We start from the raw sequence: 1,131,861 nt of genomic DNA on the forward strand, positions 1-1,131,861 counted from the left end.
GTGTAAAATAATGGAATACAACAAATAGAATATATGTAGCTGTCATGAAATGGACACATACGTACATAAGTACACATATAGACCAATATGTACATATTAATATTTAAGGCATTTTTCTGGGAAGACAAGGATTAAAAAAAGATCTTTCACGGAATTTGCATTGTTAAGACAAAAAGCAAGCTGCAGAAAAGTTATGTATAGCACAATTCTACTTCAGTTTTTAAAAAAGTTGTACGTATGTTTGTGCATGCATGTGAATGTGTGTGTATTTATCCTCCTTGGCATTCATTTAGCCTTTGGGTAAAAATACGTGTCTTTGATCTTCTGGAAAATTCTCATACCTTGTGTTTTCTTTTTCTAATTTTTCTTTTGAAATAATTATAGATTCACAGGACATTGCAAAGATAGTACAAAGAGGTCCCATGTACCCTTCACTCTATTTTTTGAGACAGGGTCTTCCAGGCTGGTCTCGAATTCCTGGGCTAAAGCTATCCTTCCCTCCTCCCACCTCAGCCTTTCATGTAGCTAGGTATGCGTGCTCACCACCACCTGGCTATAATGGTTACTTTTTACATAACTTTAGTGCAGTATCAAAACCCGGAAATTGACATTGGCTGTGTGTGTGTGTGTGTGTGTGTGTGTGTGTGTGTGTGTGTGTGTTTCTTTGCCATTTCACCAGATATGTAGGTCCCTGTAGCTACCATCACAATCAAAAGGCAGAATTGTTCCATCACCATAGACCTCTCCCTCACGCTACCCCTGTATAGCCACACAGCCACACGTGCTACCCTCCCATCTCTGTCCTTAATCCCTGGCAACTCCTAACCTGCTATAAGATGTTTTACAATGTTTGCAAATGTATAATTGAACCCATACAGCCTGTGTCCTTTTGAGATTGGCTTTTTTCCCTCAGCATGTTGACCTCGAGGTCCATTAAAGTTGCCGCGTTTATTAATAGTTGCCTCCTTTTTATTGCTGAGTATATTGTATGGCTAGATATACACCATAGTTTGTTTAGCAATTCACCTACTGGGAGACATTTTGGTTGTTTCCATTTTTTGACTATTGGAAATAATACTACATGGACATTTCTGTATAGGTTTTTGTGTGGATGTAAATGTTAATTTCTGTATCATAAGGCAGAGGACTGCTGATGTGTGAATGCTTAGTTTTTTGAGGAAATGCAAAGCTAACTTCCTGAGAGACTATACTATTTTATACCCCCACCAGCAATGTATGAAATATCCAGTTTCTTCACATACTCACCTGTATTTGGTATTGCCAGTATATTTTACTTATTCCAGTAGATGTGTATTGATATTTCATCTTGGTCTTAATTTGCATTTTCCTAATAACTAGTGATGTTGAACATCTTTTTATGTACTTATTTGCCATCTGCATCCCTTTTTGGTGAAGTATCTGTTTAAATTTTTGCTCATTTTTGAATTGGGTTTTTATTTTCTTATTTCTAAGATTTGAGAGTTCTTTATATATTTTGGATACTGTCTTTGCTCTGTCATCTTTTATTTTTTACTCTATCTTCCACATCTTTTAACCTTTCTTTCAATTTTCCATTTCTTTGTCTCTCTGAGCTACACTTATTTATTTATTTAATTTTTGGAGACAGGGTCTTGCTCTGTTGCCCAGGCTGGAGCACAGTGGTACAATTACTGTAGCCTCCACCTCCCAAGCTCAAGAGATCCTCCCACCCCAGCTTCGTGAGTAGCTAGGACTACAGGTGCACACCACTACACTCAACTAACTTTTGTACTTTTTATAGGAACAGGGCTTCACCGTGTTGCCCAGGCTGGTCTTGAACTCCTGGCCTCAAGCAATCCTCTCACCTCTGCCTCCCAAAGTGCTGGGATTACAGGCATGAGCCACCACACCTGGCAAAGTTTTAATTCTGCTACCTTGTTTTTCATTTTCAGAAGTACTACTTCATTCTTTTTGAAGTTTGCGTGTGTGTTTTATATAGTTCTTGGTTTCCTGCATATATTTTCAAACTTGTTCAAACTTGTGTATTTCTTTAAACATATTAAATATGACCATCTTATAGTCTGTGTCTGATAACTTAATTACATGACGTCTGAAGTCTTTGTGGGTCTTTACCTACTACACATAGTTTCTTTTACAATTGTTTGCAGATCAATGATTTTTTTAAAAAATACATTTTATTGGAAATAAAACCTAGATAAAGAAAAGCTATACACAAAACAAATGTATAGCTAATGAATAATTATAAAGAAAACACTATTGTTATTCACACCTAAGTCTAGAAATTGAATTTCAAGCGCCATTGTATAGGCCCTTCCATGTGCTCTGTCTCAATCCCAATCAGTAACTTTCAAATGTACTCATCACATGGTACATACAACTATAGACAAATTCGTTTCCTCTATATCGCAAGGGTTTCAAACTCTCTAAATTTGGAGGATCTCAGATGATCACAACACAATGAACTGAGGACTCTGAAACATGTACAAAACCAGCTGCAGCAGGGAATTAAATGATTGCTTTATTAGAAAAACAGAATGAGATTGGGTGAAAAGCATGAAAGAGGATATACAATCTCTGTTTTTCCTCCTTTGGCTCTGGTGCAATTTCTTCTCTTTATAGAGAAGGAACAGAAGCTGTGGACCATGCTTCCCATCTGAGCCTGTCCTCACTTTATGATGCTTAAAGATCTCAACCTGTAACCCCAGAAGGATCAAGCAGCACATACATCAGATGGACAGATTACCATCAAGCTCTCTGCAGGACCAGAGAATGCATCTCACAATGCTCATTAGATAACTATAGCTATCACTAGATATTTCACTATCATAATACAAAATTTTCATGGAATAGTACTGTGTTTCATCATCCTTATTAATATATTAAGTTTACAAAATTACCTAGCCTCCCTCTCCAAAATGTTTTCTTTAATACTGCATTTTTGATTCCTGTATCAGACAGCTGGGATGCCACGTGTTGGGTCCCTGCCGAGTCGGGAAATTATACATTTGAGGATTATGAAATTGGGCTTGATTGATTTAATCACTGTAATCATTGGCATTGTGCAGATATGCAACCAGGAGGTTTTCATTCCAACAATTATGCATGATGAAGTCATGTTATGTGGGAGGCTCATCCCTGTGTTTATTTCTGTCTAAATGGGAAGGACAATGGAGAGTGAGGCATGATCCAAAGCACAGCACTGCCATGTGAACCCACATTAGCAGCCAGGGGGAGAATAAGGACAGGTGATGAGCTTAATGAAGTCTCTCTGCTGTACTTGACCACTCAAAGAATTTGTATCTAATTAAATATATACTTATGCCATTATCCTTCGAAGAGGATTAAAAGGCAGAGTATCTGCTACATGATAAGAACGCCATAGATATTAGTTTCTTTCTTTATGACAAGTCCTTCAAGGTGGTCTCAGGAGCTGTACAGAGGTGAAGCTACTTCAAATCCACCACTTTCCTTCAATATCCTGGAGGCAATGCGGACAGGAACAGAATGTCTTCCCCCTACTTGGTTCTACAGATTTGAGTTGCTGACCAAAGGAGTGTCTCCCCACTGGGAACTGGTACATAATTAGAAGGGCTAGTGAGTCAATCTTTGAAGAAGGCTTTGAAGAAAGCTAACAGAGCCTAAACCATTCTTATCATTATGGAACCTCAGAACTCTGTCTAGGGAAGGAGCATGTGACAGCTTGAGAAATCATGTGAGGCCATTTTCACAGGGCTCTGGGCATGTGAATTTGAAGGAGACAGTGTGTGGATGTGTGGAAGTGAGGAGTAAGAAGCAGCATGTTGGGGAAGTTTGGTCCAAGATATTGTCCAAGTACAGTATAATGGATAAACATGTGTTATCTACTGCCAATATGCACCGAATCACAGTATGGTAGAAGGAAGCAGGGCCTTGGTACCATCTGTTCCAACCTCTTCATTTCACTGATGAGGAAATTGAGAGCTGGCAAGAGTGATCAAGATCACACAGCTGGTAAGCAGCCAAGTGGTCCCTGCAACTCAGGCATTCTGACATGCCCTGGATGCATTTTCCATATGATTGTACCTGAGAAATCCAAGGATCTGTTTATAACATATAATTGGTCCCTCTCCTAACCAGCATAAAGCTTCCATTAGGGCCGAAGTTACAGAATGAATTAAAGAATTTATTAGTTGTTTTCCTGTGTAATAATACATGATCTAATTTAATCCTCAAAATAGCCTTGAAAGGTAGGCATTCTCATTATTTTCCTTTGTGGATGAGGAAACTGAGGTGTAAGAAGTTATGTGACTTACAGACTAAGTACCTGGGACTTGAGTTGTGATCAAGAGCCCAGGTGTTCAAACCTGAGACCACGGACCACATGTCTTGGTTGCAAGATCTCAATCTTTTTTTTTTTTTTTTAGACGGAGTCTCGCTCTGTCGCCCGGGCTGGAGTGCAGTAGCACGATCTCGGCTCACTGCAACTTCCGCCTCCCAGGTTGGAGCGATTCTCCTGCCTCAGCCTCCTGAGTAGCTGGGATTACAGGCACATGTCACCACACCCGGCTTAGTTTTGTATTTTTAATAGAAATGGTGTTTCCCCACGTTGGCCAGTCTGGTCTCGAACTCCTGATCTCAGGTGATCCGCCCACCTCAGCCTCCGAAAGTGCTGAGATTTCAGGAATGAGCCACTGCCCCTGGCCAAGACACCAATCCTATATGCAGTTAACTTCTGTATGTTGCACTTCAACCTCTCGATACCTTTCAAATGAGAGCCTTGACTGCCTTTCCTCTATCTGACAATGATTTGAGATACTGCTGCCACTAGGAGGGCAGAGACGACCCCTCCACTTCAGGAAGCACCTATGGGGTCTTTTGTACCTCCACTTCTGCAGGTGTCACTCCCTGCTGAGTGGATGCACCACATATACCCAGTCTCCAATTGGAGGACCTGTGGATGAGAACTTGAGTCTGCACCTAATACTGTGCTTTCCACTAGCCAGTGGTTCTGAGCTGGGACAACTTTGCTCCCCAGGGAACATTTGGCAACGTCTGGAGGAAACTGTCAAAAATTGTGGAGAGGGAATGAGAGGTTGCCACTGGCATCTAGTAGGTAGAGGCCAAGGATGCTGCTAAACAGTGTCTAGACTAGGGTGAGAAATTTTAGGAGGGCACGTTCAGAATCACACAAAAGCTAAGCCTACACTTTCAGAACCCTGAGAATGAGTCGTTCCTTAAATCATGTGCCCTAGTATCTTCCTGGCCTCACTTCAGTCCCTGGCTGGTGCTGCTAAATGTCCTACCATGTCTGGAATTGCCGTGTTCTATGGTCTCACTGACTTCAAGAATGAAGCCACAGACCCTTGTGGTGTTAGTTAAGGATGGCGTGTCCCGAGTCTGTTCCTTCAGATGTTCAGAGTTTTTTCCTTCTGGTGGATTCATGGTCCCACTGACTTCAAAGAGTGAAGCTACAGACCTTCACGGAGAGTGTTACAACTCTTAACATAGCATGTCTAGAGTTTTTCAATTCTCCCAATAGGTTCATGACCTCATTGGTTTACACGAGGGAAGCCGCAGACCTTTGCAATGAATGTTACAGCCCATAAACACATCACGGACCCAAAAACAAAGCAACAGTAAAATTTATTGCAAAGAGCCAAAGAACAAAACTTACACACTAGGAAAATAGACCAGAGCGGATTGCCACTGCTGGTTGGGAGGGCTGCTTTTATTCCCTCATCTGATCCCACCCACATCTACTGATTGGTCCGTTTTACAGAGAGCTGATTGGTCCATTTTGACAGGGTGCTGATTGATACGTTTACAATCCTTTAGCTACACACAGTGCTAGAGAGAAAAGTTCTCCAAGTCCCCACTAGGTTAGCAAGATACAGAGTACTGATTGGTGTATTTACAAACCTTGAGCTAGACACAGAGTACCGATTGGTGTATTTACAAACCTTGAGCTAGACACAGAGTACCGATTGGTGCATTTACAATCCATTAGCTAGACACAGAGTGCTGGACAGAGAAGTTCTCCAAGTCCACTACGTTAGCTAGATACAGAGTACTGATTGGTGTATTTACAAACCTTGAGCTAGACACAGAGTACCGATTGGTGCATTCACAATCCCTTACCCAGACACAAAGGTTCTCCAAGTCCCCACTAGAGGCGGGAACCCAACTGGCTTCACCTAGTGGATTCTGCACTAGGGCCACAGATCAAACTGCCTGCTGGTGGAACTGCCCGCCAGTCCCGCTCCTCTGGCTGGCACTCCCCAGCCCTTGGGTGGTGGATGAGACCTGGCGCTGCGGTGCAGGGGGTGGCGCTCGTCTGGGAGGCTGGGGCCGGGCAGGAGCCCACGGCGGGCGTGGTGGGGAGGGCTCTGGCATGGCTGGCTGTGGGTCCCAAGCCCTGCCCCGCGGCGAAGCAGGTGAGGCCTGGCGAGAATTCGAGCGCAGCCCGGCGCACCCTCGGGAGTGGTCAGGGTGCTAAACTCCTCACTGCCCAGGGTCGCGGCACCGGCCGGCCGGCCGCTCCGAGTGAGGAGCCCGCAGAGCCCACGCCCACCTGGAACTCGCACTGGCCCGCGAGCGCCGCGCACAGCCCCGGTTCCCGCTCGCGTCTATCCCTCTACACCTCCCGGCAAGCAGAGAGAGCCGGCTCCAGCCTGGGCCAGCCCAGAGAAGAGCTCCCACAATGCCGTGGCGGGCTGAAGGGCTCCTCAAGCGCCACCAGAGTGGACGCGGAGGCCGAGGAGGTGTCCAGAGCAAGGGCTGCTAGCATGTTGTCACCTCTCACTACAATGCACAGTACAGTCTTCACCACCAAAGAATTATGCAGCCCAAACTGTCAATAGAAACCCTGCAGGACATTATGTTGCTGGTTGCCTACCTATACTGAACTAGCTACACCTTTCAGAGGAAGTGCCTTTGACTCCTGGCTGCCTCTGTAGGTGGCCCGTTTAATCATCTCATTTGCTTTTCTCTTTTTTCATGACTTTCAACCACCTTCCCATCATTAGACAAGTAATATAAAGTGCTTGTGAGAAAGCCCTTAGGTAATCTAGGGCAGTGGTTTAGCTTGCATCAGAATCACCTCCAGGGCTTGTTAAACCACAGATCTTTGCACCCCACCCAGTAGCCCTGGCAGGAGGCGAGGGAATTTGCATGTGCTCCAGGGTGATGCTGTTACTGTTATTCCAGGTGAGAACCACGATTTGGGCCTCGCTATTCAGAGTAGTCCAAGGACCAGCAATATCTGATCACCCAGGAAACTTAGAAATGCAGACTCTCAGGCCCACTCCTGTCGAGCCACTGTGGGTGTGAATGAGAATTTGCCATTTAACAAGATCCGGGGGTGAATCATGTGCAGGTTAAATTTTAGGGAGCTGGGATCTAAAACAGTAGTTTTCCATTCTGGTTGCATATTTTAATGAATAACCCGAGGAAGCTCTTTGACATACTGAGTTGAAGAACTTTTTACTCACTTATTTTCACAGTATGGGTCACTTGTTGGAGTGGGGTGTGAGACCCCAATGTGCAAACTTGAATTGCTGAGGGGCCCTCTAAGCCACTAGGGCTGCCATTTAACGTCGATGAGCCCTAGTAACCAGTAGCAGGATGGGTTTTGCTGATAAGGCTCTTTGGCCCTGCTCCCTCTCCAACTTCACTTCCCTCCACTCTCCCCTTCACTTGTGGGGCCAGCCATATAGCCACTGCCCTGCCCCTTACTGTGCCCCCACCTGCTGAGCTCATAAGCCTCAGGTCCTTTACGCTTCATGCTCACCTTTCCTGAACCACACCTGGCTGGCGCCTTGTTGACATTTCACTCTCTACCAGATGCCACCTCCTGAAGAACTTCCCAGAGCCAACAGAGACCTTGTCTGTTCACTGCTCTCTCCCCAGTGCCTAGAGCTGTGCTGCACATGGTAGCTGTTCAATAAATATTTGTTGAATAAACAAAATAAATGAGTCTGGGGATAGCTAAGAGGGAGTGGGGTTCAAATGTTCTTTATAGAAGAGGCAAGAGGACTCTGAAGTTCCTGGATGGGAAGCCTGGGAAAGGGAAGGAAAGAGACCTTCAGGGCTGAGTGCCTCATCGAAGTTGGAGGGGAGAGGGAAAAACAACAACAACAACAAAAAATCATGTTGTCAGAGCATGTAGGACCCTGACAAACACAAACATCTGGTTCAGATGTTCACCATGTATGGCATGTGGTGTTATGAATCCCTTACTCCTTCTCCCCTACGAAGTCTTCAGAAAGCCTCTATACCACCCAATGATAATTTTTGCGAGATGAGCGGAGGCAGTAGAGGATTATTTAGGGAAACTCAAAGAGGTCTTGAATTCTGCATACAGGTTGGCACAGGGCTGAAAAGAGAAGAGACAGGCTTTACGAAGCAAGAGCAACAGGGGAGGGTGGATAGCTAGGGGACTTTTCAAATTCAAATTCCTGCACCTTCTCCCACTGCAGGCCTACTGAGCTGGACCCTCCTTGGGAGGAACCCAAGAATACGGTGAACTAAAAGCTGTCTTGGTAATCTGTGTGGAACCCTGGGTCAATCAGTTTATAGCCTCTGGGTTCACATGAATGACATCCTAATGTATTAAGAGTAGGGAGAAGAGAGACTGTTGAGCCCTCGTGAGTGTGTTTAAAGAACTGTGAGGTGGGGAAAGGGACAGAGATTCTGAAACCAGGGAAATATCATGCTGATTTTCAATAAATGGCAAAACAAAAAAATGAGATTTCCATGGAGTTTATGTTGCCATTGTGTAGTGGTAGGAGTCTGCACTCTGTAGTCAGATGGCCTGGCTTTGAATTCTGGAGTCACTAGCAAGTGGCTATGAGATACTGTGCAAATTTTATAACATCTCTAAGCTCCAGTTTCCCCATCTGAAAGTGGGAATGACAACAGTACTCACCTCTTTGTGCTAGTGCCAGAAATAAATGAGATAATCGTCATGTAAAGCACCCGAATCGTGCCTGGAACATGGTCAAGCCTAGTTATGAGAGTATTTTTCTTATTGTGGTGGTTGAACAAGATATTAAAAGTGGACTACAAAAGGGATGCTTCATAGGGACTTAGAAGAGGAAGCAAAAAACTACCAGCAAGAGTGAAGGCAGTCACCATAATTAATAGCCACTGCAGCTGACTCCTTCCATTTAGAATGGACACTGGCCATAGCACAGCATGGGTTTATGGGCAACAAGCCAGCCTGCCATCACTTCCTTACTGCCAAGAAGCCTTTGATCAGGGAGATCAGGGTGACATGTTGTCTCTGGATTTAGCAAGTCATTGACAAACACTTTTAGGATATCCCATAGACATGGAGACACACGTGCTGGATATAGGGATACAGGAATGACTTGAGCAGGTTATGACTAACTAGATGAATGCCGACCTGGCAGGAGCCCTCTGGCAGCCTGTTATGGCTCTTTTCTATCACTGCTCCTTTCAAAATGTTGATGATAGTTCAGGATGGGTGCTTTGCAAATTTATTTTTGGCACCAACATTTTTCTTTCTTCCTATGCGTGGTTAATAGAAAGCCCAGGATACAAAACAGATGAAAGCAGATCTGTTTTGACTAAAGGATTTGATGGCATTGAGGAGGGTTCCCCTCATTTCCTGAAGCAGGTATGAACATTTAGGGCTCTGTGGCTTGAAAACTTGGGAGCTAGATGGAACCATGAAGGCAGATCCCAATGCCAGTAGGCAGGGACTTGTTGAGCCTTGAGCACTGAACTCCAAAGCCCAGGAGGAAATGAGATCGATCACTTGAGAACTTGGCTTTGAAAATCAGCAAATATAGTTATGACTTCGAGCAAGTTAATGAGTCTTGCCAAGTCTCAAGTTCTTCAACTATAAAATGAGGAGATTAACTGTACCTACTTCATAGAGCATTTGTGCAAATCAAAATGGAATAATGAACATATTATCATCATCAATAAGGGGCAAAAAAAAGTGACATTTCCATAGAGTTTATGTTGCCACTGTGCAGCGGTAGGACAACTACACAATGATCTTTACTTGATAGAACCAAAAACGTTCTATCCTTTAATTGTCTTTACTTGATCGAACCAAATTCAGCAAGATGGCATGTAACAGGGTAAACAAAAAAATTTATATTTGAATCTTACAAAGATATGCAATTAGATGTGGAATTTGTTAGCAGTCTATGTAGAAAAAAAAGTAGGCATTTTAGGTAACAGTGAAACTCAATGTAAAAATCAACCATATGTAGTCAGCAACAACAAAACAGGGCTAAATGCAATCTTAACCTGCATAACTTAGAACATTTCTAGTTTTCCTGCTCCTGGTCGGTTCACACCCCTCATCTCAGGAGTCACACTCACAGAGAACTCAAGAGACTGGACCATTCAGAGGAGGTTGGTGAAGGCCCAGACACAAACCATCATGTTAGAAGAACAGTTGGAGGCATTACGACATTTACCCTGAAAAAGAGAGGTCTCAGAGGAGGGTAATACAACAGAGGTTTTCAAATATGTGGGTAGGCTTCAGGGGTTTTATAATGTTTCAGAGGGATATTATAATGCCTCATGGAGTGAAGCTAGGAGGAGGAAGCTTCAGAGAGAGAGATTTAAGCTCTATATAACAAAGAACTCTCCAGGAATAAACTTCTTTGTTCAGCCTTACAATGACTGCCTTGGGAGGTAATACATTCCCTGTCACTGGATGTGTGTATAATTTGGCAGCGTATGTTACGGAAGGAACTCATGGGTGGTTAAGTCTGGACAAATTTTAAAAGCTCTTTCACCCTTGAAAAATCTGTTTTACTAATAAATTATGAAATGCTGAGTAATGACTTTATTTTATGGGTGGAGACAGGGATAGCATTTCTTTATCGAAAACATCTGTTAATGTGAATCCTGGATCTGTAGCCATGCTGGAGATGGGCTTGCTCTACTGATGAGGGACATACACACATCCCAGTTCTTTTAATTATCTATGGCACAAATTTGAGAATAAAGTAATGAAAGGAGAGGAAGGAAGGAAAGAAGGGAGGGAAGGAGGGAGGGAAAATAAAGGCATCTATTAACATATATTCATTTGATCTGAATAAACATTTCTCCAAAGAAGATATTTAAATAGCCAATTAGCTGCAGAGAATAGGGAACGCTTATACACTGTTGGTGGGAATATAAATTAGTTTTGCCACTATAGAAAGCAGTCTGAAGATTCTCAAAGAACACAGAACTACCATTCAACCCAGAAATCTCATTACTTGGGTATATATCCAAAAGAATATCATCCTTCTAGACCAGGCATGGTGGCTCATGTCGGTAATCCCAGCACTTTCGGAGGCCGAGGCAGGCAGATCACGAGGTCAGGAGATCGAGACTAGCCCGGCCAACATGGTGAAACCCCCGTTTCTTCTAAAAATACAAAAAAATTAGCTGGGTGTGGTGGTGTGCATCTGTAATCCCAGCTCCTCAGGAGGCTGAGGCAGGAGAATGGCTTGAACCTGGGAGGTAGAGACTGAAGTGAACTGAGGTCGCACCACTGCACTCCAGCCTAGTGACAGCGCAAGACTCCATTTCAAAAAACAAACAAAAATAGAAACAAAAAAAAATCATCCTTCTACCAAAAAGACATAGGCACTCGCATGTTCATCACAGCACCATTCACAATAGCAAAGACATGGAATCAATCTAGGTGCCCATCAATGGTGGATTGAATAAAGAAAATATGGTATGTATATACCATGGAATACAATGCAGCCACAAAAAAAGAATTAAATTATGTCCTTCGCAGCAACATGGATGCAGCCGGAGATCATTATTTAGGATAATATAATAATAATATAATTATTTAGGATAATTCATTATTTAGTGAATTAATGTAGGAACAGAAAACCAAACACCACATATTCTTACTTATAAGTGGGAGCTAAACCCTTGGGTACACATGGACATAAAGATGGGAACAACAGACACTTGGGATGACTAGAGGAGGGAGAGAAGGAGAGGGATAAGGGTTGAAAAATTAACTGCTGGGTACTATGTTCACTACCTGGGTGACCTGGGTCAATTGTACCCCAAAACTCAGCATTACACAATATACTCATGTAACAATCCTGCACATGTGCTCATTGAGTCTAAAATAGAAGTTGTGCCGGGTGGTGGCTCATGCCTGTAATCCCAGCACTTTGGGAGGCAGAGGTGGGAGGATTGTTGGAGCCCAGGAGTTAGAGACCAGCCTGGGTGACATAGTGAGACCTCCTCTCTGCAAGGAAAAAAAAAAGAAAATCAGCTGGATGCGGTGGTGAGCACCTGTGGTCCTAGTTATTGAGGATCACTTGAGCCCAGGAGTTCCAAGGTTGCAGTGAGTCGTGATTGTGCTTCTGCTACACTCCAGCCCTGGGTGACAGAGCAACATCCTGTCTCAAAAAAAAAAAAAAAAAAAAAAAAAAAAAAAAAAAAAATCCCAGTTGAAATTATGATAAATAAATAGCCAATTAGCACATGAAAATATGTTCAACATCATTAGTTATCAGGGAAAATGGAAATCAAAACCACAAGAGAGTATTTCACACCCAGCAGGATGGCTACAACACACGGATAATCACAAGCATTGAGGAAGATGTGGAGAAACTGGAGCCCCTATACATTGCTGGTGGGAATGTAAAATGGTGCAGTAGCTTTGGAAAGCAGCTTTTCAGTTCCTCAAAAGGTACCACAGCACTCCGCAATTCCATTCTCAATTGTATACCCAAGAGAAATGACGATATCTAACCACACAAAAACATGCGTGCAAATGTTCGTGGCAGCATTATTCATCATAGCCAAAAATGCAAACAACTCAAATGTCCATCAACTGATGAATACAGTGTGGTATAGTCATACAGTGCAAGATTATTTGGCCACAAGAAGTAGGAGGTATTGATACACGCTACAGCATAGATGAGCCATTAAAACATTATGCTAAGTGAAAGAAGCCAGTCACAAAAAAATACATATTGTGTGAGTTTACTGAAATAAAATGTAAAGAATAAGCAAATCTACAGAGACAGAAAGTAGATTGGTGGCTGCCAGGAGCTGGGGTGAAAGAAATGGGAAGTGACTGCTAAGAGGTATGGGGTTTCTTTTCCGGGTAATAAAAATACTCTAAAATTGATCATGGTGACAGTAGTATAACTCGATGAATATACTAAAAACCATTGAGTTATACACTTTAAATTGGTGAATTTGTATGGTATGTGAATTAAACCTCAATACAGCTAAAATAAATAATGAATCTCTAGTTATCTTCATTTGTAAATTTCACCAAACTACTAACTTTTAATTGTAGAAGTTAAAAAAACAGAGAATTTACAGATATTTACAGCATGTGTAACAGAGAATGGGAAATATACTTTAATAAAGAACTCTTCCAAATAAACAAATATAAATAAATAAGAAAAAGATGAACAGCACAGTAAAAAACTAGGCAAAGGACACAATATACAAGAGAAGTACAGATGAACAGAAAATTCAGAAAAGCATGGGATGGTGGAAAGGGGAGACATTGACTAAAGGGTAAATATTCAGTTATCAGACCTGATGTTCAGCATTGTGAATACAGTTAATAATAACGTATTGTTAGCCAGGCCCAGTGGTGCACACCTGTAGTCCCAGCTACTCGGGAGTCTGAGGCAGGAGGATCACTTCAGCCCAGGAGTTCAAGTCCAGCCTGGGCAACATAGTGAGACTCCATCTGTAAAATAATGATAATAACAATGCATAGTATACTTGAAATTTGATTAAGAGAGTAAATCTCAATTGTTCTCAGCATACAAAAAAAAAAGTAACTATGTGAGGTAATAGATATGTAAATTAACTTGATTATAGGAATCGTTTCACAATGTGTACGTATATTGAAACATCACGTTGTACACCCTAAATATATAAGTACATATAATTTTTGTCAATCATACCTCAGTAAAGCTGGGAAAAAACAAACTTCTAGAGATTGGTTGTACAACAACGTGAATATATTTTAGCACTACTGAACTATATACACTTAACGATGATCAACATGCTAAGTTTTACGTGTATTTTGAAACAGTTAAAAATTTTTGAAAAGAGAAAAGTGTCAAATTTATTAACAGCTAAAGAAGTGCTAGTGCAAAGGTTGACTGGTTCAGCCTTTTTGGATGTCATAATAGTAATATTTTAAAATAATTTTAAAAAGTCATCTTTTTGGTGGAATAATTTTATATCTAGAAAATAAGGAAAGAGAATATGTGCAAACATACTACTATGGCATTATTTATAATGACAAAAAATTGCCGACAGTCAAATGTATGATAATAATAGTTACATGTATTAGAACATATATATGCCTTAAAATACTGTGCAACCACTTAAATTATGTTTTTAAAAATGACTAAATTATTCTAGAAAATATGATGTTAAGAAACAAGAAAAAACTCACTGCATATATATACAATGACACCAATTTTGTGGCAAATAAGCCATATATATATAAAAAAAAAAATCGTGGTAGGATTACCAATGTTTTCAATTTTTTTGCTTGAAACATCTCTGAACTTTTTTTTTTTTTATAACTTCTTTTTTTTGAGATGGAGTCTCGCTCTTCGCCCAGGACTGGAGTGCAGTAGCACGATCTCCACTCACTGCAAGCTCCGCCTCCTGAGTTCACGCCATTCTCCTGCCTCAGCCTCCCGAGTAGCTAGGACTACAGACGCCCACCACCACACCCGGCTAATTTTTTGTATTTTTAGTAGAGACGGGGTTTCACCATGTTAGCCAGGATGGTCTTTATCTTCTCACCTTGTGATCCGCCTGCCTCGGCCTCCCAAAGTGCTGGGATTGCAGGCGTGAGCCACCGCACCCAGCCAAAACTTCTCTGACTATTCTAAAAGGCCTACAGTGACTATGTGTCCCCCCCTTACCTTTTTTTTTTTTTTTGGTATGCCTTTTAAATCATAATAAAGGTACATGTTTAATTTAAAACAGAAATTCAGAACACAAGCTACTTTCAACTTCATCTAAGAGCCTATTCTATCAGATACATAACAGGAAATGGAGACCAAATATTTATCTCCAATATTGAAATAAAGCATAGTGTTCCATATTTTATTGTTCAAATATAAGAAAACTCAGGAGAATCATGTAATAAACGTTTTCTAGTTTTGCTAATAATCTCGATGGAAGGAAAAGAGCCAGGTCCCGTCGCTGGCACATCAGTGATTGGGAGGGTAGCTATGGTCCTGTAGAAAAGCTGCCCTGATGTTTTGTTGTTTCTGTAAACATCTTGTTCTTGAAATCCTAATTATTCGGGATGTAAAAGTTTTGAGAATTATAGTCATCAGAATTTCCAAAACAGTTGTGCTTATTGAAGGGCAGAGGACGCTTCCCTCCCTACCTCCGTGTATTCATCTAAAGCTGTGATATCAGCAGAGGATTTTGGGTGGCCAGTCTGAATGGCAATCAAAACTCCATGGACATAGGGATAACACAAGAACAGTCAGGGCCAGGTGTTTATTTTGAAGTGAGCCCAGGAAGGAAAAGCAGCATTCAGTCTGTTAAGTTGTGTGAATTGGAGCTTTCCTGCTACTGCCGGAGTAGGATTTTGATCTCTCATTAGAATAAGTAAGAGTAAGTAAGAAAATCTTTTAAAGTGAGAACTGCTTTAAAAACTACTGTATTGCTCAAATATGAATCTAGTGTGACTGAGTCCTTTTCATTCTACGGGCTCTGTTTTTCAGGCCAGCTTATTGGAGTTGCAGAAATATTTTTGTTAAGTTGAAGGTCGCCAGCGGTATGGTTTTAGGCATAACCCTTCACTTCACTGAGCCTGAATGTCCTCATTTCCAATGTAAGAGTGCTTTCAAGTTTTAAAATGATAGAATTCACTGAAACAAGCATGTTTATTCACTCTTCTCTGTGCCGCCACACCCCTCGCATGAGTATATAAATATATATCACTTTAAGTAACTACTTTAGAATCAGGGTCTTATTTATACCAAAGGTCTTTGCATGTAAAAGCCAACTGGCTCAACCAAATGGCCAAGAAAAAGTGTCCCCTTCTCTCCCCAACCTCCATGTATCTTCTCATATCAGATGGTACAGTCTCTGAAATTCTATCTTCAGAGGGCTATTACTTAGGGTTAAGTTTGATCTTTTTTTGTCACTAATGCTTCATGGTGAATGGAGGTTGGGAATATTGTTCTGGGATAAGACTGCCTAGGTTTGAATCCTAAATTCTACTTAGTTGTGAGGCCTTCGGCAGGAAATTTAATCAATCTATCCTTTAGTGTCCTCATTCATAAAATGGGAGTAATTTTAGTTCCGCTCTCATAGGGTTGTTACAAGAATTAAATAGATGAAACATGTAAATTCTCAGTAAACGTTCATTCCCATTTCTTCTGGTGGGAGAATTTCAGAGCCATGTGAGCACCTCAGGCCAAGATGTGAAAAGTTCCCAGAATGGAAATCGTGACAGAATGCAACTGATACATACCTCACCTACTGCATATATTAGCTTAGGCCTGAGGTGCATGCTACTGAGACTTATATATCTTTGGAGAAAGGTTTAACATTATTTTCTCTATTTCATGAACTAGTTCCTTCCTATCCCCAACTTCCTTTTATAATTGGCCTCTCAACATTTCCTATCACTCCCTTTGAGATAACGAGAAACAATGGGCTTAATTTTCCTCTCTCAGCTGTCGTGCATCTATCTATAGGTTGCAAAGATCCCCTCTCTGCTCCACTCCCACTGGTCTATTCCTGGGAAAACCAAAAACCACAGAAGGAACGTGCAATAGTTGCTTGAAATGATACGGAATTTTTTTTTTTTTTTTTTTTTTTTTTTGCTGATTTCTTAGCCCTGACATGACATTCCTTTTCTGATTTTAAAAGACACACTGCACATTAACTGTCCTATGGGAGAGACCACACCCTCTTCCAAGTCATCCCAGTCCACATTAATGAGCCCACACTACCAGGCAAAAACGTGTCTTCTGCAAACCTGACACAAAGAGCTTCCCATTTCAAAAAGGTCCTGATAGAATTAATATGAATTGGATCTCATTATTTTCACTGTAACCAACTATCTAGTGTTAAAAAATACGCAGAATTCTGGGCAAGAATTATTAATGCATGTTAATGGGAAGCCTCCAGTTCTGCTTTGCTGGGGAAGGAAAGGCCAGCTCTCATAACTTCCTCCACACCATGCTGGGACCCAGAGCCAAACAAATGATCCATCTGTCATCCATATGAGTTTTAATTTGGAAAATTCAAGGCTAGTTTGAGTTATTGGAAGCAAGTTGGTGGTATAGCATGATAATTAAAAGCACAGGTTTTAAAACTGACAAATCTGGGTTCAAATCTCCATTTAACTACTTACTGGCTTTGTAAGTAATCAGTTTCTTAGCTCTGCATGACACAGAGATACATCCTTCATATAAATTAAATGAAGTTATGTAAGGAAAGCATCAAGCATATAGTTGGAACTTAATAAATTATACTGCTGTAGGCTGGCTAGTGACCATGTTTTTGACCATGAAATATACCACTGTAGGACAGGGAGCAAGTGGAAGAGGGACAGCCCATACTTACAGAAGCCCAGTTTAAAGCCCTCTGCTAGGCTGCATTAGAGCATTAGAGAATCTCATCTTAGGCTCCTCAGCCTTGAATATTTAATGCAATCCAAGTTTTCTCTGCCATTCCATAAACTCAGCACTGTTGCTTCTAGAGCCCTTGAGAAGCTGCTAAGAATCTCAGTAAACACCATGAATGACTTTAAATTACTTTCCTTTCAGCTTTGTCCAGATTCAGAAATTTACAAAGCAATAATGTGCTTCCCGATTTATCTACTGAAGTGATATGAGTTGTGCCTGTTATAGTGGGAAAGCTTCCTTGGACATCTATGTTTTCCCATATCACCAACAGGGAGTGAAATCAGGCCACCTGGTCATCTAAAATGTGACCCAACATACTCTTTTACAAATACATGCATTTTTATATAAATGGATTTTTAAAATAATACTGTGTACTCCCTGATGTGAAGATAAGTTCATAAGTAAGCCCGTGGTTTCCCTCTCTCTCCGTGCTCTTGTCAGAGCCATAGGTGCAACCATGGTTTGTGAATTAGGAAGGCAGTTGGCCCCTCACACCTATATGGTAAAGTGTGAATGAGGAGTCGAGTGTACACACGGCTCTAACTCTCCAGGTGCACAGAAGCACCTGCCACATCCCCAGGTGCAAGTGAGTATAAAGGCAAGTGTGTTGTGGAGTCACAGGGGGCTTTTGGGCACTGGCGCTTTGCTCCCATCTCCCTGCCGCCAAATCATCAGAGGCTTCCTCCGGCCTGATGCAGCTGGGCTCTGGGAAGGTGAGTGAGCTTATCCAGGATGGGAGCAGAGAAGGTGAGTGAAGCTGGACAGAAACAGGGGAATGGCGATTGGGGTACACATGCTTTCTCTGGTTCTCTGAATGAACACATTCATTCATTGTCCCAGTCTTCTATCTCAAATTCCTCTGCTTTACTTCTCTGTGGGATAACTTTCTCCACCTCTGTAGGAGATACAAAAACAAGGGTGGGTCTCAAATAGTTGAAATTCTTTTCTATGTTGCCACTGCCTTTGCTCTCCTTCATTTGAACAAAAGGGTGTAGAGTTTGGATTAAAACCAACAGGGTTATAAAGAATTTTATCTTTGGATAAGGCTTTCAATGGCTTTCTATGTCCTGTGAGCCTAGAGTTGCCTCGTGGGTAAGTGGAAAGCACTTATCAACCCAAACAAATATTTTCCCAGGTTCCCTTCCCCATAGAGCCATAGTGGATACTAAAATGAAAACAGTCAGCATTAATTCTTGCATACCCTGCACACTTTTTCTTCTGTAAAGCAGAAGGAATTCTGAATGTAGGGGAGGAAACAGATAAGTTTGAATGACAAAGACTGAAACCTAATGGAGGCAAAGGCTTTCTCTCTCCACTTCTAGGGAACATTTCTTTGCCTTTGGCATCTGCTGCCCACCTCCTGACGCCCGCATCCCCTACTGCCCGGCACCCGATTAGGCTAGCCAGCTAGGCCTTTACTGAGCTTGCTCTGGTTCCAGAACTGGGAGTATAAATCTGTACTCAGTGGGCCCAGGGTCTCCTGGCCAGCCCTTCAACCGATTAAGCCTTGAGTCACCTGCACTCTGGTATGTTTCGCTTTAGTGGGTAACACTATAGACTCTGGAGCCTATTATCTAGGGTCGAATTCCTACCTCTGCCACTTGCTAATTGTGCAAGCCTCAGCAAGTCACATAACCTCTCTGTTCCACAGTGTTGTCATCTATGAAATAGAGATTACAGTAACAGCTACCTCACAGCCTTGCTGAAGGGATTCAATGAGGTACTACTTGAAAGAGATTTAGAAGGGTTTCTGACAAAAAATTCAATAAATGCTAATTATTTTTATTTACACGTAACAGAGCATAGAGAGGAAGGGGGCTCACCTTGTCCCTTGGCACTGCAAAAGCAGAGTTTGGCAGACCTTTCACAGACCCTGAGCTGGGCCTCCCTTCAACTTTTTGCCTTATGAGGAATGGACTGATGAAAAATGACCCTAATCCAGGGTACCTGTCTAAATAGCAACTTTTTTAAAGATTAACAATGTTTTAACAATCTCTAACTTCCAAGAGATCTCTTTTTTAAGTAATAAAAGAAAACATATTTGTGGTAAAAATCCATATATTTTGTCTATAAAGTATAGAAAATGAAAACCAAAAGCATTTCTCAACAAATTCCATTTTCCAAAGGCTGTTAACAATCATCGGCTTTGTACAAAGGAAAATAAAGGAATAATAATTTTCTTTGGTTGTTGCTGCTTCCAGGATCCACATTCTTTTAGTTCTGCTGTCTATTCAAACAAAATGAATTATTCAGTAGTTTGTGTGTGACTGAATGTGAATGAAATTAATTTAGCGCAGATTTCTTTTTTAGTTTCTAGGTGACTCAGCTTGCCTTGTAACTATCGCCCTAGTAAGATTCATTCTCTGCTGATGTTGCATTTTGCTAATTACATATTTCTGAGGACAAGTGAGCTTATCACTTATTCAGACACCAAGTATTTATTAAGCCAAATAACATTTTTTTCCCTTACATTTGAGCCCAATGACTTGCTTACTTTGTGGCTTCCTAAGAATCAAATAAAAGTAGTTGGCTCATGTGCCTGTGCTTCTGTACATATAAAATGGGTACAATATATCGCTTGTCAAGATAGTCATAATAAGGTACTAATAAATGTGAAATACCTCCACTAAAAACGAGCTAATATTAAGAAAAGAAAAAGAGCTCAGGGTAGGCTGCATTATGTAAGGTATGCGAAATTTACCAGGCTCAGAGAGATGAGAGTATGGGATTTCAGTTACATTGGGCCCCCCTATGCCTGGGGAGCAATTGTTTAAAGACATTTTGTTCTCTCTTTTCTTCCCTGCCTCACCCATTGTCTTCCTGTTTCTGGAATTTGTGATACGAAGAACAATGTACAGCCAATCAGTAGCTTAGGTTATTTTAATGTGAATTCTTGGTAAACAATTTAGGAACTACCTCTTCTTTTTTCCTTTAAAAACCTGCTTGTAACTGTTACTAATTGGAGGATCTACTCAGGGGACTAGAATCTATGCTCCTGGGTTGTCGCAGTCCTCAAACTTGGCCCAAACTCTCTACCTATATTAATTTCGCCTCAGGTTTTTTCCTTTAGGTTGAACATGTATATATACACACACACACACCCCCCCACACAGGCACACACATATATATACACATATATACAAATATATGTATATATGGCCTCACTACTGAGGCTGTATTTCCAGAATGTGATTTTTTTAAACAAAATGACTAATTGTAATATATATGTATACATAAGGCAAGTACCATACAAGTTTTGGAACCTGATCTGGGTTCTAATTATGACAAAGACAGCTAGTTGTCCCCCAGTACCCATTCTCCACTTATCCCTTAATATTAAAGTCCTGAGGCCAGGCGCGGTGGCTCACACCTGTAATCCCAGCACTTTGGGAGGCCGGGGGCAGGGGAGTGGATCACCTGAGGTCAGGAGTTCGAGACCAGCCTGACTAACAATGGGAAACCCCATCTCTACTAAAACTACAGAAATTAGTCGGGCATGGTGGCAGGTGCCTGTAGTCCCAGCTACTCAGGAGGCTTGAACCTGGGAGGCGGAGGTTGCAGTGAATCAAGACCGTGCCACTACACTCCAGCCTGGGCGACAGAGCGAGACTCTGTCTCAAAAATAAATAAATAAAAGCCCTGAGTATCAGTGGAGTAGCTGAGCACCTGGCTGCCTGCAATAGAGACCAGCCTTTTCCGAGTCTCTGTGGCTAGGTGTGGCCATGGTTAAGTTCTATTCAATGGTACAGAAAGAGAAATATTATGTGGGACTTCAGAGAAGCATCCCTAAAAGGTGGAGCACCTCTTTTTTTGGTTTGCTTCCTATCTGGCTGGTAGAATAAGGACATGCTAGCTCCAACCTGAGTGGTCCTCATGGACCACAAGGAAGAAGCTACATGTGGACAATAGTGGGTGACCACACAGAAGGAGCTATAGACCTTGACACCTTGGAGCACCAGGTCAGCCCCGCACTATTTACTTCCAGCCTTTTTATACATGAGAGACAAAAATAAATAAACTTCTACATTTTGTTTGTCTCCCTTTTTTCTAACACACATATCTAGGGCTAATCCTACTGGATACATTAGACAAATTACTCACAATTTTCTAACCTGTAAAATTGGAATAATAATTACTATCTTAAAGAGCTGTGAGGACTAAAGGAGATAATACATTTAAAACACTTGGAGCTGGGCCCGGTGGTGCATGCCAGTAGTCATAGCTACTTGGGAGACTTGAGCCCAGGAGTTGGAGACCAGTCTGGACAACACAGTGAGACCCCATCTCTAAAAAAAAACCTAAAAAATAAAGCACTTGGCATTGTATCTGGTCCCACAGTAAATGCTCAATGTAAGCTTCAATTATCATTATTATTTACATGAATTCACCCATGATTTAGGAAATATAATCAGTCCAAGAACCGACAGGACATGTTGTAGTGATAGAGGAAAAGAGGGCCTCATGGTCCTCCCCTTTTCCCTTGTACCCTGGCATCACAACAAGGCAGCCTGGTTGAGGTTCCTCTTGGTGCTCTGTGTATCCCATCATTACTGCTGAGGCTGGCACTGGGGCCCTGAGAGGCCCTGTGAGCCCCTCTGCCACCTGCCAGGTCAACTTAACGGCTGCAACTCCAAATGAAATAAAAGAGCACTGGACTTGGGTCCCCAACTCAGGAAATGTTCCCTGTGCACAACTTTTGTGACTGGCAATAGATTTTTTTGTTGTAAACAATTCCAAACTGGAGAGATCTTAATTCTTTCCAGTTGGTTAACAGAGAACTGACCAACAACCACGAGGAAACAGCACTCCTTAAACCGTTATCAAATAGGATAGAAAGGCGGGGTTTTGGTGGGAGAAAAGGGACTAGTTACTGCATGGAATTCAAAAGCTTCTTATCTTCTAACACTGCCAGGAAATGACCAGGGATAGCAGTTGAGATAAATGGATTCTGAAAGGCAAGAGGTGGGACCAGGGGCTCCATAGACCAAATGATGTGTTTTTGTTTTTTTTTTTTTTTACCACTAAAATAAAAGAGAAGGCTGCAAGTGATCAAAATCTCTCAACAAGAAGTTGCTGACTGGCCCTGAACGTCTCAGCAGGAGCACATTGTTTCTGGAAACCCTAACCCAAGTGGATTATAAACCTGAGAATGGAAGGCAGTCAGTTACTCAGGACATCCAAGCTGGCTTGCCCTGACATGTTCTTCATGAGGTGATGACAGGGACATTGACAGGATGAATTTGTATTCCCCGCTCCCTTCACACTTCCCATTACAGCAACTTGAGAATGAGCAGTAGGGAATGCTGGGACCCCCAGACCCCTAGCTGATGTAAATCCAGTAACTATCCATGGGTCCTAGGTGAAGAAACACTTGGGCTGATGTACAGGGTACTTCCATGTAGCCAACTGCAAACTAGATTTACTGATAGCAGTAAGTCACTCAGGGAAACTTAGCTTATTTTATATGATTTGAGGTGGTAGTTAATAGAATGAATGACTGAATCAGCATTCCAGGGGTATATAAAGGCTGGAATAAGGTACTGAAAATAGGGTGAAATATATTAATACATATGACAACATCCTGTATTTGGGTTCCAGGTATCAGTTGCATGAACAGAGAATGGGCAAAGTCTTGATAATGGTTCAGTGTGATAAAGACCTAGGGAAACACTATTCAAACCCTCTTCCACAGAATTCTCTTTCAGGAGATTCGTAGTGTGTGTTGTATGATATTAATTGGTATTTTCCTGAATGTTTACTACATACTGGGCCCTATTTTAAGGCTTTCATGTATGTGCACTCATTTAATCTTTGTAACAACCTTCCCTGATAGGTACTATTATTGTAATTCCAGTCTACCTACAAAGTAGTAGAAGCACAGGGTGGTTAAGTAACTTGCCCAAGTTCACACAGTTTGCAGAACTGGGATTTAGATCACTGTCCATGCTCTTAACCACTGTGTATTGATGCCTTTTGAAGGACTCCTAAGTAAACAAACTTGTTGAACTTTGAATTAGGATTTGATACATTGTTGTTTTAGCACTGAAAACTTTTTAAAAAGGCAATTACATCTGGTAGACCAGTGTTTCTTCAAACAACAATTTAGGAACTAGTGCAAAACAGGTTATTTGACTCTAATCAAGACCAATCAAATAATGTAGTTGCCAGAACAAAAAGAAACTGAAATATTGCTGCTTCACAACAGGAGCAGCATTCTGTTCAGGACATGCAGTTGTACTGCTGTGTGCTCTATCCTTGCCTGACCTCACCTGAAACGCTCTGCTCAAGGCTGGAAAGCGTGTCACAAACCAAAGACAATGAAACATCTAAACACAACTACCATGTGAAGAACAGCTGATGTTGCTGGAAATGTGTAGTCTGGAGAGGAGTCGAGAAGATTAAATTGTTCAAATATTTGAAGGACTGCCTTGTGTTCCTTTAGAGTAGGGTTGTCCAATCTTTTGGCTTCCCTTGGGCCACACATAAAATACACTAACACTAACGGTAGCTTATGAGCTTAAAAAAAAATTGCAAAAAAATCTCACAATGTTTTTAGAAACTTTACAAATTTGTGTTGTGCCCCATTCAGAACCATCCTGGGCTGTATTGGCCCAAAGGCTATGGGCTGCGCAGACTAGCTTTAGAGAATACAAGTAGAATCAACAGATCAAAGTTACAAAGAAGCAAATTTCAGCTCACGAGAAAGGAGAATTTTCTAGAATATAACTGGCTAATAGTGAAGTCTTGAATGCCCAACTCTCAGCTGACTGATCAAGAATCATGGCTGCCTGGCACAGCCAGAAGGACAGGTGTGGCTTGGTGGAAAGAGTATGGTCCAAAGACCACAGTCAAGTCCCGGGCCTGTCCCTTACTAGCTATGCGACTTACATGCCAGCAAAGTCTGCTTTCTCAGCAGATAGAGATAATGACACACATTGCGTAGGGTTCTATAAATTTAGAGTAGAGAAACGTTTAATGACCTATGACTAACAGGTGGCGCCACGTGGAAAATTACCTTGATGCAACAGACAGCCTCCAAGTATAATGCTGCAAGACAAACTATCCCAGAGGTCATGAAACAGAAGCTCACAGGCCAAATTAAAAGGCTCAATCACATATTAAATTGTTTTAAAACACATAAGGAGATGAGAAGGAACAAGGATAAGAGTCCATTAAGATACTTACAATGGGGTTGTGACGTGGAAGGCCCAGTACATAAAACTTGGGGTATGCAATGTTCACAAAGACTGACACTAAACTGCTAAAGGCCTGATCATGTCCCTATGTATATAAATGTTCTTACCATTTAGCTATTTACATATTGTATCCAGAATTGGGGGGTTTTTGGTCTTCCTGACTTCAAAAATGAAACCGCCGACCCTCGTGGCAAATATTACAATTCTTACATATGGTGTGTCTGGAATTGTTTATTACTACTGGTGGGTTCGTGGTCTACGCTGGCTTTGACATGAAACTGCAAACTTTCGCGATGAGTGTCACAGCACATAAACGCAGCACACACCTAAAACATCTCCATGAACACTTAACACCCAAAAACAAAACAATAGCCACTCCACAACATCAAAGGCAACCCACACAGATTGCCTCAGTTAGTTGGGGGTGGCCTGCTTTTATTCCCTTATCTGGCCCCACCTGCGTCCTACTGATTGGTCCACTTTACAGAGAGCTGATTGGTCCACTTTCAGAGATCTGATTGGTCTGTTTTACAGAGAGCTGAATGGTCCGTTTTGACAGACCGCTGATTGGTGCGTTTACAAACCTTTAGCTAGACACAGAGCTCTGATTGGTGCATTTACAATCCTTTAGCTAGACGTAAAACTTCTCCAAGTCCCCACCCGTCCCAGAAGCCCAGTCGGCTTCACCTCTCAATGGCGGTCCTCGAGGATCTCTCCGGCACCTGGGCCGGGCACTCTGGCAGTCCAGAGGGAGCTCGTACCCTGATCAAGGCCAGCAGGCGTTGGCTGACTGCGCCGAGTGCGGGCCCCGCCGAGCTCGCGCCCACTCGGAACCCGCGCCGGCCCGCAAGCGCTGCTCGCAGCCCGGGCTTCCTCCCGCGCCTCCCCCTCTACACCTGCCCATGAGGAGAAAGAGTCTGCTCCAGCCTCGGCCAGCCCCAGAGAGGGGCCCCCAGAGCGCAGCGGCGGGCTGGAGGGCTCCTCGAGCGCGGTCAGAGCGGACGCCGAGGCCGAGGACGAGCCGAGAGCGAGTGAGGGCTGCTAGCACGTTGTTACCTTTCAATATGACATATACCACATGGGATAAATCAGAAGGCCTCAGAGATTTGTCAGTGTCTTCAGTGTTCATAATATTGTCTCTAAATAGATTCTAAACTCCAAACTGATAATGCCGATAATAATAAACCAAGCCTATACTGCCTTGTCATCAACAGATGGTTCCTGTTTTTCCCTCATACTTATTTAAGGGGCCTTGCTACAAACTGCAGCTCTAAAATTGTTTTAGAAGAAACAACAAAGAATCTCAGTAACAGATGATACCTAACGTCAGACTGTACTCAAGGACTGAATTGGGATTTTCAAGACTCAGTTCAGAAGTAGACTTCATGAAAGTAGAGCTTAACTCAAGATCAACAAAATAAGAACTAATTAACCTAGGACTGAAATAACTGACCACACTACAGTTAACGTTCTACTGTGAATAGATTTTTTTTTTTTTTTTTTGAAACAGTGTCTTGCTCTGTCACCCTGGCTGGAGTGCAGTGGCACAATCTCGTCTGCAACCTTTGCCTTCTGGGTTCAAGGAAATTCTCTTGCCTCAGTCTCCCAAGTAGCTGGGATTACAGGTGCCCAGCTAATTTTTATACTTTTAGTAGAGAGGATTTTGCCATGTTGGCCAGGCTGGTCTCAAACTCCTGACCCCAGGTAATCTGCCCTCCTCAGCCTACCGAAGTGCTGAGATTACAGGCATGAGCTACCACGCCTGGCTACTGTGAATAGCTTCTTAATCTTTATCTTTCAGTTGAACACACTTCCAATTGATACCTCGTTTCAGCTGACCCATTGGATTTAAAATAAATATCTTATAAAAGATCTGATAAACTGTCAAGAAAACTCAAATAATAATGATTGTGTAGAAAAGACATCATATATTGGCTTGACTTTTTTCCCGACATCGGGGGTGTGTGTGTTTATCATGCTTTTAGAACTTCCCTCCTATCTCTCCATCATGCCTTGACCTTGCCATGTTTATGTTACAATCATCCAGAACAGGGGTTGGTTAGCCTACTTCTTCCTTTAGTAAACAAAATTTTATTGCCCATTCATTTACATATTATCTATGACTGCTTTCACACTACGGCAGCAGAACTAAGTAGTTGCAACAGAGACTATATGGATCAAACACTGAAAATATTTACTATCTTCCCTTTTACAGAAAACGTTTGCCAATGTCTAATCTAGATTTTAATGTTGTGTTATTAATTTTAAATATACATCTCATTTAGACAAGTCAAGTAGTTTCTTTCCTCTACACTGATTCTTGAACCCTACATTTTCATCTTTCTTGGATTCATTATTTATTTTGTTGAAGTTTATGCTATCGTCATTCTTTCAAAAAGATTCTATTGGTGATACATATCTGATTTTTTAATATCAAAACTCATATTTAATTTCTAGGATCATTGCTTCACTTTCATGGATGTAATATCTTAAACCTCTTTGAGGAAAATTGTTATATCTGTAATACTTATAAGTATATATTTTACTTATACTAATTGTACTTTTCTCTTTTTTTTCTGAGATGGAATCTTGCTCTGTTGCCCAGGCTGGAGTTCAATGGTGTGATTTCGGCTCACTGCAACCTCCGCCTCCTGGGTTTGAGCAATTTTCCTGTCTCAGCCTCCGGAGTAGCTGGGATTACAGGCATGTGCCACCATGCCCAGCAATTTTTTTGTATTTTTAGTAGAGATGGGGTTTCACCATGTTATCCAGGCTGGTCTTGAACTCCTGACTGGTGATCTGCCTACTTCGGCCTCCCAAAGTGCTGGGATTACAGGTGTGAGCCACCACACCCTGCCTTGTACTTTTCTTAAAATTATAAGATTTATAAAATAAAAAAGATACCACATATTGATTGATTTTACTCCTTAGAATAGCAGTTAAACACTATGTAAAGTGCATTCACTAAGTTTCTTTACTTTTCGTTGTGTGTGTAGTTATTTGCACAGGTTTAATATTCAATACCCTGGCCGGGCGCAGTGATTCCAGCACTTTGGGAGGCCGAGGCAGGTGAATCACAAGGTCAGGAGTTCAAGACCAGCCTAGCCAAGATGGTGAAACCCTGTCTACTAAAAATACAAAAATTACCTGGGCGTGGTGGCAGGTGCCTGTAATCCCAGCTACTCAGAAGGCTGAGGCAAGAGAATCGCTTGAACCCGGGAGGCAGAGGTTGCAGTGAGCCGAGATCATGCCATCGCACTCAAGCATGGGCTACAGCGTGAGACTCTGTCTCAAAATAAAATAAAAAAAGAAAAAAATTCAATACCTTTTGTTGTGTCAATATAAACAAAACAGGGCAAATGCAACAAAACATACTATATCAAAAATAAAATCCTCACTCTCAGTTCCTGGACATTTTCTCAAATGAAAGAGTTGGCTTATCCAAAATGACGTTTGTAGTCATGTTGTAACATGTGCTTTTTTTTAAGGCAATAATGTCTTAATGTGCTGAAAAGATAAAGGTCTTAGTTTCTGGACGTGTCAAAGGACAAGACCAAATCAGCTTTAATAGGTGGATATTTGCAAAAACATCACTGATAATGCTTCTAATGATGTGCAAAAGATAAATCAGCAAATAAGAAGTCAATACCAAAAGAGGAACTCTGACATTACAGACAATAAGAGCTGATGACAAAGATGTGATACCTGGATGCTCAGAGCTTCATATGGCCTCATGGTCTCAAAAAGCCACAACCGTCATACCCTGGGGCTTCTGAAAAAAGTGGACTGATTGGACTTACGTTGATATGAGTGAACAGTTTAAAAGCCGCTGTTTTAATATTGTTTACGATGACAGTGATGGTTTAGAGTTTAAACTTATCTGTATGATGTATTAGAATGAGAGATCTGAATACTCTAAGGGTGACTCATAGTGTGCATTTGTTGCATTGTTTGAGAACATTCAGCTATGCTATAGAAGGAGAAAAAGAAATAGGATATGTCATAAGCTCATAAGATGTGTTAAGTAAAGCAGTTAGTAGAGCACGTGTATGTTAAATATAAATAGAAAAGAATGGATGGGCCAGGAGAATCCTAGTATTTTATGAGATCATAAATATACACGAGGCACTTGGGCACTAAATGTACATCAGACATATGAAGCGCTAAATACACAATAAAATCCAAATGCTCAGGATACATAAAATATGCATGCACACTCAATGTTCATAACACTTTAATCTGGCCAGCCAACAGTGGTACCTATCATGACCCACATGTTCTCTGTCCAAGGCACAAATAAAACCCATGACTGTTCAAAAGTCTAATCAACAAGCTACAACTGCAGCCAGGCATACATGGCGCCGTTCCTGTGTCTTTCTAACAAGCATGTGTCATTAGCCCTGGGAACCTTCTGCTTGTAGAGCCCTTGCTAAAACCTCAGGTAGTTCTGGTCTTTATAATCATAGCTTCAGTGTTGAAGGCTGATGCAGCTGAGAGAGAGGACATAAAAACTTTGTACACCTTAGGATTCAGATAATACTATCCTTTCACCCTGCTTGCTCTCTATTTTATGTTACCTTACCAGCTTTCTTCTTGTTATGTATTTTAAATTGTTTTAATAAACTCTATAATTTGAGAATTTTAATTTAGTCTGTGAGCCATTCTGTTGTGTGACTTCTTGGGTAGCTTGTTTGGTGGTATACTAGGAGGTACACTACAACAAGGTAATTTCCCACAAGACAGATAGGATCCAGAATTCTGGAAACCTCAACCAGCTAACTACTATGATTATGTCCCCCTGCTAGGTAACCAAGGGACATCTAGCACAGTGGCCGAACGCCATCCATGAAATCCTACCTATGGGTTTAGGTTTATGGAATTCACAACCAAACCTCACTGTGGGCCCCCAGTGTGTTGGGCCTCTTGGACCCCTGAGAAGTCCTCTGCTTAGACTAGGTGGCCACCAAAACTGGTTAAGTGGCCTCCATATCTCCCAAACCTATATCCAAACCTCAGCTTAAAGGGTTTTAATGAAACCCCAAAAGGAAAAAAAGAATAGCATCCTAGAGACAGCTAGTCAAGGGAAGAGTTAGGTGAGTTGGTCTAACCTGCTTACTCCAGACCTTCCGAGGGAAGCTAACCCCATCCAGGCAGGAAGCAGCCCTACAGCCCTCTTCTTGTACCTGATTTCTGAGATAAGAGAGCTCCACAGAGAGAATTCACCACGTGGACTCAGAGTTTCAATTCATTTTGCATCCACTATGATATTTTAAAAGCTTTGGCTCTTGACATCAAAGCCCTAGGGGGCAAGACAGGGAGCCTGACACTCCACCTGGTGGTCAGAGTGTTGTATTAACAGGCTTTTGCTAAGAATCAGTGCACTGAGTTAGGAAAGCATTTGATGATGGTTTTTTCTCAAGAGCTCTGCAAATGGCCACAAAACAAGGTACTATAGGAGGAGATCTTTCCTTTGGAGTCCACTTGGCCTGAGTGACCTTTATGGTCCATTCTAAATCTTAGCTGTCATGAAATTTTCATAATTTGTCTTATCACACAGAAGACATTACAGGTACTCCTCACTTTGCATGGTTCCAATATGCACGAATTTGTTCCTCTACCTGATAAACAACTTCAGCAAAGTTGCAGGATACAAAATCAATGTCCAAAAATCACTAGGATTCCTATACACCACCAACAGCCAAACCAAGAACCAAATCAGAAAGGCAATCCCAGTCACAATTGTCACAAAAAGAATAAAATACCTCGGAAAATGGCTGACCAGGCAGGTAAAAGATCTCTACGATGAGAATTACAAAACACTGCTCAAAGAAATCAGAGAAGACACAAATAGAAAAACATCTCATGGTCATGAATAGGAAGAATCAGTATCATTAAAATGGTCAAAGCAATTTACATATTCAATGGTATTCCTATCAAACTGCCAATGACATTCTTTACAGAACTAGAAACAACTATTTTAAAATTTATACAGAACTAAAAAAGAGCCCCAATAGCCAAGGCAATCCTAAGCAAAAAGAATAAAGCTGGAGGCATCACATTACTAGACTTCAAAATATACTACAAGGCTACAGTAACCAAAACAACATGGTACTGGTACAAATCTTGATTTACACGTAAAACCTCACAATTTTAAAACAATGACAGCAATTCAAACTTAAATATCCTATAAGCCAAACAAACAAACGAGGGAATGGCCTTTATTGTAAAACACCTGCAATAAGGACATCTTTGAATGGAAGACAAATTTGTTTGTTGTTTGTATTTCTGTCAGGTCAATAGTAACATTTTGTTGTTTGTATTTCTGTCAGGTCAACCGTAACATTTTGTTCAGCATCTCTAATTGTTTATTTGATCTTCTCTCTTTTATTAGCCCAGCTAGTGGCCTGTTTTATTAATTTTTTCAAAAAACCACCTCCTAGATTCATTGATCTTTTGAATGGTTTCTCTTTGTAGGTCTCTAAAAACTTGCTTTATGAATCTGGGTGCTCCTGTGTTGGGTGCAGATATATTTAAGATAGTTAGACCTTCTGGTTGAATTGAAACCTTTATTATGATGTAATGCCCTTCTTTGTCTTTTTTTTTTCTATCTTTCTTGGTTTGAAATATGTTTTGTCTGAAAATAGGGGTGCAATCCCTGCTTTTTTTTTCTGTTTTCTATTTGCTTGGTAGATTTTCCTCCATCCTTTTATTTTTAGCCTATGAGTGTTATTATGTGTGAGATGGCTCTCTTAAAGACAGCATACCATTGGGTCTTGCTTTTTTATCCAGCTTGCCACTCTGCCTTTTAGTGAGGCATTTAGCCCAATAACTTGATTTTCATGGAAGAGGTTAATGGTGTGTGTGTGGGGGTGTGTGCGCACATGTGCCTGTGCACATGCTCACTTTCAGTAATTCAAAGAAGTATCCTTAATCGGAGGTCTTCAAACTGTGACCTGAGGGCAAGGCCAAATTCGGTCTGCCAATTGTTTGCTTGTTGTAAATAAAGTTATACTGGAAAACAGGCATGTCTATTTGTTGTATTGTCTATGGCTGCATTCACATTACAATGACAGAGCTGAACAGTCTCACAAATTGCCTATCCCCCAAGGATGACAATATTTACCATCTGACTCTTTGAGAGCAATTCTGCTAATGCCTGCTTTAAATTTTGATTTGGTATCATTTTTAAAATCTCATTAAATTTTTAACAGACTGTTTGATCAATTAACTTGTAGTTGAGCCCAAGATAAGAGTTGATTCTTGAGTCAACTGGTACCTAACATTTCACTCAGAGTGCCCTTCCTTTGGCTAAATGTATTGTTCTTTGTTAAAATGTAAGCTCCCAAAGGTATGCCACACAGTAATTTCTGAGTTATAGTAATTGGGAAACAGATAATTTCCAAAGAGTAGGTTTTTTTAAGGTGATGGGAATAAGAGGATATAAGGAACTGGACTCTCTGAGACTGAGGAGGATATACCACGCAGAGAGGTTAAGGGAATTTAAAGGGGATGTTAAGGAGAGAGAAGACTAAGTTTCTATTTCGTAAATTACTGAAGGTCTGGCCCAACACAAATCAAAGAAAGTACAGGTCAGGTAATACCATTTGAAGATCTGATCACGTTTCTTTGAAGCATCTTAGAGTGCATCACAATATAACACCTTATTTCCCTCAAAAACACCATGTGATAAGCCATGAGGAAACTGGGATGTTGAAAGCCATTTGCAGGTAAAGTGGTGCTGAAACCATTTCTGATCTGTTGTAATGACTCTGATCACCACTACCTTTATTCTCACCTGTAGAAGAGGAAAGAACAAGGGACTTGAAGAATGTGGGAGAAGACATTGGGGTACTCATGAGAGCGATGGGACATGGTTTGGGGTGTCTGTGGCCACCATAAGGCAAAGTTTTGGGTTCTGAAACCTGGGGTAGAACAATGTTCCCTGGCTCCCTGGGCCAGTGCTAATGACAAATAGCACCATGACACACCTTGCATACCAGAAACATACTCTTAACCTGGTCTACACTTGCCCCATCTCTACTTAAGCTTAAATATTTATCTTAAAATGAGGATTATCTCTGTCTCTCTCTTCCCACTTCTTGGATGTATTGATTCACAGTGAACTCTGACAGCCAATGGAGCTCACATTTTGTTTAGACGTTGTACTGTGATAACCGCTGGTGCTGCCCCCAGTGTCTGTGGCCAACCATCCTCTCTGCCATGCAGAATTTGGTTGCTGAGGTCATTAGGGGATACTCTAAATCCAGGGAGCCATCTGGTTCTGAGGAAGAAGGGCTGAGAACCAGGCCTGAGCTACCAGTGTGGGGGCTTTTCCTTTCCTCTCTGCATCATCTTCTCTTCTTATTATGAGGGTTTTGTGCTGGAGAGCAGGACCCCAGCCTTAATAGGCTCTCCGGCTCTGCCATTTGCTTTCCCTCTAATGGGGTCCTCAGCCTGGGATTGCACAGAGACCTTCCCTGGGGTGGATGTGCCTGCAGAGGAGGGTGAGGCTCCAGCAGTAGGAGCTGCTGAAGCGGCAATGAATTGTCTCAAAGGGTCCATCAGGATAGAAGAGAAATGGTCCCAGAGGGAAGCCATTTGGTTGGATCAAGTGTGCTATTCCTGGGCGGCATCACTGAGGGAGGGGAGTAGGGGCAAGTGGCCACAGGGAGGGAGGACTCTGGACAGCCAGGCCTTGCCTGGGAAACTGCCAATCCCTGCAACTCAATCCACCCCTTGTACACATTTTGTCATTCTCTCGATTCTGTGCCGTAGGAGCATCAGGGAAGTGAACTTGGGATGAAGGTGGCAGGGCTGCAGTCTCACACAACTCCACAAAGCTCTGCTTACAGAGAAGACAACATATAAGGCACCTCTTATATGTTCTCAAGTAATTCTTTATATTGTGAGCCATTTTAATAAAGTTCATAGCATTTCCCCAAGGGATATTTTTGGTGACTATATACAGATATTTCTATGAAGATCTAACATCCCAAATCTACTCTCAAATCTGCAACTAGAGTGATATTTTTAACCTAGAAAATCGAATTCCTTTATTTCCATGCTTAAAGCCTTTCAATGTTTCTTCATTGTCCCTAGACAAAGTGCAGGCTGCTTATCATTTTTCATGTGGTCTTTCACCACCTGGATTCTATGTATTTCTCAGGTCTCATCTATGGACTATGGGCAAAAAATCTACAATAAACAAAATATCAAAAAAAATTAGATAAATACAGGCTGCTATTATTTGATTTACAACCCTGGGTTACTGCACAACAGGAATTGATGAATGCATCTTTCAATTACAGCCCTCAAGTGTGCAAAGGAGGTGGGGATCACAGTGAGCTTACCTCCTCATATCACTTCTCTGTTTAACCATCACTGGCTGCCTCTCGTCTATACAGTCCTGACCCCTTGAACATGCAGCTCTTCATGAATGGCCTTATGCCCTCAAGCCCTGTGTGGCCCCTTTCCCTTCTCTCCCACCACTGTTTCTGCTTCCTTTAACACCAGCCAGTCCAACTGTGTCCAACCATGCTGATGTACTTGACATTTCCAATCAACACTGTTTACTTTCAACACCCAGGTGAGAGGCTTCTCTAAGAACCCCTTCTCCAATTCTCCTGAGCCCCTGAGAAAAGTAAGCCACTTCCTTTAGTGTGATACTTCCTCTGCATGACTCAGGCACTTTGTACAGGCTTCTATTACAGCACTTACTGTATTGTTCATAGTTAACTTCTCCATTGCACTAGGAGGTCCCTAGAAGGCAGAGCCCTTATACTTTTCAATTTTGTATTCCTAGCACATAGTATAATGGACAACTCACAGGCGGTACACGGCAACTACTTGGAAATTAATGATACTTTATGGGTCTAACTTGTTTTGGAATGGGTTTTCCTTAGCGGCAATCATATATGTGCTCAAGCAGCTACAAGTGTTCCTTCTCATTCTCACAGTTTCGAGTGTGAATTACTCATTAGCGAGGATGGAGTTCAATGATTTTCAACCTTGTCTGCTCATTGGGCTCACCTGCAGAGCTTTTAAAACTCCCAATATGCAGTCCATAGCATACAACAATGAAATCAGAATCTATTGGTGGGACGCAGGCATTTGTGTTTTAAAAACTCCCCAGGTGATTCTAATATATAGTCAAGCCTGAGAACCACTAGTTTAAGTGTTCCTAGGTAGTTAATTTAAAAAACCTTTTCCTGTATGCTCACTATGTAGTAAACACTGTGTTAGGCATTTGGAGAGGAGGTGGGATGGGAAGGTAGTGTTTGGCCCAGAGAGAGAAAGAGCCTCAGAATTTCTATATTAGACATAGTGCTTACTTTTAGGAAACTGCAATGCTTACAACCTCCATGAGCAATAGCAAATGGTGATGGTATCTAAATTGTATCATTTAAATCAAAGTTTCCCAACGTGGCATTTTGGGTTAGATAATTCTTGATTGTGGGAGGCTGTCCTTTGCATTGTAGGATGTTTTGAAGCATCTCTGGCCTCTACCCACGAGATGCCAGTAACAAGCAAAAGCACTCCTCACTTCCCACTGCCACAGTATATAACAAACAAAAATGTCCAACATGTCCAAATGTTCCCTGGGAGTAAAGTCATCCTTTATTGAGAACCATTGATATAGATCTCAGTGTAGCAGCCTTTGCAAGACCCCCAGGTGATCTGTATGCACATTAAAGTCTGAGAAACACGCACTGGTTTAAAGCAGTGCTTCCCAAAGTGTGGTCCGTGACCAGCATCAGCACTATCTGGGAACTTGTTGGAAAAACATTCTCAGTCCTCACCCCAGACCTACCGAAACCAAAACTTTGCTTTAGTAAGTCCTCTGGGTGATTCTCACACTTAGGTTTCAGGGCCACTAACTAAAGGGGAAAAGGAGATTGGATGCACTGGAGCAATCAAAAAATTCTTAGGAATAGAGCTTGATTTGGGCCTTGAAATTGAATAGGCGGTGGGGAGGGTACTCCAGGTGCAGAGAACAGCATGAGAGAGGATTTTCAGATGTAAATTAGCCCACACTCTTAAACTGCCAAGCCCCTTTTTCTCCTTTTTTCCCCCTTAACTTCCTCAATCTGTTTGTTTTCTTGTGTTTTGGCTAGAAAACGTTCTCCTCTGCAATTTATACTCCATGATGTGTTCATCAGCTTGCTCAAGTAATTCTTTGAGAATCTCAACAAAATGATCACTTGCAAAAACACAGGAGTATGTTTTTGAAAAGTTGTGCATAATCAAATTTACCATCAGACATATGTACAAATCAGCACATATTTACAAATGTATTTCTCATTTACAAGGATTTTATATAGCGAACCATTTTTATAAAGTTAATAGCAATTCCCCAAGGGATATTTTTGGTGACTATAAATACAGATGTTTCTATGAGAAAATCTAACATCCCAAATCTACCCTCAAATCTGCAACTACAGTGATATTTCTAACCCAGAAAAATCTGATTCCTTTATTTCCATGTTCAAAGCCTTTCAACATTTCTCCATTACCCCTATACAAAATGCAAACTGTTTACCATTTTTCACCACCTGGATCCTAAATATTTCTCATCTATAGACTATGGGCAAAAAAAACTACAATAAACAAAATATCAAAAAATTAGGTGAAGACAGGCTGCTGTTATTTGTTTTATGACCCTGGGTTATTGTGCAACAGGAATTCCAATCAGCCCAAGGTTGGCCAGGCCAGACAGTGTCATGAGAGTTGACAATGGCACGGGAACAGACTGGACAATGTGGAACTTTATATGCAGTCATTTTTTTTTTTTTTTTTTTTTTTTTTTTGGTAGAGCTTGTATTGACTTCTTCCACAAACTATAGAAGCATTTTTGGGTAAGTGTACACCATACGGATGTATATTTCTTTTGCCTCAGGATCCAGTGTGACTCCACATAGCACTGAATCAGAGTGTTCGTTCCTCCTAATTGATCTGGGAGATCAAATGAAGGCTGATAGGAAACCTTGGGGATGTTGATTTGGATGTGAGACAGGAGTCATATAGGGTGGTTACAGGAGATACAAATTCCACGCAGCAGTTTCACATGAATAGAGGCTACGGGCTGGTAAGACCCTGAAAAACCAGATGTGGACCAAGCTGACTGAGACTGACTGGACCCAACATGGAGCTGGATCCTACTTAGGTTTCACCTAGGACCTTATTATATGCTCATTAACATACAAATCACACACCTGCCAGTGCCATGACAGTTCCAGGAACATCTATATCTGCTGGAAAAATGGGTGGCACGACAATTCTGAAAAATCTCCACCTTTTCCCAGGAATTTTCATGAATATTCTACCCCTTGCTTTGGTTAAAGAAACCCATGAAGGTAGCAACTCCAAACCCCCTTGTGCATGACTCTTGACTACAACAAAATTCCCTTTTCTTGAGTGTGTACTCTTCCCTCTGCAACAAATCTCTGTACTTTCACTATTTTCTGACTCATCATTGAATTCCTTCTTGCAACAGTGTCAAGAGCCTGGACACCAGCTGGAGTCGAGGTCTCACCTGTGTTTGGGGACCTCTCTGAGCCCATCAGCATCAGGTGGTGGTGAGAGAAGGTCAGTCAGCTGACTGAGATTTTTAGCTTCAAGTATGCCTTCCTCAATTCCTTGCCACCCTTCATCCTTTGTCTTCTTGGCCCCAGCCACCCAGAGCCATTTGCATATCCCCAATACCATGGTCTCTCTCAAGTCTAGTCCTATGCACACATTGGCTCTCTTGCCTAGAAAGTTCTTACTGGTGTCTTTTCACCTAGACAACTCTTGCTTTCACTTCACTCTCCATTAGAGGATGCTTCCTCCAGGAACCCTTTCCTGACCACTGAAGGTGTCAGGAAGGTTGGGCGTCCTTCGTGTTAGCTCTGTAGCGCTCTATGCTGACCACTCATGAAAACTCACACAACTCACTCCAGTGTAAGAGTTCACCCATCTTCCTCCCCGACTGTACTGTCAGGTCTGTAAGGGCAGGGATTGTATCCTGTGCACTGTTGTATCTCCTGAGCCCAACCCTGTCCCTGACACATAGTAAATGCTCAATTAGTCATTTATTAAATGAATAAGTGAACTCATGAATATCTGGCTTGAAGGGTTTTATATCTGTATTTTAAATCTACAATTAATGCAGCGCTTCCTTTTCCCAAACTAAAATTAGTTAACAATGTTGGGCTACATTGTTCATGTTTTTACATACAGCCAGCCTCTCTATTTTCTTTCTGTACTGTTTTTTCCTTTTTTTTTCTTCCCGTGCTGGCTTTTCTTTCTGCTCTTGGTGGGGCCTTGAGTAACTCTGTGGAAAAGTACGAGGTCCTCACCAAGGAATCCAGCACTGAGCCTGCTGCCCTGAAGTTCCCCAGCAGTGCTGCTTTTGTTGTTCCTCAGCATGCTGGACCAGCAGCAAGGAAATAGTGACTCAAGTTCTTGGCTATAAACATCCTTCGAGAAATGCTTTCTCCAGAGACAGACCTATAAGTGAAGGAGGCAAAGAACATAATTCCTGTATATTGACCAGGCATCATTTACCACTTAAATGGAGGAGAGCCAGTCAGTATGTTCAGGAAAGGGGCTGTAGACCTTGATTGTTTTTCAGGTGTAATTAAAGATACCATTCCCTAGCGATGTCCTGCTTAGAATTCAATTAATCTTGTGCATGTGCACATGCATAGGCACATGTACATATACATGCACATATATACATGTAAACACACATATACTCATGTGTATCTATATGCTTATACACATATTTATATATTTACATATGTGTAGGTAGACCATACATACATATATATGCATATGTAGCTACATATAGGTATATACATATGCATTTATGTAATCATACAAATACAGAGACAATATACATATTTTTAGTCCTAAAATGTTAATAACTTAGGACAGGGGTCAGCAAACTTTCTCTGCAAAAGATCAGAGAGTAGTTGGGTGCAGCGGCCCATGCCTGTAATCCCAGCACTTTGGGAGAGTGAGGCGAGCAGATCATGAGGTCAGGAGTTCGAGACCAACCTGGCCAACATGGTGAACTCCGTCTCAACTAAAAATACAAAAAAATTAGCCGGGCGTGGTGGCGGGCACCTGTAATCCCAGCTACTAGGGAGGCTGAGGCAGGAGAGTCGCTTGAACCCAGGAGGTGGAGGTTACAGTGAGCCGAGATTGTGCCACTGCATTCCAGCCTGGGCAACAGAGCAAGACTTTGTCTCAAAAAAAAAAAAAAAAAAAAAAAAAAATCACAGAGTAAGTATTTTAGGCTTTGTGGGCCTTACTTTCTTTTTCTTTTTCTTTCTTTCTTTCTTTTTTTTTTTTTTTGGTTTTGAAACAGAGTATTGCTCTGTCACCCAGGCAGGAGTGCAGTGGCGTGATCTTGGCTCACTGCAACCTCCACCTCCTGGGTTTAAGCAATTCTCCTGCCTCAGCTTCCCAGGTAGCTGGGACTACAGGCACTAGCCACCATGCCTAGCTTTTTTTTTTTTTTTTTTTTTTTTTTTTTTTTCGTATTTTTAGTAGAGATGGGGGTTTCACCATGTTAGTCAGGATAGTCTCAATCTCCTGACATTGTGATCTGCCCACCTCAGCCTCCCAAAGTGCTGGGATTACAGGTGTGAGCCACCACGCCTGGCCTGTGGGCCTTACTTTCTCTGATGCAACTATTCAGTTCTACCATTGTAGTGTGAAAACAGGTATATACAATAAATCAGCAAATGAGGTTGGCTATGTTCCAATAAAACTTTATTTACAAAACAGCAGTGAGCTGCACTAGGTATACCAATCACAGTGTGCCAACCTTTCCCTTAGACTGTAGGTATGACTAGAGCATTCAGTAAATGGTATTTAAAACAAAATTACCTAAACTTTAGGACAACCATATAAGTTATGGGGTGTTCTCTTACCAAATACTGGTAAAGTACAAATTCTGTGGACAAGAATATAATGTATGTCCTCCAACTTGTAGACTCTACATTTATAAAAATTAAGAGAACCACCACCTGTTACGGAAGGACTTATCCAAATGGTATGTATTTCTTCACTGTTCATCTTTTTGTTGTTTAAATATGTTTGAAATGCTTTAGGAAATAAGGTCCACTGTAAATCACTCATATTTCCTTATCTATTCAGAGAACACTCAAGAAATGGATGCTTTTTTACTTCCTGCACATTCCCATAGAAAGCAAAACCTGTATTTCATGTTTTCCCCTTACAAATACTGACGGTACCTGCAGAAGCAACAGTGACCTTTAAAGACACCCAAGTGTTTTAGGTATACAACATGTTATTGCTTTCTGGATCACATTCAGCTTTTTGTCACAAAACCCCTGGGCAAGAAAGAAAGCAGGGACTCAGCTCCACCTGGCACGGTATGAATCAAAAATGCCACATGTAGAAGTGATGGTAGCCACAGGAAAGTGGCAGCCTGAGACGAATGAACGTCATGGTGAGAATTGCCTGAGCATTGTCAAGTCTGAGAAAGATTAAACAGCCATCTTGAAATGGAATGCGTGGTTTATCCAAAGTTGCAGCCAGCAATGTGCCTTCTGCAATTTGCAAAAGATTCAAGTACAAAAGTGATTTAAGACAAGTTCATATGGGTTGCAGCTCCTGTGAATTTTTCTACAGTTAAAACATGGAAAATTTTTATGTTTTATATTCCGTGGAACATTTTATGGTTAAAGCATGGAACAGGTCTTATAAAACATGTTTACAATTTACTTTTATTTTTACCAGGCAGATTAGATTGTAGAAAGAAAAGATTGGTGAGTCACTTCTCAACCATTTACATAGGTTGAATCTTTAAAACTTTCTCAATAACCTTTCTAGGAACATGCATTCTTAAAACACAAAACCATTCAGCAATCATGGAAGAAAATGCGGAAAACATATTTTGACTTCAGCCTTTGAGTGTATCATTGGGTAACAGGTATCTCAAGATTTATTTTTATTTAACTCTTTTCTCTTTGAAAGAAGTCTACATAAATTATCAGTTTTTCAGAATTAACACATTATTATTATCATCTCCTTTTTTTCCTTTTCGAGACAGGATCTCATTCTGTTGCCCAGACTGGAGTGCAGTGGCACAGTAGTGGCTCAGTGTAGCCTCAGCCTCCCTGGGCTCTAGTGATCCTTGAACCTCAGCCTCCCGAGTAGCTGAGGCTACATGCGTGCACCACCACACCTGGCTAATTTTTCTATTTTTGTGGAGATGGGGTCTTACTGTGTTGCCCAGGCTGGTCTCCACCTTCTGGGCTCAAGCAATCTGCCCACCTTGGCCTCCCAAAGTGCTGGGATTACAGGCATGAGCTACCATGCCTGGCCTATAATCTCCTTTAAAGGTAGCGTTACCCCTTATTCCAAACCTAACACTTTTACACTTTCAGTAGAATGTGCTCCAGTCTTAGCTTTTCCAACAGGTAAGTGCAAATTTTAGATACTTGTTTGTTCAAATACTATTTTTGAATTCATATGTTAAAAATAGTCTAATAAATCTGACCCCAGTTCAGTTATGACCATTTCATGTGTCATGTCACTGTGTGAATAAAGTACAAATAGAAGCAGCTCCAGTGGTATTTTATATGTCCTAAAGACACAATAGTGCATCTGGATGGGGATTTGAGCAGCACAAAGTGAAAAGGAATAACTGAGTAGAACCAAGCCAAGGGAAATTATGGTTGTGATGTGTTCATTGTCTCAGCTTCCTGAGACTTATAGACAGTTTCTGAATATCACAGAAAAGCACTAAATCTGGCTAAAATACCTACAAACCACAGTGATACTGAAACTCAGTGAAAGATGGAAATTAAAATGGAATAACTGATAGGATCCGGTTGTTGAAGGATGGATACGGAAAAAAAGAACAAAGCACAGACAGGCTTTAGACCACCAAAGTCATGTAACTAAATATCACACAAGTTAAAAAAAATGTCTCTGTATACCTCGTAATCCCTGCTGCTTGGTCACAGCGTAGCATTTCTACAGCAGTTCTCTTTGGCCTGGAGAGGGTAACAGCTTCTCCTTTATGTTCACCATTCACCCCCTGTACTGGATTTTTCTCCACCCTGTCGCCTCCTCTTCAGGTTTTCTCCTGCCAAGAAGGGAAATGAGCGCCCACAAACAGCACTGATTTGACGGTACCCCGCATCAGGACTCTAGGAGCCAGGTATCCCTGCTCAGCAGGCCAATCAGAGAGATCCCCTTATGCAAGGGGCTGCTGAGGGACTATTTGTCCTGGAGTGGAGGCAGAAAATTGAAGGATGCCCTTTTAGAGTTTGTATGGGTTGTTTTTGGAGAGAAGTCATGCTTTTTTTTTCTTTTTTTTACTGGCACCTAGTTTGTGTGTGTGTGTGTGTGTGTGTGCGCGCGCGCGCGTGTGCGCACATGTGTGCATGTAAATCTGCTGTCTTTGAAGGGAGACATTTTTCCAGTTCCTTCCTTAAGGTGCTTTAGTATTCTCACATTTTAATTCCCTGTTGTTTTATTTCCAACCATCCAAATATGTTACAATCTGAATCAAAAGCTAGTACCCCAAATGTATTCAAATAGCCTACACACACAGACACACACAGACCACACACACTCTGCTGTGTCATCCATTCTATTATCCCCAACATCATGGTAGTAATTAACCCTTGAGCTACAGCTGATAGCTTTGCACCAGGAGAATTTCCCTGCCTATCTCCCTATTTGGTAGAGCTAATAGGATTGGAGTGGTTACTGCTGCAGTAACACTTCACACTGTTCTGGTCACCAGAGGTTGAAGGAGGCCCTGGGGTTTTTATCTAGGAGGCTGACTCTGACCAGGTTGTCTGTAGACTGGTTTGTCTGTAGTCTAAACTAGGTTCCACCTTAATCAAACCAAATACAGCTCAAAGTGTTTCTCCATCAGATTACAAATCAATTTATTAGACAAAACTCCCCATTAATCTGTAAGTGTCATAGAGCCACCTGCACAGGTCTGCATAGCATCTATACAACAATGATATTTTGTGTTCTGATTTTCCTATCTGTGCAATTGTAAAATATCCCCAAATAGCTGGTATTTATAAGTTTTCATTTGAAAGAAGCATAAGAAATCTATGTCTCATCTCAGTCAATGAAAAAAAAAATATCCTTAACTGTGAACAAAGTCAGAGACATAGCCTCTCAGAAGGGGGAATGAAGAAATTATGCAGGACCAATTTAGCTCCTGGTGAATGTGACAGGTGTTTTCAAGGGGCATTTCAAAAATAAAATTCCTATGGATATATATATATATATCAAAAGATAGGCCGTTATATACATCACCTTCTTCTCTTTAACTTGACATTTTCTTCTTGATCACTGAGTTCTGGGATCCCAGCCCTCCTACAATAGTGCTCTCCTGCCATGGTGACTAACTAACTTGTTCATTCCAAAAGTGTTCTTAGATGATGAAAGCAATAGAACATTCAGAAAATAAAATAAAACTCTACAATTCTATGCCCAGCACAAAAGCTGCTCTAAAGTTATATATTTCCTTCCAGGCTTTTAAAATTTTGAATCCTTATTTTAAAATATTTCTATTAAACAAGCATGAGAAATAATTATAGGAAAATGAGACTATAACAGAAAATCATAAAAGGAAAACAATTAGAATACTCTCTAATCCCTCCACTCAGAAATAAACACTATTAACATATATACAGTTTTTCTTTCTCTTTCCGTATACCAACATAAGTTTTTAAAGGATTACTTTTCAATGCTTATGCCTCTTTCTGCCTTCATTCATTCATTTATTCATTTGTTCAATAGACATTAATTGAGCACCGACTGTAACACCAGCTAGCACTATACTAGAGTTAAAACAATGCACAAAAAATGGCATGGCCTCTCATGGTTCTCATGATTCTTACAGCCTACAGGGGAAGATAGATCTTAAACAAATAATTAACTACTTTTTCTTTTAGGAATGAATTGTATTTGTCTTTGGGCCTTAAAGTCTCATCTGCCTTTTCAAACCTCTCTCGCCACCTCATCCCCACAAATTCTAATCTCCCTCTGCTTTTTGTTCATTAATAAACCTTCATCACAATTCAAGTGAGAGGTGTCCTGGAACTCTCCGTTCCTTCTTGAAGAGTTCACCCCCTGTGTCCTCCAGGCACAGGTGAGTCACTGAGCTAGGAGGTGGCTCTGTGGAGCACAGACTGTACCACCAAGTGGCCTTGCACAAGTTTTTGATAACACCTACCAGAGCCACGAGAGTTCTGAGAATTCTACCCACAGGAAGAGGAAGCATTTGGAACAGGAAGTAAGATTGAGCTGCCAAATATAGCACAGCTATATAAGAAGCCGGATTGAGAAGGAGGAAACATGCACTCTTTTCAGCTGCCAGGCAGCACTTTGCTTTGGGGAAAAACAAACAAAGGGTGCCATGGCTGAAAGCCTAGAGGAGCTGGAGCTCAAATGCTGTGTGGTGCTGCTGCTGGGACCCTGTGGCCCTGGAACGGAACGCTGTGTGAATCCCAGTGCCAGGCTCTGAGAGGCTCTCTTGCTCAACTAAAAGCAGGGAGAGTTCTCCATAGCCAAGGGCCTGCAGCAATTATTTGATTAACTTCACCAAGTTTCTGCTCTGTTTTCTGTTTTGGCTATGGTGACATGGACTTTTATTATTATTATTAGTCTTCTTAATACTGGAGAGAAGAGCCAGTATCTTAACATCTTCAATAGATAAAGAAAAGGCTATTAAAGGCAAATACCATGAACAGAGGATATTCTGTGTCTACACGGTAAGCTGGATCTTCTTGTCCACCAGAGTAGTGGTCTGCTTCTCAGAGGAGGTTACTTCTCTGATACTGTTGGTCTTATCCTGTGGGTTGAATAAGTGAGCACAAAGGCCCTGCTGATTCATTTTCATATCCTCATCACTGACACTGCCTGGTCCACCATGGGCGCTCAATACTACAACAAATCCTCACTTGGTCAGTTTTGTAAATGTGACATACTGAAAAATGTAACCATAAATAAAATGAGTGGGTTTCCCCTATGTACGTAATAAGCAAGATACGATCAAATGAAGTTTCACTTTACCAATATACAGGATATTATTATTTTTATAATTATTCTTCGTTTTCCTTTGGCCTCTCTAAAAGTCCTATGCTTTCTGACCTTATTCTTCTTCCCCAGACACCTTGCACTCCTGGCGCTTCCTCCCTGCCCTCCCCATCTTCCTTCTCGGTGATCTTAGGCACCCCCACGGCTTCAACTGTATTGTCTGTCAATGACTCCACATTTCCATCCATGCCCAGGCTTTTCTCCCAGGCTGCAGACCTGTTCTTCCAACTGCTGTAGACATTTCCACATTGATCTCCTGGAGGGACCTCAAATACAACATACCAACAAATAAGCACGCTGTAGTCACACCGGCCCCCACCCCTAGTTTGCCCCTGACCTCAATTTCCTATCATGTTTAGTGGCATCATCCCAGGCAACCAATGCTGGAAACACTGGAAATACCTCCAATGGAAATGTCAAATGGAACTCTTTCTGCCTCGTTATTATTATTTTTCTTAAACTCAGTACTAAGAATCTGCCTCATTTTTTACTGTGATGCCAAGACACACATGGTAGCTGAATGATGGTCCCCCAAACACATCCACGTGCTAGTCTCTAGAACTGCATGGTAAAAGGGACTTTGCAGATGGAATTGAGTTAAGGGTTTTTTTTTCGACCATGTTGGTCAGGCTGGTCTCGAACTCCTGACCTCGTGATCCGCCCACCTCGGCCTCCCAAAGTGCTGGGATTACAGGTGTGAGCCACCGTGCCCAACCAAGTTAAGGGTCTTGAGATGGGGAGATGGCCCTGGATCATGCAGGAGGGCCTAATGTACTCAAAAGGGTCCCCATAAGAGGGGTCAGTCAGAGAAAGAGATGTGAGGACAGAGACAAAGGCTGAAATGCTGTGGCCACAAGCAAAGGTGGCTCTAGAAGCTGGAAAAGGCAAGGAAACAGGCTCCCCTAGAGCCTTCAGGGGAATGTAGCCTTTGAGTTAAGCCTGGTAAGATCCATTTTGGACTTCTGGCCTATAAGACTTGGACTTCTGGCCTATAAAACATAACAAAATTATGCTGTTTTAAGCCACTACATTTTGGGTAATTTGTTACAGTAGCGATAAGACACCAATACAATAAGAGATTTTAGATATGAAAGGGGGCAGGAGACGATTTCCAAAGAAAGTGGCCTCTCTGACATCTGCTCCAAGAATAAAAGTGGTGGCCGGGCATGGTGGCTCACACCTGCAATCCCAGTACTTTGGGAGGCCAAGGCAGGTGGATCACCTGAGGTCAGGAGTTCAAGACCAGCCTGGCCAACATGGTGAAACCCTGTCTCTACTAAAAATGCAAACATTAGCTGGGCGTGGGGGCGGGTGCCCGTAATCCCAGCTACTTGGCAGGCTGAGACAGGAGAATCACTTGAACCTGGGAGGTGAAGTTTGCAGTGAGCCGAGATCGCACCATTGCACTCCAGTCTGGGAGACAGAGCAAGACTCTGTCTCAAATAAAAAAAAAAAAGAGAGAGAGAGAGTAAAAGTGGTAGAAATTGGTCAGAGTGCTGAGGAAATTTGGTGAGGAGATAGGCAAGATGATGACTCTGGGGGAGCTGTTGGCATTTGTGGGTCTCCTGCCGTTCCCTCTAGGGAAGTGCCTGGGTTGAGAAGCACTGTTCTTGGCAATTCAGCAGGTGCTACTTTCTGCTTGGTTTGTTGGGAAACTAAGCAGGGAGAGGTCAATAGCTTGCTTGAGCTCATGCAGCTTGTTAGGGATGGAGCCAGGACACTGATGCAGGATGACTCTGGTCCATGCTTTACTGCTGCCTCACCTCAGAGAAGGCAACAAAAGCAGGGACTGGAGCTCTGATTGATGCAGGGTCTTGCTGGTGGTATCTCGCTGCTCTTGGCTTCAAAAGCATGGGCGAGTGATGTTGGTCTCATGGGGAAAGGTACTTCCCTAGCAGTAGGGAGCACAAAAGGAAGAGGAGCTTACTAAGACCAGTGTCAAAAACAAGAGAAGACCTGCTTCCGTAAGCAGGTCAGACAGAATGCAGTGTTCTTTATCCCTTGCTTCTCCGCCTTTCAACATTTATCTTGATTAACAATTTCTCTGAATTCACTTTTCTCTTTTTCTAGTAACTCAATCCTAAATACTCCAGCCTGAGATGTTAATTTGGTCGATTAAATAAGAGAAATCCCTTAGAAATCATCTTACGATCCTGAAGTCCATATTTCTCCAGAATTATTTACTTCTGCCAGATTCCAAGGTTCACAAAAATACCAATGAATTAGTAGGAAATGTTTCCTCCATTTTAACTTTGACCAAACCTCATTCAAAACCATGAAACCAAAAGAAGAGTAAGAAACCACGAAGCTAGTTACCACCCAGATGGCTCCCAGCTTATGAATAAGTTGTATTCCAAAAGTTGGCTTGTAAATCAGCTGTTCAGTATGTATGGTAGGCTTTCCCACAGAAACCATGTTTTAAATGGTGGCCAAGTTTCAAGGTCTCTCATAAAGTCTACCTAACTCATGAGATAACAAGTAATATTAACAAAGAATAGAATTCCAGAAATTATTTATGATTTTTTTTTTTGGGAGAAAAGCAGGATAAGGAAAAAACTATACTTCCTGTGGATGGAGGTGGGGACCCAACTGTCTCCAAGCAAAGAGGCCACACAGCCTTCTACTGTCCTGGGCCAGGCGGGTTTTGTGGCCAGCAGGAAAGGCCCTGTGGTGAGGCATGAGGCAGGAGAGCATGGGATAATGGAGTGCCCAGAAGAACTTCCAGGAGAGAGTTAGGAGGAAGCAGTTCAGAGAGAGAGAGGATCAAGAAGAGCTTCAAGATAAGAGAAAACTGGAGAGGAAGCAAATGGAACATGTTTACAGATGTCATAGTAGGTTATGAGTTTAATTCTTTTTAATGTTTGCTATAGTTTGAATGTTTGTCCCCCATTAACCTCAGGTTAAAATTTAATCCCAATGTTGGAGGTGGGGCCTAATGGGGGTGTTTGGCCATGGGGACAGATCCCTCATGAACAGTCTTGTGCCCTCCCTGGGGATGATCGAATCATCACTGTATTAGTCCCTTCTTCCCACCAGAGCTGGTTGTTAGAAAGAGCCTGGCCCTCCTCCCTCCCGCTTTCCTCCTCTCTCACCCTGTAAGCTCTACAGAGCTGGCTTCCCTTCACCTCCTGCCTTGAGCGGAAGCAGTCTGACCAGCAAGACTTCATCAGATGCAGATGCTGGTGCGAGGCTTCATGTACAGCCTGCAGAAGCACGAGCCAAGTAAGCTTCTTTACTTGACAGATTACACAGACTCAGTTTTTCCTTTAGAACAAAACAAAATGAACTAAGACAGTGTCTTTCAAGAGATTCAAGTGAAAATTAGAATTTTTTTAAACTACTTTTTCTTGCTAGATGGCATTTTTTGACTAGAACTCTATACTGGGATTGGGCTATGGGAGCACCAGGATTTATATGGGCTTTATAAGTAGGAGCCTGTGCTATATAGATCCTATATTATTCGGGCAAACAGGAAAGAAAAGATTTCCTTCCACTTCCACTCCGTAAACGTTTATTAAGCCAGCATTTTTTTTAGTGCTTGCTAGGTCTCTGGTGCTACAAGGGACACTAGACAGGATGAGATACAAAAATAAATAAGATGGACTTCTTGCCTTTGAGGAGCATATAGGTTATAGGGGAAGACACCACTGCCAACAAATGATCCCAGTGCATGCTACACTAGAAGTGTGTGCAAGTAGCATAGGGACACAGATAAAGAAGGGCCTCTCTGCCTGGGTGGTTGGGAAAGCTTGTTCTCTCCAGTTGGGACCCTGCTTGAGTCTGTCCCTTATATCTTCTGCCTTCAGATATCTTCGCATGTTACTTCATCCTGTTCTTCACTTTTTCATCTACAGAATCTATGAAAAATTTTTTTTTTACAATGACTCATTGGAAAAGAAAAATTTGGCAATGGGGCAGTGGAGGGAGTCTAGGGATGCCAACACAAATGGTGGTTACATGTTTTAACATTTTATAAATTTCAAAAATTAGGAATTGGGTTTATATATACATACACATATGTATATGTACATATAGGTATATGTGTGTGTGCATGTATATAATGTGTACATATACGTGTGTGCATTGTAATTAAAAGGAAGTCTCCAGGAGGAGCAGTTTCCCAGGATCCAGTCTTCTGGTGAGACACTGGGGATGAGACGGGGATGGCCAGGGCTCCAGGCATCACTGCCACATTACTTTGGATCTTGTATCTGAACTCTAGAATATGTCACATAGTCATCAAACCACAGTTTAGTCTGCTCTTCCACAAAGGAAAACTTTATCTAGTTGGCCTGTGTTACACTATAATGTGTGAAGGGAATTGGATGGTATTACATCGAGAATCCAAGCAAAGCTTATTGTTTCTTGGGATTACTTTCTCATATTTTTATGTTCTTTAATAAAGCACAGGCTGGAACATAAGTGAAAGGAAGCAAGTTCTTAACTATTAAAAATGGACTGCATGGCCCTGTCTCACACCGTAGACAAATACTAGCTAAAAATGGACCATAGACCCAAATGTCAAAGCTGAAACTATAAAACTCTTAGAAGAAAATGCAGGAGTAAGGCTGGGTGCAGTGGCTCATGCCTGTAACCCCAGCACTTTGGGGGGCCGAGGCGGGTGGATCACTTGAGGTCAGGAGTTCGAGATCAGCCTGGGCAACATGGTGAAACCCCGTCTCTACTAAAAATACAAAATTAGCCAGGCGTGGTGACACATACCTGTAATCCCAGCTACTCTAGAGGCTGAGGCAGGAGAATCGCTTGAACCTGGGAGGAGGAGAATGGGATGTGAGCCAAGATCACACCATTGCACTCCAGCCTGGGCAACAAGAGAAAATCTCCGTCTCACCAAAAAAAAAAAAAAAAAAAAAAGAAAGGAAGGAAGGAAAATGCAGGAGTAATTCTGTGTGATCTGGCATTATGTAATGATTTCCTGGACATGACAGTAAAAGCATAAGTGACAAAATACAAAATAGATGTTGGACGTCATGAAAATCAAAACTTTTGAAGACACTATTAAGAAATGAGGAGAAAATTCACAGAATGGAAGAAAATATCTGCAAATCATATATCTGATAAGGGGCTTGTGTCCAGAATATATAGAGAACTCTTAAAACGAACAATAAAAAGACAAATAACCAAATTTTTTTAATGGGCAAAGAGTTTGAGGCCGGGCGCGGTGGGCTCACGCCTGTAATCCCAGCACTTTGGGAGGCCGAGGCGGGCGGATCACGAGGTCAGGAGATCCAGACCATCCTGGCGAACATGGTGAAACCTCGTCTCTACTAAAAATACAACAAAATTAGCCGGGCGTGGTGGCGGGCGCCTGTAGCCCCAGCTACTGGGGAGGCTGAGGCAGGAGAATGGTGTGAACCCGGGAGGCGGAGTTTGCAGTGATCCGAGATCGCGCCACTGCACTCCACCCTGGGCGACAGAGCGAGACTCCGTCTCAAAAAAAAAAAAAAAAAAAAAAAAAAAAAAGAGTTTGAATAGACATTTCTTCAAAGGAGATATGCAAATGGCTAATAATCACATGAAAAGATACTCAGAGTCATATGTCATCAAGGAAAGAGAAATTAAAACCATAATGAGATCCTGGTAGGATGATTAAACTAAAAAAGATAGATAATATAATAACATATGTTCTTGAGAATGTGGAGAAATTGAAGCTCTCATATATTGCTGAAGAGAATATAAATTTTCAGTCACTGAGGAAAATAATTTGGCAGTTCCTCCAGAAGTTAAATATGGAATTACCATATGATCCAGCAATTTCACTTCTAGGTATAAATCCAAGAAAAATGGAAACATATATACACATCATGACCTGTCCACAAATGTTCACAGTGCCATTTTTTATCATAGCCAAAAAGAAACAACCTAAATGTCCATCAGATGAGAAAATGGATAAACATAATGTGGTTTATCTGTACAATGGAATATGATTTGGCTATAAAAAGGATGAAAGTACTATTGCCTGCTACAAAATAAATGAACTTGGAAAACATTATGCTGATTGAAACAAATCAGACACAAAATGCTACTTATGATCATATGATTCCGATTATATAAAATATTCAAAATATACAAATCCTTAGAGATAGAGAGTAGATTAGTGCTTGCCTATGGTTGAGGGAACGGGAGATTGGAACGAGGAGTGCCTGCTAATGGGGACAGGGTTTCCTTTTGCCGTGGTGAAAACATTCCGCAATTAGATAGTGATGATGGCTGCTCAACTTGGCAAATATGCTAAAAACCACTGAATTGTATGTTTTGAAAGGTCAGATTTTATGGTATATGAATCACATCTCAACAAAGTTGTTTAAAAAAAAAAAAAAAAAGGATTGCCCAATCCCTGCATCCATACGGGGGTAATGAGAGACCAGGACCACTAGTCATTCTTTTATCAGAGAGTAGTCTGATTAAGTAGTACTCCACCTCTGGGGTTTTTTTTCCCTCTCTTTTTCTTCCAGAGAGGTGAGCATCTGCAGAATGCTCATTAGATGTTCATTAGAACACAGAGTGTTCATTAGAATAAACAAAAATAGCATCTCACCTACCGAATAGCTGTCATTGATGTTCAGATTGCTGTTTTGCTTTTTTCTTTTCTTTGTTTTTAAAACATCATTAAATAAGCACAGACTTCCCCAAAGAAGCTCTAACTTTTGACTGGATAATTCTCAGGATGTATTTTCTGAAAGGTCAGTGAATTTTTTTTTTTTTTTTTTTTTTTCCCAGAACAGTGATTCTTCAGTGGTGGTCTGAAGACCGTGGGTGTTCCTTGAGGAGCCAGTAAGTCAAGCATCTGCAACTCCCCTGTGCACAGGGCAGGGCAGGGGGAATGAATGAGGCTATAGCGGGGTGTGGACTATGGTATACTAGGAGGGCTGCACCTACTCAGCCTGAAGGGGGAGCACGTGCTTTGCCTGAAGGGGCAGCCCCTGGAGCACCAGGGAACTGTGGGGAGTTGAGCCCACCTTCATCAGCTCTGCCAGTTTTACAAATAGACACTGAACACCTGAATTTTTTTATGCAAAATCTTTATGTTTTAAATGCTGACAACCAAACTCAAAGGAAATGTAAATCACTTGTGTGGCAAACAAAAGATACTGTGGGCTGATAAACTACAAGTTTGTGACCTGGGTCTATAGGGCTTCTCTGCACTGGCTCTTTTGTATAATTAATATCACATTTTCAAATCAGAAAGTGAGTGTTGAAATGGTACTTGGAGTTCCTGTAGTTCAGTCTCCCACTCCATGTTAAACTCCTTTCTACAATAGGCACGTTGAATTTAAGGAAGCTAATAATTCAAGCCAGACACTTGCAGTTTCTTCGTTGCCTTTTTATTTTAAAAGAATGTGGAGTGAGGAGTTAGGTAAAGAGATGGAGGTAGAGGGAAGTTTTGGGAAGCAGGCCAAAAATTTAGGCCTGGAAGGGGCATCAATGTTGATTTTTTTTTTTTTTTTTTTTTTTTTTGATGATTCTCTCTTATGGCTACCCCTAGTATTTTTTAATCCTAATTTATCAAAATGCATCAGCAAGGTTGGGGCTTAGGTTTTCCAGAATTCCCGGAGGGAAACAGAATTTTAGGCCTGGAGCAGACCTTAGAATTAATGTTGTCCGATTCTCTTATTTTACAGATGAGGGAACTGAAATCTGTGAGCTTTAAACTACTTGCTTGAAGACATGGCTGACATTTGTGGCTGAATCCTAATGTAGTTAATTTTCCTTTCAGCGGGTCAACTTGCAACTGGTAAGTAGGATCCAAAGAAAACTACAATCACCTTGAAATATCCTGTAGTCTTTTCTACCTCACATTTCAATAGCTCTCATTTTTTGAGACGTACAAAGATTTCTTTTTAAAGAAGCAGCTGGTATTTATTTGATTTCATGAGTTACCTTATTGGATTAATGAGATAACTAATAGAAGTTATTTCAAAACAGAGCCAACTACAGAGTGCACATGATTCTGGAAACAGGGTTGGCATGAACCACAGATAATCCCCACAAGTCATTTCACTAGTTCCCATTGTCCTAATAAAACCCTTTGGAGGGGTGCTAATAAGTGTCAAATTAACCAATGTGTGTTTCATTTCCTCTATATGGCCTCTGAAAGAGATGCTGGCAAAATGGCAGATACAGCAGTAGTGGGAAGGACAAGGAGGAGAAATGAAGGTACCAAAGAGCTCCAACATTTAGACAGTCCACAGTCCATCCCTAAATGATCAAAAGTTGTGTGTAACATGGCACAAATTATTATGAGTTGAAATCTTCTGGTCACTAGGGACAAGGACAAAACAGAGCCCACAAGTGTGTGAGAAGGGCCCGAGGGATCATTCAGTTTGTTTGCATTGTTGTGTTTTGTTTTTCTCTTGGTATGGCACCTACACACAAATCTGACAAGCCAAAATAAGAATAAGAACACACGCACTCACAGTGACCTTTTATTAAATGCAGAGATGGTTATGTGTCACCTAAAACATCAACAAAAGCCCAGTTCCAGTAATCAGCAAGATTTTTTTGCTGCATTTATACTTGGTCCTCTTTAATTATACAGAGTTGCCACCAGTGTACTGAAATGATAGACTAGAACACGATGACTTCAGCAGGGGATCAGAGCTTTAGAGCTTCATCATTCACGGGAGCCAAGTGCGAGATTTCAGCCTGTCTCTCCTCTAAATGCAGTTAGGAGTCTTCGAAACCTTTTGTGTGAATCCAGGAGGGAAAATTGTCTGGCAAAGTCTGATAAGCATCATGTCAAGAGCACATTTGTACTCTGGTAAGAAGCCCAGGCCAATTGCTGCTGGGTTGTCATGACAACAGACATACACACCATTTACACATCAGCTTCTGAAATGAGTAGAAAATAACAAAACCTTTTCGACAGGCTGGGAGGTGAAGGGAAGAGCGGCATCATCTGTGCAGCCTGGTGAAACGGTGTTTACGACCGTCTACACGGCTCTAGTGGGCATGCTGTCTCTTTGGATGGTGTCATGTTTTTAACCCAGTGGGAAATTCATAGGATCCTCCTGATTCTGTATAAACTGTGGGACAGTTCAGTCACTTTTACCAAATCCTTATTTCCTTTTCAAACCTTGTTTACTAATTGATGCCAAATAGTATTATAGTAATTGGGAAATAAAGGAGGTCCCTCTCCTGCTTATTCCTCCCAAAGTACATTTCTTTAGCTTTTACATTTCTTAAAGCATTTCTTTAGCTTTAGTTTTGTAGCATACTTATATATTGTAGAGGGAGGTGGAGAAGGGGGAGGAGGTCTTTCATGGGCCTAGAGAAAATGAAGTTAATCACGGTTGGAAAGCCTTCCCTTAAAAATGCTGGGTTTTTGTTTTGTTTTTTAACGGAGTCTCTCTCTGTCACCCAGGCTGGAGTGCAATGGCGTAATCTCGGCTCACTGCAACCTCCCTCCTCCCGGGTTCAAGCCATTCTCCAGCCTCAGCCTCCCGAGTAGCTGGGACTACAGGCATGTGCCACCACACCCAGCTAATTTTTTTTGTATTTTTAGTAGACATGGGGGTTTTACCATGTTGGTCAGGCTGGTCTCGAACTCCTGACCTCAGGTGATCTACCTGCCTCAGGCTCCCAAAGTGCTGGGATTACAGGTGTGAGCCACTGCACCCAGCCCTAAAAATGCAATTCTAAAAATGAATAAAAAAATAACAATTCATTCCAGTAGTTCCTGAGGCATACGGCATCAACAATAGATCAGAACTATATGGAATAAGCCCACAAAGTTGAAAAATTTAGGCCGAGTGGAAGCTGGATCCCTGAAGCTAATCTCAGCGATTTAAAGTAGAGAATAAGGATGGAATGCATCCCCTCCATTAGTCTTGAAGTGGAACCACAGGAGCCCTATTCATGAGAAGTAAAATTAGCTGTATGTTCACTTTTCATGACATTTGTTACTGCACTTAAGCATTCCACAGCATGACTTAATTGCTGCTGAAATACCTAAGAGGAAAGAGAAGGCAGGAAAATAAAGTGTTTGATCTTTGAATGACAAAATAGTCACGAATCTGGGAACATTAAGTAACTAGAGATGGAGTTAGCATCACAAGCAACACACGACAAAAGTCTTGTGTCTGATGATAATAAAGTTCCCTCAACTGATTCATCACTTTTTCCCTTGCTATAATTATGAACATTCATCAAAAAAGCTCTGACATTAAAATTTCAAACTCTTGTTACTTCTGCTTTTCTATCTCATAATTAGAAAAATTTATTAATTCCAATTTTAGTTCTGGGTTTCTAAAAAATTCCAGGAATAAAACCTAGGGAGAAAGACCCTCTCATTGTATGCATCTTCTTGGGGATTCACGCTCTGGGTGCTTCACTTAGACATGGTAAGTTGAAAACATAGGGAAACAAAAGATCTGAAGAAAGTAGCCAGCCTCTCCCAGAGATTGCAAACCAGCATGCAGCCAGCTGGGAGACACTTTGTGGGGAGGTAGGGACTGGAACAGTGTTAAAAGAAATGGCACTGGGCACGGTGGCTCACGCCTGTAATCCCAGCACTTTGGATCATCTGAGGTCAGGAGTTCAAGACCAGCCTGGCCAACATGGTGAAACACCATCTCTACTAAAAATACAAAAATTAACCAGGTAATACCAGTTATGTGGGAGGCTGAGGCATGAAAATCACTTGAACCCAGGAGGCGGAGGTTGCACTGAGCTGAGATTGCGCCACTGCACTCCAGCCTGGGTGACAGACTCTGTCTCAAAAGAAAAAAAGAAAAATGGCATAAATGCCTTTTAGGTCGAGCAAAAGCTCAGTTGTTTGCCACAGTCCTCCCTGTTCTTTACTGTCTTACATCTAGATTGCCTGCTTATTTCTGTTACCTGCTTACGGGCTTTGAGTTAGCAGTTTATGCACACATTTGCTGATGCTCCCCAGATTTTCTTCCTTTTGGTATGTATTCAAATCAACCCATCCATTTAAGACTTAATTCAGGTGTTCCCTCTTCCACAAAGCCCTTCTGGCCCTCTGGTCTCACCTGACCACCCCTATGACCCTTATTCAGTGCCCTTCAGTTTTAGTTCTTACTTGTTCTCTAATTTGTTCAGGAGTAACCAAGTGGCAAATGCCCAGAGGGCCAGGTTGTGATTCACTGTTCTTGTGTTTTAACCCAGGAGAGTGGTAGTTGTGGTGTGGGAGCTCAGTTAGCTCACAACAGTTTTTTGACAGATGGGAATGCAGGAACCAGCAAAGTGACGGAGTGGACCCCGGCACAGCCCAGTGGCCTTGCACTGGTTTCAAAAGGAAAATGAAAAGTTCTGTAAAGTCTTTAAGACTCCTATGATGGAAATATTCTCTTGGAAGCTCAAAATTGGTATTTTGGTTCTTAGTAGAATAGTTAAAACACATTTCTGCTTAAAATCTCTAAGTACTGAGGGATGACAACAGGTAGGACGAACATAGAAATACAAGTAATTTCATAATATCACCTAGGGAAGCCATAGCATTGAGCTTAAGTATTTGGTGACTGTATCAGTTTCCTGTGACTACTCTTACCTCCTTGCTTATTTCAAAGTCTGAAGTGTTTCATGTTGGGTTGAGAAAAGCTGTAAAGCGGCACCACCTGATGGTTACTACCCAGAGTGCCTGAATTGACCTTGCAATTTCAAATGTAATAAATGATCTTGGTTAGCTCAGAAGACTTTTTCCTAATGCTTTACGTGAAAAGAGCAAATTGAAATATGTTCCTCTTGGAAAATCAGAAACAAAGAAAATGTTTTAAATTTTGACAGAAGCAAACCCTCTCGTACACAGAATAATCTACCACCAAAACAGTTTGCATATGATATTCATTGAATACTATTAGCTTTCAAATAGGTAATAAATAAGATTTTATTGTCCAGTTTTTCTTTCTCCTTTAAAAGCAGGTATTTTTTCTACGTAGAACTCTCCTTAACCAATTGTTTGATTATACCTCTCACCCCTTCCAACAAACACAATGTATTTATTTTAAAAATCTATCATTTGCCCTGTAGAATTTTCCACATTTTGGTTTGCACTAATTGCTTCCTCCAGTTCTGCCTAACTTGTTTCTATTCCTAGGATTTCCTGTAAACTAGTAGTAAGATCTAGATTAGATTAGAGTTGATTAAATCCCAGTTCTATTTTTGGCAAGATAATAGGTGACACTGTATGGTGCTATATTAATCAAATCTTGAAGCCCGTGCCTAGTTGTCCTCCTTAACGTGATATTAAGATTGATTTGCGGGTACAGGTAATGTCAGTTGGAATTCTCTATTATAAAGTTCCCCAATAACCTTTCATTGAGAGTGTGGATATCTATTGATGATCATTGTCTCCATCCATCATTTCATGAGGATTGCAAAATAGTGATGGTATAAGTTTTATTATTACTTATATACCTATTAGCTGGGATTTTCTCATCATCTATTTAGTTAGCTTGAAATACAGTTCAAACAGGAAAGAAAGAACAAATATGTGATCAATCTCTTTAAAATATATATTTAGAATAACAAATTAGTGTCCTGGCAACCTTCAAAGGTGAGCAGTGATGTTTTGTGTTTCATTAGGAATTCATAGATTTTTATATTGGATGTATTTTAACCCATTGCAAGCATTATTCTTGTTGATGCACAAGTGGTTCCACATTTGACAAATGCATATATTTTTAACATAAATACTCTTAATATGTGGCATGGTTGTTAGGAAAGCAGGCATACTGTAATGTTCTCAGAATAAATTATTACCACTTTCAAGGAAGGCAATTTAGCAATATGTATTAGGAGCCTTAAAAAATGTATGCCCTTTGATTTATACTCTAGGATCAAACATAAAGCAGTCTTTTCTATGAAAATAATCAGGAACATAGCTAATAATTGTATAAAGATATTAATTCTAGTGAAAAGTTAGAAAGAGATGTCAGCCGGGCACAGTGGCTCATGCCTGTAATCCCAGTACTCTGGGAGGCTCTGAGGCGGGCATATCACGAGGTCAGGAGATCAAGACTATCCTGGCTAACACGGTGAAAAACCCCATCTCTACTAAAAATACAAAAAATTAGCCGGGCGTGGTGGCACGCGCCTGTAGTCCCGGCTACTTGGGAGGCTGAGGCAGGAGAATCACTTGGACTCGGGAGGCAGAGGTTGTAGTGAGCCAAGATTGTGCCACTGCATTCCAGCCTGGGCAACAGAGTGAGACTCTGTCTCAAAAAAATAAAAAAAAAGAGAGAAAGAAAAAAAAGAAAAAGAAAAAGATGTGAATAAGTATGATGATATACTATAGCTACCATATTAAAAATCCAGTTTTTTGAAGAATTCTTGTTATCATGGGGATATTTTTATATTACATTAATTGAAAGAAGACTACCAAAATATGTATATATACCAAATTATATACATAATATGTATATAAACAAAAGACTAGGAAGTCATACTTCAAAATATTAATAGTTATATCTGGATAGTGGGATTACAGGATATTTTTATGTCTCATTTATATTGTTCTTTACTTTAAAAATTATTTCCAAGATTATGTATTACAATATGTCTTATTAAAAATCAGCTAGTATTAAAGGTTTTTCTGGACAATGTTAATTTGCTATTGTTGGAATAAACAACCAAGTAAATAGTTTATAATAAACAAGCAGAATGTCTCCTTATGTGTTAGTGAAAATTCTGCAAGAAAAAAAAGAACACTTTTCCCTCAGCTAAAAGATCCTTCTGAGTTAGTTAAAGAATGAAAACACAACTAAGCAGGATTTGAAATAAAACATGCAGGAGCCTTCCTGAGATAGGTTATATTTTTCCTCCTAGAATCTGCTCATTGCAATTAATTAGCCTTCTTCAAGAGTAAATTTTCCCTGTGCTATCCAATAAGTCAATGTGATATTCATCCTGATTCTTACTGTGAATGAGAGCATCAACATAGATTAAGATGGATGTATCTGCCATTTGTAATGAGATTCCACAAGGTATCTCTACCCACCAGGTCCTTTCTGATACTGGCAATCTCTGATTTTTGATATCCTAATGTCTAGTTGTCACTTCCAAAAGTCTAACAACCTCTAGTCCAAACCATTTATTAATCCTTAATCTCTGCCTCACCCTCGTACTACCAAACAGGTATTCAATGTCCAAAATTAGATAGTCCCAATGAGATAAAAGAAAATAAAATTCACAAATAATATTGTCAAAACAACTTTTAACATGCTGTTATAAGTCCTATTTCCTGGAAGCTCTTTGGGGACAAAGTTCATGTCTAGTTTAATTTTTTTCTTTTTTTTTTTTTTTTTAGACGGAGTCTCTCTCTGTTGCCCAGGCTGGAGTGCAGTGTCGTGATCTTGGCTCACGGCAACCTCTGCCTCCTGGGTTCAAGCGATTCTCCTGCCTCAGCCTCCCAAGTAGTTGGGATTACAGGTGCCCACTACCATGCCTGGCTACTTTTTTTGTATTTTTAGTAGAGATGGGGTTTTATTATGTTGGCCGGGCTGGTCTCGAACTCCTAACCTCAGGTGATCCACCCGCCTTGGCCTCCCAAAGTGCTGGGATTACAGGTGTGAGCCACTGTGTCCAGCTAGTTTAATCTTTGTTTCCTTTGCATATAGGACAGTGCTCATTTCGTGAGTATTTATTGATGATAGAAGTGAGATGAGGAGGAGGAAGAAGAAAGGAGAGGAATGCATTTCTGGACAGGGTGACTATATGAAAAAAGGTATGAGCTTTGAGTGCTAGAGGGAGTGAGGAGACCAGCTCTGTTTAAGAAGAAGGATCATGCAAGGGGATTATAGAAATTAAGGTTGTGGCACCCAAATGCCCATCGATCAATGAGTGGATAAAGAAATTGTGGTATACATACACGATGAATACCACTCAGCTATAAAAAGGAATGACTTAATGGCATTCACAGCGACCTGGGGGAGATTGGAGACTATTATTCTAAGTGAAGTAACTCAGGAATGGAAAACCAAACATTGTATATTCTCACTCATAAGTGGGAGCTAAGCTATGAGGATGCAAAGGCATAAGAAAGACACAAAGAATTTTGGGGACTCAGAGGGAAAGGGTGGGAAGGGGTTGAGGGATAAAAGACTACAAATTGGGTTCAGTGTATACTCCTCGATTGATGAGTCAAAATCTCACAGATCACCACTAAAGAACTTACTTATGTAACCAAATCCCGCCTGTTCCCAAGAAAACCTATAGAATTAAAAAAAAAAAAAATTTTAAGATTTAAAAAAAAAGGAAATTAAAGTTGTGGCAAATGTGGCAAGACTGTGGAGGGTCCCAACATTTAGCTGAGGAGTTTGTCTATAGTCTGAGTCAGTGAGAGACCAGATTGAAATCCACCCTATTACATGAAACAATCCTAAATGCCTTAATGCTTCAGATCAGGTAATTGGTTTATAAGAGAAAGTTGGTGCCAGGGGAAAGATAAATATTAAACTTAAAAAAAAAAAAGGTCTGTAACTATGTAGAAATGAACCCATCAATTTGATGGAATTAGATACACTTGTTTTTAGGTATAATTTACATGGAGTAAAATTAGCCCTTTTTAGTGCATAGTTCTACAAGTTGTAACAAATGTATACAGTAGTGTAACCGCCACCACAATCAAGATACAGAAGAGTTACATCATATGAAAAAAGTTTCCTCATGCCTCCGTAGTCAACCTCTCTACCTAGCCCTTGGCAACCAATGATTTGCTTTCTGTCCTAATAGTTTTGTCTTTTCCAGACTGTCTTATGAGTGGTATCATACAGTATGTAACCTTTTGAGTCTGGCTTCTTTCACTTAGGATAATGCATTGAGAATAAGCCATGTGATTGCATGCATCAGTTCATTTGTTTTTATTGCTTAGTCATATCTCATTGTATGGATATACAGTTTGCTTAATCATTAATTCATAAGGACAAATATTTCTTTTTAACATAACACATATAACTAATGTGGTACCCAGGCTGGAGTGGGGTGTGTTCACAGCTCACTGCAGCCTCAAACTCCTAGGCTTAAACCATCCTCCCACCTCAGCCTCCTGAGTAGCTAGACTACAGGTGTGTGCCACCACACCCAGCTAAGTTTTTGATTTTTTTGTAGAGATAAGAGTCCCACTGTGTTGTCCAGGCTGGACTTGAACTCATGGGCTCAAGCAGTCCTCTCCCTACTACCTCCCAAAGTTTTGGGATTATAGGCATGATGGTGCAACCATGGCTAGCCCAAAATAATATTTACAAGCTTTAGGGATTTATTTACTAATTGACAAAGATGATGACAGGAAAAAGAGAAAATGCAAATAGAGTATACATTAATTTCAGAAAGGTGAATGTCACTGCCCAGTAGACTCGTTTTCAGAGCAATTTTTTTACTAGTGTATCTTTTAATTGCCATTTTATAGTTACCCACCGCAGCTGCCCCCCACCCTTCCCTTCAATGACGATGTTTGCAGGCTTCAGGGGACCAGGGACAAAGCTGGGGCCTGGTAGCCCCACTACGCTACCAGCTGGGAAGAACAAGTCACAATTACAAATTATCACAACAGTTAGCACCTGTACTTGGGGTAGCTGCAAAGTGAGGAGGCCCCAGCTCCTCATTGTACAGTGGTCTATTTGGCAGTGACCTTGCTCAGGAGGCAATGATACTCCTTCAGCCTGAGGGAATTGATGTCGATGAACCCGGTGGCATCAATTGGTTCATAATCACCCTGCGCGTTCATGCTCATGAGCTTCTCGTTGTGGGGAGACAGTGGGGACTCCCGGCTAAGGATGTACACCTGGCCCTTGAGGACGGACACCTGCGCTTTCCCTTCTACTCAGTCCTAGGACTTGGCGATGCAGTGGCGGACAAATTCACACTCAGGGCTGTGCTGGAAACCGGCAAATTTCAAGCTCAGCAAATTTCAAGCCCAGGCCTTGTTTGATTTTGCGCACCTCCTGCCTGGTCCATGGTGAAGGCCGCGATGTCTAAATGAGTGTGGTAAAGGATGGTGCCTGCTGGGGTCTCATAGATACCTCGGGCCTTCATTCCAGTGAAGTGGTTCTCCATGATGTCAGTACATCCCACACCTGCTTGCCCGCGACTTCGTTCAGGTACATGAAGAACTCCAAAGAGGTCTGGTGGGTGGAGCCATCCTTGACGTTGGTCACCTTCACGGGGACCCTTTACGCTGGTCCCTTCACAGGGACCGTTTTTTAAACTCGATCTCGAGGATGTCAGGGGTGTTGAGGGCTTTGGCCGGTTCCTGGGTCTTCGTGTAGAGACCTGGAGGCACTTGGTTCTTGGGGTTCTCCAGGGTTCCAGCCTCCCGGCTGATATGCATGAGGTTCTCGTCCATGCTCCATGGGTTCTTGGGAGTGACGGGAATGGGAATCCCGTGTTGCTTTGTGTATTCCATCAGCTCATTACTGCCCTTGAACTGGTTATAGAACTCGGGCATCCTCCAGAGTTCAATGACCTTTATCTGTGAGGGAGTGCCAGCGAGTACCAGATGAACTCAAACTGGACCTGATCGTTCTCCTTACCCGTGGTGCCGTGGGCACCCTCTCCTGCTGGACGATTTCCACTTGTTTGCTGGCAATGCAGGACCTGGCGAGAGGGGTGCCCAGGAGGTAGCAGTCCTCACACAGTGTGCTGGACTGGATGGCCGGCCAGATGAACTCCTCCACAAACTCCCTGATGACATCCTCAGTGAACACCTGTTTGGCCACAAGTTTCAGTGCCGCCTTCCTGGCTTCCTCGAAGTCTTCCTTCTGGCCAGTATTGGCCAGGTAGGCAATGACGTCATAGCCTTGTTCCTTCATCCACACGAGGATGCAGGAGGTGTCCAGGCCACCACTATAGGCCAGAACCATGGAGCCTTTGCCGGACCTAGCATCTGGGATTGGAGGCACTAGTTCTAAGCATCTGGAGCCTGTCTTCATAGTGCAGTGAACCACTCTTGTCAGGCAGCGGTGGCAGGCAACAGAGCAGAAGCATGCAGATTTTTAAACCATTGTTAAAGGTTTACAGTTCTGTGTCGTTTTGGAAGCAGTGTGCCCCCAGACTGCCAACTGACCCTCAAAGAGGAAGGAAAGCCCTCACCTTGCCTCCCGACAATACTGCAGCGCTGTTTCTCATAACTTGTAACTGCTGCTTCCCTACTCTGTCCATGGAGCAGGTGAGTATCAGACTTAGCTGAGGCTGATAATCGTTTCTAGATTTTGTCAATGCTTTGCCTTCAGTTTCCTCTTTATGCCTCTTCTAATCCATTGATATCCTTCTCACCATGGGTTTTCTTTGATGACTTGGAAAACTATTTTCTCTGTTTCTAGTTATTTATTGAAAATTGAAGTTGCCATCCTTTCGGCTCCACAACATTCTCTGAAGCCAAATTTGTGACTTCAGGTTGTATGTCAATGGGTGAGCAATCAGACATGTGGGGCCATGCTCAGTTTAACCTTCAAATATTCACACTAAATGGACGGGAGAAGAGTCCAGAAAAAGAGGCCATAGTTGATATGTAGAGGTCTCTTTTACCATTTAATGGTAACAGGAAGCCCTCTCTGCCTCACGCCCGCTCCCACCCACAGCTCCTGGTGTACAGGTGGGTGGCAGGAGTTCTAAGAATTTGATCTACTCAAGGGGGGAAAAAGGTAATTTAGAAGCTTCTATTTATTTAGCTTTAGGATTCTTCCAGACAAATTCCAATAAGAGCCTGTGGTGGTAAGGTTTCTGCTATTTGGAGATAGTACTTTGGATTTACATAGAAACTCTCTGTTGAATAACAGTGCTCTGGAAGCCCAGAGCTAGGGGAAGACTGGGTGCATGACAAGGCTTTTTTAGGGTTAGAAGTATAAAAGCAACAGGACCTTTAAAAAAAAAAAAAGACAGGGACAGATAAAGAAGTTTACCCTCGCCCCCTCCCAGCACTATTTGTGCCTTAAAAGAAGGGAAAAACAAAAGTTCTTTTTAATTGAAATTGAATTTCTAAGGAGAAAAACATTTCATTGTTTTTAGAATATAACTGATTAAAACGAAAACTGAATGTTGAACTTGAGAAAACCATACAAATTAAAGAAAATGCACATTAGGTTTAAAAGAAAAACTTCCTGTGATATGATGAATATGCGTATTCAACACGGCTTTGGAAAACATTGTTTTTTCACTTTAAGGAGCAATCTTTCCCTTCCCTTAGTCCTCTAGTGAGCAACTGTTCAGGAAGAGTGAGAGGGTGGGTTTTCTTAGAGGTCAAGAATCAGAGCTGTGGGAGACACTGAAATATGGGCTTGACCAGAAGACTGTGATACATGGATGAGCTTCTTCACGACTCCAAGGGATGATTTGGTTGTGCTTTGATATATGGTATTTCAAAACCAAGTTGTACGTGTATTCACCAACAAAAGAAACTGAAGAAATTGCATGAGATTAAAAGTTACAAAGATTGTTGGGTTTTTTGTTTTTGAGTCACAAGCAAGTCATTTTTAAAAGCATCGTGCTCAGCAAGACAGGTTTATAAATGAATGCTACTCACAGATGGAAACTAAAGAATGAACCAAACCACTAAAAGCTACCTAAAAGGTTTCTTATTTTTCTGTACTGTATGATTAATTAGAGCCATCGTGTGAAAAAGAGAGGAAAATTGCTTCTCTTCATGGTATTTTGCTATTAGGGAGCTTTTATTAGATATTTATTTAGGTATACATTTTGTCACATGTATAAATGAGAGCCAAGTTCATTATTTGAGATCTCACTAATTGGGATTTATGAGAAGTCACATAGAGATGGTTTCAAGTTTACCTCTGCTTAGCAAATGAAAAATAAAGGACTGCGAAGGGCGGATTGAAAAGATGAACCTTCTAAAGCATTTTGGAAGCTCAATATGCAAACAACGGAGACACTAATTATAAATGCTTCCTGTTTATCCTTAAAGACAAGAAGCCTGAGAATTTCTAGAAGGCAATACTTTGTTACCCTGAGCAGCTGTACATTTTTCTTTTTCTGTATATTAGAGAAAGGAGTTTTATGTGTACTCACAAATCATTTACATGAATTTCAGAATATGAATCCTGCAATTGCTTTGAATTTGTGAATGTTCACTGTCAGATGGAGATTACGGTGGTCTAAAATTCAAGACCATGCCAACTTTAAAGAAGGTAAACAGAGGAAAATCTTGGGGCATACAGCACGAATGCCTCTGAAAGGAATTTGGCAGGAGGTAAGAGGCTGAGGTCTGGAGGAAACAAATAATAACTCAAGTGCTCTCCAGTGGAGAGGAGGCTGAGAAGAGGCCATTCTGGCTTGCTCCACAGGCCCTAGACCACTCCCGGGCTGCTCAGGTGTGAGTCTGTTTGCTGATTTGCTGACATCACCGGCCTCACAAGTCCTGACACAGCAAGTGCAAAAGAAACCACTCAGGTAAACGGCACATTCTGGGATCCGCAAGTCTTCTATAAGTAGCTGCTCCAATTTCCAAATGTTAAAACAAAAAAGTAAGCTCATAAAGAACTTGCTGATGCATTCTATTTTTAAAATAATAATAAAAAATAATTTGGGTGATACTGCATAGCTCACAAAAGATTTCCACGTGCATTATCTTAATGCAAACGATAATCGCGTAAGGGTGGATTCAATTCACCTACTTTTGCTTACAAGACGGCCCAAGCACCGAGAAGCGAAGAAAAGCACTTAGCACACAGGACTGCAGAGCCACCCAGCCCTCTGCGGGTTCCCAGGGGGAGGCGCTCGAGGGTGAAGTACAAACCCATCCCCAGGCTCCGAAAGAAAAGTCTACAAGCTGACCTCTGTGGGAGGGTCAGGGCCCAGGGTCTAAATATAGACATGCTGTGCAGCGGTTTCTGTTTCTTTCACGCACAGCACAGAAGGAAAAGCGTTTGGGGTTCAGTTCTGGCAGGAAATAAATACGTAACCGGCCTCGTGGTGGCCATGCTGTAGCTGGCTCACTCTGAGCAGGCACCTTGGGGGATGACAGGGGCATCCTCCGCTAAGGGTGGGAACAGCCTTGGGCGCCCCAAATGCTGGGGAGAAAGAGGGCCCCCCTCCCTGGGAATGAGTCACCAAATCCTTGAGCGACTTAGGTGCTCCTGCCCCACCCTCTTCTCCACCTCAGCCCAGCCTCTCAAATACCGTGATCCGCAGACGCTCCCAGGTTGGGAAACCGACTGAACAAGAGGGAAGAGGCAACTTCCGTGGACAGGAATCCCTGGAGACACACCCAGCAGCCAAGGAAGGCAGAGGTGCTCCAGTCGGGCCGCTGAGCCATCCTTCTTGGCTCGGTTCTGAGAAGAAAGGGTAGTGGGCACCGTCCGTTGGAAGTGGGCTGGCTGCCTACGACCCCCACCAGCTCTAAGTCCAAGGGTTCTGCGTGTTCAGATTTCTTTCTGAGTGGCCCCTACCACCCTCGTCCTACATAAAAAAGAATTCAGGGACTCAAGGTAGGCATTCTGTAGAGATTTGAATATTCGGTTAATTTTCCTTCACTGTATTCTCAGATACCTGGACATTCAGCACAGCGCAGGAAGATGCAGTTTCCAATAGATTTCCAAATATCTCCTTAGCTGCCCTCAGACATCGCCAGCCCTTGTCCTGCCTCTAGGAGACTCCCAGAGCTGTGTGCATTTCAACCGGGCCCATGTTTTGAGATTTGGGGAGAGATTGTAGGGTGTATTTTCTGACTAGACAGCGTGGCCACTGGAAGAACCATAAAATTAGGAGTTGATTGATTTGAGCTTGAGTCCTAGAGTTCTAGCAGTGAAAACCCGCTCTGGACTTAAGAGTGTCTGAATGTTGGCTCTGTTCTGCCACACTGTGGCCTGTGATTTTTAGTAAGTCCTTTAACTTCTCTGAGCCTCAGCCTCTCACTTGCAAAATGGATACAATTACCAACCTTATAGGGTTGAACTGAGGATTAAGTGAGATAATGCCCAATAGGGGAGCTGGCACAATGCCTGATACTGAGAGGTGACAATGTGCTAGCAGCCCTCACTCTCAGTGCCTCCTTGGCCTCCAGCCTTGGCGTCCACTCTGGCAGCACTTCAGCCCTTCAGCCCGCCAGGGTACCATGGGAGCCCCTCTCTGGGATGGCTGAGACCGGAGCTTCCTTCCTCTGCTTGCAGGGAGGTGTGGAAGGAGAGGCGCGGGTGGGAACCGGGGCTGCGCTCACCGGACGGTATGAGTTCCGGTGGGCGCTGGCACAAGCTCAGCAGGCCCCACAAACGGAGCGGCCAGCCGGCACCGCAGGCCCAGGGCAGTGAGGGGCTTAGCACCCGGGTCAGCAGCTGCAGAGGTTGCGCCGGGTCCCCCCGCAGTGCCAGCTCGCCGGCTTCGCACTCAAATTCTGGCTGGGCCTTAGCTGCCTCCAGGTGGGGCAGGGTTCGGGACCTGCAGCCCACCATGTCTGAGCTCCTCCCCCTGCGGTGGACTCCCGGGCGGCCTAAGCCTCCCTTATGGGGGCCGTCCCCTGCTCCGTGGTGCAGGGTCCTATTGACAGCCCAAGGGCTGAGGAGTGCAGGCAGGGCTCCAGACTGGCAGGTAGCTCCACCTGCAGCCCTGGTGCAGGATCCACTGGGTGAAGCCAGCTGGGCTCCTGAACTGGCTGGGGACTTAACTTTTATATCTAGCCTAGGATCATATGTGCACCAATCAACACTCTGTGTCTAGCTCAGGGTTTGTAAATACACCAATCAGTACTCTGTATCTAGCTAACCTAGTGGGGACTTGGAGGACTAGCACTCTGTGACTCCGTGTCTGGCTCAAGGATTGTAAACGCACCAATCAGCACTCTGTGGCTAGCTCAGGGTTTGTAAATACACCAATCAGTACTCTGTGTCTAGCTCAAGATTTGTAAATAGGCCAATTGGTACTCTGTATCTAGCTAACTAGCACTCTGTGACTCTGTGTCTAGCTCAAGGATTGTAAACGGACCAATCAGCTCTCCGTAAAATGGACCAATCAGCAGGATGTGGGTGGGGCCAGATAAGGGAATAAAAGCAGGCTGCCGGGACCAGCCAGGGGCAACCCACTCCAGTCCCATTCCACACTGTGGAATTTTTATTTTTTGGGTTTTTGCAATAAATCTTGCTGCTGTTTGTTTTTTGGGTCCATGCTGCTTTTATCAGCTGTAACACTCACCAGGAAGGTCTGCAGCTTCACCCCTGAAACCAGGGAGACCACAAACCCACCAGGAAGAACAAACAAGTCCAGATGCACTGCCTTTAAGAGCTGTGATACTCACCACGAAAGTCTGCAGCTTCACTCTTGACTGGCGAGACCATGAACCCACCAGAACGAAAAAGCTCCAGACACATCTGAATGTCTGAAGGAACAAACTCCAGGCACACCATCTATAAGAACTGTAACACTCACTGTGAGGGTCCATGGCTTCATTCTTGAAGTCAGTGAGACCAAGAACCCCCCAATTCTGGACACAATACTAATATTGCCCCTAATAAATGACAGATGTACTGTCTTACTCCTTTCTCTCTGAGCTTCAGTTTCCATACAAGAAAAAAATTGGGGGGCAGGGATAGTACGGATCCTTCTAGCTCTGCAGGGTAGTTGTGGGTCTCCAATGAGATAATGCATGTGAAATCACTTCCACCCTTAGGAATGTGAAGTCACTTCCACCTTTAAGAATGTGAAGTTTTAATCAATTTTATCAGGTTGACATTGGGCCCTTCATCTAGTCCACACTAGGGTGGAAAAGTATGGGGAAGAGTGGATCTGATTTGATGGAGGAGGAGGTAAGGAAAGGCCCTGAGAATTGTGTTCTAAGACTGAGAGAAGACACCATTGATTAGTACAACTGGAGGCAGCAGAGTGCAAGGAGAGGTTGCCCTCAGAGAAATGAGGGCCGGGTGCAGTGACTCACGCCTGTAATCCTAGAACTTTGGGAGGCTGAGGCAGGCAGATCATGAAGTCAAGAGATCAAGAACATCCTGGTCAACATGGTGAAACCCCGTCTCTACTAAAAATACAAAAAATTAGCTGGGCGTGGTGGCACGCCCCTGTGGTCCCAAGTACTTGGGAGGCTGAGGCAAGAGAACGGCTTCAACTCGGGAGGTGGAGGTTGCAGTGAGTGGAGATCATGCCACTGCACTCCAACCTGGCGACAGAGCAAGACTCTGTCTAAAAAAAAAGTAAGAGAAAAGGAGTGGATAGGAAACCAGGAACGAACTCTGGCCCGGACACAAAGGTATGTTCACGTACTGACTGTACTGAGACAGTGAGTGGTCTGACTGATGCCTCACAGATGAGCAGGGGCAAGACCAGGAAACAAGTCCCATACCCTGAGCTGGGACTCTCCGTGCCCCACATCACCTTCTCAGATGACAGAAATAGAGACAGCATTGGGAGTTGAGGGTGAAGGAAAAAAAAATACGTAACCTTACCCTGAAGATTATGCTTCTCATCTTAAAAAAACAAACAAACAAACAAAAAAAACCCGGTATCTTCATTTTTTAACTGTTGTGGGGAAATAGAAGAAAATCAAAATTTTTTTTTTTTTGGTCCTTTGAGGGAATTATAACGATGTCTGGGATACTCAGTTAAAAGCTGGGTTAAAAACATGAAGTCAAACTATATGCTTTTCTTAAGAGATCAAGATATTCTTTAATTCTTTTCCTTCTGTGTGCAGGATATTATTGTTTTAGATTGAAAACACAGACTTTTAACTCAAGGTAGGGAAAGAAAATGGAGTGGGAGAACCAGACAGCCAGAAAGCTCTTCAAACCTAGTGGGACTCCTGGTTTCTCCACAACTGGGTCTTAGCTTGACAGAACCATTACAGCCTCCACTATAGTGTCTTTCCCCTTTTTCCCATCCTTGTTCTTCTGTATCCTCCTGCCTCTGCTTGTCTGTGTCATCCTGGCTCAGGTCTTAAATGGGGGGAAAGATCTCTGTTTTTGTGTACAGGTTGTATAATCATATACAATGTCAAAGAAAAAGTAGGGTTGATGACTGGCCTAATACATTGTGAATCATAATCATTTACTGCTTATTAAATAAACTATCCCTGCGTAGTTGCCACTGATGATATTGCCAGGGTACAGATGAGGTGAAGTGGGACTTAGAGGGTTCAGAGTCCCTCGTTTGCTCAGAGCTTCCCCTGAGAGAGGACCAGAGCTATGGATAGAATGGGGGTGCCCCAGAACTCGGGGGTTGTCCCCTCTGATGACCATGTTTACTCATGCTTTTTGGTGATTAGAGATCTTACCACTTGCAAATAACTATACTGTATAAGAATACATCCAATAATGGGATACTACTCAGCAATGAAGAGGAACAAATATACATGCAATATCGTCGATGTATCTCAAATGTATCATGTTAAGTGAAAGACGCAAGACTCAAAAGGCTACATACTGTATGATTCCGTTTATGAGATTTTTTTTTTTTTAAGATGGGGTCTTGTTGTTTTTTTTTTTTTCTTTCTTTCTTTCTTTTTTTGAGATAGAGTTTCACTCTTGTTGCCCAGGCTGGAGTGCATTGGTGTGATCTAAGCTCACTGCAACCTCTGCCTCTTGGGTTCAAGCGATTCTCATGCCTCAGCCTCCTAAGTAGCTGGGATTACAGGCATATAACACAATGCCCAGCTAATTCTGTATTTTAGTAGAGGCGGGGTTTCTCCATGTTGGTCACGCTGGTCGTTAACCCCTGACCTCAGGCGATCCACCCACCTTGGCCTCCCAAAGTGTTGGGATTACAGACGTGAGCCACTGCGTCTGGCGCTGGGGTCTTGCTATTGCACTTGCCTAGGCTGGAGTGCAGTGGCTATTCACAAGCAGGATCCCACTACTGATCAACATAGGAGTTTTTACCTGCTCTGTTTTCAACCTGGGCCGGTTCACCCCTCTTTAGGCAACCTGGTGGTCCCTCACTCCCAAACGGTCACCATATTGATATTAAACTTAGTGCAGACACCCCGTCAGCAGAGCACACTATACCCCAGAACTCCTGGGCTCAAGCCATCCTCCCGAGTAGCTGGGACTTTAGGCATGTGCTACTGTACCCAGCTTATGAGACATTCTGGAAAAGCCAAAACGATAAGGACAGAAAACAGATCACTGGTTGACAAGGGCTGGGGAAAGGGATTAACTCCAAATGGGCATGAAGGAATGTCTGGGGTGATGGAACTCTTCTATATCTTCATTGTTGTGGTGGTTACACGACTGTAAGTATTTGTCAAGACCCATAGGACTGCACACTTAAAAAGTATGCTGTACTCTATGTAATTATACCTCAATAAACATGACTAAATTTTTTTTAAACTATTAACAAAGATTGACTGATATATATGTTGGAGTGTTTAGAATAAAGTATACAGATGTCTGTAATTTATTTAGACAGCATTAAAAATAAGATTTATTAAAGGATTTATAGAGAGATACATAGTTAGGTATGTGATGTAGGTGGTAGTTACATGGATATTCACTGTATAATTATTTCAACTTTTCTATATGTGAAATGTATTAATAACAAAATGTTGGAAAACATTTAAAAATACATCTAATGCATTTTCTTCACCATCTATGCCATTTAGAGGGTTGCTTGTAGACCCATACACTTGCTTTCATACTCTCTCATGAGTTCAACAGTACTCTCCCTCTCCCCTTCAAACCATCCTAATAGGAGTAAAGTTTCCCCTTGGTACAGAGGGGAAGAGCTCTTGGGGTTCTTTGCCGACTCACATGAATTTACTGTCCTCCCTTTGATGCAGTATCAGCAAGCGAATCCTTTATGGTGTTTTTTTTTTTTTTTTTTTTTTTTTTTTTACTTGCTTGAAAATGGAAGGAATGGATTAATTTCACTCAATTTGTAACAAACCTCAGGGAACAAGCTTTGGGCAGGAGCAATTCAAAGTGTTAGCAAGTATCTCAGTCTCCGTTTTTCTTGATACTGCCTGGTTCTTGCTGCTGGCTCAGGCTTTGCCTGCCTCTTTCCATCCCACCCTGCAATGGAGGTAAGAACTAAGCCACCTGCTCCCAAACACAAGAACCTCTCTGATGCCTCAGAAACCAGGCACCCCTAGAGCCAACCCTTGATGGGATTGGAAATGGTCTTGTTTCCAAATCACTCTCTGTTTGGTGGAGGATGAAAAGATCTCCCCTTCAAAGAGTGTGTGAGGCATAGGTTTTTGAAAATAGATATGCATACCTTCTCCCGATTACCGTGACCTTTAAAATAGCCCAGTTTCCAGCTGGAAACAGAAAGAGCAGCACAGCGTGACTGGAGAGTCACAGATGTCCAGCCTCCATAAGTAAGTACATGGATAGTTCAATTCCCAACCAATACAATCCACTTTACAATTATAATCATTTTTTAATATTTAAGTGAATCAGATTAGATACATTTAAAGTGTCTCAAACTCTACAAGCTTTCATTTGGATTTGGGTATATGGATCCTGTCTGAAGAAATTTATTTCTATTGACATAAAAAGGTACCCAAGTTATGTTGTGAAATGAAACAGTAAGTTGTAGAACATGGTATTATTCTGATCCCATTAAAAAATATATTTAGCTCAGCACTTTGGGAGGCCAAGATGGGAAAATTGCTTGAGCCCACAAGTTCAAGACCTGCCTGGGCAACAGAGCAAGACTCTGTCTCTACAAAAAATTAGCTGGGCATGGTGGCACATTCCTGTGGTCCCAGCTACTTGGGAGGCTGAGGTGGGAAGACGGCTTGAGCCCAGAGGTTCGAGGCTGCAGTGAGGCTGCAGTGAGGCTCCAGTGAGCTGCGATGGCGCCACATGCCTGGGTGACACAATGAGACCCCATCTCAAAAAAAAAGTTTTATGTTTTAGCTCTTATTTTTAATGTTTAAAAATGGATATTTAACTTAATGGGCTATAATCTATTAACATCATTGTTTATTTTGATGCTCACGTTGTCCCAGTTTTGCCAGTAGAAGCCCCTCCAAGGCAGCTCCCCAATCATTTTGACAGATTTCCTTTTTTTTTTTTTTTTTTTTTTTTTTTTTTTTAGCACTTCTTTATTTTCTGGCACAAGGTGTTTCAGCTTAATCTTGTAATTTAACTGCTGCAGCCCTGGGATCAGAATTTTTCCAATGAGCCCTCATTCCTTTTGGTGTGACTGATATTCAAAAACCAAGATCTGGGTACTAGGTCGCTCATTGCTATTGGGTGTTACTGCTTCTAGATCCTTTTAGTGGACAGAGCTAGGAAATATCTGTGTCTGTCTGTCTATTTAGATTATTCTAATTCCAGGGCAACAAATCGGATTCTTTTTTGTCTTCACTCATTTTATATTTGTATCTGCCTTCTCCCACAGTGAGAACTCTGGCTCCCAACACATCATGTAGGTACTTGTTTGCTTAGTTCTGCAATACACAAAATAGTTTTAGAATTGTTATAACTGTGGTCTACAAAAAACAAATCTGCTAAACAGAGTTTAAGGTTATTTTTATTATTTTTTTTTTTTTTGCTTTTTGACTGAGGATATTTAGCCAAAGTATTGTGTTCAAATGTTACTTGGATTAATTCTTTTCATTTTCTTCCATGTAGTTGTGCTATTCATTTGAAATATAGTTCATTGGTTTCTGTTTGCATTCAATTTGCATTTTTTCTCATACTTGTTTATTTAATTTTATTTTTGAATGTATAGAGAATTGATAACATTTTAAAACAAAAACTATACAAAAAGGTTATATGTATATATATTTAGCATATTTTACAAAAGAAATGGGAGTGCTATGCTGCATGGGGTGAGGGCTGGGAATTCTAGATGACTTTCTCTCTGTTGTATGTTTCTATATTGTTTGATTTTTATACAACATGGGTATATTAGGTTTGTATCAGATGAAAACAAAATCAAGACATATTTTTCAGTGCTATTGCCCAAGTTTACAGTTTTGACAACTGTGTAGGGAGGGTAGGAGGGGGTAAGGTGTGTGTATATAATTAACATGTTCTTACACAATGAAACCATTTCTTGGATCTTGCTATTTCAGAGGAAAAACTGGTACTCACATAGTGGGTTGGATCTAGGCTAACATATTTCAAGATGCTTTCCATTCCCTAAGATCCTCCTTACCCCCAACTTGATACACTAGCTTAATGCTTCTGAGAAAATTTGCTATTCTGGTAATTTTCTGCTACCAACCAGAGACCAAGTTATCATTCTAGCGATTAACTTTTGGGGCTCTTTAGATCCCTCATCAAACAAACAACCTGAGAATTACAGACTTCAGAATCCTTCGAGGTTCCGAGTTCTCTAATCCCTCTGTTGGTTTCATTTTCTTTTTTATGTTTATTAGCTGTCTTTGTATTTGCTGCTGCTTCCTCTCCTTTCCTTTTCCCTCCACACCCTCTCTTTTGTCCATCCTTGGCTGGAGACAGCTAAAATATCTGTCCAGATCATGTACATACAAAGAAAACACTTTCTCAACCAACGGACCTCCTTGAATTATTCAAAGTACCTTCCATTCTCCAGTTTCCCATCATTTTTCTTCCTTGACAGTATAAACTGGAATTGGACATTTGGCAATTGTACCCATGGATTTAATCATTCAGGCAGGAAGGAGGAGGGTAAGCCTTCTACAGAAGCAAGTATTCTTCTGAATGATGAGAAAATAGGTAACAACATGTTTGAAGGTATATAAATAATTTTATGCCAGTATAAACACTAGGGTCCCTAAAACAAAATGCAGTAGCATTCTCTGTAATTGGCAGAGCTGTTGGTAAACAAGATTCGGAACTGGGGAGAAACCCAGGCCTTGTGGGGCCCAGCCGCCTGTTGTCTGGGATGAGGCTGTTAATGGATAAATTTAGCAGTTGTCTAGACTGAAACCCAGGAAAATATGTGACCTATGAATTATACAGAACGTTCTAAAAGGTTTCTTTCTTTTTTGTACTTGGGGTAAGCCCCTCACTGACCTCCTCTCAAATCTTTAAGCTTGTAGCTTAAAGGAAATAGAAACCAAGAGAGGAATTTGCCTGGTATATTCTTCTCCACTTCAGAGCAGAGAAGCCCAGCCTGAAGCCTAAAATCGCAGCACAAGGGATTTGTCAGTCAGTAGCGATTCTGATGGTCAGAACAGCAGCAAGAGACCAAATCAGCAGGTTGGGAAAGGCAGCAACACGGTTTCTGCTGTGGTCTGGGACACTTGGGTGTTTGTATCCACGTTGAAAAGCTCAATCTGCAACCACAGTGCCTCCCCATGCTGGTACAAAATCCCAGAGGGGAGGAGACCAGGGGAGAAACATGAGTGTTGTCAAGGCCTGACCCTTGCCAGATAACAGGTAAGCCAGGACAGAAAGCCGATAGGAAGCTGGGATACTCTGTAAATTGACGCTGGATCTCTCTGCAAGCAGGGGCCATCTGCAGAGTGGGTAGCCTTGTGCAGATGGAGGACTCTGGGAAAGGTGCCCACATATTCTTCCTATCCCAAGCCCCTCTGTCTCCCTTAGATCTTGGCTTCAGGTTCTCATCTGAAGACAGTGGTATTTAGAAGAAAATCTAAGACTCTTTCTATGAATCAGAGTGCCTTCCAGAGCTGCACATGCAGTGAGAAATAGCCAGCTGGGTTCTTACCTCCCTGTGTAGAATTGTCAACCCAGGTTGGTGGCAGACAGGAAAGCCCTCCTTCGAAGTCCCACAGCCCCAACCACAGTCCAGGGCATGGTCTGTGGGATTCAGACTGCTGCCTGACCAGGTCCCCTTGCCCAGTCACAATTAAGAATGCCATCACACTGAGGAGAACGGCTCACGAAGCAGAACAAGACAATTAAGTCACATTGACACTGGGAGGAAGTCGCCAGTGGTATCTCTGAGACAGCAGATTCCCTACTCTCAAGTGCATATCAGCTTTGTCACTGTTGTCTTTTCAGTGGGACAGAGAAAACTCATTTCCATTCCTTTCATTGGAGTCCACAAAAAGTGCTACCCAGCGGTCGCCTCCATCAAAGCTCTACTTAACAGAGTTCAACTGTTGTTTTGTTTGTTTGTTTGTTTTGGTTTTTTTTGAGACACCATTTGCTGTGTCACCTAGGCTGGAGTGCAGAGGCAAAGTAATAGCTCAGTGTAACCTCCAACTCCTGAGTTCAATCAATCCTCCTGCCTCAGCCTCCTGAGTAGCTGGGATTATAAGCACACACCACCATGCCTACTAACTTAAAAAGAAAAAATTGTTTATAGAGACAGGATCTTGCTATGTTGCCAGGCTGGTCTCTAATTCCTGGCCTTGAGTGATCCTCCCACCTCAGCCTCCCAAAGCATTGGGATTACAGGTGTAAGCCACCACACCAGGCCAGAGTTCAACTTTTTAAAGAGGTGAAACAGTAAGTTCCAAATGGGCTCTGTCATCTGGTTGCATTTACTTGTACTGAAAACAGTCTGGAGATCCTCTGTAGGGGCAAACACTCCATTTTCCCAGAAGAACAGGAGTCACACCCCTAGGGGCCAAGATTGGTTTTTCCCTAGTGTATCTGTGTTGCCTCCTGTGTGGTGTGGTGCAAGCCAGCTGAATGTGAGGGTGGGGTGCATCGCTGAGGAAGATGGGGATACCTTCTCCAGTATGACATTTCTCCAATTATTTTGTGAAAAAATGTGCAGGTGGCAATGGTAAGCCCTTCATACTGCCTCAAATGCCACTATTACCAATTTTAGGCCCTCAGCTCCCAATAGCTACATTGCCAGGAACTGTGCTAGGCATTTGACATTTTATGTCTTTTAATCCCCCTCAATGACACTGGGAGGTTTCGTATTGTTGTAATAACCATTTTAAGGTTGAGGAAGTGGGCACTCAGGGAGGTGGAATAAATTGCCCACAGGCCAACAGCTAAGAAGTTATAGAAACAGGATTTGAAGCCAAATCTCCCGGTTGTCAAAGCTTATATACTATTTAGGGTTTCTTTCCTTTAATCCCCCACCCCAACTGTGGCAGACTAAAGGAAAGAAAGGCTCTCAGGGCACTCAGTTATCTGTACCGCCCCTCATTCCCATGCCCTGCCCTGACCCTGCTGTCATCATGTGGAAGGCCCAGGTACCCACGGAGCTGTTGCTCTGTCTGTACTCCTCTTTACCTGGGCAGGTCACAGGTAAGCAGTTTGACAGGGTTTACAGGACACCAGATAGGTCCTTCTCCCGAATGTCTGCTCAGTGTCACACATGTGTGTCTTTGCAGTGACCTTTGGCCTCTTTTAAAATTCAAATATCCCTAAGACAGGTAACATATTACTGTTCTCATACCTTGATTTGATTATTATATTTTTTTCACTATATTGCTATGGACTAAAAAAGAAAATAATCTAAATATTTAATTACAGATTCTGGGGGTGAAAGGAAGAAGTGAGGAAGGTTTAGGGAAGATGGACTTTGGGATCCATCGCTTTAATATGAGTTTAATTTTGATGGAACCCAGACGGTTATTGAGTAGATGAGGTGCCAGGTATTTTGCTAAGGGTTATAGGCATGCAGAGCATATTAAGGATTGGTTCTTACCTGGGGATATTTGAATATAGTCTGGGTATTAAATAATATGTGGGGATCATTGTTAATTTTATTACACAGTTATATAGAAAAATGTCCTTATATTTTAGAGATGCTCTTACTAAAATATTTAGTGTGGAGATGTCATAATGTCTGATTTATTTTTAAATGTTTCAATAGGAAATTGGATGAAGCAAATATGGCAAAATGTTAATAATTGTTAAATTTAGGTGATAGATACATAAGATTCATTATACTATTTTCTCAACTTTACTGAATGTTTTAAAATTTTCATAATAAAAAGTAAAACAAAAACAAATGAGCAAACAAAAAAACTTAAAGCTTTCCAGTAGCTCAAAATCGAAGTTCTATTGCAAAGATGACAATTAGGTTTTGTAGTAAGCAGAATTCGAAGATGGCCCCATGATTCTTGCCCACTGGCATATAAGCCGTGTATAATTCTTGCACCTTGGGTATAAATATGATGAGATTTTACTTCTGTGATTAGATTATGTTATATGGCCAAAATGAGGGATTTTGCAAATGTAATTAAAGTCCTTGATCAGTCCATTTTTAACTAATCAAAAGAGATTATCCTGGGTGGGCCTGACCTAATTAGGTGAGCCCTTTAAAGAAGAGTCTATAAGCAGCAAAAGACCCTTGTTGGCCTTGAGGAAGCAAACTACCATGTTCTGGAGAGGGTCATGTGGCAGGGAACAATGGGTGGCCTTTAGTTGCTGAAGGCCTCAGGCCTACAACTGCAAGAAACTAAATTCTGTCCATTCAGCTTGGAAGAAGACCCTGAGCCTCAGATGAGATTGCAGCCCCAGAGGACACCTTGATTGCAGCCTTGGGAGACCCTGAGCAAAGAATCCAGCTAATTCATGCCCATGGAAACTATGAGATAAAAAATGTATGTTGTTTTAAGGCGATAAACTTGTGGTAATTTGTTACAAAGCACTAGAAAACAAATATAAATTTCAAGCAGTGAGACAATTCTAATTGATTAGACATGGCACCTTAAGACACTATATTAGAAAAGATTCCAAGGCAGGGCCTGGTCTCCTTGGGGGATAAAGAGAAAGCTGTGGTTGATTAGCAATGTCTGCATAAGCATGAAAATGGAGAGTGGTAGCACATGTCCCTCCTATCGCAATTCAAGGTCCCTCTGTGTATTTAAATGAAAGGGGTTTACTAACTTATTTTTCTTAAGGACAGAATAACCCCAAAGGATTATATAACTTGAGTCTCCAAGTTGGAGGAAAGGCTGACCTATGAGAAAAGCTTCAGAGAAAGAAGAAAGGAAACGTTAGCAAAGCAGATTTTAGCAGTTGCAAAATATTGCTGAGGGCCACCCTTGCAGGCTGACATTTGCAGTGATAGGCTGCCTTCCCTCACAGGTGTCTTCACTCTTTCTCCCTTTCCACTTTCTTTAATTTGCTGCCTGCAAACATGTACAGGTCTTTTGTGAGTTAAAAACGCAACCCTCCAAAAATGTCACTTGATCCTGTTCCTATTTCTAACTCACACTGACTCTCATGCAGCAGGGTTCTTGACCATCCTGGAAGAATATCAGAATTCCCTCCTTAGACACTATGCCAAAGAGGTTCAGGACCAGCCTGCTTAATGTTGAGCTTACATTCAACATCTATTAATATATCATTTCATATTAAAACCATGCAGAAATCAGCACAATAGTCAGATGTTAGTCTCAAAATTTAAGTGAAATGTCTGTAGTAAAGCAGGCTTTTCTCATAATTCTTAAGAGTATAGACCAACTTCCCATCCATACTAGTGAAACCATGTAGATCAATAATCCAGCTTTTCTCAGTGACGGATTCCATAATGGAGATATTGTATTAAAACTGTAAGATCACAACTATTTTCCTATAGATATAGAATGAAGTTTCACAAAAACTGGAGTTTAAGGTACGCGCAAGTAAAAGAAACATGATCAAGAAAGTAAAGGCCCAGAGAAAACTGATGGCTTCTTTAATTATATCAAAGAAAAGGAAGTATTTTGCTTGATGTAAATTATTTCCTTGTCTTTGAATTGTCATTTGGAAACCAACCAGCCCAGCTTGCCTCCAAAACTAGTAGACTGTGACTATGTTGGATACATGTTCCTAAGCCACTCATTCATCTTAATTTAACTGTCTATACCAGGGGTTTGTAACACATAAGGAAGAGTTGCCAACGTGTAACTAGGCTTAAAGAACACTGTGTGACGAACTTCTATTTTATTTTATTTTATTTTTCAGATGGAGTTTTGCTCTTGTCGCCCAGGCTGGAGTACAATGGCACGATCTCTGCTTACTGCAATCTCTGCCTCTTGGGTTCAAGCGATTCTCCAGCCTCAGCCTCTCGAGTAGTTGGGATTACACGTGTCCACCACCACGCCCGGCTAATTTTTGTATTTTTAGTAGAGATGGGGTTTTACCACGTTGGCCAGGCTGCTCTTGAACTCCTGACCTCAGGTCATCTGCCCCCCTCAGCCTCCCAAAGTGCTGGAATTACAGGCGTGAGTGACTGCGCCCGGCCTATGTGATGGACTTCTAATGAGAACAACACCTAGCACATAAACCAGGGCTTGGCTACTGGTGATCCACAGTTGTCACACGTTGCCTCAGAACATTGATGTTATATATTTAAAATTCAAAGAATAAACTGCCAACATTTAAACTTGAGAGCTTTCACATAGAAATTAGTATTTCTTGCTTTTTTTTTTTTTTTTTTTTTTTTTTTTTTTGAGACAGAGTTTCACTCTTGTTACCCAGGCTGGAATGCAATGGCGTGATCTCGGCTCACCGCAACCTCCGCCTCCCGGGTTCAAGCGATTCTCCTGCCTCAGCCTCCCCAGTAGCTGGGATTACAGGTGTCCACCACCACGCCTGGCTAATTTTTGTATTTTTAGTAGAGACAGGGTTCCACCATATTGGCTAGGATGGTCTTGATCTCTTGACCTTGTGATCCGCCTGCCTTGGCCTCCCTAAGTACTGGGATTACAGGCGTGAGCTACCGCATCCACCCACTTTTTTTGAAAAATTGGAAAATCTACCAACCTGTACCCCATTCCCCATGGAAACAATCTGATGGCATTGAATGGTGGGTGTCCCACTATGATGGGACACATATTTTCCCACTTGCTGTACTCTCTACCACTCCCTATTGCTACCTCATACTGAGGCCAAATGTCAGTTGTTATTTATCATCGTGGTTTCACTATCATTTTTCTCACAACAGAGACAGGAAGAAAGTGAACTATTCGTTACCCCTGAAAACAGATACCTTTCACTCAGTCTTCTCAGCAGCCCAGCCCCTCCACCCATTTGAATTTGCTGACATCTGAGATAAATAAACATCTCTAAGAACAGACACACACGAATTTGTTACTTGTTTATGAGAAATGGTTTTGGCATACATTTGAAAGGCTTTTTCATTCTCAGATTACTCCAATGCTAAAAACTCCCTTTTGGTTAGAGTTCCTGTCTACACAGTTGTGAGTTTGATAATTTAAGAAGCATACAATTGGGTCGTTTGAAGGAAATATGACTCACTGATCCTTGAATTTCACCTTATCTAGCTACACTGCTGATAACCTGTTTGATTCAGATGTTCCATTTTTTTCCCTACTGTAATAAACAAAAATTCCAATTCACATGACTCCTCGATCAATGTAAATATTTATTTGTATTTTCCATGTAGTTGGAGAAATAAAGAAAAGAGGCCCTGTGGCCCTGTCTTGCTCACCACTTGAAACAAAATGTATCTAGTTACCTCTAATTAGGATAGTGCTGGGAAGGAAATAGGAAGAGAGAGAGTAGGTAAAAAATACCAAAGTCCATTGGAAAAGGGAGCACAGGAAGGTGGAAGAGAGGAGGAAAGGGGTGAGATTGGAGAAGATTTGCAGAGGGCAAGAAATGAGTGTGTTGCGGGAAAGTGTGGAAAACAAAGGCAGAGAGTAGGTAACAACCCATCGGGACACTCACGGTTGAGCTGACGCCTCCGGATCCTGTCCCTCCATGGCCTGTTTCTGATCCAGTGTAATCGCGAAGGTAACACCATGGTCCCAAGAGAGCGGCCTAAAACCTGCTCATGGCAAGGGAACAAAAGGGTCTTGCAGCGATCACGGAAGTTAAGTCCAGACGTAAAAAATTGAAAAAGAAAACATAACACCCCCTCTTTTTTTCTTTTCTTAAAAAAAAAAAAAAAAGTATTTGAGGCTTCCGTTCACTTCTTTTATCTTGTAACTTGTCTTGCCTTTCCTTCCCTTAACTCCCGACTGGCCCGAAGGCAGCTGCTGTGCTGGGCTGCCCTAGCCTCCTGTGCCATGTTTTATGCATGAAGATGATGGGGCGGTAATTTATTCAAGCAGAGACGATCACCGGTCTCCTGTGTCTGCCCTCGCGTCAGAGGAGCTGTGCAATGGCAGGGGGAGGGCAGGTGTGTCTGACTGCACGCAGGAATGGCCTGAAATGGGAATCCCTCTCTGTAGGCAGAAATGAAGAGCCGAGCTTTGCTGCCGGAGCTGAATCAGAGCAACACTCCTTACCTTTTAGGGCGCATGATTTATTTACTGCTGGGTCCCTAGTATCTAATATAGTGCCTGGCACTTGGTAGGTGAGCAATAAATATTTGTTGACTGAAAGAATGATCCAGTGATAACCAACATAAGTGATATCATACTTTCCTTTTCACCAGTTAATCTGCCCAGTGAACTGTCTTCAAATATGTCTATTTGAATTTTCTCACCCATTCTTTTTCTCCACCTACGATCACACTTGCCCCTCACCTACTCATTCATACTTCAAAGCCTCATTTTTCCCATGAGACTTTCCTGAAGCCATAGACATGGGCTGTCCTCCAGGCACCTATTGCTCTCACCTGCAGGTGGCCCATGTCTGCACTGCCCAAATTTGTTAGGCCTTTTGTTTGTTCTCTGGATTCTTTTAAACCACACATCCAGGCTGGATGAGGTAGCTCACACCTGTAATCCCAGCGCTTTGGGAGGCTGAGGTGGGAGGATCGCTTGAAGCCAGGGCAATACAGCAGGCCCCTATCTCTACAAAAAATTTTAAGATTAGTTGGTATTGGTGGTGTGTGCCTGTAGTCCCAGTTACTCAAGAGGCTGAGATTGCCTGAGAGAAGAGTTCAAGGTTGCAGTGAGCTATGATTGCACTATAGCTTTCCAGCCTGGGCAACAGAGTAAGACCCTGTCTAAAGAAAAAAGAGAAAAGAAAAAAAAAATTGACCACATTCAAATAGTGAGTAAGCTTCTTGGTGGCAAGAACTGTATATTCCTCTTTCTGAGCTGCAACATACAGGGGTTTACATGGGGAAGTGGTACTTCAAGGGGTGGTTTGGGGCAGTTTTAGTCAACCCCCCAAATCTCCATCAGCTCCTCCTCAAAATTCCCCAAGTAAAAATACACTCTAACTAAATACATTATGTTGGCTATAATACCACCCTTAGGTGCTACAGCCTCTTCCAAATATGTGGCTGAAGCTTCTCTTACACAGATGTTCTAAAGCTGCCCCTGGCGGAGGAAGCTCAGTACGCTGATTGCTTACTTTGTTCCAAGCTTCTCCTCTGTGCAATGTCAGATTGCTCCAGAGAATAAACAGTTATTGATCAAGGCCTCAGGAGTAGTCTTGCCCTGAGGATGGAACTGAAAAAAGTGACACCCAAATTTAGCCCAAGATAACCCATAAACTTGCTGATGGCGGAAACTCTGTCATTTATCTTTTGTGTCTCTCATGATGCCACAAGCAGAGGGACTGGGGGAAACTACCAAGAGATGGGAGTCAAGAGGCTTGTAATTGCAGCTGACCAGATGAGTGCTTTAGGCACATCTCTTAGTCTTGGTGACTTGTTTTCTTCACTTAAAATGGGAATGACCTACAGATTTCAGAGTCGTCAAGAGAAAATGAGATCAAGTAACTCTTTAGAAGTTAGTAGGATACTGGACTGGCACCCAAGACCTCAGGCTCCTCTTCTGTCACTATGTCTGGTAAAGTGGCATTCCAGAGCAGAAAAGAGAGTGTTTTACCCTAAGGCTTTAAAACAACGCAGATAAAATCGTCTTTCAGTTCTGGGGTCAAAGTCTGAAATGGGTCTCATAGGGTGAAAATCAAGGTGTAGGTAGAGCTGCATTCCTTCTGGAGGCTCTGGGGGAGGATCTGTTCCTTGCCTTTTCTAGCTTGTAAAGGCCCTTTGTATTATATAAAACTATTTGCAGAATATGTTTGTTCACCTGAGAGACCACCACTCAGCCATTACATTAACTGGCAATTGCAGGTCATGTGGGACATTCCTGGTCTAGATAATTGCTCATGGTTCCTGATCTCTCATGATGTGCCAGCTCCCCAAGACTCATTTTCTGAATTAGGGGGGAAAGGTGGAGACCAAAATTAAGACAAAATCTATGTAAGGTAGCCAGTGAGGTTTTCTTGACTATTGACACTGAACACCATTCCCTAGAATGGCAAATGCAGCATAAGAAAACTACATTTGGTAGACTGGACCAAGCAGAAGAAAGAATTTCAGAGCTTAAAGACTGGTCTTTTGAACTAACACAGTCAGACAAAAATTAAGAAAAAAGAAGTTTAAAAAAGGAAGAAAGTCTTCAAAAAATATGTGATTATGTAAAGCAACCAAATTTATGAATTATTGGCATTCCTGGGAGAGAAGGAGAAAAAATAAACAACCTGGAAAATATATTTGGTGGAATAATTCAAGAAAATTTCCCTAATCTTGCTAGAGAGATAGACATCCAGATTCAAAAAAAAATCCAGAGAACACCTGTGAGATACTATACAAAATGAACATCACCTAGGAATACAGTCACCAGGCTGTCCAAGGTCAATGATAAAGAAAAAATCTTGAAGAAAATTAGAGAAAAAAATACTAAAGGAACCCCATCAGGCTAACAATAGATTTCTTAGAAGAAACATTATAAACCAAGAGAGATTGGGGGCCTGTATTCAGTATTCTGACAGAAAAGAAATTCCAACCAAGAATTTCATATCTCATCAAACTAAGCTTCATAAGAAAAGGGAAATACAATCTTTTCCAGACAAACAAGTGCTAAGGGATTTTATTTTTTATTTTTATTTTTTAACCACTAGAACAGCTTACAAGAAATCGTTAAGGGAGTTCTAAATATGGAAACAAAAGAGCAATACCTGCTACCACAAAAACAGAGTTAAGTACATAGCCAACAGACTCAATAAAGCAATCACACAACAGAAGCTACAAAGCAACCAGGTATCAACTTCACCGTAGGGTCAAAACCTCACATGTCAATATTAACTTTGAATGTAAATGGCCTAAGCACCCCACTTAAAAGGCATAGAGTGGCAAATTGGATTAAAAAAAAAAAACCCATCTGTCTGCTGTCTTCAAGAGACCCATTTCACACATCGTAACACCCATAGGTGCAAAGTAAAGGGTTGGAGAAAGATCTACTACACAAATGGAAAACTAGGAAAAAAAGCAATCACTCTTCTTATATCAGATAAAACAAACTTTAAACCAACAACAATAAAAAAGACAAAGAAGGGCACTACACAATGATAAAGAATTCAATACAACAAGAAGACTTTACTAAATATATACACACCCAACATCGGAGCATCTAGATTTATAAAAATGTACAATGTACTTCTAGACCAATGAAAAGACTCATACAACCACACAATAATAGTTGGGGACTTCAACAACACACTGACAGCATTAGACAGATCACTGAGGCAGAAAACTAATAAAGAAATTCTGGATTTAAACTTGATACTTGACCAATTGGCCCTAATAGACATCTACAGAATCCTCCACTGATCAATGACAGAATACACATTCTTCTCATCTGCACACAGAACATATTTCAAAATCAACCATACGCTTGGCCATAAAGCAAGTCTCAATAAATTTTTTTAAAAAATCAAAATTATACCCACCATACTCTCAGACCACAGTGGAATAAAAATAGAAATCAATACCAAAAAGATCTCTTAAAACCACATTTGGAAATTACACAACTTGCTCCTGAATGACTTTTGGGCAAACAACAAAATCAAGGAAGAACTTAAAAAAGTATTTGAAATAAATGAAAACAGAGACACAACATACCAAAATATATGGGGTGCAGCAAGAGCAGTGTTAAAAGGAAAGCTTATAGCACTAGATGCCTAACTCAAAAAGTTAGAAAGATCTCAAATTAACAATCTAATATTACACCTAAAGGAACTAGAGAAACAAGATCAAACTAATTCCAAAGCTAGTAGAAGAAAAGAAAGAACTAAAATGAGAGCAGTACTGAATGAAATTGAGACCCAAAAATCCATTCAAAGAATCAGTGAAAGCAAATGTTGGATTTTTGAAAGGATAAACAAGATTGATAGACCACTAGCTAGATTGACAAAGAAAAAAAAAGAGAGAAGATACAAATAAGCACAATCAGAAACAACAAAGGTGACACTACAACTAATCCCAGAGAAATACAAAAGATCATCAGAAACTATTATGACTACATCTATGCACACAAACTAGAAAATCCAGAAGAAATGGAAAAATTCCTAGAGACACACAGTCTCTTAAGATTGAATCAGGAAGAAATTGAAACACTAAACAGACCAATATCAACTTCTGAAATTGATATGCTGTATTAAAATAAAACTATCAACCAAGAAAACTCCAGGCTAGATGGATTCACAGCTGAATTCTACCAGGAGTACAAAGAAGAGCTGGTACCTATTCTACTGAAACTATTCCAAAAAATAGAGGAGAAGGGACTCCTCCCTAGCTGTATTTGTCAGTTCTTATGCTGCTAATAAAGTCATGCCCGAGACTGGGTAATGTGTAAAGAAAAAGAGATGTAATGGTCTCACAGTTCCACATGGCTGGGGATGCCTCACAATCATGGCGGAAAGCAAAGGAGAAGCAAAGGCACATGTTACATGAGGGGAGGCAAGAGGGTTTGTGCAGGGGAACTCCCATTTATAAAACCATCAGATCTCATGAGACTTACTCACTACCATGAGAACAGTATGGGGGAAACTGTCCCCATGATTCAATTATCTCCACCTGGCCCCACCCTTGACACATGAGGACACAGCCAAACCATATCACCAGCTCATTCTGTGAAGTCAGCATCAGCTTGGTACAAAAACCTGGCCAAGACACAACGAAGAAAGAACACTATTGGCCAATACCCTGAATGAACATAGATGCAAAAATCCTTGATAAAATACTACTAGCAAACTGGCTGGGCACAGCGGCTAATACCTATAATCCCAGAACTCTGGGAGGCCGACGCAGGTGCATTGCATGAGCTCACGAGTTCAAGACTAGCCTGGGCAACATGGCGAAACCCCATCTCTACAAAAAAACACAAAAACAAAAATTAGCCAGGCATAGTGGCATATGCCTGTAGTCCCAGCTACTCAGGAGGCTAAGGTGGGAGGATCACTTGAGCCCAGGAGTTCAAGGCTGCAGTGAGCCATGATTGCATTAGTGCACTCCAGCGGGGGTAACAGAGTGAAACCCTGTCTCAAACAAAAAAACAAAAAAAAAAAAAAAAAAAAAACAAACAAACCTAGCAAACCAGATTCAACAGCACATCAGAAAGAGTTAATTCACCATGATCAAGCAGGCTTCATTCCTGGGATGCAAGGTCAACATATGCAAATCTATATATAACATCACAAAAACAATTAAAAACAAAAACCATTTGATCATCTCAATAGACATGGAAAAAGCTTTTGATAAAATACAACATCTCTTCATGATTTTAAAAAACCCTCAAGAAACTAGGCACTGAAGGAACATGGCTTAAAATAATAAGAGCCATCTATGACAAACTCACAGACAACATCATTCTGAACAGGCAAAACCTTTACTCAGTCCCCTTGAGAACTAGAATAAGACAAAGATGCCCACTCTCATCACTGCTATTCAGCATAGTACTGGAAGGGCTAGCCAGACCAATCAGGCAAGAGGAAAAAAAGGCATCTAAATAGGAAAAGAGGTCAAGCCATGTCTCTTTGCTGGTGATGTGATTCTATACTTAGAAAACCCTAAGGACTCTGCAAAAGGCTATTAGAACAGATAAATGATTTTAGCAAGGTTTAAGGATACCAAATCAATGTATAAAAATTGGTAGAATTTCTATACACCGACAACGTTCAAGCTGAGAGCCAAATCAAGAATGCAATCCCATTTACAATAGTTACGCACACAAAAATAAAATGCCTAGGAATACATGTAACCAAGAAGGTGAAAGATCTCTACAGGGAGAACTATAAAACCCTGCCAAAAGGAATCGCAGATGACACAAACAAATGGAAAACATTCCATGCCCATGAATTAGAAGAATCAGTATCATTAAAATGGCCATATTGCCCAAAGCAATCTACAGATACAACACAATTCCTATCAAACTACCAACGTCATTGTTTACAGAATTGGAGAAAAACTATGCTAAAATTCATATGGAACCAAAAAAGAGCCTAGATAGCCAAAGCAATCCTAAGCAAAAAGAAAAAATCCAGAGGCATCGCATTATCTGACTTCAAACTATATTATAAGGCTACAGTACCAAAATAGCTTGGTACTGGTACAAAAACAGACACATAGACCAATGGAACAGAATAGAGAACTCAGAAATAAAGCTGCGTAACTACAGCCATCTAATTTTCAACAAAGTCAACAATAATAAGCAATGGAGAAAATTCAGTAAATGGTGTGGGGATAGCTGGCTAGCCATATGCACAATGATGAACTTGGACCCCTCCATTTCACCGTATACAAAAATTAAGATGGATTAAAGATTTAAATGAAAAACCTCAAACTATAAGAATCCTAGAAGAAAGCCTAGGAGGCGCATTCTGGATACCGACTTTGGAAAAGAATTTATGGCTAAGTCCTCAAAAGCAAGCACAACAAAAACAAAAAATGACAAGGGGGACCTAATTAAACTTAAGAGCTTCTGCATGGCAGAAGAAACTATCAACAGAGTAAACAGACAACCTACAAAATAGGAGAAAATATTTGCAACTATATATCCAACAAAGGTCTAATATCCAGAATCTATGAGGAACTTAAACAATTGAACACGCAAATGATAATAATAACAATAACCCCATTAAAAAATAACAACCCTGTTAAAAATGGGCAAAAGACATGAACAGACACAAGTGGCCAACAAACATGAAAAAATGCTCCACATCACTAATTATTAGAGAAATGCAAATCCAAACCACAATGAGAAACCATCTCACACCAGTCAGTGTGGCTGTTACTAAAAAGTCAAAAAACAACAGTTGTGGATGAGGCTGTGGAGAAAAGGGAACACTTATACACCATTGGTGCAAATGTAAACTAGTTCAGCTACTGTAGAAAGCAGTTTGGAGATTTCTCAAAAACTTAAAACAGAGCTGCCATTCCACTTGGCAATCCCATTACTCTGTACTGAAAAGAAAACAACTTGTTCCGCCAGAAAGACACATACACTTACATGTTCATCACAGCACTATTCACAATGGCAAAGATATATGGAGCCACCTAGACGCCTATCAGTGGTGGATAGAATAAAGAAAATGTGGTACATATACACCATGAAATGCTACATAGACATAAAAAAGAGTGAAATCATATCCTTTGCAGCAACATGGATGCCACTGGAGGCCATTATCCTAAACAATTTAATGCAGGAACAGAAATCCAAAGACTGCGTGTTCTCATAAGCAGAAGCTAAACATTGGGTACTCATGGATATAATGATGGGAACAATAGACACAGGGGACTACTAGAGCAGGGAGGGAGGGATCAGGGCAAGGTTTGAAAAACTGTTGGTACTACACTCAGTACCTGGGTGGCAGGATCATCATACTCCAAACATCAGCATCACGCGATATACCTAGGTAACAATCCTGCACACGTACCCCCTGAATCTAAAATAAAAGTTGGAAAAGAAAAGAAAACTATATTTGGGAGACCTAGAAATGGATATTGTTCTAACAGTCTCCTCTCTTCTTGGTTTCTACAATTGTTAATTGCAACACTTTTCTTTTCTATAAGGCACTTAACATAAATCAAATCAGATAGCTGCCAAGTAGGCAAATTCGAGATGAGAGAAATCTTAGAGAAGCTGTCACGGTACTGTGACTGTGTTCCCTCCATCACCTTCTTTTATTATATGGCTCGTGAAATTCTGTGCAAGCAATGAACTTGAATGTGGAGGATGTGATATAAAAAAATCAAGTGCTTTTTTTTTTTTTGCAATCAGCATCAGACCTTCTTTCCTCCTCATTAAGCCACACATTTCCTAAAGCCTCTGCTGCATGAGTCACCAACGTTTCTGATGTACATGATTTACAATAGCAGATGAGAGAGAACAGCAGGCCAGAGGGGGCGGAAAGTACAGTTAGGTCTAAAATGAGAGGCAGTTGAAAAGTTTGCATTTTCTCTGCTCTTGTGAATTTAAATACAGATCTTGCCAGTTTCCTCGTTATAATCATAGAAAGACTGCGGGGTGGGCGTATGGAACAAGAAGCGGAGGACTTGCCACCATCTTTTGTTGTTCTTTCCGGTCAGGTTGACAACGCTGAAGATCCATGGCTCCTATGTAGGGCTCCGTTTTCTGACTCTTCATGCTTTATATTTTCTTTTGTCAAGTACACACTCATAAATGCCTGGAATAAATAGCCTTGTGGGGTGTTATTCTCCCAGAGAACATTTTTGTTTGTGTTAAGTGTACGTTATCAATTTTTACTCTTTCTTGGGCTTGCGTTGCTATTAAATTTTCATAAATCGCAGAATTTCATGGGGGAAGCATGTATAGTCTGCAAGGAGCAATGTGTGTAAGAGAATATGGGGAAAAAGGCATAATTATGTGATCCTTTCTTCATTTTTCCTTCAACTCATTTTCAATAAATGGAAGCTAGATGTTAGACTCAAGAGAAAAAGCATCAGCATGTCTGTTTCTACTTTAAAACCATCCTGGGGAGAAACAGACCTTCAATTACTCAGTGGAGAATGGCAACTGCTGAGCCAAAGTACGTTGTGTGACTTTTATGGAAAGTCAACAAGGAAAACTTGGCATCATTTTAAAATAAAAGCTTATCAAGCACCAGGAGGAAAACGATAGCACAGCACCTGATTTATTTCTCTTCTGTGGCAAATACATATGAAAAGAACATGAGGTCTCAGTTTGCTCTTTGGAAATTGAAATGGAAGTGGGGGTCAGGTTCTAGCTGTGGCCATCTGGCTGTCTCTTTACACACATTTATTGAGCACTTATGGAGAGATAAGCTATGTGTTGCATGCTCTTAATAGACAAGTGGTTTTATTTTATTTCCCCTACATTCTTATTCATGAGTTATTAGCAATCCTATTTTACATATAAAAAAGTGAAGGTTAAAGAATACTCTAAATAATAATCAAATACATAGAGTACTTCATTTGTGTTAATTCATATGATTGTCGTATAATAATCCCATGATCATTTTGCAGATAGGGAAACTGAGGCACAGAGAAGTTTAGTAACTTGCCATGGTCACACACCCAGCAAGTGGCTGAGATGATATTTGAATTGAGGTAATCTGGCTCTAGAGCTCAAATATTTAACCACAACCTATATTAACTCTTCAAATTAGGTAAATAAACATTGCAGTGTAACCATTCATTCATAACATTCTATTTTTAAAACATGTACCATGCAGCTTTGACAAAGGCGATTATTGAATAGTAAGGAATTAGAAAATTGGACAACTATTAGAGAATTACCCTAGACAACCTCGTATCCAAATGTCCCATTTCACAGAAAATGAAACTGACACTCAGGTTAGGAGACAGCTCCAAGTTGGCACAGCAGGTTGGTAGACCAGGACCAAGTTGTACCCCACTTTCTCCCCAAACTCAATACAATGTGCTTTCCGGTGCTGCTCCAATAAGATTTCAAGGGATTTTAAAGGCTTAGAACACTTTTGGGAGACAGTTTTTGTGGAATCAAAGCAGACAGTTTTGGAGTATGAAAGAAGAAGCTATGAGGCTAGAGAGAGGACAGTGTCTGCATCTTATCTCTTCTCCTCTAGTCAGACACAGCCCATTACTGCCCTCTCTCTTCCTTCTCTTTCTTCCTCCCAGACTGGCTTCACCAGCATTTCCTGTCTTGGTGACCTTCTACCCAGTTGATCAAGACAGTGCTCTAGGTGCTACTCCTTGCTTCCTAGCCCTCATGTCCCGCATTCAAACCAACAACTGACCCACCTGATTCTGCCTCCTACTTGTTGATGAAAAGCATCAAACTCTGTAAAATATTTGAAGAGATTTGTTCTGAGCCAAATATGAGTGACCATGTCCTGTGATACAGCCCTCAGGAGATCCTGAGAACATGTGCCCCAGGTGGTCAAGGCACAGCTTGGTTTTATACATTTTATGGTGACATGAGACATCAATCTAATACATTGAAGCTCTACATTGGTTCAGTCCAGAAAGGCAGGACAACTCAAAGTTGGGGTGGTGGGGAGGAGAGGTGGAGCTTCCAAGTTATAGGTAGATTTAAAATTTTTCTGGTTGACAATTGAGTTTATCAAAAGACCTGGGATCAATAGAAAAGAAATGTCTGGGTTGTGATAAAAGGTTGTGGAGACCATAGTTTTATCATACAGATGAAGCCTTCTGGGTAGCAGAGAATAGATTGTAAATGTTTCTTATCAGCTTTAAGGTCTATGTTGACGTTAATGCTGGTCGGCTTTTCCTGAATTCCAAAAGGGAGGAGGGTTTAATGAGGCAGGTCTGATACCCGCCTTCCCATCATGGCCTGAACTAGTTTTTCAGGTTAACTTTGGAATGCCCTTGGCTAAGAGGAGGGGTCTGTTCAGATGGTTGGGAGGCTTAGAATTTTATTTTTGGTTTACAACACCCAGGAGTCTAGTTTCATCACTTAGGCACAAAAGAAAGTTCCTATGCATTGAGTTTAAGCTTCAGAAGATAGAAATCTAGACATTGCCCAGAGAAACAGACACAGAAATAACTATGATATTTCCCTGACCCCTTAATAAGTGGGAACTGGAGTGCAGGGGCACTCGAACTAGCCAGCCACTTCAGCCCTGGCAGGGGTGAATTCCACTCACTCATGGGAGGGGGAGCACACAGATTAGCAGGTGCAGGAGTTGGGGCAAGTGCTTTTGGGCACCAGCAAGAGCAAAACTCCGTGCAGGTCCCAAGGCAGCATCTGGTGCCTATGACCTCTCAATCCCCAGTAGGAGTGTTACAGTGTCCTTTTAGCTTTGCCATCTGCAGACAGCTTAAGTGTTAATAGTTCAGTGGAGCATCAGCGTGATAGCCTTTTGCGCCCACACTCATGGCACCGAAGTTCTTGTCCGGCATCCAGGAGGAATGAGGTTGCACGAACAAGTTGAAGATGGTAAATGCAGGGGACTTTGTTGCCAATGAAAGTGGCTCTCAGCAGGAAGGGGAGCCAAAAAGGGGATGGAGCGTGAAGGTAATCTTCCCCTGAAGTCTGGCTATCCCCAGTCAGACTCCTCTCTGAAGCTATGCGGTCAAGCTGTCCCTCTGAAGTCAAGCTGCTTCTCCCCAACTTCCAATCGTAGTCCCTGATGTCCAGCTGCTTCTCCTCTCTCTGCTGGCCAAGCCTAGGGTTTTTATGGGCACAGGATGAGGAGCAGGGTGGGCTATGGGTGGTTTTGGAAAAGGCAACATTTGAGCAGGGCAACAGGGATGTAAGGTCTCACTTTGGGCTGCAGTATCAAGAGTTTCAGCTTGAGAGTGGGGACCTCCCCAGAGACCTGCTGTCTTCTGCCCAGAATTTCCCTGCTTCCTGTTCCTATCAATAGTAACGAGGTGTGAACTTACTAATTTAGCCACCCAGTGGCTGTCCCAAGAGCCCTCTAAATCTACAATCACTGGAAGGCCTCACTGAAAAGTCTTCCTTTCTTCTGTGATTAAGGGCCTGATATTTTAACTTTTAGAATAACTTATTATGCAAATAGTGAACGATTGACATCAGTGGAGCAGAGTTGCCTTTATGAGTCAGAGTAGAGACAAGAGAGAGGTCTGTTCTCTCTCTGGATTAAATCAGCCCTAGTGGAACAGCCCCGATTTAAACAGAAAACCATTTTTAAAGTAGTGATCTGTTTAACTTTTGTGGTGAGCTCCCTCTGGAGAAATATCTAGATGTAGAGGAGAAATATTTCCTTATTATACTTAGTTTTAAAAAAGTCACCTTTTCTTTGACCTTAGTGCCATGAGATTTGGATGCTTTTCAGCCTTGGCAGAAGGGAAGGGGGTGAAAGACTCTACCATCCGAAGTCAGCTTCTCTTCTTTTTACCTATAAGTAAACCATTAAATCAGAATCTCCCAGAACTTCAGAGCCAATGAGACCTCAGACATCACTGCCCCATACCTTCATTTCATGATAAAGGGAACAGAGTCTCAGGAGGAGAAATGTCTTGTCAACAGCCACAAAGCTAGTTAGTTCCTAAGGCATTATTAATAGTTGTTCTGACTCATAGCCCAAGGCTCTTTCCGTATTCACAAACCATTGCAAACCAGACTTTCCAGTTATAAAATATACGTGTTTTTCAGCAATGTTTTAAACATTATATTTCATGTGTGAGCAACCAGCATGACATAGACCATCTTTTAAAACTTATGCTATGAAACCAGAGATTCTGAAAAGTTTCATGCAGCTTGTTCCCAAAAGGCCATCTGATTAGAGTAACATGTATTCTTATACATTTTTAGGATGGAGGAGGAAGCAATTGAAGGGAGGTATAGAAAGGAACAATAAGGGGTCTTTTCTCCTTGACATCTCTGCCAAGGCTCCTTGACTCATGAGAGTGTCCAGCCTACTTGAGGAAAATTGTCCAAGAAGTCTAAAAGTTTCTTCCTTTTGAAGTTAATTCAATTCACTTAAAAAAAAATGTAGTAGGCACTGGGCATACAAAGATGAATGATACCCTTTATCCTGGGAGCTTAAAATTCAGTGGAGAATGTAGAAGATATACAATACATGCGGCCCTCCATATCTGCGACTTCTGCATACTGGGAGTCAACCAACCTCAGTCAAAAATATTTGAAAAAAAAAAAAAGACCACAGTAAAAATAATACAAATTTTAAAAAATACAGTATAAGGACATTTACACAGCATTTATGTGTATTAGGTATTATTAGCAATCAAGAGATATTTAAAGTATATGGTAGGATGTGCGCAGGTTATACGCAAGTACTACACTAGTTTATATCAGGGACTTCAGCATCTGAGGATTTGGGTGTATTCAGGGGTCTAGAACTGATTCCTCACAGATACGGAGAGACGACTTGTCACTATATTACCAGATTCAATGTGATTGGTGTCAGAGCAGCAGCAGTAAGTCATTTAGGCACCCAGAAGACGGAGAACCAATTTTGACAGGAGGAGGAAACTCAAGGCAGGTTTGGGGTGGAGGTGGCGTTTGAGCAATACTTCGAAAGATGGGGAATGAATCCAAGAGTGAGAGGAAGGAAGAGAAAGGCATTCTTGGCCAAAGACTCAAGAGCAAAGGCTGTGAGGGAAGATGACATACCATTATGAATGGGATGAAAGAAGGAGGGAAGGTTGGGAACAGAGGGGGCAGCCTGTTCCCAACCCAAAGGCAGGCCTGATGGGAGGCCACTGCTGGAGGAAGCACAGCCTTTCTAGTTGCAGTAAAGAAAGAGAAGCTAGCCCTGGCATCGTGGGTCTCCTTCACCACTGGGGTGCCCTTCCTCTTCAGGAGACCACGGTTCTCAGGCTTCCTCTCTTCACCACAGCCGGCTTGAGCAGGGGGTTTGGCAGATACTCATTCATACCACAGGGTGTTGCCATGGAAATGGATCAAAGTAAGGTGATATCCGGAGAGAACAGTAGCTGCCACTTAGAGCCTCAGAGAGGGGAGAAAGCCTTAATGGAGCCTTCACGCTCTAAGGTGTGGTCCAGAGTGTGCCTACGACACAAGGCACCAAGACAAGACCTGTCACCGGGAACTACCTCACGAACTAAGCAAAATCTCAACAGAACAATGTACACCCACATCCAAAAGAAAATATGCTGGCGTGTAAAAAAGGAAGAAAAACTAGCAAGAAAAATGAAACATTTTAGTTAACTGGCCAACATATTTTAAAATGAAACAAACTTTTAAAAATACAGAAATGTGGCCGGGCGCGGTGGCTCAAGCCTGTAATCCCAGCACTTTGGGAGGCCGAGACGGGCGGATCACGAGGTCAGGAGATCGAGACCATCCTGGCTAACACGGTGAAACCCCGTCTCTACTAAGAAATACAAAAAAAAAAACTAGCTGGGCGAGGTGGCGGGTGCCTGTAGTCCCAGCTACTCGGGAGGCTGAGGCCAGAGAATGGCGTAAACCCGGGAGGCGGAGCTTGCAGTGAGCTGAGATCCGGCCACTGCACTCCAGCCTGGGCTACAGAGCAAGACTCCATCTCAAAAAAAAAAAAAAAAAAATACAGAAATGTAAGCATTTATTGAGCGCTTACTATACACCAGACTTTGTGCTGAAGGTTTTTGAGGCACACACCTGGAAGGCCAAATCACAATCCAAAATTTGCTTGGTGAGAGTGGAATCGGAACCAAGTGAGCTAGTTGTTGGATGCTGACGGTTCTTGTCATTGAGTTAGGGTAACCAGTTTGTCCTGGTCTGCCCAAGGCTTTCCTAATCATTCCAGGAAACCCCTCAGTCCTAGGCAAACTGGGACAATTGATCACTCTACATCAAGTTATAATGGCCCAAAGTTTCCTTCTCTTTTTAGGGCTTACTTGTGGAGAGGACTGATGGTGAAGCAGAACTACAGATTGGCTTGCCCAGTTCCATTCCCTTTTCTCGTGCGTCTTCCTGCCCTGTAGTAGGGGAAAGCTCATTCTCCAGACTCACTTGCAGCTCGAGCTCCTCATGTGGCTTAGCCTCTGCTAAGCCGATGCAGTGATGTGAGTGAGCAAAGAGCTGTCAGCCTTTGGAAGGAGCGAGTGAGCAAAGAGCTGTCAGCCTTGTGTAGGGAGAGGGGACCTTCTGGCAAGCATAGGGGCAACAGCCAGCAGGGGCAGGGTAGCTATGGACCCAGCAACTTCCTGATCATGGCAGAGGCCTGGTGCTTCTGGGGGCCCTGCTGGCAACAGCTCCCTTAGCATACCAGTTCTTTTGAGAGGTTCAGTCTAGATTGTGTACCTTCAGCCTTCCCAATGATTTTATGGAGCTATTAGTAGCCATTTATAACTCTCCTTTTGTATAAAGTAGCCAGAGGATTCTAATTTACAACAAAAAAGCACAGCCTGATACAGATGGTATATAGGATGCCATCATCAACAGCCTAATAATGGCTTCCTGGAATGCTGCATTGAAAAGTTTTCTGAGACCTCATCCAGGCTTAGTGAGAAAAACTGCTCTGATGCGTTAGAACCTCTTTTATGGTCCCAGAGACAGAAGAATTGCATTCGCATCAGACTTTTGCCATCTGTGGTTGAGACTATTGACAAAATCATGTATTTTTTCTTTTGTTTTACAACCATACTGTCCTTTTAAGATGTTGTCTGCTAAGGTGTTGATAATTCTGGAAATCAGAAATTTTAGACATATTTCTTTAACCTTAATTTTAGAAATATAAGTTACAACTGTCTTTCATATGAAGAACTGAATAATTGTTGATGTAAATTTTTGAAGAATGTAAATGCTCTGTTGAAAATTTCTTGCTTAGTAAAAATAAAGATTAAAAGATATTTTACATTCTAGTGAGTGTTACATATTCACTATTACATATCTACACATTATAGTATGTGTATATTGTATTCAAAGAGTATTATAAACAAAGTGACTAGGCAACAGGGATGAAGATCTTACTCAAGTTTAAATCTATACATCCTATTTCTTATAATCATGATTACAACTTCCCTTTAATATTCAATAGTTTGAGAATGAAATTTTGCTTAGTCCTGTATAAAAATTGTAATATGTGTTTTTTGTTCAATTGGCTGTAGAAAATGAGTATTATAAGAAACTAAATCTTCTCACTTAAACTCAGATGAGTCTGTGATCAGCCTTTTGGTATTTTCTACTCTACATACTGTTCACGTTCTCTTGTTAGAGAACACTATGGTTGGACTTTCTTAAAGTTGTAGAAAGAAAATAAAGCCACCATGACATAATTTAAATACAACACAAAGCATGATTTCTTGAACAATTCTTAGAATGTGCGGTTCCTCATTGTACTACCCACACTAAAAAGGCTTGTCTCTCTTGAGGGAATTTTCTCTCTTGGAGGGATTTTGACTTTCACTTTCACAGGGCAAAAGGGTGAGGCTGTAGCAGAGATGTGATGGGCTGCTGATATCACAGGGCCCAGGCATTGCTTGTTCTGACCCTAGAGCCTAACCTGGGTGAAATCCCTGTGCATCAAACCTGGGACATGGGAGTGGAAAAGGAAACTTATGAAGTTGGAAAGAACTGAAAAAAAATTTGCATTTCTTTCTCATTTCATCAAGAGTGGTATCCTCACTAAGGGTCTTTTAGTTGCAAGCAAGACAAATCCACTACAACTATAAACTGATTTATTTTTAGGTGGGGGGATGAAAAGGAAACAAAAGGTAAACAGATTAGGAAGAAAGAAATAATATTGCCTTTATTTTCACATCATGTGATTGTCTATGTAGAAAATCCAAAAGAATTAACCAAGAAAACTCCTGGAACTAATAAGCAGTTACAGCAGGGACACAGGATACGAGGTTATTACACAAAAGTCAATCACTTCCTTATGGTTTTTTTTGGACATTTCTTTCTTTTGTTTATTATTATACTTTATGTTCTAGGGTACGTGTGCACAATGTGCAGGTTTGTTACATATGTATACATGTGCCATGTTGGTGTGCTGCACCCATTAACTCATCATTTACATTAGGTATATCTCCTAATGCTATCCCTCCCTCTCCCCCAAACCCACAACAGGCCACGGTGTGTGATGTTCCCCTTCCTGTGTCCAGGTGATCTCATTGTTCAATTCCCACCTATGAGTGAGAACATGCGCTGTTTGGTTTTCTGTTCTTGTGATAGTTTGCTGAGAATGATGGTTTCCAGCTGCATCCCTGTCTCTATAAAGGACATGAACTCATCCTTTTTTATGGCTGCATAATATTCCATGGTGTATATGTGCCACATTTGCTTAATCCAGTCTGTCATTGATGGACATTTGGGTTGATTCCAAGTCTTTGCTATTGTGAATAGTGCCACAATAAACATACGTGTGCATGTGTCTTTATAGCATGATTTATAATCCTTTGGGTATATACCCAGTAATGGGATGGCTGGGTCAAATGGTATTTCTAGTTCTAGATCCTTGAGGAATTGCCACACTGTCTTCCACAATGGTTGAAATAGTTTACAGTCCCACCAACAGTGTAAAAGTGTTCCTATTTCTCCGCATCCTCTCCAGCACCTGTTGTTTCCTGACTTTTTAATGATCACCCTACTAACTGGTGTGAGATGGTATCTCATTGTGGTTTTGATTTGCATTTCTCTGATGGCCAGTGATGACGAGCATTTTTTCATGTGTCTGTTGGCTGCATAAATGTCTTCTTTTGAGAAGTGTCTGTTCATATCCTTTGCCCACTTTTTGATGGGGTTGTTTGTTTTTTTCTTGTAAATTTGTTTGAGTTCTTTATAGGTTCTGGATATTAGCCCTTTGTCAGAGGAGTAGATTATAAAAATTTTCTTCCGTTCTGTAGGTTGCCTGTTCACTCTGATGGTAGTTTCTTTTGCTATGCAGAAGCTCTTTAGTTTAATTAGATCTCATTTGTCAATTTTGGCCTTTGTTGTCATTGCTTTTGGTGTTTTAGACATGAAGTTCTTGCCCATGCCTGTGTCCTGAATGGTATGCCTAGGTTTTCTTCTAGGGTTTTTATGGTTTTAGGTCTAACATTTAAGTCTCTAATCCATCTTGAATTAATTTTTGTATAAGGTGTAAGGAAGGGATCCAGTTTCAGCTTTCTACTTATGGCTAGCCAATTTTCCCAGCACCATTTATTAAATAGGGAATCCTTTCCCCATTTCTTGTTTTTGTCAGGTTTGTCAAAGATCAGATGGTTGTAGATGTGTGGTATTATTTCTGAGGGCTCTGTTCTGTTCCATTGGTCTATATCTCTGTTTTGGTACCAGTACCATGCTGTTTTGGTTACTGTAGCCTTGTAGCATAGTTTGAAGTCAGGTAGCATGATGCCTCCAGCTTTGTTCTTTTGGCTTAGGACTGTCTTGGTTCCATATGAACTTTAAAGTAGTCTTTTCCACTTCTGTGAAGAAAGTCATTGGTAGCTTAATGGGGATGGCATTGAATCTATAAATTACCTTGGGCAGTATGGCCATCTTCACGATATTGATTCTTCCCATCCATGAGCATGGAATGTTCTTCCATTTGTTTGTGTCCTCTTTTATTTCACTGAGCAGTGGTTTGTAGTTCTCCTTGAAGAGGTCCTTCACACCTCTTGTAAGTTGGATTCCTAGGTATTTTATTCTCTTTGAAGCAATTGTGAATGGGAATTCACTCATGATTTGGCTCTCTGTCTGTTATTGCTGTATAAGAATGCTAGTGATTTTTGCACTTTGATTTTGTATCCTGAGAGTTTGCTGAAGTTGCTTATCACCTTAAGGAGATTTTGGGCTGAGACGATGGGGTTTTCTAAATATACAATCATGTCATCTGCAAACAGGGACAATTTGACTTCCTCTTTTCCTAATTGAATACCCTTTGTTTCTTTCTCTTGCCTGATTGCCCTGGCCAGAACTTCCAACACTATGTTGAATAGGAGTGGTGAGAGAGGGCATCCCTGTCTTGTGCCAGTTTTTAAGGGGAATGCTTTCAATTTTTGCCCATTCAGTATGATATTGGCAATCACTTCCTTATATTACCAGAAATGAACAAGTAGAAACTGACATTAAAAAACAAACATTAGCAGGACACAGTGGCTCATGCCTATAGTCCCAACACTTTGAGAGGCCAAAGCAGGAGGATCACTTGAGGCCAGGAGTTCAAGGCCAGCCTAGGCAACATAGTGAGACCCTGTCTCTACAAAAAATTATAGAAATAATAACCAGGGCCAGGCACAGTGGCTCACGCCTGTAATCCTAGCACTTTGGGAGGCCAAGGCAGGCAGATCATGAGGTCATGAGATCGAGACCATCCTGGCTAACATGGTGAAACCCCATCTCTACTAAAAATACAAAAAAATTAGCCAGGCATGGTGGCGGGTGCCTGTAGTCCCAGCTACTCGGGAGGCTGAGGCAGGAGAATGGCGTGAACCCAGAAGGCAGGGTTGCAGTGAGCCGAGATCGTGCCACTGCACTCCAGCCTGGGCAATAGAGTGAGACTCCATCTCAAAAAAAAAAAAAAAAAAAGCCAAGCATGGTGGCATATGCCTGTAGTCTCAGATACTTGGGAAGCTGAGGTGGAAGGATTGCTTGAGCCCAAGAGTTCAAGGCTGCAGTGAGCTCTGATCATGCTACTGCACTCCAGCCTGGGCAACAGAGTCAGACTCTGTCTCTAAAATCAAACAAACAGAAAAACAAAAAAACCCCACATTATCATTTAGCAGGAAAAAAAAAAAAAAGGTAGGCATATTACAACAAGACAAACGTTTAGACGGCTGAGGATGAGGATGGCCACTGGGAACCCAGACAGCAATCTATCAAATTTTGCCCGGCCTTCTCCTGCTCTCAGGAGCCATGAAGTCTAATGTGGGCTTCTCAGCACTCAGCTGTCTTCCTGGCCTTGTGGGTAGCACACAGCTGTGGAGTTAAACCAGAGGACTTACTCCGGAGCATACTCTAAAACTGTGTGACCTTAGTTAATTTGCTAAACCACTTTAGGCCTGAGTATCCTGGACCTTGGATAAGAGTAACTATAGTTCCTATCTCATAGGATTGTGGTGAGAATCAAATGAGCTCTTCTGTGTGAAAACAGGGCCTCCTGCATAGCCAGCACTGAATAATCATTAGCTGTTGATCTGGTTTGTGTTCTTTTTGCTCTCTGGGGCTTGGTTTGCTCTGTTTCCCTGGATGTCCAAGCCTGGCAACCTCAGCATGGTGACCTCAGTTTCTATGTCCACACCATGCCAGTCCAAGCCAATAGCCAGATGGAATGTGATTTTCTTGGTCTCCAAACCAGATTCTTAGCAGGAAGAATCTCCTTGGCTCAACTGTGGTCATGGAGGCAAATGAACTCAGCTGTGGAGGGTTGAATTGTGTGTGTGGAATGGGGAGGGGGTGGTGGCGAGGGGTAGCAGGTGGAGGTGATAGTTGTAGTCCTCTAAGAAAGAAAGGATATCTTTATTGGCTGGTTAATTATCCCAAAATAGGTGAGCCCAGCAACCCTGCATTTTGTAGTCTTCTGTGATATGTCTTTGATAAGCACTTGTGATGGTAAATTTTAAGCCTAACTTGACTGGGCTCAGGGATGCCCAGATAGCTGGGAAAACATCATTTCTGGGTGTGTCTGTGAGGATGTTTTCAGAAGAGATTAGCATTTAAGTCAATAGACTGAGTAAAGAGGATCACCCTCATCAATGTTGCTGGACATCATCTAATCCATTAAGGGCCTGAATGAAACGAACAGGTAGAGGAAGGGTGATTTTACTTCCTCTGCTTGACTGGGGACATCAAACTTCAGCTCTGAGACATTCAGCTCAAACTGGACTACGTCACTGGCTTTCCTGTGCCTCTACTTGCAGATGGCCAATGATGGGACTCTCTAATAGCATGAGCCAGTTCTTCATAATATATAACTATCTGTCATCTATCTATCTATCTATCTATCTATCTATCTATCTATCTATCTATCTATCTACCTATCTATCTATCTATCTATCTATCACCTATCTATCTATCTATCTATCTATCTATCTATCTATCACCTATCTATCTGTCACCTATCTATTGATCATCTATCTATCCACCCATCCTATTGCTTCTTTTTCTCTAGAGAACCTTGATGGATACGGCTCTCTTGGTGTTCATCCCAGGCACCTTCCATCCTTCCAATGCCGTTATCTGTGTGTTGCTCCCCCCTCACCCGCTCTGTGCACTTTTACTCTGCCCTCAATCTCTCGAATCATTTTGCTCACAAGTGTGGAGTGCCAGAAAGGCCTGGGAGTTTATGTGTTCCCTTCCTCCAGGGCAGCCCTTCACCAGAGACTGCTAACTGCCAGTGTAGGCATCTGAAAGCCCAGCTCCCCTGCCTTGAGTGGGGACAACTCAGAGGCATAATGTGCCCTCCAGAGCTCCCCTGTGGGATCAGGTTGAGGCTGGCACTTTGCCTGGGGTGGCACTCCACTTGCGTTCTTCCCCTTCTCTATCTGGCTTCCCCTGGAAGTATTTTCTAAGTAAATCACTTACACTGGAATCCTGATCTCAGGGTCTGTTTCTAGAGCTCAACTGAAAACAATCCTACGGATCAAAAAAACATGGGCCTGAACTCATGTGTGAGCCATTAACGAATATAACTAATGTCCATGTGAAAAGGATTCTTTCATTCCTCCGAAATTTGGTTTTGTTTCTCCTCCTTGCATTCTTTGGCAGGTCTCACCTATGGAGAGAGGCTGTTAGAGAGCCTGGATCTCTCGGTCTTCAGAAAATGATCTTCTTTCAAAGAAAACAAGGAGGACAGCCGCTCTCACTTGACAAACAGACAAAAAAAGAGAGGTTAGTCTGGTATGTGACTTGATTTTCTTTGCTGCTCCCCAGCTACCACCAAGCCCCCAATCCCACCTCCCCTTGTCAGCCGCGAGAGCCTTTTCTTTTTTGTATTGATATGTTTATTCCTGGACTTTATTCATGTACAAATAGAAATATAGATTTATATGTTTAAACAGATGTAATAATTCTGCATATATTACTCTGCAAGCTGCTTTTTATTTTAACCACACATAAAAAACAATGTTCTTATTTCTTTTTTGCCTTCAGCTTTATTGAGGTGTAGTTGACAACACTGTATAAATATAAGGTATGCAGTGTGACATTTAACGTACCTATATGTTATGAAATGATCACAATCAAGTTAGCTAACCCATTCACCACCTCACATGGTTCCCATTTGTGTGTGTCTGTGTGTATGTGTGTGTCTGTGTGGTGAGAACATTTAGAATCTACTCTTTTCGCAAAATTGAAGTATACAAGGCAATATTATTAACTAGAGTCACCTTGCTGTACATTAGATCCTCTAGGCTTATTTAACTTACAGCTGAAGAGCCATTTTAGCTTTCAGAAAAAGAGACTCTTCCTGCTGAGTCCAGCTGCCTGCCTGAAACCTGAACGTGGATAGACCAGCACACGGAGGCAGGATGAGATGTGACATTTCTAGGACGAGCTGCCACTGTAGCTGATACTCGCTTAGTGACACTCTTCACTCCTATTGCAGAGCTTACTCCTGCTGGTGATAAGGAGAAGTGCTTTGAATGGATCTCAGTGAGAAACGTTTTCTAATGGAGGGAACACACAGCTGGCTGCCTTTTCAGGTCTGAAGCCAACAAGAAGCTCCTTTGGGCCAACAGGGTCTGTCCTTTGAGCTGGGCCAGCCTTGGTGCCAGGCAGATGAGCCAGTCACTGGTAGATAGGGCAGGGTATGAGTGTCCCTAGTTCTTAACCTCACTTCAAAATATTCTGACCACCTCAGCTTAACATGAGTGACTAACATTCTACCACACAAATTCATCTCTTTGGATTGAATACCTGTCGAATGCTAAAATGTAAACCTTCTGAGAGGGATCACACATTTTCTTGTTGCATTAACCAGACTCTTTTGGATGTAAGTGACAGAAACTTAAAATGGTACAAGCATAAACAGAATTTAATTGGCTCAATCATTATGGTAGACGGCTTGAGGCTCAGGTAGATCAGGTGTCAAAACAACGTCATCAGAAATCGTTTTTTCATTTGCCAACTCTGTTTTTCTCGGTTGGCTTCATTCTCCGCGGACAATGATGGCCTCTGGTAACTTCTTACTCACTTAGCAACCCAAAGGAAGGAGTGGCTCTTTCCCTGTCATTCCAGCCCAAATCTCAAAACTGTCCCTTTGACTCAAATGGAGCCATGTGGTCTTCTATAAACCAATCACTGTGACACTAATGGATGAGGTCATGGTCCTGTGCCAATGGCTGGGGTGGGAAAGAAGGGTCAGCCCCAACCAAGCCACATATAATGAGAGTGGGAGGGGGCTGTTGAGCAAGGAAAATTTCAGGTGCTCTTACCGTTAGAGGAGAAACTGGATATTAGGAAGGCAATACCAACACCTGTCTACCACACTAAGCAGTTTTCATACCACCAAGGTAATAGTAGCAGAGAGCATCTCCCTACAAGATGAGACATAGTAGAGATGGTAACAAGTCCAGAGCTTGGGGCGTCTTACTAGGAAAGCAGGCAGGTTGGAGGATACTGCATTAGGGCTCCTTGAAGAGCTAAGGGGAACCCAGGGGCTCTGAGATTTAACAGTACATTCTTAACAGTACATCTCTCAGATCGGGCTGGGTGTGGTGGCTCATGCCTGTAATCCCAGTACTTTGGAAGGCTGAGGCAGGCAGATCCTGAGGTCAGGAGTTCGAGACCAGCCTGATCAATATGGAGAAACCCCATCTCTACTAAAAATACAAAATTAGCTGGGCATGGTGGCACATGCCTGTAGTCCCAGCTACTCAGGAGGCTGAGGCAGGAGAATCGCTTCAACCCAGGAGGCAGAGGTTGTGGAAAGTAGCAGGAGAATCCTAGGTAGCTTGACAAGTGTCAGGCAGGGGGCCAGCAATGTCACTCACAATTCATACCCACAAGCTTCCCCCAATTTACGGTAGGCTCAGCCTTCATCCTTCTTTAACAGGAGTGAAATAGTGTATTCATGCTTTTCTGTATCATCCCCCAAGGATCCTTAGTCATGTTCGTGTGAATTGGTGCCCAGCAGGCACAATTGTGCTGGACTATTCCATGATGTCTTTTTTGTTGTTTTCACAAACAGATAATAGTATGACTGATGGGCAGCTGACATTTTTCCAAGCACGATATTATTAGAACATCCTGAGAGCCAGCCTATTCTTCTGCTCTACAGATACGGACACTTGGGCTTGGGGAAAGATGAAGTGATTTGCCAGTCTGTCAGTGGTGGGGCCAGGCTACCGACTCCAGTCATGGGGGTTCTAGCCAACATCTTTAAACCCCATACAATAGCTGAAGCCAGGAAGAATTGAGAAAGTATGGAGGGGAGAATTTCAAGGAGAAAAGGTCGAGGTTTAAAGCAATCAGCCAACAGGGGTAGGGGAAAGTCCCAGTGTACAAGACATAGCTGTTGACAGTCTGTGAACAGGACCAAGGAGGCAGCAGATGATGAGAACATGCTGCTCTTTGTTTGCTAACGATGATACCAATATGGGGGGAGTGGCCACATAATTGTTGGCCGAAACCAAGACCTTTTGAGACTGAGAGGGCACTGTTAATTGTACTGGGAAGACAGCAATAAGCCAAGACTGGTTTGGGCATACCAGAACAGAGGGTCACTCTAACTGGGGCTACTAACAGTAGGGCTGGGATTGTTTTCTGATAGCAGTAATAGATATACATGGATTTGTCCACAGCCCCTCCATCCATCATCCTTTTGGGGTTGCAGGATGGCTGGTGAGGAATGTATTAACTAGCTTTGGTCTTTGTAGCTCTGTGCTGTAACCAACAGAGTTTATCTCCAGACACAGTAGAGTCAGGGGACAAAAGACACAATTTCAATAATTAATTAACTTATTTAATTAAACCAACCATTAGCTAAGCAAGGCAGTATAGCAGAGTGGTTAGTGAATTTTACTTTGAAGTTTAGATCTCAGTGATGTGACTGGGCACAATACTTAATTTCTGTGAGTCTCAGGCTTCTGATCTGTAAAACAGGGACAAGAGCAAACACTATCTGAGCTTTTACTTTGTTTTAGGTGCTGGGCTAAGCACTTTATGTGGATTATTTACTTTAATATCATCGTAACCTTAGGAAGCAGGTACTATCATTACCTCCATTTTGCAGACCAGGGAACTGGAGCTCAGTGGGACAGAGTAACTTGCTTGAGGTCAGAATACCAATTCTACAGGGGCTGTTTTTGGTAATTAAATGAGACAATGCTTATTAAAAGCTTAGCATATTCCACCTGATTAAATTGGTTAATTGTGGCCCGTTGTATGTGAAGTTCAATGTTAGACCCTTTCTTTCTTCCTTTTTTTTGAGATGGAGTCTCACTCTGTTGCCTAGGTTGGAGTGCAGGGGCGCAATCTCGGCTCACTGCAACCTCCACCTCCCTGGTTCAAGCGATTCTCCTGCCTCAGCCTCTGGAGTAGCTAGGATTACAGACATGCACCACTACGCTCGGCTAATTCTTGTATTTTTAGTAGAGACGGGGTTTCACCATGTTAGTCAGGCTGGTCTCGAACTCCTGACCTCAGGTATTCCACTTGCCTCGGCCTCTCAAAATACTGGGATTATAGGCGTGGGCCACTGTGCCCAGCCATCTTTATTCTTATTAAACATCCTTCCTTAGAAAAAGGGGATATATTATTGTGACTTATGCATATTGTCCAAAAATAAAATGAGTCACACATCTGAAGTCTGATTGCACTGGGCAGCCTGCAACATTCAAGGGTTTTTCTGATCCCTGTAGTCTTGTGTCTTCTGCGAGCAGAGATGTATATATTCATGTTAGCATGAGAAAATAGGTTTAAGCCACTTTTAGTAATTTAGATGAATGTTTTGTATAAAGGATGGCTAGCAGCCACAATGCTGGGTGGGGAGAAAATGGCCAAATACTTAATATTTTAAATGAAATTACTTCAGATCTGAATTCTGGGCCTGCCACTGTTGTGACTCTGGACATGTTACTGAGCCTCCTTGAGCCTTCGTCTGTAAAATGGGTTGAATAATGCATATCTTTTAGAGTTGTTATGAGGATTAGAGATAATATATGCAAAACAGTCACATAATGGACACTCAATAAACACTAGTCATTATGACTATTAAAAAACTTAGCATGGCTGGGTGTGGAGGCTCACACCTGTAATCTCAGCACTTTAGGAGGCTGAGGCGGGCAAATCACCAGAGGTCAGGAGTTCAAGACCAGCCTGGCTAACATGGTGAAACCCCGTCTCTACTAAAAAATACAAAAATTTGCCGGGCGTGGTGGCAGGCGTCTGTAAGCCCAACTACTCAGGAGGCCGAGGCAGGAGAATTGCTTGAACCCGGGAGGTGGAGGTTGCAGGGAGTTGAGATTATGCCATTGCACTCCAGCCTGGGTGACAAGAGTGAGACTCTCTCTCAAAAAAAAAAAAAAAAAAAAGCATAGCATATTGACTGAAAAGCCAGTAGAAAGCCCAAATATAAGTCCCTAATAGTAATTTAACATTCAGTATTACTGTTTTCTTACATTTGTAATTTGGATACTTTGGATCGTATTTCTAACCCACCATATGTCAGGAGAACCCTGTGAATGAAATCCTTTAATACTCTTTAATATCCTAAGAGAGGACAGCATTGTTGACATGACCCATCTCTGACAGCCTCAAGAATCTGAAACATCCAGGCTGTTCTTGCTGCAGCTGGGAAAATAAAATATCCACACGTATACTTAAACCCAGACAGTTATTTATTTATTTATTTTTAAAGTGTCCTAAGTGGAGAAGAAGCAGCAGATACAGGATGGGGAGGGAGAGAATCGTTGTTCAATCATCTGTCCTAATTCCTCCTAAACCAATGCTTGTGTTTTGGGAACTCATTTCCAGGCCTCCTGAGCCCTTCCCCTCCCAACTAGCCACTCTCATGTCTCCGGAAGTACCTTTAGCATTGCAAAGCACAGGTTTTATGGGCACACTGGGAGTATGCTACGAACTTGCAAAGTCCTGGGACCAGATGAAATCACCGGAACCACCTTCCCCTACACCCAGGCAGAGGGCATAGGAGAAACCTGACTCATGTAGAGAAAGACACAAGTGGATTCATATGGATAGTGTGACACTGGGCAGGCTAATTAGCTCTTTGAGCCTTAGTTTTTTCATTGACAACATAGAGATAACAAAATCTTTGTATCTTAAAAGAAACAATGTTGTATGCTTAACAGAGTACCTGATACATCATGAAAGTTGATAAATGCTAACTGTTATTGCTAAGGATTAACTGAAAATGTCATTGCCTTAGGCAGTATGACCGCAGAATATAAGATGTAGTCCCTGACTTCCAGGGCTTGCAGAGGAGTCAACACTAACTCACCTTAAATGGCCAGCCATCAACTAGAGGCTCAGTTGTGTGGTGTGATGGGGGTTTGGAGAAAGAGAGGTGCAGGCTGGGGATGCCATGGAGGTAAGCACTGAGGATGGTGGAGGTCTTGACAGATGCAAAGAAAGAAGAAACTTAATGGGAGCTATAACTGGCTCAGAGGAAAGGAGTGCTGTGGAAATGGAGTGTGTGACACTCTAGAAGGAACAGGAGCTCACCTCACCTGATCTACTCTATCTGAGACCCAGGATCTTGTCTTAGTGGCGAGGCAGAGCCCCCTAAAGGAGTCATCTCATCGACCACCACCCAAGGGTTCTTCAAATCCTGAGCCTATAAACACTAGCGCAGGAGTAGAAATCCAATCTACACTGTGGAATGAGAATCAGTTGTAGGTTTCCTTACAGTTACTTTGAACGTTATACATGATAAACTGTAAATGATACTATGAGTTTTTAGTATGAATTGTTCATTCATTTCCCATATAAATTGATGAAAACCCTTAGCTGAGTATGGTGATAAGAATGAACTCTGCTCTGTTCTGATTTGTGTTTCTATTTATCTCTGGCTATCCAGTTCATACCTCCTCTGTGTCCACAGTTATTCTACAGGGGGCCAAACTCGGATAAATGCTAAAACTCATCATGCATCAAAGAAAATTCTTCATTTTGGTGTAGCACTATAAGTTCAGAGTGTTTTTGCAATTATATCCCTAAGGAGTTTTTACTTTCTGTAATACGCTTTACAAAATATAAGCCCAGGATGAATTATTATCCTCAGAAGGATTTCTCCCTTTGTCCAATTTTGTAGTACTGCTCTTTTTCCTTAATCTGGACACTTTTTCTCCAGTTGCCTCTTTTCTGCCCCAAGTCACTAGTGAGAAATAAGAGTGAAGTTTGGTATTTTGTCCTCTTAACGGGAAAAGTCAATTCCAGATGGGACCCCAAGCTCAAAATAGTTCTCTTCTGGGCAGGGGCACAAATGCTACATTTCCTAGGTAATATTATTGAAGCAAGTCTGGCTTCATACACACTTTGTAAAAAAGAAAAGAAAGTATACAATGATAACGTAATAATAATAATTATTAGGCATGTACCATTTTCGGAATTCACTGTAAGTTCTACAGAGATGCACCAGAGCTGTGGATACTTTAGCTGGTGGGGTTCGGGCCGCTGGGACTCACTGTTGCAATGGTCACAAATGCCCTAATCATTGAGTCCCAAATGTCTAGTTGAACTTAATGCTTAATAACATCTGTCTACCCAGAGGGCAACAAAATGTTTGTTCCTGGCTTGTGAGGCCACGATATTTTAATTTTTTTTTTTCCACAGAACTATTGGCCTGAGGCCCCTGGAAACATTGCTTCATTGCTTGGCCTTATAAGAATTTACTTGACCTATTTTGTGGAAGCACATTTACCCCAGTCTTAGAGGTTTTTCATGCAAAAGGGATAAATGAAAATTTTTACTGCTAAGTCTCATTCACCCAAGCCAATCACAGCTACTAAAATGACCAGGTTGGTAAATGCTGTTTTAATGGAAACAGGCTCTCCACAGGTCCAGATTGGGTAGGTCCATGCCTCAAAAATGAAAAATTCTCTTCTTAGCTCCGTTAGCTGGATTACTGGGCAGGGCTACCATTTTGTGAGTAGCAGATAATTATTAACACATGAGGCTCTCTCATTCAGAACGCACCCTTCAATGGCGTGATATCCGTGGTTACACAGAGCAGTCCAATCCTCTCATTTTGGTTTTTTAATTATGTAAATGAAAGAAAAAAACTATCCAACTCCCATCTGCCCAAAGGCTGAGGCTGAGGAGGACTCTAAGAACCTACCCCTTACAAGATGGCATTTCAAAGTTAAGGGAGTCTAGCTTTTGTGTACTGAAGGGAATGTTCATTAAGAAATAAATGTCTTAGACACAGGCCCCTTTCCTATTCCTGGTTGGCCTAAAGATGTATAATTTGAAAAAAAAAAAAAAAAAAAAAAAAGCAGGGCTTGGGGGTTGGTTGGGGAGAAGTGACTTCAAAACACAAGAAGTAACATTGCTTTGTCTAATAAAGTGAAGTTTGAACTCCTCTGCCTGGCAAGTTAGGAAAATATCCCTTCCTTCCTAAAAATGGAGACAACTTTCTGGGAAAATAAACATTTATTGCTCAAAGGTCTGTGGGTTTGAGTTCACCTTCACCTGCATGTTTAGCCATGGGAAGATCTCTAAGACAGCCATGCTAAGAGTGTACCTGCCTGCCCTGGATGCCAGGAGGCCTTGAAGTCCAAAGCCAGCAGGGCTCCCTCCCTCTCAGCCATGGACCCTGGGGTCTTGCAGTGATAAAGGTGGTGGCTGATTGCACCTATGAAGCCATTGAGGAATTATTAGTGTAAATCTTTCATTTGGAAATGCACTGCCTGGGAACAGGCATGGTCCTAGGATGAGTTCCTATGAGTGGAAGGGGTCTCCTAAATCTTGGGTGAAGAATGCCTGGGTGAGATAGGAAGGAGAGACAATTTTTTTCCCTCTGCCTATAAAGAGGGCTGGATTTAAGAGCAGGAAAGAATGATTAGGAGTTGTGTGCATCCCAAGGAGTCCTCCTGTGAAGGGAGCCTTAGAGATAGGTGTGGTGGGGCATGCTTGTAGTCCCAGCTACTAGGGAGGGTGAGGTGGGAACACTGATAGAGCCCAGGAGTTTGAGGCCAGCTTGGGAGACATAGTGAGATCTTCCATCTCATTCAGGAAGGAGGGGAAGGAAGGGAAGGGAGGGAGGGAGGGAAGAAGGGAGGAAGGAAGAAAGGGAGGGAGGGAAGGTTTTTCACCAAAATAAGAGGAAGTCATACTTAGCAAAAAACTTTAATTTTTAACCTTCTGCTCCGTAGTGTCCTTAATTACCCGAAAGCTTCAGTGAAGCGTGCCACACATCAGCCTGCAAGGCGGTGGGGTGAACAGGAGGCTACAGGGTGGAGGGGGTGTCTGTGTGAAGACCCAAAGGAGAGCTTCCAAGGGACCACTGGAACCCCAAAGGAATCCCCTCTCTTCCTAGATACATCAGATGAAACAGATTCTTAAAAAGGTGAAAGGCAGCCGCTTTGGTTACTTTGAAGTCCTCATAGAGTCCACAGCTACAGCTTTCAAAGGGGCAAAAAGGAACTAGTGCGCCGGCCGCAGGGGTTCGATGTGGTCCTCTTCCGCCACCTGTCGAGAACATAGGCTCATTGCAGTTTCCAAATGTACCTACTTGCAACTGTTCAAGGTCGCATTTTCTCCATTCAAATTAAAACTGAGTCCACAGGGAAGATACTTATTCTTACAGATCTAGCTTAGCTATGTTTTTGGTTCAACTAACCTTGATTTTTCGCTGTTAAAATAATAACATGGCCATAACAAGGAGGCAAAGTTCTGATATCTTTTTTCTTACATTTGGTTAATGCTTTAGAATATATAGAGGCACTGAATAAGGTTTTTGTGGTTTCTCAGAAAACATTATCACTCTAAAGGTGTTGAAGGCATTTTTGGAAAAGTAGGAGCGTACGAGTAACATTTGCAAACAGCAGAGCGGCAGTTTCTGCAGAATTCACATTGTGGAGCACCATGGGAAATACATGTTTAGGTAGGGCACAGAAGATTGTCCATGTTACATGAGCCTGCACATTCACTGGAAGACGGAGATGCTTCAGAACAATTGTTCAGACCCTTTGATCCCATAATCCAATTTCAAGAATTTTCTTGCAAGAAAAGAATTTAAAAGCATGAAAAATGTAATATGGATGATATTTTTCATAAGATTGTTTAATAGTCAACAATTGAAGAAAAGTTGAGGCTACAGCTCATTCAGAATATGGAATATTAGAATTATTTTAACATGTAGTAATATGGAAAAATGCCTAAGAAGATATAAAATATCTAAGTAAAAATAGAAATATTTAATTTCTATTAAATATTTCTGGAAAAGAATACTAAAAATATTATAACTGAGTTAGAGTGGTGGAATTAAGGGTTTACAATGTTATATATACTAATGTTTTTGTTTTTCTAATTCCACAAATATAAAAATGCTTTATAATAATACATTTAAATGATACAGAAGCATATAGAGTAAGAGGTAGAAGATCCTATTACCTTCCTGTCTTTCTTCTCCCTGTTAATAGATTGGTGTAAGTGCTTCACATCTTTGTCCTTGGAGTTACACACACACACCCCCCCACACACACCCACACCCCCATGTAATGTATATGTTGCACATATACATCATATATTATTTACAGGCATACCTCAGAGTTATTATGGGTTTGATTCCAGACCCCCACAAGAAAACAAATATCTCAATAAAATTAGTCACACAAATTTTTTGGTTTCCCAGTGCATATAAAAGTTATGTTTATACTCTACTATAGTCCATTATAAGTACAAGAGCATTATGTCTAAAAACCAATTATATATATTAATTTAAAAAATGGTTAATTGCTAAAAAACATCCTAATGATCATCTGAGCCTTCAGCGAGTTGTAATCTTCTTGCTCGTTGAGGGCCTTGCCTCGATAGTGGTAGTTGCTAAAGGTTAGGGTGGCTGGTGCAATTTCTTAAAATAAGACAGCAGTGAAGTTTACCACATCAATTGACTCTTCCTTTGACAGAGGATTTCTCTGTAGCATGTGATACTCTTTGATAGCCTTTTAATCACAGTGGAATTTCTTTCAAAATTGGAGTCAATCCTCTCAAATCCTGCCACTGTTTTATTAACTAAGTTTATGTCATATTCTAAATCCTTTGTTGTCATTTGGACAATGTTTACAGCCTCTTCACCAGGAGTAGATTCCATCTCAAGAAACCATTTTCCTTGCTCATCCATAAGAAGTAAATCCTCATCTATTAAAGTTTTATCATGAGATTGCAGCAAGTCAGTCACATCTTCAGGATTTACTACTAATTCTAGTTCTTTTGCTATTTCAACCACACCTGCAGTTACTTCATACACTGAAGTCTTGAACCCCTCAAAGTCATCCAAGAGAGTTGGAATCAACTTCTTCCAAACTCCTGTTAATGTTGATATTTTTACCTCCTCCCTATGAATCACAGATATTCTTGGTAGCATCTAGAAAGGTGAATCCTTTCAGAAGGTTTTAAATTTACTTTGCCCAGGTTCATGAGAGGAATCACTATCAATGGCAGTTATGGCCTTATGAAATGTATTTGTTAAATAATCAGGCTTAAAAGTTAAAATTACTTCTTGATCCATGGGCTACAGAATGGATGTTGTGTTTGCAGGCATGAAACTTTAATCTCCTTGTATATTTCCATCACAGCACCAGAGTGACTTGGCACATTGTCAATGAACAATAATATTTAGAAATAAATATTTTTTTTGAGTAGCAGGTCTCAACAGTGGGCTTAAAATATTTAGTAAAGTATGCTGAAAACAAATATGTTACCTGAAAACAGACTTTGTTGTTCCATTGATAGAGGACAGGCACAATAATGTGACATAATTCTTAAGGGCTCTAGGTTCTTAGAATAGTAAATGAGCATTGGTTCCAACTTAAAATCACCAGCTGCATTAGCCCTGAACAAAAGATTCACATTGTACTTTGAAGCCAGGCATTGACTTCTCCTCTCTAGCTATGAAAGTCCTAGTTGGCATCTTCTTCCAATAGAAGGCTGTATCATCTATATCAAAAATCTGTTGTTTAGCGTAGCCACTTTCATGAGTGATCCTAACTAGATCTTCAGGGTAACTTGCTACAGTTTCTACATCAGCACTTACCACTTTGCCTTGGACTGTTTTTTTCCAGCACAATTTTGTTTATTATTATTATTTTTATTTCAATAGGTTTTTGGGGAATAGGTGGTGTTTGATTACATGAATAAGTTCTTTAGTGGTGATTTCTGAGATTTTGGTGCACCCATTCACTCGAGCAGTGTACCCTGTACCCAGTGTGTAGTGTTTTGTCCCTCACCCTCCTCCCACCCTTTCCCAGAGTCTCCAAGGTCCATTTTATCATTCTTATGCCTTCGCATTCTCATAGCTTAGCTCCCACTTATAAGCCAGAGCATACTATGTTTGGTTTTCCATTCTTGAGTTACTTCACTTAGAATAATGGTCTCCAGTTTCATCCAGGTTGCGTGAATGCCACTATTTCATTTATTTTTATTTTATTTTATTTTTCTTAATATATTTTAAGTTCTGCAGTACATGTGCAGAAAGTGCAGGTCATGCCATGGTGGTTTGCTGTGCCCATCAACCCATTATCTACATTAGGTATTTCTCCTAATGCTATCCCTCCCCTAGCCACCCATCCCACAACAGGCCCCAGTGTGTGATGTTCCCCTCCCTGTGTTCATATGTTCTCATTGTTCTACTCCCACTTATGAGTTTGGTTTCTGTTCTTGTGTTAGTTTGCTGAAAATGATGGTTTCCAGCTTCATCCATGTCACTGCAAAGGACATGAACTCATCATTTTTTATGGCTGCATAGTACTCCATGGTGTATATGTGCCACATTTTCTTTATCCAGTCTATCATTGATGGGGATTTGGGTTGGTTCCAAGTCTTTGCTGTTGTGAACAGTGCTGCAATAAACACACGTGTGAATGTGTCTTTACAGTAGCATGATTTATAATCCTTTGGATAGATACCCAGTAATGGGATTGCTGGGTCAAATGGTATTTCTGGTTCCAGATCCCTGAGGACTCGTCACACTGTCTCCCACAATGGTTGAACTAATTTACACTCCCACCAACAGTGTAAAAGTGTTCCTATTTCTCTACATCCTCTCCAGCATCTGTTGTTTCCTGACGTTTTAATGATTGCTGTTCTAACTGGCATGAGATAGTATCTCACTGTGGTTTTGATTTGCATTTCTCTAATGACCAGTGATAATGAGCTTTTTTTCATACGTTTGTGGGCCATGTTAATGTCTTCTTCTGAGAAGTGTCTGTTCATATCCTTCACCTACTTTTTGATGGGGTTGTTTTTTTCTTGTAAATTTGTTTAAGTTCTTTGTAGATTCTGGATATTAGCCCTTTGTCAGACGGGTAGATTGCAAACATTTCCTCCCATTCCGTAGGTTGCCTGTTCACTCTGATGATAGTTTCTTTTGCTGTGCAGAAGCTCTTTAGTTTAATTAGATCCCATTTGTCAAATTTGCTTTTGTTGCCATTGCTTTTGGTGTTTTAGTCATGAAGTCTTTGCCCATGCCTATGTCCTGAATGGTATTGCCTAGGTTTTCTTCTAGGGTTTTTATGGTTTTAGGTCCTACCTTTTAAGTCTTTAATCCAGCTTGAGTTAATTTTTATATAAGGTGTAAGGAAGAGTCCACCTTGCACTTTTATATTATGGAGACTGCTTCTTTCCTTAAACCTCGTGAACCAACTCCAGCTAGCTTCAAACTTTTCTTCTGCAACTTTCTCACCTCTCTCAACCTTTGTAGATTTAATAAAGTTAGGACTTTGCTCTGGATTAGGCTTTGGCTTGAGGGAATGTTGTGGCTGGGTTGATCTTCTATCCAGACCACTAAAACTTTCTCCATATCAGCAGTAAAGCTGTTCTGCTTTCTTATTTGTGTGTTCACAGGAGTAGCACTTTTAATTTCCTTCAAGAACTTTTCTTTTGCATTCATAACTTGCCTAACTCTTTGGTGCAAGAGGCCTAACTTTTGGCCTGTCTTGGCTTTCAACATGCCTTCCTCAGTAAACTTAATCATTTCTAGCTGTGGATTTAAAGTGAGAGACGTGTGACTCTTCTCTTCCTTTCAGTTGAATACTTACAGGCCATTGTAGGGATCTTAATTGGCCTAATTTCACGAGTGTCACATCTCAGGGTATAAAAAGGCCAGAGGGAAGAGAGGAAGATGGAGGAACAGCGTGTGGATGGGGAAGTCAGAACACAAACAATATTTATTAAGTTTTCTGTCTTATATGGGTTTGTGGTGCCCCAAAACAATTAGAATAGTAACGTGAAAGATCACTGATCACAGATCATAATAGCAGATATAATAATAATGAAAATATTTGAAATATGAGAATTACCAAAATGTAACACAGAGACATGAAGTGAGCCCCTGGTGCTGGGAAAATGGCTTGATAAACTTGCTGAATGCATAGTTGCTACAAACCTTCAATTCATGCAAACACACAAAATGTAGTATCTGTGAAGTATAATAAAGCATAATAAAACAAGTTGTGCCTGTAAAGTGCTATTTAAACATAAAAGTGATATTATTATACCTTGGTTCTTTAAAAATGTGCATTGTATGTCTTTCTGGATCAATAAACATAGAGCTACCTCATTGCTTTTAACCGCTATATATTAACATAATGTGATTTACTCTAATATATTTATTTCTTGATAGATGCTTATTTCTTCTAAGCTCTAAAATGATATATAATTTTGCCAGTGCCCTCTCTTGTATATTTATCTCAGTGTACCATATTAGTAAATTAAGCTTCTTTTCATTCATTGGCCATTTATATTTCCTTAGATAATTTTCTGTTAACTCCTGGGTTCAACTGATCCTCTCATCTCAGCCTCCCAAGTAGCTAGGATTACAGGCCTGCACCACCATGCTTGGTTAGGTTTTTTTGGTCAGTTTTACTTTCAAAGAAAAATTGTGTTCCACGAAAAACGATGGCCAGTGTAGTTCGTGGCTCAATAATGTAGACTCCTTCCCTCGGGACAACTGTCACAATTGATTACACGGCAGAAGTGCTGTGCTCATTCTTCCTGTAAGACGTACTCAAGATCTTTGCTAAATTTATACATTTAATAAAATCAGTGCTTTTTCTTGCATCATCATGGATGTTAAATAAAACAATTTTTTTTTTTTTTTTTTTTTTACTGTAAGCACCTAATACAATGACTGTTAGCACGGTTTAATGTCTCTGCCTCTGTCCGGGATAAGGTGTCAGCACTTATACACACTGTGATGTAAGGATCAACAAGCAGAGGAAATGGCAAAAAAATTTTAGTATTATTTTGAAAATAGTTCTGACCTCAAGGACTTTGTAAAAGGGTCTTGGGGACCTCCATGGATCTGTGATCATCACTTTAAAGAATTGCTTCAGGCCAGGTGCGGTGACTCGCGCCTGTAATTCCAGCACTTTGGGAGGCCAAGGTGGGCGGATCACGAGGTCAGGAGTTTGAGACCAGCCTGACCAACATGGTGAAACCCTGTCTCTACTAAAAATACAAAAGCCAGGTGTGGTGGCAGGTGCCTGTAATCCCAACTACTCAGGAGGCTGAGGCAGGAGAATCACTTGAACCTGGTAGGCGGAGGTTGCAGTGAGCTGAGATTAGGCCACTGCACTCCAACCTAGGCAACAGAGTGAGACTCCATCTCAAAAAAAAAAAAATTGCTTCAGCGGAGAATTTTGTGGTATGAATATACCACAATTTAATCTTCTAATGGGCATTTGGGGGTGCTTCCAGGTTTCTATTAGAAAAAGGGATGCTATGAACATTCTTATAGATAACGTGTTTTTGTGAATACATGTGTGCATTTTTGTTGGGTATATACTGATGAGGGGGATTGTGGAGTCGTAGATTACATGTATGCTCACTTTAGGGGTGCCTCATGATTAACCAAAGGGATTGTACTAATTTATACTCCCCCAGCAGAGTATGAGACTTCCTATGGCTCCACATCCTCAGCGACACTTGAAGCCGTCTTTTTCATGTTAGCCATTCTGGTAGATGGGTAGTGGTAGCTCAGTGGAGTTTTAATTTGCCTTTCCGCAACGAGTAATTAATTTGAGCATCTTTTCAAAGCTTCTTTTGTGAGTAGTTAGAAATTTTCTATTACTCTATTATTGGTCTTTTAAATTTGTAAGAGCCACCCTGTGGCTTACCTTTTTATTCTCTTAATACCATTCTCAGTGAATAGGTTATTAATAGGTTAATAGTAGCTTATGAATAGATTATCAATAGCTTAATAGGTTATTTTGAAATTTACATATAATAAAATTTACCCTTTTAGATGCACAGTGCTGAGTTTTGTCAAATGCATAGAGTTGTGTAACTTCCACCACCATCAAGATACAGAACGGTTCCATCCCCCCCAAAATTTTACTCATGCTGCTCCTTCATAGTAACTGCCTCTTCTTCCCACTAAACTCTGGCAACCACTGATTTGTTCTCAAACTATATATTTGTATTTTGAGTCTGACTTCTTTCATGTGGTGTAACGCATTCAAGATGTATTCGCATTGCATGTGTCAACAGTTTATTCCTTTTAATTATGAAATAGTATGCCATTGTATAGATGCACTAGCTTTTGTTTAGCCATGTGCCAGTTGAAAGGTATTTGAATTGTTTCAAGTTTAGGAGTAATTCTGAATAAAGCTGCTGCAAACATTATTAAGTTTTTTGTGAACATATTTCCATTTCTCTTGGGTAAACAGCTGAGAGTGAGATTGCTGGGCCATGAATAGAGTTTATATTTACTGTAGTCTAATTGTTCGATTTTTTTCTCTTGATGGTTAGTGCTGCTTTGTGTTCTGTTTAAGAAATCTTGTCAGCAAGGTCACAAAGATATTTCCATATATCATCATCTAGAAGTTTTATTGTTTTGCTTTTCACATTTAGATCTATAATTCACCTCACATTGATTCCTTGTTTCTGTTATAACATAGGGGTCAAGGCTCCCAGCACATGACATCCAATTCAACTAGCACATTTGTTTAAATCACCTTCTCCACTGATCTGCAGTACCATCTTTGTCTTAAAGGAAGTCTCCATGTTTGCCTGAGTTTTTGTGCTTTCCATTCTGTTATACTGATCTGTCTCCCTTGAGCCACTTACCCTACTGTCAAATTACTATAAGTTTTGTTATCCGGTAGAACATATACTGTCTTCTTCTACTCCTCCCTCTCCACCTCCTTCTCCCCTTCTTCCTACCCTCCTTATTCCTCATCTTCTTTAAAGAGTGCCTTGGTTACTCTTGAAATTTTCTATTGCTATGCACATTTTAGAAACTGCCTCTCAATTTCCATAAAATAAATACCTGTTGAAAGGCTTAAAACTTGTTGGGTAAATTTGACATTTAAAAAATATTGAGTCTTGGCAGGGCACGGTGGCTCACACCTGTAATCCCAGCATTTTGGAAGACCGAGGTGGGCGGATCACCTAAGGTCAGGAGTTCGAGACCTGCTTTGCCAACATGGTGAAACCCCGTCTCTATGAAATCTACAAAAATTAGCTGGGTGTGGTGGTGGGCACCTGTAATCCCAGCTCCTCAGGCAGCTGAGGCAGGAGAATTGCTTGAACGCTGGAAGTGGAGGTTGCAGAGAGCTGAGATCGGGCTACTGTACTCCAGCCTGGGTGTCAGAGCAAGACTGTCTCAAAAAAAAAAAAAAAAAAAAAAAAGATTGAGTCTTCCAGTTCATTAGCATGACATGTCCCTCTATTACATCTTTGATATTTAGGTTTAGCTCAATACTGTTTTGTAGCTTTTGTTTAGAGATAGTGCACATACTTTATTAGATTTATTCCTAGGTATTTGATATTTTGATGTTATTATAAAAGGCATCTTTTAAAATTTTTATTTTCTGTTGATCACTGATAAATATTAGTTTTTTTCTGTATATTGACCTTATATCAGAAACCTTGCTAAACATTATTTCTGCTTATCTGTAGAATGTTTTGAATTTTCTGTGTTCACAAGAATATTGTCTGCAACTAATCTATTTCTTCTAATAATTATACTTCGTATTTCTTGCCTTATTGCACTGACTAGAATTTTCATTATATTGCAATACTTCCAATCTGGGAAGGTTTAAACATCTCACTGCTAAAATATTTGCTGTAGTGTTTCTTTCAGAGAAAGATCTTTTCTATTCCCAGTTACTATGAGTTTCTTTATTCACTTAAGTTCACGAATGGCTATTAAAGCATTTATCAAATGTTTTTTGTACATATATTGACATAATCCTATACAATTTCTTCTATTTATAGTCAGGGTCTTACTCTGTTGCCCAGGTTGAGTGCAGTGGCATGACCCTGGCTCACTGAAGCCTCCACCTCCTGGGCTCAAGTGATCTTCCTGCCTCAGTCTTCTGAGTAGCTGAGATTACAGGTGCATGCCATGATGCACAGCTAATTAAAAAAAATTTTTTTGTAGAATCTTACTATGTTGCCCAGGCTGGTCTGAAATTGCTGGTCTCAAACTCCTGCGCTTAAGTGATCCTCCCACTTTGTCCTCCCAAAGTGCTGGGATTACCAGCGTGAGCCACCATGTCCAGACTAAAATTTCTCCTTTATTCAGTTAATGTGGTTGATTTTCACATGTGAAACTAACTTTGCATTGAGACTAAAGCCAACTGAGTTGTAATAAATTATCCTTTTTATAAATTGCTAGGTTCGATTTGTTGATACTTTGTTTGGGATTTTGCATCTGTGTTCATTTCTGAAATTGTCCTGAAATTTTTGTTTTCCCACATGTTCTTGTCATGTGTTGGTGTCAATATTTTTGCTTCAAAAAACAAGTTAGGGGGCCAGGTGTGGTGGCAGCGCCCAAGAGCTAGCAGCTTCCCTGGCACTCTTTAGGGTGACTTCACACTAGGAGCGTGTCAATCATGAGACATCTCCCAGTAAATGGCTTTGAGCAGATTTTGAGGCATTCAGTTTCTTGACCTTTTCTGGAATTGGCAGATGTCTGCGGAGGAAAATCAGTCCCTGATGCCAAGATTATCGTACTTTTATGAGTTTCCTTCCTCTTCTGATCTTGATAGCAGTGGAAGTGGTAGAAATTGGTCAGACCCTGGATATATTCTGAAGGTGGAGGTGACAATTTGTTGACAGAGTGGATGTGAGAGCCAAGTAGAAAGATGATTTCATGGTTTTTTATTTAAGTAATGGAAGTGAGACATGAGATACTAGAGATGGGGAGAGAGCAGGAGATGTGGGGGTATATGCAAGAAGAGTGCAAAGGGAAGCGAGGACATAGGAGCTGATATCAGGTCAGTGAATTGGTGGTCTGGTTGTCAAGGAACTGGTGATATCAGGATATCAGAAGGAGAGAACTGGAAAGATAGCATGAGAATATAGACTTAGTATGAGAAAAATTCATATTTTAAAATAATCTTTTGTTCACCATAGACACTCTGACCTACATTATATTGATATACATTATATTTATTTTCAGTGAAAATTGAATAATTTATCACATAGTATAAATCACAAAATATAATTCCTGAATTTCTAGCATATTGTTATGCATAATGTGTGTGGTTAACCAGAATAATCAAACATCATTGATGTTAATCTAAATGAGAAGTTGGTAATAAACACTTCTATTACTAAGTATGAATCTAGAAATTTCAGGAAACAAATTCCACCATTGAATTTTTGTATCTTCAGAATCAGACGTAGCATATATAATCAGAAAATAAATTTTGAAATTCAAATCAGTGGTGTGTGTGTTGGAAATGTCAACATGTAAAACAGAATCCTAGTTAACAATCACATTTTCCTAGGAAAAAATTTGTGTCTTAATCATACGAATATCACAAAAACAGACCATTTCCTATCCTCATTGTAGTTTTGGATGTTTTCCTCTTCCTGTTTCCTTGGTGATTGGATTCGTATCTACTACAGTTATGCTTTGTTTTCCACAGATAATTTGTTCTTTTTGGGTTCATTGGTTCTTTTTGTAGAGAACTGTGGATGGAATAAAATATTTTTTCATCTGGCTATGTAGTGATCTATAAATGTAAGCTATATACACAAATCACAAAGGCAACATAGAATTATCCATTGCTGATGTCATAAAGCATAGTCTCTTTGCTGTAAGCTTCCTGTATTCAAGATGTAATGATAAATTTTTATTTTGTTTTTCATTCATCAGTGAATTCTTGAAATTTTCATGTGGTTTTGCATTCCTGTGAAATGAAGATATTAATGAACAACAGTATGAGTCTTATTTCAATGCTTTTTCATTTTCTTACTGCATTGGGGCAAATTTTTATTCTTATTTAGTTCAAGGTCTATAATGCTTTAAGATAAGCGAGAATCTAAAACAGGAATGTGAACTGGAATATGACCTTCCTCCTAAGTTCTTAAGGATTTACCAACTAACTGTGGGCCACATGGTGCTCCTGTTTATTTCGTGGGGCTGACATGGTCAACAGCTATTGTTCACTTTCCATGGCATGTCACTTTTCTAGACATGCCTCATACTGTGACACAACCCTGTGAAGTAAATGCTATTATTACATTCATTTTACAGGTGGAAATCTGGAACACAAAGAGATCCAATAATTTTCCCAAGGTCATATGGTATGTGACATTGCTGGAATTTTAACTCAAGTCAGACTCCAAGTCTCCTTGATACAGCAATGTCCAAATGCACACAGTGACCTCTCGATTCCTATTGCCTTCATCTCTGCTCTGCTCTGCTTCATTCACCCACTTATACAGAAACACTTTTAACTTGTCTTCTTTTAAAACTGCTCCATCTCTAAGAGCTTGGACTTGTTGCTCTATCTGCTGCCTCCTTATCCTTTATTCCTCTTGCTTTTTCACAACATCTAAACCCTGCTCAGCATCTGCATTGAGCCCTCTTAACTCTCCTTATTTTCCCAGTTTCCACTCATGCCCCTTTCCTGGTTCCCCTTACTTCGGTGCCATATGAGGAAGACTTGCCATCGCTTGAATTCACCTTGTATTTTTCCACCTTTTAACCTCACCCACTCTTTCTGTCTGGAATATTCTCCCTACCATCTCTCTCCTCTATTTTAGCTTGTTTAAAACTTTTCCCAATCTTTAAGCCAATCCCCTACCCCTTACTCCCCAAATGCTATCTCTCCACAACGTTCTTCCTGGTCATCTCAAAACCTCAGATGCAATCTTTCTTTCCTCAGTATTCCTGATACTCTGTTTGTACAACAAATACGGTGCTCATGAGAGTCGGCCTTGTAATAAAGTTGCATGTGAATTTCCTTAGCATCCCTTCTAACTTATAATTATAACTTAGAAGTTCTAGCCCAGTGCCTTATGGTCGATTAGAGTATGGAACAAATAACTTTACAACTGGAAAGGATGTAAAAGATATTCTAATTCAAACCTCAATTTTACTGGTGAAGACATTGAAGCCTATTTTAAGAGGCAAGTCATGCTGACAATGGGAAAGAGAAATTCACTTGTACCTTCCTTCCTTGAATTCATATTAGGAATAAAACTGTATGTGTGCTCAGCACTGTGCTAGGCACTAGGGCTACCCAGGTGACAATTCCTACTTTTAAGAATCTCAGTATCTATTGGGAAAGACAATTAATAAATAGATTATAACACAATGGGATGGGATCGCTGTTCGTGGAACAAATAAATGCATGAGTCAAAGAGTTTACTGTCTACTGTCTTTGCAGTCATATTATACGGTCCCTTCAATCAGAAGCATGAGGAGACAGGTATTTTTTTTTTGAGACAAGTGTTTCCATCTGTGGCCCAGGCTGGAGTGCAATGGTGCAATCTTGGCTCACTGCAACCTCCGCCTTCCCAGCTCGAGTGATTCTCATGCCTCAGTCTCCCAAGTACCTTGGACTACAGGCACCCACCACCATACCTGGCTGATTTTTGTATTTTTAGTAGAGAGGGGGTTTCACCATGTTGGCCAGGCTGGTCTTGAACTCCTGACCTCAAGTGATCTGCCCACCTCAGCCTCCCAAGTGCTGGGATTACAGGCGTGAGTCACTGCGCCTGGCTGAGACAGGTTTTATAATTCACTTAATAAAATCATATCTCAGGCTATAGGAAAGGAATGTCAAATCTGATTTGTGCCAGGCAAGTTCATCATCATTAGTCCAAAAGAGGAGAGAGGTCTATTAGAAATGAGGAGGTGCTGCTTTCCATCTCACTCTCGGTTTTTAGTTTGTCTCTCTTCAGTTTTTGTTGCTGCTTTCCCTTGTATGCTCAGGATTACATTTCAAATACTCAAAACCTGGACGAGTTTTGGTTTTGTTTACTTATTGGCTGTATGTTTACTTCAACCAGGCCAAAGGTTCTACGGACTCTGGATGCACTATTGATTTACCTTTTTTTTTTTTTTTTTTTTTTTTGGTGTTGGGGGTGGGGGGATGAACTTTTGCTTTTGTCTCCCAGGCTGGAGTGCAATGGCACAATCTCTGCTCACTGCAACCTCCGCCTCCCTTGTTCAAGCAATTCTCCTGCCTCAGCCTCTTGAGTAGCTGTGATTATAGGCAAGTACCACCACACCTAATTTTTGTATTTTTAGTAGAGATGTGGTTTCACCATGTTGGCTAGGCAGGTTTCAAACTCCTGACTTCAGGTAATCCACCCGCCTTGGCCTCCCGAAGTGCTGGGATTACAGGCGTGAGCCACCGCGCCCAGCCTGTTAATTTACTTTTTAAAACACTTGAATGTTCTTGTAATGTTAGCTGTTCTCAGTCCCCCAAAAGTCGGGTTTCTGTCAGGCAGGGTGTCTGCTTAATTTAGGTGTCAAAGAGAGTGTCACGGGATGCATGGTAGGATGGCTCCCAAACCTACAGGACATTCCTTACCTGCGAAATCCCAGGCCCGTTCTGCTCACAGCACGTCAGGAATGACCTCCAGTTGGGTGGTGTGAGGGGAAGTTTTATTTGAAAATGATTCCAAAACCTGTAAGAGAGATAAAGCATGGGAATGTGCTCTGGAAAATTCCATGCCTGTTCATTTGCCAGGATCTATTTGGTACCTGGTACTCTGTCCTCCCTAAGAGATAGTGTTTCTGTACAGTTCCAGCTGTTGATGTAGCTCAGAACTTTCGGGGTGTTGAACACAGATAGTACCTCAGAACATGATGATTTTGTCTTATTTTTATTGTACTATGATGTTCCTTGCTTTAAGGAATCCTCATATGTGAAAATCTAGATCTATATCCTGTACACAAAAGCAATAGAATCTAGTATTAGTGAAGGTACAGGTAAATGTATTCTCTTATACATTATTTTTGGAAAGGTGAACTGGCTTCCCAAAGAACGATTTGGTAGAGGTCACTAAAAGCCTAGACACTGTATTCATAGAATGCAGCAGCCCTGCTCCTAGGAATTTAACTTACAGAAGTCACTATGAATGTGTGCAAGACACATCCACATGAGTATCTGCCATTGTTCCAAATAGTGAAAAGTTAGAAACGACTTCAAGGTCACAGAGGTTAAATAAAGTACTAATATAGGTATGTGGTATCAGGTAAGCGGGCATTAAAAATGATGTAGGAAAATACAATACTGTGGAAAATCACTTTGATAAACACACAGGTAGAAAAGTATGTATGGGGCCGGGCGCGGTGGCTCACGCCTGTAATCCCAACACTTTGGGAGGCCGAGGCGGGCGGATCACGAGGTCAGGAGATCGAGACCATCCTGGCGAACACGGTGAAACCCCGTCTCTACTAAAAATGCAAAAAATTAGCCGGGCGAGGCGGCGGGCGCCTATAGTCCCAGCTACTCGGGAGGCTGAGGCAGGAGAATGGCGTGAACCCGGGAGGCGGAGCTTGCAGTGAGCCGAGATCGCGCCATTGCACTCCAGCCTGGGCGACTAAGCGAGACTCTGTCTCAAAAAAAAAAAAAAAAAAAGTATGTACGGTATATGTGCTTTTAAGGAAAAAAAGAAAGATTAGCTAGACACCAAAATATAAATTATTCTTTTTGGGTAGTGGGATTATTTGTAGTTTTAATTTTTCATTTTAAAATATTTTTTTCAGGCCGGGCGCAGTGGCTCACGCCTGTAATCCCAGCACTTTGGGAGGCCAAGGCGGGTGGATCACGAGATCAGGAGATTGAGACCATCCTGGCTAACACGGTGAAACCCCGTCTCTACTAAAAAAAAAAATACAAAAAAATTAGCCGGGCATGGTGGCGGGCACCTGTACTCCCAGCTACTCGGGAGGCTGAGGCAGGAGAATGGCGTGAACCCGGGAGGCGGAGCTTGCAGTGAGCCGAGATCGCACCACTGCACTTCCAGCCCCGACAGCAGAGCAAGACTCCGTCTCAAAAAAAAAAAAAAATATATATATATATATATATACACACACACACACACACATATGCACACATACACACACATTTATATATATATTTCAGATTTTTGACAGTGGATATGTATTTTTTTATAACCAGAAGAACGTTTAGTAAATTCACAAATCCCATTTTCAAAGCAACAAGAGAAAGTGGGCTGTGACTGCTTCCCAGTATTCACGATGACATCTTCTTACATTTGTGACCCTTGTTACCAAAACACAATAGAACAAGATAGAGTTTAGTGGTTTCCAAGACGGAATTATGAAGAAAAAAATCCCCAAGATCCCCTCAAAAGTTGCCAGATTCCTTTCTTTCTAGAACAAGAGTTAGGTATATGATCTGTTGAAAATGATAAAAAAAAAAAAAACTTGGAATGTTTTACAGCTATTTAAAGATTTGAGGTTGACCTGGATGTCCCAATGTGGAAGGCTCTCTAAGATATATTGATGAGTAAAAAATGCAAGTTGCAGAACATACGTACTAGGGTTTCATTTAAAAACAATAGCAACATCCCAAAGGTAGCGCATGCTTTGCCAAAATTAAAAAAATAAAAAATAAAAACAGCAACAATAACACTCCCTCACCACCAACTATGTGGAACATTTTATTGAAAACAAATATATTTAGAGAAACGTCGCTTGGCCTGTGAGGGTGCACACTGAGCTATTATCAAAGGTTACCATAAGAGTGGGTGGAAGGAAGGGCAGGAAACAGGGTTTCCTGAGAGGGACTTTGTGGGGTTACTTCCTTTTTATTTTATATAGCTTCACATTCTTAAACTTTTTCATATCATTTAAAAACATTCAAAAGGAAATAAGTAAAAAAGAAATTTTAATAAATGCCTCTGCTTGCAAGCTCAGAGTACAAACTTTTGCTTATACATTTTAAATAATTAGAATTTTTAAATTAAATTTCTGCATTTTTTCAGAGGATCTCTGGTAATGAGACTCTGATTATTTTGCAAATATAAAAATGGCAAATTGCCCTTTCTGAGATTTCAGTGCAAATATTCTAAATATGATCCTAATGACTTAAACAGTTTTGAAGTGCAGGCAGACAGAAACTCATGGGCCATTCCCTTAAACCAACTAGCCTACCAAATTCATGCTCAGAATTGAGCACAGACAAAAATGTGATGCAGGAATTCACTAATTCGATGACCATGTCTTTGCCACACAAATACTCATTCTTGTCTTGGCAAACATACCCTTTCCCTCTTATAATGTATTTCTCTTTCTTACACCAAAACCCACTTCCAGAAGGGTGCAGGAACACATTCATATGAATGTATAAATGACTCTTTAATGTTATACCTTCCTAACCAGATTTGCTTTTTAACAAACAAAAGAATGAAGCTCTAATGGTGGAATCTCACATATTAGTCAGAATCTGGGGGCTTAGGCAGTCACTGACTGCTTATGTATATCCACAGCGGCCTCAGCAATGGCCTGGGGGCGCCAGATGCTTCCAGACTTACAGGTGATGGTATATGTCAGGATCCCGCTGGAGCCGTGTTTGGAATCCTATATACAACTCGTCCCAGAGTAGACCATTCTTCACCACGTGTCTGATGACATCCACCCGGCTACGGATCTGAAAATAGACATGGAACAACTCGCAGGGGCAACCCAGGCAGCAGAGTATGGATCCCTCCTGTCCCTGGGAGAAGCAGCTGCCCATGATGGCAGAGGCACGGAGAGCCAAGGAGAAAAGTCTCTGGGAGCAGATATCACAGGCTGAGGAGAAAAGGAAAGAAGCTAAGTGCAGCAGGACTTGAAAGAAGGAAAACAGGAAATGGATTAAGAGCAGGGGGAGTATCTGGCTGAGAGCACAGACTGCAGATTGCTGGATTCAAATCCAGGTTCTAGCTGTGTGATCTGGGTCACCATTCTGTGCCTTGGCTTTCTTATCTATAAAATGAAGAGAATAATAGAATATGCCTTATAGGATTGTTGTGAGGATGTATATAAAACACTTAAAGCCTGGCACATAGTAAGCACTCAAGAAATCTTTGCTATCATCGTCATTCTAAAAGCTGAGTGTTCAAGTCTCCACCTGAACATTTAGAGGCAAAGCAGAGCCTGCAAGCTCACAACAGTCTGCAGTTTCTGGCCTGTCACAGAACAGGATTACTTTAAATCATGTGGTCAAGATCTTTATCCTTAAAGAATCCCAACTTTTAAGCTGTTGAAGAGCCAAAGCAGCACAGGATTAAGAGACAAGCAGAGATGGTCTTGAGTCTCAGCCCTGCACTTACTAACTATGTGACCTTAAGCTTGCTAAGCCTCCGTTTCTCTATTATGAGACGGTTGTGAGAAAAAAATGAGATAATTTATATAAAGAAAATAAAGAGAAGTTATCCTTGGTTGGACATAGTTTTAACAATCCATCAGCACCAGTGTTAGGAGCTCTTTCAGTGTCTGCATCACATTTTCCCCTGGTAAATATCATGCCAATACCAGTAGAGGCAAACTTTTCATAAGTGAGAGGCTATTAAATGACACAGCCTGATTGGAAGTTTGGCATTTTTAGATCTATTTCTCTTTTTTGCACCATTTGTATAAAACAATTATATCTATTATGAACTGAGGTTACAAACATAGGTCACAGTTTTGCTAACAGAGGTTTAGAAACATGATTCCACAGTTTGGTCAGGTTAAGGTCGGCCTGGCTAAGATGCATTACCAGGGCCTGGTTCCTCCCAGTGCAGGGTAAATGGCCTTTCTTGGCCTTTCAGCTGGGAGAGGAGCACACAGGAGAATTGGAAGTAGATTTAAGAAATATTTGGGGTGTAAAATGGAAAAGTCTAGATTATTGATTAGGTTTGGGGATGTAGGAAAAGGGAAGAACCAAAGATTACTCCTTTGTTTCTAGCTTGACTGACTTGGGGAATGATATTACCCACGATCAGACAGAAAAAGGAAAAAGAACATTTTAAAGAAGGAGGATGAGGAGTTGAACTTTGAACAAGTTGAAAATTAGGTGCTAAGGATTCAGAAATCCAGACAATTATATCTAGCAGACAGTTGACTATGGAAGAACCCAAAGCTTGACAGCACTGGAAGCAGCCAGAGAGAGCTCTGGGCTGGACATATGGATTATTTTTGGAGTCATTAGCAGAGAAGTGACGTTAGCAGGTGAGTTTACCCAGGAAGCAACTTGGGAAGAACAGTGGAATGAACACAGAGTCCTGGAAGGAAACAAGAGACTTAAGCAGTGCCTGGGGAAAGAGGAACTCCAAAAGAATGCAAAAGAATCTTCAGGAAAACAAGGAGGTACTGTCACTGGGCTAAGGAGAAGACTATTGCTTCACAATGATGGACAAATTGTGTGCATAACCTATTTCCTCTGCATTTCCAGATCCAACTAAAATGTTGCCAAGCAATTATGCAGGAATAAACTGCCACAGTGAAAAGAAATGGAAGTGATTCATTGACAGGAGAATTCAACTAATTACATGAATCTACAAAGCATGCAGACAAATGGAAACCAAAGATGCAGGGCAGAGACTGTAGAATCCCAGACAGTACATGGAGGGGCGTTCAGATGTGGAGGGAAGAGAAGTAGGTACTGTGGATGACAGCAGGGCGAGCACAAAAGTATGTCCATGAGATAGCTGGCCCCGTCCCTACACTACATATGGCTCCCAGGTCAAATTAGACAGTTATCTCAATACATAGAATCAATTTTGGAGTGAGGGGAGAACAAGGTAGTGCATTTGTGATGCTGAAAGCAAGAGCCTCCACATTTTGGCACTCAGGGGTCCCCTAGCCTACTAGCTGGCCCCTCTCTTTAACCTTCACAGCTTAAAGCATACTGATGATCCTTTGGCCAAATACAGCCTAGCTCTCATTTCATGTAGTCTACAGCTCTTTAAGAACATTGACTCTGCTTTCTACATTTATAAATTTGGGTATTTCACATGAAAATCCAGATTTTCAAGTTCTCTGGAAATTTCAGATCAGCTGGAGCTTAGCAGGCCTGCCCCCTTCTCCTCCTGCATTCTACTTGATGCAATCTGCACCCAGCTTCACCAGTTTACGAGATGTGCCTTGCACCAGTGTGCAAGCCCTCTGTAAGTAGAGCCTATGGAATGACAGATCCTACACATGTACATAAGAGCCCCAAATCAGCTGGAAAAAGTCTTTTTATCAGTGAATATGGACTAATCCTGTAATTCTTAAAAGTCACCCACAAAGAAAGGAGGATCAACCTAGTATGAGTTTTCTTTAGAGCAACCTTGTCTGTAACTGGAAGCCAAAGGAGCAGTACCTTCGGGTAACTATGGAAAATGATTAGTCACCCAGAATTACCCGCTGAAACTTACACACCATGAGGCAGGAGACAGTTAAGCAGAAAGTCCCACATAGAAGTGAAGCAAGGAAGGAAAAGGCATGGGTGGGGTCTGGAGGCAGTGAAAGGTGGATTTGCAGCAGAGTTAGAGAGGAGCCCTTCCAGATTGGTGCGGGAGGGTGGTGAGCTACGGGAGCCATGCATTTAAGAATGGAGAGTCAGTGTGATAGAAATGATGAGTTTGAAAGGCAATTGATACCTCCAAAAAGGTGGCAGGAGGGAGGCAATATAAGAAGGCTCCAGGTAGCAAGAAAAGGAGCTCTTCCATATGTAGGCATAACCCCTTTAACCAAACCTCAGCATATAGAACTCTCCCTAAAATCCTGGGAGATAAAAGCCCTCAAGCGACATTATAACAGCACCATGTGCAGAGATGGCATCGTGATTTGCCCCATGGTGTATTTAAATCTGCAACAGAGCTGCTACTTGCTCTCTCCGGCAGATGCATTATGGAAAGCTGTGAAAAAGTGATGTTTTTTTCCAAATTAAATATTTTAAATGAAGTTATTTAAAAATTTTCAAAGGTGAATCTCTTGAGGCTAACAGACATCTCAATTTATAGGTTTTGTAAATTCAGCTTTGAAAGGCTACACCGTGGCTAAGAGCATAGACTTTGAGCTAGACTGCTTGAGTTAAAGCCCCACACCACCATTCATTAGCTGTACAACCATGGGCAAGTTATTCTAACTCTTATAACCGCAGTTTCTTCATCTATGAAATGGGGGCAGACAGTAATATCTGTTCATAGGGTTGTTGTTGGATTAAATGTCTTAATATTTGCAAAGTGTTTAACACTGTGCTTGGCATAAAGCAAGCTAGGTAAGTGATACATAAAGCAATAAATGCAAAGAGTCATTTTGTCTAAAAAGGTGTAAGCCTATTTATCATCTATACGGTGTCTCACACAGGATTTTCTTACATGTAAAAATCTGGCCGGGCGCGGTGGCTCAAGCCTGTAATCCCAGCACTTTGGGAGGCCGAGACGGGCGGATCACGAGGTCAGGAGATTGAGACCATCCTGGCGAACACGGTGAAACCCCGTCTCTACTAAAAAATACCAAAAACTAGCCAGGCGAGGTGGCGGGCGCCTGTGGTCCCAGCTACTCGGGAGGCTGAGGCAGGAGAATGGCGTAAACCCGGGAGGCGGAGCTTGCAGCGAGCCGAGATCGCGCCACTGCACTCCAGCCCGGGCGACAGAGCGAGACACCGTCTCAAAAAAAAAAAATCCAGTTTTGTTTTGGTTTTTTTTGTTTGTTTTTGAGACCGAGTTTTGCTCTGTCACCCAGGTTGGAGTACAATGGCATGATCTTGGCTCACTGAAACTGCCGTCTCCTGGGTTCAAGTGATTCTCCTGCCTCAGCCTCCCAAGTAGCTGGGACTACAGGTGCCCACAACCACGCCCAGCTAATTTTTGTATTTCTAGTAGAGATGGGGTTTCACCATGTTGGCCAGGCTGGTCTCAAACTCCTGACCTCAGGCAATCCACCTGCCTTGGCCTCCCAAAGTGCTGGGATTACAGGTGTGAGCCACTGTGCCCGGTGCCAGTTTTTTTTGTTTTGTTTTTTTAAATACCTATAAATCAGGTAGTAGATTATTAGTTTTACTGAAGTTTCAATATAGGATTTCTTCAATAGCAAGTCTTTTAGTAAACACAAAAATACTAGTCAATTTATTAAAATGTAGTTTAAGAGCACATTTATTACATCTATTAGGTGAAGGTATATTTAAAACTCTACATTTAGGGCATCACACGTTTAAATGGCACATACAATAAGTTTAAGGGCAGACTGTATATCCTTGTAACTAATGATTCTGACATTCATAGACAATTTTAAATTACAATGCATGCTCACATATATTATGTCATTTGACTATCACGACAAACTGGTAAGGTGGGAGCAAGCCCTGTGGAAGCAAACAAAAACCCCTAAAGCTCAGACAGCTTAAATAACGGCTCAAAGCCTCCTAATCAGGAATCATGATGTGCAGAAAGGGGCATCAATCCCCATCTTGACACTGTCTCCACTGCCACGGCTTTTTACATAATGCTGCCACTGGCGAGAGCTTTGTTCAGAATTTGAATGCAATCAATACGTGATGCTTCATGCTGATCTAACTCCCTTTCCAGAGACACCCATTGAGAGGGGCAGAGGAAAAGGAAGGCAGAGATCAATGCTCACAGGTCTAATAACAGCTTAGGTTGAGCAGGTGTCTGGAAGTAAGCAGATGGAGAATCCAATCTTTGGGAATGGCTCATAAAGAAATAAGTGTGAACTTTGATCAATAACAATATTTTTAATATTGGTTTGTTAGTTGTGACAAATGTACCATAGTAAAGTAAGTTGTTAATAATACTTTGTACTATCCTTGTAACTTTTCTGTAAACCTAAAGTTATTCTAAAATTAAAAGTTTATTTAGGAGGAAAGGAAGGAAGAGAGGAAGGAAGGAAGAAAGGAAGGATGGAAAGAAGGAAGAAAAGCAGACTTCCACCAGTGTTGCTGCTTACTTCCTCATAGGGATGTTCTCGTTGTGGTCTTTCTTTTGGGAAGGATAAATCTAGAAAGTCAACCAAATAGTCATATCCTCCAGGAAAAGGATTGAAGTCCTCATCTGTCTCAATCATCTGTGCAAATGACAACATGGTAAAGAGAAGAATATCAATCAAGTGGTCAAGGTCTTTAAAAAATTCTAAGAATGTGTAAGACTCAAACGCTCTCAAATGATAGATGATAGCAATGAACTGGAAATTAATATTAAGAGTCTCTTCTCTCACCTGAACTGTAACATTCAAATCCTAGTCTATATTAGCAAAACAGCTTCATGTCACTAACACCAAATGTATAGAGCTGGTTATTCTATCTGAAGTACTAGTACTAATGAGATATCAAATCCCACCATGAATTTGCAGGTGAGGAAATAAATGTGGAATGTTTCTCACTGTCATATAGCAGCTATATAGAAATGGTTTCACTGAAAATGTTTTATTAAAAAACTGTCAAAAGTTTTTCTCTTTTTCATACTAATTGTCCTAATGAAAATATCATTTACCAATGCTTCCTAGGTCATTAGATTTCAAAGACAATTTTCTAGAAATTATCTGGGAACTAATATAGATATTAGCCATTTGTTTGGCTAAGTGAGGACTGAAAAAAATCTTGCCTCTGCTACCCTTTTATTTCATTGAAGAAAGAATGTTTTAATACCCAAATAGAAAGGACTTAGTCTATTATTCTATGGGAATAATAGCAATTCATCCCAAGAAAAGAGAGTTGACATACATACCTGCTCTCTTATTTATTTCACTATTTGCCAGCAAAAACTTTGCCACAGACTGGCCATGGGCCCCAGCTAGGTTTTTGGGGATCATTGCTTTTGAGAATAGTAAGTATTATCTGGCATTAGTGTTCAGAAATTGAAAGATAAACTTAGGAGTAGTTCTTACCCTGAGAGTAATGAATACTCGTGTCTTAAGAGTGTGAGTGTTGTCCATTTCCTGATGACATCCCTAAATTTGCTCCCCTGTGCATCCTCAGGCATCTCATATAAGCCACAGGTGGCTGTTTACTCACTGACTTTGCAGTTACTCCTGTCCCATTTCAGACCTCCTCTTTGTCTTGCACCCTCTGTCTGCTAGTATTTAGTTTGCTTCCGGAGATATGTCCAGTTTTGGTGACTAGGTTATAACATGAACTCTTTCTTAGCTTGTGGCTCTGTATGAATGTGTTAGGGCTAGTTTAAGCTGTAGACCTAGGCCTAGTTCTTAATTTGTGCAATTCAGCCTCAGTATAGCTGCAAATAAGGGTTACCTGCTTCTACCTCACCTTGCTCCAGGCCATCACCTCTTTGGGTGGATCCTACCTTCTAGCCTCACAGTTTAAATAGCTGTTCCTGCCATGCCAAAACAAAGCCTAAATACTCACAAACACAAACAACAAAAAACACGTGGTGATAGGAGATAAAAGATGTTCCAAAAGAAAAACTTAGGGACTTCAGAACATTCTCTAAATATTCAACAAGAGATTGCTGATCACACTGTCAAATCTGTTCTCTGTTAGGCAGTTGATAGGACTTAATAAATGCTTATTGGAAAACAAAGGGGTGTTCACGTATTTCCATTATGCAAGAAAGCAAAGAAAAACAATAGCATACCCTGACCACAAGGTTGTAATCTTTAAATCCAGCCCAAGTGAAGTATTCTTTTATCCAGGATGAGTGAAGAAATATTTCATCTCCTACAGCAGCATTCAAGATTTCCAAATAAGGTTCAAAATCCCAAGAATCCTTGTAAATTTTGGTCCCTTCTGGAGGCTCTATGATGCCCTTGCTTAAAGACACAAAGGTGTGAGAACAGTGAAAGAAAGCAACAAGTAATGAAGGCAAAAGTTAGTACTTAAGTAGTAAAAGTCAACCAGACTAGCAGCTTTGAGACTGCTCAGATAATTCACAAGGGGTCCCACAAAAGTGCCTCAGTGGTCCCACCATTGCCTAAATCAGAGCAGCTCCTATTGTCTAGTGTGATAGGTTTCTAAGTCAGATTTCATTTGAAGAAAGAAGTCTATGTCTAGAAAAAAACGTGTGAAAACCACTAATTTGGGCCTCTTTGTTCCAAACAAGTAAATTATGGAAATGTTGCTTATAATCTGGCCATATGATCTTGTGGATGCCTGCACACTTATGCCTTCCCACCCCAATTAGAATATAAGTTTGGTGAAAGTAGCAACCATGGCTGAACCCATAGCAGGTGTTCAATAAGTATTTGTTGGATATATGGATGACTTTAGCGTATCTTTAAGAAATTCCCAGAACTTTGTGTCTCTAATATATGGTGCTCTTGCTGTCCTAATCAAAGCACAGCCAATAGACAGATGCAAGTTTTTATCCTTAAACCCAGCCAGTAATGTGGATAATAGAGTTTTCTGACAATCCTAGAGTTCTGTCCATCTCATATGAAGATGTATCCTTGCATAAAATGCGGAATTTTAAATCCCGAGAATGGAATAGGATGTGATCTGGATAAAGAAAATATAAGGAGGGAAATAGGTGCCCATCTCATAAAGACGTGGCAGGTGGCGGTAGCTGACCCTCTTCTCAAAACTATACTTTTATATGCCCTAAGCTACAGATGTACTGGTTTCTGTAAAAAAAAAAAAGAAAAAAAAAATTATTTAACAAATCCTAAAGCTTCTCACTTCTAAATATATCTCAAATCTTCTTCTGCAACTCCTTGCCTTGCCTCAGTCTAGAGCTTCACTAATCTCTTTCTATAGAAAGCCACACCCTCCCAACCACCATCCCTTACTCCAGTGGTTCTACCTGTTCCCCAATCCATTCTCTGCAAAGCTGAAATGGTTTTTCTAAAACACAACTCAGTAATGTCCCTTCTTTGCTTTATAATATTCTGCAGCTCCCCTTAATCACAGCCCAAATTCCCTACACTGGCTTCTGGGACCTTTCTCCAAGCCTGGCTGCCTATCCATCTCACCCTTTTCCTCCGCTTTCACTCACAAGCCCTCTACTCAGGAAGACAGATGGCTTTATGAGGACAAAAGCCTCTTCACATCTGTATCCCCTATACCTGGGATGATGACTTGTATACAGAAGGAGTTCAACAAGTCATTTCTCAATGAATGACATATATTTATGCCCTCATTCGAAGTATCCGCATTCACCAAACCCATTGTACACTTGCCGTCTCCAGCACATCCCATTGCTTCTGACTAGAATCTCTTTCTTCTCTCTACTTGTGACATCCTCCTCATCTCTAAATGCCAAAGATCCAGATTAAGCTTTCCTTGGTCACATTTTTTTCCTCCTCCCCTTGCAAGGCAGTTAAAGTACTTGGTCTCGGTGTGTCCCCTATACTTTGTCTTAGCTCTGAGACCCAACAGTGTTGACTTTCTAGTCACGCAGAATGCTTTGGTGAGGCACAAGGATACACATGCAGATTCCTGGGCTCTGCCTCAGATCTACTGAATCTGGATCTGGGGGGGAAGGGAGTCCAGGGATCTGGATTTACGTGAGTCTCTTCAGTTATTCTGATGTTCATTAAAGCTTGAAAATTACTGCTGGGGCAATAGAAAGAGATGATTTTTGCAGTTAGGCAAATGTAAAATGACAAAGGCTCTTGAATATGTTGCTAAGAACTGAAATAATTAAAAACCTTTAGACCTGGAAAATAAAATTAGAAACACTTTTATCCTGGAGACACTAAGGATATCCTGCAGAATTTTAAACAGGAATGTTTGCACTTTAGAAAGGTTACTTTGTCAGCAATGAAGAGCAGGGGCTTTCAAACATTTTGCCTATCATCCCAGTAAAGACTATATTTTACATTAGGACCCTGGAGTCCACCTACCAAGGGTACCTATGAAACAAAAGTTTCATGAAATGATACGCTTGTTACATGAAATGTACTCAGGAATTTTCTATTCTATTCATTTTATTCTATTATATTTCATTTTTAAAACATTGACTGTGAGCAATGGCATTAATTTTATGACTCGCCAATGGATTGTGACCAGCAGATTGAAGACACTGGCAGGGAAGATGGGTCAAGGGAAGTTGTGCGGGAGTCAGGGGGCACTGCAGGAGTCTAGGTGATAAATTTTGAGAGGCAGAATTAAGGCCAGGGCAGAAGAGGCTAGAGATAAGTGATGGATTTGTGAGTGCTTTATGAAGGAGAATTGACCAGATTTGATAACTTGTTTGATATGGGAAGTTAGCAAAAGACAGAATCAGCTGATTTACCATTCATACTGACTTTGCAGAGGCAAGGCTGGGAGACGGTGAGCTTTTGGTAATTGCATGTACCACTCTCCAAAATGTTAGTCCATTTCCAAATAGCCCATGATGGTTTCATTTGGCTTCAGAGTAGTATTCAAAAAAATATAGCTTTGTGACATCATGTTAATTTTCTCGGATTGCATTTCCAGTGTGTTATTGTTACTTGTTCAAATGTACTATCTGTGGAATGGGAAATTGGGTAATATTTGCACTGACATGAAAACTAATTTTCTTACTGCTTTTTACTTTCATAAAATAATTTATTTTTGAGCTGTATCAATGGCCCTTAATAGAAGAAAAGATTCTTCACTGTTTACCCTCTAGAAAGGTTCTGAGATGATGAAAACATTTGAGTCATTGTTATACAGGATGAAAAGATTAGGAAAAAATTCAGTCTTCCCCGAGATTTGTGAGATACTTATTGGATAGTTCATTTTATTTAAGTGGTAAGACTTCCATTTTTAAAAAGTGACCTAGGCCGGGCGCGGTGGCTCACGCCTGTAATCCGAGCAATTTGGGAGGTGGAGGCGAGCAGATCATGAGGTCAGGAGTTCAAGATCAGCCTGACCAACATGGTGAAACCTTGTCTCTACTAAAAATACAAAAATTAGCCGGGCACGGTGGCATACGCCTGTAATCCCAGTTATTCAGGAGGCTGAGGCAGGAGAATTGCTTGAACCTGGGAGGCAGAGGTTGCAGGGAGCCGAGATCGTGCCACTGCACTCCAGCCTGGGAGGCAGAGCAAGACTCCATCTAAAAAAAAAATAAAATAAAATAGAAAGTGATGTGTGGATTTTACTGCATAACAAACAAAATAGGAACCTGTCAAGAGGCCAGAGGTGAGCCATTTATTTTCTCATAGTATTGAAAAAATATTATAAAACATTTTTATCCTCTAAAAATATTTAAGCCAAACCTGTCTGTTGGATCCTTCAGCATTCTTCCCAGATCAAGGGTGGCTCCAGGTCGAGGGGTCCATGTTATCACATCAGAGTTTTTCTTGATAAGATTGTTGAGTTCATTTGGGTCATTTTTGGTGTTTGTTTCTTTGATGTACCTGAGAAATAAGAGCACTCCCATGTAAGAAAGTTTATTCTCAAGTGCACAGTCTGATGAGTACAATGACAGATTTCTGTTTTATTTTCTCCACGTTTTCACTTTCCAATCCTCCTCCACTTATTCCATGGAAAAATACTATATTTGGGCTAATGTCCCTAATTCAAGAAGAAGTGTCAGTCAAAGAAGATTGTATTTATACTTTGTTTTTAAGTATAATCGCATGGTGATTGGAATTGAAGTTAGATGTGGCAAGACTGACTACTGAAAATAGGTGGGAATTGCACACCCTGTGTTTAATGTTAATATATGGATTAACTCTTATTTGGCAGGCATTATACTAAGTGTTTAATATGAACTAACTGATTACCTTCACAATGCCCCACGAGGTACTATTATGATGCTCATTTGATAGAGAGATAAACTAAGGCTTAGAGAGGACATATGACTTGCTCGAGGCCATACCGTTAGCAGTCAGCCCAGCTCCAGCTCTCCACCCAGCTGTCCAACACAGGCTGTGCAGCCAGTGAAGGCTCAGCCCTCACAGGATGCCACAAAACTTTGGGAGTCAAATCTGAAAAGCTTTTACATTCAAAACCATTAAAAATCTACTTGTTACATACATACATCCTCAGTTGCAACCCATCTTGAGATCCAATTTCTTTTTTTCTTTCTTTTTGAAACAGGGTCTCACTCTTTCATCCAGGTGGAGTACAGTAGCATGAACATGGCTTACTGAAGGTTCAACCCCCCGGGCTCAAGCAATTCTCCTGCCTCAGCCTCCCAAGTAGCTGGGACTACAGGCATGCACCACTATGCCAGACTAATTTTTTGATGTTTTGTAGAGATGGGGTCTCACTTTGTTGCTGAGGCTGGTCTCAACTTCTGGGCTCTGAGATCTAATTTTTTTGTTTTCTTTTTTGTTTTGTTTTGTTTTGTTTTGTTTTTGAGACGGAGTCTTGCTCTGTCGCCCAGGCTGGAGTGCAATGGCACGACTCGGCTCACTGCTACCCCCCCACCCCAGGTTCAAGCAATTCTCCCTGCCTCAGCCTCCCAAGTAGCTAGGATTACAGGCACCCACCGCCATGCCCGGCTACTTTTTGTATTTTTAGTAGATATGGGGTTTCGCCATGTTGGCCAGGCTGGTCTCGAACACCTGACCTCAGGCAATCCACCTGCCTTGGCCTCCCAAAGTGCTGGGATTACAGGTGTGAGCCACCGCATCTGGCTGAGATCTAATTTCTAACTGTGGCATTGATAAAAGCGTGGTGTCTCCCAAATCTAATTCCATATCACAATCTTTCTTGAAAAGCCTTAACTCTTCAATTTCAATGTCATACAAGAATGTGATTGTGGTTGTGTTGGAGCAGAAAGAGAAAGATCCAGAGAAAGAGGATTTGCCACTGTGATTCACCTAACATGGGTTTTATAGACAGACATTTCTGCTAAGGGAATTTTACTTTCTTGAGCTACAAATTGGTTACCCAGACTTGATAGATATGTTTAGTCAGGTAAGCAAAAAGTACATAATCATTTGCATTTCTATAGCACTCAGGTGACACATTTATGATCTTGGAATCAATTTTATAGACACAATGAGGATGCTGTCACTGCACCAAAGATGTCAGTAGCTTTTCCCTTTTTACACACATTAATATCCTCCTACTGTTACAGTCACCACCATGTCTCATCTTCTTCTGGCCTTTAGTCTCTACGTGGTTCACTAACAGGTCCCCCTGCCTCCAACTTTCCCCTCTCCAATCACGTTACTATTCATTACTCTTCCTAAAACATAAGGTGTGGTGGTCACAAAGTTCTGTAACTTCTTGATGTGTCTTTGTCTCTCTATAAAATAAAAATAAAATCAGTATCTAGATGGGGTATTGTGGAAAGTGAAAGTATTTGCCAACTACTTACATGCAACAGTGCAGCTTTTAATTGCTTTAAATTACAGCATCACATTAAGTGGTCAAGTACCCACCACCTCCAATTCTTCTCCACATCCTTGCAACTCAACCTACTTAATATTTCTTGAATCTGCATTCCCTTCTCACTCCCCACTGCCATTCATTATTCCTTCCTGGGTTATTGCAACAGTTTCCAAACTGGCCTCCCTTTCCCTTTGCCATCACACAGGCATACAAACCCCTCCAGTGCACATCTGATTACATTCCTGTTCCTCACCCGACTATCAGGCTCCCTATCCTTCCAGGAAAAAATCCAAATCACGTAGCATGTCCTAAAGTGCTCATACAACCCCTATCTCCTGTTCTGACCTGCAATCTCTCATCGTAGCACCTTGTTAGCTTTGCTGGTCAGTTCCTACTCCTTCTCTAAAATGCAGCATTCATAGACTCATCCAATGTTCGTCTCCTCTCCATCTGTATCCCCTTGCCTGCATTGATCATTCTGCATTACAATTGTTCTTCTCTTCTAATAGACCATCACTCTGAGAACAGACAATCATTTTATCTCTAGTTCTCCAGTACTTAGCACAGTGCCACTCAGTGAATGAAAAATGAATTTACGAGTAACGAAGAGCATTGATCAAAAGAAATTATGTTTTAACCTTAGACCAATCTTTTCTGAAAAAATTTGGAAGATACAAGACAGCTAAATAAAGTCAACAAGAAGTTTCAAAAGAAACACATCAGCAAGAGACCACATTAAGCAATTACACACATTGTAGCTACATTGCAAGAGACCATAGAATGTCAAAGTGATGTCAGGTTTTAACAATGAGACAAATGAAGTGCAGAGAAGTCAGATAGATGGTGGTAGAACAAAAACCACAATCCCATGTACTCCTCCTGTCCTGCTGCTTCCAGTTGATGAGAAGTCATGGGCAGTCCTAACACGATTACTGTCACGAAAACTCTCCTCGAGAACTGACTTATTATCCAATAAATTCAGACAAATACCGGTAAGTGTACTTTCACGGTAAAATGACACACGCATTTCCTGCCTATACATAAACAGTCCCTGCCCTTTGTTCACAAAATATCAGTAACTGTATGATAAAATAAATTTTTTGTGGAGCAGATGATTGCTCATGAAAATGTTATAGCTAGGGGATGAGTCACTGCATAAGCTCAGGATCAAATAAGTTCCATATACAATCAAGGGAATCTCATAAAAGCAGTTTAAACATCTATAAAGTTTGCTTTAGCATTTAAAACAAAAACTGTGCTCCAAATAACACAAAATGGGTAGATTTATTATATGTATTGCTTTTGCAAGAGATTATGAAGTCCATAAAATGTGCATGTAATATAACTTGATTGTATCACAAATATGACTTAACTATGCTTGCTGGGTGCAGTGGCTCACACCTATAATCCCAACACTTTGGGAGGTCAAGGTGGGAGGATCATTTGAATTCAGGAGTTGGAAACCAGTCTGGCCAACATGAGGAAACCCCCATCTCCACTAAAAATACAAACAAAAAAAAATTAGCTGGGCATGGTGGTGCATGCCTGTAGTCCCAGCTATTCAGGAGGCTGACGCAGGAGAATCCCCTAAACCTGGGAGGCGGAGGTTGCAGTGAGCTGAGATTGCGCCATTGCACTCCAGCCTGAGTGACAGAGCTAGACTCTGTTTCTACCAAAAAACAAAAACAAAACCCACAAACAAACAAAAAAACCAATATGCTTGCCTTAACTACCAAGATGCTCTTTAAGAATCACCATGTTTGCCTTTTTTGATCTTTAATTTTTCAAATTTACTGAGTTTTTTTTTTAACTTTTTGAGGGAGCACAGATCTATAGATCTTAACGCAAATATAGATTCGTGTAACTGCCACCACAATTGGGATACAGGACAGTTCATCACCCCCAAAACTTCCTTGCATTGGCAACTTTGTAGTAAAATTCTTCTTTAACCCCTACCTCCTCACAATCACGAATCTACTCTCTATTCCTATAATTTTGCCTTTTCCAGAAAATCATATACATAGAATCTTTTAGTATGTAACCTTTTGAGACTGGCTTCTGTCACTCAACACAGTGCCTTTGAGATTCATCCACACTGTTGTATGCAGCAGTTCTTATTGTTGAGTAGTAGTCTGTTGTATGACTATACCATAGCTTGTTTATCCATTCACCTGTTGAAGGCTATTTGGGTTGATTTGGTGATTATGAATGGAGCTATTAATATTTGCATATAGATTTTTTGTGTGAATACAAGTTTTAATTTAATTAGGGCAAAAACTCAGGAGTGGAACTGTTGGATCATACAGTAAGGTTAGCTTCAGAGAAACTGCAAAAGTGTTCTCTAGAGGGACTGCACCATTTTGCATCCTTAAGAGCAAAGCATGAGGGCCGTTGGTTTTTGACATAAGGTGGTATTGTCAATTTTCCAAAGTGCCATTAATTCTAATAGTTATGCCATTGTGGTGTTTTCATTTTCCTAATGGCTAATGCTATTCAGCATATTTTCATATGCTTATTTGACATCCATATATCTTCTTTGGTGAAGTGTCTGCTCAAATATTTTGTCAATTTTTAAATTTTCTTACTATTGATTTTTAAAATTATTTTAAATCATAGTCTTATTGCTGATTTTTGAGAATTCATTATATGTTCTGGATACAAGTTATTTGTCAGGTATGCTACTTGCAAAATGTTCTCAGAGTCTAGAGTTTGCCTTTTCATCCTCTTAATGTTTCCTATTTATAGAGCAATCATTTTAAAATTTAATAAATAATATATTAATTTTAAAAATAGATCATGCTTTTGATGCAACATCTAAGAAGTCTTTGCCTATCCCATAGACAGGAATATTTCCCATATATTTTCTTTTAAAAATTTTATAGTTTTGTATTAACATTTATATCTATAATCCATTTTTACTTACTTTTTGCATATGACATAAGGTTCAGATCGAGGTAGGTTTTTTTTGTTTTTTGTTTTTGCGTATGGGTGTGCAATTGCTCCAGTAACATTTGTTGAAATGACTACCCTTTCTCCATTAAATTGCCTTTTTTCGGGCTGGGCGCGGTGGCTCGTAGCTCATGGCTGTAATCCCAGCACTTTGGGAGGCCAAGGCAGGTGAATTGTGAGGTCAGGAGATTGAGACCATCCTGGCTAGCATGGTGAAACCCTGTCTCTACTAAAAATACAAAAAATTAGCTGGGCAAGGTGGCGTGCGCCTGTAGTCCCAGCTACTCTGGAGGCTGATGCAGGAGAGTCACTTGAACCCAGGAGGTGGAGGCTGCAGTGAGCCGAGATCATGCCACTACACTCCAGGCTGGGCGATAGAGTGAGACTCCCTCTCAAATAAAAAATAAAGCCTTTTTTCATTCACTTTTCCCCAAATTGCATCGTTGCCAAAAATCAATTGGCCATATATGTGTGGTTGTATTTCTGGACTCTCTATTCTGTTCCATTGATGTCTGTGTCTATTCCTTCACCAGTACCACACTATCTTGATTACTGCAGCTTTACAAGTAATCTTAAAAGTAGAGAATATGTTCCTCTAATTTTACTCTTCTATTACAGAATTATTTTGATTAGTCTAATTCCTTTGCCTTTCCTATAAATTTTAGACACTATCTAGATCCATAAAATATCCTGCTAGGATTTTGAAGGGCATTGTACTGAATCTACAAATTTGTTTGGGGATAATTAAAATAGGAACTATATTAAACATCCGATTCATGAATATAGTACACTGTTCCATTTATCTAATTAGAGTCTTTGATTTCTTTCATCTGTTTTATAGTTTTAAGCATATGTACTCTGTTTGATATCCTGTTTAGGGTCAGATCCATATGCACAGTGCAGCTTTGGAGTTAACCCAGGAGTTTATCCATAATTTTACGGGCTCACTTTCTTAAGCCTCCTCCTATCTGAAATCTCTCCAGTATTTTTCTGCCTCCCAGGTGTCCCCTTCTTCATCTTCTGGCTGAAAAGCCAGGGCTTCAATTTCCCTGTTCTGCTGTGCATGTTCTGAAAACTGCATATGCTTCTGGGGCAAAGTGGTGAGAGGTTAGTGAGAGAAAAAACTGCAACAAGGATTCTCTTCGCATTATTGAAACCAAAATTGCTTTGATTTGAGAAAACGATTCTTTTTCCTTGGAGTGTATTCTATGAACGAGGCTTCTAGCAGTCCTTCACCAGGAGAGTTGCTCAGGGCCTCTCTCATAAGCATATATGCAAAAAGTGAAAGCAAGTTAATTTTTGACTTTTAATTACTTAGGTGGCTAGAAGCAGCAAATCAAAAGAAGGATTGAGACTTCTGGTAAAGATTTGTTACAGCAGTGAAGAATGATCACTAACAGCCTCTTAGCTAAACTGTAACAAGCAGATATAATGCTTTACTGCCTGGGGCCATTTAGTGCAGGGGCAAACATATCCTGTTATAACATCCTCCAGTGAACTGTAGGAACATCAAGCTGTTATTATTACATTCTAAAACTTTGAAATGATGAATCCACGATATCAACAAAAGATCAATTATGTTCTAATACTCTGAGAAGACAATTATACCTAAATCATAAAATTTTCACATCTAGAGAGATAAACTATAGCTATCCAGAAAACTGTGCTACCTAGCATGATTTCATTATTTAGAATGCCCAAGTTCCCAGAAGTTCTATACAGCTGAGATTTTACTCTATTAAAAGATCTGTGATGCCAAAAATTATTAAACTCTGTTCAATAGAAACACAATGCAAGCATGTGTGTAATTTTAAATTTTCTAGTAGCAACATTAAAAAAGTACAAAGTAACAGGTAAAATTAATAATTTTACTTAATCCAAATGTTATGTTAATATGAAATCAAGTTTTAAAAATTGAGATATTGTGCATTCTTTTCTGCATATCAAGTCTTTGAAATCCAATGTATATTTTAAACAGAGTACATCTCAATTTAGATCGTACATTTTCATCCGAAAGACTTGATCTATATTTAGATTTTATAAAATGTATAGTTCAAAAAGTAGATTCTCATGCTCAAGTTGTTCCACACATACCCAAAAAGTTTCCCAATAAAAAGAAGCAAGTACTAAAAATGTACTTTCATGTAACATTCAAATCCACATTGACACAACTGGTTCATATTTTTTTTTAGAAGAACTGATTTGGCTTTGAAGCAAAAGCATAACAGTTTCAAAACTATGCCTGTCCAAGTTTAGTAAATTTACTAACTTTTGTGTCAACTCATTAATATTAACATTGAATTCAAAGGGGTATTACATAAATCAAAACTCAACTATAAATTATCAATACTAATGAAATATTCTTCAAATTTTGCTCAACTTTGCAGGGAATTTTAATGCTGTCAATTTAAAATAAAATCTGCCTATTGGTTTATTTTTTTAAAATGTATAAAATTATGAATTGGTGCCATGACAAGTTTCCATTTTAACATAAATACGTGTGATGGGTTGTTTTCCCCTCAAAAATGAAATGTTAAAGTCCTAAGTCCTAGTACCTCAGAATGTGACCTTATTTGGAGATAGGGTCCTTATGGAGGTAATCAAGTGAAAATGAGGTCATGTAGGTGGGCTCTAAAACAATCTGACTGATGTCTTTATAAAAAAAAGGAAAATTTGCACACAGATAGGCACACAGGGTAAATGCCATGTGAAGAGACAGTAAAGATGGTCATCTACAAGCCAAGGAGTGTCTGAGGCAACCAGAGGCTGGGAGAGGGCCGGGGATCAATCCTTCCCCAGTGGCTTTAAACAGACCATGGCTCAGCCCACAGCTTATTTCAAACTTCTGGCCCCTAGAACTTAACAAACGTTTGTTAATAAAAATTGTAATAGGTTCCTAGGGCTGTTGTAACAAATTTTTGTTACATGACCCAGTTTATGTTCCTTTGTTACAACAGCTCTAGGAACCTAATAAAATATTTCTCCTCGTATAACTAAGTCACAATTAAGCTTTTCCTTTCATTGTGTTCAAACACAAGATGTGTTCAACATAATCTGACAGTACATAGTGATTAAGAGCATGATGTTGGAGTCAAACTTAGGATGAAATTCAAAATGAGTTTTTCCATAGGCATTATGATATCAGATCAAAAAACAAACCACACTGCCAGATTTTATCTTTGATTCCTGCATATTTGGCAAGCAATTCTTTTGTTTCAAGAGAATCTTGAAATTAATCATGTAGGTTTTCTTGACTTAGCCGAGCATTGGCAAAGGGGACAAGATCAAATTCATGGTCTTTTATTTCTTTCAACAATCCCATAAATTGGTGATGATTCATAGCATTTGCACAAGTTATACTGCTGCAAGAAAAATCACATGAGGTACCTAAAACATGAGAAGACAGCTTCAATCTGTTAATGACACAATTCTATTCTGGAATGCAGTATGGTGTAGAGAAAAGAGCTTTGGAACTAAGCATACCAGGGTTCCATTCTCAACTCATGTTTCCAACAGGGTGACTTTGGGCACGTCCCTTGGCCTTTCTGAGTTTCAGATTCCCTATCTGCGAAAAAGGAACAATACCCCCTTCCTATGCATAGTGCTATTGGGAGATTAACTTAGATGGCTTAGCTAAAAGTTCCCAGTTCACTTCCTGGCAAATAGGAAATGGCAGTTGCCATCCTCTTTCCTGGGATCCTTTTGGAGAATATCTGTTATTTTATCTCCTGAAAGAGTTCCTGGCTGCCAAGTGTGGCTTTTATTCATGTTCTGTGTTCTCCAGCAGCTTGCTAAAAGTTCTAGACACCTACTAATCACTTTCCTTCTCATGTCACATTGCTTTCACAGCAAAGTCGCTCATTCCACCATACATTAAGTTGTATATAAAGATGTACAAAGTGTCTAGCCATACTTGTCTGATGGGTGAGATTCCACAAAATACCCAGCAAAGGGACAATAAATTCGGGGTTGCAGGTTCTTCACCAGCTGAGCCTTGTAGTTCAGGAGCTTCTTCCTTTCTGTTTTAATAAATTGGGCTTTCCATTCCTCTGAAATGACAGGATTTAAATTAGACTCTCCTCTCTGGAAAATCACAGAAAAACACATGTTCTAGCAGATTGGAACTCCTTCAGGAGATAAAATTGATAGATAACTAAGGCAGAAATAGAACAAGGCTCCATGTCATTAGTGGAGGATTTCCCCGGAGTTTTTATCTTGCAAATTTCAATTGGTTACTAGGAAAATGTTACCAAGCCAGCCAAAGACACTGAGCTTTCTCCTTGTATATGGCAAGTCATTCGGACCCTAGCTGAATACACAGGGTAGCATGCATAATCGTAGTTGGTGTGCATGTGCATTTTAAGGGTATTGTAATTCTTGAAATTGTTAACTCTTTACTAACATGGAAATAGCTTCATTATTTTTGTAGATTATAACAGGTGTGTTCAACATAATCTGACAATACACAGTGATTAAGAGCATGATGTTGGAATCACCTAGGATGAAAATCCTGACCCACCACTTACTGGTTGGGCAGCCTTGGGCAAACTACCTAACTTCTCCATGTCTGTATCTTCTCTGTAAATGGCGTCATGATGCCTCTCTCACAGCGCTGTTCATTTGCTTATGCATTCACGCAACCAATATTTATTATGCACCTACTCTGTCAGACGTGGTTCTAGCCACTGGGAATAAAGTGGTGAACAAGGCAAAGCAGGTCCCTGCTCTCATGGAGTGTTCGTTCTAGTGAGAGAAGCAAATAATGAACAAGTAAAGTCATTGCAAAGAGTGATGCACCATGAAGAAAATAAAACGGCAACAGAACAGAGAGTGGCTGGGGTGAGTGGGATGAGATGGAGGGAATCATTAGACAGGATGGTTAGTGAAGAGATGACATTTGAGTTGAGACATAGATGAAAAGTTGCTAGTCACATGCAAATCAGGGCCAGCTGCACTCCAGGCAATGGAAACAGTAAACGGAAAGACCTAGGGCAGGTGTGCACTTGACATTTTGGGTCTAAGAAACGAAAGGCAGGATGGGTTGATATATAGCAAGCATCAGAGTGACAGGCAGTGAAGGAACTTGAGGAATTAGACAGGACTCAGAGCATATCGGGTACAAGATCAGGGAGCTGTTACTGTTAATGTTTCTATGAAATTTGACAAACACAGATAAGGATATAAAAAAATATACAAGCTACCCATCACCTAGACATAACATTATGGTATATTTAAGACCTTTTTAAATGTATATGCGTGTACTCACGCATACGTGCGCGCACACACACAAACTCACTGTCACACACAATGGGATAATGCCAGTTAACCTTTAATAAGTATGTTTTACCTTCCCAGTCACACTTTTAACTTCTTAAGGACAGAACCTTCCCTCTATTTCTCATGTGGTTACACACTCTGGGAGGCAATGAATATAGACTTAGAGAAGAAAGCAAAGAACGGGACAAAGGTTATCTTCATATTGTAAAACAGGGCATTTTCTGCCACATTGTTAGACAGGGATCACTTATCAGATATATTAATTTATTAAGTGGACATTTATTGAGCACTTACAATGCTAGTGTTGAGGATACACACTTCCCCCAAGCCAACCCCAACCCCACTCTTGGACCCAGAGCAGAAGGGCTCCTGCCTAAGACCCCCAACCAGAGGACCCTCCTCTGGGTGCACTAGAGGTCCCCGACTAGAGGACCCTCTGTGGGTGCACTGCTCCCTGATATGAACATCCACAGGTTGAAGTACACACCCCATTAGGAACCATATTCCAAGAACACCTAAGCCTGGATGACCCATTTCAGGCCTTTCCTGTTCTGCTCTATGGTCTACATGGTGAATCCAAGTGATTCTTTTTCTTGGCTCCTCCTGAGGTGCTCTCAGATCTCAACATTTCCTTCATGCTGCATCACATTTTGAGCTAGAAACCTTAGTTTGTAATCTGCAACTTACAAGTCTCGTTTCCCAATAAGATTGCATGCTTCTTGTGGGGAGGGACCATGTCTCAATTACATTTGTATTTACTCTCACAGCATTTAGCAATGTGCCATGCCTGATACTTGGTATCACTTTCATATAAAATATTACCAGTAAATTTTCCACCACTGAAAGTCATTGGAAAGCCTGATGCTCCTCCAGCAAAATCACTCATCATTAGAGCAACCTTCGTAGGGAGCCTTCCCCCATTGGGTCTGGTGCAGTCCACTGTATTCAGTATTTTATGACCTGTGGAGAAACAAAGAGGTATAGGTATTCAAGGTGAAATCTTGAACACCCATGAATGGTTTAAATTCCAAGACAAAGTCTTCCGTGTACAGTCTGTATAATTGAACTTATTTGATTATAGAAGAATTGATTATATTAAAGGGAAAACAGTAAGCTTTTAAAACTTAACGTTTTCAATAGTATATTCTGAATTTTCAAGTGACTAAATTCATCCTATTTGACTTGGTGGATTCTAAGTGTCTCATGAAGACATTTACCTTAATTCCACTCTAGCTCATTCATAGACTGCTTTCTTCAGTCAACTTTTTCCAGGTGTTGAGCCCAAAGGATCAGAGAAGAGTGGCTTAACATACTTCCCTGTAACTTTTGCAAATTACATGCGAAGTTCATAATCAAATGATTGTTGGGGCAGTAAGGCCATCTTTTCATATGAAAAGCAGTGCATGATTATATTACATGATATTTCTAGGTGAAAGTAATAAAAGACATTTATTTAATAAAGGTAGTTTTGAAGAAATCACTCTAGGTGGAATGTAAAATATTTATTGCCTTATGAAAGAAAGCTTTGCTCCTGTCACAATCTAGATGACATTATTTATAATTTGTTTTCTGGAAAAATTATTTGAAAGGTAGCTCCATATTTCTAGGACAAGGATATAATATGCTATATTCTTTCAAAATGGAGCTAGAAGATGAACATGTGATGAAATTTCATATAGATATTACTATCCTTCCTATTAAGAATGTTTTCCATTTTTCATTGTCAATGGGGGTAAAAACATACCTTTGTACTCCACAATAATGCAAGTGTCCATCTCAGGATGAACACCATCCATCAAGATCATGAATCGAAGATTTTTGTCCACCTGGAATTTAACAATCAAACCAACAACTGTGAATTTCAGTTTGGTTTTTAATTCAATATTTGAGAAGGTAATCACCTGTTCTGGAAAGAATGGTCAATTGAACCTCATATTTGAGGAAATTTCCTTATTCAGAACTAGATTTATTACCTGTTCTGTAGTGTTATACTATAATAGTATGGGCTAATGGAAAGAAAATAATCTTTGCCCAGGACAGTCTGCCTAATGTTTGAAGCTCAAATAGAGGTTGTGTTTATGCAGTATCAGGGACAGACCACATTGGCCCATTTTTTTACTTAATCTTATGGTGACTATCTCACATAACATTCATCCCAGAAAGCATAACTGGAAAGCACGGAAAGAAAACAGATTTCTGACCTGCTGCCATATTCCAAATGGCACGACATTGATATTAGTCAACTGGACACCGCTCTGATTCAGATTCCAAAATACAGGTCTTTCTGTGTTTCCAACATAAATGGGAATATCTGGTCTTCTCCCAGCAAGCTTTTTCAGTGTGGGGTAACTAGGATAAGACAGATGGAAAGGTTGAAAGGAGAAAAAAATAGTGTCATCTAGTATGAGAGACAGTTTGTTCCTTTTACCAACATATATGACAGAGAAGTGAGGAATTGAAAAACTGAACTCTCCCCAAAGACCAGAGAAAAGTTTTTCTGTTCAAGGCTGACTGTGAAAGTGATGGGAGATTCTGAGGGGATTCATCTTTGTTGTTAGAACATATCATATGCTCATGGTGTGGACATCAACCAGGTATGCAAGTTCCATTTTCCACACTGATGCTGCTTGAAGGAGGGGTAGTTCTAGCTGTAGACACAGACGAGAAAAAGTCATGCTGTAGAGAAAAGAAATGAAGATCATGGAGATCCTCATTTCTTTGCATTCCTCAAGCAGTAGCTCGCAGTAAGAGAGAGGACTGGGACATAGTACAGGACAAAAGCCCCCCAGGACCATTTTGGGGGTCGGTTTTTCAACCTTCAAAGATTCTGTCCCTTTTTAAGGATAAATAATATATGTTGTATATCAAAGCCACACTTTAACAGACTATATTATTTACCGTTAAGGGAGGGACAGAATTACCAGCTAGGCAAGACAGTGAAATTTAGTGTTGAGGAACTACATTCAACGATTGTAGTAATCCCAACTCAGTACACAATCAATCATCCAAGTCTTTTTGACTATCTAGACATATTAAGTCAGATTTTATTTATTGAGCATTCATTATATAACAGAGTTATTATACTGTAGGGGGTGGTAGAAAGTTGAATAAACAAATAAATGATTACACATCTATTATTATTTCAAACTTGGTGCTGGGGCAGTTTTACATACTATGTTATTCAATTCCTACAAAAAAGCTACGAATTTTTTTGTTTTTGTAGATGAGGAAACATTCAGAAATACACAACACACAGTAAATCGGTATTCAAATTTGGGTTTTCTGATTCTAAACCTAGTGCTTCTATAAGAAGAAAGTTTCTAACTTTAACGAATATACTATCTGGTTTAAGAATCAGACTTGTACACAGAGTATAAGATCAGGCAAAATAATATATATAATCATAGGAAAAGTACTTTAAAAATCTGTATATCAGCACTTAGCTGTACTAATATTCAAGTTCCAGCATTGCGTTAAAAGCTATCCAAATAAGTAGAATCTGGAAGGAAGTGACAGAAGTAATAAACTTTCTCCCCCCCCCAAAAAAAAGATTCAAAAAATCAGTGATTCTTTGAATGTACCTTCAGTCTCTGGGTTCAGCAATGAAATCCTGCATTTTAAAGGACTTTGGGAGTTAGGATAAGTTATTCTAAAATGGATGTTTATTGCTTTGGATTTTTCAATTGCTAATAATTCTTACTGGCAATCCACCAGAGTACATTGGCCTTTTCCCTTGTTTTTGTAAATCAGGGAGGCTTTATTCAGTAAATAAAGGTTAGACAGAAGGGTCGGAGGCAAACAATCTTGATGTTTATTAGTTGACTAGGGAAGAGTCAAAAAGTAAGGGTCTATCAAGGAAATAGACCCAAAGGAGTAAAAAAATCACAAGCTTTGGCCCCTTTTCAAGAATAAACTATCTGCAACACACTGCACAACCAATGTATTGTGATACTATAGTTGAAAACTGTTGTTTTAACGCAAGACAACTGTCGACACAAGCCTGTGAAATGAAAGCTAAACTGGTTTTCAGGACAGTAGTTAAAGAATAACTCAACAAATGAGTTTTTACCCTCCCTAAATTTAGTGTATTCCCATAGAATGTCTCTCATTAAGACTTTAGGTCATTGCATCTTAGACACTGTAAAGCAATCACATCATTTATGTGCTATTGTCCCTACACAAGCTATACCAAATTATTACCACACATTACTGTTATTGTACAACAAATGAACTCAGGGCTCTTGTAATCCTGAAATTATGCAAGTGTAGTTCCAGGAGGTAGTGTGGCACAAAGGTATCGTATAAAGTGGAATTTTAGTTGTAGTACCACAGTATCCTAGGGGGTTGTGATCAGTTAAGAAGTGTGTTGCAGGCAATTTGTTACTAAATCAGTTAATTAAAAAAAAAAAAAAAAACACTTCCCTGAAAAATAAATCAGAGCATATCCACAATTTAGAGTTCCCATATGCTTTAGAATAAAAAATTAAGGGGCCAGTCAACCAGCAACCAACATGTTATCTCTAACCATTTTGTCATGTAGGGGCACAGAAAAACAAAGTTCAATTGCTTGAGTAGCACATTATGGGCATTGTTATGTGTTTATATTGGCAATCCAGCAGAAGTGATACAAATTTCAAAATAATGATGAAGAAATATGACCCTATAGTTAAGCAAAGGAAACGGCAATATGTGCTTCCCTCTTCTAATAGCTCAGTACATTCACAAATACGTGTGGTTTCTTAACTTAAAGTCCTCCTTTCTCCCTCTTTTTTAATTGCCTGGGTCAGGGAAAATTTCAGTTGCTATCATTAGCATCATATTACTCTGGTTCCAATGAAATACTGAGTGAGGTTGAGTCAGGATTACTATGTTGGGTGTTTAGTGTTAGGATACTATAAATCAGAGCTTGGCAAACCATGTTTGGGCTGAATCCAACCTGCTGCTGCTTGTTTATGTACAACCTTGCAAGCTAAGGGTGGCTTCTTTTTTCTTTTGAAGCTTGCCCACAGCTGAGGGGATGGTTTTTACCTCTTAAATGGTTGTAAAGAAAATCAAAAGGACAATGATATTTTGTAATACATGAAAATTATATGATATTCACATGTCATTATCCATAAATAAAATTTGATTGGAACACAGTCTCATTCAGGACCATCTATGGCTGCTTTTGGGTTACAACAGCAGGGTTGAGTGGTGGCAACTCTCACTGTATGGCTTGTAAAGCCTAAAATATTTAGGCTCTGGCCCTTTAGAGAAAATGTGTGTTCCCTTAGGGTGGGAAGTGAGACGGTTATTCATCCTCTCCTGCTTCCTTACAATAGCTCCTTCCTCACTCCCAATGGTGTAAAGTGTAGAAAAGTGTAAATCATTTGTATAATTTTATGGGGTACAAGTGCAATTTTGTTACAACCAAAGATTGCACAGTGGTGAAATCAGAGCATTATTAATCCTAATCATGTACATTGTACCCATTAAATAATTTCTCATCATTCACCTACTTCCCACCCCCTCACCTTTCTAAACCTCCAGTGTCTGTCATTCTACTCTCTACGCCTATTTGTGCACATTATTTAGCTCCCACTTATAAGTGAGAACATGCCATATTTGTCTTTCTGGAAACAGTTTTAAAAGTATAAACTTTCTATGCAAATATAAATATTTATCTTAATTAGTCCTCTTTTCATCATCCCAGCTGAACCTACTTCAAAGTCAGCAGTGATTGCAAAAGAATTGGAGAACATTTGATGCCTTCCCTGCAGCATGAGCTTAGGAGTTGTGTGCTCAGGACTTCATTACCTCAGGTGGTCCGAGTGCAGATGACTGATGTAAATGAGGTCTGCCTGGCACAGCCTCTCCAGCCAATCAGATGGAGGCTCATGGAGCAACCACCATCCTCGGGCAAAAGCAGGACCGATTAACCAAGGGTCAAACACCATTCTCTTGTCTCCTAACTTGAGGTCCATGCAGGCGTGAGTGAGGTATGTTATCTGTTAAAAGAGAGTGAGATTCCTATTATTGAATTGTTCATTACTGGTCAGCAACAATGAACGGAAATGTTTGGTTTGGGTGGCTGACAAAGTACACAGGTTGGAGTACTTTGCTCCCAAGCATGATCAGGCAAAATCTCGGACTCAAATACAATCCAACAAGAGCCTTTCACAGAACACAGTTCCCAGCACAGGTCATGACTTTATTCAAATATAAATTCTCATGGTTAGTTTTAGATGACAAACCAATTGGTTTACCTAGTTTTAGTTTATTTAAATTAGTTCCTAAACAGTTATTTACGGTCCACACTGAAGAACATATTTTGTGACCAGTCCTTTAAAGCAAACTTTACAAGGAAAGGCAGTTAGAGATGTTATCACAAACATTTGGGGATTTAAATGCCAGAGTGGCTGTGAATAGCAATATGAATGGATGATTCTCGTGAGTTTGGTGGGTTGGCATAGCCATGCAGACTCAACTGACAACTGGCTAAACAGGCTTGTAAGACTTTCTCTTCTAAATTACCTGTTAAATAATTACTCGTGGATGCCAGGGCCTCTAAGAATGGATACAAAGAATGACTTAGAGACTGGCACCATGGGGATTCCAAATCCGTTCCTCATTCTCTTGCCACAGCTTGGCACCTCTAGAGAAAAGGAATGTATTCAGAAGCAGAGATAAGATAGCAGGAACGTCATGTGAAAAGCCAACAAAGTGGGTGAGGAAAGGTCAAGGCACAGATTAGTTTTTATTATGTCTATTCCAGGCAGGTTCTCATTTGTTTCCTTAAAGTACCTGCCCAAATAATACACAATCTTTCTAAATACACAGAAAAATTAACTTTTGATTGTGTACCTCTCCCAAACTATTGAAGTGTTTCCTCTGAAGGAAATTCTCTTATGAAGCTGGAAAATACAACTACCCATTCTATCCAGTAGTGATCTGGCATCAAGGGTAATCTCAAATAGTTTTGCATGAGTCTCCTTAGGGATTTTCCCAAAGTTTTGTGTTGTTTTTTTCCTTGTAATCCCTGCCAGGTTCTGGGGGTTCCTTAAAGAATTTGTTTGATTGACTTTTTATCATATGTCATAAATACCCACCTCAAAGAGTATTCAAGGTAATATAGGATGTTTACAGATATAGATGTTAAATGGACATCTTAGTTACATTTTTGTGTTTAATAATATTATCCTTTTAATATTTCCTTACCTGGACTTCTCCAAAATCCAACTCTTCAGGAGATCTGGGCTCTGAGTCCCAAGGGTTAGGAGGATTCAGTTCTAAAAGTAAAAGTCCGTTGTTTTCATCCATTTCAACAACTAGAATCAAATGGGAACAAATCTGGATTAATGACAAAAATGGCTTTTTAAAAGCATCACTGAAATAGAAATGCATGGTTTTCCAAAAATCAAAGGAAAATCAAAACAAAGGGTGTTCAGCACCCTTTGTTGATGGAACAAAATCAAACAAAGACCACTCCCTTAGATGAAACAATATCTGCAGAGACTACAACTTAAGATGAACACCAATTCATTTCTTTATTCATGTTGAGCTTACAGAATTTATGAAGTCTCAGTCATGTCAGGGATACACACATACAAATAAGACTTCTTTACAACGAAATGAATGATTGATAGAGATGACTTCGAGGTGCTATAGGAATGCACAGGGAGGGGCATCTGATCTGCAAAAATGACACACATTCAGTATAAACCATATTCTGAATTTTGATCTTTTCTGGGCTGGTGACACACAGTAAGATGCTGGGCAGCGGCAGCAGGTGCAACTCTCAGTCAGCCATGTGCAATCACAAGGCTAAACACCAGATACTCTACAGTGGTCCATGTTGCCAGGTGATTGTGCCCAACTCCAGGCTAATGTACATGTTCTGAGCCTGCATACGGTAGGTTAGCCTAAGCTACGATGCTTGGTAGGCTAGGTGTATTAACTACATTTTGACTTACACTACTTTCAACCTATGATGAGTTATGTAAGTTGAGGAGTATTTGTATACAATTCTGTTAATTATACCTCAGTAAAGCTGAGGGAATAGAGAATAGCTGTCCTGAAGCCCCAAATTCAAAAAAGTGATTACCTCCAGGGCATGGGTGGGGGGATACATGATATAATCAAGGAAAGATATATATTGTGTTGTTAATGTTTTATGTTTAAACTGAGTGCTAGGTACATGGGTGTTCACTTAATTTTTAATACCTTTTTAACATTGCTTAAGAAATTTAATAAAAATATTTTTCTTAGTCATAACTATCAGCTTATTTAATGGTGAAACACAAATGACTTTCTTAATAAAATCAGGAATACATAAAGAATGCCATTATTATTGAACTATGTTCCTGAAATTGCGAGTGGTATAATAAAGGTACATATTATTATTTTGAGGTTATATGATTGCTGGAAATTAGTGTCATGAACTAGAAAAAATGCTGGTTTTGGGAACATCTGGATGGGAATCCTATTTCTGCTGCTTATTAGCAGTATCCTGAGCCTCAGTTTTCTGATCTATAAAATTATAGTACATACTTCATAGAGTTGTTGTGGAGATTAGATGAAATAATAGATCCTAAAGTGTCTAGCACCATGCTTGGAACAGAGCAGGCATTTAATAAACAATATTATTTTGGTAATTATTTTATACATAAAGGAATATATAGAATTTTAAAAGTTCATTGTAGGACAAACAAACCTATATACTAGCCAACTCATTAGAAAAATACAATTGTATTGTGGGAGACCCTCAGGAAACTCTTGCACTGATACCTGCCCCGTCTTCATAATTTTTCTTTTTCAAGAGATGCAGAAAAAAATAAGTCTGTAATTCTTTACTTGATCTTAGCCAGGAAGCAATTGTAACTCTTAATCATTGTTCTGAAGCAATTACCATAAAGGTCTCTCTATGCCCCTTGCACAAAGATAAATTGCATAGATGCAACAAAGAAGAATGTGACATCTGCCAACTATTATAAATAAATTCATGAGAATATAGTATTATTAATTTAACCTTACAAGCTGATAAACTCTAGATCATTTGGGTTATAATTTTATCCAGAAAAAACAAATGGTAGTCCCTACAATCTTTTTAAAGGAAGAATAATGAAGGAGAAATGGAACAAAAGCATACCATAAAACTATAATAATCAAATCACTGATTATTGACATTAGGTCAGCCACAAAGTGGATCCTAATTATGTTAACTGTTTATTCTAAAGAAGGTATCATAAATCTGTGGACCATCTAACATGGTGCTGTGGCAATTAGTTCTCTAAGCATTCTAGTTGGTTAAAGACACAAAGTGACCAAGTCATAAAAATGTATAAAATAGAATATTAAATATGAGAGGACTTTTACATTTAACAGCAACAGAAATAATTCCAATGGAAAATCTGAATAGATACAAATGTAAAATGAAGTTCTAACACCAAAAAAATTTGGCAAACACATTTTGCCAAACCATATTTAGTGAAATATTAGCATCATATTTGATAGAACAATGCAAGTAAAAACAATGAGATGCAATTTTTGCCTCAAATGAGAACAGTCTGAAAGACTAAGAATGTTCTGAGCTGGTAAGGTATGGGGAGAAAAGGCATGCTTATATACCAGTCAGTGGGAGCAAAAGTTTGTCAGTGCCAAAGAATGGATGTTAATGCAATACATATTAAAGAAGGAACATATGATGAACTCATTCATTCATTCATTCATTCATTCATTCATTTAGGACATTAAGTGGAAACGGTTGTGTTAGTCATAACTTCCAGTTCATGACATGTATTTGATCCATGCAAAGCTCTTCTCTTTTTAATATTATTTATTTATTCCCTTTATCTCTAGTTCCCATTCTCATTTTCCTCCCCTCCAAGGTACCATTCTGAATGTTCGTGCAAAATATGCATTATATTGTGTGTGTGTGCATTTTTAATTTATATAAATGGTATTAGGCCTCCAGTCTGTTTCCTACTCTTTTTCACTCAACACTATGATTTTGACACCCATGATGTTGCCATGTGTACATCTAGCCCACATCTAATTGCAGTTGAGTATTCCATGGTTCATGTCTACCACATTTTACAAATTCACTCTCCCAGAGGTAGACTCCTAGATTCTGCCACAACAGAATTTCTTTGAGGTATAAACAAGAGCAGGATTTATGGATGCTAGTATGTTCATAAACCTCATCAGGAGCCAGGCACAGTGGCACGTGCCTGTATTCCCAGCTTCTAGAGAGGCTGAGATGGGAGGATCACTTGAGCCCAGGAGTTCAAGTCCAACCTAGGCAACATAGCAAGTCTCTGGCCCTAAAAACAACAAAACAAAACAAAAAGAAACAAAAACAACAAACCAAAAACTCATTTGGCTAGTTACTGCCAGATTATGCTTCAGAATGCTGCAACAGCCACGCTCCCGTCACACGGATGAGGACTTCTACGTCACTGACAACGTTTGGCATCATCTTAGCTTCTAGTTTTTTTCCGCTCTAAATGATGTAAAGTGAAACCTGCTTGTTTCATTTGCAGTTTTCTGATTACTACTTAGTTTAGTAAGTATCTTCATATGTTTAATAGCCTTTGGGTTTATTCTGTAAAATTCTAGTTCATACTCTTTCTTCCCTTTTTATTTGAATTGTCTGTCTTGTCAATCTGCATTATTTCCTACTCTATGCTTGATATTAATCCCTTGTTGATTATAAACATTGCAAAAAACTCTCAAACTGTCATTATGTCTTTTAATTTTGTCCATGGTGTCCTTCATTAAGCAGAAATATTGTGTTAATACAATCATATTCATCCATATTTGACATTTTTGTTTGCCCTATGAGCTGTACTTTTGAAGTCTTATCTGAAGAGTGAAGAAGTACCACACTATCTCTAGATTGCAAAAATATACTCCTGTATTTCTTCTATTACTTTCACATTGAGGTTATTGGGCCAAGTGAAGCCCGCCTTTAGGCTGAAGTATACAAAGTGTTATTGGTGAATGCTTTAATTGCCATACCCTTTTACCAGTAATTCAACTACTGTATGAAACAACTCCAAATACAGAGAAGCTCTTAAACACAAAAATACCAGTTTTAAGTAAAACTATGAAGATCTTAAATTCTAACAGAAAAATGGCTAAATATATTAGTTAATATTTAATGTGAACATAAAATTATATGTGTATAGAATCTGACCTTATGTCTAATATCATACTGACAAGATGCAAAAATGGTTTACATTAAAGAACTGTGAAAAATTAAGACTAACAAGAAGACTAGAGAATGGAACAGCTAGATGGAAGATTAACAGGGAATAGAAGACTTCAACACCATAAACTGACTGTACCTAATGGACATACACAGAACACTTCACCTTGGGCCATAAAACAAGTTTCAATAAATTAAAAGGATCAAAATTAAATAAAATATCTTCTCTGAACACATTGAAATGAAATTACATATTAATAAGAGAAGAAAGTTGCAAAATTCACAAATATGTGTAAATCAAACAACACACTTCTAAATAACAAATTGGTTAAGAAATAAAAAGAAATTAGAGAACATTTTGAAACAAATGAAAAATAAACACAATATGCCAAAACTTATGTAATACAGCTAAAACAGTGTATGCATAAAATTTATACCTGTGCACACCTATTTTAAAAAAGAAGAAATATCACAAAAACCCCAATATTCCACCTTAACTAGAAAAATAATAGCAAACTCAAAGTAAACAAAAGGAAATAAAAATTAGACTAGAAATGAAATCAAAAATAGAAAAATGAGAGAAAAATCAAGAAAGACAAAAGTTAGTTTTTCAAAAATATCAACACATTGACAAATCTTTAGCTAGACTGACCAAGAAAAAAGAGATTACTAAATTATCAAAATTAAGAATGAAAGAGTAGACATTACTACTGATGTTACAGAAATTAAAAGGTTTATAAGATAATACTATCAACAATTGTACTCCAATAAATTAGATAACCTAGATAAGAAAATTCCTATGAAGATACAAATTAACAAAAATGACCTGAGAAGAAATAGAAAAATCTCAGCAGACCTATAATAAGTAAAGAGATTAAACTAGTAATCAAAAAGCTTCCCACAAAGATAACTCTAGGCCCAGATGGTTTCACTAGTGAATTTGACCAAAGGTTTAAAGTAGGATTAGCACTAGTCCTTCACAAATTCTTTCAATAAACAGAAGCATATCGGCCCTTTGCCAACTCATTTTATATGGTCAATATTACCCTGATATCAAAATTAAAGACATCACAAGAAAACAAAACTACAGACTAATATTCCTTATCAATATAGATGTACAATATCTTAATAAAATATCAGCAACTATAATTTAATGACATTAATAAAAAGGGCTATATACCATGACCAAGTGGAATTTATGCTACACTGCTGCAATATTTGAAAGATGCAAGGCTGATTCAACATTTGAAAATCATTCAATGTAACACACTGCATTAACAGAACAAAGAGGGAAACCACATGATCATCTCAGTTAACACAGAAAGGGCATCACCAAAAATCCAACATCTGTTATCATAAAACACACTCAGAAAACTAAGAATAGGCTGGGCATAGTGGCTCATGCCTGTAATCCCAGCACTTTGGGAGGCCAAGGTGGGTGGATCACTTGAGGTCAGGAGTTTGAAACCAGCCTGGCCAACATGGTGAAAACCCGTCTCTACTAAAAATACAAATATTAGCTGGGTGTGGTGGCACATGCCTGTAATCCCAGCTACTTCAGAGGCTGAGGCAGAAGAATCTCTTGAACCTGGGAGGCGGAGGTTGCAGTGAGCCCATATTGCGCCACTGCACTCCTGCCTGGGCAACAGGGCCAGACTCTGTCTCAAAAAAATAAAAAATAAAAAAAATAAAAAGGCATCTAAGAAAATCTGACAGCTGTTTTCCCACTAAGAGTGGGAACCAGACAAGCAGTTTCTTTGGCTAAAACCTCCATTTCTACCTAGAGGTTTTAGCCAAGGCAACTGAACAGGAAATGACATAAAAGGCATCCAGTCTGTAAAGGAAAAAGTAAAACTGTCTCTATTCATAGACGACACGATCTTGTATATAGGACATCCTAAGGTATCTACAAATGAAACTATTAAAGCCTTCAACGGATACAAGGTATTTTGAAAATCAGTGATATTCTGTATGCTAGCCATTAATTTTTAAATAAAATTTATGAAAAATTCCATTTATAATAGCATCAAAAAGAATAAAATACTTAGGAATAAATTTAATCAAAGTAGTATAAAACTTATACTCTGAGAAATACAAAATATGGTTGAAAGAAATTAAAGAAGACTTAATTAATAGACATTCCATGTTCACAGATCAAGACTGAGTATTGATAAGATGGTAATACTCCCTAAATTAATCCACAAATTCAACACAATTTTAATCACAATTCTAGCTGCTTTTCACCCCCATCCCTCACCCGCCAGGAATTGACAAGCTGACCCTAAAGAGTCAAGACAAGATGGCCTAGAATAACTAAGCAATCTTTAAAAAGAAAACAAAATTGGAGGACTCACAATTCCCAATTTGAAAAACTTACTTCAAAGCTAAAGTAATCAAAACAGTGTGGAACTGGCAGAAGGACAGACATATAAATCAATGGAATAGAGTCCAAAAATAAACCTTTATATTTATGATCAATTGATTTTTCAACAAAGATGCCAAAACAATTCAATGGGGGAAAGAATAGTCTGTCAGAAAACGGTACTGCAATTGATCCACATGCAAAAGAAATGAATTTGGGCCCCTACATCACACAATGTACAAACATTAACACAAAATGGATCAAAGACCTAAATATTAGAGCTAGAACTATAAAACTCTTAAAACAATAGGAATAAATTTTCATGATCTTGGATTAGGCAATTTAAATAATATTTATTAGACTGGCCATGTGTGGTAGCTCACATTTATAATCCCAGAATTTTAGAAGGCTGAGGTGGGGAGATCTCTTGAGCCCAGGAGTTTGAGACCAGCCTGGTCAACACAGTCTGACCCACTCTCTACAAACAAATACAAAAATTAGCCAGACATAGTGGTGTGTGCCTGTAGTCCCAGCTACTTGGGAGGCCAAGATGTGAAGATTGCTTGAACCCAGGAGGCAGAGGTTGGAGTGAGCCATAATCATGCCACTGCACTCCAACCTGGGTGACAGAGTGAGACTCTGTCTCAAAAAATGTATATATTTCTTAGACTCTCTCTTTCTTAGACTATTATCTATGTGTGTGTATGTTAGTCTAATAAATATATTAGAATAAAAGACTTACTCTAACCATATACTTTTTTAGACACCAGAAGCACATGATCCAAAGGGAAAAATAAATAAATTAGACATCATCAAAATTTAAAACTTTTGTTCTTCAAAAGATGTCAGCAAGAAAGATGGACAATAACAAGTCTTGGTGAGGATGAGGATAAGCAGGGTCATACATTGGTAATGAGAACATAAAATGATGCAGTGCTTTTGAAAACAGTTTTATAGTTCCTCAAAGTTAAACATAGAGTTACCATATAGCCCAGCAATTCCATTCCTAGGTTTATAACCAAGAGAACAAAAATCATATGCCTACATAAAAATTAGTAGATAAACAGTCATAGGAAAAGTATTCATCATAGCCAAAATGTTGTATATCCATACAAGGAAAGTTATTCAGCCATAAAAATGAAGTAAATGAAGTACTAATATATGCTACGACATGGATGAATCTTGAAAACAAGATGCTAAGTGAAAGAAGCCACACACAAAAGGTCACATATTGTATTATTCCAGTATATGAAATGTTCAGAATAGGAAAATCCATAGAGACAGAAAGAAGACTGGTGGTTACCAGGGGCTTGGAGAAAAGGGGAATGAGGACTGACAATCATTACAGGGTTTTTTTTGGAGTGGCGGAAAATGTTTCAGAATGAGATAGTGGTGGTGGTTGCACAACATGTGAATATTTTTAAAAAAGGATTAATGTGCTCAGTTTAAAAGGGTAAGTTTTGTGGTACATGGGTTATTTCTCATCAAGACGAAGGAGAGGAGAAAGAGAAAAGGAAGGAGGAGGGAGATGGGGAGAGGGAGGACAGCAACCACCAGAACAAAATATTCTAAAACATTTTAGGTGATGTAAGTGTAAATGAGATTCTTCCTTCTACTTTTCTGAATTCCAACTTTTTAATTGTTACCCTATAGTATTTTTTATAATAATAATAAAACCAGATGCTCAACGTTGATAACATGTCCCCAGGTGGATCAAGCCCTTATCTTTCTCAGAATGTGGTATGAAATCCCTACAGCGTTGGTAGCACTGGACTAAAAAGTGAGCTCTGTTAACAAATGTTCCCTTCGTGGCAGTGTCTTCACTCCAGCTAAGGCTAAAATTCCCGGAGTTTGTTATTTCCTGCCCTCCTACTGACCCTGCTGCCAGCTCTGGCTCCTGCCTTTTGCCTGCATGGTGGTTAACAGTAGCCTTAATCTAATTTTCCAATGCATCCCACTTCCTGCTGGGAGGGAAATCCCTCATCTCTGCTCCTGTGGTCCCAGGCTCAAGGATATATGCAGATTATTTAAGACACATGTATGCAAATAAATTATGTTCTGTGTACTATCTACCATGAATTTAACAGGCATTCAATTAATTTTTTTTTTTTTACAACAACCCGTTTTTTGTAAGATGGCTACTAAAAATTTTATTTCTATTTCACATTTGAAGAAATTAAAGCACAAAGGGGTTGACCAAATTGCCCATTGTCCCCAGACTGTGTATTGCAGCCTGAATCTGCACCCAGGCGAGAAGGCCGCATTGCCTTCACTCTTAACGCTTTGCTACACTGTCTCTGTAAAGGTCTTGATCAAAAGATTTAGAGATTTTCATAAAAGCCCCTAAAAGCAGTTGTAGATTACTTGGTTATATATTCATAAAATTGATAGTCTCTCGTCCTTTCACTTACACAGTGTTTATGTACAAACCCATGTTTATTATCAGTTTTATGTCAAATAAATTTAGCAGTATTTATACAGCACACATAACCACCTCCCAGTAATAAGGCAGCTGGCAGGCTTTCTGGGCTAAGTCAACAGATTCAGGGTGGAGTTCACTGGAGAAAATAGCTAGTGGTCCAGGTGTCCTATTTGAGACGTGGAGGGAGGGTGAATTTGTAGTCAAAACACTTAGCAACTCTCCCCAAAATAGCATTCTATTTCCTTGTAGTGAATGGCAAAGGACACATACCTCAATAAGTAACACCTCTGTTTGTAGGGGAACTGGGAGAAATGCTGGCAACACACTCTTGTTTAAAAAGGCATTTGGAGTTGGTCTCACAGAGACACATGGGTGAGAGTGGTCACACCTATATAGTATGCCCATAATAATTTGAGCCTAAAAAAATTTTTAAAGGTATTATATTCAAAGCCCACAGTCTGGAGGCATGGCCCAGGAAGCTTCCAGCTCAGCTCCCTTCACAGGTAATCGAAGACTGCCTTTATGTCACCCACATGTGCTTATGCATGTTTTTAAAAAAATAATTGAGTCATTCTATTTATAATGTTTCTAACATGCTTTTTTTGCTTTGTGTATCAAAAACAGGCTGGAGTGCAATGGTGTGATCTCAGCTTGCTGCAACCTCTGCGACTACTGGATTCAAGCGATTCTGTCTCAGCCTCCCAAGTAGCTGGGATTACAGATGCCCACCACCATGCTCAGCTACTTTTTGTACTTTTAGTAGAGACAGGGTTTCACCATGTTATCCAGCTGGTCTCACACTCCTGACCTCAGGTGATCCACCCACCTCGGTCTCCCAAAGTGTTGGGATTACAGGTGTGAGCCACCGTGCCTGGCCTCACCCAGTGCTTCTATTCCTCCTCTCCCCTCACTCCTTCATCCAAGGTTCCTGACCCTTCCAGACATGGAGCTGGAGGAAAAAGGAGAGTTTAAGAAAGAGAGCAAGGGTCCTTTGGTCACAGAGCAGCAGCACCATCTGGGCTTGGCTTTTGCTTAAGGCTGATTGTAAGGGACACCTCAGTGGGTTATTGTGAGAATCCACCCAATTGCTTGGAAACACCCACCTGAAGTTCTCTGCACCTGGGTATCTCTATGCTACCTAGTTACATACGCTTTCCTTAGCCCCAGCAAGGTAGCAATACATCCAACTGTTCTCTGCAGGCCTTTTGGACCTAGGATGACTCTAGGTTTATGCCCCTCCCAATCATGGCCCACATCACATCCATAGGAAACACTCATCTGTTCCAGCCCCACTGAATTCTGGGAGTGCCAGGGTGCCTAACACAACCTCTTCTCCTTCAGCTTGTCTGTCACAGCTACACGGCCAATCTTTCACCCTTGAGATTTCTCAGGGGAGAATCAGACATCAGTCCACTGTGTCCCTCAACCTTGGAGAACACATATCAGACTCTCTAGGTGGTCCAGTTAACGTCTGGCCTAAGGAGAGGGGCAGGCATCCCTCAGAAGTTGCCCCTGCAAGGGGCATGGACTCTCAGTACAGCTTTCCAAATAACTCTTCCTAAGAAGTTACATTTCAAACTCCTCCTCTATGCTTTAGTATTCCTTATAAGGGTGAGGGATTTAAGAATGATCTACTGGTTCTCAGCCTCTTATTTTGTAAATCCTTTCTCGGAACTTCATTTTGGAATAGGCATCTGTTGTTTTGCAACCCCAACTTCCATTTCACCATCCTGTTACAAGGTATTGCATATGTTGTATATTTAGCATTTTCCATTTTTACAAATAACCCAGTTTTCCCAGGCCTCACCAGATTGAGAATATAAAATAAAGTTGCAGTCTATCTTTATGCACAAATGATGATGGCAAGAGCCCCAACTGTTTTGCTGACTAGAAATTAGCACATTTTCAAGTGTCCCGAACGTATTTTGGGGACTTCCCCAAAAGTATGCTACACACATGCCCACAACCTCATCTGTAACTGCGTGGTGTCTGCTTTTCCCTCTTTTCCTACTCTGGCTTATAATCTTCCACATTGTCTGCCTAGAAGTTTGAGGAGTGTCAGATCATTGCTAGGTTCCAAGGCTAGGTGGAAGACATAGCCTCCTCTCCAATTGTGTGCCACATGTGGTCACCAGGACGTGAAATGGCTCTTCTTTGTCAGATAATAAGTTCTGGCCATCTCCTACTTCCCATGAATCCTCCAACTGTCTCCGGAAAATAGTGCCATTATTTTTCTGATTGCCACTTTCCTGGGCTTGGGCAGTCCGACCCGGTCTACAGGCCAGAACAATTCTCATTTTTAGCTCCCCACAAACCACAGACTCCACCACCCAATTTCCCTTCCTTTTTCTCCCTCATGCCCAGGTACAAAATAGAAACCTCTGTTTACATTAATGGATGGGAGGGAAAGAGAAGTTGAAGTCTCACTAGCAGCTTCTGGGTCAACACTTTGCTTCTTAGAGATATTCAATATTATCTTTCTTTTACTTTCTAAGTTCAAGAGCCATTCAAAAAAAAGCAAAGTGGAGGACAATGTATATAGTCTGCTACTAAGGAAGGGGATATTATAAATATGTACTAATTTATAAACACAAAAGATACCTCTAGAAGGACCCACAAGAAAATAATAATAATGGTAGTTGCTTCTAGAGTGGGAACTTGGTGACTAGGGATCAGAGGAGAGAAAATTTGGTTTTTACTCTATTTAATTTTGTACTTTTTGAAAATTTTACATGTGCATGTATACCCCAAAGAAATTAGCAGTTTGCAAATAGATAACTCATTTTAAGAAGAGAGAAGACAACGTTCAAGTTGAAGCCTGCAGTGGCAGACCATCCGTATCCATTTGCAAAGCAAAAATTAATCTTGTTTATGCCCCAAATGAAGAGGACTAACAACTAACAGCACAAACAATAGCCAACACCATAGGCATCTTAATTGGTTCAGTTTACACAATTCTGACTGAAAAATTAAAGTTGAGCAAACTTTGCACTTGATAGCTGCCAAAACCATCCAGATCAGCTGTAGACAAGAGCAGAGCTCTCAGTGAAAATTTGGGATCAAGTGGGATCAAGTGGGATCAAGATCCTGAAGCATTTCTTCAAAGCATTGTAACAGAAGGTTAAACATGGTTTTACCAGTATGATCCTGAAAACAAAGCACAGTCAAAGCAATGGCTACCAAGAGGTGGAAGTGGTCCAGTCACAGCAAAGCCAGACTGCTCAAGAGCAAAGGTCGTGGCAACAGTTTGTTGAGATGCTCAAGGCATTTTGTTTGTTGAATTTTTACAAGGACAAAGAGTGGTAACATCTACTTATTATGAGTGTTTTGAGAAAGTTAGCCAAAGGTTTAGCAGAAAATTGCCCAGGAAAGCTTCACCAGAATCACACCACACAAGTGTCTCTTGCTCATTTCTCTCATCAAACAAGGGCAATTTGGTGAGAGTTTCTGTGGGAAATCATTAGGCATCCACCTGGTTACGGTCCCAATTTGGCTGCTTCTGCCTTTTTTCTTTCCTAATCTTAAAAAAAAACAATCTTTAGGCTGGGTGCAGTGGTTCATGACTGTAATCCCAGTACTTCGGGAGGCTAAGGCAGGTGGGTCACCTGAGGTCAGGAGTTCGAGACCAGCCTGGCCAACATGGTGAAACCCTGTCTGTACTAAAAATACAAAGCTGGGCATGGTGGTGGGCACCTGTAATCCCAGCTACTTGGGAGGCTAAGGCAGGAGACTTGCTTGAACCTAGCAGGTGGAGGTTGCAGTGAGCCAAGATCACACCATGGCACTGCAGCCTGGGTGACAAGAGCAAGACTCTGTCTAAAAAAAAAAAAAAAAACTTTAAAGGGCACCCATTTTTCTTTGGTTAATAGTTTTAAAAAGACTGCATTTACATGGTTAAATTCCCAGGACTCTCAGAGTTCTTTAGGGACAGACAAAATGGCTGATATTATCGCTTACAAATGCATCTTGGCCTTGATGGAGCCTATGTTGAGAAATACAGCTTATATTTTTTATCTCTTAATTCCATTTTCCACAAAATTTTTTAAGTCTCCTTGTACTTAAGAGATCTAACAGTTTAAAATCAGAATGTATCCTAAGCTTCAAGATTAGAACTAAGTTGACAAGAACCACAATAACAATAATAGCAGAATACATTTATTGATATTGATGGTATTTACCCAGCTCATCTTGACAGAAGCTTTCTGGAGGGTTGATATACTTCATGGTGCTCACATCTAATTTCCAGTTATGCTTTGTGCATCTAACAGACCTGGGTGAAAAATTGTACTTAAGTTTATGAAATGGTAAAAATAAAAATCTTGATTAGGCTTAAATGTATTCTTTCATAATGATCATAATGATATTAAATTATAATGGAATTAGTTGAACACAAAATACATAAAGCAAAAACTATCAATAGCTAATACTTATTCAAAAAAAAGACTAATCATCAATAGGTAATTTTATAAATAAAATAAATTAAACTCCATATCACAAAATGACACATTTTAGAGAACAGAGACAACAGAATAAACAAGTCTTCAGAAACACCTCTTTTATAAGCCAAGCTGGATAAGATCCAACTGGGGCCAATACAAGGAAAAACTGTAGTAGTAAATATATATCTATAATTTATATCACTCTAAAATCCTTGACCCCTAGAATAGTCAACCAAAGGTTACATATTTCAAAGAGAAAAGATCTTATAGTTGAAGATTTTAGAGCATATATGTGAGATAAAATATAAAATGCTCAGTTAAATATGGATTTCAGATAATGAATACTTTTTAAATATGCTTTCTATAATATTTAAGACATATTTATTCTGAAAATTTGTTGATAAATCTGTAATTTAAATTTAACCAAGGGTCTTATATTTTTATTTAACACTAGCAACCCTGTTTTAGCATGAGAACCAGATTGTAACCAAACAGGTTGCTCAGTATCTTTTCCCCATCTTACCACAACTTTGAGGGGGGCAGAGTGGCTAGAGGTGTGATATAAATAGTTCAGTTTTTTCTATTTTGGTGGTGTTTCTTTCTGGTGATGTTTTGTTGGTTTTAAGACTTAAAGAATTTTTTAAAATAAAGAAATCTGTCTCAAACCTGAAACACTAAATTTTTTTAAAACGAAAAACATCTACTTTAACGTAAATGAACATGCTGACATTTCTGAATTTCATTATATCCAGAATTATCTCATGTTCTCCAAGTTATGACGCAAAAAGCATTATTCAATGCTTCAGTTTATGAAGGATTATTTTATGACTCCTTTCTCATTGATGAGTAGCCAACAACCTTTCAATTAATTCTGATGGAACATTCCAACTGTAGCTATTCAGCATGCCAGGCCATGAAAGGGAAAACTGGCAGAACCATGTGCTCACAGGTGATAGGGAGACAACAGCTTTCCAATTAGAAGAGGTTGTGAAAAACTGATAGGCTTTAAAAATGAGAATCATGGCTTATAAAATTTGATGATCTTGGTTGTGTTGAGAAGAAAAATGGCTGAATAACGATGGGTAGAACAGAACCGGTAGGTCTCTGTTCTTGGCTGGAACCTAGAAGCTAGAAAAGACGGTTTCTTCAGATAAATAGCTACAAAGAGAATCCAACTATAATTTACCGAACTCAGAGAAGTGAATGGGAGAATACAGAGCGTAAGTTACCATAGAAATGCAGTTTCAACATACAAATGCTTGGTGAGCTGCATCTGGGAATAAAGCTGGCAGAACCTGCTTCCTCATGGTCAGGAGAGCTAAGAGGGGAGGACTAATGTGTCAACAGAATAGGTCAATCACCCGCAAGGCTTTGAATGAAGAAGAGAAAGGCTAGCCTGTGGCAAAGCAATCACTATACTTAGATGAGCATATAAGATACAAAAACAATCTGAGTTCCTGTAAATAAGTCCCTCTATATAAGCTACACAAGAAGTTCACTGCAGAGAAATAAAATAGTAACTGTAATTCACTTTTTTGGGGTGCTCGCCATATACCACCATATGGCAATTCTTTTAAGTGTTTTTTATGTGTTTGACATCACTTAATCCTCTCAGCAACCTGACAGACCAGGTAATATTTTCATCTTCATGTTAGAAATGAGAAGACCGAGGTACAGAAAGGCTAAGAAACCTGTCCAGGGTTATGACATAGCTAGTAAGTGCTGGATTCAGGCTTCTAAACCAGGTAGTCTATGAGGAGAGATGATGCTCTTAATGAGTAAACTTTAAGGACTCCTTAAATGGCTAGCTAAGTGGCACTCTGCGAAATGGTCCACTAAGTTAAAAAACGAGGAGAGGAAACCCAGAGTCTCAAAGCTGCAATCGTTGGAAGAGAAAACCCCAGCACCTTGAAGTGCTGACAGAAGTTTACCAGTGACAGAACTATGCCTGAGGCTTCACTGACTTGAATCCACCCAGAAGATGGAAGAACATCAAAATGGGCATCATTTACCTAGATCACTTTTAATCATTTACCTAGATCACTTGTAGAAACTGCGATTGTCATTGTTTGAAGTTATGGAACTGCCATTGCAAAATTACAACTGAAACAGTGAAAAAGATTTGACCTAACTGACTCCATCCTGCTCTTGCTTCTAACCTCCAAGCTGTTCTTGTTCATTCTTGGTTGTAGGTAGGTAAAACTAATTTTGGGAGGAACTTAGTTCAGGGAATTACCTAGAGGTTCTCCTAGAGCACAGTTGCCAGCTAAAAAGGTGTCCCATTAACTACTTTGGATGTATTTATACTAAAAATACATTAGTTTTTAAAACCTGAAATGCACATTTAACTGGGCATCCTGTATTTTTATTGGTCAAGCTGGCAGCCCTATCTGAGGAGCCAAGCAAGCTACAGGTGCAACACTGTTATGAAAGGAAAATATCTTGGGCCCCCAAATCACTAAGCTGAAAGGAAAAGTCAAGCTGGGAACTGCTTAGGGTAAACCTGCCTCCCATTCTATTCAAAACCACCCCTCTGCTCACTGAGATAAATGCATATCTGATTGCCTCCCTTGAAAAGGCTAATTAGAAACTCCAAAGAATGCAACCATTTATCTCTTATCTACTTATGACCTGGAAACCCCCTCCCTGCTTCAAGTTGTCCAGCCTTTCCAAACCGAACCAATGTTTATCTTACATATGTTAATTGACGTCTCACGTCTCCCTAAGATGTATAAAACCAAACTGTGCTCTGACCACCTTGGGTATATGTCATCAGGGCCTCCTGAGGTTGTGTCATGGCCAAATGTCCTCAACCTTGGCAAAATAAACTTTCTAAATTAACTGAGACCTGTCTCAGATTTTCAGCATTCACATTTTGGCAACCATGAAGGGATTCTGAGTGGAATGCCCCTGACCTTTGACAAATCTCCTATCAGTGCTTGGTACCAGCATGAGCTGACTTTATGGCTCAAACCAATAGGACAATTTGCTGAGGCCTGAGAGCACCCCTCCAGAGAATCCCTAATCTCCCCAAATGTGGTAGAGATCTAAAGTTTATTTTGCTGTTAAAAAAAAAAAAAAAAAAAAAAGCAAGTAAAACTCCAGAAAAATTATACTTGCTTCCAAAAAGGAAGGCAAGATTTACTGTTTCCATGACTATGAAAGACAGGTAACTCCTTTATGGAGTTTGAGATCACTTCCAACAGGAAAGATGAGTTTTTTTTCCTGCTTCTAGGATGGTAGAGAGCAGTCTACAGCCTGAGACCCATCCCTAGGTAAGTAACTGAATTGGGGTTTGTCTTGGCTAAAGTTAAGATTAACAACCAGCTGGTCTTAATTTCTCCTTACTATTAGAGTGCTCAGTAATGATATAAGTTGTGTGATTGTTTTGCTTAACTGTTTTTGTTGTTGTTGCTGTTCGTTCCTGTTTTCATTGTTGTTTCGGACTTTTTCCCATTGGGTTTGATCAACTCTATCTGACTTGATCAAATCCAAAGGAAATTCTAAATTTTGGGGAACAAGGCCTCTGAAGTGGCTAAATTCTCACACACACACACACACACACACACACGCACATGTGGTATGGGGTGGAGGAAAAAAAAAAGAGGAAAAATTTTTGATTCTGACTAAGGGGCTTTATTTACATAACAAGGCCACCTTTCTGTTAGCCGGGCCAAACTGAAAGAGCAATGGCTGTACTTCTGAAATAGCAGCAATTTGTCCTAGCTGAAATATGGTAATGAGATTTTAAAAGTTTCTTTTAAAGGAGTTCAATGGTTAAAAATCAGCTTAATTAAAACCTAACATCCAAGGTGTATGTGTGTGTGTGCACACATATAAGTGTGTTTGTATTTAAAAGGCCTTCATATTTTTGTTTTTCTCCTGGGACCTTTTTTTTTTTTTTGAGCCAACGTTCAAAAGTTTTTTTTATTCTCAGTTGACAGAATTCTGTTTTTTTCACTTATTTCTACTATCTCTCCTTTCTCTTGCACCCTCTGCTGCATGGAGGACCTAAAATAGTTTATAATACCCTGGGGTTCCTTAAAGAAAATGGAGAAGGCACTGGACTCCCTTTCCAGGGAAAACAAGTTTTTTCAAGAATGTAAGCAGACAAGTTTGTCTCAGTTCTTGAACAGCTTACTTTTATATTGTGTTACTTTTTTTTTTTTTTTGACTAAAATAGTTATTGCAACAGAGGTTACTCTTGGGTTTTTAAGGAAGAGTGTGGTTTAGACACTTAGAAATGTCTTTGTTTACTTTTCTTTTTTCTGAGTGCACTGTGTAAGCACCACGTGGTCTAATCTCATATTAATTCTTCCTTTTTGGAGACCCAGGATTCAGTGTGGGCTCTGCCCAGAGCTCAGAGATCCAGTTAAAAGATAGGTAGTCAGTCCCTACCTAAATAAAATTAGTCTCCTTATAGAATCCTATGATAGACTTCTATAATTTTATGTTTAATTTGGCATCCATTTTTAATCTCCCTCTAACATCACCAGACTTTTTCCTCTTTGTACCTTATGATGTAAATTTTGCTATATGATTTTCACCTGAGTTGTTTCCTTTAGTATGCAAATTTAAGGCTATTTAGCTGACAACTGCCTGGGGTTGTGAAACAGTTTATCAGGAATCTGAAAGTCTAAAGGGAAAAAAAGGTTTTTATAAATCTATAAGATGTACTTCTATCAGCATGCCCAATATATCTATGTATTTACGTGTTGTGTACACAGTGTTTCACTACTGAAAATATATAAAAGAGCTCTAATTAATTGACTTAAGAAACTAAAAGTGTTGGCTGGGCACAGTGGCTCACACCTGTAATCCCAGCACTTTGGGAGGCCGAGGTGGGTAGATCACCTGAGGTCAGGAGCTTGAGACCAGCCTGGCCAACATGGTGAAACCCCTTCTCTACTAAAAATAAAAAAAAAATTAGCTAGGCATGGTGGCGGGCGACTGTAATCCCATCTACGTGGGAGGCTGAGACAGGAGAATCGCTTGAACCCAAGGAGGCAGAGGTTGCAGTGAACTGAGACTGCACCATTGCACTCCAGCCTGGGCAACAAGAGTGAAACTCTATCTAAAAAATAAATAAAATAAAATAAAATAAAAGCATTTGCATCAAATACTTTATCAGGAGAGAAGAAAAGATTCATAAAATGCTTTTTCAACTTTACATAACTTAAGTAAAATTTTTAATAAAGAAGCTAGCTTTAAAAATTATAATATTAGAAATGTCTTAAGAATTGCCAGCACAAATTTTTTTTACATTAATCAAGCAGTTTCATAGTTTTGCCTGCCAAATACTATACAGTGTCAAACTTTGGCATAGGCATTATAAAACTATAAATCCTGCCCAAGACAGAATGATCTTTGCTTGTGTAATCTTTCATAAAGAAGACATTGATATTAGCTTAATAAAAATAGCTACATCTTGAATTGAGTAAGATACCATAACTTCTAATCTTGTTGCTTTAGGCAGTCTAGTTCACGAGTAGTAAGGTTTGTTTTGGGAAAGGACTGTTACCATCTTTGTTTCAAAGCTAAACTATAAACTAAGTTCCTCCCAAACTTAGTTTGGCTTACCTACAACCAGGAAGGAACAAGAACAGCTTGGAGGTTAGAAGCAAGAGCAGGATGGAGTCAGTTAGGTCAAATCTTTTTCACTGTCTCAGTTGTAATTTTGCAATGGCAATTCCATAACTTCAAATAATGACAATCGCAGTTTCTACAAGTGATCTAGGTAAATGATTAAAATAATTAGGTAAATGTAATAGGATAAATACTTGTAGACAAACTCATTATAATTTAGAATCAAAAGTTATATTAATAATAGATATTTCATTATTTGGGCATTTTCCAATAAAAATATATTTGTAGAAAAACATTCTTTCTAAAAAAAAAGTATGTCCTTTTAAAAAAGGTGAACAATTTTTGTCTAATTCAAAGCTTATTTAAAGGGCATGTATAAAACAAGGTAAAAGGAACCAAGAAATAAAAGATATGTAAAGAAAGTTATCAAAATAAAGAGTTTCTTTTAGGTAAAAAAGCTTAAAGAGAAATAATTTCATATGAGAAAGAATCTTGTATGGTAAATTTAGTCCTAGAGTAAAATGACTGTTTAAGAAAGAAGGATGTTCAGCCAGGTGCAGTGGCTCAAGCCTGTAATCCCAGCACTTTGGGAGGCTGAGGTGGGTGGAACACCTGAGGTCAGGAGTTCGAGACTAGTCTGGCCAACACGGCGAAACCCTGCCTCTACTAAAAGTACAAAAACTAACCGGGCATGGTGGTATGCACCTGTAATCCCAGCTACTCAGGAGGCTAAGGTAGGAGAATCACATGAACCTGGGAGGCAGAGGTTATAGTGAGCTGAGATTGTGCCATTGCCCTCCAGCCTGGATAACAAAGTGAGACTCCATCTCAAAAAAAAAAAAAAAAAAAGGAAAGAAAGAAAAAGAAAGAGAGAAAGAGAGAAAGGAAGGAAGGTAGTTAGTTCAAGACAAACCAGAAAGCCTAAGCATGTCATGAACAGTCTGTATAAGTCACAATAAGAGGATTTCTAAATAACAAAACAAAAACTTTTATATGATCAAGTTGCCCATGATTAAAGGGAAATAATAGTGGTCTTTCTAGAGGTTGGGTCTGATGTTTAAAAAATGCCACTTATACACTTACATTGCATCTCACTGGTTTTGGTTTTCTCTCCTCTTTTAAAAGGTATGAAATAGTAACACTCTCCTTCAACTCATTTTCGGCTCATATAAGTTTTTTCCCTGCTCAGGTTCTCTTTTTGGTGGCCTGATGCTACCAACATTTTCTTAAAGGTCTAAAGGAATTATTTTCTTCCAACATAATATTCTGTGCACTGCAGAAGGTATTTTCTTGGCCTTTTGGTAGCTGGCCTAACAGATTTTACATTTATCACAATAACTCCTATGACATTATTATTAAGTTTGCTTTGCTTAGGAAAAACTGAGATTTAAATTTTTTTTAATTAAGGTTATTACATTCTTGTATCTTCCTGTATGTACTTTTAAAGTCCTTGTGACATTGAGTTACAGGGTTTTGACTCCTGGGTCTAAAAAGAACACCAAGTCCTGCTAAATCTTAAACACTGACAGCAATTAAAACCTCATCTCCAGGCCCCCTAGAAGATGCCAATCAAAATAAACTGCATTCCTGAGACATAGGGCCAGAAATTAAAGGCATTCAACTCCTCAAGGCCCAGGGGCTATCGCAGAAGAGGTGGGCTTGTGAGATTGCAAGGGTTAATTTTAAGAGATAAAATAAGTTCAGTTTCTCTATAAATTAACCATTAATGTCAAAGGCACACTGATGCAAGACCAGTATATCAACCCCTGTGTCAAATTAACAAGGTTTTCTTGAAACATTAACCAACTGCTTAATAGAGGTTACAAAGATATAAAAGGTTCATGGAAGGTATATCTTATGATCAAGATTAAACCTTTATGGACTATTTATACAATTTTGAAAAACAAATTTAATTGGCTTCATGCTGTTTTTTATTAGGGCTTAATGTTTGGAAAATTAAGTCTCCTCTCTCAAAGAATGAATGTTTTTGCCCTTTTTTTTTCCTTATCATTTTGGCTAAATGAATGACTTATTTTGCAATGACCTGTAATCCTATTTTGTGATATCAAGTGTTTAAAATCTTTGATATTTGACAAACTTTCCAAAATCGAATTATAAATTATGTCTTTTTCTGACCTAATTAGTCCTTTAAGATATTATTAATGGGTTCTCTAAAGTCCAAAAATGATGTATTTGGCTTTTCGGTATGAAAATTATACAGGAAACATTGTCCAATATGAAATGGTTTTGGTTTTCTTTGGGCTGTATTTGTATAAATGTTATTGGTATGTATTCCAAAATTATGGGAAACTCCTATTATTCTGATATGACACAGTGTATGTTATCAGTAATAATTATAATTTTATGTTAAATTATTGTGTGCCACAGAGGTAACAAAATGTCTTTGACTATGGCTGCCCTAAAACTTTTCATAATTCACAGACAATTGTCTTTTTGTGGTCCTTTTCAGAAGATGATTTTATAATCAGCTATGAAACCCTTAACAGGTGCTCTTAAATGCATGTTTCTGATGACTTTGGAGACTGTGACATCAAAATAGAGAAAAAACTTTGAGGACTCATGGAGAGCTGAAATGTTCATGAATATCAAGCAGAACAAGAATTAACTGCATGGACTAAACTAATAAAAGTGTGAAGTAATCTTTTTTTTAACTTTTTGCTTAAAACATTGCTGATACTTTGTTTTTCAGAATCAAGAAACTTTTAAGCTATTTACAGCTTTTTAACAATTGAGTATACTCCTATGAACAAAATTTGGAGCATATTTGTTTTTCTCTACATGATTTCTACAGAATTTGAAATCTGTTTGAGAGTATGACAAAGTTATTTGCGTAAGTGCGATAAGAATCTGTTTTCATTTGTAACAGGACACAATTGAAGAAACTGGTTATTTTATCAAGGCTTTGACTGGAATAGTGTGCTTTCCTTTAAAGAATTAAAGTTGACTTATGGAGCCAATAAAAAGCCCCTTGGAAAAACTAGCCTCATACCTTTGTCTCCACAGTCCCTGTACAGGGTTCCTGACCTGTGGTAAGTAAAGAATGTCACTTTCTGACAGGCCCAGGAGCTCCAAGTTTTTCTTAGGAGCTCAAAATGAGAGGAATTCACTCAACTCATAGGTATTTCGTGGTACAAATTCATGGATGGGCTGGGCTTTAAAAAAGTCTTCTCTGAGATTCCTTCTGTGGAACAAAGTTCCATCAAAGCCAATTTAAAAGCTTATGTTAAAAACAATTATTCTTATGGCACTGTATACAAAGAATTAGGCCAAGTACAATAAAGAAAACCAGTCCTGCCGGATTTGTCTTTAATAAAAATGGGAAAGTGGAGAGAGAAAAATTATGTTCCAAAAACTATAGTACACCTATTGTTAGATTCTAGTCTTGTGTAATATTTTTCAATTTTTATTATTTTCTACAGTTTGGACTGAATTCTAATTTTTCTTGACTACATATCTTCAAAACAATGTTTTCAATTTTTTTCCTTCTTTTTTTTCCTCCATTTTTCCTAATTTGGAGTCACTGGAAACTAAAATGTGCTTTCATAAAGCACTGTGAAATGAAGCTAGACAACTTAAACTTCAGAAGGAAATAACAGGGACCTATTTACGTACATAAGCCACTTTCATACCTGCCTACTGATGTATGGACTTCAGAGTAATGTGGCCTATATCTATTTTCCAGAACTGTTCTTTTGTTTGTTGTTTTCTTCCCCCTATTTTCTCTTCATAGGACATGAGACTTCACAACCTTCTAAAAATGAGCTTTCCTAATAACTCGGGACTTACCTGTCTAGGTATAAACCATCCTAGCCACGAGAGATCAGATGAAACCTGAGGCCAGAGACTCATTTTCTTCTAAAATGCTTTCTCCAACAGATTTTTAAAAAGAAAAGGGGGAAATGTGAAAGGAAAGTATTTTGGGCCCCTCAAATCAATAAACTAAAGGAAAATGTCAAGCTGGGAACTGCTTAGGGCAAACCTGCCTCCCATTCTATTCAGTTACCAAGGTAACTTTGAACTCTGCTCACCAAGATAAATACGTATATCACTGCCTTCTTTGGAGAGGCTAAATAGAAACAAAAAAAAAAAAAAAAAAAGCAACCATTTGTCTCTTATCTACCTATGACCTGGAAGCCCCCTCCCTGCTTCAAGTTGTCCCACCTTTCCAGACCGAACTAATGTTCATCTTACATATGATGTCTCATGTCTCCCTAAAATGTATAAAACCAAACTGTGCTCTGACCATCTTGGGCACATGTTGTCAGGACCTCCTGAGGCTGTGTCATGGGTGCACGTCTTCAACCTTGGCAAAATAAACTTTCTAAATTAACTGAGACCTGTGTCAGGTCTTCAGGGTTCACAGTGGTTAGTTAGCATTTAAGAGTCAAATAACCTGAAGGGCTGGGCCATGATGGTAGGTATAGAGTGAAGTAAATCTGTGTGAACATTAGAGAACATTCTAGAGTTACCTGTTAGATTTGGGTAACAGGTAACTCATGGACAACTACTCAGCTCTCACTGTGAATACACCAGCACTGAACTACCCCAAAATGACCTGAGAAGTAAGACTGACAACACAGTGGAAGAAAAAAGCCTAACACCAAGTGACTAAAGCCACATAGGGCAAATTAGGCTAAAGCAAAGCTTGAAAGGTGGGGGTAAATACTCACAGCATTACTGGTGTTGAGAATTAGACTGACAAAGCACATGCCCAAGAGCCCTATCTGGCTCTGCCGGGCACTATTGCTATTTCTTTGGCAGTCATTGAGAAAAAACTAACAAAACAATCCTGTCCTGGTATTGCTGCTGCACTGGGGAGAGGTGATCTATACAGAGGGGAGAGGAGGGGGAAGGGACAGTAGAGGACAAGAGGGGAAGGGACAGTAGAGGAGGGGAGGGGATGGCAGGGAAGTTGGCAACAGCATCAGTTCTTCTAAGAAATGACCAGAAGGGTCACACTGTTCAGGTCAGGAACAGCTGGTGATCTGCTATTTTTGTTTAGTAATCACAACTAGCCTCCCAGGAAAATTCTGTCTGCTCTCCAGCAGGCTTTGAAAAAGAGCCCCCCATACACACATACACACTCACAGGAGCATGCACACGCACACACACACACACACACTCTTCTGGGAGAGAGGGGAAAGATACCCATAGGAGGCTTGGGTCTTTGAATACAAAACCAGTTAAATGTGTGTTTTCCCTATGCACACCCAAACACAGACACACACACACGCGCACACACACACACACACACAGAGAGAGAGAGAGAGAGGTTTTACTATTTATCAAGCCAGGAATAAATTTTAAATTAGAGTTCTTAGAGAGGAAAATTAAATAGAACATACAACTTTTAGATCAGAGAGATGGCTTAAACACGCAAGAGTAAAATTTTCTAGGGGAAGTAATTTGCTGATTGGTTCATTTAAAATTTCCAGATGAATACATTTCCTGCCAAATCTAAATGCAAGAAAGATAACCAGTGAGAAAGCAAAGGACTCTTGGTACCTTCCAGCTAAATCCTCGATATCTTTTATGAACAGGCCTCCTTGGTGCTTGCACACATTCTTGCATGCCCTCAGTCGGCTCTTACTCTTGTACAAGATGTAGTCTTTGCCAGTGCTCTTATTACGAAAGAAATTGATTCCTTCCTTAAGATTGGCAACTTCCACAGGTGATAGGCACAACAGGATCTCAGTTGTTTGTTCAGTGCTATGAAAAGCCAAACATTTTGAGAGGAAATGTTAATAATGTTAGGTTTTAAGAGATAATCATTTCAAACTGACAGCTCAAAACCCCTTTCCCCTAAAATACTCCCCTAAAATACTTCGTAAGCCCCTTGCGTTCCAAGTACCCAGGTTTGGTGGCTACCTGAGGATGCATTTCTCCCCACCTTGTTATGAATGTAAATATACATCTTACTTGTTAAATATACCTCTCCACTTTTCTAGAGAACTAAGATCCCTCTTACTTGCCTGCCCATCGTCTGCCAGTTCCTCTGCCTGGGTATTTTGAAAGAACAGCAGTTGCTCGTATCGTTTCTGTGGCTCATTTGCTCCCATAAGCCATTAGTCAGCCTGGAAGGAGGGCGTTTGTGGTATTTCCTTCAACAGTTACTGATTTCCTTTGACAGTTTTCTCCCTCTACCACAGCTCTTTTAGAAGCCTAACACTATATTCACTTCTGAGAAGCCACTGTGCTGTCCCTCCCATCTCTGCTCTTTTGCATCTGGACTGCCTCTGCCTAGAACGCAGTTCCTCTCCACCACGCAGCATCAGTCTTGACTCAAATAGAACTGAATCGTCCTCTTCCTGGTTAAGCCTTCCAAGACACACCCCAGGTCCAGGCTAGCATTCTTGGTGTGCATCTCTCTTCTGTAGAACATTATAACGTTGTAATTGGCACACTGCTCTGTTTACTTACACATAGGCACTTTTGAAAGCACTCTATCTTCCTTCTGCCCCTACCACTTAGCCGACTGCCTTTCACAGGCTATGTCTTCACTAGCTCTCCACTTAATGAGTCACCCCTCCCACTGCACTCAATTTGACTAATTTACAAAAAGCTCCAGCAGCAAATGAAGCATTTGAATTTTTTTTTTTTAAGGAAACAAGCCGTTATACTTCTCAAACCCCAATTTCTAAACACTGTTTACAGTGCAACACTGAATCATAACGGAATATTATTTTTGCCAAGAAAGGTTTCAAGATATCTTTTGCAAAATCATGGTAGGAAATCTGGGCACATGTTGTTTAGTTTTATATTTGACTCCAAACAAAAAAGTAGCCAAAATTCTCTTTGCGTGTTAACTTAAAACTGATTTGCAGCACAAGCATGTTTGTGGCACTTTCACTTTCCTTTTTAGAAGCACTGAAAATTTCTTAAACGGGATAAAAATAATTTTAAGAACACTCCAGGGTAGAAAATAACAGAGAAACCACTTCCAATTTTAAACTGATGAAGGCATAGCTCTGTAATATTATGATCTACTTTCTCAAAGCAGATTCTCCTTGTCACCTCTGTCCCAAATTCCTAGTAATTGAGTTCCCAATGGACTTGAAATTATTCCAAAAATATGTTCTAAATGTATTTGATAGGAAGAATCTATTCTAAATATCATGACTTCTTTTTTGACTTTGTTCTTACAAGTACAAATATCTGACACCAAGCTAACACAAGCACTGAGGCAATTCCTGGAATAATTAGTCTGAGAGTATAAAAGGCAAACCTCTCTAGATTTTTGTTGTTCCATTGAATGAATTCATATAGCCAAAGTTCTGTGTTAGATTTCAACTTATATCACAACCATGTAGAACAGGTTTACTTAACCACACTTTTGTACTCAGTTCCATGTGAAAGTCACATTGGAACAGAAGGCAAAAGAAAAAAATGTGTGCACCTATATACATGCTTTTCTATATATGTTTTTAAATGATTAGCTTTACCCCAAAGTATTTTTAAAGATATCAATGAATTTGCTTCTATCAAAATCAGAAAAATAAAATTGTAGCAAATTCTTATTTTGCTATGAGTAAAACATTAACACTAAAATGAATTTTAATACACCTACTTTTTAACGTTTCAGTATTTTTTTCAAATACTTTAATATTCTTGAAAAATGACAATTAAAATACATTATACAGGGCACACTTTTTCCCTTTTGCCTCAGAAGTAGTGGCTCAGTGTGGCAGTATAACATCCTGTCTTTAAGTTTTGTATATTTTGTTTGTCATGGAATTTGTGCATTCATTTTGGCCTTAAAAAATATTGTGTTGGCCAGGTGTGGTGGCTCACACCTGTAATCCCAGCACTTTGGGAGGCCAAGGCAGGAGGATCACCTGAGGTCAGGAGTTCGAGACCACCTGGCCTATATGGTGAAACCCTGTCTCTACTAGAAATACAAAAATTAGCCAGGTGTGGTGGCGGGTACCTATAGTCCCAGCTACATGGGAGGCTGAAGCAGGAGAGTTGCTTGAACCCAGGAGGCGGAGGTTGCAGTGAGCTGAGATCGCCCCACTGCACTCCAGCCTGGGTGACAGAGTGAGACTCCATCTCAAAAGAAAAAAATTAAAATGAAAAAATATTGTGTTAAAATAATTTCCATTTTAATCAAGATTATTTTTTACATTCCTTAAATTTTCTACAACTTAAAAGTTGTCTCACTTGTCTCACACTAATCCTGGGCTCTTTTATTTTCTGATGCTTAATGATGATCTAAACTAGGAACTAGTTAGAAGTCAGCTTCATAGGCAATGTATGTATCTCGCCTGAATTATCTCCATCCTGTTCTTTTTCTGAAGATTAGTAGGAACCAGATATAAGTGTGTAACAAAAGAATTTTTAAAATTTACCTCACTAGAGATCACAGAAAATAACTATATTGATGAAAATGTCATTGGTTTACTATTTCAAGGGCCTATGGAACAAACAGTGATGCTTTTGAAACTTACTTTGAAAATTCAAAATCTAGACCTCAAAAAAAAAATACACAGGGGAATAGAGTTTTATGAGGTAAAACTGTCATTCATTCATGCTCTGATGCCACCACATACCCTGAGGATCTCTTCAAAGGCTACTGACTGGGGCTTCTAAGCTCAGAGCTGAGGGAGAGGCAAGGATAGGAATGATATAAATGTCAACTATACTTTCAGTCCAAGCAGGGCAAGGAGCCCAAATAAAGACTACTTCTCATGAAACTAGAAACCCTCCAGGGGGTTAAAATCTGAGAAAAAGGGTGGAGGAAGAAAAGGCAACGCATGCAGAATTTTCAGTCTGTATGTACATTTTGCTCCCCATAATTTCTTAGGTATTTTGTTTTCAGTGGGAAGATGTTCATTATTCTGTTCAAGAAAAGGTAAACTCTATGAAGGCCAAGACTACAGTGCCTGTCCCATGGTAGGTGCTCAGTAAATATCTAGTGAATTAAAGAATATCCTCACAAGAACAAAATGTGTACTCCATGGTTAAAAGAAGAAAAATTCACCTACTGTACCCTGTGATACTCAATATCTAAAATCAATCACATAAGCTTCCACTTTAGGAAACTAGAAAAAGGAAAGTAAATTCAAAGCAAGAAGAAAAAAAGAAAGAAAAATTAGAGCAGAAATCAATGGAATTGAAAACAGAAAACTAATAGAGGAAATCAACAAAACCAAATGCCAGTTCTTCGAAAAGATCAAAAAAGTGATAAGCCATAGCTAGGCTAACTAATATTTTAAAAGAGAGAGATGGGGAGGGAGGATGCAAAAATATTAATATCAGACTGGGCACGGTGACTTACGCCTATAATCCCAGCACTTTGGGAGGCCAAGGCAGGAGCATCACTTGAGCGCAGGAGGTCAAGACCAGTCTGGGCAACATAGTGAGACCCTGTGTCTAAGGCAGATGTGGTGGCTCACACCTGTAATCTCAGCACTTTGGGAGGCTGAGGTGGGCAGATCGCTTTTAGCTCAGGAGTTCAAGACCAGCCTGGGCAACACAATGAAACCCCATCTCTACAAAAAATGCAAAACAATTAGCCAGGCATTTGGTGGCTTGTACTTGTAGTCCCAGCTACTTGGGAGGCTGAGACTGGAGAATCACTTGAGCCCAGAAAGCAGAGGTTGCAGTAAGCTGAGATTGTGCCACTGCACTCTAGCCTTGGTGAAGGAGTGAGTCCCTCTCTCAAAGAAAAAAAAAGAAAAAAGACAGACCCTGTGTCTACAAAAACAAAAAAATACTAATATCAGAAATGAAAGAAGGGACAATACTACAGATCTTATGGACATTAAAAAGATAATAAAGGAATGCTATGAAAAACTCTACACTCACAAATTTGATAACCTAGGTGAAACAGACCAATGAAGGACACAATCTGCCAAAACTTGTACAAAAAGAAATAGACTATCTGAGTAGAACTATATACATTAAATAAATTGAATCATTAAGAACCTTCTAAAACAGAAAGCATCAGGCCCAGATGGGTGTACTGGTGAATTCTACTATAATTTTAAAGAAGAATTTATACCAATTTTCAAAAATCTCTTCCAGAAGACAGAAACAGAGGGAATATTACCTGACTCATTCTATGAGCCCATCACCCTAATACCAAAATCAGACAAAGTTATAACAAGAAAAAAAACTACAGGCTAATTTCTTTCATGGACATAGATGTAAAAATATTCAACAAAATATTATGAGATATAGCAATGTATAAAAAGAATTATATGCTATGACCAAATGGGATTTATTCCAGGCATGTAAGGCTGGTTTGACATTCAAAAGTCACTTAATATAATGTATCACATCAATGGGCTAAAGATGAAAAGTCACATGATCACATGCATTTGATAAAATCCAACATTCATGATAAAAACTCTCAGCACTCTAGAAATAGAGGGAAAGTTCTTCAGCTTGATAGGGAAACTTTAAGCTAGGCACAGTGGTCCATACCTATTAATCTAAGTGTTTTGGGGGGTCAACACAGAAGGATTACTTGAGGCCAGGAGTTTAAGACCAGCCTGCTATGTTTAAGACCAACATAGCAAAACCCCATTGCTTAAAACAAAACAAAACAAAACAAAAGCCAGGTGTGGTGGCTCATGCCTGTAATCCCAGCACTTTGGGAGGCTGAGGCAGGTGGATCGCCTGAGGTCAGGAGTTCGAGACCAGCCTGGCCAACATGGTGAAACCCTGTCTCTACTAAAAATACAAAAATTAGCCAGGTGTGGTGGTGTATGCCTGTAATCCCAGCTACTCAGGAGGCTGAAGTAGGAGAATCACTTGAACCCAGGAGGTGGAGGTTGCAGTGAGCTGAGCTCATGCCACTACACTCCAACCTGGGTGACAGAGTGAGACTCCGTCACATACACACAAAAAAATTAGGCAGGCATGGCAGTATGCATCTATAGCCCTAGCTACTTGGTAGGCCAATATGTAAGTATCACTTGAGCCCAGGATTCAAGGCTGGGTTGACCTCTGATCACACCACAGCACTCCAGCCTGGGAGACAGAGCAAGACCCTGTCTCTTAAAAAAAAAAAAAAGAAAGAAAAAAATTTTTAATAAAAACATCTACAAAAAACATACAGCTAACATATACTTAATGGTGAGAAAGTAGAAGCTTTCTTACTAAGGACAAGGTAAGGATGTTGTCTCTCACCATTGCTTTTCTATACTGCATTGGAAGTTCTAGATGATAAAATAGGGCAAATAAATAAATAAGTGGTATACAAATTGGGAAGAAAGAAAGAAAACTGTTTTTGTTCACAGATAATATGATTGCCTATGTAGAAAATCTGAAATAGTCAATTCTTAAATGTGGGCTGCACATAGAGACTTCCTTTCAAAGAGTACAGTATGGAAATGATGAAAAAAGAGTAACTTTAACAGTAAGGAAATGTGACAATCCATCAATATCAACGGTGACAAATTATGTTAAAACGTAACTTTAATATGATGTAGTCTTCCTCCTGCAAACCCATAATCCCAGTCTAATCATGAGAAAAAAAAATCAGATAAATTCCAATAGAGAGGTAACCTATAAAATACATGGTCAGAACTCCTTGAAACTCAAGGTCATCCAAAACAAGAAAAGTCTGAGTAAATATCTCAGCCAAGAGAAGCCTAAGGAGACATGATGGCTAAATGTGATGTGGTGTCTTAGATGTAACCCTGAAACAGAAAAAGACATTAGGTGAAAGTAAAGAGACCTGAATAAGCTACTCAGGGCGTTAAGACAAGAAAAAAAAAGTCAAACACACAAGGGATGGAAAGAAAGAAATCATTTTTGAAGATAGTTAGACTGTATATATAAACATTCAGAAGAACCCACATATAAATTATAAGACTCAAATTATAAGACTCTGAGAGTTTAGTACAGCTGTTAGATATATAATCAATAGTTTAAGAAATCAATTTATTCTCACACCAGCAATAAAAAATACAAAAATTGAATTTAAAAATATATAATTTAAGATACCAGAAAAGGCCGAGATGGGTGGATTACCTGAGGTCAGGAGTTCGAGATCAGCCTGGCCAACATGGTGAAACCCCCATCTCTACAAAAACTACAAGATTAGCTACGTGTGGTGGCACATGCCTGTAATCTCAGCTACTCGGGAGGCCGAGGCAGGAGAATTGCTTGAACCTGGGAGGCGGAGGTTGCAGTGAGCCAAGATCGTGCCACTGCACTCCAGCCTAGGCAACAAGAGCAAAACTCCATCTCAAAACAAAATAAATAAATAAAAATTAAAAGAGAGCATAAAAAAATGAAATATCAAGAAATAAATTGAACAAACGATCTCTATGGAGAAACTTATGAAACTCTATTGAGAGATATTAAGTGTATCTATAAATGAAGAATTATATTATGTTCATAGATTGGAAGCTCAATATTATGAAGATAATCAATTTACTCCAAATGTATCTGTAGACTTACTATAGTCTCAATAAAGCCCCCAGAATTTTTTTTTTTTTTACAGCTTAAAAACTTACTCTAAAATTTATTAAGCTATGCAAAGGGCCAAAAAGAGATAAAACATTCTTCAAGAAGAACAAGGTGGGAGATGAAAGAGGATTTGTTCTAGCAAATATCAAGACTTATTGTAAGCTATAATAATTAAGATTGTATAGTGTTGGCTTAGTGGTAGATAAAATAATCAAGGGAACAGGATAGAGGCCTGGAAACAAATCCACATATACACCAACACTTGATAAGTGACACTGTAGAGATCACTAGGGAAAGGATAAATGTTTCCACTAAACTTGGTGGGGTAATTGGGAACCCATATTAGAAAAATAGATTGGACTCCTTCCTTATTCCACAGACAAAAATCAATTTCAGACAAGTTAAATACTTACATTTAAAAGATAAATAATCAAGCTTTTGGAAGTTATTTAGGAGAACATTTTTATAATCTTGGGACAAGTGGATTTTTTTCAACAAAACACAAAAAGCTCTACCCAAAAAGGAAAATTATTGCAATTTTAGATTACACTAAAAGAACATATATACCCCAAAACAGCATAAAAGAGTAAAAAGGTAAGACACATAATGAATATTTGCAACATAAATATGACAAAGGATTTCTAGGCAGAATATAGAAGAATGTCTACAATAATAAAAAGACAATCTACAAGAAAAATGGGCAAAAAGGTTTGAACAGGTACTTCACAAAATAGAATATCCAAATTGTGAATAAAGAGAGCTCAGCCTTACTAGCAATGGGGAAGTGAAAATAAAAACCACAATGAGGTACCACTATACTCATCAGAATAACTAAAATTAAAACAACTGCAAGCACCGAATGTTTATAAATAGGAGTATGGAAACTCTCTTATGTTACTAATGACAATGTAGTGAGGTTCAATCTCATTGCAAAATAGTGTGGCATTCTACACTAAAACAGAAAATACACATATACTGTGACCTAACAATCCTACTCTTAGCTAAGTTTCAACACTGGAAAAATGTGTGCATATGTTCTTCAAGATACATGTACAAGAATATACATCACAGAATCACTCATATTAGCCCCAAATTGGAAACAACGCAAATGTTTATCAACAATGAAATGATAAATTATGTATTTATATGTTATACAAATTATACACTATAACAGTGAGGTAGCATTCTGTGGAATACAAAAATATAAATGAACCAAATAAGACTCCTTGTAACAACATGCAGCAGTGCCCAAACATAATATTGGATAAAAAGAACAAAACACACACACACACACAGGCAATGTGACTCCATTTAAATAAAGTTCCCTAATAAGAAAACTAAAGTGTATTGTTTCGGAAAATGAGGAAAATATTACAAGAGTCAGGGTAGTATATATCTTTAATGAGAGAGTTTTAATCAGAAAGGAGCACATTATGTAGGATGCAATTAAAGCAAGGCATAGGGCAAAGTTGTAGCTTTAAACAGCTATAATAGAAAAGAAGAATGATCTTAATAATCTTAAGACTTCAACTTCAGATCTGGAAAAAGAAAAGCAAACAAAACTCAAAACAAGTAGAAAGAAGAAAATAATAACAGGGTAGAAATAAAAGAAGTAGAAAAAACAATAGAGAATCAGTAAAATTTAAAAAAAAATGGTTCTTTGAAAAGATCAGCAAAATTGGCAAACCTTCAGGTAGATTGACCAAGATAAAGAGAAAAAGCACAGATTACAAAAAATCAGGAATGAAAGAGGAGATATTACCATTAATTCTACAAATATTAAAAGGACTATAAGTAAATGGTATGAACAAATATATGCTAACAAAGTAGATACTTTAGGTAATGTGGACAAATTCCTAGAGGAACACAAATTGCCAAAACGGACTCATAAAGGAATAGAAAACATGAACAAACCTATGACAGGAAAAGATATTGAATCAGTAATTTAAAGTATTTTCAAAGAAAAACATAGGCCCAGAGGTTTCACTGGTGAATTCTGTCAAACATTTAGAGAAAAATTAGTATTGATAGTCCATAAACTCGTCCAGATCAAGTGGGATTTATCCTAGGAATGCAGGATTGATTTAATACATGAAAATCAATTAATGTAATATACCACATTAAGAGAATAAAAGGTAAAAACCACATAATAGTCTCAAAAGAAATTATAATGCAGAAAAAAATTTTGAAAAAAATTTAATACCCTTTCATGACTAACCCCCAAACCCTCACAAAGACACACTTTACAAACTAATAGAAAGTAATTTTCTCAATCTAATTAAGGGAACCTATGAAAAACCCAAAACTAGCATTATACTCAATAGCAAAAGACTGGATACTTTTTCCCTAAAATCAAGAAGATAAGGATATCTGCTCTCACCACTTCTATTCAACATTTTACTGAAGGTTCTAAACAGGAAAATTAGGCAAAATAAAGTCATCAATTTGGAAAGGAAGAGTAAAGCTATTTGCAGACAACATGATCTTGTATATATAAAATCCTAAAGCATTTACTAAAAAGTTTCCAGAGCTAATAGACAAGTTAGGCAAAGTGTCAGATATAAGATGAATATACAAAAATCAATTGTATTTCTACATGTTAGCAATGGACAGTTCAAAAAAGAGATTAAGAAAACAATTCATTCAGAACGTCACTAAGAACAACAAACACTTGGGAGTAAGTATAACAAAAGAAGTACAAAACTTGTACACTGAAAACTACAGAATATTTTTTAAATTAAACATCTAAATAAAGAAGAAGATACTCCATGTTCATAGATCAGAAGGTTAGATGGCAATACTCCTTAAATTTTTCTACAGATTTAATGCAATTCCTTTTTAAATCCCAGAAACTCACAAGCTGATCTGAAAATTCATAAGAACACACAAAGGACTCAGATTAAAGTAATCTTGAACAAAGTTGGAGAACTCATACTTCTCCATTTCAAAACTTTCAACAAATGCTGCTGGGATAACTGAATAGCCACATGCAAAAGCATAAATTGTACCCCTATCCCACACCACATACAAAAATTAAGTCAAAATGAATCATAGACCTAAATATAATAGCTAAAACTATAAAAGTTTTAGAGGAAAACTGTAGGGAGTGAGTTCAAGGATTTCTGGATTGATCGAAGAAAAAGATATCATGAGCTGGCAGCAGCATGCACAAGCTTTAGTAGGGTGCTGCTTTAGCAAGTAAGCAGGAGGAATGAGTCCTTCACATCTTGAAACTATCCAGTCTTGGAAGGACCACCATTCAGAAGGGAAGGAGAGCAAGGAAACTTCTAGGAAAGGGGGTAAGTCAGAGGCACAGCAGGGACTCTCAGGGTCAGTGAACTCAAAGGACAGCAGCAGCCTGGCATCTTTATAACACTGGGGCTTATCTTATCTATGGATAGTAAATATTGCCAATTTCATAGATTATGCAGATCAGGCGCTAAATGGCTAAAAATCTGCTTATTTGGGCTATGTTTAAAACAATTGTATGTGTACAATTTTAAGTCTGGTGCTGGCAGCCTTTGAGCTAATGGATCTCAGTCTGCTGTGAAGAAATAAACAACCGAAGAGCTAACACATAGAGAACATCTCTGAGTCATTTGTTAGGTTGGTGCAAAAGTAATCACAGTTTTTGCCATTACTTTTAAAGATAAAAACCATGATTACTTTTGCACCAACCTATACTTTAGAAAAATAGGAATATATCTGTGCGACTTTGGGTGAGGCAATGATTTCGTAGACACAACACCAAAAGCACAAGCAAAAGAAGAAGAGAAATTTGACTTTATTGAAATTAAAAACATTTGCATTTCAAATGACACCATCAAGAAAATGAAAATCACCCACAAGCTGAGAGAAAATATTTGCAAATTATATATCTGTAAGAACCTTGTATCAAAAATATACAAAAAATCTTTAAAACTCAATAATAAGAAAACAACCCAACTAAAAATAATCAAAGGAGAACCAGGCATGGTTGTGCACATCTGTAGCCCTAGCTACTCAGGAGGCTGAGGGAGGAAGATCACTTGAGCCCAGGAGTTTGAGAGCAGCCTGAGCAACATAGCAAGACTCCCATCTTTAAATAAATAAAATAAAATAATGAAAGGATTTGAACAGACATTTCTCCGAAGAAGATATATAAATGGTCAGTAATGCACGTGAATTACCTAGGTTAATCATCCTTAGTTAACCTAGGTTAACCATCCTTAGTCATGATAGAAACTCAAACCAAACTACAATGAGATGGCACTTCACATCCATTAGGATGGTTATAAGAAAAAATGTAGGTAATATCAAGTGTTGCTGAGGATGCAGAGAAACAGAAACCAACAAACACTGTTGTTGATAAACTTTTGATAGGTTTGGCAGATTCTCAACATGTTAGAGTTTCTGTTGATACAGCAATTCAATTCCTCGGTCTCCACCTAAAGAACTGAAAGCATATGTCCACACACACACACAAAAAGCCTGTATATGAATGTTCACTTCGCTATTACTGATAGCAGTCCCAAAGTGCAAACAACCTAAATGTGTCTCAATTAGTGGATAAATAAAATGTATACATCCAAGTAATGAAATACTATTTGGCAATAAAAAGGAATAAATTACTGATACATACTACAGTAGATGAATCTCAAAAAAATTCTGCTAAATGAAAGTCAGACACAAAGACCACATATTATATAATTCAATTTATATGATATGTCCAGAATAGGCAAATTCACAGAGACAGATTAGTGGTTATCAGAGACAATGGTGGGGGTGTAGACAGAAAATGGAGACTGACTGATCAAGGGCACATGGTTTCTTCATGGGGTGATGGAAAAATTCTAAAATTAGATTGTGAAGATGGTTGCACAACTCCATAAGTATACTAAAGACCATTGAATGGTACACTTAAATCAGGTGAATTTTATGGTATGTAAATCATATATCTATAAAGCTATTTTTAAAAAGAAAGCAGCACATGAGAGATTTCTGGGGTGCTTACAGATAATATGACTTTTTTTTTTTAACCAAGGTTAAACTGGTGTTCATTTTCTAAGTGTTCTTCATTTATGTTTTCTGAACTGCTCTGTATGTTATATTCCACAATAAAAATAACGGGGAAACTGGTGTTTTAAATATGCCTTTTCAAAGTATATTCACTCCTCACGTATTCTGATGTACAACTGTAAGTAAAGTTTGACCTCTCAAGAGACAGCAGCACATTCCTGCAACCAGCTATAATCAACTATAATCAAGCAATAATCTGCTATAATTAAGGAAGGTCCTACTGCAAACAGGTTTGACTTTCAAGTCAGCCAAACTTCCTCTATGAGGGCCTTCCAGTGACAAGTTCTGGAAGTTCTGAGTTATATTTTAATAAGAGAAGTGCTTCCTGTACACAATGCATGAGTAATAATGATGATTGTAATAATTAGATTACACTTAAAGAGCAAAATACTAAAGAAAAAGTCATTGTAAATTTCATATTTTTCATTCTCTCATTGACTTTTTAAAACATCTTGTTTGGAAGTAATCACAGACTCACAGAAATTTGCAAAAATACTCCAGAGTCCCCTGTACCCTTCAGTTAGCTTCCCCAGTGGTGATCTCTTATGTAACCGTATTACCGTATTACAATATCAAAACCAGGAAATTGACATTGGTACAATACTGTTAACTAGAGCACAGACTTTATTCTCACATCACCAGTTTTCACAGGCATCTATTTGCCTGTGTGTGTGTATACAGTTCTATGAAATTTTATTCTGTGTTTAATTTGTGTAGCCATCACTACTCTCACATAACTCAGTCCAGGTAAGCTTGCTAAGGGTGGAAGTCGGCCTCCCTGCTCCACTGGGCCCTGCCTGCCCCAGACCCAGCTGGTCCCACCTGCCCTTCAGTCTAATGCCTGTCCAGCCCTCTGACCACCTGGAATGGAATGAGTCTGTGCGCTCCCTCCAGATAAGTGTGCGGGGCCTTCCTGTGCTGGCGCCTGTGACCAAGGCCATGGACAATGACACTTACCCCCTGGCTGCCTTCTAGAGGACGCCAGGTAGGATTCGATACCCAGTAGCAGTCATTGCTGACCTGGACACAGGTCAAGAGGAAAACACCTGGTTCAGTTACCTGAAAAGGGGCTACCCAACCCTATCAGACAGCAGGGACAGGGTGGTGGTGAAATGAGACAAAGAACACTGCATCCTCGAGTCCCACCTGGCGGAAAGTGGAGAGCGGCATGGAGCTCTCGGATCTGAATGTCTCTGGTGGGGAACTACTCTGTGGACGATGGGAGAGGGGTGACCTATCAGATGGAAGGCAGCAAGGCCGTGTCCTGGGTAATTCTCTCCGAAGGCGATGGGGCAGTGGAGAAGGGGTTCATGGCAGTAGAGGGCCACCGTCTGTAGGAGGGTGGCCTGGGCAAGGAGGGGGCATAGTAACTGAAAACGTGGAATGGGTGAGAGTGGCAGGCCACAAGGGCAGCGTGGACCACAAGAACAGGTTGTGTAGCTGCAACATTCCCAGGGCCGCCACGGAAATTCAACTATCAGGCTGCCTCACCCCTAGTCCGCCTGCTGGAGACCGCTACTGCGCTGGTCCTGTCCTCAGCACTGCAGCGAGGACTCCTGAGTGCCACCCAGGACTTTGGTGTTACATTTCCGTCAGCCACATAGGGGAGGTGGGCTGCGCGCACATTCAAGTTCATTCTTCAAGTTCATCCCCAACACCAATGACCAGATCACTGTAGACCTCAAGTCCAAAGAGGACAGCAGCCAAATCGCCACCTGTATCATGGTCTTTCTCCCTCGACAGACTAGTCCTTCTGCCGGGCACCAAAATCCGAAGTGTAAAGTACGAAGGAACAAAATGTATTTAAATTTTTAAAATTAAAACATTAAGCAAGGCTGAGGGGTGGGCAGTTTTTAGCTACACTGGAACTCACATTTTAAAAATGCCAAAGGACTGCACTTTTGTTTTGTTTTGTTTTGTTTTTGGAACGATCAGGTGTATGCCTGGTTTAGAGATCTCCAAAACAGGGAGTTCAGTCCCAGGCTGAGAAAAGGGGCAGAGGTTCAGGAACCTCGAGGTTGCCCTGGCCAGAATGTTTCTCTGTGCTGCCGGCTGGTGGTAAAACTGATCACTGCAGGCATCTTCATAGGGGGTCTACTTTTTGAATTGGTCATGTGCTTTCGTCCATCTGAACTCCCTTTCTTCTCTTTACCTTTGTTCTTTTGTTCAAGAAGTATTCCTGGAGCTCCTACTATGTGTGAAGCACTGTGCCCCACCCTGGAAATACAAGGAGTATGAGGAGGACCTGACTGCTAGGAACTCCCAGGCCACCGCCTTTTCTTCCTATGTTATGAGCCTTGGACTTTGTGTCCACCTCGCCAGATCCTTGGAAAAGAAAATGTTTATATTGCAGGACACTGTAGGGCTGTGGGCAAGGGCAGGCCCCTGCGGGGGACACATTTACCCATACCTGCCATAGGAAAGAGCTCAAGCCTATCTGTTTTTTCCCACACTTCAGATGAAACCATCTCCACCTCATATGGCCAGTGACTGTTTTCTTTCTTCAGGAAACTTCTATGGCTGGGTAGCACTTTGAAGTTTTAATTATTAACCTATTTTAATAAAAGTAAATTCCTTTCTTAGAATTACTAAATCTTGGCTGGGTGCAGTGGCTCACGCCTGTAATCTCAGCACTTTGGGAGGCCAAGGCGGGCGGATCACGAGGCAGGGGATCAAGACCATCCTGGCTAACATGGTGAAACCCGGTCTCTACTAAAAAAAAATACAAAAAAATTAGCCAGGCGTGGTGGCGGGCACCTGTAGTCCCAGCTACTTGGGAGGCTTCAGCCTATATTGACTAGATCATTCTTTCATGCATCCCCACTCACCACAAAACCCACAGTACTACCTCACTCAGGCCATAATACTTGAACCATGCCTTTTACTTAAATCCGGAAACTGGCCTTAGGAGATAACCAAGGTTTTTGAGTATCCCACATAGGTAAGGAATGTTGAGCCACTGATTTACACTGTTGTTACAGCCAGCCAGATCACCAGGTTGCCTATTATTGAAGATAACCACTGTAACCAGATATGCTGACTGGTTACCCTTCACACTTGCCCAACCCATCCTGCCTACCCTACCCCTGAAGTCAATTCCCACGCTTTGCCCAATTAAAAAAAAAAAAAAAAAAAAAAAAAGCCCTACGGGCTTCAGTCAGGGAATTCTCTTTCTCTCTTGTGCTGCCTCTCATGTCCAGGTATAAGATAAGTTCCAATAAAGACTTCTCTGGGGAAACTTTCAGCCTCATGCCAATTTCTGTGCATTAACAGCCCAAGAACCCAGAGTTGGTACCATTTCTAGCAACTGTTAGAAACTGTCATGCCTTTCAAGACTTTTGTGAATGACTTGAATTTTTTATTTCCTGACTCCAAGGGGACCCTAGTTTCAACAGGCCTACTGTTTTTTTATGTTGTTGTTGTTGTTGTTTTGTTTTCCTGACTCCAGTGGGACCCTAGTTTCCAACAGGCCTATTGTTGATCCTTGACCCTGGGGCTCCTTTATTCTGGACATAGTCTGTGAATGAGGCCTGTCATTTCCCTGGAGTTTCTTTCCATGGCCTTTATTTCTCCTCTTTTCAATGGGAATTTTGCAACCCCTACTCCATGGAAATGTCACACTAACTTTGGCTTGTCATTTGGCTCCTGCTGTCTTTTCTGGACACTCCAAGGGAAAGGCAGAGTTGGGTTTGAGACAGAGGTTAGGCATGACCACAGCTGAGAAAAGACATTTCCTTCAGTCACAGTGCTCCTCCCCACGGCAGCTACCTCACCCCAACCCCCACAAGATAGTGTAGGGCATGCAGTAGGCAGGAGGACCACAGACTGACTGTCCCCATGCTGGTCCCAGTGGACTCTGTGGGCTCTGGCTATGCCTGTGCTTGACCTTCACAGACCTCTTCCCCTTTGAAACACAGCTGTGAGGAGGGAAGCCAGGAAGGACGCCTCTCACACAGTGGTGGTCTGTTTCTTCCATTACAAAATAAGCAGCAGAAAAAGTGAAGGCAGGCTCCTGAATGTGACACATTTCTCAAGAACTCAGATCTCACCAGGCATAGCCTGCAAGACCCAAGTCTGTTCTAACTTTGTCTGGCTGGGCTCTCTGATCCTCCTCCTCAATCATTGTCCAAGATGTTCAGACTCTGTCATTTCAAAAATACAGAGAGATAACATCAGGAAGGCTGGAGCATGTGGGACAGTCACTAAATTGAGACCTTTCTGTTGTGTTAATATCAGCATCTGAGTCACAGCCCAGGTGCCTGGAAGTAGCATTTTCATACAGTCAGTGGGTTTCAAATACTTTAAGGCAAACCTTTTTTCTTTCCCTCTGTATTCACTACAGTCAGCATAATGATTGTGTTTGTTCCCTACTGGATCCATTTGTTTTATAAAGTATCTGACAGGAATGTGAAGAACAAAATGATACATAATTCTTGTAGGATGTGGTGGCGCACACCTGTAGTACCAGCTACAGCTTGGGTGGCTTAGGGAGGAGGATCATTTAAGGCCCAGATTTCAAAGTTGCAGTGAACTGTGATTGCACCACTGCACTGCAGCCTGGCTGACAAAGTGAGACTCCATCTCAAAAAACAAACAAAATGACATATAACTCTTCTATCACCACCAAGAAACTTCCTCAGTGAAGCTCCCAAGGACTACCCTTTATAGTCACATCCCCACTGTTCATACCCTTTGGCAACCACTGATTTGCCAGCTATCTTATAATATTGTCATTTCATGAATGGTATGTAGAAGGAATCTACATTATATTGCTTTTTTAAACCGTCCAAACCTTTTTTTTTTCTTTTTTCTTTTCTTTTTTTTTTTTTTTTTTTTAAGCATTTCAGCCCCAAAGACCCTCCAGCTAGTTCTCTTTCTCCCTTCGTTTATAGCCAGGTATACTTTTTGTGGTGGTTGTTTCGACACACCTAATAGCTTACTAGTTTTCTTCCTACATTTTCAGTCCTTTTTTGTTTGCTTTGTAGATGGATCCTTCCTCTATCTGGCCATTAAATATTGTAGCTCCTCAAGGCTCAGTTCTACAACCTCTTCATTTGACAGTTTTTCCCTAGAGAGTCTCCTCCATACTCTTGGCTTCAATTATCTCCTGAGCACAAATGACTCTCAAACACATATATGAGTAGACCTTGAGCCACAAAGTTGTATCTGTATAGCTAACTACCTTTTGTACATATGTATTTGGATGTCTTAAAGACACCTGAAACTTAGCATATCCAAAATTCAGCTCAGTGCATCTCACTCATTCTCATCCTTCAAATGTACTTCATGACAACCTGTTATCTTCAACAACTCCCTTTTGTCTCCCTACCCTATAGCCAAGTCAAATCCATTAATCTTACCTCTTAAATCTCTCTCACGACCATCCTCCCTGTCACCCTAATCTAAGCCATTCCCATAGCCCTCTGGGCCACTGCCATAGACCCCTAACTGGTCACCCTAAATTCACTCTTTCTCTAAGTTGTTCTTTCCACGATGACCAAGAATAACATAGTTACTTAATTTTAAATTTTTGTGAGTACATAGATGTGTGTAACTGTGGGGTATATGAGATGTTTTAACACAGGCATGCAATGCTTAATAATCACATCATGGAGAATGAGGCAGAATAACATAGATTAAATGGAAATTTAAAATAATTCCACCCTATCAACCTTTTTTTTCACTTGTCTCCTGTCACTGTTCCTAGGAGAAAGAGCAAAATTCCTAACATGCCTAGGAGGTGATACATATATAATGACCCCTATGTACTTCTTCCAGCTTATTTTGTACTATGTTCTTCCTCCTAATGACATCTGGCCTTCTTTCATTTCCTCAGTGTACAACCCTATACTCAGACTATTCTCTTTTGATCCCTTCCTCACAGACTTAACTCTCCTTATTGTTATGGGAAGTCAGGGACCCTAGACGGAGGGACCGGCTGGAGCTGTGGCACAGGAACATAAAATTGTGAAGATTTATGAACATTTATCAGTTCCCAAATAATACTTTTATAATTTCTTATGCCTATCTTTACTTTAATCTCTTAATCCTGTTATCTTCGTAAGCTGAGGATGTACGTCACCTCAGGACCTCTGTAATGATTGTGTTAACTGTACAAATTGACGTGTGTTTGAACAATATGAAATCAACGTACCTTTAAAAAGAACAGAATAATAAATAATAGTGATTTTTATGAAACAAGGGAAGACAACCATAAGGTCTGACTGCCTGCGGGGTCAGGCAAAAAGAGCCATATTTTTCTTCTTGCAGAGAGCCTATAAACAAACGTGCAAGTTGGAAAGATATTGCTAAATTCTTTTCCTAGCAAGGAATATTAATATTAATACCCTGGGAAAATAATGTGTTCCTGGCGGGAAGTCTATAAACAGCTGCTCTGGGAATGTCTGTCTTGTGCAGTTGAGATAAAGACTGAAATACGTCCTGGTCTCCTGCAGAACCCTCAGGCTTACTAGGGTTGGGAAAATTCCTCCCTGGTAAATTTGTGATCAGACCAGTTCTCTGCTCTCAAACCCTGTTTTCTGTTGTTTAAGATGTTTATCAAGACGATACTACTGAACATAGACCCTTATCAGTGGTCCTGCTCTTGTCCTTTGCCCTGTGATCTTTATTGGACCCTTATCAGTGGCTCTGTTTTTGCCCTTTGCCCTGTTCCCCTCAGAAGCACTTGATCTTTGTTGGACCCTTATCAGTGGTTCTGCTTTTTGCTCTTTGAAGCCTGTGATCTGTGTACCTACTCTCTGTTCTTACACTCCCTCCCCTTTTGAAACCCTCCATAAAAACTTGCTGGTCTGAGACTCAGGCGGGCATCACAGTCCTACCAATATGTGATGTCACCCCTGGCGGCCCAGCTGTAAAATTCCTCTGTTTGTACTGTCTCTTTATTTCTCAGCCAGCTGATGCTTATGGAAAATAGAAAGAAACTATGTTGAAATATTGGGGGCAGGTTCCCCCAGTACCTTATACTTTAGGTCTCAGTTCAATCAGTAGCCCCACTGGGAATTCCCTGACTCCCCATATAAGGTCAAATCCCACTGTGATACAGCCTCACAGCACTACGTCTTTTTCTTTCACATCACTTATCAAACTGATCATTTCATTTTTGTCTTTTTTTTTTTTTTTTTTGAGATGGAGTCTCATTCTGTCCCCCAGGCTGGAGTGCAGTGGCGCAGTGTCAGCTCACTGCCACCTCCGCCTCCCAGGTTCACGCCATTCTCCTGCCTCAGCCTGCCGAGTAGCTGGGACTACAGGTGCCCACCACCATGCCTGGCTATATATATATATATATATATATTTTTTTTTTTTTTTAATTTTTAGTAGAGACGGGGTTTCACCATGTTAGCCAGGATGGTCTCAATCTCCTGACCTCATGATCCACCCGCCTTGGCCTCCCAAAGTGCTGGGATTACAGGCGTGAGCCACCACGCCTGGCCAATAATTTCATTTTTAATTATGAGGTTGGTTGATTAATATCTGTGTCCCCCAGAAAACTGTAAGCCATGCAGGGGAAGGAACCATGTTTGTGTTAGGGTTCTGTTGCAACCCCATAGCCTAGCACGCATGAGGATTTCAACAAATATTTGTTGAGAGAATAAATCAGCATTGAAACTAATGGCCCACAACAGCCATTCTTACAACCCTTTTTATAAACCTGAGATTTAAACATGTCACCATTCCTAAAATATCTTTAGAATGGCTTTATATTTACTTGAGAACTAGAATTTAGCAAAGTGTTATAACAGTATGTGTTTAATTAAATATACTACAGAAAGCACCCCCCCTTTATGACTAGGTAGTGGTCTAAATGTTTATTTTATACTGCACTTGATATTTTCCCATAAAAACAAGTTGCAAATGGCAAGTAAGTTCTAACCAGCCCACAAAAATCTTACTTACCCCATGAAGTAGTCAACACTGTATTGATTGGAGCTTTAAGACTGACTGAACTTTTGATCCATGAATTCAGTGTACCATTTAGTCCATAGCACCCCTCAAGTTCAAACCCTGAGTCTCCCATGCCTTTTCAGCCCCAATCCTTTAGTATCTCTCTGGATCCCAAAGCTTTCTGAGACCTGAGCAAAGCAGTAAGTAATGTCTTGACAGAAGGAAAGCTCCAAAAACAAGATCTGCTAGCGGCCAGAGAAAAAAATAAGGGAAGTATACAGAAAAGGCAGTGTTGCTGATAAGGGTGTTGGGTAAAGTGGACAGGGTTGCAAAGAGGGCTCAAGTAGATAGAATATAAAGGGCAAGCAGGGTGCGATACAAGCAAGTTCTATACCCAAGTAACTGGGTGAATTGTAAATCAGGTGTTCCGAAGATGGCAAATACTATATATTCGAAAATTGTTTTAACATCATAAATCCTTCCCCATCCCCCAGCAAGAACTCTCAATTCTTATACCTAGTCACAGAAGATGAAAAGACAAACCATCAAAAATAAATATCCTAAATTCAGTAGAAAAACAATGCACACCATACCTTTGTTCCATTCCGAGTAGGCAGGGGCCAAACAGCACAAGAGCAGCTCCTCAGAGATAGCTGAAATGGAGTGAGGTTGAAATATTCTTTTAAATAATGTTTAAAACTTCTAGAAAGGCTGCAGCCTGAACAATTCAATTTGCTTGGTAACAAATTTAATCAGATTTTATTGTAGCCAGAAAACCTTTCCAAAAGCAATTACGAGAGCACAGCAGGCAAGAGCACAGCAGGCGAGTCAGACTTCTGGTGACATGAACCCTCGGCCTGCTGATATGAATTTCAGTTGTCTTCATATATCTGCCAACCTTTCTATTACCCTTCCAGCTCCACCCATAGAGCCTAGCAAGTGGATGGTGCACTTTAGATAAACTCCGAATTCCCCACCAGCACAGGAGTATGAAGTGTGTGTGCGTATGTGTGTTCATACATGTGTGCCTGAATGCACATGTATGTTTTGCAGACACATGAATGTGGTGCATGAGGAGAAAATATTAAGGATAACTTAATATATCACTCACTAATTTTATGTATCCTTCTGTGAGTCATCCTGTCACAAAAACGGATTTTGGTTTTCTTTGTAATATAATAAGAATTGCTTTACTATAAAAGAAAAGACCTCTGTATAGTATTTCCCACTGGGGCGTACAGTTTAGGTCTGGCCTCTGTTCCTTTCTGATCCCTACCCTCCCCTGACTGTCCTTCTGTCTTCTCAACCCTGAGGGCTCAGACTAGTGGCCCAAGTCTAAATCTCTTGAGACATCTGTATGCCTCTTGGTTTATTTTCCCCAGTTTGATAAACATCCTGTCTTGTCCGGTCACTGTTTCAGCTCTAGCAAGCAGGTGTTCTGTGGTTCTTTCAACAAACACAATACAGTGAAGAACTAGCTGGCATTGTGCCTGCCCATGTATTTTCAAAAACTCACCTTAAGTTCTCCCCACTTCATTAAAATCAATTCTTCCTTTTCCCACTGAGTGCACTCTCTCCTGAATCCCTGGAGAATTCTGTGCCTCAAAATCTGTGCTTAAAAAAAAAAAAAAGAAAAAAAAAAAAAAGACAGCAACACTAAATTCTCTTTCATGTTAGTCTCGTCTCTCCAACTAGACTGTAAGTTTCCGAAGCACTGGCAACGTGACTTTGAACTTGTATTTGCCACAACGTTTAAAATGGTGTGTAGGAAACAACTGAACAAATTCTCAGGAAAGAGCAAGAGGACAGTTGTAACCACATCTATTCTAGTTGGAGAAATGTCTGGTAGTAGGATAAAGGAAGAAAAGACTGCTATGTGAAGCAATTCTTCTAAGTAACACCTGCCCTCAAAAGTATTCTTTTCCTCTCCAAATCAAGAAGGTCTCTCAAATTCTTCCTTCCCTAGTTCTAGACGACATCATATGACATTTTTTAAAGCAAGGTATAACTTACATACAGTAACATGCACTAATCTTGAATGTATAGCTCTATGACTTTTTTACACAGGTATACATTCATGTAACTACCTCCCACATCAAGATATAGAACATTTCTAGGACTCCAGCTAACTCCTTCCCAATCAACATCCACTCAATTGATAGCCACTCCTCTAATCTGTATCACCATAGACTGGTTATACCTACTCTTAAATTTTGTATAGATGAAATCATATGCTCTTTTGTATCTGGCCTTTCTCCTACCATTATGATTGTGGGATTTTCCATATTGTAAACATATTTCATGTTATGTGCATATTTTATTGCTGGAGGGTGCATATTTATTGCATGTTAAATAAATTCTACATAAGTCTCACATAGGAAAAGAAAGCAGGAAACCACCAGAAAGAACTGAACCCTGACATGCACAATTGCTTAGGGAACCCACAGGAGTTGCCAATGTTGAGCAAAATAGACCTCTGATTAGAAATAAAAGCCATCCATTTTCTCTTATACAAGAAACATTAGACACATGGGGAAAATTAGCTGCCAGAAATAATCACAAACTGAACAATTAGGGCAAAGATACCTTTCCGCAAGATAGATTTAGTAAAGAAAACAAGGAATAATTTTCAGAGAAAGAAATTTAATGCATCAAGGCATAAAAAGGGATTATAAGAGCAGGAACCTGAATTCTCTGAAGGGGAGAACAGGTGTGGTAACATCTTTTTGACTTAAATATCAGATAGAAACAAAGAGAACTTTAGAATTCAGGTAAAGGGAGTTCTGTCTGAAAACAGGAAGATTAAAAAAAGGCAGAGAACAGAGGCCCCTTTCTCTTTTTTGATTTCCAACTTTTAAGTTCAGGGGTACATGTGCAGGATGTGCAGGTTTGTTACATAGGTAAACATGTGCCATGGCAGGTTGCTGCACAGACCTTCCCATCACCTAGGTATTAAACCCTGCTAGCATCCATTAGTGACTCTTCCTTTCAACAGAGCAGGAGAGGAGCCCTGTTAGTAAGGTGGTAGGTGACAAATCCCTGGTAATGGGGCAGATGGAGGACTTTTCAAAACACATGAAAGCTCTCTGGAGAGCGGTGACGCCACCATTTTCACTACCTCAGACTTTTAGCAAAGTGTGCTGAAGAATGCCATCTGGGGAACACAAAGGAAAAAGGTGTGTTCTATGTCTGCACCAGGACAAACTATAAGAACAGACTATAAGAAGAGGTACAATTAGGAAATCGAGGACAAAGAAAATTGGACCTAGGTGGGGACCAAATACAAAACATCCTGGAATTGAAAAGAAAAAAAAAAAATCAAAAACACAAGTTAGGGGAGGCATTAAATTTCCCATCAAGAATGGGATGAAGACCCAGACATTTTATTTAAATCTCAAAGGGAGGGGTAATTTTCAGGAAGGTGTCACATAAATGAAAAGGGGTAATGAGAGAACAAAAGGATTTTTCCAATAAAATCATGGGCGCCAAAACGAAAAAACAGTGGAGGCCTTAAGTAGCAGAATCATATGCCAAAAACCAAACCTGGCATCTGTGAAACAGATAACCAATTTAAGGAATCTCCTAAAAGAGAAGTTATGAAAGAAAATTAAGAAACAGGAAGAATAATATATAACTTCTACGTAACAGAAATTCCAGAAAACAAATGAAGGAATGATCAAGAATAAGTTAACATTTTTCTCAATAGAAGAAAATCTAGATTTCATATTTAAAGAATCTAAGGATTGTTGGGCAGGAATACTGAAAAAAGTCATATTACAGATAATCTGATGAAACTTATAAATGACAGAAAAGAATCCTACAAGAAATCCTACAAACTTCCAGACCACTCCCCAACCCTCCTCACACTCACTTCTCCCAACAAAAGACACCCCAACCCCTTCACCAAAATCAGGTGTCCACCAAGGGCAAATAAACCAGTGGACATTGCCATCTCATTTGGAAATGAAGTGCCAGGAGACCCAATGGGGTGATGTTTACAGAATTCTGAGGGAGAATTCTACGGCCAAATGGTGATTCAAGTGTGGCTGTAAAATAAAGGCCTTTTCAGACTTGTAAGGACTCTGAACACACAATTTCCAACTGTGGTCTCAGAAATCAGTTCCACAGTATACTGGTCCTCTCAGCCTCAGAGTCTTTGTTGAATCTCCAGCTAACAGAGAGCTTCATCTCCCAAAGAGGCCCTCCAGCCTTCTCTGGTAAAGGTTTTAGATACTCTCGCCCACACAGCACACCTTTTTTCCAGACCTTGAAACAGCGTCCTAATAGAAATCTACCTGAGATAATTGCTCTTCTAGCAATTATCCTTTTTATTCATCTGCCAAGTTTCTTTGTTTCCCTTATTCCTCCTCTCCACTTCTTAACTTTATTCCTCTATGACAATCCAGGAGGTCACAAAGGCCACCAGTGACCTCCACACAGTGAATCCCAAAAAGCCGTGTCAGCCCTTACCTTATTGGTGCTCCTTATCACACTCAGGACTGTGGCTACCTCGTTCTTGAAGCTTTCAGCTCTCCAGATTCTCCTGTGCCTCCTGAGCCCTTTTTGCTTTGTCTTTTTTTTTTTTTTTTTTTCCCTTTTCTTCTGCCTGACCTTAGCTATTGCTGTTTTCCAGGCATCCTTGACTCACCATTCTTCTCTTATTACAGAGACTATGTCTGTCTTACTCATTTGTTTCCAAAACCTCCTCGAGTCAAAAGAGGAATTTGCCGGAAGGGTCTGGAGAGATCTCGAAAAACCCAGCATAGAAACCTCAGCCCATCGGGCCTCGTGCAAGGCTGGAGCCTCAAGTTCTAATGTCAGCACTAGAGAAAGACACAAAAACCACTTATCCTCCTTCTTTTCCTGTATCTCCATGGTGTGGGAGAGGAAGGAAGACGAACTAACCTGAACGGCCACAGGCATTCACAGGGTCAAGTGCATCGTGGGCAGGGTCACTGAGCTGAATAGCATCTTCTACTTCTGTGTTCCACCCAGGAGTGGGGGCAGTGAGGGGAGCAGGCCTGGAGTTTTTTAGGCTACTGGTGGGCCTCAGAATCTCCTCTGCAAGCACTTTAGAACATCCAAGTCTCAAAACAGAAATCCATAATGGGCAGTAGAGGACCCCTCTTAAGCCTTTCAAGTCATGTACTGTCTTTTATCAAAGAAGGCTACCCTGGGATTTTTAAGATATTGTGCTGATGAATAAAAATCATTCTTCCCACCCATTCACCACTGAGTCTTTATGTGGGTGCCTGCATTAATTGCTAGAACATAGAGAACTTCCTCCCTAAGTAGCCTTAGTGAAACCTGAATTCATTCTAGGACTGCACTAGATTTTGGAAGTCAAGCACTATACTACCTTCTTTTCGTTGCTCATATCCGGCCAAGAGCCTAGATCAGTGGCACACAGTAAATGTTTAATAAATGCTGATTAGCAAACAAAATCTTAGCATATTCATTTCTTGGAAGTATTAACTAGTTTGCTTTTGTAACACCTTTTAATCTAGCTCTCCTTTGCCATTTTGCCTTCCTGAAAACATCCACAGACCATTTCTGTCTCATTTTCTCATTCCTGGAAGAATGTCACCAAAGTATCAGGCAGTTTTAAGTCTTTTCAAATTTCCTGGAAATAAGTATGGAATAATTTTTACCAACCAATATTAATGGCAGTGCAGGAGAAAAATACGAATGCAACATAATTGTTTCATTGAATTTCTTAATTTTTATGTCTGTGCTAAATTTAACAGCAACTGAATGGGGAAAGATTACAGGTCATCTTTTCATCGTTCCATTCATGGCCTGTGCAGATAAGTTGCATCAGATCTGAAGAGAAGTGGACTCAAATGAGTGAGCACTGTTTCTCTTCTTGTGGAGTGCTGCTGTGGGGTTCATCTTTCTTTCTAGACCAAGGAGATAGCCAAGAAGGAGGGAATTCATTGTGGTAGTTCTTGACTTGCATGTTGTACGTTGCTTTTTACCTCTACCATGACTAATTTTAGCCTAGGCCTTTGGATCAGGCATAAACAGCCGAAGTTACTAACCTAACAGGCCAGACAACTTTGCCATTCCATAGTTCTCATTTAAAAAAATCTATCCAAGAAGCCCTACCTCAAGTCAATCCCCAGCTTCCTAAGCTTTCAAGGCCTTCGGTCTATATCCTTAAGGGAACACATTTGTGGAGACCTTCCTACCACAAGTGACACATCAGCCCAGCCAAACACTCAGAGGGCATGTTATTGTGCTAAGTCCTACGGTAAGTGCTAGGGTATAAAATCAAATACGATTTCAGCCTTCACCTTCAGGAGGTTACAGCCCGGTGAGGAGACAGACATCCAGCCAGAAAATGTCAGTAAAATGTCAGCAAATGTGACAAGTGACCAATTCCTCCATCTTAGTTCTAAGCATTCTCCTCTACCCCATAGTCTTGGGAACCTTAAGCTATTGTCTCTTTGTCTCCTGATTCTTAAATCTTTCCTATCTGTTCCTTCCTTTAGCATCTAAATATGTGCAAGCTTCTCCCATTTTAAAAACTGTAAAACTGGCTGGGTGTGGTGGCTCACTCCTGTAATCCCAGCACTTTGGGAGGCCGAGGTGGGTGGATCACAAGGTTAGGAGATCAAGACCATCTTGGCCAACATGGTGAAATCCCATCTCTACTAAAAATACAAAAAAATTAGCCAGGCGTGGTGGCGTGCACCTGTAGTCCCAGCTACTAGGGAGGCTGAGGCAGGAGAATTGCTTGAACCCAGGAGGCGGAGGCTGCAGTGAGCCAAGATCATGCCACTGTACTCCAGCCTGGTGATGGAGTGAGACTCTGCCTCAAAACAAAAAAACAAACATAGAAAAACACCTATAAAACTACAATTCTTTCAATATTACCCTCTAGTATTAACCCCTTCTCTTTACTTTCAGAGCCAAACTTCTGGAAAGAGGTGTATTCTCTCTCCCTCTCTCTCCTCCTCTTCCTTCCATTCACTCCTTAAGCCACACAGTATGGCTTTCACCCGCATCATTCCACCAAAAGTATTCTTCCTGAAGTCAAAAATATCTTCCTGGGTGGGTGTGGTAGCTCACACCTGTAATCCCAGCACTTTGGGAGACCAAGGTGGGCGATCACTTGAGGCCAGGAGTTCGAGACCAGGCTGGCCAACATGGTGAAACCCCATCTCTACTAAAAATACAAGAAATTAGCCAGGCATGGTGGTGCACGCCTGTAGTCCCAGCTACTCGGGAGGCTGAGGCAGGAGAACCACTTGAACCCGGGAGGTAGAGGTTGCAGTGAGCCAAGATCACGCCACTGTACTCCAGTATGGGCAACAGAGCAAGAGTCCGTTTCAAAAAAAAAATCTTTCCCATCATGATATTCAAATAACGCATTCTAGTGTAGTCAGCCCCTTCCTAGACATCTCAGCTCCATCTGGCACAGTTGATGAAGTCCTCATTTTAAAAACACTCTCCCCTTGGGCTTCATGAAACCATTCTTGACCCTTCTTCCTCCCTCATTCCCCAAATTCCACAAAACACCAAACCCTTTCCCCTTGAAGCAGACGCACTGCCCTAGTCCAAGCCCACATAGCTCTCATCTGAACCACAGCAGGAATGTCCCAACTGAACGTCCTGTGTCTCTTCTTACCACCCTGCCTCCAGCCCACTTGCCACATCACAGCCAAATGAGCTTTATTTAAAATATCAGATTTGATCATATTTCTCTTTAAACTCTTAATGATTTCCAACTTCCATGAGGATAAAGTTCAAAATCCTTAGTATGGCGTGCCATAAGCATCCTGGTCTGATTTGTGCTTACCTCTATGGACTCAGGTCAAATCACCCTCCCCAGCCCTCTCTCTATTCTGGCCAGTGTGATCTTCTCATAGTAAAAAAAAAATATTCCATGGACTTTCTCATTTCAGCTGTTCTCTCAGCTTGGAGTGGTTCCCCCCTCCTCATCTTTGCCTGGCTAACTCCTACTCACTACTCAGATTTCAACTGAAATGCCACTTCATCTAGAAATCTAATTCCCAAGGAATTGGTTAAAGCCCAATATGATCCCACAACTTGTATAGCACTGTAGTTCTTCTTAACAGTCAGCACCCCAATTATTACTTATCCAATGTTTATCTTTACCCCTAGACATGACTGAATGAGAGCAGGGACCATGCCTGTCTTGTTCATTGCAATGTCCCCAACACCTGGCATGGGGCATATTTTTAATGAATGAAGAAACGAATTAATACACTGAATGCATTAAGAATAATCAAGAGGGACATCTAAGCCAGTCTATAACAAGAAAATGAAGGCTTAGCATTTTCCAAATCTATAATACTATGATTTCTGGAGGAAGAATGATAGAAAGAGCCAGATGCTTGTAAAGGACAGGTGTATTTACAGGAACAGCAAAGGTGGGTCGAAGGGTTTTTAATGAATGATTGTTATTCTGAAGTGCTATAAAATACAGCAGGATCTAGGGTGTGAACAAAATCTAATAACTCTGGCCAGTAGCATGTTATGAGAGAACATACGTTATATTAGATGAATTTATGTTGCATATGTTTAGCTAAGTAAAGGATACTTAAACAATTGCTTCTAGAATAAGTCATACGGAATTAGCTCATGGCCATACAACCCGGACCTGAAAGAATCAAGGCCTTATATACACAAGAATTTGACATTAAAAAAAAAAAAAAGCAGCAGCAATCCATAAAAAACGTTAACTCATAAATGTCTACAGCAGAAAGGAACCTTATATTATCCAGCTCAACCCCGCCACACCTCCTGTCATCCCCACCCAGGGGTGTGTAACATGGGAAGCTGAGGCCCTAGGAGGTTAAGTCACTTTCCTCGGGTTACATGTCTACTTTGTGGCTAAACTAGTCGTAGAAATGGGGTCAGCTGGGCACAGTACAGTGGCTCACGCCTGTAATCCTAGCACTTGGGAGGGCTGAGGCAGGCAGATTATGAGGTCAGGAGTTTGAGACCAGCCTGGCCAATGTGGTGAAACCCGTCTCTACTAAAAATACAAAAATTAGCCAGGTGTGGTGGGGTGCACCTGTAGTCCCAGCTACTTGAGAGGCTGAGGCAGAAAAATCACTTGAACCTGGGAGGCAGAGGTTGAGCGGAGATCTCACCACTGCACTCTTGGGTGCACGGCTTGGGTGACAGAGTGAGATTCCATCTCAAAAAAAAGAAAAAAAGAAACCAGGTCTCTATTTTAATGCCTCCTAATTATCTGTGACTTTTTTTTCTTTTTTTAATACTTTAAGTTCTAGAGTACATGTGCACAGTATCTGTGACTTGTGAATCTGTAAACTTCAATGAGACGACTCCAAACCACGGCCTGAGGTGGTGTTCTGGAAACCCTTGCCTTCCTCCAGTCTTGACACCGATTCACTACATAGCATATCCTGTGTGAAGAGAAGCCTGTGGGTGCTGCTAACCTCAACACCTCCCCGCAACCACCCACACTGCTGAGGGGCTTAGGAGTTCATAATGGCAGAAGTGAAGCACTTTGAGTAACTCCTTGAAATGATATCCTGTTCTGTGGCATTAAGCAACATTGCTCTCATCTGTCCTTTGTGATTTCTCAATCTCCTTGCTGTCGTATTTGGGAAATATAAATATTTGGGAATAAACAAACAATATAAATAAATGTTTGAGAAACTTCTCGTGTTATAGAACATTATAGAAAATATACATATTTGTTTTCATCTAGCTAGCTAGCTAGCTATCTTCTGCATCATGATATTCAAATAATGCATTTTAGTCAGCCCCTGCCCGGAAATCTGAGCTCCATCTGGCACAGTCGATGATGTTCTCCTTCACAGTTCCTGGTTCATAACTCCCATATCCCTTGTTACAGTCTTTTGTTATAATGCTGGGTGTGTTAGGTCTCAGAGGCAGGCCTCAGGAAATAACCTCTCTCCTGCATTCCTTTTACCTGACCCAAGGCAGGATTCTAATGTTCCCTGTCTTTCTGATTGTGGGTCTTAAGAGTCTCCCCCATGAGGGTTTCGCCTTGTACCCTGGGGGAAGGAATGCTGATGTCATGAAGTTTCCATAAAAATCCAAGAGGACTGGGTTCAGCGAGCTTCCAGATAGCTGAACACATGGAGGCTCCTGGAGGGTGGAGCCCAGGGAGGGCATGGAACTCTGCATTCCTTCTCCTATGCCTCTCCCTACATGTTTCTTCATCTGTATTCTTAGTAATATTCCTTATAATAAACAAGTAAATGTAAGTGTTTCCCTGAATTCTGTGAGCTGCTCTAGAAAATTAATCAAACCCAAAGAGGGAATTCCTGGGAACCTTAACTTCAAGCTAGTTGGTCAGAAGTTTCAGAGGCCCAGACTTGCAACTGGTATAGAGCAGACAGTCTTGGGGACTGAGACCCAACTCATGGGGTCTGACGCCATCTCTAGGTAGATAGTGTAAGAATTGAATTGGACGACCTTTGGCTGGTGTCCACTGCTTAAAGCGTGGCAACCAACCCCCAACATATTTGGTCATAGAAGTCTTCTGTGTTGATTGTTGTGGTGTGAGAGTGAAGACACAGTTTGAGAGGGTTTCTCCCTACACAGCCACTGATCGCACACTTTAGAATGCCTAAGGTGATGAAGTTTGTGTTATGTACATTTTATGACAATAAAAAATAATTACTCAACAACTTCCAGCTCCAGCCATGATGGAAAGCCCCATTCCTCCTAGATCCTCCCTCTTACAATTTAAAAACATAAAACAAATAAATTAAGATTGAATCCTGAAACATGTTTAAGTAACCCACAGGAAGGTACAAAACAGAGAGGCAGAGGAACAGGAAATAGAGGAAACAAAAAGAAAAAGTAGGGGGGCAGATATAAGTCCTAACATATCAACAATTCCCTTAAATGTAAGTGGTCTAAATATACGAATTAAAAAACAGAAATTTGCAGAGGGGATAAAAATAAAAACATGTTCCAACAATATGCTATCTATAAGAAATTCACTTCAACTTCAATTACACAGGTGGCTTGAAAGCAAAAGAAAGGGGAAAAGATACACCATGTATTCATTAAACAAAAAAGAGCAAGTCTTGGCTATATTAATATCAATGCAATTAGTAATCCTTGTTTTTAAACCACAATTTTAAAATTTCACTAGAAACAGCCTTGAAGAGCCTCTGTGTTTCAAGAATGCTGACATCTGCCAAAGGCTTTGCAGCCCTGTCTCAGACTGGCTCAGTCCACCTAAGGCCAGGTCATGCAGATTTGTCTCCCATTAGATGTGAAGAAACAAAGTGAAAGTCTCCCTTAACCTGCTCTTCTGCCCTCCCCACAAACCAATTAAAATAACATTGAGTCATTTTTCTACCTTTGTAGTGACAGAATTTTAATGATGAATAATATTGTGTGAGGACTTTGAAAAAAGTATATGCTCATAATACTGATAGGAACAAAAATCGATAGAGTGTTTTTAGCAATTTGACAGTATCTATACACAGATGCTCCTTGACTTACAATAGGTTGTGTTCTGATAAAACTATTGTAAGTTGAAAATAATCTTCAGTCAAAAATGCATTTAATACACCTAACCTACTGAACATCATAGCTTAGCCTAGCTTTAACATGCTCAGAACAACTACACTAGCCTACAGTTAGGCAAAATCATCTAATTTAAAATCTATTTTATAATAAATGTTGAATATATGAGGTAAGAGTATCATACTACTTACCACCAGAGCTCTGGAAAAAGACCAAAATTCAAATTCAAAGCACAGGTTCTATTAAATATGCATCACTTTCACATCATTGTATAAAGTTGAAAAATAATAAGTTGGACCATTGTAAGTCAGGACCATCTGTAATCTATATAATAACTTTTAAATGTGAATATCCTTTGACTCACCAATTCTACTTCTAAAGTATTTCTTTTTCTAAAGAAATACTTTGGCATTTATACAAAAAGATGTCCATTGCAACAAAATATTGGTAACATCAACAGAGGAATGAGCAAATACATTATGGTACATTCTTCTGTGGAATACTATGCAGCAGTTAAAAAGAAAGAAGTAAATTTATAGGTACTAAAATGTTAAAGTAAGCAAAATGAAAACCAGGCCTGAAGAATCCTTGAGCAGACAAAACTGGTTATGCCTCATCCTAACCTTGCTTGATTTACAAGCATAAGAGAAACTTGAGCTATATTTTATAAATGCTCAGCCAATCTGAAGTAGCCAATAAACCTATGTAACTAGGGGCTTTCCAAAGGGATAGACCAAATAAGGCTCTCTGTAGGTTTAACTGTAACCAATCAAATATTTTATTTGCTTTACTTCTGTGTTCACCCTATAAAAGCTGCCCTCTTGTGTTCCCTCCATGGAGCTCCTAAGCCACTTCTGGTTTGGAGCTGTCCCATTCATGAATCATTGTTTCCTCAGATAAACTCTAAAATTTTATTGTGCCTCAGTTTACTTTATAACAACCATAAGTAGGGCTTTAGAACACATTTTTATTGATTTATACTGTTTCACTTGTGGTGTATAAAAAATTCCTACTTATAATAATGGTTTAAAATTTCAAATTTATTAGTGCTATAAAATTGCTACACTATTGCTAGTAGTGATATATTATTTCGCTTATCAGCACATGACACCTGGAATAGACTGATTATATTTGAATACCCAGAGCATCTTAGAGTCTAGTACATTATATTTACTCAAAAATTGTTTAATTAATTAATTGATGAAACAGGCTAGCAATTCCAAACTTCCCTCCAACTCCAGTTCTTCGATTCTAACTGGAGAAAAACTATCCTTATATATAAAATGTTCATGACAATACCTATCTCAGAGAGCTGCTATGATGACAAAGTATCCAAAATTGTTGGGGCGAGGGGCATTGTAATTTGGTAGACACATTCCAGGGGCTATTTGTTCTGTTGCTACTCTTCATTGGAAAAAAACTACTTCTCTACAAAATTCAGACTTGCTCTGAGAAGTTTCAGAGAGCTAATTTCAGTGTGTATGAAGGAGGAGGGGCAGGGGGTAAAGGAAAGACAGGTGGAAGCGTCAAACATTAAAACCACTGCTGTAGTTGAGAACAAAGCGGGAGCTGATGGTCGGCACTGAGCATGAGTGCTGGACTTCTTAAAAAAGCAATGGTCATCTTACGGAAGCTCTCACATTTGTTAAATGCTTTAAGCACACACAGTGTATTTGATCCTCACAACCAGGAAACTCTTGAAATGCAGCCTCCAGAGATGTTCTAATCCAGTTCTCTCATCTGACTGTCATTCTTTGATCATGCTTGATGGAAAACTAGATTGCAAACTTTTAAAAATTACTAGGGCAGAGGGAATTTATAAATTTGTAGATTAGTTTCCTGAAGGTGCCATAGCAGATGACCGCATATGGAATGCCTTAAAAAAGCAATAGAAATTTATTCTCTCACAATTCAAGAGGCCAGAACATGATATCAAGGTGGCAGCAGGGTGGACTCCTTCCAGAGGCTCTGGGAGAGAACCTGGTTTGGCTTTTCTCCTAGCTTCTGGTGGGTGCTAGAAATCCTCAGCATTCTTTTGCTTATAGATGCATTGCCTTATTCACCTCCATCTTCACATCATCTTTTCTGGTTTTTTTTTTTCTTCCCTGTGTCTTCTCCTCTTATATAAGGACACACACTTTGTCATTGGATTTAGGTCCCACCCAGATAATCCAGGGTGATTTCATCCTGAGATTCCTAGCCTAATTATATCTGCAAAGTTCCTTTTCCCAAATAAGGTCAGATTCAGAGGTTCCAGGTGAACATAGCTTTGGGGACGGGGGCACTCAACTCACTACAGCTTGTTTGTATGATTTTGATTTTGGAAGAAAGCTACTAAAGCAGAAATATAAACAACAGAAGTAAATGCAAAAGATAAACTGAATGGAAATAAAAGCTAAACATAGAAAATGGGCAGTTTCATGTGCAGTTTCAAGCTGACAGATTTAAGGAGTCTGTGGTATCTGTTTCAGAACTTTGTGATATCCTTTTAAAGAAACTGACTCAAGCTTGGAACTAAAATGTTTACCACTTACCAACCAGAGCATACCACCCTCCCAGTTGTCTTTTCCTGGAATTTAGGAATTTATAAAAAACAAATTTATATCCTGGAATTTCTAAAAAACAAATATTCATGACTATAATATACTGAGATATAATTACTTAAGAGGAAAAAGCATAAAGAAGCAATTCAACAGAGTTTGAAGTGTGATCTACTAAATTTAGACTGTCTCCAGTAAGGTGGTGAGCTAAATACATCAACAGATTCTCTTATTTAAAACAACTGGAAAGAAAAAAAAAAAAAAAAACAACCTGATGAAAATCTTAAAAGAGCCCATGAAAGTAAGAAAGTAAGGAATTCTCAAATCAGGGACTAAGTGAAGACAAGTCACTATAGGGAAGCTGTGAGAGGCCTGGAGCCAGCCATTTGTCAAATGAGAGAAGCGAGGAAGAAGAGATTGAGCTTTGTATTTTATGACCTCAAAGGCACCGAAGACACAGCCCAGGGTCTGCCCACGTTGTGGAGTCTGTTAAAAGAAAGCGAAATTCCCCTCATTGAATCATTACTGGTCAGCAAAATTAAACTGTGTTTAAAAGGAGATCTTCCGCAAAAAAAGTTGGGATCATAATGGGTTAAACCATCTATTTTTAGAAAGAACTAGAAATAAACCCATAATAGTCTCCAACACCTCACCTCTCCCTTCTTACCTCCAGCTCCAAAGAAAAGAAAATCTATGAGCTCAAATTTTAGTGCTAAGCAGAAACGAGAAAAGAAACAGCCTTCTAAATACTAAAAACCAGAGAAATCTAGTCTTTATGCGTGTTTGTAGCTTGAATTTATACTACCTGAGAGAACTGGAGAAAAGTCTTGCTGAACATTTAATTTAGAGGCCCCTGGACTAACAGTTCCTGTAAACCTAGAAGAAGGGGAAAATTCTCTTTGAAGGACCCCATCTTTAAGCTAGCTAACGAGAATTTCTGTAAGTAAAATTCCAAACCATGAAGCAGCTCATGGTACAAAATAACTAAACAGCCAAGGCACAATGAACAAGAGCTAGCAAAAACAACAGATTATATACACGTAAAACAGACCCACAATAGTATGGTTAATATTATGATCAATTCTATACACCTGAGCCTGAAATATGCCTGTTTATATGCTTGTATCTACTATATGAGAAAGATATAGAAAAAGATTCTAACCAAGAGAAAGCTGATATAGCCATATTAACTATTAACATATTAACTAAGAGAAAGATAAATCCATCCTCTTTTAAGCAACAAATATTACCAGAGAAAAGGAAGTTAGTTAAGCTGCTGCAGTGCGCAAAGGGGCCGCCCAGAGTAACATGGTGGCCACTCAGCAGGCATCCCCAGCCCTCATCCTGTCTCCCCGGACCCCCTCACCCCAACTCCCCATTTTCTCCAGCTGGGAGGTGGCCTCAGGCTCCCTCGCCTGCCCCTTCCCTGTCCTCATCCTGGTCCCAGGGGTTGGAGGGAACACCACTTGCCTCCCACCAAAGCTCCAAAGAGAACCCACAAGGAATTGAATGACCTGGCACTGGACCCCCCATTCCAGCAGAGTGTTCAGCCAGTCCTGTTGGAGATGGCATGTCCCACTGGCAAGCTGCAATAAGAGGTGAAGTGACAGTCCCTATCACCGTGGAATTTTTTTCTTGCAATTCATTTCCCAACAGACTACCCCTTTAAACCCCCTAAGGTTGCATTTACAGGAATGTATTATCCAAATGTGTTTTGATATTCTATGGTCACAGTGGTCTCCAGCACTATTTCAAAAGTACCCTTGAACATTTGTTCCCTATTGTGTGATTCCAATCCACATGATCCTCTAGTGACTGAGGTTGCTGAGATCTACAGAAAGGATAGAGAAAAGTATAGCAGAATAGCTCAGGGATGGACTCAAAGTATGCCAGGTAATTAAAGAAATTGAATATCCTCTACAAATAAAGACAGGGGCACTCTGAAAGAGAAAGTCCTTTTAGGCTGGGCATAATGGCTGACACCTATAATATCAATACTTTGGGAGGCTAAAGCAGGAGGATTGCTTGGGCCCAGGAGTTCAAAAGCAGCCTGGACAATGTAGTGAGACACTGTCTCTACAAAAAAATTTAAAAATTAGCCAGGCATAATGGCATGTGCCTTTGGTCTCAGCTACTCAGAAGGCTGAAGTGGGAGGCACCCTTGAGTCCAGGAATTCAAGGCTGCAGTGAGTCATGATAGTACCACTGCACTCTTGCCTGGGTGACAGAGCAAGGCCCGGTCTCAAAAAAAAAAAAAAAAAAAGTTCTTTTGATTTCCATTTTACTGCCTTCCATGAGTACATACCTCACCCTGCCCTGTATATACAACCTGATACAGCAATGCTGCATGTTGCACATACTTGGAACAACATACTAGAAATGCTGTACATCTGTACCAACATTGCCTCCTAGCAGAGAAGTGTGTGTGTGACAAGCCAGTTCTACAGGCATAGCCTAGGTGTGAGACTAAAAGCTTTCCTCATTGACTTAAATTTGGATAACAGTGAGGGGTGGTGGGTATGATGTGTGCTTGGATGGAGGAGAAAAGCTCTACTCACCTGTAGGAGACTGTTTATCAGTAGAATCCATCTATAGTCAAGACAGTTGTGAAAAGTAAAGTGAACTGAAGCTGTTTCTGTATTCATTTTATTGCAAAGGAGCTACATCTTAGGTAAAAATTATGACCAACCAGATTAAACTCTACCCACATCCTGTATTTTAAGGTCTAAGTTTAACTGGACAACATTTATATGGATTGGAGCTATTAGTACATCAAATGTGATAGGTTTTTCTGTTGTTTGGAATAGTTTCAGAAGGAATGGTACACCTGCTCCTCTTTGTACCTCTGGTAGAATTTGGCTGTGAATCCATCTGGCCTTGTTTTATACGGTTGGTAGGCTATTAATTACTGCCTCAATTTCAGAACTTGTTATTGGTCTATTCAGGGATATGGCTTCTTCCTGGTTTAGTACTGGGAGGGTGTATGTGTCCAGCAATTTATCCATTTCTTCTAGATTTCTAGTTTATTTGTGTAGAGGTGTTTATAAGTACTCTGATAGTAGTTTGTATTTTTGTGGGATCACTGGTGATATCCTCTTTATCATTTCTTATTGTGTCTATTTGATTCTTCTCTCTTTTCTCCTTTATTAATCTAGCTAGTGGTCTATTTTATCTTTTCAAAACACCAGCTCCTGGATTCATTGATTTTTTTGAAGTGTTTTTTGAAGTGTTTTAAACAAATTTAAAAGCTAGCAGGAGACAAGAAATAACTAAGATCAGAACAGAATTCTGTTCTCTATCTCCCTCAATTCTGTTCTGATCTTAGTTATTTCTTGTCTCCTGCTAGCTTTTAAATTTGTTTGCTCTTGCTTCTCTAGTTCTTTTAATTGTGATGTTAGGGTGTCGATTTTAGATCTTTCCTGCTTTCTCTTCTGGGCATTTAGTGCTATAAATTTCCTTCTTAAGACTGCTTTAGCTGTATCCCGGAGATTCTGGTATGTTGTGTCTTTGTTCTCATTGGTTTCAAAGAACATCTTTATTTCTGCCTTCATTTCGTTATTTACCCAGTAGTCATTCAACAGCAAGTTGTTCAGTTTCCATGTAGTTGTACGGTTTTGAGTGAGTTTCTTAATCCTACGTTCTGATTTGATTGAGTCTGAGAGACTGTTAAGATTTCCATTCTTTTGCATTTGCTGAGGAGTGTTTTACTTCCAATTATGTGGTCAATTTTAGAATAAGTGCTCTGTGGTGCTGAGAAGAATGTATATTCTGTTGATTCGGGGTAGAGAGTTCTGTAGATGTCTATTAGTTTCACTTGGTCCAGAGCTGAGTTCAAGTCCTGAATATAATCCTTGTTAATTTTCTGTCTCATTGATCTAATATTGACAGTGGGGTGTTAAAGTCTCCCACTGTGTGTGGGAGTCTACATCTCTTTGTAGGTCTCTAAGAACTTGTTTGATAAATCTAGGTGCTCCTGTATTGGGTGCATATATATTTAGGACAGTTAGCTCTTCTTGTTGCATTGATCCCCTTACCATTATGTAATGCTCTTCATTGTCCTTTTTGATCTTTGTTGGTTTAAAGTCTGTTTTATCAGAGACTAGGATTGCAACCCTTGTGGGTTTTTTGCTTTCCATTTGCTTGGTAAATATTCCTCCATCCCTTGATTTTGAGCCTATGTGTGTCTTTGCATGTGAGATGGGTCTCCTGAATACAGCACACCAACAGGTCTTGACTCCTTATCCAATTGCCAGTCTGTGTCTTTTAATTGGGGCATTTAGTCCATTTACATTTAAAGTTAATATTGTTATGTGTGAATTTGATCCTGTCATCATGATGCTAGCTGGTTATTCTGCACATTAGTTGATGCGGTTTCTTCATAGTGTCATTGGTCTTTCTATTTTGATGTGTTTTTGCAGTGGCTGGTACTGGTTTTTCCTTTCCATATTTAGTGCTTCCTTCAGGAACTCTTTGTAAGGCAGGCCTGGTGGTGGCAAAATTCCTCAGCATTTGCTTGTCTGGAAAGCATTTTATTTCTCATTCACTTGTGAAGCTTAGTTTGACTGGATATGAAATTCTGGATTGAAAATTCTTTCAGAATGTTGAATATTGGCCCCTACCCTCTTCTGGTTTGTAGGGTTTCTGCAGAGAGATTTGCTGTTAGTCTATGGGCTTCCATTTGTAGGTTACTTGACCTTTCTCTCTGGCTGCTCTTAACATTTTTTCCTTCATTTCAACCTTGGAGAAATCCACAATTATGTGTCTTGAGGTTGCACTTCTCAAGTAGTAGCTTAGTGATGTTCTCCGTATTTCCTGAATTTGATTGTTGGCCTGTCTTTCTAGGTTGGGGAAATTCTCCTGGATAATACACTGAAGAGTGTTTTCCAACTTGGTTCCATTTTCCCTGTCACTTTCAGGGACCCCAATCAATCGTAGGTTTGGTCTTTTCACATAGTCCCATATTTTTTGGAAGCTTTGTTTGTTCCTTTTTGTTTTTTCTCTAATCTTGTCTTCACGCCTCATTTCACTAAGTTGATCTTCAATCTCTGATATCCTTTCTTCCCCTTGATGGATTTGGCTGTTGATACTTGTGTATGGTTCATGAAGTTCTCATGCTGTGCTTTTCAGCTCCATCAGGTCATTTATGTTCCTCTCTAAACTGGTTATTCTAGTTAGCAGTTACTGTAACCTTTTGTCAAGGTTCTTAGCTTCCTTGCATTGAATGAGAAATGCTTCTTTAGCTCAGAGGAGTTTGTTATTACCCACCTTCTGAAGCCTACTTCTGTCAGTTCATCAAACTCATTCTCTATCCAGTTTTGTGCCCTTGCTGGAGGAGTTGCGATCATTTGGAGAAGAAGAGGCATTCTGGTTTTTGGAATTTTCAGTGTTTTTGTGCTGGTTTTTCCTCATCTTTGTGGATTTATCTGCCTTTGATCTTTGAGGCTGATGACCTTTGGATTGGGTTTCTGTGTGGGGGTCCTTTTTGTTGATGCTGATGTTGTTGCTTTCTGTTTGTTAGTTTTTCTTCTAATGGTCAGGCCCCTCTGCTGCAGGTCTGCTGCCATTTGCTGGAGGTCCGCTCCAGACCCTACTTGCCTGGGTATCACCAGTGGAGGCTGCAAAACAGCAAAGATTGCTGCCTGCTCCTTCCTCTGGAAGCTTCGTCCCAGAGGTGCCCCATCCTGATGCCAGCCAGAGCTCTCCTGCATGAGTTGCCTGTCAACTCCTGTTGGGAGGTCTCTCCCAGTCAGGAAGCATGGGAGTCAAGACGCACTTGAGGAGGCAGGCTGTCTCTTAGCAGAGCTCAAGAGCTGTGCTGTGAGATTCACTGCTCTGTTCAGAGTCAGCAGGCAGGAACGTTTAAGTCTGCTGAAGCTGCGCCCACAGCCACCCCTTCTTCCAGGTGCTCTGTCCCATGGGAGATAGGAGTTTTATCTATAAGTCCCTGACTGGGGCTTCTGCCTGTCTTTTAGAGATGCCCTGTTCAGTGAAGAAGAATCTAGAGAAACAGTGTGGCCACAGCTGTTTTGCTGTGCTGTGTTGAGTTCTGTGCAGTCTAAACTTCCAGGCCTCCTTAGCACTGTCAGGGGAAAACTGCCTACTTAAGCCTCAGTAATGGCTGATGCCCCTCCTCCCACCAAGCTTGATCTTCCCAGGTCAACTTCAGACTGTTGTGCTGGCAGTGAGAATTTCAAGCCAGTGGTTCTTAGCTTGCTGGGCTCCATGGGAATGGGACCCACTGAGCCAGACCACTTGGCTCCCTAGCTTCAGCCCCCTTTCCAGGGGAGTGAACAGTTCTGTTTTGCTGTGATTCCAGGCACCATTGGGGTATGAAAAAAAAAAATTCCTGCAGCTAGCTTGGTGTCTGCCCAAACTAGCTCTTATTTTTCTTATGCTCTTAATCGCTTAGGTCTAAGTGTACATAAGGGTGAAAATCCATTTGATAGAAATACTTGTGTAGATTTAAAGATCCAATTGCTCCTCTGGAGCTAATCTGTGTAATAAATTGATTACTAAACTGATTACATATTTTAAAAGGTGGCAGATATACAAAGAATTTCTACAACTCAAGAATAAAAATATAAGCAACACAAGTTTTTAAAAAACAGGCAAAAGATTTGAATAGACATTTCGTCATAAATGTCTATTTTAAAAAACAGGCAAAAGATTTGAATAGACACATGGCCAGTGGGCACATAAAAAAGTATCCAACATCGTTAGTCATTGGAGTTAGTTTTAGTCAATTAAAACCAAAAGTGAGTAGAAAACAAAAGCATTAAGAATGAGTCATATATTTCCATTTTTGGCCAAAATGCAGTAAGAGAGAACAGATTTATCCTCCTCTCTGAAACAACAACAACAAAAAGACAAATACATGAAACAGCGATTCTTAGAACAAATTAGACAATGAAGAATGGTGATCTCCAAGAAATAGGAAATAAATGAGGTGAGCTAATGATTGCCCCAGTATACTATTTGGAGGAAGTTTTTTCAGGTCACAGGGCAGGGAAGAGGCACCTTTATGGAGGTGTCCTGGAGCTGAGGAGATAGCCGTGAGTCTGGAGAGTGAGATGGCTAGATGCCTAGGGCAGAGTACCAAAGACATGAGAGCCTCCCTGGGAGAACTTGAAGACCTGCAGAAGGTCCCCCTCAAACAGTCAGCTAAGTGCTGATCAGTGCATGTGTGTGGGAAAACACCCAAGGTCAGGGGAAGAATCACTAAATTCACATGAGGAAACAATCATCAGAGCTCACATAGTGCTAGAAAGGGTGAAAACCTGTGACTCTGTCTCCTTGGAACGCCATGCTCCATGACAGTCACACACAGATCACTCTCTGCATACCCAAGATTTAAAAACGTCTGTGAAATTGAACCGCTAACTCAGCAAGTGTTTCAGCAGGTAAGTCAACTGTGTACCAAGCACTTGGAGCCATTAATAACACCCTACCAACCTAACTCAAAGTGTTGCTCAGGAATGTCTCTCTTAAGCGGGAACACCTCTCCGTACTCGTCAAATGCTCACTACCACTAACCCACCATCCCCCAAAAGCTCCCTCCACACCAGCCATCTTTCTGGGTACTCCTCCTAGTCTGCCACCCCTAAGCCCTGGGACTTTTCCTTCCTGCTGTTTCCCATCAATACTGCCCTGTCTCATTCCTTCAGGACCTGGCCCCTCTGCTACTCAAAGTGGCAGCAAGCCTTCTCGTGGCCTAATCTGCGCAAATGAGTGAGAAGCTAGGAAGAGTTAAAGTGATTTCACCCAGTCACTGTCCTTCTCAGTGCAATGCATTATGTAGTAGCAATAGAGGCTATCAGGAAACACATGATCTCAACACAGAATAGCTGCCATGTGGATGTTGCTGGTATGCTAGCAAACACAGCGAGGAAGAGTTTGGAGCAAGCAGGCTTGACCATGCCCCCTTAAATCCCATCAAAGACAAAGTGACTTCTTTTTTCTCTACACAGAATCCACCCCTGGGAAGATGCAGGGCAGTCACAGAGCATTTCACAGGTGTTGGGGGAATGTCCTATGTGTTTGGGGAAAAGAAAAGGAAGATAGGAAGGAGGAAAATATAAAGGGGGTTCAGTCAACAAACACTAGTTGAATATTCTACATATGCCAGGCACTGCTCTAGGTTCTGGGGTTATACCAGTGAACAAATGGGTTTGTTCCTTTTATACCAGTGGTCCCCCAAATTTCCCCACCATGGAAATTTCCACCTTGGAAGACACAGAACTTTGAATGTGTCTTTGTAAGAAATTTCCCAGGTAAGTTGGATTGTCAGGCAATTTGAGGAACCACTATTGAAGCAACAGTTGAGATTCTTCTCATTGATCAAAAAAGCAACCTACAATACTCATGGCTGTTGACCTTTGGAAAACAATTGTATTGAATAGCGAGGTGCTATCTTTCTTCACACTGTCTACCAAAGGTTTGCTTTGGTGTCCTCCTAATCCTTCTCCAAACACTGAGGCCTCTCCCAATCTACTCCATATACTTATGCTTTGGGTATCAGGCCCCACCTGTACCTCTTAGAAAGTTCGCCGACTCCCAATTATTTATCAGTTTCTTCACCACATGCCCATCAATTATATTTAGCAATATAATATGTACTGAGGACTTTTGATAAGAGGTATGTTCCTTCTGATTTATACATATTTTCTCAAGTCATCCTAAAAACTATGTAGCAGGTATCCTGCAGAAGAGGAAATTGAGACAGATTATATAACATGACCATTGTTATTGAGAATGAGGTCATTCTTCATGTATTAACATGACCTTCCATCTTCTACTGTGCCTCCATCATACTGATTAATACGTTAAGTTTTGAAATTGAGAGAGAGGGAGAACAAGAGGGAGAGAAAAGGAGAGAGATCCAGAGGAAATTTGGAAAAGAGAGAGGGAAAGGCTCTTAAATACAATACCTCTTCCATTTACTTGATATATGAACTTCACCTCTTAAAATCTCTTTTCCACATCTGCAACAGAGAAATAATGACTCCTACTCTATGTAGCTTATGGGGTTTACATGAGGTTATGAATATAAAGCTTCCCATACTACACTTGCCACATAAGCTTAAGTATGTAATAATAAGAGCCCTATATCTATATACTCGGCTTTTTCTTCAGCTTTTTAAAATCAATATCTGACATTAAATTGTGTGTGGCGGGGGGTGGTGTGAGTTATCTCTTTGTCCCACTGTATTTTTTTTTTTTTTTTTGAGACAAAGTGTCACTCTTGTTGCCCAGACTGGAGTGCAACAGCCCTATATCTACATACTCCGCTTTTTCTTCAGCTTTTTTTAGTCAGTATCTGACATTATATTGTGGGGGGGGGGGAGGGGGCACGGGAAGGTATATTATCTTTCTGTCCCACTGCATATTTTTTTTTTTTTTTTTTTTTTTGAGACAAAGTCTCGCTCTTGTTGCCCAGGCTGGAATGCAATGGCATGACCTCGGCTCACTGCAACCTCTGCCTCCCGGGTTTAAGTGATTCTCTTGCCTCAGTCACACAAGTAACCAGGATTACAGATGTATGCCACCACACCCAGCTAATTTTTGCATTTTTAGTAGACACGGGGTTTCACTATGTTGGCCAGGCTGGTCTCAAACTCCTGACCTCAGGTGATCCGCCCGCCTCAGCCTCCCGAAGTGCTGGGTTTACAGGTGTGGACCACCGTGCCCATCCCGTCTCACTGTATCATAAGCTCCACATGAGAAGGAACTTTGCCACACTCACCCCTGTATCCACAGTGCTTACAATGATGGCTGGCTCCTAGCAGGCACACTTTCAGTATTTGTTGAATGGTTGTTATGACCATAATCTTCCCTACGGCACTAGTTGTCATGACCATAATCTTCCCTACAGCACCTCACTACAAACATAGTAGTTGCCCTACAAATGCTTTCTATGTGGTTTGCAGTAAATAGAATCCAAAACCCTTATTATCATACTATATTGCCACCCACTTCAGCTAAACTGAATGAATAACCTACTGGCTGGGGTAACCTATTTGAAGATACAGATCACAAAAACAAAGAGAGCATCTAACAAATACTGATTATTCATTACACTGCCTGCTTTCTATCCTGGCTTCTAGGAACAAACAAGTTCAGTGAATGTCATCCCTTCTAAGATGTATATTTAAACCTTTAAGCTGTCCTATATTTTTACAAATTTCCTAAAATAATATTGTATTATTTTTACAAACAAAATTTTAATTGAGAAAAAAATAACAAATATAATAACCTAGCATGGAGAAAAGCACTGCACTCTAACCTGGGCAATAGCGCGAGACCCTGTCTCAAAAAAAAGAAAAAAAAAGGGTATTTAAGGTCAAGTCAAATCTCTCTTGCTCTATCTCTGACATCTGTCCCTAGAGGCAGCCAAATGATAGTTTGGCATTTATCAGGATGCCCATGATGTCAAATTCTTTCTTTTTGTGTTTGATGTTGCCAACCATTAATGTTCAATTCTATGATCTATTATTTCATTAGGGGCTTGTAAAAGGGCAAAACCCTATCACTTCTATTTCATACATTAACTATCATCCTGAGATAAATTTCCCTTTACCTACAACTTGCTTACCCAGTTGTACAGTTTGCAAAGAATACATATTTTTTCTTTAATCATTTTTCAAAATAAGGAGTTGGTTTCCTCTGACCCTCTAATTTGTTTTACATTATGAACATATTGTGTTAAACATATTTGATGAGTTTGAATCCACTCATTACTTGTATTAGTGCTCATATCATCCCATTTTGGTCAGTGAGAAGCCTATTTTTTAACTGGCAAATAAAGTGTGTATATTTAGAGTATACATGACGTTTTGATATGTGCATACATTGTGGAATGGCTGAATAGAGCTAATTAACATATGGATTACCTCACATACTTATTTTCTGTGGTGAGAACACTTAAAATTTAATCTCAGCAATTTTCAAGTATATTTTAACTATAGTGAACACGATGTACAATAGATTTCTTGAATTTATTTCTCCTGTCCAACTGAAATTTTGTATCCTTTGACTAACATCTTCCCAATTCGCCTATCTCCTAGCCTTTGGTAACCATTACTCTACTCTCTGCCTTGATGACTTGTTTTTTTTTTTTTTTTTTTTTTTTTTTGAGATGGAGTCTCTTTCTGTTACCCAGGCTGGAGTGCCGTGGCGTGATCTCCACTCATTGCAAGCTCCGCCTCCCAGGTTCATGCCATTCTCCTGCCTCAGCCTTCCCAGTAACTGGGACTACAGGAGCCCGCCACCAAACCCGGCTAATTTTTTGTATGTTTCAGTAGAGACGGGCTTCACCGTGTTAGCCAGGATGGTCCCCATATGACCTCATGATCCACCCGCCTCGGCCTCCCAAAGGGCTGGGATTACAGGCATGAGCCACCGTGCCCCACTGAGTTTGAATTTTTAAAATCCTACATTGCTATGTTGAATGACGGTGCTCCCTCCAAAATTCACGTTGAAACTTAATCCCCATGCAACAGTATTAAGAGCTGTGGCCTCTGGAAGGTGATTCAGTCATGAGGGCTCTGCTCTCACAAATGGAATTCGCACACTTACAAAAGAGCTCAGGGTTGAAGAGAGAGTCCTCTTGCTCCTATGCTCTTCTGCCATGTGAGGAAACAGTGTTCCTCCCCTCCAAAGGATGCAGCAACTAGTTGCCATTTTGGAAGCAGTGACTGGGTTCTCACCATATATCAAACCTGCCAGTGTCTATCTTGAACTTCCCAGCCTCCAGAACCATGAGAAATAAATTCCTGTTGATAAATTACCAGTCTATGATATTTTATTATACCAATATGAAACAGACTAAGACATACATATAAATGCGATCATGCTGTATTTGTCTTTTTGTGCTGGCTTATTTCATTTAATATAATGTCCCTAGTTTAATCTATGTTGTCACAAATGACAGCATTTCCTTCTTTTTTAAAGCTGAATAGTATTCCATTTTTCTGATCCTTTTATTCACTGATAGACTCTGAGGTTGATTCCATATCTTGGCTATTGTGACTAATACTGCAATAAACATGGGAGTGCAGATATTCTCTTTTCAAATATCTCTGACACACTCCAATTCCTTTGAATATATACCCATTAATGGGATTACTGGGTCATATGATAGCTCTATTTTTAATTTTTCAGGAAACTTTGTAGTGTTTTCCATAACAGCTATGCTATTTTATACTTTCACCAGCAGTTTAAGGGTTCCCTTTCTTCTATATCCTCACCAACATTGTTACCTTTCATCTTGTTGATAATAGCTATTCTAACAGGTGCGAGGTGGTAAGTAGGAAGCTTTTCAAGCTGGCCCTTGTGAGTCATTTTGAGATGACCCCAATAGTATTTGATATTTCCTTGCCTCTCCTATAACAAGATACTTCATGTTCTTTTATATTTTCTGTCTGACACCTTGAATCAGCTATTTCTCCTAAAAGTTTTGGTTCCTCTTGTTAGAAAAGGTGTCTGGAAACCACAATCTAGGTGCTAGAGGATAGATGTCAATTTGAGGCCGGCTCATGTCTGTAATCCCAGCACTGTGGGAGGCCAAGGCGAGTGGATTGCTTGACATCAGGAGTTCAAGACCAGCCTGGCCAACATGGTGAAGCCCTCTTTCTACTAAAAACACACAAAAAAATTAGCCAGGTGTGGTGGCACACACCTGTAGTCCCAATGAGCTGGGATCATGCCACTGCACTTCAGCCTGGAGCCTGGGCAACAGAGTGAGACTCTATCTCAAAAAAAAAAAAAAAAAAAAAAAAGAATGTCCATTTGCTCAATTTTGGATGCAGTAAAGAATTTCCTTCAAACTGTAAACAGTCGTAAAAGCACTTAGCACTTGATTATTTAGAAATTCATTATCTGGATCTCTTGCTTTTTATAAGTGCTTTTGTATCTGTGTCCTTTCTGAGACTAGGAGTTTAAAAACCATAACCTCTTCTTCACCAGTCCCTGGCCCAAAGTTTGTAACATGATAGACACTCAGAACATATTCATTGAATGAGAAAAATCAGGCTTTAGATGCTAAATGACCAGAAATGAGTTTCAAAAATATGAGAAGAAACAGCAGCATAGTTAGAATAACCTGGTAGCCTCTGAGGACATTATTTTAATAGGGTCTACATTTGCTTGGCTGTTTAAATTCATGTTTACTTAAAAAGCAATTACTTTACAGACTTATGCTATATTTTTAAAAGGGCATTTTTGAGTTGGTTCAAAGGTTGTGGTTTATTGTTGACATTGTCTCCTCCAAAACCCACCCTTGACTAGCTCTAAAACAAAAGAGTTTCTATGAAAAGATACAAGTTTTAATTTTCTATTTAGGTCATCCTCAGAGAATTTCAACCTATGATGATTAATCAAACAGAGACAAAAAAGGGCAAAGCAGGCCTAAGATAACAGCAGATAGAGTGCAGCCCCTCCCTCCTGGGCAGGGAGTTGGCAGGGGTGGGGTACATGGCAAGTAAGCCGAGATGAGGTTCCTGGTTGGCTGGGTGGGGAAGTACAGGGATGGAATGTGCCTGTGAAGCTACTGATTGACCCTGGACAGTTTGCAGCCTTGAGTGGGAGGGGTAGGATCTGAAGAACAACAACAGAGGGCTTTGGAAGGAATTGGGGTAAGGTGGTAGAGGGGAATCTGGTTTCTTGTTAAGAGGCAGAGAAAGGATGGGCAAAAAAAATGGTCTTCCTGTCTTTCTCCAGTGCCTCATCTATTATAGCTTTCTGCTGAATTTTGCTCCTACAAAGCCCGTCTTTGCTCTTTCTCCAGCTGCTCCCTTAATCTTTCTATTCCTCTTTCTGGCTGACAGCCTCTTTCTCTGATGGCATTTAATTGACCTTAACTCACAACAGAGGAATAAACTTTTTGCTCACTAATGGCAAAAATCCAACTCTGGCTACTTACGGCAAAAGACAGGTTAGTGTAAGAAACTTGGTAGCAATGGGAATCTGTAGGCAAACTAAGAGAATGGGCCTTGGAGATTGGCAGGATCCGCGGTAGCTCTAAGGACTAGTAAGTGGGAGCCAAAGGATTGGTTTCCCAGCAGGAACAGTCTGGTCAAGGATGTGACTGCTGGGGTAAACCGTTTGTGAAAATCTCAGTGACCTCCCTCGGCCAGGTCATGAGAAGAAGGAGCTTATAATGTAAGAGGCAGACCACTGGATTTCCTCTCCCACGAAGGCTGTACATGATAGGATGGACATGTTTGGAAATTGGCAGTGCTATTAAAAAGAGGTAGCGAATGCCCAGCAGCCACAAAAAATAAAAATAAAAAAAGAAAGAAAGAAAAAGCTTTTTTTTACTCAAAGACATCAACTTATTATCACAATTACTTAGTGGTTCAAATCCTGCGATTTCTTTCTTAATTTCTTAAATTTGCAAAGTTAGTGCTCTCAGTGTCTTAAAAACAATTTTTTTTTAATTTTTAAAATTAAAAACATATGTCCTCATTTTGTTTCTTTTCTTCCGATGAGTCAGTGACCTTAAGAATCCAAAGCTCTGCACCCCTGGACTAAGGCCAGGAGTGAAAATCCATTGCTAAGGTTAGTCAGCCCTGACAAAAAACACCCTTTTCCCTCTGGCCTTTTCATGACTTCTCTCCACCCCAGTAGAAACAATTAGCCATTGAAACTAAGTTGCTTTTTTTCTTTTTTTCAACTTATTATGAAAATTTTCACAATATATGTAAAAATGTAGAGAGTATTATATAATGAAACTCCTTGAGCCAGCTTCAACAATTCATCTCTGCCCACACACCCTCACATCCGTGCACACAACCTCACACAATTTTGTTCTCCTTAGTTGGATGATTCTAAAGCCAACCCCAGACATATGATTTTATCCTGCAATATTTTATTGTTTCTCTAAAATATAAGGACTCTGAAGATCGATAACCATAATATCACTATCAAACCTAACACATTTATTAAAAATTATTTCCTATCCTCAAATAGCAAGTCAATGGTCAAGTTTCACCAGTTGTCTCATCTATTTCTGGATCAAATCAGGATCCAAACGTGGTCTGTACATTCTGGCCAAATTTTTAAGGAGATTACAGTAACTGCCCAAACTTTTATAGTCTCAGTTTGAAGTTTGAACACAGCTTTTTCTTTGTGATTATTTATTATTTTTTTTGAGACAGAATCTCGCTCTATTGCCCAGGCTGGAGTGCAGTGGTGCTAGAGTGCACAGCCTCTGAGTTCAAGTAATTCTTGTGTCCCAATGACCCAAGCAGCTGGGATTACAGGCATGCACCACCACGCCCAGCTAATACTTGTAGTTTTAGTAGAGACAGGGTTTCAACACGTTGGTCAGGCTGGTCTCAAACTCCTGACCTCAAGTGACCCAACCACGTCAGCTTCCCAAAGTGCTAAGATTACAGACTTGAGCCACTCACGCCCACCCTATTTATTTCAATAGCTCTTTGGGTAACAGGTGGTGTTTGGTTACTTGAATACGTTCTTTAGTGGTGATTTCTGAGATTCTGGTGCACCCATCACCTGAGCAGTGTACACTGAACACAGTTTTTTCATTTTAGTTTTCTTTGGTAGTCTAAGCTCATCTATGTTCTGAAGCTGCCATAGTTTCAAGTGTTGAAGTGATTCAGTGTCCCTCAGCCCATATCTTCAGGTTAAAGAAGCATATCTTGCAATTTCATTAAGAAAAACTATCCAGGCCTTTTTAAAAATGCTATTATTATTTCTTCTCAAAGAGTAGAGAAAGTAGCAACTGTTTTCTAAAATGTAGAGTTTATTTACTGTAACATTGTTTATGGTAACTTCAGATTGGAACTAAAAAGGTCCACCAAGGAGCCTGGCTAAAGAGACTACCCTATGCCCAACCTATAGGAAACTATGCCACATTTAAAAATAATGAGGTCACTCTATCTGTAACAATGTGAAAATGCTAAATGCCCAGGTATATTGGTGAATACAAAAATAGTATGAATAATGTGTTCTATTTTTGCCTAGAAACAATGTGTTTCTAGATACACTTAAATCTCAAAGAATAAGCACCAAATCATGGGGGCAGGATGTAAAATTCTGGAGGAATTACACTTTCTACTTTTTTTGTATCATTTAAATGCTTTATATACTAAGTGTATATTAGCTTTATAATGTGAAAAAATATACTACTATGATGAAATATTATGTAACTTTATTATATAAATGATTTTCTTTCTTTCTGCAATCTTTCTGTAATATCAAAAATAATTTGGAGTTGACTCTACCACAGATACAATGTTATCAATTGGAAGAATATTTGAAGATACACCTTAATGATCTTCCTCAATTCACAACAGCAATATTGAACTATGACTCTATGACAGACACAGACATAAGCTTTATCCCATTTAATCTCCAGAATAAATACCACTGTCTACATTTTACATGTAAGGAAACTGAAGCTTAGAGTGACAAAGTCACTTGCTTAAGTCACAGCTAGGATTCAAACCTTGGTTTCTTTCATGCTGTGGCCCACAACTTCACCCTTTATGCAGAGGTGTCCAACCTCTTGGATTTCCTGGGCCACAATGGAAGAAGAATTGCCTTGGACCACACATAAAACACACTAATACTAACAGTAGCTGATGAGCTAAAACAAACAAACAAAATATTGCAAGAAAATCTCATAATGTCATGTTTTAAGAAAGTTTATGAATTTTTGTTGAACCACATTGAAAGCTGTCCTGAGCTGCATGCAGCCTGTGGGCCACAGATTAGACAAGTTTGCTCTATAGCATACTGCCTCTACCTTACTAAATATAACAAATGTACCAAAAAAAAAAAAAGCAATATTCCAAAATTCAAGGCCATCATCCTCTCATGTTTCTCTTCAGAGCCACTGTGTAGGGAGTTCCCAAGACCATGCAGCATCCCATGATTTGTTTGAGGGACTCGGCCCATAGTCATACTCATAGCCATGACTTATTGCAGTGAAATGATACAAAGCAGAATCAGCAAAGGAAAAAGGCACATGGGGCAAAGCATGGGGGAAACTAGGCACAAGTTTCCAGAGTCCTCTCTCAACAGAGTTACATGGGATGTATGTAATTCCCCTGGCAATAAGTTGAAAGCACACCTGTGAAATATTACCAAGCAGGAGAGACTCAGCACTCAGGGATTTTATTGGGGGCTAGTCATGTAGGCATCCTCTGCTTGGCACATACTCAAACCTTAAATTCCCACAAGAAAATCACGTGTTCACCATAACCACATTGTTTGTTCAAATAGCTTAGGTACAGTGAGCCACTCTACCAGTTAATCACGGGAAGCCTCCCACAACCTAAGTTCACAGATGCCAGCCTTATAATCAGACCTGTCAAAGAATAGCACTTGGGCCTTTATGCCAACTCTTTTCTGTATAGCCTCCAAACAATTATAAAGAGTCAAGTGCACAATGAAAATATAATTACATCAGCAGCCTCCAGCTTGTGTTCATAGTGAACATGGTAAAGCCACTCAGTATTATTTCTTTTCAGTAAATAACAATTTTCCTCCAGAGTCCTAGTGTCGTCCATTTATAGGCCAGACAGCCCTTTCAAATCTACTTTTCTTAGCCAAAGGCACTGCAGTTCTTATCCCTTTCTTCACTTTTCACAGCATCTTCCAAGGAGGTTTAAACACAAAATATCTCAAGGAAACAGTTTCCCCATGATGATAGCAGCGCCTACCTGATTGCCCATGCAGAGGAAGACCTTTGATATTTTGTTTCATTTTCAGTAACCGGTTGAAGGTTTTTTAAAAAGATTTGAGTGTAAGCTTCTTCATCACTATTATGACCTTCTCTTTGATATCCATTTCCAAGTCAATGACTTGTACTTAGAATGGCAGGTTTCAAAAGAAACGAGCCATGTGCCTCATCACTCAGAAAACACTGTTCCTCTCATGTTAATTTGCCATACTTGAGAAATTCTAGCCTGATTTTTAGGGTGATAACTTTTTACCCCGTGCTTTTTACATGAAATAAAGAACTTCATACCACCCAGCACCCACACCCAAGGTGTCTTGCACAGTGTCAATTTAAGATATGCTATCTGATGAATGTAATATGCTCAGAGTTAAGCAATTTGAGGTTTAGCTTATTGCCCAAAGCACTAGACCAACTTGTCTAGTCCACAGAGTTCTTTCCTTGTTTGCAATTCGATTTCTACTGAAAATGATAAAAACAGAGGAGTGGAAGACTGACTATACTTATGAAATTAATAAAAATTTTAAAACTCAGTTAAGTTCTGGTAGTATTTATCCATGTTTTACTTATAAATGTAAAGGGTTGTATTTCTTCTTCATGTACATACTTGTTATAGCCATTACGAGTTAGATGTGTGCCTCTTTGGGTTTGGAAATTACTTAAGTTGCACAGGTACAGCTGTAGAGACTGACATAATTCCAGATACCACTTCATATTTGAATAAAAATTGGCAATATGTTTGAGGAGATGAACGCGCTTTGATGTAATGCCCTGACAGGAAAGTTTAACAAATATGTTGGGCAAATTTTTCTCTGTTCTACAATTTGTTTCAAATTTCTGTGATTGAATAATCCACAAGATACTCAATTATCTTGAGTACCCATGTAATTTCTACCTGCAGAGTAACTGATATGACTTGGATATTTGTTCCTTCCAAATCTCATGTTGAAATGTGATCCCCAGTGTTGGAGGTGGGGCCCAGCGGAAGGTGTTTGGGTCATGGGGACAGATCCCTCATGAATGGTGTGGTGCCCTGACTGCAGTACTGAATGAGTTTTCATTCTGTTTGTTCACATAAGAGCTGGTTGTTTAAAAGAGCATGGCATTCCTCCCTCTCTCTCTTGCTGTCTCTCTCACCATGGGACCTGCTCCGTCATCATCTTCTGCCATGAGTAAAAGCTTCCTGAAGCCTCACCAGAAGCTGAGAAGATAGATGCAGGTGCCATGCTTGAACAGCATGCAGAATGGTGAGCTAATTAAACCTTTTTTCTTCATAAATTAGCCAGCCTCAGGTACTCCTTTATAGCCATGCAAAATGAACCCTGTAACTATGAGCATATCAAAAACCTGCTATAAAAACGTGGATAATTTTGCCTACTATTTCTTAATTCATTTTGTGATCACTCACCTACTGCCTTATCATGTCTGTCTATTGCTTGCTAATGGTTTATATTCAGCTTTGTTGTTTAATGCTTCAGGCCTTTATCTGCTTTTTATCAAAATTTCCTAAGAACAGTGACTGTATTTTGATTGATCTGTGTTGAGCCCAGTGTTGAAAAGGTAGCTGGTACTTACTTACCTGTTTTCCTGCTTCATGGATGAATGCATGGATAAATGAATAAATGGGTTGTGAGCTCTTAAAGAATGTGAACTAACTATATCTTCCACACAGTGGGGACTGGATCAACACTTCTGCCCTGAAGAAAAATATGAATCCTTATCTAAATTCAGAAATGTGGTTATGCCACGTTACTTCTCCACAATCAAAAATTCATAAGCAATCTTCATGTTTTAGAGATGCATGTTAACATTTATGAATGAAAATATTTAATGTTTGAGATTTTCTTCAAAATAGTGGGGGTAGGGGAAATGAAGGAATGAGTACTGGTAGAGCTAAAACAAGGTAGACCATCAGCTGACAAAAGTTGAAGCTTCGTATGTATTTGAAAGTTTTCATAATAAAACTTCATAGTGAACTTCACTCACTTAACCTGTTAATGGATGTTTATGTACCCATTCTAGTATGTTCTTCTCCCTGGAGAAGGGAGGTACTATTTATTGACTACCTACTATTGGAATATTTGTCATGTTTTCTGGCAACTTTTTAACAACTTTCATATATTTTGAGAATTCCCTACCGTTGGAGTCCCGGCCTCTCCAGTACAGAAGTCAAAAACTCACCTATTTAACCTCGTTTGTGGGTGGGATACAGGTATGGGACTTGGACTCTTGATCAGAACTACCTAGCTACATCATCAAATTAAGAGTGACATGAATAAGGAGGTGCTGGTAAGAATTATTTCTCACCAGGATGGAAAGGAAGCATTCAGCCTTCAGAGGCAGCACTTGCTGAGAGCCCAGCAGTTGCATTCCATGTTCAGGCCTGTGTCCAGGCCCTGAAGCCTTCCTTAATATAAACTGGGACTTTGTTCCTGCTCCTCCGCCTGGCATGGTTGTCCTGCCCTCAAGATTCTACTATTCTTTAACAAATTTCTTTACTGCTTACACTAACTGAAGTAGGTTTGTTTTTTGCTTTTATAACTAAGTACCTTGACTAATATATCTACCTTATACCAAGTTTTTGATATTTAGTATCTCGTTTAAGTTTTGATATTTAGTATCTCGTTTGATATTTAGTATCTCGTTTAAGCTGGAAAAAGTAACTCATTGAGACTTGAAAAGAAAGCAAGGGCTATATTATGAAAAACCTTACTGGCCAAGCTCAGTGATTTGAAACTTATTTTCCAAACCCAAAACGTCTAGAATGCCTCAGCACAAAGTAAAATCCTTACCCTGGCCACCAGGGCCACCCTTTGCTCATGCGCCTGCTCCTTTCCCTACCGAGCAGTTTGTGTGTGAGCATGCCCAACCCATTGGCTCACCAACCCACAGTTTAACAGCTCTCTTCTTGCTGTTATGGAAACAGATCTACAGACCACTGAAGAAAGTCACTGCAACTACCTATGCTAATCACTTTTGTCCCTCATTGTAAACATAAATGAGCCCCTGTGGCAGGCAGAATAATAGTCCCACAAAGATGTGCATGTCCTAATCCTAATCCCTGAAACCTGTTTTATTATGTTATAACATAATAATTTATTATGTTACATAGCAACAGGGAATTATGGTTGTTAATCAGCTGACCTTAAGATAGGGAAATTATTCTGGATTGTCTGGGTGGGTCCAATGTAATCACAAGGGTCCATGAAAGTGGAAGAGGAAGAAAAACAGGAGATCGGAATGATGCCCTGTGAGATGAATTTGACCCTTCTTTGCTAGCTATGATAATAGAGGAAGGGCCATGATCCAAGGAGTATGGGCAGTCTCTAGATGCTAGAAAGGCAAGGAAATGAATTATTCCCTTAGGATCTCTAGAAAGGAATATAGCCTTGCCAACACCTTGATTTTAGTCCGGTGAGAGACGTGTTGGATTTCTTACCTAAAAAATTGTGGACCAGTAAACGTACATTATTTTAAATCGTAAAGTTTGTGGTAATTTGTCACAGCAACCACAAAAAACTAATACAGCCCCAAGGACAAAAACCATTAGCATGAGAGAATTAACATAATACATACATTATATCTTGGAGAATGACTGAAATGGGACTTCTGATCTGTGAGATAATTCTATTTTTAAGTATTACGATTGACTGTCATTTCTATTTCCTAAAAAAAAATAAAAATAAAGCTACTGCAGGTCAACAAAGTTACAGTAACGAACATAAAAAAGGAAGATCCGGCATTGGCACTCAGCTAGTTGTGGGATCTAAGACTATCAACTTCTCTGAAGCATTGTTTTACCACGTGCAAAGTGAGGTTAATATCTGCCCTTGTTAATGCAGTGTTGATTGAATTAAATGTCTATACAGTAAATTCTATACAAAAACAAGGTATTTTAAATTATTATTATTGCTAGCTTGTGGCTAAACCAATAGTGGAGAAACCACCTAAGCAATCATAGATTGCTGTTATTTGGTGACTATTCAGGTAACCTCATTATCACATTTCATACTGTACATTCAATAAATATTCTTGACAGGCATTCAATATAATGTATAAAAGCTTAGGCTATGGATTCAGACAGACCTGAATTCTGTCTCTGAATGACGTTAGGTAAATTGCTTTAATTCCTAATCTCTAAAATGTGAATAATAGAGTTGTTTTAAAAGTGAGATAATGTCAATAAAGCACCTAGCACAGGGCCTAGTACATACCAAAGACTAAACTGAATGGCAGCTATCATTATTTATATATATTATTAATAATGAACACGACATCAACGACCTTTGACCATTGAAGCAAGTTTTACACACATTCCATTTGATTAGCACAGCCTCCTTCAGAAAGCAGCATGGTAAATTTATACCCATGTTTCAGATAAGAAAAATTATGCACAGAGCTGGGTGCGATGGCTCACACTGTAATCCCAGCACTTTGGGAGGCTGAGGCAGATGGATCACTTGAAGCCAGGAGTTTGAGACCAGCCCAGCCAACATGGCAAAACCCCCTCTCTACTAACAATATGAAAATAAGCCAGGCACGGTGGCCTGTGCTACCAGTAATCCCAGCTACTTGGGAGGCTGAGGTGGAAGGATAGCTTGAGCCTGGGAGGCAGAGGCTGCCATGGGCCGAGATGGCGCCACTGCACTCCATCTCACTTTTGAGATGGCAAGACTCTGTCTCAAAAAGAAAAGAAAAATGGTGCACAGAAAGAATATATACCTTGTTGTAGTAAACTAGAGCAAGAACTAGGTCCACCTGAAAAGACTATGGGGAACTACAATAGCTAGAACAGTCTAGGAAGTAATTTCCTTTTGCGCAAATCAATGATGCTAGAAGACTAGCAGGAAATAATGAGGATCTCCAATATATTTTACTCTTAAATGGTATTCAGTAGGAAGACAGTGGGATACTAGAGAAGGAGAATTCAGGTATATTTAAAAGAGCCAAACTTCGTGCCTGTTATCCCAGCACTTTGAGAGGCTAAGGTGGATGAATCCCTTGAATCCAGGAGTTTGAGACTAGCCTGGGCAACATGGCAAATGGCTGTCTCTACAAAAAATACAAAGATTTGCCGGATGTGGTAGCTCATGCCTGTAATCCCAGCACTTTGGGAGGCCGAGGCTGGCGGATCACGAGGTCAGGAGTTCGAGACCAGCCTGACCAACATAATGAAATCCTGTCTCTACTAAAAATACAAACATTAGCTGGGCGTGGTGACGCGTGCCTGTAATCCCAGCTACTTAGGAGGCTGAGGCAGAAGAATCACTTGAACCAGGGAGGCAGAGGTTGCAGTGAGCTGAGATAGTGCTACTGCACTTCAGCCTGGGTGACAGAGTGAGACTCCATCTCAGAAAATAAATAAATAAAACAAAAAATACAAAAATTAACCGGGCATGGTGGTGTGCTCCTGCATTCCCAGCTACTCGGGAGGCTGAGATGGGAGGATCACTTGAGCCCAGGCGGTCAAGGCTGAAATGAGTCATGAGCACACCACAGCACTCCAGCCTGGGTGATGGAGTATGACCCTGTCTCATAAAAAAAAAATAAAAATAAAAAAAGGGCCAGGTGTGGTGGTTCATACCTGCAATCCCAGCACTTTGGGAGGCTGAGGCAGGTGGATCACTTGAGGTCAGGAGACCAGCCTGGCCAACATGGTGTAACCCCATCTCTATTACCAAAAAAAAAAAAAAAAAAATTAGCCAGGCATGGTGGCCTGCACCTGTAATCCCAGTTATTCAGGAGGCTGAGGCAGGAGAATCACTTGAACCCAGGAAGCAGAGGTTGCAGTGAGCCAAGATTGCGCCACTGCACTGCACTGCAGTCTGGGCAACAGAGTAACACCCTGTTGAAAGAAAAGAAAAGGAGAGGAGAGGAGAAGAGGGGAGAGGAGGGGAGGGGAGAGGAGAGGGGAGGGGAGAGGGGGGAGGGGAGAGGGGAGGGGAGAGGGGAGGGGAGAGGGGAGGGGAGAGGGGAGGGGAGAGGGGAGGGGAGAGGGGAGGGGAGAGGGGAGGGGAGAGGGGGAGGGGAGAGGGGAGGGGAGGGGAGAGGGGAGGGGGAGGGGAGGGGAGGGGAGGGGAGGGGAGGGGAGAGGGGAGAGGGGAGGGGAGAGGGGAGGGGGGGAGAGGGGAGGGGAAAGGGGAGGGGAGGGGAGGGGAAAGGGGAGGGGAGGGGAGGGGAAAGGGGAGGGGAGGGGAGGGGAAAGGGGAGGGGAGGGGAAAAGGGGAGGGGGGGGGGGAGGGGAAGGGGGGGAAGGGAGGGGAAAGGGGAGGGGAGGGGAAGGGGAGGGGAGGGGAGGGGAAGGGGAGGGGAGGGGAAGGGGAGGGGAGGGGAGGGGAGAAAAGAAAGAAAAAAGAAGTAAAAGAGCCAAACTTAGGAAGTGGAAATATTCTGTCGTTGGCCATTCAAAGGAGGGAGGTCAAAAGAGGAAAAATCACCTGCCAAGTATGGTTAGATTTTAGAGGATATACCATGATAGGATCTACAAGAGGAGCTGGAGCCATTACAAAATAAACATCTGTATATATTCTTCATTATCCAATGGAAGAGCATAGGAGAAAAACAAATCTTACGTGTAATCACTTGAAATAAGACATTTGGAATGTTGTTCAGTGGTTCCTCCTACTACCTCATAGGAAAGTTTTCCATGAGTTGTTTGGCTTTTCATCAGCTAAAAATAGTAAAATTCAAACAACAAAAAACATTTTGAAGGAAAGAGTGAACTACATTGGAAAGATCTTTCTTTTAAAGATGGGATGGAGAAATGGGCTGGTGGTTCAGAACACTGTATATGTTGAGCAGCTGCTAAGCATGATACTAATGATTTTTTCTTCATCTTTTTTCTCTTCTCCTTCCCCCACTTCTTTATTTCTGTCTTCCTTCTGTTTTTCCTACTTTGTCTTCTTCCCTCCCTCTCTCTTCCATTCTTAATGAAACGACTCAGCACTCTATCAACTATCAGAAGTCAGCTCGAGCACAGCCATCTACTTTGAGAAGTCTTTTCAGCACCTGGTATTTAACTCCATTGTACTCTTAGCATATGTTGTCTTTAACATTTTGTTTCATTCCATAATAAAGTAATATGGCCAGGCACTGTGACTCACACCTGTAATCCCAACACTTCGGGAGGCCAAGGCGGGAGGATCTCTTGAGCCCAGGAGTTTGAAACCAACCTGGGCAACAGAGTGACACCCCCATCTCTACCAAAAAAGTCAAAAAATTAGCTAGATGTGGTGGCATGTGCCTGTGGTCCCAGCTGCTGGGGAGCCTAAGGTGGGAGGATTACTTGACCCCAGGAGGTCAAGGCTGCAGTGAACCATGATCGCATCATTGCACTCCAGCCTGTGACACAGTGAGACCCTGTCTCGATGAATAAATAAATAGATGCAACCTATATGTCCAACAATAGGAAAATAAATATATTAAAAATACATATTTTGGAGAATATTTAATGTTATGAGGAAGTGTTAAGTGAAAAAGCAGAATTTAAACTGCATATATTTGCCCCACTTCCATTGGCACATGACTTTTTTCCACTCGTGTTTTCAACTTGTTGAGACTGCTTCCTAGTAAAGTAGGTAGATTCTAATGTTCTGATGCAGGGGGGAATTATAGGACCAAGAGGACAAATTAAAAAATGACATAATCGGAATACAAAAAAAAGTCATGAAACATTCATGATGTTGAAAACATGAGAACCATGAAAGGGAATAATGGAGTTGTGACTACATCTAATAAAGCACCCACTGAACCACTGAATACTGTTTTTCTTGCCCAAAGCATTCACTTTTTCATGAGGAAGACATAGTAAAGATGGATTTAAATTATTATCTGAGGTTACTGGACAGAAAAATCACATTAACATGACTTTTTATTATTTACTTCACTGCCAAGTCATTGCCAAGCTTTGAAAAAGCTAAGTCTACGATTTGTCATTATTAATACTGCATAATAGCCCATATTTTTGTTCCCTTTTAGTTAAGTATTTTGGTTGAATCCAGGTTTTTAGAAACTATTATTGATACAAATAATCCTGCTCTAAACAAAAAATTCTAAATATATTTTAGCCATACATATAGCATGGTCTCAAATTCATATGTTTAAAAAAAATAAAACTATACCTACATACATAGTCATTGTCTCCTAATACTCTTAAAATTTTTGAGACAGGGTCTCACTCTATCACCCAGGTTGGAGCGCACTGGTGCGATCTCAGTTCACTGTAACCTCTGCCTCCCAGGCTCAAGCGATCCCCCCACGTCAGCCTCCCGAGTAGCTGGGACTACTGGTGTGCGCCACCACACCCGGCTAACTTTTGTATTTTTTAATAGAGGTGGGGTTTCACCATGTTGCCCAAGCTGGTCTTGAACTCCTGGGCTCAAACTGTCCACCCTCTTGGCCTCCCAAAGAGTTGGGATTTCAGGCGTGAGCCACCACACCTGACCCTCCCAATACTCTTTCCGTCTGTTACCACCGTGTAGTAGCTATGTGGTTTTAATGGGATGGACAACCTCAGCCAATGAGGGTAGTCCCATCCCCCTTGCCATATTGATTAATTTACAGAGTCCTGCCCAAGCTAGTCAGGGCATGGAATTCCCCCAGCCAACAGGATTGATGTAGAAGTGCGCACCTGACCCAAGATACTCTGAGAAGCTCAGAAAATTTTCACAATAGCTCCGAGAGGTCTCTCTCTGTATGTGAACAAGGATGCATGAAGCCCCAGATGTTACTGGCAGCCATCTTGTGACCACAGAAGTGGACTAGAGAATAAAGATGGCACACAAGGGAGAACAAAGCTCAAATTCTCACAGAGAAATAAAGTCAGAATTCAGATTAAACCAATCGGCCTTAACTGGACTTAAGTGTTTTTGTACATAAAGATGAATGTAGAAAATAATGTAATGAACATCCCTGAACCTCCATTATGTCTTATCATAATTTAGTATTTTGCCTATTTGCCTCAGGAATAGGAGTTTGGGGAGTTTTAAGGTTTTGTGTTTTGTTTGGTTTTTCTTGCTTTGTTTTGGAGACAGAGTCTCCTTCTGTTGCCCAGACTGGAGTGTAGTGGTGCAATCACAGGTCACTGCAACCTTCCCCTCAGGCTCATTCTCGTGCCTCAGACTCCCGAGTAGCTGGGATTACCGGCCTGCAAGGCCTGCAAGGCCTGCAAGGCCTGCACCCTGCCCGGATCACTTTTTGCCTTTTTAGTAGAGATGGGGTTTCATCATGTTGACCAGGAAGGTCTTGAACTCCTGGCCTCAAGTGATCGCCCACCTCGCCCTCCCAAAGTGCTGGGATTACAGGTGTGAGTGACTGCACCTAGCCTTTGATTGCCTTTTCTAATCAATATACAAAACCACTATGGATTTTTGTACATTGGTCAATCTAGAAATGCTGTTGAGGCCTCTTATTAATTCTGTTTATAATATTCTTTGGATTTTCTAATAATCATGTTTATGTAAATTAGTTTATTCTCTTCCTAATTATTATACACTTAATATTGGATATGTCTTGCTCACCACTTCTGACTTCTTTGCCACCCAGGTGCAACCTGATGGTACCCTTACTATGTCCTGGAAATTCTTCCTGCCCTGGAAATTTGCTCAGCAGCGCTCACACAGAGAACCCAGAAGTGGGGTAGGGGAGGGAGAGTTAATGCTTGAGGAGGAAATCCTTGACAGATGGGGAATAGGGGCAAGTGGAAAAGTACTTTCCCCTTTATTCCCCTATGCAGACAGTTCTGAGATGCACTTCATAAGGCTTCTGAGCAAGTCCTATGAGCTCAAGCAACCAGTGTCTATAGTAGACACTTCCTATTTTTCTGGTCTCACTACATTAACCAAATTCTCTCTACAATGTTGACTGACGTGGGGATAGCTGGCATGCTTGTCTTATTTTTGGCTTTAATAGGAATGTCTCCAGTCAAAGAGGTATATGGATGATGTGGATATCTGCGTCCTCTGTGCATACTCTCCAAAGGGCAACCTCGACAGGTAGACAAAATCACATTCCTGGCCGGGTGCAGTGGCTCACGCCTGTAATCCCAGCACTTTGGGAGGCTGAGGCGGGCAGATCACCTGAGGTCAGTTCAAGACCAGTCTGGCCAACATGGCGAAACCCTGTCTCTACTCAAAATACAAAAATTAGTCAGGTGTGGTGGCACGCTCCTGTAATCCCAGCTACTCAGAGGGCTGAGGCAGGAGAATTGCTTGAACCCAGTAGGCGGAGGTTGCAGTGAGCCGAGATAGTGTCATTGTACTCCAGCTTGGGCAGCAAGAGTGAAACTCCGTCTCAAAGAAAAAAAAAAAATCACATTCCTTCAGTCAGCCTCTTTACGCAAAGTGGCCATATTGGCAGGGATCAGTAATGTGAGTTCCCCTCTCTGAGGCCTACTACCAACATTACCAGATGTGGGATCTTCCAACAGCAGAGACCAAAGCCGAGTCTCCAATATAGCACCCTTTCCACAGGGAAAAATCAGCCAACCACCTGGTGACAGATTGATTACATCAGGCTGCTTACATCACAGAAAGAGAACTGATTTGTCCTCCTTGGAATATACACTATTTTGAATATGGATTAGCTCTCCCTGCCAAAATATGTACTAGCCAGCACCATCTGCACTCACAAAACAGCACAGTGATGAACTGATGCCCTTGAAATTCACGGGCCTTACCAGGTAACCCATGACTACGAAACATGGGTCATGGTAACAAGCTGATAAGAGAGTACCAAAAACTCAGCTACAGATGGTACCAATTAGGGGACAACACCCTAAAAGGATAGATTCTATCTTACAGAATGCCAGAGGGAGAGAGGGAGAGAGGGACTGATGCATGGTACTGTTTCTTCCACCAGCCCAGGATCAAGGAATGGCCGTGAGGGGATTCCCCTTATTCTTTCATAGCTAACAACAACTCAGTTGCAGGACTTTTGCTTCCTGTCCCCACAACTCTGAGCCCTGCCGGTTGTTGGTCTGAGCCCAACAACAATGGGGCTCTTGAACTGGCAGCTGAAGCAAGCACCTGGCCTTTTGGGGCTTCTCCTGCCACTGAAACAAAGAAGAGCATTTCTCAATTGCTGCAGCCATAGATCCTCATTACAGAAGGGAAATTAGATTGCTACTAAACAACAGGGCTAGGGAAGTCTGTGTCTAAAGCCAGGAGCTTCTCTGAGACGCCGTTTAGTATCTCCATGTCCCATACTAAAAGTTAATGGAAGGTGCAGGGGGCCACCTGAGAATCCAGAACATGTCCTGCTCCCCACCACCCCCAGCCCCACCCCACTCCCTCCCGGGGAGGTAGCGGACGCTGGAGCTTCTCAGGCCAGAAGCCCAGGGGCAGGGACATGGTGGGGGCACCTTTCTCACCCCGAGAGAACGCAGCGGTGGTCACGGGGAGGGGCGCCACCATGCAGCACCCAGGTCTGGATTCCAGCTAGAAAGAGCAGCCTTCTCTCACTTTCGGGCAGCGACACCACGGGTATAGACCGTCTCAGGTGCGTCTTCGTTCAGATATACTGTCCTCTGCCCCAGTTTGGGCTCGCCCTCAGCCTGCTGGAGCTGTTGGATGTGACCAGGCCTCGAGGCGCCCTGGCCTCCCCCGCGAAGACGGAGGGAAAGCAGACGCGTCTCCGCGGCAACCCGGAGCCTGCAGCCCGCAGGGACCCCGCAGCCCCAGGTGCAGGCGGGTACACGCCAGTGGCAGAAAACATCAAACCAAACCAGTTTGAGGGAATCAAAGCAAACTATAATATTTCAGGCGTCAGAGACTCTCCTATTACAGAGTTTACCCATTTGGATAGCATGACACCTTTTTCACAAGATTTTATTACTAAGCTGAGCAGACAGTTTATAGGCTCAGTATCACACACCTGAGAAAAGAGTTTCCTTGACGCTACATTAAAATCCTTCCCAGCTAACAGAAATAGAGGCCAGAATACCAGAGAGCAGAACTCAAAGCCTGAACAGGGAAGGAAACTTCATGTATCAGGCTCCGAATGGCTTGGTATTAGTTATCACTATAAATCTTTTGTGTTTCTACTATACAATATTCTCCAGGGTTTCCGCTTCTGATGTCAACATCAGAGATGTATGAACTGAACTGCACCAAAGCCAGAGCTCAGCTTCAGCGTCAGCCACACTAGGCACGGAGCACATAATCTCAGCTACTCAGGAGGCTGAGGCAGGAGAATCGCTTGAACCAAGGAGGTGGAGGTTGCAGTGAGCCGAGATTGTGCCACTGCACTGTAGCCTGGGCAACAAGAGCAAAACTCTGTCTCAAACAAACAAAAAACAAAAAAAACACTTTTCAAGTGCACTGTCTCCCAGTAGAACTAATGGAACTGCTAGCTTCCTCCAGAAACTCTTTTATGGAAATGTGCTTCCTCTGCCAATTAGGAAGTCTGCTGAATAGACTTCCTGGCCATAAATTCCCAAGAGTGGTTTAAGTATCTTAATGGACAGACAAGAAAGAGAAACATGAATCTTCCACTTCCCTTGGCTTTTATACAGTAGTTGATCCAGCCATACTTCAACCTCCATTCATATTGAAACCTAAACCAAAAAAAAAAAAAAACCTAAAACTAAACACAAACTAGATTTTACACCTACAGTTTGGGATGCCAAAAAGAAAAATTGTTCTGGGATATGCTGAAACATAGAAAAATTGTTCTATGCTGAAGCAAAATTGTGTTCATGGAGGATCAGGCTGCTAATACGCTTTGTTGAGTCAAAAACCATATTTAGATGAGTAAGCCTGAAGAAAGAGGCCTGAGCATATACAGGCTTTCTACAAAAAAAAAAAAAAAAAAAAAAAAAAAAAAGCAATGGACATGGGGGACATGGGTTCAGTTAAACACAATCTTTGTTTTTAAAATGGCAGGCTAGATTGTATCAGTGCAACTCAAGACATCTCCCAAATGAAGAAGGAACAGACCATTTACAAAAATAAAATAGAAGTTATCTTTTATCATGTTTACTGCGGGAGAAGCCGTGATGGATGAGATCAGCCGCCCTTTCCCTGTCATGATGGAACTCTTACTAATGAGGACTAACAGTAGCACTATTGGAAAATACTCTGCTACCAAATTAGCTCAAAATAAGGATTCCATTAATCCTACTTCCCTTCTGAGGGCTATGATGCAACAAAATGAGTCTGGGTGTTTTATCCTGTTTCAAATACTGCACCCTTTGAAAGAGCTTTTTAAATGCATCTATGAGTGAAGGCAGTAATTAGCAAGATAATATTGTGCCAAATGCAGAAAGGCAATGTCTTAAAACATGAATCTATTGATCCATCTCAGCAAATGAACTTGACATTTTGTGGAGATCATGGACGTTTCCTTCTATATAATAATAATAATAATAATGACTTAATACAAGACTAGGAAAAACTTAAACGTTGATTTTGAAGATATCAAATACAATCAGCAGAATAAGGAACTTCAGATCTGACTTTCTGGTGAGGATTTTATCTACTGGCATAACAGATGGAATCCTAACTTATATCCAAGATTATTTTACAAGTCTACCTTTGTGTATTCAGGGCATGAGCAGCAACATTCGCTGGTTCTCAACTCAAGCTACAGGGTAGTTACAACCAGCCCAACAGCTTTAGCACCAACAAATTCATGAGATGAAGCAGCGGCAACTGGGTCAGAAAATGAGGCATAGAAAGTAAGTGGCAGCTTATGGATTGGAGTTCTAATCAGGCCATGCCTTGCGGATGTCCTCAGCAAGACCTACAACAGATCAGGTCTTTTCCAACTTCTGTGCCACGAATCACACTTTCCCTACAAATCTGAGTTTAATACTAGGCCTCATATGTAGAACTTTAGTGCCTGTATTCAGGCTGTGTCACAACAACATTCCAAGCATACTCAGTTGGACTTCCCTGTAGGAAGTTTTGAATCATTGCTAGTATCCAGTTACTTTTTTTTTTTTTTTTTTTTTTTTTTTTTGAGGGAGTCATGCACTGTTGCCCAGGCTGGAGTGCAGTGGCGCAATCTCGGCTCACTGCAAGCTCCGCCTCCCGGGTTCACGCCATTCTCCTGCCTCAGCCTCCCAAGTAGCTGGGACTACAGGCGCCCACCAACACACCCAGCTAATTTTTTGTATTTTTAGTAGAGACGGGGTTTCACCGTGTTAGCCAGGATGGTCTCGATCTCCTGACCTCATGATCTGCCTGCCTCAGCCTCCCAAAGTGCTGGGATTACAGGCATGAGCCACCGTACCTGGCCATATTCAGCTACTTCTAATTTAGAAGATTTGGTCAATTATTTATAAGTTTCTGAAAACCAAGAACGTGAAGAAAAAAGCAGCCTGTTGTGGTAACTTTTCAAGTGTGTTATGCCAAGGACATGTCAACAGATCAGTGCCAGCCAGAAACTGCATACCTTTGTGGATCTGATGCAATATAAATACAATTCCAAGCTCACAGACATTTTAAAACAAGTTGCTTTCAATGAAACATATTCAGCTGAATAGCATTAATAACCCTCGGACTATTATATGTCCTCAGCCTCTGTTATCCATCAGAAACCAGATTGACATCCAGTGAGTTCTTCTAACTCCAGGCCTGATTTTCGCCTTAGCTTTGGATGATGTAGAAATTAGCTTGCAGGGCCGGGCGCGGTGGCTCAAGCCTGTAATCCCAGCACTTTGGGAGGCCGAGGCGGGCGGATCACGAGGTCAGGAGATCGAGATCATCCTGGCTAACACGGTGAAACCCCGTCTCTACTAAAAATACAAAAAACTAGCCGGGCGCGGTGGCGGGCGCCTGTAGTCCCAGCTACTCGGGAGGCTGAGGCAGGAGAATGGCGTAAACCCGGGAGGCGGAGCTTGCAGTGAGCTGAGATCCGGCCACTGCACTCCAGCCTGGGTGACAGAGCAAGACTCCGTCTCAAAAAAAAAAAAAAAAAAAAAAAAAAAAAAAAAAAAAAAAAAAAGAAATTAGCTTGCAGAAGGTTGCAGAATAAAACTCAACATTCAGTGGCAGCAAGTTCATATGGAGGCACTGATGCACATTCCTTGTACTGTCATTTCAAAGCAAATTGTTGTTTTCAATCTTAGAAGATGATTTTAAAATAAAATAAAAATATAAAATAAAATTATCTTATTTTAATGTAGATATATATATAAATTTTAAAATAAAAATTTAAATCATCAGCCATTAAATAGAAACTGTGCTGCTACAAACAGCGACATATTGCATTTCACCTTATTCTGATCACCATGTTATATGAGATATTTATTTGAGGGGAAAAATGAGCTTTTAAGATACTTTAAATCAGAATTTTCTCTATTTAAATTATTATATCAGAATAAAAATGAAACACATGGAGTTTGAACTTCTGGGCTGCTAGTTTAGTATATCAAATACAAAGTTAAAAGTCAAAAACTCCCTATTATTAGCTTGTTTCTATCTCAGAGGCTAAAAAGTAGTGTGTTTTTATGAAAAGAAAATATCAATGTTTCCCTTCTTCACTATTAATGTAAACGCCTCACAGTTTTTTTTTTTTAACCTATAACAGTATAGGATTTAGATTCTTTTTAAGTCTCATATTTCTTATATGATTATTATAATATAGCCAGATAATATAGTTCATATAACTTAGATTCTTAAACATTTTGACTTTAAAGACTTTCTTTGTGACCTAGTACCCGGGGCAGGAGTGAGGTAAGGTAATATTTGAAATTTGAATAGGATATGATTGGAGTTTTAAACAAAATGGTGTTTAACAACCAAACTGTTTCTGACGTTATTAAATCTCTCTAAGATTTCATTAAGTGGCAGGAAAGGGATATTTTGCAGAGCCCAGGTAAAAGCAACGACAGGAAAAAATAAAATTCATTGTCCAGTGAAGCAAGACTGCTCAATAAACCAATTATATATAGTAGGTCCTCAATTCATGCTTGTTGAAAATAATCTCTAGTTTAAATCTTTTCTTTTCCATTGGATACAAGCAGGGCTGGACTTAGACAAAATTAGAAAGTGGAAAAATTTGTTTTTAGAATCTTCTAATCTTAGACAAAATTAGAAAGTGGAAAAGTTTGTTCTTAGTATCTTATCTCTGTCTCCAATTTCTAGCATTCTCTCCTGCCCACTTTTCTGTCCAGTCCTTGTTCAGGAGCCATCACTCCATATGCTTGTGACTGACCCACTGAGAATCCTTAACAGAGCCTGGCACTCCACCCATACTGCCCTAGGTATGCCTCCAGAGCCATGCACAGATATTCACCTACTTTCCCTCCCTTGGTATCAACAATACCTTGCTACTATTACAGAGCACATCTCTAGTAGTGTTCAGGGAAATATTCTGGCTTAATGAAGTCCCAGGCTGTAAATAACTTTCATAGGAACAGTCGCAACTTTGAAGAACCAGTATAAGGGCTAAGGAAGGATACTCTACATTGCACTCAAGGGTCTCTGTGGCTCCCCTTAGTGGGCAAGGAAGCTGCCATTTTTCCTCCTCTAGAGCAAGTCTTATCTTCTTCTCCTTCTAGTGAGGCCACTGGGCCTTTTATTCTAGATTCTTTTCTCTTTTTCTTCTCTGTCATCCCAATTAGCTTTCAGAGTGTCATGATAAAAAAGAAAATGATAATCTACAATTCAAAAAATTAAAAATTATACCAGAGCTTATGCCTATAAGTTATCTTTTGATAATTGAATATGTAAGACTTTAAAACTTTGACACTCAATTTTTACAAAAATGAAATTGAAATGTACATCACTGTTTCATAGAGGATAATCTTATAAGAGAATTAGAATGGCTGAACCTGAACTTGGCTTCCATAGCTTCTCACATCCAGAAATTCCAAATAAATAAAGTAACTCAAACAACTGCAATCTGACAACTCCTTATACACAGGGACCCATCTTGCGTGTGTTAAAGGGTGAGGAAGAAAGTAAAATAGGAAAGCAAAAAAGGTATGCTTTATCCAAGGGCCTACATCTTCCCCCAAATGACTACATTCAAAATCTCTTTGCCTAACTCTCCCCAGTTTGAAAGGTCTTTTTCTTCAAATTCCTGATCCTGCTTTCATTCCATTCCCTGTTTAGTATAAATTCCTGGCTAAACACACTAGCTCTCAGAGAACCATGCCAAAGGTTACTAAGGTCAAAAAAGCTTTGCTTATTTTCTGACAGTCCCTGAGGTCCTGAGAGAATGCATTCTTCTTTTGTTTGGCTGGTAAATAGGAAGTTCTGCATTTTACTTTCCCCAACAAGGAAGCAAATATTTTCTCACTGTCTTATTCTGCGGCTGTATTGAAGAAAAATCAGAATTTCCAGAGCTCTATGTTAACAGGCCACTGGGTGGCAGTCCTGAGCTGTAATGTAGAGGAGAAGAGTCAGGAAAAACCTGTAAACCAGAGCGGGAGGGATAATAATGTTCAGGAGATAATGTCATCAAAGATCAACCACTTTCCACCAATAGAGCCTAAGTAAATGAAAGGAATCATAGCAGGAAAAAACTGAGGTGGTATCATACGTTTAAATTAAAATTGCCCAAGATGCTTAGATAAAATTGGTAGAAAAGCGTCCCTCCTTCCACTTTCATTATCACCAAGGTAACATGGTCCAGAGTGGAGCTGAATGTCAACCCAGTGCTAATGGGCAGGCTTCTTCCTACTCAATCTTCCCTTTTTCACCAGGACTTCAGAATAAAGCACTAGAACTCACACTATCCTGCTCTGCAAGCTCCAACCCTAGATTAATCCTGAAATCCCCCTTCTCTGCTTCTATATCTTTGTGAATTAGGGATTCTAGAGAGAAGTACAACTATGGGAACAGGTATCTTCACAAAGGTATACTTTCCAACTTCAGAATACTCAATTCACCTTGTTAATACTTCTCCTTATCTAAAAACAGCATCTCTCTCCTCATCCCTTCTCCTTCCCTACTCCTCCCTTACAGTGAGAATCTCACACCTTCAGTTCTGTCCATCCCCTGTCAGCAGGTGATCTTGCCCCCACAGAGACTATTGAGCCCACAAACCACAAACCCTCAAATCTTCACTCTCCCATCCCACCCCCATACACATCCTTCCCCCATACAGGTTTATCTTCATTTTCATTCATTCTTGCTTCCTGTCCCACCAATCACAAGAAATAAAACAGCTGCCCTCCTCTCCTCTCCAGGTGTCTCCCAGCATTTACCACATGCATCAATTTCTGTATCTACATCAACTTGTTGCCCCACCGCCACCCCCAGAATGCTAATATGACTACAGGACAATCGATTCTCTTAGCAAATGGCATGAAAATTCGTTTTGGCAATTTCTTAGAAAAGTTCATGGATAAGCCCATTGAGGTTGAAAATGAGACCTTGACTGTGGGTTGATCACTCAGTTCTAGACAAGAAAAGCAATTCCTTGCTCTAAAGGACGAGGAAGTTGGGAAAAGTGGAGGAAGAGTGGGCAGGATGGCAGAGGGCAGTGTGGTTGGGCATATAACCCCTCTCCAGGAGCACCTCCAAACTACCTTCAGGTTCCTTGTGAAATTGTTAATTCAATAGACTACTATTAACATGAATGTGTTTATTTCTGAAGAAACTGGTGAGAAGGCTGAGATTTGCACTGTGGTGCCACAAGATGGATCTGAGACCACAGGTACAGATGTGGTAGTGGACACAAAGAGAAGCATGAGGGAGCAAGCCTTGGAAATTTAGGGAAATCGTGACAGGAATCTTGGACTGTGGCTTTGGACCAAGTTTACAAAGATGGACCAACATGTCACAGAGCCAGGGAGGCCCCAACCTCGCTCCGGCTTCTCCCATCCTAAACAAAAGCCTCTCTACCCAAAGCCCTTTTTCACTTTCTCCTTCTCTCGTCATCCAACTCTCTCAGAAGCATGGTTTGTACTTGTGGTGGCAGCTTCAGCACCTCCCAGTAATTTCTCAACCTTCTGCTGACTGTTCTCACTAAGGTCATCGATTATGTCCTCATGAGGAGCATTCTCAGTCCTTGTCTCACAGGACAGCTCTTCTTCATTAGGCACCACTGATAACTTTCATCGTATCTCCACTCAGGTCTCTGACCTTTCCAGTCGCCTTCACCATGGGCTGCTCCTCTTCTTTCGACTACTTAAATGTTGGTGTTAGGCATTGAGGAGCTGCATTTCCAGCCAGCATCCAAAAGAATTCTTATATTCACCAGACTAGGGTTAACAAGCCTGTGAGTTGAATTTGACTACAATTGAGTCAAACTGAATGGTGCTATCAGAGTATGAATGAAGGAAAATAAAGAAACCAAGGGAGGAAACATTATAAATGGCAGGGAAGGGAGGCCAAGAATATTCCTGAGAATATTAAGAATATTCTGAGAATAAAAGAAATAAGCTGGGTATAGTGGCTCCCACCAGCAATCCCAACACTTTAGGGGGCTGAGGCAGAAGAATTGATTGAGCCCAGGAGTTCGAGACCAGCCTGGGCAACATAGCAAAATCCTGTCTCTACTAAAATACAAGAAATTAGCTGGGCATGGTGGTGTGCATCTGTGGTCCCAGCAACCTGAAGGCTGAGGTGGGAGGATCACTTGAGCTTGGGAGGTCGAGGCTGCAGTAAGCCAAGATTGCACCACTACACTCCAGCCTGGGCCACAGAGCAAGACCTTGTCTCAAAAAAAAAAAAAAAAAAAAAAGGAACAGTAGTTACAGAAGCCAAATTGCAATACAAAGAGAGGATGACATTGTGAGAGAAGATGCAGGTGTTCAGAGATAGAAGGAAGTAATGTTATAAAAATAAAACTATATTTGTGTAATTTAATAGAACATAAAATAGTTCCTCGATAAGAAAAAATAATGGGAAGCACTGTGCTACATAAATTCAACTTAAATGTGTTCATCCAATCATTCATCATAATCTGTCTGGGCCAACGAAATACAAATGATGTTGTTCTTGTTAGCTACAATAGGCTTCAGAGTCAAAGGCATTCAGATTATGTTCCCACTACATTCTAACAGGAAAATCAATCCATTCACTAAATGGGTGTTAGCAATAAAATATACTAGAGTGTTCCAAAACACACAATTTACCTGGTTTGTTGGGCCAGATTATCTTTCTTTGTTGACATATGATCCTTCTTTGAAATGCTTTGTCTTCATTCAGCTTTTATCCATGTGACTAAATGCTAGAGTTTCACTGTTATCCTACCTATTCCAACCCGGAATTCACAGTAAAATATTCCATTTTGGACTCTGTTCAAGAAAACGAATCCGAAGAACTGGCAGAAGAACTGAAATACAACATTGTTACACCCATTCTATAGTCCCCACGTTGTCCGATATTCTGTTGTTATAACTACATGTGGCTGTTTAAATATAAATAAAATTAAAAATTTGATTTTCCCTTTATACTAGTCGCCACTCAAGTGCTCAATTGCCACATTGCTAGTGGCTACTTCATTGGACAATCAAAAAGTATTTCCATCATTGCAGAAAACTCTGTTGGATAGCACTGACAGACACACACACACAAACACACACACACACACACACCCCCACGGTTATTAGGCAAGGACCATCAGAATAGTAGGAAAGTAAAATGTCTGTCAGTGCAGGAGCCATATGTCAAACTTTAACCTCCATACCCTAGTTTTAACTTTATCAGGTTGTCTTATTGTCTTATTAAACTAATCTGTATTAAGATGATTTTTCCTCCCAGGGGTACATTAGTCATCAGTCACTAGATCGAGTTCCTAAGGAAGACTGTAGCATCTCCTTCTATAGAAAATAATTTGGAAACTGCCCCTTTTGGAAATCGCTAAGTAGAGTTATGAATTCTGAAAACTTCTTACATTTATATTGCTCAAACAGAAAGATTTATAGATTTAGCAAAACTCAGTCTATGCGGACAGTGCTAGCTTACTTGTACTTACTAGATCCTTATATGTCAGGTCTCAAATGGGTTATTAACTAGGTAAGTCACTTACCTTCCCTGAGACTCAGGTTCTTTGACTATAAAAAGGGAATTATAACATCTGTGTCACAGATTTATTATAAAGAAAGATTAAATATGATATTGTATAGGAAAGTGTAGCCTTCATGGAAGTGGGCAAGAAAAGATTAAACAGTAACCACAGTTGCAAGTCAGGTGGAGTGTTAAAGATTCTAATGACTTCTGTACCTCAATCTAGGAATGGCTTTTGCCACCAAAGAGCCAGGGGCTTGCAGAAAATTCCTCCTCTTACCACAAAGAGTGCAGAGCAGAAACCCAATTCACAAATAGTCGTTGGTGGAATGGATTTTGTGAGATATGATTCTGTGATCTTCAAAAGCTGCCAGTGAAGAGATATTTGTCCACCTGTGTTCCTAGTAGCACTATTCACAATAGCCAAAAGGTGTAAACCACCCGAATGTCCATTGATGGAGGAATGAACAAAATATGGTATATACAATGGATTATTCAACCTTAAAAAGGAAAGAAATTCTGATACTTGCTACAACATGGGTGAACCTTGAAGCCATTATGCTAAGTTAAATAAGCCAGTCACAAAAGGGTGAACACTGTATGACTCCACTTATGTGAACCACCTAAAGTAGTCAAATTCATGGAGATAGAAAGTAGAATGGTATTGCCAGTGGTTGTGGGGATGAGAGAATGGGGAGTTGTTTGATGGGCAATTTCAGTTTTATAACATGAAAAGCATTCTGGAGATTCACATTATGCAACCAATGTACTTAACAGTACACATTACACTTAGAAATGATTAAGATGGTAAATAGTATGTGTTTTTCACCACATTTTTTAAAAAGCAGCATGTAATTTATATTACTATAAAGGTGGCAGACTCCATTTTGGGGGAAGACTTCTCTTTTTCAGGTGGAGGGGCCACTAATAGATTTTAATTGTGCATAGCAGGGCCCAGAATCCTGCTCTGAAGGTAATATAAAATTCTCCTCTCATTGTGGATAGAACACTGGTGAGCAAAGTCACATTGGAGCCTGAGGCAAAAGGATAAATATGTACCCTTATATATACATACAAAGTACCCCCCCCATATTTTGAACCAAATAAAGTTCTACAATTCAAAAATATAACTAAATATAAAGCACCGTATTGTCCAATCTGTTCACACACCATCATCACCCCTTATAAACCCACCTAGCTTTGTGGGCCCAGGAACCTGGAGCTAATCAACAACTATGCTTTATTGCACAAAAATGCAGAGTTGCAAAACAAACAGCCTGCTTTTAAACTATTGCTATTTTATTATCGATTTTGGCATTAATTTTAATTTTTAAAATATTGCATTAACATATTATTGCTCTTAATTGTTAAATTTTTTGGTGCTCTGTTAAAACTTGTGGCCTCATGCAGCAGAGCTTGCAGTGAGCCAAGATTGTGCCACTGCACTCTAGCCTGGGTGAAAGAGTGAAACTCCATCTCAAAACAAAACAAAAAACTTGTGGCCTCATGCATCATTGCCTTACTTTCATTCTGGCCCTGTGCCTACAGATTATCATGAGCTTAACTCCAATTCTCCTATGGCTATACTAAGAAATGATGGAGCTGTGGACTTTATGATGGAGAGAGTCAAGGGAATTGTTTATTCAAGTGGGAGGCTGACCCAATGCTATGGTCTGAATGTCCCCTCAAAATTCTTATGTTGAAACGTAACTACCAAGGTGATGGTATTAGGAGGTGGGGCTTTTGGGAGATGGTTAGGTCATTAGGGCAGAACTATCATAAGTGGAATTAGTATTCTTCTTACATGGGACCTCAGAGAGTTGCCTTGTCCCTTCTCTCATGGGAGGACACAGCAAGATGATGGCTGTCAACAAACCAGGAAGCAGGACCTCACTAGACACTGAATTCATCAGTGCCCTGATCTTGGACTTCCCAGCCTCCAGCACTATTAGAAGTAAAGGTTGTTTATAAGCCACCTAGCTTATGGTATTTTTGTTATAGCAGCTGAAACAAACTAAGACAGCCAGTAACTTGGAGACACTGGTGGGAGTGGGAGAAGGTGGGTAGAAAGATGCCCATGGATCATCCTGTGAAAAGGCCATGACTGAAAGGTTTCAGGAGCAACAGGATCTGAGGACAACTCAGGCACAGACTTTCCTTTCTGCATTGCAGGTCTTTGACCTTATTTTCAAGTCTTCAGTAAATTTTCTTAAATTCTACAGTGATTCTTGGGAGGATGAAGAGCAAAACCAGAAACCACAGGAGTGACAGATTGGCCTGGAGAAGGCTGTAATAGCAAGAAAGACAGTTACTTCATTGAATAGATATTATGTGAGAAAAAGGAGAGCAAAATCTTATTATTCAAGTCACATGCATGAACTGCATACTCCCTTGCCACCAATTAAAATTGCAAGTCCTACAGGCCCCCAAACTCATGCACAGATACAAGAGCTGGACGTGATGGTAAAACCACACCCTATGGTCATTAGATAACTAAGCCAACTAAGGTCTGGGATGAAGGAAGAGACAGGCCAAATAGACAGCAAAAGAAATTACTGGGATTTATGAAATCAGATAAAATAATTGGTATCTGGAATTATATTCTAAATGAAAAAAAAAAAAACCACATGGGATTTGAAAAGTAGAAACAGGGCAACTTCAGAAATACCAAATGTCAGATTGATGTGAATTGGAGCATATTTACAGTTCTTCAGTTTCCACAGGCCAGCACGCTGAGTAACTGAAAGACTGGATGCCTTTACTAGAAATTGAGGCTTTATATTAAATAAGAAACACAAGAAAAGTCAAATATTAAGTTTTTAATGACATTTAAATTATATTTCTAAACTGAAGAAAAATCTCTATTAATCTAGATTAGACAATACACTGGACACATTGTACCTATTGTACCTAAAATGTGGTCGTGAGCAGACTTCGGAAGGTGGAGCAGACGTGGCATGACCGAAAATTCACTTATGGGAATTTCATAAGTTCAAAATACTAAGTGGAAATTAAAGATTGCTATAAATATTGCTTAGGCTCTTAGAATATGAAGAATACATCACTTCTATATGTCCAGAAGAGGCACAGCAGAGACACTGGGAGCAGTAGAGAAGCTGGGCAGAACAATGAAAAGCAGTATCTTCAAGAATGCATGTGTCCAAGCACTTGCTGTCACTCAGAACAGGGTCCCAGATTTGAGTCTCTGAATATTAAAGTAAAAAGTGGCAATTGATATTAGAAAACTCAAAAGAAGAATGATCGTTTTAGGACAGACTTACCTACAGTATATAAAAGGATAAATAGACAACATAGATCCTGGAAAACCAGCAAAAAGCCAGGAGCCAGGTCCCTGAATGGAACAAGACCCAGAACAGATGATTTGCCTACATTAAGATTTGGCTTGAAATGATTTCCCTCTCTACTTATATTCCTTGCACAGGTACCAACTATGAGAATCAGACACTACAACTTGGCTGCACGTAATAGAGAAAAATGGGGATTTATCACTAGAATGACACTGTCTACAAGTTGTGATATATACATTCATGCTTAAGTGTTAAGCGAATTTTACTTGGTTCTCACATTGTATGTTTTCACTTACTGTCAATGAATGACAACAAAACAAGATGCATAACATTCTGAATTAAAGAGCCCCTCTGGAGAATGCTAAAAAGATACCCCCAGCTGACAGCAATCCAAATTCTAGTAGTTAATCTAGAATGAGCAGACTAACAGTGTATCTGACTTAAGTGCCATCTATTTGAATCAGAATCATCTGGGATGCTTGTTAGAAACAGATCTCCAGGACTTAACCCAGGCCCACCAAATCTAGGTTTAGGCATCTGCCTGTCAGCAACTTCCCTGGGTGGTTCTTAGACACAAAAGTGTGGGTGGAGCTCATTTTTATAGCAAATATTAATAAAAGAGGGAATTCTCACTAAAATAAGTCATTGAGATCTGAGATTTTTGCCTTTCTACAAGGGGTGGGGTAGCCTCCAACCTGGATCCTACCCCAGGGGCTCCATCAGCTGCACAACTGGCCTGAGGACCAGATGACACCTGCCTCCTTGAGCCAAGCCCAGGATTTTTCTGAAGAGGGAAGAAAGTGGGCTGCCACCAGCCCCTCTGGCATGGCCAGATGGAGATCCTGAGACCCTCCATTCTTCAGATTTTAACCTGGCACGCCAAGGAAAACCACAGGCAAAGTCCTAGGGAAATTCCCCTTCCCACCCTGCTATCTTACAAGCAGCAAACTCCCTTTGAGATGCCACATAGCCCTACAGGTGTTATAACCGGAATTTTGGAAGACACAAAGAACTACTCCAAATGTTGGGAAACAGGCCTTCCTGTGGGGTTTGTTTTTTAGCATGGAAGCAACAGGAGCATCTAATAAACTGCCCTCAGGAAGAATTTTTCTATGCTCTTAAGAACCACTAGCTTACACCTCAAACATATGAAACTTTGAACAAACGTGTTGAATGTTTTTCTATTAAAGGAAATCGTTTAACTCTTTAAAAATAAATAATATGCCGTCCAGGCACGGTGATTCACCCCTGTAATCCCAGCACTTTGGGAGGCTGAGGTGGGAGGACTGCTTGAGCCCTGGAGTTCAAGAGCAGCCTGGCCAACATGTCGAAACCCCGTCTCTACTGAAAATACAAAAATTAACCGGGCATGGTGGTATGTGCCTGTAGTCGTAGCTACTCAGGAGGCTGAGGTAGGAAAATCGCTTGAACCCGGGAGGCGGAGGTTGCATTGAAATCGTGCCACTGCACTCCAGCCTGGGCGACAGAGCAAAACCATGTCTCATAAATTAATATAATGCCAATGTCAATGTTTTAGCTTTGGCAAATATTCCATGGTAATGTAAGATGTTAACAATGAGGGAAACTGGATAAGAGGTATATGGGAACTCGCTGAACTTGATTTGCAGTTTTAAATCATTTCAGATTATTCCAAACTAAAACGCTTATTAAACATAAATAAACAAATGAGAATGACCTGCTGTTGCCTGCAGGTCTCCCAGGTGGGTTTATTTCTGATCCCACCTCTTCTTCAGGCTCCGGCCTCTCACGCAGAAGCTCAGTCACCATGAGTTGGAGATTCCCTCGCTGCAGCAGCCTTCAGGATCGGGTTTTGGCACTGGCTTCCTTCCCTCGGGGACTTTTTATACGTAGCCTGTGCGTAATCGTTGGTGCCGGCACGTCCAGGCTGCTGCTTCTAGCCCCTGCCCCGCAACTCTGTCTCCTGGGAAACGATTTCCATCTGGTGAAGACTTCAAGATTGAAATCATGTGGACTTGATTTGCCTACATCTAAGATTTGGCTTGAAATGTATTTCCTCTCTATTTATATTCTTTGCGTGTATGTCTACCATAAGAACCACACAATATAAAGCACTGTGGGGAGGAGGTGTTAAAGAAAGATCTTTGGTCTCATGGACTTTAGTGGAAATACTTCATAAGAGCACAGCTTAATTTTTTTTGGAAAGTAGGTTTTTAAAAATTGTTTTCCACCGTGCTTATTTTCAGAGGTAACAATTAAGAGGGGTACATTTTTTAAGAAAAAATTTGAGTATTGGACCTTTTAAAAACTCCCTGTTAAAAGAATATGAAGGAAGTAGGGGGAAATGTTCTCTTTGTGAACAAACTCTAAATGGAGTGCATTGTGTGAGACTAAAGGAAAACTTCATTTGTGTAAGATTCTAATTGTATTCTTCCGTGTCGTGCAGGAGAAGCTGACAACCTATATTTTACTACTCAAAAAAGAAAATACAAGGCTCAACTTGTTTCTGATGCAGAACTCAGGAGCTCCTAAAAGAGCAAGTGGAATGAAATGTTTCCTTTTTTATTTTCTTCTCTTTTGAAACCATTAACCTATTGTTTATTTGGAAAGAGCTTATGTGGCATGCAGAATCCATGAACACAAAACCTGAACATTTATTTATCCAGTATATTAAACATACTGTGATTGCTTCAAGCTGTGTGAGGTACAGCCTGTGCCAATGCAAGATTCAATTAGAATTCTGAGATATGTTAAAATACCTTTGGTATAAGGCAGTGGATCTTAACCAGGAGTGATTTTGTTCCCCCTTCTCCCCCATTTGGCAGCGTCTACATGCAATTATCGTTGTCACAACTGTGGGTACAGTGATGGAAATGATGCTATTGGCATCTAGTGGGTAGAGACCAGGGATGCTGCTAAACATCCTTACAATGCACAGAACAGCCCCCCAACAACTGAGAATTATCCTACCTGAAATGTCAACAGCACCAAGAGTGGGAAACTCTGAGTGTAATTAGTGTGGTGCTTTCTGTGTGATACAAATCAGGTGCTCTGGCAGAGCAAAGAAAGAAAGACCACATCCAGTTGGGATGATCAAAGTTTTCAAGAATTCTTTAAGTGGGTTTTTCTGTGGTCCAGAATGCCTAATTTTTCTGAGTCTTGGAGGTCCTCTAGTGTCCCTAAATATTGTATTTCTGTATGTCAGTCAATATGTTGTCAGTGAAAAGTCTTGCTTAGCCCAGTAACTCAACATCTCTGTATTTCATTTTTTCCACTGAAAAGTGAGATTTTATTCAGAGGCCCAAGATCTCTCCTGGCTTTGAACAAGTGACAGTTCTCACTGTTTAAAAAACAATTTATTTTTAAATAGAGACAGGGGTTTCACCACGTTGTACAGGCTGGTCTTGAACTCCTAGGCTCAAGTGATCCTCCCACCTACAGCCTCCCAAAGTGCTGGGATTATAAGCATAAGCCACCACACCTGGCTGACAATTCTCATTTTTAACTTTCTACCTGGTGGCCCTATGTATGGTAGGGGCACCTGACGGCAATAATTTAACTTAAGCATACTCTGTATGGCAGATGCACCTGACAGCATAACTTCACTTAAGATATGAGGGTTGCCATGTGGAGGTTATGTGGAAGGAGGTGGGGTTGGGGGAAGGAGTGTTAAGGAAAAATGCTATATAAACAGCATGCTTTTTTTTTTTTAAGTGGTGGTGGTTCTGATCAACCCACAGCCACTGGACTGCCCTGTAAGTTCCCAAATAAACCCTATGTTTCACCTGCTGGCTCCATGTCTCTTCTTCAGTCTTGTGAACCTGGTGTCATCCCTACTGAAGTTAATAGGGGTCCTATAATCCATAAGACAGGATTCTCAGTCACTTGTGGGTAATGCTCTCCTTTGAGAATCTATCACCCCCTAACATACATGTAACACAACATTTTGCTTATCGTTTCAGGAGATCTATAGGTGACTGAAGCCCATTTCTGGCCTTTCTAAGAGAACGTGAACTCCAGATTAAACATTTCTGTTCCAAATGTTCCTGAGCAACAAAATTTTGCTGGGTCTACCTCATCCCTTGGAACCTGATCTAACTGTGTTCCCAAAACTACCAGACTCTCTCTTCCATGCCACATTCATCTGTTTCTTGTTTTTCTATCATGACATTATGTATTTTGCTACTGCTTTTTTTTTTTAACCAAAATTCCTTTAGCCAATCTCATGGCTTTGCCGAAATCCAATTCACATAACAAATGCTCTGTCTAACCCAGGAGGATGGACTATAACTACATCCTCCCAATCCTAGGCAATGTTTCTGATGTGTTTCTTTAAGCTCTGGGAGCTGCCAGTGAATGTGTACCTGAGGCCCTAGGGAAAGAATCCCTGCTTTAAAGAGCTTAAGAAAGACCATGAGGGAAGTCTACTCTTAACCCTCAGTTACATCAGAAAATGCTGACAGTACTCAGAAAAGAGTTTCCAAGAACCCCTTTGCTACTGTGAACAGACTCTGAAGACCTTAGAGCTATACAGTTCAATAAGGTAGCCACTAGCCACACATGGCTCCCCAGCACTTAAAATGTGGCTAATTAGAAGTGAGATGTGCTCTAAATATAAAAAATCACCAGATTTTGAATACATTGTTTAACAAAGGAATATATATATTTCACTAATAATTTTCACATTGATTATGTGTTGGAATGATGATACTTTAGATACAACTGGATTAAATAAAATACACTATTAAATTTAACCATTTCTTTTGCTTTCTTTGGCTACTAGGAAATTTCATATTATAAATGTAGCTTGCATTTATGGACCGGATTATATATCTACTGGACAGTGCTCCCTTAGAATGTTACTGAGGATTGCTGGAGGGGCACACCCCTCTGCGGAGACTTATGTGTCTACTGAATCTTTATGACCTGCTGAGGGGTTGTCACCCCATCCTGAAGGACCAGCCAAGATATCTGGAACCCCTCAGTTTAGGCAAAGGTTCTAGGATCTGGAATATATATATATACATTTAATTGTTCAATACATGGTCTCTTAGTGGAAATTACCAGTGCTTGTGCTGTGGACCATAAATCCTGAGTCAGAGGCCACTGAGATGTTGGTGACCAACCAGTAACACTGCAGGCACACATAAATATGCTTTCGTTGTTAGCCACAGTGGGCTCCAGGAGTTCATTCTCAATGGTGGAATACATGTGCTGAGGTTATGTAGATATCAAAATTTTACCTACCAGTTTTATCATCCATTGATATTTCTTGGCTCAATTATTAACTTTGGTGGTTGCCAAATGGTGATTTCCTAATTCCAACATTCCTTCTATTTATTAGTTGGAATCCTACTGCAAGGAAAAGAAATCTTTTCTCCTCCCCATGTATTTATTTATATTAGTATGGACTTGTGGGTTACGAGTTTATTCAATGGGATATAATTTGTTACTGTCATTATTTATTTTGAAGCTAAATTGTGCCAGATTTCACCAATGAAAACCTCATTAAAGCTAACTCACTCCGATGTCCTTTTGACTTGACCCCATCATTCTTTGCTCACTTTCTCACTTTCTGGCACAAGAGGTTCCAGGATCACTTTCTCTGTGACTGTCTTGGGATCAGCCATTTCTCTAGGAAGCCCTGGTTCGTTTTAATGGACTGTGATATTTAAATACCTAGATCTGGGCACCGGGTGTGCTCATGGCTATTAGAGTGTTGCCATGTTGCTGCTGCTCCTAGACCCTCTCAGTGAACAGAGCTGAGGAGTATATGTATGTATCTACATATAGAGTCATCCCTCAGCATCTGTGGGGCCTTGGTTCCAGGACCCCTCCCCAGATACCAAAATCTATGGATGCTCAAGATTCTTATATAAAATGGTATAGTATTTTACATATAACCTACACACATCCTCCTGTATACCCTAGATTACTTATAATACCTAATATGGTGTGATATTGTTTGGTTCTGTGTCCCCATCAAATCTCATGTCTAATTGTAATCCCCAGTGTTGGAGGTGGGGCCTCGTGAAAGGTGAACTTGATCATAGGCGTGGTCCTTCATGAATGGCTTAGCACAATCCCCTCAGTGCTGTTCTCATGATAGGGACTAAGTGAGTTATCATGAGATCTGTTTGTTTAAAGAATATAGTGTGCACCTCCCCACTGTCTCTTCCTCCCACTCTGGCCATGTGAAGTATTTGCTCTCCCTTCACCTTCATGATTGTAAGTTTCCTGAGGCCTCCCCAAAAGCTGATGTCACCATGCCTGTATGGAACAATGGGCCTATGGAACCGTGAGCCAGTTAAGCCTCTTTTCTTTATAAATTACTCAGTCTCAGGTATTTCCTTATAGCAGTGTAAGAACAAACTAGTACACAGTGTAAATGTTTTATAAATAGTTGTTAGTTATACTGTACTGTTTTGGGAATAATGACAAAGAAAAGAGTCTGTATGTATTCAGTACAGATGCAACTATCCATTTTTTAAAAATATCTTTGATCCACAGATGCAGAACCCATGGGCGTAGAGGGCTAGACTGTATACTTGAATACATATTGACATATTTATTTCTATATCTATATATCCAAATATATTTTGAAAATCATGAGTTTACACTGATACCTCTAGTTTGAATACGACAACACAGGTTCATTCTAGTTTTCTCCCTTTTCATATTTATAACTTTCTTCTCTGACAGTGAGAAATCAGGCTCCCTTTATCCTCTGTATATCCACTTACTGGCTAATTTCCCCTCCCCATTGCCTATAAACTACTCTTCTCTCATTGGTGCTGCCACCCCAATCGCTCAATCTCATGTGGGTGTGGGTGACCTCCTCACCCCACTTGGTCTCTGACATCCTGTGTGAGCCCCCTGTCACTGACCCCCATGTGGGTGCTCTTCTCACCCTTCTTTGGCTCAAAAACCCAATACTGGGTTGCTACCGATACCCCCAAGCCCAGACACAGATGCCCTCCTCACTCCACTGGGACTCCAATACCTCATACTGGGCTGCTGCCACTCCTGCCCAAGACCCACCCGACTCTGCCCTTCTTAATGACTTTGAACTGAATTAATCAAGAAGGAAGGAAGGAAGGCACGAATCAACTAAAATATCTTTGAGACAATTTGGAACATAAGTAAGCCTATTTTATAGCTCTTTAGGACAGCTAAAATGTTCGTCATGATCTCACCTGGTCTACTTATGGTGGAGTCAGGTGAGTGCGCTGGAATAGTGTGCTCTTAATGTACAAGTATATGCTTTCAATTTACAAGAGGAAGCCTTCACTGAAAATTCCACTGTCAAGCAGCACTGATACACAGCCTTGTAAAAAGAAAGCTGTGTTTATTGGAGTCAACACAATATATCGTATCCAGGGTAAAGACTTTTTTAAAAATGAAATCTTCTGAAATGATCTTTGAGTTCGAGTCATAGTGAGGAATTGATGAGTCTTGCCAAGGAGGCCTATAATGTTATAGAAGAGAAGCTGGGTAGAAAGTATTTCTCTCTCAGAATGAATTGATGCCTGTAGCAATACCACATCTAATAGAAAAAAAAATGTTAAAGAGCCTCAAAGCACTACTGAAAAAATGAAAAACATTACTATAGTGAAAAAATATTTGAAAGAATAATTAGAAATACAAGCACCAGCACATATAACTACTTCAAAACAACGTATATAACAATTTATGGTAATGGTGGCCAGTCTACTTATGTGTAGACTGAGGAAGAAATATAAATACATGTATCTATGTACATCCTTCGAAATATATAGAAACTGTGAGTATTTTAACTATTTGCGTCCTAAAGCTAAAAGGTACAGCATTAAAAATATAGATTTTTTTCTATCAAAGTGACATATAATCACTATAATAAATATGATACAAGAGAAAGAGGAAAATGCAATCATGTATTGCATTTTTTAATTAAATTAAACCTCTGCCACCCAGGTTTAACTCTATCTAATATTTTGGTATATTTCCTTTCAATCATATTGTTTGTTTTCAGAAATGGGATCATGCTATACATACTTCTTATGTTTTGAATTTTTTCACAATGACACATCATAAACATTTTCCCATCACCTTAGATATTTGATAACATAATTTTAATGGCTATGTAGTATTTTGTTGTATAGACACGCACCATAATTAATTTAACCAATTTTCTATTGTTGGGTATTTAAGTGGTTTCTAATTTTTAATATTACAAATGATGTGGGGGGGTTTGGGTTATTTTATTTTATTTTATTTTATTTTGAGACAGGGTCTTGCCCCATCGCTCAGGCCTGAGTGCAGTGGTGTGATCTAGGCTTACTGCAACCTCCACCTCCCAGGCTCAAGCAATCCTCCAAGTAGCTGGGACTATAGGCACATGCCACCATCTCCAGATACATTTTAAAAAATATTTTTAGTAGAGATAGGATTTCACCATGTGCCTAGGCTGGTCTGAAACTCCTGGGCTCAAGCAATCCACCTACCTCAGCCTCCCAAAGTGCTGGGATTACAGGCATGGGTCACCACTCCTGGTCAGAAATGTTTTAATAAACAACTGTATACAAATCTTTGCTTGCATCTATGATTATTTCTTCAGAATAAATTTTTAGTAGTAGAAATTGAGTTGCTAGAGCAAATAGTGCTGTGCAAAATTATGTTAACAAATCAATAGGATATGCAGAAGAGTAATATACTTTCCTAAAGTATGTGACAGTTGTTGATAAATATAATTAATTTGAATTGTTAGTGTTTTGGTTGAATTGTGTGCTTAACAATCTGTAGGAAACCTAAAGAACAAACTGTCTGCCAAAAGTCTCAGAGAAACAGGATTATTACTTTGATGCTGGTTCCAAGGGCCTCCCTTAGCTTTCCTGATAATAAAGAAATTATTGTCTCATATCACACTGGCAGAGAAAACAGTAAAATATTTATTTTGGAATATCTGCTTTCTATCTGGCAGGGATTTGACATTTTAAAACCTTTTCAAAATATTTTAGAACCATAAAATACAGTAAGCTTTGAATTAAGAATTAATTAGGCTTTTCTTTATCCCTACTGTTTGATCAATTTTTCAAAAGCCAAAAAAAAAGTGCTACACAGAATACAATTAACTGTTAGTTTTCAATAATTTTAAAGTGTGCTGTTGCTTAGAAGGCAGACTGGACCAGATGATCTCTTGAGATCCTTTCGAGCTCAGTAATTCTAACTTTTATATTCAATGAGTTTTAACCTGGACTTATCACCCATTCCTCAACCAGGCCCTTTCCTCTTTACCACATATTTTATGCCTTTACCACATTCTTTATGCCTTAATTTTCCTTTTATAGTCACAGAGGATATCTAACACTTTAGTGGTATAATTATGGAAATGTTTTTATGTGAACATTAATCTAACAATGAAGGAGACAAGAGCAGAATGCCATGTTCAGTAATGCTTATGCAGTCATGAGCGTGGAACACTCTTAGAACATTTTATTTTACTTATTTATTTTTTTAACACAGGGTCTCACTCTTTTGCCCAGGCTGGAGTGCAGTAGCGCAATCTCGGCTCACTGCAAAACTGCCTCCCTGGCTCAAGGGATCCTCCCAAGTCAGCCTCCCGAAGAGCTGGGATTAGCATGCGTCACCATGCCAGGCTAATTTGATATTTTTAGTAGAGTTGGGGTTTCACCATATTGGTCAGGCTGGTCTCGACTCCTGACCTCAAGTGATCCATCCATCTCGGACTCTCAAAATGCTGGGATTACAGGCATAAGCCACCATGCCTCTTAGAACATCTTTAAAAATTAAGTCTTGGCTTGAAATCTGCTGTAATGTGACTATACTTGGAAATAAAAGTAAATTTCCCAAATGCTAAAGACTTTAAGTACAAGAGAAAGTCAGTGTTCTTTTTTCACACATAACTTTCTACAGGAAAGATAAAAGAAAAACTCTCACAATATTATGTATTATTTATCCTCTCTAGTTTATCAAACAACAGTTTTGTAATTTAACAAAATTCTTGTTTTCTATACGAGTATGTTGCTCTAACATACTCTGTAAATGATTAATATTTCAGTTGTTTGGTTAATTACTGCTCGTTGCTGTGTGTATGTGTGTGTGAGTGTGCGAGAGAAAGAGAGAGACCATGTTAAACACAGTATTATTCACCTGTTGTTCACCTGTTGGTTAACGCTCTGGTATCCATGTCCCACTTAACCTTTCCCAACAGTCTATACTCTTATTGGAAATTTATTGTTACTCTACCCCCAACTATCCCATTATTTCAAGGAAAAAAGGAATGACATGTACTGTGCCCAAGAAAGTCTTATTGCCTTATTGCAGTGATTAGATCAGTCATGGGTCTGTGGTTTAAGTCAGGTGTGAATTTCAGGATTTTTGCTGACAATTCTAGAACACGTTTCTTTCTTTCTGTTTAGTGTGGGATGTGAATGTGAAGGTAGAACTGCTATCCTCACTTTGCCACCATATAGTATGTTCACCTCAGAATGAATCCAACACATTTTCTCTGATCTTACAATACAAAAAATATTTTTGAAGAATTGTCTTTGTCTCTAGTAATACTTCTTTATTGAAGTCTATTTTGTTTAATATTAATAAAATCACTCCAGTTTTCTCCAGTTTTCCATGCTACATATTTTTCTATCCTTTTAATCTATTTGTATCTTTGCATTTAAAATGCATCTCTCGTAGACACCTTATAATTGGTTCTTGATTTTTTTTTTTAATTCAGTCTTACAATAATCTCTGCCTTTTGGTTGTTTAGTCCATTTATATTTAATGCAGCAAAGGCCAGGCATGGTGGCTCACACCTGTAAACCCAACACTTTGGGAGGCTGAGGCAGGCAGATCACTTGAGCCCAGGAATTTCAGACCAGCATGGGCAACATGGTGAAACCCCATCTCTACTACAAATACAAAAATTAGCTGTGCACGGTAGGATGCGCCTGTAGTCCTAGCTACCCAGAAGGCTGAGATGGGAGAATCACCTGAGCTTGGGCAGCAGAGGTTGCAGTGAGCCAAGATCATGTCACTACACTCCAGCCTGGGCCACAGAGTGAGACCCTGTCTCACAAAAAAAAAAAAAAAAAAAATTAATGCTACCAAGAAAGTTAACACAGCAGATTATTTTTATTTACTCCTTGCTTATTTCTGTAGCTATTACTGACTCTTGGTCTAATGCTAAGAACTAAAGTACTGTAATGTTTACCTAGTACTAGGTAATGATGTCATTCTATACACCCAATCCAGTAGGTCAAGATGAACCAGGTTGTCAGCAGATTTAAAGTAAACGTGTGGATTCATGATGCGCACCTGGTACCTGGTTTGGGGTCTGCACCATGGCTACTGATGTGGCAGTTATGTATTAATGTGACAAGCTCTCTTCAAGAATGTTGGACTCCAAGCCCCAAATGGGCTTTCCTGAATGTGGAAATCTTGTATATGTCTTTACAATTTGAAGCTGGAGAGAGGATTACACCAGTGTGATAATCTTAGAAAGGGAGGACTCAGGAACCTGCATATGATCTCTCTAGCCTTTGCCTATGTATGTATTTTTCCTGCTGTTCCTGTACTGTATCTTTTGCTATGATAAACTTCAGCTGTCCGGTTTAACTTCATGCTAAGTTGTGCTGAGTCCTCCAGTGAATCACCCGACTAGTGGGTGATTATGGGACCCCTGAGACAGATATAATTATTGAGATGGTGGTATTTATTTTTTTGTTTTTACTTTTATTTTTGAGACAGTCTTGCTCTGTTGCCCAGGCTGGAGCGCAGTGGTGTGATCTTGGCTCACTGCAACCTCCACCTCTCCGGCTCAAGCAATTCTCTTGTCTCAGCCTCCCGAGTAGCTGGGACTTCAGGCGCATGCCACTACGCCTGGCTAATTGTTGTTAAGTAGAGATGGGGGTTTCACCATATTGGTCAGGCTGGCCTCGAACTCCTGACCTCAGGTGATCCACCCTCCTCAACCTCCCAAAGTGAAAATTCTGGGATTACAGGTGTGAGCCACCGTGCCCGGCCGAGATGGCTGTATTTAGATCTGCCATTCTGCTATTTATTGATTACTTGTTCAGTTATTTTTTGTTTCTCTTTTCATGCTTTGGTTTGTGTTAATCTATTATTATATTTTAGTGTTTAATTTGTTCTTTTCTAATAGTTTCCATTATTCTTTTGAGATTTCCTATCTGTTTACTACCCCTCATATTTTCCTACAATTCTTAGAATATTTTTGCTGACAATTTTGCTCTTTTAATCTTTTGACAATTTTAATAATAGCTGCTTTGAAGTCTTTTTATGTTAAATTCAACGTCTGGGTCCACTTACAGTCAATTTCTATTGATTGTCTTGCTTATATGTGGGCCACACTTTCTTGTTTTTTCAGATGTCTAATAAATTTTGGTTGAAAAGTGGACATTATAGAAGTCATTTGTTGTATTAGGCAGTTGGAAGTTAACTCACCTGGAATCAAATTGCAAACTTTGTCTTCCCTATATTCAACTGCTAATATCTTTACCTGTTTTTATAGTCTCCAGTTGCTGCTTTTAAAAAGCCCTGGCCATTTGAGAGGTTTCCTCTTTTCCTGAATAATTTATTAGTGAACCAAATATTTGGACAGAGAATATACTCAGACTTTATGGCTTCTCTGTAACCTACTTGCTTCTAAGGATGCCTCCTCAATTCTAACTTCTTTGCCAACTTTGGACTCTGTTCTCTTACACATCAAGCCTGCAAGGTTTTAGCTTTCTGCTACCTGAGCTGCACATTCTTGGGGAATAAATACACTCAGCTGAAAAGCAGAAAACTCCTTGATCTTACTCTGTGTCATTCTATTTTTTGAAAGTAAATTTCTCTCTGGTCTCTGCCTGCTTTTTTACTATGTTCTTTAGGTCTCCCACATGCATGTGCAGTATAGCTGGTGAATTGATCCAATGAGTTTTTAATTTCAGATATTGTATTTTTCTCTTCTAGAATATCTAATTGGTTCTTTTGTTATGGATTCCAATTTTGTTTTAACATGCATCTTATTCTTTTTTTAATCAATTTTCATACATTTTTGACATATCAATTATGGTTATTTTCAAATCATTGTCTTCTAACTCCAACATAATGTGTCTACTTCTATTTTCTGTTTTTCTCTTGATTTTTAAATCACCTTTTCCTGTGTTTTTGCATGTCTAGCAATTTTGACTGTATTCTGTAGGGTATATACAAATGAATCATAGAAGCTCCAGATGGCATCTTACTGCAGCGTGAGTTTCTCTTTTCTTCTGTAGATAGGGTGAGAGATTGATTACCTTAACCCAACCAGGGGTTTAGCTGGATTGGGACCACACTGTAATTTCAGTAAGCTAGGTCTGCTCTGGTTCACCCCTATTCCTTAGACATAGTCCTCCAAGGCTTTCAATTGAGACCCTAGAAGTCTTTGTCTCCTTAGTCCTGAAAGAGTACAGCACATTCTATTCTGCTCTTTGAAGATTCTGAGCTTCAAATATGGCAGATTATCTTGAGGTAGAATCCAATTAGGTGCTTGAAGCAGGCCCCTTCTCTCTAGCAGGATTTTGTCTCCTAAAGAATGCAGAATTATTGAATACATTCTACTTTTTCAAATACAGCCTCTCAGCTTCTTTCTAATAACCCCAGAATTCAACTAATGTTTCACAGGGACGCTAACCACATTTGCCGCTCTCCAAATTTCCAATCTGTCATATCAACCTTGCACAAAGCTTTATTGGTTTCTCTTTCTTCCTGCAGAGTCCCACTCTATAGCTGAGCCTGATGCTTCCTCAGTGCTTAGATTCAGCAAATGGATAACTGAAGAAAACTGAAGAAAACAGCACTTTGGGAGGCCAAGGAAGGTGGATTGCCTGCCTGGGCAATATGGCAAAACCCAGTCTCTACAAAAAATCAGCTTACTCCAGAAGGACTTCCTGTTCTCTCTGGAATTTCAATTCGTCTAGTCTGTGTTGCGCTCACATCGCTTTGATGTTTAAAAAATGTGATTTTAAAATGTATCCAGTTTTGTGATTGTTGTACAGGAGCACTATGAGGCCATGAACTATTTCCACAAGTGGAAATCCACTTATGGGCAATGTAATCAAATTGGTGTTTATTGGCGGGCACAGTGGCTCATGCCTGTAATCTCAGCACTTTGGGAGGCCAAAGCGGGTGGATCACTTGAGGACAGGAGTTGAAGACAAGCCTGGCCAACATGGTGAATCCCTATCTCTATTAAAAATGCAAAAATTAGCCGGGTGTGGTGGCGCACGTCTGTAATCCCAGCTACTTGGGAGGCTGAGGCACAAGAATCACTTGAGCTTAGGAGGCACAGGTTGCGCCACTGCACTCCAGCTTGGGCGACAGAGTGAGACTTTGTCTCAGAAGAATAAAAAAAAAAAAGCCCAAATTGGTGTTATTGCAGCCAGGCACAGTGGCTCATGCCTCATCCCAGCACTTTGGGAGGCCAAGGAATGCGTTGCCTGCCTGGGCAATATGGCAAAACCCAATCTCTACAAAAAATACAAAAATTAGCCCAGCATGGTGGTATCTGCCTATAGTCTCAGCTACTCAGGAGGTTTAGGTGGGAGGATTGCTTGAGCCCAGAAGTTGGAGGTTGCAGTGAGTCGAGATAGTGCCACTGCTCTCCAGCCTGGGGTGACAGAGCCAGATTCTGTCTTAAAAAAAAATTTTTTTTAAAGGAAAAAAATTGTTTACTGCAGTGACAGAAAAATTGATCTTGATATTAGATCATACTAGCTATTTGACTTTAGATAATTCACTTAATATCTCTTAGGGATAATAGTGGCTACTTCTTTGGGTTCTTACATAGGTCAGGTGAAATAATATTTATATAAAGCACTTTCAAGATGCAAAGTGCTTTACATAAAAAGCAGTCCTTTTATTCATTCAAAGTCACTTAATGAATACTTAATATATGCTAGACACTTTGCTAGGAGGTGAGTGGGAGAAATGAATAAGATTGGAAAATATGGTCTCACAGAAGCTCATAATTTTAACTGGAAAGAAGAATACATAATTAAATAACAGCATTATATTTTTACTATTGTAGATGTAGGTATAAGGTAAAATGGCAGCATAGAAAAAGGAGTAACTCAGTATACTCTGATAGCGAAGAGAAATTATAGGACACTTCCCAGAGAAAGTGAGGATTTAGCCAAATCTTAGGGACTTACAAGTGAAAATTAATCCATTGTTGTAGAGACTACCTGTTGTCTACCTGAATCCATTCTCTATCTGTTCCATAGAAGACAGTCATAGTTGGTTAAATAGCTATGCAGCTAGAGAATATAATCTCATCCTCCCTTGTACGTAGATATGATATGGCTATATCAAAGTTCTCACTTAGATGAAAATAAGTGAAATTTGCCATGTATGGGTACTGGCCTTAATAGTTTTAAGTTTTGAACTATATAAACACACACACACACACACACATTCTCCATGCTTCTTCTCTCTCTAAGAGCTGGAGTACAGGCAGTCTTATTCTTAACTTAGCCATGCAGACAAGGATAGCTAGGAGATAGCTGAGCAAACAGATGAAAGAAACTCCAGTCCCTAAAAGGTCATGTGCATCAGAGACATCCTACTAACTCTGAATGCTCACCTTTAAACTGTTTCATGAGAGAAAAGTAACTCCTGTTTTTCTTTTTTTAAGCCAATCTATTTTGGTAAATTTTGTTACAGTATCTCATCTGTACCTAATTGCCCAAAATAAATACTTATAAAAACAATAAGAAAAAGATGAGCAACTCAAATGGAAAATGGGTGAAGGCCATGAACAGACAATTTATATAGATGGCCAATAAGCACACGGAAACAAATGTTCAAACTTACAATTAAAGAAGTACAAATGAAAATAAGATGTATCTTTATGTATCAAATGATTATATGTACATAATACAACCTACCAATTCACTTCAAAGAGAATTTATTTTAGAATATGGGAATATGTTTAGAGTTATTATAATTTATATAAGTCAGAATTCAGAAATAACTTATATTCCCAATACCAGGTTATTGAGTTAAATAAATTATGGTATAGTGGAATGATATTCTATCATTAAAAAATAATTTGGTATAGGCCCAAATGAGAGTAATCCCAGCTGACTGGACAGTCATGTTTGCATGACTGTATTTGTAGACCCAGATTCTAGACACAGAAATATACTTTAAGAGATTGGGCCTAACACAAGGATCAAAAAAAAAAAAAAAAATTGTCATTCTTTTCCAAAATCTTGTTAGAAGGAAAAAAAGTCCCTAGAAGTTATGACTGTAACCTGGTAACTAAAAAAATTACATGATTTGTGGAGGCTCCTGTCTGAGAAATTATTTCATAAACTGAAGTTTAACTGAAGTGGTTATGATTCATCACAGAGGGCCCATAATAAAAATATAGTGAGTATTTTTCTGAGGCTTTTCATAACCGTGAATCAATGACACAAGTTCTGGAATTTAACTTTGAATGTGGCTTTAACTTCTAGAGGAAGAGACGTGTAAGTGAACTTTGTAGTGCTCTTGGTGTTGTGTTGGTTTGTTTTCTCATGCTCATCAATAATCAGAAAGAAAAATGACAAATCTCACTTTGCTGTTGTGTTGAGTTGTTGCCTCTTATAAAGTCATTACCCAGAAGTAAATGGAGAATATAAAATAATTGGTCTAAACTTACTTTAAACTGTTATTTTTAAAAGGACCAAACCAAACGTGATGAAAATGGTAAGATTTTAAAACAATTAAATGAAATATGGAAATGGGAAGACCATCTTACTTTGGTTTCAGAATGTTCTAGTAATATGGCTAAGTATGTAGAGGCATGTTTATTGTGGTTTCATTGAAAGGCTTTGCCTACTAAAGAGTGTTTGATTATTCAAAATATCTCAAAATATATAGGTTACGGAAATATATCTATTCGGAGAACTATGAACTGTGGAGGGAATCAAAACTTTTTTTTAAAGCCACATAATGAAACTACCGACGAAACAACAATCTACTTCACAGCAAAGTGGAAAAACATCTGAAAGAACATTTTCAACCTCAATGAGGTGAAAGTGCACTGTGAAAAATTCCTCCAATGAAATTTCTAGCATTGTTTAAGAATGCTTTGTGTTGGCCGAGCATGGTGGTTTATGCCTGTAATCCCAGTAGTTTGGGAGACCAAGGTGGGAGGAGATTTGAGACCAGGAGTTCAAGACTAGCCTAGGCAACATAGTGAAACCCTGTCTGTAATATTAGCTGGGCGTAGTGGCATGCACCTATAGTCTCAGCTACTTGGGAGGCTGAGGTGGAAGGATCACTTGACCCCAGGAGGTAGAGGCTGCAGTGAGCCCCATGATTGTGCCACTACACACCAAGTTGGGTGGCAGAGTGAGACCCTGTCTCAAAAAAAAAAAAAAAAAAACCCACCAAAAACAGAATACTATGCCCTCATATTGCACAAGAACATAATTTATACTTCCATAAAGGCAGCATTTATTACTAGAAACAGCAAATGGCAATCACCATTAGTTTTACTATTATTTTATAAGAAAACATTTAAATGTGTATAGCTACTTTCTTATGTTGAAAAATATTTAAAATATTTTTAATAGAAATAATCAACATTCATATTTGTTCTCAATTTATACTGAGATATTATGTAAGAAAAATATTAATGGCATTGATTACAATATTATTAATAAGCTAATATATGCTATTAGCTAAATAACCATTAAAAATTAAAACTATTATGCTTCTGACAAGATAAAATACACTTATGAAATATTGGGGTTTTATATTCATATAGAATGTTGCTGTTGAAACTAGCTTCACAGAGTTTATGAAACTCAAGAATATTTTTGATTTCTGATTTTTGCCAGAATCAACATGACATGAACGTGTATATTGTATCTCTGTGAAAGAAAAGATGTGCATAGTACTTTGCAGATACTTAAGTTGAAATGTTTATGGAATTAGCTAATTTATATTCACCTTTTTACTGCATGCAGATTTCTAATATCTCTAGTTCTATGTCTTTTAAGTTTCTTTTATTTGAATAAATTTGCTTTTAAAAATTATTTTATGGAAGTTCATTTATCTACATTAGAGGATCTTCACAATATATTAAGGGGAAATGGCAGGCTATGAGCTTATTTTGTGCAAATATGATATGAGAATAGAAAAAAGTCTATAGCAGATACTGGTTGCACAGTAAGGACCACTTGAGGAACCCTTTTTTTTTTTTTTTTTTTTTTTTCCTGAGATGGAGTCTCGCTCTGTCATTGGCTGGAGTGCAGTGGCACGCTCTTAGCTCACTGCAACCTCCGCCCCCTGGGTTCAAGAGATTCTCCTGCCTCAGCCTCCCGAGTAGCTGGGACTACAGGCATGTGCCACCACGCCCAGCTAATTTTTTGTATTTTTAGTAAAGACGGGGTTTCGCCATGTTAGCCAGGATGGTCTGGATCTCCTGACCTTGTGATCCACCCGCCTTGGCTAAACATCCAATGACCAAACCGCATCTCAGCCTGATTAAGTCAGAATCTCTGAGTGGGTGTCCTAGACATCTACTTCAATAGCTCCCCAGGTAAGCTAAGGCTGAGAACTACTGATTTAGAAGCACGCACACAGCCTCTCTTAACACACACACAGAGTACATCTACTTGTAATGTGGATCACGGGAAGTTTTATATTCTTCTTTTGGCTTATCTGCTTTGTCTACAATAAACATGTACATTTTCCTAAAATACACATGTACTTGAATGCATGTAGATGGAAGGGAGGGAGAGAGGGTGAAAGGAAAGATTTTTAAATTAATTTTTTAAATTTTTTTGTAGAGACAGGGGTCTCACTGTGTTGCCCAGGATGGTCTGAAACTCCCGGCCATGGACAATGCTTCCACCTCGGCATCCCAAAGTGCTGGGATTACAGGCTTTAGCCACTGAGCCCAGCCGGCTTATCATTTTAAGTAAGAAACCACACAAATAGGCCAGGTGCCGTGGCTCACACCTGTAATCTCAGCACTTTTGGAGGTCGAGATGGAAAGATCACTTGAAGCCAAGAGCTCAAGACCAGCCTGGGCAATATAGTGAGCTCTCATCGCTATAAAAAATAAGCAAAATTAGCTGGGTGTAGGGGCACACACCTGTGGTCCCAGCTACTCAGCAGGCTGAGGTGGGAGGATCACTTCAGCCCTGGAGGTCAAGGCTGCAGTGAGCTGAGATTGCACCACTGCACTCTAGCCTGGGCATCAGAGTGAGATCCTATTTCTAAGAAAAAAAAATTAGAAAGAAAAAGAAAAAAGAAGAAATCATGACCGGGCATGGTGGCTAACGCCTATAATCCCAGCACTTTGGGAGGCCGAGGCAGGCAGATCACCTGAGGTCAGGAGTTTGAGACCAGCCTGGCCAACATGGCAAAACCCTCTCTCTACTGAAAATACAAAAATTAGCCAGGCATGGTGGTGTGTGCCTGTAGTCCCAGCTACTCAGGAGGCTGAGGCAGGAGAATCACTTGAACCAGGAAGTGGAGGTTGCAGTGAGGCGAGATCACACCACTGCACTCCAGCCTGGGCAACAGAGCAAAACTCTGTCAAAATAAAAATCACACGGATATATCATTTAAGATTAAGCCAGGGATGTGGGCTTTCTTGTACATGAGAGCTTTTCTCACCCTCAAGCTAAGTAAATTGGTATTATTCAGCTTTCCTCATGTGATTAAAAAAAAAAAACAAACTTTATGGTTGTACACTGAAACTTCTCCAGGTTCTCTCTTTTCTTTTGAGTTGAAACTTGAATTGTATTTATGCAAAAATAAAATATCCGAGATCCTATTCTTCTGGGACCAATTCTGATGGTGGTATTGGCTATTGTTGTCTTTGGATCTCTCTTTAGTTCTGCAGAAAACTTACCTACTAATGATAGTTAATAATGTGTGCCTCAGCAGCAACTAATGCGATAAGACCATAGTTAAGAACCTGGGTTCAAGTACTAGCTTTTTCATTTACTAGATGTGTTCCTTTTGTTGAACAAATAAATAAAACAAGAAACTTACATTTCCTATTACATGTTAGTAAAAGTGAATCAGAATGGCTAACGAGAATAAATATTTTTAAAAGATGATGAAGGAGCTTTAAAAAAATAAATTTTGCTGCACTCTAAGATGTAAAATATATGTAATTACATGTGCATATTAGTGGGTGGATATTCACGACATTGATACTTAGGTGATGGTTATGCAATTGATTGATGCTGAAATGTTTGTTCAGTGTCACTAAGGAGCTGGCCTCAGATCTTAAACATCTCAACAATTACTATGAGTCCATGGGGGCCATACAAGTTGTAGGCTCCCTTATGACACTTCTGTCTTAAATAGTATTTTTTAAATTACAAGAACCCTTAGCCCAGATAATCTGTGCTGTCATACAGTGAATAGATATCAGATGTGTTGACATATTGATTCTCTCAGCCCACAGGGCAGCCAGGCAGGGCCTGGGGACGTGCTGGATCTCTTGGGAAGACCTCCTTCAGTTGAGAGCTACCTTATCTATTTATGCTGATGTGCTGAACAAATATAATCATTTTCTATGTGCGCATGTGATAGACTCTGGTCTCACTGCAGATCACTTCTACATTCCAATAATATACTTTGATTTTTCTTGACTTTTCACACTAGTTCTCATTCTAGCTCTTCCTATTTTGTTTAAATTATTTATGCTTTTCTCACAGACAGTGCTGCCTTTTCAAATGTGGGGTGTCCAAGGACTGGAGCATCTGTTAGTGAGCAGCCAGGTTCCTGGCAATGTCTGTATGTGCTTGGAGGCATCATTAAAATGTCCCCAGAACTGTGACTTAGAGCTGGATAAGACAAGAGGGATATGTGGAATCTAACCAGGTCTCAATTAGGAGACATGAAAAGAATTTTAGAAAAAAAAATTAATCTTAAATTATTTTAATATAATCAAATTATAAAACAATCTAGAATGAGTTGCCAAATTAACCCAGCCTTGACACTATGTAACATGTTCCTTGGTCTCAGTGGCCCTGGGCTGTGAGTCTGCTCCACATGGAGGGCGTGGCCATGGAAGCTTCCACCTGCCCATCATGGTTGAGAGGGAAATTGTCTTGGATGCCTCAGCTTAAGCTCCTTACCGAAATCTCTGGTATGATAGTGGGTAGACTGAGTTGTTTTTTTGTTGGAAGTGAATTAGTCCTAAAAAGAGCTAGAATTTAGTAGAGGAATGCTTTTTGAAAAGCAAAAAATTAGTTCTAATATTTCAGATTTATGTTTGTGGATAAACTGTGACTGTGGTAGTTTTAAGTAATGTAATGTTTAAGAAATTCTGAATATATTAATTATTCAATAGATTAGCCAAATGGCCCTAAATTTAAAATGTGAAACATCACCATTGATCCAGACTTCTCTTAGGTTGAAAGGCTTAAGATAATTTTATGTAATTTATAAGGATTTAGCATAAATACAAGATTACTTATTAGGTTTATTATGCGTATTTAAATACCTAGGAAGATTTCCTTGTAAGTCAGAAAACTAAAGAACTTTAAAAATTTGAAAACAATAAATGCATAGGTTGCTTAAAATATTTAAGGAAGTTTGCAAATCGGACTAAGCAATAATCAAAGGCCACCTTAAAAGTGAATTTTATAATATTACCTTATTTATAAATCGAATTTTAAAATGTGTAAAATGAACTTAAATGTAAGGGGGAAACTGGGCTTTTGCATTTATTACTTAAATGAATCAAATGTTAATTTTAAAAACCAAAGTGAGCCCTGAATAATTTGTGAGAGTGTTTAGAGATCCCAAAACTCCTGTTGATCAAAAGATATCACATACAAAGGGTGATTAAAACATCTATTCCAAAAGGAAAACTTGTGGTGTCCATTTTGTTAAAAATGATAAATTATGATGTTTTATACAAAATAAAAGAATCTTATCATTGCCTCCTTATGATGAAATTAGGGTTTTCATCCTTAAAAATGAATTTGTTAGATTTGCAGTCTCATTGATCTCTCAGGATTTGGAAATAATTATTTTTTGCTGAATTAAAGATAGCTCTATTTTTTAATTGTTATTAGCTTCAAAAAGAGTAGCAAATTCACAGGACTGGAAGTTTAAACTCATCTCGGATGAAAATCTTATATTTAAGTAAGAAGGGCATCCACTCTCCCTTGCTTATTTCAGTCTTTCTCTCAGACACATTTAGAAGCAGAAGAGTTATGTATAGTTAAGTTCAGCCTCCCCTGTTTTCAGTGAGAAAACCAAGGCTAAGAAATGTTAGGTAATTTAAGTAAAAATATATGGTGAGAGGTACAATACGGTGTGGTTGATGGTTGGCAGGATGTGGAGTCATAAACCCTGTTGGGTTTTTTGTTTGTTTAAGTTTTTTTTTGTTGTTTTTTTTTTTTTTGCCGGGCATGGTGGCTCATGCCTGTGATCCCAGAACTTTGGGAGGCCAAGGTGGGTGGATCACCTGATGTCAGGAGTTCGAGACCAGCCTGGCCAACATGGTGAAACCCTGCCTCTAGAAAAAATACACAAATTAGCTGAGCGTGGTGGCATGCGACTGTAGTCCCAGCTACTCAGGAGGCTGAGCCACGAGAATCGCTTGAACCCAGGAGATGTCCTTGAACCCAGAAGGCGGAAGTTGTGATGCGCCGAGATTGTGCCACTGCACTCCAGCCTGGGCAACAGAACAAGACTCTGGCTCAAAAATTACCATATGTTTGTTTCCTAATAATAAACATTTATTGAATTCTTTAAGTATTTCAGTATGATTTATATTTATTTATTTCACTTAAACAACAGAGCAACCTAGTGAACTAGGTGACATCCCCATTTTATAGATGGGAAAACTGAGACTCAAAGCGATTAAGATAGTGAAAGGATCGCGTGAGCCCAGGAGTTTGAGGCTGCAGGGAGCTATGACAGCGCCACTGCACTCCAGCCTAGGTGAGAGTGAGACCCTTCTAAAATATATATATATATATATATTTTACATTCAGAAGATCTGATTTTAAAACTTGCCTTTATCATGTGTTTGTTGCCTTGTGACTGGGATGTCTTCCTACCAAGACCTTACCCTAGGTTAGCTCAGCAGGTTTTCGTGAGGAGCAAACGTAAACAAGTATAGGAAAACACTGCCTAAAAGTAATATATTGTTCATTCACAATGGGGTGAAGCCTAGAACCCATTTATTCTGATTCAGTGTTATTTTGCTGACTAATTCTTAATCAAGTGTTCTTTACCTTCAAATAATTTTATTTTCCATCTGTGCCCACTTTTGCCTAGAGTGATGAATATTTATTGAGTATGCATCTTGTTCTTGGCACCATGTAAGTATCATACACATCAAGGGATATGAAAACTTGGCTTATGTTATCCAGAGACTTCATGGGATGATGAGAAATGCAGAAAAAAACTGAAATCCTGATCCTCTCTTTTTTCCATCCCTTCTCTGCACCTCATATTTTCCATCTATAAAATAAGTGATAATACCACCACATGAAAAATCATAGAAAGAATTTAGCACAGTAACTAGTAAAAGTGAATAAATACAAACCATATGTGATAGCATGGATGAATCCTACTAAGAACAGTTACCAGGTAACTGAAGCTAAACAACTCTCGGAGGACTGAGAGATGTTACATTTCTGACCAAGTAGAGTAGAAACACCTTGCTAAATACTTCATGTATTCACTAAAGGCCCCAGAAAAGCTGCACCTTTGGAGCAAAACTAAAATAGCTAGTAGTATAGGGCACTCCAGACCAACCCTAACAAAGATTAACAACAACCTTTAAGCCGGCCATGGTGATGCGTGTCTGTAGTCCCAGCTACTCAGGAGACTGAAGCAGGAGGACTACTTGAGCCCAAGAGTTGAGCCTAGCCTTGGTAATATAGCAGATCCAGTTTTTTATAAAACAAACAAACAAATCCTTTGAAAGAATCAGTAAGCCTCCTGGAAAAAAAAACTCAAAATAATATTGTTATGTTTAAAGGAAGATTACAAAGTCTAGACAGTAAATGATATAACCTCACGATGTCCATCATCTAATCCAAGATTCTCATGCAGACAAGCAAGAAAATGTGACCCAAAAACAAAACCAGCCTTTTGGCCAGAACCCTCATCTTCCAGTAATTTGTCAAAATGACGAATACAAAGGCAAAGAGGAAAGGCACCGGATATATGTTCTCTAGGCCTTTGAGAAAACATGGAGTTTTTCCTTTGGCCACATATATGCAAATCTATAAGAAAGGTGATAATGTAGACATCAAGGGAATGGGTACTGTTCAAAAATGAATGCCCCACAGGTGTTACCATGGCAAAACTGGAAGAGTCTACAATTTTACCCAGCATGCTTTTGGCATTGTTTTAAACAAACAAGTTAAGGGCAAGATTCTTGCCAAGAGAATTAATGTGCGTATTGAGTACACTAAACACTCTAAGAGCCGATGTAGCTTCCTGAAACGTGTGAAGGAAAATGATCAGAAAAAGAAGGAAGCCAAAGAGAAAAGTACCTAGGTTCAACTGAAGCACCAGCCTGCTCCACCCAGAGAAGCACACTGTGTGAGAACCAATGGGAAAGCGCCTGAGCTGCTGGAATGCTGGAATCTCTTCCCTATGAATTCATGCATAATAGGTGTTGAAGAAATAAAATAAAAGACCTCTGGACTGTAAAAAAACAAAACGAAACAAAACAAAACAAAAAACCAGGAAACCATATAACCAATAGAGGTTGTGTGTGTGTGTGTGTGTGTGGTGGTGTGTGTGGTTAGGCAAGTAAAAACAACAAAAAGCAAACAAACGATAAATCTAACATTTAGGATCAAAATGTTATTTGAGGGAGATCCAATGGGATGAGACAAGAAAGGCACATGTAGATAGATAAATATAGGTTACTTATTCTGATTATTGAATTGGATGTTTATTATATTATTGAACGGTGTTGTGAATGGATCAAGGATGATGGCAAATTAACACCCAAAGGTTATAGTTAACACAATTCTATGCATCTGAAGTGCAGGAGAACAGGGTGGGAAGTAAAAAGGAAGAGTAGAAAAGAACACAGCATTATAAAGTCTGTGGCAGAAAACAATATAACTTTCTAGAGCATTAAAAAAAGGCCAATGTGAGCACGGCTGGAACTGGAGGACGTTATGTTAAGTGAAATAAGCCAGGAACAGAAAGTTAAACACCACATGTTCTCACACATATGTGGAAGCTAAAAAAAAAAAAAAAAATGTTAAGCTTATAGAAGCAAAAAGTAGGACAGAGGATACCAGAGGCTGGGGAGGGTCAATGGAAGGGGGGGTTGGGGGCAGGACAGGGAGAGATTTGTTAAAGGACAAAATTACAGGTAGATAGAAGGAATAACTTCTATTGTTCTATACCACTGTAGGTAATATTTAGTTTCAAATAGCTAGAGGAGGAGGAGGATACAGAATGTTCCCAACTCAAGAAATGATCATTGTTTCAGATTATGGATATGCTAATTACACTGATCTGATCACCATACATTATGTTTCAAAACATCACTATATACCCCTATGAATATGTACAATTATTATTTGTCAGTTTAAAGGTTTTTAAAAGATTAAAATGTTTTAAAAAAGAAAAAAAGGCTGCCAGGCGCGGTGGCTCATGCCTTTAATCCCAGCACTTTGGGAAGCCGAGCCGGGCAGATCACGAGGTCAGGAGTTCTAGGCCAGCCTGATTAACACAGTGAAACCCCATCTCTACTGAAAATACAAAAAAAAAAACTAGCCAGGTGTGGTGGCAGGTGCTTGTAGTCCCAGCTACTTGGGAGGCTAAGGCAGGAGAATTGCTTGAACCCAGGAGGCGGAGGTTGCAGTGAACCAAGATAACACCACTCCACTCCAGCCTGGGCGACACAGCGACACAGCGAGACTCTGTCTCAGAAAAAGGAAAAAGAAAAAAGATGTACCTCTCAGGGCGGACTCTCAGTGACTCATCCCATAGAGACTATCATTTAAGCATTTATTAAATCATGATGTGAAATGCAACAGTCATAAAATCTGGAATGTTTAACCCATTTAGCATGGGGGAGGGTAGAAAAGTCACATAGTAGCACTCAATAAATGTTAGTTCATATCCCCTTTATAACTGTAAAGTTCTGCAAAGGCAGTACTAGTGTTTATTTTCATATGGAAAAATAAAATAGAACAAGCATGATATCATGAAAACAAGACTTAAAGTGAGAGTTCTAGCTCTGCCAATAACTAGCTGTATGATATTAGGAAAATTATTCTCACTGGGCTCCATCTGTAGTAACCGGAGTTTGGTATATTGGAAATTTCCAAGTGAGTTCCACAAAACACTAATGTCCCTTAGGATGTTAATAGGAGCTAAACGAGAAAGAATCTGTGATCAAGTACTATTTGGGAAGTGGACTGAATGTTTGTGTCCCCCCAAATTCATATTTTGAAGCCCTCACCTCTTCTGTGGCTGTATTTGGAGATGGGGCCTCTAAGGAAGTATTTAAGGTTGAATTAGGTCATAAGGGTGCAGAACTGATCCAACTGGATCGGTGTCATTAATAGAAAAGACATAAGAAGAGCACCTCTCACTCTCTCCAAGACCATCCTCCAAGGAAGGACCCTGTGAAGACAAAACAAGAGGGCAGGTATGTGCAAGCCAGGAAGAGAGCCTTCACTGGAAACCTAACTGGTCAGCACCTTGATCTTGAACTTCCAACCTTCAGACTGTAAGAAAATGAATTTTTCTTGTTTAAGCCCCTAGCCCATGGTATTTTTTTATGGCAGCCCAAGCTGCCAAATACAGTTTTATGTATAACCCTTCTCAAAGACTTCTAATGCACAGTAGCATGTTAAATACTCTGAGAAGTTCTACAGTGAAAAAAAAAGGGAAATGTATCTACTGTACTGTTTCTGAAACTTATTTGTCTATTAAACTTTTAAAAATCACTGTCTTTTGAAACAGGGGTTGGGAAACACTAGCCAGGATTTTTCAGGTCTTTTTCAGTTCTGAAACTAGGATTCCTTCTAAAACCTATACAATGTAGCTGATAAAGTTAGATTTAAATATGAGTGAGACTCCACTTGTAAACTAGGTTATAGCAAGGAAATGCAAAGGATATTGTAAATGCAGAGACAGCACAGTGAACGAAGTAAATACTTGAAAAACAGCATCATAGGCTGTGTGTGGTGGCTCCTGCCTATAATCCCAATACTTTGGGATCCCAGCATTTTGGGAGGCTGAGGTGGGTGGATCACCTGAGGTCAGGAGTTCAAGACCAGCCTGCCCAGCATGGTGAAATCCCGTCTCTATTAAAAATATAAAAATTAGCCAGGTGTGGTGGCACGCACCTGTAATTCCAGCTACCCAGTAGGCTGAGACAGAAGAATCACTTGAACCCAGGAGGTGGAGGTTGCAATGAACCAAGATCATGCCACTTCACTCCAGCCTGGACAACAGAGCAAGACTCCATCTCAAGAAAAAAGGGAAGAAAAACACCACCATTGCTTTGTGTGGAGACAGCGTCTATGTTCTTTCAGGACAACTTGAGAAGTTTTACCAACAAAAACTCTCCTGGGATCTCCATTTGTTCATTCCGTAAATACTGAGTGCCTACTGTGTGTCAGGGACTGTTCTAAACACGAGCATGATAGATGGCATCATGAGACACCAACGTGTATCAGAAGAGAGCTCTCATTGCAAACACTAATTTGTACAGATTTTTAGTTGCAGCATGAGCAAAAGTAGCTAGCAACTCTGCTAGTTACCAGCAGATGGCAGTAGCAGTCACTTCTTTACTGGCATTTTAGATTAGGAATCTGTAGAAGCACCACAACCTGTAATCAGAACTACTCTGTGGTGTCCATGTGTGACTTACGGACAGTTATCTAACCCGTGTGGGGTGAAGCTTCCCTATTTAAATACTAGAGATAATAAAAGCACCTACCTCTTAAGTTGTCTTGAGAGTTACACGAGATAAAACACTTAAAGTGCTTTGTCTTCAACATGAAAGAAGGGTTCATAAATGCTAGTTATTACTTAGTATGGTTGATACTGTTTTTTTGCCATTTGACAAAATGTCAATTGTCCAAAAGAGGAAGAGAAGCAGATGGCTAATAGTTGTATTGCTTCATAGAGTAATAACAATATCAGCAATAAAGGAAAAGAAAATCTAAGTACCTGAAAAGATAACAAAGGGTGCAATACGATATTAAGGTAATCACCAGAAAGAAAGGTAAAAACTGAGCAGGTTTTTAAATTACTACTTTTCCAACAGGTGACTTTTAAAGTAACTTGGCTGTCTGATAACTCCCTACCTGCACTAACTCAACATAATTGTGAATTATTTGTAAATTTCCTATTCATCAAAGACATAGCAGATTTGCAAACAGAGTTTCTAGCTAGATAGCCAAGGGAATCATGGGGCTATTAGACAGTTAACCTTTTTTCTTAAGCTTATTGTTTATTGGAACAAAAGAGAAGTTGTTTCAAGGCTAGGACCTCCAGAATGACTCAGTGAAAATGAGCCAGAATTCAGAATTTAGAAGCCTCAGAGCCAGCTTACCTCACTTCTTAAAAATATTTGGAGGAAAACACTAGGGAACTGAGTTGTAATGGGGAGGTGGGTAGGAGGAGTAAAATCCTCTTATACACCCTTGAGAGCTGTTTGAACTCAAAGATTCCCGAAACAGGGACAAAGTATTTCTAAGGATAATCTATATATGCAAATATAACTGTTTCTTGAATGAATTCGTCCATATGGGAACGATTATGATGCTTCAGGGCATGGATGATTTCACTACAATCTCAAGAGTTCAGTTAAAGAGGAAAACTTTCCATTTGCAATCCAAAACATCCCACACTTTTCTCTAGTAACAAATAGTGAGGTCTCACAAGATAAGTTATCCTTTTTAGGAGATCTCCACAGCCTGAACTAATGAGCAATTGAACGATAATCATCTTATTTTTATGACAATTCATGTGATGACACTGAACAAGGGGAAAGCAGAAGGTAAGCAATGCTGATGAAATGCGTCAGTGGCTTACATCATTGATGGCTATTATTATCATTTTCACTTCTTATGTGGCCAGATTTTTTAAACAGAAAATTTGGAAAGATTTCTCAAACTGCTATTTTCTTTTTTTTAGCTTGACTTATTTATTGCCCCCACTTCAGAAATAACTTCCTAAAATTGCCCCAGATATCAGGTTCCAGAGGAGAGAAGCAAGCAACAAAGGTTAATCCTGAGTATATAGATATTAATAAAGTAGAAAAGGAATGTGAAAAATAATTACATTTGCAATAAAAGTAGTTTAATATTCTTTTTGTGATTGATCAATATGCTGAAAATACAACACACACACACACACACACACCAAAGTTCAGTAAAACTGAACAAAAACATGTATAGCCCATCATTCAGTATCCACAATACAATGATTTGCTGAAATTTCTCTTAATTTTTTCTCTCTCTGTTTTATGCCAACTTTATTGTGGTAGCAGATTGTGGTATATTTCCTCCCCTAGAGCACGGAAGGGACCTGTAAATATGATGGGATCTTTCATTATTAGGTTGTGTTATATACAGTACTTTAAGAAAGAGGGACTAGGGTGAGGGGGAAAGGGAAGGAGAGCATTAGGACAAATACTTAATGTATGCGGGGCTTAAAGCCTAGATGACAGGTTGATGAGTGCAGCAAATAACCATGGCACTTGTATACCTGTGTAACAAACCTGCACATTCTGCACATGTATCCCAGAACTTAAAGTATAATAAATAAATAAATAAATAAATAAATAGAGAGAGAGAGAGACTAGCTGGGTGCAGTGGCTCACGCCTGCAATCTCGCACTCTGGGAAGCCAAGGCAGGCAGATTTCTTGAGTCTAAGAGTGTGAGACCAGCCCGAGCAATGTAGTGAAACCCTGTCTCTACTAAAAATACAAAAATGTTAGCTGGCATGGTGGTGTGCGCCTGTAATCCCAGCTACTCAGGAGGCTGAGATGGGAGAATCACTTGAGCCTGGGAGGTTGAGGCTGCCGTGAGCCAAGATTGCACCACTGCACTCCAGCCTGGGCAACCAGAGTGAGACCCTGTCTCAAAAAATAAATAAATAAAAAAAAATAAAAATAAAAAGAGAAAGACTATATTTGGTGGTCCTGACCTGTCTAGGTGAATCCTTAAAAAGGACAAGTCTCTTTCTGGTGAAAGAGGTTACAAGCATGAGAGGAATTTGATGCAAGAGAGATTCTAGCTTTGCTCACTTTGAAAATGGAAAGGGGCCACATGCCCAGGAAAGTAAGCTGGCCCTAGGAGCTGAGAATGGGCCCTGAGTGACAGCAGCAAGGAAACAGATTTCAGTTCCATAATCACAAGGAACTAAATTCTGCTGACATCCTGAATGAGGTAGAAAGCAGATTCTTCCCAATAACTTCCAGAAATAAACATTTCTGGTAATACATATAAAATTCTGAGAGTTATTTTATCTTTTCTGATTTGCAAAAATAGAATCCCCATGGAATCTGAGGTTAGACAAATGTATGCCTCCTGTTACCACAAGTACATACTCCTTTGTGTCTAGATTTCTTTTTCTCAGCATAATGTTTTTGAGATTCATCCATATTGCCATATATATTATCAGTTCTTTTCGTTTTATTTCTGAGTATTTCTCTCTCTTTATTTAATTTATTTTTTTGAGACAAGATCTCACTCTGTGACCCAGGCAGGAGTGCAGTGGTGGGATCATGGCTCACTGTAGCCTCGACCTTCTGGACTCAGGTGATTCTTCGACCTTAGCTTCCCAGGTAGCTAGCTAGGACTACAGGCACACATCACCATGCCCAGCTAACTTTTAATTTTAATTTTAATTTTTTTTTAGACAGAGTCTCGCTCTGTCGCCCAGGCTGGAGTGTGGTTGCACTATCTCGGCTCACTGAAAGCTCCACCTCCCAGGTTCACGCCATTCTCCTGCCTCAGCCTCCCGAATTGCTGGGACTACAAGCGCCCGCCACCACACCCGGCTAATTTTTGTATTTTTAGTAGAGACAGGGTTTCATTGTGTTAGCCAGGATGGTCTCAATCTCCTGATCTTGTGATCCGCCCGCCTCAGCCTCCCAAAGTGCTGGGATTACAGGCGTGAGCCACTGCGCGGCCTAATTTTTATTTTTTGTAGAGACAGGGTTTTGCCATGTTCCCCAGGTTGGTCTTGAACTCCTGGGCTAAAGAGATCTGCTCATCTCAGTCTCCCGAAGTGCTGGGATTACATGTGTGAGCCACCATGCCCCACCAAGTATTTATTTTAATGTATGACTATGCTAAATGTGTTTATCCATTTATCTGCTGTGTGCATTTTACTTCAGTCTAGTTTTCGGCTACTACAAATAAAAGTGCTGTAAACATTCATACATAAGTCTTGGTGGGAACATATGTTTTTTTATTTCACTTAGGTAAATATATAGAGGCAAATAGCAAAGTTGTATGTTAATTATCCGCTTAACTTTGTAAAAAACTGACAACATATTTCCAAAGTAATTGTATTATTTTACATTCCTACCATCCGTTGCATGGGAGTTCCACTTACTCTACATCTTCACCAACGTTTAATATTGTTAGCCTTTTAAATTTTAGCCATTCTGGTGGATGTGGTGGTACCTCAATATGGTTTAGTATTTTTGTTGTTGTTTGATTGGTTTATTTTGGGACACGCTCTCCTCTGTCACCCAAACTGGAGTGCAGTGGCCCAATCGTAGCTCACTGCAGCCTCAAACTCTTGGGCTCAACCCATCCTTCTACCTCAGTCTCCCAAGTAACTAGGACCCCAAGCACACACCACACCCAGTGTTTTTTTTTTTTGGAGACGTGGTGTCCCTCTGTCGTCCAGGCTGGAGTGCAGTGGAGCAATCTTGGCTCACTGCAACCTCTGCCACCCAGGCGCAAGCAGTCCTCCCACCTCAGCCTCCCAAATAGCTGAAACTACAGGTAAGCAACACCACACCTGGCTAAGTTTTTAATTTTTTGTAGAGATGGGGTTTGGCCATGTTGCCCAGGCTGGTCTGGAACTCCTGATTATGCTCAAGTGATCTGCTCACCTTAGCTTTTCAAACTCAATATGATTTTAATTAGCATTTCTATGATGATTAATGGTATTGAGCCCCTTCTCATATTCTCATTGGTCATCCGTATATTTTCTTGGTGAAATGCCTGTTTAAATGTTTTGCTCATTGTTATCATTGAGTCATAAGAATTCCTTGTATATTCCACACCCATCCTTTGTCAAATATATGTTATTGAGAAAATGTGTTCCTTTTCCCTTTTCTTAACAGTGTAATTCAAGGGGCAGCAGTTTTTAATTTTCATGGAGTTCAGTTTATCAGTTTTTTTTCTTTTATGACTTGTGCTTTATGAATGCAATCCAATAAAATTTTGTGTACCCCAAACCATGAAGACTTTCTACTATGTTGTTATCTAGAAGATCTATAGCTTTAAACTTTATGTATAGCTTTTGATTCATTTAGAGTTAATATTTGTTATGGCATGAGGCAAAGGTCAAAGATCATTGTTTTCCATATGGATAATCAGTTACTTCAGCACCATTTGTTGAAGAGACTACTCCTTCTCATTGAATTACCTTGGTACCTTTGTAAAAAATCAATAGATCAAGTATGTGTGGGACTATTTCTGTACTTTCTATTCTGTTCTGCTGATCTATAAATCTATTCTCTTGCTGGGTGCAGTGGCTCACACCTATAAATCCCTACACTTTGGGAGGCTTAGGTAGGAGGATCACTTGAGGAATTTGAGGAATTTGAGACCAGCCTAGGCAACACAGTGAGATCTTGTCTCTACAAAAAATAAAAATAAAAATCATTAGCCAGGCATGGTAGCACACACCTGTGATTTTTGCCACTTGGCAGCCTGAAGCAGCAGGAGGATCACTTGAACCCAGGAGGATCACTTGAACCCAGGAGGCTGCAGTGAGCTATGAAGGCATCCTTGTACTGTAGCCTGGGTGATAGAGTAAGACCCTGTCTCGATACATACATACATACATACAATAAAATGCCAATGTCACTATCTTTCTTTTTTTATTTTATAGAGATGAGGTCTCACTATGTTGCCCTAGCTGGTCTCAAACTCCTGGACTCAAGCGATCCTCCTACCTCAGAATTACAGGTGTTAGCCACTGTGCCCCACCCCAATATCATGTAGATACATGTAATTGTAATTGTAACAGCTTTATAGTAAGTCTCAAATTTAGGTAGTATAAGTTCTGTAACTTTGTTCTTCTTCAAAATTGCTTTGACTATTTTAACTCCTTTGGATTTTCTATTCTTCTGTTTGTTTTTCTTTTCTTTTTTTTTTTTTTAAACAATATGACACCTCTCACAAATACAATGTTTATTTGTTTTTGAGACAGGGTCTTACTTTGTCACCCAGGCTGAAGTGCAACAACATGATCCTGGCTCAATGCAGTCTCAACCTCCTGGGCTCAAGCAATCCACCCACGTTAGTCTCCTGAGTAGCTGGGACTACAGGTGCACACCACCATGCCTGGGTATTTTTTTAAAACATTTTTTTAGAGAAGGGGTCCAACTACAGTACCCAGGCTGGATCCTTTGGATTTTCATATGAATTTTAGAATTATCCTGTTAATTTCCACAGAAAATCCTCCTTATATTTTTACTGGGATTTCATTAATGTCTGTAGTTCAATTTAAGAATTGGTAACTTAACCATATTGACTGAGTCTTCCAACCCATGGAAATTGATATGTTGTAGAATTATTTAGCTCTTCATTACATTGTCTTGGCAATGTTTTGTAGCTTTCACTGTACATGTCTTGTGTCTGTTTTATTAAATTCATCCCTGCTTATTAAATACTTTGATGTCACTATAAATGATTTTTTAAAAATTTCAGTTACCAATTTTACTTTTTTTTTTCTTTTTTTTTTTTTGAGATGGAGTCTCGCTCTGTTGCCCAGGCTGGAGTGCAGTGGCGCAATCTCGGCTCACTGTAAGCTCTGCCTCCCGGGTTCACGCCATTCTCCTGCCTCAGCGTCCCGAGTAGCTGGGACTACAGGTGCCCGCCACCACACCCGGCTAATTTTTTGTATTTTTAGTAGAGATGGGGTTTCATCGTGTTAGCCAGGATGGTCTCGATCTCCTGACCTCGTGATCTGCCCGCCTCGGCCCCCCAAAGTGCTGGGATTACAGGCGTGAGCCACCGCGCCCGGCCAGTTACCAATTTTTCATTGCTGGTATGTGAAAATCCAATTCATTGTGTATTGACCTGTGTCCTGCAACTTTGCTAGACTCATTTATTATTTCTAGCAGCTTTTTTGGTAGTTTGCTTAGGATTTTCTTTTCTTTCTTTTTTTGAGATGGAGTCTTGTTCTGTTGCCCGGCCTGGAGTGCAGTGGCATGATCTCGGCTCACTGCAAGCTCCATCTCCCGGGTTCACGCCATTCTCCTGCCTCAGTCTCCCGAGTAGCTGGGACTACAGGTGCCCGCCAATACGCCCGGCTAACTTTTTGTATTTTTGGTAAAGACGGGGTCTCACTGTGTTAGCCAGGATGGTCTCAATCTCCTAACCTCGTGATCCACCTGCCTTGGCCTCCCAAAGTGCTGGGATCACAGGAGTGAGCAACCGCGCCTGGACTGCTTAGGATTTTCTATGTATACAGTCATGCCATCTTCAAATAAGACAGGCTTTTCTTCCTTTCTGCCCATTATGTCTTTCGTTTCTTATTCTTGCCTTATTAGAATGGCTAAGACTTCTAGCATAATATTGAGTTTAAGTAGGAAAAGTAGATACTCTTGTCTTGGTTCTGATTTAAGCGGGGAAGCATAAGGGGGACTAAGTGCTTTCACCATTTAATATAACATTAGCTATAGGTTTTTCATAGATTCAATTTATTAATTTGAGGAAATTATCCTCTATTCCTAGTTAATGAGAGTTGTTATTTTGAATGGGTGTTGAATTTTGTCTTATGGTTGTTTGTGTGTGTGTGTCTATAGAGATAATTGATGTGACTGTTTTTCCTTTTCTTGATGGAGAGGTTTTTATTTTGAAATTCAAATTTCTTTAGTATATATAGGGTTTTTCAGATTTTTTCTATTTCTTCTTGAGACACTTTTGACATTTCTATCTTTCAAGGGATGTGTAGGTTTCATTTAACCTGTCAAATTTATTGACATAATGTTCTTCATAATAGCTCCAATATTATCCCTTTTAATATTTGTAATCATGTCCCCCTCCTTCTGATTCCTAATATTGGTCATTTGTGTCTTCTTTTTGTCTTGATCAGTCCACCAAGTGTTGCATAAAATTTAATATTTTTTTTTGCAAAGACCCAGATTAAGTTTTACTAATTTTAAAAAATTATGGGTCCAATTTCAATTTCATTGATTTCTGCTATGACCTGTATTATTTTCTTTCTTCTATTTACTTTGGATTTTATTTTCTCTTCTGTTCCCAGCTTCTCAAAGTCTCCACTAGATGCCCAGAATGAGAACAGAGAACTTCCCACTTGGACTGGTCAGAACTCAAATATCTGTCTGCCCCATGTAAGCTCTAGAAGTAGTTCACCTTACAACTCTCCAGTGGTTTTTGCCTGCCCTTGTAGAGTTTCACCCTATGCCTGGCTGGCCACATACACAGCAAAGACTCAAAGAGACCTCTCTGCAGATTTCTGGAGCTCTTTTCAGCACAGCTCCCTCCTCCCTAGAACTCTATCTCGAAACATTCAGCGCTCTTGGCCTCTCCGATCCCTACATCTCCTTGACTCAGTAGACTCTGTTTAGGATCCCCCTCTTTGCATCCACAATCTGGTTATTTCCAGAAAGAAATCAGGGGCAATCAGAGTGATCACCTTGTTTGTTTCAACTTCTTTTAGTGATTAAAGTCTTGTCTTACCTGATGTCCAATGTTTGAAAAAATAAGAGCTTTTTATGTTCTGCATATTTTTCTGGGTTTTGGTGGGAGAGAATGTCCAATCCTTGTTATTCCATTGCAGCCAGAGGCAGAATGTCTTTCACTACAGATTTTTGAAGTTTTCTTTCACTTCCATGCTCTTCTACGTCCCTTGTTGGGGTTTGTTTGTTTTGGTTTCTGGCTTTCATGGTAGAGGCTGTCCTCAAACGTCAGTGTGCCTTTGATGTCTATATTTACAGTGAGGCATAACAAAGCTGATCTGAAGCTTTACATGAATGGGCAGGGTTTGTCAAATGGTGGGTCTCAATTGAGGGGGACAGGTGGGGACTTGACCTATTCACTAGCCAGTCCCCGTAGGTCAGTATCTCATTGGTTTTTCATTTAAAGATGATTAATAACATAGGAGAGGAATTCTCCAATTCTCTGAATGGGATTATAAGCCTTGCTGCTAGACTTCTGATAACTAAACACAGAAGGAATTTTTGAGGGGTTTATATTTAGGAATGTTTCCCTTTCCATATGGTATGGCTTCTCATTTTTACCCTCTGCTGTTCCAAGACTAGGTCTTTTTTGGTTTAACCTCTCCAAAGAGTTAACTTCCCATCTGAGGCAGCTGTGCAGGGGGTGCAGTAGACTGGCTTTGTAAGGTAGAGGAGGGAATCTATGGAGTGTCTAGAGCTTTTAAATTCTTTACCAATCCTCCTTCATTCTGTACTTCCACGTTTAGAGATAACTTGTGTATCTAGTTCCTGAGATTTTTCTTGGATTCTGCTATAGAAATTAACTTGCTTTTTATTCACTCTCTCCCTGGAGAGTTTATCTTTCACCTGTCTGCTAAGTCACCTACCATTCCTCTATTAGCTTTCTCAGTTCCAAAATGTTGAATTTTCTTGTTCGCTACTATCTCCTGTTTTCTTTGTCCTTGTGGCTTTATGCATTGTTTTTTGTTTTGTTTTGTTTTGTTTTGTTTTTGAGACAGAGTCTCCCTCTGTCACCCAGGCTGGAGTGCAGTGGCGCAATCTCGGCTCACTGCAACCTCTGCCTCCTAGGTTCAAGCAGTTCTCTGCCTCAGCCTCCAGAGTAGCTGGGATTACAGGCGCCCACCACCACGCCTGGCTAATTTTTTTTTTTTTTTTTTTTTTTGTGTTTTTAGTAGAGATGGGGTTTCACCATCTTGGTCAGGCAGGTCTCGCACTCCTGACCTCGTGATCCACCCACCTCTGCCTCCCAAAGTGCTGGGATTACAGGTGTGAGCCACCGCACCTGGCCGCTTTATGCATTTTCGTATAAATTATTAGGCTTCTTTTTTTTGAAAAGTTAAAAGCTCTTTAATTCTTTATTCCTGGTACCACTACCACAATTTACAGGGCCATCCACCTGATGTAATGAAAAGAAAAATAAAAAGTTACAACAGATAAAAGACCTCAGGAATGTACATCTAATTGACACTATATTGCATTAATCAAGAGCTATACTTTTTGCAAACTGTGGCTATGACAGTCCTGAACAAGAAGGGTTTCCTATTTAAGCTGCAGTAACTTTTCTAACTATGGATAATTGTTCCTTTTATGGCAGATTTTTCTAGTTCCTCTAATGCATTTGAGACGACTGTCTCAAAGTAACCTGCTGCTTTCCTGGTAACTCCTCACTTTATCTCCTGCTAGGAACTGAAGCCCTTTTTTGCTGTTTTTTAGAACCTTCTGCTATCATATCCACCACTTCTACCACCAGATCCATAACCGTCACCATAGGGACTGCCCGAGCTTCTTCCACCCAGAAAGCCTCCTTTCATGGGTCCATAATTTGATTGCTGTTGTCCACTATAATTTCTAAAATCATTATACTTCCCGCCACCACCATAGTTACCACTGTCAAAATTTCACCCTTCATTGCAACCATCACATCCTCCACCAATGCCACCAAATCCACCACCTTGGTGTTCATGTCCTGGTCCACTACCACCATAGCCCCCTATTCTACTATAACCAGGACCACCACCATAGTTGCCACCATCACTTCCAAATCCATTATATTCGCCATCACCTCCTCCACAACTACCTCTGCTGCCAGTGCCTCCACCACCATCGCCTCCTTTTCCACCAAAATTACCTCCACCGCCTCCAAAGTTTCCTCTGTGACAATTACAACTTTATCAACTGTATTATGATCCTAAAAAGTTATGGCAAGGCCAGGTGCAGTGGCTTACTCCTCCCAAGCACTTTAGGGGCCAAGGTGGGAGGATCGTTTGATCCCAGGAGTTTGAGACCAGCCTGAGCCACATAAGGAGACTCCATCTCTATAAAAAATTTAAAAATCAGCTGGGTGTAATGGCACATGTCTTTGCTCCCAGCTACTTGGGAGGCTGAGGTGGGAGGATTGCTTGAGCCCAAGGGATTGAGTGAGCTATGATCAGGCCACTGCACTCCAGTCTTGGTGACAAAGGGAGATCCTGTCTCAAAATAAAAAATAAATAAAAGTAAATTTTAAAAAAGCAAATCCCCTCTTTTTTCCACTGCCTGCCTTCCATAACGTCTATGGTTTAAATAGTGCCATACTTTTCTTTCCTCTCTCTATCTCTCTCTTTCTCACTTTCCTTCTTTTCTTTTTTTGAGACAGGGTCTCACTTTGTCACCCAGGCTGGAGTATAGTGGTGCAATCTTGGCTCTGCACCCTCTACCTCCCAGGCTCAAGTAATCCTCCCACCTCAGCCCCCCAAATAGCCGGGACCACAGGCACGTGCCACTATGCGCGGCTAATTTTTGCAATTTTTGTAGAGACGGAGTTTCATTATGTTGCCCAGTCTGGTCCGTCCCAAACTTCTGGGCTCAAGCAATTCACCCACTTTGGCCTCCCAAAACATTTGGAATTACAAACGTGAGCCACTGCACCTGGCCTTGCCATGCTTTTCAAAGTACTCTCTCAAATTATATTCTTCTCTATCTTCCTTGATATCACAAACAAAGATTTTCTTCACAGTTAGATGGGCATCAGGCCTTATAGAATCCTCTCTAGAAACAGCTTTCTTTGGTTCCAGTACACACCTGTCAGCCTTGTGTGGTTGAGGACATGTCTCTGTATCCACCTCTTCAACGCATGAGTAAGTCACAAAATCAAAGCCTTTGGAATGTGTTGTTTGGGAGTCTCTCATTATCACACAGTCTGTGAGTATGCGCCATTTCTCAAAATGTTCTCTTAAACTATCGTCTGTATTTTCAAAGCTCAGAACACCAGTAAACAGTTTTCTGAAGTGCTCTGGTTCCTTTGGATCATATGCCTCCATTTTGAGCCCGGACTTGTCTTTTCCAAATTGAGTTCAATATGGAACTGAGAGGAAGAGCAGTCTTCTTTTTTTAAGAATAGTTTTAGGTCTACAGAAAAATCGAGCAGAAAGCACAGAGAGTTTCCATATGCTTCCTACCTCGGCGGAGTCCCTTATTATTGTTTTGCATCAGTGTGGTACATTTGTTACAAGTAATGAGCAAGTAATAATATTGACACAATCTACATTAGAGACTCGATGCATGTTTTATTCTTCTCCTCTCATTGGAAAGTGGCAGAAATAAATGTAAGTATTAAATCTTCCAGGGTTAACAGAAAGTCTTCTATGGAGGCCTTTGGCTACTTCTCTCCTTCTTGTCCCCCTCAAAATTCTAGAGTCATGTGTATTCCCTTTTTCCCTTCATCTTTTCCATCTCCCGATCGTGCTTCAACCCATGGCACTTTATCTTCTCTGTCATTTTACTAAACTGTATCTTTCCACAGAAAACAATACCTCCTTTATTACCAAGTTCAAGTAATGCATTATTATTCCTTATCAAATTTGACTTTGAAGCAGCACAGGACACTGTTAACCCTTTCTCCCTTCTTGAAATATTTTTTTCTTAACTTCCCAACTGGACATCTTACCTTCCTGATTCCCAGCTACTCTAATCACTGATCCTTTACTTTCTCTACATTAGCCATTAGCCATTTTTTTTCTCTCTCTCTCCTTTAGCCATTCTCTAAGATGGTCCTCAATGATCCCCAACTCTTGGTATTCACATTCTTGTGTGTCACCTTCCTCCATTGACCTGGGTTGATCCATGTGACCAGTAAAATAGAACAGAAGTGATGGTATGTCATTTCTAAGATTAAGTTATAAAAGATGTTGCTTTGTGTGTGTGTGTGTGTGTGTGTGTGTGTGTGTGTGTGTTAGTCTTGCTCTCTTTCTCCTCTAGACTGCTCCATGAGGGTTGCATGAAGCAGCCACATAATTTACCATTATAACCTCTGGCAAATAGTAAGTGCTCAACTCATATTTGCCGAGTCAATTTATATAAGAACCTTTCCACATTGTAGTGCTTCCTCTCTCCCCCTCCTACAAGTTTCTATAGCACTTACTGAACACATTTTGACAGCTAGCATATTTTGCATTTATTATTTTATAAAAGGACTTGGCTTAATTGACCCTTCTAAAGGAGTTTTCCTTCACCTACTATGTGGCTGGCACTGGGCTAGTTGCAGGGCGATCGAAGCTCATCTTGATCATCCTCCTAGAGAAGGAGCTCCTTGTAGGTGAGTGGGGCCGAGCCCTGGTCACCTGTATGCGTCCCAGGGAACTTAGTCTAGGAGCCTGTAGAGTAGCATAAAAATTATAGTAAAATGGGTCGGGCGTTGTGGCTTACACCTGTAATTCCAGCACTTGGGAGGTTGAGGCTGGAGGATCATTTGAGGTTGGGAGTTTGAGACCGGCCTGGCCAACATGAGGAAACACTGTCTCTACTAAAAATATAAAAATTAGCCCAACATGGTGGCACACACCTATAGTGTGGCTGAGGCTGAGGCAAGAAAATCACTTGAACCCAAGAGGCGGAGGTTGGAGTGAGCCAAGATCGCGTGCCACTGCACTCCAGCCTGGGCAACTGAGCAAGACCCTGTCTCAAAACAACAACAACTATAGTAAAATGAACATTTACCTGGAAATCTCAAATTCTGAGTTCAATCTTTGACTCTTAAGGCTGTGACTTTGGGCAAGTCACTCCACAAATGTGAACTTACTTCCTCATTGTAATAAAGATATAGTAATTATACTTTTTACCCAAGGAGTCACTGGGTAGCTCCGATATGTCAAACCCTTAATTCCTCACTTGTCACAGGTCACTTATTGCCAGATGAATCATGGATTTCATAATGTATTTTGCATTTGTGTTGGGGATGGGGTGTAAGAAGCATGATTTTAACTGTCTATACCAATTATAAAATGCATTCAGATTTCATTAACTTTAACATGAGAAAATGTTTCTTTGAATCAAGACAACATGTTATCTATTGAAGTGTTCAAGTGTTCTGAAGTTGGAAAACCATTGTAAAACTGGGAGCTCTAATTATGGCACATTCAAACAGATGTGTTCTGAATTAATGACTGAGTTGGTTTTCCTCCTTCAATCATATGTGTTAAGGATGTGTTCTGTTTTATTATTGTTATGAAACATTGCAAACACATACAAAAGTGAAAGCAATGAATTCCCATGGATCTCATATCCAGCTGCAGCAAAAATCAACAAGAGGGTCACTCTGATTTCGTCTATATCACTACTCAATCCTCTCCACCCCCCAACATCTCCATGGGCTATTTTCAAGCAAATCTCAGGTCTCATATAATTTCATTTGCAAATACTTTAAAGGAGTACTGTTTAATAGCCATTTACCTTCCACTGTCTTCTAGTCAGAGATAAACTAAGTTTTCTTAGAGGTGTTTGCAAGCTTAGTTCACATTGCATACTCTCCTGAAAGATCTTTATTAACCAAGTTGAAAAACACACTTTCTTAAGAAGGCCTCTTCCCCAGTGGTTACTGGGGGTGGGAGGTAACCTTAAAATCATTACTTGGGGAGTAAAATGCCGGTGGGTCCCACATTTCTGAATACCTTTCCATTTTAAAACCAGTTCTGAATGCAGCAGACAAGATCAGAAATGGACCTACGTAAGTTTGTGATTTTTTTTTTTGTTAGAATGCTGATTTCTTCTTATCTTTTTTGTTTGCTTTGTCTCCATGGGTTTAATCATTACATGATATGGGTCTAATGATAGTATGTTGGGTCATTTTAGAGACACTATTTTCTGCAAACTTTTTTATTCAGAGTGTTTTCTGACCATAATGTGTTACAAAATGTACTATATAGATGTGAATATATGCTCAGAATTAAAAATAAAAATCCAGGGATAACTTTTCAAAATAGTGTTGCCACTCACTATATGTTAAATGTTTAACATTGCACAGATTCAAATGCAGTAGGGATTCTCTGAAAAAGTTTTATCCTACTAACAGCTTTCAGATTATCGGTACTAGTTGTATGGCTTAAATACAGCCACATGTAAATACTTACTTAGATGAAGCTATGGCTAATCACATATGTAATGCAATCAGTTTCATGTAGTGGTTTGATCACTCTTTTCTTCAAGACTATATAAACAGGGATGAATTTGAGGAAGTTGGAGGGATGGAGTGAGAAAAGTTTGTTTTTGCAGCAGTAGCAGTGGGAGGGGTAGGTAGATTCAGTAAACAAGCACCCATCTCAAAATGCAAACTGTATTGTCTAAGCTGGCACCATGGTTTTATGGTGCTGGAGGTGTTTACTGCTTGTTGGGTTTACAGCTTTACAAACAGTGCTCCTTGGAGTTCTCTGCTTGCTATTCTTAAACACATTTGAGTTTTGCAACCGAGAAGTAATGACTTTGATTTCCAAAATCAGTCATTTTACAGTGTTGCGATAGGAGATTCATTTGAATTCACTTCTTCAGAGATGCAGGAGCCAATCAGGATCCTGTTGCAGTGAAAATGATTCTTTTATTGAAACCCCAGCTTCCTTTAAAAGAAGCCAAAGAGTACTGAATTACAGAACTGCCATACAGCCTTCCCTTTATTCTTTCCATCACCCAGGCCACAGGAAAAAAAAAAAAAAGACAAACTTTTGTTCTTATTTTCACAAGTTATCACATGGTTTGGAAACTTCAGGGCATTTCTGAAACTTCATTGGTATGTGCCAGAAAAGTCCTCCTTAATACACCCGGTTGAATGAAAGACAGTTTGAGATGTTAATTTCCATTTATTGCAGAAAAAAATACATTTAATGCATTAAGGAAATGTCTAGCTTAAATAAATTGCCCACTTTTGAAATGAATGGTTGGAGGCCTGAGGTCCAAACCTCTAAAATCAGTTAACAAATGTTTATTGAACACCTGCTTTGAACTAGGCTGTTGAAGAAGTTCAAAAGTCTAAGATAAATTCCCACTTTCAACTCACCTACAGTCTAGGTGGGCAGAAAAAATCCAAACTCAGGGGACAATGCAAGAGTTAGATAGTAAAACCAGACAAATAGACAAGCAATGAAACAAGACACTGTATGGTTGGGCTTAGAAAAGTGTGTTTCAGGCAATATATATTCTAGAGGCATAAGGATATTCTAGGCATATTCTAGAGGCACAGTAATCTGACAATCCCTGGAAAATATTCACAAAGAAGGTAGACCGTTGGGATGGCCTTGAAAACATAGATAAGAATCAGATAACCTTACGAGGAAGGAGGAAGCAAACAGTGAATCTGGCTGTAATAGAGTGGGGAGTGGGAGAGGTTAAGGAGGGTGGGAACGGGCCAGATTGGCAAATCCTTAGTGGTAAGGCCTGGCTGTAGGGCTGAAGATTATTCTAAGGGATCCAAGGTCAACAGCAGTGTTTAAAATTAGATGGCCAAGTGCATGGATTCCCTTTCCTTTCCTCCTTTTCTGTCCTTTAAAAGCACAACCTGATTAGACAGTCTGGGACATTCCTAGCCCTAGGCTAAAAAGCAGCGATTGAGGCAAAGTATTCTTGGCCCTGAAGTTGAACGGTTCACTCTGGGGATGGAGCTCAGGGAAGTCATAGGGAGTCTGGGCCCAGGTAGGATCAGACCTATCCGCAGGCTTACTTAGGCTCCAATGATTAAAGCTCAGCTTCCCGAATGTGCCCTGAGGATAAAAGAAGACTTTTGAGTGAAAGGCATTTTCCAAGGCGCTCTCAACGGGAGTGGCTGAGATTGCGAAGTGCGGCCGCAGAGCACCCGCTGAACGCACACAAAAAAGTGTCTTCTCACCGCATGATTAGTGTTCACAGGTTTCGTCTAGCTCACCAGAAATGAAGAATAGCGCTGATGAAATGACACGTCACCGGGAGGGCTGAAAAACAAAAAGTGCGTAAGAGGGTCCCAAAAAGAACCAGCTTCCGTATAGACGGGTCTGCAAAATCTGCAGTCTCCTGTCCTCCGGGTCCCTTGGCCCGCCCCGAGGTGGGGACAAGGAATCGGAAAGCCCGGCTCAGCAGGCTCTCCTCCCTCGCAGCCAGCAGATGGCTCCCGGGCTCTCTTGCGCGCTCGCTCGCCCCCTCTCCAGACGCAGGGCTTTTGCGGTTTGGGAGGGAAGCTGCAAGGAGGGGCGCGGTGCCCGCCGCCGCCACCGCAGCACAGCGCAGCGTCTCTCCTGGGGGTGAGCCACACGCTGGGGACCCAGCGCCCGGGCACCGGAGGCCGGCCTGGCACGGGTGCGGAGGCCGGCTCTCGCGAGGTGAGGAGGAAAAGCAGGAGGAAGAGAAGAAGGAGAAGGAGGAGGTCCGGAGCTGCCCCCGCCCAGCCGGAGCCCGTCAGGAGCGCTAGGAAAACCTACTCCCCCCGCCCGGCGCCGCTCTCCCCGCCCTCTCCCACGCCTTCCGCTTTCACCTAGGGCTGTAGGTGCGGCGCGGAGACTGGGCGGGATCTACGCCCGCCCGAGCCCAGCCGGGGACTAGCGAGCCGGGAGGAGGAGCAGGCGCCACAGTCGCCCGGCGACGCGCGCCGGCTCGTAATCCTGTTCGCTCCTTATTCCGCCCCCGGGAACTGCGAGGAGGCGTCATGTAGCAGCAGCAGCAAATCTGCCTCGCATTGCAACTCTTTTTTTTTTTTTTTTGGTGGGGCGGGGGGCGCGCGGCAAAATTGTATCTCCGCCCCCCTTTTCTTGCCCACTCCCATTTGCAAGCTGCATCTGCCTCTCTAAAAAAATTAAAGGTGTTCGGGGAAGGGCAGGGGGCCATAAATCAGAGTTGGACCTGCAATAACCCCCGCACCTACAGGGCAACCATGACCGAGGAGAGCTCTGATGTTCCCAGGGAGTTGATAGGTAAGATTCGCGCGGTTGTTGGTTTTCCATCTTCCTCTGCGTACTCCTCACCTCCACCTCCCTTCCCACCTCTGCCTTCCCGTAGGTCCCAAGAAGTCTCGGCGCCCCTTAGGGCAGAGTGGTGTTGGGCAGGGTCACTGGGGGCGCTGGGAAGTTTGTTCCCATTCGACCGCCTTTAGAGCCAAGTGCGGAGAGGGAAGGCGTCGGGGAGGAATCGGGAGTCCTCGGGAGGTTGGTGGGAGGGGGGTCTCGACTGTGAGCCATGGGAACCTCCTCCTGCCCAGACGCGGGGGTCCAGGTTGGTGGAAGAAGGGGGCTTGGGAGTTCTTAGACTTGGGAGTTCTGCAAGCGAGGGGAGCCCTTTACGGCGCCCAGCCCACTGCCCCAAACTCGGGAAAGTACGGGAAAGCCTATCGGAAGGACAGGTGGAGAGCGCACAGTAGGTCGTCTCCGGCACGTGTCAGGCGCCTTCCTGAAAATGCCCCGCGGGAGGTGATCTTCTGACACGCAGACTTCGGGGAGTGGGAGCTAGTCTGGTAAAATGACTGGGCCTGGCAAGGCGTGGCTTGGTGTAGTCATCTGATAGCGAAAGGGTTACAGGGCTGACGCAGACTCGGGACAGGAAATAGAGGGTTAATGATAAAAGCCTTATTTTAATAATGATTAACCTACCGATTCTCCCTACCGGGGATCTCTTAGGGAACCTGTGTGTGTTACCCTGTGCAAGATGACCCATTGTTTGAGTACCTTGAGGTTTTTTTTTGGTGGTGGTGGGGGCGGGCCTGGTTAAGTCTTGGGGTTTAACCCTCTTATCTGGAGGGTTAAAATGGCAGAGCTGAAATAGGATGGGAGAGTGTTCTGAAAACCTAGCGTTTAAGCATGTATATGTGGGTAGCATGTTGTATTGTAACAAGGTATGTGCGTCTGTGTGCAGATGTGTTTTGAGCCCTAGTGACCTATATTCCCTACTGTACCATTCTTGGCACACTACACAGCCTACAGCTCACAAAGATGATGTTTAATCGGTGCTGTCAACAAGCGGAAGTTCTGAGCACCCATTCATCTCCATGTGTGGAATTTGCCTCTCTGTTGTTCCTTTTAGCTAATAATACTTTGGAGGAATTTGTGTATGCCCTTCCATTGGTGACTGTTAACTCAGCAGGTAAAACTTGATGTAGAGAGGCTGTTGCTAGGTTTGTGTGGAAGCCTCTACTTCTGCTGAATTACAGACAAATCTGAACTTTTACCAGAATTTACAGTATGAAGTTATTCACAGACACGCGCGCGCGCACACACGCACACACACACACACCTCTTACATGATTCCAGCAGGCCCTCTTCTCTCTCCCTAACCCTGTGGAGTCTGCATCTTTTGCTGGATTGAGTGACCCATCCGCTTCTGGGAGTCTGCGACCTTTCCAACACCCCAAGCAAACGCCAGAGGCTCTGAAGATGCTTCCAGAGATCCTGAGAATGAGTTTAGGGCAGGACTTGCCTGGGTGGTCAGGGGATAAGGATGGCTAAAGTGGGCGGCAGATTTTTAATTTATATAAGGAGTTGTCCTTGAGTCTGGAAATGGAAAGTATAGGTAATTACTTAGACTCAAGAGAAAGAGTGAAGGATAGAGTGGAAATAAGGTGTCTGGGTTTCTATTCATGGTTCTCAAAAGGAATAGTTTGTATATTTTAAAAGTTGAATTTGACCTTTATCTTGAAATGGAATTTTTGTTTTTATTAAGTATTGCCTGTCATATATCTTTCAACAGAGTGACATATTATGCCTGATATTATTTTTCTGTACCTTTCAGTGGTCAAGTTAGGCTGGGATAGAATAAATTCCTGCACCTGCTTTCCTCTAAATTCAAGTGCTCACAAGAGTTCTGCTCTGATCAATTCAAAATGGCGACCGTCCACATTAAAACCTCTGTGTTTTCCCTTAAGATTCCCTCAAGGTATTTAAAAGGTGTTGGACTTGGCTGGGTGCAGTGGCTCACGCCTGTAATCCCAGCACTTTGGGAGGCCGAGGTGGGTGGATCACCTGAGGTCAGGAGTTCAAGACCAGCCTGACCAACAGGAAGAAACCTCGTCTCTCCTAAAAATACAAAAATCAGCTGGGCGTGGTGGCGTATGCCTGTAATCCCAGCTACTCGGGAGGCTGAGGCAGGAGAATCTCTTGAACCCGGGAGGCGGAGGTTGCGGTGAGCCGAGATCGCGCCATTGCACTCCAGGCTGGGCAATAAGAGCGAAACTCCGTCTCAAAAAAAAAAAAAAAAAAAAAAAGTGTTACAAACTTTTTGTAGAAAAAATTTAAATGCAGAGAAGAATAAGAAGAACATATATCACTCCTATTACCACGTAGAGGTAGTTATTTTAAATCTTTGGGTGTATGATTTTCCAGTCTCTTTCCAGGTGTATATGTTCTTAAGTCAATTTCAGATGCCCATTTCCCACAATTCTTCTAGGGGAGGGAGGAGTGGCCTGTGCTTGTTTGGAGTTCTGATAAGATAGAAGCTGTGTGAAGAACTCAAAGCGCACTGAGCTCTTCCACATGTTCCTCGCCCCAAACATTCCACCTCCTTGCTGTTCCTTGAACAGGCTGTGTTTTCTCAGGTTTCCATGCTGTTGTTTATGCGTACACTGTCTTTTTCTCCCCGTTTTCACTCTTCTTTATCTCAGCAGCTCTAAACTTTCATGGTGGTGTTTCCAAGAAGAAAATTTTGATTACCCTTTAATAAACATATATTTGTTAAACTACATATTCCATTTAGTGTGTATAATCTAAAACACAAACTGAAATACACATTGTAAGTAGAAGTGAAAATTCTATTTTCTTCTTTCATCTCAATGGATTGTATTGTACATTCTACTTTGGAAACCAGGGGTCTTATTTCCTATGCTTTCAAGATTCAGCTCAGGGATGCCCTCCTCCCTGAAACCTTCGCGTGCTTCCGAATCCATAATCCTATGCATTGTATGTGAATTTGATTTATGACATCTGTCCGTGACCTCCACTAGATTGCAAACTCCTGTGAAATGCAAGGACCATCTCTATCTAGCACCTAGTAGCACACAAGAGGTACTCCTATATATATTTATTTGTTGAACATGTGAATAGACCAAAATGATTGTAATACAGAATACAGAGGTATGGGAGCATCGAGAGGGTACTGTATTTTGGAGGATAAGTCGAATATAACCAGGAGGACAATAGGGAAAGGGCATTCCAGGAAAAAGAATAATAGATACACAATCCTAGGGGTGTAAAAGATGAAGATATTAGGGATAATTGGATCTTTAGGTATGTGCTGAGAAGTCACACTGAAAAAAAATGTGAAAGACCTTGAATGGCATGCTATGCGTTTTGGGTTTATTCAAAAATGACTGCAACTCATAGACTGGGAGAGACATGATGAGTCTCGCAGTTTTGGAAGAGTCAATGTGATTATGGAGGTGATGGTGGGCTGATGGGTTAGAGGTCATGGACTTAGTCTTGGTGAGAGATTCTGAGGCCCTTACTGCACTCATGCCTAGGTGGTCAGGAGCTGTGGAGGAGGTAGATTTTAGGAGACTGACTTGCTGTCTGAAAGGAGTTGGAGATAAGCAGTTTCCAGCATCATTAGTGTCCAGAGTAGGAGATAATGAGTTTGATTTCAGACATGTTCATTTTGAGGTGCTCATGGGAGCCCTAGGAAGACTTTTCCACCACCATCTGAAATGTCAAGTCTCCAGATTTCTTCTTCTATTGCCTTTGACTACTTCTTGGGGGTATTGTGCTGTGATGATTTTGGAAGGACAGATGGCTGGGAGTGCCTTTCTTTGGCTAAATCATTTGGTATAGTTCTGGTTTATTTTTATTTTTTTGAGACAGAGTCTCACCCTGTCACTCAGGCTGGAATGCAGTGGCATCATCTCAGCTCACTGCAACCTCTACCTCCCGGGTTCAAACAATTCTCATGCTTCAGCCTCTGGAGTAGCTGGGATTACAGGCACGCACCACCACACCTGACTAATTATTTTTTTGTTTTTTAGTAGAGGCGGGGTTTCTCTATGTTGGCCAGGCTGGTCTCGAACTCCTGGCCTCAAGTGATCCACCTTCCTCAGCCTCCCAAAGTGCTGGGATTACAAATGTGAGCCAACGTGCCCGGCCCAGTTCTGTTTCGTTTTGCAGTATTCCCCAACCATCATGTCAAGACTTACTCATAGAGAGTGCTAATATTTGTTTGACACTATGGTGAACCCAGAGGCTGCTGGGCCCCAGAGGTAACCAGCCAAGGGCAGAGGGAGTTTATGAATTCCTGTTGTGTTCTGCATGCAATGTAGTGTTTCATCATACTGTCCGACTTCACTGTTTGCTGTTTTTTGTTTTTTCTTGTATCTTATTTTCCAAACAAGATTATGTCATGCCTTGCATGGGCTGGTATTATGTCATGCTTTTATGTTTGCCTCAGCATATCAATATACAGTATGAGGTACAAAGTAGGTGTTTATTAAATACTTGATGGGTGATAACCATCCAACTTGTCAAAACAGGTAAAAAAAGACAAACAGGCACGGTAACTCATGCCTGTAATCACAGCACTTTGGGAGGCCAAGGCAGGCGGATCACTTGAGGTCAGGAGTTCAAGACCAGCCTGACCAACATGGTAAAACCCCGTCTGTACTAAATACAAAAATTAGCTGGACATGGTAGTGCGTGCCTGTAGTCCCAGCTATTTGGGAAGCTGAGACAGGAGAATCACTTGAACCCAGGAGGCGGAGGTTGCAGTGAGCCAAGATCTCGCCATTGCACTCCAACCTGGGTGACAGAGTGAGATTCTGTCTCAAAACAAAAACAAAAACAAAAAAAACCAGGCAAACAACAACAGTAAAAACAACCAAATATACTCCTCCAAATGTTTACTCCTCCCCAATGCTTTTTTTCTTACTAATAACATAATGAAACTGTTCCTTTTTTTCAGAAAGCATAAAGGATGTTATTGGCAGAAAGATAAAAATTTCAGTGAAGAAGAAAGTAAAGTTGGAAGTTAAGGGAGACAAAGTTGAAAACAAAGTGCTGGTAAGTATTACTGTTTATTTTTATTAAAATGTCTAGAAATGAAAGTGTCTTTTCATTGTTTAGATTACTTATTTTTCATGCAGCATTACTTCTGTGTTTTATATATTGTTCAAAAGTTCTGATGACCATTTTGTCTTAGGTTAATTGGAATATTTCTTTGTCAAAAGTTAAAAATAGGGTAATTTGAATTTTAAAGATCAAAGGCTTTTAGATTGTATTTTTGAAAATTGTAATTCCCCCCTATATTTAGATAATCTCTTAGAGTCTGTTTTCATAATATTCAGAGTTTGATGTTAAATGGAACTTTTAAATTTTGTGTGTAGTGGCTGATCCTATGACTTTATTCATAAAGTCTTATGGAGGAGTTTAAAAAGTTCATCTCATGTTAGTTTAATTAGATTTTCTCAGATGTTATATGTGAGTCCATCTAAGGGGTGATGAGCTAACAAAGCATTGTCGTTTTACATAGGATGTTGGTGCTTTGGAGGGAAACTCCTGCTGAAGGCAGCACCTGCTAGTGTTGCGGTTAGACTTGGGGTTCCCTCCAGTTTGTGAGAGGAGACGCTGAGGGGCTGAGGGATTGGGCCCTGCTGCAGAAAACTTCTTAGAGAGGTGTCAGTGACAGAGTTGTACCTTTAGAGAGGTGAAAACATTTTGTGGTATTTTAATGGTTTCTAGGTTGAGATTGTGGCAAATCTAAATTTAAGCTTAGGTAGAAAGAATATTTTGATGGAGAGAGTATTGTTTAACTTTTTAACATGGATATTTTCAAACATATGCAAAAAACAGAGAATAATATATCGAACCCTGTGTACCTGTCCTTCCCAGCTTCAACCATTTTCAGCATTTTACTAATACTAAATATCTTCCCCATGGTGGTGGTGGTGGTGGTGGTGGTGGTGGTTGGTGGTGTTTTCTTTTCTTTTCTTTTTTTTTTTTTTTTTGCCTCTGGAGAATTTTAAAACAAATCTCAGGTATATGTTATTGAAAGAGAATAATTTTTTAATTTTTTGAAGTTTTTTGAGACAGGATTTCAGTCTGTTGCCCGGGCTGGAGTACAGTGGCCTGATCTCGGCTCATTGCAGCCTCTACCTCTACCTCAAGTGATCCTCCCACCTCAGCCTTCTGAGTAGCTGGGACTACAGGTGTGAGCCACCATGCCTGGCTAATTATATTTTTTGTAGAGACAGGGTCTCCCTATATTCCTGAGGCTGGTCTCAAATTCCTGGACTCAAGCGATGTGCCTGCCTCAGCCTCCCAAAGTGCTGGGATTACAGGCATGAGCCACTGTGCCTGGCTGAAAAAGAATATTTTTAATATTCCATTTCTTCAAAGTTGCCAAAGAATTTGAAGCGTCTTTCTGATCACATCTGTCTTGAGAATCTTCTAAAATATCTAACCCCGGGATATGTGACTGTCTTTTCTTGTTAGTAAGGATTATGCTCGTGATGGATGACTTCTATTTCTATGTTGTCTGTATACACAAGTCGGGATGGTAAAGGCATTGAAGTGGGAAAACTTGAGTGGCTTTTGCCCAGCAACAAAATGTGCTTATGTAAACTGCGTGATTAAGTTATCAATAGAAGAAATGAGTGGTGCCATTGTTCTGTTTTATTTAGCTTCAGTAAACATGAAATTTCCTTATGTTTTTCTTGATGTTGTTCAACAATGATTGTGTTATTGTTTTGGAAGTGGTAGTGTAGAGAAGAAATATTGTTTCTGTCATTTGCTTTTTTATAAATTTAAAGTAAGTTTCTAATAATGTAGTAATTTTATAAGATGAATCAACTTCTCTACAACTTAAATATCAGGTAGTGGTTGCTATGACAGTCTAAAAAATTGGGACTTGGTATTATTTGATATGGAAATGATTATTATGCTAAGAACAAACCCATGTCATGAGTGCAATTTACCATGTTAAAATTTCAAAGACAAATTTAAATGTCCAATATAAAATTAGCACTATTTAAAAATAGTTATGATTAGTACTTAATTGTAAGTTTTTTGGCCTCATCTAACAGCTGGAATTGATTGAAGTTGTAACCAAATTAAAAATGTATTTGAGTTTTTTTTTTTTTTTTTTTTTTTGAGACGGAGTCTCGCTCTGTCGCCCGGGCTGGAGTGCAGTGGCCGGATCTCAGCTCACTGCAAGCTCCGCCTCCCGGGTTCGCGCCATATGTATTTGAGTTTAAGCATTTATCTCCTATTAGCACTATTTAAAAATAGTTATGATTAGTACTTAATTGTAAGTTTTTTGGCCTCATCTAACAGCTGGAATTGATTGAAGTTGTAACCAAATTAAAAATGTATTTGAGTTTAAGCATTTATCTCCTCAAATATGGAATATAAGCAGTTTCTAGGAGCATGATCGGAACTCATTGTGGCTGTTACTTACTTGCATGGGCAGGAATTATTAACAGAAATACTCAAGGTCTGGCTTTCTTTGACAGGCTTCAAGTTAGAACAAGAAGATGTATGAAGTAATCTCAAAGTTGTGGATTTCTGAGTCTGAGTTTAGAGAAATTTAATTGCTTAATCCATTGTTAGCATACTAAAATGGTTCGTAAATGAGTTGGCTGAATATCTACAATATGCTTTTTTGAGTTGTGCTTTTGTTACCTTTCCCCATTGCCCACTATTCATTCCTTTTCTTCTTATAAAAGTAGGAGTGTGCTGTATGTTACGTGGTTCTTTCTTCTTATACTTGAGACTGTATACTATTTCTAGCTTGTCTTTTGTAGAGGGCTTATCTTCATCTTTCTATAATCATAATAGCTAATATTTCTAAAAATCTGTTTTTGAAGGCTAGTCAAGTGAAGCAGTGGGAGTGGAGGAAGAGCAAAGAAATCTATAATGAGTTGTGATCAATTAGTTGTAAACACCCCTACACTCAGACCAGCCATGATCATAATAGCTAATATTTATTAAACCCTGGCCAAGTGCTACAGACTATGCTGAGTACTTAATGATGCATTGCCTTGTTATATCCCCACTACAACGCTATGAGGTAGGCACTTTTTACATCTGCATTTTACAGATGAGGAAATTGAGATTTGGAGAGGCCAAAGTAAATTGCTTCACATCATTTGGCTAGTTAATAACAGCTGGGATTCCAACCCAGCTCTGCCTCATTCAGAGCCTATCTGCTTTGCCTCTGTGGTCAAAAAGAAAGCAGCCATTACTTTGTTCCATGGTTGCTGACTTCAAACAATGATAGGGGAGATTTGGACTTTAGGGTCTCTCTGTCTTTGATTGACTGATTTATACGCTAGTTTAATATTTATTGAGTACCTGCTGTGTCCCAGGCACATGGTATATACAAAATAGTCCTAGTCTTTGACTTCATAGGACTCCAAGCTTACAATCTAGTTGGGGAGATAAACATGTAGCCAGGCAGTGGTTTGAGATGTGCTATGGGTGGATGAATCGGGCCTTCAGGAGCATGGAGAGGAACTCCCAACTCAGGCCTGAGAATCAGGGAAGACTTCAGAAGGAAGATAAGCTTACGCTGGCATTCACTGGATGAGTAGGAGTTAGCCAGGGGAAGAGAGTGGAGACATATTCTGGACAAAGGGAACAGAATATGCCTGGAAGCCTGAGAGAGCTTATGTTAGAGAAACATACTAAGGTACAGCTGGGGTAAGGCATATGCAGGGTAGAGAATGGGTAGGTGTAAAGCCTGAGTCCTGTCTTTGCAGTTGGGATATCAGGTGAAAGTTGGGACTGGTTAAACAGGTCTCTTCTTGCCACCTGTATGTAATGAAATATTAAGGCTCAGTGGTTAAGGGCTGTTAACCCGGGGTTCACACTGTTGCTCAGCAACTTTATGACAATGTTAAGAATCAGTTTTCTTTTTTTTCTCTAATGAAACCTATGTTATAACAGTATCTATTGGTATGTGGTTGCTTTGCATATTAAGTGGAATTTATTTAAATACTGCATAGCACAGTGGCTGCATGCAGCACACACCCAAAAAATGATAAGGCAAGAGGAACAAAGGGGTGCTTCATTCTGTTTTCTCCATGGTGCAGAAAATGCCGATCCTTCTGAAGCCCAAGTGTCCGCTGCCTCCATTGACAGGTTGAGGTCAGTTCACCATAAGGCCAAGAGGGTTTATTCATAATTTGTGGCACCTTATTAACAGGATAGAGGGCAACAGGCTGGATCTAAAATTCCTAAGGTATGCTCTCCTCAAAAGAAATCAGAAATGCTAGATGTTCTGGGCAAGAGTGTTCTATACTCAAATAAATTTGGCAATCAGAGTGTTAAAGATAAATCAGTTTCTTTACTGCATGAGTTTTCAGAGCCATTAATATACCCCTGTGCATTGTAAATTTCTAAGAATTGGATAAAGTATGCTGTTTTTTCCAAACTTATTTGGCCAGAGACCCTAATGACCATGGGCTAAGAAGGAACAGGCCAGAGATGATGCCTCTTGGGACAGTTAAGAAACGATAGAACAGGCTTGAATAGGCTATCCATCATTCTCCTGAGGAATGGTCCTTTAGCCCATGTTTTTTAAAATCTATGTTGTGAATAGTTCCACTCTGGGCTACATTGACTTGACATGTCATATGTTGTTGAAATACCTTTCTCTGTTGTCTTTAGGGGATGTCATTAGAAAGTGATTCCGTGTTTCTTTGACTCTTATTCCCTTCTCCCATTTGATAAATCTTTACCCAATTTTTTATAGTTCTTGGAGTGTAAAAAATGTATTTTAACTCATGTATTTTTTAAAATTAAACTTTTTCATTTTTAAATAATTGTAGATTTGTCTGCAGTTATATCAGATAATACAGAGAGGTTATCTTATGCCCTTCATTTAGTTTTCCCTTTTTGCAAAATAGTATAATGTCAAAACCAGGATACTGACATTGATTGATACTGTAAACTGCAGATTTCCCCCACCACAAGGACCCCTAACATTGCCTTTTTATAGCCATACCTAGCATTCACCACTTCTCTGATCCCTGGTAGCCACTAATCTGTTCTCCATTTCTGTAAATTTGTCATTTTAAGAACATTATATAAATGTACTCATATAGTATATGCCTTTTTGGGATTGGTTGTTCTTGCTCAGCATAATTCCCTGTACCTTCATCCAAGTTGTATCAGTTTAGCTAAGGAGTACTTCATGGTATGGATGTACCACGTTTGGTTTACCCATTGGCTAGTTGATGGACATCAGAGTTGTTTCCAGTTTTGGGCTATTAGGAATAAAACTGATGTAAACATTTGTGTATGGATTTTTGAGTGAACATACTTTCCTTGCTCTGTGATAAATGCCAAGGAGTGCAATTGCTGGTTTGCATGGGAATTGCATGTTTACTTTTATAAGAAACTGGCAAACTGTTTCTCAGAGTGGCTGTACCATTATATGGTTCTACCAGCAATGTATGAGTGATCTAGTTTCTCCAAATCCTTGGCAGCATTTGGCATTGTCTGGACTTTTTTTTTCTGAGATAGGGTCTTACTTTATCACCTAAGCTGGAGTACGAACACAGCTCACTGCAGCCTCAGTATCCCAGGCTTCAGTGATCCTCCTGCCTCAGCCTCCCAAGTAGCTGGGACTACAGGCGTGTGCCACCACACCTGGCTAATTTTTGTATTTTTTGTAGAGATGGGTTTCACCACGTTGCCCAGGCTGCTCTTGAACTCCTGGGTTCAAGCAAGCTTTCTGCCCTGGCCTCCCAAAGTGCTGGGATTTTTTTTTTTTTTTTTTTTTTTTTTTTTTTTTTTTTTGAGAACTACTAGTTGAAGGAAAAACAATGTCCGGAGGGAGCAAGAACCCTGATGACCTCTTGTTACCCACAGTTCTGCTGTTGCCTGTTTGGGGGAGAGGAATGTAGCGCTCCTCTCTCCAGGATGGTGGACTTAAAGGGTATGGAAAGTCATTCCTAGTCTCCACTTTGGTTTTTTCTGTTTGATTTGGAATTTGGGTTACATCATCTTTGCCAACCCCTTGTTCTTCCACACCCTTCATAAAATGGGTCAGAAGCAGGACTTCCTTTCTTCTTAAACTGAGCGGGTAGGGGAAGTGGCATATAAATCGAACTGTTTTGTTTTGTTTACCTATTCTCTTTAAAACTACCCATCTGTTGTCCATTTGTTTTCTTTTGAAAAGTTAATCTGAAATCCATCCCCCCCACCTTTTTTTGAGACAGGGTCTCACTGTGTTGCTTAAGCTGGAGTGCAGTGGTACAATCACAGTCACGAGCCTTGCTCAAGTGATTGCCTCTTGCAATCACTTGAATTGAGCCTTGCCCAGTTCACCCTTTCGAGTAGCTGGGACTACAGGCGCATGCCACCATGCCTGCCTAATTAAATTTTTTTTATTATTATTTGTTTATTTATTTATTTAGAGACAATCTCATTGTTTTGCCCAGGCTGGTCTTGAACTTCTGGGCTCAAGCGATTCTCCCACCTCGGCCTCCCAAAGTGCTGGGATTATAGGTGTGAACCAATGCGCCAGGCCTGAAATCCCTTTAACATATATATATATATTTTTTTTCCCTTGGCTATTTATGGCTTTTGAACATCTTAATTAGGCTGGATTGGAATAACTGTAAGTTAACTTAAAAAAATGTTGAAAGGTATAGGGGTATTATTTTGGGCAACATGTATCCCTAAAATATTTTGGTGGCAGTGCTGTCTTTCATTAACGTAAAGTATAAACTCTATTCTACCTGCTTTTTTTTAAGAGGACATGAAAAAAAAGTACCTCTCATATAGAAGTTTTGGAGGTATTTGGCCTACTTAATCAGTCACAAATCATTTTCAATCTCAGATATTCTGCAATATGGAAACTATTGTTCTTTTTCAGTAGGCCATACTCATTTTGCATGGCCAGTCTGCTTAATGCTTTTCTAGTTTGCCAGTCTCTAGTACCTAACTTGATTCAGCAGCATGACCTGTGCCATAGTCACTTTTCAGACAAATATTCATGCTGAAATTTGTGTTCAGCTTCTTTAAGGCAACATCAGCCTTGGCCAATGGTTTTCAGACTTAGTGCCTGTTTAAAACTTTTTTTTTTTTTCATGGAACCCATAATGTAGTAATGTTTTGGGATTATATTTTGTGAGTTCATAGTTAAACTTATAATAGTGTAAACCTAATCACTGATTTCCGTGAGGCTGTTTTAATGAACACAAATTAGAAATAGAAGGGGAGATTTGGTTTTTGCTCTGGTTGCAGTGGAATAGAGAGACTCCCGATTCACCAGTTAAGCAGTACAGATATCACAGTTTCTAAAATAGCTAGTCTTGCAATCTCAGGATGCTTTCCAAGTAAATAGAGATGGCAGGGGAAGCTTCATTCTGAGATCTGCACAAAAGTGGGTTATCCTGGCAGCACAATATACCTCGTAGTTGTTCTCTGATATGTAAAATTTGGTGTAACACATCTGAGTGTGTGCGTGTTGGTGTTTTATTCCAGTAGTTAAAATAGACATAAGCCAAATTCATATAAAATGTTTGTAGACTGCAATGTCTTCTGAAGAATGCTGTCAGAAAATCATTTTTCTAGGCCCCCAGGTTTATATCCCTCTGTGAGAGGCTCTTGTACCAGTTGTTGAGTAATTTGAACAGTTCCCTTTGTGGTACCATTAGGAGTCTCAACTTTTAAGGATCACTTACAATTCTGTGCATAGGTGATTTTCAAAGCACCTGGGTGAAGTTACATGGCTCTAGAAAATTGAGCTTTAGAAAACAGCAACAACATTGAAACGGTCTTTGGGAGTGAGTTATCAGAGAACATGCATTGTTGCCAAGGATCCTGGCAAAAATTCTGGGAACTTCAAAATAAAAGAATCCATATTTGAGCACTTCACAATTTACCTGAACTGAACACTGGAGTCAGTTCCTACCTGTTTCCACTAATCTCTGGGCAGGGGCTGGGGGCAGACTTTGGCCCTGGGCATGCATTTTCAGGAGGCAGTTCTGGCTGACTTGAACTTGTTACCTGAGCTGTATTTACGTTCTACTCTCTCCTCATCTGCAACTGCCCCAGTTTCTACTGTAGTTAGGATAGACGAGTCAAATGACCTTGGGCAAGGAAGCCAGTTGAACATATACCAGGCTCGGTGTAACTTTTCATTGTTCTAAAAAGATACTCTTTTTCCAGTCTCTGGGATTTAGCCACCCTTGGACCAGAGCAGTTAGGTATACCCTGAGAGGGGAGGAAGGTAAGTGAGGAGGGGAAGTAGGAGAGTAGCATGAAAGGGACATTGTGGACATTAAGGAGCCAGGAAATCTAATCAAAATATGTAATGAATAAGGAGATCTTTTCTTTTTTCATAGTTATAAAATAGTTACAGAGAAAATAAAGACTTTAGTAAAAGGTTACTGTAACAATTTTAGGTTTCATTTCATTGGAAACACTCTTAATATCTTTGTTAACATAGATTAAAAATGAAGCTACAATCTGAACGATAAAAGATTTTTGTTCCCTCTTTTATCCCCTCTGCTTTGTAAAATGCTTTTATTTTTTGTTTTAAATAGAGTATAAGAATTTGGACTGGTATATACGGGATATATCATTGTCGAAATCTGTACGTTACTGTGTTTTCTTTATTTTTTTCTCTCTCAGTAGACCACTTTCCCCAGCTCTTTGAGGAAAGAGGGGCAAAGAGGGGAAAGAAGGATGCTTGGCGTGTGTGTGTGTGTGTGTGTGTGTGTGTGTGTGTGTGTGTGTTTTATAGCAGTAGTAGTAGTAGCAGTAGGTAAAAGAGTGTTCACTTTCATTCACTGGGTTATTTTCCTCATCTTGTTTCTTAGGAGAAGGTTTTTCTTATTTATTTATTTTTGAGACAGTGTCTCGCTCTTTCATCCAAGCTGGAGTGCAGTGGTTCAAACACAGCTCACTGCAGCCTCGATATCCTGGGCTCAAGAGATCCTCCTGTGTCAGCCTCTTGGGAGCTGGGACTACAATCACATGCCACCCTGCTTATTATTTTTTTTTTTTGTAGAGATGGGGTCTCATTTTGTTGCCCAGGCCGGTCTTAAACTCCTGGGCTCAAATGGTTCTTCCACCTTAGCCTTCCCAAGTGGTGAGGTTACATACGTGAGCTGGTCTTCCCTTCCCTTCCCTTTCCCCTTCCCCTTCCCCTTCCCCTTCGACAGGGCCTCACTTTGTCACCCAGGCTGGTGTGCGGTGGCATGATCTCAACTCATTGCATCCTATGCCACCCAGGCTCAAGTGATCCTATCACCTCAGCCTCCCAAGTGGCTAAGACTACAGGCATGGGCTGCCCCACCTGGCTTATTTTTATATTTTTTGTAGAGATGGGGTTTCACCATGTTGCCCAGACTGGTCTTGAACTCCTGAGCTCAAGTCATCCACCTGCCTCGGCCTGCCAAAGTGCTGGAATTATGGGTGTGAACCACTGTACCCAACCCAAGGTGTTTCTTTTTTTGAAGCATTATCACTTGATGAACATTGGCCAGCAAGTATCTTGGTTTCTTTAGATATGTGTAGATGCACATGACGTCCTCTTAGAGGTAGAAGCAGGCAACTACACATGTCCTGAGCTGTACTTACAGCGTCTCCAGCCTTTGGCAAGGGTTTGAGCCAAATGTGTTTAGTTCCTGCTAAGGAGGCAAATGTGTCTATTTCTGCTGATCCCTGGGCCCTGGAGTCTCAGGAGACATTTATGGATATTGACTGGGTTTAGTAGGTATATCCACCAGATGGCATCTGGTGTAGACAGATTGATTTAAACAGACTCTGGGGAAATTTATTCAGACCTTGCCCTCATTGATTGTTGGTTTGAGGATCTTGGGGCTGGAGGACTCTTGGTAGCCATCTAACCATGTGTCCTAACCTAGGAGAAGTTTCTTCTATAGCACTTCTGACAGCTAGGTATCTACTTTTTGCTTCAGTATTTCCAGTGATGAGAAAAGCAAAAGCTCCCAAAAGCCCTGTCTTCTTTTGGTCTGGGATCTGCTTCTCACTCTCCATTTCTTCTTGCATAGTCTACCGGAATATCACAGAACAATTTTTCTCTCTCCTACCCATGAGTGCAGTTCAGGTATTTGAAGAAGGTTATCATACTTTTCTTTGATCTCATAGTCCTCAGGCTAAATAGGCTCACATCCTGGAGTCTCAGTCCTTGGAAGACGTTGTTTTCAGACTTATCACTATTCTGATCATCTTGCTTTGGAATCACCCAGCTTTGTCTGTGAACCTTTTAAACAACTGTTGGTGTTTGGGGATCACACATGCTTGGCAAACACCCTTGAACTGAATTAAACAAACTTTCTCAGAGTCTTTAATGGGCACCTGTGGATTGTGCCTTTTGAAGAGGGTATGGAGCCTATGGTATCATAGCATCTGTGTTCCTCCAGACAGGGTGGAGAACATCAATCTAAGTGCAACCTGCCTGGTGAAGAATACTACCTACACATTGCTTGGACAAAGGTTTTGTTGTTTTTTAAATTTTGGAGGTATCCCTGATATTTGCATTACTAAAACAATAATAAAACATAGGAAAGAAAAAGCGAACATCACCTAATCCTATCAATTTAGATATAATCATTGGAAAAAAATCAGTATTTTTCATATTTTTTGTGCCAACTTTCATAAAAATATATGATATATTTTAAAAAATGGAATCATGACTTCTACTATTTTGTGATATACTTTTAAAATTTAATTTTTGGGGTCAAAGCTTTCTAGGACAATAGAAAGCATTGTACTCCATTTATCCACTGTAGAGGAGTACGGTAGTTTATCTAACCATGTCCTTTATTGTCAGATAATTTAGGTTATTTCCAATATTTTGCCTTATAAATGTCCATATCCTCATATTTATTTCTCTTGGATAAATTTCTGGAAGTGGAATCATTGCCATCATTGCCTAATAGGCATTATGAAGGATGCATTTTTTCACCTGATTGTTGTTCAGGAAGTCTCAATAGAGAATAAATCCTCCACCTCATCAATTTCATTGTCTTAAACAAGAGTGTACTTGGCAAAATGGCTTGTTCTCTTTGCTCATATCCTTGTATTTCTTAGACCAGTGCTCCTTGGACCCTAGCTTCTGAGGCAAACCTTTTTCATGCAATTTAGGTTTCTTTCAGATCTGCCTGTGTGGATGTGTTTTCTTCTACTACAGTATGTTTCCTGGAATGGGAAAGTCTCATGACTTCACTTGTGCTTTCAGAGTCACAGCTCCTAAGTATCATTGTCTTGGCAGATCAGCCATAGCTTTTTCCTTGGCTGAACCCTAGGTAGATGTGAACCTGTATTATATGATTCAGATCTTTGCCCTTGTTGTGAGACTTTCTTACCTTGGGTCTTTGAATGCTCTTATAAATGGTGCTTGAGTAGATTTGCAAATGATAAGGCGCATAGCACTTTCATTAGATGAAATGTAATTAACAAGAACCGTAAGCTAATATGCATGTAGAACTAGTCCAATGTCTTAGAAGATAATTTAGTATCATAATGAAAGGAGACATTGTTTTTCTTCCCGGACAGTTCTGAAGGCGGTTAATTTCATCTGTATAGCTAACAACAATTTCTTTTTTTTTTTTTTTTTTTTTTGAGACGGAGTCTCGCTGTGTTGCCCAGGCTGGAGTGCAGTGGCCGGATCTCAGCTCACTGCAAGCTCCGCCTCCTGGGTTTACGCCATTCTCCTGCCTCAGCCTCCCGAGTAGCTGGGACTACAGGTGCCCGCCACCTCGCCCGGCTAGTTTTTTGTATTTTTTAGTAGAGACGGGGTTTCACCATGTTAGCCAGGATGGTCTCGATCTCCTAACCTCGTGATCCACCCGTCTCGGCCTCCCAAAGTGCTAACAATTTCTTAAGTCTCATGGTCCTTCCCCACTCCACTAGAAGCTGCAGAGTAGTCCTTCCCATTCTTATTTACTATCCCCGTTTCCTGACCCTTTCACTGTCTCCCTGTCCTGGGAGAGGGGTGTCCAGGTGATGAGGACTTATGGTCTCTTTTCTGCTATGAGGAGCTCCTTGTGGAGCCCTGTCCTCCTTGCTGAGGCCCTCCAGAGTTCAGCCTGCCTTTCTCTGTCCTTTCAAAGCTACCATTGTGTACCATGCTGCTTGTGGCTGTCTTTTCTTCCAAGACTGGCAGATAGGATGATATTCCCCAGGGACCTCCTTACTGGCTGTCTCAGAAAACAAGCACAGAAGACTTTCTTAGTTACCCTGTAGAACAGAAAAGGAAAATAAAGAGGCCCAGATGTGGGGAAGTGACTGAGAACCTTGCAATGTTCTTGTAAGGCAGTCTCTCTGCTCTTTGATGCCTTGACTCCCCTACCTTATGGGTCACAGCCACACTCACTTGCAGAATCTGAGCTAAGGTGTGGCCAGGAGAAGTCCAGGCCAGTGGATTTTTTTTTTTTTTTTTTTTTTTTTTTTTTTGAGACGGAGTCTGGCTCTGTCGCCCGGGCTAGAGTGCAGTGGCCGGATCTCAGCTCACCGCAAGCTCCGCCCCCCGGGTTTACGCCATTCTCCTGCCTCAGCCTCCCGAGTAGCTGGGACTACAGGCGCCCGCCTCGCCCGGCTAGTTTTTTGTATTTTTTTAGTAGAGACGGGGTGTCACCGTGTTCGCCAGGATGGTCTCGATCTCCTGACCTCGTGATCCGCCCGTCTCGGCCTCCCAAAGTGCTGGGATTACAGGCTTGAGTCACCGCGCCCGGCCGCCAGTGGATATTATAGTGGCCATTTTTTGGTTTCCTGAATCCATCTGTCTTAATTCAGCTGTCACTAGCAACTAAAAAGAGATCTTATCTGTCATAGGCATGACCTGAAGAGAAGCAGCTGTGCTTTGTTTTTTGCTAAGTCTTGGGCAGTTCAGTTTGGCACTTAGAGTATTCCAGCTCCTTTTCTTATAAGAATATCTACCTCTGAGCCGGGCGTGGTCGCTCATGCCTGTAATCCCAGCACTTTGGGAGGCCGAGGTGGGCAGATCACCTGAGGCTGGGAGTTTGAGACCAGCCTGACCAACATGGAGAAACCCCGTCTCTACTAAAAATAAAAAAAGTAGCCAGGCGTGGTGGTGCATGCCTGCAATCCCAGCTACTAGGGAGGCTGAGGCAGGAGAATCGCTTGAACCCAGGAGGTGGAGGTTGTGGTGAGCCGAGATTGTGCCATTGCACTCCAATCTGGGCAACAAGATCGAAACTGCACCTCAAAAAAAAAAAAAAAAAAAAAAAGAAGAAGAAAAAGAATATCTACCCCTATCTATCTATCTATCTATCCATCCATCTATCTATCTTATCTTATCTATCTATCTACTATCTATCTATCTATCTATAGCATTTTAAAAAGTGGTATCTCTCTGTGTTGCTCAGGCTGGTCTCCAACTCTTGGACTCAAGCACTCCTCCCATCTCTGCCTCCTGAGTATCTGAGATACTACAGGCGCAGGCCACCATGCCCAGCCCCAGCTCCTTTTCCTTTAAATCTCTTGGTCCAATTTATATTATTTGCTGTCATCCTTGGGACAGCACAAATGTTGAAGTTTGGGGAAACATTTTGTACAACTTTGTTCACTGAATCACAGTCACTGCTTTGCTGTTGATAATCAAAACTAGGCTGCACAGAGTGACGTAGTCAAATATTTGGCTCGGGTGTACAGATGTTTCTCTTCAAGCATCTGGGATATCTTGCTCCTTATCAGAATTTTATCTCCCCCAAATGCATTGTTTGTGAATTAACTGTAAAGTTCTGGGAGCGATTTCCTTTTCAACAGTTTGCCATTCTAGAAAAAAACTTTCGGAGTTTAAATAGCACTTAACCGTCTATCATTTTACTCTCTCTGAAGTGGTCTCTGTGGGGAATATGTTGGGTCTTCTCTGTTCAATATTTCTCTCTCTCTTTCTTGGCAAAGCCTGGGTGCAAGAAGTTGGTCCAATCTTTCCTGTCCAGGGTTGCTTGTTAATAAAGCGTCTGGAGCAAAGGAAAGGCTGTTAGCACCTTGTCACTTAGAGTTTCTTAAGCATTGTTCCATTTATGTGTTCTTGCTGCAGAGATTTAATGAAAGTGGCATCTGTCTTTACACCTGACATATGCAGGTTGTCCGCAGAACTGAACAAGTGGTGTCAGCAACACTGTATATGCAGGAAGGCTTTATGCTCACTTCCTTTTTTCTGTGTTCTCTGGGAATGGCCAACTTCTTTATTCATCAGGGTAGGGCTTTACATTTTAATATTCTAGAGAGATGCTTGTGGTGATATAGTTAGCCTTAAATTCAGGAATGGCTTCTTTTTTCAATGCCTTCACATTTTACGCCTCCCATTTTCTGTGTTAATAGGTAAGTGTGTCTACATTTAAATTTTGAAATGGCATTTGCTAACATTTAACCTTGGCCAAGTTATTTAACTTCTCTGTGCCTTACTTTCTTCATCTGTAAAATGAGTATAATAACAAAAAACTACATTGTAGCTTTGTTTTGAAAATTAAGTGGGATATTACATACAAAATATTTCATAATAGTGTCTGGCAGATAGTAAGTCATGAGTAAGTCTTAGCTGTTATTGTCAGGGGTAGTGTAGTGATAATGCTAAATGCTTTGATTAAAAGAATGTAACTATATATTTGAGTCACAGATTATTCAGATATATTTTATATAAATATTTAAAAAGAAATACCTCCAGTTTGCATGTCTTCCTGGCCCTGTACAAGGTAAGGTACATGTTGTTATGTTTTCTCTGCTCAGGGCTATTTTAAGCCAGTACAGACTGTCTACAGAAATGGGTTTAGAATTTTTTTTTTCACTCTGCTGTTCTTAAAGAAGGTACACTGCTTTTGAGAAATCTTTTTTAAAGAAAGGGTTCAAGTTCAGTGTTGAGAAATTTGTCTCTGAAGACAACACTGTGCACTTCCAATGGGTATGTGTTTTTCATCTTGCTTTCATTGTAAATCTGAATATGTTTAGATATATGTTCAAGTCCCTCTTTTACTTCCCAGTTATTTAGATTAAAAAAAAAAGAAAACATCAGTAGTTGGTGCCTGTTCCTTCACTTATGGCTTTCTTGCTCCTGTTGGGGCACTGCTGTCTGTTCCTGTTGCCTCACTCAGATTGCTTCCTCTTGGATTTCAGTTATGATTGCTTTTTTTTTTTTTTTTTTTTTTTGAGATGGAGTTTTGCCCTTGTTGCCCTGGGTGAAGTGCAATGGCACGATCTCGGCTCACCGCAACCTCCGCCTCCTGGATTCAAGCGATTCTCCTGCCTCAAACTCCCAAGCAGCTAGGGTTACAGGCGTGTGCCACCATGCCTGGCTTATTTTGTATTTTTAGTGGAGACAGGTTTCTCCATGTTGGTTAGGCAGGTCTTGAACTCCCGACCTCAGGTGATCTGCCCACCTCGGCCTCCCAAAGTGCTGGGATTACAGGCATGAGCCACTGCACCTGGCCGATTGCTTTTGTTTTATAGCCGGTCCTCGATCGGGGGTTCGGGGTCCATTATCTGAGTTGATTGGTGTGTGTGGCTCTGTGTCTCCATAGTCAGGAGGATTCCTGGGCATGCTGGATTCTTCTTTTTTTTTTTTTTTTTTTTTTTTGAGAAAGAGTCTCACTCTGTTGCCCAGGCTGGAGTGCAGTGGTGCAATCTTAGCTCATGGCAGCCTCTGCCTCCCGGGTTCAAGGAATTCTCCTGCCTCAGCCTCCTGAATAGCTGGGATTACAGGTGCCCGCCACCACGCCCAGCTAAATTTGTGTATTTTTTGTAGTGACAGGGTTTTACCATATTGGCCAGACTGGTCTCAAACTCCTGACCTCAGGTGATCTGCCCACCTCAGCCTCCCAAAGTGCTGGGATTACAGGTGCCCTCCACCACGCCCAGCTAATCTTTTGTATTTTTTGTAGTGACAGGGTTTTACCATATTGGCCAGACTGGTCTCAAACTCCTGACCTCAGGTGATCTGCCCGCCTCAGCCTCCCAAAGTGCTGGGATTAGAGGCCTAAGTCACTGCGCCCGGTCCATGCTGGATTCTTAATCTCCAGGCTGTGCTGGACTCTCACCTTCTAACCAGCCTTGAGGTATCTCAGTCTCAGTACTATTGATATTTTGGTGAAAACAATTGTTGTGGGGGCTGTCCTGTGCATGACAGGATGTTTATTACCATCTGTTGCCCCCACCCACTAGATCTGGCACCATCACCCACTCTTCCTGCAGTTGGGACAATTAAAAATGTCTCCAGAGACCGGGCACAGTGGCTCACGCCTGTAATTCCAGAACTTTGGGAGGCCAAGGCGAGCGGATCACCTGAGGTCAGGAGCTTTGAGACCAGCCTGGCCAACATGGCAAAAACCCATCTCTACTAAAAATATAAAAATTAGCTAGGTGTGGTGGCAGGTGCCTGTAATCTCAGCTACTCAGGAGGCTGAGGCATGAGAATTGCTTGAACTTGGGAGGCAGAAGTTGCATTGAGCCGAGATTGTGCCACTGCACTCCAGCCTGGGTGAGAGAGTGAGACTCCATCTCAAAAAAAAAAAGTTTCCAAACATTGTCAAATGTCCTTTGGATTGTAGAATTGCCCCTCACTGAGAATCATTGGTTTAGATCAGTGGGTTTCAAATGTCAGAGAGCAGGTGTGTATCTTATATTTAGCTTCTAGAGTTATGTCTAAGTCTCAAAATTTACAGTTTTATGACATAGCTATTGTTGATTTACCTACAAATCTATATGCATTTAAAATGCTTAGTTTTGAAGTATTTAGGTAACTAAATCTCTATGTAACAAAAGTAACAAATCCTACCACATAGCAATTTGTCTTGTTTTAAGATACCCAAAAGATCAGAGCAGTGGTTCTTAATATTTGGTCCTGAGAAACAGCAACATTAACATCACCTGATAACTTATCAAAAATGCAAAAGCAGGCCAAGCGTGGCCTCATGCCTGTTATCCCAGCACTTTGGGAGGCCAAGGAGGGCGGATCACTTGAGACCAGGAATTGCAGATCAGCCTGGCCAACATGGCAAACTCCTGTCTCTGCTAAAATGCAGAAATTAACAGGGCCTGGAGGCGCACACCTATAATCCCAGCTACTTGGGAGACTAAGGCATGAGAATCTCTTGAACCCAGGAAGTAGAGGTTGCAGTGAGCTGAGATCGCGCCACTGCACTCCAGCCTGGGTGACAGAGTGAGACTCTTTCTCAAAAAAACAAAACAAAACAAAACAAGAAAGCAAAATCAAAGCATAGGAACCTGTCTAGACCTACTAAATCAGAAACTCTGGCAGTGGAGCCCTGCGATCTGTTTTAACAAGACCTTCAGGTCATTTTGATGCACACTGAAGTTTGAGAAACACTTGGTTAGTTACTTAGGTAACTAGGTAACTAAGTATATTACTAAGTTACTTAGATAATTAAGTTAGCTGCAATTAGAGACCCATAGAATAAACCTTATTGAGAAATAAGTATAACCTGCTATATACAGAACTTTGAAATCTGCTTAGGAAAATGACTTTTACCACACAGATCATGCTAAGGGTCTGCTGGTCATATTGGCTTCCCTGCAAGAACCTGCTATGTCCACAGCTTTCTTTATAGGATTTCCTTTTGTCAGTATCCCCAAGTTTGGTGCATGCAGCTCCACAGTTTGGTGGCTATGGCTGCTGGAACTAGGTATGCTTATGCCTGACTCCCAGGGTAAGCATCTGTAGGCTAACCGGTAGCCTATATTGGGCAGAGATTGTTCCTCTTAGGAGTTTGAGACAGAGGGAGTGACAAAGAAATGGGAAGACAGCAAAAGGCATGAGGCAATAAAAGCCCTTAGTTAAGCAGAAACCATGAGGAGACAGAGGCTCTTAATGAGCCAGTGGTAACAAGAACAATAGGAGGTGGAACTGGGTGACAGAGCACAGGGTGGTTGCTTTGGAAAGGGTGACTTTTAGAATCGAAGTTGAGTCAAGCTACTTAAACTAATACGTGCACAGTATGTTTTAGTTTTCTAGAAGGCCCAGCTGGGCAGCTGCTCATAGGAGTTCCTATTTTGTACTTCCCTATTTTGCTTGCTTCTGTAGGGAGCCTCATGTTAAATCATTAACTGAGGCAGTTTCATATTATGTCTATTCCTTGTTGCCTGAATGAGCCCATTGAATATATACCTATGTTAGAAGACCAAGTGGTTTCAGATGGGTTGCAGGTGGGTTTCATGGCACGCTGCTTCATTAAAGCAGTGACTCTCAGCCTGGCTTTGCTTCAGAAACACCTGGGTAGCCTCTGCCTGTTTATTTAAAAATGCTCTGTATGTGAGATTCTCACGGGCAGTTGAAGTCTATATTACAGGAGAGAATGGGAGACAGAACCTGTTCCTTTCAGCTTGTCGATGGGTTGACTTTTCCAAAAGAAAGCTGCACAGGGCATACTTCAGAAAACCTCAGGCCCTGCTTCATTCATTTCCTTAGATCAGACCAAATAAGCCAGCTCACCATATTTATTCCAGAGATGTGTTGCTTTGCCTCCAGTAACATTTTCTCTTAACATTTCCTGTTAGGGCCTCTGGGTACCATTTCTTTTGAGGGAGATGCTAAGAGTTTGAAAAGCCTTAAAAAATCATTAAAAATATGTGCAGTAGAGTGTTGAAATCAGCCTTGTAAATCATTTTCTGAAAATGCAGTAAGTCCAAAGAAGTTTTTCTATTTTGAATTACCGGCATTGACCCTATCTAGTTGATCAGCGCCTCCCTTATCCTGCTTGTCACCTCTTCCATCTTTCCTATTAGAACCAAGGAAAGTATGCAAGTACCTTCATGAAGCAAATCCACTGGATTCTCTGACACAAATCAGTCCAGAGGGGAATGAATGAAGATACAGAATACTTTACGTTGTTGCTCAGATGGTTGGCAGAGTTCCATAAGAGTAATATATTCTGGGAATGTGGTCCAGTGCCTGTTTTCAAGGCCAGCTTAAAAGATTTGGGGCCTGACTGAGAGCATAATCAGGATTCTCTTATTCTCCAACCTAGTATCCTTGAGGAGATTGTAAACTACTTGAGAGTCCAGGACTGTTTACCTATTGTACTTTTATGTTAAGTACCTCTACCCCTAAAAGCAATCTGTTTGTGATATACACAGAATATTTGCCCAGTAAGTCACTCAGCCTAGAGTACAAATTTTAAGCCCAAGCTGGTTTCCTCAGGGGCCAGGCAAGTCTGTTTACTCAGCAGCGTTATCTGACGTAGCCCATCTTTAATTTAGCTTTGTTCACGATGCAGGGATCAATAACAGCCATGCTGGGAGGGAGGGAAGGAGAATGGCCAGCTGCAAACAGCCGCCCATCTCAGCACTTGAACTGAACTCCACTTTGGTCAGAATGATTAGTGCAGTCTGGAGAGCCATTAAGTGCTCTCTGACTAGTTCCTCTGAGCTCTGCTTCCCACTACACTCAACGACTAACCCAGGAGATTACAGATGCTTGAGGAGAAAGGGTGTCTTGTCTCCCTGTTGTGGTGCTGAGTAGTGTTTGTACCACTGCCTCAGGAATGTGAATCACAGTGCAAATGAGCTGCCTCTCTCGTTTCCTTTTCTGCACGTCATTTTAGAGAGAGTGATTTATTTCCTGTTTGCGAAGGCTTGCTGTCATCATTTAGATCAGAGAGAAATTGCATGCACTTTCAACTTTTGGCTGGTTATAGGCTTCTCCTTTTTTTTTCCATTGTGAGAGTTGTTTATGCTGATTGAATGAAAAGATTTGTTTTCTTAGGCTTTCAGTGATGACACTTCATTTTTTCCATGTGATAAAATTATAATGTGTGATTTTATTTTATTATTTTTAAAAAGTAAAACTGTCACCTAACATTTCCTCCACAGTTGGGTAAGAAAACTAAGAAAGCATCTCGTTTCCTATTGGTTCCATGAGCAACCCTTTTTAGTGTACAAATCAGAAGCCTTGTGCAGCTCTAAGCCTATTTCCTCAATTGGGGAAGTGACACACCCTGTTCCCAAGATATGAATAGGTGTGCTGGGTGAGAAGTGCTCTGTGCTCAAGGACTTTGACCCTTCATTTTCCAAACTTAAACAAGTTTCTCCATTTCTCTATTCTTAGAACCTTTGGTGTTCTTATATTTAATATATGTTGTACATTTCTTGAAGCACCAATTATCATCTCCCAGGACACTGGTGTTCCAGGGAACTTGGAGAAAAGCTGACAAGTTATTTGAATGTTTTATCTTTTACACAAAGGAACCGTGTTTAGAATTTGCCATATCTGCTTTAACGCTTTACAAATTAGCCAACTGGAAAAATATATGTCAAATAATGGGGGAACAAGACACCATCACCTAACCTACTTTTAGGAAGATTACTGAAACATTCAATTTAACAATCATTCAGCACTATCTGTGTGTAAAGGACACGTGTTTTAAAGGAAGAAGCTGGTGACTTGGGAATGCACTGGAATAAAGTCAGAGAAGTCCTTTGTCCAGGGAACTTCATCAATGAGTTTGACTTGAGAAGAACAAGTCAGATAAGATTAGTCTCCTCATTGTACATGTTTAAGGTAATTTCAGATCACTCTGCTTTAAAAGTCTTGAGAAATGGGATTGGGGAAGGTTCCTTAAATCATTTACTCTTGTTGATTATGTGCAGTTTATATTATGAACCTGCCACCTCCACAGGTGCTGAGCTGTGCTCACACATGGGAGGGGCCATCACAGAGAAGAGGACGTAGATTTATTATCTTTGGTCCTGAACTGGGACAATTGATAAAAACTACAGGGGATGGAGGATTGGCTTGAAACGCAGAATAATCTTCCTAACAGAGCTGTCCACTCATAGAATGTGCTTATTGTGGGGGTGGGGGTAGAGGATGGGGGATTGAATTCCTTGCAGCTGGGCAAGTTCAAGTATGGATTGCTTGCCCTCTTAAGTGGGATGTCCTATAGAACAGCTGTCCCCAACCTTTTTGGTACCAGGGAGTGGTTTTGTGGAAGACACTTTTTCCACAGACCGAGTGGGTGGGGGGATGGTTTTGGGATGAAACTGTACCATCTCAGATCATCAGGCATTAGATTCTCATAAGGAGTGTGCAGCCTGCATCCCTCGCATGTGCAGTTCACAATAGGGTTCACACTCTTATGAGAATTGAATGCCTCGGCTGATCTGACAGGAGGCAGAGCTCAGGTGGTAATGTTTGGTCACCCGCCCTTCACCTCCTGCTGTGTGGCCTGGTTCCTAACAGGCCACAGACTGGTACTGGTCCACAGCCCAGGGTTTGGGGACACCCGTTATAGAGCATTCAAGTAGGAAAATACTTCCTTTGGTCCAAGATTCTGAAATTTACAATGTTCCCTGCTCATATATCAAATGATGTATTTTAGCTAGAGCTTATTGAATGTCACAATTTTACTGTCAAGAACTTAAAACTTCTATTATGAGGCCAAGGCAGAGCAGTTGCTAAGGACAGTTGAGTCCCACAGTGACTGTTTGGATTGGTTCTATGTCCTAGGATTGAGTACATGATATCATTCTGATGAGGTTAAAATCCAATTAGGAGGTCTGTCCCTTTGACTGCTGGCTGGGTTTGTTACTTTTTAGTTTCAGCAAAGATATGTGAAGCTTTTTTGGACATGTTTAGCAAGGTTTGATTTTGGCATTTCTGAATATAACTCTGAGGAGAATTCTCTCCCTGCTGTCCTGGTGGCAGAAGACATTGAACTTTGTCTGCTTGTCTCTTTGGGGACAGATACACGGGCATTTAAAGAGCCATTCTAGTTTCAGGAACTTGAGAATCAGCAGTCCTGAGGGTTACTGCTAATGCTTTAAAACGTTCTCTGCAATTTTAGTTAGTAGTGTGGGGCCGAAAAAGCCTTTTTCCAGGAAAATAGAGTAAGTGGGAAGTAGAGCTTTTAGAATTTTAGAAGAAAAGGGCATGGCTATTTCAATTAATAATACATGAGAAGTTTTCTCCTTTCAGAGTCCTCCTTTCTTTGGGTTTCAAAAGTTAAGACAATCCATGGGTTTTTAGTTTGTCTTTCAGGTGAATTGTAGAGTTTTCCTGTAAATACTATCATTGCACTAACTGACGTGGATGTTGCTGAGCAGAAAAAACAAACAGCAAGTTGATGAGTAAGTTAATTCGTACTCTTCCTTCTCTGATATGGTCTGCGGCTCTAAGAATTGTTGTCTCATCCGCGGCTTTTGGACCCTTAAATTTTAGTGAGTTTCATCCCATGGAAACTATTGATAATTTCTTCTTCTTAAGTTTTTTGTAAGTTGTCCCTGCTAGCTAATGGTGCACCAAATAAAGCAATACAACACTTTTCTTATGGGGACTGGGAGAGAACTGACATCCTTTATAAATATGTAGGTGATATATAGGTTACTGGCCTAAGGGCTGCCTGGTGGGGAAAGTGAGGCCTGTTCCTGTCTCTACCACTGAAGACATGGTCATCAAGCCAATATATGCCTCAGCCATTAAAAATACCTTTTTTTCATTTTAAAATAATTGCCATTAAGTATACATAACATAAAATTTACCATTTTAACCACTGTTAATACATATATATTCAGTGGCATTAAGTATATTCTCAATGTTATGCAACCTATCCATTTCCAGAACTTTTTCATCCCAAACAGAAACTGTATCAAACACTGACTCCTCATTCCACCTCCCTATCGCCCCTGACAATCACTAATCTACTGTTTCTGTGGAAACAGAAAATATCCCTATTTGGCATGTTTTATATAATGAATTATATAATACATGGCCTTTTGTGTCTGGCTTGTGTCATTTAGCAAAGGGGTCCCCAACCCCGGGTCCGCGGATAGGTACTGGTCCATGGCCTTTTAGGAACCCGGGTTACACAGCAGGAGGTGAGCCGCAGGTAAGTGAGCATTACCGCCTGAGTTCCACCTCCTGTCAGATCAGTGGTGGCATTAGATTCTCATTGGTACGAGAACCCTGTTGTGAACTGTGCATGCAGGAGATGTAGGCTGCATCTCCTTATGAGAATCTAATTGATGCTTGATGATCTAAGGTGGAACATTTTCATCCTGAAACCATCCCTCCTACCCCAACTTTTATTGAAAAGTTGTCTTCCAGGAAACCAGTCCGTGGTGCCAACAAGGTTGGGGACTGCTGATTTAGCATAGTTTTCAAGGTTCCTCTATGTTGTAGCATGTGTCAGAAGTTCATTCCTTTTTAATGCTGAATAATATTCTGTTGTATGCATATACCAATTTTTAAAAAAGTCATTTGTACTTCAATGGACACTTGAATTGTTTTTACTTTTTGGCTACTGTGAATAACGTTGTGAACATTGCTGTATGGCTGAACATTGCTGTATCTAAGCTCCTTCTTTCAGTTCTTTTGAGTGCCTAGGAGTGGAATTGCTGGATCATATGGCAGTTCTGTGTTTAACCACCTGTTTCCTGCAGTGCCTTGGCTTTTATTTTATTTATTTATTTATTTTAGAAAGAGTCTCATTCTTGTCACTTCAGGCTGGAACGCAATGGCATGATCTTGGCTCACTGCAACCTCTGCCTCCCCAGTTCAAGTGATTCTCCTGCCTCAGCCTCTGGAGTAGCTGGGATTACAGGCACCTGCCACCACGCCTGACTAATTTTTTTGTACTTTTAGTAGAGACAGGATTTCACCATGTTGGCCAGGCTGGTCTCGAACTCTTGACCTCAGGTGATCCACCCGCCTTGGTCTCCCAAAGTTCTGGGATTACAGGTGTGAGCTGCTGTGCCCGGCCGCCCTGGTCATTTTGAAACTGGGCGGTAATACCTGTGCTTGTAAGAGTGTTTACAAATATTTATCAACCTTTTGCAACTTTAGAAAAGTGAACAGACTCTATTTGTTAGCACTTTATGTACTTACGTTATGTCATGGAACTCATTATTTGTGTTTCCTGAATGTCTGTTGTTCAGATACCTGTGTGTGTTTCCTACTCTACTAGAAGTTCCTTGACCTGATCTGCGTTTCTCCATCTTTGTCCACCTTTTTTCTACCTTGTACAGCAATAAATGTTTGTTGATAAATTGATTAGATGTGCAACATATTCTAAAGTATTATTTTAAAAAAAGATCTGTTTATAAGAAGCACATTGGAATTATTTCCAGGTTTTGTTTTGCTAAAGTTAAGATCTGGTATTATTTGTTAATTTATCTTGGTTTTGGAATGAAAAGTATTCCTGCTGTTAAAAATAAATGTTAGATGTAGGAAGTAAACAGAGATGTATTTAGACATTGGGGAAAGGCTTCCACTGGGAGCTGAAATATTGTGGGAAGAGAATTGCTATTGTTAGAGTAGTTCTGTGCTGTGTTAGTCTTTATTTTGTTTAGACACTGCTTTTTTGGGGGACCACTCTGCAGGCATCTACATCTGAAGTGTAAGTCTCTTTTTTGATAAATGAGGGATAGTGAAAGATGGGTTATTTTGGGTTGTTGGTTTTGTTTTTTGATAAATGGGTTATTTGATAAATGAGGGTGAAAGATGGGTTATTTTGGTTGTTGGTTTTGTTTTTAATAGACAACCATAATTTTTTCCTCTTGGGAGAGAATGTTATCCACTTATTTATAGCAAGCAAGTGTTGTTATGGCAGGTGGCTGTGGATGTTGGCATTCAAACAGGCACTGATAAGACTTTAAACAAGGTAGCCATCCAGTTATAGGCTAAAAATGACTGTGTGTAGATTCAGCTACATATTTCACATGGATATAAAGTTCTACTTTTATTAACAAACATAACAGTGCATTGCTTTTGTGTTTTTAGTTTCTCTTAGCCCTTATTTCTTGTCTCTTTTGGTGGCTAGCTGTTGTCTATAGCTGAGCTGAAACTTTCTGTGCAGGAATTAAGCTTAAAATATCAGTTTGAGGTTGTAATCAGCTGTGGAGTATGATAAAACTTTGAGCAACACAGTTTCCAACAGCATTCCTTTGTCACTGTGCCTGAGAAAGCTCTTATTAACAGAATTTCTGTGAGATTCCATGAGAAAGACTATTGTACAATCCTTTTTTTTTTTTTTTTTTTTTTTTTTTTTTGAGATGGAGTCTCCCTTTGTCACCCAGGCTGGAGTACAATGGCATGATCTCGGCTTACTGCAACCTCTGACTCCCAGATTCAAGTAACTCTCCTGCCTCAGCCTCCTGAGTACAGGGAACTACAGATGCGTGCCACCACACCTGGCTGATTGTTTTGTAGTTTTCATAGAGATGGGGTTTCACCTTGTTGACCAGGCTGGTCTCGAACCCCTGACCTCATGATCCACCTGCCTCGGCCTCCCAAAGTGCTGGGATTATAGGCGTGAACCACTGCACTGGCCGTTTTTTTAACAGTGAAACAGGGAAACATAATATTTTTCTAACTTTAAAAAATCCTTCAGTTTATAATCATCAGGAGTATTGGATATCTTGTAAGTGAAGGTGGAAGTTCACTTAATAAAAAAGGAAGCTCATTTTTCCTTCTTTGAATGGTTGACATGGGAGTACCCCAAGGTGGAAGCTTAACGTGACTGAGAAAGCCCATCCACTCATTGTTACAGAATCAATTATTAATTCAACAAATACTTATGGAGCCTTTGCCGTGCCTGTGAGCCTTGTGCTAGAAGCCAGTGATAAGTAAGATAAATGCTGCACCTGCCTCCTGCAACTTAGTCCAATTTCCAGGTCTCCCCTAGATTTTTCTCTTTTTTTATTTTCATTTTTAAAATGGAGACAGGGTCTCACTATGTTGCCCAGGCTGGTCATGAACTCCTGGGCTCAAGTGGTCCTCCCACCTAGGCCTCTTAAAGTGCTGAGATGACAAGCATGAGCCATCGCACCTAGCCTCTCTCTTAACTTTATTAAAGATGTAATTCAGACCGGGCATGGTGGCTCACATCTGTAATCCCAACACTTGAGAATTACTTGAATCCGGGAGGCAGAGGTTGCAGTGAGCTGAGATCATACCACTGTACTCCAGCTTGGGTGACATAGTGAGACTCCGTCTCAAAAAAAAAAAAAAAAGAAAAAAGTAATTCACACACCATAAATTTCACCTGTTTAAAGTGTACAACTCAGTGGCTATTAGTATATTCACAGAGTTGTACATCTATTACCAGAATCAATTTTAGAGCCTTTTTTTTTTTTTAAATCCCAAAAAGAAACGTCTTCCCTTTAACACTTATCCTCAGTCCACCTATCCTTCTCAGCCCTTGGCAACAGCTAGTCTACTTTCTGTCTCTATGGACCGGCCTAGTCTAGATATTTTATATAAATGGAATTATATTATATATGGCCTTCATGTCTGACATGTCATTTAGCATAATATTTTCCAGGTACATCCATGTTGTTGCATGGGTTAGAACTTCATTCTTTTTTATGGCTGAATGATATTCCACTGTATGAATATACCACATCTTTTTTTTTGGAGACAGAATCTTGCTGTGTCACCCAGGCTAGAATGCAGTGGCGCGATCTCGGCTCACCACAACCTCCACCTCCTGGGTTCAAGCACTTCTGTCTCAGCTTCCCGAGTAGCTGGGATTACAGGCGCGTGCCACCACACATGGCTAATTTTTGTATTTTTAGTAGAGATGGGGGTTTCACCATCTTGGCCAGGCTGGTCTCGAACTCTTGACCTCGTGATCCACCCACATTTGCCTCCCAAAGTGCTGGGATTACAGGCACGAGCCACCACGCTCGGCCACGCCTTTTTAAAATCTATTCCTTCACTGATAGACTGTGGGTTGTTTCCGCCTTCTGGCTATGTGAGTAATGCTTTTATGAGCGTGCATACAAGTTTCTGTGTGGGTATATGTGCTCAAGTCTCTGATCCCCTAGATGTCTTGCCTATCCCACAGATCCAGGCCTACCACAGAAAAATGCAGAAGAATCATATACCATGGGAACATAATGGAGGGACATGTAGACTTAATTAGGGAGTCAGGGAAGGCTGCCCCTGAGGCCACCATATCCAAGCTGTGGCTTGAAAGATAGGTTGAATAGAAAAGTTTTTCAAGCTGCAGCTGTATCACCCATTAGTAGGTTGTGAATTCAATTTAGTGAGTCATGGCCAGCATTTTTAAGGAGGCATTTTTAAGATAGAATAGTAGATATTAGAGGACATTCCATGTGGTGAGGAAATTGTTGCATGAAATTTATTTTCACTGGCTATATGAGAGCATATAGCAAATTGTGATGTAAGATGTATTCTATATTCTGGGTTGCAATCAGAAAAATCTGAAAGCCACTGCTCTAGGGATTTTTTAAAAGGAGATTATTTATTAATCTGGAGCTTTAAATATGGTTCCACTAGAAGACTGGAGAGATACAGGAGAGAGAACCTAGAAAGCTGAAGATTCTTTGAAAGCTTAAAGTTCTGTGATTTTTACACTTTTCAAATGATTCATTCAACAAATATTAAAATATCTACCATAGGCCTAGATTGCACTAAGTTCTGGGAGCGTACATAAGATTTGTGTGATTTTGGTTCTTTTGGGATCTGGCAGGGAAGATGTACAAGCAATTAAAATGACTTCTATAAAACACGGTGAGTTGAGGCTGGGCGCGGTGATTCACGCCTGTAATCCCAGCACTCTGAGAGGCCAAGGTGGGTGGATCACCTGAGGTCAGGAGGTTGAGACCAACCTGGCCAACATGGTGAAATTCCGTTTCTACTGAAAATACAAAAATTAGCCGGGTGTGGTGGTGGGTGCCTGTAATACCAGCTATTCCAGAGGCTGAGGCCAGAGAATTGCTTGAATCCAGGAGGCGGAGGTTGCAGTGAGCCAAGATAGTGCCACTGCACTCCAGCCTGGGTGACAGAGCAAGACTCAAAACAAAACAAACAACAACAAAAAAAACCATGATGGGTTGAACGCATAAATATCTTTAGTTTTTCCAAAATGTCTCTAAAATGAGAAAGCAATGAAATAAAAAAGACACAGGCACCTCAAAGGTAGGAGAATAGGAGAGGAGATCACAGCAGTTAATTGCCGTTAACATGTCTGGAAGGAGTCACAGAAGCTGGACTCTAAGATCTCAAAGAGGATGTCAGTAAGTGAGCCAGTTCGCGCCATAAAACTCCAGAAAAGTTCAGGATTTGGAAGCCCTAGGTCTTGAATAAGGATCTAGGATATAGAGCTGAAAAAAAGAGCATTAGATGGAGATCTATAAAAGCTGTTAAGCCCCAGTTTCCACCCCCACCCATCAGATCTAGGTGCCTGCCCCTCCTCTCACCCTGAAGGTTCTATTGTGAAAAGCTGTAAATCATTAGCCATCCATCCCCCCAACCTGCAAAGGCACACACCTAATAGATATGATACACACCCATCAGAAACAATGGCACACTGAGTTTAGAAGGGAAAAGTGGGCAAACCCCTGTGGATGTGTCATGATCTTAGAGGGGCAGGGGATAAATAGTTTGAAAGTTATCTCCAAGGTGATTTTGAAGACGCAGTTCTCCCATCCCGTTCTCGATTACTAGCCGCTGAGTTTGTCCCAGGAGGCATTAGCCGCCTATCAAACTGTTGGGACATTATTTTTCTCTTAGTCTATAAAAGTAGTTTGACATCCATCACATGTATCATGTGCTAGGTCTTGTGGGAGGCAACAATGACAACAAAACGGTAAAATATTGTCCTGTGCTCATGGAACTTCAAATCTAGTTATTGGTGATTATATACATTCTAAGTTAAACACTTTCCAATTACGACATCTCGTCAAGGTGAAGGATTAAAAACCTTTCTGTCCCATCCTCTCACCCCCTTCCATCTGAGTGTGTTCAAATAAACTTTAGAGCACCCAAGGTTTATAGAACTCCTGACAGCGGCCTCACCAAAGGCTGGGCTTCCTATTTGTCATAAACTTGTTGAAATTTTGTTTGACTGCTTTAGTACAGGAGTATATTCCCCAAAACAAGAGCCTTGAGAGCTTTTCCCTGGTTAAGATACCAAGGATGATTTCCAAGTTTTAGGCATCCTTCCCCTTGTTCCACCATTTTTTTTTTTTTTTCTTCTGGGAAAATAGCCAGGATGATTGCAAAACATAAGCTTGTAAAAAGCCAAACTCCATGGATGTAAGAAAGTAAATTTTCTTGAGGGCCACACCCATAGTAACTCTGGATTTTTCATTTAATTCCTAACTAATTTTTTGTTGTTTTTGTTTTTTTAAACTCAAATATGTAAGTCTCTTTAATTGAGGTCATTTACTTGGTTGGGAGATTAATATTCTGATGGGGAAACTTTCTTTTTAGAGTTTATGTTGTTTTATTCCTTCAGTCATTCAGTATTACTATTGGGGTAGCTTTTAGAATTTTCCATCTCTCCCACTTTCAAATTACTTTTGTCTTTTTTTTTCTTTCCCTGAGAAATTAGTGAAAACAGTTTGAAATGTTGACATGTTGTAAGGAGATCTGCATTATTTAAGGAAACAGCTGGCAGATCTCTGTAATGCCCCACCTCTGTTCTGCCAGTGCCTGAAATTTCCTTTGCATGACTCAGTTAAAAAAAAAAAAAAAAAAAAAAAAGCCAGAGGAGGGGAATGAGTGGAGAGGAGAAGAAACCCTTGTTTCCCTTTCTGAGTTGCAGAAAGCTTTTATCAAGGTTTACATTTAGTCATGCTTCTGTCCTCTAGTGGATAGCAGCATCTGATGAACTCAGAGAAACTCTCCTCCCAAATTGGCCAGTAAGAACTCCGCAAAAACTGTGGATAAGCTGAGCTTACCTCCCACAATTTTATTTTGAAAATAAAAAATTTTCCCCACGTAGTAAACACAGTTATCTTCACGAGTGTGGGAATGATTAAGGAAAAAAACCAAACTTAGATTTGCAAGTTGGGTGACCTGAAGTTTTGCCTAGAGGGAGAGGAGGCTGTCTTCCTCCTTTCGCTTTGTTCTTGCCAGCGCCTGCAGCCTGCCCTGGAAGAATGGGTTTCTTCTTCGGGTAGACAGGAATTATTGGCTTCTCTGCCAGACTTGCCCATAGGCCTGGCTGTTTCCCTGGTGCACCTTCTGTGCTCAAGTTGCTGTCCTTATCATTTTATATTTTTGTGCCAGTGTAGATTTGGTCCTATAAGGCTGCAGATATATAGTGGGCAGAAAGATGTGGGGATGAGGACACTGAGCCTACAACCTATTTGGAGGGACTCTGGGCAGCATGAGGATGAGGGGCAGGGCCAGGGCCACAGCTTACTAGTTAGCAGTCAGGCAAATAGTTGAGGACAGAGACTTTCTTGTGTACATTAATAGCGCCAGCATTTTAAAGATCTTTACCCAGGGAAGGCGCTCTCTCTCTCTCTCTCTGTCTCTCTCTCTCTCTCTCTCTCTCTCTCTATATATATATATATAGTTATTTGGGAGAAACTAGAAACAGTGTATTTAAAAAAATTGGATGCCTTAAGCTTCCAAATACATGTGTTTTAGAGCTCACTTATCTGGAGGTTGGCCTATTCCGTTCCCTCTCTGACATCTTGCCTTTCAACTATTTTTTTTTTTCACTTCTCAGAGTGGGCACGAGAAACCAAAGGATGTAGAAACATAGAGTCAGTTTTGCTAAAGCATGCCCTCGTGAGACTAGGAGGGGAAGAGGTGATGAAAACTAGTGAGTCCAGTGAGAGTTTACAATTAGATATTCAATTATTGATTTTGTTTTCTTTGTAGTCAGTCTTTTTCTGATTAAAGTGGGTAAGATACTTGAATACAGGGAGATAAATGTGCTACCTGAAAGGATATAAGAAATCCTAGAGGAAGTCTGAATTCTAAACTCTTTGGCAAGTCTTTCTGCCTGAATTTTGAAGCCAACTTAAAGATTATATATATGGCTGGGCGCAGTGGCTAATCCCAGTACTTTGGGAGGCCGAGGCAGGTGGGTCACGAGGTCAGGAGTTCAAGACCAGCCTGGCCAACATGGTGAAACCCTGTCTCTACTAAAAATACAAAAATTAGCTGGGTGTGGTGGTGTGCGCCTGTAGTCCCAGCTACTTGGGAGGCTGAGGCAGGAAAATTGCTTGAACCTGGGAGGCAGAGGTGAGCTGAGATTACACCACTGCACTCCAGCCTGGGAGACAGAGCAAGATTCTGTCTCCAAAAAAAAAAATTATATATGTACACACACACATACAATACATACATATGCATATATACATATTCATACACTATATATGTATACATTCACACATGCACATATGTATTCAAAATGATCGTTAAGCTAGTTTTTGCCCTCCTTATCAGTTTGTCACATGTCCATGTTGTTTCCTGGTATATCCAGCTGTTTCCTGAATGAGACCATCTCCATCTTTCAGATATTTACCAATAGTCGAGTATATACTCGGCTTTATTGCAGGACCTGGCTATGTTACAGATGGATGTACTGTGTATAGATGCCCCCAAATAATTTTTATTTTTATGATGGTTAGATTTTGCCTGCATATTTAAGGTTTTGCTGCATAAACTAATTTGCTTCGGAGTCAGAAAAATAGCAGCAAACTCTGAGAGGGCACTGAAAAAGTATCACTGACTTAGGGGGTGTTATAGTAGGAATGGAACTACAGAGATAGCCTTTGCCCCTGCTTTGTGAGAAAGCAGTGGAGAAAAATACAATAGCTCCCATTTATTAAAAGCTTCCTATATGTCAGTACTATATGTATTATCTGTTTTAATCCTTACAGTAACTGTGTGAGGCGGGTCCTAATTATCTTCCTTTTACTGATGAAGAAAGTGAAGGCAGAGTCTTTAGGTGTCCTCCCAAAGTTACAGAATATGAGAGACAGAGTGTGGACGAGGCTATATGTCTCAGATTATAAGGACAGTGCTCATTTCCATTGCATTAAGGAAAATATCCTAGTCTATCCTGTTTAATCCTAGGAACCCTGTGGTGTGGAGGGGTTTTCTCTTACATACCAATTCTAAGCCTCCGCTTTGATCCTTTGTTTTGGTAGGCATCTTCTCTCCTCATTTACTGCTCACTGTGTGAGGATGATAGGCACTCCTCAGTTATAAACATCCCTTTGGAAACATAGCAGCTTGGTTGCTCCCTCTGCGGTCTACCCTAAGCGCTCCCCAAATTCCCACCCATGGCGGCAGGTGCCAGACTGGGGCCTGAGCAGGGCACTGACTCTCCACAGCCTCCTCCATACCACTGCCTGCTTTTTTTCCTCTTTCTCTTCCCTCACCTGCCATTGTTTTTTGTGTTTCCCTTCAGGCAGATTAGCTAATTCCACCTCAGGTCATCTCTTATTCTTTCTATGACAAAATGCATTCTTAGTTTCACACTGTTGTCATATAAATGAAGGAACCCTTTCCCACAAATTGAGAACTGGCAGGATTTGATTCATCAATATTCTCGGCTGTTAGTTTTCCTTTCACTGTGCTCACAGATAACCAGATACAGCAGAATTAAAAAGTAATAGGCACCCTCTAGTCCCTTGCTACTCAAATTGTGGCCCATGACCAGCATCATTGCTATTACCTGGGGCTTGTTAGAATTGCAAAATCTCAGCCCCTCCCAGGCCTACAGAACCAGGTCTTGTGGTCGAACAAGATCTGCAGGTGCATAATTATTTGCACATTACACTTAAGAAACACTGTAAACCTACCTTATTTCTGTCCTTTTCTTCCTAAGCTAAATGTTATGACTTGGTCACAGCTGAAAACCTTCAATGCCATTATTAGTAATGACGTTGGTGCTGATGGGGTTTGTAGATGACATTAAACTGAGAAATATTTCTTGACGTTAAACTGAGAAATGCTGCTAATGACCAGGAAGATAGAATTGAAAGTAGCGTTAATAAATTGAAGTGATTACTGTAAAACAGGTTAAAATTATATAGGGAACACTGCCTGCCTGGCGAAGCATTGCATGGTGTGAGGAGTGGGCACAGACGCAGCACTCAGGTGTTTTGTGTTTGTCAAGAATCACGGTCCTTTTCAGTCCTCAAGCCTCATGGACAACTGTTTCCCGGGGACTGTCAGGGTCCCAGTTTTGAATTGTCTTAGTGATTTTAGATGAGATTGTTTATATTCCAGAGGCCCCTTTTTTTTTTTTTTTTGGTGACGGAGTCTCACTCTGTCACCCAAGCTGGGGTGCAGCGGCGCAATCTCCACTCACCGCAACGTCCACCTCCCGGGTTCAAGCAATTCTCTTGCCTCAGCCTACCGAGTAGCTGGAATTATAGGCGCGTGCCACTGCACCTGGCTAATTTTTGTATTTTTAGTAGAGACGGGGTTTCATCATGTTGGCCAGGCTGGTCTTGAACTCCTGACTTTAGGTGATCTGCCCGCCTCAGCCTCCCAAAGTGCTGGAATTAGATGTGAACCACCATGCCTGGCCATTATTATTATTATTATTATTTTTATAAGACTAGTCTAGTGTACTAGTGAGAAGAGGGAAAGAGAAGAACAAGAAGTTCTGCCTGTAACTTACTATGAACATTCAATGGAGATAATTCACAGCCTGCAGACTAGCCAGAGGGCCAGTTGTTAAATCCTCATTATCCTGCTACTCTTGAGTCCTGTTAGGTGACTAGAAAGCAGTGCACCTGGAGACGGGGTACTCCTGTCCGAGAGCTGTCTTTCTAAAGTAAGATTTAGCATTAGGCCCTTAGTTTTTAATTAGGAAGTTGAGCAGAGAGGGAATGTTTGAGGACTGTTACTATAATTTTAAAACTAAAAGCTGTCACTGAGGGTACTGAGCATGTTGTTTATTCTCCAATGCTCAGTTCCATGGAAGAAATTTCTCTCAAAGTTGAGTTAGGAAGATTTTTTCCTAAATGCTTGCTTTCTTTTTCTGGGACAGGGTCTCAGTCTGTTGCCCAGGCTGAAGTGCTGTGGCTTACTGCAGCCTTCACCTTCTGCGCTCAAACAGTCCTCCCATCTCAACCTCCTGAGTAGCCGGCACTACACGTGTGCATTACCATGCTTAGCTAATGCCTTTTTATTTATTTTTTTAGAGATGAGGTCTCCCTATGTTGCCCAGTCTTGAACTCCTGGGCTCAAGCAATCCTTCTGCCTTGACCTCCCAAAGTCCCAAAGTGTTGGGATTACAGGCATGAGCCACTGCACCCTACCCTGAATGCTTTTATTTAGTGAGAGCCATAACATATTATTATTTCCATATTCTTTTCATCTTTCAGGAAATTCCTAAGCTTTTTTTTAAAAAACTGTATATTGGAAGCTTTCCTTTACTTAGGGCTTTTTTTTTTTTTTTTTTTTTTTAAATAGAGATAGGGGATCTCATCGTCACCTAGGCTAGAATGCAGTGGTACCATCACAGCTCGCTGCAGCCTCCAACTCCTGGGATCAACCCCTACCTCATTCTCCTGACTAGCTAGGACTACAGGCACTCACCACCACACTGGGCTAATTAAAAAAAATTCTTTTTTGTAGAGAAGTGGTCTTGCTGTGTCACCCAGGTTGATCTGGAACTCCTGACCTCAAGTCACCCTTACGCATTAGCCTATCAAAGTGCTGGGATTACAGACATGAACCACTGCACTTGGCCTATTTAGGGCTTCTAATTCACTTTCCTTTTCCTTCTTGTCTAATGCTTGTGTTTTTTAGAATCTGCATTTTATTTTAAGTCATCTCAAATTCCTTTTGGAAGTAGTGAGAGAGTAAATACTAGCCTTGTGTAGAAACCATAAAGCGTATTCGATTTATTTCTGTTTTGTGAACTCAACCTTGTGTGAGCATCAACCATATGCAGAACTGTTGGGCTTGCAATGTGCCAGACCAAGCAGTCTCTAATTTTGTTCTCAGTTCAGAGCTGAGGGGCTGAGGAAGTTTTGGGCAAGAGTGAGGTCTGCTTGGGAGGATTGCCTTGACAGCTGTGCGCACAGTGGGTTGGAAGGGGAGCAGGAGGGCATCCGTTTGGCATCTGCCTTGGTGGTCTCAGACTACAGCATCCATGCTGAAATTGGAAAGGAGAGGGTCGGGGAGGGAAAGACTGGGGACAAAGTGGACTGATCTGGGCAACGGGTAAGGTGCAGAGAGTAAGGAACAGGGATGAATATATGTGACCCTGATTATCAGGCCTTGATGTTGCTTTGAGAACAATCCTCTCCAGTTTTTGATATTTTTTTTCTTGTATCTGGGGAGCTTGATAAACTAAGCCTTGGACTTTTGTTGTTTTGATCTTTCTGAGCTCTTTGTCATCAGTCCTACTCTGGGAAATGAGAAGTGGCTGCAGAAGGCCCCTAACCTGTGCTTGTTCCCTTTTCTCTGCCTCATACCTCAAGTTCTCTACCACTAGAGGAGAGGTGGGCTGAACTTCCTTAGCAAGATCTCTTTCATTTTTTGGGAATCCCATTTTCTAATACAACTCCAGACCCATCAGCCACCCAGGAGACCCCACGTGGGAGCTGCGTTCCGTTTGCCAGGGAGATGCTCCTGGGAGTTGCGTTAGGAAGGCAAGTCAAGAACAGATGGCTGTCCTGGGGGGTCTGGATGTCGGCCCAGCCCCATCTCCTCAAAGCCATTGTTTGCCCTGGTTTGTGAGGTTCTCAACAGCGGGGACAGGTGCAATCAGAGAAGGATGAAATGCTCTTTTTCTTTGGACCTGAAATGGGACCCTGTACTTAGTGCAGCCTTACTCAGTGACAACCAAAATTTGAAAATTGTGCTTTTCTGAGGCTGGGCTCATTGACTTCCATGAGCTCTTATTAGCTGTTTACTCATGCATTAGGAGGCAATTTAATGTGGGTAGAGGAGGGCAAATCAAATGAGAAGGAGCTGCTGTGTTTAAAATTACTATGAGGATAGACTGTTCTTAAAGGGCCCTACTTGAGCCTACAGAAGCCTTCCTTAGCTTACATGTTGAATAAATTAATTAGATGAATTGTGAATTAATCTGATTTATTCAGAGAAATCCTTTGCTCTGCAGGCTGTACTGGGCATCATGTGGCTGACTTCTTGTTCTGACTTTCTATGAATGTTTGCAAGTAATACAATATCTTTATGATTGAGACAGTGTAATAATATTTAATATTAATATTTAATAATTTTAGGAAAATAATTTAGGTAAGGTTTTGATGTGTATTGTAGCGTGCATTCTTCTAAGCCATGCCCTTTGATATTAAAAGTTGTGCTAGTTTCAAAGGGCTTGATTTCCTTAACAGAAAGGCGCCTATAAATCTGGCAGTAGCTAATGAAGGGAGAATGGTAGTCTTTTCAGTAGGGGAGGGCAGTGCACACAGAGAGTTAGCCTATGTTTTTTAGTCTAACTGTACTAATCTAATCTCATGAAAGGTACATACACATTTAATATACATTTTTTTCTGGGGCCCATAGCTTTTATTACATTTTCAAAGGAGTAGATGACTCCTAGAAGCTAGGAACCTCTGCAGAATAACTTCTTGAGTGAGATAACATTATTGTGATTTGAGAAATACTGAATCTCTACATATTTTCACTTTTTTTTTTTTTTTTTTTTTTTTTTAGAAGAGAGTCTCGCTCTGTCACCCAGGCTGGAGTGCAGTGGCGAGATCTCAGCTTACTGTAACCTCTGCCTCCGGGGTTCAAGCGATTCTCGTGTGTCAGCCTATTTTCACCTCTTTAAAGAAATATATTATTATCACTCCCTGAAGGTGGATTAGTTAAGTACTGTTTACCCTGCCTATCAAGAAAACTTACTTGCACATGTTGTGTTCGGACATTAGTCAATGAAGATTAGGCAATGAGAACTAGTCGATGAACATGGTCAGTCTTGCTTAAAGACTCAAAATGTTCTGGAGCATAGTGTTAATTGTGGTAGTTTATGACATTTTTCTGAAGAGAAAAAACACTCCAGCAAGGTAGGTAATTCTCTGTCTTCTTCCTCCTGCCCACCCCTCTGTCTAAATTAGAGACAGGTTTTGGAGGAGTAGTGGGAACATTGGGTGATTTCTAGTGGGGTTAGAGAAAGCAGCACCTGGTTCTTTGACCGCATCCATCAAAGCAAAGACCTAGACTTGCATAGGAGGGTATTGTTTGTTTGCTTGTTTGAGGATTGTGATTTCCCAGGTTTGTTCATTTGCATGAGTGGCTGAATATTGTAACGGAGACTTCAGAAATAAGGAAAATGGTCGTCACCAAAATGTCTTGTTTTACCTTTATTTGGACTAAATGGAAAACACATGTTTAATAGCTAAGGCTATTGAGTGCTTATCATTTGCCAGGAGCTGTTTCTGAGCCTTTCACATATAACAACTCATTTTATCCCCCCTACCCCTAACAAATGGGGTGGTTTGAGTTGGCCTTGGTGAGGTATGAAAAGGAAACAAAGCAGTGACCTCTTCCTGCAGGCTGGTCAGATGCTTGAGATAACATTCCTTAGCATTCTTGGTGGAAGTGGTGATGTTGTTGAAAGCTGCTTCCCCGTTGCTCTGGAGTGCAGGTGGGAGGGGTGGACTTTGGCTTTTTCAAAGGATCCCAGGAATGGGAAGGACCTTAAAGATCTAGACCAGGGGTGTCCAATCTTTTGGCTTCTGGGGGCCACATTGTAAGAAGAATTATCTTGGGCTGCACATAAAATACACTAACACTAATGATAGCTAATGACCTTAAAAAATTGCCAAAAAATCTCATAATGTTTTAAGAAAGTTCATGAATTTGTGTTGGGCTGCATTTAAAGCCATCCTGGACTGCATGTGGCCCATGGGCCATGAATTGGACAAGCTTTATCTAGACCGTTCTGAACTACTCATCTGCCTCCCCCAGCCCCAACCCCACACATTCAGAATTCTCCACACATTGGTTGTCTGGCCTCTGCCTGAATAGCTGAGTACCTGTCTTTCCAAAACTACCCCTTGAGGGGAGATTTACAGCACCTTGTAGCATAGTATATGGTATTTGGCTAGTAAAATGTGATCCTTTAATATTTTTCAGTCTTTATTGAGCACCCACCCATGGGGTTGGAGGAACTTAGGAGGTTCTGTGGCAAAACAAGAATAGAGTCTTTGCATTTAACTTGTTCTCAGACTTGTAGGCACAGACAGGTAAGCTGGGTGTTCTGGTGAGCGCTGCTAGAGGCCACACAGGATGCTTCCAAAGCCTAGAGGAGAGTCTGATTCAGCCTTGAGGAGACAAGGAAGGTTTTGGGGGAAGGTGGCATCTGAATTAATGCATTAATGGTGAATGCACACTGTTATTATAAAGCTCAGGGATGTTACGGCCTCTCATACTTTACACAAATAGAAAGGTTAAGGTAATTTTCCAGCAGAGCGCGGTGGCTCAAGCCTGTAATCCCAGCACTTTGGGAGGCCGAGACGGGCGGATCACGAGGTCAGGAGATCGAGACCATCCTGGCTAACATGGTGAAATCCTGTCTCTACTAAAAAATACAAAAATCTAGCCGGGCGAGGTGGCGGGCACCTGTAGTCCCAGCTTCTCGGGAGGCTGAGACAGGAGAATGGTGTAAACCTGGGAGGCGGAGTTTGCAGTGAGCTGAGATCCGGCCACTGCACTCCAGCCTGGGCGACTGAGCAAGACTCCGTCTCAAAAAAAAAAAAAAAAAAAGAAAGGTTAAGGTAATTTTCCAAATAAAATAACAAAAATACCATCTAAAAATGATAACTGAATCAACAAAATGCAGGAAATTTGAATATTCAGTCCTGTTTTAAACCTTTCTTTCTTTTAATTATATTTATTTATGTATTTCACTTATTTATTAATTTAATTTAATTATTATTATTATTATTTTTTAGCTGAAGTCTTGCTCTGTCACCTTGCAGTGGCTCAATCTCGGCTCACTGCAATTGCCGCCTCCCAGGTTCACGCCATTCTCCTGCCTCAGCCTCCCAAGTAGCTGGGACTCCAGGTGCTCGCCACCACGCCTGGCTAATTTTTTGCATTTTTTTTTTTTTTTTTTTTGAGACAGAGTTTCGCTCTTTTTGCCCAGGCTGGAGTGCAATGGCGCGATCTCGGCTCACCGCAACCTCCGCCTCCCGGGTTCAAGCGATTCTCCTGCCTCAGCCTCCCGAGTAGCTGGGATTACAGGCATACGCCACCACCCCGGCTAATTTTGTATTTTTAGTAGAGACGGGGTTTCTCCATGTTGGTCAGGCTGGTCTTGAACTCCCGACCTCAGGTGATCCACCTGCCTCGGCCTCCCAAAGTGCTGGGATTACAAGCATGAGCCACCGCGCCCGGCAATTTTTTGCATTTTTAGTAGACACGGGGTTTCACCGGGTTAGCCAGGATGGTCTTGATCTCCTGATCTCATGATCCACCCGCCTAGGCCTCCCAAAGTGCTGGGATTATAGGCATGAGCCACCACGCCTGGCCCTATTTGTTTGTTTGTTTGTTTATTTATTTATTTTTAGTAGAGATGGGATTTCACCATGTTAGCCAGGATGGTCTTGATCTCCTGACCTCGTGATCCTCCTGTCTTGGCCTCACTGGGTCACGCTGTGTTGCCTAGGCTACATTAGAACTCCTGGACTCAAGTGATCCTCCTGCCTCAGCCTCCCAAGTAGCTGTGATATAGCTCATACCACCATGCCACCATGCCTGGCTCTCTTTCAATTAACTTTAAAGAAATCTAGTGCTTTTTTTTTTTTTTTTGGAGACAGAGTCTCGTTCTGTCACCCAGGCAGGAGTGCAGTGGCATGATCTCGGTTCACTGCAACCTCTGCCTCCTGGGTTCAAATGATTCTTGTGTCTCAGCCTTCTAATTAGCTGGGATTACAGGTGCTCTCCACCGTACCCAGCTAATTTTTGTATTTTTAGTAGAGACGGTTTCACCACGTTGGCCAGGCTAGTCTCAAACTCCTGACCTCAAGTGATCCGTCTACCTCAGCCTCCCAAAGTGCTGGGATTACAGGCCTGAGCCACTACGCCTGGCTTCCGGTGCTTTTATACGAAGGAATAAATAGAGCGATTATTAAAGTGCTCTGGATCACACACATACAAACACACACATGCACATACATACACACACACAAATACACACACTGTTTAGGTAACATAAATGTGCATGGCTGTCAGTGAATGCTGCATTTTCCTGAGCTTGTAACCTTCCCTTTACTAACTGTCTCCACATTATGACCACCTGAAAAATGCTACACTGCAGTGGTACATTCTTCAGCCCAACTAGAATTGATCAAAGGAGTTACTGGGTTAATAGCCTTGGACTGAAGCTCTCTAAAGAGTAGAGTTTCTGTGATGTGCAGGTAGCTTACTGTTACCCTGTAAGCTCCATTTTTATATTTCTTTGCTCTTTCTTCTCAATATTCACACAGTTTTCATAGGACTGATTCAAGTGTGAAGCCAGGATCTCATCTTTTAACAGAGTGGCATTCCACACAGTCCAAGGCATGATCTCTTTGTGTTTGGGTTGCTCCATTTAGCTTCAAAGGCAGCATGATGATTTATGGTCCATGTGTATCAGGGGAAGACTCAGAGGAGGGCTGGAATTGTGATGGCTGGATTAATTCATTTTTTCCAGGTGTACCCTTTCCTCCCCACTCGGTTATTTTGCAGATATCCCAAGTAATTCCAGATTCGTTTGGAAGGCTTCATTCTCAGTAGCCTGCTGTCTAGGTAGTTCTCGAATTCTAACAGACGCACAGACACAAAAATCTGCTTGGTAGGTGGGGTTTTTACTTTTTAGTGACTTTTATCTTGTGTGCCTGACCTGGTTCAGTGTCTGGAAAAGTACTGGTAGAAAAGAATATTCTCAGTGAGAAGGAGAAGGAACAAGTAAAACAATGTGAACTAAAGGCCTGGTACAGTGGCTCATACCTGTAATCTGAGCACTTCGGGAGGCCAAGGTAGGAGGATGGCTTGAAACCAGGAATTCAAGACCAGCCTGGGCAACAGAGCAAGACCCTGTCTCTACAAAAACAAAACAAAACAAAAAAACAAGCAAAAAACCCCCCAGAATTAGCAAGGTGTGGTGGCACATGCCTATAGTCCCAGCTACTTGGGAGGCTGAGGTGGGAGGATTGCTTGAGCCCAGGAGGTTGAGGCTGCCATGAGCTATGATCACACTACTGCACTCCAGCATAAAAAGCTTGGTTATTTGTCTTAGTTGAAACTGTCCTTAAAGAATTTATAAATGGTTGCGAACATTTCTGAATATCATAAATGTATGGTTTCTATGGTTCCTGGTTACTTTATCCAGTAAAGTAACATGATAGCTGATTTTATGGGTAGTCCCTGAAGTGTAAACCTTTGGAAGTTGGGACTGTTCCATTCATCATCTTCACACTCCCCACTGTGCAAAGCACAGTTTGCTCATTTGTTTCATTTTTTTTCCCTTTCAACTATAGTTTTCACATGTAAATGATCAAATTATAAGAGATTAAAGAGAATTTAGGATTTAGCGTATTTTCTTTTTTCTTTTTCTTTTTCTTTTTCTTTTTTGAGACAGAGTCTCGCTCTGCCACCCAGGCTGGAGTACAGTGGCGTGATCTCGGCTCACTGCAACCTCCGCCTCCTGAGTTCACGCCATTCTCCTGCCTCAGCCTCCTGAGTAGCTGGGACTACAGGTGCCCGCCACCAGCACCCGGCTATTTTTTTTTTTTTTTTTTGTATTTTTAGTAGAGACGGGTTTCATTGTAGTCTCGATCTCCTGACCTCATGATCTGCCTGCCTTGGCCTCCGAAAGTGCTGAGATTACAGGCATGAGCCACCGTGCCCAGCAGGGTATTTTGATTTTCTAGCTCATAAAATAAGGATGGAAGAGCAGTGATCAGTTGTGGTAATTGACTATTATGGCAGAAGGCAAAAAGGCACAGAGAAAAGAGATCGAGGACAAGCCTATTCTGGCTGGCATCCCAAGTCTAGATCCTCCATCTGGGAGCCCATGGCTCAGATAATACTCCAGGTAATCATGAATTGTGGGAGTTAACCCTGTTTAATGCCCCACAAAGGAACAGATCTGTAGGAACACCTCCTCCTGTCTGCAGCTGCCACAGAGGGTAGCAAATCCCATGCTAGTCATGGAGAGGAGACTTGGGCATGTCCCTGGAGGGACACTTTGCTGCAGTCACTTCACTTACAGAGCTGGGGAGGCCCCAAATGGTGTCAGAGTTCCCAGTGCAAAGCAGTAATTATGTTGAAGAATGTGACATCTCAAGATTCAACAAGTTTTTTTTTTTTTTGCCTTAAACATGAATGCCCATTCATAGAGGGATTATAGGAGCAAAGCTCTCTTAGATATTGAACACCCTCATCAGAAGAAAAAGAGAAGCAAATTCCTGATGTCAGGAAATAGCAGCAAATTTTTGCAGAATGCTTAAGCCTGGCACAGCAATCCTAAGAATGTTGTTCAGTTTCATGGTTTTTCCTCTCATACTGGGCTGAATGTAGCTTGTCCTTCATTTATTTAACAAATATTTGAGTGCTTACTGTGAGCTAAGCACTTTCTCGGAGTTGGGAGTAAAGCAACAAGCAAAGCAAATCCCTAAGCTTTGGGGAGATGGAAAAGAAATACCTGATAAATTATCTGGTAGTCATAAGAGCAGGGAGGATAGGAGATGGAGTAGGATGGTGGGTGCTGTTGTAGATAATGTGTCAGGGAAGGGCGGGTGTTTAGTAGAGGCTGAAGTGATGGAGAAGACATTCCAGGTGAGGGCACAGGTGTGAATGTAGCCCCTAATGTGGAAGTGTGCTTGGATGGGTCAAGGAAGTGAGCTGTAAGAGGACCACTGGGCAGAAGTGGAAGAGCTAGGGTGGGGATGTGGGGCTGAGGGTGACCAGGGGCCAGGCCATGCAGGTCCTGAGCTTTCTCAGTGGTCTCCCCTTCATTTGCTTTGCAGCTTGCTTTCCTATGCAGCATTAGTTCTAGTGTGATGAATATTAGTGGGAAAATAGAAAGTTCTATATAAAACTTACTTTTGGAAACTAAAAGATTCTTGCTTAGACCTTAGCTGTTGATGGGTAGTAGATAAAAGGCCCTTTCCTCATTTGTTGAGCTGTGCCCTGAGATGAGCTTTCTATATTCATGTGATAGAGAATTCATTGAAACTTGAATACTTGCCATTATGTGAGGCAGGAGTATATATTCTATGAAAGGGTGTTGACATATTGTCACATACCATGAGCTGCTTAATCTGGGAATATTTGTAAAAGTGTCATCTGGTGTGAAGGCTGATATTTAACTATCTTTAAAAAATACTGGAAAAGACAATTTGCTTACAGATTTTAGGGTTTTGCTGTGAGTCTGTTTTCGTGGAAATGATTTGTGTTCAGTAGCATTTTTTTCCTCCATAGCTCTCATATGGTATTGTTTTGACTCGTTTGGAACATAATTTGCTTGGCTTAAAGGGAATTATTCAAAGAATCTTAGAGGTTTAAAAAATCATGTTAGCTAGAATTTAGAAGTTTTTGCCTTTACTGAAAGGTTCATTATTTATTCATTAATTTATCCATTTATACAACCAAAAGTGATTCAGCATGTAGTGTGTAGACAGTGTGCTGAGGATACAGCGAATATAACAGATATGGCTTGATTAGTCTTGCTAGGCAGCAAGAGACAAACATATGCATACACATCCATACTAATTATGGTAAGGGCTAAAACTTATTGAAAAGAGTGTAGTGATAGGGAATTTGGAGTGGGGTGGGGAGCTGTGTAGGATAGTCAGATGATACTATTTTTTTTTGTTTGTTTGTTTTTGAGATGGAGTCTCGCTTTGTTGCCAGGCTGGAGTGCAGTGGCATGATCTTGGCTCACTGCAGTCCCCGCCTCCCGGGTTCAAGCAATTCCCCTGCTTTGGCTTCCCGAGCAGTTGGGACTACAGGTGCGCACCAGCATGCCTGGCTAATTTTTTGTATTTTAGTAGAGATGGAGTTTCACTGTGTTGGCCAGGATGGTGTCGATTTCCTGACCTCGTGATCCGCCCATCTCGGCCTCCCAAAGTGCTGGGATTACAGGCGTGAGCCACTATGCCCGGCCTAGATGAGACATTTTTGAGAAAATAACATTTAAGATGAGGCCTGAAGGAAAAGAGTGCCAGCCATTTGAAAAGTGTGGGAAAGGGGTTTCCAGGCAGATTCAATGGATTGTGCAAAGGCCCTGAGGAAGTGTGTGGTTTTAGTGGAGATCTAAAGAACAGTGAGGCAAGAGCATCAGGGGATATCCAAGAAGTCACGCTGGATTACATATACTGGTCAGTAAGGAGCTCGGCTTTGATTTTAATGGGGAAATAACGTCATCTGGTATGTTTAAAATGATTACTGAGGCTTCTAAGTAGAGAATTACACTGTTAACAGTAGTGGGGGTGAGAGGTCAGGCTTGGTCTAGGGCAGTGCTTCTCAATGTGTGGTCTCAGGATCAGCCCTATCAGAATGACCTGGAAACCTGTGAGAAATGCAAACTTCAAGTCTTATTATGGACTTCCTGATTCAGAAACTGGAGGTGGGACTCAGCAATCTGCTTCAACAAGTCCTTTGGATGATCTGGTAAACAGAAAAGTTTGAGAACCACTGGTCTAGGGATTGCTGGAGGAGATGGTAAGCGGTAGATGGATTCTGGATATGTTTTGAAGGTTGGAATGATAGGACTTGTATATGGGAGCTGAGGGAAAAGGAGAAATCAGTGATTAGTTTGAGCACCTGGGTAGATAAGGACCTTATTATTATTATTATTATTATTATTAATTTTTTGAGACGGAGTCCCACTCTGTCACCCAGACTGGAGTGCAGTGGCACGATCTTGGCTCACTGCAACCTGATAAAGACTTTGTTTATTGTGATGAGGGAGACTGGGGTGGGGGCAGGGGTAGCAAAAGGACATAACTTTTGAACGCATTGCGTTTGGAGTGTTCATGAAATTTCCAAGTGAAGATGTTGGCCTGTTGATGGCAAAATGAGCATACAGCCCAGAGGGAAGATGTAGTTTCAAATACAGCTCAGAGGAAAGATATAGTTTCCAGAAAGGAATTCGGGACTTGCCAGTGTACAGGGAATATTTAAAGCATTTGAAATAGGTGTGATATCACCAAAGGAGAGAGATAGCGAGGAGAGGGAGTGCAAGAGCGGGCAAAAGACCAAGCTGGAAGGAACTCTTGACATTCACAGGAGCAAGAGCCAGCAAAAGAACAGAAAGAACGGCCAGGGAGAGAAGAGAAGAAAACCAGGAAAATGTGGTTTCGTGGGGAAATATTTCAGGAACAGAGTGATCAACTGTGCTTAATTCATACGATGAAGCGCAGATTTGCAGCATAGAGATCACTAGGCATTCTATTTGGAATGTCAGTGAAATTGAAATAAAACGTCAAGAATCAACTTGATTTACATCACAGGTTTTAGATGAGAAGAAACCAGAGAAACACAGCCCCAATTTTCTATTTACTAGTTTTCCAAACAGCGAGTCTTCATTGATTTCACTGGCTCCCCTCCGGCTACTACTTGCTGTGCACAAACAAACTCTGAATGAGCATTCTGTAGTCCTGAAAAGGAGCAGCATATGGGCTTCAACAGCCGGTCATGTTTTCTCTTATTACTATATTTAAAGCAACATTCAAGATTAAAAAAAAATTCCTGGCAACTAGCATAACAATCTGCAATAAAATCATTCCTGGCTATTGATATGGGCTACTTTGTGCCTCATGTCATGTTATTGAATCCAGCTTCTTGGAATTGACTGTCTTTTAATCTGTCACTTAGCAAATTTATATTGGTGAGGAAGAACAAAAAGATTTATCGCTTGCATATCTGTTCAAGCTTCTGTTAATATGCTCAACATTTTAGAATGTTCTACTTTTAACGTTTTGGGTCATAAGCTATAGAACATTGGGACTTGGTGGTAGGATACGGGTATAGAGAGAGGAATGAATATTTGGCATTATTTAAAGACCCCATTGAGCTGGGGTCTTTAGGTTTATTATTTCATTTAATTCCCACTCTGACATAGGTGGTATTTCCCTCATTAGTAGATAAGGAAATGAACTAGTAAAGAAAACTGTTTAAATCCAGATCTAAAATGAATCTTTATTCTGTGCCAAGCTCTTGGGAGAAGAGTATGTGTGGAGGAGGAGTTGTGGGGGCTCACAGAGCAGTGGCAAGACAAGCCAGAGATACAGCAAAGGGATATCAAGGACTAATGAGGTACTTCAAAAGAGACTGAATCATGGCAAGGTATTTAAATTTAGTTTTGTTAGCAAGTACTGCATGGAACAGAAAGAGTCTGTACATGCTCAACGTAGGGCTTGGTCCTTCAAGACTGGGTAGGAGTTTTCTAGATAGTGCCTTGAATCTTGCATTAAAGTCACTACAGCCCATGAGCTCTGTGGACATTTCATTGAAAGCTTCCTTTCTACTTGGATATAGTTTTTTACTTCTTGTGTGCATGCTTGATTTATTTACTGTTCCTTATAGAGCTGCACGGCCTTGTTTCTTTTCTATAGAAGTTATCTTTCTCTGGTTCAGATGTTACATCTTCGTTACCTTCTCTCAAGTTTCGCTATACAAACTTGGGAACGTCATCTCTTTCTCTTCCAGAGTTATCTTCCATCGTGTAGGCTTTGGGGCCACTTTCCTAAGAGCCTCCATTTGCCTCACCTCTTCTTGCCTGGGACCTTGTAAAAACAGTGATTGTGGTAATTAAATTGAGATATGAGGAATATATATAACTATTATGTACTCATAATAATTAAAAATTAAAGAAATAAAATGAGAGGGGAAAAATCTCCTGGATTGATGAGCTAGACAAAACTTCATGTTAGTTAACATGGATGCTTTAATCCAGCTGTTCCTGGGTCCGGGACATCAAATCTTGGGTTCTACAATGGGTGCCAGTCTTAGGAGGGTCATATGTATTTCTAGTCACAAAAGATCTTTCTGTCATGTTGGAGAAGACAAAAGTTTATAAGAATCAGTGGGCCATTTAAAATGATAATGAGCAACTTAGGCCTAAAGCCAGATGTCACAAGCTGGTGGCTTGCAGCCTGCTATACTGTGCTTTAAATATACAGTATTTAAAAAATTGATGTTGGTTCCCAATATTTATAAATTGGGAGATATCAGCCGTAAATCTAGATTCCATCCTCCCCCTCTTAAAAAAAAAAAAAAAAAAAAAAAAAAAAAAGACCTGGGAACACTAGGTCTATGTTTGTGCTTAGCAGGAATCGAAAGAGCTGGGTTGTGACCAGGCTCTTTCTTTTAGCAGTGGCAAGCTCTTTTCAGTTTTCTGCTACCCCAAAAGCACCCTAGTGTTTCTCATTGGCCGTGATGCCCATGTTGACTGTAATTTGTCATTGTTCTGAAGGCTGTCGTTTTTTCCACAGAGCCGGCTTTGCTCTTTGACAAAGCTACTTTGGCCTCCTTATACATTTGAGTTCATTGATCCTTAGCCTAAATGATCAGGACACGGCACATTCAGAAGTTTGTATTATCTTGTAAAATCACATGAGCAAAGTCTGTCTAGTAAGTGACATTGCTGGTATTCAGACCAAGATATGGCTGAGAGGAAGCACATACTTAAATTGAATGCATCAGGGATCTTTTGGAGAAGTCAAACAAGAATTCTCATTACCTCTTCAGTCATACCTAAATGCGGATTTCTTCTTGCTTCAGACAGAATTTTTCAAAGATACTCAAAGTATCTCAGCTCTTGTTGTATGTATGTTTTGAAAGATAGGGTTGAAGAAAACAGTGAAATGGTAACAGGGATATCTGTCCCCCAGAGTTGTTCAGGGGATTCAGCATGTGAGAAGATATTTGCAAAGTTTCAGTTCCCAGTCTGGGCGTCAGCTCATTATCGTTAGTCTCTGATATGAGTTGTTTAATGATGAACTTGTGCAAAGCACGTGATCCTATTCAGCATCAGGGATTCATTGTTAAAAGAACACATTGAGGACATTGTTGCAGGTCAGGAAATTGAAGGTAGGGAGTTGAGGGCAAGTCGAAGAGAGTTTCATTCTGGAGTTAGTTCAGTAAACATCAAATGCTCCTGATGTGTCAGACTTTAGGCTGCTACTAGAGGCAGGAAGACAAGACAAAGAGAACATGCAGACTCGAACAGTACGGTGTGGTAAGAGGTGTGCCCATGGTACTGTGCGATTATAGACTGGTGTTGGCCCAATGCAGGGCTAGAGGGATGCTCCATGGTGATGACTGCGTTGAGCCTTAAGGCCCGAATGAACTGGCCAGGCAGTGACGACAAGAGGGAGAGGGATTTAAAGTATGAAGTTCAGTTTAAGGAACAGAGATGATGCAGGAAGGGCTAACATATGGAAGGCTTTGATGAAGATTTTGGGGAGCCAGGGAAGAAGGGGAGAGATGATCAGATTTCCATTTTGATTGCAATTTGGTAACTGGATTACAGTGTGGCAGAACTGGAGGCTGGAGACCAGGAAGATTTCAACCAAGTTAGAAAATCCTTTTTGGTTATAGAAGACAATGAGGGGCTGGGTATTGTGGCTCATGCCTGTAATCCTAGCACTTTAGGAGGCTGAGGCAGGAGGATCTCTTGAGCTCAGGAGTTCAAGACCAGCCTGGGCAACATAGTAAGACCCCCTGTCTCTATTTAAAAAAAAAAAAAAAAAAAGGATGGGATCTGGAGTGGCACAAGCCATGATTTACCCCCTCATTAGGTGAGACACTTTTTGGAAGTACTGACGTTTTGCCATTTTGAAGAACCAGCTTTTAGATGCTCCATTATGGACTTAGATTGAGGAAGGTTGATCAATTTTATTATTTTGCTGCTTTACATTTATATTTCAAGAGGTTTTTTTTTTTTTTTTTTTTTTTTTTTTTTTTTTTTCTTTTTGAGGAGGAAGGAGGAGAAGGGAACTTATTGTAACATAATTTTGCTACAAGTTTCCCAGAAGTGAATCATGCTTATCAAGATAAATTGTAGAAAGAACAAGTTTGTTTGCTTGTAATATTGTTTCTATAGGAAATCATTTTTCAACAGCAAGCAGCAAACTTCCTGGGAGGAGGCACTCAGTATATTCTTCTGCCCCTGAGGAAGTTGAGGATTGAAGTATCTCCCTTGCTTGTACCCTGGGACTAGTTGATTCTAAGCCTCCTTCCAGCCTCCTGCTGTCAAAACAACTTTTCTTCTGTTTATTTTCATATAGGAGCTGCACAACTCAAATGTTCTGTGTTATGTGAGGACCTCGGTAGCAGGTGGGGGGGTGAAGCCCTGCACAGTATTTACTGGGAAAGGATTGCACGTTCCTGAGGCACTGCCTCTGTGGTAGACGCTCCACTGATGCTGCAGCCCATGATAGGCTAAAGAGATTTTGTGGGTACTAAGTTCTATTAAAATTTAGTTCAGGCCGTCATCGTTGTTCTCCAGGAATCCTCCTTTTCTTTTTAATTAGCCTCACCCTGATCCATTGTCTATACAGCTGCCAGAGTGATTTTCTGAACTGCACATCCAAGTGTATCATTCTCCTACTTAAAATCCTTCAGCAGTTCCCCAGAGCTAATCCCTGGGAGTGGGAAGGCAAGAATGTGAGTCTCCCTGGTCCTGCAGCCTGTGTCTTTCTACTCTGCCTCACCGCTTCCTACAGGACCCGTGAGGCATCCATTCCCCAAGGAAGTCAAAGTTCAGCCCTTACTATTAGGTCTCTAGAAAGCTACGCAGCTGGACCTCATTATTCTACAATCCCTGAAGCCCACTTACTTTAATTTTTGATGCTTGCCTTTGGCTTTTACAAAGTTGATATGAGAAGCCAACTGTGAAGTACAGGTCCATGTTGTTTGTTAAAGGAATCATATGTCTGTTTTGCAATTCAGTGCTTTCTTTAAGGACCTATGAGTAATTATTAAATGAATAGTTCATATTCTAAATTGCTTTTAGCATTTAGTGCCAGGAAAAAAGAACTTTTCTCATTTAAAAATCTTGTATGCTTCCTTTAAAAAAATCAATTAAAATAATAGGGTATTTGCTTTTTAAAAAAAATTTTTTTTTTTAAGAGATGGGGGGGGGGTGGTCTCACTATGTTGCCCAGGCTGGCCTTGAACTCCTGGACTCCAAGTGATCCTCTCGCTTCAGCTTCCCGAATCACTGGGACTATTGTGTATTTGCTTTTTTACTTTTGTTGCCAGGAGCCTCAAATCTAAAGATTTGTCATAATAGTCATAAAAGTAGTGATCAACTGGAAATCTGCTGTTTTTGTCTTTCCAGCCTAGGAGCCTTTTCCCCATTTACTCATTTGTTTACAAATATTTTTTGAGGGGTTGTCAGGTGCTGGGCACTGAGAATGGTGTAGTGAATACGATGGGTAGGCAAAAATGGAAGTGGTTGGATTGTGCTCATCCAGATATGAGATAATAGTGGCTTGGATGAGTGTTTGCAGTGAAGGTGTAGAGGAGTGGGTGGGTTCCAAATATGTTTTTAAGATGCAAGTGAATTTGCTGATGATCAAAAGTAGGGAGTGAGGGAAAAACAGGAACCCAGGACGATTCCCAGGTTTTAATTAGGTATGTAATACTGACTTTTGCTGAAACTGAGGGAGGAAAAAGTTGAGGAAGAAGGGATGGAGAGCTGAAAACATTTGGGAAATGTTAATTTGTAATACTTGTTAATATCCAAATGGAGATGTCATTTAGGTTTTCTAGAGCTCAGGGTAGAGATTCTCTCTCCATTCCATAGCACCACCCACCATGCACACATGCATACACATACACACACACACACACGCATAAAAGGGAACTTCTCATGTCCGCAGCAACCATGTGATTCTACTATGGTTTCAGCTTCTTCAGCCACAGAAGACCTGATACTTCTGTGCCTGCTGGCCTTTGTGCTGTAGTCTCCTGGCCACAGTGATTAATCTGGGGGCTGGACATATGACCCAAGAGTCCTTCACTGGGGTCTAGAGAAATACTGCCTTGAAGAGAGAGGCCCTCTTTTTCTGCTGGAGAGACTAAATGGTTTACACTCAGATGCCTGTGCTATGATTCCTGCTACGTGGAGGAAGCCCATCTGAATAGTACACAGACTGATGACCTTGCCCAGAAAAGCAGAGATTCTCCAGAAATGTGGAAAGGCCTCTCCCTGCCGTTTGCTACACTATATCGCTTGGAATGCCAGCTTTAAAGGTGTTAAGTGAATAAAATTTCTTTGGTTAAATAAATTTAAAGAAAGAAATTTCTTGACTGCAAAACTTTTCAGATGAGCCTTTATAATGAATATGCGGCTGAGCATGGTGGCTCATGCCTGTAATCCCTTCCTCCTCAATTTAGGGAGGCTGAGGTGGGTGGATTGCTTGACTCCAGGAGTTCGAGACCAGCCTGGGCAACATCACAAGACCCCGTCTCTACAAAAAAATTCAAAAAATACAAAAAAATCAGTGATGAGTGCACCTGTAGTCCCAGCTACTTGGGAGGCTGAGGCAGGGTCATCGCTTGAGCCTGGAAGGTCAAGGCTGCTGTGAGCCAAGATAGTGCCAGTGCACTCCAGCCTGAGTGACACAGCAAGCCACTGTATAAATAAATAAATAAATAAATAAAATATGTTTTGTGCTTCTGTAAGAGGAGGATTAATAAACAGTGTTCCCCAAATCCATTTGACAGTGGAGGTTTTTTTTTTGGTTTTAAATGAGACATCTATAAATACCTCTCAGTCGGAACCCAGCTTGAAATATTGCTTGAAATGCTACAACAGGTTGTCATGTTTTTGGTAGTCATAGTGGGGATGAGTGAGTTGTTCTTTATTTCTGGGAAAACTGGAAGGCTCCATATAACCATCATTACTTCCTGATCATTTATGGCTTGTTAAGGAGACAAAAGCCTTTTTTCTTCTCCTAGTGTTTTAACATGTTAGTACCAGACATTATCTATGCTTAGGTATGAATTTTGGCTCAGATTTTCTCAGCAAAACACCAATAAGTTTCAGAAGTGATCCTAGAATGTACTCTCCCTGTATTCTTTCTCCTCTGCTGGTATTTTGTGAGTGCACGTGTATGTGTGTGCAGGATAACACTTAAAGTGGTTATTCTTTCTTCAAAGACTCAGCTGAACCCTGGTGGCTCAGAGTTAAGTAGTGATCCTGTATTAAAGATGAGAAATTTGTCAGAAAATTTTGCAGCTCATAGCAGCTACCTGAGGCAGAGGTATCTGGAACAGAGTCAGGGAGGCCACAGGGCCAGAGGCCTTCCTGATTCTGGACACACAGAGTACCTTGGTTTCCCCACCCTCATAACATTCACTTATGCCGATCAGTTACTTAGAGAGAGTGAATGTATTATATTTATGTGAACTTGTACTTCCTGGCTGTCTCTCTTCTCATGCCTTGGTGATTTGTATTGAGGATAAATTGCTTTTTGGCTTTTATAAATTCTCTTTTCTTCTACCTAACCATTAACATCTCAATCAAATGGGGAATTTGCAGTTATCAGCTTAAATAATCTCCATGCCAACACTTCTTGCTTCTCTCCCTGTTACTGACCCAGATCCTTGATGATAACTCATTGTAGATTTTGTTGTCATTTAAAACTTTTTCAACTAGGTACTTGATATAATAGTTCTTGTTAATAATTGTTTAAATTAAATAATTTATATTATTTAGTCATTTGCTGAGTTGCTAGACATTTATCTTGTCATTTCTTTTAAAAAAAGTCTTAGTTCTGACATGAACCTTTAACAGCCCCCTTCTGTGGCAGTCTACTAAGCACAGTGTTAATCTGAGGTCTTTGGAAAGGCCAGCTTCTCACAGATCTAAGGGATGCAATTTGCTGGCAAGTCTTTAGATTGCCAGTCTTGACTACATCTGATCAAAGTTGGGAAGTGAGCTGTTGGAGGTGGTGACATTTTCTGAAGCATGAACAGTAACCATCTGAAACCATAGGACCTTCACACCTCTTCTGTCATTTCATCTTTGCCACAGTCCTTGGAAATAGCCTGTCTTTACAAAGGTTTCTATATAGGTTAAGATACTTGCCTGAGGTCATGCAAATAAGAGCTGATCTAGAGGAAAAACTCAGTTTCCTGTCTCTTATGTTCATTTCACTGTCCTGCATGGGGTTATGCTTTTTTCTTTCAATGAAGCATAGGAAGTCTCCCTGGGAATCATATGCGCTGATCTCTGTGTGTGTGTTTTAAATTGTAATTTGTGTTGCAACTTGTAATTCCAGTTCTTGTATATTATGAAGGCTTTCTCTGTAGATGGGTAGTTAATCCATGAAAATCCCGAAAAGCACGCAGCTCTGTTGAGTTAATTTTGTTATAAGATAAGGAATGCATAATCACTCTGGGTTCCTGGCTTTAAATTATAAGGATGTGTTAAATTATGAAAATGAAATGAGGTTTCTAAAAATTCTATATTCTGGAAAATGCTATTAAGCAATTTCGATTTTGATGCAATGTGTATTTAAAAAGATATGTTTTCTGAGTATAGTTGTACTGTTATTTCTATTCGCCTTGTGATTTTCCTGAAGCTGTGCTTAAATGTGAACAATTGTTTAAAATAAACCAATAAAGGAGAGAAATAGGATGAGATATTTTACATGTTTTACTAATTCTGACATGTCCCCAAGTGAGAAATGGTATTCAGAGGCTGTCTGTACGAGAAGCGTTCTTACAGTCCATTTCTAGACTGATTTCAGAGAACGCAGCACCTGAGTGGCCAGGTGAGCTGTGCTCACTGTGGGGTGGCAGGGTGGGTGCTAAAGCCTTCAGTCCATGCTCAGTGTGCTTTCCCCTGCCCCGTGCTGGCATCCAGATTTTTGTTTATTGTCTCTAGTTTCTACATCCTTTGTAGGCAATGAAACTCACTTTATATGGAATTGTACACGTCTTTTATAGGAAGAGTATGTGTGTCTAAGTTAATCACTCCTGGTGGGATCTCTATCTGCTCTATTACTGTGCTGGCCATTGTTACAGCTCTGTTACTGTGCTGGCCCAGTGAAATAGTCTCTCGGCCATTCGACTGCTTCAGTTTAGGTCCTAGATTGTTCGCAACTTGCTTCCTAGTTCATCCCCCTTCCACCCATCTTCCATATTCCCAGGAGAAAAAAATAAAAATAAACTTTTAATGTCTCCCCCAACCCCCAGATTTTAGGTATTGTTTTCTGCCCCCTGCCCCACTTTCTAGCTGTTTCTCCTGACCTGTTTGCACGCGCCCTTCTCATCTGGCTTTAGGAACCACTTGCTGTCTTGACAGTGACAGGTTTCATCCCTCCATGCTTGTAGGTTGTTGCACCATCCTATGACCAGAATACCTTCCTCTCCCCATTTCAGCCATTAGGACTCAGCTTCTGTATGTACTTCCCTAGGAAGTCCTTCCAGTGACAGACTACTCTACTCACCTCCCCCGTGAGCAGCCTAGGCAGTATGGTACCGAAGAGTGTGGGCTGTGGTCTCAGGTTGCCTGGGTTTGAACCCAGCTCCCAGCTGCGTGACGTTGGACAAGTCATTTAACTTCTTTGGGCTTCAGCTCTCATCTCTAATTAATAGTATTTAAGGTTGTTTTAGGATTAAATGAGTTAATGGATGTAAATCATTCATGAAAGTACACATACAAACATCCTGTTGCTCACAATCTACTATTACTAGCTTTTAAGCCTGGAAAACCAGTCTGATTCCATTTTTGTACCCTCAGGCCCCTTTTATAAAGGTACATAGGACATGGTAGGCACTCAATAAATGTGACTTACATGAAAAAGTGAAACAAAAAGTCAGTAAACACAGAACACTTATTTTAGTGTTTGTTAAATTATGCCCTGCTTTGTTCCAGAAAATGATTTATTTCAATTAGGTTTTTAGATGTACCCCTTAAGGAGCAATGTATATATCTGTAAACTTTAAAATCTATATTTTCCTCAGATTCAGAAGCTGTTTGGAGTTTCATTTTGAAATTCTCTTTCCACTAACATTTGTAGTTTTGGCACAGTTGCCCTTTAAAAGAAAGCGTATCGATTGAACATAAATATATTGTGTTTAAACTGTATGCCTGCTTGAATAAGTGTAGTACTTATTTGTCAGGACAGATGTTATGTTGGAGTATGATATCATGAGTCTTGAGGAAACTAATGCTTATCATTTGTTTGTGCTTAAAACAAAGTAGAGACAGCCAAATGCATTTCTCTACTTCCTTATTGCCATACAGCTCTCCTTCTAAGTTAATAAGTATCTTATTGCACATCAGCCCTGTATCTGTTTAAAATTCACATGTTGTTGGTTGAGCTTCCAGTATTTTCTCCTATGTATATATATTTGCACTCAGTATCATTTCCTGAAGATTGCATAAGACCCATTTAACATTTGTGAACTATGAGACTTCCTTGTACATTACTGTTTCTTTAGTTGTATTATGGTAATCGGGCACATGTCTTCTGAGCTCGGTGATCTCACCTCTATATAACATAAGGATGTTGGAAGATACATGAAATCTAGACCAACTCTAAGAAATTGAATGTCAAGTTAATTGTCTTATCACACAATGGTGTAACCAGCCAACATCCTCTAAAAGGTCCGTGTCCATAATGGCATCATTGACATCTGCACTGTATGGTGGTGTTCCCTGAAAGGTGCTATAGAGAAAACACAAGTGTGAAGGGCGATTGTGATGGTTGCGGGTCTGAGGCTCCTCAAGTGGAGTGAATGAGGCCAGCCAGGAATGAAGACAATGCAGTGAATGATTCTTTTGTTGCATAGTGAAATGAAGTACTAGACAATGTTCTCTTGACAAAGAATCGTGTGTGGTCAGAATGGACGTGATATATAGTGAAGAGTTTTTTGCAAACTCTTCATTTAGCGACTAATATTTTGGCTCAGTTAAAAATATGAAAAACATTTTTTAACAAAAAGGTGTTAGTGGCTGGGCATGGTGGCTCACTCCTGTAATCTGGCTTTAGGAACTAACTAGCTGGTTCTGACTAGCATATGAGGGTGGGGTTAGGTTTTCCCTATCTTCCCTCTTCTTCCATAGCACTTTGGGAGGCTGAGGCGGGCAGACCACCTGTGGTCAGGGGTTCAAGATCAGCCTGGCCAACGTGGCGAAACCCCGTCTCTACTGAAAATACAAAAATTAGCCAGGCGTGGTGGCGCATGCCTATAATCCCAGCTACTTGGGAGGCTGAGTCAGAAGAATCGCTTGAACCCAGGAGGCAGAGGTTTTAGTGAACTGAGATTGCACCACTACACTCCAGACTGGGCAACAGAGCAAGACTCTGTCTCAAAAAATAAAATAAAGGTGTTAGCATAAAAAAGGGGTAGTATATTTTATAGTTACAAATACTCAGTCATTAATGTGACCGGAGTACAATGCTCCATTTGCTATGACAGTGAGCTGCTAAGCTCTGTCTCCAGAACTTTTGTCCCTTGGTAGACTCTGTCTTGCACAGGTTTCTTGTCAGATTGTAGTCCTCATTTTCTGTGTATAAGATGGGAATAGCATGCAGATTATACCACAGATTGTCCTAGTAGCTCTTTTATATGTTTTACTGAAAAAAGCTGGTCCTACTTTTTTTTTATTTCTTGACTAGTTTTGTTAGGAGAATTTACACTTTTGGCAGTAGTTTTGCCATTATGTCATTACTTACGAACAAATGTAAATTATTGCACTTACTTTATAGAGCCAGCTCAGAAAATTTCATTTCAATGAAATTCTTTGTGTTGAGCAATTTTCCAATGAGTGGGCCATTGATTCGGTTATAACAAACTATTTTGATGAATGAGTTTTTCTGTTTATGGATTTTACACTTAAATATTGCTTCTTGGGTTGTGCTATTTTTTGTACTTTGAAAGTTACATAAAATGAAAAGAACTAGCACATAAGTTTTATATGTTGAAAGTTAAAGGGTGATCCCATTGTTTCTGAATTTGAGTCTCTGCTAGCATTAATCCTCCCATAGAGGGCCCCTAAAGGCTATATTATAGTTTTGATGAAATTTATACATTCTATGAATGAAAAAAATGTAGAATTTCCTTTTCATGATTTTTTTTCTTAGTTTGTTCCCATTTTTGTCCCCATCAATATAAAATAAAATGACCACAGCAAACTCAAGGAGGTGAAAATCAAGAAATTGTTACTTGTGTTATGGACAGGTGAGTAGCGTCACCTCTCTTGTGCACACCCACTATCTCCAATAAGCCTAGCCTGGGAAGGAAAATATTTTCCTGTCCTAAGCTATTTGAGTCCTCTTGCGGAGTCATTTGAATATGTGAGTTCTGGACATTGCGGATAACTAGCTGGTTCCGACTAGCGTATGAGAGTGGGGTTAGGTTTTCCCTATTTTCTCTCTTCTTCCATAGTGAGATTTGTGGAGGGCCAATTAGAGTCTTCCTTGACACAAGGTTATTCCCTTAATGTAGACCGGGGAAGGACGTCTTTTTCCTTTTTATGAATTCTGCCCAATCCTTTTCTAGACTGACTTTGATTCCTATCATGGAGTCTGTCCAGTTTTCAATATTCTTCCTTGTTTGATGGGTATTCAGATAGTAGATATCTCAGATATTCTTCCTTGAGTAGCAAAGTATCTCCCAGCAGTGTGGCCTTAGGCAGATTTGTGGTCTTTTTGGCTGTGCTGTCCAGTACTGGCAAGGACACCACATAGAAGCTTCAGTTCTCAGCAGGGTCAGGTTGCCTCTGGCTGGGCAGTGGGTGTCCAGATGCAGGGAAGCTGGTGTAGATGCAGGGCAGTGATTAAAGGCTTTGGAGTTTGAATCTCAGCCCTGCTCAGTGTGACCTTGGGCAAGTTACTTACCTGTGTTAAGCCTCAATAACCTGTGCCATTGGGGCCTTGATAAAGATTAATGAGGTGTAATATAAACACTTCACATAGTCATTTTCTGGCACGTACTCAGTATGTGGTGGAGATTATGATGATTTTATTAAAATAGAATTGGCTGTAGATGCCCCTCCTCATTTTCCAAGATCCCAACATCATGTCCAGTCTGCCTGCTTTCTTGTCGAGCATAAAGAAATCATCGATTTCGTAATTTATTCGGCTCCTTATTACTTTTCCATTCTTGCAAACCCATTGCCCATATCCTTAAGATATTTTCTTTAGCCTTACCCTAGTCAGAGACTATTTTCTAAATAGAACTAAAAGAGAAATTTGATTGAACATCTGAATCTGACCTTCTCCCCAATTAACCCAGTTGGGCAGACCTTCATTTAGAGTGTCATTTATTTTTCAAGCCACATGGTGAAGCAGAGGGTTCTGCTTATTTCTGAAGTCAATTTCCATTAAAACCTTCAATGTTCAGTGTGTGGCTTAATGTCTTCTAAAATGATTGCTATTTTTGAACCAGTGTTTTTGTCACAACGTTTTGAGTATAGAATATTCCTTATTTGACAACCCTCAGCTTGTAGGAGTTTATAAATGGCTAAGAACAATCTGATTAGAATGTATTGCTTTTGGTTGGAGGCCAAGAATATTGGATCATTGGTTTAGGGCACGACACTTAAAGAGACCAAAGAGCACACTACGTAATGCCCAGATAGGCCAATTCATGTAGCTTTGTTCTGTAACAGTAAGATTGAACCCAAAACCCTGGCCACCTATCTTTGAGATGTATGCTGTTGGCCACAGGAGCATTAATTTCTCTGGGCAGCTCAGCAGACCATGAACTACATGCTACGAGGAGAAATCCAAATGCCTCAGTGTGCAGGATGGTGGGTCAGTAGAAGAAACCTCACAAAGGAATGCTGGAGAAGGCTGTCAATGAAGGTTATTATTTTTTTTTATTATTTTTTTTTAAGTTGTATAAGAATTGCTAGGTGACAGATCAGAGTCCAGAAGTCAGGAGAGGAGTTAGGAAATTCTCAGATATTTAAATTCTGACCATGTAATAAATGATTCCCTTGTGGAAGATAAGAGGTAAGTACCAAAAGGAAGGAGTGTCACAATGTGGCAGTTTTCTAATGAACTTAGGTCTTAAAGGAAGCACACGCAAGATAGAAGGCTCACAATCAGGAGGGACTGGCAGTGATCTTAGCTCATGTTAACACACTGTGTGTCAGGCAGTGTTCTAAGCACTCACGTCCTTGTTTGATCTCATGATAACTTTATGAAGTAGGTGGTATTATTATTGCCCTTTTACAGAGGAGTAAACAGGAGGCTCTGGGCTTTTAGGTTTTTGCTGTCATTTACACAGCTAGTTAAGTAACTGCGCTGGGATTTAAGTTGAGGTAGTCAGATTCCAGAGAGATCTCAGACTTGTAGAAGGTGCCAGGGACAATAAAAAAAGTTGTTGAAAGAAGTGTTCAGAGTCATAAGGAAAGAATATATTTGCATCTTAGTGGAACTGATGGTGGCTGTGGGTAGTCATAGAGCATCGCCTTTTAACTCCTGTTGTCTATCTTTTATATATAGAAAACTCAGAATGTCGGCCAGGCGTGGTGGCTCATGCCTGTAATCCCAGTACTTTGGGAGACTGAGGCAGGTGGATCACCTGAGGTCAGGAGTTCAAGACCAGCCTGGCTGACATGGTGAAACCCAGCCTCTACTAAAAATACAAAAATTAGCGTGGTTGCACACGCCTGTAGTCCCAGCTACTCGGGAGGCTGAGGCAGGAGAATCACTTGAACCAGGGAGGCAGAGGTTGCAGTGAGCCGAGATCGCGCCACTGCTCCAGCCTGGTCAACAGAGCAAGACTCTGTCTCAAAACAACAACAACAATAACAACAACAACAACAAACTCAGAATGTCAAAAATATGTTGGAGAAGTAGTAGGGCAGACGTAGTTTTTCTAAACGAATTTAAGCCTCTTAGCCTGACAGAGTTTCTCCACAGGGTTCTGAGAACATTTTGGATCCAGATTGTTCAACCAAGTGCATGATGATCTGTGAGGAAGCACGGAGAGCAGAAATAACACTGGAAAGGCGGAGGAGCGGGCACATCTGCACTTGGGTGCGGGAAAGGTTGGGAAGCATTGTTTGAAAGAAGTTGATATCTTTAAATATTTAGGGCTAGTTGCTAGCAACTTACCGTGGCTAGTTGTTGAAAGCTGCAGTGAGTCTGTTCATTAGCTAGTGGGCAGCCCACATTTAGTTAGGCCTGAAATCCTTCTTTATTTTATGTACTTATTATAGTAAGTTTTCTAACACCTCCCAACTGATGACCAAAAAGTTTCATTTTCACCTTGTTTTTCTCTTTGGATGATTTTTATAAGGGTATTTCTTATAGTTTCTCTATATTTAAATAGTTTCTACTATCTAGAGTATTTAGGCAAAGGATTCAACCACAGGGCTTTTAGAAATCCTTTCCAGCTCTAAAATTATAGGATTTAATTGTTTTTGAAAAAGATGACTTCTACCTTCCTCCTCCTCTAGCTGCACATGTAGTTTACTGGTTACTGTGGTAACCACACTCTAATAATCCTGTCAGGAAATCTGATGCAACTATTTGTCTGATCTGATTTTCCAGACACAAAACAAGCACACAGCTTCCTTCTAAGAATCCTTCTAAAGCGCTCCAGGCTAAGCACTGTTTCTTCTTGTTCTGATGTTTTTTAAGATTGCACTTAAAGAATGCACCTCATTGGGTGTTTCCTCAATGTGGCATGTTTTATAGTATCCAGTGACTAGTGCATCACTCTAAAGTGGTGTGTGCTTTCATGCACTCTCCTGGAGTTGATGAAATTTTGGGTAGTTTGAATTGTAATTTAAAAAAATGCAGAATAGGGATTAGAGAGGATTTAAATTTATTTTGCACATACAGGATTGAAGGTAATTGCTCGGAAAAAAATAAGTGTTTTTGCTTTATTTTTTGGACAAGCCAAATTTTACAAAACGTCCCTTCTTCAGCCACTCACCTTCCTTAGTAGGGGTCAAGTGGGATCCCTGTGATGCTACTCCTGGCAAGGACCCTCTGTATTCTCAGCCTCTTCGCCAATCTCTGCTTGACCCTCAGAAGCAATCTCATCACACTTTTTATTCCCATTTATGTCAGTCACCATAGGAAGCCTGGACTCCTGTGTCATCTCTCACTCCCGTGCCCTGATCCTCATTTGCCTCTTTACTTCAGGTTTTCCAATCCTGCCTCCCTTCCCTAGGGAACTCATGAAGCCCCTTCACTGTGCAGTTTGTGTGCTCACCGTCAGTCATCAGCAAAACCCCCCACTTCCTCACCTTGTCTGGGAACATGCCCTTCACCTTCTTGCTTTATTGGACACTTGGGTCTCTCCTAGTAGTACTGCCTCTCCTTCAGCCCTCTCAAGTGGCCGCCCTTTTTCACCTTTCCCATGCGCCATGTGTAGAGCTGGGGTAGCATCCTCTATGCTATTTTCATACTGCTGCTCCTCCTCCTCCTGAAATGCCACCTCCTCTGACTTTCAGGTCTCTGCATAGCCCACTTTGCCTCCTTGTCACAAGTCCTCTGCTCTTCCACGTGGTCATTCCCCTCTTTCTTTGAAAAATTTTGTTTCTGGTTCACTGTCCCTCTCTCCAACACTACTCCTTGGGTTCTCCAGGATTTCAGTCCTCATGTTCACTCCATCCCCCAGTCATATCTTGATCCTCTCATCACCAGTGACGTCAGTGCCTCTATCACTCACTTTGAAACATTCCACTCTTATTGCTACTTCCTCTTCTCTCTCAAGCCTCGTGTGGTACCTCCAACCTCAATAGTCCATTGACCCACCAGGATTTTCAGTCCACTGGATCCATCACATCTTCACGGCCCACCACTCACCTTATGTCCTCACTTCTCCCCTTCCCCAGCTTGAAGTCCATGATCAACCACTGTAATCTCGACCATGGCATAGATCCTTATCACCCTTGACCCCTCATGCTTGGTCATTCTTGCTTGACTAAATCACAGTTCTGGTTAAATCCTTCTCTCTCTTCACCTGTTCTGTGCTTACACCCATAAGGCCAAATGGGCCTGGAGAAAACCACACCACCATGTTGGTTGTCTCACTCTAAGCTGATCACAGATCTTAAGTGGGCCCTTGATGCCCCCTGGCAGTCTCATTGTGTTTCCACTGTTTCTTCATTCCCACCACTCTTCAGACAACTGTTGCATACCTTCTACTTGCTGTTCAAACATCCATGGTCTCCTTACTCTTGGTTGTTTCCTTTTTCACCAAAAATCCCAGAAATAATCAGTAGAGAATGCCACCAGCACACCCACCACCTGCCTGCGTCTGTGCCCATGCTCCCACCTCCTTGGGCATGACATTCTATCTCCATCCACACGTACCTTCTCAAGGACATTGCTGCATGAAATTTTCCGTCTCTTTCATATGTCATCAATTTTCTTCTTTCTACCAAATTCCCAGTGGCATATGAGTTATTATTTTTCTTGTTACATAAAAACATCCTCTCTTGACTCTGATTTTTCCTCCAGCTACTAGCCAGTTTCTTTTCTTGCTTTTACTGCAGAACGTTTGAATGAGTCCTCCCGTTCTATCCCGAGTCCATCACAGTCGAGTTTGTACCTTAACTCATCATACTCCACTGGCATTGTGCTTTTGGGGGCCACTGGTGGCATTTCCTTGCTGAAGCCCATGGTCAGGACCCACTCCCTTCTTACTTTATTTGCCAGCAGCATTTAACACAGTCAATAATTCCCCTCCATGAAATACGTTCTTTACAGGACTGCTTGGACACACATGCATGTCATTTTTTTGGTTTTCCTGGTCTTTCTCAGTCTCCTTTGCTAATTCCTTATCTCTCCAAACTCTAAACAAAGTGCATCGGGGTACTTGTTCCTCATCGTATCTACACTCAATGCTTTAAATATCACCTGTGTGATGACTTCTGCATTTGTATTTGTAGCCTGGATCTCTCTCTTGAACTCCATACCCCTTCATCTGATTGGCTGATGGACATCTCTCCTGGGATGCGTCTAACAGGCATTTCAAAACATAACATGCCCTATCTCCAATCTGCTTCCATCACGGTCATTCCCATCTCAGTTAATAGCATCCTGCTCTTCCACTTACTTGAGAGAAGACACTTGGTGCCGTTCTTTTATTTCTTTTTTGAGACAGAGTCTACCTCTGTTGCCCAGGCTTGAGTGCAGTGGTGCGATTTCCGCTCACTGCAACCTCCACCTCCCAGGTTCATGCAGTTATTGTGCCTCAGCCTCCTGAGTAGCTGGGATTACAGGCGCCCACCACCACTCCCAACTAATTTTTTTATTTTTAGTAGAGATGGGGTTTCGCCATGTTGGTTAGGCTGGTCTTGACCTCCTGACCACAAGTGATCTGCCCACCTCTGTCTCCCAAAGTGCTGGGATTACAGGCGTGAGCCACTGCACCCAGTCTAGTGTCATTCTTGATTTCTCTTTCTCACAAACCCCATCAGCAAATCCTATAGGCTCTATCTTCAAAACATATCCAGAGTTGATTTGTTATCACCTGTATTGCTATCACCCTGGTCTAAGCTGCCATAATTTTTCATCTGGATTAGGAGAGTATCTTTCTAACTGGTCTTTCAGCTTCCAGCCTTATCCCCTTCAGTCTGTTATCAACTGTGTGCAGATTATGTCACTCTTCTTGCCATCTCATTCAGAGTAAAAGCTGAAGTGATTACTGTGACCGACACACTGTGGTGTGCCCTACCCCTCCATTACCCTTGGCTTCATCTCCCACTTCCCGCCCACTTGCTTCCTTGTTTCCCCCTCTCTGGTCTTGCTGTTTTTTGAAACAGTCCAGGCCTGAGTCTACTTCAGAGCTTTTTGCATTTGTTATTCCCTCTGCCTGGAATTCCCTTTAACTTCCTGCCCTTTATCCATGTCCTCATGATCCCTTATCCCGCTCCCTCACTTCCTTCAGGTCTTTCTTCAAATGTCACTTTTTCAGTGAGGACTTCCCTGGCCACCAATCTTAACTTTCCACACAACCTCCCGACACTTTCTCTCTCCCTTGCCTAATTTATTATTCCTTAGTATTTAGCATAATGTAATAGAGTATATGTTTTGTTCGTTTATCTTATTCCTTGTCTCTTTTCTCTCCTACTGGAGTGTAAGTTCCACAAGGCTAGGGACCTTTGTTTTGCTCATTGCTCATTCCCAGGAACTAGGGAGTAGTTTGTGTCATGGTAGGGCGTCATAAGTATTTGTTTAAGAGAAAAATAACTATTTCTTGCTCTAGGCACATTTTGGCTTAAAGTCACTGTAAATCTGCTTGTCACAATGCACTAATAAAGCTAATTATTTTATTTGATGTTCCCTCTTAAAGTATATTTATTATAGATGTCAAATTAATTTAAAAGCATAATATTAGGCATGACAGAATACAAATAGAGAAGAGTTCCTACAGCTTTTCATGCTGCTTTGTTTAAGTGAGTCCCATTCATGGTACAGTTCTCTCTACATGCATTTGGAAATATGTCAGCTTATTTATTTAAATGTATCTTGACTTATTAGGAAAAAAAAAAGATTTAAGGGAGCTGTTTGGAAATGTGATGATGTACGGATGTTGCAACTTAATGTGCTGTTTCAAATGTTTAGACCGTACATTATTTATGTCAATAATCTCCTCTCTAAGAGGCACTGATATCTGTCTATTGTGCAGTTTGCAGCATTCCATGCCAAAGCTTTTGTATTTATTACTTCAGTTCTGCCTCTCTTGTTTGGGAAATAATGTCTCCAGTCCTCTAAATATAAGCTAATTTATATTCTAAGGCAAAAAGCAATTGAGTGGCAATTTCTCAAGGTCAAGTTAATCACAACTACCTAAATTTAGCCATGTGATATTTCACTAACAGCGTATTGATGCCATGCCTCACTGGCTCTTGCACGTAACTATAAAGCAAAGGACAGAACCCAGGCTGGTGCACTCTGGTTTTTCTCCTAGTCTTTTCTGGTTTCCCTTGGTCTCCTAGTTAACCAGATTGAAGAAGATTCAGAGCAATTGATATTTCTGCTTCTAGTAAGTTTTCAAAAACATTTCATTAAAAAAAACACTATGAAATTAACATTTTTGAGTGGGGTATAGTTCTTTGAGTTTTTGAAAAATCATTTTACTTGGAAATTATTTTAGATATATGAAAGAATGGCAAAGGTAGTTTAGAAAGTTCCGCGTACCCTTTACTCAGCTTTCCCTAATGTTAACATCTTATTTAACTGTAGTAAATGAATTAAAACCTAGAAATCAACAGTGGTACAATACTATTAACTAAGCTGCAGACTTTCTGTAGATTTTTACCAGTTTTTTCCACTAATGTTCTTTTTCCATTTCAGGTTCTCATCCAGGATATCATGTTTTACTTATTCATTTGTCTTTTAGTCTTACAATCAGTAATAGCACCACTTTCAAACTTACATGGATAGAGAAAGGAGGTTAAATTAATGCTGTGGTGAAGTCATGACAGTGTACAGTAAGTTCTCACTTAACGTCGTCGATAGGGCCTTGGAAGCTGTGACTTTAAGCGAAACATCATGTAAGGAAACCAATTTGACCACAGGCTCATTGACATAAAAAACAATTAAGTTCCTACTGCAGATTTCTAGTTACAAAAGATCATCAAAGTTCTATATAAACACTTAAAGCACTTCTTTTTCTTTTTTTTGAGATGGAGTCTCGCTCTAGGGGGGAGTGCAATGGTGCAATCTTGGCCCACTGCAACCTCCGCCTCCCAGGTTCAATTGATTCTCCTGCCTCAGTCTCCCGAGTAGCTGAGATTACAGGCATGCGCCACCACACCCGGCTAATTTTGTATTTTTAGTAGAGATGGGGTTTCACCATGTTGGGCGGGCTGGTCTCGAACTCCTGGCCTCTGATAATCTGCCCGCCTTGTCCTCCCAAAATGTTGGGATTACAGGCATGAGCCACCGTGCCTGGCCATTAAAAGCACTTCTAATCTTAAACATGGAAATAAATGTGAGGTATACAATACCTTTAAGAAAGAGCAGTAGGCCAGGTGTGATGGCTCATGCCTGTAATCCCAGCACTTTGGGAGGCCGAGCTGGGTGGATCACGAGATCAGGAGATCCAGACCATCCTGGCCAACACGGTGAAACCATCCTGGCCAACATGGTGAAACATCTCTACTAAAAATACAACAATTAGCTGGGCATGGCTGTGTGTGTGCCTGTAATCCCAGCTACTCGGGAGGCTGAGGCAGGAGAATCACTTGAACCCGGGAGGCAGAGGTTGCAGTGAGCCAAGATCGTGCCACTGTACTCCAGCCTGGTGACAGAGCTAGACTCTGTCTTAAAAATAAATAAATAAATAAATAAATAAATAAATAAATAAATAAAAATAAAAAAATAGAAACAAGATAATTATCCAATTTTTGGTGAATCAGTGAGTGATAGCAGTCATCTTGGTGATGGGTTAAATCAAGGAGTAAATGTTTGCAGAATGAAAATTGTAAAGAGTCCTCCCTACCATCACGCATTTTAAAAACAAATATATTGAGCTTGCTGAGTGCTTTCATACCTCATCTTTATTGTTGAGTATTTGTATGATTATTGTCTACTTGGTGAATTTAAATTTGACAGTAATTTGTATTCATTCCTTCCTTCATTCATTTTTCAACTTGCTTGTTTTAGTTCGGGGTTGAAGGTGGCTGGAACGTATTCTGGCATGCAGGGCGCAAGGTGGAACCAACTCTGGACAGGGCTCCATTCCGCTGCAGGGTGCACACACACACGCACACACACTCTCTCAATCAGACTGGGACAGTTAGGCATGCCAGTGAACTTAATGTGCATGGCTTTGCAATGTAGGAGGATACTAGAAACCTGGAAAAACTCTGTCAGACATGGGGAAAACATGCAAACTCTACACCAGACAGTGGTCCCAGTCAGGAATTGATTTCTTTTTTTTCTCATCAATGTTATTAACCAAATGAAATGACATTATTCAAGAACCTGCTGTATAGGTTTAAGGCAGATAGACTATTGGGGCTGGGAGACATTCTGATCCAGGGGCTACAGACAGGTGGGCCTGTGGGGCTCATATAGTGTTGGAAATATGATTCGAATTTGCCAAAATTTAATGACTAAAAAGTTTTCCAGAAAAATTTATGTTTTTGGCTTCTCTTTAAAAGATTGGTAGTTCCTGCTGCCTGAGGTCTTGTGTTTACCACCAGGGATGATCATGTGGCCCTGAGGGGGCCCTTCACCATGGGCAAGGATCCCACCCTCCCAGTACTGCCCTGATCTAAACCAGTTCCCTCATTTTTTTTTTTTTTTTTTTGAGATGGAATCTTGCTCTGTTGCCAGGCTGGAATGCAGTGGCGCAATCTCGGCTCACGGCAACCTCCAACTCCCTGGTTCAAGCTATTCTCCTGCCTCAGCCTCCTGAGTAGCTGGGATTACAGGCACGTGCCACCACGCCCAGCTAAGTTTTGTATTTTTAGTAGAGACGGGGTTTCACCATGTTGGCCAGGATGGTCTCGATCTCCTGACCTCGTAATCCACCCACCTCAGCCTCCTAAAGTGCTGGGATTACAGGTGTGAGCCACCACGTCCAGCCTCCACCAGCCCCCTCATTTTATAAATGGAAATGCCTCAGGGGACCAGCACAGTGGCAGAAAGCCACCTCGCCTTGTCTGGCCTTTCGCTGCTCCTCTCGGTCTAAGAGCGAGCTGGGCGAGCATGCTTTTGGCTTCTTTGGGCAGCAAAGATGATAGCTAAAAGAGGATGCAGTATTAACTCCCTTCCAGGTCTAGGCCCATTCTTAGTATTTTTGCTTGTGTCCCTCATAGAGTTTGCAGACTGGTGTCTGGGGCTGCATTGGCTTTGTAGTCACTTCCTGTTCACTTGTATGTGGTTATCTAAAGTATTATGAGTTACTAATGGTAAAAATCAAGTGATGAGCCTGAAAATCCAGGTTTGTGACGTATTTTGATAAATCAGATGCCCTGCAGCACTGGGGCCACCGTCTCACCAGGCATGGGCTCCTGGGCTGGGGTCAAGGCTGCCTCCTCAGATGGGCCCAGGCTCATCTGGCCCTTATTCTCATTTTTGGGGCCCGCCCAGGTTCCTGTGGGCATTTGAGTTTGCAGTGTTTGCCTCAAGTTATTAGGTTGAAAATCAGAGAAGCCCCAGTAGTTTCCTGTTTGTGTTTCTTGATAATAGTTATTCTTGACAAGGAGTTATTGAAGTAATTCCTTTAAGGTTCTTGAGGAGAGAGGGAATTTGGAACAGGGACTCATAATAGAATCTGAGATGAGGTTTGCCAAAAGTCAGCCATCTAATTTTTGTCTTCTCTGACTCTACTGGCTCTTCCTGGATGTGCTGTCAGTTCCCTTCATGTAACCTAAGGTTTAATGATAGACAGATATTAGCTTAGAGTATCCCCGCTTTTGGGGCACTTTTGTTTAAACACAACTTGAAGCAGAGTATATTTAAAGAATTGAGTGGAAGCTACCATGGTGGAATTTCAGGCATTCATTGGATGGTATTCCTGTAATTTCATCCCAGAAGTATGTCAGCATAGAAACGAGAGCAGAACACTCCCTCTTTGGATCATTAAAGAAACATGGAAGAGATTATTAAAGGGGTGTTGTATGTATGTGTAACTCTTAAGGGTCTAGATCTGTGTGGCCCTGTATGGTAGCTGCTAGTCACATATGGCCACTGAGCACTTGAAAGACGCTAGTCTATGTTGAGATGTGCTGTGAGTATAAAATACACTCTGGATTTCAAAGACCTGCTGTGAAAGAAAGGATGTAAAATTTCTCATTAATAATTTTATATATTGACTACTTGCTTAAAGGATAATGTTTTGGATATATGAGGTTAAATAAAATATTATTAAAGGTACTTTCATCTTTTTAAAAAATGTGGCTACAAGAAAATTTAAACTTCCAGACACAGCACACATTCTGTTTCTGTTGGACAGAGCTGCTCTAGATTCTGCTGTATTTGATGGTGAGAAAGGGTGAGCAGCCTGTTGTCTAGACCTTGGTAAAGCAAAGTACAAAGAACAAATGTGGAGACTGCAAATCGTAAATTGTTTTCACACCTTTTGCCTTTAATAAAGTTTATACTTAACTGTTCACTTTAGGGTTTTTGGTGCATTTAGATGGATGTGAGTCTGCCTTTTCACTTCCTTTGTTGTATTCATGGCGTAGTGGTGTTATGCAATGGTTCAGAACAAGGGACTTGAAGTTAAACACTTGCTACTTGGAATTCTAGCCCAGCTACTTGACCTTGGGTCAATTATTTTAACCTCCCTGAGCCTTGTTGTCCTCCTCTATAAATAATGGACAGTGATGATGCACCCCAGTGAATGACAATTATGGAAAATAACATATGTAAAGTGCCCTGTGTTATGATTATTATTCCTGACAGTATGAAAAAAAAATCTTATTCAGCACTTCTGTGTGCTAGGAGTAAGTCTGCCCCCAAATTCAGGAAATGGCTCCTTTTTGCTTCCGTGGTGTGATACTGGGTCAATCAGAAACCATTTATAATAAATGGATTTTTTTTCTATTCACTAGTTTCATGGCATAGGTTTTTATTGTATCAGTCTCTCTTTGTTGTTGATGTTCAATATTAAAACCCAGCAAGGACTAAATGTTTAAGAAAATATTTGGCATCTTGAATTTTCACAGAAGTTGAAAACATGTATTGGATACAGTAAAAAAAAAAAAAAAAGTATTCATCTATAGGTGGCTACATAAAGGACCCCAGATAACAGGAACTGGACAATGGAGGATGGGAGCAGTCACGAAAACCATGCTATGGGGACCATCAACCTGGTCATCTTGCGCTTTCTCTTTGTGGTTTTCAGGTACTTATGGGGTACCTTGTTTGTTTTTTGAGGTAAGGCTAAACTTTTATTATGTGTCTTCAAGCTTTTATTATTTGCTTGTGGAACTTATTAAACTTAGTGTACTACTAATGTATATAACTTAGGAGAGCGCCTGTGTAAGTTAACTACTAGAGAAACCTTGACAGGAAAAATAGGATACCAGGAAGATAGTTTCGAGTGGACTTTATCTTTCTCCTTTGATCATAAAAGAATTGGGACCTGGAAGCTTGGAACTTGGGACTCAGAAGGCCCACTGGTGGCCTGCTGACATGTAAGAGTGCACAGATTGGTAAATGTTTTTTAAAGCTTATTTATTTTCTGTGTGTCTATGAAAGACACTGTGAGTCATTCTCTGCTTCACACTGACGTCTCTTGTACTAATAGAAGGCAAGTCTTATATTTCCCACTTCTTGCCACTTTGCTTGGCAGTGATTTTTCAAGTAATTAAAAAAACTGTCTTGCTGGAGTAGCTCTCTCTTACCTGTAGACAGTCTTGTTATATCCAAATCAATCAGATAGTATATGTAAGAATGCTTTGAGAGCTAACGTCACTTAATAACTACAGTGTTATTACTAACCTGACCATGGCTGCTGGCTATGAAGCTCACTTGATTTCATCCACAGGTTCCAGTCAACCCCTCCTGCCACTACCTGTTGCAGGTATGGATGATGCTTCTGTGTGGCTTCTCCTGCTGCCCTGCCTAATCTCAGGAGCTATCTTTTGGCCATCACCAGCCTGGCTTTACCCATCAACTATAGGTTCTGGCTGTCCTGCTTAGGATATGACAGCTGCTCTCTAGCAAGAATTCTCTGATTCCTGATATATAACCCCTCTTTGTAAATTACGATTATGTTAAATAATATGATATCTATGATTGTAATAATAGAAGCTAACAACTGATTGCTTACTGTGTGCTAGATGCTCTTGTAATTGATTTGTTCTGGGTCTCTCAACAATCCTAGGAGAGACGTGTTATTATCCCTGTTATTCAGATGATAAAACTGAGGTGCAGACAGGGTAAATGCTGTCCCAAAGTCTCAGATTAGAACCCAGGTCTATCAGAGTAGATCTTGAGGTTTTAACAGTGCTTGTTTTCTGATCTTTGTTTATGTTGTTTTCCTGATCTCTTGCCATGTGTCTAAATATTTCTAGTCTTCAAACTCAAGTTCTACCTCTGAAGTGACATTTTCATTAAGGACTGTAGGCTACATGTTACGTGCTCTTATCCCCATTGCTCTGAGCCAGCTGAAGGATGTCTTGCTTGTCTCTATGGCTTAGCTAGCCTTTTATAATGTGTTTTTTTTCTGATTGTTTCTTGTGCATCAATCTTGATTTTCCAAATTTTATTGTTAGTACTTCTAAGATGAGGGCACTTTGTATGTTTCTCTTACATTCTTCAACATACTTAGCATGGTAGTGAGTAAGCTCGTTAAGAAAAATTTAAGAACTAGACATTTAAGAAACAGACATAGAGAATTTGCTACTGACACTGTCAATTGGCTGACCCTGCACCATTCACTGCCCTTTTCATTGTAGCTTCTGGAGTGATTAGTCTAAGAGTGCTTCTCCGTTAGAAGAAGTTTTGCCCTGCAGGGGACATTTGGCAGTGTCTAGAGACAGACATTTTGAATTTTCACAAGTAGGAATGGGGTGCTACTGGAATCTAGGGGGTAGAGGCCAGAATGCTGATAATGCACAGATAAAAATAGATAATCCACAGATAAAAATATTGTCTGGTTCCAAATGTCGATAGTGCCAAGGCTGAGAAACTCTGGACTAGAGGTAGCAATATGACATGTTCTGGTCAATTAAATATAAGTGGAAGGGTCTGCTGTGGCTTTCTTTTCTGTTTTGGGACAGTATTTTGCTCTGTCACCTAGGCTAGGGTGCAGTGATGTGATCATAGCTCACTGCAGCCTGCAGTTCCTGGACTCAAGTGATCCTCCTGCCTCAGCTTCTGAGTAGCTGGGACTACAGTTGCATACCACCACATTTGACTAATTAATTTTTTTTTGTTTTTTTGTAGAGACAGGGTCTTGCTATATTGCCCAACAGGGTCTTGAACTCCTGGCCTCAAGTGATCCTCCCTCCTTGGCTTCTGAAAGAGCTGGGATTACAGGAGTGAGCCACCATGCTTGCCCTGCTGTGGCTTTCTAGGAAAATTATGCTTTCATGAGAGAGGATTGCCCCTTCATGTTTTCAGCTTCTTCTGCTTTCAACATGAGCTTCAACCTGGAGGTAGAATATCCATGCATCTTGTGACCAAGAGGGAACAAACATGAAGATAAAAGTCAGCATGCTAAGGGTGGTGAAGTGAAAAGATAAAAAATGTTTGAGTTTTCTCTCGCTTGTAACCAAACACATTCCTGAGCTAATAGACCACAGAAACTTGAGTTGGGAAGGAATTAAGCCCAGCCTGACCTCATCAAAGACTTCTCCAATGTTTCTGGTGACATAATCCACAGCTTTGGGAGGGAGTCTAATTTTGTTACAGATCTGTATCCATTCAACAGTTCTCCCTTACAGTGAGTGAAATTTGACCCCTGAAGCTTCTGCTCATGGACCCAGTGTGATGCTGACCCGGGAGTCACCTGGACAGTCACTCTTATACTTTCATAGATGTCAGTGAAAAGTCATCCTGATCAAGCTGGCGAGTCTACTGACAGACATCCTCTTCCAAATACTCTGGAGGGATGTACATCTAGAACATAATACCCTCTCCTTGGGCAGCTCTTCAGAGCCACAGTCCAAAGGCGAGGCCATTAGTAAAATGAAAAGATGGGACCTCTGGGACCCCCAAGTCTTTTGGTTTCCTACGTAGGATTTAGAGTCAACATAAATATACTAGATGCTTCTGATATAACCACATGAATGAGCCAAGAAGGAACTCTCAGTGGCTTGACTGCCCTTAATCTTTCCTCTGTGTCTTGCGCAAGACACCATGAATACTACTTTTCCTCCTTATTACCTTTATTTTCAATCCAGTTTACAAATAAATAAGTGCCTCAAAACCCCTCAGAGTAAGGACAGGCAAAGGTGACTCATGTCTGTAATCCCAGCACTTTGGCAGGCTGAGGCTGGAGGATCGCTTTAGGCCAGGAGTTTAAGACTAGCCTGGGAAACATAGGGAGACTCTGTCTTTACGAAAAAGTAAAAAGTTAATTGAGTGTGGTGGTGTGCACCTGCTACTGTGTAGCAGTCCAGAGTAGTTGCGTAGTCCCAGCTACTCTGGAGGTTGAGGTGGGAGGATCACTTGAACCCAGCAGTTTAAGGCTGCAGTGAGCTATGATCGCACCACTGCAACCCAGCCTGGGTGACAGAGCAAGACCCTGTCTGGAAAGAGAAACAAAAACAAAAACAAAAAAACCCAAACCAAAGAAACCTCTCAGAATAAATGCCTGAGAGCTGTTTCTGCTAAATAACTTTCTTTTAATTAAACAATTTTTTAATTCTGGTAAAAAGAAAAACTCACATGAAATTTGTCATCTTAACTGTTTTTAATTGTGCAGCTCAGTAAAATATCTTCACATTGCTGTGCCACAGATCTCTGGAACTTTTCCATCTCGTCTGCTGACTGTCTTTTATGGCAGTGTAGGGTGAGCCATGCCTTTATACGCTTGTTCATTCACTGCTTGCCCTGCTACCTATACTCCTCCCACAAAATGCCCCTAGTTTATAGTGCAAGAAAGTACAAGAAAGAGGTTCCTTTGGCTGGACTTTCCTCCTTCTAAGACTTCTGTGTCAGCCATTCAGTGAGTTTGCTCAAGTCCTCTTACAGTCCTTACCATTTCATTAGTTGAATGCTTAAGTAGAGGTGGGTTTGGAAAACCAGAGATTTGGTTTAAACAGAGGGAATGTCTGGGAGCAGCAAGGATTCTATGTGGTTAGGGTGTAAACCTCACCAAGTAACTCAGCTGAAAATATTTTCTCAATTTAGTACAAGGTCCCAGCACGGAAAGATGTACAAGGTTGTTTTTTCCTGGCACTTCTCTCTTCCAAATAGCCCATATGGTAGTGCCCTTAGTTCTTAATGTCCTATGGCAGCCAAGTTCTTATCTTGGGGAGCTACATCACAGGTGCTGGGTGCTGTTAAATTTTTAGCTAATTGAACTTTTTCCTGCTAGAGTCTTGAATGGTGTTTTCTTGAATTCATGAATTAGTCATTAATTCGTGTTTAGCAGGCAGGCACCCTGGCAATCTGTGGTCTGTCCAGCAGACCTTCTTTTGGACTGGACGGATACTCTTTGTGCAGTCTTTAGTGAATGACGGTGGGAAAAACAGAATCCTCTTCCAGCACCCTTAAACGACTGCCTTTTCTTTACTTCCAGCTCTTACCTTGCAGGTGGGTGTGGGTCTTAACCTCAGAATGGCTACTTTTAGTGGGGTTAACTATTGCAGTGGGATGGAGACTGTGTTCTGAGGCTCAGCAGAAGTGATTGTGGTGGTTTTTTTGTTTGTTTGTTTTTGTTTTGTTTTGTTTTGTTTTTGTGGCACTCTGTAAGGGTTGAGGAAATTCTGTGATTTGAATGAAATTTTTTCTCAGGAGGACTCACCTCTAAAATAAACTTAATTAATTAGATTACTGGAATGTCCTACATAGATGGTTGTTGTCAGGTTCCGTTTCCTTGCTACAATTTGAAAGCACTTGAAATTTCAGATTCATGAATTCTCGACTCAAAACAGTCGAGAAGTACATAGATGCTCAAGCCTGTAATCCCAGCACTTTGGGAGACCGAGATGGGCAGATCACTTGAGGCCAGGAGTTTGAGACCAGCCTGACCAACATGGCAAAACCTCATCTCTACTAAAAAGGCAAAAAAAATTAGCCGAGTATGTTGGTGCATGCTTGTAATCTCAGCTACTTGGAAGGCTGAGGCATGAGAATTGCTTGAACCCAGGAGACAGAGGTAGCAGTGAACCAAGATGGTGCTACTGCACTCTAGCGTAAGGGACAGAGTGAAATTTTGTGTCAAAAAAAAAAAAAAAAGATATTTATGGAGTTATTATTCCAATTCTTTAATTTTAATAAGCCTTCAGAAGCTGCAGTTTGCTCCATCATGAGTAGGGATAAACTTTTCCCTACAGTGTAAAACAACCTATAGTTCTGTGGTTAATGAAATACGAAGCTTGAACTACTTTCTTAAGTTAAAAGTGCGTTTTCAACAAGTAGATGGTCAATGAAGTTAGCACACCTATTTTGACTTTAATCAGTAAGGTGGAAATAATGCAATATGGCAGGTACATGACTTTCGGTTGCATTTTCTAGGTGTGATTATCTCAGAGTTTGAAATCTTACATTTTATGATTTGGTGTCAGTGCAGGATGAACCTTTTCAGTTATAACTGAGCTGACTGTAAGCATTTAGCCTGACAGCTTGGGCTGACTTATCTTTCTTACTGGTTTTGTCCATATACGGTGTACCACAGAAGTAACTCACATGCATTTTAAAATAACTTTTTGGTAATAAAAATTAATATTGGTTAAGAATAAACTTAGCGTACCTAATGCGTGGGCCAACCATTTCTGAGCAAAATTGTGAGCACAGTTTGTCTTGTGTGTTGGCTGTGGTCTTAAAAAACACTAGCAGACAGTGTTATGTTGACTGTAGTATTTCTTCCACAGAGTAAAAGATAGATTTCATGTCTGGGAGAAGCATTGTAATTGGCTTATACTTTTGTTTCTGGTCATATTATATAGACAGTAGAAAAGCAGTGGGAATATAAAGGTAGGAGAAGCACTACTTTAATGTGATGCATAAAAAACATATGAGTGGGCAATAGAAAAGAAGTGGGAATATACAGGTAGGAGAAGTATTACTTTAATGTGATGCATAAAAAGTATATAAAGTTTTCTATTATTTTGGGGGGTGGGGTTAGAGAACATGCTACAGATAAAGAAGATTCAAAATTAGAAAATTAAGTAAGATGTTTCCTATTGTACTTAAACATTGCAATACTTACAAAGCATATCATAAGGTATATATAAAGCGGTCATTATGAACTTTCTTCACCCAGGTCAAACAACGTTTCTAAGGGGGAAAATAATTTGGTGAATCCCCATATAGAGCTATTTTATTATAAAGAAGTGATGTATTGCTGAAGTGAGTATTAAGTAGCAAACAGTGGAAATGTGTACCATGCATTTCTGAGAAATAATGCCTGGGAATGCACTGCAAAAGAGGTGTACTTGGTATATATGCAATTAAGTAACGTAACAGCTTAAGAAGGATTCAAAGATGGGAATAGCTATCATGTGAACGAAGGCATTGCACTGTAGAAATATCTTACTATGACAGTTTTATTGTATGGTCATTGTGGCCAAGAATACTGATCATTTAGCTCAGTTTTGGAAGCTAAATATGAAGTATCATCATTCTGTGTACAATGTATTCTGTGGTGGTTGTGCATTTATTATTGGGATCACAGCGTGTCTTTTTTCTGCCAAGATGGACACTGGGCACCATGGTCACAGGCTTCTTGGGTGCTGCTAATAGAAAGCTCTCTCTTGGCTTGCTCTGCTGGGCAGAAGTCTGTGAATGCCATTATAGCTAAGTCTCTCCCATTCTGGCCAGGAAAGGAAGCCGGAAGGACTTGGACTCACTGATTTGTGCTGACATCCATTCAGCCTTGCTGTTGGAACCCTTTAATGTGCTTTTCAGTGAGCTGGTGTTTCAGAACCTCATGACAGGGCAGGCTGATTTCTCAGATGCATACTTCTCTGATCTCTGGCTTCCCCTAGCTCACTGAAGCTCGTTCTGCTTGTTGATGAGGTTCTCCTGGCAGATTTGACACTGGACCCAAGAGGGCAGAAGGATCAGCTGTTAAGCTGGTACAGGGCTCAAAGATAAATACGAAGATGCTCAGCAGAGCGTAACTTTGAGGCAAAGGCACACAGCCACTTTCAGTGTAGCGTTTCGGGCATGTGGGTTTGTGTTTGGAATTTGAGAGGAAGCACTCTGATGATCCAGCAGCCTTTGCGCTCCAGTGGCATGCTAATTTTTTTTCCTGATATTGGGATTGCATTCCCTTCACTATTGCAACAGAGAAACTGAAATGGGAATCATTTCCTGCAGGCGCACTGATGTGCACAGTGGGCGGAACCGGGAAGGCAAGTCGGAGGCATTTTTCTCATTTCTGAATCCATGAGTCTGGCTTTTCCCTTAGGGGTATTTGGGCCAATTGTTATCATGTGTCCCACTGTGTAAATTGAAGGTTTGGCCAAGTCTGGCTGAATGGTTTAGTCTTTTGCAAAAACTGAAGCACTTTGTTTTTAAAAAAAGGAAAAAAAGTTTAACTTTTTTTTTTTTTTTTTGAACATGGTATTATTGGACTAAATGATGTTAGGTGTGTTAACAGAGTGAAAGGGAGAATTTTTTCTGCAGTTTGGCAGGGCCTGTCACGTCATAGGTGTATCAGTGTCCAAATGGGGGATGCCAGGTAAGACATCATTCAGCCTCCCCGAGGGGTGGGGGAGCAGGTGTGGCACAATACAGTCATTGTTCATTGTCTTCCCCTTACAGTATTGTAAAACCTGCACTGCATTAAAAATCCTATTAATAGAACATTGGATTAGGAGGAATACTTAGGCTTCTCCCTCTTTCCATCAGTTTTAAAAGGAATTTAGAAAAATCACTATTTCTTGTAGTAGGAGTGGGGGAGGGAAAGAAGGAAGAAAAGAGAGCCTGACTTTGTCTTTGAAATACAGAGGAGAACATCTTGCAGTGAGGAGTGAGAATTTAAAAAGATAACCGGGCTCCTGGTAAGAAAACTTTCATAGACAGTTATTCAGCAGGCAGATTTTTAATTTTCTTGTCTCCAACTTGTTTAGTCTGTGGGGACTTTGATTTCTGGAAGCCCACTGGGATTGCTGCTAAACCTTACATACTTTTTTGTTGTGTCAAATTCAGTTCAACTACCAGAAAATATTTTTTTGGCAATTTTTTTTTTTCTCTGTCATGTTTTCTGGCCAGTGAGAGGAGAAGGCTGGGATAGCCAAGGCAAATGCTGCGCAAATTATTGCATCCAAGAGGAGAGATTTGGCCCTGTGATACTGCAGGGGGACTGTTGAGAAAGAGTAACGTACATAGTGGGAAGTGTGCAGCCTGGGCTTCCCAACTGATGTCTTAGCTAATTTGAAATGTTGTGATTAGACCTTCCCTTATTCATATTGAGGAATGGATATGCTGACAGCCATATGCATGTGATTTTAGGATTATTAAGTGTAATGGAATGTCCAAACCATCACTCACTTTTATATAGCAACCTTCAAGAACTAGAATGCTTGGGAAGCATGGCTGTCCCAGTTAAGTTAAGGTTTTATCTGAAACCCATTTTGTTTTCAAACATGTTGGAAATGTTCCTAAAAAATTCCTGAGTGTGCTTTGGGCGGGGTGTGCTTGGTGAGTATGCTTTCCTACCCTTGAGTGTTTGAGACTTGTTTTCATTATGTTAGGGGCTTATGATAAAGTCTTCGTTTCCAGATCTTTATGTAGAAGATAGATTTTGAGGTTTCCCTCAAATCTTGTTTGCATTTAAGAACGTTCTTTTCTTATTTATTATTCTGGTTAGTTTTTCTTTTAAAACTGGCAACATTTTGCAGGTAGTTTATGGTTTTGCAAGTTAGAATATGGGTCATTCCTCTAAACAGAAACAGTGTTTTTGGTCTTAAAGGGCCTGTGAATTAGGTGAAACTAGTTTTATCTTCTACTTCTAGGGAAAAGTTTTTACCTTTCTCCCCCTGTACACTCCTTCCACCCCACCCCTCCAAGCTTGATCTCAGCAAATTCATTGACTTCCAAAATTCATTTAAATGACTTTAATCTTAAGTCATCTTTATGAAAATGACTTATCTTTAACTTACTACCTGTTTTAGGAATGGTTGCAGGCAGAACTTTTTTCTTATTTTTCTTGGTATGAAAGGCTTTGTATCCTGCTAAAGGAATTTCAGGATTTATAGTTATAAGTAGGGATATTTTTAGTCATGAGCTTTGCTATGGTTTGAAATTGTCCGCCAAATTTCTTGTGTTGGAAACTTAATCCCTAAATCCATATGTTGGTTGCATTTGGAGGTGGGACCTGTGGGACATAATAAGGGTTAAATAAGGTCATCATGGGGGTTCCCATTGATGGTACAGGTGGCTTTATAAGAAGAGAGACCTGAGCTAGCATGCTCTTGCTCTCTCACCATATGATGCTCTCTGCTGTGTTATGACATAGCAGGAAGGCCCTCGCCAGATGCAGCCCCTTGAGTTTGGACTTTTCAACCTCCAAAACTGTAAGAAATACATTTATTTTTCAGGACCCATAAGACAGAACAAAAAAGAAAAATAAAAAAATAGAAAAAAGAAAGATAAAAAATTTTTAAAAATTCTTTTAAAAAATACATTACACAATCTGTGATATTGTGTTATAGTAACAGAAAGTGAACTAAGGCTGGTTCCCAGAACCCTTATAATCACATCAGCTTGTTGACTGCTGTTCCACTTGTGAGCAGCTTCCCCTCAGGCCAGATACTACTGGCATAAGTGGAAAACCTAGGCACCTGGAAGTTTCTGACAGCCTTCAGAAAGTTCCAGAAAGGAGTGCCTTTGTTTTCTTCACTAAGTGAGAGATTAAAAAAGAAAATCAGTAAAAGTCACTTCCCCTAATGCCTACAGTTGTCATCCTGGATCGTACTTTTATTGAATCCAATTCAGCAAATATTTATTGAAGACCAGCTGTGTATAGTTAAAACCACTACACGGGCCGGGCGCGGTGGCTCATGCTTGTAATCCCAGCACTTTGGGAGGCTGAGGTGGGTGGATCACCCGAGGTCGGGAGTTCAAGACCAGCCTGGACAACATGGTGAAACCCCGTCTCTACTAAAAATACAAAATTAGCCAGGCATGGTGGCACATGCTTGTAATCCCAGCTAATTGGGAGGCTGAGGCAGGGGAATCACTTGAACCCAGGAGGTGGAGGTTGAGGTGAGCTGAGATTGTGCTATTGCACTCCAGACTGGGCAACAGAGAGGGACTCTGTCTCAAAAACAAAACAAAACAAAACCAAAAAAACCACTACACAAGCTGTAGAAAAGCCCATTTGTTTCTCTTCTAAAGTACAAAATGGGGCTGGGCACGATGGCTTACACCTGTAATTTCCACACTTTGGGAGGCCAAGACAGGCACTTCACCTGAGGTCAGGAGTTTGAAACCAGCCTGACCAACATGGTGAAACCTTGTCTCTACTAAAAATACAAAAATTAACTGGGCAGGATGGCGCATGCCTGTAATCCCAGCTACTCTGAAGGCTGAGGCATGAGAATTGCCTCAACCTGGGAGGCGGAGGTTGCAGTGAGCCGAGACTGCGCCACTGCACCCCAGCCTGGGTGACAAAGTGAGAGTTTGTTTCTAAAACAAAGAAAGCAAGCACATAATGGGTGAAGAAATGAGGTAGTGAGTACCTGACCGGTGTAGAATGACTTAAAATTCCAGACTTGGGAGCATTTCTCAGGATGCCAGTAGGTATTAAAAATTGTTTTTGACCAAGTAAATTTGGAGAAAAATGGGTTAAGTGAAGTTGGATAGGGATTTTCTTTTTTATTGGTGCTTCCAAAGGGGGATGATATATGCTGCATTTCCCAAATTTATTTGACCAGGGACCATGTATTTATTTATTTAGGAGCAGCTCAGAGGATTAGTGTTCTATGGAGAACACTGTGAAAAACGCTGTTCTACACCACGAAAGATTTTTTTGTTCCCTCTCTTTTAGAGGGCTCTTTTATTTTGGTGCGTACATGTTTATTATTCAGAGCCAGCAAACTCTGTAAGTTTCTCCACTGGTTATGTAAAAAAGTGTTTGCATTTTCCTTGGATATTTGTGAGGTTTTGAAGGGCCAGGATAATGACCATTGAGTGAGCTCTTTCTTGGTGCCAGCTACATTGCTGAGCATTTCCTCTAGAATCTCATTAGTGGGAAGTACGAATTAGCAGTTCTGCTTTTTAGGTGAGAGGATAACTTGACCAATATGCCATTTATGGATCATTTCCAAACATGCCAGACATTTTAAGGTGAAGAGATTTTAAAGATCATGTATAGTTTTATACATAGATTGATATATAGTTGTAAGAAATTATACAGAATGATTCTGTGTCCCTTTCACCCAGTTTCTCCCAATGGTAACGTGTTGCGTAACAGTATTACAGTATCACAATCAGGCAATTAACACTGATACAGTCATCAACACTTTAACACTTTTTAGATTTCTTTTCTTTCCTTCTTTCTCCCTCCTCTCTCTCTCCCCCTCCCCCTCCCCTCCCCTCCCCTCCCTCCCCCCTCCCCTCCCCTCCCCTCCCCTCCCCCCCCTCCCCTCCCCCCTCCCCCCTCCCCCTCCTCTCCTCTCCTCTCCTCTCCTCTCGGGAGGTCTTTCTTCTTTTGAGACAGGGTCTCACACTGTTGCCCAGGCTGGACCGTAGTAGCAATATCATGGTTCAGCAGAGCCTTGACCACCTGGGCTCAAGCGATCCTCCCCCCTCAGCCTCCAATGTAGCTAGCTATGACCACAGGCATGCACTACCATGCCTGTAATTAACAAAAAAAAATTTGTAGAGATGGGGTCTTACTATGTTGCCTAGGCTGGGCTTGAACTCCTGGGCTCAAGTGACCCTCCTGCCTGGCCTCCCAAAATGTTGGCATTACAGGCATGAGCCACCATGCCCTGCCGCTTTTTAGATTTCATAGGTTTTACACACATTCTTCTTGTTTGTGTGTGTACATTTAGTTCTGTACAATTTTTCACATGTGAAAATTTATGTGACCACCACTGCAGTTAAGATACAGAACAGTTCCATCACAAGGATCCCAAATGGTATGCCTTTATAACCATAGCCAACTCTCTCCTTCTCTATAATTTTGTCGTTTTAAGTAGTCTCTATAAATGCAACTAGACAACATGTAACCTTTTGAGATTGGCTTTTTAACATCCTAGCTGCTTTTAATCCACTGTTGCCAATTTTTAAAGCAATCCTATATGAATTTTTTTTTTTTTTTTTTTTTTTTTTTTTTTTTGAGACAGAGTTTCTGTCTTGTCGCCCAGGCTGGAGTGCAGTGGCATGATCTTGGCTCACTGCAACCTCCGCCTCCTGGGTTCAAACGATTCTCCTGCCTCAGCTTCCCAGTACTGGGGTTACAAGTGCCTGCCACCACGCCTGGCTAATTTTTGTATTTTTAGTAGAGGTGGGATTTCGCCATGTTGGCCAGGCTGGTCTTGAACTCCTGACCTCAGGTGATCCACCCGCCTCGGCCTCCCAAAGGGCTGGGATGAATTCTTTTTAGTAGATGAGGAAGGGAAACCCCAGAAGAGTACAGTGTCATGCCCAAGGCTATACCACTAGTGGACCCGGAAGTGAGGAGGGGGCCCAAGCACCTCTGATTCTCAGCCTTGACTCCTTTTCACTCAGCCTTGGCCTTTCTCTATCCTGATTCCCAGTATTCACATTCTGTTTCTACCGACACAGTTCTCCTTTTCTCTTCCTCTGTACTCAAAATAAAGTCTCTTTTGTTTTTTATAAATCTTAAATTTTAAAAAAGAAGCTTGGATCACATTATTATTTTGGAAGTGCAGAGATTGGATATTTTTTCCGTCCAGCTCTATTTTGGTCTTGTTACCATTTTCAGTGTTTTCTGTGCTGAGTTCCTTCACCACCTTGATGCTGCCACAAATGATGAGGATGGTTGTAGGGTAGAGAATAAAGGTAGAGATTCTTGCACATCATTTCTTGAATCCGTGTATAGGCATCTTTGGCTTGCAGCCCATCTGAGTGCTGTATTCAGCCTACTAGCTTTGGTTGCTCTGGTGCTAAACATATTCCCAGCGCCTCTGGGACTTAACTCACTACAGACAAGAAGCTGTCAGTGCACTGAGGGATAGTGGGAAAGCAAAATGCATACATTTCTATTTATCACAGTAGTGCCAGATGCTGTATATTTAAGAAAAAACTTCCAATATTGGAGAAGAATTACCCCCTATCGACCTCACTTTTTTAAAGACAGGGTCTGGCTCTGTCACCCAGACTGGAGTGTTTTGATGCAGTCTCAACTCACTGCAACCTTCACTTCCCAGGCTCAAGTGATTCTCCTGCCTCAACCTCCTGAGTAGCTGGGACTATAGGCATGTGCCACTGCACCTGCCTCATTTTCTTTTTTAGTAGAGATGGGGTTTTGCCTTGTTGCCTAGGATGGCGTCGATCTCTTGAGTTCAAGCGATCCGCCTGCCTTGGCCTCCCAGGGTACTAGGATTACAGGTGTACAGGTGTGAGTCACCATGCCTGGCCATAAGCCTTTTGAAATTTGTACTTTTGAAATGTATGTGGGATGTAGTATTTAAGATTAGGAAACAGCAAAATGTGTAGATTTTTGTTGATCATTGAACTGCCTAGACATTCTCTTCTTTCAGTGTCCATTTATGTATGTATGTATTATGTATTTAGAGACAGTGTCTTGCTCTGTTGCTCCAGCAACAGTGGCATTATCACAGCTCACTGAAACCTCAAACTCCTGGGTTCAAGCAATCCTCCCAGTTCAGCCTCCCAAATAGCTGGGATTACAAATCTGTACTACCATGCCTGGCTAATTTACCAAAAAAAAAAAAAAAAAAAAAAAAAATTGTAGAGATGTGGTCTCACTGTGTTGCCCAGGCTGATCTTAAACTCCTAGCCTCAAGCAGTCCTTCCATCTTGGCTTCTCAAAGTGCTGGGATTACAGGCATGAGCCACCATACCTGGCCTTTCAGTGTCTTTGAACTAGCTGTTCCCTCTGCCTGGAAAACTTTCCTAAGATTTCCATGCAGTTTGGGGCACTTCCTCACCTTCTTCAGATCTCTGTACAATGTTACCTTTTTTCTGTGTCTGTACCTGACATTTAAAATTGTAATACCTCACCCTCACACCATTTTGCTTTATTTTTCTCCGTCACACTTTGATCAGCTTTGAACATGCCCCATGGCTTTGTTATGTGTCTATGCATTGTTTTCTCTTTCCTAGAATGTAAACCTCCTGAAGGCAGGGATCTTTGCCTATTTTGCTCCCTGCTGTATATCCAGCCTTTTAGAATAGTGCCTAGTAAATACTAGATCTCATAATGCATTATACAAATAAATGAAAGTTTTCAAGATTAAAGATTTGTTTGAATTAAGTTAACCAACAGCACCCTCTTACAGGACACAAGAGAATAATCATGTCTGCCCCTGGTAAGATGCTCACTTAAAAATGGTTGTGTTGGTTTAATATAAGTGTGTTCTTTTCTTGCCTACTTAAATGTATTTCTCACTATGACTTTTCCTTTGGAAAATGATTGACTTTGGGGGAGCTCTTTCAGAGGTAAAGGAAGTTAGCTAGCAGATCTAGGTAACTGAACCTTGCATACTATTCTAGAAATGTTTATACTTCTGCCAAATTGACGCATCAGTTCAGTGTTTGCATAACCACCTGTGTAATTACTCATAGTAGCATTCCAGTATGCATTTGCTGAACTGTACTCTTCAATTTTGCAATAAAAGTATTTTCACATGTTGGCTGCTACTGTGAAAATTGGTTTCTCTCAAATGTTCAGAAAAGCTTGTGCTGCAGTTTTGATGTGGGGGTGTGGTCTAGTGCTGCATAACATTTGCTTTTTTGGTGGAAGGGGGATCCTTGATGTAAACTTTTGGTTTCAGTTTCTCTCTTTGGAGCTGTTTTTGTTAGTGCTAAGAATACTGAGGGTATCCCTATATATGCTGGTTAAAAAACAAACAAAGCAATGTTGTCATTGACAACTTTGGTCGAGTGGGATGTAAGCTGTTGAGTGGGGTGAAGACCTGGTCTCCTTGGGGCTGATTTGGGGTTTGGGAGTGGTTTGGAGGGAGGCTGCCATTGAGGAGCAGGAAGTGGGGGTTGCTGCTGTGTCTGGAAGGACCTCCTAGCAGAGAGCTAGCAAACCAACACCACCAGTGCCCCCAGAACACTCAGCTGTGTGTGGTGTGGCTGTGTGTGCCCTTACTGGTACTCAGTCCTGTTAAGGCTTGAAGAGGAAGGTAAGGAGGGTAAGACTTGGAGAGGGAAAAGTTAAGGAGGGAGAATGTTAATACAGTAAGGAAGTAATTCATATGTTGGGACAGGTTCCTGTGTGTGAACACTTGACTTCCAAACAGCCCACACTTGGCTTCATTATTTACAGACCATCTCTCCCGTGCTGCCTTCAGACTCTTCCCCCAAACCCTGACGGAGCCTTGGTCTGTCACCTAGGCTGGAGTGCAGTGGTGCGATCTTGGCTCACTGCAACTTCTGCCTCCCAGGTTCAAGTGATTCTCCTGCCTCAGTCTCCCGAGTAGCTGGGATTACAGGCACACACCACCACGCCTGCCTGATTTTTGTATTTTTAGTAGAGATGAGGTTTCACCATGTTGGCCAGGCTGGTCACAAACTCCTGACCTCAAGTGATCCGCCTGCCTTGACCTCCCAAAGTGTTGGGATTACGGGTGTGAGCCACCGCACCCGGCCACATTCAGACCTTTCCATGTCAGCTGAACTGTCAGTAAAATTCTGAGCACAACTCTGGGAGAAATTCAGAGTTCAAGTCAGTTGATATGCCAGAAGCAGAGAACCCTGATCCTTACTGGAGTTGACTAGGACACTTTCTCTTTATTAGTTAAAGGTGTGGCTAAATTTAAATAACTAATAGACATCAGACACGACTTGTTTAGTTTCCGAGAGTAATTGTTAGCTGTCCTTTTCCCAAGGGAAGTAAACTAAGCTGAATTACTTAAATCACACTTTTTCCATTTCTTAAAATGATTTCCATTTCCCTGCCCTAGGAAAAGTAGGCGGCTGCAGAGAGGTTGTGACAGAATTATAAAGCTATTTGGGTTAAATTAGCCCAGTACATCACTCTTACAGCACATTGAACAGACAGCTAACACCTCCTAATAAGCACCAGCTGCATACAGATCAATGTTTCCAAGTGAAATCAAAGACATGCTTTCAATTTAGAGAGACAAAACAGACATTACTCCAGAATCTCATAGAACCCCAGATTATTATGATATAACCAATAACGCAAGACCCACCTGATTGGCAGTTCTGTGAATCTCCCTAAAATCTCTACTAGAATGGTTAAGTCCTGTAGTCTTTACTCTGGAGTCCTCTGTCTACCTTTCAGAAACGGTTGAAATATCTAGATGTGGAATTAATGAGCTTTTACATGTCTACACTCTTGCTTTATGTATTTTAATGTGATAAATGGCTTCATGTATGTATATTCTTCCTTGTTCCAGACTCGTGTTTTTTGACTAAAATGTTTAATTGGTCAAAATGTGTTGTCTTGATCAATATGTTACACAGAATGATGTATTTATTGATTTACTGTAAAGCATTTCAATGGAGCAACTCTGTTAGGAGAGTTCATTTTTACCATTTTAGCAAGGAAAATTTGCCAGTTATTTTGGCTGAATTTAAAACCCCTTACATGATTAGGTCACATGTCTATTTCTACTATAATAGAGGAGTGTAAGTAACTAAGTTTATCCAAACTTTTAGGAGTCTCCTTTCAGGCTCAAATTAGTTAGTCTGGTGTCTATACAGGGCCTTTGTTAAAGGCTGGATTTAAATATTGGGTGGATCTGTCTTGGATCCTGTTCTAGGGAATGCTTCTTGGAAGTCCCAGACGGGGAACTCATCATAACCTGGTTTTACCCCTTAGCATGGCCCTGTGCCATCGACACCATTAGAGCAAGGCTCAGTGTCTCGAGCTTTAGTTTTATTCTCAACCCATTGATCGCTCTTGCAGTCAGCTTAACAGTTGAATGCAATGCTGTATTTTGATTTTTTTTTTTTTAAGCTAGTCCAGAAATTACCACAGCTGCTTCTCAGTTAATCAGATGCTTAAGACTCCCCGTTTCCACATTGCTTGGCTGCTACATTTTTATAACACCACAGCTGTCTGGGTCTAGCTTGTGCCCCTCGCCCCCCTTACCCCTTTCCATCTGCCACCTCTCACCGCTTCCTCACTTGCTGTGTATTGAGGTGGCAAATTCCCAAGTAAACTGCTGACTTTTTTCCTCTGCAGGAAGGCTGGGCCTTTGGTTCACAGTAGCCTCTTTCACCAGAACTCTTGTAGGCTAGGAACCAACCCTGGAGTACTGCTGCTCTCAGAAGTCCCCACATTTGCCTCTGGAGCTTGCTTTGTATGTTTGGGTATTGAATTTTCCCCTTGACTTGGAAACTTTTGCAAAGAAACTGAAAGGTGCTTTCAGATTAAGCAGCTGTGACTCCCCCTCCCAGCCACTCTCCTTGTTTTCTAAAGCTCAAAGTCTTACTTGAAGTGAGGAGAGAAGGTAGGTAGGTCGCAGTCCAGATTTTCCTGTTTGTGAATGATGTTGCTTACCTTGGTTGATTCCTTTTCCTTATGACGGTGCTTCTAGTCTTGGCCTTTTGCCCTGTGTGTACCATCCACTGGGAGCTGTTTTCCCTTGTCCTTTAAAGCGTATCCGACTCTATCTTCAGTGCTCTTCTAGCAAGCTGTTACAGTAAGCATAAAAACAAGCGCATTAAACTAGGAATAAAATGCCAAGTTTCTATCTCCTTGCCAACCTCATTAGAAAACAGTGATAAAGTATGTATGCATATAATTACAGTAATTAAACATTTGAAACCAGCTCAATAGGGAACCTTCTTAATGCTTTTATGAGTATGATATTTTCATTTCAGAACTGGACTCTGGGTGGCTTCTGTTTTATTCAAGACCTTCATCTTTATGGGGGTAGGAGGGGGAAGGTGTTCCTTTTGACCACAGCACCAAGCTTCTGCAAGAGTAGCTTTATTACACATGTATTAGCAGGGAACAGAGCAACCTTTCCATCACTGTGTTTATTTTTGAGGGTGTGTAGCCAGTTGTCAAATATAAAGACATGAATGGCCTGGCTAGTAAAGAAGACATGTGGAAAATAATCGTAAACTGCCTGCCATGATGTGCTTGCTCTTAGGAGCAAAGGATGGGAATATTTTGTCTTTTGTACTGCCCCGATGGAGTCATATAGCCCCTGCATTTGTGTGGGATGATAGAATAGCACTATGGGGTTTGTCTGCCTCGTAACTCTTCCACCCTGAGAGCTGTTCTCTCTTAGAAGTGGAAAGTCGAAAGGACTAACTGTAGGTTGAACCAGGAGTTTTGTTCACTAGATTGTTTTTTCAGTTGAGAGATATATATATATATATATACACACATACATATATATACATATATATATATATCTGTGTGTGTAAAATTTCAATAGCTTTTGAGGTACAAATGGTTTTTGGTTACATGGACAAATTGTATAGTGGTGAAGTCTGAGATTTTAGTGCACCCATCATCTGTGTATAGTGGACCCAATATGTAGTTTTTTTCTCCCTCATATCTCCTCCCCTCCCCTCTTCTGAGTCACCAAAGTTTGTTAAATGACTCTATATGCTTTTGTGTACCCATAGTTTAGCTCCCACTTATAAGTGAGAACGTATGGTATTTGGTTTTCCATTCCTGAGTTACTTCATGTAGAATAATGGCCTCCAGCTCCATCCAAATTGCTGTGAAAGATATTTCATTCTGTTTTATGTCTGAGTAGTATTCTATAGTGTATATAGACCACGTTTTCTTTATCCACCATCAGTTGATGGGCACTCAGGTTGGTTCTGTGTCTTTGCAAGTACAAATGGTGCTATGATGTGTGCACATGTCTTGATAGAATGACCTCTTTTCCTTTTAGTAGATGCCCAGTAGTGGGATTGCTGGGTGGAATGGTATATTTACTTTCAGTTCTTTAAGGAATCTTCATGCTGTTTTCCATACAGGTTGTACTAATTTACACTCCCACCAGCAGTGTATAAGTAAGTGTTCCCTTTTTACCACATCCTTGCCAACATCTATTGTATTTTAACTTTTTAGTAATGGCTATTCTGGCTGGGTGGTATCTTGTTGTGGTTTTAATTTGCATTTCCCTGATGATCAGTGATGTTGAACATTGTTTTGTATATTTGTTGGCTATTTGTATATCTTCTTTTGAGAAATGTCTATTCATGCCATTTGCCCACTTTTTGATGGGATTGTTTTTTTTTCTTGCTAATTTATTTGAGTTACTTGTAGATTGTGGATATTAGTTCTTTGTCAGATGCATAGTTTGCAAATATTTTCTCCTACTCTGCGGGTCGTCTGTTTACTCTGATGATGATTTGCTGTGCAGAAGCTTTTTCGTTTAATTAATTTCTATTTATTTATTTTTGTTTTTGTTGCATTTGCTTTTGGGGTCTTAGTCATAAATTCTTTACCTAGACCAATGTCCAAAAGTTCTTCCTAGGTTGTCTACTCTAATTTTTATGGTTTCAGCTCTTAGATGTAAGTCTTTGATCCATCTTGAGTTGATTTTTGTATATGGTGAGAGATAGGGATCCAGTTTCATTCTTATACGTGTGGCTATCCCGTTTTTTCAGCACCATTTATTGAATAGGGAGTCCTTTCTCCAATTTATGTTTTTGTATACTTTGTTGAAGATCAATTGTGGTTGTAAGTATTTGGTTTTATTATTGTGTTCTCTATTCTGTTACATTGGCCTCTGTATTTACTTTTATACCAATGCCATGCTGTTTTGGTAACTATAACCTTGTAGTATAATTTGAAGTTAGGTAATATGATGCCTTCATGTTTGTTCTTTTTGCTTAGGATTGCTTTGGCTATTTGGGTTCTTTTTGGTTTCATATGAATTTTTTTTTCTAATTCTGTGAAAAATGATGTTGGTATTTTGATAGAAGTTGCATTGAATCTCTAGATTGCTTTGGGCAGTATGGCCATTTTTGTGAAATTGATTCCTCCAATTCATGAGCATGCGATATTTTTTCCATTTGTTTGTATTATCTTTGATTTCCTTCAGCAGTGTTTTGTCGTTCTCCTTGAAGAGATTTTTCACCTCCTTGGTTAAGTATATTTCTAGGTAACTTATTTTATTTTATTTTTGCTGCTATTATAAAAGGGATTGAGTTCTTGATTTGATTCTCAGTTTGATTGTTGTTGGTGTATGGCAGTGCTACTGATTTGTGTACATTGATTTTGTAACCTGAGACTTCAGTGAGTTCATTTATCAAATCTAGGAGTCTTTTGGAGGAGTCTTTAGGGTTTTCTAGGTATACAGTCATACTACTGGCAAACAGAGATAGTGTAACTTACTCTTTTCCAATTTGGATGCCCTTTATTTTTTTCTCTTGCCTGATTGCTCTGACTAGGGCTTCTGGTGCTATGTTGAATAGAAGTGGTGAAAGTGGGCTTCCTTGTCTTGTTCCAGTTCTGAAGGGCAATGATTTCAACTTTTCCCCTTCAGTATGATGTTGGTTGTGGATTTGTCATATATGGCTTTTATTATTTTGAGGTATATTCCTTCTATCCCTAGTTTGTTGAGAATTTTTATCATAAAGGGATGCTGGATTTTACCAAATGCTTTTTCTGCATCTATTGAGATGATTGACAGGTTTTTGTTTTTTTAAAATTCTGTTTATGATGTTTCACATTTATTGACTTGCATTTGTTAAACCATCCCTATATCCTGGATGAAACCCACTTGATCATGGTGAATTATCTTTTTGATGTGCTGTTGGATTCAGTTTGCTAGTATTTTGTTGAGGATTTTACATCTATGTTGATTCAAGGATATTGTTCTGTAGTTTTCTTTGTCTTTTTTTTTTTTCTGTTATGTCCTTTCCTGGTTTTGGTATCAGGGTGATATTGGTGTCATAGAATGAGTTATAGAGGATACCCTCTTTCTCAATCTTTTGGAATAGTTTCAGCAGATTGGTACCAATTCTTTGAATGTCTGGTACAATTCAGCTGTGAATCTATGTGGCCCTGTGCTTTCTTTTTCTTTTTCTTTTTTTTTTTTTTTTTTTTGGCAATTTTAAAATTACTGATTCAGTCTTGCTACTTTTTGTTGGTCTGTTCAGGATTTCTATTTCTTCCTGATTCAAGTTAGGAGGATTGTATGTTTCCAGGAATTTGTCCATTTCCTCTAGATTTTCTAGTTTGTTTGCATGGAGGTGTTCGTAGTAGTCTTGAACGATCTTTTACATTTCTGTTGGTTATAATGTCTCCATTTTCATTTATTTATTTTATTTTTTTGACAGAGTCTCGCTTTATCGCCAGGCTGAAGTGTAGTGGTGCGATCTTGGTTCAATGCAACCTCTGCCTCCCTGGTTCAAACGATTCTCCTGCCTTAGCCTCCCTAGTAGCTGGGATTATAGGCATGTGCCACCACACCTGGCTAATGTTTTTGTATTTGTAGTAGAGACTGGGTTTCACCATGTTGGCCAGAATGGTCTCAATCTTCTGACCTCGTGATCTGTCTGCCTCAGCCTCCCGAAATTCTGGGATTACAGGCCTGAGCCACCACGCCCAGCCTCCATTTTCATTTCTAATTGAACTTACTTGAATCTTTTCCTGGTTAATCTAGCTAATCATCTATTGATTTTTTTTATCTTTTCAAAAAACCAAGTTTTTGTTTCCTTGATCTTTTTTATTTTTTGTTTGTTTGTTTCAGTTTCATTTAGTTCTGCTCTAATGAGAAACTCTTTGTTATTTCGTTCATTCTGCTAGCTTTGGGTTTGGTTTCTTCATGTTTCTCTAGCTCCTTGAGGTATGAGGTTAGGTTGTCAGTTTGTGATCTTTCATACTTTTTGATGTAGGCATTTAGTGCTATAAACTTAACTCACAGCATTGCTCTTGCTGTATTCCAGAGGTTTTGATGATGTGTGTCACTGTTATTCATTTTGAAATATTTCTTAATATCCATCTTGATGTCATTGTTCACCTAAAAGTCATTCAGGAGTAGGTTGTTTAATTTCTGTGTATTTGTATAGTTTTGGGAATTCCTTTTGGAGATGATTTCTGGTTTTTCCATTGTGGTCTGAGAAGGTACTTGGTATGATTTTGATTTTTTAAAATGTATTGAGACTTGTTTTGTGGCCTGTCATATGGTGTGTCTTGGAGAATGGTCCATGTTCTGATGAGAAGAACGTATATTTTGCAGTTCTTGGGTGGGATATTCTGTGAATATATTAGGTCCCTTTGTTCTAGAGTATAGTTTAAGCTTGGTATTTCTTAGTTGACTTTCTTCCTTGATGATCTATGTAGTGCTGTCAGTGGAGTATGGAAGCCACTATTATTATGTTGCTGTCTATTTCTTTTCTTAGGTCCAGTAGTAATTGTTTTATGAATCTGGAGTTCCAGACTTAGGTGCATATATATCTAGAATTGTAATACCATCTTGTTCGATTGATCCTTTTATTATTATGTAATGGCATATTTTGTCTTTTTTTACTGTCGTTGTTTTAAAGTCTGTTTTATCTGATGGAAGAATTGCTTTTCCTGTTCACTTGTGATTCTCATTTACATGGAATATCTTTTTCTACCTCTTTACCTGGAGTCTATAAGAGTCTTTTCATGTTAGTTGATTCTCTTGAAGACAGCAGATACTTGATTTGTGACTTTTTATCCATTCTACCAAAGTATATCCTTTAATGGAGTATTTAGTCTCAAGATGCAAGATATTGTTCAGTTATCGTGTTGTTACATAGATACTTGGTTTTCTTCATTGTATTATGGTTTGATATATCCTATACGTTTTATGCTTTCTAGAGGTTCTATTTTGGTGCATATCAACCTTTTGATTCAAGATTAATAACTCCTTTTAGCATTTCTTGTAGGGCTGGTCTGGTAGTGACACATTCCCTCAGCATTTGCTTCTCTGAAAAAGACTCCATTTGTAAAACTTAGTCTTGCTGGATAAAAAATTCGTGACTGACAGTTATTCTGTTTGAGGAGGCTAAAGATAGGACTCCAGTCCCTTCTGGCTTGTATGGTTTCTGCGGAGAAGTCTGCTGTTAGTCTGGTATGTTTTCCCCTGTAGGTTGCCTGATACTTTTGTCTCACTACTCTTAGAATTCTTTCCTTCATGTTTACTTTAGATAGCCTGATGACTGTATGCCTTGATGATGTCCTTTTTGCAGTGAATCTCCCAGGAATTATTTATGCTTCTTGCATTTGGTTACCTAAATCTCCCGCAAGGCCAGGGAAATTTTTCTCACCTATTTTCTCCAATAAGTTTCCCAAACTTTTTGCTTTCTCTTCTCCCTCAGTAACACCATTGATTTTAAGGCTTGACTGTTTTACGTAATCTCATTTCTTGGAGACTTTGTTCATTTCTTTTAATTCTTTTTTCTTTATTTTTGTCTGGGTTAATTTGAAAGGCTTATCTTCAAGCTCTGAAATTCTTTTTTCTACTTGTTCTAGTCTAGCGTTAAAACTTTCCAGTATATTTTGCAATTTTGTAAGTGTATCTTTAATTTCCAGAAGTTCCGATTGATTTTTCTTCAGAATATCTAGCTCTGTAGAAAATTTTTTGTTCATACCGTGAATTGTTTTTTCAATTTCTTTATGCTCTTTCTTGTATTTCCTTGAATAGCTTTAATAATCCACCTTTTGAATTCTTTATCTGGTATTTCAAAGATTTCATCTTGGTTTGGATCCATTGCAGAAGATCTAGTGTGATCTTTTGGGGTTGCTATAGAACCCTGTTTTGTCATATTGCCAGAATTATTATTATTATTTTTTGAGATGGAGTTTTGTTCTTGTTGCCCAGGCTGGAGTGCAATGGCACGATCTTGGCTCACTGCAACCTCTGCTTCCTGGGTTCAAGGGATTCTCCTGCCTCAGCCTTGCGAGTAGCTGGGCTTACGGTGCCCACCACCATGCCCAGCTAATTTTTGTATTTTTAATAGAGACGGGATTTCACCATGTTGGCCAGACTGATCTTGAACTTCCTACCTCAGGTGATCTGTCTGCCTCAACCTCCCAAAGTGCTGGGATTACAGGCATGAGCCACCGCACCTGGCTGCCAGAATTATTTTTCTAGTTCCTTCTAATTTGAGTAGGCTATTCTAATTATTCTTGAATTTATTTTTGATTTGACTTAAAAAAAATTTTTCCCCCTTGAGGATGTGACTTTAATGTTTATAGTTTATTATAGCCTAATTCAGCTCTTGGTGGTTTCAAGGGTGAAGACTTTGTATGAGTTCCTTGGTTACAGAGAGTCTTTGCATGATAGCTTTCTCAGATGCAGGTTGTAGTAGCATAGGGCTTGGTTGTGAGCAGGTTCATTGTCTCCTGTGGGGTTGGAATTGCAGAGGTCTCTTAAAGCTGATCTCATTCCCCAGTGGTGTACACGTTTTAATTAATTTATTTTTTTCAGCAGTATTTTATTTACTGAGTTGAACAGCTTAGGCTTCAGGCCAGTAGGAGAGATGTCCATGGGTAAAAATCAGCTGTGGCTAAAGCAGGTTGGTAAATGCAATACTCAGTGGTATGCAGAGGTCTCAGCCTTGATAGAAGCAGCTGGGGCAGCTCTCATTGAAATGCACTGAGGTTTTTTCAAGGGAAAGGGAAGAACCCACCTCAGCTTCCCTACTAGACTAGCAGGAAAGTGATCCACCTTCCAATTACACTCCTGACTCAGCGTTCCAGCTATTCAGATCAGGCACCTCTTTTCGTCTGTAGGAATGTTGATGTTCATCATAGAAAGGATTGTACCCCTTGTGCAAGCTTGAACCTAGGGGACATTCTTTCTATGTGGATGCAGCCACCCTGAAGTATCCCAGAAAGAATGTCTACAGGTACATCCATGCTGAGCTCCCATGGGGGAAGCCTCAGCTATGTCGATGGTGGATGAAAGGGAGAAGAAATCACCTTCTTTAAGACCCTTCGTGAGCACCAGAGCTAACTGGCTGTTGGGGTAGAGCCACAGACATTTTCTGCTGAGCCAAGCACTGCAACTGTGTCTCTGCTAAAAGAAACTTCCCAGAAATGGAAAGTTCTGGGACTCAAGGCCTGCCATCTTGATTCTTTTGTTTCATGGAGTGCTCCCTTGATGTCATGCATTTCTTCTTCCCTTAGGAGTAGAAGTCCCTGAAGTCCAGACTACTGTGAATGAAACTTTTATCTAGGTCTAGTTGCCTAGTGGGGCTGCTACACTCCAGGGTGGTGCTGGGGGATGTCTTCAAGGGATCCAGTGATGTGGATCCTCAAGTATCCCAGCAGTGGGTACCAGCACCAGTTCTGATGGGGATGGCAGGGGAGTGCTGTGAGATTCCTTGGTTATGAAAAGCCTTAGTGTGTTGGTTTTTTTCAAATACTGGTTGTAGTAGTAGATGAACTGGTCACATGGACAGACTCAGGATCTCTTGGTTAGCCAGGGTGTTGCAGGCAATGGTGATTGCTGAGGTCACACATGAGTTTTCTCCTTCCTGCATGCTGTGTTCTTCTGCCTGAAGATGCTATAATGGCCTGTGTCAGTTGACCTCCAATCAGAAGGTGGTGCTTGCAAAAGAGCACCAGCTGTGGTAGTGGTAGGATTTGTGCTTGCCTTATGTACCCAGGGGAGGTACTCTGGTGTCTCAGGCAATTGGTGGGGCCATAGAGCTCCCAAAAGTTTCTGTTCTACAAAGAACAAGCTAACAGGGTAGGATTGAGGGGCAAAGCCAAGTTGGGGCTGGGTCAGGCAAGTCTGTGCTCTAGCTCTCCATATGCGGGCAAAAGCAGCGGTCCCAGTGAGGATCAGAGGGCAGTTCTCTGGCTGCTGGGGTATATTCAAAGGAAAAGCACAGCTGCTTCTGCTGCACTGAAGAGTCTGCATGGAGAGTGGGGAGTAGCAGGTAGCAGCAAGCCCTACTCAGCTTTCATGCACTTGGCAAGGCAGGTCTCACAGCCACAGGGTACCACTAGCAGCAGCTAGCTGGGTTCCAGATAGTTGGCACTCAGAACTCAAAACTGCCCCAGGCCATTAGCCTTTGCATGGCCTTCAGGCCACATTTCTCTTGGTCTCCCCAAATAGCAGGGGCGGCCAACCCTTGTGCTGTCTTATGGCTGCAGCACACTTCCCATTTGCCCCTCAGTTCTGCCCAAGGGAACTTGTTCCCACTCATATCGTGAATCTCAGTTGAGCTTCTCTCAACGGTGATTGCTGGCTGAGTTAGCTGGCTGACTTCCACAAGGTCCCCTATGAGGTAGGATCAGCAGTGGCTTCCCTCTGTCCTTGCTGGAGACTGGGAGTGCACTGAAAGCTTGTCCAGTGCTACTTCTTCTCATATACTCCCCACGGCTCACTGAATCAGCTTTAGTGCTGGGTAGGGTTGAGGGCTTCCCTTGTGGCCTGGATAGCCAGATTCCCCAGTAGGAGTGTATATCCTAGAGGCAGTTTATCCTCCTCTCACACTCTGGGGACTTAGAGTTTTCCATCTACCTCATAGTAAGTTCCTATGTTTCTTCCTGAAAAAAAAAATCACAGTGTGCATCTTTCCATACTATTTTGTCGTTCCAAGTGGTAGAGGCATTCTCACAGTGCCTCCAATCTACTATCTTAGGGGTTAAAAAAAAAAAAAAAAAAAAAGCAGGTTTTATTGGGTACCTTTGGGGTGAGAGTTAGTGTACAATTTAGGAACATTATTCTTGGAACCAGACAGACCTTGGTCAGACTCCTAGCTCAGCCATTTTCTGGTTGTATGGACTACAGCAAATTTAAAACTTTAAGTCTCAGTTTCCTCATCTGTAAAACTAAAATAACACATACGCATAAGATTATTTTGAGACTTAAATAAGATAATGCATACAAAGCATTTAGCACAAAGTTTGACTCAGTAGGTGCTGTTTGGTGTTCCTGCCATTATTAGCTTTGTATTAAAGAGCTATATATTGTCCTGTCTTCTAGGAGCTTACAGTCCAGTAGGGCCGTAAGATACATATTGAGGAAAGAAAGGGAATGTCAGCCTGCTGTGATGTGTTGGGAGAGGCTTTCTTGAGGAGTTGGGATTGGGGCCACTGTGTTGTACAATGCCAGGGAACACCATTTACATCAGCTTTGAGAATGGGTCCCTCTGGAGTAGCACAGTTGCACTGCTTGGAATTTTGAGTGTGACCATGAAGGATGTGTAAAATTTGGGTAGATGGAAGAAGGAGGGGTTTGGGTTTGGGTTTGGGTTTGGTAGGAATAAACAAGATTCTTTCAGAGGACTATGAGATCTCTCAGCTGGCCAGAGAACTTTCTACATTAAGCAGAGGTAGTCAGGCTGTGTATCTTGAGGTGGCTCCAGGGCTTTGCTTCTTTCTGATCACTGAAAGGTGGATGGAATGAACCTTCTGCTGAAATGGGTACAGGTCAGGGTGAAATGCCTTTGATCTCTTCACGTTGTCTTCCTTGAGTCTCCTCAAGGGCTGGGATTGCCATATTTCCAAAAGGGCACTTTTCTGTGAATAGCCTTTTAGCCTGGTTAAGTAAACCAAAAGGCTCCCTTGCTTTTTCTGCTGTTTCTTTTTCTTTAACATTACTCGGAACTCATCTTGTTAAATATCACATTTACTCAATATGTGGAGTGATCAAGATATTGTATGTGTGACCCTGTACCCTGCTTCTACTTTGTATAGCTTTACATTTCTTTCGAACTTCTTTATGCACTTTTTTCTTTCCTTTTCTTACCTCTATGGAATTTATTCTGCCCTTTAAGGACTCTCAAAGGCATAGTAGATCATGGCATAAATTAGGTGGCAAGAAAGGATTTTCTGTATCATTAGGCTTTTCTTCTTTTAAAGCTGTGTCTTTGGTATATTTTAATTGTGAGGATGTAAATAAAGCCATATGGACCAAAAGTGAATAGCATATCCAATTATCTTGTAAATAACTTTAGCTTAGTAAATCTCCCAAGTTATTTTAAAAACACAGTATTTTATGGGGTATTTGGTATTATATGATACTCTAAAAAAGAAGTCACCAAACGTTTACTCTAAAGGGCCAGATAGCAAACATTTTAGGCTTGCGGGCAGATTCTCTGTTGTAGATACTTGGTTCTGCCATGGTAGTGTGAAAGCAGCCATAGAAAGTATACAAACTGATGGATGTGGTTATTTTGCATTAAAACTTTATTTATAACAATAAATAGTGGGTCAGATTTGGCTCTCTGGAGCAGTTTGCTAGTATACAAACTGATGGATGTGGTTATTTTGCATTAAAACTTTATTTATAACAATAAATAGTGGGTCAGATTTGGCTCTCTGGAGCAGTTTGCTGACCCTTGCCCTCAAGGAAAGAGAAAGAGATTTTGTTGGATTGGGAAGGTAAATGGAAAATTAAAATTACATGAATTACAAAATTTCCAGATAATGAACTCTATGAAAAACTAAAAAAAAATACTTATACCTCCTGCTGTTTGAATTAGATTTCATGTTTGATATGAATTTGTAAATAAATTCCAAATACCTTTATCGCTAGTTCTTCCTTTTTAAAATCTAAGGCCTGTGGTTCACAACAAGCCTCTCTTTATTAATCAACCATTTGTTGTTTTCTTTGCACCAGGCACTGTGTAGGTCATTGGAAATTTACAAATAACTTAGACACACATTTTTCCTTTAAGGAGCCACAGTCTAGACTATGTACTCTTTCCTGCCAGATGTGGACTCATGCGCCTTGGATCACACGAAATATTTGGTCTAAAGTAGCAAGAAACCTGCATTGGAAAAGGGACTTTTTGATGGTACACTCATCTTTTTTTCTCTTTCTGCTGTAAGTGTGTTTGGACTGCTATATTTTTGTTTCTCTTTATTTTCATATTGTTAGAGAAAGTCTGCTAGAATTTATAAATGGTGAGAATATTTTGATAACTTAGTTGCCAAAATTCCTAGTCTTGATTCCAGAGGTTGTGTTTTCCTGCCCTTTAAAAATTTCACTGAGTCGCCTTAATTCTGTTTTTGAGTTTCTTTAAGTTCTGCCTATCAGATTATAAACAAGCACCACCAAATTGCAGAAGGTTATATCTTAATAGTATTGAAATAGGCAGTTATAAAAAATTGTGTCACCTAAGTCTAACGGCTCCTCTAGAATGTTTTCCTTTAGACCTAAGCCATTCTGGCCCTTGCGCATTGGGTGGGTCTGTGATCTGTTTCTACTCACAACACTTCTGACACAAATGGCTGGATTTTTTCCACACCAACAACCAATTCTTCGATTCTGACACTACCCAGAGTTAGCAGAGACCCCACAGGTTATGGGCTTAGACCCACAAGACTCTTCTCCACTTTAGATACCAGTTGTAAGTCCAGGTCTCCTATACTTCGACCAAGAGATGATATATCTTGAGTTTCTGTGAGCCCCACTCTTTGGGTTCAGTAATTCTCTGTAAAAAGTCTCACAGAACTCACGAAGTCACTTTACTTCCTATTACTGGTTTGTTACAGAAGTTACAACCCAGGAGCAGCCAAATGGAAGACATGCACAGGACAAGGTATAGAGGAAGGGCATGCCCTCTCTAGATGCCTACCCTCTTAGCACCTTCATGTGTTCACCAATCCAGAAGCTCTCTGAACTCTGTAACTTAGGGGTTTTGTGGAGCTTCCATTACATAGTCATGGTTGACTGCATCACTGGTCACTGGTGATTAGTTCAATCTCCATCCCTTCTTCCCTCCCCAGAAATGGGGCAGGGGCTGAAAGTTCATTCCTCAAATTTCATGGTTGGTTCCCCTGGCAACCACCAGCCCTCATCCTGAAACTCTCTAGAGACCCACCAGGAGTCATCACATTTGCCTAAACTCAGGTATGATTGAAAATGGGTTTATTATGAACAAGAGACACTCTTCTCATTCCTATTGCCCAGGAACTTCCAAAGGTTTTAGAAATTCTGTGCTAGGAACTGGGGATGAAGACCTTATTTTTATTTTTTTAAAGACAGAGTCTCATTCTGTTGCCCAGGCTGGAGTACAGTGGCTCAATCTCAGCTCATTGCAACCTCCACCTTTCTGGTTAAAGTGATTCTCATGCCTCAGCCTCCCGAGTAGCTGGGATTACAGGTGTGCATCACCACGTCTGGCTAATTTTTGTATTTTTAGTAGAGACAGGGTTTCACCATGTTGGCCAGACTGGTCTTAAACTCCTGACTCCAAGTGTGTCTGGAGTTGGTTCCCTCCGGTGAGTTTTTGGTCTCACTGACTTCAAGAATGAAGCCACGGACCTTCGTGGTGAATGTTACAGCTCTTAATGGTGACACGGACCCAAACAGTGAGCAGCAGCAAGATTTATTGTGAAGAGTGAAAGAACAAAGCTTCCACAGCGTGGAAGGGGACCTGAGTGGGTTGCCGCTGTTGGCTGGTGGTGGTCAGCTTTTATTCCCTTATTTGTCCCCGCCTATGTCCTGCTGATTGGTCCGTTTTACAGAGTGCTGATTGGTGCGTTTACAATCCTTTAGCTAGACGCAGAGTGCTGATTGGTGCGTTTTTACAGAGTGCTGATTGGTGCATTTACAGTCCTTTAGCAAGACGCAGAGCACTCATTGGTGCATTTTTACAGAGTGCTGATTGGTGTATTTACAATCCTTTAGCTAGACACAGAGCGCTGATTGATGTGTTTATAATTCTCTACCTAGACAGAAAAGTTCTCCAAGTCCCCACTCGACCCAGGAAGCCCAGCTGACTTCATCTCTCACAAGCGATCTACCTGCCCGGGCCTCCCAAAGTGCTGGGATTACAGGCATGAGCCACCATGCCTGGCCTTATATTTCTTATTATATCATAAAATCACAGGGGAGTTAGATGGGGGTGAGGGAGGAAAGTATATGAACGAGAGAAACTCTAAAGTCCAAATAAGGGCAGAATGTGGACTTCTTTGGCCCTGAGGAGTGGGTTGGGTTGAGTAAAATGGGGTGGTTTGATCGGACAGGTTCTGATGAATCTGGTAGTGGGTACCTCAGGAGCCAAGAGGACATTTAAATGTAACAGTGTCACAGAAAAGATAGAAGATTGTTTGCTAACTTGGGTAGCGGCATGAGAAAGTGGGTCTGCTGTTGGGAATAAGGTAGGCTCGGATTGTGGTTTTGGAGGGTGCCAAGAAATGTCTTTATAAGGTTTCAAATGTACATAGATGTAGAAGGAAGAATGATGCCATTCTAAAGTTGTTTTGAAGTGAAAAACAAAAATAATGTATTTTAAAGATACAAATAATTTCCGTAAACATATAACAATCCATAGAGAAGAGTGTAGTCTCCTTCTGGTGACATTAATTGAAATACTTTATGCCAGGGTGGATGAAATCTATGTTTAAATTACTGGTATTAGTATTTTGGTATTTTCCCTTCAGTAAGATAACCTTGATTTCTTGCTTTTTGTGTCCTGATTACCTTGAAGTTAATATCTTGAAATAGAAAAACTGTGGTTCTTGCTTTGGTAGCACATATACTAAAACTGGAACAATAAAGACACGAATATGGCCCCTGTGCAAGGATGACATGCAAATTTGTGAAATGTTTCATATTTTTTAAAACAAAATTGTGGCTATTGTGTTTTTCAAACTTTGTATTATGCAAAACTTCTTGAGAACAAATAATTATGGGAACTTTTAAATACACGCAAAAATAGAATAGGATAATAAACTTTCCATCTACATTTTATTTATTTATTTATTTATTTGTTTAATTTTTGAGATGGAGTCTCGCTCTGTTGCCCAGGCTGGAGTGCAATGGTGTGATCTTGGCTCACTGCAACCTCCGCCTCCTGGGTTCAAGCGATTCTTCCTGCCTCAGCCTCCTGAGTAGCTGGGATTACAGGCATGTGCCACCACGCCCGGCTGGTTTTTAAGACGTGAAATTTCAGAATGCTTGTTTTTAAGAAAGCCCAATTGCCCCAATGCTTTGTTTGAGGACAGAGCCTGAGACACAGGAGAACAGCATGGTGGGACATTACTGGTACCACTGCCAACACAGCCCACACGTAGCAACAGCACATTTTGTTGGTTTTGCCAGCGTTGAAGCTCAGATCCCTCTGTGGCCACCAATACCCAGCACCTGTGTCAAAGTTGGCTGCCTCAATTAAGACACAAACCAAAAATTCTAATTTTATTGTAGTTTCTGTAGTACCAGCCACGTGTACAACAGGTGTCATTTGCTTTTCTTCTGCCACAAGAGTGGCCTTGGACTCATGTGTCTGTTGGGTGATGGTTGAGGTTGCTCTGAGCCAGTCCCCTCTGCTGATTCACTCAATGGAAGCTGTGTATGCCCACATGGCGCTGTATGGACACCAGCTTGTTTTCCTTAAAAACATTGCTGTTTTTAGATTTGCTTTCGGAATGTGACCTATGGGGCAGAGAATCCAAGAATGTATAGCTTCTACCTCATTGCCTTGTTCTCAGGGATATCCAAGCCTCACTGCCTTGAGAAATAAGCGAAAGTTCCAGCAGGTGCTGTCTTACTTGATGACTATAAATTCTATAATCTTTGCTAATAATAGAGTGTTTTGTTCAAGCCACTTACGTTTGTTTATTTTTTTCCTCTCGGCAAGCCTAACATCATCATCCTCAAAAGCATGGTTGACTGTGAATTTCCTTTTGAATAGATGTAATACTATTTAATTTCTCCCACCCATTCATCTATCCAAGCATCCAGTAAACATTTATCGAGTACCTACTATGTGCTGAGTACTCTTCTAGATGCTGGAGGGACAATGATTAATAAGATAATCTTTTCATATTCGGTGAGAGAGGAAAGTTGGACATTAAAGCAGATAGTAATGTGGTGGACTAAGTGCAGCTATAAAGATATGTACAACTTATCAGGAGAACAGTTCTCTAAGACATCCAGTTCATAGAAGGGAGGAGAGAACACCATGTAGGCGAGGGGAATTTCACTATTATTGCCATATATTCAAGACCAGGAGTGGTGAGAGAATGGGCTGGAGATGTAACAAAGGTGCTCTGTGACAGAGTTTGAACTTCAGTTTGCTGGTGACGTGTGGGGAAGTCTGAATGGGATTCAAACAGTAGTAGAGTGGCATGATTATATTTGTGTTCTAGAAGAATCCCTCTGGTGGCTCTGTGCAATGTGGTTTTCAGGGAGCGAGGACTGGAGACAGAGTAGATAAGTGAGAATGCTGAGGGTCCTAATGATTCATGCATGCATTTCATTTAGTAAACATTTATTGAGCACTTACTATGGACCATGCCCTGTTCTAGTCATTTGGAATTTATTTTCACATAGATAAACAAAAGAGATAAATAGTAGTAGCTTTTTTTGGATAGATACCAAATAAATCACAGGGTTTGCTTTGATCATGACAAACTTTTGAATACATGTTTTCTAGAGGAATATAATGATTTGGTGGTATTTTTACTTTGGATTTGGATCAGTCAGCACTAACATAAAAAATGGCCTCTTTCATGGTGCAAATTAGTAAGGCCTTAGTTTCAGCTCTTGAGTTTTTCTAAGACTGATTATTCCAGTCCGTAGATTATTCTGAGCCTTAGACTCTCATTTTCTGCTCATTAGCACCCCAAAGAATGGAGAGGAAGGGAGAGAAACTTCAGTCTGACTTGCCATTTGTTAGAAGATTTGGTAAAGAAGGTGATGAAATTAATATTTAGTTTTCAAAATCAGGTTACAGATTGTTTTTGGGCTTGTTCTTGCCTGCAGTTCTTGCTTTCTCTCAACCGTAGCTAACTTGCTGTCTGGGTATATCTGAGTGTGTGTGCCTCATGCACAATGAAGGGTAGGATTAACCTTGGAAATTTGGTGTGGGCAAATAGCCCAAGAATTAATACATTTAATAATACACTTAATTATTTTACCAATCACACTGGTTATTTGCAGTGTCAAAGCAGTTACCTTGGTAGGATATAAGGACATGGAATTAATTTTGTTGTTTATAATCTTTTTGTGTGTATGTGTGTGTGTTGGGGGTGAGGATAGAATCTTTTTCTGTCTCCCAGGCTGGAATGCAGTGGCTCAATCTTGGCTCACTGCAACCTCCGCCTCACAGATTCAAGTGATCCTCCTGCCTCAGCCTCCCAGGTAGATGGGATTACAGGTGTCTGCCACCACACCTGGCTAACTTTTTGTATTTTTGGTAGAGATGGGGTTTCACCATGTTGGTGAAACTCCTGGCCTCAAGTGATCCACCTACCTCAGCCTCCCAAAGTGCTGGGGTTACAGGCCTGAGCCACCATGCCTGGACTGTTGTTTATAATCTGATATCTTGCTACTTGTACTTTGTTAGTATAGTTTAGGAGTAGGAATTTTCAAATGAAAACAAACGCCCCCCAGGACATTGAGGAAATAACTGTACCCACTTCATAGGGTTGTCAGGAGGGTTAAATGAGTTAATATAAGTGAAGACCAAGGTCCAGCACATAGTAAATGTCATATAAACACTGGTCATTTTTATTGAGTTTACTTTTGAAAGTCAATTTGAATTTGCATGAAAGTAACAAGCAATAGGTGAAAATCACGATACTACTAGATAATAGAAGACATCACAAGGCCGGCTGTGGTGGTTCATGCCCGTAATCCGAGCACTTTGGGAGGCCGAGGTGAGCGTATCACCTCAGGTCAGGAGTTCAAGACCAGCCTGGCCAACAACATGGTGAAACCCCATCTCTACAAAAATATAAAAATTAGCTGGGCATGATGGTGGGTGCCTGTAATCTCAGCTACTTGGGAGCCTGAGGCAGGAGAATCGTTTGAACCCAGGAGGCCAAGATCACACCATTGCACTCCAGCCTGGGTGACAAAGGGAGACTCTGTCTCAATAAAAAAAAAAAAAAAAAAAAGAAAAGAAAATCACGACAGACTAGATTACACTCTATGATGTCACCTTTTACTTCACTAACAACGCATTTAATGTACAGACTATATACATTTTTAAAAGCTCTGGTTCAAGGAAAGTTAAAAGTGTTTCTAGTTATAGGTCTACATTTGAAAAATACTTGTTTTGAACTGAGGAATAGGCAAATCCAGCATTTGGGCCACAACCTTTCTTTGATAGTTCCCCAGATAATAGCCTGGAGAGCATATGCAGAGATTTAAAAGTCAATGAGTAAGTGGATAGCTGAATCTGTTGAACACTATGCTCACAGTTTCTAGTTCAAGACAAATGAAACATTAACATAAGTTGTTCTGAGTTTTCTAAGTGAAGAATTCTACCCTTCCTTAAGTTAAAAGATTTATAACCTTTTAAATAGTAATATATATTCTGCAATTCAGCAGCTTTTCTTTCTGTGATTTTGAAGACCATCTTTTGAAGATGCAGAATTTAGAATTCCTACTTGGGGGCATTTCTTCAATTCAGTGAGCCATTCATGAGATTCAGCCAATGGAGATATTAAACACAATGAGGGTGAGGAACTGAAAGTGCTTTGTTTTTTAGTTGCAGTGACTTCTAATTGAAGCAAACCAGCTATACATGTGGATGGTCATGACTTTATAATTACAATTAAAATATTTTCAGTAGAAGACTGAGGCCCCAGGGAAAAGCATCGTATGAAATGGAGAATAATCACCAGATGCGATTATGGGCCCCTTTTCCTAGTGGGTAATGATTTCTTTGCCTCTAGCTGTGAGTTGGCAAATGGGCTCTGTCATTATGGATGTCTGTTGGAAGAAAGAAAAGGATGGAACAGAACTATGAGAGAAACAGTTCATAGGAAAAAAAGAGAAAAAGATCTTGAGCAGATAGGCAAGTGGAAGTCAAAGTCCTCACTGCTTGGGTCCTCCAGACCTTGTTGAACCATGTTACGATTGTAGCATTACACCTGCAATGTGTCTGCAGGTGTTCTGGGTGTGTTGAAACCCATTTGATGGAGAAGCATTTTTTGATGTCCTCAAGTTGATAAATGTTGGAATTGGCATCATTATTCTCTCCACAACAGGAGGGTAAAGGCTGGAGAGTACTGAAAAGCTAATGTTTCTTTTGGTGATGTCTGCCTTAGTTAAAACAGTTACTATTATGTAATAGAAATGAAAGTATTTAGCACAGACAACAGTTTTATTATGTTTTCTCTTTTAGATATGGATTTCTCTACTCTTTTTTTTTTTTTTTGGAGACGGAAGTCTCGCTCTGTTGTCCAGGCTGGAGTGCAAGGGAGCGATCTCAGCTCACTGCAACCTCCGCTTCCTGGGTTCAAGCAGTTCTCCTGCCTCAGCCTCCAGAGTCGCTGGGTTTACAGGCAGGTGTCACCAAGCCTGGCTAATTTTTTTGTATTTTTAGTAGAGATGGGGTTTCACCATATTGGCCCGGCTGGTCTCAAACTCCTGACCTTGTGATCCAGCTGCCCTGGCCTCCCCAAGTGCTGAGATTACAGGCATGAGCCACTGCACTCAGTCTTTTTTTTTTAAGAGACAGGGTCTTGCTCCATCACCTAGGCTGGAGTGCAATGGCATGATCATAGCTCACTGCAGCCTGCAACTCCTGGGCTCAAACAGTCCTTTCACCCCAGCCTCTCAAAGTAGCAGCTGGGACCACCACACCCAGCAAATTTTTACAAATTTTTGGTAAAGATGTGGAGACTTCTCTTTGTTGCCCAGGCTGGTCTTGAATTCATGGCCTCAAGCGATCTTTCTGTGTTGGTCTCCAAAAGTACTGAGATTACAGACATGAGCCACCACACCTGGCTCTACTTAACAGGCACAACCAGGAAAGTAGGAATGACTGCCCTAAGGGGAATTAGCTTTCACTCCTTATTGATGGGGATTTCCTGCCTCTACTACTAGAGAAACCCATATTTCCATGTTTTACATTCAGTGCTGACCAAGCATTTCCGAGTGCCCGGCACTGTACTTGTCTTATCCATAGATCCTCTGCCATTAGAAAATGGAATGGTTTTAATTGAGAAGATCTGAGGAGGACTTCTATTTCTTAATCGGAGACTATAAGCAAACTTGAAAAGAATCTGTCTTTCAGCTTCTCATTGGTTTAAAAATTATGATACTATCTATTATTATATGTTTTGTATAACTTTAAATCTTCTTTTAGTCATATTGCATTGTTTTCTTTTTTGAGATGGGGGGTCTTGCTGTGTTGCCCAGGCTGGCCTTGAACTCCTGGGCTCAAGCTATCCTCCTGCCTCAGCCTTCCAAGAAGCTGGGGATACAGGCATGTGGCATAGTCAAATTATTTTGCAAAAGTGTTAGCTGCTTGAGATTTTAGGCAGATTGGAAGTTGTCGATCACTTCTTTTCTCCAAAGTGTAAAATGGAATAATTGCTGGAATTGGATGTCAGTGTGTTTTTATTCTAGATACTATGAAACATGACTAATGATGTTAGGAGTACTTGAGTCAGCATGTGAAAAGGAAAAAGCAATGAGTTATTTCTGCCCAGTGATCAGAGCCAATTAAGCAGGCGAAGGCAAGCTAATGTTGGTGTGGGCCGCAGCAATGAAGATTTTGTCTGCGTTGTTGTGTGTGTGTAGGACTCATGATAATTACAAGAGGGCATGCAATATCAGCAGAATACAGTTTAGGAATGAAGAATCAGGAGACACTGAGTTTCCTGCCTAGGAAAATTTTCTGTGTGAGACTAGCCACTGGTGTTGAACTATGTGCTAGGAAGCATTTTACTCTGTTGTTATACATTACGAACTAATCATCTGTTTAAGATTATTCTGGTGGCAACTGCCTAGTTAAAAACAAAAACAAAAACAAATAGACTTTAAAACATTGCAAAAGTAAAGTATTGCAAAAATAATAATACTTTCCTAGATGCACTACGAGCTTCCTGAAATTAGTTGTGATTAGGCAGCTTACTGCCCTTTCACATGTGCTATTTTGAGATCTCATTCTTCGGTGCTATAATGATCGATATTACTAATATATGTTAGTAAATCTGTTGCCAAGCTTCTTTTAAGCCTCTGGAATATGGCTATTATTGACATTGCCTTGTAATTTTTTTAAAATAAATTTTTCTAGACATATATATGTACACACAGATATATATATATATATATATATATATTTTTTTTTTTTTTTTTGAGACAGGATCTCAGTCTGTCACCCAGGCTGGAGTACAGTGGCACAGTCTTGGCTCATTGCAACCTCCACCTCTTGGGCTCAAGTGATCCTCCCACCTCAGCCTCCCAAGTAGCTACAACTACAGGCACATGCCAAGAAGCCAGGCTATTTTTATATATTTTTGTAGAGATGGGGATTTGCCATGTTGCTCAGGCTGGTGTCCAACTTTTGGGCTCAAGCAATCTGCCTACCTCAGCCTCCCAAAGTGGTGGAATTACAAGCGTGAGACACTGCACCCCGCCTAGATTTTTTATATATGTTTTAAAAACAACCTAGGCAACTCTTTAAAAAGTCACACTTTTTGGCTTTTTAAAATTTTTTATTTATTTTTTTAACAGTCTCGGTATGTCAGCCCAGGCTGGAGTGCAGAGGTGTGATCTCGGCTCATTGCCACCTCTGCCTCCTGGGTTCAAGCGATTCTCCTGCCTCAGCCTTTCCAGTAGCTGGGATTATAGGCGTGCACACCACTACCTGTAATCAGCCTGGCTAAGTTTTGTATTTTTAGTAGAGATGGGGTTTCACCATGTTGGCCAGGCTGGTCTCAAACTCCTGACCTCAAGTGATCCACCTGCCTTAGCCTCCCAAAATGCTGGGATTACAGGTGTGAGCTACTGTGCCCAGCCACTTTCTGCCTTTTTTTTTTTTTTTTTTTTTTTTTTGCTTTTATTTATTTATTTTTATAAGTCCAAGGGGTACATGTACAGGTTTGTTACTTGGACGTGTTGCATAATGGTGAGGTTTGGGCATCTAGTATGAACTTTCTGGCTTTTAATATTTGTGTGTTTTCAAGCTTGTGAAATAACTTTTAAAATTGGTCACGTGATTTGATTTGAAAGCTAAAATAAATCGAATGGTTTCCTTCATAAGAGATAGTTAACTAATTTAAAGGTAGCTATTTGTACTCTACAAGAAATAGTATTTTTCAATAATGTTCACTAATTATTCACAGATATTTCACTAATATTCCACTAATGTCATTATAATAGGGTAGCTGGCTGCATGGGGATAATTTCCATAGGACATTGTTTTATACGTGTCATCTTTTCAGGGAACGTTGATAAGTACACTGCTATACTTGGCTGTGTATCCCAACCTGGACAGTCAAAGGATAAAAGGGCACTGGGCTGTCTATCCTAGGTTATGGGAGTGATAATGAATGGGCTAGACAATAGCTGACAGGAGCCCTAAGGACCTTCTGAGGTTGAGCCTCAGATTTTTTATCTTTTTCTTTTGTCGCAGTTGTCTAGATGGTATTGAGATCTTGCAGAAGATGATGGGTTGAGGTTGGTCTGGAATTTGACTTTCTTCTTCAGTGGCCTTGTCAGCAGTAGTTACTGTTCAATGTGATAGCCATAGCCACATGAGGCTGTTTGAATTTAATAAATTAATGACAGTGAGATATAATTAAAACAATATTTAAATTACAAATTCCTTTGTCGCACTAGCCATATTGCCAGGACTCAAAAAACCACATATGGCTAGTGGTAAGCATAGCAGTACAAGTTCTGTTGGACACTGACATCTATAGAGGCGTGGTGGATTGTCCAAAGTCATGTGGCTAGTCAGTGCAAACCAAGTGTTTGGACTAGTTTAGCACTTATTCTTTTATGTCATGCAGGCTTTCAGTTTTGGGTATTACAACTTGAACTAAAAAATTTGTCCCTGGCATGCCACATTCTTCTTCCAAACTGTGAGAAACTCAATGACAGAGTTAGAAATTAATTATTACCACATAATTTTAGTTTTACAAGTATCTGTGATTCATCTTAGGCTGTTTTTTTGTCTGTGTGCATGTGCATGTGTATGCGTGTGTGTGTGTATGTGCATGTGTATCACATGTGGTATGGTGGGAGTTTGCTACCTGTGCCATACATTGCTACCCTGGTATATATGATACCCAAACCATAGACATATATATGGGATCTAGAATTTCAGGGTATTGCAGTTGGACAGGACTTTTGAAGGTACCTAGCTTAACCTTGTACGTATGTGTAATACTCCTGACAAGGTTTTTCATGGTGAGAGCCCTGCCTTATAAAAGAGTTCACTTCTTTCCACAACTTCAAATTGATCTTGGAATGTTCTTTATATCAAGCAAAAATCTTTCTTCCTATAATTTCTATACATTGTTCCCAGTTGGCTCACAGGAAAATATTTATTCCCTCTGACATATGCAGCCCTGCCAATATTTGAAGTCTGTTTTCCTGTCATTCTTACGTCTTTTCTCCTATAGGATAAGCAGACCTAGTTCCTTCAGCTTTTCCTTATGTGACATGTTTTGCAAACTGCTCACCACCCTGCTTGCTTCTTCCTGGACCGACTCCAGGGGATGGCTCAGATCTGTGTAACTGAACATTTCGCCTTTCATGTGAATGGATGTCATACTAGATACATTTGGAAAATCTGAATAAGTCTTTCTTGAGGCAAAAAATGGCTACCACTATCCACGTGTAGGAAATATATTGATTTAGTTTTCTTTGGTAAGAGGAAATGTTATTGTCTATTATAAATGTGTTATTTTTATAATCAGAAACTATTATACCATTTTGATAAAAGTAATACCCCTCTTTATAATTACAGGATTGGATAGAGTTTAGGTCTAGTGGATGGGAAAAAACAACAACAGTGTTCCTGATCTTCCTCCCTCCATTTTTCCCTCCCTTCATTCCATCCATTGAGTAATCTTTGTGTGCCTGTTATATGTCACTAACTATGGCACTAGGGTCACAATGATGAAGAACAGAGTGGTTTCTTTCATGGTGAGAGGCATGATATGAGTGATTTAATTATTCTGGCAATGGGAAGGATGCAGTAGAACTCTGTTCAGATCTCCACAATAACTTATGAATGGCATGATCCTCAGTAGGTCTTTCATTTTATTCTTGTTTCTGAATTTCTGAAATGGCAATGATACTTGGAGTAGCTTCCTTATGGGATTGTTGTAAGACTTAGAAACAAAATGATAGGTGAGATTTCTGTAAAGGTCATGGTTAGACCAGGCGTGGTGGCTCACACCTGTAATCCCAGCATGTTGGGAGGCCGAGGCGGGCAGATCACCTGAGGTCGGGAGTTCGAGACCAGCCTGACCAACATGGAGAAACCCCGTCTCTACCAAAAATACAAAATTAGCCAGGCATGGTGATGCACACCTGTAATCCCAGCTACTCAGGAGGCTGAGGTAGGAGAATTGCTTGAATCTGGGAGGCAGAGTTTGCAGTGAGCCGAGATCACAACATTGCACTCCAGCCTGGTCAACAAGAGTGCAACTCCATCTCAAAAAAAAAAAGAAAAGAAAAAAAATCATAGTTAGGTTGTTACGTTGGGCATGGTGGCTCATGCCTGTAATCCCAGCATTTTGGGAGGCTGAGGTGGGATGATCACTTGAAGCCAGGAGTTTGAGACCAATTTTGGCAACAAAACAAGGCCTGCTCTACATTTTAATTTAAAAAATTTTTTTAATTAGCTGTAGTTCTAGCTACTTGAGAGGCTGAGGCAGGAGATCGCTTGAACCCAGGAGTTGGAGGCTGCAGTGAGCTGTGATTGTGCCACGCACTCCAGCCTGGGCAACACAGTGAAACCCCATCTCTTAAAGAAAAAAGAAAAAAAAGATCATGATTATTGTTGCTATTGTTACTGATGAATAATACTTTCTTGGGGAGGTAGGGTGGCTGATCTTCCATGCTAAGTTCCCTTTTCTTTTTCACCTATTTCTCCCTTATGCAATTCTTTCGCCATTTTCTTATGAAATTTTTCTAACATATGGAAAACCTGAAAGAGTGTTACAGTGAGCACCCACATACCACCACTTACTTTCTACCATTTACATTTTACTTGCTTTATCACATATCTCTCCATCCCTCTGTCATTAGCCAGTGTTTACACACTTGTATTTACAGAGAAAGATGCATGGTAGTTATTTTCCCTGGGAAATGGAGGCCTTCCCACTATGATTTTGTTCATCTTCTTGGCCGTGATAATGATGGTTATGACGATGACACAGTAGCCAGCACAAAGCAGCACGCTATTAACTCATTCAGTCTTCTAACAACACTAGAAGACAAGTGCTAAAGTGCTAAAATTAATTCCTGTTTTACAGAAGAGGAAACTGATGCACAGAGAGCTTAAATCATCTACCCAATATTACACAGTTTGTGAGGGGCTAAGTCAGAAATCTGGTAATCACCTGAGTAAGCCTTGTTTGTTTGTTTGCTTTTAATCTGTAAAATTAGTGAAAAAAGAAGTAAGACACCATTTAGGAATAGGAAGAATAACCACTGCAGCTCTTTGTGATTCAGGTTGGCTTAATGACTACCCTGTGGCAGTTGTACCAAGTGCTGGGTTTGTGCGGGTGGTTAAGTCAGGGTCTCTCCTCTCAAGCCAGTCTAATGGACAGAGCCACTATGAGTTGTTGGATTGATGTTTTAATATAAATAACCTTACAGAAAGTGTTAGAAATGAAGGGTTTCAGTAAAGGAGAGTTACCTATCTAATTTTACTTAAATGTTTATACATTAACAGTTACTATTTTGGGGTTTCTGTGAGAAGATTAATTATTCCAGCACATGAGTACTACCTATTTGGAAATGTCTCACTGTTCATAAGTAAATACGTTACTTATTTCCTTTTGCCTTAGCAGAGAAAAATAATTTGGAAGAAATACACCCAGGAAACCTTAAAATATATTCCAATTAATGGTAACTCTTAGACTATTTATGGTAAGGTGTATCTAATTACATTTCACAAGGCACTTTAAAAAATATTGTCCCTTCAAGTTTTTTCCCTTTATTTCTCTCCGTGATTTTGTCTAAATTTAGCAGCACATCACGAAAAAAATGAAAATTAAAACCCTACTGGGGACTAGAAGCTCGCTGAATTGGCTTACATCATTCTAAGCCATGTAAGCATGGGTGTATTTCTGTGCATTGCTGTCCCCAAGCCCATGTGCTGTAAGAATATGCATTGTTGGGACGGTGGTGCAAGGAGAAACATCCTGGAGAGGATGTACAACATATAGAAATAAGTCACTGCTGTGACATCATTAGTCAACATTGGTTGAGTGACAGAGTAAATAAGGCATCTTCTGTTATAAATGGTTGACACCGCTGAAAATTTAGAAACATCTTGCTCCAGTAGCAGCATTATTTTCTTTGGACTATGCAAATCTTTTTAAATTAAAAATTCAAGTTAAAAGAAACTATTTTTAATTGACTCTCTTTGTGGCCATTCCTTGATCAATATCTCTGTGAATAAGATTGTTAACTGAACAATTTCTATTTCTGCATCTTCTGGCAGAAATAGAGATAATGACAGTTTTGTTTTCACTAACTTTTCTTGTTACAAAATTTAAAAAATAACATTAATTTTTAAAAGTCTTTTTGTTATACATAAGTTACATTTTGGGACCTTCTTTAATGATTGCTCATATAGTATTGTTCGCTTTTTGAATCAGTGACCTGCCTATGCATTTGCAAGTCACTCTTAGCATTCCTCGAAAGTTGCTGTTATAAATGATAGTTTTACATAGAGGATGGAGGAAATGAGAATATTGCATTTGTCTTCCTATTGAGGTAAGACATAAGCAAGTGGAAAGGTGGTTTCCTGCTGGGGAATGAAGTCTGTTGTTCATGCTGTTGTGTGTTGACTTGTCCACTTGGATGGCTCCTAGGATCATGGGGGTCCTTGTGACTTCCATATGTCATAGATCCTGCATATAGTTTCTATGCCTTGCCCTCCTCCCAGTCTTTTCTGCCCTGTGGTTATTTCTCTACTGCCACTGCAGGGTGGCACTCAACCTTTTCCTTATATGAGATTCATCCCCTTCAGGGCATGCGGACTCCCTGTGAAAAAGCTGAGCAGGTTTATTTTGATAGCACTGCCTGGAGGGCTTGCCCCATTTCTTTCCAGGAAAATTTAAAATTATTCTGCATTTTTTAAAAGACTGTCTACTTCATTTTATAAGCCACAACGTTATAAATACATCTAAATTTAATAGTAGAATTATAACATTGCTTTCAAAATTTCTCACTGGCTCACAGAATTACAGAGCTGAAAGAGATCTTCACCAGAAGCAAAACCATCCTGGGAAAATAAATAATCATGTTTTAATCTTTTTTTTTTTTCCGTTTGTATTTTTTTTTTTTTTTTTTTTTTTTTTTGAGATGGAGTTTTGCTCTTGTCACCCAGGCTGGAGTGCAATGGCATGATCTTGGCTCACTGCAACCTCTGCCTCCCAGGTTCAAGCGATTCTCCTGTCTCAGCCTCCCAAGTAGCTGGGATTACAGGCACCCACCACCATGCCCAGCTAATTTTTGTATTTTTAGTAAAGACGGGGTTTCACCATGTTGGCTAGGCTGGTCTCAAACTCCTGATCTCAAGTGATCTGCCCACCTCGACCTCCCAAAGTGCTGGGATTACAGGGGTGAGCCACCATGCCCGGCCATGTTTTAATCTTAAGGTAGTTTCACTAACTCGTGGTAACTTCGTTTATTTTTTTGTATTAACCTTTTCTGTCAGTAGAAAAGTACACTTTTCTGCTTCTAAAACTGCCACAGAATAATAATGGAGCCACAGCGTCCTCAGAGAGGGCATTTTTCACTCTGTGCAGAGATGTGGAAATGGGCTCAGAAAGGACAAGGGGCTCAGCCAACACTAAATGGCTATTTAATGGCAGAGTGGGGATGAGAACTTGTCTTCTGATTGCCAGTCCAGTGTCTTCTGTAACACACGGGGCCACTTATTTTAAGCCATTGTGTCCCCAGCTGATTAACAATTTTCATGTACAACCTAGCTCATGAGAGCAGCATCATGGAGGAGGTTGCCATTCAGCAAACACTTGTTGAAGGGTGATACCAAGATGAAGATGAGTAAGACATTGTCCTGCCCTCAGGCTAACACTCCAGAAAAGGGTTTGCAGGCATATTTACAGCTAAGTGCCACAAAGAATTAAACCTTCTTAAAGTTCTTTCTAGCTCAGTCATTTGAACTTCTTTTCCCAAAAAACCCTATATTTCCCCAACTCCACAAAAGCAAGTCCCTCTTAAACCCTAATACATGGTGACATGCTGGTGTCTACCAAGGGGGCCTCGCAGGCTGTTGGGCTGATTGTGGTCCAAATCCCATTTCAAGAGGGCATCTTCAAACAGGTGGTCAGAATAAAAATCTTGATGATTTTGGTAAATGGCAGCAAGTAGACCATGGAGGACAAGCAGTCAATAGGAATGGGGACATCTGGTGCATGGGCTGGGGCAGATAGGGAGTCTGAAGAGGTAGAGGGTAAGCAATGAAAGTTGTGGCCATAGCTGCCAAACAAAGGGTATTTTTACATGCAGTTTTGCCACTGGTTGTCTAAGGAATCTGCCATCACAGTGCCTGTGAAGAGGCCATTATTTGACACATTAGGATTTTCAGTCGAGTGAGTAGCATGGTATTCACAGGGCTGCTTAGAGAAGTGCTGTTATCTGGATAGAGGATGGTGGTGTCTGGATTAACTCTAGTATAGTTTCTTCCTTGGGACATCATCTCTTTTCCACTAATGGACTCCTAGGCATTCCATCACTCAGCTTAGTTTTCTCAGAGAATCCATGAAATGTGAAATCTTAATTTTAGACATCTAAAATTGGGCAAATAAACTTTTTAACATATACATAGATTTAAAATACAGTTAGGTTTATTTTTATTCAAATAGCACATGCTTTCTGTGTTTGTGTGTGCATGTGCATGCAGTGAGGAGATACTGACATCTTTTCTGGATTATCACTTAATATTGATGTTATTTAATGCAAATTTGGAGGATTTAAGAATATTAGAGGGGAAAAGATTACAATTTCTAAAGAATTAGAAAAGTGGGCCGGGTGCGGTGGCTGAAGCCTGTAGTCCCAGCACTTTGGGAGGCCGAAATGGGCAGATCACGAGGTCAGGAGATCGAGACCATCCTGGCTAACACGGTGAAACCCCGTCTCTTCTAAAAAATACAAAAAACTAGCCGGGCGAGGTGGTGGGTTCCTGTAGTCCCAGCTACTCCGGAGGCTGAGGCAGGAGAATGGTGTAAACCCGGGAGGCTGAGCTTGCAGTGAGCTGAGATCCGGCCACTGCACTCCAGCCTGGGCGACAGAGCGAGACTCCGTCTCAAAAAAAAAAAAAAAAAAAAAAAAAGAGAATTAGAAAAGGGGCCGTATCTCTGAATGTTGGGTTACTGCAAAAGAGAAATAACTGGGTGAAGAACTATTTAAAAATTAATGAACAAGGTAAGTTTATATTTTTCTGATACGGGTGGAATTTTGTACATCCTGTAGTAAGACCCAGTGATGTCATGACTAGGACCTCTTCCACCAAGAGCTCTCAACTAGGGATAATTCATTTGTTTGTATTCAGAATTCACTACTATGATAAGCCTTTTTGATGACCAGTGGCAAAGGAACATCATCAGTGATGAAAACTCACAAATAGAGAAATCAGCAAGTATATTAAAGTAATGGATATTTCTCTTCTCCCCCAAAGGTCTCACATACAGGTGTGTCATGAGTGTTCTTGATTCTAGTTAATCAGTTTCTTGTGTAAAGTGCTTATGGTGACAAATCAATGTGGGTTTTAATTACCAACTAGCCTGTCAGTGGGTGGGAAGAAGCTTGTTTTCCAAAGCTTGGTGTTAGCAAGTCCTGTTTATGTGATAATCATATGCAGAGGACAGAGGCTGGCTATATTCTGGCTATGGGAATAGAAGATTTAGATCAGACAACTGTCTTCTTTATACCAGACACTGTGCTGCGTCAAGTGTGACATGAACAAGCCCTTCCAGAATCATGCAAATTATTGCTCCCCATGAGAAGACTTTTATGAGTAAATAATGTAACTGAGGATATGAGCCCTAAGAACTGGTCTGTGGTATTGATGAGAAGCATTAGCAGGGAGAGGCTTACCCCACGGGGTGCTGCAGGGAATGTGGCTTTTGAAGCTGATAATTGAGGGTTCAAATTCTAACTCTTATCAATGTTGTTGGGACAAGTTAAATTATTATAAACCTCTCTGAGTCTTGGTTTCCTCATCTATAACAAGAGAATCATGGTACCTTCCTCACGGGGTTAAATGTGATAAGGTAAGTGCCTTGCCACTTCTGGTTTACAACAGATTTCAAAAACTTCCCCCTTTTCTTCCCCACTCACAGATGGTTCAGAAAAGGAAGAGCTATTAGGAACTTGTGTGTGGAAAGAAGGCGAAGCGATTCAGGATGCACAGCCTTTTGTGGCTAGAAAAAGGCCTTAGGCCCGTGGTTTTGCAGGTGTAATACAGATGGTAGGGGCTGCACAGCTACTATGACAGTCATTCCAAGTGTTTCTGCTCAGGATTCTGGACTTCCCATTGTCTGGCTCTGCCAGAATGTGGTTGTCTACCTGCCCAGGTGAGGATGCAACCCTTGCATTAGAGAAGACTCTCAACAGCCATGGTCTCTTTGACTGGGGAAGCTAATAGGAGACCCGAATGTTCTAAGTCTGTTGTGGATGGTTGTATGTTTGGTGACTGGATATGAGGCAGATTTCAGGGAATGGTTGCAAATTGGTCAAGTTTGGCAAAAATATCAGAGGCATTGAAACCAGATATCAAACTAAGCCTTAAGGCATTCTCAGAAGTGAAAAATATAAGTTTTGTTTAACTTATTGAATTCAAAAATGACGCTAATGAATGTGGAAGGATGATTTGGATAGAACCTGTTCTGTGTGGGGCCTTCATGTAATCGCTAGAGAACGTGTAAATCCAATTATGCCTGGAGGAAATTTTATTTCCAATTTCAGTTGCTTTACTGATATGTTAAGGGAATTAAAAAATATTTAGCTCAGCCTTTCAGAGAGCTGTTATTACTGTTTGAACTGTGACTGTTATTTTAATTCTCATTAGATAACTAGTATCTTTTAAGCTGTTGTTAGCTAGGCTGTGTGCTGAAAAGTTTTTATATACATCCTCTTGTTTAATCTTCATGACACTTATAGGAGGTAGATACTACATTATGTGTTTTTACAGCCAAGGGTGAGGTGTAGGGGATCTGTTAATTCGCTCCAAATCACACAGCTGGTAAATGGTGGAGCTGGCCCAGGCGTGTCTGTCTTGAGAAGCGCTGTACCATCCACCTTACAATTACATCTGTAGGTATTGTCTGACTTGCAGAATCCATGCAGTACATCTGTGCAGCTTCCATTTCTGTCCTTAGCCTCAATTCCTCTCTGTCTTTAGTTCTCTATCTTTACCTTAAAATCTCCATGTAAATCATGCTAACCTAGCACAATCTGTGGTGCACCCACTTGGCATTTTCAGGGAAAAGGGATAAGGCCTATAAAGAAAAGTCCACACCCAGCTCCTGGTTCTCCCTGTGCCCATTCTGACTGCTTTATCTTCTGTGCTTTAGATGAATGTGCATCTTCCTGGATGCTTTTCCTTCCTGCATGATTTGGAAGAATTAGAATCAGTCTTCCTTCCATGAGTTTCCCAGGGAATCAGAGGGACTTTTTAAGCATAATGATGGAATTTTTACTAATCACCTTTTATTGTAAAATGCTCTATAGATGAGAAATAAACAGATTATATCCATCCCCCCACCAGCTGTGCTTAATGGTATTGGCCAAAAAAAGTTCAGAATTAAGACTGGGAATTTTTTGCATTCATATCCCAAAGCTCCTTTAAAAACTTCTAACTTGGGGAACTAAAACAAAGTCATTTTAGAAGGAAATGGGTTTTTCTCTAATAGTGGCCATCAGAATGATTACCCAAATGATGTCACACAGCTGGCAACCTTCTTAAGGAAGGTAACCGATAGCGGAGGAAAGTCTGCCTTTCTCTACGTTAGCACTTCAAAAACCAATCATCCCTAGAATCTTCAGTGTCATCATGAAACATATATAAAGCCTCTGTCTATTGTTTGAATGTCTCCTCTCACTGAGAGGTACCATCAGCTCAGACTTGCCTGGACTCATTGAGAGGACCAGGCTAACCAAGCCATCCCTAAGAAATCTTTCTAAATTCCAAGAAGCAAAAGAATTTTTTTTATTATTAAATAGCTAACATACTTAGTTTAGATTTATGATATAGTTCTAGTTTTAGGGTTTTCCTAAATATTGTATGGTACTTTTATCTCCATATGCAACATATTTAGTACATTTATGCTTATTTCACAGGCTCTAATAACATTTATACAGTTTTGAATTATTTTGACGGTTTACATTTGTTTCACCTTTGCTTTTGTAACATTGTTATGTCTCAGCTCTTAATTAATAATGTTGTTCAGGGATGAAATTGCTAATTTTAATATCCCCCTCCGGAAGAAAGGTTTTTTATATATATACACACACACACACACACACACACACACACACACACACAATGTGTATGTATATATACATACACACACAAAATGTATGTGCATATAGATATACATATATAAAATGTGTATATGACATTATGTGTGTATATATATTGGAGTAAAAAGCAAGGATAGTCAGCTCCTATGTTTGCTTATACAAGACAGGAACTCAAGCTCGCTTGCTTGTAAAGTGAAGAAAATTTTGTTCTTAAGCAAGTGTCACAGTCTTCCTGGGACTCAGTTTCTTCATTCTCAAAGAAGGAGTTTGATGAATTCAAGGATCAACTCTAAACTCATTGAATTGCCTTATTAATCTTTTGAGTCATGCAATTCAGTGATATAACTAGGGTTAGCCTGAGTGTTTCAAAGCAAGATTAATGGAAGCTCATTCTCCAGCTGTCGGGTTAGGAGATTATTCACAAATGTTGCCCTGTCATTTGAATCTGGTAGGGTTTGCTGATGAATAAATGAACCCCATTATACTGACAACCATCTCGCTAATCGATCCCAACTAAACCGCCTTATCCTCTTCACCTTCCAATTGTGTAGCCAGCAACTTGCCAGACCTCAGGGACATTGTTGGGACATGTGGAAGGTCTGAGACGGACAGCCGGAAGGACAGACAATGCCACCAACTCTATTCATCAATCCGCATTTCTCAGACCTAGCTCTCAGCCTAATGAATTTGACAACCAAGGATTTGCGTGTAGTTTTTTTTTTTTTTCATTTTCAATTAATTTCCCTTTTTATGCCTTCCTAATTTCTCTTCTTCTTTTCTAAGCTATAGATTTACACTGTGAAATCGACTGTCATTAATCTTTTTCTGCCTTGATTTCCTCAACTGAAAAATGGTTAAACTAATACCAGCCCTTTCATTCATGGTGATCTTGGGAGAAAAAAAAAGAGATACCTGATGTCAGAGAGCGCTTTGAACTTAAGCGGGAGGGCAGTTCAGTTATAATAAGACTCTTCTATCTTTATTTTTATGTGACATTTAAAATGTTAGCATTGAACATGCATCAAGGAAGAAAATCCCATTTTGAATGACAGTGTTAGAATGATGGCCTATAAGATATTGGAATTGCATTCAAAAACCAAGAAAATGTGTTTAAAAACTGTTAAGACCAAGCCAGCTACTATTTCTTTTCAAAGAATATATGTAGGAATAGGAGAATTAGGTGATAACTCTAGGGCATAATAAAAAACAAGAACATGTGCTTTCTGATTTGCCAATCTATTTTGTACTTACTTTATAATTCAATTTTAAGAGGAAAGTATAGTGTATGATTCATGAATTTTTACTGTATAGTAATTTTTTCTTCTTCTAGAGCTGTGTGGTCCATATGATAGCCACTAGCCATAATTGCTATATTAATTTAAATTAAATAAAAAATTTAGTTACTCACACTAGTCACACTTCAAGTGCTTAGTAACGACATCGTGGCTGGTGGCTCCTGTATCCAAATGTGCAGCTACAGAACATTTCCAGAAAGTTCTGTGAGAGAACACTATTCTAGGAGAATGGAGAAAAGGAGAAAGGATATTCCCATTCCCATTGTCCCTTTTCCTCCTTTCCCCAAAGTTGCTTTTTAGAATTTAAATAGAATCTCAGGTTATATATTATAGGTATTATATTTACAATATACATTTGAAATTAAAGCATGAAGGTGGTGGTTGAGCAGGAAAGCACAACTCCAGAAGATCATTTTTTCCCCTAGTGAGGACAAACATAATTTGATAATTTTCAGAATAACACTTGGAAAATTCTGGAACCAGCTCTTTCCTCTCAAGTTGCATTGCTTCCATAAAAAGTTTTTTTTTTTTTTTTTTTTTTTTTTTAACTTTACCTAGGTAACCCAGTACCTAGACCAATCCAGGAGTCACTTAAATTGAATTGCTATGTAATTATTTCATGGGTGTAAACCAAACTGTTACCTTTAGCAAAATAACTAGTTTTCTCTTATATTCCAATTTCACTACATCAGCAAAACCAGTGAGCTCCATCATCAGTGTATATCCAGTCTGACCACCTCTCAGCACTCCTCCTAACCCCTGTGGCTTAACCATCACCATCTCTCTCAAGCTATTGCCGTTGGCCTCTGCCTGGGCTCCCTGCTTCCACTCTCCTTCTGTCACCTACTTTTCAGTCTGCTTGCAACATGGCAGTCAGAGATTGGCCTTCAGGGCAATTATCAGTCAGAACAAAGTGTAGTCAACAGCCTATAAAGCCTCATAGACCTCCCGGCTCCCCTCATCCCCACCTTACCACCCCTCTGACCTCCCCTGCGCTTACTCCCTTCAAGCCAAGGCTTCTTTTTTTTTTCAGTTGCTACAGGCATATTCTTGCCTCAGGGCCTTTGCATTTGCTATTCCCTCTGGCTGGACCATGCTTATCCCAGATAGCCATATGGTTCATTCCCTTACAGCCTTTAGATCTTTTTTTTTTTTTTTTTTTTTTTGAGACGGAGTCTCGCTCTGTCACCCAGGCTGGAGTGCAGTGGCCGGATCTCAGCTCACTGCAAGCTCCGCCTCCTGGGTTTATGCCATTCTCCTGCCTCAGCCTCCTGAGTAGCTGGGACTACAGGCGCCCGCCACCTCGCCCTCGCTCAGCTAGTTTTTTGTATTTTTTAGTAGAGACGGGGTTTCACCGTGTTAGCCAGGATGGTCTCGATCTTCTGACCTCGTGATCCGCCCGTCTCGGCCTCCCAAAGTGCTGGGATTACAGGCTTGAGCCACCGCGCCCGGCCTTAGATCTTTTTCAACCTCACTTCATAATTACATCTCACCAAGCTATTTCAAAATGCCACCCACCTAACCCACGACGCCTCTCCATAACCCCCAGGCATTAAGCGCTCTCTATTCTCTTTTTGTACTACATTTTTCTCCATAGCACTTATCAGCATAGCTATACCATATGTTTTACTAATTTTTCCTGTATAATCTCCTTTGAGTGAAATATAAGCTGCTTGAAGGCAGAGCTTTATGTCTTTTTATCCTTGGTGCCTACCACAAGGTAGGCACTCAGTAATTATTGGTTGAAAGAATTACTCAAATATTTAATGACAGTGTTTGAAAACAAAGAGTGCTAATCTAATTGAAATTCATTTTAGCAAGAGACAGCGAGTCAGGAAGACATCCTCTGGTGTAACCCTGCCTCCCCCACCACTTCTAAGATTACTCTGGTTTCAGGCTCTGCATTCTGCCTGACTCAGCAAGGGGCCTCCATTTCTCTCCTGTTTGCACTTGAGGAGCTACGTAGAAGGGAGTTTGAACCAGGGCTTTAGGGAGTTGTCTGTGGACAGCTTCTGAGAGAGGGAAGTTGGGGCTTCTCGTGTTGGCTGGTCCCTTTGCTGGCAGGCCAGTCCTTTGCCACCATGCCAGCATTCTCAAAGGAGGCAAGAAGGGATCTTATGGGTTTTGGAGCAGGGCCGCTTTGGGTATATGTTTGTTTGGGCGAAGTAGGGACCGTGGGTGAAGGACCCACCTGGAGTTTGCTGTCTTGGGAGGGGAGGTGATGAGCTTTAAAAATAATAGAGGCTGGGCGTGGTGGCTCAGGCCTATAATCCCAGCACTTTGGGAGGCCGAGGTGAGTGGATCACTTGAGGTCGGGGGTTTGAGACTAGCCTGGCCAACATGGTAAAACCCCATCTCTACTAAAAATACAAAAATCAGCCAGGCATGGTGGCGCACACCTGTAGTCCCAGCTACTGAGGAGGCTGATTCACAAGAATCGCTTGAACCCGGGAGGCGGAGGTTGCAGCGAGCTGAGATCGTACCACTGCACTCCAGCCTGGGTGACAGAGTGAGACTTGGTCTCAAAAAAAAAAAAAAAAAAAAAAAAAAAAAAAAAAAAAAAAAAAAAAAATAGAAGTGCAGTGTTCTCTGCTTCATGCTAGGAAGTGGTTAATGCCAAACTGGGGCACCCAGCCTGTTTCTGGCAAAGTGCAGGGGAAGGGAAAGCTTGGAAAGGGATCTGTAGCAGTAAAGACAGAGGAGTCACTTACAGTTTGTTGGTTCCCACCGAGGCATGGCGGAGGAGGCACAGCTGTGCAGAGAGCCCGGGTTGCTAATTTATATATTGAAAGGTGGAGCAGCAGCAGTGTTTATGACTAAACCCGTCAACGTTTCACTTCCTCCCGTTGTTTGAAGACCGGCTTTGGCTTAAAAAACTGCCTGAACTTTCAGTTTCTCTTGAAACTTGGAGATGTTTGTCAAAGTACTGGATGGAGTTATTTTAGTAAATCAATGATGTTTCTATGTTCCCTGAGCGAAACACTAGCTGATCTCATTTACCTGAAGCTTTGAGAAAGAAAATATTCTCTATTTTTAAAAATAGCTTTGCTCTCTTGAGCATGCCCTTTCTGTATGCCCTGGCTTTAGAAGATGGGCTGCCTCATGTTTGAGTTGTTTTATTCATTGCCACTGAAATAATACATGGTGATTTGTATACCTCATATAAGGTCTGCCTCATCAGTACCCTGGCCCACCCTTTACTAATTATTTAGTTTTGTGGATTTAACCCTGTAGTCCTATTGGCACAATCGAGGGCAAAATGAAGATCCAGAAAGTCATCGGATACCTGAAATCCTTTATTAAATTGGATTTTACTTACCCTACATCCATTGTTAGAAATGACATTCCCAGATTGTTAGAGCTGCAGAATTCTGGAACGGGAACCCTATCTTTCTGTAATGAATTTGTGAATGAAGAAGTTCTTTGAACACAGTAGGCAAAAGGCTGGGATGTCAGCACTTGACACTTCTATGCCTTTCCTCTACTAGGCTATCTTTTTATTGTTCTATTTCTTTTCCTTTTGGCAGGTGAGTTGGGAATTAGCTAGCAGATCTGTTTTAAGTGGGTAAACTGCAAACAACAGATTTTTAGGTATTTCCCTTATAGGATATGGCTGTTAAACAGGAAGGATGTGTCAATTATGTGGTAGGCAGCAGAATAAAACAGGCAGAACAGAATTATTATCAGATTCACAGACTGTAGCAACTTTTTGCTTCTAAACTCCTGAATTTTCAGAGATGGAAATAGAGTGAGAAAGATCAGTAAAACTTGTTGCATTCATTCACTTAACAGGTATGTGAGCACCTGCTTTGTGCCAGTAGTGGGCACTGAGAAATAGAGCTTTGAATAGGACAGATGTGGTCCCTGCTCCGAGGCACCTTGTGGTCTAATGGAGCTGGTAGATACTAAATATGTAATCCCACTGTTAATTAAAACTGTGATAAGTATTCCTAAGAAAATGTGCACATATGGTGGAAGTATGTAAAAGGGAGACCTGGTATAGTCTGGACTTTCTTAGGGAAGTCCTTTACCTGAAGGATGAATAGGCATGATCCAGGTGAAGGTAAAGCAAGAGGGGGAAGGGAGAGCACCTAAAGCAGAGGTAGGGCAGGAGCCTTCCTCTTGGGAGAGCAACAGAAGGCCAGTGTGGCTGGGTTGAAGTGAGGCTGGAGGTGGAGGCAGAGGCCAGTGTAGTGGTGCAGAGCCACTGAAGAGCTTAAGCAGAGAAGGGACATAATAATGGTTGGGTTTTTAAAAGATCGTGTTCAGATCCTACACGAGCAGGTGATTTGAGGGGGCAAGAGTGGATCTGTTAGAAGGCTATTACAAGTGGTCCAGGAACAAGATGGTGGTGGCTTAGAATAGTATCATAGTAGTAGAGATGGAGAGAAGTGAATGGATGTAAGAGGTATTTAGGGAGGTAGACTGCATTGAACTTGGAGAATGAGATAGGAAGAGAAGGGGACAATGCTTGGATTTCTGGCTTCAGAAACCATATGGATGACCATCCTTGTTCCTGAGCCAGACCTATTGTGGGAAGAGCAGATTTTGAAAGAAAGATCATGGTTTAGTTGTTGACATGCTGAATTTAAGGGTTGGAGTAACATACAGGTGAAGTTAAATCAATAGATCTGATGATCGAAGGGAGATCTGGGCCATGCATAAAGTTGGGAGTCATCTGGGATGGACTGAAGTCATGAGAGAGAATGAATGGTAGCAGGGAGTGGGGAATGGACATTCGACTAGGAGTAACGAGAGAGACCAGTTGAAAATGTATGGAAATGATAACATCAAGCATGAAGGGTCATGCCCAGTGCTAAGGAGAAATCTGGTTGGAAAATGCATGGATTTAGCAGCCATGAGGTTGGATTTAGCAACCAAGATTGGCACCTCAAGCAGGAGCAATTTCAGTGGAGTTGTGGGGACAGAAGCCAATTTTGAACACTAGATGAATGCATTGGAGGCAGGAATATGAAGACACTGAGTATGGATACCTTTTTTGAGAAGCTGGGCTCAAAGAGTAGAGACAGAGAAGACCTGCAAGAGGTGTGTAGGATCCAGGCATATAGCTCTAGATCTAAACGTCTCTACGTTTCCATATTTAGAGATGGAAGGGAAAGCATATTTAGTTGCTTAAGGTTACTGCGAAGACAGGTGGGATGTAACCCAGAGCCCATGTGAAGGGACGGGCATTTATCTCCAGCATTCAGAAGGAGAGGAAGAGGAGGGGGTGGATACAGCTGCAGGTGCAGGCAGATGTGGATGTTTGGAGTGGGATGGTAAGTGATACGCTTCTGAAAATTTCTGTTTTCTCTGTGAAGTAGGAGGGAAAGTCATCTTCCCAGATGAAGGGAGTGGAATCAGCTTGCTGGGTAAGATCAGTTCTCCAGCTGTGCTTGGCAGCTACCACTGCAAGCATGGAATAGGCCACTAGGTAAGTTCAGCCAAGCTTGAGGTTTTACTCTGTAGGAATAATAAAAGGACAAGCAACACGAAGGCTAAGGACATTAACACATGGAGGAATGGTTTCAGTGGCGTTTCAGTGGAATGAAGATAGGTTAATGCTGATGGAGAATGACCTGGCAGTGTCAGGGGGCAATAAACAGGGTAGTGGGAGTACCTGAATAGGGAACTAGCTATGAGTGCTTCTCCAACTGTAATGCTAATGGGAATCACCTGGGGATTTTAGTAAAATGCAGATTCTGATTCAGCAGGTCTGGGCTGAGGCCTCAGATTCTGCATTTCTGACAAGTTCCTGTCATGCCAGCCTCTCCCGCCCGTGGATCACACTTTGAGGAGTAATTAAAGGGTTGTGAAGGCCAGGTGTAGTTGTGCATGCCTGTAATCCAAACACTTTGTGAGGCTTAGGTGAGAGGATCACTTGAACTGAGGAGTTTGAGACCAGCCTGGGCAACGTAGACGTCATCTCTACAAAAATTTTAAAAATTACCTGGGTGTGGTGGCTCGTGCCTGTAGTAGCTACTTGAAAAGCTGAGGCAGGAGGATCACCTGAGCCTGGGAGGTCGAGGCTGCAGTGAGCCGCGATTGCACCACAGTGCAGCCTGGGTGAAAGGGTAAGATCCCACTGTCTCTTTAAAAAAAAAAAAAAAAAAGATTTCGGGCAGAGACTGGGATGCCTGAATTATAAATCCTTTGAAATGGCATAATCTCAAGCGATAACTCACATGGCCCAGGGTATGACAGAGTGAACAAGAAGGCCTAAGAATTAAAAGGCTTCCTGATCATCATCTTTAGGGATTAATGATGACTTGCACTGATTATCGCCAACACTTTTCTAAGCACCTTGCGTGTATTACCTTCTTTAATCCTTATGACAGCCTCCAATGAGGTATATTGTGATCCCATATTCTACACATGAGGAAAGTAAGGCACACAGAGGTCTTTCTCAAAATCATGCCTGCTTGTACGTAGTGGGGCCAGAATTCAAACTGGGGTGGTACAGTTTCAAAGCCTAGTGCTCTGTGTGATTGGATGCCGTATTGTCCTCAGATGAGAGAAGTTGGGGCTGTATAGAAAGTGTGAGGTGGGAGGATCATTTGATCCTAGGAGTTGAGACCAGTCTGGGCAATATAGTGAGACCCTGTCTCTACATAAAATAGAAAAAGAAAAAAAAAAAAAGGATTGTGAGCCAGATATTAGCATCACCTGTGAATGAAGTTCAGCATGTCTAGGAGAGTGCTAGGCCCAGTACTACTAGGCTTTTTACATGTTATCCCATTTAATCCCCACAACTGTCCAACAGAGTCTATTTCATACCCATTCTACAGGTAAGAAAAATAAAATTTAGCAGGTTAGGTAGTTGATAAATGGAGGAGTTGATAATTTGATCTAAATTGGTCTGGATTAAAAGCCCATTCTTCCTTTATACCGAAGTTTATCCCATCACCATATAGAAATGGAAAGTCTCTTCTAATTCTTAAATAGGTTATAGTTACCATGGGAGTAATCTCCCCCTTGCACTGACTCAAGCCACATACTGAAGATGATGTGTTATGAACAAGATGGAGACCAGGCTTCTGGGCTCGGCTCTGTTTCTAACTAGTAAATTTGCACACTATCTCTGTAGGTCTCATACCTTTGTCCCTGTAGATCATTATCAGAGCTATATTTTATAAGTTTAAGGACAATTATTACGGCTCTTTTTATATTAGTATCTACTGTATGCTCAGCGCTTGATAGGTTATCTCTAGTACTTACACTAGGATACAGATTGTCACCAATTTAGAAGTGAAAAAGCTGAGGCCTGGAGATTGCAAGCAACATGCCTAATACCTCTCAGTCCACAAAATGGCAAAGCTGAGATTTCTCCCGAAGTGTGTCTGACTCTAAAGCTCATGTTCTTTCCATCTTACCAGCTGCCTCATCCTTTTCTATAGCTTCATGGTGGATCCTGCTTACAGGTGCATATGGTACCATATGCTGGTATTTATCAAACTTTCAAAACCTGAATCCAGAGTGAGGCATGCATTTTATATTGATTTCGAGAAGTGTGCACACACACATTTGCATGTGAGTACCATGTACATACTGACATCACTCAAACAAGTTTTATGAAATAATGCTTTTGTTTTCTGCTTGCTGTGCCTTGGCTTTCTTTTCCTTTTCACTTCAGTTTAGTCAGTTTGCATTAATATGCTCGTTAAACTCTAATGAGTTGATTTAACCATCCACCGATGGGTTGTAGCCCTCAGTTTGAAAAGCACTGCTGCAAATTATATGCCTACCTTAATTTCTTGATATGATTACCCCAAATCTTCCATTCTCCTTCTCTCCTTATTTTTTAATCTCTGAATTTAATGAAGACTATCTCTCTGATTATATATGTAATGGTGTTAAATCTAAATCAACCCTCCCGCCGCCATATGGCAACGACCTTTCTACCAAGTGGGAAACTATTTTATTACTTTGTTCTGAGAGAAGGAAAGAAAATATGTATTTTTTTCATTTGATGAAAATGCTAATATAACAAAGGAGGGAGAAAGAAGTGACATTTGTGTTTCCTTGGCTTGAGAAGATGAGAATGTAAGGCCAGGAAACACAGACAAGTTGAAACGTAGGCTGGGGAGGGACTGCGGCAATAGACTTACAGTAAAGGAAAAGTGAAACTGATTTCTTATTCCAACTCTGCCATTTAGCATTTATTGGACTCCTTCGTGTGCCAGGTACTTGTATTTTGCATATATTCTCTCAGGTGAGGAGACAGAGGTATGGAAGGCCAAGTTACCTGCCCAAGATTGCATGGCTGGTAGTGAGTGGTCTAGCAGGAATTCAGACCCAGACTTCTGGAGCCAGTGCTCACTGTCACTAGGCCATAGCTGCCACTTGTCTCCACTTTCGAATAATTCCATGTGGTCTTTATTGGGTGCCAGGCCCAGGACAGGGGACTTTTGCCCCCTAGGTTTTGAATCTTGGGAGGGATCATGCTAGAGAGTGAAAGATTGGAGTCAATTCGTTCCACAAGGGCAGCCAGAGGAACTCCTTATTAGTCCCTGCTTCTCCCATCTTTAGAGTTCATTTGCTTTCTGTCTCTATTGAGTTCTGGTTGTTCTTTTGATTACAAGAACTACTCCATTTCCTTTAAGTAAATTTATTTATTCTTAAAATTCTGTTGCTTGAAACTAAGAATGAGCCCTAATAGGCACAGAGGAATAATTTAACTCTTCCTGTTTCCTCATCTGTAAAATAAAGGAAAAGGGCACACATATTCCCTGACCCCTCTTAACTCTCTCATCTTTAGCTAGAATTGGGTTCTAGTGATTCTCAAATGGACGTGTTCTAAAAGAGGCTGGCTGGCCCTGTGTTGGAGAAGCAGAAGTTTTAGCAATTAATTAGGTTAATATGAACTTTATAGTTATATTTTTTCTGCATTCCCTGAATAACTGTGACTCTATTATTTGTGAATTTATTTAAAACATAAAAATGACAGTGATGACTAGATGAGGTCTCTTAGCGCACATGCCCTATGCAGACCTGTGAGTCCCCTGCTCTCTGCTCACTCAATAGTTGAAGGCCTGGGTAGGAATTCTGCCACATGTGAGTTCTTAGCATAAAATCCTTATGGACCCTGTGGGCCTGGAGCTGGGTATTTCATTCATCTTCACACTTGTTCTCATGCTAAGAATTATCATCCTGCCACCACTTAAAGATGCCCATTCATGTTTGTGTGTCACTGCTAAAGTGCTGTCATTAAAGAAGATGTGTCATTACTCTGACTTTAAAACACATTGTTCTAACAGAATCACTATGGGAGATTCCAGACTTCTGTATCAGCTGGTGCTTTGAAAAGAGGATCTGATCTGTACTGGCCCCTGTGTTCACCTGTGGGGGAACATTAGACATGTTTGTTTCTTTTATGCTTTGATAACACCTTACAACTTGCAATAGTGGGACTTTGGAAAGACTGAAGTGATTGTGTCTGGCATGCTGTATGTAAACATTCCATTTCTACATAATGTGAAAAGGAATGAATTAGGTGAAAAGAAATGGATTTGCACAGGTGTTAGAGTACATAGATTTCCTCCGGAACTAGACATCAGAATAGAAAACCGAACTCAGTGACTTCTTGCCCTGCTATTGAAGGAGCACCTGTTGGTCCAGGGAGCAGAGACCTAAGGGGGAATTAATTTCTCTCAGCAAATATTTACTGGGGGCTTGTCATTCCTAGAAGTCCACCCAAAAAGAGTGGGGCTAGAGGAGAATCCCAGAGAGGGTGTAAGTCATGGGCTCAAGTGTAGGGAGGTGACTTCGAGACCTGTTTCAACCAAACCTCTTATTTTAAATTTGGGTGAAGTAAGGTCTACAGAGATTGTAACTTGTTCATGGTTAGGCCACTTGGCTAACTTGAGGCCAGACTCAGGCTAAATCTCAATAACTCTCTTCTTGGTTTAATACCATTATGGACATAAAATTTTATTATGATATTAAAATATAAATAACAATAACAGACACCATGTAGCACTTCTTATGTGCCAGCACTCTTCTGAGCACTTTAGGTATATTAACTCATTTAACCCTCATCATTCCATGAAGTGGAAATATTTCTCTCATTTTTAGAGAAGAGGGCCTGTTGCAGTGGCTTGATGGCCGATGCCTATAGTCCCAGTCCTTTGGGAGGCCGAGCTGGGAGGATTGCTTGAGGCTATGAGTTTGGGACCAGCCTGGGAAACATAGCAATACCCCATCTCTGTAAAAAATTAAAAATTAGCTGGGCATGATGCCACATGCTTGTAGTCCCAGCTACTCAGGAGCCTGAGGCCAGAGGATTATTTAAGCCCAGGAAGTTGAGGCTGCAGTGAGCTATGATCATTCCATTGCACTGTAGGTGACAGAGTGAGACCCTGTATCTTAAAGAAAAAAGGAGGAAATTGAGGCACAGAAAAGGTTTAGTAATTTGCTCTGAGCCATGTATATATTAAATATACATGGCTTGGTTTCAAATGCAGGCAGTCAAATTCTACAGTTTGTTCTCTAAACCACTAGACCAAGGGTCGGCAACCATATCTTGGGCTTTATGAGCCATAAAACTCTGCGGGGGGTAGTGGGAAGAGGCTGGGTTTGGCTTATAAGCTGTAGTTTGCAAACCCTACACTAGACTGTATAGCCTCACTGGGGCACAACCATTAATATCAGTGTATCCCACAGCTGCCCATGAAGAGTGAAACTCTAATTTTAAAAAGGATTGGAGGTCAGGAATTACATTAAAATGTTGTACTTTTTTGGTGTTCCTTTTGGGTGAAGCGTCCTCCTGCCAGAAAGGATGGCGTTCATCATAGCTGAGTATTGTGTTGGGAGGCTCAGAGCCAGGGGAGTGGTTTTATTCTCCTTCAGTTTTCTGGGTGACCTTGCATAAGTCCGTTATCATCTGCCACTTATAACTCTCTGCAGTGGTGATAATGAGCCTCACCACCTGCCCTTCTCCCTCACCTAGGTATATGTCTTGGATTAATGAGGTTTTATCTGTAATGTACTTAGAGCTGGGAGTTTGGAAGGGGAAAGTATTAAGAAGGGGAATGACGGCATTCATCATTTAGTTTGCTTGCAAATTAGAGAGTGCTTCAGGGGTGTAAGACCGTTTGTTGAATGTTTGGCACGTAGAGTCCAATTTTAAAGGAAAGACACTCCTGGTAATCTGCATGAGAGAATATGGATTTAGAGAGCATGAATGTGTGGATTGCCTGTGCTGCAGCAGGCTTTAGGCAATGGAGTTATTTAAGATGGTATTTATTTATTTCAGTTTCTAATAAGTGTGCAATAAGCAGATTCCATAGTTGACCTCTATGTCATCTCCATAAGAAAACGTAGACTTCTCTGCTAAACTGTGAGTCTTAACAGTAAGGAGGACTTTTATAAATGTTTCTAAGTGAAATTACAAAGTTAACAGTTGAACCAAGAAGTCTCAGAGGAAACTGGCTGCTGCTTGCATTTCAATGAAAGGCAGAGGAAATTCATTACAGAGGTTGAAAATGTGGTTTGCATGTTAAGGCTGTAGTGGAAAAATGGGCCTTCCCAGGGGAGGTGGGAGGGAAATTGTAGCTTACCCTTTGTGGTGAAGGTTCCTTGGCTAAGCACACATACTCCATCTGATGCACCCTAATTTTTTTTTTTTAACTTTGCAAGAAAATTCTTCTCCTTCAAGGCCAAAGACGTGCATTGAACAGAAAATTTCAGCCTAGGAGAAGTTTCAGTATCTTTGTATTTTTTGTTTGTTTTGTTCTCTTGACAAAAACAATTATTTAAAAATTCAGTAGGGTGAAACAACTTAATCGTACTTTGCAAAACTAAATCTAAGATGCTATTAGTTAAGTTATAAGAAGAGCTGTTATTTAGCAAAGACATGTTAGAGTCTGGGGTAGGGTAAAGCCCTACCCAGATAAAGTCTGCATTTGTATCTTATTTAATCCACACAACAGTAACAGTCTGCAGAGGAATATTCTTGTTTGAGCACCTCTTGTATGAGGCACCTCAGTTTGCTCATCTGTAATTCTGTAATCTCTGACTCTCTAGAGATCAACAAAAATCTATTAGGTTTAAGTGGTAGAGCCAGAATCTGAATATAAGTCTTTCTGATTCCAAAATTCAAGCTAGTAGATTGACCAACAGTCCCAGTTTCCTGGGATGCGGGATTCTCAGCCCTGAAACTGGAAACGTCTTGTACAAACAGAGAATTGGTTACCCTATAAGCAGGATGCCTCCCATCCCAAGCGCTGAAGAAGTACTCATTTTCAGGAAACACTTTTTGGTAAGTCACAGATGATGTGTCCTATGCGACTTCCCCGACCCTGCTAGAAACCATGTGTGTGCACTATAAATCCTCTGAAGCTTTAAATCCTAGGGCAATTTTGGAGCCAAACAGAGAGCCTGGGAGACTGAGTTCACTGGGATTTCTAGTATGAATGCAGCCCCATTAATTGGCTCAGTTTGTGTTGATAAAACAAGAGTCACAATCTGGCTTGTAACAGTAGTATTTGTAATTTTCACTCTTGCTTTAAAATATTGCTGCCCTGTTGTACCCACAAGTGGGTACAGTCTTAGGAAAACTTGGAAGATTTCATCTATTCCAACCCCTATCCCCTTCCACATTTTCTGTGAACTCTTTGTGCCTCTGGAGGCTTTCACTGACCACCAGAAACGGGGACCATGCTGCACAAAGCTTTTGTGGCTTATCAGTCTTCCTTCAAAGCTTGGGCTCCCTTATGGATGTGTTTCTTTTCAGACAAATTATTTTGATCTGTATCCAACTTCTGAAGGACACTGTGTACTTCCACTGCCTGTAAAATACTTTTAAAGAAAGGGAGTTGACACAGAGGGTCACAGATCATGAACCCTATTATTACAAAATTAATCTTTACTCAAAAGATGAATCCATATGAACATTCTGATTTCTTTTTTCTCCTTTTTCTTATTTTCTTTTTTATTTGTAGAGATGTAGAGATCGGGTCTTGCTCTGTCACCCAGGCTGGGGTGCAGTGGTGCCACCATAGCTCACTGTAACCTCGAACTCTTGGGCTTAAGAGATCCTCCCACCCCAGCCTCCTGAGTAGTTGGGACTACAGGTGTGAGTCACCACGCCCAGCTCTCCTCTTGTTTTAAATATTATGACCCTAGTTCATACCCTGTCAGTGGCCTCTAGAAACTTCCTATGGTGACTGTTCTGGAAAGGGCAGGTCAAGAGAAGACAAGCAGGTCACCTGACTCCATCCCTTCCCCACTCCCCATCCCCCATCCCCACTGCCCCACTGGTGGTGGGAGAGTTATTTCCTAAAGTACAACAATTGTCAAAGAGTGGAATGGCCGGCTGGTTCCTTGTGCTAGTGATTGCTGTTGTATTTCAGTTGTTTGGGTGCATATTTGAGATTAGTTTTTAAGACTTATTAATTAGATTCACACAGGGGACCTTGTAATCACTTAATTACCAATGTGCTTATTGTGTAATGATGTCAAAAGGTATCTGTTTTTGGTTCATACTTTGTTCACATTTTTCTGTAACTGTGTTACAAATGGAAATACTTTTCCAGAATGCGATCTTTCTTCTGTGATTGGTGTCTATTGTCTTGCAGAAGGCATAAATAAAATAGCAAGTTCTCAAGTGATTCTCATGGAGAAAGGGCTGGGGAATGGAGGGCAGAATGAAGGCAGGGGAGGAGGGCTCCGAAAGAGAGAAAGGAGATGGAGCAAGATAGGGTGGGGTGTGGGGGACACTGGCAGCAGTAGCAAAGAGAGGGGTCAAAGGAGGAGTGGGGAGCCAGTGAGGAGAGGCACAGATAGACTGAGAGATACATATGTAGAATCATATAGACAGATACAGAACAGAGATTAGAGAGAAATTCAGAGAGATAGACACTAACAGATGATAGGAGTGCATAGAAAGAGACAGAGGGAGACACCAGACCAGTAGGGATTGATCCTTTTCCTTATGATATCCAAACATCTCTCATTGTACTGCTAGTCATTTTACATGTTTGCTTCTTTCTGGCTTTAAAGCTGCATGACTCATCTGTGTTTCCATGTGTGTGGACTATTGAGGAATCTGTTTTTTGGAAAGGTGAGATTTGACAGCCAGTATAAGTCATTAGGAACACCGTCTCTGGAGCCAGACCATCCAGGCTCGAATCCCAACTGCCACCTACTTGCTGGGTGACCTGCACAAATTACATAATCCCTATGTGCCTCTGTTTCTTCAGTAGGGATTATAATAGTGTTTTCCTTATAGGGTGCTGTGAGGATTAAATGTGGTAACATATGCAAACCTATTAGAACAGTGTACTCAACAGGTACTGGCAATTATTACTATGTTTGTGAAAGGATCCTGGATTCCTTTGAAGGAAAGTTCACAGAGTTAAATATATTTTTATGAATACTGAAGAGGCTACAAGTTCCTATCTGTGGCTTTTGGCCTTGAACCTTATTGCTCATGTTAGGTGAGAGTGGAGAGTTAATAGACTGAGAGTGAGGAGTTGCAGCTTCTAGTTCCAGCTCTGCCACTGACTAGCTGTGAGATGATGAGTTTCTCTGGACCTGCTGTCAGATTATACACAAACTCAGGGAATTTTAGGTCTTTAACCACGTGATATTGGGACCTTTCTGGCATGCGAGTTTTAGGATTTGTCTGTTATTTCACCTCTAAGCAGAAGTTTTGTGGACCTAAGCTTTTTGGAAAGATTGGGGATTGATCATACCAGTACTCCTGGGAGAGAGAAATGTGTGTGCTGCTTTGTAAATAATAAAAAGGGAGAAATGGTGAGAATAGGGGACTGGCTTCCTATAGCCATGCTTATGATCGTGGCTGTCAGCATTATTATCTTATTTCTTTTCTTTTCCACTATGGGGGAGGAGCAGTATTTGAAAGAGGGGTCATATCCTGGTACTAAAGTGGAGTAGAAGGTGCTAGATGCACTGTGGAGCTTAGTTCAGGGAAGGTGAAGATTTCATCCTTTGAGATGAGTTCTAATCTCGTATTCCGCTCCCTAGACCTAGGCAAATGGCAGTGCAAGCTAAGCCTCTCTCTAGTGCCTTTTATCTCCCTTTCCAAATTCCTCTTTATTACTGCCATGCTTCTTTTGATTATCTGATGCCTGTTATCCAACCCTGTGTGTCTCATGCAACAAAATGCTCTCTTGCCCTTTTGCAAAAGGCCTGCAAACTCTTAATTCCCTGAGTACTGCTGTATTAGCTAAAGATTAACTAGTGCTGATGACAGAACAGTTCAGTTCTCCAGGGCATACTTGGATTTAAAAAGAGCATTTTAAAAACTGTTGGAATGTTGAAAAAGGTACTCCTTCAAGCTGAGAGCTTTGTGGATCTCTCCCAGTCATGGCTGCCCTGGGCTATCCCTTCCTGCCTTCACTGTAACTGATCTTCCAGGGGCTAGAGCATGAGGAAGCAGGATTGAGTAGTAACATGTAAATATAGCCTGGTGGTTAAGAACATCGGTTCTGGTGTTAACAAAGCTGTAAGATTTAAATTATACTCTTCTTAAGAACCTTTTGAACTCTGATGCTTTTATAAACGATTTCTGCTCTAATTGAATGACCTTGAAGTGAGTTCATCACTGAGTCTCAGTTTACTCATTTGTAAAATGGGAATAATGACATCAAATGTATTTGTTGTGAGGATTAAAGTGTGCCACTCTCCTCAATGATATTCACCTATTCATGGCACATAGGAAATGCTTGATAAAGAGTAGCAACGACTCAGGGACAGCTTTATGGCTTGCAATCTGTGCAGTTGCACAGGACACGTCTGCCAGCGTCTAGAGCACAAGGAGGCACGATTGAGTAGTAATATATAGATATAGTGTGGTGGTTAAGGACACAGGCTTTGGTGTTAACAGGTAAATGCAGCCAGAAAGTGGCAGAGCCAGAATCTGAATGTAAGTCTTTCTGATTCCAAAATTCAAGCTAGTAGCTTGACCAACAGTCCCAGTTTCCCAGGATGCAAGATTCTCAGCCCTGAAACTGGAAACATCTTGTGCAAACAGAAAGAGCTGGACACCCTACAAACAGGATGCGTTCCATCCCAAGCATGTGAATTCTGTTTCTCCCCTAATTATATGACCTTGAAGTGAGTTCATCATTTCCCTGCATTGGGTTAATGCCTTATTGTTATCGTCTTGAAATTCTTAATCATATTTGAACAATGTCCCTACAGATGATGTAGCCAGTCTTGCTACTACCGGGCTACACTTGACCTCCACACACTCATCCTGGCCATACTTCTTCCCTGTCCCTCTCCTTTCTACTGCCTGGTGCTTTGTCCCATTTCCTTGCCCCCAGGGCCTTAGGAGGGTATAAAAAAAAAAAAAGGATAACTTCCTCAGGGAAAAGCTATGATTTGGCTCACAGCATATGGAATATTCAAAGATAGACATCATCTGTTACCCACACTTTTATGAGACTGACACACTGCTTGTAGCACTGAGAAGGCACTTGTTGCCTGCACTTTTAGAAGTCATTTATTAATGGCTTCCTAGAGCATGCCAACTCTAAAATCAAGCTGCAAAAATGATACCAGGTAAAAATTGATCCTGTGAATGACTGTGACGGTGGCATTTGGGTGAAAGGTCTTGAAATGGGCTCTGTCTTTTCCCTCAACTTCCCCCACCTGCTCTTATCACACTCTGCCAGCTAGTGTCAGATTACTTCTCATCTGTCTCGTAAATAGTTCTGACTTGAATTATCCCCTACTGTGATGACATACGATTATTCAAAGAAAGATTTTATAGAAAATGCACTGTTTCTGTTCAGAGTTGGGAGACTAGGGAAAGGCATAAAGCATGCCACAGGGGCACAGCCTTGATTCATTTTCTGTGCTCAGCTTAGCCGTTCCAGCCCGGGGTTGTGTCTGGGTAAAGCTGTTTGACTTTGGATAAGTCCTTTAACAACCTGAGGTCCCAGTGTTCTTGACTTTCTACAGTTTTGTTCTAATCTAGCATTCTTAAAGTAGCACATAAGCATAACTTGCTAAATAAGCACCACTTGCTAAATACAGGCTTAGTGACAAGGAAGTTATTTGGAAAATGAAAAAAGGGCAATTCTCCCATCAGGGCTTGAGAAGCCTTGGAGTTTTCTTTCTTTATTGAAAAGACTCATGAGGCCTGCCCAAATCTCCAAGTTGCAGAATGGAAAGTTTTGCAGTAAGCTTCATGGATGTGGGATCCTGGCTCAAAATCTGAACTCCTAGCTCAGCCCCTTTGTATTCATGAGGGCCTCTGCTAAGTAAAGGAACCTATAGGCATATGGGACCCCACAGGCTGTATGTATGTTCTTAGCTGAGCATCAAAAAGGAAACTTCCATAAATGTTCTAAGACTGAGAGAGACACAGCTGAGAAGCAAAGTTAGGGATGATTTTTTGGAAGCTTAGCCTGATTTCGCTCTGTGCATATATATATATGTATGTATATATATATATATATATATATATATATATATATATATATATATATATATAAAAGCCTGATTTTGCTCTGTTAGCTGGAGTACAAAGAATGGAAAGCAAGAGGGCAAATGTGGGTGGTGGTTGTAATTTGAGAAGTGCAAATGAGTACTTAGTTGTTGTTTTTTTTCCATTAAGTTTACTGTTGATATAGTGAGACTTGTGACTATATATCTGCATTTTAGTATCACAGAGACCTGTTTTACTTAATCTGAATAATCTGTTGGGTTTTTGGGCTCCTGACAGGCTTCTCATCTTGAGATTTCACCTGTGATTTGTTCTAAAAGAACTTTGATACAGGAACTCTTTAAGTTAAAACTAACTCTATGAGACCAAGAAGCTGTCCCAGGTCTTAATTCTTCTTACATGACAGGAGCCAAGCCACATGGCCTTCTGAGGCTTCAGTATCATTAAAGTCCTGTGGAAACACCAAAGCCCACTGGGCCCACTTTTTGGCACATACTGATGCTGCTGCTTCTGTCTTACAGGTGCTTACATCATGCCGAGCCTTCCTTGTAACAGCGCGAATCCCCACCAAGGTAGGTGTTCATGAAGTCCTTCCTTCGACACTCACACTCACTCAGTGCAGACTCACACATGCACACTCATGCATAGTCACTCATGCATTCTTAAACCTGTGTGCACACATACACACTCACATACTGCAACACAACACACACACACCTCACTTACATAGACTTTTGATTTAAGCTGTGTTCAGATTTCTCTTAGCACATTCTAATTTTCCTTCCTTCTTCCCAGAAGCACCTAAAGGCTGTAATGACAAACATCTTTTTTACTCCTTTGTTCCCTCTCTTTGTGTAAAGGCATCCCAAGAAAATCAGTGAAGGATTTTGTGCTGTATGTCCCTAAGGCTCCATGTCCCAGTTATTTTTCTCTCTCAACTGGGGCTTGATTTCCACTTTATTCAAGTCTACTTCTTATTTCCTTTGGATCAGTACTGGCAGGTTTTTCTAAGACTGTAGACATGTGGGAAATAACCTTCATAACTCCAAAGAGTATATTACCAGAAATGTAACCATCTCAGCTGTTCTCCATCTACTCTGATGTTGCCTGTAAGAAATAACAAGGCGCCACTCTGTTCTTTAAAAGAGATGTATAACATTTTTCATGAGATGTCCTTCATTACTTGGTGCAGAATTTGAACTGATAGTTTGTGAATTAATCATAATAATGACCTACTTTGTTTATGTTAACTAAAAGGAGTTTATCATTTTTATAGGATATGGACTGAATGGTCATTAGGAAATTGGGATTTTTTTCCTAAAAAGGTGATAACATTTACTGGAGTGTTGTTTTAGTAAATAACTTGCTCCTTAACAGAATCTCATGAGAGCCATAAGTCTTATTATTATCCCTTTTATTGATGAGAGAACTGAGGCCCAAGGAGGTTCAGTAACTTGACCAAGGTTAAACTTCCACTAATACGTGGCACATGAGTGATTCTAATCAAGGGAGGCTGGCTGCAAAGCCTCTGCTTCTGTTATTGCTAGAATCTAATAAGTTATTTAGTAAGTATGTAAGTATACAGTCTCATTTAATTCTCACAGTAACCTTGTAGGTGAGTGATTAGAAAATAGCTAAAAGATGCAAAGTTGGCTAGTCTAAAGATTCACAAGTAATGAATGGGAGAAAGAGAAATTAGACTCACCATGTCCTACTTATTTCGACTTTTTACTGAGCTGAACTGCTTCCCCTGCCAGCATATCCAGGAAAATGGGTAAGGTCTGGTAGATGCTTTCAGCCTTATCCTGCTATGATGTTTGGGCCGCAGTGTTATTTGCTCATTAGGCTTTTCTTGTTTCTTGAAATTTAACGTTTAGCCACTGTTTTGTAAATTCTGACTTAGGTGACAAGTTAGGGCGCTATAATGTTATTGGTAGAAATTAAATGGATCTTTTAGGACTTGCAGTCTTATGATTTGCATGATTTGCACAGACTTTTGGGAAGATGCCAATGCAGTGTTTGGTAGTTATAGGCTTAGGATATCTGTGGCCTTTTTTTTTCTTTTTTTCTGATCATACAAATGTTAACTTTTATAAAGTTTCTCCAAGAAATGAGGCTTTTGGCCCAAGCCCCTTTAGATAATATAAAGTGAGCCTATATGTTTATTATGTTTTTTAAATAAATTATTATGTCAATGAAGTTAGACTAAACTATACATTAAAATACCTGAAGGCATGATATGAGGACTTTAATGAGACATTATCCCACTGGTAAGAAATTAATTACAGAAGGAAATTTTATGGGCTTAGGAAAATATTCAAGCACCCTATTGAATAGAAGACCCCTAAATAATATGCATACCCTAACACGCTGTGACACAGTGGAAGTGTGTTACCTCTTCTGAAGTCACCTGCCTGCCTTCTGCTGGATGACTTTATTCTGCTGCCTCCTTGCTCTGCCCCTGAGGAAAGGCTTGGCTCCATCCTGTGATATATATAATGTTTCAGAGCCAGCCCCTGGCCAGGGTAGTTTGAACATTGGTTCTGATTTCTGATATTGTTAACATCACAAATAAAGAAAGGCAGATTTTCTTCCAAAGTGATCTGCCTGCAGCTTTGCAGCTTTCCCCCTTAGAGAAGGCTGGTTTTAACGTGCCACCTTACGTCTTGACTGAGAAGTAAAACCAATGTCAACAATAATAATTTTCTGGAGAAATAATTATATTTAGAACATTAGTGTAAAGCATTGACTATGACATATATGTCTTCTCTTTGGGAGCTGATTAATTAAACATGCTTTCTCTTGTCATTTTATTGTGAAATATACAACATGTATAGTCAAATGCACAAAACAGAGATGTACATCTCAGTAATTAACTACAAAGCAAATACTTCTGCAGTCACACCCAGATAAGGAAATAGAACTGTCCTGTCATCCCAGAAGGCCCTAACTTTTCTTTCAGGGGGTGGGTAATTATGAGATCAAAGAAGGGTTTGCGGAGAGGGCGGGTTGAAAAATCACCCATCAGCCAGGCAAATAAGGGGTTTTATACTGATCAAAAGGCTTAGCAGTTTGGAAGACCACAGTGCATTTGGGGAGTTGGAGTGCGGGCTGAGGGTTGTGGAGGAGGCAGTGGTGGGAGGGAAACAGCTCAGCAAGGCAGTCAGGGCTGAGGCCTGGCTGAGGGGCTGAAGCGTGGAGTGCTGCCTGGGGAAGAGCGGGAGTTACTGAAGACAGCCTCTTTATCATATTTAGATCTGCTCTGTTGCTTGTGGGATGGGCACTGTCTTGCCAGGGTGTGGGTGTGAGGTGAGCAAGAGATTGGTGGAAAGGCTATTGACAATCTGGGTTAAGTTTTTCCTCTTATCTAATAATTCATTAATTTCTGTGGTGATATTTAATGAGTATAATTTCTAACTGAAAAATGTCCTCAAGTCTTCATGCAGCCTACGTCTGCCTCAGCTTCTTCTTAACTAGTCTTCCTGCTTCTTCCTGCCCATAAATCTAATCCAGTGACATTGTTTAAATTGTCTTTGGGTGGGTTGAAGTGGAGTGGATGATGGGTTGTGGGGACTAGGAGCAAAGGCCTAATAAAAATAGCCATAGGTGAGATAAGAGAATGATTTGAACCTTTCTGTGACGTCTTTCAGTATGTTTTAGAGACTTCCCTCCCCACTATGAATAATAACCCGGGACTTCGACTCATCACAGACTCAGCCAGTCATCCTTATTGATTACTAATACTGCAGGATCTGCTCCTTTTAGTTTCTTCCTTGTCCTAGTTCTTTTAACACCTCAATGCCTTTGCAAATTCGTTTTCTTCTGCCTGAATTTCCCTCTGCACTCCTTGTTTGCTTGAGGAACTTGAAGTCATTCTTCAGGGTTTAGATGAAATGTCACCACTCTTTCCTGCCTCCCAGCACTTTGTTATTCTACTCCAGGGAAAGCACTCAGGTACAGTAGAAGCATCTTAGTTGACCTCCAACTAATCTTGCTGAGCCAGATTGACCAAAGGTGGCCATTCCTATCCCTGATGATGCTGACTGATGCTGGCTGCATTTTCATAGCTGTTAGCATGTAAGAGAGGGTACGTGCTCACACCTATTCACACCTGCTCCCTTCCACTGAATGAGATGCTCATTGAGGGTCATGGGTTTATTCCTAAAGCAGTTATAATAGCAGATGTTTTTAATGAAACATTTTAGTGAAAGATATTTTATGTAGCAATGAAATATGAGTGCAAAAGAAGAATATCTATGACATTGAATATTGATAAAAATGAATTACTTAAATTGCTGTTTTAAAGACTAGACAACTTTATAGTTGGGGGAGGAGTGGTGAGGAGCATAATAATCGAGAAGATGTCTGCCGTCATACTGCTTTGCAAGTATTTTGCAGTTCTGCATTTTTAAAGAGACTTAAATTGGAAGCTGGAAGCCATATTTGTGAGTATGGCTTATGCAGAAAGGCCACTGGAGGGCCAGCCAGTGGGCTTAACTCAAAGAAAAACTTTGGCGCAATATTAAAGGATAGTGAATGAATATTTATTCATAAACTTTAAATTAAAATAAGGAAGGTATGTATACTTTTTAGAAAATAATTCCCTGCTTTAAATGACTTCAAAACCAAATTATGTATAAATCTTGATAATCATAGGTAAGAAAACTTCTACTCTAATTTAATGCTTTTAAATATGAGCCTTAAATGCTGCATTTAACTCTTGGAGGACAAACCAAATGTCTCAATCCTCTTTGTATTTCCAATACTGGCACACAGTAGGCTTTTCCTAAGTGTTTGTCAGTTGACGAAGTGAATAATGAATGAGCGAGTTCTCTTTCAACTTCCAGAGCTCATCAGTATACTTCGTGATGTTTAACTGGAGATTCAGGGGTTTTCTGCCCAGTATTTACTTCCCTCCCCACTATTAATAATAACTTCATCAGTATACTTTGAGATGTTTAACTGGAGATTTAGGGTTTTTCTGCTCTAAAATATATTCTACCAATGTATCATGGTACAACATGCCACCAGGGAGCAGAACTAAATATCTTGTGGGTTTGGTTCTGGATGTGTTTTTTTATCATTATATTTTTAGGTTTAATGTGGGAGGGTAAAATAAATTGATTCAACTTGGTCCCCCGCTGTCTCTAGCTCCATGCTCTGTGATTATTTGCTGAAATGGGAAAAACTGGGAAGAAAGATTAGTGGCTCTTTATCAGGAAAAACAGGTAAAGAGTGAAAGACTGGGGATATTTTAAAGAAAAAAAAATGCTGCTGATTACAGGAGAAGAGAGGGGCACTTGTTAAAATAGAAAGGAAACAAATAATCATTTGTTTACATGCAGAGAGAGGACTTTTGTTTAACTCTGTGCATTTCATTGAAGCACAACTTAAAATTCCTAAATATTGTATTTGTGTAAATATGGATTTAATTTGGGTAAACATAGATTTATTTCTCTAAATCCATTCAAACTGTGAATTTTTATGGAAGACAGTAGAAGGATGGCTGACTCTGATAAGTGGTCAGAGTGTAACAAATAGCTAAAGGTTTAGAAAGAAGGGAAAACCAACATTGACTTTATCCTGATAGGACTTTCTGAAGCAAAATTTTGAAGTGAAAAAGGGAAAAAAGTGTTTAGATGTATCCTTCCATACATTCATTTTTCAATGAATAAATAGCGTATAAGTGCAAAAACTTACTAGGTTTGTGCAGAAGTAATTGCGTTTTTTGCTATTACTTTTAATGGCAAAAACTGTGATTGCTTTTACACCAACTTCTACTATTGTGTTTGTCTCTGGATAAAGTTTTAAAAGTTGGGCATGCAGCTTCCTTTCTTTTCTTTTCTTTTTTAGTAAAGCAAGTAATACTTTTTCTGAAATTTGATAAATCATGTTTCTGTCTTGTTGAATGAATGGAGATATTAAACCAGCCTGCCTTCAGAAGATGCCCAATGTCTTATTTGCTCTTGGACTGTTTCTAGTTGTAGGATTTGTTTTTTACCTTGAATTTTATGTTTTAAAACCCTCATTACAGGTCTTTTCTTTCCTCCTTTCCCCTCAATTGCAGCTTGAGTTAACCTTCAGCTACTTGGAGATTCATGGCGTCATCTGCAGCAAGTCAGCTCAGGTGAGTGTGAAAAACAGATCACTGCAAGGTCATCTTTCTTGAATTCCTGAAACCCTAAAATGTTCCTTGAGACAATGTGGATAAACAAGGTTAGGGAAGATTAAATTTTCAAAATGAGAGACTCAACACTGGCTGTGTGGACAGGAGTTGGAAATTCATTCTGATACGGGAAACACATTCTCCATAACTCAGTTTGTGAAGAACTAATTAGCTCTTATAACTGGCAATGTAAATGTGAGAGTACTGTTCCTTATAGAGTTTGTACAACATGCTTTGACACTAAAATTTCATAGCAATTACATAGTACTATATAAGGTTTTAGTGGGAATATAGTGATAATTTTTTGGAGTTAATAAAATGCAGATTTTAAAAAATAGCTTTATTGGGCTATAACTAACTGCAGTAAACTAAAGTGTACAATTTGATAAGTGTTGACATATGTATGACTCTCTCGGCCCTCTTCCCCATCTGCAGTCAATCTGCAGGTATCTACTTTTGATTCCTGTAGTTTGCATTTTAAAAATTTTATATGAATGATGTCATACAATGTATACTCCTTCCTGTCTACCTTCTTTCAGTTTAATTATTATTATTTTAATTTTTTATTTTATTTTTAGTTCTGGGGTACATGTGCAGGGTATGCCAGTTTGTTACACAGGTAAATGTGTGCCAAGGTTTGCTGCACCTATCCACCCATCACCTAAGTATTAAGCCCAGCACGCATTAGCTATCTTTCCTAATATTCTCCCTCCCCCAACCTCAGTTTAATTATTTTGAGATTGATTTATTTTGTCGCATGTCTCAATAGTTTATTCTTCTTGTTGCTGAGTAGTGTTTAATTGTGTGGCTGTATTACGGTTCGTTTATCCATTCACCCGATGAGAGGGACATTTGGATTGTTTCCCGTTTTGGCTATGTTGAATAAAGCTGCTATGAATATTTAAGTACAAGTTTTTGATTGGACATGTACTTTCATTTCCCACGTGTAATTACCTAGGGGTAGAATGGCTGAATCATATGATAGCTATATGTTTAACCTTTTAAGAAACTGTCACACTTTTCCACAGTGGTGGTACCATTTTACATTGTCACCAACAGCATATGAGAGTTCTAGTTCCTCCACATCCTCCCGACACTGGTATAGTCAGTCTTTTTTTTTTTTTTTTTTAATTTATTTATTATTATTATACTTTAAGTTGTAGGGTACATGTGCATAACGTGCAGGTTTGTTACATATGTATACTTGTGCCTTATTGGTGTGCTGCACCCATCAACTCGTCATAGTCAGTCTTTTTAATGTTAACCATTCAACAGGTATGTAGTGCTTTTTCATTGTGGTTTTAATTTGCATTTCCCTAGTGACAGAACATGTTGAGTATCTTTTTATCTGTTTAATTGCCATCATGTATTTCCTTCTGCCATTACAAAAATTGGGCTGTTTGTTTTCTTATTGAGTTTTGAGAGTTTTAAAAAAAACACATTCTGGATACAAAGCCTTTATCAGATATCTTCTCTCAGTCTGTGGCTTGTCTTTTCATTCTCTTAACAGTGTCTTTCAAAGAGGAGAATTTTTTTTTTTTTTTTTTTTTTTTTTTTTTTTTGAGATGGAGTCACTTGTTCTGTCGCCCAGGCTGGAGTGCAGTGGTGCAGTGGCAGGATCTCAGCTCAGGGCAAGCTCCGCCTCCCGGGTTCACACCATTCTCCTGCCTCAGCCTCCTGAATAGCTGGGACTACAGACGCCCGCCAACATGCCTAGCTAATTTTTTGTATTTTTAGTACAGACGGGGTTTCACTGTGTTAGCCAGGATGGTCTCGATCTCCTGACCTCGTGATCCACCCGTCTCGGCCTCCCAAAGTGCTGGGATTACAGGTGTGAGCCACTACGCCTGGCCAAAGAATAGAAGATTCAAATGTTGATGAAGTTCAATTTATCAATATTTTCTTTTGCGGATTGTGCTTTTAGTATCATATTGAATAAATCTTTTCTTAACTCAGGGTCACAGCATGTTCTATATCTTCCAGAAGTTTTACAGCTTTAGGTTACACATGTAGGCCTATGATCCCTTTTGAAGTAATTTTTGAATATAAAGCTATGTATAGATCAAAATTTTTTTTAGTTTGTCTTTTTTTTCTCGTATTTATATTATATTCACTTGTTCCAGTAACATTTGTTTGAAAGACTATTGTTTCCTCACTGAGCTTGTTTTCACCTTTGTTGAAATTCTGTAGTCCGTTTAAGTGTGAATCTGTTTCTGCACTCTTTGAATCCCGTCTCCTTGCTACTATCTTCATGCCACTCTTGTACTCTATTATTGTGGCTTATTTACAACAAAGTTTGAAATCAGAGAGTGTTATTCCTCCAACGTTTTTCTTCTTTTTCAAAATTGTTTCAGTGATTCTAGGTCCTTTGCAATTCCATGTGAATTTTAGAAACATCTCAGTTTCTATAAAAAGCTGGCTGGAATTTTGGCTGATGTTACAATGAATTTTTAAATCACTTTGGGGGAAGAACTAATGTAATGTACAGTCTTCTGACCTAAGAAAACTATATATTTCTCCATTTGTTTAGGTCTTTTTCAGTTTTTCCTGAGTGTATTTTGTTGTAGCTTTCAGTGTACAGGTCTTACACATCTCTAAATTCATTCCTAAGTGTTTAATATTTTTTGATGCTGCTATAAATTGTGTTATTTTTAAAATTTCAGTTGTCTCTTGCTGGTATTAGAAATATAGTTGATTTTTGCATGTTGACCTTATATCCTGCTATCTTGCTTTACTCGTGTATTAGTTCTAGTAGCTTTTAAAAATAGATTTCATCAGTATTTACAAAAATGTCATTTGTGAATATGGATGGGTACCTTTTATTTTTAACATGGGTGTCTTTTATTTCTTTGTCTGGTCTTACTGCTGTTGGGAGATATTCCTCTATTGGTGTCATACTCCTACATATTTTGCTGGGTATGCCAGGAATTTAGTGCCATGACTACTCTTTGCCCAGGCTATTTCTCAGGGTTGATTGCAGTGAGCATCCTTGTGGGATGGTGGAATAGTTGCCTGTTGAACAAAGAACAGACTTGCTTACTTCTTACTATGAAAACAGTAGATTTCCAATGTCCAAGGGTTCCTTTCTTGTAAGCAGCCTACTGTGTGTGCAGGCATCCATCTGAATCCCTTCATGTCACCATGTGGGACTTTGAGGGCAGGGGAATCTATCCAAATGTGGTGCACATGCCTTTTGTTGTGCCATTAATCGTAAAATCCTATGTCTCTGACCCAGGTGTCTCCTGTCTTCCGCAGCATCAATGAAACAGTAATAGGCTAACTTACTGGCTTACAAGTAGGGTAAAATCTCAGACCTTGACAATTGTTCTGGTACCTACAAGACAGTGCTGAATGGCAGTGGCAAGATCAGACCTTCTTGGCCTTTTTCCTCATCTTTGAGGGAAAGTATTTATTCTTTCACCATTAAGTGTGATGTTAGCTGTAGGTTTTTAAAATAGATGCCCTTTATCTGTTTTAAGAAGTTTCTTTCTATTTTTAGTTTGCTGAGAGTTTTAATCAGGAATTAGTGTTGGATTTTGGCAAATGTTTTTTCTTTGTCTATTGAGATAATTGTGTGGTTTTCTTTCTTTTTTTAAGCTTCCTAAAATGGTGAATTATATTGATTTTTTTTTAATATCAAATATTTTATTCCTAGGGTAAGTCTCATTTGGCCATGATGTATTATTATTATTATTAGTATTATTATTATTATTATTATTATTATAATATATTTTTGAGATGGAGTCTCGCTCTGTCACCAGGCTGGAGTGCAGTGGCACAAGCTTGGTTCACTGCAACCTCTGCCTCCTGGGTTCAAATGATTCTCCTGCCTCAGCCTCCTGAGTAGCTGGGACTGCAGGTGCGTGTCACCAAGCCCAGCTGATTTTTGTATTTTTAGTAGATACAGGGTTTCACCACGTTGGCCAGGATGGTCTCAATCTCCTGACCTTGTGATTCGCCCACCTCGGCCTCCCAAAGTGCTGGGATTACAGGCGTGAGTCACGATATATTATTCCTTTTATATATTGTTGAATTCCAAGTGTTAAAATTTTGTGAATAGTGTTTTGCATCGATGTTTGTGGGAGTGATTGGTTTGTCTTTTTTTTTTTTTTTTAAACATTTTTGGCTGGCTTCTCTATTAGAGAATCATGGATTTATAGAATGATTCTACATATTTCTTCTCTATAGAGGAGGAAGTAATTCCTCCTCTTAAATTTTTTCTGTTGAGGTGGTAGGTGGTATTAATTTTTGTCTTAAATGTTTGGTTGAATTTACTGGTGAAGTTATTTGGGCCTTGAGTTTTCTCTTTGAGAAGGTTTTTTTTTTTTTTTTTTTTGGTGAGACAGGGTCTCACTCTGTTGCTCAGGCAGGAGCCGCAGGGGTGCAAACTTGGCTCATGGCAACCTTGGCTTCTTGTGTCCAAGCCATCTTCCCACCTCGTCCTCCCAAGTAGGGACTACAGGCATGCACCACCATGCCCGACTCATTTGTGTATTTTTTTCTAGAGACAGGGTTTCTCTGCATTGCCCAGGCTCGACTCAAACTTCCGAGCTCAAGCGATCAACCCCCCTTAGCCTCCCAGAGTACTGGAATTACAGGCATGAGCCGCTGTGCCTGACCAGGGAAGGTTTTAAACTGCAAATTCTATTAATATTCCTTAATGATATAGATCCATTTGTATTTCTCTTGTTGAATGAGCTTTGGTAGTTTGTGTCTTTTAAGAAATTTGTTTATTTTATGTAAGTTGTTGAATTTATTGAAATAAAGTTGTTAACAATACCCACTTGTTATACTTCTAATACCTGTATAACAAGTATAACAGTATTGGGAATATCATTCCCAATACTGGTAATTTGGTTATCTCTATCTCTTTCCATTTCAGTCAGGTTAGAGGTCTACCAATTTTTTTGATCTTTTCAAACAACTTTCTTTTTGGTTCCATTGGTTTTCTTTATTGATTTCATTGATTTTTTATTTCCTATTTCATTGACTTTTGCTTTGATCTTCTACTGTTTGTTTTAGCTTTTAAAACTACAAAGTGTGTGTGTGGTGTGTATGTGTGTGTGTGTGTGGAGTTTGTTGGTAATGTTCTTTAAAATTGTCAAAATCGTCACTGTGGTTTTTGAGATTTCATACAAACTCTTGGGACTTTTCCACAGTTCATCTTAGAGCAATGTTTTATCTTACGTGTTTATCATTTTCCAGAAACTGGAGTTTGAAAGAAAAATCACAGCAACATATGTTTGCCCAAATGGTCAAACATATGCAGGAGTGAATGATCACTCGTGAATGATGACATAATGACATAACCAGGGTCTTCTTGCTAGTCTTAATTCAGGAATGTTTATGTTTATGATTTGAGAGCTGGGATGGGAGCAGAAGGGCATTAGCGAAATGTTAATGCCAAGGTTATGTTCAAAATATGATTTCACTGTGCTATTTAATTATGAGAAAGGGTGTTGATGCAGCAAGACTAATTTTCCCATGTGGCTGCCAAAATTGGTCTTACCACACTTGTAGTCTTGCCCCTTTCATTATGCCTACCACTCCGAGGAACTGTGTATAAAGCCGTCTGTCTCAGCCCCTGTCAGTGTCAATACCAAAAGAACAGATTTACAACAGTGCTTCAATTTAACTTTGTCCCACACTATGGACCTTTGAGATGAAATTATAGTGGACATTGGCACTGCTTCTGTAAATGGCCTAGCAGTTCAGAGACTGGCAATACCAGTAACCTAATGGTATTCAAAATTTGCTGTGTTTTGGAATTGCCTGAGATTATTTTTAAAAATATACTTTCAGCAGTACCCTTCTCTCTGTCACATCACACTTCCTCATCCTCCTCATACACACACAGCATATACATAGGACAGTTAACAATAACATACGTCTGCGGTGGACTTTTTTTTTTTTTTTTTTTGAACAAGTGCACCATTTGATTCTGTTGCATTCCAAAGGTTAAGAACCAGTGACCTGTGTAACCACTGGTTCCTTGAAGTCTCTAGTTTTAATTTTCTTTTACATAAAATCATAAGGATGGGAATGTCTACCAGTGGCACTCAGAATCTAGCCTTGATTAGGAATTCTTTTATAATGTTCTCTGGGATTTATTTTTTTCTCCTTGCTATTTTTTATTATCATTTAATTATAGTTCGTCAACTCGGATAAAATTCCCGAGACTTACCCACTGCATTGTGTGTAAGAGTGAGTGATTGCTCTATAGAGTTAGTGAAATGTGACTTTTACCGTTGGTATTTTCCCTTTTCTTCAGAAATGTGGGAAACCTTTATCTTATTTTACAAGTCTCTATGCCACATTATTTTCTGGTGCTCGAGTTCTATTGCCTTCATGGTATTTAAGTTGAGGCCAGCAGTTATATAGTTTTGTAGTTATACAATTTTTGGACTCTTTTTTTGTACAACTGAATACCTGCTATGATTTTTTTTTGAAATTATAGGGTTAATTGTTTGCTATGTCACAGAATGATATTCATAAGCCACCCACCACCCATGGGTATTTCTTTTTTCTTTTTTTTTCTCTCTCTCTCTCTCTTTTTTTTTTTTAGACGGAGTCTCGCTCTGTTGCCCAGGCAGGAGTTCAGTGACATGATCTCAGCTCACTGCAAACTCCGCCTCCTGGGTTCACCCCATTCTTCTCCTCAGCCTCCGAGTCGCTGGGACGATGGGCACCAGCTGCCACGCCCGGCTAATTTTTTGTATTTTTGGTAGGGACGGGGTTTCACCGTGTTAGCTAGGATGGTATCGATCTCCTGACCTCATGATCCACCCGCCTCGGCCTCCCAAAGTGCTGGGATTACAGGCGTGAGCCACTGCGCCAGGCCCACCCATGGGTATTTCTGATAGAGGAGAGAAAAACAACTCACAGGTCTGTTAGCTGGGGATTAGTAAAACATGCTGCCCTTAAAGTTTAATCAGGTTGTTCGACCTTAAAAAAGGCGGTAGAGTGGGGTGGGAAATTTGAATCATACATAAGTTACTATGGCTTATGTCTCTGATTATTATTTTAAATGTGTATTAGATATCATGGGTTATATCCTGCTAGGTGTCTAAGGAAAATGTGTTTCAAACATTCTGTTCCTCTCCAGCTGAAGTGGGAGGGAAAAGAGTATTTGATAGGAAACTCTTTTTTTCTTTTTTTGATGAGGTGATTTATTGTGTTGGTTTCACCTCCATCACTTTGTTGCAGTCTTTACATTATGCAAAGGTGGTGACATCTTACACAGGGTTCTGTGAGTGCTTGCTTGTAAGGTTGAATTGAAGGCCTCATTTCTTCCTCCACCTGTCACCTTTTTTTCTTCTCTGTCATTCTATTCAAGCCTGTGCAATTAAAGATGATTAGGTGTTAAGATTAAGTGGAATTAGAATAAGCTAATTACTAATTACTCGCACCCAAACTGTGAACTGAATAGATGCGCTAGATGTGAAGAATGTAAAAGTACCCCTGTAGTGAAAAATATAATTACCCATGGTGGGAAGATTGGGGGTGGGGTGCAGAGCATAGACACAATGGCAAATCAAAAGTGTCTGGCTTTTAAAAACATGCGTATGCACAGATAATGTGCATATGAAAATTATGAGCCTAATTGCACTAAGTAGATTTAGTCTTACTTAAAACATCTTATAGACTACTGGGTTGTTTAGTCTCCAGGTACAATAATGCTTGGTGCCTTTTGCAAGAGGAATATCTCTTGAACCAGCTTTTAGAAGACAAATGGAGCCTTTGCCTAGAGAATTTTAAAGGCTTTGCCTTTCATTTCTTGAGGAAGGTGCTGAAAAATAGGAATTTTAATTTTTTTTACGTTCAACTAACTAGCACAGAAGTGGTGTTTATTGAATACTTATTGACAGATTCTTCTGGAGGTATTTATGAAAAAGTGACATCTTAAACATTTACATTATTTATGTCCTTTGATCTCATCATTTTGACATACCTTGCATTACTTTTTCTTTTAACATGCATATGTTGAAATACTTACATTATTATTATTTTCAGTTTGGGCTAATTTTAGGAAAATCTAAGGCAAAATCTAAAAACTGCATTGCACATTATAAACAGTGTTTTCCATCATATTTTTGTATAGATAAAGTAAGAATAGGAAGTAAATGTGTGAGGATATTTTGATAAGTGATAATCTAAGAGGATTGAATTTTATGGGAATTTTTTGTGGGGTGGGAAGATGGGGTTTTACTATGTTGCCTGGACTGGTCTTGAACTCCTAGGGTCAAGCGATCCTCCTGCCTCAGCCCCCTGAGTTTCTGGGATTACAGGCATGCACCACCACACCCAGCTTACATGAGTGTTTTTGAGATGAAATAAAATGGCATCTTTTTTTAAGTGGCTGAAGTTCTTCTTATTTGTAATGTGTACATCTTCAACCTCTTGCCCCTCTTGTGACCTGCCCTCCTTCTCACAAGTTAATTTATACTTATTTAGAGGACTAGCTGTCTCAGTCTCAACATTTTTTGACATGTATTTTGGACATCTCCAGCAGTTAATTATAGGAATGAGTCTTAGCCTGACACTAAACCTAACACCAAACATTTTATTAACATGTTACCTTAATATTCCAAGTATCCCCTCTTCTTAGAAAGATCGAAACCTTTTTGTTTTTGTTTTTGTTTTTTTAAGGCAGGGTCTTGCTCTGTCATCAGGCTGGAGGACAGTGGCACGATCTCGGCTCACTGCAACCTCCACCTCCTGAGTTCAAGTGATTCTTGTGCCTCAGCCTCCTGAGTAGCTGGGACTACAGGCACGCATCACCACACCCAGCTAATTTTATTTTATTTTATTTTATTTTATTTTAAGTAGAGACAGGGTTTCACCATGTTGGCTAGGATGGTCTCGATCTCTTGACCTTGTGATCCGCCTGCCTCGGCCTCCCAAAGTGCTAGGATTATAGGTGTGAGCTCACCACCGCACCCTGCCGATCGAAACTTTTAAAAGCATTTCTCTTTTGCTCCCAAGAGCAAAAGGTTTTAACATTTTATTTAAGCATATTATAAGGTTTCTTGTTTTTAAAATGTGTGTGTGTGTGTTTTAAAGGTAGCTTTTAGATTGCCCATGGGTACTCACAGAAAGATATAGCCATACTTATACTGCATAGCAGGGATATAAAAAGTTTGTAATACTGCAGCTCAGGACAAAATCTTGGTAAAAGGAGAGTCATGTTTGAATGTGGGAATTCAGTCTCTTATCATATGGGAGTCTATTTGAATCTGCCAGCTTGGCCCTTGGAAACACTTGCTTCAGTTTCTAGATGTTTCTGACAACACCTACACCCGCTACCCAAACACTTCTTTGAGTCTTAAATTAAGTGTGTCATTTTAAGGAAGTGCTTCTTGAAAAGCTAATGCTGTGATTCTTTTGTAGTTCATGAGCGTGATGGTTGGGTATTCACGCATGTATGTGAGATGTGCTACCCTCGAACCTTGTTAAAAGAAAAAACAGCTAATATTGTATTAGTATATATCTGTGTGACTATGTAGTTTACAGTACTGAAAATAATTTAAAACGGAAGGAACTGGACTCATTCTTAAGAAGTGTCCCACCCGGTTCTTGCAGATGGTTGTGGAAACTGAGAAGTGCAACATCTCCATGAAGATGGCATCGCCCGAGGACGTGAGTGAGGTGCTGGCTCACATAGGCACCTGCCTGAGGAAGATATTTCCTGGCCTCTCTCCAGTGTGAGTTTCCCTGGGCAGGGTGAGGAGAGCAAATAACCTGTTCTTCCTCAAAACGGCAAATACAACAATGCTTTCTTTTTACCCCTTCACTTAGTTCCTCTCTCAGACTTTCTCTTCCTCTTAAACATTAAATATCAAAACCCTTGTGTTTTGGTCTTAGGATTTCTACAAGACTGTGTCTTATTCTTCAAAGAGCTTGAGTGATGAAGGGAATTGGCAGTCCTTTAACTTCACATAAGACTAAAACAGTAACCTTTTAATATAACTCCAGATTTACATGAGTGTGAATTTTACTCACAGCTTATTACCAGAGTGCCAGGGGCTGCATACTTTGTATAGTTGCACCAAGTATAATGTGGATGAAGAGAGAGAGGGTTTTATTTTCTTTGCTTTTTTATTTTCAGTAACAAGAAACCTAAAAAAATTGAATGTAAAAATCCCTTTTTTTCATTGTCCTCTTAGTGTTCTGAAATACCCATCAGGCGTATTAGTAAATTTTGTTCATCCATGCCCTTGTATTTTTTTTTAAGCTTTTAAAGTCAGGATTATGGGCTTGGATACCTGAGTTTGTAGTTGTGGGGTGTGTGGGTTGCTGGGATACGGGAATTAGATTGACTGAGGTGAAAGGCAGAGAGATGCTTATGTCTGAAAGCTCCCTAAAATAATAGTTATAGTCAAAATACCCTCCTGAAAGAAGAACAGGATTCACAGATGGCAGAGAATTTCCCTCCCATTCCTCTCCCAGAAGGCAGAAGTATATACAGGGAAGGGCTGGAGGCCCCTTGTATATATGTGTAGCATGGTAGCTGTGTTCCTTGCATGGTGGAGGTGGGAGGGGAATTTTGGGAACAGTTGCCCTTCATAGAACATGCTCCTCCTGCCATGCCTTGCCTGCAAGTTGAGGGACAAAGCAGCAGGAAAACCTAGACTTTTAGTCATTTAAACCTTATGGATGACTAAAAGTGGCTCAGTGGGGACAGACACTCCCTTTCAAGCTCTTTGGCCCTACTCAGTTCCCTTCACAGCCCTTCGCAGGGCTCTCTCTCTTCCCCACGTGGTGGGAGGTGAACGCACCAGAATGGAAGGCTGGCCCTGTGCTTGCTGGTTGTTCACCTTGGGCTCCTTCCTTCTTGAAGCTTAAGTCTTGTGGTTCTCTGATTATCAGGGTAGCTGGTTGCTGGGGGAGCTAAGTGTCCCTAGCCTCCATTTCAGTGGAGTGGAGAGGGTGAGCTGGGACTGCCCTCTGACTCCTGCTTGGCTAGAATTTCAGGTATGAGGTGTCTTCAAGGCAAGCTCTCCTGGTCTCTAATCACACACACGGGCAGTTCTGGAGAAGAAGTGTGGGCAGCAGTGGGTGGCAGGATGAAGTAAGAAGTGAATCCATGGTGGCAATGGGAATTGCCAAGAAGCAAAACTTTCTTAGGAATGGTTTCGACATCATCCTTAGAGCCAACAGAGAACTAGCTGGGGTAATCATGAGTTAACAATAGCTACAACCCATTTTCCTTAAACTACATTTCAGTAATGTGACTTTGTACATGTGTTTCTTTATAATGTGCTCGCTTTCCTTCTAAATTAACACTGATGAAATAAAAAAAAAATTATTAAGCACCACCTTACTTGGCAAGAGCTTATAATACCCTGGACTTTAAAGACACTTCAGAACAATATTTAGAATCTCTATTTTCTTTAAAAGGCAGCCTTATTTGTTTAGTATTGTAGGATTTTCAGAGAAATTAACCATTTTTATTTTTAGTTTGGATTCTTCCATTTTTTTTTTCTTCCCAGAGAACATTGAGTAAGAATAGTATTTTCACTTATAGCTTCCATTTAACTTCTTGTTAAAATCTTCAGGCAAATATTAAACAAGTATTAATCACCTCTGTTTCTAGGAAGAAAGTTCCCATGTGTATGTTGATTTCTAAATCTAAGACCTCTACTGTACCCAGGTCTTCATCCCCACTTACCAGCCGCCTGTTGGGCATCTCCACAAGGATAGCCCCAGGCACCTCACACTCACTATGTCCCATGCTGGACTCCTCACTTTTCCCCCTAAAAATTGCTTATATTCTGTATTTCTATCTCAATTAATGGCATTGTCATTCACATAGTCTCACAAGTTAAAAGCTGAGCCATGTTCATCTCATGGTCCTTACTGTCATATTCCATTGGTTGCTAAGCTTTTAAACATATTATCTTAATATCTCATAGTCTGGTTCTTTCTCCTTGTTTTCATTTCCACTGCCATAGTCACTTTCTTCCTTGCATCTTTCTAGTTAGTCTCCCTGCTTCTAGTTCTTCTCATGCAAGTCATCCTTCATACTGTCATCAGAGTTATCTTTTTATAATTCAAACAGTATCTGTTCTTTGCCTAAGCTCTCAAATGGCTGGCTTTCCTGATAAAATGTAAATTGTATAGCCTGACACAGAACACCATGGTTTTCCTCTTCCTGAACTCAGTCAGGCTCTTTCATATTTTCAGCACCATTATCATAGCTCTAATCCTGACAAATTCCAAAAGATTTAACTCGGGTATCTTCTCATCTGTAAAGAGAGTCTTTATTCATGTTTCCAAAGAACTTTGGATCATTTCCTGCACTAGTACACATCATACTGTGTTGTAAATGCTTGTTCATACACTTAAATATTCCATGAGTATTATTGAGTTCCTACTATATGCTAGGCACAGTGCTAAGTGTTGAGGTCCAGCAGTGAACATGGTCCCTGCCCACATGGAACTTACATTTTAACTTGGGGGAGGGAAATACATAAATCAAGTAACAGTACCTTTGAGTAAGTGCTATGAGAGTAATAGATGGGACTAATATAAAGAATAAACTTCTGTCTCCAAAGGCCTCCATATGGCCATGATAACTTCAAAAGACCTAGTGGAAGAGAAAGTGCCTGCCCTATAAAAGGAGGGCAAAGAATATTATCTTCCCAGGGCTTTTGTTCATGCTATTTCTCCTGCCTAGAAAGGGGTTGGTATCTCTGAGGAACTGAAAGATATCCACTTTGGCTGGGGCATAATGAAGAACAAAGTTGGGAAGGAGTGAGGAATGATGCAAGAGGGGGCTAGCACTAGCGCTGGTGATATAGGCGGAGTTGATGTAGAGCCTTGTGGGAAAGAGGTTGGGATTTAGGAGTATTTTCCTTGGAAGCCACTGTAACATTTTAGGGGTAGGAGATGAATCTTTAGATAGTTTATGAAGATCTTTTGTTTGTTTGTTTTCTGCTAAAGAGAATAGACTGGTGGTGGGGCAAGAGTAGAAGTAGAAAGCTAATTTGGACACTTGTAGTAATCTAGGCAAGAGATGACTGTGGCCAGGAGAAAGGTAGCAGCATTAGGGATTAAGATAGAGAGAGTAGATGTAAGCTTTATTTTAGATGCAGGAGTTGCTGATGGATTAGGTAAGTGTGGGTAAGGGCAGTGAGGAAAGAAAGAGAAGAAAAACAAGGATGGCTTCTCAGATTCTGGTTTAATAACTGAGTGACCAATATGACAGCGAGACAGAGAAGGCCTGGGGTAGGTGGGGGACAAGTTTTTTCTGGGGGGTGGGATCCGTAGCCATTCTGTTTTAGGCATGTGGAATTTGTGATCTATTTGTGTAGGACCTACAAGACCTCCATAGACCTCTCCTTTAAGCTCCACCTAGGTGAGGCTATAAGGTAGGCAAATATGTGAGGTTGGGACTTGGAGGAGAGGTCTGGAGATGGAGCAAAGGTGAGTGCCATGAGTACAAGATGGTCTTTACTGCATGGCTGTTGATTACATCACGTGGAGAAAGATGTGCAGATGAGGCATACTTGGAATGAGCTCAACATTTAGAGGTCAGGTAAACTAGGAAGAGCCACAAATGGAGTTGGGTAAGGACTGGCTGTCAAGGTAGGAAGAAGACCAGTGAAAAACCAGGGCCTAGGAAGGAGTGGTGGCTCTGCAGAATGATGCTGGGGCTGAACAAACTGCAGGCAGAGAGTTGTTCAGTGGGTTGGTGACATGGATAACACAGGCACCTTGATGAGAGCAGGTCTAGGGGTCTGGTTGGGAGGGGCAGACTGCTGTGGTTGAAGGATGAACTCAGAAGTGAGAAAGTGGATGTGTCATGTATGGACAACTTCATAGAGAAGATCAGCTATCAAGGGGAACTGACAAATTGGATGTAGCTAGTGCACTCTGAGGGATTACAGGGGATTTCTGTTTGTGTTTAAAATGGGAGATAAAAGCATATGCTTAAACCATATGGCTGTAATGACGGGAATGATCAGTAGAAAGAGAGATTTGTTGCTGGAGACTGCCCTAATAAATAAATCAGCAATATCCTTGAGAAAGTGAGAGGCACGGTACAAAACACACCTGTTTTTCCTTCTAGGCTGGGAGCTGCTTAAACAAAGACCATGTTTTTATTAATCTTAAATCCCTAGTTCTTGGTACATAGTAGGTACTGACTGAGGTTTTGGATGAGCACATACACTTCACACTTACTCCGTGCCCAGTACCTTGTTGGATGATGTACCACGGGGCATAGAGAAGTCAGAAGACAGTGGCCCTGCCTTCAAACCATGAACTCATTAGCTGAGGTAACCTGAAGCAGATGAGACAGGAGATGATTGGGTGTAAGTGGGAGATGAATGAGCACAGGCTGACTTTGCAAAGGAGATTTACTGCAAATGGATGGAGAGAAATCAGAGGAGAGAGTAGGGAAAGGAAGGCAATTCACATGAAGAGACCAGTCGGAGAGAAGGTACAGATTATAATTTGGAAAATACCTTGGCAGAGAATTAAATTACCTAAATGTATTTGATTGGCATTTCTGTTTCCTACCCAACACACACAATTAGCTTGTCATCATAAGCCTAATATTTTGTGGTTTCTATGTTATACCTTTACTCTTGAAGTTCCCTAGATTGCATTACATGATTTTGGCAGGAGAAACATATAATTTTATTGGTTTTGGTTGTTGTGACTAGAGAGGGTGGAGAAATGGGTAACCGTATCTTTTCTCCTACATTCCCAGTATGCCTTAAGTCCAAGCTATCAGTCAGGGGAATATTTGCTTTATATAAATAATGCACAATAGAACATGCAAAACAAAATATATTTCCAGTAATGTCATATATTCCACTCATGATAAACTGGAGAATATGAAACTATATTTAGAATCCTTAGACCTTGTATGACTCGTTTGTCCCATCAAATTTGTTTTCTGAGCCTGTCGTGGGGACCCTCATCTCCTTCCTTGCTTAGGGCACTTCTGGTGGTGATTGATGAACAGAAAAGGGCCTCATGAGGAGGTATTAGGAACCAGGTGAATCAGGGGGAGTTAGAGCCCAGAAGATTCTCAGTCTATGAATGACTCTGTATAAATGAACCTGTAACTCTAAAGATCTGAATTTCTGATTTTACCCATATATAATTCTGAAAATAACATCCATCATCCAAATCAAATGTATGAAAATATACAGCCTGGGCAACATAGTGAGATCTCATTTCTACTAAGAAATTTTAAAAACTAGCTGGGTGTGGTGGTGCATTCCTATAGTCCCAACTAATGGGAGGATCACTTGAGCCCAGGAGTTTGAACTTGCAGTGAGCTGTGCTCACACCACTACACTCCAGCCTGGGTGACAGAATAAGACCCCATCTCAAAACACACAAACATATATATGTGTGTCTGTGTGTGTGTGTGTGTGTGTGTGTGTATGTATGTATATGTTATCAGCTCTTATAGTCAAGAGAATGCAGGTTGGAAAAAAATGAAGGATTTAAATTAAAATTTGTAGTATTTACATGTCATATTTTCTCCCCATCTCCTGTCTCCAAATATATATTAGGATGTTTCTCTCTCCCTCTCTCCTTCCCTTCTAAGATGACATTTTCTCCTCATTAAATATGGAAAGTTTAATTCAAAATATAGAGAACATGTAAAGTATAAAGAAGAAAATGTAAGTTAAATTTAAAAATCACCCCAACTCAAATCACTGTTACCGTATGTTTTGTTAACATTCCTATCTTTGCTATAGATTGTCCTTGGAGGCCTCACCTCTCAGACAGTGACAGCCCTACGGGTTGAACTAGGGAAGGGTTTAGAGCCTCAGTGTTGTCATCTGTTTTCTCAGGGTTGTCTGTGATGGCAGTTCTCTTCAGGAAGTTGTTCTGTGTTACAGCCTTCAGCTTTTCGACTATCAAGAACCTTGACTGTTCTCCAAAACAAAGCTAGATTTTTTTTTTTTAGTATTAAATGATATTGTTAAGACAGGTATGAGGTATGAAAATGTGAGGTTATTATGGAGAAAGCTGATGAAATAGGAGTTTATATATAAACAAGAGAAAGGTAGTTGCTGTGTTTTGGTAGTCTCTTCACTTTGCAAAGCAGTAGGTAGCCTTTTGTTGTGGTGTGGCTTGCAGCATTAAAGCATGTGCCATTCTGGAGACAGTTGCCATGTTGTGTAGGCTGAGCATTGGAATTGAATTTTAAATCAATTAGTGTAAGTACATTAAAATATAATTTTTTGTGTCAATAGTTTATCATGAGATTTGCATGGAGAGTTGGTGTGTTTGTTATCTAGTTTGCTATTTCTTGCTGCCACATATAACTATTTTCTGAGTCTTGTGCAAATCAAATGCATATAGTGCAAATGCTGAATCAGCACTAGTGCTGCCTGCTTGTGAGAGACATGTCTTGCTTATGTTTTGTTTTGGGATTTTGGTTTACCTTTTGTGGTACTTATTTGGACAACAAATCCTCTGTCTTTCTGTCTGTGTAACACTGTGTGTGTGTGTGTGTGTGTGTGTGTGTATGCGTGTGTGTGTGTGTATGCGTATGTGTGTGTGAGCTGGTGCCCGGTAACGAATACAGTGATGTGGCTCTTTGCTGTCATTTAACTACAGGCAGAAAACAACTTCTGTAGAGTGGATTCTCCTCTCACACATTATTTGTATGCAGTGTCAGCATAGATAAGAAACAGTTCCCACCTTCTGGAAATTTAGTTCTTACAACTTTATATTTTACGGAAATGAATAAACTTGTTTCATGAGACTCCTTTAGCTCCTGAAATCTCAGTTAAAAAAGAAAAATGAGAACTGTAAAGAAGCGGAGCTACTTGAAAAGGCCCCGCCGGACACGTTGGCAGGTTGGTTCGCACAGATGTCTGCCCTAGCTGCTGCCTCCCTTACTCTCTGATTGATTTCCCGTTAACCCTGAGTGTGAATGTCCACTGTTGTTTTTCAAGTAAAACGGAGGCTCTGGTTTCCAAATCTACCATCAAGATTAATTTATTTCTTTTGGTAATTGTAGACCGCCAGCTTCCTGTTTTTAATCCCACCAGCTTCCGGTCAAAGATTTTTGCCATATTTTCTTCCTGTGTTTGAGTAGCTAAACCCCCTATGTATCATCAAAAGAGCATAGTCTGCAGTTTTATGGAGACAAAGCAAGAATTTAAAAGAGAAATGTGATCCTAGATGAAGTCAGACAGAAGTCCAGCTTTCTGTGTCCAAGGTTTACCTAATTGAGTCGAATAATGGCTGAATCTACTTCTGACAGCCTTGCTGGTTTTTTGCATAACATCTGCTTCATTGTCTTGATGTAGACAGAATATAATGCCATTAAAATGCCAGATGATGGTTTTGAACCAAGATGAACCATTCCAAATTTCAGATTCTGTAATATCACTTTAATTATAATGTCTTCTCAAACATGGTTACCCCAAGTTATTAAAATAATGGTTCTTAATCACAGGTTCCTTTGGGTAAAATAGACAAAAATCATGCTACACTTGTAGATCTTGTGCATTTACGTGGAATTTGAAGAAACTGATGACATCTGACATGAATTAGGTAAACAGGCATACCTTAGAGATACCACGGGTTTGGTTCCAGACCATTGCAGTAAAGGGAGTCAAGAACTTTTTGGTTTCTCAGTGCATATAAAAGTTATGTTTACTAAAGTATGCAGTAGCATTATGTCTAGAAGAATATATATACCTTAAAAATACTTTGTTGCTAAAAAATGCTAGCAGTCATCGAAGCCTTCAGTGAATTGTAATGTTTTTGCTGGAGAAGGTTTTGCTTGTGTCCATGCTGATAGCTGCTGTGACTATCAGGGTGGTGGTTGCTAAGGGTTGGGGTGGCTGTGGCAATTTGTTGTTGTTGTTGTTGTTGTTTGAGACGGAGTTTTGCTCTCATTGCTCAAGCTAGAGTGCAATGGCATGATCTCAGCTCAGTGCAACCTCTGCCTCGTGGGTTCAAGCTGTTCTCCGGCCTCAGCGTCCCAAATAGCTGGGATTACAGCCTGTCCTTTGAAGCTTTGAAGCCTGAGATTGACTTCTCCCTAGCTAAGAAAGTCCTAGATGACATCTCCTTCCAATAGGAGGCTCTTTCATCTACATTGAAAATCAGTTGTTTAGTGTAGCCATCTTTATCAATGATCTTAGCTATATCTTCTGGATAATTTACTTCAGCTTCTTCATCAGCACTTGCTGCTTCATCTTGTACTTTTATGTTGTCGAGACAACTTATTTCTTTAAACCTCATGAACCAGCCTTTGGTAGCTTCCAACTTCAGCTTCCTCCCCTCTCTCAGCCTTCATAGGCTTTGGCATAGGGAATGTTTCATTCCAGACCACTAAAACTTTCTGCATCTCGGGAATAAAACTGTTTCACTTTCTCATCATTCACATGTTCATGGAAGTAGTGCTTTTAACTTCCTTAAATAACTTTTCCTTTGCATTTGCAATTTTGCTAATTTTTTGTCACAAAAGGCCTAACTTTCAGCCTGTCTCGGCTTCCCATGTACCTTTCTCACTAAGCTTAATTGTTTCTAGCTTTTGATTTAAAGTGAAGAGATGTGTGACTCTTCCTTTCACTTGAACACTTAGAGGCCATTGCAGGGTTATTAACTGGCCTAAATTTCAATATTGTTGTGTCTCAAGTAATAGGGGGGCTTGGTGAAAGGGAGAGAGAGAGGAATGGTTGTCAGTGGAGCAGTGAGATCACACACACTTTTAAGTAGCTAAGTTTGCTGTCTTATATGGGTGTGATTCATGGTCCCCCAAAACAGTTACAATAGTAACATCAAGGATCACTGATCACATCACCAAAACGGATATAATAATAATGAAAAAGTTCGAGATATTGTGAGAATTACCAGAATGTGGCACAGAGACAGGAAGTGAGCACATGCTGTTGGAAAAATGGCGCTGACAGATTCGCTTAATGCAAGGTTGCCACAAAACTTCAATTGGCAAAAAATGCAATACCCATGAGGCACTCACAATACCTGTGAGTATAATACAATAAAATGAGGTATGTCGGAACCTAATTATGCCATAGTCATAAAACTTACAAAGAAGTAGGAGGAATATTTTCCATGCTGACAGAATGTTTGTACTTAAATGATTTGATACGTATTTGAGGTTTTCTCCAGGAGTAGAACCCAACCAGGCAAGCTCTCAGGCCCTAGCATATTTTATCTGGAATCCATCCATTCAATGAGAAAATGTAAATAACTGGGAACATTTTCTTCCAGTCTCTACAAGGTGATTGAAATTCGTAAGAATGACTGAGAGCATTGTATGTAGCAGAGTGCCTTGAAATCATTAAAGATGAAACTATATTCAGTATGAGTTAATATATTTATTTCACCACCTCTCACCCACGTCCTGTCATGGTTTTGGGTGACTGACACGCTGACACCCTTCCTCACAGCTCATGGCCCCTTTACCTCTACCCCACTTCCACTTGCTTTTGTGGCCACATGACCTCGTCATCTCCTGGAACAGCTTATTCCATGGTGAAAAAGCAGTTTAGCCCTCCGCGTCTGACTACAGCCTTTCACTTCCTCTCCCTTGGAAGTACCAGTATTTGGACTTTTTCAAGGCCTCCAGACTGGGGATGGCTTGGCTTTCTCTTCTTCTGCCACCCCCGTCCTGCCTTCCTGTCTGTTCTTAACTGCTCAGCCCACAACATCCATGACTTCATCTAGGCCTTATCAATATCCTCTGCTCCTTCTTTCCCCACTGTTTTTCTGACACACGCACCTGGAAATCCTGTATCCTGCAGCAAGCCAGCTGCGCACCTCTCCATATACATTTGGGCTGCTGAGGGCTGCAGGAGAAAATCCCACAGCTATTTAGCCCTGAACCACCAAGAATCCATGACCTTCACTCTCAGCTGGACTCTTAACAGTCCTGGAAAGTTCTGTTTTATTTCTCAAGCTATGTTTTCTATTTCTCAATTTTGTAGAAAATTGAGAGCAACTACCTACACAGGCAGATATTTGTTCACAGTGCCCATCTAATCATCATGTACTCCTCTGTTTATAATCTGCCATGGCTCCTCATTGCCCTGAGAATAAAATCTAAATCCTTTTATTTGATCTGCGAGGCTCACCATAGCCTGGGATTTTGCTTAGCTCCCCAGATTGTTCTGTTTACTCCTCTCCTTATTACACATCATTTGCCAACTATTTTGAACTAGATTGAGTTTCTGGTAAGCATGGGCTTTCTCATCTTTGGGGGTGTGCTGTTCCTTTATCTGAAACACTTTCCTGGCCCGTAGCTCACACCTCCTCTTGCCATGCTTCACCTGATTGTCTCTTTTTGCCCTCTTATGGGTCTTAGCAGAGAGATATCTTATACCAAAGAGCATTTCCAACTCCCTACGTCCCACCCCTTCTCCTCGCCAGGGAATAAGCTAAGTGCCCCTTCTTTGCCCGCGCTTCCACCCTGAACTTTCCTTGTGTTAGTTCTCTTCCACTAGTGCCTGGTTATTCGTCTGTTTCTCACAGTAGACTGCTAGCTTTGCGAGGGCAGGGGTAGCATCTGTGTTTAATCATGGTTGTATGCCTAGTACTTGGTTTTGGGTCTTGGCACTCTGTAGATCTTTCATAAAAAATTTTTGAGTGAATTAATGAATTTATAAACTATTCATTAAGCGATTACTCTGTGATAACTAACGATGGTATCAGTTAACATACATTGACATTACCACACACCAGGGATTCTTTTTTTTTTTTTTTTTTGAGAGAGAGTCTCCCTCTGTCACCTAGGCTGGAGTGCAGTGGTGCAATCTAACTGCAGCCTCTACCTCCCATGCTCAAGCAGTCCTCCCACCTCAGCCTCCTGAGCGGCTGGGACACAGGCACATGCTACCACACCTGGCTAATTGTTGTAGTTTTTGTATAGATGGTGTTTCGCCATGTTGCCCAGGCTGGCCTTGAATTCCTGGGCTCAAGTAATCACCTGCCTTGGCCCCCCAAAGTGCGGGGATTACAGGCTCAGCCCTGGGGGTGTTATTCTAATAACTTTATAGGTACTATTATTATTTTTTTCTCACAATAACTCTATGGGATAGCATCTCAGAAACTGACAAATTCAGAAATGTGTCAGTTCCTGAATAAGGAAACTTTGGCATGGTTGGCTGTACTTTTAACCACTACTCTGACTTGTCTCTGCATGTGTGGGCAAGAACTTTGTTAGGTTCTGAAGAGGAAGATGGGGGGTTGGGAGGAGCTGCACATGTTCTCTGCCCCAGAAGAATCATGGCCCAGGGGAAGAGAGCAAAAGGAACAACTATTCCAGTATGACTTGATCAGTTTCTTGATGGACATCTGTGCAAGGCACTATAGAAAGACAGAAGAGATTTTTACTTTAACTAGTTGAAAATTAGTAATTTCTGTTTGGTATACATGTAATCTAGTAATTCATTAAGTGGAACACACTTTTCAAACTATTCTAACAAAATCTAACATTATAAAACTATAACATGGAGACTATATTGCTAAATACCTTTCATCTACAAAGGAAAGTTATAGGGATTTATTGTTATGTTTTCTAGATTTCCAGCTCTCTAGTGCTCAAAAAATAAAATTATATTTACTGAAATTGAAGTGACACTCATCTTTGTTTAAAGAAAAGGAATGTGACAAAATTTATTTCTATGTGCAGTTGAAAAATGTGGTTTGTGAAATGTGTTGTTGTTGATCTTACAGGAGAATCATGAAAAAAGTCTCCATGGAGCCGCCTGAGCGCCTGGCTAGTCTCCAGGCTCTGTGGGACAGCCAGACCGTGGCTGAGCAGGGCCCCTGTGGTGAGCATGCATTTTCAAACTGAAACGTGAATAGCTGGATGGATATCCCCCTGCCAGGAAGTTAAGTCTATTCCTAGTGTGCTACTGTAAAGGTGCAATTAGTTTCAAGGTGTAATTAGCAGCGCACAGACTTTAGATTGGTGGACAAAAGTCCTATATTTAAGCTGTATTGCATCCTGCTATGTACTTACTATAGAACAGGGAGGAGAATCTTTGCTGTTTTCCCCCCTAAAAAGGAAAAGGATAATCAGTATTGTCAACATTGGCCATATTTAAGCTTTAAAATTTTAATTTAAAAATCATTTTGCCAAAGACCTGTCAGTGTTTTTGTTGTATGTTTCAGGTGGATTTTCTCAGATGTATGCCTGTGTTTGTGACTGGCTTGGATTTTCTTACAGGGAAGAAGTACAATGGGTAAGAATGTCTGTGTACGTGTGCGTGAGCACACACACTCCTGGAAAATATGGTAATATTTGACTGGCTTATTTTTCTTTTTTTCCCTTCATTTATTTTTCACTTAAAATCTTCATTTCTCAGATTACATAAAAACCTGACATTGTCATTGTCTAATTCTCACTGTCTCTCTTGCTTCCCTGGTCATCTGCATGGACTGATTACATGGCTGAATTATATTTCAAATAGGATGTGGATACAATTTATCTTACCCAAGACACCAGGGAATTGAATTTACAAGATTTTAGTCATCTTGACCACAGGTAAGCTCGCTCCCTCTCTCCCTCCCTCCCTTCCTTCCCTCCCTCCCTCCCTCCCTCCCTCCCTCCCTCCCTTCTTTCCTCCCTCCCTCCCTCCCTTCCTTCCTCCCTTCCTTCCTTCCTTCCCTTTTCCTTTCCTTTCCTTTTTTCTTTCTCCTTTCCTTTCCTTTCCTTTCCTTTCCTTTCCTTTCCTTTCCTTTCCTTTCCTTTCCTTTCCTTTCCTTTCCTTTCCTTTCCTTTCCTTTCTCCTTTCCTTTCTCCTTTCCTTTCTCCTTTCCTTTCTCCTTCCCTTTCTCCTTCCCTTTCTCCTTCCCTTTCTCCTTTCCTTTCTCCTTTCCTTTCTCCTTTCCTTTCTCCTTTCCTGCAGTTCTCTGTTGGCACTTAGGGCTGTACATTATCTCCAAAGAATTGTTTTATAAGAGGAATCAGGACAATCTAAGAATCTCTAGATTTTTGCCTTTCAAGTTATAGTTTCAAATATGTTTATCACTGTGGATTACTTGTGGAGGTGCATGTGTGTATCCAAAATCCAGAGTTCATAGTTAGAAAATGTGCTGAATTTTACCATAAAAACAGTATAATTCTTAGGTTCATATATCGGCCTACAAAAGTCTGTCTATTCTACCCTGTCTATAAAATGTAGTATTATTTTACCTAATTGCCATTTAGAACATCTTTTCAAGGAGGAACTTCCATACTGAAATTCTAAGATATGACTTTTAGTTCAGAGTTTCTTTATGAATTGGGCATTGGTAGGGTGTATGTGTGTATATTGGTGAAAATCAGTTTGCCAGTATCTGCCATGTGATAGTGATAATAAAGTCATGAAACCTGTTACAAGTTATTTGAGAAACTTTGAGGTTTAAGATCTTGACTTGAATATATTTAGGAGTATGGCTTATGAGATTCAGGCCTCAGAGAAAAGCTTCATTTGCTCCCCATGTCTCTTAAGAGCAGACCTGGCAAATTTATTTTGCTCTCTGACAGTCGAGCCTGGCCCTGTTCCAGAATGTCTGGGAGTTTATCTTGCCTATCCCAATCTCTTCAGCCCTGGATATGCTGCTACCTATTGTAGGTAGGCAGAGGTCAGCCCCCTGCTTAATAAACTCCAACCCAATACATCTTTTCCCTCCGATTGGAATTGAGAGAGAAATCTGGGATTCTAGCTATATCACTTGTGCCACCTGGACAACTGGAGTGTCACAGAGGATTGTTGTTGCCCATATGTCGTCTCAGCACCAGCATCTTGCCCCCCAAAATACCGTTTTGAATTATTTTTCCACCTACCTGGCAGGAAATCCAGAATTGCAGTGTGGTCCCTGAAGAGCTCTAGCCAGCTGAATCGGGCAGGGAGAAAGTATACTAGCTGGAAATACCTTGTCTTCACACAGCCTGGGTCTACGGAAGATGGTGAAGCAGGCTCAGCTGTGTCTGTAGTTGTGGCTGATGTGCCTCAAGCCTCCATTTCTCAGGCAATGTTTTGTTTTTTGTTTTTTTTCCTGCTTAGAGCAGTTCTCCTTCTTCCTATAAGTGAGGCAACTTTATACTTTCAAATTTAGGCAAGATGTTTCCTGTGTAGCTCATAAAAAAGTGAACTGAGAAAGAAAAAGGGAAAATATTTTTCTTCGTAAGTATTTTCCAATAAAACAAGAAAATTGCATGTAGAATAAGATAGAACTTCACAGTCATCCAGTGTTTGGTCTCAGCATTTTTGGTCCCTTTACAAATCTTAAAAATGATTGATCTTTGCTTTTTGTGGGTCAAAACATTGGTATTTGCAATATTATAAATTAAAACTAAAATTTGAAATATTTATTAATTTAAAAAAATGACACTAATAAACCAAACCATTACGTACTAACATAGTACCATAGCACCATGGTACCATTTTTATGAAAAAGTAAATATATTTTCCAAAACAAAAATAAATCAGCAAGAAGAGTGACATTGGTTTATCTTTTTGTAGATCGTTTTAATGTTTGACTTAATAGAAGACAACTGGATGCTCATATCTACTTCAGCATTCACAAAATTGTGGCACGTTGTTTTGACTGAAGTATAAAAAGAAAATCCAGCCTTAAAGATGTGTAGTTAGAAAAGGAAGTATTTTCAATAGCCTTGTCACATAGTTGTGGCTATTCTTCCTTGGTACTTCACCACAACTCAGTAAGTGGTGGTTTCTTAAAGATAAGTTGCAATGTAGAATCAGAACCGTATCAATGAACTTTTTAAAATTTTTTTACATTAAAGTCTGTTTGGTCTATCTTATCCTTCCACTGGGTCTTATCCATACATAATTTTGTAGCATTGTACATTGGTAACTTAGAAAATATTGGTTCATCGAGTTATACATAGTTTTCAAGTATCTTCCTCTTGTACAATAGCAAAAGAAAAAAGAAAGACATTTGATAACTATCATCACTGATCTTATAAAACTTTTAAAAAATACTTCAGAGCTGTCGAGCTCATAGTAGCAGATAAAAGTTTTCCAAAATTTAAATTTTTGCTTGAAAGATACAATTTTACTATTGGGGAAAAACAAAACAAAACAAAACAAAAAAACCATAGTATCAGGTGAAGTGATATCTTTAAGTGACCAGATTACTTCTTACATTTTAGAGGGAATGTCTACCAAATCCCAAATCTAAATGACTGTATGTTGTCATTTTTTTGGGATGGCCCACTGAAAAAAAGGAGCTAGTTCTGCTTAAAATGCAACTATCACACAAACACTTTACATTGAGACAGTGATCACTTTGATATATAGAGGAACATCTCATTTTGAACGTACTTCTCATTTTGTTACACAGGATATTAAAACGTTTGTACTTAAGAGCTAAAATTTAATAAAATGAGTAATGTTTACTGCTTCACTGAGGACATTCTAAAATGAAATCGACGTTTGTTTAAAAAACTAGGAGCTTGTGCCAGTGAAGACGCCCGCCTGGGCTTGTGCTCAGGTGCTAGCAGTTTTCCTCACCATTGCTTTTGTACCTTCCACGCAAAGGTCAACACAGTGAAAGGATAGGTTTGTTTTAGTGTTGTTATGAAAACAGTTTTGAACCTGTGAACCTCCTGAATGAATCTCAGGGTCCCCAAGGGTCCATCCTTGGAGAACATCTGGCCCATGGGAGTGAAGACACTATAGGGCAGCTGGAGTGTTTTTTTTTTTTTTTTTTTTTTTTTTGACTTACTTTATTATGCCATAATGGTTTTTATACCATTGGTAGGTATGTATAGGGTCAGTGCTAAACTTTTCAACTAATCCATGTTTAATTCGGTCTCATCCAGCAACTAACCCACCGTGTTTAATTAATCTGTAGGCAAAGGGAAACTATATTTAAATAAGCCACTAAATACAGTTACCTGAAATATGTAGCATGAGAAATTTGTCAAACCTTTTAGAAAAATTATTTACTAATTCTTTAGTTGGAGAATTTTCATTTCATCAGTAAAGACTGCATTAGTGGGGTAGACCCAAATAATCTACTTTTCTTGCCTAATTAAGGGGCTAGAAGGACATTTGTCGTTATTGAGACTCTAGTGGAGGATTTGGAAAACTTTTTTTTTTTTTTGTCAAGGACCAGATAGTAAATATTTTAGACTTTATGAGCCAGACAGTTGCTGTTGCAATTCTACAGTTCCACTGTGGTAGCTTAAAAACAGACCTAGACAATATATGAATGAGTATTTCTATGTTCCAATAAAACTGTATTTGCACAAATAGGTGTCATGGGCTGTAGTTTGCTGATACCTGCTCTAGATCAGCCGCCTCTAATGTGAAATGTATGTATCTAGAGAAAAATCCAAGATGGGCTACAAAAAAGTAGTGGAACTTTGTATTTATTATTGACTCATTTTAACATTTCTCCTTGTTTTATAATATGTGTGTAAATATTACTATTGTAGTCTTTGGAATGCAATAACTAAATATTAAAAAACAAGATGGTACTCAAATTTTTTTTTTACTGTTTTTTTACTAGTTTTACTATTAAAATTAGAGCCAGGTTATATATAAAGAGACTGCTCTCAGTCCTTTTAGATGGGCTTTGATAGTATTTCGCTAATTGAATTACATTTTATTAGCTGAATATTTCGATGTAGTAGAAACTTGAACATGCTAATTCATGAAGACATCAGTCTGCACTTAAATGGCACAGTTGTAGGATTCATTGTGGCATAAGTTGATGTGATGTGTGTGGGTTATTCTCTTAACCTCTACTGGTATTTTTCTCATTGAGGTGTGAGATACAGAGAAGAGGAATTAGAAAATGTGGAGGTGTCAGAGAAGACATTAAATGGGCTATGTGTTGAGCTGGAGTTTGTTAGCAAAAATGGGGAGACATTCTCATATGTATACATTAATTTTCCCTCTATGACAATTAGTTCCTATGTTCCCTTTTTGAGCATATTTGAACATATGTCCCCTATTTGAACATAATTCAGATACAAGCACGCAACCGTGTTTGCCACTTGTATTTATTAAAATTAGATTCTGCATGCATTTGTATGTCAAGATCTGTGAACTTCATATTACAGCTAGAGTTCCTTGTAGAAAGCTATACTTGTTTCATAGAGTCAATAAAAAAACTCTTCTAACTGGCCATCATCCAAAGCTTTATTTTTTATTTTTTATTTTTTATTTTTTTTTATTTTTTGAGGCAGAGTCTCACTCTGTCACCCAGGCTGGAGTGCAATGGCCGGATCTCAGCTCACTGCAAGCTCCGCCTGCCGGGTTTACGCCATTCTCCTGCCTCAGCCTCCCGAGTAGCTGGGACTACAGGCGCCTGCCACCTCGCCCGGCTAGGTTTTTTTTGTATTTTTTAGTAAAGACGGGGTTTCACCGTGTTAACCAGGATGGTCTCGATCTCCTGACCTCGTGATCCGCCCGTCTCGGCCTCCCAAAGTGCTGGGATTACAGGCTTGAGCCACCGCGCCCGGCTAGCTTTATTTTTTCATTCCACTTTTTCTTGCCATTATATTTAGTCTTCCTACTTAGAAACATCCATTTGTAACAGTCCTTAAAACTATCAGTGCTTCTGGAATGGAAATTCACTGAGGGCTAGGCTGTGTCTGTCTTGCTTATGCTCTGTGATGTGATACTCTACAGTCAAGCCATTATCCCAGAATAAAGGATTTTTAAGGGACAGTGAGTGATCTGCTCTGGTGGAGCACATCAGAATCCTGCGAGGTAGGATTATTTCTAGAAAGCCTGTCAGATTACTCAAATATTGTTTACTATCCTGCTCAGGTCGGCAGTTATAGCTTTAATGACATTCTTAACCCCATTTTGCTTGAAGCCATGGCTAAATTCTATCTGGATTCTTATACAGTTCCATTTGTTTCTTTTAGTTTACTCATCCAGGTCATTATTTTCTTCTGCCTAGAGGTTTGTAACTACCATTTTCCCAGGACCAGTTCAGATTCAAAGCCGGGGATTTGAGTCATGGGAGAGGCACTGATGTTAATGTCACAGGTCTGAGAGGATGAAACATGGTTTTGGCACCTTGCTCATCTGAAGCACAGAGATGGAGGAAGCAACATTCTGTCTGTGTGGGACCCCATCACCACACGTGAGACATGGTTTTAGAAGGTCCAGGTGTGGTGACAGGGCAGTGCCTTGGTCATTGTTCTGTCACCAAGAGCCCCTACTACTGTCCTCACCCCTCTGATTTGCCTAGAATCTGCTCTTCTTCAGACATAGGCCCAGTGTTAGGACACTGTGCCACTTATATCATGTGATCTATAACCACAGGAACCGAAGGATGGAGAGGCAGGTGCATCGTCCTGTCCTGGGGCTGCTTTATCAGTCATCCAGCTTGCTGTTCTCTTTTCAATGTGGACTTGGCTTCCTGTTTCTATATATCTTGCTACTTCACTAAAACCAATTAGATCTATCTAGGTGCTTCATGGTAATTTGTAAGCAATTTGAATGTTGTGATAATGTTTTCTTATTTATTTACTATGGTTCTATCAGAACTGAATCTAGGACCAGTCCCTCTGTTGTTGCTGAATAAGCATTCAGCAATAAGGATGACAGTGATCATGCTAGATCTAGCCAGTTAATCTCTGGAGAACCATAATTAGGAAGTACTTGGAAAAATGCCCACTCCAGTTGTTATTTATAAAATGTCCAGTTGGCATCTTATTTAAGTATATTCTTTGCGTTTGTTCTGTTTTAGGTTATCAGTAGGCCAAAAAAAGCATAGATTGAAAATTTGTTGTAAATTTCTCATGGGATTTCTCAAAGGTCTGTGAGCTGACATGTTAAAAAATTTAATTACCCTGTAATTTGGAGTAGTAGGGAATTATGAAGGTAGAGGTACTGGTGCCAAGAAGAAGAAAATATATAGCTATAACTACATTGATTTCTCGTGTTCCTGAAAGATGTTAAAGAGGAGCTAATCTCATGAATTCTTTGAAGACTCCATGACATGCATCATTGAGCTTCAACTTGGCTCACAAGAGTCCAGGCAGCAGATTCATGCTTTTTTGTGTTGTCATATTTCTTACTGATCAAGGTGACATTCTTGAGTGTGATACTATCAGGAAAGAGTTCTGAGTGTGGATTATGTTTGGCAAGGTTGTCCTGAGGACACTGCTGTCATTCTTTTCCTAATCAAAGATCCATTTTTTTTTTTTTTTAATTCCTTGTCTCATTTATAAAAGCATTGCTGTTTGGAGAGTGGAATCAGGTGTGAACACCATTGGCTTCTGTTTCCAGTCCTGAATTTCTTGAAATAGTTCTGTAGGCCAATAGTCCTCAACCTGGGTGAGATGAACTCTAAGGAGCGAATAAGATGATGATATGTTGGGGATGTGACGCTAATAGTAGAACTTGATTTTTGTCTAATTTTTCTTATTCATTTTATTTATGCATGTGTGTATGTTTTATACTGAGCTTAATATATTAGTGCTGCAGTACATGTGTATGATTTATAGATTAACACATTTTTTAGAGGGGGGAATATTCAAAATTCTTTGCTGTTGGGGATGAATGATAAAAAAATGTAGAGACCACTCATTTAGACCTCTAGGAATGTCCTCATCTGGGAACTGTTTTAGGTATTTACATCCTTCCCAGAGTTGATGAGTGGTTCCACTAATGATTTAATAATATACAGGACATATAAGTTAGGATAGCAGGAAGGAATAGCTCATTTGTGACATTCTTAACTTTTTAAAACTCTCCAACTCCCATTTCCAAAATAGATGGAATGGAGGAAAGTCTAAATTATTCCCAGAAAGGCTATCAAATGAATATGTCAAATGAATATGCTCTGAGTTTTACCAGCCTTTCCACGAGAGTGCATAATCTATTGTGTGCATGCATGGAGCATGAAGAGTGGCAAGGCTGTGCATTCTTGCATTAAAACACCTCCTTTGAGCCTTTAAATGTTTATAAGATTTATTAGAGGGAAATCTTCACTCCTGTGGTAGGTGGATATACTAAGAATAATCATGATGTTGTTCATTGAATTACTGCTCTATTTGTGCTTTTCTCACGTTGCAGGTTGTGGGACTTGCTAGATGTCCTTAACATCCGTCAGTTATTTTTGTTCTTTAACACTTTCCTGGTATATTTAACACTGTGTTTACACAGTGTTTTTAAAATTTCAGAGAGATGGCAGGCAGGGGAAAGGGAGTAAGGAGGGAAATTTGTACTGATAATAATAACTAGGAAAATTAAATTCTTATAAAGTCATACAGATCAAAAAGATGGGATCAAACTAGGTAATCTAGGTTTAATGGGTTATCTAGAATGTAGAGTAGCAAAGAATTTGGCAAGAGATCTAGACTCTCAATCCCTTGCCAACTTCTTTGTTTTTGCATTAACTTTTTATTATAAATTAGCCCCCACATATTAGCAGTTTATTTTTGATGTTCAGAAAAAAAGGGGATGGTACAATTGAAACTTCAGAATACATCTTAATACTCTGCTAAAAATACAAAAAATTAGTCAGGCGTGGTGGCACACGCCTGTAATCCCAGCTACTTGGGAGGCTGAGGCAGGAGAATTGCTTGAATTGGGAGGCAGAGGTTGCGGTGAGCCGAGATCCACCACTACGCTCCAGCCTGGGTGACAGAGCGAGACTCCGTCTCAAAAACAAAACAAAACAAAACTTTAAAATCAGAAACCAAATGATTGGTTAATTGTGATGGAAGGGGTTTTCGATCCTTTGATCTGAAAACCTGTGGATATACCATCCTGGTTTCCTCTGTAGAGTATGAAGACTTTTTTGATGGTATGGAAGGCAAGTTAGTCATGAGTGAGATGACAGCACAGTGGTTAAGACACGGGATCATGAGTCACACTGGCTGCTTTTGAATCCTGGCTCTGCCTCAGCTAGCCTTGTAACTGTGCATACATCAAACTTCCCTGTGCCTTTGGAGTGTTCATCTGAAAATGGGGTTAATAAATAATTATACCTCTCTTCTGGGGTAATTATGAAGACTATATGGATAAATATATTTAAAGCACTTTGTATTAGTACATATTCAAATAAATGCTTGCTATTTTCATATCTTTTAAAGGTCTTCCTTTTAAAAAAATGAACAGTTATCTAAAGTGACAAGTTTTCTTAATTGAAAAAAAGTGAAGTTAGTGAATCCCTATGTTACAGAAAATTTTGGATTTCCTGAGACTAGTTCATGGTTTTTTTTCTGTGATACTCTTTATCAGTTTTATGATGGCTTTTTCTTCTGGAAAGGTATAAGAGAAAAACTTGATTCTTTTGAGTTTTAAGGGGAGGTTTCTATTATTCTGAAGTGTCAACTGACACGAGAAATAGGGATCCCAACTTTTTCTTTTTTTTTTTTTTTTTTTTTTTTAAAGACAGGGTCTTGTATCACCCAGCCTTGACCTCCTGGGCTCAGTTGATCCTCCCACTTCATCCTTAGTAGCTTGAGACTACAGGCATGCACCACTATGCTTGGCTAATTTTTATATTTTTAATTTTTTACATTTGATTTATGATTTATTTGTAAAGACAGGGTTTCACGATGTTGCCCAGGCTGGTCTTGAACTCCTGGGCAAAAGCTATCCACTTGCCTCAGCTTCCCAAGGTGCTGGGATTACAGGTGTGAGTCACCACACCTGACCTGGATCCCAACATTTTTTACACTCCCCAACAAGTCATTAGACTAATAACAAAACCAAAAAAACTCTATGTATAATAAATTTACAACAGGAAAAAGTTAGTGAATATTAACTGTCTCATCTCTCTTCAGTGTCATGTAAGAAATGACTGTGCGACGTGGCTCTAAAAGATGTTAATACTGGATCCTTCTCCTCAGGGTTTGTAGTCTTAAGATGTTTTTGCTACCATTTTAAGGAAATGATAGAAGTAATGTTTGGAAATGTACAGGAGAATGCTGTGTTGCCATGTTGACAGGACTCATGAGAGGGTTCCCTCAACTGTTATCACTTCTTTTAAGGCTGACTTTACTTTTCAGATCAAAGGTTCCATCATAATTAGGAGTTTCTTAGGATGTCAAAGCAAAACACAGTGGGGAATGTAAAATAAATATGATGGACTGGTGATGGTAAAAAGTTGTTACCACTTCCAACTAAGAGAAATCAGTTAATATGACAATGGCTGATGTTTGGAAACCTTTCCTCTTAAGTCAATTAATTGCATCAGCACTTACTGAAAACACGAGGAAGGATCGGTCCTGCCATAAACTCCACCAGGGAAAATCAGGTAGTCCTTTGCAGTGAGTTGGTATCAGCACAGCAGTAGGGAGGCCCATGCAAATGTCAGATTAAATATTTATTTATGATCTGTTTATGTGCTCACTTATTACTGTGTCCTAAGAAACCCATCCAGGAAGATGAACTCTCAGAAATGAGATTAGTTACCTACTGTCTTGTGTATTTTGTATTTTCTATTAAAATGAGACCTCATCAGAGTCTTGATTATTACTGGCTCCGTAATTTTTTTATTGTATGCAAACTTGTTTGTCCCATGCAGGCCTGAGTCTCCCTGATCCTTGGTCTTCATGTTTGTTCTGGCTGTCATGGTGACTTGATGCCCAGAGAGTAGTGAATTCTAGGGGTCCTGAATGTCTCTCTAGACTAGACCTTGCCTCTTACATAAAGCGTTTGCTGAAGTACTTCCTGGGCACTTGGTCTTACACTGTAAGCTCCTCATTCTCAGCATGTTGCGGCCAGGCTGAGAGGTATTAAGTATCTAAGAAATTGAGGTTTTACATGTTGGTATGTGTAGCTATAATGTATTAACTTTTGTTTCTATTTTGTATTCTAATGTATGAACATTCCATAATTTATCCATTCTGCTGAATGTTTGTCAGACATTTTGGTTAGTGTATTGTCTGTTATCTGTAATGCTGCTAAGGCCATCCTTGTACTTGTCTCCTTAGAGAAAAGTATGCAGATATATACCAAGATGGAAATCTTTGTAAATTTAACTACTATGTCCACCATTTAACGCAAGAAATAGGCTACTAACTCTCCTTAAAAGACTTACATATATCAATTTTCAATCACGGTTCCCTCCTTCTCCACCTGCCCTGCCCAGTTATAATAATGATTCCGGTAATCTTTGTGTTCCTTTATAGTTTTATCACAAAAGTATACCTATTTTGATTGGCATTACATTACTTGCATCTATAAATCAATTTGGAAAAAATTACTATTTTGCCTTGGTCCTTGTTCTAGCCTCTGAACCCACACCCACCTTCTGCCTTAGACTCCTGCTATATCTCTGATACATCATGTCTGCATTGTGGAGACTGTTACCTTGCCTCTGATAACTCCCACTGATGTTGCAGAAATTAACTTTCTGAAACATTTCTGTTCAAAAGTTTTCTATGACTGCCTTGCATGCATGCAGTCAAGCCTCCTAACTGTAGCTTTCAAGCCTCATTTCTAGGTGCTAAGTGTTCTGGTTATCTATTGCTATGTAACAAAGCCCCTCAAACTTAATGGCCACAGCAAGAACAGTCAGGAGTCACAATGAAGCGTTCCTTATTCACGTGTTTGGTGCTCGATGCTGGCTGTCTGCTGCAAGGCAGCGCTGTGTTCCATGGGTGAGCTTGCCATGAGAGGGAGCTGGATAGAGCTGTATTATTACCTCTTCTAATCTAGCCTTGACAATCCTGTAGTTTGAAGGACATCCGTATTGTTCTTAGTTTCTGGTAATTATGAACATAGCGCTTAAAAATAAATAATTGTCTACATTTTTATGTGAACATAAATTTTGATTTTCCTTGGGTAATTTCCTAGAAATGGGATTGCTGCATCAGATGTCAAATATCTGTTAAACCTAAATAAGACGCTGTCAAACTGTTTTCTCCATTGAGTGTATCATTTTGCATCCTCATCGGCCACATTTGAGAGTTCCAGTTGCTCTGGGTCCTTATTAGCAACTGGTATTGTCAGGTTTTTTAAAAACTTTTTTTTCTCTTTTTTAAACCGTGCATCACTTTTTGGTTTTTCCTTAATGCATTTTTCTAATGGCTAAAAACTGTGAGCATCCATTCATGTGCTTATTTGCTGTATATATATCTTATTTAGTGAAGTGTCTGTTTAGATCTTCTGCCCGTTTAAAAAAACTGAGGTGATTGTTTTTTATTTTTGATAGTTCTTTATGCATTTTGGATGCAATTCTTTTTTCAGAAATGGGATTTGTAAATAGTTTCTGTCAGCATGTGGCTTATCTTTTTCTTCTTTTAACATCCTTTATAGAGCAGAAGTTTTTAATGTTGAATAAAGTCCAGTTTATCAATTTTTTTTATTTTCATATTGTGCTTTTCGGAGCTCTAAAAACTCTTAGACTAAGCCATACCTGACTTTGTTGCCCATTTCTTCTGCTTAGAATATGTGTCTCATCCCACTCTGAGGGCTCAGTAACATCCTCTTTCTCAACTTGGTTGTCTTGATTAGCACCCCTTTTATTTGCACACATAGTATTTTGTATTCCCCCTACCTCACTAGGGCTTGTTTCACTGTATTATGGCTGCTTTTTCCTTCCTGAGTCTCCTGCTAGGCTCTGCCAGGCCATCAGTCTTACAGGGCAGGGACCATTTTCTGTGTTCATTTCTGCATCAGGCCCAGTGATTCATGCACGATGGCTGGCATTTGTTGAACATAAGAATGGATGGAATTGCTGGATATGCTCAGGTTCCCATGCCATTGTATATGCTATTCCTAATTTCTTAAAATACTCTGTCTCCCTGGCTGGTTGGTTTCCTTCTGATCTTTGAAGCCGGTGAACCATTCCCCATTTACTTCAGGCTGAATTACTTGCTGTCCTATTGTGCTCTTAGGGCTTTTTGTTTGTTTGTTTTTTAACATTTTCCCTATTCAGCACATCTCCTATTGTATTACAGATAGTTGAGTAGGAGTTTTTCTTTACCACTGGAGTGTGATAGAGGAATAAGAGCTATGCTTCTTTTTCATCTCTTAGCTCTCAGAGCCTAATAACCCTGCCTAGTACTAAGGACTAAATAAATATCTACTGAATATAATATGTGATTGTCTCCTTCTAGTTGTTTTTTAGCATAAAAAGCCTAGGCATTAACACAATTTAGAGAAACATGGTAGGCAAACCATGCCAATATACTTAGTCTCCATCCTCCTCATGAATAATTTTTTCTAGAGCAAAATTTTGTTTATATCATCCATAGATGATTTAATTTTGTAAAATAGATTATGCATATGAATCATAGAGCAATTTTAAAACATAATAATTTTGTTAGAAGAAATTAATATCACCTTTAATGCTAACACGGTATCCTTATGACGTTTGGTTGTATTTCTTTCTTAAGAAAAGTCTATATTTGTTAGCATTTGTATCTTTTTTATATGTAGATTTTATTAATCCCAATTCTTGATTATATCACACAAATGTACACTTTAGAATGCTGTATACCTTAAAAATTTAATATTGAACAATAAGCATTTTTAGTGTTAAGTACTGTCGTATGTAGAGATGATGCTGTTTTACCCACTGCCTTCATGATTCTGTGAAATGATGTGCCCTTCAATTCCTGAAAATGACTTCATCTATGACAAAAGCCAGTTATACTTCAAATCAGATCATGTGACAGAACAGACTACACAAAAAAGTGGTTCCCAAGTGTGGTCACTCCTGGACATTAAATCCACAAAAAAGATGCGATGAGACTGCTTTGCCGTAGTTCTGAATGTTGAAATATACATGAGAACTCTCAGCGTGGGCTTTGGGGACTCTGTAATAAGGTGGAATCACCGTTAGAGAAGCTACAACCTGTAATTAGGCAACAGGGAGAGATACAGGGCCTTGTTCTGAGCCCAGAGAGCATGGCAGTGGAGGGGCACGAGGCGAGTGAAGACCGTAAAATAACTATTGAAAGTGTTGTTCTCCTTTTTAATCTAAAACTTAAAAAAAAAAATTTAAACTTAGGCAAAGTTAGTAAAGAGGCTTGTCAGTAGAAAACCTGGCATGTGGAAACACATGAATGAGCCTACCTATTTCTCTGGATTTTTTTTTTTTTTTTCTACTACCTGTGGGCACTCATCTCATCTTTTTAAAGTATGTCGATTGAAACTGCAGACGTGGTGCTTCAGAGCCAGGGTTCTGACTGCAATTCTGTCCCTTTGGCCTAGTTTCACTTTATTTTCTGAGCATCTGTTCCTTCATCTGTAAGATGTAAACAACAGTAACTCCTGGGGTTGTTTTCAGATTTAAACGAACTGGCCTATGTAGAGTGCCAAGCACAGTGCCGACACCCAGAGCAATGAGATAATATTGATTCTCAGACCTCTTTCCACCTTCTGCCTTTCTTTTCTATTTCAGTAAAAATTTGAGTATCTGCTACTTGTCCTGCACTGAGTATAAAACTGCTATTACCTCACTAAAGCTAAAAAACTGAAGTAGACAAAGGCTTGGTTTTCAAAGAACTTAATAATTGGGGGTGGTAAGGATGCTTAAAGCAACAAAATATAATATAAGATAGAATAAATAAATGCTAAAAAGGGAGGTGGGGTTTGACCAGGGGAGGACTTAAGGAGGTGAGGATGTGTGATAGTAGTGGCATTTAAGGACACACAAATTTTCATAACAGAGCAGTAAAAGATTATTCTGAATGTGAAATTGCACATCATATTAGATGAGTAATGAGTTGTCAGCTTTTTGTCTTGAGCATGGGATGAGTTGTGGGAGCTTAGGCTGCAAAATTGGAATGGAGACAGAACTGACATGCAGATAGCTTCACTCTGTGGTCGAAGAGCTCATATGAAGCCTAAGACAAAAATGCACCTGGGCTATCTTATGGATGTAATCACTAGTAGGAACTAAAAAAAAGACCAAATGGTTGCAAAATGCTTGCTAAGCATTGGGCATCCATCCAGTGCCACTTACTGTCAGGGTAGGCAGTATCTCGCTTGCAATATGAACTCCTCTGACTAGAGAATACTATATGAGATAATTGATGGTTAAAGAATTTATGAAGGAGGCCAGGCACTGTGGCTTACACCTGTAATCCCAGCACTTTGGGTGAGGGCCAAAGTGGGTGGATTGCTTTGAGCCCAAGAGTTTGAGACTAGCCTGAGGAACATGGGGAAACCCCATCTGTACAAAAATTAGCCAGGCGTGGGGGCACGTGCCTGTAGTCCCAGCTACTTGAGAGGCTGAGGTGGGAGAATCACCTGAGTTTGGGAAGTCAAGGCTGCAGTGAGCCATGATCCATGTCACTGCACTCCACCTTGGGTGACAAAGTGAGACCCTGTCTAAAAAAAAAAAAAAGATTTTATGAAGGAGAGGTCTAAAGAAGTAAGACTTGTTACTGGTATGGACTTAGAGGTATGATATCTCTCAGAGCAAGGAGGTTCTTCCAGCAAATTCTGATACCAGCCTCTTTTCCTTTGGAAGTAGGAAAGAGTCCCTGGAGACAATTTACTTTAACTTTTGGGAACTTTGAAGATCAGTCTTTGAGAACTTAGTTGTTGTCTTATGGCCTACTAGATGTATCTGTAAATAATAGAAATTAACAGGTGAACTTGGATGTCATGGATTAAAAATTAAGTGTCAGTGTAGCTACTGTAGGAGCACTTTCATGTACTTTGTTTCTGTTTCCAGGGACTTAATACCTATCATTGCTGCTCTGGAATATAATCAGTGGTTCACAAAGCTGTCCTCTAAGGATCTAAAACTGGTAAGTAATCAAACATGCAGCAAATGTTGCTTGGCTTTGCTGAATTTCAAAAACCCAATATTTGTTAAAAAAAAAAAAAATTTACTGTACTAGTAAACTATATACATTTTATTTCTTGAGGAGATATTTTCCTTTAAATGATTTGCATAACGTTTAGTAAAATTTGTGATGTGAGATGCTTCCAAGTATTTCCTCATGTATTCAGCTGTTTCAGGCAATTTAAGAAGATGAACAAAAAGATACATTTAGTGTAGCCTTTAGTACAAACCATTCAGTTGACAAAAACTGTTAAAGTTACGTTTGCACAGCTGCAAATAGCAGATTTTATATTCCTATCTTACACTCTGTGTCTACAAAGTTTCCCTTCCTAAGAATTTAGGAAAACATTAGCAGGTAGAGTTCCCCTGGTCGAGTAATGATAGTTAATGTTGATTTTCTAGATGGGTTTTGGGTAGATTTATATGAAAGCAAAATTAAATTAAAGTGAAATCTGTTTTCATAAGGTACGAATGAGAAAAATATTTGGTGTATTTTATTAGTGGAAATAAGATGCTGTCTTGGGATTGTTGCCAGTTCATATCAGTCATATGGACGGATGCTTATCCATAAATTAACTCTCTGGTGTTTGTTATGGGATAAGAAAGAATTTGTATGTTTTCCTGGAGACTCATGTTTAAGTCTCTAACTTTCAGAGGTCATAGGATCTGGGGGTTTAAGATTTTCATAGTGAATACATCAGACTTGTAGTAAGACATGGATCTGTAGGACATGGAGGGTTGAGACTGGCTAGTGGGCAGGCGACTTGGTTCTCTGAATTTGCTTGGGGTAGGGGTGGCCTAAAACATTGTATGTATGAAAATGGACTAAACTCATTTGGGGTCCCTTAAGAGCCAATATGGTAGAGGAAAATGCTTGGACTTGGAATGAGAAACCTGGATTTCAGATTCTGATTTTTATTATAAGGCTGTGTTACCTTAGATAACTTACCTGACCTTCCAGGGCCTCAACTTCCTGCATACCTGAGTTAGTTGGAACCATTTCTTACTCATCTCTATCCAGTACTTATGAGAGTGTGTGACTCATAGTAACTATTTAATAAAAATTGGTTTAATAAGTATATGTCTAATAAGTTATCAAAGAGATTGAGAAATGAACATATATGAGAGTATGAATTATGTGAACTATATAATTCAAACAAGAGTTGTGTTTGAGCAGTGATGATGGAGTGAGGGTTGGCATGAGTTGGAGCCAGGTGAGCCCTCAGGGAGCAGACAGGTAGCCATGATGGGAGACCTAAGAATAGATGTCCCTTGTTTGCTGCTTGCTGGGATGGGACCATTTCCAGGCCTGAGCCAGCAAAGAGTGCAGGTGGGAAAGGGGAGCCATTGGAGGAATGAGAAGGGGATTAGTCCAGGGGTTGTGGGATCAGAGAGAACAATGGTTTGCTACCATGTCAGTTTTTCTGGCTCATTCAATCATTTACATAAGCTTGTGAATTTCAAAATGGGGCCTCAAGAGGGTTTCAGGAAGGTTGTGGATATCTCGCTTTTGGAGATTTTCCCAACCTGCAATTACAGGAAGGTGTCCAGGCAATTGCTGCTGCCATTCTGTCATTATTCCTCCCAGGTATCATCTCCTTTCAGCTGCCTTAGATGTTTAGGACATAAAATATGCACCTAATCATTTCAGTCCTGGCAAAACAAAGCAGGTAAATGCTATTATGCTTTCTTGGGTGTCCTGGGATGGAAGGAAGTGGAGTGACAGGATGTGAGGACTGCTCATGCTGCTTTTCTATTAACTGAGATTTAAACACAAAAATGCAGGTTGCATATATTTTTAATATTTGGTATTTTAAAATGAAGTGATCTTTGTGGATATTACTCTACAGGTCTTCAAAAAGAATACTAAATTCTTCATGTTTTTTACCCAAAGTTGAAATGATACTTTCTCTTTTGATGGGTACTGAAGTGGGCAGTCTCGGAGCACTGTGTAACATTGGGTTTATTCAAAGAAAAGGACAATATGAAGAAGCACGTCTTTGGATTTTTGTAAACATGAAGTGCAAGGGCAGAAATAAGTGGCTGCTTCTCAAGTTATATGAGCTCTCTGGGTTAAGATTGTTACTAGTCCCATAAAAGCCTCCTGTGCTAAGGTGCCACAAGAAAAATATGACTTTATGTTGATCTTATGAAGCAAATTAGCAATCAGTATTTCTAATTTGAGTCAAGGATTTTTTTAAAAAATGGTACTGAATATGCAATTAGGACCATGTTTTTGGCCAACATTCTTGACTCATTAAAAAAATAGTAGAATTGGGGTCTTGCTCAGCTTCTTCTGTTTTGCAGCTCAGGCAAATTGGTGAGCATCATCGCATCTTTTTTTAGTCTTTAAGGAATGACATGGTGGGACGAGATAATGTATATGGTTTCTTTCAGTTCTAAAGTTCCAGTTTTAAAAAATTAATTTATTTTGCAATAGTTCATTTATTACTCTATAGTGATTCTAGTTTTTGTTGTTTACATTCATTTTTTAACTGAATGCAAGCTCCTGGAGAGTCACTGTATCCAGTTTTTAAAAAATTTCCTAAATTGATGCACATAGTGCTGCACATGCTGTAGACATTTAGAAAATACTACTGGAATTATCACATTATACTTAGTAGCTAGGTTTGAGTGTGTCTCCCTTTAAAAGTTTCATTTCCTTATATTCATCCCTGTAGAAAATGATGCTTTTAATGTACCTGGCACTGAATAAAAATTAGTAGAATTAATTTAGTCATGAATGATTTGTTATACATCTCCCTTACTGGCATTTTAAAGAAAAGTTGGAGACACTTTCATACATTTTCCTTAATAAATTTGTGTTATGGTATTTATACCCCAATGGGCTGTAAATCTTCAAAGCATTATGGTAAATTACTTTTCTGGGTGCACTGCAAGGTAGCCCAGAAATGGTAATGATCCCAAGAATTATTTCTGGTAATTAGGATAATATCCGCAAAAACATTATCTAAGTAGTCACTTTTTATCATGACAGCACAGAATAAGACCCTTGTATGTACATTGTGAGATAAAGAATTGTACTGATAAGGGGGTCACCATTTTGAATATCATCACTGTCAGCATAATGTAAATTGCAGGCATCAGGTCAATTGGAATTAATTTTTCTCTTTCTTCCTTAATCAGTGGGACACATTGGAAACCCAGGAATAGTGTGAAAGTGGCATTATTGACAGAATGGAATCAAACAGCAAATAAGAATTATGAGAGCCTTACATGCTGTGGGACTTGGGGTGTTTCTAAGTTAGGTTTTCTTAAAAATACTTGACTAGAGAACTTGTGCCACATTCAGACTGTGTTCCAATTATGATTAATCCAGTTGGGTATTTGTTATATGATAAGTCAAAGTACTGTAATATTTTTATGTGATATTTTATGAAAAGAAAGTGCTTTGATATTGTATGCTATGGCACACAGAACATGCCTTCTTTCTCTCACTCTTTCTTTTTTAATATCATGAAGTATTTAGTACACGCTAGGTTGCAAGGAGAATTTTAAAATCACTTTGTGTGTGTGTGTATGTGTGTGTGTGCACGTGTGAAACAGGGTCTCACTCTGTGGCCCAGGCTGGGATGCAGTGGTGCGATGATGGCTCACTGCAGCCTCAACATCCTGGGCTCAAGCGATCCTCCCACCTTAGTCTCCTGAGTAGCTGGGACTGCAGGCGTGTGCAGTCTGGGACGCACCCCGCTACTTTTTGTATATTTTGTAGACATGAAATTTCACCATTTCCCAAAGCTAGTCTTGAACTCTTGAGCTCAAGTAATCTGCCTTCTTCAGTTTCCCAAAGTTCTGGGATTACAGACATGAGCCAAAATGACTTTTTAATGTATAAGTAATATTAAGGTCAAGAACCACTTTAAATTAGTTTTGGAATGAGGCAGGTTATAAATATAAAAACATTAATAAATATTTTTTAAAAATATGCACAATTCTACCACCAGGGCACAACTCTTCATTTTTCATAGTCCCCTCAAAATGTTGTTATATATTACTCATTTTAATTGTTGTAATCTTGTTTAACATATAGGCATAATAGTTATACAACTATATAATGGTTGTTTTGAAAACATGTTTATTAACATGAGACTATTATTTATTAAACTTTTTCATATTATTAGGTTGTTTCCCATTTTATCCTATTTACATTCCAGTAGGAACATCCTAATACCAGCTAGCATTCATCAAGTACTTATTTAGCCTTCCTGTTTAAGTTTATGACATCTTTAAACCTTAATTTTCTTATCTATGAAAATGGAATAATAATCTTTAATGGTTTTATAATGAAATACACATAGAGGACTTAACTCAGTGCCTGACACATGGTGAGAACTCAGCAAAGATATTTTCAACATCATTATCATCATCACTAACATTTAGTCTTCAGTTCTCCATTTTGAACGTCACCTTCTTTGGGGAGTCCTCTTGGTTTTGTGAACCTGGATTAGGTGCACTTATATGTATGCATAGCACTACCAAAATGGTCTTTTTATTATTTTATCATAATAGTATATTTTTATCTTATTTCATTCAGGTTGCTATAACAAAATACCATACATTAGGTAGCTTATAAACAACAGGTTTATTTCCCAGTTCTGGAGGCAGAGAAGTCCAAGATCAAGGCTCCAGTAGACTTGGTGTCTAGTGAGAGCACACTTTGTTGTTCACAGGTGGTGCCTTTTAGCTGTGTCTTTACTAGGTGGAAGGGGCAAGATAGGTCTCTGGGGCCTCTTCTGTGAAAGCACTAATTCCTTCATGAAGGCCCCACCACCATGACCTAGTCAGTTCCCAAAGGCACCTAATTGCTAACGCTATCACAGTGGGGATTAGGTTTTTAACTATGAATTTTGGGAGGGGGGACACAAACTCTGACCATAGTGTTCTTCTTGTCTGTTTACCCTGCTGGATGGCACACTCTTAAAGGCAGGGACTTTCTCCTTTATAACATTGTGTTTCCAGGATCTTCATCACGATGGTGCATAGTAGAAGATGCTCATTCAAGGTTTGTTGAATGAGTGATGTTTTACTTAATTAAAACTTTGCATTGCATAGATATATAACAATAAAGTTTTTCTTCTTTAGAGTTATGGAGTAGTCAAAGAATGTTTTCTGTTACAGTCCACTGATGTCTGTGAACAGATCTTGAGGGTGGTGAGTAGGTCCAATCGACTGGAAGAATTGGTGTTGGAAAATGCTGGACTTAGAATGTGAGTATTTTCCTGAATCTATAAATATGTTGTTTTAAAACTCTGTGCCATTCTAATTAATTCATGGTTTTTTTTTTTGTTTTTTGTTTCTTTTTTTTTAATTGGGCTGATCACATATACAGCAATGTTTTTCCTTCTGGAAAAAAAAATCCGTATAATTCCCATCATCATGAAGCCTAATAATTTGGTAACATCTCTTGATATTGTGTCACTTGATATTTTTGCGAGTACATAGTATCGTTTTTAAGAGCATGGATCCTTGAGCCAGATTTCTCATGGCCTTGCAGAAGTTGCTTAAGCTTTCTGTGCCTCATTCTCTTCACTCTTAAAATGGGGATAATAATAATGCCTATTTTATACAATTAAAATTGCAAGGGTAAATGAATTAATATATTTAAAGTATTTGGCAAAGTGCCTTTTACTCTGTAGATGGTATATGTAGGTTTTATTATCATTACTGGTGGTCATAGTGATAACGTATTTCATATGACTTTACTGCTTTGCTTTGATCAGTTTTAGTCATTTTTTTCTTTCTCAGGTTAATGCTTGCATAGTCTTTATCTAGTGGTTTAGTAGTCACTACCTAAGCCTACTGTTAAGAGCATAAGAGTTAGAATCTAGTAGAATAACGATTTCACTGCTGCTAAGTGAGGACGGTTGACAGTTTCATAATCATAGCACTTAGTACATTATTTCAAGTTAAACCTAACTAAAACAATGGTTTTAATTTTTGCCAAAATGTAGCGCTAGCAATTGTAACCTTTAAACTTAATAATTAGTGTAATCAGTTTTGCATTCACAGTTGCATGAAATGAGAAATAAGATATGGTAAATACTATAATTTTCATGAAAAGCAGGTTTGATCCAGGATTTTTTTTTTTTTTTTAATTATGGAGGGGCCAGAAAGTACTATTAATAGCATACAACAGAGTGCCTTTAAAGGGGCAATTATGTATTTTCTTTTCGCTTTTGGCCAATCAGAATGAACCATTTTCTGGCTGTGGCTTTACAAATTCTCTAATGAGGTATTAATGGGTATTAAGAAATATATGCTATATAGACTAATATTGTAAGGGAAGTTTCTCTATTTAGATTTCACTCTGTTCTAAGCTTTAAATGTTCCATTCGAATGGTTTTACATTTGGTTTTACATTTTACATTTTGTTGCTTAATCTTATTGTTTTGTTTACATGCAGAGATTTTGCACAAAAACTGGCCAGTGCTCTAGCGCATAATCCCAACTCAGGACTCCACACAATTAACCTTGCTGGCAACCCACTGGAGGATAGAGGTACTGCGGGGTTCTCATTATCATTGATGCCAGAATTGTAAGAGGATTAGAGAATTTTAATTTAGCCATGCCTGAAGAGCTGTATCAAGCTAAGTTGTAATTATAAGTGCTGTTGATTGTCCTGTTGGCTTCCAGTTCTTTCCACCCTTTCATATAAATACTTATGTTAAAATTGTATGATCTGCTTAGCTTTTTTTGAAGTGAAACAAAAGGAAAGGAAGATATTATTTTTAATGTATTTTATTAGTTATATAGTCCTGCATAACAAATTACCACATGCTTGGCAGCTTAAAATGATACCAATTTATTATCTCATAGTGTCTTGGCTCAGGAGTCTGGGTACGGGTTAGCTGGGTTCTGTGCTCTGGGTCTCTCAAGACAAAGCAAGTTGTCAGCAGGGGTTGTGCTCTCATCTGTGACCTGGAGTCCTCCTTAAGTTCACTGGTTGTTGGTGGAATTAATTTCCTTGGAGCTATAGGCTCGAGGTCCCCAGTTTCTTGCTAGCTGCCAGTGGGCACCACTCGCAGCTCCTAGAGGCCGTGCTCCTAGAAGGGTTCTTGTCATGTGACCCCCTTATCTCACAACATAGCAGTTTGCTTTGTGTGTGAGGCTAGCTGGAGCACATCTCTCTGATGCTTTAGTTTCTTTTAAACAGTTCACCTAACTGGATCAGACCCACCTATGACAATTTCCGTTTTTCATGAACTCAAAGTCAAGTGATTAGTAACCTAATCGTGGTAGGGATGTCTCATTACTGTTGACCCTTGAACAACTCAAGAGTGAGAATCACTGACCATAAGCCATCAAAAATCCACATGTAACTTTTGACTCCCTCAAAACTTAACTGCTAATAGCACTGTTGACTGGAAGCCTTGCCAATAAAAAGTTGACTAACGTGTAATTTGTGTGTTATATGTATTGTATAGTATTCTTTAAGCTAAATAAAATAAAATTTTATTAATAAAATCATAAGAAAGAGAAAATATATTTCCTGTTTGTTAAGCGGAAGTAGATAATCATAAAGGTCTTTATCTTGGTCATCTTCACATTGACTAGGCTGAGGAGGAGGAGGAAGAAAAGGAGGCCTTAATCTTGCTGTGTCCGCAGTGGCAGAGGTGGAGAAAAATCCACACAGAAGTGGACCAGTGCAGTTCAAACCCATGTTGTTCAAGAGTCAACAGTATATTTACTGCTCCCCACCCCCATATTCAAGGAAATTTGCACAGGGCGTATACACCAGGGGGTGAGAATCTTGGGGACTATCTTAGATTTCTCTTTACCACTATTATATTTTAATATTTAACAAGATTTGAGTGTGAGAATAGGGAAAGGATGAAGGACTAGAGTTCACGAAGAGTCAGAATGTTTTATTAAAAGTGGATGTGTAGAGAGAGGAGTCAGTAGGTTTAGAAAGGGAAACTCGAGAATTTGAATTCTTAGTGGAACACTGATGGACAAGGTTTAAGAAGGAATTGGTTTATCTCTAGTGGGACTATTTTGTTTTCATTTTCTGTTGCAGATGTTTTCCAGGTTGTTGAATACGGCCTTTCACCTTTCAATGTTATATTTGAAGAGTATTAATTATTAAACTGAGCTGAAGATACTGATATAGATGTTCAGTTTTTCTTTTTGTCCTTAATATGGTCATTGTTTGGTGCTGACAAAGATACCTAGGTTGTATTCAAGCAAACGTCTCCAGGGTAACTTGTCATCATCTAAAGTAGTGAATCTACAGGAAGGTCGAAACTGAATTAGAAAGCTAGATCACGCAAAAAGTACCCTCATAGAATAAGCCAAAGCTGAAATTAATGGATGCGTAGTACTGGAATAGGAGTTTCTCTAGGGTATACTCAATTCTTAGGAAAAACAAATGTTTCTCTATTAGATACTACAGAGAGGTGAATGTGACAAAGTAGAAATCATGGTGATCACCGTTTTATAGACAGAAGGGCTATTTTTGGTTTTGTTTTTAAGATGGGAGGGACTCAGTCATATTTATCAACATACAGGAAAAAATCTGTAGAGGGAGGTAGTTGTTTGAGGAAGGTTCTTAAGCAAATGAAATCCAGAGTTCAGATGGATCAGGATGGGGACACTTCTCAGTGTTTAGAGAAATGCAAATTAAAACCACAGTGAGGTACCATTTCAAAAGCAGTAGTGTGGCAATAATCAAAATAAGTCTTCGAAAGGATTTGAAGAGATGGAAACTCCTACATTGCTGGTGGGAGTGTAAAATGGTGCAGCCACATGCAAAACACGCTAGACAGTTTCTTAAAAAGTTAAACTCAAACCTGCCATATAACCCAGCAATTCTACTCCTAGGTGTATCACCCAAGTCAAAGGAGACTTATGTCCACACAGAGACTTGTGAATGAATGTTTATAGCAGTATTAGTTATAATAGCCAAAAAGTAGAAACATCCCAGATGTTCATCACTGGAGAGTGGTTACATAAGATATGGTGTATATAATATGTGCATTGGAATACTACTCAAAAGAGAATGGAATTCTGACACATGCCACATCATGGATGAACCTCAAAAACACTGTTAAGTGAAAGAAGCCAGACCTAAAATACCACACATTGTTTGGGGAGATGGAAGAGGAAGAATGAATTTGAGGCCCTTTGTTTTCTCTCCCGTTGTCCACTTCATGTTCTCTGAGGTGCAGCCACATTGGACAACTTGTCACCGCAGGTGCAGTTTCCTTTGTCTTGCCCTCACTTTGGAGCTCCCATGTAAAATTCCGTAATAGCACTTACTTCACTCTGCTCACATGAGAACTAGAGGTGGACATTTCTTTCCCCATGCTTCAGCACCTTGCTTCCTCTCATCCCCACTTTCTGGGTTTTCTGTCTCCCCTTCCTTGTTTCCTAAGATGCAAAGCATCTAGTGTTAAGACTTGGTCCACAATCAACAGATATTTTCTTTAAATTGAATTTGATTTATTTGATTGTATTCAATCTTAATTCTCTTGTATAGGTTTTTTTATTTGCACTTGAAAATTATGGTGAAGTTTGAGAGATTTCTTTTGTATAGAGTCAGACCATGTGTTCAAAGATGATGTTTGCCTACTTTTTCCCTCTGCTTTCCTATTTCTGAGACCTGTGTCTTTTTATCTAGCTGCAGCCCATTCACCAGTGCTGTCATCATGAATCATTCCAAGGATAGCCTTGAATATTCCTGCCAAGTCTGTAGTGTGGTTTCTGCTCATATACCTTCAAATTTTAACATCCTGAAAATATTTTCGCAGACCAAGACTTTTCTCATTTCTGCCCCTTCTAAATTCATTCATTGCTGTATTTGCCAGTGCTCACAGACAACTGCCAACATTCGTATCTCCCATCTTTCTTTACTCTTCAGGATGAGCCTCCTGAACACAAATTCTTTATTCTTTTCATTCAGGCTAACTACCTGAAGGATTGGTAACTTTTCTGCTCATGGATGGAAATTCCACAAGAAATCTAAATGAGTGTAAAATATTTACTGAAATTTCAATCTAGAGAAAACTTTTAGTAATTTTTGTTCCCAAGGTTTTCAGTGATGGTATTTTGTGTTTGAAAGTAATAAAAAGGGTGAAGGAGGAGTCTGTAATTAAGTTATACAGAATATAAAAAAGACTAAGCCAGGACTATTATTTGTAAGGAAGCTCAAAGAAATACAAGGGGCTGGGTACGGTGGCTCATGCTTGTAATCCCAGCACTTTGGGAGGCTGAGGCGAGGGGATCATGAGGTCAGGAGATTGAGTCCATCCTGGTCAACGTGGTGAAACCCCATCTCTACTAAAAATACAAAAATTGGCTGGGTGTGGTGGTATGTGCCTGTAATCCCAGCTACCCGAGAGACTGAGGCAGGAGAATCGCTTGAATCAGGGAGTCGGAGGTTGCAGTAAGCTGAGATTGTGCCACTGCACTCCAGCCTGGTGACAGAGAGAGATTCTGTCTCAAAAAAAAAAAAAAAAAGAGATAAGGTCTTAACAGTTAAGTGGCCAAGAATTCTGAGGAATTTACACAGCAAATGGAATGTGGTTTTGTACCTAAACCTTCCACTCAGGAACTTATTTGGAAACTCTTCAAGTGTTGTATGATATGAATGTTGATGCAGCAAAACTGTTATTTTCACATCTATGTATAGAGGACCAGGCCTGTAGTCTTCTGATTGCTGAGGGGGTTGTGGTAAAGGAGGTTCGAGTATGACTTAGTAAGCAGAGGTATAATGTGTATGAGTAATCCTTCAAATGCTAGTTGCCCTACTGTTCTCTTTCTGCAAGAGCCACACAAGATGGTGAACAGACCACACACATACACAGGCTATTCTTATCCTTGTTGCCAGGCCATGCCTGTTCACCAGCTTGCTCTTGGTCTTCATCTAACACAGTGTTTTTTCAGACTGTGGGTCAAGACCCATTAGCTGGCCGTGAAATCAATTTAATAGTTCATGACAAGCATTTTTTTTTAAAAAAAGCAGTAGAATAGAACAGAAATGTCAAAGTGCGTTGTTTAGGGGAAACTTTGGTTTTAGTTTTCTAATACTAATATATGTACATTTATGCTTTACTTCTCTAAGCATTACAAATTCTGTGTTCTGTTTTTCCTAGTTATCTGTCCCAATTACCTTAGTTCTTATGATTTTAGCCTTTTCAGAAATGTCTGTCCTCACTACTTCTCCTCACTTTTTTTTTTTTTTTTTTTTTTTTTGGTGAGACAAGGTCTCACTCTGTTGCCCAGACTGGAGTATAATGGTGCCATAATGGCTCACTGCAACCTCGATTTCCTGGGCTCAGGCCATCCTCCCCACTCAGCCTCCCAAGTAGCTGGGATTGCAGGTGTGCACTGCCACACCTGGCTAATTTTTAAATGTTTTTTGTAGTGATGTGGTCTCACTATGTTGCCCAGGCTCCTCCACTCACTTTATTCCAAATTCGATTATTTCATTTAGACACCATTTAGAATCCTAGCTCCAGTGTTTTTTGTTGACCTGAAGTATGCTCATATTTTTTCCCAGCTATTTGGTGGTGACTCTGATTTGATCTTCTAAATAAGACAAGAGACTTATAGATTCTAGGGTTCCTGCTTATTTTTCTTGGTGTTTTAGATCTTTCATGTCTCAGTGTATATCAGTGAGTCCCAGAGTCGAAACACATGGGTTTAATTCCGAGCTTCACAGCTTTCTAGCTAAGTGTTCTTGGACAAGTTACCTACCTTCTCTATACCTCAGCTTCCTTATATTAAAAATATAAATAATAGTACCTACCAAATAAGAATGTTCAAAGGATTAAATGAGATAATTGATATTTTCAAGGTTAAACAGGTAAAGCAATATTTTTAAAATGGCATAGATTGGCTGGGCACGGTGGCTCACGCCTGTAATCCTAGCACTCTGGGAGGCCGATGTTGGTGGATCACGAGGTCAGGAGATCGAGACCATCCTGGCTAATATGGTGAAACCCCGTCTCTACTAAATATACAAAAAATTAGCTGGGCGTGGTGGCACGCACCTGTAGTCTCAGCTACTCAGGAGGCTGAGGCAGGAGAATCCCTTGAACCCTGGAGGAGGAGGTTGCAGTGAGCCGAGATCACACCTCTGCACTCCAGCCTGGGCGACAGAGTGAGCCTCCATCTTGGGGGAAAAAAAAGAAAAAGGCATAGATTTAGATTTTAGGGCATTTAAAAGTTAGAAGTGTTGACTCAATTTTTTCCAGTATCCCTATATTCTTATATTCTTGGTTCCAAGTCTTTTCCTCTCAGCCTTATGTTTGAAATGGAAATACTTCATTGTATCTTGCTTTTTCACTTACTTTTCTTAGCGTTTCTGAACTCTCCAGGAAAGCTATAGAAATGGGTGGAACTGTAAAAATTTTTACTCACCTATGCTCTGACATCTACAACGTTCTAATCTGTATGCTTTCTAACAGAGAAGAGGCCTTTTGTTTCTCCCAGAAGCCACTACCAAGATCAAGAGACAGAATGTTCCCAGTATTCTCCAGACTTACCTTGTGGTTTGCCCCAGTGATTACCAGCCCTGTCCTCTACCACTTGGAAAAGCTAACTACTATTCTGACTTCTCTCATGATGGATGAGCTTTGCCTGTTCTTTGCCTATGTACTCCTTTGTGTTTGGCTTCTTTTGCTTCTCTTTATGGAGAGATTTTTTAATAATAGATTTGTTTCCTTGAATAGATAGTGAACTATTGAGATTATTTACTTCTTCTTACATTAGTTTTGGTCTATCATGTTTTTCATAAGGGATTTGTTCCTTTCTATTAAAATGATAGTTTTTTGACTTACAGATTTGTTTATACCCTCAAGTTATAATTCAGTGCCTGTAAGATCTTTACATTCTTTTTTGATTTGATTTTGATAATTTGATCTCTTTCTCATTTATTTATTTTACCAGTCTTGCTGGAGTTTATTAATTTTGTTAGTATTTTTAAAGAACCAACTTTGTTAAATTTACTTATTTTTATGGATGCTATCTATTTAATTGGATTCTTCCCTTTTTCTTATTTTTTTCCTTCCTTCTGTTTACAGAGGTGGGTGAGGATTAATTTGCTATTTTTTGAGATGGATAATTAGATAATTACTTTCCAGTTTTTCATCTTTCTTAAAATATGTATTTAGGTCTATTGATTTATCTTTAGGCATGGCTCTAGTTAGATCCCAAAAATTTTAATACCATAGTTTTTAGATTTAATTCAAAAGATCTTTAAAATTCCCATTGTGATTTTTGGCTCTTTTGTTATTTAGAAATATATTGCTTATGTTATAATTATTTGGGGATTTTCTAATTATCTTATTGTTATAATTCGTATTTTAACTGCAGTAGTGGTAACAGAGAGTGTACAAATATTCTGTGTATGAATTCACAGTACTAAGGAACATTCTATTATTTGTTGAGACTTGCTAAATTTATGGCTCGGTATCTGATTCCTTTTGGAAAATATTCAGTGTGGACTTTGAAGACATGTATTCTGTAGTTACTGGGTACAGCATTTTAAGTATATCAATTATATCTTTTTTCATTATGCTTTTGATGTTCTCTATATCTTTACTGACTTTTTCTGTTCATTTATTAGCTACTAATAGAAGTGTGTTGGAAAACTTCTATTATTATATATATGTGTGTGTTTATGTAATAATGTATGTATTTTCCTTTTGTTACTGTCAGATTTACTTTATATATTTTCAGATGATGTTAATGAGAGCATAGATTTAGAGTAATTGTATCTTCTTAATTAATGAAATATTCCATTTATCTTTAGTAATGCTTCTTAAAATTTAAATTGTCTCATTGCAGCTACATCAGATTTCTTTTGGTTAGTGTTTGTAGCATATCTTTTTTCATGCTTTTACGTTCACTTCTGAATACATATATCTCTAGGTGTATCTCTTGAAAACGTTTGATATTTTTATTCAAGTAAATCATCTTTGATTTGTAATTTGAATCTTTATATTTACATAATATTTTTAAATAATACAAATGTAAATTAAATATATTTAATAAATTTATGTTTAATGTAATCATTCAGATATTTGGGTGAAAAGTTGTATTTCTATTTGTTTCCTTTCCTTTTTTTTTTTTTTTGAGACAGAGTCTTGCTCTGTCACCCAGGCTGGAGTGCAGTGGCACGATCTTGGCTCACTGCAAACCTCCACCGCCTGGGTTCACGCCATTCTCCTGCCTCAGCCTCCCGAGTAGCTGGGTCTACCTGCGCCCACCACCACGCCCAACTAATTTTTTGTATTTTTAGTAGAGACAAGGTTTCACCGTGTTAGCCAGGATGGTCTCGATCTTCTGACCTTGTGAGCTGCATGCCTCGGCCTCCCAAAGTGCTGGTCCATTTTTTTGTTTGTCCCCTTTTTTCCTCACTTTTTTGCCTTTTAGATTAATCAAGTTTTAACAGTTATTCTGTCTTTCCCCTTTCCTCCATCAACTTGTTAGTCACTTATTATTATTATTTTTTACAAGAGTGTATCAGCTAAATATCAAGGCTGCCCTCTTCTTGTAATTTACAAAATGGATTAGCATATTCAAGTCTCTAGAAATAATCAGATAAAAACCTGTTTAACGTGATTTAATCCAGTGATTTTCAAACTTCTTTGACTGTGGAAACACAGTGGGGAAATAGAGGCTCCCAGAACACCCACTATTCTAGGGGAAACACCCATGTAGAGGCTTACTCTAGCTGCATGACCTCCATGTTGTTTCTTAGAAGTTGTGATAAGATTTATAGATAATTTGGGGTTCTATAGTAGGACAGCAACCAGCACAGTAATTTCTTCTTGCTGCCTGAAGCTTGAGAATTAGCCTAAGGGAGCAGGAATTAACATTGTTTTAGGAGCCTTCTGAAGAACATGCCCCTGGGGAAATGATGGCTCATCTGCAGCAGGAGGTCAGTTGAAGGACCTGTATAAAGGGCATACATTTGTGTATTACTTATTTCCTCCCAGAAAACAGTTTATGCTCATTGCAGTCCTTGGATGGGTGAGCTGGTGTTCTCAATCTCCCACTCTGGTTATTAAATTTAGAAGATATCCGATTTTAAATACTGTAAATTCCTGGTGAGTTATCCAAAGTTACAAAATCTACTTTTAAGAAGTTAAAACATGCTCCGAAGCTCTGTATGAGGTTGTTAGCTGTAAGCCAATTAAGTATAGGAATCCATCTGCCATTATCAGAATAGTTAATGTTACTCCATTCTTCTTGACAATAAGTAAATAGCATACATCTGCTCATCTAGAAGAGCAATCAACCCGTTAAGACAGAGGTTAAAAAGAAAAGGAGTTAACATCCTTTCCAAGAGGATTTGCATTTTAACTAGAACTATGAGAAAAAGAGTGACACTTGGCCCCAAGAAAAGTATCTCCAATGGAAAAGTTTCAGATGTTGTATGCCGAATAAGATATCTTCCCCTTCTCTTACCCTGTAGGTAGGACAGAAAGAAAAGGGGGCTTGATGGTAAATGGTTAGAAAACAAAGTCTGATATTAGAAAGAAAAATATGATCACTTCATTCAGAATCAAAATTAATTTTCATTCATTGTAGAAAATGCAATTCCGAGAACTTGAAAATTCTAATCGCTTTTTTCCTTTCTCAGGTGTGTCCTCTTTAAGTATTCAATTTGCCAAACTCCCGAAGGGATTAAAGCATTTAAATTTATCTAAAACCTCATTATCACCTAAAGGTACAGTATTTCTTATTTACCTAACAATGTGTCTGAAATAGTTCTGCTGCGCCTGCTACCTTAGTTAGAATTATTTGTAAATGTACTTACATTTAAAAATATATCTATTATATTACTCTGGCAGTTTGAAGATAAAGACATTATGTAATTCAGTGTTTGATGCTCTGAAGTGAAATGCTGTCAGTGTAGAGAATAATTTTGATATGTACATGCAGTCTTTAACTTTTAAAACTTTGAGTCAGGGAGCACTCTCCTGTCTGCCTCTATCCTCCTGCCTCACATTCCTAGATGCACCTGGTTGTGTTTATTTTGGTTCAACAAGTTGGCCTTTCTAACTGTCAGACTGTCTGCTTTACCGAAAACTGTTGGGCCTAACTGCTGGATCACCACTGTAGCTCCCCTCTTTGTAGTTTTGTCTTTAGAGATTTCCTTATCTTCTCTCCAGGTGAGTTCATAAGTTCACTCACCTTCATTTTTTCCATCAAATCCTGTCAATTCTGTTATTATTTTGCCACAGCAGCACCACAATAATAATATTAGAAATTATCCTGCATTCATTGTGCCTTTGTGTATCTTCACATTTTGCCCTGGATGCCTGAAAAAAATTTTTTTAATCTCCAAATATTCTCAGAGAGGTTCAGTTTGTTTTATAAAACTGTTTATCTGTGATAAACTCTGCTGAGATGTGTTCCCTGTTCCCAAGGCCACACAGAATCAATGACTGTTCCCTTTGTATTCAAGATCACATATGTAACATTATTGTATAAATATTGTGTCTTTCCTGCTACACTGGGGCTCTCCTTGTGGCCTGTGCTTCTCTCATCTTTTTATCTGCAGCACCTGGCACTGTGCCTGGACTACTGTTTAACAAAAGTTTCTTGAACATCCTGCCATTTCTTAAGAAAGTCACTGTCTTTTGGAAACAGTATGTATAGTGGTTGAAAGTGTCAGTTCTGTAGTCAGATTGCCCAAGGTTGAATTCTGACTTTTATACTCACATGTCATGCATTTATATATAATGTCTTTGTTCCCAGGTGCCTCATTTGTAGGACAGAAATAACAGTATCTTATTTCTACACAGGTAGTTAGAATTGAATGATTTAATATACGTACAGTATGGTTTCTGTCACAAAGTGCTTAGTAAACTGCTACCGTCACCCCCACCAGTACCAGCACCAGCACCACCACCACCACCATCATCATAATTATCATCATCCTGAGCTGTCTTATGTTTTTATATGCCTCAGTTTCTACCTGGAGCAACCTTAGTGTCCTTACCTGGAATGTCTCATGAAGTACCGTGCATCCTATGCAGATTCGGCTTCTATCTCTGTCTCCAAAAAAAAAAAAAAACAACATTATTGGAGGTGGATTTTTATTTTAATTTTATTTTTTTAGAAGACAGGTTCTTGCTGTGTCACCCAGGCTGGAGTGCAGTGGTACGATCTTGGCTTATTGCAGCCTCCACCTCCTGCGCTCAAGTGATCCTGCCACCTCAGCCCCCCAAGTAGCTGGGACCACAAACACACACTGCCACACCCAGCTAATTTTTTTGTAGAGACAGGGTTTCCATGTTCCCAGGCTGGTCTCGAACTCCTGAGCTCAAGTGATCTGCCTGCCTCAGCCTCCCAAAGTGCTGGGATTACATGCATGAGCTCCTGCGCCTGGCTGCTTCTATCTCACTTTCTCTTTGAAACGTTCTCAGACAACCCCCTCTCACCACACCTTGTATGACTAGATGCCCCTTTCTCTGTGTTCCATAGCTCTTTGTAAATTCCTCTATCTTAGCATGTGTCCATCGCATTTGATTGTGCCTTAGCCTGTGCATTTCTGAATAATAAGGGCTTTGCCTCATTCGTTGCTGTGTCCTAGCACTTCTTAGTCTCTCACTGAATGTGCCTTGGATAAATGAGTAAAGCAAAGTCATCCCGTGATGATTTTATATCCATACCATCATACATTATTCTGAACATGCAGTTAAATTAAGAATGGTTTGAAATTGAGATTAGTTCCATAAGTACCATGATTTTATGTGCACACATTTATACACACATATTTAAGATTAAGGCATGAAAATACATTACCAAAGGGATTTCCCCGGGAGTCAGTGTTTTCGGACCTAGTGCCTGAAGCCATCTACAGATCTTACAGCTAAGTTTAACTCCTTTACATTATCACTGTTCTACTTCAGCAAATCCATTTTATATAAACCTTTTTCTGATCATTATCAATGTAGTACACATTTACGGTAAAGATTTAGAAGATACTAAAAAGTATACATAACAAGGCAGACCCCCTCTGAAGTCCCTTGTTCCTTAGTCATTTGTATTTCTTTTAGGGAAATCACTAAGTTTATATTCTTTGTTAGTTTTCTGTTTATAGTGTTAATCTTTTTAAAAAAAGTTTATATGACTTCTGTACATATTAAAAGCATTCACTATTTATTGTGTGCTCCATAGGTCTAGTTTAAGTCTTTTATAAGATAGAGTGGTTTTAAAAAACCTGATTATATGAATTGCATCTGTAATTCTAGCCACCCCGGAGGCTGAGGTGGGAAGATGCTTGAGCCCAGGAGTTTCGGGTTGCAGTGAGCTATGACAGTGCCACCGCACTGCAGCATGGGTGACAGAGTGAGAACCTGTCTCTTTAGAAAACAAAAACAGAAAACTGGTTATATTAATAATCCTTGATTATATTTATTTTAATTCATTTGTTCATTACTATATAACAAATAAAAGGATGTAGTGATCATTTATCCTTCCGAGGGCAAGTTTGGTTCTGAGGACCTTCAGTGCCACCTCTCCCTGATGTCCCTGTCCCTTTTAGAGTGGTAACAGTGGGGAGCTCCTATGGGCAAAGCTGGGCTTCTTCACCTCCTTATGATGAGGACAGCTCCACATTGCCTATACCCTTTACAAATAAGGGTCCTCCCATTTATCTCTTACTTGCAATAAAATATGTATATATTACAATATGAGTTTTAAGAATTAGCATTGTTTTATAACATGACTTGAAGAATTTTTATCTTATTTTATTTTAGTTTATTTAGACGGAGTCTCGCTCTGTCGCTCAGGCTGGAGTGCAGTTGCACGATCTTGGCTCACTGCAACCACTGCCTCCAGGGTTCAAGCGATTCTCTTGTCTCGGCCTCCCAAGTAGCTGGGATTATTGGCATGTGCCACCATGCCCAGCTAATTTTTGTATTTTTAGTAGAGACAAGTTTTCGCCGTGTTGGCTAGGCTGATCTCAAATTCCTGACCTCAGGTGATCCATCTGCCTCAGCTTCCCAAAGTGCTGAGATTACAGGCAGGAGCCACCATGCCCAGCCTGAGTAATTTCAAATTGCCCTAGAACAAAAATATCTTGAAATGTTTACTTTTTTTAAAAAATTGACTTCTTGAAGTATTTTACATAGGATCTGAAAGATTCGCAGATTTAAAATGACTGGAGTTACATTGCAGTGTTAAGCTTCTGGTGAATCAGACTAGCATTTATATTCATGGCTCGATAACGCAAGACAGATTTAAAAAAAAAAAAAAAACTCCCCATGACATCGCCACTGCCTCCAAATACCCTTTCTTTATCTCAGATGTTAACTAACTGATAGTTTTCTGGATTTCTAGCAAATGTCCTGCTGGTTGCCAGATTATGTCAAGGCAGAGCCATCTGGTACCACCTTTTTCCAGCTGTAAACACTACAATAATAAATAACAGAGAATGGTCAAAATCGCTAGACAGCCAGAATCGAGAAAGGCATGTAAATGTGTTTAGTCAGGGCTGTAAGAGCCTTGATTTTTTTTCAGGTCTATACTTTTATAATTCTCCACTCTTCGTGGGCTTATTAACACAGGCCTCTTGTGAACATGGGCTCAGGGGGCAGGAGAGGAAATCCTTCGTGCTGTTTCAGTAGCATGAAGCTGAGCTGATAACATGATGCTCTCTCGAGTCTATTCAGATGTTGGACAACTGCCAAGTGCCCGCACTTGTCAAGGAGCATTTTGCTGTCAGGACTAATTTAGCCTTCTATTTTTGGAATTTATTTATTGAGTTTTGTTATACCTCAGTAAGGAAATGATTTTACAAATGATTTTCTTGATGAGAATCTGATATTGGCCCTATGTTTTGGACTCAATTACTCCATTAAAAAATACATTAATACTAATATCAGGACAAACTAAAGGAAGTTAGTCATTTAAACAGTTATAGAAGATAACCTCCAGAAAATAACCTTTTGTTATAAGCCACTGTACATTCCACTTATCTAACACAATTAATCACATTTCCTGCTTCTCTACTGCCAAGCTCTTGTTCTTGCCCCATTGATAGTTACTGCCTCTCTGGATAGTGATTATTCAGCTGTCTGTGTCTCCCGCTCCACTGGCCTTCAGCAAGTAAGATGGTATCTCAGAAGACCCTGCCTGGTACACAGTAGGATTTCAGTAAAGGTTTATTGGAATGAATATTCCTTGTGTAGCACTGACTTTTCATTGCAGAGTCTAAGTTTTTCCCTAATGGTCTTTGCAATTTTTGAGGGTAAAAAGAAAAAGATCTTATTTATATTTATCTCCTAATTCCCAGCATTTTATTAGCATTTAGTAAATGATGAGTTGACAGCCAAGAAGTTCTTTGCACTTAAATATTTTTTATTCGAAGTCTCGGTCTCCTGTATACCCACCCAAATGTGCGCCCACTTTGAGAAATGGCTCAGTAACCTTTATCAGACACACACTAGAATCAGTTTATTATAACTCTCTGAAGTTGGGCAAGACAATGGCCTCTTTATCAGCCCCACACTGAACGTTCTAAGCTCACATCAGGGAGGTGCTCCAGTGGGAGGCTTTACCTGCAACCCATAGCTCTTGTAGTACCCTCATCAGATCCTGCTGCTATGACCAGAACTGTCTCTTACTGGCAGCCCTGACCTTGGCTCCTCTTCTCCATGAAGGGTCTGCCCAAATGTGGAGGGGAAAGAAAACCTTTTCCTGGTTCTCTTTAGAGTGGTTGACTTACTTGAGTCTCAGTTTGATAGGTTGAGATTTTAAAAAAATTTTGCTGAAAACTAAGAAAAACAAAATAATTTATAAAAGTGTACCCAATTAAGAAATAGCCATATTTCTAAAGTATATAATTTGGAACCATGGACTTTTGGGTAGAAACACGAAGAGCTTTGCTATCTCTTACATTCCCATTATGCTAAGTAAAATCATCAGTGCTGTGGTGAGTGATTGAGTCTCAGTGAGTGATTAGACCCTTCTGGGCTCCCATTTGATAATGACACACCTCAAAGAGCTCCTATTCCCTTCTGAAAAGAAGTGGCCCACTAGACAACCATGACTAGCGGGCCCATCAATAATTGTTACCCACCTATAAGAGAACTTCGTTCTATCCATACAGAATAAGCAGCCTCCTCACATATTCATTATTTGTTTTCTGAGGTGGATTTGTCAGTTTAGTTCAGTTTATGTTAACTTGAGCCATTTATGTTTGTGTGTAAAGAGTGTATAGAATGTTAATTATACATTTTTCCTTATGATTGCATCTTACATGGTATACAGATCATCTCCTGATTCTTTGTGAAATCCATTTTAATCCAAATGTTTCCTTGAATGTAATACATTTAAGAAGAGCTGTATACTTCTCTTTTTAACTTCCCAATACTTTAAATAGCCTAAATTATCTGAATTTGGACAGGCATCGTTTAAATACCAGGCACTAACTCAAGAATCACCTGGCAGGATTAAGAGAAGGATAAACATTGTCAACTAGATTGCTTTCATCATTCTAAGGCTTCGGATTAAAATCCTTTCTGTCCTTGGACACATCAGAAGACATGGAGCAAAGGGAAACCAATTCATTACTCCTTCCGATTCAGTGAGGGGGTTGTATCTTTGACCAACCTGTTCTTCCTGAGGGTGTGTCAAAAGGAGACACAATCATAGCGCCACCTTTCGGGGACAGTGCTCATGGTTAACCTCAGTCCTGCAATTTGATGGAACTGTTGGGCCATTTATAGAAACACAAACCTCATTTTATTTCCTGGAGTGCAAACTGAGCCTGGATTTTCTTGATGTTGCAGGGGTGAACAGCCTTTCTCAGTCACTCAGTGCCAATCCATTGACCGCCTCTACCCTTGTCCATCTCGACCTCTCAGGGAACGTCCTTCGTGGAGATGACCTCTCAGTAAGTTTTTCTTTCTTTATTCCATCTTCGAAGAAGCTGTGTTTAGTAAGCCTGGAATAATTCTAAACGTGACTTTGTAGCGCGTTTCCCTGCCTCTCTCTTTAGCATGATACCTTTGAATTATTTAGTTACGAGCTTATGAAGTGTTTTACTGAAAATTCCAGAGCCTTCATTAATTAAATGTCATATATCACCACAATTATTTTTTTTCTCATTTAATGATGCTGAAGTTCACATTTTTTTTGGAAGTAATGCTGTTGAAGAATTTTTTTTCTTCATTTAAAAACATTAGCTTACAGGGGCCGGGCGTAGTGGCTCACACCTGTAATCCGAGCACTTTGGGAGGCTGAGGCAGGCAGATCACGAGGTCAGGAGATCGAGACCAGCCTGGCCAACATGGTGAAACCCCATCTCTACTAAAAATACATAAATTAGCCAGGCATGGTGGCATGTGCCTGTAGTCCCAGGTACTCAGGAGGCTGAGGCAGGAGAAGCTCTTGAACCCTGGAGGTGGAGGTTGCAGTGAGCCGAGATTACGCCACTGCACTCCAGCCAGGGCGACAGCATGAGTCTCCGTATCAAACAATAACAACAACAACAAAAACCCATTAGCTTACAGGTTAAAATTGCCTGGTAGGGAAGATTGGGGACATAAACTGAACTTTCTCATTATTTTTATTGTTACTGGGAAGATTGATGTTTTTTTATAGGTTACAATTGAAAGGGAGTATTGGGAGAAACCTGAGCACTCGTCTATTCTGTGAATAAAATAGGGAGAAGAGTGGTCTACACATAACCTGGGGCCATTTCTTCAGAGTTTGAGTGTGAAGACAAAAACTACTCCCTCAATTATAATAAAATTGTTGATGTAACTGAATCAATAATGTAATATTTGGCAGATCTTTGACACAGCGGATTAGGTATGATCTGATTTCCATATGAGGCGAATGATCCCCTCTGGTCACCAAGATAGAATTTAGAAGAATTGTTTCTTTAACAACATGGCCCACACCCAGTGGCCATCTTTGGAGGGCCTTAATTTGCAATCCACTGCTTTGCCACAGGGCTGAAAAACACTGTGAAATTTATTCTTACTTCTCTTGTTTTGGTTTACCTGTAAGGCAGGAAGTACAAATGAAGGCCTTTTTGTATTTTTTTTCCTTTTCCTCTCCCTTGCACTTAAAATTATTTAAATAATACTTGATTCCTGGTGTGCCATGATTTTTCAATTCATTTTCCAGTTTCTGTTGTTACCTTCACTGACGGTTCATAAATCTGCTCCCTCCCAAAATAAAACAAGGAGGCCAATATGAAACCACCAAAATAATACTGTGGCAAAGTAGAAGAATAGAGGGAAGGGTGAAAGGAGAGGCTAAAGATTATTAAGATTCAGCTAAAATAGGAACATTAATAGTCACCTAAAACAACAAAATAGCTCAAGATTTCTTTTTCTGGCCAGGGTGGGTCCTATTGTAGCTTGCTTCTGGGGAGTGGAACGATGAGGCCTGAGTGAGAGTGGGCTGGAAGGGAGAGTGGGTGAGAAAGACGAAAGTTCCAGGAGCCTGGTAGCAGGTGCAGGAGTTTACCTGACCCTGTGCCCTCAGGGAAAGCAGCCTAACAGGGCCTGGCCTCTTTGGAGAAGTGTGGCCAAATAGTCTTGTCACCATTTCATGGTGATAAGAGCTCCCCCAGCTGGTGGCTGGGAGCAAAGCCACAGTAAACTTAAAAGTCTCTTGAGACAATTTTTGCCAGGCAAACAGAGAGAGAGGCAGAGGATCTTCATGTGAGAGCAAAATAACTTTTCTGAATCAAAACTTTTCATAATGAAATCCATTCTATGGCTGGGTACAGTGGCTCACACCTAGAATTCCAGCACTTTTGGAGGCTAAGGCAGGTGATCTCTGGGGTCCAGGAGTTTGTGACCAGCCTGGACAACATGGTAAAACCCTATCTCTACAAAAAATACAAAAATTAGCCAGGTATGGTGTCACATGCCTGTAGTCCCAGCTACTCAGGAGGTTCAGGTGGGAGGATGGCTTGAGCCCGGGAGGGGAGGTTGCGGTGAGCCAAGATCATACCACTGCACTCCAGTGTGGGCAACAGAGCCAGACCCTGTCTTAAAATAAATAAGTAAATAAATGAATAAGAAGAAAGAAAGAAAGAAAGGAAGGAAGGGAGGGAGGGAGGACGGGAAGGGAGGGGAGAAAGAAAAGTCATTCTATGTGTATGGTTATTTTAAAGTGTTAAGTGTTTATAGGCTATTTTTTTTGCTCTTCTGAATTCCTTGATAGGATTCTTCTGAAGCACCATATAGCCAAACTGCTACACATAGTAAATGTTTGCAAGCACATACTCAGTATAAGCTTGCTTGTTTTTGCAAGTATCCAGTGGTATCCAGTGAAGCAGAGGAGAATTAAGCTATTTGCCTGGTGGCAGGGAGCTTGGACTCAGTTTCTTATGGGTGGGCTCTGGCAGTTGCTACACATACAGGGTAATTCCAGAACAACATTTCTGTTGATGTTCAACATCTCAGTTGAACTGATCTGTTGATCAGTTTCATTATTTTGATGGCCTTGAATGGGAGGACTGGGGAAATTTAGGCATTGTGACCCCCTGAAACTGGAAGTGTCTTAGCTATTAGTGAAAACTTTTACAATGCACTCATATTACTGCCAAGTCATTCTTGTTAGCTTTGAGAAGTAACTAAGGGTAGGAAAATCATTATGTTGAACAGAAGAGAGGATAGCCTGAGACCATCTTATGGTTCAAATTCAGATTCGTAGTTCTGCAAACACTTTCAAAAGTGATTAGCATTTTGATAGAGTGACTGCAGTCCAGGTGGTATTTTAATCTCAGGAGTTAAAATGAATTAGCACTGTTCCAAAATTGTATAATAAAAATTAAACTAATCAGGAAAACTAAGTCATGTGTAACAAAATGGGGGTTTGGTTTTCAAGATTCCATTTGGCCTTTTTTACTCAAACATAATTTTAACTATTCTTGGGATTTTCACATCAGGGAATGTAAAGGAATGACAGAAAATTCTGGTAATCCCCTTGGGAAGAGCAGAGAATGGTCTAAGAAATTCTGGCAACTTCCTTTTAAAACATTAACTTGCATTGTGTGTATATGTGTTTCTAGAATCCTAACATGTATCTTTTATTTTTTTTCCAGCACATGTACAATTTTTTGGCCCAGCCAAATGCCATTGCTCATCTGGATTTATCCAATACCGAATGTTCCCTGGACATGGTAAATTTAATACACACACACACACACACACACACACACACACACACACACATATATATTGCTCTGAGGGGTCTCAGAAGAGCTATTTAGATGGGATGTAGGGGACCTCTAATAAAAGATTCTCCTGGACCTAGAAATATTTGAAAAGAAGAGTACCTTATTTCTTTTTCAGGTCTGTGGAGCTCTTCTCCGTGGATGCCTTCAATATTTAGCTGTGCTCAACCTCTCCAGAACTGTCTTCTCTCACCGGTATAGATTTATTTCTGCTCTCATTGTCATCTGGAAGTGTCTTTTTCTGAGAAAAACTTGTAGTGATAAGGAAAACGGAGTGATAAAGGGTGAATATTGTGTATGAAAGAAGGTGGCTTTAAGCATTATTTATGAATGTTAGGCCTTGAACATTTTTGTTAATGTAGGTTAATGTTCTTATCAATAATTCCAACCTGCCTACATGAACTATGTGATAGCGCAGTATTTCTCATATGTGGTCAGGCAATCTGTCTTAATATGGGAAAAACCCTTTTAGAAACTTTTATAGTTATTTTGCATGAATGAGGTTGGATGTAGGTATAAACTACTTTTGGAGAGTAAAGAGAATAGTTATCTCAAAGTCATGCAATTTTACTTGTAGAAGTAATTGAGGGCCAGTCTGACTACTTCACTTATATACTCCTGACTATAATTGTTTGCAGAATAAGGCAGTAGATTAGAAGCAACAAGGATTCACAAAGAGTAGCAACTTAGAATGCAAAGAGACTGTAGAGGAATTATCAGAGGAATTATGAAGAGTACATGGGTTGTATAGGTATGGAATCTGGGAATATCTAAATAATTAATACAGTTCAACACTTAGCATTTATAATTATGACCATAAATTATAAATATATTTAGTTATTATATGCTTTTAAATAATATGGGTATTGGTTAATATTAGAAATATTTTTATTTTTGCTAATTTGTAAAGGCCTTATATATTTAAAAGGATAACCCTCACTTATTTGGAAAATTCAGTTTTGTAGCATGCTTTATTCCATAATTGTGCCTTGCAAATCAATTACTTTGTATATTAAAGTACTATTTTTTATTACTTCAATATTGATTAAATCTTTACAGTAGCAAAAATATGCCACAAATACCTCCATAGATTAAAGTTAGGGAGTGTTACGTCTGAAAATATAATGGTGGGAAAAGTAGAATTTTCCACAGTAACTATATTTTGGGGAACATTTGAGAGTTTTAATTGAAACCTAGTCAACTCATATTATTTGAAGCCAGCTTATAAAGCCATGCTTTGGTGGAGCAGTAATTGACTGGGGAACTGGGTTACAAGATGAAAGCACAGACTCTAAAGGTTTTTGTATAATCAGCACTTTTGAGTTCACAATACTGTGAATTCTGTGATGACTGGTCTTCAGTAGAGCTGTTAAGCTTATAGAACAGAATTGCGCTAACAAATTGTCTTGTCTTCCACATGAAAGGTTGTGATTAAACTGTTTAATACCTAATACCTTACCTAGATATAGTTGTAGAAAGCCCTTAGTAATTTTGTTGAAATTACTGCATTTACGTTGAGGTGTGGATTGTCAGCCAGGCTTTTCATTCTTTTATTCACAGATAATTTCATAAGTGTATCCGTCAGGATAAGTTAGATTGTTCCACAGTAACAGTGACCCCTTTCCCCCAGTGTCCATCGCTTTCAGTAACAGTGATTTTGTGACGTGTCCATTGTGGGCTGGCATATAACCTTCACTCCAGGAGGCAGAGTGGCCTCCTATCTAGAACATTCACAGTCATATAGCAGAGAAAAAGAGATCATGGCAGTGCACATACTGGCTCCCAAGGCTTCTCTCTGAAAGTCACACACATCATTTCTGCTCACGTCTCACTGGCCAAAGAGAGTCACGTGGCCAAGCCTGCTGTCAGTGGAGGGATGAAGCATCATCCTCCTTCAAAAAGGGGCAGTGAATATTTGGAAACACTGGAATACTCAACACTAAGACAGAGTAGTAGGAGGAGAAATGTATTTAGAGTAAGTTAACAGTATTTTCTCAGCAGAAAGTGAACAAAAATATACAAGCTTACATTGTTCCACCATATGGAAACAGAGTTGTTTGAGATTTCTTATATCACACAGTCTACCAGAATTGTCTTTCCTCTTAGTTTTATTTTTCATCTTCTCAGATAGAGATTTTTGTTGTTTCGATTTTTCTTCTCAAATAGCCTTCAATTGTCCTGTTTTAAAACTTAAAAAAAAAAAAAAAACTGTCAAATATTGACAGATTTTCCCAGATCTCTGTACATTAAATATTATTGAATATTATGTGATTGAGCTAAACCACTAGGATGCTCTCTGCCCTGAGATTCCATGAGTCCCTCCACAGAATATGAATAACTGTCATTAAATGAGTGCTTACTCTGCATCAGCTAAGTGCTTTATATATACTGACTTATTCAATCCTTCCATCATTTCTATCAGATAGAACAGAACAAGCAAAATGTTCATTCAGATTCCATCTTGGACTCTTAAATCCTGTTTTTCTTAAACCCTTATTATATAGTGTGGATGCTACCTCATTATTGGGCTGTATGATTTGATCCACATACTTTTCTCCATAATAGCAAGGGGATGTATTCGGAGGTTATAGCCATTTTATTTTGTAGTTTTGTCTTTAACTGTTCTAATGGTTGGCCTGAAATGATTAGGTTTGTGGTATGGACATAGTAGCTGAATAGGCTCTTTGTAATGCAGGCTTCATGCCATTTGGACTTTCTGTGCTGTTTTAGCTCAACATCAGATCACAATCTTGTTGCATGTGAAACCTGCTACATCTAAAAATATTGCCAAATGCAGGTATTGATCTCTAACGTTTTGTGCCACCCAGTGGGAAAGCTTTTAAATTGGTGAGAAATATACATCTTCTCTGACCTCCTATTTTTAAAAATTCCAAACATGGAGTTTCCTGATCAAGAGGTAAAACACAATGAATTCATTGGATATGAAGAATAGCAATGAATTATTTTATGAACTAAGTATTTCTTTACCTCACTTAAGTGGTTCCTTTAATAATATTGGCTTTATGGCTTTAGGTTTTGGACATTTATTTGTTTCTATTTACTTTTAAATTTCTACAGAGAATATGACTGATTTGTAGATTTCATAGTGTCTGAATAATCAATGAATATGTTTGATGAAGGTATAACCACTTGTATAACTCTTGTGTTTTTTTCAGGAAAGGAAAAGAAGTACCTCCATCTTTCAAGCAATTTTTTAGTAGTTCTCTGGCTTTGATGCACATCAACCTTTCAGGCACAAAACTGTCTCCTGAGCCCTTAAAGTGAGTGGTTAATTCACTTTCTCCAGAGCTTTTAAAGTTCAACTTGTTTTTATGAATGTGCTTGAGGGAAGGGAGAAAGATATATAATCCAAAGACAAAAACCACAGATGAGAATACCTTTTTACTGTGGGGCAGAAAAATAAATTAAAATTTTAAAAAATACATCATGCACTATTGATATTATTGCATCTTCTAAGAAAAAACATCTTTTGGTTTATGACCTTGGCAGGAGTCACTGATCTACAAAAGTTGTATTCCCAGGTACTTACTATTGCTTTTATATTAACCTCTGTTCATTCCATTTCAGGCATATTCATGCGTGCGTGTGTGTGTGTGTGTGTGTGTGTGTGTGTGTGTGTGTGTGTGTGTGTATGTGCGTGTTTTCATTAACATTTACTCTAAATCTTTCTACTAATAGTAATAAACTCTAAACACATTGTATGTATGCAACAGAATGAATTTTTAGCTACTTTGGTTTCTGAATTACTGAGGTTAGTATGGGCTATTTGGCACTTTTATTTGGCAGCCAACTTATGGGTTAATATTCCTAGTGTAGGTATAGTGGTGAAGTTAAAATTGTTACCTAATTGAGGTTTGAGAATAATTTATTATCCTTGAGATTTCCGTTCACTATTGCCAGAAATAGTCAAAAGTTTACTGTACAAGTTCAGTGAATTTGACTCTAGGGTCAAATTCTCTTTGAGTCTAAAGAAGGTATTTTGAAGTAACGATTATGAAAGTTGTCAGATATGCTCAGTTATATGCATGGATTTCTCCCTTCCCAGCTGACTGTAAATCAGCATTTAATTTTTCACTTATAATGTGTATGAAATGTTAAAATTAATGTCTGCTATTCATCTTACTAGAAAATTAAGCTTCATTTAATTTATAAATTATCTTTTCTTTTCCTTTTTTATTTCTGTTTTAAGAGGTATGAGGTTATTGTTTTCATATAGTACCAGATGATCAAAACAATTGATGCCTTTAAAAAAGTAGATCCAGGCCGGGTGTGGTGGCTCATGCCTGTAAACCCAGCACTCTGGGAGGCCGAGGTGGGCAGATCACTTGAGGTCAGGAGTTCGAGACCAGCTTGGCCAACATGGTGAAACCCTGTCTCTACTAAAAATACAAAAATTAGCCAGGCATGGTGGTGTATGCCTGTATTCCCAGCTACTCAGGAGGCTGGAGGCAGGAGAATCGCTTGAACCCAGGAGGCAGAGGTGGCAGTGAGCCAAGATCACGCCATTGCATGCCAGCCTGGCGACAGAGTGAGACTCCATCTCCAAAAAAAAAAAGTAAAAAAAGTAGATCTAGTCAAGTGCTGAAAAAAAAAGTCTGATGTTATGTTATAGCAGGCTTAAAAAATGTTGAGTTAATATATTTGGGATCCCTAAATATAATAGCCACAAATAATAAACACCTCATGATTTGGCTATTTGTATGGATATTAAGAAAGCTATGAGAATCATATTCTAAAGTTCCATTATAATCATACTCATTTACATATTCATTCAAGTAATACTGAGCATCTACAATGTGCTGGACACTGGATGGCAGAGTAGGAAGCAAAACCAGAGAGGGTCCTTGTCCTGGTAATGTATCAGCAGGAAATTAGCATATTCAAATAGTTTTCTATTTTTAATTCTTTCAATCTTGTTGACTTTTGTATAATATAGAGTAACATTTTATTGGTTAGTGTAACTGATTTTGTGGAATGTTTCACTTTGCAACAAGGCCGGACTTAATGTACTTTGTTGCACAAGTATACCTGTAAATGTTGTACTTCAGAGATATTTTGTAATTGTTAAATCTTGGACCTGATGTTATTGGTGTGAATGTTTGATAATGTTAAGTCAGTAGTCTCTTCAGCTCTGTGTTTTAATCAGTAAAAATTTTAATATGGGGAGAAAGGCTTCATGGCTGAAGATTATGTAAATAAAATTCCACATACACATTTAATGTGATATAATTATTTGAAAAGAACACAAAACTGAAGTTCTCAGGTTTATGTGTGAGAGGGTGAGGATGAAAAGGAATTTGCACAGTATTACCCTAAACTAGACACTGCGCTGGGTGCTTACATATGGCCTGTCACCTTTAATGTTGATAACAGTGATGAGAAGTTGGTATCATTATCCCCATCTTACAGCTGAGGATATTGAGGCTCAGAGAAGCTAAGTAATTTGCCCCAAATCACTATTGGAGATTGGGTTTCCTGAGGAGCCAACTTTGAGATGGAGATTAGCAAATAGGATATTTATAAGGACATTCTCTTGGGATTGCCATCGGTGAAGAGGGATCGGGGAGAAAGCAGGATCAGACAGAAGGGAGAAGTTGCACTGGGAGGCTCTTCCAGTAAAGAGGAAGAACCCAGAGTGGGTTCTGGGAAGTGCCTAGCAGTGTCCGCTGCTCTCAACCAGCTGTCATGGGCTCAGCAGTGTTCCCTACCTCATTCCGCCTTCAACTGCACCAAGAGGGGCAGAAACCCTTGTTTCTCTAAGGGTTTGGGATTAGTAGCAGTGAGAGAATAAACTAAAACAACACAATTACTTTTGAGAGAACGCTTTAAGTTTGGGCATAACAATATTTTTCCCCACAAGTTTCCCACTTAATTTGAGATTCTTTTACAAGCAAATTGGGGAAGTAGAGTGTCTTGCGGGAGGTGGAGGTGGGAAGCAAGACAAAGAATATGACTGCTTACTTTATTGTTGCGATTTTCCTTTGAGGCCTTTTTTGGTCCATGTTAATGTATTTCAAGGGGGGTTAGAGAACATGGTGACGCTGTTCCTTGATGTTTTCTAAAATTGCTAGAATAGTCTGGTCCATGTGTGTCACAAGGATGTTCGTTGCTCCAGCATCACTCAGAGTGCAGTGTGAGTTCCTGCTTACTGCTCATTCTTGGTCTTTCGTTTTCCCTCCCTCAAGTCTTTCTTGCTGGACATCCCCTTTCTCCCTGCCATGTGGCACCCCTTCTCTTTGACCCCATCTCTCTGGCTGAGTATTTTTCATAAACTTGTTGAATGTGCTACCCTGAAATTATAACTAGTGCCACTGATCCAGAGCTGGAAGAATTAAATTCAAATTATTCTCTTAAGCAATTTTGCAATAGTGATTGGGGATCTAGAAGATGATTGTTAAGGCAATTTTGCCATCATTAGGTTAAAATAAACATCATATTTTTCTATAGAATTTTTCCCCAGTGCCCAGTATGCTTTATTGTATTTATTCTTTTATGTTACTAGGGACAGTTTCTATGGGTTATTTATTTTTACTAGTCTCATGAGTTGTTGCCTCCTAATCATTGGCCTTCTGTAGTTAAATGCCTTAAAGCATATCATTTGTTTTCTTGGCCTTAATTCACATGTGAGAAAAGTAGGAAGTATTTTCCTTCCGTCTAAGCATCATAAAAATACAATGTTGAAATATGTGTCTAAGTCCTAGAAACTCAGCATATATTGGAAATAAAAGGGGCCTCTTTGGTAATATCCTAACTCTCTCATTTTACTGATGAGAACTTAAGACACACACAAAAAGTGATGTGCTTTAGGTCATTCAACCAGTAGCCACTGAGCTGGGACATGAGGACTGGCCTTTTGGTTTTCAGCCTCCAGCGCTTTCAGTGACTCAATACTGCCCCCATGAAAGAAAGGGCACATAAGTAATTTTTAGGAAAGGGAAGCAATTTAATACGTATTTGAACAAGTACATAGATGAGATATACCCAGCGTTTCTCATAGGACAGTGTTTTAGAATAAGGGACTAGTGAACTGAATTTAAAAAGTGAAAAGGAAGGCACTTACTTCCAGCCTCCCAACAGGGTCAGGGAGCGGGAGGAGGTGGGTTTTCATAGCTGGAGGCAGCCAAGCCCCTGTGTGTTCCATGCCACTGCTGGGTTCTCTCTTAGTAGATAAAGCCAGAGAATCACTAGAAAAGAAAATCTCAGAGACTTGGGCATAAAATAATTCCCTACCTTCCCACCTCACCCTTACCCTAGGGTATTTTTGGGGTATGCTGAGTAGAGGTCCTTTTCCTGGCAACATGGAAAACAGGTAGTCACCCCCAGTTAATAAATACCTGGGTTCCACTCTTCTAGTACTTACCACTGGCAGCCTTGTGTTAGAGTTATTGGCATACCTATCTGTTTTCCTTGCTTGAGAGCAGGAACCATCTTTCTGTGTTTTTCACAAAGTCTGATTTAGGGTCTTCTGTCCACTTAGTATAATTTAGTGATTGTGTGTGCATGTGTGAATTTTCTGTTTCAAGCTTGCTTGATGGTGTTGGATTTTATAGGACTGACTTGTCAGAGTGGATCCAAGTGATTAGTCTAATCTCCTCAATTTGCAGATGAGAAAATTCCTTTTCAGAGCAGTGATATATGATTTGTCCCGGCTCAGCAGGTAGTTGGACAGGCAGGATCCTGGACTGCAATTCAAGACATGTGCTTTGTTTTATACCCTTGCCCACCCGCTACTGTAGGTCATTTAATAAAGTCATCTAGATGTAATTTCACATCCTGGTATAGTATGGAGCCTGACTTCCTCACTTACATGTTCCTTAGGGAAAACTAGCTTTACTTTGCAACTCTAATAACAATTGCTTAATAATATTCTAAACATTATTAAAGCTCTTCTCAAGCAGATGCAGATGGGAATTTATCTGTGATGAGCACAATTTAATTTCAATATGCAATTAGGTGTGCTGTTGGTTTATTTGCATAGGAATAGCAATCCTGCCAGGTTTTACATTTATGATGGGCTCACTGCCTGTCAGGCAAAAGAATGCTGCAGAGTCAGTCTTTCACTGTTGTTGTAAGGCAGAAATGCAGTTGGCATTTTAAAAAGTAAGAGGGTGCTTGGTGCTTGACCTGTGATTCAGAAAAGGCAGTCTTCTTTCTCTAGGCTTTATTCAGTGTGCTTACATTTTTTCTTTTGGGCAACGTGTGGAATGTGTATCTAATATATGTGTTTCCTCCCCTCAGAGCACTGTTATTGGGCCTGGCTTGTAATCATAACTTGAAGGGGGTTTCTCTGGATCTCAGCAACTGTGAGGTAAGAACACCCTTAGATTGTATACTGGAAGAGATAATAGCCTCAACCGCTTTGTCTTTTTCCTGGATAAAATGTGATAGATAGTGTGATTCCACAGGGTGTAAATGAAGCAGAAAAATACATTATACAAGTTTATAACGTTCTGTACTTTGCAAGTTTCTTCTACAGACAGCCACAGAACACCATTTAGAAAACTTTCAAGTATGGTTTTAATGACTTGGGTTTTGTTGTTGTTGTTGTTGTTGTTCCATTCTTGGTGCCGGATGGCTGAGTATTTTATGATGAAGCCTTGAGATATAAAACCATAGACTTGCTTTGCCATCATGAAAATGAAACATGCAGCATTTGTTGCAGGGGATAAATGTGTATAACTTAACTTGGATTTTGTAGAGCGTGAAAGAGAATGGCTGTCTTATTAATTTTACTTTGTAATATCTTGATTTAAAACAAGAAAATTAACATACCTCTAAAAAGTATAGCAGTTTCTAACACTTCCTATCAAAGAGCTCATAGAGAAGAATTGAGACTAAAGTGTCTGTATTTTACAGGACACCTAAACTTTTACTATCTTTGAAACTTTTACTTTGTGTGGCTAGTAAGAAGATACCCAGATACAAACTATATGGCCTGTTCAGAGCCTGACTTAACATGTCAAACTTTACCACTTCTTCCCAGGAAAGGAGATAGAAGTCTCCTTATTCCTATTCCCGGGCCTTTACACTCACTGTTCTCTCTTCCCCAGCACTCCTACCATGTCCCTCTTCCTCCACCTCCCCAAGACCTCCCTCTCTTTGAGGAATTAACTCACGTGCAGTCTCCTGCATACGTGCATCAGCCTCCTAGGCTATGCAATCCTGGATGAATTGGTTAATATCACTAAGTCTCAATTTCTGTGCCTGCAAAATGGAGATAATAGTACCTCTCCCAAGGGGTTGTTATGAAGTTTAAAGGAGCTCTTTTTGAAAAGTGCTTCTTAGGGTATCTGGTACGCAGAAAAGTTGTTTGCTCTTGCTGGTTTCCTATCTGTCTGCCAAATTTCTTTCCTGCCTGCTTCAGCCGTTTGTGATCTTGATCTTTTCTAATTATCTAACCCTTAATGATAATAGCATATACTTGGACGCTAAAGCGCCAGTCATACCTTGCATAGGTATTAAATTAACTCCTGTATGCTTGGATGTAACTTTCTGGAGGGCAGTATATATGTCATACTATATTTTGTATTTCCCCTATCTCCTAGCAAAATGCCAGGCACCAAGCCAATACTAAATATTGAGTAAAATTAATGCTTTGCCTCTATGAAAATTCTAGAAATGGACAAGTCTGAATTTGTACCATATAAATTGTTAGTGTAGTATTTTTCATTAGTTTCAAGCTGGAGTGAACACCAATTATGTGATTGAACAGTCTCATTGTTTTGAAAAAAGAAAAGCAAAAAACAATACAGAAAGACATATTGTTAAAAAAAAAAAAAAAAACCCAGACAATAGAACCCTAAAAAAACTAACCTTACATTGTGGAATTTTCATATGCACATTAATTATCTTTCGTTTGTAAAAATAGACTATAGTAGAGAAACCAAATCTGGTAATATTAATTATTTGTTTGCCAGCAGTTTACTGAGGGGCATGCCAATAGTAATTTTATTTTTTATTTTATTTTATTTTAGAGACGGAGTCTCCCTCTGTCACCCAGGCTGGAGTGCTGTGGCACAATCTCGGCTCACTGCAAGCTCCACTTTCCAGGTTCATGCCATTCTCCTGCCTCAGCCTCCCGAGTAGCTGGGACTACAGGTTCCCGCCACCGCGCCCAGCTAATATTTTGTATTTTTAGTAGAGACAGGGTTTCACCATGGTCTCGATCTCCTGACCTCGTGATCCTCCTGCCTCGGCCTCTCAAAGTACTGGGATTACAGGCGTGAGCCACCGCGCCCGGCCAGTAATTTTATTTTTAATTGGGGGAGGAGTAAGAGACGAAGCCAGTGGGATAGGTTATTCCGTATTTAAAAAAAAAAAAAAAAAAGAAAGAAAAAAAAAAACAGGCCAGGCACAGTGACTCATGTCTGTAGTTCCAGCACTTTAGGAGGCCAAGGCAGGTGGACCACGAGGTCAGGAGTTCAAGACCAGCCTGGCTGAGATGGTGACACCCTGTCTCTACTAAACATATAAAAATTAGCTGGCAGTGGTGGCAGGCTCCTGTAATCCCAGTACTCAGGAGGTTGAGGCAGAGAATTGCTTGAACCTGGGAGGCGGAGGTTGCAGTGAGCTGAGATTGTACCACTGCACTCCAGCCTGGGCGACAGAGTGAGACTCTGTCTCAAAAAAACAAAAAAGCAAGTTGGTGTAAACCTTACTGCTCTATTAGATCAAACTACTAAATTAGCAATAACTTCTAATGTGGTTTTACAGTCCTGATTAAATATCGTGACTGCCAGCAGTCTAACATCTTTTATTCAGTTCTGTGATAAAACTGAGATGGTTCCTTAATTATAGGTAAACTGAGGTCAAAAGAGGTGTAAATAATATAACTACCAATGGCAGACCCATGATGAAAATACTGTCCTGATTCTCTGTTGCTAATAGTTATATTGACAGTGATAATTATTAGACTACTAAGTATGGTTAGGCATTTTCTTCTCAAATAAATTGATAGGGGCCGTGTTCCCAAAGATTGCAATATACCTTGTCCCTTAAACTCCTTTGTGATCTATTGAGAATAACTTTCAGATAGTTATAGTAGAAGAACTGTATAAAACTGATATTTTGCATGTCAAAAATTGCAGACTATTGGCAGTTTCGTAAAGTTCAACCTAATTGCTAGTAGACTTTATCTTTTATAATTTTTTTTTAATGAAGGCAGGAATTCAGGTCAAATGGTTAATCTCTGATGATGGGATTGAACAGTATTGTTATGAAAATTCCAACTTCATTTTGGCCTTTCACTTATGCATTATATGATAAATTGATACTGCTGATATGGGGAAGTCTTAAAAGTATTGTAGTACCATGTTCCCCCACTTACAACTTGAATCACAGTACTGGCGACCACATTTATAAAGTCACATGTTACGTTGATGCTCATGAAAGTTGGTAAAACACAAAATTATTTTTCTAAACTATGTCATAGTATTTTATCACATTTTGTTTCTTAGGCCTAGATGTCCACATTTAAGTAGATTTCAGTTTACTTCTCTTCATGATATAATATATCTCCCCCCAAAAGTGTTTGGATTTCCAATATAATTCATACTGGAATGCTTGACACTTTGAGTGTTAACTGTTTGAGTCTTTAATCATCTGTATTTGATATTGCAGAGTTTATGTAATCCTCTTAGAAGCTCTTTCTATCACAGAAGTTTAAAATCATGAATATGTATATTTTCTTTCTGCCTGTTCTCTATTTAACTACAAACCCTCTCCACTCTTAGCATACCAGTCAAAATCATAGCAGCTTCAGCCCTTGACTTTTCCCGATGATCATATAAATCTAGTCTTAAAATCCAAAAGGTGGTGAGAAATGAAATTTCTCCTTGATACCATTGTCATCTTGGGAAGTTACTTTTCTGAGGATGACTTACTCAGGCTGAGGGGCTGGCAGACCTGGGACAAGTCAAGGTCCAGAGCGTTCAGCTGGCAGGTGTTGATCATCCTGCTGGGGTTGGGGGAGGAGGTGGGGAGGGCCGGGGGTTGGGGGGATGGAGACGGATAGGGAGGGTTTGTCCTGCAGTACTGCAGTCCTGCAGTTTCATTTTTTTTTTTTTTGTGATGGAGTTTCGCTCTGTCGCCCAAGCTGGAGTGCAGTGGCGTGATCTCAGCTCACTGCAACCTCCGCCTTCCGGGTTCACACCATTCTCCTGCCTCAGCCTCCTGAGTAGCTGGGACTACAGGCATCTGCTACCACACCCAGCTAATTTTTTGTATATTTAGTAGAGATGGGGTTTCACTGTGTTAGCCAGGATGGCCTCGATCTCCTGACCTCGTGATCCACCCGCCTCGGGCTCCCAAAGTGCTGGGATTACAGGCGTGAGCCACCACGCCTGGCTACTGTAAAGAATTTTTGACCCAGATTTATTTCTTCTCCTGGTAGGGGGAATAAATCCAGTGATGGATTTTAAAATCAGATTAGTATGAGTGTTATAGAGGGTAAATGATGGTAAAATATGGTAGTTGAGATTATTGGGAGAAAAGGGAAAACAGTCTTAAAGTAGGAAGTAAAAGTGTTTGGACAGGGAGCTTAGAATAACTTAAGCAAGTTATTTTTGATTTTGCCATATGCTGGTTCCTTTACTGTTCGTTCTCACCTTTCCTAATAAGTTGGCTTGTAGTTCTCAGGGTATTCTTTATTCCCCTGAAATAGGCATTTTTTTAATGAGAGACAAAAATCTCATTAATTTGAATGAGAGAGGAGACTTACACTTCATGCTATTAAAAAAAAAGTGCCCTGTGGGTATTTAGAACGTATGGAGTTGCTTTCTTACAATACAAACATTGTTATTTGGAAAATTAAATCTAAAATGTTGGTCTATAGTCTTTTGGATCTGTGATAACTAAGGTAATAAGCACTGAAATTAACCTTACATTTTCAGGTAACTTCTATACTTATAGGAAAAAACTTCTATGTTCCTTAAGGCATTTTGCATTAATGATATCATCACCTCTGTTTCTTTCCCTTGGTCTTTTAGTATGGAAAAGGAGTCTGTCTTGTATGTGAAAATGACTCAAAGCAGTTATGGGAGGCAAAAGAGTGAGCCAAGGGTGAGCACTTTGGAATCAAAAGGCCCCCTTTGAAACATGGCTCACTTACTTGGCTTATTAGGTGACTCACCTTCTTTCAGCCTTTGTTGCTCATCTATTGAATGGAAATAATGGTTTTCAAGGCTAGCATCTGGCACAACGTCACTACGCCAGCCCAGCATATGTGAGCCATCATCTAGGGTGTAAAAGGTTTGCAATGGACGAGCTTTATTTGGAATGTCAGAATTGGTATCATAGGTCAGTATTGCCCTTCTAAAAATTTTTATTTAGCAGCTTTATGAATATTCAATCTTTACCAAAAAATTTTTGGGAATTGCCTTCAAAGCTGTTTTACATCTTTCAATAAGGATTACTCTCATCAGCTTATTGGTGAGACAGGTTCTTCTTGAAACCTGATTTTTTTTGACACAAGACAGTATTATACTTCATGGCCAGATTAGCTTCAGGATGGCCTGTGGCTGATCCTTATTCATTCTCAAAGGGTTAGGATTTAGTGTCAGTACAGATGTTCAGAGAAATGTGTGTATTCCATTGCCCTCTAGGTTAGTTCTGAAGAGCTTCAAAACCATTTTATATGGCAGTAGTGATATTGCCATTCATGAGTATTCTTCCCATGTACCCAAGTATCTGAAGAGAGGCAATGGATCTATGCGTTTTGTTTTTTTAATTGAGACGAAGTCTTGCTCTGTCACCCAGGCTGGAGTGCAGTGGTACAATCTTGGCTCACTGCAACCTGCACCTCTAGGGTTCAAGCTATTCTCCTGCCTCAGCCTCCTGAGTAGCTGGGATTACAGGCATATGCCACTGTGTCCGGCTAATTTTTGTATTATTAGTAGAGATAGGGTTTCACCATGTTGGCCAGGCTGGTCTCAAACTCCTGACCTCTAGTAATCTACCTACCTTGGCCCCCCAAAGTGCTGGGATTACAGGTGTGAGCCACTGTGCCTGGCCATATGCATTCTTGTATGTTTAAAAATCTTATAACTTCATAGTTATACATTAAGAGAAGAATTGGTAAATGATGGGACTAAATTCTTCAAACTTAATCTCCTTCCAAATGAGAGACAAAAATCTCTAATACTTCAGAGAAGATGCAAAGGGCAATTAATTGTAGTTGTGGCTTAGTTGCAGGCCTGGGTGTGGGAGTTAGTTTCTTGAAGTGGAAACTTTTCTAAAGATGATCCTACAGTTTATTGCAATTCATGATGAGTAGAAAAAATAACATCAAATACTGACATTTGTAATGAGTTTTGCAGCAATTGAATAGAAACTTTTACAGTTTCATTCCGTTTGATAATCATTCGACCAACCTTGAGGCAAGCATCATTGTAGTTCCCCTCACCTATCACTTCCCTGTTAGGCCAGGTATGGAGTGCAGAATTGCAAATGTTTCACGTGACAGGATGCATATATGAAAGCAATGAATATCTGCACCTATTTGCACCTTGAAAATGACTGTATTTGCCTGAGCATGGTGGCTCATGCCTGTCATGCCAGCAGTTTGGGAGGCCAAGGCAGGCAGATCACTTGAGGTCAGGAGTTCAGGACCAGCCTGGCTAACATGGTGAAACCCGTCTCTACTAAAGATACAAAAATTAACTAGGCATGGTGGTGCACGCCTGTAATCCTAGCTACTTGGGAGGCTGAGGCAGGAGAATTGCTTGAACCTAGGAGGTAGAGGTTGCAGTGAGTCGAGATTGTGCCATTGCGCAGTGAGTCGAGATTGTGCCATTGCACTCCAGCCTGGGAGACAGTGAGACTCTGTCTCGAACAAACAAACAAACAAAAAAGGAAACAACTGTATTTATATACATCCTTCTTAGGTACTAGATTGTTATTTGGCATCAAATCCTGCTAGAAAGTGGGCATTATGAACTGGATGTTGTCTAATCATTTTTTCTGTCCTTGGAGAAACCTATACCATTCAGTTTTATGTATGAAAATTTCCCAGGATAAAAATTAATTTAAAAAAATTACTATTGGAACCCCTATGAAAGAATAGTAGGTAATTTGGGGGTCATTTTATATTTTTGCCATATCTTTTTAAATGATAAATGATATTAAGGAAGGAAAGTAAATTATTGAAAGTTCCTTCTAGATTTTAATTTTCCTTGCTGTCCTTATCCCCATTATGGATATTTGAGTGTTTGATATTACTTTTTCCTTAGTAATGAGTAAGATCAGAAATGTTCCACTTTCCTTGAGTGAGAGGATACTACTCTCTTGAAAGAAATGTGATTTTATTTTTAAGAGTTCAAAAAGTGTTCGTCATTTTAGTCACATTTACTTCTCTTTGATCTTGCTTTCTTTTAAATAATGCTAGTGTGTGGGATCCAAATAAGGGTAATTTAAAAACCAGTTTTACATGCACACATGCAGACAGCCTCTAATTATGCAAATTCATTTAAAAGGATTTTCATTTACAGTAATGAAAAAGCTTTTACTGTTTTGGGAAAGCTTTAGCTTTTGGAGAATTTTAGACATTTAATAACCTGTGACTTAAATTGAATGTTCTTGGTAACTGAAGCGCAGTTATTTTTGTATCTAAATTTTTGTTTTGGGAGCAAATTTTAGTTAGAAGTATTTTTCCTGACTCTCTGCTTTTTTACGTTTTGTATTGATAGAGACTTTAGCTTCTTCTTTATTCTTGTTCTGCATACTGCTGATAACGTTTTCTGTTTTTTCTCCTTGGGCTTTCATTAGCTTGGCCATTGTGTAAGTACTTTATGAATCAATTAGAATATATTGATACATTTGATTATTTTTTAAGTATCGGAACATATGTTTTATGTGTATATGCTGCAAATATTATCAGTAAGGAGTATGTATAAGCAAAGTTAAACCTTTAAATGTTACCTGTATTTTCTATTTCTATAAATGGAATATTTTTACTATACTTTACAATGATAGAACATAGACATTTTCTAACAAATTTTATTTCTCAACAAGTAAATAACTCTCAGCAAATATGAAATTGGAAAGACTTACGCATTTACACTTACCTTCTCAAAAGCATACTTTTTTTCTTGCTCTAAAAATCAAATTGTTTTTGGAGAAGTGTTTATTTAAATTAGTTCTTGTTTTAGCTTTGACCTAATGTATGTACACACTTAATTCTTCAAGTTTAAACAAGCTGTGACCAAGAGCCATGCTTTTCAGAACTATCTGTAGTAAATAAATTTTTATGTTTTTTAAACTTCCAATCTATCATAAACCAATACATTTATAAAATATAATAAGAATAAAATACAAGAAAATTTAGAAAGATGTGAGATATGCAAGCCCCCAATTTTTATGATTAGATACAACAGACCTAAAATGTTTACTACTAAGGTTTCTAAAAATTTTTACACTCAATTTCTGTACTTATTCATCTCAGATTTTGAGTAGCAAGGTGCTGGGAAGATGTACAGGTGTCATGATGAGACAGGCCTGATGGGGCATTTGGGTAAGCTGGAGAGCTCCTGAGAAAATAAGCAGGTGTAGTGAAATGGGCCCGCCACTCATTCCTGACAATAGCTTCACACACAGGTTAGAAGCCCTTCAGCTGTGAAGTTGGTTTTGGTTTCCCTGAAGTATGTAAACCAGTCTCTTGGAGAGGTCTGCCTCTCTGCAATACTCTACTTCAGAGCTCACCTTAGAGCAATCTGTCACCTTAAAAAGTAGAAATGGCGAGATGCGGTGGCACATGCCTATAATTCCAGCTACTTGGGAGACTGAGGTGGGAGGATTGTTTGAACCCAGGAGTTCAAGACCAACCTGAGCAACACAGTGAGATACTGTCTCAGAAAAGTAGGAATGGCTGAATGTAAACATCTCCACTGAAATTCTTCTGAATAGAGAGCATTCTCAAAGATCTGTGCAGAACTCTCTGCTTACCATACAAAAAGCTAGAGAGGTTGGCAAGTTCTGATCCAAGGAACCAGCAAAATATTGCATCCAAAATAGGGAAATGAGGATTCTTCTAATTCTTACATCAAAACCTAGACATGTGGAAAATAGCACCTTGTATTGTAAATTTGTTGTCAAAATTTTTATAAATTTTAATTTTCCTACATGAGTAAAGGACTTGCCATGTTCCTTGGTTCACAGGTTTCCAATAAATGATAGTTTGTTTTTCCTCATTAGATAATAAGTTTACTGAGCAAAAGGGCCACAGCTTAGGGAACTTTGCATCCTTCACAGTGTCTTACACAGAGTAGGAACTCAACAAATATTGCTGAATGGAAAATACAAAGATATTATGACTCCTGTAAAATATGCTTTGGTTTCATAGGAAAAGATGAAAAGTGCTGTATTGGGTTTTTCAGGTTGTTTTTCTCTTTTAAATAAAATTGCAAATGAGGTGAGAATAATCATTTGCACTTAGTTTTGCTCTAAAATAATCATCATAATGATATTTTATATTAATTCAACATTTTTCCCTCCATGACTCGAAGCATTTCTACAAATCATTTTGCAGTCATCTTTAGTTAGCTAATTATTAGTGAGAACTCACACTCGTTTCTTAGAACAGGTAGGGATGGGTCCTTCCTGAAATGTTTGACGATCAAAGTAAGTCTTTATGTCTCCTTTGGTTGGGTGGAGAGTTTATACCTTGGAATCGGTAACAGTCAAATAAAACAGTAACTTTCTCATGTATAAAATGAATTTATTAGATTTCCAAAAGTCAGAAATGAAGAAGTTCTTCCGGATTGACACTGCTTTGCTATTATAGTGGCCTGGGTGGTGGTCATCTTGTTTCTCTTTTGTTTTTTTCTAATGGTTTTAGGTTTTAATGTGGGATCACGTGGCACAGGAAACAGCAGCAGTGGCTAGTGGTAGGCTCTTTACAGCAGCAATGGCTAGTGATAGGCTTTTTTGGAGTTGATAAGCTTTTACTTTTTCTTTGGTACTAAGTTTATTTTAAGACTGACTATCTCTCCTATTTTTAATATTTTGATTACACTTCCAGTAGAGTGAAGACTTTACTCTGTGTTTGGTTTGTGTTTCTCCAGCTGAGATCAGGAGGTGCTCAAGTATTAGAAGGTTGCATTGCTGAAATACACAACATCACCAGCTTAGACATCTCCGACAATGGTAAGTCAGGTATCAGAAAAGAAACGAAACTGAAATATTTTTTGAAGCAAGTTATTAAGGGGAAAATAATCTTCTACCCAAATCCAGACATACCTTAATAAAAATGTTATTTTATTTCTTAACTAATAGGGCTTTTAAATTTAACAATAGGATTTATTTGTAGAATAAAACTGTGCCAGAGTCTTACTAAGTTGATTCTGTGGCCAACTATGCAAAGTCTATGCAGTAAAACAACTCAGTTACAAAAATATCACCAGTACATTGAAAAAGATCTGAGCCCAACTTTTTGCATTCTTGCTGATAATAAAAGTGTACTCTTGTTTATTTATTCAGAAGCTTATTTCATTAGCTTCATTTCTGCTGATTGTAGTATCATGTTAGTATGAACCTGTGAAATTTGCATAGACAACTTTAACTCCACTTACCCCCTAGTGAACAGTTTGTTGGAATCTTCTCTAACAGAGTGGTGGGGAGAGATGAAACTTTCTGCCATTATTCATCCCATTTCCTGCTGACTTGGTTTAGCCACTGATTGTATAACAGATTTAGATAAGTCTTTGTAGAGAATGAGTTTATCCCTGTGAAATAATAGGACATGAAAAGAGAGCAAAGAATGCCTTTGAAAATGAAAGATTAGAATCCCAGGCCCCTCAGGAAGGTAAAGGAAGTCATCGAACTACATGTCACCTTTGCTTAATTGTGTTCCAGCTCAGAATTAATTTATACACATGTGTTTTGATGCTTTATTTACTCTGATTCTTTCCAGGTTTAGAATCTGACCTATCTACCTTAATAGTGTGGCTCAGTAAAAACAGATCAATACAACACCTGGCGTTAGGCAAAAATTTTAATAATATGAAATCCAAGTAAGAGTTTTGAATTTTTTTATATGACAATGATGAAAATAACCAGCCTCCTGAAAGCTTTTGATTTGATTCCACTGTCCACATCTCTAAAATCTCTTTAGAAATCTGACACCTGTATTGGACAACTTAGTACAGATGATTCAAGATGAAGAATCAGTGAGTATTATGTTAAACATTTTTTACTAAAATCTTCTGTTTGTTGCCATTCTTACTGATTATTTCTACTGGATTAATTCTGAAATCCTTTCAGATAGTGTTATCAATGTATACATTTTCCATTACTTTTTAAAAATGGAATAAATATGCTTTAGTAGAGTTGTAGAATGTATTTAAAAACTCACTTTTTTACTTCATTCAACTCACTGTCAATTAAAGGAAGATTGTCACTAATAGATAGAAGGAAGTATAAATTAACTCCTGGGCCTATCTTTTAATTAGCCTTACTACTTCCTAACTTTAGCTAATAATCTAATCTGCAGGCATGAATTTTTACAATCTAATTGACTTTATGACCTTATATAATGCTGAGAAATATCATATTGCTAATTTGAATTTCATCTAATAATTATGTGGCATTATAGGAGACCAAGGAAGTTTTCTTCCATCTTTAATTGCTGCTTGAAGTCTAGTAGCACTCTGTATTTTTAATTCCCTTTAGTTGCTCCTGACCAAAATTTAGTTCAGGGTAAAGAAGTTTAATTTCAAATAGTACCTTATTTTGCTGCCCTTTAAAATGGATTAGGAGAAAGAAAAGTTATTTTATGGACAAAGTAAGAAGCACTCTACCATGAATCCATTTAATTTAGAGCTGGTGTGTTACACCTTATACTTTACTGATGCTTTTTACAGTTTTTTCCCTTTCCTCTCAAAGTCCTATTTGGTCACCAGACTCAGCTTTTCCAGTTTCTAAAACTCAGATCAGTTTGTATTCCTACTATGAAGAGTTATATTATTCATGTTTTGTAATAGCTGCCTTTGTAGGTCATGAGGGTGATTTTTATATTAATCATGTGGAGTATGTCACATTTTGAAAAAGTGTAATTTTCCCTTCTGAATTCATACCAGGGAATAGCAAATTCTATTACAGCTGTAAGCTGACTTTTCTGTGAAAGCTAAGAGACCAGGAGGGATGGACACTGGACACTTCCTCACTTGCTGTTGCCCCCACTTCTTTGGCGGGGCTCTGAGCTGGTGGGCAGGAGAAAATTCTGTTCTGTTTCCTCTTCATTGTGCATGTAATTTTCAACCTGTGGGCTAGAAAATGAATCTCATTATTATTTAATGAATTCAGCACTTCTCCTTACCCTCATTTGCTAATAAACCCCACATTTTGTTGCTCTTATGCTGGGTTATTGAAATTAGGGATATAATTAGAATGTAATTTAGACTTCTCAGAGTTTATGCTGTTTGCTTTACGTATTTAATTTGACTTTGCATCACTCTGCTTTGTCTGAGTTTCTGATTTTCCAGTATTGGCCCAGTTTTAACCGATTACGGAAGCTAATATTATGTAATTATACTTAATATTCACCCCAAAATGTTTTTTTTTCTTAACACATACTTTAAGAAAATTTATATTTTTATTAAAAGTATATAAATTTTATGTTTTGGTCATTACGTGAGGTTCTTCAAACCATCTATAATTCTGGAAGTCTGTTACTTAAAGATAATAGTTAAAATATACCTAAAACCATATTTGCAGATGATGAAGTTTGCTATATGAATGTGAATTTTGTCAAGTTCGAAGTTTGACTAGAGTGTTGCTCGTAATGCTGTACAATGAAAAGCTTTTTATGTTCCTGCCATTGAAAAGTAGATGGCTTTTTCAGAAAGCAGTTACCTTCTATTTTCTTCTACTTTTAAATCGGTAATATGCAAAACAATTTGAAATGATTAGGAGATGAGTCTTGTGATGATAAAAATTTTATCGATACTTGGTACAATTGGGATCATTTTTTGTTTTATTTATTTATGAGTTTTACCTATTAAAAAAGTAATCTCTTTGCTTTTTACATTCTGACCTGGTGTTTGTAGAGCTTGTTCTTTGACAAGCCTATGGAATACCTTATTCACCCAGTATTGTACATTATGTTCAGTTGAAAAACCTAGATGCTGGTGGATTCCAGTGTCACCTTCATCTATAGACAGTGGTTTTGAGGCTGCTGCACCCAGAGTCATGGGACAGTAACATAGAGGGGCCAAGATGACAGGGAGTTTGTTCTGAAGTATTATACATATGAACCCGTATTGTAACCAGCAGAACAGAATGTGTTTCTCCTGGGAGTGCCTGTAGCCAGGAGACAGATTCTCAGATTAAGCATGTTCAGCTATGAAAAAGAAATAGTAAGATTTCAAATAGTAATGTTACACAGAAGTACAATAAATCAAGAAGGGATGACCTTATAAATATGCATACAATTCAGGCTGTTCTGTTCACATTAATGACTACCTATTATTTTTAAGTATTAACTGGGGTGTATTAGAATTTGAATATAGTCCTGGAATTGATGCTTGATAGCTCAGAGAGTTGGCAGTTTTCCAATATTAAAGATTATTGAAATGATGAAAGATGTGATTACATCTTTTTTAAAGCATATTGTGTGTGTTTTTCTTTAAAACAGTAAGTTTCCTGAGCCTGAAGCATTTTTAGTTGTCATTTCTGCTTACCTGTATGTAGGATGTTAAGAAAATTGAAGAAACCAAGCTAAACCCACTTGAGTCAAAATGCATGCAGACTTTTTGGCCCAGGTTTTAATTGCCTTAGCACTTACCAGGCCATTTAACTTTTTATATATTTGATTCTGATTAATATAGCATTACCTTTTGATTTTACCATAAATGTATTAACTTTGAAAGCCATGGTAAATTTGGATGATAAGGACAATAATATTGTTTCTTGGTACCAACCACATGCATAAAATAATGCTTTGTTGATATCTGCGTCTTGAAACCATCAACACCCTCATTCTGTCTCCTGTAGCCCTTTGGTAGATGAACCTCTCACAGATGTTGCTTTGGAAGTCAATGTTAAGTGGTTGAGTAGACATAGATAAACCCCAGGCTGTGTGTGGGGGCTGTCATGTAGACCACCCAGGCACACCTTGAGAGCTCCAATCCCCAGGCCATTGTGGAACTTGGTCATAGATTACCGCAGAAGCTGCTTCTATCACTACTTCCTGTAATGTTGGGACTGCTTATGCAATAACCATACAATTTGTTTAGTGTGGCTAGGACAATATAGAGCACTCCACGCAACCCAGGAGACATCCAGATCTCCCAGGGAAGTCTGAGTTCTGACATTTAGAGCCACATTGGTTCAACCTGGTTAACCTGGAATTCTTACCCCACTTCAGTAAGTTATGGCTTAAATCAAGGAATGCAAACTCAAATGCCCACAGGGCTAGGAAGGCAACATAAACTAGTAAAGTGAGCTGGGTGTAAGTAGGAAGCTCTATTAATTTATTATTATTATTATTTTGGTCAGATACCATGCAGGACAAACAAAACCTGCCTTTAGGCTGAGTGGCTTTCAATATCTGGTTTAAATGGACAATGAGTGGGCTGGTTTGGATTCACCATACAGCTTATGGTCAAATAAAAAGGTCACACAAGACCTGGTGTGGTGGTTCACGTCTTTAATCCTAGCACTTTGGGAGACTGAGGCTGGTGGATCACTTGAGGTCAGGAGTTTGAGACCAGCCTAGCCAACATGGTGAAACCCTGTCTCTACTAAAAATACAAAAACTAGCCAGGCATGGTGGTAGGTGCCTATAATCCCAGCTACTTGGGAGGCTGAGGCAGGAGAATCGCTTGAACCCGGGAGGTGGAGGTTGCATTTAGCCGAGATTATGCCATTGCAGCACTCCAGCTTGGGGGACAGAGCAAGACCTTGTCTCAAAAAAAAAAAAAAAAGCCACACACAAGTTTGACTTAAAAAAAGAATTGTAGATGTATCTTCTGATTGAAACTTAACAGATAAAGTTAAGGCTGGGTGCGGTGGCTCATGCCTGTAATTCCAGCACTTTAGGAAGCCAAGGTGAGAGGATCATTTGAGCCTAGGAGTTCGAGACCAGCCTTGGCAACATAGTGATACCCTGTCTCTACAAAAAAAAATATTTTAAAATGAGCCAAACGTGGTGGCGCGCACCTGTAGTTCCAGCTACTTGGGAGGCTGAGTGGGGAGGATGGCTTGAGCCCAAGAGGTCAAGGCTGCAGTGAGTGGTGATTGTGCCACTGCACTCCAGCCTGTGCATTCCTCACAAAGCGAGACTCTGTCTCAAAAAAAAGATAAAATTAAAGGGTGATGATCAAAAAGATCTGCAATAAGCTAATAGGGAGATGTGGTATAAGGTTAGGAGCATGAAATCTGAAACCGGTACATCTGGGTTTGAATCCTAGTTCAGGTCCTTTTTAACAATGTAACCTTGGTTGAGTCACCTAACTTTTCTGTTTGTTGGTTTGGGAAATGGGATAACAGTAGCATCTAAGTAATGGGTTAGTGGGAAGATTAAGTGAATTAATACACATGAAAAGCTTAAATGGTGGTTAAGCATAGTAATTGTTCAATAATTGTCAGCTATTATTAATCCTGGCTGGCTTTTATCTTGCATTTGCCCTCTATTAGTATTTTAAGGTATCATTTCACCTTGTATAAAAATAAAATGGGTATAAAAGGGTGATCATATTAAAGCTGAGAAATTTTTATGTTATGGTTTTTTTTTTTTTTAAATTTCATCCTATCCTCTGCTTAAAGCTGGCATTTGTCAGCCTACTTGTCTTTCCCTGGCTTCCCTTAAGAGAGAAGTGGTAGGTATTCAGCATTAAAACACAAGTTCTCCATCTTTGACTCCAGTGGTCCATTTTGTGCCAGAACCTTCAGTTTCTATCCATGAGTGTCTTTTAGGTAGCAGTTCTAAAATCAGACACGTGCAGTGGGTCCATCCCCTGTCATTCTCCACGAGATGTATCGTGGAGAGTGGATGCTGCTTTGATGAGACTACTGAGTGCTGCATGTTGTTTGCTCCACAGCCTCTGCAGTCCTTGTCCCTGGCTGACTCAAAACTCAAGACTGAAGTCACCATCATCATCAATGCCCTGGGAAGCAACACCTCCCTGACCAAAGTGGACATTAGCGGGAACGGAATGGGGGACATGGGAGCGAAGATGCTGGCCAAAGCACTGCAGATCAACACTAAGCTCAGGTAGGGAGATCCTGCCCTCCCTGCTCATGAGGAAGGCTTGGAGCAGATTCTGAACAGCAAGCATTGCAGAGCCGCTGGGCCCAAGGGGACCTGAGCTTCCCATGAGGCCAGCTGAGAAGAGGTGACAATGTCAAGACTTCTGTCAGAATAATGAGGAGGGTGTTCCTAAATTTAGACATCGTGATTCTTTCGGTCTGTTGTCTTATAGTTCTGTTGTAAAGGTGGAACCTGACTGAGAACTGCCACGATTTCCTATTTCATATCAGTGTTGATAGCTGACCAGTGTGTGGGTAAAGGCAGTGAAAAGCTACGAGGGTTTTGTAGGCAGCACTAAGTGAGCAGAGCCCATGCTTTGTTGTGAGCACAAGGTCTTAACCCCCTTGCTCATCCCTGCCAATATAAAGACTTAGAAACAAGGGGCACGAAAGGTCTGCTGGTTCAAAACCAGGCTCACACTGGGTGCTAGCTGTTCTCTTTAGCAGTTTTATTCCATGTTTCCTAAGTGTGGCTTTTCTCAAGGACTAGATCCACTGTTAACTCGTTGCCATCCATCATTCAGAGAGATTGGAGTTGCTACCTAGGTCAACAGTCTGGTGAATGAAGAGTTAATTCACATTGCTCCTCAAGGGCTCTTTTATGAAGTTTTTCTATTCTCTGGCATAAAAGTCTGAGTTTTCTGTCTAAACTGAAGCCAAAATCCAAAATCTGCAGCAGTTTCTTTGAAGGTCAGTATGTGTGTAAAGAAGGTCATCGAGATTAGGAAGGGAAGGCAGTGAAAGTTGTGAGGCTGGGATCATCCAGACAAATAAAAGCTATTTTATGTGTCAGGGTGAACTGACAAATCCTAAATATCTCTGAAGTATACACATTCTGAAGGTAAAGTAGTATTTTTCTCTCTAAATACATTTTGTGTTTAAAAAGCAAACAAAACTATAAGCAAACTATAAACAGGTAACATCAGTAACATTACCCGTTTATAGTAACTGATGTTTTGCCAGCAGAGTGAGGAAATTCCTAGGATTACTAATTAAGCCATGTCAGGGAAGTAATGAAAACACAAGGAACTATGACAGATTCTCTCTAGTGTTTTAGAAACACTAGTGTTTTACTGTTTGCGGGGGAAAATCTCCGTAGCTGAAATTCTTTATATTGGGCATGGAACTGGTTAGCATCTTTTGTAAATAGCTTCCACCTCGGACATAAATATGAGAATATTATTGGGAGAATATCAGAGAAATATTGGAAGTTAGAGTTTTCTGTCTAGTGAAAGTTAGATAACATAATAGTAAGTTAATATATGTGCTATTGCTTTTAAGTACAGTTTGTCCACACTACTTGCATGGTAAATGTGTTACGAATATAATATTGGGGGAAATGCTTATCCTTGTTTTGTTAGAAATGAAGATGAACATTATTCCTTGCTCATATAATGTGGCTGTACTGAAATATCTAGACAGTGCTGTCTATAAGAGGTTTATATTCAATGTGAGAATCATTTTCTCTAAGTGTCTGATCATTTATGTGATTTGGTTTTCAAACAGGACTGTAATATGGGACAAGAACAACATCACTGCACAAGGCTTTCAGGATATAGCTGTTGCTATGGAAAAGTAAGTTTGAATTAGGATTTCTTTCTAGGAAAATAAAAAAACAAAACCAATGGTGTATGTATTATCTGTGGGGTAATAGAAGCAACTGTTTATTGGGGATCAGAAGATCTGGGTCTGAATTTAGTCTACAGCTAACCAGCTATGGGATCTTGGAAGACATTGAATTTTCTCTGGTGGAAGTTTCCTTATGTATGAAATGAGGGCACAGATGCCTGTTCTGCTAAAAACACCACACTGTCGTGAAAATTAAATGAGATCACGGGAAAGCGGCTGTGTGACACTTGCCTTGTTTCCTTTCCCCTTTGTGGTTTCACAATCTATACTGGGTCTTGTTCTTTTGCCTATTGTGACACCTTTGAATTCACTGGTGAGAAGAAAGCTGAGGTCCAGAAAATAAAGGTGAAGTTGATAAATGGTAAGCCCAGGGCTAAGTTGTGTCATTACTGTGAAAGACTTTCTTCATTACTTCAGTAACTAAAGCCTGCAGTTATTATTTATTGTTGAATTTACATTCCCAGTAAACTAAATGAGAAAATAATACTAGACCTAGTTGAAAGTAAAACTAGGAATGTGGTTCTTTCTGGGCTTTTCAGTCCTCATATTGTACCTTATAAGGCAGAAGTGAACAAAGCAGATTTATACCATTAAAAATGAGAGGCTATAAAAGTATGGGTGAAAAATAAGGGGCCAATAGCATAGAAGCCGTTTCCCTGGGAAAGGGGAGGAAATGCTCATTATTTTGTGTTTTTTCAGATTCCTTGTATATACGAGGCCTCCCAGGAGGGCCTCTCATGCCTGACATGGTATTGTGGTACAACCCTAGACTAGGAATCAGGAGTCCTTCATTCAGTCTTCAGTTCTGTCACCCACAAGCCTATGATCTTGATCAAGTCATTTAATCTCTCTGATTAATTCTTTTTTCATGAAGTGAGAGGATTAGGATAAATGATCTCCAAGTCCCTTCCATTTCTAAATCCTGTGGCTCTACTTTAGCCAGGAGTTCAAAGTTACTGCCACTACAAAATCAGAGACTCATCTCTCAGCGCCTTCTCTGTAGTGACCCCAGGCCATCACTAAATAGGGGTTAAGCAGCTTAGACCATCAGTTTAGCATTGCCACTGCATGATTGTAGACCCCCCTATGGTTACTCCTGTTGCACCACAAAACCCCAAATGGAAACATTTATTTACACTGCATCTGGATGCTGACAGCACAGTTGCCACCCTGATGTTGTAGACTGCCAGCTCAGGCTGGTGTTTGGAAGAAGCCAGGAGCATGGACAACCAATACTCAACATTTCCAGATAGACTGTCAGACTCCCTTGATCACAGTCGATTACGTATGCTCTGCTCCAAGATGCCAATGCTTCAAAATCACATTTGGTTTAAATAAACTATGCTGGTCTGTAACATGATAAAAATTGGATGATGGAAAGAAGAATTGTGAAGGCCATAAAAAAGATATATTGTCTCTTAGTTTCATTTGGCTGGATTTTCTGAAGGCAAACAAAAACAATTTTGCTAAAACAAAGCTAAGTTAAAAATCAGAGCTATAGAAATTGCAACTTTCTGTTTGTCTGATTATTTTACATGAAGCTACCTTATAAGTTGGACTGGGTGAATTTTTTTTTTTTCAGTAGTCCATCTAGACTGCTACTATTAAGTTGATGGTTTTATTATTTATTCTTTATTAGTACCTTATTTTAGGAGTTAGTTGCTAATTTATTCTTCCAATAGATGTCATCTAAATATGCCCCAGAAGCACACTATGAGTGCTGCTGATAGTTTAGAGTCCTAAAACAAGGCAGCTGACTGTGCAATTTTAATGTCCCAGTTGCTACCAAGTAGCCCAAGGTGAAGTTGATCTCTTCCTGAACACTGTGTTGTAGAAATGGACAGATGCATTTTGGGGTGGAGGACAGAAGTCATCTCTAATACTGGAGTTTATGGTAGGTGAGCAGGTGTTAATGGTCATTTCAGCACATAGCAGTTTGCAGCAGAGTCGGGATCAAAGGCCAGGGACCAGATTCAGAGTTCTGTGTTTTCCTCACACAAAAATGGCTCACTCTTGCATGTTTGTGTTTAATAGGCCTGCCAGTAGCAATGGGATAATATACAGCAATCAACAGTTGCTTCATTTGGTTTCTAGAGCCTGGTGGACAGCAGCTCTTGAACTCCAGCTGAAAGGACCTGCAGAGGTCAGAGTGTTTAGCCAGGCAGCAGACCCTTTCCTAGCAGCTTTAAAAGAGACAATCCTATGTCTACTGGACCTCATCATTTAATGGAGCCCAGAAACTTAATAGACTGTTTTGTGGGCGCTAATGGCTTGCTTTGCAAGCAAATGTTTTGTTTCTATTTCTGTTTTTCCTTCTACCAGTTTGGGGCTGGTTGTCACACATAATCACTGTGGGGACCCAGGTACAGTCAGGTCTATCGGTTACTAAAACCCACGTAGCGAGTTGATGTTGGACTTTCCCTAGGCTTGCCCTCTGTTCATCTTTTCAATCCTAGTGTGAAAATTCTCTCCTTGATGGAATCCAAAACTAAAAGCAAAACAACAAAACTGCATTCCTCAAAGTTGTGTCAGTTTTGTAGGTAGTGTGAATTAATGTGGTTGCTTGTGGTATTGGACCTGTGGTTATTACAAAGGATAATCTGCAATCTAGTGGTCTAAATGGTCTGGTGGTTTGGAATTTTCTAAGCTACTCTTACAGCTATCCTTTTGGATTTTTTTTTTAAAAAAGAGTACTAATTAAGGTAATAGGAAGTTATTTTTAAATAAGTATATTACTTTCTCCTTTTTCTAGGAACTACACGTTAAGATTTATGCCAATTCCTATGTATGATGCTTCTCAAGCCCTAAAAACAAACCCTGAAAAAACAGAAGAGGCTCTGCAAAAGGTATTAAAGAATCAGTAGCTTAATTATAAGCAATTCACATTTAAATTGTGGTTATGTTCCTGAAGGTATTAACAATACTTTGTTATTTTACAAAGTTTTTTTATTTTATTTTATTTTTTTCACATTGTCTTGCATTCTTGTGACCACAGCTGGGGTAATGCACGACGGGGGGAGGAGTAAACTAAGGAACACTAAAGCTTGTCATGCAATTTAAGTGGAATAAATTAACATTCTTACAACATCAACATGCCAGAGCTGAAGTATAGTTAAAGTATAGTTAACTTCCTGATTGGCTGTCGGAGAAGTGTGTGGAACTGAATATCAGTTTGCACAGCTTCCCTCCTCTTCATCCTCAACAGATGGATCCTTCTCTTCTGTCTTCATCAAGAAATTTAGTGTATTCCTGAGCTCTCACTTTACCATCCTCATCTATAAATGTATATAAATCCACACCCATTCCTGCCTCTACTGGCAAACTCAGAGGTACCTTCCACTTCAAAGCCCAGCCATTCCGTGGTGCATTTGACTCCCTTATTCTGCCCTGTGCTAGAAACCTCTGAATCATTCCCTTGCTCTCCCATATCTTCATCCTTCTCTTTCTATGGCCACCTTTCTCTGCATTTTAGATGTGCTCAAATATTTCCCATCTGAAGAAGCCTGCTCCACTCACACTGTGGTATTATTTGAGGAATCTTTGAACTTTTCCTCCTGCTTTGTTCTTTCTCCTTGGTGATGTCATCCAAAAGACCACCAAGATGGCTAAATTTTAGAAAAGATAGCTTCATTAATGATGATTTGCAAACTGAGAAGAGACAGCCTCTAGTGTGTGCTGAATGTGCTCCTCTCTTCAAAGAAGGGAAGGGCAGTTTGGGTTTTATGCCTCACAAGGCCTGCATCATACAGTCGACTTGTACATATTCAGCAGGCTTGGGTAGAAGCTATACGTATTTATGAGGGGAGCAGAGTGCATGTGCAATGGGTAAACATATGTAACATACATCTCGTATTCACTTTGGGGTGAGGTTTTAGCATTAAAATGAGGGTGAATTTGGTTCTTTATGTTAGAACTATAGTACACGAAGACAGTTTGTGTGCAGCCTCTGTACACTGGCTGAAACTAGTTTCAGGTCTGCAGTTACTTATCAAAAAAGAATGTAAGGCTAGCCCTCTGTCCAGTCAGAGTCGTAGTTGTCTGGGTTGTAAATCAGAATAGAAGGGATCTGATAGTTCCTGTTGTTAGGGTGTTTAGAGCTGTAGAAATTTAGAAATTTGCCTTGCCAGCTGGCCCTGAACCCTTACCCCATAGGTAACTTTGTTTCCTTAACCTTAGGGTCCATCTTAGTTGATGAAGGAGTTGCTCAGATCACAGTGTTACCACCTTCCATCTAGTCTTCCAGAGTTGACTTTCCTCTCTCATTTCTTCCTTAGCTTATCAATCAGCAAGTCTACCATCACGTAGCATAAATCCCTTCATTAGCTTTTCTTCCCTCTGTTCCCATTATGGATACCTTCCTTCAAGTCTCATCATTTCTTACCAGGATTATTGCCACATTTGCCTCCTCTTGTCAGCTTTACATGTTGCAATAAAAAAAAGTAGCCATCCTATTTCATGGTAAATCTGAGCAGACTAAAATCTTCACGCTATCCCTTCCTAGTAGCTTTCAGGATAAATAAAGCTGGGTCTCCGTAACACAGCACTGTTCAGAATCTACCTCCTATACACTTCCTACTTCATCTTTGGCCAACTCTTTTGTTTTGACCTGTGTCGAGGAACTCATTAAAAATGCAAATTATTATTATTATTATTATTATTTTATTATTCTTTAAGTTCTAGGGTACATGTGCACAACGTGCAGGTTTGTTACATTTGTATACATGTGCCATGTTGGTGTGTTGCACCCATTAACTTGTCATTTACATTAGGTATATCTTCTAATGCCATCCCTCCGCCTTTCCCCCTCCCCATAATAGGCCCTGGAATGTGATGTTCCCCTTCCTGTGTCCAAGTGATCTCATTGTTCAGTTCCCACCTATGAGTGAGAACATGCAGTGTTTGGTTTTCTGTTCTTGCGATAGTTTGCTGAGAATGATGGTTTCCAGCTGCATCCATGTCCCTACAAAGGACACGAACTCATCCTTTTTTATGGCTGCATAGTATTCCATGGTGTATATGTGCCACATTTTCTTTATCCAGTCTATCATTGATGGACATTTGGGTTGATTCCAAGTCCTTGCTATTGTGAATAGTGCTGCAGTAAACATATGTGTGCGTGTGGCTTTATAGCAGCACAATTTATAATCCTTTGGGTATATCCCCAGTGATGGGATGGCTGGGTCAAATGGTATTTCTGGCTGTAGATCCTTGAGAAATCGCCACACTGTTTTCCACAATGGTTGAACTAGTTTACAGTCCCACCAACAGTGTAAAAGTGTTCTTATTTCTCCAGATCCTCTCCAGCACCTGTTGTTTCCTGACTTTTTAATGATTGCCATTCTAACTGGTGTGAGATGGTATCTCATTGTGGTTTTGATTTGCATTTCTCTGATGGCGAGTGATGACGAGCATTTTTTCATGTGTCTGTTGGCTATATGAATGTCTTCTTTTGAGAAGTGTCTGTTCATATCCTTTGCCCACTTTTTGATGGGGTTGTTTGTTTTTTTCTTGTAAATTTGTTTGAGTTCTTTGTAGGTTCTGGATATTAGCCCTTTGTCAGGTGAGTAGATTGCAAAAATTTTCTCCCATTCTGTAGGTTGCCTGTTCACTCTGATGGTAGTTTCTTTTGCTGTGCAGAAGCTCTTTAGTTTAATTAGATCCCATTTGTCAATTTTGGCTTTTGTTGCCATTGCTTTTGGTGTTTTAGACATGAAGTCCTTGCCCATGCCTATGTCCTGAATGATATTACCTAGGTTTTCTTCTAGGGTTTTTATGGTTTTAGGTCTAGCATTTAAGTCTCTAATCCATCTTGAATTAATTTTCATATAAGGAGTAAGGAAAGGATCCAGTTTCAGCTTTCTACTTATGGCTAGCCAATTTTCCCAGCACCATTTATTAAATAGGGAATCCTTTCCCCATTTCTTGTTTCTCTCAGGTTTGTCAAAGATCAGATGGCTGTAGATGTGTGGTATTATTTCTGAGGGCTCTGTTCTGTTCCATTGGTCTATATCTCTGTTTTGGTACCAGTACCATGCTGTTTTGGTTACTGTAGACTTGTAGTATAGTTTGAAGTCAGGTAGCATGATGCCTCCAGCTTTGTTCTTTTGACTTAGGATTGTCTTGGCAATATGGGGTGTTTTTTGGTTCCATATGAACTTTAAAGCAGTTTTTTCCAATTCTGTGAAGAAAGTCATTGGTAGCTTAATGGGGATGACATTGAATCTATAAATAACCTTGGGCAGTATGGCCATTTTCACGATATTGATTTTTCCTATCCATGAGCATGGTGTGTTCTCCATTTGTTTGTGTCCTCTTTTATTTCACTGAGCAGTGGTTTGTAGTTCTCCTTGAAGAGGTCCTTTACGTCCCTTGTAAGGTGGATTCCTAGGTATTTTATTCTCTTTGAAGCTATTGTGAATGGGAGTTCATTCATGATTTGGCTCTCTGGTTGTCTGTTACTGGTGTGTAAGAATGCTTGTGATTTTTGCACATTGATTTTGTATCCTGAGACTTTGCTGAAGTTGCTTATCAGCTTAAGGAGATTTTGGGCTGAGACGATGGGGTTTCTAAGTATACAATCATGTCATCTGCAAACAGGGACAGTTTGACTTCTTTTCCTAACTGAATACCCTTTATTTCTTTCTCTTGCCTGATTGCCCTAGCCAGAACTTCCAACACTATGTTGAATAGGAGTGGTGAGAGAGGGCAGCCCTGTCTTGTGCCAGTTTTCAAAGGGAATGCTTCCAGTTTTTGCCCATTCAGTATAATTGGCTGTGGGTTTGCCATAAATAGCTCTTATTATTTTGAGATACGTTTCATCAATACCAAATTTATTGAGAGTGTTTAACATGAAGGCTATTGAATTTTGTCAAAGAAAAAAGCAAATTATTAACCCTCAGAAACTGGGGTAGGACTTAGCATTTGTGTTTTCACAAGCTTTCCTGGTGTTTGTAAAGTTTGAGAGTCCCTGCTATGTTCCACACATGCTTTTTCTTTCCTGACTACCATGCAGGTCTGTTGAGATTGAAATAAGTGTCAGCTCATCTAGGAAGACTTCTCAGAGGCCCTTTCCTTCCCTAGGTGTATGGTCTTCGGATTTCCTGTGCTCCTCTCTGTCATTGGCCTTGCAACATTGATTTAAGTTACCTGGCTCCATGTTTTTTTCTCCTAATGGTCTATGAGTTATTTGAAGGCAGAGCTTATGTATTTTTTCATCTTGTTTATTCTCACAGCTAGCACAATGCCTGGTGTGTATGATTGGATACTTCATTGATTGATTGATTGGTTGACAGGGTCTCACTGTGTTGCCTAAGCTGGAGTGCAGTGGTGCAGTCATGGCTCACTGCAGCCTCAACCACCTGTGCTCATGTGATCCTCCCATCTCAACCAGGACTACAAGCATATGCTACTATGCCCAGCTAATTTTTCAAATTTTTTATAGAGATGAGGTTTCGCTATGTTGCCCAAGCTGGTTTCAAACTCCTGCACTCAAGCAATCCTCCCGCATTGGCCTCCCAAAGTGTTGGGATTATAGGCGTAAGCCACCATGCCTGGTCACTTGAATACTTTTTAGGCATATGTTGAATAGAAGACAATATGATTGGAGATGGGAGAGGGAAAAGCTGTAGTATGGCAAAATAAATCAAGATTTGAATTTAGAATATCTGACTTAAAATTAAACTCTTCCCATAACCTTCAATAAGTTACTCAATTTTTCTGAACTTTATTTTTTTTCAACTATATAGATAGGAAAAATAAAACTTTGTAATAACGGTTTAGCTGACAATATATAATTCTTACTGGGTGTCTGGCACTGTTTTAAATGTTTTACATAAATTAATACATGTATTCCTTAAAAAACAATGCAGTAGGTTCTATTATTACAGATATGGAAAACAAAGAGCAGGAAGATTAATTTGCCTAAGGTGACCATGAGGATCCAGTGACACAGTATATGTGAAAAGGAGTTTGTGAAAAGCTACATAAAAATATTAGATATCTTTATGATTTCCAATAGGATACTAATCAGCTTTGAAAGAATGACATATTCTAGAGAAACCAGATTTCTGGTTTCAGATTTGAACTCTCAAGAGCTTGGAAGTTATCACTCCCATCCTCACAACAGCAAAAAAGCCTGAACAAACAGAAAATCAATGACTTTCCATAGATCTGTCAAAGAACTTAAGCCACAAGGACAACTATCACCCTGAAAACTGGGGACTGGAAAGAGAGGTGCAGAGAATCACAGTGAATCATAGCCAAGATCAGCCAGGAGCAGAAGCTAGTAGAATAATAACTTATAGGAGCACTTAAACAGTAAGTGATGAATTACCAGAGTCTTAGCATAGACTAGCTTGAGACCTGAAAACTCCTAGGGGTCCAGTTTTAGGGAACCCCCACCCTTTCATGGATTTTACTTCCGTGAGTCCCATCAGGCTATCCCAGTTAAGATTGGAGAGAAATTTCCTTTTTTTTTCTGGCAGGGGGAAGAGGAAAATAACTATTTTGAAATATACTCAGAGCATTCTGTTCTAAATAACAAAGGTCTACCAGCCAAAGAAACCACTTTAGTAGGATCTTACCTGAACAGGGGAAAGATAATTAAACAACCCTCCCTCTCTAGCCTTTCTGTCTCACATAAGGGATAGGGTTAAAAAGGATAAGAAATATTTCTGAAGGCCATAGCCCAGGGACCAGGATTGCTTAAAAACAAACAAACAAACAAACAAACAAAAGCTGATCATAAGATTATAGAATACTTCCCCTTCCTAACACCTTATCACCACATCAAATAAAATAACGGTGGATTACAACTGAGCAAACTGCAAGACACAGATTGTAATTAAGAAAGAATTTCTAGGGAAACCCCAAAATAACGGGATACAAAAGCAAAAACACTAGAGGAAATCAAAGCCTCTGGCACATACAGCTACAACAAATACTAAACAGAGCCCAGCTCTTAGCCAGTTAATATATAAAACCTCACACTAAAAGGCTGATTACCTCAGTTTGTATTACCAGATATATCATTTTCAGCTTTGAGCCAAAAATTACAAAGCATGTTAAAAAGCAACAAGCACAGTGTGAAAGAGACAAAACAAGCATCAGAACGAGACTTATATGTGATACCAGTTTTGGAATTATCAGAGCCTTTAAATAACCATGATTAACTTGTTAAGGGCTTTAGTGGAAAAGCAGACAGCATACAAAAACAGATGGGTAATGTAAGCAGGAGATAAAAGTTCTTAAGAAAAAAAAATTAAAAGGAAATACTAAGATAAAAAACCTATAACAAAAATGAAGAATGCCTTTGATGAGGTTATTGGTAGACTGGACATGGCTGAGGGAAGAGTCATTGAGCTCTAAGATTCTTCAATAGTAACTTCCCAAACTGAATTGCAAAAAAAAAAAAAAAAAAAAAAAGAGAAAAGAAAAGAACAGACTATCCCAGCACTGTGGGATAATTATAGAAGATGAAACTTGCAGCTAATGGAAATACCAGAAGGAAAGTAATGAGAGAAAGGAACAGAAGAAATATCTGAAGTAATAATGGCTGATAATTTTCTGAAATTCACAACAGACACTAAACCACAAATCCAGAAAGCTCAGAGACCGCCAAGCAGGATAAATACCAAGAAAGCACACATAGGTATAGCAAATTCAAAATGTGGATAACCAACGACAAAGAGATAATCTTTAGAGAATGTAGACTAAAAAAATACCTGTGTATTGAGAAACCAGGATAAGAATTACTCTTTTTGTCAGAAACCATGTAAGTAAGAAGAGAGTGGAGTGAAATATTTAAAGTGTTGACGCAAAAAAACCCCTAGCAGCCTAGAATTCTGTATCTAGGAAAATTATCCTTCAAAAGTAATGGAGAAATAAAGACTTTCTAGGATAAACAAAAACTGAGGGAATATAGCACTAGTAGATCTGTCTTGCAAGAAATATTAAAAGTTCTTCATGGAGAAGGAAAATGATACAGATTAGAAATTGGATCTGCATAAAGAAAGGAAGAGCATCAGAGGGAATAAAATAAGGTAATATATTTTTCTTATTATGAATTGATATAATAGATGACTGTTTTTTCAGAGTAGTAATAACCACAATGGACTGGGTGAATATGGTATAAAGGATGGAAAAGGAACTGACAATCTTATGTTATAAGGTACCTACACTACTCATGAATCAATATAGCATTATTTAAAAGTAGACTTGGATTATTTATAAATGCATATTGCAAACACTAAGACAAACACTAAAAACTTTTTTAAAAGGAGTATAATTGATAAACTAGGAGAGAAGAGAAATGTAACCATACAAAATGCTTAAAGAAACAAAACAAATGTAATAAATAGAAAACAGTTACAAACATGGTAGATATGAATCCTACTATATTAACACATAATTGACAGGCCAGAAAATTGAAAATAGGTACAGAAAATGGACATTCAGGACAAAGTATGCAGATATGTTAACTGTAACATTTGTACTTTGTTAATAAAAAAATAGGTGACTTTAAAGCTTGTATTTATTGGTTTCTCTTCTCTCCCCTCCCCTCTTCTTCCCTCTAGTTCTCCTGTTGTTCTCCCCTCCTTCACCTCTCATTTCCTTTTCCTCTCCTCTCCTCTTCTGTTCTTTTTTTTTCTGAGACAAGCTCTCACTCTGTTGCCCAGGCCAGAGTACAGTGGCGCAGTCATAGCTCACTGTAGCCTCAAATTCCTGAGCTCAAGTGATCCTGCCACTTCAGCCTCCTGAATAGCTAGAACTACAGGAGTAAGCCATAATGCCTGGCTAGTTTTTTAATTTTTTGTAGAGATGAGATCTTGCTACGTTGCCCATGCTGGTCTCCAACTCCTGGGCTCAAGTGATCCTCCTGCCTCATCCTCCCAAAGTGTTGGGATTCAAGCGTGAGCCACCACGCCCAGCCTATTGGTTTTTCTTGTAAAACTTGCTGTGTTCTTATATATTCGTTTTTATTTTAACAGGTAGATTTTTGTCTTCTGGAAAAAAAATGACTTATTTAGTTTTACTCTACTGAAGAAAAAAATACTGTGATTCAATACTCAATCTTAAACACACACACACACACACACACACACACGATTCCTTTACTAAATCACAGATTTTTTTGTTTCGTTTTTGCTTCTTGCTCTGTTTTCAGCAGTGGGACCAGCGATGTCTAACTAGCTCTAGGTTATCTCCCAGCTTGCTCTCAACTGTCCAGGGGAGCCCAGTAAACATGATAATGACCCCTTTGGTCCTTCAGGAGGTGGATTTTCTGTCCTTAGTCTGAAATGATACATGCAAGCAAAGTTTACCCTATTAATCTAAGATGCAAATAATTTTGGTGGTGGTGTATACAGACCTGATATTAAAGTCACTTGAAAATTGTTACTGTTTCTTCCTTTTGAACTGGTTTTTAGAAGCAAGTTTTAGAGTATTACTCTTAAAAGAAATTCCTTCCTGGCTTAAGTTTATAAAGCACCACTGGTGCATCTGGGGAAATGTCTGGAAGGCATGAGCCAGCCTTGGATGCACTGCCTGTGTGTGAGATGAGCCTTCTGAAAAAGCAAACTTCTCTCAGACCCAGCCACAGCCAGTGCTGCAGTGAGGCCAAATGTATAAGAATTAATAAAGCAAAAGGACCGGAAGCTGGATGGTGGTGTGTGCCTGTCATACATTTCAGGCAAGAATCTTTTCAGCAAAATATTTTGTATTGACAGTCATGTCACCTTGGAAAGAGATGACTTCTTGGGAAGCAGCAAGAGAAAGTAATGTAATGTACTGTCAAGGCATTAATGTGTCACTTTAATGATGTTTCATTTCAGGTATCTTTTCGTTTTTATAATTTCTTCGTTTATGTTTAATGGAAAGTTACATTTTGTTCTGCTTTATATTTTCAAGGGATGATCATAATTATAGTCTGTATTTTAATAGTTTCTAATTGACATTAAGTAGTAGTCATTTTAGCATATGGAAAATAAAAATTAAAATGTAAAAATACTTAGAGCTTCGCAGTTATTAGAAGTTCTTAACCAGGGAACTGCTGTGACAAATTAAAAGCCAAATGGTTAAGTGATGTTACTAAAAACAAACAAAAAGAACAAATTTAAAAAAATAGATGACAAAATTTACCAACCTCAGATTATTCCTTTAAAAACATCTTTATAATACCTATCATTCTTAATAGTTAACCTTGCATTTTTGTTAAATATGTATTTATTACGTATTATTCTTCTTGAATGCTTATTTTAATCTAGTTATTTGTACCTTTGAATTTTTCATAGTAGATAATCTATGTATAAAAATACAGAAATCCATTTTTTATTTGCTATAATTTTAATAATTCAGTCCTGTTTTTGAGAAAATATGAAAATTTGATGGGTTAATGAAATTAGTATATGTCTTTGAGTTGTACCAGCCTGTATCCTTCAAATGTATTAGCGATTCTCTCTGTCTCTTTTTACGTTAAAATAAAGAATTTTCTAAGTGCTGATACATTCTACAGCTGGAATAAGGCTATAAGAGATTCAGAGAGCACTACCCTTATTCCTTGGGGATATTTATTTAACTTCTGAACTGTTGGGTAGTTAAAAATTCATGTGAGAGAAGGATTGAGGTTGTGTGCTGAAAGTGATGAAAAGTCGCGAAGTGGGGTCTCTGACCCTGCAGGCAATTAAAAACCTGCTTATCTTTTTCAACTACTGAGTTACACAAAAATTACTCCAATTACCTGCAAGTTGAATCTCTAACTAAAACCACCAGTACTCACAATGAAAGCCAGTTTCTCCATCCCGTGTGTTTTGTGGGGTCAAGGCACTGGCAGGATGTATGTATTAGCGCTTTGGTTTTTAAGTTCAGCAACTGACTGTTTCACTTGTACTTTATTCTCTGCTGGGTTGAAATGTATTCTTGAGGGATACCTGTGCTTTATTTCCAGATAGAAAACTACCTGCTACGAAATCACGAGACTAGAAAATACCTTCAAGAGCAGGCCTACCGCCTGCAGCAGGGTATTGTCACCAGCACCACCCAGCAGGTAAGCGAGCCAGTGCTTGTGACTTCGCCTTCTGTTCTTAACTGACCCTCTGAGAGCAAAAGACTTCTAGCGTTTGAATCATTTCCAACGGGTCAATAAGAACTAGTTTTTGAAAATGACAACAAATCTAAGTAGAGTTTTAGGGAAGATACTGAAGGAGGAAAAGGTAGGCTAATTCTAATGCTAAATATACACTTTTAATTATCAATCAACAATTGCCAGTAAGATAGGTTTCTATACAAATATTAGGAACTTTTGGTTATAATAGATAACAAAATCTGAAAGTGATCAAATTTGCTACTTTGGAGACATTCTGTTCCTTTCTCTTTATTCCTTCACACTTCCATGGGTAGAATACAGATTCTCAGATTTTATGTTGACAATGTCAGGTTCATTAAAAAAAGAAAAAAAAAATTCCGAGATTCTTTTGAAGAAAAGTTTGATGAATGTTAATTAACACATGCTGAAGAGAAACTGAGGTGTTTTTCTCTTATACTGCATTCCTCCTCGCTCTACCCAGCTTTACCGAGGAAACGGAATTATAATAATTTTAAAAAATGTGAAATATTTCTTTTCAAAAAATTAACCAAAACCAAAAATCACAAGCTATTTGAGGAAAGCAATTTATGTGTCAAAGAGCAAGATGAACAAAGGAATTGAGCTCAGATAATGCAGAGTACAGAAGAGAGCTTTAAAAAAAATTGTCATTTTAAGTTCATTGGGACTACAGAGAATGATATGTCCATAAAATAAGCATAGGCTGCTATGAACAGGAGTAGTCAGAGAATAAGAACAGTGCTTAACAATTAAAATTATGATACTCTGGTACAGAATTAAATAAACTGATAGGACCAAACTAAGCTGGTCCTCTGGAAGAAAAAGTAGAGCAAATCTTTATAGCTTATAATAAAAAAAAGACAAAGATTAAAAATAGGAAAGCAAAGTAAGTGTAGTGGTTAATTGACTTAGAATAATCAACAGCCTTCTAATGGAGCTTCAAAATTATTATAAAAATGAGAGATATTAGAGAACAGAAAATAATAGAAAACCATTTCATATGAGTCTTGGAATTGATATAGCCCACTAGAATTGATCAGAATGAGTGGGCAAAGGGATCCACACCTAAATATATCTTGGTGGAATCTCAGAACACTTAGAATAAAGAAAAAAAAATCTTAAAGAGTTCCGGGCCAGATGCCGTGACTCACGCCTGTAATCTCAACATTTGGGAGGTCGAGACAGGTGGATCACTTGAGGTCAGGAGTTTCAGACCAGCCTGGCCAACATGGTGAAACCCTGTCTCTATTGAACGTACAAAAGAAAAAGCAGCCAGGCGTAGTGGCACAGACCTGTACTCCCAGCTACTTGGGAGGCTGAAGCAGGAGAATCACTTGAACCTGGGAGGTAGAGGTTGCAGTGGGCCAAGTGCGTGTGAGACTCTGACTCAAAAAAAAAAAAAAAAGTTCCAGAAAGAGTAAATGGGCTATCTTACAAGGGAACTAGAATCATTTCTTAGCATCAATCCCAATTAGTATATGTAAACGAGGTAATGTCTTCTTAGTTTGGAAATGGATTTATTCTGGACCAAGAATCGTATACCTAGCTGTTTTCAGACATGAACTCAGAAACTCTATTCCCTTTGTATTCCATATATGAAAAAAAGTTACTTGAATAAATTCTCAAACAGGAAAGTATGCAATATGAGGTATAAACAGGATATGATAGCAGATATGAAATTGTAGAAGTTTTATAAGCTGAAAGAAAGATTTTAAAAATCGCTGCTTTGGGAAAATCTACTTTGAGCTACGGGGTTAAGGGACATGGGATTGGCATGTCTTTCTCTGGGGCAGCCATAATCACAACTTTATAACTACATTTTAGAGGGTTTAAAATTTTAATATTAGACAAGCATTTCTCTGATGGCCAGTGATGACGAGCATTTTTTCATGTGTCTGTTGGCTGTATGAATGTCCTCTTTTGAGAAATGTCTATTCATGTCCTTTGCCCACTTTTTGATGGGGTTGTTTGTTTTTTTCTTGTAAATTTGTTTGAGTTCTTTGTAGGTTCTGGATATTAGCCCTTTGTCTGATGAGTAGATTGCAAAAATTTTCTCCCATTCTGTAGGTTGCCTGTTCACTCTGATGGTATTTTCTTTTGCTGTGCAGAAGCTCTTTAGTTTAATTAGATCCCATTTGTCAATTTTGGCTTTTGTTGCCGTTGCTTTTGGTGTTTTAGACATGAAGTCCTTGCCCATGCCTATGTCCTGAATGGTATTACCTAGGTTTTCTTCTGGGTTTTTATGGTATTAGGTCTAACATTTAAGTCTCTAATCATCTGAATGGCAATCTTAATTATTGCTACATAACAGATTGTAAATGTTGAAAATCACAATAATGTACAGGTAATGAAAGATACTAAAATTAGAAGTTTAAGAGGGAGAAAGTTGAATGGTATTGTAAGTATGCTAAATGTTTAGTTTTTATTTCATGGAATTAACTGCTATTTTCTATAATTCATAAATCAAAAACATAAAAATAAGTATCCTATTTAAATTTAAAATGGAAGCCACCAGAGGAATTAAAAGAGCAGAGGCTTTAGAGAAATTAGAAGCTTAGAAGAAATTAGAGAAATTAGAAATTTAGAGGCTTTAGAAAAAAAAAGAATTTTTCTCTGCAAATTGAAAAGAATTGACTAGTAGGGAAATTTTTGTCATTTTAGACCATGTTGAATGACTCACATTATTTTCTTACCTTGTTAAAAATGTTATTTAATTTTCTGTTGCTTCTTCTTAACAGAGAATGAAAGAAAGATGTCCATAATAAAAATGTCATGTATAATATTCCAATTAGGTAAAATATGGATGACTATATAGATAGGCATAGAGACATGTGAAAGGGTGTTCGTCACAATATTAATGATGGTTATTTTAGGTGATATGAAAGGTGTATTTTATTCTCTTATACTTCTCAGTATGGTTTGAATGTTTTATAAATATGCATTGTTTAAGCAAGAAAAAGTAAACTAATATGTGTCGAGAAGAAAAGTTGTACTGGTGAAGTAGCAGGACTTTTGATAAAGCCATTATTTTGACCTTACCAGTCCCTTAAAAATCTAATTTATTTTCCTGCAAAGAACTAATACTAGCCTAGTATTTTATGGTTTACTGTTATTAACAGGTTTTTGTGTTTAATATGAAAAGCAATGATAGTTACATTGACACTTTGTCTTGTGTTCCTTTATGAGCTACAATAATGAAGACTTCTCACTCTGTCACCCAGGCTGGAGTGCAGTGGCGCAATCTCAGCTCACTACCAACCCCTGCCTCCCGGGTTCAAGCAATTCTTCTCCCTCAGCTTCCTGAGTAGCTGGGATTACAGGCACCTACCACCATGCCCGGCTAATTTTTGTATTTTTAGTAGAGACAGGGTTTCACCATGTTGCCCAGGCTGGTCTCGAACTCCTCACCTCAAGTGATCCACCCACCATGGCCTCCCAAAGTGCTGGAATTACAGGTGTGAGCTACCATGCCCGGCCCAAGACTTCTTTTCTTTTCTTTCTTTTTTTTTCCTTTTTTTTTTGAGACGGAGTTTCGCTCTTGTCGCTCAGGCTGGAGTGCGATGGCGGGATCCTGGCTCACTGCAACCTACGCCTCCAGGTTCAAGCGATTCTCCTGCCTCAGCCTTTCTTTTCTTAATATAATATCTTTCCAACTTTTTCCCCCTAATTCAGAGCAGATTTTGCCCATCCAAAAGAAATTACAGCAGCACCCTTTAATGCTTATTCTTAAAAGTACGTTTCATCAATTGAGAGAAAATTGTACACAAGAGCAGTTGGTGGATGCTTAATTCTGCATAGATGGCATTATTCTGAATTATCTAAGTCATTATGTAGTAGGTATATTGCCACCTTTACACTTTGGGAATTTCTTAGGACATTATGATTAGCAGTTTTTAGACTTTAATCATTTTAGTCACTTCAGGAGAGATTTACCTTGAAGATTCCAAAAACCTGAATATAGAAAGGATAGACCCTCTGTGACTAATGCCCCTGCCAACTTAATAGCCATCATTCTCAGTCATCATTCTCAGGTGACATCAAAGGCATTAAAGAATGTTTTAATGAAATATTGAAGTCTCATAACTGCTTGTATTTGTTTTTGTCTGGTGACTTTGATTAGGAAATATTTTTGTAAGACTCAACATTCTACCTTTGTTTTTGATACCTCCTTTTCCAGATGATAAAGCCTCTTAATTAGGACTCAGCAAACTTCTTCTGTAAAAAGCCATATAGTAAATATTTTACTAGTTTTGGAGCCCATAGGATCTCTGTTGCAGCTAGTCAACTCTGCTGTGGTACGGTGAAAGCCACCCCAGACAATATGTAAATGAATGAGTGTTAACAATAAAACCGTAGTTATAAAAACAGGCCCAGAATTGCCTGCCACTCGCCATGCTCTTCTATTTAGCCTTCTCACCAAGAAAGAAAGAGAGAGAGAGAGAGAAAGAAAGAGGGAAAGAAGGAGAGAAAGAAAGAGGAGGCGGGGGAGGGGGCTTTACTGCTTACAGCTATTTGCTTGGTATATTCCCTTTCCTCTTTCATGTGCACATCTTTACATTTGCAGTCCTAACTTTGTTAAACACTCACTTTGCAACCTTTTGAAAAATGGCCTCTGTCCCTCTTTATCTACTGAAATGGCTCTTTCATTGGTTTCTTTGTCACAAAGTGCCGGGGCCTTTTCTCCTTCTTTGTCTCTTGATAAAAGGAGGCAGAATATTATGGTTAAGAATCTGGGCTCTCAAGTCAGATGACCCCAGATATAAATCCAGGCTCTGCTATTCCCTATGTGTACGAACTTAAGTTAGTCACTTACTAACCTCTTTAAGCCTCAGTTTTTTCATCTGTTTATTGGGGATGATGATAGTACCCATCTATGAAGGTGCTGTAAAGAGTAACTGAGATAATGCTTGAAAAGTATTTGGCTTCGTACCAGTAAACATTAATGGTTTTTTTTGGCTGTTATTTTTATTATTACGGTTACCATCATTATTATGGACCATCTCATCTTTCTTAAAACTCAATTCTTAGTTCATTGGACAATGTGCCATTCTGAATGTTCTGCCACTCTTGTGTCTTACCTTCTACTTTCTACACAACTCTTTCTCTTTTCATATCCCCAATACAGGATTTTTTTTCAAAGCTTTGTATTTAGTGTTCTTTTCCTTTGGCTGTTTACTTCTGTTTTAACTCTCTCATCTGTAGATGACTCCTGGATCTAACCATTCAGGCCCTGTTTCTTTCCAGAGAGCCCTATCTTGCCACTTATTTTTTTCAGCATCTCCACTCCTTTGGCATTCTGAGATACCAGTCATTAAGACCAAACTCATCCTTTTGAACTCTTGATTTTCCCGTTTCACTCAGGAACATCATCATTCACTGAGAGTTGAACCTTTGGAGTCATCTTGAACTCTTCATTTGCTTTCCCCATCCATTACCCATTATATACTGTCCAGTGGCTGCAAAAGATACTTCTTTTGTTTTTATTTATACTACCAGCCCTCTTGCTAAGGTCTTTTTACTAACTACCTTCTACGTCTTTTTTTTTTTTTTTAAACAAGAACTGCAAGAACTAGTTTTTTCATTTTCCGTGTCTCTTCCTGCTTTCCACAGCCCATGCCCTTTGTATCAGGGACGTGAGCCACCATGAATGTTTTTATGGTAAGGGATTTCTAGAGCTCACAATTGTGGGGGAGAGCTGGGGAAGTGGTACTCTGTGCCTTGGACACCATGTTCAACCTCTTAGCCTGCACTGGAGTGCTATAATATCCTACCTTAACCCATCATTCCAATCTGATCTCCCACTATAAGGTGCCTCTATTCCTAACCAGGAGATAGGAGTCATAGTGTCTGGATGTACCACTGCTTGGGTTCATTCTTTTGCTTAACAATCCCTTCTGTTTTCTCAATCTGTACAAATATTTCAGGACTCAGCTAAAAAAAAAATAAAAGTAATTTTTAACCTCACCTAGGTGTGATTCCTCCTTTGGCTAAAATTTTTTAAAAGCTTATATCATTCATTTATCATTGAATAAACAGTTGTAAAGGTCTATGATATGGCAGGCACTATCTTAAGAAATAGGAATTCAGCGGTGAAGAAAATAAAATGTTCATGTCCTTGTGGATATTATGTAGCACTTTGTGTCTTACCTTACTATTAATTGTCAATATTTCTTCCTACTTCTAGGTTTTTAAGTTGCTGATGGCAAGGGGTAACGTTTTTCAACACTGTATCTCCTCTATGCCAGGTGTTCAGTTTATTTCTATTGAATGGAATAAAGAAACAGATGTGGAGAGTGATAAAATTTTCTATGAATAAGCTGTTTGCTGGAAGTAAGATCAGTTGTATCAACTTGTGAGCAACAACAGATGACATTTATTGCTAATAGTTGTAATTCTTACACGTGGGTTCAATAGCCCAGTATATTTGAAAAAGCCTAGGTAGTCACCAGCAAGTATGATATGAGTTAATGGTGTGACATAGTTGCCAAAGAAACCAATTTGACTTGTACTGTATTAATGAAGGTATACTTTCTACAGTAAGGAAGCTCAGCTCTGTGCTTACCAGTCCACTCTTATGTTACAATCCATTTCACTGAGGAGGGCATACTTCATGAGGTTCTAGGTGGAAGACAGAATGCAGAGGTGACTTACAGGAAAGGAGGTCAAGGACTGCAGAACTGTGTCAGTGTAGGCATGGGAAAAGGAGCTGGGAATGTTAAACCTGAAGAAAAGAATGCTAAGGAAGAAAAGATGGGTATATTTAAATATGTGCAAGACTGTCACTGGAAGAGATCATATGATTGTGCAGGGTGTTCACAAGGGGAAGATATGGGAACTGCAGGATGGATGTAAGAAGACAGATTGAGACTCAAAACCATGTCTGGGAATGACAGGGTACATTTTCTTGGAAGGAATTGGACTTCGTAAACTATGGCAGTCAACAAGTTTTCTGTGTAGCTTTAGAGAAACTGAACACTATAGGGTTAGGGTGAAGTAGAGAGGTTAAACTAAACAGCCCTAACACAACCGTCTTCTATGAGGTCTTCTAACGGAGTAACACAAGAGATTATAGCCTTTCAGATTGCATCTTGTTTATTTTTCATATTTATGTACTTGAGAGATGAATTATGAACTGATAAACCCCTTGATTTACTTTTTTCAAAATTTTCAATTTGTACTCTGTGTAATCATTGTATGTCATCTTAAATAGTTTACCTTTTCTGAGCTTTGAGCTCTTTCATGGTAAAGGATCTACATGTGGTCTGTTGAGCTATGCTCAGAAGAATCTTGGAGACGTGAGATTTTTATGTCTCCTTTGAATTGAAGAACTTAATTTTGATTTTTCTTTTGGATGACATTTTAAAATGTTCTACTTAAAAACCGTTTTTGTTAAGTTCCTGTAAACCCTCTCTCTTTGGTGAATGCATACATTTCAAGCATCTCTTTGGTCTCTCTTGGTGATTAAAGATACCAGCTTTATAGTGCCTCATCCACATGCCTCTCAAATTAGCCTATTGCGGCCCCAAATGTATATCAATTTCTTTCTTAGTGTGTGGCTTATTTGTCTCTTGAAATTGGGCATTCATTCTTTGTAAAATATGAATTATTGATGACCCTTTTTGCTTCAGGAAGCACAGATGAATACAATAGTTAGAAGAGTTATGATTTCTATCAATTAAGATTTTTAAAAACTTATAGTTAGCTCTATTCAGGGCATTGTGTAAATGCAGAAAGATATGATTTCTGCCTGCAATCATAGGCAGGAATCATAACTTTCTTATCTTAAATTTTAGGGATTTTAGGCAGAGAATTTGATGTGAGAAGCAATATTCATATAACTTCTTTTTCCTATGGGGATCTCAAGATACTAACTTATGTAACCTCAATATATTTTACAGCAATAGGAGCTGTTTTTATTATACATGAACTTTGGCATTACTGGCCCTTTATCAGTAATAGGTGCTTTGAGTGGTGTTATATTACTGAATTGTCTTTATAACACACTAGTAAAGAAGGTGCGGTAGATATTATGAACGTGACTTTACAAAGAAAAAGGCAAGAGAGATGGCAGTGCTGCAGCAAGTAAACATGTGCTTTGTAATCAGACTTGAAGTCTTCGGAATAGTGTGTAAAAGTCTCTTATCATTTTGAAATGTATGGGGGAAGAAGGGCAGACTTTAGCTTCCTATAGTTATGATATCAAATAATTCAAAATAGAGAAGTGCGAATTTAACTAAAAAAAGAATATTGTTTGTCTCCTCTGCCAAATGAATTATCAGATGGAAGGGGACTCTTGACATGTAAGGTCTTTGAAGCATGAATAATTTTTTTAAGAACATGAAATAAATAGACAACCGGCAGCTCTGACGAAAATATTGGAGACACTTTTAAAACCACACTGTGGTTATCTTTTTCTTCAGACTTCTTGGCTTCCTTCATGCTTTTTTGTATAAGTATAGAAGAGCATAATCTTACCTTTTGTATTATTTTTTGTCTACCATAGGGATCCACCATCTCCTATTGGGTTTTGTATTTATATCCGTAAAACAGTTGAGAATGATTTAGGTGCAATTAACCTGGCAGGGGAGGCATCTTACTGTAAATTAGACGATATTGACTTTATTATTACCTATGTCAGTTTAATAAAACCTCAATTTGTTTTTGTTTTTTGGTAGCTCTTAGTTTACAAAGAAAAATGGTTGATGTAATTGAATCAATTTTTAAAATACCGATTTTTAAGAGATACTCTGGTTTCTATAGTATTGAGACCAACTGACTGTCGGGCATCATTTTGTAGTCATCGCAACAGTCTCAGTGTTGCACATTTTATTTCTCTGTTTCCTCAGTACCTAACTCTATGTCTAACACAGAGGGTGCTCACTGAAAGTTAATGAAGGAGTTAGTATCTAGCAGAATGTCACCAAGTGAGCTTCTGAATCATCAAGAAGCGTTCACTTTTGTTCTAGGTGCTGCATTCCCTAAGGCAGGAAAGGGAACTGAAATGCCTTCAATTTTTTTCTGGTGTTAAAGTTGCCAAAGGTTACTTGCATGAATAAAGTTAATTAATAATTGCTTATAAGCAGCATTCTCAACGATTCCAGTTAGAAGGGTTTGAGGTTTTCATCCTCATGCATTCTGTGGTTTGCTGAAGTTGTTTTCATACTCCTTCATTCTGTGTTTCCTTCTATCTGAATATCGGCGGGGCTAACTTGGATGCTTGCCTTTTTCTGGTTTGGAGCAGATGATTGACAGAATATGTGTGAAAGTACAAGATCATCTCAACTCCTTACGAAATTGTGGGGGAGATGCTATCCAGGAAGATTTAAAATCAGCAGAGCGGCTCATGCGTGATGCTAAGAACTCTAAAACGGTGAGTTTCACTTCAGGCTGTGTGAGAGTCTGGTGTAATAAAAGCGTTTAATAAAATTTAGTTTTAGAAACCAGTTTCAACTTTCTTTCTCTCTCTACCCAATTCCAAGTTTACTAACAAGTGGCAAAGTGAACTGAATTAGCCTTGACCTCCTTTCTGTACCTGTGCTGATTACCGATAATCAAGATATAGAATAAAAAGCAGAGGGCCAGGGTGATTTCCAGAGGGTGTGATTGGGCCCTCAACAACTGAAAGGGAGCTGTAGTTTAAATGAGTAACAGCTCATTTAAAATGATTCTGCTTCTAAGCTGATAACATGAAACTCCCCTCTGTTGCCTCTAAAAGGAAGTTGCTTTCACATTAGACTTTGGTTCCCAGTGTGTGACTTAGTAGAGCAAGGACTTAACTGTGAGTCAGAAAAACTGAGATCTGGTTTTGGTTCTGCTGTTAGAATCACACAATCACTGAATGTCATGAGTATGAGGAAACTGTAGATCAATCAGATACTCTGGTGATACAATAAGAAATGTATATTTGGTCTTTGTTCCCAGTTCCTGATATGAAGCTTCTAAAACCCTTGTAATTTCCTGAGTGATAGGGATGATAGGAGCATCTTTTGTTATAATATTTGGTCTTTGTCCCTGGTTCCTGGCACAGAGCTTCTAAAACCCCTGTAATTTCCTGAGTGACAGAGATGATAATAGCATCTTTATTATTAATGAAAAGCCCCTCTCATCACACCAGAGTTTATCCTAATGAGGTGACTCTTCCTGTGCCCCTAGAAAGTTGCAGGATAGGGAAGGTTGCCAGAGGAACCAGCCATGTTATTAGTGAACTGAATCTGTCAGCTCCACCCCCTGGAATCCATGGAAATGGAGAGGGGCTGGAGATTGAATGGACACCAATGGCCAATGATTTAATCAGTCATGTCTATGTAATGGGTCCTCCATAAAATGTCTAAACAGTAGTCTTCAGAGAACTTTTGGGTTGATGTACTCATCAACATGCTGGGAGGGCTGTATACCTGGAGAGTGCCCCCGAAGCTCCCCCAGCTCCGTACTTCACCCTATACATCTTCTGTTTGGCTACTCCTGAGCTGTATCTTGCATAATAAACCAGTAATCATAAGTAAAATGCTTGGCTGAGTTCTGTAAGTCATTTTAGCAAATTACGGAAACTGAGAAAGGATTTATGGGAGCCCCTTGAATTTAAGGCTTGTTAGAAGTACCAGTAACAACCTGGGACCTGTGACTGCCATCTCAATTGGGGATAGTCTGGTGAGACTGAGTCCTTCGCTTTTGGGATCCGAGGCAAACTCTGGGTAGACAGTGTCAGAATTGAATTGAATAGATTTGTAGGACACCCATTTAGTGTATGCAGAGAACTGGAGACTTGTCCGGTGTGGCAAACACCTACACTTTTGGTGATAGAAGTGTTGTAAGTAAAAGCAGCTCAGCTTTCATACCCCAGATAAAGAAATTAAGACACGAAGCGGGGCTGGGCGCAGCGGTATGTGCCTGTAATCCCAGCTACTCGGGAGGCTGAGACAGGAGAATCGCTTGAAGGCGGGAGGCAGAGGTTGCAGTGAGCCGAGATTGTGCCATTGCACTCCAGCCTGGGAAACAAAAGCAAAACTCCATCTCAAAAAGAAAAAAAAAAGACATGAGGGGGTAATGTATTATTCCTGTGGTTTCAAAGCTGCTTAATGACAGAAGTGGTCAATGTGAAAGTCTCCTAATACCCAGTCTAGTGTTTCTTAGGGTTGCCATGATTCATTGAATAAAAATGAATGCCCATAGTCTGGATATCAGTTTATTAATCCGTGCAAAGAGCCTTTGACTGAGAAGAGATTACGCCTAACAGTATGTCTTCACCCTTCTCATTCACTCTGCGATGGCTTTGATTGAAATATTTACTCAGTTATAAAGAGGTTTTTTTTTATTTCTCTTACAGTTGTTACCAAATTTATACCATGTTGGTGGTGCATCTTGGGCGGGAGCCAGTGGCTTGTTATCCAGTCCAATTCAGGAGACCCTGGAATCAATGGCTGGAGAAGTTACAAGAGTAGTAGATGAACAACTAAAGGTTTGTGGGATTTGTTATTTGGGAAATGAAATTGTTAAGATTTAACTATGTGTGATAGCATTTTATTCCATAGCTATCTGTGTTTTATAGATTTGTATGTGTGCATGCTGCAAAGATGTACTTGTAGTAAAAATTGAATACTGTGTCTTTTGCAGCTTCATTATAAGTTTTGGAAAGACTTCTTACATAATCATTTTTGATGGTAAACCTCTAAATGTACCTAATAAATTATGGGTTGCCACTGATAAAGGAATGATTGATTTCTATTAAGGGAGTAGAAAGAGAAGTGTGCTTCAGGAAAAAATACCTTCTGTTATTAACATCTGATTTAGAGAATGGGAAAAATGATGGTAAGTACATTTACATTACCTAGATAGTGCTTATGTGGGGAGTCTGCCACTGGGTGAATAGATAATCTTGTAAGGAGCTGGTTGAAAGACTAGGAAAGGTATTTAAATGTAATTACAAGGTACTCAAAGTTGCAGAGACCTGCCTATAGATTCACTGGAAAAAAGGTGAAAAAAAGGTTAAAAAAAAAAAAAAAAAGAAGTTATTGAAATTTTAGGGGAATAGACTAATCTAAGACCAGCTTTTGCTTAAAGTAACTTCAAGAAACACCTACACTAGATAAATTTCACGTTCAGAAAGTTTTCATCACTTCCAATCTGCCTATCAAGGCAGCTTGTAAAAACTGTGTCTGAATTTGTGTAAGTATTTGGCCGGTTTTCTTCTGAGAACACAATTACTACAGCATATAGGGATTTGAAGTACAAATCAGTAATAACTTTGCAGCATGTTAATTACTCTCTTTGAAAATTAAGTTAATGAAGGAGAAAATGTGGGGTTTTCTTTTTAAGGAGTTTAATCCCCTGTCTTCCTGTGCATATGATACAGAGAGACTCTGTGTGTCATTTTTGTTTTATTTAATCATGGTTGTTTTTAATCCGTCCTGAGCAGAGACAAATGGGCAGAAAAAGGAGTGGATGGTAGAGTTCTGCTAGACCATTTATTAATTAATAGCACTTGTTTTATCCTCCACGAAGGATAACATATTTAAAACAAAATTGGCTTTGTTGTTTATTTTTAACTGTAAAAACTGACTTACTCTTTGTGAAATGTTTAACCAATACTAACATGTAGGGAATAAAAGAAAGTGAAAAAATTCCCTGAGATCCCAGAGGTAGTATCTCTGTTAATATCTTAGTGAATTTCTAGACATTCTGTGCCTATATAAACAGTTTTTTATATAAGTGATCATACTATACATACTGATTGGTAACCTTATTCTATTTGGTACAATGTCATGAATACAATTATAGGTTGATGAATAATCATTTTTAATGGCTATGTGGTATTCCATTGCATAGATGTACCAGCATAATTTATTTTATAATTTCTGATTAATTTAGTTAGGGTAAATGTCTATAACTGACCCATTGTTATGTCAAATAGTATTATACTTTCATATGTATTCACACACTGCTATTCACTAGTGCAGGCAATTGCTGATTTTGCCACATCTTTAACAACGCTAAGTTTATCAACCTTTTAATATTTTTCCATGTAATGGGGAAAAAAATTTTTTCATTGTGTCTTTTTGTTTTTTGAGATGGTGTCTAGCTCTGTCACCCAGGCTGGAGTGCAGTGGCATGATCTCAGCTCACTGTAACCTCTGCCTCCTGGGTTCAAGCTATTCTCCCGTGTCAGCCTCCCAAGTAGCTAGGACTACAGGTGTCGGCCACCACGCCCGGCTAATTTTTGTATTTTTAGTAGAGACGGGGTTTCACCATATTAGCCAGACTGGTCTCAAACTCCTGACATCAGCTCAAGTGATCTGCCTGCCTCTGCCTCCCAAAGTGCTGGGATTATAGGCATGAGCCACCGCTCCCGGCCTCATTGTGTTTTTTGGATTTCTTCAATAACTCAGTGATGCATCAAGTAATTTCATCCCGCCTTTGTATTTCTTCTTCTGTAAATTATGTATTCATATCTATTGCCTAATTTGTTTCATTTGTAAGAACTTATTCCATACTGAAAATTGGCTAGAATTTAAATGGGCATGAAACATTTGTAACAGGACCTTTCCTATCAAACAGCTTCAAAATTGTCATTTCAACTGGTCTAAACGACAAACCACCCCTTATATCTTTGGTGTTCATTTTCTTCTCATTGCATGGAATTGTTGAAATGGATTCTTGCCAGTCTCTTTCTCAGGAGGGAGCAGAAGGAGAATATCTGAAGTATAACTATATGTATTTTTAAAAGCCTAAAATAATATAAATATATTTAGGGTTCAAAATATTTTCTGTAAATAGGCATTTCCTACTTTTTTTTCAGGCTGATTTCTCTGACCCCTCTTTAAACATCCCCATTGTTCTCCATTCATCATCGCCTCCTTGTTTGCAAATATCGTAGCATGCTTTTCTCTCATTCTCACTATTTCGAAGGTCCCGGGCCTCCAAATGGCCTTTTCCCCACCTTTTCCTGTTCCCTACTTACTTGTTTTTATTATTCTCCGTCCTTCTGAGTTTCAAGTTTCTTCTCCTTTGGGGATTCCTTCTGAGTTTCAAGTTTCTTCTCCTTTGGGGATGTCTGGAATGAAGCAGAGAAAATCCTCAACCAAAACATCTTAATTAAATGTATTTTAAAATGTTCTTTTAACTGGGTGCACATTTCAGTTTTGATACTTCTAATGGACTTCCTTATATTTCCTTCCAGTTTACATGACAAATGGACAACCTTTTACTATTTTTTAAAAAATACCATTTATCTATTTATATAAACTTCTAATGCATTGATTTTCTTAAAATTATGTAGGCAAAGTGTATTTTTAATATAACCAGTGTTCAGTTTTAAACTATTGTGTCTCTTATTGAATTCACTACTACTATCAAATTTTCCTAGTTAAAAAGTTTCCTTTTTCTATTTCCCACATTCTCTAAAATTAACATATTAAACTCACAAGAGCTAAAGTCGATGGATTATCTTGTTTAAAAGTTATTTTGTAAAAATAGTTTTTATTATAGGAAGTGGTAGATTAAAAAAAGGAAGCCAGCAGGCCTAGATTTGTGTCCTGGGTTTCCTGCTGTGTGCTCTAAACAAGTTGCCTAACTTTTTTGGACCACGTTTCCTTCTGCAAGATTATCTTGGCCTCATGATAATCAGGGGGATTTATTCCAGCTCTAATGTTTGATCATCCTGTACCATGGCCAGTCATAGACATTTTGAACATTGAATGAGAATAAGTTCAAATAACTCTTTAAGCCATCTTTCCAAAGTATTATTTCAGAAAGCAAAATAAATGGCCAGATAAGCCAGCCTTCTTAGTATACTTCCTGGAGGAGAATAAAGCAGTAAGTCTGGAGAAATTCCTTCTTTGAAGGCGATGATGTTTTCTCTAAACTGGCCTGTTTTAGGTATTTCAGAATGACAACAGTCCCCTGTTTTCCCTGTTTTGATCCTAACGTTCATTCCTGGAACAGTAGTAGATGAACAAAGGGGAATCGAATGTTTTAACATAAGGAAACATTCATTTCTCCCTTCTGGACTTAAAGTCTAGGGTATTTGTGTTGGCCTAGGAAATTCTTAATTTCGTTCAGGGCTTAAATGGTAAAATACTTGACTGGTAAATTTCAGCTTTACTTAGGATATGAGGCCTGAGGGATTTAGGTGGCATTTTGTCAACTATTAACTCAGTTTAGCCAGAAGAGTTCTCTGAGTTTTCTTCTTTCTAGACTTTATATTTTCCAAAGCAAAAGAAAGGAAGATTTCAGGGCATTTTACTATGGAAGTTGTATTTGCTGGTAATGAATTACAAGTCATTGGCTCACTGCAAGAATATAAGAGCATAGCTGCCATGTTAAGGATATTAATCCAATTTATTTTACAAATATTAAACAGGTTTCCTAAGTACCATTAGTTATTTTTACAGTTAAGACATATAGACCCTCATAACTGTCATTAGAGATACATCAAAACAAAATTGGATTATCGTATTTCAAAAACAGGGCCTGTTCACTGCAAGTTGTCTGAAGGTAGTAAAACAGGGAGACTAACAAAATGAAGGCTGTATAAAAAAAGTTAGGAAATATGGATAGAATGAGAAATTTAACATAAGCCTAATTTAGATTTCCCCCCAGAAAAGAAAACAGAGACTAGGGGAAGGCAACATTTGAAGAGATGACAGCTGAGAATTTCAGAGATGAATTAAAGACCAGAATCTTCTGATGCAGGAAGCGCAGTGAAACCTAAAGCAGGATAGATAAAAGCAAACTTACATCTAGAATCGTTGTAATAAAAAGTGAAGAGCGCTGAAGATAAAGATCTTGAAAGGAGGCCAGAGTTGGTGGTTGGGGGCAGGCAGGGAGAGGCCCTTTTTTAATTACTTAAAAAAAGACCAGTATTAAGACTGACAGCTCACTTCTCAATAGTTAATGGAATCCAGAAGACAATGAAATAGTATCTTTAAACTTTAGAGAGTACATAACATATCAATCTAGAATTATATACTCAATGGACCTAGTTTTTACAAATGAAGGTGAAAGCATTTTCATCACTTCAAAAACTGAGATCATTTACTGTCACTGGGCTACACACACACACACACACACACTCACACACACACACACACCAAACACTAAAGGATATACTTTAGGACAAAGAAAAATTATCTAAAAATGTAGTCTGAGCTACAATTGTGAAAGACTAATGAGCCGGGAAGGTCCAAATATGAGGAAATGGTAACATTACATGAAACAATGACATTAATGTCTAACATGCTGTAAAATTTTAAAAAGCAAATACTGAAAGTGAGTGTATAAGTTAGTAGAAAGTCAGTTAAAGCAATCCAAGGTCTTAGTTTTATTCTGGAGAAGTGTTAGGAATTCAGCATTAGAACTGCATTGTCCAATGCGTTACGCATTAACCACATGTAGCCATTAAAATTACAATTAAACAAAATTTAAAATTCAGTTTCTCAGTTGCAGTATGTACATTTTAAGAGCTCAGTAGCCACATGTGGCTGTTGCCTCCCTTATTGGACAGCACAGATATTCCTGTCATCTCAAAGTTCTATTGGACTGTGTTGCTTTACACATGAAGTAAAATATGCATGTTAAAATTCCTAGTATAATCACTAAAACAGAGGCACTAAACTAGAAGTTATGCTGCATTTCTAGAAGAGCATTAGGAAATATCGGGTTATTTTTGGTGTCATAGTGACTGACATGGGCAGGTGACAGTGGTCCTAAATATCATACAAGGTTGAGTTCCGAGCCAGAAGAATTGATCCCACCCAAATGGCCATAGAAGAGGTATCACCAGAGAGAAACAGGTCCGTGAATAATGACAAATGGTCCAGTTTTCCAGAAATACTTAACAATTTCAAGTGTGTAAGCATCTAATCATATGGCTTCGTATATAAATGAATGAATAAATGGACAAAATTACAAAGAAAAATGGATGAATTTGCCATTGTGATAGAGATCTTTTAAAATAACTGCCCATAACTGATAGATCAAGTAAAACGATGATGAAGATTTGAACAACAGAAATCTCAATTGCAATCTAATGCAACTATTCAATCAGTGCACAACAAAAGGAGAATGTGCAATTTTTTTCAGGTGTCCGTAGAATATTTATGAAAAATGCCCATGAAGTCATTAAGGTCATCTGCACAATTTCAGAGACCATATTTTCTCGTCTCAATTCAAATAAGTTAGAAATTAATAACAAAAGATAGCTAAAAAAAAAGACCCCACATATTTATAAATTTAAAAATTACTTCTAACTCATGGGTCAAAGAGGAGGACATAATTTAAATCAGAGGATATAAGGAATTGAACAGTAATGTAAATAGTAACATAAGAACCTGTAGGAGGCAACTAAACCAGTACTTAGGGTGACATACATAATTTTAAGTACCAATATTGGAAGTGAGGAGAGGCTGAAAACTAATGAGCTGTTAATGGATAACTTAAAAAGTTAGCAGTGAGGGTCATGATGCCTACATGCTTTCAGGTGTTTCAGAGAGAGGGAGAAACAAATGTTGCAAATTATTAGCAACTGGTGAATTTGAAGAGTTAGGGTAATAGATGTTTTTCGTCCTATTTTTTCCAATTTTTGCTAGGTCTAGATTTTTTTTTTAATGGGGGAAATACTTCCTTTAAAGTCAGGAATAAGGCAAAGATGTTTATTATCATCACTTGTATTCAGCTTTATACTGAAGGTCTTAGCCAGTGCAATATGATAAGCAAAAGAAATGAGAAATGTGAGAATTAAAAAGGTAGAAAAATTATCAGAATTTGCAGATTTTATGATGTCCTACTTAGAAAACCCAGAAGAATCTGCAGGTAAGTTATTGAATTTGTATGACAAGGTTTTTAGATGTAGAACAATATGTAAAAAATGAGGCCAGGCACGATGGATCACACCTGTAATCCCAGCAGTTTGGGAGGCTGAGGCTGGAAGATCACTTGAGCCAAGGAGTTTGAGGCCAGCCTGGACAACACAGTGAGACCTCATCTCTACAAAAATTTTAAAAATTAGCTGGACATGGTGGCCCGTGCCTGTAGTCCCAGCAAGGTGGGAGTGAGCTATGATTGCACCACTGCACTCCAGCCTGGGTGGCAGAATGAGATCCTGTCTCAAAATAAATAAATAAATAAATGAATAAATAAATAAATAAAAATTGTGTTTCTATATGTCAGCAACAACTAGTTAGAAAATGTCATTAAAAATAGTCACCATTTAAAATAGTAACAGAGAGCCTGGTATGGTGGCTCGTGTTTGTAATCCCAACACTTTGGGAAGCTGAGGCAGGTGGATCACCTGAGGTCAGGAGTTCGAGACCAGCCTGGCCAATATGGCAAAACCCCATCTCTACTAAAAAAAAATACAAAAAAATTAGCCGGATATGGTGGCAGGTGCTTGTAATCCCAGCTACTCAGGAGGCTGAGGCAGAAGAATAGCTTGAACCTGGGAGATGTAGGTTGCAGTGAGCCAAGATCATGCCACCACTGCGCTCCATCCTGAGTGACAGAGCGAGACTCCATCTCAGAATAATAATAATAATAATAATAAAATAGTAACCGAAAAATCTAAAGTACCTAGGAAATAAATCACACAAAAATCTCTAACACCTCAATGGAGAAAGTTTATTGAGAGACTTTAAAGAAATTCTAAAATAAAAATATGTGTCATATTTGTGGGTGGGAAAAGTTACTGTTACAGATGTCAGTTTTTCTCCAACTTTATCTGTTATTTGACAGTTCTAATAGACATTCCAATAGATTTTTAATAGAACTTGACAAAGTTGATTCTAAACATATGGAAAAGCAGTGCTCGAAAATAGGCCAGACACATATAAAGAACAAGAAGGTTGGTAGTCTTGTTCTACTACATGTTAAGACTTAGGATAATTAAGACAATATGCAGAGGTAGATGAACCAAAAAAACAGATCCCAGAAATAGACCCATACATATATTCAGATGTTAGAAATGACAGAGGTAGCACTGAAGTTTAGTACAGAAAAGATGGACTATATAGTACCCATACTTAGTGAGTCCTTGGGCCTGTAATACTTTTTAATATGTTCCTTAGTGATTGTTTTAAGAAGTGTGCCAGGCCCTGGGGATGTAAGGTGGGTTTCACAATTGTCACCAGGTTCTAACTCTGTATCTAGAGTCTGATGACTCTAGCTCTCTGTGAAGTTCCAGAATTCTATTAAAATTGTATATAAATTTTTCTGGATAAGTGTTCATCAGATCCTCAAAGGAGTGTCTTGACCCAAAAATGGGTAAAAGTCACTAACTTCTTGAGCATTTTATTTTATTTTATTTTATTTTTGATTACTGAGGTTCCCACTGTATGGCATCAGGAAAGAGTGCATGTCATCAAATACAGCTTGGAATGTGAAGAGAGTAGGGGAAGAAAGAAAATATTCTCAAAGAAAAATATTGAACTGAGTACAGAGGAGTACAGATGCTTTATTCTGGCCCAGAGGGGGAAATGGAGGTGTCTAGGTCAAGAAAACAGTATGTATAAAGCATGGAAACAGAGCCTGGATCATATGGGGAACTACAACCATGATTGGATTATGACTAGTTATAAAGGAAAGGGAGAGATATGTCATGAAATGAGGCTGGCAAGCTCAGCATCTACCAGATACTTCAGGGATTTTTATTCTGTGCTAAAGAATAATAATTTTGACATTTCCACTTTTGAGGAAATATCTAGGAATAAATTTAGCATGTTTTGGAGATAGTTGTGGTGGAAGGGGTTGGGGTAGGTAGAGTCTAGTGAGACTTGCAAATTTCTCACCTAGTTTGATACCATTTTTCACAGTAAAGAACTTAGCATGAAAGCCTTATTTTGCTGTTGTAGTTGTTATTGTTTGAGTGGGGAAGGGAGGACAACACATTGCAGTTGAACTTTCCGTAGCAGAACATTCAGGTGGAAAAGTTCCCTAGGCTTTATTGTGTATGTATCGTATGTATTGTATGGGTGATTGTAGATAAACATTTGGTTGAGACTCACTAGAATATAAGTAACACTCTGAAGCCATGGGAAGGATGAATGTTGAACAGGGTCTGGTGTGCAGAGGTCCATGGGGCATGAAGGAGAGGCTGCAGTCCTCTCTCATCTTCCTCCCAGTCCTGCCACTGCAAAGTTCACCTGGCAGCTCTAGATACTCTTTACTTAAGAGAACAAGGGAACAAACTTACAAGTAATAAAGCAGAGATGAAAGGCACATTCTTTTGGCTGCTGATCAGGGCCATTAAATGAGGATGGGTAGAATAGAAAACAAGAGTAGGAAACAGAAGACCTGAGTCCCCATCTCACCAACTCCAGTGACCAGCTGAGCAACCTTGAGCTCACTTACATCCTGTGAGCCCCAGTTCCCTCTTCTAAAGTCTACCTTTAGTTGTGTGGATCAAAGGAAATCCTGGGTGAAGTTACTTTTAAAGTGGTGTATTGTACTGTTGGGATAAAGGTGGTGGTAAGGAACTAACTGCAGAATATTTGCTGGATTAATTAAATGCCTAAGACAGGCTAAAATTCCTTTTTATAGGGTCAAAGTTACGTGTTCATGGAGCAGAAAGAGACCTTATATAATTTTATAGATGAAAATGCAGAGATCTGCAGATTATTCACTTGATACTACTCACTTAACATTCCACAGAAATTTCATGTCAGAGTTTACATTGGAAGCCAGGCTTCTTCCCTTTAGGTGTGGAGTTCATTCAAACTGAATTAGCACTGTCATGCAGGGAGACCTTTCAGAAAGTAACTGATATGTTGAAGAACATGACAGAATTAAAACAGAGTATTGATTCCTGAGGTTGTTCGTATCAGGAGTGCCAGACTATTACTCCATCTAGAACAGAATGTGTTTATTTCAGTGTCAAAGAGGAAACTAATTTGCCTTAAACTGACTTACTTGCATCTCTTGCAGATGATTGGTATAGGAGCTTTCTTGGAAAATGTACTACTTCAGTGATTATTCAACCAGAGTTATAATGGGAACAGACCACTGTCAAAATAGGAAGGGCTTTTGGAAACTTCTCAAACAGCTGACTCCCTCCTCTATTCCCCTGGTTTTCCATATGATCCTTGTAAACAGCGTGCTACTCTGCTGCTCATACTGCAGTGCAATGAGAAATTTTACTAGTGGATTGTGCTTTGCATTTTAATATGTGAGCAGATAAACCACTGTACTAGTCTTTCGATAATAGTGCTTCATTGGTCGTTATTCACACTGGACCAGTTAATAGAATCCAAGCCTCACTTTCAAAAACTGGGTTTCTTATCATTAACAACAGTCTTTGAAATCAGGTTAATAATAATGTCTCTGATATATTGAGCTTTTAATATCTGTGATACACTGAGCTCTTATTGTGTGCTAGACACTCTATGGAACACATTACACATGTAATATTATTTATCCTCAATAATCCTATAAGGTGAGAACGTTTTTATTGTCATTTTATGGGCAAGGAAAGTAAAATGGAGAGATCAGTAACTTTGTCCAATGTCACTCAGCTAGATTTCAAATTTAGATCTGACCTACACTGATGCCCTTTCCACACTTTCCAACCGTATCACCCATCTCAGACAAATCATTTAACTTCCCTTAGCTCACATTCATCAACTGTAAAATGGTGATCACATGAATAGCTGCCCTTCCCATCTTCACAGATGTTGGAAGGATAAAATGTGCAGAACATTTTTCAAACTCTAAAGTGCCATATGAATGTCTTTCAACTGTTATTATTAATGCTGTCTATAAAGTGCTGTTGATGTTTTTGTCTGTTATTTTTCATGTTGTTTATTGTTGTCCTAATAATTAATATCTTACCTAACACTAAAGCTTTTCTTTTAAAAGAGTAAAATTGGCAGTAGTTTCTGTGATTTTTCTGCTACTGCTGTTTTGATAGAGCGATTGAATGGTTCACCCTAATTTGGGGTTTCTGTGATTTGTAGAATCTCAGAAGCATTCAAATATGATATATTTGCTAGGGTTGCCTGTGACTTTATTTTCTAGTACCAGGGAAAACAATTTCTTGTGGTAAGGGTGTGTATAAAGGCTTGATGTTTGTATTTTTTAATCTTCTCCTTAATAGCTTTTTGTTAAATACAGCTGACACACCATAACACTTCAGATGCCAGCGTGAAGCTTGCTTGGTTCTGCCAAGTGTCTGATTTAAAGTGATTACCAGAGATCAATGATCATCCAACAGTCACAAGTCACCCCGGGGCAGCTCAGAATTCTTGGTTGTGCTCTGGGACTCTGTCGTGCTCCTGTTCTCTGAGGGCTCCGTATCATATATTACCACCTTTCAGTTTTATGGCGGGTGTCTCTGGTGCAGTGTCATCATCTCTTCCCTTCACTTGTGCTGCATTGCAGGCGTTGCTTGAGTCCATGGTTGATGCTGCTGAGAATCTTTGTCCCAATGTGATGAAAAAAGCCCACATTCGACAAGACTTGATTCATGCCAGCACCGAAAAGATTTCTATTCCACGTACCTTTGTTAAAAATGTCCTGTTGGAGCAGTCTGGAATTGATATCCTTAACAAAATTAGGTAGGTTTATAATGTTAATAAACCTAGGAGCTGCAATTTCTGTAAACGCAGTTGAGGCAGCTGTAAAGAGGGTTATTGTTGGCTGTATCCATATATAATATGTTTAGGCATGTTTAATAGGCAGAAACTGTATATAAATATAACTGTGCATAAATGCATAGGTTTTATACATTTCCAAAATAAGATGATCACATAAATGCCTGCATTACTTAAGGACATAGAATTATCTGCTCTGTTTAAGGGTTTTATGTTTAAGAGGGGGGTACATGTTTGTAATCCCTGTTTTCTGTTTCTGAAGTTTATCTTTCACCTTTATAAGTCACTAGCTTGAAGATTGAGATCAGTTTGCTTTTTACCACCATAAACTGTGAACAAATGCACAGCCTATAAATAGGCAGAGGCCCACTTTGACCTTAGCATGTTTTCCTTCTGGGTTATTTTGGTGGGTCTGTAATACTATGTGTGTATTAATGGTGTCTTTGCAGTGTTTACCTAGATTTCTGTTTGAAAAAGTTTGAAAAATATGACAAGATATAAATATTTAGAAGCTGTGATTACTGGCAAACTTTTCTGAATTTTTACATAGAGACTCTTGGTCCATCACCAATATTACATTACAGCTCAGCTAATTCTCATAATGTTTCTTAGTTGGGGAATCAGATGACTAAAAACTAAGTTCAGAAACATTTTTTAATTTTCCATTTTAACCATTTTTGAATATTGATAAAGATATGTAGATGTAGCAGAAATAATAGCTCCTGTCTATAGAGCTGGGGGTGGTACTAACACACAATGATATAGCTAAGTGACAGTCCATGAGAAAAATGAGTCAAAAACAAAACAAGCCCCAAATTATATTGTCGTTAACTAGATATCAAAGGCTGATGACTTTAAATCCAGATTATAGAACTTAGAGGATTTAGAAATTCTGCAAAAACTGAATAATCTCAGGTCTTGTTTTTGTTTGTTTGTTTGTTTGTTTGTTTTGTTTAACTAAAGCCCCTAAATCCTACTCAGCTGAATTGTAAGGCAATTGGAAGGACTTGAGAAATTTTAGAAAAGACTTATAGAGGGTTTATAGGACCCCATAGATTAGTGACCTTATAAACTCTAGCCCTTCACTAGGTGTGCTTACATTTTCTTATAACTGGTGGTTTCAGAATTTTTTTTTGTTGGAGATGCCTAAACATTAAGGAGAAAATAATATATTGGCTACTATTCTTTCATAATAATGGTTTCAGCCACAAATAGATCCTATTCTGATAGCTTTATTTGAGTATCAAATTCTGTCAAATATGATCATTTCCTTTGAAAACAGGCAGATTCTGAAAGTTGAACAGCAGTATAGAACACACATCAATGAATCAATTTTATGTCCATTAACTCCTTACTTGGCTTTTTATAATGCATTATACTGAACATTGATAGAAGGAAAATATTTACACCTACACATGCATGTATGTATACATTCATATAATATGCACGTTTGCATGGGGAGGTTAAGTTGACTCTTTTCCTCTAAAAGCTTTGCAGACTGGAAGCTTAACCAGTAAGGAAGCATAGTATCCAATAGCAAAATAATAGAACGATCCTGAGATATTAAAAAATAATTGCGTTTTTAAGACTCTATCTTTTTTGGTGCTACAATTTGAAATAGATAAACCACTCCTACCCACTTTCATAGAGAAGGAGAAGCTATTGAACCTATAGTTTTATGAGGACGTATAATTTCTAAACATGCCTAAAAAGAATCAGAGGAAGTACTTAAAACTAGATTTTCAGGTGCCTCTGAGAGTTTGGAGTGGGACCAGTAACTTGTATTTTTAATATGAGACCTGGGTGAATCTTGTATCAGTAGACACCTCTGGGGAATAGGAAAGTATCAGATAAAGCAAATAGCTAGTGATACCTTGTTTCAGGGGCAGAAATTAAACGTATTTTTTATCTTTAGCTTAAGATAATTTTTACTGTCACTAAAAAGTACTTCTATTCAAAAATCTCCCCGGGCAGAGAAATTTCCATGCAAATTATTGCCTTTAGGTTGGCAAGATTTTTTCCGTGTTACACGAATATCTTTTCAACGTTAGCTTATGAGACAGTGTTGGAATATAGGTATGTATTTCTCTCACATATTTACCTTTAAATATATTGTGCTTAATGTACATTTGTACATATGTGCATTAAGATATTCAGACCGAGAACACACATAAAAGTGGAATTCTTGGGAATACCAAATTGCAAAAATGCAAACAAAAATACCAGCCATCTGACAGACTCTTAGTGGCTGGGTCTGTTTATTAGTAAAAACAACAAGCCACTTTCTGCTGTGTAGACAACTTTCTGAGGTCAGGCAACAGGCACCAGAACTGCAAATTTCAGTAACCTGTCTTCATAAAAGTTAAGGGTAGATGATTTTGTAAATATTCAAAGTAAGATGGTCAGTCAAAGCAGGCGCAGTTACGGTATCATTTGATTGGTGAAAAGTTTTTTAAAAGGGTGAGTGATATGCATACTAAAGCAGTAACTAAGACTTAACAACCAGGCTAGACTTTCTTAATTTACTCCAGCCCAGGTTTGTTTTCCTTTATGTCAATGGATGAATTGTTCCTCACCACATGGTACATATGGTTCCCATTAACTTTGTCTTTATCCAGATGTTTTTCATTTCTACCATTAAATCTTGAGTTTTGAAATTGCAGAGGCAGGTTGAAATTGGTAAAGAAAGTCTATTACTTGTGTGTTTATGGCAGTGTTTAAGGTTTATTTTTGGAAATCCTTAGTCCTGTTCACACATTCTTATATTCTACTTTCAAAGACAGAAATGGAATCACAATTGACCTTATCACTATAGCAGCAAGGATGGATGATTTTTCCCCCCTTGCACAAATTAAAATAATACTCTGTCCTTTTGATTTTCACATAGTGAAGTAAAGTTGACAGTGGCCTCCTTCCTGTCTGATCGAATTGTAGACGAAATCCTGGATGCACTCTCACATTGCCATCATAAACTGGTGAGTGCTGTACACATCTTGAGCAGGACCTCCTGTTTCATCTCTGCTGTGATGCAAGATGACTTCCGGTGTGGGAATGTGATTTCTTTCACACTATTACAGCTTTATGGTTTGTGATCTTTATTTTCCTCCTTTCTCTTCTATGTTGCTTCTAGCCATTCTGGAGCATGTTAGAACTTCTCCAGAGAGAATGATATGGGAAAGCAGAACTGATTATATCCAGAAATCTTATTGTTCATTTATAATGAAGGTCAAAAGTTTGGGGAAGAAACGTTGAGACTGAGGTCTAAAATTAACATTTTAATGTATCTTTGCTCATTTGTTGCTGATATGATTATCTGATAATGGACTATTCTAAAAATATGGTAGAAAATAAAAATATTTGAATAAAGAAAGTGCAAGAACAAAATGGGCATAATTTAGTGATGGATAGTTGCTGACTGGCCAACAGGTGCCTTGGATATAACCAAGGTAAAAAAATATATATTTTCTTCATCTAGAGACTGGCACTGTCTCTAGAAAATGGCACTGGATTGTGCCTTTTTTTTTTTTTTTTATACTTTAAGTTCTAGGGTACATGTGCATAACGTGCAGGTTTGTTACATATGTATACTTGTGCCATGTTGGTGTGCTGCACCCATCAGCTCGTCAGCACCCATCAACTCGTCATTTACATCAGGTATAACTCCCAATGCAATCCCTCCCCCCTCCCCCCTCCCCGTGATAGGCCCCGGTGTGTGATGTTCCCCTTCCCGAGTCCAAGTGATCTCATTGTTCAGTTCCCACCTATGAGTGAGAACATGCGGTGTTTGGTTTTCTGTTCTTGCGATAGTTTGCTGAGAATGATGGTTTCCAGCTGCATCCATGTCCCTACAAAGGACACAAACTCATCCTTTTTTATGGCTGCATAGTATTCCATGGTGTATATGTGCCACATTTTCTTAATGCAGTCTGTCACTGATGGACATTTGGGTTGATTCCAAGTCTTTGCTATTGTGAATAGTGCCGCAATAAACATACGTGTGCATGTGTCTTTATAGCAGCATGATTAGGTAGGGGACTTTACTTCCAGTATCAGTGCATACGAAAAAATGTGTCAGAAACTCAATGTTTCGCAAACTTGAGGAAGTTCTCTGAAGTACAGATGAAGCTTTTATAACTGGTTATATCTTATGTCTCAATATGATGCAGTGGAAGTCTCCCAGGAAAGTTATAGCAATGTTTCCTTCAAGAAAAATAACTCTTCAATGTTTTCTTAACTGTGTGGGATGGAGATGCCAGTTTCATGGTATTGAATTATTGGTTGACACTAGAGAATCCTAAAATGGGAGGAGTAGCAACAGCTTCTTCTTCATGAAGCAGACAAAATGCATGTTTTTGAAAAATTCATTTGAGAAAAATGTGCGAGACTGCCTTCTAAAATCCGAAAGACAAGACAAACATCTCTAATAGCACGATTCAAGTGCTGCCTGTGGACCAGAGGTGGCCCACTAATGGATGGTTCCCCAGAGGAAGCATCCAAAAACTTCTTGAGCTTCCAATATCAGTGCATATGAAAAAATGTGTTTTTTCATTATAGCACCAAAAAAAGATAGAGTCTCCAAACACATGTTATTTTTCTGATTTTTCTTTTTATTGTATTTTAACAGTAAATTGTTTTGTGCTAAATTGGAAATATAAAAAACCAGTTTATCACCACATTGAATGTAAGAAACACTGTTTTCTATTTCCTGGCACAGTAAAGAGCTACATGATTGTTTAGAGCTCCTAATTCAGCCTTTTCTTTTTTGTAAGTAAATACAAACAAAAGCAATAGAGTATCCATTCATTCATTCGAGATGGGAGTCTTGCTCTGTCGCCCAGGCCGGAGTGCAGTGGTGCGATCTTGGCTCACTGCAACCTCCACCCCTAGGTTCAAGCAATTCTCCTGCCTCAGCCTCCGGAGTAGCTGGGATGACAGGTGTGCACCACCACACCTGACTAATTTTTGTATTTTTAGTAGAGATGAGGTTTCACCATGTGAAATCCTTTCTTGATCTCCTGACCTCAAGTGATCCACCTGCCTCAGCCTCTCAAAGTGCTGGGATTACAGGTGCGAGCCACTGCACCTGGCCTAGAGCATCCTTTTAAAATAAGCTTTTTTTTAGAAAGTTTATTGATAACCCATAGCTCCAGGAATGGCCTTAAAATGCTTACTTATGACACAAATACTACATATTATACTAACAGAAATCTTCATGTGAGAACTACACTGAAGGTTTGAATTTTTCACTTTTTTGCATTTGTTTTTTCTTAAAGAATTTACTCAGAAAGTATTGACTTTTTTAATTGAGAAAAAATTTGCTGAATGCACTTTTGGTTTGCACTTCATTTTAACATTAGTACTGCTGATTTAGATTGTAAGGAAAGAGATTAAGTCCCATATGAAGGAAATACTATCTTCAAAATGAAACCTTGTTTTCAATGACTTTCAGATACCATTTTCACTAACTTAAGTTTGTAAACGTTCTCAGAGTTTCCATAGACTTACCAACTGGTTTTCAGTGTTTCAGAATTAAATCAAAGTTTCTGGTGTCAGATCAGCTCAGCACTGAAGTTTATTAATTTCAGCTAAGTTTATTCTACCTCTTATTTAATTTGTTATGTTTACCTAAAGTGTAACACTGGAAATTAAGAAATCATATCAAATATGGTATTCATTATATGAAAACAATGAAAGCTAGCAGTAATTAAAATTTTGCTAGTAATTTCCTTCCTTTCATTCCTTTAAAAATAATGAAAGTTGGAATTGTTTTATTGCTCTCAGATACTTTTTAGTACTAGATATAGAAGGAAATTTCTTCAGAGGAAATATCAAAATTAATAAAAACACTACTAAGTTGTCTCTTCATTTACTAAAAGACATTTATAATTTATTGCTTAAAACACTCTGATTCCAAAGAAAGATAATAAAAGAGGTAAGTTACTGTACTGTTCATATATTAAGAATTGTCCTTATCACTTGTCAACATTGTGCTCCACTGCGCCATCTTGTGGAAGATGTCTTCAGAAATCCAGCTAACCAGCGCTTCTGGTCTCTTGTGCTTTAATTTCTCCTCATATGCGTCTTGACCTTCTAGGCTGACCATTTCAGCAGACGTGGCAAGACCCTTCCTCAACAAGAATCCTTAGAGATCGAGCTGACTGAGGAGAAGCCAGTTAAACGTTCCATCATCACAGTGGAGGAGCTAACAGAGATAGAGCGTTTGGAAGATCTGGATACCTGTATGGTAAGACACATCCTCTGGTGGCGCCGTTACCCTTTTCACTGGATTGTGCCATTTCTTTTTTTAAACAAATCTCAGTTTTTGAAATCAGACCAAATAAAACACTCTCCCCACCCCCAGAGAATTCTTTCAGAAAAGTCCTAAAGAGGCCACTAATGAAGTGAATAAGCTGAAGCTTTAGCACCCGTCTAAGGCCTGGTATCCCTAGTGGGAAAATTCCTAATTAGGAAAAATAGATTAGGTAACTCTTAAAGGTTTTTGTGACAGGAAAATATCATCAGTTAAAATTATAAGTAACCCATTAAAAATGTGGAGAAAGACTTTTTCAAATAAAAAATATATATAGGGTGACTTTCTTGGTCTTACCGGTTTTCTTTTGTTACACAATTTTTTGACAAACCCTTAAATTTGGGCTTCCTGTTTAGATGAGGTTGTGTTTCGTTAACCTGATTTGATGTGCTTTAGAAGATCAAATGCACACCATAGTGTTTACCTAACTGTAGGTCTTAATTTCTTATCCATTTTCTAAATTTCATGTAACATATCCATCTGGCCCTATAACTAGAGTATGTAGGTCGTTAATACCTTTTCAGTCTGAGGAAAATTATATCTGAATCCTATTTCATTATTTTAAAATTTATATTAATCAGCATAGCTACTTCTCACTTTACCATGAAACAATTGTTTGTGTCTATATCATCCTCTGTATTCAATATGTTTATGTTTTACAAAATGTTTGCTTTTTAATAATTCCTTATAATCTGAGGTGGTGGTGGTAAGACTAGATTTTGGTTACTTGTATGTCCAAATGTTTCTACATTAGCTTGTGTAGTAATTTTTAGATGAAACCATTGTTAAGAAACAGTACTTGTTTTAACTTTGAACACCAAGGATCTGATATGGCCGATATTACTTTCCTAGCTTAGGAGAGAATGTAGTGTGTTAAGAAGTTTACTTATTTATAAACCACTGTTACCGTGTTTTAAAGTCTGTGAATAAAATATTTGAGGGTTCTCCATGTAAAGTCCTGTCCTATACAAGGAGAATAGCAAAGAAAGCCTAATGTATAATCCAAGATTTCAAGCAACATCCTCATATCACTAAATAAAGCTGAAAAACAATTTTCTATATAATTATATAAAACTACACATATATTTAATCTGCGTGGAGGAAATTGTCAAGTTTTTAAAAACTTGGTTGTCCAGCTCATTATAAAATTTATATTTCATAAGTATTTTGAGTTTGTTTGCCTTTTGAGGCATTAGAAGTTGGACACTATGTTATAGGACAATTGTTCTGGAAAGCTCTTAGACTAGTCCTAAAAGAAAATAAATAATAGGAAATAGAGTTGAATTAAAAATTTGAAATTAATTCTGCATATCACGTTTCCTAATTTATTTGGTCATGTGTAAATTGGAAAAGGGTGAAGGAAAAAACAAGCTAGTAAAATGTATTTTATTGGGTTTATAGATGATGTGGTTTGGAATGAGGAAATGGTTATGAAAGACCGACTCAGCTACGGTAACGTTGGTTTTAAATGTGTAAGCTTTGTTTGGAAGTAAGTTTTGGTTTTTATTAATTTGGTTTAGTTTTGTGAAAGGAAGAAAAAGGTTTTTCTTTTCTTGTTTTGTTTTTGTTTTTTAAGTGAGTGAGTTGAGGGTAGAGGAAAGGAATAATTTTTTAAAATGCAGTTGGAAGACCACCCTCAGAACTTAAGGGACAGCCCTGCAGCAGGCACAGCCCCTGTGAGGCAGCTTCCATTGTAAAAACATTCATGTTGCCATGATGCCTAAAGAGGCAGGAGTAAATGCAGGTCTCTTTGAATTCAACTCTCAGGACAAGCCAAGTTAGGAGGGTAGACTTTATCTGGTTTAAAGGGCCAAGGAGATAAGCAGGGAGGGCAGTTCCTGAGATGAGCATGTGTTGAGTCCTGGGGTGAGGAGCAGGACCCTGGGTATTGAGGGAGTGACAGAGAAACACGAGGCTGAGCTCTTCATCAAAAAAAGAATATATAGGTAGGCATGAGTTTTTAAGTCATGAAAGTAGCTTTTTTTCTAATAAATATTGTCTTCATTCATTATTCTAACTAGGCTAATAAGTTGTTAAGTAGTAGAAAACCAGAGTTAAATTTGCTGTTAGTGTAATGAAAAAGAATATTTTTTGTGCATAAAAAGTGCAAGTCTGGATTCTATACTATTGATAATGATTTCCTGTATACTTTCAGCCTAACCATCAATTCCAAGCCACCCAAAGACAGAACCATTCACATGGCAGCAGCTGCCCCAAGCGCAGGGATCCCTCTCCTAAAGGAAATCTATTTTCTGAGCTTTAGGTGGTACAAACTCATAGCTAATTTGGAAGGAGTAGAGCAATAGATTGGTCTTTTAATGCTTCCTTTCATTATCAAGGTAGCAAACCATTATTGTTTGTTATCGACATCCATTACCAGATATTTCAAGTTGTGACCCTCATATGATGCCATTGGGGGAAAAAATTTGCAGTCTATATTTCAAAGGGAGGTGCATGTAATTCGTGATGGTTTTCAAAATGAATGTATGCATTTTCCTTGGCAGCATTTCTATCTTAAGTGATCCAGAAAGTTAGGACTCAAGATTAACTGTTGTGTAGAAAACTCTCAGAAGGGCAAGTACATAAGTACATGCATGCAACCTTTCCCTCATGGAATTAAAAAAAAAATTCTACCCTGGTGGGTAGAATTTGTGCCACAGATGGAGCTACAGCACTGTTGAATTTGATTGCTTTGGGAGATGTTGTAATTTTACTATTAGCAAAAATGTTTGTTTATAGCCCAAAGATGTGAAACTTTCCCTATGAATTCCAAAGGAACTTTGACACATCACCAACCTGCTATTCACAGATTTAAGTTTGTTCACAGATCCTGGCACTTTTTGTGCAGGATGGTCATAGCTACTAAACTCATTTCTTTAGGAAACTGGGCAGAGATTCTGGGAACCCCTTTTGTCCCCTGCCCCTGGATTTCTATCTTCATGTTTTCTTCCATTTCTCCCTGGTCCAAATGTCAATTCCATTTCAGTGCTTAAGTCTCTTTAAAAAACCAATAGTTGTAATTGCACTAGGGGAGGTTTAAGGGCATGTTAGGTATAGAAATTTATATTAATTTGAGATTTAACGTTTACCTTCCTGGAGTTCGAAACGATAATCCATACGATTGATTTCTTTTAAAGAAGTTCATCACTTAGTCAACAACAATTAAACTTTTGCTTTGACTAAGCGAAGGCTGAAGTAAGAATGATTGAGTGATTTCTTGGGACCTGTAATCTACTGGAGGATAACTAAGCTAATCAAACTTAATTTTATAAAGTTAAAGAAAAAGGCTATTCTTTTTAAACCGAGTGTCAGAAAAGGGAATTTTGTTTGTTTCCAATAAGATAAATGATCTTTTTCTTTTAACTAGAAGAAACTAAGAGGTAATCTAGTTCAGGTGGTAGGACATAGTGGGGAGGAAGATAACACAAACTATTAAAATAACCTGCATTGTTTTTTAGCCTGTGTCTATTCTCCTAGTCCCGGAGAGTGTGATGTCTCCCTAACTGTAGGGCAGAAAATCAGATGGTTTAAAAAGCCTTCTTATTCATGTATTTAACACTTATGTAGTACCTGTGACGTGCAGGCACTATTCTGAGCTCTTTATCACTGTTAACCAGTTCAGTCTTCATAGAAACCTGAATAATAAGGTCTTATTAATACCTTCTGTTTAATAAATGAGGAGACTGAAGGAGAGAAAAGTTAAGTAAGTAACCTACGATTAACCACAGGCAGGCAGTTTGGTGCCAGAGTCTGCATTTAACCAGTCTGCTATAATGAGTTTGTGGATTTCATCTATGGTATTTCTTACCAAAGGATTAAAATTTGCATTCAATTTAGTTATACCACATTGATTTCTGTAATATAGGTACTTACTAGCCCCAGATGAAATGAACATGTGAACAGAAACACAAGTAAAAGGCGCAGTGTCGTATAACCATAATGGAAGCCTGTAGTTTTTAAACATTGTTGGAAACAACTGTGTCAAATATCCGCTGTGCTCAATTGTTATCCAGTTGTTAGAAATGAAGTTGCCCACTTTTGGCTTACCAGAAACCTCCTGAGCCTCTCTATGTGTTATTTTGTTGGTGACAATGATTAATTAGTTTTCCTATATGCTTCTTATCATTTCAGCCCACATGCTTTATATGTCATGCTGAAACGTGTATTTCTTTAGAATCTTTATTGTTCACAGACCATCTGTTCTTCTGCAGTCGGATGCTCTTAGAAAATCAGTATTCTGAGCCATATCTTTGAACTTTGGTGTCTTATTGGTCCTTGGGGTATTGAAGGATGCAGTTTTAGTTCTACTGATTAGTTATCTCTAAATATTTAATTTATCTCCATATATAGTATAGCATCTTTTAAAAATAGCCGAAGTTTGGGATTTAAGTAGTATGCCAAGTAACTGAAGAGCCAGTGTCTGCTTCTTAGGCATAACTAGCTCACTAATTGTATGTAATTCTTTCAATTATTTTAATGAGCATCATACCAGTTTTAAATCAAAAGATATTCATGCAGAGGAGCAGTTTGTCTGCTTATTGCTATTTCCTAGGAAAAGAATCTTAAAAGGCTTGAATTACTACCGAATGCATCTTTGTGAATCCTGTCTCCAATGACAAAATAGCAATTATTTTCCTTTAACAAATTCAGCTTCAAATTTCAATATATATATTTTAAGTTTTTTAATACAGACTAAAATTCAGCAAAAGTCTATTTGACTTGGTCAAAATAATATTGTTTAGAAGAAATTTAAACAGACAGCCTTATTCTCAAGTACCAACAGCTATTAACTGAACTAATCTATTCACAGTGTTGCCAAACACAGATTATTGAGTCAATATGTTTCATTTAAAATGGTTTACACTAATATTAATTATGTGCCAAGGGGTGTTCAAGTCATCATTATTAATTTTCTCTATAATTTTATTCTGTAATGTCCTTTTCTTATTGATATTACTTTTGAAAGCAGAGTTAACTTTTTAACTAGTAGAAAGCAATTGATTAAAACGCCTTTATTTCCAAATTCTAAATTTCAAAACTATAGTACACTCTCTTGAGTCCAACTAAAATGGTTAATATGTGTTCCTCAAAGTTTGTGATAATATTTGTTTTTTTATTTTTTTATTATTACTATTATTTCTTTCCTCAGAGATCCTTGTTCTGATGTAATAATATTTGTTACAGTCCTTTGTGGAAAAGCCAGGAACACATGTCCCATCCCTGAAGAGTTCATTGTTGCCTCAAGACCCAGAGTTAATCTTTTAATTTTTAACTTACATGAATACCACTATCAGAGGCCCTATTCCAGGGAGCTTCCAGAGATCTGACCCAGACTTTTTTTTTTTTTTTCTTTTTTGAGACGGAGTCTTGCTCTGTCACCCAGGCTAGAGTGCAGTGGCGTGATCTCAGCACTCCAGACTCCGCCTCCCAGGTTCAAGCGATTCTCCTGCCTCAGCCTCCCATGTAGCCGGGATTACAGGCACCCACTACTGTGCAAGGCTAATTTTTGTATCTTTTAGTAGAGATGGGATTTCACCATCTTGGCCAAGCTGGTCTCAAACTCCTGACCTCATGACCCACCTGCCTCGGCCTCCCAAAGTGCTGGGATTACAGGCATGAGCCACCACACCCGGCCGGACATCTTTTTTAAAGGATTAAAACAAAGCCTAAGGTACAGTGTTGACTGCCCTCACAGACCACCCGAGAGACAAAAGATTTTCCCCTTATTGCAGTTATTTCTAGAAAGAGATGAATCCTACACCTTTGCCCTGCAGGTGACAGAGCAGGCTTCACCCCCAGAGCCCTAAAGCTCCCAGTAGGAGCTAAACTCCTAAGATAGAAGTTAGGGCATACTAAATAAATCCCTCCACAAAATGACTTCAAATATGAGCCAATTGTGACTACTCGGGGTATTCCAAAACCAGCACCCAAATTGGGCATCTGACCTGTTGATTGGGAATGGTGATGCTTAGGAGCTTAATTTTGACATGTAATTATCATTATAAAAGGTAATTTTGTAATCGTAAACTAGACATGAACTATATTAAATGTCTCTAGTGACCTGCAGATTTATAAAGCAGAAACCATTCCATTGATTTGTTCTGTGTGTGTGTATGAATGACATAGGTAGGAGTATACTTCTCTTAAGGAGGAAAAATTTTAAATGAAGTCTAAATGAAATAAGTTATTTATAAGCAGTCACAGATTTAATGACTCCTGGGTGTAGTACAGTAGAGCCAATAGTAAGTGAAATAATTTCTCTAAACTCAGTCTCAGGTTTCCTCCCTTGGAAACCTTGTGCTTTTCAACATGCCATGATGACACTTGTGTCAACAACATTTCTCTTATGTCAGAAAAGCTTCAAATTATCACTGCTTTCCAGTTGGAATAAAAGATCAAATCCCTTTGGGATGAAAGGTTTCCTCTTTAATTTCTGGTTAAACAATTTTCAAATTGGAGAAAACAATGTTTTTAGATACTAAGGATGTATTTCTTGTCTGTATATATGTACGTGAGAGAACCTGCCCAAAGAGGAAGACAATGGGAAGTCCTTAAAGAGGACTTGTTTACCCAGGTGATGGGGTAAAAGAAACATCTGGAAGAAGGTGGCTGCTAGCTCTCAACACAGCCCAGAGGAGGAGGCAGTTGTACTTGATGTTGAAGTCTTAAGTAGCGATGAGCTATCAGAAGATCCCTTAAGCCAAGAATAGGCTAGACAGCCGTTCATTTTTTTCAACAAATGCTTATTGTTCATCCATTGTATACCAGGTATTCTTGGCTTCTTGCTAGGAATGGAAGGTGAAAGAACCATTGTATCACCCACCAAGCTTGCTACATTGAGGGGCAGATGTGGCAAGGTAGTTTTGGTGGATCACAGAACCACCATCTGTGTAAATCCATCACTTGAATTTGCTTGGATGCTGGAAGCTATGAGTCTACCACTGAAATGAGGTCATCACGAAAGGCTTGAATTCATATAGGTTACATCTTTCAAGCTTTTGGTCACAACCCACTAGGGAGTCATGAAATCAGTATAATGGTTGCAACCAGGATTTTAAAAAAATGATCTAACATAAAGTATGAACATATTTTGTGTCATACTAAGTATCATAAGTAACATACAAAATGTAACCATAAGTATCATATTACACCAAATGTTTGTTTCAGTTATACATACATGGATATGTAAATTGGGGTGTGACATAATAACATATACGTCTTACAAATAGGTCACAGTCAAAAAAATTTGAGAAACTTTAGTCTATAATAACTCTCTCTACCCTGGTGTGTTTCAGCTTTCTCAAAATATTAGGCACACAGCAGCTCATGCATGATCTTATTATTTCTCCACTACACTGTTCAGGTCAGGAAAGGACCTGAGCAGAGACGCAGGAGTAGAAGAGGATTTGGTACCCTGGAGAGCCTCTTCTAACTAGGCTCATCATTTGTTTCATTGTTTTGCACTCCCATGGAATCACTTTTACTGAAGTGTGCTTTTGCCTTATGTTGTTGATCTTCATTGAAGACCACTTTAATAAATATCCCTATGAAATTCGTTACCATATATACTCTTTATACTGTCTGTACCACTATTACTGTCACTCTGTTTTATCTTAAAGTGCAATTGTTACAGCTAAATCCAGGTGAGATTGCAGGCAAGGGTAGTAGACGTTCTGAGTAGTTTACCTTCTGTCTTACGGACACGATGGATTGTGCCGTGTGTCTCGCTTGGGTATTGTTAATTGAGAGGCTCAGAACTGAATGTGCATTTGACCTATAAAAAGTGTGCAGTGCCTGAAGAAGTATAGTTTGTTGTATTAAGCTGTAATTCTGGCTTCATTTTTTCTTCATTGTCTTGATTTACTCATTAAAAAAAATATTGCTGTTACATATGGGCCTCAGCTCATTTTCAGACTGAAGTGGTTATACATTAGTAAAGTGAAAAATTAGATATGGTGGGCAAGTGCTCTGATAGAGGTAGGCAGGTTGCTATGGAAGCACAGAGAATTGGTGTCCAGCCCAGCCTAGGGGAGGGGTGTTGTTAAGGAAGGCTTCCTGGAGGAAGGTTCTGTGCATCATGCCTGGCACATACCAGGCCCTCAGTAGCTGTTGGTACAATGAGAGATGGCATGAGAAAGAGAAGTTCACTGGAAGGAAAATAAGTAAGTAAATTTAGTAGGGAGAGTGGCACATATAGAACTCTGGAGTGAAGATAGAACAGTGCAATTTGAGGAACTAGTATAGTATTATGATATAATAGGAATAAAGGATAGGAGAGGGGATTAGATGGGGAGGCTGGAAGGGAAGGCATGAGCCTTATCACCAGAACCTTGTAGATCTCACTTAAGGGTTTGTTTGTTATTTATTTGTTTATTTTTAAGGCAGCAAGCAGCCACCAAAGGTGAGGAAGCTGTAAGATGGGCTAGGTTTTTGCAGAAACAGTGGTGACTTCTGTTTTGTTCATCGAGATTGAGGTACTCACAAGGCCCTGGTTGAAGTGTCCAGAAGTAGCTCTGGGGCTCAGTAGTCAAGTCTGAATAAGGAGTCAGCCATGCCCAAGTAAAGCCACAGTACAGATGCGCTCACCAGCCTTGCCTGAAGTGATCATTGCCTCTGCAGCTCTGTCAGCAGTGTTCTTTTTCCACATTCATGAAATTTATCTCAGTTTACCTTCAGCGGCCAGGTACGGTGGCTCACGCCTGTAATCCCAGCACTTTGGGAGGCCAAGGCGGGCAGATCATGAGGTCAGGAGATTGAGACCATTCTAGCCAACATGATGAAAACCCCGTCTCTACAAAAAATACAAAACTTAGCTGGGCATGATGGCACATGCCTGTAATCCCAGCTGCTCAGGAGGCTGAGGCAGGAGAATTGCTTGAACCCAGGAGTCGGAGGTTGCAGTGAGCCGAGATCATGTTACTGCGCTCTGGCCTGGTGACAGAGCGAGACTCCATCACAAAAAAATTAAAAATAAAAATTTACCTTCAGCTACAGGTACATATATTCAACTTCCTACTTGACATCTTCAATTAGCTGTTCAAAAAGTATCTCATATATAGTATGTCCCAAATAGAATCATTGCGTTCCCGCCTTCCCTTCCTAAGGCTTCACCGTCAGCTTTATGACTTTCTATTTCTACCCATTTGTTCCCAACTCTACCTGTCAGTCTCAGTATCTCTCTTGTTCTTTCACTGTCCAAATCTGTCTTCCCTCCCTCATCCAAGATATGTTGGTTTTTGTCTGGACTCTTGAAACAGGCTTGTACCTCACACGCCTACCTTCACTGTTGATTCTGCAGTCAATCTATCCTCTATTCAGTATCCAGAAGAGTTTTCTAAATGGAAATCAGATCGGTATCTAAGGTGTCAAATCCTCTGATAGCTTCACATTGTACGCAGAATAAGCCTCCTGGTCCATAAGGTCCTACATGGTCTGCCTTCTGTCTCTGTCTCCTAATCTTACTCTAGTCTCTCCTTTGTTCACTTCCCTCCAGCCACTGATGGTTTTCTTGCTTTTCCCTAGAACTTGTCCAGGCTCCCATCTCAGCTCTTGTTCCTTCACCTTGGAATATTCTCTACCAACTTGTACCATGGCTGTCTTCTCACTAGGTCACAATTCCAGTGTTTCTTTCTCAGAAGTTGTCCTTGATCCTCTGAGCCAAAGAAGCCTTCCAGTCACCTTGCGTATTATATTATCTTAGCACTTATCAGAACTTGAAGTGATCTTACTCGTGAAGGTATAAGCTTCTGGCGGGCCAGGACTTTGTGCTGTTGACCACATATCCCCAGTATCTAGAGCAGTGCCTGGCACAAAATTGTTCAGTAAAGTTCGTTTCTCTCCTCCTGGCTTTGAATTGTAATTACTTGCATGAGTTTTCTTTGCATGCTTCTTGAAAGAACTGGAGTTACATGTTATTGATTTCTTTTTTTTTTTTTTTGAGATGGAGTCTCGCTCTGTCGCCCAGGCTGGAGTGCAGTGGCCAGATCTCAGCTCACTGCAAGCTCCGCCTCCCGGGTTTACGCCATTCTCCGGCCTCAGCCTCCCGAGTAGCCGGGACTACAGGAGCCTGCCACCGCACCCGGCTAGTTTTTTTGTATTTTTTAGTAGAGACGGGGTTTCACCATGTTAGGCAGGATGGTCTCGATCTCCTGACCTCATGATCTGCCGGTCTCGGCCTCCCAAAGTGCAGGGATTACAGGCTTGAGCCACCGCGCCCGGCCATGTTACTGATTTCTATATAGCTAATGCCATCAATAATTATCAGTAGTAGCAGATTAATCTGGGAGCTATAGAAAATAATTCTTGCATGGAAAAGTTATCTTTAAACTGATGTGGTTCAATTAATGAGAAGATTATAGATTACCAAGCTGTCAGCAAGTTGCTTAGGAGAAAGAGATTAAAACCACCCACCCACTGTAACCAGTGCTTTGTCATAGCAGCCAGGTGTGGTAGCTATTTTAACCCATTTTTCAGATGAGACTCGTAGAAGTCAGAGATGTTAACACACCTTCCCCCATCGCATTGCAATAAGGAGTAGCTGCAGCTGAGAGCCCAACTCCACACGATCTGACTCTCAAACACATTCTCTGTATGCAGAACTCATGGTCTTCAGGCTGGCCTGAATCACAGGAACAAAGACCCAGGGGAGGTTTGTGGTGGGAAAGAGCCTTTGCACTGAGGGCTTACACTGAGTGTTCAGCGGGTAGTATCTTTACTCCCACAGGCCAATTATTTCTTTATAGAGGTTTATTGTTATTCTCCGTGGAACTGGGGAAGATATTAACATATGGTAGCAAATCCATACCTCCTCCAATTATGGGGCAAGCAATGGTGTGGATTGTAGATGCCTGAACTGATGGAAACAGCAGAAAGATCCGGGGTAGAGGACTCTGCTTCTGGAAGCTGCCCATACATATAATAACACATGTGATCCTTCCAAATTCAGCCCTTGTGGTTAAATCAGGCTGCACTTCTTCCCCTAACTTTGAATTTGATAGTTTTCCTTCTTGCCTGATAGAATCTTAGGTTTAACCAAATGTTCCCTGAGATTAAAGACTTTCTGAGGAGGGAACAAGTAGGGTGGATTTACTTGGGCTGAAATTTGGGAATGACAAAAAGAAGTGGCCTAAATGTGGGTGGAGGGAGAAAGATAACTAGTGTATGACTCCACTCCACATTATGCTTTTGACCATTTAAGATTAGGTCACAGTAGATAAATTAAGTGATTCTGTCTAAATTTCTAATTATACTGTTATAGTTTAGAAACATCAATTAAAGTTGGGATGAGTTAAGCTTCATTCTTCAGCTCACATGTAGACATTCAGAGAGTGAAGTGGGCCTGTCAAATTCTCAGTTTCCCTAAATGTGCCTCAGAGGAAACCTGTCACTACTGGAATTTATATTTAAGATTTCTCCCATCTCTCAGGGCCGAGGTCAAACCTCTATCACAAGCCTACCCCTTAAAAAAAAAATCAAATATAAAATAAATGGTTTTTAGCTTTGGCCTTTAATGTATGTGCTGAAGAAAATCACATTGACTTTCATTCTGAAAAATCACACTTGGAAACTAGACCAAAAAAATTACTTCCATGCTCCAAATATAACTGCAAGGGATTTCTTTTATAAATTCTTGTCTAGATTATATAGCCTTATATAAATGTGTTTCTTGGATTTATATGTGTTTCTGACTTCTTTGAGAAACTATTTTAGGTAGCAGATTTAATAATTAATGGAAATTAAAAAGATAAAGTGGGGTGAACAGAGTTTTAAGAGGAAAGAAAACCTGAGGGAGTTCTAATACAGCAATCTTAAGGATCCATTCCCAGCCTAGGACCACATGGTGCTCTCTTCTGCTTGCTGGCTAAGGTTGGAGCCTTAACCTGGAAACTAGTGCTGCAAGTTTTAGATCTAGCATTTGATTATCCAAATTGGGGTATGTGATCATTTCTCTTGTCCAGACAGAAGACATTCTAGCCAGAGCCAAGCTGTTGGGTGGGTACCTGCAAATCGAGACAGGGTTTTTCTTTGAAAGCAGCTTCAAATCCACTTCAGCCCTTGAGCCGTGTACTCAATGGAAATCCCCAAATGCCAAACTCAATTCAACAATTCCAAAGTGACTTTTTTTCTGAAAAAGATTTCAGAGCATTCTTTATCATGTCCATCAAAACCTTAGTGATGCTTCTGGTTGTGCACTGTGTGGCCTCTTTCCCTGTAGGTAACTGAATGAATTGGCCACCTGTTTGTGGTTATTTGATGTTGAAACTTTAAAAGTTGGAGAATGTCAATGGAAGAGTCATATGGGGTTTGTTCCACTTAACATTAAATCAAACAACAGCTAAGAGATTGCCCTCATTATACTCCGAAAGCCAGTTTTGTTTTGTTAGAAAATAATGCCCTAGTGGCATATAAGTCATATGTTTGATAGAAAATGTACCCAACTTTTCATTATACCTTGGCTGTAAATCGATAATTCATTTTAAAACGAGATCAAAGCCACCAAAGATCAAAAGCAGCAAAAAACATTGCTTATTGTTTTTGACAGATGTTCTCATAGGTAGAATAGAGTGTATGAATGGTGATCTGAAGTTATGGAAAAATAGCTATCAAAATAATTGATCTGTAATTTAGAGAGGGATATCTTGAGAATTCACTCTTTTGAGAATCTCTCTTTAGAATTCATTTAGTAGGGATGTTGATTAAAAGGAGTTAAACTGAGCATGATGAAAATCTTGGTTTCCAAGCTGGAGCAGGTTTCAGAGTTTTGGTGGTAAGCCATCTTTCCCTGAAGTTCTGTTTGAGGTTGAAGAGTTGGGATTTGAGGACCTAATTTCAGTAAAGCTTGGGGAACGACTTGCTCTGTGTTAAAAAGTATGGGAACCAGATCTTCTGATTACTGATTGATTACCACAGCTCTGTAACTAGGATCCTAAATTTAAATTTATAAATTTATTAGTTTTTATTATTTTATTATTTTTTATTTTTAATTTAATATTTTATTCAATTTAGGATAATTTAATTAATTATTTTTATTTAATTTTTATTATTTATTAATTTATTAATTTTTGTCATTATTATAAAGCTGATATTCCATGAAGGGAGCAAATGTGTTACCTGAAGAATTTAGGCTAATTTTGATTATTCATCTTGATGTCACTGAACTATGATGTCCATTCTAAACAAGAGTATTTAAATCTTCTCCTAAATTCCTAATTTTTGCCTTCCATTTTAACATGGATTTTCCAAGATTGCAACTTAAAATATCTCAAGTTTAATACTCAGTGGGGTTCCCGCTTCGTTTCGATGTTTTCACAATAAAGAAAATATTAAAATGCTATTCAGGTTTTTATGACCATTGGATTAACATCATGCTTAATAGTGCAACAAAGTAATTAAAGAATTTTCCCACTTTTTAAAAAATTATAATGCTACAGGGACATATACCTGATCTTGTAGTAATAAACATCGTGTTTCTGTGCCCAGCAGGAGTCACACACATTGTGGTGGCAAGATATTTGCTTGGAATCAGTGCCAGAGAATTCTGTTTTTGGATTTCTCTTAAGAAAAATGTATTAAATTTTATTCGCTTTTTAAGGAGAATATTCAAACATGAATTTTCACTTTTGCATCAGTTGCAAGATGAGTTACAAGGAATAAAAAGTGAGGTATTTCCTGTTTCCTGGAGAAAACGTGACAAAGTTAGGAAGATAAATATTTTTGTTGTATCAAAAAATTGTGCAGATCTGGAAAATAAGGAAACAAACCATTTTAATTTCAAAATAGTTCTCTACCATGATCTTTACAATAGTCTCTCATCAGTGCTATTCCCTAAATGTTTTTGTTTTAACATCATGATGCCAGTTTAACTTTTATGTGAAATGAGACTCTGGATATAAAAGTTAATGAGTGTAGCATGAATAGCTGGATTTAATGTTGTGTTTAGTAGGAAATGTGACACATCACTAAATCTCTACATATCATTCCTCCTTTTGTCCATCGATTTATTGCAGCTTTCTCAGAGTTATGACTTCCCTATACCTTTTCTTTCTAGGCTTGCAAAGGAAGACTTTATGCTGTCCAACAATTGTCTTAGAAAGAATTAGGTATCTCTTTTTCTCAGTGAGATTTACACCATCTCAGACTTTTTTAAATGGAAGTGCACAAAAATTACTTTTTTTTTAACTACAAATGTGATAATACTGTTTGGCTAGATATTGAGGGTAAAAGTCAATTAAAAATTACTGAGTTTTCTCCTTGAGCTGAAAAGCTAGTAGTAAGTATTTAGTTTTTATAATCTAGTTCATTAAACAGGGAAGGTAGGTCTAGGATATTTTGTATCAAAAAGCAATGATTAGCTCTAAATTCAATGGGATCATTTCAAAGCTCAGAAAATCCAGTTGAAAGGACTTCACTGAGACATTCTGAGCACCAAAAAGAATAATGAATAGTAGTTTAAGATACATTGAAGTAATAGAGATCCATGCATTCATAGTAATACTCAGAAAACATCGAAATGCCAGTACAGAGGATTTTAAGAGAGGAAATGTTTCTCTTTTCAGAGGAATGGCAACTAATAAATATAAGAATAATGAAAGAAGTAGAAAGTTATAATTTTGCAGTTCCAATCATATCTATTAATTCAGGCAAGGATTACCAATAGTTGCTTTAAAATCCAGATGGACTAAACGTATCACCTCATAGAGTTACTATTAATTACCAAGGGAATGAGTACTTTACAATGGAGCGCAGCTAGAGAGTCCCCATGCTAATCAAGGGATCAAGGTCAGTCTTACCAGTATTGGAACAACCTGACATATATGCCAATCACTGTGATTCATTCAGTAGTTCACAGCGTCCCCTATGTGGTATTAATGCTAAAAATGTTTCATTGAATCTAATTATGAGGAAACCATCAGACAAATATAGAGTGTGAGGCAGTCTATAAAACAATTGGCCTGGATTCATGGAGAAAGTCAGTATTATGAAAAAGAAAGGTGGGGATGGGAGTGGGGAGGGAGGATGTGCTAGATGAAAGAGCCTGAAGAGACATTACCCTATATAATGAGTATATTCTCTATTAAGATCCCAAAATGGAAGGGGATGTTTTAAGGCACCTGAGGGACAGTTGGGGGAATTTGAATATGGACTATAGTGTGTACGTTAGATATTATGCAATTGCTGTTAATTTTCTTAGATGTTGATAATAATGTATGGTTATATAGGAAAATATAATTCTTAGGATATTCATGCAGAAGTATTTAAGGGAGAAATGTCAAGATGTCAACAACCTTTAAATGGTTCAGAATTTTTTTTCTGTGTTTGTGTTAGAGAGAGAGATGAGAATGAAGGAAATAAAGTAATTTTATGTGACAAAATGTTAACAATTGCTGAATCTAAGTGAAGAGTATACTTGTATTTATTAGACTATACTTGTCCTTTTAATTTGCTAAATTTGAATATGTTAAAAATAAATAGTTGGGGAAAAAGAGTGGGTGTGTGTATTTGAAAAGTGTATTGTTTAGGGAGGTGGACATCATGGCCGGGCGCAGTGGCTCATGCCTGTAATCCCAGCACTTTAGGGGGCCAAGGCAGGAGGATCGCTTGAACTCAGGAATTGGAGACCAGCCTGGGTAACAAGGCAAAACCCCGTCTCTAAAATACAAAGATTAGCTGGGCATGGTGGTACGTACCTGTAGTCCCAGCTACTCAGGAGGCTGGGGTGGGCAGATGGCTTAAGCCCAGGAGGCAGAGGTTGGACAGTGAGCCGAGACTGAACCACTGCACTCCAGTCTAGGTGATAGAGCCAGACCTTGTCTCAAAATTAAAAAATAAAAAAATAAAGAGGTGGACATCAATACATGAACCACTAGGGTCCATGAGGAAGTTTTTGTCCGTGTAACAAGAAATAGAAAAAATACGCCAGATTTTTCATGAAAATAAATGTCTGTAAAGGACTATTCTTTATAATAAACATGTCCTTACTATTTTATCTTTGTGCCTAAATGCCCTTTTTGGTAACAATGTTTAGTACTGGTAATATTTTGTTTTTAAACAAGTCTGTAGAACTTGCATGTGGGGAGCACACTGGATTAAAGCAGTGTTCAATTCATTCATTCAAACACACACTTCTTGAAGGCCCATTATATGCCAAGTCCTCTATGGGCTCTGGGGATCTAGAGGTGAACAAGACAGAATCCTGGCTTGTGTTTTTCACCCAAGAGATGTTCATTTTGTCTTCCCCAGGGATGACCAGGGGGAGCAGGAAGAGGATCCTGGGCACCTAAAGGAAATCCTTTGAGTCATTCTCTAGGCATTCCCCTATGTCACCCAAATTAGTCCCATTTATCTATCATGTGTTTTTGACACACTGCTTAAGATGTTTCAAAAAGTGTTCTGCTGTATATTACATGAAAACCATTTTCATTTAAAATGAAAAAAAAATTAATTTTTGTGAAAGGATGCTATAGTACATTTGTTGGCCATTAGATAAAAAGAATGTATCTCTGCCTGCACGCCTCCTGTTTCTATTCTAAACTCATTTTTTAAAGTGAATGTACTTGATGAGGTGACTCTGTAGTTGAAATTCTTGTAGGTTTTCTGCTTTGTCTTCCCCTGCAGACTGAGGGAGGACTGATGAGACAGTGGCCAAAAGACACCTCTGCCAGTTTTTTGCCAGCAATAAGAAAATGGAGGGTTTACCTCTAAGCAAAAAAAAAAAAAAGTATAATAATAATAATAATCCTTTTTTTTGCTTATTTCTTTTTTACTTAGAGGTAAACCCTTCATTTCCTTATTTTTCTAACTAACTGGCTTTTTCCCACTTCACCTAGTCTGTCCAGTTCTGACCATCATGTCTCCATCTCAGTTATGTATTAAAAGGAGGTGCTGAAATGACTGGCAAAACATTTGTGTATTTCTGATAGAGTGAATTATATTAAGGTTAATATTAATTTTTTTAAAAAATTCCTTACATGTGAGGTTCATGATAAAGAACATGAAGAAGGAGGATGTGGCACTGGAATTTTTATTTAATTCGAGTTCTTGGTCTCTGGAAAACAGTAGTTCCTGAATGTCAGGAAGCCAGCCACTTTTTAACACTTCCACAGAATAGCACTAATGCTTATCAAACACTTACACATACAGAAGAACTCCGAGTTACTTTAAGAAACTTTAAAGTTTCTTTCCCTGTGTTATAGTTGATCACTTTCCACCCCCAAGCTATTATGATCTGGTTGGTGTTTTTGTCATTGTTACCCATCAGGAGGTAGCAAAGGTGGTGAAAGTCTATGGTCATTCAGACAGGCTCCTATTAGAGTGTCTGCAGAGTAGTGTAAGTCCAGATAATCGGTCAATGCTATGACCAGAGTGATTTCTTTAAGTATTCCTAAATAAACTTTTTGGGGCATTCCTAAGAAATTACAAAAATTACTCACAAATGCCAAATACCTGTGTTCCTACCACCCTGAAGAGCCAGCCACCTGTTAACATGTTGGAATGTTTGTTTTGCCAATGTACACTGGAACACACACACTAGGAGTGCAAGAGCTCATCTGTCTTATTCACTGCTAGACCCACCCCTTTCTCCAAGAATGCCTGATGCACAGTAGGTGCTCAGTAGCATTTGTTGAATCTTGAATAATACAGGGCATCAAAGATAATGTAATAGCATCATTTGACCACTACTAACAGTCTCACACTTCTTCCCCTTTCTCCAGAGGCACTCTCATGAGTTTAGTTGGACACTTCCTGTTTGTTTTTTGTGTTCAAACATACATGTATTCATGAACAGTGTATAGTATTGTTTTGCATGTTTTACAGTCTACATAAATGGCGTTGTACCACTTGTATCTTTTTTGAAACTTGCTTTTTTCACTCAATATTATATTTTGAGAGTTGTTCATGTTGCTACATGTAGCGTTTATTTTTCCTTTTAACTGATGTTTCTTCATTTAAAATACTTCATTTTAGTTATTCATTCTTCTACTGATTGGCTTTTCGATTGTTCTGACTTTTTTGCTGTTATAAATCTGCTTCTTATTAATGGTCCCCCTCCTTTCTTCTCTCTCTTTGGGAATAGAAGCATTTTAAAAATGATAATATTAATCTCTCATAATCACAGCCAATTATTGAAGCACTGAGAGGTCACTGATTGGCACTGTTTGCCAGACACTGTGCCAAGCGCTTTGTATTTATTAGCTTATTTAATCTTCACAATTTATTTTACAAACTAGAAAACTGGAAGCTGACTTTGCAAAAACATTGGTCAAAGTCCCATAACCCAGGAAGTGGCAGGTTCAGGATTCAAGCCCAGTTCTTGGATGCCGAAGCCATGAGCATGAGACATACTCCTTCCCTCGTCCTGATGGAGGGATGTTGAAGTCAGTGTGGCCTAAATGAGTTCCAAAAAGTGGACAAGAGTAGCGCGATGAACTAACGATCTTCCTTCTGTCAAAAAGTTGAAATGTCTGTTGCCATGCTTTCCATCTTCATGGGAACATGTTTTGCTCGCCTGTCATTTTAGGAGTTGAATCAATTGAAAGATTCCTCACTATCACTTACAATGATCTTTAGGTAGATAATTGGGACAGACTACTTGTCTTGTTGAATTAATCTTTCACAAGGAAAAGGAAAGTAAAAAGTCATCTGTGGGACTTAACCATCAACTGTAACTCTTATGTATGTGTTCATAGTCATACCTTTAAGAATGCTTCTGAGGGCTATGTGTTGGGAAAGGGCAAGAGTCTTTGTTTTGGGCAATTCTGGAAAATATATTTGAAAATATATTTTTACTTTTTCTCCTTTCATCCAGCAAGGATGTTTTCATGCTAATTTAATGGGTCATAGAATGAGTTACATTTGAAGTAAATTGCCTAATCAAGTATGAAATCAGAAATGTGAAGAACGAGAATTTTTCAGGACTTTACCAGTGGAAGCCTTTCTGATAAGCACGTAATACTGGTGCCAGTGATGGTGATGGTTATAGGGAATGCTTTTTACTTATGTACTGCCTTTACTTTAAAGAGACACAAATCATTTACATTCACAAATTGAGGAGCCCTGTATTTCTATCCCATTTTATATTGAAAACAATTGACATGAGAAAAATAAAGAACTTGGAAAAAAGAAAGCCCCAGCTCCAGGTGGAAGGAGTAGGTGGCCTTCCTCAGGAGGTTTGGAAAGGATGCCTCAACCCCTGACACTTTGCTTTCACGAAGACTAACATTCTATAACTGGACTTCTTTTTTGTTTTTAAAAATTCTTTTATAAATGTTCAGAATAAGAAGAGGATGCCCTAACAAAATTTAATGATGACCAATGGAGTTTTAAAAATTATTTAGAGATTTTTTTTTTTCATCTAAGGAGAGGGAAAGAAAATAAAGAAAAAACTTCCTTAGAGATATAATGTAAAATGTAAGGTGACCGAAGTTCCCACTAAGGTATAAGGTATCATCAATATTGAATTACACTGTAGGTAGGTAACTTGTGCTGAATCCTGGCATCAGATCTTTCCCTGAAAAGTTTTAATGACTAAAGAGGCAAAAGAATTCAAAGATACTGCTCCTAAAATGCAGTGTGAGCACAGAATGATGTAAATGGCCCCAGAAGAGACTCTTGTACATGCCTGCAGATACACTGTCCCCACTTAGTTCTTGAGACTGGTCCTGTGGTCCAGGAGCCAGGACTTGCATGGGGTTCTTTAATAACCATCCTCTGCTCTGTCCATTATGTGCTTTGGAGCTAATAAAGCCACTATCCCCCAAATGAGGTTAATGCCTTGTGGGGTTGGTAAATATCACTTTGACACATTTAGCGAGAGAAATAATATCTGTAGGTTAGGCGTTTCTGAAATTTTTCAAGCTGTAATTGTGCTTCTGCTTATAAAAAGCCAGTTTGGATGTCTTAAGCCATTAATATGTTGGCCTCATTCCTGCCTCATTCCTTTGCTATGAAGGCTTTTTATGTGTTTTAGCTTTTCTGTTTCTTTGTTTGTGAATGGTATCCCTCTCCCTCCCCTTTTCTAGTAATGCTGTTGCTTTATCTCTTTTCCATTCATATTTTTTTCTTTCTTTTTGCTGCATGGAGACTCTCTGCTGTACAAGTGTAAGTATTTTTTGGTGGCTTTGCGGTTTCTGGCTCTACTACTTTATATTCTTGTGCTCCATTTGCTTCTGTGCTGCCTGGCTGGTCTCCCAGGAGACTGTAGTGTCGTCGTCCATCTGCAGATCCTGAATGAAATAGGCAACAATTTAGAGACAAGATTGGATTTTACAAGATGGTTCAGCTAGCAAAACAGGCGATGAATTTAAAATATCTCCAGCCATGTGTCTGAAAGCAAGCAGAGTGTTGATGAAGAGGATACAAACATTCAAGAGGAGACAAGTGCTTATTCCACTCATGTAATAATAATAATAATAACATTACTTTTAAGGTTTTTTCCTGATTCTTGTCATATTACTTGTTTTGGGCCCAGGGTTGTAGAAAATCGATGTTATAATTTGCTTCTTATATTAGAAGAACTTTCCTAATCTTCTTCTCAACTGGTATTGTTATGATTTTTTTTTCTTTCTACAGCCTTGGTGGTGAGGGGGAAGTAATTATGGATTCTTGAGCTTGGAATGAGAGTGTTATTTATTATTTTTTGAGCAAATGGTGACAAAAACAAAGCATCTCTTTATATTTTTATAGTGACATAAGCAATCTGACTGTCATTTTTAAAAAAAGCGTGTCTAGGAATTACATGTTAAAAGTGGGTTTGACAGGAAGAAAAAGGTTATGTTATTTGTAAGGTTCCAAGATTAGTCTTTAACTTGTAGTAAAAGTAGACATATCTCAATTGAGCTATGTGCAGAATAGTTTAAAATTTATTATAAAAATTTGATCAAATGAGTACAAGTTCAGAGTAATGTAGACATTGATGCTTTTGGATTCTCAGAAAATAGAGTTATGGCCTTTTTGTTCACAGTGTCTGCCACAGTGAGGATTTATTGATGATTTGTGATGTTAGGACAAGAAATAAGTCTGTGTTTAAGATTTTCCTGCTAAAATTACATTTAAAATAAGGGTTTAACACATTTTTCCTCATATTTCTTTAGGATATGGGTATTGGAAATTATACCTTATTGCTTACAAGATTCATTTTTTAAGATAAGTTAATTTTGTCTAGGCCTCAAGTTGACAGTGTTAACCATTGATTGATGAGAGGTCCGTTTGCAGTATGTACCTCTTCTTTTTCAAATGTTGACCCCCTTCATCTGATGAACAGTTTGTGATTTCTCTGACTCAAAAAATACTTAGGCATTAACAGATGTCAGGGAAAGGTCAATAAGGACTAAGAAACAGTTTGAAAAAATTGACCTTTCATTTTGGTACCAAAAGGGAAGAGAGCTAACCGTGTTAAAGAAGATGGTAAAGTCAGATTGTTTTCTTTTTCTGGGATGTAATTCAACAACCCAACAGTTGTGGAGAGGAGGAGGAAGGAGTTCAAATAAACCAAATTTCTAGACAAACATTAAATATTTGCTCCTAAATATACCCTTAGGTGGATAATTATAGTACGTTTTTATATTTCCTCTTGCTTTAGGTTTATATGTAATGGCATTGTAGGAATAAGCCAATAAGATTAAGGAAGTCCACATTTTCTGTAAAACTAAGGAAGAATTACTTCCAAAGAAAAGCAATAAAAATGTGAGAGAAATGAGATTGATTTTTTTTCTCTGTTGTCACACTTAAATCCCATGAGGGAAAGATATAGAAGCTGGGTTACCTTCTTAATACCAATTGTAGAAACTAGCCTGATTACAAATTCTATTTTAACAAAAGACCATTGACTCTGTGCCAGAACTTCAGAACTAAAAGATATGATGGGTATAGTTTTATGGGAAATGTAATTAGAAGTTACTTACCCTTGTAAAAAGCACACAAAGTAAAGGAAAGCAAGTGAAATACATTAGAAGTGAGTTTTTCTGATATTCAAGCTTTCTATATTGGGCTTTAAAGCATTGGAAAACAATACCAAGAGGAGAAAACTAGCTCCCCTTTGAGTGATATCAACCGTCAAATTATCCTGATGATTTTGTGTGTTTCTTAATTATGTCTATGAAATGAAATTAAGCTGAATAACCTGTTCACAGATGGACATGAGTTTGTAAATGTGATTCTTTCTGTACATATTATATATTATGTCATTTATTTTATATATAGTACATATTTTTATATGTTTAAAATTGTAATATATTTGCAATATAATTTTTATGTTTTACATGTATTTGGTATCATAAAGGCTTTCATGATATGGAAACTTAAACTAGACTATTTTTGCCCATGAATACACTTTCTGTAAAATCTAATCAAGAGTCAGGGAAATAAAAAAAGACATCTTCAGTCCATGCATTTTTAAACATCTTTCCTCTTTATTTGTGACAATCTAAATGAAATTGGCTAAAAAATATATCTGGAGCTACTTCTTGATTATTTTACCTACCACGGTTGTGCATAAGATGGATAGAATACTGAAGAACTTGTTGCAACCAAACACAGCATATGTTTTGATAGCTTGTATCTCCTGAGAATTATTTTCAGAGATTTCACTTGTGAATAGACCAGGCAGGCCACTAACTTCTTCAGCCAACTGCATGGCTAACTTTGGGGAGAACTGCCTTAAACTGGATTCCTTTCCATTTGCATTGGGTTAGCTGAGTTTTTATTGAACCCGCAAAGCCTGTTACTTTATAAATAGCTTTTTCTCAGATTGTCTGCCTTTAACGAAACCTAAAAAAAGTCAAATCAGCAAGTTTCATTTTGTATTTTAGGAAAACAAGTCTGAATTTCAATACAATTGCTAATCATTTTTTTCTCTCCCTTTTCTCTCGACAATACATAATAGCAAAACGATATTATTATTAAAACTGACATAATTGTCAAAACTATAGATTTGTTTGCTTTAAATATCAGTATCAGCCAGTTTCTCCTTGGAGCTAAAGAATGTTTTTCCATCATGTAGATTTTTTTTTTTTTGAGGAAGCATTAGATGAAAACCTATTAAATGAAATGAAAGTATGCAAACTAAGTTCTTTCAGTTACGTTACCTCCTAGTTTATACACATACCAATTTCCTGATATCAAACCAGTGAAAACATCCCTAACATCCATTCATCTGTGTGTGGGTCATGAATTATGTGGCAGGAAGGATGCTGGCCTGACCCTCCTCACTGGGTTCTGTCCATGGCTCTGCTCCTTCTGACAACATGAATGTTAGCCTTTTTCACCTCTGTAACTCGATTTCATCCTTGGAGTTGATTTCTGTAGGTGATGGCAAAGCTTCCCTCCATCTTTGACATTTGTGTGATCCTATTGAGGGAGAAGATAGTGCCTTTCTGAGGGTTGGCTTTGCACCATAAACAGTTGACACCAGTACTAGCAAAGTGCTCTTCAGTTTCAGCCCTTGATTTGAGTTTGGGTTTCATTTTTTAGAGGATTGACAGGATCAAAGACATTTCACTGAGAAGTGCCAACAGATACAGATTTTTGAATCCTAGCACCTTTTCCTGGTGTTTGCCCATGATGTAAAGATCAAAATCTTGGGGGCAAGATGTGAAACGAGAGAGTGAAACTGCTTAAATCATTGACGTGACACAGAAAGAGGTCAGGGTTGCTTACACTGATGTTACTGTGAGAGTGATCAGTGAATAGTAGTGTTTTCAGTTTTTCGTGACTGATTTTTACAGTCTTTGGTTTTTATTTTTGTATCCATTTTAACATCCTCTTATACAGCTTGTAATTAAATTCATTCATTGTTCTTTTCAGCTATGTAAGTGGAATTCAACTGGTTAGGGATGGGGGAACAAAAGAAAGAGGTTAGCTGTATCATTTGAGAAATTGTAAACATTTAGAAATAGTTTGGTCTTTTCAGTCAGGCTTTCAATCAACCTCTAAAGCAAAGAAACAACTACTGAGTTAAACAATCGATCCAGAATGTTTCAGAAGTTTGAAAGGCGAGTTTTTGTGGCTACCTGTTTTTTTTTAATTATTATTATTTCATTTCTAGATGACCCCTAAATCCAAAAGGAAGAGTATCCATAGCCGAATGCTGCGGCCTGTTTCTAGGGCTTTTGGTAAGTGTTTTGCTGCTGCCAGTCATTTTCTTGGCACCGAGAAGCACCCTCAGCAAGACCTTAGACCATTTTAGGGATGTTCCTTATGGATGCACTGCATGGGTAATTATTGAGAAAGAGTTAAGTGATCTGTGAATGGGTGTTTGCTATTCTATGCTAGACTTAAAATTAGTTTTAGGAATTTGTTTATCCATCTCCATTCATTAAGCTTCGGCCTTGGGCTGTTTTTTTGTTTTGTTTTGTTTTGTTTTTAATTTTAGAAATGGAGTTTGATCTAGATAAAGCGCTGGAAGAGGTACCAATTCACATCGAAGACCCGCCCTTCCCATCCCTCAGACAGGAGAAGCGGAGCTCGGGATTTATCTCTGAGTTGCCCTCTGAAGAGGGGAAGAAGCTGGAACACTTTACCAAGTTAAGGCCAAAAAGGAATAAGAAGCAGCAACCCACCCAAGCAGCGGTAGGTGGACTGGAGAGGCCCCATCTCTCACACCCTTTTCTTCTCTGGGGAAACTTGGAGGGTCTTGCTAAAGTGCTTTGCACAAACATGAAAGCTATGGTTGAGGAGACTAGAACCTCTTTGCATGAGATATACAAAGTATCTCAACTTGGTGCTCAGTAATTTTGGAGAATGAACAGATTGTGTCACTTAAATAAAACAACATAATTGTGGAGAAGACAATGCTGTAAAATTTCCAATTCTTCAGAACAGAGCTGCCCTTGGAAATCCTTAGATAGATAAGGATTATCTAGGGTAGGAAATCCTTATTCTAGATAAATGTCTCTAACACTTTACAGTGTCAGGGCAAAAAAGATACAAGTAGCAAAAGAATTAATTGGTAATTAAAAATTGTTTGATTCTGGAGTGCACACATGCATTCCCCCGTCCACAAAATGATGTAACTGAAGTGTTGGAGAAGAGCCCTAAGTGGGAGTCCCGGTGTGTGATTCTTGACATCCTGCTCTTTCTACTCCAGTAGAAGACTCAATTGTGTGTGCTGATGAACCTTATTGTAGTTTACCCGTGTCTCTCTCTGGTTAATGTCTTTTCTCTCCTTTATAAAGACATTAAAAAAGTTCGCCTGTGCCAACTGTCTCTACTGCCTCTCTTCTTCACCTTCCTGTCATTCCACAATTTACCAAAATCTTCCTTCTGTCTCTACCCACCCTTGAAACCACCCTCCCAAGGTTACTCCAGACCAAATCCCGTGGACTCTTTTCAGCTGTCCGTCATCTTACTTGATGTTTCAGCAGTTCCTTGACACAGAAAGCTCTGTCATTCCCAACAGGAGATTTCCCGTTGATCTCTGAGTCATCACACTCCTTTCTTTTCCACCCACCTCTCCAGCAGTGTCCTTTCAGTTTTCCCGTCAGACCCATTTAAGTTTTTTATTGTCCGTCTGGGTGATGTCATCTGAACTCATGGTTTCAGTCTCTGTTGTTGACTGTAGATTTCTGGATATCCACTTGCCTCCTAAATTTGAATGAGTACCTTGGGCTCAAAAATTTGAAACTTAGATCCCACCTTTCCCTATAAACCTGCCCTTCTCATATCCCCTGTTCTTCTTGGGACATCATCAGTTGACAGGTTAGAAAGCTGAATACGATCCTGATCACCAGCTCTCCCTCTTCCTCCTTGCTATGGCTACCTCCCATCCTGAGCTCCAGCCCTGTAATGCTGCATCTCTTTTCTTATTGCTTCCCTCCATCTCCTGGGCTGAGAACTACTTTCAGATTTTTTACATCTCCACTACATCTCTTTTGATAGTGGAGAACTATCCACTTCTCTATACTCTGTCCACCAGTGCTCTGGGAAAAAGCCAGATCTATTTAGACCTCTGGCCATAATACATTATTTTGGGACTTACGTTTGTGTTACACAGTCCCTAAGGGAAAACAGCCTAGAGTATGCCAACCCTGTTATTCCTGGCTTCATTGTGGACAAAGGTGAAATCTCTCTAGAACAGATTGATGAGGTTGGGACATGCTACCCCAAAATATGGTGCCTCGGCATTTGAGAAAATGGCAAAAGCAGGAAGGTCATTCTCATCTTCCCCCTGCCTTTCTCCCTTGAAGCAGATCATAAAACCTTCATTCAAGAAGTGCCCTCTGTATAGCCAGAGGAAAGAAATGTCCTTATCTCTGAAGACATGGGGACAGAGGGAAGAATCTGAACAAACAGGCCTTACTAAGTGCCCCCAGTTTATTACCATTAGATCATAGTTGTTTCTAAAGAAGGCAAGGCTTCTTCCAGGAAGCCCTCCTCATCCCTCCCACTGTGTTCCCGCAGAGCTAGGGTCACATGACACCAGGAAAGTTGTTCTCACAGACTGTTTGTGCACAGTGCACAGCCTGAGCAACTCTCCATGGAGGCCCCACCTCCTCCGGTGCCTGATGCTTACTCTGTCACAGCTCTCATCACACAGAGTTTTCTCAGCTTACTCCTTGTCTCTAAGTTCTGTGTAGGCAGGGCCTGTGATTTATTATTCATGCTAATATGCTCAGTGCTTACATTGGGTTTTGAATATAGTAGGGGTTCAACAATACTTATTGGATAAGTAGGTGGATAGCTGGAGACATAGATGGATGAAGGTCACAATAACTTACCTGCCTGGTTGATAATTTCCTCACTTTAGATCAGGCTTTTGTTGTGTTTGGTTAATTTCTCTCATTTGAATCCAAATAGCTTGACACCATTTCAAAATACAAAAAAAATTCTAGTTTGTTGTTTTCTAATTTACTGATTTTTAACTTTTTTAGTCCATTATTACATATCCTTATAGGGATATACTTTCTTTTTTAAAAATAAGGGAAAGATTTTTGTAGGTAGATAAAAAGACAACCCCCGTCCCCACCCCCGCTCAACAACAACCCACACTTTCTAGAACACACCTAGGTTCTAGGGTGTTACTGAGTAAATGGTTTCTCTATGGATCTTTCCATATGGAATAACATTAACAATATAACTTGTCTGCAAAATGGCTTAAGTTTATCCTTGATAAAATGGTGACTCATGGAAAGAGATAATCTTGTGTACTTCTTTCTTTTTTTTTTTTTTTGAGATAGGATCTCACTCTGTGACACAGACTGGAGTGCAGTGGCACAGTCATGCCTCACTGCAGCCTTGAACTCCTGGGCTCAAGCAATAACAATCTTTCCACCTCAGCTTCCTGAGTAGCTGGGACTACTGGTGCATGCCACCATGCTTGGCTAATTATTTAAATAATTTTTTTTGTAGAGGTGGGCTCTTGGTATGTTGCCCAGGCTGATCTCAGAACTCCTAGCCTCAAACTACCCTCTTGCTTGAGCCTGCCGAAGTGCCAGGATTGCAGGCATGAGCTACCATACCAGCCTTTTTTCCCTAAATGTTTGAAAAATAGAAAAGAAAGGAAGGAAGCTGTGGCAGAGTCCTATTTGAGGTGCATACTAGATATTGCAAGGGAGAATAGATATTTCTCATCTATCACTAGGTTTCTTGGCTGAAGCACCTGTAAAAAAAGACAGGTCATCAAGAGAAAAGCATAAGAGAATTTATTTTATGTAAGTTTTATACAACATGGAAACCTTCAGAAATGCAGACTCAAAGAAACATTTTTGTATTTTTGTATTTTTATGCTAAGTTTGATGAAGTGAATAGTTACAGAGAAGTAGGATTAGACAAAGAGGGTATGATCTAATGGTAATAAACTGGGGGCACTTAGCAAGGCCTGTTTGTTCAGACTCTTCTCCCTCTCCCCATGTCTTCAGAGACATTTTTTTTTTTTTTTTCTGGCTATAGGGAGGACATTTCTTTTATCTTCCTGTAGGGAGGGTGCTTCTTGAATGAAACTTTTATGACCTGCCTCAAGGGAGAAAGGCAAGGGGAAGATGAGAATGGCCTTCCTGCTTTTACTATTTCCTCAAATGCCAAGGCGCCATATTTTGGGATAACATGTCCCAACCTCATCAGTCTGTTCTAGAGAGATTTCATCTTTGTCCATAATGAAGCCAGGACTCACAAGGTTGGCATACTCTAGGCTGTTTTCCCATAAGGACTGCGTAATACAAAGGTAAGTTCCAAAATAATGTATTATGGCCAGAGGTCTAAATAGATCTGGCTTTTTCTCAGAGTACTGGTGGACTGAGAAGTATAGATTAGCACACCTTTATTTGAGTTCATAGTGAAAATATATTACCTTATGATATCACACTGCTTACAATTTCCAAAGTGCTTTCATGTCTAACAGCCCTGTGAAGCTGCCACACAGGCACCATTATTTAAATTTTTCAGTTAAGAATGAGGATGCTGTGGCTTACTTTTATTACTAGTGTTTAGTAAGAGCAATTATTAACAATTATCATTGTTTTTCTTCCTATGATTGAGTAAAATCAGTTCATCCAAAGCCTGTCTTAGCTTTTCTAGAGTTTGTCTCTGAACCCTAATGCCTCAAATGAACTTTTCCAGGTGTCAGAATTCTCAACGCCAAGGCTGAGTTAAATGCCAGCATGCCAGTTTCTTCCAGGCCAAACATGTTGTAATGACCGATTTTTGTGCTAAAAATGTACAAATAGATATTTGTATAAATATGAAGTGTAGATAGCCTATTTTTAAAACAAGAAACTAGGCACAAAAATTTAACCTTAGATCAAACCACAGTCGTTTTAAGAACAATGGATATAGATATTTTAGTTATATGTTTTAATTCCACCTCTACCACTCCAATAACAAAAACAAAGATGTTTTTTAAATAACAAGAGATAGAATGTTTCTTTCTTTTTTCTTTTCTTTCCTTTCTTTCCTTTCTTTCTCTTTTCTCTTTTCTTTTCATTTCTTTTCTTTCTTTCAGTAGATAAAAGAATTCTTAAACATTACATTATAGCTGCTTAGCCCATAGAGTGTAACCTTCTACTGTAGTGGTAAGAGCAGGATGCCAGGCTCAGCCAGTGGGCTCTCCCACTCCCTGACAGTGTTTATGTGGACAGAGGCTTGTGGGTTTTTTTTTTAAAAACCTGAGCCAACTTGTTTCTAAATACCAGCATTGCCTACATCGTAGAGTTGTCATGAAATAAATAGGATAAATAGAAATAAATAGGATAAAATAGAAATAAAATAGGATATTTTATTGAAATAAATAGGATTAAAATATGCCATCCTTTACATAAAAGCATTGTTCTTCAAAGCTAGTATTTCCATTTTATTAATTTAGTTATCTTTACAATATAAATCTTATATTTGCTTTTGCCTTTGTACCTATTCTCCCTTTTCTATACTTAAATGGAGGAGGAAGAGAAAAAAATTCCTGGAAACTGATTTAATACCACACTCATTTACCCTCATTAATTCAAAGGGATTCTTACCCATGTTTACTAAGAAACAAATTAGCTAACTTTACATAAAATTTTATTCAAAAATTATTTCCTCAGTTGAATTGACTGTCAGAAAGTCTTTGCTTTTGGGAAAAGAGCGTCACATGGGTAATTTAAGAGTGGAAATGCCATTTTCTCAGGTACCAGAATGTTCCAGCTACAGCAGAGAAAAGGGGGAAAATGTGTAGTGTACAGTGAGTCCTCCATATCCACACATTCTGCATTTGAGCATTCAACCAACTCTGGATTGAAAATATTTATTTAAAAGGCAATTAGAAAAACCACAACAATGAAAAAAACTATATAAATTTTAAAATACAGTGTAACAATTATTTACATAGCATTTACATTGTATTAAGTATTGTAAGTAATCTAAAGATTATTTAAAGCACACAGGAGGATGTTTGTAGGTAATACACAAATACTATGCCATTTTATAGCAGCGACTTGAGCATCTATGGATTTTTGTGTCCTCAAGGGTCCTGGAACCAATCCCCCTCGGATACTGAAGTTCAGCTCTATTAGGTAGGGTAACACTAGCTACTATGTGAGATAAACTTTTACTATGTTAAATCTCTGATATTTTGGAGATTATTTCTTGTTCATATCATAGTCCATTGTGAGTATTTCCAGCGAGGGGATGCTATAGTTGTCAGGGATCCAGGCTACTTTTACTTTGTGGCTCTACCTTCCTTTTTGGTCCTTCAAGTCATATGCATTCAGCTGGAGGATGACATAAAGCATGAAGGCCCATACCCCTGAGGTTTTATGGGCCAGGTCTGAAAGGATGAGCTTCATATTCATTTGAATACCACTTTCCAGAACTTGGCTACGTGGCCAGCTAACTGCAAGTGAGCGTTCTAACCATGACACCCACCAGGGATGGAGGCGTGCTTATACTCACTCATCCACTGCTAGTTAGCTATTGCTCCTTTCTACTTTTTCCTAACATAACTGTAGGTGAAAAGTATTCCTTTAAGGAAAAATCATTGAAAAATTTGCATAGAGGTGCGGATAAAACACTGGACTGGGATATAATGCTGACTCTACCACTAACTGGAATAATCTCCTAGTGGAAGGAATTTTAAAGATTACTCAATATTCAAGGGAATATGAAGTCCAGGGCAGATAACTGATTTGTCTTTGATCATTCTCTGAAATATTATACCATGCAGTGGATTCACTTGGTGTGATATGTCAGTATCAGTCAGTTTGCCATATATTGGCATAAGGCGTAGCCCTACACTAGTCGGCCCAGTGATGAAACAAACCAACTCAAATTAAAATAGACTAACTCCTGGGTAATAGGTTTTCTCCTGTATGCATTGACTCATGGTGTCATAAGGCTGAAAAGGATTTTGAAGTCATCTTGTTCAGTCCCTCATCAGGTGCTCAAAAATCCCTACACAGCTGTTCATTGGCCATTCCATCCACAATGACTTCTTTCTCTGAAGCTGCCATGGTCTTAAAGCTCTAATTATTAGCAAATTATTTTTTGTGTTGCTAAAACTCTTAACTGCATAGCTTGAAATTAGCCATCTTGTTTCTGTCTTCTGGAGTGGCACGTGGTATCCAAGTCTCTTCCACTTAGTAGACTTTACAGTATTTGTGGGTCAAATCTTAATTCTTCAGGTCTTTCGATGTTCTTCATATGAAATTGTCTAGAATCCATTTATAAGTCTTGTTACTCTGTTCTGAATAAATTGCAATGTGGCACCCAAGACAAAATAGAGTACTTTACTAAGATCTGCCATATCTCTTCTCTCCATTTATTTATTTATTTTTAAGACAGGGTCTCACTCTGTCACCCAGGCTGGAGAGCAGTGGTGCGATCTCGGTTCACTGCCACCTCCCCCTCTCAGGCCCTAGTGATCCTCCCACCTCAGTCTCCCACATAACTGGGATTACAGGTGCGCACCACCACACACTGCTAATTTTTGTATTTTTTGTAGAGACAGGGTTTCACCATGTTGCCCAGGCTGGTCTCAAACTCCTGAGCTCACACGATCCACATGCCTCAGCCTCCCAAAGTACTGGAATTACATGTGTGAGTCACCACACCCATCCCATTGACTCTCTCCTTTTAAATAGGACACTTCTATTTATTCAACTACAGGTTGCATTCACCTTTAAAATGGCTGTATCATCCAGGTGACTGGTATTGATCTTATTCTCAGGCAAGGCCTATAATCTATTTTTATACATATATTTCAGACAGAGGAAAAGGGGGTGCATGCAGCAGAGAATCTGAACTACCCAGAAGTCCTAGTATACTTCCAGTTGCATCTTACTGGCCAGAAATGAACCATATTTCCATCCCCAGCTACAAAAAAATCTAGGAAGATAAATAGCCAGTTGGTCACATTGATATTCCAAATAAGTCAGGGTTTTGTTATTGAGTCAACAAGAGCGAATAGACACTAAATAGACACAAAGCAGTTTCTGCTGTAATTTATTCAGGTGAGAACGTTTTCTTCTGTTTTGCTGATTTTGTTTTGGAATGAATGGTAGTTTGATTCTTTTTTTCAGTATTTGTTGACACTGATAATTTTTCTTTTTTAATGTGAAATTTGGGTGAATCTCATTAACATACTTTTTCTAGTGTTATAACATTCTTAATCATGATTTTTTGCTTTGTTTTAATCCACTGCTAGACTTTGTTTGCTAATATTTTATGAGAATTTTTGCATCTATATGCATAAATGAGAGAGACTTAACATGTTTATTTTTCTTGTCTAAACCATCCATCTAGTTTGACTTTCAAAGTTATACTATCTTCATAAAATTGGTTGGGAAGCTCTTTCTTTTCTCCTATTCTCTGTAACGGTTTGCAGGTAATAGAGATTGTCTCTTCCTCTACTGGGATGCCATCTGGGCCCTAAGTGTTGTCTTTATGCTTGTGTGCATGTGATACTTGTATGTAGATGTATTACTAAGGATTTTATTTCTTTTGTCATAGATCTGTTCAGGTTACCTAATTCTTCTTAAGATCATTTTGATAATTTATGTATTTTTAGGATATCTTCCATTTAGTCTAATTGTTCATTTAATTGTTTATAGAATTCCTTTAAGTTTTTAATTTATTATACCAATAGCTTTAATCTCTTATATAGATATGTCCCATTTCATTTTAACTTATTTTTAATGCCTTTTCTCTTAATGTTGTCATTATCTCTTTTATTAGTCTTTTTCTAAGAGTCAACTGTTTTATCAATCCTCTCAAGTTCATTATTTTTTTTCTTTTATTATATGCTCTTCATTTTACTTCCTTTGGGTTCCTTATTTCTTGACTGCTTAGCTAATTAATTTTCCATGTTTTTTACATTCTAATATATGCACATAACATTCCATGATTATTCAGTTCACTAATTAGCACTCCTTGGTATATTTGTGCGAAGAGTTACTAATACACCTAATTGTCCTTACTTCCTGTCCATTCCTATCCATCCAGCCTATGAAGACATTGTGAGAGATTTGGCAACTGCCACATCAAAATCCAGGCGCACCGCCTACTGTCTTTCCCTGGTGTATTCACTGTAATAACCCTGGCAGAGGGAAAACAGAGGGTGGTCTGAATTGTCTTTAGTCCTCACAATCACCACCTTATTTTCTCACCATTCACGAATTATCCTTTTAGCACTTGCACACTGGAGGTGCAAAATCTACCTTCTTTTTTTTTTTTTAACCTTCTTTATCAAATATCAACAACAGCAATTCCTGATTTTATTTGTAAAAACCTTTCTCTGAGTGCAAATGCAGTGGGTTCTGGCCCCAGGCTCACTGCTGAGGTTTCTGCTCACTCCCTTTCCAACAGCTGTGCTACCCTTTTCAGTCTGAAATGTATTTTCCTTGACAGAGAAGACTGAAAGCAAATAGGATTTTGAGAACTTCTGATAACTGTTTGTCTTTTCCTTTGCTTTTGTTAGAAAAGGAGCTGAAACAGCATGTGCATTTGACCTTGAACTCTTTTGCAAACTACATTTCAATTCAGTCTTCAGTTTTTCTACTGCTCTTCATGTAGGCTGATGCCACCTCCTGCTTCCTATTTTAACAGATGCATTTTAAACCATGTCTCATGGAAGATCTCCCAGTGATACTGGACTTCTCTTAACCTGTCTGCTCTCTGTCCCTTTATCTCTAAAATGACAGAGTTGGACTGGAGGATCTGTAGGGGCCAGTCCAGCCCTAAAAGCTGGTCTGTCCTGCAGGAAAGCAGACTGCTTTGTTCAGCTCTGTGCCTCCATCACTGAAACCCATTGATGTACCCCACATCCCCAGAGAACCTTTTGTGCTGGCTGTGACTTCTGTTTCCAAGCGGGAAAAGAAAAATTTTTCCTGAGGGGAGAAATTATGCAAGTAAAACTTACCTTTTTTTTTTTTTTTTTTTTCCAAAATGGAAAGAGGAGCCATTGGGGGAAGCTGGGAGGAAGCCGTGTGTTAGGACTGTATGTCCTGGGGTCACATCTTTCTTCATCCATTAATTAGGTGACCAGGTGGTAACCTTCTGAGTCACTGTTTGATCTGTGACTAACCAAAAAGTAGGATAGTACTATCTCTTTCAGTTTAAGGGTAGACGTAGGGGTGACATAACAATGTGTAAAACACTTGTAAACTATCAAGTACTATATTAACTTAAGGAGCTGTTACTGCGATAGAGATTCTATGCTCCATTCTTTTCCAAAAGGGAAAAATAATATAATACAAGCAAGTTCTGTACTACTTTATCTTTTGTAATCAAAATAAAAGTTATTCATTGAGCTTTGTTTCTCTGCATAACGGAATTATAGAACTTTGCGAATTTTCTGCTCTTTTGCAACACGAAGGAAATCCTTGCTCCAATATAAAGCACCATTCAGATGAGAGGTATAATTGTTATTTCATAGGGTTCTTTGTCTATTATCTGTTGTCTCTTCACTTTTCAGCATGTCACAAACATGAACTCAAACACACAGTTCATTTTCATAATGAGAGCTTCCTGATGAACGAAGTGGATGATTGTTCAAGGGTTTTTTTCTTTAAGCAATTTCCATACAGACATAAGCCATGTTCTCCCTAGGCACCTTGAGACTTGCAAATCAAGATTACAGGAAACAGCTTTCCCACCACTCTATGGCAAGACATCTAGACCAGGTATCCCAACCACATGAAAATTTGTCCTTGTATCCAACAGCATGGGCAAGATGCATGCTCTTTCTCAGTCATCCACAACCTATCTGTGAAATATTAATATACATTGCAGACACAAATCAAGCATCTGACTAAGCTCACTCTGAGTTGTCCTTTCAAAGACATGCTACTTGGTATAGCTTTATGATAGCTTCTCACCACCAGCCTCTCTCATAAGATCAGAGTTTTTGGCTGCCTGCAGGACACCTGCTTCTGGATATCCCACAATACCTCAAACACTCAAGGAGATAAGACACAGCTTTTTCCCCAAATATGATCTTTGTAACGTGTTCCCTGGAACCATGCCCCCATTTACCTGGCCTAGAAACTTTGACCATATCTTGGGCAGCTCTTATCTTTCCGTTCTCACTTTTCCACTTCATTAGTGTGCCTCATCACCTCCAGATTAGATTAAATTACTACAAGAGTCTTTGATTTCAGCTCCTGAACAGGTTTTCCTGCTTATATTCTCTGGCATCTCCAATTGGTCCTTCATGCTGCCCCAGAATTACCTCCCCAGAATTCAGGTTGGTCCATGCTGCTGCGTTGGTGTCTCCCTATCATCTAAGGAGTAAATTCCTTCTTCTTTAGCATAAGGCTCCTTTTGGGTTTTTGTATTATTAGTTGGAAAGTATTCAACTGGATATTATGGAATACTCAATACTCACTCAAAAGTGACTTAAACAATGAGAAATATTTATTTTCTCACCTAACAAAAAATCCAGAGGCCTCAGGATCCAGGCCTGGCTTATTCAGCAGCAGAGCATAGGTACCCAGGTGCTTTCCCCTTTCTGCTTTGTTATTGTCAACCAGCATGCGGCCTTTTATCCTTGGGCCTCCCCATTTGGTGAATGCCAGTGGCCTTCCGCAGCTCAGACATCACATCTCCCTCACATAACTGCGGAAACACACATTCTGTCCTCCTGACAAAACCTGCCCGCATGAGCTCCCTAGCAAATTTCCCCTTGTATCTCACACACCACGATTATATCCCACTCACATGCCTATTAATCACAGACAAGAGGAAGGGGACTGTAGCTTAAGCAAATCAGTATCCATAATCTGACCCTAGGACTCTTCCAGCAAGAAAGAAAGTAGGCAGGGGAAAGGGTTAGGGGAAGCCAGTATTAGCATCTGCCATGCTCCATCCTTAGCAGCCAGCCCCACCCACACACTTCAGGCCCCCTGGAGTTATCACCACTCTCAGAAGTCAGTGCATATTTCATTTCTCCATGCATTCCCTTTCCCCTTACACACGCCTGCAGTGCCTTTCACTGCCTTTAGAAACACTCAACTCGTCATATCTGTTAGGTCCCAGCTTCTGATGCACCAGTCAGCATGAATCCTCCACAAGGCATGGTGTTTATAGTGCATCCCTCACTTTTGTTTCTTCCTGTCTATGTTATGATTGTACATATGGCTTCTATTCCTGTAGATTATGTGGTCCCTATTTTAGTGAGCCTTGTCCCTCCCATAGCCCTTAATCACAGTGTCTTAAATATAGTAATAAATGATTGCTAAATCAAGGTGCATGTGAATTAACATCACAGCTGTTTGTTTTGCAGGTCTGTGCTGCCAACATAGTCTCCCAAGATGGTGAACAGAATGGTCACATGGGGAGAGTAGATGAAGGTGTAGATGAATTTTTCACCAAGAAGGTGACCAAAATGGATTCCAAGTGAGTTCAGAGTAATTTCACTAATAATGCTGTTTAATTCATATTTAAATTAGTAACAGTTGCATTTTATATATGGAAATTATTATTCTGACAGCTTGCAAAATATGGTCTCTGGGCCGGCAATACCGGTGTCCACTGGGACCTTGTTAGAAATGCAAACTCTCAAACTCCTACCCCAGACCTACTGAGTCAGAAGCTCTGGAGGTTGAGCCCAGCAATCTATATTTTAATAAGCCCTCCAGGTTATGCTGAGGCATGCTCCAGTTTGAGACCTATTGTACGATTCTAAACCAGACCACAAAATGTCCCACCCCAAGATTCTTCCAGGGCTTCATCACTTGGATAGTTCCATTACAGGGGACTGATCATGGCTATGCTGGAATTACTTACTTTGAGCTTCTCCTTGTTCATAATTTGATTTATGGGGTTGGGGGGCTAAGTCATTGCTAAATGGCGTGATTTAACAGACAGTGTCAAAATGACAGCAAAATTAGTAAAGAGCCCTCAGAGTTAGCATTTTCTGAAGAGTTTTCTCCTGTCTTCTTGCTACTGAGACAGTTCCCTTAGAAGATAGTTCAGTGGTACTTTTGTTAACACTTTTTTAACTTGAAACATTTCAGTCTTTAAGCATGATTTGTACCACGTTATTTAATCCTCAACTAAATACAAATCTATCCCAAACTACGCTCTTAACATGGATTTGTCTTTATGAAGATTCTTCACCTTGAGATACCAAATTCAGGAACAAATGTAAGCCAGATAAGCCAAAGGCGGCAGGCTGGGCACAGGTAGGGAAGCAACTAATCAATTCTAGTAGATGGATGTGCCTTATCTTGCCTCGGCGGGATGGTGAAGTGGCAGTGAGTTAAATTTTTATATCCATAACAGTGTAACTTACTGAATCTTATAACCTTTAGGAACCAATTATTTGTCTTCTTTGACCCTGGCCTTGAAGCTTAGCATACTATACTTAGCAAAATTTTCTTATCCTATCTTTCAAGAACCAACCTAAATATCATTTATTCTTTGAAGCTTTTCTGGGACTGCTCCTCCCACCCACCCCTGAATTAATTGCTGTTTCTCTACTGCTAACTTAATACTTTTCTTTCCATCCTTCACACACATCTGTTAAAGCCTACGTCATCCTTTAAGAGTTTGTTGGAGTTTTAATTTTTTCACTACTTAAGGAATAGATGAATGTGTTTTCAATGTAAAAGATTCAAGAAAAACCAACACAAACATATTGCAAAATGGGAAATTGCTGTTAATTATTTGCTTTCAAGTCTTTTTTCCCAAATAGAATGCTATTCTTAAGGAGCAATACCTGGGCCTTATTTTGTTATAGCTTCAATGTCTAACACAGCCCGTAATATATAGTCTGTCCTCAATTAGTGATGGTTGAATGAGTGGAGAAAATCTTGACTCGTCTCCATATAATTTATAGATACCATTGTTTGCTCTTGTCTTTTTAAACTTCTGAAATTTATATTCAGTTACCGGAGTGGTTTATAAGCATTCGATCCAAACTGTACGTATTGTTAAACCTGCCCCAGTGTGATTTCCTCTCCCGTTAATGCTACTTTCTTCTTTAATAGTCTCTGAATGAAAGTTGGGTAAATTTTGTAAGGTATAAAATATATTTTTTAATAAAGATACTGCTCAAGGAAGATTCTGTTCCTGTTTCAGTGCACAAATAGAACTAAATACATCAATTTTCATCATCAAATAATATGATGGAATCTACTAAGTTGTGATTTTAAAATTTTTTATAAATAGATTATCAGTCCAGTCTTTAAAGGTCAAGGGATAGGTAAAATCATGAAGTAGTATGAAGAAAGTTTGAAAATCAAAGTTATACATGCTCATAAAGTGTCAGATGTTCTACGAAGGCCTAAAAAAAGTTCCTTGTTATTTTCCCACTCCCTATTCCCCAGAAGCAACTAGTTTTTATTCCTTTAGCTGTTTCTTCCATTTGTCTTAATAGCATACTTTCTTTTTTCTTTCTGTGTTTCATTTTTAGGTAGTACTATAACCATTAACTTCTTACTTAGATGATGATAATACAGACCAAATATCTCTCATCTGAAATGCTTGTGACCAGAAGTGTTTCATATTTGGGATTCTTTTTTGAATATTTGTATTATACTTGCTGGTTTTATATCCCTAATCTGAAATTCAAAATGTTCCAATGAGCATTTCTGTTGAGCATCATGTCGATGGTGAAAAAGTTTCAAATTTTGGAGCATTTCAAATTATGGATTGCAGATACTCAACCTATATACTCTGTCACCACACACACACACACACACACACACACACACACACACACACACATATTTAGACACACACATGTACTTAGACACACAGACTTTTCCTTACCTCATCTTCTTTATTTAATTTTATCATGATTAGTGTCTTAGTCTGTTTCTGTTGTTATAACAAAATACTTGTGAGTGGGCAATTTATAAAGGAAAGAGGTTTGTTTAGCTAATGGTTCTGGAGGCTGGGAAGTTCAAGTTTGGGTGGCCACACTGGTTGGCTTCTGGTGAGGGCCTCCTGCTGCATAATGGCATGGCAGAGAAGTGAAAGGAGAATTGAGTGTGTGCAAAAAGAAAGGAGGGGTAAAGGAGGCTGACTCACTTCATAACAACCAAGGCTCTCAAGAATGTATCCATTCCCATGAGAACTAATCCAGTCTCAGTAATTGATTTTAATAACCTAATCACCTCTTTAAGGTACCAACACCCAATACTATCAAAACTCATGTTGAGCCCAAGTCTCAACATAAGTTTTGATGGGGACAAACCACAGCAGTTAGTTAGATCAATATTGAGTGTTTGCTTCATTCTAACCATGTAAATATTAACAACTGTGTTAGATTGTATACTGTGATTACATTTTCTTTCTATAGAATTTTTTGTTTTCCTTGGTGTTAATAATTGTCCCCTTTTTCATTTGCTTTGTTTTCTGCATTCCTTTCACTGACTTATCTCCTAAATGTCCAATAAAGATATAAATTTCCTTTCAATTTGTTCAAGTATTCTCAGTTTTTTTTTCTTTTTTTGGACACACGTCTTACCAGCATCTGACCAGCTCCAGTGTGTCCTCTAGGTCCATCCCACTGCTGTCTTCTGGGATCTCCGTTCATCATCTGCTGGGGGATTCCCTTCACCTCATCTGTGTCATTTTTCTGTTTCCATTGGCCCATGTTGGTCTTAGTTTATGCCCCTGTTTTGGTGGAGCACCTTCTTGAATTGCTTCCTAAGAGAAGTTTGGAAAACAAGTTTCTGTAACTGTTGCATATCTTTCATTTGGATTAATAGTATCACTAGGTATAGAACTGTAGGTTGGTCTTCCTTGTACCTTAGCATTTTGATAGCTTTGCTCCATTATCTTCTAGCTTCCGGTGTTGCTATGAGAATCTGATGTCGACTTGAGTCCTGATCTTTTGTTTCTGACTTGCTTTTGTTTTCCCTCTCCTCTGGAAGCATTTGGGATCTTCTCTGCATTCCCAGTGTACTAAAATTTTATGATGATATGTGCCCTGAGGTGGATTTTTTATTTTTTAATTTTTTAAAAAAACCAATTTGCCAGGCACTTATAAGCCATTTCATTCTGGAAACTCATGTCCTTTATTGCTGAATTTTTAAAAATTATTTATTTCATAATTTCTTCCTTTTTTCTCTGTACTTTTTTTCTTAAACTTCTATTATTATTATTATTTGAGATAGCATCTCACTGTATCACCCAGGCTATAGTGCAGTGGCGTGATCATGGCTTACTGCAACTTTGACCTTCCAGGCTCAGGTGATCCTCCTACCTCAGACTCTTTTAACTGGGACTGCAGGCATGGACCACCCCTCCTAGCTAATTTTTGTATTTTTTGTAGGGATGGGATTTTCCCATGCTGACCAGGCTGGTCTCAAACTCCCAGGGTCAAGCAGTCTGCCCACCTCAGCCTCCCAAAGTGCTGGGATTACAGGCATGAACTACCATGCCCAGGCCGTTATTCAGATTTTTTATTTCCTCTGTTAATCCACTGATTCCTACCTGTTCTCTCCTATTTTTTTTTTTATTCTTTATATTCCTTTTTTTTTTTTCTGGAATATTTCCTCAGTTGTGCCTTCCAACCTTGAGTTTTCTACTTCTGCTATCACATTTTGCTATTATTCATGTTGGTGGACACAATATTTTTTTCTCTTCCATGTTGAAAAGGAATGGGGCACCGAAGAGCTTCTTGGAAATTTGTGGGTAGAGCTTATCGACTGGTGGGCTTCAATGTATGGTGGTCTTCCTGGACCATTTTGTTGGGGGAGAGGGTATCCCTGACTCTCAGAATCTTTAGGTCTTTTCTGTTGAGCTTTGGAAACTTCGATCTCCTGCCTGGCAGGTATAAACCTGCCTGCCTGATTCTGGTATGCAGAGTGAGAAAAAGGGTCCCGGGGGTGTCACTGCTCACTGTGCAGGCTTTCTTGAGCCTGCCTGTTTCGTGATCTTCACTCAGTTCAGCTGCATTTGGTGTCCCCCAGCTCAGCTTCTTTGGTTCATTCTCTCCGGAGAGTGAACTTGGGTGTTGGGATGGGCATCATTGGCTCTGTGGTTTAGGGAGAGGATCTGATGAATTTCTGAGCAGGCTTCACAAAGAAGAGAACCTTCCTGTCTTCATTTCCCCTTCACTTCCACTTGCAGAGGTACCTGCATCTCCTCATTCTGGAACCAGCATAAATCACATGCTTCTGGGTCTCCCCGACTGTTGGCTTAGGTTTCAGCTTTCTCTGATCTATTAAGTCAATTTTCACACATATCTAGCGTATTTTGGCTTCCAAATTTTGTTGTTTCTGCCTTTTCTTCCCTATAGGGCTTATACTTTCTTTTATAAATCCTTTGCTATTATTTTAATGGAGATTCAGGGGAGCTAAGTGGATATTCAGTCTGCCAGCTTTAAATGAGTCAGTTGTCTGTGATACTTCCTACTTAGCTCATTTCATTGACTGTTTCTCCCTTTCCATTTCCCAAGTTTCAGCATATTCTCCCTCTGAAAACTCTCCCAGAGCATACTCTCTGCCTTTTTGGAACCAAACTCAGGTTTAGCTGCTTGCCGCTCAAAGAGCCAAACACGTGCGAAGCGAAGTTTGGTTTATGCAAGTGACGACAGCTTGGGAGATGGCCAGACTCAAGTCCCAAAAAGCCACCTCAAATTTTCAGGCTGGCTAAAAGGGTTTTAAGGTGAAAGGCGGCATGAAAACTATGCACAGGAGTGGTGTGGGATGCCAGTGTGTTAGTTGTTTTCTGATGACTATCTTGAGTAATGGACCATTTGGAGGTCTGGTTGGTTTCCTCTTGGCAGAGGTTAGGTTATGGATTAACTACGTACCAATTTCTTCTCGGAAGGGAGAAAATTGCACCACCACCTCTGCTTTATGCCTGGATTGTTTCAAGATTACTCTTTGGAATTCTCAAGCAGAGCAGGTAGTTAGATACATATATAAAACAAGAAACAAAGGGAGGGAGGAGTTACTTTTAGAGTAAGCTAGCACACTGGCTGTACCAGTTACATTTTCATCTTTCATACATAATGTTTGCGCACCTCAATTTTCTCACATGTGAATATGATGATGATATTCCACATTCCTTTCTGTTTCCTAAAGGTAGTAACTCAAATCCGCTTTTAAATGTGCTTCTGAATCGTTACTGTATATGTAGCAATCTCCATATTTATATTTTGACTGATTCTTGCCGAAACTTATTTACAGTAAAAACAACAGATCTGTGTCTTGGTTTGAAATGCAGGAAATGGTCAACAAGAGGCTCAGAGTCTCATGAGCTTAATGAAGGAGGAGATGAAAAGAAAAAGCGAGATTCTCGGAAAAGTAGTGGCTTTCTCAACTTAATCAAATCCCGGTCCAAATCTGAGCGGCCACCAACGATCTTGATGACAGAAGAACCCTCCTCACCAAAAGGGGCCATCAAAAGTCCACCTGTGGACTGTCCCAGGAAGGACACAAAGGCCACCGAGCACAATGGCAATTCTGAACGGATAGAGGAGATAAAAACACCTGACTCCTTTGAAGAGAGTCAAGGGGAAGAAATAGGGAAGGTGGAACGGAGTGACAGCAAGAGCAGCCCACAGGGAGGGCGGAGGTATGGGGTCCAGGTGATGGGCAGTGGTCTGCTGGCAGAGATGAAAGCCAAGCAAGAGAAGAGAGCTGCGTGTGCACAGAAGGTAAGGGTGGGCCTCTTTTTAATTAATTCATTTTTTTGATATATAATAGATGCACATATTTTCATGGTGCATGTGATATTTTTATATATGTCCATCACCTTAAACATTTAACTTTCCTTTATCCTGGGAATATTCAAATTACTCTCTTCTAGCTATTTTGAAATAGGCAATAGATTATTGTTAACTAGAGCTACCCCACTGATCTGTCCAATACTAGATCTTGTTTCTTTTATCAGCTGTGTTTTTGTACCCATTTTGCACCTCTTTTCATCTCCCCCCATGCCCCCACACTTCCTGCCCTCTGGTAGCCCCCAATCTACTCCTTGTCTTCGTGAGATAAATGGGGGTTCATTTTTTACTTGGTTGTCCTTGTTTGTGTTTTTGCCCTCACTTGGTTTATTTGGGTGAGAAAATAAAAATAGCCTGTTGGTTAAATAGAAATCCAAAACTATAACTTACTGCTAAAGAACCTGCAGTACAGACCCTAAAGAAATGGCCACGTTTTCACTTTGGCCTGAGGGTCACACTCTTGTGGAGTGCCAGCATTCTAAGGTAGGCTTTGAAGACCCCAGTCTTTTCCCACCTGCCCAGGGGACTCCTGTGCATGTCGTGGAAGCATGTCAGAGATGTTCCCGGGTCAGGGGAAATGCTCATGTCTGGGGGAAAAGACAGTCAACTGAATCCAAATGGAAGACTGAAGGTAATATTGAAGATAGGTGAACTACCAGAGGGAAATAAAAACACTGAAACTAGATTATATATAAAAATGGAAACTATTTTCTAACTTATTCCCTTTTCAACCCTAAAAATTATTCTCTTTTCAAACCTAAGAATGCCTTGCTATATTCCAGATTTAAAAGACAAAAGAAATAACAGTCAAGGTATTCTATTAGAATTAATTGAATATTTGACCATTGATATATATCATCTGTTGCTACAAAGAAATACTTCATAGTTTAAAATTTGCTGAGTTCCCCCAAAATCTGACTTAAAACATTATTTGTTCTTCGAACCTCCTTTTAAAGTGTTAAGGAGTCTTTTTCACTTTCCTTTTTACCTCTGTTTTCTCCTGTCACTGCACGAAGGATTGTATCCGTGTGATAAAATGAACATACCCATGTGTAAGTCAGGTTATGGCTTCTGTGCATTATCTTGAGCTCCATTGTTTTTACACAACTGGTTCTCCAAAGAAAGGATATCACCTGTCTATTTTATTTGAAGTACCACAATAAAACAGTTCATCCCGGTGAGCCCTTGACTTTCAGAAAGTAAACAATTAACTAATGGCAGGTGTAGGGAGCTCTTTTATATGGCTTCTAAACAACCAATGTTTAAAAATTAAACTCCACTTCCCACCTGATCTTACAACTATTCACCAAAGTTCTCCCACCAACATCAACATTATTTAGCAATTCTCTAATTATAGATCCCTCCTAACTCCCTGACAAACCTTTAGAGTTGGGAGAGACCACATAATTACATCCTGCTCACTCAACAAAGGAGGCATGGTGTGACCCTCACTGGTCAGAATTCTGGATGATACTACAACCATGTCATTAGTGAGTCAGATGCCAAAGGAAATGTTAAAATTTTAATGCATGTTGTGAATTTCTTTTTTTTTTTTTTTTTTTTTTGAGACGGAGTCTCGCTGTGTTGCCCAGGCTGGAGTGTAGTGGCGCGATCTCGGCTCACTGCAAGCTCCGCCTCCCGGGTTCACGCCATTCTCCTGCCTCAGCCTCCCGAGTAGCTGGGACTACAGGCGCCCACAACCGCGCCCGGCTAATTTTTTGTATTTTTTTTTTTAGTAGAGATGGGGGTGAATTTCTTTATAACAATGAATGTGCGGTTTTCATTAATATGCTGTTTATGTTTTTCATGATTAACAGTTTCTTTTTGGTGTAAAGATGACATGTGCTAGAGTGTTTGATTCATGTACTTTGGATTTGATATCTAAATCAGCTTAAAGTGACAAAATCTTTATGGTTTTATATTTGTTTAGGGTTTACACAGTATTAATGATCTCTTAGCGCCATCTAGTGTGGGTTTAAAACCACCATTGTTAAAAATTATTGCTATTTAAAATTCAGTCATGGGTCTTCTGTCAAAATCATTAAATAATACAGTTTTTCAAAAATTTGCTTTAGAACATTTTTTTTCTAAAGTACCATGACTGTATTCTTTATAAAGGTAGCAACAATTAGCATCAATGATCAGTATACTGTTGATAAAATATATGATGTCCTCACCCTCCTCTGAGTAATTCTCTTTGCATTGTTGGCATTTTATATATTTGGCATTTTATATATATATAAAAATACATATAAATATATATATATAATACAGTTCTTTTTCTATATATGTATATAGAAGATATGACACTTCATTTATTGACAAAAGAAACAATCAGTGAATACTTAAAGTTCATGTATTTTCCTCTGGGGCCTCCAAGACATCTGTCTACACACAAAGGCCGTGGGCATTATATTATTTTATCCTTATTCCCCACAGTCAGTTTGGGATTTATAAATAACTTTAAAAATATGGGAGGGAAAAGAAAACAACTCCCAGGATTGTTTTAGAGACGCAGGCAAATGAGGTGCCCCGGGTACAGAGTTTAAGGAGGTCCTCACTTTCAGGTGCCTGCCCTGCACTTGGAGGAACCTGAAAGGGAAGGATGTGGAAGGGGACTTCATGGATGGTCCCCAGCCCTGTCCTCCAGGCACTTGTCCTGGGCACAGAGGGCTGGCATGGGGCCTCCTTTTTAGGAGATCACTTTTCCATAGTGAAGCCAAGTAATGTGCCTGTTTTAGCTGCAGTGCTTGTAGACAGATTTCCTCCTGGACACCTGTTTAGCACCTTGCACTCATGACAGTGGAACTTTTGTCATCTTCCTGAGAAATTCCTCAGCCTTCCTGCCCCTTGGGTGCTTCCTTCTGATAGAGCCGGCACTGCTGGGGAGTGTGTGACTGGAGTAGATTGATGATTTCAGGGAGTGAGACTTTTCTCACCTGCATTTCAAATAATCCTTCCTGTGTCATCAAACACAGTTTAAAGTTAGGAATTGGCTGGCTGCAGAGCTTTTGAGGTTTGTCAGAAGCATGAGATGAGCAGGAACCAGTAGTCTGAAGGTCAGACTGCCTTGGGAATCATCATGCCTCCTGGTCTACTGGTCCACCTTGTTTTTGCCTGTTAGATAAGAGGTGGATGTAGACCATCTTTGTCAATATAATTCTTAGATATTATGACGTAAACACCAGACTTTGCTTTCTATATCTTTTTTGGTATCTAAATGCCTCAGTCTAGTGTGGACTTTCTAAACTTTCCACTTCTACCCCAAGACAGTGGCATTTTACTTTCCCCATCATCACCATCTTCGCCATCACTAATTCCTCCCACCTGCAGATTTTTAAAAAATTTGTTCAGTCTTATTCATCTGTATTTGCCTCCTAAATAATAGATCTGTGTCCTGTGATTCTGCCTCAAAGCAAGGAAGACCTTGCCTATTTCAGGACCCCTTTCACCTATATTATCATTGAGGTTGGAAAGGTTGCTGCTGCTTTGAAAATTATATATATATATGTATTTTTAATAGATAAGGTCTTGCTCTGTCACCCAGGCTGGAGTGCACTGGCACGATTATAGTTCACTGCAGCTTCAAACTCCTGGGGTTGGTCAGGTGATCCTCCTGCCTCAGCCTCCTGAGTAGCTGGGACTTCAGATGCATGCCATCATGCCTGGCTAATTTTTCTATTTTTTGCAGAGATGGGGGTGGGGGAGTCTCACTTTGTTGTCTAGGCTGGTCTCAAACTTGTGACCTCAAGTAATTCTCCCATCTCAGTCTCCCAAAGTGCTGAGATAGATTACAGCCACTGCACCCAGCCAAAACTAGATTTTTGGAAACCAGACCTAGAGCAGATTCTGTCAATTTCTAGTGTGTAAGGGCCCTCATCACATAAAGCATCATGGGCTGCAGAGCTGCATAGATGTTCAACAAGAAAAACAGTAAAGGTCACCGAGCCCACTGACTTTCCCTGGCCCTGTGCACTTCTCTCCTGTGAGGAGCCTTCCGAGGAACCAAACCGGCCACACTTTGGACCCCACGGCTCTGACCGTAAACACAGAATAGAATGTGTTTCTCACAGCTTTGTCCCAGTAGGAGAGCCTACGGAGGCAAGTCAGGCACAGTCACCGTAACAGCAGCTGAGTTAAAGAGCCCTTCTTTGCTGTCATTTATTACCTGCATTGTTTTTTCACTTTTGCATTAAATAAATGTGCACTTTTTTGAGGGATGGTGCTTACATTTTTCAGAAGCTTGGGAATGATGCCGTATCCCAGGATTCTTCCAGCCCAGCCTTGAGCAGCGTAGAACGGTTGGATGGAGGTGGGGCAGGTAAGTCAGGCAATTGCCATCATCCCTTCGGAAAAATGCTTACCTTCTGATTGCAGGAGTCACATGTGATTGACAGAAGAAAAATTTAAATGGGGAGGCAAGAACCGATCTCTTTGTTGTGTGTTCTCAGCTACCACCTGAAAGACCACATCCCTTACCTACCTTCCCCTGGGGTGCGTCCTGCCCCACTGTAGCATTGTGTCTGGACAGGGCACTTTTTGATTTCCCAAAGGGAGGAAATTCTGACTATTTTTTTCACTGCAAACTCCTCAACTTGGAGCATTTTGGCAAAGTTAGGGGTGGGGGCAGCATACAGGATCATGGCTGATGTATTTAAGAATAAGCCATGCATGATATATGGAAGATGGGTGGCTGTCTTATTTGGTATGAAAATATGCTTCCCTTGCAGCTTGAATATGCATGAAATCCAATATCACTTGTCCCTCTGACTTTTTAGGTATAATAAAATAAGAAAATACCTTAGATGAAAACTGGAGAGTAATGTGTTAACTGTGTGATAGAATCCTCATTTTGCTATTTGAGATTCTTATGCATAGCTACAGTATCTTGGTGCAGTAAGAGTTGGATGATAAATCACATTTTATGGGCTTATTTTTACCAGTTGTCTTGTTAAATTAAGGCAGCAGTATGGATGGAGGTGGGGGATGAGATGACATTTCTGGAGCTGTTCTCACTAAACATGAGATTGCAGCCATCAGCATCGCCCTCCTCTCTTAGAACCTGCAGCCAGAGCCCTAACCGCTTGTTGTCCAGAACCAAGGCACTTCCATTTGGTTATACCTGTACCTTGCGTCAGATCTGAGAAAGACCTGAACACTTCAAATGCCTGAAGAACCACTGTTTTCCTTGTATGTGATTACAGCACTGTACACTATTAAATGTAAAAGCTTGTCAACCCTAGAATAATCAGGGGTAATCAGAAAAGAACCAAAAAGTTTATTGCTTTTCTACAAAGAACATTACTCTTCCTCCAGCATGTTTTGATTTTAAAAACATGCTAGAACAGCATATTCTTAAGATATTCTTAAAACATCCATGATGAGAAACAATGGTAAATGATTATAGCAGTTTGTACCAGACTTCTAGTTTCAAGTTACTGGCTTCTTTGACCTTTGATTAATTTTAAAGTGGCCTTTTTCGTCTTAGTGCCTAAACTGCACCCAGGTCTTCCAGAGAACCGCTTTGGTTTGGGAACACCAGAAAAGAATACCAAAGCAGAACCCAAAGTGGAAGCAGGTTCCAGGTCTCGGAGCTCATCCAGCACACCTACAAGCCCGAAGCCCCTCCTGCAGTCCCCCAAACCCAGCCTGGCAGCACGGCCCGTCATCCCACAGAAACCAAGAACCGCCTCACGGCCTGGTAAGAGTTTTGCAGTTAGGGAGTTGCGTTGTGACCAGGTAGCTTCCCAGAGCCAGCTGGATCAGATGCTGCAGGTTGTTTCAGGGGCAGCTAGTGAGCAAGGTACAGCGGCTTCTGCAGGAGGGGATCACAAGAAACCTGTGCAAAGCTGTGAAAGTGATGAGAGCTGAGGGATTCCTTTATTCAATGCTGAGCTCCACCATGTGTCAGAGTTGGGGACTCTGAGACTATCCTTGCTTTCAGGGGTACAGGTTGGTTGGTAGGCAAGACAGGGACATCTGTCTTTTGTCATGTTGACCCATCTGCAGTGCTTGGCTTGGCTTTCTGATACTTGTCTCCAGGGTGTTCAGACACTGAAAAGCAGCAGTTTAAGGATGAAGGCTACAAACGGGGAAAGCACAAGCTCTTCAGTTTTTATGCCATATTCTATGATGTATCAAGGGTTTAGAACAAGACTTGGCAAACAATGGGCCTGTTTTTGTAAATAGTTTTCCTGGACACAGCCATACGATTTGTACTGGTGTCATCTGGGGCTGTGGCTGTGCTACAGTCACCGAATGGTGTGCTTGCAACAGGGCCATATGGCCTGCAAAATGTAAAATATTTACTCTTGGGCCCTTTACAAAAAAGTTTACTGACTCTTAGTTTAGAAAATCTAATGATAGAAGAAACTTAAAAATATTAGAAATGGGTTGGTCTTCACCTTATTCTCTCCTGCACAAAAGAAGTCCTAGTGTGGTAGTGCACACCTGTAGTCCCTGCTACTTGGGAGGCTGAGGTGGGAGGATCATTTGAGCCTAGGAGTTTAGGCTGTCATCACACTGTGACCACACCACTGCACTCCAGCCTGAGTGACAAGACCCTATCTCTTAGACACACACACACATACACACACACACACACACACACAATTTTTTTTAAATTTAACTTTCCATTGTAAGAATTTTCAAACATACACAAAAGTAGGATAGGTAATATAACGAAAGTTACATCAATTCTTCACCTCTTCCCCTTGTTCTCCCACAAAAATTAGTCAAACAGGGATAAAAATAATATAGTCACATCATCATCATGGCTAATCTTTGAGCACTTAACTGTGTCCTTGGCACTGTTGTAAGTGCTTTATGATGAACTCTCAATATCCTCATCACTGCTCCGTTTTGCAGATGAGGAATTTGAGGCATAGAGATACTGAGTTTGCCAAGTCACGCAGCTGGTGTGTCTGGGTAGCCGCCAGATGTTCTGACTCCACCAACTGTCTTGGTTACTGTGTTTCTATTGACCTCTCCCCCATGGACATGCATATTGTAAAGTAAGATGCGCAGGTCATCCTAATAATTTGTCAATGTGCAGATGATTTGGGTAGAATGAGCAAAAAGGTAGAATCCTGTGTGTCCAAACTTCTTCCACTTGTGGTTCTTTCCCATGTTCCCTCATGTATTTTTTTCATTTCCTGGGTGGCCAGCCTGGATGACACTCCCTGGTCTTCATAGTCCATTGGTCCCTTGAAAAAACCAGTAAACTATCTCCAAAGAGAAGCACAAAGAAAGGGGTATACTGGCTTTACCTCAAGGAACTAAGCCTTGAAACAAACCCCTGAGTACTTCCTAAGTCTACTCAAACTTTTTCCCAAACCAAACCAAAGTTCTTTATGATGGGGAACACAAAAAATTTATTGGTACGCACACAATGTCTTCATGTAGAAGGAGTGGAGAGAATGAAGGCAGAGAAAATGGAAAAATGTTTTAATAGAAAGCAAAGCAAATAAGTTCTCAAAAGGAGGCTTGCTCCTAGCATTGTCATCAGCTAGGTGTGTCTCTAGTCTACAATAAAGAAACAGTTCTTATAAAATGAATCTAGTTTGTAGAGTAACTAGTTTGTAGAGTACAGTAGGCCCCTCTTATCCAAGGTTTTGCTTTTTACAGTTTCAGTTATTCATGGTGCAGATATTGAGAGAGAGAGAGAGACCACATTCAGATAACTTTTATTATAGTATATTGTTACAATTATTCTATTATTGGGTTTTAGTGTTAATATCTTACTGTGCGTAATTTATACATTAAACTTTATTATAGGTGTATGTGTAGGAAAAAACACAGCTTATGTAGGGTTCAGTACTATCCATGGTTTCAGACATCCACTGGAGGTCTTGGATTGTATCCCATGTGGATAAAGGGGGACCACTCCCTAGTTTCTAATGCTGAATATAAAACTAGCTGAATTCCCAATATTCTGTTGCAAGCAGTTTTATTTTGTTTATTTACTAAATGTGTTCATTTATTTCATAGCACTTAGTGTATCAAGAATTATGTTAATAAACCCATGTTTTTATAGAGCTTGGGAATTCAGCAGGCATTTTCAAATACACCATCTCATTTCCTCTCCGCCACAGCTCTGACAGCTTGTGAAGGTGGATAGTGTTATCTTCACATGTCTTATCACATCCCTGCTTATTTTGGTTAAGCAAGTAGGCAACTGGAAGTGTAAGACTGAAGAGAACCTTGCTGTAGATTGTCTTCTACGTGCACAGACACTCACACACCAACTTAAGAACCACCTTGCTGGTAACAGCAAAGGAAGGAGCAAGATCCAGTAGTCAGGGTGTCCACTCTTTTGGCTTCCCTGGGCCACATTGGAAGAAGAATTGTCTTGGGACACACACGAAATATGCTAACACTAACAATAGCTGATTACTTTAAAAAAAAAAAAAAGGCAAAATAATCTTGTAATGTTTTAAGAAAGTTTACAAGTTTTTGTTGGGCTGCATTCAAAGCCAACCTGGGCCGCATCCTTGTCCAATCCTGTGGGCCATGGGTTGGACAAGCTTTCAATTAGGGTGAAACAGCCCTGGTGTTTGAATTAAGAGACTAGAATTGGCCGGGCACGGTGGCTCACACCTGTAATCCCAACACTTTGGGAGTCCAAGGCGGGTGGATCATGAAGTCAGGAGATCGAGACCATCCTGGCTAACACGATGAAATCCCAGCTACTTGGGAGGCTGAGGCACGAGAATCACTTGAACCCGGGAGGCAGAGGTTGCAGTGAGCCGGAATCGCACCACTGCACTCCAGCCTTGGTAACAGAGCAAGACTCCGTCTCAAAAAAAAAAAAGGAAGAAAAGAGACCAGAATTCTAGTCCTAGCTATTTTGTCATCTTTCTTATTTTTAAGCTCTTCATTTGTCCAGTGACCAGAGTTTTTTCTGGTTCTAAAAGACCATGATTCCAAATTTTTGTTAGTGACCTACATATATGCATGCATGCATACACATACACACATATGTATAGTGACTGTTGTACTGGGTTTGACAACAGGTAAAGGCAGTGTCTTGTAAGTATTACATATTTTATGAAAACCAAACAGGCTTTGTGTTTAAGTCAGAAGGAACATGTGGTTTACTTACAGTCTAATTTTCAAATATCAGCACATTGAAATTCTTGATCTACAGGATAGATTCATATCTTTTCAGATACTAACTTTTTATGAGTATTCATTGGTTTTCCCTTTTGTTTGTGGATGTAACTTAACTGAGCAAAGACATAAAACTAATTTTTGGCCAGAAAAATTCTATGATGCTTTTTTTTTAAATGACCTATTTATATATATATATTTACCAGGCTTTATGTTCTTGGAATCCAGTTTGTAGGATGGTTTGAGTCACGTGTTTGTGTCTCCTCAGATGACATTCCAGACTCTCCATCTAGCCCGAAAGTTGCCCTTCTTCCACCTGTCCTGAAAAAAGTTCCTTCAGACAAGGAGAGAGATGGCCAGAGTAGCCCCCAGCCCAGCCCCAGGACATTTTCACAGGAAGGTAAGGATTTCTTTTCTCTGGGTTAGCTCTCCCCAAGGAGGGACATTTCAAAATAAAGGAATTCATTTTGGACTTTACTAATATCTTAGAGTTTGTTAAAGTCAACATTCCTTGGGTTAAATTTTTGGAAATGGAGTAGTTTCTTAGTTCAGAAACGATTCAGCATGATTGGTGACATTGGATCTTAATGACAAATGAAAAAAGCAGCTGAGATACCCAACCAAAGGTCTAACTTATTTGCAAGAGTAATTTCTAGATGCTTCTGAACTGACTTCCAGCATGTTAGGAGCTCCTTAAACATGATTTTATGACATATTTGGGGCTAAATATAGATTTCTGAGTCCCATTATTTTCAACGAAATCTTTTCCTACTTGTGGTAAATCACTACTGCAGTAGTTCTGGAGCAGCACCCCTGGGCCTGAGCCACCTTGCAGCTCACTCACGGTGCTCACTGAGTCACAAGGTCAGATGTTCCTCACTCTCAGAAGTGTGGTGCAGACGTGGACATTCTCAGGGCGACTTTGCACCAGTTTGCTCCTTCTAATTTGCTGAGGTAGAAGTACAGCAAGCTAATCCTGTGACAAGAATGCTTTCTTCCCAAATCAGATTGAGCTGTTACCAGTTACTATCAGAGGTGAGGCATGGTTATGGCTTCAGCACCCATGCCATTTCTTTTAAATGTATGATCGACTTTGGGGTTCTGTCGTATGTAATGTATAGTGTAAATGCCATCTCTGAGCCCTACCTATAAGGAAATTCTAGAGCTACACAAGTCATCTACACCCAGAAGGCTCTCATTGTGGTTTGGAGTTGCTGTGTTTTATTTTAGATGTATTTAATGCTTTAGAATCCTTTGATCTCTCTGACTGTTTTCTTCCTACAATGGCCTTTTTTCTTTTATTGATAATAGTATTGGGTTGAAGTTAATAGAAAGTGTTACTGAGCATAGTACTGTCTTTGTGGCTTGGAAATCTAATAAAAACAGTAACACTGCCTGCTTTCTCATCTCCATCCTACAGATTTATTTGTTGGGTAGAAGCTTTACTCACCTATTTGCTATAAATAAAAGATGGTAGGGTTGAGACCAAAGCTGCTAAACCACTTCTGCCAAATAGAGAAACTAAAGCTTTTGAAAAGTAGCTGGTATCTATAGTCATTTTACATGAGATAAATAAATACAGGGTTCAGTATTATAACCGAAGCCTTTGGAAGACTTGGTATAAAAGGAAGGACCTTTGGTGGTGCCAGCTCAGAGAGACTTGAGCCGGCAAGTATTTTCTGACAGTCCAGTTCTCACCACAAAGTGCCTCCCCCATTCCTACCCTAATTTTCCATCCTTTCTGCAACTGCTAACTTTACGTCTTTACTTTTAAGGAAGTGTTGAAAATGCCCGAAAGAATTCAGTTGGAGAGAAAAAGAAAGGTGAGGAAGGGATGGTAGTGCTAAGTAGGAATGTTCATCTGTCTTGTCTGAAGCAATTGAAATATTGAAGGATTTACAAAAGTAGAAAAAAGATCAGAAGGTTGAATACAAAAATCATTCTTTTAACATTTCTGGAAAACGATGTTTTCTAGATGCCTATAAATGATCAAAACAGGGCCTAGAGTAACCCACCAGCCTAACAAGTGCAAATATATATCATGGAGCCTCTCTAGTTAACAAAGTCGGGGAGATAGTGGATACTGCTGCAGGCTTTTAGCTGCTGTGAAAAAGTCGAGTGTTCTTTCCCCAGGAAGTTAGAGATAGAATGTGTTGCTCTTTAAATGTTTCAGAGCTTTAGGGGTGGATGTTTGATCCCCTTCCTCATCCGTCTCCCTCCCCTAGTAGCAAATCTTAGGAATGGCTCCCACGCCCTTCTTTCCAGTCGGACGGTAGGGATGGCTGAGCTGTGGAGACCATCACTTTCCCACCTGGGATCCAGAATAAGTTAATCAAAGACATCATCCTGATGTTATCACTTGGTATACAAATTGGACTGAAAATATACATGAAGTCTGGGAACAGTCTGTAAATGTCTGAGGTAGTAAGATTTTGACTTTATCAGCTTGTCCACTAAGGTGGCCCAGAAGTGGCAGCCATTTGTGAGTCCTATCTTTTTCTTTATAAACTGTCCATATTGTGCTCATTTCTGTTTTCTTATCTGTTATTCATGCTGGTTACTTCATTTCCCTGTTCTTTGCCTCCCTTTGGACTAGCGTGCCCAACTAATTTCTGAAGCAGGTAAATTGCTATGATTCTTCTGGATTATTCCATAGTGAATGTGATTTTCATTAATCCATCATGGAATCAAAATGATAATACTGGGGCCTTTTTGTTAATACTTTTTTGGGGCAGAATCAGAGCTCACCTCATTTTGCACGACATTTCCATAATGTTGGCTGTTGAATTCTGTAGATAATGATGTATATCTGCCCAGGACCAGCACTGTAGGTTCCTTGAATCCTAAGTGGGGTGGGTAAGCTGATATTTAATTTTTAATATTTACATTTTTAAATATTAATGTCAACACATTGATGTATGTGCTAATATAAAGGGTAAAATAAATCCCTTTTCCTCAGTAGTGCAAAGAGGAGATTATTACAAAAGACATTCAGATCATGACAGTGGCAAGCCTTCCAGTAGAGGGAAAAGATCTTCAAAACTGTACTCCACCATTGCAGAAGAGGAAGTGAATGCAATTGGGCACAGGAAGTCACAGCCAACAAATGGTTAGAGCCTTCGATTATCATCCCTCACTGACCCAAAGCTTATGAACTGGCACTAACAAAAACAAACTGTAATTGAGTAAATTCTGTCGTGGGACTGGGTCATACAAGAGAGTCATACGAGAGAGTTTTTTTGTTTTTGGTTTTGGTTTTGGTTTTTGGTTTTTCTAAATGTCAACAGGATGGTCCTTTTATTTGGGATAAAAAAATATTGACTTAAAAATCTAAAATTAGAAATTCTTATGAGGAAGATCAAGTTACTTTGGTGACTTGTCCTTTCAAATTTTTGTGATCATGCAAGTTTATTTTTATAATTGGGGTTAGACCTCCTATTCTCTTCCTTTATATCTTTACTCTCCTGTTAGGTTTCAACTGTGGTTGGATCAGAGATTCTTAGAATGACAAGAGTTTATATCCTTAGAGAATATTGGCCTAACATCTTACATTCTTTCAGAAAAGGATCAATAAAAAGTCACTGACTCAATGCAGACGTTGGGTCATGCACATGATCTTTCAGTGGACATTTTATCACCCTTTAGTAAGAAAGAAAAAGTACCAATTAACTTGTCAACCTTCAGGAACAATTTATTCCATTTTCTAGAAGTTTATCTCTGACGTCTGTCTTTCATTTGGCCCTGTAGTAAATTCTGTAACGTACTGTTCACGTGAGAACAATCCCAAGCGACAGAAAGGAGACAGATTTCAAATCAGCTTTGCCCTCCAATGGGAAATTTAAGAACAAGTATTGCTGACTCAGAGGAAAAAATGTCTTTTTTTGTGCCTAAAGTACTCATCTCCTCCCTGGTTAATACAATAATTTTTTTATAAATATGACTTCAAAAATCCATTAAAGGAAATCTTAGTACCTGTAAAGAATGTAACATATTCTGGTATGTGAGATTTCTTTAAAGGACTTCTGCTCTTGGAATGAGGCTCTTTTCTTTCTGTGAAACTATCAGGAGTTAATAGATGCACGTATTTAGGCTCCCAGGGATTAGGTGTGGCCCAGCATTCAGGCTGTAACACCATGCCCTTCACTGCCTCCCAAGAAAGCATTTCAGAATACAAGTTAATGGGAGTGACCTTATTATAGGGATACCTTCTCTTATTCTCTTACAGCAAAAGGATAAACTATTCTTGAATTTTCACACTTTACTATTGATAATAAACTTCTTGTGATACACTTCACAGCTTAACAGCCCAGTGAGTTATGACACCTGAAGTGGGAACTGTTGTCTTTGAGAACGTTCCTTGATACAGGTTTTAAAACAAAAAAGCATCTACCAACTGCCTGCCAGGGACAATGTTTGGAGCCTGCCTTCTCAGCCAGTGCCGTGGGCTCAGCCACGTGTGCTCACTTGCCTGGGATTCCAGCATGTACTAGCTAGGTGGCGGGGTGGGTTAAAGATACCTCTCAGAGCATAAAGCAAAGTCTGCAGGACACATAAGGATAAAACATTCTGCTTGGGCTGGGTAGCTCCTGCCCTAGAGAAAGCCAATTGAGTTGACCCTTTACTTTTACAGAATTCCTATGTAGTGGATTTGTTTATAGATACATAGTTACAGTAGCTCCTCTCTACAAGAAAGTTTCCCTCATATTGCCAAGAAAATCTCTATCTTCAGGCCTAGAAAAGTTACATAAATGAACACCTAAGACATTTATTTTCTGACGAGTTATTTTTGAGAATTTATTAGGCCAGAATCTCTGTCTCTATCTTGCCCCTTTTGTTAAGGGCACCTAAGGTTGCATAGATGTTTCTGGATTCTGGAGCTTTACATTTGAACTATTGTTTTCATTGACTTATATCACTTGATTATTAACAAAGCATCATTGAAGCAATGATCCTTCTTCAAGAGGCCACTAAAAACACTTCATACAAAACAAAAAGAGATGCTCCCCTGCCACCTGCCGCCCAGTGCCTATTGATCATCCAGTGAGGCTTTGCGTTAGAGTAAAAAGAGGATAAACACAGAGATAACCCACATTATAGAAAAGCAAGGAGAAGAGATTCTATATCTGTCTCAGATTTGTTCATAACCTCTTTAGCTTAAAATTCTCATTGTGAGGAGCTGGTCAAATTTTGATGGAATTAAATAGGACCATCTTGTATTTACTTTTCTGCTTTGATTTCTTGAAATAATGACAGGCATTAAGAAGTAATTTTTACAGGAGCTTCAATTAAAGTGATTTTGTGCATAATATTTTAATTTTGTTTTGTTAGTGCCGATTCCTAGCACTTGACTGTCTTCACCTTTGAGAATTGAGTAGCAGTCTGCTTTCTGAATAGTTCCTGCTTAAAAAAATAACATTTAGCGGATTAATTCTATTAAATAATTGCATGTACTTTCTTTTAAGTCTTTTAAGAGCAGCTTTGTTTACGCTAAAACAGCCTTATTTTCCTAAAGTATGTATTCATGAAACAAACAGAGGCTATTCTCAAATATTGTTCTCAAAGCATGCTGCATATTTCTATCATGAATATTATGTTTTGTGTGGCTATTATATTGATTTGACAGACAAAATGCTTAATTTCTTTTACTAGAAATATTTGTAAGCACATCTTTTTCCATTTCATATTATTTCCTCTCTGCATTTAATTATACGTTGTGATGTTTTTATAAGAGTATATCCTATTTTCTTGAAGAAAATAGTTGATTTTGGCTTTGAATGCATTGTAATGGCCCCTGTTTGTACAGGGCATCTGATTCTAAGATTCCTTTTATATATCACTTGCCTCTTCCATAATCCAAGCTACAGCCAATAAATACTTGGCTGTGACTTGCAGTCTGTAAGCCAGTGCTCTGCTCTACTTTTTCCACCAGATTCAAGTTCTGCTCCCACTAAGTGAGTTCTTAAAGATAAATTTAACAGTTGGCATGTTGGGCTCTTGCTAGAAAGTATAAAAAATCAGGGCCAACTACTGAATACTATTTTCAGGTCATCATAGTGTTTTTCTCCTGGAAAATATGGATGTCAGTGGAGCTTACAATGGAGAAAATACCAAATTTTCATATGATCCTCTAACTCTGCATTTATATGCATGTTTCAGAAGCTTTAAAATCATCACATATATGCAATATCAAATCATCTTCAAGAATGACAGACTTCATGTTCGAGCCTCTCTGTACCAGTTATTGCCACTATAGACAGGATGTGTATATACATGGAGTGTTTGTGTTGAATAAATTACCTGTTCATTTACTTGAGTATCTTCTATTAGTTAACTTTAATTGTATTTAAAATAGTGATAAATATGTATATAGACACATGCATAGAGATGCTCCAGCACTCTTAACAAATACTTGCATTGAAGAAGTGTTTGTGAAACAACTGGATTTTTTTCACCCTGTGTAAAAGCAAGCATTAACTCAAGCTGCCTAAGAGGAGGTCTGTCTGAATTTGTAAAACGTCTAAATCTTATAAATATTTTAAAAATAAATTCTAGCCAGGCACTGTGGTTCACATCTGTAATCCCAGCACTTTGGGAGGCTGAAGCTGGAGGATCACTTGAGGCCAGAGGTTTGAGACCAGCCTGGGCAACAAATGAGTTGTCTATACAAAAATAAAAATAAAAAATTAGCTGGGTGTGGTGAGAAGGTGCACCTGTAGTCTGCGCTACTCTGGAAGCTGAGACAGGAGGATCACTTGAGCCCAGGAGTTTGAGGCTACAGTGAGCTATGACTGCGCCACTGAATTCCAGCCTGGACAACAGAGTGAGACTCAGTATCTATAAATGAATAAATGCTTGCATGCATACATACATACATGCATACATTCTGGAGTTTTAAAAAAGGATGTAATTCTATTGAAACCATCTTTTAATAGAAGCCTGACTAAACCTACTTCAATATAGTTGTAGTCAACATCTTAATTACATGCAATCAAATAGATGTTCCCTTAAGGGCTGGAAAGCAAACGGCAAAGAACATTCCCCCTACAAAGTTGTTCACATTAGGCATCTGGACTAATAAGGCTGGAGACTAGAAGACCAAGTGCTTTGACTTTCAAACTCATCACATTAATTGCATAACTTTAAGTCCTTGATCTCGCTCTGCCTTAATTTTCCTGTCCTTGAATGGTGCTTACCTACTATAGTAAGAACATGTCAGCCTGGTACTAGTCTCATTATCACATGCACATTCACAGTTGGTAGAGTTTAATCAATGGAGGTGAATATAGTTAGAATGAATTTCTAAATAAAGTCACCACCATAGTGAAATTCTTTGACAGCCCTCTTGAAAGTATATATTATTTTTCCTCCTACAATCCCTGAGTCTTGGAGAATTCGGAAGCCCAGTGTCAGTGACTCAAAAGAATCAGCATTTAGGTGGAGACTGAAGGACAACCTGCTTTTAGCAGGAAGATTTATATGTTGGATTTCTTTGAATTTTAATCATGCCTGCTCTAATGACCCTGGTCTATAGGGTTATCTCAGTTTTTTATCTGTGACATAAACATTTTTGGTTTCTTGAATTTCTCCATTTTTAGAAAGTACTCTTATGTCATGTCATAGAACATGAGTTAGACCCAAGATTGCCAGGAAACAAAAATATTGGGAAGAATGGAAAGTTTGATTATCCTTTAAATCTAAGAATTAGAACAAATATATTTGCTCTGAAGACAAAAGAGCAGTATATTGTATTTGTTTCTTCCCTTGAACCTGTAGTGTATTTTTGAGTCATTTAATATAGAGGAAGAACTTATTTTGGTTTTAAAACAATGAAAAATATTTTCTAGAAGATACCAAAGGAAATACTCTAGTTTAAGGTTGGGTTTATTGTAAAAAGTTTTCAGGATGAAGATAATACAAGTCTTCCCTACTTTCTTTTGTTCTTAGTAATTAAAGGATTCTTTGTCTATTAGTATCAAATTGGTTTTGTGATAAAGAGCAAAATATTTATAGATATTTATGCACCTTCATTCTCCAAACCTGGCTTACTGACAGCTTTGAAAGGACAAGTGCATTTAATTTTTTTACCCAACACAAGTGCATTTAATTTCTTTACTCAACACGAGCTTAAAAATACAAGCTTAAAAACACAAACTTAAAAATAGAAATTGCACTTCAGTTTGGGTGATAGAGCAAGACCTCATTTCTAAAAAGAAAAGAAAAAATAATAGAAATCAATGATAATATTTGTTTGTTGCTTTCTTCCCCCGATTTGAGAATTTGCCTGAATCTGTTGGACAAAAAGAAGTCATAATTTAAGAAATGACGAGTTGATGGGTGCAGCACACCAATATGGCACAAGTATACATATGTAACAAACCTGCACATTATGCACATGTACCCTACAACTTAAAGTATAATTTAAAAAAAAAAAAAAGTCAAAAAGAAAAAAAAAAAAAAAGAACCACTGAAAACTTGTGAGCAGGGAAGTGACATGATAAAATTGATGATGACACAGTAGACATGAAAATCAAGTTAGGAAGTGGGATACTGAAATAGACCAGGGGTATGTTAAGGGTGATGTCAGTGGGAATGCAAAGTTAGTGAAACATATAACACATTTGAAAGGAAGACTCAGTAGACTTGGGACTAGTAAATATGAAGCCACAAAAGAAGAGAGGAATCAAGGATCACTCCAGCATTTCAAACCACAGTTTTTCAATAAGGTGACATTTGTACAAATGGAGAATTCCAGATGGGGGATAGTTTGGAAGGATCAAAGATGTGGTATGGTTTAGATATGTGCAGTCATAGAATTTGGGAATAGAAGAGTTTCAATTTTTTCTAGCTTTGTTTTACCTTGAAATTTTCTTACCAGCATTCTTAAATACATAGAAAAAATTTAAAAACTAGTACAGTAAACTCCTATGTACCCAATACATCTAGACTCAACAGTTTTCATTTTGCCATATTAGTTTTATCTATATGTCTGCCTCTCTGTTTATCCATCTTTTTGACTGAACCATTTAAAAGTAACTTGCAGTTGCAATAAAATTTCATTTCTAAACAAAAAAAAAAAAAAAAAAGAAATTACCTACTTTTATTATCAGATTTGAAAGGTTTTTTTCTTTTCAGAGTTTTGAGTCATTTCAATTTAATGTCATTAACTAAAAATTTAAATTTTTATTGTCTAAATAGCAGAATCTGGCTCTAATACCAGTATTGGCAAGAGAAGCACTCTATTAGGTTTGCATTTTGACTATTAGGTTTAATGAGCTTTCACTTCCTGAAACACTCTTCAGTGGGTTCAACATTTTAATAGCCAGCTCCTGGCAAGATGAGTTTTGTTTTTTGGGGTTTTTTTTTTAGCAGAATGCAAAAATCAAGTGATTAGAAGCATCAAGTGAATCCTATAGCTTTTGAAGGACTGATACAGTGTGTTCCTGGTTAGATCATTTGAACTTCCAAGTGATGAGGTAGCTGTACTCTTCCTTCAAGCTGGCACAAAGTGTGTAGGTTTAGTATTTTTAGCTCAAGAACTGTCTATACAATAGACAAGATGAATAGTATTTAATAATCCTTAATAGCTATGCTGGAGTACAGCATCCGAACCTTTTCCCAAGGTATCACAGCAGTGAAGCCATGTTGTAGTTGGAAAGACCATAGACTTTGGAGAGACAGATCTAGTTTAAATCCTGGTTTCAAGTTTTACAAAACCTACCTTACAGAAGGTAATTGTGAGGAATAGCGATAATAAAACAGAGAGTGCCTGACACATAACAGAGGCTCCGTTCCAGTAATGATTCTCCCACCGTTGCTTTATAAAGCCTCAGTGGATTCTTCAAATTTATGTGTAATCAGAGCAGGCAACAATAATGGTAATGCTTTTTACCTGGAGGGTGATTCCAAAATGGTTGATTGTGTCATAGACAATATTTAATGCATTTTCACTAGACTTTACAGTATTTATTTCCTAGAGGGTGAAACTGAGGTTTTCTGAGTCACAGAAAGGTCTGACAAAGACTCCTGAGGCCTTTGCTGATATCCTGCCCCACAATCAGGAATGACAAACCCCAAGTCATCTGCAGAAGGCATCGAATGGGACATCTGTCAGCCCAGCATCTCCTCAAGGCTCTGCCCTGTTCTCTCTGCTGCATGAGGGGGCAGCTACGACTGAGGAGGTCACCTGGGGCAGAACCACTTCAAAGCCCTCTTCCCTCCTGGCATCTCCCTCCACTTCCCCGCCATCCTTGCCTGGGGGGTCCTCACCTCAGATTCTTGCCCACATCTATGAGAGGTTCACCCTGTCATAGACTGTGTTTTTGTGTGTGTTTTCTCTTTTTGTTTCTGCTTTGTTGGTTGGTTTTACATTTCTGTCTAGAGTCTCTAAACATAATAGCAAGTTTGTTTCTGAGAAAGTTCATGCTGTTCCCCTCTCCTCCCGCAAACATTCAAGGCTACTGCATCTCAGCCCATTGTCAGTCAGGCCAGTGGTGTTATTTTGTCAATAAACTGTGCGACTTTTCTTTTTATTTCAGTTTCAAGGAGAAGCTGGGGCCAGCAGGCCCAGGAGTATCAAGAACAAAAGCAACGGTCCTCCAGTAAAGATGGCCATCAAGGCAGCAAATCTAGTGACTCTGGAGAAGAAGCAGAAAAAGAGTTTATTTTTGTGTAAAGGTCACCCACGCAGAAGTCTTTCTGTGCAGGGTGCTTTGGTAGCCATCAGAGAGGAACCAAGGGCACCACCTCTTCTTCCCAGGCGTTCTTCTCTCGGTGCTTTATTCTCTTCTTTTTCTTTATTTCTCCCCCTACCCCCATCCCCTTTTTTTTTTTTTTTTTTTTTTTTTTTTTTTTTTTTTTGTATAGAAACAGATCCATTTCTTGGTAATCAAATCACATTTGTTTGGTCTTCCTCCAACCCTTCGCATTTGATTTCTAAACATTTCTTCATATGCCTTTAATGAAAGCCAGCAATTATCCCATGGGCCCTACTTGAATTTCTCTGAGGCAGCTACAGATTGCCCTGCAAGATGAGTTTTTGGAGATAAATGAAATAACTGGACACACACTCACACAAGTAACACCACAGCAAACCTCAGAGTACTGCTGAGTGTACCTGTGTCAAATCCACACAGGACTCAATATAGCAATTTATTCTTGATGTATGCAATTGCACATTGTAATTATATTAACAGAGCACACTAATAATTTGTATAAATTATATATATTAGATCTTGGGTATGGTTTTTACCTTCTCCCATGGGGAACTTCTTCCTTCCTGATGTGGAATTGTACATTTAAAGCTTGGTCGGTGACCTTTGCATAGCGTCAACGAGCACAGTTAAGAACAGAGTGAGAGAGGCCTGCGGCTGATTTTACCATGTGCCCAGATTAATGTATATAGTTGATTGGAATGAGGTTTTATGAATATTCATGTTTTTGAAGGCCTTTAATTTCTGTCTGCATATTAGCTTTTAATGTGTGATTTTAAGAGAGAATACTTTGACACCTGTAAAAATCAAAATACTACTCTTTATAAGACATTTCACAAATATTCACTTACATTACAGGCTGGAAGTATTTTATTCATATGTATATTTATACCAATAAAATGATTTTACATGTGGAATTGGGGCCTTCTCCAGTTACATTTTTAGTTTGGACTGGCTCAGGGTGGTGAACTTTGGTTTTGTTTCCAAAATCCAAAATAATCAATGTTCTCAGATAAGCAATCTGGGAACCATTACCTTCAAAATAAAGATCACTTACCAGTGCCACTGCCTGTTTTCACCCTTGGGAAAAATGATAAAATTTACCAGAAGAATATAGAATTATGAGTTTGATCCAGCTCCCATTACCATGCATAAGGGTCATACGAGGGATGCAAGTGTGAGCGAAGAAGTGTGATTTGAAGAGTTGCAAGCAGTGGTTATCTATTGGAAAGAAGAATGATAGAAGGTGGGGTTGGCATGACATGACTATTTCCCTCATCATCCTCCACTAGCCCTCTCCTCAACTCAGGTGCCTGGCATATGAGTAAGTGCCCATAATGTAGACCAGATGGTTTGCTGCCTTTGCGTGACTTCATGAGGGCAGAAAGACACAAGATTGCTTCCTCCAGCTGTAGCTCTGCTGTCATAAAACAGAAAGTGCTCACAGAGCAATCAGGTTCACATTCATTTAGAATGCTATGTGGTAAAAGGCACACATGCTGCTGGTTAGCACTTCTCTCTGGGTTTCAGCATGAGAACTATTCTCAAAGAGACAGTCGAGAGAAGCCCAGGTAGTGAATAGCCTTGGTGCTTTATTATGGAGTTGGATCCTGATTCTATGCAGTAGGAGCCATTGCATTTTTTAAAGCAATAATGCAATCAGAGCTAAGACTATAAAGGTAAACCCTATAGACTAGAGGTAGGCATCCAGTGAAGTGGCTGAGCAAGGATTCTTAATCATTTTCCCTCTCCTTATGGTGGTCAAGAGGTGCCCACTCAGATGCTCCTTTAAGAGAACTTGGCTATGGGGAGCACGTGGGGGCCGACCATGGCTACCAGCTTCCAGCTGCAACACCTTCAGACCCTCTACAGTGGTCATGCTGCGGCTAGGCCACCCCCATTCTCCCTGCCAACCTCCGAGGATGGTTGGTTCGCTAGAGCTGCCCAACACAGGACTCTACTGAGCAACTTTTGCTCTAGGGCCCTCCTCTGGTCTGGCCAAGGCTTTCTCAGAGCTGCACCAAAGCTCTCCCTACCTACATCTCCTTTCCTCCTTCCCAAACTTCTTTTACAGGTGATCAACCTGAATAAGGTCTGAAGGCACTCCCTGCTACTGCTCCCTCCACTTTTATCCTTCACAGCGATTTCCCCCAGTAAATAAATATTCTGCGGTCTAATCCCATCTGGGCACATGCTTCTTGGAGAACCTGAACTGACATACTTCTCCATATTCTATCACTGTAGATCAAGAATACCTGCACTTTGGGAGGCCAAGGTGGATGGATGAACTTTGAGATAGGGAGTTTGAGACCAGCCTGGCCAACATGATGAAACCCCATCTCTACTAAAAATACAAAAATTAGCCAGGCTTGGTGGTGGGTGCCTGTAATCCCAGTACTCAGGAGCCTGAGGAAGGAGACTCGTTTGAACCTGGGAGGTGGAGGTTGCAGTGAGCTGAGATCACACCACTGCATGCCAGCCTGGGTGACAAAGACTCTGTCTTAAAAAAAAACTACGCACATGGAAAGTCAGCTTTACCATCTACATCTGCTGTGCTGGTGACTAGCAGATCTTTCCTCAAAATGTGTGGGCCTTTGTATTTGTTTTGTGAATATATTATAATTTGTGCTATGTCCCTAAAAGAAAGGTGCCCTTAAGGCAGAGTGGACTAACTGACTTCTCGACGCCCTTTGGGATTTTGACACAACAGATACCACTTTGATTCCCGTTACCCTTGTAGAGTGCCAGTAGAATTGAAGAGAACCATTCTTGCATCCAGGAACCCAGTGAAGCTAAGTGCTGGAGCAGCAGTGGAGCCCATCAGGAGCTGCAGGTCCCGGAGAGCCCACGCGGACCAGCCAGATGGCAGTGGGGGGTGCTGGTCATGGAGCAAGGGTTGAAGCCTCCTAGAAAACCCCTAGAATACTAAACCACACATATTCTTTTTTCTGTTTGTGCCATGCACAAGACCTAAATTAAGAATGAGAAGGTTTCCAGCTGCATCCATGTCCCTACAAAGGACATGAACTCATCCTTTTTTATGGCTGCATAGTATTCCATGGTGTATATGTGCCACATTTTCTTAATCTAGTCTGTCATTGATGGACATTTGGGTTGGTTCCAAGTCTTTGCTATTGTGAATAGTGCCGCAATAAACGTGTGCATGTGTCATTATAGCAGCATGATTTATAATCCTTTGGGGAACTGAACAATGAGAACACTTGGACACAGGAAGGGGAACATCACACACCGGGGCCTGTTGGGGGGGGGGGGGGAGGGGGGAGGGATAGCATTAGGAGATATACCTAATGTAAATGACGAGTTAATGGGGGCAGCACACCAACATGGCACATGTGTACATATGTAACAAACCTGCACGTTGTGCACACGTACCCTAGAACTTAAAGTATAATAAAAAAGAAAAAAAATTTTTTTAAAATGCAGACTGTAAAAAAAAATAAATAGAAACACAAGCACAAAAAAGAATGAGAGATTTCATAATCACCTCTCGGATATACTAAGCAGGGGCCAAATAATCTAGGAACTGTTTGATCACTTATTTTGGGAATGCATTCATTGTGCAGCTTTTGAACAGGCTGACTTTCCAATTTTATTTTTCTTTAACATTGGTCAGTATGGGTCTACTAGCACAGGCCATTGGCCAGCAGTTGATCAGGCATGTGTCAAGTGTTGGAGAGAACTCAATCGCAATTAAAAATTGGCGACTAAAAATCCGAGAAGAGGATAACAGGCACGTGCTTCAATTAGGAAGGGGCGAACAGCTTGCAGTGGGTAAGATCTTCTCATGACTTTGACCCTGCCCTGTGTTGGCTCATTTCCCCAGGTGATCCAGTTCCTTTTGTTGACTATTCACTGTAACACTCCATTTGCAAAACAGCATTCCCAGAGAAAACAGCTTTTCAGCTGAAGGGAAAACAGAATATAAATATACACACACACACACACACACACACACACACACACACACACATATATATATATATATTTTTTTGCAGAGAAGAAATAAATGGATTGCAACAGGAAATCTCAGTAGGCAGGATGGCCCTGATTTTCAACTGAGACATTACACCTGTTCTGTCCCAAGTGTGAAAATCCTAAATTGAGGTGGCCTTGAAAGGATATTTCTGTTTATCACTTTTTTACTTGCTAGATTGAAAGCACTGCCCCAGTGTGGCCCTGCAGTAAAAACGATGTGGCCTTTATTCATTCTCAGTCTCTCTTTTACATTTTCCCTCAGAGCAAGAACATGAACCAATGCCTTCAATAGCTGTAGTGATGCTGGCCTTCATTTCTACTCTTTAAAAGGTGCTAAGAAAACAGTAGAGGTTTCCTAGATGCTCACTGTTGTCATTGCCATGTTTAGGGTCCTGCTTTTCCTAAATTATTCCAAATAGAACCCTACCTTCCTAAATTCTTTAGCCCAGAACCCCACCCCTTGGCCAAACTGCTAAAAACCAGAGCAGGGAGGCAAAGTAGGGAACACAAAGAGCAATGGAAGGAGGATAATGTTTCCTCTCCCTCTTTCTTGTGTTTTGATTTTTTGTTTGTCTCTCCTGATTTGATTGAATGAGGCAAAACTAACTAAAAGCCATGCTTTGAGGCAGCCTGGTCTCTCCTCCCCTCTGATGGTATAGGCTGGGCAAACTGTCTGCTCAGTGAGCCACATCATTTTAACATCTCAGCCTTCTGTGACTCTTGGCTCACACGTCACACGTCACAAAGCTGAGAGTAGGAGAAGTCTCCGTTCACTGAAATGGGCCATAATTTAATCTGCTGATGCTATAATTAAGGTGAGTTAAGAGCTATGCAGTGTTTGCATCACATACAGACATAGGAGAATGGGGGAATTCAGCTTCTGTGCAAATGGTTATCATTGGCCCAAAGCCAAGGTGGTCTGCCTGGGTTTTGAAATGTTGATCACTGTGTGCCACTGCCACCAAAATCACTAAGTCTCAAAATGTAAGGCAAAACATTTGGGATGTACAGATTGCATCTCAGGATTTCTTAGTCTGAGGTCAGATTGTATGTTATTTCATAATCACAACTTAAATGTGTAGCTTCCTTTCCTTTTTAGGGCAACATAATAGAGATTAAGTCTCTTAGCCACACTTGAAAATCTATCTCATGAATTAGAAACTCTCCCTAGTCAGAGATTTCTTGAACTCATTAGAAACAAAATGTGTTTTCTCCAAGGGGACTGACTGACCTTGCTGTTATTGGGTGGAGGCACATTTAAATAAGACCAGGGTAATCCATTTATACTTTCCAATTACAGTTTGTATTAGGTTTAACTCAAAGTGAAGCCATCACTTACACTGTGTACACACAGCTTACACTGGGGCCTATTTCATGCGTCCACACCCAAACCACTACTTTGAGGATTAGGCACAACTTTGCACCTCCCATGACATATAGTGATCATGAGGTCTCTTCTGACAGTAAGAGCATACACTTAACCATAGTCTCTGGAGGTGTGAAGAAAAGAATTATCTCAAAGACAGAAGCATTGTCAGGGTAGAGGCCACTTCAAGTTGCCTACCATGTGATCAGAGGGGCCTGGATGCAGAAAAACCACTGCTGGGAAGATGTGCTTGAACTTCTAGACATTGAATCCCTGCAGAGAATTCAGACATGAACTGCACAGGGATTCTTCCATGCAGGAGTGTCCTAACCCATGGCAGTAAGGACATGGAAGAAGGGCCCTAGGTCTAGGTCCTGCGGAATGGGAGGTGTCGATGCAGGCAGGAGCTCATCTTGGGGACATTCCTAGACTGTTCCCAAAGGGTCAACAGGTCTCCCATGCTCTTCCCTCAGGTCCTCAGAGGAGGGGGAGAAAAGGCAGGCTGCTTCCCACTTACTGAGAGCAAAGAATTCAAATGGACATTTGACCTTTTGACCTGACCAACCCTCACCAAAGCCTGTCCTCTCTGTGATCAAGTCATTTTGAGGCTGGCTCATGATGCACCTTCTTCTCATTTCCCCAGGTGGCCTTACTCCCTTCTAAGGCTACAATTCCCACCTTTGCAGTGATGTCTCCCTCATCTTTTGCTTTAGCTCCGTCTCTATGCAGCATCATTAGGGTGACCCATGGGCATGAACAATTCTGTATGTAATATAGATAATTCATGAGCGTAGGGTGACCATACTCCATGCCTAGAAATGAGATAATTCAATTTTATGACACCTGGAGAGATCTCCAGGGCTCATAAGACTCAACTCTCACTGGAGACAGAGGGCCAGAACCCCCATGTCTTTCCATGTCTACAGAACGGAGACAGACTTTGCCCAAAGGTCGCTAAGCTAGTTTGCTCTTACTCTATCCCAGGCACCCTGATGGAGCTTTCATTGCCTACAATAACTACGTGTGAGGGAAGGGAGGACCATTTGCAAATAAGAATATGATTTGCTGGCCCAAACCACTGGGCTCCCAATGGACACTTCCCAGCTGAAGCCAGCACTACTGTGGCTCAGGCACACTCAGCAGAGGAGACCAGCTCTTCTGCCTGCTACTAATTTTCAAAGCTCTATACAGGGTGTGTATCCTGCATACCATGGGCTGGGGAGAATGCTGGGCATCTGTTTGTGAGCTTGAATTGTAAAAAAAAAAAAAAAGAAAATGACTTATTTATTTTCATTAGCCTCCTTTTCAATTTAGCATTTCTTTCAGTTATGAATATGTGCAACAAACTATAATAGTATTAACAGTGCCTGGGAAAATGGAAATCATAAACATTTTTAGATCAGTTTTCACTGCAGATATTGTGATACATTATCCCACTCACCACTACTTCAAAATTATGGTACTTATAAGACCATCTACTACATTGTGTTATTTAAAGAATTAATAAAGCAGTGCATTAACTTCTAAATCAAAGTTTGTTTTAAAATGTTCTAATAATTGTATTCTCAATATTATTAGTTTCTTCTGTAATACCCTGTATTCTACTTTATTTGTATAAAATATTTACGATAAGAAGGGGTCCTGAAACTTCATCAGACTATCAGAGAGATGACGGTCCAAGCAAGGTTAGAAACCAGCTCTAAGAGCTGCGGCCCCAGGCCCAGCCGGGCAGGAGAGGAGTTCTTTTTGGAAATGAACTGGAAAAGGCTCTTCTTGTGGATACATATTCCTTTCTGTTATCTTCCAAGCTGTTTCCTATCCTCCTGTACCATATGTGCCCCTGAGGATTTTCTTCAATGGGTCTTGGAAATGTATAAAAATTAAGTCAATACCTATGAGGAGAAAATGTTTCCAAAGTTGGAACAGGATCTCAAACTTCATTGCCAGGCATGGCCTTCGTGGCTGGTGGGGAGGGGATGTGAAGTGGGCTCAGCTATGTGTGCCTTCGGCCCCTGTTCAGACATAGGGAGAGAGATGGCTCTCCTCCACCATGGTGAATGGTTACAGGACTTTGTCTTCCAAGAGAGGGCCTAGGAGGCTGTTTTAAACGTAGGTTTTATTAGTATTCAGGTATAGTGAGGTCAATAGATCAAGAGACAACTTCTATTGAAAAGATCTCCAGTTCCTCACAGTTCCCAGGAAAACAGGGCGCACCATACCAAGCAGGGCCACATGGAGAAGCAGCAGGTTTGGTCAGGAGGCGGCGGGAGCTAGAGGGAAATGCGAGCAAGTGCTTTTATTGTGTTTCCTATGAGAAAGAATGGGCAAGGTCAGGTAACCAGGCTTAGGACTGGCTAGCTTGAATAATTTCAGAAGGTTCAGAGTAGAGCAACTGTCCTGAGTTGTCTAGTACCTGTCCTTGGGGTGACTACGGTGGGGAATAGTAGCCAGGAGTGTGAGAGCCCACTTCCACTTAGAGGAGGATGTGGGATGGGGAGGCACTGGATTGGTTAGTTTGCATATGAAAGGCACACTTCCAGCTGATTCATTTACTATCTCTGAGAAGCGGCTAGCCCTGGGAGAGACAGTCCCTTTAGGGTCAGCAAAGCCCCAAGATACAGAATTATAGAAAATTGGATAGGCGCGGTGGCTCACACCTGTAATCCCAACACTTTGGGAGGCTGAGGTGGGCCAGATTACTTGAGGCCGGGAGTTCGAGACCAGCCTGACCAATATGGCAAAATCCCGTCTCTAATAAAAATACAAAAATTAGCTAGGCACAGTGGCACTCACCTGTAATCCCAGCTAATCAGGAGGCTGAGGCACAAGAATTTGCTTGAACCCGGGAGGCAGAGGTTGCAGTGAGCCAAGATCACACCACTGTACTACAGAGGCAACAGAGTGAGGCTCCATCTCAAAAAAGAAAAAAAGAATTACAGAAAATCAAAAGGAGTAATTAATACAGAGGCCACCAAGGATTCCTGGCTGAAGTGACGGTGCGTTCTGGGGAGAGGGTGTGCCCTTGCAGTCTCTTAGGTGAATGAATTAATATCCATTAGTAGAGACCTGAGCCATGACAAATGCAGGACCTGCAGAGCCCCATGTTCAGATGGAAATAGGTCTTTAGAGCATCTTCCCAGCACCCTGGCCTCTTCCTGCCCTCCACCATATCACTTACTCCTGCGAGTGGAAAAGAAGCTCAGCTTTGCTGGCTTTTGGGGTCCCAGGTGCCTCTGAGGCCTGAGCAGAGGGTTAGAAACCAACACCCTTGAGTGCCTTTGGGTCTGAGGGCACCCTTATGGTCCAGAAGTGGCTGGCCCGAAGAAGACTTTGGGGTTGACCATGTTTGGCCTGTTCAAGAAGGAAAAGCAATTGATTTAATCTTTTGGCTACAGGAGCACCCACTCTGGGGTTTTCACTGTTCCAATGGCTTGTTCCGAATAGGCCTTGCAAACCACTCCAACCTTCTAATAACTTAAAAAAGAAATCTGTGTCACTAATGAGTTTAATTGAAACAGGACGGAGAGATTTTAAAAAGTTCTGGGGGCATGAACATGTTAATTAGATTGATTATTCTTGGAAAAGGCAAAAGGAAGAAACTTCCTCTCCCTGAATCTAATTTCATTTAATTGAATTATGGGAAGAAGTTAGCTCTCCAATCACTGCTGAAAGGCAAACAAAGCAAGACCCTGAGGTTAATGAGGGCATGTCAGTGCAGCCCAGATGCCTGGCACTGCCCGTGTTATTAGCATTCATACATAGGGAGCCCCAATGGCAGCAACTGACACAAGCTAAGCCACCAAAATCCCATGTGCCATGCGAGCTTCTTGCAAGTTTTACACTAGCATGCTGCTTTTGAAATTCCAGGTGTTCAGGCTACAAGGAACAAGGCTGAATGTCCACCAGTGCTGAGATTTCCCCTTTGATGGTAGACAAGACTGGTGCCATTGTTACTATGACAAGATGCACTGTGGATTAAAGGGGAGGAAGATAATGTGCCTTACTGTCTCATTCCCTTTCCTGGAGAAGCCCAAAGAACCACACAAGACATCTGAAGAGGGAAGGGACAGCCATCATTCAATCACAGCATTAGATTTTGCACATCTATGACCCAATCTGTTTCAATGATTCCCCCAGCCATAGTTCCATTGAATCTGGCCTTGGAGCATATTCCCTCTCTCCTTCCCTGACTCCTGAGAATACCTCAAATACAAATCAAGCTTTTTGCCAGTTATGGTTTCTCATTTTGTTAGCTTGTTGAATATTTGTTGAGCACCTATTATGTACCAGGATATGGTCTGAGTGTTGGTCACCTCAGACCAAATCCCCATCCTTTGGCTCATGGAGCTTTGATTCATGGAGCTGAGAGAACATAAACAAATTAGTGAATGACATTGTTTCACAAATGCTCTGCAGAGCAAGGGACTAGGCAATGGCTAGGACAATGATTTGGATATGAAAGGGCTTTTCTTCACTAGAATTTTCTATTAATTTATGCTCCCCAGTTGTGGTGGACACTGAGATGCACCACTCAGATCTCCCTTTAGGAATAACGAATTTGTAAATTCAGCTGCCACTGGCAGATAACTTCAGCTGTCAGCTCCCTGAGGGATTTGCCTTGGCTGAGAGCCAGCTAGCTCAAGGTCACACCGCTTTCCCGGCAGCTCATCTAATACCTAATCAATGCAGAAACATGAAAGTCCAACCCCTCACCTCAACTCAGGACAGCAGTGAAAGGTCACCCCATCTTCAGAACTCAGGTAGGCTGAGGCCTCCACTGGGACAGCATCACAGCTCAACTTTCCCTTTGCCCAATCCTGCCTCCTTTCTTTCCTTCCCATCCACAGCTGTTGATTCCAAGAGCACCCCTAAAAACCCTCTTGCACACCAGTCTCCATCTCAGAGCTAGCTTTCTGGTGAACCCAACCTGTGAAAACTTTGAAAAAATGAGTTTAAAGAGGTTGAAATTTATGTTGAACTTATATAACAGGATATATTTATAGTTCATATTCAACATTCATTGGATAGGCTTCAACAAGGCTCTGCGAACTCCTTGTATACCTGGGTTCCTCCCCTGCAAACACGGGCATCCAGTTCCTTTTCCCAGGATGGCACTGGGAGACCTGAAGAGCCTGCTCCTCTTATTCAGACTCTTGGCGTTTCCTGGCCCGAGTCAGGGTGCACTTTTTGGAGAAGGTCTTCTCCGGAAGCCTTCTTGGTGAGCAAATGCATCTTCCATTAGCAGATGCTGCATACGTTAGGTTCCGGAAACATCCAAGAGTTCCCTTTCACCTTCTCCTCAGTGCTGCTGCCATCTCTTTGACACTCTCTAAGAGGTGGGCAGTGCTCTCTTCATTAAATGTTAGCAAATATTTACAGAGCATCTGCTATATGCCAAACACCAGCCTATGAACCTCCTTTCTCCCTGGAAACCACACCTGGTCCAGCATTACCAGAGACCTGTCCAACCAGAGAACCACCCCAAAGAACTTGATAAACCTGTCCAGTGCTGCTGGAGTTGGTTGAAGGGTCTTAACCCCTCAGCTCGAGTTTGCCATCTTGTTTCTTTCCATGTCATCATTTTTTTCTCTCTTGGCCACAGTAGCTTCCTATTCTCAGTGGGTCCTCCACTAGCCTCTATCCCTCAGTTTTCTTGCTACTCTCTATGATATATGCCAATATGATGGTTTTAATACTTAAAAGTTTCTGGCTATTGTGAAATGTTTTCAAATGCACTATGATCCACAATTTTCAGGTGAAGAAACAGAAAGAGAATGGTTAGGGCCTTCTGAAAGTCCTTCAGAAAGATGGAGAAGATGATAATAGGAATAAGAAACATTTGAACTTTGGTTATGTACCTGGCACCTTGTACGCCTTCTCACTTATTTAATCCTCAGAGCAACCCTGGGAAGTAGGTAGTATTATCACCTCCATTTACAAATCACGAATTGGAAGCTTGGAGAAGTTGAGTAACTTATCCAAGGTCACACAGCTCATGACCCACACAGTCTATTGCCGAAGCCACTCACTCTTAAGCACCACGTTATGCCAGCCCATCTGCTGATTGATATTCCAGAGTTGTGGGAAGCAAAGGATGAAGCAGTTGGGAGTGACAGGAAAGTGCACAGTCAGGTAAGTCCCAAGGTTTACCCCACTGCACTTATTTGTAAAGGGCATCCTGTCTCCGGCCAGAAAAAAAGCCCTTTCTCACTGGTGTCGTGGCACTAAGTACACTCTAAATGATCACATCCCAGCCTCCTCCAGCATTTCCTCTGTAATGAGAGATCCCACTGGGAGAGGTGGAGTGAGGAAGGGCTCATCCAGAAGAGGGTTATTTCCTTACAGTCAGGAGCCCCATGGGCCCAGGGCAGCTACGCTGGTAAAAGCACTGATTGTAGCTTTAGTATTGATCTCATGCAGAGAAGGGACATTGATTAACTTAAACTTCTTCACAAGGAAAAGTAGAGAAGTGGCTGGTCCATTTAATATGTGTAGGTGGCATCAAAGGAGTCCTATACTTTCTTCTACTCTACCCCCCGAGGCTTGGCCTCATCCCCCTTTGTGATTAAGTCCAGGAAGCTGGGGAATGTCAAGGCTGGTAAGCCTAGATTGTTTCATAAAGTGCTTTTTATGGAGACTTGGAGAAAATGTGTCAAATGTCTGTGCTCTCTTTAAAAAATAAAAAAATAAAATTTAAAAGCCCAGTGTAGAGAGTTTTGCTTGACTCTCCAGACACACACTCAGTGGGGATTAAGTGAGCAGGAAAGTAGGTGGGAAGGAAGGACTGGACCATGTTGGTGGAGCACCCTGGGTGCATGGCTCCTGTCCCTTTGCTGGTGCAGGGACTGTGCGGGCTAGCTTGTGGGAACTTGAAGAAGTTACTTGGCTTTTCTTCCACAACATGGAAAGTGTCCAGAGCAAAGCAGGGCATCGAGACAGCTGTATGTGTCCAGTGGCTCTGCCACCTGCCCTCAGCATGGGCTGTGTTCTGTGCTCTGGCAGCCAGTGGGGCAGAGCGGCTGATCTTTGCCTGGTGGAGCCACTGAATGTTGGCTTTTCTCCTTGCTAAGGGAGTGGCTGTCATAAGATGGGGAAAGAAGGGAAGAAGGACAAGGTGTGTGATGCACAGTCCTGAATTCATAGGGTATAAGGGGTAGAGATGCCAGAAGGGAGCAGGGACGTATGCAGAGACCATAGACTGCCCCTCTCCTGCAAGTGCAAAAGAGGAATGACTAGGAAATCTGACTCTGTACTAGGAGTGATTAATGGACTTCTGCAAGTTATTTAAATCCACAGGTAAGTTCCTCCATCTGGAAACCGGGAATAATGACTACTTGTCTCTTAAGGTTGCAGTGAAAATTGAACATACATTTATAAAAAGTGCCTGGCACATTGCAAGTGTTCAGAAAATAATAACTACCACTTGGATGATGACAATAGTGACTACTACTACACTATCACTGATGACAGTAGAATGTCGGAGCAGAATGGCCCTAGATGGTTTTAGCCAGGTTAAAGTTTTCTCTAGCCCACAACACCCTCAGGGGAGGCAAGTAGTTCTAGAGTGAAACACCCAGACAAACCTTGAGTTGGGGGGCAGGAAAGAGAGAAAGCTGCATACGCACTCAAGCAAATTGTTTGCCTGCCCAAGGATCGCTCATCATTTTGGAAAATCACTTCATGAATGGCAATATTGCTCATGACAGTTGAGTGACCAACATGAAACACCAATTCAGTCTGTATTTTGTAAATGTCACATTTACGGGTATTCTACACAGGCTGAAGCCCCTGACTACTTGGTCATGTCTTCTGGTGTAGCTGTGCATGTTGTTACATGTTATAGTTTATGTTGTTTTATTATGAATTAGTTTCATTTACATTACAGCCAAGACATTATTTTATTGTTTTTTAAAAAGTACTTTATTGAGCTATAATTCACACACCATACAATTTACCCACTTAAAGTATGCAACTCAATGGTTTTTAGTATAGTCACGGTTGTGCATCCATTACCACATCAGTTTTAGAATACTTTCATTACACCCTTCAAAAAAATCCTGCTCAGCCGGGCACGGTGGCTCACACCTGTATCCCAAAACTTTGGGGGGCCGAGTTGGGCAGATCACCTGAGGTCAGGAGTTCAAGACCAGCCTGGCCAACGTGGTGAAACCCCATCTCTACTAAAAATACAAAAATTAGCCGGGCTTGGTGGCAGGTGACTGTAACCCCAGTTACTTGGGAGGCTGAGGCAGGAGAATCGCTTGAACCCAGGAGGCGGAGGTTGCAGTGAGCTGAGATCTCGCCATTGCACTCCAGCCTGGGGGACAAGAGTGAGACTTCATCTCAAAAAAAAAAAAAAAAAAATCCTGCTCTCCTTCGATTTCACCCCCTGTCCCTCCATCCCCCAGCTCTAGGCAACAACTAATCTACTTTCCATCTCTATGGATCTGCCTGTTCTGGATATTTCATGTAAATTGAACCACACGGTATATTGTTCTTTGTGACTGGTTTCATTCACTCAACATAATGTTTTCAAGAGTCTTCTATGTTGTAGCATGTATCAATATTTCATTCATTTTTATTGCTGAACAATATTCCACTGTCTGAATAGACTATGTGTATCCATCATCCAGTTGATAATGTTTGGGCATTTCCACTTTTTAGCTATTATGAGTAATGCCACTACAAACATTTGTGTACAAGTTTTTATGTAGATATTATTGCTTTTTTAAGAAAAGCAAGTACTAGGCCAGGTGCAGTGGCTCATGCTTGTAATCTCAGTACTTTGGGAGACCAAGGTGGGAGGATCACTTGAGCTCAGAAGTTTGAGACCAGCCTGGGCAACATGGCAAAATCCCATTTCCAGAAAAAAAAAAAAAAAATTAGCCAGGCATGGTCGTGTGAAGCTGTAGTCCCAGCTACTTGGGAGGCTGAGGTGGGAGGGTTGCTTGAGCCCAGGGAGTTGAGGCTACAGTGAGTCATGATCCTGCCACTACACTCCAACCTGGCCAACAGAGTGAGACCCTGTCTCAAAAAAACAAAACAAAACAAACAAACAAACAAAAACCCAAGTACTGTACATAAGATCAGTTTTCAGGCCGGGCGCGATGGCTCACGCCTGTTATACAAGCACTTTGGGAGGCCGAGGAGGGCAGATCATGAGGTCAGGAGGTCAAGACCAGGCTGGCCAACATAGTGAAACCCTGTCTCTACTAAAAATGCAAAAACTAGCTGGGTATGGTGGTACGCAACTGTAGTCCCAGCTACTCGGGAGGTTAAGGCAGAAGAATCGCTTGAACCTGGGAGGCAGAGGTTGTAGTGAACCAAGATCATGCCACTGCAGTCCAGCCGTCTAGCCTGGGTGACAGAGTGAGACTCCATCTCAAAAAAAAAAAAAAAAAAAAAAAAAAAAAAAGAAAGAAAGAAAAAAATTAGTTTTCAATGATTTTTTTTCAGGGTAGTAAAGAAGACCTTACAAGATATTTGTCATAAAAAGGGGCCTTGGGTTTGACAGGACTGAAAACCGCTACTTTAGCAGAAAGAAAACAAGCTTTGACTTCAGAAAGACCAAAGATTGAGCTCTCACTCTGCTACATACTGACAGTAATTTTGAGGAAGTTACTTAAACGCTCTGAGTCCCAATTGGCTCATCTCTAAAAACAGGAAAATTAATATCTACATCTCAAGACCGTTTGGAGGATTCACAAGATAATGTGAGGAACATCCAGCACACTGTATGTACTCAGCAAATGTGGTTCTGTTTCTCCAGCCACTTGATTTTGCATCTTCTCAGTGCCTTGCATAGATAAATAACTATTGAACTTGAATTGGGAAGAGAGCATAGTCACTTCACTTGCTGGTCAGTACAGCTCCTCCAGGTAAAAGACCTCTGCTAACTTCTTCCCATTGTGTAGACAGGAGATGTTAATCTTCCCTAAAATTCATCTATATCCTCTCAGCTTCCAAAGACCTCCTCTGATCATTTTTTGTGGGATACTTGATTTGGTGACAGCATCATGGTTCCCATGTCCCTTCCTGTGATACAAACCAGGCTCTGTCCACCCAGCAGATGATGAGTAGGTTTTCGCAATATATTTAGGAGTGGAAGTCCTCCCTTCTCAGACTATACTTGCTTTTCCCTTCTCTGACTCTGTACAGGTCCTGCTGTGTCTTTCTTAACCTGCAGCAATGTACAAAAAGAACATTTTGATGTGTCAATATGTAAGTGTACTACTTTTGATTACCAACGAAGTAACACACCAAGCACATTCTGAGCCTCAGTTCCTTCCATTCTCCATCCTGTACGGATGACACAGGATCCAAGGGTCAGAGCTGTGGCAAATACTCAATACCTTGTACTCAATACATGGATGTGTTATTAAAGTGGAACATATAAAAGGTTTTTTTAGGTTACATCTAAGTGTGTGATGCATGAAAACAATTCAGTCAAAAAACTATTCTTGCACCAGAGACTCCATTCTTTGACCTATGCAGCCAGCTGAAGGTCCCTGTAGCTCTGTTGATCATCTGCAAACATGAAAAAGCTTGGGTTTAGGCCACAACTATAGGGATCGGAGCATTCTGAATTGGGACTGCTTAGATTGTATATGTGTGTGTGTGTGTGTGTGTGTGTATTTATGTATATGTATATATAGCTTAATGTAGACCCAGCATGCCCCAGCATTTAGGACATTTTTCTCATCCACACTCATATTGAAGCCTGGAAATAAGCCATGCACACTCTCTCTGCTCCCATTCAGACAGCAAAATTGAGCCACTCTGCTGGAAAAGCCCATCTTTCGTCCTAGCCCATAGGCCAAAGGGGTAACTCTAAACCTTCTACCCTAAATGACTGGCATGAACATCTGACCCACAGGGGATCAGTCAGGTTCCTTCTCCAAATAATTTGGAAAAGTCGAGAAGAGCTAGTTCAGGGGCTGGCAAACTATTGCCCATTGGCCAAATCTGGCAATGCTTGCTAGTTTAATAAAGTCTGTGACTGTTGATAGTTGCAGCAGATATTTTATGGATCCAGGAAGCATAAAATATTTACTATCTGACTCTTTACAGACAACGCTTTCCAACCCCAGAGCAAGAAGTTTACAGAGACTTGGAGGCTGAGACCACCATTTGCAGGCAGGAGGGCTGTGGTGTGCCCTCAGAACAGAAGAAACTGTGCTCAGAGACATGGAAGTGAGAGAGAGAGAGAGCATGAAGCAGCGACTGCTAGGAGAAGCAGAAAAGAACCAAGCATTTCAAAGAAAGGGCAGAAAGGGCCGGACAACCTTCCAGTGTCCGTGAAACACATCAACCTCGCTTGTGCTCCGTATCTGTGACTGTCCCATGTATACAATAAACTCTTTTTACCTAAACTAGTTTAAATGTATTCCTGTTTTTTTCAACAAAGGATTCCTGAAAAAATCAGCCATAGGGGCCATTATGTGACTGCAATAGGCCTGAACCAGTTAAGGTCTTTGAGTCCACTGCTGATTCCCTTGATGAGTTCCAGAGGGAGTTAAGCTTAGAGAACAATGGTAGGCAATAAAAGGTACTTGTTTCTAGGGACCTTTGGCTCTTAATCCATGGGTTCCCTGATCTTGGTGACTCATGCTTGTCCACATTTGAGTGAAAAGGACCACTGCTGACCTTTAGCCTAAGGTCTGGACAAAGCAGACTGCACCCTCTTCCTCTGGGGCAGCAGCAAGCATCCAAGAGAGACTTTCAGCAGAGGCTGCCTCTGGCCTCCCCAGCAGTCTGTCTGATGAGGAGTGTGCAGAAAATGGAGACTGAAGAATAAATCAAAAGGAACATGGGAAGATGAGTGTATCATTAGTTGGTTGAAGTTCCATGATAGTGGTATTTCTGTTTTCATGCTTTGGTTCTTTTTTAGGGAAAACAGTATGTTCTTATGGTGCCCATGCTTGGGAAATGCATCATAACCCTCACTTATATCACATAACATAGGAAAAAACCATGACAACAATTTTACAAAGTAATAAGATCACAGTGCTATACAGTGAGTAAATGGGAAGCTGGTCCGATAGCTAAGACACTGATGAGAATAATTAAAATGATCAAAACCTTCTTTTCTCACAAAACCAGAAGCCAGAAAAGAACATTTTAATAATTCCAACTCTTAATACATAAACATTTTAAAATATGGTCATAAAGATAGTTAAAATATAAGTGACAAACTGGGAAAAATATTTGCAACTTATATTACAGAAACTGGCCACCTCATTATTTAAGTGCATAGTGTTACTATTTTCCTCATCCTAGTAGAGTGACTTTCTTCCTACCTGTGAACAAATCACTATTAACTTTTCAAATTAATCACTACAGTGTTTAGGTATGATTTTAAATCTGGGAAGAAACTGCAAATACTGGCAGAGGCAAGCTAGTAAAAGAGAGATTTAAATTTGTCATTGAGAAGAGATTATCATGGGAACTTCAAATTAAGATGATGAACTGAGCAGATGTGGGAAGCCCTCACTCCCATCCTAACACCTAACACCAAAAATCTAGGATCCAGAAAGAGATTGTTCTATCCATGTATGTGTACAGTAAAAAAACTTTCTCCTTGGGCTGGGGATTTATCCACAATATGGGACTGCCTCCATGAACAAAGCGACAGGCACAAGATTCTCATGAAGATCAAGTCACAAACAAAGATTATAAAGCAACAAGGAAACCCTCCTGCCAGTGATGATAAAGCATTCTGAATGGTACTTAAAATAAATATGTTAAAAATAAGTAAATATTAAAAAAGAAAAAAGAATCCACAAGACAAAAAAAAGAAATCTATTTTAAAAGAACAGGTATTTTTTTAGAGTCAGAAATATTGCAGTGGAGGAAAGGTAGCTGAAAATTCTTTACAATGCCTTGCTTTGAAAGGCAGTCTGGGTTGGCCTTGCAACCTGTTTTGATCAATGGAATGTGGCAATAGTGATGTGGTGCAATTTATGAGGGTGGGCCTATCTACAGCCTCCATATTTGTCTCTTAGAATGCTTTGGCATGGAAATATTAAATATTAAAACAATATTAAATAACACTTGTTAAGGCATTTATGGACTTTATGGAGGGGGTGTGCTCTATAGGTATAGGAAACACTGTAATGGAATTCTGGTGTGGGGAAGAGATTGGGCTCAACTCTGAAGTCCAAAGAGCAAGATGATGTAAGTGAATAAAAATTTACTAAACTAAGACATAAGGGGGTAACGAAGATTCTGACTAACTTGACCTAACAGGATTCCTTGCTGAAGGCAGGCCAGGATGATCAGACATTATCTGAGGGATGGTGAAGGCTGAAGAACCAGTCAGATATTGAGAGTGATCAGATATCCAGAAAGGAGTAAGGGACGGTCTTGCTAAACTGACTTAGCAAGGCTCTTGCTAAAAGTGAATTTTACAAAAAGTGTATAGATGAGCCTAGGAGAAGTTTTAGGAGCCTGTCAAAAGTTTGGTCAAGCAAAGAATCTGTCAGAATCCAGCTACCATGCTATGAGAATCCCAGGTGAGCCACATGGAGGGGAACTGGGCCATTTTGCTGGACAGCTCCAGCTGAGCTCCTGGCTGACAGACAGCACCACCTGCGAGCCAGGTGAGGGAGGCCATTCTCCCAAGGCCATTTAGGCCCAATCAAAGTGATGCCACAAGCAGCAGCAATAAGCCTCCCCTGCTGAGTCTGGGCCAAATTACAGCCTTGTGAGCAAGTAAATGACTGCTGTTCTCTACGCTGTGTTATCCAGCAATCAATAATGGAAGAGACCACTGCGTAGAAGCTGCAGTTCGGGTGAAGAGATGGGACATACCTCGGTGCCAAGTTTCTTTTGGGCAAACTCTGAGGCAGATACCAGGCAGGCTTTGTTGGAAGGGAGCCACAGATGGAACAAAGAGCAAGACACACATGGTGTTGAGGAGAGAAATGTCTGGCAATAAGGAGCCAGACCTGAAAATGAGTTTTAAGTCATCCTGTAAGCAAGAAAAAATTTCAATGTTTGCTGTTTCAAAACAGGAAGCTTTATCATTTTAAGTAATTAACTTTAATTAACTTGGATCTGGGTTTTTTTATTTGAACCTTCACTTGTATTACATGCTGTTTATTGTCAAAAAATCATTGAAAACATATTATGTTAAATAAAAAGAATGTCTTTGCAGATCATTTACTAATTAGTAAGTCATATGCACTGTTTGCTTCTCTTGGTTACTATTCCTTGAAACTCTGGCTCCCAGGCCACACCTCAAGTCCTCTATTTTCAGTTTAGTGCCAACTATCTGCTGTCAGCAACTGTCCCAGACTGCCCCTGAAAGGTGTCTGTCACTGGGTGGGCTATCAGTAAAAATTTAGATGATTGAACCTCATTGACTTCTTGAATGAGTATAATGTGGGTTACCACTGTCCTAAGGGATTTCAGGGGGCCAATTCTTTTCTTATGGACCAGCTAGAAATAAACTGGTCATTTAAAATGGCTCTATAAACTGAGATCACTTGTGAGAAAGAGTTAACACCAACCCTGAAGTGCCCAACTTCTGTGCTTAGAGAACTGTGAAACAATATGTACTAATAGAATGGAGTAGAATTCATGCTGTCAAATGCTTTCCTTCTTTTTTTATTTTTAAAATTTTATTTGTTTGTTTGTTTGACATGGAGTCTCTCTCTGTCACCCAGGCTGGAGTGCAGTGGCATGATCTCGGCTCACTGCAACCTGTGCCTTCTGGGTTCAAGCAATTCTCCTGCCTCAGCCTCCCTAATAGCTGGGATTACAAGCACTCACTACCATGCCTGGTTAATTTTTGTATTTTAGTAGAGAGAGGGTTTCACCACGTTGGCCAGGCTGGTATCGAACTCCTGACCTTAAGCAATCTACCCACCTCGGCTTCCCAAAGTGCTGGGATTATAGATGTGAGCCACCGCGCCAGGCCTCTTTTTTAAAAAAATCCTTGTCAAGAGCTTTACTGAGGTAGAGTTTATATAACATAACATTCACCCACTTTAAATATAGTTTGATGAATTTTAGTAAATTCATCTGATTTGCAAGCACCACCATCCAGTTTTTATTTTTTTAACACTTCCATCACCCAAAAAGTTCCATCCTGCCTGTTTTTTGTCAAAAAAGTAGATATCCCTGACATCTTATGACCATGGATCTCCTTTCTGTCTGTGGAGTTTTGCCTTTTTTTAGAAATTTCATATACATTGTAATCATATAGTAGGTGTGTGTCTGGCTTCTAGGAAAAATATTTTTTGCTCATTTTCTGTTACTTCTCTTATACTTCATCTTGCCTGGTCATATTCACTGGAAAATCATGGGAACTTGGCCACAGGCAGGAGCGTGGAAGCTGGAGATCAGAGTTAGGATCCTGAGTCTGCCACTCTCTGCCTGTGGACCGTGAGCAAGTCACGGTTCTGAACTCCATTTCTCTGCCAGGAGCATTAGGGTCATGCTGCCTCAGTCTAGGAAGAACTCAAATTTAAAAGATCCATCAGCTGTTCCCACAACAGTTGATATAATATGATATAGTTCCTTACCAGTTGGTAATAACCACTGTCCAGAACACCTGCAGGCTGCCTCCCCTACCAGCCGAGCAAACTCAGCCTCTCCATTAGGACCCCTTAGATCTTTCTGATATCTAGACACCAGCCCCACCCCCCTTAAAGGAATAAAGCCTGGTACAGCAGGGGGCCCGGGCACCTCCCTTAGCCCCCTGCACTGTGTTAGTGTCCTTTCTGATTGTTTAGTGCCCACATCACACCCAATGTGAAATATTAGGAATAGATCCTCTGTTGACAGGAGGCAGGAGGATGGAATAAGAAAGTGGAGGTGAGGGGAATTTGAGGCTGGAACTTTGAAAGAAAGGGCTATAATCAGACTGGAACCAAAGTGCTAAAACGTATTCAGAACAAAACCAAAGTCTTACATTTAGGTTTAAAAAAGAAGGGCACAGTAATAGAGTAGGGTGACTTGGTGGTCAGAGACCTGGAGATTATGGCCAATGACAACTCTCTGTGGGCTCTCAATAATATGGCAGAACATTCACTAAGAGGTGAATAACAGACCAAATATTTACTTACCTGAAACGCTTGGCCAGGGCCTTGTGAGCCCTAAGCTGGGCACCAGTGAATACAGGGCTCTACGTTCAGAGCATGGAAGGAAACTACTCGGCCGGTCTGGGGCTGCAAGTACACCTGAGTCTCGCCTCAATGTTTTTGTAGTAACTAAGTAGCACAAAGAACTCTCCCCATCCCTGTCCAATCAAACTGAGCTAGAGTATTGACTGAAGGTCCCCAGCAGAAGGACCTAATGGCTAGAAACCCACTAGAGTGTCCTGGGGACCACTTGGTGCTATTAAGAGACCCATATGTGTTTAACTCAAGAAAAGGAAGAATAAGGAGACAAAAGACAGGTAACCTTAAATGTCTGTAAATCTGTGAAGTGAGGGAAGCTTCAGCCAAATCTCTGTGGCTTACATTGGAGCACTGCAGGGCATAGATTTTATTGAAGGCAATTTTCCCTGAGTCAGAGCTCTCCAAAGATGGAGTGGGATGCCTCAGGAGGAGCGGACTTTTTCCTTGGTATTTGGGTCAGAGGCTGGACACACCACTGTCAGAAATAATTAGAGGCAGCATTCCCATGGGGAGTATGTTAAGGAGGAATGCTTGTTCTCCTCTCCTCAAATTTCCACAAAAGGGAGGCTGTTTCCATTCCATACCCCAAAAGGAGAAATCTGGACTAAATAATTGCCATTTTTCTTCAGATGCACATGTGTCTCCTCTCACCTTCTCACTGGTGAATTTAGTGATTTTATAAATTGGTGAATTTAGAAAAAGGGGCTATATTAGTCTGCTTGGGCTGCCACAGCAAAATACCACAGACTGGGTGGCTTAATCAACAGAAATTGATTTTCTCACAGTTTTGGAGGCTAAAATGATCAAGATGCCATCATGGTTGGTTTCTGGTGAGACCTCGTTTCCTGACTTGAAGACAGCCACATTCCCGCTGTGAGCTTACATAACCTTCCATCTATGCATACAGGGAGAGGACTCAATCTCTGTTCTTGCCTCCTCTTCCTATAGGGACACCAATCCCATCAGATTAGGGCCCCATCCTTATGACATCATTTAATCTTAATTACCTCCCTAAAGGCCCTGTCTCCAACTACAGCCATATTGGGGGTTAGAACTTCAACATATGAATTGTGAGGGGATGAGTATGCGGACTCTATAGCTCTGCCTATCCCGAGGTGCACTCTGGCCTCTTCTGTACCACATGATAAGCTTAGCCTCTTCCTATGATGGAGATGCCTGTGGCTGCTTAGCTCTTCCTGTGGCTTGTGGGTACATATCGTTTGGAAATCAGAAAATATTAGGAAGCCTATGATGCTCACATATTAGCCATATCCTCTTTTCTAGCTTTTATTAGTGATAAAGCTAGTATTTTGATTTTTCACCTAGCTCTGTGTTGTATATCTCAATTGGGGGAAAAGGGGGTGTTATTTAATGAATTCCCTAAAACAAACAGGGGAAGAAGCTGGAAACATGAGCTCCTTCTAAGATCATACCCTCTTTCAGTCCTATGCTGTATTTCCTTCTGTCTATGTCTGAATAGAAGTCCCAAAGAGCTTGGCTTTTAGATACAAAACAAGTTCATGCTTGGAATGAAACTGTTACCCATGGGTTACTCTGCCATTCCTTTTAAATTTAGCATAGAGGTATTTGGCAACTGGATTTGCCAAATTTCTATCAAGGAAATATTAGTCCACATAATGTCAGCAAAACAACTTGAAATCTCTCCAGGTAAATATTGATGAATCTCTGAGCTTTCTGAAAATGCAAACATCTCAGCAGTTGCTTATAGCCTCATGAAATGCATTCTGTTCAACATAGAGGCAGCTATCCCCAGGAAACAAGTGAACCCTTGTTTGTTCTGTTTATTTGAGGAATTTATTAAGTTGGACTCTCCTATGAAAGTTTGGGTAGGCACCTAGAAAAATATTAACCTTTCTCTGAAAAGAGGCTCAACTCTTGGCATGCTTCACACAAATGCATTCATTCTTAGGAAAATACCAGTTTAAATCAGGTACAAAAGGTCAGAATGCTAGAGCCCTCCTGTGTATGCCCCAACTTTTTTCTTTCCTTGGAAGTGTCCTCTTCAGTCCCAAGCAGAAAACTTGAACCCCTCCTGGGCACTTACTGCTGGATCTAGACATTAATAGGCATACAGACAATACCATGCCCTAAAACCACTCACCTTTCTCTACGTAGAAAACTCCATTTACCAAGCATAAGCCTTGGCTGGCATTTAAATGTGCATCAGCAGATATCATACTAGGCAAGGCTTTGTGTGCGAAGGACTTCCAGTTTGAATGAGGTAGAAACTGGAAGAAAACAAGTAACCCAGTGAAATCCTGTTGACCTTCACTCTCAACCACTAGGATTTGAAGAATGGAGTAGTTTGTTCTGCTTAATCCTTAAAAAGATCCTCCATAGGATCTTTCATAAGGATCCTTAAAAGATCCTTCATGATTAGGGAAGGTATAATCCCTAACGCATATGTCTTTGGTGCTCTCTTAACTTGTCCAAGTGCTTGCATGTGCCCAATGCCATGACTGGGCAATTGGAAGCAGATGATACAAGTCAGTTTTATCGTTCCTCACAACCTTCCATAGATGTCAAGAAAAGGATACAAGACAGCTAGTCGGGAAGCCTGGGTGACCTTAGGCATCCCATCTTTCTGGGTCTTGTTTTTCTCAACAATGCTAGATCAGTGTTTCCCAAATTTTATAGATGATTAAAATCTCCTAGATGGCTTTTTAAAATACAGATTCCAGGCCCTTGCTCTAGGAATATTAATCCATCAGATCTTGGATAGTAAATCTGAATCTTTATATTGTATGAGCACCCCTAACCCAAATTAGACTACCCTTAACCCAAATTAGACTATGAGCAGGGAAGGTTTGGAAAACACTGAATTCAATGCTGTAAAACATCTTTTCCAGGATGGGCGCGGTGGATCACACCTGTAATCCCAGCACTTTGGGAGGCTGAGGCAAGTGGATCATGAGGTCAGGAGATCGAGACCATCCTGGCTAACACGGTGAAACCCCGTATCTACTAAAAATACAAAAAAAAAAAAAAAATTAGCCGGGCATGGTGGCAGACGCCTGTAGTCCCAACTACTCAGGAGGCTGAGGCAGGAGAATGGCATGAACCCAGGAAGCGGAGACTGCAGTGAGCTGAGATGGCGCCATTGCACTCCAGCCTGGGTGACAAAGCGAGATTCCGTCTCAAAAAAAAAAAAAAAAAAAAAAAGAAAAGAGAAAAAATCCTTTCCAGATCTAGTGATGGAAGTTTTAGGTGGATCATCTGAATTTAGCATGACAGTTGCTGTCAGTCCAACTTTCTCCACCTTTACGCATTCAGAGGACTTAACTGTGGGCAGCTCCTTCCTAGTGGGGTTGTGGGGGAGGTTTGTAATCAGCAGAAGCCAAGTAGCTAATTAAATCCAGATTACCTGGTAAATTTGTACTTATTCCATCCTGCATTGTAATTCACCAGCTGGCTTTATTTGAGTCTTCAAAGGTTTGCAGAAAATGTTTCAGCTTGTAATGATAATATCTCTGAAATTCCAAGACTGACAAAGATAAGACACTTTCATTTGACAAGCAAATTTTATAAATCACTTTCTTCTCCTTTGTCATGTCTTTAGCTTCAGGCATCTACTCTATTCTCAAAAAGAATACCAGGGATAGAAGAACTTGACAGAGTTGAAAAAAGAAAGGAAAGGACAGAAAGACAAAAAAAGACAGAAGGATGAAAGAAAGAAAGAAAAAGAAAGAAGGAAAGAAAGAAAAGACAAAGAAAAGAAAGAAAGAAAGAGAGAGAGAGAGAAGGAAAGAAGCCACACCAAACCTGTTCATCACTATAATGATTGAGATTTACAAAAAATAAAGTTTCACACTTTTTAATTTAGCGTCTACACAGAAAAACTGAAATTTTTACAAGGAGTCTTGACATTAAGAACTCAGTGACCTCTAACAATGTGGTGGATGAAGTATGCTGACTCACCCACTGTATTATATGTGTATACATATATATACACACACACATATATATAAAGGGGAGTTTATTAAGTAGTATTAACTCACAATATCATGTCCCACAATTGTCTGCAAGCTGAGGAGCAAGGAAGCCAGTCTGAGTCCCAAAGCTGAAGAACTTGGAGTCCGATGTTTGAGGGCAGGAACCTTCCAGCACAGGAGAAAGATGTAAACTGGGAGGCTAAGCCAATCTAGCCTGTTCACATTTTTCTGCCTATTTTTATATTGTGGCCGCACTGGCAGCTGATTAGATGGTGCCCACCCAGATTAATGGTGGGTCTGCCTTTCCTAGCCCACTGACTCAAATGTTAATCTCCTCTGGCAATACCCTCATAGACACATCCAGGATCAATACTTTGCATCCTTAGATCCAATCAAGTTGACACTCAGTATTAACCATCACACCCAGTCACTGAAGAAACACTGAAAATGTTTGATAGACTATTTTCAAAATCAAAAATGCTCTGATGCATGGACCATTTGGTAAAAGATATTAAGGGTCTCAGCTAAGTGAAAATAGAAATGCAGAGAGGTAAGTGTAGGCTGGATCTAGTTTCTGCTTTGAAAATATTTAGCAAATCAGGTGAATTTGTCCTTCAAATTTCACAGCATCAAGAGACAAAGCCTAAGGAGGAGTCCTATCAATGTTAGTGAAATCTAGAAATAATAAAGCCCAAGTGACTTCATTAAAAAATATCTATTCCAAACTGCAGTGCAGATGGAAGAGAAAAATCACCTAACATAAGAATTTCTAACCACAAATTGGCCCTCATACATATTTGCTGCCTGAATTCATTCTAACTGAGTGTTAAACAAAACAAAACAAAAAAACCTCAGTCTATGAATTTGGTTTAAAGTTGCCTTGGGCAGATAATGCCATAGACATCTGGTATAAGCTAATGCAAATTCTCTCTGGAGAAATTCAGCCTAGGCTTTAAAGTATTCCCATAGATATAGTTCCAAGACTTATGAATGTATACAGTCAAAATTATAAAAATAACATAAGAAAATATATCACTATTAGTGAGATCTAGCAGGAATAACACACAGTAGAATCAGACTTCAGAGATGGGAAAAATGAGAAGTAGAATGTTCAATAGTTAATTTTAATCAGTTCAAATCAATAAAAGATGGAAAATATGAGAGAAGAAGAAACTACGAGACATAATCAAACATATTTTAAAAAGAACAAAATATACAATGTTAAAAACTTAAATAATGACTTTAACAATTGATTAAATACAGCTGCACTGAGCATCAGTGAATTAAAAGATGGATCTGAAAAAATTATGCAATATGCAGCACAAAGAAACAAAGTGGCAGAAAATATGAATAGTAATGAAGAGGAGGAGACTTAGAGTGAGAAGGATTTATATATTTCTAATTAGAATCCCAGGAGAAAAGCGGAGAGAGATGGTTAGGGAGAGGGAAGGAGTGGAGAGAGAGAGAAATTAAAGAGTTAATGGCTAAGACTTTTCTAGGGCTAATGAGAGATATCAAATCACAGATTCAAGTAGCCCCATGAATTTTAAGCAGGATAAAAAAAAATCTCTAGACATATTGTACTAAAACCACAGAACTCCAAAGACAGAGAAAAATCCTTACAGCAGCCAGAGCAAAACAACGGAGACCTATAAGGGAATTACATAAAGACAAACAGCTGACTTGTCAACAGCAGCAAAGGAATTCAGAAGGTCCTGAGGGAAAGATAATCTCAGCGTTCTAAGAGAAAGTAGCTGTCAACACAAAAATCAATATCTGACAACGTTTTTTTTTGTCAAGAGCAATGGTGAAATAAAGACATTTTCAGACAGATGATGACTTTTCCTCCAACAGGCCTCGAATAAAGGGGATTTTAAAGGATGCACTTTTGGAAGAATAACAGTAATCCCAGATGGAATTTCTGAAATGCAAGAAGAATTAGATGAGCAAAAACAAAGACAAATATACGGGAAAATCTAAACAAATATTACTAGATGAAAAAATAATGGTAATATTTTGTGGATTTAAAATACACTTAAAATACATAATAACAATAGTATGTAAGTTGGAATGGGGTGGACAGTTCTGAAATATCTTAAGGTTTTAACGTTATGTGCAAGGGCTGTAAATGTATTCATTTTTACTTTAAAAGTCATGTATGCATGTTGATACTTCTAGGATTAAAAAAACTGAAACAGAAGATGAATGTATAATTTCCAAGTTAATAAATAAGAAAAACCAAATGAAAGAAAAAACTTTATCAAGCAAAAAGCAGAGAGGACAGAAGGGAAAAATAAACATACAGAAGGCAGGAAAAATAACATGAAGTAAATCCAAATATATCGGTAATTACGGTAAGTAAAAATAGCTACATATTCTATGGATACAATCTAAAACAGGCAAGATGATGAATGTAAATGGATAAAAATAGCTAGATGAAGCAAATACTACAAAAGAAAGTGGATGCACCTATAATAATATTAGGTAAAATAAACTTTAATAGAGCAAAAATGTTTACAAGAGATAAAAGGTCACTACACAATAATAAAAGGAATCCGTTCACCAAGAACAGATAACTTTCAATCAATATTCACCCAGTCACATAGTCTCAAAATACATAAAACAAAAAAATGCAAATAATGACAAGAAGAACCAGACAGATCCACCAACAGAACAGAAGACTTAAACATATCTCTTCATAATCTTTAAATCAAGCAGGCAAAAAATCAGTAAGGATATAGAAGTTTAAACAATGTAACTAACATACCTGATGTGATGAACATACATAGGACACTACATCCCCAGATGGAGAAATTCATATTTTTTTCAAGCACACACTAAAAATTTATGAATATTTACTTTATAAAGGCCCATAAAGCAATCCTCAACAAATTTCAAAAGATGGCTGCTATAGATCACGTTCTCCACCTACAATGCAATTAGATTTAAAAATCAATAACAAAATAGTTACATAAACCATGTGTATTTAAATTTAGGAACTTTTTTTTTTTGAGATGGAGTCTTGCTCTATCGCCCAGGCTGGAGTGCAGTGGCACGATCTCGGCTCACTGCAAGCTCTGCCTCCCGGGTTCCTGCCATTCTCCTGCCTCAGCCTCCTGAGTAGCTGGGACTACAGGAGCCCACCACCACGCCCGGCTAATTTTTAGTAGAGACGGGGTTTCACCGTGGTCTCGATTTCCTGACCTTGTGATCCGCCCGCCTCAGCCTCCCAAAGTGCTGGGATGACAGGCATGAGCCACGGCGCCCGGCCTAGAATTTAGGAACATTTTAACTCATGGGCCAAGGGAAATCACAGTAGGAATCAGAAGAAAATTATAATTAAACAAAACTCATAGGATGTGTCTTAAGTCTTACTTGGAAGGAAATTTATAGCTTTGAAACGATTGTATTTTAAAAAGCCTCAAATTAGCAAGTTAAGTACACATGTATTTAAGTTAAAAAAGAAATGGTTATTAATGTATCAATATTTCATGAACAAAATTTACAAACTATTTGGGAATTAAATATAATAATGTCCTTATTCTGTGTAGACACCTAGATTTGGCTATGCCTACCATTTGTTTAGTAAGTACTATGTATCAGACTTGGTGCTGAGATAAACCTGCATGTAATTTAGGAATGTAGACCCAGAAGGGGAAAAATAGGAAGAAAATAAATTTTAAAAGCTATACTATGCATTTGTATTATTAAGTTTGTAAGAAGATGGCTGTCTAAGTGGCTGGAAAAATGCTTAGTTTCAACTTACTTTAAGAGACTGCTTTTAAAGAACTGCTTTTGTGCTTTAGTATAAGTTACAAACGTCTTCTTTCATAATTTAGTGTATCAACTCATTAAGAAAAGGTGGTATCATTGGTGTAATATAGAATACTAAATAGCCACTATTTGCAAGACACTGTGCCAGATGCTATGTTCTGTTGGGTAGGAAGGGAAGAGAGGACAAGAAATTTTGAACCACTTAAGTGTGATAGGCTTTTAACTTTAACACTCAGCCTTCCTCTTCAAAAATCCCAAATTAACCCAAACAACCACCCATAAAATCACTATTAACTACTACGTTAAACTATTCAAAGATTTTAATTTTTATTATTAATAATGGTGTAAAAAGGTATCTCTTCCACTGCTAAGAGCAGTATAAATCAGTAAAATTCAGCTGGAGGCCACTTTTAACCTTATGTTACTAAAGACGTAAGATGCTATACATTGTTTAGCCCAGCACTTGTGGGTTTAGAACTTTATCCTGAAGAAATAATTACTAGAGTGTGCAAACATTTAGCTGTAACAGCAGAGGTTTATGATTGTGAAAACCTAGGGACAATTAAAAAGTCTAAAAAGAGGATATTAGTTAAACAAATTATGATAATACCAGCATTAAAATAATATCATAGAAGAATATTTAATGACATGCTTCGTAATACTAAGTGAAATGAGCAAGTTACAGAACAGTATAATCTACTTTTTGTGCATATAAAAAATTACTATAAGGACATAAACCCATACGTTATTATTGCTGATTATCTCTAAGTGTCAAAATTATGGAAGAAGCTTTTCTTTCTTGTTTTGTAGTTTTTCTAATCTATATTGTTTAAATTACCTGTACTATTCATGTGATTGCAAAGGAAACAGTAAAATGTATATATTTTTAAAACATTAACTCTATTTCTAGTGTTTTCTTATTTTCTTATGAAAACCACTGTCCAATTTCTTTTGTTCTGCTTGCATGGCCCTTTGGAACTGACGTGGCCTTAAACCAAGGCTGTCTCTTTGAATTCTAAGGTCTACTGTATAGTCTGTGAGGTGTCTACAATGCTTGAATGTTCAACAACATTGGAAGATGAGTACTGTTTATATTTCCAGTTAGAAATATCATTCTGAATTTGTAAAAAGATGCAGATATTTTAGCTTAGAATTGAATGGATGCATCAGGGTTAATTAGCAATGCTTCAGATTATAGACCACTGCCGCTTCTTGTGCAACTAACCATCAATTAGCTATGCTAATGAGAAAAGCAGGAAATGATTGCAGGAGAAAATGAAATCAGTACGGAAAAAAGAAAAACAACTGATTTTGCTCGCTAGTTTCAGCCATCAATTGTCAAAACTTACCAGGATGACATATAAGTATAAATTCTAACCTCTTCTTGGAAGAGACAGTATATTAATAAGAAAGTAATGTTAATTCTTTTGAAGTTTTTTCCTTTTCTTGATTATCCTTCAGAGACACAATACCTAATAAATAAAATGACCAGAATATGAGCAGCAGGAAACTTATAGACAGAAGGTTAATCAGAGGTTCTAATGTAATCCCTAGGGGAACTCTTAAAAAAAAAAAAAATCAATGTAGAGGTCTTACTCCAAACTATTAAAATCAGAATCTCTGTGGAAAGTGCTAATTAATCCATAAGATGCATAATGTATTTCAACTTGATTCCAACTGCTGAATATTTGCTTTGCACTGAGTTCTCCTTTTGGACAGGAAGGGACTCTGATAAACCACCTCTGGTTCCTTCATCCCCATCTCCATCACTCCAGTTTAGGCAGGAAAACTTTTCCAATGAGACAGTCTTACAGGTGTCTCCTTCCTGATACACGATCCTTAAATACCTTCCTACTGGCTCTCTTCTCTGTTAAGGGCTTGGATGATTTTCTAAAAGGGAAACCTTTATATGAGAGAATGCAGGATACCTAAGCAGTATCTACCTACCTAGTGCCATGATAAATATTTGGACGCAAAGAAAACAGGAAATAAATTATCGAGTGGAGATTGCAGCTCCCCAGAGAGCTCCAGATGACAGGCTCCTGGAAAGTGTTCCAAGTTCTGTTTGTTCTCCAGTCCTGAGAACAATCATCTTTGTGGCTGTACTTTTCTTCTTCTTTCCCTAGATTTCACTTTCACAACTTTAAAAAGTTATAATAGCTTGCATTATATGCCTACTGCCTAAAGTTTTAAGACAAAAGAATTACAAATATCAAAATTAAAATCATCTGTGAGCCTCCCTCTTCACCACTCCAGAGAAATATATCATTAATGTCATTAGTGTATATCTTCCATGTTTTCTATGTGTAGAAACATGGATTTTATTTTACAGAATTGAGTCATCATATATGTACACTTTTGAAACTTGCTTTTTAATCTTAACCTTATGTTTTGAGAATTTTTCTGGATCATCAAGCTCAAAATCGAGATTTTTGTGTATGCAGCAAAGCCCATCATAGAGATTTACTATCATTTATTTAACCATCCCTCCACATTAGATCTTGATTATTACTTCTGAAATCTGCTTTGTTTTATCTTTTTCCACTACTTATCAGAAAACAAGATCAGCCCTGGTGAGTTCATACCAATTACTTTTTGTAACTGGTGCTTGACATTGTATCCAATAATTTCCCAAAGTCACAGATGATAATTATGGATACTGAACCCTTAACCCCTCCTATGCTACATATTCTTTTCTCCAATTTTTGTATCCAGCACTTGTTTCATTGGTGATGATACTGCTTTTCCTTCTTTAGGCTAGGCCACACTCCTCAAAAATCCTGAAGTTTACTTCATCATCTTCCAAATATGTATGTATGGAAGATTCATCATTTTAGTAGCTAGCTTACACTGAATGTTACTGTATATACTGTGACAATAGGTTTATGTGGTTTTTTATTTGACCTTTATGATAATAACACAGGGTAAATACTACTATTATTCCCATTTTACAGTCAAAGAAAGTGAGGCTTCTTTTGAGTAACTTGCCCAATATCACACACAACTAGTAAGAGGCAAAGCTGGGCCCCGAACCCAGAACTATTTTCTTCTGAACAATTTTTTTTCGTTATTATTAACTAAAGTCCATATTTATTCAAATTTTCTTAATTGTTACCTAATGGCCTTTTTCTGTTCCGGCATCACGTCCAGGATAAAACATTACATTTCTTTGTCATGATCCATTAGGCTCCTCTTGGCTATGACAATCTCTTAGACTTTACTTGTTTTCTCTAATAGAGTCACCCCTCATCAACTACAACACCATAGCATCTATAATTCACTGGACATTGCTATGTATGGTTCTGATCCTCACAGCAACCTTCCAAAACAGATGTTTTAATCCTCGTTTTACAGATAAGAGAATCGAGGCTTAGGGAGATGAGAACTAATGGTGCAGGTTACAAAGCTGGTAAATAATGGAACTTGGATCCCGACCCAGGACTATCTGACCATGAGTGTCATGTTCTTTTCACTACTCTGGTTTAGATGACTTATGTATGTGTGCTTTTTATAAATAATTCTGAATGCTAAAACCAGAGTCAGGGTGCCGTAAAGAAGATCTACATCTGGTTCAACTTTCTTATCTAATATCCAAGCATTTTCTATAGATTATCCAACGAAAGGTTCTAAACATATAGTCAAAAGGTATCAGTGTAGTTTGTACACGTTTTCACAAAGCATTGCCCAATTTTGAACAGTCCTGATTGTTAGAAAGCTCTGTGTTCCTCCAACTGATTTTTATCCTTTGGTCTTAATGTGGCTCTTAGGAGCCAAACACAATCATCTAAGCCTTCTACCTAAGTACCCTGCAGGCAGACACATCTCCCCCAGACTCTCTTCCTGGCAGAGTACGGCTTAGTTTATTTTTCCTCAGCATCCTAATGATGCTACTTTAAATCACAGTGACTTGCAGTATCCCTATTTAGTTGCAAGTCCTTATAGTGCATTATAGTACAGCAATGTGTATGTCCTATACAATCAGGACTCAATAATTGCTGTTGACTTACTCCTTGCTTAAAGGGAACCACTTACCACCATCACCATCTCTTCTCACCTACCCTCCCCACACACTACATTTCTAAATCCTCAAGCCCAAAGGGCCCTAACACTGACACTTTCTGCAACCCTTTAAATGAGGCAGCTCTCCCTAGAAAACCCCTTGAGGCACAAGTTTGGAAAGTGAGTCAAACGTAAGAGGGATGTCTTCTCTGAGTCTGACAAACAAGTTAAAGGGCAAAAGCAGTGAGCCGTGGACGCCTGGAGACAGTTTCTTTCTTCCTGAATCCCCCACGCGCAGAGACAGACAGGATCTGCTAGGACAGCGCGCAGGGCGGGGCGGGGACCAGCGCGCCAGGAGCGGGGCGGGCTTCCAGCAGCTGGTTTTTGCTGAGGGCTGAGGGACGGCTCAGCGACGCCACGGCCAGCAGCGCTCGCGTCCTCCACAGCAACAGTTACTCAAAGCTAATCAGATAGGGAAAGAAGCAGGAGAGGGAGTCAAGAAATTCCATACAGGAGTCCTTACCAAAGTTGTCTAGGGCTTTCCGCGCCGGTGCCTGGTCTTCGTCGTCAACACCATGGACAGCGCCCGCGAACCGACTCCGGGGCGCTTGGACGCCGCTTGCTTCTGGCAGGTCTGGCAGCGCTTTGATGCGGATGGTGAGTAGAACAAGCTACTTGCACACTCAGGTGTAGACGTGGCTCTAAGCTCAGCCCACTGAAAGGACCTAGAGTTTCCCCTTTACTGTAGGGAAAGTTATCGACCTGGGTTGTTAATGCATTGTACCTAATACAGTATCATTAACAGACGTTTGGCATACTGGTGATACACATCTATATACCTTGTTAAAATTCTAAGTGGTAGAATTTCCACTTTCCCCTTTCCAATCTCTCTTTGTGTGTGCGCGCGCCATATATATGGTAGACATACATATATATTGTTTATATAATGACTAATATCATTGTATACATTCAAGGCTTGTGGGACTCAGCTATTTGAAGTCATCCTTCCCTAAATGGGCTCACTTTCACTCAGTGACTTTGTTGTACACCCTTCACTCTCTCAGAATGATGATAAATTTTATCAACTTTCAAAACGACTCCTCCGCCAGAAAAAACGACTCCTCCACCAAAAAACTACTTGAAAATAAAATGAAACTACTTAATATTTGTTTTTATTAATAAAGAAACAAAATATCTAAAAGGTGTGTTTTAACTCTGCAAACTGGGATTCAATACTTACACCTGTTAAGTTTCTCCAGGCTTCAGAAATTTCTGGGTTAAATTTTATTGTTAAGTTCATGTTTATTCGTTGATTAAAATCCATGTACTTAATAGCCTTTTTTTCCCAAACACTAATATAAACCCTAGCATAAAGCACTTATTCTGGAACGGTGTTTACTGTTCAAACCCATATCTTCTAGAGGTAGGTGTTGGCACTTTGTTATTGGAATAACAAAAATAGTGTTGATGGAAGCTTTATAAATTGTGAGAGTAAAAACATATTTAGATTAATACTGTCGTGTGTTATTTTATATGTTACTATTATTTATGTTTATTTTCTTGCATTTAGAAAAAGGTTACATAGAAGAGAAGGAACTTGATGCTTTCTTTCTCCACATGTTGATGAAACTGGGTACTGATGTAAGTACTTGCACACTAAGCCTTAATGTATGCCTCTTAGTAAGATACACACATCCAAGTCTTATGTTGATTTGTACCTATTAATTCCATCTGACCTCTTTTCTTCCTTGCATGCATGTAATTTCTCCCCCTCTCCTAGCAACATAGAGGGATTTAGGCAGGTTTTATAAAAGGCACAACTGTAGCATTAGACATGCTGGTCACTGACTTTCAGTGTAACATCTGTCATCCACTCAGAGATCTTAACTGTAGACTCAGTTAGCTTGGTTTTGAATGTCTCCTTGGTTATGTCTCTGCTAATTGATTTATACCTGCGGATAAAGTAGCCCAATTTGTTCAAAAAGCTGGAAAAGATGTTAAGCACATTAAGGCTCTGGGTGTTTCATATGTATGATAGTCCTCTGATAGCAAACTACAAACCATTTAAAATCATTTTTCCATTATTCATTTTATTAGAAGAGGTTACAGATTTTTCAGGGAATGACAAACCAGGAAACAGCCAGCATACCCAGAGCCCAGATATAAATGGAAGCCAATCTATCTAGTGTCCATCTGATGGTAAATCTGTCCTTGGGAGATGTAAGTGAACTCTTGAAAGTCTCTGTACCAAAGCAGAGAAAAATTTTACACAGAAACACATGAGCAGAGGCCAGCCTGGGGATGGGCTCGATCTGATGAAAGCTCCAGCAGGGCATGCATAGTAGAAGGAGACGCTCTAGGAACAACTGAATTTAAATGAATGATGGAGATAATTTGTCCTTATCCTTTAGCTGTTTATCTGAAGAATAGAAGTGCATCACATTCTCATGTGAGAGCTCAGTGAGGGAACAAGGAGCTCCTCACCACTGTTGAGAACATGGAAAGGGTATGGGATGGGGGGTGCAAAGGAAGCCAGTTCAGAAACAAAGGGGCTGACATCTGCCCCCTTCAGCCGCACAGATCTCTTGGTCCCCCTCTATTTCTGTCTGCCTCTCATATTCTGTCTCTCTTTTTTATGTCTGTCTCTGTCATTTTTCTGCTCACTTCTGTTTCTCATCTCTGTGTTTCATGGCTCTCATCTCCCACTGTTTCTTCCTTTCTCTCTGACCTCTCTGTCGCTCATCTTTCTTGTCTCTTTCTTATATCTGTTTCTCATTTGTTTCTCCATCTGTCTGTCTCTTTGTTTTCCCACTCTTTTTCCAGTCTCTCTGCTTCTCAAAGCTCTTTTGTTCTCTCCTTTCCCCAGGTCTTTTATTTCTTCTTTCTTTCTTATCTCTCTTTTTGACTTTCACTTATTTCCTCATCATTTTCTCCTTCACCCCTTTCTTTGCCTCTTATCTCCCTTTTTCTTTACCTTTTATTGCTCTTTGTCTGCCTGCACTCCACCCCTTACCCTGTGCAGCCTGTGAAGTGAAAGGATCAGCAGATGAGAAGGATAGAGACATGAGTCCCTTCTTTCCTCTCGTCAGACCACTTGCACACACTCGTTTTTATCCTTCATTCTTGTACTTACACAAGCTACAGGTAGAGCTGAGGAAGCCTCCACCAAGTGAGGCTTCTGCCTCAATCTTGCAGCCAGTTTCACATGCCAGCAGCCCGTGGTGAAGCCCACCAGCCTTGTCCATAGGGCTTCTATTTATATCTGTAAATGTAAGGCTCATCATGCTCCAGGAACCCATCTTATCTATCATGAACATGGGTATTTGAGGAAGGCAAAAAGACAAAGTTAAAACCATTCAAAATCTTGGAATAAATGGGATGGTCAGCTCCTAAAAATCTATCATCAGGGACCTGGACTTCTCACCTTTTCAGAGGGCTCCTTGCTCTAGTGATTTATAAAAGGGAGGAGAAAAATTGCTATCAGTGTTGAAGCTGGAGTATCTAATTTTCATTCATCGAGTTGGGGTCTGCTCTAAGCTGAGGATGCTGTGAGATATCTTCATCTGAGGCCTTGGCTAACCTTAGAAGCATTGTTGCCTTTGTGAGAGAAAAGAGGGATGTCATCTCTTGCAGCTTGACTGTTTTTATCACTGCCCCTATCTCAGACCTGGTCCATGGACTAATGCTTTTACACAGGGGCAAGCATAATCCTTGAGGAAAGAGGACAAAAAAGGACTCACTGGTGTCCTGCGCAACTGCATTCAGTGCAAATGTCCCTGAGGCTGGAAAGGGGGTTGGAAGGTCTCATAATCCTTAACCTAGTGCAAATCAAATCAAATTTCAGTGTGCCTGAGAGTTATATTTTCTTTGTTAAAATGCAGACCCCTAGGTCTCATCCTGTAAGTATTTAAGTACATTTGGGGTCTGCCAAGGATCTTTCATTTTAAAAGCACTCAAAGTCAGTTTGCATGTTTTTTTACCCTCTTTTCCTCCAGGAACGGTGACTTTTGGAGAGGGGATTCTAATATAATTAGGCCAATCCCACTGAGTTGTGGCAAGAGCCCCAGGCACATCTCATGAGCACTTGGCTGGGAAGAAAGCTTTTGGAGCCAGGATGATAAGTTTGAACTCTTAACTAGAAATGATATCATCTGCCATTGGATGTCTTTCAAAATGCTGAGGCACTACTCTGGGAAGTGTGCTTGCAGGGACCTTCACTGGGCACTCCATGTTACCTGGACAACCATGATTAAGGAAGCTATTCCTAATTTTGGGTTTTGTCTCTGATGAGTAATAAGCAGGCCTTAAGGAAGTTCTTAACAATAGGGCAGGATTTCCAAAATGGAAGCCCTTTCAGTTGAGGAACAGTCACCATTTGACTGTGACATCTACTTTTGATTGGTAATGCCCAGTGAGTACAGAATCCAGCAGCAGGGAGGCCTCCACAATCAGGCAGCCCCTCGCTCTGGTGTTCAGCAGTGGTAAGCCATCCTTCAAAGGCATGAATAGCTCTACTTTCCTCTGCTGATTACTGGGTCACAGAGACCTCAGAAGAAGGTATTTTGAGGTTTCTAACAGCAAGCTGCCTGCTAATCTATCCAGTAGAGCAACCAGCTTGCTTGTAATTACCTGTTCCTCAGAGCCTTGCAGGGGATTGACTTAATGGAACCATCAGCTGCAATTGCTGCTGTTTCTGTTACTCCCTGCAAACCTTTTCTTTCAAAATGCTGAGATTTTAGCCAGTCCATGGATAAGCATCAGATTCTATGTGTACATACCCCTCATGTACAGACTGTAGCACATCCTGGGCCTCTTTCAATACTTCAGGGATTATAAGTACCCTGCTGGAGCCTAGTGTCTCAGATAAGGACTGATGGGAAATTACAACAGAAGAAGCCCCAGTTTCTTTTGCTTTAGGTCAAAGGGATAGTCATGAGCTTTGGGGTTCGGGATCTGAGAAGACAGAAGCCAAGATTCTGTGCCCTCAAACTAAAGGTAATGTAGAATCTGGCTACTGCTTATTTGGCTTCACATTTATTTACTTTAAAATCTAATTTTTCACCGACATGACCCATGTTAGTTAACTTCCTTTGGGAATGCCCAGCCCATCATAAAGAATCATTTATTCATCCAACAGATCCTGTGTTCCAGAGATAAATAAATGAATGCTATACTTGCAGAGTTCTTAATCTAAAACATCAAGCTGAAATTCAAAGTGAAGTTCGACCCTGTTGAGGGATTTCCTGTTGAGTATTGTGCTTTTCCTGTATGGTACATGAACACTCAAATGTAAGCACACACAAAATCTTTGGTGCTGAGAATAGACGGGTTAATCCCACCATGATTAGTGGGGTGTCACATGAGGAAACCTGGTTGACAGAAGATCCTGGAGTCTCAAAGAACCTGTTCACCTTCTACAGAGAATAAAAAAAAATGTGCCTCTTGTCTCTGAAGGCCCACTCCAAAGAAGGCTCATGGTCGGGGAAAGGACAACTATGTGTGGAGGCAGAAATCCGATGCTCATTCCCTATCTCTGCACCTAGAGCTGCGTGATAGCAACATGCCATTTAAAACTCCTGGGTCTCAATTTTCCTATCCATAAAATAATAATTATTAGAATAATGTTTTGGTCTGCCTGTTTCACAGTGAAGACCAATAAGATAACATAAGTGAAAGGTGCTTTTAGTTGCAAAAATACCCAATGTGTATATTCTTATGCTGATGCAATATCTTCTTGGGTCCTTAGTTTTCCCAGTGTTTATTCTACACCCCGCTTTGCCTCAGATCCACCAAGCGGTTATTCCACACAGGATCGTTGAAGCTTACTCTCTGAAACACTGAAATGCTTTTAAGATTTTATATATATATATACACACACACACACACACACACACAGACACTGTGTGTGTGTGTGTATATATGTGTGTGTGTGTATATATATACTGTATATATTTATATATATGTGTATATGTGTGTGTGCGTGCGTATATATATATATATATATATATATGATTTCCAGTTTATGAGAGCAAGTTTTCCAAGCTAGGGTAACCTTTGGAGGATGCCTTAAGTCATACTCACCACTACCTTTGGTCCTTCATGAGGAAAGGAGGCTACTCAAAGGAAGACAGAAGACAACAGACAGACTGTCATCTCAGGGACCTGTTAGACTTGCTCTGTCTTAGACAAATGATACAGGCATTATCTCTCATTTCTTCATTTGATGCTTTGGTTCCAAATCACTAATGTATTTTTTCACATTTTTAGTCTGATGTGTGTTCATTTAGAAAGGTATTCTTTTTTTTTTTTGAGAGGGAGTCTCACGTTGTTGCCCAGGCTGAAGTGCAGTGGTGCGATCTTGGCTCACTGCAACCTCCGCCCCATGGGTTCAAGCGATTCTCCTGCCTCAGCCTCCTGAGTAGCTGGGATTACAGGCACGTGCCACCACGCCCAGCTAATTTTTTGTATTTTTAATAGAGACGGGGTTTCACCATGTTAGCCAGCATGGTCTCAATCTCCTGACCTCGTAATCCACCCACCTCAGCTCCCTCAAGTGCTGGGATTACAGGCGTGAGCCACCACGCCCGGCTGGTATTCATTTTTTTTTGTTTTTAACTAGACCCTTCACTGTTCCCCATTTATAATCACCATATGAATATGTTTGGTTGATGTTTACAGAGTCAGACTGTCCAAGTCTTCTTATTTTAATCATTTTGGGTTTCTAAATACAGGACCAAAGCCAGAGAAACAGCAGATGACCTTGATATGGCTAGGATACACAGATTCATTTGATGGATACATCATCTCAATCACAAATGCTAGTGGTTTCGGTTTATAACTTCAAAAAATAGCTATACATATAGATGCTATTTTTTAGTTCTTATTCATATAACTTTTGTTTTTTTTTTTTAGAGACTCACCTTCACTACAATTTATTTCAAATAAAGTTTATTGATCACTATTTATTATCCATTTGGGAACTATACAAGCCATTAATTCGTTAACTTCTTTCTATTGCATGAATTTCATCTATTTATCATCCCCTGCAGCAAAAGGCAACAAGTAAAAAAAAAAAAAAAGGGAAGTACAATTCTATCTTTATACTTACTGACAAAAGTTTGTGTATGATTGAACAGGGAAGAGGCAAACTACTGACTGACATGAAACTTGGCAGTTCCCTATATATCCAGTATCCACACCAATCCTGGAATTTTAGAGAATCAGATATTAGAGGATCCAATAGCTTAAATTATATCAGCTCACAGCACCTTTTCTACCTTACATCGAACATTTGCTATGCACCCATCTCCTACAATGAGTTGGCACGATGGATGCCAATGTCAGGGGTTGAGGTCTAGCATAATGCCCAGGAACTTCCCTAGCATTAAAATTGTTCTTGCTGACCAAAGTGTTCCCTGGTTTTCTAAGAAAAGGCTTTCAAACCTTCAGGCTCTTATAATATTTAAAGCATCTGGTTATCTAACTAGTTGCCAGAACCTATCCTGAAAAATCCCCAAAGCAAGTCATCAAGCTTTCCTTGCATTTTGTTTGAACCATTTCTCATTTATTAACAACTTAATGCTGGAATGCAATGACTCCATTAGGTGTTCTCTGCCTCATCTCAAGCAACAACAAGGTGTGGTGGAAAGTGCACTAGACCAGATATCAAATGTGCTGGTTTTAAGATTGTTCTGCCAGTATTCAGCAGCATCACCCTTCTGGCCTATTTTCTCATCAGTAAAATGAAAGGGGAGTGTCTCAGATCCTTAGAAAAGATTGCCAAGCATCCTCTGATTTTTTTCTTCTTTACTCTTTTGCTTCTAAATCACAAAGACTAATCTGAATGAATCATATGTTTTGATTTATAGTGCAGCAATGGATAAAATTATCATGAATTTGAGTATTAGTCTTCATATGTTAAGATCTGGAAGGTAGAGAGTTTGTACTACTTTTCTACTAGATTTTCTACTCCCTGAAAAACATTTGCCATATGCAGTCTTCCCTGGGTTTTATTCCTGAGAGCAACATGTTGTGCCATGCTAAAGTGTTTTAGGACATTTTGTTCTAGGAAGGACTAAAACAGAGCCTGGGTTGTTCTGGCAAGTTCTTTGCCATATGCAAGAGGTCAACTGAAGCGATGACAGCCTGAGGGGAAGAGGTGAGGACTGACAGCCCCTTCGAGTCAAGAATACAAAAAAACCAAAAACATTTTCTCAGCTAGTGATGGGAAAATGATAAAGGAGAATTTCCATGTAAGAAGCGGGAGCACAAAAGAAAAAACAAGTTTCCCAAAGAGGAAGAAGCTAGTAGGCCAGCAAGGAAGCCAGGGGCTGAAGGGTATAGTACATTTTTCTCTGCCTCCCAGGGCCTTTGTGAAGATCCAGGGAGATAATATTTGTTAAAGAGCATGGCTTAGAGCCCATCCTCTGGCTGGCACTCCAAAAATGTTTATTTACCTGCTCTTCTTTCCTATTCTTGTGAATTGGATGTAGCAGTTGTTAATTCCCCACCACATTTCTCTTTCCACCATCTCCTCTCTTCTTCCATTAGGGAGAGGTCCCAGTGGAAAGGAAGGCTAGACAAAGATGCCTTCCACCAGCCTGTGATGGAGGGCAAAGACCAGGTCTCTTTTGCTGACTATAATGTCACCAGTGGCCAGAATTGTGTTTGGCACATGGTAGGTGCTTGATAGAAAGCAGTGTTTTCTGAGTTTTGTACCTGAAGGCAACATGTGGTGGGCTAAAGTGTTTTAGGACATCTTGAACCTGGGTTGTTCTGGCAAGTTTTTCCTTATCTCAGGATGTTGCATCACCAGCACATGCTAGGGTTATTCTTGAAAAATACAAGTAAGAAAGGCAGAAGAACTGAGTCAGCCCAAGGCCACCCAGATAACTGGCCTGTACACATGTGCACAGATGATGCATCCAGAGAGTGTCCTGAAGGCTGAGTCACTTCCACCCCCAACACCAACAGGGAGGGTAGTGAATCAGCAGGATTACCTCTTCTAAGTCCCTCTAACTTACAGCTGGAGGGCTTGGGACCAGAGATAGCATGATAGTATTAAGGAGAATGAATTTAGCATAAATTTCAGCAAGTCTAGAATCTTAGAATTGGGCACTCTTTGGGATTATCTATGCTTCTCAACCCTTGCATCAGAATTCATTCTTTATTGTTGGTTACATATGTCACTTTTACTGTAATAACCATAAAATCCACCAGAGAAGACAATTAAGGTTCAACATAGAAGGGAGTTGTAACATCTTTGGTTAACTCAGCAATTACCTTATTACTTTGGTCTCCTCTTTAATTATTTCTCCCTTCTCATTATTTTTTTTTTCCCTAGAGAATACAAAAGAAGATTAAAAAGGAGTTACATACACCTGGGGGCCCAGAACAACTGGACTTTTCAGTTAAAAAATGTAAAACCTCTGAGTTACTGGGAAGAAAATCTGTAATTACAATACAATCTTTTGTCACAACCAAATATAACACTGTTCAAATTTGTTCTTTCAGCACCCTAGTCTCTAAGCTTCTTTTTATCAATATTTTAATAACTAATTAACTGTAAATTGTACCTAGTCAAGATTCTGATTAGTGCTTGGTTGCTCAAGAAATCTCCAGCGTTGCTCTTTCTTCTACAAAAGGATAAAATCACTTTAAATGGCCAAGGAACCTGCTTTCCAGGTTCGAAAAACATAATTATCATGCCGTGTGTTTTGAATATTTGCTATCCTAACTATATCTTTGAGATCCCAGTGGCTTTAATGTGGCTCTGTTTGGTCAATTGCAGGACACAGTCATGAAAGCAAATTTGCACAAGGTGAAACAGCAATTTATGACTACCCGAGATGCTTCTAAAGATGGTCACATTCAGATGAAAGAGGTACGTTTCATGACTGTATCTTTCATGGCTCTACTCTTCTTGACTGTTTTTTTCTTTACTTTGTCATCTTGGGCTGTAATATTCTTTGAAAGACAATGGAAACTTTACATTTGATCAGGAAATTGGAGATTTCTGAAAGGCAGTTGGCTTAGATAACATTTTAAAAGTAATCATCTCTCCTTTTTCATCTACTTAGTAACAAAGAGTGTGCAATTCTTTTATCATTTTATTTAGGTCAATTAATATTTGTACCTATTTTATAATTGGGGAATTGAAATGATAGAGGCCTTTCAATTACTTGATCCACCATTTGTCTCTTTATATAGTGTCCTGTTCAAACTGAGCAGTGATATAAGGAAAAACTTACTGAAAATAAATAAGGTTAAACTTCAGCATCAGCTCCCAGTGGAGATAGGAAAGATCTATCCCTAAGATCATTAAAAGCATGACAGACAATAGCTGTCTTTACTTCAACTTAATCCACTTTTATGGAGCACATACTAAAGCATGTAACTATGCTACGTGTGCAGCGCTGTGGATGGTCTACAACTTACCTGATCATTTCTCCTTCCAGTTACAAAAATGTTTACAGTTTAGAAAGGACTTCCACATATATTTTATTATTGTATTCCCGTAGTAGTTAAGATGATGATAGACATGGAACATTATCCCTATTTTGCTGATAAGGACTTGAGTTACTTTCCTAGAATGACATGACCAAATAAGTGGCAATGGTTTTAGTGGAACTCTGCTTATAGATAGGAATCTATACAGGTTCATACTATGTAGCTATAAATCTGTATGTGAAAATGAGTCAATCTGAAACTAAGATATTTTTTCATAGTCAAAACTGCCTGTTAGACATATTACCTGACAATGGGAGAGCTAGTCTCTTGATGTTGTGACACTGCCATATCTGAGCAGTCCATATTATTGAAAAGAATAATAGGACAATTTCTTCAGGAAGTTATGTTAATAGGGCAGGATAATTTCCCTTTATAAAAAGTGTGCGTGTTCACCAGCAGACTGCCTTTTCAGAAAACGAATAAACTAAACTCTAGATTTATGAGTGTAGCTGTTTCCAAACTTTTAATCAAAGGCAAAATTGTATATGTAACCAAAAATTATGATTATACTGGATGTAAAAGTATCAATGTGTGCATCAACAGAACAGTAAATGCAAACAGCAAGTTAGGTGTACTAAACAAAAGATTCATAACTACATGTTCACTGTTGTAATTTTCCAGACCCTGGAACAGAGCATAGCATATAGTAGGGCTCAGTATTTCTTGACCTAATTAATGAATGAGCAAAACATAGCAAATAACTGAAAACTATGTCATTATCTTACTAATAACAGAAGACATTCCCCAGTAATTGGCCAACCATTTTTGTCTTGTAATTCTGCATATGAGTGTCATTGAGGTTGTTGTTTGTTCAAAAGCTGATGGTGCATGACTGCATCGTTCCCAAGGCTCCTTAAAACCTTATGAGTCTGTGAGTCTAAGGAGCAGCAAGGCCTTTTGCTTCCCCTACATTCCCTTGCTGTACTATTGACCATTTCACTTACTCCAATTACAGGTAGTCGTGACATAAAAATCAGCCCACCTTGGCTCATGTTGGATTTTCTAGTAAAAAATAAGATGGGAAAAAGGCCACCGTTAGTCTCAAAGAACAGTTCCCTGTTCCAGTTGACCCTGTGTAGGTTGATGGGAAAAGCATGAAGTCAATATGGTGGAATATGAAACCTTAGGCAAGTTACTTAATTTCTCTGAGCCTCAATTTTATCATCTTCACCAACATGGCAGTCATCATTTATTGACTATTTGATATGTATGAGGTATTTTCCTAAACAGTTTATAAATACTGGCTCATCTTACTTTTAGTCTTCCCATCTGGACCAGGATATCAATATTATTATCTCCATTTTCCAAATGAGGAAATTGAGGCATAGATATATTAACTAAATTACCTAAGGTCAAATCATTAGTAAGTAATGGAGAAGAAATTTAATTTCACTCTAAAGCCTATCACTCACACTTTGAACTGCACTGCCTCCCATTGACAAAAAGGGGATATTTATACTCATCCTGAAAAACTGGTGTGAGGACTTAATGAGATGATAACTAAAAAGCATCTTGCTGGTACCTGCCATGTAGCAAGCACTCAAAATCTGGTAGTTATTGTTAACATGATGTGTCCTCGAGCTGACCCACATCCAATTAGAAAATGTGAATGAGAATGTGAGCTAATTACACCTAAATCCCTTCCGGAGCATCTGCTGTGGACTCACTCTGTGGTATTGTACAAGACACTGAGCAAACTACTCCGTTAGAGAAGAAATGACCATTGTCTATGGGAACAGCTCAGAAAGAAGACAACATATACTACAATACCCTAGGCTTGGCAATGAACACAGCCAAACCTGAAAAAAGTATTATAACTACATAGGGGAACAAGATATTATTATACCTTTGTTCAAGGGAGTGCATGAAGTAAATCAGTCAAACTGGTGCTCATATTAAAAAGCTGATTGGCTGAATTTATCATACTTGAGTCAACTGTTGTAGTATCTTATAGACACTAATAATGTAAAAAAATATAAACCATAGCTAACACTCAAGTATCAAGCCAGGCAGCAGTTATTCCTGCTTTTGCACTGAAGTACTGTATATATACAGCATCTCACCAGTAAACCATAGTGATTAAAAGTGTGGGCTTGAGATCGCCAAGCTGAAATACTGACTTCATCACACACTAATTACAAAATGTTGGCAAGTTCCTTATCTCTGTATAGACCAGTTTCCTGCACCGGAAAATAACAGTAATGGTATGTTGTGCACCCCATAGATTGTTATTAGGATTAAATGAATTAGCATATGCAAGCATTTAGAATAATGCCTGGCAAACATAAGCATTATTTGCTATTTTTATCTTCTGTTACTATGGAATTAAATTAATTCAGTATTGGAAGTTCTTAGAATAGTGCCTGGAACATATCAACACTTAACAAATTTATTATTGATATTAATGTTATATTCATCATTAGCTTAGATTTTAAGCTCGTGGAAGGCAGACATCCATAGCGATTTATACTTAGTAGGAGTGTGATACTTTCTGAAAGAATAAATGAATCAAAGAATGTCAATCAAGAGCACAGAACTGCAAACTGAGCTGTTCATCCTGGAAGATCTGAGACCTTCCGCCCTGGAAGACGTACCACCATGCCTTTTACCAGAGAACATTCTTAAATGGACACTGGCCAGGGTCCCCGACTTATTTTTTCTGTTCCTTTAGCTTGCTGGTATGTTCTTATCTGAGGATGAAAACTTTCTTCTGGTCTTTCGTCGGGAAAACCCACTGGACAGCAGCGTGGAGTTTATGCAGGTGAGTGCTTGATTATGTCTTTATGGAGAAAGAGGATGGAGACAAGGCTATGATCTTAGCCACCTGCTGTGGCTACCACCACTCCTGCCCAGCGGTCAAGGGAGAGCTGAGCACTGAGGATAAGACCAAGCAAAAAATGCCTTAGTGATGAGTGAGGACTTTGGTCCCAAACCCCAGTGTTCTCTCAGTACTGTCCTGGGGTGCTCCTGAGCTGACAGGCTCCTTTAGTTTGGGCTGGAGGAAACTTTAGACAAGAGGCCAGGCAGGTACACTGAAGAATGGAGAGGGAGGGGAGGTGGGGGACTATGGAAAGGAGAGCAGGTGCCCCATCTGAAGCCAATATCCCTATGGAGCTTCAGCCTTTTGAGAATGCTGTCTAGAAATCTAGACTCTAGAAAATGGCGGCAACTAATTTTAGTTTTGAAGGCATGATGATACAGAACATAATGTATTAGAGTGCTGGTCCAGCCAGGAGGCCTTCTGTTTATAATCATGGGAGAGTAAAAGCTAAAGGCAATATCAATAACCTCTCTTACCACTTTCCCTCTGGCTACCCCTTCTCTCAGCCTCTCAGTGTTACTGCTCTGTTGGTGAAAAACAACAAGGGAAGGGCAGATAAGGGTTTCCCCAAGTCCAGAGCAGCAGATTCAAGACAGCCACTGCATCCAGGGCCCCACAATGGATACAGTTACCATGTCCCCATTTAGGAGATAATAAGTTTTGCATAGGCAATTTACAGAAGAAATTCTGAATGGACCATGAATTTATGCCAGTAACTCAAGAAATGCAATAATTTTATGGAAAGTAATTTTGGAAAAATTCAATCACGATCCTTTAAAATTTCATTATCCACAGTTAATTTTTTTAAATTTAATTTGTCCTGGCTGGGCACGGTGGCTCACACCTGTAATTCCAGCATTTGGGGAGGCCAAGGTGGGTGAATCACCTGAGGTCAGAAGTTTAAGAGCAGCCTGGCCAACATTGTGAAACCCCATCTCTACTAAAAAAAAAAAAAAAAAAAATACAAAAATTAGCTGGGCGTGGTGGTGGGCACCTCTAATCCCAGCTACTCAGGAGGCTGAGGGTGGAGAATTGCTTGAACCCAGGAGGCAGAAGTTGCAGTGAGCATAGATCGTGTCATTGCACTTCAGCCTCGGGGACAAGAGGGAAACTTGGTCTCAAAACAAACAAACAAACAAACAAAAAAAACCACAAAAATTCTACTTTTTCAGGCATCTATTTTATGGCTATAATCAGAAATGTAGACAAAAGTTTTCTGTACAATGATGTTCATATAATGTTGCAGTGTCACTTATAGTTCAAACTAAAAATAACATAAATGTCTAACAATAGTGGAAAAGTTAGTTAAATTATGATATATTCATATAATTCATTCATTCTACAAATTCTTATGAGCACTGTAATATGCAAGGCACTGTTCTAGGTGCTGCAGATTCATTAGCAAAAAACTACAGTATTGAACATTATTGATCACTGAAGATCAAATTTTCAAAAAATAATTAATGACATGAAGGAAATGCAATATGATATTAAGAAACAAAATTGTATATGGAATTTGATCTTAACTTTGTTTAAAAGTTGTTTACCCTGAGGCCTGAATAAATAAGATAATAGGTAAGTATACACAAATAAATATCAGTTGTTCGTAAGTGGTAAGATTTCAGGTGATTTTATTCTTTGTACTTTTGTATTTTCCAATTGTGTATAAAGTCATAATTATTTAAAATGTATTTTAAGACATTTTCAAAATGATTCTAATTGTGTTTAAAAACACTCAGATAACATTTTTAATAAAAATAACAAAGAGACTGCCCAAGCGTATAGATAATATGATCCCAATTCTGTTTTTTAGTGTATGTTGTAGAAACATGATAGAAATGAAACACATAGAAACAATAAGTAATTATCTCAGGAGAGGAATTTCTGGAGATTATAAATTTTTTCTTTTTGTATTTCATTAATTTTGTACAGTGAACATGATTTCAGAAAAAAAATCATGAATATAGAAAAATAGTATTAAAATGTTAGGCCTAGTGTAGTCTTGAATAATCTTGAGAAGTGGGAAAAGCACATGGCCCTATGGAGGCTTCTTATCTTTTTTTTTTTTTTAATTCTACTTTTCCTGCCTTTGTAGTTTGTCGATTTTATCTGTAAAGAAGAGCTTTCCCTTTCTGTACCCAGTTTTTAAAACTATCATTGTAAATTATTCGTTTTTAAAAATTAACTGTCTTATATCCCATTACATTCTACATATTTTAAGAAATTCTAACTTTTCCCCTGAACCACAGGATCTTAACACACTATAACTCTTACTCACCAACTCATGTGCCATTATTGTCCAGAATATTAGTTCTCTCTTGTTTTCTTTAATCCCACAAATTTTATGCAGTCAAGATTTGTTTCAATTTGCCCATGTGTCACCACATGTCATATTGCTACCATTGTCTTTGTTCACCATTCCTTTTTTGTGTATCTCAGATTTCCTTCTTCCTGTTCCTTCTTCTTCCCAGAGTATATTCTTTATTGAGAGTCTGCTGGTAATAAACTCTGCTTCTGTTTGTCTGGAAATGTCTTTATTTTGCTTTTATTCTTTAAAGATAGGCTTGCTGAATGTTCACACAAAAATCTTTGGCTCTCCAATGACTCAGCTGTAGTAAAACTACACAATAATTTAGATGGATATTGTTGGAGAATGGCATTTAAAAAGCATGCAAAAAATTTTAAAAATTATTTGAAATTCTCATAGTTTTGGCATATTCATACGATAAAAGATATAAATCACATTTAACTCATTGATTGTGTAAATTGGACTAAATTCAGACATAAATGACAGGGTCTGAAAGGAGTGACATTTCTGAATTGTTATCACCAAATATCAGCACCAGTGTCGACATAGCATCAGTATCAACATCTCCTACTATCCCTGCAGAGTCTGAGCTCAGGACACTGATTGTGGTTAATAACTAAGGTTCCTGCAGTTGGTTAACACAGAACACAGGCAATCCATCTAGGATCTAAGAAAAATCTGTCAATGGAAAAAAAAACACAACAACTTAGTGTAACCTTTCATTTTGTACAAGAGTTAGGGAGCTTGCCAACTGATGTGGGGCTTGTCCATGGAATAATCAGAGGTGGTGAGAGTAACAGAATTTATTAAGGAAAGTAGTTCAGTGCTTTCCTCAAAGAGTTTCAGCTGTTCTGTCTTCCAGTTCAGTAACTGTATCTTCAGTTGGATGAATGCTGGCCTCACACTAATGAGAGGAGTAGCTTATAACTGGGAATTATCAGTTATTTTATTCCTTCCATCAGAGACAAGACCACACAGGCAAGATTTCTTAGGGGACTTTTCTGCAGTGTAATTTTTTAAAGTTCATCTTTCATTAAGGTTTTAGTTTTGAAGCTTTAGTTTAAAGCGGGCACCTCGATCTGATTTTCCACCTGTGTGGGTCCCATGATTTATTCCTTGTCTACCACATGTGCAGTTTTCTCATAAAACTGCAGACGTTGTTGCCAGGGACCAGCAGATATACTTGGGATAGGCTTTGGTTTCAGTCCTACATTACCACTCTAAGTTTGTGCTTTCCTATCACGTTGGGTCTCTTAGGAGTCCTTTCACTTTCTTGTGATCTATGCAATGTAATTAAAAGTTATTTACATAGGATGTTGCATTTTTAGGTATTTAGTACTGAGGAGGTTTCTTACTTTGTCATATTGCCCCAAATTGAAGTTCATCACTTTGTATCTTTCCATTCTGAACTTTCCAAAAGAACCCTTTCGATTAAAGCCCACTCAGTGGGCTTTCATTGAAACCACTGTGGCCCTCCTTAAGTGGCTCCAAGTGAATGCAGTGATCTATTTCTGGTGGATTCTGCCCAAAATTGCTGTCACCAAAGAAAGCCTAAAGTTTCCCATCAAAAGTGGAATTTCCATTCAGTTAAGTACTGTTTTCAGATGCTGAACTGTAGTAGATACCACATAATTATTCCAACTTATCTGAGGATAAATGAATTAATGACTTTTGTGTATTTCAGATTTGGCGCAAATATGACGCTGACAGCAGTGGCTTTATATCAGCTGCTGAGCTCCGCGTAAGTGTCACTGGGTGAAGGGGTGGGTTTGTTTATCATTGGGAATTTGATATGTGTGTATCATGAGTTTGATTTCTGTGGGCCCAGGAAAGATGTATTTGAATATGTTACTCAAAAAATACATACATATGTACATATATGTATATATATTCATTTTTAAAAGGTTTAGAAAGTGCAAGTCACATTGCTGTCTCTGGAAAAGCAGCATAATTGAGCATTTATGATAACTTTTTCATGCTGGAGCTAGTCCCTGGGCCCCGTGAGCTCCCTATAAACAGTGACAGCCCTCAATTCTTGGATTTATTGCTTGCTAAAAGCATTTTATTTCCTCCTGGAAACAAACAACCCACAATTCTTGAAATAAGGCCTTTTAAGACCTTTGCAGTTTATTTGCTCACTATATGAAGTATGACTCTTCTCTTGGCGCCACAGAACTTCCTCCGAGACCTCTTTCTTCACCACAGAAAGGCCATTTCTGAGGCTAAACTGGAAGAATACACTGGCACCATGGTAAGTAATGAATAATTACTCACTACTCCATGAGTAATTACCTCCATGAGGACAGCTCCCCCACTCCCTCCCCAGACCCCAGAAACAGTGTCTGCTAGAGAGGTCGTCCTTGAGAATTTGAAGGCTAAATGAATGCAAGAGGAAACCTCAACTCTGAAAAACACTGGCTAAAACTGAACTCTTGTAGCCTCTCTCTTGTGACCAGGTTGCATCTATTTGAGAGAGAAAGCTGTTCACCAGTCTGTGGGGAAACCTGAAAAGTTCAGTCAATATTAGGTTTCTAAGCATCAGGCCAATAACCTCAATGTTAATTGAAGTCACATGGAAGCAAGTAAACATGGACTTAGACAATCAGTACCAAACAGATGGAAGCTGCCTCTCACCACAGTGGATGATTCTCCTCATTTAGCATGTTGATTTAGTGCAGCTGGAGAGTCAGCTAGATGGAGGATGCATGTCCTACCTCTGCCACTTACCAGCTATGATGTAAGAAAACTGTCAAGCCTCTCAACTTTATTTACTTCTCCTATAAAATGGGGATGAATAGTACCTAATTCCTGTGAGGGCAAATGCGTTGATGCATTTGAAGGACTTGCAGACTGTCCAGAATACAATGAGTTAGCTCTTATTGCAGTAGTTGTCATTATTTCACATTCCCCTCATGTCATCGTTGTTCCAAGTGACCTTGAGACTATTTTTGTGTCAAGCTCCATGGAAAGTGGTGAAGTAGGAAGCTGCCTTTGGTGAACTCATCCTCATGTTCTGTTTCAACACCTAACTTGATGCATTTCTCCCAGTACTCATCAATGATTTGTATTAAATTGTATCTGGCTCCTCTGTCTTTTCTCCTCCCCTATCCCTTTCTCATCCCTAGGTGTGTGGTTCATTCCTATAAAAATCTTCAGGTTTCTTAGTTAGTAAGCATGGAAATTTGCTGATAAAGCTTTAATTACTTGTAGGATTGTTATATTTATTATATAAAGAGTTATTGAACAGATTCACCTCATTGAGCCTTATGGTGAAGTCAGGGATACATATTACTGAGAAGAGTTTGTTAAAATGTGTACCACCATGTTGACCTATTTGGGCTTTTAATTGGTATTTCCAAATACTATAATATTTCCAACAACTTCTCTACAGTCTTGGTATTATTCATGCAATTTTATATATCTGATGACTAAGGCTAAGAAAGCGTTTTAAGTGACTAAGTCACCACCAGGTTGAGTTCTTAAGCTCATTTTAAAGATCAGATAACTGAGAAAAAATGTTCCTTAGCTAAAGGCATCTGTTAAGCTGGAAGCTAAGCTCCCCTGATTTTCAGCCCTGGAGCTTTCTCTACTCTCCTTCTGTACTCTGCTCTGAATGTGCCTCCAGTCAAATGAGTCTGTGTTGGGAAGGAGGCAAGTGCTCTTGACCCTGGTAACTTGTAATTGGCCTAGACAGGAGAAAGCAAATGCCAAGGAGAGAATCAAATCTCAGGGCAGGATCTCAATTAAGGAAATTATTCAGCCTCTTACTATGTTGATTTGTTTTCATAGCATGCAAAATGATGTCTGAAATCCTGAGTAAATATGTGCTCAGCACCAAAGGGTGAAGTGGGAAATCCCCCAGCAGTGGGAAGCAGTTTCCCAGCTACAGGAGAATCTCTAGGTTCCTTTTGACCTAAGCTCCAGTGAAGCCCTCTAATAGAATGAATACTATGAAAAAGGAAATTAGATGGAAACTGCTTGGGGTACAGAACAATAAGGAGGTGTTTTTCTAGTTCAGCATATTTTTAACATTGATTTAACAGAATGTTAACACTGGCTGTTGTTATCTCGATTTTATCGACTTATAAAACATGACCTACTTAATGAATATATTTTCATGTAGAATCTCCAGCATGTTGCCAGTATTTCTTTGACTATCTTTGACTCTGAGGAGCTTGCCCCCACCTCCAACTAACCATACTAAACCACTACTCTTTTACTTCTTAATATAGCTCAGCTTTTTTCCCCTCACTTTTTTCACCTGGTTCTTGCTCATCATTCGATATTCAGTTAGACATCAACTTGCCCTAAAAGAAATCTTCTGTAGCCTTCCCTCCACGGTAAGCCCAGTACCCCTTCTCTGTGCCTGTGTAGTGCCTTGTGCATATCATCATCTTAGCTTCTTAATAATTTAATTCATTCTGCAAATATTCATTACATATCTACTATGCCCCAAGCATTATTCTAGTCAACAGGGATTCAACAGTGAGCAAAATAGACAAAGGAGAGACTGACAACAAATAATAAACGTAATTAATAATTCATTATATTGCATAACAGAGGGAGATGAGTGTTATGGAAAAAATTAAAAAGTGGAGTTGGGCCAGGAATGGCAGTGCTAGCAGGAGCAGTTGGGGTAGGGGACTGGGAAGAAGGGGTACTTTTCAATAAGGTGGTCAGGGTGGCTCCTCTGAGAAGGTGAGATGTGAGGAGGGACTGAGGGTACAGCAGGCACAGGGCCCCTAATGCAAAAGCGTGCCTGGGATTTTTAAGAACGGGGGAGACCAGCATGGCTGGAGCAGAGCAAGAAAGGATGAGACTAAACGGCAGCCAGACCATCATGGGATTTTTAGCCCATCGTGAGGACTTGGGGTTTTAGTTAGATGGAAAACGGCTAGAGGGCTATGATGCAGAGGATGTCAAGATTTGCCCCCTTGATTGAGAAGAGTCCTCAATGGGCAAGTATGGAATCAGGAAGATCTGCTGAGAGGCCATTGTTGCCATCCAGGTGATGGAGGATGGCAACTTGGACTCAGTTGGAGTGGCAGAAGAGGTGAGAACTAAATATATTTTGAAGATAAACTTGAGAAGATTTCCTGATGAATCACGTGGGAGTCAAGGATGACACTGATGTTATCTGTTTATGGCTCTTGTACCCCACTAGCCTGTGACTCCTCAAGGGTGAGGACAGCATCTAACCTTCTTGTCCCAGCCCTCACATGGGACCTGACACGTAGTAGGCTACTTAATGCATATTAAACTGAACTTTCAGTTGTTACCTAATAGCCAGCTATGATGAAACCATGACAAAATAAGGAACGTTTGTCTTTGGGAACCTCCTATCTCCCCTGTCAGTGTTTCTTATGACCCTGTGCCCCTATTATGGCTCTTGCTCCCTCTTGGGTTGGAGGGAGCATATTGCATATTGCTTGGAGGGTTGCATATTGCACATTTCAGCATTTTGCACAGACCCAATCTTCCCCAAGCAGAGCTTTATGCTCTGAAATTCTCCTTTTCTCCTCTCCTTTAAACCAGACCTGCCAGGGTAGAATCAGAAAGGGTGCAGTATGTGGTTGAAGAAAGATGATGCACATCACAAATCAGGCCAGTTGCCCAGAGCTTTTCCCTTTACAGCCATCAGGCTTAAATTAAAGAAGCTTCAGGCTGGCATCACCTTACAATGGGATGTCCTGAGCTCAAGAAAATTTGTCAGTATGCAACATTTTTAGCTTAGATTCGTAAGTCTAGAGTCCTGGGAAGTAGCTGAGGGAAATCAGAGTGATCTTACCCAATGTTTAAGTATCTAGTTTGAGAACTGTCCATTGGCCAAGACAGTCCTGTTATTCTATGTCTGTTTCATTGCCAACACCTCATAGCTTTTCTGCTCATGTGTGCTGCAGTTAAGTACTCATTTTGGTTCTAAATTGTCCCATGGAGACAGGTCCATAATCAAACAAACTCCAAATGGCCCCTGTGTTAGACCATTGTTGTGTTGCTATAAAGAAACACCTGTGACTGGGTAATTTATAAAAGAAGGTTTCATTGGCTCATGGTTCTGCAGGCTGTACAAGCATGATGCTGGCATGTGCTTTGCTTCTGAGGAGGCCTCCAGGAGCTTTTACTTATGGTAGACAGTGAAGCAGGAGCAAGCACATCACATGGCAAAAGCAGGAACAAAAGAGAGAGAGCCAAGGAGGGTGCCACACACTTTTAAACAACCAGATGCTGGGAGAAAGCATTCACTATAGCAAGGACAGCACCAAGGGGATGGTGCTAAACCATTCATCAGAAATCTGCCCCCATGATTCATCACGTCCAACACTGGGGATTACATTTCAACATGAGATTTACAGGAGACAACATCCAAGCTATATCAGCTTCTCATTGACTTTTTATGCACTGAGATGACAGCCAAGTGTGGAGGAAGCTGGTGAAGAGTTTCCACCCAAAGATTTGAGTTTGATTAGAAGACAAAATGAGTTCAATGAAATTTTGACCAATCGATTTCATTTTTCTTCCCTAAGTCATAGAGGTGACTTATACTTTCCAACAAATAGATTTTGGAACTTGATAGTTGATTTTTTAAATGACTTTTTATATTTCCCTAGAAACTTCTGGGTGTACTAACTTTTAGGAACTTAGCTTTTTAAAAAACGACTTCTACATCCTGAGCTCTGATATACTAAGCGTGAAATCATGTTATTGCTGCTTTAATGGATTTTTATTGAGCAATGGACATAATCATGGCAATACTGTATTAAAGATTTTGTTCTGAGGTTTAGCATCAAATGCTTTACTTAAGAGATGTAACCTATTAAATGAATTCAAATTGATCTGAATAAGGATTGGCACATTTAAAAACTGGCTGAAGCATGACTAATGAGTGAGTTAAGGCAGAATGACCAATCAGAAGAGAGAAGCAGAGGTCTGTACATCTTGTCTTATCCTGATTCCTAATTAATGTTCTGGACAAGGAAGGAGACAGCCTATTATTAAAATCAAATTATGGTACTGAATTTAGAGGTGCTGCCAACGCCAGGCAGGAGGAAAGATTTAGCTGTCTGGATAGGATATTTTTAGATAATATTTACTTTTGTTAAATGTAAGCTAATATTTCTGGCTGATGTTAAATCACATACTAAATTAGAGCGGGAAACTTGAACTTTTATAAAATAACACATTTAAATCTGAGACTATGGTGAGGTGGTAAATTAAAGAAAAATAAAAAGAAAGAGAAATAAGTTTTCCAGTATTAGGCTGACTTGTCCCAGAGGCAGCAATAAGCACAGCCCAGACCCAGGAAAAGTCTTGATAATACTGTCTAATGTGCTCTGGAGACTCTGCCAGCACTCCCTCAACATACGGAGGAGAAAAACAAATTTTCCTTTATTTTATGGAATGAGTTTATAGATTCCTGTTCTCTATAACTAGTGACTTCAGGTATTCTGTTTTATCTAAGAAGTACAACAAAGGTCATAAGAAGCCTGAGTAGGCCTGAACTACAGCTGCCTGGGTACCATAGTGAAGGTTAAGAGATAAGCCTGTGCCCAGGCAAACCTAGATAATGGACACCTGGGTTGCTTGGTAACAGTTATGTGCAATCCTAAGTTTGTCCTGCCTCTGTATCCCTGCTTTCACGCCACTGTAAGCTTGCTTCAAGCTAGCCCATCCCCTTTTGTAAAGTGTATGTAAAAGTCAAGTGCTGTCTTTATTCCGATCCCAGTCTTTTGGACGTGAGTCAGCTGGGCCTGAGTGCACTTAATACTCTTCTGTTTCAACCCGAGGTCACTCTCATCCTCCTAAATCCCACAACAATGGCAGACAAAGAGAATGATATGAGTTTAAGCTTGTCCCCATCCATGATCCTGGTCTTGGCTCTCATATTTCATGCCTGGATTAAAGCAGCTCATATCTGCTTCCTTCTCTGGGTCTAGGCATTCATCACTGTGATCCAGGCCAACCTGACGCTCGTCTGGGCTCAGTCCTCAGATCTCTTCTCTTCTATGTCCACTCTCACTCGCGGTAATCTCAACCAGTCTCATGGTTTTGAATACAAGCTAAAGGCTGACCACCCTTGATTTATATGGCTGACTCAGACCACTTCTCTAAACTTCTTGCATACACTTAAATGTGTATCTCTACTTGAACTGCATGCCTAATATACATTTTCAACATGTCTCAAATTGAAATTCTGACCTTTCCCCAAAGACCTGCTCCACTACTGGTCTTCCTCAAGCTTTCAAGTTGCTCAAGGCATGACACTTGAAACCATCTTTGATGCCTCTTTCTCTATCACTCCACATCTGACTGGCAAATCTTATTGAACACATTTAAATTACATTCTAAATCTGATCATTTCTCACCCTGTTCCAAGCCATGATTATTTCTCAACTGAATTGTAAGATGCTTCCCAGCAAATCCCCCTATTTCCACTCCTGTCTCTTACCATCTCTATGAAACACAGCAGCCAGAGTGATCCTGTTATACTATGAGTCAGATTATGTCATTTTTCATATCAAAAACCTCCAAAGGCTCTGTCTCTGAGAAAAAGCCAAAGTTCTTACACCACCTGCTCACACCCCAAGTCATCACCTTTCCCATCTTATCTCCTTTTATCTCCTCCCCAGTCCTAGTCTTGCCACACTATTGCCTGTCATACTTTTGGTTACTCTGACATGCATGTATGTGCTGCCACAGGTGCTTTGCACTTGCCATATCCCTGCCAATATATTTTTAACCCTGGTATGCATTTGATTTACTTTCATCTCTTTCAGGTCTTTATGAAAAAGCCACCTTTTAATTGAGGCTTTCCATTTCCATTCTATTTAAAATTGTACCCCCCAACTTGCTATTCTATATGCTACTTAATTTTTCCTCCAGAGCATTTAACATAGGTAACATGTATATTTCATGTTACATATGTAAAGCAGTCAGTATTTTACTTATCTGTCTTATTTTCCTTCCCCCCTTCCATCTCCTCTTTCCAAATCAGCTACATGACAGCATGAATCTTTGTTTGTTCAGTAAATAGAACAGTGTCTGACACATAGTAGGCACTCCATAAATATTTGTTAAATGAATGAACGCATGAATAAATGAATGAATGATGTCAGTCACCTGTGCATGGATCTACAAAAGTTTAAACTCCTATTTATGGCTTTCAAGCTCTTGCATCATCTGGTCCCATTCTCTCTCCCACTCTAACTTCTCTCCTCCACTCCCAGAACAGCCCTCATCCTCCCTGGTGGCTCTCTATGGCTAACCTATTGCTATCATGTGAATTTCTATCTCGGTGCCTTTGTTCTTACATTTGCTAGTCTATAATGTCTTCCTCTCTTCTCTCTGCCTCATTTCCAAATCCTATCCCTCCTTCAGAACTTACCTGAATTCTTATCTCCTTCCTCAGTCTCCTCCAATATCCTGTCACATTGCTCTGTCTCTTTTTCTCAGGGTTAAGGAGATAATGTTGAATCTTATTCGTTAACGTATATTTCAGATATTTCTTTTTCACTCTTCAATTACAATTGTATACTCCTAAAATCATGTACATCTTAATAATTGTTTGAGATGTCCCATAGTGTGTAGAATGTTATTAGACATAGTAATTACCTGACAAATAATTCTCAATTGATAATATGGGAGGGGTTCTAAATCTTTTTTGAAATAGCATATGGCAATAATTTCCAGGCAGGAATGAAGATCTCCTTTAAAGTTTTTTAAAAAAAGAACTGCTGGCCGGGTGCAGTGGCTCGCGCCTGTAATCCCAGCACTTTGGGAGGCTGAGGCGGGCAGATCACAAGGTCAGGAGATCAAGACCATCCTGGCTAACTCGGTGAAACCCTGTCTCTCCTAAAAATACAAAAAATTAGCCGGGCGTGGTGGTGGGCACCTGTAGTCCCAGCTACTCGGGAGGCTGAGGCAGGAGAATGGCGTGAACCTGGGAGGCGGAGCTTGCAGTGAGCCGAGATTGCCTGGGCGATAGAGCGAGACTCCATCTCAAAAAAAAAAAAAAAAAAAAAGAAAAAAAGAAAAAAAAGAACTGCTAAAGAATGATTTTTCCAACAATTTATTAAATAAAAAAAAGGAAGCTGCAAAATAGTATATTGCATATGGTCCATTCATCAAAAAACTAGATAGATGTGATATATATGTGTGTACATATATACACATATACTTGTATGCTTAAAAAGTTTCTGGAAGGATCTATAAGACTCTGTGAATGGTAGTTACCACTAAAACAGGCAAGGGAGGGACCCACACTCTTGACTCTGCTCAATTATTTGCATGTTTTTCACCATGGGCAGGCATTATACTAAAATTCTTCATTAAGAATTGTTTTAAAAAGTCACAGACTTCCTCTCCCACCACATGACAGTAGTTGTACTTTGAATCTACTGTTTAAGAAAATATCTATTGACAGGAAGTTACCCAGTAATGATTTTAAGTGATTTTGCATTTTACAATCGCTACTGCACCTACAAAGGTTTGAAAAACTAAAAGATTATTCAATCTAAGGAGAATTCTGAGTAACTCCAAAGTCCCTGAGGAGTCTCTTGCCAGAGAATGGGAACTACCACACTTAGAATTTTAAGGCATTTGTTATTAAGACATTGTGTTCCATTTCTAGGAGCCTTGATAGCACCTTTCAGGTAGCTAATTCTCAAAAATGTGTGGATGGAGTATGAGTGCAAGTCTTGGAAAAGCAGTGGTAGAGGTAAGAAGAGTGATGAAGGGCTCTTCTCCACCTTTCAGCGATTGCCCTTCAGAATGGAAGGCATGCTCCCTACCGCTGCCATTGTCAACTGCCACAGCCCTCCTGGAGTGAATTAGGATAAAGAGGGAGGAAAAAATAAGGCCTATATTTATTTTCTTTTTTAAAAAATTCAATAAATAATTATTGACTGCCTATTATGTACTAGATATGTGCCAAGTACTTGGGGGCATATCACAAAAGAAAACAAAGATCCCTGCCCTTATGGAGTTTGCAGTCTAGCATTTATTACCAATTTATCTGCATCCCGTCTGTGATTCTGTGCAAGTCACCACACCTCTCTGTGCTTCTGACCTCAGCTGCCCAATGGGGAAATAAGCAGGACTGGCTCAGATATGGGTATGCCTGGTGTTCTGTAGATGTCAACATGACACCCACCCTCAACCCACAACCCAAGCAGTAGGTAGGGCTGGAAGTAAATTGGAAAAGGGCAGAGGGATTTGAACCAGGTCATCAGGGGTGCTGTGGCGGTGGTGGGCAGGGCCCAGGCTGGCTACATGCACTGTTGCTGTTATTGCATTTCAGTGGTTGCCTTGCTCGCTAGGTCCTTGGCCTTCTCCACAGCTGTCAGTGCTGTCTCCTTTACCTTCCCTTTGGCTTCCTTTGCTGTCCCAGCAGGTGTTTTGGAAGGTGCATCATCTGGCAGCTTGGCCAAGATATATTGAAAACTCTTCACAGTTACAATCATGTTGTTTTTGAAAAGAGCATGACCAAGTTCCTGGATAGCTCTGGAGATACTAGATAAGCTAGAGAACACCCAGGCTTCCCTGAGGATTTCGGACTAGTGCAGTTCTCAGAGTTCACACAGTAAATACATCGTTCCTCCACCACCATCAGCTTGGCATGGTTGATGCTACAGGTGAAGGTGGTCACTTCTGATTCTGTGGGTGCCTGGTAGAGTCCTCCAGGATGGACACTGGGTGAGCATCATCGGCAACAAATAGCCACTCAGTCTAGCAGGACATCCCATTGGTCTTGGTCAGGAGTCACTGGGAGAGGAGCTTCTGGGCAGGGGTCACCTCCTCATATTCTGTGTTTTTGGTCAGAACATGTTTGCTATAGGAATTTGAGCACCAATGTCACAAGGCAGTGAACATTTGGTTTCAGAAATTCTGGAGCCTGTTCTGGCCTGGGAATACTTCATCATCATTCCAGCCAGGGTAAATGAGCACCCATGCAGCTTCAGGGCATGGAGCCCAGTGGGAAGGGGTGTGTGTGCAGGGGATTGAAGGGGAGCTGGGTTGTGGGCTGAGGGCTGGCAGGGGCACTTGCTCATGGAACTCAGGCTGTGACCAACCTGCCACTACTGCCTGGAGCAGTTGTCAGGCACTAGGCTTATATCTCTTGGTTTATAGTCAAAGGTAGAGAAAATAGATAGAAATGAACTATATAAGCGTGAGTCCAGTGAAGTGAAAATTGGCAGTCTTAGAGTTGACTCAACTATCATGAAGTTTCTATTTCTTTAGAGGAAATTCAGACTACTGAGTTGGAGGGAAATCCACATAGTCTTTTTCTAAAAAGAGGCAATTAGAAAAGGTAAATACCACATCTCTGGTATACTCTATGGCACCAGATTTTTTTTTTTTTTTTGAGATGGCGTCTCCCTCTGTCTCTCAGGCTGGAGTAGTGCAGTGACATGATCTCGGCTCACTGCAAGCTCGCCTCCCGGGTTCACACCATTCTCCTGCCTCAGCCTCCCCAGCAGCTGGGACTATAGGCGCCTGCCACCATGCCTGGCTAATTTTTTTGTATTTTTAGTAGAGACAGGGTTTCATCATGTTAGCCAGGATGGTTTCGATCTCCTGACCCTGTGATCTGCCCTCCTCGGCCTCCCAAAGTGCTGGGATTGCAGGCGTGAGCCACTGCGCCCGGCCTGCACCAGATGTTTTACTTCATAACCAAACATGAAGCAAACCAAATTCAGGATGAGATACCCAGACTTTATAGAGCTAAGAGCCTGGTTTTATGGAAAGAGCTCTGGTGACAGATATGCTTAGATTAAAATCTTGCTTCTTAAACAACCTACTTCAATCTTTCTAAATATCAGTTTCCTTATTTGTTACATGCAGATTTTTTTTTGACCTTATAAGGATGTTGTGATAATTAAATGTAATAACATATAAAGTATTGAGCCCTCATAAATGGTCTTTATTATAGTTTAAAAATTAAGAAGCCATTATGTCTCAAACAAATATGCCAAGCATTCAAAATTCACTAAAGGTTATGCTTGCAAAGAAGCATAATGTCTTAATGTCACACAGGATTTGATTTCTAGTCTGCTGCTACAGGCATGCTTCAAGATTCCCTCATCATTAATATTTGAACTTAGAGCTACAGAGGCCCCAAGAAAGTAGACGAGCAGATACAGTGGAATATGTGTGCCATTCATTCTCACTGGTATACACTCAGAGATGGAAAAATTAGGCAAATGATTTTTTTCCTGATTCTTATTCTTATTTGAGCCATAGCCAATTTTATGATAGGTAGAAGCATAATTTAGCACACTGATGTTTAGTTCATCCTAGGCCAATTTCGAGCACGGGATTGTTTTCTCTTGGAGTAAGTTTGCACAGCAATGGACTTAGGCCCACGTCTTTCAAGGTGAGTTGTTACTTGCTTAAAGCTCAAGCTGACCTAGCTTTCTATTAAGATAGAACCTCTCATAATGAAAGTGTCACAGAAAATAACTCATGGCTCATCTTCTAGCAAAGTGTATCCCCATCAGACTTTTTACTGGATTCTGTATAGTGTTTATGTTTAAGGGACATAATTGGACATGTAATATGTCCAAATGTATAAAAATATAACCTGTGTTTTAATTCTGTAATACACATTTTTGGTGCCAAAATAGGGATAATGGGTTTTCAAATTCATTTTAAATATTTAAAAAAACTGTATTTGCAGAGAGAGGAAGGATGGGGGACTAATGTATCTTTTAAAGCAAAAATCTGTTGTATATATTTTCAGATTATCTTGCTCCCTCTTTTTCCCTGTGCAGCCTCCTTATATGGATATGTTTAGAGATATTCTGTAGCATTAAAATGTTGTAAAGTCACAAAATTCACTCACATTTCAACTCAGATGTGCAAAGAAATCTATCTCTTCTATTTTGCCCAAACCAGTCTTGTGTTTCTAATTTGTGGTTAGTGCAGAAATTTTTAACTTTTAGTCCTATATTGTTTAAAGTTTAGTCTGATCTAATAATGTAAACAACTTCTTTGGACAATGCTAAGTCTGTCTATGAAAGGAAAGGTTCAGCGTCAACACCTTTTGCCTTCATGGAAACATGAGGTTTCTCCTATACCCTATGACGGTACCCTATGATATGAGCCCTCCAAGCCCTCCTTGGTGGCTGATATGCTAAATGAGGGCTATAAAATAATTTCAGAAAACCTTGACTCAAACAAAGAACCCACATTTCAAGCTTGTAATCTTTATAGAAGATTTTTATCTGTTTCGCCTGTCAGAGACTGGTAGTCGTTGCTGCTATCCTCCAAATAAGTAGTTTTCGTCACATGATAGGATTTTATTATTCTGTCCCTTTGAAGGTGGGTGTGGCCAGGGATCTGCTTTGGAAAATACAATTTCAATAAGTAAATTATTTACTATTCTTTCCTTCTGCAATGACAATCAGGAATGTGGCCAGATGGTCACTACTTTGTCATTCCATGTCACCAGAGTATAGACAACATGAAGTAGACCTGCCAGCTAACCCTTGATTCTCATACAACATGAGTGAAAAATAAACCTGTGTTGTGTTAAGCCACTGAGATTTAGGAGGTTTGGTTCCTATGACTCATCCTAACAGAGAGGCTGACATGCAATTCCTTCTGTGACCAATACTAGGCAAGTGGGCTCCTAAGCCAATTTAGGCAAATATGTAATCAGAAGAGCAAAATAGAAAAGTGCTTTAATAACTTTCAGAATTAATTCCTGTTACAAGTACAATCATTTTCCCTTCTGCATTTCAGATGAAGATTTTTGACAGAAATAAAGATGGTCGGTTGGATCTAAATGACTTAGCAAGGTGAGTTACACGGAAATGATATCATATATTCAGAAATACCTTCCTAGGGGTCTGATGACATCATATATTTCCTTTTGAGACTGGAGATCAAGCCTCACCTGGAGTCTAAAAGAATAGGCACATCTTAGCAAATAAGCTGAGTGATTCTAAATCTTTTAGGGTAACAGGTCCCTTCGTGAAGATAATAAAAGTTCTTCTCTCCAAAATGTACAACGCACAACATTTTCACAAATTTTATGGATGGGTCATGGGAAAAACCCCCCTACCCTTAAAGGCAAGACATTTATAGTCTCACCTTGTGACTTCATGACAAAAATGTCCCAAATCCCATTCACTGGCTCTGGGAACATCGAGCAGTTATTTCAGGACACAGGACTACTGAGCCAGACTCCAGATGCACTGTGTGGTCTTGAAGTGTTGGTGTATCCTCAGGGAGGCACCAAGTGCCTGAAGGCTAGAAGTGGAGGAGGACAGGATAAAAGCAGAAGTGGCTCAGTGTCCATGAAAATGTTGTCTGAGAGTCTGGTGTTGTGACATGTGATTGGTGTGTCAGTATGTTTTGTCAAGTCCAGCTGATCCCAAACAGCATGTAGTTGTCTACAAAAAAGAGAAAGACATTCTGAGCAAATAGTGAGAGTTGAAATTGGATCTGGAATACACAGATACACCCGTTATAGGGGAGCAGCTACATATAATACCAGGTACTTCAGGGCAGCGCTCGATGGTAATTGTAAATGGCGCAGCAGTTACAGGCTGCAGTGCAGCAGCAGGTATAGCTGGGAGGGAGGAATTTCAAGGACTGAGGCAAGTTTTTAATGATGAGGAGGTAACTCGACAAAGTCACAAGAAGATGTTGGTTTCAAATCTTAGTGGACATTAACCTGAGTCCAGAATCACCAAATCCCACACCAGCAATCTCCTTTCTTGGCAGCTACCTCAGCCAGGTTTTGATATCTGTGAAAGGGGACTCACCAGGAAGAATTTCTCCTCAGTAACAGCCAGGATGTTGACCTCAGTAGACTAAATGGCCTTCTATCTGTGCCTCATAGGAATTGTGAGGCAGCCTGTGTGTCCTCCTTGGCTACTTTTTTTAGGACCTTCGTTCTAATTTTGGCCACATTGATATAGAAGAGCCACTGAGGGACCAGCCAAAGAGGGACAAAAGTGTTTCTCCATCAGGCCTGGCACAGAAGGCATCTTGCCTCTGCTCCCTGGATCCCATCTGGTTCTCTTGGTCGATAGAGGCAGGGTTCCTCTCAAGTAGAGGTCAGAGAGCTATGTGAGAGAGCCAATCCCAAAGCAACCAAAGGATTCATTCAATAGATGACAATCTAGATGAAAACAAAAGCTTGCAATCTCGTGGTTCCCTTCACCAAAAGCATCTATTCATCCATGCGCTGATTCAGTTGTGCACACCTCAGAGTAGTGAGAGTTGAGGAGCCCTGTGTGCCCTGAGAGGCTGGGGTTAATAAAGGGCTCAGAGCGACTGCTCTCTGCCCTCTTAGTCCATATCCAATATGACCTACCTATGTATACAATGCTAAAATAACTAACATCATGCACAGACTGTAACTTATAAAGGCGAAATAGAAGGAAAGCAGTTAATTATACAATAACGCACATTTTAGTGTATAAGTGCTTGCATACAATCATAGTGAAGATATAATGAAGTGATCACATGCTTTCACCTGTGTAGAATTATAATGGGGCAGCTGAGATGCTAACTGATACAATTGTGGCACTTTGGTAAGTCAGGTGCTGTTGATATGATTTCATGAAATAATAAATAAGTATTGACAGAGTTCCAAATGAGACAAAATACATTCATCTCTCAACACAATTCATCTACCATGTGGAAAATTTATGTAAGTAGTAAATTATGCAAACCTTGAGTTTTTATGCAAATAAGAATTCAGTTCCAAGCACAAATAATTAAAAGCAGGATTTTTACAGACACGATTGCCCCCCTGGACATTTGAAATTCAAGTGAGACATGGGACAATTCTTCATTCTGTGGAAATTTCCATGTAATGCCAGAAACCTAATATCCCTGGCCCTATGCACAAAATGCTAGTTGTGCCCCCTCTATCACTGTGATAACTAATAGGGCCTTCTGCATATGTCCAAACGCTCTGTAGAGGCGGGTTTGCTATGGTCCTGCTGGTAGGGCGGGGACTATGCCTTAACCCCTTGAATAACTTCTCACTTGGTGGAGTGTTGTGCAATGAGGGGGATTCAATGAGTAGTTGTGAATTGATGGAGTTACAGTAGCACTGAACAAAGATGCAAGGCAGCAAAATCAGTTAGTACAGTCTTCCCTAAGTATCCTCTGGGATTGGTTCCAGAACCTCCGCAGATACCAGATACCCAAATCCTCGGATGCTCAAGTCCCACAGTTGGCCCTGAAGAACCCACAGATATGGGGTGCCAAGTGTATTTCAAAACCAGTTTGATATGGAATTTGAAAATGAGAACTGTGGTAAGCAGAATAAAGATGTCCACATCTTAGGCTGAGTGCGGTGTTTCACACTTGTAAACCCAGCACTGTGGGAGGCCAAGGCAGGTGCATCACTTGAGGTCAGAGTTCGAGACCAGCCTGGCTAACATAGTGAAACCCTGTCTCTACTAAAAATACAAAAAAAAAAAAAAAAAAAAAAATTATTAGCCCGGCGTGGTGGTGCATGCCTGTAGTCCCAGTTCTTCAGGAGGCTCAGGCAGGAGATTCGCTTGAACTCAGGAAGAAGAGGTTGCAATGAGCCAAGATTGCATCACAGTACTCTAGCTAGGTGACTAAGTGAGATTCCATCTCAAAAAAAAAAAAAAAAAAAAAAAAAAAAATTGTCCACGTCCTAATACCCAAACTGGTGACTCTTTCATGTTACAAGGCAAGAATGAATTAAAGTTGCAGATATAATTAAGTTTGCTAATCAACAGACTTTAAAATAGAGATTATTCTGGATTATCCACATTGGGCCCAATGTAATAACAAAGATCCTTTAAATATGGAAGAGGGAGTCAGAAGGTCAGAGTCACAGAGAGATTTGAAAATGCTAGTTGCTGGCTTTAAAGTGGAAGAAGAGGCTAAAGAATGTAGGCAGTCTCTAGAACCCGAAAAAAGGCAAGGGAAGGGATTCTCCCTGAGCCTCCAGAAGGAATGTGGCCCTGTTGACAGCTTGAATTTTGCCCAGTGAGATCAATTTCAGACTTCAGCTGCAAGTGCTGTAAATGATTATGGTCATTTGAAGCCACTATGTTTGTGGCAGTGTGTCACAGCAGCACTAGGAAACTAATACAACAACAAAGAGGCCTTAAAACATTTGCAGATAGGAATTTTCTTTCTCTACTTTCAGCTCTGAAATGCAGTTCAATTCCTCTACATAAAAGCACCTCCCAAGTATATGTGCTGTGACTGGCAACATGATTTAGGCTGCCTGGTCTTGCAAATAGTAAGAACAATATTCCTTGCAGACTTCCAGGATATTCTATCTTCTAATTGGCTCAAATTAATTCCCTCTATTCTGAGCATTTGGAGGAGGAAAGATTTTCCACATAGTTGTATTACATTTTTTCTACTTTTTCTATATATCCTCATGACTATGAATACAACATGAATCTAATGTTGAATCTATTGAAACTGACTGTATCCTATTAAAGTATAATTATAATTATACAGAAAAGACAGACATATTTGCTTTCTAAAACAAAAACAAGATTATTTTAAAATTGAGATATAATTTAAGTACCATAAAATTTACCCTTTTAAAGTATACAATTTGGTAGATTTTAATATATTCATAAAGTCCAGTCATCACCAGTATCTAATGTTAGAACATTTCATTATGCCAGAAGGATACCCAGTACCCATTAGCAGTCACTCCCCTCTTCCTCCTCCCACAAGACCCTGGCAACCACCAATCTACTTTCTCTTTCTATCGACTTACCTATTCTGGGCATTTCATATAAATGGAATCATACAATATGTGCCTTTCCTATCTGGCTATTTCACTTGGAGTAATGTTTTCAAGGTTCATCCATGTTGTAACTTTATCCCTTTTTATGGCTGAGTAATAGTCCCGTGTATGTACATATCACATTTTGTCCATTCATCAGTTGATGTTCATTTGAGTTATTTTCACTTTTTAGAGATTATGAATAATGTTGCTACATGTTTTGGGTTAAATATGTGTTTGTGATTCTCTTGGTTATATATTAAGAAGCAGAACTTTTGGTTCATATAGTAATTTTACATTTAATTTTCTGAGGAACTGCCAAACTGTTTTCAAAAGTGGCTGTACCATTTTACATTCCCACCAACAATGTATCAGGATTTTAATTTCTCCATATTCTAATTAGTACTTGTTATTGTTTGCATCTTTTTTAATCATAAAAAAGATTATACTTTTTATGATATATATCATAAAAAAGATATATAAAAAAGAAGATATTACTTCACATCTAGTGGGTGTGAAGTAGTATCTCATTGTGATTTGCATTTTGAATATTTTTTATGTATTACTGGCCATTTGTATGTCTTCTTTGGAGAAATGTCTGTTCAGATCCTTTGTGCAATTAAAAAATTGGGTGATTTGTCCTTTTGTTATTGAACTGTAAGAGTTCTATGTATATTCTGTTTACTAGACATTTCTCAGATGTATAATGAGCAAAAACTTTTTTCCATTTTGAGACTTGTGTTTTCATTTTCTTGATGATGTCCTTTGAAGCACAAATGTTTTTAATTCTCATGAAGTCCAATTTGTCTAATGTTTTTGGTTGTTTGTGTTTTAGATATCATATCTAGGAAGCCACTGCCAAAATCCAAGCTCATGAAGATTTACCCCTTTGTTTCCTTCTAAGAGTTATATAAATTATAAAGTTTCTGTTTTATGTAAATCCATTTCATGTTAATTGTTTAATATGGTGTAAGGTGGGGGCACAATTTAATTATTTTGCATGTAGATATCTACTTGTCCCAACACCATTTCTTGAATATTTTTCCTTACTGAATGGTCTTGGCACCCTTTCTGAAAATCAATTGACCATATGTATGGGTTTATTTCTGTACTCTCAATTCTTTTCCATTTATCTACATGTCTGTCATTATGCCAATACACACTATCTTGATTCTGTAGATTTGTAGGCAAATTTTGAAATAAAAAATGTGAGTCCTCAAACTTTGTTCCTCTTTTTCAAGATTGTTTTGGCTATCCTGGTTCATTTGCATATTCACATGAATTTTAGGACCAGATTGTCAATTTCTGCAAAAAAGCCAATTCAGATTTTGATGAGGATTGTTTTGAACTTGCAGATCAATTTGGGGAGCATTGTCTCCTTAAAAATATTAAGTCTCCCAAGGTATGAACGTGGGATGTTTTTTCATTTACTTAAGTCTTTAATTTGTTTCAACAATGTTTTGTAGTTTTCAGTCTACAAATTGAACCTCTTTCATTAAATTTTTTAAATATTTTATTCTTTTTGATACTATCATAAAAGGATTAGTATTCCAAATTCCACTTTTGGACTGGCTAGTGTTAATGTATAGATATGTCATTGAATTTTTTATATTAATCTTGCATTCTGCCAGTGTGCTGGATTTATTAGCTCTAGTAGTTTTTTGTTGGATTCCTTAGGATTTTATATATACAAGATTGTATCATCTATAAAGAGATAGTTTTACTTCTTTCTATTCTGCCAATCTGTGCTTTTAATGGAGTATTTAATATGTGTATATTTAACGTGATTACTGAGAAGGTAGGATTTATATTTGCTATTTGTTTTCTCTTTGTCTTAAGTTTTAAAAATTCCTCTATCCTTCCATTACCGCTTCCTGCACGTTAAACAGACATTTTCAAATGTATTATTTTAATTCCCTTATTTTTCTTTTGCTATTTTTTTGAGTTATTTTCTTAGCGGTTGTCTGCTAGATTACAATTAACATTTTAATTTAGATCAAATCTAATTGTGGATTAGTAACAACTTAATTTCAATATTATACCCCAAATTTTACTTCTATATAGTTCAAATGCCTTTCTCCTCCTTTCTGTTGTTAAAATTATATCTTTATATATCGTGTGCTCAACAACATAGATTTTTAGTTATTGTTTTATGAAATTGTAATTTAAATCAGATAGCAAAAAAGTTACACACAAAAAAATACATTTATGCCGTATTTTACATTGGGTTATATATTTACCGCTTCTGGTGCTCTCTATTTTTTCATGTGGATTTACGTTATTGTCTAGTGTCCTTTAATTTCAGCCTGAAGGACTCCCTCTAGTATTTCTTATAGGTCATGTTTCTGGTGTATTGATGATTTTTGTTGTTGTTTATTTGGTGACTTTTCTGAACTAATTCTATGAAGTCTATATTCTTTGTCAGGTGTGTCCACTGAAGTCTCTGCTAGGTTAGTTCAATGGTCAGTTCATGATTGGACAGAGATTTTCTAAAATGTCTTGGACCAGTAAGTCGCCCACTCTCTTGCTAACGGGCTCTGTGTATGTATTAGGGCAAGTTAAATGCTACAGTCATTGTTCTAACCAAGATTCAGCTATTTTGGGGGCCGGGTGCGGTGGCTCACGCCTGTAATCCCAGCACTTTGGGAGGCCAAGGCGGGAGGATCACGAGGTCAGGAGATCGAGACCATCCTGGCTAACACGGTGAAACCCCATCTCTACTAAAAATGCAAAAAAATTAGCCGGGCCTGGTAGCGGGCACCTGTAGTCCCAGCCACTCGGGAGGCTGAGGCAGGAGAATGGCGTGAACCCGGGAGGCTGAGCTTGCAGTGAGGCGAGATCGCACCATTGCATTCCAACCTGGGCGAAAGAGTGAGACTCTGTCTTAAAACGTGGTGGCTCACGCCTGTAATCCCAGCACTTTGGGAGGCCGAGGCGGGCGGATCACAAAGTCAGGAGATCGAGACCACGGTGAAATCCTGTCTCTACTAAAAATACAAAAAATTAGCCGGGCGCGGTGGTGGGTGCCTGTAGTCCCAGCTACTCAGGAGGCTGAGGCAGGAGAATGGCGTGAACCCGGGAGGCGGAGCTTGCAGTGAGCCAAGATCGCGCCACTGCACTCCAGCCTGGGCGACAGAGCGAGACTCCATCTCAAAAAAAAAAAAAAAAGATTTAGCTGTTTTTTTTCAGAGTAAACACTCCCCAGATTGCTGCAAGACTTTAATTGTTTTCCAGAGCTCTGGGAAAATTATTTTGACTATTTTTTCCAGTTTTCTCATTGCTTTATGGAGGAGAGAATTTCCAGAAGGCCATACTGTGCATTTTCCACTGAGATGAACTTTTAAAAGTCTGTGGTGACTACTAATCTCTACGAGTTTTTCCCAATTAATTTCTCTGTTTTCGTGATGTAAGAAGTTCTGTCTTTCAAGTACCTATTCTGTTTTGCAGGAAATTGTCTGTACTTTCCACACACCAGGGCTATAAATTTTCATATAACTGAGAGCTGAACAATCCTTATGTGGATTTTTTTTTTTTTTAATTTAGGATTCTGGCTCTTCAGGAAAACTTCCTTCTCCAATTTAAAATGGATGTAAGTAGTGACATTACTATAGATGGGTTTATGTCATTGCTGTTTCTCTATGGATTTGAGCAGGAAAGAAGAAGGGAAGGCATCTATTTGCTCTACTTTATAACTTATTTAGAAACAGACAAAGCTCAGTGTGGAATCAAGGGATCTTAAAGGTCATTGACTCAAAGTTTACAAAAGTTGTCCAGGACTCTGGAAGAATTGTACAGCTGAATTGTCACATTGGTGGACTGACATAATGTTTTTTCCTTACACAGGCTTGTTCTACTGAAGAAAGGAAAAGGGACTTTGAGAAAATCTTTGCCCACTATGATGTTGTAAGTGTGCCTCTTTATATTGTGCTGGCCATCTTTGAGTAGGAAACTTGTTTAGCCCCTACGTGGAACCATCTTACCCAGCAGACCCTAAACTTACATGATGAATACCAATCCCATCTGTGTGTTTCTAGGTCAAGGTACCCTCAACTTCTCTATAGACCTTCTGAGAATAGAGTAAAAAGAGCCAAAGGAGTACACATGGTTGAGAAAAGAAAAAAAAAGATAACTTTTTTTTGGCTCCTTGGACCCAAACTACAAGTTTTCTCCTTCTTGTAGGACTAAGAGTTCATTTATAATATCATGCATAAAAACATACAACCCCCCAACCCAGTATTCAACCCAAAGAAATAGAGGACAAGTCATACCTATTTACCATGAAAACTATTTTTCTTGTAGAACCAATTATTTGATGAAAAGGGGAGAAAATAAAAATTATAAGTACAAAGTATGGCAAAGAGATTAAATTTCCTAAGGACATGATAGTATGATGTAAGAAGGAAGAAAAGTAGAAAAGGAGAAAAAAGTTGGGAAAGATTATAAGGATGTTTCCCTGAAACTAATCAGACTAGATAATTATGTGTCATGTTCTGAGCAGAAAACAGCATCACCTGGGAGAGGCAGTCTAGCATAGAGGTGGCTAAAGATGTGACTTCTGTGACCAATTACCTAGGTTTGAATAATGGCTTATTACCTATGGGACCTTGTGCAGGTTCCTCAGCCTCCCTGTGCTTTGTTTTCCTTATTCGTAAAATTGGGGTGATAAGGATAATAATACCTACCTTCTGGGGATGTTATGAGAATTAAATGAATTCAGGTTTAGAAAGCTTTTATGAGAGTGCCTGATAAGTACTATGTAAGTCTTTGGTAAATACACTAGGGAATGGAATTTTTAAAATGATATGTGAAAGGCTCAGGATTAAGAAATCACAAAGAGAGCAGATGAGTTATTATAGTGGAACTTTAGAGAATAAACAAATACTTTAATATGTATTGTATTTTATAGATGTTCATATTTGCATGTGTTATAAAATGGGAATAAAGGGTCTCATGTGCAGACCAAATGATAATTCTAACATGTTCATTCAATGTAGTCTTCCTGGATTTAAAATAAATATTTTAGTAATCACCATATCATTGCCAAATTATAGGGCAAGATAAAAAAGTTTCAACCTATACCTCAAAGGATTAATATTATGTACAATTAACACTTATCTAAACTGAAGCCTAGGACCCAGGAAGCAAATAAAGTCAATATATGACATACGACTGCAATCTACAAAAGCCGAGGAACTCAAAAGTATGACTTCTCATTTGGTTACATGGAGCAGTTTTCAACGAGTTATTTTAATTCATGTGGAACATTCACGTCCTGCATGGAGAACATAAATTGGAACATGCCACTTCTAAATCTATTTGCGGCCACACAAGAATACTGATACGGTTTATTTATCTAATTTATTCCTTTGCTTTTTGGCTTAAGAAAATGATTTTTAGGCAAGTGGATCTTTTCCTTTTCAGAGTAAAACGGGAGCCCTAGAAGGCCCAGAAGTGGATGGGTTTGTCAAAGACATGATGGAGCTTGTCCAGGTGAGTGCAGGTTCTTCTTATTATGAACTGGGGTTGTCATTTTGATTGATTCCATTTTTTATGTGTGGGAATCAGTGAGACTGAAGGTTAATGTCAAAGATAAAATCTAGAGATGCAGTTTATTTAATAACCTTTGAATTGCTATAAAACCCAACAAACCTCCCTCACTTTCTTAAGATTGCAGTTTAAATTTCTTGAAGTTATCATACAGGTATCTTTTTACCATCATTTAAAGGCCAGCTATTTTACCGAAGGACCGCAGTGCCACTGAATATCTTTCTGTTCTATTTTTTGGTTACAGAAAGTCCCTTTTCCCTTTAGACTTGGTTATTAGAATAACTAAAACATTTAATTGAATTTCATGTAATAAAACTGATCTTCAGAATTTTATACATATATATATATATATATTTTTTTTTTTACTAAGAGGCTTATCTAATACCTAGCCTAAGATGGTTATTTATGGGTTAAGACATTGCTGAGGTTGGGGCGGATGAAGTTTAGATTATATTTATATCACACAGCTGTTTTATGTAGGATAGACAACGTTTAAAAAATTTCCTTTGAGGTCCTGTTGAACTGTATTGACCAGCTACATGATCCAGTTCAGCAGATCATTTCCAATTCTTCCATTTCCATGGGATTGTGTAGACAATGAATTTAGTAGTCTTGTATCCTCAGGGAGTTTTTGAGGTTTGTTCAGAACACAATGATTCTTTTCTGGTCAGCCCAGATGGCAAAAAATTAGAGTAGCAATTATGAACTGTTTGTGGAGTTCCAGACTTCTTTGAAAATCCGATTAACACTATGGAGCCTTGCAGCTGAAAAATGTCCAGATATCAATTTTTGCATGAATCTCCAGAAAGTTTGTGTACTGTGATAGAGCAGGCATGGATAAAACCCTCTCTGACGTCTAATTAGCCTGATGAGACGTCTTCTGTGACTCCCTTCTTTTGTTGTTCTCATCCCAACGGGTCCCTTGCCTCTTCTTTTCCTCGTTCTCTTGTTGCTCCTGTTGGAGATTTTACAGGCATTTGCACAGCCAGAATAATTGATGGGTATTGGTGTGATATTGCTTTTTATATTGATTGCTAGAGGAAAATCCCATTTCACCCGTTATCTATTTAATGCCAGAATGGCTTCTGTAATAGAAACTGAGCAGTTAGCTATAGGAATATTAAAGTTGCATGGCAGCATTTGCTGAACTAGAGTTTTAATTTGCTTTTGAGAGAATGAATGGGACAGTTTTTTGAGAGCTGCCTGGTCTCTTATGCATTGGATCCAAGGGCAGTGACTGCCTGAGTGTAGAGCCTGGGGGCTTTGGAACCTTACTGCACTCTACCCCACCACCCTCCACAGAGGTTCTGGCCTTCTGCTGTTCCATGGCCCACACACACAGCCCAGCTGTGAGTGTGGATGCACAGTCACAGTGAGCAATCAGTCATTAACCAAATCAACCTCCCTTCTTCTTTGCTCCCCCTTTTCTTTAGTCTCAAACTTGTGGGAAACAATTTTTTCTCAGGTCAGAGGTGTCATTTGTTGCTGAAAACAGTTTTGCGGCATCCCACGTCTTTGCCAGGCTGTGGGAGGCAGCTGGGCTGGGCTGAGGGATTAGGCTCTGCTTGAATCAGAATACATCTGATTTACAGAATTTGAAGCAGTGGTTTCCAGAGGGGCTGCCTTGGTTGGGGGTGGCTGCTGCTCTTCCTCTTTGGTAACCTCATTTTAGTTATTCTCCCTTCTTTCTCTTTTCCCTCGCTATGAAAAGAACTGGAATTTTTTTTGTAGATGAGGCAGTGTAAAATGGGAGACAGTGCTTTGGACTGTGACAGATCTGAGCTTTAATTCCAGATCAGCCATTTATGAACTGTATATCTGTGGGCAAGTTACTCAATCTCTCTGATACTTGTCTCCTCATCTGTTATATGGGCACAATATTTACGTCCCAAGGTTGTGTGCTGACTAGAAATAACATAAACACTGATCACAGACCCTGGGATATCGAATGATTCCCAAAAGTAATAGTCTTTGTTATTTTCTTAGAACAAAGCTGGTGTAATATTTGGAGTACATTTCTGAGCTTGAGAATAGTTATTGAAAGAGAATTTCATAAAAGGAATCAGCAGCTCAATGCATGGCTATGCCATTCTACTGGATATTCCTGTCCAAAACAATAATGTAAAAAAAGCCAGTACAAAAGAAAACTTCTAAAAGATAGGTATGTCAGATGGCAATTAACTAACATATTTTAGTATGCATAGCTTGAACATTTTTGCTTCCTTTCTGATTATAAAATTATCTCTGCATACTATAGAAAAATGTTGAAAATAAAGGCAAGTAAAAGTTAAGAAGCTGACGAGAATTCGAGCTAAGAATTCAGATTCTAGGCTGACCCCCGGGGTTCCAGGCCTGATTTTACCACTCCCTGCCATGAGACCTTGGGCAAGTTGTTTTGCATCTCCAAACCTCAGTTTTCTCATCTGGAAGATGGAAATTGTCATAGATCCTACTTCCATAAAGTTGCCATGAAGATTACAGAAGGAAAATCTGAATAAGGCAATTAATATTGTGCTACTTCACTAATTAATACCATGGTAATAAATTATTATTAAAAACAAAAAACACTGGCTTTACCACATATTGATCTGGAAAGTGATATAACTGTCATAACTTTAGTGACTATGATACTTGCTATTTCCATATGATTTTTCTAAGAGAAAGCCCAGATATCTGTAATCAGTGTAATTTTACTGGATCCCTTCGTAAAAAAATCATGATTTTTGAATCTGGATAATCTTAATAATCTTCAATAACTCTGCCTTTCAGTTGTCATTGAGTTTGGCAATGGTTTTCAAAGGCCAGTAGGAGGAAAATCCAAACCAACAATGTAGCAGACAAGACATTTTTTCCAGAGAAAATGAAAGAGATGGGAAAAATACTGGACCATGCAAAAAATTAGTTGGAAGCAGAGATCAGCCTCATTCTTCAATGGATTTATATCACCTCTATGGGAAGGTGAAGATCCTTGCCCCTTTTTGCCTCTCTGTTTCTGTGGAGCTGCTGGGGCAGCACAAAGGCACCTCTCAGTGTAAGCATCAGGCCAGTTTGAGACAGAGCCACTTCCTAGGGACCTAGTCAGACTGTGGTCAGTAATTCAGAAGGAATTTATTGGGATTCTCCAGATGATTTGTTGAGCTAAAACATATGTACACAGTAGTTCATTATTAATGTTCTCCTCCGATAATTGAAGGTGCATACACTTACTGTGTCTTTCCTAGTCTTTACTGGACCTTCCTTAGTCTTCTAGGTTTCTTTAAAAATACTCACCATATAATTTGTATGCTGTAGTCAAAGGATGACCAGTAGTTGAATTTCACATTTCTTGGCTTTATAAACAGAGTCTTTCCTGTGACTTTTTTCTTTATTTTCATTTTATAAAAAAGGGCCATGGGAGAAGTAAACAAATCAGTATTTGGAATTTATTTTAAAAGACAGTGTCAGAGAGCATATACCATGGGGTCAGCAGGAACGTGGCCCAGTTACAAAGTCTGGGTCAGGGTTTTTGGTGTTTACAGTAATAACTCTGAAGTAAGCTTATCTTATAGTCTTTTAATTCTTGGACAATCATATATGATGTATATATTGACTTTACATGAACAAGATTATTTGGTTATCAAAACACCTCATTCCCCAAGCTCTGAAAAATGGCACCCAAGTCTTTCCTCTGTCAATCTGATAAGACAGCAGGTCCCTGAGGAATAAACATGGTTTCTTTTTTTCCAACAAATGTATTGAGATATGACTGACACTTAAAAAAGCACTGTATATACCTAATGTATACAATTTGATGCATTTGGATGTAAGTATACATCCATGAAACCACGTCATGATCAATGACATAAACTTATCCATTATCTGCAAACATTTCTCTAGCCACCCCCTCCACCTTTTTTTTTGTCTTTTTGTTTTGTTTTGTTTTCTTTTATGTCAAGAACACTTAACATAACATTTACCCTCATAGCAAATTTCCAAGTATACAATACAATATTGTTAATCATATGCACAATAGCTTCTGTACAAGATTTTTGTTTGTTTGTTTTTGAGATGGAATCTCACTCTGTTGTCCAGGCTGGAGTGCAATGGTGTGATCTTGGCTCACTGCAACCTCCACCTCCTGGGTTCATGTGATTCTCCTGCCTCAGCCTCCTGAATATCTGGGAATCACAGGTGCACGCCACCACACCCAGCTAATTTTCATAATTTTAGTAGAGATGGTGTTTCACCATGTTGTCCAGACTTGTCTCAAATTCCTGACCTCAAGCGATCTGCCCACCTCGGCCTTCCAAAGTGCTGACATTACAGGCGTGAGCCACTCTGCCTGGCCTACAAGACTTTTTAACAATCCGTAGCTCACTCAGAGCAGCATAAAAATCAACACAAGAATCCACAACTTAAATTAGAAAGTAGAATGGCAAGAAATTCAAGATCTCCCAAGAGAAGGTATAAATGTGAACAGTAACATCGGAAGCCAAATAAATTGGCTGCCTGGAAGTGATGGGAGTTCCTGCCCACAGGCTTCCCTAAAGTTCTTTCTTTTCCTTGATGGACACCCCATTTGCTTTTTCTCTGCTATTGACAGGAAAATGGTTGGCAAGAGGGGACAATACCTCTTGTTATTGATAGATTCAATAAAGGATTGAATCTAACATGTGCCTCTCTAAAGAGCTAGCCCTTCGCAAAAATGTTTCTTTTCACTTTTAAATTGTAAAAATGATACATGTGTCATAGAGAAATCAGAAAACAGAAACCAGAAAAAACAGAAGCATAACTTCTATGCTCTAACAGACTGACTGTGAACTGACTTCTCTCCTATGTATGTTTTTATATGGTTGAGATTATAGTGAATAATAGACATTACAATACAATAGTATATTATATATAATATAGAGTATAGTATATATAGCCTATTATAGAATAATAGTAATGGTCATTCAGTAACCACATAATATTTCACCTGTGGTTAGATCATAATTTACTTAAACATTCCCCTATTACTAATACTTTAGATGGTGTCCCATGTCTGTGATTCAAAACAATAATGCAATAATATCTTTGTGCAAAAATCTTTCTCTATATTTGGTCTCGTCCCAGGAATAAAATTACTAAATCAAGTGGTTTGCATGCTTTAAAATTCCTGGGATCCATTGTCAAGTTTTAGCAAACATCTGAAGAAAGAGCAGGTGTGTTTTCCCATTTCGTTCTTCAATGTCCTTTCCTCCAACCTGACTTTTCTTCCCCTCACTACCCAGAAAGTTGATGATGACTTCATTTTGACCTAGCTTTGTCTATCAAGGAAGATAGCATTCTGGTATATATAGTATATGTTTTCACACGATTAAGTTAGGGACTTAAAGTGCTGCCATCTCTTGAGTGATGAAAAACTGAAAAGAGAGGATAGGTGGCAAGGAGAAGAAAATGTAATCCCAAAGAGTGAATATCTAACAAAAGAATGTCTGGGGTGGTGGGAACTAGTGATGGGAAGAAAGTTGGAAGATTGAAGAGGTTCTTCCTGGAGCTTCTCAAATTACAACACTGCTAGGAGACTTCCCAGTATCTGAGCAGACATTTCCATTTGCCTAGTAAAGTGATCCTAAAGGAATACCAATGTAATTTCTTATTTTCATTTTAAAAAGCAATGGCAGGTGATAATTTGTAAACAAGATGAGGCTTGTTGGTAGAGACCTGGACAGATATCTAAAGCAATAATATCTTAACTTCTGCCTGTCGCCTCAATGTTTTAAAACACCACTGTGGCCAATAAATAGTAAACTGGAGACCGAAAACATGTTGTAATTTTGCATGGTTAGAGAATAAGGTTCTGGCTAATTAAATATTTTGATTGATAGAGAATTATTTTAAGTGGATTACAATAAAATGCACTTACCATCAGTGAAACTCTAATTCAGTTCCTCTAGTGGTCAGAATATGGTCCAGTGTTGGAGTCATGATGACTCTAAGATAGAGATTTGTGGAGTGCTGGTTAACAGAAGGCTTGGATATGAACTTTAATTATTTTAAGAGAATTGGAATGTACAGGAAAGGGTAGTTGTATGACAAAAACAGGAAGACTGCATTTGAGGATAGTCATTCACTAATTTCATAGATATAATTGAGTATCTACTACGGGCAAGAATTGGGAAGAGAAGGCCAGACCCAAAGGTCCCCCAACTGCCAGGATTAAAGGGAAACAGGTCAGCATTTTTCAATCAATTTTATCTCAGATCCACTCTCACACTGTCCTATGAGATGAATGAGGAAAAAATTACACTTTTACATGAAAGGTTATGATACAGTGTAGTGATGAAAAATATACACTTTGGGACCTGCCTGCCTGGATTTGTATCTTGGTTCTGACATGGCTCAGCTGTGTGACAGTGGGCAAGTTAATTAACCTCTCTGTGCTTTAGTTTACTCATCTATGAATTAATGATGAAAGTAGATACAACCTCCTAGGGTTGTTCTGAAGATTAGAGTTAATGTATTTCGAGCTTTTACCTCAGGAACCTATCTGCAATTATATTAGTCACTTGTTATAAAAACTCTTGTTAAGACTGAGGCTCCAAGGGTTTCTGGTGATGTGTCTTCAGTGACACGTGCATTTTTTGAGCTGTGGCATTTAGGTCTCCTGACTCATATTGAGTTGTTCAATATTAAAAACATAACTCAAAAGGTCTGCAGGAACTTCCCTTACATACATCCGCATTCATTCCCACATCCCCTAACACACATACATTCATACACCAAAAATATTTTCCACTCACTGGAAGGAAATAATTACTATGGTGGGAAACAAAGCCCATTATTCTTCAATTACAAAACAAAACAAAAACAAACTTAGAATAGTTTGAATGAGGTAAATACATTGGCAAATTAATTCACACTAATGTGTAAATGACTACCACTTGAGTATTTTTCTAATCTTGGGATTTGCCAAAAGGATCCTGGGGCCATTTAGTGGAGAAAAGTTTTAGCAACAAGTCACCGAAGATGGTGAAAAGCAAAAATTCCCACATTGCACTGTACCACAAATGAACTCCCACCAGGGGGGTCTCAGAATGCAGCCTGTTTTCAGGACCTCTGAGCCCCATTTCCTCGGGCCACATCTATACTTGCCTGGTACTGGCAGAGAACTACAAGAGAACCTATTGACAGGTCGAGCTATATTGTGGCCTCAGAGTCTAATCATTCAGGAAGAGTGAAGTTGATCACATTTATCTTCTGGTCCCAGACTTTCAGCTCCCGATCTCTCTCTGAACACCAGCCCTACTCCGGTGTTTATTATTCCTCCTCTGCCATCTGGCTCCCAATTTCTTTTGCTGTTTCCTCCTTCCTCCTATTTAAAAACTGCTATCAATAATAGATTTGGTGTCAGTCATTTGCCCCATTGGACAGTGCAAATTAACGAGTCTTAAAGTGGCTTGCTAGTTAAGGGACAGTTTGTTTTTCCCCTACTGATGACGTTTTTAGTGATTTTGTTTTTGGAAACGAAAAAAACCTTGGGGCAGGGTTGGGTAATGGAGAGTGCTTCCCAGAGCCCCTGAAATCAAACCTGCGGGTGGCTGCCTTCTCTGTTCACTCATAAAACTACTCCAGTAATCAAGGGGCTTGGAAATTTGACTAAATTTGTTTTTTGTTTTTTCTCTTTGTATATTGACTTTTAAATTTAGATTTGTGAACACAAGTTTTCTGAAAAGGAATTTGGTGGAAAGGCTTTATTCCCGTTAATAGTTTGAAAATGGGGCTGGGCATGATGGCTCATGCCTCTAATCCCAGCACTTTGGGAAGCCGAGGCCGGTGTATCATCTCAGGTCGGGAGTTTGAGACCAGCCTGGCCAACATAGTGAAACCCTATCTCTATGGAAAAAATATAGTTAGCCGGGTGTGGTGGTGGGCACCTGTAATCCCGGCTAATTGGGAGGCTGAGGCAGGAGAATCGCTTGAACCTGGGAGGTGGAGGTTGGAGGTTGCAGTGAGCTGAGATTAGCCACTGCACTCCAGCCTTGGTGACAAGAGTGAAACTCCGTCTCAAAAAAAAAAAAAAAAAAAAAGAAAAAACGGGAAAATGGAGGACACACTTTTCAGTGTAAACCAGGGTGCAGAGAACAAAAGGGGGTTTGAATCTTACAGTCAGTGCCCACCCAGGTTTCCAGCGAGTTCTGTTTATGCAAATAAAGGATTCAAACTTGCTTAGTTCCGATTGGTTGTTGGAGCTGAGTTCTGATTGGTCAATAGAGCTGAGCCCTGATTGGTTAATTTAACTGAGTTCTGATTGGTTGGTTCAGATGAGCTCTGAAAGCCCCTAGAAGAAAAAGGTGCTGGTTTTCAGGGAACTTGAGTAAGCTGTCATCTCTAGTCAAAAAAGGACCACTTGGATCTATTTTAAATTTAAGGCCAGTGGCTGTGCACGGTGGCTCATGCCTGTAATCCTAGCACTTTGGGAGGCCAAGGTGGGCGGATCACCTGGGGTCAGGAGTTCAAGAGCAGCCTGGCCAACATGGTGAAACTGTGTCTCTACTAAAATACAAAAATTAGCTGGGCATGATGGCGGGTGACTGTAATTCCAGCTACTTGGGAAGCTGAGAGGGGAGAATCGCTTGAACCCGGGAGACGGTGGTTGCAGTGAGCCGAGATCACTGCCACTGCACTCCAGCCTGGGCGGCTGAGACTCCGTCTCAAAAAAAAAAAAAAAAAAAAAAAAAAAAAAAAAAAAAAAAAATTAGGGCCAGTGAGCCACGTGAGATCCATTTTGAACGATGGGCTCTTTGATTTTGACGTTTATTCACAGTTGCATCAGCACTCATGTAGTTTCTTTAGGCCAGCCTTTTCTCCACAAGAATGGTATGAAATTTTGCAATGAGCACTCAATTGGAATCAGAGGACTATTGAGGACTATCTCCAATTGTCAGAGGACTGTTGGACTATTCTTGGGCTCAAAAATGCTGCCACAACTTTCCAGCTTGGCAGGAAGCTTAAGCTTTCTCTGCACCTCTGTTTCCTAATCTGTAAAAGAGGTGGAATTATTTACTTCCCAGCATTATTGTGAAGCTTAAATGAAGTAACCTATGGAGAATCAATTTGTTAAAGCATTCCTCACTTTTGCAGGCCTTTGAGCTTGAAGTAAAAAACTTTTCCTAGCTAACATGTGTCATATTTCTAGCTAACATGCTTTCTTGCCCCCTAACATATCCCTTGGAGTAAATGTTACATCCCTAGCTCAACCACATGTTTTAGATTTATATTCAGTATAACCATTTTTTTTTTAAATCACAGGCACAAAAATCTCCTACAGGGAGATAATGAAATGTGTCTTCTCTCATCAGTGCAGCAAGGCAGAAATTTATGATTATAATTCTCTACTTTGAGGCAACGTATCTTTACTATGCTTGCTAATAAGGCAGTGTTTCTCTAAGAACTGCAGGGAAGTGATGTGGAAGTAAAGGTTTTTTGGCCTGAAGGGACATGTTGAGAAATGAAACTGTTGGCAGAAAACTTATCCTTGGCAGCATTTGGTGGGATGAGGCGATAGACTCATTCCCTCACTCCCCGTGGCCTGTCTCCTCCAAGGCAGGACACCCTGAGCTTAGAGCGCATCAGAGAGGGTGTTAAAGGGTGGGAACACCATTGGCTTGCCTGTTAACATGTTGCTTTTGTCGCCCTCAGCCCAGCATCAGCGGGGTGGACCTTGATAAGTTCCGCGAGATTCTCTTGCGTCACTGCGATGTGAACAAGGATGGAAAAATTCAGAAGTCTGAGCTGGCTTTGTGTCTTGGGCTGAAAATCAACCCATAATCCCAAACTGCTTTGCCTTTTGCTCTTACTGTGTTTCTGTGCTCTTGCTGGTAGAATTGTATCTGTGCATTGCTGTTGGGGACACAGTGGGCAAACTCACAAATGGTGTGCTATTATTGGGCAAGAGGAGGGACGCTAGGGCCTTCCTTCCACTGGCATGATCTATCCCTGCCTCACTGTGCAGTGTCTGTGTTGTTTTCGCCTTGACCCTGGGCTTTCCTATCCTCCCAAAGAGTCAGCTCCCCTGTTACATGGCTCTGCCTGTCCTTCCCTGGTCACCAGGGGGACAGGGGCAGCTGAGTGCATTCATTTTGTGCTTTTCTTGTGGGCTTTCTGCTGAGTCTGAATGGTGTGTAGCGTTCATGGCAATTCTGTAACTTCAACATAGATTTTTTTAGTGTGTGTGGAAATAAATCTGCAATTGGAAACAAAAATGTACTGGTAATTGCTTTTGTCCTGTGACCTTTGAAATGTTCTAGCTGGTGGTTTGACTAACAAACCCCTGATGTAATGGAGAAGGATAGAGAAGGAGAGGGAAGGGCAATATCTTAAAAGAAATCCATACCACCAATCCTTCTATAGTTCTCACATGCCCTCACTAGGACTGACTTCCTGGTGAGCTGGCATTAAAGTGAGGGCTGCCAATAATCCCTTTTTATTGGAAGGAGGAGACCAGAACACTCATCCTGGACTGGGTTTTGTTCTTAAGTGCTTGGTGAGCTCACATGGCTAGGCAGGTAGAAATAGAGAAGAAATATGAAGAAAATGTTTCCCAAGTAACCCAGGCTCCCCTCTCCATCCCTTCCTTTTCCAACAGTGCTGTCCAGCAAATCTGGGACCATGGCAGCCTTCTTCTAGGTACCTGAGTGTCTCTCATGGGTGCCTCTGCATGCTCCTGGCCCCAACATGTGCCCTGCTCTCTTCTCTCCTGGAACTCTGATGCCATCCCCATGGAAAGGAGACTGCTAGGGCAAGGGCAGAGTTTCTGTGGGGCAGGCCCCACTTTCCTTTACTGTCTTCACCCTTTATTTTTCATGACACCCCTACCTTATACTAGACTGTGCAGTAATTTCAGGCTTCGTGAAGTGTTATAGATAATTCAGAAAAATTAGTGTAGAACAGTGTATTTAGAGCTGTTCATAACCCAAGAATTCTGTTTACAGGGGTTCCCTTCATTACACACCCTTTTCATAACTTGATTTTCTTCCCCTCAGGTCTCCCTTACCTCCAACATATAGATAATTCATATGAAGAACTACTATTTACTAAGTGCTTTCTATGTGCTAGGTACTTCTAGGTGCTTTCCATACCTTAAGTAATTTAGTCTTCACCAAATCCCTGTGAGATAGGTACTATCATGATACTCAGAGATGAAGAAACCGAGGTAGATAGAAGCTAAACAACATGTTCGTTATCACAGCTCTTACAAGTGGGAAGTCAGGGAGTCTGACTCTGGAACCCCATGCTCCTAACCACCATTTTATTTATTTATTTATTTATTTATTTATTTATTTATTTATTTATTTAAGAGATGGGCTTTCATCATGTTGCCCAGGCTGGTCTCAAACTCCTGGGCTCAAGTGATCCACTCGCCTCAGCTTCTGAAAGTGCTGGGATTACAGGCATGAACCACCATGCCTGGCCAACAACAGACAATTTTCATGCACCTTTCAGGAAGCCTTGACCCCTTTCTGCAGGTTTTTTCTCACAGTGGGATCTGCCACACCTCCCAGAAGGACAATTCTCCAAGTCTGGGTCATTCAGCCTGGAGTACACTTTGTGGGAGCTTAAAGAGAGTTCAGGAAGCACCACAGGGTGAGCCACACATGCCAGATTCTTCTGTTGATTGTCCAAATGGTGAGCTAACTGTGCACACATACACCCTTCACAGGACAAACAACTATTTTCAGAATTGAGACCGCCTGAACCCACAAAGAGGAAAAGACATTCTCTATTTCCACGACATCACATTATTCTGCAGTGATTAATTCCTCTTAATCTCCTGTTTTCTTGTTGTGTTTTAAATAACAGAAGAAGCCTTTTATTTTAACATAGTTGAATTTATTTTATATTTATTTATCGCAACATACTTTATGTTTGGTTTGAGAAAACCCACTCTATATGTCACAAATGCATTCTCTTCCACTATCACTTTTTTAAACTTTAAAATAATTGTGGTCATAGATACATATGTGTGTGTGTTTTTAGCACACCAATTGCCATTTAACCATTTTTAAGTGTATAATTCAGTGACAATAATTACATTTACGATCTTGTGCAATGATTACCACTATGTCTAAAGTTTACTCATCACCCCAGACAGAAACTCTGTACCCACTAAACAATAACTCCCAATTTCCCTCTTCTCCATTCTCTGTTAAGCTCTAATCTATGTTGTCTATATGAATTCACCTATTCTAGATATTTTATATAAGTTGAATCATATATTTGTCCTTTTTTGTCTGGTTTGCTTTACTAAGCATTGTAATTTCATGATTTATCCATGTTGTAGCACATATCAGAATGTCATTCCTTTTTATGGCTGAATTATTTTCCATTGCATGAGTAGTCTATATTTTGTTTATTCATTTGCCTGTTGATTGACACTTGGTTTGTTTCCACCCTTTGGTTATTGTAAATAATGCTGCAAGGAACATTGTCATATGAACATCTGTGTCCCTGTTTTCAATTCTTTTGTGTATATACGTAGGAGTGGAACTGGTGGTTCATATATTAATTCTATGTTTATCTTTTTGAGGAAATGCCAAACTGTTTTCCATATAGCTGCAACATTTTACATTCCCACTAGCAATGTATGAAGGCTCTAATTTTAATCTCCTGTTCCTAAATAGAGCTTTTATGGAACTGGCAAAAATCAGAACTGGACCCAAGTCTGAGCCACATCCATGTAATTTATGACTCTTCCTTTAGCTACATGAAGAGAATCTTTCAGGTTTGCTGCTCCTGCAATGGGTGTACTGCATTCTTAGCTAAGGATGTGCATCCTCCTCAGTGTCTACCTAGTGGTGGCTGAGTGGAGGATAAGGGTGGGAAGGGACGTTTTATTCTTTTAGGAATAACTTGTTCAGATCCATTGAAAGAAGCTACATACCTTGAGCACCAGCAAGCTTTCAGTCATGGCACATAGCTGAAACTCTATCAGAAGCCCTCAGGTTTCCTGCTCTATTACAATCTTAAGTTGATGAAGACCTTTCCAAGCATGCAAAGAAAGAGCTGGTGAAGATCTTTGAATAGCAAGAGGGTGGGTTTGTTCCACGTGACGAATGAGTTAACTATATCCTATAATGTAGGTGCTGGTGGATTCATTTATGGATGACCAAGGAAGATAAACGGACTTAGGTTTTTGTTGAAAAACCAGAGGCAGATCAGGGAGCTGAAGTAGAGGCTTCTAGTAGGCAGAAGTCTCTTATCAGAGCCCATGTAGTATGTATTTGATGGGTTGGGAAAAAGTGGAATGACATCCTGAAAGCTGTGCTTTGGTCCAAAGATGTGTGTTCATCCATTCATTCAACAAATACCTATTAAGAATGAATGAAGCCTTCTTCAATTGGTCAGGCCCTCAGACATACCACTCCCTCCCCTGAATTATGATCCCAGGTAGTCACTGTCCTACTCATCTGCCAACTATACCTCCAAATAGTGTTAATTTATATTTATGGATACTTTTCTTCTTAAGTGGATTGTAAAGTTATTGATACCAAGGAATTGTGTCTTGCAGTCCTTTGTATATCAAGCATTTTAGTTGTAATCAAGAATGCTGTTGACAGTGGTGGTGGTGATGATGGTGTTGGTGGACTAAGAATCTACTGCACAACATAGTTGGGGATTGGGCAGTGCTTAATGTAATCTTTTATTGGGTCTACATTATTATAAAGCAAAATAAAAATGTAATCATATTTGCTGCATAGTGTAGCCTAAAATAAATAGTTAAGTGATAGATCTCAATCACTCATTTTTGTAAAATTTCAGTAAAATTGGTGTGGGTATCCAGCTTTACTTTATCTCTTGATATTGCAATTTCTGGTCAATTCAGCCCCAAATTCTATAACACCCAGTAGCTGGAGTTGACTTAATATAACACAAGTAACGGACTTTCTGATTAAACCTGGACAAAGCTTGGTGTAAAAACAACTTCAGAGGCCCTACTGCCAGACCCATAAGCTTCCGTTTTGCTTCTTGATTGCTTATTTGTTTATAAGTTCTTGAAGGCAAAAGCTTATAGGTTTTTATTTTAGCAATAGTTAGCTTACTTTTGCTTTATGAGAGTTAGGGATACTTATAGCCATAACCTCCTCTATGAGACTTTTAGGACAATGTTGAGTTTCTAACTATAATAACAAACAGTCACAACCTAGGAGATAAACTCCTGCTTCTGCCTTCTCAAGGACCTTCTCTCTTCATTCCCTCCAGGGTTAAAGGAACTAATTATTTCGACTGTGGACCTTCCCTTGTTTTTCTTAACATTCTGGGCCATCTTAGTCTCCTTGACTCCTTCCACTGACATCAATCAGTTCCACTCTCCTCTGCTCCCACAATCCCTCCACCCTCGCTCCTCTCTCTGCAGTGACTTCACAGCTCCCTAGTCTCTCTTCTTGATCTTTTTCTAGTCTCTTCTTTCCACCTTCCACTTCATCCCTTTTGCCCTTGACCAATTAAAATGTACCCTTTCTTCTTGGATCTTCTTAAGTCCCAAGTCTTCCATAAATCTGCTCCACTCTCCACTATCTCTTTTCACCCAATTTCTATTATTCTTTAATTAATATCCATAATTTAATCATGATTCCCTTGTAGTTGTATCTGTGGGGCTCTGTCACCTCCAACGAGGTGAAAACCTTTCAGTAAGATCTGAAACCCTTGTTTTAGACTTTGGTAGCAACTCCAACTGGCCCTGCCAGACCACTATATGAGTATACATCTCCTAGCACAGTTACCAGCACGGATGAGAAACTTTCCTCACCGAGCGATGGAGAAAGCCTTGCCTCTGAGGCTGGTTCCCTGGTATTTATTTCCAATTCTGACTTTTGCTAGCTGTATAGCCTGGGGAAAATCAACAAATCTCTCTATATATCCATTTCCTTATCTGAAAAATAATACTGACTTCCAGTGAAAATGATGCCGTATGTTCAGGATTTGAGAAAGCATCTCGCCGGGCCACCACTCCAAATGCATAGCACTGTCAGAATCAGCGATAAGAAATAATTAAAAAAAATAAGGCTCACAAATAAGACGAGACTTTTCCTGTAGGATAAAGCAGAGCCTGAGGTCTTGCTGGGCTCCAGATTGAGGCAAGAAGGAGCAGCAGCAGGCACGAGGAAGGTCCCTGAGCAGGGAGAAAGGAGTGGGTCTCATTGCTCAAAACCAGGGGCTGGAGATGGACTTCACAGGCATGAAAAGAGGCTGGAAAAGCTGAGTGGCGCTGCTGGGCCAAAGGCTTATGAGTGCCTCAAACCTAGGGAGCTGGACCTGTGCCAAGTCACCCACTACACCATTATGCAACCTCTAATATCCGGAGTATTTTTAGAGGGAAGGAGTCATAGGCCCCCAGTGCAAAATGTAGGTTTTTAGCTATGGCCCTAAGAGGCCAATCTTATGTAAGCACCAAACTATCTGACAAGGACTTAGAAGAGACAGAGAGAGAAAGAGAAATAGACAGAGAAATAGAAATAGAAAGAGAAAGAGAAAGAAAGAGATCATTATTCACATAAGCCTTATTCACAAACTTTAATTCTAAAGTTCATAAGGTTAGAAACAGAACTATCAGCAATCCTTCTGAGTATATGCCCAAAATAGAAGAAATCACCATCTTGTAAAGATATCTCACCCTGATGTTCATTGCAGCATTATTCACAGTAGCCAAGATATGGAAACAATCTAAATGTCCATTGACAGGTTAATGAATAAAGAAAATGTGGTATATACATTTAGCCTTAAAAAGGAAGGAGAGCCTGCCATTTGCCACAACATGAATGGACCTGGAGGACATTATGCTAAGTGAACTAAGCCTGGCACAAAAAAGAAAAATACTGCATGATCTCACTCACATGTGGAATATTTGAGGTTTTGTAAAAAAGAGCTCAAATACACAGAGATAGAGGATGAAACAGTGGTTGGGAGATGAGGAGGGGAGGGCACAGGCAGTGGGGAGATGTAGGTCAAAGGATATAAAATAGCAGGTATGCTAGGATGAACAAATTTCGAGATCTAATGTACAACATGAGGACTAAAGTTAATAAAATTGTATTGTATTAGGATTTTATGTTATATAAATAGGTTTTACCTGCTCTTGTCACAAAAAATGATGTGAGATGATAGACATGTTAATCTGCTTCATTATAGTAACTATTTTACTATCTATATGTGTCCTGTAACATCATGTTGTAAGACCCAAATATACGCAATACAATTTATTTTAAAAATAAATAAAACAAAAAGTTTTTAAGGTCATTCGGAAAAAAGCTCATGAGAAAAGCTAATGCTGAAGAGACTATTACAAAATCAATATTCAGGGAGTAAACAAATGAAATAAAAACAATACAGCCATATAAAAATACCTTTAAAATAGATATGTTTGTGTTTGCTAAAATATATGTAACTTATGTTTATAAAAGAATCTGTAATTTACTTTCCTCCAGGAAGAGGCACTGGGTGACAGAGTAGGAAGGAGACTTCACGGAATATTCTTTGTACCTTTTGAATTTTGAACCATATGAATGTATTATCTACTTAACCAAATATATAAATATAAAATTTAATAATTATAATTTATATCAGTATATGTTTGCTTAGAACCCTTACAATAATAAAGGTATAATAATTAAAACAATTATTTAAAAATAGGCAGAATGAAATATAAACAAGTGGACATAAATAAGAACCCATTAAAATCATGAAAATAAAATATATAATTACTGAAATAATATTAGTGCAAGAAATAACTTTTGACCGGTCACAGTTGGAATCAGTGAATACACATATTGCAGATAATTCACATAGGAAGACACAGACACACACTAGATAAAAATTAAAAAGAAGATAATTGTTTTTAGAGTCGACAACATATGTCTATAGCAACTGCAAAGAGAATAAAAATAGTGGATCAATACAACTTGAAGAGATAACAGTTGAGTTTCCAGAAATGAAGACATGAATCCTCCAAATGTGAATACATAGTGAATTCTAAAGCTGGTAAATAAAAATAAACCCACACCAGAAACTTTACATTGAAAATGTAGAAAACAAAGGCTAAAGAAACCTCAAAAGCTGAGAAAAATGAGAAAATTATGTACTAAATAATAACTACATTGCCAGTAGATTCTTATCAGCAAAGCCAGATAATAAATGGACAGTGGAGTATTTCCACGTAAGAAAGGAAAATAACTGTTTATCTAAAATGTTACCTATCTAAACTATCATTCAAAATTAGGATGAAAGACTTTACATAGACAAATATTTTGAGGGTTTTACTCAACTTCCACCATATATTCTTATTAAGAACTAGATAAGGCTATACTTAAGCAGAAAACTAAATCCAAAAGGAAGTGTGGGATGCATAGAGTATGGCAATTGATTTTAAAATATTTAAACCTTAAAATGGACAGAGATTTGGCTAAAAATTGATTTGTAAGGATGTTCACTACAGTACCAACTATAACATATGAAAGTATAGAAACAACCAAGATGCCCAATAGTGCTACTCCAACCTTTGTAGCACTTCATTTGTATTAAAAATCTGGACTTTTAAAACAGCTGGTGTTTTCTTTTTCTTTTGAGACAGAGCCTTGCTCTGTCACCCAGGCTGGAGCGCAGTGGCCCGATCTCAGCTCACTTCAACCTCCACCTCCCGGGTTCAAGTGAGTCTCCTGTCTCAGCCTCCTGCGTAGCTCGGATTAGAGGTGTCCGCCATAGTTTTGTATTTTTTAGTAGAGATGGGGCTTCTCCATTGTTGGCCAGGCTGGTCTCGAACTCCTCACCTCAGGTGATCTGCCCGCCTCTGGAAGCGCTGGGAGGATAGGCGTGAGCCACCACGCCCGGCCTAAATAGCTGTCTTTCACGTATTACATAATAATCTCAGAAACTGTCTTTGTGGCCTGTTATTTTCCTGGGAGTAGAGGTTAAAATACTTTTCTTTAAAAAGATGGCCAAGGTATAGTGTTGAAAAGGAGCAGCTCCCTTGTCCTTCTGGCAGGGAATGCGATGAAGTGGCCTGCTTCTTCAGTGCCCCGCTGCTTAATTCTCTAGGGGAGTACAGAGGGTCAGGTTGTGGAACTCAATGCCTAGAGGATTAATGTTTACAACTCCTGAAGCCCCAGCCGACTTGTTACAGGTCCCTGTAGTTTGTCTTGTTGTCTATAGGCGGTTTATGTTAAACAACTCAATTAAAGTCTCTACTTTAAAGGACAGAAGAGTTTCTCTCAAATTCTTGATTTGGTGTACGCGTAGGTGGGCTTGGAGAACGAGTGCAAAGTTTTGACAACGCAGCAGAAATATAATGTCGTAGACTGGAATGATAAAGCTCTACCCTGGCGCTAAGCGCCCGCTGAGCAATCTGGGTTCTACTGGTTGCTCTGAACAAACTCCGCCTTTTTCTAACCAAGTAGGTAACTTCCCGGTGGCGTACTGGTACCCGTTTTTGCGTTGCCCCAGCAGATTACTTTTCCGAATGAACACCTAAGTGTGCACGCACTACGGTCTCGGGGGGTTTTTATAGGCACATGATGGGGGCGTGGCAGGCCAAGAAGGTCTTGGGAAATGCAACATTTGGTCATGGGAAAAACAATGCCTGTTCTCACCTAGGTCCGTGGGCACAGGCTGGGGGCGGGGGGACACCTAGCCAAGGACCACGCCCTCCTCTACCCTGCACTTCTCTTTTCGCTTCGGTATCATTTAAAGGGACCATGCGCTTTCCTTCCATACCAGTATTACGCAACTCAAAAAAGTGCAATGACATTTTAAGATCATTAAGAGTACAAACAAAAAGTTACTAAAAGTGGACAGGAATGAATTAGGAATTATACCCAAAGTAAAGCTCAGATTATTCACTATTTTAGAAGTAGCATTCCAGCAATTTAGAGATACTCTTTAGGAAAACAGAAATGGGTCTATCTTGACTCTATTCCGTTATGTTAAATTAGAAAGAAAAGGCCAGGTGAGGTGGATCACGCCTGTAGTCCCAGCACTTGGGGAGGCCGAGGCGGGCGGATCACGAGGTCAGGATATCGAGACCATCCTGGCTAGCACGGTGAAACGCCGTCTCTACTAAAAATACAATAAAAATTAGCTGGGCGTGGTGGCACGTACCTGTAATTCCAGCTCGGGAGGCTGAGGCAGGAGAATCTCTTGAACCAGGGAGGCGGAGGTTGCAGTGAGCCGAGATCGTGCCACTGCACTCCAGCCTGGGCAACAGAGCGAGATTCCGTCTCAAAAAAAAAAAAAAAAAAAAAAAAAAAAAAATTACAAGGAAAAACTCCCAATTGTCTGTGGAGACTGACAATGGAGATGCAAGAACATTGAGGGTTGGTTGGGGCTGACCTTCAAAAAACCTGATGCATCTTGTGGTATTTCTTCTGCTGTGATTCCTCCTCTTCCATCATCCATCTTTATCTTGTCATAATAATCTATCTATTATCTTCCTTTAAATATAGAATTAGTGCTTGCCTAATTGGCTTTCCTGGAATCTAATTAGTTTTAAACATTTTCTCAACTTAATTTTTTGTATGTAAAAATGAAGATGGCGTTTGCAACAGAGTTGAGGTAATCATTTTCACAGGGAAATCATTTCCAGGGATTTATAACTGTATTCACTAATTTGTTAGAGCATGAAATGATAAACTTCCATTTTTTTTCCTTTGCACTCCAGATTACAGTCAAGGGAACATCTTTCTTCTCATACCATCATAAAAAGAGACACAATAGCCAACGGCTTGCCTGCCATCTAGTGCTTACCTGTTACCAGAAAAACTTCATGGTAGTGAAAATATGATCCTTCACTACTAATTTGACTTCATTATTTGCAATCAACAGGATCAAAGCCAACACTCTGGCACAATTTCTTTTGCTAGAAGTTTAAGGAAGTTCACTGGGTTTTTATTTATGGCAATCTCCTTTGATGTTTATTGAAATAGTTCTAATGACTAAAATTTTCAAGTTTTTTGGCTGTCAGATTGATGTTTTCCGGAATAAATGTATGAGTGGTCCACAAGGCTGCTCAATTTTAAATGGGCAGCACTTGGTAATTGGTATTGCCTGGTGAGTTAACATCTAGTGAGACTATCTGATATATACAGAATCTTCTTCTACGAGGGGTTGGAAACTTCCCTCTGACAAACATAGTGTGGTGGAAGAGTTATTGAACCTGGGGTCTGGAATCCTGAATGTGAATTCCAGCTTAAGCCATTTTATCTTGGACAAAGTCACCTGACTCTCCCAGGATTACATTGCTTATGTAAAATGAAAGGCCAGACTGATTGATTTCTAAGGTTTCTTCCAGTTCTAACACATGTTGAAGAATTAATAACCTGATGGAAAAGTACGCCAATATTTTCATTTTGTACTTTAGTTATAGATATTGTTGTTTAAAACTGCTTGCTAATAATTGTTGCCCTAAAGAAGATTCAGACCGGAAAGTAGCTTTTATGCACTAACATTCTTCACGGGGCCTGTATACATTAATACGGCAGATGCAAGCCATTTGGGCCAAACAAATCCATTCAAAGTTAGAAAAGATCTAGGATATTTCAGGTCAGAAAGAACATGTAATAGGAAAAAAAACCTACGTAAATGAGAGAGAAAGTATATGAATCCAGTTAAATTTTTGAGCCCACCACTTGGCTATGTGCTATTGAAATCACCACTGCAAAACTGTAACTGCCCTAAAGAAGATTCCGAGCTGAAAGTTACTTTTATGTACTAACATACTTAATGGGGCTTATATACCTTAATACAGGTTTTATAGCAAAAGTTCCACCCAAGTTCCTAGTCAGGTCTGTTTATGCAAATAAAATATTCAAATTTGTTTAGTTCTGATTGGTTGATACAGCTGAGCCCTCATTGGTCAATACAGATAATCCCTGATTGGTTGGTTCAGGTGAGCTCTGAAAATTCCAAAGTTGAACAGAGGTGTGGGTTTACTGGGAACTCAGAGTACTCCTTGTGATCTCTAGTTAGCAACTGGTCCTTGGCTCTATTTTAAATTCAGGTCCAGTTAACCACTTGGGATCCATCTTGAAGGATCCATCTTGAAGGACTGGCTTTTTCAGTTTCATATTTATTAATGACAACTTTGCATTTTTTAGTTACCTTGTTAATCAATTATGATCAGCTTGTCCAGGCACAGTGGCTCACGTCTGTAACCCCAGCACTTTGGGAGGCCGAGGCGAGTGGAACACCTGAGATCAGGAGCTCGAGACCAGCCTGGCCAACATGGTGAAACCCCGTCTCTACTAATAATACAAAAATTAGCTGAGCGTGGTGGCGCATGCCTGTAATCCCAGCTATCCAGGAGGCTGAGGCAGGAGAATTGCTTGAACCCGGGAGGTGGAGGTTGTAGTGAGCTGAGATCACACCATTTCACTCCAGCCTGGGCGACAAGAGCGAAACCCCGTTTCCAAAAAACAAGAAATATTACCAGCTTGAATTCTCCCCATTGCACCCTGGGAAGTTCATAGCCCTGGTCTGCAAGTCTCCCAGGTTGTTCCTAAGAACTTCGTCTGTGGAAAAGATATAGAATAAAGAAGAGGATTTGGGGGAAGATCAGAAGATCTTAGAGAACCAGGAGAGCAACCTGGGCTCCTGTCAACCAAAAAAAAAAAATCCCTTAGCTAGAATAAGAAAGAAAGACCGAAAGACCTATGGGTCCCAGAGCAGTGGAATTGGGCCTAGCTTCATAACAGAAACCCAGGGAAACAGCAAGCTGTTGGAGGGGAGACTGCCATGTGTCACATCAGGGTTCCCTGTGACCCAAGCATAGCAAAGAAGAATCTGAGAACAAATAGTCTCAAACAGCTCTTCTTCATCTGTCAAAATACAATGCCCATTTTTTTCTAGACAATGAAGCAAAATTTTACGCCCCTAGTTATTTGAGTGCAGATGGTAGCAAAATTGAGTTAGGGAATGTTGTACACAGTTGGGAAGAGGGAGAGGGAAGGATAGTTTGTGTGGAACCCTTACTTGGTGCACACTTTGTATTTTTTTTTTTTTTTTAATAAATCTGTGCCATTCTGACTCAGCACTGATTACTACATGCACAATGATAGCAATCCACAGGCAAGCGTTCATATTGCTAATGATACTGCTTTACAGAGTGATTATCTGAGAGCCATTCTCAGCTGCTGCATCAGGATTACAGCATTTGTGCAACCACAAATTAAGGCAGGGGTGAAAAAGCCAGCACTTGTTCAGTCACAAAGAGCTGGCAAAGAGGGCAGCCTGCAATTAGATTAAACATGTTTGTCACCAGGGGGCTGGCAGGCCTGGGTCACATGCTCAAGAGTTGGGGATGACCTTTAACAGATGTAGATTCTCAATATATAAACCCTTCAGTCCAAAGCAGATAAATGAACCAAGTTTTGTAGCTGGCTGCGTCATGTTTTTATCTCCATTTGAATAAGCATTTTCTGGGCTTACTGTTGAGATACAACAAGTCATTGTTGAGATCTCTTAAAGGACCACACTAGCCAGCCCCATCAGTGATCTTATGCTTGGATATCCCAGGGATCAGTTTAACCAAAATCATTCGTTTGTGCCAGTCCCTTCAACACTTTCTGAAAATTTTCCCTTTGGCTGTTTTGGATAAGAAAACTTCATTTTCAAATGTTTTGCCTAATATTTTTACCTTAACACGGGTACACAAAAAAGTCTTCCAGAGACAGAGGATCACTTGTAATAGTCAAAGATTCAAGTAACTGACTCAGGAGAGAAGTGTCTGCTAGCAGTAGGACCGGGCTATTTGATATATTTCATGGAACTTCTCCCTCTCTACTTCCCATCCTGTCTTTATTAGGAAGCCAAAGAAAAAACTTGATTTTACAAAGCCTGATCCTTTAATTACTGGCACACTCAGGTTCACAGAAATCCTAAATGGCTTTGTATTGGTCACAACTTTTATCTCCAGCAGATTTATAAACCACTGCAAGGCCATATCGCTAGTACTTAGCATACACAAAAGTTTTAACCAGATATACTTCCTTATACAGGTTCTCTGTTCTAGCCTTAACTTGCCTGGAGCCTTCCTAACTCTTGGTGTGACCCTCAGTCTCCACTCTCTTTTCCACACATCAAAACATTCTTCACCTTCAAGCACAGCTCAAAGCTCACTTCTTCCAGGAGGCAGTCCCTGATTAATCAGATGGAAGTTGTCACTTCCCCTCAGGAAATGAGACAGCTGCTCTATGAAGAAAAGAGCATTAGATTAGAATCAGAAGGGCTGAACCCAAATCCCAGCTTTGCTAAGAACTCACTGAGGGACTGTATTAGTTTCCTAGAGTTTCCATAAGAAAGTATCACATACTAGGTGGCTTTAAACAACAGAAATGTATCATTTTACAGTTCTGGAGGCTGGAAATCTGAAATTAAGGTGTTAGCAGGGCTGTTTCCTTCTGAGAGCTATGAGGGAGAATCTCTTTCACGTTTCTCTCCTAGCTTCTGGTGGTTTGCTGGCAATCTTTGGTGTTCCTTGGCTAGTAGGAGTGCTACCCTGATGTCTGCCTTCATCTTCACATGACATTCCCCCTGTTTGCATGTCTGGCTCTGTATCCAAATTTCCTCTTTTTATAAGGACACCATTCATATTGGACTAGGGGCCCATCCTATGCCAGTATGACTTCATCTTAACTAATTACATTTGCAATGATCCTATTTACAAATAGGTTGTATTCTGAGGTACTGAAGGTTAGACTTCAGGATATGAATTTGGAGAGTATGCAATTCAACCCATAACAGGGCCCATAGGAAAAAAAAAAAATCCCTCTCAGTTTCCTGACCTGTAAAATAGAGGTAAAGTCGAAATAACTACTCACAGAATCCTTGGAAGGATTAGTGTAGGTAGTTACCTAGTTCTGTGGCTTAGTGGATGCATATGTTCGATTCCATATGTTATCATTTTTATTTTTTGCTGTCTTATTACGCTTTTTACACCTATATATGAGTGGAAGCAGAGCGGAGAGAAGACCCAAACATAATTGATGGCTCCTCCCTGGGGGAAGTGGGGACACTGTAATGGCTTCCTTCAGTGAGGCACCAAGCTAGGCAAGGAGACAAGCTGTAAGCAAACAGCTTACAGTCTGTTGGAGGGATTGCAGTGCCAGATGACCCAGCACAATTCATGAGTTAATGTTTGAAAGGTATAGTGGCCTTTCCCTCAGTCCTTTAGCTGCTGCCTGGGATGCAGGATTTACTTCAGTGGAGTCAATTATGAGATGCTGCAAGAAGAGAAAGTGCTCTCCAAGTGAGTGTTTATTTTACTCAAAATTTCATTTTAAAATGCATGTTTGCGTAAAATGCCTGTACATTTCCTTTGGATCATCTGCTCTAGAAGTAATAGGTCGTTTCAAGGGTGTTCTTTCCCAGCGGGTGTGGGGTCAGACTGACTCAGATCTTGTTCTCCTACACAGGCAGGGAGCCCAAAACTTGCCTCTGCTGTCCTTCTCTGAGAGTCTACCAATTGGCTTCCTTACTATTGTTGCACAACACTACACATAATTTTAAATTATATCCCCCACGATTTCTTTTAGAAGCTGCACAGAAGGACATCCATAAAATTAGCCCCAGTAAGGTTCTTACTGTTTCATTAAATGTTTACGGTAACTTTCTGATCTGATGGAACAGTCATAACTACAAATGTTATGCATTTTGGATACATGATATAGGCGTTTGCTTTCTTTTTAGAAAAACATGAAACTAGAAAGGGAGTGTATTGAGAACTGAGCTCCCTACCTGGCTGATGACAGAAGCATGGGCGGTGGAGGAGACAGTAAGTGAGCTCCCAGGCATTCAGCTCCCTCAGCCCCGTAGCCTCCCTTAGAGTGCTTTTCCATACTTGTGTCTTAAACAATAGGCACAAAGTGATGAATTCAGAATGGACACACAGTAGGTGCTTTTAAGCATGATTCCATCTGCCTCTAGCTGTCAACATAAGGCCACACTAGAGTAATTTTGTGGCAAATTCTGAGCTTGGTTACAGAACTTTTGGACAGGCAGGACTCAGTAAGCAAATCCCCCCCCAGAGGGGGATTATGATTTATATTTACAAAGCACCAAATAAAGTTCACATAAACCTCATGAGAGATTCCTCCTTCCATGCTATAAAGTGGAGGCCAGAAACATCAAGACTTTCCCCAGGCTCCTCAGGAAGCTCAGGAAGAAAGAAGCAGAGCCAGGACTCACACAGGACTTCGGATTCAAAAGCCTTTTCTCTCATGAGCCACTGGCCATGTGCGGTGGGCAGAAGTGGCTCTTACTCTCCTCCGTAGCTAACCGCAGGAAATGCCTCAGGGCTGAGGGAGGGGATGTGCTGAAGGGTTCAGCAGGTGAAAGCTACCCTCACATAGGCCCATTCTGTAGGAAAGGGCAGAGCCCCTGTGCCCCAACATCTACTGCAGCAGAGGCCAGCACTTGAATACGAAGGGCTGAGGAAGTGACCAGCACTTCTTTCTGAAGCAAGCCTAAATTAAGGGATAGCAAACCCCAGGAAGGAAACTCTTCTGGATTGCTCCGCTAGCATGGAGACAGCCAGAGGGCACCCAGGGTGCTCTGCAACCTTGTGCTCACAGAGGTGGAGGTGCTGAAGGTGCTTACTCTAAACTGAAAAGGGATGTTCTCTGAACTTTCCTCACTCTTTCCCATCCCCAAACTCACAGACGGTGAAAAGCCATAGTTCCACTATTAGACTGTAATCCCCTGCATGGCAAGATCTTTATATTTCATGGTATTTCCAGAAACTCAAATTGAATCCAACATAGAATAGGCTCTCAGCAAAGGAGTATTAATGATGACATCAGATTTCTCCAGATAGATAAAGATTACTCAACCCTGGCACTTTTAGCATTTGCGGGCAGATAATTTTTCGTTTTGGGGAGTTGTCCTATGTAAGATGTTTAGTAGCATCCCTGGCCTTGACTATGAGATGCCGGACCTGCCGCTAGTTGTGACAACCAAAAATGCTTCCCAACATTGCCGAATGACCATTGGTAGCAAAATCAGCCTTGGTTGAGAATCACTGATTTAGATGAAGAAATGAACTAACACATCTGAGCCTGGGCTATGTGCCGGATGCTTTATTGATATGATCTCAGTTTGATCTTCACAATAACCCTGTGAGGTAGACGTTACCACGTACAGGTGAAGAGACTGAGTCACAGAGAGATTATGTAACTGGTTCAAAAACACTCAGCTTAGAAGTAGCAGAGCTGGATTCTGAAGTAGACATGTCTGATTCCTATGCTGACAAGAGGCAGAAATAACAATGGAAACAAGATCTGTACAGGCATTCGTGGATGTTCTACAACTGCTGTTCACATAATCGTCATTCTCATGTCTTTTTCAGTTTACTAAAAGGTTGAAGTCTGAATGTATATTTTAAGCACTGACTTCTGTTTTTTCTCCGTAGGACTATTAAATGCAGTATTCATAGTTTCACTGTATATTTTCTCCAGTGTCACTTCAGAAACGTATTAAAAGTCAGATGTATTTTCACAGGGAATGACTACTGGGCTCCCCCTGGTGTTAGCTTTGATTATATTTGACTTCAAAGGAGCTCATGTGTGACTGCATTTCAAATTAATGAGCGCTTTCTCTAAGAGTCAGTTTTAAAAATTCAACTGGCTCTCATTGACTACATTATAAAATTGTTTTATTCAGATTTTACAAATATTATATTTAACGGCCTAATATAACTTAAGTTTTATAATGTTACAAAACAACTAATTTGAATTTGTTGTTTAAATTATTTTTTATGGACCCAAAGAGACATTTCAGAATATGGGAGTAACTGGCAAAAACAAACATATACAGTCATGAGCCGCATAACAATGTTTTGCTCAATGCCAGACCACATATATAATGGTGGTCCCATATATTATAACACTATATAATTACTGTACCTTTTCTATGTTTAGATATTCAAATACTTACTATTATGTTACAGTTACCCACAGTGTTCACCACAGTAGCATGCTGTACAGAAACCCAGGAGAAACAGGCTATACCCTATAGCCTAGGTGCGTAATAGGCTCTACCATCTAAGTTTGTGTAAGTACACTCTGATGTTAATACAACAAAATCAGCTAATGATAAATTTCTTAGACTGTGTATCCCTGTTGAGCAATGTATGATAGATGTGTGTTACACACACACATATATATGTATGATAGATGTGTGTGACTGTGTGTATATATATATATATATATGGAAATGTTCAGTCTCACTTTGATGAAAAGAAGTGCAAACTAAAATAATGTGGTAATGGTGTACTCCACCAACTAAACAAATTTTTCTTTAAATAACACCAAATTATGTGAGGGCAAAATAAAATAGAAACGCCGTCATGCTTTGCTACTGGCCTTCTGGTGCAATAATCTGGAATAGTAACAATATGCAGAAAAAGGCATAAAATCTTGTGTATTCTTTGACCTAATCATCCCGTATCTAGGAATGGTTTAAACAAGTACTTCAGAAGGAGTGAAAGCTATTTTTGCATAGATGTTCATTACACCATTGATTGCAATAATAAAATATTGGAAGCAGCCTAAGTAGTTAACAATGATCAGCTCGGCCTGGCCTGGTGGCTCACACCTGTAGTCCCGGCACTTTGGGAGGCTGAGGCAGGTCAATCATCACGTGGTGGCACGTGCCTGTAATTTCAGCTACTCAGGAGGCTGAGGCAGGAGAATCATTTGAACCCAGGAGACAAGGTTGCAGTGAGGGGGATGTTGTGCCACTGCACTCCAGCTCCGTCTCAAAAAAAAAAAAAAGAAAAAAAAATCCCCCCCAAACAATGAAAGATGGTATATTTAACTAAATTATGGTACAAACACTTTAGTATAGTCACAGTTAAGGTGGGCTTTACAGTCAGACTATCTGGGTTGAAATGCTGGCACCAGTGCTAGCTCTGTGGCTCCTGTCAGGCCTCTGAGCCCAGGCCAAGCCATCGCATCCTCTGTGACTTGCATGTATATGCCTAGATGGCCTGAAGTAACTGAAGAATCACAAAAGAAGTGAAAATGCCCTGGCCCGCCTTGACTGATGACATTTCACCACAAAAGAAGTGAAAATGGCGGGTCCTTGCCTTAAGCGATGACATTATCTTGTGCCTGGCTCATCCTGGCTCAAAATGCTCCCCCACTGAGCACCTTGTGACCCCCACTCCTGCCCGCCAGAGAATAACCCCCCTTTGACTGTAATTTTCCTTTACCTACCCAAATCCTATAAAACGGCCCCACCCTTATCTCCCTTCGCTGACTCTCTTTTTGGACTCAGCCTGCCTGGACACAGGTAATTAAAAAGCTTTATTGTTCACACAAAGCCTGTTTGGTGGTCTCTTCACACGGACGCCCATGACAGCTCCAAAGAAGTTTAATCTCTTCATTGGTAAAGTGGGTATAATAGTAGTACCTAGCTATAGGATTGTTTTGAGGATTAAACAAGATTAAGTGCATAACACATTTAGAAAAAATGTGTGGTACAAAGTAAGTGCTCAGTATATGTCTTGATGCAGCTATCGAAACCGAGAATTAAAAAACAAGAATTATAAAATTACATAACCACTTAAAAATCTAATGCTATGATATATTTTAAAAAACATGATATTGAAAGAGAAAAATGTTCTCTCTAAGCATAAATATTGGAAGAAATACAAAAATAAGAATAAATATGTCAAAATGGGAAATGATTGATGACCTTTCCACTCTGAATTTTCTATTTTACTATTATCACTTAAATACTAAAACATAAGCAGCTGGAACCCAGAAAAAAGTGTTTTTATTTATGTATTCAACCAGTCATTAATTGGTGTCTTCTGTATTTTAGGCACTGCAATATTTGGCTAAACAATTAAAACATTCTCATAAAAAACTTTATAGTTTCATAAATATAAAAAGCTTTATATTTTAGTAGAAGAGACAGGCATAAACATTAACACCTTTAACTAGAATGTGCAACAGGGTCACCAGAGGGACATCTAAATGACTCTAAGATGGGGGGAAATGGTCAAGGAAAGTTTCACAAATGACGTAATGTGTAAGTGTATCCTTGAAGGACGCATAGAAACTAATTAAACGAAGAACAGCAAGAACATTCTAGAAAAGTTACACAACTCATAAAGACACAAGTGAATTAAAGCGCAATGGGTTCAAGGAACTGCCAGTAGATTAGTTACGACCACAGTGTGGTAAGAGCCTGGTGAGACAGCTAGGGGGAGCAGTTGAGAGACGTTAATCGGAGAAACGGCAAAGGGAGAAAAGACCTTAAGATTTGATGATGGCGGGTATACGGGTGGTGAGTGAGAATAAGGTACTTGGGCTCCAGGAGGACAGGATCTCATCTGATTTGTACAGCACTGTCTCTCCAATGCTGGAAATATCTATCAAAGAACCACTGCAGGAGAAAGAAAACACCGCATGCATGTAGATGTTTGCTTCAGCATTATTTATAATAGTAAAACGATTAGAACTGTGACTGGTACTTCGTAAGCTCTCAATATTTGTGGAACAAATCATAAATCTATGACTCTAAAGTTTAGGGAAGAGGCCGGGCGTGGTGGCTCACGCCTGTAATCCCAGCACTTCGGGAGGCCGAGGCGAGCGGATCACCCGAGGTCAGGGTTCGAGATCAGCCTGACCAACATATAGTGAAACCCTGTCTCTACTAAAAATACAAAAGCTGGGTGTAGTGGCACAAGCTTGTAGTCCCAGCTACTTGGGGAGCTGAGGCAGGGGAATCGCTTGAATCCAGGAGGCGGAAATTGCAGTGAGCCAAGATAGTGTGGCTGCAATCCAGCCTGGGCAACAGAGCGAACCTCCGTCTCTCAAAAAAAAAAAAAAAAAAAAAAAACTTTTTTTTTTTTTTTTTAAATAAATGAAGTTTAGGGTAGAGGACTCAGGTTTCTTTGGGACTCTTAAGCATATATATTACAATTAATAACATACATTTTAGAGACAGAGATAGAAACAGAGGCAAACTGGTAGACTAACACAGAGACAGACAGACACACAGTAAAAGGTTTATGGTTTTGCTATTAAACTCATGAATTATGCTTTAGTGTGTTTTTAACATTCCAATATGTGGTAGCGGTGATTACCTTTTTCCAAGACAGACATATTAAAATATATACTATAATTGTGAATGCATTCTTTGTCATACATTTCTGCTGTTCGTTTTCTTTTCTTTTTTTTTTTTTTTTGAGACACAGTCTCGTTCTGTTGCCCAGGCTGGAGTGCAGTGGCCGGATCTCAGCTCACTGCAAGTTCCGCCTCCCGGGTTCACGCCATTCTCCTGCCTCAGCCTCCCGAGTAGCTGGGACTACAGGCGCCCGCCACCTCGCCCGGCTAGTTTTTTTGTATTTTTTAGTAGAGACGGGGTTTCACCGTGTTAGCCAGGATGGTCTCGATCTCCTGACCTCGTGATCCGCCCGTCTCGGCCTCCCAAAGTGCTGGGATACGGAGTCTCGCTCTGTCGCCCAGGCTGGAGTGCAGTGGCCGGATCTCAGCTCACTGCAAGCTCCGCCTCCCGGGTTCACGCCATTCTCCCGCCTCAGCCTCCCGAGTAACTGGGACTACAGGCGCCCGTCACCTCGCCCGGCTAGTTTTTTGTATTTTTTAGTAGAGACGGGGTTTCACCATGTTAGCCAGGATGGTCTCGATCTCCTGACCTCGTGATCCACCCTTCTCGGCCTCCCAAAGTGCTGGGATTACAGGCTTGAGCCACCGCTGCTGTTCGTTTTCTATAAAGCTGTTTTTGGGTGTTAACGCAATGAGGAATAGGGTATCTACCTAGATAATTTTTCTGCTTTTAATTTGCAAATTATATTTTCATTAAGTATTATCTCTGCTATTAATTTTGCAAAACAATTTTTTTGGGGAACAGTTTTTTCTGGAATGTATTTTTGCCATTCCTTTACTTCTAAGTGTTCTGTGCCAATAAATTTTAGGTATTTTATAACCAAGGGATAGCTGTGTTTTACTCCTAGTCAAATACTGTCTTTTAAATGGCAAATTTAATTGGGTAACCTTCATTTTGATATTTGGACTCATTTCTTATATTTGACTTTGCATTCTAATTTGTCATGCCAGTCCTTTCTGATTTCCTGCTTTCCATTGGACTCATTTTTTTTTTTTTTTTTTTTTTGCTATTACCCCCTTCTTTCTAGTCTACATTAATTTTATTATTTTAGTGGTTACATTTAACATAAAATATAAACCTCACTTAAGAAAATATAACAATCAGTATGTCTGCCCTCCTTATAAACAATACAAGGACATCAACATGCTTTAATTTGTTTCAGCCCCGTTCATCTTCTGTAACTATTGTCTAGTGTTTTTGGTTCATTGTTTTTTCTTAATATTCTAGTAAGTATTTTTTTTTTTTTACAACTAGTATATTTATTTAGATTGATTTATACTTTTACCCCTTCCTTGGTAATATTATTGCTTATTGCATCTCAGTCTTTCTTCTGAGTTCAGTCTTTTTATTTCAGTACATTCTTTAGCATTAATTCTTCTAGTATGAATCTGTGAGTGGCAAAACTTTCCAGTCTTTGTCCAAAAATTATTTCAGCTTTACACACAAAACAGTTCATCTGAGCACATAATTTTAAATTGAGAGCTATTTTGCTTTAGAACTTTGAAGGTATTATTCTATCATTCCATGACTTCTGTGATTTCTGATGAGAAATTCATAATGTTGTAGTGGAGGAGGCAAAACTTTACTTCTGCCCTCAGGATATTTTGGCTGGGCTTGAGAATTAAATTGACATAAGAGATGTCAACAGCAGAAAAGCATATAAATTTATTGAATGCAAGTTTTACATGGCACAGAAGTAGGACAAAGACAAAGAATGGAATGCTTATATGAAGAATTTGACAAAGTGCAGTAAGCTGTGAAAATGTGACAAACAAAGGGGGTTGGGTTACAGTAATTAATTAGGTGGAGAAGTGACTCGAGAGATAAGGGTTGGTGTAACAAGGTTTATTTGTACAGATTTTCCTTGGCCTTAATTTTCTGTCCTTGATGAGAATGATACTTTCCTTCTGGTATAGGGAGGGCATCTTTCATCTCCTACTTTTAAGAAACAAAAGGAAGGTCAGAGTGTTTGTGCACCTGCTGTTTTTCAAGTGTCTTTAATTCCAAATAGTCAATATGTCAGAGTGACATATTTTGGAGTGGTGTGTTCTGAATTTCTTCAATATGATTTATCATAAAAAGTAAAAGGAGGCCGAGCACGGTGGCTCATGCCTGTAATCCCAGCACTTTGGGAGGCTGAGGCAGGCGGATCACCTGAGGTCAGGAGTTCAAGACCAGCCTGCCCAACATGGCAAAACCCTGTCTCTATTAAAAATACAAAAAAAAAAAAAAAAAAAAAAAAAAATTAGCTGGGTGTGGTGGCAGGCGCCTGTAATCCCACCTACTCAGGAGGCTGAGGCAGGAGAATTGCCTGAAGCACGGGGAGGGGGGCGGAGGTTGCAGTGAGCTGACATGGCACCATTGCACTCCAGCCTGGGTAATAAGAACAAAACTCCGTCCCCACCCCCCCGAAAAAAAAGTAAAAGGAAAAAAGTGGCATATATTTGTCTCCGTTGCTGCTAAAGTTTTACTGTTAATAGCCAATATTTATTTTTAATTAACAACTCTTAGTAATTTTGGAATTACACCAATCACATAAAAACCTGGCATTAGGCACGAAAAGTATCATATTAGTCTGATTATAAAAAATAAGTCAGCCAGGCATGGTTGCTCACACCTGTAATCCCAGCACTTTGGGAGGCCAAGGTGGGTGGTCAGGAGTTCGAGACCAGCCTGGCCAACATGGTGAAACCCCATCTCTGCTAAAAATACAAACATTAGCCAGACATGATGGTATATGTCTGTAATCCCAGCTACTTGGGAGAATGAGGTAGGAGAATCGCTTGAATCCGGGAGGCAGAGGTTGCAGTGAGCTGAGATCAGGCCACTGCACTCTGGGCAACAGAGGAAGTCTGTCGGGGGGGGGGGGGGGGGGGGGGGGGGGGGAAGAGTCAATATCACCATTTTTATTTATTATCACTTATAACTATTCGACAATGCATTTAGACAAGAAAGTCAACTATTTAAAACAATAGGACAAAATTATATGATTTTCCTGCCTACCTGGAAAACCACAAAGGAAAAAAGCTGGACAACAGAAATGACAGAATTTAATAAGGAAGGAAATACAAATCAGTATAAAAATCAAGAATGTTCTATTTGTAAAACATGGTCAATCAGAAAACATAATAAAGAAACCCTTCTAATATTTCCCCAAAATACACTAATAAAAAAGAATAGCTGGAGATAAATTCTATGAAACGTGTGAAAGTTCTGTAAGAAGAAATCAAGGCTGGGTGCGGTGGCTCACACCTGTAATCCCAGCACTTTGGGAGGCTGAGGTGGGCGGATCACCAGAGGTCAGGAGTTGGAGACCAGCCTGGCCAACATGGCAGAACCCCGGCTCTACTAAAAATACAAAAATTAGCTGGGCATGGTGGCAGGCGCCTGTAATCCCAGCTACTCAGGAGGCTGAGGTAGGAGATCACTTGAACCTGGAAGCTGGAGGTTGCAATGAGCTGAGATCGTGCCACTGCACTCCAGCCTGGGTGATAGAGAAGACTCTGGCTCCAAAAAAAGAGAAGAATCAGAAACTTCTATAAGTAAATTGTTTTGAAAAATCAAGGGGCATGTCTCCTTTAACATGTATTCACCATTTTTTATACATTTTATTCTATCTAAACATTTAATGTAATTTTAATAGGATTGCATTAGATATGGAAATAAAAGTATTATGTAGTGCATTTGGAATAAAAGAATATGAAAGTTCTCTCCTATAAAGTCAAGTCCCTCTTCTTCTGCCTTTCCATACTTTGCTTTGGCACGTCTGGAGAGTTAAGTGCCACTTCCTTGACAAAGTATATCTACATTAATTACTTGGAATTCATCTGTTTAGATTTATCTTATATCCTGATTTGAAGTTTCACATTTGCCATGTTCTAAATATTACCCAGTTTTATTCAACATATAGTTGCCATTTCTGTTTTCAAAGATCTTCAGTTTTTTCCTTCTCTAATTGCATCCCTTACTTATTATTTATGCAGGTTAATTCAAGGGATAACTGACTTTTGTGACTTGATTGTCCTTACTTGGCATGTTTTATTTTATAGAACTTTACCTGCTTCTATATATGCCTTATTATGTGTAGATATCAAGTGTTTAGCAGTTTTTTTTTTTGGTAACCAAATGAGGTTTTTTTTTTTTTTTTTTTTTTTTGAGGTAAGGGCAGCTGTTGAATATCGTACAGTAATTTTTAGTTATTTGGCAGCGTTACTGAATGGGTTTTGCTTTTCAATTTCTCTTGGTGTTACAGCACAAACAGCAAACACAGATCAACAAACTATTTTGCCTCTTTTTAGTAGTCAAAATTTTTGAAGCATATACTGTTCCGAAATTTCTAAACTTCAAGTTATGTTAGGCCTTCTAGTCCTATTCCTGCCTGAGTCTGACACTAGTATCTCACCATCACATATGGTGTAAGGCTTTTTTTTTTTTTTAACATATCTTACTTACATTTTAAGAAATAATTCTATTATTCTTTACAAAGTGCATGAAGCCACAGGTATCAAATATATATATGCTTACCCAAATTTTAAGATTAACTTATTTTACTTACACGTCACATTTGAGTATTTCGTGAGACTGCCATATTTGAAAGGAAATTCTTCTCTAAAATGTACTTTAAGCAACCAGCCAGACTAATGTCGCCTGGACTTGAACTCTAAGGTTATACCTCTTCTGTTTGTAATGCAATCTTCACTTCCATACGTAACCCTTAACATGACATACATAGTTTGAGATAGTCTCGCTCACGTCACGCAGACTGGAGTGCAGTGGAACGATCTTCGTTAACTGTAACTTTCACCTCTCAGGCTCAAACAACCCTCCCACCGCAGCCTCCCGTGTAGCTGGGACTACACGCCTGCACCACCAGACCCGGCTAATTTCTGTGAGATAGGGTCTCAATTATGTTAATGGTTAAGTCCCGGGCTTAAACGACCCTCCCGCTTCAACCTCGGGGCAAGTACTGACTGCTCACAAGCGTGAGCTACCTCGCCCAGTGACACGTATAATCAAAACTACCTCAGACTAATGGTTGATGCAACGGTCCTTGAAAATTCAATCCCCTTACATTCCCGAAATGCTCTTAAACGGGTGTTGCTTCTGACAGGTGCCAGCTAACATGGCTGCTTAACAGCACTTAACGTTCTGTAAGGCACAGCCTTTTCTGAGATGGTAAGTGGCTCTGAAAAGAGCCTTTTGTTTTGACACTTAAAAGTCACTATACCAACGACAGCCCGAAGTTACTTGCTTTGGGCTTTATGGTGGTGACTCTCAGTCTTCTTGGGCAGCAGCACTGCTTGAATGTTGGGCAGGACCCCGCCCTGTGCAATGGTCACGCCGCCTAAGAGCTTATTGAGTTCCTCGTCATTGCGGATGGCTAGCTGCAGGTGGCGGGGAATAATACGAGTTTTCTTGTTATCACGAGACGCATTGCCAGCCAATTCAAGAATTTCTGCTGTCAGATATTCTAACACCGCCGCCAAATACACTGGTGCGCCTGCCCCTATCCGCTCTGCATAGTTTCCCTTACGGAGTAAACGGTGAATTCGACCTACAGGAAACTGCAAGCCTGCTCTAGAGGAGCGAGACTTAGCCTTGGCGCGTGCTTTTCCTCCCTGCTTTCCTCGTCCAGACATTCCTACACAGAAGAATTACAGCAACACAAGAATCATTCCTAATGGCGCTACTGGGCCTATTTATAGTCTGACTGAGGTTGGAATTTTTGCTATCTGATTGGCTGATGGCCTTCTACCCAATCAGAAAGTCTGACTAGAATCACCTTATTTGCATTCACGCCACTTCGCATTGTCCAATCAGATTTTGGATGCCCAACACGGCATTTGAGGGCCGTGCCTATAAATACCGCACCTTTCGGCCAGCAGCGCTATTCGTTTACTTGGCGACGGTGGGAGTTGAGGTGTTACAGAGCTGTTTAACACTGAAGAGCTGTTTAACACTTAAAAGAGCTGTTAACACCTAAAAGAGCTGTTTAACACCTAAAAGAGCTGTCTAACACTGCAGAAGCGCTGTGGCAGTTATGCCGGAGTTATCGTCTAAAGGTGCTACGATTTCCAAGAAAGGCTTTAAGAAAGCAGTCGTTAAGACGCAGAAGAAGGAAGGCAAAAAACGCAAGAGAACCCGTAAGGAGAGCTATTCTATTTACATCTACAAGGTGCTGAAACAGGTCCATCCAGATACTGGAATCTCTTCCAAAGCCATGAGTATCATGAATTCCTTCGTCACTGATATCTTTGAGCGTATAGCGAGTGAGGCATCACGCTTGGCTCACTACAACAAACGCTCCACCATCTCCTCTAGAGAGATCCAGACGGCAGTGCGGTTACTACTGCCGGGAGAGCTGGCTAAACATGCTGTGTCTGAGGGCACCAAAGCTGTCACTAAGTACACCAGCTCCAAGTAAGCCGGCCAAGTAAACGTCTTTACAACCCAAAGGCTCTTTTCAGAGCCACGTAAACATACTGAAAGAGCTGTGAACTTACTGTATGTTTCTGTGTAAGGCTGTCTTCGTAAAGCCACTTAAAGATAATCAGCTGTGGGCTTAAGGTAGACGAACTAGTTCCAACAAGACCAGCCTGGCGGGGCACCGTTGTTAACGCCTGTGTAATCCCAGCACTTAAAAGGCGGACGCTGGCGGTTCACTCAGTTAGGAGATGGAGACCATCTTGGCCAACAAGCTGAGACTCCCATCTCCGCTAAAAATTCGGAAATCAGGTGGGCGTGGTATCGCTTACCGTAGTCCCAGCTTATTGGGAGGTGGAGGCAGGAGAATGGCTTAAACCTAGGAGCCGGAGGTTGCAGTGAGTCGAGGTTGTCACTGCACGCTAGCCTGGTGACAGCGAGACTCTCTCAAAAACGGTAGTTTGTATAAAAGCTACATCTTGATCGATATTGGTATGTTTAAGGTTAGCATTATGTATATGAAACTACAAAGTGCAGCCACGTAGACAATGTTACTTGCATTATGATCCCAAATTTTTATAGACCTCCCAAAAAGGCAGTAGTTGAGAGGAAGTTACGTTTTGTGCCACAGGTAAGTCAAGGTGTGGAAATCATTTTGGGAACTCTGGAGAACTCCCAAATCTGATTTGCAGGAGTGAAACAGATTTAAAGTGTCTTGTAATTTTCTTAAATTTATAATAGTTTCCTTAATTGTCGTGTTAACTGGTTGTTGACCTCCATCTGTAAGGGCTCTCAAGCATTAAACTGATTTCAGCCACCTTAAAAACGAATCAAATGTTACTTCTTGGAAACCTGGTTAGCTGGAATTCTCAATCTGTTTAACGCATGTTCGTTTAACCTTTTAATGAAATTTTGGATGTGTATATGTGCTTGCTTTAAAAAGTTAGTACCGGGCGGGCGCGGTGGCTCACGCCTGTAATCACGCACTTTGGGAGGCTGAGGAGGGCAGATCATGAGGTCAGGAGATCGAGACCATCCTGGCTAACACGGTGAAACCGTCTCTACTAAAAGTACAAAAAATTAGCCGGTCGTGGTGGCACGCGCCTGTAATTGCAGCTACTCAGGAGGCTGAGGCAGGAGAATCGCTTGAACCTGGGAGGCAGAGGTTGCAGTGAGCCGAGATCATCCCACTGCACTCCAGCCTGGGTGACAGAGCAAGACTCCGTCTCAGAAACAACAACAAAAGAATATATCGATGTACAAGACCTGTTAAAATAAGTGCCCCCACACTTTTGTGAACAGTAAGGCAGTTCCTGCAAAGCCCCTGCGTGCTTTAGCTGGGAAATCTTCCAAGGAGGTGACAAATTGGGGGGAAGGGGCATCTAGCATCTATGCTCACCTTGTACTGGGGATGGGATCATCTCCAGTCAGGTATTCATGCTTCTCTAACACCTTGGAAAACAGCAGGTATCACATAACTGCCAAATAACCTGTCAACTTTGTGACCACTGTCAGTAGACTATCCTGATTATCCAAGGACTTTTAGGCTTATTTGGGCAATAGATAAGTAGGAATACCAGCAAATAAAAACTCTTTTTCAGACTAAACTTCATGTAGCTTTTATATCGATGTATTTTGGCTCCAAATAACAGGAAATGCTAGCTGGACTGGTTGAGATAATAAGTAATGCAACCAAACAGGACAACCTAAAGGCAGAGAAGTTCCACCAATAGGATGATCACAGCCCTGGCTCCACTACCCTGCAGTCTTGCCTCTGCCCTTCTCCCCATTGTGATTTTGCCATCATACTGGTCACAGTTCCAAGTGTTCATGCAGAGATGATAAAGTAAAGGCAGGAAGAGTCACTCTATTCCACTGGGTCTTGGATTGAGAGCAAAAGGAGTCTTCCCAGAGGACCCCATTCCTCTCAGGTCCGTTTTCTAGAACTGAGCCTAGTTCAGGTGCTGCCTGAGTCATTCACCTACAGAAGACCACAGGATGGGTGTGAACTGATCATCTACCTTCATACATATTTGGCATTTTAAAAAGTTAAATATAGTTCTGGGTACTTTGTTTTTGTTGTTACTGTAAATGAGGTATTTCCTATTCATTATTCTTTAACATTTTGTTGTTATATATGTAACACTGCTTTCTGTGCATTTTTATTATTTTTTATATCCTTTTAGTACCTCACTGAATTGACTGACTTTGCTATTGGTTTCCTGGTAGATTTTCTTGAGTTTTACATGTCTGCAATACAGGTTGAGCATCCGTAACCCAAAAAGCTCCAAAATTCAAAACTTTTATTGTATGATGGGTTTCTTTCCTAGTCTAGCTGATCCTATACACAGCTTAATATAAATTTCTATGTACATGCAATAAAATATGTTTAATATTATTAATGAAACAATGCCAGATTGAGTTTTCAAAATATTTTAAAAATGTGTGATATAGTAATATTTGTGCTTCAAATAAGATTGAAAATTATATTTTAGTGCATACATTGTGGAAAACACTATAGAATTTCCTCAAAAAATTAGAAATAGAACTACCATATAAATCCAGCAATCCTACTACTGGGTATATATTGAAAGGAAATAAAATCAGATTCTCAAAGAGATATCTGTACTCCCATGTTCATTGCAGAATTATTCTCAATAGACAAGATGTAGAGAGAACATAAATGTCCATCAGCAGACGGATAAAGAAAATGTGGCATATATACAAAATAGAATACTATTTGGCCTTAAAAAAGAAAAAGAATCCTGTCATGGGCAGCAACATGGATGAACCTGGAGGATGTTAAGTGAAATGAGCCAGGCACAGAAAGACAAATGCTGTATGATCTCATAAGTGGAATTTAAAAAATGTTGAACTCATGGAAGTAGAGAGCAGAGTGGTGGTTACCAGTGGCTACAGTTGGGGAGTGGTGGGAAGATATTGGTCAAAGGATATGAAATTTCACTTAGGAGGAATAAGTTGAAGAGCTCTATTGTACAATATGCTGATTATAGTTGGTAACAATATGTTCTATTCTTGAAAATTGCAAAGAAAGTAGATTTAAGTGTTTCCATAACAAAAAATATGTGGGGTAATGCATATGTTAATTAGATTGATTGCTATTCCGCAATGTATATATATTTGAAAACATCATGTTGTACACAGTAAATGCATGGTTTTTATTTGTCAATTTAAGAAATGAAAATAGTTGGGCAGAGAGTGGATTTTAGGGAGGCAAGATTAAGAGCAGTGAGATTAATTAGAAACTGTAATTCAGGTGAGAGATATGAGTATGCAGACAAAAATGGTAGCTGTGGAGATGGTGAATAATCAGACAACAGAAATATGTAGGAAGTAAAATTACCATATCTTGAGAGATTGAAGTGAATAGAAGTTGAACAGAGACTATTAGAGAAAAAATACATTTCTGGTTTGGACAACCATGTGAATAGGGTGGTACTCATGGATGTAGAGAACACAGATGTCCAGGAAAGAGTTCTGTTGGAATCATCTGGAAATCCCTGTGGAGAGAATTCTTAAGTGGCTAAGCAACATTAAGAACTGTGATATTGAGTAAGCAGTTTACTGGAGTTCACAGAGACGCAGAAACCTGCGGCTTTAAACCTCAAATCCCAGCAGATAAAGGGGAGTTAGCCTGATCACTTTTCATAGAGTGCAAGAAAAGGACCGTAAAAAGCACAAGAGATGCTGCAAAGAGAGCTATTCTATTTACATCTACAAAGTGCTGATCAGGTCCACCCGGACTTGGAGGATGTTTTGCACACATTATGGCCAAAGTCAAGAAAAAGCAAACAGCCTAATGCTCAGTGCCAGACTTCCCTAAGTGGGCCTTTTTTGTCATCGTAGAGGGTTTGTAGTAGAAAAAGTCGTAGACAAAAAGTCAAATTTCCCCATGGCACTATCCACAGAAAGAATATCCCCATGAACCCAGGATTATGGGAGCTCCTCTTGGATTGCTTCAGCTGTGAGATTTTAGCTTTCACCCAAACTGCTGCAGAAAGAGTTAATGCGAAGTTTAGACTTAAAGATAACCATGTATGTCTAGTCCAGGAAAAAAGTTTATCAGTCTGGCAATGACGCATACCCTATAATAAAATAAACATTCTATAGCCCTATTAGAAGCTTTCACTGGCTCTTAAAAGAGCCTTTGGTTTGTGGAGCTCATCTGCTGGCTGGATTATGTTTTACTTGGAGCTGGTGTACTTGGTGACAGCCTTGGTGCCCTCCAACACAGCATGCTTGGCTAGTTCCCCGGGCAGCAGCAAGCGCATGGCCGTCTGGATCTCCCTGGAGGTGATGGTCGAGTGCTTGTCATAATGCGCCAGGAGGGAAGCCTCACCTGCAATGCGCTCAAAAATGTCACTAACAAAAGAATTCATCATACTCATGGCCTTGGAAGAGATTGCAGTGTCCGGGTGGACCTGCTTCAGCACCTTGTAAATGTAAATAAAATAGCTCTCTTTGCAGCATCTCTTGCGCTTTTTACCCTCCTTCTTTTGAGTTTTAGCGACTGCCTTCTTGAAGCCCTTTTTGGAAGTTGTAGTGCCCTTTGAAGCAAGCTGCAGCATGTTCATCTTACAAGTTCACTGGGAGATCAGTAAGTGACGTTTGACTGGAGCGAAGTGTGATATTTACAGGTATGGCCCTCAACCTACGTCATTTGCATCCAACATCTGATTGGATAATAGGTAGAGAAAGTATGTAAATAAGGCAACAGCAGTAAGGTTCTCTGATTGGATAGATGGCTATCAGCCAATCAGTCAGATAATAAGCCACAATCTGCCGTCAGACTAGAAATACGCTGACTACCCGTTTTAACGGGTGTCTTTTTCGGTTATAACTTTTATTTTTAAGCTATGTCTTAGACTGGGGAAGCTCGGGGAAAAGGCAGGCGCTTTTCATTCAGAGAGGTTCTGCAGTTCCTCATGGGCTGTGTCCGCCGGCTGCTCAGCAAGGGCAGCTATGCTGAGCGGGTCGGGGGCGGCTCGCTAGGGTACCTGCCTGCGGTTCTGGAGTACCTGGCCTCCAACATCCTGGAGTTGGTGGGCAACGCCGTCGGGACAAGAAGACCCGCATCATCCCACGCCGCACGCAGCTGGCCGTCCGCAACGACGAGCTCAGCAAGCTGCTGGGCCGAGTGACAATGGCCTGGGGTGACGTCTTGCCCAACATCCAAGCTGTGCTGCTGCCCCAAAAGATTGGGAGTCACTACCACAAAGTCCAGTGTGAATAACCACGCAAGTTGTAAAAGCCAGCGAAGTGACTTGAATGTCTAATGTCTAGAAGAAGAAGAAAAAAAAAAAACAAAAAAAAAAAAAAAACAAAAAAAACAACCCAAAGCTGAAATCAAAGGCTCTTTTCAGAGCCACTCAATTTCTGAGTAAGAGCTAGTTTACAAAAAGGATTACAAAATGCTGTTTCGTCAGTAAGACTACAGTTTCGTAAACAGGACTCAGAACAGTTCTGGTTATTGGGGTATCCGAAGCAGTTTCCTTTAATACTCGGTAGTATTGACAGCAGAACTTGATGTTTCTGGGGGAAACTGTTTCAGCAACTACTTCAGGTAGGCAGGGCAGTCATCACAGCAGGCTCCTGGAAGGGGAAATGCCATCCTTCTTGGAAAAATGAACAAACGAATTAGGACGTTATCGTGACAACCTTTCCTGAGAAAAATAATGTGAAGACGGGGAATCCTATTTTTGGAATTGAATTTTAGTTAGGGAGTCGAATTAGACTGATTAGAAACAAAGGAAGAAGATTTGTAAACTTGCAGCTTTCAGTACAACTCTTGTTGGGAGAGCATGCCTCTATTGACATCAGTCAAGGAATGGGCATATCTAAACATACTCCTAGGGCGCATGTTTTCTTCTGCCAAAGAATTACTTTCCGAGAATTCTAGGATGGTTATATGTCTAGAAGACCGTAGCCATGCCATTTTAATAAACCAAAAGATAAAAGGTACATATGGATATTTGATACCTTGTTTATGTGAAAGTGCTTAATACACTATAATAAAGTTTATAATGTTTATAAGGTTTATAAGCTACACATTAAGATACAAACCCATAATTAGGCTTTGGTTTGAGATATAACGGACACACTGAGATATAAATATCTTATAAATATATCTTATAGATATATTATACTTATAAATACTCATAAGTATAAAGATACTAATATTTAATATGTGGGTTATATCTCAAACCAAAGCCTAATACTCTGTGTGTGTGTGTGTGTGTGTGTGTGTGTGTGTGTGTGTGTGTGTGTGTGAGACAGAGTATTGCTCTGTTGCCCAGGCTGGAGTGCAGTGGTGCAATCTCGGCTCACTGCAACCTCCGCCTCCTGGGTTCAAGCGTTTCTCCTGCCTCAGCCTCCCACGTAGCTGGGATTACATTCACGTGTCACTACACCCAGCTAATTTTTTTGTATTTTTAGTAGAGACGGGGTTTCACCACCATGGTTAGGTGATCTGAAACTCTTGACCTCAGGTGACACGCCCACCTGGGCCTCCCAAAGTGCTGGGATTACAAGCGTGAGCCACCGCGCACGGCCAAAAGTTATTTTCTTCATAATGCTTGTGTCCATAAAATTATTACTCCAAACTTATAGAATTAAATAAATATAAGAACTATTTGTTGAAAACAATTATTAAACCTCCGGGAACTTAATTTAGATAGAGATATTTAGGAATTGTTTTAAGGTTACAAGAACACAGTTTAAAAAAACCTATGTTAACATTTTTGAAAATATTGAAGAAATGTAAGAGTTTCTGAAAAAATAGAAATTGCTTAAATTAAACCTAGAAAGCAGTGAGGACTAAGATGAATGGGGAAAAAATGAGGTCACCAATGAGTTAACATCTTCAAATATCAGGCGACTTCTTAGACATTTAAGAAAAGGATAAATCTACAGCTAATGAAATGGTTTCGAATTATTAAAAAAATCCCAAAAGTGAATGAAGAAGGCATGCTACTAAGTGCAGCACGTTCTCAGTTAGAAGTAAATATACACAAATCTTCCATTACATATGAGCAACCAACTCTGGTAGCCAATTAAAAAGTTAACAGTGATAAACCAAGATCCATCTACGAGTGTAAGGATGTTTGAATGCTGAGTAAAATGCAAACCTATTTGCTAAAGGAAAAATAAATCTTAAACTCAGTAGATGCTAAAAAGGCATTTGTTAATATGTTTAGATGGATAATCTTTATTTCTTAGTGGAATACTGGTAGTTCTTGTTAGAGTACTTTTAAAATCACTGTTATTTAACAATGTTCTTGATGATTAGACAAATCTTTAAAAAGGGTACTAAAAAGATTCTCCTACACTAGTAGAAGGAAATAAAATCAGATTTAAGTAACATCTGCAGGGCAATGCCCCACAATTAACTGAGAAATAATTATTGGAAATCATCAGTTCTCCTCAGAGCCATACACCCTTTCAGAAAAGGAGCTGTGATCAAGTTTCAAAAAATATCATTTCAGTAACTCACTGATGTTCAATGTAGTAACTGCAGCTGCTTCAAAATGATGGCATTAATCTGTCATCCTCAGTTCATGCAAATTGTATTACATGACAAGGGATTTTAATAAGTAAAACAGAACATTTTTGGTGAGTGTTGGCTGCGCATCATTTATAAATTCAGAAAGCCATAGTAAACATTTACTAAAGGAAATGACAATTTTCTACTGTAATTACACTGCAGAAAATAGGGAATGTAGGGGGATTAAAGACAAATGAAATTGAGAATGAGCAAGGACATATAATACTTGGTATTAAAACCCAGAAGGGAAATAAGTACATCTGATTATCCTCCAAAGTGGGTGAATGAGGAGCAGAGAATAAGCAGTGAATAAGTGAGCAATCATGCTCTAATGCAGTCTGTTCTGCAAAAGACCAAACAAGGGAACTGTCTTACTGCTGTAACACATCACAAACTCCTAATCTGGAAACATCAACATTGACAGAATTCAAGTACCCAAACTATACAGTAGAGCTAAAAGTTTTTTCACCTTTTTTTTTTTTTGACTACAAAAAACATTTAAGAAATACCTTTTACTGCATGACCAAAGTCACAGTTAGGGAAACATGCACATACCAAGAGCTAAAACAAAAGTTTTCAAAAACAATATGCTATGGTGGAAGCATTCTGACATTCCTTTCTAAATTATTGTGTTGTGTTCTATTGTTTTCTTGTATGTTGTATTTCACAAGTGGTTCATGACTTGCTGTTCCGAACAAGACTGGGATGATGAAAATGGTCAATCAGGATAGTCCACTCTGCACTCAGGTTTAGTCAATAAAGGAACTGCACTCACTGGGGTACCATGATTGGTTCAAAGGGTGGGCATGCTACCCAAGCTGAGCCAATAAGAATCTTTTCTGATATTTTCAGACCTGGAGATTGAACAGACACATTTATAGGGTGCAGGACAAATCAAAAATTTTAGGAAATTAATCCAGAGCTGCCAGTGGCTGAATCTCTTGCTCTTGGAGCACTTTAAAAAATAAAGGTGACATCAGAAATAAAAACTTCTGTGGCTGTTCAAAGAGAAGGTAGTGGGGGTGGGGTGGTAGGGGGAATGTCTGTGTATCTCAGATTCCACTCTCTGAGGACTTCAGTCCCAGCAGTTTTTCTTTCCAGTCTACAGTTACCCCAGAACAGAACCTTTAATGGGCCCCACCCTTTCCTCCTTAATTTATCTCAATAATGAGTTTCTTTTGTAAGCACATCTGTCTGACAAATTTAAGCAAAAATTTTCAGCTTGACACAATAAAACCCCTCCCCAAAATCATAGTCAATTAAGTGTGTTTGGTCTTTAATCATGGCCCCATATCTCAGTACTTATGTTGGTGATATTAAATGGCTTTGCTCTTAATCAGGGTGTGCCAGAAGGGATAAATGAAGAATAAGAAAGAAGCATGAAATTAAGCTAAAAGATGGAACTTTTCTCTTTCCTTTAACACTGTAAACCAATTAGAAGACAAATTTAGAGCCAAACAAGGGGTATGGCTGGCGCTTTGAGAAGATTTTTGAATCCTCAGAACATTTTGACTCCTTTCCGTGAGGTCATTAACCCATTCCTTCCCTTCTGCTGTTAAGAAGCCCTATCAGACCAGTAGGATGGGCAGGTCTGACTCTCAGTGTCTTCTGTTACACCAAGATTCTTTTGAAATCCTGAAATTTATGAGAACTGGACCATATTTAACTAAATTTGTTCTCAAGGTCTTTCTACACAGTAAAAATAAAATTAATACCCTATTACCTTTTCCATCTTAAATTGTACAAAATTACATGGTCCAACTGAACTCATTATGAAATCACATTTGCAAAAATTGTAAGAGTGAGAAAATTATGACAGTGAAAGAGATCTGACCTAACCGACTTCATCTTGCTAGATCTTGTTAGATCTTACCTAACCAACCTCCAAACTGCCCTTGGTTATTTCTGAGCATGGGCCAAGCTAACTTTGGGAGAAATTTAGTTTGTAGTTTAAGTTATAATAGCCCTTCTCAATAAATTAAACCACCTTTGTTAAACTAATGAAAGCCTACCAGGTTAGGAGGATGAGAGGGTCTTAATTTGTAGTTAAAACATTATTCCATTACTAGCCATTATTCAATAGGTGACAAGTCAATTACTCTTGTAAATAATGTCATTAGTGTAGAATCTAAGATTGGATTTTTGGATGTCTTTTCAGGCGTTTGCATTTCTGATGACTGGATGGCCCTACTGGACCCATGACTCTTGACTCAACTGGTCCTATGGCCACTACTCAGAAGTGGACTCAGCTTCAGGAAGGTCATTTTCCCTATCCCTATGATTGCATTCTCAACCAATCAGCAGCACCCATTCCCTAGCCCTCTGCTTGCCAAACTATCTTTGAAAAACTCTAGCCTCCAAATTTTCAGGGAGGTTAGTTTGAGTAATAATAAAACTCCAGTCTACATTCTAGCCTGTTTTACATGTATTAAACTGTTTCTCTATTGCAATTTCCTTATACTGATAAATTGGCTTTATCTGGGCAGCAGGCAAAAGAAAAAAAAAACTCATTGGGTGGTTACAACTGCTATTACAACCAGTAATATATGACCATCATATGGCACCCAAATAATATGATTTTGGAAATATGAGTTACTGCCTTCCAGTGAAATATAACAATGTTACTAAATCACTGACAATTTCCCCCTTTCAAAATATAATAACAAAATTAGGAATTCCTTCAAAAGAGTCTTCTCTACCATTGTTACTACAGAGAAATATAAGTCCTACATTATATAAAGTGTTTCATTCTTAACATGTTTCTTCTGATTCCCCTTAATCCTAGACATTCAGATTCTACCTGGATTCTAGATTGGTATCTAAGATCAGGAGCAAGGCAAAATGTTCACTCACAATTAAATTCAACTGTATACTGGAAATCCTTGCTAGTACAATAAGGCAAGAAAAATAAATTAAAGGCATATGGATTTGGGAGAAAATGAAACTCCCTGTGTTCACAGATGATATGATTGTTTATGTGAAAAATCACAATAAATCTTTAAAAAAGTGCCAGGAAAAGGAACTAGAACATCTAAAACTATTTTGAAAAAGAATAAAGTGGTAGGGATCACTGTAACCAAATTCAGGACTTATTTTATAATACAGTAATCAATATTGTGTAGTAATGGCAGAATAGATCAATGGAACAGAAGAGAGAACACAGAGATAGTCCTACACAAGTATGACCAACTGAGTTTTGACAAAGATTAAAAAGCCATTTAATGAAGTGTTTTCAATAGCTGATGCTACAGCAATAGGCAAAAATATGTATCTTGACTTAAACCTTACACCTTGCACAAAATTAACTCAGATCATATATTTAAATATGAAAAATGTAAAACTATAAACCTTTTAGAAAAAATATGTAGGAGAAAAGTCTTTTGAGTCTAGATGTATGCAAAAAGTTCTTAGACGTGAAATCAAAACAATCCAGAAAAGAAAAAAAAAAAGTAAAAGCTTTTGTTCTGTGAAAGTCTCCTCAAAGAAGAAACAACAAGCTACAGACTTACAGAATATATTTGCAAACCATATATATGACAAAATACTTGATCTATATTAATATAAAGAATTCTCAAATCTCAACAATAAAAAACCAAACTATTCCAGTAAAAAATGAACAATATTCATGAAGAGACATTTCATTGCCAAGGACATACAAAGGGCAAACAAACACATGAGGAGATGTTTAACATTAATGCTCATTAGGAAAGTGTAAGTTACGACTAGGAGGAGATACCACTACATACCTATCTGGCAACTAAAATTAAAAAATTGACAACATCAAATGATGGCATGAATATGGGAAAACTTCATCTCCCATACATTGCTGATAAAACTATAAAATGGTACAGATCACCGTGGGAAATATTTTGCAGTTTCTGAAAAATCAAAACATATACTTACCACGTGATCTAGTACTCCCACTCTGGAACATGCATCCCAGAGAAATGAAAATGTATGTGTTTTAGTCAGTTTGGGCTGCTACAACAAAAATACTATAGACCGAGTGGCTTAAACAAACAAAAATATTTCTCACAGTTCTGAAATCTGGGAAGTCTAAGATACGGTTGCTGGCAGATCAGATCTCTGGTGAGGGCACTCTTCTTGGTTTGTGGATAGCCTTCTTGTATCCTCACGTGGCAGAGAGAGAAGAGAGATAGAAAGCAAGTTTTCTGGATTCTCTTCTCATAAGGGCACTAATCTCATTCATGAGGGTTCTACACTTATGACATAATAACATTCCCGAAACTCCACCTCCTAATACCATCACACTGGAAGTTAGAATTTCAACATGTGAATTGAGAGGACACAAATATATGAACTAAGGGACACAAATATTCAGTCTATAATGTTATGGTCATATAAAAATCTGTATGCATATATCCATAGCAGATTGTTTTTAATAGGTAAGCCTTAGAAACAATTAAAATGTCCTTTAATGAGTGAAAGTTTAAACATACTGTGGTATATTTATACCATGAAATATTACTGAGCAACAAAAAAGAAAAGCTATTGGTAAACAGAACAAGTAGAAGGGACTTCTAGGAAATTATGTTGAGTGAAAATAAAGTCAATCTTAAAAGATTACATACTATATGATTCCATTTATATAACTTTTCAAAATAAAGTCATAGGGATGGAGAATAACTTAATGGTTTCCAGGGGTTTGGGATAGTGAGGCAGACGGGATAGCATGAGGTGTGGTTATTAAGGTGTAACATTAAGGGGATCTTTGTGATGATAGAATTGTTCTGTACTTTGATTGTGATGGTTACACAAATCTACACATGTGATAAAATTATATGGAACTATTCACACATTGTACCAATGTCACATGCCTGATTTTGAAATTGTGCTATAGTGATTAAGATAAGGCCATTGGGATAAAATTAATGAAGGATACAGTGCACCTCTATATACTAGCCTTGCAATTTCCTGTGAACCTATAATTATTTCAAAACAAAAAGTTAAAGAAAACCAGCCCCTTTTAGCTACGAGGCGACAGTATAACTCATATTCATTAGTTACTAGGTTTAAAAAAAGCCAGAGCTGGAGAAATCTGGGATGAAATAACATTATAAAAATAAATTAAAATTTTATGAAGAGAAATGTAAAGTCACAGGCTGGAGCAGGAACTGACTGATATAAGGGAAGACAATGATCCTAAACCTTAGTTACTTGGAAAACTAAAACATGATCCACATTCTCCAGACAATGCAAAAAACAAACAAACAAAGCACCTGGATATTTACAAGATATAACAACTTTAAGCATCTATGAAGTCACTTTTTAAAAAAACATGTGGGTTTCTCAAATATTAGAAATTACTGATTAATATATTTGTTGGATTACAACAGTTATTAGACTGAACTTCTAATTTCATTAGGAAAAGAATAAATAACCATGGGGATGGTTTAAAATTACAATAAAATATAAGTTGCAAAAAATTTAACTACCAAAGAATGGACTACATGGAATGCAAGATACTGACGTTACTGATGAGTTCCTTTCTCAGAAAAGTGAGTTTATTCTCAGATTTTTACAAAGATAATCCTGAAAATGAAATGGTTCAAAAAACCCATCTCAATTGTAACACATTAAGAAAATATATAAAATGTCTGCGCTTCCATGTTAATTATAGCATTACTCACAATAGCCAAGAAATGGAATCAACTTAAGTGTCCATCAATGGATGACTGCAATTTAAAAATGTGCTATATATACACAGTGCAATACTATTTAGCCTTTAAAAAGGAAATCCTGTCATTAGCAGCAACATGGATGAAACTGGAGGATGTTAAGTGAAATAAGACAGGCATAGAAAGAAAAATATCAGATGTTCTCAGTCATATGTGGGAGTTAAAAAAGCTGATCTCATGGAAATAGAAAGTAAAATTATGGTTACCAGAGATTGAAAGGTGGAGGAGGTGGTGGGGAATGAAGTGAGGTTGGTTAATAGGTAGAAAATAGAAGGAATAAGTTCTACTGTTTGATAGTATAGTAGGGTGACTATAGTTAACAATCACTTATTATATCTTTTAAATTAGCTAGAAGAGAAGATTTGTAATGTTCCCAACATAAAGAAATGATAAACATTTGAGGCGATGGATATCCTAATTACCCTGATTTGATAATTACACATTGAATGCATGTATCAAAATACCACATTGTTAAAGTATACAAAATATGGCTGGGCTCTGGGGCTCACACCCGAAATCCCAGCACTTTGGGAGGCTAAGGTGGGTGTATCACTTGTGGTCAGGAATTTGAGATCAGCCTGACCAACATGACAAAACCCCGTCTCTACTAAAAATACAAAAAAAAAACACCAACCAAACAAACAAAAAAAACCAAAACGGCATGGTGGGTCACGCCTGTAATCCCGGCACTTTGGGGGGCTGAGACGAGTGGATCACCTGAGGTCAGGAGTTTGAGACCAGCTTGGCCAACATGGTGAAACCCTGTCTGTACTGAAAACACAAAAATTAGCTGGGCGTGGTGATGGGCGCCTGTAATCCCAGCTACTCGGGAGGCTGAGGCAGGAGAATCGCTTGGACCCAGGAGGCAGACGTTGTCATGAGCCCAGATAGCTCCACTTCACTCCAGTCTGGGCGACAGAGCGAGACTCTGTCTCAACAACAACAACAACAACAACAACAACAACAACAACAACAATTAGCAGAGCATGGTTGTGCATGCCTGTAATCCCAGCTACTCGGGTGGCTGAAGCACGAGAATCCTTTGAACCTGGGAGGCAGAGGTTGCAGTGAGCGAAGATCACACCAAGACTGAGTGAGACTCTGTCTCAAAAAAAAAAAAAAAAAGATACAAAATATCACATTATTGAAGTATACACTTGGCTGGCAGACAAAACGGACTCCCTGTGACAAACTGAGGCTCTCAAAACTTCAAACAGAACCAGAGGGCCATAGCTGGGTGAGGGAGTGTTCAAATACTCTGTGTTCTCAGAAAAATGTTGTTAAAGTATCACAAAGCCTCCCTTTCTACAATCAAGCCAAAACAGTCGTTATTGGTGCCAAAGTAAAACTACAGCCAGAGCCTCTGGGCAACCACTCCCAAGGTTAAAAGGATCATCCAACAGAGACTTCTGGGCTTGGAAGCCAACCAGTGTTCAGCAATGGTAGCCAATCAGAGTTCAGCCGTATCAGGACTTGACTGTATTGACCAATCAGAGCTAAGTTACATTGATCAATCAGAACTAATTGAATTTAAAATCTTTATTTGCATAAATGGCCCTGACTGGGAACCTGGGCAGGAAACTTTTGTCATAAAACCAAAATCCAGTGGGGTGTAGTGACTCATGCCTATGATCCCATCATTTAGGGAGGTCAAGGAGGGAGGATAGCTTGAGACCATGAAGACTAGCCTGGGCAACATACTGAAATGCTGTTTCACCAAAACAAAACAAAACAAAACCAAAAAAAACCTGGGTGTGGTGGCATGAACCTGTAATCCTAGTTACTGGGGAGGCCAAGGCTGGAAGAGAAATAGGCACACTCATACAGCTGCTGGTGGAAGTGTACAATGGTATAATATGTATGGTGGGAAATTTAGCTGGATGTGGTGGCACACACCTGTAGTCCCAGCTACCCAAGAGGCTGAGGTGGGAGAATTCCTTGAGCCCAGGAGTTCAAGGCTGCAGTAGGTTATGATCCTGCCACTGCAATGGGCAACAGAGGAAAATCCCATTTCTCAAAAAATAATAATAAAATAAAAACATAAATTAATACATTTCGTGGGAAATTTAGTAAAACCTAACAAAATAACATATGCCTTAACCATGGACCCAGGAATTCTTCTAGCAATCTACCCTGAAAATAAAACTCCACATATATGAAACAACAAAGATGTACAAGGTTGTACATGCAGATTATTTGTAGTATAAAAAATTGGAAATAATGTTAAAGTCTATCCACAGGGAAATGTTGAGTAATGTCTAGAACAGACTCACAGTAGAACACCTGGAAAGCCATGGAAATGAATGAGAATCATCTTCATGTGTTGCTACAGAAATCTCCATGATATATTTGAAGTTTTTATAAAAAAGGTGAAAAAACTGTGTATTGAGTACTACTTTTTTTTTTTTTTTTTGTAAAAAGGAGGAATAATTTAAACCATGTTAATGATTTACAGGTTCAAGAAATAAAATTAAATCAAAAGGAAAATAAGCAAACTGACACTGAAAGCAAACTGAAATGAATGAAACAAATTGTATTTTGTATTGGCAACATGACTACACAGAGAATAGATTATTTCCAATGACTTTTGAATATAGTTCTCTGATGATACAGTCTTTATGAGATGCCTTCTATTTCTGCCAGAAACTTAAAAAAAAAACTTTCAGGTTTTGTAAACCAGTTCAAAGTATAGGAAAAAACAGCACCTTCTATGTAATTCTGTGAGCTAGTGTTACCATGAAATCAAAACTAGATGAAGGAAACACAAGACAACCTGAAGCTAATCTCGATTACTAGAGTAGATGCAGAAGTACTAAGCAGAATAATATGAAATTCCATTAAGTAGTTTATTAAGAAAAAACATATTGTGAAAGTACTTGGTTTATGCTTGCGATGCCAATATAGTTAAGGTCTTAAATGTCATCCACATTAAACAAGGGTTACGGAGCATGCACGTGTGACAGATACTGCTTCTGGCCTGGGAAAATTAGGTAATGTTTCAAGGAGTTTTTGTGTAATAAAATGGATAAATAAATAAACCACATGCTTTCAGAAAATCATAAATGTGAAAGAAAGCTGTGCTATAGCATATATATATACAAAAGTTCATGAGAATTACTGGGTTGAGCATATGGTTCTGACTGGAGGGAGAAGAGGGTGAGAAAAGTTTCCCAAGGGGAAGAATATTTGAGTCAGATCTGGAAAAGGGTGTCACTAAGTTCCATGCAGAGAAAAGGGCAAGGTCCATTCAGGGAGATAGAAGAGAGTCATCAAAGGCACTAAGGTGTGGCCAGCCATGGCTTCTTTGAGTAGTAAAGACTAATCTAATATGACTAGAGAACATGGACATACAGTGGGGAGATATGACTGGATGGCAGCTTGATGTCAGTTGACACAAACCTTTGTGTGGCATGCTAAGGATACTGGAACCTCTAATTTAAAAAGTAGACATCCAAGGCTTCTGAGTACAGGAGTGAATGGTCAGATGTGTAAGTAATCAAGAAACTGATGGCATCAATGTGGATAGATTGTAATGGGGAACTGGTGAAGTATGAGGAAACACACCTGTCCAGTTTGCTTGAGACAGAAATTTGGGATTCTCTTAGGCAGTCATTTAATCTCTATAAGCAGTCACAGAGCCAGGGTTGTGCTGGAGCTGGCTCAAATGAATGCAATCTTACTCACGAGGACCAATTATTAAAATTGCAGGAATTTTGCAAACTTGTTGTTAAACACCATCATTATTAAAAATTAAATTATATAAAATTACAGTTAAATTAAATTTAGAAAGATGAAAATACAGTACATTTTACTATTTGCTCTCCATGCTCTTGAGGTTATTTATGTCAATTCTATCTGAATGGTAGAAATGCTATTTAGTGGTATGCTATTGTGCATCTCTTCCCAACTCTGCATTCACTAATGTATGGGTAGCTGGAAATTAGCCTGGTGGACATTCTCACACCATGGAAATCAACAAACACTGTAAATTAGGACTTTATTGTTGATTGTCTAGACTTAAGAAAATCTTGGAGAAAATGTTAATAATGTAGATTAATCTTAAAAGTGTGACATATCTGTAGCTATTACATTCTGAATAGACCAAAATATTATAGAAATATTATTTCAGTACCCAAAAACTATTATCCAGTTTAGCAAGTAGTTGCTCATGCCATTGACATCTGAGCAAAGTTTTGACATACTTTCATTTTCCTTCATTTTTTTTGAAATATGAAATAAAAGCACATAACAGTTATGTCAGGACTGCACCCATTAGTTAATGTGTGAGTGACTTCTCTGATCAAACAGATAGTGAATCAAGCAGTTTGCAGTCTGATTTTGTGACATTATTGTTGGCAATAAAATTCTAAAATTGATAACATTTTTTACAAGAAATAGTAATTCCTCTGAAGTTATAGGTCTAAACTGAAAATCAAGAAAGCAGTTTAGCTTAAAATTTATTTCTCAAATTATATACAGAAATGTTAGTGGAAGTTTTTACATTAACCTGCAAGTGGTACCATGGATTTTATTAACATATATATGTATGGATATAGGTGTGTAAATGTTTTGTGCGTGTATATGTGCATATTCACTTTTCTCTTAGAGCCAGTTGTTAAAAATGTACCAGCACATAACTATCTACAAACTATACATTTGAGAGAGGCCTCCAAATGAAATACATGTATGGAGGACAATGAGAGAGAAAGGAATACTTTAACATTTACTTGGTCTTTGGTCTGAAATTCACACGTTTTCCAATGGGTGTAATGCCAGATCATGGCAAGAACACCTTTTCCCCTCACTAAAAAACACAGAGAAAAAGTAAAACTTGCTCAGTCTTTGCGTTACAGACTTCCCTAAGGTGGAGGCCTTTTCTTAGGCTCCAGGTCTTTCTATTTCAGACTTACAGAATAATGAATATCAAAGTAACAAAAACAGATGATCTGGCCTCTTTCTAGAAGGAACTAATCCATTACTCACAATACTCTGATATTGTGGCTGAAAGGTTCTGAGGGACCAAACCCATGTGAGTTTGGGCATCATCAGGGCATTTATTAGCTTGTCTCTTTAGAGCTTCTCCCTTACATGAAAAATTGGTTCTACCATATTTCATCTGTAAAGTTCAGCCAACAGATCCTGATAGGCTTTGTAGAAAAAGTGTCGTTGCACAAGATTGCTTCAGAAGTCTTTAAAGATATACTTGGGAAGCAAATTCACATATTTGACTTAAAAGACAGAGAGGATCACTCATAGGCAGATTTTGCAATCCTAACAATAAATAGTATTAGCTGTTATCAGTCTAGTGAACTTAAATGTTTACTGCAGCTTCAGATAATAAATTCAACAAAAATGCATCATGTCTTATCTGTATTACCTGTCTTATCAAATTAACTGTATGATTCATAAATAGCATATAAATATGGAAACCATAGTTAAATCACAGCTCTTATTTTTAAAACTTAGTGGCTCTGAAAAAATCTTTAATTTTGATGATCCTTCAGCAGCTTATTTTCAGGTGGAGTCCTCATGGAGTTCTTCAAAATGCAATGACATCCATGATTCTGGTATAACAACATTTATAAAGGTAATTAACTAAATAAGTCAATACTGATAAAATATTATATTCCTCACAATAGTTGCTAAAATGCATTAAAAATGCATTTAAAGTTTAAAATTCTTAATAAACTAAGGGTATTGGGATAAATTATAAAAATTGTTGAATGAATACATGCCAAAAGAAGGCGTAGCATCCTAAGTTCAGTAGTAAGATAGTTTTATTGCCATTAGAATCAGAAACCTCCAAAAAAAAAAAAAAAAAAAAAATCAAACTCTTATCACCACCATATGCCTTGTTGTGGAATATTAGACAAGTTATTAAGCATAGAATTTAGCCATGGTCAACTATAAGACAATATCATACTTTTGGATGACTTAATTGTAGTCCTAGTATAATAGGTAGCTTCTAAGGTGGCACCCCATTATTCCTGCCTCCTGCTATTCCAACCCTGTGTATCCCCTTCTCACCCTGTACCAGGCTGTGCAACCAATGAAAAACAATGTGGCAGGATTGATGGTATGCCACTTTAGAGGTTAGGTTTTAATGCGTAATATAACTTCTTTTAGTCACAAAGTAGGAAACAGAGCCAACAAAGCCACTGACTGATTCATCAGGGATAGACTGACAATAAAAAGAGTACTTTGTCACAGATCTTATTTTATAAGTTCACAGTATGCTAAAAAGTACCTTCGATTGTAATGACAGGGGCCTCTCAAAGCAGTTCACCAAGAATATCACCAACAGAGAAACTCATGATGTTTAAGGCTGCAGAGAGGATGCCAGTATCAAAGTGGATCTACTTTAGCACCTCCTACAGTTAGCAGAGCAATCAGCCCAGTGTATTCCTGCAGCAACATTGACATTCTTCCGGGTTAGGGCATTCAGGGTAAAGGAGCAAAGTACAATTGTTTTGACATTCTGACAACAACACAGTCCTGAGAAAGAAGAATAAATATGTAGATCATGGTAGATCCATGGAGAAATCTTATTTTAGGGCTTCCATTTCCACGATGTAAGAGCTAGGCTTAAATGCTGCTTGGATTAGAAACAATGAAAGGAGGCATGTAAACTTGCAGGCTTCAGCTCAACTGTCTGGAGAATATGATTCTAGGATGTCAGTAAATCAGCCAACAAATAACACTACACCTCCAAAGCTGCACAAATTCTTCAAGTATCTTTTAGCCAGAAATATTCTTCCAAGAAACCTATTGTTATGGACTGAATGTTTGAGTGTCCCTCGAATTCATATGTTAAAATCCTAACCACCAATGGGATGAGATTAGGAAATGATTAGATCATGAGGCTGGATTCCTCATGAATAAGATTAGTACCTTTATAAGAAGAGACATGAGAGCATGCTTTCTCTGTTCTTCACCACTGGAGGATACAACTCTCTGGAGTTGGAGAACACAGTTGTCCACATACCAGGAAATGTGCCCTCATTGGATACTGAGTCTGGCAGTATTTTGAACTTCTCAGCCTTCAGAATTGTGAGAAATACACTTCTGTTGTTTAAGCCATCCAGTCTATGGTATTCTGTTACAGCAGTCCAAATTGACTAAGATGCCTAGGATATATTGACATTTGGAAATCTACAATATGGAATTTATAATTCCAAGCCAAAAGATTAAAAAAAGTGAATTCAAAAAACTCAAAATTTGCTAGAAGGGTAGATGTGTATATTTGTTACTTATTTTACATGAAAAAATTCTTAGTAAAACAAGAATAACATTATTCGTAATACATGGGCCAAATATATCTTAACCTAAACCCCAATGTCTTGTTTTATGGTGAAATATCAGTACTATATCTATGACAGTCAGGAACACAAAAGGTCTCAGATTGGTGTTACTGAACAGAGGCAAATACAACACCTCTCTGGAGAAACAATCTCTCAATCCATGGCAGGGTTAGCTGAGGTGAAACATTAAATATGAACTCACAATCTGAAATTACACAACACACCTGAAACAATCACGTATGAGCAAGAGTCAGGAGAACACAAAAAGATTGGACATTCTTCTCCAGATCTTCAGATAATAAAACATCATAAGAAATTACAGAAACTAAGAAAGTAGATATATAAAACACTAATAAACTATTTATAAATACTATAAAGAAAAGGGAAAAAATGGGAGGAGTGAAGCGATGGCCTGCCCCTCCTACCTGTCAGGTGGGATGAGAGATAGAAAAGAAATAAGACACAGAGACAAAGTATAGAGAAAGAACAGTGGGCTCAGGAGACAGGCGCTCAGCATACAGAGGACCTGCACCGGCACCGGTCTCTGAGTTCCCTCAGTATTTATTGATTACTGTTTTCACTATCTCAGCAAGAGGAATACGGTAGGAGAGCAGGGTAATAGTGGGGAGAAGATCAGCAAGAAAACATGTGAGCAAAGGAATCTGTGTCACAAATAAGTTCAAGGGAAGGCACTATGCCTGGATGTGCACGTAGGCCAGATTTATGCTTCTCTCTACCCAAATATCTCAGTGGAGTAAAGAATAACAAAGCAGCATTGCTGCCAACATGTCTCGCCTCCTGCCACAGGGCGGTTTTTCTCCTGTCTCAGAATTGAACAAACGTACAATCGGGTTTTATACCTACCCATTCCCAGGGGTAGGCAGGAGACAGAAGCCTTCCTCTTGTCTCAATTGCAAGAGGCCTTCCTCTTTTACTAATCCTCCTCAGCACAGACTATTCACGGTTGTCGGGCTTGGGGACGGTCAGGTCTTTCCCATCCCATGAGGCCGTATTTCAGACTGTCATATGGGGAGAAACTTTGGACAACACCCGGCTTTCCAGGCAGAGGTCCCTATGGCTTTCCGCAGTGCATTGTGCATTTATCGAGAACGGAGAACGGCGATGACTTTTACCAAGCATACTGCCTGTAAACATTTTGTTAACAAGGCACATCCTGCACAGCCCTAGATCCCTTAAACTTTGATTCCATATTTGTGAGCTCAAGGTTGGGGCAAAGTTACAGATTAACAGCATCTCAGGGCAAAGCAATTGTTCAGGGTACAGGTCAAAATGGAGTTCCTTATGTCTTCCTTTTCTACATAGACACAATATCTGATTGTGTCTATGTAGTCTGATCTTTCTTTTCCCTACAAGGAGACAAATAAAACCTTAAAAAATGAAGGCATTGAAAATAAAACTCAATACAAGTGAGTTTAATACCAAAGTAGACACTGCTTACTTCTTGAACTGTATGCAGGTAATGGCTTAAACAAATAGATTTTTATTTTTCCCAATTTATAGGCAGTTCAGAACTGGTATACCAGTTCAATAAAGCCTGAGGGACCCAAGTTTTTTTTTTTATTTTTCTACTCGACCCCATGGTAGAATATATTATTGTTCGCAGAAACTTGCTGCCTTCCTCATACTTCTTGGCTGCATTAATGTCCATCTACATCATGTGACTTACTTTGATCAATTCAATTTAATTACAAATAACATGTTTCCAGCCATAAGTTTTTACACATATTCTCTCTTTTTTGTGCCATGAGACTGGCTGCAATGTTTCAAATGGAAGCTGTCCATAAGCCTGGTCTCAACAGGAAGATGATGTGGATCACAGCTGCTGCTGGTCTGTGCTAGACATGTATCTTGAAGCAGGAAATAAAATTACATTGTATGCCACTAATTAAGGCTTCATATCTTACCACAGCATATCTCTCCTTTTCTAACCAATACAGAAATTAGTACAAGGTATAGCATAGGGTGTTGCCATAAATTAAAAACAAAATAAGACAAAGCACCACCTTTTTTGAGGCATTAGCTTTAGGGATGGGATAGAAGCAGAAAAGAAGCTGTTATTAGAGTTTAGAAGGGCAGTAGTACTTAATTTGCACAGGTGAAACATTTAGAAAACTTTAGAAACTAATTTATAGGTAATTTCCCTATTGAGCTTACTATTTTTGGTGAAATTCTTGGCATAATTAATGTAAATTGTGTGATTTACTATTGACTATATTTAACAAAGTATAATAAGACAAGACATAATCTCACAAAGTAATTAGCTGGTTTGAAAATCCGAATGAAGGAAATTGAGAGAAACTAAAAACTCTAGACTTACTGAGTTGAAAGACACTATTTCTCAACTCCCAACAGTTAAAGATAAAACTGACAAAATTTAAGTAAGAAAGTCCTTTTAAAGCTTGGCCTTGTGCAAGCATCAAACCAAGGTGGTAACCATTCATAAAAATAATGAAGCAAAGGTGATGGCTTTTCTATTGAAGTCTGGTAGGCTCAAAGTAACCCATGTCATGGAGAGAGAGAGAGAGATAGTGAGAGAGAGAGAGAGAGAGAGAGAGAGAAAGGAGGGAGAGAGAAGCACTTATATAGGAAACTGGTTATGATTTTGAGTGACATAATACCACAGAACTACCAGCCTGGATAAAGGAGGCTGTGACTCATCAAGGGTTACATAACTTGTGTGTGGGGGGTGTCCTCTTTAAAAATTTTTTTTTTTTGTCAGCAATGGGCTAAGCATTCTGCCCAGTCTGCAAGGACTATTCAAATATGGTCAAAGGAGATATTGGAAAAGGAAGGACTGACCAGAGCGTGAAGCCAAGACCTCTGAAAAATAATATCCTGGGGGAATTACTCATGGTGTGCACAGCCACAGATTTATTAGCGACTATCTCATGTGGGGAGATAGGACGAAGACTGAAATAGCTACCCACATGATCTCAGATTTCTTTGAACTACAAACTACTGTGCAATTCTGTCTGCAATTATCTTTTCTGTGTCCTAGCATGACACATTGGGTGTGCATGGGTGTGTAGGCACATACCTTGTCTCATTAGTTCATGAGTTTCTGGAGCAAGACAAGTCATATTCAACCTGATGAGAGAATATCATAAAATTGTCAACATCAGCCCTGAAGCTATAATTAAATAAGACTTTGAATCGACTTTTCATAGGAAGGGAGTAAGTATGTTTTGTGTGCAGAAGGGATAGTTAACTAACTAAATAATTTTGAATTGAAGCTTGGACAGTGATAGCTTATATTATTATTCAAAAATTTTCCCTGGTCCTCCCCTGAAAAGAATTATATTTCTCTATCTTGGTTGTATTGGGCTTGGCCATCTGACTTGCTTTGCCCCATTAAATTTGAGTGGAAGTGACACCTAGGCAAAACCTGTAAGAGCGAACACTTAGCTCGCCATAATTTCTCTTTTACTTCTGCCATGAGACCATCCGTGTTCCAAATAAAGCCTGATTTGTCAAACTGGGCCCTGAAGTGAGGAAAACATGGTGAGAAGCCGTAGCCAAGACACAATGGTCATGAATTGTGAACAGCACATAAAACTTTGTTATTATAAGCAATTGAGATTTTTGGGTCAATTGTTATCCCAGTGTAACTTAGCTTATCCTGACTGATACAGCCACCATCAGTTTATTGGCTTTCATCTTGCTCTTGACTCATGAGCCATCAGGTACTTGCCATACCTCGAGACCTGACATCCACTGTTAAGGCAGAAGGAAAAAGAAAAAAAAAAAAAGATGAGACACAGGCCTACTTCTTTTTATGCATCAATGGCCAGAAATGTGTAGGTCCCATTTGTTTCAAGGAAGCCACAGAAATGAAGTTTTTGTTTCTGTATTTCTTATAGTAGATACAAGCTAGGGCACAGAAACTTGGAAATGTAGTTTGGCTTAACCAATTAATAGTGCCAGCCACAGAAACTCATCTACTGCTTCTTCTCCCCACAGAGTATGTGCTGTATATTTGCTATAATACAATCGTGCGATGCTTAACCATGGGTATACATTCTGAGAAATGTGCTGTGTGGCAGTTTTGTTGTGTGGATACCATAGAGCGCACTTACACAAACCTAGATGGTAGAGCTTGCTATACACCTAGGTTACATGGTCTAGCCTATTGCTCCTGGGCTACAAGCCTGTACCACATGTTACTGTACTGAATATTGTAGGCAATTGAAACAGTGATATTTGAGAATCTGAACATATCTAAACATAGAAAAGATATAGTAAAAGGATAAAAAATGGTACATCTAGGACACTTTTCATAAAAGGGGCTTGTGGGACTGGAAGTTACTCCGGCTGAGGCAGTGAGTGAATGTGAAGGCCCAGGACATGCCTGTACACTGCTGTAGACTTTGTAAACACTGTGCACTTAAGCTACACTAAGTTTATAAAAAAATTTATTTCTTCAATAATAAATTCTAGCTTACTATTTCATTTTGACTTTATAAACTTTTAAATGTTTTTGAACTTTTTGACTCTTGTAATAACAGCTTAAAACACAAACATATTGTACTGCTGTACAAAAATATTTTCTTTATACCCTTATTCTATAATCTTTGATCTATTTTTAATTTTTTAAAATTAAAAAATATTTATTAAAACTAAGACATAAATACGCAAGTTAGCCTAGACTGACACAAAATCAAGACCATATTAGAGGCTTCTTGGAAAATCTATTTTCATGTGTTTTATTTTTCTAACAACATTGGTAAAACATTTGCAATCATCTTGGGGAGCTGGGCATCACTGACAGGAGGAACTGCAAGTGCAGAGGCCTTGAACTTCATGGAGAAGGCAGAACTGGATGGAATTTAGTGAGGGAAGAACAACAGGGCAGAGGTCAGTAAGGTTGGTGTATCCGAGGTGATGTAAGGCATTGGAGCACCTTCAGGAAGGTCAATTTGCTCTCTTTTGTCCTAGGTTCTCTGGGAAGGCTTTGGAAGACTTTTATACCAGTAAGTAACATGAGCATATGTATATTTCCAATATTCTGCCTGCTATGAGGGATGGATTAAAAGAGAGAGAATTGAAACAGTGGGGCCAGGTAAGTAATCATTTTATTTACCCTGGTGATAGATGATTGTGATAGGAATGGAGGAAATAAAAAATAATGGAAAGAGATGAAGGTGGAACTGATAGAACATACTGTTGGAATGAATGTTAATGGAAAGTATAGAATGAAGGCTGATTTTTTTTGGCAAGATTAACAGGGAAATGGTGATGCCATTAACCAAGATGAGGAATCCTGGGCCAAGAGTAGGGTTGGAGGGGGATTCAGTTCTGCTTGCCATCATAAGACTGTGATACCTAATGGGTACTCAATGAGAGACGGATGAAGTTGAAGTCGAAGCCCAGAGAAGAGGTCAGAATCAGGTGTGAAAGGAAAGGGGACTGGCTGGGATCTCCTTGGGAGTGAGTTTAGATAGGGAGGAAATTCAAGGACAGAGTCTTGGGCACATCAACAGTAGAAACCAGAGAAAAGGTAAGGATTCAGCAAAACTTATTGAGAAGCAACAACCAATGAGACACGAGGAAAATCAGATCCGATGGAATCAAATGAAACAAGGCATCAAGAAGGAACAAGTGATGGAATCTGTCAAGCACTGACAGATGAGGCCTGGGATGTGACTGCTGGATTTGCTGGCAGAGAGGCTGGTGATGGCTTTGCTAAGGGCTGTCTTGTTGCTGATGGATTCATGAGAAAACTAGAGGTGGGGAAACAGAATGCAAATATGTATGAGTCTTCTGAAATGTTTTGCCATAAAAGGGAGGAGAATCACAGAGTTACTTTTCACAGAAAACTCATTGGCCTTTGTGCAAAAAGTTACAATCAGAAAACCACAAAAATCACTCATGTCGACCAAAATGTATTAAGTCTCTCCTCTTTGGAAAACTCAGTTCTATTAAATAGGAGGATGGTGGAAAAGGGACCCAAAGGGAACAAATATACCCCATCTCCATGAAGATTATAATAACTCTGAGAGACCCCAGAAGGGGACAGTGCTGTCAGTGAGGCATGTGGGGTGTCAGGATCCTTATAAGAAGGGACATTGATTCTGATTAAGGATGAGGGAAGACATAGGTGACCTCAGCTGGGCTTGAAGCATGAGGAAGATTTAATGAGCTTGATTTGCTTATCAATCAAACAATAAAATGTAAAGTTAAAAGTTAAACCACTGAGCCAATAAAATCCTCCAAGCTGGTAACATAAGGGCTAAAGGTTTTGGGTAATTATTTACCTCCCAGAATTAGACAATTGCAAAGAGCTTAGAGAAATTTATTTGAAAGGAATGAGGATCCTGCACTCTTCTTCCCTCAGGTTAGTTAGCTTTCAAACTTTTACACTTAATATTCTGCTTTTGAGATGATGGGAATGGGTGTTTTTCCATTAGAGAGCAGCTTAATTTGCTGTTTGGGGGCAGAGACTGTGGGAGTGGAGAAGAGAATGCCTGTGTCCTGAGATAATTCTGGTAAGTGAGAAGAGATGTTGCATTAAGTGCCATGGAACTACAGGGAATAAATTCAAGAGAATGAAATTTTCTAAAAGTATAGCTGAACAGAGACAGACAGACAGACACACACACAGGCACACAGAGAGACAGAGGAAGAGGAAGAGACAGAGAGAGGAAGAGAGAGAGAGAAGAAGAGAGAAAAACTAAATGATATATTTGAATTGCTTTTGTGAAATATATTAATTTTTTTAAGCATTGATCAAATCCACAGTGCAACAATAAATGCCAATACTGAATTCTCACAGAGGAAGATTTTCATCATGCCTAAAATATCAGTCAAAACCAAACTGTTCTGGTTTGGTTCCAGTGAATTTATGGGAAAGCAAAATAAATGAAATCTAACCTGGCTTTGGGAAGTGGTTAATGATGAAGAGTTTAGGGCAGAGGACTTTATTTGCAAACTGTGAGTGAGAGCCATGGGCTGTTTCTCATAGGGAGGAAAAATGTTCAGTGCTGAGACCACATAAGCTGACATTTGAGCTATTAATAGCTCTGCACAGCACCTTAAGGAAAAGTCTCATTCTACAGTGAACTGATGACTAGCAGAGGAACAGGATGCATATGAATCCAAAAAGAACGGATACAAGCAGTCTTGACAAGAAAAACTAATGAGAAATTGATACAAGAATGGCTGGCTCCATTTCTTTGCTCTTTTTTCCTCATTTACCTGGTTTCAAAATACATAGATAAGGCTGATGACTTACAAATTTATATTTCTACCAAGGCCCTTCTGTTCTTAGCTATGGACTCACAGACACAAAACTCACCTGTCAATCTTCCCTTCTGAGTCTAACAGGAGTCTCAACCCCTATGTCCAAAATAAAGTTCTTGCTTTTCCTCTGAAACCTGCTGCCCTCCCTGTTCATTTCCCCAACTTTGAGTGCAACACTTTCACTCATTTGCTCAAGTCATAAGTCTGGAAGTCTCTGATGATTCTTCCCTTTCTCTTGTTCCCATATACACCTCATTAGCAAGTCTTAGTGGCATATCTCCAAAACAGGTCCTGAATGTGGTCTTTTTCACCACAGCTAGCCTAGCCCATCCACCATCAACACTTGCACAGGTCAAGAAACAGCTTCTTGTTCAGTCTCTTGGTTTTCAATCTTGTCCGTTATAGCCCATGTGCCACACAGTGGCCATAGTAAATCCAGTCCCCTTACCCGGCCTATAAGACCCAAAATGGTCTGGTCCCTGCCCACCCCTTTGATCTCATCACCTACCATTAACCTCCTCATTCACTCTGCATCGCCACATTGGACTACCTTCTGCCTAGAAAAACGTGACAGACTTGCTGGTTCCTTTGCCTGGCATGTTCTTGCTCAGTGCTGCCTCCTTCTCAGTGTTTCCATTTCAGCTCAAATATAACCATTTCATACAACCACACTAGGTAAAGTGGTTAGACTAAGCAGAGTGCTTGCCTTCCTCTCCTGATGCTAATGACCTAGTTTCTGTCAGTGCTACTCTTGTTTTTTCATACCATGTGGCATTCTTACTTCTTTCTTTTCATATGAGCCCCTCCTGGGATGTAACTTTCTCACAGGTGTACTGTCCGTGCCTGCATCCCTTGCCCCACAACAGCACTGTCCTCCCTTCGCCCTCGGCTGTCTGTTCCCACTGCTCTCATTAACGTCAGCAAAACCATGATCGCCCATTACTGAAAAAACTGGCAATTGATTGCTGGTTATAATAAGCACAAGGAGAGGGCAATTTAATGATTACTAATGATTACTTCAGTCATGCAGGAGATGGAGCTATGAAAGCACAACATTGCATTCATTGATTCAATAAATGTTTACTGAATCAATGAAAGAACTTGTGGTCAGTGAACTCTTAGATGTTGGAACACTAGAAGAGTCTGTATGGGTATAGCCTGTGAAAAAAATGTTACCCTGAAAGCTATGTCTTTAGTTCTTGTGACTGATACGAGTTTTTCAATTCAACTAATTGCCCTGAGGTGTGAAAATAAATCATAAGCAAATTATTTTTCCAGCAGACTATTCAGTCCCCTCATTTTACCAAGTTTCTTTTCAGAGTTACTAGAACTATTCCATTTGCCAACGAGTATTTGTTTGGATTTTAATTCAATTTTGAGTGTGTTTTTGAATTCCAGTGCAGACTAGAGGGCTCCATGGTCTAACATCTGTGGTTTTGAAGGACATCATTGAGGCAACTTCTCTGTCAGTTGCTCACTTATCAACTTTAGTGGTGACATTATGTAACATTTCCACTTATCTTTAAACACAATAGCACCAAAGGATCTGGTCTATTTTCTTTTATATTAATAAGAAGAGTCCTTCACAGAGAGCACGTGGAAAATGATTTCATTTCACCAGCACCTACTGCTTATCCCTTTACATTTTATTCCTTTATGTCTGCTTGGTATTGTAACTTCATCGTATCCTTTACGTCTGCTCGGTGCTGTAACTTTATATCTGCTTGGTGCTGTAACTTCTCTGATCATTTTCAGTAGTAATGGGTTTATTGTTTATTTGTAGTCTTCAAATAATCTCATTTTGTAATTAATGGATCCAGTCCAATGAAAACCAGAAAATTCCAAACTTGATCTAAAAGTAAACCTTCATTCTCCTGCCCCGCCACCCACCACTCCATCTTGGTTCTGGGGAGGGAAGGGATCATTTGGTTGGCTTCTTGTTCCCTTTCTCTGTCAGCAACTACTCTCACCCCTCTTGCTAGCTGTCGCTTCTGATCTTTCCATGGCTGGTGGGTAGGGAGTTAGAAGCAAGAAGCAGGAAGTGTCTTTCTTAGCCGGAACTCTTGTGCCTTGGCATTGGTGGTCTCTGGGTTGGATGAATGTTCAATGCTGAATCCTTTATTGTACCCCAGTGGTGGCATCCACTAGTCCTCCCATGTCAGGGGTGATATGTGTTCACTAACTCAGCAGTTAGGGTTCCTTTCTCAGGTGCTGGGCATCAGACAGTCTGTCCTCTCTTTTGGGGTCATGTGGCCTCTCCAGACAGTTCTCATTTTAAGAGATTGTAAACTGGATTTTTCCTGAGTCATCCATATCTGGTTCATAAGGGACCTGCTGGTCTCTACCTGTGCATCTTCACCCCTGCTGCTGTGGGATGTATCACAGCCTCCAGTGTGGTGTAGACCTTTGCTGTGCTCTGCAGCCTCAGACCAGGAGTCACCACCTCATGCCCTTAGATTCTGAGGCATGTGTCACTCACCTTTACATACACACAAGCACACATACATAAGGGACATAGGTCAAGCTCCCTGAATAACCCCCTTGCGGGCAGCTCCTATCATTTGACTTGAAGTGACGGGGCAGTGCCCTCCTCATTTCTTTCCTGGAGTGAAAATGAATACCTGACAGAGAATACCAGCAACTGACTCTAAAACACTCACCTTCTTCATCTCAGCCTACCTGTGTCCCTGAAATTTATTTTTAATTACAGTAATAATTCAAATTACATTATTGTTGTCACACATGTAAACAACAAAGACAAAGTTCAACTCCTGCATGGCCATTCCTGCCCTCCCCATTCCTTTGCACAGAGAGTTTCTATTTCTTCCTGGTTTAATCTAGGAGGGTTTTATGTTTCCAGGAATTTATCCGTCTCCTCTAGGTTTTCTAGTTTACACGCGTAAAGGTATTTATAGTAGTCTTGAATGATATTTTGTATTTCTCTGGTATCAGTTGTAATATCTCCCGTTTTGTTTCAAATTGAGCTTATTTGGATCTTCTCTCTTTTTTCCTTGGTTAATGTTGCTGGTGGTCTGGCAATTTTATTTATCTTTTCAAAGAACCAGCTTTTTGTTTCATTTATTTTTTGTATTTTTTTGTTTGTTTGTTTCAATTTCCACTTAGTTTTGCTCTGATCTTGGTTATTTCTTTTCTTCTGCTGGGTTTGGGTTTCGTTTGTTCTTGTTTCTCTAGTTCCTTGAGGTGTGAACTTAGATTGTCTATTTGTGCTCTTTCAGACTTTTTGATGAAGGCATTTAATGGTGTGAACTTTCCTCTTAGCACCGCTTTTCCTGTATCCCAGAGGTTTTGATAGGTTGTGTCATGGTTGTCGTTCAGTTCAAATAATTTTTAAATTTTCATCTTGATTTCATTGTTGAGCCAATGATCATTCAGGAGCAGGTTATTTAATTTCCACGTATTTGCACAGCTTTGAGAGTTCCTTTTGGAGTTGATTTCCAATTTTATTCCACTGTGGTCTGAGGGAGTACTTGATATAATTTCGATTTCCTTAAATTTGTTGAGACTTGTTTTGTGGCCTATCATATGGTCTGTCTTGGAGAATGTTCCAGGTGCTGATGAATAGAACGTATAGTCTGCAGTTGTTGGGTAGAGTGTTCTGTAAATATCTGTTAAGTCCATTTGTTCTAGGATATAGTTTAAGTCCATTATTTCTTTGTTGACTTTCTGTCTTGATGACCTGTCTAGTGCTGTCTGTGGAGTATTGAAGTCCCCAACTATTATTGTCTTGCTGTCTATCTCATTTCTTAGATCTAGTAGTAATTGTTTTGTAAATTTAAGAGCTCCAGTGTTAGGTGCATATATATTTAGGATTGTGGTATTTTCCTGTTGGAATAGTCCTTTTGTCGTTATATAATGTCTCTCTTCATCTTTTTCAACTGCTGTTGCTTATAAGTTTGTTTTGTCTGATATAAGAATAGCTACTCCTGCTTGCTTTTGGTGTCCTTTTGCGTGGAATATCTATTCCCACCTCTTTACCTTAAGTTTATGTGAATCCTTATGTTTTAGGTGAGTCTCTTGAAAACTGTAGATGCTTGATTGTTTACCTGTCTTTTAAATCTTTATATGCTTTTATATATGTATCCAATTCTTTGATAACCGTGTAGTATTCAGAAAATATCTGCATTTAATTATGCAAATATTAAATAATCATTAGTTAGCTCTTGACTCTTTGCTTTTACAAATATTGCTTTAAGGAGTGTCCTGAAACATACTATTCTGTGTGGCTGTGCCTATTAGTCTCTGGTACACACCATGAAGCAGCAATACAAGTGAGAAGATGCAGCTTGACTTCCTGAAATAATAGCTCATTTCCCCACATTTTTGACTAAGCTTGGTGGTAACAGTCTTTTAAAATGTTTATGAAAAGTAATAGGTAAGAAATAATAGGATCTTGTTCTTTTAATATCCATGTCCTTGATAGTGAAGTGACGCACATTTTCCCATGTTTGTTCTTAATCTATATTCATATTCGTTCCAATAGTTTCCTACTTTTTACCAATTTACTGTATTTTATTTTTTTATTAGCTAGAAGTTGAACAAATACTACTTCATATCTGATAGAATGCTGTAATCAATTTCTCCCCTTCTAAAAGTGATCTTTTATGGTATCTATTATTATCAAGTCATCTTTTATGGTATCTATTACTATAAATAAGTTTTGTTCTTTTAGTGTCCTGCAGTATCCTTAAATATGTTTAGGTGTAGATTCTTTTCATTTCCCTAGCTTGAGACTCATTTTGATTCCTGAATCTGAGAAATCTTATGGTTTCATCTATTCTAAAAAATTCCTATCCGTTATTTCCTAAAGTATTGCCTTTTCTCAATTCTCTTTATTTTGTCCTCCTAGAAGTCCTATTCAACATACATTGGACCTTTTCACTCCATTTTCCAGTTTCTTAACTTTGCTGTCATCCTTCATCATCTCACTGAGCTTTATTCTGTATAATTTACATAGCTCACTGCCTTTGATTTTGCTAATTCTTTCATTAGCTATGTCTAGTCACTTAGTTTAAAATTTTAATGCCTAATTATTTTTGTATTTCAAGTAGTATCTTTCTTAAATCTGCCTGTTCTTTTTGGTACCTTTTTATGTTTTAGGGTCCATATTTTATTTCTTCAATTATTTAAAGCATACTTATGTAATGTCTTTGTCAGTTTATTCTATTTTTGGAAGTTCTCAGTAGTTTAATTTTGCTATGCGTTGAGTCTGAAAACTTGTTTTGGATGGATCATTTCTTTGAGTGTTTATAATTTTTTATTTTGAGCTCATAATATATAGCGCTTCATGTGCAGTAATTCTGTGTAATCTGTTTTGAGCGAATCAGACTGGGCTTGATTCTTTGGTCAGTTTTTTAGCTGGGGATGAATTCTCAGACAATGAAGGAAATATGAATTTCAACCCTCAATTCTCCATAACCTAGATACGAACTTTCACAGTTTTCAGGTAAAGTACTTTATTTTCAAACCACAACTCAGGACAAAGAGGGTTGTCACTGTTATTGTTGAAAGGGGAAGAGCCTCTTTAACCAAGTTTTGAACCACTTTGAGGCATCTAACTGTATATTAGAATCTCCCTTATAATCGCCTCCCTGGCATGGGCCTACGGCTTCATCCTTCATCCCCACAGGGGCTTAGATCTCAGGCCCCCACATCACTGAAATTGATGCTTCTGTGCCCCAATCTCCTGGTCAATGAAGTTAGCGCAGACATCTAACTTGATGGATGTATCTCTTACTGTCTTTGCAGCTATGTAAAAGGGTGTTTGCTATATTTTATGTAATATGTATAGGCGGTTATAATAGTTTTTCAGGTAATTTAATCCACTCGAATCTCCTAGATGAAATTGCAAATAAGGTTGTCAACTTTTCATGTCCATTTAATACTAATATCAATTTAGAGACATGGGAACACAGAACTAGAAAGGATATTACAATTTATGAAGGCAATCCAGGCCAGATTCCTCACTTGTGAGACACAGATACTAAGACCCAGGGTAAACTGCGACCTTTCAAAGACCAACCAATTGGTTAGTGATGAAGCCAGGATGACAAATTAGTTTTCACGAACCCTAACCTAGCACTTTTCTTATAGAACAACATTTGCTCCTAGTTCTTAGAAAGAATTGGGGCGGTATCATTTAAGATTCTCTCTGTATTTGCTTTTGCATTCTTTTTATTTTAGTAAGTAAATGTCAGTCCCTGGGAAGAGAGAACCAAAATGTCTACTGGACCAGATGTCAAAGCTACCGTGGGGGACATTTCCAATGATGGCAATTTAAATATGGCTCAAGAGGAATGCTCCAGGAAAGGTAAAATCATGCACAGTAATCTGGTAGTAAATAAAACTAGGATCTATGGCACCTTGACTTGTGTTAGTAAATAAAACTAAGATCTGTGGCATCTTTTGTTGATACACATCATTTTCCTCACTACCACCAATTGCCAAGAATTCTATATGGCTATAAATAGTTATTGATAATTATTTCATTTCTCACAAGAAACTTTGAAGGTATATAAGACAGGCAGGTATCATGACATTATTTAGAGATGAAGGAAAAAAATCAGAGCAGGTTCTAAGTAGGAAATATAGAAACCAACCTTGGCTTGTCTGATTCTAAGCTCAAGACATGTCCCATTGGTTCTCTCTGCTCGTGTTAAATCCAAACCTGACCCCGATCCCAAAATAGGCTTTTTGTTTCTAGCATGTCATAGAAGTCACCTTTCTTCCTTTCTCTTATCTATATTAAAATATCATGCTTTTCATAATATGCATTAAGGGAAACGGTAGAACATCTTATTTTACCCTAAATGCTTAATGAGTTATGACTATGTTATCCATTAATTCTTTTAAGGATATAGTCATTTCATAAGATAATGCCTTTAAAAGGCAAAACACTAACCAAGATGGAATGCTTTGTAATACTCAACATTTTAGCCAGTTTGTCTGTTTTGTCTGTTAAGAATTATGCATATCTTCAAGAAAAGAGATTTCTCCTAATCTCGTCCATCACAGAAGAAATCAGGAAATTTGCATATTAGTACTCATCCTACAACTAGTCACCATTGGACCCAGAATTAATACTGTTCCAGTAGTCTTGGCTGAAGGTCTCATCTGTTTCTAAGGACTTCAGAGTCTACTAGACTATACCATTGGCCAAATTATTTTATCATTCTGTCTCTCCCTCAAAATTGGTAATGTGAAGAACTTGTGAGTAAAATTTTACCAAGGTACAGTATGGCATACTGGATAAAAGCACAGGTCAGAAATCATAATGCTTGAGTTTGCAATCCTGATTCTGCCATTTTTGAGCTCATTATTACCACTCACATAGTGTCCCTTCCTCAGCCCACCTTTTGGCAGTCATTGGGAAGTTCATCTATAATTTGTCTAAAGTGGAACCCCTATGGTCTTCCTGGTTTCTTCTATAGTCTCCTACAACATCTGGCCTACCATGCCACCCAGTCCTCTGGTGACCACTCTGGGCTATAGCTATACTGGACAACAACTTTGTAACCAACTTTACCCCAGCTTGTTGTTTCAAACAGCATCATGCTATTAACACTCATCCTTTTTTGGCAGTCTCATCCTACCTAATAAGGCAGAACCCCAGCTACTCCTCCAAGCCTTACCAAGTTATTTTGTTGTGTATACGAGTATTTCTCACAAATGCTTAGGAATAAACCTTGCTGATTGCTTCGTCTGTTGGTGTCCAACATCAGTTTTCCTCTCATCTCCTTCTCTGGCTCATGCTTACTGGGCATGGCTGGATCTTCTGTATCAGACTCCCAGGGCACTACTGGGGCTTTCTCTGGGTACCAGTACTCCCATCCCCAAAAGCTACTGATGTCTTTGCTGTGCTTCTAAGACACTTAGTGAGCTGAATCCAGGTGTTCCATGGGATGTGGAGAAATGCCCCCTCCCCCATTATCTGGTCACCTGGTTACACAAAGGAACTGCTCCAATAACCTAGAAACCTTGACTGAAAAAAGCTGGGCCTTCAGGTTCTGCCTGAAGATCAGTAGTTTTTCTCTCTCAGGCTCAGTTAGGGATTTCTGGGGCCGGGCTGGAGACAGACATCACTTTGACCTTCTGATCCCCTTTCCCCCAGAGGTCCATGAGCTTCTGTATCAGTCTGAGTTATATCACAAAATCAAAAGCAAATCTAGGTATTTCTGAGAAGAAAGATTAATATAGGGGACTGGAAGATTCCACAGATGTTGGAAGGCTAGGGAAGCAAAAGTCAGGTTGGTTACTTTCAGAAAACCTGGGACATTACACTGCCAGTGATCCCAGCCATGTGCATCACAAAGTGGATGTTTTTGAGACGGACCCCTAAAGTCACAGGCAGAAATCCCATGTCTAACATGACTGATTCTCGCTTATCAACCTGCAGCTGCCTCCAGAGCATAGTGGTTTCTCACTGAGTTCAGCCTGACACATTGTGCCAGCATGTCCTCATTTGTGGAATCTGAATGGAATCCTGAGGATTGTAGCTTCCAGATATTTGTGCCTCTGTTACTGTGGAGACCACAGAAGGGTGGGAAAGGCACTGAGAACAATATCAGGGACAGTGTCCTTTCTCCATATCAAATGCCTGCAGGGAAGACATATTGCCCCCCTCCATGGGGAAGAATGCCATCAGAAGGCCCATTTACAATAGCACCCCCTTCTGAAAGCCGTGGAAATGAGTAAAACAAGCACGACACTTGAGAAAGTATTTCCATCTAGGTTGAAACTAAGGAATTATTCCTACCACACACTACAAACTCCAAGTCTTGCAGACAGATTTAATACACTTTGGAAGAAATAGAGAGAGGAGCCAAGAGCTGATAAAACTCCCATCTTTGAGGCATGGTGCAGTGTTACAGCAAGAACAAAGAGGATGCTGTGGAGCTTCAGCTCGTGCTGACCAGCTTGGAGTGGCAGTGTCCAGAAGCTGGGCAGACCACAGACCCCATGAGCCCCTCAAGGGTCTACAGCGCTGGGATGTGCTGGGTGAAGCGTGCATGGGCCCACGTTCTGCAGCTTTCCCCTCACGCTTCACTGGCCTTTCTGATCTGCAATTTAGCATTAGGGGCCAGTGCTACAAAGCAGAGGAAAATATGAATGATTGCAGAAATCAACTTGGAAATTTGGAAGATGTTCTCTCAAATTATATAATGTTATTGCAGAATTAAAATGGTACAGTAGTTAGCTTCCCTTGAATTGGTGAAGGAATTTCCTACCTCCTCCTCCCCACCTGCTGCCACCAGCCCACCCACATACACCACCGCATCATAGCTGGGCCTCAAACCAGCATGGATGGCCCTGTGCAGGGGTTTCAAAATGTGAGAACAAAATCGCACACGACTGGCTTTTATAGTCCAAGGCTGTAGGGGTGGACTACAAGGAACCTACGTAAATATGTTTGCATATTTACGTAGAAAGAATAAGGTAAGGCATGTGTTAGATAGAAGAGAAATCAACAGGTACACTTATGAAAGAGCACAGTTCATTATAATAGCTGTCACATAATGAGCGCAGGCCGTATGTTAGACCCTGTTTTAAGCAGTTTGTATGTATTAATTCATTGAATTCTCACAACAATCCTTCAGGGAAAGTGCTACTAGCATCATCCCCATTTTGTAGGAGCCTGCTCAGGCACAGAGGGATGAAGTAACATATCTTAATCATCCAGGCATAAAGAGGTAGCAGCTGGATTCAAATCAGCTGTTGTTAGCCTTTACATCACACTGCTGTGCTTATATTATTACGGGGAAATTGAGGAATATTTTCATTTTCAATTTCTTAAAGTTCTCAATGACAATAATAATACTAAAGCATAGAGTGTAGGAAGTAAATCAACAGAAGAATATGGAAGAAGTCCCTAATATAGAGGAGAAAGGAAACAAAGGAGGAAAAAAATGTCAGTGCGGAATTAAAATGGAATTAGCAGCAGCAAGGAGAAGACAGATTTGAAAAAGGGAAGAAAACAGAGATTGTATAATAAAAAATGAAAACTAGTTAATTAAACATCCAATTCACCGAGCCTACAACTTTAAGGAAATTACATAGAAAAATGAAATAGACAACTTAAATGTATAGAATAGTGTGAACTCAAATCATTAAAAAATTGGATTAAAAATATATACAAGAGCTGATTCTTTGATAAAAGAAGATGCCACTCAATGCAATAAAACAATCCACTACTCAGATTAATCAGGCAGAGATATTAAATACAAGCAGTTATGAGAAAATAGGAGACAGTAGCATCGAAAATGTATAAAAGCTAATTATAGGGAAAGTACATAAGTAAATGATTTTCTAGGAATTAAAATTTATAATTATAAAAACTTTAATTACATAATCATAATTTACTTATTAAAATTTAATATTTTAAATATAATTTAATTATAACTGTAGAAATTATGATTTCTAGGAATTATACATTTTGTGTTTCTAATTTATAAATCTGAATAAAGAAAAAAATTATACATGTCAAAAAACATCTAAGAAATGAAGAAACTTGTCAAAAAGTTATTCGTTTTAAAACACAGAAACAAACAAATATATTCTAGTAGTTTCACTAGAAAAATTATATGAGAGTTTTAAGGAGCAGAAAATGCCTATTTATCCTGTGCAGAAGAGTTCCAAATAGTTTATATATAGCACTCTATCTTCTGAAAATGGAGCTTAGCTCCTTACTCCTTAAGTGTGACTGGTGCTTGTGACTTCTTCCAGAGTACATTTGTACATATTAATTCATACAAAACATTAAAAGGAGAAAAAGAAAAAAGAGAGTAATTTTACAGTGGAGCAACCTGACAAACACTACCTCAAGCCAGGGGACCAAGATCAACTCAATAGTAAGAAGCCTTGTTGACAGTGTGTGGCCATAATATGATGTGACGAGAATGGCAGTTTACCTCCATGGCCTTCCTCTCAAAAACACATAATTCCAGTCTAATCATGAGAAAAATATCAGACAAATTTCAATTAAGGGATGCTCCACAAAACACCTGACTGGTGCGTTTCAAAACTATCAAGGTCTTTAGACATTTTCGACTACAAGGTATTTAGAATACATTTTAGAAACAAGGTAAGTCTGAGAAAGTGTCATACCCAAGAAGAGTCCAAGGAGACATGACAACTAAATGTAATGCGGTTCTCTATATGGGATTCTGGAACAGAAAGGACATTAGGTAAAACTAAGATAGCTGAATAAACTGTGGACTTTAGTTGTTAATAATATATCACTGTAGGTTTATTAATTGCAACAAACCATAAGATATTAAACCATAAGATATTAATAACAGAGGAAATTTTGTGTGAGATATAGAGGAACTCAATAATTCTATAAATCTAAAACTGTTCTAAAATCAAAAATTTATTAAGAAGAAAAATGGCTATGTACCTAAAACATTTCAGGTCATAGATTGAGATGGAAGCTTATAACTTAAAAAAAAAACAAAGCTACTATAGCAAAAAATAACACACCTATATACATAAACAACATTTTAAGCTCAACTATACACACTAAATAAAATTCTAGCTAAAACACTAGCCAAATACATCATGTTTTTAAATTTTGTAATAGCCTATTAAGAATAAGAAGAGATCATCCCAATAATACAAAGGTGGTAGGCTATTATAATTATAATGAACTTACATAAACTTATTCAGTTGTTATCACAGTGCCTTGATGTAGACTCTATTATTAATTCCATTTTTCAGGCAAAATTTGGGGGCCACAGAGAGCTCAGTACCTTGTCCCAGAACACACAAGCTGGAATTGGAATGCAGGTGTCTGATTCCAGGATTAAAATACATTTTATAAAACTTATGTATTCCCATAAAAATATTTAAAGGTAGTAACAGAGTAGTTTAATATAATTAAAGGACATGTCATACCAATAACCAGCAGCATACCTAATGGTGTAATGTGAGAAGCAGTCTCAGTAAATGCAAATATAGCTGAGGTGTCCATTCTTACCATTCCTGTTTTGTCCATTTTTTTGAAAATACCAGTGAATTAAATTACCCAGGAGAATGAAATAAGTGTTGCAAATAGTAAACATAATCAACTACATTTTTCATTATTTGTACATAATTTGTCTTTCTTTATTGAATCAAAACCCAATGGGGAAAAACCTGATGAAAATGATAGGAAAAAGAGCTCAGTTACACAACAATTAAAAAGTACTTTACAAAATTTGTGAAGGCCTTAACTGAAAATAACTATTAATTGCAACAAACCATAAGATATTAAACCATAAGATATTAATAACAGAGGAAATTTTGTGTGAGATATAGAGGAAATTTTGTGTGTGATATATATAAAATTCCACCTTGGACTGAGTAAAAGACCAATACTAGTACATGGGTAGGTATCCCTTCTTGACTAGAAGACAATACTATAAATGTGGCAATCCTTCTGAATTTAATCTGTCATATCAATATGACTGATCAAAATTCCAATGTAGATTTTCATGGATGGTGCATTGGCTGGGTTGGGAATGGGGAACTAAATGCTCTCAGAGTTGAACCAAAGGTAAGAGCTGGAACTTAGCAAGAGCATTACTACACAAAACGAAACCATGCTGTTCATTCCAAGAGCATTTGCTCCCTTTCAGAGCCAAGAAAATGGCATCTTCAAACCTTGTGATCATACATTACCTTTGGGATTTCTCTACAGGGATAGTGGATGAACTCTTCCCGCTGTTGTCAAACTAATGTGTTTGGACTCAACCACAGGGATATCCCCAGAGTTCCTATGGAACACTAGCAAATTTTGTGTAAGCATAAATTATAGTATTAAGATGAAGTTTAAATACTTCTATGATCTAACCATCGCCTATTTTCCAAGTTTCATCTCTCCCCAGCCCCAGACAAGCTAATCTTCCATGTTTCCTGGTTATAAATGGCACATCCAGCTATCCCAGCTGCCCAAGCAGGGAACTTGGGAGTCATTTCCAGCAATTTCCTTTCTGTCACTGTCCATATCCAATCGGTCACTGCTCCCAGCCAATTCTTTCTCTAAATCAGTTTCTTCCCATTCCCATTCTAATCTTCTCATCCCAGAGCCCTGCCTGAAAAGCTCTCCCCTAATGTTTGTTCTGACCAACTCCACACATTCTTCAAGTCTCTGTTTGAGAAATGCTTCTGAGGGAGCCACCTCCCCCATTACCTCCTAGGGGACAGAAGTCCACTACACAACTACAGAGGAATGTCTCTCTCTGTCTCTGTATTTCTGCATCTCAGACAGATACCAATCCTCTCCTTCTTCCAGACTTAGGGAGAGTGGGAGAAAAGCATTCTGATTGTGACTTTGCATGCTCTTCTCCTCTCAGGCTTTTGTTCAGTCCGACATGGGCTGGCCCTCATCTTGCAGCTCTGTAATTTTTCAATTTACACCCAACAAATGAACTTGAGCATTGCCATTCCGGCTATGGTGAACAACACAGCTCCACCTAGCCAGCCCAATGCCTCCACAGAATGGCCCTCCACTGACTCCCAGGACTACTGGAATGAAACTCTAAAAGAATTTAAAGCAATGGTAAGTTTAATGAGACTCTGGACTCTTTCTTTGACTCAAATAATTTGACTTAAAGACTTACAGTGAGATTCATTTAACCACTAAGTATTTACTGAACATGTACTATGTGCCAGGAATGGCACAAGTACCTAAGTATCAGGCCAAGCATGGTGGCTCACACCTGTAATCCCAGCACTTTGGGAGGCCGAGGCGTCCTTACTAAAAATATGAAAGTCAGCTAGGCATGGTCGTAGGCACCTGTAATCCCAGCTACTCTGGAGGCTGAGACAGAAGAATTGATTGAACTGGGGAGGCGGAAGTTGCAGTGAGCAGAGATCGTGCCACTGCACTCCAGTCTGGGTGACAAAGAGATTCTGTCTTAAAAAAAGAAAAAAGAAAAGAAAAGAAAAGAAAAGAAAGGAATAAAGAACATAATAAGTATCTAAGGGGATTGCGTCACTACTTAGTGTCTATGAGTGTAACCAGGGGCTAAGTTAGAATAAATGAAAAATTTTACCATTTAGGGGACATAAATTCTTCCCCTACAATGATGAAAATCTGTACAAAATATATTTCACAGATTTGTCCGCTTTCTCTTCCTTCCACATATTTTTTTAATTACCTTGCTTACGATGCTTTCTTCTTTATAGACTTTGTTTCTTTACGAGCTCTCTTATATTTTAATTTTTGGTTAATTGTGTCAGGGTGAGTGGAAAGAGTATGTTGGGCATATATTTTAAATACATGATACTGGTATATTGGGGCAACAGAAGAGATGTAAAAAGAAAGATAACTGCCAATTATTTTTTTGCCTCTCAAGGCCTCACAATGAAAACTGTCAATTCTTCAACTAAAGACAAACAGTAACTCTCTTTGTCATCTAGGCCCCTGCATATGACTGGAGTCCTGAAATCCAGGGAATCATCCTCAGCTCCCTCAACTATGGCTCATTCTTGGCTCCAATCCCTAGTGGCTATGTGGCTGGAATATTTGGAGCCAAGTATGTGGTTGGTGCTGGCTTGTTTATTTCCTCATTCCTGACCCTCTTCATTCCACTGGCAGCTAATGCAGGAGTGGCCTTGCTCATTGTCCTCCGGATTGTACAAGGCATAGCCCAGGTACCAAGATGTTTTCCAGATATAAGTAGAATATAGGTTCCAGAATGACCTCAGATCTCTAAGAATGGAATTTTTCCCCCCAGGTTATGGTATTAACTGGTCAATATTCAATTTGGGTCAAATGGGCTCCCCCACTGGAAAGGAGTCAACTCACCACCATTGCTGGATCAGGTAATTGATACCCTAAACCCCACTTTTAATGCACTGTCCAAGAGAACTCAGCAAAGTCCTGTCAATAGAACCAAGATCTTATATATCAATCACTCTGTCTTCATAGTCCTTGCTTTAAAGCACTACCCCATACTGCCTTTCTTGATTGTAACTGAATGACCTGAATGCTTACTATGTGCCAAACATTCTTGTGTTTTGCACATATTTTCATCTTATCCTCAAAGCAATTTTATAAGTCAGCTGTATATAATTACTTCCATTTCACATATATGGAATTTCAGACACAAATAGAGTAATAACTTGTCCAAGATCACATAGTTACCAAGTGAAGGAGCAGGATTTGAACCTAGATAGTTTGACTTGAAACTCATACCTTCCCTCACTGTGCAACTCAGCATTGTAGAAAGCACATAGAGCCCCAAGATGGGTCCTCTCACCCAGAACATCCTCGCTTTTTCTGTTCAGGGTCAATGCTGGGGTCCTTCATCGTTCTACTCGTTGGTGGTCTTCTTTGCCAGACCATAGGATGGCCTTATGTCTTCTATATCTTTGGTGAGTTTGCTTTTCAAATCTCAAATTTTTATGACAGAGAATTCTGTGATTCAATTTGTCTATGGTTAACCAAATCCTAATAGATATGGATATTTACATAGCTAAAGCTGGTAGTGTTCAGAGTCAACTGTGTTTAACATTTAAGTTTCAGCAGCCTTGAGTGTGTAGGTAGAACAATCTTATGACGTAAGAGGCATCATAACATTCCTTACTGCTTCTAAATTTAACCTAAAGGAATTCAGAGCAAATTATTTCATAAGATGTTGAAATCTGGTCGGGCGCGGTGGCTCAAGCCTGTAATCCCAGCACTTTGGGAGGCCGAGACGGGCGGATCACGAGGTCAGGAGATCGAGACCATCCTGGCTAACCCAGTGAAACCCCGTCTCTACTAAAAAAAAAAAATACAAAAAACTAGCCGGGCGAGGTGGCGGGCGCCTGTAGTCCCAACTACTCAGGAGGCTGAGGCAGGAGAATGGCATGAACCCAGGAGGCGGAGCTTGCAGTGAGCCCAGATCTCGCCACTGCACTCCAGCCTGGGCGACAGAGCGAGACTCTGTCTCAATAAAAAACAACAAAAAAAAGATGTTGAAAATGTTATCTTAGGTTAGGCGTGGTGGCTCATGCCTGTAATCCTAGCACTGTGGGAGGCTGAGGCAGGTGGATCACATGAGGCCAGGAGTTTGAGACCAGCCTGGCCAACATGGTTAAACCCCATCTCTACTAAAAATACCAAAATTAGCCGAGCATGATGCTGCTTGCCTGTAATCCCAGCTACTCAGGAGGCTGAGGTGGGAGAATCGCTTGAACCCAGGAGGTGGAGGTTGCAGTGAGTCGAGATCATGCTACTACACTCCAACCTGTGTGACAGAGTGAGACCCTGTCTCAAGAGACAAAAAAAGAAAAAAAAGAAACAACAAAAAAGAAAATGTTATTTTAGTCAGACTACATTTTAGTCATGCTTTTTAATTTAATATATTCTTTAAAATTTCTCCAGCTATTATTATGGCAAAAACCACAATTACTTGGGTGCACCAACCTAGTATCATAGCCAGAAAGTTGTGTGACTATGACCTAATCATAGGTAAAATGCTAATTAGAGTAAGAATCAATCAGTGGAGCCTGTAGGACAGAGCAGATTATGTAAGGTTCAGAAGCAGACATAATATACAGAGAGATGCTACAGAAAGGTTCCAAAGACACATGGAAAGTTCCAGAGGCAGTATTTTACTACGTTACAGTTTTACCTTCGTGGAACTGTGGTTGGAATCCGCTTAGCTGCTGTCAGCTAAAGTTTGTTCAATATTTGAAACATTCTCCAAAATCCCACCCCTAAATTGTTTATGGTAATTCCTTATAGTCCCACTAGTGTGTTCATTAGCGGGCGGGCCTCTTAGATCAAGGGTTTCTGTAAAATCAGGTCAATATATTCACCAAAAAAAATATGTAATGATTCCACAGCACACCAACCTTCAAAGTTTTTATCATGAAAACATTCAAAGGGCAGATTACAAAAATTATTCAAACAACGAGAAAATCTTACTGTGCTTATGGTTTCGAGAAACAGTAAGGAGCATATACACAATAGAAACTCACTCAATATTTGTTGAATAAATATTAACATCCTCCAACCCCAATGTGCAACATTGCTAATTTTCGTATCTATCCCTCCCCACTTGATTAAGTTCCCTGATGGCAAAATTGTGTCTTTGTCATTTTATATTCTTAAAATGTAGCAGAATGCCTGGTGTATAGTGGCTGCTGTATGATATTTGTGAAGGAATTTGTAAATGACATGCTAGCCAAACAAAGAGAGCTCATAAGATTTCTTAAGATTCTAAAAAGGGAATTTGAAGATGGGCCATATTTCCACTCAATACTGATAATGTTAAATCCCCCACTCTGTAATAATGTATATATCAGAAAAATGTCTTTGCTGAGGATTAATTTCATTTCATGTCTAGAAACTGGGTAATTAATTCCACATAATAGTGTACTGCTTCTCACTCATATGTGCTTTGAGGAAGATAAGAGATAGATACGGAAAGGTTTAATGATGAAAGGAACTCTGCAAAGCATGACTAGCAGGAGGGATGCCGACTGGTATGTGAATGGTGAGGGCATTTTCAAGCACGTGGGGCAAACACGCTACTAACTTGTAAGTGTGCTATAGCTTTAATAATAGTGTGTTTCAAAACCTCCCAAAACTCAGTGGTTTAAAACAATAATCATTTATTCCTGTGGTTCTTTGTGGGACAGCTGGGTGGCTCCACTGTCTGTGTCTGTCATCTGCCTTGGTCAAAGGATGAGCTGGAGCATAGTCTTCCAATAGCAGTGCACAAGACCCAAGAGGATAAGTTTAAAAAGAAATGTTTTTTAATGCCTAGACTTGAAACTCCTCCATGCCATTGGCAAAAGCAAGTTGTATGGCCAAGGCCAAAGTCAAGTGGTGAGGAAGTACCCTCCCCCTGTGATAGGGCCATGCAAGGGATAGATGTCAGGAAGAGTGGAGTACTGAGGCTAGTCACTCTGCCAACCACAGGAATCATCTTAGAGTCAAACTGAAAGAAGTACTTCCATCCATCCAGTGCTAACTGGATCCTCTTTTCCTAGGAGGAATTGGCTGTGCCTGTTGTCTTCTCTGGTTTCCTCTCATTTATGATGATCCTGTGAATCATCCCTTTATCAGTGCTGCTGAGAAGAGATACATTGTGTGTTCATTGGCTCAGCAGGTACATTGAGAAATTCCTCTGACATTTCTGTATGTCCCTCTAGATGTCTCAGAGATGCAGAGTGCGATAGAGAGAGCTGCCTTCTGATGGAGGGGACATTGCTGTGTGCTTTCTTCTAGGACTGTTCACCAGGCTGGTCTCTTCCCATTAGGGCTATGATCAAATCCTTACCACTCTGGGCCATTGTAATCTCTTATTTCTGTGAATACTGGCTTTTTTATACAATTATGGCATACACACCAACGTACATCAGCTCGGTACTTCAAGCCAACCTCAGAGATGTAAGTATAGAGAAAGCTCATTCTGATCTTCTGTTTAAATGCTTAAATATAGGGAGCTCATATATAATCCTGTGTCTCTCCTATGGTCACAAAATCGGGGGATTAGGACCAGGACCTCCATGTAGGAAATGGAGTCTAGTTAATTTGGATTCTGATTGATCTCAATGTGGTTCACTACTTACTGCAGCAGGATGATACATATGGTTCTAGGTCAGTTTGATTTTCATATACTATCATATTTTAAGGGCCCTGTGCAAAATTTTTATACTCAATCCAATCAAAATTTGCAAACAAGATGCTCTGCTGGTAGCATAAATAATAAAAATTAGCAAAACAAATTCTGCCTCTGAGAAAATTGTGACAGAGAAACATAAACAACATATGCTGAAAATAAGATATTAATAGGACATAAAGTCCCAAAAAAGACTTACCATAGACATTTGTGGAGTAATGTTTGTTTTAAAAAATCATTTTCATTGTTCAGTTCCCACCTATGAGTGAGAACATGCGGTGTTTGGTTTTCTGTCCTCGGGAAGGGGAACATCACACACCGGGGCCTATCATGGGGAGAGGGGTGGGGGGAGGGGGGAGGGATTGCATTGGGAGTTATACCTGATGTAAATGACGAGTTGATGGGTGCTGACAAGTTGATGGGTGCAGCACAGCAACATGGCACAAGTATACATATGTAACAAACCTGCACGTTATGCACATGTACCCTAGAACTTAAAGTATAATAATAATAAAAAAATCATTTTCATTCAAGTATAACACATAGAAAGAAAAGTGCATATATGTGTACAGCTCTCTGAATTTTCACAGAAGAAACAGATGCTCTGAATGGCTGACAGGAGCCTTTCAATTCCTGCTAGATGGATGTCTTAAAAGTGGCTAAGAGTGTATCAGATTTCATAACCTGTTAGTGACAGTTCACAAAGCCAGTGTTACTCTTGTACTCTCTGTACTCAGGAAGAAGCTTTCTCATATTGATTGGGTTCCTCTGGTGAAAATGTGCTAAGTAGCCAAAAGAGAGCTGATCTTCTTAGTAGTAGTCAGCATCTGCATGCAAGCAGGCTGCAGGCACTGAGATTAGAAAGCCCCAGGAGGGAGTGGCTCTGGGTCTTTTCAAAGAGGAGGAGGGCCAGAAATTAAACCAGAACCTTAATCCAGGGGATCAGGGGACCAGATAAGCAAGAGGCCAGTGCTAAGCAATAGACTTCCTGAGGCTGGCTGTTGGGAATGGCTGTTGGGAATGATTTGTCTCTGGTGTGAGGCTGGGTGGGCTTGACCCTCAGAGGCCAAGGCTGAGGAAGAGGAAGATGGGAGAATGAATGGAAAGACAAGTTGTGACCAGAAAGCAGAGCTTTCCAGGCTAAAAAGTTAAGAGACCTGGATTCTCATCGCCCTCAGGGTATTTTCTCACTAAGTAACGTAACCTTGACAGCCTTGGCCTACTCATCTGTAAAATGAACTACTTGAACCAGGTGAGAGCTGAATCCTTTCCATTGTTTGGATTATATACAACAGAGGAGTCTCCTTTTCATTGCATTTTATTCAATAGAATTTTAATTTACAAGTTTAATTGATAACAAGAAGGTTCAACATTTTAAAAACTATATTGAAACATAGAGTGGGTCACGCGTGGTGGCTCATGTCTGTAATCCCAGCACTTTGGGAGGCCGAGGCAGGTGGATCATCTGAGGTCAGGTGTTCGAGACCAGGCTGGCCAACATGGTGAACCCCCTGTCTCTACTGAAAATACAATAATTAGACAGCCGTGGTGGCGGGTGCCTGTAGTCCCAGCCACTTAGGAGGCTGAGGCATGAGAATCGCTTGAGCTGGGAGGCGGAGGTTGCAGTGAGCCGAGATTGTGACATTGCCCTCCAGTCTGGGCAACAAGAGCAAAACTCCATCTAAAAAAAAAAAGAGTGAAAAATCTTTCTTTCATTACTCATTGCTTTTCCTAATCTGCCCTGTCCTCCCAGACCATTCCAATGATCATTCTTTAAATTTCTTTTTTCGTTTTCTTTCTTTTTTCTTTTGACACAATGTCTCACTGTGTTGCCCAGGCTGGAGTGCAGTGGTTCAATCATGGCTCACTAAAGCTTTGACCTCCCAGGCTCAAGCAATCCTCCTACCTCAACCTCCCGAGTAGCTGGGACCACAGACGTGTACCACCATGCCTGGCTAACTTTTTGTGGAGATGAGGTCTTGTTATATTGGCCAGGCTGGTCTTGAAGTCCTGAGCTCAAGTGATCCTCCCACTACAGTCTCCCAAAGTGCCGGGATTATGGGTGTGAGCCACCATGGCTGGCCTAAATTTCCTATATATATTCTTTTCTTGTTTCTTTATGAGAATGCAAGCATACACGAATATATATTCTTATTTTCCCAACTTTTTAAATACAAAACAGTATACTCTATACTCTGTAATATGCCACTATGCTTATACACTAGGTTTTTGCCACTTAATATGTCATGGAAATCTTCATATCAGTACATGAGAACCTTGCTGAGCAGTATTTGGATTGTTTCCCATCTTTGAGCAATGTTGCAGTGAAAATCTTGTTCATTTGTTACATCTTTGTGCAACTCTCTGTGGAATAAATTTCTGCATATGAGATTATTGAGTCAAAGGGTAAATGCACTATAAACTTTTATATTTGTTGTCAAATTAACCTCAATAGAGCACCAGTAATATTTGTGAGAACCTGATTCTCCAGTGTTAGCAACAGAGCATGCCAAAAAAAAAAAAAAAAAAAAAAGGTGTTTTTTGCCAATTTGATCCATGAAAAATAGTGTCTCACCATAGTTTTATTTTGTTTTCTTTCATTATGAGCAAAGTTGGATACCTTTTAACATGTTTAGGAGCCACTTATTTTTTCTTTTTTTCTGTAAATTGTCTGTTATTATCCTTTGCCTATTTTTCTACTGGATTTTGGTCTTTTAAATATTTATTTCCAGGTGATTTTTATATATAAAGAGAGCATTAGTTCTTGTTTATTTTATTTATTTATTTTTTTTGCAAGCAGAGCTATGAACATATACATACTAAAACTATATTGGCTCATTACGGTAACATGGAATTTGTATTAAAAGTGATGTGTATATAAAGAAAAGCCGCAAATGTGGACAATCTGTCCAAGGTTGTCTGTGTCATGGTGTGGGTGGTAAGGGCGCATGTACCTGACCTAGTCTCTGGTCCTCAGAGTGGGATCCTGTCTGCCTTGCCGTTTGTTGTTGGATGTATCTGCATTATCCTTGGAGGTCTATTGGCAGACTTTCTTCTCTCCAGAAAAATCCTCAGACTCATCACCATCAGGAAACTCTTCACTGCCATTGGTAAGGGTGAGGCTGGACACAGGGGTGAATGTGGGAAGCTCAGAGCAGCCTCCAGTTTATTCTGTGTTTGTCCTCCTACCCCAGGGGTTCTCTTCCCATCTGTGATCCTCGTGTCCCTGCCCTGGGTCAGATCCAGCCACAGCATGACCATGACCTTCTTGGTGCTGTCTTCTGCCATCAGCAGCTTCTGTGAATCAGGAGCCCTTGTTAACTTCTTGGATATTGCTCCTCGGTAGGGACCTCTTTTTCCTCATCCTCTCAGAAACTCAGTTCGAGTCTAGCAGCCCTAAATATACTCCGATGTGAAAGTAAAATGTGGCAGGTGCAACAGGTTGCAGGAAATGTCAGCACCGGCTCTACACCCTACATCTAAATAATTCCTAGAAGAGACTCAAAGCTGGTCAACCATTGTGAACTTAGTTTTTCTGGGCATGAACAAGAGGAGGCAGTGGCCAAGCTCAGAGTCAACTGAGGGAGACTCACACAAATCTCCCTCTGTTGAGGAATGCAGCAGTTGCCTAAGGTGGAATCACTGAAAGAATTCTTGAGATTCTATAGGGTATGCTCATGAAAATCTTTAATAAAGGCAAAGGACACAGGACTGCAGGAGAAATATCTGTCTCTGATACAGTAAATACAGAGTTGACTGAGACTTACAAACATAGCTCCCAGGGTCCTGTCCCAGTCAACAGGACATCCTTTATCTTCAGATAATGAACCACCAAGAAATGTGAGAGATGCCTTTGTCTCAGAGGAGCCAATCTCTCATCTGCTGAGGGGTCTTTTATACCCACGGAGGGTATAAAAGTTACAAGATCAGACTCAACAGCAGAAGCCAAAGCAATAACAACAAAAACCTTACAAACCAGGTGCAGACCATCAATCTGACCATCTTGCATAAACAATGTTGACAAGTTAATAGAGGTTACCCGCTTGGGAGTACCAATCCCTAGCACAGGATTATACTAATCTTTAGTCAGTACATTTCATTCAGGTTTCACCAAGGCTTACACAATTCCAGCCATCCCCACAGATAAGCACAGAGTTGCAACAGACCACCTGAGATTAACCCTTTGTTTGCACGGGAATGTTTCCCTCCTTCTCTCAGGTATTGAGACTTTCAAATGTAGGTATACTTGGGTATAATAGAGTACGATCTCTCTCTCTCAGGTACACTGGCTTTCTCAAAGGACTATTACAAGTCTTTGCACACATAGCTGGAGCCATCTCTCCCACTGCTGCTGGATTTTTCATCAGTCAGGTGAGGTCAAATGTTCTGATGAATATTCATAAGAGAAACCTATAGAGGCATGGTGTTTTCACATTTGCCTTGTATCCTACAAGATGCATTTAAAGTAGTAAAAAATAAACTAGTTTACATGATGACTAAAGATTAAAGAAACTTAAGACTCTTAAGTTTCCTAAGAATCTTACTGGTATAAACTTTACATGAATAGAGAAGTATGTGGCATTCTTCTTTTCTGCCATATACTTCATTTACTGGTGAAAAACACTGCCATATACCATTTACTTACAGTGAAAAACCACAGGAAAGTTAAAGAATGACTTTCCTGTGGTTTTGCACCAGTAAATCAGAAAAATAAATGAAGAATAACAAAGAAAGAGTATTCTTTATGAAATCAAGGCACTTATCTTTTTTGAAGCTTCAGTTCCCTCCCAGGCACTGACTAACAAGCTGTCAGGAAATGGTTGTTTAAAATGGAAATCCTCAAACTGCTCTTGTTTCTCCTGACATTCATTGACTTATTCATTCATTCATTCATTCATTCAATAAATACATAAGTATTAAACATTAGTATGTGCCATGTGCTATTTAAGTGAATGAAACACAATTCCTTCCCTTGTGAAACCTATATTGTAGAAAAGAAACTGAAAGAAATCTATGAAAATAAAACATATGACATATTGAAGGTAACAGGAGAATAGCAAATAGCGCACAAGGGGTGTAATTTCTATTTTAATCACAATGGTCAAGGAAGTACTCACCGTAACCACTTGCTTGAAAAGGAATATTTAAGCAAGGACTGAAAGGAAGTGGAAGTGTGAGACAAATAGATATCTGGGGGAGGAGTGTTCCAGCCAAGGAAATGCCGTGCTGTGGCCTCATGGCAGAAATGTACCTGAGTATTCCAGGACCAACTGGGAAGCCCATGGAAGCCAGAGTGGAGGTCGAGGAGGGAGCAGTAGGACACAGAGCCAAAGCCTTTCTGAACCAAGAGGGACAAGAACTGGGTGACAGTTAATAACTTGTAATTTTCTGCCTCCAGGATTCAGAGTTTGGTTGGAGAAATGTCTTCTTGCTTTCAGCTGCTGTTAACATATCGGGCCTGGTTTTCTACCTCATCTTTGGCCGAGCAGATGTACAGGACTGGGCTAAAGAGCAGACATTCACCCACCTCTGAGCAAACCGAGAGATGTGCTAGATCCTGGTGCTTAGTTGTTCATTGTTTTCCCTCAGAGACATTTCCCTTTCATGCCTGCTTGACTGGTAAGCTGTTAGCTAGACCCTGTATATAATACTAAAGATTTTACTACGCCTGGACATTTTACAGAGGAAGAAAACAGGCTAGTTATTTAACTGCAAGCTACCAAAAGCAAAGGTGTGTTGAGATTTCTGTGTTCTCCACTCTTCCACTGTTACCCTGGTAAAAGCATCAGGGTTTGGAGACAATTTCTTTCCAAAGCAAAAGAGGAAGCCAGACCTTGGGACTGAGAACTGAGAATCACAAATGAGTTGTACCCAACATGCAGAAGATGAATCCTCAGAGCTGTCATCAAAAGAAAGCCCCAAACAACAGAATGCATTGTGTTTTCCATTGTTGGTGAAAAATGTCAAGGAGGAAAGAACAATAATGATTCCATCATGACAAGAGGAATGAACATGTCTGCAACTAATTGGAGCAAGATAGTACACTTTAACTCTTTCCGACAACTTCCATTCTGTGGATGCCAGCTTTGGAATCAGAGCTGCCTCTGGAATACCTGTGCTTCCAGAATCAGCTTTTGGACAGTTACCTTCTTTCTGGCCATTTTAACCTCTGCCCCACATCTGGTTTTTGGCTCGGTGCAGATCTTTAACATGTTAGTGAATGGGCATTGCCCAGTGTCTCTTCTAGCCCTTCCAACAGTTCTTCATGTGTCACTGCTTTTAGACAATGACCCATGATGTCTGCCTTCGTGTGCCCTTCTGACTGTTGGAATCCCACACACCATTCAGTAGGATTCAATTCAATGTGGAACCATTCAACATTCACCTCATTAACCTAAAATGCCTTCCAAAGATGTATGTAAGACACACACTGCCCTAACCTCACTCCAAATGTCTGGAGAAATGTGTGCAGTGCTTTTGTTAAAGCCCCTATATGGGCAGCATGGAGGATCATAAGACAGTAAAACCATTTCAACACGAAATGAATATTAATGCACACACACCTTGTGGGGATGGCAGAAATCAAAACCATACACAGTATTAAGGAATTCAGTATCTCAGGAGGGCAGATAACTTTAATCAAAGTATCACACAAGTGAATGTGTAATAACTGTAGAAATAACAAGTGGTTACATGGGTTATGAGAGTGGATGATAAGTGCACTAATCTGAATGTAAGGAAGGGCCACCCCTGCAAAGTTGCAGCTGAGCTGGGATCTGAAGGATAATAGTTAACTGGTGTGGGAGACTGACGGGAGAACGTTTTAGGAAGAAAGAACAGCATAAGCTAAAGTTTCATGGCAGGAAGGAGCAATTAGGTATCCCAGAGGATAGAGAATAAGGGAAGTATGATTTGTGAGGAGGCTGTAGAAGAATTAAGGTCAGGAGCACACAGGATGATGTGAGCCCAGTGAATGCGTTGGTCTTTGTTTTGAAATCAGTGGGAAGTGTCCTTGTTTTCAGAGGCTACTCTGCATGAGAGATTAGGTTGGAGTAGGAGCTTACAGTGTAGTCCAGGAGAGAACAATGGTCTCTGGCATGAGGGAATAGACATGGTGAGAGGTGAATGGATTATTTGATTTAGGTGGATTATTTGATTTAGGGAATAAACCTGACAGACCCCATAATTAAGTGAGAGAGTGGAAGATGTCCAGAGTAACTCCTGAGTTTTGGCTTGCTGTTATATTAATGCGGATGCCTCTCACACAGATAGCAATTATACCCAAGTAAAGACAACAAGAAGGAAAATGGACACATGACTCTGGATTTCTCTTGTGAGATCTAGGCTACATTTACAAACGTATAAATCATCTTGATACAGGCAGTGATTACAATTTTTAGCATGGATGAGACATCCCATGGGTGAAAGTGGCATAAGAAAAGGAAGCTTGGGAATAAGCCTTAAAGAATTCCAGTATTTAATGGTCAGCTGGAGGATGATTAGCAGAAAGAAAGAAAGAAAGAAAGAAAGAAAGAAAGAAAGAAAGAAAGAAAGAAAGAAAAAAGAAAGAAAGAAAGAAAAAAGAGGAAAGAAAAAAGAAAGAAAGAAAGAAAAAGAAAGGGCCTGAAAGATAAAAGGAAAACCAAGAGAATATGGTGCTAAGAAAGGGAAGGGAAGAGAGAATGTTTCCAAAAAAAGTGAATAGTTACCAATGCCAAATTTGCAGTGATCAATCCAGATGAGAAGTGAGCAGAAGGTACAGAAAGGAGACCACTGCTGAGAAGTTTGGGTATGAAAGGGAGGTGTCTTTTGATTTTGTGTTGCTATAAAGGAATGCCTGAGACTGGGTAACTTATGAAGAAAAACAGGTTTATTTGGATTGTGATTCTGATGGCTGGAAAGTTCAAGATTGGGCATCTGCATCTGGTGAGGGCCTCAGGCAGCTTCTGCTCATAGTGGAAGGTGAAGGAGTGCAGGCCTGTACAGAAAGCACATGGTGAGACAGGAAGCTGGGAGGGGGAGAGGAGGTGCCAGGTTTTTTAAAACAAGTAGTTCTTGTAGGAATGAACTCACTCACTCCTGAGGAAGAGCTTTAATTTCACTAGGGATTCACCCTTACGACACAAGCACCTCCTGCAAGTGGACCCAACATTGGGATTAAATTTCAATATTAGATTTGGAGGGAACAGACATCTAAACCATAGCAGAAGGAAAGAGGCAAGAAAGTAGCTGCAAAAGCATATGGGCTCAAATAAGGAGTTAAAAATAAACATGTTTAAGATTGTGAGAAGCTGCTAGCTGACAGAAAAGTTGCATATGCAAAAAACACAACAGACTACTGGAAAGTTCCTGAGAAGGTTGTGACAAGGGAGGAATTTTGTGACCTGAAGCCCGTTAGGAGAATGATGATAAATGGTGTGAGGACAGCTCCTGCCTTTTCACCCGATGGCCCAAGATGGTGTCTTTATCTGCTCGTGCAAGATCCAGGGAGGGTCTTATTTTTATATCTTTCTTCTTAGTTGGAAGAGAGGCAGTAAGTGGAGAAAGAAAAATGTCTGAAGTGCTCTTGTCAGACCAGAGGAGAGAGGCCCTGCAGGTTTCCTGGCAGGGCTGTAGCCACGCTGTTCCTCAGCTGCTTCATTTATGACAGTTTCCTCTACATAGTCTGAATACAAACTCCTAAAGTTCAGGAACCATGACATTCATTATTTTGTAACATCGTTAACACAAAGAACAACAGTATCATATACAGTAAGTGCCAGTAAATGCTATTGAATCACAGTATGAATCAACGAATGAACAGTTCTAGAGTGGTGGGAGAACAGTTAGGGGAGAAATGGATAGGAAGAAAAAGTACCAGATTTTTCTTTAATTCTATTTGTTTTCTGAGCATCGAGTCATCTAAACCTATGGATTATCTTTCTTCATTTGGAATTAAGATGTTAAAGTCTGGGTCTGCTCCATATCATTTCTCCAGCAGTCACCAAGCCAACCCCAGGCTCTCATCAGTGACAATTAAAATACTGCCCACCAGGGCACAACAAGATCACTTGCTTGTTTCTGAGCCACCCAATGTCTGCATTTATTCATCTCTTTTCCTTCCCCGGATCCTATTCTTTCTTTCTTATCTGTCACTTTCAGTTATTTCTGAAAATGAGTTACATTTCTCCCTGGGCCCACCAACGAGGGAGGTGACTTGTGCTGTTTCCTCTAAAATGGGCCATCCTTAAATTATGGAAATCTCCTAAAATTTTGCACTAGCTCACACATCTACAATGAGAAAGAATAAAAGTTGAAAACTGTGGAAAAGTCTTTCATGAAGCCTTAGAATAAAATTTTATCTTGTGTGTGTTTATTGGTTTAACAATCATTTATAAAGCAACTGATGCAGAGAGGAAGACTGAGATAAATCACCACCCCCATTTAAAATTCAGATATATTACATGTTACAAACAATACATGTTTAAAAACGATGCACACAGGGTATGTGGGAGGGTAAAACCAGCCCCTAGGACTCTTCCTACCACCTTCTTCCTGGTGCTAGTGACTGCCCCTCAGCCTTAGCCTTGTGTGCTGGTCCTTCTTCCCTTCAATAAGGAAGTTGTCCCAGGCTCTGCAAGTGCTCTATTTCACACTAAGTTTTGTAAAAAAAGAAAAAAATAGTGCACACAAATATCATTGGTGAGTCCTTGTACCCAGAGGACATAAGAAAGCTTTTAAACATTTCAAAAAGATGGTCTCGTGTATTATATTTTTCTCAAGTTGTCTTCCTTGCCTCAGTGATAGGTTATCCTAAGCATTTTTTCACACTTCTCTCCTCTGGACATAAAAATAAATATGGCTGTCTGTGCAAGTTTATCATCCTTCCTCTTCCCTATTCTCAAAAATCTTTATGTAAAAGATCCAAACAACTCCAAAATTTTGCTAGGTCCAGGCACACAGTATGAAACCATCCATCAGTTGTTCTGTATCTATGTTGTATCCTGAAAACAAAACAAATCCAAACGAAGCAAAAAAACACAGGGCATACCAGTGGGGTTTGACACTCAAGTAGTTTGATACTGCCTCTCTCCCTAATAAGAATGTATTTTATCCACAGCAATAATAAGGCATACCTTTTGTACTGTTACCAAATTCTCATTCTTTGTAAACCAACTTGTTATTAAGAAAATGAAAATAAATCCCCCCTTTGTGGTCCTGCACCCACCACATACTCTTTTTTTATGAACCCTACCCAAAAGTGTCACTAGTCCTTTCAAAGAACAATTGCTGTCTTCTGTGTTAACTGGGATAGTGACCTCTAGCAAGTTGGGCTGAAACTGGGCTTTACCTGGTTAGTAGGTGTCCAGATTAACTCCTCCGAAGTCATATTCTCCAAAACCTGAAAAGAGGGAGTGGCCAAGGTTCTAAACTGAGGTGTCAATCCAGGGGCCTATCTGGAGTAACAGTGAGAAAGGCACACACGATCTTTCCTTTGTATTGAAAATTTTTTCCTCCATTTTGTATTTGAAGTTTTATTAGTTATTAAAACAAGGCATCCATACAAATAGACATTTTCTGGGTTTTCCAGTGGAAACAGCTGCTTACATTGCCTAATAACTGTCTAAACATGCTGCAGATGTTTCCACATGTTAGCTGAATATATGTATTCCCTTCACATAGGCAATCACGATGCATCTTATCCTAGGGAGACAATATGTGTTGCTATAAAGGAATACTTGAGTCAGGGTAATTTATAAAGAAAAGAAGTTTATTTTGGCTCATGGTTCTGCAGTCTGTACAAGAAGCATGATGCCAGCGTCTGCTTCTGGTGAGGGCCTCAGGAATCTTCCAATCACGGCAGAAGGTGAAAGGGGAGTCAGTGCATCACATGGTGAGAGCTGGGGCAATAGAGAGAGGGATGGGAGGTACCACACACTGTTATACAACCATATTCTCTCCTGAACTCAGAGTGAGAACTCACTCATTATCCAAAGGACAGCACCAAGCTATCATGAGGGATCTGCACCCATGACCTGAACACCTCATACTATGCCCCACTTTCAAAATTAGGAATTACATTTCAACATGAGATTTGGAGAAGACAAACATCCAAACCATACCTTACAGATATTGTTCAGGATGTCATAAAAAACCAGTCATACGGCTCTAAAACAGTTCAGGTTACATAAAAGTTAAAGTCTCAAGAGAGTGTAGATGAAGAAAGGCTTTGTAAGAATTTTAAAATGCGTGTTTTCTCTCTAAGATCAGGAACAAGACAAAGATGTCTACTCTAGCCACTTCTCAACATTATGCTAGAGGTTCTATACAGGGTAATTAGGCAAGAGAAAGAAATAAAAGGAATCTAGATTGGAAAAACAGAAATAAAACTATATTTCACAAATGATATAATCTTGCTTAAGAAATCCTAAGAAATCTACTAAACATATTAGAACTAATGAGTTTAGCAAAGCTGCAGGACACAAGATCAATATACAAAAGTCAATTACATTTCTATACACTTGCAATGAGCCATTCAAAAATGAAACTAAGACAACAATTCCATTTCAAGTAGCATAAAAAATAATGAAATACTTATAAATAAGTTTAACAAAAAAAGTACAAAACTTATATTTGAAAACCTCAAAATATTGTAGGAAGAAATTAAAGAAGAATGAAAAAACCATCTCAAAATGAATCAAAGACCTAAATGTAAGAGCTAAAACAATACAACCCTTGGAAGAAAATTTAGGGAACATCTTCATGACCTTTGAGTTGGCATTGATTACTTCTATATGACAACAAAGCCACAAGCAATAAAAGAAAAAATAAATAAATTAGACTTCATAAAAATTAAAAACTTTGCTTCAAACTTTGCATCAAAGCACATTAACAAGAAAGTAAAAAGACAACCTATAAAATGGGGGAAACAATTTGCAAATCACAATCTGATAAGGGTCTAGTATTTAGAATATCCAATACACTCTTATAACCCAACATCAAAAGACAAATAATTAAAATGTGGGCAGATACACTGAATATATATATTTCTGTAAAAAATAGAAGAATGGCCAATAAGCACATGAAAAGATGTTCAACGTAATTACTTATTAGAGAAAAGCAAATCAAAACCATAATGAGATATCACTTCACATTCACTGAGATGGCTACTGAAAAAAAAAGAAATACGTGTTGATGAGGATGTGGAGAATTGGAATTCTTCTACATTGCTGGTGAGAATGTAAAATAGTCTGATGCTGTGGAGAAGAGTTTGGCAGTCCCTCAAAACGTTAAACATAGAATTGCCATATGACCAGCAACTCCACTTCTTGGTATATACCCCACAAAATCGAAACATACCTTCACATAATAACTTGTACACACAAAAGCACATAGTAGTCTATTCACAACAGCCAAAAGGTGTAAACAGCTCAAATGCTCCTCAGTGGATTAGTGTATAAACAAAATGTAGCATAGCCATACAGTCAAATACTACTGGGCCACAAAAAAAAGAATGAAGTATTGCTACATGCTATGACGTGAGTGAACTTTGAAAACATGTCAAGTGAAACAGGCCAGTCACAGACATATTACATAATTTCATTTATATGAAAAGTACAGAATTAGGTAAATCAATATAGACAAATTGTATCAATGGTTGCTTAGAGCCTAGTCCGTGTTCAGGTGGGCCCATGGGTCAGCTGTTGGCTTTCCTGAGGAATCTGGGCGTGAGGGGCTCTGACTTTCCACTGGAGGAACAGGGCAGAAAGACAGTGACCACTGCATTTGGAGTGGACGGGACCACGCCATTTTGTTGGACCAGAGGCTACATGCGTTCCTGTGGATTTAGAACGCATTTCCTGTGGATTAGATGCAGGTCACAGAGGAGTGATAGCCAGCCCCCAGGGACCACCTAGAAGGGAGAAGTGATATCCACAAAGGGAGATTTGTGTGGAGTGGATCTGGGACGCCAAGGGAGATGGGCAGCTGGAAAAACCAAGTGCATTTCCTGCCTTGTCAGCCTCTTACGCATGAAGAAAAGGGTCTGCTTTCAACACCTACCAGCCCAGGGAGCATGAGGGCAACTGACAATGGGGCCAAACAAACCAGAAATTTCCATGCCTGCTTCCCCTCCTTTCTCTCCTGGTTACACCTCAGGAGGGGTCAGAGGTGGAGTCAGCATCTTAGCGGATGAGGAGAAAAGCCAGACGAAAGAAATTGCTCACACCCCTCTCCCTGAAGGAAAAGGTCTGCCTGCAGCTTTGTCCCAGCTGGAGACACAGGGAAGGAGTCTCGTATGTGAATGACAATTGACTAGCTAAATTCTATATTGAAATAAGTATTTTCAGTTATCTAACTGGGAATGTGTGCTTGCTATTTAAAGTGACCACAGTACTTTTTATTACCTAAGAGGGCTTAACAAGGAAATAAATAAATAAATAAGAGTGTGGGGTATAGTGGGGGTGGGATAACCTAGAGTTTTAAAATTCTTTCTTCACTGAGCAGGTTTAAAGGGAAAAGGTAAACCCTTTGCATCCTCACTTAATTTTCTGAATTTGTTTAAAAGTTATTGGAGGCTAGGTGCAGTGGCTCACACCTGAAATTCCAGCACTTTAGGAGGCCAAGGTGGATGCATTGCTTGAGCCCAGGAGTTCAAGACCAGCCTGGGAAACATAGCAAAACCCCGTCTCTGCTTTAAAAAACAAAAACAGTTATTGGGATAGGGTAGGGAAACAATAAGCAAGGTAGGCTGCCTCGCTGCAGGGTCAGATTAAGAACAATGATGCCCTAAATACAGACAAACCATGTTGCCCCCTCGAAACCATCCCTATGAACTTTACAAAATTAATCAGAGAAGAAGGGAGGGGGAGAAATGAAAATAACCAGGCTTGCAGCACATCCAGCATTAATCACGAGGTCAGCTTATTCTCTCATGCTTTCTCATAGTTGTTTGTTGCCTACTGCCTCAAAACCACGTAGACCTTGTCAAAAGATTATAGTTTCCCTTAACTGCTCTGGAGATAACAACTTAAGCATTGTGAAACGTTAAGTTTTCTATCTGAGTTATTCTTTCAGGTCCTGCCTATCAGTGAAACTACTGTGTCAGCTGGTCTATAGGACCCCACAGGGTGCTGGCTCACCAAAGAATACATCCTGATGACTTCATCCACCTTACCCTGACCACTCAGTAACCTCAGTTTTCTAGCCCTTGCCCTCCAAGACTCCCTTAAAAATCCCAGCACAAGAGTCTTGGGGGAAAAGGAGTTTCCTCTGGAAATGGAGATCCCTCTGAGGATTTTCCCAATCTCCTTGCTTGGTCACTCTGTATTCATTAAATTCTTTCTCTACTGCAAAACCTACCTGCTGAGTGCATTAGTTTGTTACTGAGTAGTGGAAATATGAATCTGGTGGTTCTGTGACACCCTTGGCCCTTCCATTTCTTAAAATAAAGAGCTTAAGTGTTCCTTAAACAAATCAGCTGATGAGTTAAATGCTAGCCAGACCCAGTCAGCTTTCAGGAAGGCAAAACCCTCAGAGCATGAGACAGAAACAAATGCTATATCTGATACCACCTTCAAATCAAACTTTTAAACTTTAGTCACTCACCATGCCAAAGAGCACATTTGAAAAAATTTTAGATTAAATCTAAACAGCAAATAAAGACAATTTAAACCATGTTACTAACATCATATGACCAGTGAAAGACTTAAGGGCATGACAGCTGGGGGAAAGTTCTGTGGTGCCCTCTTCTCTTGGTGCCCTAAACACAAGCTTATTTTGCTTAATGGCTAGCCTGGGGATACTCCAGCAGGACACAGTGTGGGGAGCCACAGTGGCCCAGTGAGAGGTGTCAGAGCCTGTGCAGGGTGAGGATTGTGTTGATGCAGGAGGACAGCCTGGCATAGAATGCTGAAGCCTGACCAAGTGCAGAGGGTGTCTGAGCTGGGTGACAGCCTGGCCCACTGAAGTGGGTTGAGGAAAGCTTCTAAGCAAAGTTGTGCAACTCAGCAAAGATGTCAGTGTCCAACAGAGATGAGGAAGGTTGCCTTGGTCCGGGAGGTGTGGCCTGTGGCAGGGAATCAGAGCACGGGCAGGAAAGGAGGGCATCCACAAGGGGGCATCAGAATGAGAGGTGTAGGCCTGGGAAAGGAATGAGAAGGATGTCTGGAAATGGGATGATGGTGGCATACCAGGGGATTGACAGAGTAAATACAAACATTAAGACTAATAGGAGCTCACTGCTGGAAAAGAAAGTTAAAAATATGTAAAAGTAGAAAACTCGAAGAAACTCTGTGTTGGATTGGAATGGAAGTACTGGTGTAAATTCATAGGTATCCATAGAAAGATAAGTAAGTAGGTAGGTAGGTAGGTAGATATGTATGTATACACATATAGTCCCTAACTGTCTACCTAGCGGACCTGAGAGCAGAGGCCCCAGAAGCCATGAACACATCTACCACTGAGATCTTGGTTTCTAAATACGATTCTCAAACATTAAGAGGAACTAGAGCTTCTTAGAGTGAGGGCTGATTTTAGGGCATGGTCAGGGAAAAACTCAAGATGACTCTGGAATATTGTTTCATGCCACAAAGTAAGAAAGTGCTCAAAGAATGATGAAGAACCTCCAACTGGCCAAAATTGAGATAAATTGAGCATCAAAGTAAACAAAAATAGTAATATATTATACATCATTAAATAAAGCAGATAATTATGAGCTTTACTAAAATAAATGTGAATAAATTGAAAGTCTGATGTAGGATGAAATATTTACGTAGTTCCAGAGTATGTAAATATTTACATATTTCCAAATTAACAAACTATTTGTTAATTTCAATGTGAGAAGGAGTAACTTTGCAGAGGCAAAACCTGATAGGCCCCACCTTAATTAAATGAAGAGCCAGAAATGGTACATATCAGCATCATATGACTCCTGGTATAATGACCTGAGAAGGACACAGGGACATCTTTGTGGTATCCCTAACCTGAATTTAATCATGTGAAAACATCAAAGAAACCTACACTGAGGAAATTCTACAAGATAGCCTGTACTCTTCAATCATGTTATCAAAGTCAAGGAAAGACTAAGAACAATTCTAGAGTTAAAGAAACTAAAGAGACATGGCAACTAAATGCAACATGAGATTCTGAAGTGAATCTTTTGGCCAAAAAGAATATCACTGATACAACTGATGAAATGTGAATGAGGTCTCAGAATTACATGGTAGAAATGTATCAGCATTAGTTACATGATGTTAACGGTTGTTTTGTGGTAAAGTAGAAAAATGTCCTTGTTTGTAGGATACCCTAAACTGTGTGAGTGGTGTGGAGATGATGGTAAGGGCATCATGCTAGCAACTTACCCTCAAATGGTTAAGGAAAAAAAGCTCTTTGTGCTCCTCTTAAAAACTTTACTGTACCTTCAGATTTTTTTCAAGTTAAACAAATAGTGAAGGTAGGAGATAGACAATAGAATCGCATTTTGATCACATCCCTTAAGTCATCTTTGTTCAACTCAATGGTTATAATGTTAACAATACTCCATCAGGGTAATTGGTAAACATCTGATTTAATACCCCAATAGATTAATAAAGCCCAGATCCATGGGTCTGGAAGATGGTGGAGAAGCTCTCACTCCTATTTATGTTCTGTCCACAACATTATTCACTCAAAGAATTCAGTCCAAGGAAAGCTTTGCTTCCCTCAAAGCAATGTTGTTGATATGTTTTTATTAGACAAAGAGCTTGTATTTTATTTTTTAATTGCATTTTCCATTTTATTTTTGATACTAAGAAGTTCAGAACTAAATATAATGCTCCATTGTCCCATCAAACTAATCCCAAGATCCTTGTAATACTTTATTTGATCTAAAAAGTTTTAATGTCAGGAATGGAGGTCTGGTTTTAATATTAAAAGTATATTTTACTAATAAATCACAACAAAGAAAAATATGCAATCATCTGAATAGAAGTTACAAACACATTTAACAAAACTCAATTTCTATTCTTGGTTTTTGATTTTCAATCTAAAAAAGAACAAAAAGACAATTCATTAACATAATTAAATGCCTATTTTAAATTAGCAGCCAATTTATTATTTAAGAATATGCCTAGAGGCTGTGCAATTAAAGCCATAAAGAATAAAGGAATCCCAATATTAGCCCATTATTATTTTTATTTGCAGATGAAGAGGATCATCTACTCCAAAACACAAGAATCTATTATTCAAAACTATACTAACGAGATAGCTTAGCAATAGTTTTTTCAGTTAAAAAATTAAATATATTCAAATGATATCTTTCCAACATTCCTGAAATACAATGAATAAAAATCAAATTCAGAAAATATAAGAAAACAACTTTAAGTTTTGTAAGAAATGCATAGGGAATGCAGGAAGCAAACTAATACTCGACTGAGGAAAACCTTAAGCCAAGTTCAGCAGTGGCAGTCTTATTATGCTCTTATATCAATATTATTGAGTACTATTGATATTGAATATTGATATTGAGTACTCTTATAACTACCAGCTTCTCCCCGGTTAATTTGTTGCAATTCAGTGCAACTCTGAAAACACTGCTATAGGTATTTTTAAATATGGTCCACTGATTATAAACTTTTCCGGAAGAATAAACAGCTGATACTAGAAAGTAATACTTTCAAAAGTGAAAATGATGTGTTTTTTGACCTGCCTGATATTTACATATATTAAAATTTAGACCACTGAATATATTGTATAATAGGTCTAGTAACAGATATTAAACTAAATATTAAGTCCAGAAATAGACATAAATATATAGAGATTTCTTTTACTAAAAGTTGGTATCTTAAGTCAGAGAGGAAAATGCAAATTATTTTTTAAAAAACAACGTTGGTAAAATTCAAACACTTGGAAAACAAACCCAAATCTTCACTTAAGCCATGCAATAAAAGTCTACAAATGAACTAGACTATAAATTGTCTAGAAGGAAACATTCACTCTTCTTTCTCTCCTTTTTGGCTCTGTGTGAGCTCACACCTTCTGGATGACTCCAAAGCCACTGAATACTTTAATTGGTTAACACAGAAAATTTTAAAGGCCTGCAGGAAGTTAAAATACTATCACAGTCCTGAAATTCTTTCCTGCCCATTGCCCATGTGGCTGTGATGATGTCTGAAGGAGAAATAGGTCTGTGAAGTGACTGAGTCCACTTGCAGGTGCAAAGGTGGAGGGAACATTTCCTACTACTCACATGGCTTCATTCTCTGTCTCTGCCTTCAAGGAATAGAACTGTACAGTCCATTTCTCTTTACAGACCCAAACACATTCACCTAAATCTACTGTTAAAAATCTATTTATATAGTGAACAATTGTGAATCCTTCAAGCCAGTTCTTCAAGATGGATCCCAGATGGCTAACTGGGCCTAAGTTTAAAATACAGCCAAGAAGCGATTTTCTGACCAGGTAGGAGTCACACAAATACTCTCAGTTCCCTGAAAACCTGCATCGTTTTATATTTGGGACTTCCAGCATTCGCCTGAACCAACCAATCAGAGCTCAGCAGCCTCAGTCAATCAGTCAGGGTTCAGCTGTATTGACCAACCAGAACTCACTTTTGTCAACCAATCAGAAATCATCTACACTCACCAATCACAACTAAACATGTTTCAATCTTTTATATACATAAATGAACCTGATTAAAAACCTAGGTGGGGCCTGACACGATGACTCACGCCTATAATCCCAGCACTTTGGTAGGCCAAGGCAGGTGAATCACTTGAGGTGAGGAGTTCGAGACCAGTCTGGGCAACATGGTGAAATCCCTGTCTCTACTAAAAATACAAAAACTAGCCAGGCGTGGTGGCAGGCACCTGTAATGCCATCTACTCGCGAAACAGGCGAAGGTTGCAGTGAGCTGAGATCCTGCCACTGCACTCCAGCTTGAGCAACAGATCAAGACTCTGTCTCCAAAAAAACAAAACCTGGGCAGGAGGGAATCTTTGCTATAAAAACAGACTGGCTTGGCGTGGTGGCTCAGTCTTAAATCTCAAACCTTTGAGAGACCAAGATAGGGGACTGCTTGAGGCTGAAAGTTTGTGACCAGCCTGGGAAACATACAAGATCCCATTTCTATCTAAATAATATATTTTTAAAAAAAATTAGAAGGGCGTGATGGCGTTTGCCTATAGTCCCAGCTACTCAGGAGGTTGAGGTGGGAGGATCACTTGAGCCCGGAAATTAAAGGCTGCAATGAGCTGTGATGGTATCAATGTACTCCAGCCTGGGTAACAGAGCAAGACTCTGTCTCAAAAACAAAACAAAACAGAAAACTGAGCCTTCCCTTCGTTCTCTGGAATCCGCCTTCGTTTTGTACCCTGGGTTTCCTCTCCGCAGTTTGCAAACTGTTCACCAGAATAAAGTCTCTTTCCTCCAAATTTCTATTCAGAAAACTTTTGTTCACATTCTTGGCATCAAAAGTGAGATTTGAAGTCCTGTCCTGAAACAAACCATCGGTGGTGTGTGCCTGCAAGAGCCCCTTGAACTCAGTTGTCTTCTCAGTGTTGCCAGAGGGGAGAGAACGGTTGGGTAAGTCCTCTCAAATTCAGACCTCCCACGCTTTGGTTGAAGTCTCCGAGACTGTTCTTTCCCTGTAGGCCCCTCCATCTGGACTCCAGAGAGGACTTATTACCTGTGGCCCCAGTTCGGAGGAGGGGGACAGTTTCCTAGCCTTAGTAATTCCCTCTATCCAGACCCCAGAGGGGACATTCCCTTTGGCCCCGGGTTTAGTGGGGGATCTTTCCAATTTCAACCAGTTTCCTCCATCCAGACCCCCGACAGGACATTCCCTGTTGGCTCCAGGTTTGCTGGGGGCTTTTCAAGTTGCCTGGCTCTGACCATCCAACTCTAGAGGAGACTTTCCCAACTGGCCCTGGGTTTTGTTAGGACTTGGCCTATCTGTAAGGTTTTGTGGGGATGCTGGCACTATGGGTACTGGAAGGGATGACTTCATCACGTCGGTGCAATGGGTAGCCCGTGTTGTAAGTTTTTCCCGGCTGATCAGCCGCTTCTTGGGACTCCAGCTGGTTTTATAAGCAAAAATTATGGTACAATGAGTTGTAATTGGCTAGGTCTCTGAACAAAAATTACCCACGATAAGCTCTAATTTTGTTGGCCAAAATAGGACTCTTTTGAAATTCTGAAACGTGACTATCTGTGCACACAAAGAAAAAGCGAACCTCTCAGAGACAATGGGAAGCCTTTATCAATTGGCACTTTAAAAGTTGTAAACAGAATCAAGAGGGTACCATTGCCTTTCTTACAGAAAATAATTCCAAATTGAGTCAGTGCCTTAATTAAATGTAAAGTGAGATTAGCACTTCCGAGACTGGAACTAAAACTGCAAAAAATCCTCTGGAAAAACTTTATTCCACTGGGCCCCCTTTCCTGTCGGTCTGCCTGTCTTCTGCACCTTTTCTTTTTTTTTTTTTAAACACCTCTGCTTTATCTTTCATTCCTTCCTTCCTCTTTTACTTGTTCACCTGGTTATTTGGAAAAGTTTCTAAATTTTCTCTTGGACTCATTACGTGTTTTCATTGCATGTTTTCTTGTCAAATCTTGTCATGTGTTCCTGTGATTTTGTGTTGCTTAAGCATTCATTTTTTGTATGCCTGTAACACAACCAGACAACTTCTTGGAGAAGCTTGAGTTTTCCCTTTGCTTGAGATGTACATTTCCTACCCCCTATTTTCTCTAAATTTTGATAAGGGCTTCAGCCATGTGGAACAGATAAATTTCAACCTGTTCCACTTACAGAGATGCAATTTGAATCCAACTGTCCGTTTAAACTAATGAGTTTTACCTGATTCATGGCTAGAGTTTTAAAATTAAAGCTACACAGTCTTTGTTTTTGCCTGTATTTTTGTGCATATGTTTGTATGTGTCTGTTTGTATGTTGTCTACAGTACCAAATTGGCTTATAACTAAATGAGTAATCATAAATTAAGCAAATAAGGCCAAATATTTTCCAAGTTCATGTGACTTAGTAATCTTCTGATGAATGGGGCTAATCTAAAATGGTTGGTTTGATGGACATGGCTGTGTTTTCTGAGTTATCAACAAAATAGGCATGTATTTAACTTTGAGATTCTTACTTTTATGACACTTGGATGGCAGGCAGTAATGTAAAATTGGTTGATAGAAAATTTAGCTTGAGATGATGGCTAGATTTGTCTGATATCTCGTGATATTTTCCAGGCATAATTATTAAGAATGAATGGTTAGGGTAGATGTGCATCGGATAAAAGTTTGTAAATGAACTTTTGATAATGGTTATGTTTTATAATATGTTTCCTTGGGAAGGTTTCTCAAATCGGTTTGGTAACTATACCCTTAGAGTTTTGCTAAGCCAAATTAAATGACGGATGTTCATTGAATGTCTGGATCATTTCCAGATAAAATACCATGCTGAGACTCTGGTTGCTGAATCTGAGTTGAGGCTCAGATGCTTTTGGCTTCTTATTTCAGAGGAATAAAATTATTTGGTTTAAAGAGTTGCTCTGTTAGAAAACCCATGATCTGGACATGGTAAAATGTGTATTCATGGATTACTGGTATGTGATTGATAGTTAAAAGTTGCTTACTTCCTAGGTTTTCACTGAAATTAGAGTTGCTAAGAGTTAACATTGTAATTAATGTGTGTGATTAAACTACTAATGAAGAGAAAGACAATTCTGTCTCCAATTGTATGAGGAGAATACAATGTATTTTTGGTGAGGAAGTTTAAAGGAAAAAAATAACTATATAGGAAAGAATTTTGTTTGGTAAATTTTTGTCTTAGAGTAAAATGAGTGGTTATTTAAGAAAGAAGAAGTATAGAACAAAGCAGAAATTTCAAGCATTTCATAAATAGTCTAAGTAAGTCTTAAGGTTTATGAAAACACAGTTTATAAAAGGAATTTTCTCTGTGATCAGATTGCCTATGATTGGAAGCAAATCTTTTATGGGTTTTTCTAGGGATTGAACTTTGATGTTAAAAACACAGTGACACAGAACTTAAAAACTTGGTCCCCTGTGTTAGAACAAGGCTTTCTGAAAATATTAATTTGCTCTCAGTAAAATTGCAAGAAGGTTTGATTTTAATTATGAAATCTGTTTAACGGCCATCCTCTAAACTACAAACAGTTTCTATTCCTGTCACATTTCTTCCTGATAACTGTCTAGTTTCTTTAATTTCAGGTTCTTCCTTCTTTTGACCCTGAAAAAGGTATATCTCTTATTTGGCTGTTGTCATGACTCTCCAACCTTTTCATCAGTTCCTGTAACTTCTTCTGGTTACAATCGTGCTGTTATGGACTGATGCTAAAGAGTTTATTTTGAAGGTCTAGAACAGCAGTGTTTTACCCTTGTACAACTTATTTTGGCTTGGCTTTTCTTGATATGCCTGAATTATTTCATGTAACCAGGACATCCCATGCTGTTTCTAAGAGCAACACATTCCTCTGCTCAAAGTACTAGTTTTCTTGTTTACATTCCTCTATAATATAGTATACTTTCATAGTCCTGGAAACATTCTTCTTGTGCCTGATTAAATTTAAGTGCCCTTTTTTAAAGTCAGGTTTAACACCCAAGTTATCTAAATAGGTTTTCTGTAAGGAGAAGCAATCATGTTACAGCAGGTTTTTTTCTTTGCCTTTTAGGTAACTGACCAAGGAAACAAAAATTGTGGGTTTTACCAAAATAAGTTCCAATGCTTCATGTTGTCCTTACTAGATTTTTGATTACTTAGGAAAATTGAGCTTTAAAAGGATTAAGGTTTTTACATCCATGGAACTTTCTCTGTTGCTTTTGAAGTCTATTGATTATCACTCCAGTTAGATGAATAAATATTATCTCATCATGACCTATGATTCTGTTTCAAGTACCTTGAAACTTTTGATATCTTTGGTGGGTTTCCTCAGCATCAAAATCCTAAATTAAGTCTTTTTGATCTTGTAGACATAGTAAATAATTAGGCTTGTAAATCATAGAGAAACATTGTCAAAAAAAGAAATGTTCAACTTTCTTTAACTTATAGTTGTGTAAATGTGTTATTAAAATATGTTCCAAAACTGTATGAGATTCCTAAAATTCTGGTTTGTCATGGTATGTGTTATCATTCACGATTATCATTATTATGCTAAATGGTAGTATGCCACAGAAATACCCAGATTCCTTTGTCAATTGTAAACTCCCATCAGATCTTTGACCATGGCTGTTTGGGGATTTTGTCATTCACAGTTAATGTTTTAAATTCTTTGGAGCTCGGCACAGTGGCTCACACCTGTAATCCCAACACAAGCTGAGGCTGGAAGATCACTTGAGCCCAGGTGTTTGAGACCAGCCTGGGCAACAAAGTGAGACCCTGTCTCTACAAAAAATACAAAAAATTAACTGGGCATGTTGGTGCAGGCCTATTGTCCCAGCTACTTGGGAGGTTGAGCTGGGAGGATTGCGTGAGCCCTGGGAGGTCAAAGCTGCAGTGAGCCATGATCTCGCCACTGCACTGCAACCTGGGTAACAGAGGGAGACCCTGTCTCAAAACTAAAAAAAAAAATAAATAATAAAAATAAATTATTCTTTGGTAGCATTTTCAATTGGCTTTAGTTCAGAATTGCTTTTCGTGAAACTTAATCAAGATCAAGCAAAACAAATTACCTGAAATTAAATAACTGATAAGGATAATTTTTAATGACTTTTACTTAAAACATTGTTGGTTCTTTACTTATATGTTTTGTTTTTCATATTCAAGGAAATTTTCTTTCATCAGCTATCTATAGTTTTCATTAATTTGGTAAAATATTCTTTTTTGAACAAAAGAGGAAGCATTTGCTTTTACTCTCTACTTGATTCTTTCAAAACTCAGAAACTGTGAGTATTCTGGTTTCATTTATCTGAGTTTAATAAAATTTTCTCCCTCTTTATAAATAGTATACAATTGGAAACATTAGTTTTATTACCAAAGTTTTAACTGAAATGTCATATTTAAGAATGTACATAAATACTTGGCTTCAAGAGTTACCAGCCTTACAGTGAATGAGTAAATGTTCCTGGCAGGCCCAAGAACTCTAAGATTGTAAGTAAAATCTAAATCCTAGCTTGGTTTGACTTCCTAGCCTCAAGAGGTTCTAAAATCTGAGGTTTTCTGTATGATTAATGTGGAGAGAAAATGTTATGCTTCTAAGTAAAACTAAAGTATACCTGTTATTAGCCCTGTGTATTGTTTTCAAGTTCTTGCTGTCTGCCTGTAGAATACAGTAGATATTTTACCCTAATTTCCTCCAATATTTGGCTAAAACTAAATCCCAATAAAGTCCCCTGGCACTCTTCCTCCAATCAAGGAATGCTCTGGGACATTCAGGGGATTTCTCCTTCTTAAAATTAACTGGCTAGAGGAATTATATATCAGAATTGGGGACAAACTAGTTAGAGCACTGGCCAACACTGGGGCTGCTCCATCTATCCTTAGCCTTGGCATGCTCTCAATGTCCCCTTCCTGTAGTTCTGAACTCATTCAGATGGCTGGGCTGAGCCTATCATGGTCCCTAAATCTTTGCCTATCCCCTTCCAACTAAGACCCTTTACTGGCAGTCATTGTTTTTCAATTGTCCCATTGGCCTCTCTATACCTCCTAGGAAGAGGCTTAGAAACCTACTAGACCCGTATTTCTTTCTCTCAAAGAGAGGAAATAATGTTTGAGCTATCCTCACCAGGAGACTTTGCCACAGAAACAGCTTTTACTCCAATTACCATCTGTGTAGTTAACCTCACAATGCTATCCATCCTGCTCTCCAGGAGCTGCCTGAGAGTCTTAGGCCACAATCCAATACTGATGTTGGTCACACACATTCAGCACCTCTGATCAAGATTCAGGTAAACCATAATAAGCCCCTCCCCAGTGTTAAGCTATACACCCTGAATCTGAGGCCCAGGCTCGTATATAGACCATAATGGACAGCCTTATATGAAAGAAACTTGTCCTTTGCACCAGGCTTTACAATACTCCTATTGTCTGCATCTGTAAACCCAACAGTAGAGGATAGCAATCTTTCCAGTATCTTAGGGCTATCAATAACATAGTCATTCCTCAACACCCAGTAGTTCCTGACTAGGCCAATACTTTTTAGCTATTGACCTTTGTAGTGCCTTCTTCAGTATACTGGTACATCCTGATAGCCAGTACCTTTCCCACGGGTTTCCAAGTCTGTCAGTTTGATCATCCACTCTGTTATTACCTAAGACTAGCACTTGGTTTGACCACATTCTCTCCTCTCTCTCGCCTGTAAATGGGTCTTTGAATTTTCATGACCTCTTAGGAAATTGTGTTCCCACAAAGGCTATGTTTTTGGCTCCAGTTACCATAGTCAAGAATTTTCCTATCCCTGTCTCAGGACATGAACAAATGCAGGCATTTGCTTTCTGGATCAAATCATTGCTCCCATCACAATTATTAAAATCCCTAGAAGCATCATTATCGCATCCCAAGTGTAAAATAGCTCTATCAATAATTGATGGCTACCCTGATGACAAGCCCTCAGATTATAAAAATGACAGTGTGGACACTCTCAAGGATGTATTTTACCTGGGAAGGCTGACCCTAATGAAGGAGCTAGATTAGGAAGGTTTTTGGGATCCTGGTTTGGACTAGGTTCTGCCTGGAATGAATATATGAAGAGAAACTTTTCTTGCACTGTTTACAGAATTGCCCACTCCAGTGCCTGAGCAATAAGGGCATAACAGATCCCGAGACTCCCTTGCTCATGTGGTCCTAGACAATCACATTACTTTAGACTATCTTCTCACTGCACAAGATGGTGTTTGGGCTGTCACTAACACTTTCATCTGCACCTGGGCAAATACTTCCAGTCAGGCTGCATTCGAAACATCCAAGATCCTCAAATCTTTGAAAAGCACATCTTCATAAAGCCTACTGGCTGGAATGACTGGTGAAATTTCCAATTTCTAGATCTTTCCAGCCAGCTTCCCTCAGGATAGGATCCCTCCTGTGCTCTATTTACAAGTGTTAATGATCTTCCACATATTTGGGGTATACATTTGACTCCCCTTTGAAATTATTCTAGCCTGTTTTAACAACTGTCTGCAAAAGACCCCCATCAGGATCATGCTGACCCAACATCCTTCATTTGCATAGAGGAACTGGATGAGAACCTGAGCAGGAACCTTTGCTATAAAACCAGAGCCTTCCTTTTGATCTCTGAAACATTTCAATTTAATGTGGACAAAATCCTACGCCATCCTCCTCCTTGTCAACACTTCCAATCTCAGTAATAAACACTCTTCAGTTGATAAAGCCAAAATCTAGGTCCTATCTTTGTTTCTTCTCTTTCTGCATAGTTCACAATCTCCCTGCCTTGTCTGGCCTGCTCTACCTCCAGAACTCATCTGAATCTGGCTGCTTCTCACCATATCCCCTGCCTACATCATAGTCTGCATGGCCAACATCTCTCACTTGAACCTCTGAAACAGCCTCTGTCCTGGTCTCCCTGCATCTACTCTTGTTTTCCTAAAGTCCTTTCCCTAGAAGGTGGCAAAAATGATCTTTATAAATCATTGATCAGGAAAGTGACTCGTCTCAAAAGTATCCAACGGATTTGATTATAGATAGAACTGGATGCAAACCAAGCTTTTGCCATGACCTGGAAGCACTACATTAACCACTTAACCTCAACCACCTACACAGTTTATCTCTCTTTACTCACAAGATTCCAACCACGCTGCCCTTCATTCTCGCTCTTAGGAATACTGAGCTCACTCCCATCCCAGATTACTTTTCTTGGTTATTTTTTATGCTTGGAATACTCTTTCCCAGAGTATGTAAATTCACAGACCCTAGACTAAGAATCCCTGCTTTCTGATACTCATTCAGACAGTAAAGAAAAGCATTTAAGCACTTTTACAGGTGCTGGGATAGAACCTGTCCCAGGGTTCAAGTGAGAACAAATTTTGCCCAGTAGGTGACATTTGTGTTGAGACTTCAGTGATGCGAAAGAGGCACATTATTGTTCATCCTTGGAATCACTGACCTCCAGCAAAAACAGCCCTCCTGAAGATGCTCTATCATGTTACCCTATTTCATGTTCTTTTTAGTATATCAGTGCATGGAATTATCCTGTTTAAATATAGCTATTTGTTTCCCCCTATCAAAACGTGAAGCTCTTTTAGGCACTGAAGTCCTGACGATGTTGCTCACTGCTCTATCCCAGCACCTACAAAAGTGCTTAAATACGTTTATTTACTGTCTGAATGAATACTAGATAGCAAGGATTCTTAATCTAGGATCTATGCATTTACATAGAGAAAAATTACATTTTTATTTCCTTAACATTTGACTAAAATTTAACATTTCCTTCCATTATGAATGTAGGCAATACATCACAACAGTGGTCATACTGAGGACTTAAATATCAATAAAAATCACAGGTATTTTCCTATGACATTACAATTGTGAACCATGAAAGAACAAATCCTTCAAGTTGGATGCTGATTGGCTAAATGGGCTTAAAATCAAAATAGAGCAAGGCAGTCATTTGTTGACTAGAGGTCACACATGCACTTTGAGTTTTTACAAGACCCACACACCTTCTAAATTAATAGCTTAGTTCATAGCTGCTTGTTCCTGTTTATATGCCTGAACCAACAAATAGACTGTGGCCTGTGTTGACAAATCAGAATTCAGCAAGTGTCAACCTCTCAGAACCAAGCAAATCTGAATCATGCATGTGCCTAAGTGGACCTGAGTGGGAACCTGGGAGGGAACTTTCTCTATAAATGATAAACTCTCTTTTTGTTCTTTAGGCTGCACCTTAAATCTGTCTCTCCCTAGTTCACAAACTGTTCGCTGGGATAGCCTCTTTCCTCTAAATTTCTTTTCAGAGAACTTTTATTCAGACAATGATTACTAATATCTCAAAATACTTTGTTTTGTTCAATATTATTTTAAAACTAAAGCACTAATAATAATCATGTTATCATAAACATGCTTTTTAGTATCTTGATAACTATTTCAACATAATTAGTCTCCTTTAGAATCCTCCACATTATTTTCTGAGTTGTGGTTTATTACACAAAAGAGATTGAGAAGCCCTGCTGTAAAGGAACTACCACAAGCAAAATGTATGCCCCTTATTCATCTATTGTCCCTGGGATCCACTGAAATAAATTTAAAGAAACAAAAATAGAACATTACAAAACCTAGAGAACTACCTCATACCCAAATCAACAAGGACTATTAGCTATAATAAATTCAGAATACTGAGGGCCAAAAAAAAGGGTGACATTGGAAATCAGCTCACAGCTGTCTACTAAACTCACGATCTCGGTACATTCAGAGGGAAGACAGAGGTGGAAACAGCAGTTCCAGGACTGTGAAGCGACTTCCTCCTGGGTAAGGCTGGGTAGGAGGCAGGGCATCTGGGAATCAATGGACCTTTGCAATCCTGGTGCGCCAGGCACATTGGCAATGGCTTCTAGGCTACAGGAGAAACGCAAGGCCATGATTCTGCCTTTTCTTATTTTCTTCCAACCTCTAAAATTACAAGGCAAAGTTGTAAGGTAACCAGCTTTGCAGCAATGTGTCAGTTTGAGAATGGCAGGTAAAATACTGCTGATTCCACAAACAAAATGTCTGTGTGCTGCTGAATGACTGACAGCCCTGAGGATACAGGTTGTTGAAGAAACAACCATCAGCACAGCAACACAAACAGCAAGGCCCAGAATACCTCCTGCACTATGGCACTATTCATACTGGTGTTCCCAGAGCCCCTCTGCCATTTAGCCTAATATCTAAAATGAGAATTTAAAACCTCCACTGCCAGCCTGATGGAAAGATGCCAAGGGCAACCAGATAAACAGAAAGGAGAATGGAGGAAATTCTACCCACATCATCTTTGGGGAATTACAGGCTTACGTAGAATTAGCCTGAACCAAAGAAAAATAATTAGAAACATTGAATGTGTTTGATATTTTGGAAGGAGAAAAAAAGCAGAAAAAGAATATAGCATGTAAATGGAAAAAATGAATACATTTTCAAAGAAGAGTTAGAGAGCATAAGCACAATCAAAATTTAGAATATTCTACAAATCTAAATTACTAGAGGCCGGCAAGGAGGCAGGAGGAGGAGAAGGACCAAAAAGATAAGGAGGATTTTTTCAAGGGAATAGAAAATAAGATGCTAGAAAATGAAGTATATTTGTAATGACAATAAACGCAGTTGGACTGAAGTCATCTATACAAAGGAGACGGCTCTCAAAGTGGGTGAAATAATTGAACCCAGCTATATACCTTCTGTAAGAAAAACATTAAATAAAATGACTCAGGAAGGTGGAATTTAAAGGCAATGCAAAAGTATTCCAGGGAATCTAAAATAAGCACACACCCACACCCACAATTTAAGGTTGTCATATCAATATCAGAAAGTAAATTAAAAGTAAAAATTATGAAATGGGAAGGATTCATAAATTTATAAAGTCAAAAGTAAATTTCAAATTAAGATATACTCATCAAAATCTTTTTGAAATTGTAACATCAGAATACAGTACTCAATAGTAACTGCCAAAGCAGACATAAAAAGAAAAATGGATAGAAGTAATAATGGAAAACTTTGGTATAACTTTCAAATTTAATAGGTCAAATATATAAAAAACAAATAAGATTTATGGATTCTGAATAAAGTAAAGTGATTGTTCTCATAGCTGTGCCACACTCTGTGCCTTGGAAATAGAGGATAAACCTTTGCTAATGTCTATGGGATATTTTCTAGTGCTGTTATATGCTTATTTGTAAGGACAATCTCAGACATTTCTACATTAAAATATTCAGATAAGCTTTTGTATTTTTAAATTACTGGTTATATTCCATTCACTTAAACAAAATGTATTAACTAAGGCTGCATTGACAAACATGCTTAATTCCATATCCAGATTTTTGCCATTTCTAAATCAACAATCTTGAGTTATGCTTGCATCTTGGTAAATTTTTGTGAGTACACTATTATGGAAATTTTTAGTACTTGCAATACTGGATCAATTTAATACTGACTAAATTTCATTTTTGAGTGACACTATCAATTTTCCTCCTTTAGCTGGGTGTAGTGTTGCATGCCTATAGTCCCAGCTACCAGGGAGGCTGAGGCACGAGGATTACTTGAACCCAGGGGATTGAGGCTACAGTAAATTATGATTGTGCCACTGTACTCCAGCCTGGGCAACACAGTGAGATCCTATTTTTTTAAAAAAAATTTCTTCAAACATCATTTGGATCATTTCTTCCAATAAATTTGTTAACTGGCTATTTTTGTTTAAGGTGAAAAATTTATTTATTAATATTAATATAATATTTATCAATAAATTTTCCAGGATACTTACTGAATTCATTATTGTTTATATAGTTTTCCAGTCAACCCACTTGGATTTTCTAAGTAGATAACCATATCAGCTGCTCATAATGATAATTTTACCTTCTTTACCAATATGTGTTTTCCTCATTTCCTTGTCTCTCAGCCCCTCTCTCTTAACTGAGAACCTCATTGCTTATTGCACAGATGAGATGCCAACCTACATACTAACTCATCACATACACAACACTGCGTTCTCTCTGCCACTGTGGATAAGCTCTAGGTTTCTGCCCAAGGCCAACCCAAGTTGTGGTGCTTGAATTACATCCTTTCCAGATGAGTCAAGTACTTTTTAATTCTGTCATTGTGCCTTATCTCCTATACTGTGGAACCTCATTACTGAATTATACCATCACCTTATATGCTATGGCATCTATCTTCTCGGAAACAAACAAAAAACAAACAAAACGCTCCTTGGTTCTCCATCCCTCTACAGCTACCACACCTCTTCTCTGATTTCCTTTATAGGAATGCCTATCCTGACGGTCTCAGTTTCCTCAGCCCATATTCTCTCTCTCTTGATCTCTCTTTTCATACTATAAAATAAAACACAGAGACACAGAAAATTGCACAAATATTTGGCTCAATGAATTATTATAGGATAAGTGTTTGTAATCACTAGCCTGGACATGAAAAATAGAATGTTGCCAGGATTCCTGAAGTTCTTCAAATGCTCCCTCCCTGCCCCTAAAAGTAACAACTTCTTTGACATTTATAATAATCTATTTGTCTGTATTTCTTTATAGACTTATCACTCACATGTATACTTTCATAGTGTTTCATTTTGCCAATATTTAAATATTTGTTTTGTCATTTAAGTTCTTTCTAATCTAGAGCATCCATTTCTACCCCCATTTTTGTTTTTTTCAGACGGAGTCTTGCTTTGTCGCCTAGGCTAAAGTGCAGTGATCTTGGCTCATTGCAACCTCTGCCTCCCAAGTGCAAGAGATTCTCCTGCCTCAGCCTCCTGAATAGCTGAGATTACAGGTGCCTGCCACCACGCCTGGCTAATTTTTGTATTTTTAGTAGAGACGGGGTTTCACCATCTTGGCCAGGCTGGTCTTGAACTCCTGACCTCATGATCCACCCGCCTCAGCCTCCCTATTTTTCTTTATATGTAATTTATTTATTAAAGAACCTGAGCCTTTTGACCTATAAAATCTCCTACAGTTTAGATTTGCTAATGATACACTCGGATTGTGTCGAACATATTCTCTATTTTCTGTACTTCTTCCAAAATGGTAGCTGTATCCAAGGTTTGATGAGATTCAGCTTGATTTTCTTAGCAACACATTAGTGGTGGTGTGTTCTTTCATCAGAAGGTGTACAATGTCTTCATGCCTGTCTTTTTGTGATACTAATGATCATTGAAATTCAACACCTGGATCTCTTAATTTATTGAGGGTTGCAAAATAAGGATATTCCACATCTATCAATTCTTATTTATGCATTAGCCAAAATTATTCTACAAAGAGACATTTCTCCTACCATTTATTTACCACTGATAGAGTTGACATAAGCAAAGCACAGTATCATACCTTGAACACACCTTAATGGACTGTTTGTCTCCATCATTCATTTGAAAATCATTTTAGTCAGGGTTACCTTTAAAGTTCCTCTTGCCTAATCCATTTGTAAATTATTAGACCTTATATAATTTAATGTCTTGATATTATAGCACTTGCCAAAGGTCCTTGCTCCCAATCTTTTTCACTTCGAGTCTCCATTTTACAACTGTTCTTCCTACTTCGTTGAAGGCCCTTCCCAGTCTTTTTTGCAAACTTCTCTTTTTCATCCTCATCTTTTGATGTTAAAGAGTCCCAGCCTCCCAAATTTATATCTCCAGCCTTAGCATCCCACAGAGTCCCACAGCCATTTCCATCAGGATGTCTAATATTCTCAGGCTTAACATGGTCTCCTCTTCTCTAAACCTGCCGCTTATTCCTCCCCATCTGAGGAGTCATCCTTAATTCCTCTCTCTCCTGAATTCCCAGTTTCAAAAATTGTCCTTAATCTGATCACTTCTCACCTTCAGAGACGTGTGTGTTGTCTTTCTTTAGCCCAGTCCTGAATTTCTGCTTTAGCAACTATAAGGTAGAAAATTAGGCCAGTCACATTAATGGCTGCCATCAGGATGAAGGTTTTAAACCAGGCGGATTCTGGATCCTAAGGAATTAAAATTCAAAGTAATTGTAAATTATTGCTCTTGTTTTTTTGTTTTGTAACATTTAAAATGTAATGTTAAAAATAACGTAGACTCAATCACTTAACAAATATGGAAAAACACACTTATACATAGCCAAAAAAGTAATCATTTTACTCTATAAAAATAATCAGTTTTATCTTTCTACTGTATACATGTTGTTTAAAATTCTATTTTCATCAGATATTAAGTTTACTAGTTTCTTATAGTTCAAAATTAACTGATTTTTTTCAATCTGATCTATTATTTCAAAGTTTTCTGCATCTTTTCAAGGTATCTTATGTAACCGACATATTATTGTATCATATAAGCCTATATAGATAAAGAATGTCTTCGTATTTTAATTGGCAAATTTAACATACTTTCATCTATCGTCACTATTATTTTGTTAAGATTTATTGCTCCCATATTATTTCGTATTTTCTATTGCAGTGCTTTATTTTTTTTAAGTTTTGGATTCATTTTGAAGAGAATGAGTTTTCTTCTACTGGTTTATGAAAGTTATCTGTATTACTCTTTAAACATTATTCTTCCGATGCATGCTCAAGTTGAAATAGCTATCTTGATAGGTAGATCAAAAGATATAGCTAGAGAGATTTAAGAATACATAGCTAAATGTATCTATTTATAGTAGATACATATTGAACTATATAAATTGAAAGAGACGTATACATTTTATCAACATTTATCTTTTTCATAATAGGGCTAATATTTGGCAGGCTCTCATTTCCTTTTGGTCCTATCTTCCTTCTCCATACCCATCCCTATGCAAACAAACAGTTTGTATTTTGGCATTTATTTTTTTCTCTTCTTTTCTTTCTTCTTCTTTTTTTTTTTTTTTTTTTTTTGAAACAGGGTCTCACTCTGTGTTGTAGCCTAGAGCTCAATGGCACAATCATGGTTCACTGCAGCCTCAAACTCCCAGACTCAGGTGATCTTCCCACCTCAGCCTCCTAGCTGGGACTACAGGCACGTGCCACCATGTGCAGTTAATGTTTTATTTTTTTTTTTTTTTTTTGTAGAGATGAGGTTTTGCCATGTTGTCCAGGCTGGTCTTGAACTCCTGGGCTCAAGCAATCCACCAACCTCGGCCTCCCAAAGTGTTGGGATTACAGGCATGACCCACTGTACCTGGCCCTGTTTTGGCATTTCTTAAAAACTTTTTATTATTGATTATTATGGATAGTCTTTCTTTTTTTTTTTTCTTTTCTTTTATCCTTAATTTTAAGATAACGAAAATATAATCAAGATAATTGATACTATTATTTTCCACTCATTTTCTGATTACATCTCCTGTTTTTTTTTTTTTTTTTTAATTCTCTAAATAGTTTATTTATTTCCCCTAAAGTGTGAGGCATTATATGGTCTTGTATCCTTAAAAATAGTTTTCTTATGCCATTGTCCTCTTGCATCCTGTGTTGCTGACAATTTTTGACTGTTGCCTCAATGGGACTATTTTATTTATTTAAATTAAATTAAATTTAATTTAATTTATTTGAGACAGAGTCTCACTCTGTAGCCCAGGCTGGAGTGCAGTGGCTCAATCTCAGCTCACTGCAACCTCTGCCTCCCAGGTTCAAGCAATTCTCCTGCCTCAGCCTCCCAGGTAGCTGGGATTACAGGCATGTGCCACCAGGTCTGGCTAATTTTTTGTATTTTTAGTAGAGATGGGGTTTCACCATGTTGTCCAGGCTGGTCTCAAACTCCTGACCTTAGGTGATCCACCCGCTTCAGCCTCCCAAAGTGCTGGGATTACAGGTGTGAGCCACCGCACCTGGCCTGTTCTCATCATTTTTGAAGAACTTTGGGACTATTTTAAACAATGCTGCTATGAGAGGATTGTGAGAAAAATAGGATGTTTGATTAAATTTGAATTTCAGATAAACAATGAGTAACTTGGTAGTACAAGTATGTCCCATGCGTTTTGGTAATGAAGCAAAGTCCTGTATTATTTCTTGTTTATCTGAAAGTCAGATCTAACTGGGCAGTCTTCATCTTCTTGGGTTTTTTCTTTTTTTTTCAAAATCTGGTAACCTCATAGTATAAACTTTTTTTTTTGTATATGTTCCTCAATGTGTATAGATTCATTTATCTTGGAGTGAAATTACTGAATCATAAAGATTGCATAACCTAAGCTTTACTAGGTAATATCTGTGCTCAGAAGTGTTGTACTAATTTACAATTCCAGCATTTGTTATTAATTTTGCTTTTCAGCACATCATTACTTACCCTTGGTATTATAGACCACCAATCTAGTGGGCGTGTAGTGTGAGCAAGTTGTGGTTTTCAATTTGTCTTTTACTATATTTATTAGCTATTTGGATTTCACCTTGTAAAGTGCCTACTTACATCTTTTTTTTTTTCTTCTCATTTTCTTATTGATTTGTAGTAACTATGTATTTTTATTAAAAGCCCTTGGTTAGTTGTATGTGTTGCAAATATCTTTTCAAACTTGATGGTTACTTATTCTATTGTTGGTATATTTTGAGGAACAGAAGTTCTTAATTTTAATGCAGTCAAATTTATTGTCTTGTTCTTTATGTTAGTACTTTTAGTGCCCTTTTTAAGAAATAATTCTATCAGATCATGAAAATATTCCTCTGAATTATATTCTAGAAAGTTTATATTTTGCCTACAATTTTGAGATGTGCAATACACCTCTACTTCATATTTTTGTATGTTGAGATAAGTTAAATTTTATTTTTCTTCATAATGATATTCTTTAAGCCCAGTACCATTTTATAAGCCCTTTCTTTATGACAAAGGTGGCACTGTTCTGTCATAAATTAAATGTCCATATATGTGGGATCTTTCTACACTCTTTCTTCAGTTCTATTGGTCTACTTGTGCCAATACCATAAGGTATTTATTTTCATAGCTTTGTAATGTATCTTAATATTAGGTAGAACAAATATTCCAGTTTGTCTTCTTCAAGACTCTCTTAGTTATTCTTGGCCCTTTGTGAACACATGTCAATTATGTAAAAGTCTTTTCAGTGTCCACAAAGTAACTTAGGGTTTTGATTGGGATTTCATTGAATCTACAGCTCATTCAGGGGAATGAGAAGATATTTTATAATTTTGAGTCTTTTAGTATATAAAAATGGCATCTCCCTCCATTTGCTTAGTTTTTAAAAAATTTCTTTCAAGTCTCTCTCTTATGGGTTTCTTTGTGGAGATCATATGAGTAATTCATTAAATTTATTCTTAGATATACGATTTTTATTATGGTGTTGAAAATAGTATCCTTTTTAAAATTTTTATTTTCACACTCTTTATTCAGGTATTTAGAAAACAATGTATATTTATAGATTTACTCTACAAATTCCAAAACCTACTTATTAATTCTAATAACTTATAAGTAGTGTTAGTCTTCTGATTTTTTTTTTGAATGCTACCTATAAAAATGTTAATGATATTTCTTCTTTTTTTCATATTTCTGTGTCTTATTTCATTCATTAGGACATAGTAAAAAGTTTAGTATTAATAAATAGTGACAGCAGGCATTTTTTTATACTCCAATCTGAGAGAGAAATGTTCCATGTTGTGTGTGTGTGTATGTGTATATATGTGTGTGTATATATATATGTGTGTTTTTGTGTGTATACATATTTATACACACAAAATTCTCACAGCAAATATACATATATATGTATGTATATATACATACACATAGAAATAGGTGTATACATATTTCTCAGTGAATTGAATCATATATCTTTATGAAGTGATTGTCGTCATTTCTAGTAATACTTTTTGCCTTAAGGTGTCCTCTGAGATCAACATAGCCTCAGCAGGTTTTTAGCTAAAAATTGCGTAGAATGTTTTCTCTGTTAATTTCAACTTTTCTGTTGCTTTTTATTTTATTATATATTTGTATGAAAGCAGCACAGAGTTAAGCTTCATTTCTTAATCCAATATGGCCGCCTTTTGCTTTTAGTTAGAGCTTTTAGCTTATTTAAAGTAGCTGCTGGCACATCTAGTTTACCAAATTATTTTGATTGTTTTATATTTGCACCTCTTGTTCTATGTTGCTTTTTCTCTCCTTTTTTTGCCTTCTTTTAGATAAGGTATTTTTATTATTTCATTTTTGTCTTTATTACTTTGAAATTGATGTACTTTTTCTGTTTTTTTAATTATTAGATTAGAAATTACAACATGTTTTCTTCATGTATCAAACTCTTAGTACTTTTATCCTCTGGCAAGACAGCATGAACTCTTTCAAACACTTTGCTCCATTTATCTTCTCTTGACTTATTTACTCTTATTATTGTTTATTTTATACTTTGTATATAGTGTTTTTTAAACTCCACAGGGCATTACTTTTGTTTACCCAATAAAACAAATAGGTGAATAAGTGGATTTGTCCGCTTATTTACCACTTTTGCTGATCTTCATTTTTTTCCTGCATCTCTAATTTTCTTTCTTTAAACCTAAAAACACTTTTAAACGTCCATTAGTGAATTGAATTCCCTGTTTTTGTTGGCTTGAAACATGTTGTCTTTCTTTTGGCAAATATTTTCACTGTTTACAAATTTAAGTTGGTAGTTATTTTCACTAAGCAGACTGAAGATATAATTTTATTGTGTTCTGTCTTCCTTTCTTGAGTTTGAGAAGTCAGAGACCAGTCTATCTGTTGCTCATTTGGAGGCAATCTTTCTGATTCCTCTGATTGCTTATATGACATTCTTTTTGTCTTTGCTTTTCTGCAATTTCTGGTTTCTTTTTCATCCTACTTGTGATTACTAGGCTTCTTAAAGGTGTGAATTTCTGTATTTCTGGAAAACTAGAAAACAATCATTTTCTCTTCATACATAGCCTCTGCCCTGTTTTCTCTCTTCATCTTCTGGGACTCCAGTTAGTCATATGTTGGGTTTTCTGACTGGATTACCCCATCTCATGCCATATATTCTGTATTTTTACCATTTTTTCTTCCTGGCATTCATTCTGGATAGATCCTGACAGGTCAAGAATAGAGTAGGTTATAGTATAGTAACCAATACCCTCAAGTCTTAGTGGCTTTCAATGACAGAAATTTGGTTTTTTGTTTACACAAAAGGTACATAATGGGTTGGCTAGGAGTTATGCTCCATATAACCTGGATTTCTGGATCCTGGTTAGTAGCCTTGCAGTCATCCTTCTGAATAATACTAGTTGTTGCATCAAAGGGAAAGAATGGCCTCTTGGTTTCTAATGCTTCTTCTCAGAATTCACATGTATCACTTCCTCTCATATTTCATTGGCCAAAATAACTTACAGGAATACATCTAACTTCAAAGAAGTGGGGAAATGCCCAAGAAGAGAACCAGAAAAGTTATTGCAGCTGCAATAATTGACTTCCCAGGCTTGCCTTCTGGTCACCAAATATTTGATTCACTCAAATTTCAAATGCTTAGAAGAGTATTCAGTTTTTCTCTCCTTTTAAAGCTGAGGCACTGTCTAAGTTAACTTACTAGGCAGAGACAACTTTGAACAGTTCTGGAGTCATATTTCCTTCCACATCTTGGATGTTTGCAGAGAAATTAGCTCCACTAACAACTTTTGGAAGTCAGCTCTGCACACCTGAGTGAACTAAATGGAAGAATAAAGGCACTATGCTCAGAGGGAGGAAACAGACCATGGCCACCTGGTGCTCCCCGTTTCTAATGAGGCCACTTCTCTGACCAGGGAGCTTCTACGGTTCTAGTGGTGTTTTCTTCTTTTCTAATACCATAAATAGAGACATTGTGGTGGTGGAAGATTCCTCTTTATGGGAAATGTGGCCATAGTGGATGCAGACCATCTCTCCCTGTCCCAACTTTGGGATAAGGAGCATTTGGAGGAATTATCTACACACTACCATTCCTTTTGTTGAAAGCATTCCTCCAAATAAAGTTTATATGTGATCCACATGGTGCTAGTGGTAGGAAGGTGTAGTCCTTTGTGAGTACAGATTTATGCCAGCATTTCCATTCTGACTCTTCTTATTTGAGTGGCTTTAGGATATTATCTCTTATCTTCTGCTTGTTCATTATAACTGAAGACATAGATTACCCAGGATAGGCAAAGACCCAAGGCAGCCAGTGGCTTCAGTGGTCATTTACCTCTCTGGAGTCAAACTATTCTTTCATTTTTAATCTCTGAAGTGTTCTTTTGCTTTACGTTTTTTGCAGATGAGTCATGCATTTAAAATAACTGTTACAATTTGATAGGGCATTTTAAGTGTCCTTAACAGGAAAATTTCAGCTAACTTTGTCCGTGACACTTGCAAAAACAGAAGTCTGCCTTCATAGTCAAACTTTGGTCAATCTTTAACTGTATTTACTTGTGATTTTTCATTCTTTCTTTGAGAAAAGTGTATCTTGTTACTTATATTACCACTCAGCCAGTCAAATACCTGTGCTGATCAATCCACATATTCATTATTAAAAATAACAGAAGTCCACTTCTGTAGCAATGGCCAATTACTAAAGAGTTCTCTACATATCTAATTGACAAATAATGAGATAGAAATTGTATTATTTGTAGATTTGGAGAGATGCCTGATTTGACCAAGTTTATTTTCATATGATGCAAAAACTCATAAGTCATCTCCTTCTGGCATCTTCTCTGCAATCTTTCCTGTGTATAATCTTTCTCTATACAATTAATATTGGAGAAGTTACTACATGTCTGTATGTTTCTTACCTGCCTAAGGATCAATCCAGTCAAAGTGGAAGCAATTAGTCCTCCTAGCATTCCGCTTAAGGTTGAACACGCTTTAATAAATCCAAAATATCTATACATGAAATAATAATACACAAATGTAAAGTAGTACAAATACTGCAGGAAATGCCAACCTAATCAGATGAAATTTAAGAGAGATGATTGCTCATTTTGCAAATTCCTACTTCTCAAATTCCATTAAGATGTTAGAAAAAGTATATGAATATAGGCAACTTTCCAGTGTCACCACAGAGTCAGAAAGGTTGGCATTAGCAGTAAAGGATACGATGATATTAATAAAATGGGATTATATTTAGAGTGAAACCCAGTAGAATTAGAAAATATGTAAGTTTCATTGAGAAATTCAGAAGGCGATATGTTTTGGTAATGGGAACTGGTTTGGGGTTAATAAAAAATTGAAGGGCTTTGTTCACCTGGTTTACTCTCATAGGCCCAGAGCTAGTGACCTCCAAAATTGTTTCCAGTACTCAGGCAAGGAAACCAGAAGCCTGGTTTACAAGCAACTATGATTGGCCAATCCTGGAAGCTCAAACCAATTCCAGCATGAAATGAGCTATAAAAGCAGTGAAACTGCAGCAAATGAATCCAGGTTACTGCGAATGGCATTATTTTGTTTGTTTTTATGGCTGAGTAGTATTCCATAATACATATATATAAAACCACATTTTCATTATCTACTTATTGTTTGATGGGGATTTAGGCTGGTTCCATATTTCTGCAGTTGCAAATTGTGCTGCTATAAACATGCATGTGCAAGTGTCTTTTTCATATAATGACTTATTTTCCTTTGGGTAGATACCCAGTAGTGGGATTGCTGGATCAAATGGTATTTCTACTTCTAGTTCTTTAGGGAATCTCCACACTGTCTTCCATAGTGGTTGTACTAGTTTACATTCCCACCAACAGTGTAAAGATGTTCCCTTTTCACCACACCCACGCCAACATCTATTATTATTTTGTTTTTTAATTATGGCCATTCTTGCAGGAGTAAGGTGGTATCACATTGTGGTTATGATATGCATTTCCCTGATAATTAGTGATGTGGAGCATTTTTTCATATGTTTGCCACCAAATGCCATATGTTTTCACTTATAAGTAGGAGCTAAGCTATGGGTATACAAAGGCATACAGAGTGATATAATGAACTGCGGAGACTCAGAGGGGGGAAAATGGGAGGAGGGGCAAGGGATAAAAAAACCACATATTGCGTACAATGTACACTATTCCTATGATGGATACAGTAAAATCTTAGACATCACCACTGTCAATTCATCCATGTAACCAAAAACCACTTGTATCCCAAAAGCCATTGAAATAAAAAGAATGTTTTTTTAAAAAATTCACAATTAACAAGGAACTCCAACTTAACAACAACAAAATATAAATAACCACATTAAAAAAGTGGAAAAAGGACATAAGTAGCCATTTTCAAAAGAAGACATACAAATGGACAATGAGCATATAAAAAAACTTTCAATATCACTAATCCTCAGAGTAGTGCAAACTAAAACCATGATGAGATAGCATCTGATGCCAGTCAGAATTATTATTATTCAAGTCAAAAAACAACAGATGTTGATGAGGATGCACAGAAAAAGCAATGCTTATACACTGTTAGTGGAAATGTAAATTAGTACAACCTCTATGGAAAACAGTATGGAGATTTCTCAAAGAACTGCAAATAGAGCTACCATTAGATCCTGCAATTCTGCTACTGGGTGTCTACTCAAAGGAAAAGATATTATTGTATCAAAAAGATATCTGCACTCATGTGTTTATTGCAATATTACTCACAATAGCAAAGATATCAACTTAAGTGTCCATCAACAGATGATTGGTTGAGGAAAATGTGACACATATGCACAATGGAATACTACTCTGCCATAAAAAAGAATGAAATAATGTCTTTTTCAGCAACATCGATGGAAATAGAGGCTCTTGTCTTAAGTAAAACAACTCAGAAACAGAAAACCAAACACTGCAAGTTCTCAGTTATAAAGTAAGAACTAAATAACTTATACACATTGACAGAGTGTAGAATAACAGATATTAGAGACTTGGAAGAGTGGGAGGAGGGTGAGGGTTAAAAAATTACTTAATATGTACGATGTACATTATTCAGGTAATGGTTACCCTAAAAACCCAGACTTCACCACTACATAATATACCCACTTAACAAAATTGTATTTGCACACCTTAAATTTATACAAAAACTAGTGACTTTTAAAAATGCTTTTGAGAGCTTGGATTTAAGAAAGAAAAAGATTTTTAAAAACTCTCCCTAGTTACAATGAACTATCCACACACACACACACACACACACACACACACACACACAATCAATGAAACAATCCCATATATAATAGTTACAAGAAAAAAATTCTTAAAATAAGTTTAACTGAATAGGTGAAAGACCACAATGAAAACTAAAACGTTAGTGGAAGATATTGAAGAAGACACAAACAAATGTAAAGATATCCTGTGTTTATGGATAGGAAGAATTAATGTTAAAATGTCTGTGCAATTCAAAGCAATCTAAAGATTCAATGCAATCCTTATCAAAATTCCAATGACATTTTTCGCAGAAATAGAAAAACAATCTTACAATTTCTATGGAAATACAAAAGGTCCTAAATAACCAAAGTAATCTTAAGCCAAAATAACAAAACTGGAGGCATCACACTATCTGACTTGAAAATATACTTCAAAGTTTTAATAATCAAAATGACATGATACTAGAATGAAAATAGATACATAGACCAATGGAGCAGAATAGAGAGTCCAGAAATAAATCCAACATTTAGGATGAATTGAATTTTGACAGAGGTGCCAAGAACACACCATGGAAGAAGGATGATCTCTTCAATAAATGCTGTTGGAACAACCGGGTATCCACATACAGAAGAATGGAATTAGACTCATCTCATGCCATATATAAAAATCAACTCAAAATGGATTAAAGACTTAAACATAAGACCTGAAACTGTAAAACTACTAGTAGAAGACACAGGGGACAAGCTCTATGACTTTGACCTGGGCAATGATTTTTTTGGTTAGGATCACAAAAGCACAAGTACTGAAAGCAAAGACAGACAAATGGGATTATATCAAACTAAACAGCTTCTGCACAGGAAAAGAAACAATCAACAGAGTGAAGAGACAACCTGAAGAATAGGAGAAAATATTTGCAGACTATACGTATAATAAGTGGTTAATATCCAAAGAATACTAGGAACTCAAACTCTATAACAAGAAAACAACCCAATTAAAAAATGGGCAAAGGACCTGAATAGTCATTTCTCAAAAAACAAAGATATACTATCAACAGGCGTATGAAAAGAATGCCCAACACCATTAATCATCAGGGAAATTCAAATTAAAACCACAATGAGATATCCCTCTACACCCATTTGAGTGTCTGTTATAAAAAATACAAAAGATAAGTGTTGGTGGGGATGTGGAAAAAAGGGGAAATTTGCATACCATTGGTGGGTATATAAATTAGTACAGCAGTTATGGAAAACAGTATGGATGTTCCTCAAAAAATTAAAAGTAGAACCACTATATGATCCAGCAATTTCACTCCTGAGTGTCTATCCAAAGGAAATGAAGTGAGAATGTCTAAAGAGATAACTGCACTACCATGTTCATTGCAGCATTATTCACAATAGCCAAGATATAGGATTAACCTAAGTGTCCATCAGCAGATGAACGGGATAACAAACATGTGATAACATACACAATGGGATACTATTCAGCCTAAAAATGAAGGATATCAAGTCATTTGTGACAACTTGAATGAACTTGGAGGACATTAATTTAAGTGAAATAAGTCAGACACAGAAAGGCAAACACTGCATGATCTTAGTTACATGTGGAATCTTACAAAATTGGACTCAGAAGTAGAGTAGAATAGTGATTACTAGGCACTGGGAGTGAGATGTTAGCCAAAAGATACCAAATTTTATTTATATATGAGGAATAAGCTTAAGAGATCTATTGCATAACAAAGTGACTATAGTATAAAACAACAGATTATATTCTTGAAAATTCCTAAGAGTAAATTTTGTGTTCCCACACACACACAAAAATGCTAAGTGTGTGAGGTAATGCATATGTTACTTTGCTCGATTTTAGCCATTCCACAAAGTATCCGTATTTTAAATCATCATGTTATACACAATAAATATGTACAACATTTATTTGTTAAAGGTTTAAAAAAAGTGTATAAACAAATCTTACCTGGGAGCGATATCCAAGCCATTTATAAGTACTCCACCCAAGCAAAAGCTGCCTGTTGCACTAACAAGTATTAGGAAAATGACAATGCCGTAGAAGCTGGAACTCAGGTGAGGCAGGCATACACCAAAGATTGCAGGAAGGAGAAATCCTGGGGAGTGATTCAGACAACATAGTTAGGTGCATCCTAAAGACAGGGGAGAAGTATCTCCCAAGTGCTTAAATGTTCTGGCTGTTGCTTACCTGCTGCTGTGAAGAGTTTCCGGACAGCAATTACGCTGAGAATATTCCTGGTCAGGAAGAAGTCTGATAACTGACCTACTAGGTTACCACAGATCCAAGCAAACAAATAGGGGAGGGAAGACAGAAACCCATTCTGAAGAGGAAACATTATTCTTGGAGTGAGTTTGATGGGTAAAGCAGTACTGACACACAGAGTAATCCCTATGCTAAAATTTATTATCTAAAATGAGTACTTTCATATAGGAAACCATCAATATACAATACCAGAATTACTGCTGGGATCACATTACCCAAAATAAAGAGAAAAATAGCTTTGAGGTCAGTAATATTTATCATAACCTGTCAAATCTCCCAATTTCAGTATCATGAAACATAAAAGCACTGAATAATAGAGAAGGAAGACTACATCGGGAATGGGAAATACTGACCCTGGGGAAAATGATAAGAGAGGATAAAGATGATAATTACGGACATGCGTATGGTGCTTACACTGGACCAGCTGCTACTAACCCTCGCAACAACTTCAGGGTTTCATGAAGTATAAAATTGAGTCAGAGAGAGTTTATAAGACCTTACTGTTATGCTGGGCCCTAGGCTGGTTTACTGGAAGTTCATTACAGAACGCGGCAAGTGGTAAGCCCAGACAGACTCCATTTCTAAAGGAGTCTTGTCTTGTCTGATTATTATGGTTTTGAATAATAGGAGTTTGCCCGTATCAGTGATTCTCCGAGCCAGATGAGCAATGGGTATGCCAGTCCTTCCAAAGCAAGACTTGAGTCTTGGCTTCATAGCCCAGACTCATTGCTTTACCTTGGAGAGGATTGGGAAAAGCTTGGCAGAGTGACAGGGCCTGGCTAAGTGACTTTCATAGGAGGCCCCCAGTCTCTGTAGGGAATGGTGGTGTTGAACCTTAAGTAATATACAAAGGGAGTCACACAGTAAATGGGAGATGGGAAATGTGTGGAAACACAGACGCATGTATGCTGCTGCTGGAGTGCCAGACACTTGTGTCTGCATCAGTGCCTTCTGTTTTGGGCAATGTTCATACAAAGAGCAGAAACAGTTAATTTCCAGGTGAGGAGCAGTAGTCAGACAGTGTGAGGAGTTGGCAAGAGCTGAGACTAGGGTCATTAGAGATAGAAAAATGTACACAGAGTCTTTCATGAAGTTAAAAACAGAACAAATAGTATACTTACCTCTTTTATATTAACACGAAGCGTGGAGTTGATAAACAGTGGCGTGTATAGTGTCATGATGATATGTGACCAGAAAAAAGTAAAACTACCAATGGAAATAGCCCAGACTGGAAGCGATTTAAGCATAGCCTTGATAGGCAGAGATTGTCTACTTGAACTGACCTGGAAAGAAATTCATTAATAATTAGCACATTAGAACGAACTGGAACATGTTTAGTTTGGAGTAGAATCTTAGAGATGCCAATATGGAGAACTGTGCTCTACCTGCTGGACCAGGGAGGATGTGATGTATTCCTTTTCACTGATGCTTATACATGGGTGGTCCTTGGGGTCATCATAAAACAGAATGAACCAGAGAAGACATAGAGCACAGCCACAAGCACCTATCAAAGCAGGATAAGTTAGAATTGGAAGTTTCTGTTTGTAGTGGATCTCTTTCCCAAATTCGCATTTTTCAATGTATTAGTCTGAGAACCTGGACCTCCTGTTTCTTTTTTGAAACTTTGCAACAAGTCTTACGTTTTTCATAGTCCTCCTTTTGTCCACAGGGACCTCTCCCTGCTAGAAATAGGGTAAGGCCTATGCCCTTTCCTGATCTCCTATCCTCTGCTCCCTCCACTCATGACATCTGGGCCTGCCTGCCCTCAAGCCCTCATCTTTTCAAATTCCTCATGTGTTCCATCATAAGAATATGGCACAGCTGAGCCTGCTCAGGGCTTGACAATTGCCCAGTTATTTTGTTTTTGTGTTTATAATGTTTAAGTTCAGGGATACATGTGCAGGTTAGTTATATGGGTAAACTTGTGTCATGGGGGTTTATTGTACAGATTATTTCATCACCCAGGCATTAAGCCTAGTATCCATTAGTTATTTTTCCTGATCCTCTCCCTCTTCCCACCCTCTACCCAGTGGTAGAGGTTGTTCCCCTCAGTGTGTGTTGTTCCCCTCTATGTGTTCACGTGTTCTCATCATTTAGCTCCCACTTATAAATGAGAACATGCGGTATTTAGTTTTCTATTACTGTGTTAGTTTGCTAAGGAGAATGGCCCCCCAGCTCCATCCATTTCCCTGCAAAGGACGTGATCTCATTCTTTTTATGGCTGCATAGTATTCAATGGTATATATGTACCACATTTTGTTTATCCAGTCTATCATTAATGGGCATTTAGGTTGACTCCATGTCTGCTATTATGACCCAGTTTTGACAGCTTAGCCTCAGCCATGTTCCTGAGATATAGCCCAGACTTCAGGGATTGTTGGAGTTCTGTAAGAGTTTGACAAGTTATTTATATGAATTTTTATATGAATAACTTGACTGTGAGGAATTCTCTGTTGGGACAGGAAGTATATAGTGCTCACCAGTCAATCTTCCAGAAGACTTGCATTCATTTAACAAATATTAAGTGCCGATTATTTACCATGCACCTATTTTAAGTACTGGGGATACAGCAATGAATAAAACAGACAAAAATCCCTGCCTTTATGGAGTTGACTTTGTGGTGGATAAAAAAGAAAAGAAATTATTTTATTCAATCATCTCCCCGAAAATTCATATAATACTGTTTATTATCTCTTTTTCAAAATGAGCAAACTGAGACTTGGAAAGATGAAATTATTTGTGGGACATAAATGTTAGTGAGTGGTAGTTTACCTGGAAGCATGAATTATATTGTTCAGGGAGAAACTACACCCCTAGATGGGGAGGCTGGGGTGCTGGAAATAAAAATACTATAATAGAAATAAAGAATGCCTTTGATACATCAGTAGACTAGACATGACCAAGAAAAAATCAGTGAGCTTGATAAAATGGCTACAGAAATTTCTAAAACTGAATTGCAAAGACAGAAAAAAGAACTAAAAAGACAGAATGGTCTGGGTGTGGTGGCTCATGCCTGTAATCCCAAGACTTTGGAAGGCCTAGGCGGGCAGATCACCTGAGGTCAGGAGATCATGACCAGCCTGGTCAACATGGTGAAACCCTGTTGCTTCTAAAAATACAAAAGAATTAGCTGGGCGTAGTGATGTGCCCCTGTAATCCCAGCTACTCAGGGGGTTGAGGCAGGAGAATCACTTAAATCCAGGAGGTTGAGGTTGCGCTGAGCTGAGATAGTGCCATTGCACTCCAGGCTGGGTGACAAAAGCAAGACTCAATCTCACACACACACACACAAAAAATGGAATATCTAAGAATTGTAGGACAATTATAAAAGCTGTAATATACATGTAACAAAAAAATACCACAAGGTGTAATATACATGTAAAGAAACATACCGGAAGAAAGAAAGAAATAGAGAAAGAGAGAAAGAGAAAAAAAGGAAGGAAGGGAAAGAAAGGAAGAAAGAAAGAAAAAGCAAGGAAGGGAGGGAGGGAGGGAGGAAGGAAGGAAGGGAAGAAGGGAGGGAGGGAAGAAGGGAGGGAGGGGAAAGAAAAAAATTAGAAAAAATATTTAAAGCAATAATTACTGAGAATTTCTTAAAATTAATAATAAACTTCAAACCACAGATATAAGAAGCCCAGAGAATGCCAAGAAGAATAAATAAATAAATAAAAAAGTTATAACCTGACATGTTGTAACCAAATACCCCCAGTTTTTTAAGAAAAAGGGAATGAATTACTATTTTTAAAAAAATTTTCTCTTTTTTTCCCCTTTCCCCTTTTCCTCTTGCTTCTCATTTCCAACTTAGCCCTTCAGAAATGCAAATACAACATTTCACCTCCTCCCCTCACCAGACATTCCCTATAGGAAAAATTCTCCTAACTATGTGCTTCAAGTTATAGCTCTCCTCCAGAGCTGACAGTCAATCTGCAGACCAAATTGCCAGGGAACTTTCATCTCTAGGGCGTGGCCTCAGAACTTCCACTCTCCAGGAGTGGCCTTGGAACTTTCTTCCACCAGGAGAGCATATGGAAAACATGCCCTTTTTGGCCACTTTTTCAACCTACTTCTGTCCATGAAAGTGCCACCTCAACTGTGCAATAGATAACTGCCTGGTAGCAAGGGGACCCCTGCCCTTGCTCATTTCCTCTCCTACCTTATGAAAATGCTCACCTTTTTTTTTTTTTTTTTTTTTTTTTTTTTGCCACTTCAGCTCCAAAGGTGAAATGGCACATTTAAAAGCAAGAAATTGTGTGTCCCTTCCCCAAGTTAGCTTTGGAATAAATCCACTTTTCTTGTACCAGACCCCACTCTTGTTAATTGGACTGTACATGTGGTAAGCAACTAACTTGATTTTCAGTTACAATATAATATTCAACTTCAATAAATCAAAGACAATTTTGAAAGAAGCCAAAGGGAAAAAAATGACCTGAAGAGTCATGTTTAAATTTAGAATTCTGAACACAAATCTCTGGCGACTAATCTGAAGCTTGACCCATTCCTACCCAGATCCATTCCCACCTTCCTAGGTACTTTGAATGGATATATGTGGAAACCCTTGCCTTCCCCAGTGGTGTACCATTCATATATTGTGCAAATAGTGCCTCCTACCTCCCTTGGTCACTCCCCAATTCAATGGCTATTGGGAAGAACCCTGCTGGTCTTTTCCAATATAACCAATAGCCTTAGTTCTATTTAAGCAACACATTCCAGGTATAATGATTAGAAGCAGAGTCATGAGCTCTACAGAGCCTACTGTCTTGGCACCTGCCCTATGAAGAGAGCCTAGCTAGAGAGGGGCTAGAATGGGCTCTCCACAGTGTGGAATCCAGGGCAAAGGCCCTCTGGCCTGGCCTCAGGGCAGCTGTGACAGAAGCCATAAGTGATCTTGGCAACAGCTGTGTCTGATGGCACAGACACTAGTCAGATGTGAGTTAAGGAGAGTGTGAGATGCTAGGAAATGTAGGCAATGGGTACAGACAGATTATGCAATGATTTCAATGGTCAAAGGGAAGTTACTTGAGATAGAGGACAGGGAAAGGGAATCATTTTAGAGATTTGAGAAGAGTTAAGAAGTTTGAAATAGTCTTTAGGAGACAAATATAGCAGGATAGACAGGCAATTTTTTTTTTTTTTTTTTTTTTTTGAGACAAGAGTTTCACTCTTGTTGCCCAGGCTGGAGTGCAATGGCATGATCTCGGCTCACTGCAACCTCCGCCCCCTGGATTCAAGTGATTCTCCTGCCTCAGCCTCCCCTGTAGATGAGATTACAGGCGGCCACCACCACACCCAGCTAATTTTTTCTATTTTTAGTAGAGACGGGGTTTCACCATGTTGGCCAGACTGGTCTCAAACTCCTGACCGTAGGTGATCCACCCACCTCAGCATCCCAAAGTGCTGGGATTACAGGCATGATCCACTGCACCCAACTGGCCAGGCCATTTTAAGTGCAAATGTAAGTCTGTGACTCAATTTACTCTATTTGGTAATCTCCAGCAATTATCAGCTGCTTAAATACAGTTATTGTCTTATTCTTTAAAACAGTATCTATTCAGATTTGTTCAACTTTATTGGCAAGAATATTCAAATGGAATTTTAAAACAATCTTGGTTTTAGTTTTCCCTCTGCAACTAATGAACACGTCATTTGACATATGTGGACATCATGTAATTTCCAGTAAAAGGGTTGTGGGAGGCAGACACCTAAATTCCTAAACAGCTGTCATCTAATCTCTTTTCCTCAATTCTTAGTGATGAGGTAGAAACATGTGAGGGACTTCACAGTAAAGCTATTATCATAGTACAATGTGTAGTTGTGTAACAGCTTCGTTTGAGTTTCATGAAGCCACCCATGATAACTGTAAGTGGCATACATTGCTGTACATGATCTTATCACAGAAATACAACATAAATATTAGATGTAATTCAACCCTTGATCAGCAATGTTGGGCAGCATTTGTTATTCCAAAGTTTTCCTTATATGGAGCTGAAACCTCTCCCCTGCTCCCCCGCTTCCCTATAATTTCTGCATATTTGGGTTAGTTTTGTAATTCAAAACAGATCTGCATTTTATTTATATGAAAGTCCTACAAGGTATGTTTTCTCAAGTTTTCTCTTCCTCAGGCTAGACATTCTCAGTTTTTTCAGCCCCTTTCCTGATAAGGGGCTGATGTTCCATCACTATACTGACCGTTGTCTACTACTGAAGACTAACACAGTCATTAACAGCAATGGAATTTTGAGGATAGAAATTGTGTTTTCAGATTAGGCCTCTGCCATCTGCTCACTGTATGTATTGGATATCTTCTGTTTGTCTCCCTAGATGTACTCCTCATCCTTCTTCACCTTGCTTTGGCTACAGATGGCTGATTTGAATGAACATCAGTAGGCCCCCATGTCCTCTGCTTCTACCTAGATTTGGCCAACAGAAATTCCAGGCAGAGATGAGAGGGAGAGAATTGAGTGAAATCAAGGTGCTTTTTCAAACCCTGGTTACCTCTGTCCTGTGATTGTCTCAATCTATGTGTCCTTTTATGAAAAATCAGGAGGCATCCTGCTCTATAGAGCTCTCCTAATGGATTCTGATAACTACTTCCTTGCTTGATGCCTTTGGACCTGGGGATGCTAGATGTTACAAGCTCCTGTATCACTAGCCCCAGGTAACTGGACTATTCCTGGGATTCCACCACATCTCATACTTACCTTTTTAAGTGATCATTTTGTAAATAAATTCTTCTAATTTTGCCTTAAGTATATGACTTTGATCAAGTTACCTAAGCCTTTTGAAATTTCCTCACATATCAAATGGGCATAATAGAACCTATCCACATTTTCTTATTCACAAACCTGAAATCAAGATCAGAGAGCCAAAAGTGATTTTATCACTTATTTGTAAACCTTATTGCTTTATAGTTTTTGTGTGTTCTAGTTTGCACAGATTTCGTTTTTTACTGTAGAAATTAATGTGTTTGATTATGGGGTAGTGCTCCACATCATGCTTTGAATGTTAAGTATAAAAAGTAATATATTTCTGAAATCTGTAAACTTATTTATTCTGATCATCCTTTTCCTGGAGAGTTTCATATAAAAGCATATGCATCTATAGCACCTACATTATAGAATTACAAAAGTTATGGACAAAAATACATGTATAGTTTTAAGCATCATAATACCTTGCTTGTGGTAGGAACTTAATGAATGTTGACTTCTCTCTTTCACTCAGTGGAGTTCATGATTTTTAATTTTAACTTTATATGAATTATTACTTTATATTGGGTTTTAATGTTTAAATTTTTCTTAGATTCTGAATAATAACTAGGATTTTACAGAAGGAGACTCACCAAAAATATAGAAGACCATGGGCCAGCCCAGAGATTCACAGATAACTCCAGTCACAAGTAGGACAATAAAGGGTCCCAGCAAAAACCCTAATCAGTAGGTACAAAGAACATCCCTAATTAATGCAGGCATCTGAAAGTACAGATAATGTAGTCTCGCTGTAGCAATGAACAATTTCCTGTGAAACAAATTTGTGCATCATAACACAAATATCAGAAGAAAATAATAAAAATATTTTCTTTTCTCTCTTTTTCTCTGTTGAGATAAGGATGCCTCTTCTCCATTCTATACAATTCTCTCATCTTCACAGCAAGAATGCTGAAATAGATGATTTCCAAAGCCCTTGACCATTCAAAACACATGTTTCTTATGGCTCTAGGGAAGAACATAATACAATGAGATGAAAATAGGATTCAAATGTTCTAGTCTCTAACTCTTTACCTGATGTACTCATAGAAGTAAGTCGGCCTCGTTCCAGGGGAGGAGCCCATTTGACATATATTTCAAACTGGGCTGTTCCAACTATCCCCTGAAATGAGAAAGTTTTGACATTTAATCTCTAATACTTCCTGTGAATTTAAACTCTGTTTGGTTTTAGCATTATTTTAATACCTGGGCTGCTCCCTGAACTGCTCGACATACAATGACCCAAGCTACTCCAATTCCAGCTGCTGGTGGGATGAGTAGGCTTAACACAGAGCTGAGGCATAATGCAAAGCCAATCATTTTCTTTGTAGAGTATATTCCAGAGAAGTATCCAACAGGAACTTGGATGATGACGAAACCATAGAAGGTGGAACTCAAGATGATTCCCTGGATATCTGGGCTCCAGTTATACACAGGGTTCTAAAAGACAAGCGGGGACACGTCGAATCACTCTGCGTATCAGAAATTTACTGTGACATTTAGGGATTCAGGGAAACTGTTCTTCTGGCTCACCTCATGTAAAGTAGCTCCCTTCTTATTAGTATTCTTTATCACACGACCTTCTTTATTCCTTAATCACACCATTTTCTGTACATATTTACATTTTATCATTGGAGTAAAATCCCCACAGCCAAGGACACCATCTGTACCTCCCTCCAGTACCTCTCACAGCATAGACATTTAATGCTTGTTTCTTGAATGTTGCTAAACTGCATGTAAACTCCTCCTGCACAGCATACATACATTTAAATAATTTCCTGTACTTCATAGTATACTGCAGTTGTGAATTTCCTCTTGCCTGTTCACTTTCTCTAACTCCTCCATTAATTTAAGCTCATTCACAAAACCACTTTTCCCCACATACATATTGCTCCCAGAGAGAAAAGTCATGATAGAGAGAAGATAAAACCATGAAGAGTTATGTCTGAGCTGTAAAAACAACTGCATGGAACAGTGAAAACAAAAAGGCCATTTCTCTTCTTTCACTTGGTTCTGATGTGGCATATTTTTTCCAGAATGCATTTGTTGGTCCATTCCTAGGTTAGAGGGCCTTCTATAGTTTCTTTTTACATTATTAAAGAATGATAAAAGAAAATCTTAATATTCAATTTATTGTTGAGACTATGAAAAAGGAGGTTGCACATGTTTTTGGACCCACTGAACAGGAAGAAATCTTAATGGTAGTAGGGGAGGACAGGATAAAGTTTATTTGGAAGTGTCTAAGATAGTGGCATTTTCTAAACTTTCTCTGTTAGTTGCATAATTAAGAGAAACATATTAAGCAACAAAGAGTTTCCTGAATAAACGGTGAATGTGCTGGGTGTTATTTTTGGTTCAATATTAAATAAAATAGGTAGGAACCCATATGTTTGTTGTCATCACTATTATCTTATCCCTCCATTCCTCTTTTTTTCTCTCCTTTTCAAGTCCCTGTCACCCTATAGCTGTGGCCTCTAGAGTGTATATTTCTCTTGGATGGAAAAGGACTTCCATGGAGAAATCTGGTAGGAGTGACTCTCTGAGAATACCAAATAATAACGAGTGAGACACATCTGTATAGTAGCCTGGGTGCCAGGGAAGTTCCAGATCTTTTCCACTGAGGGGAAGAAAGCTATACAGAAGATGAAGCAGAGTGCTCACTCAGGTTTTGTTTTGTTTTTCTTGTTTTTAATCACAGGAAGCACCAAGGAAGTCAATACTCACCCTTACCCATATCAGGTGGGCCAGCAGGCATTTGTTCAACTCTCCCTGTGCATGTGAACAGATCACTTAAAATCTTGGATAGTTTTTCTTATGGCTTAAAGCCATCACTCTCCACAGCAGAATGTAGAAAATAAAAAAAGTTCACCAGAATTGGTTTAAATCCCTTGAGCTCAGACTGAAACTACTCACACCAGAAAGATAAATCCTCAGTTTATATTTTTCTAATCAATGCATTAACTAGTTGCCATTGAACAAAGTACTCCACATATAAATGTATAAATGACTCTATGTAAATCTTAGAAATAAATATATATACACATTTGTATGGGTCATATAAATGAATAAGAGATGTATAATACCTAAGTAAGGAAAATGTATCAAGGGTATCACTAGATAATTTATAAGAGAACAAAATGGAAATGAACAATAACCATAGGTCACAGAAATATACAAATGTGTAATACCATTAGTAATAAAAGAATATATACTTTAAAGTTATGGTAGAATTTCTGTCAGGTTGGTACACTTTAAAAAGAATAATGACACAGTCTCCTTGACTTTGATGGAAGAGGGAAGACTGACTACAGAATATTCCTCATCTACCTTCTTTTTCATCTTCTTTTCTATAATCAGTGTTTCTTACTGTGGTAAAATATCTGTGTGTGTCTGTTCTTCCTTGTTTTTCTTGTTATTTCATCTTTTTTTCTAAAATGTTCTTTCTGACTTTTCCATAATCCTTTCCTGTCAATTTCCTTTTTTCATTCATCTGCTCTTCAAGCATAGCCTCTTGTGGTCTGGCCATGTCTACTTTGAGTTCTTGTTTTACTAATTTTTAGGTTATTTTGTAATGTTAGACTACAACTTAGATCTGCTTTGTGGAATAATTTTCTGGTGTGTTTTTCTATTTAGAATAATTATATATTCTATTTCTTCATTTTTAAATGTAGTACCTTATGTAGCAGTAAACTGAATTGTGACAGGAGATTTCATGGGAGGGCAAAAGGTTTCATGGGGTGGCAGGCTGATGCATGTGCTAGAGAAATCTTTCAAGCTCCATAGCTCAAGAGCTCCTTCCTCTTTTAAAGCCATAGTGAAGTCTCCAAAATACAACTCCCATGAGTAGCCATTTCTCTAGAATATGAGGTTCTCAGTATTTAAACCAAAGCACTGGAATACCATAAATATTTAAGAATACAACTCAAAACAATTTTATATAAAATAGACTTTATATAAAATAGATTTTATATAAAATAGATAATTGACATAATAAACTGTATCTATATATATACTTGTGAAGCTATCACCACCTAGAAGTTTTATATTAAGAGAGTCCTGTCGTATGTACTCTTTTTTATTGTCTAGCTAATTTCACTTGGCATAATTATCTTAAGTTTTATCTATGTTGTTCTTTATGTCAGTAGTTCATTCTATTTATACTGCTAAGTAGTACTATATTTTATGGATGTGCCATAGTTTGTTCATTAATTCACCTACTAATGGACATTTAGGTTATTTCCAGTTTTTTGGCTATTGAAATAAAGCTAGACAAAAATGTTTATAGAACATTTATGTATAAGTCTCTGATTGGACATATGTTTTTATTTCTCTTCAGTAAATAACTAACAGTGGAATGACTGTCTCATATGGTAGGTGTATGCTTAATTTTTTTATGAAATGGCAAAATGTATTCCAAAGTGGTTGCACCACATTTCATTCCCATCAGGACTGTAGGAGAGTTCTAGTTCCTCCACATTCCTGCACACATTTTGTATTTGCAATCATTACAATTTTAACCATTTGAATCAGTGTGCAGTAATTTATCTTTGTAGTTGATGTTTGTCTCCAATGTCAAACGATATAGAGCATCTTTTCATGTGAGTATTTTTCCTCTGTGTATCCCCACTGGTGAGATAGCTGTTCACATCTTTTTCCCATTTTTTGTATTGGGTTGTGTTTTTTAATTGGGTGTTGATAGAAGTTCTTTATAAGATATGATTTGCAAACATGTGCCCCTGTCACTGGCTTGTTTTTTCATTATCTTAACAGTATTTTAAATTCTGATGAAGTCCAGTTTTATGTTTGTTCTTTTGCATATCTTAAAAAATCCGTTGTTCATATGTGTGTCAGTCTCTCTGTTATATTTCATTGATTTATTTTCTGTCTTTACACTAATTCTATGCTGTCTTTATTACTATAACTGTGTAAGTCTTAAAATTCCAGTACGTAGTGTTACACCTCCAACTACTAATTTTCAATGAACATTCAGAGGTAATTCAATGGAGAAAGAAAAGATTTCTCAACAAATTGGGCTGGAAAAAAATTGTATATCCACATGTAAAAAAAAAATCTTTAATGCAACATATACAAAAAGTAATTCAAAATAAATCACAGATTTAACTGTAAAATGAAAAATTATAAAACTTCTAAAACATAGAAAATTTTTTGACCTTGGGTTATGTGAAGATTTCTTATATGCAACAACAAAAGCACAACACACAAAAATGTTAAAAGAAATTCTTCAGGCAGAAGAAAAGTGATATAGCTAAAAAATGTGGATTTACATTTAAGAAGTAAGACCATTAGAAAAGAATAAATGAAAGTGGAAAATATTTTATTTTGAATTGATCTAAAAGATAACTTTTGTTGAAGGAATGTTTTGAGTGTTTATAACATATAGATACATAAAATGAATAACAGTAGTCACGGAGATGGGAGAGAGGAATTGGAAATATTCTGTTACAAGATGCCTTCATGATACGTGAAATAGTGTAGTGTTATTTGGGTGTAGATTTATATTGTTACAAATGTATATTATAAAACCTATGGAAGCTATTAAAACAGTTTTTTTTTCAAGTATAAATGATATATCAAGAGGGGAGATAAAATTCAATCATATAAAATGCTCAGTTAAACCCAGAGAAGGCAAAATGTGAACAAAAAAAAAATTAGCAAAGAACAGATTTAACGAATAGAAAACAGTTACCAAGTGTGTATTTTTCTATTCTTCCTTTGAGTTCTCAGTTTTTGCCTCCTATATTTTGCTGCTCTGTTGTTAGGGATCATTTGTTGTTAGGGATCATGTTTAGAATCATTTGTTTTTGGAGAATTCACTCTTTTTATCATTGGGTAATGCCCTCTTTATCTCTGGTTATCTTCATTGCTATAAACTCTGCTTTGTCTAAAATTAATATAGCTACTTCAGTTTTCTTTTTATTTGTGTTCTCATGGTTGCATAGTTTACATCTTTCTTCATCCCTTTACTTCTAACCTATCTGAGTCTTTATATTTTAACAGGATTTCTTGTAGATAGAATATTTGAGGATCTTTATTTGTTATCAATTCTAACAATTTCTGTCTTTTAACTGGTGTGTTTAGAACATTCACATTTAAAGTGATTATCAATATAGTTGGATTAAAATCTACCATCTTTTAACATTTCTTTTATGATAAGCCTGCTGACAGTAAATTCATATATATGGAGGGAAAATTGAAGGACAAAAATTGAAAGACAATAAAGGCTTTTTCAAGTTACAGCTACAGCTTGAAATTTTATAGTCTTTCAATTTGGTCAATAATTTTATTGAATACAGAATTCTAGGTTGGCAGGGGTTTTCTTTCTTTCAACACATTAAAAAGTTCACTTTTCTCTCCTTGTTTGCATGGTTTCTGATGAGAAGTCTGCTGTAATTCTTATACTTGTTCCTCTGTAGGTATTTTCTTCCTCTGGTTTTATTGAAATGTTCTTTTTGTCTTGGTCTTCTGAAATTCAAATATGGTATGCCTAGGTGGCTTTTCTTTGTTTTTCTTTTTGCTATTTATCTTGTTAGGTGTTCTCTGAGCTTCTTGGATCTGTGGTTTGATGTCTGTCGTTAATTATGGAAAGTTCTCAGCCATTTTTTAAAAAAAATATTTCTTGTTTCTTATTCTCTCTAGCATTCTGGTCATATACATGTTACACCATTTGATACTGTCTACAATTTGGGAATGACCTGCTAATTTTTTTTTCATTCTCTTTCTCTTTGCATTTCAACTTCAGAAGTTTCTATTGATCTATGTTCATGTTCACTAATTCTGTCCTCAGTGGTGTGGAGTCTACTGACGAGCCCCTCAAAAGCATTCTTTGATATAGTTTCCTTGATTTCTAGTTTTTCTTTCTTAACTCTTTTTATAGTTTCCATCTTTTTACTGACATTACCTATCTTGTTTTTATTTTTTCCTGCATCTACATCTTCTGGCAGATAACAACTGATTATCTTCCAGAAATGAAATTAATGAAACATTTAAATATCCTGCATGTCAAAAACTTAAAAAACGTAATGTGTCTTCACCTACCACTTCTGGTTTAAAATGCTTTCCTTTTTTTTTTCTCTTGTCCAAATTTCTAGATTGTAAAGAAACCCTAACTCTAGGGTTTTATTCTCCCTCACATAGAAGGATTTACACAACGAGCCCTTCAGAAGTATTGAGGCATACTTTAATCATGGAGCATTTTATTTAGGTCACTCCTGGCAAGGTAGATGAAGACTTGAGCTTCTTTTTCAATTATATTATCATATCAATACAATTCCATCTCTACACAAATTAGTTAGCAAGACAGGCTTTTAAACATTTGACTGTGGAGAAAATTATTGATATACCTTTATATTATCCAGGAGCTTCTTTGTGGAGGTGTTGGGCAAACCATGTGGATCTGTGCTATTCACCATGACTACCATTGTGAGGTTCAGGCATGTGCGCTGTGCTGTTGTTATAACATTACAACAGTGCACAAGGAAAGACAATCCATAGCGAAAGGAACAGAAACCTGGAACTACAAAGTAAAACAGAAAGTCTCAATTGTTGACACAGCTGAGATAAAAGCATACTTTAAGTATATGAGGGACATTCAGAAATTTGGACCCCTAAATATTAATTTAAAATTTTATTGTACTTAATGACCTTTGATAATTATTATATAATAGGAAGATGTGAGACTGATATAATAGTACCATATTCTCCTTAAATTATAACGCCAACTAGAAATTCCAAGAAAATTAAGCCAATCTTTAAAGTTCTTTGGCTCATGTCTATTTTTTAAAAGACCTTTTATAAACACCCTGTGTTACTCTTGGATATAAGTCCCCTTCATAACAACAAAGACATTTTCTGTCAAGAAAACTATTCCTTTTCCAACATTTTAAAAATACACTGGTTGAAACACTCATATATGCCCAATGTGGAGAAAAATGGCATTTAAAAAAATGTAATTTCTTATTGATATAAGCTAGAGTAATCAGTAGGTGTACAGCCAAACAAGTTCATTGATGGAAGAAAGTAGGGAGTCTGGAAACAGATACGTATATATGGTTAACTTTTAAAAAATAAATGTACTAATGCAATTCATTGGAGGAAAGTAAAGTCTTTTTCAACAAATGGCATTTTTTTTTTCCAAGAGAAATATAGGTGTATGTCTACAAAACAACATGTACAGAAATGTTTATAGCAGCTTTATTCAAAATAGCAGAATGTTTGGAAAGAATGGACATATCATGGTATTTTAATACAATGCATATTACTCAGAAATAAAAGGAAGGAACTACTTATACACAACAATTTGGATAAATCTGGATGAATTTCAACAAAAATACGTTCAGTTAAAGAAGCTAGACACCAGACAGTATATATTACAGGAATCTAGTTTTATGAAGTTCAAAAACAGCAAAATTAATCAGTATGGCCCCCTCCATCTCCAAAATCAGCAATGGGAATCTACTTTATGTTGAATCTCTCTCGTTCTTTGAATCTAACTACTCTGTCTTTGACCAGTACAACCAGATTTAAAGGGCTCATGTGATTAGATCTCTCCTAACTGCATAATTTCCCTATTTAAGATTAACTGATTTGGGACCATAATGACATCTGCAAAACCCCTTGAAGCAGCACCTAGCTTAATGTTTGCTTAAATAACTGGGAGAAAGTGTGTATACACCAGGGACTGGGAATCTTGAAAGTAAATGTAGAATTCTGCCTACTGCAGTCCACCATCTGGCTCTTAAAGACTCATGTTCATTTCACATGCAAAATATATTCACCCATTTCAAGCTTCCCAAAGTCTTCGTTTTATTACCTTATCAGCTCAAGTTCAAAACCTCATCAAAATCTCATAGCACAGTCCAAATTCTCATCATCTAAATCAGGTGTGGAAGAGGCGCCTATGATTAATCCATCCTTGGGCACAATTTCTCTCTGTGGGCTTGTGAAACTAAAGAGAAGAGTTATATGCCCCTAACACTTTTACCACGTAATGGTGGAACAGGCGTGGGATAAAGCTATAGACATTCCAGTTCCAAGGCGGGAAAATAGAAGCGAAAAGGAGTCATCGATCCATAAAGGTTCTGAAGTTCAGCCAGGCCAATGTTGGAATTTTTATGAGGCCTGGAGATAATTCTTGTGGCTCTTGGCTGGGCTCTGGGCTCTGGGCTCTGGGCTGTATCCTCTGTGATCATTTTTCCACCCAAAAATACAACAGGGGCCAGGGAGCTTGGGGGCCATCTTGGAGTTCTGTCTACTGCACATTCATAGTTAACTAAGAGTTTTTTATTACAAATAAATATTAACATCATAAATAAATAGATTTTTGTATATCTATTGAGATAATCATACAGTTTTCCTCTTTCAATTAATTTGTGTGGAGTGACATGTATACATTTTCTAACATTAAGTTACTCTTTCATTTTGAGGATAAACCTGACTTAGTGTGGTGGTTGCTTTTTTAATGGTTTTATAAATTCTTAGACTTGTTTTGTTCTGTTAATATTTTATTTAGGATTTGGTATCTTTATAATTTTCATAGGACTATTTTGCTTTATATGTTGGAAGCTATTTTATTAGATGTATAAATATTTTATATCATCCTATCGAATTGAATTTTATATCATTTTGCAACATTCTTATAGAATCATTTGAACTAGTAAAAGACTGTAAACAAATTAGATGTTTATAAATCAGTGACCATTTAAATAAATTATAATATATCCATCCGTACCAAAGTCATTTGCAGCTATAAAAATGCTGAGGAAAAATCTCTGCCGAAAATTGTGGAATACTCTTTAGGTAAACTGTTAAATGAATAAAAGCATTAGTACCCAACAAATAGTCGGCTAGTTTTCTGGACTAGCCTGAGCTTCCATTGTTAAAAGATAAGAATATTAGATAAAAATATGCTTAAAATAAAACATTTTATTAAAAGCATGGGTGATCTAAGAGGAAAGATGAAATATTCAGGCCAAGGGCTTAGTGAAGATGGGGGCCTCAAAACATAAGTTGAGCATTGAAGTCAGATGTTTCACTGTGGACTTTTGATCTTGGAATTTTGGGCCTTCCATGATATGGGGACAACAAGAATCAAATACAAAGGTCCTAGCAATGTGATAGTATATACTAGGAGACCCTCTCCTAAAATACTTAGATGTCAAAGACTTACATGGTCAATGGAGGATGAACACATTGTCCCTTTACCTTGTCAGTGGACTGCCAAAATAATTTGTGCCATATGAACTTAAGAGCTGAATAGAAGGGGGTAAAAGAATACTCCTGAGAAATTTAATAATCAGTCAACCCTTCCTTTGATTTGCAGCCTAAACTCATTATCTTAGGGAAGTGAATGGATCTAGAAAGCCATCAGAAACTTTGTAAACACCCCTGCAGGAGAGAAAAAAGTCTCAACATGGTAAAGGCAAAGTCACTGTCACCACGTCAGAGAAGGGCTCATTGTCTTGGCCATTTAGGGGTACCCTTTTGAGTTTTACTCATTTCTCTCCTCCACATTGCTCCAGAAAGTCCATGAATTATATCTAAACAAGTTTTAAGTTAAAAAGAAGACCACCGGGGTATTTCTAAAGTGTTTGGGATTGAGTAATAGTAAGAATACTGCATATCAAACTCATGGAGAGAGCAAAATGTGAATCTGTTAATATATTTATCAAAAAAGAAAGAATTTAAAAAATTGGAAACTGAACAAAGGAACAAACCCAAAGAGTCTAAAAGGAATTAAATGCATAAGGGCAGAAATGAATGATATTAGAAAAAAAAGTATATACATATATATATATATAAACTTTGAATGCAAATTAAATGGACAACTTAAACAATCAAAATAATTAAATATCAAAGTTGATACAAGAAGAAATATAAAATTTAATATACAGTAACTTTTACATAAGTTGAAAAAGTATACAATCTATTGTTCATCTCCTTTTCTGAGATTTTGTCCCCTATGACATTGACACAACACTTAGCCAATAGCAGTAATCCTCTATTGTTGTCATTCAGCTGTTGATGTCCACGAATGCAGGGACTCAAGAACATTCATCCTGCCTTACTTCCTCTTACAGATGTATCTCTCCTTCTCTTGGAGATGGAACCAAAATAGCCCAGATTTTTCTGATATTTTCCACTAAATGATAAACTGACAAGTGTACAAAAATGAAAATAAAGTGTGAGCCACCAGAGTATATAGAATCTTTTTATTTAGGGCTTTTCTGGTGGGAAACCATAGTAGGACTGGTTTCTTCTACCTTCTTTCCTGAACATTTTTAAGACCCCATATGTATTTCACAAAAATATTCCTCCACATGGAATCTATGATGTAATATTTAAGAAGCAGAAAGCCTATTTAATGGAACAGAATAAAGTGCTACCTTTTTTGCGAGGCAACTGGTTATCCATTTGCATACACGACTGAAGTTGCTTCTCTTCTTGCTAAAGGGTTTGGCCTCCACCCACTGTGAGCGCAAAACACGTTGATGTCAGCATCATGTAGAGAGGCAACTGACCAAACACTACCCAGTTCTCCTCTCTGATTTAAAACTGCTTCCAAGGATAACTTGCTCCATCACAGCAGTGCCCATTCACCTCCATTATGTGCTTCCCTTGATATTTATTTTACTTTTGTGATTGCTTTGGTTGATTAAAAATATATGGAAGACCTGAAAACTGCAGAGAACAAACAAATAACCCTGCCAATCCAGATTTCTAAATCCATGATAATATTCCTCCAAAGTGAGAAATGGAAAGAATTCATTGCCAGTAGACCTGCTCTACAAGGAACATTAAAAGAAGCCTTTCAGGCAGAAGGAGATTGCTATAGGTCAGAAACTTGGCAGTACAAAAAGAAAGGAAGAATGTCAGAAAAGGAGTAAGAAAAGGTAAAACAAATTCCTTTTTTCCCCTTGTATCTTAATAGAGCTGAAAGATACTATCTGCTTACTGATACCACCAACTCAAGCAGAGGCTAATCATTCGTAATACTTCCACTGTCCATATCTTCAATTTCCGTGGATAGAGCAGCCACTGCTGCAAAGTTTTATGGCAGGAAGTACTGTGGATGAATCAGAGTGGAGCCGTCTCCTATCAGGCAACCCCTTACCATCAGAATTCAGCACCAATATGTGCTGGGCAGCTTAGACCTCAGGATTTTACCATATCAGATTATATGATACCTAGTGCCCCAAAGATACCTAAGTCCTGAGATTGGATTTGTAAAGTATTTTTGAATAAGCAATTTGCCAACCATCATTATCACACACTGGAACCTCTTCTGGGCCTGCTGTTTATTTCAATACATATATACATACACACCAAGCGCGCACACAAACCACCCATACGTATGCATCACATACATACATACAACATAAACACATGGTACAAACTCCCCTTATGTTCTGCACACATACACTCCAGACACATAGCAAACCAAACTTATAAACACGTTACAATACTGCATCTGCAAAATGGAAGTACAAACTAAAAACACCACACACATAACCACATGCACACACAAACCATAGGCACATAGGCACCAGGCACACACAGTGTGCCACACACATTACAGACACAGCACACCACAGCTATACAAGCATCATACACTGTACAACACACACTTCTGTTTTCTTGTGTCCCTGTGAACCTCACACTGATTGCTAAAAATATGTTCTTTTTTCTCTTGTGAAAAGCCTCAGAAGATAGGGCATATTCCACCCCTCCCCAAATTTTCCCCTATTGCTAAGTACTTTCAATAATATCTTTGCCAGGGAATGCCCCCTTATGGCCCTCTGGGGAATCAACTGATTGTTCATTTCATTTAATGAGCCCCTTATAAGAGTGAGACTAACCTGATTCGGAACAAAAAGTGATTTCTTCTTCCTCTGTGAAGACTTTTCTCTCAACTTTACACAATATTGACTTTCTGGGATTACCAAGTTTAGCCCCATAAATCATTCACCAAATCTTTTGACATCGCTGTGTCAAAGTTAAAAGCTTAATTTTTAACTTTACTTTTACCTTTTCCTTAAAGCTTCATGGAAGGTTGGAAGGTGTGTGGGTCAAAATCATCCAGTGGACCAGAAATCTGGGAATCTGCCAGTAAGTTCATGGCATAATAAGCAGACACCCTTAGTCTCTCTCCCTGCCCAGGAGATAAAGCTTGGCTGTCATAAGTGCTCTCAAGATTTCTCTATTAAAGATGGCTCTGGGTATTCAATGCTGTTCTCACAGGAATGTTGTGGCTTTCTAAATGCCCCATAAATGCCCTATTAAATTTTTACTCTTAATTCCCTTCCTTTCTTCTTCCTTTTCTCCCTTTTTTCTTTCTTCCTTCTCTTTCCCTTCTTCCTTCTCCCTCCTTCCTTCCTTCCTTCCCCTCCTTCCCTCACCCTGTCTCCTCCACACTCTTCTCTAAACGGTCCATCTGTCTGACATTCGGCATACTCAGAAAGAGGTACATTTTATTGAGGCATGTCCTCTGGAAGGTGTGGCTTCTCTCATGGCTCTTCCTGCAATTACTGTAGGTTCTGGTTCAGCCACTTGGTTATAGTAATATCCAGAAACATTAAAAAAAAAAATAGAGAGACAGGATCTCACTCTGTCACCCGGGCTGGAGTGCTATGGTGCAATTATAGCTCAGTGCGACTTGAACTCCTGAGCTCAAGGGATCCTTCCACTTCAGCCCCGAGTAGCTGGGATTACAGGTATGCAACACTGTACCCAGCTAATTGGTAGAGACAAGGTCTTGCTGTGTTGCCCAGACTGATTTCAAACTTCTTGCCTCAAGCAATCCTCGTGCCTTGGCCTCCCGAGTGTTGGAATGACAGGTGTGAGCCACCATGCCTGTCCCCTAATACTTTTAATGTAGAACTCTTCGAAGGTAATCTATTAATGACTTAAACATATCCAAGCACGAAAATCAGGGATTTTGCATTATAGATAATTTATTTCATGCTTAACAAATATTTTTAATTTTTTTAATCATGTTTTTAAAGTGCTCATTAAATGTTTGGCACATAGCGGATGCTCTGTAAATTGAACCAGTTATTTTTTTCCTCTAAAGAAATGTTGTAAATCTTTAACCCCTTTTCCCAGGAGACTTTGATGTTGTTATTGAGTTGGATTTTTTCTTTTTCAGAAGTCCAGATTCTGCTGGTCCTCTTCTGTATGTTGCAGAATTTTTGTACTGTCTGTTCTGTTTCATGCTTGGCAATTTCTGGCATTTTCTGAAAGAGGAGCCCTTTTAGTGATTGAAACCCCTAGGTCAGCAGTTGTTCAATGTCCATGTGTTAAATAATAACACTCCCATCTGCCATCAATATGGCAGTTCTGGTACTGATTCCCTGAAGGAGAACCATCTTTCTGTTTGCTGGCCCCAAAGCTTTCTGCTGATCTGTGAGATTCTTTGAAATTGTTTCTTTTGGATTCTGTGTTTTATGTATTAAGTTTTAAAATTTATCATCTTATTATGGAAATGTTTAAGCATACAAAAAAGTAGATGAGTTTAAGATAACTGTGTACATATTCACCCACTTCAATAATTATCAATATTTGGCCATTTGAGTTTTCATTTAGTCATTTGAATGTTATCAGCAACATTCAATGGTTGTTTTTTGTAGCATTTTAAAGCAAATCTCAGGCATTATGTCATTTCTTCTGTAAAACATTCAGCATGGCTATCTAATTCATTAGAACTTTAAAAAATATAACTAACATGCTATCAGCACATCTAGTAAATAAACAATAATCCCTTAACATCACCTAATATCCAACCATTATGACAATTTTCCCAATTACTTCAAAGTTGTGTCCTTTATATTTGCTTGATTTAAGAAAGGATTTGAATAGGATCCACATAATGGTGCTTAATTGTTAAGGCTCTTATGTCTCTTATTTTATAAGAATCCCCTCTCCCAGTTTACATTTGCCATTACTTAAAAACAACAACAATAAAACAGGATCCCTTGCAGAATGTCTCTCATAATTGGTTTGGCTAATAGTTCCCTTTTAGGATCATTTGATGTATTTTTGTATTTCCTTACATTCCGCAAACTGTGAGGTATATACAGAGGCTTGGTTAGATTCAGCACAAAAACACTTCACTGGGATATGGGATGATACAGGGTACTATCGCACCCTGTTGGGAGGCACATAATAGCAGGTTGTCTCACTTTTAGGGGTGGTAAGATTAATCAGTAGTTTCAGATATTCTTAGCCTGACTTACTCATTAACAAAGTTTTCATCAACCTTTCACCTATGGCTTTTAACTACAGTTAGTAAATGTTGCCTAGATCCATCATTTGCTTAGAAGTTATGAAATGGTGATTTTCTAATTCTATCATGTCTCCTTCATTTACGAGCTAGAATATTTTTATAAAAAAGGAAATTTACTTTATCAAACATTTGGTAAGCTGGGAATACAGATTTAATAGGAAAGTTACCATAGTCACTTGATAAAGTTCTGGAATAACTTAGTGTCTTAGCAAAAATGACCAAGTACTATTATGACCTCATGGATTTTATTTGATGTTTTGCAATCTATTGCAGTTCTTATTCCTTTTTGATGCTACAGTTCTTCCTTCTTTGGCCAGTGGGAGTCCCTTCAAGCTGGTTTCCATGTCATTATGATATGACTCTTGTGGTCTTGAATAGCTTCCTTGTCTTCCAACACACAAAAAACTTTCCAGCTTCCTCTTATATATTTTCTATTCTCAGATCTGGGCTTTCTCAGGAAGTGCGGGGTCCTTTCAGCAGGAAGTAACGTTTAGAGACCACACTCTGCACACTAAGTGCTCATTGTTCCTGGGTTTCGCTGCTTTTCGAAGTTTTCAGTGGAAGAACTTGAAAAAGGTATTTTTTTAAAGAAATTATAATATTTTCCTTATATTTCTAATTCAAATTTAGGATTAGGGTTATTCTCAAAATTCCTTTGATTTTATAGTCTCACATATTTCTCTTTTGTTGGCTATCTTTGTTCCCAATGAATACACTTTTTTGCTTTATTGTAGCATGCCTACGTTAACATGAAAATAATACTAATAGTATTGCCAAAATAAAATGCTGCCTTCCCCAGAAACAGATCCTGAGATGAAGATTAATGTTAAAGTGATATAATCATATTTTCAGGGAAAAAAACCAACAACAAAAATAGTAAGGAGGTTGGGAAGTGGGCAGGGAAAGAAAGGAGACCAAACAAGGGTACGAAAACAAGCCAAGTCTGGAGGAAGGTAATTTTGGACTAATGCTACAAGAGAGCAGTGGGAACAGTGTATTCTGCACCTCAGATTTGTCCTAACCAAAGGTACAGAAGTTAGAGTATTTATATGCCCGTACCCATCAGTGGTTGGCTCCAGGGTGTCAGGTTTTGAAGGGAAGGCAAGGGTTAAAGAAAGACAGAGAGAGAGAGAGAGAGAGAGAGAGAGAGTGGCTTAACAGCAAATGCAGGCTTTATGTCCAGCATTAGACTTACAGAGGCGGGAGACCAGCTTAACGCCAGGGCCCACTGCTGCTTAAAGGCTGGGGCAATTTATAGGTCAGGGCAGGAGGGATCTGGCGCGGGCATGGCCTGCTGCCTGGGAAAATGTTGATTACGTGTTCCCAGGATGAGGCCGTTCTAGCCCTTGTTCTGGCTGAATGTAGTGTTCCTTGCACTTTTGCACTTTCTCCCAGCAGAATATAAGAGGCAGGCTGTTTCTTATGGCCCAAACCCCTGTGGAATGTTTCACTTTCCAAGGTCTGAGAAATGGCGGTGGGGGAGGCTTACAAAGTGCTGTAGTGTGGACTAACATTCTTGCCTTCTACTTTAATGTAAAAGGAAAAGGGGTGTTGTTGACTATCTGGCTGCTTCTTGCTGAATAGGGGCTCTGTTATCAGGGTTGGGGTTTTGCAGTAGTGGGTGTCTGACTTCGGAGTTGTTTTCCTGGAGGCACTGATACCAAACTTGGTGGAGGAGAAGGATGGCATCAGTGGGTGTCTGGGTGGTTGCCTGGACAAGGGAGTTCAGCCTTCGGGAGATAAAGCAGGATATGGAGGTGAGTACACATGGACCAATTGTTCGTATTTGGAGGAGGAAGATTAGGGGCCCTAAGAAAGGGGTTACCCAAGGCATACACTTTAGGAAGGATGACCTGTGCTACCAAGAGTTAGTGGCTTGATGTTGGATTTCTGTAGCCCTGTTGTGGAGCCCATGGGCTTCGTCGCGAACAATGCCAGATTCATTAACATTAAAAAGCATTCTTCTTGGAGATATACACATGTGCCCACCTTTTCAGTGGTTAGCAGGTCTAGGACCCTTTGGCTTTGGAGAATGACTCCCACAAAAGAGTTTATCTGCCTTTGGAGGCTTATAATGGAAGTATGCATGTCCTCTAAGGTACTATAGAGGTTTGTTTTTTTTTTAAATATAGGGAAGTTGAGGTTGATATACTTGCTATTCCAGTGCCAAGTGCATCAGAGATGCTTAATCCTGTTACCAGAGGAATGAGATGTAGAGTCCACTTAGTGAGTGTGGAGGAAGATGAGACGGAAGCTACCAAAGGAACCTGGATGGTCTGGTTGTTTGGCAAAATGCTAATGTTTGGAGATTGTAACCAGGGTGTACGTTCTTGACCAAATTGCTGGCAAGCAAAGCTAAGAGTTTGTGCCATACGGAAAGAAAAGACCGGGGGTTGAGAGGCAAAAGTTGTAGGTGAATGTAGCGAGCTACAAGTAGATGGGGGTTGAATCCTGGACAAACTTTTTGTTCCAAAATTTTGTTTCTCCCGGCTGAATAGCTATTAGCAAGGGAAGCCCCTGTGAGGGTCTGATAGGGAATGTTGGTGGGGGAGAAGGTGAAGGCTGTTTGGTTTTGGAGAGAGAGAGAGAAATGGGTTTTAGTTAATTCATAGCCATTGTGGCCCCGATGGGACAGAAATATATAGATACAGAAATTATGTGTGCATTTTTTTCCAGGGAGCACCCTTGGGTTGGATACATGAAAAGCTGGGCCAGCAGAGAGGGGAGGGGTTGGTAAGAGGTGTTTTATGGAATCGGGCTTGTAACATGTTTAGTTTAGAGGTTATGAGGTGAGGGACGGTGACAACTCTGTGTGTGATGATGTGGGTGGATTTGATAGTTTGGAGGGAAAGGTATTTAGCTGAGAAAGAGTATAAACAGGTTTCAGGAATGGTCTGGCTGAGTGGGTAAGATGCAGGTTTATTTTGGACCAGGGTTATGTAGTTAGGTTAACAGAAAGGGTAGTGAACTGCTGGATTTTTGTGGACTAACAAATTTAACAGTTGGAAGAAAGAGGGGTGTGTGACTGATTTAAGAGGCAATGTGTGAGGTTGACGACAGGGGCCTGACTGCCAGAGGTTGGGGGTGGGGACTTAAGAGTACCCCACAGACAAAGAAGACGAAAGGAGAAAAAGGAGATTTGAAAAGGAGTGAATATTCCAAAGGCCCCCGGATTAATGTGAGAAATTGGAGTTGACTATTCAGGGACCTGGGGAGGAAATATCAGGAGGTATCTGAAACAAGATGTGAGATAAAAGATTTACAATTGGAGGTGGAGGGTGTAATGGACTAGGGCCTTCTGGATTGGCAACTTCGGGAATTTTTGTTAAGTGCAGTGAGGTTGGTCCTGTGAGGGAGGAAGAATATTTTGGGGGCGAGGAAATTCCTGAATGTGGATCTGGTGCTCTTTTTAGTTGGGAATGGTGTGTCCAGTGTGGAAAGGATGTTAGCTTTACCTCTGTGGGAGGAGCTTGGAAAACCTGGTGAGGGCCCAACCACTTAGGTTGGAGAGGGGCGGAGGAGTCTGCCATCCAGACCCAGTCCCCTGGTTGTAAGGACAGGGAAGAGTGTTTTGAGGATGGACTTTCAGGCTGGGGCAAGTAAGCGTTAGCGTACTGTCTTATTAGATGTGTGATATATATTCCCTCTAAAACTTGACGAGGTTTACACCTTTTTTTTTTGTTTTGCCAAGTTTCGTGATTCTTTCTTAGTGGTAGCAGTTTCAAGATATAACTTGTCCTTTACCTTGGAGATGATACTCTGGCATATTCAAGATTACTGGAGCCCTGAAAACTTCACTTACATGACTAGTTCCTGACACTTTGTAGGTTTTCTCTCCCCTCCCTTGGGAGTGTATATATTTTTACAGGGCATCCAGAGTCCTTGTTCCTTCTTGCTATTCAGCTCTAGTTAACGTAATTGCATGCTTATAGTGAAACAATGTGATGTTGCAGATAATCAAGATCCTTTCAGATTATGTTGTCAAAGAAGCTGGCGAGTTAACATATTCCTTGACAAAACTGTGAAAGAAGTACTATTGTCTATCCCAGGTTAATGCAAACTACTTATAATCCTCCTTTCCAATGGCACTTCCAAAGAACACACTCGCCATATCAATACCTGTATAAGAAGTAACAGAGCCTCTGTTGATGCATTCCATCTGGCACACCATATACAATTAAGACTACCACTGGATCCCATCTGTGGTGGTCCTCCACCATCTGCCACAATCTATTTATTCTGGGGCTACATTGGTGAGTTGAATGGGAATACAACAGAGATCATTACTCTAGCATCTTCTATGTCTTTACAAATGGCATTACTGTCTGCTATTCCACCTGGGATGTGGTATTGTATCTGAATTACTAATTCAGCAGGAGTGAACTGTTTTTGAGCATTTTCATGTAAGCTTCAATGATATTAAATCCTGAGTCACAGCACTGTGCCCTCATATTAACAAGATCTCCTTTTCTGGACTTACCTTCTGCCCCCAGTACCCTGGTCTCATATTCTAGGCATGCCCTTCTTGTCCCTTCCACTTTAGCAGGGCCAGTACTACACTATTTGGATCATCCTAAGACCTGACCTAGCTATTTGTCAAGTATTCAGGTTTACTATTTGTTAAGGTATTAGAGAACGTGAGGATAGAATTTGACTAAGCAAGTATTGTCTTGCAAGGTATTTGTATCAGCTGTGTTTTCTGCATGGGGATCTTCAGGAAAAGGGATGTTGCCATCCCCCAGCATGGGGTACTGGGATAAAGATACCAATAAATTTCAGAGTAAATTTCAGGCCTTGACTTTAGCATGAGACTTCCCAGGACTTGACTTTAGCGTAAAGTCGAGTGTTTGTCTTTGCGTTTTCTGCTACTCTGACAATCGAATCCTGAGTCCCATCTTAAGAACATTGCTATTGGAACATTGCTCCCTCTGCTATTGGAGATCAGGATATCTTTAAATGCTGCCAGGGAGATTTTCTGACTTTCACACCATACTCTGATGTAACTGGCCATCTTAAGTACATCGGTGATCATGACCACCATCAAACAGCCAACTTCAAAGTTGTTCTAATTGCCATTTCCACACATTTCTCAAACACTAGAGGTATTGACCAAGCCAGTACCTTCCCTTACACCTGTATCCCATCTTTCATTCCAATGTACAACAGGACAGAATCAGCAATTGTAATGCTACAGCAGGCCCAGATTATCACCAATGCTTTTACAAACATCAAGGGGGTCCCTGGGCCACCTGGCTTGTCAGTGATACAACTCTGGAAGTTATTATAAGAATCTGCATCCTAGGTCTTCTTGTGGAAACAACTGGTTTAGGTCAGATTCTTTAGAAGCAGACCCTGAGATGAGGATTCCTGTAAAAATGATTTATTAGGATATCTTTCCAGGAAAACTTGACTAAGGAGAGCATAAGTAGATCTGGAAAGGATGTAAAGTAGGGTCCAGTTCAATTCTTAGGGGATTTGGGAGATAGTGTGGACCTTGCTTGCCAAGCAGAAGCAAAGGGAGATGGAGCATTTATATCTGTGTAGTGATGCTTTGACTAAGAACTATTCCCAGGCAGGCACAAATTCCCAGGCACATCCAGGTTGGCAGGCAAAACCAGCTCCTGCAGCCTGAGGGAGCCCTCTAACAGAAAAAACAGGTTCCAGGTGTTGGGAATGAAAACTCATCAGGAGCTGGTATGCAGCAAAATGGTAAAGAGAACTTACGGGATATGGGTGGAATATTGAGTGTTTGCTATAATGACTGAATGCAACTATTTTTAATTTTTGATGGAAAAGAACCTCTAGATTGTTTTATTTCTGCACTTCTGCACATATGCTCAACATATAGTTAATGACTGAACCTAAGCTGTTTTCATTGCTAATATTCAATAACATCTATACATGCCTGGCGTATAGAGAAGTCTAGTAGAGTTGGAGTCACTAGGAACTTCTTCATTAGTGACTAGAGAGTCCCTGGGAATGAGGAAAATCCCTAAGAAACTTATCCAAAGCAATAATGGAGTCAGGCACACAATGTCAGAATTAGCGATCTGGTAACAATGGTTCGGTAAATAGAAAAGAGACGCAATTAATGGAAGAGTAAAAGTGAGTGTACGTTCAGACTCTAGAATCTCACGGAAGAGAGTGGCTGGTGGGTAAGAACTAAAGGATTGGCTTTACCAAAAACCTCTCCAAGACATTGTAGACAAAGCAGTTCTGCTTGGAAACTCATGCAGTGAATTGGAGTGAGACATTTGGAAGATGCCAGTACTTCAATTTAGTTCACCAGATATTTATTAAGTAGTGACACTGAGGGCTCAAAAAAGCATGGCTCAGCCTTGAAACATCACGAGTTTCAGCTCATTGACAAGGTTAAAGATCTTTCATTTGCATGGACCATTTCTAAAGTCCTGGCGGGGAAGAGGGCACTAGTAACATGTTCATATAGTCTCATATTTTTGAAAATTTCTAGAAGTAAGCTATTTTAACCACAATTGTTTAAAATTACTATCTCCATCCTATTGTTACTACGTTAATGAAATTGCTCTTGGCATTTTTTGATATGGTGAAGGGAAGGCTGCAGTGGGAATGTATTTTGCTGGACTAAAATTTGGGATACATTTATGTGGCTTGGGTTGATAATGGGCATAGTCACATTATTGCTAGCTACCTTGGTATAGAAACAGCTTCCTGGAATACTTAAATCATCCACTGTGCCTGTGTAATGGGATATCCAAATAATGGAAAAGAGTAAGTCACGTGAACATATTGGTAGTGGTTTGAAACTTCATGTTGACTTGACACACAATCTTGACATTGCAACGGCAGCACAAAACTCATAAAAACAAGTCCTTCGTTAGGATTCCCAGAAATATTTGAGCTTCATTGGAGACTGAAGATTTGATAGAAGCAAACTGTGACTGAAGTCACACAAAGACAATTCTTCCCCCTATAAATGTGAATCATTACCCCATCCCTGTCCGAGGTTGATGTTGCCTGGGGAAACAAAGGTTTCACAATTCATGTCATTGTCTTTGAATATCACCTAAAAATTTCCTATCTTAATAAAAGAGCTCACTGATTTTACCTTTAAACAGTTCACTCTCAGTATCATGTGAATTATACCTATTTAAAAATTCACACTAAAAACGAAAGACATAGTACTAGAGGCTGTGTATATGCTTAGTAATGAATTTTTTAACATGAGGTCACAAGGGAGATTGGAGTGTATGGATAAAAGCAAGAATACAGAAAAGAATACCAAGCAGAAATTCATCCTAAGTTGGTGCATCTCTGGTCATATGTGTGCTCAAGCAGGGAGGCCAGGTAACTGGATCTTTAATAGAAGAAACTGGTCACTTCTGGACAAACAACTCAAAATGCAGAATTTGAAATGTGATGAAGGTGAGCACATATGAAGAGCAAAAGAGGAACAGTCCTTTGCCGTTTGTTAGAACAGCAATGAGGTGAGACCCACACTTCGAGAGGAGAACTTTCTCACGATGTTGACTCAGACCTTGATGGCTGACCCTTAAGTGCCCTCCTACCTTCAGGATTCTACATTCTGATGGTGAAATACCAACTAATGAAATATCCCTCTCTGCTATATGCCTATCTCCCTTTATCAATGTGAAAATAGTTCTCTTACTTTCTCTACCCTCACTCACCAACTGCAAACTGACCTGTACACTCATCTCTCTGCTAAACGTACCCTGAAAAAGCTACTAAGAATTCCAATCACAAGGTGACTAAGTTCCTTTTCTGACCTCATCTGCTTGAGCTTCTTCACTACACTTGTTACTGCTCATCAGCAGTCTTTCTTAAAAGGCCATGCCCATGAGTTTTCAGTGAGAGTTCTACTCTCCTGTTATTCTGTTATGTGTGGGCATTTGTTTTTTTTGGCCCTCCTTAGATGTTGGCATTCTGTCTTGGCTTGTGATTTTCCATCAACAGGCTCTTCTTGAGCCATTTGGTCTAAACTCAGGTCTTCAGTACTGAACATCTGCATTTTTCTCCTTTATCTTCTTCTCCATTTCACTCTCATAGTTTCTATAAGTTTCAGATTAATGATCTGGCCCCTTGTTGAGCTTGCTGTTATGACTTGAATTATGTTCCCCCAAAAGATGTTGAAGTCATAATACTCAGTATCTGTGAATGTGACTGTATTTGAAAATAGGGCCTTTGCAGATGGTCAAGTTAAGATGATGTCATTAGAGTAGGCCCTGATGCAATATGACTGATGTCCTTATAAAAACAGAACATTTGGACACAAAGACAGATGTGTACCAAGAAGAGATGACGTGAGGACTCAGGGAGAAGGTCATCTACAAGCCAAAAAATGCCTGAGACTACTAGAAGCTAAAAGAATAAAAAAGGCACAGAACACATTCTTCCTTATAGCCTTTAAAAGGAACCAGCCCTGCCAGCACCTTGATTTTGGACTTCTAGAGCTGTAAGACAATAAATTACTTTGAGAAACTTAGTTGGTGGCACTTTGTTAGAGCAGCCCTAGGAAGCTAATACACATGTCCACATGATTATCCCACTATTACCATTAACTCAACATGTCCCAAAGTCAAATCATGATCTTCCCCCTTGAAAAGGTCTCATCTTGCTACATTCCCTGGTTTAGTTGTTCAGACCACTCTCTATTCAGTCTGTCAGGTTAGAGACCCAGGACTCCTTAACACCTTTCTTCTCCTGCATCTAGTCAAATACCATGATCTTTCAGTTCTATCTTATAAACATTCTTCTTGTCTTCATCTCAGCTTTTTCTGCCCTTACCACTGCTGAGGTGAGTTCAGTCCTCAACACTGCTGTGTAGGCCACTGCACAGATGGTCATTTAACTAGTCTTCTTGATTCTGAAATTAGGTCAGAGTGTTCTGTCTAGAGAGAAAATCTGCCCATGTCAGTTTTGCTATGATTTCTATCATACTGCTTATAGGTTATACCTTGAACTCCCTAACACAGCAAACAAGACCTCCTTACTCTGACCACTCCCACTTCCCTAAATCCACTTTCTTTCCTTTCCTAACTGATTATGCAGGCAAGTGATTCCCTTCAGAATCCATCCTGCTTCTTGATTTTATTCTTTTGTGCAAGTTGGGCTCCAGTGTAAAGTATCTTACCACTTGATAAGATTTTACCACCATCCAGTGTAAAATATCTTACCACTTGATAAGATTTTACTGCCACTTGGAATCAGAACTCCTCATCTGGTCTTTCATGATGCCCTACATGTTCCTCTGTTATTGTACCTAAAACAGTGTAGTGCTATCAATTATTGTGTCTGTCCTCCACATTAGGATGGAGAATGACTGCCTCCTTTACTCCAGTGTCCCAAGATTCCAGATTCTGGAACATAACAAGATCTCAGTAAGTGCTGTGTTTATTCAAGCTTGGCCCTCTAAATCTTTCCCTTGATTTTTCACTCAGAACTATTGTCTATCACATTGCCTCTATATGAAATGACTCGATGCCTCTAATCTTTATTCTACACGGTAGAAATCAAAACAGGGGTCAATCCAGACCATGGTCCCCCACCAACACCTACACATTATCATTTTACAAAAATACAAATTCATTCATATTTGAGATTTATAAGTAATTGAACCACTGACTTATTTGGATCCCAGAAGAAGAAAAATGACAGACTTACACTGGGTAATTTGTGAGCATTGTTGAAAACGAGAATTTACACAGGATTAGGCAGGTGGTAGGGAAACCACAAGGGATTCTGGAGAACCCTAGAGCTTGCCAAATAAAGGCAAATAAAAAAGACTGGACAAGGAAGAGGGAAGTTATTAGAACATATGGAAACGGCTGCCTTCCTGGAGCTGTGAACTGCAATAGAAAGCTCAGCCTTCTGCACACCCCAAAAGAGAGACTGTCAGAGATAAACACCCACTGACTCTACCTATCTCCCTCAAAAATCTAGCAGAAGCCAGTGGACAAGGGAGTACAGGATACAATCCATATGGGTCAGCCTCTTGGAGCCTGAGCAGCATGGAGATAAATGGAGGACATACAGGGAAGAGCACATGGACAATACCCAACCCAATAAATAGAAAGTAGTATTAATTTCCACAAACAGGAAAAATCATTGCCCTAGTGAGGTTGTCACCCTGGATTAAAAGTTTTAAAACATTGTTTCTTGTATCCAGTACTGTAATCTAACATACAGCAAGCCCTCTTAATCCATTGTTAATTCTATGAAGATGACAACTGCATTCTTAGTTATCATTTTATTTGAATTTTTATTCATCTTACATTCATCTCAAAAAAAGGTCTGAACAAAATAACGAACTGGTCTTATAATTGAAAAGAGCCACAGGAAACAAAATTCTTTTCACTGATATTTTCATCGCAGAAGCCTTCTATTTTATGCCACACGGTGCCTAATGACTTTTCCATCCAAGGTGGGATAACTAAGAAAGGAAAATGACATAGAATTTAAAACTTCAGCTGCTTCTATGGCTATAACCATACATAAAATCATTATCCTTTACCTTCACAAACGAGTGAGTTTTCTCTCTTTAGCCCAGTCTTGGACATCTGCTTCTCCAAATATGAGGTAGAAGATTAGTCCTGACAGGTTAATGGCAAACAGCAAAAAGAAGACATTCCTCCACCCAAACTCAGGGTCCTGGAGACACAAAATCCCAAGTCTGTATTACCCCTTTCATATTTTTCTATGAAACATTATATTAATAGTTCAGATGACAACATTCACTGCTGTGTTTCCATGTAGAAATTCATTTCCTGAAAGTGACTCGATAGTTAAATGGAAAGGATTTCAAAATACATTCAGAGTGTTCTTCATAAAGGGTATTTGGGGAACTTTGTGGTTAACCTAGATAAATGCATTTGTCACTATTTATCCAAGTGCCGTACATGTTCTCTTTTGCATGAATCTTGACTATGTAAGCTATGCTGAGAATCCTTTCAAGATTCTTCTTATGTTGTGCTGGAATTGTGAGAAGATTATGGGCTTTTGAGCTATACATGTTTAAGTTTGAAGAATTCTGATTGTTCATCCTCAATGTGGAAAGACTTATGCTAACAGATTTTCAGCTTAATTGTTAGGAAATGAAAATAATAACATTTCATTTTCACAATTTATGTGAGAATCAATAGTTAAATGAGTTTAGTGCATATGAAATACCTATACATACATCACACACTTAATGTTTGCTTTCATTATCGCCTTTTTGGCATGATTATGCAAATGAAAATTTTTAAATGTATAATTATTTATAATTTTCTAGAAATTTTGCTTTTTAAATCAATTAAATTTTAAAAGGAACTATTTTATCACTATTTGAAATAGATAACCAGAATTACTTGCCTTTAATGAAAAGCAACCATAATGAATGCAATGAAACCAAAACACTGTTATTCTAGTGAAAAGAAAACAATGTTCATAGCAGCCTTATTGATAATAGCCAAAAACTGGAAACAAGTCAAATGTTCATAAGAGTACAATAGATAAATTGTGATTAGCCACACAATGAGACACTACACAGCAATATAAAAGAACAAACTATTATAACATCCACCGGATGAATCTCAAACACATGATGGACGAAAGAAGCTAGGGTATGTACTGTATGATTCCATTTCTATGAAACGCAAGAATGGGAAAATATAATCTATGAAAACAGAAGTCAAGGTAATAGTTACAACTAGGAGGGGTACTGACTGGAAAGGAGCACAAAATAACCATCTGGGTAATGGAAATATTCTTTTCTTTTCTTTCTTTTTTTTTTTTTTTTTGAGACAGAGTCTCACTTTGTTGCCCCGGCTGGAGTGCAGTGGCGCAATCTGGGCTCACTGCAGTCTCCACCTCGCGGGTTCAAGCAATTCTCCTGCCTCAGCCTCCTGAGTAGCTGGGACTACAGGTGCGCACCACCATGTCTGGATAATTTTTTTGTATTTTTAGTAGAGACGGGGTTTCATCGTGTTGACCAGGATGGTCTTGATCTCCTGACCTCGTGATCCACCCGCCTCGGCCTCCCAAAGTGCTAGGATTACAAGCGTGAGCCACTGCGCCCGGCCGGAAATATTCTTTTCTAAAAAAAAAAAAGAAAAACTTTTACGTTCAGAGGCACATATGCAGGTGTGTTATATAGGTAAACTCATGTAATGGGGGGTTGTTGTACAGATAATTCATCACCCAGGTACTAAGCCTAGTCTCCAGTAGTTTTTTTTTTTTTTTTTTCTGACTCTTTCCCTCCTCCCACCCTTCACTCTCAAGTAAGATCCAGTGTCTGTTGTTCCCCTCCTTGTGTCCATGAATTCTCATCCTTTGTCTTTTACTTATAAGTGAGAACATGTGGTATTTGGTTTTCTGTTCCTGCGTTAGTTTGCTAAGGATAATGGCCTCCAGCACCATCCATTTTCCTGCAAAAGATATGATCTCATTCTGCATAGTATTTGATGGTGTATATGTACCATATTTTCTTTATCCAATCTGTCATTGATGGCCATTTATGTTGATTCCATGTCTTTTCTATTGTGAATAGTGCTGCAAAGAACGTAAGTGTTCATGTGTCTTTATGGTAAAACAATTTACATTCTTTTGGGTATATATCCAGTAATGGAATTGCTGGGTAGAATGGAAGATCTGTTTTTAGCTCTTTGAGGAATCGCCACACTGCTTTCCGCAATGGTTGAACTGATTTACACTCCCACCAACAGTGTGTAAGTGTTCCCTTTCCTCTGTAACCTCTCCAGCATTTTTTATTTTTTGTCTTTTTAATAATAGATATTCTGACTGCTGTGAGATGATCTCATTTTGGTTTTGATTTGCATGTCTCTAATGATCAGTGATATTTAGCTTTTTTCATACCTTTGTTGGCTGCATATATGTCTTCTTTTTTAAAATTTTTATTTTATTTTATTATTGTTTTTTAAATTTTTTTATTTCCATAGGTTTTTGGGGAACAGGTGATATTTGGTTACATGAGTAAGTTCTTTAGTGGTGATATGTGAGATTTTGGTGCACCCATCACCCAATCAGTATACACTGAACCTGATTTGTAGTCTTTTAACCCTTATCCTCTTCCCACACCTTCACCCTGAGTCCTCAGAGTCCATTGTGTCACTCTTATGCCTTCGCATCCTCATAGTTTAGTTCCCACTTATAAGTGAGAATGTGTGATGTTTGGTTTTCCATTCCTGAGTTACTTCACTTAGAATAATAATCTCCAATCCCATCAGATTGCTGTGAATGCCATTAATCCATTCCTTTTTATGGCTGAGTAGTATTCCATCATATATATATATCATATATTTATGTATACACCACAGTTTCTTTATCCACTCATTGATTGGTGGGCATTTGGGTTGGTTGTATATTTTTGCAATTGTGAATTGTGCTGCCATAAACGTGTGTGCAACTATCTTTTTTGTATAATGACTTCTTTTCTCTGGGTAGATACCCAGTAGTGGGATGGCTGGATCAAACAATAGTTCTACTTTTAGTTTTTTAAGGAATATCCACACTGTTTTCCATGCTGGTTGTACTAGTTTACATTCCTACCAACAGTGTAGAAGTGTTCCCTGTTCACCACATCCAGGCCAACATCTATTATTTTTTGATTTTTTTATTATGGACAACCTTGCAGGAGTAAGGTAATATTGCACTGTGGTTTTGATTTGCATTTCCCTGCTCATTAGTGATGCTGAGCATTTTTTCATATCTTTGTTGGACATCTGGTGGGGAAGGAACATCCTATTCAACAAATGGTGCTGGGATAATTGGCAAGCCACATGTAGGAGAATGAAACTGGATTCTCATCTCTCACCTTATACAAAAATCAGCTCAAGATGGATCAAGGACTTAAATCTAAGACCTGAAACTATAAAAATTCTAGAAGATAACATCAGAAAAACCCTTCTAGACATTGGCTTAGGCAAGGATTTCATGACCAAGAACCCAAAAGCAAATGCGATAAAAACAAAAATAAATAGCTGGGACTTAATTAAACTAAAGAGCTTTTGCACAGCAAAAGGAACAGTGAGCAGAATTAACAGACAACCCACAGACTGGGGGAAAATTTTCACAATCTATATGTCTGACAAAGGACTAATATCCAGAATTTACAACAAGCTCAAATAAGTTAGCAAGACAAAAATAAACAGTCCCATCAAAAAGTGGGCTAAAGACATGAATAGACAATTCTCAAAAAAAGAACGTATATGTCTTCTTTTGAAAAGAATCTGTTCATGTTCTTTGATCACTCTTTAAAGGGTTTGTTTGTGTTTCATAAACTTAACTTCCTTGTAGATACTGGATACAAATTAAAAGTATTGCCAGAAACATAGCAGGTTGGCAGTTATGCGTGGAATCATTATCCCAAGACACCTATGCAACTGTGTGGTTTCAGTTTCAAAGATAGCAATCGATATTTAGTTCCTTTCTTGAGAATGAACCAGGTTTTAGGTCACCAAAGAAATGATCCTATATTTTTCTTTACCAGGTTCATCTTAATGACAAATTACCCACAATTTAACTTTATTTTTCAATATTTGAATACATGCTATTACCTTTATAAATGGATTTAGCAGAGCATTTTTGGAGTCCTTCATGACAAAAAAATTGTACCTGACTAAGAAGAAATCCACTGACAGTGGGTACAATGACAGGTGCCATGCTCGAAAATCCCCTTGATGCTCCCATGAGAAAACTGGAATGCCTGTGGGTGACAGGAATGTTCCAGTCTAGATCCAGAGATGTTTGACAGTATCCTTCAGCCCTGATCTATGAATGAATCTATAACTCAATTACATTTTACAATTATATTTAGTTATAATTAGACAATTATATCAAAAAGGACTTGCACTATGTATATACAAGGAGAGGGATGAAGACAAATCAATACCCCTCCCTCAACATCCCTGAAAAAAATGGCCACAGGTCTATCTGTGGTCCTTCCCTATGGTTTATTCATTTCCTAAATTTGGGGATCCCAGAAAGCTGAAAGCTAAATCTTTTAAAGAAAATGTGAAACTGAGAGTGGGGAACAGAGTCCTACCTTGGAGCAATATCTAAGACATTGATATAAATCCCTGACTGACACAATGTGCTTAATGCACATGAGAGCGTCAGCAAGGCAGTTGCTGTGATATAGCTGGAATTGAGGTAGGGCAGAGACACAATGAGTGCTGAAGCAGGAAGATTTCCTAGGGAATGAAGAACAAACAAATTAAACAGTGAGATGCACTCTTTGGCTGTTGTATGCTATGCGAATTATCTGACCCTCAGGCTCTGTTCTTACCTAAAATTGTGGCAATTTTCCTCACAGTGATGAGTCTAAAATTTTTGGTTAGAAGGAAATCTGCTAGATAGCCTCCCACTATGCCTATGACCCAGGCAACAATAAAAGGAAGGGCAGATAGAAGTCCATTCTAAAGAGAAAAGATTGAGTAAATTACCATAATAAAGGCAGTGAGACCACAACTTTTGTTGAAAAATTACTACTAATAATACTGACGCTCTGAAATCATACTTTCTTAGGAAAATCAGTAACCTCTTAAATCATACCGCAAAAAAGCTACTGGCATGAATATTAAATATTAGATTATTTTTGGTAATAAGAAATACATTTCTCTAAGTGGAATGATTAGTGAGGGCAGAGTAATTGGTCAGCCATGCAAGCAGGAGAAAGGAAGGGAAGGAAACATACTCACGTCTCTGATGTTAATATGGTACACAGAGCTGATGTAAGTTGGTATGTATACAACCATTGTGCTAACTAACCATTGATGGCTGAAACAGCCTAAACATATGGACCAAATGGGTAGAGATCTGAGCACAGCTTTGATGGGAAGAGGCTGCTGAGAAGACCTGACCTGAAAACAAATTTACTGTCAGAATGGCAAATCCAAGAGATGCTCACACACTTAGTCACCCTTAAAAATACAGATATAAGGTCTCAAGAAAATTCAGATACAAGGTCTCAGGAAAGTGTTGGTGTCTTTGTATGTACCTGCTGTTTCAAGGAGGATGTGATGTATTCTTTTTCTGAGGTGCTTATCCATGGATAGGAAGTGGGGTCATCATAAATCACAATAAACCAGAGAAGGCAGCAGACACAGCCAACACCTCCTGTAGGCACAGGGTACATTTGGTAAATGGGCTGTTTTCTGCTTTTTGGGTGAATTTCTTTTAGTTGGGATATTTTCTGACATAAGTTCTAGGAAAAGCTCATGTTCATTATATCCCTTTTCCATTTCTTAAACAATTCGCCCATTTTACATTTCCTGTTTATTTGTGTGTGTGTGGAAATTACAGAGCCTAGAAGTGGCACTATACTTGATATCTCAATATTTTTAATATTAGCCATTCTGATAGGTATGTAGAGATACCTCATGGTTTTTATTTGTATTTCTTAAATAACTGAGGATGAGTTGAGCATCTTTTCATGTGCCTATTTTCCCTCTATCTATCTTTTTTTGGTGAAGGGTTTTTGCCCAATTTGTTTTTGGTTTTTTTATTATTGAGTTTTGAGAATTATTTACTCATTCTGAATAAAAGTCCTTATTATACATGTGTTTTGCAATTATTTTCTCCTGGGATCAGCTTGTCTTTTTATTATCCTAACAATGCTTTTTGATGAGGATACATTTTTAACTTTGATGAAATCCAATTTATCAATTAATTTTATGAATCATGCTTTTGGTGTCATATTTAGGAAATCATTGCTTAAATAAGAAAGATTATCTCCTATGTCTTCTTCTAGAAGGATAATTTCAGGTTTTATATTTAGGTCTGGGATTCATTTTGGTTTAGTTTTTATATATGATCCAAGGTATGGATGGAAGTTCATTTTTTTTGCATGTGGATATCCAATTTTTGAGCACTTTCTGTTAAAGAGACTATCCTTTATATATTGAACTTTTCTCAGAGATCAGTTCAGTTTACTTTATATGAAGTAAATAGAATCATGAGTCTATGATTCTATTTTGTTCCACTGATCTATTTGCCAGTCTTTATGCCAGTACCACACTGTCTTAAAGACTATAACTTTATAATATGTCTTGACATCAGGTAATGTTAGTCCTACAACTTTGTAGTTTATTTTCAAAGGTGTTTGGCTATTCTAGAATCTTTGCATTTCCATAAAAATGTAGTTTTCAGTGCACAGCCCTCACATCTCTTGGCAGGTTTTATCCCTATGTTGAATATATTTTATGCCATTGAAAATGGTACTGTTCTCTTTAATTGACATTTCTAATTATTTCAGTTTTTCTACATCTGAAAATATCTCTATTTTGCATTTGTTTTTGAAACAGTTTTTTTCATTGGGTCTAGAATTCTAGGTTGACAGATTTTTTTCTTTTCTTTTTTTTTTTTTTTGGTTTGTTTTCTTGCACTACTTTAAAGATGTTGTTCCACTGCCTTCTCTCTTGCACTGCTTCTAACAGGAAGGAATGCTGCATTCAGCATTATCTTTGCTCCTCTCTCTATAACACATCTTTTAGCTTTGGCTACTCTAAGATTTTCTTTCTATTTCTGGTTTTGAGTCATTTGATTAGAATGTAACTTGATGTAGTTTTCTTCATGTTTCTTGTGCTTGAGGTTCATTGACCTTTTTGGATCTGTGAATTTATAGTTTTCATCCAATTTGGAAAATTTTTGGCCATTGTTTCTTCAAATATTTTTGAGAAATGTTGTTGTTGTTCTCCCATCCTACTCCTCTATTTTGGACACTCCACAACTTACTAATGTTCTCATTTTAATATAATTTTCTCTGTGTCGTGCATTTTGAATGATTTATATTGCTGTTTTTAAGTTCATTAATCTTTCATTTTATTGTATCTAATCTGTCATTAACTCCATTCAGTGCATTTTTCATCTCAGATATTGTACTTTTCATCTCTATAAGTTTTATTGGGTCTTCTTTATATTTACTATGCCTCCACTTAACTTTCTGAACATACAGACTTATGCTATAATATAGCTATAGTAACTATTTCAATGCCCTTGTTTACTAATTCTAAAATCTCTGTCAGCTCTGGGTTAGTTTTGATCAGTTCATTATTCTCTTCCTTATAAGTTGTATTTTTCTCCTTTTCTTCACGTCTGGTAATCTATGGTTGGAGCCAGACATTATGAATTATATCCTGCTGGGTGCCAGAGAGTTTTGTATTCCTATAAATCTGTTTAAGCTTTGTTTTGGGGTATGATTAAGTTATGTGGAAATAGTTTGCCCCTTTTAGGTCTTGCCATCACCATTTGTTAAAGAGATCCACAGCAGTACTCCCTCTAAGGCTAATAATTTCTCACTACTGAGGAATAACATTTATGAGTATTCCATCCAATGACCCATGAATTATGATTTTTTCAGTCTGTCTTATGAAAATGGGTACTATCTCTGATTCTCTGTGAGTGCAGGCACCGTCTTCAGTCTTCACCAATGATTTTCCCCTGCCTACATTAAAGTCCTCTTTTTCATTCTTGATATTGGTTATTTTTCTTTCATTTCTCTCTCTCTCTCTTTGTTTCTCTCTCTTTCTCTCTCTCTCTCCATCTGGCTAAAGATTAGTCAATGCTATTGGTCTTTTCAAATAACCAATTTTAGATTGAACACAACTTCTTTTTTGGTTTAAATCCATTAATTTATACATGTACTTTTGTTATTTTCTTCCTTCAGTTTGATTTAGGTTTACTTAAATCTTCTTTTTCTAGTTATTTTAAGACATAAGCTTAGATCATTAATTTGAGAACCATCTTTTCTAATATAAACATTTAATGTTAAAAGTTTCTCTCTAAGCATTGTTTTAATTACATCCTACAAAATTTGAGATATTGATTTTTCATTTTCATTCAATTCAATTAAAAACTTTCCCTTGTGTCTTTTTCTTTAACTCATTGGAAGTATGTTGCTAACTTTTTAAATATTTGCGGTATTTCCAGAGGCTTTCTGTTACTATTTCTAGTTTAATTCTATTATGTTCAAAGAAAATATTTTCTATCATTTTAACTCATTTAAATTTGTTCAATCTCATTTTTGTAGGCCATAAATTGTCTATCCTGGTGAATGTTTGAAGCACACTTGAAAAGAGTAAGTACTCTACTGTTGTTGAATAAAATGTACTTAATCTGTGTTCTTATTCTATTGATTATTGAGAGAAGAATATTGAGGCCTCCATCTTTAATTGTGGATTTGTCAATTTCTCCTTACTCTTCGATCAGTTTTTGTTTCATGTATTGTGAAGCTCTGTCATTAGGTGTATGTACATTTCAGATTATTATGTCTTCTTGTGAATTGGTAATATTCCTTGTTCTGAAGCCATTCTTGTCTGATATTAATATATCCCCCCAGTTTTCTCATGATTAATGTTTCCATGGTAACTAACATCTTTGTTCCCTGGACACTGTACAGTCCCAAGAACCAACAGGACTCTATCTCTGCCCTCAAAGAGCTCACTGCCCAGAAGGGGAGATAAATGTATAAACGAATAAATGCAAACTAATGAAAGCTTTGAAAGTAGAATGTAAAAGCTACTGAAGTGGAAGTTATGGAGGGAGCAGTTCTTTCTTGATTTCTAATAACTAAATGGAAGGCTTTGGGACAAATGCTGAGGTTGGCAAAATTCATCCTCTTGGTGTTTCGTGTTTTCTCCTCTCTAAGAAACTTGAGCCTCACTCAGGATGCTTTGCTCCTATGCTTAATCTGAGACAAAACCGAGAGCAGCACCTAACTCTCTGGATTTCTTCCTTCCGTGTCTTACCACTGAACTGCAAGCCTATCCCCTACTGCCTGCAATGGCAGCAGAGTATGCCTGATTACCGTGTGATAATAATACAATATGGTAGGTTAATAGCACTTTATAGGCAGGAGAACTTCCAATTTTTTTATGGCATTGGCTAATTATTCCCTTAGATTAAGATATTTTGTTTTCTAGGATTTATCTGTCTTGACTCATTTCGTCTGGAAAACTATACACAAATATACTTACTGAGGAGAATCTTTCTGCATATGAAAGTCTGAGAACTGGGAGATAGTAGCTTACCAAAGATATAGAAGACAAAAGGCCACCCAAGGGTTTCACTAATGAAGCCACCTATGAGGATGGCAGAAAAGCATCCCAGTAACATTCCTGCAAAGAGACAGAAAGTAAGCTGTGGGACTCTAGACTTCTTCCTGGCAAACACATACAGATTGATAGATGACATATTATAGAGCAGTAGCACTAAACCATAAGGAGACGAGCATATTAGAATGCACAAACTTCAAATTTATGATTTAAGAACATATAATTTCATATGTTCTCCTTAGAGCACATTTTTCTGGCAGTTCCCTATAACATAGCAGATGACTGTCATACTTCCTTTCAAGTTCTTGTAATTACACAAGTTATATATGCTTATTGTAAAAGTAAACTACTATAAGGAGCCAAAGTTACTCTCATCTGCCTTCCCAGCCATTCATTCTTCTCTCTAAAATTAACCATTAGTAACAATGTATTATATAATACGTAATTGCATACCTTTTCTTTTCTGTACACATAAATAATATATATCTACACATAGTCATCCTCCTGATAAATGCATTTATGTAGTATGTAGGCAGAAAGATAGATTTTTCTATAAATGTGCTAATAACTCTTTTAACTTGTATAGCTTTTCAGAATGTTCTAATATGGTAGGGCATGTTCCCTTTTTATCACTTTTTCAAACATTTCCAGGTGATTGTATTTTTTATTTTCCAGATGAACATTAATATTAAGCTGTCAAATACTATATATGTGTATAAGTATTATCATTTTTAAAAAAACAGGATCATAATGTTTCTATTGTTTTGGGACTTCACTTTTTATTCAACAATTAGTCTGGTAAGCATTTTTATGTCATTGTAGATTCTACGTAGTTACTCTGAACATAGACATAATTTATTTCTGTGCAATAGAATATCAGAAGTGGACTTGCTAGGTCAAAGTCTAGATCAAAGGCTATGAGCATTTTAAATTTTGGTAAATACTGACAAAATACCTTACTAGAAGGGTGTACCAAATTAAATTGCCAAAAATCTTGTTGTTTTTTTTTCCTCGTCTCTTTGACAGCATTTAATATCCTCAAAGGTTTTTCCTTGTTGTTGTTTCTTGTTTTTTGTTGTTGTTGTTTGAGACAGGGTCTTGCTCTGTCACTCAGGCTGGAGATTTATTACATGGTGCAATCACAGATTACTGTAATCTCAAACTCCCACGCTCAAGCAATCCTTCCACCTCAACCTCCAAGTAATGGAAAGACAGGTGCATGTCACCACACTTGGCTAACTTAAAAAAATTCTTTATAGAGATGGGAATCTTGCTATGTTACTCAGGCTGGCCTCAAACTCCTGACCTCAAGTAATCCTTCCATCTTGGCCTCCCAAAGCACTGGATTATAGGCATGAGCCATCATGCCTATAAAAGGTTTTTTTTTTTTTCATTTTTACATTTTATTTTTTATTTATTATACTTTAAGTTCTAGGGTATATGTGCACAAAGTGCAGGTTTGTTACATATGCATACATGTGCCATGTTGGTGTGCTGCACCCATTAACTCGTCATTTACATTAGGTATATCAAAGTTTTTAAAAATTGCCTTTCTGGCCCGGTGCAGTGGCTCACGCTTGTAATCCCAGCACTTTGGGAGGCCGAGGCAGGCAAATCAGGAGGTCAGGAGTTCGAGACCAGCCTGGCCAACATGGTGAAATCCTGCCTCTACTAAAAATACAAAAACTTAGCTGGGTGTTGTGGGGGATGCCTGTAATCCCAGGTACTCGGGAGGCTGAGGCAGGGGAATCGCTTGAACCCAGGAGGCGGAGGTTGCAGTGAGCCGAGATCGCGCCACTGCACTCCAGCCTGGGCGACAGAGTGAGACTCCGTCTCAGGAAAAAAAAAATTATTTTTCCAATATTAATGAAAAAGAGAGCTGGGAGTGGTGGCTGATGCCTGTAATCCCAGCACTTTGGGAGGCTGAGGTGGGAAGATCAGTTGAGGCCAGGAGTTCAAGTCCAGCCTGGGCAATAAGTAATATCCTGTCTCTACAAAAAACAAAAAGTAAAAAATTATCCAAGCATGGTGGTGTCTGACTGTAGTTTTAGCTATTCAGGAATCTGATGCAGGAGAATCACTAGAGCCTAGGAGTTCAAGGCTGCAGTGAGCTGAGATCATGCCACTGCACTCTAGCCTGGGTGGCAAAGGGAGACCTTACTTCCAAAAAAAAGAATAAATAATAAAGAGTACCCCATTTTAATTTCCTTTTTCATAGTAAAGTTGCACAATTTTTTCTATCTTTAGCTATCATTTTTTATTTCTTCTGTGAACTGTCTGTTCATAATCTTCTTATCTTTGTTTCTTTTGCTTGTTTAATTTTCCCTTAATTTACAGAATCTTTATGTATTGTGAATGATCCTTTGTCTGTATGCTGGCTGCAATTATCCTCCCATCTTTAACCTTTTTAATGTTGTGTTTTGTAATTCAGCTGTAAGTTTTTATGAAGCCGGATCTCTGATTCTCCTCTATAATGACCGCTACATTTATTCTTTAGTTTAGAAGATCTTTTCCCACCTCATAACATTAAAAAAAAATAATAAAAAAAAGTCTCTTATTTACTTGTGTTGCCTCATTTAAGCACTAGTAGTCAGATTTATAATTGAGTAAATAGAGAGAAAACTTAAATAACTTGCCAAAGGTCACATTGTTAATAATGGGAAGTTGGTGTTGGAAATGAGACTGCCTGACCCCAGGCCACAGATACATGGAGATGGAAAACAGCACCTTTTTCTACCACTAAGTCTACCAAATTTGCATCTTTTCCTTGAACTCTCTGCCTTTGCTTTGACTATAATGGGGAACAGGTTCTTGCATTTCATCCATCCAAAGCCAGGTCCCTTCTTATCCTCTGGACCCCGTCTCCTCCAATCTACCCCAGGCTTGGACTCCTAAGAGTATGCATTCTCTCCCTGCATCCTCACTTCCCTCTTCAACTCTTGAATCTTTCCCATCCACATGCAAATATAGCTTCCTGTGGCTCATGCTAAAAACAAAACAAACCCTTCAGAACCCCCTCCATGCACTTTGACATTTCTCTGCCTCTCTTCAAGGCAAAACTTCCCAAAAGGCTGTGCTGTCTCCATTCTCTTTCTTCTTGTTCTTTTCTCAGCCGATTCCCAACACACCTCCATTTTCACTCTCAAAACACTGACATGGTTCTTGTTAAGATTTTTTGTGACTTCCATCCTGCTGGACTCATGGCCACTTGCTCAAGCCCAGCAGCGTGTGGTACAGTTGGCCGTTTACCTCTGACTGACTGTTGTCTTGCGGCATCTGTCACACACACCTACCTTGTTTTCCCACTGCCTCATGGGAAGTTTCTCAGAACTTTTGCTGGCCTGTCATTCTCTTCTAAGGCCTGAATGCTGGAAGGCCTCACAGCTGTTCCCTTGGTTTTGTCCTCTTCTCCATCTATGTTCTTTCTCTACGTGGTCTTGTCCAGGACCAGGGTTTTAAATACTATTTCTATTGAAATACTGAGGAATTTTCAGTATGTCCTGTTTTTTCTCATATCGCTACCAAATTCCAAACTATAAACCAATCTCCATTCAGATGCCTAACAGCTCATGGCTAATACTTGATTTACATTGACTTATTTAATGCTTAAATACACACACACAAATACATATACATACATTCGCATCTACCATAGGTTGATATCACATGTATCAACCTGTGTGTGAGCTGTATCGTATATACGTTCATAACTAAAGTGTATTTGTTTTGTTTTTATGTTTTGGGCTTCATTAAAGTTGTATCATCCAGGATGTCTTTTTCTAAGACACTGTAATGTGTTTGCTGTATTATATGAGAATATTCATTTCTACCATAGAAAATAAATAAATTCACCTTATAAGAGATTATTCAAATGTCATAAGATGTGTTGGGTATTGATTATAACAAAGTCAGTAATTTGAGAGATAGACAAAATTCATAAACTATGTAAATTAAAGATAAATAATTTACTAAGAATACCATGTTTATCTTTGAACATAGATATAAAGGGATATGAAGACTAAGAGACAAATAATATTAGTCAGGCAATGATTTTAAACATGAGTCTCTGAACATTCATGGAGGTTTAGAGGCACTCAATCAGGGAAGCACTGAAGCTTGTGAAATTCAAATGTAGCCATCTCTTCCCAACTCTTCATTCAGTGACTTGACTGAATCTTGAAATCAGCTATGGTGGGAGTTTTTAGAGCACAGAAACTGATAAATACTATAAATGAGCTTACTTTCTCCCCTAAAAAGCCTGTTTAACAGCACAGCACTGCTGCCTCAATATTTGTCCGGGCCTAATTCAGCACCCACTGGAGATACCCATTCTGTCTCCACGTGCTCAAGAAACACAAAGCCATGGCACTTAGTTCGTTAGGGAATGGACCTGTGGCCAGCAGCACTCATCCTTGTGTTTTTCCCATACAGCAAATGCATGTTATTGGCCCTGATGCCTTTCCTCTAGACACCCCTGTTTGAACCTCAACTCTGGTTCTCAGAACCACACCATCAGTGGTAAGGCTGGTACAGCAGAAAGACAGAGAAAGAATGTTTGAACACTTGAACATTCTGCACACTTGATTCAGGTCATGCTTCTGCCTGCTTGTACTCTATCTTACATGGGTTAACATATCCCATTTCCACTCCTCCCCCTTACTTTTTACCCTGTGTTTTAAATTGACGTAACACTGCAATTACAGCACCTAATGTGGTCTGTGAGCCTATCTGGTCTATGACCTCTGGGATAGTTTGTCTGGTAGTGTACCTTAGGCTACCAAGGTATCAAGGGATTTTCCTCCATGATAGACGTGCTTTATTCATACAACATTTGTGTTTCTGAGATTAATCTATGTTGTTTCATGCAGCTACAGTTTCTTCATTTTCACTGCTGTATGATATTGCATTATTTTTAGATTTAAAGGTGTTTGGGTTAATTTTTCTTATCACCTATTAAAACCTGCCTTAGATATGAACTACCAGTTCTGTTTGGTCTGCTCAGTCCCTTAAGTTACTAAACTCCTTAAGTGGCTGCAAAGTTTCCTATCTATAATAGGTGCACCTTTTTAGGCTCCCTTAGAAGATACAGTACACCATGTCCTAGAGGCTGGCAATACTTGAGCCCTTCCACTAAAGGCAGGTGCCTTCTGCAGTAGTCCTACACCAACCTTATGAGCTGAGTAATTCCATCCACCAGTACAGCCTGCAGAGGAGCCCTGGGATAATCAGAAATGGCAGTTTTTATAAGATCTACTGAGGAAAGCAGGCAGGTTCAGCTCACTCCACCTGCTGATGGGATTCTCCAGTGGCTTTCTGTTGGGTGCCTTCAGACAACCATGGGCTCTATGCTCTCTAACCAGGTTGGGAGGCCGGAAAGGATCACCCGCCTGGAGCCTCTGAAACAGTCCTTCAACACCAAAGATGAGAAAACTTCTGGAACCTGCACCCTTTGTAGGCTACTGAGATTCTTCTAGGTACCGTCATTTGACCTGTTCTGGTTGTTCGGTCTCTATATACTCAGAAGTGAGAGGAAAGGGAGTTGCTACTTTCTATAAGATCACTGTCTTCAGTCCAAGTCTTTTAACTTTTCTTTCATGCTTTCCATCTCTTGATTTTCTTGTGCTGTATTCTGAGATAATCCCTCAGTGTGATAAACAAAGTGAATTTTCTTAGTCCAAGTTGCAAATGGCAGAGACTAATCCTCCAGAATTGTGAGGGTTTTAGAGTGTGCTGTTAGTCAGGGTGTGTGTATAGCTTTTTTTCTGGACTTGAAGGGTCCCTGTCTTCTTGGTACTCATAAATTACCAGGAGAGTTACCCTTTTTTTCTCACCTAGCACCCACTGTAGCAATCTCCTGTTTCTTAACCATACACTGTCCATTTTCCACACTTCCCCCGTATAACTTAGACTTCTTCCTCCAGAATATTCATTCAGAGCACAGTGTCCAGGCAGATAATTATCAGAAAGAAGTTCTCAGGACAATTGAGAGCAACTTCAAAGAAGATTAAGTTGAATCTTTACCTTCCAATAAATAATAGTATAAACTCCCAAATGTCAGGAATTAATATATAAAGATAAAGCCATACAAGCTGAAGAAAAAAAAAACATGAACGGAGTTTTTTTATAACCTTTCCATCTATGATTCAAAATCCAATGCCATAAAAATGATCAATTTGACCACATAAAAATATTTTTTAAATGCTCCAAGTCATAGTGTAGGCAAAGTCATGCCACAAATGACATCTTAGGGAAAATAACTGAAAATCATGTCATAGACAAAGGACCAGTCTTTTTAATTTAAAAATACTTCATTGACATTGAGCAGATGATGAGGAACCATGCAATGAAAAGCTGTCAAGGAACCCAGTGGTAGAATGTTGGATTGTAGTGTTCCCATTTGGAGTACATGACCTTACCTGATAAAGCAATGCTGCAGAGTCTGCTTCGTTCATGTGGAGGGCCCCACTTTTCCCAAATTGCAAACTGACCCCCAATTACTGAGCACTGAAATTAAAATGATTAGAGTTCTTAACGTGTGGTGCCATGTCAAAATTAATATCCAACTCAGATTTATAAAATATTGGGTACCTGGCTTAGGCCCTGGACTATTCGAGTTACAATGAGGAAGACTATTCCAAAGTCAGCAGCCAGAGGGATGCATAGAGTGAGAAATGAAGTTGCAAACAAAGAAATGCCAACCACTCGCTTTGTTCCTACTCTTCCAGCCAAGTATCCACTGGGAGCCATTGTCAGTATGCCACCATAACCAACAGCACCAAAGATGATGCCTTGGATTTGAGGAGACCAGTCATACACAGGAGCCTTAGAGAAACAGAGAATGCTGTAGTAAACCTTACACAAAAAGATTCTCACATACCCTAAAAAGCTTCTTTAGACCTTTTACTTGCTTTCAAATCGCTATTTTCTCCATTAAAGTTTTTAAACATACATACTCTAGAAAAATAATTATCCAAGCAAACAAACAGCAAAAAGAAAAGCACAAATTTATATCTTGTGTTGCTTACCTTTGCAGAAAGACTCTCTGGGGCTTTATTTAGGTTACCAAATGAGTCAACAGGCAGTCCCTCAGAGGAGCCATTGAACTGGGATTGAGGGCTTGTGCTGTTGACCATGGCTACCATGGTGATGTTCATGATGACATTTTGTGCTATCGTTGTAAAGTTGCAGAAATGTAAGACAAGGGCTATTCCATAACGAGCAGAACATAAACTTGGAACTGGAAATATTATGACATCATATTAGTGCTTTTTAAAATTGAGCTAGCATTAGTTTTTCACAAGATATGATTTAAAAAGTATCTGATCACCTAAAGATTTAAATCATTACTTAAATGACACTTCTGTTGGCTTTAGGAAAGAAAGATACAAAAGGAGGAGATCACTGAGTTGAGCTAAAGGACGTTTTATACCACAGCTTTGTAGAGCCTAACTTGATCTCAGGGATTCTGTTCATCCTAAAATTTTGTCCCTCCCATTCCTAGGTCATTGTGTTCTACGGTTGATGAACTTACTCACAAGTAAATGCTTATACATATATGTGTGTGTGTGTGTGTGTGTGTGTGTAACACATATATATGAAAGGAAAATATATACATATGAATATGTGCACATATTTAAATTGCTGCATATAATTTATAATATATTACATATAATTTGTATGTATAATTATATATAAATATAAAGCATATAATTTATATATGACATGTATTGTTATACATAATGCACTATATGTTATGTATAATATGCATAAATTTTATGTATGTAAATGAAATGTAAGTTACACTTTGAAGAGAGTTGTCCATTGGTATAGATGTATTCCATTCACATCTTAAAACATTGAAGATATATTTTCACTTAATTTTTGAGATTAAACTCCTAGGAAGATTCTCTCATTAGAGAAACTGATGCCCACAAACTATGAAAAAATAAAGTGAAAAATAGTGGAAAAAGAAAGGAGCACAGCATTCAAATAATCTGTATGTGTACAGCTAGGAAAGATGGCAACTTAAATGTAGAAATCTCATTCTCTCTTTTCCATATCCTGGCTAAATTGTCCAAAAAATGTAAAACATAGGGAAATCAGCATTTGTGGTTGAAATTAAAGAACTCTTCAGAAGTTAAAATCCAGGAAAAAAAATCAGTTAGATGAGATTGAATGGTATAAAAGTTTCAAAGGTTAGGTCTCTACTCAACTTCTTTAAAAGTCTTGCAGCATTATATTAAGTGAGTAGAAGGTACCCTGGCAGAACACAACAAACAGTCTAATTTGAAGGGCAAATAAAATGTATGAGCCAAGAAGCCGTATTTATCTGGGCTCAGACTTTTTACACTAGGAATTCAGGCAGAGTAGCTCTTTGAAACTCTCTCCAACCCTTTCACTTGTTTCTGCATGGGAAGAAAAGGGACTTCGATCAATGAGACTGGGTAAATAAATTGAGCATGTGTAGCTCTGTATCTTCTCCAGCCTGCCTGGAAGCTGTCTACTTTCCTGCCATGCAACTACTTTAGCAGTGCAAGCCTGGGATTGTCCGGTTCACCCTATGCCTGCATGGATACATCTATTCAATGCAACGGAAATAGCAGGGAGCTGGATTGATCACTGTTCTAGACCATGTCCTCCAGTCCAGATTTGACATCTTCAGTCAATCATTGAACAAAACACTTATCAATCACCTCCAATACTGGGCCCTAGAAGTGTAGCAGCAAACGTAGCACACAAATAGCCCTGTGTTTGGGGACCTCACATTCCAGAGAGAAGCACAAAATATGAAACACAAACAGTAAATCAAATAATGTGTTAGAAGTTGATAAATGCTGTAGAGAAAATAAAGCAAGAAAGGGGGGACGTCCCAATGACATACCAGAGAGGTGGTCATGCAGACATCTGGGGAAAGAACATACCAAGTAGAGAGAACAGCCCTGGGGCTGGTTGGAGAGTGCCTGGTATGTTCAAAGAATCAAAAAGAGGGGACTATGACAGAATGGAGTGAGCCAGGGGTACCAGAAGAGATGTTAGGAAAGCTAGATAATGGGGCCTGAATTGTTCAAGATATGTGGGCCGTTGCAGGTACTTTGGCTTTTACTTTGAGTGAGACGGGGGCCACTGGAGGGTTTTCAGCAAAAGTGGAACATGATGTGACTTACATTTTGAAAGGATCTCTTTGGCTGCAGAAATGAGAACAAAATGATAGAGAGGAAGTGCAGTTAGGAAGCTATTGCAATAATTCAGAAGAGAAGTGAAGCTATCTTGGATTAGGGTCATGGCAGTAGCTGAGATGTGGTCAGACCCCAGATAAATCCCAGAGTGGAACAAACACCAAATGAGAGTTTCAGTTTTACAGGTGGGTGGAAGGCAAGGAGAAGGGGAATTGGAGAGCTTGTTGTTCTAAACAACAAGAAGAATGAAGTTCTACTTTCCTAGGAAGAAAGGTCTTTGGAAGGAGCAGGTTTGTAAGGTGGGGTGGTCAAGAGCTTATTACTGGACATGTTAAAACAGAGATGCTTCTTAGGCACCAAAGAGAAGGTGTTGAGCATGTTGGATATACAGTTCTTAAGTTTAGAAGAGAAGTAGGAGTTGAGGCATAACATTGGGAGTTTTGTTCCACTAAAACTCAATTGATCAACCGATTAACAGATCAAACTGAATAGGTCCGAAACTAAACTCTTGAGCCCTACCACCTCAAAACTTCTACCCAGAGTCTTTCCCAGCTCCGTTGATAGAAATCTTATTCTTCCAAACACTTTGCAATCCTTGATCTGGAATGTAGTATTGTCTTCATATTCCAAATGTGTATAGAATCCAACAACTTCTCACAAGGGCCACTGTTATTTTTTGACTAAAGCTAATTTCATGTGGTTCTGGCTATCAATATCTCCTGCCTGAATTTTTGCAGTAACCTTCAGCTTGGTTCCTTGCTTCTAATCTATTCTCAATACAGCAGTTGGAGTATCCTCATCATACCATAAATAAAATCACCTCCTCTTCTTCTCAAAATCCTCCCTGTGATTTTATTTTTGTTTGGATTAAAAACTAAGGTCTCTGCAGTGAACAAAGGAAATGAAATATGTAAACTGTTTGCCTCACAATTTTCATTTCTTGGGAATAAACCCTGAAGAAATAATTCCAATGTGGACTAGTGTTGTGTTAAATAATGTTCATTTATCATCATACATATAATAACTTACATACACAGTTCATATGCATCTAATAACCTAAGTAACATATATAGTTCATATATAGATATAATAGCCGAGTAACAAAAGAAAATTCCACAAATTAAATATCCAGTCACAAGAAGGTTTTTCAGCTAAATAATACTTCATCTATTGGCTATGTTGGAATATAATACGTATCCTTTAAGAATCCATATTGCTTTATAAGATTCACAAAGAGATTCACACTTTATGAATCTAATAAATCAATATGGAAAAGTATATGCTGTCAAGTTAAAAAATATACAACACAATACATAAAGTGTAGAACTATGCAAAATGAAGGCAATAAAATTAAATTATAGTCGAATTAAGCTGATGAAAACCTTTTTATTTCTTGTTTTTTGAAGTATCTATAATTGGTTTTTCTTTTTTAAATTAAGCAATACAGTTACATTTAAAATATTACATGCAATCACAAGCAGGACACACAATCCTATGTGTAGACAATTCAGTAGCAATTATCAAGAACGTAAAGATTCGATAGATAAAGATTGAAAGGTAACTGTCAAAAATAAAATGCTTCTTTTTAGTAATATTTATTTCCTTCATATTTGCAAAATATGTTAATTTCACTGGATTTGTAAAAAGAATTAAAGAACGTAAAAATCACAAATTCATTTTTATAGTAATACATTGACAAAAATAATTCACTGTAAAATCCTAAAACCAAGCATTTGAGGTCGAATTTACCTTTCCTGGGGATCAGTACCTCATCCACTTGCATATCTTGTGCATTCTTACTCTCCCTTGCTTTGGGACTCAACTCTGTCTTGGTGGCCATTGTGTTTCTCCTCTCCAGGTGAATGGTTTCCACCTATCAGGGAGACATGTAATTCACATGCATCAGTTGAAAGAAAGGGACTTCCCTTTGAAATATTTAAACCGGGGCACCAAGGAAGCAAAAGCTGGCCCATTCCATCTGGCTGGGGACAGGGAAGTTCATTATCCCCTCTTGGCTCAACACAACAGGCATACTGCACCTAAGGTTTGGAATTGTTTATTTATTAGGATCTAGAGTGCTCTCGGTGTGCCAGCTTATGAGCAATGACTTTGAAGTTAAGTATTCCCAAGTTCAAACTCAGGTTCATGATTTACTGTGCCAAGTGCCACTAGGAGCACATTTGTGTGTTTCAGTTTCCTCATCTGTTGTTAATAACAATAACATCTTCATCAAAAAAATGCTGTCAGCTGAAACAGATTGCATATACCTAGAACATTGCCAGACACCCAGTAAATAAAAGCTGTACTTCATTGTCATCATCACTGGAGCTACCACAGCAGTGGGTCACCTCAGAGCTATGCTCCTCTGGAATCTTCTACCTGCACCTGAGAACCTGGCTTCTACTGCCCTTGACAACACCCATACTGCTTCCTCATTTGACTCACTGTATCGATGTGTGTCACATAATTGGGGACCAAATTTGCATAATGAGAAGATAACATTCAAATCTCATATTATTATTGTCCATAGGTTGATGATGTGTCTACAGATTTCTAGAAATAACTAACATGGAGATTGTGACCTTTTTGCATATAAGACAACTAAAAAGAACCATTACTGTATTACAATACTAGGATCTTCAATGCCCAAGGAGATTTTTATGTGTTACTATATGTAGAATTGTAATATTTGTGCTATGTTTACTGCTCATATTATTAAATTTGACTCTCTTAAAGAAAACGTCTCAAAATATGTAACTGCTTCTACCACTAATAAACCAAACTTGTCAGCTTAATAAATTAAATCTTCCTAAATATCTAAGCACTAGTACTTAACCAGAACTGGCCTGATGTCATTGTTGCAAACTAAGGAATAACTTCTTAGTATCTCTTTATAGTAGAAGTTTTATTATTCAGAGGTATATTTTCACCAAGAGAGGAGGGACATAAGGACATTCCCAAGACCGGGTAATTTATAAAGAAAAAGAGGTGTAATGGACTCACAGTTTCACATGGCTGGGGAGGTCTCACACTCATGGCAAAAGGCAAAGAAACAGCAAAGCTACATCTTACATGGCAGCAAGCAAGAGAGCTTGTGCAGGGGAACTCCCATTTATAAAATCTTCAGCTCTCATGAGACTTCTTCACTACCATGAGAACAGTATAGGGGAAACTGCCCCGATGATTCCTGGCCCCACCTGGCCCCACCTTTGACACTTGACTTTTATGGGGACCACAATTCAAGGTGAGATCTGGGTGGGGACACAGCCAAAACCATATCAGGAATTATAAAATATGTACTCACCTTTCTCCTGGTTTATTTCAATCAGTATAATTATTTTAAAATTTATCCATGTTGTCGTACATATAAAATAGTTCAATCCTTCTAATTACTGAGTAATATTCCACTCCATAGCTGTATCACAATTTGTTCATCCATTTATTTACCTTTTGATTAAAAATTGCGTTGTTTGCAGTTTTTTGCCATTACAAATAAAGCTGCAGCGAAAATTCATGTACAGGTCTTTGTATAGACATGTGCTTTCATTTCTCTTAGATAAACACTTAGAAGTGGAATACCTGGATCATATGATAAGTGTAGTATTAATGTCTCTTCAGATCTTGCCATTGGGCATTCTAATTCCATGGTGTGGCCAGGACATTTTAAAAATAGGTCTTCTGTTTCTAGGGAAATTGCCCTGATTCTATATTCAAAGATTGTCTGGGAGATATTTTACCAAATGACAAAGATGGGTCAAACTGCATTGTTTTGTGCAACTCTGAATTTTTGTGCAACTCTCCCCAATTCTGAATTCAGTAATGTCATGATGGTAGCTTGGAATTGGCCATAATAGGAGCTTTAACACCAAAAAAAAAAAAAAAAAAAAAAAGTCTAAGCTACAAATTTGGGCTTAATTTATTGTTTATGAACTTCCTGGACTTAAGAAATTTATCAAACAATGTTCATCTAAGTGTGTGTGTGGGGGGGCTTGTTTGTATGTGTACACACTACATATCTACATCCACAAAGACACAAAGACACAAACTTACATAAACATATAGAAATAGATATGTAGTATGTATACTACATTCATTACTATATACATATAGTATATATACATTAGTATATGTATATATACATATAGCAATGAATGCTTTTCAGGCATGAAAACCCTGAAACATGAGTCAGACTTCACTTCCCACTGATTTCCTTTGCAATGATGTGACCTCCTCTGCAAAGTATAGCTACTCTTGCTAAGATGACATCCTTCATACCCAGCCCTGCATCTGCATTGTCACTGCCTCTATTCATCAGTATGATCTCCAGTCTCCACAGACAGGTCAAGGTCCCCTGATTTCATACTGATATTCCCATTTGTCTCCTGATTTTTGAAAATATTAATACTTTTTAAAGCTATCTAAGGCTTCACATGACAGTCTACCACCTGCACACAGCTTGTACACCCTATCTCCAAGCGAACCAGTATGTTACATCTTCTCTTGCCAGCAAGTCTGGTCTACCCACCTCACCATGACAGACACCTACTGTCATGGTAACCTCAAAATATTTCACTGACTTAAAACGCTGGATTCAAGCCCTGCTGACCCTTCCCACAACCTGGGGCTGTAACTAGAGGAAAGAGAAGTAATCTAGAGGAAAATTCCAAGGCACCAACTGGTGAGCCAAGAACAGGCTCAAGTAGCACAACACAGAAAATGCAGTCTCATGATCTCTTAAATATGCCCTTCCAATCAGTCTCGTAGCCTTTCTACACCTTGGCTTTACTCCAAGTAAATCCCTTTTGTTTTAACAGTTCTCTTTATTTTCCACTAAAAAACTGTGCTGCTTATCTGGGTCAGAAACTATATATTGCACTCTGAGAAGTTTCTGGTCCAAAGCAGTGTTCATAGAGAACCACACTAAGGATCAGCTTTCAGTAGAGATGATTAGTTTAAAGGCAGGGAGTGTTCTAATAGCATCCTCCCACACATCTGTGAAGTTGCAGCTGCCACAAAAAGTTGTACCTTCTCCATTCTGGCCTTGAGGACTCCCTGATTCCCTCCTTCCCACTGCCTTCAGCTCACCTACCATCTTCTGCTGACCCTGGTGACTGTCCCATTGCCTCATCTCTCCATTTCCTCTTCTATTCCTAGCCATTTTAGCTTGGTTAAATTTCACACCAACTCACTGGATCTTGATGCAGCATTTCTCCAGATGCTTTCTTGGACCAAAGCCACCCTAGCCATTGGTATAATAGAAATAATTATTATAGTCACTCTTATAAACTACTGCACCAGCCAAGTCTACATCAACCCCAGATGGAGATATTACTGACCCTCTTCCTCCAGGTCACCCAGTTGGTAAATGAAAGAGATGATATTTGTTCACAAGCCAGTCTGACCTGCAACATTTTGCTTTTAAACACCTCACAAGAGTGCCTATTTCTTGGAATTATCTTCCATAGCTGCTACTGTCTCCACTAGCTAGTTTTAAAGCATATGGATAATCAGATACAAAGCTTCGGCTTCCTGCCTCTTCTCCCTCACTTTTGTCAGTCTTGTTAATACGGATTTTTACATTTTTCAATTTAATTTTTATCATATGAGGAAACTTGGGGTTGGGGAGTATATAAAAATTGTCAGTTGTTATACAGAAAAGAGTCTTGGAGGTCTTCATCTCAACACCAAGAGAAGTGACTTACCGACTTAATGTCTGTGGAAGGGCTTCAAGTTGAACCCAGCATTTCCTCCAAGCTTGCTCCCTTGGACTTTTTGGAGTAGAGAGATGAGGATTCTTTGCCACCCTAGGGCTTAAGTTGCTAATCATTAATAAAAGTCATCAAACTACAAAGTTGACTCAGAAGGGCTTCTTGCTAAATAGGCTTTGAAGAAGCATTCAGAAATCCAGCCCAACCCCCTCTGCAGTTCTTCCTGCTTTTTGGCTGATGTAAGCTTCTCCACCTTCCCCTTAAGAGCGTCTCCTCAGGACCTCATAGGTGTCCTCTGGTTCAGACACTTGCATATAGTTATTTTGCTTTGCTTTGTGGTGTCTTCAATGTCTTTAGTCTTTTTTGAAAAGGTTAAAAAGAGATAAAATTATAATTAAAGAGTTCAGTATTTTTTGTGGTTTTTCCTTTGCTATTTTTGTTTTTCCCCCTTATTTGAAATTTTGTTAATATTTTTCTTCTTTGAAATATGTGAATTGTAATATTATGGATGAACTTGAAGTTCATTCATTCTGTTGCTTTCTCTTTCCCTGGGTCCTTGTCCTCTTCTCAGCAAACCAAACCAAACAAAACAAGCCTGACATAAATATAATATGATTTCTCCATTTCTGTTTATTCTTGCTATTTGTATGAGTATTCACAAACTGTAATCAATAATGCTTTGTATTATTTCCAAATTTGCACACATGCTATCATGTAGCATTTATGGCCATTCTATAACCACTTTGGAAAATGAGTGACATAAATTTGGCATACCTACATGTGCACAGTGAAAGCCAAACTCTCTCAATTAATTGTGGTTAACTCTTGCGCTAACACCCAGGAAGTCAAAAGCACTGTCACTGCTTTCCAAATGTGTGTATAGTCCGCTTGTCCTTGTCTCATAGATGAGGCAAAGTCTTCAGAATCCTAGCTTTCTGTAGTTTATTTCCAGCTCTCTGAATGCCCTGGGTTCATAATCCAGACTCCTTTCTTTATATGGGCATTAGAATCAGCCATGGAAATTTAAACATTGTTCTGTGTTTTAATGACTTTCCTGGCCTTAGCTCATACTCTTCACTTTGACTTTAAATCCCTTCTTACTTTATGGCCCTGAGGAGATTTCCTTTAGATTCTGAGTTTGACTCTTTATATCTATTTGAACTGTATTGTGAGAGGAGAGTGCGTAAACTACCTCTCAACACCCTGGCTGAGACGTGGAGCCTGGTAGGATATATCACAGATCAAGAATTCAGAAGGAGGAACCCGGGTCCTGGGGAGGGGGAGTCAGAGCTACCATTTACTGCACATTTATTACATGTCATCCTCACAATGCTTTCAGGTAAGTTTTATTATATTCTTTATAAGATAAAAGAAAAAAAACCAGATTTCTTCTATCTGCACTTTAAGAATTTAAGTATGGAAAATTTAAGCCCATTATCATGTGGAGTAGTGTTAATTTCACCTTTCTAGGTAAAAGATTTTTCCCTGAGTCATTTCTGAAGGACTCTGGACCCTGGGATAAATAATGATCAACTTTGGGATTCACATATCACAGGAAATGTTTCTGACCTTGAATTATCCAAGTCAGAAAATGTTACTTGGTTTTGCAATTTAATGTTTAACTTTATTTAAAGTGCTCCAGAGTTGTTTACATGCTAGCTGGTTTGACTTGGAAGAAATAGACCCAACTTGTTTCTGTGTAGAAAGAATAACAATTCAGCTTTTCTTCACCTCTATGATTAAACACTTGAATGTGAATTGAGATATTTCCTTGACTTAGGTTGTAATATCCATCTTTTCTAAAAAAAGAAATTTACACTTTCCTTTCGAATAAGATTTATTTTTAAATTGCTTTGTTTTAGCCATGGGGATCATCAGAGAAGACAGAGTACACATTTCTCCTTTAATAGTTATCTTTAGCCAGGCGTGGTGCTTCACGCCTATAATCCCAGTGCTTTTGGTGGTCAAGGCCAGAGGATTACTTGAGGCCAGGAGCTTAGACAAGCCTGGGCAATGAAGTGAGACCTCTTCTCTACAAAATTTTTTTAGAAAATTGGCTGGAGATGGTGGCACGCATTTGTAGTCCTAACTACTTAGGAGGCTGATGAGGAGGATTCCTTGAGCCTAGGAGTTCAAGGTTACAGTGAGCTATGATCATGCCACTGCACTCCAGCCTAGATGACACAGCAAGACTCTCTCTAAAACAAAACAACCACCAAAAAAAAAAAAAAAAGTTATCCTCAGACTTGTTTCATAAGACTGTGAACACTGTTGTTAATAATCAGTCACATGACAACTCAGCAGGATGCAGGCTCTGATTCTGGTTTACATTTCAGAGGACTCCAGTGCATGATCCTGTTGTGATCATAGGAAACCTGTCTCTAGTCTTCGTAGAGGAAGCCCAGAATGGGCCCAGGGAGAGGAAGCATCTTTCAGAGTCAGACCCTCCCTCAAAGCTCACAATGTCCAGCAGGGATTCTGATGAATCAGGGGTAGCTGTCAAGCAAACATACTGAATGAGTCTAAGTCTTAAAACAGAAGACTTGACTAAATGGCAGTGGTCATTCTCTGGAGCTTGGCTGGTTTTTCACACACACTCTGGTCTAAACAATGAACCCATATGTGATGTTATATCTGCTCAGAACCTTACATCTTCATGGTTCTGGCAAATCTTTTTTTCTCCAAGTTCAAGTCAGGCTTCTGTTTTGCCTCACCATCTCTATGACAAATGGAGTCAATCTGGTTACTCTAGTTATCAGTCTGACATCATCTGGTCATGGACTTGGCAGTCCATCTGGAACACTTGTGGGTGTTCTCTATTATTTTGTCTTCTATTTGTCTTCTAAAACCATCTCTATTATTTTGTCTTCTATCAGCTGAGCAAAATGGTGCATTTTTTGTTATCTACACAATGCATTCACTTATGTCCTAGATCTCCATACTGAAAACACATCTTACTTTTTTCCTTAGACGTGTCTGCTGTCTAGTGTACTTTCCACTTTCAATGCCGTTTCTTTCAGCAACTATTTTACCAGGAATGCCCAGCTAAAACTGCAAAATCATATATTGAGGACAATGGCTATGGAAAAGAAGAAAGAACAATTGTGACAAATATAATCTTTTGGAGAATACACAAAATAAAATCAGGAGTGCTTATGGGCTGAGGTGTTATATGCTTTCAGATAGAATAGTAAACAAAATTGATATCTGTAGTGCGTAAAGGATGTCATAATTATCAAGTGAGAAAGTGTTGCATTCTGTAACCAGCACAAGTTATTACAATTATACCATGCTGAATTCATATCAAGATAACTTCACTTACTACTTGGGACTTAGACTAAAGGTATTTTACTTTGCTGAGTCTCACTTGGAGATCATTGAAAAAAATTAGGAATAAATCATGCAACAAAATGAAACCATCCACCATACTTTGCATATAACAGAAAATCAATAAATGAAGGTCATCGTCTGTCATAATTATCATTATCATTATTATTTCTATTACCACCTCTGAAATGTCATGATTAATATTCAAAATTGAAATAAAGCAATTAAAAATCAAATTCATTCAAAATAATCAAATATAATTTAATTAAAAAGTTAGAGGCAGTCAGCCATCAGTCAAAAAATACTGAGTTACTATATGCATTCCAAAAAGAAATGTAAAGGGATAGCATTACCCACAAACAATGAATAAAATAAAATTCCCTATATTTTATTTAAATAAAATAAACAGATGATGTATAAACAGCATCCGTAAAACCTACAACAAACATTCCAAAGGTGAATCTTCGTTACAATCAGATACATAAAAGAGGTGTTTGCTACATCTATTCATTGGAAGGCATAACTAGCACAATAACATGAGAAAGAAATGTGAAGCAATTAGAAAAGAAGTAAAACTATAATTATTAGCAGATGATATGATTGTCTACATAAAAAACAAATCTGTACATAAATTACTGTAATTAATGTGAGTTTAGCAAATTTGACGGAACGAAAAGTAATATTCAAAGACCAATTGCATTTTAATTACCAGCCCAAAACAAAAAAAAATGATATTATAAAAAGAGATACAATTCACAATGGCAATAAAAGAATGTAACAGCAACAAAAGGATATAAAACCTAGGAATAAATCTAACAAAAAATGTGGAAGATCGTTATGTAGAAAATTGTAAAGTTTTATTGTAAGGTATTAAAGTCGAACTAAATAAAGAGACATAAGATTTTTATGAACAGGAACATTCAAAAATGTAAAAATCTCGTCTCTCCAGACTAATCCATATGCCATTCCAACCAATATTCCAACATAAATTTCCATATAATTTAATTTACTAAATATATCCTCAAATAAAGATTGTGGTTATCCCTTTCTTTGTAATCATTCTTCTACTCTGCCCCTCACCCCCTTTTCAGAGACTCCTTGTAACAAAGCCTATTTAACACTAAATATGTGCTGAGCACTATTCTGAGCATTTTATATATAATAACACTTTCACTTCTCACAGCAAACTTTTATGATAGGTACTATTATTATGCCAGTTTACAGAGAGGTTAAGTAACTTGCTAATAAGCTATGGAGTCAGAAATCCAACCACCCAGAAAGTCTGGCTGTTGTGTCCATTTTCTTACCCTCCAGACTATTCCGTCTGTTAGGCAAATATTGAAACCAACTTTCAACATCAGTTTCCTATAAAATTTCCCTCTCATTATTCTTCCTTTCGTATCTTGGCATTACTGTGAATTTGAGCTGTATCAATTTTCTCCCAAATTCCTGAGATCACCTGCCTACCTTCCTTCCCTTCTTCTCTCCTTTCCTTCCTTCTTCCCTACTTCATTTTTTTCTTATTCTTTCCTTCCTTCTTCCCTTCCTTTCTTATTTCTTTCCTTCTTCCCTAATTCTAAGGATATTTGTCATTTCTAAGAAAATCTTTTTCACACATCTAATTTTTAAAGTATGTCAGCATATATTTCTGATATTATTCATTTATTTATGTTAAATATTTATACTAACCTAACATTCCTCTAGTTTGGAGAGGGGTTCTAGCTTTTCTGTTAACTTTGGTGCTCTGTCTTGAAGTTGTTGAGTTGTACTTGGCTATTGGTTTTTATTACAAGTGATGGTGTTGAATTGCCGAATAGAAGAATACATTTCCAAAACTTAAATGTTATTTACTACTGAAGTGCAGGTTAATGAACTTTATGATTCTGAGAAATTGTCTTAGCAGATGAGGGTGAATGTTGGTTGTGCTGCCAGGATAGGTGTGTGAGGTGCTGGCATTTTGAATCTAGGGGGTCCATGTTCTCATCTGAAACATTTTTGTTTCTTAGCTCCTAGTAACCACGTCAGTCACTTAAAAGTGTAGCTAGATTGCAAATATTAACTTGGAGAAAAATGAAAAAGGTAATTTCTCTCTTATTCTCTTCTTTTTTATTTTATTTTTTCCCTCTGCCACCTTTATGAAGGGGAGTTTGCTGCGGCTTGACATGGCTTTTCTCAGCTTCCAACATTTATACCAAAAACTCTTAATTTGGCTCAGTTCCTTTTGATTCCTCCCTCTCCCACTCAGACTCTTATTTTTCTCTTGGTGCTAAATCAGAATGAGGAGCAAGATCATGTCAATGTTGTTACAAGACAGGATTAAGGGCCAAACCTATTTATTGGCCTTTGAATTGCAAGGTTTAGTTTTTATTGTACTCAGTTTTGGCTTCTATTTGTCAGACACCTGTGCTTACAAGTGATAGAAGTCCAACTGAAATGGCTTTGGAAGAGAAAGAAAGAGAAAAAGAAAAGATGGAGACTGAGGTAGGTCACAGAAGATAAGAATGAGCAGCTGGAACAAGCACAGTTCCAGGGACCACTGCCCCAAAATAAATGAAGACCTTTCGAACTCTTATTTCAGTTGTTCTTTTGCACTTTCTCCCTTCTCTTAAATCTTCTCCAAGAGGCAACAGACAAGTCTGTTGGCAGTTTTGGAGTCTCATTCATCCCATCCATAAAAGAGAAGAGAAAGCAACTGTGTTCAAAACCTAGGAAAGGCTCTTACTGGCCCAGCCCAGAGTACTTTATTACCATTTGAACCAATTGTTGCAGCCTTGTGGGTGCAGTGCCAAGTTGTCTGATTGATCACTCCCATCATCCCAATGTTTTTCAGCCTACAGTCATTACTCTTATCAATTTAGCACCTCTTATCAATTTAGCCGGCATGGTTTTTTAAACAAAATGGATGAGGCTAGAATAGAATGGAACAGATCAGAGTGCATCCCACTTAGTAAGAGTCAGGATTTTTTGTGAAACTTTTGATTCTGCAACACATATATTTACATATTAAGCCTATATATTAGTATTGCAGCACATTTTAAAAATGTATATTTTTTACTCTAGGTCTGTCATACTCCAAAAGGGTTAAAATTCTCTCCTTACTGCACGTTTTATGTATTTTATTTCTATTAATAACACCTCTGCTTCTGAGACATAAATGCTTTTGCTTGGCCTTTCAAAAAGGACGGCCTAGAAAATAATTGTTCAACCATGTAATTGCTTCACTTTTCATTACCCTGTGGGTTTATTGGGCAGATACATCTATTTCTCCTCTGGACTCCAAAGTCAAAGGTTGTGTTTTGTATGCATGCTTCTTTCTTTACTCTAGGTCAAACTGTATTCCACAGTCCAGTCTGGGAACTGACGTAAGCTTCTAGTTGTTAGACGATGGTAGCCATCAAAGAAGCTTAAGGTGATCTATAGTTAGGTTTAATAAAAGTAAATTTTAGACTAAAATCTGCCATATGTACAGATATTTATGAAACCATCTAACCATCACATTGTGCCAAATGTTCATTCCTAGTGAATGCAACACCATTCCAGAGAGAGGATTTTGTTACCCTTAGAGTTAGTATCAGGCAAAAGGAAATCAATCTAAACCAATGCTTTGGACACAGGCTTATCTAGAAATGAAGCCTAGGGTACCCTCCATAAAACTACAGGTTACAGACCTTACTGAACTCTCCAAATCTGGACTCTGCAGAGTCCAGCTTTGGCAAAAATGTGGCTGATAGAGGGCATTGCAGGAGCGTCCTTTGGCCTGTAACCCTCTTTTACATCAGCTTGGCTGACCTCCCTGGAATGAGACCTCTTGGGGAAGTTGACAGCCCACAGAGTGAAACCTTAAACCAACTGGCACATACATACCTCCCTATATTAAAATATCTAAAGGCCAAATACAATCTGAACATGCCAAATAAAAAGCAGTTAAGCACGTCCCTTAGGCTTGAAGAAATTAATCATCAGTTGACAAATTCATTATAACTTGATGGCAAATAAAACAGCCCACATGAACAAAACTGCTTTATAAGTGCTTTTCTGGATATCACATAAAAATGTCTTTCACAAAATTATTAGTTTGGTGCAAAAGTAATCGTGGTTTTTGCCATTACTTTTAATGCGATTACTTTTGCACCAACCTAATACAGCTTGCATGGAAATCCAGTGCTAAACTCAGCTTTCAGGAAACCAGTGTGACATAATGTTGGTAAAGAAAACAAAGTGGAGAGTATCAAGAGTATGAAGGTAATGAATGAAAGAATGGAGAGACTTTATTGAAATACTCTTGGGCATTATCTGCCTGTACTTTTACTTGAACTCGTGGCTGGCTTTTGGTTTTACTTTTTCTTTCCCCTCGAAAAGTAGGTCATCTACTCTGCTGGGCTTTATTATCTGGAGACGTTACTTGCCCTTGGCCTTGTGGTGGCTCTTGGTCTTCTGGGGCAGCAGCAAGCCCTGGATGTTGGGCAGGACACGTCCCTGGGAGATGGTGACTTTGCCCAGCAGCTTGTTAAGCTCCTTGTCGTTGCGAATGGCCAGATGCAAGTGGCGCAGGATGGTGCGGGTCTTCTTGTTGTCGAGGGCCGGGTTGCCAGCAAGCTACAGGATCTTGGCGGTCAGGTACTCCAGCACGGCTGCCAGGTACACCTGCGCTCTGGCCCCGACCCGCTCGGCATAGTTTCCCTTCCGGAGCGGACGGTGCTGGAGCCTCAGCCAGGGAAGACCAAGTCTGGGACTTCAGCACGAGCCTCGCCGCCCTGCTTCCCACAACCAGGTGTCCCCTGCGAAGTAGTGCCCTCTAATGCCAAACCAAAAAGACTATATCCCTTACACACACACACACACACACACCCCTTAATGGCTAACTTCTCTGGAAGGTGCCTCATTCAAGCAAAGCAGAACTGCAGATACTTTTACATGCCTTTTTCCACTATTTTGTATGCAATCAGACTTTTTCCAGACTTTCTTTGAATACAAATATCTGCAGGATTTTCCTTATCACCTGTAGACACTTTTTCCCTTTTCAAGGAAGCTAGAAACAGATTTTGATGTGCCTGAAGTTTTGAAGTGTTCTACAATCTCTAGAAAGGGCTCCAAGAAAGCCATGTGTAATATGCATTTTTTGTATAATTTGAGAATATTTATTTCTTCTATAGAGGGCAAGTAAATGAACTGGATGTGAATGTATGAAAGTCATATGTTATGTATTCATGGAAATTAATAAGTATATCATACATAGGTTGAGAAATGGGAGGACAAAGAGATACCTATGTTCATGAGGCCTGAAATAAACAAGACACCTGGGCACAAGATACTTACGATATACTAAATATACAGCTAACACTAAATATCCAGGGTACACCGAAGGTTATACGAGCACCCAGTATTTTCAAGGCCTTGATTCAGCCACCTACTGAGGACACCCCTTCTGCCACCATGTGTTCTCTGTTCAAGAAACACACTACTATTCAGCCTTTAACAACAAGGAAGTCATGCTATTGGTGAAAACATGGGAGAACCTAAGGAACATTAGGGTAAGCAAAAAAAAAAAAGCAGGCACAAAAATACAAACACATAATCTCACTTGTATATGGAATCTAAGTATATCAAACTTATAGAAGCAGAGAGGAGAACAGAGATTACCAAATGTTACGGGTTGGGGAAATGTTGGTCAAAGCATATAAAATTTTAGTTAGACAGGAGGAATAAGTTTGGTTCAGGAGATCTATTGTAAAACATGGTGACTGTAATTAACACAATGATTGTATACTTGAAAATTGCTATGAGAGTAGATTTTAAATGTTCTCACCACAAAAAGATATATATGTGAGGTAATGGATAATTATCTTGATTTAGCTGTTCTACAGTGTATACATATATCAAAACATCATGTTGTACACCATAAATATATATAAGATTTATCTGTCAATTTAAAAAAAGAAATAAATAAAACCCATAGCTGTTTAGCATGTCTTTCTCACAGAGCAAGTGTGTGACATTATCCTCTCCTATGGTACTTTCTGTCTGTGGGCTCCCTTGTTGGAATCTCAGTGGTAGTCCTTGTAATCGCACCATTAGCTGGGAAAGTTAATGTGGCAGAGAAAGACAGGATGTTTGCACATTCTGTACTCCCAGAGTCAGCACTATGGTCCTCCCATCTTGCTTGCTCCCTATACTAAGTACGTAAAATTACGCTAACTTTTTCCCTTGCTTCTTGCAGCAGATTTTAAATTTGTTTAACCAACCATGCATATCTATCATCTTCATTTGGCCTGTGAGATTTTCTGTTCCATAGATGGCCTGCCTCCTTATAGCAAACTTGGAAGCTCCATCGCATCAGAATATTTTCCAACAAGATACCAGGGTTAAGATCAAGAAAGACGAGAGAAATGGAAGTTCAGTTGCTGGGAGAATCCAAGTGAATAATCTAGTAATCTTGTAAGATGTTGAAACAGATACACTGACATCTGATCCAAGGCCATGTGAATCATAAATTCCTTTTGCAATGGCATCCTTGAGTGGATCACTGGTAAGGCCTCCCACCTGACCCATTGTAACAGATGATTGACCATTACCTCCAGGCAGTTCAAAAGGCCAAATGCTTTTTGCTGCCTGGGGAGCTGGCCAAGCACACTATTGGCTAACACCAAGTACACTAGCTGCCAGTGAGTTCCTTTTATCAGACTTCAACATCATATACCAAAGACAGTTTCAGAACTACCTTGGTTTTTAAAATTAGAGTTCTAGTTAATGTATTCTTCTTGCTAATAATTTTTTGGTTGTGTTAATAATTCATGGATTGTGAATCACCCAATCCACTAGTACATTAACACAGCAGGGGGTGGGGGAGAAATTTTAAATTTCTCTCAGCTTTAACATGTTTTCTTATGTGGTTTGTTTTCTTTAGTGGTTTGTTTTCAAGATTATAGAGTACTTTGTGCATATGCTCTAATGTACCACTTATGAAGTGACAGCCTCTGTTGCTTTGCTTTTTCATTGAAGTCTTTAAATATCATTTCATGCTCTGAAGTTTAAGTATTATCTTCATAATGTTCTCAACCTCTTATGGTATCTTGGTTTAATCTGTTTCCTAATTTGCTAGTCCAACTCCTTCTCCATAATTTTTAAAATAATTTTTCCAATTTACTAAGATTTTGAATCAGTCCTGGAGACATTGGTCCCTCAATCTAAGTGCTATGTTTTCCAGGATCACTCTTCTTTTCCAGGTCAGATAATTCCTGCTCAAGCTAGGGTTGACTCAAAAAGGCAGCTTCTGACAGCAGTTGATTGTAGGTGGCTGGATTTATGACCCAAACTTGACCAGTGTCATTTCTTATAGACTTAGGTTAAGGAGGTTAGTTTCTCTCAAGTAGTTGAAGCTGAAACCTACAAAATTTAGGTGCTGTAGGAAGAATCTTTTCAAAGTACTCTTGGTACAGGCCACACTTGGGTACTAGGCTGTCTGGTGTTGCTTTCTGAGTGGTTCATGCCAAATATGAACGCTATAAAATCAGAGTGGAATTTGATCAACTCATTTACATGCATTATTTTCGTCCAATCAGACATTGGGTTGTCCCTACGCTTTCTTTGAATATGGCAACTATAAATAGTTCCTACTTGGTACCATCTGACAGTCTTTTTATCTCTAAGCAGTGGGAGGCTGAATCTACTATGCCTGGCTCTTCCTTTAAGTAGTTTGCTATCACCATAAATGACTTTAAGAACATTTGTTTGCTATCTCCAAAAACAACTCTAAGAAACTTTTACCAAAACTCAGAAGATTAGCATGAGAGATGCCCTACAGAGAACTACTCCATCTACTCTAACAAGGTCTTGAAACAAGTGTGCTTCAACATGGGCGTTTCATCCAAGGCAACATGTATTGAGAACTATTTTATCAAGGATATCGTCAAGCACACAGTAGGACAAGACTCCCTCTAGGCTCATTGTAACAGATACTGCACTATCGCCTCCAGAGAGAGCTAATGATCTGTGCACCTGCTCCTACCCAGGGAATTGACTCAGCATGCTATATCTGAGGACATCAAGGCCATTACCAACTCTATCCAAATAAGCTGCTGTTGAGGATTCAAAGAGCATAAGACAAAGGCTCTGTTCATAGCCATCAACATTTTCTGTTAATAGCTACCTCTTAATGTATTCATATTTCTGATGGATATCTCTTTGTATTACCTCTTTGTGAATTGTTCAGGATCCTATATAATTGACTTAGTAAAACTTTTCTCCTTTCTACCTTAAATATTAAAAAGTAGGTCTATTTTGCTTCTGATTTTTCCTAATGTGGGATAGCACGTTTGTATGTTTGTGTTTCAAAAAACCTACTATGTGGCCAAAAATGGTCTCAGTTCACCACATGATTTAGTGAAGGCCCCTGTATTAGTCTGTTCTCATGCTGCTAATAAACACATACTTGAGACTGGGTAATTTATAAAGGAAGGATGTTTAACGGACTAACAGTGTTTCACAAAGAGAGTTTCAGAACTACCTTTGTTTTTAAAATTAGAGTTCTAGTTAGTTCTAGTTAATGTGTTAACTATTATTTTTTAATAATATATTGGTTGTGTTAATAATTTATTATTAACAATTATTTATTATGTTCACATTTTATTGGCCAAAGTAAGTCATATATATATACCTCATGCCAGTTGCATAGGAAAGTATCACCATCCCAAAAGGAAGAGCAGAGATATTTGTAATTAAAAATACAATTCATCACAATCCAAACTTCTGATCACAAATATTCAGTTCATGCTCCTTTCCACACACGAAATATATTCAATGGGTGCCCCTCTCCCACTCCAAGAAAGAAAACCCAAAAGTCCTATCCAGTCACAGCATCAGCATTGAAGTGCAGGATCTCATGATAATCTCTGCATAAGTCTGGATTGGGGTCCTTTTGTTCTGAAACCAATACAATGACAAGTCTGCCCCACCTCTACTCTACCGCACAACCGCATGTACAACAGTGGAACAGGAATAGGATAGCTACAAAAGTAGGAAACAGACAATACTCACTTGTTGGAGGAAATTATGACATCATTCAGGGCAGATATTGCAAAGTTTTTCTACACTGGAGGTGTACTGATTAATTCCTTGCTTAGTCCGTAGTTCTACACCCTCAGAACAGCTCGTTGTTTTCCATGGCCTTTGGCTCCACCTTCTGGGAAATATTTTCTTTTCCATTACTCCTTTTGGCCACATTTGAAGAGGACATTGGATATGCCCCTCTTTAGGAACTGAGCATCTTTCACAGTCCATCTTCTGCCAAAAAAATGCAAAATAAATAAAATGTAAAAATTGGTATACCAGGGTATACCAATACATTTTTGAGTCCTGAAGTTACGATCTCCTTTAGTCCAGGTTGATTTGTACAACTCTCAAGGCTCTTTTCATTGCCTTGCTTACAACCAACTTTGCATGCTAACTTTACTTGCCACCCCTCCTCTCCCAATTAATTTGAAGATGTGCTCTTCTCTCTTCAAATCTTTCTCTCAACTTAATTTTGGGCACTTCAAGCCTATCAGATTCCCATGAGAAATCCATGTTCTTTGTCTCATTTTTCTGAGCCATTTTGTTGAACCAAAAGTATTTACTAGACACTATCTTAATTCAGAGGTTTGAACAACAAACATGAACATGGTTGAACATGGTTCCCTCATTGTTTTGACTTTAGTTCCTCTTATGAGAATGACTTTTAACAAGTTTTTTGTTTCTTAAGTCATTTCTCAACTGAGATGAAGTTTTTTTCTTTCAAACCTAAAACTCTAGATATTCTGAAACGGGCCAATAATTTTGGGGCCTCATATATTTTTGGAGAACATTGTCAAATGCAACCAATAGTAACAAAGGCACACTACTAACATTCAATATCTCAACCACTTCACCCAAAGCAAGAAGCTCATTAGATATATTATCAGCTTGCCAAGTTGCTTTAGGCAAAAGTTTAATGTATTTCAAAGTTATGCTTCTAACCTCTAAAATGTGTTTTCCTTTGCCTCCTGGTAAGTCCTGAAGCCAACACTACACGCATTTGGACTTTTGTTTGTTCATTTGTTTGTTTCTCTTATGGTAGCATTTGACTTCTAGTACTAATATTTTTTTTTAATCAGTCAGAACAGGATAGGTTATGTTGCAATAGCAAATAATCCCCCAAATCTCAATAGTTTAAAAGAACCTCCTTCATTCTACATATGCAATGGACAGCTGTTGCTCTGTTCCACATCATCTTCACAATAGCACTGGGTTGATAGGACAGCTTCCATCTAGAACATAATAAGTCTCATGACAGAAAAGAGAGAGCATTGAAAAAGTTTTTGACTGGAAATGACACATCATGTTGGCTCAAATTACAGTAGTCAAGTTAAACCACGTGAACAATTTTGATATTAATGAAGAAGGGAAATATCCTCAAGAGAAGGGAAGAAAATATCTGTGTACGAATCATTGGTGGACTCAAAAAGTAGAGCGAGCTTCGATCCTTGATGTCATCATTTTATCACTGCCTTACTTTTGAGCTGTCTAAACCAGTGTTTCCAGTTCACGAGTTCAGCTATTCTAATTTACTACTTAACTCACATGTTAAGGTTTTGCTTTTCTTCAATGACGGTAATATCTGATTTCTGTACATTTCTTATACATAACTGTTTGGTCTATTGTTATTCACTCTTTTTGCTATTATAGTCATCATTTCCATTATTTCTTCTTATGTTCATTTATCTGAAAATTTGAGGATGGCTATTTGAATTTCCTTAACTCATGGTAGATTGTTTCCACATATGCTTTGTAATTTCTGATGGTGAGAAAATAGTAAGTGGAAGTTTGTTTGAGGGAACTATAATGGCTAGGAATTTAGCGATTAACGCCTTTGAGATTATTTCTGTTTGATTCTGCTAAGTATCACCAAACTAACTATTTTTATGTTCGTTTCATGGCTTTCCAGGTCATGTACATATTGTACATTTGAATCCTAAAACAAAGCAAGAACAAACTGGTATTTACGCACTCTCAGCATGGGCTAACAGAGAAAACCCATCTTGTCTCCCAGTCCCAATAAACATGTGTTTTCTAGTTTACCTGCCACTGCAGCTATGGCCTTTTGTGCATCTTGGCTTTATGCAGAGTGACAAGAGGGAAAAGAAATTCATTGAGGAAATTTTAATTTTAATGTCAAATAAAGAAGGACATTAGATGGGTACATGTAACTAGAAAAAAATATGTTTAATTCTCTTGAGTTCTTGGCATGACGTTTTTTAAAGTAGGCTGATACACGATGGACATTGTGTAATAAGAGTTGGTTTTGACTTGACAATGTAGCTGAATGTAATTCAGGATAGGAAATATAATAGTCAATTACTTATATTTCTATTGTGTAGGATGACCTTGGAAGTAGCAGTCATGACCAATTCTGGAAAAATTATAAAATAATAATAAAAAAGACTTGAAGGGAAAGAATCCATCTTACTGCCCTCAAATAGATTCATAGCAGCAAAGGTAAATATAGGAGAAGTGGGCCTATGAAGATGAAGTCAGTAATGCTTTGATATGCCTCCAATCTCCTCTTCAGTAATACTAGCCATGCCTATCTTTAACCATTGTCTTAGATCATTTCATGCTGCTGTAATGAAATATCACAGACTGTATAATTTATGAAAAAAAGAAATTTATTTATCACAGTTCTGGAGGCTGAAGTCCAAGATCAAGGTGCTGGCAAGACTGGTGTCTGGTGAAGGCCAGGTCTCTGCTTCCAAGATAGTGCTTTGTTGCTGTATTCTCCAAAGGGGAAAAACACTGTGTCCTTACATGGAAGGGCAAGAGGGCCAAACTCACTCCCTCAAACCCTTTTGTAAGGACACCTAATCCTATTTATGTGGGTGGAGCCCTCATTACCTAATCATTTCCCAAAAGGTCCCACTTCTCAATACCACCACCATGAGGATTAAGTTTAACGTGAATTTTGAAAGGAACACCATCATTCAAAGTAAAGCAACCATAAGCTTGTTTTTAATTGTTTTTGTTCTTTGGACAAAGAGAAAAAATGCATTCTTTTACTGGATTTCAAGCTTCCTCTTTACCTAGCCCTTATTCTTCATATATTTTCTGATGACAAACTAAAATTAAGAACAAGGTTAACTTCTTCATAAAGTGAAGTGCGATGATGGGTCAGGATGAAGGGTCAGGTTTATTTTATTGGCTATCATGCTGGAATTGGGGTTTTCATTGTATCAAGTTAAAGTTGTGGCTTACATATGTCAGGCATATACGATGCCTCAGGCAGAAAGCCACACTGAACCAACTTCAGGAAAGAAAGCAACTGGGTAAGGGAGCTCACCGAACGGAAAGAACAATGGATGCAGCAAGAACAGCTCCAGAGATCTCATGGTCTAGAATTCAAGATTTTAATCCCGTTCTCTTCCTCCCCCTTTCCTTCCCTCTCCCTTCGTTTCCCTTCTTTTTCTCTCATTCTCTCTCCTTTCTTTTATTTTCTTTCTCTACTCTTTCCTCACCCATGACCTCAACTGCTCTAATTTCTGCTGTTTTCTTGCCCATCACTTTCCTTCAGTTAATCTTTTCTAAGAGAGAAAAGCCCTTTGCCTGGCAGTCTGGAGTCTCATCCTTATATCTTTACTGTAAGAGAAGAAGAGGTATTTGGGTTCAGCCTCCAGATCAGAGAGTCTCATGAAGGACTCTTACTGGCTCAGCTCTGGTCACTTCCCTAATTCTTGAACATATCGTCCCAGCTGAGACAGGTAGAGATCTCCCATTGGCCAAGCTTGTAGGAACCTTTGGTAATTTGGAGGGCTCTGACTAGCTATGACCATAAAACCAGAGTTTTCCGAAGCACTAATTATGACTCACTAGTGAAATCAATTTGAATTAATATGAACAGTATTTTTTTTACATGAGATATGTAATAAGGTAAACTAAGGCAAAGGTAACTGTTTTGTAAATATTCCATTTTATTTATATGTGTTTGTGTTTCTGAGTATGTCCTGAGTTGCACAATAATACTATATTTCTTATTGGGTAATATTGTCAGAAAAGTTTCTAAAAACTTTCTCTGCTGCACATGTTTTATACATTTTATTTATGTTAATAATCTCACATTTAACACACTTGTGATTTATTCTTCACTGAAAAAGGTGGTATTTCTTTCATTTCGTCTTTTAAGAAGCTCACATTATCAAATGATTGCTCAATCATTTAATGTCTTTGCTTCTCTTACATGCATTGATTTAATAAATATGTATACTAGTTTCTCTACCAATTCTTTATTTTTTTTTTTTTTTTTTTTTGAGACGGAGTCTTGCTCTGTCACCCAGGCTGGAGTGCAGTGACCGGATCTCAGCTCACTGCAAGCTCCGCCTCCCGGGTTTACGCCGTTCTCCTGCCTCAGCCTCCCGAGTAGCTGGGACTACAGGCGCCCGCCACCTCGCCCGGCTAGTTTTTTTGTATTTTTTTTTAGTAGAGACGGGGTTTCACCGTGTTAGCCGGGATCGTCTCTCGATCTCCTGGCCTCGTGATCCGCCCGTCTCGGCCTCCCAAAGTGCTGGGATTACAGGCTTGAGCCACCGCGCCCGGCCTCTACCAATTCTTTAGATTTGAACCTTACTTTCCTTTCGTTCTTACAAAACTGACTTGTCTATAGGCCCACTTCTACTTACTTTATTCAATCATCTTCCTCAACTTATTCTGTGGTCAAAGAACAGAGAAATAATATTAATAATATGCTTTTCTCATCAATGACTTACACCTGTTCTCTGAGAAATTCAGCTTCAAGAACTTTAGTTTGATATGACTGCAAAGATAATACACAGTCTAAATCACAAAAATGTCTCAAAGGTTTTTTTTTTTTATTTGTTCCTTTGAATTATGTGTGAACAGACATGTTTCTCTCCTGTAGTACAATTTGTGTGAAATTCTGGGATGCACTTAAGAGGATGTCCTAAAATACCAATATTTAATTGATTCTAAGTCATGTGTTATATCACATTTTTGCTCATGGATTATTGAAATCCACGGACAAAACTGATAGTGTTTTAGAACTTCCTTTGTCTAGTGGCAGTCTTGATATATTCACACTATCTATTGACAAAATATCTAAAGCACCAGGCTCAAAGCTTGTAGAGTAGGTGTCAGTGATTTGGAGGAAATCTCTAGGGCAATAGTAGAGGCATTTTTAACCCCTAGCAACAAAATGATCATTAGAAGTGAGTGATTTCCTCACTCATGACCCCAACTGCTCTAATTTCTGTTGTTTTTTTTGCAGAAATGAGAGCAGGTGGGGTCATGGGTGAGGAATGAGGTGCTGAAAGTGAATGAGGTGTTGAAAGCAAGGTGTTTAGCAGCGTTCTGAAAGCACACATTTAAATAGACTATGCGGACAGTGTCAATGGCTAAGTGTCAAGCTAAGTACTCGTATTTTATTCTAAGAACTATTTTTAGAAATGCTGAATCAACAAATCTCAGATGGCACAGAGGCTGTCATTTTTCAATAATATGAATATCAGTAATTTTAGTTGGAAAAGAAGATTTTCGAAGAGCCATCTAAGTTTCCAAAATAAGTGTTGTAGTCATATTAAATACTATATTTTCCTGCCTGTTGATCTACTGCCTGTGAATCGCTTATCAAACCAACAACCAACTGGAATACATAGACTGCATGTCTTGTTCATTTCCTGCATTTGCAAGTAATGGTTTAGCAAACTCATAAGCTTACTCTTTCATCTGAACCACGCTTAATTTCAATTATGTTGATTTAATCTAAGGATGCAGAATTTATTTTATAGTTATGTAGAAACTGGAATCCAAAATGTAATATGACTCCAAGCTTCTCTTTGACAGCCTCTGAAGGAGCATCAGCCCTACAACTTCAACATTCTTATGAATACCTCTGGGGAGGTGCTCACCTCAGGCCCCAAATTTGGAAAAACGGAAGTACCACTTTGGAGGAGTGCTCTGAGCAGCTGATCCATTAAATGTCCTGACCACATACACGTGGAAGCGTCATTGCAATATCTGCACTAACAGAAGCTCAGTGACTTGAGAAGTAAGTCTGAACTTCTAGGAAAAAGGCAAGGCATCTCTCTTGCCACTTGTTATTTTTCCAGTCAGGCAACAGTGATAACAGGGCATGGAGAACAGGAAGAACTGAAAAATTCCAGGAAAGTCTGGAGTGGAATCATTAAACCAATTCTGCTCCCTCTCTAGGCCAACTCAGGCTTATGAATAAGGAGGTCTTCTTATAATCCAACTAACTCCACTCAGAAACAATTTGGGGATCGGAGACTGTAAACTCAATGGGCAATAAAATATTTCTTGGCCTATCATTATTCTCTGTAGGATGTTAAGGACAGGTTTCTGTATGTAGTAGAGTCCTGAGTTTTTGCCTTCTCTCCCTGAGATATTTTTTATGCTATTTAATCATTGATGGCCACAGTCTATTGACAACATTTCTGGGCAACTCTAATAATCCTTGTTATATTAATTATTGGACCAATCTTGATTGTGTATGACCATCATCTTGTAGCTACCACCTCTACGTGGATGCTCTCTTCACCCTGCTTAAGTGCCAATGCCTGCGCTATGGGCCTATCTGTCACATGAATAATCTCTTCACTCCAGTCAGACTCCAACATTAACACAGGGCTGTCCTCTTGTCCCCCTTTGAAGACAGCTTCTTCACCCTATTCAAGCTGCAATTATCTCACTGGGCCTCCACTGTTGCCTCTCTCTCACTTTGCTTAGGTTTCTTCACTCCACTCCAGGCAACTGTCACTAAACATCCCTCCCCCATATATATACAGACATCTACTTTGCTTAGCCAAATCCACTGGATTTCAGACTCAACCATTCAGAGAGGAAGACAGAGAGGGGTTCATTTTTTTTAAAGACATTGCCTCACCCTGTCCCCCAGGCTGGACTGCAGTTGTGCAGTCTCGGCTCACTGCAACCCCCACCTCCCAGGTTCAAACAATTCTCCTGCCTCAGTCTCCCTAGCAACTGAGATTACAGGTGCCCACCAGCATGCCCAGCTAATTTTTCTATTTTTAGTAGAGATGGGGTTTCACCATGTTGGCCAGGCTGGTCTCGAACTCCCGACCTTGTGATCCACCCGCCTTAGCCTCCCAAAGTGCTGGCATTACAGGCGTGAGCCACCGCGCCTAGCTGGGGTTCATTCTTAAGACATAAATTAGAGATATAGATTCTGTTTTTACCTAAAAAGTCTTTAGAAAAATCTGATTGAATGGTCAAATGCTGTGCTAAAATCTGCATAATATCTTACAACACTTCTATGAATCATGAGACAGTTTTGAATGCTAAATGTCAGCTAACAAATCTAAAGGGGCCAACATCTGCTTTCCCAAATTATATGAAAGAAGATCCTGATCCCTCATCAGGTGAAACTCACATCAGACAACAGTGTCTGCATTTCTCCAAAACCCGCCTCAGCCCCATGGCCACTTTCCAGGGTTATCCTGCCTACCAAGCACTCTCTTTCCTCAGAAAAACTTGGGGGAAAATGTCGAGTAATAGTTTTTTAAACTTTCTGAATTATTCAGCATGTTTTTGACAGCAGGTACAGAAAACCCTGACTCAACAAATTTAAACACTATATAAATTTCTTATCTCCCCAAACAGAACATCAAAGGCAGAAAGGGTCCGGTGCAGGGTTATCAGAGCTCTGGCTCCACTGCCCTCAGTCTTCTTGCCTCTGCTCTCCTTCACAGCAGGCTTTACCCTCATGCTGGTCACAGTTTCAGGTGTCCATGTAGACACAAGTTAAAGCAGGAAGAAACAGGGTGTTTCTCTTGGAGACCAAGGAATGCCTTTCCAGAAAACTCCCCCTCATGTCTCATTTGCCAAAACTTGGCCTAGTCTCAGGTGGTGCCTAAGGTAATCAGCTACAGGAGAAGGGACCACATGACTGGTGTGGACGAGTCAGAATTCACCCCATGAAGCTAGTAATGTGGCCCACCTTTCCCAGGCGGATATGTCCAGGTAGAAGACAATGGATCGCTGAACAGAATACTGACAGATTTTAGCACCAAGGTTAGAACTGCTACCATACCTAATCCCACCCTATCCCTGTTTCCTTCTTTATTTTTTTCCATAGCACTTATCAGTATCTGACAAAGTATATATGCTTTTACTTTTTTATTGTCTGTAGCTCCAAGGTAGAATACAAACATCTGAAATTTACTGTATCCATCTCTGAGTAATGTTCTTTTCAGCTCAGTCACAATCATTTTTTGATATCCTATCTTATAAGCTTAACTTATAGTGTTAACCAGTATTAATACATCTTAGTGGGAAAGAAGGAAAAAAATAAACAATCACACACATACACAGACACACACAGACACACACACACACACATTTACATAACAGAGCAAGTGTGAAAATACCTAAAGGCATTATAGCTCCTTTTGTCAATGGATACATGACAGTATTTGTAGCATTCTTTACCACTCTTATTCCATGCCCCGTTTGCCTTCAGTCAGCAGCTCAGCTGCTCTTATGTTTTACTTGGTAAGGTAAATTCCTAAATGAGCCTGGTAATTAGTGGTCCTGCTTATATGAAGGTACTATAGTTTTTCATTAACTTTTTCACTGGGCTTGAGAGTAGTAAAGACTCCCAGAGAATTCCTTGTGTTCCAAAAGTACTTCTCCCTGACGTCTTGGTATAGGGGTAACTCTGTTTACCTTTGATAAGCAGGAAGAATGACTCCAGCTAGTACAATTATATGATGCCCATACATTCCTTTTTTTCTGGGAAAAATGTAACGTGAAATTATGTGCAAAAACCATGCCTTGTTTATGTATGTATCAAACACTGCTAGAGCTTTCCCAATACAGTTCTCTTCTCAGCAAACAGCAGGACTATAACCCCATTCCCACCCCTGCACTTAGGTGTAGCCAGTGTGTTGTAACTTAGAGGAGAGGGCACTGGATGAAGGGAAATCTGCCTAACAAACTTCTTTATTTCACCTAGTGGAAAAAAGCCTTAATCTGCAGTGGGGCAGTTCTCAAGGACATAGACTGAATTGGCTCATGCATTTATGGAGGTGGGGAGTCCCATGATCTGTCATCTGCAAGTTGGAGACCCAGGAAAGCTGGTGATATGATTCAGTCTGAATCTGAAGGCCTGAGAACCAGAGGAACTGATTATGTAAATCCCAGTTCAAGGGCAGGAGACCAAATGAGATGTCCCAGTTCAAGCAGTGAGGCAGAATAAAAGGCCCAAATTCCCCCTTCCTCTGCCTTTTCTTCTATTCAGACCCTGAATATCAGGTGGCATAATGCCATCCACATTGGGAAAGGCAGTTTACTTTACTAGGATCACCTATTCAAAGGCTAATCTCATCCAGAAACACCCTCACAAACACAGCCAGAAATAATGTTTAACCAGATAGCAGGGTTTTCCCCTGACTCAGTCAAATTTGACACATAAAATGAACTATTTCAAAGTTTACTGTAATCAACACAGTATAGTATTGTCAAAATGACAGACACAAATTAGTGGAATGAGATAAACAGTCTAGAAATAAACCAACAAAAATATTGTCAACTAAGACAAAGGTAATCAATGGAGAAAAGATAGTCTTAGCAACAGATAGCACTGGAACACCACAATGTGTTAATAAATGAACCTGGAGACATCTCTCACAACTTATACAAAAGTAACTAAAAATAAATCAAAGGGCTAGATATAATATAGCAAACTGTCAAGATTTTAGGATAAAATATAGAAGAAAATTTATGTGATCTAAAATTTGGCAATGAAGTTTGAGCTATAATAACAAAAGTATTATTCATGGAAGAAAACAAAATTGTTAAGTTCAGGGTGGGCTAAAGTAAGGAAAAAAAAATCACTTTGCAATAGAGAAACATGAAACATTACCTAAACCAAGTGATGAAGGTTAATATCAGTGATGTCATGTGGATATCATGTACTCCCTAAAATGATGTGACAAGAAGTGCCCTTTGCCCTTGTGGTATTATTTCAAAAAATCTATAACTCCAGTGTAATTATGAAAAAAAAAGCAAATGATCTTCAGGACATGAAAGTATAATGCAAACGTTCCAAGAAAGGTCATGAAAAGTAAGAAAAGACTGAGACATTGTCACAGACCAAAAAAGACTAGGGAGATATGACAAGTAAATGCAGTGTGGTATTCCAGATTGGACCCTGGAACAGAAAGAAAACATCAGTAGAAAAAGTGGTGAAATCCATATAAAGCCTATTGTTTGGTTAAAAGAGTTTCATGTATCAGTGTGAGGTTCTTATATTTGACAAATGTATCATAATGATGTAAAATCCTAACAATTTTACATTATTAAAGCTAGGTGAAAGATATGTGGGAACTCTCCTGTACTGTCTTTGTACTATCTTTGCAACTTCCCTGAAAATTCAAATTATTCTAAAACAGAAAAGTTCATGCTATTAGAAGTCAGGATAGAGGTTACCTTGAAGGGGCTGAGGTCTCAAAGAGATCATGAAGGGTCTTATTAGCTAACACAGGTTGGGTATCCCTTATCCAAAATGCTTGGAACCAGAAGTATTTCAGATTTTTTCAGATTTGGAATGTTGCATTATACTGAGTATCTCAAATCCAAAAATCCAAAATCTGAAATACTCCATGAGCATTCCTTTGAGAATCATGTTAGCATTCAAAAAGTTGCAGATTTTGGAGCATTTTGAATTTCCAAGTTTTAGATTAGGAATACTCAACCTGAGTAGAGGTTACCTGCTAATTATCTGGGAGCTAATTATATGGGTATGTCATTTTGAGAAAGTTTAGCTTGCTGATATGTATAATTTTCTGGATACAAATTATACTTTGATAAAAATTCTTTTAAATAAGATAATAGTTATTAACTATCTTTTAAGTACTTTTTAGCTCTATAATTCAGAGTTGTTTAGTGATAAATATTACATATTTTGAAACAAAAGTTTTCTTTATATTTATTTGTTTACTTTTTTTTTTTTTTTTTTTTTTTTGAGACAAGTTCTCACCTTATTGCCCAGGCTATAGAGCAGTGGGGTGATTATAGCTCACTGCAGCCTCAAACTCCTGGACTCAAGGGAATCCTCCTGCCTCAGTCTCCCAAGTAGCTAGGAGTACAAGCATGCACCACCATATCTGGCTAATTTTTATTTGTTTATTTCTACAGAGGCAGGATCTCACAATGTTGCCCATGCTGATCTCAAACTCCTGGCCTCAAGTATGCTCCCACCTCAGCTTCCCAAAGTGCTGGGATTGCAGGTGTAAGTCACTGCACCTAGTCAAAAGTTTTATTTTAAACTTATGAGCATGTAACAGATTTATGTGGTTTGAAATTCAAACCTACAAAAGAAAATAATAAAAAGCTAACAGATAGACAAACAAAAACAAAAGCAAAACCCCACTTAGCCATGCTCTCTAGTTCCTCATTCCCCTCTTGGAAGAAACCAGAGTAATGTTCCCTGTGCATCCTTCCAGAGACAATTTTTTAAAATACTTTTTTCTTTTTAACAGAAGGGATGGTAGACTACTTCTTTTAAATTAAATTACTATACATATACTTGTTTCTTTTTATTGCTATATAATATAAATTTGGGGAAACAGAAAAAAATACCTAATATTATCATACTAACACACCAAAATTCTTCAATTATTTCCCATGTCAGTTTTTACCCCACTTGTTTTTTATTTGGTTTGAAATCATAGTAAAGATAAAATTTGAGGTAGGTATTTTAGACTTGCTTTTCTTTTGTAACATAACACTTTGAGAGCACCAGGGAATCTGGAAATATTCACTTAGTTATTCATCATTCAAAATATTGTTATATCCACTTTGTGTCAGACTATTTGTTAAGAACTAAACTAAAAGGAAAAGATGGGTCTGGGCATGGTGGCTCACGCCTGTAATCCCAGCACTTTGGGTGGCTGAGGCGGGTGGATCACCTGAGTTTGGGAGTTTGAGGCCAGCCTGACCAACATGGTGAAACTCTGTCTCTGCTAAAAATACAAAAATTAGCTGGGTGTGGTGACACACGTCTGTAATCCCAGCTACTCAGGAGACTGAGGCAGGAGAATCGCTTGAACCCAGGAGGCAGAGGTTGCTGTGAGCCGAGATCGTGCCGCTGTACTCTAGACTGGGCAACAGAGCAAGACTCCATCTCAAAAAAAAAAAAAAAAAAAAAAAAAGATGATTACACCCTCTGGGAGATTACATTCACATAGAACAAATACAGGTGTAGAACTTAAGATGTGACAAGGACACTATTGGGTGACTGATTCTTCCTGGGAACATTTATAAAGGCTTCCTAGGGGAGAGCGTGTTTGTATAAGAGTTTTCCAGGTCGGACAGTACGTACAGTGGAAAATGTATATGAAAAGACTGCATTTGGAAATCAGGGATTACATATTGTGACTAGGGGAAAGAGTCCTAGGGTTTGATACCTACAAAGAATTAGAGTTTCTAGGTGCTTCTGGACATGTGGATTGATTACAGCAATACTAAAAATACAAAAATTAGCAGGGGATGGTGGTGAGCACCTGTAGTCCCAGCTACTTGGGAGGCTGAGGCAGGAGAATAGCTTGAACCTGGGAGGCAGGGGTTGCAGTGAGCTGAGATTGCGCCACTGCACTCCAGCCTGGGTGACAGAGTGAGATTCCATCCAAAAAAAAGGAGGAGAAGGAGGAGTTAGTAGAAAACCAACAAGATATGGGAAGGAGAGAGAGAGCTGCAACACCCAAGAGGAAAAATAACAATGCTGAAATCAAAGTATAATGAAGGAGAGAGGATACCGGAAGCTATGAAATTCTTTCCGTGAGGCAATGGGGCAATGACCCTCGAACTGCTGAGTTAGCAGCAGTGACAGACTCAGTGCCAAATCATATAATAGGAAAAAAAAAAAAATCAGATAGAGGTAAAGTCCAGATCCAAAGAAGAGCGTTTTTAAGCAGTAAAGCAGACAGTAGAACCCACTCAGCTTTCTAGGGTACAGGGGGCCTCCCTTCCAGGCATCATGAACAGTGGGGGACCATAACTAGGCATGACGGCTTCAGATACAGAGCCTGTTCATCTCCTGGTGTGGTCAGGCACTGCCTGCTGAGAGCAACCCCTTCCAAATGCTACTGTTGTGTTTAACTAGGGCTCTTGATAATCTGACCAGCTTTTGTCTTACTGATTTTAGGAGAAAAATGGAGCAACCTGCAAGATGAGTGGGATTAGCCTCGTGCTGTCTCCCATGCACACCACTCATGCACACTTGGCGAGCATGGCAGTTCCATTTATTTTGTGCCCAGTTGTGATTTAAAAACTTTTAATTAATTAGTCTTATGAGCCTTCATTTGGGTTTAAATGCCAAATAATAACATTCTACCTTGTAAGAGGAGCCCTTTTAACCAAAGCAAGGCTTAAGTTTGGATAAATTTTTTCCTATTTATTATTCATCCACGAGCTATCTTAATATATTGAATACACACTAAGAAGACTCTCAGCACTCTGAATAGTATGATAAATTAAAAGCAGTAACTTCTCAAAGTCATTGTGTATTAGTCAGGGCTCTCCAGAGAAATAAAACCAACAGAACATATATACATGAGCCTTTACCCAAATGTCATCTTTTCAATGAGCCCTCTTGCCTGCTTAATTTTTCCTTTTGGCATTCACCACCTCCATACAACATGCACTTTACTTATTTATTGTCTTATTCTCTTTCACATGGGCAGGGGTTGCATTTGTGTGTTTACTGCTGTATCCCTAGCACCTAGAGTGGTGCCTGGCATATGGCAGTTGTGTGATATATATATTTGGAGTGGAGGTAAAAGTCCCAACTTAGGCTATCCACTTTTGTGACAGGGACAACACAGGTATCACTTGTCATTGTACCTAGAGCATCTCACCCAGAGCCACAAAGAAGTGGCTCAAAGTATATATTAACAAACAACCAAACAGAATAATCCCATCTGAAGGCCAGGATATAATAAAAGCAACATATCTGTTTTTCGAAGGACATGGAGAGCATCAACCTTAAGACTAAAGACTAGGCCGGGCACGGTGGTTCAAGCCTGTAATCCCAACACTTTAGGAGGCCGAGATGGGCGGATCACGAGGTCAGAAGATTGAGACCATCCTGGTTAACACGTTGAAACCCCGTCTCTACTAAAAAAAAAAATACAAAAAACTAGCCAGGCGACATGGCGGGCGCCTCTAGTCCCAGCTACTTGGGAGGCTGAGGCAGGAGAATGGCGTAAGCCTGGGAGGCGGAGCTTGCAGTGAGCTGAGATCCGGCCACTGCACTCCAGCATGGGCGACAGAGCCAGACTCCGTCTCAAAAAAAAAAAAAAAAAAAAAAAAAGACTAACGACTAAATTTGAGAAGCAATTGTAACATTTCTGTTAAAAATTACCCAATGCAAATAATTAACTTTGAAGAAATATGTGAATAATGATGGTATCTGCAAAAGAGGAAAAGACTTCCTCAATTTCATTGTACCTTAGTTGTAAATAGTATTCTAGGCCACCATCTGGAACCTATTTGACACAGTTTAGTTCCTTTCTATGTTCCTAAGAGAGGGCAAAGGCCCTTTTACATCCAACCTCTGTATGCCAGCAGCCACGTACGCCACACTCCAAAATGGCTAAACAGTCATCCCTCAGAGTCAGTTCCAAGAACTCCAACAAAAATTAGAGCTCATGGTGCCAGATTGGCTTCGATTTTCAAGCTCCTGGGTGATTACAAAGTTGTAAATAATGTTGCTGTCCACTGATTTTCATAATGCGGGCCTCTCTGCTTCACTATGCCTTCCTCTTATGTCCATGGTACCAATTTCTCTGATAGTTCCTCCAGGGGATAGGGTTAGATATGGGTTCGTAGTGGGGGATCACTGTGGGTAATTCACTCTTTTTTTTTTTTTTTTTTTTTTTGAGACGGAGTCTGGCTCTGTCGCCCGGGCTGGAGTGCAGTGGCCGGATCTCAGCTCACTGCAAGCTCCGTCCCCCGGGTTTACGCCATTCTCCTGCCTCAGCCTCCCGAGTAGCTGGGACTACAGGCGCCCGCCGCCTCGCCCGGCTAGTTTTTTGTATTTTTTAGTAGAGACGGGGTTTCACCGTGTTAGCCAGGATGGTCTCGATCTCCTGACCTCGTGGTAATTCACTCTTAAGACTAGCGAGCGCGGCCGGGCGTGGTGGCTCAAGCCTGTAATCCCAGCACTTTGGGAGGCCGAGACGGGTGGATCACGAGGTCAGGAGATCGAGACCATCCTGGCTAACACAGTGAAACCCCATCTCTACTAAAAAATACAAAAAACTAGCCGGGCGAGGTGGCGGGCGCCTGTAGTCCCAGCTACTCGGGAGGCTGAGGCAGGAGAATGGCGTGAACCCGGGAGGCGGAGCGGAGCTTGCAGTGAGCCGAGATCCGGCCACTGCACTCCAGCCTGGGCGACAGAGCGAGACTCCGTCTCAAAAAAAAAAAAAAAAAAAAAAAAAAAAGACTAGCGAGCGCTTTCTGAATCTGAGGAGTCACATATTAAAAGAGGCAGGAACATCTTCTGATTTCCAAAAAGCAACTACATGACCACCCTGAAAGTGGTTTCAAAACATTTGAAAGCTAGCTGTTCAAGTTGACAAAAGCCATGGCAGTCCCCTGCAGGGAATGCTGATGGGCTCCGTTTCTTCTGCACATTAGAGCCATTTAAATGAAGTCATTGATCGTATTAAGTGAAATCACCCGGCTTATAGCTCAGGTCCTAAGAATTGTTAGTAGCACTTGGAGCTACAAAGAGGAGTCCCCAAAAGAAACGATTATCGCTTTATTTTGGCAAAGTCTGGCTTAAGTAGAACTGACCCTTTTCCATAATAATAAAAAAGGAAACAATAAATTTTTTATAAACCTATTTCCAAGATTTCTTGCCTCTTCTTGTCAGCATTTCAACTTTATTTGGTGGAACTATCTTTTCTCAATATATGTGATGTATTGTGGTTGTGAATCACGGTGTTCTGAACTCCCTTTGGAAGCTAAAAGGGTCTGTTGAGGCTCTGCCTACCAGCTCTCTAGGGTCTGTTAAAGCAAAAGAGTGAGCACTTTACTTATATTTCACCAATTCTATTATCTTCTGAGACCTTAAATATTGAATAGAGGGAAAATACAAGTTCAAACCTATTTATTTAAACAATGGAGCAAGTTGCTACACCTAAGACCTTTTGAGGCTGCCTGTTTCTTCAGATTTTCCTTTGATCCTCCGAGTAACCCCACCTCAATTTCTTTGAATAAATGTACTCATGGTTTAACCAACACACAGGTGGTTTCTTTAACTACAGTGCAAAAATCTTCACACATACAAACTTTTTAAAAAACAATTCTCAATATGAAAAAGAGAAATCAATATAATTGGCTATAAATTATTGGCATCTTTTCAAAGAGATTTTCTCAATAAAGTAACGGTGAATTCCCAAAATTCTTATGACTTTGTTAAGGACTCAAAATAAACACATATTCTGGCTGGGCAGGTGGCTCACGCCTGTAATCACAGCACTTTGGGAGGCCAAGGAGGGCGGAACCCTTGAGGTCAGGAGTTCAAGACCAGCCTGGCCAGTATGGTGAAACCCCGCCTCTACCAGAAATACAAAAATCAGCCGGGTATGTTAGCGGGTGCCTGTAATCCCAGCTACTTGGAAGGCTGAGTCACGAGAATTGCTTGAACCCGGGAGCCAGAGGTTGCACTGAGCCGAGATCGCGCCATTGCACTCTAGCCTGGGCAACAGAGGGAGACTCTGTCTCAAAAAAAAAAAAAAAAAGAAACCTCATATATTCTACAAAGCAAGTGATAAAAATCAAAATATGACAATGGGCTGAGAGGAAAGGGAAACTAGTAGTATTAAAGCAAGTATTTAATGAACAAATAATGCTAAGGCAAAATTTTTGTTTGTTTTCGTTTTTTGGTTTTTGGGGTTTTTTTTTTTTTGAGACAGAGTCTCACTCTGTCGCCAAGGCTGGAGAGCAGTGGCACTGTGTCGGCTCACTGCAACCTCCATCTCCTGGGTTCAAGCAATTCTCCTGTGCTAAGGCAAATTTTTAAGGATTTTAAATAGTAAATATTAGAAGGGATACTGCTTAAAGATAAACAATTTGGATAGAGAAATGGTCTTCAGATTATTTTGATTGTACAATATGTAAAACAGTTTTGAAAACTTTAGGCATTCCTTTGAATATTATTAACTTGATTTCTGAAACTTTTCATCAAAAAATAAATTCTTTTGTAAATAAAAGGAAACATTAAACATGTTATAAGATGAAATAAGATGAAGACTGACTATAATTAGAGTAAGTATTTCATGGCATAAGTTTATTTTAATAAAAGTTTTAACCACTTTATTGTATAGTTCATATCAAGTTTTTTAAATATATATTGAAACTTGGTGCTCTGGGAAAATATGCCAGCTTCATTTGAAAGAACCACTTCCTATCCTGTACTGCTTCAGTTATTCTGAATTCAGAACATTCCCACTCTGGCCAGTCCTCTCTTTAATAAAACATACAATACTCTGAATATTCTCAGTGGTTAAAAAAAAAAAAAAAAAAGACACACAGCAGACAAAAGAAGAGGGAGCAGGCAAACCAAGAGCCAAGGCAAATGTGTTAATCATTAGCAGGTTATCCCCAAACCAATATTTGGAAGTACCCCTTTGTTGACAACCAGAAAGTGTTTACACTTCAGGCATTGCACCAAAATAAAGTGTGGATGCCTTTCTTTTCTAAAGTGGAAGGAGGGATATTGTGGACATAGGCACATTATCAGGCAATTTTAAGAAATAAGTTGAAATTGATGGAAATTGAGAAAGACTTTGGAAAGTGTTTGCCTGCCTCTACCACCAAAAAGTCCATGGAGAAAGAAAAGCAAAAGGTCCAAAAATGAAAGTCAGCAGAAACTAGAAAGATGGGCAACAAAGTTTTACCATACAGATAAATAGATGAGAGAGTCTTAGTAAAGAAAACACAACAAATTAAGAACAATCGCTAAATAAAAACAAAATCGAAGGAAACTGTAAGACCACCAGCCAAAAAGCAAGGGAAAATGATTAACACCTTGGGACATCTTGGTGAAGAAATTCCAGGGTAAAGAGAATCCTATAGCACCTAGCCTAAACATGGCTCTCCTACAAAAATTAGCTGACCAACTAGACTTCCTCATATTGGACATCAGAAGAGACTAGCAGGAAGTCAATACTGTTCTGAATAAGACAAATTGCAAAACAAAATTTCTGTTGCCAGCTAAGTTAATATTACAATGTATTAAGGCTCCACAGTGATCATGTAGAGTACTAAGAAAGAAATTCTTCGCTATTCTGGGACTCAGAGTCTCATCCAAGTACTGCTCCAAAAAATACTCCATTGAAATGTTTTGAGATGAGGAAGGATAAAGGATGGACATGAAAAAAACAAAACAAAAAACACTTCATTGTCCAGGGCTACGCTAAGTGAGCAAGAAGTGTCCAGTACTCAAAATTAAGGAGGCACTCACTCTCATGTGCTAATTCTATTCTTCATGAGCCTGAAAAAGGATGCCTCCTTAAATATTGCTCCCTGGGCACTTCACTTGCCTCACCTTGGTTTCAGTCCTCAAATTATGTTCAAATAACAGTGGCAAGTATAATACCCAATAGAATGCAAACGCTATAACTCTTGTATGGAAACTACTCAATGCAAAATTAATACATTAACTGCAAAACGTCAGAGCAAAATTTCCAGAGAACGGTAATGAAACCAAGAGTGAGGTGACAGGTTGCCTCAGTGTATCTGTTTTCTTATTATATGTAAGGAGAGAGACATGGCTGGGCATGGTGGCTCATGTCTGTCATCCCAGCATTTTGAGAGGCCAAGGCAGGAGGATCCCTTGAAGCCAGGAGTTTCAGACTAACCTGAACAACACAGCAAGATCCCTGTATCTACAAAAAAAAAAAAAAAGCTGAGAGTCAACAGCTGCTTTTTTTACTATATAGGTTATTAACTTGAGAAATAAAGCATTAAAAGAACAATGAATTTGGGAGCACAACACAGCAAAATGTAATCTGCCCACAAAAGTGGACTTAGAGGAGAAATTTTCCACTAAGCTTTAACCTGTTTCATAATTAAATACAAATGAATGAAAAATAAATAAAGTAAGTATCCAAAACAAAATTTATATGAAGTAAAGCAAAGGGAAATAGGACACAAGCTTGATAAAAGATAAAGCTAATAGATTATAAAATAAAAAGACGGCCAGGAGAGGTGGCTCAAGCTTGTAATCCCAGCACTTTGTGAGGCCGAGATGGGCGGATCATGAGGTCAGGAGATCGAGACCATCCTGGCTAACACGGTGAAACCCCGTCTCTACTAAAAAAATACAAAAAACTAGCCGGGCGTGGTGGCGGGCGCCTGTAGTCCCAGCTACTCAGGAGGCTGAGGCAGGAGAATGGCATAAACCAGGGAGGCGGAGCTTGCAGTGAGCTGAGATCGGGCGAAGGCAGGTGGATCATCTGAGGTCAGGAGTTTGAGACCAGCCTGGCCAACATGGCGAAACCCCGTCTCTACTAAAAATACAAAACTTAGCCAGGCATGGTGGTACATGACTGTAATCCCAGCTACTCGGGAGTCTGAGGCAGGAGAATCACTTCAATCCGGGAGGCGGAGGTTGCAGTGAGCCGAGATCAAACCACTGCACTCCAGCCTGGGTGACAGAGCAAGACTCTGTCTCAAAAATAAATAAATAAATAAATAAAAGACAAGCTATTCTTAAAATTAGTAAATGACTAAGTAGTCTAATGAAGGAGAAAGAAAGCACACATGCAATTGGGTCAGAAGTACAAAGCAGCTAAAACCTCAGATATAGATAAAATGAATATATTATTAAAAAGTTAGTCTGATAAAACAGTTGAAAATTTTGCAAATATACTGTAAATAGTGTGTAAAATAGATGATCCTCCAAGATAACATAAATGGTCAAAATTGATCAAAGAAAAACACAGAACCCCTTAAAAGACCAATAACTGAGGGAATTGAGAAAGTTATCAAAGAAGTCTCCTCAAAATGGCTTTCAGCCTGCATAATTTTTACAAACCAATGCTTTCAAGCTTTCAAATAACAATAGCAATTATAAAAATTCCATTCTAGTCAATCTTTTTCAGAGTAATGAGGAAAAAGGAAAGTTCTCCTTTCTAATTTTTGAAATCAGCATAAGGTGCATATCCAGACACAAAAAAGATACACAAAATACATGTGTGCGTACAGAGCCAATCTCATATATCATCAGTACATCAGCCAAAGTCCTAAATAAACTATTAGTGAATCAAATTCTGTTGTACATCAAAAGAATATTCAAGGGAAAGCTCAACATTAAGAAATACATTAATATAATTCACAATATTTAACAGTCAAGGAGAAAAAGCAGGTCATCTCATCATTAGATAGATGACAATAAGTTATTTGAGAAAAGTGAATTAATTTTCATGACTATTAATGTTAGAAACAATCCTTTAGGGATGGGGAGGGGAGATGAGTTAGAAATGTTTCCTACCAGTTCACAATTGCATCTATTCTGAAGCCATTAGGAATGTGAGTGGTAACTCTTCCTCAAACCATCGCATGAGGAAAGAATACCCTGAAAGTCTGACACACCAAAGTCATCTGTCAGGAATCAGTCAGAGAACCCGCTGGGAATACCTAGGCATGATGAGTCATCATTGTTCTTACCACCCGTGGCAACTGATGCAATTGGAAGCAACTGATGCTTTCAGGGTCATGGTTTCTTCGAAGCCTGAGCTTATTAATTTTGCTGTTTGAGAACTTGCAGTTTGATCCAAAAGCTGACAGCATCAATTATCCCATTGCCTTCCTTCCTACTCTGATACTGGAAGTTCCAAGAAAAGAGGAGGTGGAAGAGGACCAAGAAGAACATGAAAACAGAGGACCAGGGGCCGGACGCGGTGGCTTACGCCTGTAATCCCAGCACTTTGGGAGGCCGAGGCAGGCGGATCAGTAGGTCAGGAGATCGAGACCATCCTGGCTAACACGGTGAAATCCCGTCTCTACTAAAAAATACAAAAAATTAGCCGGGGGTGGCGGCGTGCGCCTGTAGTTGCAGCTACTTGGGAGACTGAGGCAGGAGAATGGCGTGAACCTGGGAGGCGAAGCTTGCAGTGAGCCAAGATTGAGCCACTGCACTCCAGCATGGGCAACAGAGCAAGACTCTGTCTCAAAAAAAAAAAAAAAAAAAAAAAAAAAAGCAGAGGACCAAGACCCCTTCCCAACTGCTCCACAGGTCAAAATGAAGTCAAACAGAGCAGAAGCTCTCAAAAGGATGATACTCTGAATTTGCTTTCTGTTTTATTTTCTACATATATAAAAGTGCACAAATCATAAATGTACAATATTCACCAAGTAAACACACCTCCAAGTCAAGAAATAAAATATTTCTAGTACTCCAGGAGCACTTCTTAAGTACCATCCATCCAGCCACGACCCCCATCCTCGCCCAAGGGAAATCACTCACTGATTTTTAACTGGACAGTTTGGTTGTAGCTGTTTTTAAAAACTATTTTATAAACCTTTAAAAGAATGTACCTTTTGTCTTCCTTCAATCAATACCGTGTTTATGAGACCCATTCGTCTATTATGTATTAGGGTCTGTTAATTCTTATTGCTATATAAATAGACCGTGGTTTATTTACTCATTCTTCTCTTAACAGACAACTTCCTGTTTGGGCTATTACAGATAGTGCTCCTATGAACATTGTTGTGCATGTTTTATGGATGTATATGTGCATTTCTAAGTAAAACGTCTGAGTCACTGGAATTGTACATTTAACTTTAGGAGATATTGCTGAGCAGCGTTCCAAAGTTCACATTCGTAGCATATGAAAGTTCCAGTTGCTCCACACGCTTGGCAACATTTTGTCTTCTATCGTCTTTCATTTTATCCATTATGTTAATTTTATAGTGGTATTTCATTGTAGTTTTGATTTTCATTTCTGTAATGACTAATGAAGTTGAACATCTTTTTATATATTAAGGAGCCACTTGCATTTTCTCTTTTACGAAGTCCCTGTTCAAGTCATTGGCCCATTTTTTAGTTGGGTTGTCTGCCCCTCACCCTTCTTTGGTCTTTTTTTCTCTTTTTTCTCTACATAAATTGACTATCTATTATACTCTGTCTTTCTTTTTGCTTCTACTTCTTCTTTTAGCTTTCTGAAAACCCCCCTTTCTCTTTATATTGTCAATACCATGAAGGCAAAATCAATGTTCTCATCTTAGTATCATTCTCAGGGCCTGACACTGTTTTTCTGAAAAACCTGCTCAAAAATACACGTTGATTTGCATTAGGAGATTCTCTTCATCTGCTGAATTAGCCCAAGGTTCTTGTCCTAGCAGTTTTTAAATAGGATTTAAAATATGGTGAGAACCTCCTCTCTAGACATGTGGCAAAACCAGATTCAGCTCTGTGTGAGGAGACAACCTAAAGGATATGTTTTAAGTGTTAGGAGCCAAATTATCTCCTGTTAGAGTTGATGCTGCCTGAGCATCTTGGGAAAGTAAGAAAAATATGAAGAAGGTTAAATTATCTTTTTCTACCCTCAAAAAGAACTTCTCTTGTATGTGATACATTTCTATGCCTTGTACGTGATACATTTCTATGCCTTTTCTCATCTTGTTATATCTTCAATATTTTTCTCCCCCATATAAATTGTCATTTCACTTGAAAGTGTCTCTGTCATCTCCCTCCAATTTTCATCATATGGTCTAAACTATATTGCTATCCTTTCTGGAAGTATCTACATTGTCTTCCTTTACATCCATTCTTCTCACAATACAAGTTTCCAATTCTATCCTCTCTGTCCTTGATTTATAAGTTAACCTCATTTATTTAATCTTTTCTTGATCGTTTTCTCATCATTAATCTCTTGCAATTGGGCTAGGATAAATATCTGCTTAATCTGATGGAAATATCTGAATCTAAATAATTTGAAAATGGTCTATTTTATTTTAGCATGTAAATTTTAATAGAATTTAACCACATAAATAAACGTCCATGTTTTACAACGTATAAAAAATAATAAAAACTTTAATTCTGGGGATTATAGCTTTACAGTTCTGATGGGTGCTGAGATCTGTAACATATGGTTACAATTCCGAGCAGCTCTTCTCTGTATCCAATAACTTGCCCCACTATGAAGATATTTATCAGTGATCATTTTCACATGAATTTTTATTTATTTAGTACTTTCCAATGAGGAAAATTCAAAGGCCACATGGATTTTCAAGTTTGTCCAGCTGTTGTCAACCCCAGGTACATGTAGAAACCTCTAAGGAGTATCTAAAAATTAGTGGTATCTGGGTTCCACCCCAGACCAATTCATTCAAAATCTCTGGAGTGAGTCCCAGGCATCAGTATCTTATAAAGGCTCCCCAGGGAAGACTAACACACAGCGAGAGTTAAGAACTGCTGAGTCTATGGTCAAGAATATGAAGATAAGTAAAAAATGTTTAAAAAGTTCATGCTCAGTACTGCATTTAAGTTTGTAACTTTATGTCCTCAGAGGCGGGTGAGGGTCCTCTCTTTTGCCCAGTCTTGAAGTTCTGCTTGCCCAAATGTGACGTAAAAGACCAGGCCAAACATGTTGACTGCAGCAGACAGGAAAAAGACATTCCTCCAACCAGACTCAAAATCCTAGAGGTAAAAAACACAGAAAAATGATCAATCTTACAAGCTCCTTCTACACCAGTTCTAGAAGCCCTCCAAGTTGTGTATTGCAATGTTGATCACAAGGAATATAATGAACAATGTGCAGTAGCTACTTAAGAAAGTTTATGAAACTATTGGAAACAAAATGGCCAAAATGCACATCGGGTTCTGAGTTGAGATGGTTATTTCTTTAAATAAAAATAAAATACACTAATGTTTTTCTGAAAATTTGGATTTCAATGTATAATATTACTGATTTAAAATTATGCCTAAAATGGCACCATGGCATCGTGTTTGTGTCTTCTCTGTTTTTTTATTTTGGTTTGGTTTGGTTTGGTTTGGTTTTGGCTGTTGACATCTATCACTACAACCCATCCCAATTCAACACAAGTTCTATTTGGTCTTCTGTGTGACCCTCCTCAGAAAGCCCTACTAAGTAATTTCTAGCATTATAGTCACAGTGAATTCCTAGCAGTTTAGTCAAATATTAGCCTGGCAACTTGATCACATAGAAATACAGTAAAAATAAAACTTCTCTTTGTAAGTTGGTTCTCGTCAGTCCTTCCATCCCTGACTGGGTCTGTCTTTTCGTCTTCCTCATGAGCCTGCATTTCCAAACACTGAGAAATCCTCCTTGCAATGTCTCACAGCCAATCTCTTTTCAGCCATTAAATTGTCTTTAAACAGGCCTTGGGATACTTTGTTTCCCTTTTGTGATTTTTTAAAAATTGGAATTAGTCTGAACATATTCTTCATGATCTTCTTATGCCCCTCTGTTTTCATCTCTTGCTATTCCTTGACATGTGTCATTCATTCTATTCATAACTAAGAATTGTTTCATGCTCATGTACCTCTAGGAAGCCATACATGCTATCTTCTGCACCAGAACAGCTCATTTTAATCAATCTCATGTCTATTCATCTTGAGAAAATAAGCTTATATTTTTCTTTCCCTGGGAAATCTGACCTATCAAAGTCTGATTTAGAGGCTCATGTAAATAGAGTAATTGTGTTGCCATCCAGACCTTGTGAGCACTGTGTGTATCTACAACACCTAAAACAATACCTGCCACTTGAAGATGTTCAATAAACTGGCCCAACCTGACTGATGAGGAATCCAGTGGCAGTGGAAGAGATGATTCCTGCGATGAGCCCAAATCCTCTTGAGATTCCCATGAGGAAACTTGCATATCTGTGGGAAGATGATTTTATAAATGATTTTATATAGAAAGCCACCTACAGCTTCTGCAGCAACTCAGCTTTAACACAGTTCAGCTCTTATGGCAAAGTCATTTTGCTTAATGCAGTTTTTCATTCACCTAAAGACATTCAAGGCAATGTCTATTTGCCAAACCTGAAATTACCAACCTACTGAGTCAATAACCAGGGAGCAATGCAGTCTCTTTGGGAACTGAGTTTCTTTACCCTGGCAGCTCAGTGTAGAAGCCAGTTTGTGCAACGGGCAGGACACAGACTCCAAAGCCAAACTCCCTGGGTCCAAATCCTGGCTCTGCCTCTATGTGACCATAGTCACACCATGTAACCTCCTTGTGCCTCAGCCTTCTCCCTTATAAAATGGGGATAACAATAGGACCTACCTAATGTAACTGTGAGGATTAGATGTGTTGATACATGGCAAGTCTTGGCACAGGAGCTGGCTTACTATGACTATATATATGTGGTAGCTAATATGAACAACACCATGGAAACTTTTCTAAATCACATGTGTGGGCCTTTTCCCAGCATACACAGTTCAATCTCTGTTAGGGAACCTTGGGAAGCTTTTTATCAAAATGATTACTGGCCAAGGTTGGAAGTCGTTGTTCTAAAAATGCCACATTTGTTGTTCTAAAAATGGCCATAGACAAACATTTGTAGTTATTTGTCTCTCTGCCATTAGTGCATGTCAGTAACATTAAAGAGTTTCACGGTGACTACTAAGGTCTAACACCTCTGGAGGGGTCTGGAGGAGGGGAAAAAACAGGTAGAGCTCTTACCTGGGCGCGATATCTAAGGTGTTGATGATAAACCCTGAGTCACATAGGTTACTGGTCCCAGGAATAAGTATCAGCAAAATAATGGTTATCACGTAACTGGATGCCACAAAGGGCAGGGCCACAGCACATATTGATGGAAGGAGGAGCCCTGGGCAATGAGGACATGCTGTCAGGGAACCCTCTGAGACCATGTGCAGAAAAGGAATTGGTTAAATGAGCCCACATGCTTATCCTTACCAAGAGATGAGAAGAGCTTTCGCACAGTGATCAATCTGAGAAGATTCCTGGACAAAAGGAAATCTGCCAGCTGACCTCCTAGAATTGTACAGCTTGCAGCAGCAATAAAAGGCAGAGAGGACAGAACTCCACTCTGAAGGAAGGAAATTTATACAGAGTAGTTACAGAGATATGTTAGCACCAAAATTTATCAGTTACACAGACCAGCCATTAACTTACTCCCATGATATTGTGGGTTGTTTGGGGGAAAATTAGTGTCATTTTTTACACTAGACGAACACTGTCTCAGATAAGAGGGCCAGAAGCTGCATCACTCTGGGCTCCAGAGAAAAGCAATATTGATTTCTTGGTTGTTTTTTATTTTTGAGATGGAGTCTCACTTTGTTGCCCAGGCTGAAGTGCAGTGGCACGATCTTGGCTCACTGCAACCTCCACCTGCCAGGTTCAAGCGATTCTCCTGTCTCAGCCTCCTGAATAGCTGTGATTACAGGCGCCTGCCACCATGCCTGGCTAATTTTTGTATTTTTAGTAGAGATGGGGTTTCACCATATTGGTTAGGCTGGTCTTGAACTCCTGACCTCATAATCCGTCTGCCTCAACCTCCCAAGGTGCTGGGATTACAGGCATGAGCCACTGTGCCCAGCCCAACAATATTAATTTCTAAAAGAAACTTTGGAATCAGCTGGTGTGTTAGTATAGCATAGTGGTTAAGAATACGGATGCTGCAGCAGCTCTACCACTTAGTATTGTGCAACCTGAGGCAAGTTATCTCACCTCTAAGTGTCCTGTTTCCACATCTGTGAAAAGGGAATTATAACAACACCTATCTCAAGGTCATTGTGAAGGTTAAATTAATGGTTATATGTAAAGCCAGAATGTAATAGGTAACACAGAACTGTTTCTCCTTATTACCATTATCATTTTCATAGAAGTATAGGAAGTAAACTCACATCTCTGATGTTAACATGGAGCAGAGTACTGATGTACGTTGGTAGGTATGTTAGGATGATGGTGCACAACCAGAAATGGCTGAAAAACCCCAGGAAAATGGCCCAAAGTGGTAGGCATGTGACCATCGCCTTTATGGGGACAGCACGTCTAGGAGAACTGGGCTAAAAAGAAATATCTAATCAGCATGAGTATTAGAGCAGCCAAGATGGTGCCTCTCGGAGGAGATCCACACCCTGCCCTAGAGACCTCTGCATGGGCCACAGGTACAAGGTGTGCACTGTACCTGTTGAGCCAGTGAGGACACGATGTGCTCCTTTTCCCTAACACTTATGCATGGGTGATGCATGGGGTCATCATAAATCACTGTGAACCATAGGAGACAGCAGACACAGCCAGTGCTACCTGGGAAGAAGGTATAAAATTAGTTTTTAGGTAGATTTGTTTACTAGGGGAAGGGAGTTTCCTCTGAAGTGGCATGCCTCTCCCTTCTACACACTAATCAATTAATGCTTATTCTACCATAAGGACCTAAATGTTCCCATTCTTTCTTTCAATCCTTCTACAAACCTGTTAAAGCTTTTAAGATACTATGTATCAAATAGAAAGCCACCTTTTGTCAATGTCAGAGCCCTCTGGAGATAACATGAGCACGGCATTGTATAGCTGATTAACTACTTTAAAGGCTCCAATGATTATAGTGTTATGTGAGCAGCAATTTCTTAATGCACACATAAATTGTCTTGTGGAAGATCTGAATAGTCAGGATTGCAGTCACACATACTCGAAACAACCTTCCATGAAATCATGTGGCAGGAAAAAATTTCCAATGCACTTACAAGAGACAGTGTTATTTGTATTCAAGCCATACATCCATTATGGATTCCCAAAAGAAATATTTCTGTACAATACCTGGTTAACATGCACAAACCAAAATAATTAACACCATTAATGAGAAAGCCATTCAGGCCAGGACTATATTTAATGATACCATTTGGCTATAACAACAAAATCAAGTGTAGAAAATTGTCTTATTACTGGAATTTGTTATTTGAGGAACATTCTATGTTAAAAGATTCTGAGGACTAGTTTTCTTTAAATTCCATCTATTTACTGGATTCATTGATTCTTTTATTTTAAAGCTAAAAATCAGGCACTATGATGATACCCAAGTGATGAAAACATTATAGAATGGATTCCTTGCCTCAAGCATTTCACAGTTTAGTGGAAAGAAAAGGGGAAATAAATAATTACACACCAACATAACCTAGAGAGGAAATATCATAAATGAGAGAATGCCAGAATCTAATAGAGTAAGCCCTGGAAGGGCCCATGGGGAAGGGCACAGTTGAATCGAGCTTTGCAAGATGAACTCGGTAGAGAATAGGTGAACGGCATCTTGGGCAAAAATAATAATTATAATAAAATATGAAGACACATTGAAGATGTACTTCACTATCTTTGACATCTTAACTGCATGTAACAGGCACTTTAGATGTGGTGGTAGAGATTCTGCAGAAGATGCTTAATATGGAAGCACAAGACTGCATCACAAGTCAGTGCCATGTGAATAGTCAACTCCTCTATCCCGTGCATGTGGCTTCCCAGAACCACCAGGAAGGTGTTAATCAAGTTGTGTGACTAGATTAAAAATGATACCAACCGTTGACATTTGTTATCATCTTCCATTTGATAAAGGACATTTTCTTTCATATAGGAAGAATGTGGGTGATGTAGGTGCCAAAACGGATGCTCAGGAAATGGAGGCATTAGGATTTAGGAGAAAGTGACTCACCAAAGATGTAGAAGATAAAAGGCCAGCCCAAGGCCTGTGAGATTAGTCCCCCCACACAGAGGATGATGAAGGATCCAAATGCTGATCCTAAAGGGAAGAGGGAGAAAAACACTTATGAAAATAGCAAAGGCTGAGACTTCATGGCCTCTCTAAACATTGTCCCAACAGTGAGATGGCAGACTTAGAATTATTGGGCAATGAGAGTAATTATTTCTGCTCACAGATTTTCCCCAATAAAGTAATATATATGATATAATTAAAATTAATAAATAATAGTAACAAACCCTCTGATTCTTCAATGACTCCTCAACACCAATGTGACCAAATCTAAATCCCTTAGTTTGTCACAGCAACTCTCTGCTATCATAGCCCATTAGTATTTTCTTGTGATTACAGTTGCATTCTTGTATGATCTAATATGAGGCTGGGGGCAGGAAATGAAAGACTTACAAAATTCAGTAAGACACAGCCCCTGCCCTCAAAGAGCTTCTGGTCCAATTGGAGAGAAAAATGTGAATAAAATTGATTGTCACTAGTGAAATGCTATGTAGGCTTTGGAGTCTACATTAAAAAAAAAAAAAAAAAACAAGAAACATAATTCACAGAGACCCATAGTAAGAAATGCATTTTACAGGGTAACATAACACACACACCAATATACATAAACACTTGTACACACAACCACACACATATGCCTCAATGGTTTCATGAATCAATATTTAACTTTACCATGTCCAATGCACTCCAACAATTTCTATTCTATTCTATTCTATTCTATTCTATTCTATTCTATTCTATTCATTTTTTAAAATAATGATTTTAACCCACTCAATGCATTTTATGACTCACTAATGGGTTCCAACCTGTAATTTGAAAAAAAAAAAGATGTAAAATATAAGTGTGATAATAAAACTACAATGTGCGTGGAAGTAATAATAATAATTGACAATAATTATAAGATTTAGGAAGTTTTTACGTAAGCTATACAATAGGATAGATAGAATTTTGGCACAAGGAGCAGGGGCAAAGAACTTTCCAGGCATATAAACTAATGGGAGCAGAGCCAGAGGGAAGTGCAGTGCGGATCTATGTGGGGAGCAGCCAATGTCCGGTGCCACTAGAGCCATGCTTGCACAGGGGAGTTGAGTGGAATAAGGTTGGGGCCAGATGGCTGAGAACTTTTGTATCCAGGCAATAAACAGGTCAGTCTTTAGTCTGTAAACATGAAGGAACACATTGAAAATTATCAAGCAAGTGAGGAAAAATGCCTCATCTTTACTTTATTTTATTTTATTTTATTTTATTTTTTTTTCTTTTTTTTTTTGAGACGGAGTCTCGCTCTGTCGCCCAGGCTGGAGTGCAGTGGCCAGATCTCAGCTCACTGCAAGCTCCGCCTCCCAGGTTTACGCCATTCTCCTGCCTCAGCTTCCCGAGTAGCTGGGACTACAGGCGCCCGCCACCGCTCCTGGCTAGTTTTTTGTATTTTTTAGTAGAGACGGGGTTTCACCGTGTTAGCCAGGATGGTCTCGATCTCCTGACCTCGTGATCCGCCCGTCTCGGCCTCCCAAAGTGCAGGGATTACAGGCTTGAGCCACAGCGCCCGGCCCTCATCTTTACTTTAGCAAGATAACTTGGTTTTGGTGGAAGGAAGGTTGAAAGAAACCAGTCTAGAAGAGAGAGAGATCAGCAGATAGTATTTGCAAATAGAGGAGGTGGGGACAACTATGATGGAAGGAAGCAAGAAAGCAGGAGGGTTACTTGAGGTAAAAGTCTGCAGGATGCAGCTGTGTAGTGGACCTAGGAGTGAGAAGCTTGATGGAATCTTAGTTCTGCTCTTCGAGTATATACTCTCAGCGTGATGGGCTGGGAAGAACAGCACTGATAAAGTTGTAGAGGCCTTAGTAGGATCACATACCACGGAAAGGCGGTCTAGCATAGTGATTAAGGGTGTCTGCTCTAAGGCTAAAATTTGTGCGGGCTTAAATCTCAGACCTACTGCCTGCTGGCTATTTGTATTTGGGCAATTTTCTTAATCTCCACCTTCCTTAACTCCCTTCTCTGTAAAATAAGAATTTAAAATGGTACTTACATGAGAGGGTTGTTGTGAGAATTAATTAGCTCACAATAGAATAGTCAAGAGCTTAGAATAATACAGAAACTCCAAACTCTTCTAGCCTCATTTCTCTCCTTACCACTTGGAGCTGTGGTAGCCTTAATTCTCACTGCAAAATCATTGCTACGATGGTGTATATATAGTTTACTTGATCTTTTTTCCATTTATGCAATTCTTAAAGGTTTAAACATTTTCCTACAAGGCTTTTCTGACTACTAAGGCTTTTCTGAGCTGAATCCTAGCTCACAGTGGTTTCTTCTACTTCTAAGCCTCAATGTGTTTACTGTACAGATGCATCTTTCTTATTTGTGATGCAACTGTCTTGTATTGTTGAATTTTTCCGTAGTACTTTTTCTCCCTCTTCCCTAAACTATTTGATTCATAGATGATAAGACACAGTAGGATGGAACAGATGACAAAGCTATGACCCATGTGTGCACACTTACCTGATCCTGCAATGGTGGTGAGCTTGCTTCGTTCAAGTGGAGGAGCCCACTTTGCCCAAATAGTAAACTGACCTGTCCATGCCATTCCCTGAAATGAAAATCATTAAGACCTTTGATATTTTGTAGAATTCAGGAATCTGGATCCCACCCAGAATGAGAAAGTATCTGGATACCTGGGCCATGCCCTGGACTGTCCGAACCACAATGACCAAAATCACTCCGAAGTCAGCAGCCAATGGTGTAAAGAGGGTGAGAAGGGAAGAGATCAGCAAACCAGCACCAAGCATGTTTTTTGCTCCAAATATCCCTGCTAAATATCCACTTGGGATCAGAGTCAGTATTATCCCATAGTTGATGGAGCTAAAGATGATACCCTGAGTTTCTGGGCTCCACTGATACACAGAGGCCTGGGGAAAAATAGGAAAACTCTTTGTCAAGAAGTCCTATTATGAAAATCTACTTTACAGTCAGAGTTGCTTGAGGTTGGTGAGACCCTACTATAAAATATCTATTTTTGTTTTTCTCTATATTCTTCCTACCTTCCCAAACAACCAATTATACCCCTAATTTGCTTTCTTAGAAGGAGAGAAAAACAGAAAAAATGAAGAAAAGAGGTAAAGAAAATGATTATATAGATGAATAATAGGAAGAAGTAAATGGAAGAAAACAATGAGAGATATTTCATCTGTGAAAGTGCTTCCTCTATTTTGCTTCTAGTAAAAGTTGAGTAACATGTTGACTCTTATATCAAAGAATTTTTAAAACACACACAAAAAGCTTTACTGAACTCTTAACCAAAATCAGTACCTAATTAAAAAGAAAAATCAAGTTTGGGAATTATGGTCTGCCCTGGCTGAACTGAGTTTCTAAAATACATATTACCAATGAATAAGATCACATTCTTCTGATACAACTCAATAAATAATTTGAATTATTTTAAAATAACTACCTAAAATGCCTGAATAATTATATAAGTTATATTACCTGAATATTTACCTAAAAATAAATAGATTTTAAAATAAATAAAATAAAGAAAGAAAGAAATAAAATAGATTTTAAAATAAAATAAAAAATAAATGCAATAAGGCCCCTAAATGTCTGGCATCATGCTATAGAGAGCCAAAGGATATAAAATATGATATAAAATATTTTAGCCACTCAAAAAAACAATAAATAATACAAGGTATATGAATCACGTGAGAATCAAGATTTGAGGATGAATATAAATAAAACAGCAACTTTGAGAGGAAAAAGAATAATTCAGGAAGGTCCCAGAAAGGAAGCAATATTTGAACTATCCCTTGAAAAATGACTATGATTTATAGAAAGTCAAAAAGGAAAATTTTATCTCATTGGAAAAATTTGCAAAAGTGAACTTGTAGCATTTGGAAGAAACTAACAGGGACTCTGGCTTGCTCAGAGCAAAAACTTTCCATGGGTCATTGACAGCAGATGTGAGTGTGCTGAGAAGTAGGTCCAAATTCTGGAGGAACACAGCATGTCCAGTGAACACTGTATGTTTGACAACTTGAAGGTATCCAAGATACCTGAATAGTGAATCTACTCAGTGTGGATATGTAGATGGGATAATGGAGGAAAGACTGGAGACAATAAATTTATGTACTCATTGTAAATAAGCTGGGTCCAATGTAACAAAATCATTAATCATGAATTATAGTGATGACATTGGAAATGTACAGTACAAGATAATTTAAAGGATAATTTTTTTAATTGGGTAAATTCATGGTTTCCATATAAATGTAAAATAAGCATACAGCGAAGATTTTATTTAACTCATTGATTAATGGAGGGAGTAAATAAGATGTTATAACTGGTTCAAAGGAAAACTCAAAGAATCACGCATAACACAAGCAGGAAGCAATGCTGAAATATACTTTAAATATACAGCAGAGTCCGGTGCAGTGGCTCACATCTGTAGTCCCAACACTTTGGGAGGCCAAGGCGGGTGGATCACCTGAGGTCAGGAGTTCGAGATCAGCCTAGTGAAACCCTGTCTCTACTAAAAGTACAAAAATTAGCCAGCAGTCGTGGCACGCCCCCTTAGTCCCAGTTACTCAGGAGGCTGAGACAGGAAAATCACTTGAACCCAGGAGGCGGAGGCTGCAGTGAGCTGAAATCACGCCACTGCACTCCAGCCTGAATGACAGAGAAAGACTCTATCTCAAAAAATAAATAAACAAACAAACAGCAAAATTGGCTGATGTCCACTGGGAGGTGAGTGGAGAAAAGTTTTAACTGATTTTTCTCTTGGCAAAATTTATTTGCAAAGCTATGGACAAGAATTATTTGCATTTCTATTTGTTATATAGAATTTACAGGGTTATAAAATTGCTTAGAAACAGTAAAACAGGCAGAGAACTGGATAGGATTGAGTAACCTATAAGAATGTGCCCAGGTAATACCTAGTTTTTCATTGAAGACATCACATAAACTGTTCCATTTTTAAATTTTTCACATTTAATCCTACAGTTCACCCACCTTATAATCATAATAACCTCAATGAAATCTTATTTTTATTATAGAAGTAATCAATGTCTCAAAGAAAAATAGTTCCAGTCAGTTTTAGTTTGTCATTGGAAATGTATACTTCTATACTCCACAGAATCAAGATCTATGCCTTCCTTTCAAAGTTTTTTCCTCTCAACAAAGAGCCCTATTTTCTGTCATACTTACCTTTGTATCAGATTCCTTGTTGGATATGCTGGAGTTATTGAGGGCGTCTGCAACAGGCCCCTCAGTGGAGGCATTAGATAGAGCATGCTGCTGAGTGGTGTTCACCATGGCAATGATTGCAATGCTCAGACTCACACGCTGAGTTATCATGGTGAAGTTTGAGAAGTGCATGATAAGAGCCAGCCCATAGCGTAATGAACAGAAATCTGGACCTAGAGAACAACACACATGTATGCAATGAGCATCCTGACCGAGACCCCCTTCTTTTCCTTTCTCCCACAGCTAGATCTGATAGAACTTTGGATGATGTCATGAAATCTCATTGTCTTATTTTCACCAAAATAGCCAGCACTACAAACCCACTTTGTCAAATGATTTGGTTGGCTTCAAGACATTGAATATGGGATCTTATAACCAAGTAAAGCAAATATGGCTATCTTTCAAGGGGGTAGGAAGCAGATGATAAATAGAGAAAACCCAAATGTAAGGCATTTATGTCATATTGCTCCAAAACGAAGTGAATGGGGATGACAGTGGCAGAGCCAGTCACATAACCGTCTCAGCATCAGTAAAATTCTCTGGGCTGTAAGTCAATAGTCCCATCTGTTATGCCCATTTGTTTATCACAAAGCGTAAGAGTTTATACATAATGAGCTGCCTTTGAATTAAGGTATTGCACATCCAAGGATTCTCTTTTAATACATTTGAGAGATAGTACTTTAAAAGAACACTTCGACTAATTCCCTAGTGTAATGTCTACTTGGAAATGTTTTTGCTATGTGTCACTAGGCACTGCCTTCACATATGCTCAACTTAAAAAAATTAAAATTGCGTGGGGTGCTGTAGTCCCACCATTTTGGGAGGCTAAGGCAGGAGGATCACTTGAGGTCAGGAGTTCGAGACCAGCCTGGCCAACATGGTAAAACCCCATCTCTACTAAAAATACAAAAATTACCCGGGCATGGTGGTGCATGCCTGTAATCCCAGCTACTCGGGAGGCTGAGTAAGGATAATCACTTGAACCCAGGAGGCAGAGGTCGCAATGAGCCAAGATCATGTCACTGCACTCCAGCCTGGGTGACAGAACAAGACTCAGTCTCAAAAAAAAAAAAAAAATTAATGTGTAGAACTATTTTTACAAAGCTTGTAGGTGATGTGGTGCTGGAAGATATTCAATGTATTGAAAGGACAAATTTTTTCTTTAAAAGCATCCCCATAAAGTGGAACAACCACAGAGCAATATTGAAAGGGTTCCCATGTGCATGATAGATTGGATTTTTCCTGCTTATTTGAAGGAAAACACTAACGCGAAACGAAGAGAAAACCTATGAAGACACAGATAAGAATATAATGGAAGAAATAATTTTTAATGGCCAAAAAAGCTCACAGATAAGAGTGGTGGTCTGGGAAATAATTATTTCCATTTTACTGGAGGTTTCCAAGCTCAGGAGAAAGAGCCAGCCATTTGGCGAGAATATTATAGTAGGAATTCATACGTAGGTTGGTTTAAAATGAGTTTCCTGGGCCAGGCGTGGTGGCTCATGCCTGTAATCCCAGCACTTTGGGAGGCCGAGGCGGGTGGATCACGAGGTCAGGAGATCGAGACCATCCTGGCTAACACGGTGAAACCCCGTCTGTACTAAAAAACAAAAACTCAGCTGGGCATGGTGGTGCATGCCTGTAGTCCAAGCTACTCAGGAGGCTGAGGCATGAGAATCACTTGAACCCGAGAGGCAGAGGTTGCAGTGAGCTGAGATCGCACCACTGCACTCCAGCCTGGGAGGCAGAGCAAGACTCTGCCAAAAAAGAAAAAAAAAAAGACTTTCCCAAAACTTATTCCACTCCCTAGATCCCAGGATGTATTGCTTATTTGGCTTAATTTCTGACAGATGACTTCGTGGGTCTAAGGAAAAAGCAATAGGATTGGGGCTGGAGCTGGCTCCAATGTTACACTGGGAGTATCTTTACCAAAGGGCAGTGTGATGCAGGGATGTGTAAATGGGTTGGAATAAGCTTCAGCTTATTAACATAGCCTGCAAACAAGAGCAGTGGCTTTACCTTTCCTGGTGGCAGGCTTCCCGTCCATTTAGCTTCTGTGGGAAATGGTACCACGCTTTGTGGTGGAGTTTCCCTGTGCCCTGAATCTCTTTTACTACAACAGTCTTTTATCTATGGAGAGAACATAATCCAAAACATAATACACAAATAATTTCCCCTTGTTAATGTTGCCTCCTCTTAGCATCAGTAAAAGTTTTGACCCAACACAGCTCCATAACTTACATTTTATAGGGCACCACTGGTATGCTTTTGGTTACAGGATTGTTAAAAGGAAATCTGGCTATAGGTTCCAGCTGTGTGACCTAGAGTTAGTCATTTAAATTCTCTAATCATTCATTTCCTCATCTGTTCAATGAAGATAAGGCTCCTTTCTGAGTGCAGCTGGAAGAATTAAATGAAAAATTGCATGTACTTTATTAAACCACACAGAAGCATGCAAAGGTGAGGAGTAGTATTGCTTGTAGCAGACCATAAGACAGGACAATTAAACTAAGCTCAAGAGCGAAGGAGTAAGGTTCCAGAACGGTCTTTCCTTGCATTCTGATGGTGTTTCTCTCCCCTCTGTACCACCAGAACAATGTTCCATGCGCCTTCGAACATGAAGGATGGCATTACATAACACTAATATGTATTACAATTAAAGGTTTAAAATGTTTATTCTCATATTTGCTACACACAATGTGGACACTTGATTGGACTGACAGTCTTCATGTCACCTAGAAAATTATAATGAACAGGGACTTCTTACTATAATTGTGAATAAATCCAGCTATTGTGACAGGCAAAGAGAATTCACGGCTCTAAATATGGACATGTTTAATTTCATATTTGAACACTAATCAAACTATCTTTGGGGATACATACATTTTGTTTATTTTAGGAAAAATCCATATCCTAAAAATATCGTCAATTTTCCATTCATTCCTAAATTGAAGCTTCTATGACTTTACTTTTTAATTTTTTTTAAATCCTTGAAGACATCTGAAGCTTCTATGACTTTAAAAACACATGTATCGGCTGGGTGCAGTGGCTCACACCTGTAATCCCAGTACTTTGGGAGACTGAGGTGGGTGGATCACTTGAGGTGAGGTGTTCGAGACCAGCCTGGTCAACATGGTGAAACCCCATCTCTACTAAAAATACTAAAATTAGCTGGTGTGGTGGCACATGCCTGCAGTCCCAGCTACTAAGGAGGCTGAGGCAGCATAATTTCTTGAACCCAAGAGGCAAAGGTTGCAGTGAGCCAAGATCGTGCCACTGCACTACAGCCTGAGGGACAGAGCAGGACTCCGTCTCAAAACAAACAAACAAAAAACACATGTATCAAACCTATATTTTATCATTCAAGGCTTTGCACTGCTTTTGCACACAAAACTTAAAAGACTTGTCCATACCTTTAAAGATATTCATAATCTGTGACCTTAGGCTGAAGGATTATAAGGAAAGGCATAGATGAAAAATTTTGTCCAAAAATATCCTTTGTAGTATTACTCATGACCGCATAATGTTAGAGATAAATTAACCTAATAATGAGAGTCTGGCAAGTCAATTTGATAGATTATTGTGATGGAAGCTATTTTAAAATGTTTTCAACAATATTGAATTACATTAGAAAAATGCTAGTACTCTAGTGTACAAAGCAGGGTGCGCTATGCATGTCCACATACAGGAATAGAAACTGATTCACACAAGTGCCGGTGATGACTATTTCTGGGTTACAAAACAGGATGGTCACTTCATTCTTTGTGATTTTCTATATTTACCAAGTGATTTTGTAAATAATTAGTAGATACTCATTTTATATTCAGAAGTAGCTAAATGAGTTTAAAAGAACAATAATTGGACTTCATCAGCATGGCAAGTATAGTGTTCTGCTTTCCAAGTATCTCTAAAATTCTGAGAATAATGTCTCTCCATCTAAATTTTGAATTTTGGGTGTTTGGGTTGTTGTTGTTGTTGTTGTTGTTATTGTTTTGTACAATGGACCCAAATGGAGACCCAATTGCTAGTAAGATCAGGTCAACACCAGGATAGATACTGGTTGTTGCTTTGCTTTAGAAAGCCTCCAAGTCTTGCTAACATCTGGACATCAGGAGTTCAGCTCATTGCTCTACACTCAGATCCTAGCTGAAGTCACCTGTGGTCAAACCCAGAGTTTGGATCGTTTTCTATTTGATTTCACTTTTTATGAAAGATCCCATGGCTTGGCTGAAGGCAACTCTTTAAATGTACATGCAGCTGCAATTACTTACACCCCACTTAAAGCTTTCCCACCAACTTCTCCAATTGTATAAACACTGAAAGCTGAAAGAGACTCAGAGATCCTCTGGCCCAACTGTTCATTTTATTGATAAGAAAATTTGTGTACAGAAAATTTAAAAAGTTGCCTGAAACCACATGTTGCACAGAGCCAGCACCAGATCCCCTAATGCCCAGACTGCTGTTTGTTCTACCTATTAATACAACTTCCCCTTTATTTTCATAATATTTTAAGCACAAGCTTAAAACTCAATAGGATAGCTCCATTTTGAGGTATTATACAGGAGAATTTGTACATTTTAAATCAAGTTCCAATCATTTATTCTAGAAGGAAATTTGATGATGAAAAATCCCTTTAAGTTGAGCTTTGAGTATTAAACATAAACACAACAAAACTACTTCTCCTTGCTCTTTATGTTACTGGAATTGTATCACAAACCCATCACTTCAGTTTTTCTTCCCATTCTCTGCTGCTGTCTAATGAGAAAGGATGAAAAGCCCACTTAAGTTTTATGGTTTCAAATGCTACTTTGATTTTGTATCAATAGGTAATTTCAGTTCTTCATTTCCTATTTTCCTTTGCATGAGACAAATGCAGAAATCAGGCTAACATGCCAAACCATTCTAAACTGAGGTATTTCATAGTAATGGGAAGTATTTTTCCAGAATAAGCACAGAAGCTAATAAAATTATGGAGCCTGAACACTGGCATGGTTGATATGTAGTTAGAGACAGTGGAATAATTATTAGCCTATTTGCAAACAATTGAGAACATGTAACACTGTCAGAACCCTACCCTTTAAGGAGCTATACCTCTAAAAAAATAATTGTGATTTCTAGTGCCAAAGTTGTAAGTAGACACAGAAAAATGAATTGAAATTAAGTTAAAAGAAAATGTTATATTTAAAAAATTACTTGACACAGTATAGGTTGAATTTGAGAAAAAAATCAATAATGTACATATTATGGTATACGCATAAGTGAAAAAACAGGTTTTCCCCTTTTTTTAAGTCTAGAACTCATGATTTTATTATAATGGTTGTTAGATGGCTCTTAGATTCTCCTAATATCCAGCCTGTCTTGCATCATCTCTGTTAGCCCAGAGTCCTAGTTTACTCAGAATAAATGTTACACCTAGATCAAAGAGCATGAACCTGCAGTTGGGAGGGTATTCAAGGACTGAATTCTGCTCTGCCATTCCCAGATTGAGTAAACCAGGTAAAGTTTCATAAACTCTCAGGACTTTCACTGTTTTATGGGAAGAATTGGGATAATGTTACTTCACTGGGCAGTTTGGAGTGAAAACAAAGCTATGAGACATGCCTCGTAAATTGCAAAGTGTTAAACGTTGTATACTATTCTAGATACTAGCAACAGCAATAATAGTAAACAGTTACAATATTGGTAGTCTGGCCCTCTCAGATCCCTAAGTACAGGCCTACAGCAAATGAAATATATTTCTATAAAAGTGCCTTCGATTGGTTGTTAAATTGGTTTTAAATGCTACTTTTCAAAAGTGGATTCTTCTAGCCTGGAATCCACAAGATGAGTGGGGAGGGGTTCACCAGAAAACATAGGAAGAAGCAATTCCTTCAGTGTTAGAAAAACTGAGCGCCCTCTCATCAACGGCCTATCTTTCTGAGAAATTGGTGCTGACCACAATGTCCCTGGGTGCCTTTTCTTAGCTGTACAATGAAGGTAACAAGCTAGGTGATCTCTCCAAGCATACAATTTTCTTGCCTTCAGTCTTATTCATCTTTGATATGTTCTCTTTCCTTTTATTATTATTATCTTTTTGAGACAGAGTCTTACTCTGTCACCCAGGCTGAAGTGCAGTGGCATGATCTCAACTACTGCAACCTCTACCTCCCAGGTTCAAGCAATTCTCCTGCCTCAGCCTCCTGAATAGCTGGCACATGTGTTATGCACACGCCTAGGTGCATGCGCCATTACGCCCAGCTTATTTTCGTATTTTCAGTGGAGACATGGTTTCACCGTGTTGGCCAGGCTGGTCTCAAACTCCTGACCCCAAGTGATCTGCCCTCCCAAAGTGCTGGGATTACAGGCGTGAGCCACCGCACCCGGCCATGTTCTCTTTTTCCTGAGGGACTATTTCAAATTCATATAGAAGTCTGAAAAGACTCATTAGCCACAGTCCCAAACACAAATCTTGTCAGTTATGGTCAGTATTTCATCCACAGCCAAACCCAGTCCAACTAATCACAGCATCACAGTTAATACTCACAGCGTCCTTGGAGAAATGACCATTGTCCACAGTGTCCATTGGTACCAGTGGCTTCTCAAGCCTTGCCCTAGGGTCTTGATTGAATCAGTTATCTTTTTCAGAAAGTCTCTTCATTTTGGAATTAGGCAATATTACCAGATGGAGATCCTTATGTTGCTGTTAATGTCTTTTCTCTGACTTCTCCTAAAACTGTTCCCTCCCCTTAATGGACCTTTGGTAAGTTAGTAATTATCCTTCTACCCATAAAGAAGAAAAGCACTTACCTTCACCATTAAACCAGTATTTTAAGCCCTAGACTATAAGGCTAACTTGGAAAAGGAGGGAGTTTTCTGTCCCTTCTTCCCTTTCAAATACTTTTGCAGGGTTTTACAGGGATAAATAATGAGCCACCTGGCAGTCAGACAGCACCAGGTTTGGCCCCACTTTCTCAGAAAGCCTCGGTTTGGCTTTGCCGCTTAATTTTTAACTTCATTTTCAAGTTCTCACTGTTAGAATATCTCAAAAGATGTCATTGCGTGTTTCTGCTTTGAACTGTGCATACAACCATTCAGTCAACAAGCCTTTTTTTCTGAAAGCAAGGGGGCACGGTGTGGAAGAAAGGGCAGGGCTCCTGAAATCAGAGATGGAGTCAGACCCATATTCACTTCCTAGTGTTTTCCCTGAGTTTGGACAAGTCACTGAACCTCTTTGAATTCGCTTCCGCTTTAGTAAAGCAAGGATTGTGATACTCTACTCATGGGATTATTGAACAAATGAAATACATATGCTAATTGGTAGTAGTTCTTCAATAAATGAGGTGTTCATTCCTCTTTAGGAGTTCAGTTAAGTCAATTAGATTTCCATACGCATTTGGTGCCCACAGCCTAATGAATGTGAACCGTGACTACCCTGGCAACTTCCCAGGAAGCTGCATTGTAGCCCTCCTTCCTGTTTCATATCATGCATGTCTTTCCTAATCCAGTTCCTGCTTGGCTCCTGACTCTTGGAATTGAGTCCTATTTGTAATTATTAATTTTGAGACTGTGGTTGCTATTGGATTTTCCTAGTGTGACGCAACCCTTATAAAATGAGGCGAGAGCCTTCCCTCTCTGGCTTTATCAACTTCAAACTTCCTTAACTGAGTTCCCCCATCTTAGTGAGTCTCAGCATACTCCCCACATAACCTGCTGGAGTAGGCTTATCCTACTCAACTCCTCAGATCTCTGTATCTAATTCTATTTTATTGCTGTTGTAGTAAATTACCGCAACTGTGGTGGCTTGAAACAACACACATTTATTTATTTATTTACAGTTCTAAAGGTCAGAAGTCCAAAATGGGGTTCGGTGAGCCAAACTCAAGGTATTGGCAAGGTTGTGCCCCCTCCAGAGGCTTTAGGGGAAAATCCATTTCTTTTTCTCTTCAGCTTGTAGTGACCACTGCATTTTTTAGCTCTTGGCCCTTCCTCCACCTTAAAGCCAGCAGTGTGACATCTTCAAGTATTTTTCTCTTATTCTGACTCATCTGCCTCTCTCTTATAAGGACCCTTGTGATTCTTGTGATTACACTAGGTCCCATCTTCAAAATTCAGGAAAATCTGCCCATCTCAAAATTCTTAACTTATTAAACATGTAAAGTCCCTTTTGTCATATAAGGTAATATATTTACAGGTTCCAGGGATTAGGACATGGATGTCTTTGGAGGACAACATTCAGCATACCCTTTTGAGGGACAGAAGGGTAGCAGGAAGAGTTGAAACAATTCCTTCCTTTCTTTAATTAAAAATTCTGGTGATTGATTTATTATAGTTATCATTTGCCTGATAAGCCAATGAAAATAGTCATAATGGTCAGGGGCAGTGGCTCATGCCTGTAATCCCAGTACTTTGGGAGGTTGAGGCAGGAGAATCGCATAAGCCCAGGAGTTCAAGACCAGCCTGAGCAACATAGGGAGAGCCTGTCTCCACAAAGAAATGCAAAGATTAGCTTGATATTGTGGCATGCGCCTATAGTCCTAGCTACTCAGGAGGCTGAGGCAGGAGGATTGCTTGAGCCCTAGAGGTCAAGGCTGCAGTGAGCTGAGATTGCACCACTGCACTCCAGCCTAGGCAACAGAGCAAGACCCTGTCAAAAAGAAAAAAAAAAAAGAAAAAAAAAGAACGAAGAAGAAAAGAAAGAAAAGAAATGAGAACTTTCTTGGCTTAATTTACCCAAAAGGTATGATATTTTCTTAATTTGCATCAAGGCAGAGCATGAGCTGGTACCAGTTCCGGTAGAAAAAGTAACTGAGACTGGATCCCCCAAACAGGAGTAAATATTTAATATAATCAGGAAAGAGTGGCCGAAAGTGTTCAATGCCACAAGTAAGATTCAGAGTAGATTCTTCAAACTGCATAATTTGTTTAAAAAGCATAATTTTATAGTTGGATTTTGCAAGCTCTCTAAAGGGATCTTGTTCATTTTGAGAATCACTGTATCCACAATTCTTGGCACAGTGTCTGTCCTATGGTATGTGCTATGATCGAAATGTATGTATCCTCTCAAAGCTCATGTTGAAATCCTAACCCACAAAGAGATAATATTAGAAGGAGGGGCCTTTGGGCAGTAGTTATGCCATGAGGGCAGAAACCTCATAACGAGGATTAGTGTCCTTATAAAAGAAACCCAAGGGAGTTTATTCAACCCTTCTGCCATGTTAGGATTCAGCAAAAAGATGGCTACCTGTAAACCAGTAAGCAGGTCCTCACCAGACACTAAATTTGCCAGAGCCTAATCTTAGACTTCCCACCTCCAGAACTGTAAGAAATAAATTTTTTGTTGTTTATAAGTCACCCAGTTTATGATATTTTGTTATAGCAGTCTGAACAGACTAAGACAGTGTACACTTAATAAGCATTAGTTTACTGAATGAATGAATTCTTGCACTGGGTCACCACCAACAATCAAGATCTCGGTAGCTGGTTTAAACCCCTCACTCCCAATCATGATTTTCATGTAACAAAGTCAACTCAGTTAAATCAACTCAATAAGGTATATACATTTAATGAAATTAAAGAAGTTATATCTGTAACATTTATAAACATCAAGAGTAGTGTCCAGAGAAGAAAAGTCCAGAGATCCTTAAAAATTTAAGTCTCTCTGGCCTGACATTAACAGCTAAGGCAGGAACCGAAAACCAAACACCACATGTTCTCACTTTGGAATGGGAACTGAACAATGAGAACACATGGACACAAGGCGGGGAACAACACTCACTGGGGCCTGTTGGGGGAGGATGGGGTGGGGGTGGGGAAGAGCATTAGGTAAAAGGGTTAATACATGCTGTACTTAATACCTAGGTGATGGATTGATAGGTGCAGCAAATCACCATGGCACACGTTTACCTGTGTAACAAACCTGCACGTCCTGTACATGTACCCAGGAACTTAAAAAATAGTTTTTTAAAAACAGCTATTCCCAATCAGAGCAGTTCAATTCCATACTATTATTATTATTATTATTTCGAGATGGAGTCTCACTGTCACCTAGGCTGGAGTGTGGTGGGACGATCTCAGCTCACTGCAATCTCTGCCTCCTGGTTTCAAGTGATCCTCTCACTTCAGTCTCCTGAGTAGCTGGCATTACTCAGCTACTCAGGTGGAACAGGGCTGTGCCAGTCTTCATGCGTGGTATGAATAAGTCAGTAATATAGGGGAAGCAACTTCCAGAAAGAGCAAACCCATTGAGGCTTGGTGTGAGGAATAAGAAGTGTTCAACATGACTGGGGATTAAAGTACAAAGGTATAAAGGAAATGTGGTGAACTGACTGGAAAGATGAGAATTTTTTTTTAACAGTTACTTTTCCCAATAGTAGAATTAACTAGACAGGAATAGAAATACAAAGTAGTTTTTTTTTTTAATGTTCCTTAAGAATGAAAACTATACATTTTTTAGGAATTATAAGAACAAGGAAAATGTGACTCAAAGGCAGAAAATAATAAAATTTTATTAAAGGGCAGAAAATAAGATCTGGCTAAATTGAACTAAGTACTCTACTATGCTATATCATATGCTATATTCTTGAATGGGAGAAGTAATACCATAAAAACTATTGATTCTTCTTAAATTAATAAACACATTGAGTGAAAATACAAGTGGAAGAAGGAAAAATGGAAGACAAACTGGAAATAGCCCAAATTTTCATCAGTGGAAGACTGGGTACATTGTGATACATAGTCATTGCAGAAAAATAACACAGTTAAAAGAATGAATCACATCTATAACATTTGACCTGGATACTTTTATATAACGTAATACATTTTTAAATGAGTAAAGCAGATACTAAGTACATATAAAGGGACTCCATTTTTTTCTGAATATTAATCAAGAAAATTCTATATATTTGTATCTTTGTTTACATAAGACTGTATGAGCCATACTAGCTGTTGACTTGGGTTATTAGGTTTGGGTAAACAGTTTAGTGGTAAAAAAAAAAAAAAAAACTGTGTAAGACTTGGCCGGGCACAGTGGCTCACATCTGTAATCCCAGCACTTTGGGAATCTGAGGCAGGTAGATCACTTGAGGTCAGGAGTTTGAGACACTGGCCAACATGGTGAAACCTTGTCTCTCTAAAAAACTACAAAAATTAGCCAGGCATGGTGGCGCACGCCTGTAGTACCAGCTACTCAGGAGGCTGAGGCAGGAGAACTGCTTGAACCTGGGAGGTGGAGGTTGCAGTGAAGTGAGATCGCACTACTGCACTAAGCCTGGGCAATGAGAGCAAAACTCCGTCTCAAAAAAAAAAAAAAAAAAAAAAAAAGTGTAAGACTTAGCAAAAATGTGACCACAAAAAAGCAACATTTATAGACTATGGATGTAAAACTATATGTATGTGTGAGTGTGTACACATGTGTGAATATACATACATTTTTGTCTGTATGTGCATATGTATATACATGCATGTATGTGTGTGTGTGTGTGTGTGTATATATATATACAAGCCATTTTAATTGTTTTCAACAATATTGAATTACATTAGAAAAATGCTAGTACTCTAGTGTACAAAGCAGGATGCGTTGTGCACATCCACATACAGGAATAGAAACAGATACATACACATACACACTACACACACCCCTATACCCACACCAAATATACATTGAGAAAGAGAGATAGAGAAAATAATAACTAAGGTAGTTACTTCTGGCCACAAGGATTTTTAGATGAATCTGACTTTCTTCCTTAGGTTTTTTTTTTTTTTTTTTTTTTTTTTTTTTTCTGTATTGCTTAAACTTTCACACAAATAGCATTTATTCACTGTATAATCATAAAAGGCAAAAACCTATTTTGATTTTAGGAAAACACAAAGAATCCAAACCAAAAATCTCAACTTACGAAATAGTGGGAAATCTGGGGAAGAAATCAACAGGACCAGGTCATGAGGGCCTTTTATGCAATGTCCAGGAGCTTGAACTTTATCTCATGGTTCCTATATTTCCTCAAAACAAATGCGTGTGGACGCAGAAATGGAAATGCACAGCAGTGCACTGAGGTCACAGGAAAAACACAAAACAGTTTTTCTGAAGTACTAACTTCACTCAAAACTTCGGGAAACATTTTAAAAATGGTTTTAAACAAATTTGACTAAATTTAACAAATTTAGTCAAATGCAAAATTTTCATTTTTAAAAGGAAATAATTTTAGACACTCCTAGCTGAAAAGTAAATGCTACTAAGAAACTTAATGTGGGGGTCATAGAATGAAGCCAGACTTTTGTTCCCAAGCAGGAGACAGATGCAGAGAAGCAGGAATGAGAACGAAGTAAGGGCTGAACCACAGAAGCTTCACATCATAAGTCATTATATTTCTCTGAGTGAACATCATAGAACTTATTTACAATCTGGTCACAAAATGCCAGCAAGTTGTAATGGCTCTAGACCAAGATTCCCAAGACCTCAAGAAATCACCAAAAGTTGCCTCAGGTTCACAAAAAAGATATTCCAAGGGAGTTCTCCAAGTAAGTAAACACTCATTATTGCTATAAGGCTTAGGTCACAAGACCTTGGCTGAGACGTCCGTGTCTGTGATCTGGTCTGCACCACATTGGAAGGGCCATGACTGATTTCTACCTAGCCATTCAAGGCTGAATGGAGGCTGAAGAACCTCTTGCTTGCTTTCCCATAGACTCACATCTGATAACAGCCCTCATCTTAGGCCCCAGAGGGCAAGAAGAGGTTAAGAAGGATCAACCAAAGGTAAAGTACACCAAGAAAAGAGCAGCTCTTTGGTTAGAATTTTAAGATAAAGAGAGACACGTAAAAGCTACTGTTGAGAAATAACAGAAGGAACAACATTTTATCCAATCAATAGATGGAACAACGAGACAATAGAGGACCATCTCAACATGTCAGAACTTCTATCCACAGACCTTAGGTAATAATAAATGTACATTGTTTTAAGCCACTAAGTTTTTGCTCATTTGTTTTGTAACCATATATAACTAGTACGCAAGAATAGTAGATTCTAATATCAGCCATTGACTTCAATGAAGGAAAAAACAGATGTGAAAAAGAATACATGAAACAGTACATGAAAGAATGCATGTACATGGCAAACACTTGAATCCATGTATATGCCAGGCTTTCTTGTGTTGCACACCCAGACCAACCCTGTAGTTAAAGATAATGCAGTAGAGAAACTGAAGAGTGACTGGGAGTAGTTAAAATGTTTTAAGCAGGAGTGGGGCATGATTTTTATTTTTAGACCATTTAGTCTGCTAGTTATGTCTGATGGATAGAAGTGAGCCTATCTCTGGTTCCATGTTCTTAGAGAGAGTACTTTTATCTCTTTATCCATCTGACATCTCTAATTTATGTAACATTCCAAGTCCTCGTTAATCCTGTGTTATTGCTGTTGGAAGTCCATCTATCCCCTCAAGAACAGAGCGTGAAATTCCTCTTTGAAAAATTTCTATTTATCATAATCTCAAATTTCTCCAATGTCATTTTCCACCTAAATTCCATGTGTGACTTAATCTCAAGTCTGTTCATCTGCCCCAGGTATCTGTTTGATGCCTGGATATATATGAATTCTTTTTCTTTTTCTTTTTTTTTTAAATGGAGTCTTGCTCTGTTGCCTAGGCTGGAGTGCAGTGGTGCAATGTCAGCTCACTGCAAGCTCTGCCTTCCGAGTTCAAGTGATTCTCCTCCCTCAGCCTCCCCAGTAGCTGGGATTACAGATGTCTGGCACCTTGCCCAGCTAATTTTTTTGTATTCTTAGTACAGATGGGTTTTCACCATGTTGGCCAGGCTGGTTTTGAACTCCTGACCTCAAGTGATCCACCCACCTCAGTCTCCCAAAGTGCTGGGATTACAGGCATGAGCCACCGCACCCAACCTTAGACCTCATCCTACCCAGCTCACGTGTCTTTTAATCCTTTAGCTGAGGTTGTAGTTTTAACTTATTGCTGCCTGAACCTATTTCAATGCAAAAGCTCCAAAAGAACTCAGCCTCCAAAATTCCCTTGATTTGCTGCACTGAACCAAATGTTAGTATTAATGAAATACAAGATTTGTTTCAGGATCTCAAGCCCAGTGTTTTCAACAGTAGGCTTCCCAGTTTCCAAGGTTTACACAGGAGATTGGCAGTGGGTACATTCCCAGGATCAGTGGTTTTTATCCAGGAAGGAACCTCAGAATCACCAGGGGAATTTTAGCAACATACACACTGGTGTTCTCAGGAGCGAGGCTCAGGTATGTGGATGGAAACAATACTTCCCTTATCAAAAAGCTGCCACCACACCAGACAGATGAAAACTGCTCTTTAGTTATACAGCTTGACCTTACCTAGCAGTTCTCAATTTTGGATGGACATTCAAATCACAAGGGTAGTTGGTTTTTTTGCTTTGTATGGTCGAGACGGAGTCTCCCTCTGTCACCCAGGTTGGAGTGCAGTAGCGAGATCTCGGCTCACTGCAACCTCCGCCTCATAAACGTAGTTTTAAACAGCACTAGTACCTAAACCAGACTCCAGAGATCATGATCCCTAATCCTAACCCTACCCTGTGGTACTTATTCTGAGGTATGCCCTGGGTAATAAGAATTTTAGAAGGTACCCAGGTGATTCTAATGTTCAACCAGTCTGAGAACCATTCACAGACTTCATACAGATACTTTATTCCAAACTGCTGGGCTGGACCATGGCTAGAACAAGTAATAGAGATGAATGAGAGCTCCTATTTTCCATCGAAAGCCGCTGCCCTCTTCTAAATGTGAAAAGAAGTTCTGGAGACCCCTATCTTAAGGTAGACAGAGGACAGATACACTGGAGAATGTTGAATGAAGCAGGAGTCTAGGCTTTAGGCCACACCTTCCAAGACATACTACTCATGCCTGGTGACATGTTACCAAACATACCCAGGGGCAATAAACAAAGCAGGAGCAAATGTGTTTGTGTGTGTGTAACTTTCTACACAAAATACAGAAAAAAGTGATTCAATGTTCAGCATAAATAAAATACTGTGCTTTAGTATTGTTTTATTTCCAAGTACATCTTGGTGAGAATGCATTATTTTGAACTGGATAAAAGCCCCCCACTACTGAATCCCAGGTCTCTCTATGAAGCCTGAATAGAGGCACTGTAACTCTAATGGTCAAAGGGCTGGCCTGGAAATTCTCCCTTCAGCTGCAAAAAGAGGAAAAGAATAACCCAAGCAAACAACAAAACAAACAATGAGCAAACCACTAACACAAAACCCTTGGGATGAGATGAGTACTAGACTGGGAAAGTGATATCTCTGGTATTCAGGGGTGGTGTGTGTGTGTGTGTGTGTGTGTGTGTGTGAGAGAGAGAGAGAGAGAGAGAGAGAGAGAACACAACAGCACCCACAAGACCCTATAGAGAGGAACCAAGTAGGTAATCTCCTTCCTTGGATTCCTCTATCTCATAGCCTAGAAGACATAGGGTGATCCTGGCCCCTGGTAGTGTAGGACAAAGTAGAGTGGGACTTGTGGTTTTAAAATACTTTTTAGACCTGGTGTGGTGGCTCATCAACACTTTGGGAGGCCGAGGTGGGTGGATCACCTGAGGTCAGGAGTTCGAGATCAGCTTGGCCAACATGGTGATATCCCGTCTCTACTAAAAATATAAAAATTAGCTGGGCATGGTGGTGGGTGCCTGTAATCCCAGCTACTCGGGAGGCTGAGGCAGGAGAATCACTTGAACACAGGAGGCGGAGATTGCAGTGAGCCAAGATCATGCCATTGCACTCCAGCCTGGGTGACAAGAGTGAAACTCTGACTCAAAATTAATTAATTAATTAAAATAAAATACTTTTTATTTGAGGCTGGGAGCAGTGGTACATCCCTGTAATTCCAGCACTTTGGGAGGCCGAAGTGGGAGGATCACTTGGGGGCAGAAGTTTGAGACTAGCCATCTCTACAAAAAATTTAAAAATTAAAAATTAGCTGAGTGCAGTGGTGCACACCTGAAGTACCAGCTACTCATGAGACTGAGGCAGGGGGATTGCAGGAGCCCAGGAAGTTGAGGCTGCAGTGAGCAATGATTGGGCCACTGCACTACAGCCTGGGTGACAGAATAAGACACTGTCTCTAAAAACAAAAAACAAACAAACAAAAAACCCAAATCTTCTTATTTTAAAATAATTTCAAACATATAGAAAAATCAGAAAAGCAGTACGAAGAACACTCATATACTTTTTACATAGATTGTTAACATACCACATTTGCTTTTTCTCTACCTATCCATCTATTTATTTATATGTCTTTATATCTCTTTACATATACACTTACTGAAACATTTGAAAGTTACAGATATCGGCCGGGCGCGGTGGCTCAAGCCTGTAATCCCAGCACTTTGGGAGGCTGAGACGGGCGGATCACGAGGTCAGGAGATCGAGACCATCCTGGCTAATACGGTGAAACCCCGTCTCTACTAAAAAATACAAAAAAAACTAGCCGGGCAAAGTGGCGGGTGCCTGTAGTCCCAGCTACTCGGGAGGCTGAGGCAGGAGAATGGCGTGAACCCGAGAGGAGGAGCTTGCAGTGAGCTGAGATCCGGCCACTGCACTCCAGCCTGGGTGACAGAGCAAGACTCCGTCTCAAAAAAAAAAAAAAAAAAAAAAAAGAAAGAAAGTTACAGATATCATCTTCCTATATTACTCAATACCTTATCTTTAAATTCAAATTCAAACTTTACCAGCTGTCCCGATCATGTCTCTCACAACACTTTTTCCCCCTCAATCCAGGATCACAAATTGCATTTGGTTGTTATCTCTTGAGTCTCTATTAACCTGGAACAATTTCCTGGCCTTTCTTTATCTTTCATGGTATGAATGATAATGAATTTTTAAAGGGTACAGGTTAGGTGTATTGTAGATTAGTTCAGTTTTAAAACTTCACAACAAAGTGCCAAAGATGTCTTGGCAGCAGAGCTCAAAACAGGTTGGAGATGCATAGGAGCCACAGAGAAGGGTCTGGTTCAAAGGCCAGTGATCATACCATTACAGCACTGCTCCATTTGGTGCAGGTCTGGAGACTTGGTAGCATGTCTATGGCTCTAAAGTGTATGGAGAATGTTGAGAATTGCCTAGGGTGGCAGACTTAGAGGAAGAAAGTTTGGTATGAGGCCTGTCTAAAATTGAGTTTGGCTATAGAGTTATGGAAGGGTTTTAGGCCCTGTCTGGGTAGAATCAGATTCAGTCATCAAGTAAGGGGTCTTTGGGAGGTGAGCTTAGGCTGTCTGGGCCCCTTCAAGGAGGGCAGATTTGACGGGGAAGGGCTCTCCTAGAAGAACCTAGTTTAGGATGAGCAAACCACGCAGGTTCATTCTCCACCTTACCCTAGCACTACCTAGGCTCAATGGTGGTTTTGAACTTTTCCCATCCCTGCAATTACTCCATAAACGGAATGTGCAAGGGAGAAGGGAGGAAAGAAATGTGAGTTCTGCCAGATGCTTCACTGTTTCATTCCCAGATTTAGTTGAAACCAACCCTCCTCCTATACTTCATGATCTCCAAGCTCCTGGTCCTGAATACCGTATTATTTACATAATATGGAAAATTTTTTATTACCCTTGATCTTTTTGCATGCAATCTTCCTGGACCCCCTGGATCCCCTCCTTCTCTTGGTGACCTTTTCCTTCTTCAAAACATGGCTCAGCAGTTATTACCTCTGCAGCAGTGGTTCTTCCAGGAGTTGCTTGCTGCTTTTTTCTTCTCTCAGCCATAACACATTTTCTTATCTTGTTACAGCATTTAGAATGTAACATTTTGTTTCTTTTTAAAACACATCTTGGCTTTTTGGAAACTTACATAGAAAATAATTTTTTTTCCCTCAATAGATATATGGCTAGAGTCCAGCCTAATGTCTGCCATAGAGTAGCCTAATGTCCAGCTTAATGTCAATAAATGTTTCTTGTGGGCATAAATGAATACATTTTAAAATAATGGAGTGTTTAGGTAAAATTAGGATTATTAGCTTGAGTCATTTAAAATCATCCATAAGAACCAGATCAAATGTACATGTCTTTAATATTGGTGAAACGAGTAGTTACGCTGTCTTAAAGGCAAAACGATATTCTCATAGCCACCAGAAATACAAGAGTGCCATCTATTGGTAAACCTGTTAGCAGACAGAGAAGACACTGAGAAGCCATGTAAAATATACTTGATAATGTGCCTCTCATGTAGGTTATGTAAAATGTAGAAGAAAGATGGAAACAAAACTGAGAGACATGGTTATGGCATTTTCCAGGAAAATTGGAAAATATTTTATCCTAATAATTCATGCAAAATGTAATGATATTTTTTAATGCAGAAGAAAACAGTGTAACAAAAGCATTATAATTATGGCAAATTGTTGAATGCTTTCTCCACCCCTGCCCTTTCCACCCAGAGTAGGAATGAAATAAGGATGTCAGTTATCACACTTTATGTTCAATATTGTATGGGAGATGCTATCCAGTGTACTATGGAAAGAAAAATAAATGTTAATGTTAGATGTTGATGGTGTAAATATTTCAATTGAAAGGCAAAGATTGTTAGAATCTATTTAAAAATGCAAGAACCAAACATATTTGTTAGAAGAGAAACATCTTAAATATAAAAACACAGATAACTTGAAAATAAACATATTAAAATATATATACTATGCAAACAGAAAGCATAAAAAGACTAAAATGACTATAATAATAACAGCTAAAGTAGAGTTTAAGACAGAGGGTGTTACTAGAGACAGAGTGATATTTTTTATTGTTAAAGGAGTCAGTTCCCAGCCTGGCCAACATAGAAAAAACCCATCTCTACTAAAAATACAAAAATTAGCCAGTCGTGGTGGCATGTGCCTGTAATCCCAGCTACTCGGGAGGCTGAGGCATGAGAATTGCTTGAACCCAGGAGGTGGAGGTTGCAGTAAGCGAAGATCACATCACCGCATGCCACCCTGGGTGACAGAGTGAGACTCTGTCTCAAAAAAAAAAAAAAAAAAGCTGAGGCAGGCGGATCACCTGAAGCCAGAGGTTCAAGACCAGCCTGGCCAACATGGTGAAACTATGTCTCTACTAAAAATACAAAAATTAGCTGGGCATGCTGGCACATGCCTGTAATCCCAGCTACTTGGAGACTGAGTCAGGTCAGGAGACTCACTTGAACCCAGGAGGTGGAGGTTGCAGTGAGCCAAGATTGTGCCACCATACTCCAGTCTGGGCAACAGAGTGAGACTCTGTCTCAGAAAAACAACAACAACAAAAAAGGGTCAATTCATCAGGAAAACATAATAATCATAAATATATGATTCTAACAGCAGAGTTTCAAAATACATAAAAAAATTTTAAAATACATAGCAAAATGTCATAACAGAGTTTCAAAATACATAGAGTAAAAATGGAAAAAAAAAGAAAAAATAGACAATTCTACAATCATATTTGGAGAGTTTAACACTCTTTTTTTGGTAATGATGCGATAACTAGACAAAAATATCAGTAAAGACACATAAGATCTGAACAATCCTATCTATTATCTTGAGCTAATTGATTTATAGAACATTATACCCAATATCTGCATGCACATTTTGCTCAAGTACACATGATATATACATCATGATAGATCATATTTGCTTTTTTCTTTTATTTTTAGTTGACATGTAAAAATGGTACGTATTTAAGAGGAAAGAGTGATTTTTTATATGTGTACACAATGTGTAATAATCAAATCAGGGTAATTAGTATATCCATCACCTTAAACATTTATCATTTCTTTTGTTGTGAGTATTCCGGATTCTCTTCTAGCTTTTTGAAAATATACAATAAATTAGAGTTAACCATATGCACCCTACAATGGTGCAGAATACCGGAACTCATTTCTACCATCTAGCTGTAATTTTGTCACCATTAACCAAGCTCTCCCTATCCTCCCCTCCTTGCTACCCTTCCCACCTTCCAGTACCCACAATTCTATTCTCTAAATCCATGAGCTAAAATTTTTTTCTCAACTTTCACATATGAGTGATAACATGTAATATTTATCTTTCCAATCCTAGCTTATCTTACTTAACATAATGTTCTCCAGGTTCATCTACATTGCAACAAATGACAAGATTGCATTCTTCTCATAGCCAAATAGTATTTCATTGTGTATATATGCCACATTTTCTATCCATTTATCTGTTAATGAACATTTAGGGTTGACTCTATATATCAGCTCTTGTGAAGAGTGATGCAATAAACATGGGGATATAGGTACCTCTTTGTATACTGATTTCCTTTCCTTTGGATAAATACCCAGTAGCAGAATTTCTGCCTCATCTGGCAGATCTATTTTTAGGTTTCTGAGAAACCTCTGTTGTCAGTGGGCTGGTTCAGATTCTTGAATTCCCTGCACAAAAGAATTTGAAAGCCAGTCGAAAGTAAAAGTAGGCAAAGGGGTTTTATTGCAAAGTGAAAGTACATTCTGATAGCAGTCAGAGTCGGCTACTTCAGCACTAATTGACACTGAAGAAACTCCCGTTATGGGAGTCCTACATGATTATCCATGAGGCGATGGGAACGGGCATTGTTGTTAAACATGCTGTGGGTGGTCTCTTGAATGTGCATGCAGTATTGCCGTACATGCTAGAACATGCATCACATGTATTATTAGCATTTTAATTCTCTACCCAAGGGTGTGTTTCTTACTATTAAAATGAGTATAGGTCAACCTAAGAACACAGCTTGTGGGTTTCTGCACTTGTACGAACTTAGGGATTTTCCCTCCTGCTCTTCTACCTCCTTGATTGAGGATATTCTAACCACTAGCCCTAGATGCAGTTTGTGTAATGTGAAGAGATTTGTTCTCTCCATCAATTTGACAAGTTTCTTGTTTCCTTTCAAGGGAGGCTATGACCACCCTATGTAACCTACCTCACTTCCATACTATTTTCCATAATGGCTATGCTAATTGACATTTCCACCAGTAGGGTATAAGAGTCCCCTCTTCTCTACATCCTCACACCAGCATTTGTTATTATTTTTTTTTGACAATAGCCATTCTAACTGGGGTGAGGTGATACCTTATTGTTGTTTTGATTTGCATTTCCCTGATGATTAGTTATTGATATGGTTTGGCTGTGTCTCCACCCAAATCTCATCTTGAATTGTAACTCCCACAATTCCCATGTGTCCTGGGAGGAACCCAGTGGGAGGTGACAGAATTATGGGGCGTGTCTTTCCTACGCTGTTCTTGTGATGGTGAATGCATCTCATGAGATCCGACGGTTTTAAAAACGGGAGTTTCCCTGCACAAGCTCTCTCTTTGCCTGCTGCCATCCATGTAAGATGTGACTTGCTCCTCCTTGCCTTCCACCATGATTGTGAGATCTCTCCAGCCATGTGGAACTGTAAGTCCATTACACCTCTTTCTCTTGTAAAGTCCCCAGTCTTGGGTAAGTCTTTATTAGCAGCCTGAAAACAACTAATACAGTGATGTTGAGCATTCTTTCATATATTTGTTGGCCAATTGTATGCCTTCTTTTGAGAAATGTCTGTTTAGTTCACTTGCCCACTTTTTAAATAAATTATTGGTTGTGCATGGGTGGCTCATGCCTGTAATCCCAGCACTTTGGATGGCTGAGGCAGGAGAACTGCTTGGGACTAGGAGTTTGGGACAAACCTGGGCAACACAGAAAGGCCCTGTCTCTAAAAAAATGAAAATAATAAAAATAAATGGATTATTATATCTGACTACAGTAGAAATAAATTTGAAATCAATAAAAATAAGAAATGTAGGGGAAAAAACACAGGTATTCGGAAATTAAACAGCATGGTTCTAATTAATCAATCTCTCCAAACAAATCACAAAAAATTATGAAATACATTGTACTATATAATAATGAAAATAAAGCATATCAAAATTCATGGGATGCAACTGAAACAGTGTGTAGAGAGAAATCTGTAACTTAAATTGCTTATAGTAGAAAACAAATAAATTCTAAAATCAAAGTCCAGATTCTATAAAGGTGGTATATCTAATAAGAGATAATTGTGTTCTCCCAGTAAGACTGAGATCCCAAAGGATAATAAAAGTAAACTATAAGTAATCCCATCCTACTCTCTGGAAACTGCTAGAATATTTGCTCTGCTTCTCAGCAGAGCAAGGGATGTGAGAGAGGCAGGGAGAGACAGAGAGAGAGAGAGAGAGAGAGAGAGAGATCATCAATCCTGATAAGTTGTAACCACAAGCCAACTTTTATATAGATTTAGGCTAAAAAAATAAAAAGCCTTGGCTAGCCACAGAGGCTCATGCCTGTAACCCCAGCACTTTGGAAGACCAAGGTGGGAGGATCACTTGAGCCTAGGAGTTCGAGACCAGCCTGGGCAACAAAGTGAGCCCCATCTCTAAAATATTTTTTATAAAAAAATTTATAAAATTAGGCATGGTGGCACACACTGTGGTCCTAGCTACACAGAATGCTGAGGCAGAAGGATTGCTTGAACTCAGTAGGTTGAGGCTGCAGTGAGCCATGTTCATACCACTGTACTCCAGCCTGGGTGACAGAGCAGGACCCTGTGTAAAAAAAAAAAAAAGTCTTGATTCATGAATTGAGTTTAAGGTAATACTTGACTGGTGGTACCCCAGCTTCCTGGCAAAAGCAGACACAAACGTCCTCTAGAAGAATGAACATCCCAGTCTTCAGTGACCCATAAGTAATTTTATCAGAACAATGAAGAAGTTACTGGCAAAATTATCAAATACACAAAATGGACTAGAGGAAGCGTAGCAAGAATAAATGAAGAGGAGCTGGGTGCTGTGGCTAACGCCTGTAATCCCAGCACTTTGGGAGGCTGAGGTCCTGGCCAACATGGCGAAACGCCGTCTCTACTAAAAATATAATAATTAGCCGGGTGTGGTGGCATGTGACTGTAGTCCCAGCTACTCGGGAGGCTGAGGCAGGAGAATCGCTTGAACTGAAGAGGTAGAGGTTGCAGTGAGCCTAGATGGTGCCACTGCATTCCAGCCTGGGCAATAGAGACAGACTCTGTGTCAAAAATAAATAAATAAATAGATAAATAAATAAATAAATAAATAAATAGGGACCAGTTAGGAGGTTTCAATAAATAAGGTTAAAAGTGATGGTGTTGATGGAATGTATCTCAAATAATAAGAGCTTTTTATGACAAACCCACAGCCAATATCATACTGAATGGGCAAAAACTGGAAACATTCCCTTTGAAAACTGGCACAAGACAGGGATGCACTCTCTCACCACTCCTATTCAACATAGTGTTGGAAGTTCTGGCTAGGGCAATCAGGCAAGATAAAGAAATAAAGGGTATTCAGTTAGGAAAAGAAGTCGTCAAATTGTCCCTGTTTGCAGATGACATGATTGTATATTTAGAAAACCCCATCCTCTCAGCCCAAAATCTCCTTAAGCTGATAAGCAACTTCAGCAAAGTCTCAGGATACAAAATTAATGTACAAAAATCACAAGCATTCCTATACACCAGTAACAGACAAACAGAGAGCCAAATCATGAATGAACATTCACAATTGCTTCAAAGAGAATAAAATACCTAGGAATCCAACTTACAAGGGATGTGAAGGACCTCTTCAAGGAGAACTACAGACCACTGCTCAATGAAACAAAAGAGGACACAAACGAATGGAAGAACATTCCATGCTCATGGATAGGAAGAATCAATATTGTGAAAATGGCCATACTGCCCAAGGTAATTTATAAATTCAATGCCATCCCCATCAAGCTACCAATGAGTTTCTTCACAGAATTGGAAAAAACTGCTTTAAAGTTCACATGGAACCAAAAAAGAGCCTGCGGTGCCAAGACAATACTAAGTCAAAAGAACAAAGCTGGAGGCATCATGCTACCTGACTTCAAACTATACTACAAGGCTACAGTAACCAAAACAGCATGGTACTGGTACCAAAATAGACATATAGACCAATGGAACAGAACAGAGTCCTCAGAAATAATACCACACATCTACAGCCATCTGATCTTTGACAAACCTGACAAAAACAAGAAATGGGGAAAAGATTCCCTATTTAATAAATGGTGCTGGGAAAATTGGCTAGCCATAAATAGAAAGCTGAAACTGGATCTTTCCTTACTCCTTATATGAAAATTAATTCAAGATGGATTAGAGACTTAAATGTTAGACCTAATACCATAAAAACCCTAGAAGAAAACCTAGGTAATACCATTCAGGACATAGGCATGGGCAAGAACTTCATGTCTAAAACACCAAAAGCAATGGCAACAAAAGCCAAAATTGACAAATGGGACCTAATTAAACTAAAGAGCTTCTGCACAGCAAAAGAAACTACCATCAGAGTGAACAGGCAACCTATAGAATGGGAGAAAATTTTTGCAATCTACTCATCTGACAAAGGGCTAATATCCAGAACCTACAAAGAACTCAAACAACTTTACAAGAAAAAAACAAACAACCCCATCAAAAAGTGGGCAAGGAATATGAACAGACATTTCTCAAAATGTTGGCATACAGCCAACAGACACATGAAAAAATGCTCGTCATCACTGGCCATCAGAGAAATGCAAATCAAACCCACAATGAGATACCATCTCACACCAGTTAGAATGGCAATCATTAAAAAGTCAGGAAACAACAGGTGCTGGAGAGGATGTGGAGAAATAGGAACACTTTTACACTGTTGGTGGGATTGTAAACTAGTTCAACCATTATGGAAAACAGTATGGCGATTCCTCAAGGATCTAGAACCAGAAGTACCATATGACCCACCCATCCCATTACTGGATATATACCCAAAGGATTATAAATCATGCTGCTATGAAGACACATGCACACATATGTTCACTGCAGCACCATTCACAATAGCGAAGACTTGGAATCAACCCAAATGTACATGAGTGACAGACTGGATTAAGAAAATGTGGCACATATACACCATGGAATACTATGCAGCCATAAAAAAGGATGAGTTTGTGTCCTTTGTAGGGACATGGATGCAGCTGGAAACCATCATTCTCAGCAAACTATCGCAAGAACAGAAAACCAAACACCACATGTTCTCACTCATAGGTGGGAACTGAACAATGAGATCACTTGGACTCGGGAAGGGGAACATCACACACCGGGGCCTATTATGGGGAAGGGGGAAGGGGGAGGGATTGCATTGGGAGTTATACCTGATGTAAATGACGAGTTGATGGGTGCTGATGAGTTGATGGGTGCAGCACACCAACAAGTATATATATGTAACAAACCTGCACGTTATGCACATGTACCCTAGAACTTAAAGTATAATAATAAAAAAAATTTTAAAAACAAAACAAAACAAAAAAGTCATGGTGTTCTAGACTATTTGTGTCTTTATATTAAAGTGAATTTTTTGTAGGCAGCATATAGTGGCCCTTTCTTTGCTTTTGTTTTTTTTTTTGCTGTTGTTGTTTTGTTTTTTTAATTCAATCTGACAACCACCGACTTTTGAATTGGAGTATTTAGATCATTTACCTTAAGTGTGATAATTTATAGGTAAAGTCTATCATCTTGCTATTACTTTTCCATTTGTCCTATCTGTTCTTTGTTCTCTTTTCCTTTTTTTTCCCACCTGCTGAACAACTTAAATATTTTTTCTAATGCTATTTTATTTCTTTTTGTGGCTTATTACCCATAATTCTTTGTTGTGTTATTTCAGTGGTTGCCTTAGAGTTTATAGTATACATCATTAATTTATCACAGTTCATCTAAAAGTATACCACTTTTATAAAATAACACTATTTTCATTTCCACTTCTTTTGCACTGTTGTCATACACTTTACTTGTGTATGTGTGTGTGTGTGTGACAGAGTCTAGCTCTGTTGCCTAGGCTGGAGCACAGCGGTATAATTTCGTCTCACGGCAACCTACACCTCCTGGGTTCCAGTGATTCTTGTGCCTCAGCCTCCAGAGTAGCCGGGGTTACAGGCGTGCACCACCACGCCTGGTTAATTTTTGTATTTTTAGTAGATAGGGTTTTGCCATGTTAGCCAGGCTGGTCTTGAACTCCTGTCCTCAAGTGATCTGTACGCCTTGGCCTCCAAAAGTGCTTGGATTACAGGCACGAGCCTTTGTGCCTGGCCTGTTTTACTTTTTTTTTTTTTGGAGACGGAGTCTGGCTCTCCTTGGCTGGAGTGCAGTGGCGCGATCTCGGCTCACTGCAAGCTCTGCCTCCTGGGTTCCTGCCATTCTCCTGCCTCAGCCTCCCAAGTAGCTGGACTACAGGCGCCAGCCACCACGCCCGGCTAGTTTTTTGTATTTTTTTAGTAGAGGCGGGGTTTCACCGTGGTCTCGATCTCCTGACCTTGTGATCCGCCCGCCTCGGCGTCCCAAAGTGCTGGGATTACAGGCGTGAGCCACTGCGCCCGGCCTGTTTTACTTTTAAATGTTATAAATCCCTCATTACATTGTTAACTATTTTTGTGAAAATAGTCAACCACCTTTTATGAAGAAAAAATGTTACCTATTTACCCACATAGTTACAATTTCTAGTGCTGTTTATTCCTTTGTACAAATAGGAATTTCAATATGCCTAAGGGACTTTTATCATTCTGCCTAAAGGACTTTTTAAAATATATTTTATTGTTCTAGTCTGCTGATTAGATGTTTACTGCCTTTAGGCAGGGGGATAAAAAATACTACAATATTTTAGTTAATGACTGTGTCAATCAAAAAGAAGCAAGACAACCTACTATTGAATTGCACAGTTGATTTTTTAAATGAAATAGTAAACATCCACATATACAGTACAAAATGTATCATAAAATTCTCACATAGGACTAGATAAATTCCTTCCTCTTTTCTCTGTATTAAATTGTCTTATTTCACCCTCATTTTGGGGGAGTTTTTTTTGCTTGGTACAGAATTGTAGGTCTTTCATTAATCTAAAAACTGTTGCTCCACTGTCTTTTTGCTTATATTGTGTCTATGAGAAATATGTGATCTATATACTTGTTCTTCTGTACATAATATGCCTTTTGTTCTTGGCTGCTTTAAATTTTTTCTTTTCCTCTTGCTTGCATTGGGTTTGATTTGTTCTTATTTTTCCAGTTTCTTTTTTTCTTTTTTTTTTTCTTTTTTTTTTAAGATGGAGTCTCACTCTGTCTCCCAGGCTGGAATACAGTGGCGTGATCTCAGCTCACTGCAATCTCTGCCTCCTGGGTTCAAGCAATTCTCCTGCCTCAGTGTCCTGAGTAGCTGGGACTACAGGCAGATGCCACCAGGCCCAGCTAATTTTTGTATTTTTTTAGTAGAGATGGGGTTTCACCATGTTGGTCAGGTTGGTCTCAAACTCTTGACCTCATGATCCACCCACCTCGGCCTCCCAAAGTGCTGGGATTACAGGCATGAGCCACCACGCCCATCCTCATTATTGATTTCTATCTTCATTCCACTTTGGTCAGAGAATATATACTCTATTATTATAGTCCTTTACATTTATTGAGACTTATTTCATGAACAAATATACAGTCTAGCCTGAAAAATGTTTCATGTGAACTTGAGAAGGATGTTTATTCTGCTGTTTTGGGGTGTAGCAACCTATAGATTTATGTTAGGGTCAGGTTAGGTGTTTTCAAATGTTAAGTCTTCTATTTTTTTGTTGATCTTGTCTAACTAGTGAGGTATTGATGTCTCCAACTATTATTGTTGAATTTTCTATTTCTCCCTTCAATTCTGTCACTTTTGTTGCATGAATATTAGGGCTCTGTTGTTAGGTGCATGCATGTATATAATGTTATGTTTTCTTGATGAATTGACACTTTTATCATTAAAAAATACCTTTCTTTGTTTATTATAACAATGCTTATCTTAAAGTTTATTTTGTCTGATATTAGTATACCTACTCCAGACATCTTTTGAGTACTATTTTTATGTGATGAATTGTTTCTTTCTTTCTGCTTTCAAGATTCATCTTCTTCATCTTTTGATAATCTGATTATGATGTGTCTAGGTATGGATCTCTTTGAGTGTATCCTACTTGGAATTCATTGAGCTCCTAGAATATGTATGCAGGTTAATGTTTTTTTGCCAAATATGGGAAACTTCCAGAAATTATTTCTCCAAATATTCTCTCTCCCTGTCCTCTCACTTCTCTCCTTCTGGGAGTCCCATTATGCATATATTAGTATGCTTGATAGTATCCCATGTCTCTAAGGCTCTATTTCTTTTTCTTCATTCTGTTTTTTCATAGTAGATCATTTCAATTGACCTATCTTTGAGTTCACTGATAACTTCTTTTTGCTGCTCAAATTTGCTTTTAAAGCCCTCTAGTAATTTTTTTCCTTACAGATGAGATATCATGCGTTGTTCAGGTTGGAGTGACCATGATCCTCTTACTGGGATCAGAGATCATGCATGGCCCAGTTTGAGCAGCAGCATGAGCTCCAGCTTGCTCCAGCCTGAACAGCAGCAACAAATTCTTTCACGCACAAGAGGTTATTGTATCTCACACAAAAAGGAATTTGGGGCTAGTCCACACAGTAAAATGAAAACAAGTTTATTAAGAAAGGAAAGAAGGGCTGGGCGCAATGGCTCATGCCTATAATCACAGCACTTTGGGAGGCTGAGGCAGGCAGACCAATTGAGGTCAGGAGTTCGAGACAAGCCTGACCAACATGGCAAGACACTATATCTACTAAAAATACAAAATTAGCTGGGTGTAGTGGCACTTGTCTGTAGTCCCAGCTCCTCAGGAGGCTGAGGCAGAAGAATCGCTTGAACCTCGGAGGCTGAGGTTGCAGTGAACTGAGATCGCACCACAGAACTTCAGCCTCTAGCCTGGGCGACAGAATGAGACTCTGTCTCAAAAAAACAAAAAAAAAAGTTAAGAAATACAAGAATGGGCCTTGCATAGTGGGTCATGCCTGTAATCCTAGCACTATGGGAGGCCAAGGCAAGTGGATCACTTGAGGCCAGGAGTTTGAGACCAGCCTGGCCAATATGGTGAAAACCTGTCTCTACTAATAATACAAAAATTAGCCAGGCATGATGGCACACACCTGTGGTCCCAGATAGTTGTGAGGCTGAGGCAGGAGAATTTCTTGAACCTGGGAGGTGGAGGTTGCAGTGAGCCAAAACACGTCACTGCACTCCAGACTCCTGCCTGAGTGACAGAGCGAGGCTCCATCTAAAAAATAAAAAAAAAAAAAAAAAAAAAAAAAAAGAAAAGAAAAGAAAAGAAAAGAAGGGCTACTCCATAGGCAGAGCAGCAGTGTGGACTGCTCGAATAAGCATACGTATAGTTTTTTCTGGATTATATGCTAAACTAATGGATTATTCAAGAGTTTTTCAGGAAAGGGGTGGACAATTCCAAGAACTAAGGGTTCCTTCCCGTTTTAGACCACATAAGGTAATGTCCAGATGTTGTCATGGTATTTGCAAACTGTCATGGCACTGGTGGGAGTGTCTTGTAGCAAGCTAATGCAGTGTAATTAGTGCATATGAGCAGTGAGGATGACAAGAGGTCACTTTTGTGGCCATGTTGGTTTTGGTGGGCTTTGACTGGCTTCTTTACCATTACCTATTTTATCAGCAAGGTCTTTGTGACGGGTACCTTGTGCAACCTTCTATGTCATCCTGTGACTAAACTCCTGGTTAGAATGCCTAAACTAACCCAGCAGGCCTCAGTCTTATTTTACCCAGCTCCTGTTCAAGATGGAGTTACTCTGATTCAAATGACTCTGATGTATTTTCCCCCTCCCTTTTACCAGGGAACCCTTAATCCTAAGGATTGCAGTGGGATGAAGATCCATCTTCTATAACTTCTTCAGGCTAAATAGGGGCAATGATATTCCTGCCTACTTATTAGGGTCTCTTGTGTCCAGGGTAGAGAGGAGCTCAGTCACGAAGTGTCGGTATGGTGAGGAACATTCATAACTCTGAGTTTCAACAAAAGGTGATATCTGGAAGATTAATAAGTATTCAATTTAAGAAAATATTGAGTAATCTTACCTTGGATACTTACACAAAGAGTACAACAGCAAATATATTCCACAAAAATAAAGCAAAATAAACAAAATTATCCCAAGTAAACTAAAGAAGGCTTTCCATGAATTGGACAATTGTTGGAACCAAGCCAATATGAGATTGCTAGTTGATTCCAGTATGTGCCCAGAATTGGAATATTCATCAAGATTTTTACATTACCCATCCCTCTTGTTTATTCTGAGCAGCAGCCAGAGATCACTGGTTGGTTCACAGGAATAAGCAGTCAATCTAAATTGCAGAAAAAACTCAAAAACAACTGATGAGACTAGAATCTAATAACAGGTATATCATAGTTCTTGAAACATAATTTTTCTCTCTCCAGTCTCCCATTTTTGCTAAAGAAAAACTATGCTAAGACTGATTTGCTTTAATATACTTGGCCTGATTATTTGTATAAAATACAGCAAGAATAATTATCTTTCACATAGGCTTTTAAAATTGACTCTGATGGAATTTTGTTCCATAGAAGGAATCTCAGATAAGACTTTTTTCTTTTTTAAGCTGAGCCCAGCCATGGGTTTGTACTCTCAAATACTTATGAGTTGAGTAACTGTTTCTCTTCTTGAGGACCCAAGATAATTTGGGGCTCCTGAGCCTGTCAGAAAGTGACATTCTGTATTTACCACAGGTCAAGGACTCTGTATAGGGACTATATAGACAAGTTATGAGGCCAGCTTTGCCAAAGGGCTTTTATTGGCTCTGTTAGTCAAGTTTGATTCCTTAAAGGAAAGCATACTATTCCAGTCAAAGCCTTGGTAAAATAACCAATTGTGAACTGTGTCCTGTTACAAAAGAAAACAGATTCTTATTGCATGTATGCAAATATCTATTGCCATAAGTTAAGAATACTCATAAATAGTCTCCAGATTCTGGAGAAATCAGGTAGAGAGAAAAAAAAAATCTACTTCAAATTTTATTCACAGGAGTATTCAATTGTTAAAAGCCCTAAATAGTTCAAAGAAAAGTTTTCTTGACTCTGAAAAGCAAAATGAAGAATCAGCAACATTTTAAGCAAAACAGTAAAAAATATTTTCCCATTTTCACTTTACTTTTTTACTTTCTTTACTTTCTTCAGCAAATGTAAAAGAACAGAAATTATAACAAACTGTCTCTCAGACCACAGTGCAATCGAACTAGAACTCAGGATTCAGAAACTCAATCAAAACCACTCAACTACATGGAAACCGAACAACCTGCTCCTGAGTGACTACTGGGTACATAACGAAATGAAGGCAGAAATAAAGATGTTCTTTGAAACCAATGAGAACAAAGACACAACATACCAGAATCTCTGGGACACATTTAAAGCAGTGTGTAGAGGGAAATTTATAGCACTACATGCCCACAAGAGAAAGCAGGAAAGATCTAAAATTGACACCTTAACATCACAATTAAAAGAACTAGAGAAGCAAGAGCAAACACATTCAAAAGCTAGCAGAAGGCAAGAAATAACCAAGATCAGAGCAGAACTGAAGGAGATAGAGACACAAAAAACCCTTCAAAAAATCAGTGAATCCAGGAGCTGGTTTTTTGAAAAGATCGACAAAATTGATAGACCGCTAGCAAGACTAATAAAGAAGAAAAGAGAGAAGAATCAAATAGATGCAATAAAAAATGATAAAGGGGATATCACCACCAATCCCACAGAAATACAAACTACCATCAGAGAATACTATCAACACGTCTACGCAAATAAACTAGAAAATCTAGAAGAAATGGATAAATTTCTGGACACATACACCCTCCCAAGACTAAACCAGGAAGAAGTTGAATCCCTGAATAGACCAATAACAGGCTCTGAAATTGAGGCAAAAATTAATAGCCTACCAACCAAAAAGTTCAGGACCAGAAGGATTCACAGCTGAATTCTACCAGAAGTACAAGGAGGAGATGGTACCATTCCTTCTGAAACTATTCCAATCAATAGGAAAACTCATTTTATGAGGCCAGTATCATCCTGATACCAAAGCCTGGCAGAGACACAACAAAAAAAGAGAATTTTAGACCAATATCCCTGATGAACATTGATGCAAAAATCCTCAATAAAATACTGGCAAACCGAATCCAGCAGCACATCAAAAAGCTTATCCACCATGATCAAGTGGGCTTCATACCTGGGATGCAAGGCTGGTTCAACATAAGCAAATCAATAAATGTAATCTAGTATATTAACAGAACCAAAGACAAAAACCACATGATTATCTCAATAGATGCAGAAAAGACCTTAGAGAAAATTCAACAGCCCTTCATACAAAAAACTCTCAATAAATTAGGTATTGATGAGACAGATCTCAAAATAATAATAGCTATTTATGACAAACCTACAGCCAATATCATACTGAATGGGCAAAAACTGGAAACATTCCCTTTGAAAACTGGCACAAGACAGGGATTCCCTCTCTCACCACTCCTATTCGACATAGTGTTGGAAGTTCTGGCCAGGGCAATTGGGCAGGAGAAAGAAATAAAGGGTATTCAATTAGGAAAAGAGGAAGTCAAATTGTCCCTGTTGGCAGATGACATGATTGTATATTTAGAAAACCCCATCCTCTCAGCCCAAAATCTCCTTAAGCTGATGAGCAACTTCAGCAAAGTCTTGGGATACAAAATCAATGTACAAAAATCACAAGCATTCTTATACACCAATAACAGACAGAGAGCTAAATCATGAGTGAACTCCCGTTCACAATAGCTTCAAAGAGAATAAAATATGTAGGAACCCAACTTACAAGGGATGTGAAGGACCTCTTCAAGGAGAACTACAGACCACTGCTCAACGAAACAAAAGAGGACACAAACGAATGGAAGAACATTCCATGCTCATGGATAGGAAGAATCAATATCCTGAAAATGGCCATACTGCCCAAGGTAATTTATAGATTCAATGCCACCCCCATCAAGCTACCAGTGACTTGCTTCACAGAATTGGAAAAAACTACTTTAAAGTTCATATGGAACCAAAAAAGAGCCTGTAGTGCCAAGACAATCCTAAGCCAAAAGAACAAAGCTGGAGGCATCATGCTACCTGACTTCAAACTATACTACAAGGCTACAGTAACCAAAACAGCATGGTACTGCTACCAAAACAGAGATATAGACCAAACGAAGAGAACAGAGCCCTCAGAAATGATACCACACATCTACAACCATCTGATCTTTAACAAACCTGACAAAAACAAGAATGGGAAAAGGATTCTCGATTTAAGAAATGGTGCTGGGAAAACTGGCTAGCTATACGTAGAAAGCTGAAACTGGATCCCTTCCTTGCACCTGATACAAAAATTAATTCAAGATGGATTAAAGACTTAAATGTTAGACCTAAAACCATAAAGACCCTAGAAGAAAACCTAGGTAATACCATTCAGGACATAGGCATGGTCAAGGACTTCATGTCTAAAACACCAAAAGCAATGGCAACAAAAGCCAAAATTGACAAATGGGACCTAATTAAACTAAAGAGCTTCTGCACAGCAAAAGAAACTACCATCAGAGTGAACAGGCAACCTACAGAATGGGAGAAAATTTTTACAGTCTACTCATCTGACAAAAGGCTAATATCCAGAATCTACGTAGAACTCAAACAAATTTACAAGAAAAAAGCAACCCATCAAAAAGTGGGTGAAGGATATGAACAGACACTTCTCAAAAGAAGACATTTATGCAGCCAATAGACACATGATAAAAATACTCATCATCACTGGCCATCAGAGAAATGCAAATCAAAACCACAATGAGATACCATCTCACACCAGTTAGAATGGCGATCATTAAAAAATCTGGAAACAGCAGGTGCTAGAGAGAATGTGGAGAAATAGGAACACTTTTACACTGTTGGTGGGACTGTAAACTAGTTCAACCATTGTGGAAGACAGTGTGGGGAATCCTCAAGGATCTAGAACTAGAAATACCATTTGACCCAGCCATCTCATTACTGGGTATATACCCAAAGAATTATAAATCATGCTGCTATAAAGACACATGCACATGTATGTTTATTGTGGCACTATTCACAATAGCAAAGACTTGGAACCAACCCAAATGTCCATCAATGATAGACTGGATTAAGAAAATGTGGCATATATACACCATGGAATATTATGCAGCCATAAAAAAGGATGAGTTCATGTCCTTTGTAGGGACATGGATGAGGCTGGAAACCATCATTCTCAGCAGACTATCGCAAGGACAAAAAACCAAACGCCACATGTTCTCACTCATAGGTGGGAATTGAACAATGAGAACACTTGGACACAGGAAGGGGAACATCACACACTAGGGCCTGTTGTGGGGTGGGGGGAGGGGGCAGGGATAGCATTAGGAGATATACCTAATGTAAATGACGAGTTAATGGATGCAGCACACCAACATGGTGCATGTATACATACGTAACAAACCTGCACATTGTGCACATGTACCCTAGAACTTAAAGTATAATAATTAAAAAAAAAGTTTTCATTGACTGATAAAACAAACAAACAAACAAACAAAAAAGACCTTGCTGATAAAACAGGTTGCAGTGAAGAAGCCAGCTAGACCAGGTGGGGTGGCTCACGCCTATAAGCCCAGCACTTTGGGAGGCTGAAGTGGCTGGATGGCTTGAGCCCAGGAGTTGGAGATCAGCCTAGGCAACATGGCGAAACCCGGTCTCTACTAAAAATACAAAAAATTAGCTGGGTGTGGTGGCAAATGCCTGTAATCCCAGCTACTTGGGAGGCTGAGGCACGAGAATCACTTGAACTTGGAAAGTGGAGGTTGCAGTGAGCCGACATTGTGCCACTGCACTCCAGCCTGGGCAAAAAAAAAAAGGTAAAGAAGCTGGCTAAACCCCATCAAATCCAAGAGGGCGATGAGAGTGACCTCTGGTCATCCTCACTGCTATACTCATACCAGCACCATAACAGTTTATGAATGCCATGGCAATGTCAGGAAGTTACTCTATATGGTCCAAAAAATAGTGAATTATCCACCCCTTGTTTAGCACATAATTAAGAAATAACCATAAAAATGGGCAACCATTAGCCCTCAGAGCTGCTCTGCCTATGGTGTAGCCGTTCTTTTATTCCTCTACTTTCTTAATAAACTTGCCTTCTCTTTACAGACTCTCCTGAATTCTTTCTTATGTGAGATCCAAGAACCCTCTCTTGGGGTCTGGATCTGGACCCCTTTCCGGTAACAGGATTACGGGTGTGAGTGAGCCACCATCCCTAGCCTTAGTAAATTTTTATTTCAGTTATTATATATTTTTATTTAATTTCTGTTTTTCAGTTATTATATTTTAAACTCCAGAATTTTTATTTACAAAGACTGTATTAAGAAATGGGAAGTACTGGCATAAGCCTGGCACAAAGCAAATATTGACATAGGTCTGGCACAAAACAAGTGTTCAATGCATTTTAGCTACCTTTAAGTGTATTATTACTAGCTGCTTCTGGGGCTATCCAGGGAAAGTCATCCTCGCAAAACCCCCACTCACTTCCAGAGCAGGCTTCAGTGAAGCAGTCTTCTGTGTCATGACAAGAAGAGTCAAACTCTGTAAAACATTTGAAGAGATTTATTCCGAGCCAAATATGAGTGACCATGGGCCATGACACATCCCTCAAGAGGTCCTGAGAACATGTGCTCAAGGTGGTTGGGATGCACCTTGGCTTTATACATTTTAAGGAGGCATGGGACATCAATCAAATATATTTAAGAAATGTACATTGGTTTGGTCCAGAAAGGCGGGACAACTGGAAGCAGCGGAGGAGGGAGGTGGAGGTGATGACAATTGGTTCAGTTTTTATAAAGATTTGGGATTAATAGACAGGAGCACTAGGTTGTGGTAACAGGTTGTGAAGACCAAAGTTGTACTATGGGATGAAATTTTTAGCTAGCAGGCTTCAGAGAGAATAGGTTGTAAAATGTTTCTTATCAGACTTAAAAGCTGTGTTGATGTTAATGCAGGAGAGGAATAATGAGGCATGTTCAACCCCCACTTCCCTTAATGGCCTGAGCCAGTCTTTCAGGTTACATTTTAAGAGACCTGACTGAAGAGAAAGTCTATTCAGATGGTTGGGGGGCTTTAGAATTTTGTTTTTGTTCTACACCTTTGCCCTTGGAAGTTTTGCTGAAAAATGAACACATAAAAAGGCAGATTCATGAGAGAAAAGACTTTATAATTTAATCACTCTGTGGTTCTCCTCATGCATATAGTACCAATATCCCAGTGGGATTTAGAAGCTTATGTACCAATATCCCAGTGGGATTTAGAAGCTTATGTGCCAACTTGAAGTTGCAGAAAGAACAGGGCCTTGATCCTTGCAAAATAGGTTATGGGAAATAGAAGAAGAGAATTCTGTTGAGGGCAATACCTAACTACCAGGAGAGACTAATTGGATCAAAGAACAGAGATAAATTTGTAAATAGTTCTCCTTGGAATTTAAATGATGCTTGGAGACTGATTATCTTATAAAAGGGTCTGTTCAGGTGTGGTTACATTCTTGGCCTTTCCTATAATGCATAATGAGATAACAGGGAGGGAGAAAAGAACAATTGTTCTCACTGGTGGGGCCATACTATTTTTATGTACATAAGGAAAATTCTCCTTAGTGTCTGTTGATCTCTGAGAGTCTTTCATTCAAAATACTCATTATATCAGGAAGCCATATTTTGGGGTGAAATTCACTACTCTTTTTCAGAGATATGGGTACAAACTCTTTGTAAAGAATGATAAGACTTTGCCGGGTGCAGTGACTCACACCTGTAATCCCAGCACTTTGGAGGGGCCGAGGCAGGCAGATCACTTGAGGTCAGGAGTTCAAGACCAGCCCGGTTAACATGGCAAAACCCTATCTCTGTTAAAAAATACAAAAATTAGTCAGATGTGGTGGTGGGCGTCTGTAATCCCAGCTACTCGGGAGGCTGAAGGCAGGGAGAATTGCTTGAACCTGGGAGGAAGTGGTTGCAGTGAGCCGAGATCGTGCCGCCGCACTTCAGCCTGGGCAACACAGCGAGACTGTCGCAAAAAAAAAGAATGCTAAGACTTACTTTGGGACGTCCTTTGTCAGGCCCATCATCCTGATTAGCTCAAGGCAGGAGTTTTTTTTGTTTTGTTTTGTTTTTTAATAGTGACAGGGTCTTGCTATATTGGCCAGGCTGGTCGCAAACTCCTAGCTTGCAGTGATTCTCCCCACCTCAGTCTCCCAAAGTGCTGTGATTACAGGTGTGAGCCAGCACACCCCGCCTGGTTTTTTTTGGTGGTGGTTGTTGTTGTTGTTGTTGTTTTAATCCTATAATTCTGTGCCCTTTCTTCCTACCTCTGAGTAGTGCTTACTCTCTCCCCTTTAGTCATTTGAAAAGTTTATCGGCACGAGGGTGTAGTTTCAGGCTGGGTACCGCAGCTCATGCCTGTAATCCCAACACTTTGAAATGCTTAGATGGGAGGATCATTTGAGCCCAGTTCAAGATTACAGTGAGCTGTGATTGTACCATTGTACTTCAGCCAGGGTGACAGTGCAAGAGCCTGTTTCTAAAAACAAACAAAAAAATTGCTTTAACACTGTGATGCTATCACATCTCTTCTAAGCTTTTGCTGGGGCTCAGAAATTGATACCCTAAAATATGGCACTTGGTCATATTGAACTGAAGAAGCCTAAAAGTCTCTCTGACATCCCTGCCACCAACTATCTCTCCCAAAACACATCATGGAATTAAAGTTTCTTTATCTACCTAAGATCCAGATCCACCAAAAAGAACATTTATTTTTATTTCCCCTTCCTGTAAGACCAAGAATGTAACTATGCCTGAACAGACTTTCACAAGATAATGTTCAAGTTAATATTTGTTCCCTGATCTACTTACTCTCCTTAGTAATGAAAGGAGTTGGCCAGCTTGCTTTAGGCAGACAGTAAGGGAATGGTCCCCAGAGAACCCCTGACCTGCCCCACAAGTGCTTACACCGAATGTTTTGTGCAGATAAGGTAACTTGCACAGGGGGCTTGCCTAAACATGCCCACAGTGGAAGATTCCTTTCCTTAACACATGCGCAGTTCAGGAAATTAATCAATATGGAGCAGCTCAGTCTAAAGGCCTGCATGCACTGGGAGGATGGGGTGGAGTTGCCAGGAATTTGAGCCTTAAGCCCTGGCATTCAACTGTGAAGGGCAAACCAGAAATCTGCTTTCAGGACCCTTCTCTTTGCTGAGAGCTTTCCTTTGACTTAATAAATTCTACTTCACTCATTCTTTGATGGCCGCGTGCCTAATTCTTCCTGGTTGTGAGATGAGAACCCGGACCTAGCTGAGCTAAGGAGCAAAAATCCACAACAGTAATCCCATCAACAGAATTTATCCTCTTCTCCTCCCATAATCTGTTTTGCCAGGATGATATATAAGCTTTTAAGCCCTCTTGGGAAGTGGATAATCATTCTATGGTTCTCCCTGTGTACGTGTTAACAAATTTGTGAGTTGATTTTTCAGCAAAGTTTCCCCAGAAGCCGAAGGGGAAATTTCCCTTGGCCCCTACACTCTCTTTTCCCAGCTCTTCTTTTACTTTCCTTTTTATTTCCTCAGCCCAGTAGGTCACAGCCTTCTTTTTATTTCTTCCCTGTCCAAACCATCAGTATATCCTACAGGAGGGAGAGAAGCAGCTCTCTGGGAAACCAATAAGCACCATGGGTTCTGATACTTTCTAGTACCATTTGACATATTAACATCCCTGCCACCCCTAATATGCATGGACACACACACACACACACACACCACATCACATACATCGCACTAACACACACTATGTATCACATACCACACACAGCACACACAGTACCACATACCCCACGCATCACCTACACCACACCATATACATCATGCACAAGTGTGCATATACCTCCTATGATGTGTGTACAGTGCAACTCAGAAAGTTACTCTTTCATTTAATGCACATCACTATGCTTAGAAATATTCTAGTCACTGGGATTCATCAGTGAACAATATTGAAAAAAATCCATCCCTTATGGAATTTGCATTCTCATGGGGGAGGCAAATAATAAACAAAATAAATTAGTAAAATATTCAGTGATAAGTGTCATGGGAACAAAATAGATTTGAGAAGGTTTGGGAGGGAGAGAGGGGTACACTTGCTAACAAGTGGTCAGGATAAGGTTGGTTGAGAGGCAAAATCTGAAGGAGTTGAGGAAAGGCATTCTAGGGATAGCTGAGTGCTGACTCTTCCCCACAGTGGGAACGCACAGTCCAGAGCTTCTGAAGGAGACTCTAGTGACCTACTTCCCACTGTGAGTCTTTGGACTCCTGTATCCCATAATCACAGGATCAGGCCTAGTTTTACATATTGGAGATAATGCATTCCTCCATAGGAATCATTCCTCCATAGAAATCATGTTGAATTCTCCCTAGGCCTGCCTTTGGCAGCATATTCCTGAAGTCTCATCTGCACCCCCTCTCTGCTTCTAATATTTGCCACTCTCTGCATGAACCAGCCCCTCCTTCCTGCAATGGGAAACAGGTGTGAGAGGGGACAGCTGTCACAATCCGTTTTGCTTTTGTTTTGCTGTTGTTATTATTGGTAATGGTAGTTTGTTTCCTTTTTAGCATTCACTAGCTTCCTTTTCCTGATCCTTTGATAGTGTTACCAGAAAGGGGCTCCCTGCCCAGACCCTAAGAGAAGGTTCTTAGAACTCGTGTGAGAAAGAATTTGGGGCAAGTCTACACAGTAAAGTGAAAGCAAGTTTATTCGGAAAGTAAAGGAATAAAAGAATGTCTACTCTATAGGCAGAGCAGCAGCTTGAGCTGCTGGACTAAGGATACTGACATGGTTTGACTGTGTCCCCACCTAACTCTCATCTTAAATTCCCACATATTGTGGGAGGGACCTGCTGGGAGGTAACTGAATCATGGGGGCAGGTCTTTCCCTGAGTAATTTATACTGCTGTTCTCATGATAGTCAATAAGTTTCAAGAGACCTGATGGTTTTATAGGAAGGAGTTTCCCTGCACAAGCTCTTTCTTTGCCTGCTGCCATCTATGTAAGACCTGACTTGCTCCTCTTTGCCTTCTACCATGGTTGTGAGGTCTCCCCAGCCACATGGGACTGTAAGAGCATGAAACAATTTTTCCTGGTATAAATTACTCAGTCTCAGGTATATCTTGCTCAGCAGTGTGAAAATGGACTAATACAGATACTTACAATTATTTCTTGATTATGTACTAAATAAGGGGTGGATTATTCATGTTTTCCAGGAAAGATGTGGGCAGTTGCCAGAACTGAGGGTTCTTCCTCTTTTTAGACCATATAGGGTAACTTCCTGACATTGCCATGGTATTTATAAACCACCATGGAGCTGGTGGGAGTGCCTTTTTGCATGCTAACACATTATAATTAGCGTATAATGAGCAATAAGAACAACTAGAGGCCACTCTTGTTGCCATCTTGGTTTTGGTGGGTTTTGACCAGCTTCTTTACTGCAACCTGTTTTATCAGCAAGGTCTTTACGACCTGCGTCTTGTACCAACTGCCTATTTCATCCTGTGACTTACAATGCCTAACCTCCTGGGAATGTAGCCCAGTAGGTCTCAGCCTTATTTTACCTAGCCCCCACTCAAAATGGAGTCATTCTGGTTCGAACATCTCTGACAATAGGACAGATCTGGAATGAGCCATGCCTGGGTACAGAGTCACATCCACAGCAATGAAAGTCGTAGATATCTGCAAGGACTCATTGTGGGACCAAGGATTCAGGGGCTCATTCTTTCTCCTCTTTGTGTGTGCTGGTTGCCTCAGGAGTAGAATGTCCCATGCTATGCATGGGGTCTGCTACTATCATGTAAGGACATGATGAATCGTAGGTGGCAAAATGACAGATGGCTCTGTGAGCATCCAGGAGGGTGCAGTGCTGAAGCGTCTTCTGCTAAAGGAACATGTTTTCCAATCTTGCCTTTATTTTGAGTAGTTGGACCAGAGGGATTGCAGGTGGGCCAAACTCCATGTTCCCTTGGCTATCAGGGTCAGCAGACAGGCCAGGGGCCCAGACAGGCCAGTGGCGCCCAGAATTCAAGTTTAATTTCTCCTCCCACCTGTGTCCTGAGCTCCTCTTATTAGAGGAGCCGCATCTACTTAGGCCAGCATTTACTATGTTCTTATCATAAATGCCTCTTATACCTGAGACATAAATGTGACAAGCTCTTATTGTAAGATAGTAATCCATCTTTTTTCCCCATGAAATAATAATTCTAACTTGGGTAGTGATAGTACTTTTCCTTTCATTTTGAAGTGGAGAAGCTGGAGCTGAGTCATTAAGGACTTGGCCCTGGACCCCACAGCCTTTTCTCCCCAGAGCACAAAGCAGAGTGATTGTCCCAGGGATCCCACACAGCTCTAAGCTGGGGGCACTCACTGCTGGGCCATTAGTGACTCCTATTTTCTGTCCTGGCTGACCCCGGCTATTGAAGAAGATCTGAGTCCTGCAGAAGGACAGTAAGGAGAAAAACAAGACACAGAACGGGACAGAGAAGAATAGAAAGCTGACTCAGATGAATTTTGTGATGCCAGTGCGTCCTACTGCTGTTACCACCCCTTTTTCCACCACACCCTTCAGAGCAGTTATAGAACCACAAGCAACCCAGAAATAGCAAAAAAGTAACATCAGCTAGGAAGGCTTAAGGACTCCCAAGGGAGTTGGTGGCAAAAGTAGAAAGATCTCAAATCAGAGTCTGTGAACTGATCCTCTGCAGGCTTCCTGTTTTTAGGCACTCTGTGTTGGGGTCACATGATAGTTTACTGGGTTATTAATTGGTTCCTTCTTTTTATTGCTGTAAAAGAAGGATTTTTTTTCCCTACGTTTCCCCTCCTTTATCGGAGAGGCTGAGTGCAAATGATATGAGCAACGTCCCTAGTTTTCTCCTAAATCTTATTAGCCCCGCCTCCCACAGTAGTTTCACTTCTCAGTTTAATCCAGTCTGAGTTAACTTCCTGACCCAGGAAGTGGCAGCTACAGAGGGGACCAGCAGCGAATATGTAAGTGTCTGAGCAGTGAAGGTTATGGAAAAGGTCCAGGCTAAGGTTTTCTCAGTGGATATGTGAGTGTGTACTGGTGGCAGGTGGGGTGGGGAATATATTTCCTGACAGCAGGGCCACTCCAACTCTGAAAATGATCAGGACTTTCTTTGTTTTACAGCTCTCGCTTCTTTCCTGCTCTTTCTTTCACCAGACTTTACACCAAATCTCAGAAGATTCAGAACTTAGGTGAGTGGGGCCCAGGACAGGAACCCTGGAGCCTTGGAAGCAGGGGAGCCCCTTCTCCCCAGGAGCGCAGTGACCCTAGCAGAGAGGGGCCTGGTGTATAGTAGCCCGCCAAGGAATACACGTCATCAGAAGAAATTCTGTGTGGCTTCAAGAGACTGATCTGGTTGTGACAGGAAATCAGCCTACCCGGTAACTGTAATTAAATTACTGTTTTTTATTCTAGGCACTGTCATTTAAAAGAAGAATTACTCTTCAAACTTCCTCCTGACTCTGCCCTGTCCTAGAGCAGCTCTCAGGAGTAGGGGTGTGGGGACGGGCAGGGGGAGAGATGGGGGGTACAGGGAGAGCCCAGCTAGGTTCTCAGAAGAGGCAGGCTTTTTTGCTCCTGGCCACCCCTCTGTTGCCTATCCCTGGCCTCCCCCATTTTCTTTCTGTCTTCCCTACCTCCTTGGGTCCGCAAACTCTTTATGTTGCAATCACTCTGAACATGTCTCTTGAGATAGGTCCTGTCCTGGAGAAGAGATATTAGTAGTGAACTCCCCAGTTCTACAGGAGCTCTGATCCCATAGAAATAACTGCTCCTTAGGACCAAACCCTCTGCTCTGCAGCCTTCTTTCCAATTCTTATTCCCTCAGTTTAGGGAGAGGGCACAAAAAGGATAAACTAGTTCTTCTGGTTGTTCTGGTTGCCTTGATTGCTTCCATTACCTTCCTGGTTGGGTCTCTAGAAAGATCTTATTAACGAGGGAAGTCCCACTTAGGCACCCGTCTCTCTCTGCAGGAGAGAGAGGTATTCACTATTCTCCTTTCTCTTTCTTTTGCCTATTATACCTCTGCTCCTAAAAGCAAAAAAAACAAAAACAAAAAAAACCCAAAAAACCGACCTTATTAACCAGTGTTGGTTTTTGTTCTTTGTAGGGGGTGGGGGGGATCGAGGTGGAGTCAAATTTGATCGTCATGATGGTGTAGAAGCCAAGGGAACACTTCCTCTTTGCCTTCTGAAAGTTCACTGAAAAATCAACTCACAAAAGGAAGGCTAATTGGAGAAAAGGCATATAAATTTATTAACATGTACATGGGCTAGAATCACAGAGTGATTACCCCCTCTTCCAATGGGCGTAGATACTTATATAGTCTTATTTATAAATACTTATGTATTATACTTATGTATTCTAAATTATTTATAAATACTTATGTATTAATACATCAGTATAAATATGTATGTATATAATATAAAAATGTTATTTTTATATATGTATAAATATATAAGTATAAAATATGTATAAATATATTTATATATGTATAAATAATATTTATATATGTATACATATTTATATATGTATAAATACAAATACTTATATAGCCTTATATAAGTATATAGCCTTAAATATTTATATATCTATAAATACAAATACTTATATAGCCTTATTTCAGAGGGGAAGGGTGATATCAGGAGAATATAGGTAATTCTGTTGAGGGGCAGTAAATGATTATTAGGGATAATAAATGAATATTCAGGAGGATGAATGAATGAATGGAGGGACAGAGTTTAACTTGTAAATGGTTCTCTTTGGAAAATGAATGAGCCTGAGAGACAGACATTATTTTGTGAAAGTGTCTGATTAGGTCTGGTTACATTCTTAGTCCTCTTTTCTTCAGTACAAAATGTGATAACAGGAGTTGGAAGGAAAAACAAGTGTTCTTTTTGTCTAGTCTGACTGGCCTTTATGTAGATAGGGGAAAAGTCTCTTCCAGCATCTGCTGATCTCTAAGGGCCTTTAATTCAAAATACTCATTACACCAGGGAGTCATATATTGGGGTGAAGCTCCCCATACTCCTTCAGTGGGATCTGTCACAGATCACCCAATTGCATGAGTGTTACTACCAATTACAAAGAGTAATTCTGGTACCAATTATTCTTTTTTATTTTAAGACAGATTCTTGTCCTTTCACCCAGGCTGGAGTGCAGTGGTGTAATCTGGGCTCACTGCAAACTCCCACTCCAGAGCTCAAGTGATTCTCCTTCCTCAGCCTCCTGAGCAACTGGGATTACAGGTGTGCACCACCATGCCCAGCTAACTTTTTGTATTTTTAGTAGAGATGAGGTTTTGCCATGTTGGTCAGGCTGGTCTCAAACTCCTGATCTCAGGTGATCCGCCTGCCTTGGCTTCCCAAAGTGCTGGGATTACAGGTGTGAGCCACCGTGCCGGCGTGGTACCAATTATTCTTGAAGTTGACTAGAATAGGAAAGAGTTTCACACTCCCTGAGTTCTCTCTTTTACAGCTTTTGTGAGGAAGCCTGCATTGTTTCTCCCAGCACTTGGTCCAAGGTAACTTTCTGTGATAACGGAATGTTGTATATTGAGGCTGTTATGTAGCCACTAGTCACATGCAACTATTAAGCAATCAAAATGTGGCAAGTGGAACAGAAAAACTAAATGTTTTCATTTTAATTTTTATTAAGTTAAATTTAAATTCCCATTCATGATAGTGGCTACTGTATTAGCTACACAGCTAGACGTTTATGCGTCCTCTAAATTCTAATGCATTTCTTCTTTCTGGAGAGAAGACTTTAGCTGGACATGGTGGCACATGCCTGTAGTCCCAGCCACTCTGCCAGGGTGAGGCAGGAGGATTGCTTGAACCCAGGAGGTCGAGGCTGCAGTGAGCGGTGGTCATGCCACTGCACTGCAAGAGAGCGAGAACTTGTCTCATAAGAAAAGAAAAAGAGCCCGGGTGCAGTGGCTCATTCCTGTAATCTCGGCACTTTGGGAGACTGAGGCAGGTGGATCACAAGGTCAAGAGATCGAGACCATCCTGGCCAAGCAACATGGTGAAACCCCGTCTCTACTAAAAAATACAAAAATTAGCTGGGCGTAGTGGCGCACCACTGTAGACCCAGCTGTTCGGGAGGCTGAGGCAGGAGAATCACTTCAACCGGGGAGGCGGAGGTTACAGTGAGCCGAGATCACACCACTGCACTCCAGTCTGAGCGACAGAGTGAGACTCTGGCTCATTAGAAAAAAAAAAAAAAATTAGAAGACTGAGAAAAGAAAAATAGTTTAGAGCAGTCTAAGCTATGTGAGGTATGCAAAATTTATCAGGACCAGTGAGACAGGAGTATGGGTCTTCAGTTAAGACCCCATGTTTAAAAGCATTTTGTTCCTGACTGGCTGCCTCATCTATTACCTACATGTTCCTGAGATTTGTAATAAAAAGAACAATGTATAGCCAATCAAAAGCTTATGCTATTTTAATGTAAATTCTTGGTAAACAATTTTAAAAACGGCTTTAAAACTGCTTTTTTTTCCCCTTAAATAACCACTTGCAACTGCTTGCTAACGAGGACAACTTGAAACTCTGCATCTGGGTTGCAGTTCTCAATCGTGGCCCAAACAAACTCAGCCTCAGCTTCTTCCTTTTAAGTCCTCTTTTCTTCAATACAAAATGAGATAATAGGGGTTGGAAGGAAAACCTTCAAGACCTATGGAGGTCAGTAGCAGCCAGCTCATCACATAGAGGTGCAGGTGAGGTGTATTTTCATCATGGTAAAAATTCTGGCTGCTTCATCTCCATCTCTAGAGCCAACATTGGAGCTTTTCAATAAAAGCTATGGCCTCAACCACCAGCACCAAGAAGATGATGGAGGAAGCCACCTGCTCCATCTGCCTGAGCCTGATGACGAACCCAGTAAGCATCAACTGTGGACACAGCTACTGCCACTTGTGTATAACGGACTTCTTTAAAAACCCAAGCCAAAAGCGACTGAGGCAGGAGACGTTCTGCTGTCCCCAGTGTCGGGCTCCATTTCACATGCATAGCCTCCGACCGAACAAGCAGCTGGGAAGCCTCATTGAAGCCCTCAAAGAGATGGATCAAGAGATGTCATGTGAGGAACACGGAGAGCAGCTCCACCTGTTCTGCGAAGACGAGGGGCAGCTCATCTGCTGGCGCTGTGAGCGGGCACCACAGCACAAAGGGCACACCACAGCTCTTGTTGAAGATGTATGCCAGGGCTACAAGGTGAGTGTGTGGGTCAGGGGGCCTTGGTAAGTACCAAATCTTATCCTGCTCCCAGGAGCTGAGACGATTTAGCCTGAAACCTAATGTTATGGTTTGGAAATACAGCTTTCATCATGTCATTCTTCTGAAAAATAGTTTATGATGATTTCTTGCTAAATTATCTAGACTGTCTGTTCTGACCTTCAATGGGATGGTTGGACTCATCTCTATCCATCTGTGTTATGATGAATTTCTCCTTGCTTTAGAACAGGTTGTTCTCAAACCAAACACCCGCATTTTTTCTTGCTTCACACTATGAATATCATTTGAAAAACCACAATATGTAAAACCATGCAGTAGGGCCTGCAAACAGGGAAGAAAGACCCATTACCTTTTAGGTATCTACAGTCTAGTAAAGAAGATAAACCATCAAAAATGTCTGCCTGGAGGTCCCTGGTTTTGGTGGTGGGGAGGGACATTTAGGGTAGGGAGTGGTTCATCTCAGAAGTAACTCTTGAAGGACACATAAAAATTGAACACCTATTGGGGGATTTTCATTTGGGGAATGAAGGGTCAGTGACATTGAAAATATCACTCTGGTACCTATACTTTTTTTTTTTTTTTTGAGATAGGGTCTTGCTCTGTGTCCCAGGTTGGAGTGCAATGGTGTAGTCTCGGCTCACTGCAGCCTCAACCTCCTGGGGCTCAAGCAATCCTCCCACCTCAGCCTCCCAAGTAGCTAGGACTACAGGAATGCACCACTATACCCGGATAATTTTTTTATTTTTTGTACAGACATGGTCTGGATTTCTTGCTTATACTGGCCTCAAACCCCTGGTCTCCCTCCCATCTCAGCCTCCCAAAATGCTGGGATTAGAGGCATGAACCACAGTGCCCAGCTACTCTGGCATGTCTATAATAAAAGGAATATCAAGGAGTAAAATTCAAACTATCCATATAAGAAAGGGAGGAGAGGGCAGATTTTAAGCAAGATTCAGGAAGAAGAGTACAAGATTTGGAAATGCTTGGTTGTGGAAGGTGAAGCAGAGGGAGAGGTTTTGTGTACCATCCAGGCTTCTTGCCAGAAAGCATATTAAGGAAGGAGGGACTTTGCTGTTGGCAGCATGGAGGAATGGGCATAGTCCTGATGTCCTTTTTCCTTTTCTGTCCTGCCTAGATTTGAGGAAAATGTTGCCCCCTGTGTCAGGCTCCTTATTCTGTCCTCCACGAGACAGAGGTGGTCTTGTATGAAGGCTCTAAGTCCTTCTAAGGACATGTCAATCCTGACCCCTACTCAGCTCATGGCAGCTCTTCCTTAAACTCCATGGAACAGCTAATAACTGCAATGATGATATTCCAATTTGAATTACTTTTCCACCAAGTAGTAAGAAAAGGAGGCTGCTTATGTTGAAATTGAGTTTGGTCACTTACTAGATGGGCAATTTTGGGCACGTTATTTAATGTCTTGACACCTTGGTTTCCCCATCTGTAAATGGGGATAATAGCAGTGTCCTCCCTCCCTAAAACACACACACAGGAGGCGGTTATAAGCTTTGAGGACATTAAAATATAGAATGCATAGAATAGCACTTGGCATATAGCAAGGACAATGTCATCTTTTGCTAAAACAGTTACATAGAGCCCTTTCCTGAGAATGCTCGAGAATTAATGAGTATACTTGTTGGGTTTAGAGAGGACAGGAGACAATTCTTTTAGCATTGATTACAATTAGCAATTTGGGTCAGCTTCAAATCACTTGGCATCCTGATTTTTCATGACTCATAAGACACAAAATTTCATGTGTGCCAAACACTGGTATTGGTTTTGCTTGGTTCAGCATGTTATTTCACAAAATCTTTTAGATGATGATTACCTTGTTCTATATATAACTTTTTCCTGGCAGGACTCTAGTGGAGGGTGTAGCTCAGGCTCTGGGTCAGCAGATGAGGGTGCAATGCTCCACCAGCTGGCAGCCATAGCCCTTTGGGCAAGTTATTTTACCCCTTTCTTAGTCTCATTTTCTACAGCACGGCAATGATGTTTAAAATCCTACCAACTATTCAGGGTTGCCAAGGGGATCAGTATGTTCCTGCACATATAGCCTTTAGCATGCTCTCTAGCAAAAAACAAGGAGGACTCAATAAATATTCACTATTATTCAAATATATCTTAGAAAACTGGGATTCCCCCTAGGTCCCTAATGAAGAGTCAAATTGAATAGCCTTCACTGATCAAATTTTTCCTTCAGGAAAAGCTCCAGAAAGCTGTGACAAAATTGAGGCAACTTGAAGACAGATGTACGGAACAGAGGCTGTCCACAGCAATACGAATAACTAAATGGAAAGTAAGAATCTGACTTCATTGATCTCAAGCTATTTTCCATTCTAGAGCTTAGGCATAGGGGATGATTGAGGAAAATCACAATGATGATTTATTCTCACTAAACCAGGTCAAAAAAATGAAACCCAAGGGAGAAACCATTATTTGTATTTATGCCCCTGGCTCCAGGTTTACATCCATGAGAATTTAGTGCCAACCCCTTCCATCTTTAAACCGTAGTTGGCTGGGATTCCTGATACTCCAGTCAGAAGAAGCAGAATTGGTATGCCTATTTACCTAGAAAAAGCATTGACTGGGTCTCAAACTTTAAATACCTCAAAATAAACCTGGTTTGCAGGCCTCAACTCATTACCCTGGCACTTCTACCACAGCGGAGCATCTGGCTCTCAACTTTACAGGTACAGAAACCAACCTTTGTGGACACTTAGAAAACAGGATCACTCCAGATTGAAATTCATACTACTCAAGCTCATGAGGCTGATGAAGGAAATATACTTTATTTCTTTCTTTTTTAATTATTATTATTTTTTGAGATGGAGTCTTGCTGGAGTGCAGTGGTGCGATCTCAGCTCACTGCAACCTCCACCTCCCAGGTTCAAGCAACTCCCCTGCCTCAGCCTCCTGAGTAGCTGGGATTACAGGCATGCGCTACCATGCCTGGCTAATTTTTTGTATTTTAGTAGAGACAGGGTTTCACCATGTTGGCCAGGATAGTCTCGATCTCCTGACCTCGTGATTCACACACCTCAGCCTCCCAAAGTGCTGGGATTACAGGTGTGAGCCATTGCACCTGGCCTATACTTGATTTATAAGTACATCAGAAGTAATGCAACAACCTACACACTTGCAACTACAAACTGCAGCGTCTCTCAGACTATTTCCATGGCTGACCAACCTCCACATTATCAGAGCCACATTCTTTCATGAAAATATTTAGGTTCATGCAAAAGTAATTGCGGTTTTTGCCATTAAAGTAAAGGCAAAAACCACAATTACTTTTGCACCAACCTTTATATTTATATAATTCACTAGCTTGCAGTAAAATCCCACAAAGCTGATTACCGATTTTCCCTCTTTCAGGGGTCCTTTCTAACTTCTACCCTGATCTTTGTTTGTGGATGTTGCTCTTGAGCTCCTGAGTACACTCTTAGTTCCCTCATTTCTAGGATCTTGGGCAATGGGAAAGACCTTGATTGTAACTAACATATATGAAAACCCGTCTATACAAGAGTTAAAGCTGTACCTGTCTCCTACACAAAAATTCCACCTCATCCTAAGTCAAAGACCCTTCTTCTACATCATAGTCATCAAAACACTGTGTGGATTTATTTTTATTTTTTAATTTTTATATTTTTAAGATAAGTAGAGAGTTTATTTGGGCCATGTTTGAAGACTGCAGTCCGAGAACATAGATTCAAGTTGCCCTGAATACACACTCCCACTGCATTAATTTAGACAGCATTAATGGAAATTGCAACTTTACATCTCCTCAGATGAGACTTTCAGTTGATTTCTGTCAGTCTTACACATAGGAATGCTTAAGATGACCCTAGGGTAGTAGAAAAATATTTCTCAGTTAACCATAATAAATACCTGCCAAACTCAGAGCTCCCCCTGCCAAGAATTATGGACCCTCTTACCAGCCTGGCTGTCTTAAAATCCAGTCTTGGTAATGTTCATTATAAGCTTTTACTTCAAGAAAATCACTCAGACTCAGAAATCTAACTTCTTAAATCATAAGTAAAAATTTATTTTTATCCTTGTAACTGATAAAGTGTTTGAACTTGGCCCTAGTTTCATAATTAAGTTATCTAGCACTCCTAACCCAGCTTTCTCCTGTGTGTTGGCTGAGGAATAAGGAAATTAATTGGGTGACTATAAGGAATCTGAGACAACCTCTTCCACGTCTGAGTGCCTGCCTCCCACACATGACCCTGCAGCAGGAAACTGGGACATTCTTCCAGCTTCAGTGACTCATGAGAAAATAATGTCCCAGTGGCTGATTGTGTGTGTGTGTGTGAAAATATATATAACACTTAAGCATTTAACCACTTTTAAGTATACAGTTCAGTAGAATTAAGTGCTTTTACATTGTTACATTGTTGTGCAACTATCACCATTCCCATTTCCAAACTGCAACTCAGTTTCATCTTTCATCTTCTAAACTGAAACTCACTACCCATTAAACAATAACTCGTTTTTCCATCTTGTCAACACCTTGCAACCACTATTTTACTTCCTGTCTTTATGAACTTAACTATTCTAGATACCTTGTATAAGCAAAGTCTTACAATATTTGCCCTTTTTTTTCTGGCTTATTTTGCTTGAACGTCTTCAAAGCTTATCATGTAGTAGCGTGTGTCAGACTTTCATTCTTGTTTATCCATTCATCCATAGATGGACATTTGGTTTATTTCCACCTTTTGACCATACTTTCTTGACTCTAGGAGAAGGTACAGATTCAGAGACAAAAAATCCAGTCTGACTTTAAGAATCTCCAGTGTTTCCTACATGAGGAAGAGAAGTCTTATCTCTGGAGACTGGAGAAAGAAGAACAACAGACTCTGAGTAGACTGAGGGACTATGAGGTTGGTCTGGGGCTGAAGAGCAATGAACTCAAGAGCCATATTCAGGAACTGGAGGAAAAATGTCAGGGCTCAGCCCAGAAATTGCTGCAGGTGAGGCTGTTTATTTGGAGTAGGGAAAAAAGGTATGTTATTGTGCTATTAAAGGAGAATGATAATGAAGCATGGGAAGATAGAGTAATGTTTCTTTTAGATATACATCAGTGCCATCAGGCTAGCCTTCACTCATCTATGGGGTACCTTTATGTCAATTAGAAAAATAAACTTCTGAGGGAACATAGCTTGGCCAAATGGAACCATGGGATAACATCCACCACTGTTTGTCTCCTTGGCCCATGTGCACAGAACCTGGCTGTCAACTCTCTCCTGAAATACTCTGCTAGGTGACTGATGGGTGATGAAGTGGGGCAGCCAAAATGAGTGATAACCTGTTCCCTGATTTGCTTGTAGAACCCTTGCTCCAGAGCTGTTATGGTACAATCTACAGCTCTATCTGTATGAAGATAAACATCTGGAGCCATTAATTCTGGTTCTAACTAACAGGATTGGTGACTATACTGTAAGGTTGAGTGTATAGCATGATTGCTTTACCACTGTGTGATACCTGTTGCCACCATCTTAGTGGCCCAGTCTCAGGGCTGTGCACAGATTCATCGCTAAGGACCTTTATGATATGTGTTCTCTAATCTGGGCTCACTGTGAAGGAAATCCGATCACCAAAAGCTAGTCTTGACAGAGGGAGCATGGACAAAGCTCCTGGCCCTCATGCTTCAGCAAGGATGAGAATAGATGCAAATGTTGATAAACATCCTGCCATGCTGAATCTCCCAGAAGCTGGTAGGAATTATTCCATCTGGGTATCCATCAACATCTAAGACTTGTGGGAATTACTCTATTTGGGTATCCATCAATATCTAAGACCAGGGTAACTCTCTTCTTTGGGAAAAGCAAAGAAGAATAGCTCTGCATGACAAGCCCCATGAAATACTGATGTTCCCATGCTCACCTTTTCTTTTTGTTTCTTTATAGAATGTGAATGACACTTTGAGCAGGTAAGTCCTGTATGAATGCAGGAGGGGAGGGGCATGTGTATATAGAACTGGATGGAATGCACCTCTGAAGAAATCTCTGGCCTCTGGTTGTTCTAGGAGTTGGGCTGTGAAACTGGAAACATCAGAGGCCGTCTCCTTGGAACTTCATACTATGTGCAATGTTTCTGAGCTTTACTTTGATGTGAAGAAAATGTTAAGCAGTCATCGAGGTATGTGCACTAAAGAATTCCTAAATACTGTGGATGGAAGGGGCCTTATGCAGTAACCAAGTTTACCACCTGTCCCTCAGCACGCTCACAGCCAGAGAGGTTGTTTAGTTAATTTCAGTAGCGCCTTCATACCTTCTCTAGTTAGTATGATTCACTGCTTAGATGTGAGTGAGCATTGCATTCTGGTTATCTGCACAAACCTTTCAAATTCTTATTCTTTCACTTATTACCCATGTTACTCCAAGTGACTTGGTTTTCCCCTCTGAAAAATGAAAATATTAACAGCCCCCACTTCATTGAGTTGTCATCAAAATTAAATGCATCAACATGTACAAAGTGCTTAGCACCGTAACTGATAGATGATCATAATACCACATCCTGGTATTAGATCTGATCATAGTGTTTATTATTAATAGATCAGCCAACTCTTAGAGCAATGCAAGAAAGGTAGGTGAGTATGACAGCCTATCATTCACATATTTTAGGAACTTGACTTAGATAACACAGATGATAAATGTTACAACCAATTTACAGATTCCGAAATGTTAGAACCATTTACTGAGTTTCCTGCTCCCTTGATTTTTTTAAATCAGTACTGACCATACTTTCACAAATTTGTATTCATAAGTACAAAATCAAAAAATCCCTGAAAATGGAAAGTTTTATCATGATTCATTGGGCTGCAAAAATGTGGCCTAACCTGAAATTATTTGGTGGTTACATTAGTAATGTTAGTACAAACAAATTACCATAATTTAGAACCTTAATACAACACCCATATATTATCTCAATTTTTGTGGTTCAGGAATCTGGGCACAGCTTAGTTGGGCCCACTGCTTAGGGTCTGACAAGGCTGCAATTAAGATACTGGTCAGGCTGTGTTCTTACCTGGAGGCTAGGCTGAGGAAGAATCCACTTCCAAGCTCACTGAGGTAGCAGGCAGAATTTCTTTCCTGATGGTTGCAGGACTTTGGGCCCTGGTTATTTCTGGCTATTGGCTGGAGGTTGCCCTCAGCTTCTATAGGCCACCCCTCAGCTCTTTGCACACGGGCGTCTAACATGGCCAGTTATTTCTTCAGAGAGAGCTCAGGAGACAGACTCTTTAGAGAAAATCTGATAGCAAGATGGAGTCTTACATAATGAAATGTAATCTTAGAAATTATATTCCATCATCTTTGCCATATCCTATTGGTCAAAAGCAATTCATAAGCCCTTCTCACACTCAAAGACAAGGAATTTTATGAGAGTGTGAACACTAAGAGGCAGAAATCATAGAAGGCCACCCTTGAGTCTGTCTTCCGCAGTGGCCAACCCTGAACTGCACTGAGATGAGACTATTTAAAAGTCTTTATTTATCCCACTTAATTTGAATAAATGTTTTGCTGCAGATATATTGATGAATTTGATTACAAGGCTCTGCGTTAGGCCCTGATGGGGTTGAAATTTAGAGTATATGCATTTTTTTTTTTTTTTTTTTTGCCTTTATAACTTCTAAACTAATTTGAATTGCAAAGCCCATTTTGTTCCAGGGATTTCAGATAAGGAATTATAGACCTGTGTTCCCCTCAAATACACAACAACAAACAACAACAAAACCCAAAAGCACTCTGTATTTCATCCTATACAGATGACAGGAAGGAAGAACAAGACTTTGTGTAAGTTTTGCTGGGATTTCACTGAGTTAATTTGCCTCCTCTCATCTTTTACAGAAGGAATCATAATACAGTTCAAGTGAAACTCTTTTTTTTTTTTTTTTTTGAGACAGAGTCTCACTCTGTCGCCCAGACTGGAGTGCAGAGGCGTGATCTCAGCTCACTGCAAGCTCCACCTTCCGGGTCAAGTGAAACTATTTCTTAAATGGGCTTATCTTTTAACGAAATATTTCTCCCCTTTTAAACACTGTTTATTAAAATTTTTCTTTTTTTTAAATTTTTTTTGAGATGGAGTCTCGCTCTGTTGCCCAGGCTGGCTTGCAGTGGCACAGTCTCAGCTCACTGCAGCCTCTGCCTCCCGGGTTCCAGTGCCTCAGCCTCCAGGGTAGCTGGGATTACAGGTACGTACCACCACCCCTGGCTGATTTTTGTATTTTTAGTAGAGATGAGGTTTCACAATGTTGGCTAGGCTGGTCTTGAACTCCTGACCTCACGTGATCTGCCCACCTCAGCCTCCCAAAGTGCTAGGATTACAAGTGTGAGCCACTGCACCTGGCCTAAAATTTCTCTTATTACAAAAGTGATATGAATAAATTTTATTTTTATTTTTAAATGTATGTTTATTTATTTTATTTTACATTGCCTTCAAGCAGATGCAACAAATAAATTTTAATCAGTCAAACAATATAAAGAATATAAACAGAAAGTTCAAGGTTTCTCCCACCCCTCTCCAATCTGACTTCTCTAGGTAGGGTAACCTATATCTTTCCCTAAGTTTGTACAAACATGTAATATATATAATCTGCCTCTTCTATGTTACTCATTACTTTTTTATGTCTAATATTCCATAAGTATATAATAAATATATGTAACCATATCCCTACTGATGGAGCTTCAGGCTGTTTCTAGAACTTAGTTATTACAACATTGCTACAAAAACTTTCTAGTCCATGCACCCTTTTATCCTGGTACTTTCATTTCTTTTGGGAACATACCCCAAACCGGGATTGCTGAGGTTGTTGTTAATCTTAATATATGGTACCATATTACTTGACTCAAAGTTGTAACATAACTCCTACCAGCACCAGGAATAATGACCCACATATACTGAACACTTTTTTAGTCTGTGACAGATTAGAAAAGCTTTACTTTTCTTGGTTTTTGTTTTATTATATCACAGTCCTCTCTATATGGGGCATTTTTGCTTTATAGATGAGGAAATATGACAGAGAGGTTAAGTGAGTGTTGTAGGATCTCATAACTAGAAGGTAGGCGTAGAAAGAGTCTAGAGTCTAGAAAGCACTCTCTTACCATTCTGCAATGTGGCAGAAAATACAAAGTGTTATTTACTTATCTCTTTTAGACAGGTTCTTACTCTGTCACCCAGGCTGGAGTGCAATGGCCCCATCATGGCTCCCTGCAGCCTTAAATTCCTGGGCTTAAGCAATCTTCCCACGTCAGCTTCCCCAGTAGCTGGGACCACAGGCAGGGACCACAGGCAAGCACCACCACATCTGGCTAATTTTAATTTTTTTTTTTTTTCTTTTTGTAGAAACAATATCTCTTTATTTTGTCCAGGCTGGTCTTGAACTCCCAGGCTCAAGCAATCCTCTCACCTCGGCCTCCCGAAGTGTTGGGATTACAGGCACAAACCACCATCTCCAGCCTGAAGTGTATTTAATCCACTGCCTTGTGGACTGGGCATTGAGGCTGTGTGTAGAGTTGGGTTTTTTTGTTGTTGCTGTTGCAAACACTACTACTGTGAACATTCTTATCCATGCTTCTTTGTGTCCTGTGAATGTTTCCTCCAGGGAGATACCTTGGAGTGACATGCTGGTGTGGGGGATGCACATCATAATTTTACCAGATACTACAGATCTTGAAATTGTTCCAATTCTACCCCACCAGCAATATAAGAGCTCTCACTCCTCCAAAACTCCCTGAGTCTTTACTTATATAATTTATGATTTTGATAGTCTTACGGATTTAAAAGGGTACCTAATTGTGTACTTAATTTGTGCTTTTCTGATTTCAGTAGTGAGACTGAGATTCTTTTTGTCCATTAGCCCTTCAGGCTTCTGTGATTTACCCATGATTTACTGTGGTTTAATAATTTTTATTGGGTTATTTTCCTTATTGATTTATGGGAACTTATTATGGCTGATGTCTTCTGGCATGTGGATGGCATTTTGCATTTTCATCCTGTTTTATAGGGTTTCAAAATTAAGTAGACACATTTTCCTTCAAAGTCTGTGTCTTCTGTTTCCAAAGAGCTTAGTCATCAGTGGGCAGTGAATTTTATCACCTAATTAATTTTATTAGCCCCATGTGTTATGCCTGTAGTTCCATCTACTGGGGAGACTAGGGCAGGAGGATCTCCTGAGCCCAGGAGTTCAAGGCTGCGGTAAGCTATGATCACACCACTGTATCCAGCCTGGGCAACAGAGCTAGACCCTGTCTCTTAAAGGAGGGGGCCAGGTATAGTTGCTCACGCCTGTAATCCCAGCACATTGGGAGGCCAAGGCAGGAGGATCACTTGAGGGCAGGGGTTCGAGACCAGCCTGGTCAACATAGTGAAACCCCATCTCTACTAAAAACACAAAAATTAGCCAGGCGTGGTGGTGTGTACCTGTAGTCCCAGCTACTCAGGAGGCTTAGGCAGAATTGCTTGAACCCAGAAGGCAGAGGTTGCAGTGAGCTGAGATTGTGCCACTGGACTCTAGCTTGAGTGACAGAGTGAGACTCCATCTCAAAAAAAAAAAAGGAGATGAAGGAGTAGGAGGAAGAGAAGGAGGTGGGGGAGGGGGAGGAAGAGGAAGAAGAAGAAAAAGACAAAAAAATTTAGCTGTCATCTATGCTTTGATAGCATTATAATGATGATGAAGACAATTGCTAGGTTAGTGAGAGGAGGCTACATACACACCAGAACTCTCTACGTGGAAAGCAAGTTCATATATTTTGTTAAGTATGTTTCATTGGAGACCTTCTTTTCCCATAACTATGACCAGTGCTCTGCCAGCTCAGTCAACAACAACATCGCATGTTGACTCCACACCTGGATTTTTGGTACAATTGGTAATGAAATCATCCCACCAGTGTCTTCATAATATATATATACACACACACATATAGTATTCTCTCTATATATATTTATTTGTATGTTTATATCTATATCCTCCCACCTCAGCTCTCGCTCCATCTCCCAGCCTGAGTGGTGCAGCAGTGCGATTATGGCTCAACCAATGAGAGGATCAATGGCGATCCTCTCATTTCAGCCTCCCCAGTAGCTGGGACTATAGGCATGGGCCACCATATCTGGCTGATTTTTAAATTTTAAAATTTTTTGAGACAGCAAGTCTCTATATACTATAGATATATATATATATAGTATCCTCTCTCTATCTATATTAGAGATGTCTATATCTGTATCTATCTATCTTTCTATAGAGAATGAATACTATATATCTAATAATATGTAATATATATTATATATAAAAGTCAAGCATTGATTTGTACATATAATATATATATAGATTACTGTATGTGTGTGTGTTTTTTTTTATATATATATATTCTTTTTCTTTTTTTTTTCAAGACAGGCTGTCACTGTGTTGTCCAAGCCAAGTGGTACAGTGGTGGGATCATGGCTCGACCACCTGGGCTAAAGTGATCTTCCCACCTCAGCCTCCCCAGTTGCTGGGACTACAGGCACAGGCCACAAAACCTGGCTAATTTTTAATTTTTTTTTGAGACAGGGTCTCCCTTTGCCACCCAGGATAGAATGTAGTGGTGCAATCTCGACTCACTGCAACCTCCACCTCCCGGGCTCAAGTGATCCTCCCACCTCAGCCTCCTGAGTAGCTGGGACTATAGGTGTGCACCACAATGCCAGGATAATTTTTCATATTTTTTGTAGAGATGGAGTTTGGCCATATTGACTAGGCTGGTCTCAAACTCTTGGACTCAAGTGATTCACCCGCCTCAGCCTCCCAATATGCTGGGATTACAGGCATAAGCCACTATGCCTGGCCTGATTATTGTACATGTTTTTGATGTAACGTATTATATATGTCATATATGACAATATAAATGAATATATTAAACATTCAGTTTTCATTTACATATTGTAAAATACATATACTATACATATATAATATGTAGAACATATGCTATACATATATATGTATATGTTAACATATATAATACATATACATATAATATGTATAGATGCATATATAAAATTTGATTTGTTATTATTTATATTATTTTGTGCAGGAGTTCTATATCTGTCTATAAGCTGGTGCCATAATTTTTTATTCTTTGGAGGATTTGGTATGAGATTGTCATTACTCATGCCTTGACTTCTAAATTTCCTATAAAACTGACAAAATCCATTTTTGCTTGATAAAGATGCATGTTTTATTATCTGTTGGTAAAATTTAAAGTAGTGATTTCATTTCTTTAATGTTAGGTCTGCCCATGTTTTCTTTGTTTTTTGAACGAGTTTTACTCAGAAATATTTTTTCTAGGAAGTATTAATTTTGTCAATGGTTTCAATTTTATTAGTAGCATAAGATTTATTATAAAGTTCTGTAGTATTTAAAAATTTTCTGTATTCATTCCATTTGTGCCTTCTTACTTTGATAAATCTCATTAGAGGTATGTCTATTTTATTTACTTTTTTTTAAAGATGCTACTTTTTTTTTTTCCTCTTTATTGCATTCTGGTTTTAACTTCACTGTTACATTGTTTAGTATCTATTTTTTCTTTTTAAAAAATTATATTTGGGTTTTCTATGTTCTTTTGAACATTTAAATTAGATGCTTAGCTCATTAATGTTCAGTTTTTTAATTTTTCTAAGATAAGCATTTAAAGCCTACAAATTTTCCTTAAAATTCTGCTTTAGCTCCATTGTATATTTTTATAAATAACATTTTATTATTGTTCCATTCTATATGTCTTCTAATGATTTATTAGTAGTTTACATTTCCTAATATTTAGAATCTTTTTAGTTGTCTTTTTATTATTGGTTTATAATCTTATATTGAGACTAGAGAAAATGATCTGTGTAATACAGATTTATTGAAATTTGTTCAGACTGTTTTTTGACTATTATTTACTCAGTTAGCACATGTTCCATCTGTACCTGAGAAAACTGCATATTCTCTGCTTACTATTAAACAATTACTCAGCTTTATGTATTGACTATGAGATTGGGCTTCTTAGATTGTTCAGACCTTCCATATCTTCCCTTAATTTTTTCTTTTGATCTGCCTGATCTATCAATTATGGAAAGAAGAATGTTAAAATATCCGATGATGATTGTAGATTTGTCAATTCCTCCTATAATTCTACAGTTTTTGCTTTGTATATTAACACAATTTTAAGCATGAATGCACTATACTACTAGTGCATTCACGTTTAGAATTGTGTTATCTTTTTTAGGTGACTCCTTTCATTCTTCCCTTTTTTTTTTTTTGAGACAGAATCTTGCTCTGTCACCCAGGCTGTAGTGTAGTGGTGAAATCTCAGCTCACTGCAACCTCTGCCTCCCCGGTTCAGGTGATTCTTGTGCTTCAGCCTTCCAAGTAGCTGGGATTACAGGCATGTGCCACAATGCGCATCTAATTGTTGTATTTTTAGTAGAGCCAGAGTTTCACCATGTTGGGCAGGCTGGTCTTGAACTCCTGGCTTCAAGTGATCCTCCTGCCTTGGCCTCCCAAAGTGCTGGGATTACAGGCATGAGCCACCACACCCGGCCCTCCTTCCATTCTTAATAATGCTCTGACTTAGTATCTTTTGATATACTTACATAACTACAACAGTATAAGACTATATTATCTATCTTTTAACTTCCAATCTTTCTATATGTTTTTGTTTATGTGTCACACCAATAGATAGGTGGAATTTTAAAAATCCAATTGATATTTTTTCTCTTAAGTGGTATTACCACCCTGTAAACATTTTAATTTCTCAACATGGGTTTTCCTGGGTCATTCAGGTAATATGAATTGAAACCCCAAACTTCTGTGAGTCAGGCTGATTAAAAGCTGACTGAATAGAGTTTGAAAAAGAGGGTATTTACAAAGGTGAGGAGTTGGGAAATCCACAAGGAACAGGAAGCACCCAGAGCTAGGAACAGTTAGAGAACCATCGAGCTAGGAACAGTTAGAGAGCCATCACCTCCTCTGGGCCTCAAGTGGCAGGTGTAGGGAGCCGTAACTATACAAGAGCATGCCCAGAGGCAGAGGAATGCAGACCCTCCAAATCATAGCCGGTGGCATGGGACTGGGGCACTGAATACTCCCAAGGCTGCTGCTTTGTGCCCTATGGTCTCCTCTGGTGCTTCCCATTGGCTGAACCAAGCAGAAGCCAGAGGGCAGAAAGCCTGGTTAATGTGTCCACGTCAGCCTTCCCGGGCACAGAACACGACAGGGAAAAGTGAGGGAATTATTTGGAAGAACAAACAGAGCATCCAGCACAGGAGATGTTTCTGAATACTTGAATTCCTTAATTGTCACAGACCAACTGAACAATATTTAACTCAGTAGCACGGTGGTTTCTTAACTCTCTTGTTAGAACATCCTATTACCATTTTTTATTTTTAAAACTGCATACTGTCCAGTATCTCACTTTAGGTTATCAGAGTTTTTTTCTGTCTTGTTTGATTCTAGTCTGATGTTTTTCATGTATATTGGTCCTCAGTGTATTATTATCTCATACTAATGCTTATGGAACATTATCTGAGGGGAAAGAGAAGAGCTTACAATTAAAAGTCATGGGACTAGGCATGTGTCATGAGACCTGGGTCTTCCAATAACAAGCTAAGACATTAGCTGAGTCATTTTCCTTCTCTGATTCCCAATGTTGGTGGTTATTCAGTAGAGAAAGGAAAAGGTATCTTTCTGCTCAACTGTTTCATGATTCCTGGAAGTCCTGCATGGGAGAAGAGCTTTGGACAGGATGGTAACCATATAAACTGGTTAGTTCTGTACCTTGGCATCCCTGGATAACTAAGACGAAGATGATGTCGATGATATCATTATTGCTGCATGTTGCTAGAAGAGCTGAGGTAGGACTGGTTCTCTGTCATAATGTAAAAGAGTCTTGGAAGGTGTCTGGGATCCAGGGTCCAGAACCCCTCGTGGCCTTTGGAACACCAAACTCTGTGCCAAAAGGTGGAAGGCTGCCCTGCCGCACCACAAATCTACGCCCAGGGCCTAAAACCCCTTGTGGCTTGGATGGAACCCAGGGCTCAGGGCATAAAACCCCTCATAGCCTCTGGAATGTAAACAGACTTGTTGGTTCCTTGCTTCTTACTCATAAACATGTCCTCCATTATCTCAAGCAGCAGACCATATTCTATACGTGTCAAAGAAAATGCTAAACCATTACAGCTACGCTTAATGCACCACTACCTTTCTACCCCCATGTCCTCATGCCCTCACCTGTTTACCCTCACATCCTCACCACCTGCTTCTTTGTTTGATCCCCAATAAATAGTGTGGACTCCCAGAGCTCGGGGCCTTCACAGCCTCCAATCTAGCGCTGGCCTGCTGGACCCACTGTATGCACTCTTAGCTTGTCTTTTCTCATACCTTTGACCTTGCCGGACTTTGTAGCCCCCACGGCCTGGTGTCGGGTCCAATCACCCCAACAACTACCACTTATTAAGTGCTTACCATGTACCAGGAATTTTACCAAGCATTAAGCAAACATAAGCTTGTTCAATCCTACCCACCATTCTCTGCAACAACTATGGTAATTTCCACTTTATAGTTAACAAACTGAGGCTCAGAGAGTTAAATGATTTGCCTAAGCTCACACAGTTTATAAGAAACAATACTTGGGTTTGAACACAGGCTGGTTTTATTGAAAATAACTTGTGGCTGGGCATGGTGGCTCACACCTGTGTAATCCCAGCACTTTGGGAGGCTGAGGCGGGTGGATCACTTGAGGTCAGGAGTTTGAGACCAGCCTGGTCAACATGGCGAAACCCCATTTCTACAGAAAATTTTAAAAAATTAGCCAGTTGTGGTGGTGCGCACCTGTAGTCCCAGCTACTCAGATGGCTGAGGCAGGAGAATTGCCTGAATCTGGAAGGTAGAGGTTACAGTGAGTTGAGATAGTGCCAGTATACTCCAGCTTGGGTGACAGAGCAACACTCCGTCTCAAAAAAATAAAAAATAAACTAAAATAACTTGTGTTCTTCACACCAACAAAAGTATTTTTGTTTGTTTGTTTTGTTTTGTTTTGCAGTTAATGTGACTCTGGATCCAGATACAGCTCATCATGAACTAATTCTCTCTGAGGATCGGAGACAAGTGACTCGTGGATACACCCAGGAGAATCAGAACATATCTTCCAGGAGATTTACTGCCTTCCCCTGTGTCTTGGGTTCTGAAGGCTTCACCTCAGGGAGACGCTACTTTGAAGTGGATGTTGGCGAAGGAACTGGGTGGGATTTAGGAGTTTGTATGGAAAATGTGCAGAGGGGCACTGGCATGAAGCAAGAGCCTCAGTCTGGATTCTGGACCCTCAGGCTGTGCAGAAAGAAAGGCTATGTAGCACTTACTTCTCCCCCAACTTCCCTTCATCTGCATGAGCATCCCCTGCTTGTGGGAGTTTTTCTGGACTATGAGGCCGGAGTTGTATCCTTTTACAATGGCACTACTGGCTGCCACATCTTTACCTTCCCAAAGGCTTCCTTCTCTGATACTCTCCGGCCCTATTTCCAGGTTTATCAATATTCTCCTTTGTTTCTGCCTCTCCCAGATGACTAAGGAAAAGAGCAGAAGCTCCTTGGTTTAACCAGCACAGAGAAAATAATATAAATCCCATGAGGGCAGACGTTTGGTCTGTTTTCTTCGCTGTCACTTCCTTAGTACTTAGAATAGTGCTGGGATTTTAGTGGATATATAATTGATTTATGTTGAATATATGGACTTAGAAACTAAAAATACCACAGATGGTTAACCTGGACTGGGGCAAAGCAAGATAATAGCAATGATCATACATTGCTGTCTCTATCCGTCTTTAATGGGTCAGGGCTTTGATTTCCAAGGGTCTTCAGGTGATGAGTAGTGGTACCCACAGGTCAGAAGGTCTGCGTTCTCCTAATTTGTTTGCTGCCATTTGAACTCATGTGGGGAATGAAAGAAAGCTGCAATTATCCGCCAACTGCATTTAAAACCAAACCAAACCAAACAGGAAAATCAAAATAACGTTGACTCTTCCAACCACTGACGTGTTGTTTAATAATCTAAGCAGCAGTCCTGGAGGCTACCAGACTTACCGAGTTCTACCTGAGAAATAGCCAAGCAAAGTGTGAGAGAAGGGTTAAGAATGGCTTACAATGAGATGCTTCAAATGAAAAGGGAATTATGAGTAAAACTGAACTTGGAAGGGGGATTCAGTTCTGGAAAAGAAGTTGGTATTTTCCAGTCTGCTAGGACCAGTTACCTTGAAATATTTTAAAATCTCAGTAAATAGTTATTGCTGAAATGACTGTTGGTAGTTCTCATTATGATTCAGAGAAGATCAAATAGACCTTAACTTCATTTTGAAAAAGACCAAATTACCATACCTGAGTGGGTAATGACAGGACTACAACTAAAACATAAACAACATTAGTGATGACCATAAAAAGTCACAAAATTGCTAAATGTTATAATTTAGAGTTGATATAAAAATTGATGGCCAGGTGTGGTGGCTCACGCCTGTAATCCCAGCACTACAGGAGGTTGATGCACGGGGATCACTTGAGGTCAGGAGTTCAAGACCAGCCTGGCCAACATGGTGAAACCCCCGTCTTTACTAAAAATACAAAAATTAGCCAGGCATGGTGGCAGGCGCCTGTAATCCCAGCTACTCGGGAGGCTGACGGAGGAGAATTGCTTGAGCCTGGGAGGCAGCAGTTGCAGTAAGCCAAGATTGTGCTGTGCCTCAAGGAAAAAAAAAAATTAATGTTTATTGATATTTGTTGAGGTCCTATGACATCACCTCTGAGAATAGGAGAAATGAAGCAACAGTTGTGTCTAGATGTCAGAGGCATGGCTGGGCCTCCATCTCTGCCTAAGGGAAGACATAAAAGAGTTCAGACTATTGCCCATGTTCCCCAGGGTCAGAAGTTCTAATGATGATGATAGAGGCCGGGTTGTAACTCGCAAATGAAGGGTAGCAGAATATGCCATCTTTGGCATAAGTATTTTGAGCTGAAGACAATTGAGAAAAAAATAGATTAAAAACAAACAAACACACACCTCTGCGATCTCCCTATTTGCCTAAAAGCAGGATATGAAATTGTGAAGGCATCCTCCTACTCCAGGAAGAACAAAGGTTAGTCACCAGAGACTTTAGACTCTTCTCAGCCTGCACATAGTACCAGAGAAGTCTTATTTAAAAAAAAAAAAGGGAAAGAAAAAGTTGCCTTCCCACAATTTACTGCGCTAGTAATTCAAAGTCCTTTTCCTCTTCCTTGTCACTTAAAAAATGTATTGTTTTGTTAAAATGCTATATAGGCCCAAGTTCTAAATCCTCTTTTGAGTATTCATCTCTGTACTCCCGTGTTTGTGCAATGCACATGTTAATAAACTTCTCTTTGTTTCTGTCTTGTCAATCTGTCTTTTGTTAGACTACTTTATAGGGCCAATGATGGAGAACCTAAGATGAATAGAAAAAAAAGATTTTTCTCCCAAAAAGAAGGATTATCCCCCAGTCTTACTTGTTCTATATCCCTGTAGTCTGAGTATGCTGCCCCAGACTTGGGGAATAGGACCCAGTGGGTAACCAAGGAACCCCAACTTTGTGCAGGATCAGTGAAGATGTAATCTGGGTATTCATAAGCTCTTCTCTACCTCTTGGCGTCCCACAGTCCTGTGTTATCTATGTGTGGTCTTCCCCAGAAAGGGGAGGCCTCCCTAACATTGTCAAAGTCTAGCATATGCTACTCAGAGGAAATTCTATATCACTAAGCACTTAGATTGCTGAATAAGAAAGGATGATAACAAAATAAACATTTAATTAAATAAATGTTTTAAAAAACCTGTAGAACCCATAAAGAAGGCCAGAATAAAGATAAAATTGGACAAATTGGACATTAATTGGGATGCAGGAAAGCTATGGAAAGAATATAAGTACTGCTAGATAAATCATTAGCTATTCTAATAAAAATACAGAAAAAAAAAAGAACAAAAGAATATATACTAGAATAATTTTGAGAGTAATTTGAAGAATTAGATGCAAATAAATTTGAAAACTTTTGATTAAAATACTTTTTAAAAAGAATCAAATGGCCTAACTGACCCAAGAAGGGAAAGAAAATATAAACAGACTAATAAATACAAAATGAAATTCAGACACTTACAGAGCGGCCAGGCATGGTGGCTCACACCTATAATCCTGTCACTTTGGGAGGCTGAGATGGGAGGATCACTTGAGGCTAGGACTTTGAGACTAGCCTGGGCAAGGCCCCCATCTCTAAAAGAAAATAAATTAGGTGGGCATAGTGGCATGTGCCTTAGTCTCAGCTACTCAGGAGGCTGAGACACGAGGATTGCTTGAGCCTAGGAGGGCAAGGGTGCAGTGAGTCATGGTCATGCCACTGAATTCCAGCCTAAGTGACAGAACAAGACCTTTTCTCAAAAAAAAAAAAAGTTACAGAGCTCCAACTAAATAATGGGGAGAAAAAGAAAAAAGAAAGAAGATGATTTTATGGCTGATTTTTTTTTTTTTTAAGGAAAAGCAATTCATGTACCCTTGAAGATTAGATTACGTTGTATACAATAGCCCAAAATGACAGTGGCTGAAACAAGTTTATTTCTCTCCCATTTAAAGCAAGTCAAGATGTGGAAGTCTGGGAAGCCCAGAAAATCCAGGTCTTGTTTGTGTATGGAAACTCCAGAAAATCACAGATTCCTTCCAGCCACGCCTCAATTACCCCTGGGATCCAAGAGAGCCACTAAAGTTCCAGCTATCATACTTACAACCCAAGGTGTAGGATGGAAAAAAAGGACACCAAAGTAGGGTAAAGAGCATGTGTACAACAGCTCTCTTTTACTCTAGTGTCCTAAAACCTATCATAAAACCTTTGGCTTGCCTTGCATTAGCCAGAATTTAGTCCATGGCCACACCTAAGAAGTCAGAAATATTAGCTTTTTTTCCAGGGTAGTTGGCTGAAAATCAGGAGTTCTCATATTAAAAAACAGAGAATAGACATTGAATAGATGACCAACAATCTCCTTCATACTCATACTATTTAAACTGTCCTAGTTAATGAGCAAAAAAGAAAAGCCTACAAACTCATTGATATAAAAACTTAACAAAGGTACTCCCCCACACACACCATTCCCAAAAGGAAATTTCTAATCTAATTAACAGTCTTAGTTTGGGCTGCTGAAACAAAATACCACAGCCTGAGTGACTTAACCAACAACAATTTATCTCTCACTGTTCTGAGGTCTGAGTTGATTCTTTGTGAAGGCCCTTTCCTAGTTTACAGATGGCTACCTTCCTGCTATGTCCTCACATGGCAAAGAGAGAGCTAGCTCTCTGGTCTTTACTTATAAGGGACCAGTTCCATCATGCCCACCATGAAGACTCCATCTGCTAGGATCTCAACTAAACCTAATTATCACCCAAAGAGCCCACCTCCAAAGACCATCACATTGAGAATGAGAGCTTCTACATATGAAATGTGGGAAACACAAACATTTACTTCAACTGTAACTATTGAGGCAAAAATGTCCCCCTACCATAGACATCCAGCACCAAAGTAGTATATTTATTACAATTGAACTTACATTGACACGTCATTATCAATGAAAGTCTATAATTTACATTAGGGTTTATTCTTGGTGTTGTGCATTCTATGGGTTTTGACAAATGTATAATGTCATGTATTCACCGTTATAGTATCACAGAAATTCACTGCCCTAAAAATCCTCTGTACTCTGCCTTTTCAACCCTTCCTGCCACCCAATTTCTATCAATCAACTGCTAATCTTTTGACTGTGTCCATAGTTACTGCCTTTTCTAGAGTGTCATATAGTTAGTTGTGAGAAGGGGGCAGGAGTGAACTCCGGAAGCAGGGACTTTACTCCGGACCAGATTGAAGACTAGCAGAAACAGGGAGGAGGTTAAAGCACCTCTCCATAAGACACACCCATCAGCGCCATGTCAGTTTTTCGTTGCCATGGCAACGACGGGACATTATCGACCTCTTTCCTCTGCACCTACTCCGAAGTTACCAATCATTTTCTAGAAATTTCTGCATAATCCCCCTTAATTTGTACGTAACTAAAAGCAGGTATGTGACTGCGAACTGCCCCTGAGCTGCTACTCTGGGCACATTACTTATGGGTTAGCCTTGCTCAGCAAGGTGCAGTTACCCGTGCTGCTGCTGTACACTGCCGCTTCAATAAAAGTTGCTAACACCACCACTTCACACTTGAATTCTTTCCTGGGCTAAGCCCTAATTTTTGGCTTGCTTGCCTTGCATCAGTTGGAATCATACAGTATATATTATTTTCAGGTTGGCTTTTTAGTAACATACATTTAAGTTTCCTTCACGTCTTTTCATGGCTTGATCATTTCTTTTCTTTTTTTTCTTTTTCTTTTTTTTTTTGAGACAGAGGAGTCTTGCTCTGTTGCCCAGGCTGAAGTGCAGTGGCACTGGCTCACTGCAACCTCCGTCTCCCAGGTTCAATGGATTCTCATATCTCAGCCTCCTCAGTAACTGGGATTACAGGCGCACGCCACTATGCCCGGCTAATTGGGGTTTCCCCATGTTGACCAGGCTGGTCTCAAACTCCTGGCCTCAAGCAGTCCACCTGCTTGGGCCTCCCAAAGTCAATGCATTTCTTTTTAACTCTAAATAATATTCCATTATTCAGATGTAACACAGTTATCCACTTACCTACTGAAAGACATCTTGTTTCCAAGTTTTGGATAAATTATGAATAAAGCTGCTATAAACATCTGTGTGCAGGTTTTTGTGTGGAGATAAATTTTCACCTCCTTTGGATAAATACTAAGGAGTGTGATTGGTGGATCCTATGGCAAAAGTATGGTTACTTTTGTAAGAAACCACCAAACTGTCTTCCAAACTGATTGCACTTTTTGTATTCTCACCAGTAATGAACAAGTTACTATTGCTCCATGTCTTTGCAAACTTTGGTGCTGACAGTGTTCTAAATTTTGGTCATTCTGCTAGGTATGTAGTGGTAGCTACTTGTTGTTTTAATTTGCAATTCCCTAATGACATGATGTCAAGCATCTTTTCATATGCATACTTGCATCTGTGTATCTTCTTTGGTGAACAGATGTTCAGGTCATTGGCCTGCTTTAAATCAGGTTATTTTCTTACTCTTGAGTTTTAAGTATTCTTTGTATATTCTAAAAATATTGTTCTTCATCAGATCTGTCTTTTGCAAACACTATCTGCCAATGTGTGGCATTTTTTCAACACTTCTTTGTAAATTTGCAAGTCCTTTGAGAAAAGAAATGTATCCAAAGTATTAATTTGGCAGTCTCATATCACAAGAGTACTCTAAAGCTAAATAAATTACAGTTTTTCAAATTTTGAATTAATTGATCTTTGCTATTGTTAGCAAGGTTAGCAAGGTCTTGTATTCTTTTTTTTTTTTTTTTTCTTTTTCTTTTTTAATAGAGACAGGGCTCTTGCTACATTGCCCAGGCTGGTCTCAAACTCCTGGCCTAAAATTATCCTCCTGCCTTGGCCTTCCAAAGTACTGGAATTACAGGCATGAGCCGCCATGCTCAGCCATCCGGTATTCTTTAGCAACTGTTTGGTAACTTAATCTTTCACTTTTTGGAAAAAAAAGTTTTTTTCTCATAGTTTTCTTACAAAACCTTCATAACTGAAATACTTTATCACCTCTTCTTATAAATATAGTTTTCTTCTTTTTATATAAAAATCTAAGACATTTTATAACTGGCCAAACTTACTAGTTTAGATACTATTAGATAGTCAATATTTTTTGTTGGATATTTGATTTGTATTTCAGGCAACTAATATCTATTCATTTTTAATATCTATATTAAATAGATATTAATAGATATTTAATAATATCTATTCATTTAATATCTATTCATTTGCACTGTTGGAAGAAAATTACTGATCAAATTCACTATGTATTTGCAGAAAATGGCTTTTAATATTGTCTACTTTATCATCCTTTTTTTTTCTTTCTTTCTTCCTTTTTAGACACAGGGTCTCACTATGTTGCCCAGGCTGGTCTCCAACTTCTGCGCTCAAGCAATCCTCCCTCCTTGGCCTTCCAAAGTGTTGGATATGTTTTATCTACAACTTTGTTGTTTTGTTCTGCTACAGGATATTTGCAATTGCCATTTATCATAAAATTCATGAGATACCTTCTTCCACTCTCCTTTTTGTCTTTATTGTTCCAGTTATAGGACTAGCTTTGCATCTCCACTCAATTCTACATCAGTAGTATGCTTTTATTTTAAATTTTAAGTTTGTCTGTATGTATATTGAGACAGGGTCTTGCTCTGTTGCCCAGGCTCGAGTGCAGTGGCAAGCTCAGGGTTCACTGCAGCCTTGACTGCCTAGGCTCAAGTGATCCTCCCACTCCAGCCTCCAGAATGGCTGGGACTACAGGCACGCACCACCACACATGGTTCATTTTTTTGTATTGAGACAGGGTTTCTCCATGTTGCCCAGGCTGGTCTTGAACTGCTGGGCTCAAGCAATCCTCCCACCTTAGCCTCCCAAAGTGCTGGGATTACAGGCTGGAGCCACCATGCCTCGCTTCTGCCCTTATTTTTAATTCTAAAATAATTTATAATAAATATTAACAATTAGATTTAATTACTGATAAATATTAAATGCTAAATAGGTTTTTATTAAATAATTAAATAAAACTGAAAATAATCAGTATTTCAATTTAATTACTAATTATAATTCACATAGGTATCCTTGTAACTCCTAATGTCTGTATAAAAGATGTTTATATTTTTTAATTTTTAAAATTTTATTAGTTATGTATTTCACACCAGGTCATCACTGTGATACATTTTTCAAAACACATTATCACCAGAAAAGTGCTGTGATGGAAAATATAAATTGAAATACCTTTTCTAGTTAGAAGAGTAATTCTGTTTTTTTGATAAAGAATGGAAGAGTTCTTCAGGCCCCTCCAAACTGTCATATTCCGAGCATCGGGTGTCCTCATCCTCACTCTAGTCCACAGGCAGGGTCCTCAGTCTTCAGCGCTCCTTCTCTTTCCCCTCTGTATTGTGTCCCCTTGCATCTCTTTTCTCCAAGACGTAAACTCCCTCAGGACAGGACTATTTTTTTACATCTTGATGCCACTCCTGAGCACTTGCTTTAATGTGTTGGACACTGGGTCCATTAAAGATTGTATCTGAAATTATAAAAGAAACGTTTTCACCTTTCTGTGGTACAGCTATAATTTCCGATTTCATTTACCAACTGGGTGAAAGTGGACCAGTGACACCATCTGTCTGGGCCTTCCTTTCCTGAAATATAATTTTGAGGCAATAGTCCCTGGTTCTTGTAAGGTATTCAGGCACAAAACGCGAGGCATGTAACATACTAAATGAGATTTTTACCGTTAATTTATATGATTGCAAAGGACGTTTATATACACAGTCTGCAAAGAATTCTGGGGCCAGTTAATCTCTGTGGCATGATGGGTAAGTCAATCCCTTCTCTGGGTGTCTATTACTGCAGAAAAGGCATGAATTCAATTTTAGGGACCACACACAAAAAATGTATTCACTATTGTGCAGGACTTGGTCATTAGAGAGCTTTTTTTTTTTTTTAATTTTTTAAATTTTTATCTTTGTGTATGTGAATTTAATGGAGAGCTTTTAAATAACCAGATATTTAAATAACCGGATAATACAGATGCCCGACCTGCTCCAGACAAATTAGAAAAGTATGTAGGTGAGGAGGGACCAGCCAGAAGGCAGTATCTTTCAGCTCTGGAGTGACACTGAACGTACTTCTCTTCCCGGCATGTCACGAAGTGTCCATTTCTCTGGCCTTACCCAGGTCCATCATGCTCGCCCCCTGGGGCCCCAAGAATGACTTCAGCACCCCACCCCCACCTCCCTCTCCAGATGTGGGTCCTGGGAGCGTTCAAGGCCCGTCAGTTACGAGAGCCACCCTTGGCGGCGGGACCAAACCTTGGGCTGCCGCCTAGATCTGAGGCTGGAGAGCGCCGTGACCACGGGGGTCCCCAGCTGGAGCAGGGCGGCTGGGGACTCGCGAGGACGCCCTGAACCGCGGCTTCCTCCTTAATAGCCGCAGGACTCGCGGTCAGAAGGCCGACTCCAAGTCTCAGCGGATCCACGAACTGGCCTCTTTGAGGCTGTGGTGAAATTTAAGATACCCTTTCCCCGCCATTGTCACTGACGTACTTCAGAAAACAGGTTAAAGTTCTGAAAGGACGTGGTCACGACTTTATATTTCTTACAGATTTGTGTCATGTTTTGTGCGTAAAAACCATTCGTCCTCATTTGCGATTCTCACATCCGTAATTCAGTTATACATGAAACTTAATTCAGTTATATCATAAAGGGTTCGGATGCGGGGGATGATTCGTTGGGTCTCAGCCCAAGGCCAGACGCAGCAAAGAGATCGGGAGTTGGGGGATGGGGGATGGGGGGCGGGGGGCGGGGAGCGGGGACGGGGAGCGGGGACGGGAAGCCGGGACGAGGCCGCCCGCCGCCGGACTCGGGGTCCGGCAGAGAAGCAAATGCTCCCTCCGCGGCTCCCAGCCAGGGCCCCGCTGCTGGCCTGGGGCCGCCCCTCACGCCGCAGGAGCCCCGCCCGCAGCGCCGACCCTGCCCGGATCTGTGCGGGCGCCAGCGCCCCCTACAGCCTGCAGTCGCCCTGCGCGCCTCCCCGCGAGGAGTGTTTTCTAGCGCCTCTGATGGGCGGACTCCTGCAGGCCTGTTGTGAGCCTGAGGTTCCTTCTCACAGCTGGGTCTAAGGTCTGAATGCCGCGCCCTCAGGAGAGCCACAGATGGGTCTCCGCTGATGCTTGTCTCAATTTCCTCTGAGCGGGAGAGCTCCGGGAAAGGAGCCGATCCTGGTGGTAGACTACAGATCTGAGTCCACGGGACGAAAAACGAGGTGCATTAAGAGACTGCGGGAGTGGGGAAGTGGGGGTGGGGACTGGGCAATGGTGGCGGGGCGAGAGGTCTGGGGCTGGCGGGGACAGGGCTTAAGAGAGAGCCACCCCTCCTAACCTTGAAACTGTACCGAGCTTCCCTGTGATATTTTAAAATGCAAAAGTACAAAAAGTGAAGTAATGGAACTATGCGTACGCACTTCCTAGATTTTTAAAGGTTAACGTGTGACTGTATTTACTTCAGATGTTCCTGAAATAAATGAAAATGACAAGTTAAAATGAAGGGAGAACTCAATTGTGTCCCTCCTAGAGGCAAACACACTTCTGAGGATAGGTTGTATGCTCTCAGCGCCTGTTTTTATTAAAAGTATTGAGAAGTACTTTTCCAAATATAGGTGGTGTGTATGGCATCATTTAAACGATTTTTTTCGTTTAAATTAGTCTATCCTTTTAAAAATAATCTTTTTTTTTTTTTTTTTTTTTTTTTTAGATTTTTTTGAGACAGAGTCTCGCTCTGCTGCTCAGGCTGGAGTGCAGTGGCTCCATCTCCCTTCACTGCAACCTCTGCCTCCCAGGTGCAAGTGATTCTCCTGCCTCAGACTCCCAAGTAGCTGGGATTAAAAGCGTGAGCCACCACCCCTACCAATTTTTGTATTTTAGTAGAGATGGGGTTTCACTATGTTGTCCAGGCTGGTCTCAAAATCACGACCTCCACTAATCCGCCTACCACGGCCTCCCAGACTGCTGGGATTACAGGCATAAGCCACTGTGTCTGGCCACCTTAATCATCTTTGTTTTTGCTTCTAGTCTAAGAAATTCTGCACTAAAATTCTGCCCTATTTTCTTCTAAAATTTTAAAAGATTTTCTATCTCTGTCTTTGTTAGACGTAGAAACTTTTGTGTATGATATGGGGTATAGCTATAATTTTATTTTTATTCCATATGAAAGCCAGTTTCTCAGCCCCAGTAATTGAATAGACCATCCTTTCTCCACCAATTTTTAAGGCTACTTCTATTCTATTGTGTGCATGGTAGTTTCTAGGCTGTTTTGTTGCACGGATTTCTTCACCTATTTTTGCATCAAAGCTCTCTTCTTGGGGAAGTAAAACAATCCTGCCAACCAAAGACCCCTCTGGATCCTCGAACACACCATCAGCATGGAAGGCTGCTGTCCTTACATTGCAGTCATTCAGCTAGTTAGCAGGAGCATCAGTTAGTACAGATATCCAGAGCTGATGGTCTTATTTGTATGAATGCCCAGTGCACATGGGATTGGAGGGGAGGGCCGGGAGTGGGATGCGGGGAGGATCCAGAAAGGGGCTAGTCTTCAGGTCTTCCCTGGAGAGTATGTAATCTTTTATCATAAAGTGTTGATTTTGTTTTGTTTTTACCTTCTTTAGATATTGAAGTATTCACTAAGGCTTAACATGTAATATCTTTAAATCTTCATATGAATAAGTTTATCTGATAGATTTTGGTGACACATAAACTATGAAACAAACAGAATAATGGAACATGAGAAAGGGTCAAGGGTGGCCTTGGTTAGGGACGGCAGCTTTTAAAACTATGAGCTAAGATAAAATTTAGAAGGTTTTCTTTTTATTTTAATTAATCATACCACTATTTTTCTCCTTTAATTTCCATATATAATGAGTTGATTGTAGTATTAATTTTTATTGTGCTTAACTATTTTAAGATAATAGTTGTCTCTCCTCATTTTAGCAAATAATATATTTAATGAAAAATCAACTTTGTTGAGGAATAATTTATACACAGTAAAATACACTTGTATTAATTATACAATTTGATGAGTTTTATATACCCAAACAGTTACTACTATAATCAAGTTACACTTCCGTCAACCTAGTTTCCATTTGTAGTATCACCTGTGCCTCCTCTTCCATACTCTTGGCCCCAGGCAGCCACTGATGTGCTTTCCATAATTACAGCTTAGTTCTCCCATTCCTAAAATTTCATGTGAATGGAATTTATATCATATGTATTTTTTATTTTCCTTCACATTTTTGAGATTCATCCATTTTGCTGTATGTGTCAGTAGTTTATTCCCTTTTAGTGCTTTATAATATTCCAAGATATAGATATATTGCAATTTTTTTTTTTTTTTTGGAGACAGAGTTTCCGTCTTGTTGCCCAGGCTGAAGTGCAATGGCATGGTCTGGGCTTACTGCAACCTCCGCTTCCTGGGTTCAAGCGATTCTCTTGCTCAGCCTTCCAAGTAGCTGGGATTACAGGCACCTGTGACCATGCCCGGCTAATTTTTGCATTTTTAGTAGAAACGGGGTTTCACCATGTTGGCCAGGCTGGTCTCGAAATCCTGATCTCAGGTGATCCGCCCATCTTGGCCTCCCAAAGTTCTGGGATTACAGGCTTGAACCACCGCGTCCGGCCGATATATTACAGTTTATTTACCCATTCACCTGTTGATGAACACGTGGATTGTTTCCAGTTTATATCATTGTGAAACAAAACCAGTATGAACATTTGTACAAAAGTCATAGTGTGGACATGTGTTCATTTATCTGGGAAAAATGACCCAGAAATACTGCTGGGCTGTATAAGTGTTTAATTTTATGTTAGAAACAGCCAAACTTTTTTCAAAGTAGTTGTAACATTGTCCTCTTACATCCACAATATATGAGAGTAGTTTCCTCCACACCCTTGCTCACCCTGGGGATTGTCAGTCCTTTCAACATTAGCTATTCTGTTGAGTGTGAAGTATCTCATTGTGGTTTTGACTTGCATTTCCCTAGTAACTAATGATGTTTAAAATCTTTTCATGTGCATACTGGCCATTTGTTTGTTTTCTTTTGCGAAATGTCTGTTGAAAACTTTTACTCTTTGTTTTGGCTCGTCATCTTACTAAGTTATAAGGTTCCTTATATTTTCTAGGTGCAAGTCCTTTGTCAGATCCATGTATTATAAATATTTTCTCTCAGCCTGTGATTTTTCTTTTTCTTTTCTTTTAATTTATTTTTTTTTTTAGAAAGATTCTCACTTTGTCATGCAGGCTGGAGTGCAGCGGCGCCATCTCAGCTCACTGCAACCTGTACCTCCCGGGTTCAAGTGATTCTCATGCCTCAGCCTCTTGCTTTTCATTTTATAATGTTTTTTGAAAAGCAGATTTTCACTTTTGATGAAATTTAATTTATCATTTTGTTGTTTATGTTTCATAAACTATAAACCTGTTGTTTTGTTTTAAAGAAATCTTTGCTAACCCTAGGGTATTGACGATTTCCTCCTATTTTTTAACGAAGTTTTATATTTTAGCTTTTACATTTAAGTCTATGGTCTATTTTAAGTTAATTTTTGCGTAAAGTTTGAGGTAAGGCTCCTGCTCCTCTCCCCCACACCAGGATATCTACTTGTTCAAGAAACATTTATTGAAAAGACAATTTTTTTACTTACTGAATAGCCTTGACACCTTTGTCAAAACCAGTTGTCCATAGATGTGTGAATTTATTTCTGGGTTCTCTATTTTGTTTCACTGATCTTTGTGTCTAACCTTATACCAATTCATTCTGAAATACTTTCTAGATTGCTATAGCATTTTAATAAAATTTTGAAATTGAATAGTTTAAGCCCTTGGACTTTTTTCCTTTTAAATATATCAACTTGGAGAAGATTGATTCATATTTGTTTGTGTTTCATTTTTTCATTTTTCAAAATTATGTTTCAAATTGACATAATAATTATATGTATATATGGGGTGCATAGTGATGTTCTTTTTTTAAAAAAATATTTATTTATGTATTTCTTTATTTATTTTTGAGACGGAGCCTTGCTCTGTTACCCAGGCTGGAGTGCAGTGGCACCATCTCGGCTCACTGCAACCTCCACCTCCTGGGTTCAAGCAATACTCTTGCCTCAGCCTCCTGAGTAGCTGGGATTACAGGCACATGCCACCATGCCTGACTGATTTTTGTATTTTTAGTAGAGATGAGGTTTCACCATGTTGGCCAGACTGGTCTCTAACTCCTGACCTCAAGTGATCTGCCTACCTTGGCCTCCCAAAGTGCTGGGATTATAGGCGTGAGCCACGGTGCCCAGCCCATAGTGGTATTTTTCACACATACAGTGTATAGTGATCAGATCAGGGTAATTAATTAGAATATCCATTATTTCAAGCATTTCTCATTTCTTTGTGTTGGAAACATTCAATGTCCTCTTTTCTAGATCTTTGAAAATATATATTACTGTTAACTATTGCCATTCTGTAGTACAAATAGAACACTAGAACTGATTCCTCTTATCTAGCTGTAACTTATTTTCTTTAACAGATCTCTCTTTATCATCTCTTTCCCCTACCATTCCCAGCCTCTAGTAATCTCTGTTGTACTTTTTACTTCAATGAGATAAACTTACTTATTTAGTTAGCTAGCTTCTGCATATAAGTAAGAACATGTGGTGTTTAACTTTCTGTTTCTGGCTTATTTCACTTAATGTAGTATCCTGCAGTTCCATCCATGTTGCTACAAGTGACAGGATTTCATCCTGTCATGAACAAACAAAAATTTGCAAAAACAAAAATTACCTTAGTTATCACATTTCTTTTATTGACATGATTCATAACTATCAGAATCATCTGACTTGTACATCATTGTATCAGTTGGTTTTATGCTCAAGATGTTGCATTGGTTCATTATTATCTTAATATCCCAACCAACCCAGTCTAGACATAAATGCTGGCCCCTAGGACTTGGCAGGAAAGGGAGACAGGCCTGGGCTAGGCATAGTGATAGCAATGCACCTGTGTTTGAAGCTGTTAAATATTTGCTACAATCCTATTCCTAGACTAAAAATTAGATACTTGTTAAGTCCTACTTGTCGGTGTCTATGGCTGTGTGAGTTCTGGTTAGTAGAAGGTGGGCAAAAGTGATGTGTATTCTTCCATAACTGGTCCCTAACCACCTACCACTCACAATACTCCATGCCTTTTTTTCTCTTCAGGCTCCTTGGATTAGAGACCATCCTGAGCACATCTTTGGGAGTCATGTGCTGAAGTTGGCCAAGCCACAGGATGAAAGGAGCTGTGTCTTTGAGTCAGCACTGGAGAAAGGTCTCTCTAAATGGATTTGCAGAGAAGTCTTCTCAAATATTCCCCTTCTAAGTTCCACGTGTAATCCACTTCTTTTACTCTCCCAGCAATCAGTGTGGTTTGGGGGAAATTCCAGAATCTCATAATATCTTGGTCATGGGTAAATCAGGAAAGGGACTTTACATACATGTGATGCAAAGCAGAACAAAACAAGCAGGGCAGCCTAACAGCACAAGACCCCAAAGGGTAAGGAAAGTCCTGCAGAAGAGCAGAGCAGTGCTGGCAGGCAGCAAAGGTAAGCGGACAGGGCTGTCAGGATGGATCCTTGGGGCATGCCAGCATCCACCAGGGATTGGTAGAGCTATTTAGAGAAACTGATAAAAAGCTCTGCCAACTACAGTCACAAAAGATGGAGCTCAGAACGATGAGTAGATGCCTAAAACATCTCCTTTTTTTGATGAAGAAAGTAAAGTTTATAGAGCTTAGATTATTTGCTTTTGTACCTAGCACAGTACTTAGTTCATAGTAGATGCACAGTAAATATTCATTTAATGAGTCAATGAGTCACTAGCCTAAGACCTTTAATATAACATGCTTAAACCTGCTACCAGGGATTGGAAACTCACCTATTTAGTAGTGAGTAGAGGGGTGTGGTACTGGTACTTAAGATAGATGCATTGTGGTTGGGTATGGTGTGTTTTTGTTTTTGTTTTGAGACAGGTTCTCCTTCTGTTGCCCAGGCTGAGATGCAGTGGCATTATCATGGCTCAAGGCAGCCTCAACCTCCCGGGCTCAAGTGATCCTCCCACCTCAGCCTCTGAATAGCTGGGGCCACAGGTGCGCATCACTGTGCCTGGCTAATTTTGTTTTGTTTTGTTTGTTTGTTTTGTAGGGACGGGATTTTGCCATGTTGCCCAGGTTGGTCTCGAACTCCTGGGCTCAAGCTATCCACCCACCTTGGTCTCCCAAAGTTGTAGGATTACAGGTGTGAGCCACTGTGCCCAGCAGATATGATGTTTTTAAAAGTTTGAAAGTTAATATGCTCTCTGGTGTGCCCTAGGTCCCACTACTCCTATTGCCTTAAAACTCACGCAGTACACATTTGTCTTCTATCAGTCTCCTGTGGGCTTCACTTATAAGAGAACCCTTTCTACTCTTTGCTGTTCACAAGTCACCTTTTAAACAGAGCTTGTTCCCAACGCTGTTTTGTTTCGCCTTCTGCCATGTCCTTCCGGCCATCACCTACCTATCTTATATCTTCCATTATCCACATATGTCCTCTGTATTTTTTTGAGTTTTTAAACATTTATAAGCATAAGTCCTTAGGTAGCTATGCCACTTACATAATGAACTAGAAAAGCTAACCAAAGAGAACAGGGTTGTACTCAGATATACCTTCTACAAGTTTGTATTACACATAATTACACATATTTAAAAATATATACATATTACTATTGTGCTATGTGGTTATTAGACAAACTCAATAAGCAGTTCTTATAAAGTATACTCAATGTAACTTTTATAAACTTATCATATTTTATAGTTACTCTGTTTTTATTAGCTGCTATAAACTACGTGGGCATCTTTCATGAGTCATTTTATTGTAATGTTTTTGTATCTGTTGAATGAGGAGTTAGAAGGCATCATCTTTAAGGAGCTTTACAGGTACATGTCCAGGGCTCAATAATTTTATTATTATTGCCTGCACAGATAAAACCTAAGCAGATGAAGGGGAAAGAATGAAAGTGCAGGGTGGAAGCTGCTTGAATGCTAACTGGGTCAAAGTTCTCCCAGAAAACCCCCATAAAAGAAACCTAAGAACCTACATCACCAGGAGACCACTGAGACTAGTTCCTCTGGAATCCCTGAGGCCAGATAATCAGGTGAAGCTTTACTTTCTGTCCCTTTCTGGTCATGATCTTCTCCACAGTCTGCTTGGTGCCTCCTCCTCTGTGACTCTAAATTCTTAGGATCAACCCCTCTTGCATATGCACATCCGCAGTGCCTGTGGGATACAGTGTGGTATGGGAAGGAAACCGTCTTCTGCCTTAATATTTTCCTGCGTGCCCCAGGCCTTGACAGAATCTTGTCTCTCCATAGTGTTGCTTTTCCAGGAGATTGATTGATTGATTGATTGAGACGGGGTCTCGCTTTGTCGCCCAGGGTGGAATGCAGTGGCGTGATCTCGACTCACCAACATCCACTTCCCAGGCTCAAGTGATTCTCCCGCTTACGTCTCCTGAGTAGCTGGGAATACAGATGCGTGCCACCATGCCTGGCAAATTTTTTTTATTTTTTGTAGAGACGAGGTTTCGCCATGTTGACAAGGCTGGTCTCGAACTCCAGGAATCAAGTAATCTGCCTACCTCGGCCTCCCAAAGTGCTGAGATTACAGGCGTGAGCCAAAGTGCCCGGCCTGAGTTTTCTTCTGGAATTCCTGCTGGGTTTTTGTAGTCAGTCCTCTCCCTGTTTCCCATATTGGCTCTTGCAGACCTTCCTTTTCCCCATTTCTATTTGCCACCATGTCAGACATGACTTTTGCCACAGGATCTCTATCCTACTACAGAGGAAACCAAAGCCATCAGTAGAAATTTCACTAACATGGAATCAGATTTATGGAAGAAAAGGGGAGGAAAGTTTTGCCTTAACACTTGGAAGGGTTTCGTTTCTTTTAGTAGCTGGGAGACAGAAACGTAAGAAAGTAGCTTAATAAGCTTTCAGCTGTTCACCTGATGATGTGTGAGCTGTCAGTAGTTCAAACTAATCATTATCTTTATGAATTATGTAATAACTTAAACAATGTCATAAACCTTCAAATCAGTTTAAGCCTAAATGTGTCATATTTAATAACAAGAGCAAGAAACATACGTTATGATGAAGAGCTCTTATATTTTCTTTGGATAAAAGTCAGTAAAATATAAAAGAAAAATGCATTTGCTTTGGGACTTTTAATATTTAGTCTACAAATCTAGCCACTATAGAAATCTGCTGATTAAATATGAGTTCTATTAAAATGGAAACATGCATTTTGGGGGAAAAAAGAGGGAGTGTTTTAGTTATTTTGTTTTTTACACTTGTTCATAACAAACAAAATTTTAAACAATCTTGAGGGGAACATTTTATTTCTACTTGTAACTGCATAAAGTTATGAGCTAATCTATATCATATATAGTTTGTAGCTTTATAAATTAGGAAATTCTAACAGAATAAATATGCTAATATGATGAAAATATCATAAATTACAATAGAATATATTTTAATAAAACAATTCAGAAGGAGCCAATACCCAATTTCAAAATCATATTAATTGTAAAATTAATTAGGGCAGCCAAAATATTCTAGAATTCCTTCTAATAAAACAAACGAGTGACTTTGTAAATACAGTCATACCAACAAACTTGAAGAATTATGCAGCATAAAAAGTGATTATCCCAGCACTTTGGGAGGCCGAGGTGGGCGGATCATGAGGTCAGGAGTTGGAGACCAGCCTGACCAACATGTTGAAACCCCATCTCTACTAAAAATACAAAAATAGCCGGGCGTGGTGGTGCATGCCTGTAATCCCAGCTGCTCAGGAGGTAGAGGCAGGAGAACTGCTTGAATCCACGAGGTGGAGGTTGCGGTGAGCCAGGATTGCACCAGTGCACTCCAGCCTGGGCGATAGAATGTGACTCTGTCTCAAAAAAATAAATAAATAAATAAATAAAAATAAAAGTTTTAAAAAAGTGATTATTATGAACACATAGTAATCTAGTAAAAATGGTTGCGTGAAAAAAGCAAAATGTAAAATTGAATATGTACTATAACAATATATGGAAAATATACTCAGATGTATAAAAATTAGAATGTAGAAAAGTAAATATAGCTCATCATAATTTTGTTCTGAAATTTAGAAAATATATATTTTTGAATGGATAACCTTCTTTTTATAAATGCCTACAATATAGAGCCCATGATGGTTGTTAAAAGCCCCCAGGTTCAGCCTTCTCTAATTGTGTGTCAGCCTGCCATCAACCCGAGGCCTCCCTCTGCTGGGCAAACTTGGGAACACATTGAGACATCCTTACATGTAATTCCTTCTCTTCATGTTCCTGGTGAGCGTTCTTCCCACTGGGTTTCCATACTCTGCCCTCTTGAAGTCTTGCACCCTGACATTGCAGTGTCATCCCTCTTCCACTGAAGTCTACAACTATCAGCTTATTGTCTCTAGCAAGTCTCACTTTAGCTACAAATATCATTCTGAGTTTACCTTTCAGAAACTTTCTCCCTGAGCATTCTGGATAGACTCTAGGTGCACTAGGTGCAGTTAGAAAAAGCTCTGATTAGTTGGTGGAGCTATAGGAGGAGAGACAGTGGTGGGCTGGAGAAGGGGTCTACACGGAGAGAAACTGACTGGAAACTCAGAGAGATGATGGGGATTAAAATAATCCTATTGAATCTGCACAAAAGTGTTTTATTATAATTGATCCTGAACTATGTAAAGGTAAGCTCCAGTGAGCAGTTACAGTCTGTCCCTAAGATAGACTCTTTTCGCTTTTATTTTTATTTTATTTATTTTATTGTATTTTTTTTCTAAAGACAGGGTCTTGCTATGTTGCCCAGGGTGGTCTCAAGTGGTCCTCCTGGCATCAAATGATCCTCCTACCTCAGTCTCCCAAAGCGATAGGATTACAGGCGTGCGCTACCACACCCAAATGATTCTTTGTGTTCAAATATAGAGTCCAGCAGCAATTTTAAAGAAGTACTAAACTCTACAGCTTGGGAGATGGAATGGCGCTCACAATTCTTCCAGGCAAGCTCTGCATTCAGTGATATGGACCACAAGGCAAGCCCATAAGGGGTTAAATTACTGACAAACAATAATTTCTAAATATGAACATTTCAGGAGGAACTAAGATGGCTCCTTCCTGGAGAATAAGTTGGCCGGCTTCTCTAGTTATCAGACTGTGTCAGACGGGGAGGAAAGAACCCCTCTGTCCCAGTGAGACAGGACCCTCCAGCCCCCAAGCTCTAAGGCTTTCTGATGAGCAAATGGGATTTCCATCTTTCTAGCTTCAGGACTCGTAACTACTCAGTTTATTCCCTTCAATCTGGATATTCAAGACAAGAACAGTTTATGGTGTTGTGAAGGCCCAGATTTAAATCACATATGCAAAGATATTGACATTCAGTGGAGGGTCACTTAGATTATATCCAGATGACTTCCCTAAATTTATAGCTCAAATGGTAGTTGTGGATTTTTTGTTCTTAGTTACTTGCATAGTCACTTGCCAGAGGTAATAAAGTTTTAGTGTGGTTGTGGAAAAGAATGGCCATACATTTAGGAAGAAAATTTTAATGATGATTGAAAACTGAATTAGCTTTAACATGGGAATATGCTCAGGGGACATAGGACCACAGATCTCTGTTCCTTCCTATTGCCAATTCTTTCCTTTCCCTGGTAGCATGCTTCCATTACCCATTACTTCAAAAATGTTTCTATGTCTCCAACTCCCTTGAACCATGGTCTTTACAGACACAGCCACAGCTCAATTATGGGTAAACCTTTTTCTGTGGCTACAGGAAGAGTTAAGCATGGCTGAAGCATGGTTGAGCATGACTGAAGAAAAACACCTAACCTTGAATTTTTTGATCAATATAAATTTATATCCACAGATTTTACCTGACTGATCATCGCCCACCAGTCCTACAAAGTTTGCCAGATTAGTTCTGTCTCCACTTTACATACTGAGCAAATACTTATTAAGCACACACTTTGTGTTAGGCTTAAGTGTAGGTATTGAGGAGGCACTGGTGAATGAGTAGAGGCTCTGTCCTCATGGGACCTGCATGCTATTTGGCAGTTCTTTCAGACATTCTCCTCTCTCAAAGCTTTGAGCCCCTCTAAACCGCTATAAGCACCTATTTTCAGCTGCTCCCTCACTCCCCACTTCATGGGGGAAATAAAAGCCATCGTGTTAAAATGCCAACTGCCTGACAGAGCTATATTTACCATCTTTTAATTTTAATTTTTAATGACACAGTTGTACATATTTATAGGGTACTATGTGATATTTTGATACATGTATAGATTATGTAATGATCAGGAATTAGATCAGTTTTGTCTTTTTTTTTTTAGTAAAAGATAATCTTTTCTACTCTTTCAGTCCTGAAAAATGGAGGAGTGCCATATTAGGATTCCAACAGAAAAAGTTAAACCAAAAGAATATATGAAGGGCATATAATTAAGGGTTATCTACAAAGTTGTGACAGGGCTAATGGGAAGAACAAGGGGTATGAGGCAGCCCAAGATCAGCAACAGTGGTGATCCAATGTCACCCTGTGCTGATTATGAAGATTTAGTCCTTTCTATCTTTTCCAATCCCGCTTTGCTAGCCGCCTCCCCAAACTACCAATAGGAAGCACTGGAGAAAGGCTAGAGGACTGGAAGAATGTGAAAAGATTTCCCACTTTTTTTGTTGACATCCTCACAGAATGGGTTCTTCGACCTGGCAGTGGCAGTTGAATCCAGTAACAGCAGTTGGCTTCAGTTTGGAGATCTTCCATGCTCCTAAAATCAGCTTCATCATGCCTCTGTCTACAGACACATCAACATCAGTGGTCCAGCATCCACTCCTCAGAGGTCCTAGTTCTGGGGATGTCTTCAAAGAATCTTTTCCTTGTTCTCCTAACCCTGGAGGTGGTAGATGCTTTCTGTCATTACTGTCTCTGATACTTTAGTTCCACTTTTCCATTTTCAGTCCTCTTATAACCAATTAACGACCATTCCCATAAAATTCTTTGTTCAATTTCAGTGCAATTTCTAGCTCCCAGTTACACCCTGACAGACACACCTTTAAATCTGAAGAGGCAACGGGAGGGAACCTGTAACCAGAGCCAGGCCAGAGCTGGGACTGTGGAGGAAGAGCTCGGTGGGCACCGAGCAGGGGGGTGATGCAGGGAATAAGTACACTGACCTCTCTCTCCTTTGCCATCTACATTCCTGCTGGGCTGATCACTGGCCAAATCCAGCTGGTGCCAGAGGGCAGGGCTGCCCAGCTAATGCCATCTATAGAAGCTGGGCTTCTGGGGCACAGAGCAAGTCAGAGACAGGCAGAACAGGGATCTGGGTTTGAACCAAACACTGAATAAACCAGATCAAGGATTCTTCTATCAAGACAAATTTATATACTTGCAGCTTGATCCCATTGTTTCCCTTCTCAGATAACTGTGCACTTGTTTTTGTCTGCCCTCTTTCCTGTGACTACACCCTTCCCCTCTATTAACGTCTTATTCTATTTACACATAGCTCAGTCTTTTCCAATGGGGGAAAAAAAAAAAAGCTTTCCCTCTCCCAAATCTCCATCCAGCTGCTGACTTCTGTCTTCCAAAGCCACACTGTGGGAGAGTCAGTTACACCTCCTGCCTCTGTTCTGACAGGTGCAACACACTATAGTGAGGCTTCTGCCCCTGGTATTCCTCTGGCTCCATTATTTACAAGGTCACTAATGACTTCCTATTTCTAAATCCAGAGTGCCTTTTTAGTTATCTTCCTTGCCTTTTTGGCATCTCTAGATATCAATACTTGTCTCATTCTCATTTTTGTCTCTCCTTACAGCTCTTTCATTCATAATTCATTGTTATTCAATTGGAGTCTTGATGGTGTTAGGGAGAGGAAGCATTCTGTACTCAAAATGTTAAGCCTCAGTTTATTAGCACACCTGTATCTTGGGGCTGGGACCTTCACAAGTGTTTATAATGGTACAACTCCTCCTCCTCTTCCTCCTCCTCCTCCTCAGACCTTTGCTCCTTTCCTGGCCACACCATTTCCAATTTATTTTCATGAAGCTCTGACCCCTGTTGACTATTTTTCCTCCCTTAACTGAGACAGAAAGCCTAGAGGAGGCTGCAGTGGGAAGAATTAACTTCTCCCAACTGGGATAAGACTCTGGCAAAGGGTTTTCCCCTTGAGAGTAGGCCTTTGTTTTGAAGAAGGTTCTGGGTGTATTTCATAATGATTCTTCTCTCCCTGCCAAAGCCACAAGAGGATCCTTCTCAGATCTTCACTGCAAGTACCTAGTGGGCTTTCTGATGCCCACAAAAGTGTGGGAGCTCCTCACTCTCATGGGAGTCCACAGTTGGCCTCCAGCTTTTTGTCAGACTTACCATTTAAATGTTCTCAAACATGAACTTCCAGGACATCACACACTCATGATTTTCTACTATCCTGACATTTGCAGTCTTTTTAGCAGATCTCTCTCCCTCTCCCTGCACTATGGGTATTGGTCATCTCAGGATCTGTCCCAGGCTTTCTACTCTTCATGCCGTTTGAGACAACAGATGATCTGATCTGCCCTTTCAGGAAGAAATGTTCCATCTACCTACTTGGTCCAGTTAAAAACCCTAGTGTCATCCTTGACCCTTCTCATCCTTACATCTAAGCTGTTGATTCTACCTCCCAATTTTCTCTCAAACACGTCTATATTTCTTCAATTTCACTGCTACTTTCTTGCTCTAATTGTACATTATCTTTTTTACAATTACTGTGACATTTTCTTGCCTCCAGTTCTGCCTCACTCAGTCCATTCACTCCACAGCTAAATTTTCGATGTACACTTCTGAACTATTACTGTAGCAAAACTAATATGTAATAACTGTAATGCAGAAATATAAAATATGCAATATAAAAGAAATACATGTATAAATGATCCCAACACTGAGGAAAGAATATTGATCAATAATTAAATAATTGGCGGATAGTGAATGACAACATATAGCAAAGTGTTCAGTAGGTTTTAAAAGCTGTGGGTTCAATAAATGCTCATGAAGCTTATTCAGGGGCTTGAAAAATACGTAAATTGAACTTTTAAAGAAAAGGAATTTCAGATAAGAAAAAACATATATAACATGAAACAATATTTGTGGTGGTTTCAGGGAGGTCATGTTCTCACATTCAGGTGCCAAGGCCACTGTACATCCAGACACTGAGGCCATGGGCTTGGTCTGCAACCTTCATGACGGCCTTGTAGATTTGAAACTGAACTCCAAGGAGCAGTTGTGCTGTGAGTTCCAGGGTTTGGGGACAGAGGAAACACCATTCCTTGGAAGTCTAACTTCCTTGAGAGGTGTCCCTTAGACATCTAGTGTCCTGTGTTAAGAAGGTCCTTATGCTCTGGGGAAGGAGCCCCTTCTTGATTGATGGGGTAATATTTTTTAAACAAGGAACTGTACCCATATCTGGGCATGAAGCCAGAGAAATCCCTGAGGGCAGGGCCAGGGCTCTCAAAGATTTTCAGGGAGATTCCCAGCCTTTTTAAGTCTTGTCTATTCTTTTTTTTTTCTCTAACTGGCCACTTTGTATATATGGAGGTTATTGATTTTTTTGCTTTTATGTCCTGATACTTTAATAACTATTCATTTTTTAGTTATTTGAATTATCTACATCGATTATTTGAATGTTTTTTTTTGTTTGTTTGTTTTTTGAGATGAAGTCTTGCTCTGTTGCCCAGGGTGGGGTGCAGTAACAAGAACTTGGCTCACTGCAACCTCTGCCTCCTGGGTTCAAGCGATTCTCCTGCCTCAGCCTCCTGATTAGCTGGGATTACAGGCGCCTGCCACCACACCCAGCTAAGTTTTGTATTTTTACTAGAGACGAGGTTTCGCCATGTTGGCCAGGCTGGTCTCAAACTCCTGACCTCAGGTTATCCACCCACCTCGGCCTCCCAAAGTGCTGGTATTACAGACGTGAGCTACCGCACTTGGCCTTTGAATTTTCTACATATATGACTTCTACGAAGAAAACTATAATGTATTACTCAGAGAAATTAAACAGGAAAACTAATGGAGGAGTATATTTACAGTTGAAGTGGTCAATATTTTAAAGGTATTAATTGTCCCCAAACTGAGCTACAAATCCATTGTAATCCTAATCAGATTCCCAATAAGCTTTATGATAGAAATTGACAAACAGAGTTCAAATTTAATATACAAATCCAAGGACCCAAGAATAATCAGTGCATTCTTTAAAAATAACAAGACAGAGCCACTGCTCTATTAAATATCAAAACTGATAAAATGACAATAATCAGGATTGTGTTGTCCAAAAATAGACAGACAAATGAATGGAACAGGCTTAAACAAATATGGACATTGATTTACATCTAAAGTGGCACCATACAACCGTGGTGAAAGGACTCTTGTAAATAAATGGCATGGGACAATTGTATATCCTTTTAAACAGAAAAGGAACAAAAAGGAAAAAACCAAAGAAACTTGACCCCCTACTTCACACTATACACAAAAAACAATTCCAGGGGAACTAAACATGAAAAGCAAAATAAAGCTTATAACAGTATATGGTAAAAAATTAATCTTACCCAAAAAGAGGTCTAGCCTTTGCCCTCAGCTACTGGGAGATGAATTTTAGACCCTTGAAATGTCCTCCCTGATGAGCGTGTCTTTGTTTACCTGGAGGTTTTGACTACCACACAGTCAACAATGTGATTTATAATAGGAACTTTCAGCCACCCAGTATCAGCTCTACCTGTGGAGGTAGACTAAAAGATCAGCCATGTGAGCAGTCAACCATGGCAGGCCACTAAAACTGCACACTGAGGCTCAGGTGGGTGAGCTTCCTTGACTGGCAGATACAGTTATCCTGTATCTAGTCTCTACATGGTTTTAGTTCCTTGTGGTCTACTGCAGTCCAAAAATAATAAATGGTAAATTTCAGAAATAAACATTCACCTAACTTTTATACAGTATATTATTAACAATTCTATTTTATTGTTATTAATCTCTTACTGTGCCTAATTTATAAATTAAGCTTTATCATAGCTATGTATGTATAGGAAAAAAACAGTTATATAGAGTTCAGTACTATCTATGGTTTCAGGTATCCACTGGGGATCCTGGAACATATCTTTTGTGCATAAGTGGGGACTGCTCTGTCCTTCATGTGTATTGTCACACATTAATGCTGGGAAAGTAATACTGTTCATGATATTACTGGGAGAAGACAACTGGAAGCTCATATTTGGAACTTGCCTGGATTGTGCCTATATTAGTTTCCTAGGGCTGCTGTAACAAAGAGCCAGAAGCTAGGGTGGCTTAAAACAACAAATACATTCTCTTGCAGTTCTGGAAGCTAGAAATCTGACATGAAGGTATCATTAGATCTCTGCTTCCTCTGAAGTCTGTAGGAAAATCCTTCCTTGACTCTTCCTAGCTTCTCGTACTTGCTGGCAACCTTTGACATTCCTTGGCCTGCAGCTGCATAACTGCAGTCTCTGCCTGTGTGTGTCTGTCTGTCTTCACATGACCACCTTAGAAGAATACTAGTTCTATTTAAATATATATATACACACACACACACACACACACACACACACACTACTTCTTCTAAGTCACCAGCCCATCATACTATAATATAACCTCATCTTAACTAATTATATCTGCAACTATCCTATTTCCAAATAAGGCCACAATTCTGAGGTACTGGGAGTTGGGACTTTAAACATATCTTCTGGGGACAAGGGAGATCTGCATACAATTCGATCCATAATACTGCCCTGTGTGTTTCTTTCCTCAGCTGATTTTAATTTGTATTCCTTGTTTCCCCTTTTCAACTATTACAAACAATGAATTTTGCTGTGTATGTGTCTTGGTATATATGTGCACACATATCTGCTGTTTGGCTGTTTGTATACCTAAGAGTGGAATTGTTGGGTCAAATGCTAAAATCTTTTTAAAGGTAGTTGTATAATTTTACATGCATTGGAATGACATATAATAAGCTATATATCCTATAATAAATTGTAAGCATGAGGCTAACAGCTTCAGCAAGTTCTGTGAGTCCTTTTAGCAAATTACTAACCTAAGGTTGATTGGGAACCACAGACCTCCCAACTTACAATTGGTATTAGAAGTGAGGGTAGTCTTGAGAACTAATTTCACAAGAAGGTATTATAAAATAAGATCTTCATGACCTTGAAATAGAAAATGATTTTTTAAACAAGATACAAAAAAGCTTGGGCATAAAAGGGCACTGTGATTAATTCGAGTACATTAAATTAATGACTCTGATGCATCATGAGATATCATTAGTTGGATGCAGTGGTGGCTCCTAGCACTTTGGGAGGCCAAGGTCGATGGATTGCTTGAGCCCAGGAGTTTGAGATCAGGTTGGGCAACAGCATCATCTCTACAAAAAAAATACAAAGATTAGCTGGGCATGGTGGCCCGCACATATAGTCCCACCTACTAGGGAGGACGAAGTGGGAGGATTGCTTGATTCTGGGAAGTGGAGGCTGCAGTGAGCTGTGATTGTGCCACTGCACGCCAGCCTCAGTGACAGAGTGAAGACAAGTTACAGAGGAAACACCTGCAACACATAAAATGGACAAAGGGCTCGTGAGCAAAATTTAAAAACTTAAAACAGGAAAGACAGGCCAGGTTCAGTGGCTCACACCAGTAATTTCAGCATTTTGGGAGGCCAAGGCGGGTGGATCACCTGAGGTCAGGAGTTAGAGACCAGCCTGGCCAACATGGTGAAACCCTGTCTCTACCAAAAATACAAAAATTAGCAGGGCATGGTGGTATACACCTGTAGTCCCAGCTACTTGGGAGGAGGAGAATTTCTTGAACCCATTAGGTGGAGGTTGCAGTGAGCTGAGACAGTGCCACTGCACTCCAACCTGGGTGACACAGCAAGACTCCATCTCAAAAAAAAAAAAAAAAGACAAAAAGACGGCTATCTTAAACCAGCAAGAAAAAAAACAATCTGTTTGGACTAAATTGTGTTCCCCCAAAATTGATGTTGAAACTCTAATACCCAATGTGACTATATTTGGAGATAGGGATTTTGGGACTTTATGGAGATAATTAAGGTTAAATGAGGTCATAAGAGTGGACCAGTGGTCTGATAGATCTGGTGTCCTTATAAGAAAAGGAAGAGACATGAGATCATTTTATGGGCATATGAAGAGGCCACATGAGGACACAAAAGGTGACTGCTGTGGTTTGAATATGAGATGACATCTCACATCTGCCATGAGATGACATAGTAAGAAGGCCCTTGCCAGAGGTGGGCCCCTTGACCACGGGCTTTATAGCCACCAGAATTGTAAGAAATAAATCTGTATTCTTTATAAATTACTTGGTCTCCGGTATTCTGTTCAGCACCAAACAATCTAAGACAGCAACTATCTTCAGGTCAATAAGAGAGCCCTCACTAGAAACTGAATCTCTTGGCACCTCGATTTAGGATTTCTGGCCTGGCCTCTAGAACTGTGAGATAATAAATTCCTTTTGTTTAAGCTACCTCGTCTGGTATTTTTGTTATGGCAGCCCAAGTAGACAGATACACAATCCAAATAAGAAAAATGGGCAAAAGATGTAAAATAAAACCATAATGAGATACTACTGCACATCTATCTGCCACAATGGATAACATCTTCAAAAGACTAACAATTTTAATTGGAAAAAAAATATTGGAAAGTATATGGAAGAATAAGAATTCCCAGCTAGATTCCATCAACATTAGGTTTGTGAGGTTCATCCATGTCTATAACTGTGGTTTTAATTTTCATTTCATCACATGTAAACCTAAATCACTACTTTCAAAAAGAGTTTAGCATTTGACCCAACAATTCCTCTCCTAGCTATACAAAGTATGTATTCATATATATACTAAGACACATACACAGGAATATTCACAGTATTGTTTATGTTAGCTGAAAAAAAGGAAGCAAATATGCATCAACAGTAGACACCTAAATTGTTGCACACTCATAAAATGGAATATTATATAACAATAAAAATGAATTGAAGTTATACACAGCAACACAGATGAATCTGTTCAAACCTAATGTTCTGGAGTGAAAGATGTCAGGTACATAGGATTACATATGTTTTATTTCCATTTTATATGTTTCAAAAATAGGCATACTAAATTACAGCATTAGAAATCAAAATAGGGGTTATGTTTAGGGCAGATGGAGTGATATGTGACTGGAAGCAAGCATCAGCGGCTCTGGGAGGATTGGCTGATTTTCTGTTTCTTTTTACTTGTGTGGCAATTATTATGGTGTTCACTTTGTGTTCATTTATTGAGCTTTGCATTTTTGTTTTGCTATGATTTTCTGTTTATATGTTATGCTTCTCAGTTCAAAGAATGTTGAAATCTTCTAATAAGAAAAATTTTTTTCCATGAGAAGGATTTTAAGCACCCAGAATCAATTTTAAAATCTCCAATTTGCTATATGTAGGTTTATGGACTGCTTAACTGCTACTCACTTTTCCTTCATTTATCAATATTGAAATATGAAATTAAAATAATGACTATTTGTGGCAAAATTAGGGACTATGTGGCATATTAACAACTTTATAAATAAAAGAATAAATCAACTCACCTGGGAGTTGTTACTGTCATTGACCTAATGCTATTTCCCATGGTACTCCTTCTCCCTATTGAGAGACATGAGATACTGCAGATTTATGGGTCACTTTCAACATGTCTCCTTCAGGCCTCATTTTAGAGAAGCATACCATCATGAGGTTCTATACAGGCAGGATCTAGGCTTGTCTCCTTGAACCTTGCATTCCCTCTCAAGAGCCAACCAATAAGTGAATGATCCTATAAAAAACACAGAAACATAGAGAATAGTAGCAGAAAGTGGACGCTTACCAAACCCATTTTCTCTTTTTCTAAGCATGGAATAAGAATAACTTATCCTCCTCCCTTGGAGTTAGGAGTTCTTATGTAGTAAGGGAAGCAGAGTGACCTTCAGGAGAGTTTGGAAGAGGGAGTGATAAATCAGTTTAAAGATAGCACCCAGTGATTCTTAGATAACTTATTCCACTTTCCTTCTCACTCTTTTGCATTGACCATGGCTTAGAATATATTTGAGGAAAAGCATCATGTCCATAAGGTATTATTGCCCTTTAAAGCTAATGGGGGGTACTATGGATGGTACTCAGAGTAGGACAGAGGTGGTCTCTACAGAATTTTCTCTGATAAAACAAAAACTAAATGACTTCCGAGGCTTCTGTAGCTCTAAGCATTCCACAATTCTTTGGAAAGCTGGAATCTAAAATTGCCTTAAAATTAAAAAATAAGAACAGTAAGGGTGTACAGTCTTTACCATATTTATATAGAATCATCAGTCTTCAGTGTGATATTGGTGCTTGAACCGACAGAAGGACTGATGAAACAGAAGACAAAGTTCAGGTCTGGCGCCATGGCTCACACCTGTAATCCCAGCACTTTGGGAGGCCGAGGTGGCCAGATCACTTGAGGTCAGGAGTTTGAGACCAGTCTGGACAACATGGTGAAACCCCATCTCTACTAAAAATAAAAAATTAGCCGGGCATGGTGGCAGGCACCTGTAATCCCAGCTTCTTGGGAGACTGGAGGCATGAGAATCGCTTGAACTCAGGAAATGAAGGTTGCAGCTGAGGTCATGCCACTGTACTCCGTCATGGGCGACAGAGCGAGACTCTGTATAAATAAATAAATAAATAAAATAATAAAATACAACCTAACAATCTCAGCCCTGGAATTCTATTCAATTGCACCATGTTCAGCAGTGGTAACTGGAAACATCAATGCTTGTCAATAAGAAATGGATGAATAACTTATGCTACTCCATGTGAAGGATTTCTTTTTTCATGACAGGGTTTTAGACATGTTTGGTTAAGAGAAAAGCAACATGCAGAAGTGTATATAACATCATTGTACAAAATTTTTATTATTTTTGTTTTGAGACTGGGTCTCATTCTGTCACCCAGGCTTGAGTGCAGTGGCAGCACGATCTCTGCTCACTGCAGCCTCTACCTCCCAGGTTCCAGTCATCCTCCCACCCCAGCCTCCCAAGTAGCTGGGACTACAGGTGCGTGCCACCGGGCCTGGCTAATTTTTTGTATTTTTTGTCAAGACGGGATTTCACCATGTTGCCCAGGCTGGTCTTGAACTCCTGAGCTCAAGCAATCTGCCTACTTGGCTTCCCAAAGTGCTGGGATTACAGGCGTGAGCCACTGCGCCCAACTTTTTTTGTTTTTTAAATTAATAACCCTAATCAAAAGACAAAACAATTATGCATACGGAGCCAGGCACAGTGACTGTAGTCCCAACACTTTGGGAGGCCGATGATCGCTTGAGGCCATTTCTAGACCAGCCTGGACAATATGGTGAGACTATCTCTACAAAAAATAAAAATAAAAAATTAGCCCAGCGTGGTGGTGTGTCCATGCAATCCCAGTTACTCTGGATGCTGAGGCTGCAGGATAGCTTGAATCCAGGAGTTGGAGGTTACAGTGGGCTGTGATTATGCCACTGCAGTCCAGCCTGGGCAACAGACTGAGACCCAGTCTCAAAAGATAACGTTTATTTTTTTTAAAAAAACAAAAAACTATGCATGTATATAGATAGGTGTATGTAAAATACTTAGTTCAAAGAAAAACATGTATATTTCTCACAGAAATAGGTGAGAATTTTTTTTTTATTTTTTTATTTTTTTTAAAGAAAAACAGGTAGCTACATATTAGTTTGAGGAAGGGGGAACAGGGATGTGATGTGCCTGTATCCCTGACTTTAGACGATGGAAGGAGCTAAGCAAAACAATTGAAAAAAGACCGACCGTTTGAAAAATACAACTAATTATTAACTCATATGCACACACGCAAAAATAAACTTTTAGAATTGAGCTGCACTGAGTAAACTTGGCTCGTCATATACTCTTTTTGTCAGATGTAAAAAAAAGTTCAGTTATTAAAATTGAACCCCAGAATTAAAATTGCAAAAGCTTAAAGGGGCAGTTCTGAGAAAAGGATCTTCAGTATTGAATGTGTGGGCTCCACCAGGGTTGAAAATCCTGCACGATTGATGAAACACGATCCAGTTAAGCATAGTAATTTTCAAATATTATCCAATCAGGTCGCTACTGTTTCTAAAAACAGAGAAACCGAGCAAGGGCTTTAGAGTTGCAGCTCTAAAACTCCATTGCAACTAAGCTCCTTTGTCCTGATGAGGGCCTAAACCAAGTCGACAGCCTGTAAGTGCACCCATGGTAAAGCGCTGCGCAAAGCAAGAGCATTTTGCGTTTCAAAGCTTTGTCATGATGGCGCTGCAGAAAGCGAGCGAGCTAGGCCTACCTGGTGGGGCTTTCAGAGGACGCCAACGTGGGCGCCAGTCACGCCAGAAGGGTCACCGTCATTCCCAAGGACAGACACCTCTCTAGCCACTGCTGCGGAGAGGGCGTGATTAAGCCATGAATTTTGCTTACTATCCCAGAAGCATTTCTTAGGACCACCCAATTTCGGAAAAGGCTACTTTAGCAATATTGACCCAAGAACGCAATGTCCGCACTTTAACCTTGCATAATAAAATAAGCCTCAAGCCTGGGACTAGGCTTCAACCTTGGTTCGTTACAGTTATGACTAATTAGCTTGGGGTCGTGAGATGCGGGACTTCGGGCTACTTTAAAAAAAAAAAAAAAAAAAGCAAAAAACAGGTGATCTAAAATTCGACTTTAACTCGGTGCATTTGAATTCACCTTGCTATCTTTGATAGCCTCATCTGGCAAGAATTTACTACTCAACCTATGTTAAAGTTCCTATTGACTCTCCAAGTGATTCTAATATAAATGAGGGCGTATTGCATTTGCTTAGGGAATTTTATCTGTGTACTACAGCTCTTTTCCCGAAGTGTGTAGGTGGCTCTTAAAAGAGCCGTTGGGTTAGTAGAAGTTTCCAACCGAATTTACTTTTTCTTGGGTGCCGCTTTCTTGGGTTTGGCAGTCTTTGGCTTCGTCACCTTAGCCTTGGCCGCCTTGGGTTTTATAGCCTTAGTTTTAGCAGGGCTTTTAGCTACTTTCTTGGGTTTTACAGCTTTGGGTTTTTTAGGACTCTTAGAGGATTTCCTTGTTGCCGCAGACTTTTTAGCATTTTTTGGAGTCTTGACGTTCTTTTTGCTAACCCCCGTGGCCTTTTTGGGCTTTTTAGACGCACCCGTTGCCTTGGTTTTTGCAGCCACCCTTGAAGCGCCGGGCTTGGTTTCCACGGAGGATGCCTTCTTGTTGAGTTTGAAGGAACCCGAGGCGCCGGTGCCCTTCGTCTGCACCAACGTTCCCTTGCTTACCAGGCTCTTAATACCCAGCTTAATGCGGCTGTTGTTCTTCTCCACATCGTAGCCCGCGGCCGCCAGCGCCTTTTTAAGAGCAGCCAACGACACACCACCACGCTCCTTGGAGGAGGAAGCAGCCTGCACAATCAGCTCTGACACGGAAGGGCCAGCAGGCTTTTTCTTAGTGGCCACCGCAACCTTAGCAGGTTTCTTTGCCTTCCTGCTAGCTGAAGGTTTCTCAGGAGCAGCAGAAGCGGCGGGAGCGGGAGGCGCCGTTTCGGACATGGTGACTAATACAGCACACCAAGTAAACTGGTATAAACCTGACCAAGCAGGATGCGAGAAAAAAAGAGGCCCCGACTCAGCCTATTTATAGGGTGGGACTGCGCAGTGATTGGTGCCCGTCAGTGCCCGCCCCTCGCACCCTAGCGCCCCCTGCGCTCTGCAGAGGGTTTCCCCCAGTCTCAGAGAGCACCTGGGGGCCTCTAGGGCCTATGGTCCCGCTCCCCTCAACGCAAGCAAACACACCGAAAAAGCCGCTCCGATTGCCTCATTGTGAAGGAAATTGTAGGCCGACTGCCGCCCAGTAACATCAGAGGGTGCCGCTTGTCTCTCAAAAAGCAGCTCTTTTTTAGGGAGTAGGTTGATGGGGAGCGGTTTGCAAATGCAGCCCCACAAGCATCCAAGGAGTTTTATTAGAAATTTTTAGAGGTCCGTTGCCAGAGATGTTAGTTTTTAATTTGCAAGAAATGTAAAATACAGTGTTTGAATAGTTGGGGAGGAAGAGGAAAGTGCGGGTTTTAGGCCGTGTTAGGGCTAGTAGTCATCAACTCGATTACATTTTCTGGCAATGTTTTAGAGCGATGTGTCTCGCGAATACCTTTCACGTCAAAGAAGAATGAATCGTAGACAACACCAGAATTCACTAACGCTGCAATTAATACTCAAACTGCAAGTGTGGAAACGTTTCTGCACTTGCAACTTACTTCCACAGTCCAATGTGGGATGCACTTCAGGAATTTCCAATGCCCTTTTCATCCATACAACATGCCCCAAATGGGTGTTAAGGTTTACAACCTGTGTTCCATGTCAGCACATGCAATGAGCGCACCATGACATGGTGAACTCATTGTTTTATTCAACAAAGATTTATGGGCCTCACAAACCTGCGAAAGGCGTTAAATGCTGGGTCCAAGAAACTGGTTCCCCGACAGGCATTCTGCTGGGGAGTTAAGTCTCCTTAGTGTGAAAACAAACGGTAAGTGTAAGCACACCCTGGGGATAAGATTTTATGGTAACCTCTCTTTAACTTGTTTGTGGCTGTTAAGAGCATTTCAAATTATCAATAAGCTAAAACGATCTCACATTGCCAATCAGAGACTCAGCTAACGGGAGAACAAAAAAACTATTAAATCGACATCCACTTCTACAATCCTATTCTGGATAACCCCCTAACACAGCGGAGAGTGAGGGAATGCGGTCTATTTCCGTTCGTGCTGTTGTAGTTTTTAAATAAGTCCGAACTGTGCTAAGTAACCTGAGCTTTTTCCCTTTTTCTTCAAACAACGTGTCAACCAAATAATTGTAGTAGTCCCAGATAACTATTGTACCCATCTTCTTTACCAGTGTTTCCTACGTCTATTTTATTGAGAAGCCACGCATTCAAATATTTCACGTAATTTCTTAAAATTTGGAAAATAACATTTGGAAACTATACATCTTGGTTTGACGGCTAGTCAGTTATGAAACACAGGTATATAAAATTGGAAGGTTTTTGTAAGTAAACCCTTTATGAAAGATATAAACCTTTCTTAATGTAATAAGCGAGGTATCTGAAAAAAACGCAACTTTTAAAAAGGAAATACTCCGAATTATCTGATTCAGGAGCTTCCACTTTAAATAATGGGTTCTGCCTCCCTTGTTTCCATTGGGTTAAACTGGCTTCAAATAAAATGGGAACGCTCCATGCAAATAAAGGATGATAGATCTGCTTTCTAAATGGCTGTTCAAGAAAATAGCCTAAACCAATCAAAAGATAGAAAGTGGCCTGTCTCCTGTGAATTTAAAAAGGTCACAATCCACTTTTTAGTGTTTTGAGACTTTTAAAATGATTACATTAGCGCTTGGCAGTGCTAAATTATGTTCCTTGCGGACTACCATCCAGTTTCTCTTGGGCCAAGTCCACCTCCTGCTCCGCAAGAGCAACAATTCCCAGCTGGTGGTACCTGGCGGCAGTGCTGGAGAAACGCCATTTATTGACTGGCAGAGTACACCTAGGCTTAGAAAACAAAAGCTGCAGAACACTGCAAGTTTAGGATTCAAAGAGCATAATTAAGAGAAAGACGTCTCATAGAAAATGTTTCTATGAGGAATAGTGTAATCCTACTATGTTTGAGATGCTTTGTAGATTTCAATAGCGCTACTAAGTCAATTAAAGCATTACAAAGGAATGCAATTCTTGTGAAAGGTTTCAGAAATTCCCGTAAAGGGTACATTTCCGGAGAGGAGAATTCCCTCTTTTTTTTTTCTCCTAAAGAGCTGAAGGCTATACAGAATTGGAGAATTATAATACCTTTGGAATCAATGCCTTGTTTTATGGAAAATAAACACAGCCTTCAGGTTATGAAAACCAGATGTATAAGAGGACAACAGATTAAAAAATTAAAGTGCAAGCCGGCGCGGTGGCGCTCCCCTGTAATCCCAGCTACTCCGGACGCTGAGGCGGGAAGATCCTTTGAGCCCAAGTTAAAGCCAGCTTGGGGAACAAAGCAAAAGTGAAATAAAATAATAATAATAGTAATAATAATACCACTTTAAAAATAATAATCTGTAGAGTTGGAATAGAATATAGTAGCCAGTGAAACTGCACGATTGTTGAGGCTTAAAGATAGACCAATCAGAGCTTGTAACGTCATATTTAGCGTCTTCTATCATCCAATCACTGCACTTTACTCACTATAAATAGCAGAGAAGCTCGCGGACATATTTGCGCTAGTGTTGGGTGTTACGTTGTGCTGTTTTCCTATCATGGCTCGTACTAAGCAAACTGCCCGGAAGTCTACTGGTGGAAAGGCGCCACGCAAACAGTTGGCCACTAAGGCAGCCCGTAAGAGTGCTCCGGCCACCGGCGGTGTGAAAAAGCCCCACCGCTACCGGCCCGGTACAGTGGCTCTGCGCGAGATCCGCCGTTATCAGAAGTCTACTGAACTGCTGATTCGTAAACTACCTTTCCAGCGCCTAGTGCGCGAGATTGCGCAGGACTTCAAAACAGACCTGCGCTTCCAGAGCTCTGCTGTGATGGCTCTGCAGGAGGCGTGCGAGGCCTACTTAGTTGGGCTGTTTGAGGACACCAACCTGTGCGCCATCCACGCCAAGCGCGTCACTATCATGCCCAAGGACATCCAGCTGGCTCGCCGCATCCGCGGAGAGCGGGCATGATTACTCCGGCAGCTCTGACGGTCCAATCAAAGGCTCTTTTCAGAGCCACCACCTTTTCAAGTAAGGTAGCTGTAAGAAGCCAATCTAAGACGAAAGGGAATGCATTGGGAGCACTTTTCGTTTTGATGTTTGCCACTGAAGGCTTAAAAACCATTCGATTTTGGCTGGTCACTGACGGGCCTGTGATTCAAGCACTTTGGGAGGCTGAGGCGGGCGGATCACCAGAGGTCAGGAGTTTGGGATCAGCCTGGCCAATATGGCCGAACCCAGTCTCTACGAAAAATACAATAACACGATGGGCGTGATGGCGAGCGCCTGTAATCCCAACTACACTCGGGAACCTGAGGCAGGAGAATCGCTTGAACCTGGGAGGCACAGGTTTCAGGGAGTCGAGATCGCGGTAATGTACTCCAGCCTGGGCGCCAGCGAGACTCAGTGTCAAAAGAAAAACATTCGACTTAAAATAGTTCTGGAGTCTGAATGGGTTTGTATTTCTTAACCCAGTTCCTCAAAGTCTGTAGCTCTGTTAATAAAAGCCATTGGTCAAGCCAGCTTGGTCCCACCCCCGTCTCCCAACCCTCCCCCAACCGCCGCTCCCGCCACTTCCTGGGGCTTGGAGGAGGAGTAAGGGAGGGGACTGTAGGAGTCATATTTCCCGCCTGCGCGTTTTCATTCTGTGTCCGCTGGGGGTGGAGGAAGGGGTAACATTCGGTTACCCCTAAACGTAAAGATCTGTTCCCCTATTCTCTCTCTCTCTGGTTAATTCTTAACCCAGTTCCTCAAAGCCTGTAGTTCTGTTAAGAAAATAAAAGTCATTGGTCAAGCCAGCTTGGTCCCACCCCCGTCTCCCCACCCCTCCCCTAACCGCTGCTCCCTCCACTTCCTGGGGCTTGGAGGAGGGGTTGAGGGAGGGGACTGTAGGCGTCACATTTCCCGCCTGCGCGCTTTTCATTCTGTGTCCGCTGGGGGTGGGGGAGGGGTAACGTAGATATATAAAGATCGATTCCCCTGTTCTCTCTCACTTGCTCTTGGTTCACTTCTTACGAAGTCATGTCTGGACGTGGTAAGGGCGGGAAGGGTTTGGGTAAGGGGGGTGCCAAGCGCCACCGCAAGGTGTTGCGCGACAACATCCAGGGCATCACCAAGCCGGCCATCCGGCGTCTGGCCCGGCGTGGAGGTGTCAAGAGGATCTCTGGTCTGATCTACGAGGAGACTCGCGGGGTGCTCAAGGTGTTTTTGGAGAACGTGATCCGTGACGCTGTCACCTATACGGAACACGCCAAGCGCAAGACGGTCACTGCTATGGACGTGGTCTACGCGCTCAAGCGCCAGGGACGCACCCTTTATGGCTTTGGCGGCTAAGGTTGCTGCTTTCTCCCCAGCTTGCGTTTCCGAACCAAAGGCCCTTTTCAGGGCCGCCCAACTAAACAAAAGAAGAGCTGTATCCATTAAGCAAAGAAGCTCAATGTATAGTTAATGTGAATGATAATGAGCTGACATACTAGAAAGGAAAGATTACTGGAACTGCAAGTTTGCCCTTCACTCACTAGATATGGGTAGGGGAGCAAAGATATTCCAACTCTGAAGAGTGAATGGGAAAAACATTGAGTTAAAAATTTGTGTTAGTTTCCAAGGGACAAAGGGAAGCGCTGCCCAATCAGTGAGCGCCATTCGTAGCTGTCAACCAATCAGAACTGATAAGCTAATATTTCCTGAGGCAAGCCAGAGAGTCGGAGGGGAAGCTAAAAAGCTTATTGAGAAAGGACAAAACCCTGTTTTAGTAAAATATTTTTTTTTTTTTACTAATTTTTATTTTTTAGCGATTAGGAAATGAAATCACAGACTTTTAAGTATCCCTCATTCATGTACTGAGAGCAATACTCAATTTATTGCCACCAATACAATTTGCCTCGATTTAAAAGATCCTGAAAATTGAAACCCCATTTAGACTCCTGGAATACCCAGGACACTAAATTCAGGGGCGATTAAAATCTGTTTTAGAGAGAAAAGTCACCTTTTTCAGTGTTACCGGGCCTTCAGCAGTTAGCCTTTTTTCCCCCCTTTAAGTAGAAATTGGAATTTGGGTGATAGAAATATTCTGAAATTAAATTGTGATGATGGTTGTACAACTAAGTAAACATGGTAAAATTCATTGAATTGTACCTAAAGTGGGCAAATTTTATGGTATATTAAATATCAATAAAGCTGATTTCTTTATATACATACATATTTTTATATATGCAGAGAGAGAAATGATGCAGGCAGGGTGGCAGGACATGAGGTTGGTAGCATAGGCAATGTTGGTCTGTGAAGGGCCACCTGTGCTAAACCTGGAAGCCTGGGGTTTGTCCAGTTAAGTCATTGTAGCCACAGTTTTAAACGATGTTCCTGATGCAGTTATGTGTTCAGTAGTACATCTAGCTTCAGAACTCAGCTGGAAAACAGATGTGAACTTGAGATTAGCTAATAGGGAAATATCTTACTCTCATCTGAGTAAATATTCACAAATGCCTCTCATTGTGCTCATTGTTATAGAGGACTGATTTCGGCCTCACTACGTTAGCTTCAGTGATGGATTCCTCTGTATTTTGAGGTCCTGTTTTCCACCTGACAGTTTTCATCCAGCATTTCTTGAGTACCCAGCTTGGCTTAATTTAAAACAAGTACCCAGCTTGGTTTAATTTAAAACTGACAATGGAGAGAATTCATAGCTGCATCCTGGAATCAGAGGAGCAAAAATGAGCCTAGTATGGAGTGTGGGTCATTTTATGCCTTTCTTAGCTGGTATTTTAAAGATATTTATTGATCTCGTATGCCAGATATTGTTGTAGACATTGGGCTACATAAGTTAGCAAATTTTAATTCCCTTTCCTGAATTCCAGAGTCAATGTAGAGGGGTGTGTGGATATAGATTACCCATATGGGAGCTATAGCTGCTGTAACAATAGCCATGACTAGCTCCTGTTATGTTTTGCCTGGCCTTTTTAGCTCATAGCATTGCTGATAGGTCATACTCATCTTAGGCATACTCACCACCACCTTGGGCCTTCTTCAATCCTAACACTCATGCAGTCCTTGTTCAGAACGAAGATAATGTTGCTTAATTTGCAGCCCCTAGACTAACCCCCCAGATTTTCTAAAGAGAAACTGCACACTGATTGCTTCAGGCAGTGGCAGGTCAAGGAATGAGAGATGGGGAATTGATTGTGTTAGCATTCTAGTGGGCTTAGTGGGGAGCCTGGAGACTTACATAGAAGATTCAAGCATTCATTCATTCAACAAACCTCTATAAACTACCTGTTAAATGTCAGCCCTGTTCTGTTTGTTAAATATATTGTTACATATATAGTTATAGGTGGGAAAATTTTATATATATATATGCTATTGAGGATAGTCAGTTATATATCATATGCTAAATGAGCAGAAAAGCACATTATTTTACAAAGGATGATTATGGGAGGTCTCTTTCTTAAGGTTGGTATTTGAGGAGAGGCTTGAATGAGATGAGATCTAGAGCTATTCAGATATCCAGGATAAGACCCTTCTAGGGAGAAAAAATAAATATAAAGGTGCTGATGCTGGAAATGCTTGGTCCATTCCAGAAACAGCTAGGAGGTCAGTGAAAAGAAAGAATTGGGAAGAGAATGAGGTCAGAGGGTAGCTAGAGTACAGATCTAGTAGGGACTCCTAAGTAGGTTGAGAAACTCATCCTAGTTTGCTTGGGACTTTCTAAGTTTCATCACTGAAAGTCCTACACCCTGAGAAACCCCTGAGAGTCAGGCAAACTGTAATGATTGGTCATCTTACTTGTAGGCTATGATAAGGATGCTGGATTTTATTATGAAGGTGATGGAAAGCCACTGGAATGTTTTCAGCAGACAGTGGACATAATACCTTTAAAAAGGATCACTGTTGCTGCTGGATAGAGAAAATATTGTATGATAGGGGGATTAAAAGTGAAAACAAAGACCAGTTAGGGCTCACTGTGGTCGTTCAGACAAACCGCCATGGCAGCTTGCTCCTAGAGAAGCAGCAGAGGAAACAATGAAAGGTATTCTGATTGATTTTCGACAGAGCTGACTGCATTGGATGAAAGTTTTAAGCAGCTCAGGACAAACAAGATTGCACAATTCCTGGCCCAAGCTGCTTGAAGAATGGAGTTCTACTGATTGACGTGACAAATATCAGAGGAAGAACAGACTTGGTGTTTATGTATAAACATATTTATTTTGGACAAGTTTGAGATGCCCATTAGATATTCAAATGGATACATCAAATATGCAGTTGTATATAAGTCTAGAGATTTAAGGTCAGGGAGATGGTTTATAATTGCAAACATTTATTTAGAGACACAGTTTCACTCTTGTCTCCCAGTCCTAAGTGTAATAGCACGATCTCAGCTCACTGCAACCTCTGCCTCCAGGGTTCAAGCTATTCTCCTGTCTCGCCCTCCCGAATAGCTGGGATTACAGTCGCCCGCAACCATGCCGAGCTAATTTTTTTAAAAGTAGAGACGGGGTTTCACATTGTTGGCCAGGTTGGTCTCGAACCTGTGATTTCAGGTGATCCACCCGCCTCAGCTTTCCAAAGTACTGGAATTACAGGCGTGAGCCACCGTGCTGGGCCTATTTTTCTTAAGCTCTATGTTTCGTTCTGAAGCTTGAAGTGGGTGGAAGCAAACTGATAGAATTTGGAGAGGTGGTTAGGCAACCTGGGATTGAGAAACAGCCGGAAGCTGCCACTATCACAGGCTTTGGCATTGCTAGAAGTTAACGTGACACTTACAGCTAGGCCTTGGTGTTCTGTTGAACATAAACTATTTCACAGAACACAGAGCTTGTAAGTGGTGAGGCTAGTTGAGTTAGCCGAGAAAAGGAGTCCAAGAACTGAGCCAGAATACACCAGAGTGTGTAGTGGAGTACAGTTTTCTCATTCTTTAGTAGGGCTATGTAGAGATACTCTATTTTATGGATATACAGATCACACTCTAGTCCCTTCTGATGAAAACTTTACAGTTCCCACTCATTTACTACTGCAAACAATGCTGTACTACATTATGTTTGTTTTTAGCCGTCTCATCCGGTCTCAGCATTTATCTGCTGATGTCTCCCACATTTTTATCTCCAGCTCAGACCTCTCACCCGAACTCACTTACTCAACTATCTATTCACTATGTCCTCCTGTGGGGAGAGGCTTGTTAGCAAAGTAACCAGACAACAAAGTTGTTTTTTTGCTGAAGTAGCCCTCTATGTATTTGTTATTAAATCAAAGATGCTGAATATTTGGCTGACTTCTAAATCTGGTCACCTAACTTTGAAACACTTCCTAGGTCGTACAGTTTGAAACTTGCACAATTAAAAAAAAATCGGTTTTGGAATTTCCAATTTAAGGCAGGAATAGAAGACCGTTGGGTTGACAGGTACTGTGAATATGCAAGAGTCATCGAAGAATCCTGTATCAGAAGCGGCTTCCATTTTATAGCTACTGACACGGACCTCGGAGTCAGAGGAAATGTGAGTCCTTATTTATAAAACAGACTCCCTTAGTCTACTAAGTGGGACTTTACAAACTGCGTAGGCAGCCTGCCTAGGACAGCCTCCAGCCTGAGGACTGAAAATAGCAAAGCAGCTTTAACTGCCAGTCTTACTCGGGGGAAAGGGTAGGTGACATCACTCAGCACGACGCCAAGCTCAACTAAAAATGGAAGTAAAGGCTTCTGGCGCTACGGGCAGGGGGGCGGTTGAGGGAAGGTGTTACCAGGGAGGCTAAATGTACAGATCTTGCTGACGTTACTTAAGTCAGATACGCCTGGGAAACACCTGACATCTATTTTAATCCACTTAATCACTTGCAGCCAGCTGGCATCTTAAGACTCCCGTACAAATAATGCAATGTTTTTAAAACTAAAAAGCTGAACGACTCATTATCGGACTCGCGCTGCACTGTTAAGTTCCTTTAGTGTCAAAACCATAGCATTAAACTTCATAGCTCGCTTATCCCAGAGACCGCGTTTGCTCAGCTGACTTCTGCTTTAGCAGCCGCTCAGACCTAAGAACCTGGTCTCTCCCAACCGGCCTGTAGAAGTTGTTCATACTAGGCGAAGTGGTTGAGTAAAGCTGAGATTTTCCGGAAGAATACGATCACAGCTCTTTCTGAGAGAGAGTGGGCGGCCCTGAAAAGGGCCATTGGACGGAAAACTGACTAAAATATTAACCGCCGAAACCGTATAGAGTGCGTCCTTGGCGCTTGAGCGCGTAAACCACATCCATGGCAGTGACAGTCTTGCGCTTGGCGTGCTCCGTATAGGTCACGGCGTCCCGGATCACGTTCTCCAGAAAAACCTTGAGAACACCTCGGGTCTCCTCGTAAATCAAACCGGAGATCCGTTTAACCCCACCACGCCTAGCAAGGCGCCGAATGGCCGGCTTAGTGATGCCTTGGATGTTATCCCGCAGCACTTTCCGGTGGCGCTTGGCGCCTCCCTTACCCAAACCTTTGCCGCCTTTGCCGCGACCAGACATAGTCAACCAAGTCTGAGCAGAAAGAATAGTACAAAAACAAAGCAAGCTACGAGCATTTATATACGAACATCGGACCTCATTGAGAACTGAAAGCGGGAGCGAGGATAAGGAGGCGTTGCTGCCTCACCCTTTGCTCCGCCCCTCGTGGGGCAGTGACCTAAGGACTGTGAGAGACAACACAATAGTTTCACTTTGTAATCCCTTTAGTTTTTCACTCCCGTTTACGACACTACTATTTGAATCTGAAGCTATACCCTCGACTGAGAATTTTAATAAGGGCTTATATTAAGAACTTTCATTAATATGCCAGAGTGGTAGACTTTTTAAGTGTTTCAAGTGCTTGAAGACATTTTGACTATTTAAAGGTACTTAAAAGAGCAGGTGTGAAAAGATCACTCTGGCCTCCTGTTTTCTTGAAATCTGACCTGTTTCTTAGAAGCAGTAGCTGAGATTCTCATATGAACGATGTTCTCACTGTACTTTAAAAAAAGCAACATTGTTCTCAAGGATGGGAGGCTAAGGCCAAGAGAATTCTGTACAAACCTTGCACTAGCGCTTGCTGGTTGCTTTTCTACCCAATTACATATTCTAGCCTTTGCTTTAGCGCATTTTTACACTTTTACTATTTGTCCAATTCATTATATAAGTAACTAACTGCTTTTTTGGGCCTTCATTTCCTTATGAGAGCACCTGTGTCACGTAAAACCTGTATTAAATAAATGCATATACCTTTCTCCTGTTAATCTGTTTTATATTAATTTAATTTGCTGGTCCAGCCAGAGCCCTAAGAGGATGGGGGTGGAGTTTTGCTGTCCTTCACACTGTACTGTCTCATTCAGAAGAGGGTGATTGTTAGCTATGTTACATTGCAACCATGCCTTCTTCTGTAAATCGGGTTATGATGATAGTCAGGGAACTTTTAATTAGCTAATGTGAACGAGGCATGAGAACAGAGACTGTGGAAAAGAAATAAATATTACATAATATGGTTTAATTTTAGATATAACTACTTTAAAAATCTGCCCAGAGTTGGGATATTGTCCTGAACTCTCATTTTTGGGTTTTTACTCCCAACACCATATCGCTAGCAGCAACTATGTGTGTATTAGTAAGGATTGTTTTTTTAAAATCATAGCTGTAATAACGTACAAGGTGTTGACAGATTTTTTGCTTTTCGTATGTGACATGTTAAAACTGTCTGAAAATATTCCTTTGTTCTCTTTTCCAAGGTGCATAATCATAGCAGCCTTTGTGCTTTCCTATAGCCAAGCCTGGAGTGTAGTTCAAATCTCCATACACACTTCTCACTGTTGTTTTAAATTCTGAAAACATTCGTAAATCACTTCTATTGGAAAAACTGGAAGGGCTACTGCTAAATTTTTAAGTCTGAAAAATGCACCCCGAACTTGACTTCTTTGTCTGAGAATCTTAGCCTTTTCACCCAAATCTAACAAACCAAGACTGATTTTAGGCTTCAACAGTGTCAGGCCTCTGAGCCCAGGCTAAGCCACCATATCCCCAGCGACCTGCACGTATACATTCAGATGACCTGAAGCAACTGAAGATCCACAGAAGTGAAAATAGCTTAACTGATGACATTCCACCATTGTGATTTATTTCTGCCCCACCCTAACAGACCTATGTACTTTATAGTCTCCTTAAGAAGTTTCTTTGCAATTTTCCCAACCCTTGAGAATGTACTTTGTGAGATCCATCCCCTGCCCCCAAAACATTGCTCTTACCTCCACCACCAATCCCAAAACCTATAAGAACTCATGATAATCCCACCACCTTTGCTGACTCCTTTTTCGGACTCAGCCCGCCTACACCCAGGTGAAATAAATAGCCATGTTGCTCACACAAAGCCTATTTGGTGATCTCTTCACACGGACCCGTGAAACAAACAGCATTAGCTATAAACTTCAGCCTGCAGCATAACATCACTTTGTGATGACTGGGCAGGAAAAACCCTGTTTAATTGTTTCAGGTGCGTCGCTGTGAAGAGACCACCGAACAGGGTTTGTGTGACCAACAAGGCTGTTTATTTCACCTGGGTGCAGGCAGGCTGAGTCCGAAAAGAGAGTCAGTGAAGGGGGATAGGGGTGCGGCCGTTTTACAAAATTTGGGTAGGTAGTGGAAAATTACAGTCAAAGGGGGTTGTTTTCTGGCTGGCAGGGGTGGGGGTCACAAGGTGCTCAGTGGGGGAGCTTTTGAGTTAGGATGAGCCAGGAGAAGGAATTTCACAAGGTAATGTCATCAGTTAAGGCAGGAACAGGCCATTTTCACTTCTTTTGTGATTCTTCAGTTACTTCAGGACATCTGGATGTATACGTGGAGGCCACAGGGTGTATGATGGTTTAGCTTGGGCTCCGAGGCCCGACAAACTGAACAACTGGGAACAATCAACAGTTAATGCACACAATATGTTATAGGGAGGCAAAATTTTACCTCTACTCTGTTAGGGTCTCCAACTGGACCTGATATTTAATTTGCCATAAAACAGATTAGCAGAATGAAAGCATACAAATGTATGTAATATAAATTTTATGGGACAGGAGAACCCTCATAAGTGAAGACCCAAAGAAATGGCAAAAACTAAATGCTTTCATATTAAGTTAAAGAGAGGCAATTGTGAGAAAGTAAACCATATGGGGAGATTAAAGGAAAATAGGATTATTTTAACAAGGTTTGTTTGTGTATAGAAGTCTCTCGGCTATGACTCTCTGCTGTGTTTGTGCAGAATTATCTCATCTATGACTCTGCTGAAAAATCTCTCTTTTCTCCTGGTAAAAGGAGAGCATTTTTCACATTGGAATTTTTATCTCCTGTTTTCAGAAAGAAAGGGTTAGAAGAATTCTCTTCTTGAATTGCTGTTTTTGAAGTGCCTTTAGCTCAAAAGAATCCTGATCCCACAGTGGTCTATTTTTGGATGTTATATTCTGCAAACAACACCCCCTTTTTGTCTCCAATCTCACCTTAATTACTCCTCTAATAAAAAACAATCGATTCTTAATATAATGATATTAAAATATTTGCACTACTCACGAATATAAAATGCTCAATAAATTTTCTTTCACAAATGAGAATTTCATCCATTCTTTTTTTTTTTTTTTTTTTTTTTTTGAGACAGAGTCTGGCTCTGTCGCCCAGGCTGGAGTGCAATGGCGTGATCTCGACTCACTAAAAGCTCTGCCTCCTGGGTTCACGCCATTCTCCTGCCGCAGCCTCCCGAGTAGCTGGTACTACAGGCGCCCACCACCACGCCCGGCTAATTTTTTGTATTTTTAGTAGAGACGGGGTTTCATCGTGTTAGCCAAGATGGTCTCGATCTCCTCACCTCCCAAAGTGCTGGGATTACAGGCGTGAGCTACCGTGCCCGGCCCATTCTTTAAGTATCAACTGTAAATGAAGAGTTACAGCAGAATCCTTGTTCTGTTGAGGAGAGGGCAAAGAATGTAAGTGAGGGAGCGAACAGCTGGACTGAGCTACCACCCCCAGTCCATCTGATCCTCACACAGTAATATCACTTTATTATTTTATGCTATTGGCCAGACCCCGTACCTCCAACACTTTTTCCTACAGATAAAGAAAATATAAAAAGTCAAGCACTGTCCATCAGATCCAGCACATCTATAACTGGAAAAAACAAAATACTTTACCTTCAGCTGGGCCCAGAGCTTGGGGGTAGTCACCTTGGCATAGACCAAGTCCATTGGCATCTCTAACATACTCTGTCTATGGATAACAAATGTCTGTGCCAGGTAGAGTCGCTTGTATGAGTCAAGAAAAACAAAATATAAAACACACAGGCATATTCATTTTCATAATTTTTAAATGCAAATATTACTTTGTAAACCAAACACTGCTTTATTAAAAGCTGGAACACAAGTGAATTTAAGTAAACAATGCAATTCAAACTTAATATTTTGTGTGTGTGGTTTGTTGTTGTTGACAGTTGGTCAGGTGATTTTAGTATGGTACATCAATTTACACTCTAGATGTAGGCCAAGAAAGAATGTTAGGTGTAAAAAATATTTATTGTAAAAAAGAATGTGAGGCAAGGTCTTTGGAATTAGTAGTTGTAATGTTCGACAATCTGTGGTTATTATAAAGTTAGTTTGTAAAATGTGATCTAAAAGTTATATGATAAAAAAACTACAATCATAAAATATTCAAATTATATTTTAAACATTACTTTTGTTTACATTCAGTATTCCCATCCCTATAAATTTTCTTCCAGTATTCAACCCCCAACCTCCAGAAAACCGAAAAGCAAGATCAACAGAAAGAAAATGGTTAAAATTTGTAAATTCTAGATTTTAATAGATAACTACAGGCAAGAAGTAGTGGGAAAAAAAATGTGGCATGTCATGGTGCATAGTCCTAGAGGAGATAAAGCAATGCAACCAGCTAGACTATTTACAAGCAAAGCCACACATATAAAATAATTAATATATAAGGAATTAAATTATGCTTGGTCGACAGATTGACAGATGAAAAGTGGGTAGCTAGCTATGGATAAAATGAGAGCCAGTTAGATCCCTGCCTCACATTTTGCACCAGAATAACTTTCAGGTTAATGTGGACAGCCAAATGAATTAAAAATAAAATTCTTCTAAGCATTTTGAGTAAGACATTGGAAGTCGCGAGACATAACTTTTCAATCTTTTGAAAGCTTCACAAAAGAGCCTAGTAAGCACCAGTTAACCACTTGCCTGGTTTTTCCCTTATATTCTTAGCCTTAGAAAGTTGTTTTAAAAAATGCTAATCATAGCAAGCTAGAGGCCTGAATGGACAGGTGGACTTACACAGCTTCTCCCCAAATAGCACCTAAGAAGCTCAGAAATAGTCTACACTGCCACAGCTTCTCCTCCCCAAATAGCACCTAAGAAATAGTCTACACTGCCACAGCTTCTCCTCCCCAAATAGCACCTAAGAAGCTCAGAAAGAGTCTACACTGCCAAACGGGTCAAACCACATTTCTGTTAATGAACTTAAGAACATAGTCTAATGCTTTCTGGGGATCCTTGGTTTGGTGTTGTCGAGTTTATTAACAAAAACGTAGTTATCACAGCTACTTTCGTTGGAATAATTGAGTGGCTCTGAAAAGAGCCTTTGGGTTTTAGGACTGATCAAAATGTAACTTTAGGTTTACGCTCTCTCTCCGCGAATGCGGCGAGCAAGCTGTATATCCTTGGGCATAATAGTCACCCGCTTGGCATGAATGGCGCAAAGGTTTGTGTCCTCAAAGAGCCCTACCAAGTAGGCCTCGCAAGCCTCTTGTAGTGCCATCACCGCTGAGCTTTGGAAGCGAAGGTCGGTCTTGAAGTCCTGGGCGATTTCTCGCACTAGACGTTGGAACGGCAGCTTTCGGATCAGCAGCTCGGTCGACTTCTGGTAGCGACGGATCTCGCGCAGAGCTACAGTGCCCGGGCGGTAACGGTGAGGCTTTTTCACGCCGCCGGTGGCCGGCGCGCTCTTGCGAGCAGCCTTGGTAGCCAGCTGCTTGCGTGGCGCCTTACCGCCCGTGGACTTGCGAGCAGTCTGTTTGGTACGAGCCATAGCAATAAGCAGAGAAGCTTGCCTCAAGAGACGTTTGTGAAAGTAAAGAAAGAGCTACTCTTCTTTTATAGAGTCAGACCACCAACTATTGGCCGCAAGAAAATTCAAAAATCCCCTCGCCCTTCTTGGATTGGTCCATCTCTGTGCCTGGTTGAAGATTGAGAGGCTCCTGCTCTTTACGGTAGCTACTCTGACGTCATTTTCTTAACCCCTTAGCTGCTATTACACTGTGGCAAGTCTTGTACTGGAAAAGCTTCGTAGTCTTAAGATTTACAACCACACAAAGCAACGCGGAAACCTCCAATTGTTTCTAGTTAAAATATAAAAAAGAAAAAGAATATTGGAGGCGATTAGGGAAATTTGCATGTGTTCTTTATTTAAAATGATGTTTTTCTGGGTGTGGCATGAGTAGTGTGGGCAATTAACAAAACGCTCTTAGCCGGGTGTGGCGGCTCCCGCCTGTAATCCCAGCTACTCGGAAGGCTGTCAAGAGGATCGCTTGAGCCCGAGTTCGAGGTTACAGTGAGCTATTATCACCCCACTGCACTCCAGCTTGGCCGACAGAGGGAGACTCCACCTCAAAACAAAGCAAAACATCCCCCACACTGGAAAAAAGCTCCTTATCTTGGAAATACATGCTGAAATGTTCAGTGGTAATGTGTACGCTCTCAATTGTGTATGCCATCAATTGCTAGAGCAAATGGTGTGACATTTTCAAACTGTTTTACCGTGTAGGGTATGCGTGTTTTGCTTAACACTTCCATTAAAAATACTTAAGGAGTGCACCCATGGGTATAATTTCCTTCCTCCAAAATGTAACTGCTGTGTGAAACTTAGCGAGGATCACCCCTGTAAAAGTGTTTTTTGTGCTGCATGGCATTTCTCCTACATACGTAGAGTTCCTGAAAGGGTTTCCATAGATCTACATTTCTGCAGGACAAATTACTAAAAGTGCCACACGAAAGCCATCAAAAACACCTCAAAACATCTGTGTGGGCTGCATAATACAAAGCATAACAGCTCATTTAACGGAAGTCGTAGGTGGCTCTGAAAAGAGCCTTTGTTGTTAGGCTGATTTCGTCTGCTGACAGTGTATGAAGCGTTAACACTTCACTTTCCCTTGGCCTTATGATGACTCTCAGTCTTCTTAGGCAGCAGTACCGCCTGAATATTAGGCAGAACGCCGCCCTGGGCGATGGTCACACGCCCCAAGAGCTTATTAAGCTCCTCGTCGTTGCGGATGGCTAACTGCAGGTGGCGCGGGATGATGCGGGTCTTCTTGTTGTCGCGGGCCGCATTGCCCGCCAGCTCCAGGATCTCGGCGGTCAGGTACTCAAGCACCGCCGCCAGATACACCGGCGCGCCAGCCCCGACGCGCTCGGAGTAGTTGCCTTTGCGGAGCAGGCGGTGCACCCGGCCCACGGGGAACTGCAGACCTGCACGAGAAGAACGAGTCTTAGCCTTGGCGCGGGCTTTGCCGCCTTGTTTGCCGCGACCAGACATAGATAGTTCAGCTAGAATAAAAAAATGCTCACAGGAAAATGTAACGAGAATATGTTAGGAGAGAAGGCAGAGAAGCATTTATACTGACTGGAGGTAGGCTGTGGGGAATTCTCCCATTGGCTAATTTCAAATACCCAATGGGAAATCAGAATCTGCATCCCTCATTTGCATGTAATCCTTCCATCTGGTGTAAGGTTTATGTTTGATTCAAACCCCAGTATGGCTTGAGGAGCCTTCGACTTGAATGCTAACAATAATTGACCCAATTAGGATTTTGTCAAAATGTCTTTTTTAAGCATGAGTGGAGGTTTTGTTCTGCTTATTTTGACTTTTAGCCGCTAGTGCTTTACCGGGATTGTGACTCATGGTTTTGGAAAGGAGTGGACTCCGACCAATTTCTAAATAGATATTTAAAAGGTCCTTCAAACCGGGCGCGGTGGCTCATTCTCGTAATCCCAGCACTTTGGGAGGCCGAGGAGGGCGGGCCAGGCGTTCGAGACCAGCGTGGACAACATGGAGAAACCCTGTCTCCGGTAAAATACCAAAAAAAGAAGGGGGAAAAAAAAAAAGAAAAAAAAGACGGGCTTGGTAGTTAGTGCACGCTTGTAGTTACAGTTACCCGAGAAGCTGAGGTGGGAGGATCGCTTGAACCGGAAAGGCGGAGGTTGCAGTGAGTTCAGTTAGAGCCACCACACTCCAGCGTGGGCGACAGAGCCAGGAGGCTGTTTCAAAGAAAAAAAAGGTTGGGTGGGGGGGGAAGGAAGAAAAGGGAATACCTCAAATCCCAGCTGTAGAAGCTTGTAAGCTCTCTGATTCATAAGGGAAAGAGAAGGGGATGTAAGCAACTTAGGGGAGAGTATATGATTCGGGAGAAAAATAAATGGTTATTTCAAAGAATAGGTGACAGCTGTGACAAAGTCTGTTTAGATGGTGTTAACCGCCAGTCTCCTCTCCTGTGATACAGTTAATATTCTCTGGTTGATGAGATTCCCCAGGGAAGTGAATCTTAACTAAATTTCTTTTTGAATTTTTTTTTAATTTTTGAAATTTTTGATAACAGGAGTTCAGAGAAAGCTCCTCCCTGAATCTCCTAAGTGCCCTCAGTTCAAAGAAACCAGCATAACAAAGTGGCATACTTTTGAGTTGCATTTCCTGAACTTTTTCATAACACTGAATGAGGAGTCTCTGGAATCTTTCAGGAAATGAGAGAACAAACATTCCATAACACAGAAATACTCAAAATGGGATTATTATCATAAAAGTGTTTCTCTGACCTTCTTCTGCCTTCCTGTCTCTAAGTCCCATTCTCTGCAAAGGCTAGCCATAGAAACCAGAATTCCTCCTCAAGGTAGGCTATACAAACCAGAACTCCTTTTCCCCAGAGCCAGCCATAAAACTTAAAAATATTACTCTAACCGACCTTGTTTGCCCGTAGGTCATAAGACCCCCTCATTCTAAAAGAGGGTCTTGTCCCATAACCAGAAGGAAAGAATGCTGCACTGAGAGGTCAAGAAGAATCTTGACACACAAGCCTTGCGGGACCTCCCTACTCAGTCTGTTAGCATTCGATGTACCCTATACAGCTGTTTATATTGTTGAACCTAAGCATAAAAATGGGCAATTTCCCCTGTATCTTTCCATTCTAAAATTTCCGGTAAAATTATGATGAAATAAATGTATATGCCTTTTCTCCAATTAATCTGTGTTTTGCCAGTAATTTTCAGTAAACCTTGGGAGGGCAAAGGTGAAGTTTTTCCTTGGCTCGAACAGTATTATTACAGCCATTGTCTCCCTCTCATGTTGAGGAACCTAAAATCAAGAGAGATTGCCTAGAGACATCTTGGTGTTTTTCCTTTTATATTCCATGAGATAGGAGCAGGTGGGGTATAGATGAAGGTGGATTAATTATTCCAGGAATTTCTGAGGTATCTACGACTTGTATCTTTGGTCTACTTATACTGAAACAGAATGGCAGAAGGAAAAAGAGACACAGGTATAAGAAAATCTGTTCCTGGACGGGCACGGTGGCTCATGCCTGTAATCCCAACACTTTGGGAGGCTGAGGCGGGCGGATCACTTGAGGTCAGGAGTTCATAACCAACCTGGCCAACATGGTGAAACCCCAGGCTTTACTAAAAATACAAAACATTAGCTGGGCATGGTGGTGGGAACCTGTAATCCCAGCTACTCCGTAGGCTGAAGCAGGAGAATCGCTTGAACCCTGGAGACGCAGGATGCAGCGAGCAGAGATCGCGCCAATGCACTCCAGCCTGAGCAAAAGCGAAACTACCTCTCAAAAAAAAAAAAAAAAAAAAAAAAAAATCTGCTCCTAAGCCAATACTGTCACAGAACTATGGATTTGATGCAGAGAAACTGTGAGGAAACTAAAAGTGCTGATTTTTAGTTTCTTTTTTGACTTTTCCCAAGTCTTCTGACTCTGGTGATATTTTTCCCTTCACAATATTCAACCTCCCTTTTCAAAATGATAATGATCTTCTCCCTCAACAATAGCAGTAAACATCAGTAACCACTGGCTCATTTTCTTAGAAAAGGTGCAAGATTCATGATGAAGATGTTAAAAAGTTATCTCAGATACTGCCCTAAAGAGATTATACTCTGAGAATGGAGGACTTACATACCTGAAGATTAAATAGCAGTGCACATTCTGCATACAAAATAAAGACTTTGAGCAATATATCATACAAAAGCACATAGAAAAGAAGATTGATCACTGTAAATTAGAAGGAGTTAGAGAGTTCATGAGGGAGGTGTATATCCAGCATTAGTTCAGCATATATTTACTGAAAACCTGCTAAGTGCCAGAGAGAGTTCTAGGTGCAGGGAACATAGCAGTGAAAAAGCAGACAACCTGTTTCCTTAGGGTGCTACTTGTCTTGTAGGAGGACGTGCACAATAAGGTAAATACATAGTGAAAATGTAGAGATAAGTGATGAGTGCTATGCAGAAAAATAAAGAAAGGGGTTAAGAAAAAAGAATAGGAATAAGGAGGAAAAGTTTCATCAGGAGAATGTCATTTGAATTCAGACCTGAAAGGAAGTGAAGAAGCCAGCCAAGTAGGAAGGATAAATACTTCAATAAAATACTGGATGTGTTCGAAGCCAAGAAAATGTCCGGAACCAAGGGTAAGAAGGTACAGCTATTGTAATTTCCTGAACAAATCGTAGGCCATTTTGGAAAGAGCCCTGGATATGTACAGGGCTAGATAAAATTGAAACCAAGATTAACGGTAGCTTCAGAAACTCAGACTAGAAAGCAGGAGTACATCCAGTCACAATATCAGTAATCTATATGCCACTGGTTCATGGATAAGAAAAACTCTTCTCATCCAAGTTACCTTGAATTAAGCAAACCAACAAGCGCCTCGCATGTGCTATTAGCAAAACAACTTGATGGCAGTCCTTTCAGTAAGTGCCTCAAACAGTACATTTTAGGCACTTGCCTTTAAAAAACATACAAAAGGCAGATATTGGGGAGGGAAATATTGGGGATTATTTATTCCATATAAATATAAGAGGAAAATAAGTTGTTTCCCAATAACAACTCCAACACCAGGAGTAGAGAAAGCAAGACAATCTGATGCCTCGTGGTTTGCAAAAACAGTAAAAAAAAAAATCTATTAATTGCATAATATAATTCACCCTTGATCACTCTCCAAATCAGTGCCCACTAGCTACAAGTAGCTACTGTGAAGTTGAAAAAGGGTACTTCAGATTGAGCTATGCTATAAATATGAAATAGACTTAGTGTGTTAGTTCATTCTTGCATTACTGTAAGGGAATCCCTGAGACTGACTAATTTATAAAGAAAAGTAATTTTTTTTGGCTCATGATTCTGCAGGCTGTGCAGGAGGTGTGGTGCAGGTATCTGCTACTGGCAAGGCCTCAGGAAACGTCCAATCATGGTGGAAGGTGAAGAGGGAGTAGGCATATCATATGGTGAGAGTTGAGCAAGAGAGATGGGGGAGGTGTCACACTCTTTTAAAGAACCAGATTACATTTCAACATGAGATTTAGAAGGGACAAATATCCAAACCATATCACTTAGTATGAAGAAAGAATGTAACACATCTCACTAATAAGTATGCATATTGAAAACATGTTATAATGACATTTTGACTATAGAATTTAAAAAATATACTATTGAAGATATTCAAAAATTTAAAAATACATATATAATTTGTAGTACATTTCTATTGGACAGTGCAACCTCTAGCAATGTTCCAAATGTGGCCTGTATATGTGTATGATGTAGGAGTGATCAGTCACGTTAAGATGATCATAATATAGTTACTTAGTCCATTTTGTGATACTATAACAGAATACCACAGACTGGCTAACTTCTAAAGAAAAGAAATTTATTTCCTACTGTTCTAGAACCTGGGAAGCTAAGGGCATGGCATTATGGCATTAGTATCTGGTGAGGGCCTTCTTACTGCATCATAACATGTTGAGAGAGCAAGAGTATGTGTGTCACCTCAGGTGTCTCTTCCTTTTCTTATAAAGCCACCAGTCTAAAGGAAATGAAAATATTTTACCACAAAATATATTTCTTTGACATATTTTGAAATGGCTGCTGCTTGGGCAGCAGGCAGAAATGGGCGTGCAAAACTGTTTTAAATGGGAAAAATTTTATGTCTGTAGAGAATCTCCATTAATGCAGCCATGCCTCCTCCCCTTTCTGTACCTTTCTCCAGATCCAGGAGAGATTGAGAGTCTGACACTTAAAAATCGTAAAAGAAACATTTACCATCTATTCTTTCTGAGGGAGGCTTTACCTACGTAACAAGGCCACCTTTGCAAGCCAAACCTCTTTTGCCTCCCATAACCTGTTTTACCAGAATCTAAGCCCCAATTCTTTCTGTGATCTAAAAATGGTATATAAGTGTCTGTAACTCATTGGGAAGTTAGGTAATTAATTCTGAATGCTCCCACGTAGACACGTTAAATAATTAGGTATGCCTTTTTACCTATTAATCAACCTGCCTTGTCAGGGATTTCTGGCAAACATTTAGTGGACCAAGAGACTATGGCCCCCACACTATCCTTCATGAACTTAAGCCCTAAGATATCAATAATTGCATTAAATGTGTATGGTGTAAATACGCCAATAAAAAAACAGTTTGGCTGGGCACCGGGGCTCACGCCTGTAATCCTAGCACTTTGGGAGGCCGAGGTGGGCAAATCACGAGGTCAGGAGTTTGAGACAAGCCTGGCCAACATAGTGAAACCCCGTCTCTACTAAAAGTACAAAAATTAGCCGGACGTGGTGGCGCACGGCTGTAATCCCAGCTACTCAGGAGGCTGAGGCAGGAAAATTCCTTGAACTCAGGAGGCAGAGGTTGCAGTGAGCTGAGACTGTGCCACTGCACTCCAGCTTAGACAACAAGAGTGAAATTCCGTCTCAAAAAAAACCCAAACAAACTGTTTGGCCCAGTGGATAACAATGAATGCCCCAACTCTACACTGTCTGCAAGACTTTCACTTCAAATATAAACATAATGCAGGTTGAAATTAAAGACTGCAAAAAAGATAAGCCATATAAACATCAGCCCCAAACTGCAAGAGTATCTGTATTAATATCTGTGATCTGAAAGACCGAAATAGATGCCCCTATACCAACTAAGACAGACTCTAAGATTAAGGAAACAAAGTTACCTACTGGTTGAGCGTTCACAGCTTGGCTGGTATGGCAAATTCCTAAATTCCAAAGATTACAAAAAACTCACACTTTCTAAATTCTTTAACTATAGGAGCTATCAGAAGCCCTCCTAACTCTGATTTACAGTCCAGGCCACTACAACTCTGATTGGACAGAGGACCGGCTTGACACACATTCTAGTCTTACACCTAACTGTAGACCTTAAGCCATTTTCAGCCAGCTTATGGAGGCAGCACATAAACTGTCTTTGTTCCTATAGTTCACCTTTTGATGTAAAGAGCTAAATTCTACCTCATTTTAACCTAAAATTCCACCTCAAAGTGAACATAGGAGGTAAGTTACACATGTGTTTATCCATTGTGAATGCACTTGGCATCCCTCATAATATATATAGCTGTCCCCCCAAACCTGCTGAATATGTATGACTCTATTGTGTGATATATATCCCATGAGGCATAAAAATAACCAACCTGCTCCTTCTCCTCAAAGACAGAGTAATTTTGGCAGGTTCTGGGACCATCTTTTCCTGGCTTGCAAATTAGTATTGCCAGTAAATCTCTCTTTCTACTAGTTAGCCATCCTGGTGGTCTTTTGGATGATATATCAGATAAGTATATTTCAGAGCAAAGAAAATTACTAGGAACAGACAGGGATATTACATAATGATAACAGGATCAATCCAATACGAAAAACAAGCAATTCTAAATGTATATGCACCAAATAACAGAACTGCAAAATATGTGTAGCAAAAACTGATAGAACCAAAAGGAGAAACAGACACATACATGATTTAAAGGTAGAGATTTCAACACCCCTCCCCCAATAATTGATAGAACAACAAAACAAAAAAATTACCAAGTGTATAGAACTCAGTAAGTGGCTGCATTACTTGTCGTAATTTGTAAAACAATGGTAATAATAGTACTCACACTTCTTGAGTTTTGGTGAAGATCGAATGAATTTATACTTGCAAAGAACTTAGAAATGTGGCCAGAGGCAGTGGCTCATGCCTGTAATCCCAGCACTTTGGGAGGCCAAGGCGGGCAGGTCACCTGAGGTCAGGAGTTCGAGATCAGTCTGACCAACATGGAGAAACCTTGTCTTTAATAAAAATACAAAATTAGCCGGGCGTGGTGGTGCATGCCTGGAGCCCCAGTTACTGGGGAGGCTGAGGCAGGATAATTGCTTGAACTCTGGAGGCGGAGGTTGCGGTGAGCTGAGATCTCACCATTGCACTCCAGCCTGGTTGACAGAGAAAGACTCAGTCTCAAAAAAAAAAAAAAAAAAGATTAGCAAAAGAAAAGCATACAAATGTATTTAATATAACTTTTATGTTACATGCGACCCTTCAGAAATGAAAACTCGATGGAAGCAGGAAACCTGTGTATTTTTATGGTAAGTTTAGTGAAATGCATAGTTGTGGATTAATACGATTGACAGTAGGCATATGATCTAATGGTAATAAACTGAGGGGACATAGGAAGGCTTGTTTGTTAATTATCTATTAACGATCAGCAGACTATCAACAGAGACAGCAAAACATCCTAGTTTTGAGTTAGAAGACTTAGGTTTTTGTATTGGCTTGTCAGTTATGGGTATTGTTTTAGATAAAACATCAAGTATTCTTGATTTCTTATTTTAAAAAAAAGGAAGGAAAGAAAGAAGGAAAAAGGAGAAGAAAAGTGTCAGAGTCATTTGAACCAAAGTGACTCCATTTTGAGTGTGGACTAGGAAAATGAGGCTGAGACTTGCTGGGCTGCATTCCCAGAAAGTCAATCATTCCTAGCTTCTAGATGTTTATGGTTAAGGGAACAAATAAATAATGTTTACTAAACAGACTCAGACCTGGGAGTGTCCAGATATCCCTATATCTGGAGAACAAAGGCATTCCTAATTTTGTTTAAAGATAATAATGTCTATTCTTGCAAAATATAGTAACTAAAAAAATCAATCCTTTATCACAACCCCGTGTAGCAGAGCACATCTCCCCATATATACAAGCATTGTACCTACAGGGTGGATGCCTTCCTCCTCTTACTTTCCGGAATGTCCTGCTCTGTCTATGGAGTAGCTGTCCTTTCACCACTTTACTTTCTTAGTAAACTTGCATTTACTTTGCACTGCGGACTCACCCTGAAGTCTTTCTTGCGCGGGATCCAAGAACCCTCTCTTGGGGTCTGGATGGGGACCTCTTTCCTGTAACATATTTCTGGCCACCACAGAAGGGACTATAATACAGAAACCCTGACCCTACAGCTACCTTTGGATAAGTGTTGGAGTTCTGTAACAAAGGAAGAAAGCAGGCAGGCAAAAAATTTATGAAAGAACATATGACAAAATAATATCTGCTTCAAAACTTAGTATTTTTAAATTTTTTTTTAATGAGTCAGGCTGTTTTTTTTGGGGGAGGTGTGTCTCATTCTGTCACTCAGGTTGTCACGGCGCGATCTTGGCTTGCTGCAACCTCTACCTCCCAGGCTCAAGTAATCCTCCCACCTCAGCCTCTCTAGTAACTGGAACTATAGGCATATGCCACAACGCCCAGCTAATTTTTTGTAGAGACTGGATTTCGCCATGTTGCCCAGGCTGGTCTCGAATTGTGAGCTCAAGTGGTCTGCCTGACTAAGTCTCCCAAAGTGCTGGGATTACAGGCATGATGCACCTGGCCCAAAAGTTCATTTTGCAAATGCTTATATTAGCAGGTCTCACTTCTCCGGGGAAAGATCCTAAATATCAGTTTCTTAAACTGCAGCCTCAATTGCTTAGTAATGTTTTGGGGGAGGTGGTCGTTTTATAATTTTAAAAAAATTATAGATTTTTTTAAACACAAGCGTCTCTTTCACAACGGTAGTTTGCATATACAGTACTAGGATGGGAAGTGCTTCACTTACAGTTGTTCACTGACATTTTGTGTGGCATCCAGATTTTTTTTTTATTTTTGAGACAGGGTCTGTCCTCACCCAGGCTGGAGTACAGTGGTGTCATCACAGCTTACTGCAACCTCCACCTTCCAGGCTCAAATGATCCTCCCACTTCAACCTCCCCAGTAGTTGGGACTACAGAAATGTGCCACCAGGCCTGGTTAATTTTTAAATTTTTGGTGGAGACAGACTCACTAAGTTGCCCAGACTGGTCTTGAGCTCCTAGGCTCAAGTGATCCTCCCACCTTGGCCTCCCAAAGTGCTGGTATTACAGGCGTGAGCTGCACCACACCCAGCCCAGAACCTCTTTTAAAAGATTCTTAAAAATTAAATCTGGGCCGGGCGCGGTGACTCATTCCTATGATCTCAGCACTTTGGGAGGCCAAGGCGGGAGGATCACTTGAGCCCAGGAGTTCACTTGACCAGCCTGGGCAAGATAGTAAGACCCTTTGCCTCCACAAAAAATTAAAAAACTAACTGGGTGTGGTGGCGCATTTCTGTAGTCCCAGCTACTCAAGGGGCTGAAGTTAGAGGATAGCTTGAGCTGGAGAAGTCGAGGCTGCAGTGACCTATGATGGCGCCTGGCCAACAGAGCAAGACCATTTCTCAAAACAGAAACAATAACTGTTTGAGAAACTTTATTTCTTCATCCGAAGACACTGCTGAATGTCACCTACATATAATGCCCGTAAGTTCACTTAAAATACTCCCCTCCGATTCCCCCATCCCCTCCTACTTAGTGTGCAATCAACAGGTTCTTTTCTTCTTCCATTTCTTCCCCCAGCCCCAGACCAAGAATTGGCCCATTAAGTCCTCCTCAACTAGTGCCCTTCCTGCCTTTTTCTAGCTATATTGTTTTTGGCGTCCCGGATTTCTTGAAAAATGCTTCCCTCTCCAAGTGGGGCCTTCCTAGTATCTTTGCAGTAGGGCCAGTTGGGGAAAGGCACAAAATTCAAACCCTTTTGTATCTCGCAGAGCTGGAAATCCGAAGGTTAAGTGGCCTAGGAAATGGGAATCTGGATTTCTGGGATGCATGAAATATGTAAACTACATAGCTGTTGTCATTGATAAACAATTATAACGCAAAACTACTGCGATTTCATTTTGTGGAACGGGAAATATTCCCTACAAAGGCGCCCGGGAAATCAGACTTCGCTTACTGTTTCCTCAATACTGGAGGAAATCTTTCCTTCTTACTGGAGGTAAGAATTTACAGCATAGGCAAACTGCAGGAGCAAATATCCCTACACGCCCTTTTGTCGCTTAGACTTTTCTGCTCCCCTCCCCCTCATCTCAAGCGGTTAACGGCTAATGACCCCCATAGAAACACTGTACCCTGAATTGCATTACTTGTTTCATTATCCAGAAAGGAAAGTTTCCTGTGCTAGACCAGGGAGGGAGTAGTGACCATATCAAATGAATTACAACTAGTACCCGAAGGCTTACCCAGGGGGAACAAAGTTTGCTAAAGGCAGATGAGAAAGAGCGCCATCACCCCCCCTAACGTTTGTATTTTTAATAGAGACCATGTTGGCCGGGCTAGTCTCGAACTCCTGACGTCAAGTGATCCGCCCGCCTGGGCCTCCCAAAATGCTGGGATTAAAGGCGACAGCCATGGCGCGCTGCCCCAAGTTAACCTTGGCTCTAAAATTTGCTTTCGCTAACATTCTAGTTGATCCTCTAGAACTGAAGCAGAACAGAGGTAGCACCACCTTAAGAAATTGTGGTTATAGCTCTCTTTGCGACAAAGTAGGTGGCTCTGAAAAGAGCCTTTGGGTTTGGAGGTGCTTACATAAGCACTTACTTGGAGCTAGTGTACTTGGTAACGGCCTTGGTGCCCTCGGACACAGCATGCTTAGCCAGTTCCCCGGGCAGCAGCAGGCGCACAGCCGTCTGGATCTCCCTGGAGGTGATGGTCGAGCGCTTGTTGTAGTGCGCCAGGCGGGAAGCTTCGCCCGCGATGCGCTCGAAGATGTCATTGACGAAGGAGTTCATGATCCCCATGGCCTTGGAGGAGATGCCGGTGTCGGGGTGGACCTGCTTCAGAACCTTGTACACATAGATGGAATAGCTCTCCTTTCGGCTGCGCTTACGCTTCTTACCATCCTTCTTCTGCGCCTTAGTGATGGCCTTCTTAGAGCCCTTTTTAGGGGCAGGAGCAGACTTAGAGGGTTCAGGCATCGCTATTCCTAAAACAAAACAAAAAAGCTACTAACACTCTCCAGCAGAGTAGTAGAGAGAACAGTTCAGAGCCCACGTATTTATAGTCCTGAGATTCAAATGACGGTTTAAGATTCCTCACTTCTGATTGGATAAAAGAAATACAGTTTCACTGAGGGGTGGGGTTTATGCAAATATGGAATTTATGGACTCTTTTTCTATTGGATAAAGCAGGAAACATAATTGACCAATAGGATAACTCTCTATTGCAGCCTTGCAGTTTGTATAAAAGTATTTCTTCAGGCGTCATTCCATCTTGCTTGTCTTTTACAGTTTTCAGAGGTCGCTGTGTTTGGACGTGGAAAACGGAAGTAAAGCCCAAAGTTGTTCATCGGTACCAGCCTTGCAGTTTCTAGTAGCGCAGGGTCCATCGTCTTTTTCGAAAGGGCAATTATTCTGAGCCTGTCGAAGCCGGCGCGCCGCTGTACTTAGAATACCTGGCCGCCGATATCCCGGAGCTGACACGCAGCGCCATACGTGACAAAACCCATAGCATCCCCCGCCACCTGCAGCTGGCCTTCCGCAACGACGAGCAGCTCAACAAGCTGCTGGGCAAAGTCACTATTACTCAGGGAGGCGTCCTGGCCAATATTCAGGCCGTCCTGTTGCAAAAATAACCGAGAACCACGATAAGGCCAAAAGCAAGTAAAGTCCACTCAAACCAGAAAACGTACCTTAAACTTGCTACGGCATTTTTCAGAACCGTCCATTGTTTCACAAGAAAGGATGGTAACTTGCTTGTGTTTCGGGTACCTTTTGGTTTTGGTTTGGATTGGTTTGAGACAGAGTTTCGCTCTGTCACCCAGGCTGGAATGCTGCCGCGCGATATCGACTCACTGCAACCTCCACCCCGCGGCTTCACCAGATTCTCATGCCTCAGCCTCCTTTGTACCTGGGATTACAGGCGTCTGCTACCACGCCTAGCCAATTTTTGTATTTTTATTCGAGACGGGGTTTTCACCATTTTAGCTAGGGTTGTCTTGAACTCCTGGCCTCAAGTGATCTTCCCATCTTGCCCTCCCAAAATGCTGGGATTACAGGCGTGAGCCACGGCCCCCCTAGCCTAATGGTGTTTAAAAATTAAGTTTAGAGGAAATATCTTCCTTAAGAAACTACATTTTAGAGTATACAAAGTGAAACTAAAGCCAACCAAAATAAGACAGTTTGAGAACAGTCAGGGTGGGAATGTGACTTGGACTTCGAAAACGAAGGATAAGGAAACTGGCTGTTGACCAGTAACAAAGTAGCATGGAATTCTCATTCTCTGAACGTAAGTAGTTTCCGACATGAGGCAGTCAACGTTTCTGGTGGTTTAGTGAGTGTTCACCAGCATTGATAACTTTCAAGACTGTCAGGAATGCAGAATTTCAAGTCCCACGCAAACTTACTGAATCGGAATTTACATTAAAAAAATCCGTAGATGCTTTGTTATGTACCCTGTTCTTTGGGACTGGATGAACTAGAATTTTAGACAATTTATCCCTGCAGATAACAAACAAAAAAGACATGATGGGCGGTGGGGCGATTCATCCAATAAGATTGCCTAGTAATGAACCAATCAGGCTGGTCACTCTTCAGCCAATGGTTTTATCGCGCGGGACTTTTGAAATATTACAGAACCAATCAGAATGTTTCTAACTATATTTAAAGACCGCTTGCTCTCAGTTCAGTACGCTTTTGTGTGTGGGGGTCATTGCAGATGGCTCGTACAAAGCAAACAGCTCGCAAGTCCACCGGCGGCAAAGCGCCGCGGAAGCAGCTTGCTACTAAAGCGGCGCGAAAGAGCGCTCCGGCCACAGGTGGGGTGAAGAAGCCTCACCGCTACCGGCCCGGTACCGTGGCTTTGCGCGAAATTCGCCGCTACCAGAAGTCCACCGAACTGCTGATCCGGAAGCTGCCGTTCCAGCGCCTGGTGCGAGAAATCGCGCAGGACTTTAAAACCGACCTGCGCTTCCAGAGCTCTGCGGTGATGGCGCTGCAGGAGGCTTGCGAGGCCTACCTGGTGGGGCTCTTCGAAGACACTAATCTGTGCGCTATTCACGCCAAACGCGTCACCATCATGCCCAAAGACATACAACTGGCACGTCGCATCCGTGGGGAAAGGGCATAAGTCTGTTTATTGCTTCCTAATTGAAAAGGCTCTTTTCAGAGCCACTTACAATTTCACTTAAAAACAGTTGTAACCAATTCGGTAGTTCCCAGGAGATGTAAAGGATTTTAAAGATAAGTACACACGCTTTGAATAACTGCAGACGAGTACATCAGGCCTTTTCTTTTGGGGCGGTTTTACTGCGAGAAAGCCAGTTGAGTGACTTTTTTGCCCTTGTTAAATCCTAGGGATCTTGTCTTTTTAACATGTATATGTGTATACTTAACATTTCGAAACAGGCTTCTGGTGAAACTTCTTTTAATCCACCTGCCAATTTTAGGTCTGATGGCATTTTTATTAAAGCTATCGTAAGGACAATGTGCGTATAGTTACCCAAAGTTCACAAAAACATTAATACCCCAAGAATCAGTATTGGTGTTGGGCTATTGGAACTGGAGTCAGCTCAGGTGGAAAAAACTGGCCTCAGTACACACAGCCAGAAGTCCACTAAATTTATGCAACAAATACATATGACTTGTGTATGATCATCTAAAGATTATGCAGTCATCCTTAAAATCCAGGAGATTTGAGAAGGGTAGCAACTGCAAAGCTCTTTTACCCATGTCCTCTTTTAATACATATTTAATGTAAAATTAAAAATGCAAATGTACTGCAAACTGTAAATATTAATTTATAATGGGAAAATAAAATCAAATTCCAATTTTATAAAAGCTGACAAAACAATAGCCATCACAAAATTTAGAAAATAGCAAATTGTATTAATTTCTGAATATGACACAACGATGTATATATTTTCGTATAGTTTTGACTGAATACTCTCCATCTTCAGATCGAAATTATTTTGTAATATTGTCTATAGGTAATGGAAATAGAATCCAATCTTTCTTCCAGGGTGGCTATTGATAATATGTTTTCTTGATAACTTAGAAGAGTTTCAGTTTCAAAACACATTGTTGGTAATGTCAAGTAAGTTTTTAGGATTGTTTTCAAATTTGGAAAATCCTCTGTCAAGTTCCTTTCACATGTAAGTTGTAAACTTTGTAAGAATTCTTTCCAGACTAGCTTCTGGCTCTATACATTTCTACTCTCCACTAGACACTCACTCAGTGCTGGGAAGGTGTTTTGAATACTTAGATGTCATAACATTTTATCTAGACCTGTATCTTGCCAGGAATTTAGGTGAGTTATTCCAGTGAGCCATTCTTACATCAGATTGGCTGGCAACAAATGAACTACACATGAACACATATGCAAATCACGTAACTTATTATCCCCATACTAGATACATCTTCAACTAAACTTTCTCTTACTCAAATTCCAAATATTTTCATCAGGATTCCAACATAATCAGACAATGATGAATTTTAATAAAAAGGAAGATTGAGTGGAAATAACAGTCTTAAACTTCTGTGATTAAAATACCTTAATACTGCAAATTTTAAAAAGAGAGAGACAAACTAACACATTTGTAGGGCCCCTCTCAGCACCTTGGAAGTACAGGCCCTTACACTTGTGTTTCATTAGCTTCAGGATAAATCTGCCTCAGATCACTGGCCAAATTATACGTGGCCTTCTTTAGCATCCTACCACTCTATTCAAATACATCTCTGCAGGAGCACCCTATGAGTTGAGAATTACTGTTCTGGGATGACCACTGTTTGCATGATGCTTTGGATGCTGGTGCTGTTCTCAGAAGAAATACCAGAAGGAGAAAGCTTAGTCAGGAGAATATAAAGTCAACCTTAAGCAATTTGAACACTTCAGTGGTTAAGTGAATTCCCTGGGACAACTTTGTAAGCTGTTATAACTTTATTTGTATTGAATATTACCTTCTTTTAGAGAGGACAATGTGTAGAAGGAAATAACAATAAAGGATTCATTAATACTATAAACTATAAACTGTCATTGATAGTTTTCCATGGATCAAGTACTACATGAAGTGGTTGGTCTGAATTATTGTGTAAAATTCTTACTTCAGCATTGTAATGCAAATTATCTCACTGCCTCCATTTTACAGAAGTGGAGGCTCAGCCTCAGGAATTTCAGTAAATTGGCCAAATTCTTACTACTAGCAGATAATCATTGCCAGGCAGTGTCACACTTTAATATCTTCTAATCAATAAGATAACCCTGAAACTGATTATCATATATAATTTCCTTCTCATATATAGTTTCATATAATCATATATAGTTTCCTTTGTTTCAGAAATTGTACTGCCTCAGGGTGGATGAGGAGACATGGTGGTGGCCTGGCCTAAGTATTGTTGGAATCCTCTAGTCAGAGGCCTGATGTGAGGTGAAGTGGACAGTGAAACCGCCTTTGCAAAAATCATAACTGAAAATTATTACAGTGAAAGAGATCTGACCTAACCGACTCCATCTTGCTTCTAACCTCCAAGCTGTCCTTTTCATTCCTGAGCTTGGGATTAACTAACTTTGGGAGGAACTTAGTTTATAGTTCTGCTTTGAAACAAAAACAATAACAGCCCTTTCAGAAACAAACCCCTTTCCTGCCTGGGGACCAGACTGCTTTTGCAGGGACTAACAAATTAGCCACAAGATTAAAATTATGGTTTAGGAGTCATGTAGCTGGAAGCTACAAGATTCTAAACCTCCTCAAATTGCTCCTGGGGATAAAATCACTATTTTAAAACCGATGATCAATGCTTGAGCTATTTTGCAGAACCTGAACACAATGGATCAGCTGGCACCACCCAGATAGATAAACTGGATTATCTGGTCTTGTGACCCCCACCACCCCAAGGAACTGATTTACAACAAGAGGACAGCTTAGACTTCCTATAATTTCATCTCTGACCCAACCAATCAGCACTCCGGACTCACTGGTCCCCTACAATCAAATTATTCTTAAAAACTTTGCTCCGCAAATTCTCAAGGAGACTGATTTGAGCAATAATAAAACTCTAGTCTCCTGTACAGCTGGCTCCTTGTTGCAATTCCCCTGTCTTGATAAATCAGCTCTGCCTAGGCAGCAGACAAGGAGAGCCCGTTAGGTGGTTACAATAGGACAAGCCAATAAAATATAAAGCATTAGAGACACTCCCAGGGTTTCAGGAACAGGTCAGAAAATTTTTTTTTTTTTTTTTTTTTTAAACATCTGGATTCTGATGCAGAGCAAGTATTTGCTTGTGTCTTCCCAGAGTATAAAAGCTGTCCTGTCCAAGATGGTAGCCACTAATCATACGTGACTATTAAGCATTGAAATGTGGCTACTCCAAACTGAGATGTGCTTTAAGTTTAAAATACACACCAGATTTCAAAGACCTAGTAAAATAACAAAGTAAAAACTCAATGTTTTAATATTAGATACCTTGTTGAAACAATTTTTGATTATACTGGATTAAAATCATTAAAATAGATTTCACTTTTTTTTTTAACTTTTTAAAATGTGGCTACTAAAAAATTTAAAATTGCGTATGTGGCCACTATGTTTCTGAGGAACAGTGCCAGGATATAGAGGAGAGTTATATTCACTCACAGATCAAAAACTAGCAAAAAGTATGAAATACCTAATAATTTAATTTTTTACCTTAACTTTTGGCATATTCCACAGATCTGTAGTATACTTGAGTGTGATAGCTTAGGAATAAATATGATTGGAACTCATTCATGTTTAGAGACAAACGGTGTCAAACTGAGAACCAGGCAGATACACCTAATCTTAAAATGACCCCAAAGTAAAGTGGTTGAAGAAATTAAATCCCAAAGATTCTTGGTGAAGAATGTTGAAGTTTTCATCAGTATATCCATATTCAAATGGAGATTAAATAAAGGAAAATAAGGCCAGGCGCTGTGGTTCATACCTGTAATCCCAGCACTGTGGGAGGCTAAAAGGCAGGCAGATCACGAGGTCAGGAGTTCAAGACCGGCCTGGCCAACATAGTGAAACCCCTAATGTCTCTAATAAAAATACAAAAATTAGCTGGGCATGGTGGCATGCGCCTGTGGTCCCAGCTACTAAGGAGGCTGAGGCAGGAGAATCGAGATCACGCCACTGCCCATCAGCCCGGGCAACAGTGCGAGACTCCGTCTCAAAAAAAAATTTAAAAAAAATCAAAATAAAAGAATTGTGGGCTGACAACTGTCGGTTAAGCATCAGTTCTATTAAGAAGGGCTAACTTGAAGATGAATCTTTTGAAGATACATTTTGATTCCAGCTCTTTAGAGGAACTAGGTTACCTTGATGTGAAATTCTTCAAATAAAAATTTATTGACTTTAAATGAAAAAAAAAAACTGCACATACACACACACACACACACACACACACACACAGAGCTAACTAGCTACATCCTCAATGACACCAAGCTTTAGATCTTCATCTCTGAAGTGTGAATGACAATGGCACCTCAAAGTGCTGTGACAAGAATGTGTTTGAAAATAAATATAATCAGCAACAGTGCTTGGCATATTGTAAATAAGTGCTCAAGAAATGCTAGTTCCCAAAACTGTTGTTGCCACTGTACCCTAAATCCCTATTGTCTTCTGATATCCTTTAGTGATGTAATTCTGTCTTGCAATGGGCCTGTTCATCTCTAGTATGAATTTCAACCACAATGCCTTTTCTACATTTCCCTCAGGCTTACATGGCCAAAATATCCAGAGCTTTGCCTTGGGGTATATAATAAGATATTTCATTTTGTAGCCATGAGAGCACTGTGTATGAAAGTTTGGAATAATGCGCCTGGCACGGTGGCTCACGCCTGTAATCCTAGCACTTTGGGAGGCCGAGGTAGGTGGATCACTGAGGTCAGGAGTTCGAGACGAGCCTGGCCAACATGGCTAAACCCCATCTCTCCTAAAAATACAAAAAAAATTAGCCGGGCTTGGTGGCAGACACCTGTAATCCCAGTTACTCGGGAGGCTGAGGAGGGAGAATCGCTTGAACCCAGGAAATGGAGGCTGCAGTGAGCCAAGATTGCACCATTGCACTCCAGCCTGGGTGACAGAGAGAGACTATGTCTCAAAAAAAAAAGAAAGTTCGGAATAACGCATTACAAGTAGCCTCTCTAGTTTTTATGTTACTCGTAGTTTTATCACACATGAACAATGTCATAAATTTTCATGGTTGAATTATCAGTTGTTTATGCAATATTCATTGACATTTTTGGCTAATCAGCAGTGTTTCTGGAATTATTTGAATATCATTACTGTTTTCCAAAATTATTTTATAAAACTAATTTAAAAATCAAAAATGATATAATTAATAATGTGAAATTAAATATATGTTTTGAAGAATGTCAGGATGTCACCCCCAAATTATTCTACTTTGGCATAAGAATTATTTTCAACTGAAGGCAATTGAAAATCAACAGGTGTAGGAAGAGTCCTCTGTCTTCTCTTTACCCAAATAATGTAGGGTATTTCCCTTTGTGAAGGTGACAGAAATTTCCCCTGTAAAAGTGTCCCCAATTGCTACACCAGGAAAAAGAGAGCAACTCTTATCATTAGATGTGGAACGTTGGCACTGAGATGAATCTGCAAAAACAAACCTTACTACAATTATTTCTATCTTTCATTTTATCTTCCATGGTTTTTTATTGCCCATGTATTTCCCAGTCACATTCCCAAATTTGTTATCCCATGAAGTGCAAACTCTCTTTCCTTTGTTGGAATGATGTATAAGTCTGTGAGTCTAACTGCTTTTTTAAGGTTTCATTTTTTTTCTTTGTGAACTCTGTGCATGTAATATACTAATAAAATTGTATGCTTTTTTTTTCGCATGTTAATCTGTCCTTTGTCACTTAAAGTTGCAAGACCCTACTCAGTGAAACTAACAGTACAGAAAAAAAATGTTTCTTCATTGACAGTTTCAAAACCTAAATAAAACTGAGGCAAGAATCTTTTTCATCTTAAAATGGCCAATTTTAATTTCCAAATTAATGGTTCATTAGACCTAAGCCAGTCAGCTAGGTGAACAATTGTGATGGAATAAAACAAAACGAAAGGACATGAACAAAATTGAGAAAACATATGGAAGACTGAATCTAAAGGCCAGGTAGAATTGAAAATTTTTCTAATTTTTAACTCTATAAATTAAATGAGTGTGTTTCATTTCACGGCTTTCATCTGTGGAAACATGTTTGCAGAAGACATTCGAGGTTGGGATTAATTGAAAGTATATAACTCAAATAGATTAAGACCCCAAAGGGCATTGAAGGAAAATTAGAAAATCTTCTATTTTTGCTTGGGTTGATTCCTCTCCTGACTAACTCTTAGAGATGATATGAACATCAACTAAATGGGTAGCCATGAAAGTGTCTAAGGGAGAAAGGAACACAGAAGATCAATGTACCATAACTTTATTTTTATTTATTTAGTATTTTGAGACAGACTCTGGCTCTGTAGCCCAGGCGGAGTGCAGTGGCATCATCTTAGCTCACTGCAACCTCTGCCTCCCGGGTTCAAGCGATTCTCCTGTCTCTGTCTCCCGAGTAGCTAGGATTACAGGTGTGTGACACCACGCCCAGTTTATTGTGTGTTTTGATGGAGAACTCCTAACCTCAGGTGATCTGCCCAACTCAGCCTCCCAAAGTGCTGGGATTACAGGCGTGAGTCACCGCTTCTGGCTTTTTTTTTATGACGGAGTCTCGCTGTGTCGCCCAGGCTGGAGTGCAGTGGCGCAATCTCGGCTCACTGCAACCTCCGCTTCCTAGGTTCAAGCAATTCTCTGCCTCAGCTACCCGAGTAGCTGATATTACAGGCGCCTACCATCACGGCTGGCTAATTTTTGTATTTTTAGTAGAGACAGGAGTTCACCATATTGGTAAGGCTAGTCTTGAACTCCTGACCTGTGATCCACCCGCCTCGGCCTACCAAAGTGCGGGGATTACAGGCGTGAGCCACCGCGTCCGGCCTTTTTTTTTTTTTTTTTAATTGTGTGATGTTGAGATGGAGAAACAGGAGGAGGTGGGAGGGATCTTAATATATATATGGAAAAATAAAAACATGGAATAACCAGGACAATTCTGAAAAAGAAGAATAATGAGAGAAAATTAGCTGTATCAGCTATTCAGCTATTAAAGTCCAGTTATAACATCTAGGTTTATTAAACATGCATTTACATCAGTCTCCCCTTATCTTTGGGAGACTGATGTAAATGCATGTTTAATAAACCGCACAACCAGTGGATGCCTGAAACCACAGATACTACTGAACCCTATATACACTGTTTTTTTTATATATATATACATAGCAATGATTAATTTAATTTATAAATCAGGCACAGTAAGAGATTAGCAATAACTGATAAAACAGAACAATTATGACCACATACTGTAATAAAAATTATTTGAGTCTGGGAACGGTACCTCACGCCTGTAATCCCAGCACTTTAGCAGGACGAGGTGGGCGGATAACATGAGGTCAGGAGTTCGAGACCAGTGTGGCCAACTTGGTGAAAACCGTTTCTACTGAAAATACAAAAATTAGCCGGGCATGGTGACAGGCCTCTGTAATCTCAGCTACTCGGGAGGCATAGCAGGAGAATCGCTTTAACCCGGGAGGCCAAGGTTGCAGCGAGCCAAGATCGTGCCATAGCACTCCAGCCTGGGTGACAGAGGGAAACTCCGTCTTATAAATAAATAAATAAAAATATAAATATAAATTATGTGACTGTGATCTCTCTCAAAATAGCTTACCGTTTTACTTGTGATGATGTGAGATGATAGAATGCCTGTGATGAGATAAAGTGAGGTGAATGGAGTAGGCATGGTGAAGTAGCATTAGGCTTGATAAGGTACTACAGATTTAGGTACTAGTTGAACACCTGTCATTTGTCACATAATCATCTCAGTATTAAGGGTAGCACATAGCACAATGTTTAAAACAGTACAATTCTACCTTAAGAACTGTCGGAATGACTAAAGGAATAAAACCGAAACCTGAGACAGTCCAACTGTCCATGAAATTTTAGCCTATTAGCCTATGACAAAAATAGCCAAAATTGATACGAGTGTGGAGGGTGACACGGGAGGAAGGGGGAAGCAGAAATGAAAGTTCATAAATGGTCTTGGGAGAAAATATGTCCATATATTAAACCTTACACCAAAATAGAGTTCACCATGTAAACCGTGTTGTAATGTAAAATTAACAACACAAAATTACTTAACCCATGGGAGAATGCTTTTTCCTTCTTCCCTGCCTCTGCCTCCCTGTCTCTCTGCTTGCCTCCCTCCCCTTTCTCCCTTTCTTGGGATGAATCCGTGATCACTATCACTAACAGAGAAATTAACTCACTACATTCATCATTGTGGAGATGGTAGAATAACTGAGCAGCTTATCTCCAGAAGTCCCGGTCCACATAATTTAGGTCTCACCGAAATGTGCCTATCAGATTTTAAAAGAACCGAATATAAGACGCTAGGTTTTCTGTATTCAGAAGCACCATGGGTGTCAAACAGAGGGAACCATTAACGAAGGCCTTTATTAGAAATGTCTCTCATTTATCCATATACTTTAGTTAATAGTACAAATCGTTATCCGCGTAGAAACACTTGGACTGCCAAACAAAATACGTTTAAAAGAACTTCGATTTTTAAATGTTGATGTCTGCCTAAACTGAGGATAAGTAACCGTCATGCGAGGACAAAATGGCTGGCTAAAAGTTGTGCTTTCGATACGCTCAAAATCGATACGCTCAAATCTGTCAGTTTAGCGGAACACTACATGCATGATAAGAGAAACAAAAAGCTCCCTAGGTCCACGATTGCCTTGGGTGGAGGAAGGGCTATTGCCGCTGTTTATTCAAATGCATTCCTTTGTTGCCACAGGAATGAGAAATTAACAGCAGAGGAATGTAGGACAAAGGTACCTGCACGCACTCTCCTCCAGGAGATACCAACTTGACTACCGACAACATGGAAAGCGTCCGAAATCCCGAACGTTAATATCAAGAGGCAAAACTTTCAAGTCACAGAGAAGCAACACACACGGAATAAGCAACGTCTGCCACCATCCAATTAAATATAGAATGAAAGTCATGGACTAGAACGACGGACCAACCCAGGAGCAGGGCGGGACTTTTGAATTATTTTTTAGTCCAATCCGGATATCCCTTTAGACGAAGAAACTGGCTCTTGTTTTGCGATCTTTTCTGCCTTTCACAGGCCTGGGGCGTGGCTGACTGCCATCCCAAAAACATCCGCCAGCGGGAAACGCCTCGAAGCAGCAGTCAGGGACATGGAAGTCGCAGTAAAGGGTTAAGCGCCATAACCTCACCACGGCCACTCTCGAACCCCCCGTTACTTATTTGTCTTATCAGATTCCCGTTCGACTAACCTTAAGGAGCAGGGTCGAGCAAGAAAAGGAACAAGGGCAACTAAGAAAAACAAGGATCCAGCTCTTTTATTGAGATCAGTGGTGGCTCTGAAAAGAGCCTTTTGGGTTTTTTGAAGCAGGCGTCCACCTATTTCTTCTTGGGTGCCGCCTTCTTAGGCTTGACAACCTTGGGCTTGGCGGCCTTGGGCTTCACGGACTTAGCAGCACTTTTGGCAGCCTTCTTGGGCTTCGCAACCTTGGCCTTCTTTGGGCTCTTGGCCACTTTCTTGGTCACAGTGGCCGCGGCCGGCTTCTTCGCCTTCTTCGGTGTTTTCTTAGCGCTCTTCTTCGGGGTAGCGCCGCCAGTCGCCTTCCTAGGCTTCTTAGCTGCCCCAACCGGCTTCTTAGGCTTGGCTGCGCCCACCTTCTTAACCTTGGGCTTGGCTTCGCCGGAGGCTGCCTTCTTGTTGAGTTTGAAGGAACCAGAAGCACCGGTGCCCTTCGTCTGCACCAGAGTGCCCTTGCTCACCAAACTCTTGAGACCAAGTTTGATTCGGCTGTTGTTTTTCTCCACATCATAGCCGGCGGCAGCCAACGCTTTTTTCAAAGCAGCAAGAGAAACCCCGCTGCGCTCTTTAGAGGCTGCCACCGCCTTGGTGATGAGCTCTGACACCGGGGGACCAGATGCCTTACGAGGCGGCCCCCCAGATTTCTTGGCTGTTTTCTTCTTTACGGGAACTTTCTCCGCCGGAGGCGCGGCAGCGGGAGCGACAGGAGCAGTCTCGGACATGTTGAGGATCAACAACTCGGGTACAAGTGGCAAAGCGCCGATGAAACAGCGCTTGGGCAGGGCCGCTGTATATATAGAGCGCAGGAGCGCTCTGATTGGTGCTCTGGTGGCCCGCCTGGCTGGCAGGCTCTGAGTCGCTGCGCTGCTCCCAAGTTGTGTTTGTTCTACCTCACAAAAGGGGAAAAATATTAAAATTCCCCACACCAAATCACCCGGATTTGGTCAGGAAAGGATCTCAGAAGCCTCGGGCTTCAGGCTTTTCATTTATTTTTTCCACAACCACAAAAACAACGCGTCCAGGCGTCCCCAATTCCCCCAACTCCGAAGGAAGTCTGGGGCAGTCAGAGACCACTTTCTGTTTTTCTTATAAATTACCTGTTCGCTCCTTTGCCCCTGAAAGTTCTTTTTCCCAGGGGTGGTTGGGCACATGCTTCCCTTATTTTTGAAAAAAAAAGCGAAATGGTTTCCACCTAAATTTTCATGATAATTCTGTTTCTTCACAAGGGAAGTAACACAGGTCCTGTGTGAATTCTTCCTGCAGACGCACAGGAACTGTGGACTGGGACAAGGATTCCAGGGCCAGTCCAAAGTAATTAGGGAGGGATGGGAGGGGGTTCATGAGCCTTGGTAGGGTCCGGTGTGGTGGGGGGCTAGAGACCTAAATCTTTGATTTGAAGACATTGAAACCATCAAATCCTTCTTTTCATAGATGGGGGCGGGGCATCCTTTTCACTTCTCTACAGGCGAGAAATTGGGCTCTTTTTAAAAAGCTCTGAGGTCCCCCTCTGAGTTGTGTAAGGCAGGAGGTCTGGCTCTCAAGATAGAGATAATAAAGGAACAAGGGAGATCCCTTAAGCCTGCAAAGAAAGCCAATAGATTTGGCAGTTAGAGGCACTGAGATAATATGTTTTCAAAGAAAACAAGCATTTATTTATTTATTTATTTTTGTACATTGCAATATTAGAGATGAATTTCAGCCCATGAAAATTAGAGGTTACTTTCAGTAACCACACCTTACACAAGTTACCGTACAGGACAATCTCCAGTTTGAAACTCAAATATATCTTTGAATTGCAAATAAAGCAACTGACTTTAATAAAACAAACTCCTGACTTTTAAGATGAACAATATATTTGAAATTTATTTTTTAAATAGCAAAAATTTACACAGAAAGATAGGAAAAGTACCAGAACATGTAATTTATTATAAGATCTTTTGTTGATGAGCTGAAAATCACCTCTTCTTTTCCCCTCTGAAACTATTCTGTTCTCAAGTTTACTACTTTAAGGTTCACTACTTATTTTACTCTCCGACCCCAAGTAATTGCTATTTTTTTCTAGAGATTAATTAAAGGCAAAGTAAGTTGTCTGCCCATACATTTGATATAATTATGGATTTATATTTAGGGACAAAGGTAATATTACAACTCACCAACAATTTCTACTCAAATATATGTTTTCATGAAAATATGTGTTAGAGAACAGCCTTAGATTGTGGGAAAGTCAAAAGGTATCCTATAAATTGAGTTCAATGAAGAATGAAAAGTGAAACATCTTTTAGACTAAGGGTGACCCCCTTGTTTTATTAAATAACATTTGTCCAACGTTTGGAAACATTGTCTACTTGTGTGCTTATGTCCTCTGGGAATTAACAGTCTAATGAGATTAGTGATGGATGAATTAGCAGTGGTGGAAAAACACTTTAGACCAGCCATTCCTCAGAGTGACAGGGTATAAGAATTATACAAAATTATGTAAAGTATATAAACAATTGAAGCAGTTGCATCATACTAATATATTGTAGTAAAAGAAATAATATAAGGCTGGACCCTGTGGCCCAGGCCTGTAATCCCAGCACTTTGGGAGACTCACCGGGGCGGATCACCTGAGGCCAGGAGTTTGAGATCAGCCTAGCCAACATGGTGAAACCCCATCTCTACTAAAAGTACAAAAATTAGCTGAGAGTGGAGGCACTCGGGAGGCTGAGGCAAGAGAATCACTTGAATGCAGGAGGAGGAGGTTGCAGGTTGCAATGAGCCGAGATGACGCCACTATACTCCAGCCTGGGCGACAGAGTGAGACTCAGTCGCAAAAAAAAAAAAAAAAAAAAAAAAAAAAAGAAAGAAAGAAACAATATAATAACATGTCACTTAGGCCGGGCTTGGTGGCTCATGCCTGTAATCCCAGCACTTGGGAGCACTTGGGGAGGCTGAGGCGGGCAGATTGCCTGAGGTCAGGAGTTCGAGACCAGCCTGGCCAGCATGGTGAAACCCCATCTCTACTTTAAAAAATACAAAAATTAGCTGGGCACGGTGGCAGGCAACTGTATTACCAGCTACTCGGGAAACTGAGGCAGGAGAATCCCTTGAACCTGGGAGGCGGAGGTTGTAGTTAGCTGAGATTGTGTCATTGCACTCCAGCCTGGGCAACAGAGCAAGACTCCGTCTTAAAAGAAAAAAGAAAAAAAAAGAACATGTGATGTAGATCTTATTCTGTACGCAATGAACCCCCTTCTCATTTAAAACTTGGCTAAGTGTATCCACCATGAAAATAGCTATGAGGAGTCTTAATTACCAGGTAACTGGACCTCCTTTCACTATAAATTGGTATCCTGGTTTATAAATCGACAAGTAAATTTAATCACTGTGATTCAGTTCTCTAATATGATTTTTCCAGTCAACTCAAGCTAATCACATCTCTTTACATGCAAGTCTGAAGACCTCAAGCCATTAGGACATCCAGCCACACAGAATCTTGTCCCCAACCTCCTGGCAACATGGTGGAGGCCAGAAGACAGAGAAATATGTAACCAAGCCCTTTCTAGATCCCTTGTAAAGTGTGTTGAAAAAGTTATGCAAAACTTAAAAGCCAGGCAAAAATATTTCTCCATATCCTTCCAAGCTATATTAGAGAATTATCTAAAAAGTCTACTTATGGTATACGTGATGATGTAACGCAATACTAGACAGTAAAAGAGAATGTGAATCACATAAATACTTTCCAAATTTTTTTTTTTTTGAGACGGAGTCTCGCTCTGTCACCCAGGCTGGAGTGCAGTGGCTTGATCTCACCTCACTGCAACCTCTGCCTCTCCGGGTTCACACCATTCTCCTGCCTCAGCCCCCCAAGTAGCTGGGACTACAGGTGCCCGCCACAACGCCCAGCTAATGTTTTTGTATTTTTATTAGAGACGGGGTTTCACTGCGTTAGCCAGGATGGTCTCGGTCTCCTGACCTCGCGTGATCGGCCTCCCAAAGTGCTGGGATTACAGGCGTGAGCCACCGTGCCCAGCCATACTTTCCAAATTTCTAGTGGTCAAATTGAAAGAATGAAAAGAAACAAGTAAAATTCATTTTAATATATTTTATTTAACTGTATATATCGAAACTATTATCACTTCAACATATAATAAATAAGCTAAAAAAAAAAAAAGGACAGTTGACATTCTTTTTTTAATAATAAATCTTCAGAACCTGGTGTGTATTTTACACTTTTAGAACATTTTAAATCAGACTAGCTACAGTCCAAATGGTCAATGATCACATATAGCTAGTGGTACCTTATTGGACAACACTGTTCTACGTGAAAGTAACTCTGACTTGATGTTTATATTTTATTGGGCCCAGATTATCTAAAAGTAAACATTCACTTGTAGAAGTTTAATAAATTAGTAAGGATTTTGTCATAGAGATGGAAATGAATTCTTAGTATGGAAAAAATGACCCCAAAAGTTATTGTTGTATTGCCTAATAAGACATTAAACAACTTTATATCTGATTTGCCATTCCTCTTCCCGTATTCATTCTTTCCCTGACCAAATACATATTTTGTTCTCCCGTATCTTCCTTTGACCTAATTGTGATTCTGCTTCCTCATTCATTAATGAGTTAAATCATTCTTTGACACATACACAAGCTCACTATATATAGTACATGTATGTCAGTCATGTTTTTAACTTCCTGAATATTGTACTTTGACACTTGGTTGTTCAATTTGGCGTAAGAGCTCTGAATCAGAACCTTTAGAAGCCATTCTGAAAAACTGGAAGATACAAAGTTTTTGACTATCAACTCCCTAGCAACCTGATATCTGGTTGATGTTCCATGGAAACTGTATTTCTCAAATTTTGAAATAAGATTGAACAAGCCTGTGAGCAACAACAAAAAAAAGTCTATTAGAATGACCTCCAGCCAGGCAGGGTGGCTCACGCCTGTAATCCCAGCACTTTAGGAGGCCAAGGCCGGCGGATCACGAGGTCAGAAGTTTAAGACCAGCCTGACCAACGTGGTGAAATTCTGTCTCTTCTAAAAATACAAAAATTAGCCCAGCATGGTGGCGTCCACCTGTAATCCTAGCTACTCGGAAAGCCAAGGCAGGAGAATCACTTGAACCAGGGAGGCGGAGGTTGCAGTGAGCCGAGATTGTGCCACTGCACTCCAGCCTGGGTAACAGAGTGAGATTCCATTTCAAAAAAAAAAGAATGACCTCCAAGGGAAAGTTCAGATTAAGGATGTGGTCATCCCACTCAAAACTGATGTCCTCAAGAAAGCCACAAACAAATTGAGGACACAGTTAAAATATTGTAATACAATATATTGTGTATTCTTGTATTTACCACACATCATAAATATTATAGGTTGACTAGTTTTGTTTCATGCCACATTTTTCAGGCTCTGGAAACCCTGGTAGAAAAAGTTAAAAATGCAGAGCAAAATATCAAGTCCAAACAGCAGTAATGGGGCTAGAGAGAGACTCAAACAGCCAAGATACATTCAAAAGAGAGTGAGAGGAGTTGTTGGGACAGGTGTAAGGAATGAGGGTGACAGTTGGTTTTTGTTTCATTTTCTCCTTCTACTATACCAGTTAGAGTTCTTTGTTTTTGGTAGAGACAGGGGTCTCTACCAGGGGTCACTATGTGGCTCAGGCTGGTCTCAAACTCTTGCCACCAAGTGATCCTCCTGCCTCAGCCTCCCAAAGTTTTGAGATTATAGGTGTGAACCACCAAGCCCAACCTTGAGTAAGGCTCCGTCAGCTTTTGGATGTAGCTAACCTGATATTAATATATCCTGTATAGGCCAGAACTTTGAATGATTTAAAGCTGCTTTTACCTGATTCACCAATTAATGAGGCTAATAATAACAGCCACCCCACTGGCAGTGTCTACCTTAAAGAGTAAGTGTTAGTGCTGCTATCTGCTTGAGATAAACAATATAGGGACTCCAGGATATTTTCAGCCTAAATAAGAATGTAGGGGCTCTAGTCTGTTGCCTGGCTTCAGCCCCATAAACATTTTTTTTTTTTTTTAACATATAACCCAGATCCACAGTTTTGTTTGTTTTTCAATCTTTAAAGGCAAATGGCCAACCATTAGGATATTAAGCCTGACGTTAAATATTTCCTCAACTCAAGGGCAGAGACCAAAGTTACTGTATCTGTATTCCCTAACACACTCTCAAAACGGGTTACAGAAAACAACAGAAAATATATTAAAGCACACAGTGGGAACATAATAAATACATTGATTAGCTGGGTACAGTGGCATGTCCCTGTAGTTCCAGCTACTCTACTCATGAGGCTGAGGCAGGAGGATTGCTTTTGCCCAGCAGTTTGAAGTTGCAGAGAGCTATGATCGAACCACTTCACTCCAGCCGGGGTGACAGAGCAAGACTCTGTCCAGAAAAATAAATACACAAATATAAAATTTTAAAAATATAAATAAATACATAGAAAGTATTACAAAAGGAACAATATATTGCAAAATATATTTACCTAACATTTTGAAATTGCATTATAATTGTATATGTGACATAGGAAACTGGTCATTAACAGCTATCTTATTCTTTTAAGCTTCTTTCAAATGATGTCAAAGCATTTCAGAAAGTCAAACCTACCCTCAAAGGATAAGAATTTGTCAATTGTGAGAATATGCACATTTTTACACCTTCTCAATCTGTGTCTATATGAAGGTGGTTATAAAGCACAAGATGCAAATGTACATTAGGCAATAATTTTCATCAGAATAAGTACAAACATAACACAATGACTATTTTGGAGGAAACATGGAGATGCAAATTTCAATAGATTGGTTGACATTATTTTTTAATATCTAGTTTTTCACTGTGCCGTGTTTTTACACACTCAATGAGCACTCGTTAAGCACAGGACACCAGGAGAAATAATAAAAACTAAGATCAGCCTAGCAGTGTATCCTCTAAAGAACTTATGCCTGGTAGGACAGCTACAGAGAAATGTAACCATCATACAGTGTGAGAAATCTGATAGGAAAGACACAGTCACTAAGAGAACAAAAGAATAAAAACATAAAAGTGTTAATGTGCTGGTTAAACATTTGCTTCAAATATTTACCAATCTAGTTGGGAAAATAAGACATAAGACAACAGCCTAAAATAGCAGTTCTTAAACATTCAGATATCAGGACTTCTTTACACTCCTAAAAATTATCAGGCATCCAAAAAATCTTTTGCTAAATATAGACATTTATCACTTTGGAAAACAAAGCTGAGTATCAAATATTTAATTATTTATTTTAATATTTATTTGATAACCTTTAAAATATTATAAAAATATTTATAATGCATATATGTGATTATATAGTTCATATGTAGCTACATATTTATCTTATGTACCATAGATTCATGTTATATATTACATATGTATGAAGAGAAAATGGAAAGTAAACCTGAAAGTTCCCCATTCCCTAACCCATTCAAAACCCTGGAAGTCCCAGGCTAATCTGAAACTTATAAAGCTGCCTGCATGTAGAGAACACAGCTGAGCTGGTAGTACGGAAGAGTGGAAAGACAACAGTTTTGGTGCAAGGAAGCTTTATGTTTAATCCCAGTTTCTCCACTCATGAGCTTGGTTACCCTGCTAAATTCCTTCTCTGTAAAATGGGAATAATACTCCCAGAAATATAGTAAGGATTAAATTAGATAATGTGCATACAGTTCCTGGGATTGGGATGAGCACACAGTAGCCTCTCATTTGAGGCATATTTCCATTAGATCCTTGCAGTATGATATCCTTCTGGTTTTGTTTTTGTTTTTGTTTTTGTTTTTTTTGGTGACCCTAAGAAAAATGGTGCTCTCCTTAACTTGGAGGGCTGGATGGGAAAAGACCAAATCCAACAAGCTGGTTCATTCTTTCTAATTATGTGTGTTTTCCTTAGCTGCCTCTGAAAGGATACAGGCCCTAGGTACTAGCCCCAAGAAGCCTAATGATAAGAGATGGAGCTGGACCACCAGAGAAGAGATGAGAGTGTGTGTGTGTGACACACTCTCATCTCTTATGACACTCACATAGCTACCCAGTCCCCACCTTCTGCATCCCAGGTGTGTGCATACCTTTGATAGCAGGCAGGTGTTACTAGCCAATACATTAGAAGCATGGTATTCCAGCACTCTGCATTTTTTTACTATGGAATTCATATCAACCTGCTTACATTAAATAAAATTTTTGATTGATATCAAAGTTTTATTATGTTTGCTTAACTAAGGATTTGTAATTATGCTTCAGTTGATGCATAGATTGTTTATAATTTTCATGGTTACTTGCAGAACTTATATTTTCCTCATACTTTTACAAAGTAATCAAGGAAAAATACAGAGGCAGCTTAGTATATTAGTCAAAAGAATAGACTGGAATGTCTGAGTTCAAATTCAATTTTGCCGTTTTACCAGCTGTGTGACTTTGGGTGAGTTAATAAACCTTTTCATGTCTCAGTTTTCTCACCTGTAAAGTGACAATAATAAGCCTACCTGTTCCATGGGTCATTATGAGGATTAAGGAGTTAATATTTAAATAGTTCTTACAACAACCTCTGGCATATTTTAAGTACAAAAATATATACATATGTTAAATAATAACTTTTCCAAAACATCTTACCTACAATCTTGTGTGTAAATTGGTGGCTCAATTCTGCAACTATTTTGTTGTTGTTGTTGTTGTTAAGCTTATGTTTGTCGTGACTGTTATCAATAATATTAATAAGATAGTTAACCGAACCCTTCCTCTGCACCAAGCATTATATGCATTATTTTCATTCTGACTCCCTACATCCTATGAGAACCACCATCGTAATCATCCTCACGTTGCCAATAAGGAAATGGAGAATGAGAATTCAGACTTCTCCAAGAAGCGCTGCAGACTGATTATAAATCATGCATCCTAAACACACACATATTAAAGTATCAACTGAAATCAAACAGAATAAAACTTTGTCTTTCTATCTACAAAATGCATAAATTAAAATATGTCCCAACTATTTAACTAATATATTTAGTAAATAGAGGGATGGAAGCGTTTTCACCCCTTCAATACATTCTTCATCAGCCTCTCTCACCTTACCCCTCTGTCACAGGCGTTTGCAATGTCATGCTGTTTTTCTGATGTAGGCTAGGTGGCAGTCCAAACCAGGAACTCTTGAAAGAGGGTATATTTTTATTTTTCTGCAGCCTCAACCTCCCAGGCTCAAGCGATTCTCCTGCCTCAGCCCCCTGAGTAGCTGGGGCCACAGGTGTGAGCCACCACATCTGGCTAATTGCAAAATTTTTGATAGAGACAGGGTCGCCATGTTAGCCAGCCTGGTCTCGAATTCCTGACCTCAGGTGATCTGCCCACCTCAGCCTCCCAAAATGTTGGAATAATAGGAGTGAGCCATAGTACCTGGCCGGTAATTTTTAACCTCTAACTGAACACTTAGTTTTCTGTCTTTTTCAGTGGACAGAAATTGTTATATAACCTTTAAAAATATTATAAAAATATTTATTTATAATGCATATATGTGATTATATAGTTCATATGCCTGTTTCACAGGGGATAATTCTGAGGCACTGAGAAGCCATGAGACTGCGTGGATTGCACAAGCGGGCAAGAACATGGGAGGGAACAAGTGTCTTGGACTCTTGTTTCAGTGGTCTAGAAAAGTCATGTTGCTGATTCATTCACTCCACAAACAACTGATCAGCACCTTCAAGAAGCCCAACGATGTACTGAGTTCAGGGGACAATAAAGTAATTAAGACAGGCTCTACCTTCATGGTGGTGTTTGAAGAATAAGGATCTAGAAAAAGGTAGGTAATAGTGGCTGTGCAAAAGATATCAGAGATGATATGAAAAGGAGGGTCTAGACCAGTTTACCTGGGAGTGGAGGTTAAAAATAGGGTCTTTAAGGGAAACATAAAAATATTAATTCTTTTCATTTTTGAAGGAAAATGACCACACTGAGGAGGATGACAGAAATAAATACTGCTGTACAAACATGATAACATTGGAATTGTCTCTTGCCTGATAGGAAGCAAAATTATAAAGTTCATTATTTAGATATAGCAATAATTATGGTGATCATGGCTGTAATAATGTTATTAATCATTATGTACCAATAAGAATACAGGTTTGTGACTTTACAATGTGCCTAAGAGCAGCCCAATATTTTGATTGTAAACCACATTCTCGTAAACACACACACATCTCAAACAAGACCCCATAAAGCAGACTGCACTAAAGTGGAGATTATATAACAGTCCAACAGAATAAGAACCCCCTCCATTGTATATTAATCTGTGAAATAAAAAAAGTTCTCATTAAAATTGCCAACTAGCAATTTTAAACAGTTTAGGCCGATAATGAAATATAAAGTTTTTTTAAACTTTTAGATTTTTCAAGGCTAGCAGAACTGCTGAAGAATAACAATTCAAAGCATAGGTTTGCTTTGGCTTCAATCTCTGTGGCCAAAGGCATTTACAATGTAGGATGTTGTTTGTGCTTGCAGACACTAGATGACGCTCCAAATTAAAATGCCGGGAGTGGACAGCAGCTGATCAAGCCTCCTGGCAAACCATTAACTCGGTCGACACTGTATTACTCAGCAGATTTTAAAACTCATTCACATACAGAGTATTTTGATGGACAAAAATAATTATTACCCACAATTGACAGTGACTGAGTACTGAGAAGCTGGGAAACTGAAGCAGGACCCCGGAGCGGCCAAGTACAGAGGCTGGCTCCCAGGACCTTAGAAGTTAATACTATTCCTAAAGAGAATAAATTGTCAAATAGGCAACAAACTCATGTGGGTTGATTCATTCACTTCCCCAAAACAATTATTAAGCAGTAGAAATGATAACTACGCTGGTAGTGCAAATAGTTTACAGTAAAAGGGAAAAGACATGGAAAAAAAAAAAAAAAAAGAGGCCGCGCACCAGTGGCTCACGCCTGTAATCCCAGCACTTTGGGAGGCTGAGGTGGGCGGATCATGGGGTCAGGAGATCAAGACCATCCTGGTTAACACAGTGAAACCCCATCTCTACTGAAAATACAAAAATTAGGCGGGCGTGGTGGCTGATGCCTGCAGTCCCAGCTGCTTGGGAGGCTGAGGCAGGAGAACGGCGTGAACCCGGGAAGCGGAGCTTGTAGTGAGCCGAAATCCTGCCACTGCACTCCAGCCTGGGCAACAGAGGGAGACTCGTCTCAAAACAAAACAAAACAAAACAAAAAAAACCCACAGGCAGTGATGTTTTATGTGGATCAGTGTGGAGCAGAGATCAAAGGAGGAAATGGCCAATGTTACCAAATAATGGATGCAGAAATAATCTTCATGGAGAAGCCACTTTAAATATGTCTTAAATGAGAGTAACAAATTAAGCATGAGAACCTGTAGGGGCTAAGGGGAAACACTCTTTGGCCTCTGAAGATTCGCTGAAAACTACCGACAAGAGGAAGATTAATAGGATGAAATGCATCCAATTTATTATTATTTCTTTCTTTTTCTTATTCGTTTTTTATTTTTATTTTTATTTTAGACGGAGTCTCACTCTGTCACCAGGCTGGAGTGCAGTGGCGCTGTCTCCGGTCACTGCAACCTCTGCCTCCCAGAGGAGTTCAAGCAATCCTCCTGCCTCAGGCTCACCAGTAGCTGGGACTACAGGCATGCGCCACCACGCCCAGCTAAGTTTTGTATTTTTAGTAGAGACAGGGTTTCACCGTGTTGGCCAGGATGGTCTCAATCTCTTGACCTTGAGATCTGCCTGCCTCAGCCTCCCAAAGTGCTGGGATTACAGGCATGAGCCATCGCGCCCGGCCGCATCCAATTTATTAATGTGTAAAGTAATGAATTATCCAATTTACATCCAATTTATTAACGTGTATTATTGTGTACAGTGGAAATTGTCCATTTTTATTTTTTAGATTCAACAAAGTATGGGCAGCCATGTAGAAATAGGATTGCTAATAAACCGAGTAGGGAAACCCAGCAAGGCCTGTCTGTCTAGATTCTTCTTGGCCTCTCTGTGCAGCATTCCTTCTTTCTGGATCCTCTCTGGAATGGGGTCTTGTGATCTATGGTCAAATAAGGTAGTTCAGATAATTTCTTCATGGCCAGTTTTTACACAGAAAAACAGAGGGAAAGTTAGAGTACTAATTTTAGGTTTTATGGCTGGCTCCGGGGAAAAGGTGTTTTGATTTCTATGGCCTAACTTGAGGAAGAGAAATTCTCATTTCTTTGGCTAGACTCCCGGGAGAGTGGGACTCAGAGACAGGAGGGCAGGAGAAGATCAGAGAAAATCTTTGGCTTCTGCGGCCTTTATTTTGGTGTATTGTTTTCTGAGTTCCAACAAATCTCGAGGACCTACAGAGACTGCATACTTTTTTTTTTTTTTCATTTTTATTATTTTAATTGTGAGATAACCAAGCATAGGCAATTCGTTTTTTGTTTTTGTTTTTCAGACAGGATTTTACTTTGTTGCCCAGGCTGGAGTGCAGTGACATAATCATAGTTCACTGCATCCTCAAACTTCTAGGCTCAAGAGATCCTCCCATCTTAACCACAACTGAGAGGTGCTACTAGCATTTAGTGAGTATAAGACAGATATGACTAGAGGCTCATTGAGCGTTTTGAGCCTTTACAGCTTTAAAATTGTCTTTGCTAACCCCTAACTTTTGGATGCTACAGAGGACCCCTGGAATATAAGAAGGAGAGGTAAACAGGATTATTTGACATGTTTAGTTATATAAGATTGTTGAAATAAGATGGTATTTGATCTTCAGGTTATATTTTAGTGAAAACTGTGAATGTGTGTTCCAAAATTATACAGGATTTCTAGAGTTCTGATATCTGAGTTTGTGTTATCAGTTATAATTACGAGTTATTGTGTTAGTTTATTGTAAATCACACAGGTGATCAAATTTCTTTGTCAATTGTGTTTTTGACTGTGACTACCCTAGGACATTTTAACATTCATAGACAAATGTTGTCTTGTTTTGAAACTCTTCGAAGGATGGATTATAACCCTCGATTGCAGGTTTCCGATAACTTTGAAGATTGTGAACAGGAGTTAACTAGGTGAGCTGAACTATTGGAAGACTAATCTTCTTGACTCTTCCCTGTGTATGTAATTCTTCCTGGACGCAGGACAAGAACTGCAGCAAAGGTGCTGCAGCATAAAGTCTGGCCAGAGAAACTGACACTCCAGATGTTTTGTAACAATATTTTATGTTAAATAATTTATACATATTTCCTATTCTAAGCATTTCAAATGATTGTAAAAACTCAACTCATGAAAGCGTATAGCTGAGACGATGTATACTGTGATTTTTAACTCAACTTGACACCAATCTAAATTGATAAGCATTCTTACAAAGTTTAAGAAATTAAGATTTGCCATATTAAGTATTGTCTTAAGATTTTTAAGAATCGAAAAATTTGGAGCAGTTTTGTTCATTAGTCAATTGGATGCTTTAAAAGTCCAGTATGTCAGATTTAAAAAATGCAATTTATAAGTTTTTTCTTAAAGTTGGTCAAACTGCAAAAGCCTTGTCAAAAATGAATGTTAAAAATTTGGTAGATTATTTGTTCTATGGGTTCTATGGGGAAAAATTGGTAGATTAATAAATGCCAATAGTGAGCATTGTAAATTGAATTTAAAAGTTTAAGGAAGAGCTGTTAATTTAATTTTGTCATAATAATGAATTGAATATTATGTTTTTTAAGTGCCATAGTACTTGTTGAACGATCTTTCTGTATGGAAAAGGATGTAAAAATGCACATTGGTAACATCAACTCTATTTCAGTGGCGAGATGGTGGGGTGAGCTTATCTCCAGGTTTGGGGAGAATTTGTTGTATCATCTGCCCCTTGTGCGTGTACTACCTGCCATTGCTGCTTGGCGGCCAGCATCCACCTTGGTGAGTCCTATTTCCCTCTAAAAGACTCGAGCTGTGCTGTTCAATCCAGTAGCCCCTAGTTACATGTAGCTATTGTAATGAATTAAAATTAAGTAAAATAAACATTCTGCTCCTCAGACACCAGTCACATTTCAAGTGCACAATCGTCACAAGTGGTCAGTAGCTGGTTTTGAGCAGTGTGGAAAGATTTCTGTCATCACAGAGCATTCTATTAGCACTGTTGTAAAGCATTCTCTAGCTCTTGCAAACTTGTCAGATCCCTTGAAAGTTCTCAAAATAATTCGTTCCAATTTTGCTCAGACTAATTTTCAGGGAAGCCTTTTTCTGGATGCGTGGAATTGTGATCTCCATAATTCATCCCTTCTACTATGTGAGTTACTTTGGGCTGCCATAGCACAATACCATAGATTTAGTTGCCAAAAAAAAATAACTTTCTCACAGTTCTGGAAGCTCAGAACTCCAAGATCCAGGTGCTGGCCAATTCAGTTTCTAGGTGAACGCTCTCTTCCTGGCTTGTTGGTGGCAGCCTTCTCACTATGTGCTCACGTGGTGTCCTCTTTGTGCTTGTAGGGCTTGGGGAGTGGAGAGAAGAAGGAGAGTAAAAGAGGTCTCTCTGTTTTCTCCTTTTCCTGAGACAGGTCCTTGTGTAGCCCAGGCTAGACAGCAGTGGCTCACTGCAGCCTCCTCCTGGGCTCAAGTGATCCTCCCACCTCAACCTCCAGAGTAGCTGGGGTCTCACATGTGCACCGCCACACCTAGTTCATTTTTCAAATTTTTAGAAGATGGGGATCTCACTATTTTGTCCAAGCTGGTCTTGAACTCCTGGGCTAAAGTGATCCTCCTGCCTCAGCCTGTCATAGTGTTGGAATTATAGGCATCAGCTACAGCACCTGGCTTTATTGTCTTTTTTTTTTTTTTTTTTTGAGATGGAGTCTCTATCACCCAAGCTGGAGTACAGTGGTGTGATCTCACTGCAACTTCCACCTCACGGGTTCAAGGGATTCTCCTGCCTCAGCCTTCTAAGTAGCTGGGATTACAAGCATGCACCACCACACCTGGCTAATTTTGTATTTTTAGTAGACACGGGGTTTCACCATGTTGGCCAGGCTGGTCTCGAACTCCCGACCTCAGGTGATCCACCCACCTTGGCCTCCGAAAGTGCTGGGATTACAGGCTTGAGCCACCACACCTGGTCTGTTGTCTATTTTAATAAGGGCATGAATTTCATCATGAGAGACACATCTCGATGAGTTTGTCTAACTATAATGACTTCCCAAAGGCCCCAGCTCCAAGTGCCATCACACTGGGCATAAAGGTTTCAATTTATGAATTTTGGGACAGGGAGAGACAATTCAGTCCATAACACCTATTGTATTAGTTGTCTGGGGCTGTAGTAACAAAGTACCTCAAACTCGGTAGCTTAACAACAGATATTTATCGTCACGCAGTCCTGGAAGCTGGAAGTCTGAAATCAAAGTATCATTAGGTTTGATTCCTTCTGATGGCAGTGAGGGATAATCTGTTCCAGGTTTCTCTCCCAGCTTCTGGTATCCCCAGACTAACTGCTTGACTCGAATGGAGATTCTCCCAGTGTCTACTCACCACATTTTCTCTCTATAGGTGTCAGTCTCTGTGTACAACATTTCTCCTTTTTATAAAGTCACCATTTATGTTGGGTTAGAGCCCACTCTTATCTTAACTGATCACGTGCAAAGACCCTATTTCCAAATGAGGCCACATTCACAGGTACTGATACAGGAGGGGGAAAGTGCTGGGAAGGGAAGGGTGTGGTCCCTTTAAATGATATGGAAGTGGAGAAGGGAAGGGCATGGTCCCTGGCTAGGGCTCCACCCCCAGGTCTGTGCCCAGGGACCACAGTGAGGACAGGCATTTTTGTTTTTCTACCCAAATGTTGCATTTCCCAAGATCTCCCCTGGCCTGCCGCAAGACACAAGCAGCTGGATGTCCAGGGGAGCACACTGGCAGAAGAGCACACAACAAACGTTTGCCTGGCAAAGTGAGGTGGAATTTGGCTGGAGCGGTTGGAGGAGAGCCCAGGCCACTGAGTGGCTGACTCCAAGGGAAAACTTTCCCACTCCATCCAATTTTGACTTCCCCCAACTGCTGAGACCTACCTCCACTTAATAAAACCTTGCACTCTTTTTCTAAGCCCAGGTGTGGTCTGATTTCTTCTGGTACACCAAGGCAAAAACCTGGGATACAGAAAGCCCTCTGTCACTGGGACAAGGTAGATGGTCTAATTGAGCTAGTTAACACCAGCTGCCTATAAATGACAAAACTAAGAGAGCACCGTGTAACACACACCCACTGTGGCTTCAGGAGCTGTAAACATTCAACCCTAGACACTGTTGTGGGGTCGTGGGGTTGGAGGCCCACAACCTGCCTGCCTTTATGTTCCCCTAGAGACTTGAGCAGTCAGGCACTGAAGAAATGAGCCACACCCCCATCACATGCCCTGTGAGGGGGACGAGGGAACTTTTCTCATTTTGGTACTGGAGGTTAGGAATTCAACAACTTTATTTTTGTGGGAAGGCATACTTCAACCCATAATATGAGAGTTCCTAGAATGTGGAGGAGGGCTGAGGCTGAAGCACTACCTAAGGGCCTGAGGCCAGCCTGCAGTTGGTTTCTGATTCTCATGAGTCAGCTAACATCTTGGGAGGGAGGAAGATAGGCCTAGGAAGAGCAGAGCCCAGGATTCGTTCTTCATTCCACCTCTGCTCTTCAGAACCTCCTTCAGTCTATGTGATCAGCCATCAGACCTCTTGGGGGGAAATGGTGCTGCCGTGCCTAGCCCTTTTTGATTGTGTTACCATGCTGAGCTTACTGAGGGACCAGGAAGGCCTGAACTCAGACCATATAGAGTGCCACCCTAGTGGGAATGGAACCTGTCAGTGCTGGATGAATGTGACCGTCCCATGATGAGAAGACAGACACTCTTGCCAAGCTGAGCATGGAGACCTGAATGGGATACTCATTATCATGAGCGGATGAAGATTCAAGCTCTCAAAGTTGGTACCACAGGGTGGCTATGGCAGGTACAGGGGTTTAGGATGAAGGACCCAGAATATAACATGCTGGCGACGTAGGGAAAGGAGTCAGAAATTCAGCCTTGTTGAACCCTAAATATTGCATCTGTCTCTCTCTCTCTTTTTTTTTGGTCTGGAGATGGGGGTCTGACTCTATCATCTAGGCTGGGGTGTAGTGGCATGATCTCGGCTCACTGCAGTCTCCGCCTTCTGGGTTCAAGTGATCCTCCCACTTCAGCTTCCTGAGTAGCTGGGACTACAGGTGCACACCACCACTCCCAGCTCATTTTTGTACTTTTTGGTAGAGACATGGTCTCACCATGTTGTCCAGGCTGGTCTCAAATTCCTGGGCTTAAGTGATCTGTCGCCTCGGCCTCCCAAGAAGGATTGGGATTACAGGGCCTGAGCCACTGTGACCGGCCAACATTGCATCTAATTTTAGGGTATTTATCTGACTTTCATTAACACTGCTTCTTGGGTGCTCAGTTTAGCAGGCATTTGGCCATAGGTAGATTTAAAGTTTTGGTGGGTTTTGCTGTTTTTTTTGAGACAAAGTCTCACTCTGTTGCCCAGGTTGGAGTGCAGTGGCACAATCTCAGCTAACTTCAACCTCCATCTCTGCACTTCAAGTGAGTCTCCTGCCTCAGGCTCCCGAGTAGCTGGGACGACAGGTGTGTGCCACCATGCCCTGCTAATTTTTTGTATTTTTAGTAGAGACAGGGTTTCGCCATGTTGGCCAGGCTAGTGTCGACCTCCTGACTTAAGATGATCCGCCCACCTCGTCCTCCCGAAGTGCTGGCAGTACAGGCGTGAGCCACAACCCCTGGCCAAAGTTTTCTGAAAAAGTTATTCTAATCAGGTAGGAAAGCTGGGAAGCGGGTAGCGGGGTGTACTTTTTTCTGCATATTCAGTTGCAGGGTCCCAGACCAGAGAACAATCTTCAGTCTCTTAACTTCAATCTCCCTTCATGGAAGTCAGTGCTCTGCCCTGGCCATTTACTCTGTCCAGTAAGTGTGACGCAGAAAACCTCTAATCCTCCATGTCTACCTGCCAGGAACAATATACACAAAGGTGTGTGTGTGTGTTTTGTGGATTCTTCCAGGTAGTTTTGTGGACATCTAATCCATTGCTTCCAACTCTATATTGAGCAGTGACTTCATTTTACCTCCAGCTCTCTCTGTGAAGAATATAGGTCTGCCCACACCTTCCTGTCAGCTTTATGGGATATGTTTGAGATGATATTTGGAAAACATTCCCAGGAATGGGGTTAAAGCCCCAGTGTGCACTGCCCGCAGCAGTGCATGAGAATTCCTGAGTCTCCATATCCACACCAATACTGAGCATTATTCAGTTCTCTAATTTGTTAATGTTCTCTTTTACATGTAAAAGGACATATCACTTTACCTTTCTTTCATTACCAAGTGCTTTGGATTTTCCTGTATCTAAATTTCTTGTTCGTTTCTTTCATATATATATAGACATATACGTATATATACACACACACATATATATACACTCCATGTGATCTTGGTTCACTGAAACCTCCACCTCTTGAGTTCAAGCGATTCTCCTACCTCAGCCTCCCAAGTAGCTGGGATTACAGGCACCCACTACCATGCCTGGCTATTTTTTTGTATTTTTTGTAGAGACAGGGTTTCACGATGTTGGCCAGCCTGGTCTCAAACTCCTGATCCGCCCACCCCGGCCTCCGAAAGTGCTGGGATTACAGGCATGAGCCACCGCGCCCAGCCTCATACATTTTTTATGTGGAGTTTCTGTTTTGTTCTTCTTGGCCTTGTGCATTCTAATTACTAATCCTTGTGTCTGTTTCAGACATTGCATTTAATTCTCTATCACCTTTACAGCAGTGTCTTAACTTTATCCATGGGATCCTTCATTGAACCGGAATTCTTAATTTTGACACAAACGATTCATCAATTTCTATTTTTTTGTGTGTTGTTTTGTTTGTGTGTGGTTTGTGTTTTTGACATTTCTGAGTATGACCTAGATTTATCCTTTGATAACTTCTTCTCACTTCCCCAATTTCCTCCACTGGAGGTCACGTATATGTGTGTGAGAGGGTTAGGTATATGTGGATGTATAGAGAAAGTTTAGGTATATATATATGTGGAGAGGTCAGATAAATATGTATATATGGGAGAGATATTGGGTGTATATTTGGGAAGGGGAGGTCAGGTATATGTGGACATACGGAGAAGGGAAATCACAGCTCTCCTGGAGTCACCCTCTTCCTCTTCCCTTTTGGGGAGGTAAGCGTGGGGAGCGAGAGGGTGTTCCTCCCTTCCTATTATTAGCCCCTGGATACTTTAGGATCTCTAGTGGTTATTTTTCACAGAATTTTAACTGATAATTAATAAACAAATGTTTTCCCCCACAGAAACATCTTTACACCTTTTAAAATCATTTTTATTTTTTATGCCATAACTTTATTAATATTTGCCAATTTACTTGGGGTAGGACTTTGAATATTTTGTTTAACTTAAGGGAGGAGACCACCCCTCATATTGTCTTATGCCCAATTTCTGCCTCCAAAGAAAGAACAAGTAAAAACTAAAAGGGAGAAATGAAATCCACAGGCAGACAGCCCGGCGCCGCATCCTGAGTCCGGTTACAGATCGACACCCGACCTAACTGGTTATGTTATGTATAGATTCCAGACATTGTATGGAAATTCTTTGTGAAAATCTCTGTTCTGTTCTGTTCTGTTCTGTTCTGTTCTGTTCTGTTCTGTCTGATTACCGGTGCATGCAGCCCCAGTCATGTACCCCCTGCTTGCTGAATCTATCAGGACCCTCTCACATGGAACCCCTTAGAGTTGTAAGCCTTTAAAACGGACAGGAATTGCTCACTCAGGGAGCTGGTTTTTGGAGAGGTGAGAATTGCTGAAGCTCCCGGCTGAATAAAGCCCTTCCTTCTTTAACTCTGTGTCTGAGGGGTTTTGTCTGTGGCTTGTCCTGCTACATTTCTTGGTTCCCTGACCTAGAAGCGAGGTGATTAACAGACGGTCGAGGCAGCCCCTTAGGCGGCTTAGGCCTGCCCTGTGGAGCATCCCTACGGGGAACTCCAGCCAGCCTGAGCGACATAGATCCTGAGAGTGCTCCCAGGTAGGCAATTGCCCTGGTGGAACACCGCACCAGAGCAGTGTGTGGCAGGCCCCCTTGGAGGATCAACGCAGTGGCTGAGCACCGGGAAGGAACTGGCACTTTGCTGTCAGGGTATATTCCAAAAGCACTGAGACCTTCTTATCAAAAATCCTTAACCCAGTAACCCACGGATGGCCCAAATGCATTCAATCTGTAGCGGCAACTGCTTTGCTAACAGAAGAAAGTAAAACAAAACAAAACCAAAAAAGCTTTTAGAGGAAACTTCATTGTGAGCACACCTCACCAGTTCAGAAGTATCCTACCAAAAAAAAAAAGATGATTTAACATAAACCACTGAAAATTCCCTTAACCCAGCAGGTTTCCTAACAGGGGAGTTAAATCTTAGTTACCATATGAAGGTCCGACCAGACCTAGGAGAAACTCCCTTCAGGACAGGAGTATAGATGTTTCCTCCCAGGTAATTAAAATTTAAAAAAAAAAAACCATCTATACCAATTCTAAGTTAATTTGGACTAAGTAAGGTCTTATTAATAGCAAAGGATAATTGAAATCCCAAACTTACAAGGTTTTCAACAAAAAAGTTTACTAAAAGTTAACAGTGTAACATATATTATAGCAATGTCTAATCTTGTGGCCTTAGACAGTGTAGTCCACAGACATAAAGGAAGTTCGCTTTGGAAAAGAATGGTTATCATCCTTTAAAAAAAAAAAAAAGAGGAAATAAAGGAGAGGCAGAATTTATATAAAAAAGAATGTTATATGGAAAATCCTTGTCCTGAAATAAATTAACTAGTTGTTTAAAGAAAGGGATGTTTGCAATAAGTCAGAAAGTTGAGGCATGTCGAAGAATTGTCTGTGAAAGTCATGAAAAAAAAAGGTGTGTTAGAAAAAGAAATTTATGCAAGAAATGTTGTATAATTTAAAAGTAATTAGGCCTCCTGAATGTAAAACTATTGAAGAAACAGTTTATGTACAAGGTATATAAGGAAAGTAAAATATACCTTTGGTAAAAGGATTATAAGGAGGCATAAGAATGTGGATTTTTACCTACATTAAAAGGTTACAAAAATTGTTTTGAAGGTTTAAGCAATTTTTGAAACATTAATTGTAAAGAAAATTCTGTGTCTAAACATATTGGCTAAAGTTAAAGGGGTATCATCCAGTTTTTCTGTGAACTGAACATTAAAATAAAAACACAACGGGTTTTTCTTAAAGCACTAATCTGTTTTTTAACAAAAATTATAAAAGGTTAGAAAAAGTATATAAAAATCTTACCTTATGGTCAGACATTAAATATTAAATAAATATGTCTACAAAGTTTTATTAAAACTAAGTTTAACATTAATAACACGCTAATATAAAGGTGAAATCTAGCTTATCTGGTATAAACATACAGGAAGTGTTGTCAAATATGAAATAGTGTTTGACTTTCTTTGGTCTAAAAGCTAATAAACATAGGTGCTAAAGGAAATTTCTCAGTAAGAAGGCATCGGGGACTATAAAGTCCACTGCTGATGTCCCCACATTTTAAACAAAAGGTCAATTTCTTAAAAATTATATGCTTGGTTTATCTTCCACTTTCCTTTCCCTCAAAACTAAAAGTCTTTTAGCACATGTACCACCCCTAGAATTTCTGATAAACCAGCACCAGCCTGAAGATCATGTTCTCATCAAAGGGTGGGAAGAAGGAAAACTCGAGCCAGCCTAGGAAGGACCCTACCTTGTGCTGCTAACCACTGAGACTGCTGTTCATACAGTGAAAAAGGGATGGACTCATCACACCCAAGTCAAGAAAGTGCCACCCCCTGCAGAGTCATGGGAGACTGGGCTACATGGTCAGCTAACTGCAAAAACAAATTTCTTGTTCCCCTTAGTCCCAGGGTAAAACTCTACCAAACTAAAGCTAAGAAAAATTTAACTCCTTCATCTATTCTATTACTCTTTCTTCTTTCCTCACTCTATTTCTGACCATCTAGTTATTAACATAACCAAGTCAATTTCGCCTCAAACTGTTGAATTTAATGCTTGCCTTGTTATACCCTGTGGGGACTTGCCAAGTCAAAGACAACTCTCTACTTCAGAAAAGTACCTCTGTCCCTCCTTACTCTCCTTAGACTGGGCATTAGTGAATTGGCACCATTTAATCCAGGGAGATTTCGATAAAGACACCAGTGTCAACCAGGAGTCTTGCCCCCCAATATAGAGCTTTTATGCCATAGTTGGTCCAACATTGCATGGACCACTAAAGAGCAAGGATGGACTGCCCCAACCAGTTTTTGTAATTTCCTGAAATCATACATTCATTTTACTAGAGGATCATAGAAGTTAAAGACTTAAAACAAATTTTGGCAATTAAGCAGGATACCAAGATGCAAATGCCTGGTTGGAATGGATCAAATATTCCATCCGCACATTAAACAAAAGCAATTGTTATGCTTGTGCACATGGCAGGCCAGAGGCCCAGATTGTCCCTTTTCCACTTAGGTGGTCCTCCAGTTGACCAGACATGGTCTGCATGGTAACTGTTTTACAGCATTCTACAGCCTGGAGTAATAAGTCATGCCAAGCTCTCTCTGCTATATCTCAAAATCCGGCACCCTGCAGGTCAGCCCCTAAGGACCATCCAGCTTCCATATCCTAACACAAAATTCACTTCTTGTTTAATGACAGGGAGGAAACAGCATTCCTTGGAGACCTGAAGGGATGCAGAGAACTTAAGAATTTTCAAGAGCTTATCAATCAGTCAGCCCTTGTTCATCCCCGAGTGGATGTATAGTGGTATTGTGGTAGACCTTTACTGGGCGCTCTGCCAAATAACTGGAGTGGCACTTGTACTTTAGTCCAGTTGGCTATCCCTTTCACCCTGGCATTTCATCAACCAGAGGGAGGAAAAACAAGACATCGTAAAGGGAGAGAAGCCCCTTATAGGTCTTTCAACTCTCACATCTATTTAGAAGCAATTGGAGTTCCATGGGGAATACCAGATCAATTTAAAGCCCAAATAAAATAGTTGCAGGATTTGAGTCAATATTTTGGTGGGTGACAGTTAATAAAAATTTAGATTGGATAAACTACATCTATTACAACCAACAGGAATGAGTTTTTCGTGAGTTAAAGAAAAACTCATGTCGGCCCCAGCCATGGTGCTACCTGACCTGACAAAGCCCTTTATACTCTATGTGTCAGAAAGAGAAAAAATGGCGGTTGGAGTTTTGCCCCAGACTGTAGGGCCCTGGCAGCGGCCAGTAGCCTACCTCTCCAAACAGCTAGATGGAGTTTCTAAGGGTTGGCCCCCGTGCTTAAGAGCCTTGGCAGTGACAGCCCCGCTAGCACAAGAGGCAGATAAGCTAATTCTTGGACAAAACCTAAACTTAAAGGCCTCTCATGCTGTGGTGACTTTAATGAATACATCATTGGCTAACAAATGCTAGATTAACCAAGAACCAAAACTTGCTATGTGAAAATCCCCGCAAGTTTACAATACCCTAAACCCCGCCACCTTGCTCCTGGTATCAGAGAGCCCAGTTGAACATAACTGTGTAGAGGTATTGGACTTAGTTTATTCTAGTGGGCCCAACCTCCAAAACCATCCTTGAACATCAGTAGACTGTGAGCTGTATGTGGCAGCTTCGCCAACCCCTGCAAAGTGACTCTGAAGAAGGCAACAAGGCCTGCTCCAGTCACTCCTGGAAGCTGACTAGTCCACGCATGGCCGAAGCATGAGAAAACACATCACAGGACTCATTTTCCTTAAAATTTGAACTTGGACTGTAAAGACTTCAACTGATCTTCCTCAGACTGAGGACTCTTCCCAGTGTATACATCAAGTCACTGAGGTAGGACAAAAAGTTGCTACGGTCCTATTATTTCATGGTTATTATAAGTGTACAGGGACTCTAAAAAGAACTTGTTTGTATAATGCTATTCTATACAAGGTATATAGCCCAGGAAATGGCCAACCTGATGTGTGTTATGACCCATCTGAGCCTCCCATGACCACAGTTTTTGAAATAAGATTAAGGACTGAAGACTGGTGGGGGCTCATAAATGATATGAGTAAAGTGTTAGCCAAAACAGAAGAAAAAGGAGTGCCCAAACAAGTCACCTTGAAATTTGATGCCTGTGCTGTCATTAACAGTAATAAGTTAGAAATAGGATGTGGTTCTCTTAATTAGGAATGAGGCTATATGGCAGAAAATAAGTACATTTGTCATGAATTAGGACTGTGTGGAAATAAATCTAGATACTGGTCTTGTGTCATTTAGGCTACTTCGATAAAAAATAAAAATAATCCTGTCCACCTTCAGAAAGGGAAAAGTGGCCTTTCCTGTAACAGTGGTCAGTGTAACCCCTTAGACCTAGTGATAACCAATCCCCTTGATTCTCGCTGGAAAAAAGGGGAGCATGTAACCCTAGAAATAGATGGGGCTGGACTGGATCCTCGAATAAATATGGTGGTTTGAGGAGAAATTTATAAATGCTCTCCTGAGCCAGTATTTCAAACCTTCTATGATGAACGGAATGTGCCAGTACCAGAAATTCCAGGAAAAACAAGAAATTTGTTTTTGCAGTTAGCTGAGCATGTACCAAGTCTCTCAATGTCACTTCGTGTTATGTATGTGGAGGAACTGTAATGGGAAATCAATGGCTATGGGAAGCCCAGGAATTAGTACCTACAGACCCAGTTCCTGATAAATTCCTGGCTCAAAAGAATCACCCGGATAACTTCTGGGTCCTAAAAGCCTCAATCAGTATAGCAAGAGTGGGGAAGGACATCACTCTTCCTGTGGGAAGACTCAGCTACCTTGGGCAAAAATTGTATAATAGTACTACAAAAACAGCCACCTAGTGGAGTTCAAACCACACTAAGAAAAATCCATTTAGTAAATTCCGAAAGTTGCAAACTGTTTGGACCCACTCGGAGTCCCACTGGGACTGGACAGCCCCCACTGGATTATACTGGATATGTGGGCATACAGCTTATGCCAAATTACCCAACCAGTGGGCAGGTAGTTGTGTTATTGGCACTATTAAACCATCTTTCTTCCTACTTCCCATAAAGACAGGCAAACACCTGGGCTTCCCTGTCTATGCTTCCCACAAAAAAAAAAAAAAAAAAAAAAAAAAAAAGCATTGCTATAGAAAATTGGAAAAATAACGAATGGCCCCCTGAGAGAATCATACAATATTATGGGCCTGCTACTTGGGCACAAGATAGCTCGTGGGGATACCAGACCGCCATTTACATGCTCAACTGAATCATACAGTTACAAGCTGTGTAGTGATCTTATTAGTGATTAGAAATAATAGCTAATAAGATCAGCAGAGCCTTGACTATTCTGGCCCGGAAAGAAACTCAGATGAGAAATGCTATCTATCAAAACAGATTGGCTCTCAACTACTTGCTAGCAACTGAAGGAGGGGTCTGTAGGAAATTTAACCTTACTAATTGCTGACTACACATAGATAATCAAGGGCAAGTAGTTAAAGATATAATTAGAGATATGACAAAACTGGCACATGTGCCCATGCAAGGGTGGCATGGATTTGACCCTGGGGCCAAGTTTGAAAAATGGTTCCCAGTGCTAAGAAGATTCAAAACTCTTATAATAGTAGTTATAATAGCAATAGAAATCTGCTTATTGCTCCCTTGTTTGCTACCTGTGTTTCTTCAAATGATAAAAAGCTTCATTGCTACCTTAGCTCACCAAAATGCTGCAGCACAAGCGTACTACATGAATCACTGTCAATCTGTCTTTCAAGAAGACATGAGTAGTGAGAATAAAAGTGAGAACTCCCACTAAAGAGTGAGATTCTCAAAGGGGGTGAGTAAGTGAGGAGACCACCCCTCATATTGTCTTATGCCCAATTTCTGCCTCCAAAGAAAGAAAAGTAAAAACTAAAAGGCAGAAATGAAATCCACAGGCAGACAGTCCAGTGCCTCACCCTGGGTCTGGTTAAAGATTGACCCCTGACCTAGCCAGTTATGTTATCTATAGATTCCAGAAATTGTATGGAAAAGCATTGTGAAATCCCTGTTCTGTTCTGTTCTGGTTATTGGTGCATGCAGCTCCCAGTCACATACCCCCTGCTTGCTCAATTGATCACAACCCTCTCACATGGACCCCCTTAGAGTTGTAAGCCCTTAAAAGGGACAGGAATTGCTCACTCAGGGAGCTCGGTTTTTGGAGACGTGAGTCTTGCCAAAGCTCCCGGCTGAATAAAGCCTTTCCTTCTTTAACTTGGTGTCTGAGGGGTTTTGTCTGTGGCTTGTCCTGTTACAAAATAAGTGTTAAATATGAGTTTTATATTACCTCATAGGTGGAAGAAGACAGGCCAAAAAAGTTGTTTTAACAACAACAAATGCACAAATATTTATACTAACAAGACAGATATCCATTGCAGTATGACACAAGAAACAAATAATTAAATGAGACAAGCAATCAATTCAGACATTTTAGAAAGTGATTCTTACAAAACATAGTGACAATTGCTGAGATCTGGTAGCCTTGCAAGATTCCTTTGTTATAACAAAAATAACATTGGCAAAGACCATTTTATGATGCAGACTTCTGCTTTTTTAAAGTTTGAGGGGAAGGGGAAACATTTTTATCCTATAATGCTGAAATTTCATTTTTCTTTTCTGAGACTGAGTCTTGCTCTGTCACCCAGGCTAGAGTGCAGTGGTATGATCTCAGCTTACTTCAACCTCCACCTCCCAGGTTCAAGCGATTCTCCTGCCTCAGCCTCCCGAGTAGCTGGAACTACAGATGTGTACCACCATGCCTGGCTAGGATAACTTTTTTTGTTTTTAGTAGAGATGGGGTTTCACCATGTTGGCCAGAGTAGTCTAGAACTCCTGACCTCAAGTGATCTGCCCCCCTCATCCTCCCAAAGTGCTGAGATTACAGGAGTGAGGTACAGCACCTGGCTTCATGCTGAGATTTCTTTCATCAGCAGTTCAAAGACCTTTCACTTTTCAAGGCACAAGGAGAGAAATTCCATGCGTTGACACTGGGAGGAAGGGGACAGACCTACTTAAAAGACTCAAAACTTCTATGACAGTAAAAGGAATGTATATCAAGTTCCTTAGGGCTGCCATAACAAAGTACCATTAAGTGGGTGGCTTAGAACAAAAGAAAATTATTTTCTCACAGTTATGTAGGCCAGTTGAGATCAAGGTATTATCAAGGTCAAGACCCCTCTGTAGCCTCCGGGAGAGGATTCTTTCTTGCCTGTTTCCACTTCCAGCAGCTTCCTGTGTTCCTTGGTTTGTGGCGGCATAACTCCAATCTTTGCCTCCATCTCTAGCTGGCCATTGTGCCTCTATGTCTGTGAGGATACCAGTCATTGGTTGGAGGACTCACCCTATTCCACTATAATCTCTTCTTAACCAGTTAACTCACCCTATTCCAGATAAGATCATGTTCTCAGGTACTGAGGATTAGGACAGAATATCTTTTGGGGAGATGCAATTCATCCCATAAGTGGGTGGAAAAGGATGATTAACAAGTGTTATGTGGGGATGTATTGTTTTGCATCTACGTAGCTCTCAACCGATTTCTTTCCACAACACACATTTGTCACTCTATTCTGTATTAGGTTTATAGAGAAAAGTAGATCTTCAACCACTTTCCTGGGGTGTGGATACTGCTCTTTCTTTTGAGACAGGGTCTTATTCTGTCACCCAGACTGGTGTGCAGTAGCACTATCATGGCTCACTACAGCCTCAATGTCCCAGGCTTAAGTGATCCTCCCAGCCTCCTAAGTGGCTGGGACCACAAGTGTGTGCCACCACACCTGATTAATTTTATTTTTTAATTTTTTTGTGGAGACAGGGTCTCCCTATGTTTCCCAGACTGGTCTTGAATTCCTGGACTCAAGCCATCCTCCTGCCTCAGCCTCCCAAAGTGCTGGGATTACAGGCAAGAGCCACCATGCCTGGCCTTCAACTCTTGACCTTGTGAACACAGCCCTATACCTGTTCCCTTCATGCATGTGCCTGTACGCTAAACCCTTTCCCAAGTGTACATGGAAATCTGAACCCCAACAAATATGGCCTAATTCTGAATTTGACTTTCCCAGGAGTAATTTGTGTCATTTCCAGCTTACTAGCCTTTGTGACTGTTGAATTTCAGCATTTCTGTGTGCTTGCAGCAGAAGGTGGAGCCAGGGTAGAGTGGCTCAAGATGAGAGAGTTTCTTCCTTACCAGTTCAGTCAACTTTTCAGACCTGGATTTATAGCTTCCTACCTGCTCTCTTGAAGGGGAAATGGTCTATTCACCTTCAGACCATTTAACCTTGGGGTCTCACTGAGCAATCTATGGCTTAAGTCTTCTAAGTCTCTTAATGTCCAAATACAATGGACAATTTTCAGGTAAATCTGACAACATTTCTCTGCAGCTTTTGGTACCAATAACCACTCCATGGCTTCCAGAATATGGTTGGTCATTTCTTTTTTGTTTATGAGTTTTTATCCTTCTTCTGCCTGTTAAATGCACCTGACCCCCAGTGTTCTGATTTTTACTATTTTTCTTAAAAAAAAAAAATTAAATATATTCTTATGAAAATATTAAAACATATACAAAAATAGAATAGACATTGATAATAGATCCTAAAATTCCTATGGAAATTCAGCAGAATGAGAATAGCTGATATAGTCTTCCAAAAGAAGATCATATGTGAAGTTGAGAAAGTTCTTGAATTCAACTTACTACAAAGCTATAGTAATCAAGACAGTGTAGTCCTGACATAAAGATAGGATTACAGTCTGGGTGTGGTGGCTCACACCTGTAATCCCAGCACTTTGGGAGGCTGAAGTGGACAGATCACCTGAGGTCAGGACTTCCAGACCAGCCTGACCAACATGGTGAAACCCCACCTCTACTAAAAATACAAAAATTGGCCAGGCATGGCGGCAGGTAACTGTAATCCCAGCTGCTTGGGAGGCTGAGGCAGAAGAATCACTTGAACCCGGGAGGCAGAGGTTGCAGTGAGCCAGGATCACGCCACTGCAATCCAGCCTGGGCAACAGAGTGAGACTCTGTCAAAAAAAAAAAAAAAAAAGGATTATAGCATAATGGGATAAAATTGGGACTCCAGAAATAAACTCTCACATTTATAGTAGATTGATTTTTGATAAGCATGCCAAAACACTTCAATGAAAAAAGAGTCTTCTCAACAAGTGATGGTGAAACAACTGAATAACCACATTTTTGTTCTATCTGGGGCCCTGATTCAAAAACCCAGGCAAAGATGGAGAGAAATCAGAACTCTCATATACTGCTGATAGGAGGGTAAAATGCTTACTTTGGAAAAGAATGTGGCTATTCCTCAAAAGGTTAAACAAAGTTACCATATGACCCAGCAAACCCACTCCTAGATATGTAACCAAAAGAAATCAAAACATAAGTCCACAAAAAAGCTTGTACATAAATGTTTTTAGCAGCACTATTCCCAATAGTCATAAAGTAGAAACAAACCAATCTCCATCAGCTGATGAATGAAAAAATAAAATATGTTGTGGTATGTCCTTAAAATAGATATTATTGGTCCATGAAAAACATACATAAAAACATTATGCTAAATGAAAGAAGCCAGTCACGGCAAAGCAATGTATTATATGGGTTTATGAGTACTAAATGTTCCAAATAGAAAGAAAGTAGATTAATGATTGTCTGGGACTGGGAGGGAAGAAGGGGGAGAATGGAAGAACCTGAGAGGTGATGAATTAAGGGTACTGAATTAGGGGAACATAGTTTCTTTTTGGGGAGATAGAAAATGTTGTAAAATTTTGGTAATGGTTGCACATCTCTGTAAATATATTATAATCCATTACTTTTTGCATTTAATTTTATTTATTTTATCTTATTTTTGAGACGGAGTTTCGCTCTTGTTGCCCAGGCTGGAATGCAATGGCGCGATCTCGACTAATCACAACCTCCGCCTCTGGGGTTCAAGCGATTCTCCTGTCTCAGCCTTCCAAGTAGCTGGGATTACAGGTGCATGCCACCACACCCAGCTAATTTTTTTTTTTTTTTTGGATGAAGTTTCACACTTGTCTCCCATGCTGGCATGCGATGGCACGATCTCAGCTCACTGCAACCTCTGCCTCCTAGGTTCAAGCGATTCTCCTGCCTCAGCCTCTTGTGTAGCTGGAATTACAGGTGCCTTCCACCACACCTGGCTAATTTTTGTGTTTTTAGTAAAGATGGGGTTTCACCATGTTGGCCAGGCTGGTCTCGAACTCCTGACCTCAGGTGATCTGCCTGCCTCGGCCTCCCAAAGTGCTGGGATTACAGGCGTGAGCCACTGAGTCAGGCCAATTTTGTATTTTAAATAGATGAATTACATGGTATGCGAATTATATGTTACCAAAAATTGAATAAAAGGAATAGTACTATCAGCCCCAATGTGCCCACCATCAATATTCTACATTTTTCCAATGTTATTTTATCTGTTCGCCTACAGTTGAGGCCCTGATATCCTAAGTTTGATTTTCTTGAATTGCCAAAATTTGTATACACACTTACAAAAATAATGCCTGTTGAATTTGCTAAATATGTAAAGGTTTGGAGCAAATCAGGTGTATTAAATTTATTTATATGGTTTGAAATGTCTAAGGCAATAATTCCCAAACTTCATTGAGAGAAGAGGAAAGCTTTTAAAATCTCGTTGCCGAGGTGGCATCCTGTTACTGGGAATTCTGCGTTGGGATGGAGCCTTTAACTGAGGAGATTATTAGAGCCGGAGCTCTGAACCAGCAATCTCAGTTCTTGTGATAGTGAGCAAAGAACTACAAACTAACACCAAAATGCAAGTTTAAAGCGAAGTTTATTGAAGCATAATAATACACTCACAGAGGGAGAGTGGGCTGATTTCTGCAAAGTGAAATCTGCACCTCTTTACAGAGCTTAAGGTGCTTTTATGGGGTTTGTGGGGAGGAGTTGAGGTTTGGGCTGTGTCTGAGTGACAGGATGATGTTATGTGATTGAATTTGATAGCTATATAAACTAAAATTAAACTGCGCATGTTCTTACCTATCATTCGTTAAGAAAAGCCTCCCAAGGATGGGGGGCAAAACTGTATGTAAATTCTATTATAATGATGGTCATGGGTAATATAATGAAGGACAGGGTTTTGTGTTATTGGGCATGTGCCACTTTAGGGAATTTCCACCTGTACCCTCCTTTCTCTTTCTCCAGGATATTTTGGCCACAGACTTCATCATAAACTCCATCCCTTAGGGTGGCGTTAGGGTAGTCTTGGGCCTGAACTTAGGTGAGCCAGTGGCTGTCTTAGTGACCGCCTTTCTGCTGTCTTCTGTCGTCCCTTCCCAGCTGCTAATGTCTAACTACCTACCAATTACCCATTAAATCAGTGTATCTGGGGTTAGGAGCAGGCCTCAATATGTTTAATCATTTTCCAAGTCATCCCAATACTGTAAAGTTTGTGAAAAACTTGTCAGATAATTCAATTATGAAGGCTGTGGAAGGTGTTTCAGTAGGATCTAATTGGTTAACGTTATGATTTAATTAATTTGAATCAAAAAACAAAATGAAAAAGCTTTATATTTCTAAATCAAATAAGACACAAGTTGGTCTAAGGTCGAGATAAAATTTTTAAATGTATATTGAATTTTGAAAATAATAAATATTTAAATATCTAAAGTTTACATCAGAACATTGCCAAGATACTTTCCCCAATCAGCAACATCCCTTCAGGATTTAAAAACCAAGGGGGACACTGGATCACCTGGAGTTTCACAAGCAGGTACCTTTTGCTGTAGGAGAGAGAGAATTAAAGTTCTGAAGACCTATTGCTTTTCACCAGGAAGTTTTAATGGGCATCTCCTGAGCCTAGGCAATAGCTGTAGGGTGACTTCTGGAGCCATCGCCGTTTCCCCGCCCCACCAAAGAAGCGGAGACTTAAAGGGGACGTGCAGTCAGAGCTGGGGAAATGGGCCCGCGAGCCAGGCCGGCGCTTCTCCTCCTGATGCTTTTGCAGACCGCGGTCCTGCAGGGGCGCTTGCTGCGTGAGTCCGAGGGCTGCGGGCCAACGAGGGGCGCGGCGGGGGTGGAAAAATCGAAACTAGCTTTTCTTTGCGCTTGGGAGTTTGCTAACTTTGGAGGACCTGCTCAACCCTATCCGCAGTCCCCTCTCCCTACATTCTGCTTCCAGACCCCGGGAGGGAATGCCTGCCACTGAGCTGCATATGGGGGTCCCTCGCCCCAGGACCTGCCCCCTCCCCCGGCTGTCCCTGCTCTTCGGAGTGACTTTTGGAACCGCCCACTCCCTTCCCCCAACCAGAATGCTTTTAAATAAATCTCGTAGTTCCTCACTGGAGCTGAGTTAAGCCTGGGGCTCCTTGGACCTGGATCTCGGGTTTATTTACAATGTCAGCTGTGAGGTTTTTTCCCCAGTCATCTCCAAACAGGAAGTTCTTCCCTGCTTGCTTGCCGAGAAGGCTGAGCGAACCCACAGCAGGATCCGCACTGGGTTTCCACCTCGGAACGAATGCGCTGGGTGGTGGGGGCGCGGAAGAGTGGGGTTGGGGATCTGAATTCTTCACCATTCCACCCACTTTTGGTGAGACCTGGGGTGGAGGTCTCTGGGGTGGGAGGCTTCTGAGAGAGGCCTACCTCGGGCCTTTCCCCGCTCTTGGCAATTGTTCTGTTGCCTGGAAAATTGAGTATATGTTAGTTTTCAACGTTTTTTTTTGTTTTGTTTTGTTTTGTTTTGTTTTGTTTTTTTTTTTTTTTTTTGAGACGGAGTCTTGCTCTGTAGCCCAGCCTGGAGTGCAGTGGCCGGATCTCAGCTCACTGCAAGCTCCGCCTCCCGGGTTCACGCCATTCTCCGGCCTCAGCCTCCCGAGTAGCTGGGACTACAGGCGCTGCCACCTCGCCCGGCTATTTTTTGTATTTCTTAGTAGAGACGGGGTTTCACCGTGTTAGCCAGGATGGTCTCGATCTCCTGACCTCGTGATCCGCCCATCTCGGCCTCCCAAAGTGCTGGGATTACAGGCTTGAGCCACCGCGCCCGGCCAGTTTTCAACGTTTGAACTGAACAGTTCTCTTTTCAGGCAGGCTTTATTGATTAGCAGTGTGCTGTGTAATTAAGAGTCCTCTAAAGAACGTCAAAGTACTGATAATGAACATGTAAGCAATGCACTCAGTTGTAAGTTACATTCATATCTGATCTTACTTGATTTTCACTAGGCATAGGGAGGTAGGAGCTAATAATATGTTTATTTACTAGACGTTAACTGGAATTCAGATTAAATAACTCTTTTCAGGTTACAAAGTATATAAGTAATCAAGTTTTCTGATATTATTTCAAGTACTATAGCTACTTCTAATCTTAGTTGACAGTGATTTTGCCCTGTAGTCTAGCACAGTGTTCTGTGGGTCACACACCGGCCTCAGCACAGCACTTTGAGTTTTGGTACTTTGTGTATCTACATTTTACACATGACAAGAATGAGGCATGCACGGCCTGCTTCCTGGCAAGTTTATTCAATGGTACACTGGGCTTTGGTGGCAGAGCTCATTTCTCCACTTCATAGTTATGATTCTTAAACATCACACTGCATTAGAGGCTGCATAATAAAATTTCAGGTTGAGCGGAAATATTCATTGTTTACAAGTGTAAATGAGTCCCAACCATGTGTTGCACTGTTCAAGGCCCAAGGGAGAGAGCAGGGAAACAAGTCTTCACCCTTTGATATTTTGCATTCTAGTGGGAGAGATGACAATAAGCGAATGAGCAGAAACATATGCAACGTCAGGAAACGATGGGTGTTGTGAGAAGCAGAGAATTCAGGACAAGTCACTCTGGGGCTGACACTTGAGCAGAGACATGAAGGAAATAAGAATGAGATTGACTGGGAGCAGTATTTCCCAGGCAAACTGAGTGGGCCTGGCAAGTTGGATTAAAAAGCAGGTTTTCTCAGCACTACTCATGTGTGTGTGTGTGTGTTGGGGGTGGGAAGGGGGACTACCATCTGCATGTAGCATGTCCAGCAGTATCCTGTTGTCTCTACTCACTTGGTGCTAGGAGCACTCATCCTCCCTACTCACTAGGTGCTAGGAGCACTCCTCCAGTCTTGACAACCAAAAATGTCTCTAAACTTTGCCACATGTCACCTAGGAGACAAACTCCTGGTTGAGAAGCTCGGGTTGAAAAAAAAACAAGTAGTGCTGGGGGCTAGAGGCCAAGAAGTAGGTAATGGGTTCAGAAGAGGAGCCACAAACAAGGTCGTGCAGGTGCCTGTAGGCTGTGGTGTGAATTCTAGCCAAGGAGTAACAGTGATCTGTCACAGGCTTTAAAAAGATTGCTCTGGCTACTATGTGGAAAGCAGAATGAAGGGAGCAACAGTAAAAGCAGGGAGCCCATCCAGGAAGCTGTTACACAGTCCACACAAGAGATGGTGGAGTGGGCTGGGTGCGAACATAAAAGGGAGTGAGAAACCGTTGTCTCCTGAATATATTCTGAAGGAAGTTGCTGAAGGATTCTATGTTGTGTGAGAGAAAGAGAAGAATTAGCTGGGTGTGGTAGCTCATGCCAAGGAGTAGGCCAAGGAGGGCAGATTCTTGAGCTCAGGAGTTCAAGACCAGCCTGGGCAACATGGCAAAACCCCTTCTCTACAAAAAATACAAAAATTAGCCGGGTGTGGTGGCATGCACCTGTGATCCTAGCTACTAGGGAGGCTGAGGTGTGGGGGATTGCTTGAGCCCAGGAAGTTGAGGCTGCAGTGAGCCATGATTGTGCCACTATACTTCAGCCTAGATGACAGAGCAAGATCCTGTCTCCCCCCATCCCCTGAAAAAAGAGAAGAGATAAAGTTGACTTTGTTCTTTATTTTAATTTTATTGGCCTGAGCAGAGGGGTAATTGGCAATGCCATTTCTGAGATGGTGAAGGCAGAGGAAAGAGCAGTTTGGGGTAAATCAAGGATCTGGATTTGGACATGCTAAGTTTGAGATTCCAGTCAGGCATCCAAGTGGTGAGGCCATATAGGCAGTTCAGTGTAAGAATTCAGGGCCAACGCTGGGCACGGTGGCTCACTCCTGTAATCCCAGCACTTTGGGAGGCTGAGGCAGGCCGATCACTTGAGGTCAGAAGTTTGAGACAAGCTTGGCTAACATGGTGAAACCCCATGTCTACTAAAAATACAAAAATTAGCCTGGTGTGGTGGCACATGCCTATAGTCCTAGGTTTTCAGGAGGCTTAGGCAGGAGAATCCCTTGAATCCAGGAGGTGCAGGTTGCAGTGAGCTGAGATTGTGCCACTGCACTCCAGCCTGGGCGATAGAGTGAGACTCAGTCTCAAAAACAAACAAACAAACAAACAAAAAACCTGAATGAATTCCTCAGAATTTGGGTCTAATTTGCTCTGAGCACCAACTCCTGAGTTCAACTACCATAGCTAGAGACACCTTAACATTTTCTAGAATCCACCAGCTTTAGTGGAGTCTATCTAATCATGAATATTGGAATAGGGTCTGGGGACAGTGAGGGGATGGCAGCCACGTGTGGCAGAGAAAGGCACACAAGGAGAGAGCAGCCAGGACTGTCAAATGGAAGAAAGACGGGACTGCAACTCACCCTTCACAATATGAGGACCAGACACAACTGATGGTATGAGTTGATGCAGGTGTGTGGAGCCTCAACATCCCACTCCCCTCCTATTGCACATGGTGAAAGCCTGTTGCTCTGTCTCCAGGTTCACACTCTCTGCACTACCTCTTCATGGGTTCCTCAGAGCAGGACCTTGGTCTTTCCCTGTTTGAAGCTTTGGGCTATGTGGACGACCAGCTGTTCGTGTTCTATGATCATGAGAGTCGCCGTGTGGAGCCCCGAACTCCATGGGTTTCCGGTAGAACGTCAAGCCAGATGTGGCTGCAGCTGAGTCAGAGTCTGAAAGGGTGGGATCACATGTTCACTGTTGACTTCTGGACTATTATGGAAAATCACAACCACAGCAAGGGTACGTGGAGAGGGGGCCTTACCTTCTGGAGGTTGTCAGAGCTTTTCATCTTTTCATGCATCTTGAAGGAAACAGCTGGAAATCTGATGTCTTGTGGGAGCAGGGAAGAGGGAAGGAATTTACCTCCTGAGGTCATTTGGTCCTTGGGGATGGTGGAAATAGGGACCTACTCCTTTGGTTGCAGTAACAAGGCTGGGGATTTTTCCAGAGTCCCACACCCTGCAGGTCATCCTGGGCTGCAAAATGCAAGAGGACAACAGTACCGAGGGCTTCTGGAAGTACGGGTACGATGGGCAGGACCACCTTGAATTCTGCCCTGACACACTGGATTGGAGAGCAGCAGAACCCAGGGCCTGGCCCACCAAGCTGGAGTGGGAAAGGCACAAAATTCGGGCCAGGCAGAACAGGGCCTACCTCGAGAGGGACTGCCCTGTGCAGCTGCAGCAGTTGCTGGAGCTGGGGAGAGGTGTTTTCGACCGGCCAGGTATGGTGGAAACACACTTCTGCCCCCATACTCTAGTGGCAGAGTGGAGGAGGATGTAGGGCATGGAATCCCTGGTTAGAGTTTCAGAGGTGGCTGAGGGTGTGTGCCTCTCCAAATTCTGGGAAGGGACTTTCTCAATCCTAGAGTCTCTACCTTATAATTGAGATGTATGAGGCAGCCACAAGTCATGGGTTTAATTTCTTTTCTCCATTCATATGGCTCAAAGGGAATTGTCTGCAGCCCTTGCTTTTTATTTAACCAATAATCCTTTGTATATGTATACCTGTTAAGAATTCAGAAATGTCAAGGCCAGGCGCGGTGACTCACCCTTGTAATCCCAGCAATTGGAGGCCAAGGCGGGTGGATCATGAGGTCAGGAGTTCGAGACCAGCCTGACCAACATGGTGAAACCCATCTCTAAAAAAATACAAAAATTATCTGGGTGCAGTCATGCGTGCCTGTAGTCCCAGCCAATTGGGAGGCTGAGGAAGGAGAATCGCTTGAACCCGGGAAGCAGAGGTTGCACTGAGCTGAGATCATGCCACTGCACTCTAGCCTAGGCAACAGAGTGAGACTCCATCTTAAAAAAAAAAAAAAGAAAAGAGAGAATTCAGAGATGTCAGCTATCATATGAATACCAGGACAAAATATCAAGTGAGGCCACTTATCAGAGTAGCAGAATGCTTTAGGTTAAAAGTTTCTTTCACAGAACATAGCAATAATCACTGAAGCTACCTATTTTACAAGGCCCCTTCTTATAACAATGCCTCCTAGGTTGACCCAGGTGAAACTAACCATCTGTATTCAATCGTTTTCAATGCACATAAAGGGCAATTTTATCTATCAGAACAAAGAACATAGGTAACTGATATGTATATTTACATGTTAGGAGAACAAGCTGATCTGACTGCGCTCCAAGTGACACTGTGTTATAGCCCAATCTTAGGACACAAAATGGTGTCTCTCCTGTAGTTTGTTTTTTTTCTGAAAAGGGTATTTCCTTCCTCCAACCTATAGAAGGAAGTGAAAGTTCCAATCTTCCTGGCACGGGTAAACAGATCCCCTCTCCTCATCCTTCCTCTTTCCTGTCAAGTGCCTCCTTTGGTGAAGGTGACACATCATGTGACCTCTTCAGTGACCACTCTACGGTGTCGGGCCCTGAACTACTACCCCCAGAACATCACCATGAAGTGGCTGAAGGATAGGCAGCCAATGGATGCCAAGGAGGTCGAACCTAAAGACGTATTGCCCAATGGGGATGGGACCTACCAGGGCTGGATAACCTTGACTGTACCCCCAGGGGAAGAACAGAGATATACTTGCCAGGTGGAGCACCCAGGCCTGGATCAGCCCCTCCTTGCTTTCTGGGGTATGTGACTGATGAGAGCCAGGAGCTGAGAAAATCTATTGGGGGTTGAGAGGAGTGCCTGAGGGGGTAATTATGGCAGTGAGACAAGGATCTGCTCTTTGTTAGGGGGTGGGCTGGGGGTGGCAATCAATGGCTTTAACTTGCTTTTTCTGTTTTAGAGCCCTCACCATCTAGAACTCTAGTCATTGGAGTCATCAGTGGAATTGCTGTTTTTGTCATCATCTTGTTCATTGGAATTTTGTTCATAATATTAAGGAAGAGGCAGACTTCAAGTGAGTAGGAACAAGGAGAAGTCTCTTACTATCTCTGCCCCAGAGCACAGTGGGAAGAGGGGCAGAGGGGATCTGACATCCATGGGAAGCATTTTTCTTATTTATATTCTTTGGGGACACCAGTAGCTCCTTGGGAGACAGAAAATAATGGTTCTCCCTAGAATGAAAGTCTCTAATTCAACAAACATCTTCAGAGCACCTACTATTTTGCAAGAGCTGTTTAAGGTAGTGCAGGGGCTTTGAGATTGAGAAGTCATTGTGGCTATTCTCAGAACCCAAATCTGGTAGAGAATGAAGATTATAGCAAGTGAATGTAGTTAAAGAAGACCCCATGAGGTCCTAAAGCAGGCAGGAAGCAAATGCTTAGGATGTCAAAGGAAGGAATGATCACATTCAGCTGGGGATCAAGAAAGCCTTCTGGATCTTGAAGGAGAAGCTTGATTCCATTAGGTGAGGTTGAAGATGATGGGAGGTCTACACAGACGGAACAACCATGCCAAGTGGGAGAGTATAAGGCATACTGGGAGGTTAGAACTAATTACTCTACCTTAACCCCGAGTTTGCATAGCTATCGCTCACCAATTATGCATTTCTACTCCCTGAACATCTGTGGTGTGGGGAGAAGAGAGGCAGAAAGAAGCCAGCTCATACAGAGTCCGAGGGTCTTTGGGGATATTGGGTTATGATCACTGGAGTGTCACTGAAGGATCCTAAGAAAGGAGGACCATGATCTCCCTTATATGGTGAATGTGTTGTTAAGAAGTCAGATGGGAGGTGAGGAGACCAGTTAGAAAGCCAATAAGCATTCCCAGATGAGAGATAATGGTTCTTGAAATCCAATAGTGCCCAGGTCTAAATTGAGATGGGTGAATGAGGAAAATAAGGAACAGAGAAGAGGCAAAATGATGCCTAGGTTTGTGATGCCTCTTTCCTGGTTCTCTTGTCTCCACAGGAGGAGTCATGGGGCACTACGTCTTAGCTGAACGTGAGTGACACGCAGCCTGCAGACTCATCATGGGAAGGACACAAAACTAGAGATTAAAAAAGGGAGTGCACTTATGGAGCTCTTCATTTTTTCAGGACAGAGTTGAACCTAAACATAGAAATCGCCTGAAGAACTCCTTGCTTTTAGCTTTCTCTGTTCATTTCCTCAAAAATATTTCCCCATTTAGGTTTCTGATTCCTGCACGCCAGTGATCCCCAGCTGTGACCTCTCCCCTGGAACTGCCTCTCATGAACCTCAAGCTGCATCTGCTTCCTTCATTTCCTCCATCACCTCAGACACATACACCTATGTCATTTCATTTCCTATTTTTGGAAGAGGACTCCTTAAATTTGGGGGACTTACATGATTCATTTTAACATCTCAGAAAAGCTTTGAATCCTGGGACATGGCTAGTCATAACCTTACCAGAATTTTACATATGTATCTAGGCATTTTCTGGACCCGTTCTACTTTTCCTTTGAATCATCCCTCTGTGTTACCCAGTAACTCATCTGTCACCAAGCCATGGGGATTCTCTCATCTGATTGTTATGTGAGTTGTAGGCTGTACACTGCACGAATGGAAGAGGCACCTTTCCCAGAAAAAGCATCATGGCTGTCTGTGGGTATTATGATGGGTGTTTTTAGCAGGTAGGAGGCAAATATCTTGAAAGGGGTTGCGAAGAGGTGTCTTTTTCTAATTGGCATGAAGGTGTCATACAGGTTTGCAAAGTTTAATGGTGCCTTCATTTGGAATGCTACTCTAGTATTGCAGACCTGAAGTATAACAATAATTTTCTCCCTGATCTCTCCTTGTTCTGATAATGAAAATTATAAGGATGATGATAATGATGATAAAAGCACTTACTTTGTGTCCCACTCTTCTGAGCACCTACTTACATGCATTATTGCATGCAATTCTTACAATAATTCTATGAGATAGGCACTATTATCTCAATTTCTTTTTTAGATGAAGAAAGTGAAGTAGGCCAGGCACGGTGGCTCACGCCTGTAATCCCAGCACTTTGGGAAGCTGAGGCGGGTGGATCACGAGGTCAGGAGATCCAGACCATCCTGGCTAACACAATGAAACCCCGTCTCTACTAAAAATACAAAAAAATTAGCCGGGCCTGGTGGCAGGCACCTGTAGTTCCAGCTACTGGGGAGGCTGAGGCAGGAGAATGGCATGAACCCGGGAGGCAGAGCTTGCAGTGAGCGGAGATCTCGCCACTACACTCCAGCCTGAGTGATAGAGTGAGACTGTCTCAAAAACAAAAAGAAAGAAAAACGAAAATAGAGTATCACACAGCTTGCCAGTGATAGAAACAGGTTTCAAACTCAGTCAATCTGACCGTATGATACATCTCACACACCACTACATTCAGGTAGTTTAGATGCCTAGAGTAAATAGAGACGGAAGGAGATGGCTCTTCTATTGTCTCATTGTGTTTCTTCTGAGTGAGCTTGAATCACATAAAGGGAAACAGCAGAAAACAACCAGCTGATCCTCAGCTGTCATGTTTCCTTTAAAAGTCCCCAAGGGAAGGTCCTGGAATGTGACTCCCTTGCTCCTCTGTTACTCTCTTTGGCATTCATTTCTTTGGCCCCTACGCAAGGACTGTAATTGGTGGGGACAGCTAGTGGTCCTGCTGGGCTTCACACACACTGTCCTCCCTAGGCCAGTGCCTCTGGAGTCAGAACTCTGGTGGTATTTCCCTCGATGAACTGGAGTAAACTCTCTCATTTTGAGATGATAAATGGAAGCCACCAAGTGGATTAGAGGATGCCCAGGCCCTGTCATGGGGCCACTGGGGTTCCAGTGCACATTTAAAAAAAAAAAAAAAAATCTAAGCAGGACACTCAGGAATTGCTAGTTTCTGGGAAATCAGTTCACCATGTTCAAAAGAGTCTTTTTTTTTTTTTTTTTTTTGAGACTCTATTGTGCAGACTGGAGTGCAACAGCGTGATCTCAGCTCACTGTAACCTCTGCCTCCCAGGTTTAAGAGATTCTCCTGCCTCAGCCTCACGAGTAGCTGGGATTACAGGCATGCACCACCATGCCCAGCTAAGTTTTGCATTTTTAGTAGAGACGAGGTTTCACCATGTTGGCCAGGCTGGTCTCGAACTCCTGATCTCGTGATCTGCCCGCCTCGGCCTCCGAAAGTGCTGGGATTACATGCATGAGTCACCCTGCCCGACCATCAAAAGAGTCTTAATATATATATCCAGATGACATGTGTTTACTTTATGTTGCTACATGCATTTGGCTGCATAAATGTGGTACAAGCACTGTCTTGAAGGGCAGGTGCTTCAGGATACCAGGTACAGCTCAGAAGTTTCTTTTGTAGGCATTAAATTTTAGCAAAGATATCTCATCTCTTCTTTTAAACAATTTTCTTTTTTGCTGGTTAGAAAAGTTATGTAGAAAAAAGGAAATGTCATTTATGCTCATTGTAGAAAAGCTAAAAAATGAATACAATTAAAGCTGTTATTTAATTAGCCAGTGATAAACTATTAAAAACTTGTCTATTACCTGTTAGTATTATTGTTGCATTAAAAATTCATATACTTTAATAAATGTACATTGTATTGCATACTGCATGATTTTATTGATGTTCTTGTTCATCTTGTGTATATACTTAATCGCTTTGTCATTTTGAGATATTTATTTTGCTTCTAATTTCTTTACATTTTGTCTTATGGAATATTTTCATTCAACTGTGTTAGCCGAATTAATTGTTTTTCTTCATACTAGGGACATTGTAGTCTAAGTTGTAAGACATTGGTTATTTTACCAACAAACCATTCTGGAAGCATATGACAAATTCTTTCTCTCTTAATATGGTACCATACTGAAAGCAGACTGCTATAAGGCTTCACTTACTCTTCTACCTCATAAAGAATATGTTACAATTAATTAATTAGGTAAGCATTTGTTTTATATTGGTTTTATTTCACCTGGGCTGAGATTACAAGAAACACCCCAGTCTTCATAGTAACACATTTCGGTAACATATTTACTAAACATCAGCAACTGTGGCCTGTTAATTTTTTTAATAGAAATTTTAAGTCCTCATTTTCTTTCAGTGTTTTTTAAGCTTAATTTTTCTGGCTTTATTCATAAATTCTTAAGGTCAACTACATTTGAAAAATCAAAGACCTCATTTTAAATTCTTACCTCTGGCAAAACCACTCACAGACCATGGGGGTAAAGAGAAGTGTGACGCCTGGTGGCCACAAGTAAACATACCACGGTGGTTCGGCGACCAGAGGTGCAGAGCTGAGGGTTTTCCTGAGGGTAAAGGAATAAACAGTGGGTGGAGGGATGTGCACTAAAAATCACTTGTAGAGAAAAGCCCCTGAAAATTTCAGAAAACAAACAAGAAACTACTTACCAGCTATTTGAATTGCTGGAATCACAGGCCATTGCTGAGCTGCCTGAACTGGGAACACAACAGAAGGAAAACAAACCACTCTGATAAGAATTCAGTCAAGTACAGCAGATGATTGAGGACTGCTGAGAGGTACAGGCCAAAATTCTTATGTTGTATTATAATAATGTCATCTTATAGTACTGTCAGTATTGTATAAAACATTATTCATAAACTTACACACATTTAAAAACAAAACACTGTCTCTAAAATCCCGAAATTTCTCATAAGCTATCAGTTTTAAACGAACATTTTTCAAACCACAATCTGATTTAACCATGACCATCACTTAAATATTACTGACTTTCAAATTAAAGATTTTCACATACAGGCTGATATTTTTAATTGCGATTCTCTCTGTAGGCTTTGGGTATAATGTGTTCTTTTCCTTTTTTGCATCGGTGATTAACTTCTACACTGTAACATGTAGAATGTTAATACAATATTAAAGTATTTTGTATGACAATTTTATTTGAAAGCCTAGGATGCCTTGACATCCTGCATACATTTATTACTTGATATGCATGCATTCTGTTATCTCAAGCATTCTATTTCTGAGTGATTGTTTAAGGTGTAGAAGAGATAGATATGGTAGATTTGGGGTGGATACTTACATATTTTCTATTTCTTGGATGAATGAATTTGTATATTAAAAGTTTTCCATGGCAGAAATATTTCCAAAGACTTTTTTTTTCCGGTATGGATTGAAGGCCCTGATTTCACCACAGTGCAATATATCAATGTAGCAAAATTGTACTTGTACCCCATGAATATATATAATTTAAAAAACTATTTTTTCCAGCCAATTATTATTACTTACTAGATATTAGGCTCTGTTCTGAATATTAATTTAATTCCTCCAAAGAATCTTATGAGATAGGTAGGAATAATTGCTTCTATTCTGTTATCCTTATGTTGCTGTTATGAAACCAAGGCACAGAAAGGTTAGTTAACTTACTGAAGAAGATGATTGTGCTAGATTTTTATTCTAGCCATTCTGGAATAACAACTACATAACCTTGTCTGAGCCAAGGAAACATATGGTGTGGCAACTGTTACCATCTTTTTAGGAATAGCAGCACTCCTAATGTTTGCTGCAGGGAAAAAGGAATCTCAGAATTTGCCTGATCCCTATGATTTTTTTCCTAAATATTTTGAAATATCTTTTAGATGTATTTTAAAATTTAAGGATGTTTTGTTCCATTCATACAGAATTTTTTTTTTTTCTTTCTTGAGACAGAGTCTCACTCTGTCACCCAGGCTGGAATGCAGTGGCATGATCTTAGCTCACTGCAACCTCTGCCTACTGGGTTCAAGCGATTTTACTGCCTCAGCCTCCTAAGCAGCTGAGACTACAGGCACACACCACCATATACGCCTAATTTTTTTGTATTTTTAGTAGAGATGGAGTTTCACCATGTTGGCCAGGCTGGTCTCGAACTCCTGACCTCAAATGAGCCGCCCTCCTCGGCCTCCCAAAGTGCTGGGATTACAGGTGTGAGCCACTGCTCCCGGCCAAATTTTTAACTTGTTTTGTTATTGTTAAGACAGGTCTCAGTCTGACACCAAGGCTGGTATGCAGTAGTGCCACCATGGCTCACTGCAGTCTCAACCTCCTGAGCTCAAGTGATCCTCTCACCTCAGCCTCCCGAGTAGCTGGGACCACCACGCCTGGCTCATGTTTTTCTGTTATTTATTGAAACGAGTTCTGGCTATGTTGTCCAGGCTGGTCTTGAACTCCGGAGCCCCGGTGATTCACCCGCCTCAGTGTCCGAAAGGTTTATCAGGCGTGAGACACCGTCCCCGGCCAGATTTCTAACTTTTGAATTCACATATTCATTTATTCTTTTTATCATTCAGGAAGAAATGTGGGGATGGGTAGCCTTGAAGCATCATCCACCAAGTTATTTTACACACTAGATTTAGATACAAAGTATTTTTTTATTTTTATTTTTTAAATCAAATTCTAACTTTTACTCTGAAGATTCTAAAAAGAATTTTGGAGTCTTTAATTCATACTTTAGGGGCAGAGGTATAAGTACCAATATTTGTATAACTTTCAGTGCAAGTCACGTAAGCTAACGTTAGTCTATTGAGTTAAATATCCTTGATTTATTCCTTAAACTGAGTCACCACATCGGCACTTTTTTTTTTTTAGACGGAGCCTTGCCTTGTTGCCCAGGCTGGAATGCAGTGGCGCAATCTCAGCTCACTGCAACCTCCGCCTCCCGGGTTCAAGCGATTCTTCTGCCCCAGCCTCAAAAGTAGGTGGGACTACAGGCACACGCCACCACGCCCGGCTAAATTTTGTATTTTTAGTAGAGACGGGGTTTCACCATTTTGGTTAGGCTGGTCTCAAACTCCTGACCTCGTGATCCGCCTACTCCAGCCTCCCAAAGTGCTGGGATTACAGGCGTGAGCCACCGCACCCGGCCGAATGGCACTTTCATAAAACAGCAAATAACCAACTTCACTACTGCCCCAAGAGATTTACTATGTATATGAGGGCATCTGTTTTAAGTATGAGTATAATGTTACACAAAGAAGTGTAAGATTGGGTTCACAATTTCATCATTAAAACAAGTATAAAATACTTTGTGCTTTCTGTGTGCTATTAAGGAAGTATTCAAGGGAATTTTGAAAATCATATTTAATTACTATCATGTTTGTAAAATTTTTGAAACAAATGTTTAAGAGAGGATAATGTTAAAAATTATCTTTCCAGCCAGACCTGTTGGCTCACGCCAGTAATCCTAGCATTTTGGGAGGACAAGGTGGGCAGATCGCTTAAGCCCAGGAGTTCAAAACCAGCCTGGACAACATAGGGAAAGCCCATCTCTACAAAATACACAAAATTAGTCAGGTGTGGTCGTGCACAACTGTAGTCCCAGCTACTTGGGAGGCTGAGGTGGGAGGAGCACTTGAGCCCAGGGAAGTGTAGCTACCATGAGCCATCATGGTGCCACTGCATTCCAGTCTGGGAAAACAAAAACAAAACAAAACAAAAAAACAAGAAAAGAAAAAGAAAAGAAATTTTCTGTCGAAATATCTTTATTTTTAACAAATCAAAAGGTATTAATACTGTTTATGGGAGAGTGCCCACACAAGTACAGCAAGCCTAGGAAGTTCAAGTTAAGAAACCTTTTAGTAAAATAATTTAAACTGAAAAGAAAAAGCAGAGATTTTTTCCTAGAATAGTAAGGAGTGGAGGTAAAAAAAAAAAACCCAGCAGAGACATAGGTTATCCTACAGAACCAAAGATGTGCCAATGGAAATGACAGTTTAATTCAGAAAAAAACCAGAAAAATGGGTATTTTAAGATTGAGTATGCCTGAATTCTTCCCAGAGTGGAAAAATCCATTTTAAATATATATATATATACACCCTTTAATATTTGTTCTAACATTCATTGTTTTTGAGTCACTATCATTGAGAAAAGTTTAGAAAGGAGATATTAGGAGCAGGAAATAGAAAGTAAATAAAGTATCAAAATAAAAATGGGGTTTTATAAATAATATAATAGGCAAAATAAAGGAAAGGCATCCTAGACCTCTGGTTTAAATGAAGATGGCACTTGGCAAGATGAGTTCCAGGGTAGTTCACATGAGGTATGTTTTCAGAGAATTGTCATATTGCATATGCTGCTATATTTTTTATTTTCATGAATTAAAAGGCATGTTGAGATTTCAGAGTTTTACTTATGATCTTGGACTCTGCACTTTTTCTCTGTAATGTTTGACATTTGTTCCTAGCTAAGTCTCTAGTTATAAGGTATGTGTTATGGCATGTGGATAGTGAGTGGAAAAATCTAATAACTCAATTTGGGTCAGAAGAATGTAATCAATTATTTCAGAAGTGATAGAAACAATATGACATTTAGAGCATTCTGGCCTTTCCTGGGTCTTTTTTCTCCATTTCTGGATTTCTTTTCATGCGAGCAAGTCTGAGGTTACTATATGATGTCTCTCACAGGCCACAGTTCATTATAAATATTACCAATGGATATTCATTTATTAACCAGAGAGAGGTGGGTGGGGTTGGGTTTTTGTTTTTTAAACAAAAGCGGATTTTATGGGCATTCTGGAAAGCTCTGGCAGGAAGCTAAGAATAAAATTTTGAATTGAGAAGTCCCTTTCTTCAAATCACATTCAGACCCAATCCTGCAATTCTATTTATTTTTCAAGGGGATTAGCCTTATTTTAACACCAATAATCTTATCACGAAAACCTCCCAGAGGAAGACCCTGTAGACTTTGTAATGACCTTAATCAAGTATTAGCCCTACACTTCAATTAATCCCCAACTGTACAAAACGTATGTTCTTTTCTCTAAAGCTGGAGCAAGTTGAAAGGGGATTAAAAATGGTGGGAAGGGAAGAGTGTTTGGAATTTCAGGCACACCAGACAGGCACAGCAGGCCAGGAAGAGCGTCCTGGGAAAACATTTTTTCCAGACTTAAGTTTATGTTCCCTATCTCTCTCACAGACTTTTGCACAAAAATAAGTCATTCAATAAATATTTGAATCGAGATAGGGAAGGTGACGAAGAAGAAGTTTGCACTTATGAGGTTTTAATTTGCAATTATTTGGCTATCTTTTTGCCTTCTCAAACATAGGATCTTTAGGAGTGAAACTTCATAGCCAAACTTATACTTTGTCCAGCACAGAGAAGACCATCAAAATGCCTGGTGTAAATAAAAATATTGAAATGATTGGGAGGTTAAGTCCCTTGACCTATAAATCTGACCTCCTTTAAACATTATTTGTACTTTTCCCAATAAACTATTGCGTAATTTATTAGTTATTAAGTGGAAATAGAAATTTGGAATGGGGCTGTCCTTAGCGTCATTAAGCTGACAGGAATACAGTGCATTCAGCTTGTAGAGACCCTTCCAGTCCCACGAAGAGCGAAGTCTCACTGGCCAATCAAAACAATGAACTCTTAATGAAAGTTTTCTTGCTCCACCCACTTGGTGACCTAATTTGAAAAATAAAAAAATCCGCGCCAACTCATGTTGTTTTCAATCAGGTCCGCCAAGTTTGTATATAAGGGACTGTGTGCGTTCATAACTTCCAATGCTGTGGGAATCATGTCTGGTCGTGGCAAAGGCGGAAAAGGATTGGGGAAGGGTGGTGCTAAGCGCCATCGTAAGGTGCTCCGGGATAACATCCAGGGCATCACAAAGCCGGCTATTCGCCGTTTGGCTCGGCGCGGTGGCGTCAAGCGCATTTCCGGTCTCATCTATGAAGAAACTCGAGGTGTGCTGAAGGTTTTCTTAGAGAACGTTATTCGAGACGCTGTTACCTATACGGAGCACGCCAAGCGAAAAACTGTCACAGCCATGGATGTAGTATATGCTCTAAAACGTCAGGGGCGCACTCTCTATGGCTTCGGCGGCTGAATCTAAGAATACGCGGTCTCCTGGAACTTCAAAAAAAAACCACAAAAGGCCCTTTTCAGGGCCGCTCACAAAGTCGTCTAAAGAGCTGAAATGCGTTGCCAGAATGTGAGTCTGGATGGCAGAATTCACTGATAACTTGAATAAGAATGATCTGTGTTTACAATGACCGGCCGCATTCTGACAAAATTTTGAAGCAGAAAGTAGGCATAGAGAGGTAAGCGCTAGTAAAGTGTCTCCAGAAAAGTAGCATTTGCTGGGCACAGTGGGTCACAATTGTAATCCAAGCCCTTTGGTAGGCCAAGGCGGGTGAATCACGTGGTCGGGCGTTCAAGACCAGCCTGGCCAAGACGGCCAAACCCCAGTCTACTAAAAATACAAGTTAGCCGGGTGTGGTGGCAGGCGCCTGTAATCCCAGCTACTTGGGAGGCTGAGCCAGAGAACTGCTTGAACCCGGGAGACGGAGGTTGCAGTGAGCCGAGATTGTGCCACTGCACTCCATGCACTCCAGCCTGGATGACAGCTGGGTGACAGATTGAGTCTCCATCAAAAAAAAAAAAAAAAAAAAGTGGTCGTAATAATCCTCAGAACTGGAGGAAGAACCATAACTGGTTGATTTTGTTTTTAACCTTATGTATGCCAGGCATGCTAGCCTTGTATACACACAAGGCTAAAGGAGCAAAGGTGCAGGAAGCCATCTTGAGGGATTCGCATATTCTTGAGAGACTGGCCAGCTGCTGAGAGAAGTCAGTTGTTCATCCTCACTGTATATGATGAAAATCTGGTGACAGTCGATTGCTGGGCACAGAATTTAGACAAAAGGGCTCTCTGCTATGTCAGGCAAGTGAGGCATATTTTTGCACAATCCTTGTAATTCCAAACTCATTGGGAAACAATACAATTACATCCAAACAGGAAAGGTCTGTGGTTGATTTTATCTATACAAGTTTAAAACATAATGTTTACTTGTTTCTATAGAAACAACTTAATTTTTAAAAAGATTCCAAACTATACAAATAAGTTCAGAAAAGTGAGGTACTATTGAACCGTCTGGAAAACATACATGTCTGTGAAATAATGCAATGCATAGTTTTGCAGGGGACTTTGTTCAAAGTTTCTCGAAATACCATGGTCCAAGATAGACTAACATTGACTGAATATTTTTGATGGTCGGTAAGAATACTAAATCATAAATCAAGGGAAAATTAAACTATGTTTGTTTAAAGAGAAATGTACTTTAGCTCAGACCCCGAGACTTAAAACAATTTTGTGATTCAGGAAGGTTGAATTCAGACCCTAACTGGGCAGCCTCCAACATTTTCATTAAGGTTTGGATTCTTAAAATTTTTCAGTCTTCAGTATGCTCTGGCAGTCTGATGAAACCTACACTTTTTTTTTTTTTTTTTTTTTTTGAGACGGAGTCTCGCTCTGTCACCCAGGCTGGTGTGTGCACTGGTGCGATCTCAGCTCACTGCAAGCTCCACCTCCCAGGTTCACGCCATTCTCCTGCCTCTGCCTCCTGAGTTAGCTGGGACTACAGGCACCCGCCACCACTCCCGGCTAACTTTTTTGTATTTTTAGTAGAGATGGGGTTTCACCGTGTTAGCCAGGATGGTCTCGATCTCCTGACCTCGTGATACGCCTGCCTCGGCCTCCCAAACTGCTGGGGTTACAAGCGTAAGCCACCACGTCCGACCCAGATTATTTTCATAAATAAGATACTTAAAGTAATTCATAAGGTTACAACTGTATTAGATCAATAATATTAAAATAATTATCAAACCACTTGACAGTGTGTTTTTGTTGATATATCAAACATAAATAAGCAAGCATGATTTTCAAGATTCTTGCAACAACTATAACCTACAAATTTGTTATTTCTATCAGTCACACTCAATGGAAGAAAATTCTAAATTTCAGCTAGTTAATGAATAGATGAAAAAAAAAACTCCCCTAATCCATATTCTGGGACACCTTGATTCCTATTTATTCATCCCTTGAAGTCGGTGGACAGCATATTAAGAAACAATAGTTATAATGACACCACAGAAAGACTAGAATGTAGTACTTGTGTTTAAAAATAAAAGTATCAGCAAATTGTTTGGATGCTGAATTGCTCTCCACTCCCTTCTTTGACACTGGCATTTCCAGAACTTAGATGCTCTTATATGTAAAAGCTTACTCTAGTGCACCATTGAGTTTTTCAGGATTGGACATCAGATTTTGTAGTTCTTGGACCTCTAGGTATACACCACGTCTCTGACAAGAAGCCCTTTTTCTTTTTTAACTTTCTTTTTTTTTTTTTAAGTTTTGAGACAAGGTCTCACTGTCATCCAGGCTGGAGTGAAGTAGTACGATCACAGCTCACTGTATCCTTAAAATCCTGGGCACAGCGACTAAGGGAGCATGCCAACCATGCTTGACTAATTTACTTTTTTGTAAAACCAGTAGTCTCCAACCTTTTTGACACCAGTGACTGGTTTTGTCTAAGACAAATATACTGCAGACGAGGGGATGCAGGGGCTGGGGGCGATGGTTTCCAGACTAAAACTGCTCCAACCTCAGATCATCAGGCATTAGATTGTCACAAGGAGCCTGAAAGCTAGTTCCCTTGCATGCACCATCCACAATACGGTTTGAGCTTATGAGAATCTAATGCTGCAGCTAACCTAACAGGCGGTG

The 1,131,861-nt window shown here is 39.7% G+C and overlaps 19 protein-coding genes, 2 long non-coding RNA genes and 7 pseudogenes across 64 annotated transcripts in view; 11 read left to right on the forward strand and 17 right to left on the reverse strand.

Annotated features, from left to right (window-relative positions):
• The window catches only part of RIPOR2 (RHO family interacting cell polarization regulator 2), a 239,407-nt gene extending 157,626 nt beyond the window's left edge, over nt 1–81,781 (reverse strand). The window contains exon 1 of one of the 2 annotated variants that reach the window (XM_050788192.1): nt 81,340–81,781. In XM_050788192.1, the coding sequence (XP_050644149.1) occupies nt 81,340–81,415 (76 nt within the window). In that variant the 5' untranslated portion in view covers nt 81,416–81,781. The remainder of the gene's footprint in view (nt 1–81,339) is intronic. The other variant, XM_050788199.1, reaches the window with a different exon arrangement.
• On the reverse strand, nt 32,609–81,345 carry LOC126952985 (argininosuccinate synthase-like; annotated as a pseudogene). The gene has a single exon (XR_007725088.1). The product of XR_007725088.1 is annotated as an argininosuccinate synthase-like (transcript).
• Nucleotides 81,782–121,699: 39,918 nt separating the features above from the next.
• LOC126952976 (cytidine monophosphate-N-acetylneuraminic acid hydroxylase) lies at nt 121,700–474,077 on the reverse strand. 8 transcript variants are annotated; one of them, XM_050788210.1, is made up of 19 exons: nt 429,153–429,743; nt 426,555–426,661; nt 393,313–393,446; nt 201,917–202,014; nt 200,994–201,053; nt 180,523–180,726; nt 169,150–169,241; nt 156,197–156,306; nt 154,796–154,986; nt 151,201–151,348; nt 150,744–150,825; nt 149,822–149,959; nt 147,636–147,771; nt 138,703–138,843; nt 135,153–135,327; nt 133,510–133,626; nt 128,127–128,242; nt 125,153–125,249; nt 121,700–122,515 (listed from the first exon to the last, which is right to left on the reverse strand). In XM_050788210.1, exons 5-19 carry the CDS (start codon nt 201,002–201,004, stop codon nt 122,498–122,500), a joined length of 1,776 nt encoding a protein of 591 aa, XP_050644167.1. In that variant the 5' UTR covers nt 201,005–201,053; nt 201,917–202,014; nt 393,313–393,446; nt 426,555–426,661; nt 429,153–429,743; the 3' UTR covers nt 121,700–122,497. The 8 variants fall into 8 exon arrangements, with proteins under 8 accessions (XP_050644167.1, XP_050644166.1, XP_050644164.1 ...); XM_050788209.1 differs by lacking the exons at nt 426,555–426,661; nt 429,153–429,743 and adding an exon at nt 473,815–474,077 and having other exon boundaries at nt 201,917–202,009; XM_050788207.1 differs by lacking the exons at nt 426,555–426,661; nt 429,153–429,743 and adding an exon at nt 473,815–474,077.
• LOC126952998 (soluble calcium-activated nucleotidase 1-like) lies at nt 193,251–194,225 on the forward strand (annotated as a pseudogene).
• Nucleotides 289,682–297,083, reverse strand: LOC126953329 (heterogeneous nuclear ribonucleoprotein A3-like; annotated as a pseudogene).
• CARMIL1 (capping protein regulator and myosin 1 linker 1) lies at nt 300,688–644,106 on the forward strand. Of its 11 annotated transcripts, none has more exons than XM_050788179.1 (39): nt 300,688–301,442; nt 306,400–306,497; nt 444,382–444,432; nt 449,928–449,987; nt 459,609–459,730; nt 471,717–471,814; nt 472,158–472,228; nt 472,457–472,530; nt 487,611–487,686; nt 492,864–492,952; nt 494,149–494,243; nt 503,338–503,424; nt 509,501–509,604; nt 512,779–512,856; nt 513,029–513,105; nt 516,087–516,191; nt 521,170–521,239; nt 530,988–531,069; nt 531,836–531,935; nt 532,037–532,091; nt 536,964–537,136; nt 538,678–538,746; nt 541,553–541,646; nt 551,744–551,842; nt 561,141–561,269; nt 563,223–563,354; nt 574,262–574,437; nt 577,361–577,448; nt 580,568–580,717; nt 600,863–600,880; nt 604,824–604,890; nt 605,151–605,347; nt 616,965–617,077; nt 622,868–623,300; nt 627,609–627,690; nt 628,858–629,070; nt 632,749–632,880; nt 635,440–635,589; nt 643,016–644,106. In XM_050788179.1, the coding sequence occupies exons 1-39, from the start codon at nt 301,403–301,405 to the stop codon at nt 643,150–643,152; spliced, it is 4,284 nt and encodes a 1,427-aa protein (XP_050644136.1). In that variant the 5' UTR covers nt 300,688–301,402; the 3' UTR covers nt 643,153–644,106. The 11 variants fall into 11 exon arrangements, with proteins under 11 accessions (XP_050644136.1, XP_050644137.1, XP_050644138.1 ...); XM_050788180.1 differs by having other exon boundaries at nt 635,443–635,589; XM_050788181.1 differs by having other exon boundaries at nt 627,612–627,690.
• Nucleotides 407,188–407,287, forward strand: LOC126953997 (uncharacterized; annotated as a pseudogene).
• Nucleotides 459,405–459,526, forward strand: LOC126954104 (uncharacterized; annotated as a pseudogene).
• A 32,614-nt stretch (nt 644,107–676,720) lies between the features above and the next one.
• On the forward strand, nt 676,721–726,563 carry SCGN (secretagogin, EF-hand calcium binding protein). Its single transcript, XM_050788237.1, has 11 exons — nt 676,721–677,061; nt 677,975–678,045; nt 686,195–686,287; nt 689,585–689,674; nt 693,727–693,783; nt 694,216–694,293; nt 706,785–706,840; nt 714,334–714,379; nt 714,634–714,693; nt 716,212–716,280; nt 726,001–726,563. The coding sequence occupies exons 1-11, from the start codon at nt 676,980–676,982 to the stop codon at nt 726,127–726,129; spliced, it is 831 nt and encodes a 276-aa protein (XP_050644194.1). The 5' UTR covers nt 676,721–676,979; the 3' UTR covers nt 726,130–726,563.
• A 25,120-nt stretch (nt 726,564–751,683) lies between these two features.
• On the reverse strand, nt 751,684–752,389 carry LOC126952994 (histone H2A type 1-A). Its single transcript, XM_050788249.1, has one exon. The coding sequence runs from the start codon at nt 752,115–752,117 to the stop codon at nt 751,722–751,724; it is 396 nt and encodes a 131-aa protein (XP_050644206.1). The 5' UTR covers nt 752,118–752,389; the 3' UTR covers nt 751,684–751,721.
• Nucleotides 752,369–752,969, forward strand: LOC126952996 (histone H2B type 1-A). The gene has a single exon (XM_050788251.1). It carries the CDS (start codon nt 752,519–752,521, stop codon nt 752,900–752,902), a length of 384 nt encoding a protein of 127 aa, XP_050644208.1. The 5' UTR covers nt 752,369–752,518; the 3' UTR covers nt 752,903–752,969.
• Nucleotides 752,970–755,061: 2,092 nt separating this feature from the next.
• On the reverse strand, nt 755,062–757,713 carry LOC126952995 (histone H2B type 1-A-like). Its single transcript, XM_050788250.1, has one exon. It carries the CDS (start codon nt 757,494–757,496, stop codon nt 757,107–757,109), a length of 390 nt encoding a protein of 129 aa, XP_050644207.1. The 5' UTR covers nt 757,497–757,713; the 3' UTR covers nt 755,062–757,106.
• A 134-nt stretch (nt 757,714–757,847) lies between these two features.
• Nucleotides 757,848–763,076, forward strand: LOC126952999 (histone H2A type 1-A-like; annotated as a pseudogene).
• Nucleotides 763,077–768,628: 5,552 nt separating this feature from the next.
• Nucleotides 768,629–790,707, reverse strand: LOC126953008 (uncharacterized). Its single transcript, XR_007725104.1, has 3 exons — nt 788,375–790,707; nt 776,524–776,573; nt 768,629–775,333 (listed from the first exon to the last, which is right to left on the reverse strand). It is a non-coding gene; the product is annotated as an uncharacterized LOC126953008 (long non-coding RNA).
• Nucleotides 779,737–806,847, forward strand: SLC17A4 (solute carrier family 17 member 4). 4 transcript variants are annotated; one of them, XM_050788216.1, is made up of 12 exons: nt 779,737–779,820; nt 786,927–787,053; nt 794,075–794,280; nt 795,144–795,377; nt 795,461–795,548; nt 796,014–796,100; nt 798,711–798,829; nt 798,949–799,110; nt 802,320–802,452; nt 802,537–802,684; nt 803,623–803,713; nt 804,741–806,847. In XM_050788216.1, exons 2-12 carry the CDS (start codon nt 786,963–786,965, stop codon nt 804,873–804,875), a joined length of 1,494 nt encoding a protein of 497 aa, XP_050644173.1. In that variant the 5' UTR covers nt 779,737–779,820; nt 786,927–786,962; the 3' UTR covers nt 804,876–806,847. The 4 variants fall into 4 exon arrangements, with proteins under 4 accessions (XP_050644173.1, XP_050644172.1, XP_050644174.1 ...); XM_050788215.1 differs by having other exon boundaries at nt 802,320–802,684; XM_050788217.1 differs by lacking the exon at nt 786,927–787,053 and having other exon boundaries at nt 779,757–779,820; nt 802,320–802,684.
• SLC17A1 (solute carrier family 17 member 1) lies at nt 799,693–862,942 on the reverse strand. Of its 7 annotated transcripts, XM_050788230.1 has the most exons (13): nt 862,822–862,916; nt 861,349–861,432; nt 857,308–857,480; nt 851,153–851,386; nt 850,982–851,069; nt 850,543–850,629; nt 844,592–844,710; nt 844,328–844,489; nt 843,132–843,264; nt 842,892–843,039; nt 838,611–838,701; nt 831,772–831,908; nt 809,752–810,222 (listed from the first exon to the last, which is right to left on the reverse strand). In XM_050788230.1, exons 2-12 carry the CDS (start codon nt 861,380–861,382, stop codon nt 831,774–831,776), a joined length of 1,404 nt encoding a protein of 467 aa, XP_050644187.1. In that variant the 5' UTR covers nt 861,383–861,432; nt 862,822–862,916; the 3' UTR covers nt 809,752–810,222; nt 831,772–831,773. The 7 variants fall into 7 exon arrangements, with proteins under 7 accessions (XP_050644181.1, XP_050644184.1, XP_050644182.1 ...); XM_050788224.1 differs by lacking the exons at nt 809,752–810,222; nt 861,349–861,432 and adding an exon at nt 799,693–801,023 and having other exon boundaries at nt 862,822–862,942; XM_050788227.1 differs by lacking the exons at nt 809,752–810,222; nt 861,349–861,432 and adding an exon at nt 802,543–802,639 and having other exon boundaries at nt 862,822–862,942.
• A 12,539-nt stretch (nt 862,943–875,481) lies between these two features.
• SLC17A3 (solute carrier family 17 member 3) lies at nt 875,482–900,329 on the reverse strand. 4 transcript variants are annotated; one of them, XM_050788219.1, is made up of 13 exons: nt 900,174–900,328; nt 896,221–896,344; nt 892,321–892,532; nt 891,884–892,117; nt 891,712–891,799; nt 885,272–885,358; nt 881,242–881,360; nt 880,943–881,104; nt 880,531–880,660; nt 880,288–880,435; nt 879,858–879,948; nt 875,758–875,894; nt 875,482–875,676 (listed from the first exon to the last, which is right to left on the reverse strand). In XM_050788219.1, the coding sequence occupies exons 2-12, from the start codon at nt 896,309–896,311 to the stop codon at nt 875,760–875,762; spliced, it is 1,497 nt and encodes a 498-aa protein (XP_050644176.1). In that variant the 5' UTR covers nt 896,312–896,344; nt 900,174–900,328; the 3' UTR covers nt 875,482–875,676; nt 875,758–875,759. The 4 variants fall into 4 exon arrangements, with proteins under 4 accessions (XP_050644176.1, XP_050644179.1, XP_050644178.1 ...); XM_050788222.1 differs by lacking the exon at nt 880,531–880,660 and having other exon boundaries at nt 880,288–880,383; nt 881,013–881,104; nt 900,174–900,329; XM_050788221.1 differs by lacking the exon at nt 875,758–875,894.
• A 7,442-nt stretch (nt 900,330–907,771) lies between these two features.
• Nucleotides 907,772–908,389, reverse strand: LOC126953330 (histone H2A type 1-like; annotated as a pseudogene).
• Nucleotides 908,390–935,524: 27,135 nt separating this feature from the next.
• On the reverse strand, nt 935,525–953,472 carry SLC17A2 (solute carrier family 17 member 2). 10 transcript variants are annotated; one of them, XM_050786311.1, is made up of 13 exons: nt 953,023–953,422; nt 948,741–948,899; nt 948,519–948,629; nt 946,461–946,672; nt 943,940–944,173; nt 943,767–943,854; nt 941,208–941,294; nt 939,699–939,817; nt 939,415–939,576; nt 938,465–938,597; nt 938,228–938,375; nt 937,332–937,422; nt 935,525–936,216 (listed from the first exon to the last, which is right to left on the reverse strand). In XM_050786311.1, exons 3-13 carry the CDS (start codon nt 948,544–948,546, stop codon nt 936,082–936,084), a joined length of 1,437 nt encoding a protein of 478 aa, XP_050642268.1. In that variant the 5' UTR covers nt 948,547–948,629; nt 948,741–948,899; nt 953,023–953,422; the 3' UTR covers nt 935,525–936,081. The 10 variants fall into 10 exon arrangements, with proteins under 10 accessions (XP_050642268.1, XP_050642263.1, XP_050642264.1 ...); XM_050786306.1 differs by lacking the exon at nt 948,741–948,899 and having other exon boundaries at nt 953,023–953,472; XM_050786307.1 differs by lacking the exon at nt 948,741–948,899 and having other exon boundaries at nt 953,286–953,422.
• A 34,860-nt stretch (nt 953,473–988,332) lies between these two features.
• TRIM38 (tripartite motif containing 38) lies at nt 988,333–1,011,183 on the forward strand. 3 transcript variants are annotated; one of them, XM_050786194.1, is made up of 8 exons: nt 988,333–988,497; nt 988,691–988,914; nt 992,308–992,748; nt 994,976–995,071; nt 997,515–997,745; nt 998,682–998,704; nt 998,801–998,913; nt 1,008,825–1,011,183. In XM_050786194.1, the coding sequence occupies exons 3-8, from the start codon at nt 992,338–992,340 to the stop codon at nt 1,009,346–1,009,348; spliced, it is 1,398 nt and encodes a 465-aa protein (XP_050642151.1). In that variant the 5' UTR covers nt 988,333–988,497; nt 988,691–988,914; nt 992,308–992,337; the 3' UTR covers nt 1,009,349–1,011,183. The 3 variants fall into 3 exon arrangements, with proteins under 3 accessions (XP_050642151.1, XP_050642154.1, XP_050642153.1); XM_050786196.1 differs by having other exon boundaries at nt 988,494–988,559; XM_050786197.1 differs by lacking the exon at nt 988,691–988,914.
• Nucleotides 1,011,184–1,041,393: 30,210 nt separating this feature from the next.
• On the reverse strand, nt 1,041,394–1,042,227 carry H1-1 (H1.1 linker histone, cluster member). Its single transcript, XM_050786200.1, has one exon. The coding sequence runs from the start codon at nt 1,042,147–1,042,149 to the stop codon at nt 1,041,502–1,041,504; it is 648 nt and encodes a 215-aa protein (XP_050642157.1). The 5' UTR covers nt 1,042,150–1,042,227; the 3' UTR covers nt 1,041,394–1,041,501.
• Nucleotides 1,042,228–1,044,710: 2,483 nt separating this feature from the next.
• LOC126953517 (histone H3.1) lies at nt 1,044,711–1,045,739 on the forward strand. Its single transcript, XM_050788950.1, has one exon. The coding sequence runs from the start codon at nt 1,044,892–1,044,894 to the stop codon at nt 1,045,300–1,045,302; it is 411 nt and encodes a 136-aa protein (XP_050644907.1). The 5' UTR covers nt 1,044,711–1,044,891; the 3' UTR covers nt 1,045,303–1,045,739.
• Nucleotides 1,045,740–1,051,007: 5,268 nt separating this feature from the next.
• LOC126953555 (histone H3.1-like) lies at nt 1,051,008–1,057,406 on the reverse strand. Its single transcript, XM_050788990.1, has 2 exons — nt 1,057,053–1,057,406; nt 1,051,008–1,051,835 (listed from the first exon to the last, which is right to left on the reverse strand). The coding sequence occupies exons 1-2, from the start codon at nt 1,057,383–1,057,385 to the stop codon at nt 1,051,512–1,051,514; spliced, it is 657 nt and encodes a 218-aa protein (XP_050644947.1). The 5' UTR covers nt 1,057,386–1,057,406; the 3' UTR covers nt 1,051,008–1,051,511.
• A 333-nt stretch (nt 1,057,407–1,057,739) lies between these two features.
• Nucleotides 1,057,740–1,058,947, reverse strand: LOC126953525 (histone H2A type 1-B). Its single transcript, XM_050788959.1, has one exon. It carries the CDS (start codon nt 1,058,886–1,058,888, stop codon nt 1,058,496–1,058,498), a length of 393 nt encoding a protein of 130 aa, XP_050644916.1. The 5' UTR covers nt 1,058,889–1,058,947; the 3' UTR covers nt 1,057,740–1,058,495.
• Nucleotides 1,058,948–1,069,230: 10,283 nt separating this feature from the next.
• On the reverse strand, nt 1,069,231–1,069,733 carry LOC126953538 (histone H2B type 1-B). Its single transcript, XM_050788971.1, has one exon. It carries the CDS (start codon nt 1,069,667–1,069,669, stop codon nt 1,069,289–1,069,291), a length of 381 nt encoding a protein of 126 aa, XP_050644928.1. The 5' UTR covers nt 1,069,670–1,069,733; the 3' UTR covers nt 1,069,231–1,069,288.
• An 11,429-nt stretch (nt 1,069,734–1,081,162) lies between these two features.
• Nucleotides 1,081,163–1,081,937, reverse strand: H1-2 (H1.2 linker histone, cluster member). Its single transcript, XM_050788941.1, has one exon. It carries the CDS (start codon nt 1,081,883–1,081,885, stop codon nt 1,081,244–1,081,246), a length of 642 nt encoding a protein of 213 aa, XP_050644898.1. The 5' UTR covers nt 1,081,886–1,081,937; the 3' UTR covers nt 1,081,163–1,081,243.
• A 31,278-nt stretch (nt 1,081,938–1,113,215) lies between these two features.
• HFE (homeostatic iron regulator) lies at nt 1,113,216–1,121,640 on the forward strand. Of its 2 annotated transcripts, XM_050788987.1 has the most exons (6): nt 1,113,216–1,113,291; nt 1,116,980–1,117,243; nt 1,117,452–1,117,727; nt 1,118,821–1,119,096; nt 1,119,255–1,119,368; nt 1,120,321–1,121,640. In XM_050788987.1, exons 1-6 carry the CDS (start codon nt 1,113,216–1,113,218, stop codon nt 1,120,359–1,120,361), a joined length of 1,047 nt encoding a protein of 348 aa, XP_050644944.1. In that variant the 3' UTR covers nt 1,120,362–1,121,640. The 2 variants fall into 2 exon arrangements, with proteins under 2 accessions (XP_050644944.1, XP_050644945.1); XM_050788988.1 differs by lacking the exon at nt 1,117,452–1,117,727.
• On the reverse strand, nt 1,113,287–1,117,479 carry LOC126953561 (uncharacterized). The gene is made up of 3 exons (XR_007725253.1): nt 1,117,266–1,117,479; nt 1,116,862–1,117,173; nt 1,113,287–1,113,936 (listed from the first exon to the last, which is right to left on the reverse strand). It is a non-coding gene; the product is annotated as an uncharacterized LOC126953561 (long non-coding RNA).
• Nucleotides 1,121,641–1,131,861: the final 10,221 nt, after the last annotated feature.

Source organism: Macaca thibetana, chromosome 4 (genome assembly GCF_024542745.1).
Source record: "Macaca thibetana thibetana isolate TM-01 chromosome 4, ASM2454274v1, whole genome shotgun sequence".
In the NCBI taxonomy this organism is placed as follows: domain Eukaryota; kingdom Metazoa; phylum Chordata; class Mammalia; order Primates; family Cercopithecidae; genus Macaca; species Macaca thibetana.

What these genes read in the sequence shown, in the direction of transcription:
- LOC126952976 (XM_050788205.1), bottom strand. Translation starts at nt 181,066, where the DNA reads ATGAGCCACAGAAACGATACGAGCAACTGCTGTTCTTTCAAAATACCC. An exon ending in CATTATTGTGGAGTACAAAG is followed by an intron (nt 149,960 to 150,743) that starts GTATGTTTTTAC and finishes GTTTCTCCACAG; the next exon opens with GTCATAAAATACTGAATACA. An exon ending in CAGTGGTGGAAAATTTACTG is followed by an intron (nt 147,772 to 149,821) that starts GTAATATTTTAT and finishes CTGTCATTTCAG; the next exon opens with AGGAATGGAAAGCCCAATTT.
- CARMIL1 (XM_050788179.1), top strand. Translation starts at nt 301,403, where the DNA reads ATGACCGAGGAGAGCTCTGATGTTCCCAGGGAGTTGATAG. An exon ending in AAGTTGAAAACAAAGTGCTG is followed by an intron (nt 306,498 to 444,381) that starts GTAAGTATTACT and finishes TCTGTCTTACAG; the next exon opens with GTGCTTACATCATGCCGAGC. An exon ending in TCTGCAGCAAGTCAGCTCAG is followed by an intron (nt 449,988 to 459,608) that starts GTGAGTGTGAAA and finishes CGGTTCTTGCAG; the next exon opens with ATGGTTGTGGAAACTGAGAA.
- SCGN (XM_050788237.1), top strand. Translation starts at nt 676,980, where the DNA reads ATGGACAGCGCCCGCGAACCGACTCCGGGGCGCTTGGACGCCGCTTGC. An exon ending in TATCAGCTGCTGAGCTCCGC is followed by an intron (nt 693,784 to 694,215) that starts GTAAGTGTCACT and finishes TTGGCGCCACAG; the next exon opens with AACTTCCTCCGAGACCTCTT. An exon ending in TCTTTGCCCACTATGATGTT is followed by an intron (nt 714,694 to 716,211) that starts GTAAGTGTGCCT and finishes TTTCCTTTTCAG; the next exon opens with AGTAAAACGGGAGCCCTAGA.
- LOC126952994 (XM_050788249.1), bottom strand. Translation starts at nt 752,117, where the DNA reads ATGTCTGGACGAGGAAAGCAGGGAGGAAAAGCACGCGCCAAGGCTAAG.
- LOC126952996 (XM_050788251.1), top strand. Translation starts at nt 752,519, where the DNA reads ATGCCGGAGTTATCGTCTAAAGGTGCTACGATTTCCAAGAAAGGCTTT.
- LOC126952995 (XM_050788250.1), bottom strand. Translation starts at nt 757,496, where the DNA reads ATGAACATGCTGCAGCTTGCTTCAAAGGGCACTACAACTTCCAAAAAG.
- SLC17A4 (XM_050788215.1), top strand. Translation starts at nt 786,963, where the DNA reads ATGTCTACTGGACCAGATGTCAAAGCTACCGTGGGGGACATTTCCAAT. An exon ending in CACCACCATTGCTGGATCAG is followed by an intron (nt 795,549 to 796,013) that starts GTAATTGATACC and finishes TTTTCTGTTCAG; the next exon opens with GGTCAATGCTGGGGTCCTTC. An exon ending in TTATGTCTTCTATATCTTTG is followed by an intron (nt 796,101 to 798,710) that starts GTGAGTTTGCTT and finishes CTCTTTTCCTAG; the next exon opens with GAGGAATTGGCTGTGCCTGT.
- SLC17A1 (XM_050788224.1), bottom strand. Translation starts at nt 862,927, where the DNA reads ATGATTTATGGGGCTAAACTTGGTAATCCCAGAAAGTCAATATTGTGT. An exon ending in CACTTTTTGTTCCGAATCAG is followed by an intron (nt 857,481 to 862,821) that starts GTTAGTCTCACT and finishes TTTACTTTGTAG; the next exon opens with TTCCAGGTTTCTGTTCCTTT. An exon ending in TTCGTGTTAATATAAAAGAG is followed by an intron (nt 843,265 to 844,327) that starts GTAAGTATACTA and finishes TTTCCTCTTCAG; the next exon opens with AATGGGTTTCTGTCTTCCCT.
- SLC17A3 (XM_050788219.1), bottom strand. Translation starts at nt 896,311, where the DNA reads ATGGCCACCAAGACAGAGTTGAGTCCCAAAGCAAGGGAGAGTAAGAAT. An exon ending in ACCATATTAACATCAGAGAC is followed by an intron (nt 880,661 to 880,942) that starts GTGAGTATGTTT and finishes TTTTCTCTTTAG; the next exon opens with AATGGACTTCTATCTGCCCT. An exon ending in GTGGATTTCTTCTTAGTCAG is followed by an intron (nt 875,895 to 879,857) that starts GTACAATTTTTT and finishes TTGTGTCTCCAG; the next exon opens with GACCCTGAGTTTGGGTGGAG.
- SLC17A2 (XM_050786306.1), bottom strand. Translation starts at nt 948,546, where the DNA reads ATGGACGGGAAGCCTGCCACCAGGAAAG. An exon ending in CACCACCATTGCAGGATCAG is followed by an intron (nt 941,295 to 943,766) that starts GTAAGTGTGCAC and finishes TCTTCCCTTTAG; the next exon opens with GATCAGCATTTGGATCCTTC. An exon ending in CTGGATTCCTCATCAGTCAG is followed by an intron (nt 936,217 to 937,331) that starts GTTGGGCCAGTT and finishes TTTTACCTCTAG; the next exon opens with GATTTTGAGTCTGGTTGGAG.
- TRIM38 (XM_050786194.1), top strand. Translation starts at nt 992,338, where the DNA reads ATGGCCTCAACCACCAGCACCAAGAAGATGATGGAGGAAGCCACCTGC. An exon ending in ATGTATGCCAGGGCTACAAG is followed by an intron (nt 992,749 to 994,975) that starts GTGAGTGTGTGG and finishes TTTTTCCTTCAG; the next exon opens with GAAAAGCTCCAGAAAGCTGT. An exon ending in CAGCCCAGAAATTGCTGCAG is followed by an intron (nt 997,746 to 998,681) that starts GTGAGGCTGTTT and finishes GTTTCTTTATAG; the next exon opens with AATGTGAATGACACTTTGAG.
- H1-1 (XM_050786200.1), bottom strand. Translation starts at nt 1,042,149, where the DNA reads ATGTCCGAAACGGCGCCTCCCGCTCCCGCCGCTTCTGCTGCTCCTGAG.
- LOC126953517 (XM_050788950.1), top strand. Translation starts at nt 1,044,892, where the DNA reads ATGGCTCGTACTAAGCAAACTGCCCGGAAGTCTACTGGTGGAAAGGCG.
- LOC126953555 (XM_050788990.1), bottom strand. Translation starts at nt 1,057,385, where the DNA reads ATGGCTCGTACCAAACAGACTGCTCGCAAGTCCACGGGCGGTAAGGCG. An exon ending in TTGAGGACACAAACCTTTGC is followed by an intron (nt 1,051,836 to 1,057,052) that starts GCCATTCATGCC and finishes CTTTCTGCTCAG; the next exon opens with ACTTGGTTGACTATGTCTGG.
- LOC126953525 (XM_050788959.1), bottom strand. Translation starts at nt 1,058,888, where the DNA reads ATGTCTGGTCGCGGCAAACAAGGCGGCAAAGCCCGCGCCAAGGCTAAG.
- LOC126953538 (XM_050788971.1), bottom strand. Translation starts at nt 1,069,669, where the DNA reads ATGCCTGAACCCTCTAAGTCTGCTCCTGCCCCTAAAAAGGGCTCTAAG.
- H1-2 (XM_050788941.1), bottom strand. Translation starts at nt 1,081,885, where the DNA reads ATGTCCGAGACTGCTCCTGTCGCTCCCGCTGCCGCGCCTCCGGCGGAG.
- HFE (XM_050788987.1), top strand. Translation starts at nt 1,113,216, where the DNA reads ATGGGCCCGCGAGCCAGGCCGGCGCTTCTCCTCCTGATGCTTTTGCAG. An exon ending in AGGTGTTTTCGACCGGCCAG is followed by an intron (nt 1,117,728 to 1,118,820) that starts GTATGGTGGAAA and finishes TTTCCTGTCAAG; the next exon opens with TGCCTCCTTTGGTGAAGGTG. An exon ending in AAGGAAGAGGCAGACTTCAA is followed by an intron (nt 1,119,369 to 1,120,320) that starts GTGAGTAGGAAC and finishes TTGTCTCCACAG; the next exon opens with GAGGAGTCATGGGGCACTAC.